The sequence below is a fragment of the Ranitomeya variabilis genome, chromosome 6 (genome assembly GCF_051348905.1).
Source record: "Ranitomeya variabilis isolate aRanVar5 chromosome 6, aRanVar5.hap1, whole genome shotgun sequence".
In the NCBI taxonomy this organism is placed as follows: Eukaryota; Metazoa; Chordata; class Amphibia; order Anura; family Dendrobatidae; genus Ranitomeya; species Ranitomeya variabilis.
Window position 1 is genome coordinate 178,046,664 of NC_135237.1, and position 1,153,433 is coordinate 179,200,096.

At 43.9% G+C, this 1,153,433-nt stretch overlaps 1 protein-coding gene across 1 annotated transcript; it reads right to left on the reverse strand.

The window, feature by feature from the left end:
• Positions 1–198,704: 198,704 nt before the first annotated feature.
• On the reverse strand, positions 198,705–691,516 carry BMPER (BMP binding endothelial regulator). Its single transcript, XM_077269281.1, has 15 exons — positions 689,724–691,516; positions 688,532–688,617; positions 589,558–589,657; positions 538,882–538,964; positions 535,976–536,066; positions 532,538–532,620; positions 405,068–405,167; positions 397,720–397,829; positions 384,381–384,521; positions 382,768–382,872; positions 368,688–368,733; positions 361,476–361,805; positions 308,495–308,831; positions 239,250–239,380; positions 198,705–201,624 (listed from the first exon to the last, which is right to left on the reverse strand). Exons 1-15 carry the CDS (start codon positions 689,854–689,856, stop codon positions 201,443–201,445), a joined length of 2,058 nt encoding a protein of 685 aa, XP_077125396.1. The 5' UTR covers positions 689,857–691,516; the 3' UTR covers positions 198,705–201,442.
• Between the last annotated feature and the right edge of the window lie 461,917 nt (positions 691,517–1,153,433).

Sequence of the window (1,153,433 nt, forward strand, 5' to 3'; positions counted from 1 at the left end):
GGCTGTTTTTTTTTTTTTTTATAAAAGCTGGGTCACCTCCCCACCGACCCCGCCCCCTGTGCGGCGCTGCACTGCCTGCCACGCTGAGGGAGAGAGGCTGAGAGCCAGCAGCAATCAAGATGAGAGGTCAGCGACTCACTACCTCCTGTGTGTGCACGGAGCTCCGGCGTCTCCTGCTCTTATCTGGTATCCCGGCAGAGAAGGAGAGACGGGGGAGGTGCCGGGACAGTGCAGAGCTGTGAGCAGCCGGAGAAACTGAAGAGCTGCACATGGACATCAGCCGCCCCTGCAACACAGAGGAGATTGTGTGTGTGTGTGTGTGTGTGTGAGATGCTGCATGTGTGTGTGTGTGTGTGTGTGTGAGATGCTGCATGTGTGTGTGTGTGAGATGCTGCATGTGTGTGTGTGAGATGCTGCATGCGTGTGTGTGAGATCCTGCATGTGTGTGTGTGAGATGCTGCAGGTGTGTGTGTCTGATGCTGCATGTGTGCGTGTCTGATGCTGCATGTGTGTGTCTGATGCTGCATGTGTGTGTGTGTCTGATGCTGCATGTGTGTGTGTGTCTGATGCTGCATGTGTGTGTGTGTGTGTTTGATGCTGCATGTGTGTGTGTGTGTGAGATGCTGCATGTGTGTGTATGTGAGATGCTGCATGTGTGTGTCTGATGCTGTATGTGTGTGTGTCTGATGCTGCATGTGTGTGTCTGATGCTGCATGTGTGTGTCTGATGCTGCATGTGTGTGTGTCTGATGCTGCATGTGTGTGTCTGATGCTGCATGTGTGTGTGTCTGATGCTGCTTGTGTGTGTGTGTGTGTGTGTGTGTGTGTGTGTGTGTGTGTGATGCTGCATGTGTGTGTGTGAGTGAGATGCTGCATGTGTGTGTGTGTCATGTGTGTATGAGGTATCTGGTGTGTATGTGATGGCTGCGTGTGTGTGTGTGATGGCTGCGTGTGTGTGTGTGATGGCTGCGTGTGTGTGTGTGATGGTTGCGTGTGTGTGATGGCTGCGTGTGTGATGCATTTGTGTCAAAGCTGCATGTGTTTTTGAGCTGCGTTTGTGATGCTGCGTGTGTATGTGTGATACTGCATGTGTATGTGATACTGCGTGTGTGTGTGATGCTGCATGTGTGTGAGCTACGTGCGTGTGTGAGCTGTGTGTGTGCTGCGTGTGTGAGCCGTGTGTGTGAGCTGTGTGCGTGTGTGTGAGCGTGTGTGTGAGCTGCGTGCCTGTATGTCATTATACAGTATGGAGAACTGTGGCCATTATACAGTATGGAGCATCATGTGCAGTCATTATACAGTATGGAGCATCATGTGCAGTCATTATACAGTATGGAGCATCATGTGCGGTCATTAGACAGTATGGAGCATCATGTGCAGTCATTATACAGTATGGAGCATCATGTGCGGTCATTATACAGTATGGAGCATCATGTGCAGTCATTATACAGTATGGAGCATCATGTGCGGTCATTATACAGTATGGAGCATCATGTGTGGTCATTATACAGTATGGAGCATCATGTGTGGCCATTAGTATGGAGCATCATGTGTGGTCATTATACAGTATGGAGAATCATGTGGGGCCATTATACAGTATGGAGCATCATGTGCGGTCATTATACAGCATTGAGCATCATGTGCAGCCATTATACAGTATGCAGCCTCATGTGCGGTCATTATACAGTATGGAGCATCATGTGCGGCCATTATACAGTATGCAAGCGGTCATTATACAGTATGGAGCGTCATGTGTGTTCATTATACAGTATGGAGCATCATGTGTGGCCATTATACAGTACGGTGCATCATGTGTGGTCATTATACAGTATGGAGCACTGTGTGGCCATATTTTTTTGTTTATAATTATTGTATATGAAACAGTGTGATCAGCAGTGCTAAATGGGTGTGGTTGGGATGTGGATATGGGTGTGACTAATTATGAATGGGTGTGGTCAGGGGCGTGGCCTAAAATTTGCCGCGGCACGCTTTGCGCGCCGCAAACTTTGTCCCTCTTTCCCGGCTTCAAAAGTTGGGAGGTATGCGGTGTGTGTATTAGGGACCATTGAAGTCACACTCTCTATAACATCATTAATAGCCCCTAAGTCATGAACCATACTGTAAGTGTAGGGGAACCCTTTTTTTCTTAATGAGATACAAAGGGGTGTTGCAGGGGGAAGATCTTTGCACCAGAACCCCTGCCTTAACATACTCTTTAATATTCCTGCTCAGGGTCATTGATTTGGCTAGGCTTAAGGGGTATTGCTTTTACCAAGGAGGAGAGGCTCCTTCTTTTAATTTTATCATGACCAGGGAGATGAGCAGCCGACCCACATCAGTTTTTTTTTTTCCCCTTTGCCCAAATGGTGTCTGGTACCTGACTCATTTCCCTGTCCTTGGACATTCTGGTGTCAAGTGTTACTTTCACTGCTTTTGTCATATACACCATTGCTGCAATCTTACACAAGTGTTTATCTGAGAGGGGACTGTAAGGCCATGTGCACACGTTCAGTATTTTTCACGTTTTTTTCGCGTTTTTTCGCTATAAAAACGTGATAAAAACGCGAAAAAAATGCTTACATATGCCTCCCATTATTTTCAGTGTATTCCGCATTTTTTGTGCAAATGTAGCCTTTTTTTCCGCGAAAAAATCGCATCGCGGAAAAAAAAAGCAACATGTTCATTAAAATGCGGAATTGCAGGGGATTCCGCACACCTGGGAGTCCATTGATCTGCTTACTTCCCGCACGGGGCTGTGCACACCATGCGGGAAATAAGCAGATTATGTGCGGTTGGTACCCAGGATGGAGGAGAGGAGACTCTCCTCCACGCACTGGGCACCATATAATTGGTCAAAAAAAAAAGAGTTAAAATAAAAAATAGTCCTATACTCACCTTCGATGTCTTCCTGCCTCTCCACTGCACGCTGTCGCTTCGGTTCCTGTAGCTGGTGTGCGGTGAAGGACCTGCCGATGACGTCGCCGTCTTGTGATTGATCGAGACCGGTCATGTGACCGCTCATGTGACCGTGACGTCATGGAAGGTCCTGGGCGCACACACCATCTATACGGAACGGACGCCGGTGAGGAGATCAGCTGTCTGCGGGTGAGTATAAGCATTTTTTTTATTTTTTTTATTTTTTTTAAACATTCTATCTTTTACTATAGATGCTGCAAAAGAAGCATCTATAGTAAAAAGTTGGTCACACTTGTCAAACGCTATGTTTGACAAGTGTGACCAACCTGTCAGTCAGTTTTCCAAGCGATGCTACAGATCGCTTGGAAAACTTTAGCATTCTGCAAGCTAATTACGCTTGCAGAATGCTAAAAAAAACGCGAAAAAAACGGAAAAAAACCGCAAAAAATAAAATGCGGATTTCTTGCAGAAAATTTCCGGTTTTCTTCAGGAAATTTCTGCAAGAAATCCGGACGTGTGCACATACCCTTATACACTCAAGAGAGTACTGTTTGGTGGCCTAGATAGCACTCAACACATCTGCTCCCAGCAAATTCATAGGGGTATTGTCACTAACAATAAGTTTTGTAAGCACCTCTTGGCTACTCCCACACATGCCATAATCTCATAGTAGTCATGTCTGGCATTATCAAGTCTTTGTGTACCACAGTCCCGGCTGCCCCGTGTCAATCAAAATAAGTCTACTTAGTGTCCTTTTGTAACATCTGTAAAAGTCTTAATTTGGCGTCCTAGTACATCACCTGCCTTTGTGCTCACCAAACTCTCTAGGTCTGCCCAGGTGTACTTATACATCCATTGTATTGTTTTTATTTGTCTGTAAAATGGGAAAGGTTGGTTCTCAGGGTCAGGCAACTGTTTTAGCGTAGCTAGCTAGTCAGAGGGCTCCAGGGATAATACTCCTGCATCTGTCTTACCCTACTCACCCCTCTTGGTCCTGATGTGGTTGGTTGTCTGGTGGTGGGGGTAACCGGATTATCAGTGGGGGTGACATGCTGTTCTTCAACTTCCTCTCACTCAGGATTACTGTCAGCTTACTTCTAAAACATCAATGTCCCCACTACCCACTAACTACACTACTCTGTCAGCTTCTCATGTCACTACATGTGATCTTGTCCAGACAGGATTTAGTGTAATTCACTTAGATCGGTAGCACAGGTCACCCAGTCTCGATTTGTCTGACCACAGAGTTTACAAGTCGATCTGTCTTGTCTGGGTCTCTGGTCCTACAAAGGTATGACGATAGCAGTAATGTGTCGGTCATATTCGGACTTTTGAGCATCAAAACATTCATAATACACCTTACTTCTGTACTGCTGCACTTTCTCATACACCGTTTATTCACTTGCTATTTTCCTCAATTGTCTGTGCCTTTTTTTGAATATCCAAACATCCACACTCTGGCATGTTTGCCTTTTTCAATATTGGTCCCACATTTTTCACTGCTTCCTTTCCTTCTCTGTCTTTTACAATCTGCATAGCTGTTATAGATCCCATTGGGGGTCCTGACTGCACACAGAACAAGTTGCCCATTGCTTCAACTTACTCTCCAGACAGCTCTCCTTTATTCTGCAAATGCCCTTTTAGTGTGATTGGACCTTGTCTACAGGCCACACATTGCAAGTCAGAGCGAGCCTGTCAAGGTGTAGCGAGAAGGCTCCTGTTGTGAATTCTGCTCTTGGGCTCCCTCCGGTGGTTATAAGTGGTAGTGCTGCTGTCTCTGGATCGCAGCATTCATCAGGTGTGTCAAGTTTTGGCAATCCTGACTGGGCTATTTAGCCTTGCTTGACCGTTTAGTCAGTGCCAGTTGTCCATTGTTCCTGGAGGATTCACATCCTTGCCTGCTCTCTCCTGCTTTGCTGTTCCTTTCAACAAAGATAAGTTCTGGCCTTGATTTTTGCTGTCCACATGCTGTGGCCTTATTGTTCAGTTCTTTTCCATGTTTTTGTCTTGTCCAGCTTGGTCTGAATAAGGATTTGTTTAGCCAAGCTGGTATCTCTGGAGATGCAGATATACCCTCCATATCTTTAGTTAGCTGTGGAGATTTTTGTATTTTCTGTGGTGGATATTTTCTAGTGTTTTAATACTGACCGCATGGTACTCTGTCCTATCCTTTCTATGTAGCTAGAAGTGGCCTCCTTTGCTAAATTCTGATTTCAGTCTGTGTATGTTTTTTCCCTCTCCTCACACAGTCAATATTTGTGGGGGGCTGGCTATCCTTTGGGAATTTTCTCTGAGGCAAGATAGTTTTCCCTTTTCTATCTCTAGGGGTAATTAGTCCTCCGGCTGTGTCGAGATGTCTAGTGAGTGATAGGTACATTCCACGGCTACTTCTAGTTGCGGTGTTAAGTTCAGGGTCTGCGGTCAGTACAGGTACCACCTTCTCCAGAGTACTTCTCATGCTGCTCTTAGGCCACCAGATCATAACAGGCTCCTTGCCTCTCACCTGGTAGACCTATAGGATGTAACGAGAAGGCTCTATGCCTCTCACCCATTAGATCAGCTGACTAGAATAGGAAGGACCAGATGTGTTAGGTCTCTAACCTACTAGCCCAGCTCCATGGAACGTGGCAAGGCTCACCCACAACAAAATCCATATGACTGAAGTAAGAAGGCCCAGATGTGTTAGGCCTCTAACCTACTAGACCAGTAGTGCAGTTGTCTACCTCCTTTGTTGATCCTCAATGTTTCAATCACACTGATGACTAAACAATCACTTACAAGTTTCCTTCTAAAAATATGCACCATATTTTACTTTCAACTTCCAACTTCAACTTACCATATTTCTTTCTACTTCAATACAGTACTGCTGCTTTAAACACAAATCTCCCAGCGCATTCCACACAAAGGACAGAAATACAGAGAATCTTGAGTGCAGCTCCATACCCCCCCATCAGGCACTCAGCGGAGATAAGAACTTACAGCATCCCTCCACACAGAAAGGAGAAACTCACAAGCAATCACGCAGTGACTTCATTTACCCCTCCCATCAGAATTTTAGAATTTTAGTGTCCTTCACACAGAAACAGAATACAGCAGTTCTCAGACTTAATTAATTTCTACAAAACCTTCATCCACTTGGAATCAAAAACAGTTTCGCTATACGGACAGATCACTGCACAATTTGAATAATCTGATACTGTCCATGTCTGGCCAAAACACATACAGAAACCTGTCCAATCTCTAACCATATATAACACTGGAAAGTGATCAGCACTCACCATTCCCGATGCTACAAAAAAGTCTTTATTAGGACATGGACACGGACAGGGAGATCATGGTATGCAGGGATGACAGCTGTTTCGCGCTACATGCGCTTCCACAGATCTTGCTTTTACATTATTACCTCTTTTGATTGAGCACCCCATATGCCCATGCACTGAGTAGGGGGAATAGGAGCTGGTACAGCGTATTGTAGCACGCTAATAGGTGATCGCAAGGGACAGCAGTGCGAGTATATTACCTTTTGCTTGGACATATATAACACTGGTATCACTGAATCTCAGATGTGGATTAAAAATGTCCACAACTCATCTGTCCTGGACCCTCAGCAACAATTGGATAAGTAATGATACTTATGTGATGAGATTCATTCATATGTGCTCATTCAGGGATTTTTTTTTCACTTTTCAGTTAATTTTTACAAGAAGAGAATCAAAATCCCTTATCTCAATCACTCCGCCTGATTCAGCTCAAAGTGAGTTGAATAAGGTCCTCTGTCACATACAGAGGACCACACTAGGGTTGAGTGAAACGGATCGGACAAATTCAAAAATCGCCGACTTTAGGCAAAGTCCGGTTTCATGAAACCTGACCCGATCCTAGTGTGGGATCGACCATGAGATAGGCGATCTTTGCGCCAAAGTCGCGTTTCAAATGATGCGTTCAGCGCCATTTCTCAGCCAATAAAGGAGGACGCAGAGTGTGGGCAGCGTGATGACATAGGTCTCGGTTCCCACCATCTTAGAGAAGGGCATGGCAGTGATTGGCTTGCTTTCTGCGGCGTCACAGGGGCTATAAAGGGGCGTGCAAGCCGACCGCCATCTTACTTCTGCCGATCTTAGCATAGGGAGAGGTTCGTCAGAAGCCACACTAAGGCCACACTCACTGTATCTGGAGTAGGCACATCGCCAGCTGGGCAATAGCCAGTTCTATAGAAGACTTCGGCGGTTTTTGCAGTTAAATTCAGACAACTTTTGGAAAGGGCTAAGGACTTCGGTATTATTAGTCATCATGAGTTTGAGTTTATGTGGGTGAAATTTCCTGTTACGGCTACCTTCTACATGCTACCGAAAGTTCATAAGGATCTACAAAGGCCACCTGGTCGGCCGATCGTGGCTGGTATTGGTAGCCTCTGTGAGAAGGCCTGCATATATGTGGATCACTTCTTACAGCCGTTGGTCAAAAACCTACCATCATTTGTCCAGGATTCGTCACACTTCATCCAGATTTGTCGTTGGGTTTCTTTACCCTCTGATTTTTTTATTGGTTACGTTGAGTCACTGTATTCAAATATTAGTCATGAGGATGGGATCACAGCTACCCTACATTTCCTTGATCAATTAGGACACTCAGATAGGATGCACGATTCCTTAGTGGTTGATCTTTTGGAATTTATTATGAAGCATAATTTCTTCTTGTTCGATAGAGCCTATTATCTCCAGACCTCAGGGGTGGCCATGGGGGCGAGATGTGCCCCGGCCGTTGCCAACTTTTTTTAGGTTGGTGGGAGGCCACCTTGGTCTATCCCCTTGAGGGGTTTAAGAGTTATGTACATCATTGGAGTCGCTACATTGATGATTTGTTCTTCATCTGGACAGGTGGTAGGGAGGAGTGTTGTAGCTTTATTGACTCTTTGAATAAGAATTTTCACAATATCGTGCTTACATATTCTATCTCTCCTATCACAGTGACCTTTCTGGACCTGCAGGTAATGGCCAGCGGTGGCTCCCTTACCACAAAATTGTTTCGTAAGCCAATTGCAACCAATAGCCTTTTGGACTATAGAAGCTTCCATCCAATACATACTAAGAATGGGGTTCCTATTGGACAGTTTTTAAGGACCAGAAGAAACTGTACCTCGGATGAGGATTTCCGTCAGGAGGCTCTTAAATTGACAAATCGGTTTAAGCAAAGACACTACCCACGGAGAAGCATTTCTACTGCTTTCCAATGGGCTAGGGCCCACACACAGGAGTCGTTATTGATACCCCACAATAAGGTACGGGACAACAATGCAAGATTCAAGATTCATTACCACTATAATAACAGCTGGTCACAAATCAGGACCATCCTTCAAAGGCACTGGGGTATCCTTACCACTGACCTTTGTACTTCTATGGTGGTGGGTGATCAACCACAGCTTACAGCCAGAAGAGCCCCCAATTTTAGGGATCTTTTGACTAGAAACCACTATAAACGACAAACTACCAGGCTACATCGGGGCATTGACCTTCATGGGTCTTTTGCATGTGGTGATTGTAACGTCTTCCCACACATTGTTCCAACCAGGGATTTCTTTGTGAATCCGGGGGATGGAAATAGACACAAATTACGGTCTTATATTAATTGCAAAACAATTTACGTGGTCTACGCCCTTATTTGCCCATGCCAACGTGTCTATGTTGGTCAGACGTCTCAGGAGTTGCGACGCAGAATACAAAAGCACTTCTCTACAATCAATCTTGCACGGACTGACTCTTTAAAGGGAAAGAAGCTCACTCCGGTGGCATCCCACTTCCTGGCCTATCATGGTGGTAAGGTTTCCAACACTAAGGTTATTGGCTTGGATAGAGTACAGATGTCTAATAGGGGTGGGGCATATAGACAACTACTTTTACGGATGGAGGTGAGATGGATTTTTAACCTTGGCTCTATTACCCCTATAGGTCTAAATGAGGAATTATTATTTACTGGATTTTTGGGGTGACTACTCTTCCCTTTGCATCGGTCTATCGTGATTGGAACCTGGATCTTTGGGATGAATACTCTCCCTCTTGGATCGATATATCGCACTTGGACCTGGAGAAATGTCTCTTCCCCTCATCTTTGGATTTGGAGAACTATCTCTTCCCCTGTCTGCTGTGCTTCCTTTTAGTCTGGACTCTGGAATGGGGGTGACCTTTGCCTGGAACTTTTATTCCAGACATCATGGTGGCTATATGGGTGGGTTTGTGTCTTTCGCACATACCTGCTTGCATTCCTGGTTCTTCCTATTTGGGCCTTGGTTGTGACCTTTAAATATATAGTTGGCTTGGGTCGTGGGTCTTATGTATGTGCCTGCTTATTATTATGTTTTATATACACTCACCGGCCACTTTATTAGGTACACCATGCTAGTAACGGGTTGGACCCCCTTTTGCCTTCAGAACTGCCTCAATTCTTCGTGGCATAGATTCAACAAGGTGCTGGAAGCATTCCTCAGAGATTTTGGTCCATATTGACATGATGGCATCACACAGTTGCCGCAGATTTGTCGGCTGCACATCCCAAAGATGCTCCATACAAGGCAGGATGGATCCATGCTTTCATGTTGTTTACGCCAAATTCTGACCCTACCATCCGAATGTCGCAGCAGAAATCGAGACTCATCAGACCAAGCAACGTTTTTCCAATCTTCTACTGTCCAATTTCGATGAGCTTGTACAAATTGTAGCCTCAGTTTCCTGTTCTTAGCTGAAAGGAGTGGTACCCGGTGTGGTCTTCTGCTGCTGTAGCCCATCTGCCTCAAAGTTCGACGCACTGTGCGTTCAGAGATGCTCTTAGGCCTACCTTGGTTTTAACGGGTGGCGATTTGAGTCACTGTTGCCTTTCTATCAGCTCGAACCAGTCTGCCCATTCTCCTCTGACCTCTGGCATCAACAAGGCATTTCCGCCCACAGAACTGCCGCTCACTGGATTTTTTTTCTTTTTCGGACCATTCTCTGTAAACCCTAGAGATGGTTGTGCGTGAAAATCCCAGTAGATCAGCAGTTTCTGAAATACTCAGACCAGCCCTTCTGGCACCAACAACCATGCCACGTTCAAAGGCACTCAAATCACCTTTCTTCCCCATACTGATGCTCGGTTTGAACTGCAGGAGATTGTCTTGACCATGTCTACATGCCTAAATGCACTGAGTTGCCGCCATGTGATTGGCTGATTAGAAATTAAGTGTTAACAAGAAGTTGGACAGGTGTACCTAATAAAGTGGCCGGTGAGTGTATATTTATGCCACTTAGTCCGGCATCTTCTCCCAGGGTAGGTCTTTTTCTACCCGTACTTTGGCTCTGGAGGCAGGGTACAGTTGCTTGGCTCATGGGGTGTGTTGCTTATTTATCATGGCCTAGGTTTGGTTTTAGGATAGCTGCTCTTTACACATTTCATTGCTGCTACTTTGTGGAGGTGTAGTTACTCACATTAATTGATTGTTTTACAATATTATTATCCATAGGTTATAAATGTATACAATATGTAATATTTATTATGTCTTTATAATAAAGTTCAATTTTTTAACATTGTGGAAAAGTTTCAGTAACTTATACCACCCCTGCCTGCTCACGCTTTGTGTATATATGGGCCTGTATGTTTGTAAGTATGACTGCCCCCGGGGGATGCAATGTATGGTGTGTGAGGTGTGCATGCGGTTTGCATGTTTCTGTATTACTCTGTCCCTTGGCTGGATAAGTTCTGACATCTATTTGTGTGATTTGTGGAATAATATGTCTACACTATTTATAGGGCACCACTTTTTTGTGCTCTTTGCACTATATTGCCACTGTTCTAGTGTATGTTGGCACATGTATACATGTGTGCTTCTGTTATTTATGTGTATGAATGTGTATATATATGTGTATATACATCGTTTATATATATGTATATGTTCTCTGCTTAGGTGCCATATCTACCTTATGGTTTCTCGTCTTTTTTTGCCCCATGACACCTTGCAGTGTCCTATATACCATATATTCTCTTATCCCTGCCGGTACATCTGTGTGGGGAGCCTGGACTACGGTCCTGCCTCCTGATACTCTGGGCTCTTGGCTTGCATTTGCATTTAGCAGGGCTCTCTGCACTTATCATTTATCTGCGCCCTCAAACAGCGCAGGCGCCTCACTCTTTGGCCCTTATGGCCATGCACGGACATCCTGGTCGACACTTCTGGTCTGCGCATGCGTGCCTTGGAAATCTGCGTTTCATCTGGTGCAGGCGCTGCCTATTGGGCGCTTTTGCCCATGCGCGGCTGTTTTCTCCTGACTGTGCAGTCCTCTCCCGGTTTACCTGTGCTTGCTCACACCGGTTGCGTATGAGCCATTACGCTCACGATATTTATGGCTGTCAGACACTCCTGTCTACACCTTCCCTGACGAAGCCTGGTCTGCCAGGCGATACGCGTGGGGCATCGCTTCTCCACCAGGTTGTATTTTTATGGGCAGTTTCCTCCAGTTATTCTCATGAGACCCAGTAGTACTATTATGTACAGGTAACCCTTAAGCCTGCTAGTGTGCTCGTTGGTTCTATACCATATTGGACAACTACTTTGGTTATATGGTTGTTCCATGTGTTTGAATGGACTATTTATTAGGTTGTCCAATTAGGGACTTTTTTGCACATTGCCTCATGAGCCACTAGGTTATATTTGGGTTATTGTATTATACATAGATATGGTCTCTATTACCTGCGTGTATTAGAAGGTGTTTGTATTTTTAATTATGTTTTAATTGTTTGTGGTGTTGTTTGAAGTGTTTAATGAAATCAGCCTGTTATATTTTTACAACTGTCTTTCATCATTGGATGGTGTGCAATTTTCTTTTCAGTAATGCTTTTTCTCTTTTTGCTCAAATTTGGTGTTTATTACTGATATTGCACCCTTGGCATACCTCTAGTAATATATGGCAGTGCGCCCAATGCTTTGGTTTTTGACGCTTCGTCAGAAGAAGGGACATAGTTAGGGAAGGAAGATTAACCCCCAAACCGCTTGTGCTGTAGCGATTTCCACTGTCCAACACCACCTTTTTTTGCAGGGACAGTGGAGGCTATATCTTTGTGCATCTGCTCTGTAGCTTATTAGGCTGCCTTATAAGGCTCCCTGATAGCTGCATTGCTGTTTGCACGCTGCTGTGCAAACCAACTGCTTTTTTAAAAGCAAAAATCCTGTTGCTCTTTTCTGCACAGTTATCTTGTTTATTTGTCCACACTTTTGTGTGCTGCAGTCCTTTTTATTGCTGCCATACTTGTCCTGAGATCATTGTAGGGAGATTGAAATTGTACTACAGTCCTTGTATTTTTTCATATATCTTCCAGCCACTTGCTGCCACTTACATTGCGTTGTTTTATACACTGGGCCTGAGTTTGGGTTTAGTCTCCCCCCCAAAAAAAGTGAGATTCAAATTCTCACAAAGTGGATATACCTCAGTCCTCTTAGTTTGTCGCATATCAGCCAGCCACTTGCTGCCACTCACATTGCGTTGTTTTATACACTGTGCCTGAGTTTGGGTTCAGTCTCCCCCCCAAAAAAAGTGAGATTCAAATTCTCACAAAGTGCATATACCTCAGTCCTCTTAGTTTGTCGTATATCAGCCAGCCACTTGCTGCCACTCACATTGCGTTGTTTTATACACTGGGCCTGAGTTTGGGTTCAGTCTCCCCCAAAAACAAGTGAGATTCAAATTCTCACAAAGTGGATATACCTCAGTTCTCTTAGTTTGTTGTATATCAGCCAGCCACGTTCTGCCACTTACATTGTGTTGTGTTATACACTAAGCCTGAGTTGTGGTGCTGTCTCCCCCCAAAAAAGGGAGATTCAAATTGTCACAAAGTGGATATACGTCAATTCTGTTAGTTTGTCGTATATCAGCCAGCCACGTTCTGCCACTTACATTGTGTTGTGTTATACACTGGGCCTGAGCTTTGGTTCAGTCTCCCCAAAATAAAAAGGGAGATTTAAATTCTCAACAAGTTTATATACACCTTCTACCTTGTTGTACAGTACCATATAATGGTTGGCATTTTGGTTACATTTTCCCAAAAATGAGGAAGTCTGGTGGAAGAGGCCGTGGGTAGGGTTGAGCGAAACGGATCAGTCATTTTCAGAAATCGCCGACTTTTAGGCAAAGTCGTGTTTCATGAAACCCGAACCGATCCTAGTGTGGGATCGGCCATGCGGTACACGATCAGAGCGCCAAAGTCACGTTTCGTATGACGCTGTTACCGCCGTTTTTCATCCAATGAAGGAGGATAAAAGATTCGTTAGCACTTGAAGAGTGAAATGAATTCTATATATCATTATATATATATATATATATATATATATATATATATATATATATATATATATATATATATGTGTATGAAGCTTTTTGGTGAACCTCAGTGATAACAAATAAGTTGAGTGGGGACCACTCACATGAATAGCGAATACCAACCACCAGGGTTACAGACCAAAAACCAAGAAATTAGTGGCACAGATATATGTTTAAAAATTACTTTATTTGAACTGGTAACAACATATTTTATGTGCACATGTTGGATAGCATAAAAACAATGTAAAAGGTGACATATATATAAAAATCACCAATATATAAAAACCGAAATAGGCATAGGGTGTACCATATAAGGAAGGGTTAATCTCAGGACTCCAATAAAAAACTATAAAATACCGTGTATCACAGGTGATGAATAAAAAAAAGAGTGTATAAGTTAATATATATATATATATTGCCCACGGTGCAAGACATGGGCTTTATGCCTGTGCAAACAGTGCTATGTGCAGTGTGCAAAAAATATAGGCAAGATAAAGTGCTAGGTGCTAGGGGTAAAAATACAATAGTAAGGGAGTATATGGGAGTTTATGGCGTCACAGGATCTAAACAATGCGCACCCCAACGCACGTTTCAGATATAGAATCCTTTGTCAGGGGGTGGCACATGAAGATATCAAGGGGTTTATATATTGTGGGATAATCCGACGTCAGAAGCCAGAGTGGTGTGCGGCGCAGGCGCCGACGAGCAGATCCGGGAGTCCCCGCCCACCGCATCACGTGGTCGGACGCACAGGAACTGAGTACCTGGCGTTTCCTAGGCCACAGGGATACAAAGAGCAGGGACGGCGGATCGCCGAGGGCCCATGCGCACAGCTCCGGCATACTGATGTGGGTAAACAACGGGGCCAGGTCAGAAAATATGTAAAGTGTGGTGTGACCTTAGTGGCTATGTTGTGGAACAAGGGGATAAGAAGGAAGGAATGGCTAAAAGCAGCCTAACAGATAGCCACAGTATCCAGAAGAGTGCGTTAAAGATTGCTGGATACATATCACAGTACGATCTAAGGCTGCATATACAATTTGAAGGTCCCCCTGCATGTTTAGTCAAGGGGAAGACTACCAATTTAAGTTGCAGCACATATGGAAGACAAAAAGGAAGGGGAAAGGAAATGTGCACGGAGAACGTGAGGTATATATGAAAAACAATGCAATATGCATCAGGAAGTCCTGGATGAGCATAAATCGATATAAAAGATTAAAAAAGGGGATAGACAAGTGTTAGATGGGCATAAATTTATCTTATGTGTAATAACAAAGAATCCCATAAGATGGATAGAGATAATTGGATACAATATACCTAACTTGTCAGTATAGATCAATTAGTGCATATATGCATCAAGGAGTTCTGGATGAGCATAGATCAATGTAAAAGGAAAATAGTTAAGCTGTGCATCCGGACTGGCTCTGGGTTTTGCTACTAAGATTGTGTACACTGGGTGTGTTGATTTATTATGATGATGGAAACATGCGGGTCTGCTAATATTAGTTTAAAGTACTGAAAAGTAAAGTTACACTATGCTTTGTTATACGTGCTCCACTTATCTCACCCTCAGTGCTATTTTTGCTCTGTATTTGTTGATTGATTACATTATCATGTTTTACTGGAGTTATGCTGGCTGTTAGGATAAACAGCGTATTGACCCCCTAACTGGAAGGAGGAGTGTGTTGAGCCTGTTAGCATTTTTAAGTAGAACCTGGAGTTTTAGTGGTTGTCTTGTTGCATCATTGAGAGTTGTAGGAACCTAGATTGACTAATGTAAAGAGAACAAAATTATTAAGATAGTGGCAATGCTCCTTATATACATGCTGTATGCCGTGTGAAAACTGTGTTCAGTTACTATTGTTGAGAAGCGAGTAGGAAGGGTGGTGGACTGGTTTTTGGAAAGAGTGCATTTGACACCTGTAGTTCCGCATCAGTATAGATGGAGGAATAGGCTATATAGTGTGTTCTCTTGCCACGTAGTCCCACACCCTCATGTACTGTCCAAAAGTTGGACATACATCATAGATACTAGATGGTATATGCCACAGTGGCAGGATATTGTCATGCATGAATATTATTTTGGAATCTCAGGAATAGATTCAGGTATTGATCTGGTATATTCAGAGTCCAGTGGGGACTCAGATATTGATGTATGAAGAATATATAGCGCTGATTTTTGGAACCGTGTTATGCATAGTGATATACATCTACTTGTTTAGGAGAATCTGTGTCTACATCAGGAGAGAACAGAGAGCTGTGGTACAGCTAATTGCCGTGGAAGCAGGAATCACAGACTATTCTGATAGACCAGTGGATTCCGGTTAATACATAACAGGGCTGAAGACAGGGGTTGCTACCTTTGACAGCTGTTATGGGTGCTAGATTTACCAGATCAGGACAGAATATGGATCCAAGATACAAAATGAAGGACCTGGTGTGTCTAGAGCATGGCAAAAAGGCTGTTAGGGATGCAGCAAGGGTTCTAGAAAGGGCAGGAATGCCAAGGAATGGATGTTTGGATGCTGAGAGATGGAAGCGGTTCAGCAGGGAACATGCTGTGTGGATTGAGAAGTATGGGTATGAGGAGCAAGTGGCTGCATGGATCAGAACTTCTGAACGTCATGATCGGTATTATAATACTGAAGGAAATGATGAGGATGAGAGCGATGAAGCGCACCTGAGAGGAAGAATGTATGTAAAAGGATCCTCGACTCCCTTGCAGGCATGAGTATCCCCTCCCTTACAGAGTCAGTTAGAGCAGGGAAAGGCAGCCCCTCCTTTACACAGTCAGCTAGAGCGGACGTGGCCTCCGTCCTGCAGCAGGGGGGGATCAAATTCCTCCCTCCTCCAGCAGTTCAGCAAAAAGTGAGACTGTGAATGGGAAAGAGATGCTTTCTGGCTCTTCTGAGTCCCTGGATTCGACTTCAGAGACTAGCACAATACCTTATTTGCCTGGAAGTTTCATGTCTTCCCCTTCATTTCCATCTCCCATGGCGGCCCCGATGCCTGGACCCAGCAGTATGCAGACTCCAGTGATTTGGCAGCAGCCGGTGGCCCCATGGATGTCAACTATTGGAGGAGGGTGGATGCAAACACCAAGGCAAGTACAGTTAGGCTATCCAGCCGAAGACTTAGCCCCTCCTCTGTATTCATCCACAAATTACTACCCTGGGCTGCCGAGAGGGACCCCTGACAGTTTCTCCACTCCAATAAATAGTCCTGAAACACAGGGAGTCTCCCCCGAACAAGGTGAGAACCAATTCCGCTTAATTACTACCCCTACGCCATCTCCAGGTGAGGCTGCATCTCCAGATGGAAATAGGGTAGTAGAAAAGATAGTCCTGGCCAAAGGGAACAAAGGATGGATGTGTGTGAAAGATGGGCAACCTTGTGAAGGAGTGGGGCCCCTAGAGATTGTGCCCTTACACCCAGTAAACGGTCCACAGGACAGTCTGGGAGAAAAGAGGGCAATGAGGTCCACTACCTGGATTTGTGATAAATGCAACAGACAACATGACAAGGGAAAAACCCAATGTGACTTCTGTGATATGGCAGAGAGGGATGAGACGGCAATAGCCCTCCCTGTCATTGCGAGGGATGAAACAGCAATAGCCCTCCCTGTAATCACACAGACAACTAGCAGACCACCAGAATGTGGGGAAGACGCAAAAGTAGATACCACTACTTGGTATAAACCATGGAGCAGATCTGAGCAACGTGCCATGGCAAATAGCTTCCCAGACCCGTATAAAAATCCTCTCAGGTTTTACAAAGCCATGGAAAGTGCAGCTGATAACTACGATGCCGCATGGAACGATTTAGAACCATTGTGCCGTATTTCTGCCGGGGTGCCACTTGTTGAAAATGTAAAAGCAGTCCAAGTATATACGTTATTCAGGCAATACCGGAGGATAAGAAAACTAGAGACTCAGGACGGCAGTTTCTGGCCAGATTTCTTGTGGTTGCCAAGCAAAAGGCGGAGGAATTGGCTTCAGGGTTACCAGAGGTATTCCAGGGGGCAGATGAGCCTATTGACAGATTTCATGCTAGATGTACAGCAGTGTTCACAGACCATGACTATGACCTGAAAAATCCAAGGGAAGCTAGGTTCCTTAAAACTATGTTCATGACAGGACTAAGGGAAGACCTGCGGACAGAGGTTATGCGAGTAAGACCAGAATGCATATATGCCACACTTGACCAATCCCTTCCCATGTTTAGAGGGGTGGAAGATCAGATTAATAACAGGAATGCAAAGAAACAACAGAAACCAACTCCAGTTATGGTAAATATACCGCCAGATGCGTTTAATAATGCTGTCAAGACAGCAGTGCAGGCAGCGGGGTTACAAAACAGAGGAGGATGGCAGGGAAGGAGAGATGGGGTGCCTGACTCAGATGAATGCAAGAGGAAGGGACTCTGCTTTGGTTGTGGCCAAAGGGGGCATATTAAGAGAAACTGCCCCAGATGTAAAGCAACTAAACCAGACCAAACCCAGGTTTCGATGGTAATGACAGAGGAGGTTGGAAATATTTCAGACTAGGAATTTGGCAGCCCCGGCATACTTCTATAATAGTGGTTCCCCCACGGGATGGTCCAATGGCTATCACACAATTACAACTTCCTGATGGGAAGCAATTAGAGTGCCTGATTGATACGGGGGCAAGCCGTACTATTATACGGAAAAAGGACATGCCACAACAATTCATGACAGGAAAAACAATTCCAGGGATGGGAGCAGGAGGAACAACTCATCCTTTGTATGAAACTGAGCCAATGAAGGTGTGAATAGCATGTACTACAGACCTGTGCACCCAATTACTAGTTTCAGACAAAAGCCCTCTGAATTTGATAGGGGCAGATATTTTAAATGCAATACATGCAATTGTTAAATTTGGGAAAAAAGGAATTACTGTTTCAGGCCCATTGTCAGAGGAAGCACTCTCCACCATGATGTCAATGACTGTGCTAGATGCCGAGAGCCTACCAATTGAGCAAGATGAGGAGGTCCAACAGATGCTTGAGCAAGTACCGCCAGCACTATGGGTAAAGGACAAAACTGATGTGGGACTGTTAAGAATATCACCAGTGTCAATTAAATTAAAGCCAGGAATAGTACCGATACGTATTCAGCAGCATTCTCTGAGCAGAGAACAGACGGAGGCCATCTCAACTCAGGTATCTACGTACCTGAAGGCATGTATTTTGACAGAGAGAAAATCCGTATATAATACATCTCTTTTTCCGGTAAAAAAGAAGCAGATAGAGGGACAGCCAACAGTTTACCGCATGGTACATGATTTAAGAGAAATTAACAAACTAATGATTATTGACATACCCATAGTGCCAAACCCACATACTCTGTTGAACCAAACTCCAAGCAATGCAAAATGTTTTACTGTAATAGATCTGAGCAATGCCTTTTTCTCGGTGCCTATTGACAAGGAAATCCAACTGCTGTTTGCATTCACTCATGCAGGTAAACAGTATTGTTGGACACGCCTGCCTCAAGGGGGTGCGACATCTCCCTCTTTGTTCTCCGAGGCAATGGCGGTAATCTTGCTCTCTTCACACCCTGAAAATAGTGAGGTACAGCTACTTCAATATGTTGATGACCTGCTACTGTGTACCCCAATCAGACAAATCTGCTTAAATGAAACAGTTTCTCTACTGATTTTTCTGTATCAAGAGGGATGCAAAGTGTCCAAAGATAAATTGCAGATCGCAAGGGAAAAAGTCACGTTCTTGGGACACTGCATCTCATCTCAGCTAAAGCATATAACACCAGAAAGGAAAAAGGCTATCAGACAAGCGGTGGAGCCCGCATCAATTGCTGCACTAAGAACATTCCTAGGGCTGATAGGCTATTGTAGAGAGTGGACTCCCGCTGCACCTCAATTGATGCAACCTCTGTTTGATGTGTTGTCCACGTGCAACAAGGGGCAGCCATACCAACTGACCCCAGAAGCCAAGGAGGGTTTCAGGGACCTGAAGGGTGCCATTCTCTAAGCCCCAGTACTAGGAATTCCAAACTATGACCTCCCTTTTCGTTTATACTGTCATGAATCGGGGGGACATGCTAAAGGAGTACTGACACAAGAACATGGGGGAAAACATCACCCTTTGAGATACTATTCTGCTCAGCTGGATATAGTGGCCAAAGGGGCACCCACATGTATCAGAGCATTTGCCGCATGTGCGGTACTAAAAGAAAAAGTTGCAGACTTGATGCTGGATAATCCTTTGGAGATTCTAGTACCACACTCAGTTCAGGAGCTACTGCTCCAAGCCAGAACAAAGCATTTGTCTATGAACAGACTGACAAAGTATGAAGTGGCTTTGCTGACACCTCCAAATGTGACAATAAAAAGGTGTACTGTTATAAACCCAGCCACTTTGTTACCTGATACAGATGATGACCAAGAAATTGAAGCTTAGCATAATTGCTTCGAGCTTATGGATGCAGAGACACAACTGCTTGCCAATGTGCAGGAGACACCAATTCCCAATGCAGATCTAGAGCTTTATGTAGATTGGTCACGATTTTATCAGGATGGGATACCCCTCATGGGGTATGCTGTAGTTGACCAACATGGTGTAGTCAAAAGTGAAGCACTGCCACCTGGGATGTCTGCTCAGGAAGCTGAATTGAAAGCACTCGCTGAGGCATGTATAATTGCTGAGCATCTAATAGCAAATATTTTTACGGACAGCCGATATGCTTTTGGCATTTGCCATGATTACGGTCCCATATGGAAGAGCAGGCAGTTTGTTGGTTCCTCTGGTAGACCCATTAAAAATGCAGAGTTGGTAGCTCAGCTTCTGAGAGCACTGGAACTGCCCAAGAGAGTTGCAATAATCAAAGTGCACGCTCATACCAAGGAGTGCACTAGAGAAGCTGAAGGCAATAACAGAGCTGACATTGCGGCAAAAGCTGCTGCACTACTACCTCTCCCCGCAGAAATATACACTGTGCAGGTGTTAGGGGGATGGACCTAGAACTACTTCAGAGCCTGCCAGAACAGGCTTCTACACCAGAAAAAGAAGACTGGCAAAGGCACCTATGTGTGAAGGAAGAAGATGGTCTGTGGAGAGCAGACAGGAAGTACTGCCTTCCAAGGGCTTTGTTCCCCATGATGTGTTTTCTCTCTCATGGCATAACGCATCAGTCCAAAGATGCAATGGTAAGTCAGGTAAAAGCTAGTTGGGTCGCTCCAGGTTTCCACTATGCTGCTGCCAAATTCATACAAGGATGTGCGATCTGTGCGTTCCACAATGTGGGAAAAACAGTGAAGGTGCTGCCAAAGTGCACCACCAGGCCACTGTACCCTTTTCAGCGAATACAAATTGATTTCATACAGCTTCGAAGAATAGGCACCTATGAATATGTGCTAGTATGTATTGATTTGTTCTCCAGCTTGCCAGAGGCTTGGCCCTGTTCTTGTGCCAATGCACGCACTGTTGCAAAAAAATTACTATCAGAAGTTGTTTGCAGATTTGGAGTACCAGAGGTCATTGAAAGCGACAGAGGTAGCCACTTCACGTCATAGGTGTGTCAGGAAATTACCCGAGCTCTAGGAGTTGAGCAATCATTTCACACTCCGTACCATCCGCAAAGTAGCGGTAAAGTGGAGAGGTTGAATGGTACTTTGAAAATGAAAATCCAGAAAGCAATGTCAGAAACGGGTAAACCATGGACTGAGTGTCTTCCCATTGCATTATTTACAGTCAGGGTCACGCCGACCAAAAAGGCTAGTTTGAGTCCATATGAGATTCTTTTCGGAGGTCCTCCAAAAACGGGGTAGTACTACCCTCAGCAAATGCAGGTCTCTCATTCAAATATGACAGCTTATGTTGGCGCATTGCAACAAGTATTGCAGCAAATTCATACTCGTGTTTTCAGTTCCATTCCAGATCCCTCTTCCTTGCCAGGCTCGCATGATCTCAAGCCTGGAGACTGGGTGGTGGCGCGGAGGCATTGGAGAAAAAGCCTTGACCCCCGATTCGAGGGACCATGCTAATTCCAGCTGACCACACCAACTTCAGTCAAGCTGGAAGGAAAGACTGCCTGGATCCACGCGTCTCACTGTAAAAGATTCCACAAGAACTAAAGAAATGGAACTAGGAAAGTACTATCCCTTCACACTTCTCATGCTTGTTTTCCTGGTGCATGGTAGACCGAGTAATGAAGTACCTGAGGCATAGGATAGTCATATGTCAAAGCAATGGACTAATAAATTTGTCCAGTACCATAATTATATTGCTCAGGCCCGATACTTGTCAAATTGTTGGATCCGTTCCCATACCCCCATAGCTGCTAAGACTATGCCTTACTTTGTTACTCCATTACCTGAACAGGACCTGTTCACAAGGGGGTGTTGGGAAATGCGGCCTTTGGATCTTTCTGAGCAGCAGAGTAAAACCGCCGCTGCTTTACCTATCACAGGGTGGACCAGGCAACCATGGTTCCAATTTAATCTTACCGGGAACCAAGATCCTTTGAGTAAGCGTCCAAATAATCTGTTTGAATTCAAGGATAATGATGGCACTTGGGGAAATAGAGAGGTAGACAAAAATTATATAAGAAAAGTCCCGGACCAGGAATTGAAAGTTAGTTTTGCAGCCAAGGTCCCCTTCCCCAAAGAAGGTAGACTCCAATGTTATAGGCACGTCTTTCTAGAACAGATGCTGCACGACTCCAACTGGTCAAGAAATTATTTCTTCATAGGGGGAGACACCGAGTTATGCAAGGAGAGAGAAGCTGTCCATGTAGATGAAGAAACCAGGGAAGGCCAGTATGGGGATGGGGCAGCTGGGATGTCCATAAGCATTAACACTAATCCCCAATGCCAACCGTTGCAATACTATAAGTCAGTCACCACTGATTTGAATGATTCCTGGTGTCTCTACACAGATACCACACTCATGGTCTCAATAGCAGTGGCCCTCATAAGTGAATATCAATTTGAGTTGCCCAAGGGAGTATACATAGTATGCGGAAGCAATGCATATAGGTGGATTCCCTGAGGGGCAGAGGGTGCCTGTACTTTGGCCAGGCTGGAGCCAGCCACGTGGGTGTGGGAAGAAAGGGATTTCCCATATAGTAATATCCCAAACCATATGATAGTAAAGCGGAGTGTGCTATCCACATGAAAAGGCCATCTAATGCACACCCCATGGTATCTTAAGACAGGAATGATAATTTCCGTTCCCCTTGGACTTATGTTTGGGACCATAAGAAATGCTCAGATGATAGAGAAACTGGGGGATATCTTTGATAATGTGACTGAATATTTGTTTGACACTCTTAATGTTGAATCCGCATATATGAAGCAGCTTATAGTTATCACCAACCAGCATTCCATGGTCCTTGACTATCTCACCACCTCACAGGGAGGATTTTGTCAGGTGGAAGGACCTGTGTGCTGACACTATATAGATCCTTCCGGACTAATGAGAGTCACCCATGACATAGAACAGGCAAGGCTGATCAAGGAAGGAGTGCGAAAAGCTAATTCACTCGAAGATTTGCCCTTCCGTGAGTGGCTCTCTTGGTTGAATACTTTAAATTGGTTTAAGGGAATAGGCAGCTGGGTATCTGCGGTGATGCACTTCCTCATCCAAGCCGTGTTCGTGATTCTGATTCTCGCGGTGATGATAAAGTTGTTTGTAATGTTGATTAAGAAAATTCTCAGTTCTAAATGCAAATGTTTTCCAGGTAAACGAGGAGTAAAGCTCGATACTGATTCAGAGACAAAGTCTACTCAAGTGATGATGACTACCTTCATAACTGCACTCCAGTGTGAATGCATCTTTTGTAACAAGCAAACATCTGTGGACTTGGCAGACTGAATGCATTGTGGAAAGCCGATGGTCTAGGAAAAAAGGATGCTCACAAGATCTTATCAAGATTTCCTCACCAAATGAACTTTTTTTTTTTAATATATAATATATATCCCCATATTTAGTACCTCCTACAATAGATAGGGCTGTCAAAGGGAGAGTAGGTCTGAATACCAGGCTTGGTCTGAATGGACTCGCAGCAGGACTGGCATCCCATGATATACATAGGATAAGCCATGCATTTCATGAAGTAGGGTCATCCTGCAGACCTAACGGAAGGAAGGGATCAGATAGGGCAAGCTAGATTAGATGATAAAAGAGGGGAATTGTTAAAGAAATGGTTAATCTTAAATACAGAAAATACATTTTAAAATAAGCAAAGGAGTCTTGTGTTATCATCTTAATCTCCCCGTGTCTAGTTACACCAAACATTCCATTTAGCAAGTGGTCAGTCATTCCTGGAAAGCTGTCAAGACATTGGGTGTTTTTGTCCTTTCAAGGATATATGTATTTGTTTTTATCCTCTTCACCAGAATAACCCTGACTGTTGTTGCCAAATCATTGTCAACCACGAAAATGTGCAGAACACCCCCCCCCCCGCATTCTTCTTGTGAAATCTATCTTATATCCCAGGACATAAGTGACAAGCCGTTGTATAACCCATGTCTTTGCCAATTATTATGTAACCTATGCTCCTCGTGATTTTGGGCTATATGAACTGCGATACCTGAAGTTGGCTCGATTTGAGAGAAAATCTCGTCTTTAACAGATCCAACACTGCCAATTGCTGCTCAGAAGTGCCATCTGCACAGTCAACACTTGCTGCCGTGTTATTGGGGTTCAGTAACATCAGCTGATCCCCTGCTGTGTATCCGGCAATTTCTCCTGCTCCATCCACACTCACACTACTACAGATATTAAACTTGCTCCAGTTAGGCCTCTGCCTACACTCTGTTTCTCCTGTAATCCCTGGGCTCCAACACTGCCAGTTGCTGCTCAGAAGTGCCATCTGCACAGTCAACACTTGCTGCCGTGTTATTGGGGTTCAGTAATGTCAGCTGATCCCCTGCTGTGTATCCGGCAATTTCTCCTGCTCCGTCCACACTCACACTACTACAGATATTAAACTTGCTACAATTAGGCCTCTGCCTACACTCTGTTTCTCCTGTAATCCCTGGGCTCCAACACTGCCAGTTGCTGCTCAGAAGTGCCGTCTGCACAGTCAACAATTGCTGCCGTGTTATTGGGGTTCAGTAACGTCAGCTGATCCCCTGCTGTGTATCCGGCAATTTCTCCTGCTCCGTCCACACTCACACTACTACAGATATTAAACTTGCTCCAATTAGGCCTCTGCCTACACTCTGTTTCTCCTGTAATCCCTGGGCTCCAACACTGCCAGTTGCTGCTCAGAAGTGCCGACTGCACAGTCAACACTTGCTGCCGTGTTATTGGGGTTCAGTAACGTCAGCTGATTTCCTGCTGTGTATCCGGCAATTTCTCCTGCTCCATCCACACTCACACTACTACAGATATTAAACTTGCTCCAGTTAGGCCTCTGCCTACACTCTGTTTCTCCTGTAATCCCTGGGCTCCAACACTGTCAGTTGCTGCTCAGAAGTGCCGTCTGCACAGTCAACACTTGCTGCCATGTTATTGGGGTTCAGAAACGTCAGCTGATTTCCTGCTGTGTATCCGGCAATTTCTCCTGCTCCGCCCACACTCACACTACTACAGATATTAAACTTGCTCCAATTAGGCCTCTGCCTACACTCTGTTTCTCCTGTAATCCCTGGGCTCCAACACCGCCAGTTGCTGCTCAGAAGTGCCCTCTGCACAGTCAACACCTGCTCCAGTGTTATTGGGGTTCAGTAATGTCAGCTGACCCCCAGCTGTGTGTCCGGCAATTTCTCCTGCTGTGTCCACATTCACACTACTACTGATTTTAAACTTGCTCCAATTAGGCCTCTGCCTCCATGCTGTTTCTAGTATTTACCCTGGGTTCCAACACTGCCAGTTGCTGCTCAGAAGTGCCATCTGCACGGTCAACACCTGCTCCAGTGTTATTGGGGTTCAGTAACGTCAGCTGATCCCCTGCTGTGTATCCAGCAATTTCTCCTGCTCTGTCCACATTCACACTACTACTGATTTTAAACTTGCTCTAATTAGGCCTCTGGCTCCACTCTGTTTTTAGTATTTACCCTGGATTTCAGCACCGCCAGCTGTTTCCCAGCAGTGTCTTTGGCACGGGTACTCCCTCCTGCCCAGCGTGGTTCCAGCACGCCAGCTGTTTCCGGGTAGTGTCAAGGTCACTTTGCCTCCAATACATTGTCCTGTCAGGTTCCGGTCAGGTTAGCTGACTCTATGGTGCCTGCAGTTTAGGGGCTTCCTATGTGAGCTGCGGGATCTGGCAATCAAGGCTGGTTCCGTAGTGCCAATAGGACAAGCTCCCCCTGTAGGACTGTGGGTTTCGGTAACTGCGGCCAGCTCACGGCCTTGCTCCTTTTTTTTCATGTGGGCCTTCTGCTGCCTATCTGAGTTCCAGCACCATTAGCTGGTTCTTTGGAAGTAAATTTTGAATAGGTCCCCCTGGGTTCCAGTACCGTCAGCTGGTTCCAGTCAGAGCCTTTGGCTTAGGTGCCTCCTTTTCGGTATCCGAGTTCCACCAACATCTGGTAGTACTTTCTGGCATGGGTACCTCCTGCTTAGTAACCGGGTTCCAGTACCATCAGCTGGTCCTGGGTAGTTCCATTGGCTCTTGTACCTTCGGCTACCCATCCGGGTTCCAGTACCATCAGCTGGTTCTCAGCAGTTCCTCAGCCTTCTTGTACCTTCTGCTACATTTCCAAGTTCAAGCTTTTTGAAATGGTTTTTGGTAATCACTCTGGATCTCCCTGACGATGACCCTAAAGACGATGACCCTGAAGATCACCCTGAAGAAGAAGACGACCCCGGAGACGATGACCCTGGAGACGAAGACCCTGAAGACCACCCCGAAGAAGACCAAGAAGATGACCTTGAAGAAGATGACCAAAAGGACAAAGAATAAGAAGACAAACACCAAGATACAGAAAAACAAGAGACAGAAGACCAAGAAGCAGATGAACAAGAAGCTGCAGAACAAAAAGCAGAAGAACATTAAGCATAAGACTAAAAATCATAGCAAAAGATATTATCTAAATTATAAGCAGAAGAAGACTAAACAGTGTATGGGGGTGAGTGCCCCTGGAAAAAACCTGCTGCTGCAGGCCAAACTGAACGTGCAAATCTTTTGTGACAGGCAGAACGGAAGGTGTAATCTTCAAACTTTTATAGATAACAACTACAGGAATGCCTGTCACAAATAAGAATATGATGAAGTAAAAAAGAAGGTGAAGAGCATGGAAGTAGTGAAACATAAATATCTGACAAAATATAAAAAAGCTTAACATAGTCAATATCTTTGTAACTCCGAACGTCTTAAAAAAAAAATAATTCCTGCTATTCCATTTGATTGGGCTGAACCTCTATGCCTTTAATGTCTCCTCCACCTCCCAGAAAACATTATACATTATTATTAGTTGTTTTCCTTCATGTAGAATTAACCTACAAGGAAAGAAAGGGTTTATTTTAATTCCGATATTTGTGTCCCATTGACTTACATTGGTTTCTGGTATCGGAATCGTCGATACCCGATATTTTTTGGGTATCGTTCTGATCCGATATTTCCCGATATCTGAAGGTATCGCTCAACCCTATTCCTGAGACAACTCTTTCCTTCGCCTCCTCTGGTCCATGTTGAGTGTGATACACACCATGTTACCAAACAACACAGTGAGTATCTGTAGCCCTATATACAGGCCCACTCACTGATTCCAAGATTGTAGACACCTGTGATGATAGTTAGTGGACACACCTTGATTTAACATGTCCCTTTAGTCAAATTATTTTCAGGGGTTCCCTCATTTCTGTCCAGGCCTATTTCATGAGTTTTATTTTTGTTAAAATTCGGTGGAAGCGTGGTTGAAAGCAATGTCTGAATTTAATTTGTTCAATTTCATAGATGTTTTATTTAGTTTTACTTTTGTCAGATTCAAGTTATTTCTGAGTCCATTGTGGGTTTTTCTGTCATTAAACGAAGGGTACCAACAATTTTGACCACGTGTGTAAGGGTATGTGTCCACGGTCAGTAAACGCTGCTTGTTTGATGCTGCGCAGAGCTGCAGCGTCAAACACGCAGCGTCCAAATGTTCCAGCATAGTGGAGGGGATTTTATGAAATCCCGTGTCCACTATGCGTGGAAACACGCATCCGACTTCCCTGCGACTCCGGACATGCTGCGAGTCTTTTCAGATCGCAGCATGTCCGTGCTACCTGCGGCGACGCTGCGTCGCCGCAAGTAATATCACAGGGCGCTATGCGAGGGTGCGATGATCCCGGATGTGTACAGTTAACACATCCGGCATCATCGCGTCCCAGAAAGGGGGCGGGGCTTAGCGCCGAGCGGCTTCGCCGCTCCGGCGATACCGCCGGCCATCCTGACCGTGGACACGTACCCTAACTGAGCAACTTGTCACTGGTGGAAGAATTAGTAATTAGTGAACGCCTGGGATTTAACCCTACTCAATACAAACCAAGCAGGATATGGTAGACCCATAGACATATGAACAGAATTAAAACGCATAAAAATAACAAACATTAAAATATAAAATCAATTAATTATATTGCAAGATCAAGTCTTATCTCAAGTTCAAAATGAACCCTAATATGAAGCTTGAAGATCAAAAATGATTCCCTGCTTAATATGTTACCTTCAAGAACACTTCTTCTAATAGGTTTAGATACCTTTTCAATACCTGAGAATTTGAAAGAAATTGTATTGCCTTTGTGTTTTTAAGAAAAGTGCTTATTTACATTCAAAACTATACTCCTGTATTTTTCCCTAATTAACGGTATAATTTTCCATGGCTAAAAAGCTGTTTATGGTCCCAAAACAGGGAAAAATGTTGCAATTAACTGTGTCAAAATGCTAAGGCTTCTTCAATTTGCAATATCTATCTAAAAACAAAGGCAATTCATGCATCTGCTTCCTCTTCAATATTGTTTAGACTATTTATACAATTTGGATAGCATAAAATGTCTGATACTGCAGTGTGTTAAATATGTTGTTTGTTACCTTTGCTTACTATCCGTATATACCAACCAGATACGTTGAAGTCATTTAGACATTAAAATGCTATGTTTGTTATAGGTCTTACAACAAAGTGTTCAATTGATTCCAAGGGGAATTCACAGTGCTCTACAAATTATTTCCAGGCAGTAACGATATTCTTAAATATGCCGAGTGACACAAATTTATTCACCACAAATTGAATATTTTGAAAAAAATTCAGATAAGCAGGTAAATTCAAATTTCTAACAATCTGATCATTTCTACCCATGGTGTCCCAGAGATAGTTGGCTATTTTTCTTAACCATGGTTTAAGAACATCCTCTATCCACCATGAGATTATTTTCAGTGAATGTCCCTTGTATGGGATAAATAACTTCCTTAGTCATAATGATTTAATGTATGTATTTTTGAAGCAGGTAAACTATTTCAATTCTGGGATTCCCAAATATTAAGTCTAAAAGTTTTGTAGACTCTCTAGACCAGAGGTGTCAAACTGCATTCCTCAAGGGCCGCCAACAGGTCATGTTTTCAGGATTTCCTTGTATTGCACAGGTGATAATTTAATCACCTGCACAGAATGATTCCAGCACCTTGTGGAATGCTAAGGAAGTCCTGAAAACATGACCTGTTGGCGGCCCTTGAGGAATGCAGTTTGACACCTCTGCTCTAGACAGCCTTTTGATGACCGTTCTCAAGTCCCTCATAAATTTTGGAGTTGGTTCTTCATCCAGTTTGATATAGTACTTTATGTCTGTTAGATGTCTGTGTGCTTCTTTTATGTAGGGTGTTGTGTTCATAAGGACTATGGGACAACATTTATCTGCCAGTTTGATAGGGATCTCCTGTTGTTTTTCAGGCTATAAATTAGCCATTATAAATGCACCTTTATTTTATTAAATTATTATTTTGTTTCTCTCATTGACAACATGTAATCTTCTCTCAACTGACTAACGCGGTACCAAAACCTATATTTCTTTTGATCAAATGTAGTCCAATAATCATAGGAATATCAAACACTGATGTAAGGGAATCTGTCAGTAGATTCATGCTACTAAAACCATGGGCAGCATTAATATAACATAAAGTGTGTTATTGCAGGTCTGTAAGTTTTATTCTGAAATGCTTGTGGTGTTTCAAAGAAAACACCAAGAAAAGTCAGCTGCGGACTATGTGTCTTGGATGATTAGTATGAGGTTGGTCCTTGCCAGTGTCTTCCTCCAGTTCATTTATCAAAATTGGTAAAATAGCCAGAAAACATAAATGGAAACCTTGCAAATTATAGTTAAAATCTGGTGTACACCATCATTTGCAACGTTTTTGCCCTTAGCAATACCACAGTTGTTCTGTGTGAGGTTTAACATGTGACTGTTGGTACATCTACTTAGTTCTATTTAAGGTGCATGAATACTATCATATGTATCATCCATAGAAGTCTATAAGGCCTTATTGTGCCTGTAATGTACTTCCAATTTCAAGGGAAGCAACAAAGATTTTTTCAGTAAGATTCCATTTAAAATAAACTCAAAAGAAAATACGATGTATTGCAATGGATGTTGGATAATGAGGATATTCTCCCCTAGAATAATTGTACAGTGGCACATGTAGCCTGTTTTGCTCTGTAGTACAAAGTGACATGGGCACTGTATGCCTCTGTACAGGTCTCATGCAGATGTTGCTACATTGTCCTGGTGCATAAAAGAAATAGCAACATAAAAAACTCAGCTCTGCTTCAGTTATATGTGAAAATTCGATTATTCATTCCTTTTATTATTCCAAGGTTAATAATCTTATTTGAGATGCTTTTTACCTTTTGTGGTGAACAATAATTTCTTTATTATGGAACTACCAGCAACATTGTGACTTATATTTGTGAAAAGTTCACAATATAAAAATAACAAATTGACAAAGTAAACATGATTGATCTTTACTCGGAGTCAACAATCTGTGTTGCTAAGTTACCAAAGAAGCAACTGACACGTTAGAATACCAGGATAAAATGGGTTAGTCAGTGCTTTGTACCATGAATGCATTATTAATACCCAAGGAGTTTACATGATTGCAGAGCCTTTCTGTGCTTTCCAGTAATACAGGTGTTCAAGAGATTGGCAAAAAAATAATCTTGTAAAAATAACCTCATCTTGATTGTAGTTATGCTTGTACTTTGTCAGCACCTGCTAAATAGGGTTGAGCGACTTTCATTTTTTTAAGATCGAGTCGAGTGCAGTCGGCCGATTATCGCTAAAAGTCGGGGATCGACGGAAACACGAAACCCAATGCAAGTCAATGGGGAAGCATAGTCGGCAGTGACTGAAGGCCAGGAAAACACCTACAGTGCCAATTTTAATGCCAAAAACATCCATTCTTGTTTCTGAAGCTTGTCAATCTTAATTAACTTTATAATAATAGTTGGGCATTGGAAATTGGGGGTCATTTGGCAAAAGTTGTGGGGGGTAGGGCTGGTTCAAGGTTTTAGTGGGCCCAGGAAACGTGGACTACGTCACGGCGGTGGAGCAGTGAGAGGTAAGTATGTCAAGTTTGCAAGTGCTGTGATCCTAAGCAAGCAGGGGGGGCCCACTCGTTGGCATTGGCACTGGCACAGGGCCCCTCATAGTACAGCGGTATGTTTGCACGGCGGGGGCGCCTCCCACCAGCAGCGACACTTTTGCGTACTCTGAGGGGCACTGTGCCAGTGACGTCGCCAACGAGTATGCTCCCCACCTGATGAAGGAACCTGCACTTTCATCTGCACCTTCCTCTTTGTCCCTGTGTAAGGTGGTATAACATGCGGGAAGGGGAACCTTACTTTCAGCAGGGTCAGATTCTGGCTGTGTAGAGTGCAAGGGGAATGTAGTGGTCTAGGTCAATGTACCAGCAGACTCATCTAGCAGTGGCTGGGCAATGGGCAGGATGAGGAGGAAACACAGATATAGGGAAAAAGAATAAAGTAGGCTAAATGCAGTTCAAAATTGGTAACAGGACTAAACAGGCGGCATTGCTTTGTTCAGTGGAGTAGCAAACCCAGGAGCAGCAGACACTGTTTTAAGGGCCCAACCACACTAGTAGGCCAAATGCAGTTTAATATCTGCTACTATAGGCCAAAAGCCTAAAGACTGAAGCTCAGCTTTATACAGTGGAGGACAACACCAGGGAGCGGCACACACCGTTAGTAGGCCCCAACCAAAGTTGAAGGCCAAATGCAGTTTAATATCTGATACTATAGGCCGAAAGCCTAAAGACTGAAGCTCAGCTTTATACAGTGGAGGACAACACCAGGGAGCGGCACACACCGTTAGTAGGCCCCAACCAAAGTTGAAGGCCAAATGCAGTTTAATATCTGATACTATAGGCCGAAAGCCTAAAGACTGAAGCTCAGCTTTATACAGTGGAGGACAACACCAGGGAGCGGCAGACACCATTAGTAGGCCGTAACCACCAATTTTTTAAAAAACAGCACTTAATGAGAGCCAGAAGGTTGAAGCTCAGATTTAGATAGTGCAGGACAACACACAGGAGCGGCAGACACCATTAGTAGGCCCTAACCACCAATTTATTTAAAGAAAGCACTTAATGAGAGCCAGAAGGTTGAAGCTCAGATTTAGACAGTGGAGGACAACACCAGGGAGCGACAGACACCGTTAGTAGGCCCTAACCACCAATTTATTTAAAGAAAGCACTTAATGAGAGCCAGAAGGTTGAAGCTCAGATTTAGACAGTGGAGGAAAACACCAGGGAGTGGCAGACACCGTTAGTAGGCCCTGACCACCAATTTTTTGTTAAAAAAGCACTTAATCAGAGCCAGAAGGTTGAAGCTCAGACAAGGCAACCTGGAGGAGAACACCAAGGAGGAGGAGAACACTCAGGAGGAGGACAACACCCAGGAGCGGCAGACACAGTTAGTAGGCCCTAACCACAAATTTATTTAAAGAAAGCACTTAATGAGAGCCAAAAGGTTGAAGCTCAGATTTATACAGTGGAGGATAACACCAGGGAGCGGCAGACACCGTTAGTAGGCCCTAACCACCAATTTATTTAAAGAAAGCACTTAATGAGAGCGAGAAGGTTGAAGCTCAGATTTAGACAGTGGAGGACAACACCAGGGAGCGGCAGACACCATTAGTAGGCCCTAACCACCAATTTATTTAAAGAAAGCACTTAATGAGAGCCAGAAGGTTGAAGCTCAGATTTAGACAGTGGAGGACAACACCAGGGAGCGGCAGACACCGTTAGTAGGCCCTAACCACCAATTTATTTAAAGAAAGCACTTAATGAGAGCCAGACGGTTGAAGCTCAGATTTAGACAGTGGAGGACAACACCAGGGAGCGGCAGACACCGTTAGTAGGCCCTAACCACCAATTTTTTGTTAAAAAAGCACTTAATGAGAGCCAGAACGTTGAAGCTCAGACAAGGCAACCTGAAGGAGAACACCAAGGAGGAGGAGAACACTCAAGAGGAGGACAACACCCAGGAGCGGCAGACACCGTTAGTAGGCCCTAACCACCAATTTATTTAAAGAAAGCATTTAATGAGAGCCAGAAGGTTGAAGCTCAGATTTATACAGAGGAGGACAACACCAGGGAGCGGCAGACACTGTTAGTAGGCCCTAACCACCAATTTATTTAAAGAAAGCACTTAATGAGAGCCAGAAGGTTGAAGCTCAGATTTAGACAGTGGAGGACAACACCAGGGAGCGGCAGACACCGTTAGTAGGCCGTAACCACCATTTTATTTAAAGAAAGCACTTAATGAGAGCCAGAAGGTTGAAGCTCAGATTTATACAGTGGAGGACAACACCAGGGAGCGGCAGACACCGTTAGTAGGCCCTAACCACCAATTTATTTAAAGAAAGCACTTAATGAGAGCCAGAAGGTTGAAGCTCAGATTTAGACAGTGGAGGACAACACCAGGGAGCGGCAGACACCGTTAGTAGGCCCTAACCACCAATTTTTTGTTAAAAAAGCACTTAATGAGAGCCAGAAGGTTGAAGCTCAGACAAGGCAACCTGGAGGAGAACACCAAGGAGGAGGAGAACACTCAGGAGGAGAACAACACCCAGGAGCGGCAGACACCGTTAGTAGGCCCTAACCACCAATTTATTTAAAGAAAGCACTTAATGAGAGCCAGAAGGTTGAAGCTCAGATTTAGACAGTGGAGGAAAACACCAGGGAGTGGCAGACACCGTTAGTAGGCCCTGACCACCAATTTTTTGTTAAAAAAGCACTTAATCAGAGCCAGAAGGTTGAAGCTCAGACAAGGCAACCTGGAGGAGAACACCAAGGAGGAGGAGAACACTCAGGAGGAGGACAACACCCAGGAGCGGCAGACACAGTTAGTAGGCCCTAACCACAAATTTATTTAAAGAAAGCACTTAATGAGAGCCAGAAGGTTGAAGCTCAGATTTATACAGTGGAGGATAACACCAGGGAGCGGCAGACACCGTTAGTAGGCCCTAACCACCAATTTATTTAAAGAAAGCACTTAATGAGAGCGAGAAGGTTGAAGCTCAGATTTAGACAGTGGAGGACAACACCAGGGAGCGGCAGACACCATTAGTAGGCCCTAACCACCAATTTATTTAAAGAAAGCACTTAATGAGAGCCAGAAGGTTGAAGCTCAGATTTAGACAGTGGAGGACAACACCAGGGAGCGGCAGACACCGTTAGTAGGCCCTAACCACCAATTTATTTAAAGAAAGCACTTAATGAGAGCCAGACGGTTGAAGCTCAGATTTAGACAGTGGAGGACAACACCAGGGAGCGGCAGACACCGTTAGTAGGCCCTAACCACCAATTTTTTGTTAAAAAAGCACTTAATGAGAGCCAGAACGTTGAAGCTCAGACAAGGCAACCTGAAGGAGAACACCAAGGAGGAGGAGAACACTCAAGAGGAGGACAACACCCAGGAGCGGCAGACACCGTTAGTAGGCCCTAACCACCAATTTATTTAAAGAAAGCATTTAATGAGAGCCAGAAGGTTGAAGCTCAGATTTATACAGAGGAGGACAACACCAGGGAGCGGCAGACACTGTTAGTAGGCCCTAACCACCAATTTATTTAAAGAAAGCACTTAATGAGAGCCAGAAGGTTGAAGCTCAGATTTAGACAGTGGAGGACAACACCAGGGAGCGGCAGACACCGTTAGTAGGCCGTAACCACCATTTTATTTAAAGAAAGCACTTAATGAGAGCCAGAAGGTTGAAGCTCAGATTTATACAGTGGAGGACAACACCAGGGAGCGGCAGACACCGTTAGTAGGCCCTAACCACCAATTTATTTAAAGAAAGCACTTAATGAGAGCCAGAAGGTTGAAGCTCAGATTTAGACAGTGGAGGACAACACCAGGGAGCGGCAGACACCGTTAGTAGGCCCTAACCACCAATTTTTTGTTAAAAAAGCACTTAATGAGAGCCAGAAGGTTGAAGCTCAGACAAGGCAACCTGGAGGAGAACACCAAGGAGGAGGAGAACACTCAGGAGGAGAACAACACCCAGGAGCGGCAGACACCGTTAGTAGGCCCTAACCACCAATTTATTTAAAGAAAGCACTTAATGAGAGCCAGAAGGTTGAAGCTCAGATTTAGACAGTGGAGGACAACACCAGGGAGCGGCAGACACCGTTAGTAGGCCCTAACCACCAATTTATTTAAAGAAAGCACTTAATGAGAGCCAGAAGGTTGAAGCTCAGATTTAGACAGTGGAGGACAACACCAGGGAGCGGCAGACACCGTTAGTAGGCTGTAACCACCAATTTATTTAAAGAAAGCACTTAATGAGAGCCAGAAGGTTGAAGCTCAGATTTAGACAGTGGAGGACAACACCAGGAGCGGCAGACACCGTTAGTAGGCCCTAACCACCAATTTTTTTTTAAAAAGCACTTAATGAGAGCCAGAAGGTTGAAGCTCAGATTTATACAGTGGAGGACAATTTGAATTAGGGACTGCAGATAGACTTAGTAGGCTGTCCCCTGTGGACCATGCATCCACCACATTAACCCATTGCGCCGTATTGGACACGTAACCTTCCGTGGCCATGCCTACAGGTCCTTGCGTCTGTTGTCAGGTACACCTTTGTACTCACAGATTGCCAGAGTGCATGGACAATGTGGTCTTTTACATGCTGGTGGAGGGTTGGGATGGCTTTTCTCGCAAAAGAAGTGTCGACTGGTTAGCTTGTAGCGTGGTACAGCGTAGTCCATCATGGCTTTATTAATATTAAACCAAATATATAAATAGGCTCTATGAACTTTTAAATAGGTTACAGGGGTACACGGGCATCATTGGTGTGGTCAGCCGAGGATGATTGCAAGGAGGGACCGCAGACAGGCTTACTAGGCCTAACAAATAAAAATAGGCTCAAGGCACTTAGAGTTATCTCGCAGGGGTGCACAGGCAGCATTGTTGTGGTCAGTGGAGGAGGATTGCAAGGAGGGACCACAGACAGGCTTACTAGGCCTAAAATAAATAAAAATAGGCTCAATGCAGTTTTAAATAGGTTACATGGATACACAGGCAGCATTGTGGTCAGTGGAGGAGGATTGCAAGGAGGGACCGCAGACAGGCTTACTAGACCTAAAATAACTAAAAATAGGCTCAATGCAGTTTTAAATAGGTTACATGGATACACAGGCAGCATTGTGGTCAGTGGAGGAGGATTGCAAGGAGGGACCACAGACAGGCTTACTAGGCCTAAAATAAATAAAAATAGGCTCAAGGCAGTTAGAGTTATCTCGCAGGGGTACACAGGCAGCATTGTGGTCAGTGGAGGAGGATTGCAAGGAGGGACCGCAGACAGGCTTACTAGGCCTAAAATAACTAAAAATAGGCTCAAGGCACTTAGAGTTATCTCGCAGGGGTACACAGGCAGCATTGGTGTGGTCAGCGGAGGACGATTGCAAGGAGTGTCTGACACAGTTAGTACTCACAAAAAATAAATAGATCTTAATGTCTCGCAAAACAACAACAACAAAAAAAAAAAAGTGTGGCATACTTAGGTACAGGGGTGGGCTCATCTGCTGAGTTTCTGACATAGTAATTTGGCAGTAAGTATTTACTGGTGTCAATATAAGACACTGACCCAGACTACTTTAACTAGCATCATAGATGTCAACAAATTGGTATTGTCAGTGCCAGGCATTGAATGATGTCAGCGCATAGACTAAACATTGGTGGAGCTGTGAGAGATAATTTTGCACGTGGTAGAGCACAGTCTGAGCTGGGGGGGGTGAACTCTCTTGTGGCCGACGGTACCGTCCCAGGGCCCCTCATGTTACAACGGTGTGTCTGACGTTGGGTGGGCGCCACCACCGCCAGAGACACTTTACTGTACTATGAGGGACCCAGTGGCAGTGCCGTCGACCAAAAGCGGGCACACCCACCTCTTCAGACAAACGGCACTCTAACGGGTGCTTGCGCCAAGTGGCGAGACCACGGCCCCGTGGGGGGAGTTTTCCCATTGAGGGAGGTGTAAACATGTCGTATGCTGGACAAACAGCTGCTGCAAATTAAGAGATTGGAACACTCAGTAAGACCAGTCCACAAGCAAGACCTTTTTATAGGAAAGCTAGGTGTCAGCCGGGAAAGGTGGGCAAAATAATTTGAAATCCAGGAGTGGTTCATTTTAATGAAGGTTAGATCATCCACATTTTGGGTAGCCAGACGAGTCCTTTTTTCGGTTAATATTGAACCAGCAGCACTGAATACTCTTTCTGATAGCACACTGCTGGGCAAGCAAGCTCCTGCAATGCATATTCTGCCAATTCAGGTCAGGTGTCTAATTTGTATGCCCAGTAATCAAATGGGAATGACGGTTGAGGGAGAACATCGATAAGGGATGAAAAATAGTTAGTAACCATACTGGACAAATGTTGTCTCCTGTCACTTTGAATAGATGCTGCAGTACCTGTCCTGTCTGCGGTCATTGCGAAATCACTCCACAACCTGGTCAGAAAACCCCTCTGTCCAATGCCACTTCTGATTTGTGCACCTCTAACACCTCTGCCCTGTAGCCCCCTGCAGCTCGTGTGAGAACCATCACCGGCGCTGTGTGCTGGGAATGCCTGAATCAAGCGGTCTACAAGAGTAGCTTGTTTGGTTGCTAATATTTGTTCGAGGTTCTCATGTGGCATAATATTTTGCAATTTGCCTTTATAGCGAGGGTCAATGTTGCAGGCCAACCAGTAATCGTCATCGCTCATCATTTTAATAATGTGTGGGTCCCTTTTGAGGATACGTAAGGCATAATCCGCCATGTGGGCCAAAGTTCCAGTTGTCAAATCTGCGGTTGTGCTGGTTTGAGGGGCAGTTACAGGCAAATCTACGTCACTTGTCTCCCTTAAAAAAACAGAACCCGGCCTTGCAACGCCACTAATTTCTGTTGGCCCAGGAGAAGCTTTCTCATTAAAAAAGTACTCATCCCCATCATCCTCCTTGTCCTCCTCCTCCTCTTCGCCCGCTACCGCGTCCTCTACACGGCCCTGACCAGACAATGGCTGACTGTCATCAAGGCTTTCCTCTTCCTCGGCTGCAGACGCCTGCTCCTTTATGTGCATCAAACTTTGCATCAGCAGACGCATTAGGGGGATGCTCATGCTTATTATGGCGTTGTCTGCACTAACCAGCCGTGTGCATTCCTCAAAACACTGAAGGACTTGACAAAGGTCTTGTAGCTTCGACCACTGCACACCTGACAACTCCATGTCTGCCATCCAACTGCCTGCCCGTGTATCCTCCCACAAATACATAACAGCACGCCTCTGTTCGCACAGTCTCTGAAGCATGTGCAGTGTGGAGTTCCACCTTGTTGCAACGTCGATGATTAGGCGATGCTGGGGAAGGTTCAAAGACCGCTGATAGTTCTGCATACGGCTGGAGTGTACGGGCGAACGGCGGATATGCGAGCAAAGTCTGCGCACTTTGAGGAGCAGGTCGGGTAACCCCGGATAACTTTTCAGGAAGCACTGCACCACCAGGTTTAAGGTGTGAGCCAGGCAAGGAATGTGTTTCAGTTGGGAAAGGGCTATGGCAGCCATGAAATTCCTTCCGTTATCACTCACTACCTTGCCTGCCTCAAGATGTACAGTGCCCAGCCATGACTGAGTTTCTTTCTGCAAGAACTCGGACAGAACTTCTGCGGTGTGTCTGTTGTCGCCAAAACACTTCATTGCCAATACAGCCTGTTGACGCTTGCCACTAGCTGTCCCATAATGGCACACCTGGTGTGCAACAGTGGCAGCTGCGGATGGAGTGGATGTGCGACTGCGGTCTGTGGACGAGCTCTCGCTTCTGCAGGAGGACGAGGAAGAGGAGGAGGGGGGGGAACGCCTACAACCAACTCTTTCCTTGACCATGGGCTAGGCAGAACTGTCCCAATATTGCTGTCCCCTGTGGACCCTGCATCCACCACATTCACCCAGTGTGCCGTGATGGACACGTAACGTCCCTGGCCATGCCTTCTGGTCCATGCATCTGTTGTCAGGTGCACCTTTGTAGTCACAGACTGCCTGAGTGCATGGACGATGCGGTCTTTAACATGCTGTTGGGGGCTGGGATGGCTTTTCTAGAAAAGAAGTGTCGACTGGGTAGCTCGTAGCGTGGTACAGCGTAGTCCATCAGCGCTTTGAAAGCTTCGCTTTCAACTAACCAGTAGGGCATCATCTCTAATGAGATTAGTCTAGCAATGTGGGCGTTCAAACCCTGTGTACGCGGATGCGAGGATGAGTTCTTCCTTTTCCTAACAAGAGTCTCATGTAGGGTGAGCTGGACTGGAGAGCTGGAGATCGTGGAACTAGCGGTGGTGCCGGTGGACATGGCAGACTGAGAGAGGGTTGGAGATGGTATTCTTGCTGGTGCCCTACATGCATTGTTTCCTACTACGAACCTGGTGATTCCCTGACTGCTTTGGCCTGGAGACAAAAGCTGCACAGATACTGCAGGTGTTGCGGGAAATGGTGGGCTTACAGTGAGAGAAGGGATGTAGCGTTGCTGACTAGCTTCATTGACCAAGGGTGCTGCAACCTTTAGGCACGTTTGGTAGTTAGTCCAGGCTTGCAAATGCATGGTGGATAAATGTCTATGCATGCAACTTGTATTTAAACTTTTAAGATTCTGACCTCTGCTTAAGGTAGTTGAACATTTTTGACAGATGACTTTTCGCTGATCATTTGGATGTTGTTTAAAAAAATGCCAGACTGCACTCTTTCTACTATTGGATACCTTTTCAGGCATTGCAGACTGAGCTTCTTTAACCAGATGGCCACGCTGTCCTCCAACTGGTTTTGGTTTTGCCACGCGTTTTTGGCCAGATACGGGCCCGGCAGATGGAACCTTTTGTGATGTTGATGCCTGCTGCGGCTCCTCCTCCTCCTCCACTTCAGAACTACTGCCGCCTGCACCCTGTTCCCCCAATGGCTGCCAATCGGGGTCAACAACTGGGTCATCTATGACCTCCTCCTCTATCTCGTGTGCAACTTCATCTGTGTCACCGTGTAAGCCTGGTGGTATAGCGTTCGTGACGGGGCACCATAGTCTCAGCTGGGTTTGATTCTGGCTCAGTACACTGCGAGGGCAATGTTCTGGTCTGAGTCAAAGGAACAGCATAGTAATCTGGCTGTGGCTGTGCATCAGTGCACTCCATGTCCGATTCAACTTCTAATGGGCATGGCCTGTTAACTGTTTCACTGTCTAACCCAGGAACGGTATGTGTAAAGAGCTCCATGGAGTAACCCGTTGTGTCTCCTGACGCATCCTTCTCTCTTGTTTTGGGTGAAGAAGACAAGGAAGTGACTTGTCCCTGTCCGTGAACATCCACTAACGACGCCCTGCTTTTACATTTAGCACTTTCAGAAGAGGAGGCAAAAGAGCTAGAGGCTGAGTCAGCAAGGAAAGCCAAAACTTGTTCTTGCTGCTCCGGCTTTAAAAGCGGTTTTCCTACTCCCAGCAAAGGGAGCGTTCGAGGCCTTGTGTAGCCAGACGACGAACCTGGCTCAACAACTCGAGACTTAGGTGCTGTATTGCTTTTACCACGACCACCTGATGCTCCACCACCACTACCATCATTACCAGCTGACAATGACCGCCCACGGCCACAACCTCTTCCACCAGACTTCCTCATTGTTTGCAAAACATAACCAAAGTAACGGTATTTGTTACTGTAAAACAACTTATAAGGTGAACTCTAACGTCTGTAGGATTTATATACACCTTTATAGGTGGCTGACACTGAAAGGAAAACCAGGCCCAATGTTACACACTAGGTTTTCTGTGCCCCAATAATTTGAGACAGATGGCACACACACGACCGGCACTCAAGCAGAAATGCCAATCTTAATATTCCACTATTTTTTTTTTTCAGGGAGAATTTACACACAAAAAAAAAAGGCCCAGTATTACACACTGGTTTTTGGTGGCACAAAATGAGAGACAGGTGCCACACACAGCAATGGCACAGAGGCAGACTTGCCAATCTTTATCTCCCACTATTTATTTATTTTTTTACAGGGAGAATTTACAAAAAAAAAAAATGGCCCAGTATTACACACTGGTTTTTGGTGGCACACAATGAGAGACAGATGCCACACACAGCAATGGCACAGAGGCAGACTTGCCAATCTTTATCTCCCACTATTTATTTATTTTTACAGGGAGAATTTACAAAAAAAAAAAAAAAGGCCCAGTATTACACACTGGTTTCCGGTGGCACACAATGAGAGACAGATGCCACACACAGCAATGGCACAGAGGCAGACATGCCAATCTTTATCTCCCACTATTTATTTATTTTTTTACAGGGAGAATTTACAACAAAAAAAAATGGCCCAGTATTACACACTGGTTTTTGGTGGCACACAATGAGAGACAGATGCCACACACAGCAATGGCACAGAGGCAGACTTGCCAATCTTTATCTCCCACTATTTATTTATTTTTTTACAGGGAGAATTTACCCCCCCAAAAAAAGGCCCAGTATTACACACTGGTTTTCGGTGGCACACAATGAGAGACAGATGCCACACACAGCACTGGCACAGAGGCAGACTTGCCAATCTTTATCTCCCACTATTTATTTATTTTTTTACAGGGAGAATTTACCCCCCCCCAAAAAAAAAAAAGGAACAGTATTACACACTGGTTTTCGGTGGCACACAATGAGAGACAGATGCCACACACAGCACTGGCACAGAGGCAGACTTGCCAATCTTTATCTCCCACTATTTATTTATTTTTTTACAGGGAGGATTTACAAAAAAAAAAAAAAAGGCCCAGTATTACACACTGGTTTTCGGTGGCACACAATGAGAGACAGATGCCACACACAGCAATGGCACAGAGGCAGACTTGCCAATCTTTATCTCCTACTATTTATTTATTTTTTTACAGGGAGAATTTAGAAAAAAAAAAAAAGGCCCAGTATTACACACTGGTTTTCGGTGGCACACAATGAGAGACAGATGCCACACACAGCAATGGCACAGAGGCAGACTTGCCAATCTTTATCTCCCACTATTTATTTATTTTTACAGGGAGAATTTACAAAAAAAAAAAAAAGGCCCAGTATTACACACTGGTTTCCGGTGGCACACAATGAGAGACAGATGCCACACACAGCAATGGCACAGAGGCAGACATGCCAATCTTTATCTCCCACTATTTATTTATTTTTTTACAGGGAGAATTTACAACAAAAAAAAATGGCCCAGTATTACACACTGGTTTTTGGTGGCACACAATGAGAGACAGATGCCACACACAGCAATGGCACAGAGGCAGACTTGCCAATCTTTATCTCCCACTATTTATTTATTTTTTTACAGGGAGAATTTACCCCCCCAAAAAAAGGCCCAGTATTACACACTGGTTTTCGGTGGCACACAATGAGAGACAGATGCCACACACAGCACTGGCACAGAGGCAGACTTGCCAATCTTTATCTCCCACTATTTATTTATTTTTTTACAGGGAGAATTTACCCCCCCCCAAAAAAAAAAAAGGAACAGTATTACACACTGGTTTTCGGTGGCACACAATGAGAGACAGATGCCACACACAGCACTGGCACAGAGGCAGACTTGCCAATCTTTATCTCCCACTATTTATTTATTTTTTTACAGGGAGAATTTACAAAAAAAAAAAAAAAAGGCCCAGTATTACACACTGGTTTTCTGTGGCACACAATGAGAGACAGATGCCACACACAGCAATGGCACAGAGGCAGACTTGCCAATCTTTATCTCCTACTATTTATTTATTTTTTTACAGGGAGAATTTACAAAAAAAAAAAAAGGCCCAGTATTACACACTGGTTTTCGGTGGCACACAATGAGAGACAGATGCCACACACAGCAATGGCACAGAGGCTGACTTGCCAATCTTTATCTCCCACTATTTATTTATTTTTTTACAGGGAGAATTTACGAAAAAAAAAAAGGCCCAGTATTACACACTGGTTTTCGGTGGCACACAATGAGAGACAGATGCCACACACAGCAATGACACAGTGGCAGACTTGCCAATCTTTATCTCCTACTATTTATTTATTTTTTTACAGGTAGAATTTACAAAAAAAAAAAAGGCCCAGTATTACACACTGGTTTTCGGTGGCACACAATGAGAGACAGATGCCACACACAGCAATGGCACAGAGGCAGACTTGCCAATCTTTATCTCCCACTATTTATTTATTTTTTTTACAGGGAGAATTTACCCCCCCCCAAAAAAGGCCCAGTATTACACACTGGTTTTCGGTGGCACACAATGAGAGACAGATGCCACACACAGCAATGGCACAGAGGCAGACTTGCCAATCTTTATCTCCCACTATTTATTTATTTTTTTACAGGGAGAATTTACAAAAAAAAAAAATGGCCCAGTATTACACACTGGTTTTCGGTGGCACACAATGAGAGACAGATGCCACACACAGCACTGGCACAGAGGCAGACTTGCCAATCTTTATCTCCCACTATTTTTTTTTTTTTCAGGGAGAATTAAAAAAAAAAAGGCCCAGTATTACACACTAGGTTTTCGGTGGCACACAATGAGAGACAGATGCCACACACAGCACTGGCACAGAGGCAGACTTGCCAATCTTTATCTCCCTGCAGTAATCTCAGAAAAGTATGGCAGGCAGCTATAAAAAGGACTGCTGCACACAAAAGTGTGGACAAACAAACAAGATAGCTGTGCAGAAAGGAAGGAACAACAGGATTTGTGCTTTGAAAAAAGCAGTTGGTTTGCACAGCGGTGTACACACACAGCAACGCAGCTATCAGGGAGCCTTCTAGGGCAGCCCAATGAGCTACAGCGCTGAGGAAAAAAAAATGTAGCTTCCACTGTCCCTGCAAACAAAAGGTGGTGTTGGACAGTGGAAATCGCTACAGCACAAGCGGTTTGGGGGTGAATGTACCCTGCCTAACACTGTCTATCCCTGCTTCTGACGAAGCGGCACCTCTCCCTACGCTCAGATCAGCAGCAGTAAGATGGCGGTCAGCGGGAACGCCCCTTTATAGCCCCTGTGACGCCGCAGAAAGCAAGCCAATCACTGCAATGCCCTTCTCTAAGATGGTGGGGACTGAGATCTATGTCATCACGCTGCCCACACTCTGCGTCCACCTTCATTGGCTGAGAAATGGCGCTTTTAGCGTCATTGAAACGCGACTTTGGCGCTAAAGTCGTGTACCGCATGGCCGACCCCACACAGGGATCGGGTCGGGTTTCATGAGACGCCGACTTTGCCAAAAGTCTTCGATTTATGAAAATGAACGATCCGTTTCGCTCAACCCTACTGCTAAACATTAATGCATTCATGTATTGTAATGTTGTTCTATTCAGTACGTAAAATTATGTAATGTTAATGTTCCATACATATCTTTAATTCATTACTTTGAATTATTAATTGATTCTTGGCTCTCATTTGCTTACTATAATAATAAGGCAATACGCTGGCTCAATGGTCAGCATAACTGGAATTTGACCAGAGCAAACTTTTTTTATGTCTCTCTTTACCTTTGGATTTTCTTTAAGTTACCATTTAGTTTTTTCTCATAATGCTCAGCTTACTGACTGTCGAGGAGCGTTAAGTTTCAGGCATGAGAAATAGTTTTCCGAACTCTTCTTATGTACTTCTTTTAGTGGAAACTTGATAGGCGATTCATGCTGCCCAAACAGTAGGAAGTATGAATTGCAGCCTATTTGCACAATTACAATCATGCATATTATTCTCTTAAATCTTCTGGAATTTAAGATAAAATATACTTTAAAGACCTAGCCAGTAGTGTTGAGCATTCCGATACCGTAAGTATCGGGTATCGGCCGATATTTGCGGTATCGGAATTCCGATACCGAGTTCCGATATTTTTGTGATATCGGAAATCGGAATCGGAAGTTCCCAGTGTATGGTTCCCAGGGTCTGGAAGAGAGGAGACTCTCCTTCAGGCCCTGGGATCCATATTCATGTAAAAAATAAAGAATAAAAATAAAAAATATGGATATACTCACCCCTCCGGCGGACCCTGGACCTTAGTGATGTAACCGGCAGCCTCCGTTCCTAAGAATGCAGTGAGTGTAGGACCTGCGATGATGTCGCGGCTTGTGATTGGTCGCGTGAGCGGTCACATGAGCGGTCACGCGACCAATCACAAGCCGCGACGTCATCGAAGGTCCTTTACTCACCATTCTTAGGAACGGAGGCAGACGCTTGGACCGGTGAGAGCCAGGGGCTGTCTGAGGGGTGAGTATATCAATATTTTTTATTTTTATTCTTTATTTTATACATGAATATGGATCCCAGGGCCTGAAGGAGAATTTCCTCTCCTTCAGACCCTGGGAACCATTCTGATATTTTGTGTCCCATTGATATGCATTGGTATCGGGTATCGGTATCGGCGATATCCGATATTTTTTGGGTATCGGCCGATCCAATCCGATACCGATACCTTTGCATATCGGAAGGTATCGCTCAACACTACTAGCCAGGGATCAAAGCCAATAGCAGTTTAGCACCGCCCTGGTCTGTTCTATCCAAGGCTCTGAAGGAGATTGATAAGTACCTCCCTTGTGTGTTTTTGTCATCTGTGCAATCATACTGGGAGCAAAAAATCTTGCAAAAAAAAGGTTTTTTTTCACTATCCTGCATAGACAGCATCTGCAAATGTGGCACCCCAGGAGTTTGTTTGCACAGTGGCATTGCCTCCTTCACAGTGGGTGATGCCATGCCTTGAAGCAAGGAAGGATTCCCTTAGCAGGTAATACATTAGCATGCAACACCTTTCCTACTCCAGACCAGAAGGGGGAGCTCTAACACCTGATTTCAGGGGAGCTTCCTGATATAAGTTCTGGCCTGGGGGCAGAGTTAGTTAGTCTGAGGAGGACAGAGAGGAGAGAGGAAGTCAAGGTAGAACCTGAGGAGTGGAGCTGTAGATAAGCTCACCTCAGGGCCAAGTGCTAGAGACTTGATGCTGGAGTCCGTGGTTGTGCGGGTACTGAAGGCCAAGCAACTAAATACAGAGGGCAGGGGACTGCAGGTCTCCTGGCCATCACAACATCTGAAGACACAGCAGCAAATGAGAGCCTGGAGCCACCATGAAGGAGTGACACCTGCAATAAGCTCAAGCTGCCTGCCATACAGACAAGGACTAAAGAACAAGAAGAAGCAGAGGACAGAGCACAGCTTTAGGCAGCAAGGACCTCAAAATGCAGCGCAATAGGGAGGCCTACTCTGAACTCACCTTGTTAGGTGGATCCCAAATTGCTTCCTGGCTGCCTGGATCTCCATTACCATCTGTAATCAGTGCCATGGCCTGCACCACAAATCATGAGTAAAAGTGTGAAGTCTGCATCCTACTGTGTCCTCAGAGTTAGGGTACCGTTACACAAAACGATTTACCAACGATCACGACCAGCGATACGACCTGGCCGTGACCGTTGGTAAGTAGTGTTGAGCGATACCGTCCGATACTTGAAAGTATCGGTATCGAATAGTATCGGCCGATACCCGAAAAGTATCGGATATCACCAATACCGATACCCGATACCAATACAAGTCAATGGGACACCAAGTATCGGAAGGTATCCTGATGGTTCCCAGGGTCTGAAGGAGAGGAAACTCTCCTTCAGGCCCTGGGATCCATATTAATGTGTAAAATAAAGAATTAAAATAAAAAATATTGATATACTCACCTCTCCGGAGGCCCCTGCACCTCACCGCTGTTAACCGGCAGCCTTCTTTGCTTAAAATGAGCGCGTTTAGGGCCTTCCATGATGTCACAGCTTCTGATTGGTCGCGTGCCGCTCATGTGACCGCCAGGCGACTAATCACAAGCCGTGACGTCATTCTCAGGTCCTAAATTCCTAGAATTAGGAATTTAGGACCTGAGAGTGACGTCACGGCTTGTGATTGGTCGCGTGGCGGTCACATGAGCGGCACGCGACCAATCAGAAGCCGTGATGTCATGGAAGGTGCTGAACGCGCTCATTTTAAGCAAAGCAGGCTGCCGGTTACTACCAGGGCGCGTCAGAGGGTGAGTATATCCCTATTTTTTATTTTAATTCTTTATTTTTTACATGGATATGGATCCCAGGGCCTGAAGGAGAATTTCCTCTCCTTCAGACCCTGGGAACCATACACTGGGAACTTCCAATTCCGATTCCCGATACCACAAAAGTATCGGATCTCGGTATCGGAATTCCGATACCGCAAGTATCGGCCGATACCCGATACTTGCGGTATCGGAATGCTCAACACTATTGGTAAGTCGTTGTGTGGTCGCTGGGGTGCTGTCACACAGACAGCTCTCCAGCGACCAACGATGCCGAAGTCCCCGGGTAACCAGGGTAAACATTGGGTTACTAAGCACAGGGCCGCGCTTAGTAACCCGATGTTTACCCTGGTTACCATCGTAAATGTAAAAAAAAAAAAACCGTACATACTCACATTCCGGTGTCCGTCAGGTCCCTAGCCGTCTGCTTCCCGCACTGACTGACTGCCGGCCGTGAAGTGAAAGCAGAGCACAGCGGTGACGTCACCGCTGTGCTCTGCTTTTACTTTCCGGCCGGCAGTCAGTCAGTGTGGGAAGCAGACGGCTAGGGACCTGAAGGACACCCGAATGTGAGTATGTACGTTTTTTTTTTTTTTACATTTACGATGGTAACCAGGGTAAACATTGGGTTACTAAGCGCGGCCCTGCGCTAAGTAAGCCGATGTTTACCCTGGTTACAAGCAAACGCATCGCTGGATCGGTGTCACACACACCGATCCAGCGATGACAGCGGGAGATCCATCGACGAAATAAAGTTCCAAACGATCTGCTACGACGTACGATTCTCAGCGGGGTCTCTGATCGCTGCTGCATGTCAGACACAGCAATATCGTATGGATATCGCTGGAACGTCACGGATCGTACCGTCGTAGCGACAAAAGTGCCACTCTGAGACAGTACCCTTATTTACTTCACCATCCACTCTGCACTACAATCATCACTACTTTTCTTTCACATCATAAGTGCCCAGGGACTTAGCTCTACCTGTGGAGAGCTGTACAAACTCTGTTGCATTACCATCAGCCCCAGTGGTCCTTTTAAGCATCGTCGGCTATCCCTTGCCAAATACCACAGGTGGCATCACGAACTATGCCCCATAAACTTTATTTTCCCTTTTATCATCATTTTCATTGGACCCCCAGGTCCCCGGATTGGGTCACTGCTGCCGTGACACATCCCTTTAAGAACCGGCGGGGTCCCCGCAGCCCTCGCGGGTGCTCTATTTTGGCATCATGAACAGGATTTTCAAGCCCAGCATAGCTGGGTACTGTGTGCCAGATACTTAAGTGAACTGTGAAACTGCCGCCATTACTGTGTCGCACAACACGCGGGAAGAAAGGGGCATGTTGTCGTGGGCGGAACCAAAACAAGAGGCATGAAGTAAAAGCACGGGCCACACTCTGTGATTAGTGGCAAGAAGCAGGAAGCCTTGAGTGGAAAAACCAGAAGGAGCACCTTCAAGACTGCCTTCGGAGCAGCCGCTCATTCCAGTAAGGCTAGGTTCACATTGCGTTAGTGGGTGATCGCTAACGGACAGCGTTGCACGGCGAAAATGTCGCAATTAACGTCATGCAACGGGTCCGTTAGCGCACCCATTGACAGCAATGTAAATTTTGCCTGTAGCGCATCACTAGCGCGTGCCTTTTTCGGCTCGCGCTAGCGATGTGCCGTTCTTTTGTAGCGCGCCTCGGACGCTGCTTGCAGCGTCCGCGGCGCGCCCGAGGTCCGTTCCCCGCTCTCGCAGATCGGGGATCTGCGAGAGCGAGGACGTTAGCGCGACCCCTAAATGCGGCCCCTACAAAAACATTGCGTTAGCGCAATCCGCAAGCGCTAGCGCTAAACGGATTGCCCTAACGCAATGTGAACCTAGCCTAAACAAATGCAGGTCCTGGCTGAGATTCAATGAGGCAGAAGAAAATGTCCAGTCCAGGTGGAGACCCAGTGGTGGTCGTTAGGGTTGAGCGAAACGGATCGGACAAATTAAAAAATCACCGACTTTCGGCAAAGTCGGGTTTCATGAAACCTGACCCGATCCCAGTGTGGGATCGGCCATGAGGTCGGCGATCTTCGCGCCAAAGTCGCGTTTCATATGACGCTTTCAGCGCCATTTTTCAGCCAATGAAGGAGGACGCAGAGTGTGGGCAGCGTGATGACATAGGTCTCGGTCCCCACCATATTAGAGAAGGGCATGACAGTGATTGGCTTGCTTTCTGTGGCGTCACAGGGGCTATAAAGGGGCGTGCACGCCAACCGCCATCTTACTTCTGCCGATCTCAGCATAGAGAGAGATTGCTGCAGCTTCATCAGAAGCAGGGATATCATTAGGGAGGGAAGATTAACCCCCACACTGCTTGTGCTGTAGCGATTTCCACTGTCTAACACCACCTTTTTTTTGCAGGGACAGTGGAGGCTAGATTTTTGTGCATCAGCTCTGTAGCTTATTAGGCTGCCTTATAAGGCTCCCTGATAGCTGCATTGCTGTTTGTATGCCGCTGTGCAAACCAACTGCTTTTTTAAAAGCAAAAATCCTGTTGCTCCTTTCTGCACAGTTATCTTGTTTATTTGTCCACACTTTTGTGTGCAGCAGTCCTTTTTATTGCTGGCTGCCATACTTATCCTGAGATCATTGTAGGGAGATTGAAATTTTAGTACAGTCCTTGTATTTTTTTATATATCTTCCAGCCATGTTCTGCCACTTACATTGTATAGTGTAATACCCAGGGCCTGTTTTTTGCTGCAGTCTCCCCCCCAAAAAAGGGAGATTTAAATTGCCACTAAGTGGATCTACGTCAGTTCTGTTTGTCGTATATCTGCCAGCCACGTTCTGCCACTTACATTGTGTAGTGTAATATACAGGGCCTGTTTTTTGCTGCAGTCTCCCCCCCAAAAAAGGGAGATTTAAATTGCCAACAAGTTTATATACGTCAGTTCTGTTTGTCGTAAATCTTCCAGCCACGTTCTGCCACTTACATTGTATAGTGTAATACCCAGGGCCTGTTTTTTGCTGCAGTCTCCCCCCCAAAAAAGGGAGATTTAAATTCTCAACAAGTTTAGATACACCTTCTACCTTGTTTTACAGTAGCATATAATGGTTGTTATTTTGGTTACATTTTCCCAAAAATGAGGAAGTGTTGTGGAAGAGGCTGTGGGCAGTCGTTGCCAGCTGGTAATGATGGTGGTGGTGGTGGTGATGGTGGAGCATCTGGTGTAGTGGGAAAAGCAAAATAGCAGCTAAGGCTGGAGGTGTTGAGCCAGCGTCATCATCTGGCTACACAAGGCCTCGAAGGCTCCCTTTTCTGGGAGTAGGAAAACCGCTTTTAAAGCCGGAGCAGCAGGTACAAGTTTTGGCTTTCCTTGCTGACTCAGCCTCTAGCTCTTTCGCCTCCTCTTCCGAAAGTTTCAAATTTAAATGCAGCGAGTCGTCAGTGGGTGCTCCCAGGCAGGAACAAGTCGCTTCCTTGTGTCCTTCACCCAAACCAACAGTGAAGGATGCGTCAGGCGACACAACAGGTTACTACATGGAGCTCTTTACACATACCATGCCTGGGTTAGAAAGGGAAATTGTTAACAGCCCATTAGAAGACGAATCGGACATGGAGTGCACTGATGCACAGCCACAGCTAGATTATTATGCTGTTCCATTGACTCAGATCACTACATTGCCCTCGCAGTGTACTGAGCCAGAATCTGACCCTGATGAGACTATGGTCCCCCATCCCGAACGCTATAGCATCTTACACGGTGACACAGAAAAAGGTGCACATGACATTGAAGAAGAGGTGATAGATGACCCAGTTGTTGACCCAGATTGGCAGCCATTGGGGGAAGAGGGTGCCACTGACAGTAGCTCAGAAGCGGAGGAGGATGATCCGCAGCAGCCATCTACATAGCAACAGCTTTCATCTGGCAGGCCCATCTCAGGCCAAAAACGTTTGTCAACAAAAAAAAACAGTTTTAGGACAGCGTGGCCATCAGGTGAAAGTAGCACAGCGTGGAATGCCTGAAAAGGTATTCCATAGTAGGAATTGTGGGGTGTGGCAATTTTTTAACCAAGATCCGAATGATCATTGCAAATTTATCTGTAACAAATGCTCAAAGACCTTTAGCAGAGGGAAGAATCTCCAAAATTTACATACAACGTGCATGTGTAGACATTTAACCAGCATGCACTTGCAAAACTGGACTAACTACCAAACGCCCGTACCGTTGGTGCACCTGCTCAGAATGAAGGTAGACAGCAATGCTACGTTGCTTCCCTCACTGTAAGCCCACCAGTTAGGACACCACCAGCAGCAACTGTGGAGGTATCGTCGCAAGGCCAAAGCAGTCAGGGAATCACAAGGATTTTGGTAGGAAACACTGTATGTAGGTCAACATCGAGAAAACCATCACCAACCCTCTCTCAATCCGCCATGTCCACCACCACCACCACCACCGTTAGTCCCACCATATGCACCTCTCCAGTCCAGCTCACCCTACAAGAGACTCTCGTTAGGAAAAGAAAGTACTCACCCTCTCATCCGTGTACACATTGTTTGAACGCCCACATTGCTAGGCTAATCTCATTAAAGATGATGCCCTACCAGTTGGATGAAAGCAAAGCTTTCAAAGCCCTGATGGCCTACGCAGTACCACGCTATGACCTACCCAGTCGACATTTCTTTGCGAGAAAAGCCAGCCCTCCACCAGCATGTCAAAGACCGCATTGTCCATGCACTGAGGCAATCAGTCAGTAGAAAGGTACACCTCACAACAGATGCATGGACCAGTAGGCATGGCCAGGGACGTTACGTGTCCATCACGGCACACTGGGTTAATGTGGTGGATGCAGGGTCCACAGAGGACAGCCATAGTGGGACAGTTCTGCCTAGTCCACGGTCTAGGAAACAGTTGGCTGTAGGCGTTTGCCACCCCTCCTCCTCCTCCTCCTGCAGAAGCGAAAGCTCATCCACAGAGCGCAGTCGCACGACCACTCCATCCGCAGCTGCCAGTGTTGCACACTAGGTGTCCCATTATGGAACTGCTAGTGGTAAGCGTCAGCAGGCTGTGTTGGAAATGAAGTGTTTGGGTGACAACAGACACAAAGCAGAAGTTCTGGCCGAGTTCTTGCAGCAAGAAACTCAGTCATGGCTGTGCAGTGTACATCTTGGGGCAGGCAAGGTAGTCAGTGATAACGGAAGGAATTTTATGGCTGCCACAGCCCTTTCAGAACTGAAACACATACCTTGCCTGGCTCACATCTTGAATCTGGTGGTGCAGTGCTTCCTGAAAAATTATCTGGGGTTACCAGCCCTGCTCCTGAAGGTGCGAAGACTTTGCTCGCACATCCGCCGGTCGCCCGTACACTCCAGCCGTATGCTGAACCATCAGCGATCGCTGAATCTTCCTCAGCACCGCCTAATAATCGACGTTGCAACAAGGTGGAACTCCACACTGCACATGCTTCAGAGGCTTTGCGAAGAGAGGCGTGCTGTAATGTATTTGTGGGAGGATACACATACACGGGCAGGCAGTTTGATGGCAGACATGGAGTTGTCAGGTGTGCAGTGGTCGAAGCTACAAGACCTCTGTCAAGTCCTTCAGTGTTTTGAGGAATGCACACGGCTGGTAAGTGCAGACGACGCCATCATAAGCATGAGCATCCCACTAATGCTTCTGCTGATGCAAAGTTTGACGCACTTTAAGGAGCAGGCGTCTGCAGCCGAGGAGGAGGGAAGCCTTGATGACAGTCAGCCATTGTCTGCTCATGGAACTCTCCTGGACGAGGTGGTGGATGAAGAGGAGGAGGAGGAGGAGGATGATGGGGATGAATATTTATGGGAGGAGGATGCTTCTCAGGGGCAATAGAAACTGGTGGCGTTGCAAGGTCAGGTACAGGGTTTTTGCGGGAGACAAGTGATGTTGATTTGCAAGACAGTGCTCCTCAACCCAGCACAAGCAGTGAATTGACACCTGGAATATTGGCCCACATAACTGAGTATGCCTTGCGTATCCTAAAAAGGGACCCCCGCATTATCAAAATGATGACTGATGACGATTACTGGTTGGCCTGCCTCCTGGATCCACAATATAAAGGAAAATTACAAAATATCATGCCACATGCGAACCTTGAGCAAATATTGGCTACCAAACAAGCAACTCTTGTAGACCATTTGGTTCAGGCATTCCCAGCACACAGCAGCGGTGATGGTTCTCACACGAGCTGTAGGTTGCAACATGGCAGAGGTGTTAGAGGTGCACAAATCAGAAGTGGCGTTGGACAGAGGGGTTTTATTACCAGGTTGTGGAGTGATTTCGCTATGACCGCAGACACAACAGGTACTGCTGCATCAATTCAAAGCGACAGGAGACTGCATTTGTCCAGTATGGTTACGAACTATTTTTCCTCCCTTATCGATGTTCTCCCTCACAGGTCATTCCGCTTTGATTACTGGGCATCTAAAATAGACACCTGGCCTGAATTGGCAGAATACGCATTACAGGAGCTCGCTTGCCCTGCTGCTAGTGTGCTATCAGAAGGAGTCTTCAGTGCTGCTGGGCTGGTTCAATACTGACTAAAAAAAGGACTCGTCTGGCTACCCGAAATGTTGATGATCTATCCTTCATTAAAATGAACCAATCATGGATTTCAAATTATTTTGCCCCACCTTCCCCTGCTGACATGTAGCTTGCCTGAAAAATGTCTTGCTTTTGGCCTCCTCTTACTGACTGCTCCAATTCCTCCATTTGCAGCTGCTGAATGTCCACCATAGGCCATTTTTTTCCTCCCTAAATGGCCTGACTCCCCCCACAGGGCTGTGGTCACCACCTAGCGCAAGCACCCGTGCGAGTGCCGTTTGCCTGGACAGGTGGGTGTGCCCACTCTTGGGCGACGGCACTGGCACAGGGTCCCTCATAGTACAATGAAGTGTCTCTGACGGTGGTGGTGCACAACCAACGTCAGACACACCGTCGTAATATGAGGGGCCCTGTGCCAGTACCGCCGCACTCAAGAGTGTTCCCCCCCAGGTCGAACAGTGCTCTACCACTTGCAAAACTTACCTCTCCCTGCTCCACCACGGTGTAGTCTGTGCTGTTAAATCCTTCAATGGCACTGCCAATACAAATTTGTTGAAATGATAGATAATAGTAAAAATATACAGGGGCCCTGTCCTCCATTTAGACCAGTTAATACTTTGCGCCCACTACCACTGTCTGCTACTCAGCAGAGGAGCCCACCCCTGTACCTAGCTATGCCACCTGTTTTTTTATGAACATGTTTTTGGCAGACATTTACCTCGCTTTATTATTTTGGCCTACTAACTGTGTCAGCAACTCCTTACAGTTGTCCTCCGCTGAACAACGCTATGCTGCCTGCGTACTCCTGTAACCAATTTTGAACTGCATTGAGCCTACTTTTTTATTTTAGGCCTACTACCTGTGTCTGTCTGCGCCACTCCTTACAATTGTCCTCCGCTGAACAAACCTATGCTGCCAGTTTACTCCTGTTACCAGTTTAGAACTACATTGATCCTACTTTTTTATTTTAGGCCTACTATTTGTGTCTGTCTGTGCCACGCCTTACAATCGTCCTCTGCTGAACAAACCTATGCCGCCAGTTTACTCCTGTAACCTATTTTGAACTGCATTGAGCCTACTTTTTTATTTTAGGCCTACTAGCTGTGTCTGTCTGCCCCACTCCTTGCAATCGTCCTCCGCTGAACAAACCTATGCCGCCAGTTTACTCCTGTAACCTATTTTGAACTGCATTGAGCTTACTTTTTTATTTTAGGCCTACTACATGTGTCTGTCTGCGCCACTCCTTACAATCATCTTCCGCTGAACAAACCTATGCCGCCAGTTTACTCCTGTTACAAGTTTAAAACTGCATTGAGCCTACTTTTTTATTTTAGGCCTACTACCTGTGTCTGTCTGCGCCACTCCTTACAATAATCCTCCGCTGAACAAACCTATGCTGCCAGTTTACTCCTGTTACCAGTTTAGAACTGCATTGAGCCTACTTTTTATTTTAGGCCCACTACCTGTGTCTGTCTGCGCCACTCCTTACAATCGTCCTCCGCTGATCAACGCTATGCTGCCTTTTTTACTCCTGTAACCGATTTTGAACTGCATTGAGCCTACTTTTTTATTTTAGGATTACTAAGTCTGTCTGTGCCACTCCTTATATTTGACCTCCACTGAACAAACCAATGCCGCCAGTTTACTCCTGTTACCATTTTTGAACTGCTTGGAGCCTACTTTTTTAATGTGGGCCTACAAACTGTGTCTGCGCCACTCATTACAGCTGTCCTCCACTGCACAAAGCTATGATGCCTGTTTACTCCTGTTTCAAATATTAAACTGCATTTGGCCTACTTGTTTGGTTGGGCCTACTAACGGTGTCTTCCGCTGCTTGTTGTTCTCCTCCACTGAACAAAGCTGAGCCTCAATTTTCATCCTGTGTGGGATATTACACTGCATTTGGCCTACTTGTTTGTTTGGGCCTACTAATGGTGTCTGCCGCTCCTTGCTTTTCTCCTCCACTGAACAAAGCTGAACCTCAATTTTCATCCTGTTTCGGATATTAAACTGCATTTGGCCTACTTGTTTGGTTGGGCCTACTAACGGTGTCTGCCGCTGCTTGTTGTTCTCCTCCACTGAACAAAGCAGTGCCGCCTGTTTACTCCTGTTTCGAATATTAAACTGCATTTGGCCTACTTGTTTGGTTGGGCCTACTAACGGTGTCTGCCGCTGCTTGTTGTTCTCCTCCACTGAACAAAGCAGTGCCTGTTTACTCCTGTTTCGAATATTAAACTGCATTTGGCCTACTTGTTTGGTTGGGCCTACTAACGGTGTCTGCCGCTGCTTGTTTTTCTCCTCCACTGAACAAAGCAGTGCTATCTGTTTACTCCTGTTTTTAATATTAAACTGCATTTGGCCTACTTGTTTGATTGGGCCTACTAATGGTGTCTGCCGCTGCTTGTTGTTCTCCTCCACTGAACAAAGCTGAGCCTCAATTTTCATCCTGTTTCGGTTATTAAACTGCATTTGGCCTTCTTATTTGGTTGGGCCTACTATCGGTGTCTGCCGCTGCTTGCACTTCTCCTCCACTGAACAAAGCTGAGCCTCAATTTTCATCCTGTTTTGGATATTACACTGCATTTGGCCTACTTGTTTAGTTGGGCCTACTAACGGTGTCTGCCGCTCCTTGCTTTTCTCCTCCACTGAACAAAGCTGAGCCTCAATTTTCATCCTGTTTCGGATATTAAAGTGCATTTGGCCTACTTGTTTGTTTGGGCCTACTAACGGTGTCTGCCGCTCCTTGCTTTTCTCCTCCTCTGAACAAAGCTGAGCCTCAATTTTCATCCTGTTTCGGATATTACACTGCATTTGGCCTACTTGTTTGGTTGGGCCTACTAATGGTGTCTGCCGCTCCTTGCTTTTCTCCTCCACTGAACAAAGCTGAGCCTCAATTTTCATCCTGTTTCGAATATTAAACTGCATTTGGCCTACTTGTTTGGTTGGGCCTACTAACAGTGGCTGCCGCTGCTTGTTGTTCTCCTCCACTGAACAAAGCAGTGCCACCTGTTTACTCCTGTTACCAATTTTGAACTGCATTTGGCCCACTTTATTACTTGGGCCAACTAACTGTGTCTGCAACTCATTACATTTGTCCTCCACTGAACAAAGCAATGCCACCTGTTTAGTCCTGTTACCACATTTGAACTGCATTTAGCCTACTTTATTATTTGAGCCTATATCTGTGTTTCCTCCTCATCCTGCCCATTGCCCAGCCACTGCTAGATGAGTCTGCTGGTACATTGACCCAGACCACTACATTCCTGTTATAGACCTGGTGGTTAGGAGCACCCGGAATGACCTGATGAGTAAACTAGTAATCGGAACAAGCTCTGGACAAGTGGGAACTCTGCTGACCGCAAACCCTACTCCTATCACACAACCTAGAAATAGCCGTGGAGCGTACCTAACTCTCCCTAGACGCCTCTTCACAGCCTAAGAGCTAACTACCCCTAAAGATAGAAATAGAAGCCTAACCTTGCCTCAGAGAAATTTCCCAAAGGTAAAGGCAGCCCCCACATATATTGACTGTGAGTTAAGAGGAAAGTCACAAGCACAGGAATGAAACAGGTTTTAGCAAAGGAGGCCAGACTTCACTAAATAGTCAGAGGATAGAAAAGGAAATGATGCGGTCAGCACAAAAAAACTACAAAAACCACGCAGTGTATGCAAAAAGACCCCCACACCGACTCACGGTGTGGAGGCACAACACTGCACTCCCAGAGCTTCCAGCTAGCAAGGAAATATCATGATAGCAAGCTGGACTAGAATTAGCAGTACTAAGAAATATATTCAGGCAGCAGTAACAACAAATGAACTAGCAAAGACTTAGCTTCTGCTGGAGTAGACAGGTCCTCAGAGAAGTCCAAGAGAGATCTGAACCAATACTGAACATTGACAGCTGGCATGAAGTAACGATCTGAGTGGAGATGAATAGGGAACCCAGCATAGCAATAAACGAGGGCAGCTGATAAAGCCAACCTCAGTGACCAGCAGTTCCGCTCGAAGCCACCAGAGGGAGTCCAAGAGCAAAACCAACCAAAGTACCATTCATGACCACAGCAGGGAGTCCAAGAACGGAATTCACAACAGTACCCCCCCTTGAGGAGGGGTCACCGAACCCTCATCAGGGCCCCCAGGCCGATCAGGACGAGCCAAATGAAAGGCACGAACTAAATCGGCAGCATGGACATCGGAGGCAGCAACCCAGGAATTATCCTCCTGACCATAGCCCTTCCACTTAACCAGGTACTGAAGCTTCCGTCTCGAAATACGAGAATCCAAAATTTTTTCCACCACATACTCCAACTCCCCCTCAACCAACACCGGAGCCGGAGGATCAACGGAAGGAACCATAGGCGCCACGTACTTCCGCAACAATGACCTATGGAACACATTATGGATGGCAAAAGAAGCTGGAAGGACCAAACGAAATGACACAGGGTTGAGAATTTCAGAAATCTTATAAGGACCAATGAAACGAGGCTTAAACTTAGGAGAAGAAACCTTCATAGGAACATAACGAGAAGACAACCAAACCAAATCCCCAACACGAAGTCGGGGACCAACACGACGACGGCGTTTAGCGAAACGTTGAGCCTTCTCCTGGGACAACGTCAGATTGTCCACTACGTGAGTCCAAATTTGCTGCAACCTGTCCACCACAGAATCCACACCAGGACAGTCAGAAGGCTCAACCTGCCCCGAAGAAAAACGAGGATGAAAACCAGAATTGCAAAAAAAAGGCAAAACCAAAGTAGCAGAACTAGCCCGATTATTAAGGGCGAACTCAGCCAATGGCAAGAAGGTCACCCAATCATCCTGACCAGCAGAAACAAACCATCTTAGATAGGTTTCCAAAGTCTGGTTGGTTCGTTCGGTTTGGCCATTTGTTTGAGGATGGAAAGCCGAAGAAAAAGACAAATCAATGCCCATCTTAGCACAAAAGGACCGCCAAAACCTAGAGACAAACTGGGAACCTCTGTCCGACACAATGTTCTCCGGAATGCCATGCAAACGAACCACATGTTGAAAAAATAATGGCACCAAATCAGAGGAGGAAGGTAATTTAGGCAAGGGTACCAAATGGACCATCTTAGAAAAGCGATCACAAACCACCCAGATGACAGACATCCTTTGAGAGACAGGAAGATCTGAAATAAAATCCATGGAAACATGCGTCCAAGGCCTTTTCTGGACTGGCAAGGGCAAAAGCAACCCACTGGCATGAGAACAGCGGGGCTTAGCTCGAGCACAAGTCCCACAGGACTGCACAAAAGAACGCACATCCCGTGACAAGGAAGGCCACCAAAAGGACCTAGCCACCAAATCTCTGGTACCAAAAATCCCAGGATGACCGGCCAACACCGAGCAATGAACCTCAGAAATAACTCTGCTAGTCCACCTATCAGGGACAAACAGTTTCTCCGCTGGACAACGGTCAGGTCTATCAGCCTGAAACTCCTGCAGCACCCGCCGCAAATCAGGGGAGATGGCAGACAGAATTACCCCCTCTTTGAGAATACCAGCCGGCTCTGGAACTCACGGAGAATCAGGCACAAAACTCCTAGAAAGGGCATCCGCCTTCACATTCTTAGAACCTGGAAGGTATGAGACCACAAAATCGAAACAGGAGAAAAACAGCGACCATCGAGCCTGTCTAGGATTCAACCGCTTGGCAGACTCGAGATAAGTCAGATTTTTGTGATCCGTCAGGACCACCACGCGGTGCTTGGCTCCCTCAAGCCAATGTCGCCACTCCTCGAATGCCCACTTCATAGCTAGCAGCTCCCAATTGCCAACATCATAATTACGCTCAGCAGGCGAAAACTTTCTAGAAAAGAAGGCACATGGCTTCATCACAGAGCCATCAGAACTTCTTTGAGACAAAACAGCCCCTGCTCCAATCTCAGAAGCATCAACCTCGACCTGAAAAGGGAGCGAAACATCTGGCTGACGCAACACAGGGGCCAAAGAAAAACGACGTTTCAGCTCCTGAAAAGCCTCAACGGCCGCAGAGGACCAATTCACCACATCAGCACCTTTCTTGGTCAAATCAGTCAAAGGTTTAACCACACTAGAAAAATTAGCGATGAAGCGACGGTAAAAATTAGCAAAGCCCAGGAATTTCTGGAGGCTCTTCACAGATGTAGGTTGAGTCCAATCATAAATGGCCTGAACTTTAACAGGATCCATCTCGATAGTAGAAGGGGAAAAAATGAAACCCAAAAAGGAAACCTTCTGAACTCCGAAGAGACATTTAGACCCCTTCACAAACAAGGAATTAGCACGAAGGACCTGGAATACCATTCTGACCTGTTTCACATGAGACTCCCAATCATCCGAAAAGACCAAAATATCATCCAAATATACAATCATGAATCTACCCAAATACTTTCGGAAGATGTCATGCATAAAGGACTGAAACACAGATGGAGCATTTGAAATCCCGAATGGCATTACCAGGTACTCAAAATGGCCCTCGGGCGTATTAAATGCTGTTTTCCATTCATCGCCCTGTTTAATACGCACAAGGTTATACGCCCCTCGAAGATCTATCTTGGTGAACCAACTAGCCCCCTTAATCCGAGCAAACAAATCAGACAGCAGAGGCAAAGGGTACTGAAATTTGACCGTGATTTTATTGAGAAGGCGGTAATCTATGCAGGGTCTCAGAGAACCATCCTTCTTGGCCACAAAAAAGAACCCTGCTCCCAACGGTGATGAAGACGGGCGAATATGCCCTTTCTCCAAGGACTCCTTTATATAACTCCGCATAGCGGCGTGCTCTGGCACAGATAAATTGAAAAGTCGGCCCTTAGGAAACTTACTACCAGGAATCAAATTTATAGCACAATCACAATCCCTATGAGGGGGTAGGACACTGGATTTGGGCTCATCAAATACATCCTGGTAATCCGACAAAAACTCAGGGACTTCGGAAGGAGTGGAAGAAGAAATTGACACCAACGGAACATCGCCATGTACCCCTTGACAACCCCAACTAGACACAGACATTGATTTCCAATCCAATACTGGATTATGAACCTGTAGCCATGGCAAACCCAACACGACTACATCATGCAAATTATGCAACACCAAAAAGCGAATATCTTCCTGATGTGCAGGAGCCATGCACATGGTCAACTGAGTCCAGTACTGAGGTTTATTCTTGGCCAACGGCGTGGCATCAATTCCTCTTAATGGAATAGGATACTGCAAAGGCTCCAAGAAAAAACCACAGCGCCTGGCAAACTCCAAGTCCATCAAATTCAGGGCAGCGCCTGAATCCACAAATGCCATAACCGAGTAGGATGACAAAGAGCAAATCAGAGTAACAGACAAAATAAATTTAGGCTGTACAGTACCAATGGTGACAGACCTAGCTAACTGCTTAGTGCACTTAGGACAATCAGAGATAGCATGAGCGGGGTCACCACAGTAAAAACACAGCCCATTCTGACGTCTGTGTTCTTGCCGTTCTGTTCTGGTCAAAGTTCTATCACATTGCATAAGCTCAGGCCTCTGCTCAGAGGACACCGCCAAATGGTGCACAAGCTTGCGCTCACGCAAACGCCAATCAATTTGAATTGCCAAGGACATTGATTCATTCAGACCAGCAGGCGTGGGGAACCCCACCATAACATCCTTAAGGGCTTCAGAAAGACCCTTTCTAAAAATTACTGCCAGGGCACACTCATTCCATTGAGTAAGCACAGACCATTTTCTAAACTTATGACAATATACCTCTGCTTCATCCTGACCCTGACACAAAGCTAGCAAGATTTTCTCTGCCTGATCCACTGAATTCGGTTCGTCATAAAGCAATCCAGCACCAGAAAAAACGCATCTACATTAAGCAATGCAGGATCTCCTGGCGCAAGGGAGAATGCCCAGTCTTGAGGGTCGCCACGTAACAAAGAAATAATAATTTTTACTTGCTGAATGGGGTCACCAGAGGAGCGGGGTTTCAAAGCAAGAAACAGTTTACAATTATTTTTGAAATTCAGAAACTTAGATCTATCCCCAGAAAACAAATCAGGAATTGGAATTCTTGGCTCTAACATCAGATTCTGAACTACATAATCTTGAATGTTTTGGACCCTTGCAGCGAGTTGATCCACACAAGAGGACAGACCTTGAATATCCATATCTACACCTGAGTCCTGAACCACCCAGAGATTAAGGGGAAAAGAGAGACAAAACACACTGCAGAGAAAAAAAAATGGTTTCAGAACTCCTCTTATCCCTCTTTTGAGATGCATTAACACTTTGTGGGCCAGCTGTACTGTTATGGACCTGGTGGTTAGGAGCACCCGGAATGACCTGCCCATTGCCCAGCCACTGCTAGATGAGTCTGCTGGTACATTGACCCAGACCACTACATTCCTGTTATAGACCTGGTGGTTAGGAGCACCCGGAATGACCTGATGAGTAAACTAGTAATCGGAACAAGCTCTGGACAAGTGGGAACTCTGCTGACCGCAAACCCTACTCCTATCACACAACCTAGAAATAGCCATGGAGCGTACCTAACGCTCCCTAGACGCCTCTTCACAGCCTAAGAGCTAACTACCCCTAAAGATAGAAATAGAAGCCTAACCTTGCCTCAGAGAAATTTCCCAAAGGTAAAGGCAGCCCCAACATATATTGACTGTGAGTTAAGAGGAAAGTCACAAACACAGGAATGAAACAGGTTTTAGCAAAGGAGGCCAGACTTCACTAAATAGTCAGAGGATAGAAAAGGAAACTATGCGGTCAGCACAAAAAAACTACAAAAACCACGCAGTGTATGCAAAAAGACCCCCCACACCGACTCACGGTGTGGAGGCGCAACACTGCACTCCCAGAGCTTCCAGCTAGCAAGGAAATATCATGATAGCAAGCTGGACTAGAATTAGCAGTACTAAGAAATATATTCAGGCAGCAGTAACAACAAATGAACTAGCAAAGACTTAGCTTCTGCTGGAGTAGACAGGTCCTCAGAGAAGTCCAAGAGAGATCTGAACCAATACTGAACATTGACAGCTGGCATGAAGTAACGATCTGAGTGGAGTTAAATAGGGAAACCAGCATAGCAATAAACAAGGGCAGCTGATAAAGCCAACCTCAGTGACCAGCAGTTCCGCTCGAAGCCACCAGAGGGAGTCCAAGAGCAGAACCAACCAAAGTACCATTCATGACCACAGGAGGGAGTCCGAGAACGGAATTCACAACATATTCCCCTTGCACTCTACACAGCCAGAATCTGACCCTGCTGAAAGTCAGGTTCCCCTTCCCGCATACTATACCACCTTACACGGGGACAAAGAGGAAGGTGCAGATGAAATTGCAGGTTCATTCATCAGGTGGGGGGGCATACTCGTTGGCGACGTCACTGGCACAGGGCCCCTCATAGTACGCAAAACTGTCTCTGCCGGTGGGAGGCGCCCCCGCTGTCAAACACACCGCCGTACTTTAAGGGGTCCTGTGCCAGTGCCAATGCGAATGAGTGGACTCCCCCTGCTTGCTCAGGATCACAGCACTTGCAAAGTTTAAATACTTACCTCTCCCTGCTCCACCGCCGTGATGTAGTCTGCGTTTCCTGGGCCCACGAAAAACTTGAACCAGCCCTACCCCCCACAACTTTATCCAAATGACCCCCAATTTTCAATGACTATTATTATAAGGTAAATTAAGATTGACAAGCTTAAGTAACAAGAATTGATGTTTTTGGCATTAAAATGGGCACTGTAGGTGTTTTCCTGTCCTCCACTCACTGCCGACTTTGATTCCCCATTGACTTGCATTGAGTTTCGTGTTTCGGTCGGCCCCCGACTTTTTGCAATAATCGTCCGATTTCGCCCAACCCGACTTTTGAGAAAGTCGGGTTTCGCGAAACCCGACTCGATCCTAAAAAAATAAAAGTCGCTCAACTCTAGTGGTCGTAGCCGCAGCCCCATGACACAGCCAGATCAAGTGGCGGCCGCAACCCCCATGATACAGCCAGATCAAGCGGTGGCCGCAGCCGCAGCCCCCATAATGCAGCCAGATCCAGTGGCGGCCACAGCCTCTTTAAACCAGCCTGATCCAGAGACAGCCGCAGCTCCAGCCTCTATAATGCCGCTATCAATGCCGTACATACCGGTAGCGGCCTGGTTTCAGCAGTACTCAGGGGAGTCACACACCCTGAGTGATTTTAAGGAGAGGCAATGTAGTTTTTTGAAGTGTATCCCCTGTCTGAGAGTCAAAAAGTCAGCATCCTTATTGGCCAGTTAACTGGTGTGGCCAGAAGGAGGTAAGGTCCTGGCTGGACACTGATAAAAGAACTGTCAAACAAATCTTGACCAGGCTGAAGGACACCTTTGACACCTACACTGCTGCAGATATTAAATGAGGTTCTTTGGTTGCAAACAAAGGGTAGAGGACAGTATATGGGACTATGCTCTTAACCTTCAGGAAGCGCTACAGGCTGTAAAACAGGTTGACCCTGACAGCATGCAAGATGAAGATAAGTTGCTGAAGAAGCAGTTTATAGATGGACTCCTGTCTAAGAATCAAAGGACACAGCCACATATAATGGCCCTACAAAATCCTGAACTGGACTTTGCACACTTTAAGGATATGGCCATCCGGGTGCTGTGTGAACCAAATCTTAGCGGCACAGTGACCCCTAGGCACCCAGCAATTACATATCAGCCGGAGGCAGTATCCTTTCTCAGGACCCCCATGGGGGCCAACCCGCCGACCCTAGATAATGATTCTGCTACTGACCTATGTTTCCAGATCCAGGAGCTAGCCAAATCATGGCTGCATTAACTAAAGCCATGCAAAAGGCCCCAAAGAAGAAGATTCAGCTAGCCTCCAGTCTAGATGATATCCCGTGGTGATGGCAGAGAAGGATTCCACCGACCAGAGTCGCTACGATGAGGATGGATGACCCATCTGTCACCGCTGCAACAAGGTGGGACACATCGCAAGATTCTGCAGTTTAAATGACCAACCCCTGGGGCAGAGGGGCAACCCCCAGGAGTAAGATGACCAGGCCCACAAAGCTGGCGAGACAAGTATGTCGGAGGACGACCAGTCCTCCAAGTTGTGATTGATGGCATCCCAATGAACGCTTTACTGGACATCAGCTCCCAGGTGACTACTATGCCATATATTCTTTACAAATGATACTGGGCTGACTCTCATATTACCCGCGGCCCAGATAATGATCTGACAATAGTCGCCAGCAATGGTCAGCCTTTGCCACAAGTGGGGTACAAAGAGGTGACCATTAAGTTTGGCAGAGTAGAATTGCATAGTAAATATAGGTAAACTGACTGAAAAGCAATCTAGTCTGAACTGGTCCATAACCAAAAAAGACTTACATAGCAATTAGATCAATGGCTGCACTCAACTGTACTAAAGCAAGGAAATGTGCGATACATGAAATGTGAATAGCTTAACCCCTTTACCCCCAAGGGTGGTTTGCACGTTAATGAACGGGCCAATTTTTACAATTCTGACCACTGTCCTTTATGAGGTTATAACTCTGGAACGCTTCAACGGATTTCAGTGATTCTGACACTGTTTTCTCGTGACATATTGTACTTCATGATAGTGGTAAAAATTTCTTTGATATTACCTGCGTTTATTTGTGAACAAAACTGAAATTTGGCGAAAATTTTGAAAATTTCGCAATTTTCCAACTTTGAATTTTTATACAATTAAATCACAGAGATATGTCACACAAAATACTTAATAAGTAACATTTTCCACATGTCTACTTTATATCAGCACAATTTTGGAACCAATTTTTTTTCTAAGGGTTAAAATTTGACCAGCAATTTCTCATTTTTACAACACCATTTTTTTTAGGGACCACATCTCATTTGAAGTCATTTTGAGGGGTCTATATGATAGAAAATACCCAAGTGTGACACAATTCTAAAAACTGCACCCCTCAAGGTGCTCAAAACCACAGTCAAGAAGTTTATTAACCCTTCAGGTGTTTCACAGGAATTTTTGGAATGTTTAAATAAAAATTAACATTTAACTTTTTTACACAAAAAATATACTTCAGCTCCAATTTGTTTTATTTTACCAAGGGTAACAGGAGAAAATGGACCCCAAAAGTTGTAAGGAACTCATCTAGATGTGTTGTGAAAGCTTTGAACCTCCAAGTGTTTCACTACAGTTTATAACGCAGAGCCGTAAAAATAAAAATTCTTTTTTTTCCCCACAAAAATTATTTTTTAGCCCCCAGTTTTGTATTTTCCCAAGGGTAACAGGAGAAACTGGACCCCAAAAGTTGTTGTCCAATTTGTCCTGAGTACGCTGATACCCCATATTTTGGGGTAAACCCTTGTTTGTGCGCACGGGAGAGCTCAGAAGGGAAGGAGCACTGTTTTACTTTTTCAACGCAGAATTGGCTGGAATTGAGATCGGACGCAATGTCGCGTTTGGAGAGCCCCCGATGTGCCTAAACAGTGGAAACCCCCCAATTATAACTGAAACCCTAATCAAAACACACACCTTCACTTCAAAACTTTTTTTTAAAGAAACAATAATTATATTTGCATAGCTTTATTCTGAGGACTATAACTTTTTTATTTTTTCGCTGATGATGCTGTATGGCGGCTCGTTTTTTGCGGAACAAGATGAAGTTTTCAGTGGTGCCATGGTTATTTATTTCTGTCTTTTTGAGCGCATGTTATTCCACTTTTTGTTCGGAGGTATGATAATAAAGCATTATTTTTTGCCTCGTTTTTTTTTTTTTTATGGTGTTCACCGAAGGGGTTAACTAGTGGGACAGTTTTATAGGTCGCGTCGTTACGGATGCGGTGGTACTAAATATGTGTACTTTTATTGCTTTTTTTTAATTTAGCCAAAGGAATGTATTTATTGGAACAATATTTTTTTTATTATTATTTATTTAGGATTTTTTTCTTTTTTTACAGATGTAAATTTATTTTTTTTTACATTTTTACTTTGCCCCAGGGGGGGGGCATCATAGTAAAGTGACAGATCGCCGATCTGACACTTTGATGTGCACTGTGTCAGATCGGCAATCTGATGTGCACAGCTCCAGGCTTCCCAGCGCCTGCTCTGAGCAGGCGCTATGAAGCCACCTCCCGGATGCAGCCCCGCGGACATTTTGGATCCGGAGCTTGCAGGGAGGAGATGCTCGGTACAAGGTGAGCACATCAACTTGTACCGATCGTCTCAGAGAAGCACCCAGGGAGCCCCCTCTCTGCGCGATGCTTCCCTATACCGCCGGAACACTGCGATCATGTTTGATCGCAGTGTGCGAGGGGTTAATGTGCCGGGGGTGGTCCGTGACCGCTCCTGGTACATAGTGCCGGATGTCAGCTGCGATAGTCAGCTCCCCTCGTGAGCGCGGCTGATCGCGCTGGACGTACTATTCCGTCCTTGGGAAGTAGGGCCCATCCCACATGGACGGAATAGTACGTCCAATGACAGAAAGGGGTTAATGGCTTGTGAAATCTATGAAAAAACACATGAGATGCTTAGCACAAGATTTGGCCAAAAAATGTGAGCCCATCCACCAAACGTCAAGGTAATCTCAGATTGGATGGGTCCCTGACCTGACTGCCTAGTGTGAACACTTACCAACACTGTTCACACTAGGCAGTCAGGTCAGGGACCCATCCGATCTGAGATTACCTTGACGTTTGGTGGATGGGCTCACATTTTTTGGCCAGATCTTGTGTTAAGCATCTCATGTGTTTTTTCATAGATTTCACAAGCCATTAAGCTATTCACATTTCCTGTATCGCACATTTCCTTGCTTTAGTACAGTTGAGTGCAGCCATTGATCTATTTGCTAGAGTAGAATTGCAGTCACAAGGTTTGATTGTAGTTCATATTGACATACGAGGATGCCATCCTATGATCACTTTAGGCACCAATATAATAGAACATTTTCTTGGAGAAATTATTGTTTTGCAGCAACAGGTAGCCGAGGCCGCCAGTTCCAGTCTGAAGGAGTCCTGCAAAAGGAGATCAAAGCACTGATGCAGAGACAACAGGTATAGTTGCCTGGTGAAGAAGTTGGCAGCGTCAGAGTGAGTGATCCATTCCCCATTGCAGTATCCCAAATGTGAAATGTTAATTTGGTCTTGGCCAGCCATAGGCCTCAGGGGTCAAGATTGCCAGGCCCTGGTAGAACCAGTGTACTCTGATAGTAGGCCCACTATCCTGACAGCCAGGGGGTAGTTGATGTACCGATATGCATCCTGAATTGTGGGGATAAAGAGCTCCATTTACCCTGATATGACACTCTTGCTATGCCATTCACTGTAAGTAACAATGCACTAGAGACAGCAGAACCCTTGCTTCCATCCGAACAGGTGGAGGATAATGGCTCTGAGGGGCAGCTGGAGGATTGGTGTCAACAGCTACACGTAGGCACTGACTCCACTCCTTTGCACCAAAAGCATGGGGCTTACCGGGTAGCTCGAGAGTACGAGGGAGTCCTCAGCAAACATCCGCTAGACTTTGAGCAGGCAAAAGGAGTCCAACACCATATCCAGACTGGAGATCATCCACCCATTAAAGAAAGGTACTGGCCTGTACCCCCAGCACACTATCAACGTGCTAAGGATATGTTACGGTAGATGAAGTAGGCTGGGGTAATCAGAGATAGTTGTAGCCCCTGGGTAGCTCCATTCTCGTTAAAAAGAAAGCTGGTACAATGAGAATGTGTGTTTGACTAGTGTTGAGCATTCCAATACTGCAAATATTGGGTGTCGCCGATATTCGCTGTATCGGAATTCCGATACTGAGTTCAGATATTTTTGCGATATCGGAATCGGAAGTTCCCATAGTGCAATAATGCACTATAATGGAGTGTGGGCGGTGCGTGGGTGGAGACTGCATGTCTCTGTGCGGGCGGGGTCTGTGCGGGACCATGGGGGGGTCTGTGTGTGCCTGCCGGGGCTCTGTGCAGGCTGTTGGGGCTCTGCACTGCCTGCTGGGGCTTTGTGCGGGCTGCCGGGGCTCTGTGCGGGGCTCTGTGCGGGCTGCTGGAGCTCTGTGCGGGGCTCTGTGTGGCGTGCCGGAGCTCTGTGCGGGCTGCTGGGGCTTTGTGCGGGGCTCTGTGCGGCGCTCCGGGGTTCTGTGTGGGCTGCCGGGGCTCTGTGCGCTGTGCTGGGGCTCTGTGCGGGGCTCGGTGCGGCGTGCTGGGGCTCTGTGCGGGCTGCCAGGGCTCTGTGCGGGCTGCCGGGGCTCTGTGTGGTGTGCCGGCATCATCCGATGGGACTACAAGTCCCATCGGATGATGCCTGCTACAGTGACAGTGATTGACACATTAGCCTATGACGGGACAGTAGTAGTCCCATCATCCGGCTAATGTGTTGAATGTAAAAAAAATACTTCATACATGCTACATACATACTACATACATGCTACATACATACTACATACATACTACATACATACTACATGCTACACACATGCTACATACATACTACATACATGCTACACACATGCTACATGCATTCTACATGCTACATACATGCTACATACATGCTACATACATACTACATGCTACATACATACTACATACATACTACATGCTACATACATGTTACATACATACTACATACATACTACATGCTACATGCATACTACATACATGCTACATACATGCTACATGCTACATACATGCTACATTCATACTACGTACATACTACATGCTACATACATACTACATACATACTACATGCCACATACATGCTACATACATGCTACATACTACATACATACTACATGTTACATACATGCTACATACATGCTACATACATGCTACATACATACATACATACTACATACATACTACATACATACATACTACATACATACTACATACATACATATATACTACATACAAACTGCATACAATACATTCATACATTACATACAATACATACATACAGACATACAGTACATATAACATAGAGTACATACTCACCATTACTTGTCACTTTGTTCCCCGAAGCCAGTGCCATCTGTAAAAAAGATTAAAATAACAAACAACCAATATACTCCCTGTCCGTAGAAATCCACGAGTGTCCCACGACGATCTCCCGAAGCAGGGCGTGTCCGAGGGTGAGTATATACCTAATAGGAATATACTCACCCTTGGCTTCGTTCCGGCAGCCTTCCTTCCTAAGAATCAGCCCTTCCAGGGCCTTCGGTGACGTCACGGAGACGTCGCGGCTTGTGATTGGTCGCGCGAGCGGTCACATGGGGGCCGCGTGACCAATCACAAGCCGCGACGTCACCGCGACGTCACCGCAGGTCTTGGAAGGCTGATTCTAAGGAAGGAAGGTTCCCGGTTAGTACCAGGGCCCGTCAGAGTGTAAGTATAGCGATATTTTTTATTTTAATTCTTTATTTTACACTTAAATATGGATCCCAGGGCCTGAAGGAGAGTTTCCGCTCCTTCAGACCCTGGGAACCATTGGAAACCCAATGCACTGCATTGGGTTTCGAGTTTTGGCCGACCCCGACCCCGACTTTTTTATAGGATCGGCCGATTTCACTCGACCCGACTGGGTTTCGTGAAACCCGACCCGATCCTATAAAAGTAAAGGTCGCTCAACCCTACTAATCACTATTTGAAAATTTTTATTGCTATGTTTTTGCACTGTGTTGTTTATATATATATTTTTTAATATTATGCAGTATAAATGTTTGACAAATGCCCAATGAAATCAAATGTAGGCGTTTTTTTTTTTGTTGTTCATCACCAGGTGGACTAATTAACTATGTAAGAACAGAAGTAATGCCATATATAAAGACTCACAGATGAGGGTGAGTTCAAGCTGTGAAAAAGATCATATTAGATCGAAACGTGTTGCTTGTTTTTCTGTATCCACTGTAACTACATCCACTTTGCACAAGGACTTTGCATTTTTAATGGAAAAATAAAGAACTGGAAATTTTAAAAGGAGCTGGAACTACTAACTTTTTTTCACACATTGGATTGAAGACACGTTGGGTCAGGACGGGTTCCTTGCACCTGTGAAGCGAATCGGTGAGCTGGCTGAGGCTTCGCCTCATATTTATTTATTTACTTAATAAAACACACACACATTAGGAAAAAGTATTTTAATATTCTTCATTTCACCATATTTACCATACTTCAGCACCTGCAAAAAACATAAAATAATAAACCGTAAACTACCTGTCCGCCGTAGTCCAATTTCTATCGAGTGTCCCACGACGATCTTCCCTATGGAACAGTGACATCGGGTCATGTCACTGCTCTATAGGACCTTCAGTGACACACTGACAGGAGACAATGGCTCCTGCAGTGCATCACTGAATTATAGTAACCTCTGAGTCTTACTTTATGTCAATTGCTGCATGGGAAAATTTCTCACACAGCAATGGCATAAAGTGAGACTATGGTCTATTTTTTTTTACAGCGGCGGAGGAATACAGTGCGAAGGATACCTTCCTCCCGTCATTGTGTTCCTGAAGCCCCTAGAGAGCAGTTGCATCAGCTGATGCTGCCGTTCTCCACGGGAGATCGTCGTGGAACACTCGTGGATTTCTGCGGATAGGGAGTATATTGGTTGTTTGTTATTTTAATCTTTTTTACAGATGACACTGGCTTTGGTGAACAAAGTGACAAGTGATGGTGAGTATGAACTCTATGTTTAATGTACTGTATGTCTATATGTATGTATTGTATGTAATGTATGAATGTATTATATGTAGTATGTATGTAGTATGTATGTAGAATGTAGTATGTATGTAGTATGTATGTAGCATGTATGTAGTATGTATGTAGCATGTATGTAGTATGTATGTAGCATGTATGCAGCATGTATGTAGCATGTAGCATGTAGTATGTATGTAGCATGTATGTAGCATGTATGTAGCATTTATGTAGTATGTATGTAGTATGTATGTAGCATGCATGTGGCATGTATGTAGCATGTATGTAGCATGTATGTAGCATTTATGTAGTATGTATGTAGTATGTATGTAGCATGTAGTATGTATGTAGCATGTATGTAGCATGTATGTAGCATCTATGTAGCATCTATGTAGCATGTAGTATGTATGTAGTATGTAGGTAGCATGTATGTAGCATGTATGTAGTATGTATGTATGTAGTATTTTTTTTACATTTAACACATTAGCCGGATGATGGGACTACTACTGTCCCATCATTGGCTAATGTGTCAATCACTGTCACTGTAGCAGGCATCATCTGATGGGACTTGTAATCCCATCGTACTATGCCTGCACACACGCACAGAGCCTGGCATGCCGCACAGAGCCCTGGCACGCCGCACAGAGCCCTATACAGAGCCCCGGCAGCCCACACAGAGCCCCGGCAGCCAGCACAGAGCCCTGGCAATGCCGCACAGAGCCCTGGCAGGTCGCACAGAGCCCCAGCAGGCCCGCACAGAGCCCTGGCAGCCCGCACAGAGCCCTGAGACGCCTATACAGATCCCCGGCAGGCACGCACAGACCCCGCCCGCACACACAGATATGCATAGTGTCCGCCCACACTCTCCCCCCCTCCAGAACAGGATGTAGAAGCACAGAAAGGGCTTATTTACATTCCGATATTTGTGTCCCATTGACTTGCATTGGTATCTTGTATCGTATTGGCGATATCCGATATTTTTTGGATATCAGCCGATCCAATCCGATACAATACTTCTGGATATCGGACGGTATCGCTCAACACTAGTGTTGACTACTAGGGTTGAGCGACTTTCATTTTTTTAAGATCGAGTAGGGTTTTGGGAAACCCGATTTTGTCCAGAGTCGAGTCGAGTGCAGTCGGCCGATTATCGCTAAAAGTCGGGGATCGACCGAAACACGAAACCCAATGCAAGTCAATGGGGAAGCATAGTCGGCAGTGAGTGGAGGCCAGGAAAACACCTACAGTGCCCATTTTAATGCCAAAAACATCCATTCTTGTTTCTGAAGCTTGCCAATCTTAATTAACTGTATAATAATAGTTGGGCATAGGGAATTGGGGGAAAGTTGTGGGGGGAGTAGGGCTGGCTCAAGTTTTTCGTGGGCCCAGGAAATGCGGACTACGTCACGGCGGTGTTGCAGGGAAAGGTAAGTATTTAAAAGTTGCAAGTGCTGTGATCCTGAGCAAGCAGGGGGGGCCCACTCGTTCGCATTGCCACTGGCACAGGGCCCCTCAAAGTACGGCGGTGTGTTTGCATGGCGGGGGCGCCTCCCACCAGCAGCGACACTTTTGCGTACTCTGAGGGGCCCTGTGCCAGTGACGTCGCCAACGAGTATGCCCCCCCACCTGATGAAGGAACCTGCACTTTCATCTGCACCTTCCTCTTTGTCCCTGTGTAAGGTGGTATAACATGCGGGAAGGGGAACCTTACTTTCAGCAGGGACAGATTCTGGCTGTGTAGAGTACAAGGGGAATGTAGTGGTCTAGGTCAATGTACCAGCAGACTCATTTAGCAGTGGCTGGGCAATGGGCAGGATGAGGAGGAAACAGATATAGGGCCAAAGAATAAAGTAGGCTACATGCAGTTCAAAATTGGTAACAGGACTAAACAGGCGGCATTGCTTTGTTCAGTGGAGTAGCAAACCCAAGAGCAGCAGACACTGTTTCAAGGGCCTAACCACACTAGTAGGCCAAATGCAGTTTAATATCTGATAGTATAGGGCGAAAGCCAGAATGTGGAAGCTCAGCTTTGTTCAGTTGAGGACAACACCAGGGAGGGGCAGACACCTTTAGTAGGCCGGAAAAGCCTATTGCATTTTTTAAAATGGTAATTTGGAGCAGAAGGTTGAAGCTCAGCTTTATTTAGTTGAGGGCAACACCAGGGAGGGGCAGAAGCCGTTAGTAGGCCCTAACCACCATTTTTTTTTTAAAACCACTTAATGAGAGCCGGAAGGTTGAAGCTCAGCTTTATTTAGTTGAGGACAACACCAGGGAGGGGCAGAAGCCGTTAGTAGGCCCTAACCACCATTTTTTTTTTAAAACCACTTAATGAGAGCCGGAAGGTTGAAGCTCAGCTTTATTTAGTTGAGGACAACACCAGGGAGGGGCAGAAGCCGTTAGTAGGCCCTAACCACCATTTTTTTTTTAAAACCACTTAATGAGAGCCGGAAGGTTGAAGCTCAGCTTTATTTAGTTGAGGGCAACACCAGGGAGGGGCAGAAGCCGTTAGTAGGCCCTAACCACCATTTTTTTTTTTTAAAACCACTTAATGAGAGCCGGAAGGTTGAAGCTCAGCTTTATTTAGTTGAGGACAACACCAGGGAGGGGCACACAGACAGACACCTTTAGTAGGCCTGAAAAGCCTATTGCATTTTTCAAAATGGTAATTTGGAGCAGAAGGTTGAAGCTCAGCTTTATTTAGTTGAGGGCAACACCAGGGAGGGGCAGAAGCCGTTAGTAGGCCCTAACCACCATTTTTTTTTTAAAACCACTTAATGAGAGCCGGAAGGTTGAAGCTCAGCTTTATTTAGTTGAGGGCAACACCAGGGAGGGGCAGAAGCCGTTAGTAGGCCCTAACCACCATTTTTTTTTTTTAAAACCACTTAATGAGAGCCGGAAGGTTGAAGCTCAGCTTTATTTAGTTGAGGACAACACCAGGGAGGGGCACACAGACAGACACCTTTAGTAGGCCTGAAAAGCCTATTGCATTTTTCAAAATGGTAATTTGGAGCAGAAGGTTGAAGCTCAGCTTTATTTAGTTGAGGGCAACACCAGGGAGGGGCAGAAGCCGTTAGTAGGCCCTAACCACCATTTTTTTTTTTTTTAAAACCACTTAATGAGAGCCGGAAGGTTGAAGCTCAGCTTTATTTAGTTGAGGACAACACCAGGGAGGGGCAGAAGCCGTTAGTAGGCCCTAACCACCATTTTTTTTTTTTTTAAAACCACTTAATGAGAGCCGGAAGGTTGAAGCTCAGCTTTATTTAGTTGAGGACAACACCAGGGAGGGGCAGAAGCCGTTAGTAGGCCCTAACCACCATTTTTTTTTTAAAACCACTTAATGAGAGCCGGAAGGTTGAAGCTCAGCTTTATTTAGTTGAGGACAACACCAGGGAGGGGCAGAAGCCGTTAGTAGGCCCTAACCACCATTTTTTTTTTTTTTAAAACCACTTAATGAGAGCCGGAAGGTTGAAGCTCAGCTTTATTTAGTTGAGGACAACACCAGGGAGGGGCAGAAGCCGTTAGTAGGCCCTAACCACCATTTTTTTTTTAAAACCACTTAATGAGAGCCGGAAGGTTGAAGCTCAGCTTTATTTAGTTGAGGGCAACACCAGGGAGGGGCAGAAGCCGTTAGTAGGCCCTAACCACCATTTTTTTTTAAAACCACTTAATGAGAGCCGGAAGGTTGAAGCTCAGCTTTATTTAGTTGAGGACAACACCAGGCAGGGGCACACAGACAGACACCTTTAGTAGGCCTGAAAAGCCTATTGCATTTTTCAAAATGGTAATTTGGAGCAGAAGGTTGAAGCTCAGCTTTATTTAGTTGAGGGCAACACCAGGGAGGGGCAGAAGCCGTTAGTAGGCCCTAACCAAAGTTGAAGGCCAAATGCAGTTTAATTTCTGATACTATAGGCCGAAAGCCAGAAGGTGGAAGTTCCGATTTAGACAGTGGAGGACAATTTGAATTAGGGACTGCAGACAGACTTAGTAGGCTGTCCCCTGTGGACCATGCATCCACCACATTAACCCATTGCGCCGTAATGGACACGTAATCTTCCGTGGCCATGCCTACAGGTCCATGCGTCTGTTGTCAGGTGCACCTTTGTACTCACAGATTGCCAGAGTGCATGGACAATGCGGTCTTCTACATGCTGGTGGAGGGTTGGGATGGCTTTTCTCGCAAAAGAAGTGTCGACTGGTTAGCTTGTAGCGTGGTACAGCGTAGTCCATCATGGCCTTATTAATAGTAAATAAAATATATAACTAGGCTCTATGAACTTTTAAATAGGTTCCAGGGGTACACGGGCAGCATTGGTGTGGTCAGTGGAGGAGTATTGCAAGTAGGGGCTGCAGACAGGCTATCAAAGGCCTAAAATAACAAACAGTAGGCAGTCATGGCAGTTTTACATCGGTTACATGGATACACAGGCAGCTAGGTGGTGAGTGGAGGAGTATTTAAAGTAAGGACCGCAGACAGGCTATCAAAGGCCTAACATAACAAACAATAGGCTCATGGCAGTTTTACAGCGGTTACATGGATAGACGGGCAGGCAGCTTGGTGGTGAGTGGAGGAGTATTTAAAGTAGGGACCGCAGACAGGCTGTCAAAGGCCTAACATAACAAACAATAGGCTCATGGCAGTTTTACAGCGGTTACATGGATACACGGGCAGGCAGCTTGGTGGTGAGTGGAGGAGTATTTAAAGTATGGACCGCAGACAGGCTTCGAAGGCCTAACACAATAAAATGGGCTGGCTGTAGGCACTTTAAAATTGGTTCCAGGGGTACACGGGCAGCAGTGGTCTGGTCAGTGGAGGCCTAGTGGAAGTATGGACCGCAGACAGGCTTCGAAGGCCTAACACAATAAAATGGGCTGGCTGTAGGCACTTTAAAATTGGTTCCAGGGGTACACGGGCAGCAGTGGTCTGGTCACTGGAGGACTAGTGGAAGGAGGGAGCGCAGAAAGGCTTCAAAGGCCTAAAATAACAAACAATAGGCTCATGGCAGTTTTACAGCGGTTACATGGATACACGGGCAGGCAGCTTGGTGGTGAGTGGAGGAGTATTTAAAGTATGGACCGCAGACAGGCTTCGAAGGCCTAACACAATAAAATGGGCTGGCTGTAGGCACTTTAAAATTGGTTCCAGGGGTACACGGGCAGCAGTGGTCTGGTCAGTGGAGGCCTAGTGGAAGTATGGACCGCAGACAGGCTTCGAAGGCCTAACACAATAAAATGGGCTGGCTGTAGGCACTTTAAAATTGGTTCCAGGGGTACACGGGCAGCAGTGGTCTGGTCACTGGAGGACTAGTGGAAGGAGGGAGCGCAGAAAGGCTTCAAAGGCCTAAAATAACAAACAATAGGCTCATGGCAGTTTTACAGCGGTTACATGGATACACGGGCAGGCAGCTTGGTGGTGAGTGGAGGAGTATTTAAAGTAGGGACCGCAGACAGGCTGTCAAAGGCCTAACATAACAAACAATAGGCTCATGGCAGTTTTACAGCGGTTACATGGATACACGGGCAGGCAGCTTGGTGGTGAGTGGAGGAGTATTTAAAGTATGGACCGCAGACAGGCTTCGAAGGCCTAACACAATAAAATGGGCTGGCTGTAGGCACTTTAAAATTGGTTCCAGGGGTACACGGGCAGCAGTGGTCTGGTCAGTGGAGGACTAGTGGAAGGAGGGAGCGCAGAAAGGCTTCAAAGGCCTAAAATAACAAACAATAGGCTCATGGCAGTTTTACAGCGGTTACATGGATACACGGGCAGGCAGCTTGGTGCTGAGTGGAGGAGTAGTGCAAGGAGTGTCTGTCCCAGTACTCCCAAAATATAAATAGATGTTAATGTCTCGCAAAACAACCAAAACAAAAAAAAAGGTGGCATACTTAGGTACAGGGGTGGGCTCATCTGCTGTGTTTCTGACATAGTAATTTGGCAGTAACTATTTAATGGTGCCAATATAGGACACAGACACAGACTACTTTAAGTTGCATCATAGATGTCTACAAATTTGTATTGTCAGTGCCAGACATTGAATGATGTCAGCGAATAGACTAAAGATTGGTGGAGCTGTGCGACATAATTTTGCACGTGGTAGAGCCCAGTTTGAGCTGGGGTAGGGGGGAACTCTCTTGAGGCCGGCGGGACCGCCCCAGGGCCACTCATGTTACAACGGTGTGTCTGACGTTGGGTGCGCACCACCACCGCCAGAGACACTACATTGTACTATGAGGGACCCAGTAGCAATGCCGTCAACCAAAAGCGAGCACACCCACCTCTTCAGACAAACAGCAGTCTCACGGGTGCTTGCGCCAAGTCGCGATACCACGGCCCCGTGTGGGGAGTTTGGCCATTTAGGGAGGTGTAAACATGTCGTATGCTGTACAATCTGCAGCAGCAAATTAGACATTAGAAAAGTAATTCACAGGCAAGAGCTTTTCATAGGAAAGCTAGGTGTCGGCCGGGCAAGGTGGGGCAAAAGATTTTGAAATCCAGTTGTGGTTCATTTTAATGAATGTTAGATCGTCAACATTTTGGGTAGCCAGACGAGTCCTTTTTTCGGTTAATATTGACCCTGCAGCACTGAATACTCTTTCTGATAGGACACTTGCTGCCGGGCAAGCAAGCTCCTGCAATGCATATTCTGCCAATTCTGGCCAGGTGTCTAATTTGGAGGCCCAGTAATCAAATGGGAATGACGGTTGAGGGAGAACATCGATAAGGGATGAAAAATAGTTAGTAACCATACTGGACAAATGTTGTCTCCTGTCACTTTCAATTGATGCAGCAGTACCTGTCCTGTCTGCGGTCATAGCAAAATCACTCCACAACCTGGTCAGAAAACCCCTCTGTCCAACGCCACTTCTGATGTGTGCACCCCTAACACTCCTAGTCTGCTGCCCCCTGGAGCTCGTGTGAGAACGATCACGTGCGCTGTGTGCTGGGAATGCCTGAAGCAAACGGTCAACAAGAGTTGATTGTTTGGTTGCTAATATTAGTTCCAAGTTCTCATGTGGCATAATATTTTGCAATTTGCCTTTATAGCGTGGATCAAGGAGGCAGGCCAACCAGTAATCGTCATCGTTCATCATTTTCGTAATGCGTGTGTCCCTTTGTAGGATACGTAAGGCATAATCCGCCATGTGGGCCAAAGTTCCACTTGTCAAATCTCCGGTTGTGATTGGTTGAGGGGCAGTTGCAGGCAAATCTACGTCACTTGTGTCCCTCAAAAAACCAGAACCCGGCCGTGACACGCAACCAATTTCCTGTGCCCCCGTGAAAGTTTCCGCATTAAAAATATACTCATCCCCATCATCCTCCTCGTCCTCCACCTCCTCTTCGCCCGCTACCTCGTCCTGTACACTGCCCTGACCAGACAATGGCTGACTGTCATCAAGGCTTCCCTCTTCCTCTGGTGCAGACGCCTGCTCCTTTATGTGCGTCAAACTTTGCATCAGCAGACGCATTAGGGGGATGCTCATGCTTATTACGGCGTTGTCTGCACTAACCAGCCGTGTGCATTCCTCAAAACACTGAAGGACTTGACACATGTCTTGTATCTTCGACCACTGCACACCTGACAACTCCATGTCTGCCATCCTACTGCCTGCCCGTGTATCCTCCCACAAATAAATAACAGCACGCCTCTGTTCGCACAGTCTCTGAAGCATGTGCAGTGTTGAGTTCCTCCTTGTTGCAACGTCTATGATTAGGCGATGCTGGGGAAGGTTCAAAGACCGCTGATAGGTCTGCATACGGCTGGCGTGTACAGGCGAACGTCGGATATGTGAGCAAAGTGCACGCACTTTGAGGAGCAGGTCGGAGAACCCAGGATAAGTTTTCAATAAGCACTGCACCACCAGGTTTAAGGTGTGAGCCAGGCAAGGAATGTGTTTCAGTTGGGAAAGGGAGATGGCAGCCATGAAATTCCTTCCGTTATCACTCACTACCTTGCCTGCCTCAAGATCTACTGTGCCCAGCCACGACTGCGTTTCTTGTTGCAAGAACTCGGACAGAACTTCCGTGGTGTGTCTGTTGTCGCCCAAACACTTCATAGCCAATACAGCCTGCTGACGCTTGGCAGTAGCTGGCCCATAATGGGACAACTGGTGTGCAACAGTGTCATCTGCCGATGGAGTGGTTGGCCGACTGCGTTCTGTGGAAGAGCTGTAGCTTCTGCAGGAGGACGAGGAGGAGGAGGAGGGGGTGCGAACGCCTACAGCCAACTGTTTCCTAGACCGTGGGCTAGGCACAACTGTCCCTAAATTGATGTCGCCTGTGGACCCTGCATCCACCACATTCACCCAGTGTGCCGTGATGGACACATAACGTCCCTGGCCATGCCTACTGGTCCATGCATCTGTAGTCAGGTGCACCTTTGTACTCACAGATTGCCTGAGTGCATGGACGATGCGCTGTTTAACATGCTGGTGCAGGGCTGGGATGGCTTTTCTGGAAAAAAAGTGTCGACTGGGTAGCTCGTATCGTGGTTCAGCGTACTCCATCAGGGCTTTGAAAGCTTCGCTTTCAACTAACCGGTAGGGCATCATCTCTAACGAGATTAGTCTAGCTATGTGGGCGTTAAAACCCTGTGTACGCGGATGCGAGGATAAGTACTTCCTTTTTCTAACCAGAGTCTCATGTAGGGTGAGCTGGACTGGAGAGCTGTAGATCGTGGAACTTTCGGGTGTGCCGGTGGACATGGCAGACTGAGAGACGGTTGGAGACGGTATTGTTTCCGCCGGTGCCCTACATGCAATATTTCCTCCTACAAAACTGGTGATTCCCTGACCCTGACTGCTTTTGGCTGGCAAAGAAACCTGCACAGATACTGCCGGTGGTGCGGAAAATGGTGGCCTTACAGTGACGGAAGGGATGTTGCGTTGCTGACTAGCTTCATTGGCCGAGGGTGCTACAACCTTGAGGGACGTTTGGTAGTTAGTCCAGGCTTGAGAATGCATGGTGGTTAAGTGTCTATGCATGCAACTAGTATTTAGACTTTTCAGATTCTGACCTCTGCTTAAGCTAGTTGAACATTTTTGACAGATGACTTTGCGCTGATCAGTTGGATGTTGTTTAAAAAAATGCCAGACTGCACTCTTCCTAGACTCTGATCCCTTTTCAGGGATTGCAGACTGAGCTTTAACCGGATGGCAACGCTGTGCTCCAACAGGTTTTGGCTTTGACACGCGTTTTGGTCCAGATACGGGCCCGGCAGATGGAACCTGTTGCGATGTTGATGCCTGCTGCGGCCCCTCCTCCACCTCCGCTTCTGAACTACTGCCGCCTGCACCCTGTTCCCCCAATGGCTGCCAATCGGGGTCAATAACTGGGTCATCTATTACCTCCTCTTCGAGCTCGTGTGCAACTTCGTCTGTGTCACTGTGTCGGTCGGTGGTATAGCGTTCGTGGCGGGGCAACATAGTCTCATCAGGGTCTGATTGTGGATCTGTACCCTGAGAGGGCAATGTGGTGGTCTGAGTCAAAGGAGCAGCATAGTACTCTGGCTGTGGCTGTGCATCAGTGCACTCCATGTCAGAATATACTTGTAATGGGCATGGCCTGTTAAATGTTTCACTTTCTAAGCCAGGGACGGTATGTGTAAAGAGCTCCATGGAGTGACCCGTTGTGTCGCCTGCTGCATCCTTCTCTCTTGTTGTAGTTTTTGCTGAGGAGGACAAGGAAGCGACTTGTCCCTGACCGTGAACATCCACAAGCGACGCGCTGCTTTTACATTTACCAGTTTCGGAAGAGGAGGCAAAAGAGCTAGAGGCTGAGTCTGCAATGTAAGCCAAAACTTGCTGTTGCTGCTCCGCCTTTAAAAGCGGTTTTCCTACTCCCAGAAAAGAGAGCGTTCGAGGCCTTGTGTAGCCTGACGACGAAACTGGCTCCACAGCTCCAGACTTAGGTGGAATATTTTTATCCCCACGACCACCTGATGCTCCACTACCACTACCATCATTACCAGCTGACAATGAACGCCCACGACGACCTCTTGCACCAGACTTCCTCATTGTTTTAAAATCTTAACCAAAGTAACTTTATTTGTTGCTATCAAACAACTTACACGGTGAGCTATAACTTCAGTATGATTTCAATATCCCTTAACAGGTTGGTGAGACCACAAGGAAAATCAGGCACAATGTTACACACTCTGTTTTCTGTGGCACAAAATCACAGAGATGACACACACGCAGGACTGTCACTCAAGCACTAATGTCAATATTAATCTCCCACCTAATTTATTTATTTTTTTTTCTCAGGGAGACTTTAGAAACCAAATAATATTAAAAAAAAAAAAAAAAAAGGCTTTCTATGGCCCACAATTAGAGAGAGAGAGGTGGCACAACCAGGAGTCAAGACTGGCGCACAAGCTGAAAGGGCAATATTACTCTCCCACTGTTTTTTATGTTTTTTTTGTTTTTTTCAGGGAGACTTTAGAAACCCAATAATATTTAAAAAAAAAAATAAATAGGCTTTCTATGGCCCACTGAATGAGAGGGAGAGAGGTGGCACACCCAGGAGTCAAGACTGGCACACAAGCTGAAAGGGCAATATTACTCTCCCACTGTTTTTTTATGTATTTTTTGTTTTTTCAGGGAGACTTTAGAAACCCAATAATATTTAAAAAAAAAAATAAATAGGCTTTCTATGGCCCACTGAATGAGAGGGAGAGAGGTGGCACACCCAGGAGTCAAGACTGGCACACAAGCTGAAAGGGCAATATTACTCTCCCACTGTTTTTTTAGGTTTTTTTTTTTTTTTCAGGGAGAATTAGAAACCAAATAATATTAAAAAAAAAAAAAAAATAGGCTTTCTATGGCCCACTGAATGAAAGGGAGAGAGGTGGCACACCCAGGAGTCAAGACTGGCACACAAGCTGAAAGGGCAATATTACTCTCCCACTGTTTTTTTATGTATTTTTTGTTTTTTTTCAGGGAGACTTTAGAAACCCAATAATATTTAAAAAAAAAAATAAATAGGCTTTCTATGGCCCACTGAATGAGAGGGAGAGAGGTGGCACACCCAGGAGTCAAGACTGGCACACAAGCTGAAAGGGCAATATTACTCTCCCACTGTTTTTTTAGGTTTTTTTTTTTTTTCAGGGAGACTTTAGAAACCAAATAATATTAAAAAAAAAAAAAAAAAAAAAAAAATAGGCTTGCTATAGCCCACTGAATGAGAGATAGCACACACAGCAGTGGCACACAAGCCCTGACTGAGGCCAATATTTTTCTCCCACTGATTGATGTAGTGTTTTTGTGTTGAGGTAGAATTTAGAACACAAATCACGGAAAAAATAAATAGGCTTTCTATGGCCCACTGAATGAAAGGGAGAGAGGTGGCACACCCAGGAGTCAAGACTGGCACACAAGCTGAAAGGGCAATATTACTCTCCCACTGTTTTTTTATGTATTTTTTGTTTTTTCAGGGAGACTTTAGAAACCCAATAATATTTTAAAAAAAAAATAAATAGGCTTTCTATGGCCCACTGAATGAGAGGGAGAGAGGTGGCACACCCAGGAGTCAAGACTGGCACACAAGCTGAAAGGGCAATATTACTCTCCCACTGTTTTTTTAGGTTTTTTTTTTTTTTTCAGGGAGAATTAGAAACCAAATAATATTAAAAAAAAAAAAAAAAATAGGCTTTCTATGGCCCACTGAATGAAAGGGAGAGAGGTGGCACACCCAGGAGTCAAGACTGGCACACAAGCTGAAAGGGCAATATTACTCTCCCACTGTTTTTTTAGGTTTTTTTTTTTTTCAGGGAGACTTTTGAAACCAAATAATATTAAAAAAAAAAAAAAAATATAGGCTTGCTATAGCCCACTGAATGAGAGATAGCACACACAGCAGTGGCACACAAGCCCTGACTGAGGCCAATATTTTTCTCCCACTGATTGATGTAGTGTTTCTGTGTTGAGGTAGATTTTAGAACACAAATCACGGAAAAAATAAATAGGCTTTCTATGGCCCACTCAGTGAGAGATGGCACACACAGGGATGGCACTGTAGCAGAAATGCCAATCTTAATCTCCCACAAAAAAAAAAAAAAAAAAAAAAAAAAACTGTCCTACAATTACTATCTCCCTGCAGTAATGTAAGCCAGGTATGGCAGGCAGCAATAGGAGTGGACTGATGCACAAATTAAATAAAAAGTGTGGACAAACAAAAAAGATAGCTGTGCAGAAAGGAAGGAACAAGAGGATATGTGCTTTGAAAAAAGCAGTTGGTTTCCACAGTGGCGTACACACAGCAATACAGCTATCACGGAGCCTTCTAGGGCAGCCCAATGAGCTACAGCGCTGAGGGGAAAAAAATAAATAAATAGCTTCCACAGTCCCTGCACACCGAAGGTGGTGTTGGACAGTGGAAATCGCTGCAGCACAAGCGGTTTGGTGGTTAGTGGACCCTGCCTAACGCTCTCCCTGCTTCTGATGAAGCGGCAGCAACCTGTCCCTAAGCTCAGATCAGCAGCAGTAAGATGGCGGTCGGCGGGAACGCCCCTTTATAGCCCCTGTGACGCCGCAGACAGCAAGCCAATCACTGCAATGCCCTTCTCTAAGATGGTGGGGACCAGGATCTATGTCATCACGCTGCCCACACTCTGCGTTCACCTTCATTGGCTGAGAAATGGCGCTTTTCGCGTCATTGAAACGCGACTTTGGCGCGAAAGTCGCGTACCGCATGGCCGACAAGCACAGGGGTCGGATCGGGTTTCATGAGACGCCGACTTAGCCAAAAGTCGGCGACTTTTGAAAATGATCGACCCGTTTCGCTCAACCCTATTGACTACAAGAAAATTAACAGCATTACACACAAGGACACCTACCAATTATCTAGAATTGAGGAATCATTAGCTGCACTGAGATCCTCTAACTATTTCTCTACCTTAGATCTCACCAGTGGTTATTGGCAGGTTCCCGTTGCAGAGGCGGATAGAGAGAAAACTGCCTTCACGACACCAATGGGCCTCTGCAAGTTCAGCTACATGCCATTTGGGCTTTGCAATGCACCAGGGACGTTCCAGAGGATGATGGAGTGTTGCCTCGGGCACAAGAACTTTGAAACCATTCTGTTGTACCTGGATGATGTCATCATTTTCTCTAAGACCAATGAAGACCTTTTGAAGCACCTGGCTGAGGTGTTCAAAGCTCTGTCCAGCTTTGGCCTGAATGTGAAGCCGTCCAAATGCCACCTGCTGAAGCCCAAGGTGCAGCACCTAGGTCACGTGGTAAGCACCGAAGGTGTGGCATCAGACTCTCACAAATTCACCATTAGGGACTGGCCAAAACCCAAAAACATTCATGAAGTACAGCAGTTCCTCGGGTTGGTAGGCTACTACCAGAGATTCATCAAGGGCTTTACCAATATAGCTGCACCCCTGCAAGACCTCCTAGTGGGCCAATCTAAGAATGCCAAGAACAAGAATCATCCCTTTGAGAGGAATAGAAGGCTAAAAGAATCCTTCAGCCAGTTGAAGTTGGCTCTCAAGGGAGATGAAGTTCTGGCCTATCCTGACTATGACCAACCATTCATACTTTACACTGATGCCAGCAACATGAGCTTAGGAGCAGTGCTGTCACAAATGCAAAAAGGCAGAGAGAGAGTGATTGCCTATGCCAGCAGGAAGCTTTGTCCCACTGAAAGGAACCCCGACAACTACAGTTCCTTTAAACTGGAGTTCCTCACCATAGTCTGGGCAGTAATGAAGCGCTTCAAGCACTACCTGACTTCAGCAATGTTTACCATCTTCATGGACAACAATCCACTGACTCACTTGGAAACTGCAAAGCTGGGTGCACTGGAACAGCGATGGATGCCCTGCTGTCCAACTACGAGTTTACCATCAAGTACCCAGCGGGACATAAGAACGCTAATGATGATGCGCTGTCCAGAATGCCCAATTTACCAGATGAGGGAGAAGATCTGGAAGCCTATGAAGAAAACAAGTTACCAGCCTTCCACCGCCCAGTTGCGTCCCAACGCTCCCAGGGGATGAGGAACAAGCGCTGCATCATGCATGCAGTCTCCCTTAAACCCATTGCCCAACCATGGATGGGCAGAGACACAGGATAGTGACTCGGCAGTCCGCCTGGTAAAGGAATTGCTTACACAGGCTGACTCACAACATGGTCCAGATGCTTCACACGATCCCAGGTAGGCAGCCCCCACTTGTGATCAATATTTCTTCTAAAAACTTTGACCCTAACCAACTTTCCCTCTTACAAAAGGGCCTGTCATTTTGCCCCTCATATAGGCATGATTCTTTCGAGCTAAGTATGGATTTACAAAACTTTTATCATAACTTACGCCTTCGGGCACATTTCTCAAAACATATGGCAAATCCAGAACCATCCGCTTCTATGCATCCGACCCTACTTACCTTGAAACAATTAGGTTTAAGTAGCTCCAGTTCATACATGCCTCCAAAGGATAATCCTCCTGTCGAAACATTCATCTCACTGGTAGAGAAGGATATTGACAAAATGAATAAGGAAATACTCCAAGGAAAACTACACTTCCATCCCAACCTATCTTTGGCTGAAAGAATAGCTCTTGAATAGTGTTGAGCGATACCTTCCGATACTTGAAAGTATCGGTATCGGATAGTATCGGCCGATACCCGAAAAATATCGGATATCGCCGATACCGATACCCGATACTAATACAAGTCAATGGGACTCAAGTATCGGAAGGTATCCTGTACCTGTATGGTTCCCAGGGTCTGAAGGAGAGGAAACTCTCCTTCAGGCCCTGGGATCCATATATTAGATGACGTCGCGGCTTGTGATTGGTCGCGTGACCGCTCATGTGACCGCTCACGCGACCAATCACAAGCCGCGACGTCATCGCAGGTCCTAAACTCCTCATTCTTAGGAACGGAGGCTGCCGGTTAACAGCGGTAAGGTCCGGGGGCCGCCGGACGGGTGAGTATATCCATATTTTTTATTTTAATTCTTTATTTTTTACATGAATATGGATCCCAGGGCCTGAAGGAGAGTCTCCTCTCCTCCAGACCCTGGGAACCATACACTGGGAACTTCCGATTCCGATTTCCGATATCACAAAAATATCAGAACTCGGTATTGGAATTCCAATACCGCAAGTATCGGCCGATACCCGATACTTGCGGTATCGGAATGCTCAACACTACTCTTGAACAATTATCTTCAGATAAATCCCTGATAGTCAAACCAGCGGACAAAGGGGAAGTTGTGGTTATCATGGACAAAAGGGACTATATGGAGGACATCATGAGACAACTCAGTGACACTACGGTCTATAAGATGGTCCCTCATAACCCCACAAACACAATAGTCTCCAAAATTAACTCAGTACTTGACATTCACATACAGACAGGTACTATTGACAAGAAACTCAAAGAATTTCTTTCTAAAACTGATCCAATTATACCAGTATTTTACATTCTGCCAAAAATCCACAAAAGGCTACACAAACCTCCAGGGCGCCCCATAGTCTCTTCTTCAGACTCTATCCTTTCATCATTAGCCATGACCCTAGAAAAAATTTTAACACCATTGGTCAAAAAATGTAAATCCTTCTTACTTGACACTAGCAACTTTATAAACATAATCAAATCACTTGGTCCCTTACCACCATCAACATTTCTTGCTACATGGGATGTTAGCAGTCTCTACACGTCTATCACTCATGACAAGTGCTTGAGAGCCATGGATAGATTACTTTTGGAAGCCTAGATTGACCCCCAGATTAGACATTTTTGTTCGGATTTACTAAATCTTGTTCTCAAAGAGAACTACTTCATGTTCCAAGATACCTTTTATGTTCAGCCGCAGGGGACCGCAATGGGGTCTCATGTAGCACCCCCGTATGCAGTGGCCTACATGGCTGCTTTTGAGGATGACCATGTCGACAACAGTCCCTTATTCCAACAACACTCTACGCTATGGCATAGATACATAGATGACATTTTCTGCATCTGGACTGGGCCCGAGGAAACCTTGTTGACCTTTGATAGATATATCAACAATATCTGTCCGGAACTCAAATTCACATTAACCTATAGTACTGACAAAATTAGATTTTTGGACACTTCCTTTTTGGAAGTGCATTAAACAGCAAGGTGGATTTCTGCTGAGGGGAAAAAAAAATCTTTTAATCTTCAGCTTAGCGAGTGTGAATGAGCGGAATGTGACCTGAGCGTAAGTGTGAACGGCGGTAAGTGTGACTTGTGATTCAGTGACTTTGGATTCAGGGAGTTTCCAAGGAAGGAATTGCTGTCTGTATTTTATTAATACTTTGTATTTATTTTTATTTAACGCTTCTGTCTGGTGCAATCCCCATTAGGAAATGTGCTCCAGTATTGTTAATGCCATCCAGTGCACATCTTGCCACACGTATGCAGTCCTTGAGCAGCCGGTCGAGGGTGAATACTGCTGTGCGAGATGTGAGCACGTTGTGCATTTGGAAGCCCAGATTCTGAATCTAAATGTGCAGCTGGCAACACTTAGATCCAAAGACAATATGGAGAGGAGTCTTCTGCTCACTGAGCAGATGCTCAATGGGATAGATGAGGGGGGGATGGTAGGACAGAGCTGCAGGACAGTGAAGTAGCAAGCTGGGTGACAGTTAGAAGGCCGGGTAGAGGGAAAAGTGCCAGGGAGGCTAGTCCTGATCTGGCACACCCCAATAAGTTTGCTAAGTTGGCAGATGAGGGGGGTGCCAGTACAGGGGTAGAACTGCTGCAGCCAGGCATGTCCTCTGAAAGCCGGAGGAGTGACTGCTCCAGTAAGGAGGGAAATAGGAGAGCAGGGCAGGCCAGACAGGTGCTGGTAGTGGGGGACTCAATTATTAGGGGAACAGACAGGGCAATCTGTCACAAAGACAGGGATCGCCGAACGGTGTGCTGCCTACCTGGCGCTCGAGTCCGATACATCGCTGATCGGGTGGACAGATTACTGGGAGGGGCTGGTGAGGACCCAGCGGTCATGGTGCACATTGGCACAAATGACAAAGTTAGAAGTAGGTGGAAGGTCCTTAAAGATGATTTCAGGGAATTAGGCTGCAAGCTGAAAGCAAGGACCTCCAACGTGGTATTTTCCGAAATACTGCCTGTACAACGTGCCACACCAGAGAGGCAATGGGAGATTAGGGAGGTTAATAAGTGGCTCAATAATTGGTGTAGGAAGGAGGGGTTTGGGTTCCTGCAGAACTGGGCCGACTTCTCAGTTGGCTACAGGCTCTACGCTAGGGACGGGCTACACCTCAATGGGGAAGGTGCAGCTGTGCTGGGGGAGAAAATGGCTAGAAGGTTGGAGGAGTGTTTAAACTAGGGATTGGGGGAGGGTATTCATTTTATAGGAGGGAAAGATAGTGCAGATAGAGACCTGGGTACAAATAAGGAAGTTTGGGGTGGCGGTGGCATGGGGAGTGGGGTTAGAACAGTTACTAATTTAAGAAAGAATAGAGGTACAGAGAGGAACATCAAGTGCATGTATACAAATGCCAGAAGCCTCGCCAACAAAATGGACGAATTAGAATTAATGTTGTTGGAGCATAATTATGACATGGTGGGGATATCTGAGACGTGGCTAGATGAGAGCCATGACTGGGCTGTTAACTTGCAGGGCTATAGCCTTTTCAGAAATGACCGTACAGATAAGCGAGGGGGAGGGGTGTGTCTGTATGTAAAATCATCCTTAAAACCCATCCTGCATGATAGTATAGGTGAATTTAATGAAAATGTAGAGTCCCTGTGGGTGGAGATAAGGGGAGGGGGAAAAAATAATAAATTACTGATAGGGGTTTGTTATAAATCTCCAAAAATAATGGAAGCAATGGAGAATATCCTCGTAAAGCAAATAGATGAAGCTGCGACTCAAGGAGAAGTCATTGTTATGGGGGACTTCAACTACCCTGAAATAGATTGGGGAACAGAAACCTGCAGTTCCAGCAAAGGTAATCGGTTTTTGACAACTATGAGAGACAATTACCTTTCACAATTGGTTCAGGACCCAACAAGAAGGGGGGCACTGCTAGACCTAATATTAACCAACAAGCCAGACCGCATATCAAATATAAGGGTTGGGGGTCACTTGGGGAATAGAGATCACAAAATAATAAGTTTTCATGTATCCTTTAACAAGATAGGTAGTAGGGGGGTTACAAGGACACTAAACTTCAGGAGGGCAAATTTCCAACGGATGACAGAGGATCTTGGTGCAATTAACTGGGACGATATCCTGAGACATAAAAATACACAAAGAAAATGGGAGATGTTTATTAGCATCCTGGATAGGACCTGTGCACAGTATATACAGTATGGGAATAAACATACTAAAAATAGGAGGAAACCAATATGGCTAAATAGAGCTGTAAGGGGCGCAATAAGTGACAAAAAGAAAGCATTTAGAGAATTAAAGGAAGTAGGTAGTGATGAGGCATTAAATAAATACAAAAAAATTAAATAAATTCTGTAAAAAGCAAATCAAGGCAGCGAAAATTGAGACAGAGAGACTCATTGCCAGAAAGAGTAAAAATAATCCCAAAATATTCTTTAACTACATAAATAGTAAGAAACTAAAAAATTATAGTGTTGGCCCTCTTAAAAATAGTCTGGGTGAAATGGTGGATGAGGATGAGGAAAAAGCCAATATGCTAAATGACTTTTTTTCATCAGTATTTACAAAAGAAAATCCCATGGCAGACAATATGATCAGAGATAACAAAAATTCCCCATTAAGTGTCACCTGCTTAACCCAGCAGGAAGTATGGCGGCGGCTAAAAATCACTAAAATTGACAAATCCCCGGGCCCGGATGGGATACACCCCCGAGTACTGCAGGAATAAAGTACAGTCATTGATAGATTATTTTTAATCTTTAAAGCGTCCATAATAACAGGGTCTGTACCACAGGACTGGTGTGTAGCAAATGTGGTGCCAATATTCAAAAAGGGGACAAAAACTGAACTCGGTAATTATAGGCCAGTAAGCTTAACCTCTACTGTGAGTAAAATCCTGGAGGGTTTTCTAAGAGATGCTATACTGGAGTATCTGAAGAGGAATAACCTCATGACTAGTGTTGAGCATTCCGATACCGCAAGTATCGGGTATTGGCCGATATTTGCGGTATCGGAATTCCGATACCAAGTTCTGATATTTTTGCGATATCGGGAATCGGGATCGGAATGCATATTCATGTGTAAAATAAAGAATAAAAATAAAAAATAGAAATATACTCACCCTCTGACGCACCCTGGTTGTAACCACTGCAAGCGGCAGCCTCCGTTCCTAAGAATGAGCGAGTGAAGGACCTGCGATGACGTCGCGGTCTTGTGATTGGTCGCGTGAGCGGTCACATGAGCGGTCACGCGACCAATCACAAGCCGCCACATCATCGAAGGTCCTTCACTCGCTCATTCTTAGGAACGGAGGCTGCCGGTTAACACCGCTAGGTCCAGGGTCCGCCGGAGGGGTGAGTATATCCCTATTTTTTTTTTTAATTCTTTATTTTTTACATGAATATGGATCCCAGGGCCTGAAGGAGAGTTTCCTCTCCTTCTGACCCTGGGAACCATCCAGGATAGCTTCCGATACTTGTGTCCCATTGACTTGTATTGGTATCGGGTATCGGTATCGGCGATATCCGATATTTTTCGGATATCGGCCGATACTATCCGATACCGATACTTTCAAGTATCGGAAGGTATCGCTCAACACTACTCATGACCCAGTATCAGCACGGGTTTACCAGGGACCGTTCATGTCAGACTAATTTGATCAGCTTCTATAAAGAGGTAAGTTCCGGACTGGACCAAGGGAACCCAGTAGATGTAGTGTATATGGACTTTTCAAAAGCTTTTGATACGGTGCCACACAAAAGGTTGATACATAAAATGAGAATAATGGGGATAGGGGAAAATATGTGTAAGTGGGTTGAGAGCTAGCTCAGGGAGAGGAAACAAAGGGTGGTTATTTATGGAGCACACTCGGACTGGGTCGCGGTTAGCAGTGGGGTACCACAGGGGGCAGTATTGGGCCCTCTTCTTTTTAACATATTTATTAATGACCTTGTAGGGGGCATTCAGAGTAGAATTTCAATATTTGCAGATGACACTAAACTCTGCAGGGTAATCAATACAGGGGAGAACAATTTTATATTACAGGATGATTTATGTAAACTAGAAGCTTGGGCTGATAAATGGCAAATGAGCTTTAATGGGGATAAATGTAAAGTCATGCACTTGGGTAGAAGTAATAAGATGTATAACTATGTGCTTAATTCTAAAACTCTGGGCAAAACCGTCAATGAAAAAGACCTGGGTGTATGGGTGGATGACAAACTCATATTCAGTGGCCAGTGTCAGGCAGCTGCTACAAAGGCAAATTAAATAATGGGATGCATTAAAAGAGGCATAGATGCTCATGAGGAGAACATAATTCTACCTCTATACAAGTCACTAGTTCGACCACACTTAGAATACTGTGCACAGTTCTGGTCTCCGGTGTATAAGAAAGACATAGCTGAACTAGAGCGGGTGCAGAGAAGAGCGACCAAGGTTATTAGAGGACTGGGGGGTCTGCAATACCAAGATAAGTTATTACACTTGGGGCTATTTAGTTTGGAAAAACGAAGACTAAGGGGTGATCTTATTTTAATGTATAAATATATGAGGGGACAGTACAAAGACCTTTCTGATGATCTTTTTAATCATAGACCTGAGACAGGGACAAGGGGGCATCCTCTACGTCTGGAGGAAAGAAGGTTTAAGCATAATAACAGACGCGGATTCTTTACTGTAAGAGCAGTGAGACTATGGAACTCTCTGCTGTATGATGTTGTAATGAGTGATTCATTACTTAAATTTAAGAGGGGACTGGATGCCTTTCTGGAAAAGAATAATGTTACAGGGTATATACACTAGATTCCTTGATAGGGCATTGATCCAGGGAACTAGTCTGATTGCCGTATGTGGAGTCAGGAAGGAATTTTTTCCCCAATGTGGAGCTTACTCTTTGCCACATGGGTTTTTTTTGCCTTCCTCTAGATCAACATGTTAGGGCATGTTAGGTTAGGCTATGGGTTGAACTAGATGGACTTAAAGTCTTCCTTCAACCTTAATAACTATGTAACTATGTAATTTCTATTAGCAAGGACAGGGAGGGACATCTTTCAATAGATCTATACACAAAGGAAACAGACCGGAATAGTCTACTACATTACTTCAGTTTTCATCCCCCCACAGTCAAGAAATCAATCCCCAAATCGCAGTTCCAAAGGGTTGAGATGATCGAAACCAATGAGGATATTAAACAACAGAGGATTGGGAGATGGAATACAAATTTATCTCCAGGGGTTACCCAACGGAAGTATTACAATCACCTAGACAGAGCACCCCATCCCCAAATCAAGGGAACACAATAAACGCATTTCCTTTGTGCATACGTACCCTCCATATACAAATAGGGTTCATACTATCATTAGGAAGTATTAGAGCATACTAGGCCGCAGCTATACAAATATACCGGCGTTCCAGAAGCCCTTCCTACCTTCTTACCATCATCCCACAAACATGAGGGATAAATTAGTTAGGGCAGACATGGGGTCTAACACACTGGTACCTAGACAGACATTCTTACAGACTCAGAAGCGGGGAACATTTCCCTGTTTAAATTGCTTACAATGCAATAATATTCAGAAGGGCCAATTCATCTCCCCCCCCACCACGGGACAGAATATTCCCATTAGGGGCTATTTTACTTGTGATTCCACATACATGGTGTATGCCATACAGTGTCCGTGTGGACTTGTATATGTGGGGGAAACTACACAAACTGTCAAGGATAGGGTGTCCCAATATAAATCGAATATTAGATGTAATAGAATCCATCTTCCCCTGCCATATCACTTTCGTAAGATGGGGCACAACGTGGCACAACTAAGATTCCAGGTGTTGGAACAGATTGACCCTTGCAGGAGGGGCCAGATCAGGATAAAAATGTTGAAAAAAAGAGAGGCCTATTGAATCTTTAAACTGCAGACATTTGAACCCAAAGGACTCAACAGGGATTTCGACACCTCAAGTTTTCTGTGAATGACATACGTTTCATAAAAAGACGCACAAAGACCATTTTCTGAGGGGAGTGATTCCCCAAACACAGATATTGACTGTTCCCATTACTTAATGTTTTGATGCCTTTTCAAATATATTATGATTGATAGAGCATCATTTTTCTGTATATATATATGTTTTTTTTAATACATATGGTTTTATATTAATCAAATCATCCTTTATTTTTCCCTAGAATCGCTGAAGCTCACCCTGTCACACAATATCTACCTCACTGCTCACGATGGTATAGTATAAATTCACTACTATCTAGATATGAGACAATATTTTGTTTTAACATTTCTTCTACCCTTACAGAATACAATATTACTATTTTTTTTTTTAAGTTCTTTTCACCAAAGATGTTAAAGGGTTTAAATACACCTGTGGGACCTTCCTATCTAATTATGGTCAATTGACTTAGGACATAGTATAAAACATTTTTTTGACCTGTGGGACCTTTACAATTGTGAGTCACAAGTTCCAGCACTCTCACGGTTAAGCATCATTCAAGGCTGCCAAACACACAGGGTAAGCCCGGCCCCTCCCCACTATGTTGTCCACATGGAGTTGCCCCCAGGCGCAGGGCAGCGGGGTACTTGGTACCAGGTCCCTCGGTCTCTGTTCTAGGGGTGTCACGGTGGCCCGACCCGGTCCGTGGCCCTGCTAAGGGGCGTCCAAATAAAGGTGTAGGTGAGAGTTTGTCAAGTGTTCGTGACGCCACCTGTGGTATTCGGTCAGGGTGACCGACGCTGCTAGGGGTCCACTGGGGTGATGGAATGGCAGCTAGATGGTGTAACTTCCCACAGGTGAAGTATGTCCCCAGGGCTTCCCTTGATGAGTGGGTGGTGATGGTGTAGGTCGCAGTAAATGACGAGGACACAGGGTTGCAGTCTCTTTACCTTTTTACTGAAGGCTTCGGCATCCACAATCCAGAGCACTGCTAACAGGGCTGGCTGAGACCGGCCGGTCCGAAGGCACATCCAGAGTTCCCTTTGCAGGTGGAAATCAGTAGCCTTCCTACTAGCGCCTGTGTGTTGTAGTACCTCCCTGCTGAGCACCACGGGATAGTCCTCACAACTGTCATGTTCATTTCTGTTCTCTCTCTCCGTCCCCCAGATGGTTTGGATAGGACGCACCCGTATAATGGGGTAGTCCTGGAGTTATTTTATAGGGACCCTAGAGACGCCCCTCTCCCACAATTGCCTCCGTTGTCTTTGTTAGGTGTAAAGGTTGGACAGCCAACTTGGAATAAACTGCCCTGCCATAGTTCAGAGTAATGCGTAGAGCCTATTACTCCCTCGGTGTTCCGGCCACCGGCTGCGCACCTCAGAAGGATGTTGCCGATCTTAAGGCAGGACTCCTCCTGGTTCTATCTCCTTTATGCTGTGATATCGTCTCTCACTCTCCACAATATACTTTGCTTCTTCTCCTTCCTTAGGAGACTGCCGCTATGCAGTACAGGCGCAGCTCCGTAACGATCTTTCTGTGCTAGGCCGCTGTCAGGATCCCACACCTGACAGGTCCTCCCTGGAACTCTCCCAGGCTGCTTTCTCCCTAACTTCCTATCCAACCCCCAGTTTTACCCATGTGTGAGGAGTGGCCTAGTAGATAGGACCTTTTGCTCCCCCTGGTGGCCGGAGTGTGAACTGTAATGTGTGACTGTGATACCTGGCAAGGTGAACTCTTTTAGTACAATCAGACGTCCCATCACTCCCCCTGGTGGAAGAGCGACGTTACTGCAATGACCAGACTCTGGGGCACTGCACTCCCCCCGTTAAATCCAGTACTCCCGGACTGGGAAAAGAAGAACAACAATACATGTTAGCAAAAGACATACAAAATTTTTGAAATGCTATGAACAAGTAAATGCTATGAACAAGTAAATGCTATGAACAAGTAAACATAACAGTGCTTCCCTTTATGGGAGGTGAGGACACTTGAACGTTGCGAAAGTCTTGGTCATGCACAGTTCATGACTCCCAGTTCAGTAGGTGCAAACTTGAAACAGCAGGGATCCCGGGTAAACAAAGGGATCCCTTTTGAAAGCTTTGGAGCAATTCACTGTCCATTACTCCATTGTCCATTTTAAATCTGTAACAAAGATATATACACAAACATTTTTAACCAAATAGCAGCTCCCGTTAATATTTCCAAGTTTGTAGCGAATTGGGGTTTGATTCTTGGTGCTACGTGTAGACCTCCGCAATGCAGGGGTTGCTATTGACCTAACAGGGCCCGCTGCGCTTGCTATCGCTGGTGTAGTGCACTGTCTTCTAGCTACACTTCTAGTGAGTCTGGATAGCACTGGTATGCTGGAGCTCTCAGGGCTGCTGCTACTAATTGTGGGTATGGCAGATTCACCGATAGCAGAGGGAGGACTTGCCGGTACAACTGTTGGCATGGCATCCTCTGGTCTGCTGTGATTGCGGTTCCAGATGATCTGGAATCACATTTGGCTCTGGCGGTTTCATCTGGCGAAACGTTAAAACAGGTACCACAATGGCCTGGTTTATTTGAGCCCAAGAGTGGGGAAAATCGCCAAGAACAGTGTGTATCATCTTCTCCTCTTCTACAGGTGGAGAGGTTCCTGGATCTGTTTCCCTCTCTCTCAACTTATCGGGGCATATTTTAAGGTGGTCTCGGGATATTGCTGTTGAGGTTTCTCCTCCATCTTTGCTGATGAGACAGACCTTTGTATTGTCAAAATCGGATGGCAGGATGGTATACGGTTCCGCTTCCCATTGGTCGTCAAGCTTGTGTAATCTCCTCTTCCGTTTGAGTACTTGCTCACCAGGTGACAAGGGAATTGCAGGAGCATGCTGGTTGTAGTCCCTTTCTTGTTTTTGTCTGGCTTGGGCTAGACTTCTTTCCACGCATTCCTGCATTTTGCGGTACCTTTGCTGCCTTTCTGTATCCCAATCTGCATCTGGCGAGGTATCTTCGGGGGTTAGGACCCCCAGGTTTTGGCGGCCGTCATGGCCGTCAGATCTTTGACAGGCACAACTACAAGGAATTTAGAGTCGTGGTCCACGATGGTAAGAGCGTAGACATAGCCTGACCGGCTAGGTGTTAGCTTCACATGATCTAGCGCGACCAGTTTGAGCGGCCGTTTGGTGATGATAGGCTGCAAGGGAGCCCTTTGGCTGTCACAGTCCTTCCTGCATAGGCTACATGGGCCACACTCTCGACACTTTTCGATGACTTTCTTCATGCCAATCTAGTAGAACCTCCCACGGAGTAGACTCTCCAACTTCCTCCATCCGAAGTGTCCTGCCCCATCGTGGTACGCTCCCAGAACCATTGACGCATCTTGCCTTGGGACTACTATCTGCCATACCAATTCATGAGTGCGTGGGTCGATGCTTCTTCGGCACAGCTTACCATCGTGAATAAACAGTTTGCCTCTCCCCTTCCACAGCTGTTGTGTCTATTGTGGATCATCCGGGCCGGGATGCGAACCTGCCTGCGTCAGGAGCTCTTTCACACGACGGACCGCAGGGTCATCATCCTGGGTTTCTTCCCATCCGTGGTGGGGCAGGGGATTCCGCGTGGCATCCTGCTTGTTCTTGCGCCTGTTCTCCACATGATGGGAACACTGGGTGGCCTTGGGGCGATGGAAAGCGGGCAGCTCTACCTCTTCAAGTGCTTCCGTGTCTTCTCCCGTTTCCGGCAAGTTGGGCATCCAGGACAATGCATCGGCATTCGCATTCTTGTGCCCTGCCCGGTACTTGATGGTGAAGTCGTAATTGGACAACCGGGCCATCCACCACTGTTCCAAGGCACCGAGTTTTGCTGTGTCCAAATGTGTTAGTGGATTATTATCCGTGAAGATGGTGAATTTTGCTGAGGCCAGGTAGTGCTTGAACCTCTCCATCACTGCCCAAACGATGGCGAGGAATTCCAGCTTAAAGGAACTGTAGTTGTCAGGGTTCCTTTCAGTGGAACGAAGTTTCCTGCTGGCGTAAGCGATTACCCTCTCCTTGCCTTTCTGGACCTGGGACAACACGGCTCCCAGTCCCACGTTGCTGGCATCCGTATACAGCACAAATGGTTGGTCATATTCAGGGTAGGTCAGTACCTCTTCTCCCATCAGCGCCAACTTTAAACAAGTGAAGGATCCCTCCAGTCCATCGTTCCAATCAAATGGGGTATTCTTACCCTTGGTTTTCTTGGATTGGCCCACCAACAGGTCTTGCAATGGCGCGGCCTTCTTGGTGAAGTCCTTGATAAACCTCATGTAATAGCCTACCAACCCGAGGAACTGCCGGACTTCATGGAGGTTGCCGGGCTTCGGCCAGTCTTTGATCACAGTGACCTTGTCAGGGTCTGGGGCCACCCCTTCGGCACTCACTAAATGGCCCAGGTACTGCACCTTGGGTTTTAGCAGATGGCATTTCGAAGGTTTTACATTTAGGCCAAAGTTGGACAGGGCTTCAAACACCTCGGCCAGGTGCTTCAGATGGTCCTCATAAGTCTTGGAGAAGACAATGACGTCGTCCAGATATAGCAACACAGTTTCAAAGTTCTTGTGTCCCAGACAGCACTCCATCATCCTCTGGAACGTTCCTGGGGCATTGCACAATCCAAAGGGCATGTAGTTGAATTCGCAGAGACCCATCGGCGTCGTGAAGGCCGTCTTTTCCTTGTCCGCCTCTGCCATGGGAACCTGCCAGTACACACTGGTGAGATCCAAGGTAGAGAAGTAGTTAGCAGATTTTAAAGCAGCCAAGGACTCCTCTATCCTGGGCAGTGGGTATGCATCCTTATGTGTAATGCGATTTAGCTGCCTATAATCAACACACATCCTCATTGTGCCATCCTTCTTCTTGACGAGGACTAATGGAGCTGCCCAGGGGCTACAACTGTCTCTCACTACCCCAGCCCCCTTCATCTCTCGCAACATGTCTTTGGCACACTGATTATGAGCTGGGGGTACAGGACGGTATCTCTCTTTTATGGGTGGATGATCTCCTGTGGGGATATGATGTTGAATCCCTTTTACCTGCCCAAAATCTAGGGGAGGCTTGCTGAATACCCGCTCATACTCATGAAACACTCTGTAGGCCCCCTGTTTCTGGTGTGATGGGGTAGATTCAGTGCCCACGTGCAATTCCTGACACCAATCTTTTGGCTGCCCTGCAGAGCCGTTGTTCTCCGCCGGGTTAGATGGGACCAAGGGTTTGGGGGCCTGTATCACACTATTATCAACAGTAAACAGTTTGGCAAGTGTGGCGTATTTGGTTAGGTGGACTTCTTCCTCTCCACAGTTAAGAATACGTACTGGCACCCTCCCCTTGCGGACTTCAAACACCCCTCTGGCTGTCAGGAGGGTAGGCCTATTATATGAATATACAGGTTCTACCAGAGCCTGGTAGTCTTTACCCCTGAGGCCTATTGCTGCCCAACACCATATTAACATTTCACTCCTGGGGGGTATCGCAATGGGGTTTGAATCACTCACTGTGACACTGCCAATTTCACCACCAGCCAGCTCTACCTGCTGTCTCTGCATCAGAGCTCTGATTTATTTCTGCAGGGCACGTTGTTCACTGTAACCAGCTGTTTCTGCTACCTGCTGTAACAAGACAATAACCTCTGCAAGACAATTTTCTATGACATTAGTACCAATGGTCATCATGGGGTTACATTCACGTCGGTCAATATCAACAATTACAATCCCTTGGGCCTCCAATTCTACCCGCCCCACTTTAATGGTGACCTCTTTGTACCCCACTTGTGGCAATGGCTGACCATTACTGGCTATTATGGTGAAATCATCATCGGGGCCACGAGTGATGTCGGTGTCCTCCCAATAACGTTTATAAAGGATGTAAGGCATAGTCGTCACCTGAGAACCGGTGTCCAGCACAGCGTTCATGGGGATACCGTCGATCACGATGGGAAGAACTGGTCGCCCTCCAATGTATTTGGCTCTCCAGTTTTGTGGGCCTGGTTGTCCTACTCCTGGGGGTTGGCCCTCTGCCCCAGGGGTTGCTCGTTTAAATGACAGCACCTTGCAAGGTGGCCCACCTGGTGGCAGCGGCGACAGATAGGTCGTCCGTCCCGATGAAAGCGATCGTCGTCTCTGCCTCTGGTCGGCGGAATCCTCCTCTGTTGCCGCCAGGGGACGTCCTCCGGGCTGGAATCCAGCTGGATCTTCTCCTTGGGGGCCTCCTGTAGGGACTGTGCGGTCCGGGCTACGGCAGCAACGCTCTTGGTCAGCTCCTGCATCTGGAGGCAAAATCCTGCAGAATCGTCTTCCAAGATCTGGGCATCAGCCTCGGCAGAAACTGGAGCATCTGGCGCCACCTCCTGGTGGTACGTAAGAGCTTGATGCCTGGGAAGTACTGCACGGCTGGGCTGTCGCTCCTGTAGCACCTGGATGGCTTTATCTTTAAATTGCTTGAAAGTCAGGTCTGGATTCTGCATGGCCAGGAAGTGCAGTTGGGCCTTTTGGTGACTGCACAGGAGCCCCTCGATGAACCGCTCCTTTAGGAGTTTATCCTCATCTTGCATGCTGTTTGGGTCATTCTGCTTGATTGCCCGCAATGCCTCCTGGAGATTAAGGGCATAGTTCTGTAAGCTATCCTGCAGCCTCTGCTTGCACCCATAGAACATCAATTTAATTTCTGTGGGGGTGCGGGTGTCAAAGGTGGTTTTAAGCTTTGCAAAGACCTGCTGCGCAGTTCTCTTATCCGCGGCGGGCCAGGATTTCACCTCCCTCAGGGCCGCTCCAAAGTCTTGGCCTGTTACCATATGAACTTTCTGAGGCTCTGTCAGGGGATAAAACTCAAGCAGGCTGCAGATCCCTTCTTTAAAGTCAGTTAATGTATGTGATTCTTCAGAGAATCGCGGGAGCCAGGCTGCTCCAGGTAGGTATGGCATGGAGAAGGGCATTATGGCCGCCGTAGCCACGGCAGTATTCGGCTGGCTGATGGGGGCGGCAAGCTCTGTGGGACCCGGCGGTGGTACAAGGCCCGCGCCTGCACCTACTGTGGGGCCCGGGGGTGCCTCTGAGTCTGCGGCTGCGACCACCGCCACCTCTTCTCCCAGATCAGACATGGCCGCTCCTCCCCTCTGCTAACCTGGTGGAAGTCGGGGTTCCTCTTCCGGAATCGGCACCTCACCGCGTCTTCTTGCCTCGCGCTCTTTTCGGCCGGTTCCGCCCACGAAGCTATGGCTCCTCACCTCGTGCTCCACACGGCACGGCAATGGCGGATTTTGGCGGCAATTTGCAATGCACAGTCCTTGCAATAAATCACAGTTTAAGCACAACTCTGTCACAGTTCTAAGGCACACATGACCTGATTCCTCAGGCTTAAGTAGATCCTGTTCGTAACGCCAAATTTGGAGCGGCCCCCAGGTGCAGGGCAGCGGGGTACTCGGTACCGGGTCCCTTGGTCTCGGTTCTAGGGGTGTCACGGTGGCCAGACCCGGTCCGTGGCCCTGCTAAGGGGCGCCCAAATAAAGGTGTAGGTGAGAGTTTGTCAAGTGTTCATGATGCCACCTGTGGTATTCGGTCAGGGTGACCGACGCTGCTAGGGGTCCTCTGGGGTGATGGAATGGCAGCTAGATGGTGTAACTTCCCTCAGGTGAAGTACGTCCCCAGGGCTTCCCTTGATGCGTAGATAGTAATGGTGTAGGTCGCAGTAAATGACGAGGACACAGGGTTGCAGTCTATTTACCTTTTTACTGAAGACTTCGGCATCCACAATCCAGAGCACTGCTAACAGGGCTGGCTGAGACCGGCCAGTCCGAAGGCACATCCAGAGTTCCCTTTGCAGGTGGAAATCAGTAGCCTTCCTACTAGCGCCTGTGTGTTGTAGTACCTCCCTGCTGAGCACCACGGGATAGTCCTCACAACTGTCGTGTTCGTTTCTGTTCTCTCTCTCCGTCCCCCAGATGGTTTGGATAGGACGCACCCGTATGACGGGGTAGGCCTGGAGTTATTTTATAGGGACCCTAGAGACGCCCCTCTCCCACAATTGCCTCCGTTGTCTTTGTTAGGTGTAATGGTTGGACAGCCAACTTGGAATAAACTGCCCTGCTGTAGTTCAGAGTAATGCGTAGAGCCTATTACTCCCTCGGTGTTCCGGCCACCGGCTACATGCCTCAGAAGGATGTTGCCGATCTTAAGGCAGGACTCCTCCTGGTTCTATCTCCTTTATGCTGTGATCTCTTCTCTCACTCTCCACAATATACTTTGCTTCTTGTCCTTCCTTAGGAGACTGCCGCTATGCAGTACAGGCGCAGCTCCGTAACGATCTTTCTGTGCTGGGCCGCTGTCAGGATCCCACACCTGACAGGTCCTCCCTGGAACTCTCCCAGGCTACTTTCTCCCTAACTTCCTATCCAACCCCCAGTTTTACCCATGTGTGAGGAGTGGCCTAGTAGATAGGACCTTTTGGTCCCCCTGGTGGCCGGAGTGTGAAGTGTAATGTGTGACTGTGAAACCTGGCAAGGTGAACTCTTTTAGTACAATCAGACGTCCCTTCATTCCCCCTGGTGGAAGAGCGACGTTACTGCAACGACCAGACTCTGGTGCGCTGCACATATAGGGGAAGACATAGGCGGATCATGTGGTCACAATGATGCTATCTGATCACGTGGTATGACTCCGGTGCCTGCCCCTTTATATCTGGAACAGCACGCTGCACATACAGCGTGACTTCCTTCGCTCTCCCCATGTGTTGACTCATACAGGATTCCCGGCTGCATCCAGGTAATTATATCAGCGGCTAGAATGAGTAGCTCCCCGCTACTGTCAGTGCTTCTTTCTCTAATAGTGGGCTATTACTATATGGCACCATATGGATCCCATCTATTGTGCTAGTAACCATGAGCATAGTCCCAATAACTTTGTAACTTTACGTCCTATTAGGAGCCACAAAAAGGCATTTATTACGTCCTCTATTCTGGGGGGGCATACTACACCATCTTCACTGCTTTTCTGCAATCCTTATACAGTGTTCTGTTTGATGATTTCTGTCATGAATCACACTCTGTGAGTATCTCCAGGCTCTTTATTCACATCATGCCTCAACCTCCATTACATGAATCCAGTGAACAACAACATCCAACAAGTTGCAAACAAAGAATATAGAACACACATAAAAGTAGTGAGACCCCTAGAGGCCACATGAACATATAACATATTGCTACATCCTTTCTCTTTTAACTGGAGGAACAATAAAAGATACTAAACTAAAGTATACTATGACAAAGTTAGATATTAACCTAGTACGTCCAGTTAGATATAATCTTTGAGGTGCGCCGGCTTTTTGCTAATTCTGCCAGCTCTGGTAATATAAGATGTGTCCCTTTCTACATCTGGTACATCTGGTAGTTCTTCTGATATTGTCTGTCTCTGGCCAGAGTCCTCACCCTGATGGTCAGCTGTCACTGATGGTGCCTGACTTGTACTTTCTGCCTCGTTGTCTTGGGTGTCTGGATACTGTTCAAAAGGCCATGAATCATCTCTTTCTCGCGTTTTCCTCAAATGTCTCCGATTCCTCCTTAGTCTTCTTCCGTCGTCTGTTAGAATTTCGTAGGACCGAGGTCCCAGTTTCTTGACAACCTTTGCCTTTTGCCAGTGTTTGTCAAATGTGCTGCTTGGCTGCAGCCGAATGTTGTCATTTCTCTGGAGCTCAGGCAGATCCTTTGCCGATTTATTGTAATAGAAAGCTTGCCTCGCTTGATTCTTCTGTAATTTAGCTTCGATGTTTCCCATCAGCTTTGGCTCTAACAGATGACACGCAGTTGGTACAAGTGTCTTTGTACGCCTACTCATGAGCCTCTGTGCTGGACTGCTGTCTAGGCCTTGGGTGGGTGTGTTTCTATGATCCAGTATAGACAGATATACATCAGCACCCGCCTGGTTTGCTTTCTGCATGAGTCTTTTGGCCGTTTTTACTGCTGACTCTGCTTTCCCATTACTCTGAGGATATCTCGGAGAAGACGTCTGGTGTTCAAATTCCCACTTCTTACTGAAAGTTTTGAATTCTTCCGACGTAAACTGTGCCGCATTGTCAGAGAAAACGATATCTGGAATGCCATACCTGGCAAAATGGGCCTTGAGTTTTTTAATCACTGTTCTCGCCCTTGTGTCCTGCACCAAATCAACCTCCCAGAAGTTAGAGAAATAGTCCACTGTAATCAGGTATTCTTTGTCATTCCATGTGAACAAGTCTGTTCCTATTTTTGACCAAGGCCTATGTGGAATTTCATGAGGTTGCAATGTCTCCTTTGGTTGCTTATCATTGCAGGATGCACATATTTCACATTGTGCTATGTAATTTTTTATGTGGTCATTCATTCCTGGCCAATAAACTGATTCTCGTGCACGACGTAGGCATCCTTCCATGCCTAAGTGAGAAGAGTGCAATGTTTTCAATATGTCTCTTCTGAGAACTTCAGGTATAACAGCCCTGTCTCCTTTAAAGATGATTCCTTGCTGCACTGACAATTCATCTCTTATGTGGAAGAATGGTGAGACTTCCCTCGGAGCATGCTGCTTGTATTTTGGCCAGCCCTGCAAGATGACAGTTTTTAAACTCTGGAGACTTTTATCCTTCTCTGTAAAAATCTGGATTTGCTTGACCTTTTCTTTTGACACTGCAAGGTAGTTACACATGTTGATGGTTTCAATGTCTTCCTCCTCATCCTTTGTGCTAGGAAGGTAAGCTCTGCTTAGCGTATCTGCAATCAGTAAGTCTCTTCCTGGACAGTACCCGATGTCAACATCATATTTCTGACGTCGCAACAGCATGCGCTGTAGTCTCTTTGGGGCATTTAGTAATGGTTTCTTTGTAATGCTCTCCAATGGTTTGTGATCCGACTGCACTGTTACCCGTCGACCATAGGTGTACTGGTGAAACTTCTCCATCCCAAATACCACAGCCAGTAGTTCCTTCTCAATCTGCGCATATCCCTGCTCTGTTGTTGTAAGGGCTCTGCTTGCAAATGTAATTGGCTGTTTGTTCTGCATTAATGTGGCTCCAAGGCCTTTTTCCGAAGCATCACATTGTACCACCACTTCTCGATCTGGATCGAAATACTTTAGGGTTGCTGTATCTGCAATGGCATTCTTTACTGCTCGGAAAGCAGTCTCCTGGCTTTCTGTCCATTCCCAGCGCACATCTTTGTGGGTTAGCTGTCTCAGTGGCTCACACATGTCTGACAGATGTCTGCAAAATTTTGAGAGATAATTCACCATGCCCAAAAATCGTTGTACTCCAGAAACATCAGTAGGGGTAGGCAAATCTTGTATTGCTCTCACCTTTTCAGGATCCACTCTGACCCCAGTTGAAGTCAGTCGATGACCAATATAGGCCACTTCTGTCATTTTCAATTTGAATTTGTCCAAATTCAGCTTTATGTTTTTTTCTCTGCATCTGACCAAAAATTGTATCATCTTCTGATCGTGATCCTTGACTGCAGATTCCATATTTTCACCTTCTCCCACTATCAGGATATCATCCGCTATTGTCTTCACTCCAGTAAGTCCTTCCAAAGCCTGCATCAATTTCTGCTGGAATATCTCTGGAGCAGGTTTTAGTCCCATGGGCATTTTCAGCCATTTAAAGCGTCCAAATGGTGAAGAAAATGTTGTCAATAAACTTGAATCTTCAGTCAGGGCCACATGCCAGAATCCATTTTTTACATCACATACAGAAAATATTTTAGCCTTTGATAAATCTGGTAGGACATCATCTAATGTTGGCATTGGGTAATGATTTCGTTTCAGCGCCTTGTTGAGTGGCTTAGGATCAATGCATATTCTTAACTTGCCCGATGGTTTCTGCACTATAACCAAACTACTGATCCAATCTGTGCTCTTATGGACTGGTGCTATCATGCCTCTTCTCTGTAGATCTTGCAGTTCTACTTTCAGCAGTTGCATTAAAGCTACAGGCACTCTTCTTGTGGGTAATCTGGTGGGCTGCACTGTGTTGTCAATTTCTAGCCTATATTTACCTTCAAAGCACCCATCACCTTCAAATACATCAGCATACTCTGCTTTTATTTTCTGCATGTCCAAGTTGTGCTCTGCATTTAGTTTTGGATTTTGTATATCCTGGGCAACTTCAACAGACATAATGTTCTGAGACTGTACTTTTATTAAGTCCATTGCCTGAACTGCTTTTACTCCCAGTAATGGTACATGGTTACCACCCCGTAACACGGTAAATTCAACTCTATAACTCTTTCTGTTACATGGGTTCCGTATTTTTAGCTTACATGTCCCCATTGGTTTCAGAACACTTTTGTTGTACATCACCAGTACCTTGTCAGTTGGCTCAATAGAAACCTGTTTGTTTAGCAGATCAAATGAAATTACATTGCAGCTTGCTCCACAATCCAGCTGAAATCTAATGGGCTTCTCATCCAACAAGAATGTTGCATAAAGCTGCTTGGCATCCTTCACTACTGACTGCCCGACTACATTGACTTTCTCTGTTGTAGACTGCATTTGTAGCCATGTAATGTCCTCTGCACTGTCAGTGTCTGGTGTCACAGTGTGGAGCTGTCTGTACTGTTTGCCTCTTCCCTGCCTGCAGACAGCAGAGGAATGATTCTTCTTGCCACATGACCTGCAGGTTTCCCCATATGCTGGACACTTGGTTTTGTCTCTCTCATGTCTTTTCCCACAATACTTGCAGTGGACAGTGTTTATAGGGTAGTCTGGTCCTGTCTTTCCTTTTATAGATACTGCATGTACCTTGTCATCATCATTCTCACTGGTGCCTGCCATCATCTTCAGGCTCTGTTTTGTCAGCTCAGAAGCCCTGCAGATTTGCATACATTTCTCTAAAGTCATGCCTTCCTCTCTCAGTAATCTTTCTTTGAGATGACTGTCCGTTATGCCACACACCATTCTGTCCTTGATTAGACTGTCCCTGATCTCTCCAAAGCCACATGTTTCTGCAAGTCTCCTCAGCTCTGTCAGATATCTGTCCACATTTTCACCATCCTCCTGATGTCTTGTGAAAAACTTATATCTTTCCACTGTCTCATTCTTCTTTGGGTCACAGTGTTTATCAAATGCCTGCACAATGTCTGCTAGGAGGAGGTTGTCTGTGTATGGGAGCAAGGTGTGGGCTAATTCTCTGCCATTTTCCCCAATTAGGTAATAAAACAGCTTTACTTTCCGTTTGTCGTCAGTGGGGCCCACAGTCAGATCCACATACAGTGTAAACTCTTCCTTCCAATGTCTCCAGGTCTGGGACAGATTACATGAAGTGACATCCACTCTCTGAGGGGGCTTCAGACCAGTCTCCATTTTGCTGTACTGTCAGGGAATCTGTACTTACAGTTGCAGTGATCTGTGCAGTTCCAGCCTCATGTAAGCTCTGAGAATTTGTAGGTTCTGTGCCCGGCTGCCACCATGTTCTGTTTGATGATTTCTGTCATGAATCACACTCTGTGAGTATCTCCAGGCTCTTTATTCACATCATGCCTCAACCTCCATTACATGAATCCAGTGAACAACAACATCCAACAAGTTGCAAACAAAGAATATAGAACACACATAAAAGTAGTGAGACCCCTAGAGGCCACATGAACATATAACATATTGCTACATACAGGTCACCTAACATCAGAACTTGAAAATTAATTCTCTTTTTATTCCTCCTATTTCTCAGGCTACCCCAAAATGTCATTTGGAACTGTTAGAGACAGGATACATGTTTCTCTCAATACCAGGTCTCTATAGATTTCCCTGTGTGTATATAGCAATACCAGTATCTTTTATTTACTTTTATTCCTTAGCAACAGCACAGGTCTAACCTCTAGCACGCTATGCACTGTTTATGAAGTTTATTCATATAGATTTATGTCAACAATTTTTTTGTCTTGCTAGTATATTTGTTCTGATGAAGGTCCGGATGTGGACCGAAAACATTCAACTTGCCTTTATGGATGCACATCAATAAACATTTTCATTGCACACCAACATTTCCTTCAGAGTGCCAAGTTTTTTCTGGTTTTAGCTCACAGTGTATGTCAGACCAAATGAGAATCATGAGGTCAAAGGAACTGGCCAAGGAGCTCAGTGACAGAATTGTGGCAAGGCACAGATCTGGCCAATGTTATAAGAGAATTTCTGCAGTACTCAAGGTTCCTAAGAGCACTGTTGGCCTCCATAATCCTTAAATTGAAGAAATTTCGGACCATCAGAAGTCTTCCTAGACCTGGCAATCCAGCCAAACTGAGCAATCATGGGAGAAGAGCCTTGGTGAGAGAGGTAAAGAAGAAACCCAAGATCACTGCGACTGAGTTCCAGATATGCAGTAGGGAGATGGGAGAAAGTTCTACAGAGTCAACTATCACTGCAGCCCTCCACCAGTCGTGTCTTTAAGGCAGAGTGGCCCAGCGGTAGCCTCTCCTCAGTGCGAGACATGTGAAAGCCCACATAGAGTTTGCTAAAAAAAACACATGAAGGACTCCCAGACTATGAGAAATAAGATTCTCTGGTCTGATGAGACGAAGATAGAAAATTTTGGTGATAATTCCAAGCGTTATGTGTGGAGAAAACCAGGCTCTGATCATCACCTGCCAGTCAAACATAGTGGTGGCAGCATCATGATATGGGGGTGTTTTTTTAGCTGCAGGGACAGGACGACTGGCTGTGCTAGCTCAAAAGGGTGCTTCTACTCAATACTGAGCAAAAGGTCTGAATATTTATGACCATGTGATATTCAGTTTTTCTTTTTTAATACATTTGCAAAAATTACTACATTTCTGTTTTTTTCACTCAAGATAGGGTGCAGAGTGTACATTAATAAGAAAAAAAATTACTTTTTTAATTTACCAAATGGCTGCAATGAAACAAAGAGTGAAAAATTTAAAGGGGTCTGAATACTTTCCGTACCCATTGTATATATATTATATCAATGAATAAATATTTTTATGAAAAAAAAAAATATAAATAATAAAAGTACATATATTTGGTATTGCCGCATCCAGAACAACCAAACCTTTAAAATTGCTAGACTAGTTAACCCCTTTAGTGAACATCAGAAAAAAAAAGGCAACAAACAATGCTTTATCATCATACTGCCGAAAATAAAGTGGAATAAAAGCAAACAAAAAAATTAATATAAATAAAGTGGTATTGCTGAAAACGTCATCTTGTCCCACAAAAAAAAAAAATCATACAGATCCATCAGCGGCAAAATAAAATTGTTATAGCTCTCAGAATAAAATTATGTGAAAATAATTTATTTCTATAAAATAGATTTTTTTTATGTTAAAGTGCCAAAATATAAAAACAATCAATGTGAAATTGCTGTAATCGTACTGACCGGAAGAAAAAAGTTGCCTTATAAATTTTACCACACTGCAACGACAGAAAAAAAAAAAAATACAATTCCTGAATATTTTTTGTTCATTCTTCTGCGCAAAAATTGGAATAGAAAGCGATCAAAAAATGTTGTGTGCCCAAAATTGGTACCAATACAAACAATCCATCCAGCAAGAAAATCAGCTCTAGCATGACTGCCGGCTGAAATATAGAAAACTTACAGATCCCAAAATATGTTGATGCAAAAACTAGTTTTTGCAATAAAAAGCATCTTTTAGTGTGTGACAGCAGTCAAACATAAAAAAAACTGTATAAATCTGGTAGTGCTGTAATCCCACCAACCTGAAGAATAAAGTCATCTATTCAGTTATACCACACAAGTAGTGGCACGAAAAATACATAAAAACAATTCTTCATCTGCTCTTGATTTGTGCATTTTGCCTCCCAAAGATCACAGTAAGGCTCTGCTCACATTTATCCTGCACTCTACGCTGAGTTCTTATGTAGGGCATGTGACATTATGTCTTTAAGATGTCTTGCATATTATGTGATACTGCTACACTAACTAGCGTTTTATCACCCCTGTATATGAGTACTGCTACACCTAGAGTGTATTACTCTGTCTATCTATATGTCTAAGGTATTATATGTTTTGACATTATTTGCACATTAGGTTTAGTGTTAGGGGAGAAGTACCACAGGTTGGCCACTAGATGGGGGCATTACAGAGATAGTGTAGTTAGTGCAAACACATAGTTAAAATTGGAGGAAGGGCATGGTGGGATAAGATAGAGGGGTCTTCATGGTTTAGTTCAGTTGGGGCTGGGGCGCCCGTGTGGAGCACAGGGCTGGCTAACCCAGGGCAACACCGTGGCCCACAGTTTTTGACAGAAGAGTGGGCCCAGCAGTCAGTATCCAGGGGCCAGAGTACAGAAGGAAGCATAGCGACACCAGAGATAGTGGTGCAGTATAAGTGGGACTGCAGTGCTACGTAAAGAAGGCTAAGCAGTACTGGAGCAAGGTATCCAAGATGTGGCAAATTTTTGCATGGGCCGCTATTCTAAGCACCGGGGCAAAATGGCAGAGAATACCCCACAAGAAGCAGGAATTCTGGGCATTGAGGACACTGAGGGACTGGTGGAAATGAACTGTCCAGGGACAGGCTTAGCGGCAGAGAAAGGTGGCTAGGGAATGCGTTGCCAATTGTTGTGATTGACTGTGCCCTGGATAATGCGGTGTTAAGTAAAGATGTTGAAGTTGAAGTGAAGCCGGACTGTGAGTCTTTAATTGCGGAGCCATCTGAAGGGAATACACTCTCATGCAGGAAGAGCCCAGATGACCCAGAGAAGCAACACTGAGGCACTCAGAGAAGAAAGAATGATCTTGTGCTGGGAGGGGGCTAAGGGTTGATACAGGAATTACTGTCGGCCATGACAGCAGCCCTGGTCCCTCCATCTAACACACTGTGGTTTTCAAGTAAATCTTTTTAATATGTGATTCAGAAGGAACCCCAATTGAAGATTCCATATAATGAGGTAGATGGAGGCACTGTGGATGCCGTCTGGCCTATGATCCAGTGATGTCCATCTTTTAAGGTGTGCATAAGAGTGCAGTCGGTCACAGTTTTATGCACTTCTGAAAAGAAGAACAATGCAGAACAGAGGCCAGACAGAGTCCAGAGTATCTCTGACGCCTCATTATAGTGAATGGATCCCTCAAGGGTTTTATCTGAATCATTACTCCCGAAGATTTAGATGGAAACCCCAATGTAAGTGTTCAGTGTAGAGCACCGGTTAAATGTGATCTCAAACATTATGTAACATGTTCCCAATAAAAGCTTCAACTCAATCAACAAAAAAAATCTCCGCTCAGGTCCATAATCTGTTAATGGAAAAATAGGGGACTTATGCTTAGCTGGTAGTACAAAGATTCTCAAAAAGGGAAATGGCTCCTCACCCTCCAAAAGAAATTCAGCAAATTCTGCCCTCCCAAGTCCAAATGCTCCTCTCCCTTCTGAGCACCTGTGTGCCTAAACCACATATACCATCCGCATGTTTAGCATTTCTGTAGCTATGAGAGCCCGCCTAATTTACGGGTTCATATCTCATGTTTTTGTAGGGAAAATGTGATTTTTTTTATTTTCACAGTTCAACGTTATAAACTTCTGTGAAGTGCTTGGGGGTTCAAGGTGCTCAACAGACATCTAAATACATTACTTGGGGTGTCTAGTTTCCAAAATAAGGTCACTTGTTGGGAGTTTCCACTGTTTAGGCACATCAGGGGCTCTCCAAACGAGACATGATTGTTAATGATTCCAACAAAATTTTACATTCAAAAAGTCAAATGACTCTTTCCCTTCCAAACCCTATCGTGCGCCCATCAGCATATTCAAGAGAAATTGCACAACACATTGGTGCAATTTCTCCTATTACCTATATGAAAATGCAAAAATTGGGGCTAAAAAACATTTTTGTGGGGTAAATGTGATTTATTTATTTTTTATTTTCACAGCTTACTGTTATAATAATTGCAAAGCATCTAGGGGTTCAAAGTGCTCACTACACATCTAAATACATTCCTTGAGGGGTCTAGTTTAAAAAATGTGGTCACTTATTTTCACTGTATAGGCACATCGGTGGCTCTACAAACACGACATGATGTTCACTAATTGTTACAGCAAATTTTACATTCAAAAAGTCAAGTGGCGCTCCTTAGATTCTGATCTCTGCTAAGCACCCAAACAGTGGTTTTTCCCCCACACGTGGGGTATCAGCATACTCAGGAGAAATTTAACAACACATCTTGGGGTCCATTTTTTCTTGTTATCCTTGCAAAAATAAAAATAATTTGGGTCAAAAGTATAAAACTTTGAAAAAAGGTAAAATGTTTCATTTTTTTTCTACATCCCAAGAAATCCTGTGAAACACCTGAAGGGTTAATAAACCTTTTGAATGTGGTTTTGAGGACTTTGAAAGGTTCAGTTTTTAGAAAGGTACCATCAGTGTGTATTTTCTGTCATATAGACCCCTCAAAGTCACTTCAAATGTGGTATGGTTCCTAAAAAATCGTTTTGTAAATTTTGTTGGAAAAATAAGAAATCACTGGTCAAACTTTAACCCTTATAACTTCCTAACAAAAAAAAGTTTTATTTAGAAAAATGTGCTAATGTAAAGTTGACATGTGGGAAATGTTATGGATTAATTATTTTGTGTGACATATCTCTCTGATTTAATGGCATAAGAATTCAAAGATTGAAAATGTAAAATTTTCAATATTTTTGCCAAATTTCCATTTTTTTCACAAATAAACACAAGATATATCGAAGAAATGTACAATATGTCACAAAAAACAGTCTCAGAATTAGTGGGATCCATTGGAACATTTGAGTTATTACCTCAGAAAGTGACAGTGGTTAGAATTGTAAAAATTTACCTGATCATTAGCGTGCAAACCACCTTGAGTAGCAAAGGGGTTAAAATGTAGCTCACAAACTAGGCAGAAGATTTAGGAGATCCAAACAAGCCCAAATTCAAGTTATAATGGAGAAGTGCAAAAAGGCAAAATACACTGAGAATGTGATAAAAACAACAACAAAAAACTTAATTATCATCATGTTGGCAGAAACATGAATACATATATCAAGGGGATCATGTGTGCTATGATTCATGTTTACTAAGGAGAGATTATGATATTTCTTATAGTCTACCATTGTGACACTACAAAACTAAAAATTACCTACTTTGGAACATCATTTGTAATAAAACTTACTAGTATGAATGTTTTCAAGCAAAAAAGTCAATTGTGCAGTTGTTTTTCTGTTGTTGATGGTTTTTATGGGTATGCCCTAGAAAGGAAATTCATGACAGCCTAATACAACCTATATTCTGAAGAAAGTTGCTCAGTAGGTCTGAATTTGCTGTAGAAGCAATGTTTGTTCAGTTCAGAAGTCACCAGGATCGCAGCGGCCTATGATTGGCTGCAGGAAAGAAAAGAATGTCATCAGAGGACACATCCAATGAGCTACTCTTTTAGTCACTTGACTGCTGCAGCCAATCATAGGCCATTGCAACCTAGTGACTTCCCAACTTGTACAGACATTTCTTCCATAGCCGACGCAGATCTAGTGAGAAGACTGCACTGATTCCTTGGGAGTGCTGAAGGGTGAGTATGCCTCAATATACTGTTTTAAAACCATTTTCTCCATAAAAAATCTCTGTATCAGACTACCTCTTTAAATATAATAAAATACAGGTGCTTCTCACAAAATTAGAATATCATCAAAATGTCAATTTATTTCAGTTGTTCAATACAAAAAGTGAAACTCATATATTATATAGAGTCATTACAAAAAGAGTGATCTATTCAAGTATTTATTTTTGTTAATGTTGATGATTATGGCTTACAGCCAATGAAAGCCCAAAAGTCATTATCTCTGTAAATTAGAATACTTTATAACACCAGCTTGAAAAATTATTTAAAAATCTGAAATGTTGGCCTACTGAAATGTATGTTCAGTAAGTGCACTCAATACTTGGTTGGGGATCCTTTTACATCAATTACTGTATCAATTCAGATTGGCATGGAGGCAATCAGCCTATGTCACTGCTGAGGTGTTATGGAAGCCCAGGTTGCTTTGAAAGCAGCCTTCAGCTCGTCTGCATTGTTGAGTCTGGTGTCTCTCATCTTCCTCTTGATAATACCCCATAGATTCTCTATGAGATTAAGGTCAGGCGAGTTTGCTGGCCAATCAAGCACAGTGACACTGTTGTTTTTTAACCAGGTATTGGTACTTTTGGCACTGTGGACAGATGCCAACTCCTGCTGGAGAATGAAATTTCCATCTCCAAAAAGCTTGTCGGCAGAGTGAAGCATGAAGTGCCTAAAATTTCCAGGTAGACAGCTGCGCTGATTTTGGTCTTGATAAAACACAGTGGACCTACACCAGCAGATGACATGGCTCCCAAACCATCACTGATTGTGGAAACTTCACACTAGACCTCAAGCAGCTTGGATTGTGTGCCTCTCCACTCTTCCTCCAGACACCGGGACTTTGATTTTCAAATGAAATGCAAAATTTACTTTCATCTGAAAACAACACCTTGGACCTCTGCGCAACAGTCCAGTTTTTTTTCTCCTTGGCCCAGATAAGATGCTTCTGGCGTTGTCTCTTTTCCTGAGTGGCTTGACACAGTGATAGAGATGGAAATTTCATTCTCCAGCAGGAATTGGCATGTATCCACACTGCCAAAAGTACCAATACCTGGTTTAAAAACAACAGTATCAAACTCGCCTGACCTTAACCCCATAGAGAATCTATGGGGTAGTGTCAAGAGGAAGATGAGAGATACCAGACCCAACAATACAGATGTGCAGTCTGATCGCCTCCATGCCACGCTGCATTGATTGCATAATCATCAATATTAACAGAAATAAACACTTGAAATAGATTACTCTGTTTGTAATGACTCTATACAATCTATGAGTTTCACTTTTTGCATTGAAGAACTGAAATAAATTAACTTTTTGATGATATTCACATTTTGTGAGAAGCACCTGTAACAGGAAACTTTGTCTCCCAAATGTGTTTCTCATTTTTAGACCAATTTATGGCCCTTCTAATATATGACCAACTCTTAGGCAACTTTCACATGGCAGTATTTTGGATAGTATCTTGCATCAGTATGTGATGACATTTTTTTCATTATGCTGTGTTTGATCTTAGGTTCCACTTTTGGATTATTAATACTTATGTAAAATGGTGACCAAAGTACAAGTTTGTGAAAGTGGTCTTAGTGAATAGGAATTTCTCTGAATTAGAAACTGACTTTTCATTTTATAGACCCTCAAATTTTTGTTTAGTTGCAGTGACTAATGATTAACTTAAACAAGTTACTGTTGCTTTATTATATTACCCTATCTAAGAGCAGGAATCTGTCTGTTCTTTTATTAGCAAAAAAAACAACAAATATTGTGCCATTTGTCTAAGAGAAGCAATCAAAGACCGCAATGCTTAATTATGAGTTTGTTTGTATTCTTTGATCCTTCCTATTAAAATTTGTTTGTTTTTTGTTATTGGCTAATTTGAGAGATGACCTGTTTTTAGGATTGCTTCCGCAATTACAAAGGACAGCACATTCAGGTGGCAGATCTGCTATTAACATACATCCCCTGGCAAAAATTATGGAATCACCTGCCTTGGAGGATGTTCAAGGCCGGTGATGCCATAATTTTTGCCAGGGGTTGTAGTAAGTCACATCTTGATTGAGAGCAGCAGCAGACACTACTGTTCTAAGCCATTTTTAGTTTTTAAGCCTTAGGCCGGAGTCACAATAAACATATGAAAAATAATTACGAGTCTCCCTGCCAAAAGTCACACGACTGTAATGCAAGTGTCATGAGAGTAAAAACCGATTTTTCACTCTTACCATCCAATTTACGTCCGAACGCTGTGCGATTGCTATCCAATTGCAGTGCGATTTTAACATGAGTTTTTACATACAGTAGAGCAAATCTCTATGTCATTTACACATCGTTTTCAAAGGAAATGTTTGTCAAGAAACACACACACACATATATATACAGTTAGGGCTGGCGGAACGCACCTAGTAATTATAACGATAGTAAAGATGCGTTTGCAGCCCGGGGTCCACCGTGCAGGAGTGGAACCTGCTGCTAGGTAATATATGGCAGTACTATACCAGGATAGACATGGGTTCCGTCACCTGGTCTGTACAGAAGCGAACTCTGTTGCTTCACAGAGTTGCAGGGAATCAAGGAAATGCTGTGCCCTATTAGCTGTCACAGGGAGCAGCAAAAGAATACTAGTGGGATCCCTGCAATTCACCCCTACTATGCTGGTGCTTGATCCCGCTCTGACCCTCGGTGGCTTTTGAGCCCGCGCCTGAGGACGTCCTAAGTCAGATGCAGAGATCGAGTGGGAGTTCCCACCCTACACTGACTGATTGTCAGGAGTAATAGAAGATAGCCACACAGAGTGCGTACTGCACAGCACTGAGGGTCACTGCTGGTTAGATTAGTACAGATCATGCTCTTGTGTATAGATTAGCCCTGTCAGGTGCTAGTTAACTCCAACATTCATGAGCATTCAACATCACTAGGAATGGGAATGATTAAGGAGCAATCACCAGAACAGGCATACAACGACACACACACGATAACAGGTTTATACTAGCGCATGGCCGTGCGGCCATGCGAACCTTTTATAGCTGTAGCTCTCCAGGACCTTCCTAGTGGACCAATAGGAGCTGCTACAGGACCTGAGCATGTGACCCCCGACCTCCAATGAGAAGTCTTCCCTTGGGCATGCTAAGAAGGAGAAAAGCAGGACTTAGTCCCAGGAGCGCCTGCTCACCGCTGAACAGTACTGGTTATAATGGCTGAACCTGGAAGACCAGCAGTAACCAAATGCACAGTATCTGTCCGAGCAAGGAGCTGGGACCGACGGCTCTGCTGAGCAGGCTCCACTGCAGCTGGAGGAGAATGAGAGACCGCAACGGAGATGGTTTGAGATTCCTCCTGTGCAGCGGCGGGAATTCAACACCTAACATTGCCCCCCTCCTAGGGCCCCCTCCATGGACCTCGCTACGATCGAAGGCAGCAATAAACTTTGGAGACCTAATGTGCTCAGTAGGCTCCCAGGACCTGTCTTCTGGGCCATAACCCTTCCAATCCACCAAATAGAATTTTTTGCCACGTACCACCTTACACCCAAAGACAGCGTTCACCTAATAATCATCTGTAAACGAACCCGGAAGATAACTCAGAAAACCAGGACATGTGAACGGGCTTTAGAAGGGACACATGAAAGGTGTCGGTGATACCTAGGCATGGAGGAAGGGCCAGAAGGTAGACCACAGGGTTAACCTGTTCCAAGACCTTGAAGGGACCCAAGTAGCGAGGTGCAAACTTAGTGGACTCAACTCGCAGCCTGATATTACGGGCGGAGAGCCACACTAAGTCGCCAGGAGCAAAGGTCGGAGCGGGGCACCTACATGCATCGGCAGAGACCCTTATTCTCTCCTTGGAGGCCCAAATCACATCCTGAGTGAGGTCCCAAATGTCACGTGCCTCCACACCCCAGTTTGCCACCCTGGAGTCAGCAGAAGACATGGCCATGGGCACAGGAACCCGCGGATGCTGGCCATAGTTAAGGAGGGATGGGGTCTGCCCGATGGAGTCGGCTACGGCGTTGTTCAGCGCAAACTCTGCCAACGGTACCAAGGATGCCCAGTCATCCTGCCTGGCATAAACAAAATGTCACAGATATGTGACCTGGGTCTGGTTGGCCCTCTCTACCAACCCATTCATCTCAGGATGGTATGCTGAAGCGAGATTCAGCTCGATGCTGAGTAGATGACAAAGCTCTCTCCAGAACCAAGACGCAAACTGGGGACCCCGGTCACTGACAATTTTGTCTGGCATACTGTGGAGACGGAAAATGTGTTTAATAAACAACGCTGCCAGGGCCCGTGCAGAAGGTAGCCATGGAAGAGGCACCAAGTGCACTATTTTGGAAAAATGGTTGGTGATTACCCAAATAATGGTGCGGCTACGGGACTTGGGTAAGTCCGCCACCGGCAGGGGGTAGAGTAACCCAGCCGGCCGTTGTCGAGAAAACTTATTCTTGACACAGGAGACTCATGCCCGAGTATAGTCTCCGACATCATGGGCCATGTGCGGCCACCAGTACGTCCTCGCCAGCAGCTCAGATGTCCTCTTCATCCCAAAATGTCCACCCACCCTGGACAAGTGAGCCTAAGAGAGTACCTCCGGTCGCAAATTAGATGGCACGAAATTCTTGCCCAGGGCACAGACTCTAGCGAAACCTGGGCCAAGGTCCTCAGGCTCTCTGAAGGGACAATTAGCTGAGGCTCCTCCTCCTCTACTGAACACACTATGGAGTGGGAGAGAGCATCGGCACGGATGTTCTTCTCCCCAGAAAGATAATGGAGGGTGAAGTGCAAATAGGAGAACAAGGACGATTTAGTCTGGCGAGAGTTTAGCCGCTGGGCAGTCTGAAAATTAAACAAATTTTTGTGGTTGGTATACACTTGGAAGGGAAAACGAGCCCCCTCCAGGAGGTATCTCCACTCTGAGAAGGCCAACTTCATAGCTAGCAACTCCCTGTCCCCGATGGAGTAATTCCTCTCCGCGGGTGTGAAGGTCTTGGAGAAAAAGAAGCAAGGATGCTTCCGATCTTGAGCATCCTTTTGGAAGAGGTCTGATCCAGCATGGACGGATGAGGCATCCACCTCCAGTATAAATGGTTTATCTACATCGGAGCGAAGTAGGATTGGAGCGCTAGCAAAATGAGACTAAATAGAGAGGAAGGCCTTGGAGACCTCCTCTGACCACAATTTGGGATTTGGGATTTGCTCCCTTCTTGGTGAGGGCTACCAAGGGAGCTACCAGAGTTGAGAAGTGAGGAATGAACTGGCGATAATAGTTAAAGAACCCCATAAAGTGCTGCACCGCTTTGAGAGAATAGGGTTCCTGCCAGTCTATCACAGCCTGTAGCTTGGCAGGATCCATAGCCAATCCCTGGTCGGAGATAATATAGCCAAGGAAAGGCAAGGACTCCTGCTCAAACACACACTTCTCCAACTTGGCGTAGAGGGAGTTTGCCTGTAGGAGGTTAAAGACTTTGCAAACATCTCTCCAGTGGGAATCCAAATCTGGAGAGTACATGAGAATATCATCCAGATAGACTACCACCGAGGAGGGCAGCATATCCCGGAAGATATCATTCACAAAGTCTTGGAACACGGCTGGGGCATTACAGAGCCCGAAGGGCATCACCAGGTATTCATAGTGCCCATCCCTGGTGTTAAAAGCCGTCTTCCATTTGTCCCCCTCACGGATGCGAATCAGGTTGTAAGCACCCTGCAGATCTAGTTTAGTAAATACTCTTGCTCCCTGTAGCCTATCGAAGAGCTCAGATATCAGGGGCAAAGGGTACTTATCTTAACGGTGATGGCGATAAGACCCCTATAGTCTATTGTTGTGAACTCTGTTTTCGGGCTCCCTCTTGTGGTCACTGGTGGTATGGTGTGACTTTTGCTTTGGGCTCCCCCTGGTGGCTTTGTTTGTTATCCTGCTGGTCTCTGGCTATCAGCTGGTTCGTTATCCTCTGGGAGGTTCCTATATAGCTCTGTTTTACTTCCACTTGTGGCCGGCTGTCGATGTAATCAGTGCTACTCAGATTCCTTCTGACTACCTTGCTCCCAGTCCATCCAGGATAAGCTAAGTTTTGTTTGCTCATTTTTTGATCAGCAGTGTTTATCATGTTTTCTGTTCCAGCTTGCTAAAATGTAATTCCCTTGCTTGCTGGTTGCTCTAGTGGGCTGAGTTTCTCCCCACACACCGTTAGTTGGTGTGTGGGTTCTTGAAATCTCAGGATGGATATTTTGTAAGGGTTTTTTATTGATCGCATAGACCCCTGCTCTATTTTCTGCTTTCTAGTACTAGTGGGCCTCTTTTGCTGAATCTGATTTCATCCCTATGTATGTGCCTTCTTCTTACTTCACCGTTAATATTTGTTGGGGGCTTCTATATCTTTGGGGATTATTTCTCTGGAGGCAAGCAAGGTCTTTCTTTCTCTTTAGGGGTAGCTAGTTCCTCAGGCTGGCTCGAGACGTCTAAGAATTTTTTAGGCACGTTCACCGGCTACCTCTAGTTGTTTTGGATAGGTTCAGATTTGCGATCAGTCCAGTTACCATCTCCCTAGAGCTCGTCCTTAGTTTAATCACTTGCTGATCTATTTGTGATCCTCCGCCACTTGGGATCATAACAGTACAGCTGGCCGTAAAGTGTTAATTGCATGGCAGAAGCAGGAGAAAAGAAGCCTTGAGAAATTATTTTTTTTTTTTGTTGCCGTGTGTCTAGCTGCTGTGGCTGCTTCTCTCCTCCTCTTAATCTTGGTGTGGCTCTGAGTTCAGCTGCTGACATGGATGTCCAGAGCTTGGCTTCCAGTCTGGATCATCTTGCTGCTAGGGTTCAAAGTATTCAGGATTTTGTTGTTCACAGTCCTATGTCAGAGCCTAGAATACCTATTCCGGAGTTGTTTTCTGGAGATAGATCTAGGTTCCTGAATTTTAGGAACAATTGTAAGTTGTTTCTTTCTTTGAAACCTCGTTCCTCTGGTGATGCCATTCAGCAAGTTAAGATTATCATTTCCTTTTTGCGTGGTGACCCCCAAGATTGGGCCTTCGCATTGGCGCCAGGGGATCCTGCATTGCTTAGTGTAGATGCATTTTTTCTAGCCCTTGGATTGCTCTATGAGGAACCTAATCTTGAGAACCAGGCTGAAAAAACGTTATTGGCCCTCTCGCAGGGGCAAGATGAAGCAGAGGTGTACTGCCAGAAATTTCGGAAATGGTCGGTGCTTACTCAGTGGAATGAGTGTGCCCTGGCTGCAAATTTCAGAGAAGGTCTTTCTGAAGCCATTAAGAATGTCATGGTGGGGTTCCCTACGCCTGCAGGTCTGAATGAGTCAATGACTCTGGCCATTCAGATTGATCGGCGTTTGCGGGAGCGCAAACCTGTGCACCATTTGGCGGTGTCTTCTGAACAGACACCTGAATCTATGCAATGTGACAGAATTCTGACCAGAAGTGAACGGCAAAATTATAGACGGCAAAACGGGTTGTGCTTTTACTGTGGTGACTCAGCTCATGTTATCTCAGCATGCTCTAAGCGCAAAAAAAAGGTTGATAAATCTGTCACCATTGGTACTTTACAGCCTAAGTTCATTTTGTCTGTTACCCTGATTTGTTCCCTGTCATCTTACCCGGTTAATGCTTTTGTAGATTCAGGTGCCGCCCTGAGTCTGATGGATTGGTCATTTGCCAGGCGCTGTGGTTTTGATTTGGAGCCTTTAAAATTCCCTATTCCACTAAGGGGAATTGATTCTACACCATTGGCTATGAATAGACCTCAGTACTGGACACAAGTGACCATGTGCATGACTCCTGTTCATCGGGAGGTGATTCGCTTTCTTGTACTGCATAATTTGCATGATGTCGTCGTGTTGGGTCTACCATGGTTGCAGACTCATAATCCAGTTCTGGATTGGAAAGCTATGTCGGTGTCAAGTTGGGGTTGTCAGGGAATTCATCGTGACGCTCCTGTGGTGTCAATTGCTTCGTCCACTCCTTCTGAAGTCCCTACGTTTTTGTCAGACTACCAGGATGTATTTGAGGAGCCCAAACTCAATTCTCTACCTCCTCATAGGGACTGTGATTGTGCTATAAATTTGATTCCTGGTAGTAAGTTTCCTAAGGGACGACTTTTCAATTTATCTGTGCCGGAGCATGCTGCCATGCGGAGTTATATAAAGGAGTCTTTAGAGAAGGGACATATTCGCCCGTCCTCATCCCCTCTTGGTGCAGGATTCTTTTTTGTGGCTAAAAAGGATGGTTCCCTGAGACCCTGTATTGATTATCGCCTTTTGAATAAAATCACGGTCAAATTTCAGTATCCTTTGCCATTGTTAACTGATTTGTTTGCTCGCATTAGGGGGTCTAGTTGGTTCACCAAGATAGATCTTCGTGGTGCGTATAACCTTGTGCGTATAAAACAGGGTGATGAATGGAAAACTGCATTTAATATGCCTGAAGGCCATTTTGAGTACTTGTTGATGCCTTTTGGACTTTCTAATGCTCCTTCAGTCTTTCAGTCCTTTATGCATGACATCTTCCGTGAATATCTGGATAAGTTTATGATTGTGTATCTGGATGATATTCTGTTTTTTTCGGATGATTGGGAGTCTTATGTTAAGCAGGTCAGGATGGTCTTTCAGGTCCTACGTGACAATGCTTTATTTGTGAAGGGCTCAAAATTTCTTTTTGGAGTCCAGAAGATTTATTTTTTGGGTTTCATTTTTTCTCCTTCTACTATTGAGATGGACCCAGTCAAGGTTCAGGCTATTCATGACTGGACGCAGCCTACATCTGTTAAGAGTCTTCAGAAGTTCTTGGGTTTTGCTAATTTTTACCGTCGCTTCATAGCTAATTTTTCTGGCGTTGTTAAGCCTTTGACGGATTTGACCAAGAAGGGTTCTGATGTGACTAATTGGTCTTCTGCGGCTGTGGAGGCCTTTCGGGAGCTGAAGCGTCGGTTTTCTTCGGCTCCGGTCTTATGTCAGCCAGATGTCTCACTTCCCTTCCAGGTGGAGGTTGATGCTTCCGAGATTGGAGCGGGGGCTGTTTTGTCGCAGAGAAGCCCGGATGGCTCTGTGATGAAGCCATGTGCTTTCTTTTCAAGAAAGATTTCGCCTGCCGAGCGGAATTATGATGTCGGTAATCGGGAGCTGTTGGCTATGAAGTGGGCATTTGAGGAGTGGCGACATTGGCTCGAGGGAGCTAAACATCGTGTGGTGGTCTTGACTGACCACAAGAATTTGATTTATCTCGAGTCGGCCAAGCGGCTGAATCCCAGACAGGCTCATTGGTCGTTGTTTTTCTCTCATTTTGATTTCATGGTCTCGTACCTGCCGGGTTCGAAGAATGTGAAAGCTGATGCTCTTTCTAGGAGTTTTGTGCCTGACTCTCCTGGAGATTCAGAGCCGGCTGGTATCCTTAGAGAAGGGGTGATTTTGTCTGCCATCTCCCCAGATTTGCGACGTGTGCTGCAAGAGTTTCAGGCGGATAGACCTGACCACTGTCCACCGGAGAGACTGTTTGTCCCGGATAGATGGACCAACAGAGTCATCTCCGAGGTTCATTCTTCGGTGTTGGCGGGCCATCCTGGAATATTTGGTACCAGAGACTTGGTGGCCAGGTCTTTTTGGTGGCCTTCCTTGTCACGGGATGTGCGTTCCTTTGTGCAGTCTTGTGGAATTTGTGCTCGGGCGAAGCCTTGCTCTCTCTCGTGCCAGTGGTTTGCTGTTACCTTTGCCTGTCCCGAAGAGGCCTTGGACGCACATTTCCATGGATTTTATTTCAGATCTCCCTGTCTCTCAGAGAATGTCTGTCATCTGGGTGGTGTGTGATCGTTTTTCTAAGATGGTCCATTTGGTGCCCTTGCCTAAGTTGCCTTCCTCCTCCGAGTTGGTTCCACTGTTTTTTCAAAATGTGGTTCGTTTGCACGGGATTCCTGAGAACATTGTTTCTGACAGAGGATCCCAGTTTGTGTCTAGATTTTGGCGGACCTTTTGTGCTAAGTTGGGCATTGAATTGTCTTTTTCGTCGGCCTTCCATCCTCAGACAAATGGCCAAACCGAGCGAACTAATCAGACCTTGGAGACTTATTTAAGATGTTTTGTTTCTGCTGACCAGGACGACTGGGTTACTTTTTTACCGTTGGCCGAGTTTGCCCTTAATAATCGGGCTAGTTCTGCTACTTTGGTTTCTTCTTTTTTTTGTAATTCGGGGTTTCATCCTCGTTTTTCCTCGGGTCAGGTGGAGCCTTCTGACTGTCCTGGAGTGTATGTTGTGGTGGATAGGTTGCATCAGATTTGGAATCATGTGGTGGACAATTTGAAGTTGTCACAAGAGAAAGCTCAGCTCTTTGCCAACCGCCGTCGCTGTGTGGGTCCCCGACTTCGCGTTGGGGACTTGGTGTGGCTGTCTTCTCGCTTCGTTCCTATGAAGGTCTCCTCTCCTAAGTTCAAGCCTCGGTTTATCGGTCCTTATGAGATTCTGGAAGTCCTTGGCCCTGTGTCATTCTGTCTGGACCTCCCGGCATCATTTGCTATTCATAATGTGTTCCATCGCTCGTTGTTGAGGAGGTATGTGGTACCTGTGGTTCCTCCGGTTGAGCCTCCTGCCCCGGTGCTGGTTGAGGGAGAATTGGAATACGTGGTGGAGAAGATCTTGGATTCTCGTGTTTCTAGACGGAGGCTCCAGTATTTGTTCAAGTGGAAGGGCTATGGTCAGGAGGATAATTCTTGGGTTGTCGCCTCTGATGTTCATGCGGCCGATTTGGTTCGTGCCTTCCATGTGGCTCATCCTGATCGCCCTGGGGGTTTTCATGAGGGTTCGGTGACCCCTCCTTAAGGGGGGGGGTACTGTTGTGAACTCTGTTTTCGGGCTCCCTCTTGTGGTCACTGGTGGTATGGTGTGACTTTTGCTTTGGGCTCCCCCTGGTGGCTTTGTTTGTTATCCTGCTGGTCTCTGGCTATCAGCTGGTTCGTTATCCTCTGGGAGGTTCTTATATAGCTCTGTTTTACTTCCACTTGTGGCCGGCTGTCGATGTAATCAGTGCTACTCAGATTCCTTCTGACTACCTTGCTCCCAGTCCATCCAGGATAAGCTAAGTTTTGTTTGCTCATTTTTTGATCAGCAGTGTTTATCATGTTTTCTGTTCCAGCTTGCTAAAATGTAATTCCCTTGCTTGCTGGTTGCTCTAGTGGGCTGAGTTTCTCCCCACACACCGTTAGTTGGTGTGTGGGTTCTTGAAATCTCAGGATGGATATTTTGTAAGGGTTTTTTATTGATCGCATAGACCCCTGCTCTATTTTCTGCTTTCTAGTACTAGTGGGCCTCTTTTGCTGAATCTGATTTCATCCCTATGTATGTGCCTTCTTCTTACTTCACCGTTAATATTTGTTGGGGGCTTCTATATCTTTGGGGATTATTTCTCTGGAGGCAAGCGAGGTCTTTCTTTCTCTTTAGGGGTAGCTAGTTCCTCAGGCTGGCTCGAGACGTCTAAGAATTTTTTAGGCACGTTCACCGGCTACCTCTAGTTGTTTTGGATAGGTTCAGATTTGCGATCAGTCCAGTTACCATCTCCCTAGAGCTCATCCTTAGTTTAATCACTTGCTGATCTATTTGTGATCCTCCGCCACTTGGGATCATAACAGTCTATACACGGACATAGTTCTCAATTCTTCTTCTACATGAAGAAGAACCCTGCCCCTGCAGGTGACACTGACTTCCCAATGAACCCTTTTGCCAAATTCTCCGGGAATGTATTGAGTCATTGCCTCCATCTCTGGGAGAGACAGGGGGTAGACCCAACCCTGGGGAGGCTCTGCCCCAGGCAAGAGATCAATAGGACAGTCATAGGGGTGGTGAGGCCGAAGGGTCTCCGCAGCCCTCTTGGAGAACACGTCCGCATAGGACCAATAGTGTTTGGGGAGAGAAGACAGATCTGCGGGTACCTCTGTAGTGGCAACCTGAATGCACTCCCTCAGACATCTGACCTCACAAGATTCTCTCCATCCCAAAATACTCTCTGAGGACCACTCTATATGAGGGGAGTGGTAACGTAGCCAGGGTATCCTTAGTAGGATCTCGTCTATTCCCTCAGGAATGACTAGAAAGGAAATTATCTCCTGATGGGATGGAGACATAGAAAACGTAAATGGGATGGTCTGGTGTGTTATTTGTGAGGGCAGAGTCGACCCATTCACCACTCGTACAGTCACCGGCTTGGCGAGCATCACCAGGGTTATTGCGTGGCGTTGGGCGAAGGCAGAGGACATAAAATTTCCTTCTGCCTCAGAATCCACACAAAGCGTGACTGCAAGAATGGATGAGCCTAAAGTGACTGTCCCTCTAAAGGACAGTTTGGAGGAAAACACCTCTGTGTCTAGTGAATCGCCTCCTACGGTTACTAGACGTGGTCGCTTCCTGACCGCTGGGGAAATTTCTTGGCATAATGTCCTAGCTGCCAGCAGACATTACAGACCACAGGTATTCGAGCGGCCCAGGACTTAAGTCCCGCTCGAGAAAACTCCATGGCCTCATGGGGTTCAGACGCCAGAACAGGAGATTCCAGTGGACTTGTGAAGGTAGGAGCCAACCAGAACCTCTGCCTACACTGGGTTCGCTCCAACCTTCGTTCATTAAAATGAAGGTTGATGTGGGTGGATAAAGTTATAAGCTTATAAGCTCTTCCAGTGTGGCGGGAATCTCCCTGGTTGCCAAGGTATCTGTTGTGAATTTGGATTCTGGGCTCCCCCGGTGGCTACTGGTGGAATTGAACTTGTGTCATCATCTTCCCTGTTCACCTGTTCTCATCAGATCTGGGTGTCGCTATATAACCTGGCTTCTCTGTTAGTTGCTTGCCGGTCAACAATGTTATCAGAAGCCTCTCTGTGCTTGTTCCTGCTCCCAGACATCTACTAGATAAGTTGGACTTTCGTCCTTGTTTGTTTTTGTTTTTTGTTTCCAGTTCACAGCTGCAGTTTCGTTACTGTGTCTGGAAAGCTCTTGTTGATCAGGAATTGCCACTCTGGTATTATGAGTTAATGCCAGAGTCCTAAAGTAATTTCTGGATGGTGTTTTGTTAGGGTTTTCTACTGACCATGAAAGTGTGCTTTCTGTCTTCTGCTATCTAGAAAGCGGACCTCAAATTTGCTAAAACTATTTTCCTGCTGCGTTTGTTATTTCATCTAAAATCACCGCCAATATATGTGGGGGGCCTCTGTCTCCTTTTTGGGCATTTCTCTAGAGGTGAGTCAGGTCTTATATTTCCCTCTGCTAGCATTATTTAGTTCTCCGGCCGGCGCTGGGCATATAGGGATAAAAAGTAGGACATGCTACCTGGCTACTTCTAGTTGTGCGGTAGGTTTAGTTCATGGTCAGTACAGTTACCATCTTCCAAGAGCTTGTTCCTATATAGGCTTATGCTAGTTCTCTGGCCATGGAGATCATGACAGTTTGACCGGCCCACTAAAGGGTTAAAATCCTTGGCTGAGAAAGGAGAGAAATAAGAAGTCTGCTGAGAGTTTTTTTTTTTTTTTTTTTTGTGCTCTTAATTGGATCACTTGCCAGTCTGTCTATGCTGCAGTCTTTCTTTTTTTTCTCTCTCCTTCTAATCTTTGAATGGCTCTGTGTTCACCTGTCTATAATGGATCTTCAGAGTGTAACTGCAGGTTTGAATAATCTCGCCACGAAAGTACAAAGTTTGCAAGATTTTGTTGTTCATGCTCCGGTATCAGAGCCGAGAATTCCTTTGCCGGAATTCTTCTCAGGGAATAGATCTGGCTTTCAGAATTTTAGAAATAATTGCAAGTTATTTTTGTCCCTGAAATCTCGTTCTGCTGGAGACCCTGCACAGCAGGTTGGGATTGTGATTTCCTTGCTCCGCGGCGACCCTCAAGACTGGGCTTTTTCATTGGCACCAGGGGATCCTGCGTTGCGCAATGTGGATGCGTTTTTTCTGGCCTTGGGGTTGCTCTATGAGGAACCTCATTTGGAACTTCAGGCAGAAAAAACTTTGATGTCCCTATCGCAGGGGCAAGATGAAGCTGAAATTTACTGCCAAAGATTCCGTAAATGGTCTGTGCTTACTCAGTGGAATGAGTGTGCCTTGGCGGCTACTTTCAGAGAGGGTCTCTCTGATGCCATTAAGGATGTTATGGTGGGGTTCCCTGTGCCTGCGGGTCTGAATGAGTCCATGACAATGGCCATTCAGATCGATAGGCGTCTGCGGGAGCGCAAACCAGTGCACCATCTGGCGGTGTCCACTGAGAAGACGCCAGAAAGCATGCAGTGTGATAGAATTCTGTCCAGAAGCGAGCGGCAGAATTTTAGACGGAAAAATGGGTTGTGTTTCTATTGTGGGGATTCTACTCATGTTATATCAGCATGCTCTAAGCGTACTAAAAAGCTTGATAGATCCGTTTCCATTGGCACTTTACAGTCTAAATTTATTTTGTCTGTGACCCTGATTTGCTCTTTGTCATCTATTACCACGGACGCCTATATCGACTCTGGCGCCGCTTTGAGTCTTATGGATTGGTCCTTTGCCAATCGTTGTGGGTATGATTTAGAGCCTTTGGAGACTCTTATTCCTCTGAAGGGGATTGACTCCACCCCATTGGCTAATAATAAACCACAATACTGGACACAAGTAACTATGCGTATTAATCCGGATCACCAGGAGACTATTCGTTTTCTGGTGCTGTATAATCTACATGATGATTTGGTGCTAGGATTGCCATGGCTGCAGTCTCACAACCCAGTCCTTGACTGGAGAGCTATGTCTGTGTTGAGCTGGGGATGTAGGGGGACTCATGGGGACGTACCTTTGGTTTCCATTTCATCATCTATTCCCTCTGAAGTCCCTGAGTTCATGTCTGATTATCGTGACGTCTTTGAAGAACCCAAGCTGGGTTCACTACCTCCGCACCGTGAGTGCGATTGTGCTATAGATTTAATTCCGGGTAGTAAATACCCAAAGGGTCGTTTATTTAATCTGTCTGTGCCTGAACATGCTGCTATGCGAGAATATATAAAGGAGTCCTTGGAAAGGGGACATATTCGTCCATCGTCATCTCCCTTAGGAGCCGGTTTTTTCTTTGTGTCAAAAAAAGACGGCTCTTTGAGACCATGTATTGATTATCGGCTTTTGAATAAAATCACGGTTAAATATCAATACCCATTGCCGTTGCTGACTGATTTGTTTGCTCGCATAAAGGGGGCCAAGTGGTTCTCTAAGATTGATCTCCGTGGGGCGTATAATTTGGTGCGGATCAGGCAGGGGGATGAGTGGAAAACCGCATTTAATACGCCCGAGGGCCACTTTGAGTATTTGGTGATGCCTTTTGGTCTTTCTAATGCCCCTTCAGTCTTCCAGTCCTTTATGCATGATATTTTCCGCGATTTTTTGGATAAATTTATGATAGTGTATCTGGATGATATTCTGATTTTTTCGGATGACTGGGACTCTCATGTCCAGCAAGTTAAGAGGGTTTTTCAGGTTTTGCGGTCTAATTCTCTGTGTGTCAAGGGTTCTAAGTGCGTATTTGGGGTTCAGAGAATTTCCTTTTTGGGATATATTTTTTCTCCCTCTTCCATTGAGATGGATCCTGTCAAGGTTCAAGCTATTTGTGATTGGACGCAGCCCTCTTCTCTTAAAAGTCTTCAGAAATTTTTGGGCTTTGCCAACTTTTATCGTCGATTTATTTCTGGTTTTTCGGATGTCGTTAAGCCATTGACCGATTTGACTAGACAGGGTGCTGATGTTGCTAATTGGTCCCCTGATGCTGTGGAGGCCTTTCAGGAGCTTAAGCGCCGTTTTTCTTCTGCCCCTGTGTTGCGTCAGCCTGATGTGGCTCTTCCTTTTCAGGTTGAGGTCGACGCTTCTGAGATCGGAGCTGGGGCAGTGTTGTCGCAGAAAAGTTCTGACTGCTCCGTGATGAGGCCTTGTGCCTTCTTTTCCCGTAAATTTTCGCCCGCTGAGCGGAATTATGATGTTGGGAATCGGGAGCTTTTGGCCATGAAGTGGGCGTTTGAGGAGTGGCGCCATTGGCTTGAGGGGGCCAGACATCAGGTGGTGGTATTGACTGACCACAAAAATTTGATTTATCTTGAGACCGCCAGGCGCCTGAATCCTAGACAGGCGCGCTGGTCATTATTTTTTTTCTCGGTTTAATTTTGTGGTGTCATACCTACCGGGTTCTAAGAATGTTAAGGCGGATGCCCTTTCTAGGAGTTTTGAGCCTGATTCACCCGGCAACTCTGAGCCCACAGGTATCCTTAAGGATGGAGTTATTTTGTCAGCCGTTTCTCCAGACCTGCGGCGGGCCTTGCAGGAGTTTCAGGCGGATAGACCGGATCGTTGTCCGCCTGATAGGCTGTTTGTTCCTGATGATTGGACCAGTAGAGTCATCTCTGAGGTGCATTCTTCTGCATTGGCAGGTCATCCTGGAATTTTTGGTACCAGGGATTTGGTGGCAAGATCCTTCTGGTGGCCTTCCCTGTCACGAGATGTGCGAGGCTTTGTGCAGTCTTGTGACGTTTGTGCTCGGGCCAAGCCTTGTTGTTCTCGGGCTAGTGGATTATTGTTGCCCTTGCCTATTCCTAAGAGGCCTTGGACGCACATCTCGATGGATTTTATTTCAGATCTGCCTGTTTCCCAGAAGATGTCTGTCATCTGGGTGGTGTGTGACCGTTTTTCTAAGATGGTCCATTTGGTTCCCCTGCCCAAATTGCCTTCTTCTTCCGAGTTGGTTCCCCTGTTTTTTCAAAATGTTGTTCGTTTGCATGGTATTCCTGAGAATATCGTTTCTGACAGAGGAACCCAATTTGTGTCTAGATTTTGGCGGGCATTCTGTGCTAGGATGGGCATAGATTTGTCTTTTTCGTCTGCTTTTCACCCTCAGACTAATGGCCAGACCGAGCGGACTAATCAGACCCTGGAGACATATCTGAGGTGTTTTGTGTCTGCTGACCAGGATGATTGGGTTGCTTTTTTGCCATTGGCGGAGTTCGCCCTCAATAATCGGGCCAGCTCTGCCACCTTGGTGTCCCCGTTTTTCTGTAATTCAGGGTTCCATCCTCGATTTTCCTCCGGTCAGGTGGAATCCTCGGATTGTCCTGGAGTGGATGCGGTGGTGGAGAGATTGCATCATATCTGGGGGCAGGTGATGGACAATTTGAAGTTGTCCCAGGAGAAGACTCAGCTTTTTGCCAACCGTCACCGTCGTGTTGGTCCTCGGCTTTGTGTTGGAGATTTGGTGTGGTTGTCTTCTCGTTTTGTCCCTATGAGGGTCTCATCTCCTAAGTTTAAGCCTCGGTTCATCGGTCCGTATAAAATATTGGAGATTCTTAACCCTGTTTCCTTCCGTTTAGACCTCCCTGCATCCTTTTCTATTCATAACGTTTTTCATCGGTCGTTATTGCGCAGGTATGAGGCACCGGTTGTGCCTTCCGTTGAGCCTCCTGCTCCGGTGTTGGTTGAGGGTGAGTTGGAGTACGTTGTGGAGAAAATCCTAGACTCCCGTGTTTCCAGACGGAGACTCCAGTATCTGGTCAAGTGGAAGGGATACGGCCAGGAGGATAATTCTTGGGTCACTGCATCTGATGTTCATGCCTCCGATCTGGTTCGTGCCTTTCATAGGGCCCATCCTGATCGCCCTGGTGGTTCTGGTGAGGGTTCGGTGCCCCCTCCTTGAGGGGGGGGTACTGTTGTGAATTTGGATTCTGGGCTCCCCCGGTGGCTACTGGTGGAATTGAACTTGTGTCATCATCTTCCCTGTTCACCTGTTCTCATCAGATCTGGGTGTCGCTATATAACCTGGCTTCTCTGTTAGTTGCTTGCCGGTCAACAATGTTATCAGAAGCCTCTCTGTGCTTGTTCCTGCTCCCAGACATCTACTAGATAAGTTGGACTTTCGTCCTTGTTTGTTTTTGTTTTTTGTTTCCAGTTCACAGCTGCAGTTTCGTTACTGTGTCTGGAAAGCTCTTGTTGATCAGGAATTGCCACTCTGGTATTATGAGTTAATGCCAGAGTCCTAAAGTAATTTCTGGATGGTGTTTTGTTAGGGTTTTCTACTGACCATGAAAGTGTGCTTTCTGTCTTCTGCTATCTAGAAAGCGGACCTCAAATTTGCTAAAACTATTTTCCTGCTGCGTTTGTTATTTCATCTAAAATCACCGCCAATATATGTGGGGGGCCTCTGTCTCCTCTTTGGGCATTTCTCTAGAGGTGAGTCAGGTCTTATATTTCCCTCTGCTAGCATTATTTAGTTCTCCGGCCGGCGCTGGGCATATAGGGATAAAAAGTAGGACATGCTACCTGGCTACTTCTAGTTGTGCGGTAGGTTTAGTTCATGGTCAGTACAGTTACCATCTTCCAAGAGCTTGTTCCTATATAGGCTTATGCTAGTTCTCTGGCCATGGAGATCATGACAGGTATCCTTCACATGGTCAGCCAGTCCCATCCAGAACACCGGGATAAGGATTTTATCCAGCCACTCCAGCTCAGATTCCAAAGTCCGGAAGTGGGCGGCAAATTGACTGACCATGGATGAACCCTGTGACAATGCCAGCATTTGGAGCGCCATATCATGGGTGACACGAGGTCCCATAAAGACCTGTCTCAGAGAGTCCAGGAAGTGAGGAGCACTCTGCACCACATGATCATCACGCTTCCACAGCAGCATTGCCCACTCCAACGCCCTGCCAGACAGAAGGGATATAATAAATTCCACTTTAGCCTGTTCCATGGGAGAATGTGCAGCCAGGAGCTCTAGATGTATGGCATACTGGCTCAAGAATCCCCAACACAGCTTACTATCACCAGCAAACTTGTCTGGTAACGGGAGACGGGATAATGTCGGAGCAGGGGTGGCAGTGGAGAAACTGGCTTCACCTACTCTAGCAGCCTGAACAGCGACTGCGGTGACATCCACTGCCGAGGTTGTACGCTCAAGAGATGCCAACCTACCCTCCAGCTGCTGGATGTACGGTTGTAGATGTTGATTGTCCGCCATTACTAGCCAGACCTTGGCACTAGTATACCGTTAGGGCTGGCGGAACCCACCGAGTAAATATAACAATAGTAAAGATGCGTTCGCAGCCCGGGGTCAGCCGTGCCAGAGTGGAACCTGCTGCTAGGTAATGGCAGCACTATATGGTGGTACTACACCAGAATAGACACGGGTTCTGTCACCTGGTCTGTACAGGAGCGAACTCTGTTGCTTCACAAAGTCGCAGGGAATCAAGTAAACTCTGTGCCCTGTTAGCTGTCAGAGGGAGCAGCAAATGAATACTAGTGGGATCCCTGCAATTCACCCCCACTAAGCTGGTGCTTGATCCCGCTCTGACCCTCTGTGGCTTTTGAGCCCACACCTGAGGACTCCCTGAGTCAGATGCAGAGATCGAGCGGGAGTTCCCACCCTATACTGACCGACTGTCAGGAGTAATAGAAGATAGCCGCACAGAGTGCGTACTGCACAGCACTGAGGGTCACTGCTGGTTAGTCGCAGTACAGATCGTGCTCTTGTGTATAGATTAGCCCTGTCAGGCGCTAGTTAACTCCAACATTCATGAGCATTCAACATCACTAGGAATGGGAATAATTAAGGAGCAATCACCAGAACAGGCATACAACCTCACACACATGATAACAGGTTTATACTAGCGCATGGCCGTGTGGCCATGCGAACCTTTTATAGCTGTAGCTCTCCAGGACCTTCCTATTGGACCAATAGGAGCTGCTACAGGACCAGAGCGTGTGACCTCAAACCTCCAATGAGAGGTCTTCCCTTGGGCATGCTCAGAAGGAGAAAAGCAGGACTTAGTCCCAGGAGTGCCTGCTTGCTGCTGAACAGTACTGGTTATAATGGCTGAACCTGGAAGACCAGCAGTAACCAAACATGCAGTATCTGTCTAAGCCAGGCGCTGGGACCGACGTCTCTGCTGAGCAGGCTCCACTGCAGCTGGAGGAGAATGAGAGACCGCAGCGGAGGTGGTTTGAGATTCCCCCTGTGCGGTGGCAGGAATTTGACATCTAGCATATATATATATATATATATATATATACACACAGTACAGATCAAAAGTTTGGACACACCTTCTCATTTAAAGATTTTTCTGTATTTTCCCATGACTATGAGAATTGTACATTCACACTGAAGGCATCAAAACTATGAATTAACACATGTGGAATTATATACTTAACAAAAAAGTGTGAAACAACTGAAATTATGGCTTATATTCTAGGTTCTTCAAAGTATCCACCTTTTGCTTTGATGACTGCTTTGCACACTCTTGGCATTCTCTTGATGAGCTTCAAGAGGTAGTCACCGGGAAAGGTTTTCACTTCACAGGTGTGCCCTGTCAGGTTTAATAAGTGGGATTTCTTTCCTTATAAATGGGGTTGGGACCATCAGTTGTGTTATGCAGAAGTCTGGTGAATACACAGCTGATTGTCCTACTGAATAGACTGTTAGAATTTGTATTATGGCAAGAAAAAAGCAGCTAAGTAAAAAAAATGAGTTGCCATCATTACTTTAAGAAATGAAGGTTAGTCAGTCCGAAAAATTGGGCAAACTTTGAAAGTGTCCCCAAGTGCAGTTGCAAAAACCATCAAGCGCTACAAAGAAACTTGCTCACATGAGGACCGCCCCAGGAAAGGAAGACCAAGAGTCACCTCTGCTTCTGAGGATAAGTTTATCCGAGTCACCAGCCTCAGAAATCGCAGGTTAACAGCAGCTCAGATTAGAGACCAGGTCAATGCCACACAGAGTTCTAGCAGCAGACACATCTTTACAACAACTGTTAAGAGGAGACTTTGTGCAGCAGGTCTTCATGGTAAAATAGCTGCTAGGAAACCACTGCTAAGGACAGGCAACAAGCAGAAGAAACTTGTTTGGGCTAAAGAACACAAGGAATTGACATTAGACCAGTGGAAATCTGTGTTTTGGTCTGATGAGTCCAAATTTGAGATCCAACCATCGTGTCTTTGTGCGATGCAGAATAGGTGAACGGATGGACTCTACATGCCTGGTTCCCACTGTGAAGCATAGAGGTCTATTTGACCAAGAAGGAGAGTGATTTGGTGCTACGCCAGATGACCTGGCCTCCACAGTCACCAGACCTGAACCCAAGTTTGGGGTGAGCTGGACCGCAGCGTGAAGGCAAAAGGGCCAACAAGTGCTAAGCATCTCTGGGATTTGCTTCAAGATTGTTGGAAGACCATTCCCGGTGACTACCTCTTGAAGCTCATCAAGAGAATGCCAAGAGTATGCAAAGCAGTCATCAAAGCAAAAGCTGGCTACTTTGAATATAAGACATAATTTCAGTTGTTTGACACTTTTTTGTTAAGTATATCATTCCACATGTGTTAATTCATAGTTTTGATGCCTTCAGTGTGAATGTACAATTTTCATAGTCATGAAAATACAGAAAAATCTTTAAATGCGAAGGTGTGTCAAGGCTTTTGCTCTGTACTGTATATATATATATATATATATATATATATATATATATATATATATACAGTTAGGTCCATATTTATTTGGACAGAGACAACATTTTTCTAATTTTGGTTATAGACATTACCACAATGAATTTTAAACAAAACAATTCAGATGCAGTTGAAGTTCAGACTTTCAGCTTTCATTTGAGGGTATCCACATTAAAATTGGATGAAGGGTTTAGGAGTTTCAGCTCCTTAACATGTGCGACCCTGTTTTTAAAGGGATCAAAAGTAATTGGACAGATTCAATAATTTTAAATAAAATGTTCATTTTCAGTACTTGGCTGAAAACCCTTTGTTGGCAATGACTGCCTGAAGTCTTGAACTCATGGACATCACCAGGCTCTGTGTTTCCACCTTTTTGATGCTCTGCCAGGCCTTCACTGCGGTGGTTTTCAGTTGCTGTTTGTTTGTGGGCCTTTCTGTCTGAAGTTTCGTCTTTAACAAGTGAAATGCATGCTCAATTGAGTTGAGATCAGGTGACTGACTTGGCCATTCAAGAATATTCCACTTCTTTGCTTTAATAAACTCCTGGGTTGCTTTGGCCTTAGGTTTTGGATCATTGCCCATCTGTAGTATGAAATGATGACCAATCAGTTTGGCTGCATTTGGCTGGATCTGAGCACACAGTATGGCTCTGAATACCTCAGAATTCATTCGGCTGCTTCTGTCCTGTGTCACATCATCAATAAACACTAGTGACCCAGTGCCACTGGCAGCCATGCATGCCCAAGCCATCACACTGCCTCCGCCGTGTTTTACAGATGATGTGGTATGCTTTGGATCATGAGCTGTACCACACCTTCCCATACTTTTCTCTTTCCATCATTCTGGTAGAGGTTGATCTTGGTTTCATCTGTCCAAAGAATGTTCTTCCAGAACTGTGCTGGCTTTTTTAGATGTTTTTTAGCAAAGTCCAGTCTCGCCTTCTTATTCTTGATGCTTATGAGTGGCTTGCACCATGCAGTGAACCCTCTGTATTTACTTTCATGCAGTCTTCTCTTTATTGTAGATTTGGATATTGATACGCCTACCTCCTGGAGAGTGTTGGTCACTTGGTTGGCTGTTGTGAAGGGGTTTCTCTTCACCATGGAGATTATTCTGCGATCATCCACCACTGTTGTCTTCCGTGGGCGCCCAGGTATTTTTGCATTGATGAGTTCACCAGTGCTTTCTTTCTTTCTTACGATGGACCAAACTGTAGATTTTGCCACTCCTAATATTGTAGCAATTTCTCGGATGGGTTTTTTCCTGTTTTCGCAGCTTAAGGAAGGCTTGTTTCACCTGCATGGAGAGCTCCTTTGACCACATGTTTACTTCACAGCAAAACCTTCCAAATGCAAGCACCACACGTCAAATCAACTCTAGGCCTTTTATCTGCTTAATTGAGAATGACATAACGAAGGGATTGCCCACACCTGTCCATGAAATAGCCTTGGAGTCAATTGTCCAATTACTTTTGGTCCCTTTAAAAACAGGGTGGCACATGTTAAAGAGCTGAAACTCCTAAAGCCTTCATCCAATTTTAATGTGGATACCCTCAAATGAAAGCTAAAAGTCTGAACTTCAACTGCATCTGAATTGTTTTGTTTAAAATTCATTGTGGTAATGTCTATAACCAAAATTAGAAAAATGTTGTCTCTGTCCAAATATATATGGACCTAACTGTATATATATATATACACATATATACAGCTCTGGCAAAAATTAAGAGACCACCACATCAAAACCCTGCCATGGGCAGCCCAATCTCCAGACCTAAACCCCATTGAAAACCTCTGGAATGTAATCAAGAGGATAATGGATAGCCAGGAGCCATCAAATAAGGAAGAACTGCTTAAAATTTTTCACCAGAAGCAGTGTGAAAGACTGGTGGAAAGCATGCCAAGAAGCATGAAAGCTGTGATTAAAAATCATGGTAATTCCACAAAATATTGATTTCTGAACTCTTCCTGAGTTAAAACATTAGTATTGTTGTTTCTAAATTATTATGAACTTGTTTTCTTTGCATTATTTGAAGTCTGACAGCACTGAGGTTTTTTTTTTTAATTTTGACCATTTCTCCATTTCAGCAAGAAAATACAAAATGTATTGCTTGGAAATTCGGAGACATGTTGTCAGAAGTTTATTAAATAAATGAACAATTTACATTTTACTCAAAAAATATACATATAAAGAGAAAAAGCAGACAAACTGAACATTTTGCAGTGGTCTATTAATTTTTGACAGAGCTTTACAGTATATATATATATATATATAATATCAACCAAAGTGACCGGATCCTCTGCCGACTGTTAACTGCTGCAGGTACTGTACTTAGCAGCATTGCGGGAGCTTAGGCCCCTTCTCCAGCACACAACACACCGCTGTGCAACGGGTTCTCCCACGTGCTTCCGAAGAATTTAACTTGAGTAGCTGATATATACGTATATTTGGTCATATATATATCCGGGGCTAGTATATATAGCCAGGGCAGCTCTCCTTATAGTAATAGACATTTACCTGTAGCTGGACAATGGCTACAAATGTCTCTAATGTCTAGGAATCAGGACATTGTTTAAGTATTATCGGGACTTCAAAAAGGGGATCCAGTGGCGCAACAACACCAATGTTACTGCAGCAGACAATCGCGCAGTGCCACTCTACTGCGTATATGTCTATAGATACCTTAAATAATTTATATCTGCTCTAGATAACACTCCTTTCTTCTTCTTTAAGCCAAATAGGAGGATACCGTTACTAAATATAATTGAAGACTGCCAGGAGAGCCACTAGATAATGGATAGAGTGGTATTACAGGACACGGTATATTCCCTGCACCCGCTGATACCTGATCAGAGCTTGAGATTCACACGCATATATATTTAGGTAGCAGCTTAGAATATAGATAGATAGGATTTACCTGGTGCGCCTGATCATATCTCGTGGTCTCTTCCTCTCCACTGCTGTTTTGCTTGTATAGAAGCAAAGTTTTGAAGGGTCCGATGTAGATCCTACACAAGCTGGCACTGTGTTACTTGCCCCAGCCGGTGGCAGGATAACTCCGAAGTTTATGCCCGCATGTAGGGAGTGCGTGTCGCGCTATGCAGCCGCTCGGTACACTGTGAGTACAGGACCTTCCGTGATGTCACGGTCACGTGATTGCTCACGTGACTTGGCTAGGGGAAGCGCGGTGGACCAATTCCTACGCGTTTCAGAACAAACGTGTTCCTTCCTCAGGGATGGTCCGTATGGGCGAAGTCTGTACTTTTATGCACAGCGGCTGTCACATGTCATTATTAGATATTGAAAGCAAAAAGTTCGATTTCACTATTGAGCCCCTTTGGAATAATGGTATCTAGCTCAACAATCATCTTACTTTCTTCCCTTGACATTTGTTTAATATAGTCTCCCTTTCTCCAACTCCTATGGACAAGTTTTAATCCTGTAACAATAACGCCCTTTGTTGATCCTCCATGAGCCGTCAGAAAATGTTTTGATAGCGGGTGACCTTGAAATTTTTTATTTATATTTCATAGATGTTCATTCATTTTTACATATAGGGGGCGTTTCGTTCTACCTATATATAGTTTATCACATGGACATTTAATCGAATAGATCACCCCCTCTGATATACATGTAATAAAGTCATTGATTACCCACTCATTTAGTCCATTAGGCAGTACGAACATCTACGAAATATAAATAAAAAATTTTAAGGTCACCCGCTATCAACACATTTTCTGACGGCTCATGGAGGATCAACAAAGGGCGTTATTGTTACAGGATTAAAACTTGTCCATAGGAGTTGGAGAAAGTGAGACTATATTAAACAAATGTCAAGGGAAGAAAGTAAGATGATTTTTGAGCTAGATACCATGATTCCAAAGGGGCTCAATAGTGAAATCGAACTTTTTGCTTTCAATATCTAATAATGACATGTGACAGCCGCTGTGCATAAAAGTACAGACTTCGCCCATACGGACCATCCCTGAGGAAGGAACACGTTTGTTCTGAAACGCGTAGGAATTGGTCCACCGAGCTTTCCCTAGCCAAGTCACGTGAGCAATCACGTGACTGTGACGTCACGGAAGGTCCTGTACTCACAGTGTACCGAGCGGCTGCATAGCGCAACGCGCACTCCCTACATGCGGGCATAAACTTCGGAGTTATCCTGCCACCGGTGTTATGATCCGGTGACCTTGGAGCTGCATGAGAGACTTTCTCAGGAGAGGTGGTACCTGTACTGACCGCAAACCCTAATCTAACACCGCAACTAGAAGTAGCCGTGGGATGTACCTAACACGTCCTAGACATCTCGACACAGCCGGAGGACTAAATACCCCTATAGATGGAAATGGGAATTCTATCTTGCCTCAGAGCAGAACCCCAAAGGATAGGCAGCCCTCCACAAATATTGACTGTGAATATAAGAGGAAAGACACACGCAGGCAGAAAAACAGGATTTAGCAAAAGAGGCACTTCTAGCTAAATAGAAAAGGATAGGACAGAATTCTAAGCGGTCAGTATTAAAATCCTAAAAACATCCACAGCAGATAATACAAATATTTCACATCTAACTAAAGACATAGAAAGTATATCTGCATCTCCTGAGAATCCAGCATGACTGAAAAATCCAAACAAAGTCTAAGCTGGACAAAAACACAATAAATTGCACTGAATTGCAAAGCACACTGCATGTGTGCACAGAGACAACAAACAAGACACTTATCTTAGCTGAATTTGCAGCAGGGCATGAGGAGCCAGAGAGAGATGCAATCCCTCCAAGTACAATGGACAACTGGCACAGACTCATGGATCCTGTACACCTAAATACCTAATAGATCTGCAATCAGCAGAAACGCCTGCCCGGATTACAACCCCAATACAACTGCACTACCACCAACAGCCACCGGAGGGAGCCCAAGAGCAGAATTCACAACAGTACCCCCCCCCCTTGAAGAGGGGTCACCGAACCCTCACCAGAACCCCCAGGCCGATCAGGACGAGCCAGATGAAAGGCACGGACCAAATCAGCAGCATGGACATCAGAGGCAAAAACCCAAGAATTATCCTCCTGGCCATAACCCTTCCATTTGACAAGGTACTGAAGCCTCCGCCTCGACAAGCGAGAATCCAAAATCTTCTCAACCACATACTCCAACTCCCCATCAACCAACACAGGAGCAGGAGGATCAACAGAGGGAACAACGGGCACCACATATTTCCGCAATAAAGATCTATGGAAAACATTATGGATGGCAAAAGAGGCCGGAAGGGCCAAACAAAAAGACACCGGTTACCGGATTGATAATCTCAGAAATCCTATAAGGACCAATAAACCGAGGCTTAAACTTAGGGGAAGAAACCTTCATAGGAACATGACGGGAAGACAACCAGACCAAATCCCCAACCCGAAGCCGGGAACCAACACACCGACGACGGTTAGCAGAACGCTGAGCCTCCTCCTGAGACAACACCAAATTGTCCACCACATGAGCCCAAATCTGCTGCAACCTGTCAACCACAGAATCCACACCAGGACAATCAGAAGGCTCAACTTGCCCCGAAGAAAAACGAGGATAAAAAAACCAAAATTACAAAAGAAGGGCGAAACCAAGGTAGCCGAACTAGCCCGATTATTAAGGGCAAACTCGGCCAATGGCAAGAAAGCCACCCAATCATCCTGATCAGCAGACACAAAGCATCTCAAATAAGTTTCCAAAGTCTGATTAGTTCGCTCGGTCTGGCCATTTGTTTGAGGATGAAATGCGGAAGAAAAAGACAAATCAATTCCCAGCCTAGCACAAAAGGCCCGCCAAAACCTAGAAACAAACTGGGAACCTCTGTCAGACACAATATTCTCCGGAATACCATGCAAACGAACCACATGCTGAAAAAACAACGGAACCAAATCAGAAGAGGAAGATCTGAAATACAATCCATAGAAATATGCGTCCAGGGCCTCTCAGGGACCGGCAAAGGCAAAAGCAACCCACTAGCACGGGAACAACAAGGCTTGGCCCGCGCACAAGTCCCACAGGACTGCACAAAAGAACGCACATCACGCGACAAAGAAGGCCACCAAAAGGACCTCCCAACCAAATCTCTGGTACCAAAAATACCAGGATGGCCAGCCAACACAGAACAATGAACCTCAGAAATCACTCTACTAGTCCATCTATCAGGAACAAACAGTTTCCCCACTGGACAGCGGTCAGGTTTGTCAGCCTGAAATTCCTGCAGAACCCGTCGCAAATCAGGGAAAATGGCAGAAAGGACCACCCCTTCCTTCAGAATGCCGACCGGCTCAAGTACCTCAGGAGAATCAGGCAAAAAACTCCTAGAGAGGGCATCAGCCTTAATATTCTTAGAACCCGGAAGATACGAAACCACGAAATCAAAACGGGAGAAAAACAGGGACCATCGAGCCTGTCTAGGATTCAGCCGTTTGGCAGATTCTAGGTAAATCAGATTTTTATGATCGGTCAAGACCACAATACGGTGCTTGGCTCCGTCAAGCCAATGTCGCCATTCCTCAAACGCCGACTTCATAGCCAACAACTCCCGATTGCCGACATCATAATTGCGTTCAGCAGGCGAAAACTTACGGGAAAAGAAGGCACACGGTTTCATCAAGGAACCATCAGAATTCCTCTGAGACAAAACGGCCCCTGCCCCAATCTCAGAAGCGTCAACCTCAACCTGAAACGGAATAGAAACATCTGGCTGACGCAACACCGGGGCAGAAGTAAATCGGCGTTTAAGCTCCTGAAAGGCAGAGACAGCCACAGAGGACCAATTCGTCACATCAGCGCCTTTCTTCGTCAAATCGGTCAGGGGTTTAACCACACTGGAGAAGTTAGCAATGAAATGGCGATAAAAATTAGCAAAGCCCAAAAATTTCTGAAGGCTCCTCACGGATGTGGGCTGAATCCAATCATGAATGGCCTGAACCTTAACCGGATCCATCTCTATAGATGAGGGAGAAAAAATGAAGCCCAAAAAAGAAACCTTCTGCACTCCAAAGAGACATTTAGACCCCTTCACAAGCAAAGCATTGTCATGAAGGATCTGAAATACCATCCTGACCTGTTTCACATGAGACTGCCAATCATCGGAAAAAATTAAGATGTCATCCAAATTTACAATCATGAACTTATCAAGATAATTCCGGAAGATATCATGCATGAAGGACTGAAAAACAGATGGAGCATTAGAGAGCCCGAATGGCATCACAAGGTATTCAAAATGGCCTTCGGGCGTATTAAACGCAGTTTTCCATTCGTCACCCTGCTTAATACGAACAAGATTATATGCCCCTCGAAGGTCAATTTTAGTAAACCAACTAGCCCCCTTAATCCTGGCAAACAAATCGGAAAGCAAAGGTAAAGGGTATTGAAACTTGACCGTGATCTTATTCAAGAGGCAATAATCAATACAGGGTCTCAAGGAGCCATCCTTCTTAGCAACAAAAAAAAATCCCACTCCCAACGGTGAAGAAGATGGCCGAATATGCCCTTTCTCCAAAGACTCCTTAACATAACTCCGCATGGCGGTATGTTCCGGCACAGACAGGTTGAAAAGTCGGCCCTTAGGAAACTTACAGCCTGGAATCAAATCAATAGCACAATCACAGTCCCTATGCGATGGAAGGGAACTGGACTTGGGCTCATCGAATACATCCTGAAAATCAGACAAAAACTCTGGAACCTCAGAAGAGGAGGAAGAGGAGATTGACATCACAGGAACGTCATTATGAACCCCCTGACAACCCCAACTAGTCACAGACATAGACTTCCAATCCAACACAGGATTATGTATCTGCAACCATGGAAACCCCAGCACAATAGCATCATGCAAATTATGCAACACCAGAAAACGACAATCTTCCTGATGGGCTGGCGCCATGCGCATGGTCACCTGTGTCCAAAACTGGGGTTTATTTTTAGCCAAAGGTGTAGCATCAATGCCCCTTAAAGGAATAGGGTTCTTCAAAGACTGCAAGGGGAAACCACAACGCCTGGCAAATTCAAAGTCCATTAAGTTCAAAGTGGCGCCTGAATCCACAAATGCCATGACAGAAAATGATGACAATGAGCAGATCAAGGTCACAGATAACAGAAATTTAGGTTGTACATTTCCGATGGTAACTTAACTAGCGATTCTCTTTGTACGCTTTGGGCAGACTGAAATGACATGAGAAGCATCGCCACAATAAAAACACAACCTATTCTGACGTCTGAATCCTTGTTGTTCCGTTCTAGACAGAATCCTATCACACTGCATAGGCTCAGGCATCTGCTCTGAGGACAACGCCACAGTGCGCACACAGTTCTGCGCTCCCGCAAGCGCCGATCGATCTGAATGGCCAGAGACATAGAATCACTCAGACCAACAGGCATGGGAAACCCCACCATAACATCTTTAACAGATTCAGAAAGACCCTTTCTGAAAATTGCCGCCAAAGCATCCTCATTCCATTTAGTTAGCACAGACCATTTTCTAAATTTCTGACAATACAATTCTGCCGCTTCTTGACCCTGAGACAGGGCCAACAAGGTCTTTTCCGCTTGATCCACAGAATTTGGTTCATCATATAATAATCCTAGAGCCTGAAAAAAGGCATCTACTTTAAGCAAGGCCGGATTCCCAGATTCCAGGGAAAATGCCCAATCCTGAGGGTCACCACGCAGCAGGGAGATGACAATTTTAATCTGCTGGATGGGATCACCAGAGGAACGAGGCTCCAGAGCAAAAAACAGTTTACAGTTGTTTTTAAAACTCAAAAATTTGGACCTGTCCCCAAAAAACAAATCAGGAGTAGGAATCCTAGGCTCTAAAAGCGGAGTCTGAGCAATATAATCAGAAATACCCTGTACCCTAGCAGCAAGCTGGTCTACACGAGAAACTAATCCCTGAACATCTTTGCTAGAACAAGACTCCTCAGTCACCCAGAGGAAAAGAGGGAAGAAAAGACAAAGCAGACTACATAAAAAAATGTCTCTTTCTTCCCTTCTTCTGAGATGCATTTAACTCATTGTTGGCCAGTTGTACTGTTATGATCCGGTGACGTTGGAGCCGCATGAGAGACTTTCTCAGGAGAGGTGGTACCTGTACTGACCGCAAACCCTAATCTAACACCGCAACTGTTGTGAATTCCGTTCTCGGACTCCCTCCTGTGGTCATGAATGGTACTTTGGTCTGCTCTTGGACTCCTGTTGTGAATTTGCTTTTTGCTCCCTCTAGTGGTTACTAGTTTTTTGACTCTGGTTTTTCTGTCATTCCTTTTATCCGCACCTGGGTCGTTAGTTAGGGGTGTTGCTATATAAGCTCCCTGGACCTTCAGTTCAATGCCTGGCAACGTAGTTATCAGAGCTAGTCTGCTGTGCTCTTGTCTACTGATCCTGGTTCCAGTTATATCAGCTAAGTCTGCCTTTTGCTTTTTGCTATTTGTTTTGGTTTTGTATTTTTGTCCAGCTTGTTCCAAATCTATATCCTGACCTTTGCTGGAAGCTTCTAGGGGGCTGGTGTTCTCCCCCCGGACCGTTAGACGGTTCGGGGGTTCTTGAATTTCCAGTGTGGATTTTGATAGGGTTTTTGTTGACCATATAAGTTACCTTTCTTTATTCTGCTATCAGTAAGCGGGCCTCTCTGTGCTAAACCTGGTTCATTTCTGTGTTTGTCATTTCCTCTTACCTCACCGTTATTATTTGTGGGGGGCTTCTATCCAGCTTTGGGGTCCCCTTCTCTGGAGGCAAGAAAGGTCTTTGTTTTCCTCTACTAGGGGTAGCTAGATTCTCCGGCTGGCGCGTGTCATCTAGAATCAACGTAGGAATGATCCCCGGCTACTTCTAGTGTTGGCGTCTGGCTACTCGTGTGCAGGGCATACAAGACTATGTTATCAGAAATCCTAGGTCAGAACCTAAAATACCGATTCCTGAACTGTTTTCCGGAGACAGGTTTAAGTTTAGGAATTTCATGAATAATTGTAAATTGTTTTTGTCCCTGAGACCCTGTTCATCTGGAGACTCTGCTCAGCAAGTAAAAATTGTTATTTCGTTCTTACGGGGCGACCCTCAGGATTGGGCTTTTTCGCTGGCGCCAGGAGATCCGGCATTGGCTGATATTGATGCGTTTTTTCTGGCGCTCGGTTTACTTTATGAGGAACCCAATCTTGAGATTCAGGCAGAAAAGGCCTTGCTGGCTATGTCTCAGGGGCAGGACGAGGCTGAAGTGTATTGCCAAAAATTTCGGAAATGGTCCGTGCTGACACATTGGAACGAGTGTGCACTGGCCGCTAATTTTAGAAATGGCCTTTCTGAAGCCATTAAGAATGTTATGGTGGGTTTTCCCATTCCCACAGGTCTGAATGATACTATGGCACTGGCTATTCAAATTGACCGGCGGTTGCGGGAGCGCAAAACCGCAAATTCCCTCATGGTGTTGTCTGAACAGACACCTGATTTAATGCAATGTGATAGAATCCTGACTAGAAATGAGCGGAAAATTCATAGACGCCGGAATGGCTTGTGCTACTACTGTGGTGATTCTACACATGTTATCTCAGCATGCTCTAAACGTATAGCTAAGGTTGTTAGTCCTGTCACCGTTGGTAATTTGCAACCTAAATTTATTCTGTCTGTAACTTTGATTTGCTCACTGTCGTCTTATCCTGTCATGGCGTTTGTAGATTCAGGTGCTGCCCTGAGTCTTATGGATCTGTCATTTGCTAAGCGCTGTGGTTTTACTCTTGAACCATTAGTAAATCCTATTCCTCTTAGGGGTATTGATGCTACGCCATTGGCAGCAAATAAACCGCAGTATTGGACACAGGTTACCATGTGCATGACTCCTGAACACCGCGAGGTGATACGTTTCCTGGTTTTACATAAAATGCATGATTTGGTTGTTTTAGGGCTGCCATGGTTACAGACTCATAATCCAGTCCTGGACTGGAAGGCTATGTCAGTCTCAAGTTGGGGCTGTCGTGGTATTCATGGGGATTCCCTGCCTGTGTCTATTGCTTCTTCTACGCCTTCGGAAGTTCCTGAGTATTTGTCTGATTATCAGGATGTCTTCAGTGAGTCTGAGTCCAGTGCACTGCCTCCTCATAGGGACTGTGACTGTGCTATAGATTTGATCCCAGGCAGTAAATTTCCTAAGGGAAGACTGTTTAATCTGTCGGTACCTGAACATACCGCTATGCGTTCATATATCAAGGAGTCTCTGGAGAAAGGACATATTCGTCCGTCTTCTTCCCCTCTTGGTGCGGGATTCTTTTTTGTGGCAAAAAAGGACGGATCTTTGAGGCCTTGTATTGATTATCGGCTTTTAAATAAGATCACTGTCAAATTTCAGTATCCTTTACCGCTGTTGTCTGACTTGTTTGCCCGGATTAAAGGTGCCAAGTGGTTCACCAAGATAGACCTTCGTGGTGCGTACAACCTTGTGCGCATTAAGCAAGGTGATGAATGGAAAACCGCATTCAATACGCCCGAAGGTCATTTTGAGTACTTGGTGATGCCTTTTGGGCTCTCCAATGCGCCTTCAGTTTTTCAGTCCTTTATGCATGACATTTTCCGGAAGTATCTGGATAAATTTTTGATTGTTTATCTGGATGATATTTTGGTTTTTTCTGAGAATTGGGATTCGCATGTGGAGCAGGTCAGGTTGGTCTTTAAAATTTTGCGTGAAAATTCTTTGTTTGTCAAGGGCTCAAAATGTCTCTTTGGTGTACAGAAGGTTCCCTTTTTGGGGTTCATTTTTTCCCCTTATGCTGTGGAGATGGACCCAGTCAAGGTCCGAGCTATTCTTGATTGGACTCAGCCCTCGTCAGTTAAGAGTCTTCAGAAGTTCTTGGGTTTCGCTAACTTCTACCGTCGTTTTATCGCTAATTTTTCTAGCATTGTGAAACCTTTGACGGATATGACCAAGAAGGGCTCCGATGTAGCTAACTGGGCTCCTGCTGCCGTGGAGGCTTTCCAGGAGTTGAAACGCCGGTTTACTTCGGCGCCTGTTTTGTGCCAGCCCGATGTCTCACTTCCCTTTCAGGTTGAGGTGGATGCTTCAGAGATTGGAGCAGGGGCCGTTTTGTCGCAGAGAGGTCCTGGTTGCTCTGTTATGAAACCTTGTGCCTTTTTCTCTAGGAAGTTTTCGCCTGCCGAGCGAAATTATGATGTGGGCAATCGGGAGTTGTTGGCCATGAAATGGGCATTTGAGGAGTGGCGTCATTGGCTCGAGGGTGCTAAGCATCGTGTGGTGGTCTTGACTGATCACAAAAATCTGATGTATCTCGAGTCTGCTAAACGCCTTAATCCGAGACAGGCCCGCTGGTCATTGTTTTTCTCCCGCTTTGATTTTGTTGTCTCGTATTTACCAGGTTCAAAGAATGTGAAGGCCGATGCTCTTTCTAGGAGCTTTGTGCCTGATGCTCCTGAAGTCGCTGATCCTGTTGGTATTCTTAAAGATGGAGTTATCTTGTCAGCTATTTCTCCGGATCTGCGACGTGTGTTGCAGAGATTTCAGGCTGATAGGCCTGAGTCTTGTCCACCTGACAGACTGTTTGTCCCGGATAAGTGGACCAGCAGAGTCATTTCCGAGGTTCATTCCTCGGTGTTGGCAGGTCACCCGGGAATTTTTGGCACCAGAGATCTGGTGGCCAGGTCCTTTTGGTGGCCTTCCTTGTCAAGGGATGTGCGGTCATTTGTGCAGTCCTGTGGGACTTGTGCTCGAGCTAAGCCTTGCTGTTCTCGTGCCAGCGGTTTGCTCTTGCCCTTGCCTGTCCCGAAGAGACCTTGGACACATATCTCCATGGATTTCATTTCTGATCTTCCACTATCTCAGGGCATGTCCGTTATCTGGGTGATATGTGATCGCTTCTCCAAGATGGTCCATTTGGTTCCTTTGCCTAAGCTGCCTTCCTCTTCCGATCTGGTTCCTGTGTTTTTCCAGAACGTGGTTCGTTTGCACGGCATCCCTGAGAATATTGTGTCAGACAGAGGATCCCAGTTCGTTTCCAGGTTCTGGCGATCCTTTTGTAGTAGGATGGGCATTGATTTGTCGTTTTCGTCTGCTTTCCATCCTCAGACTAATGGACAGACGGAGCGAACCAATCAGACTTTGGAGGCTTATTTGAGGTGTTTTGTCTCTGCTGATCAGGACGATTGGGTGACATTCTTGCCGTTGGCTGAGTTTGCCCTTAATAATCGGGCTAGTTCCGCCACCTTGGTTTCGCCTTTTTTCTGCAACTCTGGTTTCCATCCTCGCTTTTCTTCGGGTCATGTGGAGCCTTCTGACTGTCCTGGGGTGGATTCTGTGGTGGATAGGTTGCAGCGGATCTGGAATCATGTGGTGGACAACTTGAAGTTGTCACAGGAGAGGGCTCAGCGCTTTGCCAACCGCCGCCGCGGTGTGGGTCCCCGACTACGCGTTGGGGATTTGGTATGGCTTTCTTCCCGCTTTGTTCCTATGAAGGTCTCCTCTCCCAAATTTAAACCTCGTTTTATTGGGCCTTACAAGATATTGGAAATCCTTAATCCTGTATCTTTTCGTCTGGATCTTCCTGTGTCGTTTGCTATTCACAATGTATTTCATAGGTCCTTGTTGCGGCGGTACATTGTGCCTGTAGTTCCTTCTGCTGAGCCTCCTGCTCCGGTGTTGGTTGAGGGCGAGTTGGAGTACGTGGTGGAGAAGATCTTGGATTCTCGCCTCTCCAGGCGGAGGCTTCAGTACCTGGTCAAGTGGAAGGGCTATGGTCAGGAGGATAATTCCTGGGTGGTCGCCTCTGATGTTCATGCGGCCGATTTAGTTCGTGCCTTTCATGCCGCTCATCCTGATCGCCCTGGTGGTCGTGGTGAGGGTTCGGTGACCCCTCACTAAGGGGGGGGTACTGTTGTGAATTTGCTTTTTGCTCCCTCTAGTGGTTACTAGTTTTTTGACTCTGGTTTTTCTGTCATTCCTTTTATCCGCACCTGGGTCGTTAGTTAGGGGTGTTGCTATATAAGCTCCCTGGACCTTCAGTTCAATGCCTGGCAACGTAGTTATCAGAGCTAGTCTGCTGTGCTCTTGTCTACTGATCCTGGTTCCAGTTATATCAGCTAAGTCTGCCTTTTGCTTTTTGCTATTTGTTTTGGTTTTGTATTTTTGTCCAGCTTGTTCCAAATCTATATCCTGACCTTTGCTGGAAGCTTCTAGGGGGCTGGTGTTCTCCCCCCGGACCGTTAGACGGTTCGGGGGTTCTTGAATTTCCAGTGTGGATTTTGATAGGGTTTTTGTTGACCATATAAGTTACCTTTCTTTATTCTGCTATCAGTAAGCGGGCCTCTCTGTGCTAAACCTGGTTCATTTCTGTGTTTGTCATTTCCTCTTACCTCACCGTTATTATTTGTGGGGGGCTTCTATCCAGCTTTGGGGTCCCCTTCTCTGGAGGCAAGAAAGGTCTTTGTTTTCCTCTACTAGGGGTAGCTAGATTCTCCGGCTGGCGCGTGTCATCTAGAATCAACGTAGGAATGATCCCCGGCTACTTCTAGTGTTGGCGTTAGGAGTAGATATATGGTCAACCCAGTTACCACTGCCCTATGAGCTGGATTTTTGTATTCTGCAGACTTCCACGTTCCTCTGAGACCCTCGCCATTGGGGTCATAACAGACTCCCTCTGGTGGCTTTGAGCGGAACTGCTGGTCACTGAGGTTGGCTTTGTCAGCTGCTCTCGTTTATTGCTATGCTGGCTTCCCTATTTAACTCCACTCAGATCGTTACTTCATGCCAGCTGTCAATGTTTCAGTATTGGTTCAGATCTCTCCTGGACTTCTCTGAGGACCTGTCTACTCCAGCACAAGCTAAGTCTTTGCTAGTTCATTTGTTGTTACTGCTTCCTGAATATATTTCTTAGTACTGCTAATTTCTAGTCCAGCTTGCTATCATGATATTCCCTTGCTAGCTGGAAGCTCTGGGGGTGCAGAGTGGCACCTCCACACCGTGAGTCGGTGTGGGGAGCCTTTTTGCTTACTCTGCGTGTTTTTTTGTAGTCTTTTGTGCTGACCGCATAGTTCCCTTTTCTATCCTCTGACTATTTAGTGAAGTCTGACCTCCTTTGCTAAAACCTGTTTCATTCCTGTGTTTGTGACTTTCCTCTTAACTCACAGTCAATATATGTGGGGGGCTGCCTTTACCTTTGGGGAATTTCTCTGAGGCAAGGTTAGGCTTCTATTTCTATCTTTAGGGGTAGTTAGCTCTTAGGCTGTGAAGAGGCGTCTAGGGAGAGTTAGGTACGCTCCACGGCTATTTCTAGTGTGTGTGATAGGAGTAGGGTTTGCGGTCAGCAGAGTTCCCACTTCCCAGAGCTAGTTCCGATTTTGAGTTTACCCATCAGGTCATTCCGGGTGCTCCTAACCACCAGGTCCATAACAGTACAGCTTGCCAGTAAGTGTTAATGCATCTCAAAAGAGGGATAAGAGAAGTTCTGAACCCATTTTTTTTTCTTCGCAGTCTGTTTTGTCTCTCTTTTCCCCTTAACCTCTGGGTGGTTCAGGACTCAGGTGTAGATATGGATATTCAAGGTCTGTCCTCTTGTGTGGATCATCTCACTGCAATGGTACAAAGCATTCAAGATTATGTAGTTCAGAATCCGATGTTAGAGCCTAGAATTCCAATTCCTGATTTGTTTTCTGGGGATAGATCTAAGTTTCTGAATTTCAAAAATAATTGTAAACTGTTTCTTGCTTTGAAACCCCGCTCCTCTGGTGACCCCATTCAGCAAGTAAAAATTATTATTTCTTTGTTGCGTGGCGACCCTCAAGACTGGGCATTCTCCCTTGCGCCAGGAGATCCTGCATTGCTTAATGTAGATGCGTTTTTTCTGGCGCTTGGATTGCTTTATGACGAACCGAATTCAGTGAATCGGGCAGAGAAAATCTTGCTAGCTTTGTGTCAGGGTCAGGATGAAGCAGAGATATATTGTCAGAAGTTTAGAAAATGGTCTGTGTTTACTCAATGGAATGAGTGTGCCCTGGCAGCAATTTTTAGAAAGGGTCTTTCTGAAGCCCTTAAGGATGTTATGGTGGGATTCCCCACGCCTGCTGGTCTGAATGAATCAATGTCCTTGGCCATCCAAATTGATCGGCGTTTGCGTGAGCGCAAAATTGTGCACCATTTGGCGGTGTCCTCTGAGCAGAGGCCTGAGCTTATGCAATGTGATAGAACTTTGACCAGAACTGAACGGCAAGAACACAGACGTCAGAATAGGCTTGTGTTTTTACTGTGGTGACCCCACTCATGCTATCTCTGATTGTCCTAAGCGCACTAAGCGGTTCGCTAGGTCTGTCACCATTGGTACTGTACAGCCTAAATTTCTTTTGTCTGTTACTCTGATTTGCTCTTTGTCATCCTACTCGGTTATGGCATTTGTGGATTCAGGCGCTGCCCTGAATTTGATGGACTTGGAGTTTGCCAGGTGCTGTGGTTTTTTCTTGGAGCCTTTGCAGTATCCTATTCCATTAAGGGGAATTGATGCCATGCCGTTGGCCAAGAATAAACCTCAGTACTGGACTCAGTTGACCATGTGCATGGCTCCTGCACATCAGGAAGATATTCGCTTTTTGGTGTTGCATAATTTGCATGATGTGGTTGTGTTGGGTTTGCCATGGCTACAGGTTCATAATCCAGTATTGGATTGGAAATCAATGTCTGTGTCTAGTTGGGGTTGTCAAGGGGTACATGGCGATGTTCCGTTGGTGTCAATTTCTGCTTCCACTCCTTCTGAGGTCCCTGAGTTTCTGTCGGATTACCAGGATGTATTTGATGAGCCCAAATCCAGTGTCCTACCCCCTCATAGGAATTGTGATTGTGCTATAAATTTGATTCCTGGTAGTAAGTTTCCTAAGGGCCCACTTTTCAATTTATCTGTGCCAGAGCACACCGCTATGCGGAGTTATATAAAGGAGTCCTTGGAGAAAGGGCATATTCGCCCGTCTTCATCACCGTTGGGAGCAGGGTTCTTTTTTGTGGCCAAGAAGGATGGTTCTCTGAGACCCTGTATAGATTACCGCCTTCTCAATAAAATCATGGTCAAATTTCAGTACCCTTTGCCTCTGCTGTCTGATTTGTTTGCTCGGATTAAGGGGGCTAGTTGGTTCACCAAGATAGATCTTCGAGGGGCGTATAACCTTGTGCGTATTAAACAGAGCGATGAATGGAAAACAGCATTTAATATGCCCGAGGGCCATTTTGAGTACCTGGTAATGCCATTCGGGCTTTCAAATGCTCCATCTGTGTTTCAGTCCTTTATGCATGACATCTTCCGAAAGTATCTGGATAGATTCATGATTGTATATTTGGATGATATTTTGGTCTTTTCGGATGATTGGGAGTCTCATGTGAAACAGGTCAGAATGGTATTCCAGGTCCTTCGTGCTAATTCCTTGTTTGTGAAGGGGTCTAAATGTCTCTTCGGAGTTCAGAAGGTTTCCTTTTTGGGCTTCATTTTTTCCCCTTCTACTATCGAGATGGACCCTGTTAAAGTTCAGGCCATTTATGATTGGACTCAACCTACATTTGTGAAGAGCCTCCAGAAATTCCTGGGCTTTGCTAATTTTTACCGTCGCTTCATTGCTAATTTTTCTAGTGTGGTTAAACCTTTGACTGATTTGACAAAGAAAGGTGCTGATGTGGTGAATTGGTCCTCTGTGGCCGTTGAGGATTTTCAGGAGCTGAAACGTCGTTTTTCTTCGGCCCCTGTGTTGCGTCAGCCAGATGTTTCGCTCCCTTTTCAGGTCGAGGTTGATGCTTCTGAGATTGGAGCAGGGGCTGTTTTGTCTCAAAGAAGTTCTGATGGCTCTGTGATGAAGCCATGTGCCTTCTTTTCTAGAAAGTTTTCGCCTGCTGAGCGTAATTATGATGTTGGCAATCGGGAGCTGCTAGCTATGAAGTGGGCATTCGAGGAGTGGCGACATTGGCTTGAGGGAGCCAAGCACCGCGTGGTCTTGACGGATCACAAAAATCTGACTTTGTGGTCTCATACCTTCCAGGTTCTAAGAATGTGAAGGCGGATGCCCTTTCTAGGAGTTTTGTGCCTGATTCTCCGGGAGTCCCTGAGCCGGCTGGTATTCTCAAAGAGGGGGTAATTCTGTCTGCCATCTCCCCTGATTTGCGGCGGGTGCTGCAGGAGTTTCAGGCTGATAGACCTGACTGTTGTCCAGTGGAGAAACTGTTTGTCCCTGATAGATGGACTAGCAGAGTTATTTCTGAGGTTCATTGCTCAGTGTTGGCTGGTCATCCTGGGATTTTTGGGACCAGAGATTTGGTGGCTAGGTCCTTTTGGTGGCCTTCCTTGTCTCGGGATGTGCGTTCTTTTGTGCAGTCCTGTGGGACTTGTGACCGGGCTAAGCCCTGCTGTTCTCGTGCCAGTGGGTTGCTTTTGCCCTTGCCAGTCCCGAAAAGGCCTTGGACGCATGTTTCCATGGATTTTATTTCAGATCTTCCTGTCTCTCAAAGGATGTCTGTCATCTGGGTGGTTTGTGATCGCTTTTCTAAGATGGTCCATTTGGTACCCTTGCCTAAATTACCTTCCTCCTCTGATTTGGTGCCATTATTTTTTCAACATGTGGTTAGTTTGCATGGCATTCCGGAGAATATTGTGTCGGACAGAGGTTCCCAGTTTGTCGCTAGGTTTTGGCGGTCCTTTTGTGCTAAGATGGGCATTGATTTGTCTTTTTCTTCGGCTTTCCATCCTCAAACAAATGGCCAAACCGAACTAACCAACCAGACTTTGGAAACCTATCTGAGATGCTTTGTTTCTGCTGATCAGGATGATTGGGTGACCTTCTTGCCATTGGCTGAGTTCGCCCTTAATAATCAGGCTAGTTCAGCTACTTTGGTTTGGCCTTTTTTTTGCAATTCTGGTTTTCATCCTCGTTTTTCTTCAGGGCAGGTTGAGCCTTCTGACTGTCCTGGTGTGGATTCTGTGGTGGACAGGTTGCAGCAAATTTGGACTCACGTAGTGGACAATCTGACGTTGTACCAGGAGAAGGCTCAACGTTTCGCTAACCGCCGTCGTTGTGTTGGTCCCCGACTTTGTGTTGGGGATTTGGTTTGGTTGTCTTCTCGTTATGTTCCTATGAAGGTTTCTTCTCCTAAGTTTAAGCCTCGTTTCATTGGTCCTTATAAGATATCTGAAATTCTCAACCCTGTGTCATTTCGTTTGGTCCTTCCAGCTTCTTTTGCCATTCATAATGTGTCCCATAGGTCGTTGTTGCGGAGGTACGTGGCGCCTATGGTTCCCTCCGTTGATCCTCCTGCTCCGGTGTTGGTTGAGGGGGAGTTGGAGTATGTGGTGGAAAAAATTTTGGATTCTCGTATTTCGAGACGGAAGCTTCAGTACCTGGTTAAGTGGAAGGGCTATGGTCAGGAGGATAATTCCTGGGTTGTTTCCTCCGATGTCCACGCTGCCGATTTAGTTTGTGCCTTTCATTTGGCTCGTCCTGATCGGCCTGGGGGCCCTGGTGAGGGTTCGGTGACCCCTCCTCAAGGGGGGGGTACTGTTGTGAATTCCGTTCTCGGACTCCCTCCTGTGGTCATGAATGGTACTTTGGTTAGTTCTGCTCTTGGACTCCCTCTGGTGGCTTTGAGCGGAACTGCTGGTCACTGAGGTTGGCTTTGTCAGCTGCTCTCGTTTATTGCTATGCTGGTTTCCCTATTTAACTCCACTCAGATCGTTACTTCATGCCAGCTGTCAATGTTTCAGTATTGGTTCAGATCTCTCTTGGACTTCTCTGAGGACCTGTCTACTCCAGCACAAGCTAAGTCTTTGCTAGTTCTTTTGTTGTTACTGCTTCCTGAATATATTTCTTAGTACTGCTAATTTCTAGTCCAGCTTGCTATCATGATATTCCCTTGCTAGCTGGAAGCTCTGGGGGTGCAGAGTGGCACCTCCACACCGTGAGTCGGCGTGGGGAGTCTTTTTGCTTACTCTGTGAGGTTTTTTGTAGTCTTTTGTGCTGACCGCATAGTTCCCTTTTCTATCCTCTGACTATTTAGTGAAGTCTGGCCTCCTTTGCTAAAACCTGTTTCATTACTGTGTTTGTGACTTTCCTCTTAACTCACAGTCAATATATGTGAGGGGCTGCCTTTACCTTTGGGGAATTTCTCTGAGGCAAGGTTAGGCTTCTATTTCTATCTTTAGGGGTAGTTAGCTCTTAGGCTGTGAAGAGGCGTCTAGGGAGAGTTAGGTACGCTCCACGGCTATTTCTAGTGTGTGTGATAGGAGTAGGGTTTGCGGTCAGCAGAGTTCCCACTTCCCAGAGCTAGTTCCGATTTTGAGTTTACCCATCAGGTCATTCCGGGTGCTCCTAATTACCAGGTCCATAACACGCAATTAGAAGTAGCCGTGGGATGTACCTAACACGTCCTAGACATCTCGACACAGCCGGAGGACTAAATACCCCTATAGATGGAAATGGGAATTCTATCTTGCCTCAGAGCAGAACCCCAAAGGATAGGCAGCCCCCCACAAATATTGACTGTGAATATAAGAGGATAGACACACGCAGGCAGAAAAACAGGATTTAGCAAAAGAGGCACTTCTAGCTAAATAGAAAAGGATAGGACAGAATTCTAAGCGGTCAGTATTAAAATCCTAAAAACATCCACAGCAGATAATACAAATATTCCACATTTAACTAAAGACATAGAAAGTATATCTGCATCTCCTGAGAATCCAGCATGACTGAAAAATCCAAACAAAGTCTAAGCTGGACAAAAACACAATAAATTGCACTGAATTGCAAAGCACACTGCATGTGTGCACAGAGACAAAAAACAAGACACTTATCTTAGCTGAATTTGCAGCAGGGCATGAGGAGCCAGAGAGAGATGAAATCCCTCCAAGTACAATGGACAACTGCCACAGACTCATGGATACTGCACACCTAAATACCTAATAGAGCGCTGCAATCAGCAGAAACACCTGCCTGCATTACAACCCCAAGACAACTGCACTACCACCAACAACCACCGGAGGGAGCCCAAGAGCAGAATTCACAACAGTACCCCCCCTTGAAGAGGGGTCACCGAACCCTCACCAGAACTCCCAGGCCGATCAGGACGAGCCAGATGAAAGGCACGGACCAAATCAGCAGCATGGACATCAGAGGCAAAAACCCAAGAATTATCCTCCTGGCCATAACCCTTCCATTTGACAAGGTACTGAAGCCTCCGCCTCGACAAGCGAGAATCCAAAATCTTCTCAACCACATACTCCAACTCCCCATCAACCAACAAAGGAGCAGGAGAATCAACAGAGGGAACAATGGGCACCACATATTTCCGCAATAAAGATCTATGGAAAACATTATGGATGGCAAAAGAGGCCGGAAGGGCCAAACGAAAAGACACCAGATTGATAATCTCAGAAATCCTATAAGGACCAATAAACCGAGGCTTAAACTTAGGGGAAGAAACCTTCATAGGAACATGACGGGAAGGCAACCAGACCAAATCCCCAACCCGAAGCCGGGAGCCAACACACCGACGACGGTTAGCAAAACGCTGAGCCTCCTCCTGAGACAACACCAAATTGTCCACCACATGAGCCCAAATCTGCTGCAACCTATCAACCACAGAATCCACACCAGGACAATCAGAAGGCTCAACTTGCCCCAAAGAAAAACGAGGATGAAAACCAAAATTACAAAAGAAGGGTGAAACCAAGGTAGCCGAACTAGCCCGATTATTAAGGGCAAACTCGGCCAATGACAAGAAAGCCACCCAATCATCCTGATCAGCAGACACAAAGCATCTCAAATAAGTTTCCAAAGTCTGATTAGTTTGCTCGGTATGGCCATTTGTCTGAGGATGAAATGCGGAAGAAAAAGACAAATCAATGCCCAGCCTAGCAAAAAAAGGCCTGCCAAAACCTAGAAACAAACTGGGAACCTCTGTCAGACACAATATTCTCCGGAATACTTTGCAAACGAACCACATGCTGAAAAAACAACGGAACCAAATCAGAAGAGGAAGGCAATTTAGGCAAAGGCACCAAATGAACCATCTTAGAAAACCGGTCACAAACCACCCAGATAAACGACATCCTCTGGGAAACCGGAAGATCTGAAATAAAATCCATAGAAATATGTGTCCAGGGCCTCTCAGGGACCGGCAAAGGCAAAAGCAACCCACTAGCACGGGAACAACAAGGCTTGGCCCGCGCACAAGTTCCACAGGACTGCACAAAAGAACGCACATCATGCGACAAAGAAGGCCACCAAAAGGACCTCCCAACCAAATCTCTGGTACCAAAAATACCAGGATGGCCAGCCAACACAGAACAATGAACCTCAGAAATCACTCTACTAGTCCATCTATCAGGAACAAACAGTTTCCCCACTGGACAGTGGTCAGGTTTGTCAGCCTGAAATTCCTGCAGAACCCGTCGCAAATCAGGGGAAATGGCAGAAAGGACCACCCCTTCCTTCAGAATGCCGACCGGCTCAAGTACCTCAGGAGAATCAGGCAAAAAACTCCTAGAGAGGGCATCAGCCTTAATATTCTTAGGACCCGGAAGATACGAAACCACGAAATCAAAACGGGAGTAAAACAGGGACCATCGAGCCTGTCTAGGATTCAGCCGTTTGGCAGATTCGAGGTAAATCAGATTTTTATGATTGGTCAAGACCACAATACGGTGCTTGGCTCCGTCAAGCCAATGTCGCCATTCCTCAAACGCCCACATCATAGCCAACAACTTCGATTGCCGACATCATAATTGCGTTCAGCAGGCAAAAACTTACGGGAAAAGAAGGCACACGGTTTCATCAAGGAACCATCAGAATTCCTCTGAGACAAAACGGCCCCTGCCCCAATCTCAGAAGCGTCAACCTCAACCTGAAACGGAATAGAAACATCTGGCTGAAGCATCACCGGGGCAGAAGTAAATCGGCGTTTAAGCTCCTGAAAGGCAGAGACAGCCATGGAGGACCAATTCGTCACATCAGCGCCTTTCTTCGTCAAATCGGTCAGGGGTTTAACCACACTGGAGAAGTTAGCAATGAAACGGCGATAAAAATTAGCAAAGCCCAAAAATTTCTGAAGGCTCTTCACGGATGTGGGCTGAATCCAATCATGAATGGCCTGAACCTTAACCGGATCCATCTCTATAGATGAGGGAGAAAAAATGAAGCCCAAAAAAGAAACCTTCTGCACTCCAAAGAGACATTTAGACCCCTTCACAAACAAAGCATTGTCACAAAGGATCTGAAATACCATCCTGACATGTTTCACATGAGACTGCCAATCATCGGAAAAAATTAAGATGTCATCCAAATATACAATCATGAACTTATCAAGATAATTCCGGAAGATATCATGCATGAAGGACTGAAAACAGATGGAGCATTAGAGAGCCCGAATGGCATCACAAGGTATTCAAAATGGCCTTCGGGCGTATTAGACGCGGTTTTCCATTCGTCACCCTGCTTAATACGAACAAGATTATATGCCCCCCGAAGGTCAATTTTAGTAAACCAACTAGCCCCCTTAATCCTGGCAAACAAATCGGAAAGCAAAGGTAAAGGGTATTGAAACTTGACCGTGATCTTATTCAAGAGGCGATAATCAATACAGGGTCTCAAGGAGCCATCCTTCGTAGCAACAAAAACATATACCGCTCCCAACGGTGAAGAAGATGGCCGAATATGCCCTTTCTCCAAAGACTCCTTAACATAACTCCGCATGGCGGTATGTTCCGGCACAGACAGGTTGAAAAGTTGGCCCTTAGGAAACTTACAGCCTGGAATCAAATCAATAGCACAATCACAGTCCCTATTATGCAACACCAGAAAACGACAATCTTCCTGATGGGCTGGCGCCATGCGCATGGTCACCTGTGTCAAAAACTGGGGTTTATTTTTAGCCAAAGGTGTAGCATCAATGCCCCTTAAAGGAATAGGGTTCTACAAAGACTGCAAGGGGAAACCACAACGCCTGGCAAATTCAAAGTCCATTAAGTTCAAAGCGGCGCCTGAATCCACAAACGCCATGACAGAAAATGACGACAATGAGCAGATCAAGGTCACAGATAACAGAAATTTAGGTTGCACAGTTCCGATGGTAACTGAACTAGCGATTCTCTTTGTACGCTTTGGGCAGACTGAAATGACATGAGAAGCATCGCCACAATAAAAACACAACCTATTCTGACATCTGAATCCTTGTTGTTCCGTTCTAGACAGAATCCTATCACACTGCATAGGCTCAGGCATCTGCTCTGAGGACAACGCCACAGCCCGCACAGTTCTGCGCTCCCGCAAACGCCGATCGATCTGAATGGCCAGAGACATAGAATCACTCAGACCAACAGGCGTGGGAAACCCCACCATAACATCTTTAACAGATTCAGAAAGACCCTTACTGAAAATTGCCGCCAAAGCATCCTCATTCCATTTAGTCAGCACAGACCATTTTCTAAATTTCTTACATTACAATTCTGCCGCTTCTTGACCCTGAGACAGGGCCAACAAGGTCTTCTCCGCTTGATCCACAGAATTTGGTTCATCATATAATAATCCTAGAGCCTTAAAAAAGGCATCTACATTAAGCAAGGCCGGATTCCCAGATTCCAGGGAAAATGCCCAATCCTGAGGGTCACCATGCAGCAGGGAGATGACAATTTTAATCTGCTGGATGGGATCACCAGAGGAACGAGGCTTCAGAGCAAAAAACAGTTTACAGTTATTTTTAAAACTCAAAAATTTGGACCTGTCCCCAAAAAACAAATCAGGAGTAGGAATCCTAGGCTCTAAAAGCGGAGTCTGAGCAATATAATCAGAAATACCCTGTACCCTAGCAGCAAGCTGGTCTACATGAGAAACTAATCCCTGAACATCTGTGCTAGAACAAGACTCCTCAGTCACCCAGAGGAAAAGAGGGAAGAAAAGACAAAGCAGACTACTGAAAAAAAAAGTCTCTTTCTTCCCTTCTTCTGAGATGCATTTAACTCATTGTTGGCCAGTTGTACTGTTATGATCCTGTGACCTTGGAGCCGCATGAGAGACTTTCTCAGGAGAGGTGGTACCTGTACTGACCGCAAACCCTAATCTAACACCGCAACTAGAAGTAGCCGTGGGATGTACCTAACACGTCTTAGACATCTCGACACAGCCGGAGGACTAAATACCCCTATAGATGGAAATAGGAATTCTATCTTTCCTCAGAGCAGAACCCCAAAGGATAGGCAGCCCCCCACAAATATTGACTGTGAATATAAGAGAAAAGACACACGCAGGCAGAAAAACAGATTTTAGCAAAAGAGGCACTTCTAGCTCAATAGAAAAGGATAGGACAGAATTCTAAGCGGTCAGTATTAAAATCCTAAAAACATCCATAGCAGATAATACAAATATTCCACATATAACTAAAGACATAGAAAGTATATCTGCATCTCCTGAGAATCCAGCATGACTGAAAAATCCAAACAAAGTCTAAGCTGGACAAAAACACAATAAATTGCACTGAATTGCAAAGCACACTGCATGTGTGCACAGAGACCAAAACAAGACACTTATCTTAGCTGAATTTGCAACAGGGCATGAGGAGCCAGAGAGAGATGCAATCCCTCCAAGTACAATGGATAACTGGCACAGACTCATGGATCCTGCTCACCTAAATACCTAATAGAGCTGCAATCAGCAGAAACACCTGCCTGGATTACAACCCCAAGACAACTGCACTACCACCAACAACCACCGGAGGGAGCCGAAGAGCAGAATTCACAACAGTACCCCCCCTTGAAGAGGGGTCACCGAACCCTCACCAGAACCCCCAGGCCGATCAGGACGAGCCAGATGAAAGGCACGGACCAAATCAGCAGCATGGACATCAGAGGCAAAAACCCAAGAATTATCCTCATGGCCATAACCCTTCCATTTGACAAGGTACTGAAGCCTCCGCCTCGACAAGCGAGAATCCAAAATCTTCTCAACCACATACTCCAACTCCCCATCAACCAACACAGGAGCAGGAGGATCAACAGAGGGAACAACGGGCACCACATATTTCCGCAATAAAGATCTATGAAAAACATTATGGATGGCAAAAGAGGCTGGAAGGGCCAAACGAAAAGACACCGGATTGATAATCTCAGAAATCCTATAAGGACCAATAAACTGAGGCTTAAACTTAGGGGAAGAAACAGTCATAGGAACATGACGGGAAGACAACCAGACCAAATCCCCAACCCGAAGCCGGGATCCAACACACCGACGACGGTTAGCAAAACGCTGAGCCTCCTCCTGAGACAACACCAAATTGTCCACCACATGAGCCCAAATCTGCTGCAACCTGTCAACCACAGAATCCACACCAGGACAATCAGATGGCTCACCTTGCCCCGAAGAAAAACGAGGATTGAAAACTAAAATTACAAAAGAAGGGCGAAACCAAGGTAGCCGAACTAGCCCGATTATTAAGGGCAAACTCGGCCAATGGCAAGAAAGCCACCCAATCATCCTGATCAGCAGACACAAAGCATCTCAAATAAGTTTCCAAAGTCTGATTAGTTCGCTCGGTCTGACCATTTGTCTGAGGATGAAATGCAGAAGAAAAAGACAAATCAATGCAGAGCCTAGCACAAAAGGCCCGCAAAAACCTAGAAACAAACTGGGAACCTCTGTCAGACACAAGATTCTCCGGAATACCATGCAAACGAACCACATGCTGAGAAAACAACGGAACCAAATCAGAAGAGGAAGGCAATTTAGGCAAAGGCACCAAATGAACCATCTTAGAAAACCGGTCACAAACCACCCAGATAACCGACATCCTCTGGGAAACCGGAAGATCTGAAATAAAATCCATAGAAATATGCGTCCAGGGCCTCTCAGGGACCGGCAAAGGCAAAAGCAACCCACTAGCACGGGAACAACAAGGCTTGGCCCTCGCACAAGTCCCACAGGACTGCACAAAAGAACGCACATCATGCGACAAAGAAGGCCACCAAAAGGACCTCCCAACCAAATCTCTGGTACCAAAAATACCAGGGTGGCCAGCCAACACAGAACAATGAACCTCAGAAATCACTCTACTAGTCCATCTATCAGGAACAAACAGTTTCCCCACTGGACAGCGGTCAGGTTTGTCAGCCTGAAATTCCTGAAAAACCCGTCGCAAATCAGGGGAAATGGCAGAAAGGACCACCCCTTCCTTCAGAATGCCGACCGGCTCAAGTACCTCAGGAGAATCAGGCAAAAAACTCCTAGAGAGGGCATCAGCATTAATATTCTTAGAACCCGGAAGATACGAAACCACGAAATCAAAACGGGAGAAAAACAGGGACCATCGAGCCTGTCTAGGATTCAGCCGTTTGGCAGATTCTAGGTAAATCAGATTTTTATGATCGGTCAAGACCACAATACGGTGCTTGGCTCCCTCAAGCCAATGTCACCATTCCTCAAACGCCCACTTCATAGCCAACAACTCCCGATTGCCGACATCATAATTGCGTTCAGCAGGCAAAAACTTACGGGAAAAGAAGGCACACGGTTTCATCAAGGAACCATCAGAATTCCTCTGAGACAAAACGGCCCCTGCCCCAATCTCAGAAGCGTCAACCTCAACCTGAAACGGAATAGAAACATCTGGCTGAAGCATCACCGGGGCAGAAGTAAATCGGCGTTTAAGCTCCTGAAAGGCAGAGACAGCCACAGAGGACCAATTCGTCACATCAGCGCCTTTCTTCGTCAAATCGGTCAGGGGTTTAACCACACTGGAGAAGTTAGCAATGAAATGGCGATAAAAATTAGCAAAGCCCAAAAATTTCTGAAGGCTCCTCACGGATGTGGGCTGAATCAAATCATGAATGGCCTGAACCTTAACCGGATCCATCTCTATAGATGAGGGAGAAAAAATGAAGCCCAAAAAAGAAACCTTCTGCACTCCAAAGAGACATTTAGACCCCTTCACAAACAAAGCATTGTCACGAAGGATCTGAAATACCATCCTGACCTGTTTCACATGAGACTGCGAATCATCGGAAAAAATTAAGATGTCATCCAAATATACAGTCATGAACTTATCAAGATAATTCCGGAAGATATCATGCATGAAGGACTGAAAAACAGATGGAGCATTAGAGAGCCCGAATGGCATCACAAGGTATTCAAAATGGCCTTCGGGCGTATTAAACGCGGTTTTCCATTCGTCACCCTGCTTAATACGAACAAGATTATATGCCCCCCGAAGGTCAATTTTAGTAAACCAACTAGCCCCCTTAATCCTGGCAAACAAATCGGAAAGCAAAGGTAAAGGGTATTGAAACTTGACCGTGATCTTATTCAAGAGGCGATAATCAATACAGGGTCTCAAGGAGCCATCCTTCTTAGCAACAAAAAAAAATCCCGCTCCCAACGGTGAAGAAGATGGCTGAATATGCCCTTTCTCCAAAGACTCCTTAACATAACTCCGCATGGCGGTATGTTCCGGCACAGACAGGTTGAAAAGTCGGCCCTTAGGAAACTTACAGCCTGGAATCAAATCAATAGCACAATCACAGTCCCTATGCGGTGGAAGGGAACTGGACTTGGGCTCATCGAATACATCCTGAAAATCAGAAAAAAACTCTGGAACCTCAGAAGAGGAGGAAGAGGAGATTGACATCACAGGAACGTCATTATGAACCCCCTGACAACCCCAACTAGTCACAGACATAGACTTCCAATCCAACACAGGATTATGTATCTGCAACCATGGAAACCCCAGCACAATAGCATCATGCAAATTATGCAACACCAGAAAACGACAATCTTCCTGATGGGCTGGCGCCATGCGCATGGTCACCTGTGTCCAAAACTGGGGTTTATTTTTAGCCAAAGGTGTAGCATCAATGCCCCTTAAAGGAATAGGGTTCTGCAAAGACTGCAAGTGGAAACCACAACGCCTGGCAATTTCAAAGTCCATTAAGTTCAAAGCGGCGCCTGAATCCACAAACGCCATGACAGAAAATGACGACAATGAGCAGATCAAGGTCACAGATAACAGAAATTTAGGTTGTACAGTTCCGATGGTAACTGAACTAGCGATTCTCTTTGTACGCTTTGGGCAGACTGAAATGACATGAGAAGCATCGCCACAATAAAAACACAACCTATTCTGACATCTGAATCCTTGTTGTTCTGTTCTAGACAGAATCCTATCACACTGCATAGGCTCAGGCATCTGCTCGGAGGACAATGCCACAGCGCACACAGTTCTGCGCTCCCGTAAGCGCCGATCGATCTGAATGGCCAGGGACATAGAATCACTCAGACCAACAGGCGTGGGAAACCCCACCATAACATCTTTAACAGATTCAGAAAGACCCTTTCTGAAAATTGCCGCCAAAGCATCCTCATTCCATTTAGTCAGCACAGACCATTTTCTAAATTTCTGACAATACAATTCTGGAATAGGTAAGCGCATACAAACTCCTCCTACCCCACGTCCCAATCAGGCACCGTTAAAGTACATTGTGCAAATATGTTAAAAACATTTAAAAACAAACCCGGTAACTCTGACCGGGCAGAGCACCTAAATCCTTGTTTTCCTCATATAACTCAAACAAAATATGCAAGAATGGTATAAACAATTAATTGTGGGTAACTATTGGTACATTTACTACATACCCCGAAGGGTCCGGTAACACACTAGAGATTGCCTTGCACATAGGGGGTGTGGGGTATACATAATAATAATAATGATGACCTGGCTAGGGGGTCATAGGAAGATGGACATGTCAATTCTATCGTTGAGACCAACTGGACCTGTCGCTTGTGTCCGCATGATCCACCTGGCTTCCTGCCTTAATAATAATTTATGCAAATCTCCTCCCTGCACCGGTAATACCACCCTCTCTATTCCCGCAAATGTCAAGACCTTCGGGTTTCCTTCATGCACCTCCCTGACATGGCTAATTAACCTCGGTACTCCTTTGCCTGATAGGATCGACTTAAAATGTTCCCTAAACCGTATGTACACCTGGCGTATTGTTTTACCTATATAGTATTTTTTGCACGGGCAAAAAACCACATACACTACGTAGTCGATCTTGCAAGAAATAAATTGTTGAATGGTATGCTTAATAGGACCTATGTTTAACGCCCACCTGGGGACATGGTATTTACAATACTGGCAATGTCCGCAACGATAATTGCCCTTAAGGACAGCCTGCTCTAACCAGGTAGTTTTTTGCCTAATAGTACGATTACGAACTAAGACGTCCCTTATGCGTGTGCTGCGTCTATTCGAGATCAACGGACCCCCAGCCAGCCTGCCCGCTAAATCCTTATCCCTCTCCAAGACATGCCAATTCTTCCTTATGCTGGCTCGTATTTCCTGTTCCATAGGACTTTACTGGAAACAGAATGATTATTTACACGATCCAGTGTTGTCCGCAACAATGTATCTGGATAACAAGTGCTTTGAAGCCTCTGGCATAATTCCCTCAACTGTTGTTCAAAACCCTTCCGTGTGTTATTAACCCTCCCGTGTCCTTAGCAATTGACTGTAGAGAAGAGACCTCTTTGTGTGAACTGGGTGGAAGCTACTAAAATGCAGTACCGAATTGGTGGCAGTAGATTTGCGGTAAATAGATGTGCATACCTCCCCCTCCTGAATCGCTACCAATACATCTAAGAATTCTAAATTAGAGCCCCCGAAATTGGACATAAAACACATCCCCATGGTATTGGAGCCATTAAGGTACCCCAAAAATTGTCCAAACTTCTCCCTTGTACCATCCCACACTAGAAATACGTCGTCCACATATCTGAGATAAAGTTTGATATGTTTAAGAAATGTGTTCATGGCTGAGTAGATATAATCTTCCTCGAACACCGCCAAAAAAAGGTTCGCAAATGTACATGCAGCCGGGGTCCCCATGGCAGTCCCAGTGGTCTGCATGTACCAGGCGTCCATGAAGGTAAAAGCATTGTGTGTAAGTATAAATCTGAGGCATTCACAGACAAAATCTATGAAATCCTGGCCCCTATCTGTGGTCTCCAATATACGTCTAATGGCGTGTACACCCGTTAGTTGCGGGATTTTGGTGTACAAGCTAACCACATCGATGGACACCAAGGAGAACCCCAGCTGCCATGTGGAACCCTGGACCTGACCTAGGAAAGAATTGGTGTCTTTAATGTACGACGGAATGTCATTTAACAAAGGACACAGAAGCCAGTCAATGTACTGGGATAGAGGCTCAGTGAGCGACCCTATCCCAGACACGATGTGTCTGCCGGGGGTGTGTGACTGATTTATGCACTTTTGGAACTTAATACCAGTATGGTTTTGTTGGAACTCCAGCAGAAGCTTTTCTGCCTTTCTCTGTGTAATCAATTTAAGTTCCACCGACCTTCTTAAAAATGAACATAGTTCCTTCTTAAATTTCTGCCTGGGATCCCTTTGTAGCTTAGTATAGATTGTTACATCCGACAATTGTCCATCAGCCTCCAACAAATATGCATTCCGCGGTATTAAGACCGTTTTACCCCCTTTATCCGCTGGTCACACAATGACATCCGTCCAATTGGCTATGTCTCTCAGAGCTCTGCTTTCCAAATCAGTGAGATTTGGAGGTGCCTTTTTATACAGTAAAGCCTCCATGTCCTTCAAAACCAAGGTCTCAAACAAGTCAATCATATTACCAGGGGAGGCCGGGGGCATGTATGTGGAAGGATCCCCACCAGTAAACGGTACGGGAGCTTTCGATGCAAGATTACTACCATCGGACACTGTGTCTTTTAGGCAACGCAAGAGCGCTGCATCTCTGTGGCTATCTGTGAGGACCTCCATATGAGTGCCTGCCATGAAGCCCAAAGGTCCTATGCTACAGGGCTGTTCACCCTCAAGTGTAGTAATATTTGTGGGACTAGAAAGAAAGAATTTATAAAGGTGAATTTTCCTAACAGCTTTAAATAGATCTATCTTAAAATTCAGAAAATCAAAATTGACGGGTATGCAATAATTTAATCCTTTAGATAGTAATGCTAGGTGTACCGAGTCCAGATTGTGGTCCGTAAAATTGACCACATAGTCCTCAGGACGCGTCTCTATTACCGCCCCTGCCTCCATGAAACATTCTTCCTCTTGCGACGCCAGTCGGGAGCATTGCTTCCGCTTTCCCCTCCGAGCTCTCCTAAAGGGAATAAGGTATTCACTGGGGCCTCTGATGTCAGTCCCTCTGTTGAACCCATGTTAGTAACCGTTCCTTCGCTGAGGCTAGAGTCCAACTCAGTGGTCAGGTAGTCCTTTTTCCTGTATTGGTTACGTCTCCTGAAGTTGCATTTTTTATTTTGTTTGCCCCCATGAGCATGCAATGTATAATTATCCTTATTAAGTTTGTTCCACGTAAAAATATGTCCTGAATCATAGTCATTTTTGTCCCAGATAAACTTATCCCGTTTTCTCTGCTTGATGTCAGCCTGTATTGGGATAAGTTTAGTGTCCATGTTTTTTAATTAATATTGTCCATTGACTCTCCGTTAGCCTGCTTTGTAATTCGGACTGTGTTTTTTGCATTTCTGCATTGACAAGCTCTTTAATACCAGCTGCAACAAATCCTGGGAACACTTCAACATGATCTTTTCCCATTCCGATTTAAAAGCCATGTCATTACCATTATCATTATCATGTCATTATCTGCAGGTTCATATCTCAGCTTCAGCTTCCATCTCGCAGGCAGCCAGTGTTGCAATAGTGGTGCAATACAGCAGGTTTAAGTGAGCTGCAGCAAATGTGTTTGCAAGAGGACAAAGTTCAGTACTACAGTAATGCTACAGTTACATGTCTCACACTGGTAATGCCTCCTTTTATTAAAAATAAGCTCTGGAGGCAGATTCTCATACAGATCTATGTCTTGGTCATTGCCTGGAACAGTTCATTTACATATAAGAAAAACGTGGATTTCTCTGGAACAAGACCTCAGATTTCAGATATCAAAGTATAATTTTATCCAGTTTGCTATGATCTATACGCTCATACAGATGGATTAGGTGTGTCCATCCTACTGATAGATTCCTTTTAATAAAAGTAAGCCTATTTTTTAGGTAAGAAATAGTGATGAGCGAGCACTAAAATGCTTGGGTGCTCGTTGCTCGGGTCGAGCAAATTGGAATACTCAACCCGAGCAACGAGCCCAATGTAAGTCTATGGGAAACCAGAGTATTTTTACCGCGATTCCCCAAGGGTCCTTTTAAGGTCTTAAAACATTCTGAAAATGATGGAAACGCAGCCCAAATGGCACGAGAACATCATGGGGATCGCCCCTGGAGTCATTTCTGACTCCAAGGTCACAGCTGTAAGCAATGTTGTCAGAGTTTCAAGCAATTTTTACAGGTGCACCAAAAAACATATAAAAACGAAATCAAAATGGATTTTGCTGGGAAATATGTTAAGGTACATCCTTTCCAGGATAATGACTTGTATATAAGGCAAAATAATTAAACCCAGACCAAAATGTTCCTCCACCACTTGGGCTATGTTCACAAACAGCGTTTTTGATGCGTTTTTCAACTTTAACATTGCTTTCAACCAATACAAAGGCATTCACTGGGAAATGTCATTGTAACATTAAAAAACCCTAGCTGGCCATGTGGTGTGTGACACATAAGGAGACACATCTTGTTTCATTTATGAAGGAGGGACTCTTAAAGTCACAAAGTCTATTTTTAGAGGGGAATCAGGCGGCATTAATATTCTTAAAGGGCCATTATTAAACAGTGGGTCTCCTATGCTGTTATTGCCTATGCAGTGAGTGGCTGGGCTGCCAACAATTACAATGCACCCCAACACCCCTTTCACGAGAGGTACAGGAGGGCTTCCAGAAAAAATGTTGCATTGAATGCAAGACCTGCCCTGCTACCAAGTCATAAGCACCTCAATAAACCTTTGAACCCAGGTACTGGATGGCCAAAGGAAAACCCACTTTACATTCTTCAGTTGGTCCTGCCATAATGTTTTCTTATGTATTAAGGCCTTCCCTTCTACTAAGTCATATACACCCCAATAAGCCTTTGAACCCAGGTACTGGATGGCCACAGGAAAACCCACTTCACATTCTTCAGTTGGTCCTGCCATACTGTTTCCTTATGCATTGAATGCAAGGGCCGCCTTGACCCAAATTTGCACGCACCCCAATACCCATTGGAAAAAACATGGACGAGGGCCTCATAAAAAATTGTCCCATTACCAAGGAGTGGGTCTCCTAGACTCGTAATGCCCATACACTAAGTGGATGGGCTGACAAACATTTCACCATGGGGGAATCATTTAAAAAAAATATTTAATGGGGATCACAGACACGTTTCCCAAAAAATTGACTGTCTGTAGCAGCACGGAACATGTGAACCCCTTGTTATCTAGTGGTGGAAAATGATGAGAGGTGGATGAAGGCCTCATTAAAAACTAGGTCCAATTTAAAGGAGAAGATCTCCGAGACTTTTAATGCCCATACAATAAGTGTATGGGCTGACAAACATTTCCCCATGTTGGGTAAATTTTAAAAAAATATTTAATGGGGATCATAGACACCCTTGCCAAAAAAATGACTGTCTGTAGCAGCACGGAACACGTGAACCCTGGTGATCTAGTGGTGGCGAATGAGGAGACATTGCTAAAGGCCTAATGAAAAAATAGGCCCAATATAAAGGAGTGTGTCTCCAAGACTTGAAATGCCCATACACGCAGTGCATGGGCTGACAAACATTTCCCCAAGGGGGATACATTTTTTAAAAAATATACTATGGCCATTGTAGACACCCTTGCCAAAAATTGAGTGACTTTTGCATCAAGGAATACGTTCACCCTGGTGTTGTACTGGTTGTGGATGATGAGGATGAGGATAAGGAGAAGGATAACACCAAACAGACAAAATCAGGAAGCAGATAGCCATTGTGATTGGGGAGAGTTGCATGACAATACACCTCTACAAAAAAGACAATGTATTAGAGGTTATGTTTCTCTGTTTTTACTTGGTGGTGTACAGAAATCTTGCCCAATCCAGCCCTTGTTCATTTTTATAAGAGTCAGCCTGTCAGCATTTTCAGTTGACAGGCGGATGCACTTATCTGTTGTAATTCCACTAGCGGCCCTAAAAACCCGTTCTGACAGAACGCTAGTAGCAGGGCATGCCAGGACCTCCAAGGCGTATAGACCCAGTTCATGCCACATGTCCAGCTTGGATACCCAATAATTAAAAGGCACAGAGGAATCACGGAGGATGCTTGTATGATCTGCAAGGTACTCCCTCAGCATCTTCCCAAACATTGCACTTCTTGTGACAGCACCCCTTGCCTCTGTGCTGGCACGATGGGAGGGTCTGAGAAAACTGTCCCAGAACTTTGCCATTGTTCCCCTGCCTGAGCTGGATTGTATTTCTGTCTCTCTCGCTTGAACTCCTTTGTTGTGCAACAAACTCTGATGTCTGCTGCCAGTTTTCTCACATCGGAATTTTCTAAGTAATTCCGCTACAAGGGCCCTCTGGTACTGCAACATTTTAGTACACTGCTCTGCCTCTGGCATCAGAGATTGAAAGTTCTCCTTGTAGCGTGGGTATAGAAGTGTCACCAACCAGTAATAAGTGTCACCAAAAATGTTTATAATGCGAGGGTCACGTGAAACCCAGTGCAGCATAAAGTCAGCCATGCGTTCCAGACTGCTAACAGGCAAGACTTTCCTGTCGTCACCAACAGGATGAGTGACCATGCTGTCTTCCTCCTCCTCATCTTCATCCTCCTCTTCTCTGTCCTCTGGTCATCCCTGCTGAACAGGCAGCATGACAGCCGTGCTTGTAGTACTGTCTATAGCGCATGAAAGTAGCTCCTATTCTTTTTCCTCCTCCTCCTCATTGCCTATCAATCCACGTTGAGAAGACATGAAGGTTGGCTGAGTGTAATCCCCCTGTATGGTTCCTTGCTCCATGTCCTCATGCTCTTTCAGCAATGCATCCTCTTTAATTGTGAGCAGAAGAGCAGAGAGGTTTTCACAATGCTGAGAAGCTGGATGGTGATGCCAATTATGGCATCATCGCCGCTCACCATCTTGGTGCAGTCCTCAAAGTTTGTAGAATGGTACATATGTCTGACATCCATGTCAGCTCCTGAGGTCTTATGTGTGGAGTCTGAACTGAATATCAACAGCCTTGTTGATGTTGGTAGTCAACAACTGCCCTCTTTTGCTCACAAATCCTTTCCAACATATTCAGCATAGAGTTCCAATGCGTTGGGACATCACAAACCAGTCGATGAGCCAGAAGCTGCAAACGCTGCTGAAGCGACTTTCTAAAATAGGCAGACAGATGGCGCACTTTCACGAGCAGATCCAGCAGATCCGAGTAGCTTTTTAGAAAATGTTGAACCACGAGGTTAAGCACATGGGCCAGTCAAGGTACGTGTGTGAGCTCACCTTGCCTCAGAGCCACCACCAGGTTCCGGATATTGTCACACACGACCATGCCTGGCTGTAGGTTCAGCGGTGTCATCCAAATATCTGACTGCTCTTTCAGCGCTGTCCACAACGCTTCTTCATTGTGCAGTTTGTCACCTATTCAGATTAGCTTCAGCACAGCCTGTTGCCACTCGGCTGAGGCAGTGCTGCAATGCTTCGAGCTTCTGACTGATGTGTTGATTTCGGAGATGGAGGCTGAAGAGGAGGAGGAGATGCAGGAGCTGTAAACTGTGGGGGCAACCCTGATTGATGTAGGGCTTGCCATCCTCGGCATGGGGAGGATGTGCTTCATCCCAAGGTCTGACTGGGTCCCGGCTTCCACTATGTTAACCCAGTGTGCCGTCAGTGAGATGTACCGTCCCTGCCCCCAAGCACTTATCCCCGTGTCCATGGTTAGGTAAACTTTTCCAGTAACAGCATTGTAGAGGGCATGGGTAAAGTTGTGGGACACGTGCCAGTGTAATGCCGGTATGGCACACTGGGAGAAATAGTGGCGACTGAGGACTGAGTACATTGGGATGGCCGCCGCCATCAGGTTGTGGAAAGCTTCCATCTCAACGAACCTAAAAGGCAACATTTTGAGCGCAAGCAAAAGAGAAATGTTAGAAGTTAGTACTGTGGCCTGTGGGGCGTTGGCTGGGTATATCCGCTTGCGTTCCAATGACTGGGGTGTAGGCAACAGATGGCTGTGCTGGGACAAGGACGTGGATGGGCTTGATGATGGTGCTGCTTGACTGTGGGCAACAACACGTGCAGGGCTACAGGAAACTTCACATGCACAGTGGACTGGGGATTGGCTCCTATGCAAAACAGTGGAAGAAGCAGTGGTGTCACCTGCAGATAGTGTTCCTGGAGCCTTGAGGTTCGGCCCTTATAGTCGCGTGCTTTGCCATGTGCCTGATCATGCTGGTGGGGGTCAAGCTGGTAGTTTTGCCACCCCTGCTGATGCGGGCATGGCAGATGCTGCAAATGGCCTGTTTGGGGTTAACAGCAGAGTCTTTAAAAAATAACCAGACTTGGGAAGATCTAACAGTTGGAATGGCAACTTCCCTCATGTTGGAGTTACGGGGAACAGATGCACGCCTTCTGTCTGTGGCCACCACACTGCTTCTTCCTGCCTGTTGGGGTGATATGCCTCCTTCCCCATGTGTGCTGCTGTCCTCGCTCTGCATGTCCTCCTGCCAGGTTGGGTCAGTCACTATGTCATCCACCACCTCGTCTTCCATATCCGCACCCTGCTCCTCCTCTTGACTTTCTGGCAATTGTGTCTCATCATCGTCCAAATCTTGTGACACTTTCCCACCATCGCCTTCATGTGACCGTGGCTGCTCAAAGCTTTGGGCATTGCTACATGCGATCTCATCTTGCCCCACTTCAAGTTAACCGGCTGAGAATCCATAATCTTGAAAGGGAAAACTGTACAGCTCTTCAGAGTGTCCAAGTGTGGGATCAGTTGTCTCAGGGCACTCGGCATGGTGGGAGGAAGGAAGATCAGGGTGAGGAGTATCTGGTCCACACTCACGGCTATCCAGACTTGACCGTGTGGAAGACATTGTGGTGGTGGTGGCTAAGTGAGTGGAAGCATTGTCCGCTATCCAACCAACAACCATTTCACACTGCTTTGGCTTCAATAGTGGTGTGCTGTGATCCCCTAGAAACTGGGACAGGAAGGTCGAGCGAGAAGATGTGGGTCTTTGTTTTGGCCCACTTTCAGCTTAGCCACGGCCTCGTCCTCTCCATGCACCATCAGCATCACGTCCACTTCCCCATCCCTTGCCCCTTGCCTTGCCCATTTTAAATGGACTACTGTACTATTTCAAAAGCTCAACACAAATGTATTTATTTGGAGCAAAATTATATCTGATCAGTATGCCTTCAAAGCTATGATTTTTCCACCACAAATACATCAGGCCGCAGCCACAGCTAACAGACTGTATAATTATTTTTTCTGTTGTATGTAAAATTTTGAAAAAAAAAAGAGTAGATCAAGGCTTGCACAGAGAATTATGCTACGTATTCTTGTGAGACTAGATTATTCCACAACAGATACACCAGGCCTCAGCCTGACATAACAGACTGTATAAAAATTTTGGTGTTTTTTTGGTGAATTTTTGAGAAAAAAAAAAGAGTAGAACAAGGCTAGCACAAAGAACCCTGCTACGTATGTCTGCGAGACTACGATTTTTCCACCACAGATACACCAGACCTCAGCCTGTCATAACAGGCTGTATAAATTTTTTTTTTTGTTTTTGGTGAATTTTTTTTTTAAAAAAAAGAGTAGAACAAGGCTAGCACACAGAACGTATGTCTGCGAAACTACGATTTTTCCACCACTGATATACCAGGCCGCATCCATAGATAACAGACTGTATAACTTTTTTCCTCTTTCATGTGAAATTTGGCAAAAAATGAAAAATGAGTACAAGGCTAGCAGACAGAACTATACCATGTATGTTAGGTGTCAAGTTCCCACCGCTGAACAGGGGAAATCTTGATCCATGTCTGCTGCAGTCTCCCATTCTCCTCCAGCCACAGTGGAACCTGCTCAGCGGAGATGTTAGTCCCAGTGTCTGGCTCAGCCTGATACTGTGTGAATAGTTACTGCTGCCATTCCAGGCTCTGCCTTTGTAGCCAGCACTGGTCAGCGGTGAGCAGGCTTTTCTTAGACTAAGTCCTGCTTTTCACGCACTGAGCATGCCCACAGGAGGACCTCTCATTGAAGGTCGGTTGTCACACGCTCAGGTCCTGTAGCAGCTCCCATTGGTCCACCAGGAAGGTCCTGAAGAGCTGCAACTATAAAAGGTTTGCATGACCCCACGGCCATGAGCTAGTATCAAATGTGTTTGGCTTATGCCAGTAAATACTATACCACTCTATTCTTATGTGGTGTGAGGCTGTAGCTTTGGGACTGTACACTTAGGCAGGCAGCTAGCGTCAGTGGGGGCAAATAGCCTTGGCTTAGCATCTGGTTCCTTCATGTGTGCTGTTAGCACAAGAGTTCTAGAGCAAGCACAACCCTAGTTAGGGTAATAGTTTTGTGTACAGCGTGACTCTGTGAGGCAGCAGAGATCACTTCCAGTTCACACGGGGTGAAGCTTAACCCACATATGAGCTCATAGTTTATCCACCATTACTTAGCAGCAGATATCTCTGCACGGTGGACCCCAGGCTGCGAACGCACCTTGTAGCTACCTATCTATACTCGGTGAGTTCCGCTAGCCCTAACAACGTATGCCTGTAAAACTACGATATTTCCACCACTGATACACAAGGCCGCAGCGACAGATAACAGACTGTATAAAGTATTTTTTGTTTTTGGTGAATTTTTGAAAAAAAAAAAGGAGAACAAGGCTAGCACACAGAACAATGATACATATGCCTGCAAAACTACGATTTTTCCACCACAGATACACCAGATCACAGCCACCGATAATAGACTGTATTATTGTTTTTTCCGTTATATGTGAAATTTGAAAAAAAATTAAAAATGAGTACAACAAGGCTAGCAGACAGAACTATGAAACTTATGCCTGCAAAACTACGATTGTTCCACCTCAGATACACAAGACCTCGGCCTGACATACTGTAACAGACTGTATACATTTTTTTTTTATTGGTGATTTTTTGAGAAAAAAAATGAGTGGAACAAGGCTAGCAGACAGAACTTTGCAACTTACGCTTGCGAAGCAACGATTTTTCCATCACAGATGCAACAGGACTCAGCCTGACATAACAGACTGGGGTTTTTGGTGAATTTTTGAAGTAAATTAAAAAATAGTGAACAAGGCTAGTACACAGAACTATGCTACGTATGCCTGCGAAACTACGATTTTGCCACAACAGATACACCAGACCGCAGCCACAGAGATAGCACACTGTATAAAACATTTTTTGATTTTTGGTGAATTTTTGAAAAAACAAGTAGAACAAGGCTAGCACACACAACTATGATACGTATGCCTGCTAAACTTCAATTTTTCCACCACAGATACAATGGGCCGCAGCCACAGAAACCAGACTGTTTAATTTTTTTTCTCTTGTATGTGAAATTTGGCAAAAAATTAAAAATGAGTACAATAAGGATAGCAGGCAGAACTATGAAACTTATGCCTGTGAAGCTACGAGTTTTCTACCTCAGATACACCAGCCGTTAGCCTCAGATAACAGACTGTATACATTCTTTTTGGTTTTTGGAGAATTAAAAAAAAAAAAAACAAGAGTGGAACAAGGCTAGCAGACAGAACTGTGCAACTTATGCCTGCAAAGCTACGATTTTTCCAACACACATACACCAGGCCTCAGCATGACATAATAGACTGCATAAAATATATATTTTTTGGTGAATTTAAAAAAAAAAAAGAGAACAAGGCTATCACACAGAACCATGATACGCATGCCTGCGAAACTACGATTTTTCCATCACAGATACACCAGGCCGCAGCCACAGAAACCAGACTGTTTAATTTTTTTTCTCTTGTATGTGAAATTTGGCAAAAAATTTAAAATGAGTACCAAAAGGATAACAGACAGAATTCTGAAACTTATGCCTGCGAAGCTACGATTTTCCCACCATAGATACACCAGCCATCAGCCTCAGATAACAGACTGATCTAAATGTGTCAACAAGCTGGCTATGACACATACAAAAAATAAATAAATGTTGGCACACTCACATCTGGTGCCTGGGACAACAAAAAAATGTTAGATTTGCACGTTCTTCGATTACAATAACCTTACTGTAGTAGGCAGCAAGACCAAGCACATAAATATTGAAATAAGGGGGCTTTGGATTGCTTTAGAATAAAAGGAGAAGGCATGAGGTGAAGAAAAAAAAGGGACAGAAAACTGCAGCTAGGTATATATTAAATAAGCAGCAGCAGACAGTAATGGAGCCTTTATATGTATGCAGTGAGAGCTATGTACTACATACAGTGACTGCAGGCCTTGCACTGATGTGGATATGTGCACATAAACTCCCCTGCCTACCTAGCACTGCAATCTCTGGACCCCCATAATTAGCCCTAAAAAGGACTGTTGGTTTCTCAGGAGTTGTGGACTGAACAGTTGTAGACCTACACTAACTATTAAAAGGACAATTCTGACCCTATCTCTGCAGCAGCTCTCCCTACACTCGCTAAGGGTATGTGCACACGCTGCGGAGCAGAATGCGGCGAGCAGAGCGGCGTCAGGTCTCTTATAGAAATACTAGATGCTCACCGAGTACACCAAGCATAGTGATACTCAGACGAGTACCGAGTAGTGCGAGCACGTTCGCTCATCACTAGTAACAAATAATTTATATCCTTAAAATAACATTATATTATACCTACCTATAATACTGTATATTCTATGTCACATAAAATGAATTAAAAATGCTCATGGATTTCTCTTGTTTATCATGTGCTATCACTACCACAGCAGTCAGTTATGATAAGTGATATATGTTCTCTTTTCTGTACACTTTAATGGATTAATCATGGCCGTGATTGTGGAAATAAAGAATACTCAATGGCATAAAATGAATGTTTTTGTTACACCAATGCGTTTCGATGCCTGACTGGTGCCTTTTTCAAGGGAAAAAGCTAAATGGCCTCCACAGAACCCTGATCTAAACATCATCAAGTCTGTCTGGGATTTTTTGAAAGAGACACAAGGGTTTGTGCAAGCTTACATCCACAGAAAAGATGTGGTTACCTCTCCAAGATATTTGGGCCAACATCGCTGTACACTACCTTCAAAAACTAATTGCAAGTTTAACTAGATAAACTCCTGCTATTTTGCTGTATTGAAGGCAAATGATGATCACATCAAATACTGATTTGAGTTACATTTTCCTTTTGTTAATTCACTTTACATTATGATAACTGATAATAAATTAAGTATTAAAGTATAGAGAAGGTTTGGAACGGCTCATTATCCAAAATCCAAAACACACTACATCCTCTGTAAAATATTATGGAGGCAGTGTGATTGCATGGGTATGCATGGCTTCCAATGGAACTGGGTCACTAGCATTTATTGATGATGTGACTGAAGACAGGAGCAGCCGAATGAATTCGGAAGTATACAGGGCTATACTTCCTGTTCAGATTCAACTGAATGCAGCAAGGTTGATTGAACAGCGCTTCACAGTTCAGATCGACAATTACCAAAAACATACTGCAAAAGCAACCCAGGAGCTTTTAAGACAAAGAAGTGGAATATTCTACAATGGCGAGTCAGTCACCAGATCTCAACCCCTTCGACCAGCAACTTGCAAGCTTAAGACAAAACTTAACTAAAGGCCCCGTCACACTTAGCGACGCTGCAGCGATGCAGACAACGATGCCGATCGCTGCAGCGTCGCTGTTTAGTCGCTGTGTGGTCGCTGGGGAGCTGTCACACAGACAGCTCTCCAGCGACCAACGATGCCGAGGTCCCCGGGTAACCAGGGTAAACATCGGGTGGCTAAGCGCAGGGCCACGCTTAGTAACCCGATGTTTACCCTGGTTACCAGTGTAAAATGTAAAAAAACAAACAGTACATACTCACCTTCGCGTTCCCCAGGCGTCCGCTTCCTGCACTGACTGAGCGCCGGCCCTAACAGCAGAGCGGTGACGTCACCGCTGTGCTGTGCTTTCACTTTACGGCCGGCAGTCAGTCAGTGCGGGAAGCAGACGGCAAGGGACCTGACGGACACCGGAATGTGAGTATGTAGTGTTTTTTATTTTTTACATTTACGATGGTAACCAGGGTAAACATCGGGTTACTAAGTGCGGCCCTGCGCTTAGTAACCCGATGTTTACCCTGGTTACCAGTGAAGACATCGCTGAATCCGTGTCACACACACCAATTCAGCGATGTCAGCGGGACCTCAACGATCAAAAAAAGGTCCAGGCCATTCCGACACGACCAGCGATCTCACAGCAGGGGCCTGGTCGCTGCTACGTGTCAAACATAGCAAGATCGCTACTGAGGTCGCTGTTGCGTCACAAAACTTGTGACTCAGCAGCGATCTCGCTAGCGACCTCGCTTAGTGTGACGGGGCCTTAAGAAAGACCTACAAACATGCAACAACTGAAGTCAACTGCAAACAAGGCCTGGAAAACATCATAAAGGAGACTTTAGGCAGTTATTGCCTGCAAAGAATTCTATACAAAGTATTAAAAATGAAAATTTTATTTATGTTAAAGATTATTTGCCCAATTACTTTTGAGCCCCTGAAATAAGGAGGCTTTGTTGAAAAATGGTTGTAATTCCTAAGCATTTCACAGGATATTTTTGTTAAACCCCTTTAATTTTATCTGAAAGTCCACACTTCAATTGCACCTTAGTTGTTTCATTTTAAATCCCAAATAATGGCATGCAGAGCTGAAATCACGAAGATTACGTCATTGTCCAAATACTTCTGGACCTAACTGTAAATACAAATACACATATATATATATATATATAAGCAACACTGATCCCCTAAAAATTGTGACGCTGTGTAAAATAGATATGGATATCTCTTATATCCATATTGTATTCACAATAGAACATAGATCACATATCAGAAGCTGAAAGTTAGACACTGATGGCAACAACACATCTCAAAATAGTTGAGACAGATTAATAAAAGGCTTGAAAAATAAGTGGTGCCAATGAGAAAACAGCTGAAGGGTCAACTAAGTCACATAACTGTGTATAAAAGAGCATGTTAGAGAAGGAGAGTCTCACAGAAGCAAAGAGTTTCACCTATTGGTGAATCGCATCTAAAAATTGTATAACAATTTCAGAAAAATGTCCCTCAAAATAAAATTGCGAAAAAGTCAAAGTCAACAATCAATACTATATGCTCATGATCTATGGGCTCTCAGGTGGCACTGAATTAAAAACAGGCATGAATAGGTCATGCAAATCACTGCATAAGAATAGGAATACTTACAGAATGTCCTCATGCAATCACAAATGCAAGTTAAGATGCTATTATGCAAAGAAAAAGTCATATATTCATTCAATCCTGAAACAATGATGTGTCCTCCGCGCCAAAGCTCATTTAAAATGTACTGAAGAAAAATGAAGAACTGTTCTGTCTTATGAATCAAAATTGAAATTCTTAATGGAAACTATGGATGCCACATCCTATGGACTCAGGAGGAGGTAGATCATCCAGCTGGTTATCAGCACACAGTTCAAAAGCTTGCATTTATGAATATATGGGGTTGGATTAGTGTCAATGACATGGACAACTTACACATCTTGAAAGGCACTATCATTGCTGAGTATTATATAGAGGTTTTAGAATAGACAAGAATCGGACAACTTTTTTCTCCCGAAACTGCAGTATTTGGTCTTCTTACTTCTCAAATGTTTACGGACAGTTGAAAAAAGGGATTGCTACTCTCACTAAACATGAACCTGCTTTAAACTTTTTTGAGATCTGTTGCTGCCATCCATTTCGAAGTCAGTTAATTTTTTTAAATGAAATGGAAAATGTCAACTTCAGTTATGTGTTCTATGTTCTGTTGTGAATAAACCATAAGATGTTTCCAAATCATTGTTTTCTTTACATTTTATACAGCCTCCAAACTTTTTTGAAATTGGGGTTGAATATACAATGGATATAAATAGTCTACTCACCCCTATTAAAATGCCATGTTTTCGTCATATTAGAAAATCATACCAAAGAGAATCATTTCAGAACTTTTGTCACCCATATTATGTCACCATAATTATATAGGCACTATATCAAGAGGGGACCTGCCCTGAGGTGATAAGGACTATATCGGTTGAAACCTATCATCTATGAGAAACTAAGTAGCCCTTTGGCAATCTTTTTACTCCTGATGAACCTCATATATTTATAGAGGGGAAACGCGTTGAGTTTACAAGGGATATACCGTATTTTCCAGCGTATAAGATGACTTTTTAACCCCTGAAAATCTTCTTAAAAGTCGGGGGTCATCTTATACGCCGGGTGTCGTCTTGTACGCTGAGTGCAGACACCAATGTGTATATGGTGGGTGGGGGGAGTGGTCCCGATGACGAAGAGGGGGCGTCTCATAGGAAAGTGTGAGTGGAGTATCCCCCATTACCTCATTGTAGCTGCAGCGTGGGGTCTCTGTGCTGGGGAGCGGCGGCGGCTGCTCCTCTTTGTGCCGTGTGGGTGCTGTGCTGTGGGGTGGTGGCTCCTCTTCGTGCAGCGTCGGGGCTCTGTGCTATGGGGCGGCGGCAGCGTATCTTTGTGCAGAGTCAGTCGGGGCTCCTCCGGCATTTCCTCAAAGCCCGGAGGCCCCGGCAGCTCCATTGCTGCAATGCGGTGGCCTCTGGGAAAATGGCCGCTGGGGGCGGGGCATGCTCAGATTCAGATCTCGTCCCGAGATCTCGGGAGATGAGATCTGAATCTGAGCATGCGCCGCCCCCAGCGGCCATTTTCCCGGAGGCCACCGCATCGCAGCAATGGAGCTGCCGGGGCCTCCGGGCTTTGAGGAAATGCCGGAGGAGCCCCGACTGACTCTGCATGAAGATACACCACCCCACAGCACAGAGCCCCGATGCTGCACGAAGAGGAGCCGCCGCCCCACAGCACAGCACCCATGTGGCACAAAGAGGAGCAGCCGCCTCTGCTCCCCAGCACCCCACGCTGCAGCTACAATGAGGTAATGGGGGATACTCCACTCACACTTTCCTGTGAGACGCCCCCTCTTGGTCATCAGGACCACTCCCCCCCAAAAGGCACATTAGTCACCGGCCCTATAAGACAACATACGGCATATAAGAAGACCCCCGACTTTTAAGAATATTTTATATTTTAACTGGAAAAGTTGGGGGGCCGTCTTATACACCCAGTCGTCTTATACGCCGTAAAATACAGTACCTATGAGCGTGTAGGTGACAGACCTATTGATGTGCTTCTAAGGGACTTGTTTGGGATTTCAAATGTTGGTGTATAGATTGGATTTGGTATCCGGACCTATGAATCATCAAATCATTAACTGATACCTTGTCTTGTGTATATGAATTGTGAATGAGTGCCACATCAAGGGGACCCATACATGTATAAGAAACCCTGAGAAATATCTTTTTGACACTTTAAAGCACTAAAGCACCTTAACTAATTTTGCGCTCAACTGTTTAACAAGGGACAGGTTAGAGGATAGCCGCCGAGGAGCGGGGGTGCCACTTGCCTACCAAAATAGGGCACCAACCTCCGCTGACAGGTAGGGGCAGGATAGATGTAATCAGAGATCTGCCATTCTGCCGATGGGAACTAAAAAATACGATAATTGGGGAACCATATGTATGATAAACACTGTCTTATCCCATCTTATAAGGGCCATTTGCACAGGTGATAGGGTGCCAACCTCCGCTGACAGGTAGGGTGCATATAGTGAAGTGTAGGGTCAGGCACCACCCTGGTCTTTTCTATTGTATGTTGTTGTTATGGTGATGGTTTATGTAGTGCACTAATTGAGATTTAAAAAAAAAATTTTATTAATAAAAGGTAATTTTTTTATCCATTAAGCACTGGGAATTTCTCTGTGAATTCTTAAAAATATATCCCCAAAGATATTTTTTCTTCTCTGTGAATGTTAAATTGAGAAATTGAGAATAGTAAAATACTTTTTTTTGGCTATGTCTTTATTTTTTTCAACTCTTTCACTACTCTAGGATTAATAATAGATAGGCGTCTTATTGACGCCTCTCCATTATTAACCCGGCTTAGTGTCACCTTACGATAGCAAGGTGACATTAACCCCTTATTACCCCATATCCCACCGCTACACGGGAGTGGGAAGAGAGGGGCTAAGTGCCGGAATTGGTGCATCTCACAGATGCGCCATTTTCGGGGTGGCTGCGGACTGGTATTTGTAGCCGGGGGGGGAGGGCAATATCCATGGCCCCTCTCTAGGCTATGAATATCAGCCCGCAGCTGTCTGCGTAGCCTTTCTGGCTATAAAATATAGGGGGACCCCACGTCATTTTTTGGGGGGGTCCCCCTATTTTAATAGCCAGTAAAGGCTACGCAGACAGCTGCGGGCTGATATTCATAGCCCAGGCTACAAATATTCGGCTTTCCCCCTCTGGCGCAGAAAATTGTGCGGGAGCCCACGCCATTTTTTTCTTTATGTTCATTAATCAACATCGGTCTATCTATGGATATATCTATCTATAGATATATCTATAGATGCATAGATGTTTCTATCCATATATCTATCTGGCTAATTTCACACATCAGGTTTTTGCCGTCAGGCGCAATCCGGCGAGTTTTGAAAAAAAACGATTGTTTTTTTTTCTGCTGGATCCGTTTCTTCCCATAGAGTTGTATTAGCGCTGGATTGCGCCTGATGGCCACATGTTTCATCCTTTTTTTGCCGGATCCATCAAAAAAGCTGTTTCCACCGGCTGGAAAACACATACAGAGGAACGTTTTTTCTGTCCGGCGAAAAAACGCACAGCAACGGATCCGGTGAAAAATGCATGAAACTGAGATGTTAAATGATGAATCCGGCCTCCGAATCCGTTTTTTCATGCATGTTTCCTTTCAAATCATGCACATTTTCCGTTCACTCTCTCTTTTTTTTCTAAAAAAAACAGATCAGTAGCATCAGTTTTTCACTATTTTCAACGGATCCGTTTTTTCAAAAATTAGCCAGATCCTGCCTGACGGAAACAAACTGATGTGTGAAAGTAGCCTAACTATCCATATATCTATCTACAGCTATCCATCTCATTCCTTCTATCGATCTATCTATCTCAGGCCGGCGTCACACTTGGCGTTGGAAAATACGGTCCGTTTTTTACAGGCGCAATACACAGAAATGTTTCCAAAACAGTGTTTTGTATGTAATCTGTTGGCAAGGTTGGCAAGACTTTAATTGGCAGAATTTTTGCACAATACGCTGACAAACGCAGCATGCTGCGATTTTCTACGCCCGTAAAATGCGGCTGCGAAATATACGGGAGATAGGAGCTGCCCCATAGAGAATCATTGGTCAGTGTGCGATGCGTTGTTTTTGCACCTCTCATACATTAGTAAAACTCTCTAGTGTGACGCCGGCCTCATTCCTTCTATCTGTCTGTCTGTCTATGGGTATGTGCACACGTAGAATGGTCCACTGCGGATTTTTCCGCAGCAGATTTGATAAATCCGCAGGGCAAAAACACTGCGTTTTTCCTGCGGCTTTATCGTGGATTTACTGCGGATTTACCACCGTTTTTGTGCAGATTCCACTGCGGTTTTCTATTATGGAGCAGGTGCCAAACCACTGCGGATTCCGCACAAAGAATTGACATGCTGCGAAATGCAAACCGCTGCATTTCCGCGCGTTTTTTTTCGCAGCATGTGCACTGCGGATTGCGTTTCCCATAGGTTTACATTGTACTGTAAATGCATGGGAAACTGCTACGGACCCACAGCTGCGGATCCGCAGCAAAATCCGCAGCGTGTGAACATAGCCTTTCTGTGTGTAATGGAGTGTGGGTTGGACAAATGTAAAAGAGGAGGTTGGACAAGAAATGACATCACAAATTTTTTTTTTTGTCAATAATAGATCTTTATTTAGCTTTCAAAAACGCATACAAATCCGCATGGAAAAAACGCAGCAAAAAGCATCAAAAAACGCAGCAAAAATGCAACAAAACCGCACCTGCGTTTTCTGGCAAGAGAGGGAAGAATCTGCAGCAGAAATTCCTAAGGCTAATCCGCAACGTGTGCACATAGCCTAACAACACCATTTTTTTTAGGGACCACATCACGTTTGAAGTCACTTTGAGGGGTCTATATGATAGAAAATACCCAAAAGTTACACAATTTTAAAAACTGCACCCTTCAAGGTGTGCAAAATCATATTCAAAAAGTTTATAAACCCTTCTGGTGCTTCACAAGAATTTTTGGAATGTTAAAAAAATGAGCATTTAACTTTTTTTTTCACAAAAAAATTAATTCAGATCCAAATTTTTTCATTTTTCCAAGGATAACAGGAGAAATTGGACCATAAAAGTTATTGTGAATTTGTCCTGAGTAAGCTGATACCCCATATATAGGGGTAAACCACTGGGCGCATTGCAGAGCCCAGAAGGAAAGGAGCGCCGTTTGAATTTTCAATGCAAAATTGGCTGGAATTGAGATCAGATGCCATGTCGCGTTTGGAGAGCCCCTGATGTGCCTAAACAGTGGAAACCCGCAACAAATAACACCATTTTGGAAACTAGACCCCCGAAGGAACTTATCTAGATGTGTGGTGAGCACTTTGAATCCCCAGGTGTTTCACTAAAGTTTATAATGCCTGGGCTTGAAAATAAAAAAATCATATTTTCTCCACTAACATGATTTTTTAGTCCCCAATTTTTTATTTTCCCAAAGGTAACAGGAGAAATTGGACTCCAAAAGTTGTTGTGCAATTTGTACTTAGTATGCTGATACCCAATACATGGGAGAAACCTACTGTATGGGCACACGTCGGGGCTTGGAAGGGAAGTAGTGACGGTTTGGAATGCAGACTTTGATGGAATGGTCTGCGGGCGTCATGTCGCATTTGGAGAGCCCCTGATGTGCCTAAACAGTGGAAATCCCCCCACAAGTGACCCCATTTTGGAAACTACACCCCCAAAGAACTTATCTAGATGTGTGGTGAAAACTTTAAATCCCAAGGTGTTTCACTAAAGTTTATAGCGCCCGGGCGTGAAAATAAAAAATATCATATTTTTTCCACAAACATGACCTTTTAGTCCTCAAATTTTTATTTTCCCAAGCATAACAGGAGAAATTAGACCAAAAAGTTGTTGTCCAATTTGTCCTGAGTACGCTGATACCCCACATGTGGGAGAAAACTACTGTATGGGCACACGTCGGGGCTTGGAAGGGAAGTAGTGACATTTTGTAATGCAGACTTTGATGGAATCGGCTGCAGGCATCATGTTACGTTTGGATAGCCCCTGATGTGCCTAAACAGTAGAAACCCCCCACAAATGACACCATGTTGGAAACTAGACCCCACAAGGAACTTATTTAAATGTGTGGTGAGCACTTTGAACCCCAAAGGGCTTCACAGAAGTTTATAACGTAGAGCCGTAAAAATTTAAAAAATCATATTTATTCGACAAAAATTATCTTTTTGCCCCCAATTTTTTATTATTTTCCCAAGGGTAACAGAAGAAATTAGACCCCAAGAGTTATTGTGCAATTTGTCCTGAGTACGCTGATACCCCATATGTGGGGGTACACCACTGTTTTGGGCACATGGCAGCGCTCAGAAAGAAAGGAGCGCCAGATTTTACTGTTATGGTTTGCAGGTGCCATGACCCACTGGGAGAGCCCATGAGGTGCCAAAACAGCGGAACCCCCCATAAGTGACCCCATTTTATGAATAACACATCTCAATAAATTCATCTAGGGGTGCAGTGATCATATTGACACCATGGGTGTGTCACAGAATTTTATACCATCAGGCAGCCATGCGGAGAGACTCGGGAGGAACAGACCGCTATTTGCCTATTCAAGTGAATGGGTCTGTGCATGTCAGTGTGTTTCCACGGACCGTGTGTCCATGGGCAAAACAAGCTTACATGTTGGTTTTTTTATGTCAACACGGGCACAAAACATCCAGCACAAGTGCATACGCAGAACACATATGGATGTCATCAATGTGACACTCATCGGCGCTGGGGAAGAAGCGTTACAGTAAACACTGTTCCCTGGTGCCAGGTGCTGAACACGGCTCTCCTCATTCTCCCCTGATTCTCCCCTGTTTGTGCCGATCTTCGGCAGAGCAGGGAAAATGATGGGAGCCATCATTCTCCCCTGCTTGTGCTAATTGCCGGTAGAGCAGGGGAGAATGATGAGAGCTGTGTTCTGCACCCAACACCGGGGAACAGCGCTTACACTGTAACGCTTTTTCCCTGGCCCCTGTCCTTGTGGTACTGATGCGGCACACGCTGTCATGTCGGACGCTGTTCACACTAGGGCGTCCGACAGACAGCGGTAATTCCTCATTCGTCCACTATATGCTCAGTGGCGCCGGCTAGATTGATCCAGATTGTTTGGGGTAATCTGGCTGGTACTCGGGCTGGAGGCTTAGTCACACCCATTGCCTTTAAATAGTTTTGCTGGGCTTTGGGCGTCGCCGATTATAGCTTGTGTCTTGTGCCTGGTGATTTCGGTCTGGAGTGGTGGTCTAGGAGAGGAAATATCGTATCTGGTGGTGTATTATCCTTCGTTATATTTCTCCTTCCTATATTTGTATTGTTTTGCCCTGTGCACATTATAGTGTTTTCCTGTGTGTCTGCGGCGTGGTGCGTTTTTTAGTTTTCCCTGTCTGTGCTGTAAGACTATTCTTACTGAGTGTGTTGGGGGACACTCGCTTGGCTGCGATATTCAAGCACACGGGCACGGGTTTTAAAACCAAAACAGTCCATACGGTTTATTAAGCCTCATAAACCGGGTTATGCTCAGTTCATCATGTATGTCTCACGAAACACAATAGGCACCAACTGGTGACATTAACTTGCATCTTCAAACACTTTAACTACGGGTTGGACTCACGGACACTAAACATGCTGGTCCTCACTGACCAGTTGCCGTGGGTTACCACACAGTCCAGGTTACAAGCACCAACAGCTTGTGGAGGTACCTTATGGGAGCTCCTGCTCCGTCTGCTGACTCCTTGTCAGTCCTCTCTCCTGGGGAAACTGCCTTACGTGGTTCACCAACTTGCCTGGCCGGCACACATCAGTCAGTCCAGAGCCTCCGAAGGACTGTAGCTTCCCCAAGTTCCACTGTGTGTTGCTCAGGGGTCCTGGTACACCTCCCAGGACCTCTCACGCCAGCATGTGCTCTCCAGGAAGCCTCCTACCAGGTCTTCCAGCACAGGGGCATACACAGCCCACACACAGCGCTCAGGAACCCCCTGTAGCCTCACCACTCAGGTCCACTCACTGGAACCACACAGGAACCCAGGGACCATGTGACCCACACCCTGGTCACGTTATGTACCTGTAACCACACCCACAGTAATGGATCACATGGCTGGTCACGTGATCCTGACATCACTGCAGGTCTATTCTCACGGCCTCAATACAACTCCGTGCACATACCGGGGAGACCATGCAGCGCCCCCTACCTGTTACAGGGGTCACTGCATCACATATCCCCCCCCTCTGTTCAAACTTGTGGGGTTGAACACCTGTCATACACGTGGGGTCACGAGACATGTCACGCACGTTACCTTGCCGTATCAGTCGAGGGAACCGTCTCAGTCGGTTTTGGGCATCACATACAATCATACCTTTGGTAAGGTCTTCCCGCCCCCAGCGGTCAATGTGTATATTTTGAGTTTTAGCTCTCAAGCCACCATCTACTCGTGTCAACAGACCCCTGGTCACCACATTTTTTCTGTACGCCCCATCACCCGACTTTCCTCTCCACGGCCGGCACCCACGGTTGGCGCGGTCATGAGTCCTACTGACGGTCAAACCGACTGTCTTGTCTGAGTCGGACCCACTTAGTATACGACAGGAACTACTGTCCAGGTCTCTCAGTCTCATACTGGGAGTAGAACTACTACTTGCAGATTCTCGACGTTCTTGCCTTGCTGAAAGTCTCCGGCAACCTGCTATTTCATCATTTGGAGGGTCCCTTCTGTTCCCTTTTCCTTGGGAAGAAGGCGGCCGCCACCTCATGTACTGCAGCTGTTTGTTGACCTGCCGTCTGTACAGTCTTAGCTGCTCTACTTCTCTCAGGTATGCCACGCGATACCTCAGGAGCATCCGGATATTTCCTAGACTCTCCTTGGACCCGACGACCAGGAATGACACCATCCCATCTTCACCCGCCTGGGCCTCGTCATCAGCCGGGATCCTTAGTCTCTTCACACCGGATATATTCACCATCTCCTGCATCACTTTCCCAAATCTGCCAATGAGCTTCGCCACCAGAGCCTTGGGCACTTGGACTGCGCCCTCTACCAAGCCCAGACGACTTTGAGCTTTCCTGGCTTGCTCCAAACATCGAGTGGCCTCATTATTCCTCAACAGGATCATCTGTTTCGTGCGGAGGCACTGTAGGTGCATGTCCCTCAGGACAGCCACCCTCTTCACTGTGACTTCCTTATTAGACAGTATCACCAACTGTCTCGTTTCCAGTGCCCAGTGCACACTACACGCTTCTACTGCCTTTTTAAAGGCCTCATGCACACCCTCACGGGTACATGCATCTTGCGCCTCTACGGGTACATCTATCATGCACTTGAAGAGCGGAGTCACACTTCCTTCAAGAACAGATGGCTCCTGCCTTGCCATGGACCTTTCCATCAAGACACCTGTCACAACCGGGTGACCATCTTGTTCTGCTTTTAGCGCCAACTCCTCTTCAGCTTTACCCTCTTCCAGACCCCGGGTCAAGATGGGCATTAGCAGCTTCACCTCGTTACCACTCTGGTACTGACACGAGAAGTCTGCGACCACCACCTCTTTTCCTTGTAGAGGGCCTTTCAGTGCTTCTCTGAGCACGTCAATGTCTTCCTTTAGGGTCTGATACACATTTTGCCATCTGAACAGGTGACCTCTGAGCTCAGAGACTTCCTTCTCCAACTCATCCACTCTGCGCTCAGCCGCTTGTCTCAGGACCCTTTCTCGTTCGAGATGGTCGTGCACCGTCTCTTTAACCAGTTCTATCTCGCTCCTCCCATCCTTTGGACTGGTGGAACATCCATTACTGGAGGAGGTATTTACTTCAGGCACCACCTCCTTGGTGGCCTCCTCCACTTCTGCACCCTCAGACTCTGCACTGTCAGGGTCGGCCCTCTCTTGGGTCTCAGCGGTGACATCATTAGGTTCGTCCCTTTTCCCTGGGACTTCAGAGTACTTCATACACCCCAGGTCCTCAGCATCTTCCGTCAATTCCTCACACGGAACAACCGGCTCAGCCCCTTTGGCTCTTTTACGTCTCCGGCGACGGGAGGAAGAATTGCCTGAGTCAACCTTATTACACTCTTTTCCACTGGTATCACCGTCTGAATGGGAGTCACCACCATCCGTCACCACAGGTCCTGGACCCCGTCCTCCACCCGTCACCACAGGTCCTGGACCCCGTCCTCCACCCGTTACCACAGGTCCTGGACCCCGTCCTCCACCCGTTACCACAGGTCCTGGACCCCGTCCTCCACCCGTTACCACAGGTCCTGGACCCCGTCCTCCACCCGTTACCACAGGTCCTGGACCCCATCCTCCACCCGTTACCACAGGTCCTGGACCCCGTCCTCCACCTGTCACCACGGCACATGCGCTTGTTACTGGCCATGACTTGTCACAGTCACCCCCAGAATCTGTGTCACACCCCACAGTATGATGACGCCACGAGTCACTCTCTGTCTGGGTGTCAGCTCCACTTGTTTTATCCAGCAGACCACTACCAGTCGTATTGTGGCACACTTCAGGTGACGTCAGGTCAGTTAGTTGGACAGTTGCACCTTTTCCCTTGTTCAGGCCTACCTTAGGACTGTCAACTCTAGGGGGCGCCTTCTCAATTTTGCTAACTGACATCCACATTATGTCCACAAACACTTCAGCCTTTTCCCACAGTGCTACCAAATCTTGTCCTATTACCATAGGATACTGCAAGATCGGGTCTACAGCCACCTCATGGTATGTGGAAACCTCCGCTGCGACAATGTAGATAGTGGCTACCTGGAGATATTCAGTGTCGCTAGGTGACACAGAATTTCCTGGAAGGGTTCTCAGCACAGACGCTTCTTTCCCCGGGTCTATCAATCCCCGCACACACTTTCCATCCAGCCAAAAAGGACACAGTCATGACACCTCACTGATTGCCGCCCCTTTTTTGGCTCCGCCCCCTTTTTGGGCAAGTGCTCTGCTTTTTGATACCACCCCGGTTCGGGATTCTGCCCCCCTTTGGGATTCCACCCCTTTTTGGGCCATTACCCCTGTTTGGGTTACCGCCCCTTTTTGGGACTCCGCCCCCTTTTGGGCAACCATCCCCGTTTGGGCCACCGCTCGCTATTAGGGATACTCCCCACCCTGGGATACACCCCGTGGACTCCCCCATGGCACTCAGGCCCCAGTTCGCACAGTACACCCCTTTGTCTCTGGGCTTGTACTGGCCCTTTAAGAGTCTGCACAAAAAGGAAAAAAAAATTAGTATTTTTTTTTCTATATGTCACTTCACCAGCTCCTGCTGGTACCGCCACAGCTCCCGCTACCGTCACACACAACCGGCACCTCTGGCTGCAAACCACAAGCCACTGCTGCTGCCACTGCTGGGGAACCTCTTGCTACCACTGCAGCTACGCTCCACCAGGCTCTACCGCTGGCTTCGTGGACCCGCCAATCCACAGGACGCCGCTTGTCCCCTTCGTAACCCCGCCGAGTTACAGCCAGTCGCTTGTCAGCTTCGTAACCCCGCCGAGTTACAGCCAGACGCAATCTTCGTGGCCCCGCCGAGCCACAGCAATTAACTCCACGTGTGCCTGCTGGATCGCTGCCCGCATTCTCCACCAAATGTAAGACTATTCTTACTGAGTGTGTTGGGGGACACTCGCTTGGCTGCGATATTCAAGCACACGGGCACGGGTTTTAAAACCAAAACAGTCCATACGGTTTATTAAGCCTCATAAACCGGGTTATGCTCAGTTCATCATGTATGTCTCACGAAACACAATAGGCACCAACTGGTGACATTAACTTGCATCTTCAAACACTTTAACTACGGGTTGGACTCACAGACACTAAACATGCTGGTCCTCACTGACCAGTTGCCGTGGGTTACCACACAGTCCAGGTTACAAGCACCAACAGCTTGTGGAGGTACCTTATGGGAACTCCTGCTCCGTCTGCTGACTCCTTGTCAGTCCTCTCTCCTGGGGAAACTGCCTTACGGGGTTCACCAACTTGCCTGGCCGGCACACATCAGTCAGTCCAGAGCCTCCGAAGGACTGTAGCTTCCCCAAGTTCCACTGTGTGTTGCTCAGGGGTCCTGGTACACCTCCCAGGACCTCTCACGCCAGCATGTGCTCTCCAGGAAGCCTCCTACCAGGTCTTCCAGCACAGGGGCATACACAGCCCACACACAGCGCTCAGGAACCCCCTGTAGCCTCACCACTCAGGTCCACTCACTGGAACCACACAGGAACCCAGGGACCATGTGACCCACACCCTGGTCACGTTATGTACCTGTAACCACACCCACAGTAATGGATCACATGGCTGGTCACGTGATCCTGACATCACTGCAGGTCTATTCTCACGGCCTCAATACAACTCCGTGCACATACCGGGGAGACCATGCAGCGCCCCCTACCTGTTACAGGGGTCACTGCATCACAGTGCCTTCTGTAGGGGTTGGTGAGAGGTCTTATCACTGGGTGGCGGGTGGAGGTTTCTGCTTTTTACTCAGTACTGAAACAGGACTCAGGGTCAGGCCTGGCGGCCCAGACATGCACACCTTCAGTGTAAACTCTGGGAGAGGGACAGACAGGGTTTCCCTAGTTTGAGGGATATTGCAGGGGCCCAGGTAATCAGCTGTAGTCTACCCAGTACCCCCGTGACATTATAATCGGCCATATTTTTTGTATTCCATGGATCCCATGACTTCCATAACCCGCCAGTTGGAGGCACTGTCCCTGCAGGCCACTGAGCTGAAGGGGACAGTTCAGCAACAGGTCTAGTAGTATCTAATGTGCAACCTGAATCTGCAGGCAGAGTTGCTGAGCCAAAGTTTCCTTTACCTGAAAGGTTTGCTGGGGAATGCAGTAAATTTGTTACTTTTTGTGAATCTTGTAAACTATATTTTCGTATGCGCCCGATCTCCTCAGGTAATGAGGCTTAGCGTGTGGGCCTGGTGTTGTCATTACTGAACGGGGATCCTCAAGAATGGGCATTTTCTTTACCATCTGATTCTGCTGCATATAACTCAGTGGAGAGGTTTTTTCTGCTCTTGGACTCATTTATGAGGATCCTGACAGAATGGGTCTAGCAGAATCTAAAATTTGCGCTATCCGCCAGGGGGAGCGTATGGCGGAGGATTACTGTTCTGAATTTCGCCGCTGGGTGGTAGATACAAAGTGGAATGATCCCGCACTGCGGAGTCAGTTTGTTCATGGGGTTTCAGTAAAGGTTAAAAAAGCCCTTCTGATGTACGAGACTCCTGCTTCTCTAGAATCCTCTATGAATCTTGTTATCCGCATTGATCGCTGTCTGTGTCAGGGGGTGCAAGAGACGCCGCCTATGGGAGAGAGCGTAGGTACACGTGAGGTTGCTGCAGGTGAGCCCATGGAGCCTATGCAAATCGCAGGGGTGTCACATGTGAAGCATCGTGCCCCTTTGCTCAGGAAGCAGAGAGCCTGTTTTTGCTGTGGTAAAACTGGTCATTATGTTAATACTTGTCCTCTGCAATCTAAGAAAAGTGCAACGGCGGAAAAACTACTAAGCTCAGAGGGTGTGGAGGAGGCCAATCTGAACTTATGCATATAGTCCATTGTGGTTTCTCAATGCATGCTCCCTGCTAAAGTTATGGTTGCTGGCAGAGAGCTGCCAATCTCTGTGTTTGTGGACAGTGGTTCTGCCACTAATCTTATTGATGAGGAGTTTGCGCGCACAGCCGGTTTCAGGATCGAAAAACTGCCTCATCCTATCCGGGTGGTCAACATCAATGCCGCTCCTCTCCCACAGGGGGAGATTACTGAGTTTGTGGCTGAGGTTAAACTCCACATTGGGGTCCTACATTCGGAGCAAGTTACATGTAGGGTGCTCAGTAATCTGCCTGCACAAATGGTTCTGGGTTTTCCATGGTTGGCTATGCACAACCCGGTGATTGACTGGAAAACCCAGGACATCATCCAGTGGAGCGGATTCTGCCAGGAGAATTGCCTGGCCACTTGTGTGTCCGCTGTGACTCCTAGTATTCCTGAGTCTCTGCTGGATTTCGCAGATGTGTTTTCTGAGAAGGGTTGTTCAGAATTGCCACCACATCGTCCCTATGACTGCATTATTAGGTTAAAACCAGGGGCCAAATTGCCGAAAGCTAGGATGTTTAACATCTCTGGTCCTGAGAGGCAAGCCTTAAAAGACTACATCACTGTGAGTCTGAGCAAAGGGCACATCAGGCCTTCGTCCTCGCCTGTGGCAGCAGGGTTCTTCTTCGTTAAGAAGAAAGATGGCGGTTAACGCCCATGTCTGGATTTCAGGGAGTTAAACCAGATTACGGTTCGAGACCCATACCCTATGCCGCTGATACCCGATCTGTTCAATCAGGTGGCTGGTGCTAGGTGGTTCTCTAAGCTTGACCTCAGGGGGGCGTACAACCTCTTAAGAGTCCGTCAAGGGGATGAGTGGAAAACGGCTTTTAATACTACTGAGGGTCATTTTGAAAATCTGGTGATGCCATTTGGTTTGACAAACGCGCCTGCTGTATTTCAACATTTCATAAACGATGTGTTCTCTCATGTCCTGGGAAAATTCGTTATTGTGTACCTTGATGACATTCTCATCTATTCATGCGACCATGATAATCATTTAGAGCATGTTAGGCAGGTGTTACAGCTACTCAGAGAGAATAAGCTCTATGCTAAATTGGAGAAATGTGTATTCAGGAGTTGCCTTTCTTGGGTTATATTGTGTCCGCTTCTGGGTTTAAAATGGATGCCGCTAAGGTGCAAGCGGTGCTGCGTTGGGAACGGCCTGATAACCTAAAAGCGCTCCAGTGGTTCCTTGGGTTTTCTAACTATTATAGAAAGTTTATCAAAAACTTTTCTACCATTGCTAAACCGCTCACTGACATGACAAAAAAAGGTACCGATTTCTCCGCCTGGTCTGAGCCTGCTGTGCGCGCATTCGAGTTTCTGAAGAACAGTTTTTCTTCAGCTCCCATTCTGGTGCAACCGGATGTATCGAAACCATTTATCATGGAAGTCGATGCATCTGAGGTTGGAGTGGGGGCGGTGCTGTCTCAAGGCTCATCCTTGAGCGAGTTGCGTCCATGCGCCTATTTCTCCAAGAAACTGTCGTCCGCCGAACGTAACTACGATATCGGCAACAGGGAGTTGTTGGCTATCAAGTTGGCTTTTGAGGAATGGCGACACTTTTTGGAGGGGTCGGTTCACCAGGTTACTGTTATTACCGACCATAAGAATTTGCTTTATTTGGAGTCAGCCAAGCGTCTGTCCCCCAGGCAGGCTTGATGGGCATTGTTTTTCACGCGGTTCAACTTTTTTGTTACTTACCGACCTGGGTCTAAGAACACTAAGGTGGATGCTTTGTCCAGGTGTTTTCCAGGGGGAGAACCTCGGGAAGAACTGGTACCCATCCTCCAAAAAGGTGTAGTGGTCTCGGCTCTCACGACAGAGGTTGAGGCTGAGATTGCCGAGGCTAAGGAGGAAGTACCACCAGAACTTCCCGTTAACAAATCATTTGTACCGCTCCATCTTCACCTAAAGATATTGGCAGAGCATCATGAAGCTGTCCTGGCTGGTCACCCAGGGGTTAGGGGTACTTTGGAGTTGGTGTCGCGTCGGTTTTGGTGGCCCAAAATCCGACAGGACGTGGTCTCATACGTGTCAGCATGCACTACGTGCGCTAGGGCTAAGACGCCCAGCTCCCGTCCTGCTGGCACACTACTTCCTCTCGAGGTACCCAGTAGGCCATGGACGGAGATCTCCATGGATTTTATCATGGACTTGCCCTCCTCAGCTGGGAACACGGTCATCTTGGTAATTGTTGATCGGTTCTCAAAAATGTCGCACTTTGTGTCTTTGCCTTCGTTGCTTAACGCTAAGACTCTGGCTCAGGTATTTGTGCAGGAGGTGGTCAGACTTCACGGGGTCCCGTCTGACATCGTGTCTGATATGGGTACTCAGTTTGTGGCAAAATTTTGGAAAGCATTTTGCTCACGGCTGGGGATCAAGTTGTTCTTCGGCATTTCATCCTCAGTTAAATGGTAAGACCGAGCGTATGAACCAACATTTGGAGCAGTACTTACGCTGTTTTGTTTCTGACAACCAGGAGGAGTGGTCGACGTTCCTTCCTTTGGCTGAGTTTGCCATAAATAATCACCGCCAGGAATCTTCTGGTGAGTCTCCGTTATTTTGTGTTTACGGGCACCATCCTCAATTTTGTACTTTGAGTCAGGGGGGCTCTTCCGGCATCCCGGAGGAGGACCTGTTAGCAGCACAACTGTCTTCCGTCTGGAGAAAAGTGAAACAGCGCCTGTTGAGCGTGGGTGCAAGGTACAAACGTGTGGCTGACAGTAGATGTGTGCCAGGTCCGGACCTGAGTGTGGGTGACTGGGTGTGGTTGTCCACAAAAAACATAAGTCTCAAAATACCATCCCTTAAATTGGGTCCTAGGTTTATTGGTCCGTTTAGGGTCGCCGCCATCATTAACCCGGTTGCCTACCGATTGGAGCTCCCTAAGGTATATAAGATTCACAATGTGTTCGACAGATCGTTTTTAAAAAAGGTGGTGGGTTCTGTGGACGCTGCGCCGATACCTCCTCCAGTCTTGGTGGATGGCAGTTTAGAGTTTGAAGTCTCCAAGGTGATTGACTCTCGAGTGGTGCGCCGCACGTTACAGTACCTGGTACACTGGCGTGGTTATGGGCCAGAGGAGAGGTCTTGGGTACCAGCCTCGGATATACATGCGGACCGGCTGGTCAGTATGTTTCATCACCGCCATCCGGACAAGCCAGGTCCTATAAGTCGTGAGGGCCCTGGGGTCCCTCGTAGAAGGCGGGGTACTGTCATGTGGGACGCTGTTCACACTAGGGCGTCCGACAGACAGCGGTAATTCCTCATTCGTCCACTATATGCTCAGTGGCGCCGACTAGATTGATCCAGATTGTCCGGGGTTAATCTGGCTGGTACTCGGGTTGGAGGCTTAGTTACGCCCATTGCCTTTAAATAGTTTTGCTGGGCTTTGGGCGTCGCCGATTATAGCTTGTGTCTTGTGCCTGGTGATCTCGGTCTGGAGTGGTGGTCTAGGAGAGGAAATATCATATCTGGTGGTGTATTATCCTTCGTTATATTTCTCCTTCCTATATTTGTATTGTTTTGCCCTGTGCACATTATAGTGTTTTCCTGTGTGTCTGCGGCATGGTGTGTTTTTTAGTTTTCCCTGTCTGTGCCTTCTATAGGGGTTGGTGAGAGGTCTTATCACTGGGTGGCGGGTGGAGGTTTCAACTTAGTACTGAAACAGGACTCAGGGTCAGGCCTTGCGGCCCAGACATGCACACCTTCAGTGTAAACTCTGGGAGAGGGACAGACAGGGTTTCCCTAGTTTGAGGGATATTGCAGGGGCCCGGGTAATCAGCTGTAGTCTACTCAGTACCCCCGTGACACACGCATGCCACATGTGTCCCACAAGTATTACACACACTGACACTGACTTCTTATGTCCCGGAAATGTCAGGACGTGTGAAGGAGTCGTTATACCGGGTTTTTACGGTTGGCTGCTGTCATACGCTAAAAAGACGCTTTTTATTTAAAAAAAATAGCTTTTGCATCACCATATTTTGAGAGCAATAATTTTTCCATATTTTGGCCCACAGAGCCATGTGAGGTCTTGTTTTTTGCGTGACGAGTTGACATTTTTATTGGTACCATTTTCAGGCACAATAAAAAATTTTTATTGCTTTTTATTCCAATTTTTGGGAGGCAGAATTAACAAAAACCAGCAAATCATGAATTTCCTTGTGGGGAGCATTTATACCGTTCCGTGTGTGGTAAAATTGATAAAGCAGTTTTATTCTTCAGGTTAGTACAATTACAGCAATACCTCATTTATATTTTTTTTTATGTTTTGGTGCTTTTATACATTAAAAACTATTTTATATCAAAAATAATTATTTTGCACTGCTTTATTTTGAGAGCTATAACATTTTTATTTTTCTGCTGATGGAGCTGTATGGGGACTTGTTTTTTGCGGGACAAGATGATGTTTTTAGCGGTACCATGATTATTTATATCTGTCTTTTTGTTTGCGTGTTATTCCACTTTTTGTTCGGCACTATGATGATAAAGCATTGTCTTTTGCCATGGTTGTTTTTTTTTTATGGTGTTCACTAAAGGGGTTAACTAGTGGGATAGTTTTATAGGGTGGGACATTACGGACGCGGGGATACAAAATATGTGTACTTTTATTGTTTAGATTTTTTTTCATTTAAATATTTATTTAGTGATAGAATAAATACTGATTTTTTTTATTTTTTTTTAATTTTTAAAAATATTTTTACATTTTTATATATTTTTTTAATTAATTCTTATTTTTACACTTTGTCCCACTATGGGACACTCATTTTTGGCAGGCTGATCACATCTATAGCAGGCAGAGCTGCATGCTATAAAAGCTGTCAGCGCTGCAGCTTCTATACACTGACCTTAGAGACTTCCTGACATGCACTGCACATGACAGGAAGTCTCTCAGCTCTGGAGATGTGGATGTCATCATGATGACATTGGGTCTCCATGGCAGCGATCGTGACCCTGTGTCATGCCTCGGGGTCTCCGATCCAAAGGCAGAGGGGCTATCAGCCCCTCTGCTGGCTCCGGAATGCTGTGATCGTGTCCATGACTGCTACTGGCTCTTAGTACCGGGTGTCAGCTGTGAGAATCAGCTGACACCCGGCCCTGATCGGCCGCACACCACCTGCGTACTATCCCATCCATGGTCATACTGGCCCAGCCCACATGGATGGGATACGGGATAGTACGTCTGGTATCAGAAAGGGGTTAAGGGTATATCTTGCTATGAGCAACATTCATCACACTGTGTTATGCTAGTTAAAAGTTAGCAGCCATTAGCCTCCCCAACATGTTTCACCATGCGGCGTCATCAGGGGTTGGAGGCTGTAATTTTGTGTTATTGATTACCTTATGCCGAATCCAAGACAGTATAATTTAGAGGTATTTAGCTGGCACACCAAATTTAATCTGCTATATAAGCTGACTACTAAGCCGACTAAGCTTTGTATGAGTGTCATATCTTCCTTTTTGTCCCATGAAAAGATCTAATAAAATATTTCAAAAATTTGAGGACTGTTCTCACTTTTATGATATACTGTATGTACAGGGTGGTTGTCTAGGATAAAAAATGCACAGAGATAAGGATTGTAAAGGATGCCAGTTATATAGATAAGTGTAATGCACAGTGTCTGGCTTACAGCCTACCCGCAAGACAATGAGCTATTATTTTCCTTTGGGCCTGTTTTTTGGCTGCTGGAACTTGGGTATTAGTCAAGGTGAAAAGTTCCAAATATCAGTCATTTATGCAGCAAAAACTCTGCTAAAAAGTTGAAGATGAAGAGAAATTTCACCTTTCAGCATGACAAAGACCCTAAGCATACCTCCAAATAAACAAAAGAATGGCTTCACCAGAAGAAAATCTAAGTTTTGAAATTGGCTAGTCAGAGCGAAGACCTGAACCAATTTAAAGGGAACCTGTCACCCCCAAAATCGAAGGTGAGCTAAGCCCACCGGCATCAGGGGCTTATCTACCGCATTCTGTAATGCTGTAGGTAAGCCCCCAATGTATCCTGAAAAATGAGAAAAATAGGTTAGATTATACTCAGCCAGGGGCGGTCCCGCTGCGGCGGGCATCGCGGTTCGGTCCAGCGCTTCCCATCTTCTTATGATGACATCCTCTTCTTGTCTTCACGCTGTGGCTCCAGCGCAAGCGTACTTTGTCTGCCCTGTTGAGGCCAGAGCAAAGTACTGCAGTGTGCAGGCACCGGGAAAGGTCAGAGAGGCCCGGCACCTGCGCACTGCAGTACTTTGCTCTGCCATCAACAGGGAAGACAAAGTACGCCTGTGCCAGAGCCTCAGCATGAAGACAAGAAGAGGACGTCGTCCTTTGAAGACGGGAGGCCCCGGACTGGACCGCGATGCCCATCGGATCGGACCGCCAGCCCAAATGAGTATAATCTAACCTCTTTTTCTCATCTTTCAGGATACATCAGGGGCTTATCGACAGCATTACAGAATGCTGTAGAGAAGCCCCTGATGCCGGTGGGCTTAGCTCACCTTCGATTTTGGGGGTGACAGGTTCCCTTTAAAAATCTGTCAGGAAATGGAAAGTGAAAAGAGGGGATATCAGTTCAGCAGCTTGTCTGGCCGTGAATCCTCACACGGAGCCACCCTGGTCCGGAGCGTAGTTCACAAATGAAAAAAGGAAGTATTCTCCAGCAATGGACATATAAATAAAACTTAGTGATTATTGTAAAGTCATTATAAAAGCTTGGACAAATGCATACCACAGATACTCTGGAGGCAAAACAGACGCTTTTCGACAGCTAGGTCATAGTAATGGTTTGATGGAAAAAAAAACTGATATGAGATTCTATAGAACATCCCTTAGCACACACCAGATCTAAATAATTACAGTATATTCCTGGTAAAAATTAACCCCTTGAAGTGCTGTGTAAAATGGAAAAGAGATTAAAAAAAATCTATGAATGGATGCTTTAAAAACAGTTTGGAAACTCTAATAACTGGAATCTGTTTATCAAACTGAAGTATTAAATCCTGTGTTATGTTTAAACCCAGAGGTATTCTAGTTTGTAACTTAAAGATGCAGAAGGATTACCAATATGAAAATAAGCCATGCAGATAGATTTGTACCCAAAAAGATTCCTAAAAGATGTCATTCATATTAAAAGGACCAGCCAAAAACAGAAAAACAACTACCCAAAGTACAAAAATCTGTATAATAATCAATTTTTATTAAATATATACACAACTAATTTCAAAATGCATTAAAAAGTTTAAAAAGGTTAAAGTGCAGAGGCAGACATTCTGGTAGTACGTAGTAATGTATCAATATCTTTTTCCAAAAATGCTCAGTCTATGCAAGAGTTATCACATCTTCTCCATGGAGCAAAAAGAGTTAAAAAAAAGTTAAAGCCCACATGGAGAAATATATGAAATAAATTAATAAAACGATTAAGTCATAATAACCTGACCCAGTAATCATTGTAATCATAAATCCACATATTTGTATGTATTACAGTAATATCGCCCCCCAGTGTGGTGATTACAGATATACACAAATATTTAGGAGGCAAACAGAAAAAGTACAAGTAATGCTATTGTACAAATAAGTGCATAGATGCATCGAACCAGTATAGATCATCACAAGTGCAATGAATTCAGAAAGAATATCAAGAACACACAGAACTAAATGTCAAACAGGCATGATAACATAGGTGAACATGGCGGAACATTAAAGAGAAGATGTAGGAGAAATAAACACATAATTACCATTAGACCATCTCTGGTGGTAATTATCAGCTTATTATGTGATTATTTCTCCTACATAGTCTCTGTAATGTTTCTATCTGATCTTCTATAGTTACTATATACAGTACTATAGTTATATACTATGTATCACCAGAATGTCTGTTTCTGCAGTTTGTTTTAATGCATTTTAAAATGATGTGTGTATGTATTTAATACAGATTGATTATAAGGCTGAAGTCACATGATTATATATTGTATCGTGCGAGAAAATTGGGCCGATTATGCAAATGACACTGTGCTCAAACTCTGCTGAGTTCGTGAGCCAATTGTCAGTGCTCTGTGCTCTGATTGTCTTGCATGAAAGAATCACAGTACAGGTGCAAAGGAGACAGGGAAAGTAATTTCTCCATCTGCTCCATTGCCGGCATCTGTGGTATATGGACTGCACTTTGATGACATCCGAGTGCAGTACGATGTTTCACATGCACCCGTAGACTTGTATAACTGAGTGGGATGCGATTCTTGGACGCAATCGTTGATCTGAGCTGCCTCATAGAATAACACTGGTCCGAGTGCTATGCGATATTTTATCATATAGCACTCAGCATTGTTGTACGCTCATGTGAGCGAGCCCATGTACAGATTTTTGTACTTTGCATTAATTATTTCTTATAGTTTGCTTTCTTCTACCCAAAAAAGCCTAAATGCTGTTATAAATGCAAGGGGTACTTCAAGAAGTGGTTTTTGCTATGTAATCTGAGGACAGCATGATGTAGGGGTTAAAACACTGAATTCATGCAACTTCTAGACCATCCACACCTTCTCCTGTGATTAGCAGCTCACCGTCAATAGACAATGCACATAGAGAGCATGGTGTGGGCGGGGTTAGCATTCTCAGCTCCGCTGCATTGCTAAGTCTAAAAACTCTGATTATGTCACAACTGCTGCATCCAGTAAACTAAGTGATACATCTTTGGAATCAGGATCTCTTTTCCTACATTTTGATTCTCTCAGATAAAGTTGCAAAAACCTGGTGACAGATTCCCTTTAAGGATGCTCATATGTATGCAATCATAGAATTTTAGTTCTTTATTTTGCTTCCTCCACCATTAAAAAAATAAGTTTGTTTTTCTATTCATTTGTATAGAATATGGGTGTTATTAAAGGTGTACAAAGTTCTGAAATGATTCTTCCTGGCATTTAAAAATGGGTGTGTAGACTTTTTAAATCAACAGTATGATTATGTATATGAGCAAATCCTTTACTTGGCAAATCTTCGATGTGGGTTTCCAGTTATGACTGTAAATTCAATCTGAATGTTGAAATAAATTCAGTTTGGCAATGGCTTCTTCCACAAACAGCCTTTTTCGAAATGAGGATGAGAGCTGAGCAGCACATTTTCTCATGCCACTATATTCAATTAGAAACATCTGTTTTATTTATACAATTGTTCAAATAGTTTAAAGGATAAAATCCTAAAAATAATACATAAACATTATAGCAAAAAATATACATATAATAATTTGGTTTTCTTTGCTTATATAAACGCTGTATAATTTGTATTTATATTTATATATATCATATTTATATTAGTCACTTGTGTCCATGTGTGTGAATGCTTCAGAATGTTTTAATTTTACAAGGTCCATATCCAAACAATTAAGTCCTTCATTAACTGAAAGTTTTATGGAAACCCTCAGGATAAAAAGTTCTAGATGAAAAATCTGTGTCACCGCTGAGGACAGAGAGCTGGCTTGATGCATTTTCCTCGATGAAGTACTAAATTAGCTGGGCAGTGACAACCAGCCACACATGGTCTTGTACACGGACCAATTTCATTCCAGTTTTCACATGACTTTAGGCAACCAGGACCACAGGTGTCGTATACTGCTCCATGTTTGCACTGGGTTGCTGCAAGAAAGTAAATTGCAATAATTAACGGGCATAAAACAGACAAATATGTTGCAAATTGAAAATGTTGGAGTAAAAGGACATTCCGTTAAAATGATCTTCAAATTTGCCATAGATACTTGTAACAAGATTTCAGAAGTTTGTAATCTCAGGCTGATTTTGGGCAATAGACATTTTTGAGCAATGCCAAAGTGGTTAAATTCTAACATACTAATGTTTTACACTAAAATTAAGGTAGCCTGAGATTACATACTTCACTGGCCCCCACTGATCTTCAGATACATGATAAGTGTCCATCCTCGAACAACCCTTTTATGTATTATATAGTGCCTTGCGAAAGTATTCGGATCCCTGGAACTTTTCAACCTTTTCCCACATATCATGCTTCAACATAAAGATACCAAATGTAATTTTTTGGTGAAGAATCAGCAACAAGTGGAACACAGTTGTGAAGTTGAAGGAAATTTATTGGTTATTTGAAATTTTTGTGGAAATTCAAAAACTGAAAAGTGGGGTGTTGACTAGTGTTGAGCATTCCGATACCGCAAGTATCGGGTATCGGCCGATATTTGCGGTATCGGAATTCCGATACCGAGTTCCGATATTTTTGCGATATAGGGAATCGGGATCGGAATGCATATTCATGTGTAAAATAAAGAATAAAAATAAAAAATAGGGATATACTCACCCTCTGACGCGCCCTGGTTGTAACCGCTGCAACCGGCAGCCTCCGTTCCTAAGAATGAGCGAGTGAAGGACCTGCGATGACGTCGTGGTCTTGTGATTGGTTGCGTGAGCGGTCACATGAGCGGTCACGCGACTAATCACAAGCCGCCACGTCATCGAAGGTCCTTCACTCGCTCATTCTTAGGAACGGAGGCTGCCGGTTAACACCGCTAGGTCCAGGGTCCGCCGGAGGGGTGAGTATATCCATATTTTTTTTTTATTCTTTATTTTTTACATGAATATGGATCCCGGGGCCTGAAGTAGAGTTTCCTCTCCTTCAGACCCTGGGAACCATCCAAGATAGCTTCTGATACTTGTGTCCCATTGACTTGTATTGGTATCGGGTATCGGTATCGGCGATATCCGATATTTTTTGGATATCGGCCGATACTATCCGATACCGATACTTTCAAGTATCGGAAGGTATCACTCAACACTAGTGTTGACTGTTATTCGGCCCCTTTACTTTCAGTGCAGCAAACTTACTCCAGAAGTTCATTGTGGATCTCTGAATGATCCAATGTTGTCCTAAATGCCTAATGATGATAAATATAATCCACCTGTGTGTAATCAAGTCTCCGTATAAATGTGCCTGCTCTGTGATAGCCTCAGGGTTCTGTTTGAGAGCATCATGAAGACCAAGGAACACAACAGGCAGGTCCGTGATACTGTTGTGGAGAAGTTTAAAGCTGGATTTGGATACAAAATGATTTCCAAAACTTTAAACTTCCCAAGGAACACTGTGCAAGTGATCATATTGAAATGGAAGGAGTATCACACCACTGCAAATCTACCAAGACCTGTCCCTCTAAACTTTCATCTCAAATGCAGCCAAGAGGCCCATCATCACTCTGGATGAACTGCAGAGATCTACAGCTGAGGTGGGACAGTCTGTCCATAGGACAACAATCAGTCGTACTCTGCACAAATCTGGCCTTTATGGAAGAGTGGCAAGAAGAAAGCCATTTCTCAAAGATATCCATAAAAAGTGTTGTTAAAAGTTTGCAACAAGCCACCTGGGAGACACACCAAACATGTGGAAAAATGTGCTCTGGTCAGATGAAACCAAAATCGAACTTTTTGGCAACAATGCCAAACGATATGTTTGGCGTAAAGGCAACACAGCTCATCACCCTGAACACACCATCCCCACTGTCAAACATGGTGGTGGCAGCATCATGGTTTGGGCCTGATTTTCTTCAGCAGGGACAGAGAAGATGGTTAAAATTGATGGTAAGATGGATGGAGCCAAATAGAGGACCATTCTTGAAGAAAACCTTTTGGAGTCTACAAAAGACCTGAAACTGGGACGGAGATTTGTCTTACAACAATACAGTGATCCCAAACATAAAGCAAAATCTACAATGGAATGGTTCACAAATAAACATATCCGGGTGTTAGAATTGCCAAGTCAAAGTCCAGACCTCAATCCAATCGAGAATCTGTGTACTTAGCTGAAAACTGCTGTTCACAAACGATCTCCATCAAGCCTCACTGAGCTCGAGCTGTTTGCCAAGGAAGAATGGGAAAGAATTTCAGTCTCTCGATGTACAAAACTGATAGAGAAATACCCCAAACGACTTGCAGCTGTAATCACAGCAAAAGGTGGCGCAACAAAGTATTAAATTGAAGGGGCCGAATAATATTGCACGCCCCCCTTTTCAGTTTTTGAATTTCCACAAAAATTTAAAATAACCAATACATTTCGTTCAACTTCACAATTGTGTTCCACTTGTTGTTGATTCTTCACCAAAAATTTACATTTGGTATCTTTATGTTTGAAGCATGATATGTGGGAAAAGGTTGAAAAGTTCCAGGGTCCAGGGAGCAAAATACTTTCGCAAGGTACTGTGTTTATAAACACAGTTTTTCTAGACGTTATTTCATTACATATAATGTTACATCTAACAGATGAACAATTGGAAGTCATCATTTAATCCTTAAATCCTAGATTATACAAGATATTTAAATTTCTCCTAACCGTGATGTTTACTGCAATCCAGATGAGACAAAACAATGGTGGAAAGTCTGTTTTTCCCTATTCACTCCATATAAAAAATATAACAAAAATAAAAAACAAATTATAGGCATCCCAAAATGGCATAAAAAACAATACAATTCCTGCCCTCCAAAAAAATTCTAGTAAACCGTTTTAAAGCATTGCAAACATATATAAGTTTGTTTTTGTGCTTTTTCCAGGTTTATGTCACCATCATTAAAATAATGACATAAATCATAAAAAGCAATATAACTATTAATGGTGCTATATTAATGGTGCTATAATAATAATAATAATAATAATAATATCTTTTCTGATTTGATGATGTAAGTTTTGTCTAACCAAATACTTCTTCTGTCAACATGTTCTGAATATTCTTCTTTCTTGAATTTAATAGCCACTGGGGCATAATAAAGAATAAATTGTTACTCAGGCACCCTGCCAAAGAGCACAGGGGATCCATCGGGGGACACAGAACAGTTGCAGGAGCTACAAGAGGTTAAGACACAAAGAGGCCAAAGCAAATGAAACATCTGAAAGTGTGATTTACGCAGGGCAGAGGCGGCGCTGATGTAAATACAATTCTGTATATTTTACTCTGACAATGTCAACAAATTATATTTTACCGAGAAATGAGCCCACTGAATATGCGATGAGAGAATGCTTTCTGTCACTGTCACTTAATTGAATGCATTCTCTCCAGCCACAGTGACACCATTTGTTCTACCTGGCACATACTTATTATAATGGTGATAAAGTATATTTGACATCATTCTGTATGTTTGCAAGGTCATTTGATTTCTGTATTCCAGCTTAGCCTAATAAATTATCAATATGGTTACAAGTGATGGGGATGAGATGACAGATAACTGAATACAATATTTAGATATTTATTCTTTTTGTATTGGCCAAAAAGAAAAAACATAGAAAAAAAACATTAATGGCCATAAGAATCCTTCATATCTAGCTTGGTTGCTGCATTTTAAAAACACAGAAAATAAGTATAAAGGTGGAAGCATATTTTAGGTTTCCTTAACATGCTCTATTTTTAGGTTTTTAAAAAATCCTTGAATTTTATGTTGCCATATCCTGAGCCATATTTGATATTTTTTTTGTTAATCGACCTTTGAGTGTAATATGAAATGTATTGCGTTTTTAAGCAAAATATTTTTATTGTGCAAAAGTCATAAAAAAAAAAAATCACAAAACACTATAGACATTAGAAATCGCAATAGTCATGTTAATGTGGAGAACAAACATCTCATTTATCCAGCATGGCGAATAAATAAAAAATTAAGACAAAGTGTAATTGACACTGTAAAACATTTGAAATCCTGTTTTGGGTTTGTGCAGACAATGTCTCTTTAAGGGCTCATACCCATTTGCGAGAAAAAAAACGGTCTGATTTCCGGACCGAAAAAATGGATGAGTGCTATGTGAGTGTCATGTGATTTTCGTGCGATTTTTCCAGGGAACATCCATATGACATTCTTGTACAATCCGTATGCAATGTGATTTTAACATGAGGTTTTACATATAGCAGTTCTCTCTATGTAAAAGCTCATATTAAAATCGCATTGTAAAATACAACTGCACACATCGTTTTAATACCAAGTAATCTTCAAAACACACACATATATATACCATAGGATAGATAGATAGATAGATAGATAGATAGATAGATAGATAGATAGATAGATAGATAGATTAAAAGCTGGCAGATGCCGAGTACAGTATAGAATAGAATAGGTTAGAATAGATATATACACATAGTATAGGTGTATATATACTGTATATATACAGTATATATATATATATATATATATATATATATATATATATACAGTATATATATATACGTCAGTGACACACATATATATATCTTTATATTTTATAGATAGATAGCAGAATAGGCAATAATTCATTTGTCGGCTTCTGCAAATTCATTTCAGAAGCCGACAGGATAGGAGACATGGTTTACATACAGTAAACCATTGCAGAACAGTTAGGCTATGTGCACACGATGTGGAATGGGGTGCAGAATTTTCTGCACAAAATCCGCATCTCCTGGCAGAAACCGCAGGTGCAGATTTGCCGCGGATTTTATGCGGATTTTGTGCAGTTTTTATGCGGAATTGATGTGGATTTTGTGCGGATTTTATGCGGATTTTACCACTGCGGATTTCTATAATGGAAGGGTGCAGAAACGCTGCAGATCCGCACAAAAGTAGTGACATGCACTTCTTTTAAATCCGCAGCGTTTCTGAGCGCATTTTTCTGCACCATCTGCACAGCTTTTTTTTTTTCACATTGATTTACATTGTACTGTAAATCACAGTGTTGATCTGCAGCATTTCTGCGCGGAAAAATCCACTGCGGATCCGCACTAAATCTGCATCGTGTAGACACAGCCTTAGATTTATATATGTCAGTGACTAATGCTGTTAGTAGTATGTGTGTGTAAAATTTGGGATCTGTATGTATTTAGTTAAAAAAAATTTTCATGGAAAAAAATGACGTGGGCTCCCATGCAATTTTCTGCACCAGAGAGGGAAAACCAGTGAGTGAGGGCAGATATTAGTAGCCTAGAAAGTGACCATGGTTATTGCCCCCCCAGCTTAAAACATCTACCCCAGCCACCCAGAAAAGGCACATCTGTAAAATACGCCAATTTTGGCACTTAGCCTCTCTCTTCCCATTGCCCTGTAGCGGTGGCATATGGGGTAATAAGGGGTTAATGTCACCTATGTATTGTAAGGTAACATTAAGCTGACTTAGTAATGGAGGGGTGTCAATAAGACACCTATCCCTTAAAAATCCTATAGTTTATAAAGGGTTAAATAAACACACAAACATGCCGGCATGAACTCATATGAGCCCTTCAGCGTGGGAAAATCAGCTGGCATTTTCCCACGCTCAACAGTTCATTTGAGTTCATGCCGCCAGGGAACGCAGCTTTGGTGATGTCACCGCTAGTCACTGAAGCTTCGCTCCCAGCCTTTCATTCATTCCTCAGTAGTTTACAGCCGAGAGCGGACGCATTAGCAGCGCTCCCGGTTGTAAACTGTACATTCCCCTAGATATGGATTACTGTGTGGGACTGACTATACGCCCAACAGGTATGGGTATATTTTTAGTTTGTTATGTTTTCATTTTTTACAGGAGATCAAGGGCTTCGCTTGGAATACCAGTACAATAAAATGGTCAAACAGTGTTTAGTGTTTTATTTCATTAAAAGACATTATTCTGCATGTGCATGTGTTTATTTAACCCTTTAAGAACTATAGGATTAGTAATGCATGTGTGTATTATTGACAGCTTTCCACCACTAAGCCAGTTTACTGTCACCTTACAATACAAAGATGACATTAACCCTTTTTACCCCATATGCCACCACTACAAGGCAGTGGGAAGAGAGAGACTAAGTGCCGGAATTGGCGCATCTTACAGATGTGCCTTTTCTGGGGTGGCTGGGAGCAGATGTTTTTAGCTGGGGGGGCAATAACCATGGTCCCTCTCTAGGCTATTAATATCTGCCCTCAGTCACTGGTTTTCCCTCTCTGGCACAAAAAATTGTGCAGGAGCCCACGCTAGTTTTTTCCGTGCAAGCATTCTTTTATTAAATACATACAGGTCCAAAATTTTACACACACACACTACTAACAGTATTAGACACTGAGATATATAAATCTAACTGTTCTGCAATGGTTTACTGTATGTAAACCATGTCTCCTATCCTGTCGACTTCTGCAATGATTTTGCAGAAGCCGACAAATGAATCTGCTATCTATCTCTCTATGAAATATAAAGATATATATATATATATGTTTGTCACTGACATATATATATATATATATATATATATATATATATACATTCTATGTGTATATATATATCTATTTATTCTATTCTATTCTATTCTTAACAGGTCAGTGTGTTTTTACTGTACGCAAGACATGAATTGCCGGCTTTTCAAATGACACCAGTGCGTAAAAATCGGACAACACTCACATGGTGCGAGTGCTGTGCGATTTTTTTCTTGCACCCATTGACTTGCATTGGCGAGTCTCATCCGAGATACGCAGCAAATCACAGCATGCTGTGATTTTTTCCTCAGTCCGATTTCTGCTGAGAAAAAAAATCGCAAATGAGATGTAACTCATTGAATAACATTGGTCCGAGTGCAATATGATTTTTTATCGGATTGCACTCGTCCGTATTTCGCAGAAGTGAGTATGAGCCCTTAAAGTGGATTCCACCTAGGATCCTCCTGGAAAAGTGACACAAAACCACTAAAACAAAATGAACACAGTGCACACAGCAAGGGAAAAATACATTGTTGGTCTTTTGTTAACTCTTTTAACTGCTCCAGGGTTTGGAAACCATGGTGGTTAAAGGAAGTAGAATGTTCTTCAGGTGGCTCAACAGTAGACTTCACTTGCCACTTTAGTGTAAAGAAAAGATGCTGGTGGCAGAGCAAGGCAAGGACACTAGCAGAGTGGCTTTAGGAAGACTGCTGATGTTTCCCTGAACTCTATGCCTCCAGAAGGATGTAATATGCAGCTACCATTTGGGTAGCTTTTTTGCTCCTTTTTTGTTTTGTCTTAGGGCTCGTTCAGGTGTGTGTATAATTGGTCTGTGTGCCCACTGAAAGCAAATGGACTCATTATAGTCAGTGCGTTAATGAAAATGGCCGATTTCTCTGTGTGGACCGACGGTCATTGTGGAAGAAAAAAGCCATAACGCACTACTTTGGTCTATTTTATGGACCATAATAATGCATGCAATAAAAGGCAGTTTTGACATTCGAATGCGGTGAAGACAAGCACACGGAGTCACACATGGAGCTAGTCACGTCAGCAATTTGCGATCATGACTGGCTTGTTTTTTAATACAGTCTTCTGAACCCAGCCTCATTGAGATACTCATGAAAGATAAAATGCCATAACAAGATTATACCCATCACGAAGTAAAAAACTTTATTGCCACATCTTTAATGGATACCAGGTTGGGTCAAATTTGGTGAATGTCCTCGTATTACAGAAATGATAGAGAGATTTATAACGGCCTCCTACACCAAGTGCTTACAAATTTTAGCTTTCTTTGGTGCTTCAAAGAAAATAAAAATGTACTACTGAAAATAGGAAGGAATAAAGGGATCCAGTTAAAGAATACCAATGAAGTTAATGTGCCTAGAAGGTTAACCCAAAAAAATGAAGTGGAGTGTCAGTTGGTATATAAGCAAGGTATAGGAGCATGTTCACACCGGTCATTAAATAAACAAAACCCAAGACAGAAACAAAATTAACATATACCCTGCTGTAATTAAATAAGTAAAAGCAATAGTGCATATGGATAAATTAGGGTACATAGTAAACACCATTTTTGATTAACAAAAAAGTGTAAAAGCCAATCCAACAGAATTAAGGAGTACCACAATCTAAGCTCTAACTAACCTCTAGTATTAACACCTTACCAATGTGTTAAAGTGACATCAATGAGAATAAGGGCAGCGCAAGACCAGGTCTGGAATAGATACCCAGCAAATGGGAAGTTATATAAACGTTATGTCAAGATCAAAAAAAAGGAGGCCACAGCCTCACCTGCACTAAATGCAGAACCTTATCAGGTGTCAAAGTGATGACAGTGTGAACAATGGCATTATGTCCAGCTCAAAGAAAGGGAAAGAGAGGCTACACCCTTACCTGCACTAATATGTTCATTTTGTTTCTGTCTTCGGTTTTTGTCTGTTTACTGGCCAGTGTGAACATGATCCTATTTTGCATACATGTCAATTTATACTGCAGTTCATTTTTTCAGCTAAGTTTCAGGTTTCTGCATTTATTGCAAGTAAGGGTGTTGCTTCCCTTTCTTTGAGCTGGACATAACATTTATATAGCTTCTAGTGATGAGCGAGCCTGCTAATCGAGTATTTTTGTTGTGATCTAGAAAAAATCTTTAGTCGCCACTAGTGTTGAGCATTCCTATACTGCAAATATCGGGTATCGCCGATATTCGCTTTATCGGAATTCCGATACTGAGTTCCGATATTTTTGCGATATCGGATATCGGAATTGGAAGTTCCCATAGTGCAATAATGCACTTTAATGGAGTGTGGGCGGTGCGTGGGCGGAGACTGCATGTCTCTGTGTGGGCGGGGTCTGTGCGGGATTGTGGGGGGGTTCTGTGCATGCATGCCAGGACTCTGTGTGGCATGCCGGGGATCTGTGTGGGCTGCCGGGGCTCTGTGCTGCCTGCCGGGGCTCTGTGCGGGGCTCTGTGCGGGCTGCCGGGGCTCTGTGTGGGCTGCCGGGGCTCTGTGCGGTGTGCCGGGGCTTTGTGCAAGCTGCCGGGGCTCTGTGCAGCGTGTCGGGGCTCTGTGCGGCGTGCCGGGGCTCTGTGTGGGCTGCCGGGGCCCTGTGCTGCGTGTCGGGCTCTGTGTGGGCTGCCGGGGCTCTGTGCGTGTGTTCAGGCATCGTCCGATGGGACTCCAAATCCCATCGGACGATGCCTGCTACAGTGACAGTGCTTGACACATTAGCCAATGATGGGACAGTAGTAGTCCCATCATCCGGCTAATGTGTTGACTGTAAAAATAAAATACTACATACATGCTACATACATACTACATACATACTACATGCATACTACATGCTACATACATGCTACATACATGCTACATACATACTACATGCTACATACATGTTACATACATACTACATGCTACATACATGCTACATACATGCTACATACATACTACATACATGATACATACATACTACATACATACTACATGCCACATACATGCTACATACCTGCTACATACATGCTACATACTACATACATACTACATGCTACATATATGCTACATACATGCTACATACATTCTACATACATACTACATACATACATACTACATACATACATACATACTACATACATACATACTACATACATACTACATACATACATACATACAACATACATACTACATACATACTACATACATACATACACACATACTACATACATACTAGATACATACTACATACATACTACATACAATACATTCATACATTACATACAATACATACATACAATACATATAACATAGATTACATACTCACCATTACTTGTCACTTTGTTCCCCAAAGCCAGTGTCATCTGTAAAAAAGATTAAAATAACAAACAACCAATATACTCCCTGTCCGCAGAAATCCACGAGTGTCCCACGGCGATCTCCCGTGGAGAACGGCAGCATCAGCTGATGCGACCGCTCTCTAGGGGCTTCAGGAACACAATGACGGGAGGAAGGTCTCACTTTATGCCATTGCTGTGTGAGGAATTTTCCCAAGCAGCAATTGACATAAAGTAAGATTCAGAGGTTACTATAGTTCAGTGATGCACTGCAGGAGCCTTTGTCTCCTGTCAGTATGTTACTGAAGGTCCTATAGAGCAGGGACATCACCCGATGTCACTGTTCTATAGGGGAGATCGTCGTGGGACACTTGTTATGAATTGGACTATGGCGGACAGGTAGTATACGGGTTATTATTTTACGTTTTTTGCAGGCGCTGAAGTATGGTAAGTATGGTGAAATTAAGAATATTAAAATACTTTTTTCCTAATGTGTGTGTTTTATTAACCCTTTATTACACAGGTCAACAAAAAAAAATTTTTTTTCTGGTGTCCAAAATATTTTAATGAATTTGGGGTATTTTTGGGGTGCTGATTCTGAATATGCTATCAGTTTTGCCAGATTGGCTCAAGTTTTTGACATTTTTGGTATCTTATTTATAGCACTTGTTGGTAAATGCGACGCATCATCTCATTAATTTCTTTGGATTAGTACTTGAACTGAGCAGTTCTCAATATAGTTTTGTGTTAATTAGTGTTCTAAAAGTTTGTTCATAGCTTGATTTTTGCACTAACTTTATGTTGTTGTCTGTTTTCCAGTGAAAAGCATGAACTCATCAAGAAGAAGTTGTCTTAACGATCCAGACTCATTCTGTTACATTTGTGGTGAATACACACTGCCAAAACATAGAAGAAACATAACAGACTTCGTAAAAAAAGTGTATTTTGCCTATTTTGGGGTTATGCTTGGGGACCAAGACAAGTTTTGGGCACCACACATAGTGTGCAAAGCATGTATCGAATTATTACGAAAATGGAGCAAAGGACAAAGAAAAAGCTTCAAATTTGGTGTTCCAATGGTGTGGAGAGAGCCAAAAAATCATCATGATGACTGTTATTTCTGTGCAGTGCAAGTGCAAGGATTCAATAAGCATAAGAAACGAAAATGGGAGTAACATGGAATCTGCAAGAAGGCCTGTCCCTCATTGTGAAGATGTGCCTGTACCTGTGTTTACCATAATTAACAGTCATCATGATGATTTTTTGGCTCTCTCCACACCATTGGAACACCAAATTTGAAGCTTTTTCTTTGTCCTTTGCTCCATTTTCGCAATAATTCGATACATGCTTTGCACACTATGTGTGGTGCCCAAAACTTGTCTTGGTCCCCAAGCATAACCCCAAAATAGGCAAAATACACTTTTTTTACGAAGTCTGTTATGTTTCTTCTATGTTTTGGCAGTGTGTATTCACCACAAATGTAACAGAATGAGTCTGGATCGTTAAGACAACTTCTTCTTGAGGAGTTCATGCTTTTCACTGGAAAACAGACAACAACATAAAGTTAGTGCAAAAATCAAGCTATGAACAAACTTTTAGAACACTAATTAACACAAAACTATATTGAGAACTGCTCAGTTCAAGTACTAATCCAAAGAAATTAATGAGATGATGCGTCGCATTTACCAACAAGTGCTATAAATAAGATACCAAAAATCTCAAAAACTTGAGCCAATCTGGCAAAACTGATGACATATTCAGAATCAGCACCCCAAAAATACCCTAAATTCGATGAAATATCTTTGGCACCAAAAATGCTGTTGACCAGTGTTATTATTGGATTAATAATGGATAGGCATCTCATTGACGCCTCTCCGTTATTAACCCGGCTTAATGTCACCTTACGATAGCAAAGTGACATTAACCCCTTATTACCCCATATCCCACCACTACACGGGAGTGGGAAGAGAGGGGCTAAGTGCCGGAATTGGCACATCTTACAGATGCGCCATTTCTGGGGAGGCTGTGGACTGGTATTTGTAGCCGGGGGGGCCAACATCCATGGCCCCTCTCTAGGCTATGAATATCAGCCCGCAGCTGTCTGCGTAGCCTTTCTGGCTATAAAATATAGGGGGACCGCACGTCATTTTTTTGGGGGGTCCCCCTATTTTAATAGCCAGTAAAGGCTACGCAGACAGCTGCGGGCTGATATTCATAGCAGGCTACAAATATTGGCCCCCAGCCGTCAGCTTTCCACGCCGTTTTTTCTATTTTTTTTTAAATTCAATGCTCATTAAGGCCTTTTTCATACTTGCGTCGGTACGGGTCCATCGCTATGCATCAGGCCTACGTACCGACGCGCGTTGTGAAATTTGTGTACGACGTGGGCAGCGGATGCAGTTTTCAATGCATCCGCTGCCCATTCTGAAGTCTGGGGAGGAGGGGGTGGAGTTTCATCCGCGCATGCACGGTAGAAAATGGCAGACGCGACGGACAAAAAAGTTCACTTGAACGTTTTTTCATGCCGACGGTCCGCCAAAACACGACGGATCCGTTGCACGACGGACACGACGTGTGGCCATCCGTCGCGATCCGTCACTAGTACAAGTCTACGGGTAAAAAAACGCATCCTGCGAGCACATTTGCAGGATCCGTTTTTTCTGCTATCGTAAGGTGACATTAAGCCGGGTTAATAACGGAGAGGCGTCAATAAGACGCCTAGCCATTATTAATCCAATACTAGTAAAGGGTTAATAAAACACACACACATTAGGAAAAAAGTATTTTTTTTCAGGTGATGTCACTGCTCTATAGGACCTTCAGTGACACACTGACAGGGGACAATGGCTCCTGCAGTGCATCACTGAAGTATAGTAACCTCTGAGTCTTACTTTATGTCAATTGCTGAATTGACAATTGGGAAAATTTCTCACACATCAATGGCATAAAGTGAGACTAGGGACTATTTTCTTTTACAGCGGCGGAGGAATACAGTGCGGAAGGATACCTTCCTCCCGTCATTGTGTTCCTGAAGCCCCTAGAGAGCGGTCGCATCAGCTGATGCTGTCGTTCTCCACGGAAGATCGTCGTGGGACACTCGTGGATTTCTGCGGACAGGGAGTATATTGGTTGTTTGTTATTTTAATCTTTTTTACAAATGACACTGGCTTTGGGGAACAAAGTGACAAGTGCTTGTGAGTATGAACTCTATGTTTAATGTACTGTATGTCTATATGTATGTATTGTATGTAATGTATGAATGTATTGTATGTAGTATGTAGTATGTAGTATCGAGCAGCTGTGAGACATGCCACTGTGGTGACTCAAGCATTTTTTTTGAGCATGCCGAAAATACTCGAATAGGACACAAGCATGCTCGGAAAACAACTTATCCGAGCACAGTCGCTCATCATTAAAAGCTTTCCATTTGCTGGGTATCCAGTTGAAACCCAGTCCTGCTCAGTCCTTAATCAAACTGACGTCACCATGACGCATGGTAAGTAGTGTTGAGCGATACTTTCCGATATCGGAAAGTATCGGTATCGGAAAGTATCGGCCGATACCGTCAAAATATCGGATCTAATCCGATACCGATACCCGATCCCAATGCAAGTCAATGGGACGAAAATATCGGAATTAAAATAAACCCTTTATAAACTTGTAGGTTCATTCTACATGAAGGAAAACAACTAAGAATAATGTAGGATGTATTGGGGGACGTGGCGGAGACATGAAAGGCACAGAGGTGTAGCCCAATGTAATAGAATAGCAGGATTTTGGTTTTTTTATGACGTTCGGCGGTAGAAAGATTTTGACTATGTTAATTTTTTTTTTATTTTGTCAGATATTGATGTTTCACTACTTCCACGCCCTTCACCTTCTTTTTTACTTCTCCCACACTTTCTTCTTCATTATCCTCATCATCAGCTTCTTTGACATCAACTTCTTCACCTTATTCATCTTCTTCTTCATCTTCTACCTATTATTTTTTTGGTTACATTGTTCATATTCTTTTTATTTTACTATTATCTTCATCATATTCTACTTCTTCATCATATTCTTATTTGTGACAGGCATTCCCGTAGTTGTCATCTATAAAAGTTTGAAGATTACACCTTCCGTTCTGCCTGTCACAAAACAGTTACATTTGTCCGCGTTCAGTTTGGCCTGCAGCATCAGGCTTTATCCAGGGGCACCACGAGGAGGAACGGACTCACCCCCATACACTGCTTAGTCTTCTTCTGCTTATAATTTAGATAATATTTTTTGCTCTGATATTTAGTGTTATGCTTAATGTTCTTCTGCTCTTTGTTCTGCAGCCTCTTGTTCTTCTGCTTCTCGGTCTTCCAGGTCGTCGTCGTCTCCAGGGTCGTCGTCTCCGGGGTCGTCGTCATCGGGGTGGTCTTCAGGGTCGTCGTCTCCGGGGTCGTCGTCATCGGGGTGGTCTTCAGGGTCATCGTCTCCAGGGTCGTCGTCATCACGGTGGTTGTCGTCTCTGGTGTCGTCGTCATCTTAGGGGTGGTCTTCCGGGTCATCGTGTTTAGTCTCTTGAATTTGGAAATGTAGCAGAAGGTACAAGAAGGCTGAGAAAATGCCGAGAACCAGCTGATGGAACTGGAACTCGGATGGCTACCCGAAGGTCCAAGAGCCAATGGAACTACCGAGGACCAGCTGACGTTACTGGAACCCGGTTACTAAGCAGGAGGTACCCGTGCTTGAAAGCACTACCAAGGACCACCTGACGTTGGTGGAACTCGGATACCGAGAGGGAGGCACCTAAGCCAAAGGCTCTGCCCGGAACCAGCTGACGGTACTGGAACCAGGATGGGGAGCAGAAGGTACAAGAGCAAAAGACAGTGCCGAGAACCAGCTGACGGTGCTGGAACCCGGATGGGTAGCCGAAGGTCCAAGAGCCAATGGAACTACCGAGGACCAGCTGACGTTACTGGAACCCGGTTACTAAGCAGGAGGTACCCGTGCCTGAAAGCACTACCAAGGACCACCTGACGGTGGAACTCGGATACCCAGAGGGAGGCACCTAAGCCAAAGGCTCTGCCCGGAACCAGCTGACGGTACTGGAACCAGGATGGGGAGCAGAAGGTACAAGAGCAAGTGTCTGCGTGGCTTTTGCAGGACACGATGCCGGCTGCACAGCAGGGGAACAGCTGGCGGTGCTGAACCCCACTGACACATTGGCTGGTGTTTTTCTCTGTGCAGCTAGCAGTACCGGGCCCCAACTGGCGGTGTTAGAGCCCGGGGTCAGCAGGAGGAGGAGATGGAGCAGAGTGTAGGCCGAAGCCTGCACTGGCGGCAGCTTTGGGTCTGTTGTGCCTGCGTGGCAGTTGCAGGACACGTTGCCGGCTGCACAGCAGGGGAACAGCTGGCGGTGCTGAACCCCACTGACACATTGGCTGGTGTTTGGCTCTGTGCAGCTAGCAGTACCGGGCCCCAACTGGCGGTGTTGGAGCCCGGGCTCTGCAGGGGGAGCAGAGTGTAGGCCGAAGCCTACTTGAACCAATTTCAAAGGTAACCTTTAACCCCCCCTCAGGGGTTACAAAGTAGAAGAGCCACAGCTTATGCAGCAGTAGTGCTGCACAAGTCAAAGGTTGCTCTTTTAATTTTGCTCCTTGCACACGCTGAATGAAACACGTATAACATTTAGCCCTTTATACAGTCAAACTGTGTTGGAGGCGCGAGTTCCCTTTGTAATGAGACGCAGCACAGATGTCAAGAATCCCACCTTGGTGCTGGGTGCAGCCTCCTGAGCGTTGTTATTTGCTGTACAGGAGTCTGCGCTGTCGTGTTATCCCCTGGCCTAGCGCTGTTAGCGCTGCCCATCTTCTGACCTCATTTAATGTCGGCCGCTGCGGTTCGCGATGACCATGAATCCCAGCCCCGCGGTGTCTTAACATTGTTAAAACACTGCGGGGCTGTGATTCATGGCCTGGCGCAGCACATATGTTCGCCTCTCGCACTCGGGTCCTTACACCCGCTGCAGACTGTGCGGCGTCAGCTGATCCCTTATCGCATGCCACGGCCATGAAGCCGCACAGTCTGAAGAAGGCGGAAGGAGATGAGGGACAGGCGAAGTGATGCACTGCTCATGCCCATCAATCACACCCTCGCAGTCCCAAGAAATAAGACACCGAGGGGCGTTGTGTGGGTCAGGGCGGCCGCAGAGGCGCAGGCAGCCAAACAATGATGCCAGAAGACGGGCAGCGCTACCAAGGGGGTTGCAGCGTGTCATTACAAAGGAAAGTCACACCCCCGGGACGGTTAAATGGTCACACAGAGGACACATTTCAGACGTGTTTTCAGTTCCACATGTGCGAGGAGAATACGTTTATGAGCCACCTTGCACACATGCAGCATTACCGCTGTACAAGGTGGCCTTAAAAATGTACAAACGCCTGGGGGAGGGGGGACAGGTTCCCTTCAATTTCAGTTCTTGTGTCTGCGTGGCTTTTGCAGGACACGATGCCGGCTGCACAGCAGGGGAACAGCTGGCGGTGCTGAACCCCACTGACACATTGGCTGGTGTTTGGCTCTGTGCAGCTAGCACATCTGGGCCCCAACTGTGGGTGTTAGAGCCCAGGGTCAGCAGGAGGAGGAGATGGAGCAGAGTGTAGGCCGAAGCCTGCACTGGCGGCAGCTTTGGGTCTGTTGTGCCTGCGTGGCAGTTGCAGGACACGTTGCCGGCTGCACAGCAGGGGAACAGCTGGCGGTGCTGAACCCCACTGACACATTGGCCGAAGCCTGCACTGGAGCAAGTTGAAAGGGAAACTTTAACCCCCCCCCCCAGGCGTTTGTAGCTGAAAGAGCCATCGTGTACAGCACTAATGCTGGAAAAGGTAAACTTAGCTCTTTTAATTATGGTCCTTGCACATGCTGAACCTAACACTTATAAAAAGTGTCCCCTCCTACCGTGATACCGTCCGGTAGGTGGAACTTTCCTTTGTGATGTGACGCAGCACAGCCGTCATTCTTACCCCCTTGGCGCCGTGCGCCGCCTCCTCAGCGTTGTTTGAATCAGTCCCGGAGCCTGCGCTCTTAGGTTAGCCCTTGGCCATGCACACATTTTGCGCTGCCCATCTTCTGACATCATTTGGTGTCAGGCTGGCTGCGCCTGTGCGGCCGCGCTGGCCGAGAGCCCGCCACGTACTGTCTTCTGATTTAATCCCACTGGGGGCCTGAGATCCATAGACATGCGCAGTGCATATCTGAACCTCCACCTCTCACTCATCTCCCTACGGCTTCTTCTGACTGTGCGGTGTCACGGCCGTGGCATGCTATTAGGGACCAGCTGACACCGCACAGTTTGAAGAAGCCGTAGGGAGATGAGTGAGAGGTGGAGGTTCAGATATGCACTGCGCATGTCCATGGATCTCAGGCCCCCAGTGGGATTAAATCAGAAGACAGTACGAGGCGGGCTCTCGGCCAGCGCGGCCGCACAGGCGCAGCCAGCCTGACACCAAATGATGTCAGAAGACGGGCAGCGCAAAATGTGTGCATGGCCAAGGGCTAACCTAAGAGCGCAGGCTCCGGGACTGATTCAAACAACGCTGAGGAGGCGGCGCACGGCGCCAAGGGGGTAAGAATGACGTCTGTGCTGCGTCACATCACAAAGGAAAGTTCCACCAACCGGACGGTATCACGGTAGGAGGGGACACTTTTCATAAGTGTTAGGATCAGCATGTGCAAGGAGCACCACGAAAAGAGGCACTTTTTCCCTTTGCATCATTACTGCTGCACAAGGTGGCTCCTTCAGTAACAAACGCCTGGGGGGGGGGGGAAAGGTTCCCTTAAATTTAACTTGTTGTGCCTGCGTGGCGGTCGCAGTACACGTTGCCGGCTGCACAGCAGGAGAACAGCTGGCGGTGCTGAACCCCACTAACACATTGGCGAGGTGTTTGGCTCTGTGCGGACAGCACTTCTGGACGGCAACTAGCGGTGTTGGAGCCCAGGGACAGGTGGAGGAGGAGGAGGTGGAGGAGGTAGGAGGGATTGCCACACACACAGCTGGGGAACAGCTGACGTTACTGAACCCCAATAACAGAGGAGGGACTGTTGACTGTGCGTACAGCACTTCTGGACGGCAACTAGCGGTGTTGGAGCCCAGGGACAGGTGGAAGAGGAGGAGGTGGAGGAGGTAGGAGGGATTGCCACACACACAGCTGGGGAACAGCTGACGTTACTGAACCCCAATAACAGAGGAGGGACTGTTGACTGTGCGTACAGCACTTCTGGACGGCAACTGGCGGTGTTGGAGCCCAGGGACAGGTGGAGGAGGAGGAGGTAGGAGGAGGTAGGAGGGATTGCCACACCCACAGAAGGGGAACAGCTGACATTACTGAACCCCAATAACAGAGGAGGGACTGTTGACTGTGCGTACAGCACTTCTGGACGGCAACTGGCGGTGTTGGAGCCCAGGGACAGGTGGAGGAGGAGGAGGTAGGAGGAGGTAGGAGGGATTGCCACACCCACAGCAGGGGAACAGCTGACATTACTGAACCCCAATAACAGAGGAGGGACTGTTGACTGTGCGTACAGCACTTCTGGACGGCAACTGGCGGTGTTGGAGCCCAGGGACAGGTGGAGGAGGAGGAGGTAGGAGGAGGTAGGAGGGATTGCCACACACACAGCTGGGGAACAGCTGACGTTACTGAACCCCAATAACAGAGGAGGAACTGTTGACTGTGCGTACAGCACTTCTGGACGGCAACTGGCGGTGTTGGAGCCCAGGGACAGGTGGAGGAGGAGGAGGTAGGAGGAGGTAGGAGGGATTGCCACACACACAGCTGGGGAACAGCTGACGTTACTGAACCCCAATAACAGAGGAGGGACTGTTGACTGTGCGTACAGCACTTCTGGACGGCAACTGGCGGTGTTGGAGCCCAGGGACAGGTGGAGGAGGAGGAGGTAGGAGGAGGTAGGAGGGATTGCCACACACACAGCAGGGGAACAGCTGACGTTACTGAACCCCAATAACAGAGGAGGGACTGTTGACTGTGCGTACAGCACTTCTGGATGGCAACTGGCGGTGTTGGAGCCCAGGGACAGGTGGAGGAGGAGGAGGTAGGAGGAGGTAGGAGGGATTGCCACACACACAGCAGGGGAACAGCTGACGTTACTGAACCCCAATAACAGAGGAGGGACTGTTGACTGTGCGTACAGCACTTCTGGACGGCAACTGGCGGTGTTGGAGCCCAGGGACAGGTGGAGGAGGAGGAGGTAGGAGGAGGTAGGAGGGATTGCCACACACACAGCTGGGGAACAGCTGACGTTACTGAACCCCAATAACAGAGGAGGGACTGTTGACTGTGCGTACAGCACTTCTGGACGGCAACTGGCGGTGTTGGAGCCCAGGGACAGGTGGAAAAGCAGAGGAGCACAATGTAGGCCGAAGCCTGAGAAAGTCGAAAGGGAACCTTTAACCCCCCCCCCCAAGGCGTTTGTAGCTGAAAGAGCCAGCTTGTGCAGCACAAAAGATGCAAAAGGAAAAGGTGGCTCTTTTCATCATGCTCCTTGCAAACACAGAACTAAACACTTATAAAATGTGTCTCCTGAAACCGTGAAACCGTCCCGGAGGTGGGACTTTCCTTCGTAATATGACGCAGCACAGCCGTCATTCCTACCCCCCCGGCGCCGCGCCCCGGCTCCTCAGCGTAGTTTGATTCCGTCCCGGAGCCTGCGCTGTTATGTTATCCCTTGGCCAGGCACACTTAGCGCTGCCCATCTTCTGACATCATTTGGTGTCAGGCTGGCTGCGCCTGTGCGGCCGAACTGGCCGAGAGCCCGCCTCGCAGTGTCTTCTGATTTTATCCCACTGGGGGCCTGGGATCCATGGCCATGCGCAGTGCATATCCTCGCCTCTCACTCCCCTCCCTACGGCTTCTTAAGACTGTGCGGTGTCACGGCCGTGGCATGCTATTAGGGACCAGCTGACACCGAACAGTCTGAAGAAGCCATAGGGAGATGAGTGAGAGGTGGAGGTTCAGATATGCACTGCGCATGTCCATGGAACCCAGGCCCCCAGTGGGATTAAATCAGAAGACACTGCGAGGCGGGCTCTCGGCCAGCGCGGCCGCACAGGCGCAGCCATCCTGACACCAAATGATGCCAGAAGACGGGCAGCGCTAAGTGTGCCTGGCCACGGGATAACATAACAGCGCAGGCTCCGGGACGGAATCAAACAACGCTGAGGAGCCGGGGCGCGGCGCCGGGGGGGGGGGGAGGAATGACGGCTGTACTGCGTCATATTACGAAGGAAAGTCCCACCTCCGGGACGGTTTTACGGTATCAGTGGACACATTTTATAAGTGTTAAGTTCTGCGTGTGCAAGGAGCTAAACCAAAATAGCTACCTTTTCCTTGTGCAGCATTACTGCTGCACAAGGTGGCTCTTTCAGTAACAAACGCCTTGGGGGGGTGGGGACAGATTCCCTTACATTTCAGTTGTTGTGTCAGTGTGGCGGTCGCATGACACATTGCCGGCTACACAGCTGGGGATCAGCTGACGTTACTGAAACCCAATAACACTGGGTCGTATGTTTTGACTGTGCAGACGGCACTTCTGAGCCTCAACTGGCGGTGTTGGAGCCCAGGAATTTAAGTTCAGGTGGTAGAAAGATGAACACAACAGGAGACCTGGATAACGTATACAGTGACCTAATTATTTAATCAGGAGGAGGAGTGGCAAATTCCTGCGAGATCCAGGCCTTGTTCATTTTCAGGAAAGTAAGCTGGTCAACGTTATCGGAGGATAGTCGCATGCGACGGTCAGTTAGTACACCACCTGCAGCACTAAAGACACGTTCCGATAATACACTGGCCGCAGGGCAAGACAGCACCTCCAATGCATACTGGCTTAGCTCTGGCCATGTATCCAGCTTTGAGACCCAAAACTTGAAAGGGGAAGAGCCGTCTGGGAGTACAGCAAGAGGGCAAGACATGTAGTCTGTCACCATCTGACGGAACCGTTGCCTCCTGCTGACTGGAGCCGTCTGTGATGGTGTAGACTTTTGTGGGGGGCACAGAAAACTGTGCCACAGTTGGGCCATACTGGTCTTGCCTTGGGCAGAGGCACTGCTTCTGCTCCCTCTTTGTGCAGAGCCTCCACCACTGCCTGGACGCACTGAGCTGCTTTGGAATGCACTAGCAGCACTTCTCTCAGTTGGAATGGAGAAGATGATGGAATTCACCAGTGTGTCTTGGTACTCCCGCATTTTTCGCTCCCGGTTCAACGGTGTGATGAGGCTTTCTACGTTGTCCCGGTAGCGAGGATCGAGGAGGGTGAACACCCAATAATCAGACATGTTGAGAATGTGGGCGATGCGGCGGTCGTTTCTCAGGCACTGCAGCATGTAATCCACCATGTGCTGCAGACTGCCAACTGCCCAAGAAATGCTGTCCCCTGCTGGAGGCGTGATCTCTGCCCGCTCGTCATCACCCCACCCTCGCTGTACACACTGAGTACTGGACAATTCGGTAACTCCCTCCTCTGGACGGATGTCTTCCTCCTCCATTGACTCCTCCTCATCCTCCTCACAAACTGTCCCCTGCCTACGCGTTTGTGAGGAACCACGTGGCGCTGACTGTCCAGAAGATGATGGAAATGGTGAATCCTCATCCTCCACCTCTTCCACAACATCATCCCTTAGCGCTTGCAGTGATTTTTCAAGCAGGCAGATAAGGGGGACAGTCATGCTGACTAGTGCATCATCTGCACTCGCCATCCGCGTGGAATAATCAAAGGGACGCAAAACCTGGCAGACGTCATTCATAGTGGCCCACTCTGTGGTTGTGAAGTCTGTACGGCGCTGACTGCGACTTCTTTGCGCCTGAAGCAGCTGGTACTCCATTACAGCTTGCTGCTGCTCACACAACCGCTCCAACATATGTAACGTGGAATTCCACCTGGTAGGTAGGTCACATATGATGCGATGTTCCGGCAGGCGGTGTCGGCGCTGCAGAGCCGCAATGCGCGCTTTTGCCGTGCTGGAACGCCGCAAGTGAGCACACTCTAGGCGGACCTTGTGCAGCAGTGCATCAAGATCCGGATAGTCCCTCAAAAAGCTCTGCACGACCAAATTGAGCACATGTGCCAGACATGGGATGTGAGTGAGGTTGCCGAGGCCCAGAGCTGCCACCAGATTTCGGCCATTATCACACACTACCATGCCTGGCTGGAGATTCGCTGGCACAAACCACACATCGCTCTCCTGCTTGATGGCATTCCAGAGCTCCTGCGCTGTGTGGCTACGATTCCCCCAAAAAATTAATTTCAAGACGGCCTGTTGACGTTTGGCCACGGCTGTGCTCATGTCGGTCGTAACAGGTACACGTTCATCACGGGTCCATGTGGAGGTGGACTGTGACGGCTCCTGCAGCGATGATTCTGAGGAACTGGTGTAAGAGGAGGAGTCAATGCATACAGAATGGATTCCTGCAATCCTTGGAGTGGGCAGGACACGTCCTGCGCCACTCGCACGGTCTGTACCCGGCTCAACGACATTAACCCAATGGGCAGTGAGGGAAAGGTATCGCCCCTGTCCATGTTGACTGGTCCACGCATCGGTGGTGAGGTGGACCTTGCTACTGACGGTGTTCAGTAGCGCGTGTTTTATGTGTCCCTCCACATGCTTGTGCAGGGCAGGGACGGCTTGCCTGCTGAAGTAAAAGCGGCTGGGCACATTGTACTGTGGGACTGCCAATGACATCAAGTCACGGAAGCTGTCAGTCTCCACCAGCCTGAATGACAGCATTTCCAGTGACAGAAGTTTGGCAATGCCTGCAGTCAGAGCCTGTGCTCGTGGGTGGTTTGACGAGAAAGGCCGCCTTTTCTCCCATGCCTGTACTACCGATGGCTGTAGACTGGGCTGGGAGTGTGTGGATGACTGGGAAAGTGGTGCTGCGGGTGGAATTACAGCGGGTCTCTGGACAACAGGGCCAGAGGTTCTTCCACGGCGATCCTGGGAGGAAGCCGAAACAGCTGCGTGTGAGCTAGAGGAAGAGGCAACACGAGCTGAAGAGGTGGTAGCTGCCGCTGTTGGTTGGCCTAGCTCTTCAGTGTGTTTTTCTAACTCTGCCGGGTGCCTGTTGCGCACATGTTTCCACATGTTGGAGGTATTGAGGTTGCTGACATTTTTCCCTCTTTTGACTTTTTGATGACACACCTTGCATCTGACATAGCAAATGTCATCTGCAACTGTGTCAAAAAAGGACCAGGCACTGCAAGTCTTGGGAGCGCCCTTTTTGGCTTTTGGAAGAGACATGCTCCTAACGGGTGCCAAAGCGGAGGCTGCAGGATCCGCAGTCTTCCCCCTCCCTCTCCCTCTTTGGGCCGTACGGGAATCTCTTCCTCAGAGCTGCTCCCACCACCTTCCTGTCCCTCACGCCAAGATGGGTCAAGGACCTCATCATCTACACTACCCTCTGCCCCCAACTGCTCCTCCTGGGTAGTCTCAGCAGCAGAGCACGCACCAGTAAGTGGCACCTGAGTGTCATCATCAGCTGATGCGGCCTGCGATGTGGTGACCGGAGCCACTGGCCCACCCGCCTCTTCAGAGGAAGAGAGAAAAAGCTGTTGGGCATCACTGCACCCTGCCTCTTCTTCCATTTCTCCAATGCTGCTTGGCTGGCCCCCTGTTTCCAAGCCAAGAGATTCAGAGAACAGAAGTAGAGACGGCTCCTGTCCTGGGCTCTCTGTCTGCTTGGGCAATTTGGCAGGTGGTGAAGAGACAGATGGCTGCTCTCCAGTGCTCTGTGTCTGAGAGGATGTGGCACTAATTGAAGTTGATGCATTAGCTGCCATCCATCCAACAACGGCTTCAATTTGTTCTTCACGCAGCAGCGGTGTACGGCGCTCTGACACAAAGCTGCGCATGAACGACTGTTGCCTGGTGAAAGTGGGTGCTGATGAGTCACCGATGCCCGCAGCAGGCACAGAATCCCCACGTCCCCTCCCTGCTCCGCGCCCACGCCCACGCCCACGTGCCTTACTCACTGCCTTCTTCATCTTGGTTGACTGATAAAGATAAGCAGAAAAGTACTAACGGCTTTGTGTGCTTATTCCTGAACAACTCCTCCTAACAGGTATAAGAAACACTAATTTTCTAAAGTGTGGACTAGACTTTAATATGAGCTAATGTGGCCTACACAAATGTAAAGTGGTGTAACTGGTGTGTTTGGTGAACTTTATTATTTATTTATTTTTGGGGGGCTGAACTGACAACGTATAGAGCTGCAGTCACACGGAGACCGTGCAGACAGACGTAAACGGCGCTGCAAGGCCCAAAAACCCTCCTCTACGTTATCCTATGTAGTGTTTTTCCACAAGTTAGCTGGAGACGGGTGGAAAGACACTAATAGGATTTTTTTGAAAAAATGTGCAGCAGCCTGCACTACTTAAAACAAAATGAAAATTGATTTGGCGGTATGACGCAGTGAACAACCCTGAGCTGGAGACAACCAGGCTACGGCTGCTCACAGACTACAGGGCGAGCTGCAGTCACACGGAGACCGTGCAGACAGCCGTAAATGGCGCTGCAAGGCCCAAAAACCCTCCTCTACGTTATCCTATGTAGTGTTTTTCCACAAATTAGCTGGAGACGGGTGGAAAGACACTAATAGGAATTTTTTGAAAAAATGTGCAGCAGCCTGCACTACTTAAAACAAAATGAAAATTGATTTGGCGGTATGACGCAGTGAACAACCCTGAGCTGGAGACAACCAGGCTACGGCTGCTCACAGACTACAGGGCGAGCTGCAGTCACACGGAGACCGTGCAGACAGCCGTAAACGGCGCTGCAAGGCCCAAAAACCCTCCTCTACGTTATCCTATGTAGTGTTTTTCCACAAATTAGCTGGAGACGGGTGGAAAGACACTAATAGGATTTTTTTGAATAAATTAGCAGCAGACTACACTACTTGAAAAAAAAAAAAAAAAAAAAGAACAGTATGAGGCAATGAACCACCTTTTAAACTGCATCATGACATCATTTCAGCAGCCAATCACAGCCTTGCCAGTAGTTTCATGCCCTCCATGCTAAACAGGATGTGCCCATACTTGGAATCATTCTCATTGGCTGAATTTCTGCATTTTGAATCTTGGAACTTCCGATTCCGGTATCCGATACGCGGCAAGTATCGGAATCCCGGTATCGGAATTCCGATACCGCAAGTATCGGCCGATACCCGATACTTGCGGTATCGGAATGCTCAACACTAATGGTAAGGTTTAATACTAGCGGTTAGGGCCATCCTGATGGTGGTACATCTTGATGCTGGTGGGATGGCTTTTACTTTTTCTTCATCAAAACTGGTGTTTACTAAATACCCTACATTATTTATAAGCACAATTGCTTTTACTTATTTACTTGCAGCAGAGTATATGTTCATTTTGTTTCTGTCTTGGGTTTTGTGCCCAGAAAGTGCCCGACATTCTAGCAAAAGTTGGGCTCACACTTCCAGGTTGTGGGTTTCTGGCATGCATAGTGGGATACCAAAATCTTTCATGGCACATCTCACAATGAAAGAGCATGATCTTGAGGGATCAAACTCTTTGCACTAACCAAGCGCAGACACATAATTTACCAATCAATTACAGAATCATAACCACACTAATTACATTATAATTCATTAACAACTTACACAGTAGGGCTCAATTAGTGCAAAAAGCAAAATCTTATGTTTAGAAAAATCACCAATTAAGAAAAGTGGTCAGAAGTAACCACACTGTCCCACAATAGTGCACGCCATTTTAGCAAATGTTAGGCGTGAATTTCTGGGATATGATCTTTCATCATACAGAAAGGGATTTCACAACCATCTACAGACGCTCTCGCAGTGAAATAAATTTTGCTCTTTGCAGTAACCAAACGCTGCTGTGTACTTTACTAAGCTGTTACTGAACTCTAATATCATTAGAGCAGTTACCATTCTGTAACAACTTGTTAATGTGCAGCCGCACTTGGTTAGTGCAAAGAGCGAGATCTTGAGATCTTACTCTTTCACTGTGAGATGAGACAACGTGGGATGTGGGATACCCCTCTGCATGCTGTAGCCTCACAACCTGATGCAGGTCTGACTTTTATAGTGTGTCAGGCACATTCTGGGAACAGTAGAGTTACTTCTGCTCACTTTTTTAAATAGGTGATATTTTGAATAATCATCACCACTATGGGGCAGCCGGCTCTTTTTTAAATAAAAATACAGCCCCAGATAAGTGATTTGTCCCACAAAAATGGGTCCCCTTCCTCCTATTCTTTTCTGGGAAGCACAATTTGGGAGCATTAGGTGTAGGAGGCCCTTGATAAATCCCTCACTAGATCTCCATTTGACAGCTCTACCTACCACTCCATTTAGTGATATATAAGTATTGGAGGTTCATACCATTATATCATGTGGATCCTATTCTAGATGATGAACTATTACAATCACAGGTGGAAAGAAAAATGGTCGCCACAAGAATGTTCAAAATAGTTGAATTATATTGATTATTTAAGTGCTGTTTCTTCAGTGATCTATTCTAAATCCTTCTCATTGCGTGTGGATAATGAGGAGTCACAGGCAATTTGGAACCACCTTCTAATGATCATATGGGTTTTACCAATGACACATTTATAAACTATCTTGTGGATATAAAATAAATGAATGCCCATGTTCAATCATTTAAAGAAGACACAAGACATTACTGTCACCAATGTATTTAGAACATAACAAATACTCTATATGTCATGATGCACAATGCATTTGATCAGGCATGTAAAGACATAAAGAACCTTGAAAGAAGCTGGAAATAATAAGTAGCTGGAATCATGGAGAGCTGTATGAACACGACAGAACTCTGCTACAGATAAATGATCAAACTACGCAGCAATTATCGAGAAGCTAGAAGGATACATAGTCCAAATCACAGGAAACATGCTTATTTGTCTCTCCCTAAATTGGTACCAGGCACTTTTTCATTCACAGGCTGAATTGTGCCAATGGACTAACATGTGTTGAAACTGTTTTTAAACTGGAATGAAAGAAATAAAAGGAAATCTTGAATCCATCACGGCAATGCCTCACCCAATTGTGTCTGTTTTTTTTTTTTTTAGAGTAATGAGAATCCTTCAAGCTGCTGTGTTTCAGCTGTCAGAATAAAGTCGGATGTGGTGAAAAGGAAATAAAGGCTTCAAGAAGACAGATGTTAGTGGCTGTGCATGTGCGATCAGACAGATGTGAAAAAATGGTTTTAGTCCCGTTAAAAACGGAGACGAAAGGGACCACTGGCACACTTAAGCACGAGCTGTTACTCAATTCCACTAAAATTAACACCTTCCAGCAATGAAAAATGCCACTGCATAGCCAAATAAAACAAACCATAAAAACTGTTGAAAAAGCGCAATATAGCTCTCGAGTGGCCTAGCCAGTTGATCAAGACTTTCTAGAAGTCATCTGATCTACACAAGTGCTTATTACCCCACTTATGTTTCATTATATTCTCCTTAGCTGACCCAATGCCTGTAAACCCTTTTGTATCTGTTTTTGGTTTCTCATTGCAAAAGAATCAATCAAGAACAGAAGAAACCATCTCAGATAAGCTAATACATCCAAGACACCCCTACTAATAATCCGCAGCAGCCATTCTGATGCTTACCAGATCCCAGCAGTACTTCCTGGCCCCATCTTGACACATAAGAAGTACCCGCTCTGTCAATTACAGACCCTTATTTAACAAATATAGCAGTTTTAACTCATTCCAAGAAATATAAATGGATCCATTAACAGAAAATTAAGGAAGCTATAGCTCAGAATATGGCAACAAAAATCAAATTATTTTTTTTAACAAAAAGGTTTTTATTGTGCAAAAGTTTAACATGAAAAACTTGAAATCCCCATAATCATAGGCTAGTTTCACACTAGTGTTTATCCGGGCTGCGGAGGGATGCGGACTTCCTCCATGAAGCCCCGCCCACTGCCACACCTCTTCGTTCAGCTCCACCTATGGCTGCATGCGACGTGCGCACCCTATCTTTAACACTGGGTACGCAGGCCATGCCGCCGTATGCGGATGCCACCGCATGCGTCGTTTTGGTGCAACAACTGCATTTTTGTGCAGATGCCGTACCGTCAAAATGACGCATGCGGTGGCATCCGCATACAGCGGCATTGCCTGCGTACCCAATGTTAAAGATAGGGTGCGTACGCCGCATGCAGCCATAGGTGGAGCTGAACGAAGAGGCGCAGAAGTGGGCGGGGCTTCATGGAGGAAGTCCACATCCCTCTGCAGCCCGGCTAAACGCTACTGTGAAACTAGCAGTATTGACGTGCAGAATAACTGGCACTTCAAGGTTAATAAATAAAAAATGAAGAAATATATGCAATTTTGGTTCAAAACACTTACAGAAGCACTTGCACTAAACTTTGTAGTGCTTAAACCTACACCAATCTACAGGGGGGGAAATAAGTAATTGATCCCTTGCTAATTTTGCAAGTTTGCCCCAATTTTAAGGGTAGGTTACTTTTAACATTGAGAAATAGAATATCAAAAATAAAATCCAGAAAATCACATTGTATAAATTATATACATTTATTTGCATTTTGCAGTGAGAAATAAGTATTTGATCCCCTACCAACCATTAAGAGTTCTGGCTCCTACAGACCAGTTAGACGCTCCTAATCAACTCGTTACCTGCATTAAAGACAGCTGTCTTACATTGTCACCTTTATAGAAGACTCCTGTCCACAGACTCAACTAATCAACTAATCAGTCAGACTCTAACCTCTACAACATGGGCAAGACCAAAGAGCCTTATAAGGATGTCAGGGACAAGATCATTGACTTGCACAAAGCTGGAAAGGGCTACGAAAGCATTCGTAAGATGCTGGGTGAGAAGGAGACAACTGTTGGTGCAATAGTAAGAAAATGGAAGAAATACAAAATGACTGTCAATCGACATCGATCTGGGGCACCATGCAAAATCTCACCTCGCGGGGTAGCCTTGATCATGAGGAAGGTGAGAGATCAGCCTAAAACTACATGGAGAGAACTTGTTAATGATCTCAAGCCTGCTGGGACCACAGTCACCTAGAAAACCATTGGTAACACATTACGCCATAAAGGTTTAAAATCTTGCAGTGCCCACAAGGTCCCCCTGCTCAAGAAGGTACATTTGCAGGCCAGTCTGAAGCCTGCCAATGAACACTTGGATGAATCTGTGAGTGATTGGGAGACGTTGCTCTAGCCAGATGAAACAAAAATTCAGGGCTTTGCCATTAACTCAACTCGCTGTGTTTGGAGGAAGAGAAATGCTGTCTATGACCCAAAGAACACTGTCCACACTGTAAAGCATGAAGGTGGAAACATTATGTTTTGGGGGTGTTTCTCTGCTAAGTGCACAGGACTACTTCACCACATCAATGGGAGAATGGATGGAGCCTTGTACCATAAAATCCTGAGTGACAACCTCCTTCCCTCTGCCAGGACATTAACAATGGGTCGTGGCTGGGTCTTCCAGCAAGACAATGACCAAAAACATACAGCAAATCCAAAAAAGGAATGGCTCAAAAAGAAGCACATTAATTTCATGGAGTGGCCTAGCTAGTCTCCAGACCTTAATCCCATAAAAACTCAGGGAGGGAGTTGAAGCTTAGGGAGCTGCCAAGCGATAACCTCAAAATCTTAATGATTTAGAGATGATCTGCAAAGAGGAGTGAACCAAAATTCCTCCTGACATGTGCGCAAACCTCATCATCAACTACAAAAAACATCTGCCTGCTGTGCTTGCCAAAAAGGGTTTTGCCACCAAGTATTAAGTCTTGTTTGCCAAGGGATCAAATGCTTATCTCTCACTGCAAAATACAAATAAATTTATTTAATTTGTATAATGTGATTTCCTGGATTTTATTTTTTATATTCTATCTCTCAATGTTAAAATTAACCTACCCTTAAAATTATAGACTGTTCATGTCTTTGTCAGTGGGCAAACTTACAAAATCAGCAAGGGATCAAATACTTATTTCCCCCACTGTATATGCACTGTAGTGTAAATATGGTAATATACCTATACTTACTGATCGCCATTTTACTTGGTTGCTAGCACTAGTCCAAGTCCTCCAGCTGGAAGTCTCTTTTATACAGAGCTTTGTTCTGATACTCCATAGGCTTACATAGGAAACGTGATTATCAGCTTACACATAGAGCCCACTGTGATCTGGTCAGTCAGAATAGAAGACACATGAGTAGTGTTGAGCATTCCGATGCTGCAAGTATCGGGTATTGGCCGATACTTGCTGTATCGGAATTCCGATACCGGGATTCCGATACTCTTGTGGTATCGGGTATCGGGTATCGCAACAACATTAATGTTAAAATGTGTAAAAGAGAGAATTAAAATAAAAAATATCGCTATACTCACCTCTCCGACGCAGCCGGGACTTCAGCGAGGGAACCGGCAGCGTTGTTTGTTTAAAATTCGCGCTATTACTTGGTTACGTGAATTCCCGGCTTGTGATTGGTCAGGTCGGCCACGTTGCCGGGACGCGGACCAATCACAGCAAGCCGTGACGAAATTACGTCACGGCTTGCTGTGATTGGTCCGCGTCCCGGCAATATGGCCGCCCTGACCAATCACAAGCCGTGACGTCACGGGAGGCTGGACACGCGCCCATTTTAAAATGAGCGCGTCCAGCCTCCCGGCTTGTGATTGGTTGACCGCGGCGCAACCAATCACAAGCCGTGACGTCACGGGAGGCTGGACACGCGCCCATTTTAAAATGAGCGCGTCCAGCCTCCCGGCTTGTGATTGGTTGACCGCGGCGCAACCAATCACAAGCCGTGACGTCACGGGAGGCTGGACACGCGCCCATTTTAAAATGAGCGCGTCCAGCCTCCCGGCTTGTGATTGGTTGACCGCGGCGCAACCAATCACAAGCCGTGACGTCACGGGAGGCTGGACACGCGCCCATTTTAAAATGAGCGCGTCCAGCCTCCCGGCTTGTGATTGGTTGACCGCGGCGCAACCAATCACAAGCCGTGACGTCACGGGAGGCTGGACACGCGCCCATTTTAAAATGAGCGCGTGTCCAGCCTCCCGTGACGTCACGGCTTGTGATTGGTCAGGGCGGCCATATTGCCGGGACGCGGACCAATCACAGCAAGCCGTGACGTAATTTCGTCACGGCTTGCTGTGATTGGTCCGCGTCCCGGCAACATGGCCGACCTGACCAATCACAAGCCGGGAATTCACGTAACCAAGTAATAGCGCGAATTTTAAACAAACAACGCTGCCGGTTCCCTCGCTGAAGTCCCGGCTGCGTCGGAGAGGTGAGTATAGCGATATTTTTTATTTTAATTCTTTCTTTTACACATTTATATGGTTCCCAGGGCCTGAAGGAGAGTTTCCTCTCCTTCAGACCCTGGGAACCATCAGGAATACCGTCCGATACATGAGTCCCATTGACTTGTATTGGTATCGGGTATCGGTATCGGATTGGATCCGATATTTTGCCGGTATCGGCCGATACTTTCCGATACCGATACTTTCAAGTATCGGACGGTATCGCTCAACACTACACATGAGTGAGAAGTGGACCGGAGTCGTGCTGGAAAGAAGGTAAGGGCTCTGTCACGATTCCTCCACTCACAGTGTTTGGGACTCAGTGATGAACAGCTCTGTCACCTTATCCTGTGCAGGGGTGTGCTGAGCTGTCGATGCTTTGACAACTCAGTTGACCTATCTGAGACTGGAAGGTGCAGAGATTTATCTAGGTGCTCCCTGTTCTTAGTGATTGCCCTGCTATTTAGGTGAGCTGTCTGGTCCAGATCACTGCCAGTCAAAAGCTTCTGCTCTCTGGTGTGTTTCCTTGATTCCTGTGATGTGAGTTCTGATCTAATGCTACCTGACCTTTGGACCATGTTCTGACTACCTGTTTGTTATTGCCCCTTGGCTTATTTGATATTTCTCTGATATTTTGACCATGTACCATGACCTGACTTACGCCTTCATCGTTTCCCTTAGTTTACTATGTACTCTTTTGGTACTGACCCTGAAACATCTGACTTCTCTGCCTCAAGGCCTGTCTGTGAGTTGTGACTAGGGTCAATTCTCACACTGGAGTCAATTCTCTTGCTGATTATGCTACTGACATTCGACTCAGAGTCTGATCCTAGTGTCATCTTACATGAGAGAATTGCGGCATTGGTGCAGAAAGGATAGAGAAAGTAATTTCTCCATTGTCTCTGTGCGTGTACATGATACTGCACTAGGATGACATCCGAGTGCAATCCGATGTTTCACACTTACCCTAAAGGTACCGTCACACTAAGCGACGCTGCAGCGATAGCGACAGCAATGCCGATCGCTGCAGCGTCGCTGTGTGGTCGCTGGAGAGCTGTCATACAGACCGCTCTCCAGCGACCAGCGATGCCGAGGTCCCCGGGTAACCAGGGTAAACATCGGGTTGCTAAGCGCAGGGCCGCGCTTAGTAACCCGATGTTTACCCTGGTTACCAGCGTAAAAGTTAAAAAAACAAACAGTACATGCTCACCTGCGCGTCCCCCAGCCTCTGCATCCTGACGCTGACTGAGCTCCGGCCCTAACAGCAGAGCGGTGACGTCACCGCTGTGCTTTCACTTTCAGTTTAGGGCCGGCGCTTTAGTGTCAGGAAGCAGAGGCTGGGGGACGCGCAGGTGAGTATGTACTGTTTGTTTTTTTAACTTTTACGCTGGTAACCAGGGTAAACATCGGGTTACTAAGCGCGGCCCTGCGCTTAGTAACCCGATGTTTACCCTGGTTACCAGTGTAAAATATCGCTGGTATCGTCGCTTTTGCTGTCAAACACGGCGATACACGGCGACCTAGCGACCAAATAATGTGCAGACCTTCTAGCAGCGACCAGCAATTTCACAGTGGGATCCAGATCGCTGCTGCGTGTCAAATACAGCGATATCGCCATCCAGGTCGCTGCAACGTCACGGATTGCTGGCGATATCGCCTAGTGTGACGGTACCTTTAGACTTGTGAGCCGAGTCTTGCAGCCACTCACAGCATGCTGTGATTGTTCTCTAATCGGCATGAGAAAATCATCGCATATCTTCACTGCTCCATAGTATCGCCTTAAGCTGAGTGCTATCTAATACAACATGGGAGAGCACTCGACCCGTTATACACCAGTGTGAACGAGCCCTGTGATGGCAATCAGTAAGTATATTGGTGTACATACACTACAACACATATACATTTACACAGGTTTAGGCAATTAAACGTTTAGCAGAATTATATCTTGAGCTAATAATACCTGAGCACACCGTTTTGTGTTGCGATGATATATCACCAATAGAGATGAGCAAATCGATTACGTGAACTGAATTTACTTTGAATTTCACACAGGACTCATATTTGTCTAGATTACACCAATGAATAAAAATGGCAGCCTGTGCTGTAGTCGTGACAATCATGCTGCAGCTTGATTACAAAGGTCAGAGCAGCAGCAGTGAGGCAGCTCTGGACCTGGGGAGGGTGAGTATACTGTAACAGTGGGAGTTACTTTCTACATCTGCAAACCTATGTGGATATAAAAATGAACGCCGGACAAAGTTTGGACAAATAAAACAAAGTTTTTTTTAAAACACATCACATCCAGAGATGCTTCTATGTCAGACTATAACATCATTGTAGTGTGTAGGCAGAGCTATAAGCGGTAATTGGAGAGGTCATAAAGCAGTGGTATTTATTATCTGGATTGTTCATATTGCCAAATGTGATCTATCACGCCGGCATCAAAACGCTGTTGGACTGTAATAATAAATCAGATCTTGGCAAGGTACAGAAAACCAATTAATTTCTTTACAATGTTTAACAATAGTCCAATTACTTCATGTGCTGCGATTTGACTTTTGAGGAAAACATGGTAGAGTTCAGCACTGGCATTTATACAAAATAGTTAATTTGCTCAATAATCTGGAATATGAAGATATCTCTAAGTAAACATAAGAAATAATGTCTTTTCAGTGCCTATGAATACATTCTGCATACACAGAAAGAGCAAAGCAATGTACAACGGGTTTTACAAGGAGCAAGCAAAACATTTACACATTTCAATACTTGGACCCGATCAGACAGCATTGCATTGTCTCTCAGTCTAACTACTTTAGGGGTTAGCCAACATTTAAAAAAAAAAAAGAATAAAAACAGCTGCAAATGTTATAAAAAAAAAACAAAAAAAAACCCTGATCCACATTTATTTGCTTTCAACCATATTATGTAACTTTGAGGCTTATTTTGTCCCCGCTGATGCAGCTAATGCATACGATTTTTTCCTTTCAGAACATCTGCACTTTTTTTTTTTTTGCAATCCCATTAAGGTAAACCACCCAACTCTCCAAACTGGAAGTTTTTATTAAAAAAAAAAAAAAAACATACAAAGAAGGAAATACTCAGTAAGAAATTAAAAGTATTTCCAAAAAATGAAAACCTGTGTGAAAGTGTTTAGGGACCATCCATATTTAGATACACCTTGACATGGTTTGATGGCGTTTGCACTCTTTGATAACATAAGTACCTTAAGTTTTTAAAGTTTACAGCAACAGCGGAGTTCATGGATTCATTAATCGCAGCTTGGTGACCCACCGCTTATGTATGTATGTGTGAGGCCACACTTAGGCTACATTCACACATTGGTTTGAGTGTTACCAGTCAAGAGAAATAGACCAATTTTATTCCTCTGATGTTATCCTAGTGGTATCAAATTTTTTCTCATCCATTTTTTTTTCACTTAAGCAAGTAGACTGGATTTAAAAATGGATGAAACTCTGAAGTACAAGGTATGTCTTCTGTGTGTCATCCGGGTTGCACAGATCACCGTAGACTTTAATGGCCAAGTCTGATCTGTAAACTGGATGAGAATAGGACATTCTCTGGATCCCATGGACCTGAGATACAGACCTGTTTTTAAAACTCATCTGTGTATGGATCAATTAAACTATATGGGTCACTGTGAGCTGTCTGAGAAAAATCTAAACAGTTCTACAGATGTGACAAATGGCATACTGCCAATGGTGGCAGACCACGCGATCATTATGGGGTCCGTGAGTCAGTGGGGCCAGTGCTGGCACCAGGCACCCCCCTGCATCGTAATTTCAACTGTTTCAACATCCAGAAAACTGTATGGATCACTATGTGGTGTCCATAATACTGTACAGAGGACTATGTGTTGCCCATAATACAGTACGGAGGACTATGTGGTATCTATTATATTGTATGGAGGACTATATGGTGCCCATAATACTGTATGGAGGACAGTATGGTGCCCATACTACTTTATAAAAGACTATATAGGAGGAAAATGACTTTGTAAGGGCTGCACAGTTATGAGATATGCTCTTCTGTGGCCCCACCGAACATTACGTTGTTTTTGGACAGGGCAAGTAGAACCTCTGGTATTGGGCCCCAAGGTTTCTATATATGTCCCTGGATGTGACTATAGCCTTTCTTTGCCTTTGAACACTTTTACTACCACACCAGAACGTTCACATTTCCCATGAGATGATCAGTATTGCAATGGTGCCTGGGCACCAGAGATCTATGTGAGAAGTATCAAGTTTTGTGCCATGATCCTAGGAAAAGGCAGATGCTAGAATAGCCACCGAATGCTGTGGAGTCTCAAAACATCAGCTGCACTCTGATCTGCACTGATCTCAGTGTCATAGTCCCACTGCATTGTGCTCCATCTATCAAAGGTTGAACCTACAGTGAATGTGATTCTTGGTCTCATGAATAAGGCACTAAACCCTGCACCACCCTAAAATTAATATTATCTAAACAACAATGGACCATCGATGGACTGCACTTGAATTTCGCTTGCTTAAACATTTGCTGATTGATTTTTATAAAACGGTGGCATGGACTTATAATAAAAAGATATGGACATTATAAACATTACAGGGACATTACATAAACAAGTGACAAGTTCCCTTTAAAAAAGAAATAATCTTTATGTACTATTATTCCTACTCAGCAAAAATGTAGAAAATCATTTGCTACAGATATTACATTGCAGCACTAATTAATAGACTATTTAGTTCCGCAAATATTTCACTCCCTCCAGTGGTCAAAATAGAGTATAGCAATTTCAAAGAATAGGTTGTAAAATACCTGCTAATAATAATAATGATAATCTTTATTTATATAGCGCCAACATATTCCGCAGCGCTTTACAGTTTAAGATAAAGTAGTAACAATAATAATTAGTATACTCAAACCAAAGCTAATATATTCAATAAACTTCATTATTTCTAATTATGATCATTAAAACAAACTTACTTTTTCATGCTAGCTGTGAAATCTATGTGTAGACTGGACAGAAACACTCTGTACAAGTCCTTTTCACAATGATAGTGCCCCAACATATCTACGATTGTGGGAGCCCACCTTTGGCGTGCAAATTTATAGCATTTTTTTAAACGATTCCTTATCAAAGTTTAAAAAGTTATATATTAACAACAAAAATATAAATAAAAATTACAAAACAAATATTTGGAAAAATGCCAATATTTATATTGCTTTGCAGTGTAAAGCAGGAGATTTAGGAATATTAAAGTATATTTTTAAAACTGATGTTTGAAGTGAGCTACAGAATCTTAGATTATGACCTTCTGATCAATATACATCAGTCATAGGGCCGGTATAGGTCCACACAGTGGTGTAGCCGTCATAAACGCAGAATGCAAGGACTGGACCCATAAAGCTAAAATCATAAAATCCTGGCTGCCTGCTGCCGCTCCAGTGGAGATCAATGGATATGCTATAATCTCAGTGGTGGCTGCTGCTAAGTAGCTTTATACTTGAAAAGGCAGCTACAACTTTTAATAAAGAAATAATACTAACTGCATCTTCAGAACAATATAACAGAAGAAATAAACTAGGTTTTTAGCATACATTATATCAAGGTACTATAGATGAAAACCACAACTAGTAAAATAAAATGGAACAAAATAGTAGCATTGTTAAAGGGCACCTGCCATCAGAATCATGCAGCATGTATCAGACACTGGCTGCGCGAATGATGTCGAGTTTTCAAATGCTTCTTGCGTTTCAGAAAAAATGTACTTTGAAGAGTCGGTCAGGGACTATGTGTCTCAGTTGACCAGTTTGAGGCAAATCCCCCCTGCTACACTTCGGCTGATTGACAGGTCTCTACTAAAGTGTGTACGTAGGGAATGAGTGGTCAAAGTGATCAGATGGGAACAAGCCAGCCTAGGAACATATCGGTCTGCTCAGCCAAGTGAGCCACTGGAGTATGATGCCTCTGTATTTATGCCATTTAATGACTTTGGTGCGTCTTCTCAGTGTCATATACCTCTGTGTTACTCCAATCACAAGGTGGAATAGGATTTCTGGCATAAAAAGGAAGGTATTGGTTCATCTCCATCTCTACTAATTCTGGCCAAGCTACATCAAATTGGAAATATCAAAACCCACAAAATGCTTGCACCACTTTTGCGTTGCTCAATAATTCTGAGACTTTCCAAGTGTTTTACGCCAGTTCGCAAAAGCTTCAATGTGGTTATGTAAGGGCAACAGTCCCCAACCGGCTTTGTAAAGTATGTTTACCCTGAAACATTACAAGTATGTCAAAGTAAAACATTCCTCCTGAGTGTAATCCCGCAGACAGTGCCTGATTGATGCCGCCCGTCGTTCAGGCAGCATGGGTCTGATGGCAGGTTCCCTTTAATGATTCACAATGTATTACAAAATGACTGTAGCTGATATTGATACCTGCACAGTTATTTTCAGGCTTCCAAGGAACCTTCACACCTTCCCTTTGGCAGGCTCTGGCATAAGCTATTAACGATTCACAGTAGCAGTTTTTATGTACCGGGCACTCACACATGTCTGTGACACACGAGCTAAAGGAGGAAAAAGAACTGAAAGTCAGTAATCTGGTAAATGTCATGCTATAGATTTATAACAAAGGAGAGAGACACAAAGAATACTCGGCGTTAGCCACATTTATTGTCTATCACTGTAGCTGGAACTAAATATCAGAGTGGACAATGAGTCATTAAAGGGAACCTGTCACCCCCCCCCCCCCCAGGGCCTATGAAGGTAAAATCCACCTTCTGCAGCACTAAGGCTGCATTCTGTGAAGGTGGCTCTTATGTTTTTGCTCCCTAATTACACTGAAATATTCACTTTTATAAATTGCGCGCCATACCTGCACTGAGTCCGGGGGGTACGTTTTCTCCCCCTGACTCAGCCGCCTCGCAGCCGTCCATCATCCCAACGGGTGCCACCTCCTCCCTGTCTTGTGCCGTCACAGGCGCCTGCGCTCTGCAATCTATCTCTCACCGGCGCCTTGCGCACTGCCCTGGAACTTACATCAAGTGATGTAAGTAGATCACGCCTGCCTGTAGCGCCTGATTCCCAGCCCCGCAGTGTGAATAAATCATAACTTACTGCGGGGCGAGATCTCGAGCCTCCACTACATGCAGGCGAGATATCAGTACATCAGCTGATGTGAGTTCCAGGGCAGCGCGTACGGCGCATGCCCGAAAAATGACAGCATAGCGCAGGCGCCGGTGACGTGAGGAAACACAGAGGAGGCGGCGGCGACTGGGGCACTGAGGGGATGATTGACGGCCGGGAGGCGGCTGATTCCGGGGGAGAAAAAGTACCACCCCAAAACTCAATACAGGTATGGCATGCAATTTATAAAAGTGAATATTTCAGCGATCCTAGGGATAATAAACATAAGTGCCACCTTCACAGAATGCAGCCTTAGTGCTGCAGAAGGTGGCTCTTTTACCATAATAGGCCCTTGGGGATGACAGGTTCCCTTTAAAGGCTATTTCCAATCTTAATCCACATGATATGACATACATGCCTTGTACCTCCAGGTCCCACCACAATCAGACATTTTTGGCATATTCATTGCAAGTGCCATAAATCTACAAGTTGTGTTCATATACCTTTAGAAAAACTCCATCAACTAGGGAGACATACCACAGTCTGCATGTAAAACATTGTCAAGCATAGCAATAAATCATACAATTGGAAAGCATAAGTCGGTGCCTGATTCATGGACAACTACCTTTTGTTAGAAGGGTCACTGAAAAATAGGGTAATCACGGCCATGCTCCTAAAATTCAACTGATCTGCAGGAAAACTATCAACGATTGTTCAAATCCCCGGCAGTAACACCACATGGCACACCCTGAAAGGAGTGGGCTGTCGATGGACCAGCTGGGACCTCCATGGACAAGAGAAGGAGATACCAGAGACACCAGAGAAGGAGACACTATTTTCAGCTACCCTGTGGTCCGACAAACTGATTAAAGCTTCGAATGAGGGATTCAGAACTGTCAACCTTGATTCCCCTAATAGGATTTTAAAGGTTTTTTTATCTAAGAAATTTGAGGTCAGCAGGAGGTAGGGGCTGATCCACTGATTCCAGGGATTTGTCACTTATTACACTGTTTGCTGTTTATTCAATATCAGAGTGTTTTATCAGCAGGAGATTATTACTAGCTGCCTCCTGGTCCAACCATGCCCCCAGCACTAATTAGCAGCTTACTGTCAACAGACAGTGTACACAGTAAGCTAAGGCGTGGCCGGGGTTGGCTTTCTGAGCTCTGCTACATGCTATTTTTAAAAACTCTGAATGTGTCACAGCTGCTGCACCCAGTAAGTGATACATCAATGGAATCAGGGTCTCTTTACCTACATTATGCCACTCTCAGATGAGGTAGCAAAAATCTGGTGACAGATTCTCTTTAAAAATAGATATTCTGAATCAGAGAATTACTTGTTGTGACACCTAAGGGGGATACAAATAGACATAGTGAGTGCACAAACAAGTCACGCCGAACTCAAGGACCTTACTCTAGTGCAGTGAGCACTGGACCTGGCCTAGAGCAGTCATGTGACCAGGGGGCGGAGCCATCGCACGAGTGTAGGGAATGACACTGAACACACAGTGTATAGGGCACAGACAGAAAATGTAGTCAAATAGAGCTGAGGGTCAAAGCAGGAGGGAGTGAAGTACCTTAAGGATAAAGGCCCTGTCTCACATAGCGAGATCGCTAGCGAGATCGCTGCTGAGTCACTAGTTTTGTGACGCAACAGCGACCTCAGTAGCGATCTCGCTATGTGTGACACGTACCAGCGATCAGGCCCCTGCTGTGAGATCGCTGGTCGTGTCGGAATGGCCTGGACCGTTTTTTGGTCGTTGAGGTCCCGCTGACATCGCTGAATCGGTGTGTGTGACACCGATCCAGCGATGTCTTCACTGGTAACCAGGGTAAACATCGGGTTACTAAGCGCATGGCCGCGCTTAGTAACCCGATGTTTACACCCTGGTTACCAGCGTAAATGTAAAAAAAAAAAAACACTACATACTCACCATCTGATGTCCGTCAGGTCCCTTGCCGTCCGCTTCCTGCTCTGACTGAGATCCGGCCATACAGTGAGAGCACAGCACAGCAGTGACGTCACCGCTGCGCTCTGCTCTCACTGTACGGCGGCTCAGTCAGAGCAGGAAGCAGACGGCAAGGGACCTGATGGACATCAGAAGGCGAGTATGTACTGTTTGTTTTTTTTGGTAACCAGGGTAAACATCGGGTTACTAAGCGCGGTGTTGTGGATTCTGTTTGTGGGCTCCCTCTGGTGGTTACTGCTGGTACTGGGTGACTTTGGTGGGTTGCGGCCTTTGGTTTCCACCTGTCCATCAGAGGCTGGGTGTTTCCTATTTTACCTGGCCTTTCTGTCATTCCCTTGCCGGCTATCAATGTACTCAGATGTGCTCTGTTTGGTTCCTGCCTACCTGCTCCCAGATCTTTCAGGATAAGCTAAGTGCTGATTTTCAGTTGTTGTTTTTTTTGTCCAGCTTGCTTATTATGTCTCTATGCTAGCTGGTAGCTCTAGTGGACTGAGGTTCTCCCCATGTGCCATGAGTTGGCACATGGGTTCTTGTAATCTCAGGATGTTTTTTTTGATTAGGGTTTTTTGCTGACCGCTCAGACCCCTTTTGTATCGTTCTGCTTTCTAGTTTACAGCGGGCCTCAATTTGCTGAACCTATATATATCATCTCTATGTGTGTGCCTTCCTCTCATTTCACCGTCAATACATGTGGGGGGCAACTATACCTTTTGGGGTTCATTCCTCTGGAGGCAAGAGAGGTCTTTATTTTCTCTGCAGTACTAGTTAGCTCTTAGGCTGGTGCGTGGCGTCTAGAACCAACGTAGGCACGCTCCCTGGCTATCTCTAGTTGCGTTTGTCAGGCGTAGGGCAGCGGTCAGCCCAGGTTCCATCACCCTAGAGCTCGTCCGATATTTTGTATTACTTTGCTTGTCCCTTGCTATCCTTACTTGTTTGGGCTGAAGCAGGAGAAAAAGAAGTGTTTAAGGGAAATTTTTTTTTTTTTTTTTCCTTCAGAGTTTTGCTGCCTAGCCCTTAATTGCTGTCTAGCTGCTTCTTACCTCCTCTTAACCCTTGAATGGCTCTGATATTAGCTGTTTAACATGGATGTCCAGAGTTTGGCTTCCAGCCTGAGTAATCTCGCGGCAAAAGTTCAAAACATACAGGATTTTGTTGTTCACACTTCCATGTCTGAACCTAGAATTCCTATTCCAGAGTTCTTTTCTGGAGATAGATCTACCTTCCTGAATTTCAGGAACAATTGTAAATTGTTTCTTTCTTTAATATCTCGCTCCTCTGGAGACCCTGCTCAACAGGTTAAGATTGTAATATCTTTCCTGCTGGGCGACCCTCAGAATTGGGCATTTGCATTGGCACCAGGGGATCCTGCATTGCTCAATGTGGATGCGTTTTTTCTGGCATTGGGATTGCTCTATGAGGAACCCAACCTGGAGATTCAGGCTGAAAAGGCTTTATTAGCCCTCTCTCAGGGGCATGATGAAGCGGAAATATATTGTCAAAAATTTCGGAAATGGTCGGTGCTTACTCAGTGGAATGAGTGCGCCCTGGCTGCAAACTTCAGAAATGGTCTTTCCGAGGCCATTAAGGATATTATGGTGGGGTTCCCTACGCCTACAGGTCTGAATGAGTCGATGGCTATGGCCATTCAGATTGATCGGCGTTTACGGGAGCGCAAACCCGTGCACCACTTGGCGGTGTCTTCTGAACAGGCACCTGAGACTATGCAATGTGATAGAATTCAGTCCAGAAGTGAACGGCAAAATTATAGGCGGAAAAATGGATTGTGTTTTTATTGTGGTGATTCAGCTCATGTTATATCAGCATGCTCTAAACGCACAAAAAGGGTTGATAAATCTTTTGCCATTGGTACTCTGCAGCCTAAGTTCATTTTGTCTGTGACTCTGATTTTTTCACTGTCTTCCATTTCCGTCGATGCCTATGTGGATTCAGGCGCTGCCCTGAGTCTTATGGATTGGTCATTTGCTAAACGCTGTGGTTTTAGTCTGGAGCCTCTGGAAGTTCCTATCCCTCTGAAGGGAATTGACTCTACACCATTGGCTATGAATAAGCCGCAGTATTGGACACAAGTGACCATGCGCATGACTCCCGTTCATCAGGAGGTGATTCGCTTCCTTGTACTGTATAATTTACATGATGTACTAGTGCTTGGTCTGCCATGGTTACAAACTCATAATCCTGTCCTGGACTGGAAAACAATGTCTGTGTTAAGCTGGGGATGTCAGGGGGTTCATGATGATGCACCTCCGATTTCAATCGCTTCATCTACTCCTTCTGAGATCCCTGCGTTTTTGTCTGACTATAGGGATGTTTTTGAGGAGCCTAAGCTCAATTCGCTCCCTCCTCATAGAGAGTGTGACTGTGCTATAGAATTGATTCCTGGCAGTAAGTTCCCTAAGGGTCGTTTATTTAATCTGTCACTGCCAGAGCATACTGCTATGCGGAATTATATTAAGGAGTCCTTGGAAAAGGGACATATTCGTCCATCTTCGTCCCCTCTGGGAGCAGGTTTTTTTTTCGTGGCCAATAAAGATGGTTCCCTGAGGCCTTGTATAGATTATCGCCTTCTGAATAAGATTACAGTCAAATATCAGTATCCACTGCCATTATTGACTGATTTGTTTGCTCGCATTAAGGGGGCTAGGTGGTTCACTAAGATAGATCTTCGCGGTGCGTATAATCTGGTGCGGATAAAACAGGGTGACGAGTGGAAAACCGCATTTAATACGCCTGAGGGCCATTTTGAGTATTTGGTAATGCCTTTTGGACTCTCCAATGCTCCGTCAGTCTTTCAGTCCTTAATGCACAATATTTTCCGTGAATATCTGGATAAGTTTATGATTGTGTATTTGGATGATATTTTGGTGTTTTCTGATGACTGGGAGTCTCATGTTTTACAGGTCAGGAAGGTGTTTCAGGTTCTGCGGGCCAATTCTCTGTTTGTGAAGGGCTCAAAGTGTCTCTTCGGAGTCCAGAAGATTTCTTTTTTGGGGTACATTTTTTCTCCTTCTACTATTGAGATGGATCCCGTCAAGGTTCAGGCGATTTGTGACTGGACACAACCTACATCTGTTAAGAGCCTTCAGAAGTTCTTGGGGTTTGCTAATTTTTATCGTCGGTTCATTGCTAATTTTTCCAGTATTGTTAAACCTTTGACTGATTTGACTAAAAAGGGTGCTGATGTTGCTGATTGGTCTCCTGCGGCCGTGGAGGCCTTTCGGGAACTTAAGCGCCGGTTTTCTTCTGCTCCTGTGTTGTGTCAACCAGATGTTTCACTTCCTTTTCAGGTTGAGGTTGATGCTTCCGAGATTGGAGCGGGGGCGGTTTTGTCACAGAGAAGTTCTAATGGCTCGGTGATGAAGCCATGTGCATTCTTCTCTAGAAAATTCTCGCCCGCCGAGCGCAATTATGATGTGGGTAATCGGGAGCTTTTGGCCATGAAGTGGGCATTTGAGGAGTGGCGTCATTGGCTTGAGGGTGCTAAACATCGTGTGGTGGTCTTGACTGATCACAAGAATCTCATTTACCTTGAGTCTGCCAGGCGTTTGAATCCTAGACAGGCTCGTTGGTCGTTGTTTTTTTCTCGTTTCAATTTCGTGGTTTCATACCTGCCAGGTTCTAAGAATGTGAAGGCAGATGCTCTTTCCAGGAGTTTTGTGCCTGACTCTCCTGGAGACTCTGGGCCTACTGGTATCCTTAGGGATGGGGTAATATTGTCCGCCGTATCCCCAGACTTTCGACGTGCATTGCAGGAGTTTCAGGTGGATAAACCGGATCGTTGTCCGCCAGAAAGACTGTTTGTTCCGGATGATTGGACCAGTAGAGTCATCTCCGAGGTCCATTCTTCTGTGTTGGCTGGTCATCCTGGAATATTTGGTACTAGAGACTTGGTGGCCAGGTCTTTTTGGTGGCCTTCCTTGTCTAGGGATGTGCGTACCTTTGTGCAGTCTTGTGAAGTGTGTGCTCGAGCTAAGCCTTGCTGTTCTCGGGCCAGTGGGTTGTTGTTATCCTTGCCCATCCCGAAGAGGCCTTGGACGCACATTTCCATGGATTTTATTTCTGATCTCCCGGTTTCACAGAAAATGTCCGTTATCTGGGTTGTGTGTGACCGCTTTTCTAAGATGGTTCATTTGGTGCCCTTGCCTAAGTTGCCTTCCTCCTCTGAGTTGGTCCCTTTATTTTTTCAGAACGTGGTTCGTTTGCATGGGATTCCGGAGAATATCGTTTCTGACAGGGGATCCCAGTTTGTGTCTAGATTTTGGCGGACGTTTTGTGCCAAGATGGGCATTGATTTGTCTTTCTCGTCTGCATTCCATCCTCAGACGAATGGCCAGACGGAGCGAACTAATCAGACCTTGGAAACTTATTTGAGGTGTTTTGTTTCTGCTGATCAAGATGACTGGGTTGCTTTTTTGCCACTGGCCGAATTTGCTCTTAATAATCGGGCTAGTTCTGCCACGTTTGTCTCTCCTTTTTTTTGTAATTCGGGGTTTCATCCTCGTTTTTCCTCTGGTCAGGTGGAGTCTTCGGATTGTCCTGGAGTGGACGTGGTGGTGGACAGGCTACATCAGATTTGGAATCAGGTGGTGGACATTTTGAAGTTATCTCAGGAGAAGACTCAGCAGTTTGCTAATCGCCGTCGCCGCGTGGGTCCCCGACTTCTTGTTGGGGATTTGGTGTGGTTGTCTTCTCGTTTTGTCCCTATGAAGGTCTCTTCTCCTAAGTTCAAGCCTCGGTTCATCGGTCCTTATAGGATCTCGGAGATTCTTAACCCTGTATCTTTTCGTTTGGATCTCCCAGCATCGTTCGCTATTCATAATGTGTTCCATCGGTCGTTGTTGCGGAGGTATGAGGTGCCCGTTGTTCCTTCGGTTGAGCCTCCTGCTCCGGTGCTGGTGGAGGGAGAATTGGAGTATGTTGTTGAGAAGATCTTGGATTCTCGTGTTTCCAGACGCAAACTCCAGTATTTGGTTAAGTGGAAGGGTTATGGTCAGGAGGATAATTCCTGGGTGGTCGCCTCCGATGTTCATGCGACTGATTTGGTCCGCGCCTTCCATAGAGCTCATCCTGATCGCCCTGGGGGTTCTCGTGAGGGTTCGGTGACCCCTCCTCAAGGGGGGGGGTACTGTTGTGGATTCTGTTTGTGGGCTCCCTCTGGTGGTTACTGCTGGTACTGGGTGACTTTGGTGGGTTGCGGCCTTTGGTTTCCACCTGTCCATCAGAGGCTGGGTGGTTCCTATTTTACCTGGCCTTTCTGTCATTCCCTTGCCGGCTATCAATGTATTCAGATGTGCTCTGTTTGGTTCCTGCCTACCTGCTCCCAGATCTTTCAGGATAAGCTAAGTGCTGATTTTCAGTTGTTGGTTTTTTTGTCCAGCTTGCTTATTATGTCTCTATGCTAGCTGGTAGCTCTAGTGGACTGAGGTTCTCCCCATGTGCCATGAGTTGGCACATGGGTTCTTGTAATCTCAGGATGTTTTTTTTGATTAGGGTTTTTTGCTGACCGCTCAGACCCCTTTTGTATCGTTCTGCTTTCTAGTTTACAGCGGGCCTCAATTTGCTGAACCTATATATATCATCTCTATGTGTGTGCCTTCCTCTCATTTCACCGTCAATACATGTGGGGGGCAACTATACCTTTTGGGGTTCATTCCTCTGGAGGCAAGAGAGGTCTTTATTTTCTCTGCAGTACTAGTTAGCTCTTAGGCTGGTGCGTGGCGTCTAGAACCAACGTAGGCACGCTCCCTGGCTATCTCTAGTTGCGTTTGTCAGGCGTAGGGCAGCGGTCAGCCCAGGTTCCATCACCCTAGAGCTCGTCCGATATTTTGTATTACTTTGCTTGTCCCTTGCTATCCCTAGCCATTGGGATTCATGACAGCGCGGCCCTGCGCTTAGTAACCCGATGTTTACCCTGGTTACCCGGGTGCTGCAGGGGGACTTCGGCATCGTTGAAGACAGTTTCAACGATGCCGAAGTCATTTCCCTGATCGTTGGTCGCTGGAGCGAGCTGTCTGTGTGACAGCTCCCCAGCGACCACACAACGACTTACCAACGATCACGGCCAGGTCGTATCGCTGGTCGTGATCGTTGGTAAATCGCTATGTGAGACGGGGCCTTAAGACAAAGAGTAAACAGGGACAAGCCAAGGGGTCTGGAAGTCAGAGAACAAAACCGAGTCATACACAGCAAGGCACACTAGCCCAGAGGCCCAATGTTTACGGCCGAGAACCTGGGTCAGCAACCACAAGCCGAGTATACGGAAGTATCACGGACACACAATCCAGAAGCTGCCATCATTAAATAGCCGCCCCAGAACCAAAGAGAGGTGGACTAAAATGAACCCTGACCTGACCAGGACAGCGGCGGCACCATCCTGTCCAGACTCATGACATTAATGTAATGAAAATTAAACTAATGAATAAAAAATAGACTCTACACTAATGGAAAAGTTATTGTTATCATAATTCTGCCATCAGGAACTTTTTTTGTATATTGTTTATTTATTAAGAGCAAAACACTTACGAAGGTTTCAAAACTCAAGTTGCATTGTTTTTGGTAAGTCTATAATTAAAGGAATTTCAGACAGATTTCAATTTCACTTGCAGTAGAGAATGGATCAAAAGATCCTCCCAACCTTCTGTCTCCTTCCTCATTATCCTGGAGAATGTAAACCCCCAAGGGTATTCTAACAGAATAATAATAATAAGAATCTTGGAATCAGTGGTACGGCTGTTTCTCCAAAGTAATAAAATAACTAATTACTAAGGAGGGATGGGTTGTAGTCGCACAGGTATCTGTAACTTCTGAAAGTAATATCTGTAAAATATGCAACAGGCTTGATACATAACACTGTATAACAAGACCAGCTTCCCTTCAGCCGCCATTCAGATGATACATTGTGGCAGAAACAATATTCACATTATGAGAACTATAAGGAATAGCCTTCAGTCACTGCTGCCCTCTAGTGGCTGTGACTGGTATTTGCCAGTAGTACAGTAATAATAGATACCAAACCCATTTTGACATTAAGGTCTCCAGAATTTGTCCATTTTCTTGTCACCACATTTAAAGACCAACTTTTTTGAAGTCGACATTGCCACATGAGGGCTTTTCTTTCTTTTGCTGGATGAGGTGTATTTATAAATGTCACTATTTCTTGGAGGTGGGGGAATATAACTTATTGACGCCTTTTATCTTGATATAGAAAAGCACTGCTTTTCTGACATTGATTTTGCAGCTGACATTTTCCAGCAATCACAGTGCGACAGCTTTTGTGTGACTCATTTTCTCTGGATCTTTGTGATTATGGCCACACCAAATATGCATACATTAGCTTTATGTTTTATTACTTTTGCACAGTAGCACATCTCATGGGAGAAAAAAAATATTTTCTAAATTACCACAATTTAAGAGCTTAAGCTTTCTAAAATTAATTGCTTGCTTATGCATTATTTTTAATACAGCTATTTTGAAGTCCAATATTATAGTCTCTATTGTTTTACGAGAGAATGGAAAAATAAGCAATTCTGACAATTGTAAGGGAGCAGCCTAGAAATTACTATAGTGTTCACTTCTTGCTATCGTAGCAGAAATAATATGCTAAAAGTGATATGTCGGCTTATACTACAGCTCCTTCTGTCAGTGTATCAGTAGTTCACTGTTTTCTCTGCTGCAGTTCTAGCAGTTCTCTGAATGCTGACACTGTATAACCCCGCCCACACCACTGATTTTTTAGTACACTGTGCATAGGCAGAAAGCTGCCAATCAGTGGTAGGCCGGGGTTAAAGTGAGTTCATGAACATGGAGGACTACATGGCAGCAAGTTTATTAGTCCTATAGTGATAATCTCCTGTTGATAAAACTTAGTATCAAAATTGCAGGAAGTAGCCCAATAAGTGACATTTTTCCTGGAATCAGGGTCTCTGTCTCTACATGATGCTCCTCTTAGATTAGGTAGTAAAAACTTTTTGACATATACCATTTAATTAGATGTATTCATGAAGAGTAATAATTTCAAGCTTGGGGATAATTACATGGGGTATCTGGTTAGAAAGCAAAACATTAATATTTGTAGACAGGTAATGAAAATATATTATAGAGGTAAGAATAAGAACGTGGAGCCATATTTTACAGTATTCTGATTATTAATATGAAATAATGTACATATGCTAAACAGCTGTATTGCAATACTATGATTTCAATTAAAGTTTGGCCGCAGGGGGTCGACCCATTAAAAGTTTGTCACTTTTTTTTTTTAATATGGAGCAAAATAATTCCAGCGCCATTATACTCGTAAAAATACAGAAGCAACACTTCAGTGTGAATATATCACAATAGAAATGGACAATCTCCGAGCAGGCAAGGTCCATTAGAAAGCTGTGTAAGACCACCCAAGTAACGCTCCTTCTCATTCTGACTCTGCGGCTGCCAACACTTCTCTATTCCACACTCCCCGGGAGCAGATGGAATTCTTACATTTCATCGTATTGGTCCTTTAGTGACTATACAGCTAGTGAGGGTCTTTTCTTTCTCTGTGGGGTTCTTTTTACTGGTGACACATAAGTATTGTAATGATCTATGGGACGTCAGTACTAAGCTCATGAACACACAGTTTCTAGTTATTTCTGTTTTTGGTAAACACAAATAATAGAGAACTGATGATGTCAATAAACTATTAACGGGTATCAGTGTCAGTAGCAAAACATTCAGAGTAGGGTCTCACATAGCAGCGACCGTTCAGCTTTTTACACTCAATTTTTAACAACCAGTTTGAAAGTTTCTGTGAATTTCAGTAAAGAAGGTCTCTAAGTGAGACCCTGTAAGAATATTAGGTCTTAATAATTATTAATAGGCTTATCTCACCATGATTATACGACAGTGATGTTAAAAATGGAGGAACCGTATAATCATTTATTTACTTTTTCTGTCCTTTATAGCCTTCTCATGATGCATATTGCTTTTATTTTTCCGGTGACATATCTTTATTTTGCTTGTACTTTTGCAGCATGAGTCGCTTTTTCGAAGCCATAATTTTAGCACACATTTAATGTATTGAGAATTAATTTAATTCTTTTTTGGAGGGACAGAAGAAACACAATTTACATGACTTTCATTCTGCTGTGGGTGAAAATAAATATGGCGATAATAAATTTATACATTTTTTGGATCGTGAATAATTTTTTTTAAATCATCTTTTTGGTGTTACCATATTGTGAGAGCCATATCTTTTTTTTATTAATGAAAAAAAATTTTTAGGGTTACTTTTTGCAGCGTGAGTTAAATGGGTTGTCAGTAGGGGAAAAAACAAACACTTTGAAGATTGGCTGCTGTAGTAGTTGAAAAACATTTTTTTATTTAACTATTTCAACGCTGAACTGGCGTCTTTTTCAAAAAAAATGACTGTTGTTTCATTTTAACTTAAAAAAAAGTTGCCAGTTCAGCATTGAAATAGTTAAACAAAAAACATTTTTTCATCTACTACAGCAGCAAGAAATGTTTATCCAGGTCCTCAGACTATCTTTAGCCTCTTCCCGAAATATGACAGTTACGTCATCGTAGTCCGGTCCCTGACATTGATGCGGGCTCTCAAGCCTAGCACACATCTTTCCCAGCAGATGATAGTTGAATTCTTCAGCCATCATCTGCCACTAATAGCTGTAGGTTGAGAGGAACCACCCACAGGTTAACAGCCCACCCGTGACTGTTACCTGTTAAATGCTGTAGTCAATCTCTCACAGCGGCATGCGGTGGCAAGGAGGCGCATCATCCCACGCACCCATCGGTGATATGATTTCAGGGCACTGACTGATTGTCAAGACAGCCAGGGGTCTGCTGAAGACCTCCATACTTGTCATTATGATCCTCCTGTGAAAATTCAGCGTTTAGCTTTCGCTCATAGGAGACCAATATTTTATCTATACATAGCAGTGCTGATGCACTACTATGTAAGGTACAAGTGACCAGTCAACCGCAGACTTAAGGGGATTAACAAATACAGCAAAAAGTGAAAAAAAATGTTTTCAAAAGTGCAAAAAATTACAAAAGTTCAAATCATTTTTGTTTTGAAACACTAAAATTAAAACAATTAAAAAAACTTAAAAAACACATGTTTGGTATCGCTGCGTTCATAAAAGTCCAATCTAGCAAAATGTTAAATAAATTAACCCGATCGATAAAATGCAATGAGAGGCAATTAAAACATTGTATGTACCCCAAAAATGGTGTCAGTAAAGAAGGTCAGCTCATGGCACACAAAATAAGCCCTCACACAGCCCCATAACCCGAAAATTAAAAATGTTACAAGTTTCGGACAAAGGCAACACAGCATTTTTTTTTTATTTTTACAATTCTACAAAAAAAATGTAACCACTAAAATAAAAAACAAAACTATGCATGTTTGCCATCTGCTTAATTGTACTGACCTGGAGAATCAGATTGTCAGTTCAGTTTTACCACATAGTTAACATGGTAAATAGTAAAGAAAAATAAACAAATGTTGACAGAAAAACAAAAAATAATGGGTCTTTAAAGATGTTGAGGAAAAAAAGAAAGCAAAGAATGGAAACGAGCCCGGTCATGAAGAGGTTAAAGTGCCATTTTCTTACTGGCAAATTTTATCTGGGGATAATCTCCCACCCAAGAGGCAGCAGTAACTGTTATTTTTAAGGAGGTAGGTGAGCAATACAATTTTTTTCTAAATTATTTCTCCTCTAATAGGGTCACCCTAATACGGGTGCTTTCTTTTGCTCTACAGTACATTCTGAAAGGGGTTGTCACGGCATATAATATTGATGACCTAACCTCATTATATTATTATTATTTGTTATTATAGCCATTTATTCCATGGCGCTTTACATGTAGGGAGGGGTATACACAATAACAACAAGTACAATAATCTTAAACAATACAATTCACAACTGGTACAGGAGGAGAGAGGACCCTGACCGCGAGGGGAGGATACAGTAGGTGAGGGTAGAGCTGGTCGTGAAACGGTATGGTAGATCGGTGGTTACTGCAGGTTGTAGGCTTGTTGGAAGAGGTGGGTCTTCAGGCTCTTTTTGAAGGTTTTGATGGTAGGTAAGAGTCTGATATGTTGTGGTAGAGAGTTCCAGAGTAGGGATGATACGCAAGAGAAATCTTACAATACAATCTTACAATCATACAATTATGGGAAGAGGAGATAAGAGGGGAGTAGAGAAGGAGATCTTGTGAGGATCAGAGGTTGCGTGCAGGTAAGTACCGGGAGACGAGGTCACAGATGTATGGAGGAGACAGGTTGTGGATGGCTTTGTATGTCATGGTTAAGATTTTGTACTGGAGTCTCTGGGTAATAGGGAGCCAGTGAAGGGATTGACAGAGGGGAGAGGCCAGGGAATAGCAAGGGGACAAGTGGATTAGTCGGGCAGCAGAGTTTAGAATAGATTGGAGGGGTGCGAGAGTGTTCGAGCAGGAGGTTGCAGTAGTCAAGGCGAGAGATGATGAGGGCATGGACTAGGGTTTTTGCAGATTCTTGGTTGAAGAATGTACGGATCCTTGAAATATTTTTGAGTTGAAGTCGGCAGGAAGTGGATATGTTGAAGGGCTTGGATATGTGGTTTGAAGGAGAGATCAGTGTCAAGGATTACCCCGAGGCAGCGAGCTTGTGGGACTGGGGAGAGTGGGCAGCCATTTACTGTAATGGATAGGTTTGTTGGGGGAGTCGTGTGAGATGGGAAAAGATGATGAATTTGGTTTTGTCCATGTTAAGTTATATATATTATATGGAACAGTATCAGTCCAGATGATAACCGGTTATCAGCTCTGGGTTGGCCGGATTTCAGAATTGAATGGAGCTGATACTTGAACGTCCGGTGGAGATGGAAGCAGTGAAGCCCATTATTAACCACTTGTAGGCTGCAGCACTCACATGGCATAATGTTACGCAAGCACCAGGAGATCAGGCACCAACAACACTGTAACAGTGCTGGTGGGGAAGTTGAGCACCCGATTTGTTTTTCTATTTTTAGGGGAATAATGCATTTAATAATAAATTGTCCAAGTAGTGGACAATCTCTTTAATGTGCAGCAGACGCTGCTGGTTACTGCAGATCAGTTCATATTCAAATGAATAGAAGCTGGTCTGCAAGTCTCAGTCTGGATAGAAGCTGGTCTGCAAGTCTCAGTCTGGATAGAAGCTGGTCTGCAAGTCTCAGTCTGGATGTTGCAGGCAATCAGTGGCAGACATCAGCTTATACAAATGAAATGGTTACACAGAGTGTGTCTGACCCTGGTGAAGAGGATGCAGATGGGAGAACTCTCCCGCAACAGAACATATATAAATGTAAGCTTTTTATTGTTCATGTTAAAACTACAAAATAAAAACAATTTAAAAAATTATGGTTTTTGCTCTAGTGCAAAACAATTTAACTCTGGCATGTCAAACACCAGTCCGTGCAAATCTCTACACTTTTGTCTTAAGCATATTCAAATCGATCCTGACTTTTCGCTCAGTCTGCTTATTACTGTAGATTAACATTGCATTATGGTCTCCACATGCCACAAACTGTGTAGATCGGACATTGTGCACATACCATTCATGGAATAATGACTTGTTTTGTTTTGTTAGACAGGAAACTGGTGTGAAGACCACCACTGGAGTAGCACACTTCCTAATCAATTTACATGTCTATTTAGGGTTGTATTCCCAAATATGTGTGCTTGATGCCCCAAGAGAAAAATATATTATGTGAAGATGTCAAAACTAGGAAGAGCCTACAAGCATCTGTAAAGAACACTGCAGGGAATGTGATGCCTGTCATGCACTGTAACTTATTGGCGGATATCAACTGGTCGGAAGTAGTCATCTACTGAGCTCATTGACACTACATTCAAGGCATGAAATGAACAGAATCAACACTTTGCTGCAACACACAGAGCTGAATGTTAGGATGGAAGTTCCTTTGTGCGTGTGTTCTTTGGAGCCTTGTAGTGTAATAATAAACCAAAGCAATCTGGTCAATGAAAGTCCGGACCATGCTCAGCCAGCTCCTACTGTGAGCAACTCAGCAGTGGTATCTCAGAATGTGTTTAGCTTCCTTCATGTTCTTCAGTTGTTCATATATATATATATATATATATATATATATATATATATATATATATATATATATATATATATATATATATATATGTATATACAGTGGGGGAAATAAGTATTTGATCTCTTGCTGATTTTGTAAGTTTGCCCACTGACTGATTTAAAGGGTAGGTTAATTTTAACATTGAGAGATAGAATGTCAAAAATAAAATCCAGAAAATCACATTGTATAAATTATATAAATGTATTTGCATTTTGCAGTGACAAATAAGTATTTGATCCCTCTGGCAAACAAGACTTAATACTTGGAGGCAAAACCATTCTTGGCAAGCACAGCAGTCAGACATTTTTGTAAGATCATCTCTAAATCATTAAGATGTTGAGGCTGTCTCTTGACAACACGGAGCTCCAACTACCTCCATAAGTTTTCTATGGGATTAAGGTCTAGAGACTGGCTAGGCCACTCCATTGGCTAGGCCACTCCATGACCATAATGTTTATTCATTTTGAGACACTCCTTTGTTGCCTTGGCTGTATATTTTGGGTCATTGTCTTGCTGGAAGACCCAGCCACAACCCATTTTTAATGTCCTGGCGGAGGGAAGGAGGTTGTCACTCAGGATTTTACGGTACATGGCTCCATCCATTCTCCCATTGATGTGGTGAAGTAGTCCCTTGCCCTTAGCAGAGAAACACCCCCAAAACATAATGTTTCCACCTCCATGCTTGACAGTGGGGACGGTGTTCTTTGGGTCATAGGCAGCATTTCTCTTCCTCCAAACTCGGCGAGTTGAGTTAATGCTAAAGACCTTAAAGGGACTCTGTCACCCCCTCCAGCTGTTATAAACTAAAAGAGCCACCTTGTGCAGCAGTAATGCTGCATTCTAACAAGGTGGCTCTTTTAGTTTGTGGTGCAGTTACAACCAAAATAAAGCGTTTTATAATTTTGCCAAAATACCTGTCTTTAGCCCTGGAGGCAGGTCTTAACCCCCCTGCTGCAACCGCCACACTTCAGTCACTCAAATCTTCTTCGGCGCCGGGCACCGCCCCCTCCGCGCTGTTTTCCACTCAAATCCGGTGCCTGCGCTGTTTAGTACTGGCTGGGGCAGGCACAGTGAGCTCTGGCCGTCTGACCTCACATGCAGTCTTGCAGACTGCGCCTGTGCGGCCACCCAGCTTGCAAACCCCAGCCCCGCAGTGTGTTATGCATTATGCTGGGATTCACAAGCTGGGTGGCTGCACAGGCGCAGTCTGCAAGACTGCATGTGAGGTCAGACGGCCAGAGCTCACTGCGCTCTCAATATATATACACACATACATGTCGATACATGTCGAGGATAAGTATTTAACTATTTCATACACTGACAATTTTTCCCACCTACAAAGAATGGAGAGGGCTGTAATGTTTATCGTAGGTATACTTCAACTGTGAGAGACAGAATTAAAAATAAAAACCAGAAAATCACAATGTATGATTTTTAAATAATGACATTGCACTTTATTGAATGAAATAATTATTTGATCACCTACTAACCAACAACAATTCTGGCTCTCACAGACCTATTACTTTTTCTTTAAGAAGCCCTCCTACTCTGCACTCATTACCTGTATCAATTGCATCTGTTTGAACTAGTTACCTGTATAAAATACACCTGCCTACACACTCAGTCAATGACACTCCAACCTAAAGACACCAGGGACAAAATGTTAGACCTGCACAAAGCTGGGATAGGCTACAGGACAATAGGCAAGCAGTTTTTTGAGAAGACAACTGTTGGCATAATTATTAGAAAATGGATGAAACACAAGATGACTGTCAATTTTCCTTGGTCTGGAGCTCCATGCGAGATCCCAGCTCGCGTGGTAAGGATGATTCTGAGATTGGTCAGGAATCATCACAGAACTACATGAGAGGACCTGGTCAATGACCTGAAGAGAGCTGGGACCACAGTCTCAAACATTAGTAACACACTATGCTGTCATGAATTTAAAATCCTGCAGGGCATGTAAGGTTCCCCTGCTAATGCCAGGACATGTCCAGGCCAGTTTTAAGTTCCCCAATGACCATCTCGATGAGCCAAAGGAGGAATGAGAGAAGGTTATGTAGTCAGATGAGACAAAAATAAAACTTTTTGGTATCAACTCCTCTTGCTGTGTTTGAAAGAAGAAGAAGGATGAGTACAATCATAGAACACTATCCCAACCGTGAAGCATGGTGGGGGAAACATCAAACTTTGGGGGTGCTTATCTGCAAAGAGGACAGGATGACTGCACCATATTGAAGGGAGGATGGATGGGGTCATGTATCATGAGATTTTGGCCAACAACATTCTTCCAACAGTAAGAGTATTGACAATGGGTCGTGGCTGGGTTGTCCAGCATGACAATTATCCAAAACACACAGCTAAGGCAACTAATGAGTGGCTCCATAAGAAGCATTTCAAGGTCCTGGAGTGGCCTGTCCAGTCTCCAGATCTGAACCCAATAGAACTTCTTTGGAGGGAGCTGAAACTCAGCTACAGCCCCAAAACCTGGAAGATCTGGAGAAGATCTGTATGGAGGAGTGGGCCAAAATACCTGTTGCAGTGTGTGCAAACTTGGTCTAGAACTACAGGAAACCTCTGACCTCTGTATTTGCAAACAATACTAAATATTAAGTTCTGTTTTTCTATTGTATCAAATATTATTTCATGCAATAAAATGCAAATGTATTATGTAAAAATCATGCAATGTGATTTTCTGGAATTTTTTTAAGGTTCAGTCTCACAGTTGAAGTGTACCTATGATGAAAATTACAGACCTCTCAATTCTTTGTAGGTGGGAAAAGTTGCAAAATTGGCAGTGTATCAAATACTTATATTGCCCACTGTATATATATTTATATGCACAGTGTATATATATATATATATATATATATATATATATATATATATATATATATATATTTTTTTTTTTTTTTTTTTTCTGTTGGTTGAAATAAAACAATTGTCAAACAAGATCATGTAGACAAAGTTTGCTTGTTCTAACTAAAAATACTATACAACTTTGCCTTTTCATTTGGTGCATGAAGAAATATTTTTGGAACTTAAAAATGTTGCCTGCCGAAAACAAGTTGTCACCTGTCTGTAGATCAAATGATGTTGTGTTGATTGGTGGTGACAAATTTACCTTCTTTAGAATGGAATGGCAATGAGTATGATCGACCTCCCCACTATTCATTCCCTAAGGGTATGTCAAGTGCTATGTTCAACTTTTTACAGTAGCCCCGTATAGAATGATTAGAGCAGTGGATGGATGTTCGACCGTCGGGGAAAATTCACTGATCTACTAATCAATGTTTTTTCAGGGGGTCACAGAAAATACAGTACACACCTATGAATCACATGTAGAAGGTATATTACTGGATCAAGCCATTGACAGATAAAGCAATAACATCATCAATAAAAGAAAACAAATGAATGGAATATTGAAAATGTAAAATATACTTTACCATGTCCCAAGATCACCATCACCATGACAGAAAAAAATACATCCTAATGTCACAAATAAATGCACAAAGTGATCCCTACTGGGGTAACATACAGTGGGGTAGCCACAGAAATAGGATATCAAACACAGCTGAGCACAACAAGTAAATATGGAGCTCCATAACAATTTTAGGGTGGGGTCCATTACATTTCTCGTACATACCTTCCAACTTTCAAAGTTATTACGACCTGAACTTCTGAGTGTAGATATCCTTCCTTATTTGTTGGGTACAATATTAACTGCCATGCCTACTATCTTAATAGTTATGCCCATGTCTTAGTCTGTAGCTCAATCAAAGGAGGAAAACTACACCCATTCATAGAGTCAAAATACATTAAAAGATGGTCTCCAGTCTGTAGTGTTACTTTATGTTGTAAACAATCATTTGGTATTTTTGGGGGTCTGGTAGTAGGACATTATTTCCAAGTTAGAGAGTATCTTTATTGATCATTCTCTTAATAATAGTTTGTCCAGGTGTGACAGTACATGATCAAGATTGGCCAGTGCTCCATTGAAAGTAATAATTTTATAATGACTTGTTCCACGTAAACAGATTACAAATCTTTCTTTCAGATTGGAGCTATATTTTTATAACAATGATGTACTGCCACTACCAACACAACAGTTTCAGCTAAAGGAAGGAAAAGCACCTGGAGGTGTATCATATTTCCACTTAACTTCCTTAAGACCTAAATCCAAATCCAAATTACATAACGCATGAAATACTTGAGGTCTGTTGTCTTAGCTTAGGCAGAGCTCCTGAAGGACCTTGGTCTACACAGGCAGTTTGGCAGGAATTCCATCCAGTTCCTGAGGGACATTATGCACCAAACTGCTGTAGAAGAAGAATTTCAGAATAAATTAAAGGGACTTGATTTAAGTGGAGAAATGTATAATTTAGGCTTCGATAAAATCCCACTTGCTTTTCACTTGGAATATATAAGTCAAAAACAGTTTAATTAGGTTTTACATGTGTGTAATGTACATTATCTGTACAGTATATCTTTTCCAATCCACTTGTGCCTTCAGATTTTCCCATGAAAAGGAAAGAATTGGTAAAGGTCAGTAACACACAGTGGAAGACCAGATAGGTCAAAGCATCCAATCATTCATGCTAGGACAGTTACTCCTCAGATTTTTTCATCTTCACTTAATTCATTATTGTATTTGCAACTATTTTCTATTTTTTACATGTTTATTTTTTCTGTTTATGGCATTGTAGGCAGAGCTTAGTGATTCAAGATGTTTTCAACATGGCACAACTCTACTTAATTCCTTACCTAGTGTGTTTTTCAGTACACCAATTTTTTGTCATTTTTTGAGGAATTTTGTGAAAAGTGCAACTTTTTTTGCTCAAAAGTAGCAAGAACAGTCCAGGAAAGAAAAAATGATCAGCATGGATATTGCACCAATTCCTGAACCACATGCACCAATTTGAAGAATTTGGCGCCAAAAAAAACAGCAACTAATATCACAAGACTAAAATGGATAGTGGTTTAAAAAATGCAAATGATGAATAATGGTCTCCTACAGATCTTTTTACTCCTGTTTGGAAAATGGAAAAATGGGTGTAATACAGTAACCCTTCCCTTGTGCAAAAAATAAAACCTGATGGAGGTTCCTGAAGCCTGTGAAAAATGGATAGCACTACATTGCAACTATGACCCAATCAGTGGGGTGTCTGAGATTTTATGGACCCATAGAATTGCCTTTTGAAGTCTGATCCAGGACTAAGGAATTATACTAATCTGCATATAAATCGGATGAGTGCAATTCGATAAAAGATCGTTATTCATTGATTTAGTACTCATCTGCAATTTTTTTTCAGCTGAACTCTGGATGAGAAAAAAAATTGCAGCATGCTGCATGTGGCCGCATATATCGGACGAGACTCACCAAAGCCAGTCAATGGGTGAAAGAATAAAAAACGGACGGTACACGGACTTTCCATATGCCATCCAATTTTTACAGATATATTAATTACCATTCTGCAGCATAGAACACTGTAAATGGTCCTGCAAATGATTGTAGGATAATACAGTAGTTGCAGAGAACAAAAGCGCATTGCATACACATGTCATATGGATGTCATATGGATGCTATGTGAGAAAAATCGCATTGTACTCGCTGTACACTCGTCCTACTTTTTCGGATCAACATCGGAGAGATGTTTTAAACGCAGATGAGTGCAAGCCCTAAAATACAAAATGGACAAGCCTCTCTTTTTTCTGTAGTCTGCAAAAAAAGCACAGACATGTTAAAGACTCATGGACTGAAAAAACCCCAGATAAAATACATAAAAACACCTGCATAAACGCACTTACTACGCCTTCTTTTTCCAACTGTGGAGTTTCTGCATCTAATACAAGTCTTTGGGAAAATTCCACACAGAGCTTTCCCGCAAGAGAAATTGACATATTGTGGCTTGGAAACCTGGACCGCAGGTGATTTTACGCAGCGTAAAAATGAATCACAGTGGGCATGGGATTTCTATTACCGTAATCCCATCCAAGGTGCTAGTACTGTACAAAGCAGTGTTTTCAACGCACCGAAAATATGCTGCGTCCAGAACGCTATTATTACTAATCATTGCATGCACCCTTACGGTATGGTCACACGAGTGTATAAAAGTCATTCAGATGATTTTTTTACACTTGTCATCAGTGTACAGTCTGTGTGCAATCTGTTTATTTAAAGCAGCAGATATTAATAATGTACTCGACCATTTATAGTCTTGTGAGTGTATCCGTAATAACCTATGGTGACAGAGTCACTGGCATAGTATGTGAAGGGAGATACGTGTCACTGCGCATACTGCGATCAGTGATGTAAAACTAGTGTTTATGCCTCCAGCACGTTAAGTGCTGAGAGAGTTAATAGGAACCTATGTTATGGGCTGGTCTTAGTGGAGCTTCATAGAGCGGGTGGGAGGAGGTCCACTGTATCTCCACCTGCAGAGTCCTGACAGGACCTGTGTGAGGTCAAGGTCATGTGACCATCACATGGGATGTTAAATACTTAAGGCCCCGTCTCACTTAGCGACGCTAAAGCGATCCCGACAACGATACGACCTGTCAGGGATCGTTGCTGCGTCGCTATATGGTCGCTGGTGAGATGTCAAACAGTGAGATTTTCCAACGATCGCTGCTGCGATCTCACTGTTTGACATCTCACCAGCGACCTGTAGCGACCTCTACAACGATGTCACATGGGAGCTATTATGACGATTCAGTGTCTGAGTCGTCAACGAGGTCGTTGGTAAGGTGTCAAACACAGCGATGTGTGCTACCCAGCGGGACCTCAATGACCAAAAAAGGTCCAGGCCATTCCGACACGACCAGCGATCTCACGGCAGGGGCCTGGTCGCTGCTACGTGTCACACATAGCGAGATCGCTACTGAGGTCGCTGTTGCGTCACAAAACTTGTGACTCAGCAGCGATCTCGCTAGCGATCTCGCTTAGTGAGACGGGGGCTTTAGACATGAGAGTCAGGAGACGTTGTTTCTGGGGAGAGCAGGAACTCCCAGAGGAGCTGAGGCCTCTGCGGGTTATCTGTAGGTGAACCCTGCAGGGAATGGACTCATATGGACTGTGTTTTGGTTGTTTTACCATTATGATAGCAAAGTTCAGTTTATTTTGCTGAACCCTGCCAGTGTTTATACTATCCACAAAAAAACCAGCAGGTGATCTTCTACCAGAATGGTTCCTGCGTCTACCTGGGAAAGCAGCTGAATGTGTCAACTCCTCGCACTATATTGTGACTCCGTGTGGCATCTGATATTTTTCTCACAACAATGGTTTTGAATGGGCGAGTCTCATCCATCAAATTTGCTGAAGAGACTAGTGCATGCAATTTTTTTTTTACATGCAGATTCGGTCAGTGAAAATAATTGTTCATTTGCACTGCTCCATTGAATAATATTGGTTTGAGTGGTCTGGGTTTTTTTTAACAGCGAATATTCCAAATATTTATGTTTCATCTGTTTATTAGTTTGCAAAAAAAAAACTGATGAAGGTTTTTCAATCGTCTCCAGTTAGTAAAAACCCACAGCATAAAGAACATGTTTATACGCTCAGTATTCGGTCAGTATTCTACCTCAGAATCTGTAAGCAAAAACCAGCAGTGGGTGAGAAATGCAGAAGTGGTGACGTGGGTCTATTACACTTTTTGTCTGATTGTTCCTCACCTGGTTTGGCTTACAAATACTGATGTAAAATACTGACCAAATACTGAACATGCGACTGTGGCCTAAGCATGCAATTAGGATGCCATCAGTGTACTATCCACGTTCTTCATTGACCCATGAACTGGTGTGACTTTGAATCACGACAACGACTAAAATGGATAACTATTTTTTTTTTGTGGATAATCTGCACAGAACGTGGACAACTGAATGAGCCTATAGACTATAATGGGTATAATGTTCTACCTGTGAAAAACATGAAAGTGGCTTAGCACTGGTTTAACAGGGTAACTGCTTTCTTTGTAAAGCTAGGGTCACACGATCATTGATTTTTATTAATGTGAATTAGGCCGATTATGCCAATGTCATTCAGATCAAACTCCTTCAGTGTCTAATTCTCTCACATGACAGAATCGCATCACAGGTGCGGATAAGATGGAGACTTAATTTCTCCATCTTTTCCATTCTCTGTGTCTGCGGATGTTGGACTGCACTTGGATCACATCCGAGTACAGTCCGATATTTCACACAGCATTAGAAAACATCAGATAGCACTTGGTTGTGTTATATGGTAGTGTGAGCGAGCCCTTAGATCTTAACAAGCAATGACTTTGGATGCCTTTGAGCTGCTCATTTCCCTTGTCAACTTTTTCTACATCAGTTATAAGTCATAATAAAAAAACACGTAAAGGGAGTCTGTCACCCTAAAATGCATCTTAAAGTAATTAATTTGCTATATAGGGGGCTTAGCCTTTAAAATTCATATAAGCAGCATACATTTAATTGGTCTGATTACTTTTATTCAATATGCAATTCAGGAGACTTCGGTGAGCCCTTGGTGCACCGTTACGTCCACCCTGCATACTGCGCAGTTCCCTGACTCTGACAGCACTCACTCGGCTACAATAAGTGCTGTCTGAGCCTTAACTGCTACCCTGTGCATGCACACTGACTGTGAAGGGGTCAGCGGTGCACACACAGTGTGGGGTGGGCCTCCCTTTCATCTTTTCTTCCTGTTAGCTGGACAAATAGAAAATGGAGGGCACCGCAAATAAATATCAGCAAGGAAGGTTCACCGTGGGCTGGAATTAAGCATAACAGAGGCCAAGACAAAGATCATGCCCACATACATAGGAACACCTCCACATATAAGAGTATCAAAATTGTATTTTATTAGCAAACCTCAAAAAATATGTGAAGAACAAAACACACAAAACAATTAAAAACACTTAAAAATTGCAAATGTGCAAAGAATACCTATATATATATATATATATATATATATATATATATATATATATATAGGCAATGACAACCCACAAAACATGTATAACCCACAATGAAGATGTCAAAAAAATGATGTTACTACAGAATACAAATAATGCAAATGCTCAAAGCCCCATCACGCAATGTGCATGGTAGTATCAATATCACAGTACCATACAGACCCAAAATAAAGTGCAAAATTCTAGCGCAATGATATTTATCAGTTTCAAGACATCAGGCACATGACAAAAAATGAAAAGTAAAAAAGTTGGAACTCTGGAGAGGGGCAGGGGGAGAGGGAACTGAAAAATAAGAGAACCCAATCCTCAAACCAAAGCCCCCTCATACCAACAGTCCAGAAGGTGCTGCATCAAGTCAAGTGAAGTGGGAAGACAGGATGTGGGATAGGTTCCAAATTTAGGTTTGCTAATAAAATACGATTTTGATACACTTATACGTGGAGGTGTTCCCATGTATGTGGGCATTATCTTTGTCTTGGCTTCTGTTTTCCTCCTGTTAGCTGTTGCAGTTGCTACATCCAGATGTGCACTCACTACTTCCTACATCCTGTCATTGCTGATATTGACCAACTCTATGATGCACAGAACACAGGAGGAGCATATAACTGATCCTTTCCGCCTTTTCCTCCTCACTTCTGGACATATTTGTGTAGCCTGCGGCAGCCAATGACGGAAGGCAAAGATGAAAGGGGGACTTGCCACCACACAGTTTGGACTATGCTGACTCCTTCACAGTCCGTGTGCATGTGCAGGGCAGTGGTTAGGCTCAGGCAGCACTCATTCATGCCAAGAAAGCGCTGTCAACCAGGAAACTGCACTATGCAAATTGGGGGGTGCACTGAGCTGTTGGCCACACCAAAGGTGCACTGACACCCTTCATTTTCATATGCAATAAATAAAGTTTAACAGTAATGAATTATACTGCTTACATTATTATTTTAGGTGTTAAGCCCTCTATATAACTGTTTAATTTACATTTTGGGGTTGACATACTCTCTTAAATTAGGTTAAAATCCGTAAGCAATGTACTATATTACTAAACTTAATTTTATAAGGGAAAAAATTCATGCTGGTTTGTTCATCTCACATAGTATACAGTATGCTCAGCATTAATGCCACACTTGGGATCCGGACTCGATTTCTGTCAACGCAGCTGCACACCAATTATCATGAGGACAATAGGCTGAAGACTGACCTTTGGATCCATCCCTATGAATTCTCTATGGGCATTTATCACATATTCTTACAATGTGACTCATAACACTAGGTAGCTGATGTCCTTGTTAAATTTTTTTTTTCTCCCTTTATGTCATGATTTTGCTTTACGTACTGTATCTATGAGTTATAAACTATTGTACATGTAGTCATAGTCTGTTCGGTATCCAAGTACCCTGTTTCTTCTTAGAAATTATCCTTTAAAAGGATAATTTAGTTCAACCCCTTCTTGAGCTAAATGTTTGACCCCAATAAAATAAAATAAAAAAACTATACTCACCCCCCCATTCTGGCACCGCACGAGAGCCCAGGGAAGAGCGAGTGCCGACACCGCGGGAATGGCACAGGTACGGGAGATGAGTCTAGGTTTTTTTATTTTATTGAGGCCAAATATTTTGTTCAAGAAGGGGTTTTCCTTGTAGTGGACAACCCATTTAACTCAATTCCCATGAAAAGGTTTCGGCAAAAAAAGCATATTTGTTGTGTAATAAAAGAATGATAAGCTTTCTGCTTTATATATCAGGTCCTCTTGTCTGTCAAGATCTCAGCTTGCTGTAATTCAAATCTTCATTGTCTTTTTACTTCCAGGGGTTGGAATTGTGTCCTTAGCATACTATTTTGACTTTTAAATATAATTTACCATGATTCTGTCCATTACATGACAAAAATGATATTCACCTTTTAGAAATAAGAAAAATAACATTCCTATCTAATTACATCAAGCAGAGATTCTGAAATGAGTATGTACACAAAGTATTTAAAAAAATTCACCAAATTTATCACAATGGTTAATAAATTTCATGCGTCTTAATACACTTTATGTGGCACCCCAGGAATCCGGGTACCACAGTAGTGCTGTCTTCCTCACGGGGAGGACAGTGCTATGTCTGGAGACAAGTGAGATTTCCTTTGGTAGGTTTACACACACAACACCTTCCACTTCCAGGCCAGGAGGGGGAGCTCCAAGCCCTGTTTTAGGGCAGATTCCCTCAATAAAGATCCTGGTTTGGAGGCGGAGACATCTCAGTTTGTAGCAGAAGTCTGTGTGCGAGGACAGACAGGAGTGGAGCACAGAGGAGAGGGAAAGCTCCAAGAGGCCACAAGCAGGCCTCCGAAGAGTATCAGCGCAAGAAACCGGGTACTGGGTGCCCGAGGCTTTTGTGGATTATAAAACACAGAGCAGAACCAGAGGGTATTGTTCTACAAGGACTTTGCCCATAATTACCTGTGGCACAGCAGCATCTAGGAGCCTGGAGTTACCGAGAACAGACCCCAGTTCACACGGCCTGAGCTGCCTGCCATATAGGTACCTGTCCTAGGACAGCAGAATGATTAACCCCTTAACGACCGCCGATACGCCTTTTAACGGCGGCCGCTAAGGGTACTTAAACCACAGCGGAAACCACAGTGGAAAAAGTGAATAGCGCCCCCGAGTCGGATTTTCTCTGGGGTCTCAGTTGCCGAGGGTAGCCGAGACCCCAGAGAACATGATTCGGGGGGGGGGGGGGGTTTACCGACCTCCGAGTTGCGATCGCCGGTAATTAACCGTTTACCGGCGGTCGCAACAAAAAAAACGCGATTTGCCATTTAATTTCTCTGTCCTCCAATGTGATCGCACATCGGAGGACAGAGAAATGGGGTCCCCGATAGCCCCCCAATACTCACCTATCTCCCCCGGTGCTCCTCGTGGCTCCCGATGGGCGCCGCCATCTTTTTTCGGGGAAACAATGGCGGGCGCATGCGCGGTGCGCCCGCCACCCGGCACCCGGAAGATCTTTGGGGTCTCGGCTGCCGGGGGTAGCCTAGACCCCAAAGAACATGATCGTGGTCGGTTTTTACCGACCCGTTTTGCGATCGCCGGTAATTAACTATTTACCGGCTACCGCAAAAAAAAAAAAAAGCGATGTCATTCTCTGTCCTCTGATGTGATCGCACATCAGAGGACAGAGAAATAGGGGGATTCGGGGACCCTGTTATACTTACCGGTGTCCCTGGGTCCTCCTGCTTCTTCTGCTGGCCGCCGGCTTCTTGCCGGGCAGTGCGCCCGCCATGATCTGCCGGCCGGCAAAGGAAGATTCTTCCACTTGTTTTATTTTGGTCACTGTGAGATCCTATCACAGTGATCAAAATAACAAAAATAGTAAATAACCCCCCCTTTATCACCCCCTTAGTAAGGAAAAAATAATAAAATTAAAAAAATGTATGAATTTCTATTTTCCAATTAGGGTTAGGGGTAGGGTTAGGGGTAGGGTTAGGGGTAGGGGTAGGGTTAGGATATGTGCACACGTAGAATGGTTCTCTGTGGATTTTTCCGCAGCAGATTTGATAAATCCGCAGGGCCAAAACGCTGCATTTTTCCTGCGGATTTATCGTGGATGTACCGTGGTTTTTGTGCAGATTCCCCTGCGGTTTTACACCTGCGGTTTTCTATTATGGAGCAGGTGTAAAACCGCTGCAGAATCCGCAGAAAGAATTGACATGCTGCGGAATGTAAACCGCTGCGTTTCCGCATGTTTTTTTCCGCAGCATGGGCACAGCGTTTTATGTTTCCAATAGGTTTACATTGTACTGTAAACTCATGGGAAACTGCTGCGGACCAACAGCTGCGGAAATGCTGCGGATCGGCAGCAAAATCCGCAACGTGTGCACATAGCCTTAGGGTAAGGGCTAGAGATAGGGCTTGGGTTAGGGTTAGGGCTAGGGTTAGAGCTAGGATTAGGGTTAGAGCTAGGGTTAGGGTTAGGGTTGGGGCTAAAGTTAGGGTTAGGGTTGGGGCTAGGTTTAGGGCTAAAGTTAGGGTTTGGGCTAAAGTTAGGGTTAGGGCTAGAGTTGGAGCTAAAGTTAGGGTTAGAGTTGGGATTAGGGTTTGGATTAGGGTTGGCATTAGGGTTACATTTGGGGTTAGGGTTAGGTTTGGGATTAGGGTTAAGGCTAGGGTTGGGATTAGGGATAGGGGTGTATTGGGATTAGGGTTAGGTTTTGAGGTTAGGGTTGAGATTAGGATTAGGGGTGTGTTCAGCTTAGGGTTTTGATTAGGGTTATGGTTAGCTTTGGGATTAGGGTTAGGGGTGTTTTTGGGGGTTAGGGTTGTGATTAGGATTATGGATCAGGTTGGGATTAGGGTTAGGGGTGTGTTGGGGTTAGGGTTGGAGTTAGAATTGGGAGGTTTCCACTGTTTAGGTACACCAGGGGGTCTCTAAACGCCACAGCCAATTTTGCACTCAAAAAGTCAAATGGTGCTCCCTCCCTTCTGAGCTCTGCCGTGCGCCCAAACAGTGGATTACCCCCACATATGGGACATCAGCGTACTCGAGATAAATTGGACAACTTTTGGGGTCCAATTTCTCCTGTTACCCTTGTGAAAATAAAAACTTGGGGGCTAAATATAATTTTTGTGGAAAAAAAAAATATTTTCTATTTTCATGACTCTGCATTATAAACTTCTGTGAAGCACTTGGGCATTCAAAGTTCTCACCACACATCTAGATAAGTTCCTTGGGGGGTCTAGTTTCCAAAATGGGGTCACTTGTGGGGGGTTTCTACTGTTTAGGTACATCAGGGGCTCTGCAAATACAAAATAATGCCAGCAGACCATTCTATCAAAGTCTGCATTCCAAAACGGCGCTCCTTCCCTTCCGAGCTCAGCCATGCGCCCAAACAGTGGTCCCCCCCACATATGGGGTATCAGTGTACTCAGGACAAATTGGACAACAACTTTTGCGGTCCAATTTCTCTTGTTACCCTTGTGAAAATAAAAGTTTGGGGGCTAAAAAAATCTTTTTTGTGGAAAAAAAATATATTTTTTATTTTCACGACTCTGTATTATAACCTTCTGTGAAGCACTTGGGCATTCAAAGTTCTCACAACACATCTAGATAAGTTCCTTTGGGGGTCTAGTTTCCAAAATGGGGTCACTTGTGGGGGGTTTCTACTGTTTAGGTACATCAGGGGCTCTGCAAAAGTAACATAACGCCCGCAGACCATTCTATCAAAGTCTGCATTCCAAAACAGCGCTCCTTCCCTTCCGAGCTCTGCCATGCGCCCAAACAGTGGTTTATCCCCCACATATGGGGTATCAGCCTACTCAGCATAAATTGCAAAATACATTTTGGGGTTCAATTTCTCCTGTTACCCTTGTGAAAGTAAAAATTTAGTGGTGAAAAGATCATTTTTGTGGAAAAAATATGATTTTTTTTATTTTCATGGCTCTACATTATAAACTTTTGTGAAGCAGTTGGGGGTTCATAGTGCTCACCACACATCTAGATAAGCTCTTTGGGGGTCTAGTTTCCAAAATGGGGTCACTTTTGGGGGGTTTCTACTGTTTAGGTACATCAGGAGCTCTGCAAATGCAACATGACACCCGCAGACCATCCCATCAAAGTCTGCATTCCAAGCGGCGCTCCTTACCTTCCGAGCCCTGATGGGTACCCAAACAGTGCCCCCCCCCCACATATGGGGTATCAGCGTACTCAGGACAAACTGGTCAACAGATTCTGGGGTCCAATGTCTCCTGTTACCCTTGAGAAAATAAAAAATTGCAGGCTAAAAATCATTTTTGAGGGAAAAAAAAGGATTTTTTTATTTTCACGGCTCTACGTTATAAATTTCTGTGAAGCACTTGGGGGTTTAAAGTGCTCACCACACATCTAGTTAAGTTCCTTATGGGGTCTAGTTTCCAAAATGGTGTCACTTGTGGGGGGTTTCCACTGTTTAGACACATCAGGGGCTCTCCAAACGCGACATGGTGTCCGATCTCAATTCCAGCCAATTCTACATTGAAAAAGTAAAACGGCACTCCTTCTCTTCCAAGCTCTGCGGTGCGCCCAAACAGTGGTTTACCCCCACATATGGGGTATCGACGTACTCAGGAGAAATTGCACAACAACTTTTGTGGTCTAATTTCTCCTGTTACCCTTGTGAAAATAAGAATTTGTGGGCGAAAAGATCATTTTTGTGTAAACAAATGCGATTTTTTATTTTCACGGCTCTACTTTATAAACTTCTGTGAAGCACTTGGGGTTTAAAGTGCTCACCACACATCTAGTTAAGTTCCTTAAGGCGTCTAGTTTCCAAAATGGTGTCACTTGTGGAGCGTTTCCACTGTTTAGGCACATCAGGGGCTCTCTAAGCATGACATGGCATCCGATCTCAATTCCAGCCAATTCTGCATTGAAAAAGTCAAACGGCGCTCCTTCTCTTCCAAGCTCTGCGGTGCGCCCAAACAGTGGTTTATCCCCACATATGGGGTATTGGCATATTCAGAAGAAATTGCACAACAAAATGTTTGGTTAAATTTCTGTTTCTACACTTGTGAAAATAAAAAATATGGTTCTAAATTAAAATGTTTACAAAAAATGTTAAATGTTCATTTTTTCCTTCCACATTGTTTCAGTTCCTGTGAAGCACGTAAAGGGTTAATAAACTTCTTGAATGTGGTTTTGAGCACCTTGAGGGGTGCAGTTTTTAGAATGCTGTTCACACTTGGTTATTTTCTATCATATAGACCCCTCAAAATGACTTCAAATGTGATGTGGTCCCTAAAAAAAATGGTGTTGTAAAAATGAGAAATTTCTGGTCAACTTTTAACCCTTATAACTCCCTAACAAAAAAAAAATTTTGTTTCCAAAATTGTGCTGATGTAAAGTAGACATGTGGGAAATGTTATTTATTAACTATTTTGTGTGACATATCTCTCTGATTTAAGGGCATAAAAATACAAAGTTTGAAAATTGCAAAATTTTAAAAATTTTCACCATATTTCCATTTTTTTCATAAATAATCGCAAGTAATATCGAAGAAATGTTACCGCTAATATGAAGTACAATATGTCACAAAAAAACTGTCTCAGAATCAGCGGGATCCGTTAAAGCGTTCCAGAGTTATAACCTCATAAAGTGACAGTGGTCAGAATTGTAAAAATTGGCCCGGTCATTAAGTACCAAATTGGCTCTGTCACTAAGGGGTTAAAGACCTTGTTGAGATACTTAGTGGCAGCAGGGACTTAGAGACAGAAAGTGCAGAGTGGTAGGCTCCCACCTGACTTACCCAGGGGAACTTGCTTGTCTCTGGACTGCCCGGACTTCTCTGCCTGCCCTGTGATCTGGTGCCCTGGACTGTGGATGCTGAGCTCTTCAGTAAAGGTAAAGAGACTGCAACCTTGTGTCCTCGTTCTTCTCTGCACCTCTCACTATACCGCCATCTACACACCAGGAGCCCTGGGGAAATACTTCACCTGTGGGAAGATATACCATCTAGCTGCCATAACATCCCCCCAGCGGACCCCTTAAAGCAGCGTTGGTCCCCACTGACCGAATACCACAGGTGGCGTCACAAACATAAACCTTATCCCTTTAACCCCTTCCCGACATCGGACGTACTATACCGTCCGATGTCGGGTCCCCTGCTTTGATGTGCGCTCCGGCGGTGAGCGCACATCAAAGTTGCGACATGTCAGCTGTTTTTTTACAGCTGACATGTGCGAGCAATAGCGGCGGGTGAAATCGTGATCACCCGCCGCTATTAACTAGTTAAATGCCGCTGTCAAACGCAGACAGCGGCATTTAACTACCACATCCGGAAATGAGCGCATCGCCGACCCCCGTCACATGATCGGGGGTCGGCGATGAGTCAGGAAGGTAACCATAGAGGTCCTTGAGACCTCTATGGTTACTGATCGCCGGTGGCTGTGAGCGCCCCCCTGTGGTCGGCGCTCACAGCACACCTGCATTTTAGCTACATAACAGCGATCTGATGATCGCTGTTATGTAGCAGAGCCGATCGGGCTGTGCCTGCTTCTAGCCTCCCATGGAGGCTATAGAAGCATGGCAAAAGTTAAAAAAAATGTGAAAAAAATAAAAAAAATATAAAAGTTTAAATCACCCCCCTTTCGCCCCAATCAAAATAAATCAATAAAAAAAAATCAAATCTACACATATTTGGTATCGCCGCGTTCAGAATCGCCCGATCTATCAATAAAAAAAAAGCATTAACCTGATCGCAAAACGGCGTAACGAGAAAAAAAAATCGAAACGCCAGAATTACGTTTTTTTGGTCGCCGCAACATTGCATTAAAATGCAATAATGGGCGATCAAAAGAACTTATCTGCACCGAAATGCTATTATTAAAAACGCCAGCTCGGCACGCAAAAAATAAGCCCTCACCCGACCCCAGGTAACGAAAAATGGAGACGCTACGGGTATCGGAAAATGGCGCAATTTTATTTATTTATTTTTTTGCAAAGTTTGGAATTTTTTTTCACCACTTAGGTAAAACATAACCTAGACATGTGAGGTGTCTATGAACTCGTACTGACCTGGAGAATCATAATGGCAGGTCAGTTTTATCATTTAGTGAACCTAGCAAAAAAAACAAACAAAAAACAAGTGTGGGATTGCACTTTTTTTGCAATTTCACCGCACTTGGAATTTTTTTCCCGTTTTTTAGTACACGCCATGGTAAAATAAATGGTGTCATTCAAAAGTACAACTCGTCCCGCAAAAAATAAGCCCTCACATGGCCAAATTGATGGAAAAATAAAAAAGTTATGGCTCTGGGAAGGAGGGGAGTGAAAAACGAAAATGGAAAAACGAAAAATCCCACGGTCATGAAGGGGTTAAAGACCTTTCCCCTTTTACATAGGTGCCCAGGGCCACGGACCGAGTCACAGCCACTGTGACATCCCCCTGTGAACCACAGGACCCGGTACTGAGTGACCCCTAACCTGCGGGCTGAGCTTGTTTTTGATACTTTCTGGCATTTTACTTTACAAAAATGTTATTGATTCAGTCATATGAGAATTACATGAGTTTTTGATGCGTTTTTTATCTGTAGGTTTCCACATCTGATGTAAATTTATGATTTGAAACATGATTATGATTACTGATTTGAAACATGTACACTGGGTAAGAAAATTTATGGGAAAAAACTTACTGATTTGAAACGTACACTGGGTAATAAAAAGCACAATGGGCAAGAGGCTGCTGGTTCTTCATTTTAAACAAGCGTGGGTAGTGTGGGTCAATAGGCATAGCGTAGTAATGTGTGAGCCACATGGTACAATAATAATTCACAATAATTGTTACTATAAGGCCTTGGTCCCATTAGTGTATGGTATCTGATGATTCTCTCATGCAAGGGCATCGGATGTGATATGCTAATGACCCTCGGCTCCTGTTCACACACCCATAGTGGCGTATACAGGGGGGGCAGCTGGGGCATGTGACCCGGGCGCAGCCGACAGGGGTCGCCAGCAGGCTCCTCGTCGAGTCATACCCAGGGGTCGGCAGGGCAGGGGGAGCGGGGGCTGTCTAATTATACTCACCTGCTCCTGGCACGGTCCCTGCAGGTCCCTGCTTCCCCGGCGCCCCAGCTTCTTCCTGTACTGAGCGGTCACATGGTACCGCTCATTACAGTAATGAATATGCGGCTCCACCTCCCATTGGGGTGGAGCCGCATATTCATTACTGTAATGAGCGGTAACAGTGACCGCTCAGTACAGGAAGAAGCTGCCGGCGCCGGGGAAGCAGGGACCGCACCGCGCCAGGAGCAGGTGAGTATAACGGAGAGGGGAGCGCAGCGCTGCGCAATATTCAACTGCTCCTCGTTCCAGCCGCCGCTCCATCTTTAGCAGTGATGCTGAGGTCAGAGGGCGCGGTGACGTAGTTAGTGCGCGCCCTCTGCCTGAAAGTCAGTGCAGTGCATGTAGCAAGGTAGGACTGTAGTCAAATAAAACATAACTTTTAATTAAATCTATTAAAAGAAGCATCAGGCTCATAAAACGAACACAAATACCAAAAGTATAACACACAACGTACAAATACTGTCAGACGCTCCCAGCGAGCGCTGCAAAGCTCTAGCACGGTGAACAGCAATACACCTTTTCTCATGGAAGCTTATACCATACAGCACAGTATTTTTTCTGCTTCCCCCACAGCCTGCATATGAAATGAACTTTAATAATAATAATAATAATAATAGAATCCGGTAACAATTACTGCTTAAATACAGGAACGATCTCACCCGAGATGTAAGTTCCTTGCTTCATAGCGTATAATGGGATACCCTCCTGTGTGTCATGCTTGATGGACGGCACACACTATCCTATGAAGTGGCCTCTCCCCTGATGACTGAGCCACAAGAAACGCGTCGGAAGAATTCACAATGAGGGAGGATGTAACTACTGTTGGGATGAAATCCGGAGGAATGAGGCTTTGAATGGGCACGCAGAGGGCCTCATCACATGTACGGGCATCGCAATTCACCCCATTATATGCTGTGAAGCAAGGAACTTACATCTCGGGTGAGATCGTTCCTGTATTTAAGCAGTAATTGTTACCGGCTTCTATTATTAAAGTTCATTTCATATGCAGGCTGTGGGGGAAGCAGAAAAAATACTGTGTTGTATGGTGTAAGCTTCCATGAGAAAAGGTGTATTGCTGTTCACCGTGCTAGAGCTTTGCAGCACTCGCTGGGAGCGTCTGACAGTATTTGTACGTTGTGGGTTATGCTTTTGGTATTTGTGTTCGTTTTATGAGCCTGATGGTTCTCTTAATAGATTTAATTAAAAGTTATATTTTATTTAACTACAGTCCTACCTTGCTACATGCACTTTTGAACTGATTGGTGGTACTATATTATTAGGTCTTTGAAAGTCAGTGCAGAAGACGCTGAAGATGGAGCAGCGGCTGGAACGAGGAGCACGTGAATATTGAAAGTGCCGGGGGCCTGAGCGACGGAGAGGTGAGTAGGTGATTAATTTTTTTTATCGCAGCAACAGCAAATGGGGCAAGTGTCTGTATGGAGCATCTTATGGGGCCATAATTAACGTTTGTGCAGCACTATATGGCGCAAGTATCTGTATGGAGCATCTTATGGGGCAATAACGTTTGTGCAGCACTATATGGCGCAAGTGTCTGTATGGAGCATCTTATGGGGCCATAACGTTTGTGCAGCACTATATGGGGCAAGTGTCTGTATAGGGCATCTTATGGGGCCATAATTAACGTTTGTGCAGCACTATATGGCGCAAGTATCTGTATGGAGCATCTTATGGGGCAATAACGTTTGTGCAGCACTATATGGCGCAAGTGTCTGTATAGAGCATCTTATGGGGCCGTAACGTTTGTGCAGCACTATATGGGGCAAGTGTCTGTATGGGGCATCTTATGGGGCCATAATTAACGTTTGTGCAGCACTATATGGCGCAAGTATCTGTATGGAGCATCTTATGGGGCAATAACGTTTGTGCAGCACTATATGGCGCAAGTGTCTGTATAGAGCATCTTATGGGGCCGTAACGTTTGTGCAGCACTATATGGGGCAATTGTCTGTATGGGGCCATAATCAACGTTTGTGCAGCACTATATGGGGCAAGTGTCTGTATGGAGTATCTTATGGGGCCATAACGTTTGTGCAGCATTATATGGGGCAAATGTCTGTATGGAGCATCTTATGGGGCCATAATCAACGTTTCTGCAGCGCCCCAGAGTTCTGGTCGTTGCAGTACTGTGGCTTCGCCGCTAAGGGGAGCCATGGTACGTTCGATGGCACCGAAGGAGTTCCTCCAATCAGGTATCACAGACACCAATATGTTTCACAGCTGGGCCTCCGGGGGGAGCTAAGGGTGCTATTCATTAGGCCACTCCCCACCATAGTGGGTAAACTGGGGGTCAGGCAGGAAGTTAGAGGAGAACGCTGACGGGATTGAACGGAGCAACACCCTGTGGCAGGGGGTGTTGTGAAGGGAGAGACTGTAGGGTCTCTGCCAGGGGTGGGATCCTGGCAGAGGCTTGGCATTGAAAGAACGTAACGGGTCCGCGCAGGCTCCTGGAAGCGGCGGGACTCAAGAAAGGACTAGAAGCGAGATAGATTGTGCTGAGTGAGAAACGAGATCAAGCAGAAGGAGAATACCAGCAGGGGTTTTGTTGAAAGAGGCAGCACCCTGCTGAGGCGCAATACCGGTGGCCGGAACGCCGAGGGAGTGGATTAGAATACAGCTTCAAGCCATACTCCAAACAGCGGCAGGACAGTCGGTCTTAGGCGGGCTGTCTACCACATATCACCTATGAAGTCTTGGGGGGCAATTGCGGGAGAGGGGCGACTCTAGGGTCCCGGAAGAACTCCAGGCCTACCTGACAAACGGGTGCCATTCCAACCTGAATACAGGGAAGGGGTGGATTACAGAGGAACATCAAATCGAGTTGTGAGGGAACTTAAGAAACAGACACAACCGTTGTGGGGTTACTTTCCGTAAGCACAGCAGGGAAGGACTACAACACATAGCGCTAGAAGGAAGGCACAGATTTCCACCTGAGAGGAGAACTCTGGAGGTGCCATTGGACCGGCCGGACTTGCGTAGCCTGGTGAACCGTGTTCCGGACTGAGGACTCAGAGATCTCCAGTAAAGAGGTAAAGAGACTGCAACCTGGTGTCCTCGTTATTTGCTGCGACTTACACCCCACAACCGCTACACTACCCCACCGCTACCATTACTACCACCTATTTCACCGGACGTCCCCCACTGACGGACAGGGCCACGGACCGGGTCTAGCCACCGTGACAACCCCGAGACTGAGACCCAGAGGCCCGGCTCCGGGTATCCCCTCGGCCCTGCGGCGGTGTGGGGGCGCTCCAAAACTTGGCGTCACGAACAGGATCTACTTAAGCCTGAAGAATCAGGTCATGTGTGCCTAGAGACTGTGATTTACTGTGCTTGGACTGTACTTTATTGTAAGACTGTGCTGCGCCATTAGCCGCCAAAAGTTCCCGCCAAAAGGCGCCGCCATTGCTACACCCAAGGGGAAGGAGGGCGTGTTATGGGCGGAGACTCCCAGTGTGGCGCGAGAAATGGCTACCGCCCCCTGCACTTCTGGCTGCAGAGGAATGACCTGCCCCAAAGCAGAAGAGAAACACCCCTTGATATGCAACGGCGGGAAGCGGGTGACGGAGAAGCCCGACCTCGGAGAAATGGCGGGGCTAGGTGCATGCACTGCAACCGACTATCAGGCAGCAATGATGAACGGCGAATGCCTGAGCGAGGAAGAAGCGGTTCAGGCCTGCCTTTCTTCACCGGAGATGGACCGGAGGCCTGCGGATCCGACAGCGGAGTTACGTCCACCAATCCCGACCTCGAAGTTAGAGGAGGAGGAACCACAGCCAGCGGAGCCGAATCCGAGCATCCCATTGGAGGAGCCCCGGTCCGGGCTGCAGCAGACTCCAGCGTCCTCGTTAACGGACCAGAGCGACACCGATGGAACCACATTAGGCGCAGGTATGGCCGACGTCCCTGCTCCCCTCCGCGAGCCCGCTTCCATGACCCACCTCTATCGCAGTAGGGAGCGACTTATCACGGCAGGGCTAATGGTGCTATCCCCCAATGACCTGGGGAGGATGGTGCCACCGCTGTCGACTGGAGTGGGGGAGCCTGTGGATGTGAGCTTAGATGGAGTAGTTCTTCGGTGGGACACCCCCTGGTTTAGAGCAGATGGATCCCGGGAGAACGGGTCCACTCTTGCGGTGCTTACATGGGAACAATATAGACAGTGCTTGATTCTGCAGTGGAAAGGACGGAAAGGAGCTGAGTCAATGGGCTCATCGAAAGTACAACAACCCCCCCCGGCATGGGATGACAGAGACGCGACAAGGCGGGGCACTGTGTTGGCCTACCATGCAAGAAGAGGGTGGGGCCTCATACACGAGCCAAGATTGGATACTGACGTTTTTGTTGCGCACTGTAACGTGAGGGCTCCCTGCTGTGGCCGAAGTGGAGAACCATTGCAAAAGGGGGATTCGGTGACCTACAGCCGCCACCAGAACCCGCTCGGGTGGTATGCACGGAATGTTCGGCGGTGTATGTCTGGAGCCGCGACTCTTACCGCCTCGGACCTGGTCCCAGGAGCACCCGAACTTGTCACCATCGCAACGTTACGCCTAGTAGCAGCCCCGGAATTGGCCAGTCGGGTTCATCTGCATGTTCGAACCGCGGACGCTGGCACCATGGTGGCTGGGGGGCAGGAGCCCGAGCCGCCTGAAGAAGAATAAACCTCGATACCATGAAAATGTAAATAGTTACTATTTGTTCTTTTGAGTTGCTGCTAAACCCGCCCAGGGTTAATGGATCCCTCTGTTAACCTGGGATCCTCTTTGTTTGTTTTCCTTTTCTGAAGTTGTTGCACAAAAGATACACAAACTGCAGAAATCATGGACTGTGCATGATTCGAACTTCCTTTGTAAATAGTTTGCACCTTCTTAAAGGTGCACCCTACTGGTTTTAGCCAAAGACACTTTGCGAAGATATTTGCCCTATTGGTTTGAGCCAAAGACACTTTGTGAAGATACCTTTCCTACCGGTTCTAGTTAAAGACACTTTGCGAAGATACCATGCCGGAACCTTTGCATGGGCTGGTAGGCTGAGAAGACGAGCTACCTTAGAAAGACTTGGTCTCCTCTTAAAGGGGATGTGAGAAACTGAGCTTGAGAGAGATACTGTTGCAGAACAGTAATGCCATAATGATGCTTTGAAAAGAAATGTAACTGTTTTACATGCTAAGTTATATGTGTTGAATTTGTTGAAATGTGAAATCTAAATAATGTTTTGCAGAAAGAAAAGATGCAGAGAGCCCGTAGGGGTAGAGTAGAGGTCTGCATAGTTGAAAGTAAGCGAAGTAATAATGAAGGTGAGGATAGAAGGTAAACCCCGCGTCCCCATTGAAAGTTACTTTATTACTAAGGACAGAGAGTGAACCCGTAGGGGTTAGAGAGTGAGTCCTTAAAGGAGCCGAGTAGAGCTGGCTCAGAGTTCTTTAAACGAAAGGAATGTTATGTCTATACCATGTATAGTAGAGAAAGGCAGTAGGCCCTGGCTGAACGGGGCGGTCCTGTAAAAGAAAGGAGAGGCAGTAGGTCTGGTGCCATAGGGACAGGCGGTCCTGCAGGTTCAAAGTAGGAGAATGTGAAGTTACCTTGCCCTGTAATGTGATTATAGGAAGGCCTTTGGTAAACTAAGAGTGTATGTTTCTTAAAGGCAATGTTAATTTATTGTTCCAGAATTTGCACTAAGTAGAATACCCGGTTGGGTAACAGGAGTTATGCATAGCCTGTAATTTATAATGTTGACCATGTTTGTAACGTTAAAAGTGTCCTCACCTCCCATAAAGGGAAGCCTGTTCAAGTATACTTATTGTTTTGCACTCAACAAAATTGTATGTCTGTTTGCTAATCTGTATTGTTGTTTTTCTTCCCAGTCCCGGAGTACTGTGTTTAACCAGGGGGGAGTGCAGCGCCCCAGAGTTCTGGTCGTTGCAGTACTGTGGCTTCGCCGCTAAGGGGAGCCATGGTACGTTCGATGGCACCGAAGGAGTTCCTCCAATCAGGTATCACAGACACCAATATGTTTCACAGCTGGGCCTCCGGGGGGAGCTAAGGGTGCTATTCATTAGGCCACTCCCCACCATAGTGGGTAAACTGGGGGTCAGGCAGGAAGTTAGAGGAGAACGCTGACGGGATTGAACGGAGCAACACCCTGTGGCAGGGGGTGTTGTGAAGGGAGAGACTGTAGGGTCTCTGCCAGGGGTGGGATCCTGGCAGAGGCTTGGCATTGAAAGAACGTAACGGGTCCGCGCAGGCTCCTGGAAGCGGCGGGACTCAAGAAAGGACTAGAAGCGAGATAGATTGTGCTGAGTGAGAAATGAGATCAAGCAGAAGGAGAATACCAGCAGGGGTTTTGTTGAAAGAGGCAGCACCCTGCTGAGGCGCAATACCGGTGGCCGGAACGCCGAGGGAGTGGATTAGAATACAGCTTCAAGCCATACTCCAAACAGCGGCAGGACAGTCGGTCTTAGGCGGGCTGTCTACCACATATCACCTATGAAGTCTTGGGGGGCAATTGCGGGAGAGGGGCGACTCTAGGGTCCCGGAAGAACTCCAGGCCTACCTGACAAACGGGTGCCATTCCAACCTGAATACAGGGAAGGGGTGGATTACAGAGGAACATCAAATCGAGTTGTGAGGGAACTTAAGAAACAGACACAACCGTTGTGGGGTTACTTTCCGTAAGCACAGCAGGGAAGGACTACAACACATAGCGCTAGAAGGAAGGCACAGATTTCCACCTGAGAGGAGAACTCTGGAGGTGCCATTGGACCGGCCGGACTTGCGTAGCCTGGTGAACCGTGTTCCGGACTGAGGACTCAGAGATCTCCAGTAAAGAGGTAAAGAGACTGCAACCTGGTGTCCTCGTTATTTGCTGCGACTTACACCCCACAACTGCTACACTACCCCACCGCTACCATTACTACCACCTATTTCACCGGACGTCCCCCACTGACGGACAGGGCCACGGACCGGGTCTAGCCACCGTGACAACCCCGAGACTGAGACCCAGAGGCCCGGCTCCGGGTATCCCCTCGGCCCTGCGGCGGTGTGGGGGCGCTCCATTTCTGCATCACTATTTTGGGCAAGTGTGTCTATGGAGCATCTTATGGGGCCATTATTAACCTTTATGCAGGATTATATGGGGCTCCTGATTCAATATGGATATTCAAAAACACTTAACCTACTGATTTCTCAATTAATTTTACTTTTATTGGTATCTATTTTAACATTATGGGGATTCAGGAATGTACCTTGGCTTGGTCATACAGTTTCAATAGAGTTAAGGTTCAAATGGGGGAGGTTTTTTGGGGGGGAGGTTTGGGGGGGGGGTGCCTAACTGATCCTTTGCCCCGGGTGCAGGAAAGGCTAGATACACCTCTGCCCATAGACTTTTATGGGGGTGTGTGATCCAATTCTCGGGTGCAATCACAGCATGCTGAGATTGTTTTTGCATGCTGAATTGGTATGAGAAAATAATTGCATATATCAGCTGCCCCACAGAGAAACATTGGGGCGAGTGCAATCCAATTTCTTATAGGATTGTACTCGTCCGATTGCATCGCAAGTGGTAGAGTCCTAAAGATTTAGCTGAATCAAGCAATCGATCTTAGTGAGGATAACTGAAATAGCACAGCGGAAGCTTATTACCTTGAATATGATTTAATTGGCTGTTAATTTCAGTCTGTGTCACTCTGAAGGGAATTCGACTAATTTAGTCAATAGCTTTATAAACTTCAGCTCTACCATCTAATGATACGTCACTTATATTTCAGAGGAGGGAATTATACTAATGTCATACACTAAAACTGCTTATATCGCTACATCTTGAAACAGCATCACTATAAGGCTGCCGTCACACTAGCATTTATTTGTTCAGTATTTTATATCAGTATTTGTAAGCCAAAACCAGGAGTGTGTGATAAATCCAAAAGTGGTGCATATGTTTCCATTATACTTTTCCTCTAATTGTTCCACTCCTGGTTTTGGCTTACAAATACTGATGTAAAATACTGACCAAATACTGCTAGTGTGACGACAGCCTAAGAATCATAGATTACAAAATAGGAAATCTCCTGTAATAAGGGATAAAACATATAGCTTAATGACCTCACACTATATATGGTTTTAAAAGAGCACATACATTTATATATTATAAGAATTAATAAAACTGATATTTTATTAAGGTATCTTTAGTTAGGAATTTTTTGCCTTAGGCAATTTGTAAATAATGAGAATTCTATAAATCCCATCAATTTTGCTGGAACTGTAAGATGTTGCGTTTTTGACCCAGTGAAAATACTCAGCATCAAAACCTCATCATGATCTCATTGTGGGTACACAGTCTAAGGTAAAAACAAAACATCAATTTCTAGCATTTTGTATAGCATTTTGATGGCATTTATTTTATTTTTATTTGTGTATAACATTTTTCTTTACTGTATAAAAAATAGAGAAACCTTTAGGAAAAATGCAAGAAGATAAATCAAGAACAGAACATACTGCGCTAAAAAAAGCAAATAATCTGAAAAATATCACCAAAATGCCTCTTCTGACAGCAAAAAGAAAAGAAAAATTAAATTAAAATAAAAAAAGAACAGCATCAAAGAGACATTTAATGAAAAACAGTTAGTGATGCTTCATCTGGTGAGATTATTTTATATTTAGTTGGTATATTCTACTCTCCAGTTTATTGCATGGATATTAGCCATTAGGGCTCGCTCCCATTTGCAATCAAATCGGACGAATACAATCAAATTAAAAACTGTATTTGAATTTAATCCTATGCGACTGCTCTCAATGGCTTTTTTGTCTGCTCCGCAGCTGGGCTGCGATCCTCTTACGTGAGAGGATCGGAGCACAGGGCACTGACACTCAGCTCACAATCGCAGCAGAAGAGGAACCGAGGGTCATTATCATATCGCATCGGATGTGATATGCTAGTGTGACTCCGGCCTTAAGGTACCTTCACACTAAACGATATCGCTAGCGATCCGTGACGTTGCAGCGTCCTGGATAGCGATATCGTTTAGTTTGACACGCAGCAGCGATCAGGATCCTGCTGTGATATCGCTGGTCGTTGAACAAAGTTCAGAACTTTATTTGGTCATCAGACCGGCGTGTATCGTCGTGTTTGACACCAAAAGCAACGATACCAGCGATGTTTTACACTGGTAACCAGGGTAAACATCGGGTTACTAAGCGCAGGGCCACGCTTAGTAACCCGATGTTTACCCTGGTTACCAGTGTAAAATGTAAAAAAAAAAAACAGTACATACTCACCTTCGCGTCCCCCGGCGTCCACTTCCCACACTGACTGAGCGCCGTAAAGTGAAAGTGAAAGTACAGCACAGCGGTGACGTCACCGCTCTGCTGTTAGGGCCGGCGCTCAGTCAGTGCAGGAAGCGGACGCCGGGGGACGCGAATGTAAGTATGTACTGTTTGTTTTTTTTACATTTTACGCTGGTAACCAGGGTAAACATCGGGTTACTAAGCGCGGCCCTGCGCTTAGTAACCCGATGTTTACCCTGGTTACCCGGGGACCTCGGCATCGTTGGTCGCTGGAGAGCGGTCTGTGTGACAGCTCTCCAGCGATCAAACAGCGACGCTGCAGCGATCGGCATCGTTGTCGCTATCGCTGCAGCGTCGCTTAATGTGAAGGTACCTTTAGGCTCATGCCACCAGCACAGAAGCCATACTCTAACAAAGTGATTACAGGTGAATCCTATCTACTGTACCGCCATGTTAGAACGCAGAGCACAGGCCAGCTGCTTGCTACTAGATAGCTATTTTATCATAGCTGCTCTGGAATATATTATTGTATGTAATAGAATATAAATTGAATTTCCCATAAAAGTTGCACAACAAAGCTTTTAAAAGCATTCCACTGATGCTGCTGAAAAAGATTCTTTAACCATTACTAGAATTGTGAATGCCAATTCATATGGTTTTTCCATCAAGTATTCACGAAAGAAGCCACCAGTACATTATACTGTATAAGAAATCAAAGACTGAAAAAGAACCTGGGTCTGAAAAGAATCATACGCTGCAAAGACTGGATAGGAGCCAAAGGCTATCCCAGGTGAACACATCATTGTCCAAAACTATAGCCTGGTCAGATTCTTGTAAAAATCTCCCTCCAGCCTTATTTCTTATTTTATGCTATACTCCGAGGGAAAGAGACACATCTGTGATTCTTCTGGCAGTGGGTCAGTATGTTACAGCTGTGATAACTCTTGATACAAAGAGAATTATGTGTTTCAGATTCAGTCCCAGGCTGCTGGAAGAAATTTTGTGAACACACACAAATGTGTGGAGGGCTGGGGAAACAGACTTGCTTAGGTCAACAGGTCTCGAAAAGAACCAGGTTTACATTCAAAGCAAGGCCTTCTACTTTGAATTCCCATCCAGGGCTTCTCATCACAATCTGAGAATATTTTTCTGGCATTGATTTACATTTGTGTGTCATAGATTATAAAATCATTTTCTCATTATTGTGAAGTGGGAAAAAAGCTGAATAGATTATAGATAAGCAGACAAATGTGGTGTGCGGGACTGAGGATGAGCGGTAATGACCGCAATACACAGCAGATATCACAAATCTAGAGAGACTATCAGATTGTATGAAAAAGACTGTCCTAATGAATTTCATGGCTAACAATTACTTGGAAATTGTTCGCAATATATAGGTGCACTTGATGATGAGCTTTTGGAGAGTAAGGGGCCCATATTCCATTCTTGAACAGGTGACCTCTGCTGTCTGGGTCTGACCCAGGTATAAGTGGATGGTTACTTGTCTCTAGTGTATAAATGATGTGTGTTCTGTATATGACTGGTATGTGCAGCATTATTCCTAGGTATTAGCTGTGCTTGTGCAGCTTGTGTGATTTGTAAATTTGAACTTTGTGCACTATATGTGTTATTTGTGAGTGGTGGATATGCGGTATAGTACAGGTGCCGGCTGATTAATACTCCCATCAGAAGCGCCTTGCTCTCGTATTTATCAGTGACAGCAGACTTAGGCTGATGGGAGTAGTGCTCCCATCAGATGACCTCTCTGTGGCTGGAGGTAAACGTTTTAGTTCTGGTCACATCTGCGAGCTCAAGCTGTCATCACAGTGCTCTGACCGGTGGTAATAATCTTATCACCGATCAGAGCCGCCAGTGTGTCTCACGCTGTCATGCAGATGACAGATGACAGCGTGAGAAACACCCAGTGTTCGGGGGGCCGAACCCGAATAGTAACACAGACTTCCTAGAGAAGTCAATGTTAAGAGTCCGTGCCAAACAGTAGGTGTTCAATATGGACCCTTAACTTTAATGTTCGGGTTCACCCATCTCTATTAATGATCATTTGTGCAAATATCAATCTTCATTCTTTAGTTTTATACTTTGTTAGTGAATAAAATTGGGTGATGGATGATTACTGTCACACTGGCATTAAAAGCCAGCAAAGGGACAACTTATTGATCCCATTAAAGAGGTTGTCTATCCCCTTATTGAAAACATTCACATTGACAACCAATCAATAAGCCCAGAGGCATTGAGTGGGGTGTTCCAACTACACAGGTAGAGCTAATTGGCTGCAGCTAGTGATGAGCAAATATACTCGTTGCTCGGATTTTCCCGAGCATGCTCGGGTGATCTCCGAGTATTTGTTAGTGTTTCGGAGATTAAGTTTTCTTCGCCTCAGCTGAATGATTTACAGCTACTATCCAGGCTGAGTACATGGGGGGGGGTTGCCTGGTTGCTAGGGAATCCGCACATGTAATCAAGCTGGCTAATAGCTGTAAATCATTCAGGTGAGGCAATGAAAACTATATCTCCGAATAGGGATGAGCGAAACAGATCGGCACTTTTCAAAAGTCGCCGACTTTTAGCAAAGTCGGGTTTCGGTACACGATCTGTAATCCAAAGTCGGGTTTCGTTTTTTATATATATATATGTCATAGAGAGACACATATATATATATATATATATATATATATATATATATATATATATATATATATTTATATTTACTTCAGCGCGATAATGTTGAAAAGCCGGTAATTCAATTGCCGGCTTTTCATTTCTCCTGCCTAAACCCGACATGATATGAGACATGGTTTACATACAGTAAACCATCTCATATCCCCCTTTTTTTTGCATATTCCACACTACTAATGTTAGTAGTGTGTATGTGCAAAATTTTGGCGCTGTAGCTATTAAATTTAAGGGTTAAATCGCGGAAAAAATTGGCGTGGGCTCCCGCGCAATTTTCTCCGCCAGAGCGGTAAAGCCAGTGACTGACGGCAGATATTAATAGCCAGGAGAGGGTCCATGGTTATTGGCCCCCCCGTGGCTAAAAAAATCTGCCCCCAGCCACCCCAGAAAAGGCACATCTGGAAGATGCGCCTATTCTGGCACTTGGTCACTCTCTTCCCGCTCCCGTGTAGCGGTGGGATATGGGGTAATGAAGGGTTAATGCCACCTTGCTATTGTAAGGTGACATTAAGCCAGATTAATAATGGAGAGGCGTCAATTATGACACCTATCCATTATTAATCCAATTGTTTGAAAGGGTTAAAAAACACACACACACATGATTAAAAAGTATTTTAATGAAATAAACACACCGGTTGTTTTAATATTTTATTGCTCTCTCAATCCATTTGAAGACCCTCGCTTGGAAAAATAATAAACCCACAATATACATACCCTCTGATGAACTGTCACGTCCCACGAGGTAAATCCATCTGAAGGGGTTAAAATATTTTACATGCAGGAGCCCTGCTAATGCAGCTGTGCTCGTGCCTGTAAGCCCCGGCGAATGAAGGAAATGTAGGTCAATGACCTATAGTTACCTTTAGTCGCGGTGATGCGCCCCCTGCTGGATGTTCTCATGAACTGCAGCCTGGGAACTTTTTCCCACGCTCCAGGTCATATGAGGACATCCACCAGGGGGCGCATCACCGCGACTGAAGGTAACTATAGGTCATTGACCTACATTTCCTTCATTCGCCGGGGCTTACAGGCACGAGCACAGCTGCATTAGCAGGGCTCCTGCCTGTAAAATATTTTAACCCCTTCAGATGGATTTACCTCGTGGGACGTGACAGTTCATCAGAGGGTATGTATATTGTGGGTTTATTATTTTTCCAAGCGAGGGTCTTCAAATGGATTGAGAGAGCAATAAAATATTAAAACAACCGGTGTGTTTATTTCATTAAAATACTTTTTAATCATGTGTGTGTGTGTTTTTTAACCCTTTCAAACAATTGGATTAATAATGGATAGGTGACATAATTGACGCCTCTCCATTATTAATCTGGCTTAATGTCACCTTACAATAGCAAGGTGGCATTAACCCTTCATTACCCCATATCCCACCGCTACATGGGAGTGGGAAGAGAGTGGCCAAGTGCCAGAATAGGCGCATCTTCCAGATGTGCCTTTTCTGGGGTGGCTGGGGGCAGATGTTTTTAGCCACGGGGGGGCCAATAACCATGGACCCTCTCCTGGCTATTAATATCTGCCGTCAGTCACTGGCTTTACCGCTCTGGCGGAGAAAATTGCGCGGGAGCCCACGCCAATTTTTTCCGCGATTTAACCCTTAAATTTAATAGCTACAGCGCCGACATTTTGCACATACACACTACTAACATTAGTAGTGTGGAATATGCAAAAAAAAGGGGGATATGAGATGGTTTACTGTATGTAAACCATGTCTCATATCATGTCGGGTTTAGGCAGGAGAAATGAAAAGCCGGCAATTGAATTACCGGCTTTTCAACATTATCGCGCTGAAGCAAATATTAAAAAAGTATGCTTCCCCATTGAAATGCATTGGGTTTCTGTTTTGGCCGATCCCCGACCCCAACTTTTCAATAAGATCAGCCGATTTCACTCGACCCGACTTTTGAGAAAGTCGGGTTTCGTGAAACCCGACTAGATCTCAAAAAATGAAAAGTCGCTCAACCCTATCTCCGAACACTAACAAATACTCGGAGATCACCTGAGCGTGCTCGGAAAAACCCAAGCAATGAGTATATTCGCTCATCACTAGCTGCAACGAGTGACGACAGCACTGCAGCCATTGTCAGATAGAGGGATCAGTGACGGACATTCAGCAGTGGACCGGGAGAGGGGAGATAAAATGCGTTTTGCTTTTTTTTATATAAAGCTGCACCAATGAATAGCGATTTTTGAAAGAGACAGCTCTTTTAAAGGGAACCTGTCATTCCCGGAAATGCTATTAAGCTCTTAATATGGGGGTAATCTGTAGGTAAATAGTGTTTAAATCCAGTAATTTAAACAGGTGTTATGTGAACTTTACTTACAGATTACCCCCATATCTGCTGGTAAGTAACATTTCTCGATGTGACAGGATCTCTTTAAGCACCCTACAAGCTCCGCTATTTGGGGCATGTTTTAAGTTATGCAAGTAGGTCAAAGTCTTTATTCAGGTAAGGAAATTCACAGGAACTGTGGTATTTCTTACCCCCTTTAAGCATTACAGGTATAAGGACACCATCTACATAGAATCTTATCAGTAGTAACTGCCATCTACCTCAGTAACAATCTGCCTACAAAGAATACCGATTTCACCCATAAAATGAGAATATTGAAAATAATTGATCAGTCCTGGAGCAGAAAGAAGCAGATTTCTTGCAGTTGGCTATTTTCATGTGCAATATTCAAATAAAAAATAAAACGTCGGTTACTCTTTGAGATTCCTACAGTATGTGTATCTAAGTCGTTTAAGAAGAGAAATCGGACAAGTTTGCACTAATACTATGGTATTATATTCTACATGTAAACTATTCAGTATAGATTAGCTCTGACTACTAAAGGCTTAGGAGAGCTGATAGTCATCACAACTTGGAGCAAAAAGCATTTTGGTGGGAATTCATTGTATTGTGGTGGGAATTTGTATAAACACATCACTTCAGTTTGTGGTTCTGCATTTCATCAAACTGTAAGAAATAGAAAGCATAATATTTATAGATTTTCATTAATTGCATGAATTTCGTTTCTGCTAAATTATAAGCTTAGTTTAATACCAGGATCATATTCCTCGCCAACCGTTACACCGATGCCTCTACCTTGTGCCAGTCATTACACTGGCTACCCATCCAATCCAGAATCCAGTACAAAACTACTACCCTCATCCACAAAGCACTCCATGGCTCAGCACCACCATACATCTCCTCTCTGGTCTCAGTCTACCAACCTACCCGTGCCCTCCGCTCTGCTAATGACCTCAGGTTAGCATCCTCAATAATCAGAACCTCCCACTCCCGTCTCCAAGACTTTACACGTGCGGCGCCGATTCTTTGGAATGCACTACCTAGGTTAATACAATTAATCCCCAATCCCCACAGTTTTAAGCGTGCCCTAAAAACTCATTTGTTCAGATTGGCCTACCGCCTCAACGCATTAACCTAATTATCCCTGTGTGGCCTATTAATAAAAAAACAACAACATAATCACGTTCCTCCATCATGTTCTCATACACTTTATGCAGTTAATAGCCTCTGTGTCTGTACTGTTACATACTTAGGTAGTTAACTGGTTCATGCAGCTTTACATGAACACCCGAGCCTTACACTATGGCTGGTCCAAATAACTAAAGCAATTGTTACCATCCACCTCTCGTGTCTCCCCTTTTCCTCATAGATTGTAAGCTTGCGAGCAGGGCCCTCATTCCTACTGGTATCTGTTTTGAACTGTGATTTCTGTTATGCTGTAATGTCTATTGTCTGTATAAGTCCCCTCTATAAGTTGTAAAGCGCTGCGGAATATGTTGGCGCTATATAAATACAATTATTATTATTATTATTATTATTAATATATTTAGAGCCTCTTTAAAATCTATAAACCATACTGAGAATTTAGAAAATCAGTACAATACTTAGCAAATTAGAAAATAATCTATGTTATTATATTACCTTCTATTATTATTTTAGGTACAGTTTGAAAGTATTCAGACCCCTTTAAATTTTTCACTTTTTGTTTCATTGCAGCCATTTGGTAAATTCAAACAAGTTCATTTTTTTCTCATTAATGTACACTCTACACCCCATCTTGACTGAAAAAAACAGAAATGTAGCAATGTTTGCAAATTTAATAAAAAAAGAAAAAGTGAAATATCACATGGTCATAATAAGTATTCAGACCCTTTGCTCAGACACTCATATTTAAGTCACATGCTGTCCATTTCCTTGTGATCCTCCTTGAGATAGTTCTACTCCTTCATTGGAGTCCAGCTGTGTTTAATTAAACTGATGGGACTTGATTTGGAAAGACACACCTGTCTATATAAGACCTCACAGCTCACAGTTCATGCCAGACCAAATGAGAATCATGAGGTCAAAGGAACTGGACAAGGAGCTCAGAGACAGAAATGTGGCAAGGCACAGATCTGGCCAAGGTTACAACAGAATTTCTGCAGTACTCAGGATTCCTAAGAGCACAGTGGCCTCCTTAATCCTTAAATGGAAAAAGTTTGGGACCACCAGAAGTCTTCCTAGACCTGGCCATCCAGCCAAGCTGAGCAATCATGGGAGAAGAGCCTTTGTGAGAGAAGTAAAAAAGAACCCCAAGATCACTGTGGCTGAGCTCCAGAGATGCAGTAGGGAGATGGGAGAAAGTTTCACAAAGTCAACTATCACTGCAGCCTTCCACCAGTTTGGACTTTATGGCAGAGTGGCCCGACGGAAGCCTCTCCTCAGTGCAAGACATATGAAAGCCCGCATAGAGTTTGCTAAAAAACACATGAAGAACTCCCAGACTATGAGAAATAAGATTCTCTTGTCTTATGAGGTGAAGATAGACCTTTTTGGTAATAATTCTAAGGGGTATATGTGTCATGATTCTCAATGGCGAGAGAACATAGCCCAGCATATATGAGAACTAGCTCTTGGAAGATGGAAACTATACTGACCATGAACTAAACCTGCCGCACAACTAGAAGTGGCCGGGTAGCATGCCTACGTTTTTTTATCCCTAGATGCCCAGCGCCAGCCGGAGAACTACCTAATCCTAGCAGAGGAAAAGACAGTCCTGGCTCACCTCTAGAGAAATTTTCCCAAAAGGCAGACAGAGGCCCCCACATATATTGGCGGTGATTTTAGATGAAATGACAAACGTAGTATGAAAATAGGTTTAGCAAAAATCGAGGTCCGCTTACTAGATAGCAAGAAGACAGAAAGGGCACTTTCATGGTCAGCAGAAAACTCTATCAAAACACCATCCAGAAATTACTTTAAGACTCTAGCATTAACTCATAACACCAGAGTGGCAATTTCCGCTCACAAGAGCTTTCCAGACACAGTAACGAAACAGCAGCTGTGAACAGGAACAAAATGCAAAAACACACAAGGACAAAAGTCCAACTTAGCTGGGAGTTGTCTAGTAGCAGGAACATGCACAGAAAGGCTTCTGATTACATTGTTGACCGGCATGAAACTGACAGAGGAGCAAGGTTATATAGCGACTCCCACATCCTGATAGGAGCAGGTGAACAGAGGGGATGATGCACACAAGTACAATTCCACAAGTGGCCACCGGGGGAGCCCAGAATCCAATTTCACAACAGTACCCCCCCCTCAAGGAGGGGGCACCGAACCCTCACCAGAACCACCAGGGCGATCAGGATGAGCCCTATGAAAGGCACGGACAAGATCGGAGGCATGAACATCAGAGGCAGTGACCCAAGAATTATCCTCCTGACCGTATCCCTTCCATTTGACCAGATACTGGAGTTTCCGTCTGGAAACACGAGAGTCCAAGATCTTTTCCACAACGTACTCCAACTCACCCTCAACCAACACCGGAGCAGGAGGCTCAACGGAAGGCACAGCCGGTACCTCATACCTGCGCAACAATGACCGATGAAAAACATTATGAATCGAAAAGGATGCAGGGAGGTCCAAACGGAAGGACACAGGGTTAAGAATCTCCAATATCTTGTACGGGCCGATGAACCGAGGCTTAAACTTAGGAGAAGAAACCCTCATAGGGACAAAACGAGAAGACAACCACACCAAGTCCCCAACACAAAGACGAGGACCAACACGACGACGGCGGTTGGCAAAAAGCTGAGTCTTCTCCTGGGACAACTTCAAATTGTCCACCACCTGCCCCCAAATCTGATGCAACCTCTCCACCACAGCATCCACTCCAGGACAATCCGAAGATTCCACTTGACCGGAGGAAAATCGAGGATGAAACCCCGAATTACAGAAAAACGGGGACACCAAGGTGGCAGAGCTGGCCCGATTATTGAGGGCGAACTCCGCCAAAGGCAAAAAAGCAACCCAATCATCCTGATCCGCAGACACAAAACACCTCAAATATGTCTCCAAGGTCTGATTAGTCCGCTCGGTCTGGCCATTAGTCTGAGGATGGAAAGCAGACGAAAAAGACAAATCTATGCCCATCCTAGCACAGAATGCCCGCCAAAATCTAGACACGAATTGGGTCCCTCTGTCAGAAACGATATTCTCCGGAATACCATGCAAACGAACAACATTTTGAAAAAACAGAGGAACCAACTCGGAAGAAGAAGGCAACTTAGGCAAGGGAACCAGATGGACCATCTTAGAGAAACGGTCACACACCACCCAGATGACAGACATCTTATGAGAAACAGGCAGATCCGAAATAAAATCCATCGAGATGTGCGTCCAAGGCCTCTTCGGGATAGGCAAGGGTAACAACAATCCACTAGCCCGAGAACAACAAGGCTTGGCCCGAGCACAAACGTCACAAGACTGCACAAAGCCTCGCACATCTCGTGACAGGGAAGGCCACCAGAAGGACCTTGCCACCAAATCCCTGGTACCAAAGATTCCAGGATGACCTGCCAACGCAGAAGAATGAACCTCAGAGATGACTCTACTGGTCCAATCATCAGGAACAAACAGTCTACCAGGTGGGCAACGATCAGGTCTATCCGCCTGAAACTCCTGCAAGGCCCGCCGCAGGTCTGGAGAAACGGCAGACAATATCACTCCATCTTTAAGGATACCTGTGGGCTCAGAATTACCAGGGGAGTCAGGCTCAAAACTCCTAGAAAGGGCATCCGCCTTAACATTCTTAGAACCCGGTAGGTAAGACACCACAAAATTAAACCGAGAGAAAAACAACGACCAGCGCGCCTGTCTAGGATTCAGGCGCCTGGCAGACTCAAGGTAAATTAAATTTTTGTGGTCAGTCAATACCACCACCTGATGTCTGGCCCCCTCAAGCCAGTGACGCCACTCCTCAAAAGCCCACTTCATGGCCAAAAGCTCCCGATTCCCAATATCATAATTCCGCTCGGCGGGCGAAAATTTACGGGAAAAAAAAGCACAAGGTCTCATCACGGAGCAGTCGGAACTTCTCTGCGACAACACCGCCCCAGCTCCGATTTCAGAAGCGTCGACCTCAACCTGAAAAGGAAGAGCAACATCAGGCTGACGCAACACTGGGGCGGAAGAAAAGCGGCGCTTGAGCTCCCGAAAGGCCTCCACAGCATCAGGGGACCAATCAGCAACATCAGCACCCTTCTTAGTCAAATCAGTCAATGGTTTTACAACATCAGAAAAACCAGCAATAAATCGACGATAAAAGTTAGCAAAGCCCAAAAATTTCTGAAGACTCTTAAGAGAAGAGGGTTGCGTCCAATCACCAATAGCCTGAACCTTGACAGGATCCATCTCGATGGAAGAGGGGGAAAAAATGTATCCCAAGAAGGAAATCTTTTGAACCCCAAAAACACACTTAGAACCCTTCACACACAAGGAATTAGACCGCAAAACCTGAAAAACCCTCCTGACCTGCTGGACATGAGAGTCCCAGTCATCCGAAAAAATCAGAATATCATCCAGATACACAATCATAAATTTATCCAAATAATCGCGGAAAATGTCATGCATAAAGGACTGGAAGACTGAAGGGGCATTAGAAAGACCAAAAGGCATCACCAAATACTCAAAATGGCCCTCGGGCGTATTAAATGCGGTTTTCCACTCATCCCCCTGCTTGATTCGCACCAAATTATACGCCCCACGGAGATCAATCTTAGAGAACCACTTGGCCCCCTTTATACGAGCAAACAAATCAGTAAGCAGTGGTAACGGATATTGATATTTAACCGTGATTTTATTCAAAAGTCGATAATCAATACACGGCCTCAAAGAGCCGTCTTTCTTAGACACAAAGAAAAAACCGGCTCCTAAGGGAGATGACGAAGGACGAATATGTCCCTTTTCCAAGGACTCCTTTATATATTCTCGCATAGCCGCGTGTTCAGGCACAGACAGATTAAATAAACGACCCTTAGGGTATTTACTACCCGGGATCAAGTCTATGGCACAATCGCACTCCCGGTGCGGAGGTAGTGAACCAACCTTGGGTTCTTCAAAAACGTCACGAAAGTCAGACAAGAATTCAGGAATCTCAGAGGGAATAGATGATGAAATGGAAACCAAAGGTACGTCCCCATGAGTTCCTTTACATCCCCAGCTTAACACAGACATAGCTCTCCAGTCGAGGACTGGGTTATGAGATTGCAGCCATGGCAATCCCAGCACCAAAACATCATGTAGATTATACAGCACCAGAAAGCGAATAACCTCCTGGTGATCCGGATTAACACGCATAGTCACTTGTGTCCAGTATTGTGGTTTATTACTAGCCAATGGGGTGGAGTCAATCCCTTTCAGAGGTATCGGAGCCTCCAATGGCTCCAAATCATACCCACAGCGTTTGGCAAAGGACCAATCCATAAGACTCAAAGCAGCGCCAGAGTCGACATAGGCGTCCGCGGTAATAGATGACAAAGAACAAATCAGGGTCACAGATAGAATAAACTTAGACTGTAAAGTGCTAATTGAAACAGACTTGTCAGGCTTCTTAGTACGCTTAAAGCATGCTGATATAACATGAGTTGAATCACCACAATAGAAGCACAACCCATTTTTTCGTCTAAAATTCTGCCGCTCGCTTCTGGACAGAATTCTATCACATTGCATATTTTCTGGCGTTTTCTCAGTAGACACCGCCAAATGGTGCACAGGTTTGCGCTCCCGCAGATGCCTATCGATCTGAATAGCCATCGTCATGGACTCATTCAGACTCGCAGGCACAGGGAACCCCACCATAACATCCTTAATGGCATCAGAGAGACCTTCTCTGAAAATCGCCGCCAGGGCGCACTCATTCCACTGAGTAAGCACAGACCATTTGCAGAATTTTTGGCAGTATATTTCAGCTTCATCTTGCCCCTGAGACAAGGACATCAAGGCCTTTTCCGCCTGAAGCTCTAAATGAGGTTCCTCATAAAGCAACCCCAAGGCCAGAAAAAACGCATCCACATTGAGCAACGCAGGATCCCCTGGTGCCAATGCAAAAGCCCAGTCTTGAGGGTCGCCCCGGAGCAAGGAAATTACAATCCTGACCTGCTGTGCAGGGTCTCCGGCAGAGCGAGACTTCAGGGACAAAAACAATTTGCAATTATTTTTAAAATTTTGAAAGTGAGCTCTATTCCCCGAGAAGAATTCAGGCAAAGGAATTCTAGGCTCAGACATAGGTGCATGAACAACAAAATCTTGCAAATTTTGTACCTTTGTGGCGAGATTATTCAAACCTGTAGCTACACTCTGAAGATCAATTTGTAACAGGTGAACACAGAGCCATTCAAGGAGTAGAAGGAGAGAAAGAGAGGAAGGCTGCAGTATAGGCAGACTAGCAAGTGATTCAATTAAGAGCACACTCAGAACTAGAGGAAAAAAAAAAAAAAAAAAATTGTAGCAGACTTCTTTTTTCTCTCCTTTCTCAGCCAGTAATTTAACCCTTTTTTTTGGGCCGGTCAAACTGTCATGATTCTCAATGGCGAGAGAACATAGCCCAGCATATATGAGAACTAGCTCTTGGAAGATGGAAACTATACTGACCATGAACTAAACCTGCCGCACAACTAGAAGTGGCCGGGTAGCATGCCTACGTTTTTTTATCCCTAGATGCCCAGCGCCAGCCGGAGAACTACCTAATCCTAGCAGAGGAAAAGACAGTCCTGGCTCACCTCTAGAGAAATTTTCCCAAAAGGCAGACAGAGGCCCCCACATATATTGGCGGTGATTTTAGATGAAATGACAAACGTAGTATGAAAATAGGTTTAGCAAAAATCGAGGTCCGCTTACTAGATAGCAAGAAGACAGAAAGGGCACTTTCATGGTCAGCAGAAAACTCTATCAAAACACCATCCAGAAATTACTTTAAGACTCTAGCATTAACTCATAACACCAGAGTGGCAATTTCCGCTCACAAGAGCTTTCCAGACACAGTAACGAAACAGCAGCTGTGAACAGGAACAAAATGCAAAAACACACAAGGACAAAAGTCCAACTTAGCTGGGAGTTGTCTAGTAGCAGGAACATGCACAGAAAGGCTTCTGATTACATTGTTGACCGGCATGAAACTGACAGAGGAGCAAGGTTATATAGCGACTCCCACATCCTGATAGGAGCAGGTGAACAGAGGGGATGATGCACACAAGTACAATTCCACAAGTGGCCACCGGGGGAGCCCAGAATCCAATTTCACAACAATATGTGGAGAAAACCAGTCAGTGCTCATCACCTGCCCAATACAATCCCAACAGTGAAACATGGTGGTGGCAGCATCATGCTCTTTATTCAAGCAGATCTAATCTATGTTAAAATGTCGGCCACTTTCTCTTGTTAGTGCAACTTTCCTCACATTCAATGGCTGCTGGTGAAGGAGCATGTGACCAGATCAGTCCATCATCCTCTTCCAATAGAAAAGCAGTTTTCTCATGAGGGGCGTTTGATAATTGCAGGATGCTGATGGACTACTCTGGTCACATTTATTCATTTGCAGTCAATTTTTGGACAAAAGCACAAGTAAGTTTGCAAGGAGAACTGCACTAACACGAGAGAGTCTCCAACCCTTTAAAAGGGTATTCCCATCTCCAAGATTCTATCCCAATATGTAGCAGGTGTAATAATAATAATATTAGCAAATACGTCCATTTAGAAATCTAGCATAGTTTTTCTGATTCACTATGGTTCTTTTCTTATGTTCAGGCATTGCAGAACCTTAGGTATCTATGGTTACGACCACTGGTATAGTGACAGTTAGCTAGCTAGTTGCTAGCGGTAGTAACCATAGACATCTAAGGTCCTGCAATGCTTGCACATGAGGTAAGAGACATATCGAATCAGAAGAACTATGTTACATTTCTAATTGAAGATATTTGAAAATATTAATTTTAGTTCTCATTCTATATATTGGGATAGGATCTTGGAGATGGGAATACATTTTTATGTTTAAAATATTAATAAACGATATGGAAAAAAATATTGGTACTTCTTAAATGGAATCTGACACCACCTTTGCCACCTGTTATAGAGTATTTTAGCAAGATGTATATGAGTCTCCAACCCACCCTGTATAGCTCCAAAAATATATTTTATAATACCCCCATATGGTGCAGTCCAGTCCATTGGGTGTCTCTGATCTTGATACTGCACCTCTTCTCTAGGCGCAAACACTGTCCTCTTTCCCTGCTTCATGTGGATGATGTGTTCTATTGTATCATCCACACAATGTCCAACAGTCGTGCTTCTGTACAGGCGTACTTCGCTCTGCCCTGCTGAGGGGTAGAGCAAAGTGCTGTAATGCTCATGTTCCCGGCTTTCCGGTCATCGGCGCTCTTGGGCGTCTCCTGGGTAATACGCATTATGGTACTTTGCTCTGCCCTACTGAGGGCAATGTGGTTCTACACTAGGATGTCACCAGTGTACCAAGTCATTTTGTGAAATCTCCCTCCTAAATAGTTCTTAATACTACCATATGAACGTTATTATTGAAAAATGAAAGTTTTTAAGAACCACAGAAAGTCACCCATGAAGTGACAGAACATGTAAAGCTACAGAGTGGTGTAACTGAGTGCTGCTGATGAATATTATGTGTAAAATGCACCATAGCTCTACTGACTCAATAAATAACTGCAGAGCTCCACACCTCCTCTGACACCAACATCAACACTAAAACTGTGCACTGGGATCTTCATGGCATGGGTTTCCAAGGATTTTGGAGCATGGGGAAACAATTTCTTTGGAGTGATAAATCATACTTCTCTATCTGGCACTCTGTTAGACAAGACTGGATTTGATGAAATCTAAAAGAAAATCATCTGAATAATGGCAATGTACCAACTGCAAAGTTGGGTGAAGTAACGATTATGCTAAGGGACTGTTTATCAGGTATTGGCTTAGTGAAGGGCAAATCTCACTGTTTCAGTATACAGAGATATTTTGAATAATTGTATTTTTGCAATTTTTGTGGCCCACTTAGAGCTATGACCTCAACATCATCGCTGATAAGGAAGATTTGCGGATAATCTGTGCTGCTGGTATCCCATATAATAAATCCAAATCCAGACAGAAAGTACATGCATTTTTTTAGCCAACGCTTTTCGAAGTGTTACAGACTTCGTCATCAGAACAAGAAAAACATCTGATGCTTTTCTTCTTCTGATGAAGAAGTCCGTAATACTTCAAATTGTGTTGACTAAATAAAGAGAAACCGCATGTACTTTCTGTCTGGATTTGGATTTATTATGTGGGATACCAGCAGCACAGATTTTCCACAAATCTTCCTTATCTGTGTTTTCCTGGTCTGATGACCCATCGGACCTGCAGCAGCTGGATGTATAAGTGATTGATATGTTGTATATATGCAACTAAATCAGGTTAGAATAACCTTATTTAAACACCTTTATCTCCCTTGGATACAACTCTATTGCGCTGTCTTTTTCCTCCTAATTTTAGTCTCAACATCATCGAACACCTTGGAGATGAAGTGCAACAGACACTGTGAGCCCAGCCATCTCATCCAGAATCAGTATGTGACCTCTCAAATGGTCTTCTGGATACATGGGTAAAAATTCCCAGACTGATGGGCTGTAGCACTCACGAGAGATAACAATGTAACACAAACACTGGTAGAAATTGCTGGAATGGCGGAATTCAATCAGGTGAGTATATGGTATTTACATTTTACATGAGCCACTGTTGCACTTAAAAAGTGGTTGTCCAAGTACTGGACAACTGAGTACTGGCAGTAATCAGGCATGTTGGGGGATCTTAAACTACAAGTTTGCAGTCACTTTATGTAACTGCAAACTTGTGAATCCTCACATAGTGCACACTACACAATGTGAGGATTCTCTTGTGCAGGGAATGGTGGCCATGTAGCCAACAAGTATGCAGTATGTATACTCCCTGCCCCATTCTGACTAGACTGTTTCCAGCCTCGCTCAATACACTTGCATTGAGTGAGGCCGCATTCATCTAAGTGGAATATGGCCGGGAGTTGCAATCACATGACTGTTGCCCCTGACGCAAGCACCAGAAAATCCCCAAAGAGGGCAACGCACATGATGTGAGGATTCAAAAATCTGCAGTCACAAAGATTGACTGCAGACTTGTAGTTTAAGACAAGACAACCCATTGAAACCATTTTAAGCTACAATTTATTGGGTAACCCGGCAACAAATGCTCAATGTCCAGTCTTCATGGAGATAAGGAAAGGAGTGGAACTCACCATCCCAAAAAATCAATCTTTTATTTCAGACACATTAAAAACTAGTTACAGGAGGGTGAGGGTAGCACTGAGGATGACTGCCATTTCATAGAATACTAATACTTCAGGTAGGACCTGTTGCCACTCTTTTTCTCATCTTCATGAAGACTACTGCAATTGATTTCTCAGCGTTGAGCACCACAAGATCCCATTAGTCATAGGGTGTGTCACAGTTACCAGAGAGCGAGGTTTTTTTGATAGTGCCGGTTGAATCTTATGCTATTTTCAAATGAAATATTCTATTTGACTGTCACACCTCTACAGAATAACAACATATTACACAGTGTGTATCAGAACCAATAGAATATCCAGATAAAGAACAGACATGGAGGAGCTGCCAGGCTGAAAGACGTTTTTAGCCCATCTCACAGATGAGTATCTTGAGTGGGAAATCATCAACGATTAAGTCAAAAGTTCATTAGAGTATCCAAACTAAACATAATTGATAGAACATGTCACATGAAAAAATGCAAAAATATAATAGATGTATTAACTTAAGTACAAATGAGATTAGTTTACTCATATGTAAGTCTGAGGAACGGTCACATTGAAACTCAGTTTGTGATCAACTTTTCTTGTTATTAATCCATTACTTAGCAGGCAGCGTCAAGATACTGTATATAACATTTGGGGATAGTTAGAAAGAAACATCCTCTTATTGTGGTTGTACTTTTCACATTCTTACCATACCATCTGATGTTACCTAGTGGGAGGGCAACGCATGGTGGTATGTTTTCTTAACATCTTTTTTTGCTCTAATTGATATGATATGATTCACAGTAGATACAACATTCATTGTCAGGCTGTGTCTTTAGTATCCACATCTGTTAGACTGTTTCCTTTAATGCTCATTCACATTTAACTATCTGCTCCCATATGGTGATAATGTAAAAGCTTGTAGAACATCTTCACAAGTATTACATTGGAGAAATGTAATTTCAGACACAAAAAATACAGCAGCTGTTTCTACACTTCCCCTGTGTCTACTAAAACATTACGTGTGTGAATTACAGAACTAAACGTGTTCACATGAAGTCATTCTTGCCTATGAGGGCCGGAATGTGTTACACACTAGAACAGTAAACTAGTAGTAGACCTATACGACAGGTTTTCAGGTGCAGCTGATAATAACCCAACCACTGCTGAACACAATACAACAGTGAAACAATTAGGCTATGTTCACATGTTGCATTTTTGCTGTGTTTTTTTTATGCATACAAAACCTGCACAAAGTAGCTGCTTAAAAAAGCCGGTTTTGCTACATTTTTCAGGTACATTTGTCTCTTGTGCATGCTGATACAGTTTAGTGCCTGTTGTTCCTGAGTTTTCTGCACCAAAAAACAGGAAAACCTGACACCTGCATTTTTGCTGCGTTTTTTCACTTATTCATTGCTTTCTACGGGTGAAAAAATGCTGCAAAAACGCTGAAAGAAGTGGCATGCAGCAGTTTTCCAGTTCAGTCAGAAAAAAAACTGTGTGAATTAGGCTGGGGTCATATAACGTTTTAAACGTCCATTATACGGACTGCGTTACACCGCGGCATAACGCGTTGTAACGCAGTCCGTTAACGCTGCCATTAAGCTCTATTTTGGGTGCATCGCTAGTGCACGCCCAAAATGGGCATGCGCTAGCGATGTGCCGTCATTGAGTGATGGACCCTGGGAAGCGGGCTGTAGCATTTCCGGGTCCGTCACCGCTAGCGCAGATAGAGCATGTGCTAGCTCTATCTGCGCTAGCGCGATGTCATGTCGGCACTTGCGTTAACGCAGCCCGTTTAACGCATGAGTTGAATGGGCTGCTTTAACGCAATGTGAACCTAGCCTAAGATTTCTCAAATCTCATAGGTTTTGCTGGTACTGTAAAACACAGCTTTTAATTTGCTGTAAAAGAAAAAAAGCAACCAAAACGCACAGTGTGAACATAGCCTTAATATCAAACTTGACAGATTGTGAGTTTTCTACATAGTAGTTACATGCTTGGGAGATCACTAAAAACATCCCCTCATAGAAATTACTGTTTCTTAGTGGCTCTCTGTAATGCTAGAAGAAGGGATCTTGAGTAGGATCTTGAGTAGTATTTTTTTTTAACTCTTTAAAAAAATTGTTAGTTACTACCTTTTCGGTTTATACATTGTACATTTTCTTTTTTTGTCTGCTTTTGTTGTTTTTTTCTCTACTCTCAAGTAAGTGACTGTACATTATACTTTAACTTAGGGTACTGTCACACTCTGCAACTTTCCAACGATCACGAACAGCGATACGACCTGGCCGTGATCGTTGGAAAGTCGTTGTGTGGTCGCTGGGGAGCTGTCACACAGACAGCTCTCCAGCGACCAACGATGCCGGTCCCCGGGTAACCAGGGTAAACATCGGGTTACTAAGCGCAGGGCCGCGCTTAGTAACCCGATGTTTACCCTGGTTACCAGCGTAAAAGTAAAAAACAAACAAACAGTACATACTCACATTCCGGTGTCCTTCAGGTCCCTTGCCGTCTGCTTCCCGCTCTGACTGAGTGCCGCCGCAAAGTGAAAGCAGATCACAGCGGTGATGTCACCGCTGTGCTCTGTACTGCCTTACGGCCGGGAGTCAGTCAGAGCGGGAAGCAGATGGCAAGGGACCTGAAGGACACCGGAATGTGAGTATGTACGTTTGTTTTTTTTTTTACTTTTACGCTGGTAACTAGGGTAAACATTGGGTTACTAAGCGCGGCCCTGCGCTTAGTAACCCGATGTTTACCCTGGTTACAAGCAAACGCATCGCTGGATCGCTGTCACACACAACGATCCAGCGATGACAGCGGGAGATCCAGCGACGAAAGAAAGTTCCAAACGATCTGCTACGACGTACGATTCTCAGCAGGGTCCCTGATCGCTGCTGCGTGTCAGACACAGCGATATCGTATGGATATCGCTGGAACGTCACGGATCGTACCGTCATAGCGATCAAAGTGCCACTGTGAGACAGTACCCTTAGATTTGGTGTTTGTTTGATGTCTTGTAATCTCTTAAAAGCACTGTAGATTGTGGGAGTCTGGGCGCCAAAACCCCAATGGGGCACAATGGTTCAGCGAATACTTAAAGAGTAACTGTCGTTACAATATATATTTTATAAATTAATAGTACATATGAAAATAACCAAATGTTTAATATATCTCAGAGAAATCTGCTTCTTTCTCCTCCAGAATTGGTCAGTTGCTATCAACATTCTCAATTTTGAGTTAAAATTTGCATTCAGTGAAGCCTGACTTTCCATTACTGAGATAGGAGGTAGCAATTCACACTGATCAGATTCTATGTATAGGGAAGGGGGAGAAGGAGCTCTGCCTGTAGCTCCTCTCTCATACCATCTATACCATCTATATATAAGTGTATTAGTAGCTGTCGCCATCTCCTATCTCAGTAATGAGAAAGTCAGTCTTCACTGAATACAAATTTTAATTCAAAATTGAGAAGTTTGATAATGACTAATCAATTCTGGCAGAGAACGAAGCAAATTTATGTGATAAGATATATTACAAAGTTTCTTATTTTCATTGGTACTATTGAATTAAGTAAAAATGATAATGACGGTTATGCTTTATGTGTTCCTCACCTATCCTGGTTCCATTGTTGAGCAGTGCTTCGTGCCTCTGTATCACCTGGATCCTCTTCTTTAGCATTTCCTTGGGTTGTCTCAAAATTGTCATGCTGGAGTGTCATTTAAAGAGGACCTCTCACCAGGGCAGAAGTGATCAGTTTTAGCTCTTAATTTATTCCTGCTGCTCCACTGAATATTCCATTTTTTTCTTTCTTAAAATCTACCATATAGTACCAGAGATATGTGTTATTTGTTTTAGTGCCAAGTGGGCATTGCTCACAGGATTCTCTAGGGGCATGTCTAAGCTACTCTGCATAATACCGTGTGTACAACGCACCTTTGGTAAAGATTAGTGAAGAAGAGTGAACGTGCTTGGATAACGTTTTATTTGAGCAGGCTCGGGTGTTATGCGAGCATCTTGGGCATGTTCAGCTAATATATTCAAGTCCCTGCAGCTGCATTGGTGGTAGACAGCCACCACACATACAGGTGCGTCTCACAAAATTAGAATATCATCAAAAAGTTAATTTCAGTTCTTCAATAGAAAAAGTGAAACTCATAAATTAAATAGAGTAATTACAAACAGTGATTTATTTCAAGTGTTTATTTCTTTTAATGTTGATCATTATGGCTTACAGCCAATGAAAACCCAAAAGTCATCATCTCAGTAAATTAGAATAATTAACAAAAATACCTGTAAAGGCTTTCTAAACATTTAAAAAGGTCCCTTAGTCTGTTTCAATAGGCTCCACAATCATGGGGAAGACTGCTGACTTGACAGATGTCCAAAAGGCAGTCATTGACAAGGAGGGTAAGCCACAAAAGGTCATTGCTAGAGAAGCTGGCTGTTCACAGAGTGCTGTATCCAAGCATATTAATGGAAAGTTGAGTAGAAGGAAATAGTGTGGTAGAAAAAGGTGCACAAGCAACCAGGATAACCGTAGCCTTGAAAGGATTGTTAAGAAAAGGCCATTCAAAAATTTGGGGGAGATTCACAAGTAGTGCACTGATGCTGAGGTCATTACTTCAAGAGCCACCACACACAGACGTATCCAGGACATGGGCAACAAGTGTCACATTCCTTATGTCAAGCCACTCATGACCAATAGACAACGCCAGAAGTATCTTACCTGGGCTAAGGAGAAAAAGAACTGGACTGTAGCTCAGTGGTCCAAATTGTTGTTTTCAGATGAAAGTACATTTTGCATTTCATTTGGAAATCAAGGTCCCAGAGTCTGGAGGAAGAGTGGAGAGGCACACAATCCAAACTGCTTGAGGTCTAATGTGAAGTTTCCACAATCAGTGATGGTTTGGGGAGACATGTCATCTGCTGGTGTAGGTCCACTGTGTTTTATCAGGACCAAAGTCAGTGCAGCCATATACCTGAAAATTTTATAGCACTTCATGCTTACCTCTGCCGACAAGCTTTTTGGAGATGGAAATTTCATTCTCCAGCAGGACATGGCACCTGTCCACACTGCCAAAAGTAACAGTACCTGGTTTAAAACCAACAGTATCACTTTTCTTGATTGAACAGAAGACTTGCCTGACCTTAACCCCATGTAGGATCTATGGGGTATTGTCAAGAGGAAGATGAGAGACACCAGACCCAACAATGCAGCCAAGCTGAAGGCTGCTATCAAAGCAACCTTGGCTTCCATAACACCTCAGCAGTGAAACAGGCTGATCACCTCCATGCCACGCCGCATTGATGCAGTTACTGATGCAAAAGGAGCCCTGACCAAGTATTGTGTGCATTTACTGAACTTACATTTCAGTAGGCCAACATTTCGGATTTTAAAATAATTTTTCAAGCTGGTGTTATAAAGTTTTCTAATTTACTGAGATAATGACTTTTGAGTTTTCATTAGCTGTAAGCCATAATCATTAAAGGGAATCTGTCACCCCAAAAATCGTATGCCACCGGCATCAGGGGCTTATCTACAGCACTCTGCAATGCTGTAGATAAGCCCCCCGATGTAGCCTGAAAGGTAAGAAAAACAGGTTATATTATACTCACCCAGGGGTGGTCCCAGTGCGGTCCGGTCTGATGGGCGTCGCGGTCCGGGTCCGGCGCCTCCTATCTTCATACGATGACGTCCTCTTCTTGTCGTGGCTCCGGCACAGGCACTTTGTCTGCCCTGTTGAAGGCAAAGTACTGCAGTGCGCAGGCACCGGGAAAGGTCAGAGAGGCCCGATGCCTGTGCACTGCAGTACTGTGCTCTGCCCTCAACAGGAAAGACAAAGTACGCCTGCACCGGAGCCGCGGCAGGAAGACATGAAGAGGACATCATCGTATGAAGATGGGAGGTGCTGAACCCGGACCGCAGCTGGACCGCCCCTGGGTGAGTATAATATAACCTGTTTTTCCTACCTTTCAGGTTACATTGGGGGCTTATCTACAGCATTACAGAATGCTGTAGATAAGCCCCTGATGCCGGTGGCCTTATCTCTTATACGATTTTTGGGGTGACAGATTCCCTTTAACATTAACAGAAATAAGCATTTGGAATAAATTACTCTGCAATGACTCTATATAATTTTAGTTTCACTTATTTTATATCGAAAAACTGAAATAAATTATTTTTTTGATGATATTCAAATTTAGCAAGAAGCGCTTGTACAGGGAGTGCATGTTTGTTAGGCAATCCCCACATGTGTTGCAGCTGTCAACCGCCACAAAATATGCAGCCACAGGGACTCGAATATTTTATCTGAGCACGTTCGCTCATCACTAGCAAAGATCATAAAAATTAGCACTAAATGAAAAGACACATATCTATTGAAAATGTGGTGGATTTAAACAACACAAAAATAGAATGCTCAGAGGAGCTGCTGAAATAAAATAATATAAAAACTTGCTACTTTTGACTTAGAGACGGGTCCTCTTCAATCCTGATTTAGGTGCCAGGATTATAAAAGTAGTTGGCATTCTTGCTTAGTCTCCATTAATAGGCAGCTACATCCTGGTTTTCACTACTGCAATACCGCTGCACAACTTTGCTACATTTAAGTGTCCACTAGTGCAGTTTCTCTGTTCAATTCTACTACCTCCAAGTCTCCTATTCCAGTTTCACTACAGCAGCTCATCTAAATATCCAGTCCTGCTGCATTACTAGCTCATCTGCCCTGCTGCACCAGTGCCACCTGTCGGTGCCATGTAAGGCCTGCTCATCAGAACCAAAGGTTTTGTGTATCCACTTCATCAGGTAAGACATAAAAATGAGTGTCATTACAGAGGTACAGGGGTAAAATATAAAGTCAATGGGTCAGTAGACTGCTGTGTGAATGCTCATGCATTAGCTGAGCACTTCAGTTTGAGGAACTTGTTCAGTCTCAGGACCTGGCTCCCCACTGAACTACAAAATTTATTTTTAGACAGAATATTTTAAAAAGTTTAATACAGCTTTTAGGATTTAGGAAGTTGAATCTATAAGCTATCTCATTAGTGGCTCACACTTTAGAGAACACAAGGATACCATAAACACCAGGATGGCAGCGAACAGAATAGATTCTACCAACAGTGAGGACTATACATGGACAGTCTGTACATATTTACATATTAGGGTAAATGAGTGTCAATTAACAGTATACTAGAAAACCTCTTTATCACTATAGTTACACAGATGAGCTACTGTGCCATTTTAATTCTCATGATTGGGTGGTCCAGGTGGTCAGACTCTCACCTACAGAACAACTATGATAGGCCATCCTTGTTTAGTCCCGCAAAAATCTTTAAGTGGAATATATTTCTTAGAATAATTGTCTTTGAAACCTAGTACAGCATAAATGATGCTGTCTCCTCTAATACTCGGAGGTTTACCAGAAGCAAGCTTCAGTAAGGAAATAGACGTTCATGAAGTAATTGGGCTGCAGTACTGCGCGTGTTTTGGAAGGACTGGTGCTTGTTACCAAACGGAGCTAAATAAAACTGAGACATTTTCTTTTCCAAAGCAGTTAAACAAATAGCATTAATCAAATGGTACCACTGACACAAACCTAACATTTCATTAAAAGTTTGGATAATGATATGAGTTGTAGTATTTGCTATAATGTCAGTATTATACTACATTTTTATAGCACGTTCCGCTTATATCCTGTGGCATTGAAAAACCATAACGGATTTCATTCTTTCATCTAACCATCATTATTGTGCTCCAAGAAAGCTAAGCATGTCCTTTTTATGGCAATAAAGGAAAAACTAGATTGTGCCAATGATGAAAATCTCGTAAGTCAGTGGCCAAGTAAGATTAATGTGAAAACAAGGAAGTATTCCTTGGGAAAGTGATGTTATAAATAACTATCGGTCCTAAAAGCAACGTGATACTCTAGTGAATGATTTTGAGGTGAATTATTACGATATGAAACATTTTCATCTCTAAAGTCAACACAAGACTTGTGGAAATCTGCCTAATAATGGAGGCAGTAAATGCTTCATGGATACACCAAAATCATATTTCAATCAGTTTTTCTCAGACAGAACATGGATTTTGAAGGAGGGTTTAGGACTTCGTGGTGTAACACAATACCAGCCATGAAAACTTGTACAGGAAAAGTCCTGAAATTAATTAAAAAAATGATAGATGTTTGAAAAGAAAGCCACCTAATGATTGTGCTACTCACCAAAGGGCTAGGCTTTGCCTGGATCTAAAGAAAAACATCATTCTCATACAAATACCCGGAATAAAAAAAGTGTCATACGTTATTATGATTATATGAATATGAATGATTTCTGGCAGAGGCTTATCATTATTCTCAAAATGGGCATGAAACTGGGTATGTACCTTTTAACTGTATAGTTGAAATTAAATCTACAGTTGATTAGGCTTTTTTCACAGTTAAAACTACAAAATCCTATCATATTCCACTATCTGTATGAAAGGAGGATATAATCTTGGCATTCACTTGCCAATTAAAATTAATAAGAATGTCAGCATTGGTGCGTCCTTATCTGTATAATTATGAGATTAACAGATAAGTTGTCCAAAGTGCTTAAAGGAAATCTGTCATGTCAGACACTATTAACCTGCAGATATATTGTTAATCTTCAGATTAACATCACTACAATGCTGTCTGGCCACCTTATTGAAAGCACAGTCATGTTACTGAAAGTTTCGCCAATGGAAGAAAATGAACTTTATTCCTCCCAGGAGCTACTGGCTTTCAGTTATAGAGGCATGTGACTACAGTCATCACTCATTGTGTGTCAGCAAACTCTAGAATTTTGATTGACAGCCAAATCTGAACGGATGTGCTGCCGAGACAGCTATTAATTAGAGTGCTTGAGTGTGCTTACAGCCATCACTCGCTATCTACTGAGCAATGACTGTAGCTGCAGGCCTCCATGACTAAAAGCCAGTAGCTTCCAGTAGGAATAAAGTTCAGTTTCCCCCAATGGCTGCACTTTCAGTAAGATGGCTGGATGGCTTGAAGATTAGCACTATGGCTGCAGGTTATTAGTGCTTGGTGACATGAGCGGTTCCCTTTAACATCTATTCTTGCAGGAATAATCTATCACAGTTCAGTTGGTGTAAGAAGCTCCTGTACCAATCACTTGTTGACTGATTAGTGCTCATTATTTCTTTAAAAAGTTCTGCATGACCCAAGGTTTATATAAGAATAAAGGTACCACATAACATAAATTATTAGCAACACTAAAAGTCATATGGAAAGAAAAAGTATGGGTATACTTACCGATAGAACATGGCGTAGTCAACTGTTGAATGGCAGCTTTGAAAATCCCAGGTCTTTAGCCTCTGACATTCCCTGTGAGCTCGGAGTTTCACCTTTACTGTCCCTTGACATAACTCTGGTAAAGTCTTCCTGCGAGGGCGGTTACAGAATTCATTAGATTCCACTCTCCATGAATCACCAAAATCATCCACATCAAACTTGAAGTTCCCATCACTACCTATGAGATCATCTCGCTTATGTCCATTGTAGTTACCACAAAGACCACATAACTTCCCTTTGAGATGAGGGGCTGCCATTACTTCCACAAAACTGTCTCCATCCCAAGAGATTTCCAAACCTAAATATAGAAAAACATAAGTAATGTGCATATTTATACGTATATAAAGATATTATTAAGAAATATTTCAGAAATAATGAAACAACAAATAAATCTGTAGCCATCAGATATTTAGCTGTATATTATCTCATGATTCAGTGTCCTGTGTGGCACAGTTCTATATTCTCTTAATTTTTTATTATACATACAGTATAAATCGACCTTTTATGCAATGAGAATAAAGGAGTTAACTGAGATTAGGAAAAAAGTATTTTTTCATGAAGCACAGTTGTTTGAGCCCATTGGTTGTATCTAGATCAGTTTTCTAATTTTAATAATCCAATACCATCTAGAGCCCAGGTGTGGCAGTTTCTGAACAAAAGCGCAGACCCAGTTTATAATCTCATACATCTTATTTTCTGGTGTTCTAGGTATAATAAGTTATTACCTATCTGCAGTATAGCTGATACCTGCTAGATTTGCTGGGAATTTGAACACTGATCTCTCCTCCAATCACCATAGTGGAATTCCTGTGTCATCTGTCAAATGGGGAGGGGTCATGAATATCTGATACTACTTTATTCAAAGCCTATGGGACTGGCCAAAGTAGCAGATTACAGAAAAGGTAATCTGTATGACAATGATCTAGCAGTTATCAATAGAGATGGGCAGATCAGACAAAGTTTGCATGGATTTTCCCAGAAAATTCAATTCACAGAAGAGAAATTTTGTATGAATTGCCAAGAGCATAATAAATGTAGAAAATAAAAAAGTACTTATACTCTCCTCACCATCAACCATTCGGTCCTTGCCGCATATTCGATTCACCACCACAAGCGCAGATATCCCCATGATGTCACTATGTAACCTAAAGCAAACGATTTCAGCACTCGCAATGACAGGACGAAGAGGCAATGAGGACTGGACGGGTGACGGTAAAGAGCAGAGAAACTAGATATGTAAGAGGTTTGGTGAGTATAAGAATTAAAAAAAAAATGTAACCTTAAGATGGTCCCTTACAGTTTAGAAAAATGGCAGCTAGTGGTTACAATTTTGCTGAATCCCCCCAGAAGCTAAATAAAAACATAAATCTGCATTTTGGCAAATGCAGATCTTAGTAAAATTTGAGAAAATTCAAATGCATTTAAATATATTCACTCATCTCTAGCTATCATCCATTCTAGTATACTGTGTTAAATGTTCTGTTGGGACCATTCAAAATTATTGGATGCACCTCTTAAATCTGTATGTGAATGCAGAAAAGCCATGCGCACATCAATAGTAAGCACGATTTGTGACCCACATGCTCAAAGAGACTGCATTAGATTAGATTCATTTGGTTAATAGAGCAAATGTGTTATTTGTGGCTGTAGCTTTGTCACTACTGGTGAAGAACAGAAGCGGTTTGATGGCTGCCGAAGAATCTGACAGCACAAAGGAAGAGAATACAATTGTAATATTCAAGCTTTGTACGTTCATGCATAGTGCTTGGCTCATGAGTAAGATAATTTGGACTAAGCTTTTGACAATAATTAAACATTATTTTCTATTCTTATTTGGCAAAAAAAAAAATAATAGAGGGAGACAATAAATAGATCTCATTATGCCAAGCCTACTTGATCTTTGTATTACAAAAAAGTTATTGATTTTAATACGCATTGAGTAATACTTCGTTACCCTTAAAAATGATACAAAAGAGGATGAAACACTTGTTGCCAGGTTCCCCAGAAAATTCAAACCAGCGCTTTTGGTGGAAGCAGTAGGCCAACTTGTGATCAGCTTACTGTCCTTTGAAAATCCCCAAAAGGGATTGTTAAAAGCAGCTACAATGTCTTATTGGGGGCGGTCCAACCCCATACACTCCTATCGATCAACTGTTGTCAGCATGCCAGGTGCCACCAATGGTGAAGTTTAGTTGCCTCTGCCAGGTACTGCAGAAAGGCTCCTAAGATCTGTCACTAACAGTTGAAGAATCTGAACAGCACAGCTCTCTTAACCATTTAATTGCTGCTGCTGAGGACTTCACATCCACTTCTATTCAGATGAATGAACAATACCAGATCTGCTCACATGCAGCCGCCAACAGCACAGTGTTGGTGCTGTCTTTCGGACCCCAACCAATTTGATATTGATGACCCATTATAATACTGGGTCATCAATGTTATTGCAGTGGAATGATGGCCCTTTAAATTAAACCATCTAACTTACGGTATTTATGACGGACACCAAGGAAATTATACCAACATAAATTTGAACGTTTTCTTAAAGGAAACCAAGTTCTAAATTTTTTTTTAAGTGTTACTTAATTTGAGAGCATGTTTTATGATTTAATATTAAAAAATAACTGAAGTATTTGTAGCGCCCCCACCGCCGCAGGGCCGAGGGGTACCCGGTACCGGGCCTCTGAGTCTCTGCTCTGGGGTTGTCACGGTGGCTAGGCCCCGGTCCGTGACCCTGCCGAGGGGTGCACAGTCAATGATGTGGATAGATATGATGGATGATGGTGGTGGTGATGAAGCTGTAGTGGTGCGGTGCAGTAAATAACGAGGACACCAGGTTGCAGTCTCTTTACCTCTTTACTGAAGATCTCTGGGTCCTCAGTCCAGAACACGGTTCACCAGGCTGCGCAAGTCCGGCCGGTCCAATGGCACCTCCAGAGTTCCCCTCACAGGTGGAAATCGGTGCCTTCCTTCTAGCGCTATGTGTTGTGGTCCTTCCCTGCTGTGCTTACAGAAAGTCCCCACAACTGTTGTGTCTGTTTCTTAAGTTCCCTCACAACTCGATTAGATGATGTTCTGCTAATCCTCCGTCCCTCCCTGGTGTTCTGGTTGGGACGGCACCCGTTTGACGGGTAGGCTCGGAGCTCTTCCGGGACCCTAGAGTCGCCCCTCTCCACAAGTTGCCCCCCAAGACTGCATAGGTGATATAAGTTAGACAGCCCGCCTTAGACTGACTGTCCTGCCGCTGTTTGGAGTATTGCTTGAAGCTGAATGTTATGATACTCCCTCGGCGTTCCGGCCACCGGTAGTGCGCCTCAGTAGGATGTTGCTTCGGTCTTACAGCACGACTCCTACTGGTATTTCTCCTTTTGCGTGATCTCGTTTCTCACTCAGCACAATCTATCTCTCTTCTAATCCTTCCTTGGGCACCGCCGCTACCCGGAGCAGGCACGGTCCCGTTACGTTCGTTCAAGTTGCCAAGCCTCTGTCAGGATCCCACCCCTGACAGAGACCCTACTGTATCTTCCCCCGCAACACCCTCTGCCACAAGGTGTTGCCTGGTTCCAACCCAGTCAGCTTTCTGATCTAACTTCCTGCCTGACCCCCAGTTTACCCACTATGGTGGGGAGTGGCCTAGTGAATAGAACCCTTAGCTCCCCCCGGAGGCCCGGCTGTGAAATGTATTGGTGTCTGTGATACCTGATCAGATGAACTCCTTCAGTGCCATCAGATGCACCATAGCTCCCCTTAGTGGCGGAGCCATAGTACTGCAACGACCAGGACTCTGGGGCGCTGCATATTATGCTACATACAATAACAAATTCTATAAAGGTGTGAAAAACATAAGAAACATAAGAAAACCATCATTATTTGCAAGTTGCCATACAATGAGAGTAAAACTATTAAAATATACAGAAAAATAAATACCCATTCTGCAGTATCAGCATTGTTGTATAAGGGAGCATATTTGTTAACCTTCGTAGCCAGAATAACTGGATCCTGTTACGTCTATTAATGCAGAATTATTACATTTTTTTAAACAAAGTTAATATTGTTTAATGAGAAACTGCAGTACACAGGATGAGAATATTGAGGCACAAATAGGCACAAGTAGGGTACTTTGGAGTGAAAAATGGCATATAGAGTATGTTCTGAGTTGATAAAGGTTTATGAATTTAAATCCTGATATATGTCCACAATACTGTTTAAGGTAAAACACTGTAAAACTAGAATTAACTGATAACACTTCTTAGACATATTATGAGACTATATACATGTAGGTTAATGGAGCAACCAGTGCCAAGGAGCTGCTGTCAAAGCAAATAAACTAATATAATGCATGCTTAAGCCCAAATTAGAAATTGCCTTGTGTTCATGCTAGGTAGCTGAACCAGATTGTAGAACATCAGTGGTCATGGTGTCATAGTGTTCCTTCTTTGTCACTGGCCGCAAACATTTTAGCAGATTTGCTACATACACTTTATACATATGTTTCAAATTCACTCTTCCTCAAATCAATTATATATCATTCATTTCTTCAATTACATCCTTCTACGTCATTTGTCATTTGATAAACATCCAGTCTTTCTTTCAATGTTATTTTGTCATTTTCTATTACTTTTCTATCTACTTTTTGAAATAGGGCCTTATGCAGCTTTCCTACTCTAACTGTTAAAACCCCTTTCTTATACTGATAGGTGTATTAGCTATGTAGGATATTTAAAGAGGACTTGTCTGCAGGTCAAAAAGGTCAGTTTTGCTCTTATTTGATTTTCGTTGTTGGAGGTTTTCTTCTTTTTTTTAAATCCACCATACTGTTTCAGAGATATTGGCCTTTTTACTTTGTGCTGATTTTTATGGTCTTTACCAATGGGGTGTTGGTCACAGGAATCTCTGGGGTATGTCTTTAGGCTCCTCTGCATAACTACCCTGTAAGCAACGCCCCCAAGGTAAAGAACATTCAAATAAGTTATGAATAAAACAGCCCATATCTCTAAAACCATATGTCAAATGGCTGCAGAATACTCAGGGAAGCAAAGGGGATAAAATAAGGGCAAAACCTGGCCACTTTTGACTTATTGACATGTCCCCTTTAAAATGATATGCCCTGTGATATAAAATGTTGCTTGCATGTTTACCAAATAAAAAATAAGCTTACTATTGGACTTTACTGACGGATTCTGCACCACAGTCATGATTTAGGATCCCTCTCAGCTTGTGCTAGCTTTCATTCAAAGGCAGAGAGCTTCCTCCCTCTCATTGTGCTAGTGACTAGATTACAGACGCTTAACAGAACAATAACCATCATTATATATATATATATATATATATATATATATATATATATATATATATATATATATATATATATATATATATTTCATAATTTAACAGTACACATGAAATTAAGGAACTTTAGAATATATTTCATTAGAAAAAATGATGCTTTCTCCTCCTGAGCTTATCATTTATTCTCAAAATTCTCAATCCTCAGGTAAATTCAGTCAAAACATATGTTACCATTTCTGAGAAAGGAGATGACAGTTGGTGCTCATAACGTTCTATGGAGAACTGTAACTGTCATCTCAGGAAAATTTGCAGTAGAATTTCTGTGCCTGCCTCTAGTTTCTCCTTCTCCCCTCTCACCATAGAATCTTATGAGCAGCAGATGTCTTTTATCTCAGTAATGGGAAAATCTGTCTTCACAAATTTTACCCATGAATTGAAAGTGAAATATTAGTCCAGGAAAGTTTCTTATTTTAATGTGTACCTAGTAATTTATGAAGTTAATGTTAAAATGACATTTATTCAATAATCAAACTCCTTGACCTGTTTTCCATATCAGCCACAAAGTAGGAGGGGCATTACTTAGCTAATGGACTGCACCAGTGATCCAGCCCTTTTCATTACATTGCTGACACAAACAATGAGAGGAAGGACTCAGCTTGTGGTGGAACAAAATGTTGAAATAAAGCTTCAAACATTGTAACAGGGGTGTGAAACATGGACATTGGTGCAAATGTAATAATTAAAGAAAACTAGTGTATCCTTACCATTTGAAAAAGAACACAACTTTTTATGTATTTGGACACCCCTTTTCACAGTAATAATCTCCATACACTCTATATTGATGCAGATTTTTCTAAAAGGGTATCTGTCAGCGTTTTTTTTTCTATATAATCTGAGGACAGCATGAGATAGGTGCTGAGACACAGATGTCGGGGATGTGTCACCTATTAGGCTGTGTGCTGTTCAATGCAATGAATATTATATCAGCAGGAAATTATCACTGAATGGACTAGAGCTCCTTTGAGCTCTGGTCTGACCACAACCCCTCCTCTGATAGGCAGCTTACTATCAATAGACAATATATGCAAAAAGCTGTGATATGGGTGGGGGTAGCTTTCTGAGTTTAGTTACATGCTACATCTAAAAACTCTGGTTGTGCACCCAATAAAGTGACACAACGTTGGAATCAGGATCTTTATCCCTTCATTATGTTGCTCTCAGTAAATCTGGTGACAGATTGCCTTTAACATCCTGTTAACACGAGGAATGCTTCTCCATTTTGCCAACAGATGAAGCTGCAAGTCATTGATATGAAATATGTAAATTAAGCTTAGTCTCCAGTTTGAAGCATAAAGTGATGCAAGTCTTTGCTTCTCAACGTAATGATATTGCTGTGTAAACATTTCACAGGCTGCACTAGATATAATACTTATTGTATATCTATTATGGCTATTTGATCTGTATCTGCTGTAACTTCAATTGGAGTCTTTCTTTCTACAAAGTCCTCAAATGAACCAGTGACATTGCCGTCAGTACAAATATCTTTTTAAAATAAATAAACCAAGGATTTAAAAATCGAACAATTTGCCAGTGAATAATAATAAATCTTCTTTACAAATGTCTCTACATGCACTTATTGTTTTCTTAAAGGTTCCAACAGATATCTGTTTGTAGAACGGCTAAGACATATACTGTATACATCAGGCCAGAACACACAGATGTTTCTCATGCACGACAATGTGGATTGTTCCAAATGAAAATTACACTGTTTCTAATAACAAACATTTGGCTGCTGAATCTGATTATGAGATAAAAGGCACAATAATCCCTTTAATTTGTTTATGTTTAAAAGAAAACAAAAAAGTATTATTCCAGGGTCTATCAGCACTCTCACTGGGCATATTTCAATAATCCCCTGTAGTCAAAGTGGAAACAGATTAAATGCTTGGTTTCTTTAATACTGGATGTTGTAGGTGTTCCAGCTCTGTAAATCTCTAAGGATCCCATTCAAGAAGCTGCGGATCCCACTGAGGCTCATGAAACACTATCATTAAAGTTGCTGGCAGGGTTCTAGAGGTGGTGGCCATTATCACTCATTAATTAATAAGGCCCTTGGAACAGTTACCACTCTCTCAAGACAAATGCGCTTTGTTGCCAATGACATGTCAAAGTGATTGATGCCTTTGAAAGCATTTTCAGAGCACATTATAAAGTTAATCTTTAGATGGCAAGTGAAACTTGGAAGTAATTTGACGACGTTTGGCCTTGACACATCGTCTGATGTAATTGTTGATTCTGTAATTGTTGTCCCTTTTCTTTGCCCTTTGCTTGTGTTTGCTCAAGCATAGGATTTATTACAAGTAATGAGATGGGTGAAAATCGTTACCCTGCCAATGAGGCCTTATATTAAATAACAGAACTTCTAAGTAAGCTGTGCCTCTGTTTCATCAAATACATTTAATCAATAGCTTCTAGTAAGAAATGGCATGCACAAAAGTAATACATTTCATTCCATTCACTGAATTACCCCAAATATTGCAAACGTGTCTACAGCAATTTCATGTCTGTAAGTAAAACGTTGTGAAAAGTTGAGTTTCAACTAGAAGTGAGCAGACCAATCCATGGACGATCGAGTTTCAGTCAAATTTCCTGGAATTTTCAGCTCCACGCAAATTCAAACATTTTGAGATTCAAGAACGCCAAAAGAAAAAACTTGTTGGCCACTATTTCCCAGACTGCTGAAGCATCAGTGAGCAGGATAGTGTCATTGCTGTGATATCTAGCGCATTGTCATACCTTGTACAGTGGTGGTCAGTCAGAGATCAGCGTGGAGCACAGTTGGGCTCAGGAAAGGCAGTTTGTACAACAGAGTTGGTTTCCATCTCCCAATTCCCTTAAGTGTTATTTACTTATCAAATTGAAAATTCTCTCTTAATCAAATTTCTAGGGAAAATTTGGCAAAGCCAGAAAATTCAATTTTCAAGCGATACGTTCTTCTGTGGTTTAAACCTTTTTAATATTATAGATGATAGAGATAAGCAGTGACATAGCTGCATACCCCCTCTCCAGACAAATCAAATAGTCACCTTTATCGGGGTGTTAGAAAAAAAAGCTGTTGTATCAGCAACGGATAATCCATCACTTATGACATCGGTGGATTTCTCTGCAGGAAGGATGCAGATGTTGTCCTCTGTCCAAAATGCTCATCTCTTGGCAAGAATAGAGAGCGTCTATAAAGCATCCCTCACTTTTATGTTTTTGGTCCTGCAGTGCACTTACAACTCAATGAATTTTCCAGTGGTGATACTACAAGGAAACTGAACACTTACTGCCAGTGTACTCCCCATTACATATGATTGCTGGGGTCCCAGCAAAATCACACTGCTTGTTACCAAACGACCCTTCGAACAAGTAGAGATCGTCCAAAACAGCGAAGACGTTTGCATTTTAAAGAGGTTTTCCCTGGAACAAAGTTCATTTTAATGAATAGAGCTTGGAATCAAAATAAGTTTTACAATTGGATGTATTAAAAAAATGTTCCTGTGCCGAGATAATGTCATAAATGTGCCCCTGCTGTGTACTGTGTAATGGCCGTGTCTGACCGTACAGGAACTTGGTCTGATGATCATACCACAGCTCCTGGGCAGGGGAGGAAGCAAAAAGGAGCGTATACAGACAGGAAAGCATGGGATCACATATGGTGGTTTCTGTAAGGAAAAACATTTTGTTGCCTGTTTAAAAACATGTTTTACCTCACAGAAAGCAGCAGCTGTGATCCCGTGTGATAATGTCTGTAAACTCTTTTGCTTCCTTTAATAATAGGCAGTATTCTCTTGCTGGGTCCCCTGCCAACCAGATGTAATCTGTGGGGAAAACATTCCAAATGGCAATTAGAATGATAGCTTCTATTATTAATATTTCAATATTCTGGGAGACTAAATGAAGATATGTCAATTTATGTAGTATTACTGCACTTGAGATATACAGAATACGCCTAAAAGTTTTTTGCTTACTTTAAATTTTAGAGATGATCTGCAAACAGGAGTGGACCAAAATTCCTCCTTGCAGCGCCCCAAGGTCCTGGTCATTGCAGTAATATCATTCTCCTCTAGGGGGGAGTGATGCTACGTTTGGAGGCAAAGAAAGACAACTGAATCCAGGTATCACAAACATGCAACACATTTCGCACTCCAGGCCACTAGGGGGAGCTATGCTCCTATTTGTTAGGGCACTTCTCACACTTAGGTAAAACTGGTGACCTGGGTAGGAAGTTAGACAGTTGCTGGCTGAGCTTCGCTCAGGTAGTTGGTCCCTGACAGGGGTGGGAGCCTGTCAGAGATTGAGACAGAAGGACACAGAGCTGTGCCTGCCCTAAGTGCGGCAGCTTCTAAAAAGATACACTGAAGGAGAACTGTATTGTAGAGAGGGTGAAGAAGTCATAGCAAAGGAGTGGATTCCAGGAGGAGTTCTGCCCTACACAGGCTGCCTCCTTCTGAGGCACAGGATCCCAGTAGCCAGAACGCCGAGGGAGCAACAGTCCTTTATGCCTTGCTCCAGAGACCGGCAGGACAGCTAATTTCACGTTACCTGTTCGCCCCTATACCCAGGAGGCAAGGTGGCACCCCTTAGAGGCTGGGGCACGATACAGTCCCTGTAAAACTCCTCAAGCCACTGGTCATACTGGTTTGTCCTATCCATCTGGGGGACAGAGAGAGACATAACATCTGTAACAACTTCAACAGTTGTGAGGACCTTATGAGAAACTTAGCAGTAAGGTACTACAACACCACGGTGCTAGAGGAAGGCTACTGATTTCTACCTGGATAAGGGGACTCTGGAATTGCCTGCAAACCTGCCGGACTCTGCCTGCCGTGTGGTCTGTGCTCTGGACTGTGGATGCTAAAACCTTCAGTAAAGGTAAAGAGACTGCAACCTTGTGTCCTCGTTCTTCACTGCGCCTCTCACCATCCACCATCTACACACTGGGAAGCCCTGGGGACATACTTCACCTGTGGGAAGGTATACCATCTAGCTGCCATAACATCACCCCAGCGGACCCCTTAAAGCAGCATCGGTCACCCTGACCGAATACCACAGGTGGCGTCACAAACATTCCCTTTAAAGACCTTTCCCTTTTACATGGACGTCCCAGGGCCACGGACCGGGTCAGCCACCGTGACATCCCCCTGTGAACCGCAGGACCCGGTACCGAGTATCCCACGGCCCCATGGGGGCACTCCACTCCTGACATGTGCGCAAAACCTCATCATCAACTACAAAAAATGTCTGACTGCTGTGCTTGCCAAGAAGGGTTTTACCACCAAGTATAAGTCTTGTTTGCCAGAGGAATCAAATCCTTATTTCTCACTGCAAAATGCAAATAAATTTATATAATTTATACAATATGATTTTCTGGATTTTATTTTTGATATTCTATCTCTCAATGTTAAAATTAACCTACCCTTAAAATTATAGACAGTTTGTTAGGAGTTGAATTCCCGCTGCTGCACAGGGGGAATTTCGAGCCGTGTCTGCTGCGGTCTCCCATTCTGCATCGGCCGCAGTGGAGCCTGCTCAGCGGAGACGTCGGTCCCAGCGTCTCACTGAGTCTGATATTGTGCAAAGGGTTACTGCTGCCTCTCCAGGCTCTGCTATTGTACCCTGCACTGATCTGCGGCGAGCAGGCTTTTCTGGGACTAAGTCCTGCTTTGCACACACTGAGCATGCCCAGGGTAAGATCTCTCAGTGGAGATCAAGGGTCACATGCTCAGGTACTGCAGCAACTTCCATTGGTCCTCCAGGAAGGTCCTTTACCTGATCAAGTTCTGTGGCAGCCTTCCATTGGTCCTTCTTGGAAGGTCCTGTAGGTGCTGCAGCTATATAAGGTTCTCATGACCACACGGCCATGCGCTAGTGTCAAATATGTACGAGCTCAGCCCCAGTGTGGTCGTGTGTGTGGTCAGGGACCCGGCTGAAATAAGCCCCTAGAATGCTGGCACCTCCGGCGAGGAGTTTTGTGTATGCAGTCAGGGACCCGGCTGAAATAAGCCCGTAGAATGCTGGCACCTCCGGCGAGGAGTTTATGTGTGAATTCAGGGCGGGCTAATAGCCGATAGAATTCCGGCTCCACCGGAGAGGAGCTGCATGTTGGTTGGACTGCATAGCCACTGTCGGCTCTACACAGTAGCTGTGTCCCCTGTGAGCTAAACAGGGCACATCGTTCTCTTTACTACGGGCTCTGTGAAGTAACAGAGTTTGTTTATTCTATTTTGCTTCGCCACCTTACTTAGCAGCAGGTTCTTTCCTGCACGGTGGATCCCGGGTTGCGAACGCACCTATCCCATCTAATAAATATATTCGGTGCGTTCCGCCAACCCTTACACTGTTCATGACTTTGACAGTGGGGAAACTTACAAAATCAGCAAGGGATCAAATAGTTATTTCCTTCACTGTATCAGTAATGTAAGTTTGTACATAGTAAAAAGTCCTCAGATACAGAGGCAAAACAATTCCCAATGGAGCCTAGTGTGAATAAGGATCCTTCAAAGGATTCTTAACCCATTTTAGAATAAGAAGGTTATATAGCCAAAAAACAAGTATCTCTAATGTTGAATCAGATAATATTTTATTGGCTATGTACAGCAAATGCAAAACTTTATAAAATACCATAAAAATGTATTTAAAAAACACAACGCGTTTCAGCCATGTAGGCCTTCAACCAGTGTGTATAATAAAATGATTTTGTTAGAAGCTATTTATACCCTATTTTCATTATAAATGGATGTGGTTGTATTAACTAAGGAACCAAGCACTATCTATCAAACTGTTTAGCAGTTAGAATACGTATATTATAACTTCATCCCCAAGAAAAGACTATTGTACACACATATTATATAACGTCACCCCTCCTTCACCTAGCCCAGGGTTAAACCAATATATCCTTGAAATCTAGGCAATCACACATGTCAATATACATGTTCACAAGAAAAACCCGCACCTGTACATATGTCTGATTAAACACTTATTTCCTCTTGGTGCGAGCAATGTGACCCATGTTTTTACCTACTGTTGTATTTAATAAAAGATTTTATTTTTATATATTATTGTGATGTTCTGTATGGACATATGGTAGTGTCTTTGTCCTTAAAAGTTCTATATATTCAATCACTGCCCTGTCCCTGCTTATTATATTGACCAAATAAATTGAAACACCTCATGAGGCATTCACAGTAGAATACATTATTCTAAATTCTCATACCATTGAGGTTTTGCTTTTCCTGTAGTATTTGTATTTTTATTTTCTCTCCTTAACACACATGGAGAGACCTTTCAGTCATTGTCAGCAGGTGTGGAGAAGTCATTTGGGACCATGTTTCTGAAAAGTCTCCTACACAGCTTGGTTCCTGGTGGTCTTGAAACGTTGCAGTACTTCAATATACCAGTTAAACATACCTGGCTGCAATCATACAGCCAGTGTCTGATACATGCTGTCCATGGTTCCAGCAGTTGTCAGGTTTCCTTTAAGTCTCCCATAAACATTTAATGGGTATCAGAAGAGGATGATTCAGCCAATCTTTCAGCCAACAGCCACATTGGCCTTCTCTCTCATACACAAGAGACCTTGTTTGGCTAAGTGCTTATGTGGTTTGCATGAGAAAGCCACCTAAAGACACCTCAGTTTACCTCCAGGAGAACAAAGCGATTGGCAGTCGAAAATGAATACACAAATCAAAATACAAATTAAAGGATTTTACTACAATTTGTAAAATATGGTGTAGATACACCAAGTAGTATTTAAATTATTATTATTTTTAATTTTGCCTTTAATGTTTTTCCTATAGTATTTAATGCATGTAAAGTACACAAAGATTTCTCTTTACTTAGGCCAATATACAAAAGCTTTTACTGTACCAACTTAGAAGTGCTACAAAAAGACCGATGTACTGATATAATAGATTGTAATTTGTGTGTTAATGGGCACAGAAAAGCACTATAGCTAATTAAATGAATGTTATCTATTATGCCAACCTTTGTAAATGTGTTCTATGTAGTAATCTTTTATTAATAGTAGTTTAGTATTGATAACACTAGTCAATTTTTTTATAAAATAACATCATCAGCTTTTCCTAACAGTTAACTCTATGACATATTTTTCACATTATTTTCCTATACTAAGAAATTGTCCAAGTCTGTTCAGTTTCTCTCTGTTCCTTATTTAATATGGAAAAATTCTAATAAATGAATATTACACCTCTTTAGTTTGATGCTACAATTATTTTTGCAATCTAACACACAGGAGGCTGCTGTAGCGTGCTTAAAGCCTTGCCAATGCACAAATGCTCCCTACAAGTCTGACCCAGACATGGACAGAATATCTAGTAGAAAGTTCAGGGGGATCCGCATATTTTATTGAAAAAGCTCAAAAGGTTCCTTTGTGTTCATTACAGACCCCATTTTCACTGACATCTGTTATACCATTTTAACGCTGAGTTTAACAGTTTGTATCCACATTGCAGGTCAAGTCATAAAAATATGTGAGCAGACCCTTTACTTTTTAGCACAGATAAAATGATTCCTGAGTGCGAGCAATGCTTTCAAATTCATTGCAGGAAATTTTACTTAAATGCATTTAAATTGTGTATACATCAAATTTAGAGAAACATCAACTTCAGGGAAAATGCCCATAGTAACCAGCTTTCAGTTTTAATTTTCAGAACTTCTTTAGAGAATAAAAGCTGAAATTAAGAACGATGTTCTGCACTTTAATAGTAAAGTGGTTTTCCACTAGTAATTTCACCCCCTTTTATTTGTCTTTACTCTTCCTATCAGTTTTCTAATATATTCCTATTACCTAAACTGCTCCTGTAAAGTGATCTCTATGTGGGTGATATAGTTATCTGTTGTGATTATGACTTTGTTATTTCCTGTCTGGAAACTGGAATCAGATGAACTGAGTAGCACATATCATTAGTTGGGATGGGGCTACTTCTGTGAGTGACAGCAGTCAGAGCACACATGCTCAGATCAGACTTCATTCTCCTCTCTGCCTGAATCCTGCTTATGCTTTGGAGTTCTGTTGACAAGCACTGCAATGTACTGTGAATAAAAAGCATATCACAGGGATTACTAGCTAAAGGGAAAGGACTTCAAAGCTTTGTGAGAGTCATTGTGCACCATGAATGAATGAGCTTAGATTTGGTTTCACTCGGTTCTCTGCTTGGGACCTGCTTAGTCCATGAGCCAAGAACCAAATTTGACGATATCGGTACCAAGCGGAGTGACTAATTCTCTTTGGTATTTTTAGGTAGATGCATGTCTGTAGTTTATTTTTTGATATGATAGCCCTTACATATACGTAGCTTATTAACCCCTTCAGCCCTAGGCCTATTTGTACCCAAGTGCCTAAGCCAATCTGACCTGTGCCACTTCATGGGCTAATAACTTTGGAACGCTTTCACCTATCCAAGCCATTCTGAGATTGTTTTCTCGTGACATATTGTACTTCACGTCAGTGCTAAATGGGAGTCAATATATTTTACCTTTCTATATAAAAAAATGCTAAATATTCGGAAATTTTGGAAAAATCGGCAATTTTTTAACTTTGAAATTCTCTGCTTTTTACAAAAATACTGATACCCCCCATAATAGTTATTAATTTACACTCCCCACATGTTTACTTCATATTGGCATCATTTTGAAAATGAAACCTTATTGTTTTACGACGTAATAGGGCTTATAGTTTTATGCGCAATTTTTCACATTTACAGCAAAACCCACTTTTCAAAGGACCAAGTCACTTCTGAAGTCACTTTAAGGGGCTTACATAACAGAAACCACCCATAAATTACCCCATTTTGCAAACTACACCCCTCAAGCTGTTCAAAACTCATTTTTAAAAACTGTTAACCCTTTAGGTGTTCCACAGGAATTTTAGCATGAGCCAAGAACCAAATATGACGATATCGGTACCACCCGGAGTGACTAGATGTAGTATTTGTAACAAAATTTAATCCAAGTTATGTAAATACACACTGAACATGTCATGTGCATATATATATATATATATATATATATATATATATATATATATATATATATATATATATATATATATGTTACTCCATAATATCTTCAACATCGGACTCTGAATCTGACTGTTGTTCTACTGGCTCGTCTTCAGTACCCTTGTTCTGGCATGTCTGTAATCTGCACATGTCTGTGCACTTCAGGCCATTGCTGAGGCAAGTACACTGAGGAAGTTCACATGACCGCACACACTTGCAGGACAGTAGCTGTATAATAGCTTCTGGTGCTGGTGCCCCTTGCATCCACTTGACAACAAGCTTTCCGTCGTTATCTATCATCCAACCGCAGTCTGTTGGGTTTGCAACCCATGGCTGGCTCTGCAGACTTCTCCTCCAGATCGCAGCCTGGTAGTTTGCACGCAGTGCATGCATGAAAAGGCAGTCCTGGCAAGGAGGGAGTTGACTTGACTCTACCACTCCACGTCTGGCACAGAACAGCTGATAACGGAGCCTGTTTACCTCAGTTGTTTGGGTAGTTGGCAGGTACATGTGGCAGGTGATTTCCTGTAACTTCTCAAAAAGTTCGGTAGACACTTCCCATGAACGACCAACTTCCTGAAAGGCATCCTGGTATGTCTTGTTCATCTTCAACTGCTTGAGTGTCGTCATCTTCCCACGGCCAGCGAATGCACTGACGGTGTCACAGCCTGTAAATGCATGCATACCAATCAATGAATCACATACGCTGCCTCCCAATGTTCGGCTCAGAGTGGTGATATCCAGGAATCTTGTCCGGTTCTGTGTACCGCATTTCTGGAACAGGTGGGATGGGATTTTGTGGCACATGCCCAGACACAGGACCATGACATCAGTATCCTCCGAAGTGATGATGACCGACTTGTAACCAGATTCTGCTGCATGAAGAGCATGGAGAAGGAGGCGTGTGTCTGCTTCTTCTTGATTTGACTTAAGGTCAGCAGCCTCTTCCCACTGTTCTTTGGTGATCTTAAAGCAGAGCTGCTCACATGTGACATACAGCTCCTTCTCCTCAAGCTTCTCCCTGTGGTGTTTCGCCTTCCATTCTTCTACCAGAAACTTTATGAGACTTGCCTTGTTGGAGGAACTACTTAGAAGCTTTTTCCACTGCTGGATGTTGTGCCCATGTTGAATGTTCTTGAAATGGATCCCTGTGCCTTCATATCTGTTGACTCTTTCTGTATCTTTGATGGATGTCTCCTTGTAGACGTCAAAGACAATATCAATGCGCTTGCTCTTAGCACCCTCATGGATAGCGCGACTCATTGCTGTGCCTGCTAGCTGGCCAAATGTTGCATTGTTTCCCTTCAGTTTCTGAACCAGGCTCATCCCATCAATGATGGTTGCAGAGGGCTCGGGGATCACTTCTGCAGGACGAGCATTCCTCTCCAACTCCCTTGCGAGGGCAGCCTTGTTGGTCTTGCGGATAGACCCATCACCATTGGCAAGTGCCCATGGCAATGGACCCAGGGGATGAGTCAAGACATCACTCATTTGTAGCTTTCTGTTCTCAGCTACAAGTATCATCTGGCCAAATAGGTTTCTGTCAGCCTTCAAAATTACCTCCTTGCCAAGACCTTGTCTGCGTGTCTTCATTTGGATGTTAGAGAACGTTTTAAGTTTGTTCTTCGTCATCTTGTCATGAAACAATGTAGTTGGCTTATCGGTACCCAAACGCTCATCCTTGAATGTTTGATATGCATCCTCTCCTATACTGTATGCCCCTTGAAGGTCTTTGGCTACATCTGGTGGTGCTACAGTCGCTGTTGACAAACTGATAAGTTCACCATTATGCTCTTTGTTGAAGGGGTTCACCCAACCTGTCTCCAGCAGTTGAACGAAAGATTGGACATCGGCTTCATCTCTTCTAATCCTAGACACCTGTAGGTCTGAATGGCTGAAGTCAGTATATTGTTGGCCTACCAGGGCCCTCAGCTGCCTCAAGTACATACTGCGGTACTCTGATGTCAGGTAGAACCTGGAAACAGCTCCAACTTTGAGGCTGAAGCCTTTTGTGCCCCCTGGTGTCTGGGTGTCTTTGTTGATTGTCTCTTCAATGGTCTGGTCCACAGGAATTCGTCCAAAAGGATTCTTGCTACCGATCTGGACCGAAAAGCCACCTTGCATGAAGTATTCATGGACCTCTGGGTGTTCTATGGGCAGCCGAGACATTGTGGCATAGTAATAGGTTAGGTATCGGGCATAGTTGACCTTGTCATAGGCAAAACACCATGGTATCATCTGTCGGATTGCTCCTAGGTGAAGCATCCAGTTGCCTTCTCTTGAAGCTCGAACCAGGGCCAGCATGGTCTCGACCATGTCCAAGTATGACATCCAGAATGCTGAGAGTTGTTCATTTCTGAGGGTCTCAAGATAAACTTGAAAGAGCTTCAGGGTAAGTGTGCAAGATTCATTATCCAAGAGCTTTTCGAAGGATCCCTGCGACACACTGATGCGAAAGTTTGTGATGTTCTTCAGTGTTTCATCCAGATGGTGAAGGTCCCTTGCATGGTTTTCTTCTAGCCATGGAAGGAAGTTTTTCCATGCAAGCCTCATAAGTGCTTCATAGACCAGCTTGTGTAGTCTCACTGCTCTGTTGTACCTCCGGCCGTCCATCACTCCAGACACTGATCCTTCAGCGATTACACCGGATTCAACACACAGATCTCTAAGGCCTGCATCCTGAAATCTGTTCCCTATGATAGAGAGGAGATTACAGATTGTGTGGAAGACACCCATTCTAATTATAATGTTCTTGAACTTCTCCTGTTTCCAGATAACCTCGGCAGCTTTGGCATAGAGTGCTTGATCAAACACACACACAATTCTGTTAAGCTTCAGGGTCTGCATGATGGCATGTGTTTGCTCCAAGACTTCATTCACAGTGGACATGGCTGTTGCAGGAGCATTGATAGTGGGCAGGTAGCTTACAGTGTCCTGGGCCACTACAATGTCGCTGCGGATTTTTATGTTGAACCCAGTCCAACTGCTGGTGGTCTGATCCTCATGGTCTGACATTCTAGCCAGAAGCCAGATATGGTTTTTGGTTTTTGAATCCTGGACCTCCTTGGTAGTGTTAACATTCGAAGTCTCAATCCTGGGTGGCTCTCCCCGCTGCCCAACATTGTATATCGGTAGCATTAATTCTGTCAGAGTTATGCTTCTTTTCTTCGACTTGGTTACATCTGGCAGGACTTTCTTTGTCACAGAGCATGCAACATTGGACTGAACAGCAATGCCATTGACTCTATGAGATGTACCTGCTCCACTTAGTGTCTCCTCAAGTCTGTCAATGTTATCCCAGGCCAGGGTTGTGAACACACCTGGGTAGATACTTGCTGGCATTGGGATGTCATCCTTTGAACATTCCAACTTCTGGATACAAAGGGCTGTATCGATCTCCTCAGCCATTGAATATGACACACAGTGGCCAAGACGATTCAGAGTTCGAATCAGTTCTGTATTGCCGGTCAAAGACTTAACTGCAAAGGATAGCAGTACGTGCTTTGGTGGCTTTGTCTTTCCATTGGTAACAGCAAAAACCAAGTCACTGCCGAAGGATGTGGCAAGACGTTGAGCTCTTTCACAGGTAGTTTGGCACTCACAATCTCCTGTAAGCAGGGTTTGCAGGAATTGAGTGACTAATGCAGGAACGACATTCTGATCTGTATTGGGAGGCCATGGCTGACTCACATCTTGCTTCTTGATCTCATTCCTTAGCTGCATTGCTGCTTTGGTTACGATATCTCCAGAGTTAGCAGCTCTTGCTTCTTGCAGATCTTTTGTCATGCTGTGTACTTGCCGGACAAGGTCGTCCATTGATAGGCTACATGGATAGACTAGAAGCTTACCTTTCTCATCTGAGAGAAAGCGGAGTGATTCCCCAATCTCTGTTTCAAGTTTTCGTCGAACATGTTTCTTTGTCGATGGTTTCAGTTGGATGATACCACGGGATATCATTAATCTCTCAAGCCTAGATGTGAGGTTTATCATAGGCAGTACTTCTGGGTTTGGGAACAATTTAGTCCTTATATACAAGAAGAGTTCTTCAAGGGCCTCTTTCTCTGCCTCTTCGTAGCGTACTTCCTCGCTTTCGACCTGATTTTCAGCTGCACTAGACCTACAGGCCACTTGGGAATCATCTTTTGTGAATAGTTTGTAGCACGACTTGTGGTAGTGCCCCTCTGCAGCAACAAGGTCTCTGCTAAGTAAACCAAGTATTCTCTGTGTGCCTTTCCTTATCGCTGCTCTGCGGATCGTCTCATCTGCTCGTAGCTCAACACACTGGACAATTGGCTCCCTTGTTTGTTTTCCTTTTAGGTACTTGCTTGACTTCTCACAGAAGATACATACTTTGGCATACACCCTGCTATCACTGGGGGCACCCCTCGGTAGCTTCCTCATGGAGATTTTGCTTGCTGTTTCGACATTGACACCCTTGCCAAGGATAGAATCCAGTGACTTCTTCATTGTAAAGATACTACGACATTTACGGTGATATTGTATGTGTGGTATTTCTCCTTCTTCAAGGCCCTTAGCTGCTACCAGGACTGATTCATGCTGCCTGATCTCTGCAGCCCTAAGCAATGTTTTCCAGGAGTCCAAATCCTTAAGGGACGCCAGATCATCGCTGTCATCATTAGAGCAGTGTATGATACAGTCGATCCGTGATTTCTTCCTTGCTGGTACTTCCATCATGCCGTTAGATAGTCAGTAAACACCTGCAAACACAAAGAAAAACATTAAAATTTTATTTACCGTATTTCCTGGCGTATAAGACGACTTTTTAGCCATGAAAAACATGGCTCCAAGAGGGCGGTTGTCTTATACGCCGAATACAGCCGCCGGGGGGAAAGGCCGCCGCGCAGGGAAGGAGGAGGCAGGGGCCCACCTTCATGAGGCGCTCGTTCTTAGAGCTGGGAGCGCTGGTGCTAGGTGACTGTTCCCCCTCTCTCCACAAGTTCCTTACCAGCAGCAGCACACAGTACAGGACTACAGGACCTGTGGTGATGTCACGGCCATGTGATCAGTCACAAGCCTGGGAGGTGTCAGCCTCTACAGAGGGAGATAGGAGCTCTGCAGAGAAGACCGGAGAGTCCTGTTCAGCACAGAACGTGTATGTGTCAGTGTGTGTGCGTGTGTTGGGGCACCTCAGGGTGTCTTCAAATGTGACATAGCCCCCTAGATTTCTTCCAGTAAAATTTGCACTCCAAAAGTCATTTGGCGCTCCTTCCCTTCCGAGGCCTGCCGTTCCCCAATACTGCAGTGTACGACAACATATCGGGTGTTGTTGTGTTCGGGAGAGATTGGTGAACAAATAGTGGGGTGCATTTTTTGCTGGTACACCTCTTAAAAATAAAAAAATGAGCCTAAAATGACACCTTCATGTAAAAAATGCACTTTTTCCATTTTCTCAACCAAGTGTTTCCAACTACTGTGAAACACTGGTTGGGTCAAAGTGGTCACTATACCCCCTAAAAGATTCCTTGGGGGTGTAGTTTCCAAAATAGGGTCACTTTTTGGGGTTTCCACTGTGGGGGTACCTCAGGCAGCCTTCAAATGTGACATGGCCCCCTAGATTTCTTCCAGTGAATCCGCCACCCAAAAACCACATAGCGCTCCTTCCGTGTTGAGCTGTGCTGTGTGCCCATACTTTAGTTTACGAGTACATGTGGGGTGTTTCTATAAACTGCAGAATTAGGGTAACCAAGTTTGGGTTTGCCGTTAACCCTTGCTAGGTTGCAGGTAAAATTGGATTACAATGTAATATCTGGAAAAAAAATGAAATTTTGAAATTTCGCCTTCATTCTGCTAAAATTCCTGTGGAACACCTAAAGGGTTAACAGTTTTTAAAAATGAGTTTTGAACAGCTTGAGGGGTGTAGTTTGCAAAATGGGGTAATTTATGGGTGGTTTCTGTTATGTAAGCCCCTTAAAGTGACTTCAGAAGTGACTTGGTCCTTTGAAAAGTGGGTTTTGCTGTAAATGTGAAAAATTGCGCATAAAACTATAAGCCCTATTACGTCGTAAAACAATAAGGTTTCATTTTCAAAATGATGCCAATATGAAGTAAACATGTGGGGAGTGTAAATTAATAACTATTATGGGGGGTATCAGTATTTTTGTAAAAAGCAGAGAATTTCAAAGTTAAAAAATTGCCGATTTTTCCAAAATTTCCGAATATTTAGCATTTTTTTATATAGAAAGGTAAAATATATTGACTCCCATTTAGCACTGACGTGAAGTACAATATGTCACGAGAAAACAATCTCAGAATGGCTTGGATAGGTGAAAGCGTTCCAAAGTTATTAGCCCATGAAGTGGCACAGGTCAGATTGGCTTAGGCACTTGGGTACAAATAGGCCTAGGGCTGAAGGGGTTAATAAGCTACGTATATGTAAGGGCTATCATATCAAAAAATAAACTACAGACATGCATCTACCTAAAAATACCAAAGAAAATTAGTCACTCCGGGTGGTACCGATATCTGGCCCGGCTCATGGACTAGCTGAAGCTTTGAAGTGCCGTCCCTTCAGCTGACAAGCTCTATGATAGGCTTTCTAATAAAAAACAGCACATCACAGCTCATGTCAGCTGAAGGCACAGCACAACAAGGCAACATCAGGATCCAGGTGGAGGAGAGTGAAGTCTAATCTGAGCTTGCATGCCCAGACTGCTGCCACTCACTGAGAGGTAGTCCCACACCCATCAATTCCAGTTTCCAGATCGGAAGTCTCAAAGCCACAATCACAACAGACGGGCGATATCACCCACAAAGAGATGAGCTTACAGAAGCAGGAAAGATAATAGGAGTATATTAGAAAATTGATTGTCAAAAAAAGGAAATATGAAAGGGGGTGAAACCAGTAGCGGAAAACCTTTCTTAAAGAAAGTGTGTTGGAGTAAGATGTACCTAATTCATTAGGAGGCACATATTCTTTAATGAGTTTTGCTCATCTAATGACTGGAGTACATTTATGGCATAAGTTAAACCTTTAGGTGGAATAGCTTTTAATAAAGAATAAAGAATTTGCAAGGCGTAGCCACCCAGCCCATTTTCTGCCCACTTAAGCGGAGGTCAGAATGACAGGTATGAAAATGACAAAAGTTGAAAAAATTTTACGCATCTTTAAGTAGCGCAAGAAAAAAATTGTAAAATTTCAAAGTGTATTATGCTTGAAATTTGGTGAAAACACATTGATTAATAGGTCACCCTGTATCACGCATGGACAGAGAATACAATACACAACTAAACAATACATGAATATACTGTAGATACAATTAACTCAAAAGTTAAAAACTTTTAGTCCAGACCATTATGCATAATCAAATCTATTATATATATTCATCCAAGTTAAATGGATTGTTCAAGACTTTGTGGTTTATCATGTGCTTTGTTCAGGAATGCACTACTCCTCTTACTCCTGACTTTCACAGGAAAATGGTGCTGTCTGTCATGATCCAGGTCGGGGTTTGCTTCTTGCTTTTCCTTCCCCTGCATGGATATGGTGGGGCTAACCTTTCCTGCCTCTCTTTGGTTCGTGGGTGGCTATTTATTGGTGCCACTCCTGGTAGCATTTGTCAGTGATAGTTCCAGTCCCTGGCTTGAGCAGCTGACCCATTTACCCTAGTGATTCTTCTGCCTCTGATTACCCGTGTTTGTGCCTGACCCGTTCCCTATCCCTGACTTAGTGTGTGTTTGGTGGTTTCCTACAGTGTATGAATTCTGAACCCTGCCTCCAGCTTTCCGTCTCTGTTACTACGTTTCCCGTCTGGCTTTGACTCTTTGGCTCGTACCCCCACTACGTTTTCTTTCACACGTTTTGGATCCCGCGCTCCCGTCTGGTTCCGATTTCTGGCTTGTCTCTGACCACGTGCATTGCTGTGACTTCTGGTACTTTGTCTTCCTGTTTGCTGCTGATAGACAGTTCGGACCAAAGGAAGAGTCAAACTGCCGGCCAGATCTCTGTACTACCATATACTGCAAGCAGAGACAGCTTTGTCTTTGCAGCATCAGAGGAATGGAAGAGCACTGAATGTGGTTGAATCCAGTTTCAACAAAGCAATGCTTGTAAGCTCTAAAGAAAAGACCTTGCCTATGAAACTAGCCATTTTTCATATACTGAGGAGGTGGCCTGTAACCTAGGCAATGAGCAGAACACAATTGAATTAATAATCCCTCTATTCTTGAGAACTAAAAGGATATTTAATATGAGGTAAATTTAAATTTTGCTTGTTTTTGCAAACACATTTCAATTTTACCCGTTTAATCCATTTTGTCTCTTCAAAGTGAATATATATTTTCGAAAAGGAAACAATTTTACATTTCTCTTTGATTGTTCTAACCAGAATCTATAACTCTATTCAAACATATATGACTCAATTTCATGAAAGTAGAAAGGAAAACAGCTTTCAAGATTTAAAACGTGCCCATGTTTGATGGGGATGTATATAAAATTCCCCACAAGTCACATTGTTTCATATACCGGAGGAAGGCTCTTTCAGAGCAGAAACTCGTTGTGTAGTTTTACAGATTTTACAGGTTTTTTATGCTATTGTTTTATTTTTTGTATCCAGTATGCAAAAACCACTACTACCATTCCATTTTTAGAAAAAAATACAATATTACAAGCACGCAAGTGTTATCATCACTGCTTGGAACATTACACAGAGGTATGTTCCACATCTGACGTCTATTTGAGATCCCTTCCACAAGAGGGAAGAGCCTTCAAAATTTTTCCTTCTACATTTCCATTTGGAGTCATGAATAGAACAGGACTAACACAACTCCACTCAATTCGGATGAGCGGAAAGCCACAAGGTTGGATCCCAATTATCAAATTCCAGCAAAGCGTTGTGCCTATTTTGCACAACGTCTACAGATGAGCACATACACATGTATCACACCCGTCATTTTGAGTAATTTCTTGCGCTCAGGTAGCACTCTCTTGTTTTCGCTCTCTCTTCAGTTTCCTGCAAAACCCACCCATTTAACAAGATGAAACATCCCCTTTAACAATTGGTGAGATGACCTATCGATAGTACAGGTCATCAATATGAGATCAGTGAGGGCCCAACTGCCAGCTCCCTATTGATTATCTTCAAATCTGCTCCAGAAATGGCAGATATAAGTGATATACAATGTGGAACAAAGCAGTACCGTATATTGTTAACATCTACTTCAAAATACTGTACAGTAGTTTATCTCCCATTCATTAGAATGTGAGATTAACAATCATTGGAAAATCACTGGATCCAATCATTGCAAAAAGCCTTACCTCAATATTGGACATACAGTGGATGAAATATGTATTGAACACACTAGCATTATCTAAGGAAATATATTTCTAAAGGTGCTATTGACATGAAATTTACATCAGATGTCGGTAACAACCTATCCAATCCACATAAAAAAATAATAGATGTCATAAATTAAGTTATATGTAATCATGAGAAATGACACAGGGTAAAAGTATTGAACACATGCATCAAGAGTGGGGCAAAATGCCATGGAAAGTCATGACACCAGTTAAAATCTATCAATAATTAGAAAGCAATCCTGTCACTTAGTGTAAAATAATATCAACAGGTTCAACTTATGACCTATAAAAAGGTGGCCCATTACCAAAGTGCCACAAGAAACATCTCATGATGTGCACTCAGTGAGCTGCCTCAATAACTTTGCAACCTTTTTGTTGCAAAACATACTGATAGCATTGATAGAAGAATTTCTAAACTACTAAAGATTCTAGCGAGCATTGTTGGGGTCAAAATACTGGAGTGGAAAGAACATATTTCACCATAAACCAGCCATGTCCAGGTATTCCCCGCAAGATTTCAGATAGAGAAGTGAAATTAATTATTAAAAGAGTTACCCAAGAGCCAAGGATCACCTGTAGATAACTACAGAAAGACCTGGAATGAGCAGGAACAACTGTTTCAAAGAAAACAATAAGTAAGTCACTCAACCTCCATGACTTGTATGCATGCTCATCATACAAGACTCCATTGCTGAGCAAAAAGCATGTTCAAGTAAGTTTAAGTTTGCTCAACAACACTTAAACAAGCCTGTGATATACTAGGAGAATATAGTCTGGTCAGATGATGCCAGAAATTTACTCTTTGGATGCCATAATACATGCCATGTTAAAGCACCATACCAACAGTGAAATTTGGAAGTGGGAACATCTTGGTATGGGGCTGTTTTTCTGCATACAGCACTGGCAAACTTCATGTAATTGAAGGAAGGATGAATGATCAAATGTGCTGACACATTGTTGATAAAAATCTGCTGCCATCTAAAAGGATGATGAAGATAAAATGAGGGTAGACATTTCAGCAAGCCAATGATCCCAAACACATAGCCAAGAAAACTCTAATTGGTTTCAGAAAAAGAGAATAAAGCTGTTAGCATGACCCAGCCAATCACCTGACTTGAATCAAATAGAAAATACTGTATATTGAGGGAACTAAAGCTCAGAATTCATAGAAGGAGCCCACAGAATCAGCACTAGTCTCTCCATACTGCAGGCGTCTTGACACTGTAATCACCAGCAAATTCGTTTATACGAAGTATTAAAATTAATCACATTTTAGTAAGCCTGTTCAATATTTTCTTGCTATGTCATTTCTCATTATTACACAGAACTTAATTTATGGACATCTACAGTGAAGAAAATAATTATTTGATCCCTTGCTGATTTTGTAAGTTTGCCCACTGACAAAGACATGAACAGTCTATAGTTTAAGGGTAGGTTAATTTTTAACATTGATAAATTTTAACATTATCAAAAATAAAACCCAGAAAATCACACTGTCTAAATTATATAAATTTATTTGCATTTTGCAGTGAGAAATAAGTATTTGATCCCTCCTGCAAACAAAACAAGACTTGGTGGCAAAACCTTTGTTGGCAAGCACAGCAGTCAGACGTTTTTTGTAGTTGATGATGAGGCTTGTGCACATGTCAGGAGGAATTTTGGTCCACTCCTCTTTGCAGATCTCTAAATCATTAAGATTTTGAGGCTGTTGCTTGGCAACTCGGAGCTTCAACTCCCTCCATAAGTTTTCTATGGGATTAAGGTCTGGGGACATGCTAGGCCACTCCATGACCTTAAAGTGCTTCTTTTTGAGCCACTCCTTTGTTGCCTTGGCTGTAATGTTTTGGGTCATTGCCTTGCTAGAAGACCCAGCCACAACCCATTATTAATGTCCTGGCGAAGGGAAGGAGGTTGTTTGTCACTCAGGATTTTACGGTACATTGCTCCATCCATTCTCCCATTGTATTAAAAGGCAGGATTGCTTTCTAATTACTGATAGATTTCAGCTGGTGTCATGACTTTTCATGGCATTTTGCCCTACTCTTGATGCATGTGTTCAATACTTTTGCATGAAGAAAAAAAAAGGGTTGTAGATTCCAGCTTCTTAAAAACTTGAAAGTCTTTATTAGTGCATTCCAATATAAAATAACACAAGTCCTTACTTCTAGGTGGATGCAGATAGAGAGTATAGACAACGCGTTTCGATCTAACCAATCTTACTCATGTCTCATGGCATGAAACATGAGTAAGATCGGTTAGATTGAAACGCGTTGTCTATACTCTCTATCTGCATCCACCTAGAAGTAGGGACTTGTGATGTTTTATATTGGAATGCACTAATAAAGACTTTCAAGTTTTTTAAGAAGCTGGAATCTACAACCCTTTTTTTTTCTTCATGCATGCTGCTTCACGTCTGGGTCGAGAAGGAGATTCCTGTGCTTCATACGTCTGTCGGTGAGCTGGCTGAGGCTGTTTAAGCCGCTTTTCTTATCTTTACGTTCAATACTTTTACCCAGCGTCATTTCTCATGATTACATATAACTTAATTTATGACATCTATTATTTTATTTATGTGGATTGGATAGTTTGTTACCGACATCTGGTGAAAATTTCATGTCAATAGCACATTTAGAAATATATTTCCTTAGATAATGTTGGTGTGTTCAATACATATTTCATCCACTGTATGTCCCATATTGAGGTAAGGCTTTTTGCAATGATTGGATCCAGTGATTTTCTAATGAATGGGACATAAACTACTGTCCAAAAAAGAAGAGAATATCCAGCTTCACCGAATCCGTAAAAAAGAGTTTTCTTTATTCACAAACTTTAAACATAGAGGATGCAGACTTCAGCAGGAACCATATGGGTAAGAATCTCAACGCGTTTCTGGAGACTAAGCTGCCTTAATCATGACAATGATACGGTACTGTACAGTATTTTGAAGTAGATATTAATGCAGCGCCCCAGAGTCCTGGTCGTTGCAGTACTGATGCCCCGCCGCTAAGGGGGGTGTTGGTACGTCTGATGGCACTGAAGGAGTTCACCTGACCAGGTATCACAGACACCAATACACTTCACAGTCTGGCCTCCAGGGGGAGCTAAGGGTGCTATGTATTAGGCCACTCCTCACAAACTGGTAAAACTGGGGGTTAGATGGGAAGTTAGACAGAAGCTGACTGGGTTGGAACCAGGCAACATCCTGTGGCAGAGGGTGTTGCAGGGGAAGATTCAGGGGGGTCCCTGTCAGGGGTGGGATCCTGACAGAGGCCTAGCGAACAGAAAGAACGTTACGGGACCGCGCCTGCACTTCATTGCGGCGGTACCCCAAGAAAGGACAAGAAGCGAGGTATATTGTGAAGAGTGAGAAACGAGATCAACGCAACAAGGAGAAACACCAGTAGGAGTCGTGCTGTAAGACGAGGCAACATCCTACTGAGGCGCGTAGCCGGTGGCCGGAAACGCCGAGGAAGTATTGAGCTCCAAGCCTTACTTCAAACCTACGGCAGGACAGTCAGTTATAGGCGGGCTGTCTCACCTAAATCACCTAAGCAGACATAGGGGGAAACAGTTGGAGAGGGGCGACTCTAGGGTCCCGGAAGACATCCAGGCCTACCCGTCATACGGGTACGTCCTAGCCATATCATCTGGGGGACCGAGGAGAACATCAGAATCAGTTGTGAGGGAACTTCAGAAACAGACACAACAGTTGTGAGGACTATCCCGTGGTGCTAAGCAGGGAAGGACTACAACACACAAGCGCTAGAAGGTAGGCACAGATTTCCACCTGCAAAGGGAACTCTGGAAGTGCCATCGGACCGGCCGGTCTCAGACAGCCCTGTTAACCGTACTCCGGATTGAGGATCCTGAAGCCTTCAGTAAAGAGGTAAAGAGACTGCAACCCTGGTGTCCTCGTTATTCATCGCGACCTGCACCACACCACATCACTCTCAACTTTCACTGGACGCCCCTCAGCAGGGTCACGGACTGGGTCTAGCCACCGTGACTAGGGTTGAGCGAAATGGGTCGATCATTTTCAAAAGTCGCCGACTTTTGGCTAAGTCGGCGTCTCATGAAACCCGATCCGACCCCTGTGCTTGTCGGCCATGCGGTACGCGACTTTCGCGCCAAAGTCGCGTTTCAATGACGCGAAAAGCGCCATTTCTCAGCCAATGAAGGTGAACGCAGAGTGTGGGCAGCGTGATGACATAGATCCTGGTCCCCACCATCTTAGAGAAGGGCATTGCAGTGATTGGCTTGCTGTCTGCGGCGTCACAGGGGCTATAAAGGGGCGTTCCCGCCGACCGCCATCTTACTGCTGCTGATCTGAGCTTAGGGAGATGTTGCTGCCGCTTCGTCAGAAGCAGGGAGAGCGTTAGGCAGGGTCCACTAACCACCAAACCGCTTGTGCTGTAGCGATTTCCACTGTCCAACACCACCTTCGGTGTGCAGGAACAGTGGAAGCTATTTTTTTTTTTTTTTTCCTCAGCGCTGTAGCTCATTGGGCTGCCCTAGAAGGCTCCGTGATAGCTGTATTGCTGTGTGTACGCCACTGTGGAAACCAACTGCTTTTTTCAAAGCACATATCCTCTTGTTCCTTTCTGCACAGCTATCTTTTTTGTTTGTCCACACTTTTTATTTAATTTGTGCATCAGTCCACTCCTATTGCTGCCTGCCATACCTGGCTTAGATTACTGCAGGGAGATAGTAATTGTAGGACAGTCCCTGTTTTTTTTTTTTTTTTTTTTTGTGGGAGATTAAGATTGGCATTTCTGCTACAGTGCCATCCCTGTGTGTGCCATCTCTCACTGAGTGGGCCATAGAAAGCCTATTTATTTTTTCCGTGATTTGTGTTCTAAATTCTACCTCAACACAAAAACACTACATCAATCAGTGGTAGAAAAATATTGGCCTCAGTCAGGGCTTGTGTGCCACTGCTGTGTGTGCTATCTCTTATTCAGTGGGCTATAGAAAGCCTATTTATTTATTTATTTTTTTTCTTATTATTTGGTTTCTAAAGTCTCCCTGAAAAAACAAAAAATACATAAAAAAACAGTGGGAGAGTAATATTGCCCTTTCAGCTTGTGTGCCAGTCTTGACTCCTGGGTGTGCCACCTCTCTCTCTCATTCAGTGGGCCATAGAAAGGCTATTTATTTTTTTGGTTTTTTTAATATTATTTGGTTTCTAAAGTCTCCCTGAAAATAAAAAAAAAACTTAAAAAAACAGTGGGAGAGTAATATTGCCCTTTCAGCTTGTGCGCCAGTCTTGACTCCTGGGTGTGCCACCTCTCTCTCTCTAATTGTGGGCCATAGAAAGCCTTTTTTTTTTTTTTTTTTTTTAAATATTATTGGGTTTCTAAAGTCTCCCTTAAAAAACAAAAAATACATAAAAAAACAGTGGGAGAGTAATATTGCCCTTTCAGCTTGTGTGCCAGTCTTGACTCCTGGGTGTGCCACCTCTCTCTCTCTCATTCAGTGGGCCATAGAAAGGCTATTTATTTTTTTGTTTTTTTTAATATTATTTGGTTTCTAAAGTCTCCCTGAAAATAAAAAAAAAACTTAAAAAAACAGTGGGAGAGTAATATTGCCCTTTCAGCTTGTGCGCCAGTCTTGACTCCTGGGTGTGCCACCTCTCTCTCTCTAATTGTGGGCCATAGAAAGCCTTTTTTTTTTGTTTTTTTTTTAATATTATTTGGTTTCTAAAGTCTCCCTTAAAAAACAAAAAATACATAAAAAAACAGTGGGAGAGTAATATTGCCCTTTCAGCTTGTGTGCCAGTCTTGACTCCTGGGTGTGCCACCTCTCTCTCTCATTCAGTGGGCCATAGAAAGGCTATTTATTTTTTTGGTTTTTTTAATATTATTTGGTTTCTAAAGTCTCCCTGAAAATAAAAAAAAAACTTAAAAAAACAGTGGGAGAGTAATATTGCCCTTTCAGCTTGTGCGCCAGTCTTGACTCCTGGGTGTGCCACCTCTCTCTCTCTAATTGTGGGCCATAGAAAGCCTTTTTTGGTTTGTTTTTTTTTAAATATTATTTGGTTTCTAAAGTCTCCCTTAAAAAACAAAAAATACATAAAAAAACAGTGGGAGAGTAATATTGCCCTTTCAGCTTGTGTGCCAGTCTTGACTCCTGGGTGTGCCACCTCTCTCTCTCATTCAGTGGGCCATAGAAAGGCTATTTATTTTTTTGGTTTTTTTAATATTATTTGGTTTCTAAAGTCTCCCTGAAAAAAAAAAAAAACTTAAAAAAACAGTGGGAGAGTAATATTGCCCTTTCAGCTTGTGCGCCAGTCTTGACTCCTGGGTGTGCCACCTCTCTCTCTCTAATTGTGGGCCATAGAAAGCCTTTTTTTTGTTGTTTTTTTTTTTAATATTATTTGGTTTCTAAAGTCTCCCTTAAAAAACAAAAAATACATAAAAAAACAGTGGGAGAGTAATATTGCCCTTTCAGCTTGTGTGCCAGTCTTGACTCCTGGGTGTGCCACCTCTCTCTCTCATTCAGTGGGCCATAGAAAGGCTATTTATTTTTTTGGTTTTTTTAATATTATTTGGTTTCTAAAGTCTCCCTGAAAATAAAAAAAAAAAAACTTAAAAAAACAGTGGGAGAGTAATATTGCCCTTTCAGCTTGTGCGCCAGTCTTGACTCCTGGGTGTGCCACCTCTCTCTCTCTAATTGTGGGCCATAGAAAGCCTTTTTTTTTTGTTTTTTTAAATATTATTGGGTTTCTAAAGTCTCCCTTAAAAAACAAAAAATAAATAAAAAAACAGTGGGAGAGTAATATTGCCCTTTCAGCTTGTGTGCCAGTCTTGACTCCTGGGTGTGCCACCTCTCTCTCTAATTGTGGGCCATAGAAAGCCTTTTTTTTTTTTTTTAAATATTATTTGGTTTCTAAAGTCTCCCTTAAAAAACAAAAAATACATAAAAAAACAGTGGGAGAGTAATATTGCCCTTTCAGCTTGTGTGCCAGTCTTGACTCCTGGGTGTGCCACCTCTCTCTCTCATTCAGTGGGCCATAGAAAGGCTATTTATTTTTTTGTTTTTTTTAATATTATTTGGTTTCTAAAGTCTCCCTGAGAAAAAAATAAAAATAAATTAGGTGGGAGATTAATATTGACATTAGTGCTTGAGTGACAGTCCTGCGTGTGTGTCATCTCTGTGATTTTGTGCCACAGAAAACAGAGTGTGTAACATTGTGCCTGATTTTCCTTGTGGTCTCACCAACCTGTTAAGGGATATTGAAATCATACTGAAGTTATAGCTCACCGTGTAAGTTGTTTGACAGCAACAAATAAAGTTACTTTGGTTAAGATTTTAAAACAATGAGGAAGTCTGGTGCAAGAGGTCGTCGTGGGCGTTCATTGTCAGCTGGTAATGATGGTAGTGGTAGTGGAGCATCAGGTGGTCGTGGGGATAAAAATATTCCACCTAAGTCTGGAGCTGTGGAGCCAGTTTCGTCGTCAGGCTACACAAGGCCTCGAACGCTCTCTTTTCTGGGAGTAGGAAAACCGCTTTTAAAGGTGGAGCAGCAACAGCAAGTTTTGGCTTACATTGCAGACTCAGCCTCTAGCTCTTTTGCCTCCTCTTCCGAAACTGGTAAATGTAAAAGCAGCGCGTCGCTTGTGGATGTTCACGGTCAGGGACAAGTCGCTTCCTTGTCCTCCTCAGCAAAAACTACAACAAGAGAGAAGGATGCAGCAGGCGACACAACGGGTCACTCCATGGAGCTCTTTACACATACCGTCCCTGGCTTAGAAAGTGAAACATTTAACAGGCCATGCCCATTACAAGTAGATTCTGACATGGAGTGCACTGATGCACAGCCACAGCCAGAGTACTATGCTGCTCCTTTGACTCAGACCACCACATTGCCCTCTCAGGGTACAGATCCACAATCAGACCCTGATGAGACTATGTTGCCCCGCCACGAACGCTATACCACCGACCGACACAGTGACACAGACGAAGTTGCACACGAGCTCGAAGAGGAGGTAATAGATGACCCAGTTATTGACCCCGATTGGCAGCCATTGGGGGAACAGGGTGCAGGCGGCAGTAGTTCAGAAGCGGAGGTGGAGGAGGGGCCGCAGCAGGCATCAACATCGCAACAGGTTCCATCTGCCGGGCCCGTATCTGGCCCAAAACGCGTGTCAAAGCCAAAACCTGTTGGAGGACAGCGTGGCCATCCGGTTAAAGCTCAGTCTGCAATCCCTGAAAAGGGATCCGAGTCTAGGAAGAGTGCAGTCTGGCATTTTTTTAAACAACATCCAACTGATCAGCGCAAAGTCATCTGTCAAAAATGTTCAACTAGCTTAAGCAGAGGTCAGAATCTGAAAAGTCTAAATACTAGTTGCATGCATAGACACTTAACCACCATGCATTTTCAAGCCTGGACTAACTACCAAACGTCCCTTAAGGTTGTAGCACCCTCGGCCAATGAAGCTAGTCAGCAACGCAACATCCCTTCCATCACTGTAAGGCCACCATTTTCCGCACCACCGGCAGTATCTGTGCAGGTTTCTTTGCCAGCCAAAAGCAGTCAGGGTCAGGGAACCACCAGTTTTGTAGGAGGAAATATTGCATCTAGGGCACCGGCGGAAACAATACCGTCTCCAACCGTCTCTCAGTCTGCCATGTACACCGGCACACCTGAAAGTTCCACGATCTCCAGCTCTCCAGTCCAGCTCACCCTACATGAGACTCTGGTTAGAAAAAGGAAGTACTTATCCTCGCATCCGCGTACACAGGGTTTTAACGCCCACATAGCTAGACTAATCTCGTTAGAGATGATGCCCTACCGGTTAGTTGAAAGCGAAGCTTTCAAAGCCCTGATGGAGTACGCTGAACCACGATACGAGCTACCCAGTCGACACTTTTTTTCCAGAAAAGCCATCCCAGCCCTGCACCAGCATGTTAAACAGCGCATCGTCCATGCACTCAGGCAATCTGTGAGTACAAAGGTGCACCTGACTACAGATGCATGGACCAGTAGGCATGGCCAGGGACGTTATGTGTCCATCACGGCACACTGGGTGAATGTGGTGGATGCAGGGTCCACAGGCGACATCAATTTAGGGACAGTTGTGCCTAGCCCACGGTCTAGGAAACAGTTGGCTGTAGGCGTTCGCACCCCCTCCTCCTCCTCGTCCTCCTGCAGAAGCTACAGCTCTTCCACAGAACGCAGTCTGCCAACCACTCCATCGGCAGATGACACTGTTGCACACCAGTTGTCCCATTATGGGCCAGCTACTGCCAAGCGTCAGCAGGCTGTATTGGCTATGAAGTGTTTGGGCGACAACAGACACACCGCGGAAGTTCTGTCCGAGTTCTTGCAACAAGAAACGCAGTCGTGGCTGGGCACAGTAGATCTTGAGGCAGGCAAGGTAGTGAGTGATAACGGAAGGAATTTCATGGCTGCCATCTCCCTTTCCCAACTGAAACACATTCCTTGCCTGGCTCACACCTTAAACCTGGTGGTGCAGTGCTTATTGAAAACTTATCCTGGGTTCTCCGACCTGCTCCTCAAAGTGCGTGCACTTTGCTCACATATCCGATGTTCGCCTGTACACGCCAGCCGTATGCAGACCTATCAGCGGTCTTTGAACCTTCCCCAGCATCGCCTCATCATAGACGTTGCAACAAGGTGGAACTCAACACTGCACATGCTTCAGAGACTGTGCGAACAGAGGCGTGCTGTTATTTATTTGTGGGAGGATACACGGGCAGGCAGTAGGATGGCAGACATGGAGTTGTCAGGTGTGCAGTGGTCTAAGATACAAGACATGTGTCAAGTCCTTCAGTGTTTTGAGGAATGCACACGGCTGGTTAGTGCAGACAACGCCGTAATAAGCATGAGCATCCCCCTAATGCGTCTGCTGATGCAAAGTTTGACGCACATAAAGGAGCAGGCGTCTGCACCAGAGGAAGAGGAAAGCCTTGATGACAGTCAGCCATTGTCTGGTCAGGGCAGTGTACAGGACGAGGTAGCGGGCGAAGAGGAGGTGGAGGACGAGGAGGATGATGGGGATGAGTATATTTTTAATGCCGAACCTTTCCCGGGGGCACAGGAAATTGGTTGCGTGTCACGGCCGGGTTCTGGTTTTTTGAGGGACACAAGTGACGTAGATTTGCCTGCAACTGCCCCTCAACCAATCACAACCGGAGATTTGACAACTGGAACTTTGGCCCACATGGCGGATTATGCCTTACGTATCCTAAAAAGGGACACACGCATTACGAAAATGATGAATGATGACGATTACTGGTTGGCCTGCCTCCTTGATCCACGCTATAAAGGCAAATTGCAAAATATTATGCCACATGAGAACTTGGAACTAATATTAGCAACCAAACAATCAACTCTTGTTGACCGTTTGCTTCAGGCATTCCCAGCACACAGCGCACGTGATCGTTCTCACACGAGCTCCAGGGGGCAGCAGACTAGGAGTGTTAGGGGTGCACACATCAGAAGTGGCGTTGGACAGAGGGGTTTTCTGACCAGGTTGTGGAGTGATTTTGCTATGACCGCAGACAGGACAGGTACTGCTGCATCAATTGAAAGTGACAGGAGACAACATTTGTCCAGTATGGTTACTAACTATTTTTCATCCCTTATCGATGTTCTCCCTCAACCGTCATTCCCATTTGATTACTGGGCCTCCAAATTAGACACCTGGCCAGAATTGGCAGAATATGCATTGCAGGAGCTTGCTTGCCCGGCAGCAAGTGTCCTATCAGAAAGAGTATTCAGTGCTGCAGGTTCAATATTAACCGAAAAAAGGACTCGTCTGGCTACCCAAAATGTTGACGATCTAACATTCATTAAAATGAACCACAACTGGATTTCGAAATCTTTTGCCCCACCTTGCCCGGCCGACACCTAGCTTTCCTATGAAAAGCTCTTGCCTGTGAATTACTTTTCTAATGTCTAATTTGCTGCAGCTGATTGTACAGCATACGACATGTTTACACCTCCCTAAATGGCAAAACTCCCCACACGGGGCCGTGGTATCGCGACTTGGCGCAAGCACCCGTGAGACTGCTGTTTGTCTGAAGAGGTGGGTGTGCTCGCTTTTGGTTGACGGCATTGCTACTGGGTCCCTCATAGTACAATGTAGTGTCTCTGGCGGTGGCGGTGCGCACCCAACGTCAGACACACCGTTGTAACATGAGGGGCCCTGGGGCGGTCCCGCCGGCCTCAAGAGAGTTCCCCCCTACCCCAGCTCAAAATGTGCTCTACCACGTGCAAAATTATGTCGCACAGCTCCACCAATCTTTAGTCTATTCGCTGACATCATTCAATGTCTGGCACTGACAATACAAATTTGTAGACATCTATGATGCAACTTAAAGTAGTCTGTGTCTGTGTCCTATATTGGCACCATTAAATAGTTACTGCCAAATTACTATGTCAGAAACTCAGTAGATGAGCCCACCCCTGTACCTAAGTATGCCACCTTTTTTTTGTTTTGGTTGTTTTGCGAGACATTAACATCTATTTATATTTTGGGAGTACTGGCACAGACACTCCTTGCACTACTCCTCCACTCACCACCAAGCTGCCTGTGTATCCATGTAACCGCTGTAAAACTGCCATGAGCCTATTGTTTGTTATTTTAGGCCTTTGATAGCCTGTCTGCGGTCCCTACTTTAAATACTCCTCCACTCATCACCAGCTGCCTGCCCGTGTATCCATGTAACCGCTGTAAAACTGCCATGAGCCTATTGTTTGTTATTTTAGGCCTTTGATAGCCTGTCTGCGGTCCCTACTTTAAATACTCCTCCACTCATCACCAGCTGCCTGCCCGTGTATCCATGTAACCGCTGTAAAACTGCCATGAGCCTATTGTTTGTTATTTTAGGCCTTTGATAGCCTGTCTGCGGTCCCTACTTTAAATACTCCTCCACTCATCACCAGCTGCCTGCCCGTGTATCCATGTAACCGCTGTAAAACTGCCATGAGCCTATTGTTTGTTATTTTAGGCCTTTGATAGCCTGTCTGCGGTCCCTACTTTAAATACTCCTCCACTCACCACCAAGCTGCCTGTGTATCCATGTAACCGCTGTAAAACTGCCATGAGCCTATTGTTTGTTATTTTAGGCCTTTGATAGCCTGTCTGCGGTCCCTACTTTAAATACTCCTCCACTCACCACCAAGCTGCCTGCCCGTGTATCCATGTAACCGCTGTAAAACTGCCATGAGCCTATTGTTTGTTATTTTAGGCCTTTGATAGCCTGTCTGCGGTCCCTACTTTAAATACTCCTCCACTCACCACCAAGCTGCCTGTGTATCCATGTAACCGCTGTAAAACTGCCATGAGCCTATTGTTTGTTATTTTAGGCCTTTGATAGCCTGTCTGCGGTCCCTACTTTAAATACTCCTCCACTCACCACCAAGCTGCCTGCCCGTGTATCCATGTAACCGCTGTAAAACTGCCATGAGCCTATTGTTTGTTATTTTAGGCCTTCGAAGCCTGTCTGCGGTCCCTCCTTCCACTAGGCCTCCACTGACCAGACCACTGCTGCCCGTGTACCCCTGGAACCAATTTTAAAGTGCCTACAGCCAGCCCATTTTATTGTGTTAGGCCTTCGAAGCCTGTCTGCGGTCCCTCCTTCCACTAGGCCTCCACTGACCAGACCACTGCTGCCCGTGTACCCCTGGAACCAATTTTAAAGTGCCTACAGCCAGCCCATTTTATTGTGTTAGGCCTTCGAAGCCTGTCTGCGGTCCCTCCTTCCAATAGGCCTACACTGACAAAGGTACACCTGACAACAGACACATGGACCTGTAGGCATGGCCACGGAAGGTTACGTGTCCTTTGTGGCTCAATGGGTTAATGTATTGGATGCATGGTCCACACAGGGGACAGCCTGCTAAGTCTGTATGCAGTCCCTAATTCAAGTTGTCCTCAACTGAATAAAGCTGAGCTTCTACCTTCTGGCTCTCATTAAGTGTTTTTTAAAAAACAAAATGGTGGTTCCGGCCTACTAACGGTGTCTGCCCCTGCCTGGTGTTGCCCTCAACTGAATAAAGCTGAGCTTCAACCTTCTGGCTCTCATTAAGTGTTTTTTAAAAAACAAAATGCTGGTTCCGGCCTACTAACGGCTTCTGCCCCTCCCTGGTGTTGCCCTCAACTGAATAAAGCTGAGCTTCTACCTTCCGGCTCTGATTAACTGCTGTTTTTAAACACATTGCTGGTTCCGGCCTACTAACAGTGTCTGCCCCTGCCTGGTGTTGCCCTCAACTGAATAAAGCTGAGCTTCTACCTTCCGGCTCTGATTAACTGCTGTTTTTAAACACATTGCTGGTTCCGGCCTACTAACGGTGTCTGCCCCTGCCTGGTGTTGCCCTCAACTGAATAAAGCTGAGCTTCAACCTTCTGGCTCTCATTAAGTGTTTTTTAAAAAACAAAATGGTGGTTCCGGCCTACTAACGGTGTCTGCCCCTGCCTGGTGTTGCCCTCAACTGAATAAAGCTGAGCTTCAACCTTCTGGCTCTCATTAAGTGTTTTTTAAAAAACAAAATGGTGGTTAGGGCCTACTAACGGCTTCTGCCCCTCCCTGGTGTTGCCCTCAACTGAATAAAGCTGAGCTTCTACCTTCCGGCTCTGATTAACTGCTGTTTTTAAACACATTGCTGGCTCCGGCCTACTAACGGTGTCTGCCCCTGCCTGGTGTTGCCCTCAACTGAATAAAGCTGAGCTTCTACCTTCCGGCTCTGATTAACTGCTGTTTTTAAACACATTGCTGGTTCCGGCCTACTAACGGTGTCTGCCCCTGCCTGGTGTTGCCCTCAACTGAATAAAGCTGAGCTTCAACCTTCTGGCTCTCATTAAGTGTTTTTTAAAAAACAAAATGGTGGTTCCGGCCTACTAACGGCTTCTGCCCCTCCCTGGTGTTGCCCTCAACTGAATAAAGCTGAGCTTCTACCTTCCGGCTCTGATTAACTGCTGTTTTTAAACACATTGCTGGTTCCGGCCTACTAACGGTGTCTGCCCCTGCCTGGTGTTGCCCTCAACTGAATAAAGCTGAGCTTCAACCTTCTGGCTCTCATTAAGTGTTTTTTAAAAAACAAAATGGTGGTTAGGGCCTACTAACGGCTTCTGCCCCTCCCTGGTGTTGCCCTCAACTGAATAAAGCTGAGCTGCTACCTTCCGGCTCTGATTAACTGCTGTTTTTAAACACATTGCTGGCTCCGGCCTACTAACGGCTTCTGCCCCTCCCTGGTGTTGCCCTCAACTGAATAAAGCTGAGCTTCTACCTTCCGGCTCTGATTAACTGCTGTTTTTAAACACATTGCTGGTTCCGGCCTACTAACGGTGTCTGCCCCTGCCTGGTGTTGCCCTCAACTGAATAAAGCTGAGCTTCAACCTTCTGGCTCTCATTAAGTGTTTTTTAAAAAACAAAATGGTGGTTCCGGCCTACTAACGGTGTCTGCCCCTGCCTGGTGTTGCCCTCAACTGAATAAAGCTGAGCTTCAACCTTCTGGCTCTCATTAAGTGTTTTTTAAAAAACAAAATGGTGGTTAGGGCCTACTAACGGCTTCTGCCCCTCCCTGGTGTTGCCCTCAACTGAATAAAGCTGAGCTTCTACCTTCCGGCTCTGATTAACTGCTGTTTTTAAACACATTGCTGGTTCCGGCCTACTAACGGTGTCTGCCCCTGCCTGGTGTTGCCCTCAACTGAATAAAGCTGAGCTTCTACCTTCCGGCTCTGATTAACTGCTGTTTTTAAACACATTGCTGGTTCCGGCCTACTAACGGTGTCTGCCCCTGCCTGGTGTTGCCCTCAACTGAATAAAGCTGAGCTTCAACCTTCTGGCTCTCATTAAGTGTTTTTTAAAAAACAAAATGGTGGTTAGGGCCTACTAACGGCTTCTGCCCCTCCCTGGTGTTGCCCTCAACTGAATAAAGCTGAGCTTCTACCTTCCGGCTCTGATTAACTGCTGTTTTTAAACACATTGCTGGTTCCGGCCTACTAACGGTGTCTGCCCCTGCCTGGTGTTGCCCTCAACTGAATAAAGCTGAGCTTCTACCTTCCGGCTCTGATTAACTGCTGTTTTTAAACACATTGCTGGTTCCGGCCTACTAACGGTGTCTGCCCCTGCCTGGTGTTGCCCTCAACTGAATAAAGCTGAGCTTCAACCTTCTGGCTCTCATTAAGTGTTTTTTAAAAAACAAAATGGTGGTTAGGGCCTACTAACGGCTTCTGCCCCTCCCTGGTGTTGCCCTCAACTGAATAAAGCTGAGCTTCTACCTTCCGGCTCTGATTAACTGCTGTTTTTAAACACATTGCTGGTTCCGGCCTACTAACGGTGTCTGCCCCTGCCTGGTGTTGCCCTCAACTGAATAAAGCTGAGCTTCAACCTTCTGGCTCTCATTAAGTGTTTTTTAAAAAACAAAATGGTGGTTCCGGCCTACTAACGGTGTCTGCCCCTGCCTGGTGTTGCCCTCAACTGAATAAAGCTGAGCTTCAACCTTCTGGCTCTCATTAAGTGTTTTTTAAAAAACAAAATGGTGTTTAGGGCCTACTAACGGTGTCTGCCCCTCCCTGGTGTTGCCCTCAACTGAATAAAGCTGAGCTTCAACCTTCTGGCTCTCATTAAGTGTTTTTTAAAAAACAAAATGGTGGTTAGGGCCTACTAACGGTGTCTGCCCCTCCCTGGTGTTGCCCTCAACTGAATAAAGCTGAGCTTCAACCTTCTGGCTCTCATTAAGTGTTTTTTAAAAAACAAAATGGTGATTAGGGCCTACTAACGGCTTCTGCCCCTCCCTGGTGTTGCCCTCAACTGAATAAAGCTGAGCTTCTACCTTCCGGCTCTGATTAACTGCTGTTTTTAAACACATTGTTGGTTCCGGCCTACTAACGGTGTCTGCCCCTGCCTGGTGTTGCCCTCAACTGAATAAAGCTGAGCTTCAACCTTCTGGCTCTCATTAAGTGTTTTTTAAAAAACAAAATGGTGGTTCCGGCCTACTAACGGTGTCTGCCCCTGCCTGGTGTTGCCCTCAACTGAATAAAGCTGAGCTTCAACCTTCTGGCTCTCATTAAGTGTTTTTTAAAAAACAAAATGGTGGTTCCGGCCTACTAACGGTGTCTGCCCCTGCCTGGTGTTGCCCTCAACTGAATAAAGCTGAGCTTCAACCTTCTGGCTCTCATTAAGTGTTTTTTAAAAAACAAAATGGTGTTTAGGGCCTACTAACGGTGTCTGCCCCTCCCTGGTGTTGCCCTCAACTGAATAAAGCTGAGCTTCAACCTTCTGGCTCTCATTAAGTGTTTTTTAAAAAACAAAATGGTGGTTAGGGCCTACTAACGGTGTCTGCCCCTCCCTGGTGTTGCCCTCAACTGAATAAAGCTGAGCTTCAACCTTCTGGCTCTCATTAAGTGTTTTTTAAAAAACAAAATGGTGGTTAGGGCCTACTAACGGCCTCTGCCCCTCCCTGGTGTTGCCCTCAACTGAATAAAGCTGAGCTTCTACCTTCCGGCTCTGATTAACTGCTGTTTTTAAACACATTGCTGGTTCCGGCCTACTAACGGTGTCTGCCCCTGCCTGGTGTTGCCCTCAACTGAATAAAGCTGAGCTTCAACCTTCTGGCTCTCATTAAGTGTTTTTTAAAAAACAAAATGGTGGTTCCGGCCTACTAACGGTGTCTGCCCCTGCCTGGTGTTGCCCTCAACTGAATAAAGCTGAGCTTCAACCTTCTGGCTCTCATTAAGTGTTTTTTAAAAAACAAAATGGTGTTTAGGGCCTACTAACGGTGTCTGCCCCTCCCCGGTGTTGCCCTCAACTGAATAAAGCTGAGCTTCAACCTTCTGGCTCTCATTAAGTGTTTTTTAAAAAACAAAATGGTGGTTAGGGCCTACTAACGGTGTCTGCCCCTCCCTGGTGTTGTCCTCAACTGAACAAAGCTGAGCTTCCACATTCTGGCTTTCGGCCTATACTACTAGATATTAAACTGCATTTGGCCTACTAGTGTGGTTAGGCCCTTGAAACAGTGTCTGCTGCTCTTCGGTTTGCTACTCCACTGAACAAAGCAATGCCGCCTGTTTAGTCCTGTTACCAATTTTGATCTGCATTTAGCCTACTTTATTCTTTGGCCCTATATCTGTTTCCTCATCATCCTGCCCATTGCCCAGCCACTGCTAGATGAGTCTGCTGGTACATTGACCTAGACCACTACATTCCCCTTGTACTCTACACAGCCAGAATCTGACCCTGCTGAAAGTAAGGTTCCCCTTCCCGCATATTATACCACCTTACACAGGGACAAAGAGGAAGGTGCAGATGAAAGTGCAGGTTCCTTCATCAGGTGGGGGGGCATACTCGTTGGCGACGTCACTGGCACAGGGCCACTCAGAGTACGCAAAAGTGTCGCTGCTGGTGGGAGGCGCCCCCGCCATGCAAACACACCGCCGTACTTTGAGGGGCCCTGTGCCAGTGCCAATGCGAACGAGTGGGCCCCCCCTGCTTGCTCAGGATCACAGCACTTGCAACGTTGAAATACTTACCTCTCCCTGCTCCACCGCCATGACGTAGTCCATGTTTCCTGGGCCCACTAAAACCTTGAACCAGCCCTACCCCCACAACTTTTGCCAAATGACCCCCAATTTCCAGTGCCCAACTATTATTATAAAGTTAATTAAGATTGACAAGCTTCAGAAAACAAGAATGGATGTTTTTGGCAGTAAAATGTGCACTGTAGGTGTTTTCCTGGCCTCCACTCACTGCCGGCTATGCTTCCCCATTGACTTGCATTGGGTTTCGTGTTTCGGTCGATCCCCGACTTTTAGCGATAATTGGCCGACTTCACTCGACTCGACTCTGGACTAAATCGGGTTTCACAAAACCAGACTCGATCTTAAAAAAATGAAAGTCGCTCAACCCTAACCGTGACAATCCCAGAACCGAGACAGAGAGGCCCGGTACCGGGTACCCCTCGGCCCTGCGGCAGTGGGGGCGCTCCATTAACAATATACGGTACTGCTTTGTTCCACATTGTATATCACTTATATCTGCCATTTCCGGAGCAGATTTGAAGATAATCAATAGGGAGCTGGCAGTTGGGCCCTCACCGATCTCATATTGATGACCTGTACTATGTTAAAAATTAACCTATCCTTAAAATTATAGACTGTTCATGTCTTTGTCAGTGGGCAAACTTACAAAATCAGCAAGAGATCAAATAATTATTTCCGTCACTGTTTGATTTATTTGCCTGTGTGGAATGGATTGGTTGTGTCACACCTGAGCAAGGAAATGCAAAAGAGGCAAAGAAGATAAAGGGTGCCCTGAGTATAGGGAGAGGTGAGAAGAGACAAACTAAACACTTACCTGAGACTGCTCCCTGCTCTCCCTATTGTCCCTAGATGAGTCTCCTCCTCTAAACCGTGCTTCCATCACGTGCCTAAGCCCTGGTGACCCTTAACTAGCCTTAACTAGTGAGTAGGGCAGCAATATGACAGTCTAACTACTAAGTTAAGGAAACACATGGAGGAAAACAAACAGGGAGAAATCAGGCAGCAAATGGAACTCCACAGCTTAAACTAGAACAACTTATCCAGGTAGTAGAATTTCTTCAAGGAGGTCAGCATAGAAAACCTTCAACCAGCATTGGAGAGAGCTAGAAGTGAGTTTAAAAAATTGACAGGAGTGGCAGCAAGCTGTAGCAGCTGAGATTAGTGCCGATTGGAATCCAAGAGGATCAAAAGGAACTCTTAACCCCTTGCACACCAAGTGAAAATCAATCTGCACCAGTCAAGTTAAACGCTGAGTGGACTCCAAAGAGGACCTGCGATCTGACAACTGCGACATTCTGATCTCAAATACCCCAAAGGTCTCAGCAGGATGCACATTCGTGATAGGTTGTTACCAACATCTGTTAAGAATTTCATGTTAATAGCATCTTTAGAAATATTTTTACTTGGAAAATGGTGACATATTCAATACTTACCGTATTTTTTGGACTATAAGATGCAACGAACAATAAAACGCACCTAGGTTTTAGAGGACAAAAACAGAAAAAAAATGGAACAAAAAATGGTGGTCATGACACACTGTTATGGGGGGAGCTGTTGCTGACACTGCTATAGGGGAAATAATCCTTATCTTGCTATATATATGTCCGCCGATCCTGATATATATGTCCCCATCCAGGTATACATGACCCACCTTCCCCAACCTGGTATATTTGGCCCCCAATTCTGGTATACATGGTCCCCATCCTGGTATACATGATCACCATACCCATCCTGGTATACATGGCCACTATCCCCATCCTGGTATACATGGCCAAAATCTCCATCCTGCTTTATATGGCCACCATCTCCATCCTGGTATAAACGTCCACCATCCCCATCCTGGTATACAATGCCACTGTCTCCATCATAGTATACATAGCCCACACCCACCATCCTGTTGTATGTGCCCCCCATCCTGATATACATGGCCCCCATCATACTGTACACATTAAAAAAAACATTCTACTTACCTTGCCTCCACTTCCTCAAAGCGATGTCCTGTTCTGGTGCCGACAGCAGTGTGTAGCATGTAAGCAGTGCATGACCTCACACACTGAAGTGAGCTGCCAGAATAATCACTGCTCTCCATGCCCAGGACTATGGTGTGGGGAACACTGATTATTCATCTTCTTTAATATCAGCCACCCTGTGAACCATAGCAGCCAGCTTCCTGAAGTGGCTGGATGATCATGTGTGCCCGCTATTAAAGAGAATGAATATTCACTGCTCTCCATTCCCATGGGCATGGGGAGCAGAGAACATTCATTCTCTTTAATAGCGGGCACAGGTGATTGCCCGACGGCTGCAGCTAACAGCTATTAAAGAAAATGAATAATCACTGCTCCCCATGCCCATTGGCCCTCCCACTTTTTGTTGCCAGCTTCAGTGCACAGAGGTGGGATGGACGATGGGCATGAGGAGTAATCAATATTCATTTTCTTTAACAGTGGGCACAGTGGCTGCAGCAGCCAGGTCCTGCTTCGTGGGACCCACTCCTCCACCGCTGCAGCTCCTCTCCCATCCATAGGGAACATATACAGCTCTGGCAAAAATTAAGAGACCACCACAATCTCCAGACCTGAACCCCATTGAAAACCTCTGGAATGTAATAAAGAGGATGATGGATAGTCACAAGCCATCCAACAAAGAACTGCTTAAATTTTTGCACCAGAAGCAGTATGAAAGACTGGTGGAAAGCATGCCAAGACGCATGAAAGCTGTGATTAAAAATCATGGTTATTCCAAAAAATATTGATTTCTGATCTTTTCCTGAGTTAAAACACTAGTATTGTTGTTTCTAAATGATTATGAACTTGTTTTCTTTGCATTATTTGAGGTCTGAAAGCACTGTTTTTTTTCAATTTTGACCACTTTTCTTTGTCAGAAAAAAATACAATATTTATTGTTTGGAAATTCGGATACATGTTGTCAGAAGCTTATAGACTAAAAGAACAATTTACATTTTACACAAAAATATACCGTAAAGAGAAAAATCAGACAAACTGAACATTTTTCAGTGGTCTCTTAATTTTTGCCAGAGCTGTATATATGGTACATCCGGACTATATACTTTTTTTTGGAGGAAAAGAAGTGTGTCCTATAGCCTGTAAAAATACAGTATTTCGTCAGCTGTAGTAGCCACAATGAAAATTTCTTAGCTATCTTTGTTCTTGTCTGATTTGCTAATTCTTGAATGTATTTTTAATTCCTAGAATTCACGTGTGTATTTGTCTCTTCATTAAAAGGAAACTATTAAAACATTCAAACCCTTACTTTCTTTCATCAGTCAATGAAATATCTATAATGGGACACAGTTACTTTTATTTGTCTTTTACTTAGTTTTTCCCTGGATTCAGCCTCTTAGTGCCTAAAATTTGTAGTTGTCTCCCATACATTGTGTGAAATAACAGATTTTCATTTCAGGCAAAAAAGATCAATCTGAATTATATTCCACTGTTCACTGGGGATGAAAGTATGTAGGGCTGTAATGTAAATTTTTCCAGAACTAATACCGCATAATGTATAATTTCTGATTGACAATGTCTGCTCTGTTTTCACAAGGAATATCAGTTTCAAGCTATTCTAGCACTGTGTGGAATTATCACACATTTCTGCATAAGTGCTTAAGGCTCATACAAAATGCATGAGAGTTATGTGACATTGTAATATTCGACTCTATTATTCACACTGCAAATATCAAAATCAAATTTTCGCTTCCTTCCTGACATGAACACTAATTGGACATATTAACTCGAATCCTTCTTTGTCAACCTAACCGTTCAGTACGACTTAGGCTACTTTCACACTAGCGTTAACTGCAATCCGCCACAATGCGTCGTTTTGCCGAAAAAACGCATCCTGCAAAAGTGCTTGCAGGATGCGTTTTTTCCCCGTAGACTTACATTAAGCGACGTATTGCGACGGATTGACACACGTCGCAACCGTCGTGCGACGGTTGCGCCGTGTTGTGGCGGACCGTCGGGACCAAAAAACGCTACATGTAACGTTTTTTGCTCACGACGGTCCGCTTTTTCCAACCGCGCATGCGCGGCCGGAACTCCGCCCCCACCTCCCCGCACTTCCCCGCACCTCACAATGGGGCAGCGGATGCGCTGGAAAAATGCATCCGCTGCCCCCGTTGTGCGGCGGAGACAACGCTAGCGTCGGGAACCTCGGCCCGACGCTAGTGTGAAAGTAGCCTAACCGTTCAGTACGACTACATTTCTCAATACATTCTGAAAATGTAACTTCATGACTGATACATTGTAAAGCTAAAATTGAAAGATTCTCTCTAAATATACTTTAATTTCTACAGTTGTTTTCTTCTGCTAAAGTGGTTGTCCACTCTAGGCACCCCTACTCTTTTGCTTCTGCTCAATGGGCCCCAGCGTATAATAAAGTATTGTACTCCAGCGCGTCACCATAGGCGGCCGCATCTCGGCCCAGGGAGCTTTCCTGGTTCTGCATGGCAGTCAAAACAGAAAGGCAGTGCAACTCCAGGAGAGATCCTTCCACCTCTTCTGTGACATGCTGGTGGCATGTCCAAACGCCACTCGCCAAAAAAACAGAAGTGGAGCTGCACCTGCAGGGGATCGAATAAGAGGTAAGAAAAACTTATTTTTTAATAAAATGAATTAAATGGGTGTTGAGGGGGGAGCAAATGATGGTGAATTGAGGGTGTGGAATGGGGGCGGCAAACAATGCATTGAGGTGTGGGAGCGTAAGTAATGATGGTGGGAGTGAGAAGACTGTATTATCTGTACATTTACACTATATACAGAGCTCTTCTGCATAATGTCACTGGAGATAACTGTATTAGGCTACGTTCACATTTGCGGCCAGCGCCGCAGCGTCGGGCGCCGCAGCGGCGCCGCATGCGTCATGCGCCCCTATATTTAACATGGGGGCGCATGGACATGCGGCGCACTTGCGTTTTGCGCCGCATGCGTCGCTGCGGCGCCCGCGTCGGGGCGCAGAGGACGCAGCAAGTTGCATTTTTGCTGCGTCCAAATTCAATGAAAAAAACGACGCATGCGGCGCAAAACGCAGCGTTGTGCATGCGTTTTGCTGCGTTTTTGTTTGCGTTGTGCGCTGCGGCGCCGACGCTGCGGCGCACAACGCAAATGTGAACGTAGCCTTACCTGTACACTGACACTATATATAGAGCTCCTGTGTATAATGTCACTGGTAATCCCTGTATTACCTGCCCACTGACACTACAGCTCTGGCAAAAATTAAGAGACCACCACATCAAAACCCTGTCATGTGCAGCCCTATCTCCAGACCTGAACCCCATTGAAAAATTCTGGAATGTAATCAAGAGGATGATGGATAGTCACAAGCCATCAAACAAAGAAGAACTGCTTAAATTTTTGCACCAGAAACATTTGTGAAAGACTGGTGGAAAGCATGCCAAGATGCATGAAAGCTGTGATTAACCCTTTCATGACTTTGGTATTTTCCGTTTTTCCGTGTTCGTTTATCGCTCCCCTCCTTCCCAGAGCCATAACTTTTTTATTTTTCCATTGATATTGCCATGTGAGGGCTTATTTTTTGTGGGCCGAGTTGTACTTTTGAACGACATCATTGGTTTTACCATGTTGTGTACTAGAAAATGGGAAAAAAATTCCAAGTGCGATGAAATTGCAAAAAAAGAGCAATCACGTGTGTGTTTTATGTGCTATTATGATTCTCCAGGTCATTATGAGTTCATAGACTCCAAACATGTCTAGGTTATCTTTTATCTAAGTGGTGAAAAAAAATTCCAAAATTTGCTAAAAAATGTGCCATTTTCTGATACCTGTAGCATCTCCATTTTTCGTGATCTGGGGTTGAGGGAGGGCTTATTTTTTGCGTGCCGAGCTGACCTTTTCAGTGATACTATTTTGGTGCAGATAGGTCCTTTCGATCACCCGTTACTGCATTTTAATGCAATGTCGTGGCGACCAAAAAAACGTAATTCGGGCGTTTTGAATCTTTTTCTCACTACGCTGTTTAGCGATCAGGTTAATCCTTTTTTAATTGACAGATCTGGCAATTCTGAATGCGGAGATACCAAATTTGTGTATATTTGATTTTATTTTTATTGTTTTATTTTGAATGGGGGGGAAAGGGGGGTGATTTCAACTTTTATATTTTTTTTTATTTATTTCATATCTTTTTAAACATTTTTTTTTACTTTTGCCATGCTTCAATAGCCTCCATGGGAGGCTGGAAGCAGGCATAGCCTGATCGGCTCTGCTACATATAAGCGATCATCCGATCGCTGCTATGTAGCTGAAATGCAGGCTTGCTATGAGCGCCAACCACAGGGTGGTGCTCACAGCAAGCCGGCATCAGCAACCATAGAGGTCTCAAGGAGACCTCTGGTTACTATGCCGACGCATCGCTGACCCTCGATCATGTGACGGAGTCGGTGATGCGCGCATTTCCGTCCGGATGGCCAGAAGCGGTAGTTAAATGCTGCTGTCAGCGTTTGACAGCGGCATTTAACTAGTTAATAGCGGCGGGTGGATCGCAATTCCACTCGCCGCTATTGTGCGCACATGTCAGCTGTACAAAACAGTTGACATGTTGCGCACATGTTAGCTGTACAAAACAGTTAACATGTTGCGGCTTTGACGTGGACTCACCGCCGGAGCCCACATCAAAGCAGGGGATCTGACCTCGGACGTACTATCCCATCCGAGGTCAGAAAGGCGTTAAAAATCATGGTTATTCCACAAAATTTTGATTTCTGAACTCTTCCTGAGTTAAAACATTAGTATTGTTGTTTCTAAATGATTATAAACTTGTTTTCTTTGCCTTATTTGAGGTCTGAAAGCACTGTTTTTTTTTCCAATTTTGACCATTTTTCTTTGTCAGAAAAAAGTACAAAATGTATTGGAACTTGGAAATTCAGAGACATGTATTCAGAAGTAAGAACAATTTATATTTTACTAAAAAATATATCTATAAAGAGAAAGATCAGACAAACTGAACATTTTGCAGTGGTCTCTTAATTTTTGCCAGAGCTGTATATACACAGCTCCTATGTATGATGTCAGTGGTGATCACTGTATTACCTGTACACTGACAATATACACTGTATGCTCTGTAGAGAGTTCCTGTGTATAATAGAACTTATGGAAATATTAGCATTGTGTTTTTTATTAATGATCTGTATTATAGTATTCGGCGCTATGTGGTTGTACTATGTGGTCTGGTCATGGTGTGGTGGTATTTGTTCCTTTTTTGTGGTATTACTCGGTCACTATGTGGTGTTAATATGAGGTCTGGACATGGTGTGGAGGTATTTGTCCCTGGTATTTGGTAATATTCTATCACTATGTGATGGTAGTATGTGCTCTGGTCCGGTCACGGTGTGATGGTACTTGTTCCTTGAGTGTGGTATTATTCAATCACTATGTGGTGGTAATACGTGGTCTGGCCATAGTGTGACGGTATTAGTCCCATGTACATGGTATTATTTGGTCACTATTCGGTGGTAATATGTGGTCTGGTCATGGTTTGGTAGCATTTCTTCCCTGTATGCGATATTATTGTTAATTTTAAAAAATGTATGTGACACAATCCCTTATATATACAGCTCTGGCAAAAATTAAGAGACCACTGCAAAATGTTCAGTGTGTAAAATGTAAATTGTTCTTTTAGTCTATAAACTTCTGACAACATGTCTCTGAATTTCCAAGCAATACATTTTGTATTTTTTTTATGACAAAGAAAAGTGGTCAAAATTGAAAAAAAACCAGTGCTTTCAGACCTCAAATAATGCAAAGAAAACAAGTTCATAAGCATTTAGAAACAACAATACTAATACTCAGGAAGAGTTCAGAAATCAATATTCTATGGAATAACCATGATTTTTAATCACAGCTTTCATGCGTCTTGGCAAGCTTTCCACCAGTCTTTCACACTGCTTCTGGCACAAAAATGTAAGCAGTTCTTCTTTGTTGGATGGCTTGTGACTATACATCATCCTCTTGATTGCATTCCAGAGGTTTTCAATGGGGTTCAGGTCTGGAGATTGGGCTGCCCATGACAGGGTTTTGATGTGGTGGTCTCTTAATTTTTCCCAGAGCTGTATACCTTTAAAGAGTATTGGATATTTTAAGAAATGTTTAAAAGGTTAGAGTAGAGTAGGCCCTGCCAAAAGAGTCTACCTTCTCGTGGTGGCGGCTTAAAAAATATTTTGGCCAAAACAAAAGCTGATGGTTATGTATATGATATAGTGTTAGAAGAGAACTGTTAATGTATGATTGGTGAGGACTTGGTTCAGAAGTGGAGTTTTTCCAATGGTAGGCGGTGGGACTGTGGAAGGTTCGAAGGGTGGACGTGGTGGAACTGTAGTTGAGACTGTGTGGAATCTCAAGTGGGCCTGAAAATGTTGCCAATATGGGTCCCTGAAATTTCTGGTGGCAGCCTTGTGTCCACTACTTGGACAGCCTCTTCTTAAATACTATATTACCCAGTGTCAATTATTAATATCAGATATTCACCTCCCACACTAGCAGCAGTACATTAATACAGGCTCCAGTGTGGAAAGTGAGTATCTGTTATTTTACACTGGGGAATACAGAATTTAAGGAGTTGTCTGAGTCCATGTTGCATGCATACCAACATATATTCCAATTCATTTCCTTAGGTTTTTTTTTCAGGATGTTGCAGTCTGTGCCTCTCTTTTCTTTGAGCTCACATTTATATAGCTCCCCATGGCAGGGTGTCCATTAATCAGGGCCTTGGTCCTACTCGGCCCTTATTCACACTTATGACATTTAACATATTGTAAGGTTTTAATGTTAAAGGTTAGGACTGTCCGGAATAGGGTTAACTTTACGCAGTGGGATCGCTTTTATGTTTTTTTGTATCAAAAGTATGTTAACTAAGTACTCTATGTTACTTCCATGTACTATTGCTATTTATTTATTTACTGCAGGGTATTTGCCTATTTTGTTTATACCTTAGGTTTTGTCTGGCTGCAATCAAGCAGACAGGCTCCATTTCACATTGCCCATGGTTTGGACAGCATGAATATAGTGACACGTTTTCTTTAATTGTGCTAGTACTTGATTTACAAACAAAGAACAAGACACATATTTCCAATCTTACACTAAAGTAAGTCCAACCTGGGTCACTGGGTATGAACTCCATCAGCCTTAAGAGGTTATGAAGTCTCCATGACTACACAGCAGTGAAAGAAGAACCAAAACTTTTCTGTAATTCTATATTTTCTATACTACCATAATACTATATAATGGTTCCATGTGACTTTGAAATGATCATATTACATGAAAAAAATCATCTTATTAATTTTACATGCTGTTTCATTCATCTACCAGTAAATAAAGTTTGCCTAGCACAGTAATGCACTATGCAGACCAACTCTCCCAGGGATGTTCACTATGTATTCGACACATGTTAATAAGACATTTCCCAACATTCACCCGGTGTTTATCTACAACCAGGATATTACAGTCCCAAATCAGTTTTGTCAAAACAAATGTAAGCCCTAACACATCTTCTAGGATTCAGTGGACCTGCTTGTCGGTTCACTGTTGAACTGATCCAGGAAATATACCAGATGTTCTTAACGTTACTTGTGCCTGTGTCCAACACACTATCCAACAAAAATGAGTTTGTTCCAAACATACAAAGTAGCTGCCCCATTACCTTCCTAGAAATGGCAGTTTTTCTTAGCGATAGATCAACATTTTCAGTATGAGACCATATCTCATATAATTCAGACTCTTGTGCCTGACTGCATGTGGTAATTGTATGATAACCCAATTGTAGAAAAAAACATAGACATTCTTCTAAAGCCGCTAGGTGAAAAATTTACAAAGCTGAACATGAGGTTCTTGATCACCCTCTATGAAGCCCACTGCCACATCATAAAGAATCTCTCAGTAAGTCCCTAACTCCTAACCCAAAAGTGAAATTGTAAGTAAGAGCAGGGGGAGTGACATGCTGCCTCACAGCGCCCATGCTGCAAGGCAAAGCCCCTATGGCTCCAAGCTGCTCCACTCCAAAGGAACACCACCACTGCAGCAATATCACAAGTGAAATCAGTTGAGTTTTGTAAATATTTGCAGAATTAGATCAATGTATGATTTTTGAGTGTACGATCCATGTGTTTTGTTTTACAGTTATAGCTAATTGTATGACTTTTTGCCCTTTGGTGGTACAATGGTTGTAAAATATAACCATTCTATACTAACTGTAGGTGTGTTTATCTAGTTTGGTAGACAGCAGAGATACAGTGCAAAGAAAAATCTAGAATAGACATATCTAACAAAAATGGCATTACAATCTATAACAGTCTGTTTCCTGAATGTACGCCACTGCTCCAAGCATGGAGACTATATAGTCCTATCTCTGCCTGCCCCATACACAATAAGTAGTGTTGTTCATGCAGTCCTATTGAAATGGGGAACTCTAGACTCCCATTTTTTGGATTAGTGAGGGTCCCATTGGGGGGGTGCCCTGATCAGCATCTTATCACCTATCTTATGGATAGGTGATAAATTGTTATGGTGGGCTAACATCTTTATATCCATTTTAATTTGATTCTAATTTGAATCCAGCATTACCTGATTTTAAGTTTGACCAACAGAAAATGTACAAATTATGCCATCTTGATACTGGATGGCACAGTATTACTTGGGTAAGGTCATTTATATTATTTTCTGGTATGCAAAGATTGACTTAATCATAATTTCATCAATAAAAAGTTGTAACAAAACTTAGTATGGACCATTTATTCATACCTGCTTTGGTAGTCACTTTTAGAAGGTAGCCATCAAGGTCAACGTGAAAGTGAGGTGTTTCATATGGAAGTGAAATCCGTGTTCCATTCCACTTGACTGTTAGATGCTGATGAAGACTAATAGTGCTTCCTCCCATTACTAGATCTACTGCCTTTGTCCATGAGAAAGAATGTGTCCGTCGAGCATCATTTTTTACTAAAACTTCAAAAGATGAGGTAGAAGATGAGCAGTCCCTGGTCAAGACATACTGACAAGTTCCTTGAAAGTTGAATGTTCGTCCATCAAAGGTATTGTAGTGGGGATCTCCAAATACAGTACATACCCCAGGTTCTGCAATATATGTAAATTATAATTAATATACACTTTCAATATAACATTGGTGGCTATGATCAATAAATTAATGCCAGATATTTGTAATTACAAAAATATTGGAAAGCTAGTAGGACCAAGGCCAATTTAAAAATGGGTAGCCTAGATAGACATTACTTGCTTTAGGTTAGTGGCTGCACTATGCAACACATTTTATTGACATCTCCTCACTTATAATATAGTATATAAGGTGGCTTGTGAAAGAATTCACCGCCTAGGCATTTTTTATGTTCTGCTACCTCACAACCTGGAATTTCACTTTTTTTTAGTGAGGTTTTGCATCAGTTCATCTAAAGAACATGCCTACAACTGTGAACATTTGGGTTTCTTGTTATTGTGGAGCAAACAACAAATAGGACACATAACTGAAAATATTAGTATGCATAACTATTCACCCCCCTAAAGTTAGTACTTTGTAGAGCCTTTTTTTTGTGACAATTACAGCTGTATTTACTTTGGATAAGTCTCTATGAGCTTTCCACATCTTGCCACTAGGATTTTTGCTCATTCCTCAAGGCAAAATTGCTCCAGTCCTTCAAAGTAGATTGTTTCTTCTGGTGAACATCAGTCTTCAAGTTTGACCACAGATTCTCACTTGGATTAAGGTCGGGACTTTCACTTGGACACTCCATAACATTTACATGTTTCCCCTTAAACCAATTGAGTGCTGTTTTAGCAGTATGCCTTGTGTCATTGTCTTATTGGAAGGTGAACATCCATCCTAGTATCAAATCACAAACAGTCTGAAACAGATTTTGCTTAATAATATACCTGTATTTCGCACCATCATTCTTCCCCTCACCTTGCACCATTTCCACTGTCCTTGCTGCCGAAAAACATCCCCATGGCATGATGCTGCTACCACCATGTTTCACTGTGGGGATGATGTTCTTGGCGTGATGAGCTGAGTTGGTTTAGAGCCAAACATAGCATTTACCATGCTGGCCAAAAAGTTCAAGTTTTGTCTCATCTGACCACAGAACCTTCCTTTATTTATTTGGGGAGTCTCTCACACATCTTTTAGCAAAGTCAAAATGAGCCTTACAGTTTTTGTGTGCAAGTAAAGGCTTTTTTCTGCCCACTCTTCCATAAAGGCCACATCTATGGAATGTATGGCTTATTGAGGTTGCATGAGCAGATACTCCAGTCTCTGCTTGGGAATTCTGCAACTCTGTCAGGGTTAACTTTGGTCTCTGTGCTGCCTCTCTGATTAATGCCCTTGTTGTCCGGGCTGAGAGTTTTGATGGGCGGCCCTATCTTGGTAGGATTGTTGTGGCACGTGTTCTTTCCATTTGTTGATAATGGATTTGACGGTGCTCCGGGGGATCATCATAGATTGGGATACTTTTTTATAACCCAACCCTGACTTGTACTTCTCAACTTTGTCCCTGGCTTGTTTCAACATATCCTTGGTCTTAATGGTGTTGTTTGATTAGTGTTGTCTCTTGCCTAATAGTAGTGCAGCCTCTGTGGCCTTTAAGAAAAGGTGTGCATATACTGACATACCATGTGACAGGCTGCACACAGGTGGACGTTCTTTCACTAAGCATGTGACTTATGAAAGTAATTGATTGCACCAGAAATTTTTAGTGGTTTAATCGCACAAGGGGTGAATACATGTGCACATGTCAATTTTTATTTATTTGATCCCATATATTTAATTTGACTATATTTTTCTCACTTCATTTCATCAACTATCAATATTTAGTGCTGAGGCATCACACACAATCAGATTACAAAAATATTTAAACACAGGTTGTAATGTAACAAAATAATTTAAAAGCCAAGAGGATGAATACTTTTGCAAGCCACTGTAGCTGCCAAAAAATACAGACTTACAGTTGACCAATGACAATGGCAGATGACTCCAAAATAAGGCTATAGTCATATCAGGTAGAGTATGTAATGTTTGCATCCTTTAGGCAGGTATACAACATTCAGTATACCTTTTTTATCTTACTGCATATGAACACGTAGCCTGCTGGACTACAAGGTTGCCAACCTGCATTTTTTTCTAGACAAGTTATGCAAATATCATGAACAGTAAACATACTAAGATGAGAGCCTTCTACACCATTGCCTTCGCATGGTTTTGAGAACCATCAATGGTGTAACAATTGCTATTGCAGAGGATGTGACTGCGGTGCACATCCAGTTGAAAAATATTGTGGAGCAGAGTTTCCCCATAATACTCTTACTTGCTACCAACCTACCAGAGGCCAGCAGCTGATGTGAGGCCAATGTAGGTGTTAGGGGCGGATATACCATTGGTGCAACCTGTGCAGTCTCAAAAAGTAAGGGGCCGCTCCTTCACCTCTAAATAGGGTTGAGCGACTTTTATTTTCATAGGATCGGGTCGGGTTTCACGAAACCCGACTTTCTCAAAAGTCGGGTCGAGTGAAATCGGCTGATCCTATAAAAAAGTCGGGGTCGGCCGAAACACGAAACCCAATGCAGTGCAATGGGATACTATGGTTCCCAGGGTCTGAAGGAGAGGAAACTCTCCTTCAGGCCCTGGGATCCATATTAATGTGTAAAATAAAGAATTAAAATAAAAAATATTGATATACTCACCTCTCCGACGCAGCCTGGACCTTACCGCTGGTAACCGGCAGCCTTCTTTGCTTAAAATGAGCGCGTTCAGGGCCTTCCATGACGTCACGGCTTCTGATTGGTCGCGGCCGCCCATGTGACCGCCACGTGACCAATCACAAGCCGTGACGTAATTCTCAGGTCCTAAATTCCTAGAATTAGGAATTTAGGACCTGAGAATTACGTCACGGCTTGTGATTGGTCGCGTGGCGGTCACATGGGCGGCCGCGACCAATCAGAAGCCGTGACGTCATGGAAGGCTCTGAACGCGCTCATTTTAAGCAAAGAAGGCTGCGGTTACCAGCGGCGATGTCCAGGGGCCTCCGGAGAGGTGAGTATATCAATATTTTTTATTTTAATTCTTTATTTTACACTTAAATGTGGATTCCGATACCGATTTCCGATATCGCAGACATATCGGAACTCGGTATCGGAATTCCGATACCAGATTCAGAAGATCGCCGACCTCATGGCCGACCCCACACAGGGGTCGGGTCGGGTTTCATGAAACCCGACTTTGCCAAAAGTCGGCGACTTCTGAAAATGGCCGACCTGTTTCGCTCAACCCTACCTCTAAAGTAGCATGCAGCTTCTGTCTCAGACACATAAACAGGTGCATAAATAAGACCTAATGGACTGCAAAGGGCCCATGAACTATTCATGCACAGACTTCCTCTTCTGTCTGTGTCCACCCTTGGTAGGAAGTGCAATGTTGCACTACCTTTGCTGGGCACTGAAGGAAGAAAGAGCCGCTACTCGTCATTGGAGTTGTAACAGGTGAGAAACATATTTGTTTTTCGTACTTCCTATATAAAGAAGATCACTTTTGGGGACATTATAAGTATTTGCAAGATAAGTGTACGTGGTCAGAATTGGGAGACATTATAAGTATATGGGAGCCAGAATAGGAGACATTATAGGACTGTAGGAGCCAGGATTGCCTTATATCATAAGTACAGTATATATAGAGGCCAGAGTTGGAATATTATATGTGAATGCCAGAAATTATAAGTGTGATGAAGCCAGCATAAGAGTATATTATAAATATAAAGGAGGACAGAATGGGAGACATTACATGTGTATAGAGGCCAGAATGGGAGACATTATAAGTATGCGGGGGGGCAGAATGGGGACATTATAAGTATGCGGGGGGCAGAATGGGGACATTATAAAGTGTATATAGGGCACAGAGTGGGGACATTATAAGTGAATGGAGGATACTATAAGTGTATGGGTGCCAAATTTATATTTAATTTTAGAAAACCATTGAATCCATGGTGCTGTTCATCAGAATGGTATACATATAAGATACAAATATAAAATTAGGTGTATACACTAACAATTACAGAATGGAACAGAGGAGTGAGGACCCTGCCCTTTCAGGCTTACATAAGGATAACGGGAAAAGAGACAGTAGGTTAGGAAATTGCAGCAGCTTTGGTAGTAGTGAGATGGCAGAGCATTACATGCTGTTGTCTTTCTTAAAGAAGTGGGTTTTCAAGTACCGTCTGAAAGTTACGAGTGTGGTGGATAGTCGGATGTGTTGAGGCATAGAATTTCAGAGGATGGGGATACTTGAGAAAAGTATTGGAGGCGATTGGATGAGGAACATTGAGTGTGGAGGAGAGAAGAGGCTCTTGGGAGTACCAGAGGTTGCATGCTGGAAGACAGAATAGTTCAGAGGTATACGGAAGTATTCAGCTTTGTAGGTTAGCGTGAGTGGTTTGAACTGGATACACTTGGGAATTGGGAGCCAATGTAGGTATTTGCAGAGGAGCAGCATGGAGAAAGGTGGATTACTTGAGAAACAGAGTTAAGGATGGACTGGAGAAGTACGAGAATGTTAACGGGAAGGCTACAGAGGAGGATATTGCAGTAATCGAGGCAGGAGAAGATGAGGGCATTCACTAAGATTTTAGTAGATTCAGGGTTGAAAACAGGACAGATTCTGGAAAACTGTATGAGTTGGAGATGGCAGGACGTGACAAGAGCTTGGATGTGCAGTTTGAAGGACAGAGCAGGAAAATTAGGAGACATATAGGAAAGATGGAGAGTTTAGTTTTGTCTTCTTTGAGTTTTAGGAAGTGAGAGGAGATGAAGTTGGATATGGCTGATATGCAAATCGCCTCTTCAGAAGAAAAGTGGACTTGAACTCTAAAGGGACACCCCAAAACACCGTGATGGCAAATTGAGATTCTGATTTGGCTTTTGTCTTAAGTCACATTTTAAGGCTCGTTAAAGGTCAATATTGATTTGTAGAAATGCTGCTTTCAATTGATGGTGCTATAGAGTTCAAGTCCTCTTCCTCTCTGAAGAGGCAATTTGCATATTAAATTTCCCAGAAGAGCATTGCACAGCAAATAAGCCTTCAAACCTTGGCATGCCAAAGCTGGCATGTCACTCTTCACAAGGAGAAATGTTACCCCTTAGATCTCAGTCCAGAGCCTGTCACCTAACCAAATCAGTTCTCATACTTTGCACTGATGAATGGGAATTGTTGTGGATTCTGTTTGTGGGCTCCCTCTGGTGGTTACTGCTGGTGCTGGGTGACTTTGGTGGGTTGCGGCCTTTGGTTTCCACCTGTCCATCAGTGGCTGGGTGTTTCCTATTTTACCTGGCCTTTCTGTCATTTCCCTTGCCGGCTATCAATGTATTCAGATGTGCTCTGTTTGGTTCCTGCCTACCTGCTCCCAGATCTTTCAGGATAAGCTAAGTGCTGATTTTCAGTTGTTTGGTTTTTTGTCCAGCTTGCTTATTATGTCTCTATGCTAGCTGGTAGCTCTAGTGGACTGAGGTTTTCCCCATGTGCCATGAGTTGGCACATGGGTTCTTGTAATCTCAGGATGGTTTTTTTGATTAGGGTTTTTTGCTGACCGCTCAGTCCCCTTTTGTATCGTTCTGCTTTCTAGTTTACAGCGGGCCTCAATTTGCTAACGCTATATATATCATCTCTATGTGTGTGCCTTCCTCTCATTTCACCGTCAATACATGTGGGGGGCAACTATATCTTTTGGGGTTCATTCCGTTGGAGGCAAGTGAGGTCTTTATTTTCTCTGCAGTGCTAGTTAGCTCTTAGGCTGGTGCGTGGCGTCTAGAACCAACGTAGGCACGCTCCCTGGCTATCTCTAGTTGCGTTTGTCAGGCGTAGGGCAGCGGTCAGCCCAGGTTCCATCACCCTAGAGCTCGTCCGTAATATATTTGTACTTTGCTTGTCCTGTGCTATCCCTAGCCATTGGGATTCATGACAGGGAATACCCCGAAACACCATGTCTGCAAATTGAGATTCTGATATGGCTTTTGTCCTAAGTCACATTTCAAGGATTGCTAAAGGGTCAATAGTGACTTACATGAATGCTGTTTCCAACAGCTGGCATTATAGAGTTCAATCCTCTTCATCTCTCAAGAGGCAATTTGCATATTAAATTTTCCAAAGGAGCATTGCATGGCAAATAAGTGTCCTTACCTTGACTGCCAGTAAGTCACGCTCCACAAGGAGAAATGTTATTCCTTAGATATGGCTCATAGACACTCTGGGATTTTGGACAGCAGAGAGGTTATGTCTGGGCCAAAGAGGTAGATCTGAGTGTCGTAAGCATATAGGTGGCAATGGAAGCGAAGGGACTTTATGAGCTGTTCCATGCCAAAGGTATAGATTGAAAAGAGTAGAGGTCCAAGGACAAAGCCTTGAGGGACACCTACATAGACAGGGTGAGATGAGGCAGTCGTATGGGAGTGTGAGACACTAAATGTACGGTTAGAAAGGTATGAGGAGATCCAGGAGTTGGCAAGGGCTTTGATGATGCCAAGGGAAGAGAAGGTTTGTAGTAGGAGCGAGTGGTTGACTGTGTCAAAGGCCGAGGAATGATCTAGAAAGAGGAGTATAGAGAATTGTCTGACAGCTTTGGCAGTAGGTAAATTGTTAGTCATTTTGGTCAGGGTGGTTTCAATATGGATACAGAGGTTGGGTTGGGACATTATAAGTGTAGGGGGGCCAAAATAGGACAAATGATAAGTGTATGAGGGCCAAAATAGAGAACATTATACGTGTATGGGAGCTAGAATGAGGAACATTATAGTTATATGGGAACTGGAATAGAGGAAATTTTATGCATTGTTAGCAAATTATGGAAAGAGTAATATCAGTGTTTTGTAACAGGGAATGATTGACTTTAGATTTATTATACTATTACATGACTGTGACAAGTTTGCATTATTACAAAATAATGGTATAGTAAAACTGAACTTACTCACTTTCAGTGCAAATTGGGCAACATCCCTTTCTATTCAGAATTTTCCCCTGCAAAAGAGAACCACATAGAAAAAAAATAACAATATGAATAATAAAAAAATCCTAAATTTCACATACTTAGGTAGCTTTTATTGATCTCAAGTTTTGCATATTTCCTTGTAAACACAATTGAAAAAAAATTAAATAAAACATAAATATTTCAGCACAGCCTTTAAAGCTATCAGAGATACTATGCGATACGACGATGTGAAACACACATGGTGCATAGTTAGCATGCCATTAGGACAAGCCGGGAGCATTTATAAAACACATTTTCGTTGTAGTTGGAAAAGCTTGACATTTCCAAAACAAATCTTTAAATATGTTAGCATCTGCATCCTTTCAACTCAATTTTTACCATTGCAAATTAAAAGGAACCTGTCACCAGGTTTTGTCAATACCAGTTATGGCCATCGCCTTTCAGGGCTTATCTACAGCATTCTATAATGCTGTAGATGAGCCCCCGATCCGACCTGCAAGAGAAGAAAAATAAGAAGAAAAATAAGTTTCATTATACTCACCAGGAGGTTGGTCCGTTCCGATGGGTGTCGCAGGTGCGGTTCCGGTGCCTCCTATCTTCTTGCGATGCCGACCTCATGCTTGCTTCACAGGTTCCACGGTATCGTGCTCCTGCACGGGCATACTTATCTGTCCTGTTATGGGCAGAGCAAAGTACTGCAGTGCGCAGGCACGGTGAAAGGTCAGAGAGGCCCAGCGCCTGCGCACTGCAGGAGTTTGTCTGCCCCCAACAGGACAGATAAGTACGCCCGTGCAGGAGCGCAATACCGTGGAGCCTGTGAAGCCAAGCACGAGGTCGGCATCGCAAGAAGAAGGGAGGCAACGGACCCGGACCTGCGACACCCATCGGACCACACCCATCGGACCAGATCGCCCCCCGGGTGAGTATAATAAAACTTATTTTTCTTCTCTTGCAGGTCAGATCAAGGGCTTATCTCCAGCATTATAGAATGCTGTAGATAATCCCTGAAAGGCGGTGGCCATAACTCGTATCAACCAAAGCTGCTGACAGATTCGCTTTAATTTCTATTTTTATATAAATAAGTACTTTAATAATATTAGTATTAAAATTACTGAAATATGCAAAAAATATTTTGAAGTGAGTTATTTAGTCACTGTATATCATACTATATATAAAAGTTTGAAAGGTCCTCCCCCACACTACCATCACCACCTGATGGCCACTATGTGGTAATTGTGACACATGGGGAAACCAATGTTTGCTATGTATCACTTTTATTAGTCCTGTATTAGATGTAGCTGTTTTTACTCCTTTTTACAACAGTAAGTAACACTGAACTGGGACATCACTGTACTTTGCATGTTTGTTCTCTGACATCAATATTTACATTATCCCTTTATTATGAGACTTTGTTATTTCTTCTTGTACTATGACATCACTTAGTCATTAGTTGTGATATCACTTTGTTTTCATCTCTGTTCAGTGACATCGCTTATCCCAATACTGTGGCATATCACTGCGTGCAATAAGCTTTTCCTATTAATGTGTTTATTATGCATATACAATTACATCATTGTATTTGTTTTTCTTGTTTTTTTACAACACTTTGTATAGTCTATAATACTTATTCTATCCCGTATGTTTTTATTATCACTATGTTGTCTGATTGCTGTTTCTATGTTTTTATTATTATACTGTATTATGTATTTAGTAATCCTACACTGTGATTTCAATATGTTTATTATCCATGTGTTGCGATATCATTTTGTACATTATCCACGTGTTGTGACATCATTATGTGATAGGTGTAAATATATGAAAAGTGGGGGTTGCAGATATACTACATCTAGCTTTCTACTCTATTTGACCTTAAAGGGTATCTGTCAGCATTTTCTTTCTATGGAATACGAGAGTGGCATGATGTAGGGGCGGAGAGCCTGATTTCAGTTATGTATCACCTGACTTCTTCTTATCGATTTATCCTGACCTCCACTGTTCCTGTTAACTGTCATTTCTTAATGACTTTTCGATCTAAGAAAAGGGCAACTTGAAAACGCTTTGATATATTCTTACAACCTTCTCCTACATTGTGGGCCTCCACCATTTTCATTTTCAGAGTGCTGCTCAGAAGAACTCATGGCTGCTATTTTTTGGCACAAGGTTAGATGAGGCTGGGTTTTTATAAAGCTGGGAAATTTGCATCATTTGGCCTTTCCTAACGATGATATAGAATAAACCTAAGTTTAACAGGCTAATTAATGTCTGAATCCGTGATCAAAGTTATCTATGCACACAAATCTCCTAGGGTGCCCAAACTTTTGCATCAGCCCATTTTCGTTTTTGTAAATTTTAAAATTTAAAAGATGAAAATATAAACAGGTGCTTCTCACAAAATTAGAATATCTTCAAAAAGTAAATTTATTTCAATGCTTCAATATAAAAAGAGAAACTCATATATTATAAAGAGTCATTATAAACAGAGTGATCTATTTCAAGTGTTTATTTCTGTTAATGTTGATGATTATGGCTTACAGGCAATGAAAATCCAAAATTCAATATCTTAGTAAATTAGAATACTTTATAACACCAACTCAAAAAATGATTTTAAAATCCGAAATGTTGGCCTACTGAAATGTATGTTCAGTAAATGCCCTCAAATTGATCAGGCTCCTTTTGCATCAATTACTGCATCAATCCTGCATGGCATGGAGGCGATCAGCCTGTGGCACTGCTCAGGTGTTATGGAAGCCCAGGTTGCTTTTATAGCGGCCTTTATCTTGTCTGCATTGTTGGGTCTGGTGTCTCTCATCTTCCTCTTCCTCTTCCTCAGGCGAGTTTGATGGCCAATCAAGCACAGTGATACTGTTGGTTTTAAACCAGGAATTGGTAATTTTGACAGTGTGGACAGGTGCCACGTCCTGCTGGAGAAAGAAACTTCCATCTCCAAAAAGCTTGTCAGCAGAGGGAAGCATGAAGTGCTTTAAAATTTCCTGGTAGATGGCTGCGCTGACTTTGGTCTTGATAAAACACAGTGGACCTACACCAGCAGATAACATGGCTCCCCAAACCATCACTAATTGTGGAAACTTCACACTAGACCTCAAGCAGCTTGGATTGTGTGCCTCTCCACTAATCCTCCAGACTCTGGGACCTTGATTTTCAACTTAAATACAACATTTACTTTAATCTGAAAACAATACCTTGGACCACTGAACAGTCCAGTCCAGTTCTTTTTCTCCTTGGTCCAGGTAAGACACTTGTGGCATTGTCTATTGGTCATGAGTGGCTTGACACAAGGAATGTGACACTTGTAGCCCATGTCCTGGATACGTCTGTGTGTGGTGGCTCTTGAAGCAATGACTCCAGCAGCAGTCCACTGTGAATCTCCCCCAAATTTGTGAATGCCCTTTTCTTAACTATCCTTTCAAGGCTGTGGTTATCCCAGTTGCTTGTGCTCCTTTTTCTACCACACTTTTTCCTTCCATTCAACTTTCCATTAATATGCTTGGATACAGCACTCTGTGAACAGCCAGCTTCTTTAGCAATGACCTTTCATGACTTACCCTCTTTGTGGAGTGTGTCAATGACTGCCTTCTGGACATCTGTCAATTAATCAGTCTTCCCCATGATTGTGGAGCTTACTGAAACAGACTGAGGGACCTTTTCAAACGCTTAGGAAGCCTTTGCAGGTGTTTTTTGTTAATTATTCTAATTTACTGAGATAATGACTTTTGGGTTTTCATTGGCTGTAAGCCGTAATCATCAACATTAACAGAAATAAACACTGAAATAGATCACTCTGTTTGTAATTACTCTATATATGAGATTCACTTTTTGTATTGAAGAACTGAAATAAATTAACTTTTGATGATATTCTAATTTTGTGACAAGCAAAGGAAATGTGTCATATTTAACTTTAGGCCTTTTAGAGGTCATTTCATCTTCAACTTGCTTAACTGTTCACAATAACAGTAATTTTCAACAGGGGTGCCCAAACTTTTACATGCCACTGTATGTTACCTGTCATTGTAATCCAGTGTAATGATAATGGGATTACTTCTGAAAAGTGATATCTACAGAACAGAAAGTGTCAGTCTATTGTGAGGCTCATTGACCAGAATAAAAATAGTGATATTGTGTAAAATATTAATAGTGACGTGGAAATTTAAAAACAATAAAAAAAAATCTTGATTTGTTTCCAAAGTAATAATAACTTCAGCAATTGTTTATAAGGAATAGAAACATTATTTGTTATTAGTCTTAAATGTAATGCATACTCTAATGCATGTGCAAGAGAAAGCAGTAGTGAACAAGTAATAAGTCATATATACAGTATATATATATATATATATATATATATATATATATATATTTATATATATATATTTTTATTTATTTTTTTTACTTCTCAATTTTACTTACTACGTAATAAGCTATATGGCGGTAGATGAGGGGATGGTGAACTGGATAAACGACTACCTGACGGACAGGCCGCAGTTTGTAAGGATGGGAGAGGAGGTATCTGGCAGAGTACAGAGCAGTGTTGGAGCCCCTCAGGGTATAGTGCTGTCACCCTTCCTCTTCACATTGTATACAGCTGACTTTCAGTATAAATCAGATTTTTGTCACCTCCAAAAATTCTCAGATGACTCAGTAATTGTAGGGGCCATTGTGGGGGGCCGGGGGGAGGGGGAAAATAGAAGGGTGGTTTCCGATTTTGTGGACTGGTGCCGGACTAACTGTCTAGAACTAAATGTAAAGAAAACCAAGGAGTTGGTGGTGAGTTATAGAAAGAAAAAGGAGGATTACTTACCGATCGATATTGCTGGCCAGGAGGTTGAGATTGTTGAGAGCTACAAATATTTGGGAGTTCACCTTGACAGTAAATTCGATTGGAGGTGCCATATAGAAAAGGTTTACAAGAAGGGAATGAGCAGACTGCACTTTCTCAGAAGCTCGGGTCATTCAATGTGTGCAGTAAAATACTGGAAATATTCTACCAGTTCGTTGTGGCAAGTGCCATCTTTTTTGCTATCATATGCTGGGGCAGTAGTGTGCGAGTATCTGACGCTAATAAGCTCAACAAACGTATCAAGAAGGCAAGTGCGGCTGTTGGCCTCCATCTGGACTCTTTTGAGGAGGTATTGGAGGATAGAATTCAGAAGAAGTGTAGGGCTATAATGATCAATAATACACACCCACTATACGAGCTGTTCTTGAAGCAGAAGAGCACATTCAGCAGCCATCTAATGCTACTAAGGTGCAAGAAGGAGAAATTCAGGAAATCGTTTGTACCTACTGCTATGGGGATGTATAATAATTTCCTAAGGGTGGTAGACAATAATGACTGATTGCTGGTGTACTAATGTCAATTAACAGTGACTTATATACCTGAACCACTCACATTTATTTGTTATGTAATGTTGGTATACCTGTGCAAGATTTGTGTCCAAATATTTTATGTACTGCTGTTTGTATTGCTGCTGTAATACTGTAATTTCCCCCCGGGATCAATACAGTGTATTGTATCGTATCGTATATACGTGTGTGTGCGTGTGTGTGTGTGTGTGTGTGTGTGTGTGTGTGTGTGTGTGTGTGTGTGTGTGTGTGTGTATATATATATATATATTTTTTATTTTTTATTTATTTTTTTTATTTGATGCTCTGCAGGTGAAGAAGGGCCAAGTAATTTTTGGGCTTGAATTGTCTCAGCTCTAACATTTCAATTTTACAGTTTACTGTGCTACTTGAGACTTTATGTGTGATAACTTGTAGATTTTTGTAGATTTGTAGGCAAAGATCAAGGGAGTATATATACTGTATATATTAACATTAAAGGAATTACCTGGTTTCTAGGAAGTAAAAATTAAAAAGAGCCACATTTAAAAAAAAAATAATAATAAAAATAATAAAAAAAAAGTTAAAATTCAAAATTGATTCCCTTTTTTCTTAAAGTGCACATGCATTAGTGGTTCCTTCCATCCTTTATGTACAAATTATCAACAAGTGACTGCTGCAGCTAGTCAGAGGCACTAGTGGTCATGTCCAACACTACTGACTCAGTTGACCACCCAATGTTGAACTATGATTCCAATAAGTACAGCACATGACTGTTAAGGCCAGTGCACTCACTGGTATCATTACTGTTAGTTTACTTAAAAAAAAAAATAACTCCATTAGGACACCGTGTTTTATTTTTTTTAAACTTTGATGTAATGCCTTAAATTGAATATGTGATTATTATATTAGGCCCTACTATGGAACATCTTAACATTAGTGTTGAGCGATACCGTCCGATACTTGAAAGTATCGGTATCGGAAAGTATCGGCCGATACCGGCAAAGTATCGGATCTAATCCGATACCGATACCCGATACCAATACAAGTCAATGGGACTCATGTATCGGATGGTATTCCTGATGGTTCCCAGGGTCTGAAGGAGAGGAAACTCTCCTTCAGGCCCTGGGAACCATATTAATGTGTAAAATAAAGAATTAAAATAAAAAATATTGCTATACTCACCTCTCCGACGCAGCCTGGACTTCAGCGAGGGAACCGGCAGCGTTGTTTGCTTAAAATTCGCGCTTTAACTTCCTTACTTGAAGTCCCGGCTTGTGATTGGTCGCGCGCCGCCCATGTGACCGCGACGCGACCAATCACAGCAAGCCGTGACGTAATTTTAGGTCCTTCAGGATTTTAAAATTACGTTCCGGCGTTGTGATTGGTTGCGTCGCGGTCACATGGGCGACGCGACCAATCACAAGCCGTGACGTCACGGGAGGCTGGACACGTGCGCATTTTAAAATGCGTGCGTCTCCTGCCTCCCGTGACGTCACGGCTTGTGATTGGTCGCGTCGCCCATGTGACCGCGACGCAACCAATCACAACGCCGGAACGTAATTTTAAAATCCTGAAGGACCTAAAATTACGTCACGGCTTGCTGTGATTGGTCGCGTCGCGGTCACATGGGCGGCGCGCGACCAATCACAAGCCGGGACTTCAAAGTAAGGAAGTTAAAGCGCGAATTTTAAGCAAACAACGCTGCCGGTTCCCTCGCTGAAGTCCAGGCTGCGTCGGAGAGGTGAGTATAGCTATATTTTTTATTTTAATTCTTTATTTTACACATTAATGTTGTTTCGATACCGATACCCGATACCACAAAAGTATCGGATCTCGGTATCGGAATTCCGATACAGCAAATATCGGCCGATACCCGATACTTGCGGTATCGGAATGCTCAACACTACTTAACATGCTTTCTTCCTTCACAAATTGTGGAATTGAATATTAAGCAATTAATGCGATGGTTCATTGCGATCGCCATTATACTGTATGTCAGCAGTGTGAAGAGAATGGTGATAAGCGGCAATCATATCTTTTGACCATGGTATTACTAGGCAAGTGTCAAGGTCTATGTTGGAATAAAAAAAAAGTTATAAAAAGGAAATATTTAACAGCTTTGAAAGAAGCAACAAAAAGGCAGTTATTGAAGTTCCTGTGGCACAAACTGTTGATACCAGAGATTTTCAAATCTTTTGAAATTCACATTTGGCAGACTTGATTTGCTGAAAATTTCATGTACTCCAATTACCATGAAAATATGTGTGCTAAATAGGACTGCATCAAAACACAGTTTTCTATATTTCAGTCTCTTGAACACAAACACAACATTAGTAATGTTAATCCTCTGACACACTTTCATGTATTTTTTTAAATTAAAAACAGTCACAAAATTATCCCTAGTAGTCATATGTGATCATGAAAACCGTACTGTGCAGAACACTAGCTCAAACTGATAGTGTCACAGTTAGAGGTAAAATCATCCTGCTGTGAGTGAGTGATATGCCATATATTCCATAACGCCCTCTGCTTCATCCTCACTAATATGCTTGATAGAGACAAAGGAGGGCAATTGTAATCAGTACTTGGTAGTACTATTGTCCAAATGGCTGGTGCCAGTGGTGTTGATGTTTCTACTGCACCTAGTGGCTCCTACATTAGCAGCCATGGTATGGATTAGTTTTTCTTTTTACAGTACTCAAGCCATTACCATTACCACTGTTTCTTGTACCCCAAATTTGTACAACATTACAACTTTTAACAATCTTTTTGACCCCAATTATTCAACTCTTGGAACAAAGGACATTAACAACAATTGCAAGGCACGTAGGTGCATTATGGCAGTATAAGTGTGATGTGTGACACTTTTCAATTTAGACAGCCACTGTTAAATATTTGGATTTTAGTGAATTCTCTATTGTATTTTTTTAAAAAACTATTATTCCACCCTAAAAAAAAGATTGACCAAGAGGTAGAGTCGCTTGTGACAGGCACACACACCGTTTGACACTGATTTCAAATTTTTTTTCTGTAAAAACTATTGTGCAGCCTTGCTTCTACTTTCTACTGGATTCAAAATAAAGAAAAATTGTGTAATTGTAATTAGTGATAGGCGGACCAGTCGATGTTCGGTTCCATCGGGTTCGGCTGAACTTAAAAAAAATTTGGTTTTGCGTACCAGAATGGTACCCGAACTATGATCCGAACCTGAACCAAATGAATGGGGGGCCCGAACATCCGGCATGTCCCACACTGTCATCTGTGTGGCAGCGCGGTAAACACCAGCTCTGATTGGGGCAACTTTTCACATTATTGCCGGTCAGATCACTGCAGTTTCCACGCTGTCACACAGGTTACCGCTCGTTAGGAGTCGGCTGATGAGAGTACATTTATTATCAAACTATGTGTGGTGTCGCTGATAGCAGCGAGAGCAGGCAAGGCTGTAAAGACCATCCGGCGCCTGCACATAGTAATAACTATCAGTGAGATAATTAGTGCAATGCATGTGTAGCTTACTGTACATGTATTTATTGAATAAATAAATAAATGAAAAAAATGGCTTGGGGTCCCCTTCATTTTTGATAACCAGCCAAGCTAAAGCGGGGAGTTGGCCGATGGTATTTTCAAACTGTGAAGGTGCCATTGATATTGGCCCTCCCCAATGCAGCCACCCCAAAAAAGGTGCATTCATTAGATGTGAAAAATTCTGGTGCTTTGCCTGGCTCTTCCTACTTGCCCTGGTGTGGTGGCAAGTGGGGTAATAGTTTTTGGGTTGATGTCAGCTGTTTTATGTCCACTTACATGAAGCCCAGGGGCTAATAACTGATAATGCACATACAGGAAAGCTTGTTGATTGGCTGCACTTGAGCCCTTCAACAAGTTTTGTTCAGGCTGCCAAACCCGACCAGTAACATGGACTTCTGGAAGAGCTTTACTGTTTGGGTTAGCCCATCTCTAGCTTTAATTCAAATTCATCAGCTCAGATGCCAGCTACATCTTATCACTGATCAATCATCATCATTTAATTGATAGCAAAGAGATAGGAGAAGTGCAGTGGCACTGTCACTGCACTTCTATCTCTTTGCTATCAATTAAATCTCTGTATTATTTATAGGCTACTGAACGGTTCATATTCAGTGCTCCTATTATACAAAACAACACATTACTGTCTGGAGTATTTGTCCAATGTTTGAGAGCTTTTCCTTCTTATCTTTCTCTATTTCTCTATAGCTGAGCTGTGAGCTCTGTTGTACTGTTAACATCATAATATCACCCTAAGGCTATGTTAACACATTGCGCTTTTACTGGGTTTTTTAGTGCAAATTTTCTGCTGTGTTTCACAGTATCAGCAAAGTCTATGAGATTTCAGAAATCTCATGCACACACTTTGGTTTTATTTTCCTGACTAATTTTGAAAACTGAATCATGTCACTTCTTTCAGCATTTCTACAGTGTTGTTTCACCCATAAGAAACAATGGGTAAGTGCAAAAATAGCAAAAATGCAGGTATCAGGTTTTGATGCGCTTTTAGTGAAAAAAGCATGCACAGCACTGTGTGAAAATCATTTATTTTTGTGATTTTCCCAAGTTTAAACCATAATGTCTTCATGTTTATGGCAGTTAGGATTAGTTCAGTTCAATTAGACTAGTGATGTGTATGGCTGACCAAGGTGTGAAATTTAACAATACCTGTGGTCAACCAAAGTGTAAAGATAAACAGTGTCCTACAAATGCTCTATCCATGTCTTAGGTAAACTATTCCTGACCAATTCACCTCCCACCACTATTACTTTTGTAACTGTGTATTTTTTCATGAATTCATGTGAACTTTTTGGCCAGAATAGTCACTGTTTTTTCAGTCATAAAAATCTTTTTTCACTAAATAATTTGATCAAATTGCCCTTTTTCAAAAATGGTTTTATAGATTCACATATGTCTTGCACTGCTGACCTGCGTTCATGCTTCTGTGGTGGAAACAAAGCTAAACTTTGGGATCCTAAAAACGCTGCAAAAACACAACAAAAAACGCAGAAAAAAATGCAGAAAAACCTGCTTTTTGTAAGCAGCTTTTTTTTTACTGCCAGGAGAGCAGGTTTTGCCTGCAGAAAGAAACGCCCAAAAATGCAACGTGTGAACAAAGCCAAAAATTCCTAATGCATTTGCTCCCAAAGCTACTATTCATGCTATCATAGTTCCAATCGTATACTGTGATGTGACAGCTGCAAGGCATTATGCGGAAGCCTGTGTGGTCCCGCCTAAGGTCATGTCAGATTTCTTACTGATGCAATTTTCTGAAATGTGTAAAAAGCTGGCAGACATTTTTTTGACAATTCGTAAAGTTAAAATTTGCTTGAATTTACTAGTAACTGCAAATTTTGTAAAATTTTATTTGCATTGATTCAAGTAAATCATCCCAAGTGAATACTGTTAAGATATGACTAAGTACTTCTGTGACAGGAATCAGTTACCATGCATTAGTTCCACATGAGTGTTTTTAGTTGGCAATCTATCAGACTAATGTATACAGATTAAAGATGAGAGACGGCTACCAGTCAGAGAACAGCTTCCACATCCTAACCTGCCACAGAATATAATAAAAGTAAACTAACTGATCTCTTGCACGGTATATCACAATTTTTTGCTGGTGCTCATTTCTGAAATAATTGCTTTCATTGCTCATTTAGTCCTAGAAAACTGTTTTACAAGCTATCATTATCCAATCCTCACATTTGAGCAGTTAACGATATGCAAACACATAGTTTTGCAGGCTAATATTTAACAATAATGTCCCTTTAATGTTTAAAGTGTCACACATCTTTGAAGATAATGTTTATATAGCTATAAATGCAGTAACTGCAGCAGCACCAAAGCCATGAGTTCATCCAAGGATGGAATCTATGACCAACACTAGTGGTTTGCTGAACACTGTGCTCACTGGCATTGATTCCAATCTTTATCTCAAGAAAAAGGTAGCAGCCCATTATATTTTACATGTGTTGCAAATAGTCACTCAAAGGGATCCCTTAGGAGCAAGATAAGTGATATCATCCAATTTTTTCCTTAAGACTCTTTCTAATCAGACCGTGTTTTATTCTGCTACGTTTTATGAGCCTTTCGGTTTTATGTCTGAAAATATTTCAGGCAAGACTAATTAGGCTTTTGTTTGGTTGTGCAACAGAAACAGCTGTTGTTTTTTTTGTGCCTCATTTGGCACCATTGTTAAGAAGGCAAATTTAGAATAGTAATAAGGTACAGATGTGAATGAAATACTTTCTACACCACATACTCAAAAACCTTGGCTGTATTTATAACCAACCTGAGGGTTGTCCTCCTGAAATCTATGAGATCTGCCAGTCATTCATAAATTGTTATGGAAGATCCCGCGCCCTCCTTTCTCTCAATGGCATAGTCAATGACTAATAAGTGATAGCTTTCCATATTTTTTCTATGAATGTTTCCAATCATCCTGTGTCTTTTTATGAGATTTCCAGTGTAAGTCTGAAGTGGTTTGGAGTGATAGAAGGAATGGAAATCTGCTATTAATGGAGCTAAAAAAAAATCTTTGTGCGTCTCTATTGACCTCAATGGAATCTAATTAAATGAGTTACCTTTTTACTCCTATTATGATTAATCACCCTGACCTGCATATGGAGCAGAACTTTTTTTAAGTCGTAAAATACATAATTATCCCGTTTATCCATAACAAAGTAAGTATCAATATATTTTACTATCTGAAAGAGTGAAAAGTTCTCATTATTCCTTTCTGAGCATTCTACAAATAATCTTAAAAGGGCATATTCAGCATGGGACAATTACAAACACCAATGATATTGCATTTATTTCTTACTAGTGATGAAGGAATAATGGAAAATATGAATTTGACAGTTCATCCACTTTTTATCCTGGGAAATCCGATTTGCAGAGAAATGATTCTCTGCTAATTTAATGTCACTTATTATGCTCCGGGGCCTAGAGAGACCCCAAAGTATAATAAATCTAATGTGTAAAAAAAATCCTTGTACTCACCTTATGCTCACCTCTCTTAGATGATCGGTGAGGTGAGTATAAGGATTTTTTGTTAACCTATTGATAATCCTTTATGGTTCAGAAAAATGCCAGCAAGAGGATTTGGCAAATCCAGATTTTTGTAAAATTTGAGTAGAATTTAACTCTACTTGTCTTCTCTATTTCTTACCATTTTTAGTTTTTATTATTTATTTTGAGATAAAGCCAAGAAATTAAACTGAAGCCTAAAACAAACACTTCAATATCATCTAGAATATCTGGAAGTGTAATTTATAAAGATGGACGAGTTGAAATGGAGTGCAATTGGCAACATAAACACCGCTTCTTTTTCAATAACAGGCCCACCACGGAAAATTATTTTGAGCAACTTCTATCACAATACGTATGTAGAACACATGAATGTTGAATACACTTTACTGGGCCTTTAATCCCTTTAATGAACAGGTATGTTTTGGTTCTTTATGCCAACAGCAAAATTGTATTTTTTCAAATGCTGCTTTCTAAATGCAATTTTTTTATTATTATTATTTTTTAGCTTATCCTTAATTTCACTTGTTTTTTTTTTTCATGACACATAACACTTTGTTATAACTTATCTTTCAATCTCATTTCCAAGTTTGTAGTAAAAATTTGTTGAAAATTATAGGTGTTTTATGCATGTTCATCACCTATTTCTCTGGTGTACAATAATGCCATGCATACGAATGTATTATTAAATGTATAGCATTGCTATAGTACTGATAGAAAAAGTTCCTATTTTACTTTTACATGTATATTACCCCAAAATTTTAAATATAACAGCTGTATATTACATTATATTTTTTAATGAAAGTGCAAAAGTAAATAAAGCTGTGGTAGAACAGGTAAAAATACATGCACAGGGATAATGGTTACTTGCTTGATTAACTTAAATCTGCAGACAAACCAAAAATAATGGGGCATATACCCTTTAGGGTAAGTTCACATTTGTGTTCGGGGGCTTTGCGGAGGGCTGCGTACATTCTCCATTAAGCCCCACGTGTGAGCTCTGACAACCTCTCACTAAACAGATGCAACCCCAAATGGTTGTAATTGGCTGTATTACACAATGTGATGTGATACCTGCAAGGCATTACAGGAAAGGCAACCCAGTCATGCACAAGGTTATGTGAGACTTCTCTGGCTGATGCAATTTTGTGTTTAGTATAAATTAATGGTGGACATTTTTGGTGATTTGCGCAAGTCGAATTGCAAATTGTTCAAATTTGCCGGGTCCAGCAAATTTTCCTGCATTATGACATCAATTTGACTCATATAAAATTAGTCACTAATCTTTAATTAATCTGGTCTGAATAATAACACAGATCACAGGCTGTTAAAGACTTTCAGACTTCGATAATCACTTAACCCCATTATCACTGTCAGACTGAGGACAATAAATATACAGTAACCCTGCAGACTGTAACACTTCTAGCTGCCGCAAGTTTATGAATACTGGTTAACCAGCTTTAAATGGGGCTTGCTAGTGCTAGATTTTGGAATTCCTGTAGTTCCCATTTGGAGTTCCTGTAGTGACTGTTTTGAACCCCTTCTGAGGATACTCTGCGACACTGGTGGGCCAGTCCAACATGGGGCATAAAACCTATAATGTCCAAAGACCTTGTAGATTTTAAAGTAATGTGCAGAGTACAGTAATGAAATGACACTAAATTACTTACTTGGGGGCAGCTGTTGACTGGAATGCATTGCTTCTTGCGACACTCTATCTTGCCTTTCACACAAGAACAGATGGTGCAGTTGACAGAGGACCACATCTCTCCATCCTGCATAAAAAGCCAAAACGTGTAGCCATCAGCTGGGGTTTTCAACAGCAAGTGATCCCAGTCTTATATCAAACTACAAGCAAACAAATCATTTTATCCCCAGAGGGCTTGTATTATTGTTTAACCTAAATTATGAGTTATGAATAAGGGCTTTTTGCAGGTTTTCTTAAAGCAGATTATCCTAAAAGAATATGTGGTGGATTCTCATTGCTAATTATCTGGTGTAATGTATACAGGATATGAGTAACTTTCCTTAACTCCATTTTATTTTCTACAAGTCATGGCCTATGATCACGGAAGAGCAATTATAGTCTACTCATGATTTAACATGGCTGGGGATAATATCATATACGTTTTCTTATTATATAAGTTCTCTTTTTCAAAAGGATACTCTTACTATGTTTTATTACAAGAGTTTTAATTATTATTACTCCCATAATAAAAATAAACAGTGTGCATTAATCTATATGGAGTAAACACATTTCTTCTCAATATTGTGTTCTATATTAACAGTAAGATTATACATTTGATTAGCATACTTTTTATGGGAGTCAATGGTAGTCTGGGGCAAAATATTTCAAAGGTCTGCAAAGACACTCTTTACATATGATGAAAATGTAACTTCTTTTTTAAAATTAGAAAGGTGGTAAATGGTAAACTAAATATATGCAATGGAATTAAAACATTAGGACGACTCAAAGATTAAAGGGAACCTGTCACTTAAAAACGCTATTAACCTGCAGAGCCTTGCTTCAGGGAGGAAATTAACTTTATTCCTCCTGCTAACGTTTGAGTTTCAGCCACTTGAGAGGTGCCAGGTCAATTTCAGTTACTGCTCTGTGTATAGAGAGAGGTGGCTGTAACCGCGCTCCCAGCACTGACTGACAGCCGTCCCTAGTGCTGATCTGGCTGTCAGTCAGTGCCGGGGATGCAGTTATAGCCACCACTCTCTATACATTGAGGGGTGACTGAAACCATGCATGTTCATTTCTTTCTGGCAAAAAGGCTCTAAGTGCAGGCACCAGGCAGGTGCAGAATGCTGTTAACCTGAGGATTAACCCCACATCTGCAGGTTAATGGCGTTTGCCCATGCAACAGATTCCCTTTAAGAGTTAGAGTTGCAGGATCTGGTCCATCGACCATGTCAGTAATCTACGACCATAGAACAGCCTCTCACCTCTGTAAATCTTCTTTTGATATATTGGAACAATAATGTTTGATATACACTTGATGTTGCACTATAGGAGGTATGAGGTGGTTCTTAGGATTCCTGTCCAGTGGACACAGATTACTAAAATGGCCAACGGATTGAGTCCTGCAAATCAATTTATACCATCTCTATTAAGAGGGAGTCTAGACAGATGCATTTGGGTGAAATTTGGAAAGTATATTTTGGTGAATTTTAATGGGTATGTCTCCATTCATTTTAAGTCGTACAGACCATAACATAAGTATAAGAAGATTATTTATTTGTACAGATAAAAGGAATACAAATATGAAACCTTTACCCTGAATATTTTGCTTCCTGACTTGCAGACTTTGACTTCTTCAGCAGGCACATAGGAGACACACTCTTCACAGCAGTGCTCCTGTTCACTGCTACATGTTCCTGCAGGAGAACACTTCTTTTTACAGACTACAGTGGAATCCTGAATTAAAAAAAGAAAAAATTGGCAAGTTTAAAGTAAAGAATATTATTAAAGTAAACATGTAAATGACTCCACATATAGTAGTTTGATAAACAGCTATCTCTTCCAAGTCTAACATTCAGGAATGCTCAGATCTGTCTATAACAGCAGCAGTGGCATATCTCAATGGCAAAAAGATCAGTTCCTTAAATGCAGCAGGCCTAAGGGGAGAATTGGGTAGGCCGCCTACCCACACACATAACATTGTAGGCCAATGCCACTGATATTTACAGATTCGGCCAACTTGAGTCTACTTTTTATGAGGGCCTTACATTGGTTGTCTCTGATGCAAACTAACCCACACATACACTCTTTCATCATTCTTAACACATCTGTTTTCTTTTGTAAAGGGGACACTGGTTATGTGCAATTGCAACAGCTGCACTCCCTATTGATAATGCCCCACTTATCTTTTTAAATTCGGTCAAACCCAATGATATCGACTAGGTCGGCTGACCATCTGATGTCATGATAGTGAGATTCGGAATGAAGAGTCTGAATTACAATGGTTAACACTTTGTTCTGAAGCTAGCTGGATGCTCTGCACTCGCCATAGAGAACACATGAAAAATATTTTGGGGTCAAAGATGAGTAATATTCTATTAAAAAAGATAATGTTACAAAAAAAATGCAAAGTTCAAGTAAAGGCGTTGTGTTATTTTTTAAAAAGAGACCGGTCCTTCTTTGTTTGATCTCATACAATACTTTAGTAATAAGATAATAAACAGAAAATTGATGTTATTATGTATTTTATAGGAAATCTATTTTCCTTTGTATATTTTAAAACTGGTGTCAAGAATTAAATTATCAATACTATATACTAGAAACCTGTGTAAATTAGAGGTGAAGTCTATGCTAACTCGTGGCTGGTGTAGAATTCATTTTCTGGCCCAGTGACAGACCAAAAATGTTCCAAATTTAATAAGAGGCATGTACTTCTTAATTAATTTGGCACACCTTACTCCAGCAGGCTATAGGTTCCAGACTGTCATATTAAATTCAGTCTTGGTAAATTTCCACTACATTATTTTTTTAAAAAAATGTTTGGCTTTGGATTTTAGTTTTAGTGCAGCATACTTTGAGTATGTTTTTTCTATAGGCATCCCTATACAACATGAATAACATTTAACATTTTACAAAGTAAAAAGCTACAACTATTAAATATTTGAAAAAAGTACGCTGAAAAATGTATTTGCTTTGGTCCACAACAGGGTTTGGAAAATGGAAAAAGTTTTGGATGGAAAAAGTTATATGACTTGTCAGAAAAGTTTCATGGCTTGAAATGCATCACCATGAGACAATATTAGGCAGTCAACCATTAGGTTGCATAAATGTAGACAAAAGTTACCAAATCTATCAAATAAAATTAGCGATTTTGATTAATTTGGAGCATTTTTCGACTATACAGTCTAAGTTTACAATGTCTAAAAATTAGCCATGATTAGTGAATCTGTTCCAATATCCGTATGAAAAATATATTTAATCCTGTAGCAACCTGATTACTTTATTTTATCCCCTAATATATGACACTGTCCCAGGTAAAGGCTACTAAGTTTTTTTTTACAGTTAGCATCATACAAGTGGACAGCATTCTTGTTCCCTCAAGAGTAAGCTTCTTACTCATATCCTGTATAAATTACACCAGCTAATTAGCAATGAGAATACACCACAGACTTTAATAACATAATCTGTTACTTCTGCTTGAAACAAACTGGGAAAAAAGAGCCGTATTCATAAGTCATAATTTGGGTTAAACAATGACACAAGCCTGCTGGGGATGAAATGATTTTATTCCTGTAGTTTGATACTTGACTGGGAGCACATGCCGTTGAAAGCCCCAGCTGAACGCAGTTCCCAAAAGATCATTTCCTGTTCTGCTCTATTCTATCCCTCTGTGAGTGAGATATTGAGAGAGACTACCATATGTAGCTCAGCATCTATAAAAACGCATCTTTAAAAAAGTTACAGATTGGGACTGAGATATTTTGGACAAATTGGGACTTAGAATTTAGAAGGTGATGATACAGAAAATGATTAGCCATGCTTCACACAATTGTAGACTGAGTGCTAAAGAAAATAAATTCATCAGATTTGTAATGGCTGCCTGGCAGAATGATGACCTTATTGGTCATAGCACATTTACTTTATGAGAAGAAAGCTATACTGTGATTGCTGAGTATGGTCAACAAGACCAATTTCCTGCTATATAGTAAATTTAGCTTAGTTACACCTGCATAGCATAGTAATTATGGTTATAATAAATACTAATAAAAGTTGGTTTCCTATAGACTTTTTTCCCGTGGTGTCTTTTATGCCATTTTTTCTTGAGCAAGGCTACGGTCAGATGTAACTTTGAAGTCTATAATGCAATATGATATAAACTACATTCAGTAATTTTTGTGCCAAATTGGTGGTGTTTTTAAGGTTAATTATGTGTGGCCTTTTTCCAAAAAGCAGAATGCATTGGGTATCATTTTTGTAATAGACTTCCCTACAGCATTTAAAATATAACAGAAATCAATACTCGTGAAACGTGCTATGAAAATATTATGAAATTCATGACATTTTTGTACAGGTAATAAAAAAATGCTGAACAAAAAAAAAAGATTTAATCCAGCAACATGGGCAATTGGTTATAGCTGAATTATCAGATGTTTTGGATTCCTAAATGGTTATGGATAGGCATATAAACATCAAATAAAAGGAATGTGTCAGTTGGATCAACCCTCCTAAGTCATCTACAGTTGAAACTAGAAGTTTACATACACTATATAAAAAGACACATATGCATGTTTTTCTCAAGTTTTCTCATGTTTTTCGTGACATGAAATCAGAATAAACCTTTCCCATTTTAGTTCAATTAGGATTACCTTAATTATTAATATTTTCCAAATGTCAGAATAATGAGAGAGAAAGAATGTTTTATGGCATTTTTATTACTTACCACAAAGTCAAAAGTTTACATACATTTCATGAGCATTTGGTACCATTGCCCTTAAACTGAATGACTTGGGTCTATCATTTGGGATATCCTTCCACAAGCTTCTCACAATAGTTGGTCGGAATTTGGGCCCATTCCTCCTGACAAAACCGGTGTAACTAATCCAGGTTTGTTGGTCACCTTGCTCGCACCTGCTTTTTCAGCTTTAACCATACATTTTCAATAGGATTGAGATCAAGGCTTTGTGATGGCCACTCCAAAACATTGACTTTGTTATCCTAAAGCCACTTTGTTACCATTTTGCCAGAATGCTTTGGGTCATTGTCCATTTCGAAGGCCCATTTCCGTAGAAGCGTTAACTTCCTAGCTGTTGTCTTGAGATGTTGCTTCAGTATTGCCACATCATTTTCTGTTCTCATATACTTTGTGAAGTACACCAGATCCTCCCCTGCAGCAAAACAACCCCACAACATGATGTTTCCACCCCCGTGTTTCACAGTTGGGATGGTGTTCTTAGGCCTCCAAGCTTCTCCCTTTTTCTTCCAAATGTAACGATGGTCATTATGCTCAAGAAATTCAATTTTAGCGTCATCAGACCACATGACATGTCTCCAAAAATTAAGGTCTTTGTTCCTGTGTGCATTTGCAAGCATTAATCTGGCTCTTCTATGTTTGTTTTGGAGTAATGGCTTCTTCCTGGCAGAGTAGCCTTTCAGCCCATGTGGATACAGTACTCATTTCAGTGTAGATACTGACACAATCTTACCAGCTTCCACCATCATCTTCACAAGGTCTTTTGCTTTTGTCTTTGGGTTGATCTGCACATGTTGGACCAAAGCACGTTCATCTCTGGGACGCAGAACCTGATTCCTTCCTGAGCAGTAAGAATCCCTCTAGACCCACTAATATTCGGCACCGCAACTGCGGTGCCAAGGAAAAACAAGCTAAAGATTTACCGCACTATGTGCATACAGCACCACTCTGGCGGACGCCACTAACCACCCAAAGCTTGGGCCAGAAAAGCGCACTATTAGTGCATGGCGCCGCTCTGACGGACGCTGCTGTAGTCGCATTATTGTCGTGCCTTGTGCTGGATGGCACAATCTGGCGCTAGTTAGCTCCAATCACCCACACTCAGTCAACAATGCTAGGGAAGGGGATCATTTAGGAGCTTTCATCAGATTGCATACACACATCCACATATACACGACTCTGGATTTATACTAGCGCATGGCCGAGCGGCCATGCAAACCTGTTATAATTGTGTGCTTCCGGGACCTTCCCCATGGTTCAATCAGGATCACTTCAGGACCTGAGCATGTGACCCCTGACCTCCAATGAGAGGTCATCCCACGGGCATGCTCAGTTGACAAAAAGTAGGACTTAAACCCTGGAGCGTCTACTCGCCGCTGATTAATGCTGGTTACAATAGATGAACCTGGGATGGCAGCAGTAACCAGGTGCTCAGCATAAGCTTGAGCAAGATGCTGGGACTGACATCTCTGCTGAGCAGGCTCCTCTGCAGCTGGGGAAGAATGGGAGACTGTAGAGGACATGGTTCAAGATTCCCCCTGAGCAGCGGTGGGAACTCGACACCTAACATTACCCCCCTCCTAGGGCTTTCCTATGTTCAAAACCTGCAATGAGCTGAGGAGCCCGAATGTGCTCAACCGGTTCCAAGGTCCTGTCCTTTGGGCCATGACCCTTCCAGTCCTCCAGATAGTACCTTTTGCCTCACACCACCTTGCACCCAACGATAGCATTCACCTCATAATCGTCTGTAAACGAGCCCGTTGTCCCAGCAGGTGACTCAGAAAACCGGCACATTTTGACGGGCTTTAGGAGGGACACATTAAAGGTGTTTGTGATACCTAGGTGTGGAGGAAGGACCAGACAATAGACCACAGAGGGTCAGGACTCTGAACATTTTTATTACCTTTTGTACAGTACTGCCCTTTTCCAAGATGGCGTCTTTGGTCTCATGTGCACTGTGTCTTCCTGCTATAAAACTCCACCCCAGCCTTCAGTCTGTGCTAGAGTATTCTGCCTTGCATCCAGCTCCTGACTCTGGTGACTCCCTGGCTATATACCTGCTCCTGTGAACCTGTGTGGTTATCCTGCTACTCTGCTCTGAGTTCCTGCTGCATACACCAGTTTCCAGTAATCCTCCTTCATCTGCTGCTCGTGTTTACTTCCATCTGCATTTGCTGGTCATGTAAGCTGTTGCTGCTCTGCTTAAACCTGAGATTATCACCCAGGCCTTCCTGGTTGAGATAAGACATGGCTTGAACTGCCTTATAAACATATCTATCTGTGTTTGGACTAAAACAAGGACTTATTCGTGTCAAGTATCCTCAAGAATAACTGTGCTTCATAGACTTTCTGCGTGATTGCATTTTCCTCTGAAGTTCCCTATAGACTGCTAAGCTGCGTTTAATATTTACACCAAGTGTTGTGGACTTGAGTTTCTCTCTGCACCTATTTGAATCACCATGTGATAATATAGACTTTACCACTTATTAAACTGTGTCCTGTAGTTGTCTTGTTCCATGCAAAGAGCCTCCTGAGTTATCCCCTATAATTATTACACAGAGTTAACTTGTTCAAAGACATTGAAGGGACCTATGTAGCGAGGCACAAACTTAGTGTTAGGTGTCGAGTTCCCGCCGCTGCACAGGGGGAATCTCAAACCACCTCCACTGCAGTCTCCCATTCTTCTTCAGCCGCAGTGGAGTCTGCTCAGCGGAGACGTCAGTCCCAGCATTTGGCACAGGCAGATACTCTGCGCTTGGTTGCTGCTGCTCTTCCAGGCTCAGCTATTGTAGCCAGTACTGCTCAGCAGCGAGCAGATGCCTTTGGGGCTAAGTCCTGCTTTTCCCCTTCTGAGCATGCCCAAAGGAAGACTTCTTTTTGGAGGTCGAGGGTCACACGCTCAGGTCCTGTAGCAACTCCCATTGGTCTTCTAGGAAGGTCCTGAAGTTGCTGCAACTATAAAAGGTTTGCATGGCCGCACGGCCATGCGCTAGTATAATTTGTGTATGTGCTTGTCGCCAGTTGATACACTACCAATCTCTCTACATGTGGTGTGTCCTCTTCTAGCTTTGGGAATACTCTCAGGCAGGCAGTTAGCATCAGTGGGGGCAATTAGCTGCTTGGCTTAACATCAGGTTCCTTCCTGTGTGCGGTTAGCACGGAAGAGTTCCTGAGCAAGCACAACCCTAGTTAGGGTATTATTCCCACGTGGAATCTTACAACTCTGTGTAGTAACAGGGTTCGTTCATATTCAGACCGAGTGACCAAACTCATGTCTATACCGCCAAATAGTGCCGCCATCTATTAGCAGCAGGTCTCACTTTTGTACGGTGGACCACGGGCTACGAATGCACCTATGCTACTCTACTAATTACTCGGTGCGTTCTGCCAGCCCTAACACTTAGTGGACTCAACTCTCAGCCTGATATTACAGACGGAGAGCCACACTAAGTCACCAGGAGCAAAGGTTGGAGCGGGGCACTGGGGTGCATTGGCGGAAACCCTCATTTTCTTCTTGGAGGCCCAGATGGCATCCTGTGTGCGGTCCCAAATGACACATGCCTCCACCGCTAAGTCTGCCACCCTAGAGTCAGTGGAAGACACGGGCATGGGCACAGGAATCCGTGGATGCTGCCGTAGTTAAGGAGGAATGGGGTTTGCCCAGTGGAATCAGTTACAGCGTTGTTCAGAGCAAACTCCGCCCACGGTAGCAAGGATGCCCAGTCATCCTGCCTGGCTGAAACAAAATGTTGCAGATACATGACCAGGGTCTGGTTGACCCTTGCCACCAACCCATTCATCTAGGGAAGGTAAGCTGAAGAGAGATTCAACTCAATGCTAAGTAGGCGACAAAGCTCTCTCCAGAACCGAGACACAAACTGGGGACCCTGGTCACTGACAATTTTGTCAGGCATACAGTGTAGGCAAAAAACATGCTTAATGAACAACGCTGCCAAGACCCATGCAGGAGGTACCCAAGGAAGAGGCACCAGGTGCACCATTTTGGAAAGATGGTCAGTGACTACACAGATGACTGTGCAACTATGGGACTTGAGTAAGCCCACCACAAAGTGCATCCCGACCATTTACCAGGGCCTGTCTGCCACTGGCAGGGGGTAAAGTAGCCCAGCAGACCGTTGTCGAGAAAACCTATTCTTGGAGCAAGAGACACACGCCCAAGTATAGTCTCCAACGTCACGGGCCATATGCGGCCTCCAGTACATCCTCACCAGAAGCTCGAATGTCCTCTTGGTCCCAAAATGTCCACCCACACTGGACGAGTGAGTCCAAGAGAGAACTTCGATCACAAATTAAGTGGCACAAAAGTCTTGCCCAGGGGCACAGACTCTAGTGAAACTGGGGCCACGTCCTCAGGCTCTCAGAAGGGACAATTAACTGAGGCACCTCCTTCTCTGATGACACTATGGAGCAGGAGAGGGCATCGACACGAATGTTCTTCTTCCCAGAAAGAAAATGGAGGATGAAATGGAATAGGGAGAAGAACAGGGACCATCTAGCCTGGAGAGAATTTAGCCGCTGGGCTAGGAACACCAAATTCTTGTGTTCGGTGTATGCTTGGAAGGGAAAACAAGCCCCCTCCAGGGTGTCTCCACTCAGAGAAGGCCAACTTCATAGCTAGCAACTCCCTGTCCCCGATGGAATATTTCCTCTCCGCCGGTCTGAAGGTCGTGAAGAAAAAGAAGCAAGGATGCTTCCGACCTTGAGCATCCTTTTGGAAGAGCACTGCTCCAGCACCAACGGATGAGGCATCCACTTCCATTATAAATGGTCTATCTACATTGGGGCGATGTAAAATGGGAGCGCTAGCGAAGTGGGACTTGATATAGAGGAAGGCCTTGGAGACCTCCACCAACCACAATTTGAGATTTGCTCCCTTCTTGGTGAGGGCTACCAAGAGAGCTACCAAAGTTAACAAATGGGAAATTAACTGGCAATAATAGTTAATAAAGCATGAGCGCTACACCACTTTGAGAGAATGGGGTTCCTGCCAGTCCATAACAACCTGTAGCTTGGCAGGATCCATAGCCAATCCCTGGGTGGAGATGATATAGCCAAGGAAAGGCAAGGACTCCTGTTCAAAGACACACTTCTTCAACTTGGCACAGAGGGCGTTTGCCCGTAGGAGGTTGAAGACTTTGCAAACATCTCTCTGATGGGAATCTATATCTGGAGAGTAGATGAGAATATCATCCACATAGACTATGACCGAGGTGGTGAGCATGTCCAAGAAGATATTGTTTACAAAGTCCTGGAAAATGACAGGGGCATTACAGAGCCTGAAGGGCATCACCAGATACTCATAATGGCCTTCCCTGGTGTTAAATGCCATCTTCCATTCGTCCCCCTCACGGATGCAAATCAGGTTGTAAGCACCTTGCAGATCAAGTTTAGTAAAAACCCTTGCTCCCCGAAACCTATCAATTAGCTCAGATATCAGGGGCAGAGGGTACTTTTTCTTAATGGTGATGGCGTTAAGACCTCTGTAATCTAAGCATGGACACAGTTCTCCATTCTTCTTCTGCATGAAGAACCCTGCCCCTGCAGGTGACACAGACTTCCTAATGAATCCTCTTTCCAGATTCTCCTGGATGTACTGAGTCCTGGCCTCCATCTCCAGGAGAGATAGTGGATAGACTCGACCCCGGGGAGGCTCAGCACCAGGCAAGAGGTCAATTGGGCAGTCATAGGGGTGGTGAGGCAGAACGGTCTCCACAGCCTTCTTGGAGAACACGTCCGCATAGCGCCAATAGTGTTTGGGGAGAGAGAAAATATCTGCAGGTACCTCTGTATTAGCAACCTGAATGCACTCCCTCTGACATCTACCCTCACAAGATTCATTCCATCCCAGAATTCTCCCTGAGGACCACTCTATATGAGGGGAGTGGTAGCATAGCCATGGTTTCCCTAAGAGGACCTCATCATTTCATCCGGGAATGACTAGCAGGAAGATGATCTCCTGATGGGATGGAGACATGGATAGACCCATTTACCACTCGTACGGTCACTGGTTTGGCGAGCATCACCAGAGGAATTACATGCCTTTGGGTGAAAGCAGAAGACATAAAGTTGCCCTCCACCCCGAATCCACGCAAAGCATTACCGTACGAGTGGATGGGCCAATGGTAATTGTACCCTTGATGGTCACTAAACGGGGGCGTTTTCCCGACCGCTGAGGACATCTGGAGGCAAGATGTTCTGACTGCCGCCACACTTGACAAACCTTCAGTGAATGAGGGGTCTGGGACTTAGAATCTGCTCGTGACACTTCCATGGCCTGGACTGGAGATTCCAGAGGTTTGGTGAAGGTGGGAGTCAGCCAAAACCTCTGCCTACACTGAGCTCGCTCCAACCTTCGCTTGTTAAAACGAAGGTCGATGTGAGTTGACACCGCTATTAGCTCCTCCAGTGTGGCGGGAATCTCCCTAGTGGCCAAAGCGTCCTTCACATGGTCAGCCAGTCTCCTCCAAAATACAGGGATAAAGATTTTGTCCTGCCACTCCAGCTCAGATGCTAAAGTCCGGAAGTGGACAGCAAAATGGCTGACCATGTCAAGCCCTGTGTCAGTGCTAGCAGTTGGAGATCCATATGATGGGTGACTTGAGGTCCCAAAAATACCTGTTTCAGAGTACTCAGGAACCGTGGAGCACTCTGCACCACATGATTGTCATGCTCCCACGGCAGCGTGGCCCACTACAACACCCTGTCCGACAGGAGGGATATAATGAATCCCACCTTGGCCCGCTCTGAAGGGAAATGTGCAGCCAGGAGCTCAAGATGTGTAGCACACTGGCTCAGAAATCCCCTACATGACTTGCTTTCACCAGAAAACTTATCTGGCAGCGGGAGGCGGGATAAGGTCGAAACATGGGTGGCAGTGGACAAACTAGCTGCAGCCATGCTAGCAGCCTGAACAGCTACTGCGGTAACATCCACAGCTGAGGTTGTGCGCTCGAGAGCCGCCTACCTGTCCTCCAGCTGCTGGATGTACCACTGCAGTCGCTGTTTGTCCGCCATTACTAGCCACACCCTGGCACTAGTATAATGTTAGGGCTGGCGGAATGCACCAAATAATATTAAAGAGGATATAAGGTGCGTTCGCAGCCCGGGGTCCACCGTGCAGAGATGACACCTGCTGCTTAGTGCTTAGTAATGATGGACAGTATATGGCGGTATAACATAAACACATGCAGGTTAACTTAACCCGGTATGTGGGAGGCAAAACTACATGGTAAGTCATCATTTATAGATTAGTTATGCATGTTTTATTTATTTATTTATTTATTTATTTATGTATTTATTTATCGGATGCAGCTCTTGCTAAATGTGTACAGCCTCAATTGAAGTTGTGCTGCAAATAATATCATCTCAGTAGTCTGGTGGACTTTAGAGAAAGGAGCCCTGCACTTAACATTGTCATACACAGCATAAAGTATGCAGGCAGCTACTTAGCTATATTATAAGCACAGGCACTTTTTATAAACCCTGCACAGCACTTCTCTAGTGGCAAACTTCATAGGTCTTTTCAGGCAAATTGCCTTTCCTTCCTTGAACCATACAGATAGATTAAATACACTTATATTCTCTTTTAATAAGAATTGTATACCATGATTAATGAAATGTGTGTTTAATTCTATCCTTAGTCATTAACATTTCTCACACATTCCTCTGGATAAACATGTTAGGGCATGTTAGGTTAGGCTATGGGTTGAACTAGATGGACTTAAGGTCTTCCTTCAACCTTAATAACTATGTTACTATGTTACATTGGAGGCCTTTCCTTTTGTTTTTGTTTGTTTTGTTTTAGTGAATTGTATATTGAATAAAAATTGCAAGTTATATTTTAAGAATCAGATTAATTGTTCTTGTACTTTTCTGGTCACTTTACTCTTGCTCATTGTTTGAATATATAACACAAAGTATTTTTGGATCACATCTATCCTTGATTATTCTCACAGAACTGGAAGAATTTTCCAAGGAAGAATGGATTTCAATCCCTCAAGCAAGAAATGAAAGACTCTTGACTGGCTACAAATAGTGTTTACAAGCTGTGATACTTTCAAAATGGGGTGCTACTAGGTATTAACCATGCTTTTGCATCTGTCCATTTTCCTTTTTGTAATTTTTAAAGTGTAAAAGATGGGAAAAATAAAATACAGCTCTAGCAAAAATTAAGAGACCACCACATCAAAACCCTATCATAGGCAGCCCAATTTCCAGACCTGAACCCCATTGAAAACCTCTGGAATGTAATCAAGAGGATGATGGATAGTCACAAGCCATCAAACAAAGAAGAACTGCTTACATTTTTGTGCCAAAAGCACTGTGAAAGACTGGTGGAAAGCATGCCAAGATGCATGAAAGCTGTGATTAAACATCATGGTTATTCCACAAAATATTGATTTCTGAACTCTTCCTGAGTTAAAACATTAGAACTGTTGTTTATAAATGATTATGAACTTGTTTTCTTTGCATTATTTGAGATGTGTTATTTTATGTTGACCATTTTTCTTTGTCAGAAAAAAAATACAAAATTTATTGCTTGGAAATTCGGAGACATGTTGTCAGAAGTTTATAGAATAAAAGAACAATTTACATTTTACTCAAAAATATACCTATGAAGAGAAAAGTCAGACATACTGAACATTTTGCAGTGGTCACTTAATTTTTGCCAGAGCTGTATATATATATATATATATATATATATATATATATATATATATATATATATATATATATATATATATATATATATATATAGATAGATAGATAGATAGATAGATAGATAGAATCTCCCCCCCCTAAAATACAAAGGGAATGTGTCATTTTTAACTTGAGGCATTACAGAGATCATTTCATCTTCTACCTTGCTTAGCTGTTCACAATAACGGTAATTTTGAACAGTAGTGCCCAAACTTTTACAATACCACTTTTCATGTGCATGTAAATGGCTTAGGATGGTTGATCCTTTAGACAGATTCCCTTGAAAATATCCCATTCACATGTTATTCACACATCCATGCTTCCTGTACGTGTCCTATCTGTGTTTTTCACTGATCATACCCATTATAATCAAAGGATAAATTCATTTTTTTCTCAGAAGAATTATCAATAAAATTGTGATATGCCCACTTTTGATCACATTTCAGGATGAAAATCATCCATTAAAATGAATGGGTCCTTGAAAAAAACATTTAATTAGATATAAGGGTGCATTTTTTTTCTCTTACATACAAGAAAAATGGATGACACACTAATGGTAAAAAATAGTGATGATCAGATCATCAGACTTTGCTGGCTTCTCCTAATTTTAACAATGTATTTGACTGAAATTGAACTAAATATTCCTAATTTGTCTCGTGGTGTCCCTCAAGACTCGAAAGCAAAATGAAAGCAAGATGTTAAAAGAACAAACACAAAAATAATACTCACCATGTTGTTCACTACTCTGGCAGCCCATCTGCTTAATGTTTGTTGCCAGTTATCCGGTCTTCTTCTTTTTGATGTTGCCTGCCATTACTACAGGCCAGGACTTCTGTGCATGGTAAAATCGCAGTGAACGTCATGACCTTACAATGTGCAGTGACCCCCGCAGCCTGATCATGGCTAGAAGTCTTGGACTATATTGAAGAGGCCTGAGATGTGGCAAAGAATAGGATTGGACAGCTAGAAACTAGAAAAAGTCTGGCCATAGAGTTGAGTGATAAGATATTAGCTTTCGTCTGTTTTTTTAAATTATTTAGCTAATACAAATGATGGTCTGGCAATTTTTACGAATCATGATTCAAATTGTAAGGTGATTACATTTGTATGGAACCTCGAATTTCAGAAAATTCGACTCGACTTTGATCCACCAGAGATCAATCTGCACGTCTCTTGTAAAAACTGACACATTGACCAAACATTACTGAAAATCTCCTCCAGCACACTCATGAAAATCGGTCCTCAGAAATCGTACAGAGCAATAATTGTTGAAATAAGACTGTGTTTCTTTTTTAAATACATATTTTTTGCACTGATGATAAAAACAACATGTCACTAAATCCTTCAGTTCCACTGAGCTCAATCTCCAATATTTTTGGCCTAAGTTGCATCTGGACAAGTGACACATACAAGAAGAGGCATCCAAAGTGGGAGTTCGTATTTGGCTGCAGGTGCTCTACTTACCCTGCAGGTGCATGTTGTGCAGCTGTCATGCATAAAACTGGAATGATTGTCGTAGACATCACTTCGAAAGAGGCAACTGCCAGAAGGCAGGTCAAACACTTTTCTTTGGCCTAAAAAGAGGCAATAAAATATATGAAATAACAACGCAAATAAATGAATGCAACTATATCAAAAAGCTTTTCTAAAGCCATAAGAAAATAAGAGTCACATGAAACAAAGAGAAAAAAAATCAGTCTGTAAAAATAAACTACTACCTCAAAATATTCTTAGGCTAAATTCCCAGGATGAGTATTTGAGGTGTTTTTGATATTGAAGATTTTCTACAAAATTTCTGCACAAATTAGCTAATTTTCTTTCTTTTTTTTCTTGTGTTTTTTTTACATAAGCTTTTATTGCGCTTATTCTGCTGCTGGTCTTTTGTAAGTCAAGTTTTTTATAAAACTTTGTTTTGATTTTTTACTGTTTCTCAGCATTGATAAAAGTTTATTGATAATGTCATGTGCGTATTACATGCATTTTTGATGCATTTCTCCTGCAAAAATGCATATGTGTTTTTAAGCACATGCATTTTTACCTTTGGATTTTCATAATATCATTCAAGTCAATGAGGAAAATCCACAAATAGTATGCATATTTACCGCAAGAGAAAATTAGATGTTGCAGATTTCAAAAACGCACCATAGATCAGTTTACCCTGCATAAAAAAGCACAGTCGGCATGAGATTTTTAGAAATCTCGTTCACTTTGATGGAACTATAATATGCTGAGCTTTTTTAGACAACAAAAATATGCAGCATCAAAAATTCACCAAAATTCATCATCTGAACTTAACCTTAGAATTAAATTCAATGTTTCTACTGCTTAATTCACGGAAACATTATTGGATTTATACCCCACTTTATGCTAAAGAGACACATTCAAAATGGAGAAGAAACATTTCTCCTTTTTGACTGGTTGAATTGTTTTTACCCAGCTGCATTTCACAGTCCGAATACGTAATATCATTTATGTGTTGTCTGTGGGACTCTTGACCAGAAATCAACAGTCTCATATATGCTTCTGATGTCCTATAGTTACCTCGAGTCACGGTGATGCGCCCTCTTTTCAGAATAGTTCCCAGGCTCAAGTTCATATGAGTTCATCCAGCAGAGGGCGGATCACCGCGACTCGAGGTAACTATAGGACATTCCCCTGCATTCCATTCATTCACCAAATTTTACAGACAGGAGCACAGCTGCATTAGCAGAGCTCCTGGGTGTAAAATCATTTAACCCCTTCAGATGGATTTACAGCGTGGGACAAGACTGATCGACGGAAGGTATGGAATATTGTTGTTTGTTTTGTTTAACTTTATTTCAGGTGACAAGGGTCTTCAGGTGGATTGAGAGTATAATGAAATATTAAAACACCCTGTGTCTTTATTTCATTAAAATACTTTTTAATAATGTGTGTGTGTGTTTTATTAACCATTTCATACTATTGGATTAATAATGGATAGGTGTCATAATTGACGCCTCTCCATTATTAACCTGGCTTAATGTCACTTTACAATAGCAAGGTGACATTAACCCTTCATTACCCCATATCCCACCGCTACACGGAAGTGGGAATAGAGAGGCTAAGTGCCAGAATAGGCGCATCTTCCAGATGTGCCTTTACTGGGGTGGCTGGGGCAGATGTTTTTAGCCAGGGGGGGTCCTATAACCATGGTACCTCCCTAGGCTATTAATATCTGCCCTCAGTCACTGGCTTTCCCACTCTGGCGGAGAAAATTGCGCGGGAGCCCACGCCAATTTTTTCCGGGATTTAACCCTTTAATTTAATAGCTAGAGCTTCAAAATTTTACACACAGACACTTGTTACATTACTAAAGAGGAATATGTAATAAAAAAAGGGACATGAGATAGTTTACTGAATGTAAACCATGTTTCATATCCTGTCGGGTTTGTGAAGGAGATAGCAAAAGCCGGCAATTGAATTACCGGCTTTTATGCTATCTTGCGCTGAATTAAATCTAAATATATATATGTGTGTGTCTCACTGATATATATATATATATATATATATATATATATATATATATATATATACTGTATATCTGTTTTTAGGAATATTTTAGCCGATGGATCCATGATTTGTCCATTTTGCAAGCCTGCGCAAAAAATTCGCCGTACGGAAGCCATACGGATGCCATACGGATGACACACGGATACATTTGTCTGTAAAAATCGCATCCTCGCATTGAATACGGAACAGTGTTTTGTGAAAATTACTGCGTATTACGGCCGTAAAATATGGACCGTATTTCCCTACGCTGAGTGTGACGCCAGCCTGAGACTGTTGAGTTCGGGTCAGGACTCAGGAGATGATTTGTGGCAACTCCATCGATCGTGGCTTATATTCGGATTCAGAAACACAGTTTAACCTTGAGGATGATATACATGATAGACCTATATGTCCACAGCCTGTTTCCAGGACACAAAACAAACCCTACAATCTATATTACGGAGCTGAAGATTCTTTTTATGACACCAATTGGAGCCCCTCCATAGTACAGAGATATTCCAACAGACAACAACTATCTACACTTCCTTTTTGAAATTATAGAGCTTTATGGGCGCTAAATTACAGTTGTGTACAAATCAAAGCTTGCACAAATCCATAATATTGCTGTGTACTTTATCCTGAATTTTGCACCACCGTGTTTTTTAACTTAAAAAATGTAGAGGCCAGATGTTTCATGTGTGCACATGGTAATTCATGAGCCATGATCATTTTTAAGAGTCTGCTGATGCTAAAACATGCAAAGTGGAGGCCACATGTTTCTTTTTCCATGTACCATAGAACCAAGTGTATAGATTAGCAAAATTTGAATGCTGCTTATTACAGTCTTGCAAGTGAACACAGTAGGTGAAGGCTCTCTGCTAGACACCTCTGTATTTCTTCTGTTGTAGTCTGTTGAGGTATCATGGGTCATTAACTTTTTATTTTCACTCATTAGAGCTGTCATATATCACATACTGATGATTTCAAAGGAAGAAAAGAGGAAGCGGTAGTTGTGGTTGCGTTTCAATGAACCGGACACTATAAAAAGATGTGCTCCAAAAGCTGGACACCTGGTAGATTTGCTTTTCCCTTCAACAGATGTATAGATTTATCTTGTGAGAGTATGTACATAGACAGCATGGTGGCACAGTGGTTAGCACAGCAGCCTTGCAGCGCTGGAGTCCTGGGTTCAAGGACAACATCTGCAAAGAGTTTGTATGTTCTCTCCGTGTTTGCGTGGGTTTCCTCCAGGTACTCCGGTTTCCTCCCACATTCCAAAGACTGGGAATTTAGATTGTGAGCCCCAATGGGGACAGCGATGATATTGTGTGCAAACTGTAAAGCGCTGCGGAATATGTTAGCGCTATATAAAGATAATTATTATTTATTATTATGAGCAGAAGGGTTAAGTCCCTAGCACATGGCACTTTTGTAATGCCATTAAACTCAAACCCTCATATACTGGAATTGGAGTGATGTATTCCTTTGTATTCTACAAGGAATCTGAGAGAGGCTAATTGAATATTACGTTTTCACATGCATCTCCCATTATATCTTATAGTATTCTTACATTATTAAAGGCACAATTATTAAAAAAACTTCATAGAATACAAATGGTCCAAAACCGGATGGGTTAATCTCAAATGCATAATGTGTTAGATAACCAATAGCAGGCAGTTTAAAAAATGGGAGCAGGCCCCAGAGGACATTGTGCATGCACAGTGTTGTCTGGTACCTTCTCACGGCCATAAGTCACTTGACCAATTAAATATCAGGCCAGAGATGTTGTACAACGGAGGTGCAGAGAGACGATCAGGAAGCAGAGAGCAGTGGAGAGGTCGGTGGTGAGGTATGTTTTTTTATTATTAATCTTTTTGCTGACCCACTACTGCTCAGCAAAATGGCAGACACAGCTGGACATAATTTTGCTGAATGAGCGAATTACAAAAAAAATCTGTATTCTCCAGAATGTAGATTTTTATAAAATGCCTCTTGAAATTTGAATAGTAATACTTCTTTCTGTCTCAAACTGACCCTGGAACTGGAACCCTAACTATCGCTGTCACAGGGGTTCTCTTAATGGTAGAGAGGCTCAAGTCTCAAACCTCACTATACTCCTGCTACTCAATGAACTGTCCCATCCCCACCACATGGAGCATGGGACAGAAATGTAATGTGAACAAGACACACAAGACAAAACAGGGATAACAGAAACCCTCCATCATACAAAAGCAAAAAAAAATAAAAAAAAATCTAGGTTTATTATTGTTTGTGTGAGTGAATAGCCCATTTTATACCTGGAGTGCTGTATGAAGTGGAGCCTATGAGCAAAATCAACCCACACCTATTTTAAAACCAGCTGAAGACTGTGAGAATCAACTGCCTGCCTTATACTCTATGACAACAAAAGGCCTATAATATTCAACTTTGTTAGGATTCTTGCACCCATGTTTAAAACAATCCACAGGAAAATCAAGCCATAATCATAAATCACATGAATCTTTATTACATATGTGTATGAGAGGAGGCTATTATTCAATGCCATTCAAAGGTAACTACACAGAGACTTGTGTTATGAGAGACAAATTCATCAACAACATGTGTAATGGATCCTTGTTGTTTATCCCAGCAGTAAACACAATTCTGGCCATTTGGAATGTACTGCAAAAATGTAAGTGGTTGTTTTAACTGGTTAGCTTCATTTATTATAAAAGTCAGCTTTTCCAGTCCAACGTCCTAAGTCATTTGACATAAAAAAGGCTAACACTTGGCACAAACATATAAAATGAAATCAGGTCAGTTATTGCCTTCCTTAAAGAGTCTGGCAAGATTGCAGGTCCCCCAATGATGCACAAAACAGAGGTCCTGTAATCAAGAATGGAGGAGAACATAAAAAAAAACGTGCTGGAGGTGCATGTGCTTTGCCGCTCCACTCAAAGTCCATGGCACTGACCAACAATGACCATTACTGTCTGAGACTAGAAGAGGTAGAAAAATATCATGCCTTTTTATGTAATTGGAGGAATAAAGAGGTACAGTAGATTTTTATGAGTGATGACTCATAGTTCTGTATAACTCAAGGTTCATTTATTTTAATTATTATGCTTGCCTATATAGCATCATCATGCTCCACATCGCTTTACAGACATCACCATCACTGTCTCCCTCTGGGCTCACAATCTAAATTCCCTATCAGTATGACTTAGGATGACTGCTTAACAATACAGAACTAATATGTTCATTTGCTTTTTATGCCCTTGCACAGGAGATACATTGCTGAGTAAGCAAATTATTTTATGCACTGTAAGATCACAGTGTTTTCACTCTTGGCGTGATGCAAAAACTTTCATTATTTCGAGGAAAGTCTAAAATATTTATTTAATAGGTTAAAAGACTTATGTTTAATGCATAACGATAAAGTCTATATATAATCTTATGCTGGCGAAGACAGTTGTCAGATAAGTGCTTGTTTGCCAAATGCAATTTCTCCCAACCACTGAGTGCATGTTTATTTGTTAGATGAGAGGCTCACAATTTGCTACCAGGCTCCTCTGACAGTGGTTTATTACAAAGCAGAATAAAAGATCGACATGATGAAACCCAAAAGGCTGATGCTTGTTTCTACTCACTTTTGTTGTTGGGGAACCATTGAGAGACCCCATATTTAAAGGGGTTGTTCAGGACTTTTTTATTGACAGCCTTATCCTTACGTTGTCGATCAACTGTTCTTAGTGCCGTTGGTGAGGGTAACTGCTATTGATGCACAGTACCTGGGCCACAGTCACTATACAGATCACGGAGCTCTGCTGCGCAACTCCGCAACTGAGAACTTACACCTGCCTTTGGCATCAGGAACAGCAGTGGTGTCGCACCCCTCACCAATCAGGAATTGATCACCTATACTAAAGATAGGCCATTAATGTATATGTCCTGAAAAAAAACCGGTGAGCCAATCTCACCAATATCATTATGATCTGCTAATATTAATCTAATATACAGTGGCATTAGAGATGTGCCTCTTAACTTCCCATGGTCTACTACTACTGCTTGCCTCCAGCCTATTTTAAGAAAGGCCCAATATTTAACAAGTTATATTACTAAGTATTATACTTATGTCAATTTAGGATTATGTTTAGTGTGTTAAATATAAAATAGAATAAAAAATTCACCAATCCCTCTAATGCAGTGTCTTGCCCTTCTTCTGTTTAACTTGAAAATAATTCTAAAACTTTCTAGAATGCAATTATGTGTCAATACTAAGCTGTATTTGTATTACTTAACATCTTGTAAATGGCAAACCAAACACACAGACATGAGAGAAATGTTCATAAACACACAGTAAATATCCCCACTGTTTACAAGGATCATATCACACAGGAATTATTTATTCTTTTTGGCAACAGAGTTGACATTGACTCCTAGACAGTAATGTTCAATGATGTTAGTTCAGACGTTAGTGATTGTGCTTTACGAGGAAGGGTATAGCCTGCTAGTAGTTTTGTACTGTCATTTTAAGCAGTGTTATTGGCAATGGCTTTTAAGGATACCTAAGGTCTTGTCATACCCTTTAAGTTAACCCAATAATCTAATAAAACAGTTTTTATAAAAAGTATATGTAAATTCCAAAAATGCCTCAATTTATCTTACATGTACTCTATGCTAGGGGCCTGCAAATCTACAACATTTCTTGATATATCCACAGTTTTTTCTTCTTGTTTATAGAGTATGAATACTATCATATTCTACAGTGCTTTACAGAACTTGGCAGTACTCATTACTCCTTGATCCCAAACAGAAAAGGTCCAATTAATCTTCAAGTATATTCTGGGATGGTCAACAAACTGTTAAGAAGAGATTATATCCCTAATCAGATTTAATCCCAAGACCCATATTACATCCCCAGTGCAGGAAATGCATTGCTGATGGCATTTTCCCCTCATATGAGGGTTAACTTCTTGAGATAAAAATGTTAACATTTAACAAGACTGTGAAATTTTGCAGATATTTGCTAAAAATTAGTATTGGTACTAAAAAGTTTAAGACAACTCTGGCAAGAAAAACGAGTCATCTTGGAATGCCCAACTTCGATAAAATTGAAAAAAATAGTTGCTAGACACAACATTAGCATACTCCTTATTGATGCACATAATATTATGCAATCATTTCTTCTGCTCATGATCAAGGACAAAATTATGTTTAAGTTTTATCTAAGCAGGGTATTTGTTTGATGTGCTACATGTGGTGATGCTTAAGGTTGGCAGCACCATCTAAATACTTAAACATATTAAGAGTATCCACTCACCTATGCATTTTGGGCAACACTGTCCAGTAGGAATATGACTGAGATGCTGTGGGCATGACAGAATTGGGCAGACTTCTTTAATGCACAGTGTCCTGCCTCCCTAAGGGAAAATAGTGGAGATTAGAAAAAGAAAAACTGCAAGTCTATCCTAAAAACAAAACTGTGTGTGAAAATATACAGAACCGCTTCTCTCCTAAAAACAATATTTTCTCAAAATCAAGTATATAAAATGAATCTGCCAATAGGATCAGCCCTACTAAGCCTACTATATGGACATGTAGGTTATAGGAAGCAAAATAAAATGATATCTTTATGTGTGATCCAATATTTTTCTTCAGAAAAATCCACTTTTTTCTTATATGTAAATGAACTGTTCAGGACTATGGGCCGAACACAGATCTGCATGAGAATCTACCTCCAGAGATTATTTTAAATGAAATGGGGCATTACCAGTGTGAGACAAATTGACACTTTACTCTCATTCACACACAGCTCTTCAGTGAAATCAGACCTAACACAGTACAGCAGAAGTAAACTTTGTCTTGTTACAAACATTGCTAGCAGCAGCTGTCCTCTCATAGTGCTGTCAGCTATGCTCTAGAGCTGTGCCTGATTATAACCAGCACAGTACAGCAGAGTTGAACTTGTCTCAATACAAACACAACAAGCACATTTGCATTTGTCTTCTCACAATGCCATTAGCTCTGCTGTACTGCACTTCCCCAATACTGGCTACTTGTAAAGGTACCTTCACACGAAGCGACGCTGCAGCGATAGCGACAACGATGCCGATCGCTGCAGCGTCGCTGTTTGATTGCTGGGGAGCTGTCACACAGACCGCTCTCCAGCGACCAACGATGCCGAGGTCCCCGGGTAACCAGGGTAAACATCGGGTTGCTAAGCGCAGGGCCGCGCTTAGTAACCCGATGTTTACCCTGGTTACCAGCGTAAAAGTAAAAAAAACAAACAGTACATGCTCACCTGCGCGTCCCCCAGCGTCTGCTTCCTGACACTGACTGAGCTCCGGCCCTAACAGCACAGCGGTGATGTCACCGCTGTGCTTTCACTTTCACTTTAGGGCCGGCGCTCAGTAAGTGTCAGGAAGCAGACGCTGGGGGACGCGCAGGTGAGCATGTACTGTTTGTTTTTTTTACTTTTACGCTGGTAACCAGGGTAAACATCGGGTTACTAAGCGCGGCCCTGCGCTTGGTTACCCGATGTTTACCCTGGTTACCAGTGTAAAACATCGCTGGTATCGTTGCTTTTGCTTTCAAACACAACGATACACGGCGATCGGACGACCAAATAAAGTTCTGGACTTTATTCAGCGACCAGCGACATCACAGCAGGATCCTGATCGCTGCTGCGTGTCAAACTAAACGATATCGCTAGCGAGGACGCTGCAACGTCACGGATCGCTAGCGATATCGTTACAAAGTCGTTTCGTGTGAAGGTACCTTAAGACAGAAGTGGACAGAACTGTGAGAGGACTACAGCCACAAATGTTTTTGTAAAGAGACAAAGTTTAGTTTTGCTGTACTGTGTTAGCTCTGCTCTACTGTGTTAATTCCAATCTCACAGCAGAGCTTACTATTATATGAGCAAATTGTCAGTCATTACTTGGTTCAGACTGGCAATGCCCCCTTTTATTTAAAATAATCTCTGGAGACAGATTCTCAGGGAGAACAGTGTCTGGTCTATAGATCTTAACAGCTGAATTACTAATAAGAAAAATGAGGATTTCTCTGGAATAAGACATCAGATGGCAGATATGAAGGTATCACTTAGTTTAGCTGCCTATGACTAATATGCCCATATAGACAGCTAAGGATGGTTGATCCTACTGACAGATTCCCTTAAAGGTTATACAAGGCACATGAACTGCAAATTGTAAAAATATATTATACATAGTTTCATTGCTACTAATACTCTGAAATTTCAATGGATTTTCATGAATGGATCTATAGTCTAGGAATCTCTGTCAATACATTTTGATACACTACAATGTTTAGTAATGTAGTAATTTAAAAAAAATAACTGCATGGTGGTCAAAACTCTTCATGTTTAAGAAAATAAAAAGTCAAATTTTAATGATTTGAAGATTAAAAAAATGGAAAATGACATAATTAAAAGGTAACTTGTGAATTTTTTAAGGAATATTCTCAAGATCCTCTGCAGGAGCGCACCACTGAGCAACTTCCTGCTTAATAGGAGACGGTGTTCTCCTGCAGATTGGCTTGGTTTAGCCTAATATATACTAAATAATATGATCACAACACATTGTAAAAAAATCTGTGTTTCTACTAAGGTTGGTAAGCGTGTCTTGATTTAAATAACTGACAATAATAAAAGTTAGTAAATTAAAATTAAAAAAATAAAAGAAACCCGTCAGTCATGTCATGCTGCATGTGTTGCAAATCCGAAATATCGTCAGGTTCCTTAATTAAAGAAAGTTATTTTTACTTTGAAATACTATATTGTCTCAGAGAAAACATAGCATGGAAAATGAGCAAAGTACAGACAGCAGAGTCTGCAAACAGGGAGAAGACTTAATTGGGCAGTGTCCTTTAGAGTTCCAACTTGACTTGATTGGAAGGTGTCCCCTAATAGGCAGATAGAGAGATCTATCAATCAAAATGAGCTGGGTGGAGAGGATCTCCAGTTTGTCCTAAAACTGTAACCCTGTAGAGAGGATGCCTGTCTAGATTTCATGTGCACTTTACATACCAATTAGTCTAAAAATGCCCTTGGATAAAACTTGAATTTCCCAGCAGCATTGCGAAAATTAATTTCACTCATCTAAATAGTACACAACATGCAGAAAGAAATGGCTGCTTAAAAACAACTTTCATCTTTGGTGCAGAGTAAGGTTAGACTGAAGTTTAATTACATTTTACACTATATCAGTGTGTGGTATGACATCATAAAGTATTCCATACTGACTTGTATATTAACAAAAGTCAAGTAACTAGTCTAGAATGGATAATGAGAAACACATGAGAAATTTCTAATGTCACTAATTTAGAAGAGCTTGAACCTCTACCAAGGGTAGCAGTATTTCCACAACTACCTAAATGTAATACATGAAGTCTCTGCAAAAGCCCTCATAAAGCTGTCATGAATCAACATTGAACTTTCATTGAAATGGTGAAAAACTAGGTGTGAAAGTTGAAGGCAAAGTTGAGAAAGACCAGATGTTGATGGAACTAAGAGTTAATAATCAGAACCCCCCAGTCATTAGAAGGTCTCATAGAAGAAAAGAGAAAATGCTTATCTGAATTAACGTACAGTCTACTTCGTACAGCTCCAGAAAGTGTTTCTTATTTCAACTGCAAGTGCTGTTAATGGGTTATGAAAACTATCTTTTGGAGATAGGTTACATCTGTGATTGCCGATCACGGCTGACCTGAAATAAATTAAGATGACACCTCCATACTCTATTACAATAAACACTTGCACTATTGGGACAAGCCCAGTCTAAATAAGACTCACTCTTGTTTATGACTCAGGGAATGCTATGTTCTTTATAAACACTATAGGTTTAGCAGAGAATGAAGGGCAAGGCAGAGTCTCCATTCAGTCTATGAATAAATAAACTTAGTCAAGGCCATGAGAAACAACTTTTGTCATGCACATTTCCATATGGATTATGGATAACTGCAATCTATTACCACCATGAGGTAATGGCTTTACATTTGGATGGATTGTAGTCTCTTGCCATGTTTATTAGTACAAGAATAGACTCCTTTTCAGAATTTGTAAAACACAGAATAACGCCCTTGATCTTATCATGTAGAGCTGATGGATCTGTAAAGCACTTGAGGCCAAACATCAGTGGAGAGATTAACAACTAAGGGTTTGTTCTCTAGACTGTCAAAAAGGACACCAAGGTCAATGTTTTTCTAGATAAACCATATTTCCCTGATGTCCAGAGTTCTCAACGGTATAAGGTATATATTGGGTTCAAAAATAGCCATCAAGGTCAATATTTTCATTCAACGGGAGGTAAATATCACATTTGAATAGATCAATCTTCTGAAGAGTGAAAATAAGACAGAAACCTGCATTGTCACACAATATATAAGACAGGATGTGGTTGTAGCTGGCAATACACATCAAGAAGGACAGAAGTACAATGAAGGTTACTTTTTAATTATGAAAAATTGTCAACAGGTTTCGACACGATGTTAGTTCTTCATCAAGCAATAAAGTGACTGTTAGATAAATAGTCAAGGATGGCAAAAGGCTTAAAGTAGTAAAGGGTAGGGTTGAGCGAAACGGATCGGACAAATTCAAAAATCGCCGACTTTCAGCAAAGTTGGGTTTCATGAAACCCGACCCGATCCCAGTGTGGGATCGGCCATGCGGTTGGCGATCTTCACGCCAAAGTCGCGTTTCATATGACGCGTTCAGCGCCATTTCTCAGCCAATGAAGGAGGATGCAGAGTGTGGGCAGCGTGATGACATAGGTCTCGGTCCCCACCATCTTAGAGAAGGGCATGACACTGATTGGCTTGCTTTCTGCGGCATCACAGGGGCTACAAAGGGCATGCACGTCGACCGCCATCTTACTTCTGCCGATCTGAGCATAGGGAGAGGTTGCTGCAGCTTCGTCAGAAGCAGGGATATACTTAGGGAGGGAAGATTAACCCCCAAACCGCTTATGCTGTAGCAATTTCCACTGTCTAACACCACCTTTTCTTTGCAGGGACAGTGGAGGCTAGATTTTTGTGCATCAGCTCTGTAGCTTATTAGGCTGCCTTATAAGGCTCCCTGATAGCTGCATTGCTGTTTGTACGCCGCTGTGCAAACCAACTGCTTTTTTAAAAGCAAAAATCCTGTTGCTCCTTTCTGCACAGTTCTATTGTTTATTTGTCCACACTTTAGTGTGCAGCAGTCCTTTTTATTGCTCTCTGCCATACTTGTCCTGAGATCATTGTAGGGAGATTGAAATTGTAGTACAGTCCTTTTTTTATATATATATATATATATATATATATATATATATATATATATATATATATATATATATATATATATATATATATCTTCCAGCCACGTTCTGCCACTTACATTGTATAGTGTAATACACAGGGCCTGTTTTTTGCTCCAGTCTCCCCCACAAGAAAAGGGAGATTTAAATTGCCAAAAAGTTTACATACGTCAGTTCTGTTTGTTGTATATCTGCCAGCCACGTTCTTCCTTTTACATTGTGTAGTGTAATACACAGGGCTTGTTTTTTGCTCCAGTCTCCCCCACAAAAAAAGGGAGATTTAAATTGCCAACAAGTTTATTTACGTCAGTTCTGTTTGTCGTATATCTGCCAGCCACGTTCTGCCTTTTACATTGTGTAGTGTAATACACAGGGCCTGTTTTTTGCTCCAGTCTCCCCCACAAAAAAGGGAGATTTAAATTGCAAACAAGTTTATATACGTCAGTTCTGTTTGTCGTATATCTGCCAGCAATGTTCTGCCACTTACATTGTATAGTGTAATACACAAGGCCTGTTTTTTGCTCCAGTTTCTCCCACAAAAAAGGGAGATTTAAATTGCCAACAGGTTTATATACGTCAGTTCTGTTTGTCGTATATCTGCCAGCCACGTTCTGCCACTTACATTGTATAGTGTAATACACAGGGCCTGTTTTTTGCTCCAGTCTCCCCCACAAAAAAAGGGAGATTTAAATTGCCAACAAGTTTATATACATCAGTTCTGTTTGTCGTATATCTGCCAGCCACGTTCTGCCTTTTACATTGTGTAGTGTAATACACAGGGCCTGTTTTTTGCTCCAGTCTCCCCCACAAAAAAGGGAGATTTAAATTGCCAACAAGTTTATATACGTCAGTTCTGTTTGTCGTATATCTGCCAGCCACGTTCTGCCACTTACATTGTATAGAGTAATACACAGGGCCTGTTTTTTGCTCCAGTCTCCCCCCCAAAAAAAAAGGGAGATTTAAATTGCCAACAAGTTTATATACGTCAGTTCTGTTTGTCATATATCTGCCAGCCACGTTCTGCCACTTACATTGTGTAGTGTAATACACAGGGCCTGTTTTTTCCTCCAGTCTCCCCCACAAAAAACGGGAGATTTAAATTGCCAACAAGTTTATATACGTCAGTTCTGTTTGTCGTATATCTGCCAGCCACGTTCTGCCACTTACATTGTATAGTGTAATACACAGGGCCTGTTTTTTGCTCCAGTCTCCCCCACAAAAAAAGGAGATTTAAATTGCCAACAAGTTTATATACGTCAGTTCTGTTTGTCGTATATCTGCCAGCCACGTTCTGCCACTTACATTGTATAGTGTAATACACAGGGCCTGTTTTTTGCTCCAGTCTCCCCCACAAAAAAGGGAGATTTAAATTGCCAACAAGTTTATATACGTCAGTTGTTTGTCGTATATCTGCCAGCCACGTTCTGCCACTTACATTGTATAGTGTAATACAGAGGGCCTGTTTTTTGCTGCAGTCTCCCCCCAAAAAAAAGGGAGATTTAAATTCTCAACAAGTTTATATACACCTTCTACCTTGTTTTACAGTACCATATAACGGTTGTTAGTTTGGTTACATTTTCCCAAAAATGAGGAAGTCTAGTGGATGAGGCCACGGGCGGTCGTTGCCAGCTGGTAATGATGGTGGTGGTGGTGGAGCATCTGGTGGTAGTGGGAAAAGCAAAATAGCACCTAAGGCTCGAGTTGTTGAGCCAGCGTCATCGTCTGGCTATACAAGGCCTCGAAGGCTCCCTTATCTGGGAGTAGGGAAACCGCTTTTAAAGCCGGAGCAGCAGGAAAAAGTTTTGGCTTTCATTGCTGACTCAGCCTCTAGCTCTTTCGTCTCCTCTTCAGAAAGTTTGAAATATAAAAGCAGCGAGTCGTCAGTGGATGCTCCCGGTCAGGAACAAGTCACTTCCTTGTGTCCTTCACCCAAAGCAGAAGTGAAGGATGCGCCAGGCGACACTACAGGTTACTCCATGGAGCTCTTTACACATACCGTGCCAGGGTTAGAAAGGGAAATAGTTCACAGCCCATTACAAGATTAATTGGACATGGAGTGCACAGATGCACAGCCACAGCTAGATTATTATGCTGTTCCATTGACTCAGATCACTACATTGCCCTCGCAGTGTACTGAGCCAGAATGTGACCCTGATGATACTATGGTGCCCCGTCCCGAACGCTATAGCACCTTACATGGTAACACAGAGGAAGGTGCACATGACATTGAAGAGGAGGTGATAGACAACCCAGTTGTTGACCCAGATTGGCAGCCATTGGGGGAACAGGGTGCCGCTGGCAGTAGCTCTAAAGCGGAGGAGGATGATCCACAGCAGGCATCTACATCGCAACAGCTTTCATCTGGCAGGCCCGTATCTGGCCAAAAACGTTTGACAAAACCAAAAACACTTTTAGGACAGCGTGGCCATCCGGTGAAAGTAGCACAGCGTGCAATGCCTGAAAACTTATTCAATAGTAGGAAGAGTGCAGTGTGGGAGTTTTTTAACCAAGATCCGAATGATCAGTGCAAAGTTATCTGAAAGAAATGCTCAAAGACCTTTAGCAGAGGGAAGAATGTCCAAAATTTAAATACAACGTGCATGCGTAGACATTTAACCAGCATGCACTTGCAAGCCTGGACTAACTACCAAACACCCCGTACCGTTGGTGCACCTGGTCAGAATGAAGGTAGTCAGCAATGCTACATTGCTTCCCTCACTCTAAGCCCACCAGTTAGGACACCAAAAGCAGCAAATGTGGAGGTATCGTCGCAAGGCCAAAGCAGTCAGGGAATCACAAGGTTATTGGTAGGAAACACTGTATGTAGGCCAACATCGAGAATACCATCACCAACCCTCTCTCAATCTGCCATGTCCACCACCGCTAGTTCCACCATATGCAGCTCTCCAGTCCAGCTCACCCTACAAGAGACTCTCGTTAGGAAAAGGAAGTACTCATCCTCTCATCCATGTACACAGGGTTTGAACACCCACATTGCTAGACTAATCTCGTTAGAGATGATGCCCTACCAGTTGGTTGAAAGCGAAGCTTTCAAAGCCCTGATGGCCTACACAGTAACACGCTATGACCTACCCAGTCGACACTTCTTTGTGAGAAAAGCCATCCCAGCACTCCACCAGCATGTCAAAGACCGCATTGTCCATGCACTCAGGCAATCAGTCAGTAGAAAGGTGCACCTCACAACAGATGCATGGACCAGTAGGAATGGCCAGGGACATTACGTGTCCATCACGGCGCACTGGGTTAATGTGGTGGATGCAGGATCCACAGGGGACAGCCATAGTGGGACAGTTCTGCCTAGCCCACGGTCTAGGAAACAGTTGGCAGTAGGCATTCGACACCCCTCCTCCTCCTCCAGAAGCGAAAGCTCGTCCACAGAGCGCAGTCGCACGACCACTCCATCCGCCGCTGCCAGTGTTGCACACGAGGTGTCACATTATGGAACAGCTAGTGGTAAGCCTCAGCAGGCTGTGTTGACAGACACACCGCGGAAGTACTGGCCTAGTACTTGCAGCAAGAAACTCAGTCATGGCTGGGCACTGCACATCTTGAGGCAGGCAAGGTAGTCAATGATAACGGAAGGAATTTTATGGCTGCCATAGCCCTTTCAGAACGGAAACACATACCTTGCCTGGCTCACACCTTGAACCTGGTGGTGCAGTGCTTCCTGAAAAGTTATCCGGGGTTACCAGCCGTGCTCCTGAAGGTGCGAAGACTTTGCTAGCACATCCGCCGGTCACCCGTAGACTCCAGCCGTATGCAGAACCATGAGCAATCGCTGAATCTTCCCCAGCACCGCCTAATAATCGACGTTGCAACAAGGTGGAACTCCACACTGCACATGCTTCAGAGGCTCTGCGAACAGAGGCGTGCTGTAATGTATTTGTGGGAGGATACACATACACGGGCAGGAAGTTGGATGGCAGACATGGAGTTGTCAGGTGTGCAGTGGTCGAAGCTACAAGACCTCTGTCAAGTCCTTCAGTGTTTTGAGGAATGCACACGGCTGGTAAGTGCAGATGACGCCATCATAAGCATGAGCATCCAACTAATGCGTCTGCTGATGCAAAGTTTGACGCACATTAAGGAGCAGGCGTCTGCAGCCAAGGATGAGGGAAGCCTTGATGACAGTCAGCCATTGTCTGCTCAGGGAACTCTCCTGGACGAGGTGGTGGACGAAGAGGAGGAGGAGGAGGAGGATGATGAGGATGAATATTTATGGGAGGAGGATGCTTCTCAGGGGGCAATAGAAACTGGTGGCGTTGCAAGGTCAGGTACAGGGTTTTTGCAGGAGACAAGTGATGTTGATTTGCAAGAAAGTGCTCCTCAACCCAGCACAAGCAGTGAATTGACACCTGGAACATTGGCCCACATGGCTGGTTATGCCTTGCGTATCCTAAAATGGGACCCCCGCATTATAAAAATGATGACCGATGACGATTACTGGTTGGCCTGCCTCCAGGATCCACGATATAAAGGGAAATTACAAAATATCATGCCACATGAGAACCTTGAGCAAATATTGGCTACCAAGCAACTCTTGTAGACCGTTTGGTTCAGGCATTCCCAATACACAGCGGCGGTGATGGTTCTCACACGAGCTGTAGGGGGCAACATGGCAGAGGTGCTAGAGGTGCACAAAGCTGAAGTGGCATTGGACAGAGGGGATTTCTCACCAGGTTGTGGAGTGATTTCGCAATGACCGCAGACATGGCAGGTACTGATGCATCGATTCAAAGTGACAGGAGACAGCATTTGTCCAGTATGGTTACGAACTATTTTTCCTCCCTTATCGATGTTCTCCCTCACAGGTCATTCCCCTTTGATTACTGGGCATCTAAAATAGACACCTGGCCTGAACTGGCAGAATATGCATTACAGGAGCTCGCTTGTCCAGCTGCTAGTGTGCTATCATAAAGAGTCTTCAGTGCTGCTGGTTCAATACTGACCGATAAAAGGACTCGTCTGGCTACCCAAAATGTTGATGATCTAACCTTCATTAAAATGAACCAATCATGGATTTCAAATTATTTTGCCCCACCTTCCCCTGCTGACACGTAGCTTGCCTGAAAAATGTCTTGCTTTTGGCCTCCTGTTACTGACTCCTTCAATTCCTCCATTTGCAGCTGCTGAATGTCCACCATAGGCCATTTTTTTACCTCCCTAAATGAGCTGACTCCCCCCACAGGGCCATGGTCACCACCTAGCGCAAGCACCCGTGCGAGTGCCGTTTGCCAGGACAGGTGGGTGTGCCCACTCTTGGGCGACGGCACTGGCACAGGGTCCCTCATAGTACAATGAAGTGTCTCTGACGGTGGTGGTGCAGAACCAACGTCAGACACACCGTCGCAATATGAGGGGACCTCTGCCAGTACCACCACCCACGAGAGAGTGTTCCCCCCCAGGTCGAACAGTGCTCTACCACTTGCAAAACTTACCTCTCCCGGCTCCACCACTGTATAGTCTGTGCTTACCTCACTTTATTATTTTGGCCTACTAACTGTGTCAGCCACTCCTTACAGTTGTCCTCCACTGAACAAAGCTATGCCACCTGTGTACTCCTGTAACCAGCTTTGAACTGCATTGAGCCTACTTTTATTTTAGGCCTACTAAGTCTGTCTGCACCACTCATTACAATCGTCCTCCGCTGAACAAACCTATGCTGCTTGTGTACCCCTGTAACCAATTTTAAACTGCATTGAGCCTACTTTTTTATTTTAGACCTACTAAGTCTGTCTGCGCCACTCATTACAATCGTCCTCCGCTGAACAAACCTATGCCGCCAGTTTACTCCTGTTACCAGTTTTGAACTGCATTGAGCCTACTTTTTTATTTTAGGCCTACTACCTGTGTCTGTCTGCGCCACTCCTTACAATTGTCCTCCGCTGAACAAACCTATGCTGCCTGCTTACTCCTGTTTCTGTTTTTGAACTGCTTGGAGCCAACTTTTTTAATGTGGGCCTACAAACTGTGTCTGCGCCACTCATTACAGCTGTCCTCCACTGCACAAAGCTATGCCGCCTGTTTACTCCTGTTTCCATTTTTTAACTGCTTGGAGCCAACTTTTTCAATGTGAGCCTACAAACTGTGTCTGCGCCACTCATTACAGCTGTCCTCCACTGCACAAACCTATGCCGCCTGTTTACTCCAGTTACCAATTTTGAACTGCATTTAGCCTACTTTTTTATTTTAGGCCTACTACGTGTGTCTGTCTGCGCCACTCCTTACAATTGTCCTCCGCTGAAAAAACTTATTCTGCCTGTTTACTCCTGTTTTTATTTTTGAACTGCTTGGAGCCAACTTTTTTAATGTGGGCCTACAAACTGTGTCTGCGCCACTCATTACAGCTGTCCTCCACTGCACAAAGCTATGCCACCTGTTTACTCCAGTTACCAATTTTGAACTGCATTTAGCCTACTTTTTTATTTTAGGCTTACTACCTGTGTCTGTCTGCACCACTCAATACAGCTGTCCTCCACTGAACAAAGCTGAGCCTCAATTTTCATCCTGTTTCGAATATTAAACTGCATTTGGCATAATTGTTTGGTTGGGCCTACTAACGGTGTCTGCCGCTCCTTGCTTTTCTCCTCCACTGAACAAAGCTGAGCTTCAATTTTCATCCTATATCAAATATTAAACTGCATTTGGCCTACTTGTTTGGTTGGGCCTACTAACGGTGTCTGCTGCTGCTTGTTGTTCTACTCCACTGAACAAAGCTGAGCTTTAATTTTCAGCCTATATCAAATATTAAACTGCATTTGGCCTACTTGTTTGGTTGGGCCAACTAACGGTGTCTGCTGCTGCTTGCTTTTCTCCTCCACTGAACAAAGCTGAGCTTCAATTTTCATCCTATATCAAATATTAAACTGCATTTGGCCTACTTGTTTGGTTGGGCCTACTAACGGTGTCTGTCCCTGCTTGTTGTTCTCCTCCACTGAACAAATCTGAGCTTCAATTTTCATCCTATATCAAATATTAAACTGCATTTGGCCTACTTGTTTGGTTGGGCCTACTAACGTCTGCCGCTCCTTGCTTCTCTCCTCCACTGAACAAAGCTGAGCTTCAATTTTCAGCCTATATCAAATATTAAACTGCATTAGGCCTACTTGTTTGGTTGGGCCTACTAACGGTGTCTGACGCTGCTTGTTGTTCTTCTCCACTGAACAAAGCTGAGCTTCAATTTTCATCCTGTATCAAATATTAAACTGCATTTAGCCTACTTGTTTGGTTGAGCCTACTAACGGTGTCTGCCGCTCCTTGCTTTTCTCCTCCACTGAACAAAGCTGAGCTTCAATTTTCATCCTATATCAAATATTAAACTTCATTTGGCCTACTTGTTTGGTTGAGCCTACTAACGGTGTCTGCCGCTCCTTGCTTTTCTCCTCCACTGAACAAAGCTGAGCTTCAATTTTCATCCTATATCAAATATTAAACTTCATTTGGCCTACTTGTTTGGTTGGGCCTACTAACGGTGTCTGCCGCTGCATGTTGTTCTCCACTGAACAAAGCTGAGCTTCAATTTTCATCCTGTATCAAATATTAAACTGCATTTAGCCTACTTGTTTGGTTGAGCCTACTAACGGTGTCTGCCGCTCCTTGCTTTTCTCCTCCACTGAACAAAGCTGAGCTTCAATTTTCATCCTATATCAAATATTAAACTTCATTTGGCCTACTTGTTTGTTTGGGCCTACTAACGGTGTCTGCCCCTGCTTGTTGTTCTCCTCCACTGAACAAAGCTGAGCTTCAATTTTCATCCTATGTCAAATATTAAACTGCATTTGGCCTACTTGTTTGGTTGGGCCTACTAACGTTGTCTGCCGCTCCTTGCTTTTCTCCTCCACTGAACAAAGCTGAGCTTCAATTTTCAGCCTATATCAAATATTAAACTGCATTAGGCCTACTTGTTTGGTTGGGCCTACTAACGGTGTCTGCCGCTGCTTGTTGTTCTCCTCCACTGAACAAAGCAGTGCCGCCTGTTTAGTCCTGTTACCAATTTTGAACTGCATTTAGCCTACTTTATTATTTGGGCCTATATTTGTGTTTCCTCCTCATCCTGCCCATTGCCCAGCCACTGCTAGATGAGTCTGCTGGTACATTGACCCAGACCACTACATTCCCCTTGCACTCTATACAGCCAGTATCTGACCCTGCTGAAAGTCTGGTTCCCCTTCCCGCATACTATACCACCTTACACGGGGACAAAGAGGAAGGTGCAGATGAAACTGCAGGTTCCTTCATCAGGTGGGGGGGCTGTTATGACCTGGTGGTTACGGAGCGGTACTGAGATGACCTGGTGGGTAAAACCAATCATGGACAAGCTCAGAGGAGGTGGCAGCTCCACAGACAGAAATCACTGATATGACCTAGTGATTACGAAGCAGCACTGAAATGACCTGGTGGGTAAAACAAATAATGTACAAGCTCTGAGGAGGTAGTATCTTTACTGACCGCAATCCCTACTCCTAACACCAACACTAGAAATAGCTGTGGAGCGTTCCTATCTCTGCCTAGACACCTCTTCACAGCCTAAGAACTAGCTACCCCTGAAGATGGAAACAGAAAACTATCTCGCCTCAGAGAAACCCCCAAAGGAAGATAGCCCCCCACAAATATTGACGGTGAGTGGAGAGGGAAATGACAAACTCAGAAATGAAACTAGATTTTAGCAAAGGAGGCCAATACTATCTAAATAGACAGAGATAGAAAAGGCTACTGTGCGGTCAGTATAAAAACTAAATGTCCACGCAGAGTTTACAAAAATAACCTCCACACCGACTCACGGTGTGGAGGGGCAAATCTGCGACCCCAGAGCTTCCAACTAGCCGGAATATTTCATAATGACAAGCTGGACAAAAGAGACATAACTTAAACTGAACAGAAGGTCATAAGCAGGGAAACACCCAAAAACTAGCAGAACTTATCTTAAGCTGAAATGGACTGGCCAACAGAGAACTTCCAGGAAAGAACTGAATCCACAGGAAAAACATTGACAGCTGGCATCAACTACAGCCAAAAGCCCAGTTAAATAACAAGGCCAGGGAACCGATTAGTGAAAGCAGCTGCTAAGTTCCACTCAAAACCACCAGAGGGAGCCCAAGAGCAGAAGTCCCAAAAATACCATTCGTAACCACAGGATGGAGCCCAAGAACGGAATTCACAACAGTACCCCCTCCTTGAGGAGGGGTCACCGAACCCTCACCAGAGCCCTCAGGCCGATCGGGAGGAGCCAAATGAAAAGCACGTACCAAATCGGCAGCATGGACATCAGAGGCAAAAACCCAAGAGTTATCCTCCTGGCCATAACCCTTCCACTTGACCAGATACTGAAGTTTCCGCCTTGAAAGACGAGAATCCAAAATCTTCTCCACCACATATTCCAGCTCCCCCTCAACCAACACGGGAGCAGGAGGGTCAACGGAGGGAACCATGGGCACCACATATGTCCGCAACAAAGATCTATGGAACACATTATGAATGGAAAAGGAAGCTGGAAGGGCCAAACAAAAAGACACCGGATTGATAATTTCCGAAATCCTATAAGGACCAATAAAACGAGGTTTGAACTTAGGGGAAGAGACCTTCATAGGAACATGACGAGAAGACAACCAGACCAAATCCCCAACCCGAAGCCGGGGACCAACGCACCGACGGCGGTTAGCAAAACGTTGAGCCTTTTCCTGAGACAATGTTAAATTGTCCACCACATGAGTCCAAATCCGCTGCAACCTGTCCACCACAGAATCTACCCCAGGACAGTCCGAAGGCTCAACCTGTCCTGAAGAAAAGCGAGGATGAAAACCGAAGTTACAAAAAAAAGGCGAAACCAAAGTAGCCGAACTAGCCCGATTATTAAGGGCAAACTCGGCCAACGGCAAGAAGGTAACCCAATCATCCTGATCAGCAGACACAAAGCATCTCAAATAGGTTTCCAAGGTCTGATTGGTTCGCTCCGTCTGTCCATTTGTCTGAGGGTGAAACGCCGAAGAAAAGACAAATTAATGCCCATTCTAACACAAAAGGACCGTCAAAACCTAGAAACAAACTGGGTACCTCTGTCAGACACAATATTCTCCGGAATACCATGCAAACGAAACACATGCTGGAAAAATAAAGGAACCAAATCAGAGGAGGAAGGCAACTTAGGCAAAGGTACCAAATGGACCATTTTAGAAAACCGGTCACAAACCACCCAGATGACAGACATCTTCTGAGAAACAGGAAGATCAGAAATAAAATCCATGGAAATATGCATCCAGGGCCTCTCAGGGATAGGCAAAGGCAAAAGCAGCTCACTAGCACGAGAACAGCAGGGCTTAGCCTGGGCACAGATCCCACAGGACTGCACGAAGGAACGCACATCCCGTGACAAAGAAGGCCACCAAAAGGACCTGGCAACCAAATCTCTACTACCAAAGATCCCAGGATGACCAGCCAACACGAACAATGAATCTCAGAAATCACCTTACTAGTCCATCTATCAGGAACAAACAATTTCCCCACAGGACAGCGGTCGGGTCTATCAGCCTGAAACTCCTGAAGCACCCGCCGCAAATCAGGGGAGATAGCAGAAAGAATCACCCCCTCCTTGAGAATACCAGCCGGCTCACGGACTCCCGGAGAATCAGGCAAAAAACTCCTAGACAGGGCATCAGCCTTCACATTCTTAGATCCCGGAAGATACGAGACCACAAAATCAAAACGGGAGGAAAATAAAGACCACCGAGCCTGTCTAGGATTCAACCGCTTGGCTGACTCAAGGTAAATCAAATTCTTATGATCGGTCAAGACCACAACACGATGCTTGGCTCCCTCCAGCCAATGTCGCCACTCCTCGAATGCCCACTTCATAGCCAACAACTCCCGATTGCCGACATCATAATTATGCTCAGTAGGCGAAAACTTTCTAGAGAAGAAAGCACACGGCTTCAACACAGAGCCATCAGAACTTCTCTGAGACAGAACAGCTCCTGCCCCAATCTCAGAAGCGTCAACCTCAACCTGAAAAGGGAGAGAAACATCTGGCTGACGCAACACAGGGGCAGAAGTAAAACGACGCTTAAGCTCCTGAAAGGCCTCCACAGCTGCAGAGGACCAATTCCCCACATCTGCACCTTTCTTGGTCAAATCGGTCAGAGGTTTAACCACAGTAGAAAAATTAGCAATGAAGCGGCGATAAAAATTAGCAAAGCCCAAAAATTTCTGAAGGCTCTTCACAGATGTGGGTTGAGTCCAATCATAAATAGCCTGGACAGTAACAGGGTCCATTTCCATAGCCGAGGGAGAAAAAATGAACCCCAGAAAAGAAACCTTCTGAACTCCAAAAAGGCACTTAGACCCCTTCACAAACAGAGTATTAGCACGAAGAATCTGAAATACCATCCTGACCTGCTTCACATGAGACTCCCAATCATCGGAAAAAAACAAAATATCATCCAAATATACAATCATAAATTTATCCAGATACTCCCGGAAAATATCATTGCATAAAGGACTGAAACACAGATGGAGCAATAGAGAGCCCGAAAAGAATCACAAGATATTCAAAATGGCCTTCGGGCGTATTAAATGCTGTTTTCCATTCATCACCCTGTTTGATGCGGACCAGATTATACGCCCCTCGAAGGTCAATCTTGGTAAACCAGCTAGCCCCTTTAATCCGAGCAAACAAATCAGAGAGCAAAGGCAAAGGGTACTGGAATTTGACCGTGATCTTATTGAGAAGGCGATAATCTATACAGGGCCTCAAGGAGCCATCCTTCTTGGCAACAAAAAAGAACCCCGCTCCCAACGGTGACGAAGACGGGCGAATATGCCCCTTCTCCAAGGACGCCTTTACATACGTCCGCATAGCGGCATGCTCTGGCACTGACAGATTGAAAAGTCGACCCTTAGGGAACTTAGAGCCAGGAATCAAATTAATAGCGCAATCACAGTCCCTATGAGGAGGCAGAGGACTGGATTTAGGCTCCTCAAATATATCCTGGAAATCCGACAAAAACTCAGGAACTTCAGAAGAAGGGGACGAGGAAATTGACATCAGAAGAATGTCACTATGTATCCCCTGACAACCCCAACTAGTCACAGACATAGATTTCCAATCCAGCACTGGATTATGTACCTGTAACCATGGAAACCCCAGCACAACCACATCATGCAAATTATGCAACACCAAAAAGCAAAATTTTCCTGATGTGCTGGAGCCATGTTCATGGCTAACTGTGTCCAGTACTGAGGTTTATTCTTGGCCAATGGCGTAGCATCAATCCCCCTCAAGGGAATCGGACTCTGCAAAGGCTCCAAGGAAAAACCACAGCGCTTGGCAAATTCTAAGTCCATTAAGTTCAGGGCAGCGCCAGAATCCACAAATGCCATTACAGAAAAGGACGACAATGAGCAAATCAGGCTAATAGACAAGAGAAATTTAGGCTGTACAGTACTGATGGTAACCGACCTAGCAACCCTCTTAGTTCGCTTCGGGCAGTCAGAGATAGCATGAGTAGCGTCACCACAGTAAAAACACAGCCCATTCTGACGTCTGAACTCCTGCCGTTCTGCTCTCGTCAAAATTCTATTACATTGCATAGGCTCAGAACTCTGCCCAGAGGACACCGCCATATGGTGCACTACCTTACGTTCACGTAGGCGCCGATCAATCTGAATGGTCAGAGACATTGATTCGTTCAAACCAGCAGGCGTGGGAAACCCCACCATAACATCTTTAAGGGCTTCAGAAAGCCCCTTTCTGAAAATAGCCGCCAGGGCATCCTCATTCCATTTTGTAAGCACAGACCACTTTCTATATTTCTGGCAATATATCTCTGCCGCTTCCTGACCCTGACACAGAGCCAGCAAAATTTTTTCTGCCTGATCCACAGAATTGGGTTCGTCATAAAGCAATCCAAGTGCTTGAAAAAATGAATCTACATTGAGCAATGCAGGATTCCCTGGCTCAAGGGAGAATGCCCAATCCTGCGGGTCGCCACGCAGCAGAGAAATAACAATCTTCACCTGCTGAATGGGGTCACCAGAGGAACGGGGTCTCAGAGCAAAAAACAATCTGCAATTATTTTTAAAGTTCAAGAACTTAGATCTATCCCCAGAAAACAAATCAGGGATAGGAATTCTAGGCTCAGAAACAGGAGTTTGAACAACATAGTCTTGGATACTCTGTACCCTTGCAGCGAGATGATCAACACGCGCAGACAGACCCTGAACCTCCATATCAGCACCAAGCTCCTGCACCATCCAAAAATCAAGGGGAAGAAAAAAGACGAAACAAGCAACAAGAAAAAAAAAACAATGACTCAGAACTTTCTCTTCCCTCTTTTGAGATGCATTTAACACATTGTGGGCCAGCTGTACTGTTATGACCTGGTGGTTATGGAGCGGTACTGAGATGACCTGGTGGGTAAAACCAATCATGGACAAGCTCAGAGGAGGTGGCAGCTCCACAGACAGAAATCATTGATATGACCTAGTGATTACGAAGCAGCACTGAAATGACCTGGTGGGTAAAACAAATAATGTACAAGCTCTGAGGAGGTGGTAGCTTTACTGACCGCAATCCCTACTCCTAACACCAACACTAGAAATAGCCGTGGAGCGTTCCTATCTCTGCCTAGATGCCTCTTCACAGCCTAAGAACTAGCTACCCCTGAAGATGGAAACGGAAAACTATCTCGCCTCAGAGAAACCCCCAAAGGAAGATAGCCCCCACAAATATTGACGGTGAGTGGAGAGGGAAATGACAAACTCAGAAATGAAACTAGATTTTAGCAAAGGAGGCCAATACTATCTAAATAGACAGAGATAGAAAAGGCAATTGTGTGGTCAGTATAAAAACTAAATGTCCACGCAGAGTTTACAAAAATAACCTCCACACCGACTCACGGTGTGGAGGGGCAAATCTGCGACCCCAGAGCTTCCAACTAGCCGGAATATTTCATAATGACAAGCTGGACAAAAGAGACATAACTTAAACTGAACAGAAGGTCATAAGCAGGGAAACACCCAAAAACTAGCAGAACGTATCTTAAGCTGAAATGGACTGGCCAACAGAGAACTTCCAGGGAAGAACTGAATCCACAGGAAAAACATTGACAGCTGGCATCAACTACAGCCAAAAGCCCAGTTAAATAACAAGGCCAGGGAACCGATTAGTGAAAGCAGCTTCTAAGTTCCACTCAAAACCACCAGAGGGAGCCCAAGAGCAGAAGTCCCAAAAATACCATTCGTAACCACAGGATGGAGCCCAAGAACGGAATTCACAACAGGGGGCATACTCGTTGGCGATGTCACTGGCATTGGGCCCCTCATAGTACGCAAAAGTGTCTCTGCCGGTGGGAGGCGCCCTCGCCGTCAAACACACCACCATACTTTGAGGGGCCCTGTGCCAGTGCCAATGTGAACGAGTGGGCCCCCCTGCTTGCTCAGGATCACAGCACTTGCAAAGTTTAAATACTTACCTCTCCCTGCTCCAATGCCGTGACGTATTCCACATTTCCTGGGCCCAAGAAAATCTTGAGCCAGCCCTACCCCCCCCAAAACTTTAGCCAAATAACCCCTTGTTTTCAATGTGTAACTATCATTATAAAGTAAATTAAGATTGACAAGCTTAAGTAATAAGAATTGATGTTTTTGGCATTAAAATGGGCACTGTAGGTGTTTTCCTGTCCTCCACTCACTGCCGACTTTGATTCCCCATTGACTTGCATTGGGTTTCGTGTTTCAGTCGGCCCCCGACTTTACGCAATAATCAGCTGATTTCACCAGACCCAACTTTTGAGAATGTCGGGTTTCGCAAAACTCGATTCGATCCTAAAAAAGTAAAAGTCGCTCAACTCTAGTAAAGGGATCAAAAATGTAATCCGTTTCCAGACTGTCTTTTTCCTCATACCACATGTGTAATCATTGATATATGATATTAAATGCGTAATGTATAGTGATGAGCAAACGTGCTCGCCACTACTCGTTATTCACCCGAGTATCACTGTACTTGGTGTACTCGGTGAGCACCGAGCATTTCCGGGATTACTCGGCGGGAGCTCGGGTCTCCACCCTGCATTTTTGGCGGTCTTTAGAGACCCAATCTACATGCAGGGATTGTCTGCCATGCACTGTAAAGCTGCAGCCATCTTTGTTGTGGTCTTGCAGTGATTGGCTGGCCACACAGCATCACCAAGGGTATAAGAGACCGGATGCTGCCGTGCTCGGCACATTCAGCTCCGGAATCAGACAGTGTAGGGAGAGCTGCTGCTGAGATAGGTTCAGATTTGGGGATTTCTTAGTCAGTGTGGAGTCTACGAACCTAAACTACTCAAATCCAGCTAAACCTTCTAAGGACTAATTCCAAAGTATATAGGTTGCAGTGTTAGGTAGGCAGGGGAGTGTACGTTGCTCTATACATTTCAGTGCAAGGCCTGCAGGCACTGTATGTGTGTATATAGATATCGTTGCATACATCAAGAGGGTCCATTCCATTACTGTCTGCTGCTGCTACCTATAGCATATATTGACCGTATATACCTAGCCCGATGTATAATTGGCTAGAAAAAAAAATGTTTGACAGGTTAATAGAGATTATTTTATTGAAAAGCAATCCAGAGCCCTTTTTTTCTCCATTTGCTTTTTGACACTGCACAATACAGCCAGATTCTTTTCCTAGCACAGCATGAAAATCCAGCAATTTTAAAGGGGTTACAAAAATCACTTATGAGTGAGCAGAAAAATCTTTCATTTTTTTGTGATACAGTAGAGTAGATTTTTTTTGAGTGTCTTACACAATTTTTTGACACCATTTTGATGGACCCCCCAAAAAAATACATACAGGCCACATATTTTACAGTGTGGTATATCTGTGACATGCCCCATGCATCCGTGTGTTAAATTCCATTTTTTGATGTCTGTTACTCTAATTATATACAGCACAATTTTGCAGACCTCAAAAAAAATACAGGCCACATATTTGGCAGTGAGGTATTTTCGTGACAGGCCTCATATATCTGCATACTCCAAGTTTGGGCATTTTAGGCCGGTATTCCAGTTTTTTTTCCTGGCTGTTACTCTACTTATATACAGCACTAATTTGCATTAAAAAAATAAAAAATATAAGCCACATATTTGGCAGTGTGGTATTTCCGTGACAGCCTCATACATATGCGTGCTCCAAGTATTAGGGTTTGCAGCCCGGGGTCCACCGTGCAGAGATGACACCTGCTGCTCAGTAATGGCAGACAGTATATGGAAGTATAATGTGAACACACATTTTAGCTTCACCCGGAATGTACGGAGGTGAACCCTGTTGCATCACAGGGAAGCAATACCACAGAGTGAACACTAGTACAGATACCTTAACACACCACTCAAAGAGAACGAATAAAAAGATAACAATTTTTTATTGAAATACCATTAATACACATACCAAATATATAGAAAATCAATTAAGAGGAAATGATTTTTACTCAAGCAAAGTGCACAAACAGGATGGAGGAAATAGGTATATTCAGGCTCTGGGGTTCCATGTGAGGTGTCAATATGTAAATATGCATGAAGTATCGTAGCAATATTAGCTTTTAAAGTGCATAGTGCAAAAAGTGCATGAAAAGATTAGTCCAAAATTAACAACCAGCACATACCCATATTGTCCGCCTGTCCTCACTATCGCTGAAGTCCCGACGTGCGTTTCGCGTATCGCTTTATCAAGGGAACGAGAAATTGTGCCTGTCATGTCTCTAAAGAATCCCCGTTTATATAGCATCATCATCATCATCATCAAAGTAAATTACCCCCCAATGATGCGTCGCACATGGCACCGCCGCCCCCGGTTCCAGACACATCTGTTTCTGGCACTCTCAATCGACGTGCGGGGAGGAAATCCTCCATGATGTCATATCCGCACTGTCGATAGCATCAGAGGCCTTCAACAAAATACCGGATCCCGGGCGCAGTGCGCGTCGCCATGTTGTGAGAGCCTTATCCTAATACCAGGCACTGCCACACACGAATGAAGAAATCCATTAAAGCAGCATACGCATACCACCACATATCCGAGGCATAGGGTACAGGTGCCCACATCCAAAAGGTAATAACATCAAAATAATAAAGACAATAAGTCCAGTGATACACCTTGAAGATACATAATTCCAATATGATACGCACATAACATATCCATATGTGACGTAATCGGTACATACATAAATAAGGACATATATAACAGATCACAATATCATATGATAGTGCATATCGGGATCACACTACTTTTAGTGAGAAAAGTCCATTCCATGTGATCTTTTAATCTCCATACGGTACCAACAGGAAAAGGGGGAGACTTTTAAGGTTGACATCAAAGTCATTAGTAAAGTAGGTTCCTTTCATGATTTTCATAACTTGTTAACGAACTACTGGTGTCAATCAGTATGGATGAATAAAGAGGATGGTATCTCAAACCGGGATACTATTTGAAGGTGGTTTTTTCATAGTAATTACTAGAGTAAAGAATTTGCAAAAAAGAGAGGTTAAAAACACATAATAAAGACATAATAAAAGATAAAAAACAGAGAACTAAAGAAACAGAGCAAAGCTCAACTTTTCATTAAGTCCAGCAGGAGACATTGTACCCAATTCCACAATCCATTTTGTCTCGGATTGTGCGAGTAGTTGTTTCAGATTCCCCCCTCTTATGCCCCCATGTATCCTGTCGATGCCAATAACTTTAAGACCGCGTGGATCAGAGTTATGATATAATAAGAAATGTTTTGGTATAGTCTTTAGCATCGACGGATCCACCTCCTCTCTAGCCGCAAGAATATCCCTGACATGCTCTCTTACCCTGATACATAATTCCCTTGAAGTAAGGCCGATATAGATCTTAGAGCAGGGGCATTGGGCAAGATAGATCACATATGAGGTGGTATATGAGATGTAGTAAACAATATTATATTCACAAGTACCATCAGTGTTTTTAAAAATGTTTGCCCTTATAATGTTGTATAAGTTGCAAGCCTTACATTTCCCACATGGGAAGCAGCCCCACCTCTGTTTTGGGTTGCCAAAGAGGCTCTTATGAGGATCCACATAATGGCTTCTTACCAGTTGATGTTTAAGGTTTTTGCCCCTCCTTTCAGTAATGACAGGCACAATTTCTCATTCCCTTGATAAAGCGATACGCGAAACGCGCGTCGGGACTTCAGCGATAGTGAGGACAGGCGGACAATATGGGTTTGTGTTGGTTGTTAATTTTGAACTAATCTTTTCATGCACTTTTTGCACTATGCACTTTAAAAGCTAATTTTGCTACGGCACTTCATGCATGTTTACATATTGACACCTCACATGGAACCCCAGAGCCTGAATATACCTATTTCCTCCATCCTGTTTGTGCACTTTGCTTGGGTAAAAATCCTTTCCTCTTAATTGATTTTCTATATATTTGATATGTGTATTAACTGTATTTCAATAAAAAATTGTTATCTTTTTATTTGTTCACTTTGAGTGGTGTGTTAAGGTATCTGTGTACCTATTTATTGGGTTAATGCTATTGCACACACCCCCTTTCATGCTTTTTGGGATCTTTTTTCATGGTGAATGAACCCGTCTATTAGCAAAAGATATGTTTTTGGACATCTTTTTGTATGTAGAGTGAACACTAGTGTTTGGTCTCAGGACTCCACCCCAAGGACATAGGGTGAGAGTCCCTCTAGACCCACTAACGTTCGGCGCCGCAACTGCTGTGCTAGAGAGAAAACTGAACTTAAAGATTTATCGCACAAAGTGCGTACAGCACCGCTCTGGCGGACGCCACTAACCACCATAAACTTGGGCCAGGAAAGCGCACTATTTGCGCACGGCGTCGCTCTGACAGATGCTGCAATAGAAGCAGTATTCTCGTGCCTAGTGCTGGATGGCACAATCTGGCGCTAGTTAGCTCCAATCGCCCACACTCAGTCAGCAACACTAGGGAAGGGATTTAATTAGGAACATTCATCAGATTGCATACACTCATCCACACATACATGATTTTAGATTTGTACTAACCCATGGCCGAGCGGTCATGTGAACCTTTTATAGAGGCATCATTCCCAGTGGTCCAATCAGGGCTGCTTCAGGAACTGAACATGTGACCCCTGACCTCCAATGAGAGGTCATCCCACGGGCATGCTCAGTTGACAAAAAGCAGGACTTAGTCCCTGGAGCATCTGCGAGCTGCTAATTACTGCTGGTTACAATAGCTGAACCTGGGAGGGCAGCAGTAACCAGACACTCAGCATCAGCTTGAGCAAGATGCTGGGAGTGACATCTCTGCTGAGCAGGCTCTCTGTCTCCTGGCACCAGTCATTGACCACTCCTACCAGAGATTCAGCTACTTCCTGTCAACAGAGCAGCAGTTTGTCCTCCTGTTGATAGGACTGAACTACTGGTGTTATGCTGATTGACAGCCGGCTTTGCCCAAATAGGTAGCAGACAGCAGGCTGTCAATCAGCATGACTTCAGTAGTACCACGCTGTCAACAGGAGGACAAACTGCAGCTCTGTTGACAGGGAGTAGCAGAATCTCTGGCAGGAGCGGTAATTGAATGGCGCCCGGCACAACAGACAGGTAGCTGCCTCTGTTAGCAACTATATGCCTTTTTTTAAAAAAAGTCCCAGATATCTCCATTAATGTCTGGAGGGCACAAAAGTTTAACTATTACTGTGCGATGCACTAAAAGGGACACTATTACTATTTGGGGAACCAAGAAGAACACGATTACTATGTGAGGCACAAAACATAACACTTTTACTATTTAAGCTACAAGGGGTGCCACTTACAGTGTGATGCCCTATTACAGTATATTTCCAACAATCACATTTTGGAACCATATGTATCTGAGTGGTGATGTATATCTTGGCTCTGACTGTGTAGGAGGGAGTGGGGGTGATCAATGTAAAGACATAATTTTTGAATATTGAGGCATCGTGCCAGGCAACAGGTGCAACAATGGGACAAAAGAGGCAGCTACAGGCACTAAATTAAGAGTTTCAGCAGAATGGGGAGTATGCCTAAGTTGAGAATAGATGGGATGGTGCTGAAAATGTGACAAATCAAATGTGTCTATATCGTAAGATGTGCACGCAAGTTATGGCTCAAAGAAGTCATCATGGCTGTCTTGAGCAGTTGCAAAAGATGGGAAAAGCATATGAATCCAATCAGAAATTATGTCAACTGTGAGTTATTATATAAAACTGTAATGTAATAATATATGGTATGCAGAATTAGTATTTACTTGATATGAGCAAAAATGGTTCACAGGAACCTGAACGAGTGACCACATAGGTTCTCTTTTGCAGCTGGACCACAGCACTGAAGACTTCATATCACTTATTTTTATTGTAATGTTGGTCTTCTTTACAGTATTTTAGTTTAGTTAATACCAGTTTGGTGGTACAATTCAGTCACTATTTAGATTTAGCATAGAGTGGGATTATTACTAATACCGTATTTGTCTTAGCACAATTTATTTTGTATGGTAGAAGCTTGTTAATATTATTTATTTTATTCACTATGTAATAGTAAGAGTTGTGACTGTATGGTAGCAATATTGGTAATAATTAGATTTTGTGTGTTTTGTTCACAACAACACTTAGGTAATATTAGCCCTGATAAAGCAGCAACAGTGATTTGATATGAAAACTGTTGGAGGAAAATCGCGCAATAGGGTTTTATCCGATATTAAGCAGTCAATGCAAGGTAAAAGCACTCACCAGACGGAGCTTAAGACAAGCATTGGAAAGATTCGCTGCTGCAGATCCACGGATCCACGAGGGACCGGCCATTCAGAATACAGTGTAGGAGAACGTGGTCAAATTCTGCGTTGCTGAATCATGTACGCTACATGATTCAGCAGTGCAGAATTTGACCACATTCTCCTAAATTGTATTCTCAAAGCAGCAACAGTGTTATATGTTAACTATACACAACAATAATTTTATTTTAAGTGACTGGGGGCATTTGGGGTGACATATTCCTAGGGAATGATGTGCCTGATGAAGACTCAAGCAATGCCCCTGGTAGTATGGTATTAAGAGTCAACTGAGCTCTAGATTGGTGAAAGATATACGGATTACATTTCAATATGTGTATATATATATTTATTTTTATTTTTTTTATTTAGTGAATGTTCTCATATCCATCATCTACAGTATATCCTGTCAATATGTTATATAAATGTTTATTAAAGGATATCCCTTTTATTTAATAAATCAATCATTATTGTTTCATGATTCATTCACTAAAAATTGACACATTATTAATATACAATATATGATGATGTCTGTAAAGCACTGTGAAGCAAGATAGCGCTGTATAAGCGAGTAAATGAAATAAATAAAATACAAAACAGGTGAAACAAAAAATTTTAAGCATTTTAGGACAGATGTCAGTTCTGAATCTTACAGTTAGTGCATAAGACATTTTTTTCTATCTACTTGCAAGCCAAAACCTAACACAAGGAAATGACAACAGCCCACCAGATACAACATATTAGAAGAAATTTGTTTTGCTTGAGCAACACTTGGCAAAAGTTTGCTTCCAATTTTTCATGCAAGACTTAAAAATCCCAAATAAACCCATCTGAAATTGAATCCTGACCTCAAATATATCACAAGGTACTGACTTTCAGAAGCCAAGTATCATAATCACGAATTTTAGTTCTCTCCTGAGCTCCACAATCACTAACAGACAAACCCTCCAGTCTTTCTGTAGAGTAGAGAAGCAGGTGGTAACAGACCTATAAATTAGCCAATTCTCGCTGTAAACAGGTTCTGTTCTACAGTGAGAATTTCAATTTCTGCCATTTCAGGAACGTTATGACAGCTTTATGTATTTTAGAACATAACTGACATAACTTTGGTTTTATGAGAAGTGCTGGATTCTGTCCATGTGAAACAGTGGTGTTAATGGACAAGAGCTCTCAGAGCAAAAGGTTTTCAGTTTCTATAACTAAAATAAAGACCATTACAATTGTGACACATTATTTATTAATCTGTTGTGATGTAAGTACTTGATTTATGTCCTATTTTGTATTATTTAAGTATAGTTCACAAATTATCATTACCCATACATGAGGATTGTTCCAATGATCACCATTTTTGCTCCCACAGGGTTTTCCCAACTTATGAAAGATAAATTTGCTAATTCTGATTTTCAGCCACATTGTCACCTATTATTTTTAAGCATTATGACTTAGTGACTTCTGAAAGGAAGTTTTCTCATTTTGGAATATTTAACAACTTGAGGGCTTAGATTTAGAATTGGGGGTTAACCTTGAGTGATACTGTATTAACAATAATGGGATGTATGTTAAAGCGTTTTCAAGAATTTTACAAATTTAAACTGGGAAGTCTTACATTATTTTTTTTATTTTAGGTCATTCCCTACTGCTGGGAAATATTAGAAAAATCCCGTAATTCCACTAAAGGGACCGTCTGCACAATATAACTGTTGAAACCAAGTACAGGCGCTTGGTGCACCATGGTGTGGCCAAACATATAAGTAATGCCATGATTAAGGCTTAGCAGCTGAAAGGCATAAGTTTGACCAATTCTCTGTGGTGTACGAGCTATGATGCTTTTTAATTGAAGAAATAAAATGCAAAGTTTTATTCATATTCATCTTGATTTCAATGCTGGAGATTTTTTTTTCTTCCTGCAGGGAAAACAAGATGGTGGGAAGGTGCATTTTAATAATTGGCCCCACCATGGTGCATCGAGCATCTGTGCCTGATATGAACAGTCATTCTGCATTGTCCATTTGATTTATAAGATTTATAATATCTTTTAAAAGTAATGTAAAATTTACAAAACTAATTTTTAATGTGTATTAGGAAAATATTAAGTTCTTGGGGGTTCTTTATTAGGACCCACATCTATTAGTCAGAGTGCTGCTCAAAAACGGTCCCCCCCTTCCTACTCTGGAGGGACCAACATGTCCATGTAACTGATTTCAATGGACACTGTATCCAACTTCATTTCTCCGTTAGTTGAGCTGCAGAAAAATTAAACATTTGTTGCCCTTCAATTTACTCTGCTCACCAGGGATCAATGAGTGATGTCTCTAACAAAAAGAGAATGCCAAATGTGGACAAAACATTTAAATGGAACCTGTCACCGGGTTTGGCCAATACAAGTTACGGTCACTGCCTTTCAGGGCTTATCTGCAGCATTCTATAATGCTGTAGATAAGCCCCGGTCTGACCTGAAAGATAAGAAAAATACGTTTCATTATACTCACCCGGGGGGAAAGGTGGTCCGGTCCAATGGGTGTGGCAAGTCCTCGTTCGGCGCCTCACATCTTCTTGCGATGCCGTCCTCCTGCTTGCTTCATGTGGATTATACATCCATATGTCATCCACATGGGCTCTCCGGCATCACACTCAAGTGCAGGCGAACTCATCTGCCCTATTGAGGGCAGAGGAAATTTATGCAGTGCGCAGGTATTGTGCCCCTCTGACCTTTACCGGTGCCTACGTAAAGCTGCACTTTGCTCTGCCCTCAACAGGGCAGATAAGTATGCCTGTGCAGGAGTGCAATGCCGGGGAGCCCATATGGATGACGCATGGAGGCATCATGCACATGAAGGAGGGCGGCATCGCAAGAAGATGGGAGGCGCCGGACCAGGACTTGCGACACCTTTCGGACCGGACCGCCTCCAGATGTGTATAGTAAAAGTTATTTTTCTTCTCTTACAGGTCGGTTTGGGGGCTTATCTACAGAATTATAGAATGCAGTAGATAAGCCCTGAAAGGCGGTGTCCGTAACTCCTATCGGCCAAACCTGGTGATAGGTTCCCTTTAATTAAATGTTAAACATTAAAAAATGTAATGGATAATATTATTGGTTATAAAGGATTAATTAAAAACTAAATCTCTTAAAGTCATTTATTTCCAGATAACATACAGTACTTCGATTCTACCATGCTGTTTCTGCTAAAAAGATTAGTTGTAAGTTATGTGGGTACTGTCTTCACTTGATCCAATTGAAAGTGACATTTCGAAATACCTGTTTTTCATAATGATCCATGTTATTTTACAAAGCAATCTATACTAATCTGTATTTGTTTGGCTTCAATAAGTGAAATCTCTCATTGATTTATTTTTTTCTTTCATTTTCCACCCTCTTACTCCCAGAAAGATGTTGATCTCATGGCCACAGCCAAGTATTCTATTTCTTTCCTTAAATTAGTTATAGTCACACACACAGGCACATTTATTTTAGGATTTTGTGCTTTTAGGTGGCTCGGTGCTCTGTTTACACAGCAGTGGCGAGACACACATCACCGTCATCTGGTGAGAATTATAAAGAATTTACAATATGTGTTTCAAATTAACAGAAGAAAGATAAATGTGCTCCTTTTTATGGCGTTACAGCTGACTAGTACGGAGCAGACCTAATTCATTGGGCTACTGATGCGTTCAATAACTCTAACAGGAATTCCTGCTTTAAAAACTCACACACACATACACACATATCATTGCCACAACAGGAAAACTGGAATTATGTCATTAAGATTTCATCCCAAAATATGCCCTTAATTTGTATGGATGGGAGGTTTGGATAATATGATGTCTTCCAGATTAATGAGCTCTCATCTGCAACTTAAAGGGAAATGTTTCATTGGCGAATGTGAAGAGATTAAGTGTTCCAGCGGAAGATTTATTTTTCTGTCCTGTGGCTGGATGTATGCCTGCCTTTGTTATGACTCTCAATTCGAAGAGACCTGTGAAGTCCAGGGCTAGGTGTGAGATGGAGGTCAGACATACAGGAGACAGTCTGCAACTCTATATTATAAATGGTCCTATCTCAGGTGCAGGTTTAAGAATGGAACCATTTGTATTACTGTGATTGGTAAGAATAAGGCTAAGATCATATGACAATATTGGCTGCTAGACATACTGTAAAATCCCAGGCAAATCATGTAACCAATACATTAGTGTAATTTATCGGCAAATTGCTGTTACATTGTGACTATTTTACAGTTAATATTTAGCTGTAAAAAAAGTAGACAGGTCACTTGTGGCATACATGGTTGTCTATGATGATGTCAATCTCACATGTGACTGTTGAATTATAATTAAAAAGACAACAGACTTGGACTTTTGGCTCTAGTTATGTAGCAGTCTCATCATGTTGCATTACAGTCTTCGTGCTGTATGTCCAAAGTCTGGATGCGTGGACACAGTATCCACCACTTCCCTCATAGAATCAAAGAATCATAGAATGTTAGAGTTGGAAAGGACCTCCAGGATCATTGTGTCCGGGCCCCTGCTCAATGCAAGATTCACTAAACCACCTAAGACAGAAGTCTGTCCAGCCTCTGTTTGAAGACTTCCATTGAAGGAAAACTCCCCACCTCTCTTGGCAGCCTGGTCTACTCATTCTACTCACATAGTATCTGCTTAGATGGGTACGGCAAGAGTAAAGCTACAGTATATACAGTCAGATCGATTTTTTTTGCAATCCTTGTGATCTCTTGGGTTCCTCAGAGTTTTTGCATATTACTCATAACAAAACTCATGCTTAGAGTAGCGTGCTTCCAGCATTAAAAATGTAGAGGGGTTTTCTACTACCTGGACAACCACTGCTTTAATTAAATAATTCCTGTTAAAAATTAAAAATAGCATTTACTCACATCCCGCACATGTGCCACTCCAGCAATGGTGGCGCAGGGTCTCTCCAGGGACACATGACATTATTATTAGTAATGAGCAAACGTGTTCGGATAAGGTGTTATCCGAGCATGTCAGGTGTTATCCGAGTATCTTGAGTGTGTTCGAAAAATGTTTGTTCCTGCAGCTGCATGATTTGTGGCAGTTAGACAGCCTTAACACATGTGGGGATTCCCTAACAAACAGGCAGTCCCCGCATGTGTTGTGGCTGTCTAACATTTGCAAATCATGCAGCCTCAAGGAGTTGAACATATTATTCGAGAACGCCCATGATACTCGGATAACACTCAAACATGCTTGATAACACCTTATCCAAGCACGTTCGCTCTTCACTAATTATTATGCAACATGAGTCATGCAGGCAATCAGTAGCCACTGTTGGGCTGCTAAGCTCTCAATTCTTCAGCTTGTCCGAGGTTCAGCTGAGTAAGAGAGCAGCAGCCCAATAAGTGACCGCTGATTGGCTGCAGGGCTCACATGGCAAAACAATGTCTTGCCTCAGTGTTGGCAACTGAATAAAATTTACAAAGCTTTATTTTAAAACATGGAATTAAAATTCATGGTGGAAGATAAGATAATGCTCAGATGCAAGAATTGCCCTTGATCAAGCAAAGCTTTGAAAATTTTATTCAGTTGCTGACACTTGGAATTTTTCTTCATATTTTACCGTGGGTCAAGGGTTCTTCTTGAAGCAGTAACGTCATATTGTGAATGGTCCTGATATTGAACAACACGAAGAGACTTTGAAGTTTTTTTTCTCATTTTATCCAAGAAGTATCGTTTCTCCTTGCAGAGAGTGACATGATAAGCATGTCGAGGTGAGGAGACTTAAAGCCGCAATGCTCCTCTGGGAAAGATGAAAATTCTCTCTTCAGAGAGGAAGAGGACTAGAACTCTAGGCAATACCCCGAAACACAGTGTCTGCAAATTGAGATTCTGGTTTGGCTATTATCCTAAGTCATGTGACAAGGCTCGTTAAAGGGTCGACATTGACTGTTAGGATTGCTACTTCCAATAGGTAGCATTAGAATTCTAGTCCTCTTCCTCTCTGAAGAGACAATTTGCATATTTCTCATTATATGAATGTCTTGCCTCTGTGGACAAAGCGCTGACATAGTTGAAACGGCACTGGTGCAGGAAGTGAGTATATGCTATTTTTACTTTATAACAGGAAAAACCTCATTTAAAAATTGGTTGTCTAAGTACTGGACGACCACTTTAACTACTTGCAGATAGACAATCAGACACTTAGAATTGTCAAAGTGAGCTCACCATTGAATTCAATGGTAACCCTGTAGTAACCAAAAGCCCATTTATTAAAACAGCCCGTGGAGAGACTTTTTTTGTTCGTTTGATTTTTATTTTATTTTAAAAATGGCCCAAAATAATCCTTTCTAGTGACGTGATTTTGTCTTCTTTTATACCATGCCTATTAATTTATACCCTGTCCCTTTCCACTTCTTCATTTACTATACATTTTGCACAACACTAGAATTAACTTTTTAAAATCTGTACAGATGTAATTGTGACTAGCAAGCACACTGTCTCAGACATACACTGTTTTCAGATTTTTTTTTCTGCAAAAAATACTGTGCGGCCTTACTGCTATTTTAATTTTAGTATACTATGAATTAAGAAAAAAATGTATAATTGTAATGCAAATGCAGCAAGACAGACACCATATACCATAGCAATGATCAGTAACACTGAGTCTGGCATTGCTGATGACACCTCTCATAACTTTCTCTTCCCCGCAAATTTAATCTAATATTAGTGGACTACTACACTCATCTTCTGCTCTGCTGTAGTTGTACAATACATTACTGTCTGGAGTTTTTGTCCAATGTTTCAAGGCTTTTTCCTCCTATCTCTGTTGCTGAACTGTGAGCTGATGCCCTCTTAATGTTCTAAATTAACTTAAAATGGCTGCTGAATTCACTGCTAAGGCTTTTATACAGTCTATGATGGTCCCTCCTGATTGGCTGTGCTATGCCATGTTATTTGATAAATACGAGCCATTATGAGGAAGCTTACACAATCACACTTTTGGTCATGTTAGCCTTCTGTAACTGATGCAATCTTTGAAAACTTTTTTTTTATTTGCGTGCATCAAATTGCAAATTGTTTGAATTCGCCAGGGCCTAAAAATTTCATGAAATTTTATTTTAATTCAATTCACATAATTTTGATTCAATAATTTCTAACTACTTCCCGACTGGATCGATTTTCAGCTTAAAAATGACTGTCAGTCTGGAGAAAAGTCACACTTATGTCTGTCCGTCTGTCTTTAAGCACAACAGATATACTGTAAGTGTGACCAGTGTCAAACTGGGGTGCCAAGGGCCCACCAGTAACATTGACTTTGGGGGGGCTGCAAGATTGTAATAAAATGCAATAATGGGCGATCAAAAGATCATATCTACACCAAAATGGCATCAATAATACATCAGCTCAGCACACGAATAATAAATCCTCACTTAGCCCCAGATTCTGAAAACTGGAGACAGTACGGGTCTCGGGAAATGGCAACTTTTTTTTACAAACTTTGGATTTTTTTCACCACTTAGGCCGGGCTCACATTAGCGTATCTTTGCGCAGCGTATGCCTGCATACAGATCCGCATAGACCCGCATGTGTCTTGCATACCTATCTTTAACATTGTGTATGCAGGGACATGCGTTTGCATCAGTTTGGGTGCAGATGCGTCCGCATGCGTTGTTTCGCCATGCCCGCCGAACGCAACATGTTGCATTTTTTGGCGCGTCAAATATGTGCAGGCATGCGCATGCGGATGAGTGCATCAAAACAACACGTTACTGTCTGTGAGAACGCATTGGTATGCAAGGACATGCATATGCATGCATTTGATGCACTTGCGTACTTAGGACTGCACATGTCCAGGAAATGATTTCACCACCTCCAAATTCGCAGCTGTATAAAAAGGTGTGTGGACACTGGAAGTCCAGTACTCTCAAGACTCTGGAGGTAAGTATTGAAGCTTTGAAAATTTCTGTCTCTCTCTCTGCAGTCTGTACTCTGTACTTATGTTTTGCTCTTTTTCCTTGTAGACTGTGTGGTGCTGCTGTCTTGGACTGCTGTGTGGTACTAGCCTTCTCAGCTGCTACTTAATGTAAGACTTTATCAGCAAGGACAGCACTTCAAATAACCTATATATTCTTAAATCTTAGCAGCTGGTTAGAGATTAAATGATAAAACTTAACTTTTACTCTTAATAAAAAAAGCTCAATAGTGACCACAAGTGCATAAAGTGCCAGTGTTTTAAAACAAAACAGCAAAACAAGAAAAACACAACCAAAAACCACAGATAAAAAACCAATGGTACAATATTCATAAACCACACATATGCCTCAACCTGAAGGTAGTCAAATATTCTCAACCCCAGAGGAGCAGGTGTACGAGTGTGGCAGTTTGCAGAGACCACTCTATTTTCGGGCTTGGTCCCCTTTACCACTGCTTATAACCTTTAATGGGGCATCATTAAATGTCTTTTTGTGGACATGGCAGAATTCCTCATACCATGAGCCCCGTGCGTACTTATCAACCTGCAGCAAAAGTCCACCTGGTTGGACCAACCAGAATCCATCCAGTCTATTCACCTGGTATGCTTATAACTCGCGGACATATCCCTTATTCTTTATACGCATATGGTGTTTACAGCACATCAGCAAGCTCAACAAAACATAGAGCGGGCAATTCCCCGTCTCATTGTATTCAACCCACCAGTTACACCAGAATACATATATGCCTCCCAGACAAAGCTGCACACATCAGCATATGTTCAGTAAATGTTATACATGGGTATATTAATTTAGAGCATCATAGTTTATACTCATCCATGGGACCGGGTCTGTAAGCGGTGCCTTCTCAGAGTGTTCGGGATCTGGAAATGAATCATAACATTCCGTCCACTGATCCCTTCTAGTGCTTATGTCTCCCGACGCGTTTCCTCTTTCGATTCATCAGGGGAGTATTGACAAACATCCTGCAGCATGTCCGAGCATTGCTAGACCACCTATCTCTTTACCAGCCTTAAATATACTGAATGTGTGTCTTGGTACCGCGTGCTTCCGGATGCTAGCAAATCATTACCGGCTCCTGTTGCCCGCGCGCTGCATGATGTGTTTACCCACGTCACACCGCATCTATGTATATCTCGATACTGCGTGCTTCCGGACGCCGGCAAGTCGTTTCCGGAAGCACGCATGAACATATTTTTCCAGGATGTCCACAGATGCCTTGACTGCCTGGAAGCTGACCTTCAGAGACCAGCGCAACATTTTTTTCTGCAATAGAGCAGGGCATGTCAGTAAAATCTGCCGCCTGATCTCCAGCTCTATGTAATGAAGGCCTGTCAGGCTGCTTACAGCGAGGCCATGCAGCAGTCCAAACTGCAGTCAAGATATCACCAGCTGCCACACATTTCCCTTCTGACATGGCAACAAAGGCCAGCACAGCACCAGTGGCAGAATATGCCAGCCCCACAAGGACATGGATACCAACAACTGACTTCAGTGCAAGTGAACTTTCCTCCACCACCACCGCTGGACATTACGGCAGTTCCTATAGTTGCCAGATACACCACGCAGCCGAGTGCAGCACTCCTGCAGCATGCAGCTCCCACCACGTAGCCGAGTGCAGCACCCCAGCAGCATGCAGCTCCCATGATGCAGCTGAGTGCAGCAACCCAGCAGCATGCAGCTCCCACCACACAGCCGAGTGCAGCACCACTGCAGCGTGCTGCTTACACCATGCCGCCGAGTGCAGCACTCCCTGAACAAGAAAAAAAACCCTGAAGGAACAGCAAAAAAAAGGCACCCCGTACACACCAAAAACAAAAGCCAGGGAGAAGAAAACTTGCCAAAAATTTACACACCACCTCCAACCTCACCCCCAATGTGTCTGTTATCCAATTTGTCTACACCTTCCCTTGTGTCTATCCTTTCCAATGTGTCTATCCCTTCCAATGTGTCTATCCCTTCCAATTTATTTTTTTACTACTAATGTGTCTTCTTCCCCAATGACCAAATCCTCTATTTTGTTGCCACTTCCCCTGCAACCACTCCCTCACCCACTCCTGCCCAATCATCCCAGCCCGACACCCCCTGGTCCACAATGTCACACCATCGAACAGACCCCAGGTCCTCAGAGGGTGATCTTGGTAATCTCGCAATGTGCTAACAACAGGTTCCTCAAGTTCTAAGTGGTGTCACTCTTTTGCTAGGATGTAATTGTGCAGAATAACACACGCTTTGACAACCTCATCAATTGTCTCAGTTTTGAGACTGATGGCTGTTCCCAAAATGCGCCATTTAGATGCCAGCAAACCAAAGGCACACTGCACAGTTCTTCATGCCCTTGTCAGTCGGAAGTTGTAAATTCTTTTAGTGTAATTCAAGCCCAACTCGAGTACAGTTTTATGAGGTTGCACACATTTGAAACGCCTCATACTCAACCACAACAAATGGCATTGGTGGTCGTTCAGTGTTCGGAAGAGGTCGGGGTGCTGGAAAATTGAAATTATTCCCGTACAAACGTTGGCCCATGTCAGAGTCTTTGAAAGTCTGAGAGTCAATTCCTCATCCAAATGAGCCAACGTCAATGGCAACAAATCGACAGCCAGCATCTGCAATCGCCATGAGAACAATTGAAAAATATTTTTTTAACTTGAAACATTCTGATCCATTTCCAGCAGGTTTCAAAATCTGAATATGTTTGCCATCCACAGCCCCCAAACAGTTTGTAAAATTACAAAAGTCCTGGAATTTTGCAGCATTTTCCAGCCAGAGTTCAGTTGTGGGTTGGGGGAGAAATTCTTCATGCAGAGCGTCACATAAAGCACGGGCAGGTGTCTGCAACTATTCCAGAAAGGGAGAACACTTCAATCCGGAATTTAAAATGTAGAGATCTTAAGGTCTCTCCGGTAGCCAGGAATGTGCTGAAACAGAAAATGGAAATAAAAAATAAGTACATAGCTTTTATAACAATAATACTAATGACATGTGTTTCTTTTTCAAAATTACACACCTCAGGGTCACCAGCAGGCATTCCTCAGCAGGAATTGCTTGACGTAGCTGTGTGTCCTGTCAGGTGATGGATCCTCGGACACGTAGCAGCAAGTCACTGAAGCTCTGATCCAACATCCTCATGTAGTTGAAATACTTCTCTGGGTTTTCAAGAAGCTCGGTGTACAACGAGTGGCAGGCTCCACGGCTCTCTCTTAATTCAACGATGGGGTGTTGCCAATAGCAACGACAACATCTTCTCCGTCTTTCTCTTCTTCTTCACAAACCACAGCAAATGCCAATTTCAATGACAAATCAAGATTAAGATTGAAGCTCTCCACGCTAAAATCCATCTTGCAGCTAAATACAGCATCAAAAGACAAGTATTTCATCGGTGCTGTGTGTCTATATATAGAAATCCCATGAGACACGCACATTGTGTGTGGCTTGGGTCAAGGAAATTTGACAGGAAAAGTATTGTCCGCTTAACCAATTTCCCCCGGAAATATGAAATGCATGCACATAAACAATGCAAACGCATGCCAAAACGCATTTAAACGCATGCACACGCAGTGTTTTTTTAAGTCATGCACAAGCTGACAGAGATAAAAAATACAGCGTAAGCATGCATTTAAATGCATTTTGGCATGCGATTGCGCATGCAGATGATATGCTGCACACAAATACGCTACTGTGAACTTAGCCTAAAGTAAAAAAGAACCTATACATGTTTGATATCTATGAACCCATAATGACTTGCAGAATCATAATAGCCGGTCAGTTTAGCATTTAGTGAACATGGTGAAAAAGCAAACAAAAAAAATTGTGGAATTGCACTTTTTTCCTATTTCACCACAATGTGGAATTTTTTCCCACTTTCCAGTACACTAAATGGCAAAAACAATGGTGTCATTCAAAAGCACAACTCATCATGAAATAAACAAGCCCTTACATGTCCATACTGACAGAAAAATAAAAAATGAATCTGGGAAGAAGGGGAACAAAAAACAAGAACGAAAAATCCCAAGGTGGTGAAGGTGTTGAAACTTCAGAAGTATTTTTTATTTTTCTTTATTTCTATGCTCAGTATCCCTTTAATAGAGCTAATACTTAATTAACCATGATAGTATTTCTAACGTTTTACACAAGGAAGTTATTTTTGGATAGCTATTGGAAATACAGATTGTAAGATAATAACGGGATGCAATTAATTACATGGAGTGTGGGCAAAAATGTAGTTAAAAGAGTTAACATATTTCATGTGACTTATTACAGTTATTTTTTTATCTAAGTTTCCATACTAATTTCCATTGTTCTCTAGGTTAATTACTTAAAATAATATTTGTGGTTTCTAACAGCATACTATGTATTAATTACAGAAAATTACTGCTCGAAAAGCAGTCATTTACTAAATTTTCTGGTCAATGTTTAGCCCAAGGAGTATGTAAAAAGATTGGTACCTATGTAACTTTTTCTTTATGTTCTCAATAAATAAACATGATCTTTGACTTCTAAATTCTTTGGTACACCATAGTAATAGTACACATACAGAAGAAATCAATACATGTACAAAATATATGTAGATAATAAAAAGAAGCTAAAAATAAAAAATAAAACATTTTCTTATCTAAATGTTACAATAATTCTGGAGATTTTATTCAACTATGCACCTTTTAATAAGCCCCCAAACAAAAATCTCAGTTAACACTAATCCTTAGAATGCTAAGGGTATGTGCACACGTTGCGGTTTTTGCTGCGGATCCGCAGCGGTTTTGACGCTGCGGATCCGCAGCAGTTTTCCATGTGGTGTACAGTACAATGTTAACCAATGGAAAACAAAAACCGCAGTGCACATGCTGCGGAAAATTCCACGCGGAAACGCTGCGGAAAAAAAGAAGTAGCATGTCACTTCTTTCTGCGGATTCCGCAGCGGTTTTCAACCTGCACCAATAGGAAAGTGCAGTTGAAAACCCGCAGAGGAATCCACAGAAGAAACCGCGTGAAAATCCGCAGTGAAAACCGCAGTGGTTTTGCACTGCGGATTTTCCAAATCCGCTGCGGAAAAATCCGCAGCAAAATCCGCAACGTGTGCACATACCCTAAAGTTTTAGCCTTTAACTTTTTTTGCTATGTAGACAGATGCTTATCCATCGAGGGCTGGTGAGTGGTCAGTTTACCCTCCTATATGCATAGGTGTTGACCATGTGCTTAGCATAATAAAAAAAAAATATAGCTAGTCAGACGTTTTCCCATCAGTGCTCGCTGAAGGGTATTGCATGATGACTATACAGATGGATTATCCTTCCTTTACTACATGGATGTCCTAAATAAGTCAAAGAAGTTGGTTTTACAGAGTAGGTCTCCATTTTGACTACACTCTATGATGAATGACTACATTCCCTAACAGGGTACATGGACAGGTGTAATCTTATTAAGTCTCCCAAAAGAGATGTGACATACAAAAATTTCACTAAATGTTGACCTAAAAAATCTTCAATTACTATTTAAAAGGAAATCTAGTAAAATGATCTCTGAATTAGTAACAGATACACAGATATTTACTAATTTGAAAAACAAATTGTCTCTTTGGAAAATTATACTTCTTTGGTCCCATATGTGGTGATTTCTGGTCTAGAAAATATGACACATCATTTTAAGCACATGTAGCAGATGCTGTTCATAATGTTAGCTTTTCAGGAATATGTACTTAAGTGGCTTAAAGGAGTTGTCCAGGCTTAAGCTACATGTCTGCAGTTACTCTATGTGACTGCAGACTTGTGAATCCTCACATTGGGTACTGCGCACTGAGAGGATTCTCGGTATCGGCGCTAGGAGTGGACAGACATGTGGCCACAAGTATGCGATATGCATATTCCTGGTCACATTCCAACTAGACTTGCAATGAGCATCAAACTTTCGGAATGTAGCAGGTAGTACGCATATTGCATACTTGTGGTTACAGACTGCCCACCACCGCCACTGGCACCAAGCGTTCTCACAGCACGGAATTGGCATGATGTAAGGATTCACAAGCCTGCATTAAAACAGATCATTGATATCAGTCAGATGCCCTATAAACAGAAACAGAACAGTGAGGAGGAAAAGGAGGATGTCATGGTTGAGCTCTGGTGACATAAATCTCTTTATATAATACTCAGTGTTATTATTATATGATACATAATATGATCAATGAAAAGATGGAAGTAATGACGGGTCTATTATTTACCTTTTCCGTGCATTTTATGTGCTTAGTGTTCCTTTAACCCCTTCCCGACATGCGCCGTACTAGTACTGCGCTGCCGGCACTGCATTACTGACAGCCGCAGTACTAGTACGGCGCCCCGATCACCGCGGTCTCGCGCTGAGCGCCGCGGTGATCGGGTGCGGGTGTCAGCTGTATATGACAGCTGACACCCCGCAGCAATGCCCACGATCGGCGCTGTCGCCGATCGCGGGCATTTAACCCCTCTGATGCCGCTGTCAATAGTGACAGCGGCATAGAGGGGGATCGCGCAGGGACGGGGGCTCCCTGCGCTCTCCCACCGGAGCAACGCGATGAGATCGCGCTGCTCCGGTGACCTGGAAGGAGTCCCCGGATCCAAGATGGCCGCGGGACTCCTTCCGGGTCATAAGATGACCCTGCTTGCCGGCGTCTGCTGAGAATCCTCATAGCAGGCGCCGGCAAGCCTCTGCAATGTGCCTGTCAGATCGATGATCAGGCAGAGTGCTGTGCACACTGTCTGATCAACGATCTGTGATGTCCCCCCTGGGACAAAGTAAAAAAGTAAAAAAAAAAATTTTCCACATGTGTAAAAAAAAAAAAAAAAAAAATTCCTAAATAAAGAAAAAAAAAATATATATATTCCCATAAATACATTTCTTTATCTAAATAAAAAAAACACCACACAATAAAAGTACACATATTTAGTATCGCCGCGTCCGTAACGACCCCACCTATAAAACTATATCACTAGTTAACCCCTTCAGTGAACACCGTAAAAAAAAAAAAAAAAAAACGAGGCAAAAAACAACGCTTTATTCTCATACCGCCAAACAAAAAGTGGAATAACACGCGATCAAAAAGACGGATATAAATAACCATGGTACCGCTGAAAACGTCATCTTGTCCCGCAAAAAAAAAGCCGCCATACAGCATGATCAGCAGAAAAATAAAAAAGTTATAGTCCTCAGAATAAAGCGATGCAAAAACAATTATTTTTTTATATAAAATAGTTTTTATTGTGTAAAAGCGCCAAAACATAAAAAAATTACATAAATGAGGTATCGCTGTAATCGTACTGACCCGAAGAATAAAACTGCTTTATCCTTTTTACCAAACGCGGAACGGTATAAACGCCCCCCCCTAAAAGAATTTCAGGAATTGCTGGTTTTTGTTCATTCTGCCTCCCAAAAATCGGAATAAAAAGCGATCAAAAAATGTCATGTACCCGAAAATGGTACCAATAAAAACGTCAACTCGTCCCGCAAAAAACAAGACCTCACATGACTCTGTGGACCAAAATATGGAAAAATTATAGCTCTCAAAATGTGGTAACGCAAAAACTATTTTTTGCAATAAAAAGCGTCTTTTAGTGTGTGACGGCTGCCAACCATAAAAATCCGCCCAAAAAACGCTATATAAGTAAATCAAATCCCCCTTCATCACCCCCTTAGTTAGGGAAAAATAATAACATTTTAAAAAATATATTTATTTCCATTTTCCCGTTAGGCTACTTTCACACTAGCGTCGGTACGGGGCCGTCGCGCTGCGTCGGCCCGACATACCGACGCATACTGTGCAAGCGCCGCACAACGGGGGCAGCGGATGCTGTTTTTCCACGCATCCGCTGCCCCATTGTGAGGTGCGGGGAGGTGGGGGCGGAGTTCCAGCCGCGCATGCGCGGTCGGAAATGGTGGACCGTCAGCACAAAAAAAGTTACATGTAACGTTTTTTGCTGCCGGCGGTCCGCCACAACACGACATAACCGTCGCACGACGCTTGCGACGTGTGTCAATACGTCGCTAATGTTAGTCTATGGGGAAAAAATGCATCCTGCAGATGACTTTGCAGGATGCGTTTTTTCGCCAAAACGACGCATTGCGACGTATGCAAAAAAACGCTAGTGTGAAAGTAGCGCTAGGGTTAGGACTAGGGTTAGGGTTGGGGTTAGGGTTTCAGTTAGAATTGGGGAGTTTTCACTGTTTAGGCACATCAGGGGCTCTCCAAACGCGACATGGCGTCCGATCTCAACGCGTTTGTTTGCGTTAAAAACGCATGCGTTTTTATAGAAAAAAACCAGAACACACACTGAAAAGTCACCCACCACCATCAAGGTGATAAAGGGATCCAAACCCTAACCCTAAACTCATCCCTAACCGTTTAATGAACATTTTCTGACAGTCATAGTGCCACGTATTTCAGTGCCACGTATTTCAGTGCCACGTATTTCAGTGCCACGTATTTCAGTGCCACGTATTTCAGTGCCACGATATTTCAGTGCCACGATATTTCAGTGCCACGATATTTCAGTGCCACGTATTTAAGTGCCACGTATTTAAGTGCCACGATATTTCAGTGAAATACGTGGCACTGAAATATCGTGGCATTTACGTGAAATACGTGGCACTTAAATACGTGGCACTTAAATACGTGGCACTTAAATACGTGGCACTTAAATACGTGGCACTTAAATACGTGGCACTTATATACGTGGCACTTAAATATCTTGGCATGTACATGAAATACGTGGCACTTATATACGTGGCACTTATATACGTGGCACTTATATACGTGGCACTTATATACGTGGCCACTGAAATATCGTGGCACTTATATACGTATATACGTATATAAACGTATTTCAGTGCCACGTATTTCAGGTAAGGGGTAGGGTTAGGGTTTTTTGGTTTTTTCTTGTTTTCTTGTGTTTTTCTATAAAAACGCATGCGTCTAAAAAAACGCATGCGTTTTACCGCGATTACATGCGTTTTTTCACACATGCGTTTTTTTTTAAAACGCATGCAGATAAAAACGCAAGTGTGAAACCAGCCTTACCCTTGGGAAAATAAAAACATTGGGGCTAAAATATAATTTTCGTAGAAAAAAATATATTTTTTATTTTCGCGGCTCTGCGTGATAAACTGTAGTGAAACACTTGTTGGTTCAAAGTTCTCACAACACATCTAGATAAGTTCCGTGGGGGGTCTAGTTTCCAATATGGGGTCACTTGTGGGGGGTTTCTACTGTTTAGGTACATCAGGGGCTCTGCAAATGCAACATGACACCTGCAGACCAATCCATCTAAGTCTGCATTTCAAACGGCGCTCCTTCCCTTCCGAGCTCTGCCGTGCGCCCAAACAGTGGTTCCCCCCCATATATTGGGTATCAGCGTACTCAGGACAAATTGGACAACAACTTTTGTTGTCCAATTTCTCCTGTTACCCTTGGGAAAATAAAAATGTGGGGGCTAAAATATAATTTTCGTGGAAAAAAAAATATTTTTTATTTTCACGGCTCTGCGTGATAAACTGTAGTGAAACACTTGTCGGTTCAAAGTTCTCACAACACATCTAGATAAGTTCCGTGGGGGGTCTAGTTTCCAATATGGGGTCACTTGTGGGGGGTTTCTACTGTTTAGGTGCATCAGGGGCTCTGCAAATGCAACATGACACCTGCAGACCAATCCATCTAAGTCTGCATTTCAAACGGTGCTCCTTCCCTTCCGAGCTCTGCCGTGCGCCCAAACAGTGGTTCCCCCCAATGTATGGGGTATCAGCGTACTCAGGACAAATTGGACATTAACTTTTGTGGTCCAATTTCTCCTGTTACCCTTGGGGGAAAAAAAATTGCGGGCTAAAACATCATTTTGTGGAAAGAAAAAATGATTTTTTGATTTTCACAGCGCTACATTCTAAACTTTAGTGAAACAACTGGGGGTTAAAAGTGCTCACCACACATCTAAATAAGTTCCTTAGGGGGTCTTCTTTCCAAAATGGTGTCACTTGTGGGGGTTTCCACTGTTTAGGCACGTCAGGGGCTCTCCAAACACGACATGGGTTCCGATCTCAATTCCAGCCAATTTTGCATTGAAAAGTCAAATGGCGCTCCTTCCCTTCCGAGCTCTGCCATGCGCCCAAACAGTGGTTTATCCCCATATATGAAGTATCAGCGTACTCAGGACAAATTGCACAACAACTTTTGGGGTCCAATTTATCCTGCTACCCTTGGGAAAATAAAAAATTTGGGGCAAAAAGATCATTTTTTGTGAAAATTAATATTAATTTTTTTTTACGGCTCCACATTATAAACTTCTGTGAAGCACTTGGAGGTTCAAAGTGCTCACCACACATCTAGATTAGTTCCTTAGAGGGTCTACTTTACAAAATGGTGTCACTTGTGGGGGTTTCCACTGTTTAGGCACGTCAGGGGCTCTCCAAACACGACATGGGTTCCGATCTCAATTCCAGCCAATTTTGCATTGAAAAGTCAAATGGCGCTCCTTCCCTTCCGAGCTCCGCCATGCGCACAAACAGTGGTTTATCCCCATATATGAAGTATCAGCGTACTCAGGACAAATTGCACAACAACTTTTGGGGTCCAATTTATCCTGCTACCCTTGGGAAAATAAAAAATTTGGGGCAAAAAGATCATTTTTTGTGAAAATTAATATTAATTTTTTTTACGGCTCTACATTATAAACTTATGTGAAGCACTTGGAGGTTCAAAGTGCTCACCACACATCTAGATTAGTTCCTTAGAGGGTCTACTTTCCAAAATGGTGTCACTTGTGGGGGTTTCCACTGTTTAGGCACGTCAGGGGCTCTCCAAACACGACATGGGTTCCGATCTCAATTCCAGCCAATTTTGCATTGAAAAGTCAAATGGCGCTCCTTCCCTTCCGAGCTCTGTCATGTGCCCAATCAATGGTTTACCCCAACATGTGGGGTATTGGCGTACTCAGGACAAATTGTACAACAACTTTTTTGGTCCAATTTCTCCTGTTACCCTTGGTAAAATAAAACAAATTGGATCTGAAGTAAAAATTTTGTGAAAAAAAAGTTAAATGTTCAATTTTTTTTAAACATTCCAAAAATTCCTGTGAAGCACCTGAAGGGTTAATAAACTTTTTGAATGTGGTTTAGAGTACCTTGAGGGGTGCAGTTTTTAGAATGGTGTCACTTTTGGACATTTTCTGTCATGTAGACCCCTCAAAGTCACTTCAAGTGTGAGGTGGTCCGTAAAAAAAATGGTTTTGCAAATTTTGTTGCAAAAATGAGAAATCGCTGGTCAACTTTTAACCCTTATAACTCCCTAACAAAAAAAAAATTATGTTTCCAAAATTGTGCTGATGTAAAGCAGACATGTGGGAAATGTTGTTTATTAACTATATTATGTGATATAACTCTCTAATTTAAGGGCATAAAAACGAAAAATTTGAAAATTGCTAAATTTTCATAATTTTCGACAAATTTCTGTTTTTTTCACAAATAAATGCAAGTCATATCGAAGAAGTTTTACCACTATCATAAAGTACAATATGTCACGAGAAAACAATCTCAGAATCACCAGGATCCGTTGAAGCGTTTCAGAGTTATGACCTCATAAAGTGACAGTGGTCAGAATTGTAAAAATTGGCCGTGTCACTTAGGTGAAAACAGGCTTTGGGGTGAAGGGGTTAAAACCCAAGACCCTTCACATGGGAAAACTTAAACGACAACTTGAAATAAAACAGGTTGACAAGCTGTAGTTCCAAAAACAACAGACTTCAGCACAATACCTTCATGAAGCCATAATAAATACGTTAACATTACTGCAAACCCATGACATAATATCACAGCTAACTAAATCTGTTGATGATAAGCTTACACGTCCCCTTCCTTCTACCATTCTCTACACTCCCTATGTCACTGTACAACTCATTATTTACAGTGTTCAGTAATATATGCATATATATTTATAGGACTGAGTAAATGTTTTAGGCTAGTGTGGTAAAATGCTACAAAGTGGGTATTTAAAAAAAATAGGAATGTTAATAGTTTATATTTATCAATTAACATAAAAAAGCAAAGTGAATGAACAAACAAAAATCTATGTCAAACCAGTTCTTGATGTACAGTAAGTAAGCTTTGCCTCCAAAACAGCATCAATTCTTCTAGCTACACTTTCAGAAAGCCAGGAATTTTGTAGGATTATATTCAAGTGTATGATTAACTAATTACACCATATACAGAGAGAGAGGCATGCACTCAGGTGATAAGACTGTGCAAGGGAAAAGGCATCAGCCCGGATTTAGATAGTCTGCGAATCACAGCACAATAATGCAGATATGAAGGCTGCATGATGCCTGAATGTGTGTAATGGTTCCGTTGGTGAATAAACAGATATTTCAATGTTTCAACCAAAAATGAGCACCCAGTGACACAGATTTGCCATTCCCCTAACTTGTTGGTTCTTTCAAGTTTTCTCTACAGATACCTTGACAAAAACACATTTGGTTGAAACAGAATATTATCTTTTTATTCACCATCAGAACTACTAAACACATTCATACATCATATAGGCTTTGCATCTGCATTTTTATGCTGGGATTCTCAGACTATTAACTAATTACACCAATCAAGTGATGATGATCATCATTTTCATATAAAGTTTGAAACACATTAACTGAAACAGAAACAGCTGTGTAGGATGCTTACAACGGTCTCAGAAACAGTAAGCTCTGTTACAAAAGTGAGGTAGTGGAAGACAGTTTCACGTCCCACATCATGCACCATGGCAAGATTGAGCACAGAATCATCATACAAGGTAACTGGTCTTGTTCCAGTGCTTAGTACAATAATACAGAAGGAAAGTTTTGTACCTCCCAGGCAAAGATTTCAAAACAGACAAGAGTTTTAAGTTAGTATTCAGCCTAAGGAACTTAGTGACAAAGATGCAAGACACTTGATGCTTATTTCTCTTTGAAATTATAAGATGTCCAGTTAGTGCCATCAACTCAAAATTGGCTGAAACCAGTAGGACTAAGATGCTCCATTAATTGTTCATGGATGTATGGCTAGAAGTGGTCTCCATGGAATAATTGTGGCTGAAATGCTGTTATCTTAACCCCTTCATGACCTTGCCGTTTTTTGCAATTCTGACCAGTGTCCCTTTATGAGGTAATAACTCAGGAACGCTTCAACGGATCCTAGCGATTCTGAGACTGTTTTTTCGTGACATATTGGGCTTCATGATAGTGGTAAATTTAGGTCGATAATTTCTGAGTTTATTTGTGAAAAAAACGGAAATTTGGCAAAAATTTTGAAAATTTCGCAATTTTCACATTTTGAATTTTTATTCTGTTAAACCAGAGAGTTATGTGACACAAAATAGTTAATAAATAACATTTCCCACATGTCTACTTTACATCAGCACAATTTTGGAAACAAATTTTTTTTTTGCTAGGAAGTTATAAGGGTTAAAATTTGACCAGTGATTTCTCATTTTTACAAGAAAATTTACAAAACCATTTTTTTTAGGGACCACCTCACATTTGAAGTCAGTTTGAGGGTTCTATATGGCTGAAAATACCCAAAAGTGACACCATTCTAAAAACTGCACCCCTCAAGGTGCTCAAAACCACATTCAAGAAGTTTATTAACCCTTCAGGTGTTTCACAGCAGCAGAAGCAACATGGAAGGAAAAAATGAACATTTAACTTTTTAGTCACAAAAATGATCTTTTAGCAACAATTTTTTATTTTCCCAAGGGTAAAAGGAGAAACTGGACCACGGACGTTGTTGTCCAATTTGTCCTGAGTACGCTGATACCTCATATGTGGGGGTAAACCACTGTTTGGGCGCACGGCAGGGCTCGGAAGGGAAGGAGCGCCATTTGACTTTTTGAATGAAAAATTGGCTCCAATCTTTAGCGGACACCATGTCGCGTTTGGAGAGCCCCCGTGTGCCTAAACATTGGAGCTCCCCCACAAGTGACCACATTTTGGAAACTAGACCCCCCAAGGAACTTATCTAGAAGCATAGTGAGCACTTTAAACCCCCAGGTGCTTCACAAATTGATCCGTAAAAATGAAAAAGTACTGTTTTTTCACAAAAAAATTATTTTAGCCTCAATTTTTTCATTTTCACATGGGCAACAGGATAAAATGGATCCTAAATTTTGTTGGGCAATTTCTCCTGAGTACACCAATACCTCACATGTGGGGGTAAACCACTGTTTGGGCACATGGTAAGGCTCGGAAGGGAAGGAGCGCCATTTGACTTTTTGAATGAAAAATTATCTCCATCGTTAGCGGACACCATATCGCGTTTGGAAAGCCCCTGTGTGCCTAAACATTGGAGCTCCTCCACAAGTGACCCCATTTTGGAAACTAGACCCCCCAAGGAACTCATCTAGAGGCATAGTGAGCACTTTAAACCCCCAGGTGCTTCACAAATTGATCCGCAAAAATGAAAAAGTACTTTTTTTTCACACAAAATTTCTTTTAGCCTCAATTCTTTCATTTTCACATGGGCAACAGGATAAAATGGATCCTAAAATTTGTTGGGCAATTTCTCCTGAGTACGCCGATGCCTCATATGTGGGGGTAAAACACTGTATGGGTGCACGGCAAGGCTCGGAAAGGGGAGGCGTGCCATTTGACTTTTTGAATGGAAAATTAGCTCCAATCGTTAGCGGACACCATGTCGCGTTTGGAGAGCCCCTGTGTGCCTAAACATTGGAGCTCCCCTACAAGTGACCCCATTTTGGAAACTAGACCCCCCAAGGAACTTATCTAGATGCATAGTGAGCACTTATAACCCCCAGGTGCTTCACAGAAGTTTATAACGCAGAGCCGTGAAAATAAAAAAATAATTTTTCTTTCCTCAAAAATGATTTTTAGCCCAGAATTTTTTATTTTCCCAAGGGTAATAGGAGAAATTGGACCCCAAATGTTGTTGTCCAGTTTGTCCTGAGTACGATGATACCCCATATGTGGGGGTAAACCACTGTTTGGGCGCACGGCAGGGCTCGGAAGGGAAGGCACGCCATTTGGCTTTTTGAATGGAAAATTAGCTCCAATCATTAGCGGACACCATGTCGCGTTTGGAGAGCCCCTGTGTGCCTAAACATTGGAGCTCCCGCACAAGTGACCCCATTTTGGAAACTAGACCTCCCAAGGAACTAATCTAGATGTGTGATGAGCACTTTGAACCCCCAAGTGCTTCACAGAAGTTTATAACGCAGAGCCATGAAAATAAAAAATAATTTTTCTTTTCTCAAAAAAGATTTTTTAGCCCACAATTTTTTATTTTCCCAAGGGTAACAGGAGAAATTGGACCCCAAAAGTTGTTTTCCAGTTTCTCCTGAGTACGCTGATACCCCATATGTGGGGGTAAACCACTGTTTTGGCACACGTCGGGGTTCGGAAGGGAAGTAGTGACGTTTTGAAATGCAGACTTTGATGGAATGCTCTGCGGGCATCAGGTTGCGTTTGCAGAGTCCCTGATGTGCCTAAACAGTAGGAACTCCCCACAAGTGACTCCATTTTGGAAACTAGACCCCCAAAGGAACTTATCTAGATGTGTAGTGAGCACTTTGAACCCCCAAGTGCTTCACAGAAGTTTATAACGCAGAGCCGTGAAAATAATAAATGTGTTTCCTTTCCTCAAAAATATTTTTTTAGCCCAGAATTTTCTATTTTTGCAAGAGTAACAGGAGAAATTGGACCCCAAACGTTGTTGTCCAGTTTCTCCTGAGTACGCTGATACCCCATATGTGGGGGTAAACCACTGTTTGGGCACATGCCGGGGCTCGGAAGGGAAGTAGTGATGTTTTGGAATGCAGACTTTGATGGAATGGTCTGCGGGCATCATGTTACGTTTGCAGAGCCCCTAATATGCCTAAACAGTAGAAACCCCCCACAAGTGACCCCATTTTGGAAACTAGACCCCCCAAGGAACTTATCTAGATGTGTGGTGAGCACGTTCAACCCCCAAGTGCTTCACAGAAGTTTACAACGCAGAGCCGTGAAAATAAAAAATCATTTTTCTTTCCTCAAAAAAGATGTTTTAGCAAGCAATTTTTTATTTTCACAAGGGTAACAGGAGAATTTGGACCCCAATATTTGTTGCCCAGTTTGTTGTGAGTACGCTGATACCCCATATGTGGGGGTAAACCACTGTTTGGGCACACGTCAGGGCTCAGAAGGGAAGTAGTGACATTTGAAATGCAGACTTTGATTGAATGGTCTGCGGGCGTCACATTGCATTTGCAGAGCCCCTGATGTGCCTAAACAGTAGAAACACCCCACAAGTGACCCCATTTTGGAAACTAGACCCCCGAAGGAACTTATCTAGATGTGTGGTGAGCACTTTCAACCCCCAAGTGCTTCACAGAAGTTTATAACGCAGAGCCGTGAAAATAAAAAATAATTGTTCTTTCCTCAAAAATTATGTTTTAGCAAGTAATTTTTTATTTTTGCAAGGGTAACAGGAGAAATTGGACCCCAACAGTTGTTGCCCAGTTTGTCCTGAGTACGCTGGAACCCCAAATGTGGGGGTAAACCACTGTTTGGGCACACGTCGGGGCTTGGAAGGGCGGGAGCACCATTTGACTTTTTGAACGCAAGATTGGCTGGAATCAATGGTGGCGCCATGTTGCGTTTGGAGACCCCTGATGTGCCTAAACAGTGGAAACCCCTCAATTCTAACTTCAACACTAACCCCAACACACCCCTAATCCTAATCCCAACTGTAGCCATAACCCTAATCACAACCCTAACCCCAACACACCCCTAACCACAACCCTAACCGCAACACACCCGTAACCCTAATTCCAACCCTAATCCTAACCCTAATCCCAACCGTAACCCTAATCCCAACCCTAACCACAACTGTAACCCCAACACACCCCTAACCCTATCCGTAACCCTAACCACAAGCCTAATCTTAACCCTATTTCAAACCCTAGCCCTAATTCCAACCCTAACTCTAATTCCAACCCTAACCCTAAGGCTATGTGCCCACGTTGCGGATTCGTGTGAGATTTTTCCGCACGATTTTTGAAAAATCTGCAGGTAAAAGGCACTGCGTTTTACCTGCGGATTTACAGCAGATTTCCAGTGTTTTTTTGTGTGGATTTCACCTGCGGATTCCTATTGAGGAACAGGTGTAAAACGCTGCGGAATCCACACAAAGAATTGACATGCTGCGGAAAATACAATGCAGCGTTTCTGCACGGAATTTTCCGCACCATGGGCACAGCGGATTTGGTTTTCCTTAGGTGTACATGGTACTGTAAACCTGATGGAAAACTGCTTCGAATTCGCAGCGGCCAATCCGCTGCGGATCCGCGGCCAATCCGCTGTGGATCCGCGGCCAATCCGCTGCCCATCCACTGTGGATCCGCGGCCAATCCACTGCGGATCCGCGGCCGATCCACTGCGGATCCGCGGCCGATCCGCTGCGGATCCGCGGCCGATCCGCTGCGGATCCACTGCGGATTCGCTGCGGATCCGCTGCCGATCCGCTGCGGATCCGCGGCCGATCCGCTGCGGATCCGCGGCCGATCCGCTCTGTGTGCACATGCCATAACCCTACCCCTAACCCTACCCGTAACCCTAACCCTACCCCTAACCCTACCCCTAGTTCTAACCCTAGTTCTAACCCTAACCCTAGTGGAAAAAGAAAAAAAAATATTTTCTTTATTTTATTATTGTCCCTACCTATGGGGGTGATAAAGGGGGGGGTTTATTTATTATTTATTTATTTTGATCGCTGTGATAGAACCTACCACAGCGATCAAAATGTACTTGTAATGAATCTGCCGGCCGGCAGATTCGGCGGGGCGCACTGAGCATGCGCCCGCCATTTTGGAAGATGGCGGCGCCCAGCGAGGAGACGTACGGACACCGGGAGGATCGGTAAGTATGAAGGGGTGGTGGGGGGGTGGATCGGAGCACAGGGGGGGTGATCGGAGCACAGGGGGGGGTGGATCTGAGCAAGGAGGGAGCGGACAGGAGGACGGGGGAGCGGGCAGGCGGACGGAGGGGACCGGACCCCATAACGGAGCACTGGGGGGGCGATCGGTGGGGTGGGGGGGTCACTTCAGGTTTTCCAGCCATGGCCGATGGTATTGCAGCATCGGCCATGGCTGGATTGTAATATTTCACCAGTTTTTTAGGTGAAATATTACAAATCGCTCTGATTGGCAGTTTCACTTTCAACAGCCAATCAGAGCGATCGTAGCCACGGGGGGGTGAAGCCACCCCCCCTGGGCTGAAGTACCACTCCCCCTCTCCCTGCAGATCGGGTAAAATAGGAGTTAACCCCTTCACCCAATCTGCAGGGACGCGATCATTCCATGATGCCACATAGGCGTCATGGGTCGGGAAGGGGTTAAACAAAGAAACAAGGCCAAGCGACTCAACTATGAACAAAAACATAGGAGTGCAGTAAATGGCACCAGGTGCTCTGGACTTAAAAGCGAAAAATTTTTTTGGGCTGTAAAAGAAGGTAGTTTGTATTGGAGATCAGTACCATAATGCAACAGTAAAGCATAGTTGAGGTTACTCCTAAGTTTGGGGATGTATTCCAGCAAATGTTGGGGATTCAGTCAGGATTAATGGTGTCCTCAATTTAAACAAACTATTATTATTATTTATTTATATAGCACCATTAATTCCATGGTGCTGTACATGAGAAAAGGGGTTATGTACAGGGTTATAGATATCGTTTACAGTAATCAAATTTACAATGACAGACTGGTACAGAGGGGAGATGACCCTGTCCTTGCGGACTTACATTCTACGGGATAACGGGGAGGAGACAGAAGGTCGGGGGAGCGGCAGCTCTGGTGGTGGTGAGGCAGCAGCTCTGGTGGTGGTGAGGTGGTAGCTCTGGCGGTGGTGAGGCGGTAGCTCTGGCGGTGGTGAGGCGGCAGCTCTGGCGGTGGTGACTCGGCAGCTCTGGCGGTGATGACACAGCAGCTCTGGCGGTCGGTGACGTGGCAGCTCTGGCAGATACTTATCCATCATGTAATACCATGAGGAAAGCTTCTGATTAGCTCCAAATTTATTCAGCTGCACAACAATGAATCAAATATTCAACCAATGTCATTAAGAACTATCTTCTCGTGAAGAAGAACAAGGAGTTCTGGAAGTGATGATATGGCCACCACAGGGCCTTGATCTCAACATCATCAAATCTGTTTGGATTATATGAAGAGAGAGAAGGATTTGTAGAAGCCTGCAACAAAGGAAGATCAGTGATTATTCTGTAAGGGGGAGAAAATAACCAGGTTTGCCTCATCCGTAACAGGTCCAGAATCATCGGGTCTATCACCTAGGATACAGGGGAAGAGCTTGGGGTGTCCCTGTGCTCTAGAGAAGGGGGCATGGCTAAGTAGACAGTTAATGCACATGCAGAAATTCAAACAGTTCAGGCGGGAACGTGCGAGAGTCCTGTCAGAGTAGATCAACTGTGAGGCGACAGGGTGGCGCTGACTGGAGCCGGGGACGAGCGGACATGCTGACAGGAAATGACCGACGGGGACCAACTGAGACACCACAGATAATGCTTTCCTCGCTAACACCGCTGTCCCAGCTTACATCGCGGACCTTTAAGAGACTGCCGCCTCGGCCAGGAGTACTGACCGTGAGAGGCAAGTCGGTGTATGGGATACAGGCACTCATCGGTACGGCACAGCAGACCGAGCTGGCCATAATAGAGTGTGTCAGGACAGTGTCACAGGGACCAACAGTGTAGGGACTCTCACCACTGAGGGAAGAGACTATTCCTCCTTCCTCCCTTCATCCGTTGGGGCCAGTGCCTGTGATAATAGCACAGACTATCACCGCCATCGCAAGGTTCACCAGAGGACATCGCTACCACCAGGACCACCAGAGGACACTGTCATCATCAGGACCACAGGAGGACACCGTTAATGACTGGGAATTTTCCCCCATTTTTTTATGGAACAGTGACAGATCCTTTTTTTTGTCACGTAATCTAAACTTCCTCAGTCATGGACAGGAACACACCCATGGCTGATGCCCAAAGTGTTAAGAGTATTATTTGTATTATTCTCCCCTGTTCCTTAAAAAACCTTCCCCCATTAGTTCTCTCTGTATTAGGCATAACCTTGCTCCTTGTGTACATATCTCCCTGCGAGGAGTAACTACTGTTTATTAAACCCCTTGTTAACCCTTGGTCTGCCTCCTGTTCGTCACTGCATCCTGCAACCTGCTTATAAGTCTTCCAAGATATTTGGAATAATCTGCATGCCGAGTTCTTTCAAAAACTGTGTGCAAGCATACCTACAGTAGAAGAATTGATGTTTTAAAGTAAAAAGTTTGATACACCAAATATTGATTTGACGTAGATTTCACTTTTCATTTTAGTAATTAATAAAAATCAACTATTAAGAGAGAGCGTTTCCAAGATAGTCTGCTTGCATTAGATCAGCCTGTCAATGCTTTTAAACTTATTATCAAGTTCATAAAGGAGATACAAAATTCAGACCACAATAAGGCAAATATAAAAACGTTGAGGGCAGGCAATAACCATACTAATGTTGCAAAGTACATGTACAAATGCATTCATTTTAGTAGGGCAGACCTGAAATATTGAACATATCTATTGGTGAAAACTGTTTGAGAAAAAAGCAGAGTCTTTTTCTAGTGTAATTATCCATTACATCAGAGTATACATGAGTTCACTATATATGTGCTAGTTTTAATATTAATTTTCATAAATTAAGCTTCTAGGTTTACTCTGATAAGTTTACATTCTCATTTCACCACTAAGGTTGCTAAGGATGCAAAAATGTGACTTCACCTCAAGTGACATCTAATTTAAGAACTCCTTAACTGATTTAATGGGAAACATGGCCCCAAATTTGGGCTCCAGGGTGAAATGCTTATTGGGTTAAATGTCAATCTAAATTTGGCTTTTAATATCAGTATTACTAACATCATCAGTGAGATACGTTGCTTACCTCCGAGTCCTCAGTTATAATACTTTTGTTTGTTTCAGAGCTTACTTCTTGCTGGAATTCTTTTAATCCACACTTAGGGAATTGTAAATGAAAATCCCTTGTTAAAATGTCCTTGTTTAATTCTGCAGAATAAAACCATCTGTTCTGATGATGATTTGTATGTGTAACACATCAGCATTGTCTACACACATTTCTGTACTGTTGCAATTAAAAATTTGGGATTATAACATGTATGCAAATTGCCTATAACATGGGCAGGCAGTCCTCACTGACAAGTTTTCTCACTGTTTATGGGGTAGTGTGTAACTTTGCAACTATGATTTTCATTTTTTAGTAGCACAAATGGAGAAATAAGAGGCACAGACATGAACTAGTGGTCTATGTCATGCTTTTTAACTAGCAATAAGTATAAACATTAGAATAACCTAAAGTATAAAAAATGGATTTAGGATCCTGGTATTTAGATTCTCAAAAATCTCTCCAATAGACCAGCTCTTTTAACAGCAACCACTTTTCTTGATCATAATTCTCAATTCCTCTTTATCTAATGCATATTAGATTCTTTGAGAACACCAGTTTTTAATGGTGGCCACTAGTGAAGACGTTTCAAAGTAGAAGTGCTAATTGGGTCCCTCCCCCACAAAAAAAAGCTAATAAAATCTGGTGAGGTCAAACAAGAGCATATCTCATAACTTTGAAGCCCTGATAAAGTAATTTTGTTCCTATTGAAGTCCCTTATTATTCCCATGCACTAATATAACCTTTTCATGGCCACCTTAATGTATGATGCCAACAAAAGTGCTCTCCAAATGCAATATACTTCACAGCAAACTTCTCAATATTGCCTTCCACATGCAGTATGATGACCCATCAATCCCCCCTCTTCCCAGATAAGCATATCTCCACAGTGACACCAACACAGTATAATGGCCTCTACAGTTTCGCACCCACAGCATGATTGTACCCACAGTCCCCACACACAGTATGATGGCCCTCCATACACTATAATGACCTACCATACTGTATAATAGCTCCTACACCTCTCCTCACAGAATGATTTCCCCCAAACAACCATTCACACTGTATTATTGTCTGCATACATAATGGTCCCCATTATCCTTCCAAACAGTATAACGAATCCCCTGATAGCCCTCCAAACAGTATAATGGCCCACACACAACCCTTCACACATTATGATGCACCCCACATAACCCTCCACACTGTATAATAGCCCACATATACAGTTAGGTCCATATATATTTGGACAGAGACAACATTTTTCTAATTTTGGTTATAGATGTTACCACAATGAATTTTAAACAAAACAATTCAGATGCAGTTGAAGTTCAGACTTTCAGCTTTCATTTGAGGGTATCCACAATAAAATTGGATGAAGGGATTAGGAGTTTCAGCTCCTTAACATGTGCGACCCTGTTTTTAAAGGGACCAAAAGTAATTGGACAATTGACTCCAAGGCTATTTCATGAACAGGTGTGGGCAATCCCTTCGTTATGTCATTCTCAATTAAGCAGATAAAAGGCCTGGAGTTGATTTGAGATGTGGTGCTTGCATTTGGAAGGTTTTGCTGTGAAGTAAACATGCGGTCAAAGTAGCTCTCCATGCAGGTGAAACAATCCATCCTTAAGCTGCGAAAACAGAAAAAAACAAGCCGAGAAATTGCTACAATATTAGGAGTGGCAAAATCTACAGTTTGGTAGATCCTGAGAAAGAAAGAAAGAAAGCACTGGTGAGCTCATTAATGCAAAAAGACCTGGGCGTCCACGGAAGACAACAGTGGTGGAGGATAGAAGAATAATCTCCATGGTGAAGAGAAACCCCTTCACAACAGCCAACCAAGTGAACAACACTCTCCAGGAGGTAGGCATATCAATATCCAAATCTACCATAAAGAGAAGACTGCATGAAAGTAAACTGCACTGCACGGTGCAAGCCACTCATAAGCATCAAGAATAAAAAGGCTAGACTGGACTTTGCTATAAAACATCTAAAAAAGCCAGCACAGTTCTGGAAGAACATTCTTTGGACAGATGAAACCATGATCAACCTCTACCAGAATGATGGAAAGAGAAAAGTATGGCAAAGGCGTGGTACAGCTCATGATCCAAAGCATACCACATCATCTGTAAAACACGGCGGAGGCAGTGTGATGGCTTGGGCATGCATGGCTGCCAGTGGCACTGGGTCACTAGTGTTTATTGATGATGTGACACAGGACAGAAGCAGCCGAATGAATTCTGAGGTATTCAGAGCCATACTGTGTGCTCAGATCCAGCCAAATGCAGCCAAACTGATTGGTCGTTGTTTCATCCTACAGATAGACAATGACCCAAAACATGAAGCCAAAGCAACCCAGGAGTTAATTAAATCAAAGAAGTGGAATATTCTTGAATGGCCAAGTCAGTCACCTGATCTCAACCAAATTGAGCATGCATTTCACTTGTTAAAAACTAAACTTCAGATAGAAAGGCCCACAAACAAACAGCAACTGAAAACCACCGCAGTGAAGGCCTGGCAGAGCATCAAAAAGGAGGAAACACAGCGTCTGGTGATGTCCATGAGTTCAAGACTTCAGGCAGTCATTGCCAGCCAAGGGTTTTCAACCAAGTACTAAAAATGAACATTTTATTTAAAATTATTGAATCTGTCCAATTACTTTTGGTCCTTTTAAAAACAGGGTGGCACATGTTAAGGAGCTGAAACTCTTAAACCCTTCATCCGATTTTAATGTGGATACCCTCAAATGAAAGCTGAAAGTCTGAACTTCAACTGCATCTGAATTGTTTTGTTTAAAATTCATTGTGGTATTGTCTATAACCAAAACTAGAAAAATGTTGTCTCTGTCCAAATATATATGGACCTAACTGTAGTATAATTGCCCCCACTATCGCTCCAAACTGTATAATAGCTGCCCAGATAGCTTTCCAAATAGTATAATAGCCCAGACACTACCCTCCACACAGTATGATGGACCACAAACAACCTTCCACACTATATGATCACCTGCATACAGTATACTGGAGCCCGCTAGTTTTATAAATAGCATAATAGCTCCCCACATAGCCCTCCAAACAGTATAATGTTCCCCATATAGACCTCCAAACAGTATAATGACCCTGACATAACTCTCCAAACAGTATAATAGACACCCATAAAGCCCTCCAAACAGTATAACGACCCTCCATATAACCCTCCAAACAGTATACTGTCCCCCACATAACTGTCAAAACAATATAATGGCCCCCACATAGTCCTTCAGACAGTATAATGGCCTCCACATATCCCTCCAAGCAATATAACGGCCATCACATAGTCCTCCAAACAGTATAATGGCCCCCACATAGGACTCCAAACTGTTTAATAGCCCACTCATAGTCCTCCAAATGGCAGCACAGCTCCCAGCTGGCCAAAACAAAAAGATCACTTCGCCCAGAAAACAAGACTTTTGCTCATTGATCTGGTGATCATCAGCTTGTTTATACTGTTTGACTTTCAGGAAACGAGCATTCCTAGTAACAGTTTCCCCAATACTTGTGAAGTGTAAATGCACCTTAAGTCTACAGTGCTTAAGCACGGGCAGAAGTCTCCAAAACTCACAATGCCCATCAAGTGAGTCATTGTGCCTAAAATAGAAAACCAATACAAAAATAACATAAGAGGAGTCAAAGAATCTTAGACAATAACCAGTATTGTGCAGATGACATCATCACTTTAAGGGGTTTTCCATTCTTCAGCAAAAACCATTAATGAGATTTGAACCTTCATCATGCATTCTTCAAGAAACAAGAATGGTACCTGATATGGATGTTATTATTCAATGTTATATTGTCTGTTCTGCATGAAATATATGCTACATACCCACTTTTACAGCAATAGATCATAAATACTACAAGCCACAGCATACATTACATAGCATCTTATAAAGAAACACACACACTGAAAAAGCAAAAATAAGGGATTCAGGCCCCTGCTTGGGCCATTTCCCTAGACTTAAATAGTTTAGAATGATCTCAATGTCTAAAGACTGTAGACTGAATAGGGGACTATGACTTAAGCCTAGTACTTGAGATATTGGCAACGTTACCTTTTCAAGAACAGGATGTAGGTACTCATGCTCGGAGTCTGTTCTACTAACTTTTGCTTGATTTTATGGATTTGGACATTTTCTGAATGATATGAAATCCTTTTAACAAAGATTTATTGCTGGTCTAGAATTACTAAGTCTCTGTTGCAGAGGACTATGATGGAGCCTTTTTGCTCTGCCAAACACTTTACTTTAGGCACTTAAGCGAATTGCTCTTTGCTTTGTTAACCTGTTAAAGTCCTGAGTTTTGAAATAATGCTTTCCATCTGTTTCATCTAAAACTCTCGTCAGACTGTTTTTTTTCTAACATAAGGTGGTAGTAAAGAATCTGCTATGTCACACAAATAAAATAAACTTTATTATGATTTCGGAACAATGGACATAATTATACAAATGAAAAATTAGGAAAAGAATTCCAGCTCCTGGTTAACAATCATTTTGCTTTATTTATTTAAAAAATTCCTCCAAGAGTACATGACAAGGAACACTAAACAGAAAGCTACGTGTTTCGATTGCTAACCTTTGTTCTTTGTCAAAGCTAGACAAAGAACTCTGAATAGCATTCGAAACGCGTAGCTTTGTTTTCTGTTCCTTTGTCACGAACTCTTGAAGGAATCCACACGACTGGTCAGATCCTGGTTTGAAGCATAATGGATTCTCATTTAACAGTTGGTAAGCTGGCCTCTGTTATATTTTTATTGCATAATCATGCAAAAGCTTTAAGCACTCCAAAAACGAGTGCCTTCTTCCAAAATACATATACTATATTTATTATTAAAAGATATAAAGATGATTAAAAGATTAAAAGATGATAAAAAGATGATCCCTAAACAACAAACTAATTTCCAGATACAAAATTCATTTAAAGTGATGATAGCAAAAGGAGACAAAGTGGTCTTTTAGCCCTCAAGACTTGTGTAAAGAAGCACAAGCAAGTTTAAGGATCAAGAATACAATTGTAGGCAATGAAAACTAGGGAATAAACAATACAAAACATATGAAACTAAAGTTCAGCAATGGAAGACAACCACACCATCCTATAATGTGGAGATGTGGTGCCAAGAGTGGTCTAAATGGAAAAGTGGAATAAAAGTCAAGAGAGGCACTTAAGGTACCTTCACACTAAGCGACTTTACAATGATAACGATAGCGATCCGTGACGTTGCAGCGTCCTGGATAGTGATATCGTTGTGTTTGACACACAGCAGCGATCAGGATCCCGCTGTGAGATCGCTGGTCGTTGCTGAAAGTCCAGAACTTTATTTTGTCGCTGGATCTCCCGCTGACATCGCTGAATCGGTGTGTGTGACACCGATCCAGCGACTTCTTCACTGGTAACCAGGGTAAACATCGGGTTACTGTCATGATTCCCCAATGGCATGGGAACATCAGAAACACAAAAATAACAGACTAGCTCTCGGGTGATGGAAACTCAAGCTAACCGTGACCTAAATCTACCACGCAACTAACAGTAGCCAGGGAGCATTCCTACGGCTGCCTAAATGCCACGCGCCAGCCGGAGAACTAACTACGCCTGAAAGAGGAAGGAACAGACCTGGCTTACCTCTAGAGAAATTCCCCAAAGATGATAGTAGCCCCCACATATATTAACGGTGAGTTCAGAGGAAAAGACATACACAGTATGAAGGTAGATTTAGCAAAGCGAGGTCCACTTACTAGATAGAGGAAGGATACAAAAGAGGACTTCACGGTCAGCTGAAAAACCCTTTCAAAAACCCATCCTGAAATTACTTTAAGACTCCTGTGTCAACTCATGACACAGGAGTGGCAATTTCAGTCCACAAGAGCTTCCAGTAACAGGAAATGACAAAACTGTAAACTGGACAAGAAATACAAAACAATAAGGACAAGAGTCCACTTAGCTGATCAGCAGACTAGTAGCAGGAACATGCAACTGAATGACTCAGGTTACAATGATGACCGGCAAGGAAGTGACTGGAGAGCAAGGCTAAATAGGGAACTCCCAAAACTGATGGAAGCAGGTGAGCCGAGGCAGAAAAGCACACACAAGTCTCCAGTACCACCAGCCACCACCAGGGGAGCCCAAAAAGCGGATCACAACAGTACCCCCCCCTTAAGGAGGGGGCACCGAACCCTCACAAGAACCGCCAGGGCGACCTGGATGAGCCCTATGAAAGGCACGAACCAAATCCGAGGCATGAACATCAGAGGCAGTTACCCAAGAATTATCTTCCTGACCATAGCCCTTCCATTTAACCAGATACTGGAGTCTCCGCCTGGAAATACGGGAGTCCAAGATCTTCTCTATAACGTACTCCAATTCACCCTCAACCAGCACAGGAGCAGGAGGCTCAGCAGAAGGAACCACCGGCACCTCGTATCTCCGCAACAACGACTGATGGAACACATTATGGATAGCGAAAGATGCCGGAAGGTCCAAACGAAAGGAAACAGGGTTAATAATCTCCAAAATCCTATAGGGACCGATGAACCGAGGCTTAAATTTAGGAGAAGAAACCCTCATTGGGACAAAACGGGAAGACAACCACACCAAGTCCCCAACACGAAGGCGAGGACCAACCCGACGCTGGCGGTTAGCAAACTGCTGAGTCCTCTCCTGGGACAAATTCAAATTGTCCACCACTTGTTCCCAAATCCGATACAACCGATCCACCACAGCATCTACTCCAGGACAATCCGAAGACTCCACCTGACCAGAAGAAAAACGGGGATGAAACCCCGAATTGCAAAAGAAAGGGGAAACCAAAGTGGCCGAACTAGCCCGATTATTAAGAGCAAACTCCGCCAACGGCAAAAAGGCAACCCAATCATCCTGATCCGCAGACACAAAACACCTCAAATACGTCTCCAAAGTTTGATTAGTTCGCTCCGTCTGGCCATTAGTCTGAGGATGGAAGGCAGACGAAAAAGACAAATCAATGCCCAACCTGGCACAGAATGCCCGCCAAAATCTAGAAACGAACTGGGTACCCCTATCAGAAACTATATTTTCAGGAATACCATGCAAGCGAACCACATTTTGAAAAAACAAAGGAACCAACTCAGACGAGGAAGGCAACTTAGGCAATGGCACCAAATGAACCATCTTAGAAAAACGGTCACACACCACCCAGATAACAGACATCCTCTGAGAGACAGGAAGATCAGAAATAAAGTCCATCGAGATGTGCGTCCAAGGCCTCTTCGGAATAGGCAAGGGCAACAACAACCCGCTAGCCCTAGAACAACAAGGCTTGGCCCGAGCACACACATCACAAGACTGCACAAAAACACGCACATCTCGAGACAGAGATGGCCACCAGAAGGATCTAGCCACCAAATCCCTGGTACCAAAAATTCCAGGATGACCCGCCAGCGTAGAAGAATGAACCTCCGAGATGACTCTACTGGTCCAATCATCAGGAACAAACAGTCTACCAGGTGGACAGCGATCAGGTCTATCCGCCTGAAACTCTTGCAAAGCACGTCGCAGATCTGGGGAAATAGCGGATAATATCACCCCATCCTTAAGGATACCTGTAGGTTCCGAATCACCAGGGGAATCAGGCTCAAAACTCCTAGAAAGGGCATCCGCCTTCACATTCTTAGAACCTGGTAGATATGAGACCACAAAATTAAACCGAGAGAAAAACAACGACCAGCGCGCCTGTCTAGGATTCAGGCACCTGGCAGACTCAAGATAAATCAGATTCTTGTGATCAGTCAAAACCACCACCTGATGTCTAGCACCCTCAAGCCAATGACGCCACTCCTCAAATGCCCACTTCATGGCCAAAAGCTCCCGATTACCGACATCATAATTTCTTTCGGCGGCAGAAAATTTTCGAGAAAAGAACGCACAAGGTCTCATCACTGAGCAATCGGAACTTTTCTGCGACAAAACCGCCCCCGCTCCGATCTCGGAAGCATCGACCTCAACCTGAAAGGGGAGAGAGACATCGGGCTGGCGCAACACAGGGGCAGACGAAAAGCGGCGCTTAAGTTCCCGAAAGGCCTCCACAGCGGCAGAGGACCAATTGGCAACATCAGCACCCTTCTTAGTCAAATCCGTAAGAGGCTTAGCAACACCAGAAAACCCAGTTATAAATCGACGATAAAAATTAGCAAAGCCCAAGAACTTCTGAAGACCCTTTAGAGAAGTAGGCTGCGTCCAGTCACAAATAGCCCGAACCTTGACAGGGTCCATCTCAACAGAAGAAGGGGAAAAAATGTACCCCAAAAAGGAAATTTTCTGAACCCCAAAAACACACTTAAAACCCTTTACACACAGAGAATTCTCCCGCAAGACCTGAAAAACCCTCCTGACCTGCTGAACATGAGACTCCCAGTCCTCAGAAAAAATCAAAATATCGTCCAAATACACAATCATAAATTTATCCAGATATTCACGGAAAATATCATGCATAAAGGACTGAAAAACTGAAGGTGCATTAGAAAGGCCGAAAGGCATTACTAAATACTCAAAGTGGCCCTCAGGCGTATTAAATGCGGTTTTCCACTCATCCCCTTGCTTAATTCGCACCAAATTATACGCCCCACGGAGATCAATCTTGGAGAACCACTTAGCCCCCCTTATGCGAGCAAACAAATCAGTAAGCAGCGGCAACGGATACTGATATTTGACAGTAATTTTATTCAGGAGTCGATAATCAATACAAGGCCTCAGCGAGCCATCCTTTTTAGAGACAAAGAAAAACCCAGCTCCTAAAGGTGATGAAGAAGGACGAATATGTCCCTTTTCCAGGGACTCCTTAACATACTCTCGCATGGCAGCATGCTCAGGTACAGATAGGTTAAACAAACGACCCTTTGGAAATGTACTGCCTGGAATCAGATCTATGGCGCAATCACACTCTCTGTGGGGAGGGAGAGAACCAATTTTAGGCTCTTCAAAAATATCCCCAAAATCCGACAAAAATGCCGGAATCTCAGAGGGAATAGATGACGAGATAGGAACCAAAGGTATGTCCCCATGAGCCCCCCGACATCCCCAGCTTAACACAGACATAGTTTTACAGTCCAGTACTGGGTTATGAGATTGTAACCATGGTAATCCAAGCACTAAAACATCATGTAAATTATGCAGCACGAGGAAGCGAATCATCTCCTGATGGTCTGGAGTCATACGCATAGTCACTTGCGTCCAGAACTGTGGTCTATTACAAGCCAGAGGTGTAGAATCAATACCCTTCAGAGGTATAGGAACTTCCAGAGGCTCCAAATCAAACCCACAGCGCCTGGCGAAGGACCAATCCATGAGACTCAGAGCGGCGCCAGAGTCCACATAGGCATCCACGGTAATAACTGATAATGAACAAATCAGAGTTACAGACAGAAGAAATTTAGACTGTAAAGTGCCAATAGAAACAGACTTGTCAACCTTCCTAGTACGTTTAGAGCATGCTGATATAACATGCGCGGAATCACCACAGTAGAAGCACAAGCCATTTTTGCGCCTATAATTCTGCCGCTCGCTTCTTGACAGAATTCTGTCACATTGCATTTTCTCTGGCGTCCCTTCAGAAGATACCGCCAAATGGTGCACGGGTTTGCGCTCCCGCAAACGCCGATCAATCTGAATCGCCATTGTCATGGACTCATTCAGACCTGTGGGCGTAGGAAACCCCACCATGACATCCTTAACGGCATCAGAAAGGCCCTCTCTGAAATTTGCCGCTAGGGCACACTCATTCCACTGAGTAAGCACAGACCATTTACGAAATTTTTGGCAGTATATCTCAGCTTCATCTTGCCCTTGAGACAGGGCTATTAAAGCTTTTTCAGCTTGAATCTCCAAATTAGGTTCCTCATACAGCAACCCTAAAGTCAGAAAAAACGCATCCACATTGAGCAACGCAGGATCCCCTGGTGTCAATGAAAATGCCCAATTTTGAGGGTCACCTCGCAGCAAAGAAATCACAATCTTAACCTGCTGAACAGGATCTCCAGAGGAGTGAGGTCTGAGTGAAAGGAATAATTTACAATTACATTTGAAATTCAGAAACCGAGATCTATCTCCGGAAAATACCTCTGGTGTAGGAATCTTAGGTTCAGAAATAGGAGTACGTATAACATAATCTTGTAAATTCTGAACCTTCGTAGCAAGATTATTTAAACCTGCAGCCAAACTCTGAGGGTCCATCCTTAAACCGGAGAGATCAGAGCCATTCAAGGATTAGAAGGAGAGAAAAGCAAGGCTGTAAATAGAGCAGAAATACAACTGAGCCAACTAAGTGGCAAACATGAAAAGGAAAAAAAAAAAAAAAATCTACAGACTTCTTTTACTCTCCTTTCTTCTGCCAATTACTTTAACAGTGGCCGGTCATACTGTCATGATTCCCCAATGGCATGGGAACATCAGAAACACAAAAATAACAGACTAGCTCTCGGGTGATGGAAACTCAAGCTAACCGTGACCTAAATCTACCACACAACTAACAGTAGCCAGGGAGCATTCCTACGGCTGCCTAAATGCCACGCGCCAGCCGGAGAACTAACTACGCCTGAAAGAGGAAGGAACAGACCTGGCTTACCTCTAGAGAAATTCCCCAAAGATGATAGTAGCCCCCACATATATTAACGGTGAGTTCAGAGGAAAAGACATACACAGTATGAAGGTAGATTTAGCAAAGCGAGGTCCACTTACTAGATAGAGGAAGGATACAAAAGAGGACTTCACGGTCAGCTGAAAAACCCTTTCAAAAACCCATCCTGAAATTACTTTAAGACTCCTGTGTCAACTCATGACACAGGAGTGGCAATTTCAGTCCACAAGAGCTTCCAGTAACAGGAAATGACAAAACTGTAAACTGGACAAGAAATACAAAACAATAAGGACAAGAGTCCACTTAGCTGATCAGCAGACTAGTAGCAGGAACATGCAACTGAATGACTCAGGTTACAATGATGACCGGCAAGGAAGTGACTGGAGAGCAAGGCTAAATAGGGAACTCCCAAAACTGATGGAAGCAGGTGAGCCGAGGCAGAAAAGCACACACAAGTCTCCAGTACCACCAGCCACCACCAGGGGAGCCCAAAAAGCGGATCACAACAGGTTACTAAGCGCAGGGCCACGCTTAGTAACCTGATGTTTACCCTGGTTACCATTGTAAAAGTAAAAAAAAACCCCACATACTCACATTCCGGTGCCCGGCGTCCGCTTCCCTGCACTCCTCCTGCATCCTGTGTAAGTGCCGGCCAGAAGCAGAGCGGTGACGTCACCGCTCTGCTCTGTGGGAGATGCCGGAGATGTTCAGCGCTGACACAGGATGCAGGAGGAGTGCAGGGAAGTGGACGCCGGGCACCGGAATGTGAGTATGTTTTTTTTTACTTTTACAATGGTAACCAGGGTAAACATCGGGTTACTAAGCGCGGCCCTGCGGTTAGTAACCCGATGTTTACCCTGGTTACCAGGGGACTTCGGCATCGTTGGTCGCTGGAGAGCCGTCTGTGTGACAGCTCTCCAGCGACCACACGACAAAACAGCGACGCTGCAGCGATTGGCATCGTTGTCTGTATCACTGCAGCGTCGCTTAGTGTGAAGGTACCTTTACATATATAAGCCAGGACTTGTTTGTTAAACAATAGGACACTGCTAAACTGGTAGGAAGGTTGCAAGTCCATTGACCAGTTGTAGCTAACAGCCAAGAAAAAGATTTGTAACTGAGAACAGAGTTAATTTGGTCATAGAACATGAATATTCTAATTAATTGTATCAGAAAGGTATCAGCTCTGTTCTAACACAAAGGTGACCAATATTATATAGAATTGGGACATGAAGAACTGCAGTAACCAGTATAAAGTCTGTGTCGCTCAGATCAATCTGAAAAACTGGTTTTCACCACTGAGCATCAAGAACATGACAAGATTGTTATCAATTGGAATTCCACCAAATTTTATACATTTTTTAATCTAAAATAAAAAATTAACTCTGTAAAAAGTCTTGGATAAAAAAATTATTTTGTATTGTGTCTGCAGCCCATATGCTGACCAATTTGTTTCTATGGCAACCAGTGGTATCGTCCAATGTGACTTTATATCAATGGTCAGGTGAAATAATCACCACATGGCACAGTCTAAGGGCTCTGAATTGTGCATCAGTCACTTGATAAGGTCTTGTACACAAAGTGTGAGGCAGTGACTGGTGTTACATGTAGGAGTCGCTGTGTGTTCCCTCCAGAATGCGCACATAGGCATATTGAGGGCATGGGAGTGCATTGCAGCATTGCAGTAACAGGCGTAGCTGTGATTGCAATGCAGAATAAAAGTGTTAGTCTTGGGCAAACTATTTGTCGAAGGCAGATTTAGGAAAACCTGCTGGGATTTTATTTTTGAAGCAGACTACAGGATGGTAGTTGTGCAGTCGGTTTCCTTCCTGGCCGGGTTTTCCATGTGGCTGAAGGCCACAGGTTACCAAGGTAAAAACCTTGCAGTAAAGGGTTTGGATGTGTCAGGTTAAGTGTCAGTGTCAATCTGGTGTCTTCAGGAGTGCAGAGCAAGAAGCTCTGCAGAGTTCCACCTGTGTGAGGCAACACAGGCAAGTGGAGCTGAAGGGCCTGGCACCCACAGCGTACATGGTGGAGCAGTCGCCCACAGCAACTGGTCTCGCATACGTGAACTGCACGAACACAGAGACGGGGTGATGACGAATGGAGTTGCATGTTAGAAACAGTGCAACAGTGTGAGTAGTGCTGATTAGCTGGTTTTGGCTCCAATGATATTGTGGGCAATGATTGGCTATGCACATAAACAAATAGTGGGGTGAGCCCTGATTGGGATTTGGTTCCTATACCAACATCACTTGTTCTGTATGTGATTGGTTGTTTTTCCAACATTGAAGTTTTTTGTATGTTTTGGTGGTTTATTTTTTTCTTTGTATGTGTTCTATACTAAAGTTGAAATTGTTTATATAATAGAAACATGTTGTCTAAAAATGTAATGATGTATTTTGTATATATTTTGTATTTAAACAAAGTGGGCAGTACCTTGTTAGTGACTGGTGTGCTTGTGCCACCACACTATATAAGGCTGCCATTTTATGTTATGTACATGCTTGATAAAGACTTACAATGGTCGAAACGTTGCATCATGGCAGAATAAACATTTTTTTTTACTTCAATCACCTGGATGGAATGCTGTTTCTTCTTTTTACTGGACTGTACATTGAAGGTCTGGTCTTGCTGTGTGCAGTCCTTCCTCCACTCTCTTGTCACCTAGTGGAGCTTGCATTTACCTGCATTGCAGCAGCGTGACATATCTCTCAGATTTGCTGCTTGATACCTACTTTGATTTGTTCCGCTCTGCTACCAACACAGCCAATTTCCTGCTGTAGCTTATTCAGTAAGTGCTATATCTTGCAGAATAACCAGGAATCCAAAGAAATTCGCTTATCTCTAGTGGTGAATGAGTCTTGTATAGCAAAGATGAGGGCCAACTTGAATGTCAGAGTTGTGCGTTTTCTTCCAGCGCTGCTCAGCCACTCTAGACACTTGCCAAAGCTTTTTAGTGAGGTTGTTGTTCCAGGGTTGTCTATTGATTGGTCGCACTCAGTCATGCATGAAAGAGGCGACTGAATCAATAGCTGATGCAAGTGTGGTGTTGTAGAAAACAGTGGGATTGCCTGTGTCATGGAGTTAAGATATGGAGGACAGCGGTAAAATAGAGCCAGATAGTAGATGAGTGTCTAGATATGCAAAGCTTCTGTCGGGATGCACTAGTTGCTGGACATGGGGGGCAGGTGAGGAGGTCAGGCATGAGAAAAAGAGTAGATGGTGGTCAGATAGGGGGAGAGTTGAAATTGTGAGGATAGATAGGGAGCAGAGCCTGATGAAGATGAGGTCTAATGTATGGCCTTCCATGTATGTGGCTGCGGAGGACCCCTGGGTAAGACCAGAGGATGAAGCACGTGACAGGAGTTTGGAGGCTGCAGGCAGGCGGGTATCAGAGAGGAAGTTGAAGTCACCGATGATCATGGTGGGAATGTCAGCAGAAAGTATGAAAGCCACTTGTAGAAGTGGTCAATAAAGGCATTACATTAACTAGATGCTATGAATGTAAGATTTTATATTATATTTCATTGCATTCTACTTTCAAAATAGAGTAATTCACTTTAGAAAACAACATAATCTAAAAATAATTGCTATGTATATCTAAAGTTAAATGTATGGGGTAGTTAGCTTTTTGTTTTTACTTAATATGTGCTGACAATTACAAGCAGTATTATATACTCACCTAAGTTTTGTAAATGTAACTAAATGCTCTGGCTTCAATCTTATTACTTAAAGCATGACTGCAGATTTAAGAGAACACATCTTGATCAGGATTTTCTAAATTTAATTTAACAACAATAAAAATCTGACTCCCTGAAGGATTAGGCAACTCGCCAATGGCTGTCCCATGGGAATCGAGCAGCGATGTCAGTCAAACACTAGATGGAGCCAGTTACCAAGGACTAGTGAGTTACCAGCAGTGAATAATTCCACGGACAAGTTCACATAATAACACATAGGAGCTGTGGTGCAAGGCTTATTCAGTGCACATATAAGCCGCCTAAACCAACTGTAATATATTCTGTTTAATGTTTTAGCTGAAGCAACATGATATGGAAAATGATGAATATTAAAGGAAGGAAATGCAAATGGCACTGGGTTGTATACAAATCCAAATGAATACCGGAGATGGAAGATATATATATATATATCTTCTATATCCCATATTCATCTATCCATGTGTCTTAGGGCCTGACCTTTTCACGTCTTACCACTGCTCCTCTAGACAATAAGAGCTTGAGGAGACAACAAACTTGTCATTTACTTGTAACTCCAAATAATATATATATATATATATGTGTGTGTGTGTGTGTGTTAGACATACGTGCCCATATATGTGTGTGTATATATATATATATATATATATATATATATATATATATACACACGAGTATATATGAACATATATATATATATATATATATATATATATATATATATATATATGAATGTATATAATATACTGTTTACAAACACATATACTATATATATATAATATTTTATTTTTTTTCTGTAATATGTGAACAGATCAGGCCCTAAAACACATGGATAGAGAGATACTGGATATAATAGAATGAGATGTACTTTGCAAATTAACCCCTTAGTGACAGAGCCAATTTGGTACTTAATGACCGAGCCAATTTTTACAATTCTGACCAGTGTCACTTTATGAGGTTATAATTCTGGAACGCTTTATCGGATCCCGCTGATTCTGAGATTGTTTTTTCGTGACATGTTGTACTTCAAGATAGTGGTAACATTTCTTCGATATTACTTGCGATTATTTATGAAAAAAATGGAAATATGGCGAAAATTTTTAAAATTTTGCAATTTTCAAACTTTGTATTTTTATGCCCTTAAATCAGAGAGATATGTCACAAAAAATAGTTAATAAATAACATTTCTCACATGTCTACTTTACATCAGCACAATTTTGGAAACAATTTTTTTTTTTGTTAGGGAGTTATAAGGGTTAAAAGTTGACCAGCAATTTCTCATTTTTACAACACCATGTTTTTTTTAGGGACCACATCACCTTTGAAGTGATTTTGAGGGGTCTATATGATAGAAAATAACCAAGTGTGACACCATTCTAAAAACTGCACCCCTCAAGCTGCTCAAAACCACATTCAAGAAGTTTATTAACCCTTTACGTACTTCACAGGAACTAAAACAATGTGGAAGAAAAAAATGAACATTTTACTTTTTTTTGCAAACATTTTACTTCAGAACCATTTTTTTTAATTTTCACAAGTGTAAAAACAGAAATTTAACCACAAATTTTGTTGTGCAATTTTTCCTGAGTACGCCGATACCCCATATGTGGAGGTAAACCACTGTTTGGGCGCACCGCAGAGCTTGGAAGTGAAGGAGCACCGTTTGACTGTTTCAATGCAGAATTGGCTGGAATTGAGATCGGACGCCATGTCGCGTTTGGAGAGCCCCTAATGTGCCTAAACAGTGGAAACCCCCCACAAGTGACACCAGTTTGGAAACTAGACCCCCCAAGGAACTTATCTAGATGTGTGGTGAGCACTTTGAACCCCCAAGTGCTTCACAGAAGTTTATAACGTAGAGCCGTGAAAATAAAAAATCGCATTTCTTTTCACAAAAATGATTTTTTCGCCCACAAATTCTTATTTTCACAAGGGTAACAGGAGAAATTAGACCACAAAAGTTGTTGTGCAATTTCTCCTGAGTACGTCGATACCCCATATGTGGAGGTAAACCACTGTTTGGGCGCACTGCAGAGCTTGGAAGTGAAGAAGCACCGTTTGACTTTTTCAATGCAGAATTGGCTGGAATTGAGATCGGATGCCATGTCGCGTTTGGAGAGTCCCTGATGTGCCTAAACAGTGGAAACCCCCCACAAGTGATACCATTTTGGAAACTAGACCCCTTAAGGAACTTATCTAGATGTGTGGTGAGCACTTTGAACCCCCAAGTGCTTCACAGAAGTTTATAACGTAGAGCCGTGAAAATAAAAAATCTCATTTTTTCTACAAAAATGATCTTTTTGCCCCCAAATTTTTATTTTTACAAGGGTAACAGGAGAAATTAGACCACAAAAGTTGTTGTGCAATTTCTCCTGAGTACGTCGATACCCTATATATGTGGGTAAACCACTGTTTGGGCGCACCGCAGAGCTTGGAAGAGAAGGAGTGTCGTTTTACTTTTTCAATGTAGAATTGGCTGGAATTGAGATCGGACGCCATGTCACGTTTGGAGAGCCGCTGATGTGCCTAAACAGTAGAGACCCCCCACATATGACACCATTTTGGAAACTAGACCCCTTAAGGAACTTATCTAGATGTGTGGTGAGCACTTTAAACCCCCAGGTGCTTCACAGAAGTTTATAACGTAGAGCCGTGAAAATAAAAAAATCGCATTTTTTCTACAAAAATTATCTTTTTGCCTCCAAATTTTTATTTTACCAAGGGTAACAGGAGAAAATGGACCCCAGAAGCTGTTGTACAATTTGTCTTGAGTACGCCGACACCCCATATGTGGGGGTAAACCACTGTTTGGGCGCATGGCTGAGCTCGGAAGCAAAGGAGCGCCATTTGACTTTTCAATGCAAAATTGACTGGAATTGAGATCGGACGCCATGTCGCGTTTGGAGAGCCCCTGATGTGCCTAAACAGCAGAAACCCCACAAAAGTGACCCCATTTTGGAAACTAGACCCCACCATGGAACTTATCTAGATGTGTAGTGAGAACTTTGAATGCCCAAGTGCATCACAGAAGTTTATAATGCAGAGTCGTGAAAATAAAATATATATATTTTTTAACAATAAAGATTTTTTAGCCCCCAAGTTTTTATTTTCACAAGGGTAACAAGAGAAATTGGACCCCAGAAGTTGTTGTCCAATTTGTCCAGAGTATGCTGGTACCCCATATGTGGGGGTAAACCACTGTTTGGGCGCACGGCAGAGCTCGGAAGGGAAGGAGTGCCATTTTGGAATGCAGACTTTGATAGAATTGTCTGCGGGCGTTATGTTGCCTTTGCAGACCCCTAATGTACCTAAACAGTAGAAACCCCCAACAAGTGACCCCATTTTGGAAAATAGACCCCCCAAGGAACTTATCTAGATATGTGGTGAGAACTTTGAATGCCCAAGTGCTTCACAGAAGTTTATAATGCAGAGTAGTGAAAATAAAAAATATTTTTTTTCCCACAAAAAAGATTATTTAGCCCCAAAATTTTTATTTTCACAAGGGTAACAAGAGAAATTGGACCCCAAAAGTTGTTGTCCAATTTGTCCTGAGTATGCTGGTACCCCATATGTGGGGGTAAACCACTGTTTGGGCGCACGGCAGAGCTCGGAAGGGAAGGAGCGCCATTTTGGAATGCAGACTTTGATAGAATTGTCTGCGGGCGTTATGTTGCATTTGCAGACCCCTAATGTACCTAAACAGTAGAAACCCCCAACAAGTGACCCCATTTTGGAAAATAGACCCCCCAAGGAACTTATCTAGATATGTGGTGAGAACTTTGAATGCCCAAGTGCTTCACAGAAGTTTATAATGCAGAGTAGTGAAAATAAAAAATATTTTTTTTCCCACAAAAAAGATTTTTTTAGCCCCCAAATTTTTATTTTCACAAGGGTAACAAGAGAAATTGGACCCCAAAAGTTGTTGTCCAATTTGTCCTGAGTATGCTGGTACCCCATATGTGGGGGTAAACCACTGTTTGGGCGCACGGCAGAGCTCGGAAGGGAAGGGGCGCCATTTTGGAATGCAGACTTTGATAGAATTGTCTGCGGGCGTTATGTTGCGTTTGCAGACCCCTAATGTACCTAAACAGTAGAAACCCCCAACAAGTGACCCCATTTTGGAAAATAGACCCCCCAAGGAACTTATCTAGATATGTGGTGAGAACTTTGAATGCCCAAGTGCTTCACAGAAGTTTATAATGCAGAGTAGTGAAAATAAAAAAATATATTTTTTTCCAACAAAAAAGATTTTTAGCCCCCAAGTTTTTATTTTCACAAGGGTAACAGGAGAAATTGGACCCCAAAAGTTGTTGTCCAATTTATCCCGAGTACGCTGATGCCCCATATGTGGGGGTAAACCACTGTTTGGGCGCACGGCAGAGCTCAGAAGGGAGGGAGTACCATTTGACTTTTTTAGCGCAAAATTGGCTGTCGTGTTTGGAGACCCCCTGATGTACCTAAACAGTGGAAACCCCCCAATTCTAACTCCAACCCTAACCCCAACACAGCCCTAACCCTAATCTCAACCCGATCCATAATCCTAATCACAACCCTAACGATAATCACAACCCTAACCCCAAAACAGCCCTAATCTCAACCCTAACCATAACCCTAATCAAAACCCTAAATCCAACACACCCCTAACCCTAATCCCAACCCTAACCCTAATCCCAACCCTAATCCCAAACGTAACACTAATCCCAACCCTAATCCAAACCCTAACCCTAATCCCAACTCTAACCCTATCTTTAGCCCCAACCCTAACTTTAGCCCCAACCCTAACCATAACTTTAGCCCCCGTCGTCACAAAAAAAGTTCAATGTAACCTTTTTTTTGTACGTCGCGTCCGCCATTTCCGCGGATGCGTGGCCGTAACTCTGCCCCCTCCTCCCCAGGACATAGACTGGGCAGCGGATGCGTTGAAAAACTGCATCCGCTGCCCACATTGTGCACAATTTTCACAACGTGCGTCGGTACATCGGGCCGACGCATTGCGACCGCCCCGTACCGACGCAAGTGTGAAAGAAGCCTAAGGCTACTTTCACACTAGCGTCGTACTCGGCCCATCGCAGTGTGTCTGGCCGATGTACCGACGCTAGCGTTGTAAGCGCCGCACAACGGGTGCAGCGGATGCTGTTTTTTCAACGCATCCGCTGCCCCATTGTGAGGTGCGGGGAGGCGGGGGCGGAGTTCCGGCCACGCATGCGCGGTCGGAAATGGCGGACACATCGCACAAAAAAGTTACATGTAGTTTTTTTTGTGTCGACGGTCCGCCGAAGCACGACGCATCCGTCGCACGACGGATGCGACATGTGGCAATCCGTCGCAATGCGTCGCTAATGCAAGCCAATGGAGAAAAAACGCATCCTGCAAGCACTTTTGCAGGATGCGTTTTTTCTCCAACGACGCATTGCGACGGAAGCCAAAAAACGCTAGTGTGAAAGTAGCCTAACCCTAACCCTAGCCCTAACCCTAACCCTAAATTTAGCCCCAACCCTAACCCTAACTCTAACCCTAACTCTAACCCTAACCCTAACCCTAACTCTAACCCTAACCCTAACCCTAACCCTAACCCTAACTCTAACCCTAACCCTAACCCTAACCCTAACTCAAACCCTAACCCTAACCCTAACCCTAACTCTAACCCTAACCCTAACCCTAACCCTAACCCTAATTTTAGCCCCAACTTGTCTTCTCCTGCCGGCCGGCAGATGGCAGCAGATGGCGGGCGCACTGCGCATGCGCCCGCCATGATGAAAAAGCCGGCTGGCAGGAGAAGACAGAAGAGGACCCAGGGACCCCGGGTGAGTATGATAGGGTCCCCGAATCCCCCTATTTCTCTGTCCTCTGATGTGCGATCACATCAGAGGACAGAGAAATAACTGATCGCTTTTTTTTTTTTGCGGTCGCCGGTAAACTGTTAATTACCGGCGATCGCAAAGCAGGGGTCGGTGCAAACCGACCCCGATCATGTTCTTTGGGGTCTCGGCTACCCCCGGCAGCCGAGACCCCAAAGAACATCCGGGTGCCGGGCGGCGGGCGCACTGCGCGTGCGCCCGCCATTTTTTCCCGGAAAAAAGATGGCGGCGCCCATGGGGAGACACGAGGAGCACCGGGGGAGGTAGGTGAGTATTGGGGGGCTATTGGGGGCCATCGGGGACCACATTTCTCTGTCCTCCGATGTGCGATCACATCGGAGGACAGAGAAATTAAACGGCAAATCGCGTTTGTTTGTTTTTTTGTTGCGACCGCCGGTAAACGGTTAATTACCGGCGATCGCAACTCGGGGGTCGGTAAAAACCCCCCGAATCATGTTCTCTGGGGTCTCGGCTACCCTCGGCAACCTAGACCCCAGAGAAAATCCGACTCTGGGGGGCGCTATTCACTTTTTCCACAGCGCCGTTAATTCGGCGCTGTGGATTAAGTACCCTTAGCGGCCGCCGTTAAAAGGCGTATCGGCGGTCGTTAAGGGGTTAAAGGTTTATTTCACTATAAAAAAATTATTAAATATAAAAAATGTTACGTAAATATATAAATAATTTATCTGTTATTCTAATTAACATAATCATTTAATAATTTGCAATAATATGCTAATTATATATTGTATACTCTAATAGTATGAATGTGTCTATAATAATAATAATAATAATAAACTACATAGGGATTTACAGGAGATTCTATGTCCCTTAAATATTTTTTTGTTGTCTTTTGGAAAATAGTTTCTAGCTCAACTTCCTGAACAAAAATCAGACAGTTTGAAATGATACTAAGAACATGAGACATACTTAGGTGAATGTGAATTAGTGAATGACCCTTTATTATTTGTTCTTTTTAGTGGTACACTGACAAAACTATAGGGCCTTTCTTCAGTCTAGTTATCATGTTTTTCTTTCCCAATTGGTAATACATTAAGGAACATTTTGGTTAGCGGCAGACAGGAAACAGACAGAAAAAATGGAAAGGAAGGAAATAAGAAGGTCAGTAAGTTAATTTCCAAGTACCCTATAAAATGAGTTAAACACTGTAAACACCTTCCTTCCATGTGATGGTTATATGTATACAGATTAGGAAGCAAGTAGCTATAATTAGTTTTCCTTAAACTAATAATAAAATACGTCATATTAGTGCATTCCATGTATACAAGGCAGGTGAGGCTTTCCTAATGGTACAATATTCTGTAATGTATTCAGGGGATTCCACAATTCCACAGTCCACCACAACCCAATTTACCAGAAACAGTAGTAGTTATAAGCCAATCAACCATGTCTCAGAAAAATAGATGAAAATAGTTTTATAATTTATTAGGAAAACTCCAGTGGTGTTTTCTTAGAGAAACAGTAAAAATTATGACACAATCACCACAATGTTACCCCACAGCCACTGATGGCATGCCACCCTAGACTAAAACATAAACAAGGCCGCAGTTTTAGATAATATACAAACATTATTTTATAGATGGTCCCTATATAAATAAGTATAATCATCAGTGTCTGAATGCGCTCCATAAACCTCTGCCTTTGGTACTAGGTGGCATTGGACTGATACTGCATACACTGCTGGTTGATGGTAGAATCTTACGGTTTATTATTTGGATACCTGGGACTTGCCTTCTTCCAGTTCTTTGTGTCTTGCAACACAGGGCTGGTTCAGTGAAGTTAGCTCTCTGCTGGGAGCCTTGGGGGGCTCCTCCATATTTATACTCCCAGCATTTAGTCTCAGACTACCAGTTAACTTTACTCTTGTTCTCTCCTCTAACTCAACCTTTCATGACCATCTGAGATGTCACCTTGTGTTTTTACTACCCAACTACCTCTCAATTTTTTCCTGCTCTTGACCTCCTGGTTCTGACCTGTATTTTGACTATTCTTTGCCAACCCGCTCCACGGGCCAGCAGACACTCTGTTGTGATTCATGTACAGGGTTTAAAGGGTTCCCCTGTGACCTGCTAGATAGTGCGGCTTACGCAAAGATTGTCACTGGAAGCGCTTTTAAGAGATGTCAGTCTACCACTGTCAGTGCTTCATTACAATCATGAGCTTCATCTGAATACCATATGCCATACCATGTCAAACTCTCTAAACGCACCAGCCCAAAACTGCAGGGAAAATTGGTTTCAGGTGGTTGACACACTCTTAAAAGAAGCTAATAATATGCACACACCATAGTCAAACTATCAATCCAACACAAAAATATCAGATCTACCAGATACCAAACACATTAGATGGAGAACAGCCTTCTCAAAGAGGTGGTCTTTTGGAGAGGTTCTGTGTATTAGATTAGAGGGGATAACTCATGTATTGTATGCATGCAGTTAAAGCAATTCCCCAATATAACAGTATGCATGGATTTACAGCAATCACCAACAACCATGGGGAAATTAAGTTAATTACTGTTGCCTTGAGACTGAGCTGCAGAATACGTCTTCATACAGCACAGCAGACACAGGCTGTTATAAAGCAGTCAGCTATCACAGGTGGGCTGCTGGGAAGCCATATGGTATTACATTTCACTGTTCCAGAATGGGATCATTGCTGCTACTAAGTGAAATGATTCCAATAGTATAGCATACTAGACTTTAGATTCAATACTATAGGCTCTCATTCTCATTAGATTAAAGTTATGTTGGCCAAACTCATCATAAATGTACACGGGGCCCCTCATTTCCCTCGTCTGAAAGAGGAAGTTGGTAGAAGGAAGGATCAGGCAGACTGAATTCAAATGCTCAATAATTTGTTTTTCCAGGAGATAAGCTACTGCTAAACATGTCTAGCAAAGACTTATTCCATTTTACCCATAGAGAACACATGAACGCTTGACTTAGGCTACGTTCACATTTGCATTGTTGGGCGCAGCGTCGGCGACGCGACGCAACCAACAACGCATGTACACAACGCAGCATTTTGCGACGCATGCGTTGTCATAAGATCCTACAGATCTGGACTTTCGGTGCAGGGAAAAGGCTACAAGTAGCGTCCCCTGCGCCCTGTCTTGTGCGTATGATGCATGCGTCGTAAAACGCAGTACAACGCATACCGGCGCATGTCCATGCACCCCCCATGTTAAAGATAGGGGCGCATGATGCATGCATCGGTATGCGTCGACGACGCTGCGCCCAACAACGCAAATGTGAACGTAGCCTTAGTGGAATATTCATACGTGTACCGGGTCAGGAGAGATGGCTGTCATTCAATCCATCAAGTGAGATTGCCATCAGGTAAGTTATCTAAGATGCATGGGCACAATATCACTACAAGATCGTGATTGGGGTGGATCCATCACATGAATGTTTAAATGGTGCCTGATGTACCCCACTTACTACAGTGGGATCTAGCAATTTTTACATCACTTTAGGGAATCAATGACTGAGGTTATTAACCCCTTCACCCCCAAGGGTGGTTTGCACGTTAGTGACCAGGCCAATTTTTACAATTCTGACCACTGTCCATTTATGAGGTTATAACTCTGGAACGCTTCAACGGATCTTGGCGATTCTGACAATGTTTTCTCGTGACATATTGTACTTCATGATAGTGGTAAAATTTCTTCGATATAACATGCGTTTATTTGTTAAAAAAATGGATATTTGGCGAAAATTTTGAAAATTTCGCAATTTTCCAACTTTGAATTTTTATGCCCGCCCTTAAATCACAGACATATGTCACGCAAAATACTTAATAAGTAACATTTCCTACATGTCTACTTTACATCAGCACAATTTTGGAACCAAATTTTTTTTTTGTTATTGAGTTATAAGGGTTAAAAATTGACCAGCAATTTCTCATTTTTACAACACCATTTTTTTTCAAGGACCACATCTCATTTGAAGTCATTTTGAGGGGTCTATATGACTGAAAATACCCAAGTGTGACACCATTCTAAAAACTGCACCCCTCAAGGTGCTCAAAACCACATTCAAGAAATTTATTAACCCTTCAGGTGTTTCACAGGAATTTTTGGAATGTTTGAAAAAAAGTTAAATGTTCATTTTTATTTACACAAAATTTATTTCAGCTCCAATTTGTTTTATTTTACCAAGGGTAACAGGAGAAAATGGACCCAAAAAGTTGTTGTACAATTTGTCCTGAGTACGATAATACCCCATATGTGGGGGTAAACCACTGTTTGGGCACATGGCAGAGCTCGGAAGGAAAGGAGCGCCATTTGACTTTTCAATGCAAAATTGACTGGAATTGACATGGGATGCCATGTTGTGTTTGGAGAGCCCCTGATGTGCCTAAACATTGAAACCCCCCATAACTGACACCATTTTGGAAAGTAGACCCCCTAACGAACTTATCTAGATATGTGGTGAGCACTTTGACCCAACAAGTGCTTCACAGAAGTTTATAATGCAGAGCCGTAAAAATAAAAAATCATATTTTTTCACAAAAATGATTTTCGCCCCCATTTTTTTATTTTCCCAAGGGTAAGAGAAAAAATTAGACCACAAAAGTTGTTGTGCAATTTGTCCTGAGTACAACGATACCCCGTATGTGGGTGTAAACCATTGTTTGGGCGCAGGGCAGAGCTCGGAAGGGAAGGAGCGCCATTTGACTTTTCAATGCAAAATTGACTGGAATTGAGATGGGACACCATGTTGCGTTTGGAGAGCCTCTGATGTGCCGAAACATTGAAACCCCCCACAAGTGACACCATTTTGGAAAGTAGACCCCTTAAGGAACTTATCTAGATGTGTGTTGAGCACTTTGACCCAACAAGTGCTTCACAGAAGTTTATAATGCAGAGCCGTAAAAATAAAAAATCATATTTGTTCACAAAAATGATCTTTTCGCCCCCATTTTTTTATTTTCCCAAGGGTAAGAAAAGAAATTAGACAACAAAAGTTGTTGTGCAATTTGTCCTGAGTACGACGATACCCTATATGTGGGGGTAAACCACTATTTGGGCGCATAGCAGAGCTCGGAAGGGAAGGAGCGCTATTTTACTTTTCAATGCAAAATTGACTGGAATTAAGATGGGACGCCATGTTGCGTTTGGAGAGCCTCTGATGTGCCTAAACATTAAAAACCCCCACAAGTGACACCATTTTGGAAAGTAGACCCCCTAAGGAACTTATCTAGATGTGTTTTGAGAGCTTTGAACCCCCAAGTGTTTCACTACAGTTTATAACGCAGAGCCGTGAAAATAAAAATTCCTCTTTTTTTTCACAGAAATGATTTTTTAGCCCCCAGCTTTGTATTTTTACAAGGGTAACATAATAAATTGGACCCCAAAAGTTGTTGCTCAATTTGTTCTGAGTACGCTGATACCCCATATGTGGGGGGGAACCACTGTTTGGGCGCATGACAGAGCTCGGAAGGGAAGGAGCTCCATTTGGAATGCAGACTTAAATGGATTGGTCTGCAGGCGTCACGTTCCATTTGCAGAGCCCCTGATGTACCCAAACAGTAGAAACCCCCCACAAGTGACCCCAAGTTGGAAACTAGACCTCCCAAGGAAATTATCTAGATGTGTTGTGAGAACTTTGAACCCCCAAGTGTTTCACTACAGTTTATAACGCAGAGCCGTGAAAATAAAAATTCCTCTTTTTTTTCACAGAAATTATTTTTTAGCCCCCAGCTTTGTATTTTTACAAGGGTAACATAATAATTGGACCCCAAAAGTTGTTGTCCAATTTGTCCTGTGTACGCTGATACCCCATATGTGGGGGTAAACCACTGTTTGGGCGCATGGCAGAGCTCGGAAGGGAAGGAGCGCCGTTTGGAATGCAGGCTTAGATGGATTGGTCTGCAGGCGTCACGTTGCATTTGCAGAGCCCATGATGTACCTAAACAGTAGAAACCCCCCACAAGTGACCCCATATTGGAAATTAGACCCCCCAAGGAACTTATCTAGATGTGTTGTGAAAACTTTGAACCCCCAAGTGTTTCACTACAGTTTACAACGCAGAGCCGTGAAAATAAAAAATCTTTTTTTTCCCACAAAACTTATTTTTTAGCCCCCAGTTTTGTATTTTCCCAAGGGTAACAGGAGAAATTGGACCCCAGAAGATGTTGTCCAATTTGTCCTGAGTACGCCGATACCCCATATGTTGGGGTAAACCCCTGTTTGGGCACACAGGAGAGCTCTGAAGGGAAGGAGCACTGTTTTACTTTTTCAACGCAGAATTGTCTGGAATTGAGATCGGATGCCATGTCCCGTTTGGAGAGCCCCTGATGTGCCTAAACAGTGGAAACCCCCCAATTATAACTGAAACCCTAATCTAAACACACCCCTTACCCTAATCCAAACGGTAACCCTAACCACACCCCTAACCCTAATCCCAACCCTATTCCCAACCGTAAATGTAATCCAAACCCTAACCCTAACTTTAGCTCCAACCCTAACTGTAGCCTTAACCCTAGCCCTAACCCTAGCCCTAACCCTAGCCCTAACCCTAGCAATAACCCTAGCCCTAACCCTAGCCCTAACCCTAGCAATAACCCTAGCCCAAACCCTAGCCCTAGCAATAACCCTAGCCCTAACGCTAGCCCTAGCCCTAACCCTAGCCCTAACCCTAGCAATAACCCTAGCCCTAACCCTAGCCCTAACCCTAATCCTAGCCCTAACCCTAGCCCTAGCCCTAACCCTAACCCTAGCCCTAACCCTAATGGGAAAATGGAAATAAATACATTTTTTTCATTTTTTTATTTTTCCCTAACTAAGGGGGTGATGAAGGGGGGTTTGATTTACTTTTATAGCGGGTTATTTAGCGGATTTTTATGATTGGCAGCCGTCACACACTGAAAGACGCTTTTTATTGCAAAAAATATTTTTTGCGTTACTACATTTTGAAAGCTATAATTTTTCCATATTTGAGTCCACAGAGTCATGTGAGATCTTGTTTTTTGCGGGACGAGTTGACGTTTTTATTGGTAACATTTTCGGGCACATGACATTTTTTGATCGCTTTTTATTTCGATTTTTGTGAGGCAGAATGATCAAAAACCAGCTATTCATGAATTTCTTTTGGGGGAGGCGTTTATACCGTTCCGCGTTTGGTAAAATTGATAAAGCAGTTTTATTCGTCGGGTCAGTATGATTACAGCGATACCTCATTTATATAATTTTTTTATGTTTTGGCGCTTTTATACGATAAAAGCTATTTTATAGAAAAAATAATTATTTTGGTATCGCTTTATTCTGAGGACTATAACTTTTTTATTTTTTTGCTGATGATGCTGTTTGGCAGCTTGTTTTTTGCGGGACAAGATGACGTTTTCAGCGGTACCATGTTTATTTATATCTGTCTTTTTGATCGCGTGTTATTCCACTTTTTGTTCGGTGGTATGGTAATAAAGCGTTGTTTTTTGCCTCGTTTTTTTTTTTTTCTCACCGTGTTTACTGAAGGGGTTAAATAGTGGGACAGTTTTATAGGTTGGGTCGTTACGGACGCGGTGATACTAAATATGTGTACTTTTATTGTTTGTTTTTTTATTTAGATAAAGAAATGTATTTATGGGAATAATATTTTTTTTTTTATTTATTTAGGAATTTATTTTTTATTTATTTTTTTACACATGTGGAAAATTTTTTTTTAAACTTTTTTACTTTGTCCCGGGGGGGACATTACAGATCGGTGATCTGATAGTGTGCACAGCACTCTGTCAGATCGGCGATCTGCTGTGCAGGGCTGCAGGCTTACCAGCGCCTGCTCTTAGCAGGCACTCGGTAAGCCACCTCCCTCCCTGCAGGACCCGGATGCCGCGGCCATCTTGGATCTGGGACCAGGAGGTAGGAGACCCTCGGAGCAACGTGATCACATCGCGTTGCTGCGGGGGTCTCAGGGAAGCCCGCAGGGAGCCCCCTCCCTGCGCGATGCTTCCCTATACCGCCGGTACACCGCGAACATGTTTGATCGCGGTGTGCCGGGGGTTAATGTGCCGGGGGTGGTCCGTGACCGCTCCTGGCATATAGAGCCGGATGTCAGCTGCGATATGCAGCTGACACCCGGCCGCAATCGGCCGCGCTCCCCCCGTGAGCGCGGCCGATCACGTATGACGTACTATCCCATCGGTGGTCATACGGGCCCACCCCACCTCGACGGGATAGTACGTCAGATGTCAGAAAGGGGTTAATTGAGCTTCCAACACAGATGGGAATTAAGTCTTAGGCTACTTTCACACATCAGTCTTTTGCCGTCAGGCACAATCCGGCGAATTTTGAAAAAAAAAAAGGATACGGCAAAAGTTTTTTTCCCCATAGACTTGTATTAGCGCCGGATTGCGATGGATGGCCTCATGTTTCATCCGTTTTTTGCCGGATCCATCGAAAATCCGTTTTCAGGCGGCCGGAGAAAACGGACTGTTATGACCCCAATGGCAGAGGGTCTCAGAAATAATTACTAAGTCTGCAAACACAAAAAACCCAGCTCATAGGGCAGTGGTAACTGAGCTGACCATATATCTAATCCTAACACCACAAATAGCAGCAGCCGGGGAACGTGCCTACGTTGGTTCTAGACGTCTCGCGCCAGCCGGAGAACTAACTAACCCTAGAAGGGAAAAGAAAGACCTTTCTTGCCTCTAGAGAAAAGACCCCAAAAGTTGGATACAAGCCCCCAACAAATAATAACTGTGAGGTAAGAGGCAAAGACAAACGTAAGAATGAGCTAGGTATTTAGCAAAGAGAGGCCCACTGGCTAATAGCAGAATATAGTAAGATGACTTATATGGTCAGCAAAAACCCTATCAAAATATCCACGCTGGATATTCAAGAACCCCCGAACCGTCTAATGGCCCGGGGGGAGAACACCAGCCCCCTAGAGCTTCCAGCAAAGTCAGGAATCACATTTAGTACAAGCTGGACAAAAATAAGAACAAGCAAATAACCAAAAAACAAAAAAGCAGGACTTAGCTTAATTTTGCACGAACAAGGAGCAGCAGACAGGAGCAAACAGAAAGGATCTGATTACAACGATGCCAGGAAGTTTATATAGCAACACCCCTGGACTAACGACCCAGGTGGGTGCCAAACTGAGGAAAGACAATCCCAGAGTCATATCACTAGTAACCACAAGAGGGAGCCGAAAAGTCTAATTCACAACAGTACCCCCCCCTTAAGGAGGGGTCACCGAACCCTCACCAAGACCACCAGGGCGATCAGGATGAGCAGCGTGAAACGCACGGACTAAATCGGCCGCATGCACATCAGAAGCAACCACCCAGGAATTATCCTCCTGACCATAGCCCTTCCACTTGACCAGATACTGAAGCCTCCGTCTGGAGAGACGAGAATCCAAGATCTTCACCACGTACTCCAACTCGCCCTCAACCAACACCGGAGCAGGAGGCTCAACAGAAGGAACCACAGGTACAACGTACCGCCGCAACAAAGACCTATGGAACACGTTGTGAATGGCAAACGACACCGGAAGATCCAAGCGAAAGGACACAGGATTAAGGATTTCCAATATCTTGTAAGGACCGATGAAGCGAGGCTTAAATTTAGGAGAGGAGACCTTCATAGGAACAAATCGAGAAGACAGCCATACCAAATCCCCAACACGAAGTCGGGGACCCACACCGTGGCGGCGGTTGGCAAAACGCTGAGCCTTCTCCTGTGACAACTTTAAGTTGTCCACCACATGATTCCAGATCTGCTGCAACCTATCCACCACAGAATCTACCCCAGGACAGTCAGAAGACTCCACATGTCCCGAGGAAAAGCGAGGATGGAAACCAGAGTTGCAGAAAAATGGCGAAACCAAAGTAGCGGAACTAGCCCGATTATTAAGGGCAAACTCAGCCAACGGCAAGAAGGTCACCCAATCATCCTGATCTGCCGAAACAAAACACCTCAAATAAGCCTCCAGAGTCTGATTAGTTCGCTCCGTTTGTCCATTAGTCTGAGGATGAAAGGCAGATGAAAACGACAAATCAATGCCCATCCTAGCACAAAAGGATCGCCAGAACCTGGAAACAAACTGGGATCCTCTGTCAGACACAATATTCTCAGGAATGCCGTGTAAACGAACCACATTCTGAAAGAACACAGGAACCAGATCGGAAGAGGAAGGCAGCTTAGGCAAAGGCACCAAATGGACCATTTTAGAAAAGCGATCACATACCACCCAGATGACAGACATGCCCTGAGACACCAGGAGATCTGAAAATAAATCCATGGAAATGTGTGTCCAAGGCCTCTTCGGGACAGGCAAGGGCAAGAGCAACCCGCTGGCACGAGAACAGCAAGGCTTAGCTCGAGCACAAGTCCCACAGGACTGCACAAATGACCGCACATCCCGTGACAAGGAAGGCCACCAAAAGGACCTAGCCACCAGATCTCTGGTGCCAAAAATTCCCGGATGCCCTGCCAACACCGAGGAATGAACCTCGGAAATAACTCTGCTGGTCCACATATCAGGAACAAACAGTCTGTCAGGTGGACAAGAGTCAGGTCTACCAGCCTGAAATCTCTGCAACACACGTCGCAAATCAGGAGAAATGGCCGACAAGATAACTCCCTCTTTAAGAATACCAACTGGTTCTGCGACTCCAGGAGAGTCAGGCACAAAGCTCCTTGAAAGAGCATCAGCCTTCACATTCTTTGAACCTGGTAAATACGAGACCACAAAGTCAAAACGGGAGAAAAACAATGACCAGCGGGCCTGTCTAGGATTCAGGCGTTTAGCAGACTCGAGATACATCAAATTTTTGTGATCAGTCAAGACCACCACACGATGCTTAGCACCCTCGAGCCAATGACACCACTCCTCAAAAGCCCACTTCATGGCCAGCAGCTCCCGATTGCAACATCATAATTCCGCTCAGCAGGCGAAAACTTCCTAGAGAAGAAAGCACATGGTCTCATTACCGAGCAACCAGGGCCTCTCTGCGACAAAACGGCCCCTGCCCCAATCTCAGAAGCATCCACTTCGACCTGAAAGGGAAGTGAGACATCAGGCTGGCACAAAACAGGCGCCGAAGTAAACCGGCGTTTCAACTCTTGGAACACCTCCACGGCTGCAGGAGCCCAGTTGGCAACATCAGAACCTTTCTTGGTCATATCCGTCAAAGGTTTAACAACGCTAGAAAAATTAGCGATAAAACGACGGTAGAAGTTAGCAAAACCCAAGAACTTCTGAAGACTCTTAACTGACGTGGGTTGAGTCCAATCATGAATAGCTCGGACCTTGACTGGGTCCATCTCCACAGCAGAAGGGGAAAAAATAAACCCCAAAAAGGGAACCTTCTGTACTCCAAAGAGACACTTTGAGCCCTTAACAAACAAAGCATTCTCACGCAAAACCTGAAACACCATCCTGACCTGCTCCACATGTGAGTCCCAATCTTCAGAGAAAACCAGAATATCATCCAGATAAACAATCATAAATTTATCCAGATACTTCCGTAAAATATCATGCATAAAGGACTGAAACACTGAGGGAGCATTAGAGAGCCCAAAAGGCATCACCAAGTACTCAAAATGACCTTCGGGCGTATTAAATGCTGTCTTCCATTCATCTCCTTGCTTAATGCGCACAAGGTTGTACGCACCACGAAGATCTATCTTGGTGAACCACTTGGCACCTTTAATCCGGGCAAACAAGTCCGACAACAGAGGCAAAGGATACTGAAATTTAACAGTGATTTTATTCAGAAGCCGATAGTCAATACAAGGTCTCAAAGATCCGTCCTTCTTGGCCACAAAAAAGAATCCCGCACCAAGAGGGGAAGAGGATGGACGGATATGCCCCTTCTCCAGAGACTCCTTGATATACGAACGCATTGCGGCATGCTCAGGTACAGACAGATTAAATAGTCTTCCCTTAGGAAATTTACTACCTGGAATCAAATCTATGGCGCAGTCACAGTCCCTATGAGGAGGCAGAGCACTGGACCTGGACTCGCTGAATACATCCTGATAATCAGACAAATACTCAGGAACTTCCGAAGGAGTAGAGGAAGCAATAGACACCGGCAGGGAATCAGCATGAATTCCCTGACAGCCCCAACTTGACACAGACATTGCCTTCCAATCCAAGACTGGATTGTGGGTCTGTAACCATGGCAGACCCAAAACGACCAAATCATGCATTTTATGCAGAACAAGAAAACGAATCACCTCCCGATGTTCAGGAGTCATGCACATGGTTACCTGCGTCCAAAACTGCGGTTTATTTTCCGCCAATGGCGTAGCATCAATACCTCTAAGAGGAATAGGATTTACCAACGGTTCAAGAACAAAACCACAGCGCTTGGCAAATGACAGATCCATAAGACTCAGGGCAGCACCTGAATCCACAAACGCCATAACAGGGTAAGAAGACAATGAGCAAATTAAAGTCACAGACAAAATAAATTTAGGTTGCAAATTACCAATGGCGACAGGACTAACAACCCTTGTTAGACGTTTAGAGCATGCTGATATAACATGTGTAGAATCACCACAGTAAAAACACAACCCATTCTGACGTCTATGATTTTTCCGCTCATTTCTAGTCTGAATTCTATCACATTGCATTAAATCAGGTGTTTGTTCAGACAACACCACCAGAGGATTAGCGGTTTTGCGCTTCCGCAAACGCCGGTCAATTTGAATAGCCAGCGCCATGGAATCATTCAGACTTGTAGGAATGGGGAAACCCACCATCACATTCTTAATGGCTTCAGAAAGGCCATTTCTGAAATTTGCGGCCAGAGCACACTCATTCCACTGAGTAAGCACGGACCATTTCCGAAATTTTTGGCAATACACTTCAGCTTCATCCTGGCCCTGAGAAATAGCCAGCAAGGCTTTTTCTGCCTGAACTTCAAGATTGGGTTCCTCGTAAAGCAATCCAAGTGCCAGAAAAAACGCATCAATATTTGCCAATGTCGGATCTCCTGGCGCTAGCGAGAAAGCCCAATCCCGAGGGTCGCCCCGTAAAAAAGAGATAACAGTTTTAACTTGCTGAGCTGAATCTCCAGATGAACGGGGTCTCAGAGATAGAAACAATTTACAATTATTCCTGAAATTCCTAAACTTAAATCGGTCTCCAGAAAACAGTTCAGGAATAGGTATTTTAGGTTCGGGCATTGGACTACTGGTAACAAAATCTTGTATGCCCTGCACACGAGCAGCCAGCTGGTCTACACTTGTAATCAAGGTCTGGACATTCATGTCTGCAGCAAGCACAAGCCACTCAGAGGTAAAGGGGAGGAAGAGAGGAAAAAAAAAAAAAAAACCTCAGAATTTCCTTTCTTATTATCCCACTTCTGCAATGCATTAAACATTCAATGTTGGCCTGGCATACTGTTATGACCCCAATGGCAGAGGGTCTCAGAAATAATTACTAAGTCTGCAAACACAAAAAACCCAGCTCATAGGGCAGTGGTAACTGAGCTGACCATATATCTAATCCTAGCACTACAAATAGCAGCAGCCGGGGAACGTGCCTACGTTGGTTCTAGACGTCTCGCGCCAGCCGGAGAACTAACTAACCCTAGAAGGGAAAAGAAAGACCTTTCTTGCCTCCAGAGAAAAGACCCCAAAAGTTGGATACAAGCCCCCAACAAATAATAACAGTGAGGTAAGAGGCAAAGACAAACGTAAGAATGAGCTAGGTATTTAGCAAAGAGAGGCCCACTGGCTAATAGCAGAATATAGTAAGATGACTTATATGGTCAGCAAAAACCCTATCAAAATATCCACGCTGGATATTCAAGAACCCCCGAACCGTCTAATGGCCCGGGGGGAGAACACCAGCCCCCTAGAGCTTCCAGCAAAGTCAGGAATCACATTTAGTACAAGCTGGACAAAAATAAGAACAAGCAAATAACCAAAAAACAAAGAAGCAGGACTTAGCTTAATTTTGCACGAACAAGGAGCAGCAGACAGGAGCAAACAGAAAGGATCTGATTACAACGATGCCAGGCACTGGACTAAGGATCCAGGAAGTTTATATAGCAACACCCCTGGACTAACGACCCAGGTGGGTGCCAAACTGAGGAAAGACAATCCCAGAGTCATATCACTAGTAACCACAAGAGGGAGCCAAAAAGTCTAATTCACAACAACGGACATAGGAACATTTTTTCTGTCCGCCGAAAGAATTATTATTATTATTATTCTAAAAAATGGACAGCAACAGATCTGGCGAAAAACGGGTGAAATGTGAGGTCAAATGATGGAATCCGGAGACGGATTTTTTTTAAACAAATCATGCAATTTACATTCTGGAGCCAGTCTCTCTCTCTCTCCTTCCTCAGAATCAAAAATAGCCAGCAGATCCACAAACTCGGATCCGGCGAAAAAACGGATTCGTCGCATCAGTTTTTCACAATTTCTGACCGATCCGTTTTTTCAAAATTCACCAGATTGAGCCTGACGGCAAAAACCTGATGTGTGAAAGTAGCCTTAGCTTTACTAAGTATTCCAGTATTTTACATTTCTGGTCTAATCTTCAGATTGACAAAAGTTCTAATTCCAGGAACCCAGTGAGCAGCAGAACAAAAGGACAGTTACTAGATGACTACAACTCCTTTATGCAGTACCTGACATAGTGCTGTCTATATGAGCGTGGCTGATACCAGTGAGCCGGGACCAGATTGCCCATCTCTCTGTGCCGAGCTGTAATACGGATTACCGTATGTAGTAAGTAGCTGAGATGGCTGCAGTATAGCAGGAGCTGGGGTAATCTAGAAAGCATCAATGTCTATTTGTCCTGCAGGCTGACAAGGTGAGCAGTTTGGTGGTCGAATCCCCAATAATCAAACATTGATAGCTTATCCTAAAGACATTTTTTTTTAATATTGGAGCATTTATGGTATAACACATTCATATAAAGTAGTTACACTACAATCCAGATTGACATGTAATATTACTCCAGCCATAGCATTGCACGACGAAAATTCTAATTGAATGGCTTTACACAGGTGTGAAAACAGATTGCCATAATTATATTCATATATATGATGATCACCTTAAAGAGGACCTGTCACCGGGTTAAAAATAATCAGTTTTTGCTCTTATTTATTTGCCATTCCTCCATTGAGTATAGCGCTTTTCTGTTTTATTAAAATCCGCAGTGAGCTGTTTTATTTATTGCTGCTTTTTTGGTCTTTATCAAAGGGGCGGTGCTTACAGGATAATAATATAGAGCAGTCTATACACATGTCCCCTTATAAAGACCATTGATGCCAGCCAAAAATAAAAAAGGCCCGTACCTCTCGAACTGTATGGCATAATAAAAAAAATTTCAAAACTTAAGGGAGTAGGAAGAAAAAAATGAGCGCGAAAACTGTCCGCTTTTGGCTTGGTGATTGTTTCTCTTTAAAAGTATTTTCTTGTTTGCTCTGTTGAATTTTTAAGGCATTTTCAGACATCTTCTGCCTGCAGTCCTTTATGTTGCCAGAAACAACCACTGTAATATTTTTCAGGCCGCACCAGTAAACGCACCAGACGTGACATTCAGTGTAGCAGAAGATTTTCGCTTTTTCAGCAATACGTCCATCTCTATTTTTATGGTCCCAGAAATGTTTCAGGGAAGGTCAATAGACACTGGCTGGGTCCCTTCATGTAGACAGTCTCAGGTCTTTAATAGATTGAAGCTTTTACTCTCTGCATGATGCCATGCACCTCCCTAAATGCTTTGCATGCCAAAGTTCCCATGGCCCATGGTCCACAAAACAATAAAGTACAAAATCTTTTTTTTGTAATTCAAGTAGCTTAGTTATGAGTTTAAATGCTCCCTTTTAACTTGTCCTTTTCCATGGTTACTATTGTCAAGACATCATTTTCTCGTCATGGCTTTCCTTGGCGCACGCTACTTCAAAAGGAAATATTTATGGTTATAAGAATCTAAATCTTCTATAATAACATAGTCTGAGATAAAGACCTTTTATAGACTGCTCTCTGGGGTGCCTGTCACTATTTGGCCCCAAGGAGGGCACTATAACAACAGGAGACAAGCCAACATTTGTGTTACAAATTTTGATGTCTGGGAACTTTTAATTACAGGTGCCATTATTTGTTTTAAGATACAATGGCTTGTTACATAGGCACCAACAATGGACTGAGCATGTTCAATGCAAATGTCACTAATTCTATTCACCAGCTCTTTTCTAGAGAGGGATACTTAGAATTCAGGGCAAAAGACTGACTTTACTATGAAGGTCCATGTCCCATAGCAGGCTGTCATTTACATATTAGCCTTGCAGGAGTCTAGACTAGCACCGGGATCGCTCTGTGTCTTTTCATTTTCTACTCAGCGAATTATATTTATTGCTCATGTATACAATCAGATTTTCCAGTAAAAATGAACTAAGAGCCGGATTCATTAAACAGTTTGTATCAGAATTCTGTTTGAAATGTTGTAATCTTTTTGAACAAACTTCTGTTCATGCGTCTTAATTTTTGTACAAACTTTTGCTCATGCATCTCAATTTTTGCACAAACTTTTGCTCATGCATCTTAATTTTTGCACAAACTTTTGCTCATGCATCTTAATTTTTGTACAAACTTTTGCTCATGCATCTGAATTTTTGCACAAACTTTTGCTCATGCATCTTAATTTTTGCACAAACTTTTGCTTGCGTGTTTTATTGCACCCTTCATCAGGACTGGCGTTCTAAATGCCAATCTTGATTAATTAGGGCTACATTTTAATGACAAACTAGAAATACGTTTTACAATTACACCTCATCTTCTGTTTTCATCTCTCATTTGACCAATGTTTTACTATGTTTGCGAAATTATTATGATTCTAGGTGTTTGTACATTTGCGTATATCCCCATGTCTGTTTTCTTATTTCTATGGTCAAAGGGAATGTGTTTTGCGATCTCATTTGAGAGCCGCATGATGTAGGAAAAGAGACCTTGATCCAAACAGTGATTCCACTTAGTTTACTTCATGCAGGAGTTGTGATAAAATCACAGTTTTCTCTGCTGCAGATGTGGCAGTGCTCCAAACGCTAAGCCCTGTATAACCCCACCTACATCACTGATTGGTAGGTTTACGTATACACTATTCATTGACAGAAAGCTGCTAATCAGTGTTAAGGGTATGATTGCAAAGAGCAGTTGACTAGGAGGCATGAGACACCTAGTCCAGTAGTGTTAATCTCCAGCTGATAAAACACTGATTTTAATTAAACAACACCAATCATCCCAGTAAGTGACACATCACTGTAATCAGGCTCTCAGACCCTACATCATGGTGCTGTCAGATTACATGGCAAAACCTGCTGATGGATTTTTTTCAGTAGTAATTTTTTTGAAATTAGGTATTGTTCCTGTAATGGACAGATCCAACCATACTCACCCAGCTTGTGTATAGAGGTGCGCTAGATTGATTTTATCACCATCTTTACATTTGTATTTCCTATACTAGGATTCAGCAAACATTTTTCTAGAATTTTTTTTGTATTTATTTTTTGCCACTTGTGTTTTATGGTGGCATTATTTGGTGCTTCACATTATACAGTATATCATGAGAATCATTGATCATGTCAATCCATCATTCTGCTTACATTTACATAATTTGCAATGTGAAAAAAGCACCATAAAAACATAAAGGATTATTCCCATCTCCAAAATCTTATCCCAATATGTAGTAGCTATAATAATAGTATAGGCAAATACCTTCAAATAGAAATGTAGTATAGTTTTTCTGATTCACTATGTCTATTTTCTCATGTGCAGGGCATTTCAGGACCTTAGGTATCCATGGTTACGGCGACTATCAACTAGCTGTCACTGTATTAGTGGCTTGCACATGAGGAAAGAGACATAGCAAATCAGAAGAACTAAACTACATTTCTAATAGGAGGTATTTACTCATTTTATTACTATTACACCTACTATAAAATAGGATAGGATCTTGGTGATGGGAATACCCCTTTAAGACACATGAAGGCCTTGTTCAGATGTCGGCTTTTCTGTTTTTCACAGATAGAACCTGTATGTATTATTGTCAAAGGGGTTGTTCACATCCATTTATTCCTGCAAACTGAGTGACCCACACAAAAAAATAGACAGCAGTCAGATGCCATCCATGTACTGACCATTTCATGTGGACTGTTTGATAGGAAAATGTTTAGAAACTCCCATCAGTTGTTTTTTTTTCATCTGAAAAAACTGAGGAAACTCTAATCAAAGTCTGATGGTAAAAATTGACACCCTGAGCAAACTCTGAAAAAAAACACTGATTAAATTGGAGAAAAAAATCAGAGATGTCTGAAAGAGGCTTTACATGTACTTATTTATCTCAGAACAAAGGAAAAAACAATGGAGGTCTTTGGGAGAGACAGGTCACAAACAGACAGAGCAAAGACAGACATTGGTGGGCCTATTAGTGTATAAGTGATATGTATAAGTATTGTTAGTATAGTGTTAATGTAGGAAAGTAGTGCAGGCTGTGTGTTCTGGAATGTATGTGAAAGGTTAGATTGTTCCAGCAACAGACGGCAGGAACAGATACAGTTACATGTTTGGAACCAGCCCAGCATGGGAGGTGGGGGTCAAGTAGGAAGGGGAATCATTTCCTGGTTTAGTCTGAGTTAGTGAGAGGTTCATATGCTGTTCAGGTTTAAGCTGCAGTGGGCTGGATGCAGGTAGAGTACATATTGTTCTGACAGTGTGAGGACATACCAAATTTCCGGTAGACCTTCCTGTGATGTCTGGGGCCTAGTGCCCGATCTAGGCACTAAGGATTGTGCCTTATCACTTCCATACAGAGAAAGCTAGACAGAGAACCACGTTATGGAAACGTAGCAGATCTCTGAAGTGCTGTAGGGCTGGATGGGAAATCCCTTGGGCTGACAGGAGGAATAAGCTTAGGGGTAAACCAAACTCAACGTAAGCAGATGCTTGAAATGTACTCTGATCAAGAAACTGGAACTGGAGGGTGTTAAAGGCTATTGTACATTAAACTTGAACTTGCTATAATGAACCGGGTGCCCCCTGATGTGTGAGCTGATCATGGAGCTAAACACGTGGATGCAGCAGAGGCCTCTAGCCTACGAGTGCAACACAGACTTCATAGCACACTATACCTGGCCTGGGACACTGTTTATTTTTAGGATGCCAGGGCGTAGAGAAGCAACAGCTCCCCCACAGCTACCACCCTTGGCCCCTTACATCCTGTGACTATGTTAGTGATGGTTGTGATGGGCATGTTACATTTTTACAATGATTCAGCACCATTTTCATAAATCACAAAGATTGGCACATTCCCTGTATGGCTGTCTCATCAGATATGACGAGGCTCAGGAGACCCCTTTCTGGAGATGGACATTTTAAAGGCCAGCTTCCCTTTTTAATAATTTAGGCAATTCATCACATTGCTTGTATGTGTTTATTTTCTGAAATATACATTTAGTAATTTGCCGTTTGGCTCTCATACAGGTAGAACATTAGATGAACCACCAGGTTGCACCTCTCTCATAGCTACACCCTGGCAATGTTTGTTGGAGCGGAATCTAAAACAATGCACATAGTGTATCATTTATGTTTTTGTTTTGACAAAATTGGGTAAAATAAGCATTTTACTGCAAAGTTCAAACTGAACTACAATACTGCTAGACTATTTATTTGCACTAAAGCTCACTACATGCTCAAGTCAAGCTTGCAATCACTTTGGATCACCCTAATTCCAACTATTTCATTTGAACTACATTTATCAATCAAATGTATTCAGTATGGGAGTGGAAGATTAGAGCCGGAGAAAAGTAAGGGTACCGTTACACAAAACGATTTACCAACGATCACGACCAGTGATACGACCTGGCCGTGATCGTTGGTAAGTCGTTGTGTGGTCGCTGGGGAGCTGTCACACAGTCAGCTCTCCAGCGACCAACGATGCCGAAGTCCCCGGGTAACCAGGGTAAACATCGGGTTACTAAGCGCAGGGCCGCGCTTAGTAACCCGATGTTTACCCTGGTTACCATCGTAAATGTAAAAAAAACCAAACCGTACATACTCACATTCCGGTGTCCGTCAGGTCCCTAGCCGTCTGCTTCCCGCACTGACTGAGAGCCGGCCGTGAAGTGAAAGCAGAGCACAGCGGTGACATCACCGCTGTGCTCTGCTTTTAATTTCCGTCCGGCACTCAGTCAGTGCGGGAAGCAGACGGCTAGGGACCTGACGGACACCGGAATGTGACTATGTACGGTTTTTTTTTTTTTTTACATTTACGATGGTAACCAGGGTAAACATCGGGTTACTAAGCGCGGCCCTGCACTTAGTAACCCAATGTTTACCCTGGGTACAAGCGAACGCATCGCTGGATCGCTGTCACACACAACGATCCAGCGATGACAGCGGGAGATCCAGCGACGAAATAAAGTTCCAAATGATCTGCTACAACGTACGATTCTCAGCGGGGTCCCTGATCGCTGCTGCGTGTCAGACACAGCGATATTGTATGGATATCGCTGGAACGTCACGGATCGTACCGTCGTAGCGACAAAACTGCCACTGTGAGACGGTACCCTTAGTTAAGACAAGATTGTCATCATTATCCCTGCTCCCTTAGGAAAACAGAAGGGTCTGCAGGCTCAAAGGGGGAAATGTGGCTTCTTCTTTCTATGTAGCACAGGGAATATCAACTGTAAATCCAATTGAAATGTTTTGTTCCACTAATTAAATGAATGTATGTGTCAATGTGTATATATTATTATACAGTACATACTGCGTATATATAAGTAAAGAAATCAAGTATATATAAGAATACAGTACTCAGCATACATGAGTAGTACTCATCAACAGATTTGTCAGAAAACCTTCAGTTTCATTTCAGAATCAACATTTTCTGTGGGATACAATACTACAAAATACTCGCACAAATAAGGGCCATTGATTGCAAGCAAGATATGTTATTTTGCAAACCCAGTAAAGTAATTTTACTAACAAGTTAATTCCAGGCCATGTTGCAAAAATAAGTACACCCAAATGAAAGTCTCAGGAGCAAAGCTAAAGTTTAGATTACAAAATTCAAATTAACAAGAATTCAACCAAAGGTAAGTCTAATTATTCATTAAACAGATGTCCAACAGACAGTTAACTATGAAATAAGAAAGACTGGAGCTCCAATTTTTTTTCATGAATGTTACTGTGAATCTCATGAAGATACTTATTTTTGGAAACACGATTGAATAGTGTTAACAGAATTTTTATAATTAGCTGACAATAAAAGGGCGTTACTTAACAAAGAAAACCCCTACCAATTTTATGTTTCCAGCAGTGGCACCACATGGAAAAGTAATTACCGTACACAAGACATGAGAGAGAAAATTATTTCTTTACACAAGAAAGGTGAAGGTTACAAGAATACTGGCAAAGCTTTACTTATCAGACAGAATACTGTAGCACAAGTGATAAAACATTTTTTTACAAAGATGGACCTGCAACCATTCCAGAGTCCAGGCTGACCACAGATGTTAGTTAACACCTAAAAAGATCAAATAATGGAGATAAATTGTTTAGATCTGCACTGCTGGTGAATGATGATGAAAAAGAGTCAGAAATCCAGGAATGCGATTTATTAGTCAACACGTTTCGAAGTGCCACACTTCTGATGAAGAAGTGTGGCACTTCAAAAAGCATTAACTAATAAACTGTAAGGGGAGTTGCTTCTGCCAGTATGGCCTTTACTTAGCTTCTCTGCTTGCAGATGCTTTAAAGCTACCACCCAGCGCACTCTCTTCATCTCGTATTCTCTTCTCTGATTCGTCCTATCACCTCTTCGGCTTGCAAACTCAGGACCGTCCCACGCTACACTTCCTGTCCCAGATCCCATCCCTGGTAAACCACTCACTCTTTCTGTCTCTTTTCCTCAGCTCTGGATCTCGATATCCCTTGCCTCTGTGTCCTCCCACTTCAGGGACACTCACTTCATGTGGTTCTGCTTGCTGACAGGAAATTGACCCTGTCACTTCACTTTAGCCCTTTTCAATCTGGGCTAGTCCCAACTATTAACCCTAACTGTTCCTATTAACTCCCTGCTGCTAGGAAGAATACAACCTACTATCAGTAATAACACACATTGCTAAACATGTCTGTTTCAACAGCGCTGTCGCCACTGCATGTGTCCCCTTCCTCCCCCCTGCAATAATGCCGGCATATTCATGTATTCACTTACTTATCCGCAATCCCCTGGATTCTTTTTCCTCCTAGGGCCTGTACACTACATGCAGGTCTCCTGGGAGAATGCTTGGGGCAAACATAAATGCTCCCGGCTTCTTAAAGGGTCTGTACCTTGGCAGTGACCATTCAGTCTGCAAGTCATGATTCAAGTCCTGGACCCAGTAGCATAGCTACCGGGGGCAGAGGGTGCGGGCGCTACCGATACAGTTACATTCTGTGGCAGAGCAGGGAGAATCGATCTCCCTGCTCTGCTGCTATGGGGCCACTAAGCAGGCGGGGGGCCCAGTGCCAGCAGTGGGCCCCCGCCATCATTGGAAGATCAGCTGTACCGGCATTTAGCAGATACAGCTGACCACAATGATGGGAGAAGGAGCGCTGCGCTCCTTCTCCCATCATCCCCCTGTCAGTGTCTGACGTCGCCGACACTGACAGCGGGTGCGATGACGTCACTGCTCGGCGCCCGCTGTCAGGAGATCAGCGGGAACAGCGCAGGAACCAGGAAGAAGAGAGGTGAGTATTTATTTATTTTTTTAATGGGTGCAGCTGCCTTATTACAGGGTCTGCCTATAGGGGTGCTGCCTCATTACAGGGTCTTACTATGGGGGTGCTGCCTTATTACAGGGGCTGCCTATGGGGGGCTGCCTTTTTACAGGGTCTGACTATGGGGGTGCTGCCTTATTACAGGGTCTGACTATGGGGGTGCTGCCTTATTACAGGGTCTGACTATAGGGGCTGCCTTATTACAGGGTCTGACTATGGGGGTGCTGCCTTATTACAGGGTATGCCGCCTTATTACAGGGTCTGCCTATAGGGGTACTGCCTTATTACAGGGTCTGACTTTGGGGGCTGCCTTATTACAGAGTCTGACTATGGGGGTGCTGCCTTATTACAGGGTCTGCCTATGGGGGTACTGCCTTATTACAGGGTCTGCCTATATGGGGGTGCTGCCTTATTACAGGGTCTGACTGTGGGGGCTGCCATATGCTATAGAGTCTGCCTATGGGGAGTGCATTATACTATATTGTGGACTATTTGGTGCATTATACTACTGTATATGGAGGTTATCTAGGGGGCCATCATACAGTATGGAGATTACAGTGTGGGGGTCATTATACATTGTTGGAGCATCAAACAGTTTGGGGGCTACTAAGGAGTCAGTATACTGTGTGGGTGCATTATACTGTGTATAAGAGAGCATCATGCTGTGTAAAGGGGAGCTGTACAGGGGGAGACTCGGGACTTTATTAAAAGTAAAGTGGGCACTTATTGTTATAGTGGAACTCAGATTAGTGTGGCTATCAAAGGGGCACACAGGGCATTATTACTTTCTAGGGACAAAATATGGGCACTGTTTCTAGGGCACTTGCACCTGGCATTACTATATTGTAGAGAGTTGCTTTAGAATTTAGAGGGCACAGAGAACCACACAGCAGGTGCAGTAATAGGGACACGTACGGCAGCAGCGGCTCAGTATTGGGGTATCAAGTGCAGTAATAGGGTCACATACGGCAACAGCGGGTCACTATTGGGGTATCAGGTGCAGTAATAGGGTCACATACCCCAATACTGAGCCGCTGCTGCTGTATGTGACCCTATTACTGCACCTAATACCCCAATACTGAGCCGCTGTTGCCGTATGTGACCCTATTACTGCACTTGATACCCCAATACTGAGCCGCTGCTGCTGTATCAGGAGCAGTAATAGGGACACATACGGCAGCAGCGGCTCAGTATTGGGGCATCAGGTGCAGTAATAGGGACACATACAGCAGCAGCGGCTCAGTATTGGGGTATCAGGTGCAGTAATAGGGACACATACGGCAGCAGCAGCTCAGTATTGGGGTATCAGGAGCACTAATAGGGACACATACGGCAGCAGTGGCTCAGTATTGGGGTATCAGGTGCAGTAATAAGGACACTTATGGCAGCAGCGGCTCAGTATTGGGGTATCAGGTGCAGTAATAGGGATACATATAGCAGCAGTGGCTCAGTATTGGGGTATCAGGTGCAGTAATAGGGACACATACAGCAGCAGCGGCTCAGTATTGGGGTATCAGCAGGATGAGGAGTTTGTGCAGGTTGGGAATAGATGGTGATGGGGCTGGAATATGAGAAGTGAAATATGTCTTCGTTGTATTCTCTGCAGGCGAGTTGTAGCTGGAAGAAGTTGTCATGTTGGTCTGGGCCAGATGGAAAAGACAGGAAAAATGAATGATTCCATCAGAAAGGACGTCATCGGTAAGATTATCTGTAACTGTGCAGTGATCTGTTATATGTTCTGTAGGGCTGGTATCTACCACTGACCATATGGCAGTAATATCCATATTGGTATTTATATAGAGATTATCTTCAGTAACCACACAGTCATCTGCTGAGGTTCTCCTCCAGTATTAGGGCGCATCACCGAGTTGTAATCAAGGTTACCTGGTTAGGGGCCCACTCAGAAGTTTCGTCCCCCTGAACCAAAACCCTAGCTACACCTCTGCCTGGACCCCATCTGTCTGCACCACCAAGTGTTGACTGTGATCTGATACAATGCTGAGGTTTTATCAACTAGTGCTAGCTGCACTTTTAACTGGTCAGGTGAAGGAAGCCTTTTCTAATGTCTCATCTTGGAGGGGATTCTCTGGCATGGCTCAAATTGCTTGTCGGAGAGAGGAGATGTGATAATCTCAGACCTGCAGACCTTCCTGTAGGCATTTCGCAAGGTATTTGATGAGCCAGGTCTTTACTTCTGCTGCTTCATCCCTCCTCAGACTACGCCAAGTCAATTTGTCTATAAGCCAGTACGCTGTGCAGTTCCACACCCTGGCCTCAGAACTCGAGTGGAACAATGAGGCACTGGTCTCCTCTTCCGGGAGGGATTGTCCGGAAGGATCAAGGAAGAGCTAGCCGGTCAACACATTCCTACTATACTGGACAATCTATTTTCCCTGGCCATTTGAACTAATCTCCGGTTGCAGTAATGCTCCCAAGAGAAGGTGTGTGATAGATAACCGCTTTGTCTGGCTCTGTCCTTTTAAAGGCCACTCAATCTTCAGCATCCCATGCCTTCAGCACCTCTTGACCCTATGCAAGCCGACAAGATGCGGCTGGCTGAGCAATGGCTGGAAAATAATCGAGCCAGGGGCTTGTGCTTCTATTGTGGAGACACAACTCATCTCCTTCGCTGTTGTCCAAAGAAGCTGGAAAACCCCCAATCCTAAGGCTGTTAGGAGAGGTTACCCTGGGTGAGAGCAATTCTCCACCATTGATCATGACTACAGTATAGCTGTTGCTTGTGGAGGTTCTCGATTCGTTGAGACATTGTATCTAGATTCTGATGCATCAGGGAACTTCATACAGCAAGCAGTGGTAGATCGCTACCAGATCTTCATTCAACAACTCCAAAATCCAATGCTGGTGTCATCTGCCAATGGGAAGCCCCTATCCGAAGCTGTTCGGGTGGTCGCCGAGCAAATAGAGCTACTGATAGGAATGCTGCAAACTGAGAAAATTTTCTTCTTCTTGCTTTTTTGCCTGTCTCATCCACTTCTTCTGGGTCTTCCCTGGCTCTGCATGCATGAACCCATCCTTGAAAAGAAATCTGGAGAGGTGCTTCCTTGGGGTAAGTCTTGTCATTAGAAGTGTCTTGTACCTGTACGACTAGTCTGGCCGCTGGTGGCACAATCTTCTATGTCAGGATTGACATCTGCGTACTGGTCATACACGGATGTCTTTGACAAAAAAGAAACAGACATGTTTCTTCCACATAGGCCGTACAACTGCCCTATAGACCTGCTTCCGGGATCCTCACCTCATACGAGGCCGTATGTACCCGCTGCCACAGGCGTAGCCTTGTCCGAGTGTGTTAAGGGGAATTTGGCTAGGGGTTTCATTCAGAAGTCCTCTTCTGCAGCTGGAGCTGGCTTCTTCTTTGTAAAGAAAAAGAACGTTATCCTCTGACTTTGCACTGATTATAGGGATGTCAATTAGATCCCGATTAAGAACAAGTATCTGCTGCCGTCGATTCCAGAGTTGTCTGAGGCAGGTCCTTGATGGCTTCTCTCTCCCCTGTTTCCCTAGACTGACAGATCTCTTCCTATATGTGTGTAATGGGAGAGACCTACCAGTCATGGGGAGTGGATTGGTGAGTTGTTGTAATGGACCTGTCTCAGACTCATACAATGTGCAAAGTTCACAGTCAGAGTTTCAAATTATATTTTCTCTAAAAAAACACAGTGTTTCAGAGTAAAACAACCATGGTTGCAATAACATAGCTAATATCTAGTTCATGCTGCAATTTAAAAGCATTATCCTGTGAGTAATTTTTTTTTTTTTTTGGGGGGGGGGGTTAAATGATAGCTTTAAGCTGGTCTGGAGATCATATGGCCAAGGCCATGAAGATGTCTTCATGAGGAGACATTACATTGGTGTGCCCTGCTAATAGTGTGAGGTGGCATAATATACAGTAGATGGATCTCTCCAGGTACACTATGAGCTTGGCTTTAGATGGATTGTTTGTAAAACATGTTATAAAGCCATTTCTCCAAGTGTCCCAGGGGTCATTTTTCAAAACAACACCCAACTGACCACATGTTGCTGATGCTGCTGAGAGCATTCTGTGTGGCCTAAACATGCATCATGGACTGCGACATCTCTGGACTTGTCTCTCATTGATCAAATCTCGGAAGTCATTGTTTGGCAATTGCAAAAAGAGTTGCCAGTAGCAGATCACAGTGATTTTCATGCCCAATCACATTCAACATGGCAGAACATTCGTCAGGCAACCATAACTAACCTCATTGATAACTTGCCAACACATGTAAGTGAACGTATTCATTTGTCTTTAGCTCATTCTCAATTCTGAATAAATTAGGATCTTTGAAAACTCTGTTTCTATTTTTGCATAATTTGCATATCATTATCATATCTATTTATCTTGTGAGTTCCATAATTTTACATCTTTCCTTCTTGGTGTTGCAATTTCAATGCTATGGTGTTTATATTTCCATATATACTGTACACTGTACATATACTGTATATTTGGTGAGCAAAGTGATTCTCAGGACTCTTGCACAGCTGCTATGTCAGTACTTTGTGGCAGTTGGACCAGAGCACTGCCAACTTCCTACTACCTGCCTGCATCTAAAGCATTTCTTCTGATTAGCAGACTCTGGTCTGCCTGTCAAAGAGTATTAGTGTGGCTATTGGAACTAGGTTCATTCAATCATTTCAAGGATTTGATGGGACAGATTGACCTGCTTCATAGTGGGAATGGTCTACAAGATTAAAGAGCCACTACATTAAGCAGTCACATTGCTGAGATGCAAGCTTTATTAATCAAGGAAGAGCAAATCAACACAGAATTAAGAAGAGACAAGGCACTGTTGGTCGACCATATTTCTTCCTTACAAACACAGAAAGAATAGTGCCACATACCCACCTCTTCCGACAAGCCTACAACCTGCAGTAACCACCGATCGACCAAACCGCTGCATGACCAGCTCTATCCTCACCTACTGTATTCTCACCCATCCCTTGTAGATTGTGAGCCTTCGCGGGCAGGGTCCTCTCTCCTCCTGTACCAGTTATGACTTGTATTGTTTAAGATTATTGCACTTGTTTTTATTATGTATACCCCTCCTCACATGTAAAGCGCCATGGAATAAATGGCGCTATAACAATAAATAATAATAGTAATCATTCTGCTGAACTCTAATATATATGTAGATGTATCCCTGGTAGCACTGATGTCAGGTATGTTATACAGCTTTTTTCACCCATTATTGTTGCTTTAAGCATAATGATCTGTGTCAGTGAAGTAAAAAATAGGAATATTCTAAGTCCTTTGAAGTTTAAAATCAACACACCAGCAATATGCAATGATTTCGTGGAGAAGAAAGCATGTGTGGTCCTTGACAACCAAATACTACTGGGTCTGCTGACAGCCTTTTGACACTGTATCAACAAAAAGGTTTCATGTGTACAAGGAATTCTTGAAGAAACAGACGCTTCTAACTATGTAATCGAGGTAATTCAAAAGAACAAAGAAAGTGGAAAGTACGATCTCAGCAAAAAAAAAAAAATTAGAAAAAAAGCAGGTAAAAATAATATGATTTCTGTTTAATGATAACCTAGCAGAAAAAACTATCCATAGTTTGGAGCCTATGAAGTGTTTGCCTCATGATACTTCCAAAATATTTAGAAAATGTTCAAAACAAAGGTTTTGTAAATTCAATAGATTCACCCAGTAAGGCCGGAGTCACACATAATGTATACAAAATCAGTCCTTTTTTATGGCCAAGAATCGCAGAAAATGTTCTTGAACAGTGATCCGTATGTCATACGTGTGCAGTGCGAGGATGCAATTTTCTCCCATCTAAGCATCCGGGTGACATCCGTATGGCATCCGTATGGTGATATTTTCTTGCCAGCTTGCAAAATGGACATTTAATGGATCCTGGCCCAGAAAATCATGAATAAATAATGTGGAAGCCTATTTATTGGCTCCACAAGTTCCATCCTACAGGCAAAAAAAATTGCGTGGTCTCCCATGCAATTTTCTTCGCCAGAGAGGGACAGCCGACAGCCGGGGCCAATATTTGTAGCCTGTGAAGGGGTTAATACCCATGGATCTTCCCAGGCTATAAATATCATCCCGCAGCTGTATATTTAGCCTTTACTGGCTATTCTAATAGGTGTACCCCCCAAAAAAATGACGTGGGGTCCCCCTATAATTAATAGCCAGAAAGGCTACGCAGACTGCTGAAGGCTGATATTAATAGCTTAGGAAGGGGCCATGGACATTGACCCCCTTGCTAAAAATACCAGCACCCAGCCGCCCCATAAAAGACGCATGTGATGGAGCATTGTCCTGCATGAAAATCATGTTTTTCTTGAACGATACCGACTTCTTCCTGTACCACTGCTTGAAGAAGTTGTCTTCCAGAAACTGTCAGTAGGTCTGGGAGTTGAGCTTCACTCCATCCTCAACCTGAAAAGGTCCCACAAGTTCATCTTTGATGATACCAGCCCATACCAGTACCCCACCTCCACCTTGCTGGCATCTGAGTCGGAGTGGAGCTCTCTGCCCTTTACTGATCCAGCCTCTGGCCCATCCATCTAGCCCATCAAGAGTCACTCTCATTTCATCACTCCTTAAAACGTTTGAAAAGTCAGTCATAAGATATTTCTTGGCCCAGTCTTGACGTTTTATGTTATGTTTCTTGTTCAAAGGTGGTCGCTTTTTACCCTTCCTTACCTTGGCCATGTCCCTGAGTATCGCACACCTTGTGCTTTTTTGTTTCTCCAGTAACGTTGCAGCTCTGAAATATGGCAAAACTGGTGGCAAATGGCATCTTGGCAGCTTCACGCTTGATTTTCTTCAATTCATGGGCAGTTATTTTGCGCCTTTTTTGCCCAACACGCTTCTTGCGACCCTGTTGGTTATTTGCCATGAAACGCTTGATTGTTCAGTGATCACGCTTCAAAAGTTTGGCAATTTCAAGACTGCTGCATCCCTCTGCAAGACATCTCACAATTTTGGACTTTTCAGAGCCCGTCAAATCTCTCTTCTGACCCATTTTGCCAAATGAAAGGAAGCTGCCTAATAATTAAGCACACCTTATATAGGGTTTTGATGTTATTAGACAACACCCCTCCTCATTACAGAGATGCACATCACCTGATTTACTTAATTGGTAGCTGGCTCTCAAGCCTGAACAGTTTGGAGTAGGACAACATGTATAAAAAGTATCATGTGATCAAAATACAACTTGCCTAATAATTCTGCACACAGTACATACACTCACCGGCCACTTTATTAGGTACACCATGCTAGTAACGGGTTGGACCCCCTTTTGCCTTCAGAACTGCCTCAATTCTTCGTGGAATAGATTCAACAAGGTGCTGGAAGCATTTCTCAGAGATTTTGGTCCATATTGACATGATGGCATCACACAGTTGCCGCAGATTTGTCGGCTGCACATCCCAAAGATGCTCCATACAAGGCAGGATGGATCCATGCTTTCATGTTGTTTACGCCAAATTCTGACCCTACCATCCGAATGTCGCAGCAGAAATCGAGACTCATCAGACCAAGCAACGTTTTTCCAATCTTCTACTGTCCAATTTCGATGAGCTTGTACAAATTGTAGCCTCAGTTTCCTGTTCTTAGCTGAAAGGAGTGGTACCCGGTGTGGTCTTCTGCTGCTGTAGCCCATCTGCCTCAAAGTTCGACGCACTGTGCATTCAGAGATGCTCTTAGGCCTACCTTGGTTGTAACGGGTGGCGATTTGAGTCACTGTTGCCTTTCTATCAGCTCGAACCAGTCTGCCCATTCTCCTCTGACCTCTGGCATCAACAAGGCATTTCCGCCCACAGAACTGCCGCTCACTGGATTTTTTTTCTTTTTCGGACCATTCTCTGTAAACCCTAGAGATGGTTGTGCGTGAAAATCCCAGTAGATCAGCAGTTTCTGAAATACTCAGACCAGCCCTTCTGGCACCAACAACCATGCCACGTTCAAAGGCACTCAAATCACCTTTCTTCCCCATACTGATGCTCGGTTTGAACTGCAGGAGATTGTCTTGACCATGTCTACATGCCTAAATGCACTGAGTTGCCGCCATGTGATTGGCTGATTAGAAATTAAGTGTTAACAAGAAGTTGGACAGGTGTACCTAATAAAGTGGCCGGTGAGTGTACATATATATATATATATATATATATATATATATATATATCAGTGACAAACACATATATATATTTATATTACATAGATAGATAGAGAGAGAGAAGCCGCAGTAGTGTAAAATCACAGCAGGAGCCGACAGAAGAGAAGAGATGGGTTACACACAGTAAGTACAAATAGAATAGGTAGATATATAGATGTCAGTGACAAATACAATGAGTACAGTGTGTGTGCAGCTTACTGTATATGTACTTAATTAACAAAAGATTATTTTTCTGAAAAAAATGGCGTGGGCTCCCGCGTAGTTTTCACAACTAGCAGAGGGAATGCTGATGGCTGAGGGCTGATGTTTATAGCCTGGGAAGGGGGTAATACCCATGGAGCTTCCCAGGCTATTAATATCAGCTCACAGCTGTATAATTAGCCTTTACTGTCTATTAAAATGAGGGACCCCCAAAAAATGACGTGAGGTCCGCCTATAATTAATAACCAGCAAAAGCTATGCAGACAGCTGCGAGCTGATATTAAAAGCCTGGGAAGGGGCCATGGATACTGGCCCCCCACAGATTGAAAGCATCAGCTCTCAGTCACCCCAGAAAAGGGGCATTTCTAAGATGTGCCAATTTTGGCACTTAGCCTCGCTCTTCCCACTTGCCCTTTAGCGGTGGCAAGTGGGGTAATAGTTGGGGGGGTTGATGTCACCATCAGGTGACATCAAGCCCCGAGGTTAGAAATGGAGAGGTGTCAATAAGATGGCCCCATTACTATTCCCATATTCACATTGTATAAAAAAACACCCAGAAAAAGTCCTTTAATTGAAAAAATGACACAGACTCCTTTAATAATCTCAATTTAACCATGCTTATGACCTCGCCTATTTCCACTGAAGCCCTCCATCTCCTGTAATAAAAATAAAAAATCAACAATACATCATACCTGTCCATTGTTCTGTCCCACGTCATAATCCATGTTTGGGTGATAATTAGTTAGGTGAGATCCCCGCTAGTACCGTGAGAAAGTCACACGGTGCAGAGGTAAGCTCACCGCAGTGAAATTCTTCTGTGAGATTCTCCCAGTGAACTCGCCTCTGCATCGTCTGACTTTCTCACAGTACTAGGGGGATCTCACCGAGGTCACCACAGTTCATCCCAGCTGGGAACGGAGTCCTCGTGCCGTTAATGCAAGTCACTGAGGCTGCGCCTGTAGCATCTCATTCACCAGTGGTTCTCAGCCTGTACGGTCGCATTTTGGCACCGTCCAGGTTGAAAACTAATTATCCCCCAGACATGGATTACGGTGTGGGACAGAACGATGGACAGGTATGGTGTATTGTTGTTTTTTTATTTTATTTTTATTACAGGAGATCGAGGGCTTTGGTAGAATTAGGAGATGTTGTAAGTATGGTAATTGAGAATATTAAAAGAGTCTGTGTCATTTATTCAAATAAAGGATTTTATTCTGGATGTGTCTTTATCTAATATATAAAGCTGAATGTGTGTACAGGTCCTTCTCAAAAAATTAGCATATAGTGTTAAATTTCATTATTTACCATAATGTAATGATTACAATTAAACTTTCATATACTATAGATTCATTATCCACCAACTGAAATTTGTCAGGTCTTTTATTGTTTTAATACTGATGATTTTGGCATACAACTCCTGATAACCCAAAAAACCTGTCTCAATAAATTAGCATATCAAGAAAAGGTTCTCTAAATGACCTATTACCCTAATCTTCTGAATCAACTAATTAACTCTAAACACATGCAAAAGATACCTGAGGCTTTTAAAAACTCCCTGCCTGGTTCATTACTCAAAACCCCCATCATGGGTAAGACTAGCGACCTGACAGATGTCAAGAAGGCCATCATTGACACCCTCAAGCAAGAGGGTAAGACCCAGAAAGAAATTTCTCAACAAATAGGCTGTTCCCAGAGTGCTGCATCAAGGCACCTCAATGGTAAGTCTGTTGGAAGGAAACAATGTGGCAGAAAACGCTGTACAACGAGAAGAGGTGACCGGAACCTGAGGAAGCAGTGGACTGAGTCTGGTGTGGAAACATCCAGAGCCACCGTGCACAGGTGTGTGCAGGAAATGGGCTACAGGTGCCGCATTCCCCAGGTAAAGCCACTTTTGAACCATAAACAGTGGCAGAAGCGCCTGACCTGGGCTACAGAGAAGTAGCACTGGACTGTTGCTAAGTGGTCCCAAGTACTTTATTCTGATGAAAGCAAATTTTGCATGTCATTCGGAAATCAAGGTGCCAGAGTCTGGAGGAAGACTGGGGAGAAGGAAATGCCAAAATGCCTGAAGTCCAGTGTCAAGTACCCACAGTCAGTGATGGTGTGGGGTGCCATGTCAGCTGCTGGTGTTGGTCCACTGTGTTTCATCAAGGGCAGGGTCAATGCAGCTAGCTATCAGGAGATTTTGGAGCACTTCATGCTTCCATCGGCTGAAATACTTTATGGAGATGAAGATTTCATTTTTCAGCATGACCTGGCACCTGCTCACAGTGCCAAAACCACTGGTAAATGGTTTACTGACCATGGTATTACTGTGCTCAATTGGCCTGCCAACTCTCCTGACCTGAACCCCATAGAGAATCTGTGGGATATTTTGAAGAGAAAGTTGAGAGACGCAAGACCCAACACTCTGGATGAGCTTAAGGCCGCTATTGAAGCATCCTGGGCCTCCATAACATCTCAGCAGTGTCACAGGCTGATTGCCTCCATGCCACGCCGCATTGAAGCAGTCATTTCTGCCAAAGGATTCCCGACCAAGTATTGAGTGCATAACTGAACATTATTATTTGATGGTTTTTTTGTTTGGTATTAAAAAACACTTTTATTTGATTGGTCGGGTGAAATATGCTAATTTATTGAGACAGGTTTTTTGGGTTATCAGGAGTTGTATGCCAAAATCATCAGTATTAAAACAATAAAAGACCTGACAAATTTCAGTTGGTGGATAATGAATCTATAGTATATGAAAGTTTAATTGTAATCATTACATTATGGTAAATAATGAAATTTAACACTATATGCTAATTTTTTGAGAAGGACCTGTATGTGTGTGTGTATGTATGTATGTATGTATGTCCGGGATTGGCATCTGAACCGTCGCAGCTACAGCCACAAAATTTTGCACTGTCACACGTCTGGACCCCGAGAGCGTCATAGGCTATGTTGTGAGGTGAAATTTTAACCCTGCGCTTTCCAATTCACCAAACAATTTTGCCCCTATCTACATAATGGGGAAAAAGTGAAAGGAAAAGTGTTGGAGGCGTCGCAGCTACAGGCACAAAATTTTGCACAGTCACACGTCTGGACCCTGAGAGCGTCAAAGCGATGTTGTGAGGTGAAATTTTAACCCCGCGCGTTCCAATTCACCAAACAATTTTGCCCCTATCTACATAATGGGGAAAAAATGAAAGGAAAAGTGTTGGAGGCAAATTAACAGCTGCCAGATGTGAACAAGGGGGACTTAAAGAATGACAGCGATGGCGCCAAAGAGTATATACTGTACAGTTGCTAAGGTGGGGCCCCCAACATGGGATAATCCCCACACCACCACGGGGATATGAACACACACACAAAATGCACCACACACTACCACGTGCTCGAACACATATACCACCCTCAGCGCACATTTCACCACACATACACCAACCTCGCCACATAAAAGTAGAAACACAAAAGTCGCCGCTCAAAACTCGCCACACGCAAAACTCTCCACATGCAAAACTCGCCACACGTGCAAAACTCACCTCATGGAAAACTCGCCACACGCAAAACTTGCACACGCAGAAAAATTGCCACACGCAGAAAAATTGCCACATGCACAAAAGTTGCAACACATGCAAAAGTTGCCTCACACAAAACTTGCACATACTCAAAAGGCACCACACATAAAACTCGCCCCGCGCAACACTCGCCATGCACAAAACTTGCTGCACACAACTTGCTACACTAACCTGTCACATGCAACTCGACACACAAAAAGTTGCTACACGCATGTCGCCACACAAAACTCATCTCACAAAAGTCCCTACATGCATGTCGCCACACGCAACTCAACACACACAACTTGACACACGAAACTCGCCCTAAAACACGCACAAGTCTGGTATTATCCTTCAAAAATAAAAATCTGATTAATAAGCAGACAAACTACAAGAGCAACAAATGTACCATATAGGAATCCGGCAGCTGTCAGTCACATGACCAGTCTATTATGTGTATGTGTGAGCTAATATATACTGCCAGGGGGTGGGCTTACTGTTGGCTGGGGATTTATCAGGCTGCCATTTTAGCTTACAAATACTGAGGTAAAAATACTGACCAAATAACATGTGAACGAGGGCTAATACAGGAGGAGATGACATACAGCTATATACTATATACAGGAGGAGATGACACACAGGTATATACTATTTACAGGGGAGATGACACACAGGTATATACTATATACAGGAGGAGATGACACACAGATATATACTATATACAGGAGAGATGACACACAGGTATATACTATATAGAGGAGGAGATGACATACAGGTACATACTACATATAGGAGGAGATGACATACAGGTATATACTATATACAGGAGGAGATGACACACAGGTATATACTATATACAGGAGCAGATTACCTACAGGTATAAAGTATATACAGGAGGAGATGACATACAGGTATATGCTATATATAGGAGGAGATGACATACAGGTATATACTATATACAGGAGGAGATGACACACAGATATATACTATATATAGGTGAGATGACACACAGGTATATACTATATACAGGAGATTACATACAGGTATATCTAATATATAAAGCTGAATGTGTGTATGTATGTATGTGTGTATGTCCGGGATTGGCATCTGCACCGTCGCAGCTACAGCCACAAAATTTTGCACAGTCACACGTCTGGACCCCGAGAGCGTCATAGGCTATGTTGTGAGGTGAAATTTTAACCCCACGCGTTCCAATTCACCAAACAATTTTGCCCCTATCTACATAATGGGCAAAAAGTGAAGGGAAAAGTGTTGGAGGAAAATCCCGAGAGCGTCATAGGCTATGTTGTGAGGTGAAATTTTAACCCCACGCGTTCCAATTCACCAAACAATTTTGCCCCTATCTACATAATGGGGAAAAAGTGAAGGGAAAAGTGTTGGAGGAAAATTGACAGCTGCCAGATGTGAACAATGAGGACTTAACCCCTTCCCGACATGTGACGGTATAGTACGTCACATGTCGGGACCCCCGCTTTGATGTGCGCTCCGGCGGTGAGCGCACATCAAAGTCGCGACATGTCAGCTGTTTCTTACAGCTGACATGTGCGCGCAATAGCGGCGGGTGAAATCGCGATCACCCGCCGCTATTAACTAGTTAAATGCCGCTGTCAAACACAGACAGCGGCATTTAACTACCGCATCCGGCCGTGCGGCCGGATATGAGCGCATCGCCGACCCCCGTCACATGATCGGGGGTCGGCGATGCATCAGGACAGTAACCATAGAGGTCCTTGAGACCTCTATGGTTACTGATTGCCGGTGGCTGTGAGCGCCCCCCTGTGGTCGGCGCTCACAGCACACCTGCAATTCTGCTGTGTAGCAGCGATCTTATGATCGGTGCTGCATAGCAGAGCCGATCGGGCTGTGCCTGCTTCTAGCCTCCCATGGAGGCTATTGAAGCATGGCAAAAGTAAAAAAAAAAAGTTTTTAAAAATGTGAAAAAAAAAAAAAAAACATAAAAGTTTAAATCACCCCCCTTTCGCCCCAATCAAAATAAATCAATAAAAAAAGCGCCCAACCTACACATATTTGGTATCGCCGCGTTCAGAATCGCCCGATCTATCAATAAAAAAAAAGCATTAACCTGATCGCAAAACGGCGTAACGAGAAAAAAAATCGGAACGCCAGAATTACGTTTTTTTGGTCGCCACGGCATTGCATTAAAATGCAATAACGGGCGATCAAAAGAACGTGTCTGCACCAAAATGCTATCATTAAAAACGCCAGCTCGGCATGCAAAAAATAAGCCCTCACCTGACCCCAGATCACGAAAAATGGAGACGCTACGAGTATCGGAAAATGGCGCAATTTTGTTTTGTTTTGTTTTTTGCAAAGTTTGGAATTTTTTTTCACCACTTAGGTGAAAAATAACCTAGTCATGTTAGGTGTCTATGAACTCGTACTGACCTGGAGAATCATAATGGCAGGTCAGTTTTAGCATTTAGTGAACCTAGCAAAATAGGCAAGCAAAAAACAAGTGTGGGATTGCACTTTTTTTGCAATTTCACTGCACTTGGAATTTTTTTCCCGTTTTCTAGTACACGACATGCTAAAACCAATGATGTCGTTGAAAAGTACAACTCGTCCCGCAAAAAATAAGCCCTCACATGGCCATATTGACGGAAAAATAAAAAAGTTATGGCTCTGGGAAGGAGGGGAGCGAAAAACGAAAACGGAAAAACGGAAAAAGCTCCGGGGGTGAAGGGGTTAAAGAATGAGAGCGATGGCGACAAAGAGTATATACCGTACAGTTGCTAAGGTGGGGCCCCGACATGGGATACTCACCACACACGGGGATATGAACACAAACACAAAATGCGCCACACACTACCACGTGCTTGAACACATATACCACCCTCAGCACACATTTCACCACACACACACCAACCTCGCCACATAAAAGTCAAAACACAAAAGTCACCACTCAAAACTCGCAACGCGCAAAACTCGCTACATGCAAAACTCGCCATATGCAAAACTAGGCTCACGCAAAACTCGCCACACGTGCAAAACTCACCTCATGGAAAACTCACCTCATGCAAAACTTGCACACACAGAAAAATTGCCACATGTACAAAAGTTGCACCACATGCAAAAGTTGCCTCACACAAAACTTGCACATACTCAAAACGCACCACACATAAAACTCGCCACGCGAAAAACTCGCCATGCACAAATCTTGCTGCACACAACTTGCTACACTAACCTGTCACATGCAACTCGACACACAAAATGTTGCTACACGCATGTCGCCACACAAAAACTCATCTCACAAAAGTCGCTACATGCATGTCGCCACACGCAACTCAACACACACAACTTGACACATGAAACTCGCCCTAAAACACACACAAGTCTGGTATTGTCCTTCAAAAATAAAAATCTGATTAATAAGCAGACAAACTACAAGAGCAACAAATGTACCATATAGGAAATACGGCAGCTGTCAGTCACATGACCTGTCTATTATGTGTATGTGTGAGCTAATATATACTGCCAGGGGGGAGGGCTTCCTGTTGGCTGGGGATTTATCAGGCTGCCAATAGCAACCAATCACAGCTCAGCTTCTATTTTGCTACAGTTAATTAACCTGAGCTCTGATTGGTTAATATAGGCAACAAAGACATTCTCAGTATAACAAAGCTAATATATGTTGTGAAATGCTTCTATTAGCTTAGTTTTTGCCTTTTAATAATTACATTTCTATCTATTTGTTTTGTGGTTTTTGTGTGCAGAATAAATTTTTGTTAACACATTCTATTTTGCTAACAGCAGTCATTAACCCGGGCGAAGCCGGGTAGTACAGCTAGTTTAACATATAACTAGAGGATTAGTATTGAAGATGTGTCTTATAGTCTTATGGGCTTGATGTCACCTGACAATACAAAGGTTACATCAATCCCACAAATATTAACCCCACTTGCCACCGCTACAGGGCAAGTGGGAAGAGCCGGGCCAAAAGCCAGAATCGGTGCATCCAATAGATGCGCATTTTCTAGGCAGCTGCGGGCTGCTGTTTTTAGGCTGGAAGGGGCCTATATCAATGGCCCCTTACCAGCCTGAGAATACCAGCCCACAGCTGTGATCTTTAGCAAGGCTGGTTGTCAATTGGGGGACCCCATGTTGTTTCTTTAATTATTTATTTAAATAATTAAAAAACAGCATGGTGACCCCTCTATTCTTGATAACCAACCTTGCTGAAGCTGACAGCTGAGGGTTGCAGCCCCCAGCTGAGAGTTTTGCCTGGTTGGTTCAAGAAAATAGGGGAGAACCCATGCCAGGTTTTTCATTCATTTATTTCATTATATCACAGGCAGTGGGTGAGGAATACCCCCAATCATCCGCTCCTGCTCTCACTGTTATTAGCGGAGCTGTAGTCCCATCAGCTGACACCAGTGACTGGAGTTAAACTTTCTACCTCCGATCACAGCTGCAGGCTCACGCTGTCTTCTGACAGTGTGGGAACTGCAGCTCTCTGACCGGCGGGAATGATTTCACCTCCGATCAGAAGCGCTACGCCGGTGCTTACCACGCTGTTGTGATTCGGTTCGTGGGCTCCCCCGGTGGTCTCTTGTGGTACTGGTGTCCTGTAAGCTTTGCCTTCTCAGTTCACCTGTTCCTATCAGGATGTGGGAGTATCCTATTTAACCTTGCTCCTCAGTCATTCTAATGCTGGCCATCAATGTATCCAGAGTGATTCTGTTGCATGTTCCTGCTCCCAGTTTTCTGCTCAGCTAAGTTGGACACTTTAGTCCTTAAGTCTATTTTTGTATGTTTTGTCCAGTTTGCACTTATGTGAATCTCTGCAGCTGGAAGCTCTTGTTGGGCTGAAATTACCACTCCAGTGGCATGAGTTGTCACATGAGTTAAGGTAATTTCAGGATGGTGTTTTGAAGGGTTTTGCAGCTGACCGCGAAGTCCTCTGTTGTATCTTTCTGCTATTTAGTTAGCGGGCCTCTCTGTGCTAAATCTGCTTTCATACTACGTGTGTCTTTTCATCTGCTCTCACCGTTATTATATGTGGGGGGCTGCTATCTCCTGTGGGGACATTCTCTGGAGGCAAGCCAGGACTGTGTTTTCTTCTACCAGGGGTAGTTAGTTCTCCAGCTGGCGCGCGGCATCTAGAGACAACGCAGGAATGCCCCCTGGCTACTTCTAGTGTGGTGTGTAGGTTTAGCATCGCGGTCAGCTCTAGTTTCCATCACCCGAGAGCTTGTCCGTTTATTCTATGCTTCTGATGTTTCCTTGCCATTGGAAACCATAACAGTATGGCCAGCCAAAATGTTTAATCTATAGGCTGAAGCAGGAGAGAAAAGGAACTGTGTGAAACCTTTATTTTTTTTTTCCTTCCTCTGAAGTTGCACTCCAGCTCTAATTGCAGTCTCCTGTTTTCCTCTCCTCTTAACCCCTGAATGGCTCAGACTTTATCTGTTGAAATATGGATCCCCAGAGTCTGGCTACCAATTTGAATAATCTTGCCTCTAAAGTTCAGGATATACAAGATTTTTTGTTACATGCTCCTCGGTCTGAACCTAAAATTCCTATGCCGGAGTTTTTTTCTGGAGATCGATCTTGTTTTCTAAATTTTAAATACAATTGTAAATTGTTTCTTTCGCTGAGATCTCATTCTGCTGGAGATCCTGCCCAGCAAGTAAAAATTGTTATTTCTTTACTGCGGGGTGACCCCCAAAATTGGGCATTTTCATTGGCACCAGGGGATCCTGCGTTGCTCAATGTGGATGCGTTTTTTCTGGCTTTGGGGTTGCTTTATGAGGAACCAAATTTGGAGATTCAGGCTGAGAAAGCCCTAATAGCCCTCTCTCAGGGGCAAGATGAAGCCGAAATATATTGCCAAAAATTTCGAAAATGGTCTGTGCTTACTCAGTGGAATGAGTGCGCTCTGGCGGCAATTTTCAGAGAAGGTCTCTCTGATGCTGTAAAAGACGTCATGGTGGGGTTTCCTGTGCCTACTGGTCTGAATGAGTCCATGACAATGGCAATTCAGATTGATCGGCGTTTACGGGAACGCAAACCTGTGCACCAGTTGGCGGTGTCTTCTGAAGAGGCACCACAGAGTATGCAATGTGATAGCTTTCTGTCCAGAAGCGAACGACAGATTTATAGGCGCAAAAATCATTTGTGCTTCTATTGTGGAAATTCTACTCATGTTATATCAGCATGCTCTAAACGAACAAAGAAAGTTGATAAATCCTCTGCTATTGGCACTTTGCAGTCCAAGTTTATTTTGTCTGTAACTCTAATTTGTTCGTTATCTTCTATTGTTGCGGATGCGTATGTGGATTCTGGCGCCGCTTTGAGTCTTATGGATTGGTCCTTTGCCAGGCGCTGTGGGTTTGATCTAGAGCCTCTGGAAGTTCCTATACCTTTAAAGGGTATTGATTCTACACCATTGGCTAGTAATAAACCACAATACTGGACACAAGTGACTATGCGTATGACTCCAGACCATCAAGAGGTGATTTGCTTCCTTGTACTGTATAATCTACATGATGTGTTGGTGCTGGGATTGCCATGGTTGCAAACTCATAACCCAGTCCTTGACTGGAAAACAATGTCTGTACTAAGCTGGGGATGTCAGGGAAATCATGGGGACACATCTTTGGTCTCCATTGCTTCATCTATTCCCTCTGAAATTCCTGAGTTTTTGTCTGATTATCGTGAGGTTTTTGAGGAATCTACTCTTAATTCTCTTCCTCCTCACAGAGATTGCGATTGCGCCATAGATTTGATCCCTGGCAGTAAATTTCCTAAGGGTCGTCTATTCAATCTGTCTGTACCTGAACATGCTGCCATGCGAGAGTATATTAGGGAGTCCTTGGAAAAGGGACATATTCGTCCTTCTTCGTCTCCTCTTGGAGCGGGGTTCTTTTTCGTAGCTAAAAGCGATGGTTCTTTGAGACCTTGTATTGATTATAGACTCTTGAATAAGATCACAGTCAAGTATCAGTATCCTTTGCCATTGCTGACAGATTTATTTGCTCGCATTGAGGGGGCGAAGTGGTTCTCTAAGATTGATCTTCGCGGTGCGTATAATTTGGTGCGAATTAAGCAGGGGGATGAGTGGAAAACCGCATTTAATACGCCCGAGGGCCATTTTGAGTATTTGGTGATGCCTTTTGGTCTGTCAAATGCCCCTTCGGTCTTTCAGTCTTTTATGCACAATATTTTCCGTGAATATCTGGATAAATTTATGATTGTGTATTTGGACGATATCTTGATTTTTTCGGATGACTGGGAATCTCATGTTCAACAAGTTAGGAGGGTTTTTCAGGTTTTGCGGACCAATTCTCTGTTTGTTAAAGGTTCAAAGTGTGTTTTTGGGGTTCAGAAGATTTCTTTTTTGGGGTACATTTTTTCCCCCTCTTCTATTGAGATGGATCCTGTGAAGGTTCGGGCTATTTGTGACTGGACGCAACCGACTTCTCTTAAGGGCCTTCAGAAATTTTTGGGCTTTGCTAACTTTTATCGTCAATTCATAACTGGTTTTTCTAGCGTTGTCAGGCCTTTGACTGATTTGACTAAAAAGGGTGCTGATGTTGCAGATTGGTCTCCTGCTGCTGTGGAGGCCTTTCGGGAGCTTAAGCGCCGTTTTTCTTCTGCTCCGGTGTTGTGCCAGCCTGATGTTTCTCTTCCTTTTCAGGTGGAAGTTGATGCTTCCGAGATCGGAGCGGGGGCGGTTTTGTCGCAGAAAAGTTCAGATTGTTCAGTGATGAGACCTTGTGCGTTCTTTTCTCGAAAATTTTCGCCCGCCGAGCGAAATTATGATGTCGGTAATCGGGAGCTTTTGGCGATGAAGTGGGCATTCGAGGAGTGGCGTCATTGGCTTGAGGGTGCTAAACATCAGGTGGTGGTCTTGACTGATCACAAAAATTTGATTTATCTTGAGTCGGCCAGACGTCTGAATCCTAGACAGGCGCGCTGGTCGTTGTTTTTCTCCCGGTTTAATTTTGTTGTTTCGTATCTGCCAGGTACTAAGAATGTGAAGGCGGATGCCCTTTCTAGGAGTTTTGAACCTGATTCCCCTGGTGATTCTAAACCTACGGGTATACTTAAGGATGGGGTGATATTGTCTGCTGTCTTCCCAGACCTGCGACGTGCTTTACAAGAGTTTCAGGCGGATCGGCCTGATCGTTGTCCGCCTGGTAGATTGTTTGTGCCGGATGAGTGGACCAATAGAGTCATCTCGGAGGTTCATTCTTCTGCGTTGGCAGGTCATCCGGGAATTTTTGGTACCAGAGATTTGGTGGCTAGGTCCTTCTGGTGGCCTTCCCTGTCTCGGGACGTGCGTACTTTTGTGCAGTCTTGCGATGTTTGTGCTCGGGCCAAGCCTTGTTGTTCTCGGGCTAGTGGGTTGTTGTTGCCCTTGCCTGTTCCTAAGAGGCCTTGGACACACATCTCTATGGATTTTATTTCTGATCTCCCTGTTTCTCAGAAGATGTCCGTCATTTGGGTGGTGTGTGACCGCTTTTCTAAGATGGTTCATTTGGTGCCCTTGCCCAAGCTGCCTTCCTCATCTGAGTTGGTGCCCCTGTTTTTTCAGAATGTGGTTCGGCTGCATGGTATTCCGGAGAATATCGTTTCCGACAAGGGATCCCAGTTTGTGTCCAGATTTTGGCGGGCGTTTTGTGCCAGGATGGGCATTGATTTGTCTTTTTCGTCTGCATTTCATCCCCAGACAAATGGCCAGACGGAACGTACTAATCAGACCTTGGAGACTTATTTGAGGTGTTTCGTGTCTGCTGATCAGGATGACTGGGTCTCCTTTTTGCCGTTGGCTGAGTTTACCCTTAATAATCGGGCCAGTTCTGCCACTTTGGTCTCCCCTTTCTTTTGCAATTCAGGGTTCCATCCTCGTTTTTCATCTGGTCAGGTGGAGTCTTCGGATTGTCCTGGAGTGGATACCATGGTGGATAGGTTGCATCGTATTTGGGGGCAGGTGGTGGACAATTTGGAGTTGTCCCAGGAGAGGACTCAACGTTTTGCTAATCGCCATCGTCGTGTTGGTCCTCGTCTTCGTGTTGGGGACTTGGTGTGGTTGTCCTCCCGTTTTGTCCCTATGAGGGTCTCTTCTCCTAAGTTTAAGCCTCGGTTCATCGGTCCTTATAAGATTTTGGAAATTCTTAACCCTGTGTCTTTTCGTTTGGACCTCCCAGCATCCTTTGCTATCCATTATGTCTTCCATCGGTCATTATTGCGGAGGTATGAGGTACCACTTGTGCCTTCTGTTGAGCCTCCTGCTCCTGTGCTGGTTGAGGGTGAATTGGAGTACGTGGTGGAGAAAATCTTGGACTCCCGTGTTTCCAGACGGAGACTTCAATATCTGGTGAAATGGAAGGGCTACGGTCAAGAGGATAATTCTTGGGTTACAGCTTCTGATGTTCATGCTTCTGATTTGGTCCGTGCCTTTCATAGGGCTCATCCAGATCGCCCTGGTGGTTCTTGTGAGGGTTCGGTGCCCCCTCCTTAAGGGGGGGGTACTGTTGTTATTCGGTTTGTGGGCTCCCCCGGTGGTCTCTTGTGGTACTGGTGTCCTGTAAGCTTTGCCTTCTCAGTTCACCTGTTCCTATCAGGATGTGGGAGTATCCTATTTAACCTTGCTCCTCAGTCATTCTAATGCTGGCCATCAATGTATCCAGAGTGATTCCTGCTCCCAGTTTTCTGCTCAGCTAAGTTGGACACTTTAGTCCTTAAGTCTATTTTTGTATGTTTTGTCCAGTTTGCACTTATGTGAATCTCTGCAGCTGGAAGCTCTTGTTGGGCTGAAATTACCACTCCAGTGGCATGAGTTGTCACATGAGTTAAGGTAATTTCAGGATGGTGTTTTGAAGGGTTTTGCAGCTGACCGCAAAGTCCTCTGTTGTATCTTTCTGCTATTTAGTTAGCGGGCCTCTCTGTGCTAAATCTGCTTTCATACTACGTGTGTCTTTTCATCTGCTCTCACCGTTATTATATGTGGGGGGCTGCTATCTCCTGTGGGGACATTCTCTGGAGGCAAGCCAGGACTGTGTTTTCTTCTACCAGGGGTAGTTAGTTCTCCGGCTGGCACGCGGCATCTAGAGACAACGCAGGAATGCCCCCTGGCTACTTCTAGTGTGGTGTGTAGGTTTAGCATCGCGGTCAGCTCTAGTTTCCATCACCCGAGAGCTTGTCCGTTTATTCTATGCTTCTGATGTTTCCTTGCCATTGGAAACCATAACACTACGCTGTCTCACAGCTTGGGAAATACCAACTTTTGTATTGTATATGTTCGGCTATATTCGGTGATTTAATTGAGGATTAAATTGGCGAATATTGCAAATTTGGCGATCGTGAGCAGAACCGAACATTGAAATATTCACTCAGATCTATTGCCTGAAAGTTTATCCACTGCATCATCCTTCTTTGATCATCTGCATGCAACTGGTTAGGCTTGAACAGAGATCCGTGGCAGAATAAAATCACTCTTATTACCAACCTTCTTAATAAAGAGCCTATATAAAATAACCCTGAATGCATAACCCATTATTAAGGACCCCACACCAAACCCTTCTTAATACTGACCCAAGACTAGACCCCTCTTTATACAGATGCTTAATGATGCCTGATAAGCACTTTTTTGCATACTGGACCCTCTTAATACAGCACCTGGATCAGGCTTACCATTTCTATAGACCTCAGATCAGACCCCTCTTTTTCACTTTACCCAAACAAAACTTGTCCTTGCCACAGATCTCAGACCAGACTCCTTTCTTTATAGACCCCACACTTACGCCTTCTTATTCCTGCACTAACTTTAACTCCAGCATGTCTGGCATCAGTGCGCTATTATTGACGAGACCAAGCAAGTATGGGGGAGTGAGGGAAACGAAAGAGATAAGTATATTTAAAATATGTGTTGCAAAGGAAAATGCCTACTCCTTCAAAATATGCAAATTGCCTCATCAGAAAGGAAATGGACAGGAACTCTAGTGCCACCTATTGGAGATAGCAATCTTAACTGTCAGCATTGTCTAATGATCCATATGACGTAGGATAAGAAGACAAATAAGAAACTCCATTAGCAGATAAGTGTTTTTGCCTCTCAGTGCAAAGCACTAACACCAGTTTGGTTGGGTGAGAGACCGCTGACCAGTGGTTCAAGGGATACGTTTTCCTGTGGAAGAACCAAGTCTGCATAGGGAGATATTTTTTTGTCATGTGAAAGGTAACAGCAGACATACGCAACTATAAAGGGATGTAGTTGCATGTACAGTATCTTCGGCAAGCATATTGCTGAGAACAGGTGAGGCCTAGTTTAATATGTATAACCTTTTCAATGGGGCTTACTGCTGCCAGGTTGCAGTGTCTGCTTTGACTTTTATGTCTATCATCAACTATCATGAATTTGTATGTATTTTTCTTATCAAGGTATCTAGGAAGCTTGCCTATTTTGGGGGGGTGATGAATTTTAGATCTTTTTCATTACTTGTGGAAGAGCAGATGTTTTCTCAGAAGTTAAAAATATCGCTGGCAATGATAATTTCAAGTTGGACTTTTTGATATTTTTCCTTTAATCATGGTAATAACCAGTTAATGAAAAATATGATCATGAAAAAATGCACACAGTCATGTAAGTCATGTATGGTGAACTGAAGTGGTTGACTGCTCCTAGTTAGCTTTAAACCACAACTGACAGATAACACCCTGACAAAAAGCAGACAGACTGGAAAATATCTGATGTTTAATTCCTGCTGTTTTTATGGTCTTGTCCATACCTAAGCAATAAATTAGATACAAACTATTTGCATTGCTTGTCTCATATAAAAAAGTAAAGCATAACATGCATTAAAAGGTACGACTTATGTTCAGTTTTATCTTTGACATCTTCAAGGGGATGTGTGAAATTTTTAACAAAGCGATGTACTGATTTCTCTTCCCAAATATTTGTCCATGTTCTGGCATACTAGTGTTTCAGAGACTACAGTTACCTTTACAATTCCTTGGCTTTGCTTGCTGGGAAACATTGACATTGTGCCAAAAACTCCATTATACTGAAGATTGCAAAGTCACAATGGTCTAGATGGTTGAGATACGGTATAGTTTCTTTGTGTAATGGGGAAAACTTGCATTTTTATTAATATAAACCTAAAGATCAGTGCAATCTGCAGGAATAATGTTATAGAGCATGGATATATATAAATATCTGTTAAAAAAAATGACTGATATATATATATATATATATATAGAGAGAGAGAGAGAGAGAGAGAGAGAGAGAGAGAGAGAGAGAGAGAGAGAAAGAAAGGAAGGAGATTAAGTATAATCTGTGCTTTATTCCTTTGAACCTTTTCTCTTTCTCAGATTTTTAGTCCAGTGGGCGGTCCTATCAATGATTGACAGCTACCTCTGCAAGCACACTTATATGAAGACAGCTATCAATCACTGATAGGACTGCCTACTGGACCAAAAATCTGAGAAAGAGCAGAGGAATAAATAAATAAAACACTGTCTTCCTCATCTATAACATGGTGCCTTCAGACTGGACTGTATTTTAGGCCGGGGTCACACTTGCGAGAAACTCACATGAGTCTCGCACCTCAATATCCGGCACCGCCGCCTGAGGGTTCAGCTACATATAAATACATGCAGCCGCATGCTCCAGTCCTGGGTGCCGGCGGCAGTGCCGGGTATTAAGGCGAGAGGCTCGTGCAAGTTTCTCACAAGTGTGACCCCGGCCTTATGGTGATAATTTCTTTTAAAGAAAGCTCTAGCAGGGTTTTCTAGAAGTTAATAAGACTAATAGAGTTGTACTAGCTTAAATTGTAGCAGCCATATGAAGAGATTTTTCAGCAGAATGTCTATGCTTGCCTCGAGCTTCTCCTCTCTCCTAGAACTTTATGAGCACTGTTAGTAATAGCAAAGTCTGTATTTACTGAAGGCAGGTATTACCAGTGAATTGCGTATATTGAGAATGAAAGATAAGAGAGAAGTAGACTTCTCTGATAAAATATATTACAAAGTTTCTTATTTTCACGTCTATTATTGATATATGGAAGCAAAATATAATAAAACAACGGTTACAAGTTAATTGCCAAAAGGACACTCTTTAGAATCCAATGTATACTCAGCCAGCTTTACCAGCGCATACTGTGCACACTGAAAATGCAATGTGAATTCACTCTTATCATCAAGAGTAGGGATATGTGGACCTGAACTTTAAAGTTTGGCATTCATACCGTTATGTCCAGTGCTAAACACCAAACACCGACTTTCCCCGAAAGTACCTTGCATTGTTGGAGTTCCGGGGGTAGTCTGTTACAGAGAGAGAGAATTTTGTGGTTCAAATGTCCGAGTCCCCATTAATTTCAATGGGGTTTGGGTTCTAGTTCAAGTTTGGGTACAGTTCTGGTACCCAAAACGAAATTTGAATCTTCCATGGATCCTCATCCCTAATAAAGAGACCCTTGCAACACACTGATTTTTTTTTGTAGTTAAAGCATAATGTTTGTATGATGAAAAGGTTCTGTATTTTGCAATTATGTTGGTGTTTTAGTTGCTCAGTTTTCAGAAATCACTGAATATACATGCATTTTTTTTTTAAAGGATACAGTGGTCGTCTACTAGAAGCCATTACTTAAAGGGCATGTCCACAGTTCGGACAGCCCCTACTCAATCCGTATGTTTCCCCGTTATAAAATAACAACACTTACATTGATATCCGATGCAGTCCCAGCGGTGTCGGCAATGTCTCACGTGTAACAGTATGATTTCATGGAAACTCTGTGGCTAATTAGCGCTGGCTTCACACTCCCTGCATTCGGACAAATTGCTTACATCCAAAGGAAGTGAGCGCTGCTGCTCTCGCTCTTCCTTCGGATGTATGTGATATTACCCATTGAGATAATGGTTGTGGAAATTCACTGAAATGTTCCCAAGATCCAATTTAAAAAGCTGTTCAGGGGCAAATATACCCTGTATACTAAGAAGAGATGAGCAGATCTTTTGGAATTCACTTTTGCTAAAGTTTCCCAAAAAAGTTTGATTTATGCTAATAACTTTGCTCAAATCTCCATACTGGAAAGCTTGCAATTGCTTAGAAATTACTGTACATGTGGGGGAGAGAAGAGAGAGAGAACCCAGCAAACCACAAGAGCTTACCTTCTATAAGAGAAAGAGTGAGGACCTCTCTGACCATAAGGGCTTGCAATTTACAGGACAGAGACAGGACTCCGCTGACCATAAGAGCTCACGCCCTGTAGGAGTGAGAACCCAGTTTACCATAAGAGCTTACACACTATATGACAGAGAGAGAGATAGGACCCTGCTGATCTTAAGAGCTTATGTGGCACCCCTGAGGGTCCAGTCACCACAGAGGTACTGCACCTCAGCCAGAGGTGTGGTACTCTGCTAAGGATGGGGCATTACCCGGGAATCACACACTAGCATCCAACACCACACCACTCCAGGCCAGGGGATCTGGGCAGACCCTATTGAGGGAGGGCCCCATCTCAGGCTGGAGCTAGGAAGAGGGTGTGGGTGGAGTGTGACAGTTGGAGGGAAAGTAGTTAGGAGTTGGTGAGGAGGAGCTGAGGAGAGCAGATGTGAAGGAAGAAGCTCCTGAGATAGAAGGGGTCCTAGGGGCCAGGGAAGGGAGGAATCCACTCTGGGCACCCGAATCCACGCCGGCCGTAGTTGGGTGGAAGGACCAGGTCGCATTGAGGGACCAGCCTTAGACTAGTGGAGGAACTGCAAGTCTCAGCTAGCAAACCAGAGGCTGTGGTATTTGTATGTGCCACAGCCACATCTGCACACATTTGCTGAAAAGGCAGCCACATAGGGTCAAGGGGACCAAGAGACACATCACCCGACAGGACTCGAGGCTACTGGCTTGGGACAATATATGTGAGGCGCAGGGCAGTAGGGCAAAGCCAGTGCAGAGAGACGGCCAGGGAAGGTACACAAGAAAGGGAATCTTGGTAAAGTGCACCCAAATTACCTGAGAGCTGGCTGGACCACAGACCCAGAGGACACAGCATCCGGCTGGATACTGTAACCATCTGACTATGAGTAAAGTGAGAAAACTGTACCCTGCTGTGTCCTCAGAATTATTACTGCGCCACATGCCCTGCACTACAACATTCACCATCATTGACTTTAACACTTTAACTGCCCCGGGGCCTAGCTCTACCCATGGAGAGCTGTAACACCTCTGCTGCGTCACCAACTGCCCCAGTGGACCTGAACCGCAGCGTCGGCCATTTTCCTTATTGCCTAACACCACAGGTGGCATCACGAACTAATTCCCTATTAACTTTACTTCCCCTTCATTTCAATTTTCTTGGACGTCTAGGGCCACAGACCGGGTCACTGCTGCCGTGACAACCCCCGAAGGACCGTCGGACCCGGCCCGAGTACCCCACGGCCCTAGCGGGTGCTCTACTTGCCCTTTACAGGAGAGAGAGGACCCTGCTGACCATAAGAAATTATACTCTACAAGAGAGACATAATCCCATTGTTCATAAGAGCTTACAATTTACAGGATAGAGAAAGTGGATCCCATTGACCATGCGAGCTTACACATTATAGTAAAGAGTGATAGGACTCCAATGACTATAAGAGCTTATGTTTTACAGTAGAGCGAGAAGACACCATTAACCATGCAATCTTACACTTTATAGTTGAGAGAGACTTACTCAGTGACTCTGGAGATGGATTTGATACCCTAGTTACTGATCACCATTGTGCAAGGTATGGTAATCTGTAAGCCAGACCCATGCGGCAATGCAAAATGACGTTAGCCTGTGCTCTAGCGGTTCAACAGTGTGGGAAATTTTGTGCCAGGCAAGTGTTTTTATGAAACTGGGAATTAAATCTCAAAATGTTCAAAATTAGCATGAAACCACGAATTTGACACAATTGTCTTTGCATCCATCCGCTTATCTCTAATATTAAGTGCAGCCTGTTGAGTTGCAGAGGGGCTTTCTGGGTAGGCTTTTGTAGAATACTAGCTCTCCACAATGTGAAACAATTGGTAGTCACTATAAAAAAATGGATCACCATGCTTATGACAGTCCCATGTTTGCAGATGTACTTGGTTACATAACCAAGTTATGTACTATTATTTACTATTTTGTGTGACAAATGTAATATACATGGGCATACATTTATATGAATAAATCTGGACTGTTGAAAATGAGGATAGATCAAAACAGGAAAAGCAAAGGAAATATTCTGCAATAATATCAACAGATGAGAGAATGATACAGGGCATGGGAACATTTATACCATATAAAGTGCAAATTTTAATAAAAGATTCATGAAGTTTACATCATAAAAGAATATCTGCATATAGAATTTTCCAGTGAAGACCCTCGACATGCTGTCAGCGGCCCATGTAAATTATTGTGATACAGCAGGGCTGCAGTTTCTTCTCTTTTCATGTCTACATGGTATGTCTTTTATGAGATAAGACGCTATTCCCAGAAACCCACTCATCTGTTCGGCTGCTACTTTTATGTCTTATAGAAACGTGAATAAATTCACATGTCTAAAGTCAAGTTTATGGTAAATATGCGTTTGTGATGCTTCTTGTCACGACCAATGGTGTAAGTTAATATATGACTTGGAGATGTAATCACGAACATATTTCCATTTCAGGAAAAGATAAATATGCAGAGAACTTTTATAAATTTTTCTAAAGTTCTTATGTCAGCTTACTGGCAGTAATAATGGTAAAATACACTTATGTGGGTTAGAAAACGTCTTTGCTGATGACATCAACGGAAATAAGTTACTTCCCTTATGGTCTACACACCTTTCTTACAAGCGAATGAAATGATAAAGAGATATGAAATAGATAGATAGATAGATAGATAGATAGATAGATAGATAGACCTACACCTTCTCACTCTGAAGAGGATGTTGCCATTCAAGGCTCACCTACATAGTAGCAGTCCAAACTATCATCACGATAAGATCCTGTTACATGTAGGTGGTCCACTCAAACCAGGACCCCTAGAACAGCTCACCCAAACCCAACCCGACCAAAACACCAATCAGAGCAGCCTGACAAAAGCCAAAATCAGGAAGATGGTAGACGAGGGCCAGGAAAGGTATGTTAGTGACTGGAGGAATGATATCACCTCACAGAAACTGAACATGTACCGGAGTCTACAGGGAAACTGCAGACTGGCCTCATACAGTATCTCGAGAAACTCCAGGACTCAAGAGAATGTAAGATCCTGAGCCGATATAGACTCATAGTCTGGCCATGTAATCCAGATGACAGAGACAGAGCTATAAGCCCAAGGAGGACAGACAGTAAACACACTGTGACCTGAAGTACATGGAGGGTCAGACCCACTTCCTGCAACACTGCCCAAATATTCAGCAGTGAGGGATACTCATTTCAGGAGACTCTCCAACCTCTTCAGCTCCATGAAGGAGGAAGAGAAAACATATATCCTGCTGGGGGAAGAAGAGAGCACAGTGGAGATAGCAGCGCAGTATGTGAGCGCATGTCATAGGCTGCCAGAAAAAGAACTATGATATGTCATGGACTCCCATAGCACCTACCCTAGATATGCCCCCATCCATCATTTGTACAGTCCAAACACATCATCCCTACAGCCACTATCCCTACTTTATGCTAGTTTTGGCAGAACAAATGTGTATTTAGTCCTGCCAATAATGCTACTTTGAATTTAAATTAGAAATAGATAGATGGATGGATAGATAGATAGATAGATAGATAGATAGATAGATAGATAGATAGATAGATAGATAGACTAATGCAGGCATGTGGATATATAATGCTGCTTTTTTAGTGCAGTTTTATGACGGTCTCCCCTACTTAACCACAACTTACGATGCAGGAACACTTAAGGCATTTGTTCCCTTCTGGCTGAAATTCATCTCCTTCTTTATAGTGTCGACCTTCATATACACAACCTGAAACAGACAGAGGAAGTGGTTAGGAAAGTGAAAGGCTCCACAGTACACAAGGCATCTTTTGATCATTGTTACATGTTATCTTCACTTCCTTAGGAACATCATACAATTAAATTGATCTTGGGGACAAAAGTTCTTGTTATCTGTACATGCAAATTATATGGCTCTGTATATCTTAAGTATCTGGTCTCTTGTCTCTTGTCATTGTAAGGATGCAGTAACAGGGTTGTAACAAACCACAAAAACTATAACAATAATTGAACTACTGGCCCAATCTATTCTACAATCTATGGGTGTGTATAACACTGTTTTTACACTGGCCGATAGATAATCCTTCAGATATTATTGTTAATGACCCTTCATTCATGATAACTGCGCAATGTAAATGGATTGAGTGACTGGATGATGAATCATTAAGGCAAAAGAAAAAAATTCTCGTTCATGTTTTAAAAATTGTTTTAGGTAAATGGAAATTTCTCATTCATTCAACAATTAGACTGGAAATAATGAGGACTGGAAGTTTAAGTCTTACATAGGTATGACTTTCAATGATTGGTTGATCATGTTGAAATAAAACCATGAAATTGATTTGCAAACATTTTAGCTGTAACTCAATTACATTTTTTGGGTACTGTTTTAATAGAAAGGTTTGTACCATACTTATAAATTAATATATTTGAAATATGTAGCATGTCTTATAGGATTTGAATGTTGAACACATTCACACTTCAGATTATCTTTGTGAACATAGTGCACCATGTACATATTTGGTGATGTTTTTTTTTTTTTTAATTGTCCACACTTACTTTTTGAAACTGCATAATTCTTGGAAAGTGTCCTACTATGAAGGAACGTATGAGGTTGCAGTGAAAAACTGTGTTTCGAATAGTCTTGTTCTTAGTCATGGCATGGCAAGATTTAATATAATATTTGAATAAAGAATTTTTTGTATTCAGAAGTGATGGATTACATATTTAAGGATATCATTGGATCTGACGGATTTCCTTTTAAGTTGCCTGCTGGGCTTCTTGCACTTCATTTGTTATGTGATGTGCACATGATATGGAAAGGTGAGATGCATTTTGCTATTTCTTATTCCTGCAAAATGAAGGGTCTAGTGCAGAGGTCTCAAACTGCATTCCTCAAGGGCCACAAACAGGTCATGTTTTCAGGATCTCCTTGTACTGGCCACAGGTGATCATTGAATCACCTACACACACAATGATTACAGCACCTTGTGCAATGCTAAGGCCATGTGCACACGTTCAGGATTGTTAGCGTTTTTTTCGCGTTTTTTCGCTATAAAAACGTGATAAAAACGCGAAAAAAAACGCTTACATAAGCCTCCTATTATTTACAGGGTATTCCGCATTTTTTGTGCAAATGTTGCGATTTTTTCCGCGAAAAAATCGCATAGCGGAAAAAAAAGCAACATGTTCATTAAAAATGCGGAATTGCAGGGATTCCGCACACCTAGGGGTCCATTGATCTGCTTACTTCCCGCACGGGGCTGTGCACACCATGCGGGAAGTAAGCAGATTATATGCGGTTGGTACCCAGGGTGGAGGAGAGGAGACTCTCCTCCACGCACTGGGCACCATATAAGTGGTCAAAAAATAAGAAATAAAATAATAAACAGTCCTATACTCACCCTCGATGTATTCCCGCCTCCTCGCACGCTGCCGTTCGGTTCCTGTAGCTGGTGTGCGCTGAAGGACCTCGCCGAATGACGTCACTGTCCTGTGATTGGTCGTGAGCGGTCATGTGACCGCTCACGTGACCGTGACGTCACGGGAGGTCCTGTGCGCACAGACCAGCTAGAAGAGGAGCCGGACGGCCGCTGAGGAGATGTCTGGGTGAGTATAAGCATTTTTTTTATTTTTTTTATTATTTTTAAACATTCTATCTTTTACTATAGATGCTGCATAAGCTGCATCTATAGTAAAAAGTTGGTCACACTTGTCAAACGCTATGTTTGACAAGTGTGACCAACCTGTCAGTCAGTTTTCCAAGCGATGCTACAGATCGCTTGGAAAACTTTAGCATTCTGCAAGCTAATTACGCTTGCAGAATGCTAAAAAAACGCGAAAAAAACGGAAAAAAAACGCAAAAAAAAAATGCGGATTTCTTGCAGAAAATTTCCGGTTTTCTTCAGGAATTTTCTGCAAGAAATCCGCAACGTGTGCACATACCCTTAGGAAATCTTGAAAACATGCATGGTTTGCGGCACCTTGAGGAATGCAGTTTGAGACCCCTGGTCTAGTGTGATGTCTAGATTAATTTTGGGCCTTATCTGGAGTTCATGCTTAAAGTGTACTTATCTTTTTTCTTTTTAATTAGAACTAGCTAAAGTGTCCTACAGATTAGTGGAGATATTAGGACCTCAATCTCCAACCATAACTCAAAAGACACTCGGAAAAGCATAGCTTATCAGACACAGAATGGTGTTCAGGCTCAGAGACTTTCTTTTGAGCCTATACATCATTTTCTGTGCATACTGTGTCATAAGCTCAAGACTTGGATCCCCACCAATTTTCGGGCCATGTCAGGTAGCATCTGTTATTTAACAATAATGCAAATGATAGTTAATCTTTAATATAGGTCCATGTCTTAAATCTGCCATTATTTGGGGTCTGATCCAGGGGTCTGAATTTATTTGTGTTGCTATACACAGGAATTACAAATAAATCAAGATACCTATAGGCTAGTATAGGGATGAAGAAGGGAAATATCAAAGATGGCCTGACAAGTAACTCCTCAGTGGTCAAGAAAAGTCATTACGGAGACTCTGTCTGTGACCCCATCTGATTGAGACACTCTCATACAGACTGCAGCATAACATGTTGTAAATCACCTGAGCCGACCTGATATTATTATTGATGTAATTGCTGTTTTAGTTTTATAATGTTAGCATATACTTTTCCCATGATTGAAAACATAAGTATACAGTATGTCTGTTCCTGACTGTGTGGATCACTGTTTCCACTTTTCTTTTCCATCCTCTGTGAATAGTTTGACTTCCATATTTAAAGGAGTGAAGAGATGTTTTAACAATCAAAATTTAACAAATTTTACCTTACTCTTCTAGAATACAGTCTTAGAATCGAGTCCTACACTATGTCAAATTTAGTAGGGAACCTATATTTTCAACACACATTTCTGTAGTGATAATATTGTTAACTAGCTGTATGCACATAATTAAAGAAGGCAGTTTAGTGTGCATGCAACAATCTGAATATTTTTAATCTGACACCCGCCTTCCTATTAAGCAGTTATTCTGTAATGAGAACAGAATTTAGTTATATAATATTACCTGACCTACATCACACTTTTCAGTGTATATCATATGAATTACCTGGACATGTGGGACAGCATAATCCTGGCACCTTTACAGGGTTCTTACAGTGAACTAGACATTGCACGTGATATTCTGTGATAACCCCTTCCTGTAAGACGAACAGCACAATTAATAATAATAATAATAATTTTTATTTATATAGCGCCAACATATTCCGCAGCGCTTTACAAATTATAGAGGGGACTTGTACAGACAATAGACATTACAGCATAACAGAAATCACAGTTCAAAATAGATACCAGGAGGAATGAGGGCCCTGCTGCCAAGCTTACAATCTATGAGGAAAAGGGGAGACACGAGAGGTGGATGGTAACAATTGCTTTAGTTATTTGTTAATTAAAATACATTTCTTTAATGTGACTATGTAATGTGGTGCAATAAGTAGAAACAAATAATGTAAAGTCTTCTCTCAACCCTACCCGATCATTCTAAATAAATGAAGCAAATAGCAAACATGTATTTATTTAATGGGGAAAATAACATTGTTTAAATCAGCTTTTTGTGTTAAGTACATTTTTTGAAATGGTGACAATATTTTTATTCCATAGAAATGTTGCAGTTTTTACCCAGAACACCAGAGTTTTTTGGACTCTAACATCCTGTTTCAGGAAAAAACACATGTATATAGCCATAATAAGCAGACTCTGACCCTGCATTTTTTATTGAAGTATCAAATGAGCAAGTACAAAGGTCATTGTGAAGTGAAGAGGAGCAGGGTCAGTTGTGACATCGCCTATTGTGATGGTGGATCGTGTTTTTTATCAGCCCTGTGTAGAGGTTTTACCTGTCATTGTATTATTTCCTCTACTAATAGGGAAACCGCTGAAGACTCATCCATAAAAGTTAGGAAGTATGAATCTATGAATCTAGACAAGCCCTAGTGGCAAATGTGAAAATTACTAGATTATTAATTTTGTTTTTTTAATAAAGATCATGATATGAAAAAAAAATTGTTGTTAATTATTAAAAAAAATACATGTACCACAAAAACCTGTTTTAAACAAACTGCAATTTTCTGATTATATCTCTGATGAGTCCCTATTCACAGGAACATTCATCAGAAGTCATCTGGCAGCGCATAGTAATCTGGGAAACAAAAGATTTGGCCAATCAAAGTTGAACTTGCAAGGCCCTTCTCTCTGCTGACATCATCAGTCAGGGGAGAATCAGGGGGCCCAATACATAATCGACCATTGTCCAATCCCTGCCGATTAGACATTTGCCTAATTTGCATGGGGGTTTTAGGACAGGGGCAGTGGAACTTCATGGTCACCAAAAGATGAAGATTTTTAGTTAATTGATTTTATTTGCACCCTTTGAAAGTAGTTTTATGACCATTAGAAAAAGTAGAACATACCCTTAAAAAGTACTAATGAAAAATTAGCATGTCTATATACTTGAAACTTTGAGGTGATTTGAGCAGATACTGAATGCAGAACACTTAGGGTATGTGCACACGTTCAGGATTTCTTGCAGAAATTTCCTGAAGAAAACCGGAAATTTTCTGCAAGAAATCCGCATTTTTTTTTTGCGTTTTTTTTCCGTTTTTTTTGCGTTTTTTTAACATTCTGCAAGCGTAATTAGCTTGCAGAATGCTAAAGTTTTCCAAGCGATCTGTAGCATCGCTTGGAAAACTGACTGACAAGTTGGTCACACTTGTCAAACATAGCGTTTGACAAGTGTGACCAACTTGTTACTATAGATGCTGCTTTTGCAGCATCTATAGTAAAAGATAGAACGTTTAAAAATAATAAAAAAAATAAAAAAAATGCTTATACTCACCCGCAGACATCAGATCTCCTCACCGGCGTCCATTCCTATAGCTGATGTGTGCGCGCAGGGCCTTCCATGACGTCACGGTCACGTGAGCGGTCTCGACCAATCACAGGACAGTGACGTCATTCGGCAAGGTCCTTCTCCGCACACCAGCTACAGGAACCAGCCAGCGTGCAGCACAGAGGCGGGAACACTGCGCTGGACATCGAGGGTGAGTATAGGACTGGTTTTTATTTTATTTCTTATTTTTTGACCACTTATATGGTGCCCAGTGCGTGGAGGAGAGTTTCCTCTCCTCCACCCTGGGTACCAACCGCATATAATCTGCTTACTTCCCGCATGGTGTGCACAGCCCCGTGCGGGAAGTAAGCAGATCAATGGACCCCTAGGTGTGCGGAATCCCCGCAATTCCGCATTTTTAATGAACATGTTGCTTTTTTTTCCGCTATGCGATTTTTTCGCGGAAAAAATCGCAACATTTGCACAAAAAATGCGGAATACCTTGTAAATAATAGGAGGCATATGTTAGCGTTTTTTTCGCGTTTTTATCACGTTTTTATAGCGAAAAAACGCGAAAAAAACGCTAAAAATCCTGAACGTGTGCACATGGCCTTTATAATGAACATCCCCTAGCAGCAGACTGCCCAAATAAGAGATATAACAGTAAGTTTCTGTTTTGTGGAGACTTTTATCTGCGATTCCAATCTTGATGTGCATTGAAATGATCATTTCCTAGGCTGCTAGCTAATCAGCTAATAGTAATCACACTAGTTAACAATAAACTACAGTATCTCTATACAAATGTCAACTAATTTTCCAACCAAACACATTGCTGGAATTTATTGCAATAAAGGTGCGGAAACAGGAAAAGCACAATAAAGTCAGAAAGGACTTCCTACATTGTCACTTTGCAGTTAACAATACAGCTTACATAGCAAGCTCTGTAGAAGACAATGTTAATTCAACATAGTTCCAGATGAGAGAAAACTACTTTTGCTGGACATGTTTTGGCATTACTAAACACATGGAATGTAATAACATTTGAAAATCTCTGTGTGAGGCACAATTACTGAAAATTTGCATGCCATTTTTAATACAGGGTTAAACAGAACAAAATTAAATCGTACCTGACACTGACGGGTGATGCAGGGATGCTTATGTTCTTGCCACTTCATGGAGCTATTGTAATGATTACCATGAAGACTACAACCTTGTGAAAACAAAATGCAAGAAAAGGTCTATAAATCACTGAAAATAAGGTGCATATATATGTACTGCTCAAAAAAATAAAAGGAACACTAAAATACCACATCCTAGATATCACTCAATTAAATATTCCAGTTGCAAATCTTTATTCATTACTAGTGTTGAGCATTCCGATACTGAAAATATCGGGTATCGGCCGATATTCGCTGTATTGGAATTCCGATACCGAGTTCCGATATTTTTGTGATATCGGAAATCGGAATCGGAAGTTCCCAGTGTATGGTTCCCAGGGTCTGGAGGAGAGGAGACTCTCCTTCAGGCCCTGGGATCCATATTCATGTAAAAAATAAAGAATAAAAATAAAAAATATGGATATACTCACCCCTCCGACGGACCCTGGACCTTAGCGGTGCAACCGGCAGCCTCCGTTCCTAAGAATTCAGTGAGTGTACAGGACCTGCGATGAAGTCGCGGTCTTGTGATTGGTCGCGTGACCGCTCATGTGACCCCTCACGTGACTGCGACGTCATCGAAGGTCCTTCACTCACTGCATTCTTAGGAACGGAGGCTGCCGGTTGCACTGCTAAGGTCCAGGGTCCGTCGGAGGGGTGAGTATATCCATATTTTTTTTTTTTATTCTTTATTTTTTACATGAATATGGATCCCAGGGCCTGAAGGAGAGTTTCCTCTCCTTCAGACCCTGGGAACCATCCAGGATACCTTCCGATATTTGTGTCCCATTGACTTGTATTGGTATCGGGTATCGGTATCGGCGATATCCGATATTTTTTGGATATCGGCCGATCCAATCCGATACCGATACTTTTGAATATCGGAAGGTATCGCTCAACACTATTCGTTACATATTGGAATGCGTTGAGAACAATAAAACATAAAAATGATCAATGTAAATCAAAATTAATGTCCCATGGAGGTCTGGATTTGGAATGATACTCAAAATCAAAGTGGAAAATCAAATTACAGGCTGATACAACTTCAGTGGACATGCCTCAAGACTAGTGTTGAGCATTCCGATACCGCAAGTATCGGGTATCGGCCGATACTTGCGGTATCGGAATTCCGATACCGGGATTCCGATACTTGCCGCGTATCGGATACCGGAATCGGAAGTTCCAAGATTCAAAATGCAGAAATTCAGCCAATGAGAATGATTCCAAGTGTGGGCACATCCTGTTTAGCATGGAGGGCATGAAACTACTGGCAAGGCTGTGATTGGCTGCTGAAATGATGTCATGCTGCAGTTTAAAAGTCGCTGGCGCCATTTTGCGATCACTCTGCTGTGAATTCAGTTAGTGACAGGACGCTGTTTGCTGACTGAGGGACAGTTTAGAGATAGCGATTTGCTTCTTTGTGCTTTCCAAAGGCTAATTTAGCAACCGCTGTGTTCACCTACTATTCACCTTGCTTTTGCCTTGTAGCGCTGTTTTCACAGCGATCTGCAAGGTCTGTGTGTGTGTGTGTGTGAGTGCAGCCCACTCTCTAGTCTGAGTGCAGCCACATAGGCCATCCATAGCTGGTTGTATTCAGTTCAGGGAGGGTGGTTCATTGCCTCATACTGTTCTTTTTTTTTTTTTTTTTTTTCAAGTAGTGTAGTCTGCTGCTAATTTATTCAAAAAAATCCTATTAGTGTCTTTCCACCCGTCTCCAGCTAATTTGTGGAAAAACACTACATAGGATAAAGTAGAGGAGGGTTTTTGGGCCTTGCAGCGCCGTTTACGGCTGTCTGCACGGTCTCCGTGTGACTGCAGCTCGCCCTGTAGTCTGTGAGCAGCCATAGCCTGGTTGTCTCCAGCTCAGGGTTGTTCACTGCGTCATACCGCCAAATCAATTTTAATTTTTTTTCAAGTAGTGTAGTCTGCTGCTAATTTATTTAAAAAAAATCCTATTAGTGTCTTTCCACCCGTCTCCAGCTAATTTGTGGAAAAACACTACATAGGATAAAGTAGAGGAGGGTTTTTGGGCCTTGCAGCGCCGTTTACGGCTGTCTGCACGGTTCTCGTTGTGATTGCAGCTCGCCCTGTAGTCTGTGAGCAGCCATAGCCTGGTTGTCTCCAGCTCAGGGTTGTTCACTGCGTCATACCGCCAAATCAATTTTAATTTTTTTTCAAGTAGTGTAGTCTGCTGCTAATTTATTTAAAAAAATCCTATTAGTGTCTTTTTACCCGTCTCCAGCTAATTTGTGGAAAAACACTACATAGGATAAAGTAGAGGAGGGTTTTTGGGCCTTGCAGCGCCGTTTACGGCTGTCTGCACGGTCTCCGTGTGATTGCAGCTCGCCCTGTAGTCTGTGAGCAGCCATAGCCTGGTTGTCTCCAGCTCAGGGTTGTTCACTGCGTCATACCGCCAAATCAATTTTAATTTTTTTTCAAGTAGTGTAGTCTGCTGCTAATTTATTTAAAAAAATCCTATTAGTGTCTTTCCACCCGTCTCCAGCTAATTTGTGGAAAAACACTACATAGGATAAAGTAGAGGAGGGTTTTTGGGCCTTGCAGCGCCGTTTACGGCTGTCTGCACGGTCTCCGTGTGACTGCAGCTCGCCCTGTAGTCTGTGAGCAGCCATAGCCTGGTTGTCTCCAGCTCAGGGTTGTTCACTGCGTCATACCGCCAAATCAATTTTCTTTTTTTTCAAGTAGTGTAGGTTGCTGCTAATTTATTTAAAAAAATCCTATTAGTGTCTTTCCACCCGTCTCCAGCTAACTTGTTGAAAAACACTACATAGGATAACGTAGAGGAGGGTTTTTGGGCCTTGCAGTGCCGTTTACGTCTGTCTGCACGGTCTCCGTGTGACTGCAGCTCTATCTGTTGTCAGTTCAGCCCCCAAAAAATAAATAAATAATAAAGTTCACCAAACACACCAGTTACACCACTTTACATTTGTGTAGGCCACATTAGCTCATATTAAAGTCTAGTCCACACTTTAGAAAATTAGTGTTTCTTATACCTGTTAGGAGGAGTTGCTCAGGAATAAGCACACAAATCCGTTAGTACTTTTCTGCTTATCTTTATCAGTCAACCAAGATGAAGAAGGCAGTGAGTAAGGCACGTGGGCGTGGGCGCGGAGCAGGGAGGGGACGTGGGGATTCTGTGCCTGCTGCGGGCACCGGTGACTCATCAGCACCCACTTTCACCAGGCAACAGTCGTTCATGCGCAGCTTTGTGTCAGAGCGCCGTACACCGCTGCTGCGTCAAGAACAAATTGAAGCTGTTGTCGGATGGATGGCAGCTAATGCATCAACTTCCATTAGTGCCACATCCTCTCAGACACAGAGCACTGGAGAGCAGCCATCTGTCTCTTCACCACCTGCCAAATTGCCCAGGCAGACAGAGAGCCCAGGACAGGAGCCGTCTCTACTTCTGTTCTCTGAATCTCTTGGCTTGGAAACAGGGGGCCAGCCAAGCAGCATTGGAGAAATGGAAGAAGAGGCAGGGTGCAGTGATGCCCAACAGCTTTTTCTGTCTTCCTCTGAAGAGGCGGGTGGGCCAGTGGCTCCGGTCACCACATCGCAGGCCGCATCAGCTGATGATGACACTCAGGTGCCACTTACTGGTGCGTGCTCTGCTGCTGAGACTACCCAGGAGGAGCAGTTGGGGGCAGAGGGTAGTGTAGATGATGAGGTCCTCGACCCATCTTGGCGTGAGGGACAGGAAGGTGGTGGGAGCAGCTCTGAGGAAGAGATTCCCCATACGGCCCAAAGAGGGAGAGGGAGGGGGAAGACTGCGGATCCTGCAGCCTCCGCTTTGGCACCCGTTAGGAGCATGTCTCTTCCAAAAGCCAAAAAGGGCGCTCCCAAGACTTGCAGTGCCTGGTCCTTTTTTGACACAGTTGCAGATGACATTTGCTATGTCAGATGCAAGGTGTGTCATCAAAAAGTCAAAAGAGGGAAAAATGTCAGCAACCTCAATACCTCCAACATGTGGAAACATGTGCGCAACAGGCACCCGGCGGAGTTAGAAAAACACACTGAAGAGGTAGGCCAACCAACAGCGGCAGCTACCACCTCTTCAGCTCGTGTTGCCTCTTCCTCTAGCTCACACGCAGCTGGTTCGGCTTCCTCCCAGGATCGCCGTGGAAGAACCTCTGGCCCTGTTGTCCAGAGACCCGCTGTAATTCCACCCGCAGCACCACTTTCCCAGTCATCCACACACTCCCAGCCCAGTCTACAGCCATCGGTAGTACAGGCATGGGAGAAAAGGCGGCCTTTCTCGTCAAACCACCCACGAGCACAGGCTCTGACTGCAGGCATTGCCAAACTTCTGTCACTGGAAATGCTGTCATTCAGGCTGGTGGAGACTGACAGCTTCCGTGACTTGATGTCATTTGCAGTCCCACAGTACAATGTGCCCAGCCGCTTTTACTTCAGCAGGCAAGCCGTCCCTGCCCTGCACAAGCATGTGGAGGGACACATAAAACACGCGCTACTGAACGCCGTCAGTAGCAAGGTCCACCTCACCACCGATGCGTGGACCAGTCAACATGGACAGGGGCGATACCTTTCCCTCACTGCCCATTGGGTTAATGTCGTTGAGCCGGGTACAGACCGTGCGAGTGGCGCAGGACGTGTCCTGCCCACTCCAAGGATTGCAGGAATCCATTCTGTACGCATTGACTCCTCCTCTTACACCAGTTCCTCAGAATCATCGCTGCAGGAGCCGTCACAGTCCACCTCCACATGGACCCGTGATGAACGTGTACCTGTTACGACCGACATGAGCACAGCCATGGCCAAACGTCAACAGGCCGTGTTGAAATTAATTTTTTGGGGGAATCGTAGCCACACAGCGCAGGAGCTCTGGAATGCCATCAAGCAGGAGAGCGATGTGTGGTTTGTGCCAGCGAATCTCCAGCCAGGCATGGTAGTGTGTGATAATGGCCGAAATCTGGTGGCAGCTCTGGGCCTCGGCAACCTCACTCACATCCCATGTCTGGCACATGTGCTCAATTTGGTCGTGCAGAGCTTTTTGAGGGACTATCCGGATCTTGATGCACTGCTGCACAAGGTCCGCCTAGAGTGTGCTCACTTGCGGCGTTCCAGCACGGCAAAAGCGCGCATTGCGGCTCTGCAGCGCCGACACCGCCTGCCGGAACATCGCATCATATGTGACCTACCTACCAGGTGGAATTCCACGTTACATATGTTGGAGCGGTTGTGTGAGCAGCAGCAAGCTGTAATGGAGTACCAGCTGCTTCAGGCGCAAAAAAGTAGCAGTCAGCGCCGTACAGACTTCACAACCACAGAGTGGGCCACTATGAATGACGTCTGCCAGGTTTTGCGTCCCTTTGATTATTCCACGCGGATGGCGAGTGCAGATGATGCACTAGTCAGCATGACTGTCCCCCTTATCTGCCTGCTTGAAAAATCACTGCAAGCGCTAAGGGATGATGTTGTGGAAGAGGTGGAGGATGAGGATTCACCATTTCCATCATCTTCTGGACAGTCAGCGCCACGTGGTTCCTCACAAACGCGTAGGCAGGGGACAGTTTGTGAGGAGGATGAGGAGGAGTCAATGGAGGAGGAAGACGTCCGTCCAGAGGAGGGAGTTACCGAATTGTCCAGTACTCAGTGTGTACAGCGAGGGTGGGGTGATGACGAGCGGGCAGAGATCACGCCTCCAGCAGGGGACAGCGTTTCTTGGGCAGTTGGCAGTCTGCAGCACATGGTGGATTACATGCTGCAGTGCCTGAGAAACGACCGCCGCATCGCCCACATTCTCAACATGTCTGATTATTGGGTGTTCACCCTCCTCGATCCTCGCTACCGGGACAACGTAGAAAGCCTCATCACACCGTTGAACCGGGAGCGAAAAATGCGGGAGTACCAAGACACACTGGTCAATTCCATCATCTTCTCCATTCCAACTGAGAGAAGTGCTGCTAGTGCATTCCAAAGCAGCTCAGTGCGTCCAGGCAGTGGTGGAGGCTCTGCACAAAGAGGGAGCAGAAGCAGTGCCTCTGCCCAAGGCAAGACCAGTATGGCCCAACTGTGGCACAGTTTTCTGTGCCCCCCACAAAAGTCTACACCATCACAGACGGCTCCAGTCAGCAGGAGGCAACGGTTCCGTCAGATGGTGACAGACTACATGTCTTGCCCTCTTGCTGTACTCCCAGACGGCTCTTCCCCTTTCAAGTTTTGGGTCTCAAAGCTGGATACATGGCCAGAGCTAAGCCAGTATGCATTGGAGGTGCTGTCTTGCCCTGCGGCCAGTGTATTATCGGAACGTGTCTTTAGTGCTGCAGGTGGTGTACTAACTGACCGTCGCATGCGACTATCCTCCGATAACGTTGACCGGCTTACTTTCCTGAAAATGAACAAGGCCTGGATCTCGCAGGAATTTGCCACTCCTCCTCCTGATTAAATAATTAGGTCACTGTATACGTTATCCAGGTCTCCTGTTGTGTTCATCTTTCTACCACCTGAACTTAAATTCCTGGGCTCCAACACCGCCAGTTGAGGCTCAGAAGTGCCGTCTGCACAGTCAAAACATACGACCCAGTGTTATTGGGTTTCAGTAACGTCAGCTGATCCCCAGCTGTGTAGCCGGCAATGTGTCATGCGACCGCCACGCTGACACAACAACTGAAATGTAAGGGAATCTGTCCCCCCCCCCCAAGGCGTTTGTTACTGAAAGAGCCACCTTGTGCAGCAGTAATGCTGCACAAGGAAAAGGTAGCTATTTTGGTTTAGCTCCTTGCACACGCAGAACTTAACACTTATAAAATGTGTCCACTGATACCGTAAAACCGTCCCGGAGGTGGGACTTTCCTTCGTAATATGACGCAGCACAGCCGTCATTCCTACCCCCCCGGCGCTGCGCCCCGGCTTCTCAGCGTTGTTTGATTCCGTCCCGGAGCCTGCGCTGTTATGTTATCCCGTGGCCAGGCACACTTAGCGCTGCCCGTCTTCTGGCTGGCATCATTTGGTGTCAGGATGGCTGCGCCTGTGCGGCCGCGCTGGCCGAGAGCCCGCCTCGCAGTGTCTTCTGATTTAATCCCACTGGGGGCCTGGGATCCATGGACATGCGCATTGCATATCTGAACCTCCACCTCTCACTCATCTCCCTATGGCTTCTTCAGACTGTTCGGTGTCAGCTGGTCCCTAATAGCATGCCACGGTCGTGACACCGCACAGTCTTAAGAAGCCGTAGGGAGGGGAGTGAGAGGCGAGGATATGCACTGCGCATGGCCATGGATCCCAGGCCCCCAGTGGGATTAAATCAGAAGACACTGCGAGGCGGGCTCTCGGCCAGCGCGGCCGCACAGGCGCAGCCAGCCTGACACCAAATGATGTCAGAAGATGGGCAGCGCTAAGTGTGCCTGGCCAAGGGATAACTTAACAGCGCAGGCTCCGGGACGGAATCAAACAACGCTGAGGAGTCGGGGCACGGCGCCGGGGGGGTAGGAATGACGGCTGTGCTGCGTCATATTACGAAGGAAAGTCCCACCTCCGGGACGGTTTCACGGTTTCAGGGGACACATTTTATAAGTGTTTAGTTCTGTGTTTGCAAGGAGCGTGATGAAAAGAGCCACCTTTTCCTTTTGCATCTTTTGTGCTGCACAAGCTGGCTCTTTCAGCTACAAACGCCTTGGGGGGGTTAAAGGTTCCCTTTCGACTTTCTCAGGCTTCGGCCTACATTGTGTTCCTCTGCTTTTCCACCTGTCCCTGGGCTCCAACACCGCTAGTTGCCGTCCAGAAGTGCTGTCCGCACAGTCCCAACAGTCGCTCCTCTGTTATTGGGGTTCAGTAACGTCAGCTGTTCCCCTGCTGTGTGTGTGGCAATCCCTCCTACCTCCTCCACCTCCTCCTCCTCCACCTGACCCTGGGCTCCAACACCGCCAGTTGCCGTCCAGAAGTGCTGTACGCACAGTCAACAGTCCCTCCTCTGTTATTGGGGTTCAGTAACGTCAGCTGTTCCCCTGCTGTGTGTGTGGCAATCCCTCCTACCTCCTCCTACCTCCTCCTCCTCCACCTGTCCCTGGGCTCCAACACCGCCAGTTGCCGTCCAGAAGTGCTGTACGCACAGTCAACAGTCCCTCCTCTGTTATTGGGGTTCAGTAACGTCAGCTGTTCCCCTGCTGTGTGTGTGGCAATCCCTCCTACCTCCTCCTACCTCCTCCTCCTCCACCTGTCCCTGGGCTCCAACACCGCCAGTTGCCGTCCAGAAGTGCTGTCCGCACAGTCCCAACAGTCGCTCCTCTGTTATTGGGGTTCAGTAACGTCAGCTGTTCCCCTGCTGTGTGTGTGGCAATCCCTCCTACCTCCTCCACCTCCTCCTCCTCCACCTGACCCTGGGCTCCAACACCGCCAGCTGCCGTCCAGAAGTGCTGTACGCACAGTCAACAGTCCCTCCTCTGTTATTGGGGTTCAGTAACGTCAGCTGTTCCCCTGCTGTGTGTGTGGCAATCCCTCCTACCTCCTCCTACCTCCTCCTCCTCCACCTGTCCCTGGGCTCCAACACCGCCAGTTGCCGTCCAGAAGTGCTGTACGCACAGTCAACAGTCCCTCCTCTGTTATTGGGGTTCAGTAAAGTCAGCTGTTCCCCTGCTGTGTGTGTGGCAATCCCTCCTACCTCCTCCACCTCCTCCTCCTCCACCTGACCCTGGGCTCCAACACCGCCAGTTACCGTCCAGAAGTGCTGTACGCACAGTCAACAGTCCCTCCTCTGTTATTGGGGTTCAGTAACGTCAGCTGTTCCCCTGCTGTGTGTGTGGCAATCCCTCCTACCTCCTCCTACCTCCTCCTCCTCCACCTGACCCTGGGCTCCAACACCGCCAGTTGCCGTCCAGAAGTGCTGTACGCACAGTCAACAGTCCCTCCTCTGTTATTGGGGTTCAGTAACGTCAGCTGTTCCCCTGCTGTGTGTGTGGCAATCCCTCCTACCTCCTCCTACCTCCTCCTCCTCCACCTGTCCCTGGGCTCCAACACCGCCAGTTGCCGTCCAGAAGTGCTGTACGCACAGTCAACAGTCCCTCCTCTGTTATTGGGGTTCAGTAACGTCAGCTGTTCCCCTGCTGTGTGTGTGGCAATCCCTCCTACCTCCTCCACCTCCTCCTCCTCCACCTGACCCTGGGCTCCAACACCGCCAGTTGCCGTCCAGAAGTGCTGTACGCACAGTCAACAGTCCCTCCTCTGTTATTGGGGTTCAGTAACGTCAGCTGTTCCCCTGCTGTGTGTGTGGCAATCCCTCCTACCTCCTCCACCTCCTCCTCCTCCACCTGTCCCTGGGCTCCAACACCGCTAGTTGCCGTCCAGAAGTGCTGTCCGCACAGAGCCAAACACCTCGCCAATGTGTTAGTGGGGTTCAGCACCGCCAGCTGTTCCCCTGCTGTGCAGCCGGCAACGTGTACTGCGACCGCCACGCAGGCACAACAAGTTAAATTTAAGGGAACCTGTCCCCCCCCCCCAGGCGTTTGTTACTGAAGGAGCCACCTTGTGCAGCAGTAATGATGCAAAGGGAAAAAGTGCCTCTTTTCGTGGTGCTCCTTGCACATGCTGATCCTAACACTTATGAAAAGTGTCCCCTCCTACCGTGATACCGTCCGGTAGGTGGAACTTTCCTTTGTGATGTGACGCAGCACAGCCGTCATTCTTACCCCCTTGGCGCCGTGCGCCGCCTCCTCAGCGTTGTTTGAATCAGTCCCAGAGCCTGCGCTGTTAGGTTAGCCCTTGGCCATGCACACATTTTGCGCTGCCCGTCTTCTGACATCATTTGGTGTCAGGCTGGCTGCGCCTGTGCGGCCGCGCTGGCCGAGAGCCCGCCTCGTACTGTCTTCTGATTTAATCCCACTGGGGGCCAGAGATCCATGGACATGCGCAGTGCATATCTGAACCTCCACCTCTCACTCATCTCCCTACGGCTTATTCAAACTGTGCGGTGTCAGCTGGTCCCTAATAGCATGCCACGGCCGTGACACCGCACAGTCAGAAGAAGCCATAGGGAGATGAGTGAGAGGTGGAGGTTCAGATATGCACTGCGCATGTCCATGGATCTCTGGCCCCCAGTGGGATTAAATCAGAAGACAGTACGAGGCGGGCTCTCGGCCAGCGCGACCGCACAGGCGCAGCCAGCCTGACACCAAATGATGTCAGAAGACAGGCAGCGCAAAATGTGTGCATGGCCAAGGGCTAACCTAACAGCGCAGGCTCCGGGACTGATTCAAACAACGCTGAGGAGGCGGCGCACGGCGCCAAGGGGGTAAGAATGACGGCTGTGCTGCGTCACATCACAAAGGAAAGTTCCACCTACCGGACGGTATCACGGTAGGAGGGGACACTTTTTATAAGTGTTAGGTTCAGCATGTGCAAGGACCATAATTAAAAGAGCTAAGTTTACCTTTTCCAGCATTAGTGCTGTATACGATGGCTCTTTCAGCTACAAACGCCTGGGGGGGGGGTTAAAGTTTCCCTTTCAACTTGCTCCAGTGCAGGCTTCGGCCTACACTCTGCTCCCTCTCCTCCTCCTGCTGACCCTGGGCTCTAACACCGCCAGTTGGGGCCCAGATGTGCTAGCTGCACAGAGCCAAACACCAGCCAATGTGTCAGTGGGGTTCAGCACCGCCAGCTGTTCCCCTGCTGTGTAGCCGGCAACGTGTCCTGCAACAGCCACGCAGACACAAGAACTGAAATTGAAGGAAACCTGTCCCCCCTCCCCCAGGCGTTTTTACGTTTTACAGCCACCTTGTACGACAGTAATGCTGCATGTGTGCAAGGTGGCTCAGAAACTTAATCTCCTTGCCCATGTTGAAGTGAACACGTCTAAAAATGAGTCCTCTGCGACCATTAAAACGTCCCTCAGGTGTGATTTTCCTTTGTATTGACACGCAACAAGCTCCTTGGTAGCGCTGCCCGTCTTCTGGCATCATTGTTTGGCTGCCTGCGCCTCTGCGGCCGCCTTGCCCCACACAACGCCCCTCGTTGTCTTATTTATTTGGACTGCGAGGGTGTGATTGATGGGCATGAACGGTGCATCAGTTCGCCTGTCCCTCATCTCCTTCCGCCTTCTGCGGACTGTGCGGCTTCATGGCCGTGGCATGCGATAAGGGATCAGATGACGCCGCACAGTCTGAAGCGGGTGTAAGGACCCGAGTGTGAGAGGCGAACATATGTGCTGCGCCAGGCCCTGAATCCCAGCCCCGCAGTGTTTTAACAATGTTAAGACACCGCGGGGCTGGGATTCATGGTCATCGCGAACCGCACCGGCCGACATTAAATGATGCCAGAACATGGGCAGCGCTAACAGCGCTAGGCCAGGGGATAACACGACAGCGCAGACTCCTGTACAGCAAATAACAACGCTCAGGAGGCTGCACCCAGCACCAAGGTGGGATTCTTGACATCTGTGCTGCGTCTCATTACAAAGGGAACTCGCGCCTCCAACACAGTTTGACTGTATAAAGGGCTAAATGTTATACGTGTTTCATTCAGCGTGTGCAAGGAGCGAAATTAAAAGAGCAACCTTTGACTTGTGCAGCACTACTGCTGCATAAGCTGTGGCTCTTCTACTTTGTAACCCCTGAGGGGGGGTTAAAGGTTACCTTTGAAATTGGATCAAGTAGGCTTCGGCCTACACTCTGCTCCCCCTGCAGAGCCCGGGCTCCAACACCACCAGTTGGGGCCCGGTACTGCTAGCTGCACAGAGCCAAACACCAGCCAATGTGTCAGTGGGGTTCAGCACCGCCAGCTGTTCCCCTGCTGTGCAGCCGGCAATGTGTCCTGCAACTGCCACGCAGGCACAACAGACCCAAAAGCTGCCGCCAGTGCAGGCTTCGGCCTACACTCTGCTCCATCTCCTCCTCCTGCTGACCCCGGGCTCCAACACCGCCAGTTGGGGCCCGGTACTGCTAGCTGCACAGAGAAAAACACCAGCCAATGTGTCAGTGGGGTTCAGCACCGCCAGCTGTTCCCCTGCTGTGCAGCCGGCATCGTGTCCTGCAAAAGCCACGCAGACACAAGAACTGAAATTGAAGGGAACCTGTCCCCCCTCCCCCAGGCGTTTGTACGTTTTAAAGGCCACCTTGTACAGCGGTAATGCTGCATGTGTGCAAGGTGGCTCATAAACGTATTCTCCTCGCACATGTGGAACTGAAAACACGTCTAAAATGTGTCCTCTGTGTGACCATTTAACCGTCCCGGTGGTGTGACTTTCCTTTGTAATGACACGCTGCAACCCCCTTGGTAGCGCTGCCCGTCTTCTGGCATCATTGTTTGGCTGGCTGCGCCTCTGCGGCCGCCCTGACCCACACAACGCCCCTCGTTGTCTTATTTATTTGGACTGCGAGGGTGTGATTGATGGGCATGAACGGTGCATTTCTTCGCCTGTCCCTCATCTCCTTCCGCCTTCCTCAGACTGTGCGGCTTCATGGCCGTGGCATGCGATAAGGGATCAGCTGACGCCGCACAGTCTGCAGCGGGTGTAAGGACCCGAGTGCGAGAGGCGAACATATGTGCTGCGCCAGGCCATGAATCACAGCCCCGCAGTGTTTTAACAATGTTAAGACACCGCGGGGCTGGGATTCATGGTCATCGCGAACCGCAGCGGCCGACATTAAATGAGGTCAGAAGATGGGCAGCGCTAACAGCGCTAGGCCAGGGGATAACACGACAGCGCAGACTCCTGTACAGCAAATAACAACGCTCAGGAGGCTGCACCCAGCACCAAGGTGGGATTCTTGACATCTGTGCTGCGTCTCATTACAAAGGGAACTCGCGCCTCCAACACAGTTTGACTGTATAAAGGGCTAAATGTTATACGTGTTTCATTCAGCGTGTGCAAGGAGCGAAATTAAAAGAGCAACCTTTGACTTGTGCAGCACTACTGCTGCATAAGCTGTGGCTCTTCTACTTTGTAACCCCTGAGGGGGGGGTTAAAGGTTACCTTTGAAATTGGTTCAAGTAGGCTTCGGCCTACACTCTGCTCCCCCTGCAGAGCCCGGGCTCCAACACCGCCAGTTGGGGCCCGGTACTGCTAGCTGCACAGAGCCAAACACCAGCCAATGTGTCAGTGGGGTTCAGCACCGCCAGCTGTTCCCCTGCTGTGCAGCCGGCAACGTGTCCTGCAACTGCCACGCAGGCACAACAGACCCAAAAGCTGCCGCCAGTGCAGGCTTCGGCCTACACGCTGCTCCATCTCCTCCTCCTGCTGACCCCGGGCTCCAACACCGCCAGTTGGGGCCCGGTACTGCTAGCTGCACAGAGCCAAACACCAGCCAATGTGTCAGTGGGGTTCAGCACCGCCAGCTGTTCCCCTGCTGTGCAGCCGGCAATGTGTCCTGCAACTGCCACGCAGGCACAACAGACCCAAAAGCTGCCGCCAGTGCAGGCTTCGGCCTACACTCTGCTCCATCTCCTCCTCCTGCTGACCCCGGGCTCCAACACCGCCAGTTGGGGCCCGGTACTGCTAGCTGCACAGAGAAAAACACCAGCCAATGTGTCAGTGGGGTTCAGCACCGCCAGCTGTTCCCCTGCTGTGCAGCCGGCATCGTGTCCTGCAAAAGCCACGCAGACACAAGAACTGAAATTGAAGGGAACCTGTCCCCCCTCCCCCAGGCGTTTGTACGTTTTAAAGGCCACCTTGTACAGCGGTAATGCTGCATGTGTGCAAGGTGGCTCATAAACGTATTCTCCTCGCACATGTGGAACTGAAAACACGTCTAAAATGTGTCCTCTGTGTGACCATTTAACCGTCCCGGTGGTGTGACTTTCCTTTGTAATGACACGCTGCAACCCCCTTGGTAGCGCTGCCCGTCTTCTGGCATCATTGTTTGGCTGGCTGCGCCTCTGCGGCCGCCCTGACCCACACAACGCCCCTCGTTGTCTTATTTATTTGGACTGCGAGGGTGTGATTGATGGGCATGAACGGTGCATTTCTTCGCCTGTCCCTCATCTCCTTCCGCCTTCCTCAGACTGTGCGGCTTCATGGCCGTGGCATGCGATAAGGGATCAGCTGACGCCGCACAGTCTGCAGCGGGTGTAAGGACCCGAGTGCGAGAGGCGAACATATGTGCTGCGCCAGGCCATGAATCACAGCCCCGCAGTGTTTTAACAATGTTAAGACACCGCGGGGCTGGGATTCATGGTCATCGCGAACCGCAGCGGCCGACATTAAATGAGGTCAGAAGATGGGCAGCGCTAACAGCGCTAGGCCAGGGGATAACACGATAGCGCAGACTCCTGTACAGCAAATAACAACGCTCAGGAGGCTGCACCCAGCACCAAGGTGGGATTCTTGACATCTGTGCTGCGTCTCATTACAAAGGGAACTCGCGCCTCCAACACAGTTTGACTGTATAAAGGGCTAAATGTTATACGTGTTTCATTCAGCGTGTGCAAGGAGCGAAATTAAAAGAGCAACCTTTGACTTGTGCAGCACTACTGCTGCATAAGCTGTGGCTCTTCTACTTTGTAACCCCTGAGGGGGGGTTAAAGGTTACCTTTGAAATTGGTTCAAGTAGGCTTCGGCCTACACTCTGCTCCCCCTGCAGAGCCCGGGCTCCAACACCGCCAGTTGGGGCCCGGTACTGCTAGCTGCACAGAGCCAAACACCAGCCAATGTGTCAGTGGGGTTCAGCACCGCCAGCTGTTCCCCTGCTGTGCAGCCGGCAACGTGTCCTGCAACTGCCACGCAGGCACAACAGACCCAAAAGCTGCCGCCAGTGCAGGCTTCGGCCTACACTCTGCTCCATCTCCTCCTCCTGCTGACCCCGGGCTCCAACACCGCCAGTTGGGGCCCGGTACTGCTAGCTGCACAGAGAAAAACACCAGCCAATGTGTCAGTGGGGTTCAGCACCGCCAGCTGTTCCCCTGCTGTGCAGCCGGCATCGTGTCCTGCAAAAGCCACGCAGACACAAGAACTGAAATTGAAGGGAACCTGTCCCCCCTCCCCCAGGCGTTTGTACGTTTTAAAGGCCACCTTGTACAGCGGTAATGCTGCATGTGTGCAAGGTGGCTCATAAACGTATTCTCCTCGCACATGTGGAACTGAAAACACGTCTAAAATGTGTCCTCTGTGTGACCATTTAACCGTCCCGGTGGTGTGACTTTCCTTTGTAATGACACGCTGCAACCCCCTTGGTAGCGCTGCCCGTCTTCTGGCATCATTGTTTGGCTGGCTGCGCCTCTGCGGCCGCCCTGACCCACACAACGCCCCTCGTTGTCTTATTTATTTGGACTGCGAGGGTGTGATTGATGGGCATGAACGGTGCATTTCTTCGCCTGTCCCTCATCTCCTTCCGCCTTCCTCAGACTGTGCGGCTTCATGGCCGTGGCATGCGATAAGGGATCAGCTGACGCCGCACAGTCTGCAGCGGGTGTAAGGACCCGAGTGCGAGAGGCGAACATATGTGCTGCGCCAGGCCATGAATCACAGCCCCGCAGTGTTTTAACAATGTTAAGACACCGCGGGGCTGGGATTCATGGTCATCGCGAACCGCAGCGGCCGACATTAAATGAGGTCAGAAGATGGGCAGCGCTAACAGCGCTAGGCCAGGGGATAACACGACAGCGCAGACTCCTGTACAGCAAATAACAACGCTCAGGAGGCTGCACCCAGCACCAAGGTGGGATTCTTGACATCTGTGCTGCGTCTCATTACAAAGGGAACTCGCGCCTCCAACACAGTTTGACTGTATAAAGGGCTAAATGTTATACGTGTTTCATTCAGCGTGTGCAAGGAGCGAAATTAAAAGAGCAACCTTTGACTTGTGCAGCACTACTGCTGCATAAGCTGTGGCTCTTCTACTTTGTAACCCCTGAGGGGGGGTTAAAGGTTACCTTTGAAATTGGTTCAAGTAGGCTTCGGCCTACACTCTGCTCCCCCTGCAGAGCCCGGGCTCCAACACCGCCAGTTGGGGCCCGGTACTGCTAGCTGCACAGAGCCAAACACCAGCCAATGTGTCAGTGGGGTTCAGCACCGCCAGCTGTTCCCCTGCTGTGCAGCCGGCAACGTGTCCTGCAACTGCCACGCAGGCACAACAGACCCAAAAGCTGCCGCCAGTGCAGGCTTCGGCCTACACTCTGCTCCATCTCCTCCTCCTGCTGACCCCGGGCTCCAACACCGCCAGTTGGGGCCCGGTACTGCTAGCTGCACAGAGAAAAACACCAGCCAATGTGTCAGTGGGGTTCAGCACCGCCAGCTGTTCCCCTGCTGTGCAGCCGGCATTGTGTCCTGCAAAAGCCACGCAGACACAAGAACTGAAATTGAAGGGAACCTGTCCCCCCTCCCCCAGGCGTTTGTACGTTTTAAAGGCCACCTTGTACAGCGGTAATGCTGCATGTGTGCAAGGTGGCTCATAAACGTATTCTCCTCGCACATGTGGAACTGAAAACACGTCTAAAATGTGTCCTCTGTGTGACCATTTAACCGTCCCGGTGGTGTGACTTTCCTTTGTAATGACACGCTGCAACCCCCTTGGTAGCGCTGCCCGTCTTCTGGCATCATTGTTTGGCTGGCTGCGCCTCTGCGGCCGCCCTGACCCACACAACGCCCCTCGTTGTCTTATTTATTGGGACTGCGAGGGTGTGATTGACGGGCATGATCAGTGCATCAGTTTGCCTGTCCCTCATCTCCTTCCGCCTTCTGCGGACTGTGCGGCTTCATGGCCGTGGCATGCGATAAGGGATCAGATGACGCCGCACAGTCTGAAGCGGGTGTAAGGACCCGAGTGTGAGAGGCGAACATATGTGCTGCGCCAGGCCCTGAATCCCAGCCCCGCAGTGTTTTAACAATGTTAAGACACCGCGGGGCTGGGATTCATGGTCATCGCGAACCGCAGCGGCCGACATTAAATGAGGTCAGAAGATGGGCAGCGCTAACAGCGCTAGGCCAGGGGATAACACGACAGCGCAGACTCCTGTACAGCAAATAACAACGCTCAGGAGGCTGCACCCAGCACCAAGGTGGGATTCTTGACATCTGTGCTGCGTCTCATTACAAAGGGAACTCGCGCCTCCAACACAGTTTGACTGTATAAAGGGCTAAATGTTATACGTGTTTCATTCAGCGTGTGCAAGGAGCGAAATTAAAAGAGCAACCTTTGACTTGTGCAGCACTACTGCTGCATAAGCTGTGGCTCTTCTACTTTGTAACCCCTGAGGGGGGGTTAAAGGTTACCTTTGAAATTGGTTCAAGTAGGCTTCGGCCTACACTCTGCTCCCCCTGCAGAGCCCGGGCTCCAACACCGCCAGTTGGGGCCCGGTACTGCTAGCTGCACAGAGCCAAACACCAGCCAATGTGTCAGTGGGGTTCAGCACCGCCAGCTGTTCCCCTGCTGTGCAGCCGGCAACGTGTCCTGCAACTGCCACGCAGGCACAACAGACCCAAAAGCTGCCGCCAGTGCAGGCTTCGGCCTACACTCTGCTCCATCTCCTCCTCCTGCTGACCCCGGGCTCCAACACCGCCAGTTGGGGCCCGGTACTGCTAGCTGCACAGAGAAAAACACCAGCCAATGTGTCAGTGGGGTTCAGCACCGCCAGCTGTTCCCCTGCTGTGCAGCCGGCATCGTGTCCTGCAAAAGCCACGCAGACACAAGAACTGAAATTGAAGGGAACCTGTCCCCCCTCCCCCAGGCGTTTGTACGTTTTAAAGGCCACCTTGTACAGCGGTAATGCTGCATGTGTGCAAGGTGGCTCATAAACGTATTCTCCTCGCACATGTGGAACTGAAAACACGTCTAAAATGTGTCCTCTGTGTGACCATTTAACCGTCCCGGTGGTGTGACTTTCCTTTGTAATGACACGCTGCAACCCCCTTGGTAGCGCTGCCCGTCTTCTGGCATCATTGTTTGGCTGGCTGCGCCTCTGCGGCCGCCCTGACCCACACAACGCCCCTCGTTGTCTTATTTATTTGGACTGCGAGGGTGTGATTGATGGGCATGAACGGTGCATTTCTTCGCCTGTCCCTCATCTCCTTCCGCCTTCCTCAGACTGTGCGGCTTCATGGCCGTGGCATGCGATAAGGGATCAGCTGACGCCGCACAGTCTGCAGCGGGTGTAAGGACCCGAGTGCGAGAGGCGAACATATGTGCTGCGCCAGGCCATGAATCCCAGCCCCGCAGTGTTTTAACAATGTTAAGACACCGCGGGGCTGGGATTCATGGTCATCGCGAACCGCAGCGGCCGACATTAAATGAGGTCAGAAGATGGGCAGCGCTAACAGCGCTAGGCCAGGGGATAACACGACAGCGCAGACTCCTGTACAGCAAATAACAACGCTCAGGAGGCTGCACCCAGCACCAAGGTGGGATTCTTGACATCTGTGCTGCGTCTCATTACAAAGGGAACTCGCGCCTCCAACACAGTTTGACTGTATAAAGGGCTAAATGTTATACGTGTTTCATTCAGCGTGTGCAAGGAGCGAAATTAAAAGAGCAACCTTTGACTTGTGCAGCACTACTGCTGCATAAGCTGTGGCTCTTCTACTTTGTAACCCCTGAGGGGGGGTTAAAGGTTACCTTTGAAATTGGTTCGATTAGGCTTCGGCCTACACTCTGCTCCCCCTGCAGAGCCCGGGCTCCAACACCGCCAGTTGGGGCCCGGTACTGCTAGCTGCACAGAGCCAAACACCAGCCAATGTGTCAGTGGGGTTCAGCACCGCCAGCTGTTCCCCTGCTGTGTAGCCGGCAACGTGTCCTGCAAATGCCATGCAGACACAACAGACCTACAAATGCCTCCAGTGCAGGCTTCGGCCTACACTCTGCTCCCCCTGCTGACCCTTTGCTCCAACACCGCTAGTTGGGGCTCTTGGAAGACAAGCTTGAATAGGTCCCCATCCTGGTTCCAGCACCGTCAGCTGTTTCCGGGCAGAGCCTTTGGCTTAGGTGCCTCCCTCTGGGTATCCGAGTTCCACCAACGTCAGGTGGTCCTTGGTAGTGCTTTCAGGCACGGGTACCTCCTGCTTAGTAACCAGGTTCCAGTAACGTCAGCTGGTCCTCGGTAGTTCCATTGGCTCTTGGACCTTCGGCTGCCCATCCGGGTTCCAGTACCGTCAGCTGGTTCTCGGCAGTGTCTTTTGCTCTTGTACCTTCTGCTCCCCATCCTGGTTCCAGTACCGTCAGCTGGTTCCGGGCAGAGCCTTTGGCTTAGGTGCCTCCCTCTGGGTATCTGAGTTCCACCAACGTCAGGTGGTCCTTGGTAGTGCTTTCAGCACGGGTACCTCCTGCTTAGTAACCGGGTTCCAGTAACATCAGCTGGTCCTCGGTAGTTCTATTGGCTCTTGGACCTTCGGCTACCCATCCGGGTTCCAGTACCGTCAGCTGGTTCTCGGCAGTGTCTTTTGCTCTTGTACCTTCTGCTCCCCATCCTGGTTCCAGTACCGTCAGCTGGTTCCGGGCAGAGCCTTTGGCTTAGGTGCCTCCCTCTGGGTATCTGAGTTCCACCAACGTCAGGTGGTCCTTGGTAGTGCTTTCAGCACGGGTACCTCCTGCTTAGTAACCGAGTTCCAGTAACGTCAGCTGGTCCTCGGTAGTTCCATTGGCTCTTGGACCTTCGGGTAGCCATCCGAGTTCCAGTTCCATCAGCTGGTTCTCGGCATTTTCTCAGCCTTCTTGTACCTTCTGCTACATTTCCAAGTTCAAGAGACTAAACACGATGACCCGGAAGACCACCCCTAAGATGACGATGACACCAGAGACGACAACCACCGTGATGACGACGACCCTGGAGACGATGACCCCGAAGACCACCCCGATGACGACGACCCCGGAGACGACGACCCTGAAGACCACCCCGATGACGACGACCCCGGAGACGACGACCCTGGAGACGACGACGACCTGGAAGACCGAGAAGCAGAAGAACAAGAGGCTGCAGAACAAAGAGCAGAAGAACATTAAGCATAACACTAAATATCAGAGCAAAAAATATTATCTAAATTATAAGCAGAAGAAGACTAAGCAGTGTATGGGGGTGAGTCCGTTCCTCCTCGTGGTGCCCCTGGATAAAGCCTGATGCTGCAGGCCAAACTGAACGCGGACAAATGTAACTCTTTTGTGACAGGCAGAACGGAAGGTGTAATCTTCAAACTTTTATAGATAACAACTACGGGAATGCCTGTCACAAATAAGAATATGATGAAGAAGTAGAATATGATGAAGATAATAGTAAAATAAAAAGAATATGAACAATGTAACCAAAAAAATAATAGGTAGAAGATGAAGAAGAAGATGAATAAGGTGAAGAAGTTGATGTCAAAGAAGCTGATGATGAGGATAATGAAGAAGAAAGTGTGGGAGAAGTAAAAAAGAAGGTGAAGGGCGTGGAAGTAGTGAAACATCAATATCTGACAAAATAAAAAAAAAAATTAACATAGTCAAAATCTTTCTACCGCCGAATGTCATAAAAAAAACCCAAAATCCTGCTATTCTATTACATTGGGCTAAACCTCTGTGCCTTTAATGTCTCCGCCACGTCCCCCAATACATCCTACATTATTCTTAGTTGTTTTCCTTCATGTAGAATGAACCTACAAGTTTATAAAGGGTTTATTTTAATTCCGATATTTTCGTCCCATTGACTTGCATTGGGATCGGGTATCGGTATCGGATTGGATCCGATATTTTGACGGTATCGGCCGATACTTTCCGATACCGATACTTTCCGATATCGGAAAGTATCGCTCAACACTACTCAAGACAAGGAAATGATGATGCTCAGTAGTGTGTTGCCTCCTTACAATGCCTGGACATGGTCCTGACAAGGTGGTGGATTTTATTCTGAGGGACCTCCTTCCAGAAATAGATTAATGCATTACTCAATTCCTGGACAGTCTGTGGTGCAATGTGGCATTGGTGGATGGAATGAAACAAGATGTCCCAGATGTGCTTGATTAGATTCAGGTCTGGGGAATGTGCAGGCCATCCTATAGCATCAATGCCTTCATCATGCGGAACTGCTGACACACTTCAGCCACATGAGGCCTAGCATTGTCATGCATCAGAAGGAACCCAGGGCCCCGTGCACCTGCATATAGTCTCACAATAGGTCTGAGGATTTCATCCCGGTACCTAATGGCAGTCAGGGTACCTTTCATTAGCACATGGAGGATTGTGAAGCCCTCTGTTATGACCCCAATGGCGAGGGTCTCAGAGGAACGTGGAAGTCTGCAGAATACAAAAAACCAGCTCATAGGGCAGTGGTAACTGGGTTGACCATATATCTACTCCTAACGCCAACACTAGAAGTAGCCGGGGATCATTCCTACGTTGATTCTAGATGACACGCGCCAGCCGGAGAATCTAGCTACCCCTAGTAGAGGAAAACAAAGACCTTTCTTGCCTCCAGAGAAGGGGACCCCAAAGCTGGATAGAAGCCCCCCACAAATAATGACGGTGAGGTAAGAGGAAATGACAAACACAGAAATGAATCAGGTTTAGCACAGAGAGGCCCGCTTTCTGATAGCAGAATAAAGAAAGGTAACTTATATGGTCAACAAAAACCCTATCAAAATCCACACTGGAAATTCAAGAACCCCCGAACCGTCTAACGGTCCGGGGGGAGAACACCAGCCCCCCTAGAGCTTCCAGCAAAGGTCAGGATATAGATTAGGAACAAGCTGGACAAAAATGCAAAACCAAAACAAATAGCAAAAAGCAAAAGGCAGACTTAGCTGATATAACTGGAACCAGGATCAGTAGACAAGAGCACAGCAGACTAGCTCTGATAACTACGTTGCCAGGCATAGAACTGAAGGTCCAGGGAGCTTATATAGCAACACCCCTAACTAACGACCCAGGTGCGGATAAAAGGAATGACAGAAAAACCAGAGTCAAAAAACTAGTAACCACTAGAGGGAGCAAAAAGCAAATTCACAACAGTACCCCCCCCTTAGTGAGGGGTCACCGAACCCTCACCACGACCACCAGGGCGATCAGGATGAGCGGCATGAAAGGCACGAACTAAATCGGCCGCATGAACATCAGAGGCGACCACCCAGGAATTATCCTCCTGACCATAGCCCTTCCACTTGACCAGGTACTGAAGCCTCCGCCTGGAGAGGCGAGAATCCAAGATCTTCTCCACCACGTACTCCAACTCGCCCTCAACCAACACCGGAGCAGGAGGCTCAGCAGAAGGAACTACAGGCACAATGTACCGCCGCAACAAGGACCTATGAAATACATTGTGAATAGCAAACGACACAGGAAGATCCAGACGAAAAGATACAGGATTAAGGATTTCCAATATCTTGTAAGGCCCAATAAAACGAGGTTTAAATTTGGGAGAGGAGACCTTCATAGGAACAAAGCGGGAAGAAAGCCATACCAAATCCCCAACGCATAGTCGGGGACCCACAACGCGGCGGCGGTTGGCAAAGCGCTGAGCCTTCTCCTGTGACAACTTCAAGTTGTCCACCACATGATTCCAGATCTGCTGCAACCTATCCACCACAGAATCCACCCCAGGACAGTCAGAAGGCTCCACATGACCCGAAGAAAAGCGAGGATGGAAACCAGAGTTGCAGAAAAAAGGCGAAACCAAGGTGGCGGAACTAGCCCGATTATTAAGGGCAAACTCAGCCAACGGCAAGAATGTCACCCAATCGTCCTGATCAGCAGAGACAAAACACCTCAAATAAGCCTCCAAAGTCTGATTGGTTCGCTCCGTCTGTCCATTAGTCTGAGGATGGAAAGCAGACGAAAACGACAAATCAATGCCCATCCTACTACAAAAGGATCGCCAGAACCTGGAAACGAACTGGGATCCTCTGTCTGACATAATATTCTCAGGGATGCCGTGCAAACGAACCACGTTCTGGAAAAACACAGGAACCAGATCAGAAGAGGAAGGCAGCTTAGGCAAAGGAACCAAATGGACCATCTTGGAGAAGCGATCACATATCACCCAGATAACGGACATGCCCTGAGATAGCGGAAGATCAGAAATGAAATCCATGGAGATATGTGTCCAAGGTCTCTTCGGGACAGGCAAGGGCAAGAGCAAACCGCTGGCACGAGAACAGCAAGGCTTAGCTCGAGCACAAGTCCCACAGGACTGCACAAATGACCGCACATCCCTTGACAAGGAAGGCCACCAAAAGGACCTGGCCACCAGATCTCTGGTGCCAAAAATTCCCGGGTGACCTGCCAACACCGAGGAATGAACCTCGGAAATGACTCTGCTGGTCCACTTATCCTGGACAAACAGTCTGTCAGGTGGACAAGACTCAGGCCTATCAGCCTGAAATCTCTGCAACACACGTCGCAGATCCAGAGAAATAGCTGACAAGATAACTCCATCTTTAAGAATACCAACAGGATCAGCGACTCCAGGAGCATCAGGCACAAAGCTCCTAGAAAGAGCATCGGCCTTCACATTCTTTGAACCTGGTAAATACGAGACAACAAAATCAAAGCGGGAGAAAAACAATGACCAGCGGGCCTGTCTCGGATTAAGGCGTTTAGCAGACTCGAGATACATCAGATTTTTGTAATCAGTCAAGACCACCACACGATGCTTAGCACCCTCGAGCCAATGACGCCACTCCTCAAATGCCCATTTCATGGCCAACAACTCCCGATTGCCCACATCATAATTTCGCTCGGCAGGCGAAAACTTCCTAGAGAAAAAGGCACAAGGTTTCATAACAGAGCAACCAGGGCCTCTCTGCGACAAAACGACCCCTGCCCCAATCTCCGAAGCATCCACCTCAACCTGAAAGGGAAGTGAGACGTCAGGCTGGCACAAAACAGGCGCCGAAGTAAACCGGCGTTTCAACTCCTGGAAAGCCTCCACGGCAGCAGGAGCCCAGTTAGCTACATCGGAGCCCTTCTTGGTCATATCTGTCAAAGGTTTCACAATGCTAGAAAAATGAGCAATAAAACGACGGTAGAAGTTAGCGAAGCCCAAGAACTTCTGAAGACTCTTAACTGACGAGGGCTGAGTCCAATCAAGAATAGCTCGGACCTTGACTGGGTCCATCTCCACAGCAGAAGGGGAAAAAATGAACCCCAAAAAGGGAACCTTCTGTACACCAAAGAGACACTTTGAGCCCTTGACAAACAAAGAATTTTCACGCAAAATTTTAAAGACCAACCTGACCTGCTCCACATGCGAATCCCAATTATCAGAAAAAACCAAAATATCATCCAGATAAACAATCAAAAATTTATCCAGATACTTCCGGAAAATGTCATGCATAAAGGACTGAAAAACTGAAGGCGCATTGGAGAGCCCAAAAGGCATCACCAAGTACTCAAAATGACCTTCGGGCGTATTGAATGCGGTTTTCCATTCATCACCTTGCTTAATGCGCACAAGGTTGTACGCACCACGAAGGTCTATCTTGGTGAACCACTTGGCACCCTTAATCCGGGCAAACAAGTCAGACAACAGCGGTAAAGGATACTGAAATTTGACAGTGATCTTATTTAAAAGCCGATAATCAATACAAGGTCTCAAAGATCCGTCCTTTTTTGCCACAAAAAAGAATCCCGCACCAAGAGGGGAAGAAGACGGACGAATATGTCCTTTCTCCAGAGACTCCTTGATATATGAACGCATAGCGGTATGTTCAGGTACCGACAGATTAAACAGTCTTCCCTTAGGAAACTTACTGCCTGGGATCAAATCTATAGCACAGTCACAGTCCCTATGAGGAGGCAGTGCACTGGACTCAGACTCACTGAAGACATCCTGATAATCAGACAAATACTCCGGAACTTCCGAAGGCGTAGAAGAAGCAATAGACACAGGCAGGGAATCCCCATGAATACCACGACAGCCCCAACTTGAGACTGACATAGCCTTCCAGTCCAGGACTGGATTATGGGTCTGTAACCATGGCAGCCCTAAAACAACCAAATCATGCATTTTATGTAAAACCAGGAAACGTATCACCTCGCGGTGTTCAGGAGTCATGCACATGGTAACCTGTGTCCAATACTGCGGTTTATTTGCTGCCAATGGTGTAGCATCAATACCCCTAAGAGGAATAGGATTTTCTAATGGTTCAAGAGTAAAACCACAGCGCTTAGCAAATGAGAGATCCATGAGACTCAGGGCAGCACCTGAATCTACAAACGCCATGACAGGATAAGATGACAGTGAGCAAATCAAAGTTACAGACAGAATAAATTTAGGTTGCAAATTACCAACGGTGACAGGACTAACAACCTTAGCTATACGTTTAGAGCATGCTGAGATAACATGTGTAGAATCACCACAGTAGTAGCACAAGCCATTCCGGCGTCTATGAATCTTCCGCTCATTTCTAGTCAGGATTCTATCACATTGCATTAAATCAGGTGTCTGTTCAGACAACACCATGAGGGAATTTGCGGTTTTTCTATCACATTGCACCGAATTAGGTGTCTGTTCAGACAACACCATGAGGGAATTTGCGGTTTTGCGCTCCCGCAACCGCCGGTCAATTTGAATCGCCAGTGCCATAGTATCATTCAGACCTGTGGGAATGGGAAAACCCACCATAACATTCTTAATGGCTTCAGAAAGGCCATTTCTAAAATTAGCGGCCAGTGCACACTCGTTCCAATGTGTCAGCACGGACCATTTCCGAAATTTTTGGCAATACACTTCAGCCTCGTCCTGCCCCTGAGACATAGCCAGCAAGGCCTTTTCTGCCTGAATCTCAAGATTGGGTTCCTCATAAAGTAAACCGAGCGCCAGAAAAAACGCATCAAGATCAGCCAATGCCGGATCTCCTGGCGCCAGCGAAAAAGCCCAATCCTGAGGGTCGCCCCGTAAGAACGAAATAACAATTTTTACTTGCTGAGCAGAATCTCCAGATGAACAGGGTCTCAGGGACAAAAACAATTTACAATTATTCACGAAATTCCTAAACTTAAACCTGTCTCCGGAAAACAGTTCAGGAATCGGTATTTTAGGTTCTGACCTAGGATTTCTGATAACATAGTCTTGTATGCCCTGCACACGAGTAGCCAGCTGGTCCACACTTGTAATCAAGGTCTGGACATTCATGTCTGCAGCAAGCATAGCCACTCTGAGGTAAAGGGGAAGAAGAAAAAAAAAAAAAAAAAACTCAGAATCTTCTTTCTTATAATCCCTCTTCTGCAATGCATTAAACATTTAATACTGGCCTGGCAAACTGTTATGACCCCAATGGCGAGGGTCTCAGAGGAACGTGGAAGTCTGCAGAATACAAAAAACCAGCTCATAGGGCAGTGGTAACTGGGTTGACCATATATCTACTCCTAACGCCAACACTAGAAGTAGCCGGGGATCATTCCTACGTTGATTCTAGATGACACGCGCCAGCCGGAGAATCTAGCTACCCCTAGTAGAGGAAAACAAAGACCTTTCTTGCCTCCAGAGAAGGGGACCCCAAAGCTGGATAGAAGCCCCCCACAAATAATGACGGTGAGGTAAGAGGAAATGACAAACACAGAAATGAATCAGGTTTAGCACAGAGAGGCCCGCTTTCTGATAGCAGAATAAAGAAAGGTAACTTATATGGTCAACAAAAACCCTATCAAAATCCACACTGGAAATTCAAGAACCCCCCGAACCGTCTAACGGTCCGGGGGGAGAACACCAGCCCCCCTAGAGCTTCCAGCAAAGGTCAGGATATAGATTAGGAACAAGCTGGACAAAAATGCAAAACCAAAACAAATAGCAAAAAGCAAAAGGCAGACTTAGCTGATATAACTGGAACCAGGATCAGTAGACAAGAGCACAGCAGACTAGCTCTGATAACTACGTTGCCAGGCATAGAACTGAAGGTCCAGGGAGCTTATATAGCAACACCCCTAACTAACGACCCAGGTGCGGATAAAAGGAATGACAGAAAAACCAGAGTCAAAAAACTAGTAACCACTAGAGGGAGCAAAAAGCAAATTCACAACAGCCCTCCAAAGAAATGCCTCCCTACACCATTAGTGACCCACTGTCAAACAGGTCATGCAGAGGGATGTTGCAGGGAGCAGAACATTTTCCATGGCGTCTTCAGACTCTGTTACATGTGCTCAGTGTGAACCTGCTCTCATCCATGAAGAGTACTGGGCGGCAATGTTGAATCTGCCAATCTTGTGTTCTCTGGCAAATGCCAATCGCTCTGCACAGTGTTTGCAAGCACAACACCCACTTGTGGATGTTGGGCACTCATACCACCCTCACAGAGTCGGTATCTGACAGTCTGAGCATACACATGGATGTTAATGGCAGCTGGAGGTCATTTTTGCAGGGTGCTGGGTTGCTACCCTACTACAGCCCTCTCCTGGTGTACTGGCCTGTCTCCGGGTATCTGCTCCATGCTTTTGACACTGTGCTGACTGACACAACTACCCTTCTTGCCACAGGATGCATTGATGAGCCATCCTGAATGAGCTGCACTACTTGAGCAACGTATATGGGTTGTAGACACCACCTTATGCTAGTGTCCCTCTAGGGGTGAGAGCAGTGACAAAATGCCAAAGTGATCAAAACAACAGCCAAAAAGGATGAGAACAGAGAAATCATCTGTGGTTACCGTTTTTATCTGTTGTCTGTTCCATTTGCACAACAGCAGGAGAAATTGATTCACAATCAGTGTTCTAAGAAACTCATGTGGCATGTTTGCTATACTCAGTCATTAAATATATATTTACAGTGGCACGTAAACATTTGGGCACCCCTGGTTAAAAATAAGCAAGTTGAAGATTAAATGATCTCTAAAAGGCCTAAAGTCAAAGATGTAAAAATGACACATTTACATTTCCTTTACATTTTCTGGAAAAAATATACTGTATATATTTTTTTCATCTTTTACATTTTAAAAATTACAAAATGAAAATGGGCCAATGCAAAAGTTTGGGCACCCTGCATAGTTAGTACCTAGTAGCACCCCATTTTGCAAGTATCAAAGCTTGTAATGCTTTTTGTAGCCAGCCATGAGTCTTTCAATTCTTGTGTTTGAGGGATTTTCATACATTCTTCCTTAGAAAATTCTTCCAGTTCTGTGAGATTCCTGGGTCATCTTGCATACACTGCTATTTTGAGGTCTAGCCACAGATTTTCACTTAAGTTCAGATCTGGGGACTGTGAAGGCCATTGTAAAACCTTTAGCTTGTGCCTTTTGAGGTAGTCTATGGTGGATTTTACAATCATTATCCATTTGTAGAAGCCATCCTCTTTTCAACTTCAGCTTTATTTACAGATGGTATTATGTTTGCATCAAGAATTTGTTGATATTTCATTGAATCCAATCTTCCCTCTACTCGTGAAATATTCTCTGTCCCATTGGCTGCAACACAACCCCAATGCATTATTGATATACCCCCATGCTTAATGGTTGGCGAGATGTTCTTTCCCTGAAATTCAGTACCTTTTTTTCTACACACCTACCTTTGATCATTGTCAAAGAGTTCTATTTTACCCCCTTAATGACAGCCAATACGTCTTTTAACCCCTTCACCCCCAAGGGTGGTTTGCACGTTAATGACCGGGCCAATTTTTACAATTCTGACCACTGTCCCTTTATGAGGCTATAACTCTGGAACGCTTTGACGGATCTTGGCGATTCTGACATTGTTTTCTCGTGACATATTGTACTTCATGTTAGTGGTAAAATTTATTCGATATAACTTGCATTTATTTGTGAAAAAAACGAATATTTGGCGAAAATTTTGAAAATTTCGCAATTTTCCAACTTTGAATTTTTATGCCCTTAAATCACAGACATATGTCACGCAAAATACTTAATAAGTAACATTTCCCACATGTCTACTTTACATCAGTACAATTTTGGAACCAAAATTTTTTTTTGTGACGGAGTTATAAGGGTTAAAAGTTAACCAGCAATTTCTCATTTTTACAACACCATTTTTTTTTAGGGACCACATCTCATTTGAAGTCATTTTGAGGGGTCTATATGATAGAAAATACTCAAGTGTGACACCATTCTAAAAACTGCACCCCTCAAGGTGCTCAAAACCACATTCAAGAAGTTTATTAACCCTTCAGGTGTTTCACAGGAATTTTTTGAATGTTTAAATAAAAATGAGCATTTAACTTTTTTTCACACACAATTTATTTCAGCTCCAATTTGTTTTATTTTACCAAGGGTAACAGGAGAAAATGGACCCCCAAAGTTGTTGTACAATTTGTCCTGAGTACGCTGATACCCCATATGTGAGGGTAAACCACTGTTTGGGCGTATGGCAGAGCTCGGAAGGAAAGGAGCGCCATTTGACTTTTCAATGCAAAATTGACTGGAATTGAGATGGGACGCCATGTTGCGTTTGGAGAGCCCCTGATGTGCCTAAACACTGAAACCCCCTACAAGTGACACCATTTTGGAAAGTAGACCCCCTAAGGAACTTATCTTGATGTGTGGTGAGCACTTTGACCCACCAAGTGCTTCACAGAAGTTTATAATGCAGAGCCGTAAAAATAAAAAATCATATTTTTTCACAAAAATGATCTTTTTGCCCCCAATTTTTTATTTTCCCAAGGGTAAGAGAAGAAATTGGACCCCAAAAAATGTTGTGCAATTTGTCCTGAGTACGATGATACCCCATATGTGGGTGTAAACCATTGTTTGGGCGCATGGCAGAGCTTGGAAGGGAAGGAGCGCCATTTGACTTTTCAATGCAAAATTGACTGGAATTGAGATGGGACGCCATGTTGCGTTTGGAGAGCCCCTGATGTGCCTAAACATTGAAACTCCCTACAAGTGACACCATTTTGGAAAGTAGACCCCCTAAGGAACTTATCTAGATGTGTGGTGAGCACTTTGACCCACCAAGTGCTTCACAGAAGTTTATAATGCAGAGCCGTAAAAATAAAAAATCATATTTTTTCACAAAAATGATCTTTTTGCCCCCAATTTTTTATTTTCCCAAGGGTAAGAGAAGAAATTGGACCCCAAAAAATGTTGTGCAATTTGTCCTGAGTACGCTGATACCCCATATGTGGGTGTAAACCATTGTTTGGGCGCATGGCAGAGCTTGGAAGGGAAGGAGCGCCATTTGACTTTTCAATGCAAAATTGACTGGAATTGAGATGGGACGCCATGTTGCGTTTGGAGAGCCCCTGATGTGCCTAAACACTGAAACCCCCTACAAGTGACACCATTTTGGAAAGTAGACCCCCTAAGGAACTTATCTTGATGTGTGGTGAGCACTTTGACCCACCAAGTGCTTCACAGAAGTTTATAATGCAGAGCCGTAAAAATAAAAAATCATATTTTTTCACAAAAATGATCTTTTCGCCCCCAATTTTTTATTTTCCCAAGGGTAAGAGAAGAAATTGGACCCCAAAAAATGTTGTGCAATTTGTCCTGAGTACGCTGATACCCCATATGTGGGTGTAAACCATTGTTTGGGCGCATGGCAGAGCTTGGAAGGGAAGGAGCGCCATTTGACTTTTCAATGCAAAATTGACTGGAATTGAGATGGGACGCCATGTTGCGTTTGGAGAGCACCTGATGTGCCTAAACATTGAAACTCCCTACAAGTGACACCATTTTGGAAAGTAGACCCCCTAAGGAACTTATCTAGATGTGTGGTGAGCACTTTGACCCACCAAGTGCTTCACAGAAGTTTATAATGCAGAGCCGTAAAAATAAAAAATCATATTTTTTCACAAAAATGATCTTTTTGCCCCCAATTTTTTATTTTCCCAAGGGTAAGAGAAGAAATTGGACCCCAAAAAATGTTGTGCAATTTGTCCTGAGTACGCTGATACCCCATATGTGGGTGTAAACCATTGTTTGGGCGCATGGCAGAGCTTGGAAGGGAAGGAGCGCCATTTGACTTTTCAATGCAAAATTGACTGGAATTGAGATGGGACGCCATGTTGCGTTTGGAGAGCCCCTGATGTGCCTAAACACTGAAACCCCCTACAAGTGACACCATTTTGGAAAGTAGACCCCCTAAGGAACTTATCTTGATGTGTGGTGAGCACTTTGACCCACCAAGTGCTTCACAGAAGTTTATAATGCAGAGCCGTAAAAATAAAAAATCATATTTTTTCACAAAAATGATCTTTTCGCCCCCAATTTTTTATTTTCCCAAGGGTAAGAGAAGAAATTGGACCCCAAAAAATGTTGTGCAATTTGTCCTGAGTACGCTGATACCCCATATGTGGGTGTAAACCATTGTTTGGGCGCATGGCAGAGCTTGGAAGGGAAGGAGCGCCATTTGACTTTTCAATGCAAAATTGACTGGAATTGAGATGGGACGCCATGTTGCGTTTGGAGAGCCCCTGATGTGCCTAAACATTGAAACTCCCTAAAAGTGACACCATTTTGGAAAGTAGACCCCCTAAGGAACTTATCTAGATGTGTTTTGAGAGCTTTGAACCCCCAAGTGTTTCACTACAGATTATAACGCAGAGCCGTGAAAATAATTTTTATTTTTTTTCTCAAAAATGATTTTTTAGCACCCAGCTTTGTATTTTTACAAGGGTAACAGAATAAATTGGACCCCAAAATTTGTTTTCCAATTTGTCCTGAGTACGCTGATACCCCATATGTGGGGGGGAACCACTGTTTGGGCGCATGACAGAGCTCGGAAGGGAAGGAGCGCCATTTGGAATGCAGACTTAAATGGATTGGTCAGCAGCCGTCACGTTGCATTTGCAGAGCCCCTGATGTACCCAAACAGTACAAACCCCCCACAAGTGACCCCATATTGGAAACTAGACCTCCCAAAGAACTTATCTAGATGTGTTTTGAGAACTTTGAACCCCCAAGTGTTTCACTAAAGTTTATAGCGCAAAGCCGTGAAAATAAAAATTCTTTTTTTTTTTCACAAAAATGATTTTTTAGCCCCCAGTTTTGTATTTTCACAAGGGTAACAGGATAAATTAGACCCCAAAAGTTGTTGTCCAATTTGTCCTGAGTACGCTGATACCCCATATGTGGGGGGGAACCACTGTTTGGGTGCATGACAGAGCTCGGAAGGGAAGGAGCGCCATTTGGAATGCAGCCTTAAATGGATTGGTCTGCAGGCGTCACGTTGCATTTGCAGAGCCCCTGATGTACCCAAACAGTACAAACCCCCCACAAGTGACCCCATATTGGAAACTAGACCTCCCAAGGAACTTATCTAGATGTGTTGTGAGAACTTTGAACCCCCAAGTGTTTCACTACAGTTTATAACGCAGAGCCGTGAAAATAAAACATCTTTTTTTTCCCACAAAAATGATTTTTAGCCCCCCAAATTTTTATTTTCCTAAGGATAACAAGAGAACTTGGACCCCAGAAGTTGTTGTTCAATTTGTCCCGAGTACGCTGATAACACATATGTTGGGGTAAACCCCTTTTTGGGCGCACGGGAGAGCTCGGAAGGGAAGGAGCACTGTTTTACTTTTTCAACGCAGAATTGGCTGGAATTGAGATTGGACGCCATGTCGCGCTTGTAGAGCCCCTGATGTGCCTGGACAGTGGAAACTCCCCAATTCTACCTGAAACCCTAACCCAAACACACCCCTAACCCTAATCCCAACGGTAACCCTAACCACACCCCTAGCCCTGACACACCCATAATTCTAATCCCAACCCTAATCCAAACGTAAATGTAATCCAAACCCTAACCCTAACTTTAGCCCCAACCCTAACTTTAGCCCCAACCCTAACTTTACCTCCAACCCTAGCCCTAACCCTAACCCTAACCCTACCCCTAACCCTAACCCTAAACGTGACTGAAATACGTGGCACTGAAATACGTGGCACTGAAATACGTGGCACTGAAATACGTGGCACTGAAATACGTGGCACTGAAATACGTGATACGTGGCACTTAAATACGTGGCACTGAAACACGTGGCACTGAAATACGTGATACGTGGCACTGAAATACGTGGCACTGAAATACGTGGCACTGAAATACGTGGCACTGAAATACGTGATACGTGGCACTGAAATACGTGGCACTGAAATACGTGGCACTGAAATACGTGGCACTGAAATACGTGGCACTGAAATACGTGGCACTGAAATACGTGGCACTGAAATACGTGGTACTAAAATATGTGGCACTGAAATACGTGATACGTGGCACTGAAATATGTGATACGTGGCACTGAAATATGTGATACGTGGCACTGAAATACGTGGCACTGAAACACGTGGCACTGAAATACGTGGCACTGAAATACGTGGCACTGAAATACGTGGCACTATGACTGTCAGAAAATGTTCATTAAACGGTTAGGGGTGAGGTTAGGGGTAGAGTTAGGGTTAGGGTTTGGATCCCTTTATCACCTTGATGGTGGTGGGTGGCTTTTCAGTGTGTTTAAATGCATGCGTTTTTAAAGCAAACAAACGCATGTGCTTAAAAACGCAAGAAAATACTGCAGGTTGTATTTCTGAAAATGAACGCATGCAGAAAAAAAACGCATGCGTTTGAAAACGCGACCAAACGCGTACAAAAAAACCGCATGCGTTTTCAATGTTAAATATAGGGAAAAAACGCATGCGTTTTTTTGTGCAAAAAACGCTGCAGACAAAAACGCAAGTGTGAAACCAGCGACGCTTTTTATAGCAAAAAAGTTTTTGCATCTCCACATTTTGAGACCTATAATTTTTCCACATTTTGCTCCACAGAGTCATGTGAGGTCTTGTTTTTTGCGGGACGAGTTGACGTTTTTATTGGTAACATTTTCGGACACGTGACCGTTTTTGATCGCTTTTTATTCCGATTTTTGTGAGGCAGAATGACCAAAAACCAGCTATTCATGAATTTCTTTTGGGGGAGGCGTTTATACCGTTCCGCGTTTGGTTAAATTGATAAAGCAGTTTTATTCTTCGGGTCAGTACGATTACAGCGATATCTCATTTATATCATTTTTTTATGTTTTGGCGCTTTTATACGATAAAAACTAAAATATAGAAAAAATAATTATTTTCGTATCGCTTTATTCTCAGGACTATAACTTTTTTATTTTTTTGCTGATAATGTTGTATGGCGGCTTGTTTTTTGCGGGACAAGATGACGTTTTCAGCGGTACCATGGATATTTATATCAGTCTTTTTGATCGCGTGTTATTCCACTTTTTGTTCGGCGGTATGGTAATAAAGCGTTGTTTTTTGCCTCGTTTTTTTTTTTTTTTTCTTACGGTGTTTACTGAAGGGGTTAACTAGTGGGGCAGTTTTATAGGTTGGGTCGTTACGGACGCGGCGATACTAAATATGTGTACTTTTATAGTTTTGTTTTTTTTATTTAGATAAAGAAATGTATTTATGGGAATAATATATTTTTTTTTATTATTATTTATTTAGGATTTTTTTTTTTTTTTTTTTACACATGTGGAAAAAATTTTTTTTAACTTTTTTACTTTGTCCCAGGGGGGGACATCACAGATCATTGATCTGGCAGTGTGCACAGCACTCTGCCAGATCGACGATCTGCTGTGCAGGGCTGCAGGCTTACCAAGTGTCTGCTCTGAGCAGACACTCGGTAAGCCACCTCCTTCCCTGCAGGACCCGGATGCCGCGGCCATCTTGGATCCGGGACCTGCAGCCAGGAAGGAGGTAGGAGACCCTCGCAGCAACGCGATCACATCGCGTTGCTCCGGGGGTCTCAGGGAAGCCCGCAGGGAGCCCCCTCCCTGCGCGATGCTTCCCTATACCGCCGGTACACTGCGATCATGTTTGATCGCGGTGTGCCGGGGGTTAATGTGCCGGGGGCGGTCCGTGACCGCTCCTGGCACATAGTGCCGGATGTCAGCTGCGATATGCAGCTGACACCCGGCCGCGATCGGCCGCGCTCCCCCCGTGAGCGCCGCTGATCGGTGATGACGTACTATCCCGTCGGCGGTCATACGGGCCCACCCCACCTCGACGGGATAGTACGTCAAATGTCGGGAAGGGGTTAACTGACCTGAGATATAAGTGAATAGCCTCCCCATAGAGGTGACAATCCAGCAGCTTTTAGCTGTCCACTATAGCTGACAACTTGCTGCATCACCCACAGTCAGTGTTTGCACCATCCAAATCTGTTTAACCCCTTAGATGCTGCTGTCAATAGTGACTACATCATATAAATGGTTAACAGAGTGTGGGGGCTTCCTCTTTATCCCAGTTGGTGGCCTCAGATCATGATTGTGTGGTCCTGATGTTTGCCATGGCAAATCATGACCAAGTAGCGGCCTCAGAGTCTGATGGCTGTTGCAACCTGTTCAGAAGTTAGAGGCATTTAGGTGGTAAAAATACACATTTTCATTTCTGTCATGCCACTTTGCATTAATTCCTGAAAATCACCTGAAGGGTTAATAAACTACCTGACAGCAGTTTTCAGTATGTCAGGGGGTGCCGTTTTTATAATAGTATAACTTTTGGGGGTTTCCGATTATATAGGACCCCTAAAGTAACTTCAAACATGGATAGGTCCCTAAAAACATTAATTTTTTAAATTTCCTAGAAAAAATGAAAAATTACTGCTACATTTTTAAACCTCCTAAAATGCTAACAAAATAAAAGAACATTTTACAAATGGTGCTGATGTAAAGAAGGCATGTGGGAAATGTTATTTACTAATGTTTTTCTGTGGTATGACTATGTAGATTAAAGGGATAATTATTCAAAGTTTGAAAATTGCTAATTTTTTAACATTTTCCTCAAATTTCTGATATTTTTTAAAAATAAACACAAAACATATTGGCCTAAATTTACCATTATCATAAAGTATAATGTGTCACAAAAAAAAAATTTTCAAAATCACTGGTATTTGTTGCAGCGTTCCATAAAGTGACACTGGTCAGATTTCAAAAATGTAGCTCCGTCACTAAGGGGTAAAACTTATTTGTCCACAGGACTTGTTTCCAAAATGCATGAGGCTTGTTTAGATGTTCTTTTGCATACTTCTGACACTGAATGTTATGGTGAGGACTGATGAGAGGTTTTCTTCTGATTACTTTTTCATGAAAACCATATTTGTGAAGGTGTCTCTGAACAGTGGAACAATGTACCACAACTCCAAAATCTGCTAAATCTTTTTGAAGGTCTTTTGCAGTCATTTGGTTGTTCTGATTTGCTTCTCTAGCAAGCCTAAAGGTACCGTCACATTAAGCGACGCTGCAGCGATATAGACAACGATGCCGATCGCTGCAGCGTCGCTGTTTCGTCGTTGTGTGGTCGCTGGAGAGCTGTCACACAGACAGCTCTCCAGCGACCAATGATGCCGAAGTCCCCGGGTAACCAGGGTAAACATCGGGTTACTAAGCGCAGGGCCGCGCTTAGTAACCCGATGTTTACCCTGGTTACCAGTGTAAATGTAAAAAAAACCAAACACTACATACTTACATTCCGGTGCCTGTCGCGTCCCTCGGCGTCCGCTTCCCTGCACTGTGTAAGCGCCGGCCCTAAAGCAGAGCGGTGACATCACCGCTGTGCTCTGCTTTGCGGCCAGCCGGCGCTGACACAGTGAAGGAAGCGGACGCCGGGGGACGTGACAGACATCAGATGGTGAGTATGTAGTGTTTGGTTTTTTTTACATCTACAATGGTAACCAGGGTAAATATCGGGTTACTAAGCGCGGCCCTGCGCTTAGTAACCCGATGTTTACCCTGGTTACCAGTGAAGACATCGCTGGATCGGTGTCACACACACCGATCCAGCGATGTCAGCAGGTGATCCAGCGACGAAATAAGGTGCTGGCCTTCTAGCTCCGACCAACGATGTCACAGCAGGATCCTGATCGCTGCAGCGTGTCAAACACAACGATATCGCTATCCAGGACGCTGCAACGTCACGGATCGCTATCTTTATCGTTGTTAAGTTGTTCAGTGTGAAGGTACCTTTATAGTAGCCCTCACTGAAATTGTGTTTGGTCTTCCAGACCTTATCTTGACCTTCACAGCTCCTGTTAACTGCCATTTCTTTATTACATTTCAAACTGAGGAAAGGGCAAATTGAAAGCACTTTGCTATCTCCTTATAACCTTCTCCTGCTTTGTGAGCCTCCTCCATTTTCATTTTGAAAGTGCTAGGCAGCTGCTTAGAAGAAGTCATGGCTGCTGTTTTTTTGGCAGAAGGTTAGAGGAGGCTAGGTTTTATAAAGCTTGGAAATTTGTATCACCTGGCCATTCCTGATAGTGAACAAATCATAATTCTAACAGCCCAATTAATGTCTAAAACCTTGGTCAAAGTTATCTTAGCACATAAATCTCTAAGGCTACCCAAACTTCTTCATCAGGCTATTCTCCCATTTTCCTTTTTGTAATTTGTAAAATGTAAAAAATGACATATATTGTTTTGCCTAAAATACAAAGAAAATGTGTCAGCTTTACCTCTAGCCTCTTTAGAGATCAATTCATCTTCAGCTTGCTTAACGGTTCACAATAACAGTAATTTTGACCAGGGGTACCCAAACTTTTACTTGCCTTTATATATATATATATATATATATATATATATATATATATATATATATATATATATATATATATATATGTATATATATATATTCTTCAAAAGCAAGACTGATGAACGGTCCATCTGCACGCTCCCTGCATGCCTCCCTGACCCGCAAATCCCACACAGAGTCTCTTGTATAAATATAGATATGCATATTTATATTTAATGATGGAAAATAGTAAACATGTCACATGAGTTTCTAAGACTAAAGATTTACAGATGGCCAATCCAATAATGTAAAAGTTCATGTGATACATCTGATTTGAGTACAAAAGATATTAGAATGATCTTCACATATTTTTATGGTAAAGATAATGTGATGCTGGCTGGATACTTCTCACGGACCAGCCATGAGACAGGGTAATAGAGGTGTCCGGGATCAAATACCAGGAGTGTACATCAAGGGCAAAGAGGCAAGACAAACGAATAGTCAAATGACAAAGTCTGAGGTCAGGCAACAAAGATCAGAGTAAGTCAAAGTAAGAAGCAATGCAGATGAAAGGGCAAAATCTAAGGCCGGTTTCACATTTGCGGTTTTTGCCGCTGCGTTGTAGCGCAAAAAAACGCATGCGTTTTTTTTCCTATATTTAACATTAAAAACGCATGCGTTTTTTTGTATGTGTTTTGCCACGTTTGACGACGCATGCATCATTTCTATGCTTGCGTTTGGTTGCAGAAATGCAACATGTAGTAATTTCTAGAGGCGTTTTTTTTGCCGCAAAAAAACATGCGTTTTTTGCGGCAAAGAAAGCATTGCTGTCTATGTAAATGCGTTTTTAATCACATGCATTTGGTTGCGTTTTAAACGCATGCGTTTCAATAGAAAAAAACAAGAACACACACTGATAAGCCACCCCCCACCATCAAGGTGATAAATGGATCCAAACCCTAACCCTAACCCTACCCCTAACCCTAACCCTACCCCTAACCCTAACCCTAGGGATCCTAACCCTAACCCTAACCCTACCTCTAACCCTAACCCTAGGGATCCTAACCCTAACCCTAACCCTAACCCCAACACTAGCTATTTCTATTTATAGTGGGTTTTCTAGATGATTTTGATGATTGGCAGCTGTCACACACTTCTCAGCATGCGTTACAAAAACGCAAACGCAGGAAAAAACGCATGTAAACGCGTCAAAACGCTGCGTTTTTTTTTACCGCATGAGAAAACGCATGCGCCTAAAAAACGCAGCGTTTGCACGCGTTACATGCGTTTTTTTCACCACCTGTGTTTGCGTTTTAAACGCTGCATTTTTTAAATGCAAATGTGAAACTAGCCTAAGAGCAGGCAGCCAAGATCAGAACAGCAGAACAGAGCACAAGGAACATACACTACTGAGCAAAGCTACAATTGGCAATGGTCTGACCATTATTAACTACCTAAACAGTCAGGCAATCACCCAAAAAGAGTGGCACCTGGAGAAACCTCAGCCGGTCCAGATTTGTTGCACTGCTGGACAATCCATAATTTGAATGGGGATAGCCTGGTGCACCCCAGCCCTTGGTTGGGCATCTGGGCTATCCCATTCACATAGATGACAGCCCAGCAGGCCCCTGACATCCATAGGGTGGCTGAGCTGTCATTCACTGTGTCCTTGGGACACTGAGAGTGGCAGAATCGTGACATATAATTAAAAAAGCACTACATCTATATTTTTTATTAAATGTGTGTATTTGCATGTAATGTAGTGTGAGTGTATACCCACTAATCGCCACTCTCTCCCGTGTGTCCAGCACCATGCTTCTCCTCTTCTGAGTGACATCACTACTCTGCACACTAGCTGGGTCATGATGCACTCTATATGACCAGGAAGTGAGTTTTACAATGAAAGTCTATGGAACATTAGTACGAGGCTCTGAATGAAGCTCCGTAGCTTTTCATTGTCATACTGGGTTAACAGTATTTTTGTATAGAATACAAAGGGACAACTCCTTTAACCCCTTTCTGCCAGCTGACGTACTATTCCGTCCTGCTTTAAGGTGGGCTCCGGCGGTGAGCCCACCTTAAAGCCGTGACATGTCAGCTGTTCTGTACAGCTGACATGTGCGCGCAATGAGCGCGAGCGGAATCGCGATCTGCCCGCGCCCATTAACTAGTTAAATGCCACCGTCAAGCGCTGACAGCGGCATTTAACCAGCGCTCCCAGCCGCGCGGCCGGAAGTGCTCGCACCGCTGACCCCGTCTCATGATCGGGGGTCAGCGGTGCATTGCCATAACAACCAGAGGTCTCCTTGAGACCTCTATGGTTGTTGATGGCCGATTGCTTTGAGCGCCACCCTGTGGTCGGCGCTCAAAGTACACCTGGATTTCTGCTACATAGAGTTGATCTGTACTTCACCTCTAGGTAGCAGAGCCAATCGAGTTGTGCATGCTTCTAGCCTCCTATGGAGGCTATTGAAGCATGCCAAAATTTTTAAAAAAAGTGTTTAAAAATATAAAATATAAAAAAAAATAAAAAATATATAAAAGTTCAAATGACCCCCCTTTCGCCCCAATCAAAATAAAACAAGTAAAAAAAAAATCAAACATACACATATTTGGTATCGCCGCGTTCAGAATCGCCCGATATATCAATAAAACAAAGGATTAACCTGACCGCTAAATGGCGTAGCGAGAAAAAAAATCAAAACGCCAAAATTAAGTTTTTTTGGTCGCCGCGACATTGCATTAAAATGCAATAACGGGCGATCAAAAAAATGAATCTACACCAAAATGGTATCATTAAAAACGCCAGATCAGCACGCAAAAAATAAGCCCTCAACCGACCCCTGATCATGAAAATTGGAGACGCTACGGGTATCTGAAAATCGCGCAATTTTTTTTTTTTTTTTCAGCAAACTTTGGAATTTTTTTTCACCACTTAGATAAAAAATAACCTAGACCTGTTAGGTGTCTATGTAATCGTAATGACCTGGAGAATCATAATGGCAGGTTAGTTTTAGCATTTAGTGAACCTAGCAAAAAAGCCAAACAAAAAACAAGTGTGAGATTGCACTTTTTTTGCAATTTCATCACACTTGGAATTTTTTTCCCGTTTTCTGTTACAAGGCATGGTAAAACCAATTGTATCGTTCAAAATTACATCTCGTCCCGCAAAAGATAAGCCCTCACATGGCCATATTGACAGAAAAATAAAAAAGTTATGGCTCTGGGAAGGAGGGGAGCAAAAAACGAAAACGAAAAAACAGAAAAAGCTCCGGGGGCGAAGGGGTTAATGAACATCCTTGCATTTCCCTGTTTACGGTGATTCTATTCTGTTTCATATTGCATAAGAATTCTTCTCTGTGCCTCCTAGAAGATCAATATGCAAATTGCCTCTTCAGAGAAAAAGAGGAGTTAAACTCTATAGCGCCACCTATTGGAAGTAGCGATCCTACATGTCACAATCAACCCCAGAAGATCAGGATCACTCCCTTTCTTGCTCCAACAAACCTCTGTCTGGCTGTAAGACAACTGCCTGCAGCAACATCCTTAGGCTCTGCTACATAGCAATATAGGGGATCTGTGGGAAATTAAGTCCTTGGTTCTATGCAGGTTTTTTCCAATGCAATTTTTTTTTTGTAGGAAAAGCAGCAGAAAATTATTTTTAACAATGCGTTTCCCTGTTTATTTTTGTCATTCTTTTCTAGTTTTAATGTTCTCTCAATGTGGAAAAATTTGGCAAAGGTATACCAAGCTATTCTTTATAAACAAATAAATAAGTAATAATAATAATTCCCAGCATTTAACACTGTACATGTACTGTATCTGCTGTAGTAAAAATGCTTCATAATGCCCCAGGTAAACAAATCCTATGCAGTCAATATTCATATTGGTGTAAAAGACATTTCTAGGATTGGATCTGTATGTTTAGACTTTTGATAAAAGGCAGAGGTCTGCAAATAGATCTATGAAAATGCAACCTCAGTTGAGGTTATTATTTACTACTCTGTGAGGTCAGGAATACTACAGGAACTAATGGAAAATATTATCCATTAAACCAGCACAATGTAAAACATCTGAGACATAATACTTAAGTAGAGATCATTGTGTTTCATGTTTCTTTGCCTTATTTTACAAACCACAGCCTATGTATGTCATGCCATTGCCATTTTGAAAAAAAATCCCTTAAAATAGCTAACATAATTTTTCAGAAAAGAAAGCCATGTATGGAAATAAATGAATTACATTTTCCGTTTTGATGAATTAATTTTTCAGAGCTAAAAAAAATAATGTCACCTAATGTGATAAACTTGACCCAAACAAATATATGCTTGTGGTTATGTATATTTAATTTTCAATGTATTCATTAATTCATATTAGCAATAAAATGTCAATTTCTCCGTAGAAACATTTGCGTATTTAGATTTTTGTCTTCTTTACATAATTTAGGGGGACCAGAAATCAATAATTAATTCATAAATCCATAACTGAAAACAAGTTCTGGCAATGTTCTTGGCGCCCTCTTTCAGAATCAATGCCATTGGTACCATCTGTGTTGTGAATTCTGCTTTTGGGCTCCCTCCGGTGGTTGTAGGTGGTAATGCAGTTGCCCCTGAGTTGCAGTCCTGGTCAGGTGTATCTGCTGATTGCAGTTCTGACTGGGGTATTTAGGCGTGCAGAATTCATTAGTCCTTGCCAGTTGTCCATGGTTGTTGGGAGGTTTTGGTCCTGGTTTGGTTCCTTCTGCCTTCTGCCAAATCAGCAAAGATAAGTGTCTGATTTTGTTTCTGTGGCACACATGCTGTGTGCTTAATAATTCTGTGCTATTCAGTGTTTTTTGTCCAGCTTAGATTGTGTCAGTATTTTCTCAGTCTTGTTGGATTCTCTGGAGTGGCAGATATACATTCCATGTCTTTAGTTAGATTGTGGAACTTTTTGTATTATCTGCTGTGAATATTTTTGGAAGGGTTTTAATACTGACCGCTTAGTATTCTGTCCTATCTTTCCCTATTTAGCTAGAGTGGCCTCTTTTGCTGAACCCTGTTTTCTGCCTGCGTGTGTCTTTCCTCTCCTACTCACAGTCAATATTCGTGGGGGGCTGCCTATCCTTTGGGGTTCTGCTCTGAGGCAAGGTAGTATTCCTATTTCTATCTATAGGGGTATTTAGTCCTCCGGCTGTGTCGAGGTGTCTAGGGTTTGTTAGGCACACCCCACGGCTACTTCTAGTTGCGGTGTTAGTTCAGGTTTTGCGGTCAGTACAGTTTCCACCTACTCCAGAGAAAGTTCATGCGGCTCCAAAGTCACCGGATCATAACAGTACAACTGGCCCACTATGAGTTAAATGCATCTCAGAAGAAGGGAAGAAAGGTGTTGAGTCATTTTTTTTTCTGCAGTTTGCTTTGCCTTTTCTTCCCTCTTTTTCTCTGGGTGGCTAAGGAGTCTTGTGTTAGCATGGATGTTCAGGAATTAGCTTCTCGTATAGACCAGCTTGCTGCTAGGGTACAGGGAAGTTCTGATTATATTGTTCAGACTCCTGTTTTAGAGCCGAAGATTCCTACTCCTGATTTGTTTTTTGGTGACAGGTCCAAATTTTTGAGTTTTAAAAACAACTGTAAACTGCTTTTTGCTTTGAGACCTCGATCCTCTGGGGATTCTATTCAGCAGGATAAAATCATCATTTCCCTGCTGCGTGGTGATCCACAGGATTGGGCATTTTCCCTGGAATCTGGGAATCCGGCTTTGCTTAATGTAGATTCCTTTTTTCAGGCTTTAGGACTATTATATGATGAACCTAATTCTGTGGATCAAGCGGAGAAGACCTTGTTGGCCCTATCTCAGGGTCAAGAGGCGGCAGAATTGTATTGTCAGAAATTTAGAAAATGGTCTGTGTTGACTAAATGGAATGATGATGCTTTGGCGGCAATTTTCAGAAAGGGTCTTTCTGAATCCGTTAAAGATGTTATGGTGGGGTTTCCCACGCCTGTCGGTCTGAGTGATTCTATGCCTTTGGCCATTCAGATTGATCGGCGCTTGCGGGAGCGCAGAACTGTGCGCGCTGTGGCATTGTCCTCAGAGCAGAGTCCTGAGCCAATGCAGTGTGATAGGATTCTGTCTAGGACAGAACGACAAGGACTCAGACGTCAGAATAGGTTGTGTTATTATTGTGGCGACGCTTCTCATGTCATTTCAGTCTGCCCTAAACGGACAAAGAGGATCGCTAGTTCATTTACCATCAGTACTGTACAACCTAAATTTCTGTTATCGGTGTCCTTGATCTGCTCATTGTCATCATTTTCTGTCTTGGCGTTTGTGGATTCAGGCGCCGCTTTGAACTTAATGGACCTTGAGATTGCCAGGCGTTGTGGTTTCCCCTTGCAGCCCTTGCAGAACCTTATTCCTTTAAGGGGCATTGATGCTACACCTTTGGCTAAAAATAAGCCCCAGTTTTGGACACAGGTGACCATGCGCATGGCGCCAGCCCATCAGGAAGATTGTCGATTTCTGGTATTGCATAATTTACATGATGCTATTGTGTTGGGTTTTCCGTGGTTGCAGGTACATAATCCTGTGTTGGATTGGAAGTCTATGTCTGTGACTAGTTGGGGTTGTCAGGGGGTTCATAATGATGTTCCTTTAATGTCCATCTCCTCTTCTTCCTCTTCTGAAATTCCAGAGTTTTTGTCTGATTTTCAGGATGTATTCGATGAGCCCAAGTCCAGTTCTCTTCCACCGCACAGGGACTGTGATTGTGCTATTGATTTGATTCCAGGCTGTAAGTTTCCTAAGGGCCGACTCTTCAACCTGTCTGTGCCTGAACATACCGCTATGCGGAGTTATGTTAAGGAGTCTTTGGAGAAAGGGCATATTCGGCCATCTTCTTCACCGATGGGAGCGGGATTTTTTTTTGTTGCTAAGAAGGATGGCTCCTTGAGACCCTATATTGACTATCGCCTCTTGAATAAGATCACGGTCAAGTTTCAATACCCTTTACCTTTGCTTTCCGATTTGTTTGCTAGGATTAAGGGGGCTAGTTGGTTTACGAAGCTTGACCTTCGGGGGGCGTATAATCTTGTTCGTATTAAGCAGGGTGATGAATGGAAAACTGCGTTCAATACGCCCGAAGGCCATTTTGAATACCTTGTGATGCCGTTCGGGCTCACTAATGCTCCATCTGTTTTTCAATCTTTCATGCATGATATCTTCCGGACTTATATTGATAAATTCTTGATTGTATATTTGGACGATATTTAGATTTTTTCTGATGATTGGGAGTCTCATGTGGAACAGGTCAGGATGGTATTTCAGATCCTTCGTGACAATGCTTTGTTTGTGAAGGGGTCTAAGTGTCTCTTTGGGGTGCAGAAGGTTTCTTTTTTGGGTTTTATTTTTTCTCCTTCATCTATTGAGATGGATCCGGTTAAGGTTCAGGCCATTCATGATTGGATTCAACCCACGTCCGTAAAGAGCCTTCAGAAATTTTTGGGTTTTGCAAATTTTTATCGCCGTTTCATTGCTAACTTTTCCAGCGTGGTTAAACCCTTGACATATTTGATGAAAAAAGGCACTGATGTGGCGAATTGGTCCTCTGCGACTGTTTCTGCCTTTCAGGAGCTTAAACGTCGATTTACTTCTGCTCCGGTATTGCGCCAACCGGATGTTTCCCTTCCGTTTCAGGTTGAGATTGACGCTTCTGAGATTGGCGCAGGGGCCGTTTTGTCCCAGAGGGATCATGTTGGTTCCTTGACGAAACCGTGTGCATTCTTTTCCCGTAAATTTTCGCCTGCTGAACGCAATTATGATGTCGGCAATCGGGAGTTGTTGGCTATGAAGTGGGCATTTGAGGAGTGGCGACATTGGCTTGAGGGAGCTAAGCACCGTATTGTGGTCTTGACTGATCATAAGAATTTGATTTACCTCGAGTCTGCCAAGCGGCTGAATCCTAGACAGGCTCGATGGTCCTTGTTTTTTTCCCATTTTGATTTTGTGGTCTCGTATCTTCCGGGTTCCAAGAATATTAAGGCTGATGCCCTTTCTAGGAGTTTTTTGCCTGATTCTCCTGAGGTCCTTGAACCGGTCGGCATTTTGAAAGAAGGGGTGGTTCTTTCTGCTATTTCCCCTGATTTACGACGGGTTCTTCAGGAATTTCAGGCTGACAGACCTGATCGTTGTTCAGTGGGGAAACTGTTTGCTCCTGACAGATGGACTAGTAGAGTGATTTCTGAGGTTCACTGTTCTGTGTCGGCTGGTCATCCTGGTATTTTTGGTACCAGAGACTTGGTTGGTAGGTCCTTTTGGTGGCCTTCTTTATCACGTGATGTGCGTTCTTTTGTGCAGTCCTGTGGGACTTGTGCGCGGGCCAAGCCTTGTTGTTCCCGTGCTAGTGGGTTGCTTTTGCCATTGCCGGTCCCTGAGTGGCCCTGGACGCATATTTCTATGGATTTTATTTCTGATCTTCCAGTTTCCCAGAGGATGTCGGTTATCTGGGTTGTTTGTGACCGGTTTTCTAAGATGGTTCATTTGGTGCCTTTGCCTAAATTGCCTTCCTCTTCAGATTTAGTTTCGTTGTTTTTTCAGCATGTGGTTCGTTTGCATGGTATTCCGGAGAATATTGTGTCTGACAGAGGTTCCCAGTTTGTTTCTAGGTTTTGGCGGGCCTTTTGTGCTAGGCTGGGCATTGATTTATCTTTTTCCTCTGCATTTCATCCTCAGACAAATGGCCAAACCGAGCGAACTAATCAGACCTTGGAGACTTATTTGAGATGCTTTGTGTCTGCTGATCAGGATGATTGGGTGTCCTTTTTGCCATTGGCCAAGTTTGCCCTTAATAATCGGGCTAGTTCGGCTACTTTGGTTTCGCCTTTTTTTTGTAATTATGGTTTTCATCCTCGTTTTTCTTCTGGGCAGGTTGAGCCTTCTGACTGTCCTGGTGTGGATTCGGTGGTTGACAGGTTGCAGCAGATTTGGGCTCATGTGGTGGACAATTTGGTGTTGTCTCAGGGGTAGGCTCAACGTTTTGCTAACCGTCATCGGTGTGTTGGTTCCCAGCTTCAGGTTGGGGATCTGGTCTGGTTGTCTTCCCGTCATGTTCCTATGAAGGTTTCTTCTCCTAAGTTTAAGCCTCGGTTTATTGGTCCTTATAGGATTTCTGGGATTATTAATCCGGTGTCTTTTCGATTGGCACTTCCGGCCTCTTTTGCTATCCATAATGTCTTCCATAGATCTTTATTGCGGAAATATGTGGTCCCCGTTGTTCCCTCTGTTGATCCTCCGGCCCCTGTGTTGGTTGATGGGGAGTTGGAGTATGTGGTTGAGAAGATTTTGGATTCTCGTTTTTCGAGGCGGAGACTTCAGTATCTTGTCAAATGGAAGGGTTATGGCCAGGAGGATAATTCTTGGGTTTTTGCCTCTGATGTCCATGCTGCTGATTTGGTTCATGCTTTTCATCTGGCTCGTCCTAATCGGCCTGGGGGCTCTGGTGAGGGTTCGGTGACCCCTCCTCAAGGGAGGGGTACTGTTGTGAATTCTGCTTTTGGGCTCCCTACGGTGGTTGTAGGTGGTAATGCAGTTGCCCCTGAGTTGCAGTCTTGGTCAGGTGTATCTGCTGATTGCAGTTCTGACTGCGGTATTTAGTCGTGCAGGATTCATTAGTCCTTGCCAGTTGTCCATTGTTGTTGGGAGGTTTTGGTCCTGGTTTGGTTCCTTCTGCCTTCTGCCAAATCAGCAAAGATAAGTGTCTGGTTTTGTTTCTGTGGCACACATGCTGTGTGCTTAATAATTCTGTGCTATTCAGTGTTTTTTGTCCAGCTTAGATTGTGTCAGTATTTTCTCAGTCTTGTTGGATTCTCTGGAGTGGCAGATATACATTCCATGTCTTTAGTTAGATTGTGGAACTTTTTGTATTATCTGCTGTGGATATTTTTGGAAGGGTTTTAATACTGACCACTTAGTATTCTGTCCTATCTTTCCCTATTTAGCTAGAGTGGCCTCTTTTGCTGAACCCTGTTTTCTGCCTGCGTGTGTCTTTCCTCTCCTACTCACAGTCAATATTCGTGGGGGGCTGCCTATCCTTTGGGGTTCTGCTCTGAGGCAAGGTAGTATTCCTATTTCTATCTATAGGGGTATTTAGTCCTCCGGCTGTGTCGAGGTGTCTAGGGTTTGTTAGGCACACCCCACGGCTACTTCTAGTTGCGGTGTTAGTTCAGGTTTTGCGGTCAGTACAGTTTCCACCTACTCCAGAGAAAGTTCATGCGGCTCCAAAGTCACCGGATCATAACACATCTGCCCGGCATGGGCCAATAACCCAAGCTAAGATGCTAATGAGAGCTGTTGCAATGGGGTGGTATGATGCACTGACTAATACCTCAAACTATATACTGATGAAGTGACAAAAATGTTTCTGGTAAGAAGACAAAACCCTTAGGATTGCCACTCCCTATAGGTGGCACTAAAGGTCAAGTACTCTTCCTCTCTTTGCATATTTAATTTCCCAGAGAAGCATTGCATGACTTTAAGCCTCCTCACACTGGCATGCCAGGCTAGTCATGTCACTCTCCATAAGAAGAAACATTACCCCTTACATCCCACTAAGAAGCCTGTCATACAGCCAAATCAGATCTCATGCTTTGCACTGATGATGGGCAATACCCCAAAACACTGTATCTGCAAAATGAGATTCTGGTTTGGCTTTTATTGTAAGTCATGTGACAAGGATCGATATTGACTTTTAGGATTGCTACTTCCAATCGGTGGCAATAGAGTTCAAGTCCCTTTTCTCTCTTAAGAGGCAATTTACCTACTGAAGTTTGAAAATTGGTGCACAATACCAGACAATCAATGAAACGTTAATACATTTTTCTAAGAGGACAAACCATCAAATAAGTTTATATTGTACTATGTTCCATATATTGTAGCACTTAAGGTCTGACTCCACTGATAATGTACATACTGTACACAACAAGGGGTTAATTGTAGAGATGATCATATGAACTAAAAAGGGACCACATTCTGTATGATGTACATTCTAGAGATGAGTCATCTCATAAGCACAAAGCAGACTAAACCACAAGCTGAATGTATACAGCACTGCAGTCCCCTCCATAGATATTTGCTACTAGGATACCCTTCCCTTCCTCTTCTTTTTTTTTTCTTTTACATTTAACAATTATGCTTGACATGAGAAGTAAACTGTGTGAAGAAACATCTGCCACAAATGGTTTATATAACATTTGATAAATTCATCCTTAGAGACAGATCTGACGGGGGCCAACACAAAACACATAGAATGATGCCAAAGAGACTACTTCCATCACAATTCAATGTGTCTTTCGGACTCTTGGAGGTGCTGAAATCAGGTACTTGTGAATTACAGTAATCCCTAATATAAAGGTAGTGAAATGTTGAAATGTAGTAAGCTCGTTAATTAACACCATTACACTGCGTTAACAGTTCACTCAGGCACTCGAGTGTTAAGCCAGACATATTTCAGCCTATTAGATGCATTGGGTAATACTTTGTGAATGTCAATAAAATATCTCGGTGCATTAAACACTTTGTGCTTACGTTGCACTGAGATCTTGGAATTGTCAAATGTTTCTGGATGTACTATATATCTGTAGGATTAGGAGGGTATGTCACACAAATAATGCTTACATGTGCAGAAACCCCAGGAAGAAATGAACAATCTTTATAAGTTTCCACGACATGTATGGTCACAGCTGATCTATTCCACTGACAGTATCCCTATCTGCTTTATTTTTCTCTGTTGGACTGTGCCCAACTCGTCACTCAGTGAGCACATAGGATACATCTGGCCACACACAATGCAATGTTTCAAGCTAATGCATCAACTGAGCCAAGCTAAGAGGAACTATTGGAAGCCTTCGAAAACCAACAGAAAGCAGTACTCAATATCTAGCAGTCTTTATGACAAAGCAAATCAGATCAGTTGAGATCTTATCATCACTATCCAGACATCAATAACACATTTCCAAGAAGCTTTTACCAATATGAATTGCATTTTTTCTATTTCCCAGAATTGAATACACTGCTATACAGTGATTTTGGTGCCAACGATGACTGGACTATTTTATATTAATTTTATGGTGCTGATTAAGAATATGACTTTGGTTTTGCCAGATAGGCTCTAGTTTCTGAGATATTTAATAGTTAATAAATTAATTACAGTAGAATTCTGACTTAAAAAAGTCACTTTTATAGCATTGTAAGCCTACAAATTGAAATACAAAAAAATTATATGGAATATTTCATTATAAAGACACTGTTTAATAGTCAAAAGATAGACCAAAAAAAAACTATTGCATTTATCCCATGCAATTCACTTTGGGGAAATGCATTATTTTCATGGATGAATTATCTAAAAAACTAGAACCAATTAAGCAAAAGTAATGGGATTTTTAAATCAGAACCCTCAAAATACCCTAAATCCTTTCAGAAAACCTTGGCACTGGAAAAAAGAAATTTTTGTAGACCCGTGTATTGATGTTATGCTGACCTTCATTTTTATAAAAGAGTAATAATAATTAATAACAACAATAATAAATAATGAGAAAAAAGATTAGAATCTTTCCACTATACTTTCTACATGTCCCATTTATTTTTTGCACTGATGAAGGGGAATACCTAGAAACATGTGTATACCAATTGAGATTATGGTTTGTCTTTTATCCTAAGTCATATGGCAAGGCTTGTTACAGGGTCCAGTAGGTGGAACTAGAGTTTAAGTCTTCTTCCTAAATTGCATGGCCTATAAGTCTCCTTACAATTACATATCAGGCATGCTACTCTCCACAAGGAGAAATCTAACTCTTTAGATTCCTTGTTTTGGTTTAGAAATGCTAATTCAAAAATACTGCTGTATGGCATTAATAAAGTTGCAATAATAAAAAAAACCCTTTGGTCCACACCTTAAGTTCAACAACAACTAGTCTGAAACTGTATAATAATTATCGTTGGGTGGGGTACTGCACATCTACTCTTGTTCTAATGGGAGTGGATCTGCAGTACTCTGCTGCAGCAACTATACAGTTTGTGGAGCTGTGCAACTCTGCTAAAAATCTCATCTGGCCGCTGCTGGCACTGGAAACAGATGATAGCTGGGGGGTGCCATAATTCCATCCTAAGGATGGGCCATTAATATCTACGTAGTAGATAACCCCTGTCTTGGTATTGTATAATACATCCTAAGGATGGGCCATTAATATCTACGTAGTAGATAACCCCTGTCTTGGTATTGTATAATACATAGCAGATGGGACTCTCTTGTCAAGCACATCGATATGCAAAATTATGTTTTAAAAATTATTTTAGTTAGATAAAATGAAATACTGCACCTTTACAACGTTCACAGCAAGCTCCTCTCTGCTTTATGACCAGAGCACAATCCTTCGAGACCACCGGGCATTTTTCTCTCTTGCAGGTTACTTCTTGATTCTACAATTACATGAACAAATAGTTTATTCACATAATTTTGCCAAAAAATAAGTAATATTTAATATAAAAACAGATAGATACATAGAGTGGAGCTCTAATAGAAATACATTTAACCATGCACGTGCATCCACCTCTTCATTTCTGACAGTGCAAAATTGAGCCTTGTTCTCAAGATAGATGCTATCTTACAGTTTGTGGCATAGCCTATCCCACCCATTCATGTAACAGATAGAAACACCTCTTTAGCTTAAAAAAAACAAACAAACAGATTTATTAAGGGGAAGAAGTCATTTTATTCATACTGTGAGCGACATGAATTAGAGCCCAGATGCTCAATTGCAGCCAGATATATTTTTCTCTGAAACACTCAGGTGTTCACAGTAAATATATAGGGTGGGCCATTTATATTGATACACCTAAATAAATTGGGAATGGCTGGTGATATCAACTTCCTGTTTGTGGCACATTAGTATATGGGAGGGGGAAACTTTTCAAGATGGGTGGTGACCATGGCAGTGATTTTGAAGTCAGCCATTTTGGATCCAACTTTATTTTTTCAATAGGAAAAGGGTCATGTGACACATCAAACTTACTGAGAATTTCACAAGAAAAACAATGGTGTGCTTGGTTTTAACGCAACTGTATTCTTTCATGAGTTATTTACAAGTTTATGATCACTTATAAAATGCATTCAAAGTGCTGCCCATTGTGTTGGATTGTCAATGCAACCCTCTTCTCCCACTCTTTACACACTGATAGCAACACCGCAGAAGAAATGCTAGCACAGGCTTCCAGTATCCGTTGTTTCAGATGCTGCACATCTCGTATCTTCACAGCATAGACAATTGCCTTCAGATGACCCCAAAGATAAAAGTCTAAGGGGGTCAGATCAGGAGACCTTGGTGGCAATTCAACTGGCCCACAATTACCATTCCACTTTCCAGGAAACTGTTCATGTAGGAATGCTCGGACCTGACACCCAAGATGGTGCACCACTACTTTATGCTAGCATTTCTTCTGCGGTGTTGCTATCAGTGTGTCAACAGTGGAAGAAGAGGGTTGCATTGACAATCCAACACAATGGGTAGCACTTTTAACACATTTTATAAGTGGTCATAAACTTGTAAATAACTCATGAAAAAATAAAGTTACGTTAAAACCATGCAAACCATTGTTTTTCTTGTGAAATTCTCAATAAGTTCGATGTGTCACATAACCCTCTTCCCATTGAAAAAAATAAAGTTGGACAAACAACAAACAGGCAATCCCCACATGTATTCAGGCTGTCTAGCAGCCACAAATCATGCAGCTGTGTAGGCAAAAACTAAATCTCCGAGCACACCAAAATACTCGGAGGATACTCGTGCATGCTCGGGAAAACCCGAGCAACGAGTATACTCGCTCATCACTATTACATGATATAGCCACTTAACATGCTCTAACTGATGAAAGATTATCTTTAATTATTCTATTTATTCAGTCATGCTAGCCTTCTTCAGTGAAGTCCATATATTTTTCTTTGCATAATATTTTTTCAATTGTGACCACAAGCAGGAACAATAAATCTAGCATATCATTTACTAATGCACCTTAAAGTCAACATATTTTTGCAAAGTGTTCAGCCTGTTCCCTACTCTGTTATCATGGCACTGTAATTCATTTTTAAAAGTGACATCTAGCTCTGAATGAAGAATGAAATCAGAACAACACAGCAGTGGAAAGAGTGACATCTCACATGGGAGCAGCAAGAGTTTATTATTTTAGCCGCCTAATTCAATCCTCCTTAGCCCTGAAAAAGGAAATGAAGTTCCGCATTTTCAAGGAAATGTACGATTCATTAACAACCAGAAGACACTTGTATGTACAGGCATCTGACTTTCATGTCTAGAAAAACTCTCACTTATATTCATGTAACAGAAGGATAGATAGATAGATAGATAGATAGATAGATAGATAGATAGATAATAGATGGATAGATAGAGACATAGATAGATGTTAATATTTATTTTATTCATAAGACTGTATTACATTCATCGTCCCTCATAAGTACATTTGACACTAACACTACTCAATGTGATTATGGCCATATGGTTAGTGATTAATAATTATTTGAGAGTCAATATAGATGCAAGTCTGAATAGTTTAGTCCACTAAAACTTTCTGATTAATTACATTGTCATAAAACTAAACACTACAGTTTGAATGTATCATGTAAACTGATGGTAAATCCCTTATCTATATTTGTATCTAAAATCCAGTACTTTAATAGAAAAGTTTGTCTACTACCCAAACTCCCCTTTCTCAATCACTTTATTCCAGTGTATAAAATAAAAATACCTCATACTTACCTTGAATGCTGGTGCTGTTCCTACGACTTTGGTGCCTGGTCTCCTGGGGCACAAGTGACATTGTTACGCCACTCAGCGACCGCTTCATTCTTACTTCCTTCAAAAGAAACTGACTCCCCAAAGAAGTCAGAGCTGCTGCTGCTCTCTGACTTCCTCCCAATGTCAGTTACATCCATAGGAAGTGAGAGTAGAGTGGCTTGGGTTATAGGGTGCAAGACTTATGTGGCATACAGTCACGTCACACGAGCAATGGGAGACCAGACTCCTAAGACACAACAACGGTGCTGACACTGGAGGCAAGTATAGGCTTTTTTATTATATACAAGGAACTAGCTGAAGAGTCCGGCGTTGCCCATGCATAGTAACTAACTGTGGTTAGTTATAACAAATTATAATGATTATCCTCCATCCCATAGTCCAGTGCCCATATACCCATCATACATATCCTCCATCCCATAGTCCCGTGTAAATATACCCATCATACATAACCTCCATCACATAGTCTTGTGCCCATATAACCATCATACACATCCTCCATCCCATAGTCCCATGCCCATATACCCATCATACACATCCTCCATCCCATAGTCCTGTGCCCATATGCCCATCATACACATCCTCCATCCCATAGTCCTGTGCCCATATACCCATCATACATATCCTCCATCCCATAGTCCTGTGCCCATATACCCATCATACACATCCCCCATCCCATAGTTCTATGCCCATATACCCATCATACACATCCTCCATCCCATAGTCCTGTGCCCATATACCCATCATACATATCATCCATCCAATAGTCCCATGCCCATATGCCCATCATACACATCCTCCATCCCATAGTCCTGTGCCCATATACCCATCATACATATCCTCCATCCCATAGTCCCATGCCCATATACCCATCATACATATCCTCCATCCCATAGTCCCGTGCCCATATACCCATCACACATCCTCCATCCCATAGTTCTGTGCCCATATACCCACTATGACATCATCTTCGCCATGGCAACCATTTTGACATTATCGTCGCCATGGCAACCTATTGTGGCATCATCACCATGGCAACCATTATGACATAACATCACCATCGCAAACTATTATGACATCATTGTCGCCATGGCAACCATTATGACATAACATCACCATTGCAACCTATTATGACATCATCGTCGCCATGGCAACCATTATGACACTATCTTTGCCATGGCAACCTTTATGACATCATCATCGCCATGGCAATCATTATGACATCAACAATGATACACACATACATTTTTGTTCACGATAATCGGCCAGTGTAAGTTCAGCTTTACAGGCATGACACTTTGTTCTAGCGATTAGATGGGTACATTGCAGTCAGACCTCTACTGACCAGATATTAATGGTGTAAACTAGAAACATACAACCATTCTGGGACAATGGATAAAAACATAAAAAGAAGGATACTTTCCCTATTTTACTCCATCTACTGCATCTTTCTCCCTTTGCCTGTCTCTTCTCTCTGCGCTATCATTTACTATTTCACGGCCTGCCCATAGCGCTGAACGTGTGTGTGACCGATGCATGTGTTTTATTGTAAGAGTAAATCCCCGACCATATATAATTGTAACCAGATAAATATCGTTATATTCAAGACAACATTCTGAACAGGAAGAAAAAACAACACCTGGTTTATCTTACAAATGAATCCAAAGGAAAACAGTGAAAGCGGTGCAGGAGATTTTGATAACTAACCACCAAGGCACCTAACAATACAAGTCATTGAACAGTCATCCCGTTTATCAAACTGTAGACTATTTCCACATCGCTGCAATGAAATAACATCTGACATATAGACGTATCACCTTCCTTATTTCACTTTTAGTGGTCACAGCAGGAAGGTTGTCAGTTAAAAGCCCAGCGTGAGAGATTTATAATGCAGCTATACATATGCAACAAATGCAAACATTCTGAGTGTGTACATTTTGCACCGGCTTAAATTTCATTGCGTACACAGGTTCTATGCTCTTATGTGCTTTTATGTTTTTCTTTCTCAAAGCACGGAATTGGGCTCAAACAGGATTGGTCATTTGGGAGATTTAAAAAGAAAGACCAGTTACAAATTAAGTCACTAACCCGCAGTTCTGTGAAATAATGTCCATTGGTTCCATTTATTTAACCGCTCAAGCTCATTTACAACAACATTTTCCACCAACTTTCTAATATTTAAATGATCTTTTCATAGTAATATAAATTAATAACAAAGACTCATTAGCCATAGTGACATGCTCCCTTGGTCACAGCTCTGGTCCGTACAGCCACACTTCAGGTTCTGTGCTCCACACAGGATATTTTTCCTGTGTCAGTACATGACTGGAGCAGTGAGTAAAGGGGGCAAGCTGATTATTAATTTTAATAGCTAAGTTGGTCCCTTGTCTATGCATCAAAAACACTTAAATCAATTACTGGACAAGACACATAGCAGCGGGAGGATAGGAAGTCAGAAAATAATACTACATTATCAAATTTAGTATTTAAGATTCATCTAACTGTTAACTCTTTATACAAAAGCTACAGAAAGCTACAATGGCAGCATAGTCACCTAAGGATTATTAACGACAAAGTGCGGCTAAAAGATATCCTAGAAGTGAGCATGCACCATTTTAATCTCTGTGTGTCCAACATTTTGTGCTAATTCATTTCATAGGGGACATTTAGGATGGTAGATAATTGGGAAGTTAGTTTTCTTAAGCAGGTCCGTTCCCAATTATCAGACCTTCTAAATAGGTTAGCAAACACTCGACAAACTAGCAAAATGCTCATTCATCAGGTGCAATAATTTTTAGGCAGGCTTAAAATAATCGTTATTAGCAGCACATCATCCTGTGTAAGCAAGTAATGTGCTGTTAATCACATGGTGTTTTATGGGCACAGAACAATAGTATTTACAATCATTCTGTGCCTATAGGATTCTGGTTGTCCTACAGTCCAGAAAATGATAGCCGATCAGCTTGTATCTAGCCAATTTCAATTTATTTTGTTTGGGTAGTGTAACTGGTCCCTAAAGCCCCTTTCACACATCATTTTTTTGCCATCAGTCACAATCTGTTGGCTTGACGGATCCATCGCAGATTGTGAAAAACTGATGCTACGGATTCATTTTTTCGATGGATCTGACTAGCGGATTTGGCTAAATAAATCGGAGCATGTTCAGTTAAAAAAAATGGAATCCGTCGCCGGATTCCATCAGTTGACGAATCCGGCACCCATAGGCTTCCATTCGAGCAAACGACAGATGGCAACGGATATGTCGCTGTCTGTTTTTTCGACAAACACAAGAAACTTTACTTTGTCCGTTGTCTCTAGCCGCCGGACAAGCAATTTTCGACAGATCCGGTGAATGACGGATGAAATGTGAGGCCATCCATCGCAATACGGCGCTAATACAAGTCTATGAGAAAAAAACGGGGTTGGCGGCATCAGTCACCGGATTCATTTTTTCAAAATTCAACAGATTGCGACTGATAGCAAAAAACTTTATGTGAAAGGGGCCTAAAAGTGGATGTGTGATTTCACAATACAAATGTATTATTGTATAGCTCTCGTAGATAAAAGTCTGCAATCATTTCCTGTGACTGCAGACGTCTGAATCCTTTCAGCTTGTACACCGCACACTGTCAGGATTTTCTGGTGTTTGGTTTGTAAATGGACGATATGCGTACGTCCGGCCACATTCCGAGTACACATGCTATAGCTTGCACATGACTGTATGTATGCCAATCACATACTTGTGGTCCTGTGACCGTGCGCTCTAATTAGCAATATGCGAGAATCCTGACAGCATGCAATGCGCATGAGTTAAGGATTCAGATGTCTGCTGACTTTTATAAAAAAGTGAACCCCTTTAAGAAAAACATTTTATGAGTCCAACTATATTTTAGTATCCGATAGAAAACTAAAAAAATCACATTGAATATTGTGGGGTCTGTTTGGATTCTATTATGTTTCTGTGTTTAGAAGCGAAGAAAAAGTGCATCATGCAGAACTTTTCATTCAGTTCTAAGAACTGACACTGATATTAATTCAGGTTTGTCTGTTCCAAGAACATATGAAAATGTAAGTCATAGAATTCTGATTTGGTGATGTTCTTGTAATAGTCTAATTGTAATACAATATAGATAACACGTTAATAAAACCCATTCTATTCCCCATTTATTGACAGTTGCACCGCGGCTGGCAACAGGAAAATGTGGGAGGTCTTCGCTGTCTGCTGAACAAACTGCCTTACAACAGAACAATTGTTCATGGTTTCTTAGGTTCTTATTAGCATGAGTCATGAGGAAGGAAAATACTGTAAAAATATTGTTTTATGTCATGAAAGATACCTCATATTGTGTGCACCCAAAGAGAATCCTCCAGTATCACAACAGGATTTACAGAGGATCATTTTTATTTGCAACCAGGTGGACAGTGTGTTATTTCCTTGAAAAATATGTTGGAGACATAAGAAACGTAGTGTAGAACATAAGCAGCTGCACAATTCTAAAAACACTGGAATATCTGAAGTGCCAGATACCAGCTGTGCAGCTGGACAAAGCCAATGTGTGGATCCTCTGGAAATATAGATTTGTTGTCACCTGTGCCCACACCCAATCTCCACACTGAGAATATGTATATAAGGCATACAGTCTAATGATAACAGCCATCAATAACACAACAGAGACTGTTACTCTTACTAATAGTTTCTCAGACAAGAAAAAGCCAAATCTCTGGATCTTACCAATTATAGGGGATGCTAATTATTCATACATAAATGATGTAGGATTTTCTTTAAAATTATCTGTTATGTCTTTCACTCTAGGTCTAAATGTGGGGCGATAGAAGAAACAGGAGAGACTCTTGACAGCATAGAACAACACAATAAACACCATATTATCCCTGGAACGATGATGGGTGGATACTAGCGATGAGCTGATCTGACAAAATATGAATTTACCAAATAGAGAGGGTTGTACTGGGAAATTTGATTTTTAGCATAGTTATTCTCTGCAATTGGAATATCCTTTATTATTCATTTGGCCCATATCAGACCTCAGAGCATAATGAATGTAAAATGTAGAAAATAAAAAAAAATACTTATACACACCTTACCTCAGGCCTCTTCGCACTAGGCTGGGACTTCCGGCTTGGAGGAGGCCCAGGCCTTTTCCACCCAAGCATAAATAAGGTCATGATATCACAACATAAGCCGTGACCTTATGAACACCCTTTCCATCCTAGGCAGGGTCTCCTGGCTCTGATGATGCCCAGGGAATCAGCACATAGCAGTGGTCATAAGTAGATGTGCGGAGGGCTAGATGGGCGTGAGAGATGAGCGATATTTTTAATGATCACCACATGGAACCAAATAAATTTTGGTAAAGCAAATGTTTGTAATATTTGAGTAGACTTCAATTTACTTAAAGGGAATCTGTCAAAAATATTTTTGCTATGTAATCTGAAGACAGCAGAAGATAGAAGCTGAGACACAGAGTTGACTGATGTGTCATTTATTACCCTGTGTGATGTTGTTTACTTCTAGTGAAAGTTGTATCACTTGTCAGTAGCATTCCCTGACTAAACTAGTCCAACTCCACCCCACAGTAGTGCAGCGCCCCAGAGTCCTGGTCGTTGCAGTACTGACGCTCCGCCACTAAGGGGAGTGATGGTTACGTCTGATGGCACTTAAGGAGTTCACCTGACCAGGTATCACAGTCACACATTACACTTCACACTCTGGCCTCCAGGGAGAACAAAGGGTTCTATGTATTAGGCCACTCCTCACAATCTGGTAAAACTGGGGGTTGGATAGGAAGTCGTGAAGAAGCTGACTGGGTTTTGCCCAGGCAACATCCTGTGGCAGAGGGTGTTGCGGGGAAGATTCAGGGGGGTCTCTGTCAGGGGTGGGATCCTGACAGTGGCCTAGCGAAAAGGACAGAACGTTACGTCGCGCCTGCACCCGTTGGGGTGGCAACCTGTTATGACCTGGTGGTTAGGAGCACCCGAAGTGACCTGATGGTTAAAACAGAAAATCTGGGACAAGCTCTGAGGAAGTGGTAACTCTACTAACCGCAATCCCTAATCCTATCACACACACTAGAAATAGCCGTGGAGCGTACCTAACTCTCCCTAGACGCCTCTTCACAGCCTAAGAGCTAACTACCCCTAAAGATAGAAATAGTAGCCTACCTTGCCTCAGAGAAATTCCCCAAAGTAAAGTTAGCCCCCACAAATATTAACTGTGAGTTAAGAGGAAAGTGACAAACACAGGAATGAAACAGATTTTAGCAAAGGAGGCCGAATCTTCTCTAGAAAGACAGAGGATAGGAAAGGGAACTATGCGGTCAGTATTAAAAACTACCAAAACCACGCAGAGTGTGCAAAAAGACCTCCACACTGACTCACGGTGTGGAGGTGCAGCTCTGCACCCCCAGAGCTTCCAGCTAGCAAGGAAATATCATAATAGCAGGCTGGACTGAAACATAGCATGTACTGAAAAATATATTCAAAAACCAATGAAAAGCAAATGACTAGCAAGGACTTAGCTTCTGCTGGAGTAGTCAGGTCATCTGAGAATCCCAAGAGAGATCTGAACCAGTACTGAGACATTGACAGCTGGCATGAACTAACGACCTGGGCAGAGTTAAATAGGGAAGCGAGCAGAAGCAATAAACGAGGGCAGCTGAGAAAGCCAACCTCAAAGATCAGCAGTTCCACTCAAAGCCATCACAGGGTGTCCAAGGACAGAACTCACCAAAGTACCATTCACGACCACAGGAGGGAGCCCGAGAACGGAATTCACAACAGCAACCTAAGAAAGGACACAAAGCGAGGTTTATTGTGGAGAAGTGAGAAATGAGATCACAGCACAAAGGAGAATAGAACCAGTAGGACTCTTGCCTTAAGATCGTGGCAACATCCTACTGAGGCGCTTAGCCGGTGGCCGAGACGCCGAGGAAGTATTGGGCTCCAAGCATTACTTCAAACAGCGGCAGGGCAGTTGACTTTAGGTTCGCTGTCTCACCTAAATCACCTAAGCAGACATAGGAGGCAATTGTGGGAGAGGGACGACTCTAGGGTGCCGGAAGAACTCCAGGCCTACCCATCATACGGGTGCGTCCTAGCCAAATCATCTGGGGGACGGAGAAGAACATCAGAATAGATACGAGAGTTGTGAGAAAGAACATCAGAAACAGACACAACAGTTGTGAGGACTATCCCGTGGTGCTCAGCAGGGAGGTACTACAACACACAGGCGCTAGAAGGTAGGCACTGATTTCCACCTGCAAAGGGAACTCTGGATGTGCCTTCGGGCCGGCCAGTCTCAGCCAGCCCTGTTAGCAGTGCTCTGGATTGCGGATCCTGAAGCCTTCAGTAAAGAGGTAAAGAGACTGCAACCCTGTGTCCTCGTTATTCATCACAACTTGCACCACGCATCATCATCACACCTTTCATTGGACGCCCCTTAGCAGGGTCACGGACCGGGTCTAGCAACCGTGACAACCCCAGGACCGAGACAGAGAGGCCCGGTACCGAGTACCGTGCGACCCTGCATCCGGGGGTGCTCCAACTTGGCGTCATGAACAGGATCTACTTAAGCCTGAAGAATCAGGTCATGTGTGCCTTGGAACTGTGTCTGAATTGTGCTTGAACTGTGACTTATTGCAAAGACTGTGTATTGCTATCGCCGCCAAACATTCCCACCAAAATCACCACCATTACAGCGCCACGAGGAGCGCAGAGGAAGAAGGGTGTGCCATGGGAGGAGACTATCAAAGCGGCGCCAAAAGTGGCGACCGCCCCCTCTGACTATTGCTGCAAGATGATGACCTGCCCCGAAGCAGAGGAAAACCGCCCCCTGGAGTGCAATGGTGGGAACCAAGACAAGAAGGAGCCCCACCTCGGAGAAATGGTGGAGCCAGGTGCATGTGCAGCTACCGACCTCGAGACCGCGAAGGTGATCAGCGAGTACCTGAACGACGACGGAGTGATCCCGGATTATCCCCACCGGCCAGAAGTGGGTCCGAACTCACCGCAGCTGAAGGACCTGAACTTCTTGGAGCCGCAGGAGGGGGAGCTGAGTCAACCTATCCCGGACATGGAGCCAGCCGATGGGAAGCAATGGAAGTCGGAGTCGTGCCGGAGGGACGCCTTGGAAGAGCCGCGGTCCGAGCTGCACCCAACTCCAGTGTCCTCGTCAGTGGAACAGATCGGCATCGGTGGAACCACATCAGACGCAGGTATGGAAAGCGCCCCTGCTCTCCCGACCGATCCTGCTCCCATGACTACTCCCTGTCCCGACAATGACCGATTCTTCTGCCCCGAGCTGATAGTGATAACCCCCGATACTATGGAGAAGCTGGTGCCTCCGTTACCGACAACTATGGGGGAACCACTAGATGTAAGCTCGGAGGGGGTGATCTTCCAATGGGATACCCCGAGGATTGGGCCAGACGGGGCCAGGCAGGAGGGCCTCAGCATTGCTGTGCTCACCTGGGAACAGTATAAACAATACTTAATTCTGCACTGGAAGAACCGAAAAGAGACTGAACAAAGTGACCCACCGAAAGTACAAAACCCAAAGACTGCACGCGGTAAGAAGGACTTGGTAAAACAAAACTGTACTAGCCTTTCACCCGAAACGGGGTTGGGGCTCTATACAAGAACCGGGACTGCCGACTGAAATATTCTTTACCAGCTATAATGTGAAGACCCCGTTCCGCAATAGATGCGACAACCAGCTACTATGCAGAGGGGACCAGGTGACCTACACTCGCCATCGGAGTGCGCAGGGGTGGTGCGCTCGAGATGTCCAGCGATGCGAGCCTGCAGTGGCGCCACCTGCTGTCCCGACTACGACTAACCCTGATTTGACCAACTCTACCACTATCACTACGGTGTGCATTATCGCCGCTACTGAACTTGCAACCAAAGCTGACATTCGGATCCAGACGCCGGGTGACATGACCGCATCTGGGAGACCAACCAATGACACCGACCCCGCATCAGCTGAGAACAAAGAACCGCAGCCCTACCGGTCAGGAGGTGTTCGCCACCAGCTGTTGCGGTGTAACCTACTGTAAGAATAGATGTCGGAGCTATGAGAATGTAAATAGTTCTTTGTTTGTCTTCTACTGTTTGCTGCTTTAAACCCGACCAGGGTTATTCTTAAAGGGATCCATTTGTTTACCCGGGATCCCTATTGTTTTTGCTTTTTGTTTTTGTTTTGTTCGTCATTGTTTACAAAGACTGCCGAATCATGGACGGTGAATGGTTCACAAACTGTGTTGTAAATAGTTTGCACCTTCTTAAAGGTGCCCCTTACTGGTTTTACAAAAAGGAGTACTTTTTGAAGAGACTGTTCTTGGATACAGCGCAGAAGTTCTTGACTTTAAACGGACTTGCAGATAGAGAGTCTGCACCACTTCAGAGAGACTTGAGTCCCTCTTAAAGGGAATGTTCATATGTTGCACTTAAGTATAATGTTACTTTGAGAATGTTGAATGATAATAGATAGTGTGTAGTTATTCAAAATAGAAAATGTTTAATGATGTTACTAGAGATTGAGGACAGGAAAGAGTTGAAAGCCGAATTTCAATGAAAGTGAACCCGTAGGGGTTAGTGAGTCCTCCTGGAAACCATAGAGAGATGGTTGATTGATCTTACACTGTGAATAAAGATTAAGCTTGCAAAAAGAAAAGAGGCAGTAGGCCCGGACGAGTAGCCAGGTGGTCCTGCATGTTCCAAAATCAGAGAGTCAAGAGAAAATATTGCATTTAGAAAAGAAATATAAAGACAAAGTTAATTTATATTTTTGAGTTTTATAGTAAGCCTTTAGTGGGTTCAGCCTATACGCCCTTAAAGGAAAAGTTAAATTATTGTTCCAGAATTTGCACTTAGTAGATAGAATACTCGGCTGGGTAAAGATGGTTATTTATAGTCAGTCATTTAATTAGTGTTATTTAAAAAACATTAAATATGTTTCTGCTTGTAACGTTCAAGTGTCCTCACCTCCCATAAAGGGAAGCACTGTTAAATTTACTTGTTCATTGCATTTCAAAATTTTGTATGTCTTTTGCTAACATGTATTGTTGTTCTTCTTCCCAGTCCGGGAGTACTGGATTTAACCGGGGGGGAGTGCAGCGCCCCAGAGTCCTGGTCGTTGCAGTACTGACGCTCCGCCACTAAGGGGAGTGATGGTACGTCTGATGGCACTTAAGGAGTTCACCTGACCAGGTATCACAGTCACACATTACACTTCACACTCAGGCCTCCAGGGAGAACAAAGGGTTCTATGTATTAGGCCACTCCTCACAATCTGGTAAAACTGGGGGTTGGATAGGAAGTCGGGAAGAAGCTGACTGGGTTTTGCCCAGGCAACATCCTGTGGCAGAGGGTGTTGTGGGGAAGATTCAGGGGGGTCTCTGTCAGGGGTGGCATCCTGACAGTGGCCTAGCGAAAAGGACAGAACGTTACGGACCGCACCTGCACCCGTTGCGGTGGCATCCTAAGAAAGGACACGAAGCGAGGTTTATTGTGGAGAAGTGAGAAACGAGATCACAGCACAAAGGAGGATAGAACCAGTAGGAGTCGTGCCTTAAGATCGTCGCAACATCCTACTGAGGCACGTAGCCAGTGGCCGGAACGACGATGAAGTATTGGGCTCTAAGCATTACTTCAAACAGCGGCAGGGCAGTTGACTTTAGGTTGGCTGTCTCACCTAAATCACCTAAGCAGACATAGGAGGCAATTGTGGGAGAGGGGCGACTCTAGGGTCCCAGAAGAACTCCAGGCCTACCCGTCATACGGGTGCGTCCTAGCCAAATCATCTGGGGGATGGAGAAGAACATCAGAAACAGACACAACAGTTGTGAGGACTATCCCGTGGTGCTCAACAGGGAGGTACTACAACACACAGGTGCTAGAAGGTAGGCACTGATTTCCACCTGCAAAGGGAACTCTGGATGTGCCTTCCGACCGGCCGGTCTCAGCCAGCCCTGTTAGCAGTGCGCTGGATTGCGGATCCTGAAGCCTTCAGTAAAGAGACTGCAACCCTGTGTCCTCGTTATTCATCGCGACTTGCACCATGCATCATCATAACACCTTTCATTGGACGCCCCTTAGCAGGGTCACGGACCGGGTCTAGCCACCATGACAACCCCAGGACCGAGACAGAGAGGCCCGGTACCGAGTACCCAGCGGCCCTGCGTCTGGGTGCGCTCCAGTAGTCAGACTCTGCCCCTTCTGTGATAAGCATCTCACTGTTAGTAGGCATTGTATATAGAGAGCCTGATGTGGGCGGGGTTAGCTTTCTCAGCTCTGCTGCATTCCCAAATCTCAAAGCACCGATTGTGTCAGAATGGCTGCACCTAGTAATCTAAGTGATTCAGGGTCTTGTTTCCTACATCAGGATGCAGTCACACGAGATAACAAAAACCTGCTGAGAGATTCCCTTTAAATATTCGCTTATCTGTAGTTGATATTTTACTTAAGTCATAAAAATGAAAAAAAAAATCTATTTATACAGAAAGCTTAAAAATTAGTTATTTTTCAAACCTATTGTCCATTGTCTACTGGTATTCATTGAGTAGTCATTCTTCTCTGTAGATTCCCTATTACATTATAAAGCATGTGTAGCTTTTAAACACAAGTCTTTTTTTTATGTAAAACACTTTACCGACTACAATACCTGTCCTACACGCAAATCAAACACTACAAAGTTGAAATATGTAGAGGCTCTATGTTTTGAAGCTGCAGTTTGTGGCAAGGAGATATTAATAGGTTATGACAGCAAGTATAATTTTGGCTATCAACCACACATATTGCGCACCTGGAACAATTGAAATGCCCTTCTGGAACAAATCTGCAGTGATTACCATTGTAGACCTATTAAACTAAGCAACTGCAGGCATCTCAGCTATGAATAAACTGCAACTTCTGAAAGCCTCAGCATTTAGGATCACAGTCTGAAAGCAGAACTAATACATAAATATAACGGGGGTAACGGGGGTGGAATACATAGTGGAAATTTCAAATGTGCTTGGATTACTTCAAATTAATGCAGCATGAATCATTTGATATCAGGAAATCATGTTTATAGCCAATAATAAAAGACTTTTATTTTTTGTCAAGGAGATCAAAAGTCTGCCTTAATCAGTGTTATGAAACCCTAGAAACCCATATGCTGGTGAGAGAATCATATCAAGTTTTCTGCACTTACCAAGGCATCAGTATTCCTACAGGCCGCCACTGATTGTCTGCATATCCTCTACACAAAGTAGGCACAAGAGAACGAAGAATGCATTTTAGGATAATTATTGTGGTAACATTGTAACTTATACAGAGCAATGTTTTAGAATATGTGTAATTCAGGCCTTCTGAGTTTACGGTCTTGTCGTACAGCCACAGTCTGTAGTATAATTTTTTTTCAAAACTGCTAATGAAGAGTCAATCATGGTAAGGTAGAACAGATTAAACTCAGTTTAGTTTATCAGAGGTCACAGACAGTGGAAACAAGGCTTAGGATCCATGTCAGATGATAAGGTATCTGTGGGTCTTCTAGAATCACTTAAGGTACCTTCACACTAAGCGACTTTACAACGATAACGATAGCGATCCGTGACGTTGCAGCATCCTGGATAGCGATATCGTTGTGTTTGACACGCAGCAGCGATCTGGATCCTGCAGTGATATCGCTGGTCGTTGCTGAATCGGCGTGTATCGTCGTGTTTGACAGCAAAAGCAACGATGCCAGCGATGTTTTACAATGGTAACCAGGGTAAATATTGGGTTATTAAGCGCAGGGCCGTGCTTAGTAACCCGATATTTACCCTGGTTACCATTGTAAAAGTAAAAAAAAAAACACTACATACAGTTAGGTCCATATATATTTGGACAGAGACAACATTTTTCTAGTTTTGGTTATAGACATTACCACAATGAATTTTAAACAAAACAATTCAGATGTAGTTGAAGCTCAGACTTTCAGCTTTCATTTGAGGGTATCCACATTAAAATTGGATGAAGGGTTTAGGAATTCCAGCTCCTTAACATGTGCCACCCTGTTTTTAAAGGGACCATAAGTAATTGGACAATTGACTCCAAGGCTATTTCATGGACAGGTGTGGGCAATCCCTTCGTTATGCCATTCTAAATTAAGCAGATTAAAGGCCTGGAGTTGATTTGAGGTGTGGTGCTTGCATTTGGAAGGTTTTGTTATGAAGTAAACATGCGGTCAAAGGAGCTCTCCATGCAGGTGAAACAAGCCATCCTTAAGCTGCGAAAACAGAAAAAACCCATCCGAGAAATTGCTACAATATTAGGAGTGGCAAAATCTACAGTTTGGTACATCCTGAGAAAGAAAGAAAGCACTGGTGAACTCATCAATGCAAAAAGACCTGGGCGCCCACAGAAGACAACAGTGGTGGATGATCGCAGAATAATCTCCATGGTGAAGAGAAACCCCTTCACAACAGCCAAGCAAGTTAACAACTCTCTCCAGGAGGTAGGTGTATCAATATCCAAATCTACCATAAAGAGAAGACTGCATGAAAGTAAATACAGAGGGTTCACTGCAGGGTGCAAGCCACTCATAAGCATCAAGAATAAAAAAACTAGACAGGACTTTGCTAAAAAACATCTAAAAAAGCCAGCCCAGTTCTGGAAGAACATTCTTTGGACAGATGAAACCAAGATCAACCTCTACCGGAATGATGGAAAGAGAAAAGTATGGCGAAGGCGTGGTGCAGCTCAAGATCCAAAGCATGCCACATCATCTGTAAAACACGGCAGAGGCAGTGTGATGGCTTGGCCATGCATGGCTGCCAGTGGCACTGGGTCACTAGTGTTTATTGATGATGTGACACAGGACAGAAGCAGCCGAATGAATTCTGAGGTATTCAGAGACATACTGTGTGCTCAGATCCAGCCAAATGCAGCCAAACTGATTGGTCGTCGTTTCATACTACAGATGGACAATGACCCAAAACATAAAGCCAAAGCAGCTCAGGAGTTTATTAAAGCAAAGAAGTGGAATATTCTTGAATGGCCAAGTCAGTCACCTGATCTCAACCCAACTGAGCATGCATTTCACTTGTTAAAGACTAAACTTCAGACAGAAAGGCCCACAAACAAACAGCAACTGAAAACCACAGCAGTGAAGGCCAGACAGAGCATCAAAAAGGAGGAAACACAGCGTCTGGTGATTTCCATGAGTTCAAGACTTCAGGCAGTCATTGCCAACAGAGGGTTTTCAACCAAGTACTAAAAATGAGCATTTTATGTAAAATTATTGAATCTGTCCAATAACTTTTGGTCCCTTTAAAAACAGGGTGGCACATGTTAAGGAGCTGAAACTCCTAAACCCTTCATCCAATTTTAATGTGGGTACCCTCAAATGAAAGCTAAAAGTCTGAACTTCAACTGCATCTGAATTGTTTTGTCTAAAATTCATTGTGGTAATGTCTATAACCAAAATTGGAAAAATGTTGTCTCTGTCCAAATATATATGGACCTAACTGTACTCACCCTCTGATGTCTGTCACGTCCCCCGACGTCCGCGCTGCTGCTCAGAGCTTCCTGCACTGAGTGTGTCAGTGCCGGCCGGAAAGCAAAGCACAGCGGTGACGTCACCGCTCTGCTGTTAGGGCCGGCGCTCACACAGTACAGGGAAGCGGACGCCGGGGGACGCGAATGTGAGTATGTAGTGTTTGTTTTTTTACATTTACACTGGTAACCAGGGTAAACATCGGGTTACTAAGCGCGGCCCTGCGCTTAGCAACCCAATGTTTACCCTGGTTACCGGGGACTTCGGCATCGTTGGTCGCTGGAGAGCTGTCTGTGTGACAGCTCTCCAGCGACCACACAGCGATGCTGCAGCGATCGGCATCGTTGTCGATATTGCTGCAGCGTCGCTTAGTGTGAAGGTACCTTTATATATCAAATACAGTAAGGTCCAGAAATATTTAGATAGAGACATGTTTTGGCATTTTAGATGTTTACCAAAACATATTCAAGATACAGTAATATAATCAATATGGGCTTAGATCCAGATTAAGCTTTAATTCAAGGATTTTCACATCCTAACTGGAGTAAGGGTTTAAAATTTACAGCTGTTTAATATGTGGCTGCCTCTTTTTAAAGAGGACAAAAGTAATTGGACAATTATCTCAAAAGCTCTTTAACCACTTCACAACATTTGTTGAAAGTTTATGTCATGGTCAGGAAGGGGTTCCCGCAAAATGATATAAACTTACGTTATGGTGATCACAAGGGCACAGGAGAAGTGCCTGCACCACCCCAGGCCATTTAACTCCCTAAATGTTGTGATCAATAGCAATTTATAAGTTTTGGAGCTCCCTCTCCCTTCAGCTAGGTGCCCAGATTGCAGCCCAATCGTTGCTATAGTAACGCTACGGCCTCCAGGTTTATCAGCTATAGTGGTCTGCTTAGACCATACAGTAAGAAAAAAAAGTTTAAAAAAAGAATGAAAATATTTTTAAAAATCACAAAATGAAAAAAATAAAAATATTATACCAATAAATATGTATATTTATGTAAAAAAAAGAAAAAGGTACACATATTTGGTAGTGCCACATTCCTATTCTTCCTGTTACTCTTGTAAAAATACAAAATTAGGGGCTAAAGCAGCATTTTTTGTGGGAAAAAGTAACATTTTCATTTTTCCTTCCACATTGCTTTAATTCCAGTGATGCACCGGTAGGGTTAATAGACTGCCTGAAAGTGGTTTTGAGGACAATGAGGGGTGCAGTTTTAAAATGGTGTCACTTTTGGGTATTTTATGTCATGTAGGCCCCTAAAACTAACTTTACATGCGATGCAGTCCCCCCAAAAATTGGTTTTGTTGGTAAAATGAGACATTGCTGATAACGTTTTGACCTTTCTAACTTTCTATTTAAAAATTAATGCTTGCTGATGTAAAATAGACAAGTGGTAAATATTATTTATTAACTTTTGTATGATAAAACTATCTTGCTTAATGGCATAAAAATTAAAAGATTGAAAATTGCAAAATTTTAACATTTTAGCTAAGGCTGGTTTCACACTTGCGTTTTTGTCTGCAGCGTTTTTTGCACAAAAAACGCATGCGTTTTTTTTCCTATATTTAACATTGAAAACGCATGCGTTTTTTTGCACATGCGTTTGGTCGCGTTTTCAAACGCATGCGTTTTTTGTCTGCATGCGTTCATTTTCAAAAATGCTACCTGCAGTATTTTCTTGCGCGTTTTTTTGCCGCGAAAAAACGCATGCGTTTTTTCGCGGCAAAAAAATGCATTGCTGTCTATGTAAACGCATGCGTTTTTAAGCACATGCGTTTGTTTGCGCTAAAAACGCATGCGTTTTTATAGAAAAAAAACAGAAAACACACTGAAAAGCCACCCACCACCATCAAGGTGATAAAGGGATCCAAACCCTAACCCTAACTCTACCCCTAACCTCACCCCTAACCGTTTAATGAACATTTTCTGACAGTCATATTGCCACGTATTTAAGTGCCACGTATCACGTATTTCAGTGCCACGTATGCCACATGCCACGTATTTAAGTGCCACGTGCCACATATTTAAGTGCCACGTATTTAAGTACCACGTATTTCAGTTGCACGTATTTCAGTGCCACGTATTTCAGTCACGTTTAGGGTTAGGGTTAGGGGTAGGGTTAGGGTTAGGGTTTTCTTGTTTTTTCTTGTGTTTTCTTGTGTTTTCTTGTGTTTTTCTATAAAAACGCATGCGTCTAAAAAACGCATGCGTTTTACCGCGTTTACATGCGTTTTTCACACATGCGTTTTTTTTAAAAACGCATGCAGATAAAAACGCAAGTGTGAAACCAGCCTAAAGCGCCAATATTTTCACATATAAACGCAAAAAAATATTGACATAAATTTACCACTAACATAAAATGCAATGTGTCATGAAAAATAATTTTAGAATCACTGGGCTATGTTCAAGCATTCCAGACTTATTACCAAATAAAGTGACTCTGGTTAGAATTGTAAAATTTGGCCTGGTCAAGAAGATTAAATCAGGCTCGGGGCTGAAAGGGATCATGGGCTGCCTGGGTTATTCCCTCATTAGTCCATCATCAATTAAGCAGGTAAAAGGTCTGGAGCTGATTCCAGGTGTTGAATTTGTATTTGGAAGCTGTTGCTGTGAACCCACAATATGCGGTGAAAGAAGCTCTCAATGGAATAAAAAAAGACCATAGGCTGAAAAAGAGAAGAAATCCATCAGAAAGATAATAGAAATGTTAGGAATGGTCAATACAAAAGTTTGGCACATTCTGCAAAAAAAAGAAATCACTGGTGAATTTGGAAACTTAAAAAGGTCATGATATCCACAGAAGACAACCGTGGTAGGTGATTGGAAAATCTTTTCCATGGTGGAAAAAAATCCCTCACAATATCCTCCAAAGTGAAAAACACTGTGTTAGGGTTTGCGAAATGCACCGAATATATTTATTGATGGGATTGGTGCATTCGCAACCCGGGATCCACCGTGCAGGAAAGAACCTGCTGCTAAGTGAATGGCGGCACAATATGGCGGTATGAACCAGCTCTGTTAGCTTCACAGAGCGGCCGAGAAAGCAAAGCTCTGTGCCCTGTTAGACTCTCACAGAGGCACAGGCTAACTACCCAAATGAGAGCAGTCAGTGGTCATGCATGCACACAAAACTCCTCGCCGGAGGTGCCAGCATTCTAGGGGCTTATTTCAGCCAGGTCCCTGAATACACACAAACACAATCTCCTTGCCGGAGGTGCCAGCATTCTAGGGGCTTATTTCAGCCGGGTTCCTGAACACATTCAAACACATGACCACACTGGCGCAAAGCACGTAACTTTGGAAAATACTAGCGCATGGCCGTGCGGCCATGCGAGCCTTAAATAGCTGCAGCGCGTACAGGACCTTCCTAAAAGGACCAATGAGAGACTGCTACAGAGCCTGCGCACCTACAGGACCTTCTTAGAAGGACCAATAGAATTGGCTGCAGTACCTGAGCATGTGACCCTTGATCTCCACTGAGAGATCTTGCTCTGGGCATGCTCAGTGTGTGCAAAGCAGGACTTAGTCCCAGAAAAGCCTGCTCGCTGCAGATCAGTGCAGGGTACAATAGCAGAGCCTGGACAGGCAGCAATAACCCTTTGCACAGAATCAGTCTCAGTGAGACGCTGGGACCGACGTCTCCGCTGAGCAGGCTCCACTGCGGCCGATGGAGAATGGGAGACTGCAGCAGACACGGATCGAGATTCCCCCTGTGCAGCAGAGGAAACTCGACTCCTAACATTACCCCCCTCCTAGGGCCCCCCCTCCTTGAGCCTCGCTACGCTCAAAAGCTGCAATGAGCAGCGGAGCCCGAATGTGCTCCACAGGCTCCCAGGTTCTATCCTCTGGACCGTGACCCTTCCAATCCACCAGATAACATTTCTTGCCACGTACCACCTTGCACCCCACGATAGCATTCACCTCAAACTCATCCGTGGATGAACCCGATGTCCAGGCAGATGACTCAGAAAACCGGGACAAATGAACGGGCTTTAAGAGGGAAACGTGAAAGGTATAGGTGATACCAAGGCGTGGAGGAATAGCCAAACGGTAGACCACAGGGTTGACCTGTTCCAGAACCTTGAACGGGCCAATGTAGCGAGGCGCAAACTTAGTGGACTCAACTCGCAGCCTGATGTTATGGGCGGAGAGCCACACTAAGTCACCAGGAGCAAAGGTCGGAGCGGGGCGCAGGTGTGTATCGGCCAAAACCCTCATTCTCTCATTGGAGGCCCGGATGGCATCCTGTGTGCAATCCCAGGTGTCACGTGTCTCCACTGCCCAGTCTGCCACCCTAGAATCGGTGGATGACACAGGCATGGGCACAGGGATGCTGGCCGTAATTGAGGAGAAAAGGAGTCTGACCAGTGGGATCGGCTACGGCGTTGTTCAAGGCAAATTCCGCCCAAGGTAGCAAAGATGCCCAGTCATCCTGCCTAGCAGAGACAAAATGTAGCAAGTATGTCACCAGAGTCTGGTTGATTCTCTCTACCAACCCATTCGTCTCGGGATGATATGCAGAGGAGAGATTCAGCTCTATGCTGAGTAAATGGCAGAGCTCTCTCCAAAACCGAGACGCAAACTGGGGACCCCAGTCGCTGACAATTTTATCAGGCATTCCATGTAAGCGGAAAATATGTTTAATGAACAACGCCGCCAAGGCCCGTGCAGAAGGTAACCGTGGAAGTGGCACCAAATGCACCATCTTAGAAAAATGATCGGTGACTACCCAGATAACGGTGCAGCTACGAGACTTGGGTAAGCCCACCACGAAGTCCATCCCGACCATTTCCCAGGGCCTGTCTGCCACCGGCATGGGGTAAAGTAACCCAGCAGGCCGTTGCCGAGGAGACCGATTCTGGGCGCAGAAGACACACGCCCGAATATAGTCCCCGATGTCACGAGCCATATGCGGCCACCAGTACGTCCTCGCCAAAAGCTCAGATGTCCTCTTGGTCCCAAAATGTCCACCCACTCTGGATGAGTGAGCCCAAGAGAGAACCTCCTGTCGCAAATTCGCTGGTACAAAAGTATTGCCCGGGGGCATGGACTCAAGCGAAACCAGAGCCACAGTTCTCAGGCTCTCAGAAGGGACAATAAGCCGAGGCTTCTCCTCCTCCTCAGATGACACTACGGAGCGGGACAGGGCGTCGGCACGAATGTTCTTTTCCCCGGAGAGAAAATGGAGAGTAAAATGAAACCGGGAGAAGAACAGGGACCATCTACCCTGGCGAGAATTCAGCCGCTGGGCCATCTGTATATACACCAAGTTCTTGTGGTCAGTGAACACTTGGAAGGGAAAGCGAGCTCCCTCCAAGAGGTGTCTCCACTCTGAAAAAGCCAACTTCATGGCTAGCAACTCCCTGTCCCCGATGGAATAATTCCTCTCTGCTGGTGTGAAGGTCTTGGAGAAAAAGAAGCAAGGATACTTCCGACCTTGAGCATCCTTTTGGAAAAGGACTGCTCCAGCACCAACGGATGAGGCATCCACCTCCATGATAAATGGCTTATCTACATCGGGGCGATGTAGGATGGGAACGCTAGCGAAGTGTGACTTAATCGAGAGAAAGGCCTTGGAGACCTCCTCTGACCACAACTTGGGATTTGCTCCCTTCTTGGTGAGGGCAACCAAGGGAGCTAGCAAAGTTGAGAAGTGTGGAATGAACTGGCGATAGTAATTAATGAACCCCATAAAGCGCTGCACCGCTTTAAGAGAATGGGGTTCCTGTCAGCCCATCACAGCCTGTAGCTTGGCAGGATCCATAGCCAAACCCTGGGCATAGATGATATAACCAAGGAAAGGCAAGGACTCCTGCTTAAACACACACTTCTCCAACTTGGCATAGAGGGAGTTTGCCCGTAAGAGGTCGAAGACTTTGCGAACATCTCTCCGATGGGAGTCAATATCTGGAGAGTAGATGAGAATATCATCCAGATAGACTACGACCGAGGTGGTGAGCATATCCCGGAAAATGTCGCTCACAAAGTCTTGGAAAACGGCTGGCGCATTACAGAGCCCGAAGGGCATCTCCAGGTATTCATAATGCCCATCCCTGGTGTTAAAAGCCGTCTTCCATTCGTCCCCCTCACGGATGCGAATCAGGTTGTAGGCATCCCGCAGATCTAATTTTGTAAATACCCTTGCTCCCTGTAGCCTATCAAAAAGCTCAGAAATCAGGGGTAATGGGTACTTGTTCTTAACGGTGATAGCGTTAAGACCCCTGTAATCTATGCATGGACGTAAGTCCCCTGTCTTCTTCTGTATGAAGAAGAACCCTGCCCCTGCAGGTGACACTGACTTTATAATGAATCCTCTTGCCAGATTCTCTTGGATGTACTGAGACATTGCCTCCGTCTCCGGAAAGATAACAGATAAACTCGACCCCGGGGAGGCTCAGCACCAGGCGAGAGGTCAATAGAACAGTCATGGGGGCAGTGAGGCGGAAGGGTCTCCGCAGCCATTTTGGAGAACACGTCTGCATAGGGCCAATAGTGTTTGGGGGAGAGGAAAGATCTGCAGGTACCTGAGTTGTAGCAACCTGAACGCACTCCCTCTGACATCTACCCTCGCAGGATTTACTCCATCCCAAAATTCTCCCTGAGGACCACTCTATAGGAGGAGAATGGTAGCGTAGCCATGGTATCCCCAACAGGACCTCATCAATTCCCTCAGGAATGACTAATAGGGAGATAATTTCCTGATGTGATGGAGACACAGAAAGCGAGATAGGAATGGTTTGGTGGGTAATCTGAGAGGGTAGTGTCGACCCATTTACCACTCGAACGGTTACTGGTTTGGCGAGCATAACCAGGGGTATTGCGTGACGCTGGGCGAAAGCGGATGACATAAAATTACCCTCCGCCCCAGAGTCCACGCATAGCTCTACCATAAGAGTGGATGGGCCAAAGGTAATTGTCCCCTTGAAGGACAACTTTGAGGCAAACGTCGCCGTGTCTAGTGTACCTCCTCCTACTGCCACTAGAAACTGACGTTTCGCCGACCGCTGAGGACACTTGGAGGCAAGATGTCCTGACTGCCAGCAAACATGACAGACCTTATGTGCACGAGCGGACTGGGACTTGGGTCCCGCTCGTGTCACCTCTATGGCCTCATGTGACTCGGACGCCTGGACTGGAGATTCCAGAGGTCTGGCGAAGGTGGGAGCCAGCCGAAACCTCTGCCTACACTGGGCTCGCTCTAACCTTCGCTCGTGAAAACAAAGGTCTATGCGAGTTGATACAGCTATGAGCTCCTCCAGTGTGGCGGGAATCTCCCTAGTAGCCAAAGCGTCCTTCACATGGTCAGCCAGCCCCCTCCAAAATACGGGAATAAGGGTTTTATCTGGCCATTCCAACTCAGACGCTAACGTCCGGAAGGTAACTGCAAAATGGCTGACCATGTCTGAACCCTGAGTCAAAGCCAGCAGCTGGAGCGCTGTATCATGGGTGACTTGAGGTCCTACAAAGACCTGTTTCAGAGTGTCCAGAAACCGAGGAACACTCCGCACCACATGATCGTTGCACTCCCACAGCGGCGTAGCCCACTCCAACGCCCTGTCCGACAAGAGAGAGATTATGAATCCCACCTTTGCTCGCTCTGTGGGAAAACGTGCAGCCAGGAGCTCGAGGTGTATACCACACTGGCTCACGAAACCCCTACAGGACTTACTGTCCCCAGAGTATCTCTCAGGCAATGGGAGGTGAGATATGGTCAGAACAGAGGTGGCAGTGGGTAAAGCTGCTGCAGCCACGCTAGCAGCCTGAACAGCTATTGCGGTAACATCCACCGCCGAGGTTGCACACTCAAGAGACGTCAACCAACCTTCCAGCAGCTGGATGTACCCCTGCAGTCGCTGTTCGTCCGCCATTACTTAGCCAGATCCTAGCGCTAGTATACTGTTAGGGTTTGCGGAATGCACCGAATATATTTATTGATGGGATTGGTGCGTTCGCAACCCGGGATCCACCGTGCAGGAAAGAACCTGCTGCTAAGTGAATGGTGGCACAATATGGCGTTATGAACCAGCTCTGTTAGCTTCACAGAGCGGCCGAGAAAGCAAAGCTCTGTGCCCTGTTAGACTCTCACAGAGGCACAGGCTAACTACCCAGATAAGAGCAGTCAGTGGTCATGCATGCACACAACACTCCTCGCTGGAGTTGCCAGCATTCTAGGGGCTTATTTCAGCCAGGTCCCTGAATACACTCAAACACAATCTCCTCGCCGGAGGTGCCAGCATTCTAGGGGCTTATTTCAGCCGGGTCCCTGAACACATTCACACACATGACCCCAGTGGCGCAAAGCACGTAACTTTGGAAGATACTAGCGCATGGCCGTGTGGCCATGCGAGCTTTAAATAGCTGCAGCACGTACAGGACCTTCCTAAAAGGACCAATGAGAGACTGCTACAGAGCCTGCGCATCTACAGGACAGTCCTAGAAGGACCAATAGATTTGGCTGCAGTACCTGAGCATGTGACCCTTGATCTCCACTGAGAGATCTTGCCCTGGGCACGCTCAGTGTGTGCAAAGCAGGACTTAGTCCCAGAAAAACCTGCTCGCTGCAGATCAGTGCAGGGTACAATAGCAGAGCCTGGAGAGGCAGCAGTAACCCTTTGCACAGAATCAGTCTCAGTGAGACGCTGGGACCGACGTCTCCGCTGAGCAGGCTCCACTGCGGCTGATGCAGAATGGGAGACCGCAGCAGACACGGTTCGAGGTTCCCCCTGTGCAGCAGAGGAAACTCGACTCCTAACACAGTGTCCAGGCAGTAAGTATTTCAGTATCTAATTCTACCATAAAGAGAAGACTTCATGAGGGCAAATACAAAGGGTTAACCACAAGGTGCAAACCATTAATTAGCCTTAAAAATAAAAGACTAGGTTAGACTTTGCCAAAAACATTTAAAGAAGCCATCCCAGTTCTGGAAAAGTATTCTTTGGAATGATGAAATTAAAAATCAACCTGCACTGAAATGATGGGAAGAAGAAAGTATGGAGAAGGCTTGGAACAGCTCATGATCCAAAGCACACCATATCCTCTGTAAAATACGGTGGGGCAGCATGATAGCATGGGTATGCATCACTTCCAATGGGACTGGGTCACTAGTGTTTATTGATGATGTGACTGAAGACAGAATCAGCTAGATGAATTCTGAAGTGTACAGAACTATACTTCCTGCTCAGATTTAACCAAATACAGCAAGGTTGAGGGACGGTGTTTCATAGTATAAATGGGCAATGACCCAAAACATACTGTGAAAGAATCCCAGGAGGTTTTTTTATGCAAAGAAGTGGAATATTCTGCATTAGCCAAGTCCATCACCAGATCTCAACCCCATTGAGCATGTTTTTAACATGCTAATGACAAAACTTAAGGCAGAAAGACCCACAGACAAGCAACTGAAGTCAGCTGCAGTAAAGGTTTAGCAAATCATCACAAAAGAGGAAACCTAGCATTTGGTGTCGATTATGGCTTCCAAATTTCAGGCAGTCATTGCATGCAAAAGATTCTGTACAACGTATTAAAAATAAACATTTTATTTTAGTAATCTTAATTTGTCCAATTACTTTTGAGCCCCTGAAATGGGGAGGCTTTGTAGAAAAGTGGTTGCAGTTCCTAAATGTTTCACAGGATATTTTTGTTTAACCCCATTAACTACACTTGAAAGTCTACATTTCAATTGTATCTCAGTTGTTTTATTTTAAATCAAAATATTGGCATTCAGAGTTGAAATGAAGAGAATTATGTCACTTTCCAAATATTTCTGGACCTAACTCTATGTATGTGTAGAACATGTACTATTATCCCTATGTCAAAATAGAAGGATGGTGTTCACCACCTTGAAAGTTTAAAGCAGTCAAAGCTTTGTGCACAAATGTTATATTTCCCATTGTAATGTTAATAGTAGATTTGATCATAAAAGGTGTGGTTTTTAACTTATCCATATGCCTTGAGATGATTCATCTCATTCCTATTTCTACACAATGGTATAAATCTATAGTAGACAACTTGTACATTTCTATGAGAATCTGCCTCCAGAGCTTTTATATAAGAAGGAGGTGTTACCAGTGTGAAACATGTAGTGACTACCAGGCTGCTCTCTTGATTTACATGTCTCACACTGGTAATGCTCCCTCTCTTTTAAAATAAGCTCTAGAGTCAGATTCTCATGCAGATCCGTGTCCAGCCCATAGTTCCTCAGCACATTTACTTATAAGAAAAACTTGAATTTTCTCTGGAGTAAGACATTAGATCGCAGATACCAAAGTATCATTTTACGCAACTTCCTATTACTTACATGCCCGTATAGATGACTTAGGATGGTTTGTACTACTGACAGATTCCCTTCAGACAGTACCTAAACTTGCAATATTTTTTTAGAATTGTGCCCAGCATTGAAAGTTATAACACTCAGCAATACACTTCATTAGTTGATATGGTTTACATTATGTAGAAAAATCCTATGAAAGTGGCTTCAGGGCTTTTCTTCAGTGTAGTTGCATGCCTTCTATTGTACTGACTCATTATCCTTACTCCGCTTGTATTTATTTGGAGTGCAGACTGGCTGTGCAGTTGATGGCACCTTAGAATCAGGCTCGCCCCCAAGCCTTCAATCATGTGATAAGCTTCATAACTCTAGAGGCAGTAGGAGTGTATTAGGAAAAAGAGATGATTGTTGCTTGTCCCACAATGAAGGATCCAGAATGCTCTGGAAAAATCATGTGACCTTAGAAATAGGCTTTGCTTAGAGGGAACCTGTCACCAGTTTTGGCCAACATAAGTTAAGGCCATCACCTTTTGGGGATGGTATACAGCATTTTATATTGCAGTATATCTGCTCCCAACCTGACCTGTAAGAAAAATAACTTTTATTATACTCACCTGCGTGGCGGTCCGGTTCGAGGGTGTCGCAAGTCTGGTGCCTCCCATCTTCTTCAGATGCCGTCCTCCTGCTTGCTTCGTGTGGACGATGCGTCTCCTTAGCACCATGCTCCTATGAAGGCGTACTTCTCTGCCTTGGCTAGAGCAGAGCAAAGTACTGTAGAGCGCAGGTGCTGGGAAAGGTCAAAGATGCCCAGCACCTGTGCACTACATTACTTTCCTCTGGCCTCAAAAGGGCAGATATGTACCCCTGGTGACAGGTTCCCTTTAAATGAAAGTCTACTCCTGAGGTGCTGCTCCCTCCACAGTCACAATTTCTATGCCAGGTATATACACATGCAGTATAGATCATCAGTCAATACAAGAGAAGGCAGGCAATTACACTAAGGAAACAGGGGTTTGGAGGCCACTTTGATGTGATGGTTTTTTTCTGCAGAAATAAAGTCAAATTGCCTAATGCATTACAAAGTGTCATGACTTTCAATGATACATACAATTCAGAAAAAAAATTGAAAACTTAGTTACTCTTTAAAAAATAACATGAAACCTCACTCTCTTTTCTAGTGTTTGCTCTATTAATCTTTTATTTTTATATAGCGCTAACATATTCTGCAGCGCTTTACAGTTTGCACACATTATCATCGCTATCCCCGATGGGGCTCACAATCTAAGTTCCCTATCAGTATGTCTTTGGAATGTGGGAGGAAACCAGAGAACCCGGTGGAAACTCACGCAAACACAGGGAGAACGTACAAACTCTCTGCAGATGTTGTCCTTAGTGGGGTTTGAACCCAGGACTCCAGCGCTGCAAGGCTGCTGTGCTAACCACTGCGCCACAGTGCAGATTGAAAAAAAAAAACAGGTAAATTACTCTTTGAATAACCTTCTCAACCATTTCAATGGGAAAATACAGCAATAGTGCATTTGATGCTGTTTTTTTCTACCTGGAATTAAAAGCAACTTTTCAATTTTTGAGGTGATTAATTTGAATAGTAAATAAACGAATGCAGAAAAAGCTCTGAAAAAAAACATCAAACAAGTTGCAGTTTTGAAGGATATTTTTCAGCAAGAAAAATCCATGTTAAATAAAATCCATATTATTGCACCCTAAGGGTAAGTGCATATGACGTATTTACGATGCTAACACAACCACGGACGGTTTTCCTTAGCAAAGTCACTTCCGGAAAAAGCAGTCTTTTCCTAATGTGGTTTTTCCAACATTTTTGTGGCTGATTTTCCAGAGTCTTTAGACAATTATTTAAACTATGACTAGAATGAACATGCTACTTGTTTTAACTACAAAATAAGTTAAAAGAACTGACAATACACTGACCATGTCCACAACAATATCGTTTTTACATTGTGTTCATTTTTTGTGGCAGTTTTCTTGCACTTTTTCTAGTGAGTTCCAGTCGGAATCTACCTGAAAAAAGATGTCATGTACACATACCATACCAACAGTGATCTTATAGACAAAGAAGATTAAACTCTAAAATTTGTTTTCCTAGCAATATATCTAAGTTTCATGTCAAATGTGCTACAAATTTATGAAAATCAGGTTGAAACTCGAAATTCCAAATCTATCTGCAAATTCCTTCTTCTTTTGAAATGTTCTCCAGAAATGACTACTGTTCAGTTATGGCAGGCACCTGATATGATGCTTGAGATTCACTATAATCAAACAACGATGTTCTGTGATAGACTCCCTTTTCTCTGAACCCTTACCATCTTTTTATTCCCTTCTCTTGACAATGAACATTTTTATGTCATACAAAACTAAAGTTTTTGACCCCTCTTACAAGTGGAACATTGGCAAAACTATACACTCTTCAAAGTATTTTTGTGAAAACTTAGGACCTTATAGGCAACAGGTGACCACAGGGCAGAACAACATGGCCGCAGGCAGTTTTATTAGATGCAGGTTCAGAAGAATTCATTAGATTGTTCACAGTTTGCACTATGCATTCCATAGTGGTAGAAACCAGAAGCAATGTAGTGTCCGTGATGGTCTATCTCAAAGAATTAGCAAGCAAGGTTTCACGCTCGGCTGAAGACCTTTAAATCTTCCCCTTCCAATTTGCAAATGTTCGAGTGGTTAAATCTGTTGAGTTAATGTAGGGCCATATGGCAGTTCTTCTTCTGTCATTAACAACAGCTTGCCAGTGTGAGCAAATAGCAATTAGAGAGTATCGCTAATTAGAAATCCTATGGTGGGGATTGGAGGAAGTAAGAAAAAAATAATATGGTTTTGTTTTCAAACTTTAGTTTACATTGCTCATATTTCTCTCTTGGGCATAAACGGTATTTGTTTGTAGGAAAGAAGCAGAGCCCATGAGTGTGAGAATGGGGTCTAAACCTGAATGCTGGAAATCAGAATCATCCAACAAGCAGCTGAACAGCCTTCAGCTGTAAGAAACATGTTGGCAATTTATATTCATACATTTGCTGCCCATATGAGTGCTGAATAAATTATGTGGCCTCCCGTACAAATAATGTAATCAGATCTGCTCCTGTTTGCAAGAAATATTTTGAAATAAATCAAATAAATACATTAAGAATGGCTTTGGTTTTCTTTACGTAGGTTCATTTCCTTGTCTGCAAAACTAGCATTATAGGTCCAAGAAAATGGTGTCATATTAAGACAAAATATCATGAAACCTCTTTTGAAATAAATGGCCAAAAAGGGGAATCTGACAGCATTTGTTTTCTATTTAACCTGAGGGCAGCATCAGGTAGAGGCTGACACCCTGATTTCAGCTATGTGTCACTTATTAGGCTGTGTGGTGTTTTATCAGCAGGTGATTATCACTGCCAGACTAGAGCTCATTTGCTTCCTAGTCCACTCCACCCCCACCACTGACTAGCACCTTTCTGTCAATAGACAATGTACATAGAGAGCCTGGTGTGGGCGGAGTTAGCTTTCTGAGCTCTGCTACATCTAAAAACTCTGATTACGTCACAACTGCTGCACCCAGTAACTAATCACTCACTAAGGCTAGTTTCACACTAGCGTTTAACCGGGCTGCGGACTTCCTCCGTGAAGCTCCGCCCACTGCCGCGCCTCTTTGTTCAGCTCCACCTACAGCTGCATGCGGCGTGCGCGCCCTATCTTTAACATTGGGTACGCAGGCCATGCCACCGTATGCGGATGCCGCCGCATGCGTTGTTTTGACGGTGCGACGACCTGCGCCGAACGCAACATGTTGAATTTTTGAGCAGATGCCGGATCCGCAGCCTGGATAAATGCTAATTTGAAACCAGCCTAAGTGATACATTGCTAGAATCAGGGTCTATTTTCCTACATTATGCTGCTGTTAGATGAGGTTGAAAAAACCTGGTGACAGATTCCCTTCAAGTGGCATACAGAATATAGCAAGTTAGTAATTGATGGTGCAACCTATCAGGTCTGTTTTAAAAAGTATATTAAGGATGTATAATGCCATTACTTTCAGTTATTAGACAAAGATTCTGTCAAATAAATGCTCCTGTATTACCATATTGTGACATTGGCCTCTATATATTGGCCTCCTTACATCTGTGACCTCATCTCCCGGTACTTTCCTACACGCAACCTCCGATCCTCACAAGATCTCCTTCTCTACTCCCCTCTTATCTCCTCTTCCCACAATCGTATACAAGATTTCTCTCGCGTATCACCCCTACTCTGGAACCCTCTACCACAACACATCAGAGTCTCGCCCACCATCGAAACCTTCAAAAAGAATCTGAAGACCCACCTCTTCCGACAAGCCTACAACCTGCAGTAACCACCGATCAACCAACCGCTGCACGATCAGGTCTATCCTCACCTACTGTATTCTCACCCATCCCTTGTAGATTGTGAGCCTTCGCAGGCAGGGTCCTCTCTCCTACTGTACCAGTTATGACTTGTATTGTTCAAGATTATTGTACCTGTTTTTATTATGTATACCCCTCCTCACATGTAAAGCGCCATGGAATAAATGGCGCTATAACAATAAATAATAATAATAATAATAATAATATATCAACACGACAGATATTTTGCAGGTTTTATAACATTCTATTCGAATAAATTATGCCTTGGATACCATGCATTCCATAATTCACTTAGTAATATAAGTGAGATATAAGGATATAATTTACCTTGACACTTAACCTATTTCTTAATTTGCTTTCTAGAATATTGCTTCCTTTGTGTCCTTTTCTGCTTTCTAGACTATTACAGATAGTGCTGTATTGTTTGGGCAGCAGCCAGTATCATAGAAACACATACACAAATATAAAATGCACAGATGTTCAATTCTGTTTATGGCAATTAATTTTAGAGGAAAATCTGCTCTACAGTACTTACCGTATATACTCGAGTATAAGCCGAGATTTTCAGCCCAAATTTTTGGGCTGAAAGAGCCCCTCTCGGCTTATACTCGAGTCACGGTCGGCAGCAGGGTCGGCGGGTGAGGGGGAGAGGGCGCTGAGGCATACTTACCTGCTTCCGGGGCTCCTGGCGCTGTCCCTGCAGTCCCACGGTCTCCGGGTGCCGCAGCTCTTCCCCTGTTCAGCGGTCACGTGGGACCGCTCATTAGAGAAATGAATATGGACTCCACTCCCATAAGGGCGGAGTCACATATTCATTCCTCTAATGACGGTAACGGTGACCGCTGATAGAGGAAGAGGCTGCGGCACCGAAGACCAGCTGTCCGGGGGAAGGAGCGGGACGCCGGGAGCAAGTAAGTATTACATATTCACCTGTCCGCGTTCCACACGCCGGGCACCGCTCCATCTTCCCGGCGTCTCTCCGCACTGACTGTGCAGAGAGACGCCGGGACGGGACGCTGAGGAGCTGCAAGCAAGAGAGGTGAGTATGTCATTTTTTTTATTGCAGCAGCAGCAGCATTATAGATGGGGCACAGCTTTCTATGGTACATCTATGGGGCAATAATGAATGGTGCAGAGCACTATATGGCACAGCTATGGGGCAATAATGAACGGTGCAGAGCACTATATGGCACAGCTATGGGGCAATAATGAACGGTGCAGAGCACTATATGGCACAGCTATGGGGCAATAATGAACGGTGCAGAGCACTATATGGCACAGCTATGGGGCAATAATGAACGGTGCAGAGCACTATATGGCACAGCTTTCTATGGTACAGCTATGGGGCAATAATGAACGGTGCAGAGCACTATATGGCACAGCTATGGGGCAATAATGAACGGTGCAGAGCACTATATGGCACAGCTATGGGGCAATAATGAACGGTGCAGAGCACTATATGGCACAGCTATGGGGCAATAATGAACAGTGCAGAGAACTATATGGCACAGCTATGGGGCAATAATGAACGGTGCAGAGCACTATTTGGCACAGCTATGGGGCAATAATGAACGGTGCAGAGCACTATATGGCACAGCTTTCTATGGTACAGCTATGGGGCAATAATGAACGGTGCAGAGCACTATATGGCACAGCTATGGGGCCATAATGAACGGTATGGAGCATCTATTTTTATTTTTGAAATTCACCGGTAGCTGCTGCATTTTCCACCCTATTCTTATACTCGAGTCAATAAGTTTTCCCAGTTTTTTGTGGCAAAATTAGGGGGGTCGGCTTATACTCGGGTCGGCTTATACTCAAGTATATACGGTATATATCTTTGCTTTAGATCTCACTCAATACGTAAATTTCATGAATGATGATGTTTATTTTATACATCACAATGCGTCTTTTCACTAAAATATAACTTCAAAATATCACACCAAACTGATGTATTCTATTCCATCTCCATATGGACAAAAGTAGAAAAATGTAAGAACTGCTAGTTCTTGTTATTGTATCAGAGTCGAATAATGCTCTTTTAGAGAGTGTGATAAAGATTCTTCACTTTGTTTCCTAGATCATGTCATTTCACAGGAAGACGGGTTTTACCTTTTAAGGTTCATGATTCTATGACACAGCTCTCCATAAAGTTAAAATTAAAATGTTTCTATTCCATAAAAAATGTAATTACCATGATGTAACTCAATCCTGTAGCTATTTTTTCTGGTCTTTTTTTTTTGTAAATCTGTACATTTCTTGCTAAAACAAAAATCGATACCTCAAAGTAAAATAGTAAAACTACCTTGGACTTGCAGAATGAGCGTCTGGCTCTAATGAGATTTTTAAGCAACAAAGTACTTGATCTAAAAGTGGCCATATACTGTCACACTGTGACAGTATTTGGTAAGGAAAAGGGCCTCAAATTTTCCCTGGAATTGGGACCCTAACTATCTCTGTCCCTGAGGTACTCTTTGCTAGGGCTGGCGGAACGCACCAAATAATATTAAGGGAGATATAAGGTGCATTCGTAGCCTGGGGCCCACCGTGCAGAGATGGAACTTGCTGCTAAGCAATAGCAGAACAAGATGGCAGATGAACACTTGTGAACTCGTGGGTTAAACTTCACCCGATGTAGATGGAAGGGAACTCTGTTGCTTCACATTGTCACTAAAGGCACGCTGTGCCCTTTTAGCAGTCACAGGGTGCAGCCGGTAGATGGTAGTGGGATCCCTATGATTCACCCCCACTATACTGGTGATTGTACTCGCTCTGACCCTCGGTGGCTTTTGAGCCCACGCCTGAGGATGCCCTGAGTCAGATGCTGAGTCCAAGTGGGAATTCCCACCCTCAACTGACCGGTGGTATTAACACAGCTGTGCCGCCTAGATATGGTGCTGATGGTTTGCTCCACTCACCCTAATGCGCAAACAACTAAGAGGATGGGAGGATGGGGATCATTGAGAAGCTTTCACCAGTCTCAAACACACAGCACTCACACACCTAGTCAGGTTTATACTAGTGCATGGCCGAGCGGCCATGCAAACCTTTTATAGATGCAGCCTTTTGGGACCTTCCCAGTGGTCCAATCAGAGCAGCTACAGGACCTGAGCATGTGACCTCCAGCCTCAAATGAGAGGTCGTCCCATAGGCATGCTCAGTAGAAGAAAAGCAGGACTTAGTCCCTGGAGCATCTGCTCGCAGCTGATTAATGTAGGTTACAATGGCTGAACCTGGGATGGCAGCAGTAACCAGATGCACAATATCTTGAGCCAGACGCTGGGACTAACATCTCTGCTGAGCAGGCTCCTCAGCAGCTGAGGAAGAATGGGATACCGCAGAGAACATGGTGCGAGATTCCCCCGTGCAGTGGTGGGAACTCGACGCCTAACACTCTTGAAGGTAGAGAGGCACTAGTCGCCAACCTTACTATGCTCCTGTTAAACCCTATTTATCCCACCCCCACACCATGAGGCATGGGACAGAAATGTAAAGTAAATAAGACACAAAGACAAAACAGAGAAAACAGAAAACTTCTTTCATACAAAAGCACTAACCAACAATAGGGAGGAGGATAGGGATAGGGAGGAATAAACTAAATGGGAACAGGGACCAGGAGATAAACACACACGTACTACAGCAAACCATAGAACACTTCTGCAAGAACTCTACTCCAGAAACCTAGCTTTAGCACACAGCACAGGAATTAATCTTTCACGGGAAGGGAAAAGAAGGTCTGACCAGTTTATATAGGAAGAGCTAATGACCATATCAGAAGCAGCTGAAATGGAGCTACATGTTTCTGACCAGCATAGAAAGGTCATTAACCACTTTAGCACTAGAAGAACTTAAATCCATTTAATATGGGACATAAATCACACCATGTCTAGAGAAGAGCTGCGATTCATTACTCAATGTGAACATCTAACTCTAGGTCTTCCAGGGAGACGTGACACTCTTGTGACATGTACATCAGATCTAAGCCAGGGAAATTTGGAAAGTTTGACAGGAGTAGCCAACAATCCTATGTGTATGGTGGCTCTTCCCTGACATACAATACTATTTCATATAAAAAATATATAAAAAATGATCAGGCATGTTGAGCTTCAACTCCAATCTTTTTTTTTGTCAAGGGAGATCGACTAAGATCAAAACTGTACTGCAGCAACCAAAGACACCCATATGCATTAGATAAAAGTAAACCAAAAATGACAATTTCGGTGGGCTTGACCACTCATCTAATGTCTGGACCTAATGTCGGGACCTCCAGAATGTACACCTAAGATCAGGTGATGATTGGAATTTAAATGCCTGATTCTTTTGTTCAGCAGGTAAATAAGGTGCTACTAAATGATAGAGGCAGCTTAGTTCTCTTACAGAACAAAGGAGTCAAGCCAAGCATCCCTGAGTTTGGTGGAGTTGGGAGAAGTAGCTGTGAGCAAAATGATTGTTCAGCCAACAGATATCTAATGCATATGCCAAGCTTTACTTGCCACTTCCCACTGAACATATATGTACACTTGTGTAGAATTTGAATACTGGGGTTGGGAGGAACAACCGTCAACCAACAATCATTGAATGTGTATAGGCACCCAAAATGAAATGTGTCGCCATAAGACAAATGTTAAATAAATATATATATATAAATAAATAAATAAATATATATATATATATATATATATATATATATATATATATATATATATATATATATATATATATATATATATATATAAATTTTGGTGACTTAAATTTTCCAGATAACTATATTAATACACACCGTGAGATCTTGCAGTTTTCGTGGAATCCATTAACCATCTCCTGACTATTGTCTCCTTGTGTCCTATGGCCCATTTTGCTATTTTAAAGCTGTTAACACTACAGTAGCTGTGACAAGATGCCTCTCCCAGTAATCATAAACGAAAAATAGAATTAGAACATTTAACGTCCGTAAATAAAAACAGATTATAAAAAAAGCTATCTGGTTTAAATGATTAATAAATATAGGTAATATATTCCCTTTAAAGAGGACCTATCACCAAGTTAGGTAGCCAGTTTTTACTTTTATTTTATTCTCGATGCTCCTGTTATTATTATATTTTTTGTTGGTTGTTTTTTTATGCTTTGTTTTGACAGGTCTTCTTTAATGCTTTCCATGCCAAGGACGTATCTCCTATGTTCTTAAAGGATGGCAACTTTATAATCAATTACATATGAGACACATCCAGGCCACTAGTTTCTGGATCCCAACCTGGACCACAATTACAGTAGTGATCCATGGCTCATTTATCATGGGTTAAAGTGAAAATTGCATGTGTGTCTGCAACTTGTGATATCTTGGACTAGGTTCAGAAACTTAACTTTTAACTGAGCCCTTGTTCACAACTAAGGCAGCAATCCAGGCTGAGGTATATGCTGTCATCCTCCTCCTCTACATATGTACCAGTAGATTTTGAGTGAATTACACTGGAAAAGCAAAAAAAGTTTAGAAAAACTAAAAAAAAATCATATAAAAATGTAAATAGCTTTTTATATACAAATTTGTTATCAGTGAGTTTTTAGTGACCGTATCAGTAGTTTGTAATTGAGCTCTCCCAGTTCATATGGTTTTTAAACCCCTTTCTGACCTCAGACGGGATAGTACATCCGAGGTCAGATCCCCTGCTTTGATGCAGGGCTCCGCGGTGAGCCCGCTTCAAAGCCGGGACATGTCAGCTGTTTTGAACAGCTGACATGTGCCCGCAATAGCGGCGGGTGAAATCGCGATTAACTACATAGTTAAATGCCGCTGTCAAACGCAGACAGCGGCATTTAACCGGCGCTTGCGGCCGGAAATGAGAGCATCGCCGACCCCCGTCACATGATCGGAGGTCGGCGATGCTTCTGAATAGTAACCATAGAGGTCCTTGAGACCACTATGGTTACTGATCCCCGGCAGCTGTGAGCGCCACCCTGTGGTCGGCGCTCACAGCACACCTGCATTTCTGCTACATAGCAGCAAACATCAGATCGCTGCTATGTAGCAGAGGCGATTGTGTTGTGCCAGCTTCTAGCCTCCCATGGAGGCTATTGAAGCATGGCAAAAGTAAAAAAAAGTAAAAAAAAATGTGAAAAAAATAAAAAAAATATAAAAGTTTAAATCACCCCCCTTTTGCCCCAAACAAAATAAATCAATAAAAAAATAATCAAACCTACACATATTTAGTATCGCCGCATTCAGAATAGCCCGATCTATCAATAAAAAAAAGCATTAACCTGATTGCTAAACGGCATAACGAGAAAAAAATTAGAAACGCCAGAATTACTTTTTTTTGGTGGCCGCGGCATTGCATTAAAATGCAATAACGGGCGATCAAAAGAACGTATCTGCACCAAAATGCTATCATTAAAAACGCCAGCTCGGCACGCAAAAAAAAGCCCTCATCTGGCCCCAGATCATGAAAAATGGAGACGCTACAAGTATCGGAAAATGGCGCAATTTATTTATTTATTTTTTAAGTGTGGAATTTGTTTTCACCACTTAGATAAAAAATAACCTAGTCATGTTAGGTGTCTATGAACTCGTACTGACCTGGAGAATCATAATGGTAGTTCAGTTTTAGCATTTAGTGAACCTAGCAAAAAAGCCAAGCAAAAAACAAGTGTGGGACAGCACTTTTTTTGCAATTTCACCGCACTTGGAATTTTTTCCCGTTCTCTAGTACATGACATGGTAAAACCAAAGATGTCGTTCAAAAGTACAACTCGTCCCACAAAAAAATAAGCCCTCACATGGCCAAATTGACGGAAAAATAAAAATGTTATGGCTCTGGGAAGGAGGGGAGCGAAAAACGAACACGGAAAAATGGAAAATCCCAAGGTCATGAAGGGGTTAAAAAATAGCCAGAATTGCAATAATTTTGTTACTTTGCCTAGAAAATTTTGAATAAAAAGAAAAAAAAAATGAAAAATTAAAAAGTCTCTAGCCTAAAAATTATCCCAAGTAAAATTACAGTTCATCTCACATGGAACAACCTCCATCATCAAAATGATTGCTTTTAGAATACGATGACACACATTTTTATTTATTATTTTAATGGAATTTAATTGTGGGAAAGCAATACACCATGAATAAATTATACATACCTTACTAAGTCAATAATGACCCAAACATTAAAATGAGACTGCAATTTATGCCAACCAATAACACACCATAAAAAATAAAAACATCAAAACTGTTGTTTTATGATCTTTTAATTTAAAAAAAATTAATGGAAAGCAATCAAAAAATCTCAAGAACCCCAAAATGGTTGATATAGTATTACAGCTTCTCGCAAACAAAAAACCTTCATTCATCTCTCTGTTAAAAACAAGTAAAAAAAATGTGCCTCTGAAAATATGACAATGCATAAAAATACAGATTTTTGCGACCTTGGACGCACCTATGGCGATGAGCTTGCAACCTTCTCTGCACGTGACAGCTGAACTGATCAACTGTCATGTGCTTCTAACAGCCACAGGTGGATCCGCCATCCACCTGTGGCTGTTATCAAGTTAAATTATGCTTTCAATCACTGACAGCAGCATTTCACTTGCAAAAGCCTGAAGCGCATCATAAGAGAGGCCCATCGGCGCCCCTATCACATGATCGCAGGGCGCCGATGGGAAGCCATAACAGCCGGGGGTCTGAAGAAGATCCCCGAGCCTGTCATTGTAAATCCCATCAATTGGATGATCGCAGCTTCAGGTCCCGTAAGTGGACTATTGAAGAAAGTAAAAAAAGCTTTAAAAAAATGAAAAAAGCAAAAAAGTTCAAATCAACCCCCTTTACCACATTCAAAATAAAACAATATAAAAAATAATACACATATTTGTTATTGCTGCTTTCAGAAATGTCCACTCTCTCAAATATAAAGTAAATTAATTAGATTGGTAAATGGCGTAAAGGGAAAAAAAAAATCAAAAACCCAGTATTACTTTTTTTGGTAGCCGCAAAATGGCACTAAAATGCAATAACAAGGCAATAAGAACATTGTATTTACCCAAAATGGTATCAATAAAAATGACAACTTGGCCAACAAAAATTAAGCCTCACCCAGCCCTAGATCCCAAAAAATAAAGATGCTATGGGTCTCGGAAAATGGCAACATTTTTTTTCCTACATTTTTGGGATTTTTTTTTTCACTACTTAAACAAAAAAGAACCTACAAATGTTTGGTATCTGCAAACTTGTAATGACCTTGTAAATCATAATGGTGGGTCAGTTTTAGCATTTAGTGAACATGGTACCTAAGAAAAAAAACAATTGTGGAATTGCACTCTTATTTGCAGTTTCATTGCACTTGGATTTTTTTCTTGTTTTCCTGTAGATTACATGGTAAAATCAATAGTGTCATTCAAAAGTGCAACTCATCTGATAAAAAATAAGCCCGTTTTTTTTAAGACATATTGTTCTTCATAATAGTGGTAAAATTTCTGTGATATGGCTTGCGTTTATTTGTGAGAAAATGAAATTTTTTGAAAATTTAGCAATTTTCTAAATTTTAATTGCAATTTTCTAAATTTTAATTTTTATGCTCTTAAATCAGAGAGTCATATCACACAAAATAGTTAATAAATAACATTTACCACATGTCTGCTTTACATCAGCACAATTTTTAAACTTTTTTTTGTTAGGAAGTTATAAGGGTTAAAAGTTGACCAGCAATATCTAATTTTTACAATAAAATTAGCAAAACCATTTTTTAAGGAGCACATCACATTTGAAGTGACTTTGAGGGGAAGAGATGAGAGAAAATACCCAAAACTACTCCCCTCAAGATACTCAAAATCACATTCATGAAGTTTATTACCCTTGAGGTGCTTCACAGGAATTTTTGGAAAGATAAACATTTACTTTTCTTTCACAAAAAAATTTCAGTTAGACCCAATTTTTTTTACTTTCGCAAGGGCAACAGAAGAAAATGGATCATAGAATTAGTTGTGCAATTTCTCCTTAGCATAACGATACCCCATATGTTAGGGAAATCTACTGTTTGGGCACACGGCAGAGCTTGGAAGGAAAGGCGCACCATTTCACTTTTTGAGCATAAAATTTGCTGGCATAATTAGCGGATGCCATGTCGCGTTTGAAGAGCCCCTGATGTGCCTAAACAGTGGAAACCCCCAAAAGACACCATATTGGAAACTAGACCACTTAGGGAACTTATCTAGATGTGTATTGAGCACCCACAGGTGCGTGACAGAAGTTTATAATGTTAAGCCGTGAAAATTTTTTAAAAATCACACTTTTCCTAGATAAATATTTTTAGCTCCAATTTTGCATTTTCATAAGGGTAACAGGAGAAATTGCTCCATATAATTTGTTGTGCAATTTCTCCTGAGGGTGTAGATACCCAATATGTGGAGGAAAAGAACTGGGTGCATGGCAGGGCTTGGAAGAGAGGGAGCGCCATTTGACTTTTTGAATATAAAATTTGCTGGCAGAATTAGCGGATGCCATGTCAGATTTGGAGAGCTCCTGATGTGCCTAATCAGTGGAAACCCCCCACAAGTGACACCATTTTGGAAACTAGATGCCTTAGAGAACTTATCTAGATGTGTATTGAGCACCTTGAACCCACAGGTGCTTCATAGAAGTTTATAACGTTAAACCATGAAAATAAAAAAATAAAACTTTTCCCACAAAAATCTTTTTTAAGTCCAAATTTTGTATTTTCACAAGGGTAACAGGAGAAAATGGAACCCAAAATTTGTTATGCAATTTTTCCTGAGTTCACGGATTGCTCATATGTTGTTGAAAAATACTTTTGAGGACAGTGCCAAGCTCAGAAGGGAAGAACACCATATTACAGTGCAAATTTTGCAGCACTTGCTTGTGTGTGCCATGTTACATTGGCAGACCTCAATTTACAAACTGAACATCTCAATGTATTCATCTAAGGGTGCAGAGATCATATTGACAGCACTGGTGTGTCACAGACTTTTATACCATTGAGCAGTGAAAATAAAATAATTTACATTTTTACCACCAAGATTGTGTGTTAGCCCCAAGTTTTATATTTTCATACTGGAAAATGTGTAAAAATGGCACTAAAATGTGTTCCATAATTACCACTGAAAGTGGCAATACCCCATATGTGGCTGTACAGTACTAATTAGCCATACGGAGAGACTCAGGAGGGCCGGAATGCAATTTACCTCCTGGAATGCAGATTTTCCTAGAATAGATTGCGGATTCCATATAAAGAGCCCCTAAGTGCTAGAAAAGCAGAATCCCTCCTCAAGTGACCCATTTTGGAAATTATACCCCTTTGGGAATTTATCTACAGATGTAGTGACGATTTTAACTCCATGGTTATTTTCCAAAATCAAACAGCAGTGGATGTTGCAGAGTGAAAACTGCAAACTGCTGTTGTAGTGACCAGTACATTATGGCCAACTCACGCTTCTGGAGACACGCACCTGTAAATTAGGCCGGGCTCTCATCACTGCAGAAATTAAAAACATGTGGGCTCTAAATGTGTTTTAGGCACACTGGGGCTCAGATGGGAGGGGGGCATTTGAATTTGGGAGCAGAGAATTTGCTGAATTTCTTTTGGGGGCAAGGAGCCATTTCACTTTTCCAGAGGCTTTGTGCTACCAGTAACGTGGAAGCCTCTATATTTCCATTAACAGATAACAGATCTGAGTGAACGCTTGCTTCTTTCGTGGATTGAGTTGAAGCTTTTGTTGGGAACATTTTACATAACATTTATGATCACATTTATACGGCGCTCTACACAGAGCACTCACATCGTGGTTTCTATCTCAATCTCCCGGTGACATGACAGATGAAACTCCCGATGGATCCATTTACTATAATGATGCAGCAGAGTTACTTTGGACTCCATCTGGCCTCAATTCAGTGGTGTCTTTTTCAGAAGTGCACAAAACTGTGACCGATGGCACTTTTATGCAATCCTAAAAAGACGGACACTGCCGGATCACAGGTCCTATGACATCCACAGTGCCTCCATCTGCCTCATTATAGGGAACTAGATGGTGGCCCGATTCTAACGCATCGGGTATTCTAGAATATGTATGTAGTTTATTTATGAAGATTTCAGAATAATGCAATGAATACACAGGATTCGTCCGGCTCGTCGCGACCAATTAGTGAAGCGTGGTTCAAATCCCATGCCAATTCGTGGCTGGACTGCATCTGTCGCTGATTGTTTGCGGCCAGCCAGGCGCAAGCAATCAGTGAAGCCAGGTCGAGCCTCAGGTTTTTGAGGGCCCCGGGCAAAAGAGTCTCACAGCCCATGTAGCATATAACACAGCCCACGTAGTATATAGCACAGCCACATAGTATATAGCACAGCCCACGCAGTATATAACACAGCCCACATAGTACATAACACAGCCACGTAGTACATAACACAGCCACGTAGTATATAGCACAGCCACGTAGTATATTGCACAGCCACGTAGTATATAGCACAGCCTGCCTACTATATAGCACAGCGACGTAGTATATAGCACAGCCCATGCAGTATATAACACAGCCCATGTAGTATATAACACAGCCCACGTAGTATGTAGTATATAGCAATGTGGGCACCACATCCCTGTTAAAAAAAGAATTGAAATAAAAAATAGTTATATACTCACCTTCCGGCGGCCCCTGGATCCAGCCTAGGCCTTTAGCGATGCTCCTCGTGATGATCTGTTCCCAGTAATACCTTGCGGCAGTAACCTGTGATGATGTAGCAGTCTCACTAGACCGCTACGTCATCTGGGGTCATTGCCGCAATGCATTCTTGGCACCGGAGCATCGTGAGGAGTGGGAAAGGCTGCAGCGGACACCGGAAGGTGAGAATATAATGATTTGTTATTATTATTTTTAACATTATATGTTTTTACTATTGATGCTGCATAGGCATCAATAGTAAAAAGTTGGTCACACTTACAGGGTTAAAGACAGCGTTAACGGACTGCGTTACACCGCGTTATGCCATGGTGTAACGCAGTCCGTTTAACAGACTGCTAAAACGCTATGTGGGCACTGAGTGGAGGGGAGTATGGAGGGGGCACTGACTGGAGGGGAGTATGGAGGGGGCAGTGACTGAAGGGGAGTAGGGAGCGGCCAATTCACGGCCGGACTGTGCCTGTCGCTGATTGGTCGCGCCCAGCTGGCCGCGACCAATCAGCAACGCGGGATTTCCATTACAGATAGACAAACAGACAGAAGTGGACCTTAGACAATTATATATATATACAATAATAATTATATATCAGCGCAGGATAAATGTGCGTCAAGCCTTACTGCGATCTTTGGGAGACAGAATGAAAAAATCAACCGCATGTGAGGAATTGGTTTTATTTATTTTTTACACTGTTCCTCGTGCAGAATAAGTGATATGCGACTTTACTCTTCGGGTCGATGCGATTACAGTGATACCAGATTTATATCGGGTTTTATGTTTGGCTGCTGTCACACGCTAAAAAAAAATGTTATATTGTGAAAACTAGTTTTTGAATCACCATATTTTGAGAGCTATATTTTTTCCATATTTTGGCCCATTTTGGCATGTTCTGGCTTGTTTTTTACAGGACGTGTTGATGTTTTTATTTTTACCATTTTCCGGAACATGACATTTTTTGATCGCTTTCTATTCTGATTTTTGGGAGACAGAATGAACAAAAACCAGCAATTCAAGAATTGCTTTTTGTTTTTGTTTTTTTATACTGTTCTGCGTGTGGTAAAATTGATAAGGCAGGTTTATTCTTCGCGTCAGTATGATTACAGAGATACCCAATTTAATTTTTTTTATGTTTTAGCGCTTTTACATAATAAAAACTATTTTATAGAAAAAATAATTATTTTTGCATCACTTTATTCTGAGAGCTATAACTTTTTTATTTTTCTGCTGATGGAGCTGTGTTATGGCTTGTTTTTTTGCGGGCCAAGATGCTGTTTTCAGCGGTACCATGTTTATTTACATTTGTCTTTTTGTTCGCATTTTATTGCACTTTTGTTTAGTAGCATGATGATAGAGCATTGTTTTTTGCCTCGTTTTTTATTTTTTTACTGTGCTCACTGAAGGGGTTAACTAGTGTGACAGTTTTATAGAGCGTGTCATTAGGGATGCGGCAGTACCAAATATGTGTACTTTTATTTATTTTTTATTTACATAAATAAATGTATTGGAAAGACATTCATTTCTTTTTTTCTTTATTTGGGGAGTTTATAAAAAATATTCTTACACTTTTAAATATTTTTTTTTCCTTTTTTACATTGTCCCAGTATGGGACATTACTGTACAGTATCAGATCGCTGATCTCATGTTCTGCAATGCATTTGAACAGCAGAACATCACATCAGCATCTGACAAGCAGGGAAGGAGGTGTCTCAGGTCCTGGTCTGAGTAGGCCGGGGGTCTCCATGGAGACCATCAGGACAACGCGATCACATTGTCTGATGGAAGCGCACAGGGAATGAGTTCCCTGCGTGATTGTCCTCTATGTCGTTGTCACTACTGACAGTGGCATCAGAGGGGTTACATGCCCACGATCAGTGCTAGCACCGATCATGGGTGTTGTACAGTGTCAGCTCTCACACAGAGTTGACAGCCACACCCGATTGCCACGGCACTCAGCGTGAGGCTGCACGATCGGTCAACCGTACCTGTACTGTTGTTTGCAGGAAAGCAGCTCCCGCATAGCAGTACATGTACGACGAATGTTGGGAAGGGGTTAACAATGCCGTTTTTTTTTTCATTTTTACTTAAAATTTCCTTTTTTATGTTAAATAAAATTCAAAACATATTGATCTAAATTAACTATTAATATAAAGTGTGTCATTAATAAAATATATATATATATATATATATACACAGTATATATATATATATATATATATATATATATATATTAGCACCAAGAGGATACATAAAAGTAAAAAAAAGTACTATGTAAAGTGACATATTTTAATTTTTCCATTGTAAAAACAGATTTTTAGTCTCTCCAATCCTGATAATTTTATAAAGATATATAAAATATAGACATAGACTTAGTAGTATGTATGGACTCTGCACATTTAAACTTTTATTTTAAGATGGTGAGGTGTATTTAATTTTAGTTTTAATTACACTTTTGCCCAGTAATTTTAATTACTTCATAAAAAATTAATTTGGATGCAAAATTGCATGAAAGTGTCTGCAAAAAATAGCTGGTTGAATGGTATATTGACAATGTGACAGGTGTCTACTTTTGGAAAATATATAGGTATGGGGTCTTAATTAGAGGTGAGTGAACCTGAACTTATTCGTACCGGACAGTTAGTGTCTGGTGCCAAACACTGAACACAGACTTGTCCCGAAAGTCTCTTGCAAAATTAGGCTATGTGCACACGATGCATTTTTGATGTGTTTTCACAGTGCTTTTTTACACGCATAAATGTTCAAAAACGCAATTGAATACTAAAGCAATGTAATTCAATGACAATCCTGAAGTATTGTGCACATGATCAGTAAATTTCCGTCCGTATTTGCAGAGTTTTATTTTCTGCAGCATGTCAATTCTTTTTGTGTTTCTGCAACGTATTTGACTTATTGACTTCATCTGAGTCAGTCAAATCTGCAGCAAAAACTCAGGTGTAAAAAGGGTTGCGTATTTGCTGCAGATTTGTTGCCAAAAACGCTGTGATTTGTCAAAGGGAAATTATGTCAGAAGAAGGAAGAGTGTGTGGGTGGAGAATATGTGTGTGTGCCTCTGTGTGTGGGTGGAGAATATATGTGTGTGTGCATGGGTGATACACTGACAGGAGGTTATCGCTCCCGCAGTGTATCACTGAGCCGCTGTGAGAGTTCACCGGAGTTCATCAACTGATCAGCTCTGGTACTCTCACTTACGACACCGCTGCGTGGGAAAGTTCCCACACAGCGGTAGTGTCGTAAGTGAGAGCACTGGAGCTGATGAACTTCAGTGAACTCCCACAGCAGCTCCCTGATACACTGCGGGAGCGCTTGCCTCCTGTCAGTATATCGCCTGCGGATGGGTACAGAGGTCTCATCTCGCGATGTGACTGTTCTACACATGAGATCGCCGTGGAACACTCGCTATTAAATGGACTACGTCAAACAGGATAGTATTATATGTCGGTTTATTATTTATTTATTGATTGTTTGCAGGAGACGAGGGTGTCGGGGATTAGGCGTTCAGTAGGTATGGTAAATTTAAATTCAATTAAGGAGTCTGTGTGATTATTTCAAATAAAGGACTTTATTTTGGCTGTGTCTTTATTTACCAGACGCCTCTCCATTACTAACCAGTGGGCTTGATGTCACCTGACAATACAAAAGTGACATCAACCAGACAAATATGTCTTGCCACCGCTTCAGGGCAAGTGGAAAGAGCAAGACTAAGTGCCAAAATTGGTGCATCTATAAGATGTGCTATTTCTGGGGTGGCTGAGAGCTGATGTTTTTAGCCTTGGGGTGCCAATATCCATGACCACTTCCCAGGCTATTAATATCAGCCTGCAGCTGTCTGCCCAGCCTTTGCTGGTTCCATTTTAGAGGGGGGCCCCATGTCAATTTTTTTCTGCAGTTCCCCTGTAAACTAGCCAGTAAAGGCTAAGCAAACAGCTGTGAGCTGATATTAATAGCCTGGTAACCTTTGGCTATTGGCTCCTTCCCAGAATATTAACATCAGCCATCAGCCGTTGGCTTCCCCTCTGCTGGTTATGTAAGTTATGTGTGAGCCCACGCAATTTTTAAAAATATATATTTTTTTTAAATAAACAGATATTGCATTTCACACAGATTTCTGACAGTTGCAGTTTTGTTACAGCATATGTAGGTTAATTATGTTAATGCTCCTACATAGGCTGGTGGCTGTGTGTGTGTCTTTATTTAATATTAATGAGGGTATCTGGCTGAAGAGGTTGAACAAGGAAATTACATCACAATTCTTTTTTTCTTTTAAATAATATACCTTTATTTAGCTCTATGGATTTACAAAAATGCATGAAAAATTGCATCAAAAACACGCGTATTTTCAGATGCATATTTCTGGCAAGAGATGCAGAAACCTTGTAGAAATTTCTGCAAGCAAATACTGAATGTGGCACATAGCCTGAGGAGTTCCATGGAAAGTCCGTGACAGAGATAGAGACAGAATTTTTTTCCAGATCCAAAGTTCAGGTTCCCATTGTTTTCAATGTGGTTCTGGTTGAAGTTTGGGTACTGTTCTTAGAGTCGAATTTAACTTTGAACTAAAGTTCAGGTTGGGTACCAGAACCTGAATTTCCATGGGTCCTCACATCCCTAGTCTTAATACCAATTTTTTTTTTAGCATTTAGTTTTTACTTCTACAGTACAAAGTTGAAAAACTATCCTGGCAACCAGAGACGCAGAATGTAGAAAAACTTCTGGGAGCAACAGGGTTGAGCATCCTGTGTGATCATTTTGGTTGAGGTCTGATGCCTAGTAATATACAGAATAGATAGATCACAGATTTTAATATATCTGAACAATAATAATTATGAGTTGATTCAATATTATTGCTAAAAAAGTGTAGCATCTGTCACCAGTCAAGAGATGTTTATAAAGAAAGGTAAAGGAACGCATAAAATTAGAGCTCTAAAGATCACATTTTGTATTTTGTCAGTTAAAGTCTTAACACATATAGTTAGCTTCCAATTGTCATACACATATTCAGTTAAAAATGCTGAATATTAAACTATGGATATGATAGATTCAGTTATTTCACCTAGTAAACCGAACATTGAGAATGAAGATAATAAGGTCCTAATAATAATTACCTTCATAGTCTTGTATTGAGTTCTCTAAAATGTATAATCTTACATGTTCCTATTAGGAATCATGTGCTGGAAAGCTTGTCAAAGAAAAAAATTATAGCGAACAATGTCTTAGCTTTTGACCTTGTACATTTAGTGTAATATTATCTTAACTGTGTGCCATGTAATGAATATGTTCTAGTTGACCTAAGGCAAACTGCTTATTTGATGCTAACATTCACAAGGACTATTGCTTGATGTAGATCTTTATTTCACAAGAAAGCTTAAGAAGTGAAAATGAAAAATCTAGAAAATCTAGACTTCACAGGTTTTACATAATTTTCACTCTACTATAGTTTCTAAGTTACATTTAATTTTCATAGATGCTCGTTATCACTTCCATCTACCATGTGGAACCAGTTTTACAGGGCAATTCATAAGTTTAAATATAAAAAATATGACTGTCTTTAGGATAATGTATGCTTAGTCTAACACCTGAGGTGTGCAGTCTATAGTGTACATCGTGCGGTCAAAGCCAGTAGGTCTGTTCAAAGGGTAATGACCAAGACCATAATGGCAGAAGAAAACCGGTTGATAGAATGTGCGATGCATGTATTTTTCTACAGTTATGTTAGTTAACAGGAAGTAATTGCTGGACTGTAGAAAATTTTTTTCAACCTTTGGAGCACTAACATAGTACTCCAGGAATATCTCATACAGTATATGACCATTCGTGAATTCTGAAATGAAAGGCTTAGTGGCTATGTAGGAAAAAGATGGATTAGCAGACAAAATGTTAAGCTCCCTTTGCTCTACAGATGGCTGGGAGTTCCTGAGGGCTTCATAAGGTGATAGAATATCCTAGCAATTTGGTATTACTTGTGATGGGATAATGGTGGTGCTTAAGAACTGTATAGCAAGAAAAACTAGTATATTAATTCAGAAAGTTTTTCATAGTCATTCTCTTATTGAGATGACCATAGTTAAAGGGTTGTTTCACTTTAATAAGAGTGGTTCCTAAATACATGTAAACTAACAAAAACAGCAGATACTCGCTGTCCTTTTGGTCCAGGGTTGGTTTTCTGCCTCTGCTTCGGTATCTGTGTTTTGGTTGCAATGGTGATGTCTAAACTACAGCACACATCACCACTGCAGCTAATCACTGAGTTCAGCAGCTCATAACGTCTATATTGATCTAACTCTATCTAGCTCAGTGTTGGCTGCAGCAGTGAAGTGATCTGTAGTGGCGGCTGTTGTGAACTCTGTTTTTGGGCTCCCTCTTGTGGTCACAACTGGTACTGTGTGAGTGCTGTCTTTGGGCTCCCTCTGGTGGCTCTTTGTGTCATTCTGCAGGTCTGAGGCTTGATCAGCTGTCTCGTTATCTGTTAGCTGGTTTCCTATTTAGTTCACCTGGACTCTCAGTTGTTGCCTGCTGTCAATGTCTTCAGTGCTATTTTGGAGCTCTCCTGCAGTCCTTCGTTATCAGTCTCTTCAAGAAAAGCTAAGTTTTGCTTGGTTCATTTTTTGACCATCAGTGGTCATATGTTTCTTGGTTTATTTTTGTTTCTTGTCCAGCTTGCTAATATGTGATTTCCTTGCTTGCTGGTAGCTCTAGGGGGCTGAGTTTCTCCCCTCACACCGTTAGTTGGTGTGGGGGTTCTTGAACTCTCAGCGTGGATATTTTGTATAGGGTTTTTTTTACTGACTGCACAGTTCCCTGCCTGTCTTCTGCTATCTAGTATTAGTGGGCCTCATTTGCTGACTCTGTTTTCATTTCTACGTTTTGTATTTTCCCCTTACCTCACCATTATTATTTGTTGGGGGCTTCCTATATCTTTGGGGTCATTTCTCTGAGGCAAGTGAGGTCTTACTTTCTCTATAGGGGTAGCAAGTTTCTCAGGCTGCGTCGAGACGTCCAGGAATTTAGGCACGTTCACCGGCTACCTTTAGTGTGTTTGGTTAGGATCAGGTTTTGCGGTCAGTCCAGTTACCACCTCCCTAGAGCTTGTTCTATGTTCAGTAACTTAGCTAGTCCTATCTGTGATCCTCAGCCACTAAGGATCATAACAGTAAAGCAGGCCGAAAAGTGTTTAATGCATCGCAGAAGTGGGATAAGAGAAGCCCTAAGTACAATTTATTTATTTTTTTCCTCTCTATCTTTGCTGCAGTCTGCCCAGCTTCTCTCATCCCCTTAATCTCTGGGTGGTTTTGTGTTCAGCTGCAGACATGGATATTCAGAGTCTGACTTCTAGTGTGGATCATCTTGCTGCAAGGGTGCAAAGCATTCAGGATTTTGTTGTTCATAGCCCTATGTCAGAGCCTAAAATACCTATTCCTGAGTTGTTTTCTGGAGATAGATCTAGGTTTCTGAATTTTAAGAATAATTGTAAATTATTTCTATCTTTGAGACCTCGTTCCTCTGGTGATTCCGCTCAGCAAGTTAAAATTGTTATCTCCTTGTTACGTTGCGACCCTCAAGATTGGGCTTTCTCTCTGGTGCCAGGAGATCCTGCATTGCTGAATGTGGATGCGTTTTTTCTGGCGCTTGGACTGCTTTATGAGGAACCTAATCTTGAGAACCAGGCAGAAAAGGCCTTGCTGGCTCTTTCTCAGGGCCAGGATGAAGCTGAGGCGTATTGTCAAAAATTTTGGAAATGGTCGGTGCTTACTCAATGGAATGAGTGTGCCCTGGCTGCAAATTTCAGAGAAGGTCTTTCTGAAGCCATTAAGAATGTTATAGTGGGGTTCCCCACGCCTGCAAGTCTGAATGACTCAATGGCTTTGGCCATTCAGATTGATCGGCGTTTGCGGGAGCGCAAATCTGCACACCATCTGGCGGTGTTTTCTGAACAGAGACCTGAGTCTATGCAATGTGACCGAGTTCTGACCAGAATTGAGCGGCAAAATCATAGACGTCAAAATGGGTTGTGCTTTTACTGTGGTGATTCAACTCATGTTATCTCAGCATGCTCTAAGCGCGTTAAAAAAATCGCTAAACCTGTCACCATTGGTACTATACAGCCTAAATTCATTTTGTCTGTTACTTTAATTTGTTCTTTGTCATCCTACTCGGTTATGGCTTTTGTGGATTCAGGTGCTGCCCTGAATCTGATGGATTTGTCATTTGCCAGGCGCTGTGGTTTTGTCCTGGAGCCTTTGGAATTCCCTATTCCACTGAGGGGAATTGATGCTACACCATTGGCTGAGAATAAGCCTCAATATTGGACTCAAGTGACCATGTGCATGACTCCTGTGCATCAGGAGGTGATTCGCTTTCTTGTGCTGCATAATTTGCATGATGTTGTCGTGTTGGGTCTGCCATGGCTGCAGGCCCATAATCCAGTTCTGGATTGGAAAGCTATGTCTGTGTCAAGTTGGGGTTGCCAGGGGATTCATGGCGATGCTCCTTTGGTATCAATTGCTTCTTCCACTCCTTCTGAGGTCCCTGAGTTTTTGTCGGACTACCAGGATGTATTTGATGAGCCCAGATCCGGTGCCCTGCCTCCTCACAGGGATTGTGATTGTGCTATAAATTTGATTCCTGGTAGTAAGTTCCCTAAGGGATGACTTTTTAATTTGTCTGTACCAGAACATGCCGCAATGCGGAGCTATATAAAGGAGTCTTTAGAGAAGGGACATATTCGCCCGTCCTCCTCCCCTCTTGGTGCAGGATTCTTTTTTGTGGCCAAGAAGGATGGTTCTCTGAGACCTTGTATAGATTATCATCTTCTAAATAAAATCACGGTCAAATTTCAGTATCCTTTGCCATTGTTGTCTGATCTGTTTGCTCGGATTAAGGGGTCCAGTTGGTTCACCAAGATAGATCTTCGTGGTGCGTATAACCTTGTGCGCATTAAGCAGGGGGATGAATAGAAAACTGCATTTAATACGCCCGAAGGCCATTTTGAGTACTTGGTGATGCCTTTTGGACTCTCTAATGCTCCTTCTGTGTTCCAGTCCTTCATGCATGACATCTTCCGAGAATATCTGGATAAATTTATGATTGTGTATCTGGATGACATTTTGGTCTTTTCTGAGGACTGGGAGTCCCATGTGAAGCAGGTCAGGATGGTATTTCAGGTCCTGCGTGCTAATGCCTTATTTGTGAAGGGCTCAAAATGTCTCTTCGGAGTACAGAAGGTTTCCTTTTTGGGTTTTATTTTTTCTCCTTCTACTATTGAGATGGACCCAGTCAAGGTCCAGGCTATTCATGACTGGACTCAGCCTACATCTGTTAAGAGTCTTCAGAAGTTCTTGGGTTTTGCTAATTTTTATCGTCGCTTCATTGCTAATTTTTCTGGCGTGGTTAAACCCTTGACGGATTTGACCAAGAAGGGTTCTGATGTGACTAATTGGTCTCCTGCGGCCGTGGAAGCCTTTCGGTAGCTGAAGCGCCGGTTTTCTTCGGCTCCAGTTTTGTGTCAGCCTGATGTCTCTCTTCCTTTTCAGGTCGAGGTTGATGCTTCTGAGATTGGAGCAGGGGCTGTTTTGTCGCAGAGAAGCTCTGATTGCTCTGTGATGAAGCCTTGTGCCTTCTTTTCAAGAAAGTTTTCGCCTGCCGAGCGGAATTATGATGTTGGTAATCGGGAGTTGTTGGCTATGAAGTGGGCATTTGAGGAGTGGCGACATTGGCTCGAGGGAGCTAAGCATCGTGTAGTGGTCTTAACTGATCATAAAAATCTGATTTATCTCGAGTCTGCCAAGCGGCTGAATCCTAGACAGGCTCGTTGGTCGTTGTTTTTCTCCCGTTTCGATTTCGTGGTCTCGTACCTGCCTGGTTCGAAGAACGTGAAGGCTGATGCTCTTTCTAGGAGTTTTGTGCCTGACTCTCCGGGAGTTTCAGAGCCGGCTGGTATCCTCAGAGAGGGAGTGATTTTGTCTGCCATTTCCCCAGATTTGCGACGAGTGCTGCAGAAATTTCAGGCGGATAGACCTGACCGTTGCCCACCAGAGAGACTGTTTGTCCCAGATAGATGGACCAGCAGAGTTATTTCCGAGGTTCATTCTTCGGTGTTGGCAGGCCATCCTGGGATTTTTGGTACCAGAGATTTGGTGGCTAGGTCCTTCTGGTGGCCTTCCTTGTCGCGGGATGTGCGTTCCTTTGTGCAGTCCTGTGGGATTTGTGCTCGGGCTAAGCCTTGCTGTTCTCGTGCCAGCAGTTTGCTTTTGCCTTTGCCTGTCCCGAAGAGGCATTGGACGCACATTTCCATGGATTTTATTTCGGATCTTCCAGTCTCTCAGAGAATGTCTGTCATCTGGGTGGTGTGTGATCGTTTTTCCAAAATGGTCCATTTGGTGCCCTTGCCTAAGTTGCCTTCCTCCTCCGATTTGGTTCCTCTATTTTTTCAGAATGTGGTTCGCTTGCACGGCATCCCTGAAAATATTGTGTCTGACAGAGGATCCCAGTTTGTGTCCAGATTTTGGCGGATCTTTTGTGCTAAGATGGGCATTGATTTGTCTTTTTCATCGGCCTTCCATCCTCAGACGAATGGCCAAACTGAGCGAACTAATCAGACCTTGGAAACTTATTTAAGATGTTTTGTTTCTGCTGATCAGGTTGATTGGGTGACTTTTTTGCCATTGGCCGAGTTTGCCCTTAATAATCGGGCTAGTTCTGCTACTTTGGTTTCGCCTTTTTTCTGCAATTCTGGTTTTCATCCTCGTTTTTCCTCGGGTCAGGTTGAGCCTTCTGACTGTCCTGGGGTGGATTCTGTGGTGGATAGGTTGCAACAGATTTGGAACCATGTGGTGGACAATTTGAAGTTGTCACAGGAGAAGGCTCAGCGCTTTGCCAATCGCCGTCGCGGTGTGGGTCCCCGACTTCTTGTTGGGGATTTGGTATGGCTGTCTTCTCGGTATGTTCCTATGAAGGTTTCCTCTCCTAAATTCAAGCCTCGCTTCATCGGTCCTTATAAGATTTTGGAAATCCTTAACCCGGTGTCATTTCGTTTGGACCTCCCAGCATCGTTTGCCATTCATAACGTGTTCCATAGGTCTTTGTTGCAGAGGTATGTGGTGCCTGTGGTTCCTTCTGTTGAACCCCCTGCCCCGGTGCTGGTTGAGGGCGAATTGGAGTACGTGGTGGAGAAGATCTTGGATTCTCGTATTTCTAGACGGAGGCTTCAGTATTTGGTTAAGTGGAAGGGCTATGGTCAGGAGGATAATTCCTGGGTTGTCGCCTTTGATGTTCATGCGGCCGATTTGGTTCATGCCTTCCATGTGGCTCATCCTGATCGCCCTGGGGGTTTTGATGAGGGTTCGGTGACCCCTCCTCAAGGGGGGGGTACTGTTGTGAACTCTGTTTTTGGGCTCCCTCTTGTGGTCACAACTGGTACTGTGTGAGTGCTGTCTTTGGGCTCCCTCTGGTGGCTCTTTGTGTCATTCTGCAGGTCTGAGGCTTGATCAGCTGTCTCGTTATCTGTTAGCTGGTTTCCTATTTAGTTCACCTGGACTCTCAGTTGTTGCCTGCTGTCAATGTCTTCAGTGCTATTTTGGAGCTCTCCTGCAGTCCTTCGTTATCAGTCTCTTCAAGAGAAGCTAAGTATTGCTTGGTTCATTTTTTGACCATCAGTGGTCATATGTTTCTTGGTTTATTTTTGTTTCTTGTCCAGCTTGCTAATATGTGATTTCCTTGCTTGCTGGTAGCTCTAGGGGGCTGAGTTTCTCCCCTCACACCGTTAGTTGGTGTGGGGGTTCTTGAACTCTCAGCGTTAGTGTTGAGCGATACCGTCCGATACTTGAAAGTATCGGTATCGGAAAGTATCGGCCGATACCGGCAAAGTATCGGATCTAATCCGATACTGATACCCGATACCAATACAAGTCAATGGGGCTCAAGTATCGGACGGTATCCCTCATGGTTCCCAGGGTCTGAAGGAGAGGAAACTCTCCTTCAGGCCCTGGGAACCATATTAATGTGTAAAAGAAAGAATTAAAATAAAAAATATTGCTATACTCACCTCTCCGACGCAGCCTGGACCTCACCGAGGGAACCGGCAGCGTTGTTTGCTTAAAATGCGCGCTTTTCCTTCCTCCCGTGATGTCATGGCTTGTGATTGGTCGCGTGCCGCCCATGTGGCCGCGACGCGACCAATCACAGCAAGCCGTGACGTAATTTTCAGGTCCTGAATGCCGAATTCTAGGCATTCGAGATTTTAAAATTACGTTCCGGCTTGTGATTGGTCGCGTCGCGGTCACATGGGCGACGCGACCAATCACAAGCCGTGACGTCACGGGAGGCAGGAAACGCGCGCATTTTAAAATTACGTCCCGGCTTGTGATTGGTTGCGTGCCGCCCATGTGACCGCGACGTGACCAATCACAGCAAGCCGTGACGTAATTTCAGGTCCTGAATGCAGAATTCATTAGAACAGGCAGGACGTCAGCAACTACCTGCCTGTCAGCTTTTAGACCTGTAGTGAAATGAAAATGTCCTCGATAACACCTTTAAGACCCAGCTATTAGACATTTATGGCATTTACGGCACATAAGTGTCTGATATTGTAAAACTCTTTTAATGTATTAAAGACTGCTGGGACATTTCTGCCTTAAAGTTTTGATAACTGTGACAACAGGTATGGACTATGGACTATAATATATTTAGTATTATACAGTATATCCTACAATCCACATTGTAATTGTCACCCTTTTACAATCTGCAATCAGCAATTCTCCAGTTGCAAAATCTAGAATAAAACCCAACACCCAACCTGCTCCTGTGCCACCCACTTTTGCCAGGCTTGTTTCTCAGAGTTGTAGATATCACCTAAATGCCCTTTTCTGACTATTTTTATTTTCATTCTTGTAATTTTAAGACACTAGTAAATACAGGAGATAAAGGTCATGAACCTAAAATGGGAAAAGATTGGAAGTAGAGGTCAGCAGTAAAAGTGACTTATGAAGACAACTATGTCTAGAAGAGATTCCAGCAATCTTGGAAAAAATGAAACGTGAACTTCCAGCGGAATCCAAAGACTTTTGTTCCTTTGTATGTGAAGCTACTGAAATGTGTCAATATTTGACGGCTGCAGAGTGAAGTTCTGTTTGTTTTGTGTACAGAGAGATTGTCAAGAAATAGCCTAAACCATTAAAAAAATGTGAAGACAACCCATCAGCGGTTTCACGCTACCTGAATTATGGTCAGAATGAGCTAAGTTATGAAGTGGACTAAATAAAATCTTCCAGAAAGTCTCACACGTGCACCCTAAGCAAACCTGAAAATAGTGAGTCTCGGAGCTTGGCTTATCCATTGGCTCAGATGTTCCCCTGACCACCAGCCTCTGACTGACAGGTTCCTTATACATACTCCAAGGCTGAGACTACACAGCGACTTTCACAGTGATGCGGTTGGAAATTTTGTGATTTGTGCCTGACCCCAAGTAGATGCAGCCAAGTATTGTTTCATGTAATTTATATAGCGGTTCTTTTATTCTTTTACTAATAAAGCAAATCCTGTAACTTAGTATCACGTGACCTGTAGCATATAAATAGTAAGCCCTCACTTGCTGGGTCTTCTACTCCATCAGTGCCAGTATGCCACTCATTTAGCTAATTACTGTAATAGTTTACTGTGTAATATTATGTTCTTAACCCTTGTCATATGTACTGTGTCTTGGGATTAAAAGGGTTTTCCAAAAATAATTGTGCTCCAGACGTGTGGTTTATGCTGTAGCAACAAAAACTGGGGGAAGCAGCAACGAGCTGCCACTGGTGCAAGTAATGCCTAGTTTGCTTTTTTAACTTTGGCAGGCTTGGGAAGTAAAATAATATATTTTGGAAAACAGTAAATAATAGTACAAGTTAAAAGTCATGCAACACATAGCAATCAGCTATATTTTGAAAAATATCATAGGATGTGTGCAGGGTCACATTACATATGTGGCGGGTAGTCCTGTTGCTGGCACCATATATACACTATAAACCACACATCCATGAGCTATATTAGGTATACTCAACTTATGGTCCATGGCAATTGGCATTCAGACATAGTTAAAGGGAATCTGTGAACAGCTTTTGGCTATGTAATTTGAGAGCAGCATGATCTAAGGACTACGACCTATAGGATGTGTCACTTACTTAGCTGTGTGTTGTTGTAACAAAATCAGTGTTTTATCAGCAAGGAATTATTTGTAAAGGTCTAGGTGTTTTTTGTCATCTACTCCTGCTGCTCTGTGCAACCAAGCACCCACTAATGACTAGCAACTTTCTGGCAATACACAGTGCACACAGAAAGCTGGCCATCGGTGGTGTTGGCAGGGGTCATACAGAGCTCAGTATCCAGAGAATTTATATATCTGTTGCAGAGAAGACTGTGATTTTATCACAACAGCTTCATCCAGTAATCTAAGAGATACATCTGGTACAATGCTGGAATCATTATCTCTGTCCCTACATCAGGCTCCTCTCAGAAGAAGTAGCAAACAACATGGTGACAGATTCCCATCACTGCTTTTTAATTAGGCCAACCATCGCCAATTTATCAAAATGTGATTATATATATATATATATATATATATATATATATATATATATATATAAAAACTTCCTTCTCTTCCCCACCCCAATGGGGGTGGTCTTTGTTGTCCTTTCTCATTCTCGGGCCAGAGGCCTGGGAGTTTGAGGGCTCTGCGCAGGATCTTAGTTGTTCCCAGCATTGCGCTTTTCTAGACAGAGTTCAGATGTTGCTCCTGGGATCTGTTGAAGCCAGGTACGGACTGGGCCATCGACACCTGTGATCCGGTACCCTGGACTGTGGATACCTGAACCCTTCAGTAAAGAGGTAAAGACACTGCAACCCTGTGTCCTGCATCTCTTTCCGGCACACCATCCTTGCCAAACACACTGGGAGCCCTGGGGACTCAGCTTCACCTGTGGGAAGCCATACCATCCCAGCTGCCATAACATTACCCCAGTGGACCCCTTTAAGCAAAGTCAGTCACCCTAACTGAGCACCACAGTTGGCGTCATGAACAAACTTTATCCAAACCCCTTTAAAGACCGTCCCTTTCACTTGGGTGCCCAGGGCCACGGACTCGGTCGCAGCCACTGTGACACATCCCTTTAAGTACCGAACCTGGCACCGAGTACTCCCTAGGCCCTGGCTCGGGCGCTCCAACTTGGCATCATGATCAGGATGGACCGACCCATTGAAGTGAGTCTTCTGCGCCTCAGACACTGTGCTTTATTGTGAGACTGTTGAACTGTAAATTGCTGCCAAAACCATAGCCATTAGAGCACCATGTGGCATGCAGGAGGAAAAGGGCGTGCTGTCATGGGTGGAGCCTGGAGAAACAGCACGAGAACTATGGCCGCCCTCACCAATACAACTATGTGAGAGAAGTATGCCCATCAATGAGTGAGGTCCACCTCCTGGTCTGGGATGGCGGGAAGAAGGTGAAGAACCGCCCATGAAGACAGGTGTGGTGGAGTGAAACTGTGGGAAACCAGTCCGTGGAGGAAGTACCAGAAAGCAACCTGGTGGAGCAGGAGGACTCCCCTAGCCGGGGTTTGAAATAACCATACCCATCACCGAAGCTGGATCTGGGCCTCCTGCGGAGAGAAGTGGAAGAACTCACCTCACCCGCCAGGTCATGCAGATGCAGCTGGAGGATGTGGCCGGGTGGGAGGAGGCCTTTCTCGGGAACCTTACGGGACGACCGCCAGCAACCCTGTACAGCCCAGAGTGAGAAAGAAGATCCGGCGCTCCAGAAGAAAAGGCAAGGGGTGCGACCCTGACCCTGGCGGCGGAAGGCCCAATGGCTAGGCCCGAATCACACCCACCACTGTAAACACCCGACAAGGGTTTTAGGTCCCTCGGTGAAATGTCACCATACGCCGAGGGTACCCCGTCCTCAAGTCCCGCAGCAACCCCTGCACCGGATGACACCCTGGTGGGCCCCCTACCGACCCTTCCGATGCCGAGGCCTGGAGGAGTAGATAATCTGCTATACTGGGACCAGGGGCTCCACCCACCTCCATATGGCGGCGGCGTCCTCCTATGCCCGGCACCATACTCCACGTGTTCAGCTAAAACAGGAAGTTTGGTGACATGAAACGATCGCCACAGCGCAAATGCGCTCCTACTGATGACGTTCTCTGGACCGCCTCTGCACACCCTGATGACGTGCTTGCTGTGCTGTGGAACGCATAGCCATATCTAGACCTACTGCGCAGCCGCAGAGAGCCCTTGCCGTTCGTAGAGGTATAATGACAGCGTACTCAGCTTCTGTCTTACGCATATATCTAACTTCTGAACAGTGATACACCATATGCTGCAACTGCAACTAAATAACATGTTTGCTAATCCAAATAGTGTTTTCCACACAGCACAGGAGTGATGATATATCTAATAAATTAATTGATAGACTGCCAGTTAACTAGTGTAGAAATATATCCTCTCACTAGCAAGCGTCATCACTACTCGTTGGGTGGCAATTCCCAGGTTCACCATATATCCCTATGTTTCCCGGGTCTTATTATCATTTCTCATCGAGAGGATATGGGTTACTCGTGGAGGCTATATGGCACGGCGTTAGAGAACCTCAGATTGCCTGTATGCATTTAACTGCCACATATAAGCCTTCCACTTATTCCTGAAGGATGTTCCGACCAGGGGTATCCCTACCTCCTGAATTTCAATATATAACACACTAACAATGTATAAAACAGGCTATATTGTTTCCTCTCATGGGAAATGTGCTCACCATTACGTCTTAAATGAAGCTCGAGAAGGTCAACTGCTCATTTAGACCATTTGGATGGACTGTATCAATCCAGAAAATCCATCTTGTTTCTCTCTGTAGGATCTTCTTGTCCCAATCTCCTTGGCGGACCGATGGTTCTACCACCTCTATCACCCTAAATACAATTGACCCTAAGTCCCCCCCATGATGCACATTTACGTGACGTGCCAATGGTGTGTCTCTCTTTTTGCGTATATCGCCAAGATGCTCTCCAATACGGATTTTGAATTGTCTCTTCGTCTTCCCAATGTAACTTAACGGACAGGAGCATGTACACAAGTATACAACACCCACTGTTTTACAGATTGCAAACTGTTTGTTGTTATATGTTCTCTTGGTAACTACACTCGTAAACATATTGGAGGGCGTTACATACCGACAGTAGCTACAGTGCCCATACCTAAAGGTCCCTGCGGATCTATTATCGAGCCACATACCTTGTTTTTTTGGTGGGGCAAAGTGACTGTTCACAAGTTGGTCCTTTATTGATTTCCCCCGTCTGAATGTAACCGAGGGTCTTGGTGTAATCCATTTGGCAATATCCGAATCAGTTCTCAGAACATTCCAATGTTTTCTGAGGATGTGCATCACTTTAGGATTTTGGTCATCAAATGTTCCTATCAGTCTAGTAAGTGTCTCTGGATCTTGCTCCTTCTTAGTGGTCAGAAGGGATGTCCTGTCAGTCCTAAGTGCGTTATCATATGCTCTCTTTATCACCGGCCCTGGGTACCCTCGATCTCTAAATCTTTTAGTGAGGTCACGCGCCCTATTACAGAAATCTGCTGTCCCAGAGCAGTTTCTTCTGAGATGAAGAAACTGACCCTTTGGGATGCCCTGTTTTTGAGGGACAGGGTGGTGACTTTCCCACCTAAGTAGGCTGTTTGTAGCCGTAGACTTCCTAAATATCGAGGTTTTTAGAGAGCCATCTGACTGTATGGCAATGGCCACATCCAGGAAGGCAATCTTATTGCCTCCAACCTCAAATGAGCGATCTCCTCTCCTATTTTGGTTAGTGAATCTATGAGAGATTCACTAACCAAAATAGGAGAGGAGGTGGCTCTAAAAAATGGCAAAGAAAGGGAGGAGAAAGGGGGGGAAGGGGGGTCTCATATCAGGGCTCAGCCTCTGCCTCATCATCCTCTTATTCATCTCAACACTCTCCCTCTTTTTTAGAGAGTCGAGATGCCCGATACCAACTCAGAGGTCGCACAGTCACCTGAAACAAATAGGGGCCGGTGACGATGTAGAAAGAGACTGGGGTATACAGGAATCAGATAAAAATTGTATTATTAATCTGTCCTCTCACACACTCACTGCATCTGAATTCAAGGTATTGAAAGCAGGAATTACATTTGTTCCTACCACTCAGTTTGACCCGTTTTTATGGGTCAAAGATATACATCTCTTTTTGAGAAAAGTTAGATGGTGAAAATTTTTTGCTCACAATGACAGGAACAAGTACCAGGAATTGGGCATATTGATTGATGAACTTCCTGATGTACTGTTACTCACTGACCTAGCTAGGGAAGGAGAGAGGAATATAGGTGAAGGTCCTTTCACGAACCTGAAATGTAAGAGTGTAAGGATGCCCCCTAGCGGGGAGGTTAATAGTATTGATATTTTTTTGAAACTAGTGGTGGAAGATATTAGAAAGATTAATAGGAAAGAGAACTGTACATCTCCTAATTTATCATCGGATGATTTACATGCAATACAGAATTTGAAAGAGAATGCATCCCTTGTTATAAAACCTTCGGACAATGGGGGGAATATGGTGGTGATGAATAATGAACAATACCGAGAGATGTGTATAGAGTTGTTGTCTGACAGGACAGCTTATGAGATACTGCTGCATGACCCCAGTCCGGTCTATTTTAAAGCCCTGAAAGAGATAGTGTCTGAAGCCAAACAGAACTGCCTGATTTCCTCAAATGAAATGGATTTCCTTCTGCCAAAACACCCATTAATTGCGACATTTTATGCAAACCCTAAGATACATAAAGGGTATCCCCCTCTTAAAGGGAGGCCTATAGTGTCCGGGATTGATGCACTGTGTCAGAACAGTAGTGTGTACCTGGATAAAGTCCTAAGGAGCTTTGTCACGGCACTGCCATCACATCTGAGGAACACCACGGATCATCTAAACAAATTGGATGGTATTAGTGTCGAACCAGGTACCATCTTAGCATCAATTGATGTACAGGGCCTGATGGCAGTGAGGTATTTTCTTTGTATGAGAGGTATACATTTAACAGCACATAATGAGTTCGTACTGACTTAACTACAATTTGTACTTAGACACAATTTCTTCCTCTTTGGGGGAGGTACTACCACCAGCTCAGGGGCACGGCTATGGGGAGCCCTTATGCCCCCACATGCCAATTTGCTCCTGGGCTGGTGGGAAGATACCGTGGTGTTCAGGGATGGAGATGTCATCTGGGGCCCTAAGATTCAATTCTGGGGCCGATATATAGATGACATCCTCGTCCTTTGGACAGGAAGTGTGCAACAATTTGCCACCTTTGTCCAGGAGCTTAATATCAATGACCTGGGCCTCAAATTTACATTTGAGGTTGGGGGCAATAAGATTGCCTTCCTGGATGTGGCCATTGCCATACAGTCAGATGGCTCTCTAAAAACCTCGATATTTAGGAAGTCTACGGCTACATACAGCCTACTTAGGTGGGAAAGTCACCACCCTGTCCCTCAAAAACAGGGCATCCCAAAGGGCCAGTTTCTTCGTCTCAGAAGAAACTGCTCTGGGACAGCAGATTTCTGTAATAGGGCGCATGACCTCACTAAAAGATTTAGAGATCGAGGGTACCCAGGGCCGGTGATAAAGAGAGCATATGATAACGCACTTAGGACTGACAGGACATCCCTTCTGACCACTAAGAAGGAGCAAGATCCAGTGACACTTACTAGACCGATAGGAACATTTGATGACCAAAATCCTAAAGTGATGCACATCCTCAGAAAACATTGGAATGTTCTGAGGACTGATTCAGATATTGCCAAATGGATTACACCAAGACCCTCGGTTACATTCAGACAGGGGAAATCAATAAAGGACCAACTTGTGAACAGTCACTTTGCCCCACCAAAAAAACAAGGTACGTGGCTCGATAATAGATCCGCAGGGACCTTTAGGTGTGGGCACTGTAGCTACTGTCGGTATGTAATGCCCTCCAACACGTTTACGAGTGTAGTTACCAAGAGAACATATAACAAACAGTTTGCAAACTGTATAACAGAGGGTGTTGTATACTTGTGTACATGCTCCTGTCCGTTAAATTACATTGGGAAGACGAAGAGACAATTCAAAATCCGTATTGGAGCGCATCTTGGCGATATACGCAAAAAGAGAGACACACCATTGGCATGTCATGTAAATGTGCATCATGGGGGGGACTTAGGGTCAATTGCATTTAGGGTGATAGAGGTGGTAGAACCATCGGTCCGCCAAGGAGATTGGGACAAGAAGATCCTACAGAGAGAAACAAGATGGATTTTCTGGATGGATACAGTCCATCCAAATGGTCTAAATGAGCAGTTGACCTTCTCGAGCTTCATTTAAGACGTAATGGTGAGCACATTTCCCATGAGAGGAAACAATATAGCCTGTTTTATACATTGTTAGTGTGTTATATATTGAAATCCAGGAGGTAGGGATACCCCTGGTCGGAACATCCTTCAGGAATAAGTGGAAGGCTTATATGTGGCAGTTAAATGCATACAGGCAATCTGAGGTTCTCTAACGCCGTGCCATATAGCCTCCACGAGTAACCCATATCCTCTAGATGAGATATGATAATAAGACCCGGGAAACATAGGGATATATGGTGAACCTGGGAATTGCCACCCAACGAGTAGTGATGACGCTTGCTAGTGAGAGGATATATTTCTACACTAGTTAACTGGCAGTCTATCAATTAATTTATTAGATATATCATCACTCCTGTGCTGTGTGGAAAACACTATTTGGATTAGCACACATGTTATTTAGTTGCAGTTGCAGCATATGGTGTATCACTGTTCAGAAGTTAGATATATGCGTAAGACAGAAGCTGAGTACGCTGTCATTATACCTCTACGAACGGCAAGGGCTCTCTGCGGCTGCGCAGTAGGTCTAGATATGGCTATGCGTTCCACAGCACAGCAAGCACGTCATCAGGGTGTGCAGATGCGGTCCAGAGAACGTCATCAGTAGGAGCGCATTTGCGCTGTGGCGATCGTTTCATGTCACCAAACTTCCTGTTTTAGCTGAACACGTGGAGTATGGTGCCGGGCATAGGAGGACGCCGCCGCCATATGGAGGTGGGTGGAGCGTCTAGCATTACGCTATATAAGTGAGTGGATAGGGTAGGAGATAGCACAGACTGTGGAACCCAGTATCTTGAATCCTGCTTGTGGCTCTATGACCTATTATGGCAGAATAATCTAAAGTCCCCTGATGAACCCCCTGAATGAATAGAACGGGGGAGAAACGCGTCGGGACAGCGTGTACATGAGCCGATGGATTTACATGGCGGCTATGAGGGAACATCTGAGGAACAAGGAGCTAAGTGGATAACTTGTATTGAGTTTAGCGTTATGATGCAATCTATGGCATACTAAGCACTTGATTTGTTTAAATTAGTGATGCATATGATATATGTATATCCCCGTTATCTGTAAATTAGGAAACTGGGAGTGTGGATCTGAACTGCATATAGAGAGAATAATATATGGGTGATAACTAGTCTATTCAGCACTGTGTTTTTGATTAAAACTTTAGCTAGAAACTATATTAGATTTTTGGGGGTATATCCCCTTGGTGATGATAAGTGACTAATACTTTCTCCTCTAATACGCATATGAGGATCTACTAAAGTCTATGCCTTGAGTTAGGACAAGTCTGCATATTATAGGTTTGCTGGCTAGATATAGCTGTTGCTAATATACATTAAACAACTTAGGTGCAGTTCTAGATCTCTATTGATTATTTTATATCCACTATTATTAACTTTAGTTTGAATATCAGGTGCAGCATTGAGCGGACTTAATAGTATTGTACTATGGATCTAATTTGATCCATATATGTGTGGTGGTTTTTGTCTGTGGGTATTAGATTTGTAGGGGTCACCTAGGGAAATAAGGGACAGCCGCCGTTGAGCGGGGGCGCCATATCGATAATCTAGGGTGCCAACCTCTGCTGCAAGGAAGGTTATCAGACCTTAGGGCATATTAGGGTCAACATAGGCATACTATATCCAATATTCTTAGTTTTTATGTTTTTTTCATGTTTTTTGGTTTTTTAGTGTTATTTTTCACGTTTTGTTGACTTTTTCTATTGTGTTATTTTGGTATTTAAATGAGATATAGATAGGCGGTGTCTCTAATCCCAGGATTTTGGTCCCCTAATTGGGATGTTTTTTATCTAGATTTTTGATAACAATTGGTATTATGCTGGATTATTAATAAAGATTAATGTTTTTAAGGGGTAGGTTTGTTCTTTTGGTTTTGGTAAAGAGACTGCAACCCTGTGTCCTCCGTTTCTTTCCAGCACCACACCATCCTTGCCAAACACACTGGGAGCCCTGGGGACTCAGCTTCACCTGTGGGAAGCCATACCATCCCAGCTGCCATAACATCACCCCAGTGGACCCCTGACCGAGCACCACAGGTGGCATCATGAACAAACTTTATCCAAACCTCTTTAAAGACCGTCCCTTTCACTTGGGGGCCCAGGGCCACAGACCGGGTTGCTGCCACTGTGACACATCTCTTTAAGTACCGAACCCAGTACCGAGTATCCCCTAGGCTCTGGCTGGGGCGCTCCACTTGTCTTGTGTGGTAGATTCCTGCTTCTATGGATCTAGTACTTAGTGCTTGCTCTTGTGCCACTTAAGTGCCTCTGTGCTGTCTTGGAGTCCAGCTTTCTCTAGCCATTGGTAGGATTTGTCTATGTCAGCCACATCCATTACCTGTCGATGGTACATCCCATGCAGCGGCTTTTCTTGCCATGGCGCTTCATGTTCCTGTCCTTCCTTACAGATCTGTTGCTGTTGCTGCCTTAGGCTTTCTCTCAGCATCTCATCTTTTAGCACCATTTTTCTGATGTATCCCTGGATACTTCATATTTCATCTGTGATGGTATACAATCTTTGGGTGTTAGACTTAGGTTGGAGACCTCCATGCATTGTGAGGAGCTTTTGTGTCTTCATATCTGCAGCTTCCATCTCTTTTTTTGGCCAGCACACTATGCCAGCAGGGCATCTGATAACTGGCAGGTTATATGTATTGATGGCGCAGATTTTATTCTTCCAATTGAGCTGGCTGTTCAGGACCTGTCTTACCCTTTGATGGTATTTGGATGTTGCCGCTCTCCTTGCCTCCTCGTCATGGTTACTGTATCCTGTGGGATGTCGAAGTACTTGGAGCATGTCTGTACATCTGCTATGTGCCCTGCTGGTAATTCTACCCCATCAGTCTTGACTACCTTGCCTCTCTTTATTACCAACCGGCTGCACTTCTCCACTCCAAAGAACATCCCGATGTCTTTGCTGTAGATCTTTGTCAGGTGGATCAGTGAATAGATGTCTCAATACAGCTTGATGTCATCCATGTAGAGGAGGTGAATGATGGTGCTTCCACTCTTGAACTTGTATCCATAGACAGAATCTGTAATTATCTGACTGAGGGGGTTCAAGCGTATGCAGAACAGCAATGGGGACAATGCATCACCTTGGTATATGCAGCATTTGATGGTCACTTGTGCTAGTTGTCTTGTGTTGACTTCCAATATTGTTCTCCATAGCCCCATTGAGTATCTGAGGAAGGTACTAAATTTCCTGTTGAGATTGTAGAGAGCCAAGCATTCACAGATCCATGTGTGTGGCATTGAGTCATAGGTTTCCCGGTGCTAAGATGGGTCTGTCTGGATCTTGAGTCTTGAGCTTAGAGCTTCTGGTGTTTGGGCCAATGCCTTTCTGAGCTCGATTCATGTACTGGTCCTGTGCAACAAAATATTAAGTTAAGGGTACCATCATTTCTGTCCAGGCCTATTTCATGAGTTTTATTTTTTTTTTTATTCTGTGGAAGCATGGTTGAAAAGCAATGTTTGACTTTCATTTGTTCATTTTCATAGATCTTTAATTTATTATTACTTTTGTCAGATTCATGATATTTCTGTGACCATTGTGGGTTTTTTCTCACTAAACGAGGGGTACCAACAACTTTGATCACGTGTAAATATATATAAATATTTTCTGCATATGACATGATTTGCTATATAGTAGACTGAATTTTCTCCCACAAGGAACTTAAGTTATAAGTATGGCATGATGCAAATAAATATTATTATTCAAATTAATATTATTAGAAAGATCTCATTTTGCAAATTCATAAACACTTCTCTTTATGAAATAACATATTTCCAAATATAATATTGTATGTATTCTCAAAAAATGTTTTTTGGTAAAATAAAGAATACAGTTTAGATTCTCACTTTGCACCGTTCATTACCAATATACCTACGGTTCACAAAATAACAATGCTTTTGAAACCAACAGATACAATGGAAACATAACCGCATAAGTGGTTTTTATGTGTTTAGCAGTTAAGCACTCAGCAAGTCCAAAAACACAAACAACTAAAAATAACAGTCATCCAAGCATGAGGATAGATTCCCTTTCTTGCTTCAGGTTTGCTAAGTGAAAAATGATCTTTTATGCAAAGCTATCATTACTGGTCTATATGCAGAGGGTTTGCTTACACTCTGCATTGTAATTATGGACAAAAGGTTTACTCCCCGCCTATTGCTTTGAACTGAAGGATGCTGTTACTCATTGCTCTCCACTCCACTCATTTTACAAACAGATCCATCACTGAGAGATTTGCTTTGATTTTCTGATTTTGTTTAGATGCTAAGGTTGAAAGTGAGGAGGGCAAAATGAGAGTTAAATAATCTTAAGTTAGCAAATATAGTGAGCACAGAAGTTTCAGTCAGCATATTGTCTACTGTGTCCTGGAAGCTGGCATTATGTAGATTAAGGGCAAAAATAAGGCACAAAACAGTATTTGATTTTCTGGAAGGCATTATTCAGGATTAAAAAATGGTTACGTGTAGAAAATTTGATGAATTTAAAAAAAAAAAAAAATACCAGATCAACCGTTCCCAGCAGAACCAGTGCTGACACTCAACTAGTCTCTGTAGTAGTGATGAGCCATACATACTTTCCCATGATAGTATGGCAAATCAGTGGCCTGAGCAGTACTGAAGGCCAGTGACAAGCTAGGAACAACTAAAGTACCAAAGATGAATTGCTTCAGCTCCTTTTAAATCCAGACTTTATTCAATCCAACTTTATGTGTATATGTGACATGCAAGGCCTGACAGTTGTCATGTGATTTGATGTGACTTTATGATTGGTTCATGTGCATCTTACATTTTTGTGGAGACCAAATGGAGTTAGCTTTGATAAAGATTGCTGCTGCGATCGATACGCGTTCCTTGTTTTCCCTTGTCCGTGCATGACTTTGGAGCATTTGCCATTTTAAAATTGGATTGAATAACGTCTGGATTTTAAAGAAGCTGGAACATTTCATATTTTGGCATTAATTTTGGCGTCTCATCAGGATTGAGTTCCGTACACCTGTATTGGCTGTCGGTGAGCTGTTTGCTGCTTTTCTTTCTTTATGAACAACTAGAGTGGTGGTTCTGTTATGTAAATGTTATTATTATTATTTACTATTATTATAACGCCATTTATTCCATGGCGCCTTACATATGAAAAGGGTTGTACATAATAAAAACAAGTACAGTAATCTTAAACAATAAAAGTCAGTGACTGGTACAGGAGGAGAGAGGACCCTGCCCGCGAGGGCTCACAATCTACAAGGGATGGGTGAGGATACAGTAGGCGAGGGTAGAGCTGGTCATGCAGCGGTTTGGTTGATCGGTGGCTACTGCAGGTATTTTACATATATACTGTAGATATCTATATAAAATCAGAAAAAAACAGGCAGCACTCCAAAAAATAAAAGTAAAAAACCATGGCTTTACTGATCCATTAACAGCAACATTTTGACAGATTTCTCTGCCTCTCTCAAGCTTGAGAAACATTGCTGTTATTGGATCAGTAAAGCCACTTTTTTACTTTTATTTCTTGGAGTACTGCTTGTTTTTTTTTATTTTCTATTTTGGAGGTTTGGACATTACCTTAACAGGTCTTATTGCACCCAGTTTCTTTTGGTAGTGCTGCCAAATTTTCTTTAATTATTCTAGATATCTATACATATATGGGAAAAATAGAAAACACAGCACAGTTAAAAAATAGGATGCAAACGCCTCACAGGCACATACCAGCCCTTTTACATAGATTCAGAAAAAGTTGAAGCAGCACACCATATCCAGATTCACAAAGTGCTTTTTAATAGCCCATGTGGTGACGTTTCGGTCCGGGGTACAGACCTTTCTCAGGCTTTCTCAGGAAGAGTTCAGAAATCAATATTTTGTGGAATAACCATGATTTTTAATCACAGCTTTCATGCATCTTGGCATGCTTTCCACCAGTCTTTCACACTGTTTCTGGTGGAAAAATGTAAGCAGTTCTTCTTTGTTTGATTGCTTGTGACTATCCATCATCATCTTGATTACATTCCAGAGGTTTTCAATGGGGTTCAGGTCTGGAGATTGGGGTGGCCATGACAGGGATTTATGTGGTGGTCCTTCATAAACACCTTGATTGACCTAGCTGGCATGGCCCTACTGGAAAAAACAGTCTTCAGAGTTGGGGAACATTGCCAGAGCAGAAGAAATCAACTGTTTTTCCAGGATAACGTTGTATGCGTCTTGATCAATATGTCCTTCACAAAGATTAACTTGCTCAATTCCAGCCTTGCTGAAGCATCCCCAGATCATCACTAATCCTCCACCAAATTTCACAGTGGATGCAAGACACTGTGGCTTGTACGCCTCTCGAGGTCTCCATCTAACCATTAGACAACCAGGTGTTGGGCAAAGCTGAAAATTAGACTCATCAGAGAAGACTACCTTACTCCAGTCCTCTATGGTCCAATCTTTATGGCCTTTGGCAAACTTCAGCCTGGCTCTCCTTTGCTTCTCATTGATGAAAGGCTTTTTTCTAGCTTTACATGACTTGAGCCCTGCCTCTACGAGCCTGTTACGAACTGTTCTTGCCATGCTCTTCACCCCAGCTGCCATTTGCTATTCCTTTTGTAGGTCACTTGATGGCATCCTTAGGTTGCTGAGTAACATTCGAATAAGATGACGGTCATCTCAGTCACATGAGAGTCGTTTTCGCCCTCTGCCGGTCTGTAGCTTTATTGTCCCCGATGTCTGCTGCATGACCTTGTTGTAATGGACTGTTGTCATAGAAATTATAAGGATGGAGGCAACATGACGCTCACTGTGTCCCTTTGCTAGTAAAACCAGAATTGAGCCCTTCTATTCCTCACTCAAGACTTTTCTTTTCAACTCCTTTGGCATGGTTAAAAGTTTTTTTTTTCATTCCTATTACTTTTGGGATATCACTAGCACTTGTTTTGCCATCCAACTTGTCCTATTGCAAGAGGATTGTGAACACCACAGCAGTGTTTTTTATGCTTTCCTTCACTAAATAAGATTTGGTTCAGGTGATCACCTAATCAGAGGCACATTAAGTAGAATGAGGTGTTCTCTGGTTGGAATTAAACTGACACTGGAATGCAATGGTTGATAGACATGTAGAGAAGCTGATTTTTATAAAACTGTGCAGTGGTCTCTTAATTTTTGCCAGAGCCCTCTCTCTCTCTCTCTCTCTCTCTCTATATATATATATATATATATATATATATATATATATATATATATATATATATATATATATATAATATATGGCTAGATAGATAGATAGATAGATTGATAAATAGATAGATATAGATATATCTGGATAAATATATAACCAAATTAACTTTTAAATTTTTCTCTAATGCTTTTCTGTCATTAAGGTATTCCTTAATATCTGAAGGGTCAATGATAATTCTACAGCATTGATGCTACATTTAGTTTGAAGAGAAAACACCAGTAGTTGACAGTTACTTTGCCATGGACATAACAATTTTACTTGCTCTCTTGCTGAGAAAGTATCCTGGTTGAGATTGATGATCAAATATTTTAGTGCAAAAATGGTAATAGCTGTGTAATTTCAGGCCGACTTTTCATGTTGTATATTTATAGCTATTTGCAAAATTTATTTTTATCAAACATGAATCTCACCTAATTCAAATTTATTACATTGTAAAGTCCCTATAAGGCACAAAAGAACACATGCAACCAAGAGAGAAAAAACTGTGCCAGGAACAAAGTACAACAGACTTATAATAAAATGTAACTTTTATTTAATAGATTAAAAAGGTGCATATAGCAATATACAGTAGATAATACAATGCAAGCAAACACCAGTGAGCAGGTACAGATGACAACAGAAGTTGGTGGGTGAGCTAATCAGAAAAAGATCTATCAAAGTATTTATAAGTATATAAACATATGAAAAAGGATAAAACAGCATTAGATATCTAATGGCTAATTGATCGTTGCTTATGGGTACAAGACAACAATGTAGTAAATAGTGATGGCTGAACCCCTGGATGTTCTGGTTGGATAGGTTCGGATGAACAGTTAAACAAAAGATCAGTTTGGGTACCAGAATAGTACCCGAACCCAAACCCCATTCACATAAATGAGGGGCCTGAACATTTAGTGTTTGCCTTGCAGTCAACTGCATGGCAGCGTGGCAAACACTGCTTCTGAATGGCAGTAAGATCATTACCACCCGTCAGAGCGTTGTGGCTCCCTCACTGTCAGATGACAGCGTAAGATCGCAGCTTTTACCAGAAGTAGAAAGTTTACCTCTGTTCACAGACGTCGCCTGATGTCTGGTGATATAAAGTACACAGGCTAGTAATGAAGAGGCATCTACAAGACGCCACTCCATTACTAATCCTATGGTTATAATGTAACTATTATAAAGTCTTTAATTTGAAATAAAAAAAACCACTTTTTCTTTTTTATTTAAAAATAACAAACACAGTTATACTCACTTAATGCCCATTCCATTGAAGACTTTGTCTCCTGGAAAAAAAATAAAAAACAACCATATCCCTCACCTGTCTGACGTTCAGTCCCACGTCGTAATCCATGTCTATGATAAATAGTTTTAAACATTGATGGTGCCATTATATGACCATCCAGGCTGAAAACCAATGGAAAATGAGTAGCCTCAGTGGCTAGCAGTGACGTAAATTTCCGCAGGTCACTGAGGCTGCGTTCCCAGTCGGGCCAATGAACTGCGGTGACCTTAGTGAAATCGCCGCTAGCACAATGAGAAAAAGTTTGAAGGTGCAGCACTGAGCTCAGTAAGTTCACCAAAGTTCACCAAGGAATGCGTGGGACAGAACTTTGGACAGGTAAGGGATATGGTTGTTTTTTAATTTTGTTCTTTTTGCAGGAGACAATGACTTCAATTGAATGGGCATTAGATGAGTATAACTGTGTTTGTTATTTTAAAATAAAAAAACTAAAACATTGTTTTTTATTTCAAATAAAGATCTTTATACTGGCTATATGTTTACTACAATATAACTATAGGATTATTAATGGAGAGGCGTCGTATAGACACCTCTCCATTACTAAGCTGTGAGTTTGATGTCACCTGACAATACAAAGGTGACATCAACCCCAGAAATAATAGCCCACTTGCCACAAGACAAGACAAGTGAGAAGGACAGGGCTAAATGCCATAATTGGTGCATCTAATAGATGCACCTTTTTTCTGGTGGTTGTGGGATGCTATTTTTAGGCTATGGGGTCAATATCCATGGCCTCTTACCAGGCTGAGAATACAAGCCCCAAGCTGTCTGCTTTAACTTGGCTGTTTGTAAAAAATGGGGGGACTCCACCCAGTTTTATAATTTAAAATAACAGAGTGGGACCCCTTTATTCTTGATAACCAGCCTTGCTAAAGCAGACAGCTGAAGGTTGCAGCCCGCAGCTCTCAATTTTGCCTGGTTGATTATCAGCGAGAGCAGGCATAGGCTAATGGGAGTATAGTCCCATCAGCTGATGCCTGTGACTGGAGGTAAACTTTTTACTTCCAGAGACAGCTGTGGGCTTACATTGCCATCTGACAGAGAGGGAGCTGCAGCGCTTTGACCGGCGGTAATGATCTTATGATGACAGTGCGAAAAACAGCCAGTGTTCGTGGTGTCGAATCCTAAACAGTAACACGGACTTAATGGTGAAGTCCATGTTCGGGGTCCATGTACTGACCCAAAACTTTACTGTTCATGTTCGCCCATCTCTATTAGTAAAGAACAATTTGTACTATTATAATTACATTATCAATGAACTCCTTTCAGGGACCACATCAGTAATACAAGGATATAGTAATATGAACAAAGTTACCAACAGGGGATTACAAATAGTTTGAAAAATACATACGATCAGGTCACCCACCAAGAGACCCGACACGTGTTTCACCACAGCTTTGGCACCTCTTTGATAGGTATTTTTTCTGATTAGCTCACCCACCAATTTCTGTTGTCATCTGTGCCTGCTCACTGGTGTTTGCTATATACACCTTTTTAATCTGTTGAATAAAAGTTACATTTTATTAAGAGACTGTACTTTGTTCCTGGCACATTTTTCTCTCTCTTTGTTGTATAAAATTTCTATTTTTGCAGTTATTAATAAGGGTAAGCTTAAAGGATAGTCCCATCTCTAAGATCCTATCCCAATATGTAGTAGGTGTAATGACAATAATATTAGCAAATACCTCCAATTACAAATGTAGTATAGTTTTTCTGATTTGCTATGACTCTTTCCCCATGTGCAGGCATTGCAGGACCTTAAGTATCCATGGTTATGACCACTAGCAACTAGCTAACTGTCACAATATCAGTGGTCGTAAGGATGGATACCTAAGCTATTGCAATGCCTGCACATGAGGAAAGAGACATAGCAAATCAGAAAAAACTATACATTTCTAATTGGAGGTATTTGCTAATATTATCATTACTACACCTACTACATATTGGGATAATATCTTGGAGATGGGAAATATCCCTTTAAGGGTATGTGCACACGTTCAGTTTTTTTTGCATTTTTTTTTTCATTTTTTCGAGATAAAAACGCTATAAAAACTCATTAAAAATGCATACATTATGCATCCTATCATTTAGAATGCATTCTGCATGTTTTGTGCACATGGTGCGTTTTTTTCCACGAAAAAAATGCATCGCGGTAAAAAAAGCAGCATGTTCATTAATTTTGCGGATTTTCCGCGTTTTTCCCGCAATTCTATGCATTTGGAAAAAAACGCACAAAAACGCGTCAAAAACGAGTCAAAAACGTGATAAAACGCATGCGGATTTCTGGCAGAAATGTCCGTTTTTTGTCAGGAAAATTTCTGCTAGAAATCCTGACGTGTGCACATAGCCTTACTGTCCCTCACTGATGTGACTGCATCCACTGTTTTTACCCATTGATACTGTTTGTATCTTAAACAAAGTATACAACTTTTACAAAGCAGTATTAGCTAGTGAGTGACACTAGGTGGCTCTGTTGAAATATAAACTAGGAGGAGGTGGCTGCAAGAAGGGAGTCAGAATGTGACTGAAGACACATGCAATGCTAGGAGAACCTGCTCAATTGTGTGAGTTGTGCAGCCCTGAATCCAGTAAATGTGAAGCCTGTTAATGGGATAATGGAAAAGCAAGATGCTGAGATCACGAGTAGGCAAAAAACAAACAAACAAATAACAAACAATAATAATATTAATAATAATTCAGAGCCTGAAAATTATGGGTATGTGCATTAAGACCTCATAAGTAGAGTTGAGCGAATTTGTTTTGGTTCCCTTATTCGGCAAGCTATAGCGCTTAACAAATAAGCTGCATGGGTAAACATGGGTTTACTAGGGACCGTTCCTGTCAGACTAGTCTGATCAATTTCTATGAAGAGATGAGTTCCGGACTGGACTAAGGGAACCCAGTGGACGTAGTGAATATGGACTTTTCAAAAGCTTTTGATACGGTGACACACAAAAGGTTAATACATAAAATGAGAATAATGGGGATGGGGAAAATATGTCTAAGTGGGTTAAGAGCTGACTCAGGGATAGGAAACAAAGGGTGGTTATTAATGGAGCACACTCGGACTGGGTCGCGGTTAGCAGTGGGGTACCACAGGGGTCAGTATTGGGCCCTCTTCTTTTTAAAATATTTATTAATGACCTTGTAGGGGGCATACAGAGCAGAATTTCAATATTTGCAGATGAAACTAAACTCTGCAGGGTAATCAATACAGAGGAGGACAATTTTATATTACAGGATGATTTATGTAAACTAGAAGCTTGGGCTGATAAATGGCAAATGAGCTTTAATGGGGATAAATGTAAGGTCATGCACTTGGGTAGAAGTAATAAGATGTATAACTATGTGCTTAATTCTAAAACTCTGGGCAAAACTGTCAATGAAAAAGACCTGGGAGTATGGGTGGATGACAAACTCACATTTAGTGGCCAGTGTCAGGCAGCTGCTACAAAGCCAAATAAAATAATGGGATGCATTAAAAGAGGCATAGATGCACATGAGGAGAACATAATTTTACCTCTATACAAGTCACTAGTTCAACCACACTTAGAATACTATGCACAGTTCTGGTCTCCGGTGTATAAGAAAGACATAGCTGAACTAGAGCGGGTGCAGAGAAGAGTGACCAAGGATATTAGAGGACTGGGGGGTCGGCAATACCAAGATAGATTATTACACTTGGGGCTATTTAGTTTGGAAAAACGAAGGCTAAGGGTATGTGCACACGTTCAGGATTTTTCACGTTTTTTTGCGATAAAAACGCATAAAAAACGCATACATATGCATCCTATCATTTAGAATGCATTCCGCAATTTTTGTGCACATGATACTTTTTTTCCACAAAAAAAACGCATTGCGGTAAAAAAGCAGCATGTTCATTAATTTTGCGGATTTTTCACGTTTTTCCCGCTATTTAATGCATTGGGAAAGCTCCGGAAAAGAAACGCAAAAAAAATGCACAAAAAACGAGTAAAAAACGCAAAAAACCCCACGAAAAAACTCATTCGGATTTCTGGCAGAAATGTCCGTTTTTTGCCAGGAAATTTCTGAAAGAAATCCTGAACGTGTGCACATACCCTAAGGGGTGATCTTATTTTAATGTATAAATATATGAGGGGACAGTACAAAGACCTTTCTGATGATCTTTTTAATCATAGACCGGTGACAGGGACAAGGGGGCATCCTCTACGTCTGAAGGAAAGAAGGTTTAAGCATAATAACAGACGCTGATTCTTTACTGTAAGAGCAGTGAGACTATGGAACTCTTTGACGCATGATGTTGTAATGAGTGAGTCATTACTAAAATTTAAGAGGGGACTGGATGCCTTTCTTGAAAAGTATAATGTTACAGGTTATATATACTAGATTGCTTGATAGGGCGTTGATCCAGGGAACTAGTCTGATTGCCATATGTGGAGTCGGGAAGGAATTTTTTTCCCCAATGTGGAGCTTACTCTTTGCCACATGGTTTTTTTTGCCTTCCTCTGGATCAACATGTTAGGGCATGTTAGGTTAGGATATGGGTTGAACTAGATGGACTTAAAGTCTTCCTTCAACCTTAATAACTATGTAACTATGTAACTATGAACGCGGATGCCTGGATTCCGCCGTCTGATCAGCTGTTCGGCTCCGCAGCTGCATGTGTTGTTGTTGTGTGATAGACATGACACATGCATGGAAAGCCTGTTTGTTGGGCTCTCTGTTGTGAATTTGCTTTTTGCTCCCTCTAGTGGTTACTAGTTTTTTGACTCTGGTTTTTCTGTCATTCCTTTTATCCGCACCTGGGTCGTTAGTTAGGGGTGTTGCTATATAAGCTCCCTGGACCTTCAGTTCTATGCCTGGCAACGTAGTTATCAGAGCTAGTCTGCTGTGCTCTTGTCTACTGATCCTGGTTCCAGTTATATCAGCTAAGTCTGCCTTTTGCTTTTTGCTATTTGTTTTGGTTTTGTATTTTTGTCCAGCTTGTTCCAAATCTATATCCTGACCTTTGCTGGAAGCTCTAGGGGGGCTGGTGTTCTCCCCCCGGACCGTTAGACGGTTCGGGGGTTCTTGAATTTCCAGTGTGGATTTTGATAGGGGTTTTGTTGACCATATAAGTTACCTTTCTTTATTCGGCTATCAGTAAGCGGGCCTCTCTGTGCTAAACCTGGTTCATTTCTGTGTTTGTCATTTCCTCTTACCTCACCGTCATTATTTGTGGGGGGCTTCTATCCAGCTTTGGGGTCCCCTTCTCTGGAGGCAAGAAAGGTCTTTTGTTTTCCTCTACTAGGGGTAGCTAGATTCTCCGGCTGGCGCGTGTCATCTAGAATCAACGTAGGAATGATCCCCGGCTACTTCTAGTGTTGGCGTTAGGAGTAGATATATGGTCAACCCAGTTACCACTGCCCTATGAGCTGGATTTTTGTATTCTGCAGACTTCCACGTTCCTCTGAGACCCTCGCCATTGGGGTCATAACAGTTTGCCAGGCCAGTATTAAATGTTTAATGCATTGCAGAAGAGGGATTATAAGAAAGAAGATTCTGAGTTTTTTTTTTTCTTCTTCCCCTTTACCTCAGAGTGGCTATGCTTGCTGCAGACATGAATGATACTATGGCACTGGCTATTCAAATTGACCGGCGGTTGCGGGAGCGCAAAACCGCAAATTCCCTCATGGTGTTGTCTGAACAGACACCTAATTCGGTGCAATGTGATAGAAAAACCGCAAATTCCCTCATGGTGTTGTCTGAACAGACACCTGATTTAATGCAATGTGATAGAATCCTGACTAGAAATGAGCGGAAAATTCATAGACGCCGGAATGGCTTGTGCTACTACTGTGGTGATTCTACACATGTTATCTCAGCATGCTCTAAACGTATAGCTAAGGTGGTTAGTCCTGTCACCGTTGGTAATTTGCAACCTAAATTTATTCTGTCTGTAACTTTGATTTGCTCACTGTCATCTTATCCTGTCATGGCGTTTGTAGATTCAGGTGCTGCCCTGAGTCTCATGGATCTCTCATTTGCTAAGCGCTGTGGTTTTACTCTTGAACCATTAGAAAATCCTATTCCTCTTAGGGGTATTGATGCTACACCATTGGCAGCAAATAAACCGCAGTATTGGACACAGGTTAACATGTGCATGACTCCTGAACACCGCGAGGTGATACGTTTCCTGGTTTTACATAAAATGCATGATTTGGTCGTTTTAGGGCTGCCATGGTTACAGACCCATAATCCAGTCCTGGACTGGAAGGCTATGTCAGTCTCAAGTTGGGGCTGTCGTGGTATTCATGGGGATTCCCTGCCTGTGTCTATTGCTTCTTCTACGCCTTCGGAAGTTCCGGAGTATTTGTCTGATTATCAGGATGTCTTCAGTGAGTCTGAGTCCAGTGCACTGCCTCCTCATAGGGACTGTGACTGTGCTATAGATTTGATCCCAGGCAGTAAATTTCCTAAGGGAAGACTGTTTAATCTGTCGGTACCTGAACATACCGCTATGCGTTCATATATCAAGGAGTCTCTGGAGAAAGGACATATTCGTCCGTCTTCTTCCCCTCTTGGTGCGGGATTCTTTTTTGTGGCAAAAAAGGACGGATCTTTGAGACCTTGTATTGATTATCGGCTTTTAAATAAGATCACTGTCAAATTTCAGTATCCTTTACCGCTGTTGTCTGACTTGTTTGCCCGGATTAAGGGTGCCAAGTGGTTCACCAAGATAGACCTTCGTGGTGCGTACAACCTTGTGCGCATTAAGCAAGGTGATGAATGGAAAACCGCATTCAATACGCCCGAAGGTCATTTTGAGTACTTGGTGATGCCTTTTGGGCTCTCCAATGCGCCTTCAGTTTTTCAGTCCTTTATGCATGACATTTTCCGGAAGTATCTGGATAAATTTTTGATTGTTTATCTGGATGATATTTTGGTTTTTTCTGATAATTGGGATTCGCATGTGGAGCAGGTCAGGTTGGTCTTTAAAATTTTGCGTGAAAATTCTTTGTTTGTCAAGGGCTCAAAGTGTCTCTTTGGTGTGCAGAAGGTTCCCTTTTTGGGGTTCATTTTTTCCCCTTCTGCTGTGGAGATGGACCCAGTCAAGGTCCGAGCTATTCTTGATTGGACTCAGCCCTCGTCAGTTAAGAGTCTTCAGAAGTTCTTGGGCTTCGCTAACTTCTACCGTCGTTTTATCGCTAATTTTTCTAGCATTGTTAAACCTCGTTTTATTGGGCCTTACAAGATATTGGAAATCCTTAATCCTGTATCTTTTCGTCTGGATCTTCCTGTGTCGTTTGCTATTCACAATGTATTTCATAGGTCCTTGTTGCGGCGGTACATTGTGCCTGTAGTTCCTTCTGCTGAGCCTCCTGCTCCGGTGTTGGTTGAGGGCGAGTTGGAGTACGTGGTGGAGAAGATCTTGGATTCTCGCCTCTCCAGGCGGAGACTTCAGTACCTGGTCAAGTGGAAGGGCTATGGTCAGGAGGATAATTCCTGGGTGGTCGCCTCTGATGTTCATGCGGCCGATTTAGTTCGTGCCTTTCATGCCGCTCATCCTGATCGCCCTGGTGGTCGTGGTGAGGGTTCGGTGACCCCTCACTAAGGGGGGGGTACTGTTGTGAATTTGCTTTTTGCTCCCTCTAGTGGTTACTAGTTTTTTGACTCTGGTTTTTCTGTCATTCCTTTTATCCGCACCTGGGTCGTTAGTTAGGGGTGTTGCTATATAAGCTCCCTGGACCTTCAGTTCTATGCCTGGCAACGTAGTTATCAGAGCTAGTCTGCTGTGCTCTTGTCTACTGATCCTGGTTCCAGTTATATCAGCTAAGTCTGCCTTTTGCTTTTTGCTATTTGTTTTGGTTTTGTATTTTTGTCCAGCTTGTTCCAAATCTATATCCTGACCTTTGCTGGAAGCTCTAGGGGGGCTGGTGTTCTCCCCCCGGACCGTTAGACGGTTCGGGGGTTCTTGAATTTCCAGTGTGGATTTTGATAGGGGTTTTGTTGACCATATAAGTTACCTTTCTTTATTCGGCTATCAGTAAGCGGGCCTCTCTGTGCTAAACCTGGTTCATTTCTGTGTTTGTCATTTCCTCTTACCTCACCGTCATTATTTGTGGGGGGCTTCTATCCAGCTTTGGGGTCCCCTTCTCTGGAGGCAAGAAAGGTCTTTTGTTTTCCTCTACTAGGGGTAGCTAGATTCTCCGGCTGGCGCGTGTCATCTAGAATCAACGTAGGAATGATCCCCGGCTACTTCTAGTGTTGGCGTTAGGAGTAGATATATGGTCAACCCAGTTACCACTGCCCTATGAGCTGGATTTTTGTATTCTGCAGACTTCCATGTTCCTCTGAGACCCTCGCCATTGGGGTCATAACAGCTCTCCATGCATGTATTGTGACTGTGAAACAGCTGCGACACATGCAGCTGTGGCGCCGATCAGCTGAGCAGCTGGACCGATCCAGGAAGCCGAGTTCCCTCTGCAGCTTATTTGGTAAGCGCTAGGGTTGAGCGACCTTTACTTTTATTGGATCGGGTCGGGTTTCACGAAACCCGACTTTTTCAAAAGTCGGGTCGAGTGAAATCGGCCGATCCTATAAAAAAGTCGGGGTCGGGGTCGGCCGAAACTCGAAACCCAATGCAGGTCATTGGGTTTCCAATGGTTCCCAGGGTCTGAAGGAGCGGAAACTCTCCTTCAGGCCCTGGGATCCATATTTAAGTGTAAAATAAAGAATTAAAATAAAAAATATCGCTATACTTACCATCTGGCGGGCCCTGGTACTAACCGGGAACCTTCCTTCCTTAGAATTAGCCTTCCAGGACCTCGCGGTGACGTCACGGTGACGTCGCGGCTTGTGATTGGTCGCGCGGCCGCCCATGTGACCGCTCGCGTGACCAATCACAAGCCACGACGTCACCGTGACGTCACCGAAGGTCCTGGAAGGGCTGATTCTTAGGAAGGAAGGCTGCCGGAACGAAGCCGAGGGTGAGTATATTCCTATTAGGTATATACTCACCCTCGGACACGCCCTGCTTCGTTGTTTACACTTAAATCTGAATTCCGATACCAATTCCCGATATCTTAATCATATCGGGAATCGGTATCGGAATTCCGATTCCAGATTCAGAAGATCGCCGACTTCATGGCCGACCCCACATAGGGGTCGGGTCGGGTTTCATGAAACCCGACTTTGCCAAAAGTCGGCGACTTCTGAAAATTGCCGACCCGTTTCGCTCAACCCTAGTAAGCGCTATAGCTTGCCAAAAAAGAGGGAACCCAAACAAATTTGCTCAACCCTACTCATGAGGAGTTTGAGAAATGCACACAAGTGACTTGATGCTTTGCAACATTCCAATATTTTGCACACCCTAGTGTTATCTTATAAAGTCAAGTGTATTGTGCCACCCCATGTGATGTTCCACAGCTGCTATACTTCCTACAGAAATTTCACTACCCATGCTTTACCTTCCTCACTTTAATACTAGCTTTGGTACTTTATTTAACATCTTGTTACATATATGCTGATTTTGGTTGCCACCGGAGAGTATATGTGGATGCATGTGCCCATGAACACTTTTAGGCTAAGTGCAAATGTTGACAACCACAGGTGGATAAACCACACTACAACCGAGTATAATCCACAATATAATATTTTATTAAAGAATCATTAAAATAGACATAAAGTACACATAAAATTAGAAAAACTGGATACCAATAAACAGGACACAAAGAGTGATCGGCACATGAAGCATATAGCAGCAGAGTAAAAATTCAATGCCCAAATAAGTGCTAGCAATAATATGAACACGCAGCAATGTCAAATATCAAAGTGTGGAAACTACAGCAATCACAACATTCAAAACATGTCTGGTGTCAAAGACATCCAAATGGTATTGGTATGTGCACTGGCTAAGCTCGACACAAAGGATCGACATGCTGCTGTATAATGAATAGGGCAACCCATGTATACAGCTCAGTATTATTAACCCACATTAGATCAAGTGTATAATGTGGAAAAGCTAAGAAACAGGTGAAAGCCCGAGATGTAACATTGAAAATAAAGCTAAAAAGGGCATGATATACTCACTAAATGTTATGAAGGCAGAGTGCCGATACCACGTTGGTCCCTGCCGCCCCAACGCACGTTTCGTAGAGACTTCCTCAGGAGAATGCGTTTCCGCTCAGGAAAAAAACGCAGCATGTGCATACAAAATGCGGATTGCATTCTTTTAATAGGATGTTTAATGTGAGCATTTTTTCACGGTTTTATCACGTTTTTATAGCGAAAAAAATGCGAAAAATCCAGAACGTGTGCACACAGCCTTAACCTTCACTAGATATTTTTTAAATGAACAACGGCCTTCACTGTAATTACAGATGGGAAAGTATCAACAGCAGCTGAAATACAACAAACTTGCCAGAGGGAGTCACTGTTTCGAATATCAGATCCTGTTCATTTATGATATAATACTCTGCCTGTTGTAATCTGGGAAACTGTAGTAATGTGTGCAGTACAATGGGAGCTCTCTCTAGGAATCACTTAAGCAAACATACTCATTCAGCAATTCTACATTACCAGCAATTACTTCCTATTAACATCCGGCATGACTATTTCATGACACATCATGAATCATTAGCTCAATATTACCAATTTCAGATTCTTATTAGTGGCAATTCCTAGTTTTTTTTTGTTTAAAATTCTACCGACGCAATTGTTATTCCTTATTTATATATATATATGACAAAAATTAAGAGACCACCACATCAATACCCTGCCATGGGCAGCCCAATCTCCAGACCTGAACCCCAATGAAAACCTCTGGAATGTAATCAAGATGATGATGGATAGTCACAAGCCATCAAACAAAGAAGAACTGCTTACATTTTTGTGCCAGAAACAGTGTGAAAGACTGGTGGAAAGCATGCCAAGGTGCATGAAAGCTGTGATTAAAAATCATGGTTACTCCACAAAATATAGATTTCTAAATCTCTTCCTGAGTTAAAACATTAGTATTGTTGTGTCTAAATGATTATGAACTTGTTTTCTTTGCATTATTTGAGGTCTGAAAGCACAGTTGTTGTTTTTTTAATTTTGACCGTTTCTCATTTTCAGAAAAAAATGCAAAATTTATTGCTTGGAAATTTGGAGACATGTTGTCAGAAGTTTATAGAATAAATGAATAATTTACATTTTACTCAAAAATATACCTATAAAGAAAAAAATCAGACAAACTGAATATTTTGCAGTGGTCTCTTAATTTTTGCCAGAGCTGTATATAACCTCTAACTGGTAACAGAGAAACAGCCTTTCTGGCTCAAAAGAACGTAAACAGTTCATACACAGTCCTGCCAAGTGCCTCTGGCACAACACATATAGCAGCTCTCACAGGAGCTAGCAGTCTGGAGGCTTCCTTCTTCCACACAACACAGACAGAGGAAAAAAACTGGCTGGACATTTAACTCCCTCCAGCCACACCCTTGAGGTGGAGATATGGTGAGTAGGCGTCCCACCCATCTCTTTTCCTACTCACCTAAAATCCCGCCCATAACGTGGCTGCTTAACTTCTTCAGCACATAGCATGCTCAAAAGAAACTTATGGGTTTCTAGATCACAGAGGAAAGCAATCTCCGTGAAGACTTGGTCCAGCCAGCATGTCGGTGGCCCATGTCCTCTGGACCAATTCCCTGCAAACTTTCTTCTATCAGTCGGCATCCCTAATGTCTCTTCTGTGTAGTAATCCTAGTGCCATGTGATTTGTGCTTGATGACACAACATAATGACTTTTAAGGCCCTACTAATCAGCTTAGGTGGCGGGCGTGCTGGCAAGTAGTAGGAGGTTCATTGGACTCTAGTCCGGTGGCCACAGACTACCAGCAAGGGTCTTCCAAATCTTTTTCGTCGTCTGTAATTTTGTCCAACCAATGGTTGTCTTTAACAGCTATGAAAAAAGGTTAGAAAACTAAAAAGAAATTTCTTGATGCTTTTACTGAATTTGTAAGGAGGTGAAGCACAAGAAGAGTCCGGGGGGCGGTTACCTTCTCGGCTCCATGCCTGGAACCATTAAGTTGTGCTACAGGTTCCCAGAAAATTAACTGTGATCCAAGAAGTGCAGCAAAGTTATATTTAAAACACAATCTTTTTATTTACAAATTAATTAAAATACAAACATACATATATATAAACAGTAAGGTGCCTCTATACAACCGAAAAAAGAAATGCGGTCAGCTTGAGCAGGACACTTATTTTGGGAGCAGAAACCTAGGAGTGTGGCAATTTTTAACAATATCAAGTTATGCATATAATTCACTTAATTCAACCACTACATATGTCTATAGTACAAGAAACCAATGTGATTGGGTCCTAAAGTATCACATAATAAATATGATCCGTTATAGTTTAAATACTGCATATGTCCCAGTTACGTAAATATTTTATGTTTATGTTTATATATATGTATGTTTGTATTTTAATTAATTTGTAAATAAAAAGATTGTTTTAAATTTAACTTTGCTGCACTTCTTGGATCACAGTTAATTTTCTGTGCTCCTAGTATGTTTTAGAGCTATATGAAGTGTTGCCCACTCCCCCTCGGGGGTTATGGGTTTGGGTATTATGCTTACAGGTTCCCTAGGGGGCAGATTTAGAGACCGGGACGGGAAGGAAACCGGACAGAGAGTGGGAAAGGCGCGCGTGCAAGGGTCAGAGCAGCGTGAGCAGCGTTCAGAGCAGCGATCAGAGCAGCGATCAGAGCAGGATGCAGCTGCACTCTGGGAAAGAGAGAGAGCTTCCGGTCATAGGACAAATACAGGGAGATCACCCAAAAAGACTGCATCACGTGAGTACATGGAAGCAGACTCTGCTGTGACTAGAGAGGGGCATCTTGACACCCGTGCAGAGACCGTGGCCCATACAGAGACTGTGATCCCTGGTACCCACGGCACCAGTGCAGAGCCCTTGATTCCTGTTGAGAGACTTAATAATAGACTGACCATCGTTTTCCTGGGATAGGCTGTGCTGTAAAAGTTAAAGACTCAGAGCCGGTGTATATCACATTAACTCCCGAAACCCCAGGCAGTGGGTTCCTACAGACTACTCAGCCCACAGACAACAGAGGGACGACAAGTGCCGCTGTATCTCGGCGCCTGTGTTGGAGAAGACGACCCTTCAAGCAAGTCCTCATCAGACTGATAAGTGTTTTTTCCCAAGAAATCCCGTTTTCTACTGTTACAGTGTTTGACTCCCATATTTTTGAACTGTTATATGGTAAGTTATATTCCGCTGCTTCCTCCCTGCGAGGAGAACCTGATTCCTGTTAATAAACCCCTCAACTGTTGGTCTGTCTGTTCCATGGTGACACACTCAGTACCTGCATCCTATGACAAATTCAATAGTCATGAGTGATACGTTGATGAAACAATCCCTTAGACTTCCTAAATGTGGCTGTGACACAAGTCACTACTCACGGACAGGCAGTGAGGCAGAGAAGTCAGACATTTTGGGGTCAATACCAAAAAAGCATGTATATAGCCAAGGAAAAAGACAAAGGCATAAGTCAGGTCATGGCTCAGGGTTAATATACCAGGATAAAATCAAAGACAAAGACAAAGGGATAGTCAGAACATGATCCAAGATTCAGGCAGCAGAAGATCAGAACTCACCAGGAAGTACAAACTACATCTGGCATGGATCAGGGGCAGACAGTTCAGTTAAATAGCTTGGGCAATCTCCAGAACACAGAACCCCTGGAGAAAGTCCCACAACCCAGAGTCACAGATTGGACAGCTGAGCTGTCAATCAAAGCATCAACAGCTCAGCACGTCCATCACAAGTTTAGACAGCCAAACTGTCAATTAAAACACTGACAAATCAGCATGACCCAGTTTCCATAGGACTGCACAGCAATCACTCACTGAGAAGAGGAATCATGACAGTGTCAACCACGAAAATATAGCTGTGTTCCTTCATTTTACACCTGAATTACCTTTTCTAACTTGACCAAATGGGCATGGTATTGTAAGGGACACAAGGAGCTGTCCGTAAATATTACTTGTAATGTCTTTGTAAGTGCCCATGTTGTGCATTTCCCTGCTATGCATAATTACTGTTATAGTTGTAGGAAAAGTGTAGTACCCTAGTTTGGCCACTAGATGGGGGTGCAGAGTTATTCAGCTTGTAAATAGTTAAGTGGGTGGAGCTACCGACAGTTAATCTGGGAAACATCTGGAAATTTGAATCAGTTGGGCGGGAGCGCCCTGTCAGGGCAGTCAGCTCTGCAGCAGCCCAAGATCCAGTCAGGCAGCATCTAGGCCAGGAAGGCTATGAGAGAAAGAAGGAAGGCATTGAAAGGGTCACTGACAGCGCAGTATAAGTGGGACTGTGGCTGGAGGTGCTAGAAAAGAACTAAGCAGTATGGACAGGTCACTCAGAATGTGGCAGCTTGCTAAGTGGGTGGATGTACTCGGGACCAGGGCAAAATGGTTTAGAGGAATCCCTACTAAAGTAAGACTGGGCACAGGGGATGCTGGAGGACCAGTAAGCATGGTCCGTTCCGGAAGCAGGCTTAGTAAAGATGAAGGAAAGACAGAGAAAGAGGAGAAGATATGTAATGCAAAGCCAGATGTAAATACTGACAATGAAAGAGAGGAGACAGGGACAGAGAAGAAACTGTATATTGTAAAACCTGCTGTAAATGCTGAAAAGAACCGTTATGTGACTGTTTCAAGTAAAGTTCATTGTTCAAGTGTTCAACGGGACTGTGACACTGATTATTCTGCTTCAGCTGAGGAAAACGTGCAGATTTTTATAGGAAGCCCCAAGGGAAATGGAGCTGCAGGTATGCTGACTGAGAGTCGTGGAGTGTATGTGAGGGGAGGTCAGGGTGTGCAAGAGACTTTTACCTCAGCCAAGACTACCACTATGCTCTACCCTTACACTATCAACATTATGGGAGATAAATGACTGTCTCTTATCTCAGGGAATACAAAGGATTAGACCAGTTGAAATTTTTCATTAAGGTACCGTTACACTAAACGACTTACCAACCATCACGACCAGTGATACGACCTGGCCGTGATCGTTGGTAAGTCGTTGTGTGGTCGCTGGGGAGCTGTCACACAGACAGCTCTCTCCAGCGACCAACGATCAGGGGAATGACTTCGGCATCGTTGAAACTGTCTTCAACGATGCCGAAGTCCCCCTGCAGCACCCGGGTAACCAGGGTAAACATCGGGTTACTAAGTGCAGGGCCACGCTTAGTAACCCGATATTTACACTGGTTACCATTGCAAAAGTTAAAAAAAACCAGTACATACTCACATTCTGATGTCTGTCACGTCCCCCGGCGTCCACAGGGTTAAAACTGCTTTCGGCAGGAGCGCTGTTAATGCACGCGCTGCTGCCGAGAGCTTCCCTGCACTGAATGTGTCAGCGCCGGCAGTAACAGCGGTGACGTCACCGCTGTGCTCTGCTTTATGGCTCGGCAGCAGCGCGTGCATTAACAGCGCTCCTGCCGAAAGCAGTTTTAACCCTGTGGACGCCGGGGGACGTGACAGACATCAGAATGTGAGTATGTGCTGTTTTTTTTTAACTTTTACAATGGTAACCAGGGTAAATATCGGGTTACTAAGCGCGGCTCTGCGCTTAGTAACCCAATATTTACCCTGGTTACAAGTGAACACATTGCTGGATCGGCGTCACACACGCCGATCCAGCGATGACAGCGGGTGATCAGCGACCAAAAAAAGGTCCTGATCATTCCCATCGACCAACGATCTCCCAGCAGGGGCCTGATCGTTGGTCGCTGTCACACATAACGAGATCGTTAGCGGGATCGTTGCTACGTCACCAAAAGTGTGACGTTGCAACGATATCGTTAACGATATCGTTATGTGTGACTCAGCCTTTACAAACATTGGGGCAGCCACTTTATCCTCATAGATAGACACATATCTGTAGCCAGCTTTACACAGATGTACAACATTGCAAGCAAAAAAAGAATCATGCCGCAGACTTTCATGGTGAGTTGGTAGTGATTAATAAGATGCCATTAGTCTGAATTCATTACTTAGCGTGCAGAGTTCGGTTTCCATACTGCATTTTAAACTACAGGCTCCTTTATAGTCATGGGTTCTCTAACAAGTAATTATTATTATTATAATATATACAGATGCTTCTCACAAAATTAAAATATCATCAAAAAGTTAATTTATTTCAGTTGTTCAATACAAAAAGTTAAACTTATGTATTATATAGAGTCATTACAGAATGATCTACTTCAAGTGTTTATTTCTGTTAATGTTGATGATTATGGCTTACAGCCAATGAAAACCCAAAAGTTATTATCTCAGTAAAGTAGAATAATTAACAAAAAACACCTGCATAGGCTTCTTTTGGTATGTAAAAGTAAAAAATTATTTTTGTCATTTATGGTCAGCCAAGTTCTATCAATAAACAGGGTTCACAGCAATTATCACCTTTGTCTATAGTTGTAAACTTTAATTTGGAGATTATTGTGATGGGATAGTTGTGTGTACCCGATTTACCTTTATGGACACAGATGTGGAGGGATGTTGGTTCGAGAGGGCCACATAATTCCCATTGGTGCCATTGGTTTCTGGAAGGGACATATGCCGGGGACTGTCCAGTATGCCAGGGTAGGAGTACCCCAATACCCCAAGTAACACAATACCCCATGGATGTTAAAAAAAATTTTTATTCTAAAACTCAGTTTTAATAAAAAATGGTGTAAGAAAGTGGTGATTCAGTCTTTATTAAGCAAAGTCATATTTATGATAGATAGGGGGAGCTCCAAGAATGTGCAGAAGCGCACCATAAAATCATTAGCTCGTCACATTAAAGATGGCACTGAAGTGTCTTATTTAGAATGGTACGCATGCGCCCTTGGAAGACCCCCCGCACAAGAGGTATAATAAGCGGAAATACTTACAGTCATATGAAAAAGTTTGGGCACCCCTATTAATCTTAAGCTTAATGTTTTATAAAAATAGGTTTTTTTTGCAACAGCTATTTCAGTTTCATATATCTAATAACTGTTGGACACAGTAATGTTTCTGCCTTGAAATGAGGTTTATTGTACTAACAGAAAATGTGTAATCTGCATTCAAACAAAATTTGACAGGTGCATAAGTATGGGCACCCTTATCATTTTCTTGTTTTAAATACTCCTACCTACTTTTTACTGACTTACTAAAGCACTTTTTTTGGTTTTGTAACCTCATTGAGCTTTGAACTTCATAGCCAGGTGTATTGCAATCATGAGAAAAGCTACTTAAAGTGGCCACTTGCAAGTTGTTCTCCTGTTTGAATCTCCTCTGAAGAGTGGCATCATGGGCTCCTCAAAACAACTGTCAAATGATCTGAAAACAAAGATTATTCAACATAGTTCAGGGGAAGGATACAAAAAGCTGTCTCAGAGATTTAACCTGTCAATTTCCACTGTGAGGAACATAGTAAGGAAATGGAAGAACACAGGTTCAGTTCTTGTTAAGGCCAGAAGCGGCAGGCCAAGAAAAACATCAGAAAGGCAGAGAAGAAGAATGGTGAGATCAGTCAAGGACAATCCTCAGACTATCTCCAGAGAGCTGCAGCATCAACTTGCTGCAGATGGTGTCACTGTGCATCAGTCAACTATACAACGCACTGTGTTTTTTTGCCGCCATGCATAACGCCTTTTTGTATTACCAAACAACTCAATCTTGGTTTCATGAGTCCACAGGGCCTTCTTCCAAAAAGAAATTGGCTTCTCCAAATGTGCTTTTGCATACCTCAGCCAACTCTGTTTGTGGCGTGCTTGCAGAAACGGCTTCACTCGCATCACTCTCCCATACAGCTTCTCCTTGTGCAAAGTGCATTGTATAGGTGACCGATGCACAGTGACACCATCTGCAGCAAGTTGATGCTGCAGATCTCTGGAGGTGGCCTGAGGATTGTCCTTGACTGATCTCACCATTCTTCTTCTCTGCCTTTCTGATGTTTTTCTTGGCCTGCCACTTCTGGCCTTAACAAGAACTGTACCTGTGTTCTTACATTTCCTTACTATGCTCCTCACAGTGGAAATTGACAGGTTAAACCTCTGAGACAGCTTTTTGTATCCTTCCCCTGAACAACTATGTTGAACAATCTTTGTTTTCAGATCATTTGACAGTTGTTTTGAGGAGCCCATGATGCCACTCTTTGGAGGAGATTCAAACAGGAGAACAACTTGCAAGTGGCCACTTTAAGTAGCTTTTCTCATGATTGCATACACCTAGCTATGAAGTTCAAAGCTCAATGAGGTTACAAAACCAAAAAAAGTGCTTTTGTAAGTCAGTAAAAAGTAGGTAGGAGTATTTAAAACAAGAAAATGATAAGGGTGCCCATACTTATGCACCTGTCAAATTTTGTTTGAATGCAGATTGCACATTTTCTGTTAGTACAATAAACCTCATTTCAAGGCAGAAACATTACTGTGTCCAACAGTTATTAGATATATGAAACTGAAATAGCTGTTGCAAAAAAAACAATTTTTATAAAACATTAAGCTTAAGATTAATAGGGGTGCCCAAACTTTTTCATATGACTGTAAATACCTATGACGCGCCAAGACATGCACAATAGGTCCACATTTAACCGGTATACCTTAATCAATATGGCCCTGATGCGTCTCAAACGTTTAAGCGAGCATGTGCGATGTGTAGATGATGGAATTGGCTGATCGTCAATGACGAAATGATGACGCATGTGCAGCGCCCCAGAGTCCTGGTCGTTGCAGTACTGATGCTCCGCCGCTAAGGGGGGCTATGGTACGTCTGATGGCACTAAAGGAGTTCACCTGACCAGGTATCACAGACACCAATACACTTCACAGTCTGGCCTCCAGGGGGAGCTAAAGGTGCTATGTATTAGGCCACTCCTCACAATCTGGTAAAACTGGGGGTTGGATAGGAAGTTAGAGAGAAGCTGACTGGGTTGGAACCAGGCAACATCCTGTGGCAGAGGGTGTTGCAGGGGAAGATTCAGGGGGGTCCCTGTCAGGGGTGGGATCCTGACGGAGGCCTAGCGAACTGAGAGAACGTTACGGGACCGCGCCTGCACCTGATCGCGGCGGTACCCTAAGAAAGGACAAGAAGCGAGGTTTATTGTGCTGAGTGAGAAACGAGATCAACGCAACAAGGAGAAACACCAGTAGGAGTCCTGCTGTAAGACGAGGCAACATCCTACTGAGGTGCGCAGCCGGTGGCCGGAACGCCGAGGAAGTATAGAGCTCCAGGCCTAACTTCAAACCTACGGCAGGACAGTCAGTTATAGGCGGGCTGTCTCACCCAAATCACCTAAGAAGACATAGGGGGCAACAACAGGAGAGGGGCGACACTAGGGTCCAGGAAGAGCTTCGAGCCTACCCGTCATATGGGTGCGTCCTAGCCATATCATCTGGCGGACGAAGAAGAACATCATAATCGAGTTGTGAGGGAACTTCAGAAACAGACACAACAGTTGTGGGGACTATTCCGTAAGCACAGCAGGGGAGGACCACAACACACAAAAGCTAGAAGGTAGGCACAGATTTCCACCTGCAAAGGGAACTCTGGAGGTGCCATTGGACCGGCCGGACTTGCGCAGCCTGGTTAACCGTATTCCAGACTGAGGATCCTGAAGCCTTCAGTAAAGAGGTAAAGAGACTGCAACCTGGTGTCCTCGTTATTTACTGCGGCCTGCACCACATCATAACATCATCACCATACCTCCACCTTCATTGTACGCCCCTCAGCAGGGTCACGGACCGGGTCTAGCCACCGTGACAACCCCAGAGCAGAGACTCAGAGGCCCGGTACCGGGTACCCCTCGGCCCTGCGGCAGTGGGGGCGCTACACATGCTGACGTGCGCAGTTCATTTCATGGAATTTCTAATGTCTCCCCTGTGTGAATCTATAATCTGTTTTGGGTAAGTTAGATTTGCTGCACTGATAATATAATTATGAGTAATTAAGATGGATAAAGTTGTATTATATATGTACACAGAGCTCTTTAAAGCACTAGCACTTTCTGAAGATGTATGGTAGGTAGTACTATTGCATTATGGATGGAATTACGGTATGTACTATTGTGTAATTTTTTGCACTATGTATGGAGATTGCTATTAATTGATAATTGTAAATTGTAACTATATAGACTCACCAGTAACATTAATTCACTGAGAAAGGCTCAGTGTGAGCCGAAATGTGGCCACGCCATGTTGGTCTGGATAAACCCACCTATTCACCTGAAACTGCTGCCTTCCTTTTTTCTTGTTGTAGATGGAAGGAAGGAAGGAAGGAAGGAAGGAAGGAATACAAGGATTGATAGATAGATATAGAATAGATGGATAGATAAATAGATGGTTGATTAGATAGATAGATCAACAGATAAAGCCACTGAAATGAATCAACTTTACATATTTACATCATTTCTTTGGCGTATACTTTATATTTAATATTAAAATAAGCTACAATCAATATTGCAAGTGCTATAATAATAATAATAATAATAATAAGATAATGAAAATAGTTTTACCTAAAGCAATAAATATCAGCACATTTTGAAAAGTAAGGACATTAACCTCAAGGTTTTCATGTAACACTTCATACAGTTTCTCTTGACTGCAGTACAGGTGACTGTATACACAAGCATTTTTACAATAAGCACCCAACACACAGAAATCAGTGTCTGCCTGCCAAGTATTGTTATGTCATCTTCCACTTGTAACCCAATCTCCGCTGAAATATATTACAACTTGTACTATTTTAGAGCCTGGCATAGTGAGACATAATTGGAAGGCAATAAAGTAAAAGTACTCACTTAAGCACCAAGTTTCAACCTTAAGGGAAAGGAAGGCAAGCTTTCATCTGAAAGTAACTACGTGCTCTAATAATATGCTTGTGAGATAAAAGAAGAGAAGCCTTGTTACATTCATATGTCTCTTTCTAGAATAGCAAAGCCACATTTAGATAACACACTGTTCTAAAGAAACTATAGCCGTGGCGTCTTGTTCCAGGACATATGTGCTGAATACCCAGACATTTCCTACTGGGATCATATATTTTATTTATATTCATACTGAAAGTTAAAATGAAAATAAACGCATTTAAAGAAAAAAAAATCCACATTAGCCATCCTTCACATTCCCTGATTAATGCATACAAGCCTATGATATTAATTTCAAAACCCAAAATGAATATACTGCTGGGGAGTCAAAACACTAACAAACAAACCAAAAGAATAAATCTTTATGAGATATACATTAAAAATAACAAAGACCTAAACTAATGTCATGTGCCAGCAATCATCCCTGAGGAAGTAAGATCATCCTCAGACGTCACCTAAAGATGGGTGCGCTGGGGCTGGAATGCACGTTGCGCTCCACCTCTTCATACTGCGACCACGGGGTTGATACAGAACCTATGGTCAGTGCATCCTCTCTGTACAACTGGCACTTATTGCTAGTGCCCTAATTATAAACAACGTCCCCTGATGAACCTCAGAGCTTTTGGGGAAAAACGCGTCAGAACAATGGATCTCTGCTAAGTAGCAATGGGATTTAGCTAAGTAATTACACATTCAGATTCAATATGTGGCATATTTTGCATATGGGACATTTATCTTTAGTTTTTAGCCAATGACCCAGGAACAGTTGCATCTTCTACTATTTTTTTGCGAAACATGCATTTTTTGGCATACTGGTTTTATCAACCATCCAATATGTTTAAGGTTCATCATGACAGAATGAAGTGACCACACTAATTGTACTCATATTTGGACACAAATAATACCCTTGACTGTACTTGTAAGAGTGTATGTATATATCTCGCCATAGACTTACACACAATTTATGATTTTTACTGTCTATTTATAGGGGGAAAGTATTTGATGTAGTAGGCTTTAATGGTTTTGATGCATCAGTTATCATTACTTATTAACACCATGTCCCCAGATTTTATCCTCTCTGGATAATAATTCCTTGGATTACTCATTAGGACATGCAATAGCACTGTTTTGGGCCAGTCTACGTTAAGCGGTGCTGCCATATTGTCCACATAAAGGCCTATTAGGGTGGACTAGGGACTGGACGTATATAACAACAATATCCAGTGCCTCCTCCCTGCATGTTTTCCCTTCCTGTCCCCAAAGTATGCTGCATGTACATATCATTATTTATGATCTTCGGCAATTTTAATGAATATGTAATAAAGATTTATTCTTTTTGTGGGGTTTTGTTTTGGGTTGTTACCTATAAAACTACTTGTCAACACCCAAATGGGTTAGGCTGCTTTCACACATCAGTTTTTTGCTGTCAGGCACAATCCGGCAAATTTTGAAAAAAACAACAAAAGTTGCAGCTGGGTCGTTTTTTTTAATCATAGACTTGTACTAGCGACGGATTACGACGGATGGCCTCACGTTTCATCCGTTTTTTGCCGAATACTTCAAAAATTGGTTATCCGGCGGCCGGAGAAAACGGACAAAGTAACGGTTTTTGTGTCCATCGAAAAACGGACAGCGACGGATCCGGCACCATCTGGCTTTTGCTATAATGGAAGCCTATGGCATCAGATCCGTCATATGATGTAATCCTGCTACGGATTCCGTTTTTTAAACTGAGCATGCTCCGCTTTTTGCTTTCTTTCTCTCTCTCTTCCCTGATCAGTTAGTCGGATTTCCTCCCCAGATCAGCTAATCAGATCCGGCTAAAAAACAGATCTGTCGCATCAGTTTTTCACAATTTCCGACTGATCCATTTTTTCCAAAATTTGCCGGATTCAGCCTGACGGCAAAAAACTGATGTGTGAAAACAGGCTTAGGGTATCCCCCTAATAACATACATCCATAATGTACATTCTCTCAAGCAGATTAATATCCTTAATATAGATCATCAATATTCAGTTGGGTTAATTTCTTGGCATTGTTCACCCGGTAAAGCTCTGTACTCTTAGTAGTGTTCTTGCCTGGCATTTCAAAACACTAGTTTTATTAAACTTAGGTGCATAAGACTAAGGTGTAATATCGGAGAATAATGAAGGGATGTGGTGGTGCTCAATATCTTAAAGTTGCCCCCCCCCCTTACTGATATAATATTAATGGCCTATAAATTACTCATTGTTAATACACATTTTATATATCCAAGCAAGAATCCCAACTAGAGGTCAAACTGCTGATGTAAAGATAAAGCAAAACCATGTGGGGATAAAAGACCATTACGTACAACAGACCACTTTGGAACACAGCTACTGAAAAGTATCATACTCGGGTTATATGCAAGACATCTACCCAGAATCAGCCACATTTTTGCATTATTTGCTAGAAGTTCATGATTACTTATGTGGAATATCCTAGTTCTCCTAAATTATGCACCACATTTACATCCATTGGGTTATACCACAAATGTTTTACATTATACACAATACGATAAGCATATTGGTAGAGTAGATACCAATATTGGAAGATACGCAAAGCCCTGGTCCAATGGCCTGATCAGTAGTTTGTGGGTCGCTGGCCAGAGCTTTACAACCCGCCTCCCATTCGCCGGCATCCCTGGTGCCCAGTGTTCCTATTACAGCTCATTTGACATCATGCCAAGCCTGCTAATCACTGGAAGTGCTGGGGATGATGGCTCCTAGAAGCATGACCACAAGCTCTCAAAGTGGCCACTAAACCAAGCAGATCTTTTCGCTCAATTCTACATAGTAGATAAATCCGATTTGGGCAGCTAAAAGACTATGAAATGTAACTAGTCTATTGCTATAATATAATCAGTGGTGTGAAATGAGCATATTATACAATAGGACTTTATGGAGGGAGAGGGAAAATGTCTACCAACCATTACCCAACAAGCCCTGGCAAGTAATGGCCACATACAACGGGCCAAAAATGAAGGTCAGTTTATAGAATCCTAGCGGCTATCAAAATCTAAAGTCCATAATTCAATAAATTCATTGCCAAGTTTAACAAAAGTGTTTATTCAGAAACAAAAGGTAGATAAATGCGATTGATACACATTGTGTAAAGTGGAAATTGTTTCTGTGCCTAAACTCAAGGTGAATATTTGTTAAAATAAACTTTGTCCTGTAAACCAGGTGCAGAGATTTGATGTATTTGGTAGCAGGTATTTACTATTCATAATCCTTGTACCTGCTTTTCAGCTTACCCTTGGAACAAGTGCTATGGCATGGTAGTATATGTAAGTCTGGTAAGCCTTCTTTTGGAGAACGAGTTCCCCAGTCTCTGCTTGCTCCTCAAGTGTCTCTTTTTGAACTGATAAGTAAATTTACATTAATAATCATTTTATCCCCCAGAAAAGCATCTTTGGTACATGACTGTAAATTAAAACCCAATTTGTATAATATATGTCTTTGTTTCGATGATTTTTGTAGTAATGTGTATTGAAAACTATTCAACACCATGGACATAAAAAATAGATCTTTCATAAAATAAAAATGAAATATCACTTTCACCATTTATTTGTCAAAACTAATGCAAAAAACAGTCAGAATAGAAACTCTGTACATAACATTCGATCAGACTTTTTTTTTCAAAGGGATTCTGAAAAGTGGGAGCTGGAAAATAATTCTGTTTCCTATAAGCAACTTTTTCCCAGTTTGATAAATCTCCCCCAATGGGCCTATGACTAGTGAAACTAAAACTCAAGCAACTGCCAATAGCAACTAATCACATGAAAAATCAGAGCTGTAATCCAAACTGCTGCAGTTTTTTATTAGACTACCTTTCGTGTATGTATTTCTCAGCATTTACTTCAATGACTGGAATAAGTCATCCCCAGGTGCCAGAAATAAGAATCAGACACAGACTGATTTTTTTTCTAAATCCGCAGGCAATGTTTTCAAATAGGCAAAATAAATATTTGTAATAGGAATGACTTTGTTGACCATGATAAATCCAAGTGCCCAAAGATGGGTCATACATTTACTGATCCAGTAAAATTCTTCTGTTGGCGTACCACAGAAATGAAATAATCAGTTAATCCTTTCTTTCCATTGTTTGGACAATGCATATGTCAGAAATGATAAAGACAAGCACTATTGTGAATGCTGCTTACTGTTGCTTTCTTTTGCAGTAAGCCTTTTATTAAATAACAAAAAGCCTTGTAATTTCTGTGCAGCAGGATTACAAATCAAATGTTTTCTGCTAACATTGTGTGCATTAGATTTTCACAAATCCCATTCACCCCAGCAGTAATCAAGTAATGCCGTAATTTAGAATGAGAGAATGCGCTGTAAATGGCAAATGCGAAAATAACCTCATGTTCCAAAGTCTATGGAGATTTTAAATTAGATAAATTAATATTAATTAATTTTAATAACAGTTTGATGCATATTTTAAACCAAGCCAAGAGAATCCGAAAAAAAGGAAAGAAAAAGATATTGTAGAAATACAGGCCGCAATAACACAATGTTCAGGTGCATCCCTTGTTGAAATTTTGTGTCTACTCCTGAATTTGGCTGAAACAAATGCACCAAAATCTTCCCAGTGTAAATATAGTCTGATTTATTCCCAGCTAAATTGCTACACAAATATGAACAACGCAAATCAGTGTAATTACATGTGATTTCCATCTGTAATTTTTGCAATTCTATAATATTAATCTACATACTCAGCATAAACAACAGAGATGAATACAATGGCACATGATTTCCCCAAATAAGGCAATGCAAAACAGTAGAATACAACATATAATGCTACTATCTAAAGAAAGATCAGTCCAATGATAAAATCACATGCAAAGGCGATTTTAGCACAGGTTCATAAAATGAAAATTTGGGCTGCAACCATAATAGAAAGCTCCTGTATATTCACAGGCTAGTAAAATAAGCAAGACTACAAGTAGAAATTCAGCTGGGAATGTAATATGTTAGAACCACAAAATGAATAATTTTAGATGTTAAGAGAACCATCAAATAAACATATATAATAAAATGTCATAAAATAAGTCAGAGAGGTCAATACATATTCATGATTTATGAATATATGTGCAAATGTGTAAGATGCTGGTGGTCAGGAATGTGCTGTCAGTCTCTTGGGGCTTGTACTTAGATCATTAGCAACGGAATTGATTAGTGATGTCTACAAGACAAGTACCGTACACAGCTAACATTAGGATAAAGCCCCCCCAAACAGCTTAGAGCTAAACTGTGTTATCAGACCCTTATTTACACCACTCTCCAGATAGCGATCTCGCAATGGTTAAATCTGTCTAGTCCTATCATGACTGCACTCACCACATACACAGCAGATTTACATTAAGCAAGCCTGTAGAAACAGATCAAATATCAGCAAAGGTAACTTGATTTTTCTCACTTAAGTAAAGGGTAAGTTTTGGTAATAAGTTGTATTATTCAATGTTATAAGGACAAAGAACAAATGAAATCTGCAGTTAGTATGGGACAATGGTAGGATCACACAATTAGCATAAATATTTGTAAATATATGTATATAGGTAAAAATGTTGTAACTGTTATTTGTATCTATTTATTGTTAGTACTGTATTAATAGTAGATAGTATGATGATTTACTACATGATCTACACAGCACACAGTGAGTTACACAGAGGTTTAGGATTACAGAGGGGGCATTAACTTACTGTGGCCAACCAGTATGATAAACCCTGCACTTACCAGGCACACGCAGGAGATGCAGGGGTTGTCAGTGATGAATGGAATTTGCAGGGCTTCTCCTTCATTTTCACATTTTGCCACAGAGCCTTGGAAAATAACCCAAAATAATGCATTATTCTCTCTGTAAACCTCCATGACATGCAGCAGAGGTGTATGATCCCACATGGAGGGGATGTTAATACCTAGCATTGTTATGATCTGACACCAGGTATCTATAGGAGAAACCTGGAGATACAGATATTGTCTTGTATCATGAAACTGCTCCTATCCTAAGACTGGACCCTCACAGAAGCCACCTTTGCACCCTGACACGTTACTCCATGATTTATTATTATTACACGTGCTAGTCCCTGATTTATGGTCACTTCTCTGGGTGAGGTGCTGCAGTTGTCTTCTCCAGCAGTAGAGCACACATGCCTGTAATAACTAAGACAAACTGATCTACACTAACTTTCAATTACATGAAAAAAACACATCCTGTAAACTCCAGTTATTACATGTTGCTCCTTGTTCATATATCTTTATATGTAGTTAAAAGACAGGGAATTCTGGCCAGAGCTGATCTACTGACATGAGACATCTCGATCTATCTTTATCAAAAGCAGCACTAAGGATGTATGCACCCCATAACAAGCCCTTCACTACTCCTCCCAAGCCCTATGATCAGCATGGCATTATCTACATCTGGCATCACCTTCTCTAAACTCAGCCCCTGCTAGTCTGCAGGAAGGATCAGCTTTATTCTTGTATGGACCAGGTGTCAGCAGGGACAGGGGTCCTCACCTGCCTCCACACAAGGAATTCTTTATAAAATATCCCCTCCCTAATCTAAAGAAAGGAAGGCAGCAACTGTATAGGCCATGGAGAGCAACTGTCCTGCCAGGAGTGTTACAGCACCTGTCCTATTTCTACTGTACAGTGAAGGGAATATAAGGTGCCCTTACCTGGCAAGAATGAAGAACAGGCTGCCAAGTGCACAGAATTTGGTGTGTAACAGGAGCATTCTAATATATATATATATATATATATATATATATATATATATATATATATATATATATATATGTATGTATATATATATATATATATATATATATATATATATATGTGTGTGTGTGTGTATGTATGTATATATATATATATATATATATATGTATATTTATATAAGTATACATCTTAGATACTTCCTTACCTGTCAAAAATGAAGATCCCACTGACATGTGCAAAAACGTTGTAAATATAAATATCCATCCAGTGAGTGTAGTAATCCCAGGGGAGCTGGCACACATTGGCAGAGGCACACTGCTGGCCAAGCAGAAGTTCATTGTCCCAACAGATCCAGTCTGCAGACGGGAGTCAGACGTATTGGGGGCTCTTGACCGATGTACGGGGCTTGAGTGAATGATGTCAGAAAGTGCTTCCAGGAGGGTCGCTGCTGCTGGTGTGTATAAGGTCAAGGGCTAATATCATAGGAAGACTGCTTCTGCTGGAGTGTGTGAGGTCAGGGGCTGATCACAGGGGGGTCCCACTGCTGGTGCTACAGCTAGATTGGGAGGACATGCCCTGATCACAGCTGGGTGCCTTTGTCGCTTTCTCTGGGGTGTAAACTATAAGGAGGACACGGGGAGATGTGACTAAGGTCCCTTTTCTTCCACTGGTTCTGGAACATATGAGAACAGGGGCTGATGTTAATAAAGTCCTTGTGGTGCTGCTCCTTGCCTCAGGTGGGTCTTTACGCTGATGCTGCCGAAGTCTGTGAGGATAAGGGTTAATCTCGGGAGAGTTCCTCCTCTGGTGCTACTGCAGGATTTAGGAAGGATATTCTGGTAGGAGCGCTCTTGACCTCAAGAAGGTCCCACTGCTGATGCTGCTTCTGGAGTTTAAGGTCAAATCTCAGGGGGTCCTTCTGCTGGTGCTGCTACTGGATAAGAATGAGGGCAGATCTTCAATGGACTCAGTGCTGGTACTAAGTGTATAAAGAGGGGGCTGATATTAGGAGGGTCTCCCACTGCTGGAGTGTTGGAAGTCAGGGACCCTCTGCTGGTGCTGCTGGAGAGGATAAGGAGAGGGCTGATCTCAGGATGGTCCCACTGCTGGAGAGGATAAGGACGGGGCTGATATCAGGATGGTCCCACTGCTGGAGAAGATAGGAACAAGGCTGATCTCAGGATGGTCCCACTGCTGGTGCTGCTGCTGGAGACGATAAGGACGGGGCTGCTCTCAGGATGGTCCCACTGCTGGAGGGGATAAGGACAGGGCTGATCTCAGGATGGTCCCACTGCTGGTCCCACTGCTGGAGAGGATAAGGACAGAACTGATCTCAGGATGGTCCCACTGCTGGAGATGATAAGAACAAGGCTGGTCTCAGGATGGTCCCACTGCTGGAGGGGATAAGGACGGCTGATCTCAGGATGGTACCACTACTGGAGAGGATAAGGAGAGGGCTGATGCCAGGATGGTCCCACTGCTGGAGATGATAAGAGCAAGGCTGATCTCAGGAGAGTCCCTCTGCTGGTGCTGCTGCTGGAGTGTTGGAAGACAGGACTGATGTCAGGAGGATCCGGTGTTGCTGCTATTGGAGTATATGAGGACAGAGCTGATCACAGGAAGGTCCCTCTGCTGGAGTATATGAGGACAGGGTGATCACAGGAGGGTCCCTCTGCTGCTGTTGGATACACTTCTGCTGCTGCTACTATTACTCTTTTGCTTGGCTTCCGTTTCCTTTATTTTCTTCCCCTGCACCCCTCCTCCTGTTTTTTTCACTACACAAGCGTGCCGAAATCCCGACTCCCGACCAGTGTGATACACGAGGTAGCTGCTGGCCAGTGGGGCCATGTATATGTGTCTGTGCAGGCAGCAATGATCTACTGATCCTATCATCATCAGCTAAGGCGCTGACACTGGATCCTCCGCTGATCACTGCTATTCATTGCCTGCTGCTAATATGTGTAAGCTCAGATCAATACATCACATCTGCTGAATGATGAGGACCCGAGGCGGCACCAGCACCGTCCACAGATGGCTGCCTACATGTATCCTGACATGCCCCTGGTTTACCTACTCTCTCATGATCTCCCCTGCGCCTCCCCAGAGCTCACAGTCCCCACATCTGCTATATATATATATATATATATATATATATATATATATATATATATATATATATATATATATATATATATATATATATATATACACATACATACATACAAACACACACACACACATCACTGTGGCAGAGCAGACGCAGCCCTCACCCCCTGGCAGAGGCTGGGTGCTAGCTGTCCCTCATTACTAGTCCCTATCTCTGTCCCTAGCCCCCGGGGTGTTCTGTTTTCTGGAGGTAATGAGACCACTTCCCTCCATCCATTTACACTGATTGCAGGGCAGATAGAGGCTGGGGGAGAGCACGAGCTGAACCTGTATAATAAGCCAGGCTGCAGCATTATCGCCGGATGACAGTGAATCACTGCTCTGCTCTCTCCATGGTTTATGGGCTGTCGGCACAGGATGGGTTAACCACGATCGATGCGATTGCCTTTCAGTTCACTTTCCATATATCGCACTATTGGTAGCAGAGCTGAGGTCAGATACAGCAGAACTTGTGGACCCTGGTTACTTTCTCTCCTAGGGTCAAATAGCAAACACAGCTCTGCTACATTTGAGAACCAGGGGGCTGCAGCCCCCCAGAATGAATAGCTCGTGTGCCTATAGACTACAGCATTGCTGCCATCACGCACGGAGTCAGGGATCGGTCCTTTGTCCTCGTGTACTCGGTGCTGGTGGACCCCCAGACTTCTCCTGGGGTCCTGACTGTGTGACTCGTGAAGAGCGAGAGGCGACAGTGCTGTGCGAGAGATAAAGGGGCAGCCCGATGGTGAGACAGTCTGCTGCCTGCGGACCCTTCATCTCAGCCGCCGCCCCCTCCCACTGGCATCAAGTCACTCCAGAGAAGTCATTAGTCTTCTGCTGAAAAGGTATGGAGCACATCCCACTCATTCATGCCTGCTGTCTCCACCCCGGCCAGTCTGCAGACACGGGGGAGGAGTGTGCCCACCTTCTATTCATCAGCTCCTGGATGGGGGGATGAATCCCTGCAGACAGAGGAGGGGGCTGCTGATAGCCCTGATACACAGTCTCACCCTGGAGTCCTAGAATCTGCACTGATAAGAGTGGTGCAGGAGCTTTGTGAGCACAGCTGATCATTGCAAATCCTATTCAGTTCTAATGGACAGACTAGTGCTGCTAAAGGGGAGAAGTTCTAGTCATCAGAAAACCCTCCCCTGGGGGGCGCTCTCTTACTCAGCCTGGCCATAGATATAACCAATATGCCTTCAATTCCACAAAAAATCACCATTGATCCAACCTCGGGCTAAGTTCCCATCGCGCCTTAAGCCCCCGTCTCACTAAGCGAGATCGCTAGCGAGATCGCTGCTGAGTCACAAGTTTTGTGACGCAACAGCAACCTCAGTAGCGATCTCGCTATGTGTGACACGTAGCAGCGACCAGGCCCCTGCTGTGAGATCGCTGGTCGTGTCGAAATGGCCTGGACCTTTTTTTGATCGTTGAGGTCCCGCTGGGTAGCACACATCGCTGTGTTTGACACCTTACCAACGACCTCGTTGACGACTCAGACACTGAATCGTCATAATAGCTCCCATGTGACATCGTTGTACAGGTCGCTACAAGTCGCTGGTGAGATGTCAAACAGTGAGATCGCAGCAGCGATCGTTGGAAGATCTCACTGTTTGACATCTCACCAGCGACCCATAGAGACGCAGCAACGATCCCTGACAGGTCGTATCGTTGTCGGGATCGCTTTAGCGTCGCTAAGTGAGACGGGGCCTTTACCCTCATGTTACTGACTCTGCCGGCGCTTCTATCTCATGCCCTGGATAGTGGGATTCAGGCACATGCACTGGGAATTTCCAGTAATGATGCAGACGGAGTCACAGTGGGCTCTGCCAGATCTCATTTTCAGCTGTCTATGCCTATATGAGGTGGCACCAGGACGTGGGCGACTGGGTCCTGGAGCCCATCGCAATGAGGTGGATATATCTGGATATTATGCACACAGTGACGCCTTCTGTATCATTACAGTCAAAGCATATGCCCAAATCCCGTTTTCCCGGGTTTTAGATGTAAGCCCCTAGAGAGCCACTTACGTTAGGGTAAAGCAAAATGGGAAACCAGCCTAAGGATAACGACAGCGTCCTTTACAGTAGGATTCCGCTTCGATATCCACCTGAAGAAGCGCTCGCTAAACGCACAAAAAACTAACATGCATGTTATCCACTTCAGCTTTCCAATGACATCAGGCGGCTTAAGGAAATGACCTGATCATTCTTAAGATGGCTTCAAGTCTGAAGAAGCTCTAAATCAGGGGCAACAACTACTATTGGTGTAACCCGTGCAGCCACACAGATGCCCAGGAGGTAAGGGGTCCAAAGCAAGTGAAATACTGCATTATGAATTGCTATTGGACGGCAAAGCCACCATTTATTGCTCTGTCCGCCAACATAACAGGAGTCAATAGGAAAGTTTGAGGATGACCGAGCTTTTTCTTTATTGTTTTGCCAGTGTCTTTGCTTGAAACACAGCTAAAAGTACATGCATTGTTTAAAATAAACTTTCTAGAAAATGCCAACAAAAGAGATGGCACAAAAATGATGGTAAAACTTACCCCAAAAATCAATTCGTGGTTAAAAACATCGCAAAAGCACTCAGGAAGGGAACCCAAAAAATCGATATCAGCATCAATCAAAGTGACTTTACCGATGGCGTTTTTTCCCTTTACTTTTGTTTTGGGATATATATTTTTTTATTATTCTATTTACACATCGATCATCAGATCATCAGATCTACAAATGACCTAAGGCTAACATCCCCCATAATCCGAACCTCGCACCTCCGTCTCCAAGACTTCTCTCGTGCTGTGCCAGCTCTCTGGAATGCACTTCCCCAGGCGATCAGACTGATACCTAGCCCCGACCTATTCAAGCGCGCTGTAAAAACCCATCTCTTCAAACAAGCCTACCACATCAACTACTCAGTAAACTAACTTTGCCCTGTTCCCTCCTTCCAAATATTAATGTCACTGTTTAAATTGTCTTAACTTGTATTGAATTTGTCTGTACATGTCCCCGCTTAATTGTAAAGTGCTGCGGAATATGTTGGCGCTATATAAATAAAAATTATTATTATTGTTATTATTATTATTATCATTACTGTACAATTTTATGCTGGAATCAGGGCTGGTTTTAGACAAAGTGGATCCCTAAATGCTCACATATTGCTCCTTCATAAGCAAACATTTATGGTGCATTTACATGGAGTGAGTTCAGACCCTTAACGAGAGCGATGATGATGAGGAATGATGGGCACAGACTGATCACTAGGGCCGGGATCACACATACGCGAGATACGTCCGAGTCTCGCAGGGGAAACCCAGCTCTGGCGCAGACACTACGGAGCGGAGCGTGCAGCTCCATGTATTGCTGTGCGGCTGCACGCTCCGCTCCAGAGTGCCGGCGCCAGAGCAGGGTTTTCACCTGTGAGACTCGGCCCTATCTCGCGTATGTGTGATCCCGGCCTAATAGATTAGAGGTGATGTGCTGCCCAGAACAATGATTCTTGTTCCAGCATTAACAATCCAATCACACCATGACTAGACAGCATTTTGCTCTTTCGTTGGGCGAGTCAACATGTTTACACCTATGAATTCTTATCTGCGCTGCCAGGATTTATAAATGTGGATGCTACACACACACATGTAGGGCATAGGAAGCGGACTAATATGATACCTTGATATTTGCACTCTGAGGTCTTATTTCAGAGAAACCATGTTTTTCTTAATATGTAAATGAGCTGATAAGATCTATAGGCCGGACACTGATCTGCACTAGAACCTGACTCCAGAGATTATTTTAACCGCTTAACGACCAGAGGTATTTTTGGTTTTGCATTTTCATTTTTTGCTCCCCTTCTTCACCGAGCCATAACTTTTTTATTTTTTCCAGGTCATTATGAGTTCATAGACACCAAACATGTCTAGGTTCTTTTTAATTTAAGTGGTGAAAAAAAATTCCAAAGTTTGTACAAAAAACAAAACAAAATTGTGCCATTTTCAGATACCTGTCGCTCCTCAATTTTCCGTGATCTCGGTTTGGGTGAGGGCTTATTTTTGCGTGCCGAGCTGACGTTTTTATTGATACCATATCGGTGCAGATACGATCTTTTGATCACCTGTTATTGCATTTTAATGCAATATTGCGGTGGCAAAAACAACATAATTCTGGCATCTTGACTTTTTTCTCTTGTGCCGTTTAGCGATCGGGTTCATTATTTTTTTATATTGATAGATTGGGCGATTCTGAACGCGATGATACCAAACGTGTGTGCTTGATTTTTTAAAATTTTATTTTGAATGGGGCAAAAAGGGGGTGATTTGAAATTTTATATTTTTTATTTTTTACTATTTTTAAAAACTTTTTGTCACTTTTGGCATGATTCAATAGTCTCCAAGGAAGACTAGAAGCTGCCATAATCCAATGGGCTCTGTTGCATACAGGCGATGATCAGATCGCCTGTATGTAGCAGAATTGCTCACTTGCTATGAGGAAGTCCGACATCAGTGTACTATTATGCCCGATGTTGTAAAGGGATTAAAAGAATGGGGATGTTATCAGGGTGAGATATGTAGATCAGGAAAGCAGACTGCCAGTCATTACATGTCTCACACTGGTAATGCCTCTTTCATTTAAAATAACTCTGGAAGCTGATTTTCAGGAAGATTAATGTCCGGCCCATAGATCTTAACTGCTCATTTGCATATTAGAAAAACGCAAATTTCTTTGGAATAAGTCATTGGATGGCAGATATCAAGGTAGCATTTTATTCAGCTTCCTATGGCCTACATGCCAAAACAGACAACTTAGGAAGGTTTAATAGATTCATCTGAATGAAGCCTAATTGTGGTCAGGGATATTGATTAGTTCCAGTCTTCTGCCCTCTGCAGAAATTCATGTGGTTAAACAAACCTATTCACATGAATGGAACTAATTTTCTGATTTTCAAAACTTTTTGCAGTGAATATGTGAATTGTGGCTATGGTAATAAAGTAGTACATTCCTTTATTGTAAAAATGTATATGGCAGATTTGATCCTTTTACAAGCTGGGCACTGCCAATATTCAGTTGTCCTTTGCCACTGAGATAATTCCATTGATTGTAGGATGTTTTCTGTTGACATGTGAGATAGTAGACAAATGGACAAATGTCTGTCATCTTTTATGCATCAAATTACACTGTTGTAACTGTAATGTCAGTGTCAGTGTTGCCTGTAACAAATTAGTTCATTTTTTTAAGACACAAATTTATTTTCTATAATCCTGTTTTCATCCCAACAACTATTGTTTATCTATATTTTATCTTTAACCTGCCCTCAACTACTTGGTGTCACCAAAACCACACCCGAACTTGAACAAGATTCTGAACCCAATTGAAAACAATGGAGATACGAACTTTGGAGCTGAAAAAAAAATGTATCTCTCCAACGGACTTCCCTCAACACTCCGAACATTGCAACAGACTTCTGGGAAAAGTCTGTGTTCGTCGTTTAACTACGAACAATAACTGTTCAGTACGAACCCTAAACTTATTTGGGTTGGCTCATCTCTAGTCAAATTACAGGATTCAATTGGAGCAATGGCTAAGAGCAGTAGGGTTGAATGCACGAGTTACAGTCAAGAAGCTTTCATCTCTGCAAAGAACCGGAAGGTCTGAGTCGAGTTTGCCAAAGAACACAGCCAATGAAAAGAGACAAATTTGTCTTAGGTGTTGTGTTCGGATGAATCCAAGTTCAGTCTGCTTGGTAGCGATGGCAAGCACTATATATACTGCCCAATTGGAAAACGTAATGATGTAAGGTACCAAACACCTACAGTGAAACATGGAGGTGGCAATGTCATGGTTTAGGGCTGCTTTTCTGCATCTACCATTGGGTCTCTGCATAGAATTGATGGAAATATGAATGCTACCATGTACAATGATATACTGGAGAATGTAATTTTGCCACATGGTAAAACCAAAGTAGGCAGGGGCTGGAAATTCCGGCAAGACAGTGATCCTAAGCACACATCCAATTGGTTAGCAAATAAAATGTTCGCCTGTTGCAATGGCCAAGCCAATCACCTAATTTAAACTCTATAGGGCACCGTTGGGATGAGTTAGGGCAACGAGTTGGGGCCTGTACCCATAGCAATACAGATGAATTATTTGCAGATTTGCAAATGGAATGGAGCTAGATCCATCAGGAATCCATCTTGAATACCCTAGTGGCTTCAATGCCCCTTCGGTGTGGTGCAGTAATTAAAACAAGAGGTTATGCTGGGAAATACTAAGTTATGGCATTGTAAAGAATGAATTACTCTCTATGTTGTCATCAATAAATAGTATATGCAAAATGTTTGGCAGTCAGTTTTCTTTAATAAAATGACCATACCTATATTCTAAAGCATTTTGGTTAAAATTTTGGTTTTGCATTATGACAACTTCATGCACTTTCAATTCATCACCAGGAAAATAGCATCACAACATCCAGACAGAAGTAATTACACTTTAAAAAAATGTAAATCTTTTGGTCGCCACTGTACGCACTGCACATATGTGTTGTATCAATTTTTTCATGGCTACAATACGTAACGATTATAATGTATGGTGCTATTTAGTTTTTTCATGGACCATGTGTTAGTGCAAAACTCATGGAAACATCCATTTTTTTCCAATATCATGGCTGAAAAGGGGTCAATACAAGTCTTTGGGTCCTTGAAAAACACATCCGTGTCCCATCAGAGTTCACAACTTGCCTTTTTATTTAGCTTATCAGAAATCACCGACAGACAATATTTTTATGCACACAATGAAAAACCATAATAAATCATTAAGATCATAAGTGATCAATGCCACCACCCATGATTCTGATATGACGACAAGAGTTGCATGCAGTGTAATCTGTAAAATGATAAATACAATCAGAATAATCTGTATGAGTTTCTTCAGCTTCAAAACAATCATGGAGACCTTACATTTTTTTTATGAACAAGGCAAAAATGTGCCTTATTTTTACGGACTTTCCTGGAATTTTTGGATGGTTGGTAACCCTGTGTGCCATACATATACTGTGTGTATTTAACATTGCAAAGGATAGGAAAAACTTTGTAATTTATTTAGTCATCTGTGAAAGATACTGAAGACACATGGACCAAACACTGATGACACCCTGATGGTAAAAACGGACATACGGACCATACACTGAATACACACTGATGGTAAAAATGGGCACACGGACCATTCACTAATGACACACTGATGGCACACTGATCCAAAACACTGATGACACTGGTACCAATTTTTTCATGTAAACATTTAAACACTGCCGTATGAATGAGCCTTAGCATATTTTGGTGCCCATAACTTTTTATTTCTTTGTACAGGAAAGATATATATCTTGGTACCGTGATAGCCAGTGGATAGAAAAATATTTAGAATTGAGAGTCCTCAGTGGTTGATACCTTTTAATGGCTAACTGAAAATATATACCAAGATATATATATATATGTATATCTTTCCAGTATTAATGTAAAGATTATAAGGGATAACTCAGGAGACTCTTTGCATGGAACAAGACAACTACAGGACACAGTTTTATAAGTGGTAAAGTCTATATTATCACACGGTGATTCAAACAGGTGCAGAGAGAAACTCAAGTCCACAACACTTGGTGCAAATAATAAACGCAGCTTAGCAGTCTATAGGAAACTTCAGAGGAAAATGCAATCAAGCAGAAAGTCTATGAAGCACAGTTATTCTTGAGGATACTTGACACGAATAAGTCCTTGGTAGTCCGAACACAGATAGATATGCTAAGGCAGTTCAAATCATATCTTAGCACAACCAGGGAGGCCTGGGTAAAAGTCTCAGGTTTAAGCAGAGCAGCAACAGCTTACATGTCCAGCAAATGCAGATGGAGACAAACACAAGCAGCAGATGGAGGAGGATTACTGGAAACTGATGTATGCAGCAGAAACTCAGAGCTGAGTAGCAGGATCTCCACACAGGTTCACAGGTGCAGGTGCAGGTGCAAAACCAGGGAGTCGTCAGGAGCTGGATGCAAGGCAGAATACTCTAGCACAGACTAAAGGCTGGGGTGGAGTTATATCGCAGGAAGACACAGTGCACATGAGACCAAAGACGCCATCTTGGAAAAGGGCAGTAATGCACAAAAGGTAATCAAAATGTTCAGAGTCCTGACAATCAAAATGGATGATACCAGAATGTACTGCATCTTTATGGAACTAAAGCCACTTCTGAAATAGTCTTCACCTGATGAAGAGACCTGAGTAGTCTCGAAAGCTTGCAATTTGTTACCATCTTTTCAGTTAGCCATTAAAAGGTATCAACCACTGAGGACTCTCTATTCTAAATATATTTCTTTGTAGACATAGTTCTATAAAGGCTTGCTTTTTTGTAGGAAAAGCTGGTACACTTTTTTGGTACATACAACCTTTTGATCACTTTTTAACACATTTTTGGGTAGGAGTAAGATCATAACACATTAATTCTGAAATTATTAATACTATTTTTTATGAAGTTCACTGTGCATAGTTTAGTATCATTGACATAAGTTTATTTTGTGAGTCAGTATGTTTATAGCACTACCCAAGTTATATTCTTTACACATTTGTACAAGCAAATCACTTTTTAAAATAAAAATCTTTTTTTTGTCACATTGTGAGGCCACTAAGTTTTTAATTTTTTTTTAACTGGCTTTTATCATAGCAAGCTGAAGTTTTTATTGGTTTCATTTTGGGATCCAATTGACTTTTTGATCACTTTCGATGATAAACAAGATAGAGACAAGATAAACAAAAACAGTGATTCTGTCAGAGGTTTTCATATTTTCGATGTCATTCACAGTGCGGAATAATTAATAATATTTTTTTAGTTCAGGTAAGTACTAATGCAATATCAAATAAGTTGTTTTTATGGGGGGTATTTTGTCCACACAAATAGATACTTTCTTGAGCATTAAAACAGGTATTTTGGATTTATTAAATTTATATACTGTACATTTATTAATTTTCACCATAGTTACTAGTCCCATAATGGGACCTGAACATGCTTTCATTGCATTAATAATACACTGTGCTGATTTTTGTTAGAGAATACTGGACATAAATACATGGAATGGAGTAACTGCTGGCCGGTGTTAAACAAGCTGTCACACGAGGGTCCAGAAGGATTCAAGCAGTGTTGAAAGCCAAAGTTGGATTTACAAAATACTAACAAATTTACTACTAAAATTTAGATTTTTAGGAGTAAAAGAGTATGCAGTGACATGACAAGAATCTGCATAACTAATCATATGTAAAATAAATGTCAAATTAATGTGTGATATATCAAAGATGATTGTCTATAAATTGATGGCAGTCTCAAGTTCGAACCAGTAGTGGATGGTGAGATATGAAGACTGAAAGTCAAAAGTTCAAACATTCTTACTCTTTTGCTTGTCAGTGTATAACTCACAATTTCCATCAAACTGCTGAGAGTTTAAATAGGAGACGGCCTCACCCAATGCTTACAGCTGAGAGCTAACTGCATTTTTTGATAAGCTACTTTACAGAAACACACTTCTAAAGCCATGCGGCCAATGTGCTGAAAGCCCGGCTACCAGGAGGAAATTACCTTTACACCTCCCAGGAGCCTCGGGCTTAGGGCTCATACTTGCGAGAAAAAAGGACAAGTGTTATCCGATAAAAAATCGGATTGCACTCAGACCAATGTTATTCAATAGGCGACATCTCATTTGCAAGTTTTTTCTCAGCCGAAATGGGACTGAGAAAAAAAATCGCAGCATGCTGCAATTTGCTGCGATTCTTGGAGAAAACTCGCCAATATAAGTCAATGGGTGCATGAAAAAAATCGCACTTCACTCGCACCATGCGAGTGCTGTCCGATTTTTGCCCACCGGTGTCCTTTGAAAAGTCGGCAATTCATGTCCGGCGTACAGTGAAATCATAATGACATGTTAAGAATAGAAAAAATAGAGTAGATATATACACATAGAATACATATACATATATATATATATATATAGAGAGAGAGAGAGAGAGAGAGAGATCTTTATATTTCATAGAAAGATAGCAGAATAGCCGATAATTAATTTGTCGGTTTCTGCAAAATCATTGCAAAAGCCGACAGGATAGTAGACATGGTTTACATACAGTAAACCATTGCAGAACAGTTAGATTTATATATGTCAGTGACAAATACTGTTAGTAGTATGTGTGTGTAAAATTTGGGATCTGTATGTTTTTAATAAAAGAATGTTTTCACAAAAAATGGTAATTTTCTGTGCCATAAAGGGAATGCCAGTGAGTGAGGGCACATATTAATAGCCTAGTGAGGGACCATGGTTATTGGCTCCCCCTGGCTAAAAACATCTGCCCCCAGTCACCCCAGAAAAGACGCATCTGTTAGATGCGCCAATTTTGGCACTTAGCCTCTCTCTTCCCACTGCCCTGTAGCGGTGTCATATGGGGTAATAAGGGGTTAATGTCACCTTTGAATTGTAAGGTGACATTAAGCCAGCTTAGTAATGCTATCCATTACTAATCCTAAAGTTTGTAAAGGGTTAAAAATAGCCAGAAAAAAAGTATTTTAATGAAATAAAACACTAAACACTTACCATTTTATTGTTACAGGTAATCCATGTGAAGCCCTCCATCTCCTGTAAAAAATTTGAAATAAAAAACCAACAATATACCCATACCTGTCCGGTGTACAGTCAGTCCAACGCCATAATTCACATCTGGGGTATATACAGTTTACAACCGGGAGTAGTGGTAATGCGACCATCGCGGTTGTAAACTACTGGGCAATGAATGAAATGCTGGGAGCAGAGCTTCAGGGACTAGCAGTGATGTCACCAAAGCTGCGCTCCCTGCCGGCCTGAACTCAAATGAACTCTTCAGCGTGGGAAAATCAGCTGGCATTTTCCCACACACAAGAGTTCATTTGAGTTCATGCCAGCAGGGAGCACAGCTTTGGTGATGTCACCGCTAGTCGCTGAAGCTCCGCTCCCAGCATTTCATTAATTCCCCTGTAGTTTACAGCCAGGGCGGTTGCTTTAGCACTGCTCCCGGTTGTAAACTGTATATACCCCAGATATAGATTACAGGGTGGGACTGACTGTATGCCGAACAGGTATGGGTATAATGTTGTTTTTTTATTTTAACCCCTTGGTGACAGAGCCAATTTGCAGCTTAATTACCAGGCCAATTTTTACAATTCTGACCACTGTCACTTTATGAGGTTATAACTCTGGAACGCTTTAACATAGCCTGCAGATTCTGAGTTTCTTTTTTTGTGACTTATTATACTTCATGTTAGTAGTAAAATTTCTTCAATATAACTTGCATTTTTTTATGAAAAAAACAAATATAGCAAAAATGTGTAAAATTTCACTATTTTCAAACTTTGAATTTTTATGCCCTTAAATCAGAGAGATATGGCACACAAAATAGTTAATAAATAACATTTCCCACATGTCTACTTTACATCAGCACAAATTTGGAAACAATTTTTTTTGTTAGGAAGTTATAAGGGTTAAAATTTGACCAGCGATTTCTCATTTTTGCAACAAAATTCACAAACCATTTTTTTAGGGACCATCTAACATTTAAAGTCACTTTGAGGGGTGTACATGACAGAAAATACTCAAAAGTGACACAATTCTAAAAACTGCACACCTCAATGTGCTCAAAACCACATTCAAGAAGTTTATTAACCCTTTACGTGTTTCACAGGAACTGAAGCAATGTGGAAGGAAAAAATTAACATTCAACTTTTTTTTAACAAACATTTTATTTTAGAACCAATTTTTTTTATTTTCACAAGTGTAAAAAGAGAAATTGTACCAAAAACGTTTGTTGTGCAATTTCTACTGAATACGCTGATACCTAATATGTGCGGGTAAACCAATGTTTGGCCGCACGGCAGAGCTTGGAAGAGAATGAGCGCCGTTTGACTTTTTCAATGCAGAATTGGCTGGAATTGAGATCTCATGCCATGTTGCGTTTGGAGAACCACTGATGTGCCTAAGCAGTGAAAACTCCCCACAAGTGACACCATTTTGGAAACTAGACTCCTTAAGGAACTTATGTAGATGTGAGATGAGCACTTTGAACCCCTAAGTGCTTCACAGAAGTTTATAACGCAGAGCCATGAAAATAAAAAATCTTTTTTCTTCCACAAAAATGATTTTTTAGCCCACAATTTTTTTATTTTCAGAGTAACAGGAAATTGGACCCCAAAAGTTGTTGTACAGTTTGTCCTGAGTAGGCTGATACCCCATATGGGGGGACCACTGTTTGGGTGCATGGCAGACCCAAGAGTGTGCAAAGCAGTCATCAAAGCAAAAGGTGGCTACTTTGAAGAACCTAGAATATAAGACATATTTTCATTTTTATCACACTTTTTTGTTAAGTACCGTATTTTTTGGACTATAGGACGCACCGGACTATAAGGCGCACCCAGGTTTTAGAGGTGGAAAATAGGGAAAAAAATATTTGAAGCAAAAAAAATGTGGTAAAATATTTAATAACATAAATAACATACTATTATATGTGGTGTTATTATATATAATAGTATGTTATTATGTTGGAAGCTGCGGGACCAGTGTGGTGTCTGTGAAGTACGATATGAAGACGCTGGAGGGTGAGTATAAGGGCTCATTTCCACATGCGAGGCACATGTCCGTATCTCGCATGTGGAAACCAAGCTCTGGCACCGGCACTTTGGAGCGGAGCTGTGCAGCTCCATGTGTTCCTATGCGGCTGCACGCTCCGCTCTGGAGTGCCGGCTCCACAGCTTGGTTTCCACATGCGAGATACGGACGTGTGCCTCGCATATGGAAATGAGCCCTAAGAATGGGGGCACAGGGCTTATAGTGAAAGCACCACTCCAGCACTGCAAAATAACACTGGAGTGCTGCTTTAAAATCCCATGGGAGAACTATAACTCCCAGCATGTCCTGCAGATCCTATGACATGCTGGGAGTTATAGTTCACCAAAGGAGTGGCAGAGTGCTTTATTGTGTTTTGTAAAGACTGACCTCTTAATTGTGGCAGCCAGCCACACTGTGGTTAGGTAAAAGCTAGAGCATCCCATGACTTCACACACAGAGCCCTCCCTGTTGTTCTTGCCTTTCCACAGCGCAGGACATAAGAGGAAGCTGCAGATTCTAGGTGGGAGTCTGAAGGACCTATGATGATGTCAGAAGAGGGAGGGCTCTGAGCTGCCATGTGATGCTCCAGCCCGCCCACTTCTGACATCACACAGGTCCTCCCTGTGCACCAGACAGCTCAGCGTCCAGCACAGGCAGGTATGCAGCGATCTCCTGGCCCCTGCTGCTGCTGCCTCCTCCCCCAGACACACAGATTCTCCCCGGAATCAGTGCTGGGGAAACTGTGTGTCGCTGCTTAAGTGCAGCATTCATTTGCTGCTCCCGGCTCACCGCTCAGCTGATCGGTGGGCGGGGAGCCGCTAATAAATATTCGCTGCACTTAATCAGCGGGGCCATGTGGTTTCCCCAGCAGCTGATTCCGGGCAGCGGGGACATCCTGAAGTGGGATAACAGTGCGATCCCACTCGCTGCTGCCCCCCTCCCCACATGCTATATCCGTACTATGAGACGCACCCACACTTTCCTCCCAAATTTGGAGGAAAAAAAGTGCGTCTTATAGTCGGAAAAATACGGTATATAATTCCACATGTGTTAATTCATAGTTTTGATGCCTTCAGTGTGAATTTACAATTTTCATAGTCATGAAAATACAGAAAAATCTTTAAATGAGAAGGTGTGTCCAAACTTTTGGTCTGTACTGTATATATGTGTTTTGAAGATTATTTGGTTTTAAAGCAATGTGTACAGTTGTATTTACAATGCGATTTTAACATGAGCATTTACAAATAGAGAACTGCTGTGTGTAAAACCTCATGTTAAAATTGCATTGCATACGGATTGTCATATGGATGCTCTGTGGAAAAATCGCATGGAAATCACATGACACTCGCATACCACTCATCCTTCTTTTCAGTCCGGATATCGGACTGTTTTTTTTTCTCTCAGATAAGTATGAGCTCTTACAGTAATAGAGGCATGGCTAATGCAGTTTTAGTTCCCTCAAGTTAAATAGTGAGAGGCGGCAATGACAACTTCCTGACTTTGACTGACAGCCGCCACAGCAGTGCATCAGTACATAGCAGGTTGTCAGTCAGTGCCAGGGTGTGGTTATAGCCGATGCTTACTATAAACTGAGCGGTGACTGAAGCTGCAACTCTATGTCTGAAAGCCAACAGCTGCTGGCGGAGTGCCCACCAGGGCCGTGGGGTACTCGGGCCAAGTCTGACGATTCTTTGGGGGTTGTCACAGCAGCAGTGACCCGGTCCGTGGCCCTTGGCATCCAATAAAATTGAAATGAAGGGGAATAAAGTTTATAAGGGATTAGTTCGTGACGCCACCTGTGGTATTTGGCAATAAGGAAAATGGCCGACGCTGCGGTTCAGGTCCACTTGGGCAGTTGGAGACGCAGGAGAGATGTTACAACTCTCCACGTATAGAGTTAGGACCCAGGGCAGTTAAAGTGTAAATGTCAAAGATGGACTGTCATAATGCAGGGCAGGTGATGCAGTAATAATTCTGGGGACACAGCAGGGTGCAGTTCTCACACTTTTCTCACAGTCGGATGGTTAGTCTCCAGCCGGGTCTGTGGTCCAGCCAGCTCTCAGGTGATTTGGGTGCACTTTTCTGAGACTCCCCTCCTTGTGTACCTTCCCTGGCCATCTCTTTGTGCTGGTTTCACCCTCCTGCCCTGCGCCTCACATACAGTGTCCCCAGCCAGCAGCCTCGGGTCCTGTCGGGCAACTCTCTCCTGGTCCCCTCGAACTTATATGGCTGCCTTTTCAGCAAATGTGTGTGGATTTGGCTGTGGCACATGCAGATACCACAGCCTCTGCTTTCACTAGCTGAGTCTTGCCGTTCCTCCACTAGTCTAGGGCCGGTCCCCCCACTGCGACCTGGTCCTTCCACCCGACTACGGTCGGCGTGGATTCAGGCGCCATGGATGGATTCCTCACTTCCGTGGCCCCTAGGACCCCTTCTCTCAGGTTCTCCTTCCTTTACATCTGCTCGCATCCACTCTTCCCCACAAACTCAGTGAACACTGACTGACTACTCCCTTTCATTTCCATGACAACTCCTCACAACTCACAACTTTCCCTCCAACTGTCACACCACTCCCCACCAGAGCTGGAGCCCCTTCCCTCTAGCCTGGAGCAGTGTAGTGTTGGATGTACATGTGTGAGTCCCGGGTAGTGCCCCCTTACCTGAGAGGGGAGAATCACACCTCTGGATGAGGTGCAGTACCTCTGTGGTGACTGGGCCCCCAAGGGTTCCACACCGGGAGAAATAACGTTCATTTTCTCCCTGAAGCTTTGCTCTCAGTGCAGATGCCACGCAGCTTTAGAACACTGTGAACCCTTCAGACTAACCCCATATATGCAGGTTAATAGCTTTTTGGGCATGACAGCTTTGCTTTAAAGTGTTCTGCACTATTTTTTGTTTTGCTTTGTTTTGTTTTGTTTTTTTAAGCGTTTTTGTTTCCTGGAGCATTTCCCGAATCTTCTTTTTTTAAGATTTTTTTCCCCTAATCCTTTTTTGCAGCCTTCTGATTGGACAGCGCATAGTTTGAAATGGATCAAAGAAGTGACAAGCATGTTTTCTTTTTTTACCAATAGCCACAGGTGCATCTCACAAAATTAGAATATCATCAAAAAGATAATTTATTTTAGTTCTTCAATACAAAAAGTGAAACTCATATATATAGAGTCATTACAAACAGAGTGATCTATTTCAAGTGTTTATTTCTGTTAATGTTCATGGTTATGGCTTACAGCCAATGAAAACCCAAAAACCTTTGGCATCATTTACTGCATACCAGCAGATGACATAGCTCCCCAAACCATCACTGATTGTGGAAACTTCACACTAGACCTCAAGCAGCTTGGATTGTCTGTCTCTCCATTCTTCCTCCAGACTCTAGGACCTTGATTTCCAAGGTCTGGTGTGACGTTTCCACAATCAGTAATGGTTTCTGGAGCCATGTCATCTGCTGGTGTAGGTCCACTGTGTTTTATCAAGACCAAAGTCAGCGCAGCCATCTACCAAGAACCTTTAGAGCACTTCATGACTCCCTCTGCCGACAAGCTTTTTGGAGATGGAAATTTCATTCTCCAGCAGGATTTGACACCTGTGCACACTGCCAAAAGTACAAATTCTTGGTTTAAAAACAACAGTATCACTGTGCTTGATTGGCCAGCAAACTCGCCTGACCTTAACCCCATAGAGAGTCAAGAGGAAGATGAGAGACACCAGACCCAACAATGCAGACAAGCTGAATTTTCTGAGCTAATGACTTTGTTTTTTATTGGCTGTTATGTAAGCTATAATCATCAACATTTACAGAAATAAACATATATGAGTTTCCCTTTTTGTACTGAAGAACTAAAGTAAATTAACTTTTTGATGATATTCTAATTTTGTGAGATGCACCTGTATGTGCATACAAAGTTTTTTTAGGAGTTTTTGGAGCAGAAACTGAGCAGAAATATCACATTTTTGAGCAGGCTTGAGGTTTTGAGCAGGATTTGGAGAGTTTGATCTCAGATTCTGACCCAAAAACTCAGCAAAAAGACTCTATGTGCTCATAACAACTAGGTGTTTTTCAAAACCTAAATAAAAAAAATGCTTAAAAAATTATACGTATGAATAGCAGAGTGGTTTTGCAATAGAATTGAATAGGGAGAGTCTTTCTAGTGTTTTTGAGCAATTTTTTACCATCTGCTCACAAATATATTTTTAAAATTTTTTATGTCTGCATACTGTTAGGCCATATTCAAACCTAGTGTAAATACTGTGTTCAGAAAATCTGCACAAAAAAGTGGACGTGATTTCATGAAAATTCATGCCCACTATGAGACTAAAGATGCTGTTAACTGCTTTTTGGGGGCATTTTTTTCTCTATTGGCTTTTATGGTTTCCTTATAGACTTCTATAATTTTTTACACATGTAAAAAAATCAGTTTTTTTTAGTGAAAAATTAAAGATTTTCTGTACTTAAAAGAAGCATCAAAATCACTGCTGAAAATGTGCATCAAAAACACATTTACCAAAGGGAAAAAACACAGCAAAAAAAAATGAAGCAAAAACGCAATAATCAGAAAAGACTGTTATTGTATATTTTGATGCGGACACCTGTAGATAAAAAGTAACATAAACATAACACAGAATTTACACCACACGTGTTCTACCCTACATGTCCCTAAGACCTCACTCAGACCTCAGTGATTTACACAAAAAAAGCGGTTTGCACATTGCTTATCATCAGTGTTTCAACTTTTACCATCAGTCTTTTATCAGTGATTTTTATGAAAAAACAAATAAATAAATTGAAAAACGTTTCCTATGCATTTCAATGTTAATTACAGACAGCACAGGGATGGCATCAGGAAGGTATCTGTGTGCTGTCCATGATTGTCATGAACCCATAGATTTGAATGAGCAATTTTCATCGGTCATGTACATCAAAAACAGACATAAATGTACACAAGAACCAATCATAAAAAATACAAAATGTTATTAATAAAGGGCAAATACAAAAAAACAAACAAAAAAACATGCAAGGTATTAAAAAATGGGAAACCAAAAAAATGGCAAAGGAGACCCACCATGTATTGTACAGAGGCATTACTTGTGTACATTTTTTTCTAATCTGATTCCGTGTTCCTGTACTGAACCTCAACCATGTCCAATTTTTGGTGAATAAATAATTAGATTGTTAGCATTAGCATTGGTTAGATGCTTTTATTTTGATTCAACACCCCTTCTATCAAAAACAGACATGCCTCTATAATTATTGATTGTCCACCATTTTTTGAGACCTGTAGATATTTTGTTTGCTCATAAAGCTTAGAGGCATCTTACTTTTTGCATGGGGAGCTGATTTTTTGTATTGATCACACATTGGTGTACATGCAAACTTTTATTGCATTTTTTTATGTAAAACTGAAAAACAGCAAATCTGATGTTTCAAGCTTTTTTTCTTTATATGGTGTTTACAGTATGGGTTTATCTATTTTTATATTTTAATAGATCAGACTTTTACAGAATTGGCAGTACCAAATTTGTACATTTATTGTTTTTTAATAAAAAAGCACTCCTCCTCCCGTCAAAGATTTTATCCCCATAATATATTGCAATCATCATATTATATAGCACGGTGTACTTGCAATTGCTCATTTTGCCTTTCTACCCAGCTAATTCTTCTCTTTTCTCTGTTCTATGAAGAAACAGGAAGTCACTTTTCCCTGCATTTATCATTGCCCTCTTCAACTCCTGACTCAGCTGCTCCCTTCTCCCCTTGCCACAGGCTTTTGCAGTGATTTATGACTTATAGAGGAACAATTTCCTCCTGTTTCTACATAGAGTTTAGAAGGATTCAGCTAATAAGTTTTTAGTGACATGATGTCATAGACCTAATGGAAAAGGGAAGAAATAACGGAGTAGAAGGGAAAATAAGCAATTGTAAGTACACAGTGCTATATAGTATGCTAATCGCAGTATACTAACCCCTTCAGGACCTTGCCCTTTTCTGTTTTTGCGTTCTCATTTTTTGCTCCCAGAGCCATAACTTCTTTATTTTTCCATCAATATGGCCATGTGAGGGCTTATTTTTTGCGGGACAAGTTGTGCTTTTGAACGACATCATTGGCTTTAGCATGTCGTGTACTAGAAAACGGGAAAAAAATTCCAAGTGCGGTGAAATTGCAAAAAAAAGTGCAATCCCACACTTGTTTTTTGTTTGGCTTTTTTGCTAGGTTCACTAAATGATAAAACTGACCTGCCATTTTCATTTTTCAGGTCATTACAAGTTCATAGACACCTAACATGACTAGGTTATGTTTTATCTAAGTGGTGAAAAAAAAATCCAAACTTCGCTAAAAAAAAAAAAATGGTGCAATTTTCCAATACCCGTAGTGTCTCCATTTTTCGTGATCTGGGGTCAGGTGAGGGCTTATTTTTTGTGTGCCGAGCTGGCGTTTCTAATGATACAATTTTGGTGCAGATATGTTCTTTTTATCTCCCGTTATTACATTTTAATGCAATGTCACGGCGACCAAAAAAAGTAATTCTGGCATTTCAAATTTTTTTCTCGCTAGGCTGTTTAGGGATCAGGTTAATCCTTTTTTTTTATTGATAGATCAGGCAATTCTCAACGCGGCAAAACCGAATATCTGTAGGTTTGATTTTTTTTTTAATTATTTTATTTTGAATGGGGCGAAAGGGGGGTGATTTAAACTTTTATATTTTTTTATTTTTTTATGATTTTTTTAAACTTTTTTTTTTTACTTTTGCCATGCTTCAATAGCGTCCATGGTAGGCTAGAGGCTGGCATAGCCTGATCGGCTCTGCTACATAGCAGCGATCATCAGATCGCTCCTATGTAGCTGAATGACAGGCTTGCTGTGAGCGCTGACCACAGGGTGGCGTTAACAGCAAGCCGGCATCAGCAACCATAGAGGTTTCAAGGAGACCTCTGTTTGCTATGCCAACGCATTGCTGACCCCTGATCATGTGACGGGGTCTGCGATGCGCTAATTTCCAGCCACGCGGCCTGAAGCGCTGGTTAAATGCCGCTGTCAGCATTTGACAGCGGCAATTAACTGGTTAATAGCGGCGGGTGAATCGCGATTTCACCCGCCGCTATTGCGGGCACATGTCAGCTGTTCAAAACAGCTGACATGTCCCGGCTTTGAGGTGGGCTCAGCGCCGGAGCCCACATCAACGCAGGGGATCCGACCTCTGCAGTAATAGTACGACGGAGGTCGGTAAGGGGTTAAGAGGATTAAAATTTTGATGGGAGGAGGAGTGCTTCTTTAAATATTTTTAAATTAAGTGTGTGTGCGGAGGAGGTGTTAAAGTGTTATATATTTTTTACATTCTTAATAATATTTTTTTATTTCATACTTTCTGTTTTAGCCCAAGGAGGATCCAAATTTGCGTTTGTCTAACTATTCCATATCCTGTAATTCTGCAGTATTGCAGTATATAGAAAAAATGATGTTCTCCTATGAAGCCCAGGAACAGGGGTCCTTCATTTTTCTGTACAAGCCTTTAACTCATTATACTCAAGTTTATCTGTAATTTGTTATTACTTTAATCTTATGTACTTCGACCATTTTGTATTTCTTATGTTGTTATGCGTGTTTTAAAATAAATAATAGAAAGAAAATAATAATATACAGCAAATATTAATCCTACTGCAATATTGGATTTTTTTAACAGGTAGTTAAATAAATAACAAACACTTTTCATATCTAAAAATAAAAATATATCCTGTTTTAGTGATTTAATTAGGCTATAGCTGGAATTTGCTGCCAATAATCCAGAGATCCAAAAGGTGGCCATTCACCTTTAATAGTTGGTTGATTGCTCATTTGTCACACAGTTATTACTCCAGTCCTCCTTATGCATATGCATGCTTGTTTTGCTTAAGCGTACATGTATTTCCCATTTAGAAAGGGAAGCATTACCCTGTTAGACGCCTCTAAGGGTATGTTTCCACGTGCAGGAAACGCTGCGTGTTTGACGCTGCGCAGAGCCACAGCGTCAAACACGCAGCGTCCAGATGTTACAGCATAGTGGAGGGGATTTTATGAAATCCCGACTCCACTATGCGTGGTAACACGCATCCGTTGGCCCTGCGATTCCGGACATGCGGCGCGTCTTTTAAGATCGCAGCATGTCCGTGTACCTTGCGGCGATGCTGCGCCACCGCAAGGTATATCACAGGGCCCTATGTGTGGGGCGCGATGATGCCGGATGTGTGAAATGAACACATCCAGCATCATCGCGTCACAGAAGGGGGCGGGGCTTAGGGTGGAGCTGATTTGCCACTCCGTCCAAACCGCCGGCCATCATGAAGGTGGAAACATACCCTAACAGTGACCTATCTCCTTTAAATACAAGGCCGGCGTCACACTGGCGAGTTTTACGGACGTATGAGCACAGAAAATACACCCGTAAAATATGCATAACACACGGCCCAATGATTCCCTATGTCCCAGCTCCTATCAGCCGTATTTTACTGATCCGTATTATACGGTCTTTTACGGCTGTACAAAATCGCAGCATGCTGCGTTTGTCACCGTATTGCGCAAAAAAAAATCGCCAATGAAAGTCTATGGGGGCGAGAAAAATACGGATTACACACGGACCAGCAGTGTGACTTGCGAGAAATACGCAGCAGTGTTCTATAAAAAAGCCGGTAATTCAATTGCCGGCTTTTCATTTCTCCTTCCCAAACCTGACATGATATGAGACATGGTTTACATACAGTAAACCATCTCATATCCCTTTTTTTTTTGCATATTCCACACTACTAATGTTAGTAGTGTGTATTTGCAAAATTTGGGCACAGTAGCTTGTAAAATAAAGGGTTAAATCGCGGAAAAAATTGGCGTGGCTCCCACGCAATTTTCTCCACCAGAGTGGTAAAGCCAGTGACTGAGGGCAGATATTAATAGCCTAGAGAGGGTCCATGGTTATTGGCCCCCCCTGGCTACAAACATCTGCCCCCAGCCACCCCAGAAAAGGCACATCTGGAAGATGCGCCTATTCTGGCACTTGGCCACTCTCTTCCCATTCCCGTGTAGCGGTGGGATATGGGGTAGTGAAGTAACCCTTCATTACCCCATATTGCTATTGTAAGGTGACATTAAGCCAGATTAATAATGGAGAGGCGTCAATTATGACACCTATCCATTATTAATCCAATAGTACGAAATGGTTAATAAAACACACACACATTATTACAAAGTATTTTAATGAAATAAAGACACAGGTTGTTGTAATATTTTATTAGACTCTTAATCCACCTGAAGACCATCGTCCTGAAACAAAGTTAAAAAAACAAACAACAATATTCCATACCTTCCGTCGTTATGTCCCACGATGTAAATCCATCTGAAGGTGTTAAATCATTTTACAGCCAGGAGCTGTGCTAAAGCACTCGCTCCTACCTGTAAAACCCCGGGTACTGAATGGAAAGCAGGGTAATGTGTTGTTACCTTGAGTTGCGGTGATGCGCCCTCTGCTGGATGTCCTCATGAACTGGAGCCTTAGAAAAGTTCCCACGCTCAAGTTCATATGAGGACATATGGATTAAGAGTCTAATATAATATTACCACAACCTGTGTCTTTATTTCATTAAAATACTTGTAAATAATGTGTGTGTGTTTTATTAACCATTTTGTACTATTGGATTAATAATGGATAGGTGTCATAATTGACACCTCTCCATTATTAATCTGGCTTAATGTCACCTTACAATAGCAAGGTGACATTAACCCTTCATTACCCCATATCCCACCGCTACACGGGAGTGGGAAGAGAGTGGCCAAGTGCCAGAATAGGCGCATCTTCCAGATGTGCCTTTTCTGGGGTGGCTGGGGGCAGATGTTTGTAGCCAGGGGGGGCCAATAACCATGGACCCTCTCTAGGCTATTAATATCTGCCCTTAGTCACTGGCTTTACCACTCTGGCGGAGAAAATTGCGCGGGAGCCCATGCCAATTTTTTCCGCGATTTAACCCTTTATTTTAGAAGCTACAGTGCCCAAAACTTTGCACATACACACTACTAACATTAGTAGTGTGGAATATGCAAAAACAAATGGGATATGAGATGGTTTACTGTATGTAAACCATGTCTCATATCCTGTCGGGTTTGGGAAGGAGAAATGAAAAGCCGGCAATTGAATTACCAGCTTTTCACATATATCGCGCTGAATTAAATATAAATACAGAATATATATATATATATATATATATATATATATATATATATTTGTGTGCCTCAATTACATATATATATATATATATATATATATATATATATATATACTGTATATATGTTTTAACGAACATTTGAGCACATAAATCCATTAGATGTCGGTTTTGCAAGCCTGCGAGAAAATATCGCAGTACGAATGCCATACGGATTACATGCGGAGGATGCCATGCGCAAAATACGCTGACACACCCTGCCTACGGATGACATACGGATCACTATTTTGGGGACTTTTCTGCATATTACGGCCGTAAAAAACGGACCGTATTTACATACGCTGAGTGTGACGCCGGCCTAACATGCCCAGTTATTTTTTCCCCTGACATTTGTAGACTGAACATCAGTTGAACACCTTGTACATATTAATATGAAGGCCCATTTACATGGACAAATGCAGCCTATGTGGGGAAAAATGATCATTTACTCAGGGGATGTACTCCCAACAAAGATGATTTAAAGACGTGTGTAAAGGGTCCAATCAGCTGACTGATTGCTGCCATGCTTACATGGGCTAATGATTGGGAAAAATATTACAAATTCTCATTTATCTGATTTTTGGCCAGTGTAATTGGTGTAATTAATTAGCTAAATTAGAGAGTTTTTGAGTTTATATAACTGTGTCAGCTTTTTAGACTCTTGATCTTCACCAGAATTGTTTCATGAATAGAGATTAAGCTAAGATTTATTAAATGAGGGAATTACAACAAAAACATTTTTTTCATGATACAAAAATGAATCTCTTATTTTCTTAAAACTGAAAAAAATGCTGTTATAGCAGTATACAATACATAAATTATTCAAATTCAGCAGCTGTGGCATTATCTGAAGAGTTAGAGAGATACTGAGAGTTGTAGTCTACCGACATCTGGAAATTGTCAGACCTAAAGATCAGTATTGTTGCTGTTACCAGGGAATATAAGCAGAATGAATCATTTTTTATTATATTGCTCATTAATATTGCTGCCAGGTGCAATTTTTCACAAAAGTAAAACGGCTATATTCAGCAAAACATGACATCCAATAATGAAGTCAAATGTAACCAGCATGGAAACATCTGCGCCCAGGACCATATTTGGATTGGTTTTCTTCTGTTTTGCTGCTTTGTCCAGCTTTTTTTGTCTGACATCTCCCCAATGTTCTTATTCATGTTGAATAGGTCTATAGGGACCTAAATGACACAAAACAAAAAGTAAACATGCCATCACAGACAAAACAAATAGAACAGCTGGATTCTGTTTGTAAGCCTAATTTTTCTCTACTTCTGCAAAGTAATTTGACCTCCCAGGGTCACATAACATGTTTGGTGTTATTGTGAGTGTAAGTAGGTTTATATTAGTTTTTCTCTCAGTTTGGCCCTTTCACTATGGATGTTTTGACACAATTAATGATGTAGGTATCGGCCTGGCTACATGAATAGAATGTGAAGTAGAAGGGAGAAAAGTAGCTATTCAAAGTGATTTTCAAACAATGGAGGTTCCTATTATCTCCAGTAATTGAAGCTAAATGTTCAAAGACTCCGTAATCACATTAGACTATCGTTGGCCAAACCGCCTGATATTAGGTTCGCTCAACAGTCTAATGTGCATGGGACCCACCAAAAAATGATTGTCAGGGGAAATAAGGATCCAGCATGGCTGATTTCAGACTGCTGATCCTTAAGGCCCCGTCTCACTTAGCGATTTACCAACGATCACGACCAGCGATATGACCTGGCCGTGATCGTTGGTAAGTCGCTGTGTGGTCGCTGGGGAGCTGTCACACAGACCGCTCTCCCCAGCGACCAACGATCAGGGGAACGAGTTCGGCATCGTTGAAACTGTCTTCAATGATGCCGAAGTCCCCCTGCAGCACCCGGGTAACCAGGGTAAACATCGGGTTACTAAGCGCAGGGCCGCGCTTAGTAACCCGATGTTTACCCTGGTTACCAAAAAAAACAAACAGTACATACTCGCCTTTCGGTGTCCAGGTCCCTTGCCGTCTGCTTCCTGCTCTGACTGACTGAGCCGCCGTACACTGAGAGCAGAGCGCAGCGGTGACATCACTGCTGTGCTCTCACTTCTCACTTTACGGCCGGGAGTCAGTGAGAGCAGGAAGCAGACGGCAAGGGACCTGACGGACATCAGAAGGCGAGTATGTATTGTTTGTTTTTTTTTACATTTACGCTGGTAACCAGGGTAAACATCGGGTTACTAAGCGCGGCCCTGCGCTTAGTAACCCGATGTTTACCCTGGTTACCAGTGAAGACATCGCTGGATCGGTGTCACACACACCGATTCAGCAATGTCAGCGGGGCCTCAACGACCAAAAAAAGGTCCAGGCCATTCCGACACGACCAGCGATCTCGCAGCAGGGGCCTGATCGCTGGTACGTGTCACACATAGCGAGATCGCTATGGAGGTCGCTGTTGCGTCACAAAACTTGTGACTCAGCAGCGATCTCGCTAGCGATCTCGCTATGTGAGACGGGGCCTTTATGTTTTCCAACAGGCAAACTATCATCAGATAAGACTTACAGTGTCTCTCTCACAAAGAACCCTGGTGCATTCGGTAGAGCATGGTCTCCATGGAGCAGAAAAGTTGGGCAAGACTGCCCGGCTAAACTATCCAAAGTGTACAAAGTGTTAACACTAACTTTTATGTACTGTATTATTAACTATGTTGAGAGGAAGTGTTGTCATAAGGATTTTGCTAAGTACACAAATGGCAATATTGGTACTGTAATACTGCTTAAAATGATACCAGTGTTGATTAAATCAATGCTGTGGTTTTTGTGCAATCGTTGTTTGAAATGTTCTTGTAATCGTGCATTAGGATGGGGCTGTGGGCATGGTTTTATCTTGGGGCTCTTATTTTAAATATCGTATCGGCGCCTACATTAGGTCTCCAATAAAATGTTGCCTCCGTCAGAGCATGCATAATCACATCCACAAACCATGCACAGATTGTGGACTCGAATCGATGATTTGTGGATGCGATCGCGCATGCTCCATTTTATTAGAGACCTAATGTAGATGACGACGAGATATTTAAAATAATAGGCAGGTCACTCACGGATCAGTAATGGATCTATGACCTGTCATTCAAAAACAGGAGGCAGATGAAGGGCCAGAGCACCAAGATAAGACCCTGCCCACGGTCCTGCCATGATACACAAATAAATCATTGCAAGAATACTACAAACCCTGATTATACAAAAAACACAAAACTGGTTTCTTCACCACAGGTATCATTTTAATCAGTATTACAGCACCGATATGGCCCTGTCTGCACTTTATCAGAATCTTACTGACAGGTTCTCTTTAAGAACAGCGCAGAGTAGACACACAGTACTAATGGAACATAGAAGACATCACCCTAGTGGTCTCATCTCATTGCAACACAGTGGAATAACACTCAAGATGGTAAATTAGTCATTTTCATTATGTCTTGCAGTTGTGTCTCCCACAATTTACAGCATTGCATACTGATAAAACAACTTGTTTCTAGAAGAGTGGTGCTGAGCAGAGCTGACAAAATATTACACGAGTTCAGTCATTGGCTGCAGAGAGAGTCGGGGAAGGATGAAGTGGTATACTGAGCATACATGGTCTTTAAATATATGGCAAATTGTGGCGCCAAGTGCACTGAAAAATGTAGTTAACCGCACACTGCAATGCTGCTGCTGGATGCACACTATACACTTGTGTGCAGCACCATTCTTATTAAATTTGGGACAGACCGCGCACACAAGCTTTCAGCTGTTCGTAAGTGCAGACCGCTTAAAGAGATAACAAATATTTTTAAGTGCCTCCGTGCCCGTCCAAATCTCTTTTGCGAAAAAAAATAAATATATATATATGATCCCCTGTTGCATTCTAGATGCCAGGGTGGTGACACAAGTTGTAACCAACCCTACAGAAAGATAAAGCAACTCCAATAAGCATTGAGAGATAGGAGAATAAGGAGTATGTGATACGTAAATGTAGTAAAACCGTATACAAATTTTAATCAAGTATTATTGTAAAATGACAATAGGATAAAGTGATTAGATGCATAGACGAACACATACAACAGGGTCATACTTCATGAAAAATAAATCATGAATCATCATCATCAACATCCATGAAAAATAAAGCAAGAAATTTGCAACAGTGTTAATTAGTAAACCCTGGTCAGACCTGTCCCCTGACATAAAAAGTGCATAATAGCAGGTAAGTACGATTGGGTGACAGGTATGGGAGAGGGGCAGAGCTTACCGAGGGTGGATGGGTGACCCTGAGCCGTCTATACATCTCATCACTTTATCCTATTGTCATTTTATATTAATACTTGTATAAAATGTGTACACTGTTTTACTATATTTATCAGATACTCCTTATTCTCCTATTTCTCAATATATATACATAACTTGGTCGGCAGACTCCTGGGACCTGTGAGATGCATTGATAATGATGTGATGTCATGCTCTGTAGCCAGTTTCTTATGTTAGAGTTATCCAGGAGATGAGTACAGTTGACTTTGAATTAATGATCTCCATCTTATACTTTTAGGCTTACAAGTACAAAAGCACTTGTGTAAATCATTGCTGAATCACACATGTATTCTACTCATACAACCAGTAGGTGGCAGCAAGATTCGAAAAACTAAAGTCAAAATCACGACAAGGAATTATATTGTGCCTTGTGTAGTTTTTCATTCGGTTCGCATGATCACAGACACACTTACACACTTGCTTTTGTCTTTACGATTTATGTAGAAATAGAATGATGTAATAATAAGCAAAATTAAGAGTGACTATTTTTTTAGTACATTACATAAAGCTGTTAAATGACGACTTATGTGTGATTTCCATTAATGTCATGGTTTAGAGAATGCAAATTGTCTCTTCAGAGAGGAAGAGGACTAGAACTCTATAGTTCCACCTATTGGAAGTAGCAATCCTCCAAATCATTATCAACCCTTTAATGGGCCTGGAAATGTGACCTAGGATAGAAGCCAAAATCAGGATCTCAATTTGCAGACAAGGTGTTTTGGGGTATTGCCCCTCATCAGTGCAAAGTATGGGAACTGATTTGTCTAGGAGGGAAGCTCTGGACGGAGGTCTAGGGGGTAATATTTCTCCTTCCGGAGATTGGCATACCGGCTGTGGCTTGCCAAGGTAAGGTGCTTGGGCTACTTTCACACTAGCGGTGGGCACTGCACATCGCAATGCATCGTTGTGGAGAAAAAACACATCCTGCAAAGTTGCCCGCAGGATGCGTTTTTTCTCCATAGACTTTTATTAGCGACGCATTGTGACGCAGTGCCACACGTCACAACCGTCATGCGACGGTGACGTCATGTTATGGCGGACCGTCGGCACGAAAAAAGTTACATGTAACTTTTTTTGCACGTCGTGTCCGCCATTTTCGACCACGCATGCGCGGCCGAAACTCCATCCCCTCCTTCCCGGACCTTACAATGGGGCAGCGGAAGCGTTGTAAGACTGCTTCCGCTGCCCACGTCGGGCATCTTTTTCACAGTATGCGTCGGTACGTCGGGCTAGTGTGAAAGCAGCCTTATTCGCTGTGCAATCCTCCTTCTTACAAGCTGGAATGCTATGTTAAAAGTTCTATAGACAAAAATAATTTTGTGCTTTTAATATGTGAAATATGGTTTATGTGTTGAAACTTTATTCTGGGATTTACATTCTAGACTTATTTCTGGCACATAGACTGCGAACTGGTAAACTGCTGTGTCAATGTCTTCACCATTTCTGCATAGGTTCGTACAACCACTGATTACCTGTTATCACCTCTGGCGATGGCTGTATGTAAACTGTATATGAAGTAGAATGATGGGGATCCATATTTTGTTTAGTGACTGCCATTTAATTGCAACGAAACATTTTAAAATCCAGAGCATAATGTGGAGTATAAAAAATATATAGTATGTGTGTTACTGATAGGTTGTGAACCAGACACTGCATTACCTGTATGTGGAACAGCGCCCTATGAAGGCCTCTTTTGTGCAATTATATACTAAGCAGTCACCCCCTCCATTAATTGGTAGGAGTGAGTGGTTGTCTTATTAGTATTTTGCACCTGTGTTGCCGCCATCTTTACTACATGGGTTTGCGGCATCCTGATAGTGCATTTGTTCGGAGACCTGAACAGGTAAGCGATGCTGCCCCTTTTCTGCTGTATTAATTCTTGAATTTTTGGAGGATTTTGTAGATCTCTTTTTGAGGCTTTGCTATTAAGTTAAAAAAAATAGTAGTCATTTAGTTGCTCACCTGTCCCACTGCCTGCTCCGCTGCTCCATTCAGCCTTTTCTTTCATCGTTCTTCCAAAGCACAACGTCCCCTTTGACCATCTTCACCCTGTGCCAGGGCACTGAAGTAGCTGCTGATGTGAAAGGGACAGTAGTAGGACAGATATAATTAGCGAGGGGAGTATTCATTTTTTTAACTCCTTTTACGGCCCTTTAAAATTCAACAAAATGGAATATAGCCAACATATTTTTAAGCAAATTGCAAAAAAAAATAATCTGTAGAGTTTTTTTTTTGTTTGTAAATTCAGTTCAACTTTAACTCATCTCTAATGGGAACAGAAGTCTGTCCCTGAGCTTAAAGGGGTATTCCCATCTCAAAGATCCCAGTCCAATATATACATTCAGTACAGACCAAAAGTCACCTCTGCTTCTGAGGATAAGTTTATCCGAGTCACCAGCCTCAGAAATCGCAGGTTAACAGCAGCTCAGATTAGAGACCAGGTCAATGCCACACAGAGTTCTAGCAGCCTCACATCTCTACAGCAACTGTTAAGAGGAGACTTTGTGCAGCAGGCCTTCATGGTAAAATAGTTACTAGGAAACCACTGCTAAGGACAGGCACCAAGCAGAAGAGACTTGTTTGGACTAAAGAACACAAGGAATGGATATTAGACCAGTGGAAATCTGTGCTTTGGTCTGATGAGTACTAATTTGAGATCTTTGGTTCTAACCACCGTGTCTTTGTGCGACACAGAAAAGGTGAATAGATGGTCTCTACATGCCTGGTTCCCACCGTGAAGCATGGAGGAGGAGGTGTGATGGAGTGGGGGTGCTTTGCTGGTGACACTGTTGGAGATTTATTCAAAATTTAAGGCATACTGAACCAGCATGGCTACCACAGCATCTTGCAGCGGCATGCTATTCCATCCGGTTTGCGTTTAGTTGGACCATCATTTATTTTTCAACAGGACAATGACCCCAAACACACCTCCAGACTGTGTAAGGGCTATTTGACCAAGGAGGAGAGTGATGGGGTGCTACGCCAGATGACCTGGCCTCCACAGTCACCAGACCTGAACCCAATTGAGATGGTTTGGGGTGAGCTGGACTGCAGAGTGAAGGCAAAAGGGCCAACAAGTGCTAAGCATCTCTGGGAACTCCTTCAAGATTGTTGGAAGACCATTTCCAGTGACTACCTCTTGAAGCTCATCAAGAGAATGCCAAGAGTGTGCAAAGCAATCATCAAAGCAAAAGGTGGCTACTTTGATGAACCTAGAATATAAGACAATTTCAGTTGTTTCACACTTTTTTGTTAAGTATATAATTCAACATGTGTTAATTCATAGTTTTGATGCCTTCAGTGTGAATTTACATTTTTCATAATCATGAAAATACAGAAAAATCTTTAATTGAGAAGATGTGTCCAAACTTTTGGTCTGTACTGTAAGTGGTCAAAATTGTTGATACCCCTCATTTAATGACAGAAAACCCACAATGGTCACATAATTAACTTGAATCTGACAAAAGTAATAATAAATAAAAGATCTATGAAAATGAACAAATGAAAATCAGACATTGCTTTTCAACCATGCTTTTGGATCATTATCCTGTTGCAAGGCACATGACCTGCGACTGAGACCAAGCTTTCTGACATTGGGCAGCACATTTCTCTCTAGGATCCCTTGATAGTTTTGAGATTTCATTGTACCCTGCACAGATTCTAGACACTCTGTGCCAGATGCAGCAAACCTGCCCCAGAACATAACAGAGCCTCCTCCATGTTTCACAGTAGGGACAGTGTTATTTTCTTGACATGCTTCATTTTTCATCTGTGAAAATAGAGCTGATGTGCCTTGCCAAAAGGTTCCATTTTTGTCTCATCTGTCCATAGGACATTCTCCCAAAAGCTTTGTGGCTTGTCAACATGTAGGTTGGCAAATTTTAGTCTGGCTTTTTTATGTTTTTTTTCCAACAATGGTGTCCTCCTTGGTCTTCTCCCATGAATTCCATTTTGGCTCATACAACGACGTTATAGTGCAATCTGACTCTGATATCCTTGAGCTTGAAGTTCACCTTTAGGGTATGTGCTCATGTTGCGGATTTCCTGTGGATCCGCAGCGTTTTTTACCATGCAGAAACGCTGCAGATCCGCAAGTGATTTACAGTACAATGTAAATCAATTAGAAAAAAAACGCTGTGCTAATGGTACGGAAAATTCCATGCAGAAACGCTGTGGATTAAAAGAAGTAGCATGTCACTTCTGTTTTGCGGATCTGCAGCATTTTTGTACCCATTCCAGTATAGAAATCCGCAGGGGTAAAAAAACGCAAGAAATCTAGACAAAATCTGCAGTAAATCCACAGCAAATCTGCACAAAATCCGCACAATAAACGTGACAAATCCGCACCTGTGTTCTGCCAAGAGATGCAGAATCCGCACAAAAAATTCCTGAGGCTAATCCGCAACGTGGACACATAGCCTAAATCTGTTCAGAAGTTTTTTCTGGGCTCTTTTACCACTATTCATATTATCCGTCTCTTTGATTTGTCATCAAATGCAGCCACGTCCAGGCAGGTTGGCTACAGTCCCTTGGATCTTAAATTTCTGAATAATATGTGCAACTGTAGTCACAGGACATCAAGCTGCTTGGAGATGGTCTTATAACTTTTACCTTTAACATGTTTGTCTATAATTTTTTTTCTAATCCTCTGAGACAACTCTTTTCTTTGCTTCCCCTGGTCCATGTTGAGTGTGATACACACCATGTCACCAAGCAGCACAGTGAGTATCTGTAGCCCTATATACAGGCCCACTCACTAATTCCAAGATTGTAGACACCTGTGATGCTAGTTAGTGGACAAACCTTGACTTAACATGTCCGTTTTGTCACATTATTTTTAGGAGTACCATCATTTCTGTCCAGGCCTATTTCATGAGTTTTATTTTTTTTTAAATTCTGTGGAAGCATGGTTGAAAAGCAATATCTGACTTTCATTTGTTCATTTTCATAGATTTTTTTATTTATTATTACTTTTGTCAGTTTTCAAGTTATTTCTATGACCATTGTGGGTTTTTCTGTCATTAAACGAGGGGTACCAACATTTTTGACCACGTGTGTAGTAGGTATAACAATAATAATATTAGCAAATATCTTCAATTAGAAATGTAGTACAGTTCTGATAAGCTATGTCACTTATTCCATTTGCAGGGCATTGCAGTAGCTTAGCTATATTTGGTTATGACCACTGGCAGCTACCTAACTTTCACTATATGAGCGGTTGTAACAATGGATATCTAAGCTACTACAATGCCTGTACATGGGGCAAGCGACATAGCAAATCAGAAGAACTATATTATATTTCTAATTGGAGATATTTGCTAATATTATTATTATTACACCTGCTACATATTGGGATGAGAATACAAATTAAAGAAGAACAATAAGGACTCAAAAACACATCCGTGGATTTTGGTCCGATCTTGGAACGCTAATGTTCGGACTTGCTATGGCAGCCTCATGTATTTCTAAAGGTATTATGTATCTCACTGCTCATAAAATCTTATGGGTGTCACATACAGTATAAACAAAGTGTTTTGATCCATCTGACCAGCAGGTAACAGAAATAAAAGTCTTCAGATCCACAAGATAATGCTATTCAGCACTCCCTAAAATGTAAATTATTTGCTACTATAATATATTAAAATATCCTTCAAGTGAAGATCAGACTGTGGCAAGGTAGTATAACGACATGGACTGGACTTGTGCAGTAATTAGTTTTGCTTAGAGAAATCCATTGATAAAATGCTTATGAGTTGCAAGTACAAAGGGTTAGGCACTGCGTTTACAGTTCTCCTGCCTCTCTACCTATCCCCGGCCTGCTTCCTGCCTCCTGTCTCTGATTAGCCATTTACTCAAGTGGCTGGGAACTGTCAGTAAGTGTCAGAAGTCAGGCAATGGGATAGGAATAGGGAAAGGAGAGGTATAAATGCAATATCCACCCGCTGAATTTACAGTATATCTCATTAGAATACAATTTCAACAATGGATTTCTTGAAAATGGTAAAATTGATTTCTAAAAAAAATGTAAGCATTTAATCAGCAAGAGTTCACCTCTGCATACAATGCAATTAGTTTATGGTGAACAAATCTTGATGACAGGCTGACTTTATTAATGGTATTAGTCTTATAACATGATTATGACCAAGATTGTTTGATATATGCAGGTCCAGTAAAATCCATTATGCTGCCTTGCTACAGTCTGCTCTTCACATTGATGTTATGTTAATATTTTCTAATAAATTAGAATTTACATTTTAAGAAGTGCTGGATAGTGTTATCTTGTGGATCTAAAAACTACACTTATCTGGTTATTTTGGATTATTCTTCCATAGATTGTCAAAGATAATGACTATTATGAACAGATATTTAATGTCCATTTATATTGAGCATCCGGCAGCACTTAATTTAATTTCACCCTAAAAACTTGCATTTTATTCATTCATCACATGATCAGAAGCCTGTTTACATTGCATGATTATTACAAATCAAGCATTTTTAAGCTTCATCTTTCATGTTAATCTTTCATTGTATATTCAACTTTACAAATGCAGCAAAAAAGGCTTTAAACAGATGGTATATGGTGGTGGAACCACTGTGTCATGACCAAGGAAAGCCTGGAGGGGCGTAACTAGGTACCTCACCAAATCTGACCTAGGACACACAGCGGCTAACTATTACTGTAATCCGAGGAGGGACTAAGGAGGTGGACCAGGTGCTACTCCAGGACTAACCTTGGGAAGATGTGAGCTTACCTCCTAGAGGTGGGTAGCTGGACGGCCTGAAGGAAGGTGCAGGTGCAGATGCAGGTTGGCACTGGAGAAACACAGGAGCCATGAATACAAACAGCAGTTGTGCGACTGGCGCAATCCCGGTAAAGATAATCTTACGTGACAATTTAGCAGGGTCAATAATGTTCATTACTACTCATTTGGAGTGTGTCAGCAAGACTATATTAAAACAAATCTTAATGTTATATTGGTTTAAAAAATAACGTATCTTTAGCAGTTGTGTGAATGGTGCAATCCAAGTAGATATAACCTTACATGACAATTTAGCAGTTGCAATAATTTTCATTACTCTGCTGTTGGAGTGTGTCAGCAAGGTGATCTAAAAAAACAATCCAATTTTCTATTGTTTTAATAAATAGCGTATTTTTATCTAGCAATTGTGCGACTGCTGCAATCCATGCAGAGATAATCAAACGTCACAATTTAGCAGTGGCAATAATTTTCATGACTTCACTATTAGAGACTGTCAAAAAGGCGATCTAAAAAACAATCTTAATTTTCTATTGGTTTAATAAATAGTGTATCTTTATCTAGTAGTTGTGTGAGTAGCGCAATCCGGGTAGAGATAATCTTATGTGACAATTTAGCAGTGACAATTATTTTCATTACTCTGCTGTTGGAGTGAGTCAGCAAGGCAATAGATAGGGAGTGCAAGTTTCACCATTGCACAATGTGCCAAGTTTTTACAAAGCACAAAACATTAGCCAAGTGGGAAATACATACATGGCCACTAAGTACTTGTTGCAGAAGCAGGAGAAGGAGATTTCGTGAATAAAATGGGTTTGGATGGTAAGGGATGGATGTTAAGACAACTTCCCAAAAAAATTTGGGCTGCTTTTACATTACGTTGCTGTCATCCATAGGGATTACAAAGTGAGAGGAAATCCATCCCTTGTTCAATTTCAGAAGAGTCAGCCTGGCTGCATTTTCCTTTGACGGGCATGTGCTAAACATAGACAAAACACTTTCGGCAGGGCATGGCAGCACCTCCAAAACATACAAGGAGAGGTCAGGCCAAATGTGGAGCTTGGACAACCAATATTTAAAGGGTGCTGAAGATTAAGGAGGGACGCTGGTATGGTTACTTAAGTAGTAGTGATGAGCGAACGTGCTCGCCACTACTCGTTACGTGCCCGAGTATCGCTATGCTCGGCGTACTCGACGAGCAGCGAGCATTTCCGGGATTATTCGGTTGTAACTGCAGTCTCCACCCAGCAGCTTTGGCAGACTTTAGAGACCCAATCACGGCGCAGGAATTGTCTGCCAGGCCATGAATCTCCGCAGCCATCTTTGTTCTGGTCGTGAAGTGATTGGCTGGGCCGTACAGCATCATCCCGTGTATAAGAGACCAGGCGCCGCCCTGCTTGTCGCATTCTGTTCCTGTTTCAGTGAGAGTACGGAGAGCTGCTGCCGAGATAGGGTCAGAATCGTAGTTTTAGAGTTAGTGTAGGTCTGCAACTCTTACATCCACAACTCCTCAGAAACCAACAGTCCTTTTAGGGCTAATTCGTGGGTCCCGATATTGCAGCGCTAGGCAGGCAGGGCACAGCATATCCACATCAATGCAAGGCCTGCAGGTACTGTATGTGCATCCATTGCTCCCACTGCATCCTTCATAAAGCTCCATAACTGCCTGCTGCTGCAGCTTATTTACTGTCTATATACCAATTTTTTGTTTTCCCAAAAATCACCCCCTCCCCAAAAAAAATATACAGTCTGCTCTGTCAGACTGAGGCCTGTTGAAAAGTGATAGTTTGTCAGGCATACATAGTATAGTTGTGTGTGCTACCCTTGTGCCCCTTTTTTTTTTTGGTGTTTTAAATTCACCGAAATAGGCCTTATATATCTCTGTGCTCCAAGTTTGGTCATTGGAGGCCAGTGTACTTATTTTTTGGCTGTGTGATACTCAAAAAAATCGTAGATTTGCAGGCATACTGATCACATATTATTTAGCTAGTAATAAAGACATTTGAAATAGTGCAGTAGTCCATTTAAAATGGTTAAGGCAAGGGGCAAGGGACTGGGAAGTGGACGTGATGCTGATGGTGCATCCAGAGGACGAGGCCGTGGGCAAGGTGAAAGTGGGCAGCAACAAAGACCCACATCTTCTCGCTCGACCTTCCTGTCCCAGTTTCTGGGGGACCGCAGCGCACCACTATTGAAGCCAGAGCAGTGTGAAACGGTTGTTGGTTAGATAGAGGATAATGCTTCCAGTCACTTAGCCACCACCTTGTCTTCCACACGGTCAAGTCTGAGTAGCCATGAGTGTGGCCAGGATATTCCTCACCCTGATCCTCCTTCCTCCCACCATGCCGAGTGCCCTGAGACAGCTGATCCCACACTTGGACACTCCGAAGAGCTGTTCAGTTTTCCATTTCAAGATTCAGAAATATCTGCCGGTCAACTTGAAGTGGGGAAAGATGAGATCGCATGTAGAGCTGCCCAAAGCTTTGACCAGCCCTGGTCACATGAAGGCGATGGCGGGAAAGTGTCACAAGAGGTGGACGATGATGAGACACAATTGCCGGAAGTCAGGAGGAGGAGCAGGGTGCGGATGTGGAAGACGAGGTGGTGGATGACATAGTGACTGACCCAACCTGGCAGGAGGACATGCATAGCGAGGACAGCAGCACAAATGGGGAAGGAGGCATATCCCCCCAACAGGCAGGAAGAAGCAGTGTGGTGGCCACAGACAGAAGGCGTGCATCCATTCCCGTAACACCAACATGAGTGAAGTTGCCTTTCCACCTGTGAGATCTTCCCGAGTCTGGCTATTTTTTAAAGACTCTGCCGATAACCCCAAACAGGCCATTTGCAGCACCTGCCATGCCCGCATCAGAAGAGGTAGCAAAACAACTAGCCTGACCACCACCAGCATGATCAGGCACATGGCAGCAAAGCACCCGACTTTGTGGGCCGAACCCCATGCTCCAGGACCACTGTCTGCTAGTCACACCACTGCTTCTTCCACTGTTTTGCATAGAAGCCAATCCCCAGTACACCGTGCATGTGAAGATGCCTCTAGCCCTGCATCTGTTGTGGTCCACAGTCAAGCAGCACCATCAGCAAGTGCGTCAACGTCCTTGTCCCAGCACAGCGTTCAGTTGTCTATAACCCAGTCTTTGGAACGCAACCGGAAATACACAGCCAACGCCCCACAGGCCATAGTCCTCAATTCTAATATTTCTCTTCTGCTTGTGCTAGAAATGCTGCCTTTTAGGCTTGTTGAGATGGAAGCTTTCCGCAACCTGATGGCAGTGGCCGTCCCAAGGTACTCGGTCCCCAGTCGCCACTATTTCTCCCGGTGTGCCGTACCGGCATTACACCAGCATGTGTCCCACAACATTAGCCGTGCCCTCAACAATGCTGTTACTGGGAAAGTCCACCTAACCACGGACACGTGGACAAGTGCTTGTGGGCAGGGATGGTACATCTCAATGATGGCACACTGGGTTAACATAGTGGAAGCCAGGACCCAGTCGGACCTTGGGATGGAACACATCCTCCCCACGCCGAGGATTTCTGTCCCTACATCAATCAGGGTTGCCCCCACAGTCTACAGCTCCTCCTCCTCCTCCTCCTCTTCATCCTCCATGTCTGAAATCAACACATCAGTCAGAAGCTGGAAGCACTACAGCACTGCCTCAGCCAAGCGGCAACAGGCTGTGCTGAAAATAATCTGCATAGGTGACAAACCGCATAATGCAGAAGAGTTATTGACAGCGCTGAAAGAGCAGTCAGATGTTTTGATGACAGAGCTAAACCTACAGCCAGGCTTGGTCGTGTGTGACAATGGCCGTAACCTGGTGGTGGCTCTGAGGCAAGGTGAGCTTACACAAGTACCTTGCTTGGCCCATGTGCTTAACATTGTGGTTCAACGTTTTCTGAAAAGCTACCTGGAGCTGCCCGATATGCTAGTGAAAGCACGCCGTCTGTCTGCCCATTTCAGAAAGCCAGCTACAGCTTCAGCTGCCCTTGCCGTGCTTCAGCAGTGGTTTCAGCTTCCAGCTCACTGACTGTTGTGTGATGTCCCCATGCACTGGAACTCTACGCTGCATATGTTGGAAAGGATTTGTGAGCAGAAGAGGGCCATTGTTGACTACCAACATCAACAAGGCCGTCGAATTTCAGGTCAGACTTCACACAAAAGACCTCAGGAGTGGACATGGATGTCAGACATATGTAACATCCTCCAAAACTTTGAGGACTGCACCAAGATGGTGAGCAGCGATGACGCCATAATTAGCATCACCATCCCGCTTCTCAGGATTCTGGAAAACTCTCTGCTCACAATCAAAGAGGATGCATTGCAGGAAACATACAGGGGGATTACATTTAGCCCACCCTCATGTCTTCTCAATGTGCATTGGTAGGCAATGAGGAGGAGGAGAAGGAGGAGGAGGAGGAGGAAGAGCAGGAGCTACTTTCATGCGCTATAGACGGTACTAAAAACACATCTGTATTAACTTCTGTTCAGCGGGGATGACCTGAGGACAGGGAGGAGGATGAGGAGGAGGAGGACAGCATGGTCAGTCATCCTGTTGGTGAGGACACGGAAGTCTTGCCTGTTAGCAGTCTGGCACACATGGCTGACTTTATGTTGCGCTGCATTTCATGTAACCCTCGGATTATCAAAATTTTGGGTGACACTCATTACTGGTTGGTGACACTTCTAGACCCACGCTACAAGGAGAACTTTCAATCTCTTCTGCCTGAGGCAGAGAGGTGTACTAAAATGTTGCAGTACCACAGGGCCCTTGTAGCGGAATTACTTAGAAAATTCCCATGTGAGAACACTGGCAGCAGACGTCAGAATTTGTTGTACAACCAAGGACTCCAAACGAGAGAGACAGAAGTACAATCCAGCTCAGGCAGGGGAACAATGGCCAAGTCCTGGGACAGTTTTCTCAGACCCTCCCATCGTTGCGGTACAGAAGCAAGGGGTGCTGTCACAAGAAGTACACTGTTTGGGAAGATGGTGAGGGAGTACCTTGCAGATCGTACAAACATCCTCCGTGATTCCTCTGTGCCTTTTAATTATTGGGTATCCAAGCTGGACACGTGGCATGAACTGGCTCTCTATGCCTTGGAGGTCCTGGCCTGCCCTGCTGCTAGCGTTCTGTCAGAGAGGGTTTTTAGTGCCGCTGGTGGAATTATCACAGATAAGCGCATCCGCCTGTCAACTGAAAATGCTGCCAGGCTGACTCTTATCAAAATGAACAAGGCCTGGATTGGGAAAGACTTCTGTACACCACCAAGTGAAAACAGCGAAACATAACCTCAAATACATTCTCTCTTTTGGGCCGACTTCTTAACTCGGTCTCCTGCAATCTAAAATGTACCTGCCAGTAGATCTCCAGGGTGAACGTGCTCTGTACGGTGCATGTTGGCCAAGGGGCCTGTGATGGCACTCTTTTATTTTTTTTTTAAAAAGGATTTTACATTGGGGAATTTGGCATGACATTACATTGGGCCGACTTCTTTACTCTGTCTCCTGCAATCGGTCCTGTACCTGCCAGTAGATCTCCAGGGTGAATGTGCTCTGTACGATGCATGTTGGCCAAGGGGCCTGTGATGGCACTCTTTTATTTTTTAAAAAAAAGGATTTTACATTGGGGAATTGGGCATGACATTACATTGGGCCGACTTCTTAACTCTTTCTCCTGCAATCTGACCTGTATCTGCCAGTAGATCACCAGGGTGAACGTGGTCTGTGTGGTGCATTTTGGCCAAGGGGCCTGTGATGGCACTCTTTTATTTAAAAAAAAAAAGGATTTTACATTGGGGAATTGGGCATGACATTACATTGGGCCGACTTCTTTACTCTGTCTCCTGCAATCGGTCCTGTACCTGCCAGTAGATCTCCAGGGTGAATGTGCTCTGTACGGTGCATGTTGGCCAAGGGGCCTGTGATGGCACTCTTTTATTTTTTTTTTAAAAAGGATTTTACATTGGGGAATTTGGCATGACATTACATTGGGCCGACTTCTTTACTCTGTCTCCTGCAATCGGTCCTGTACCTGCCAGTAGATCTCCAGGGTGAATGTGCTCTGTACGATGCATGTTGGCCAAGGGGCCTGTGATGGCACTCTTTTATTTTTTAAAAAAAAGGATTTTACATTGGGGAATTGGGCATGACATTACATTGGGCCGACTTCTTAACTCTTTCTCCTGCAATCTGACCTGTATCTGCCAGTAGATCACCAGGGTGAACGTGGTCTGTGTGGTGCATTTTGGCCAAGGGGCCTGTGATGGCACTCTTTTATTTAAAAAAAAAAAGGATTTTACATTGGGGAATTGGGCATGACATTACATTGGGCCGACTTCTTAACTCTGTCTCCTGCAATCTGACCTGTACGTGCCAGTAGATCACCAGGGTGAACGTGGTCTGTACGGTGCATTGTGGCCAAGGGGTCTGTGATGGCACTCTTTTCTTTTTAGAAAAAAGGATTTTACATTGGGGAATTGGGCATGACATTACATTGGGCCGACTTCTTAACTCTGTCTCCTGCAATCTGACCTGTACCTGCCAGTAGATCACCAGGGTGAACGTGGTCTGTACCGTGCATTGTGGCCAAGGGGCCTGTGATGGCACTCTTTTATTTTTTAAAAAATGGACCCCACATTGGGAAATTGGGCATGACATAACTTTTGGCCTACTTCTTAACTTGGTCTCCTGCAATCTAAAATGTACCTGCCACTAGATCACCAGGGTGAACATGCTCAGTACTTTTATAGGCCGTTGAAGTTTGGGCTAGGGGTATGCAATGGCACTAGTGTATTTTTAAAAAAGGTACCCCCATTGGGGAATTGTTTGGCAGATCATGCACTGCATTAAAAGTCTCAGAGACCCACACCACTACATTGGCCCTAATTCTTAACTCTTTCTCCTGCAATGTCTCTTCCTTATCTCCGACGATATGACCAGGGTGCACATGCTCAGTACTGTTATAGGCCCGTTAATTTTGGGCAAGTGGACTGTGATGGCACTATATTTTTAGGACCAAAAAAGGACAACACATTGGGGAATTGGGCATGACATTTCTTTGGGCCTACTCGGTCTCCTGCAATCTGTCCTGTACCTGCCAGTAGATCACCATGGTGAATGTGGTCTGTACGGGGCATTTAGGTCAAGGGGGCTATGATGGCACTACTTTAATCAGTCCAAAAAGGACCCCACATTGGGGAATTGGGCATGGCATTCCATTGGGCCTACTTCTTAACTCTGTCCCCTGCAATGTCTCTTGAATAACTGCCACTAGATCACCAGGGTGAACGTGCTTTGTACTGTTATATGCCGGTGAAGTTTGGTCAAGGGGGGCTGTGATGGCACTAGTCTATTTTTTACAAAAGGTACCCTCCATTGGTGAAACCACATCCTTGTTGGCAAACACTTCATAACATTTGTGTACCTAAAAGAGCTCACTTGAAAAGCTCCTTTTTGTGTCGCCTGGCTGCTAACATTGAACACAACACACTTCATATAAATTTGATAAAGCAATGCTGTTACTTTGCCTCAGTAGTTCAATAAAAATATAGCTTTGTACACTATATTTGTTTCTCTCCTTGCAAGCCTTAACTTTGTCTTCCTCAAATGTATAAATGGAGAATATACAAATGGCGATTTGTAAACAAGATTGAAATACTGTATACCGAATGCATTCAGACAATCACATGGCTGCATTTGTTGTAAAACATTTAGAGATGTGACAGACAATGCTCATAGTGACACAATCTTGATAAATGTTTGTTTATTCACTTCACAAACAGTTCTAAGCCTCTATATGTTTGCTGTTTGTCATTGTAAAACATTAAGGTTTACTGAAACCATGCCGGTGGTGGTTTGATCTAAATGCCTGTGGCTTTTATTTTCTATGGGTTTATGGCCCCTCGTCTAATAACTCCATGATATCTCAGTTTCATCCAACCTTGAAAAGTGGCCACTTGAAGGTGTGGGTGAAACTAGAGTTACTACATAGTGTTATTCACTATATAAGACCAGAGAAACATGACTAAGACAGATGCCAAAACTGGGGTACCTGTACATGAACAGTGTGCTGATACCTGCATAATTGGGGACGCCCATGCAGTGTAGGTAATCTACCAGGGGTTCTCTGTTCTGGTGTTGCTTCTCTGATATTCCAAATGGATGATGTTTATAAGCCTCTTGGTGATGATCTAACTAGACTGTATGTAGTTAATCTTCATATATATGTAATCACTATATGTATTTAATCCTTGTATGTACTTATTAACCTGTATATGTTAACACATACAAAAGTGTACGCACTCACACTATTCAATCATACTATTCCTTGAATTTTGGAGTTTGCAATAAAATTGCCTTGTATTGCAAGTATTTGCCTTTCTTTAAAGCCGTATCTGAAACTTAGTGTTAAAAACATGTCAAATAAAATTGCCAAATTCTCCTGTAAATAATTGTGCAAAGAGGGAACCATCATACTATTAAACAATACGAGTGAATTTTCCTGGGCCCATCCAGCATGTGGGTTCCAAGGCCTAATGGGGTGTATATGACTGACTATGCAGCAGGGCTGGCCTTGCCGCCAATGTATAAAACAAAGGAGTATGGAGCACAAAATGCATATTGTGAAGTGGATTTTCATGGGCCCATCCAGTATGTGGGTTCCAAGGCCTAATGGGGTGCATATGACTGACTATGCAGCAGGGCTGGCCTTGCGGCCAATGTATAAAACAAAGGAGTATGGAGCACAAAATGCATATTGTGAAGTGGATTTTCATGGGCAAATCCAGTATGTGGTTTCCAAGGACTAATGGGGTGCATAAGACTGACTATGCAGCGGGGCTCGCCTTGCCGCCAATGTATAAAGCAAAGGAGTATGGAGCACAAAATGCATATTGTAAAGTGGATTTTCCTGGGCCCATCCAGTATGTGGATTCAAAGGCTTATTGGGGTGCATATGAAATGGTAGCAGGGCAGGCCTTGAATTCAATGCAACACTTTTTCAGGTGTCCCCCATGGACATCTTATGAAAGGAGTATTGTGGTGCGTTTTAATTATTGGCAGCCCATCCACTCACAGCAGAGGCTACAACAGCTTAGGAGACCCACTGTTTCATAATGGCCCTTTAAGAAGATTAATGCTGCACCAGTAAAAATAGGCTCTGTGACTTTAAGAGTCCCTCCTTCATAAATGAAACAAGATGGGTCTGCTTATGTGTCGCACACCACATGGCCAGCTAAGGTTGTTAAATGTTACAATGACAATTCCCAGTGAATGCATTTGTAGTGGTTGAAAGCAATGTTAAAGTTGAAACAAACTCTTCAAAAACTCTGCATCTGAACTAAGCCTAAGTGGGAGAGGAAATTTTTGGTCTGGGGTTAAATATTTGGCCTTACAGGCAAGTTATTAACCTGCAAAGGATATACCTTGACACATTTCCAAGTAAAACCCATTTTGGTTTCGTTTTCATGTGTTTTTTGTGGCACAAGGAAAAATGTCATGAATCTTGGAAAAAAATAATTAAGGCTGTGAACTAGGAGTCAGGAATTCTTCCAGGGGCGATCCCCATGAGGTCCCTATGTCATTTGAGCAGTGTTTCCATCATTTTAAGACGTTTTTAGACCTTAAAAGGACCCCCGGGGGATCACGGTAAAAATACTTGGGTCTCCCATAGACTTAGATTGGGCTTGTTGTTCTGGCCGAGTACCCGAGTATTCCAATTTGCTCGACCCGAGCAATGAGCACCCGAGCATTTTAGTGCTCGCCCATCACTATTAAATAGTCCTTCACCATTTTGATCAATTTCTCCCTCCTCATTATAGTTACACCCACAGATAGCCTTTGCTGATGGGAAGGTCTCATAAAAATGGCCCAGTTGGTGGACATTTCCCCCCTGAGTTTTACCTTGTGTGCGTGGCCCTCCCCTGTAATCCTTGTGGGTGAAAAGAGCCGGTACCTCTGCCAGCAACGTTGTCCGAGGGTCATCTTTTTTGCAAGTCTTCCCCAACGCCCTCAGGCATGCATGTACTGAAAATGGCACATCTACATCCGACATAAGAGCAGGAAGTTTCTTCTTGTACCGTGGGTCAAGAAAGGTTCACAGACAGTATTTTATGTTGGACAAAATGTCTTTCACGTGAGGGTCTTAGGAAAGGCATCTGACTAGTGATGAGCGAATATACTCGTTACTCGAGATTTCCCGAGCACGCTCGGGTGTCCTCCGAGTATTTTTTAGTGCTCGGAAATTTAGTTTTTATTGCCGCAGCTGAATGATTTACATCTGTTAGCCAGCATAAGTACATGTGGGGGGTTGCCTGGTTGCTAGGGAATGCCCACATGTACTTATGCTGGCTAACATATGTAAAACATTCAGCTGCGGCAATAAAAAATAAATCTCCGAGCACTAAAAAATACTCGGAGGACACCCGGGCATGCTCGGGAAATCTCGAGTAACGAGTATATTCGCTCATCACTAATCTGGACATGAACTCTGCCATGTGTGGCAAAACGTTTAGCGTCCTCACCAGGAAGAACACTAATCATCCTCTCCTCCTCACAACGCATAGCCTTCTCCTTCTCCTACTCCTCTTTAGGCCATCCATGCTGGACAGGCATGAAGCTGGGATTGGGAGTCCCCGCTGTAGTGCAGACCAATTTTTTATTAGATAAACAGTATTTAAAATGTAAATACAGAAAAGTGATTATAACACCACCACCAATACACGAAGTGAAAGTAAAAACACCTGGGGGAGGTGCCTGACCCTATATACAGCCTGTCTCACCCTGCCTGACAGCCGAGGTTGGCACCCTATACCCTGCGCACTGGTGCCCCCACTCGTCGGTGGCTCACCCTGTCTGCCCTAAATGTCTCTGTCAATGACAGGGAATTGAAAGGAATACACAAAGGGTGAAAATATAGGGTTAAAAAGATTTAGGCTGTATTCACTATTTATGGTTTATCCTGTTGGAGAACATCGAGATGAATTGTTCTGTACTAACTGAAAAAACTATTGCTATGTAACTAGCTCTGTCTCTAGCTGATGGATCTGCAGAAATATATTTCCCAGGGAAATAAAAAAGAACTGTCTAACAAGAAGATGATTGTAATCTGTTCCTCTCTCTATAAGGAAATATGTAGATGCTGTTGAAATAAGAAGAGAGGTAGCTATTAATATATCAGGGTCACTAGACACACATATATCTAGTTAAAGAAAGGAGCAAGAGCAATGGACAAAAGAGAGATAGTATAATCTGTGCTCTAGAATAGTGTTGAGCATTCCGATACCGCAAGTATCGGGTATCGGCCGATACTTGCGGTATCGGAATTCCGATACCGAGTTCCGATATTTTTGTGATATCGGAAATCGGAATCGGAAGTTCCCAGTGTATGGTTCCCAGGGTCTGGAGGAGAGGAGACTCTCCTTCAGGCCCTGGGATCCATATTCATGTAAAAAATAAAGAATTAAAATAAAAAATATGGATATACTCACCCGTCCGGCGGCCCCTGGACCTTACCGCTGTTAACCGGCAGCCTCCGTTCCTAAGAATGAGGAGTTTAGGACCTGCGATGACGTCGTGACTTGTGATTGGTTGCGTGAGCGGTCACATGAGCGGTCACGCGACCAATCACAAGCCGCGACATCAGCCGCGACGTCATCTAAGGTCCTAAACTCCTCATTCTTAGGAACGGAGGCTGCCGGTTAACAGCGGTAAGGTCCAGGGGTCGCCGGACGGGTGAGTATATCCATATTTTTTATTTTAATTCTTTATTTTTTACATGAATATGGATCCCAGGGCCTGAAGGAGAGTTTCCTCTCCTTCAGACCCTGGGAACCATCCAGGATAACTTCCGATACTTGAGTCCCATTGACTTGTATTGGTATCGGGTATCGGTATCGGCGATATCCGATATTTTTCGGTTATCGGCCGATACTATCCGATACCGATACTTTCAAGTATCGGAAGGTATCGCTCAACACTACTCTAGAACAATAAATATTCCCAAATGCCATGAAAAAATAATTTTATATATTGCTAGCAGCACATTTGATAATCAAATAGTCCATTAGTCCCTATAATAAGGATATATCACGGGTTCAAACAAGTGCTATACAGTCCAAAAATAACTATGTGACTCAGTACTGGTAGGCACATTGCATGCTGTATATAGGGTCAGGCACCTCCCTCAGGTGTTTTACTTTCACGTTGTGTATTGGTGTTGGTGTTATAATAACTTTTCTGTATTTACATTTTAAATATATCTAATAAAAAATTTGACGTTTTAATATTTGAATATTAGAGTTTTTGCTGTGACTTCTAATAGTTCATCCTGTTGTAGACTGCAGTGCAGACCAAAAACTCCTATTCCTCCTCCTCATCCTCCTTATCCTCCTCCAGTTCCTCGTCATCACCCAATCCCAATATGGCTTGAAAATATTGTGTGAGCCTGGGCTGTGTGGTATCAGCCCCTGTAAAATCTTGCTCCATAGCCACCTGCTCAGCATTCAGAGCTTCCTCTTTGAGATTTTGCAGTGAATGTTAGACAGAGAAGTGGGATGTTTGCGCTGACAATAGCGTCATCATCAGTGCTCACCATCTTGGTGCAGTACTCAAAGTTTTGAAGAACCTCACATATGTCATCGATCTACACCTACTCAGCAGTTATTATGTGTGGGGACTGAGTGTTACTCTGACGAGCATTGAGAAGCTGGAATTCAGACACTGCTCTCTGCTGCTCACTAAGCCTTGCCAACATATGAGCCGCCTGCCGCCTCAACATATTTAACTATCCCTGTGCTGCCTATTTAAAATTTAACTCATAACCAAGATCCTTGTATCATGTTCTCACATGCTTTATGCATTTAATAGCCCTCTGTGTCTGTACTTTTACACCTATTGGTTGGTAACCGGTTCATGCAGCATTAAATGCACACCTGATTTATTACATTATGGCTGGTCAGAACAATGAAAACAATTGTTATGATCCACCTTTCGTGTCTCCCCTATTTGTTCATACGTTGTAAGCTTACGAGCAGGGCCCTCATTCCTCTTGGTATCTGTTGTTTATGTGATTATTGTTATTCTGTACTGTCTTTTATTGTCTGTACAAATCCTGTCTAAAATGTAAAGTGCTGCGGAATATGTTAGCGCTATAGAAATAAAATTGTTATTATTTATTAATTTTTATGAAAGATCGAATTACAGCATGTGGTAGGTCACAAATTAGTCGGTAACGAGGCAAATTAAAGCGCTGCTGCAGTAAAGCTAGTCTCCCAATAGCCTGAGATGCCTTTTGGAAATGTGTGCTGACACACCGTACCTTGGCAAGTAGGTCCGGCAAGTCAGGATATGTTTTAAAAAAATGCTGTACAACCAAGTTCAGCATGTGGGCCATGCATGGGAAGTATTTACCAGCTTGCCGAGCTTTAAAGCAAGTACACTCATTATCGCACACAACCAGACCTAGTTGGAGTTTCAGTGGGGAGAGCTACTGATCAGTATGTTCTTTTATCTCCTTCAACAGCCCGGCTGCATTGAGAGCCTTATCACCTAAACAGATGAGCTTCAGCAGAGAGTGCTGCCACTTCGCTAAGGCAGTGCTGCAGACCTCCCAGCTGGGGAGTGATGAGGAGGCTACTTTTAGTGAGGAGGAGGAGTAGAGACAGGAACTGTAATATGAGGAGACTGAAACCCTGATGGAAGTTGGGACCGCTCTTCTTGGTGTGGGTAAAATATGTGATGTCCCAGCCTCTGACTCTGTCCCAGACTCCACCAGCTTCAGCCAGTGTGCCATAAGGGAAATGTAGCATCCCTGTCCACAAGAACTTGTCCATGTGTCTGTGGTAAAGTAGACCTTCCCTGTGACTGTGTTGGCCAGAGCATGGCTAATATAGTGTAACACATGCAATGCGTTGATGGCACACTGGGAAAAAAGTGTCGGATGGGAATCAAATACTGTGGGGCTGCCACCGCCAAGAGGTTACAGAAAGACTCAGTTCCCACAATCGAAACGGCAACATTTCCAGGGCTACAAATCTGGCAATGTGGGTGTTTAGCGTTTGGGCCTGTGGGTGGGTGTAAATTTCTGCTTTCTGTTAAACATCTGGGGCAGGGACAAGTGAACGCTGCGCTGGGAAAACAAACTGGTTGCTGACTTTTGTGTCTGTGCAACTGCAGGTTGTGGGCAGTAATGAAACATGCTCTATATATATATGTTGTTTGTTCAAAAATCTTACCCACACATCCCTTTATAAAGGGAAATTCAACATATTACCTGTTAGCATACGCCGCCAAATACTGCTCATATATGCGCAGCACCCCAGTCGGTGGGCTGAACGCCTGGGTGCAAAATCTGTGTCTGATGGTGAAACCACAGGCTCTTACCCTATGTTATGTCATTCCCACTCTGCTGTCCAGGAAGGAGGCGCTGATGCCTCCTGCCCACAACCTGCAGTTGCACAGACACAACAGTCAGCAACCACCTCCAATTTGTTGTCTCAGCGCAGTGTTCAGTTGTCCCTTGTCAGCATGTATGTCTATTCACAAATTGTTAGATACATATTCATTAGCATTTTACATGGTACTATGCTGGACAAAGACCATTGCTGACTTTTCCAGGCTCCTAAATTAGGCTTCTCTTTATTAAACTGTCACTTCCCTTACATTTTCTAGATTTGGGTCTTTGCAAAAGAATGGTGGTGGAGTATTGGCCAGTTTATGTACATTTTAAACACATCTACTGTAAGAGACTCGGTTAATATGCTCCACAGACCTATTCTGGCCACAGCCTTACACATACTGGAACATGGTAATCGCCACACTAAGGGCTTTACCTGAGCTCTGTAACACTGCTTGTCACCTGAGTAATACACTGCACAGACCTCAACACTCTCTGGGACATATCCTGTAATTACTCCATTGTTGTTCAAAACCATGCAAAAGATACATTCGACCTGGTTGGGATTCGGTGGCAAAAATGAACTGTGGTGCTTACAAAACACAGGTTTCACAGCACCTGGTTGGTCTCTGAAAAGTGAAGACAGCATAATGACATGGCGGTGGACATGGTGGTGGTGGCAGGCAAAGCCAAAAATTCAAATGGGCATGTTTGAAATGGCTTTGTACAGGGATGAGGAACATGTATTCCACTATCTTCCTATTTGGCATGAAGGAGGGACCTCCAAAATGTAGGAGTGAGAGCTCTCCCAAATGTATGATACAGGGCCACTTGAGGGCCCTTACCAAACTCAGGTTTCACGGTACCTGCTGGCACTCTGCAAATTGTAAGCGAAGGCTGCATAATGACATGGCTGTGGACATGGTGGTGGTGGCAAGCAAAGCCCAAAATTCAAATGGGCAAGTTTGAAATGGCATTGTAAAGGGATGGGGAATATGTATTCCACTATCTTGCTAACTATCTGGAATGAGGGAGAGTCCTCCCAAATGTAGGAGTGAGAGTCCTCACAAATGTTATAGGAAACACGTAAGCCAACACGCTCAGTGTGAACATATGCTAAAGGGGAGGTATAATTTTTTTTAAATTATTTTTATTTAGCATTATATGCACGTAGTTATGAAGAAAAAAGTTTCTTAGCATTTTTCCCTTTTAAAATTTTTTTGCTTGGTTTGGTAGGTCTTTTTAAAAATCCGTAAAACCGGCGCATTAGTCTGACAACATTATTCCCAGATACCATAAGTGAGTCAGAAAGGCATGCAAGCATCTTCTCCATGCTGTTCCCATTTAGTTTTAGCACATTCCCATCCATTTCAGCTTTTTTCCCATGCCCCCAGACATGTTTGTTGGGTCCATATATTTGGCTTTCCCATTAACTTGCATTGGATTCATTATTCGGTACGACTAAACAGATATTAGAAATTATTTGTGCCGATTTTCCCAAATGCGAATATTTCATTAGTCATTCATCACTAGTTTTAACCAATTACACAAAATGCATAAATAACTAATGCACTCTTACCTGGTGCTGTTCTAATTGCAACAAACTTTAAACATGTACCAACTGCTGCAGGCCATGAGTCATCAGATCAGGGAATTTCTGTGTGGATTCAAAGCGTTTTTCCTTGTGCTGCTGGCAGACTCATGCGGACGTACTCAAGAGAAGGAGGAGTTCAGGATGCAATGTTTATTTAAACGGTTACAAAGTCAACGCGTTTCAAAGTTATCCAACTTCTTCCTTAGGACAGGACCATACTGAAGATCCATTCCAGACCAGCAGTTATAAATGCTGATATTTTTTTTTAAAAAAAGGGCCTAAGAGGCACATGACATGTCAAAGTTCAGCCATAGTCCATTAGTGAAATGTCCAGACAAAAAGACATGTTAAAATATACAGTATATACCATATGAAAACAAATGTATAACCCATATGAAAAACACACATACAATTTTTTAAAATTATTTTTTAAATTATCTTGAATTGCTATGAATAAAAAAGAAATGATATTGGCTTTTGATAACATATACATAAGGATGTCAATGGGATTTGAACTGGCTTTGGGTAGTTGTCCAAACCTCTCTCTGTGTTGACAGTGTATGGAGCCACCATAGTTGCTGGACATTATTGGAGTGCCCGCCAGGGCCGTGGGGTACTCGGGCCGAGTCCAACGGTTCTTCAGGGGGGTTGTCATGGCAGCAGTGACCCAGTTCGTGGCCTTGGGCGTCCAATACAATTGAATTTGAAGGGGGAATAAAGTTTATAGGGGATTAGTTCGTGACGCTACCCGTGGAGTTCGGCAATAAGGAGATGGCCGACGTTGCGGTTCAGGTCCACTGGGGAAGTTCGTGACACAGCATAGATGTTACAGCTCTCCACGGGTAGAGTTAGGCTCCAGGGCAGTTAATGAGTTAATGTCAATGATGGTGAATGTTGTGTTGCAGGGTAGGTGACTCAGTAAATCTGAGGTGCAGTTTCTACACTTTACTCACAGTTCTTAGGTACAGTCCCTAGCCGTTTGCTATGTCCTCCGGGTCTGTGGTCCAGCCAGCTCTCGGGTAATTTGGGTGCACTTTTCTGAGACTACCTTTCTTATTTTCCTTCCCTGTCCGTCTCTCTGCACTGGCTTCACACTCCTGCCCTGCGCTTCACACAGCGTCCCAAGCCAGCTGCCTCGGATCATGTTGGGCGACGTCCTCCTGGTCTCCTTGATCCTATGTGGCTGCCTTTTCGGTGAATATGTGTGGATGTGGCTGTGGCACATACAGATACCACAGCCTCCGGCTTGCTAGCTGAGTCTTGTAGCTCCTCCACTAGTCTGGAGGCTGGTCCCCCCACTGTGACCTGGTCCTTCCACCCAACTGCGGTCGGTGTGGATCCGGGCACTACAGGTGGATTCCTCTCTTCCCTGGCCCCTAGGACGCCTTCTCTCAGGAGCTCCCTCCTTCACTTCTGTTTTCCTCAAATTCTCCTCATCAACTCCCTACTGACTCATTAACTAGCTTCTCCCTTTAGCTGTCACGCTCTCCACCCATACCCTCTAGCTAGTTCCCACTCCAGCCTGAGATGGGGCCCTCCCTCAATAGGGTCCACCCAGATCCCCTGGCCTGGAGTGGTGTAGTGTTGGATGCTAGTGTGGGTCTCGGGTAGTGCCCCCTCCTTACCCGAGAGCGGAGTACCACACCTATGGCTGAGGTGCAGTGCCTCTGTGGCAACTGGACCCTAAGGTGTGCCACATTATCTCTTCACTATGGTTAAAAAGTTCCACTGCAATTTCTCCTATCTCGGCAAAATATACAGTGCCTTGTGAAAGTATTCGGCCCCCTAGAACTTTTCAACCTTTTCCCACATATCATGCTTCAAACATAAATATATCAAATGTAAAATTTTTGTGAAGAATCAACAACAAGTGGAACACAGTTGTGAAGTTGAACGAAATTTATTGGTTATTTTAAATTTTTGTGGAAATTCAAAAACTGAAAAGTGGGGCGTGCAATATTATTCGGCCCCTTTACTTTCAGTGCAGCAAACTCAATCAAGAAGTTCACTGTGGATCTCTGAATGATCTAATGTTGTCCTAAATGCCTAATGATGATAAATATAATCCTCCTGTGTGTAATCAAGTCTCCGTATAAATGCACCTGCTCTGTGATAGTCTCGGGGTTCTGTTTGAAGCACAGAGAGCATCATGAAGACCAAGGAACGCAACAGGCAAGTCCGTGATACTGTTGTGGAGAAGTTTAAAGCTGGATTTTGATACAAAATGATTTCCAAAACTAAGCGATCATATTGAAATGGAAGGAGTATCATACCACTGCAAATCTACCAAGACACGGCTGTCCCTCTAAACTTTCATCTCAAACAAGGAGAAGACTAATCAGAGATGCAGCCAAGAGGCCCATGATCACTGATGAACTGCAGAGATCTACAGCTGAAGTGGGACAGTCTGTCCATAGGACAGTGATCAGTCGTACACTGCACAAATCTGGCCTTTATGGAAGAGTGGCAAGAAGAAAGCCATTTCTCAAAGATATCCATAAAAAGTGTTATTTAAAGTTTGCAACAAGCCACCTGGGAAACACACCAAACATGTGGAAGAAGGTGCTCTGGTCAGATGAAACAAAAATCAAACATTTGGCAACAATGCCAAACGATATGTTTGGCATAAAGGCAACACAGCTCATCACCCTGAACACACCATCCCTACTGTCAAACATGGTTGTGGCAGCATCATGGTTTGGGCCTGCTTTTCTTCAGCAGGGACAGGGAACAAGGTTAAAATTGATGGGAAGATGGATGGAGCCAAATACAGGACCATTCTTTAAGAAAACCTGTTGGAGTCTGCAAAAGACCTGAGACTGGGATGGAGATTTGTCGTCCAACAAGACAATGATCCCAAACATAAAGCAAAATCTACAATGGAATAGTTCACAAATAAACGTATTCAGGTGTTAGAATGGCCAAGTCAAAGTCCAGACCTTAATCCAATCGAGAATCTGTGGAAAGAGCTGAAAACTGCTGTTGACAAACGATCTCCATCAAACCTCACTGAGCTCGAGCTGTTTGCCGAGGAAGAATGGGCAAGAATTTCCGTCTCTCGATGTACAAAACTGAGAGACATACTCCAAGCAACTTGTAGCTGTAATTGCAGCAAAAGTTGGTGCAACAAAGTATTAAGTTAAAGGGGCCGAATAATATTGCACGCCCCACTTTTCAGTTTTTGAATTTCCACAAAAATTTAAAATAACCAATAAATTTCATTCAACTTCACAATTGTGTTCCACTTGTTATTGATTCTTCACCAAAAATGTACATTTTGGTATCCTTATGTTTTAAGCATGATATGTGGGAAAAGGTTGAAAAGTTCCAGGGGGCCGAATACTTTCGCAAGGCACTGTATATTATGACACCTTATTTAAGATCTCCCTCAAGTGTCATTTTTGAGATCCACACACTTTTCTCCCTCCATACTGCTCCCTCACACTAGTCCCCCATATTGCCCCTACCCCTCCCTTCATACTGTACCCTCACACTTTTCTCCCCCATACTGTCCAATCACACTTTTCTTCTCCATACTGACCACTCACACTATTTTTCTCCATACTCTCTCCTCACACTATTCTCCCAAACTGTCTTTTCATACTATTTCTCCCCATACTGTCACCTCAAACTCACCTATATTTCCAAACTGTCCTTTCACAATTTATTTTCCACATACTATCCCCTCACACTGCCCTATACTGTCCCCTCACTTTTCCCCCTATATGGTCTCTTCACTTTTTTCTCCTTCAATACTGTCCCTTCACATTTTTCTTCCCCAATACTGTCCACTCATACTTTCCCCCACACACTCTTCCCTCACAGTTTCCTAACTACTGCCACCTCACACTTTTTTCACCTCATGCTATGCCCTCACACGTTTCCCTCATACTGTTCCGTTACACCATAACTAACTAAAGAACAAAGGAATTTTATCAGCAGAGTGTTCAGATGATATCATGCTGCTTACATTACCCTGGCCCAGAAATGCCGACAGTCAGAACTTCAATTCTACTCTCACTTTAAAAATGCCCGTACAACTGAATGCATGGGACCACTATTTTACAGGTACTCTGAGTCAGTTTGACAACCAGCTAGGAGAACGGCGAATACCTCTACCAAGAGCAGCAAAATGCTACTGCCAAGAAGACACCTCAGACTGCTGCACGAAGCAGCCCAATGGCATTCTCCTGTTCTCATGGCAAATTAACCACATTCCTCCCCCAAGATGTAAACCTAAAAATTCTTTCTTTACTAAAGAACATGAATTGTGCAAAAAAATAATTTGTAAATGATTACTGTGCATATATATTAAATGCCATATATATGTTTGAGATCATAAGGATCATCTAGGTGAATAAACTCTCATAAGCAATGCTTGATGATGCAGGAAGTCAGGCTCCCAGCACTGAGAAATGGAAGGAAACAAAGCTCATAAGCTCAGCTCCTACAGCCTAGACACGGACTGTGTCGGCCTGCTCCCACCAATCCACCCACGTTGGCTCCCTGTGCAGCATACCGAAATTATCTACCGACGGATCTCTATCCTCTCCTGTTTCTTTGGAGACACATAAAAAACGACACAGGAACCCTCCAGCCACATTTGGCATATTACATTTCTCATATGAGACAGCTATACCATCTAATACTAAACTAATACTACTGTGTACTTGGCTTGAGCTACATCAGCAATACACTGGTTCATACAACTGTGTCCATAACAATAATCATCACGGCCTCACAGTATACCTAGTCTAGTAAAACGTCCCAATAGGCGATATTGTGATCAAGGCCACGAGTTGGCCGAAACGTTTTTGTGCCTATCGCTTCACCACCACTATTGTCTAAATAAACTTTTTCACTTGAAGCAAACAAAAAACCATATGAGTGCAGTGATTATTCTACTTTATGATTTATGGGACCTAAGGCCCCTTTTCACTGGCACCGTGAACCACATTAGTCGAGTGCTAGCTTTCTACGCCCTCTCCGATGCAGGAAGTCAGGCTCCCAGCACTGAGAAATGGAAGGAAACAAAGCTCTGGGGAGTTCTGCAGGGCCAGCAATGTCTCCGGATCTAAGTCCCATTAAACACCTGTGAAAAAATCTTAAAATTGTTGGCAGGTGTAAAAACTTGTTGATGGCTATATGAAGTGATTGATTGTAGTTGAGGGTGCCACCAATTTTGTCCTGCCAATTTTGAGGGTTTTGTGTGAAAATATGTCCAATTTGCCTTTTTTCTCTGTTTTTTTTTTTTTTTGTATTTTTCTAATGCACACAAATGAAATAAACATGTCTATAGCAAACCATGTGTGATTGCAATAATTTTCTGTGATAAATACTTTATTTTCTGGAATAATTTCAAGGGTGCCAACACTTTCAGCCATGACTGTAGCTGAGTTCAATAGAAGGGGTTCATGCAAACAAACATGTATGTGAATGTTTATTACTACTTCCTCTTGTTTGTTTTACATTGATGTCAGTAACACATCACACAGGGGTATAGGTTGCCAACAAACAATTATTTTTTTAGTGCCCCCACCCCTAGAAGTTTTGACATTATGCTAAAAATAAGCCCTAGTGAGAAAAATACCAGGTAAAAAAAAAGTTAAAAGACAAGAAATAAATATTCCAACAAAATAAGTCACAACAATACAAAGTCTAATAATGAAATATACCTTTATGAAATAGAATCAAAATAGAAGAAAATAATAATGTATCAGTAGAAGAAAATAATAATGCATCAGATATAATAGTATTACAAATTCTGAGGAAGCTGAAAACTAGAGATTATTAACAAATGCCAGCACTCACAACACAGCTAGAATAATAATTTAGTTTAGTGCCAAAAAACATATGGATAAATATGACACATTGATCACAAGTTAGTTGGCCCAGGCTTTGCAGAGGAAGTCATGTCTTACCATCTGTTAGAATTATGTGAGAGCGCTAACAAGCATGCTGAAAAAGGATATCCAGGATTTACCGAGCCTTCAGATTTTAATGACTTTAACTCCCCAGCAAAATATTTTAGAGCAAACAATTACAAAATGTATAGAGAAAATAGAAACATATTTTTGTGAGTTTAAGCACCCTATTAGACACAGAGTAAGCATGTATAATAATATTTTTTAGGGGTCAGCACCTTTACCAGCATGGTGTTATCTTTTACCAGTAGCTTACTGCCACAAAGAAAGATACTCAAACTGGACTTAATAAGAGCTTAAGTAGTAAGAATGATCTTCAAAATGCTTAGATAGAATCTTAATAATTATAATAATAATAATATCTATGTCAACCTGTAGCTCATGCATTGTGGGTCACCATTATTATTTTTTATTAGCTAAATCAATTTTAGACAAGGCAGTATCAAAATTACAACACAAATGGTAAAACAACATACACTACTCAACATTAAAATTTCAGCGCCAAGAAGGAAAAGTCATGGAGTTATGGAAATCACGGGACTGATAGACATGTTAATGATAAGTAAAGGATGAAAAAATGTAAGCAAATTTTTCAAAAGATCTCAACTTATTAAGTACCAAGAATGAGCACCACGCGCAGAAATACACGCACTTACACGCTGTGTAATGCTATCAATGAGGTTATTAATAGCTGTGTAAGAAAGAAAGACTGCGCTTCGACTAGACCACTACAAAATATTTACACGTTTCTCCTTAAATCACTCAAGTGTTTCTTTAGCAGTATGCTATGGGTCATTAACTTGCTGGAAAGTGAACCTCTGTCCCAGTCTCAATTCACTGAGGGACTGAAACAAGTTTAGCTGAAGACTATCCATGTATTTCACACCATCCATCTTCACCTTGACTCGGACCATTTTCCCTGTGCCAGCTGTAATAAAAATCACAGTATGATGCTGCCACCACAATATTTCACAGTGGGGATGGTGTTCTCGGGGTGATAAGCTGCGTTAAGGCCCCGTCTCACATAGCGATTTACCAACGATCACGACCAGCGATACGACCTGACCGTGATCGTTGGTAAGTCGCTGTGTGGTCGCTGGGGAGCTGTCACACAGACAGCTCTCTCCAGCGACCAACGATCAGGGGAACGACTTCGGCATCGTTGAAACTGTCTTCAACGATGCCGAAGTCCCCCTGCAGCACCCGGGTAACCAGGGTAAACATCGGGTTACTAAGTGCAGGGCCGCGCTTAGTAACCCGATGTTTACCCTGGTTACAAAAAAAAACAAACAGTACATACTCGCCTTTCGGTGTCCCTTGCCGTCTGCTTCCTGCTCTGACTGAGCCGCCGTACAGTGAGAGCAGAGCGCAGCGGTGACGTCACTGCTGTGATCTGCTCTCACTTTCCGGCCGGCAGTCAGTCAGAGCAGGAAGCAGACGGCAAGGGACCTGACGGACATCAGATGGTGAGTATGTACTGTTTGTTTTTTTTACATTTACGCTGGTAACCACGGTAAACATCGGGTTACTAAGTGCGGCCCTGCGCTTAGTAACCCGATGTTTACCCTGGTTACCAGTGAAGACATCGCTGGATCGGTGTCACACACACCGATTCAGCGATGTAAGCGGGACCTCAACGACCAAAAAAAGGTCCAGGCCATTCTGACACGACCAGCGATCTCACAGCAGGGGCCTGATCGCTGGTACGTGTCACACATAGCGAGATCGCTACTGAGGTCGCTGTTGCGTCACAAAACTAGTGACTCAGCAGCGATCTCGCTAGCGATCTCGCTATGTGAGACGGGGCCTTTAGTTTAGTTTGAGACGTAGGATTTATCTTGGTGGCCAAAAAGTTTAATTTTGGTCTCATCTGACCACTGCACCTTCCTCCATACATTTGGAGAGTCTCCCACATGTCTTTTGGTAAACTCAAAATGAGCCTCACAATTTTTGTGTGTAAGTAAAGACTTTTTGTCTGCCCACTCTTCCACAAAGTCCATCTCTCTGAAGTGTATAGCTTATTATGGTAATTTGGACAGATACTCCAGTGTCTGCTTGATACCTCTGCAGCTCTTTTAGGGTTACATTTGGTGTCTGTGCTGCCTCTCTGATTAATGCACTCCTTGCCTGGGCTGAGAGTTTTGATGGGTAGCCCTGTCTTAGCAGGTTTGTTGTGGTAACATGTTTTTTCCATTTGATAATAATGGATTTGATGGTACTCCGGAGATCATCAGAGATTGGGATATTTTTTCTTATAACCCAACCCTCAATTGTACATCTCAACAACTTTGTCCCTGACTTGTTTGAAGGTCTCCTTGGTCTTCATAGTGTTGCTTGGTTAGTGATGCCTCTTGCTTAATGGTGTTGAAGCCCCTGTGGCCTTTCTGAAAAGGCGTGTATGCATATATATGCTGATAGACCATGTGACATTAAGATTGCACAGACTTATCAAGGTAATTGCTTCCACCAGACATTTTAACTGTAAATTTTAGGACATTTGACTCAAAGTTCATTTGTGGTAGACTGATTCACTCATCTCTAGGAATAAAACATTTGATCATATTTTTAAAACAATATTTAGCATTTTTTTTTTACATTTTAACACATTTTATTGGACTATTATTTATTTTTCTAGTTAGCCCACCATGTGACTTAACCTTTCAACAGTCTGATTGCTGGTGTAATATTCTGCAACACTTTATCAGGCCACTATAGCTGGCTAATCCCCAAGGCCATTAATTTGTTGTGTTGCCATGACTTGGTCTTGGGGCCCTCACCATCAAATATCCATCTAAGGGGGGTTATCACTGATAACAACTGTTGCAGCAGAGTGTCTGCAATAATTTACAGCTGACACTCACTGATGATGAAGCCAGAGACAGCTTCATCTTAGGCCTCTTTCACACTTCCGTCTTTCTTTTTCCATCACAATGCGTCATTTTGTGAAAAAAACGGATCCTGCAAATGTTTCTGCTGGATCCGTTATTTTCTCATAGACTTGTATTAGCGACAGATTGTGACGGATGGCCGTCCGTTTCATCCGTCATGTGCTGGATCCGTCGTAAAATTGCTGTCCGTCGGGCGGAGACAATGCACAGAGGAATGTTTTTTCTGTAAGTCGGAAATTCGCTCAGCGACAGATCCTGCGCTGGCCGTCGTTGGCTATAATGGAAGCCTATGGATGAAGGATCCGTCGCTGGATTCCTGCTTTTGACAGTCAGCGACGGATCCTGCATGCAGTCTTTTGAAACTGAGCATTCGCGGAAGAATTTCCTGTCAGAGAAATTCTTTCTCGCTCACTCTCTCTCTCTTTTTACTATTGATGCTGCCTACACAGCATCAATAGTAAAAAAATATAATGTTAAAAATAATTAAAAAAATAAAAAATCATGATATTCTTACCTTCTGGCATCCCCTGCAGCCTTCCCGCTACGTCATCACAGATCATTGTCTCGCAAGGCATTACTGGGAATGGGAGCTGCTGGCAGCATCGTGAGCATCGGGAAGGCCGCATGAAGGCTGCGGGTGATCCCGGAAGGTAAGAATATCACGATTTTTTATTTTTTAAATTATTTTTAACCTGGGTTGTATTGTGTATGCGTTTTTGCAGCGGAAAAACATGGCGAAGATGCATACACAACGTGTGCACATGCCCTTGATGGATCCGTCAAAAAACGAACCCAGTGCATCCGTTTTTTTACAATCTGCACAGGATCCGTCTTTTCAACATTTTGATGGATTGTGACTGATTGTAAAAAACTGAAGTGTAAAAGAGGCCTTACAGGTACAGTTGCTTGCAGGAACTCATTGCATACTGCATCGTAAATGTACGGCGGATATTGGTAAGGGGTTACATTTGCTATTGATCATTACTTATGAAGAGATGGTTCAGAACAATAGAATGCAAATTAATGCTGATGTAATTTACTGCTACAGTTACAGATAAGGGAAGTAGATTCTGGGTCTGCTTTCCTGGAGACTGGAATGAAGGTAAAGTGGTTGTTCCATTTACACTGAAGAGGGCATTCCATCTTCTGTGGTGGAGCCACAAAGCTCACTGATTTGCTGATGCACATGATGTCAGCACCACAGCCAATGCCAGACCCCAGGAGCGCAGCTTGTTATTTTTTAACACGCTGTACATGAGGCTGAAAAGGAACAACCTCTTTAAGTTTTAGAGTTCACAACAGATGAGACACAAATAGACAGAGAGTAGCCAGTCTAAATAATTGACAGGAATACTTATTTGAGGACATAATGTAGGGCTCTAAGCAAACTCTGAAGAACTTTATTTTCTTATCTTAAGAGGGGCTTACAAGGGAACGTATGTCGCTCTGCATGAAGATGGTGCTGTTGCATGTGACATCACATCTAATAAGAGATGAGTGGAGCTTTTGAAATTCAAATTCAATGTGTTTGACAAATTTTCCCCAAAAATTCAATTTGCACATAATAAATTTGCATAAATTACAATACTGGAAAACTTGTAATTGCTTGTGAAATACATGTGGGGAGAGGAGAAAGGTAGTACCTTACTGGCCATGAGGGCTTACACTTTAAAGAAGAGAGAGTACCCCACTAACCATAGGAGGTTACATTTTGCTGGTGAGAGAGAGGGAGAGAGAGACAGGATCCCACTGACCATCAGATATCACACTCCACAGGAGAAAGGACCCTGCTGACCATAAGAGCTTACACTCTACAGAGGAGAGAGATTTACCCAGTGACTCTGCATGGCAGAGTAATTTCCATCTCCAGAGTCACTGGGTAAGTCTCTCTACTGGTGAACAGTTTGCATGGAAGAGTCATTTCCATCTCCAAACTGTTCACCACTGGGAAACGCTGATCTGTGATGGCCGAGGTACTGCCCACCATTGTACGTGGTATGATAATCTGTAAGATGTCTTAGGTGCAGGGCATTATGGTGAGGCCCACACGGCAATGCAAAATTACATATGCCTGTTCTCTGATACTTCAGATATGTCAGAAATGGTGCCTAGATAGTTTTTTTTTGTGAACCGCAAATCGAATTTCAAATTGTTTGAATTTGCGTAAAACTACGAATTTCAAGAAATTCAACACAAATCTCTGCATGTTGATCTGTTCATCTATACATCTAATGATAGTAAATTATATTGGTGGGTCTGCAGCACACATTAAGCTTAAAGGAGCATGACAGTGTAGATATGCCCAAGGAATCCACTGATGCACTTACAACCAAATCTGTTAAAGACAACACTCACCACAAAGTAGCAGATAACTGTATACTTTACTATACTGTATGCTTTACATATATAGTGGAATAAAGTGGACATTTATTTGCTACTTCCTGGTGAGTGCTGTCTTCAATTGATTTACATCTACTGATAGTCAGTGGATCACGTTGCAATCATCTATAATGGTGACTAGTGTTGAGCGATACCTTCTGATATGCATTGGTATCGGTATCGGATAGTATCGGCCGATACCGGCAAAATATCGGATCTCGCCGATACCGATACCCGATACCAATGCATTTCAATGGGACGCAAAGTATCGGAATGGTTCCCAGGGTCTGAAGGAGAGGAAACTCTCCTTCAGGCCCTGGGATCCATATTCATGTGTAAAATAAAGAATTAAAATAAAAAATATGGATATACTCACCTCTCTGGCGGCCCCTGGACCTTACCGCCGTAACCGGGAGCCTCCGTTCCTAAGAATGAGCGCGTGAAGGACCTGCGATGACGTCGCGGCTTGTGATTGGTCGCGTGAGCGGTCACATGAGCGCTCACGCGACCAATCAGAAGCCACGACGTCATCGAAGGCCCTTCACGCGCTCATTCTTAGGAACGGAGGCTGCCGGTTACAGCGGTAAGATCCAGGGGCCGCCGGAGAGGTGAGTATATCCATATTTTTTATTTTAATTCTTTATTTTACACATGAATATGGTTCCGATACCGATTCCCGATATCACAAAAGTATCGGAACTCGGTATCGGAATTCCGATACCGCGAGTATCGGCCGATACCCGATACTTGCGGTTTCGGAATGCTCATCACTAACGGTGACCCATCCATAACCTGTCCAACTTTGACTCACATACAATCTGTCTGAGATTTGGTTGTCTGTTTACAGGCCTATTACAGCTCTGAAATAGTTGTGCACCAGCAAATTACACAGAAGTTGCACAAATTATTTTGGTTGCATCAGAATTGGCTCAGTAATTGCTCAGGATTTGACGCAGGTGAAATCTGCATCTGAGGTCACTGACAGGTCACCTGCGTTTTTTATGAGTTTTTTACATGCTTTTTTAATGCGTTTTTGATGCATTTTTCCGCATGCGTTTTTGATGCATTTTTTCATTGCATGCGTTTTTTTTGTCACTTGAAATAAAGCTTATTGAAAGTTGGCTTCTGGGAAAGAAAAAAAAGTGATTTCCGTACATCTGCAGCGTCCAACCAGCAGCGGCCAGATGTTATAGCACAGTGAATGGGATTTCATGAAATCCCATCTCCACTATGCGTTCGAAGACGCAGGTGCCAGACCTGTGTATATGCACATGTCGCACGTCTTTACAGACCGCAGCATGTCTATTTATGATGTGGAGACACTCAGTCCCCGCAGCATAAATTTCCCACAGACTATCATTACATGCGGTAAAACCACATTTAATTATTAGTCACATGCGTAATAACTGCGGGAACGCAGCTTACTACGCATGTGTACTAATTTACATATGTTGAATCTTGTGTCACATCCGGAAGTACGTGACAGGCTGGGGTGACGCTTGCGAGTGTGATGTGAAAACTCGTGTGAGTGTCTCGCATCAACACTTGGTGCTGCCGCCGGCAATCGGACCAACGTGTGTGGCTGCATAGAAATACATGCAGCCGCACACTCTGGTCCCGAGTGCCAGGTGTTGATGTGAGAGACTCACGTGAGTTTCTCACATCACAATCGCAAGTGTGACACTGGCCACACAGGAAAATGTAATGTCCTTTACTTTTTTCTTTACTAAATAATTTTTTTTTTTTTTTAAATGGCATGAGTTCCCACGCAATTTACCAAACCAGCAGAGGGAAAGCCAGCAACTGGGGGCTGATGTTTATAGCTTGGGAAGGGGGAATACACATGGAGCTTCCCAGGCTATTAATATCAGCTCACAGCTGTATACTTAGCTTTTACTGGCTATTAAAATACACCAGCTCACAGCCACCCCAGAAATGGCGCCTGCCAATTCCGGCACTTAGCCTCCCTATTCCCGCATGCCCTGTAGCGGTGGCAAGTGGGGTAATAGTTTGGGGGTTAATGTCACCTTTATATTATAGGTGACTTCAAGTCCATTAGTAATGGAGAGGTGTCAATAAGACACCTATCCATTACTAATCCTATAGTTGTTACATGGTAAATAGACACAGCCAGAATAAAGTATTTTAATGAAATGAAACACCACACAGTTTCCCATATTTATTGTTCTGCTAATTCCCTGAATACCTTGATCTCCTGCAAAAAAATAAAATAATAAACCAACAAAAATACTCCCTGTTCTGACGCAGTCCTTAATAACGAGTGTCCCACAACGAGTCCAGCTCTGCTACATCTGGATGCCTGACATCCAGATGTAGCAGAGTGTGTAGATGACCACCGGAGATAACTCTCCAGTGGCCACCTTCACTGCAGTTCTCACAATCAGCTGATCAGCTGTCCATGAGAACCAGCCTAGTGAGCGGAGGTAGCCCCGGCGGTCACGTGCACCGCAGTTCTCACAGTGAGCTCAGTCATCGTGAGAACTGCAGTGGATGCAGACTTCCAAAGGTCACAAGGTAAGAGACTTTTTAAATTAGTTTGCATGCATAGTAAGCTGCGTTTATGCTGTTACTACGCATGTGACTTATAATTACATGCTGTTTTACCGCATCTAATATTAGTCTATGGGAAATTTACGCTGTGGAGACGGAGCGTCTCCGCATTGTAAATAGATATGCTGCGGTCAATAAAGACGCGCCGCATGTCCGGATACGAATGTCTGCCGCCTGCGTCTCCGAACGCATAGTGGAGATGGGATTTCATGAAATCCCCTCCACTATGCTCTAACATCTGGATGCTGAGGGTTTGACGCTGCAGCTGTATGCAGCGTCAAACCGGCCACGTTTCCCTGACTTATCTGAGGTGTTGTTGTTACATTCTGCACTATTCTTAGCCAAATGCATAAAAGGGAGCAAAAGAGGCCAATTAACTCATTGGGACCATTGGGTAATGCTTTCTATTGAATTTCTCTTTCTGTGACGGAACAGAAAAACTGAATTCAGAACACAGATGTGAACAGTATGTTATGCTTTTTTCATTTTGGATCAGAAGAATAGATTCTATCTTTATATATTTTTAATAATACACTAAATTGCTGAAAATTTTAAAAAATGTTGTCTAATTTGTAATATTTGATATGTTGTGAGCAGCACAGCGGCTCAGTGGTTATCGCTGTTGCTTTACAGCACTAATCACCAGGGATTATATCTGCAAGGAGTTTGTATGTTCTCCCCGTGTTGATGATAGCTTCCTCCAGGTTCTTCTTTTCCTCCCACACTAAAGAGGTATTGATAGGAAATTTAGGCTGGTATAACACTTGCCGTGTTTTTTCGGCCTGTTTTTGTGACCCTAATGCATTTCTATGGGGCTGCAAATGGGCCACTAAAATCACGGTAAGTGTAAAAGAAGCCTAAGATTGTGATCATATTGTCTGTAAAGCACTGTGGAATATAATGGTGCTATATACTGTCAGTGAGTAAAAAATAAATTATACGGTCTTGACATCTTCCCCAGACTACAGTTTCTGCATGGAGGATTCATGCGCTGGTCGAAGTGACGTCTCATGCTACAAAAATACATTGTTCATTAAGTTTTAGGTGCACCGGATTCAACTTTGTATCTGTAAGTAGAAATTAAATGTGTATCTTGGAATTTTAGATAATGATACATATAAAATGCTGACATTTAATACAAGTTCTTGGATATACTGTGAAGAATAAAATATATTAGCTACGCCAGTGCATCCGACTGCCAAGCCAGTTGAATGCACCATGTCTAATTCTTCAGCATGCTTTAAAATGGTAACATTTTGGTCATGTCTGAAAATGTATTCATGTAATACTCTAGACTTTAAGAAATTTCATGCATGGTATTTTTCTTTTCTTAGATGGAGCTCTGCATTTTCTTTTTGCAATAACTCTTTGTGAGTTTGTTAAACAGGACATGTATCAAAGTCTGCTCATTCTGACAAGAAACAAAACTATGGATGGGACCATAAATAAAATATAAATAAAACACTTTGCGTGACACAATACTTAAATAAATTCAGATCACTGAGAAATAGCTTTCAATTAAGAAAGATTATAGCAAATCCTATCACGACGCAAGATCTAGAGATGATTGAGGCCATGTGCAAACGTTCAGGATTTTTTGCGTTTTTTTTGCGTTTTTTCGCTAGAAAAACGTGATAAAAACGCGAAAAAAACGCTTACATATGCCTCCTATTATTTACAGGGTATTCCGCATTTTTTGTGCAAATGTTGCATTTTTTTCCGCGAAAAAATCGCATCGCGGAAAAAAAAGCAACATGTTCATTAAAAATGCGGAATTACGGGGATTCCGCACACCTAGGAGTGCATTGATCTGCTTACTTCCCGCATGGGGCTGTGCACACCATGCGGGAAGTAAGCAGATTATATGCGATTGGTACCCAGGGTGGAGGAGAGGAGACTCTCCTCCACGGACTGGGCACCATATAATTGGTCAAAAAAAAAGAATTAAAATTAAAAATAGTGATATACTCACCCTCTGATGGCCCCCGAAGTGTTCCCGCCTCTCCGGTGCATGCTCTCTCTTCCGTTCCTATAGATGGTGTGGTTCAGGACCTGTGATGACGTCGCTGTCTTGTGATTGGTCGCGTGACCGCTCATGTGACTCACGCGACCAATCACAAGCCACGATGTCATCGAAGGTCCTGAACCACACCGGCATCTATAGGAACGGATGCCGCTGAGGAGATTGGCTGTCTGCAGAGGGTGAGTATAACCATTTTTTTATTTTTTTTATTATTTTTAAACATTCTATCTTTTACTATAGATGCTGCATAAGCAGCATCTATAGTAAAAAGTTGGTCACACTTGTCAAACAGTATGTTTGACAAGTGTGACCAACTTGTCAGTCAGTTTTCCAAGCGATGCTACAGATCGCTTGGAAAACTTTAGCATTCTGCAAGCTAATTACGCTTGCAGAATGCTAAAAAACGCAAAAAAAAATGGAAAAAAACCGCAAAAAAAATGCGGATTTCTTGCAGAAAATTTCCGGTTTTCTTCCGGAAATTTCTGCAAGAAATCCGGACGTGTGCACATACCCTTAGAGGATACATTACAAATTGTTAATTGGCCCAAGATATAGGATGAAAACTGCAGCATTTTGACAGACGAGAATAGAGGCATTTTGCAGCACTTCCATCCAATTAGTAAAAAAGAATTTATTATAAATCCATAAGTACGCACAAATACATGTGAAAGTAAATTAAAACTTGACCCATTTCTGGTGCAGACATTCCCCTTAATTCATAGTATGAAGTAGTGAATCATGGAAGACTCGTTTTAAAGTAACGAGAACCAATAGACAATCAGACAATGAACTATTTAGAAAACAATACAAAAATTATACAAAAAACAATGTTGCCAACTTAGAAAACAGGAAAAAAAATGAACACGTAAAAAAGATCGTTTTTGAAGTTCATACTGTGCAGAAACCTAGTATTAGCCCATTAGTGACAGAGACAATTTGGTACTTATTGACCAAGCCAGTTTTTATAATTCTTACCACTGTAATTTTATGAGGTTATAGCTCTAGAACGCTTGAAAATATCCCACTGATTCTGAGACTTTTTTTTCGTGACATATTGTACTTCATGTTAGTTGTAAAATTTCTTTGATACTACTTGTGTTTATTTATGAAAAAAATGGAAATTTGGCAAAAATTAGAAAATGTAGCAATTTTCAAACTTTTAATTTTTGTACATTTAAATAAGCGAGTCATGTCACACAAAATAGTTAATAAATGACATTTCCCACATGTCAGCTTCACATCAACACAATTTTGGAAACATTATTTTTTTTGTTAAAACGTTATAAGGGTTTAAAGTTGACCAGCGATTTCTCATTTTTCCAGCAAAATTTACTAAAGCAATGTGGAAGGAAAAAATGAACATTTTACTTTTTTCACAAAAAATTTACTTTGGAATCATTTTTTTTATTTTCACAAGGGTATCAGAAGAAAATGGACCATAAAATTTGTTGTGCAATTTTTCCTGAGTACGCCGAAACCCCATATGTGAGGGAAAGCCACTTTTTGGGTGCATGGCAGGGCTCAGAAGGAAGGAAGCGACGTTTGACTTTTTAAACTCAAAATAGGCTGGAATCAATGGTGGTGCCATGTCGCGTTTGGAGACCCCCTGATGTACCTAAACAGTGGAAACACTCCAATTCTATCTCCAACCCTAATCCTAACACACCCCTAATCCTAACCCTAACCATAACCCTAACCACAACCTTAACCCCAACACACCCCTAACCCTAATCCCAACCCTAACCATAACCCTACCCACAAACCTAAATCTAACACACCCCTAACCCTAATCCCAACCCTAATCGTAATCCCAACCATAACCACAACTTTAACCCTAGCCCAACTCTAACTTTTGCCCAACCCTAACTTTAGCTCAGCCCTAACCATAGCCCCAACCCTAACCCTAGCCCCAACTCTAACCGAACCCTAACCCTAACTTTAGCCCAACCCTAACCCTAACTTTAGCCCAACTCTAACCCTAATAGAAAAATGGAAATAAATATTTTTTTAATTTTATTATTTTTACCTAAGTAAGGTGGTGATAAAGGGGGTTTGATTTACTATTTTTTTTATTTTGACCAATGTGATATGGTCTATCACAATGATCAAAATGAACCAATAGGAAAAATTTCCTATTGTTGCCGAGTTCTGGCCGGCTGATCTCTGCTGGCGCATGCACATTTTATCCCGGAAGAAGACACTGGCAGCCCAGGGGACTTCATGGAGGGTTGCAGGGTCAACGGAGGTGCCGGTGGGGGATCGGGGGACCTCATTTCTCTCTCCTCTGATGTGCGATCACATTAGAGGAGGGAGAAATTAAATTCGAAATCTGACTTTTTTTTTAGTGGTCGCTGTTATTCCGCTAGTAACAGTGATCACAACACTGGCTTTGGTAAAAACTAACCCAAATCATGTGCTCTGGGGTCTCGGCTACCCTGGTAGCTGAAACACTGAAGAAATTCCGAATCTGGGGGTGCTGTACACTTATTTCTCAGCGCCTTTAAAAAGCTGTGCTGAGGCATAAGTACCTGCCGCTGTTAAAAGGCATGTCGGTGGTTGTTAAGGGCTTAACCCCTTTACCCAGAAGTCTATTTTCACCTTCCTGACCAAGACAATTTTTTCAATTCTGAGCAATGTTGCTTTATGAGGTAATAACTTTGGAACTCTTCAATGGGCTCCACTGATTCTGAGGATTTTTTTTTCTCCAGACATTGTACTTCATGATAGTGGTAAAATTTCTTTGATATGACTTACAGTCATTTGTGGAAAAAACTGAAATTTTGCCATTTTTTTTAAATTTGCAATCTTTAAACTTTAAAATTGAATGCCCTTAAATCAGAGAGTCATGTCACACAAAATAGTTAATAAATAGCATTTCCCACATGTCTAGTTCACATCAGCACAACTTTTGGAGCATCATTTTTTTGTTAGGAAGTTAGAAGAGTTAAACGTTAACCAGTGATTTCTCATTTTTAAAACAAAATTGAGACAACCATTTTTTGGGGAACACATCACATCAAGTCACTGTAAGGCAGAGTGCAAAGCTCAGAAGTGAAGACGTGCCATATTGGAGTTCAGATTTTGCAGGATTGGTTTGACAGTGCCATGTCACATTGGTAGAGCCCCTGAGGTGCCAGACCAGCAGAACCCCCCATAAGTGACCCCATTTTACAAACTACACCTCTCAATATATTCATCTAGGTGTGCAGTGATCATATTGACAACACAAGGTGTGTCACAGAATTTTATACCATTGGGCAATGAAGAAAAAATAATTGCATTTTTACCACCAAGATTGCATGTTAGTTCCAGATTTTATATTTTCATACTTGGAAATTGGTAAAAATGCTACCAAAATTTGTCCCACAATTTCTATTGAATGTAGAAATACCCTATATATGGCTGTACAGTACTTATTAGCCACACGGTGAGAGTCGGGATGGATGGAGCACTATTTGACGTCTGGAATCCAGATTTTCCTAGAAGAGTTTGTGGACTCCATATACAGAGCCCCTTAGTCCCAGAAAAGCAGAATTCCCCCTCCAGTGATGCCATTTTGGAAATGATACCCCTTTGGGAATTTATCTACAGGTGTAGTGACGGTTTTAACTCAATGGGTGTTTTCCAAAAACAAGCAGCAGTTGATTTTGCAGAGTGAAAATTGATAATCTGCTATTGTAATGCCCGTACATTGTAGTGCCTAGTATGTTGTAGTGTCCAGTACATTATGCTCATCTTGTGTTTCTGGAGACATGCTGTTAGGGTTGGCCGATCGCACTAAATATAAATTATGATGAAGTGCGATCACAACCGTGCAGAGATGGAAAACTGCAGCTAACATGAACAATGGCGGAACAGCACAGTGAGCGATAGTTAGCTAGCACTGAGTTAAATGTCACTCAGTGTATAGCACTTGAGGCTGTGTCAATTGTACACAGCAACAGAAAAGATGCTCTTCAGTGGAGCTGTGTTACTCGCACAGAGTGACAGAGCAGGTATGGCGCTAAGCACGAACCCTGTTGACTTCACAGGAGAACGCTACCCTCACTGGGGCAAGGGAACAGGTAGTAGACACAAACACAGCATGTGCACGCACAAGAACTCCTCTCCAGAGGTGCCGGAATTCTAAAGGCTATACGCCTGCTTTGAGCACACGCAGACAAATCCACACTACCATTAAGTTCCAGACACTCATAAAGCATAAATGATCTTAGCATGCCGACGTGTGCTTCATGAAACCTTTTATACGTTCCTGTTAAAGACCAGTCAGACAGGAACTTGCTCGTGGACCAATCTGGACCTGCCATGTCACCTGAGCAGCTGATGACTGACCACCAATGGGAGGTCGCCACCTCATGAGCATGCTCAGTAGGTTGATTTCTGGACTCTGGATTCTGTTTGTCCTCTGTTCAGCGGTGTCATTCTTTTCAGAAGTGCACAATACTGTGGTCGACCACCAGATCACAGGTCCTATGGTGTCCACAGTGCCTCCATCTCCCTCATTATAGTGATCTTATGGTGATCTTATGCTGGGAGATCTGTCTGAATCACATATTTTGAAGAATTACATGGAAACCCCAGTGTAAGCGTTCAGTGCAGAGAGCAGGATAAATGTGAGCCGAGCCTTACTGCTATCTTTGGAAGGCAGAATGAACAAATCAACAGCATGTAAAGAATTGGCTTTATTTATTTTTATGCGCTGTTCTTTGTGTGTTATAAGTAGTTTTGAGCATTTTGATACCGCAAGTATCGGGTATCGGCCGATATTTGCGGTGTCGGAATTCCGATACCGAGTTCCGATACTTTCAGTATATCGGATACCGGAATCGGAAGTTCCCATAATTCAAAGAGCCAGAATTCAGCCAAGGACAAATCCTTAGAAGTGTGGGCACATCCTGTTCTGCATGGTAGGCATGTAACTACTGGCATGGCTGTGATTGGCTGCTGAAATGATGTCATGATGCACTATAAAAGTCACCGCCGCCATTTTGGGTTCACTCTGCTGTGAATTCAGTTAGGGACAGGATGCTGTGTTCTGACTGAGGGTCAGTTTTGAGATAGCGATTTGCTTCATTGTGCTTTACCCAGGCTAATTTAGCAACCGCTGTGTGAGAACCTTGTTTTTGCCTTGCAGCGCTGTTCACGGCGATCTGCAAGGTGTCTGTGTGAGTGCACATTTTTTCAAATTTATCCTATTAGTGGCTTTCCATCCGTATCCAGCTAGATTGTGGAAAAACACTAGGAATTAGTGTTGAGCATTCCGATACCGCAAGTATCGGATATCGGCCGATACTTGCGGGTATCGGAATTCCGATACCGAGATCCGATACTTTTGTGGTATCGGGTATCGATATCGAAACAACATTAATGTGTAAAAGAAAGAATTAAAATAAAAAATATTGCTATACTCACCTCTCCGACGCAGCCTGGACCTTACCGAGGGAACCGGCAGCGTTCTTTGCTTAAAATGCGCGCGTTTACTGCCTTCCGTGACGTCACGGCTTGTGATAGGTCGCGTCGCGGTCACATGGGCGACGCGACCAATCACAAGCCGTGACATCACGGGAGGCAGGAAACACGCGCATTTTAAAATTACGCCACGGCTTGTGGTTGGTTGCGTGCCGCCCATGTGACCGCGATGCGACCAATCACAGCAAGCCGTGACGTAATTTCAGGTCCTGAATGCCTAATTCTGCATTCAGGACCTGAAAATTATGTCACGGCTTGCTGTGATTGGTCGCGTCGCGGTCACATGGGCGGCACGCAACCAATCACAAGCCGTGATGTAATTTTAAAATGCGCGCGTTTCCTGCCTCCCGTGACGTCACGGCTTGTGATTGGTCGCGTCGCCCATGTGACCGCGACGCGACCAATCACAAGCCGTAACGTAATTTTCAAATCCTGAATGCCTAGAATTAGGCATTCAGGACCTGAAAATTACGTCACGGCTTGCTGTGATTGGTCGCGTCGCGGCCACATGGGCGGCACGCGACCAACCACAAGCCTTGACGTCACGGAAGGCAGTAAACGCGCGCATTTTAAGCAAAGAACGCTGCCGGTTCCCTCGGTAAGGTCCAGGCTGCGTCGGAGAGGTGAGTATAGCAATATTTTTTATTTTAATTCTTTCTTTTACACATTAATATGGATCCCAGGGCCTGAAGGAGAGTTTCCTCTCCTTCAGACCCTAGGAACCATCAGGGATACCGTCCGATACTTGAGTCCCATTGACTTGTATTGGTATCGGGTATCAGTATCGGATTAGATCCGATACTTTGCCGGTATCGGCCGATACTTTCCGATACCGATACTTTCAAGTATCGGACGGTATCGCTCAACACTACTAGGAATACATAGATGAGCTTTTTTTGGCCTTGCAGCGCCGTTTACGGCTGTCTGCACGGTCTCTGTGTGAGTGCAGCTCACTCTGTAGTCGGTTCTGCGGAAAAAACTAAAAGTTTATATAGTTCACCAAACACTCCACTTTAGAGTTGTGTAGGCCACATTAGCTCATATTAAAGTCTAGTCCACACTTGATAAAATTAGTGTTCCTTATACCTGTTAGCAGCTGTTCAGGAATAAGCACACTAAGCCCTTAGTACTTTTCTGCCTATCTTTATCAGTCTACCAAGATGAAGAAGGCAGGGAGTAAGGCATGTGGGCGTGGAGGTGGAGCAGGGAGAGGACGAGGGGATTCTGTGCCTGCTGTGGGCACCGGTGACTCATCATCCCCCAGTTTTAGCAGGGAACATTCCTTCATGCACACCTTTGTAGGAGCTCGCCGTGCCCCGCTGCTGCGGGACGAACAAATTGAAGCCGTTTTCGGATGGATGGCAGCTAACGCATCGACTTCAATTAGTGCCACATCCTCTCAGGCACAGAGCACTGAAGAGCACCCATCTGTCTTTTCACCACCTGCCAAATTGCCCAGGCAGTCAGAGAGCCCAGGACAGGAGCCATCTCTACTTCTGTTCTCTGAATCTCTTGGCTTGGAAATAGGGGGCCAGCCAAGCAGCATTGGAAAAATGGAAGAAGAGGCAGTATGCAGTGATGCCCAACAGCTTTGTCTCTCTGACTCTGAAGAGACGGGTGGGCCAGTGCCTCCAGTCAGCACATCTCAGTACGCATCTGATGATGAAACTCAGGTGCCACTTTCCGGTGTGTACTGTGTTGCCAAGACTACCCAGGAGAAGCAGTTGGTGGAAGAGGGTAGTGTAGATGATGAGGTCATTGACCCATCGTGGCGTGAGGTACAGGAAGGTAGTGGGAGCAGCTCTGAGGAAAAGATTCCCCAAACGGCCCAAAGAGGGAGAGGGAGGGGGAAGACTGCGGTGCCTGTAGCCTCCACTTCGGCACCCACTAGGAGTATGCCTCTTCCAAAAGCCAAAATGGGCGCTCCCAAGACTTGCAGTGCCTTGTCCTTTTTTGACACAGTTGCAGATGACATTTGCTTAGTCAAATGCAAGGTGTGTCATCAGAAAGTCAAAAAAGGAAAAGTGTCAGCAACCTCAATACCACAAATATGTGGAAACATGTGCGGACCAAGCACGCGGTGGAGTTACAAAAACACACTGAAGACCTAGGCCAACCTACAGCGGCACCTACCACCTCTTCAGCTCGTGTTGTTGCCTCTTCCTCCAGCTCACACACAGCTGATTCGGCTTCCTCACAGGATCGCCATGGAAGAACCTCTGGCACTGTTGTCCAGAGACCCAGAGTAATTCCACCCACAGCACCACGTTCCCAGTCATCCTCACACTCCCAGCCCAGTCTACAGCCATCAGTAGCACAGGCATGGGAGAAAAGGCGGCCATTCTTGGCAAACCACCCCCAAGCACAGGCTCTGAATGCTGGCATTGCAAATCTACTGTCCCTTGAAATGCTGTCATTCAGGCTGGTGAAGACAGACACCTTCCGTAACTTGATGGCATTGGCAGTCCCACAATACAATGTGCCCAGCCACTTTTATTTCAGCAGGCAAGCCGTCCCTGCCCTGCAAAAGCATGTGGAGGGAAACATTAAATACGCGCTACTGAACGCCGTCAGTAGCAAGGTCCATCTCACCACCAATGCGTGGACCAGTCACCATGGACAGGGGCGATACCTTTCCCTCATTGCCCATTGGGTAAATGTTGTGGAGCCGGGTACAGATTGTGCGAGTGGTGCAGGACGTGTTCTGCCAACTCCAAGGATTGCAGGAATCCAGTCTGTACACATTCACTCCTCCTCATACTCAAGTTCCTCAGAATCATCGCTGCAGGAGCCGTCACAGTCCACCTCCATATGGACCCGTGAACGTTTACCTGTTACGACCGATATGAGCACAGCCATGGCCAAACTTCAACAGGCTGTTTTTAAATTAATTTTTTGGGGGAATCGAAGCCACACAGCGCAGGAGCTCTGGAATGCCATCAAGCAGGAGAGCGATGTGTGGTTTGTGCCAGCGAATCTCCAGCCAGGCATGGTAGTGTGTGACAATGGCCGAAATCTGGTGGCAGCTCTGGGCCTGGGCAACCTCACTCATATTTCATGTCTGGCACATGTGCTCAACTTGGTCATGCAGAGTTTTTTGAGGGACTATACGAATCTTGATGCACTGCTGCACAAGGTCTGCCTAGAGTGTGCTCACTTGCGGTGTTCCAGCATGGCAAGATCGCGCATTGCAGCTCTGCAGCGCCGATTCTGCCTTCTGGAACATCGCATCATATGTGACCTACCTACCAGGTGGAATTCCACGTTACATATGTTGGAGCGGTTGTGTGAGCAGCAGCCAGTAGTAATGGAGTGCCAGCTGCATCAGGCGCAAAGAAGTGGCACTGCATGCCGTTCAGACTTTACAACCACTGAGTGGGCCACTATGAAGGACGTCTGCCAGGTTTTGCGTGCCTTCGATGATTCCACGCGGATGGCGAGTGCAGATGATGCACTAGTCAGCATGACTGTCCCCCTTATCTGCCTGCTTAAAAGAACACTGCAAGCGCTAAGGGATGATGTTGTGGAAGAGGTGGAGGATGAGGAGTCACCAATTCCATATGCTTCTGGACAGTCAGCGCAACGTGGTTCCTCACAAAGGCCTAGGCAGGGGACACTTTGTGAGGAGGATGAGGAGGAGTCAATGGAGGAGGAAGACATCTGTCCAGAGGAGGGAGTTACACAATTCTCCAGTACTCAGTGTGTAGAGTGAGGGTGGGGTGATGCAGAGCAGGCAGAGATCACGCCTCAAGCAGGGGACAGCATTTCTTGGCCAGTTGGCAGTCTGCAGCACATGGTTGATTTCATGCTGCAGTGCCTGAGAAACGACCGCCGCATCGCCCACATTCTCAACACGGCTGATTATTGGGTGTACACCCTCCTAGATCCTCGCTACCGGGACAACTTTCAAAGCCTCATTACACCGTTGAACCGGGAGCGTAAAATGCGGGAGTACCAAGACACACTGGTGCAGTCCATCATCTTCTCCAGTCCAATCGAGAACAGTGCTGCTAGTGCTTCACAAAGCAGCTCAGTGCGTCGAGGCAGTGGAGGAAGCTCTGCACAAAGAGGGAGCAGAAGCTGTGCCTCAGCACAAGGCAAGACCAGTATGGCCCAACTGTGGCAAAGTTTTGTGTGCCCGCCACAAATGTCTACACCATCACAGACGGCACCAGTCAGCAGGAGGCAACGTTTTCATCAGATGGTGACAGACTACATGTCTTGCCCTCTCAGTGTACTCCCAGACGGCTCTTCCCCTTTCAAGTTTTGGGTCTCTAAGCTGGATACATGGCCAGAGCTTAGCCAGTATGTTGGACGTGCTGGCTTGCCCTGCTGCTAGTGTATTATTGGAACACATCTTTAGTGCCGCAGGTGGTGTACTAACAGACCGTCGCATGCGACTATACTCCGATAACATTGACCGGCTTACTTTTCTGAAAATGAACAAGGCCTGGATCTCGCAGGAATTTGCCACTCCTCTTCCAGATTAAATAATTGGTTGGCTACAGTATCCAGGTCTCCTGTTGTGTTCATGTTTCTCCCACCTGAACTGTAATCCCTGGGCTCCAACACTGCAAGTTGCTGCTCAGAAGTGCCGTCTGCACAGTCAACACATGTCCCAGTGTTATTGGGTTTCAGTAATGTCAGCTGATCCCCAGCTGTGTATCCGGCAATATGTCCTGCTTAGTGTTAAGCATTCCGATACCGCAAGTATCGGGTATCGGCCGATACTTGTGGGTATCGGAATTCCGATACCGAGATCCGATACTTTTGTGGTATCGGGTATCGGTATCGAAACAACAGTAATGTGTAAAATAAAGAATTAAAATAAAAAATATTGCTATACTCACCTTTCCGACGCAGCCTGGACCTCACCGAGGGAACCGGCAGCGTTCTTTGCTTAAAATGCGCACGTTTCCTGCCTCCCGTGACGTCACGGCTTGTGATTGGTCGCGTGCCGCCCATGTGGCCGCGACGCGACCAATCACAGCAAGCCGTGACGTAATTTTCAGGTCCTGAATGCCTAATTCTAGGCATTCAGGATTTTAAAATTACGTTCCGGCTTGTGATTGGTCGTGTCGCGGTCACATGGGCGACGCGACCAATCACAAGCCGTGACGTCACGGGAGGCAGGAAACGCGCGCATTTTAAAATTACGTCACGGCTTGTGATTGGTTGCGTGCCGCCCATGTGACCGCGACGCGACCAATCACAGCAAGCCGTGACGTAATTTCAGGTCCTGAATGCCTAATTCTGCATTCAGGACCTGAAAATTACGTCACGGCTTGCTGTGATTGGTCGCGTCGCGGTCACATGGGCGTCACGCAACCAATCACAAGCCGTGACGTAATTTTAAAATGCGCGCGTTTCCTGCCTCCCGTGACGTCATGGCTTGTGATTGGTCGCGTCGCCCATGTGACCGCGACGCGACCAATCACAAGCCGGAACGTAATTTTATAATCCTGAATGCCTAGAATTAGGCATTCAGGACCTGAAAATTACGTCACGGCTTGCTGTGATTGGTCGCGTCGCGGCCACATGGGCGGCACGCGACCAATCACAAGCCATGACGTCACGGAAGGAAGTAAACGCGCGCATTTTAAGCAAAGAACGCTGCCGGTTCCCTCGGTGAGGTCCAGGCTGCGTCGGAGAGGTGAGTATAGCAATATTTTTTATTTTAATTCTTTATTTTACACATTAATATGGATCCCAGGGCCTGAAGGAGAGTTTCCTCTCCTTCAGACCCTGGGAACCATCAGGAATACCGTCCGATACTTGAGTCCCATTGACTTGTATTGGTATCGGGTATCGGTATCGGATTAGATCCGATACTTTGCCGGTATCGGCCGATACTTTCCGATACCGATACTTTCAAGTATCGGACGGTATCGCTCAACACTAGTCCTGCTACCTCCACGCTGACACTGCAACAGAAATTTAAGGGAACCTGTCCCCCCCCAGGCGTTTGTTACTGAAAGAGCCACCTTGAGCAGCAGTAATGCTGCACAAGGAAAAAGTGGCTCTTTTAGTTATGCTCCTTGCACCCGCTGAACTTAACACTTATAAAATGTGTCCCCTCATACTGTGAAACCGTCCCAGAGGTGGGACTTTCCTTCTTAATGAGAGGCAACACAGCCGTCTTTCCTACCCCCTTGGCGCCAGGCGCCACCTCCTCAGTGTTGTTTGAATATGTCCCGGAGCCTGTGCTGTTATGTTAAACCTTGGGCATGCGCAGTTAGCGCTGCCCGTCTTCTGACATAATTTGGTGTCAGGATGACTGCACCTATGAGGCCGTGCTGACCGAGATCCCACCTCGCAGTGTCTTCTGATTTAATCACACTGCGGGGCAGGGATTCATGGGCATGCGCAGTGCATATCTTCACCTCAGGCTCTCACTCATCTCCCTCCGCCTTCTTCAGACTGTGCACCGTCAGCTGATCCCTAATTGCATGCCACGGCCATGACGCCGCACAGTCTGAAGAAGCCGGAAGGAGATGAGTGAGAGGCGAAGATATGCACTGCGCATGCCCATGGATCACAGGCCCGCAGTGTGATTAAATCAGAAGACACTGCGAGGCGGGATCTCGGGCAGCGCGGCCGCACAGGTGCAGTCAGCCTGACACCAAATGATGTCAGAAGACGGGCAGCGCTAACTGCGCATGGCCAAGGTTTAACATAACAGCGCAGGCTATGGGACAGATTAAAACAACGCTGAGGAGGCGGTACCCTGCGCCAAGGGGGTAGGAATAACGGCTGTGCTGCGTGTCATTACGAAGGAAAGTCCCATCTCCGGGATGGTTTCACGGTATCAGGGGACACATTTTATAAGTGTTTAGTTCTGCATTTGCAAGGAGCATAATTAAAAGAGCCACCTTTTCCTTTTGCAGCATTAGTGCTGCACAAGTTGGCTCTTTCAGTTACAAATGCCTGGGGGGTTAAGGTTCCCTTTCAACTTACTCCAATTAGGCCTCAACCTACACTCTGCTTCGAGACAAAGAAAAAGAAAAAAACAAATGGCACTGCCCAACACAGTTAATTATTGAGAAAAGCCGGTCTAAATAGCACCTGTAAGTCCAAAATCAGCCATATCCACGGAGATTATGGGTGCAACTCCATGAAAAAAACAGTTGTATTGCATGAGGATGGGAGAAAGAACGGAATGCACTCACCAATCTTCCAAAAGTAGCAGCTTTATTTAAATCTTCATAAGTAAAACTTCATAAGTAAAACTTCAGGGCCAGGGGTGAAGGAGTGGAGCTCGAGCGAGCAGGAGGAGACGACGGCCGTTTCGCACAGTGTTTGTGCTTCAACGGGTCTGCATCGCACCCCCGGCCCTGAAGATTTACTTATGAAGTTTTACTTATGAAGATTTAAATAAAGCTGCTATTTTTGGAAGATTGGTGAGTGCATTCCGTTCTTTCTCCTACACTCTGCTTCTCCTGCATTCCCTGGGCTCCAACACCGCCAGTTGTTGCCCGGAAGTGCCGTTTGCACAGTCAACACTTGCTGTCATGTTATTGGGTTTCAGTTTCATCAGTAGATCCCCAGCTATGTATCCGGCAATGTGTCTTGCGACCGCCACACTGAAACTACAACAGATATTAAACTGCCTCGAGTGCAGGCCTCGGCCTACACTTTGCTTCTCCTGCATTCCCTGGGCTCCAACACCGCCAGTTGCTGAACGGAAGTGCCGTCTGCACAGAGAAAAACACTCGCTCCTGTGTTAGTGGGGTTCAGTAACATCAGCTGCTCCCCTGCTGTGTATTTGGCAATGTCTCCTGCGACTGCCACGCTGACACGAGAACAGATATTAAACTGCTACAAGTGCAGGCCTCGGCCTACACTCTGCTTCTCCTGCATTCCCTGGGCTCCAACACCGCCAGTTGCTGCCCAGAAGTGCCGTTTGCACAGTCAACACTTGCTGCCGTGTTATTGGGTTTCAGTAACGTCAGCTGATCCCCAGCTGTGTATCCGGCAATGTGTCCTGCGACCGCCACGCTGACACTACAACAGATATTAAACTGCCTCGAGTGCAGGCCTCGGCCTACACTCTGCCTCTCCTGCATTCCCTGGGCTCCAACACCGCCAGTTGCTGCACAGAAGTGCCGTCTGCACAGAGGAAAACACTCGCTCCTGTGTTAGTGGTGTTCAGTAACGTCAGCTGATCCCCAGCTGTGTATCCGGCAATGTGTCCTGCGACCGCCACGCTGACACTACAACAGATATTAAACTGCCTCGAGTGCAAGCCTCGACCTACACTCTGCTTCTCCTGCATTCCCTGGTCTACAACACCGCCAGTTGCTGCTTGTAAGTGCCGTCTGCACAGAGAAAAACACTCGCTCCTGTGTTAGTGGGGTTCAGTAACGTCAGCTGCTCCACTGATGTGTATCTGGCAATGTGTCCTGCGACCGCTATGCTGACACTACAACAGATATTAAACTGCCTCGAGTGCAGGCCTCGGCCTACACTCTGCTTCTCCTGCATTCCCTGGGCTCCAACACCGCCATTTCCTGCCCGGAAGTGTCATCTTCACAGTCAACACTTGCTGCCGTGTTATTGGGTTTCAGTAACGTCAGCTGATCCCCTGCTGTGTATCCGGCAATGTGTCCTGCGACCGCCACGCTGACACTACAACAGATATTAAACTGCCTTGAGTGCAGGCCTCAGCCTACACTCTGCTTCTCTAGCATTCCCTGGGCTCCAACACCGCCAGTTGCTGCTCGGAAGTGCCGTCTGCACAGAGAAAAACACTCGCTCTTGTGTTAGTGGGGTTCAGTAACGTCAGCTGCTCCCCTGCTGTGTATCCGGCAATGTGTCCTGCGACCGCCACACTGACACTACAATAGAAATGAAAGAGAACCTGTCCTCTCCCCCAGGCATTTGTATCTGAAAGAGCCACCTTGTGCAGCAGTAATGCTGCACAAGGAAAAGGTGGCTCTTTTAGTTATGCTTCTTGCACCCGCTGAACTTAACACATAAAATGTGTCCCCTCATACCGTGAAACCATCCCGGAGGTGGGACTTTTCTTCGTAATGAGACGCAACACAGCTGTCATTCCTACCCCCTTGGTGCCGGGCGCCGCCTCCTCAGCATTGTTTGAATCTGTCCCAGAGCCTGCACTGTTATGTTAAACCTTGGGCATGCGTAGTTAGCGCTGCCTGTATTCTGACATCATTTGGTGTCAGGATGACTGCGCCTGTGCGGCCGCGCTGCCATAGATCCCGCCTCACAGTCTTCTGATTTATTCACACTGCGGGGCTGGGATTCATGGGCATGCGCAGTGCATATCTTCACCTCAGGCTCTCACTCATCTCCCTCCGCCTTCTTCAGACTGTGCGCCGTCAACTGATCCCTAATTGCATGCCACGGCCATGACGCCGCACAGTCTGAAGAAGCCGGAAGGAGATGAGTGAGAGGTGAAGATATGCACTGCGCATGCCCATGAATCCCAGGCCCGCAGTGTGATTAAATCAGAAGACACTGTGAGGCGGGATCTCGGGCAGCGCGGCCGCACAGGCGCAGTCAGCCTGACACCAAATGATGTCAGAAGACGGGCAGCGCTAACTACGCATGCCCAAGGGTTAACATAACAGTGCAGGCTCTGGGACAGATTCAAACAACGCTGAGGAGGTGGCGCATGATACCAAGGGGGTAGGAATAACAGCTATGCTGCGTGTCATTACGAAGGAAAGTCTTACCTCCGGGACGGTTTCACGGTATCAGGGGATATATTTTATAAGTGTTTCGTTTTGCGTTTGCAAGGAGCATAATTAAAAGAGCCACCTTTTCCTTTTGCAGCAATAGTGCTGCACAAGGTGGCTCTTTCAGTTACAAACGCCTGGGGGGGTTAAAGGTTCCCTTTCAACTTGCTCCAATTAGGCCTCGGCCTACACTCTGCTTCTCCTGCATTCCCTGGGCTCCAACACCACCAGTTGCTGCCCGGAAGTGCCGTTTGCACAGTCAACACTTGTTGCCGTGTTATTGGGTTTCAGTAATGTCAGCTGATCCCCAGCTGTGTATTCGGCAATGTGTCCTGCGACCGCCACGCTGACACTACAACAGATATTAAACTGCCTCGAGTGCAGGCCTCGGCCTACACTTTGCTTCTCCTGCATTCCCTGGGCTTCAACACCGCCAGTTGCTGCCCGGAAGTGCCATCTGCACAGAGAAAACGACTCGCTCCTGTGTTAGTGGGGTTCAGCAACATTGGCTGCTCCCCTGCTGTGTATGCGACAATGTGTCCTGCGACTGCCACGCTGACACAACAACAGATATTAAACTTCCTCGAGTGCAGGCCTCGGCCTACACTCTGCTTCTCCTGCATTCCCTGGGCTCCAACACCGCCAGTTGCTGCCTGGAAGTGTCGTCTGCACAGTCAACACTGGCTGATGTGTTATTTGGGTTTCAGTAACGTCAGCTGATTTCCAGCTGTGTATCCGGCAATGTGTCCTGCGACAGCCACGCTGACACTACAACAGATATTAAACTGCCTCGAGTGCAGGCCTCGGCCTACACTCTGCTTCTCCTGCATTCCCTGGGCTCCAACACCGCCAGTTGCTTCCCGGAAGTGCTGTCTGCACAGTCAACAGTTGCTCCTCTGTTACTGGGGTTCAGTAACGCCAGCTGCTCCCCTGCTGTGTGTGCAGCAATCACTCAAGTCTGCTCCTCCTGCTGTCCCTGGGCTCCAACACCGCCAGTTGCTGCCTGGAAGTGCTGTCTGCACACTCAACAGTTGCTCCTCTGTTATTGGGGTTCAGTAACGCCAGCTGCTCCCCTGCTGTGTTTGCAGCAGTAACTCAAGCCTGCTCCTCCTGCTGTCCCTGGGCTCCAACACCACCAATTGCTGCCCGGAAGTGCTGTCTGCAAAGGCAACAGTTGCTCCTCTGTTATTGGGGTTCAGTAACGCCAGCTGCTCCCTTGCTGTGTGTTGGGCAATAACTCAAGTCTGCTCCTCCTGCTGTCCCTGGGCTCCAACACCGCCAGTTGCTGCTCGGAAGTGCTGTCTGCACAGTCAACAATTGCTCCTCTGTTATTGGGGCTCAGTAAAGCCAGCTGCTCCCCTGCTGTGTGTGCAGCAATAACTCTAGCCTGCTCCTCCTGCTGTCCCTGGGCTCCAGCACCGCCAGTTGCTGCTCGGAAGTGCTGTCTGCACAGTCAACAGTTGCTCCTCTGTTATTGGGGTTCAGTAACGCCAGCTGCTCCCCTGCTGTGTGTGCGGCAATAACTCAAGTCTGCTCCTCCTGCTGTCCCTTGGCTCCAACACCGCCAGTGGCTGCCTGGAAGTGCTCTCTGCACAGTCAACAGTTGCTCCTCTGTTATTGGGGTTCAGTAACGCCAGCTGCTCCCCTGCTGTGTTTGCAGCAGTAACTCAAGTCTGCTCCTCCTGTTGTCCCTGGGCTCCAACACCACCAATTGCTGCCCGGAAGTGGTGTCTGCACAGTCAACAGTTGCTCCTCTGTTACTGGGGTTCAGTAACGCCAGCTGCTCCCCTGCTGTGTGTGCAGCAATAACTCAAGTCTGCTCCTCCTGCTGTCCCTGGGCTCCAACACCACCAGTTGCTGCCCGGAAGTGCTGTCTGCACACTCAACAGTTGCTCCTCTGTTATTGGGGTTCAGTAACGCCAGCTGCTCCCCTGCTGTGTTTGCAGCAGTAACTCAAGTCTGCTCCTCCTGTTGTCCCTGGGCTCCAACACCACCAATTGCTGCCCGGAAGTGGTGTCTGCACAGTCAACAGTTGCTCCTCTGTTACTGGGGTTCAGTAACGCCAGCTGCTCCCCTGCTGTGTGTGCGGCAATTACTTTAGTCTGCTCCTCCTGCTGTCCCTGGGCTACAACACCGCCAGTTGCTGCTTGGAAGTGCTGTCTGCACAGTCAACAGTTGCTCCTCTGTTATTGGGGTTCAGTAACGCCAGCTGCTTCCCTGCTGTGTGTGCGGCAATCACTCAAGTCTGCTCCTCCTGCTGTCCCTGGGCTCCAACACCGCATATTGCTGCTCAAAAGTGCTGTCTGCACAGTCAACAGTTGCTCCTCTGTTATTGGGGTTCAGTAACGCCAGCTGCTCCCCTGTTGTGTGTGCAGCAATAAATCAAGTCTGCTCCTCCTGCTGTCCCTGGGCTCCAACACCACCAGTTGCTGCCCGGAAGTGCTGTCTGCACAGTCAACAGTTGCTCCTCTGTTATTGGGGTTCAGTAACACCAGCTGCTCCCCTGCTGTGTGTGCAGCAATCACTCTAGTCTGCTCCTCCTGCTGTCCCTGGGCTCCCCTGCTGTGTATCCGACAATGTGTCCTGCGACAGCCACGCTGACACTACAACAGATATTAAACTGCCTTGAGTGCAGGCCTCAGCCTACACTCTGCTTCTCTAGCATTCACTGGGCTCCAACACCGCCAGTTGCTGCTCGGAAGTGCTGTCTGCACAGTCAACAGTTGCTCCTCTGTTATTGGGGTTCAGTAACGCCAGCTGCTCCCCTGCTGTGTGTGCGGCAATAACTCAAGTCAGCTCCTCCTGCTGTCCCTGGGCTCCAACACCGCCAGTTGCTGCTCAGAAGTGCTGTCTGCACAGTCAACAGTTGATCCTCTGTTATTGGGGTTCAGTAACGCCAGCTGCTCCCCTGCTGTGTGTGCGGCATTAACTCAAGTCTGCTCCTCCAGCTGTCCCTGGGCTCCAACACCACCAGTTGCTGCCCGGAAGTGCTGTCTGCACAGTCAACAGTTGCTCCTCTGTTATTGGGGTTCAGTAACGCCAGCTGCTCCCATGCTGTGTGTGCGGCAATTACTCAAGTCAGCTCCTCCTGCTGTCCCTGGGCTCCAACACCGCCAGTTGCTGCTCAGAAGTGCTGTCTGCACAGTCAACAGTTGATCCTCTGTTATTGGGGTTCAGTAACGCCAGCTGCTCCCCTGCTGTGTGTGCGGCATTAACTCAAGTCTGCTCCTCCAGCTGTCCCTGGGCTCCAACACCGCCAGTTGCTGCCCGGAAGTGCTGTCTGCTGTTGTGAATTAGACTTTTTTGGCTCCCTCTTGTGGTCACTAGTGATATGACTCTGGGATTGTCTTTCCTCAGTTTGGCACCCACCTGGGTCGTTAGTCCAGGGGTGTCGCTATATAAACTTCCTTTATTCTCAGTCCTGTGCCTGGCATCGTTGTAATCAGTTCCTTTCTGTTTGCTCCTGTCTGCTGGTCCTGGATCTTGCAAAATTAAGCTAAGTCTTGCTTCCTTGTTTTTTGGTTATTTGCATTGCTATTATTTTTTGTCCAGCTTGTACTAAATGTGATTCCTGATTTTGCTGGAAGCTCTAGGGGGCTGGTATTCTCCCCCCGGGCCATTAGACGGTTCGGGGGTTCTTGAATATCCAGCGTGGAAATTTTGATAGGGTTTTTGCTGACCGTATAAGTCATCTTACTATATTCTGCTATTAGTCAGTGGGCCTCTCTTTGCTAAATATCTAGTTCATTCTTACGTTTGTCTTTTCTCCTTACCTCACCGTTATTATTTGTTGGTGGCTTGTATCCAACTTTTGGGGTCTTTTCTCTGGAGGCAAGAAAGGTCTATCTTTTCCCTTCTAGGGTTAGTTAGTTCTCCGGCTGGCGCGAGACGTCTAGAACCAACGTAGGCACGTTCCCCGGCTGCTGCTATTTGTGGTGCTAGGATTAGATATATGGTCAGCCCAGTTACCACTGCCCTATGAGCTGTTTTTTTGTGTTTGCAGACTTGGTATGTATTTTTGAGACCCTCTGCCATTGGGGTCATAACAGTATGCCAGGCCAAGGTTGAATGTTTAATGCATTGCAGAAGTGGGATTACAAGAAAGGAAAGTCTGAGGTTTTTTTTTTTTTTCTTTTTTTTTCTTTCCTCTCTTTTTTCCTCCCCTTTACCTCTGAGTGGCTTGTGCTTGCTGCAGACATGAATGTCCAGACTTTGATTACAAGTGTGGATCAGCTTGCTGCTCGTGTGCAGGGTATACAAGATTTTGTTACCAGTAGTCCAATGTCTGAACCTAAAATACCTATTCCTGAGCTGTTCTCTGGAGACCGATTTAAGTTTAGGAATTTCAGGAATAATTGTAAATTGTTTCTATCTCTGAGACCCCGTTCATCTGGAGATTCAGCTCAGCAAGTAAAAATTGTTATCTCTTTCTTACGGGGCGACCCTCAGGATTGGGCCTTCTTGCTAGCGCCAGGAGATCCGGCATTGGCAAATGTTGATGCGTTTTTTCTGGCGCTCGGATTGCTTTACGAGGAACCCAATCTTGAAATTCAGGCAGAAAAAGCCTTGTTGGCTATTTCTCAGGGCCAGGATGAAGCTGAAGTGTATTGCCAAAAATTTAGGAAATGGTCCGTGCTTACTCAGTGGAATGAGTGTGCTCTGGCCGCAAATTTCAGAAATGGCCTTTCTGAAGCCATTAAGAATGTGATGGTGGATAGGTTGCAGCAGATCTGGAATCATGTGGTGGACAACTTGAAGTTGTCACAGGAGAAGGCTCAGCGTTTTGCCAACCGCCGCCGCGGTGTGGGTCCCCGACTTCGTGTTGGGGATTTGGTATGGCTGTCTTCTCGATTTGTTCCTATGAAGGTCTCCTCTCCTAAATTTAAGCCTCGCTTCATTGGTCCTTACAAGATATTGGAAATCCTTAATCCTGTGTCCTTTCGCTTGGATCTTCCGGTGTCGTTTGCCATTCACAACGTGTTCCATAGGTCTTTGTTGCGGCGGTACGTTGTACCTGTGGTTCCTTCTGTTGAGCCTCCTGCTCCGGTGTTGGTTGAGGGCGAGTTGGAGTACGTGGTGGAGAAGATCTTGGATTCTCGTCTCTCCAGGCGGAGGCTTCAGTATCTGGTCAAGTGGAAGGGCTATGGTCAGGAGGATAATTCCTGGGTGGTTGCCTCTGATGTGCATGCGGCCGATTTAGTTCGTGCCTTTCACGCTGCTCATCCTGATCGCCCTGGTGGTCTTGGTGAGGGTTCGGTGACCCCTCCTTAAAGGGGGGGTACTGTTGTGAATTAGACTTTTTTGGCTCCCTCTTGTGGTCACTAGTGATATGACTCTGGGATTGTCTTTCCTCAGTTTGGCACCCACCTGTGTCGTTAGTCCAGGGGTGTCGCTATATAAACTTCCTTTATTCTCAGTCCTGTGCCTGGCATCGTTGTAATCAGTTCCTTTCTGTTTGCTCCTGTCTGCTGGTCCTGGATCTTGCAAAATTAAGCTAAGTCTTGCTTCCTTGTTTTTTGGTTATTTGCATTGCTATTATTTTTTGTCCAGCTTGTACTAAATGTGATTCCTGATTTTGCTGGAAGCTCTAGGGGGCTGGTATTCTCCCCCCGGGCCGTTAGACGGTTCGGGGGTTCTTGAATATCCAGCGTGGAAATTTTGATAGGGTTTTTGCTGACCGTATAAGTCATCTTACTATATTCTGCTATTAGTCAGTGGGCCTCTCTTTGCTAAATATCTAGTTCATTCTTACGTTTGTCTTTTCTCCTTACCTCACCGTTATTATTTGTTGGTGGCTTGTATCCAACTTTTGGGGTCTTTTCTCTGGAGGCAAGAAAGATCTATCTTTTCCCTTCTAGGGTTAGTTAGTTCTCCGGCTGGCGCGAGACGTCTAGAACCAACGTAGGCACGTTCCCCGGCTGCTGCTATTTGTGGTGCTAGGATTAGATATATGGTCAGCCCAGTTACCACTGCCCTATGAGCTGGTTTTTTGTGTTTGCAGACTTGGTATGTATTTTTGAGACCCTCTGCCATTGGGGTCATAACAGTCTGCACAGTCAACAGTTGCTCCTCTGTTATTGGGGTTCACTAACGCCAGCTGCTCCCCTGCTGTGTTTGCAGCAATAACTCAAGTCTGCTCCTCCTGCTGTCCCTGGGCTCCAACACCACCAATTGCTGCCCAGAAGTGCTGTCTGCACAGTCAACATTTGCTACTCTGTTATTGGGGTTCAGTAACGCCAGCTGATCCCCTGCTGTGTGTGCGGCAATTTCTCAAGTCAGCTCCTCCTGCTGTCCCTGGGCTCCAACACCGCCAGTTGCTGCTCGGAAGTGCTGTCTGCACAGTCAACAGTTGCTCCCCTGTTATTGGGGTTCAGTAACGCCAGCTGCTCCCCTGCTGTGTGTGCAGCAATAACTCAAGTCTGCTCCTTCTGCTGTCCCTGGGCTCCAACACCACCAGTTGCTGCCTGGATGTGCCGTCTGCACAGCCAACAGTTGCTCCTCTGTTATTAGGGTTCAGTAACACCAGCTGCTCCCCTGCTGTGTGTGCAGCAATCACTCTAGTCTGCTCCTCCTGCTGTCCCTGGGCTCCAACACCGCCAGTGGCTGCTCGGAAGTGCTGTCTGCGCAGTCAACAGTTGCTCCTCTGTTACTGGGGTTCAGTAATGCCAGCTGCCCCCCTGCTGTGTGTGCGGCAATAACTCAAGTCTGCTCCTCCAGCTGTCCCTGGGCTCCAACACTGCCAGTTGCTGCTCGGAAGTGCTGTCTGCGCAGTCAACAGTTGCTCCTCTGTTATTGGGGTTCAGTAATGCCAGCTGCTACCCTGCTGTGTTGCGGCAATAATTCTAGCCTGCTCCTCCTGCTGTCCCTGGGCTCCAACACCGCCAGTTGCTGTCCGGAAGTGCTGTCTGCACAGTCAACAGTTGCTCCTCTGTTATTGGGTTTCAGTAATGCCAGCTGCTCCCCTGCTGTGTTGCGGCAATAACTCTAGCCTGCTCCTCCTGCATTCCCTGGGCTACAACACCGCCAGTTGCTGTCCGGAAGTGCTGCCTGCACAGTCAACAGTTGCTCCTCTGTTATTGGGGTTCAGTAACACCAGCTGCTCCCCTGCTGTGTTGCGGCAATAACTCTAGCCTGCTGCCCCTGCATTCCCGGGGCTCCAACACCGCCAGTTGCTGTCCGGAAGTGCTGTCTGCACAGTCAACAGTTGCTCCTCTGTTATTGGGGTTCAGTAACGCCAGCTGCTCCCCTGCTGTGTGTGTGGCAATTTCACCTGATCCCTCCACATTCACACTACTACAGATTTGAAACTTGCTTAAATTAGGCCTCGGCCTACACAATGTTTCTCATGTAATCCCTGGGCTCCAACACTGCCAGGTGCTGCCCAGAAGTGCCGTTTGCACAGTCAACACTTCCTGCCATGCTATTGGGGTTCAGTTACGTCAGCTGCTCCCCTGCTGTGTATCCGGCAATGTGTCCTGCGACCTCCACGCTGACACAACAACAGAAATTAAAGGGAATCTTGTGCAGCACTCATGCTGCATTTGGACAAGGTGGCTCTTTTAGTTATTCTCCTTGCACACGCTGAAGTTAACACTTATAAAATGTGTCCCCTCATACCTTCAAACCGTCCCGGAGGTGGGACTTTCCTTCTTAATGAGACACAGCACAGCCATCATTCCTACCTCCTTGGCGCCGAGCGCCGCCTCCTCAGCATTGTTTGAATCTGTCCCGGAGCCTGCGCTGTTATGTTATCCCTTGGGCATGCACAGTTAGCGCTGCCCGTCTTCTGACATCATTTGTTGTCAGGCTGGCTGCGACTGTGAGGCCGCCCTGCCCGAGATCACGCCCTGCAGTGTCTTATTTATTCACACTGCGGGGCTGGGATTCATGGGCATGTGCAGTGCATATCTTCGCCTCTCACTCATCTCCTTCTGCCTTCTTCAGACTGTGCGTGTCATGGCCGTGGCATGTGACTAGGGATCAGCTGACGCCGCACAGTCTGAAGAAGGCAGAAGGAGATGAGTGAGAGGCGAAGATATGCACTGCGCAAGGCCATGAATCCCAGCCCCGCAGTGTGAATAAATCAGAAGACACTGTGGGGCTGGGATTCATGGGCATGTGCAGTGCATATCTTCGCCTCTCACTCATCTCCTTCCGCCTTCTTCAGACTGTGCGGCGTCACGGCCGTGGCATGTGATTAGGGATCAGCTGACGCCACACAGTCTGATGCCTCTCTTATCTAGCTTGAGGTTTTGTTTGCATACAATGATTATTTTACCACCAGGAACAGGGCCAGACTGGCCATCTGGCAATTCTGGCAAATGTCTGAAGGGCCTGTCTGGTTGTGGGCCATTTTGTCTGCTACATTGTTATCAGAATCTGCATCCTCAAGACGCCCATACTATTAACAATTGTGATGGAGCAGATAGTCGCTGGCTCCGTCACTTACCCTAGCATGTCACAATGTCCCTTTTGTCTGCGACCAGCCAGAATCCAGCATCAACAGGGGACATTGGTGGGGCAATGACCTCACTGCATTGCGCCACCATCATCCACTGCAAAAATGGAAACAAGAGGAGTCAGACGCTGCAGATGATGAGGTGTCTGGATTAGGTGAGTATATGTTGTTTTTTTTATTTTTGAGGGGTTGTTGGGGACCATCACACTATTTAGGATTTAGGGTGCTGTGAGTTGGACCACCGGCTGTGGGGTGGACCACCATACTATATGGGGGACTGTGAGGTGAACTGCCACACTATATATGGGGCTATGAGGTATACTATGATACTATATGAGGACTGTTGGAGGTACCATCATTCTATATGGGGATATTTGGGGGGACCATAATACTATATAGGGGGCTGTTGGGTTAACCATCATACTATATGGGGGGCTGTGAGGTGGACCATCTGTCACACTGTGACTGTACGTAAATAAACAAAGGGGTCTTGCACTCTTCCTAGGGTTGGAACCCTTACTATCCTTGGTCCCATGGGTACCCTCTAAATCTGAGGAGGTTTGGGCCATCAGCCTTACTGTTCTTCTGTTATAACCTAAGCTGTCCCTTTCCCAAGAGGCCTGGGACAGAAATGCTAATGTAAAAACATGGGGCAATGCATGCAGAATGAGAGCAGTTCATACAGTGGGCAAAAAAGTATTTAGTCAGCTGTTACAGCCATGCATTGCAGCAGCAGCAGTCCCAAAGCTACAATCTACAGGCCGGAGGATATTGCCAGCAGCCGAACATCTACTTTAAAACTCCAACAGCACCGAACTATCCGTCACCACCACCGCCTCCAGTTCACAGATCCACCACACTGCTGACTTCATCATCCCTGCAGCCAGCAGCATCCACCATGCTCCCAAGTTCAGCACCCCTGCAGCCAGCAGCATTCACCACGCTCGCAAGTTCAGCACGCCTGCAGCCAGCAGCATCCACCACGCTGCCCTGTCCAGCACCACACCAGAAGACTGCTACAGAGGCCACCACTCCCACTAGGCCAAGAAAACAAAGGTCCAAAACTAAACAAATTCCCACCTGGATGAAGACCCAGAGGCAAAAATCCCTGCCAAAATTGGACCCACCACCTCCACCCTCACCTACCAATGTGTTTCTGCTGTCAAATGTGTCACTACCTTCCCTTGTGTCTGTCCTTTTCAGTTTGTCTATCCATTCCCATGATTCCATCCATGATCCAATCCTTCAATTTGTTGCCCCTTCCCCTGTAACCCCTTCCTCATCAACTACCACCTAATCCTCACAGCTCCACACCCCCAAGGTCCACCCCATCTCACCCTCAGATAGACCCTGATCCTAAACCCAATTATTTTTTGTTAAATTAATGTTTATTTTCTTTGCAAAATATCTGTGCTTTCTTTGTCTCTTTAAGCGCCACCGCAAACACACACATGTGTGTATTGTATTGTTGAGGGAACTTGTAATGGGTGTTTTACTACAGGTATTTTATTATTTCATTCAGCAAACATTTAAACATTACAGGTACATTTTTACATTGCAGGTACAACCTCATGAGGAGCATTATTACAAAAAAGAGGCACTGAGGGTCATTACTATAATGAGGCCCAAATGGGGGGATTGTTATAATTTTAGAGGAAGCAAGGAGTCATTATTATTAATATATTGTATTAATAATATATACTATACTATACTATATACTATAAGGAGGTACAGGGTCATTATTATGATGTCAAGGGGGAGCATTATAAAAAGAGGCACAAAGGAATTATAAGGCAGCACAAGGGGACATTATTACTGTATGTTGCTGCCTAGCTGTAAGGAGGCTTAGGAGAATAATTATAAGTAGTGATGAGTAGTGTTGAGCGATACCGTCCGATACTTGAAAGTATCGGTATCGGAAAGTATCGGCCGATACCGGCAAAGTATCGGATCTAATCCGATACCGATACCCGATACCAATACAAGTCAATGGGACACCAAGTATCGGACGGTATCCTGTATGGTTCCCAGGGTCTGAAGGAGAGGAAACTCTCCTTCAGGCCCTGGGATCCATAACAATGTGTAAAAGAAAGAATTAAAATAAAAAATAGGGATATACTCACCCTCTGACGCGCCCTGGACTTTACCGCCGTAACCGGGAGCCGTTGTACCTAAGAATGCGCGCTTGAGGGGCCTTAGATGACGTCACGGCTTTGTGATTGGTCCGTAGCGGTCGCGTGACCGCTACACGACCAATCACAAAGCCGTGACATAACCTAAGGTCTTTCAAGCGCTTGAAAGACCTTAGGTGACATCACGGCTTTGTAATTGGTCGTGTAGCGGTCACGCGACCGCTACGGACCAATCAGAGCGCCGTGACGTCATCTAAGGCCCTTCAAGCGCGCATTCTTAGGTACAACGGCTCCCGGTACGGCGGTAAAGTCCAGGGGCCGCCGGAGAGGTGAGTATATCCCTATTTTTTATTTTAATTCTTTCTTTTACACATTGATATTAGTCCCGATACCGATTCCCGATACTACAAAAGTATCGGATCTCGGTATCGGAATTCCGATACCGCAAGTATCGGCCGATACCCGATACTTGCAGTATCGGAATGCTCAACACTAGTGATGAGCGAATGTGCTAGCCACTACTCGTTATTCGCCCAGGTATCACGGTACTCGGTGAGCACTGAGCATTTCTGGGATTATTCGATGGGAGCTCAGGTCTCAGCCCTGCAATTTTGGCGCTCTTTAGAGCACCAATGAACATGCAGGGATTGTCTGCCATACACTAATACCACAGCCATCTTTGTTGTGGTATTACAGTGATTGGCTGGCCGCACAGCATCATCAGGTCTATATGAGATGGGACGCTGCCCTGCTCGCCGCATTCAGGTCCGGACTCAGCTAGTGTAGGGTGAGCTGCTGCTGAGATAGGGTCAGATTTGTGCTTTTATTAGTTAGTGTGGGTCTACCATCACAGAATCCACAAATCCAGATAAACCAACAGTCCTTTTTGGGGCTAATTAGGGGGTACATTAATTGTAGTTCTAGGTAGGCAGGGGAGTCTATGTGCGCATATCCACATCAGTGCAAGGCATGCAGGCACTGTATGTGAATATATAGATCTCACTGCATACATCAAGAGGGTCCGTTACTGTCTGTTGCTGCCTATTTTATATACACTTAGCTGTTGCTAGGATTAATTTTTTTGGCACCTGAATCATGCTAATTTTATTACAGAGCAATCCAGAGCCCTCTTTTTTTCTAAATTTATTTGCTTGATCACACTGCAGAAAAAAGCCAGGTCATTTTTATACAACAGCGTGAAAATTTAGCAATTTAAAACTGCTTTTTTTGTCCTAGGCATCAGATGTGAGTGTGCAGAAAATTCTGGCCTTTTTTTGGTGCTGTAGTATTTTTTGGAGTGTCTTACAACATTTTTGGACACTATTTTACTGTCCAAAAAATCTTTATCTGGCCAAAACATATTTAGCTACAGTTCTTACATTTATCACTGTGTTTTGTACGCCACACGCATCGCATATCATTGCGCTAAATATTTTACAATTTTAATACTCCAACATTTTTTTTTTAGTGTCATAGCCTACTTATTGACACAATTTTTGTGTGCCCCAAAATATCCAGACCACATGTTTAACAGTGTTCTATCTCTGTCAGACGCCAGACCTATCTGTGTTCTACAAACAGTTGCTTTTCAGGCCTACCTTCCACTTTTTTGGCTGTCCGCTACCCTAGGTAGCATGGATGGATTCTGTATATATGTACATACTTTTTGTTTATATTTACCCTTGTCATGTTTTTGTTTTTTAGCGATGATATGATTAAGGCTCGGGAGAGTCGAAACGTTATGTTACTACTGTGGTCGCTTATCCTAAAATTGTATATTGCTCCCATGTGTTACTAATGTTAAGTTTTGTCAAATAAATTTGCACCATCTTGCAGAAGCAACAATTACAGTGTGCAGTGTCTTCCAAATATTATTTGATTACTGGGACTCTTGTAGTCCGTGACGCCGGCACCTCGCCTTAAATTGACTGAGTGCACACCATTGTACCCTATTTATGTTTTCTCCATAAGACACCTGGTCTATCTGTGGTCTACAAATAGTTGCTTTCAGGCCTACATTCCACTTTTTTGGCTGTCCGCTACCCTAGGTCTATACAGTATTTTGTGGTAAAAAGTAAAAAAATACAGGAAATGTATTGAACAGTCTGTTATCTCAGTCAGACTCCTGGTCTATCTGTGCTCTACAAATAGTTGCTTTTCAGGTCTACATTCCACTTTTTTTGCTGTCTGCTACCCTAGGTCTATACACTATTTTGGGGTAAAAAATAAAAAAATACAGGCCACATATTGAACAGTCTGGTATCGCTGTCAGATGCCTGATCTATTGGTGGCTTACAAATTATGGCAATTTAGGCCTACATTCCACTATCTTTGCTGTCTGTTACCGTTACCCTAGTTCTGTACACTATTTTGGGGTATAAAATAAAAAATACAGGCCACATATTGAACAGTCTGGTATCTCTGTGACACGCCTCATCTATCTGTGGCCTACAAATTGTGTCATTAGATTAGAGTCGAGGGTTGCATTCACCTTTTTATTAAAATGGGCTAGGCGCGTGGCAAGGGATGGCGAAGTGGATGCAATGGTGATGGTGCATGCAGAGGTCGAGGCCGTGGGCAAGCTGAAAGTAGGCCACAACAAACACCCACATCTTCTCTCAACAGATCCCTGTCAGAATTCATAGGGCACGGAAGAACAGTACTCTTGACACCAGAGCAGCATGAAAATGTAGTTGTTTGGATGGCGGATAATGCTTCCAGTCACTTTGTCACCACCAGCAGCACCCTATCTTCCACATGGTCAAGTCAGAATAGCCATGACTCTGGATGGCATATTCCTCACCGTGATCCTCCTTCCTCCCACCATGCTGAGTGCCCTGAAGCAACTGATCCAACATTTGGACACATCGAAGAGTTGTTCACTTTTCTATTTATCAATTCGGGCCTCTCTTCTGGTCCACTTGAAGCGAGGCAAGATGAGTTTCTATATAGCGATGCCCAATTATTTGAGCAGACATGGTCACATGAAGGTGACAGTGTTAACGTGTCACAAGATTTGGATGAAGATGAGATACAATTGGCAGAAACTCAGGAAGAGGACCAGGTTGCGGAAGTGGAAGAAGAGGTGGTGGATGACATAGTAACTGACTCAACCTGGGAGGAGGACATGCAGAGCGAGGACAGGAGCACACAGGGGGATGAAGGCATAGCACCCTAACAGGCAGGAAGACGCAGTGTGGTGGACAGAAGGCGGGCAACCGTTCCACGCAAAACCAACATGATGGAAGTTGCCAGTACAAATGTAATGTCTTCCCGAGTGTGGTTGTTTTTTAAAGACTCTGGTGATAACCCCAAACAGGCCATTTGCAACACCTGCCATGCCCGCATCAATAGGGGTGGCAAAACTACCAGCCTGACCACCACCAGCATGATCAGGCACATGGGAGCAAAGCACCCGACTTTGTGGGCTGAACCACATGCGCCAGGAACAACACTCCTTCTTCCACTGTTGTGCGTGAAAGCCAATCCCCTGTCCACGGTGCATGTGAAGTGCCTCCTACCCTGCACCTGACGTTACCCAGACTCAACTAGCACCATCATCGAGCATGTCCATGTCCTTGTCCCAGTGCAGCCTTCAGTTGTCCATACCCCAGTCATTGGAACGCAAGCGGAAGTACGCCTCCAACGCTCCACTGGCCACAGTACTAAATTCACAAATTTGTTGTCTGCTTGCACTCGAAATGTTGCCTTTTAGGCTCGTGGAGACTGAAGCTTTCCCAAGCCGTCCCAAGGTATTCGGTCCCCAGCCACCACTATTTGTCCTGGTGTGCTGTCCCAGCATTACACAAGCACATATCCCACAACTTTAGCTGTGCCCTCAACAATACTGTTAGTGGGAAAGTCCACCTAACCACAGACGTAGACAAGTGCTTGTTGGCGGGGATGGTACATCTCACTGATGGCACATTGGGTTAACATAGTGGAAGCCGGGACCCAGTCAGACCTTGGGATGCTGCACATACTCCCCAAAGTCTACAGCTCCTGCACCTCCTCTTCCACCTCCTTTAAGCCTCCATCTCCAAAAGTAGCACATCAATCACAAGCTAAAAGCACTGCAGCACTGCCTCAGCCAAGTGCCAAAAGGCTGTGCTTAAGCTAATCTGCTTAGGTGACAAACCGCACAATGCTGAAGAGTTGTGGACAGGTCTGAAAGAGCAATCAGATTTTCGTCTGACACCACTGAACCTACAGCCAGGCATGGTTGTGTGTGACAATAGCCAGAACCTGGTGGCGGCTCTGAGACTAGGCGAGCACACGCACGGGCCTTGCCTGGAATATGTGCTTAGCCTCATGGTTCAGCGTTTTCTCAAAACCTACCCGGAGCTGCCAGATCTGCTTATGAAAGTACAGCGACTGTGTGCTCATTTTAGAAAGTCAGCTACACCTTCAGCCGCCCTTGCCATGCTTCAGCAGCATTTGCAGATTGCGGCTCACCAACTGGTGTGTGATGTATCCATGCGTTGGAACTCTACACTGCATTTGTTGGAAAGGATTTGTGAACAGAAGAGGACAGTTGTTGGATACCAGCATCAACAAGGCCATTGTCATTCAGTTCAGACTCCACACATAAGACCTCAGGAGTGGACATGGATGTCAGACATCTATACCATTCTGTAAATCTTTGAAGAGTTCACCAAGATGGTGAGCAGCGATGACGCCATAATTAGCATTACCATCCTGCTTCTCTGCATTCTGAAAGGTTCTCTGCTCACAGTTAAAGAGAATGCATTGCAGGCAGAGCTCGAGGATATGGAGCAAGGAACCATGCAGGGTGATTACACACAACCCAGCCTCATGTCACCCCAATGTCGATTGGTTGATGATGAGGAAAAGGAGGAGGAGGAAGAACAGGAGCTACTTTCATGTAGTATAGATGGTTCTACAAGCACAACTGTCATACAGTCTGTTCAGCGTGGATGACCTGAGGACAGGGAGGAGGAGGAGGATACCTTGGTCACTCGTCCAGTTGTTGAGGACACGGAAGGCTTTCCTGTTACCAGTCTGGCATTCATTACTGGGTAGTGACACTTTAAGACCAATGCTACAAGGAGAAATTTCAATCTCTTGTTCTAGGGGCAGGCAGGTGTACTAAAATGTTGCAGTACCAGAGTGCCATTGTTGCGGAATTATTAAAAAAATTCCCATCTGAAAATGCTGGCGGCAGACATCACAGTGCGTTGGACAACCAAGGAGTACAGGTGAGAGAGACACAACTCCAATCCAGCAGTGGCAGGGTAACACTGGCAAAGTTCTGGGACAGTTTTCTCAGACCCTTCCATCGCGCTGGCCCAGAGTCGCAGGGTAATGTCACAAGGTATGGAATGTTTGGGAAGATGGTGAGGGAGTACCTTGCTGACCTTACCAACGTCCTCCGTGATTCCTCTGTGCCTTTAATTATTGGGTATCCAAGCTGGACACGTGGCATGAACAGGCTCTCTACAACTTGGAGGTCCTGGCCTGCTCTGCCACTAGCATTTTGCCAGAGCGAGTTTTTAGTGCCGCTGGTGAAATTATAACAGATAAGTTAATTCGCCTGTCAAATGAAAATGCAGACAGGCTGACTCATAAAAATGAACAAGGGCTGGATTGGGCAAGACTTCTGTACACCACCGTTTGAAAAAAGCAAATCATAACCACTAATAAATTGTCTTTTTTGTGGAGGTGTATTCTCATGCACGTCTTCACAACCACACATGGGTATATGCTTCCTGATTTGGTCTGTTTGGTGTTAAGGTAACCGTCACACTAAACGATATCGCTAGCGATCCGTGACGTTGCAGCATCCTGGCTAGCGATATCGTTGTGTTTGACACGCAGCAGCGATCAGGATCCTGCTGTGATATCGCTGGTCGTTGATTAAAGTTCAGAACTTTATTTGGTCGTCAGATCGCCGTGTATCGTTGTGTTTGACAGCAAAAGCAACGATACCAGCGATGTTTTACAATGGTAACCAGGGTAAGCAGGGCCGCGCTTAGTAAGCCGATGTTTACCCTGGTTACCAGTGTAAAATGTAAAAAAACAAACAGTACATACTCACCCTCTGATGTCTGTCACACGTCCCTCGCCGTCCGCTTCCTGCACTGACTGAGCGCCGGCTGCAAAATGAAAGTACAGCACAGCGGTGACGTCACCGCTCTGCTGTTAGGGCCGGCGCTCAGTCAGTGCAGGAAACGGACGCCGGGGGACGCGAAGGTAAGTATGTAGTGTTTGTTTTTTTACATTTTACACTGGTAACCAGGGTAAACATCGGGTTACTAAGCGCGGCCCTGCGCTTAGTAACCCGATGTTTACCCTGGTTACCCGGGGACATCGGCATCGTTGGTCGCTGGAGAGAGGTCTGTGTGACAGCTCTCCAGCGACCAAACAGCGACGCTGCAGCGATCGGCATCGTTGTCTGTATCGCTGCAGCGTCGCTTAGTGTGACGGTACCTTTATCCTCCTCCTTATCTTCATCATCCACAACCATACGAACACCAGGGTGAATGTATTCCGTGATGCAAAAGTCACTCATTTTTTTTGTGAAAGGGTGTTTTTATGATGCCTGCTAATAATTTTAAACCCCCAAAATTTTTTACTCCCCCAGGGAGAAATGTTTGTCAGCCCATACACTTAGTGTATGGGCATTACAAGTCTAGGAGACCCGCTCCTTAACATTGGGCCTAGTTTTTAATAAGGCCTTCCTCCATATATCATCATTCTTTGCCACCAGAACACCATGGTGAACGTGTTTTGTGCTACTGCAGCCATTCAATTTTTGGGCAAGGGTGTCTATGATCCCCATAATTTTTTTTTAAATGTATTCCTTGTGGGGAAATGGTTGTCAGCCCATGCACTTAGTGTATGGGCATTACAAGTCTAGGAGAAATTCTCCTTAACATTGGGCTTAGTTTTCAATAATTCCCTCCTCCACATATCATCATTCTCTGCCACTAGAACACCATGGTGAACGTGTTGTATGCTGCAACAGCCATTTAATTTTTGGGCAAGGGTGTCTATGATCCCCATAAATAATTTTTAAAAAATTTACCCCCTATGGGGAAATGTTTGTCAGCCCAGGCACTTAGTGTATGGGTATTACAAGTCTAGGAGACACGCTCCTTAACAATGGGCCCAGTTTGTAATATTGCCTTCCTCCACATATCATCATTCTCCACCACTAGAACACCATGGTGAACGTGTTGTATGCTGCTACAGCCATTCAATTTCTGGGCAAGGATGTCTATGATCCCCATAAATAATTTTTAAAAAATGTACCCCCCATGGGGAAATGTTTGTCAGCCCATGCATTTTGTGTATAGGCATTACAAGTCTGGGAGACACGCTCCTTTACATTGGGCCTAGTTTTTAATGAGGCCTTCCTCCAAGTCTCATCATCCACCGCCAGTGATCACTGATGAGCGAACGTGCTCGCCACTACTCAGTAATTGCCCAAGTATCACTGTGCTCGGTGTACTCGGCGAGCACCGAGCATTTCCGGAATTATTAGGCAGGAACTTGTGTCTCCGCCCTGCAATTTTGGCGCTCTTTACAGCGCCAATCAACATGCAGGGATTGTCTGCCATGTACTGTAATACCGCAGCCATCTTTGTTGTGGTATTAAAGTGATTTCTGGCCACACAGCAGCATCAGGTCTATAAGAGACCTGATGCCACCCTGCTCGTTGCATTCTGGTCCAAACTCAGCTAGTGTAGGGAGAGCTACTGCTGAGATAGGGTCAGTTTTGTTCTTTTATTAGTTAGTGTGGGTCTACTAGTGTTCAATCCACAAATCCTGATAAACCAACAGTACTTTTTAGGGCCATTTCGGGGGTATATAGATCATTGTGCTAGGTAGGCAGGGGAGTCTATGTGCACATGTCCACATCACTGCAAGGTATGCAGGCACAGTATGTGAGTCTATAAATCTCCCTGCATACATCAAAAGGCTCCATTATTGTCTGTTGCTGTGTATTTTATATATACCTAGCTGCAGGTATCCGTGGCCAGGATTTTTGGGGGGCACCTTATACCTGCTAATTTTAGTACAAAGCAATCTAGAGCCCCATTTTTTTCAACATTTATTTGCTTGGTCACACTGCAGACTACAGCCAGGTAATTTTAATACAAGAGTGTTATAATCTAACAATTTAAAATGGTTGGTTTTGTCCCAGGCATCAGATGTGAGAGCGCATAAAATTCTGGCCATTTTTTGGGGTACTATAGGTTTTTTTTGGAGTGTCTTACAACATTTTGGACAACATTTTGGTGGCCAAAAAATCTTTAGCTAGCAAAAAATATATAGCTACAGTTCTTATATTTAGCACTGTGATTTGTACGCCACACGCATCGCATATAATTGTGCTAAATATTGTAAAATTTTAGCGCTCCAAATTTTTTATTTTAGTGTTATAGCCTTCTTATTGACACAATTTTGGTGGTCCCAAAAAAATAAAGGCTTTTGATCAGTCTGTTATCTCCGTCAGAAGCATGGTGTATCTGTGGTGTCCAAATCCTCGCTTTGCGGGCATACATTGCATTTTTGGCCTGCTACCCTTGCTGTATACAGAATTTAGTGGTTTAAATTTTTTTACAAAATACAGGCCACATATTGAAACAGTCTGTTATCTCAGTCAGACGCCTGGTCTATCTGTGGTCTCCAAATCTCAAATTTTTGCTTTTCAGGCATACATTCCAGTTTTTGGTCTGATACCATTGGTGTATACAGTATTTTGTTGTTTTTAAAATTGTTAAAAATACAGGCCACATATTGAAACAGTCTGTTATCTCAGCCACACGTCTGGTCTATCTGTGGTCTGGAAATCTTGGCTTTTAAGGCATACATTCCAGTTTTTGGTCTGCTACCTTTGGTGTATACAGTATTTAGTTGTTTTTAAAATTTTAGAAAATACAGGCCACATATTGAAAGTCTGTTATCTCAGCCACATACAGTTGTGGCCAAAAGTATTGACACCCCTGCAATTCTCCAAAGGAAAATGAACAGCGCTCCAGCCGGGTGTTGTAGTATCAAAAGAAGTTCTTTATTGTGCCATGTAGCAGCGACGTTTCGACCAGATCACTGGTCTTTCTCAAGCATACACCAGAGTGTCAAATGCCGGTTTAAATGGTGTGGATACCACGCAGGGCACCAATCACCAGCCGGCCACTAATTAACCAAAGAATGTGACATAAAAACAGAGATCAAACAATTACAAAATACATATAAGAAAACTTGAAATCTACCACAGCACAAGTGATGATGAAAAACGTAAAGAATTTTGTAAGTAATTGCCCGATTCGCTACACAGGTTACCCTTTGATGTCTATAGAAATCTGATAGGCTGCCTCTATCTTCCGGCGCCAATTTTATGAATGATCCGGATTGGATACAGGGATCGCAATATGAGCCACGACATTGGTGCTCAGTAACCATGGATATGATAATGCTGTTGCTCGATTGGCTTAACGGATGATAAACATTATATGATCGTTACAATATACGTGCATTCTTTACGTTTTTCATCATCACTTGTGCTGTGGTAGATTTTAAGTTTTCTTATATGTATTTTGTAATTGTTTGATCTCTGTTTTTATGTCACATTCTTTGGTTAATTAGTGGCCGGCTGGTGATTGGTGCCCTGCGTGGTATCCACACCATTTAAACCGGCATTTGACACTCTGGTGTATGCTTGAGAAAGACCAGTGATCTGGTCGAAACGTCGCTGCTACATGGCACAATAAAGAACTTCTTTTGATACTACAACACCCGGCTGGAGCGCTGTTCATTTTCCTTTGGACTGTTTGCTATATCCAGGTTGGTTCCCTGGACAAAGAACGAGCGCCCACTTGAGCGAGTGCTGTCAGCCCTTTCCTTTTTTTTTCTATTACACCCCTGCAATTCTGTCAGATAATACTCAGTTTCTTCCTGAAAATGATTTCAAACACAAATTCTTTGTTATTATTATCTTCATTTAATTGTTCTTAAATGAAAAAACACATAAAGAATTGTCTTAAAGACAAATTGGATATAATTCCACACCAGACATAAAAAAGGGGGTGGACAAAAGTATTGGCTCTGTTCGAAAAATCATTTGATGCTTCTCTAATTTGTGTAATTAACAGCACCTGTAACTTACCTGTGGCACCTAACAGGTGTTGGCAATAACTTAGTCACACTTGCAGCCAGTTGACATGGATTAAAGTTGACTCAACCTCTGTCCTGTGTCCTTGTTTGTACCACATTGAGCATGAAGAAAAGAAAGAAGACCAAAGAACTGTCTGAGGACTTGAGAAACCACTTGTGAGGATGGATGAGCAATCTCAAGGCTACAAGTCCATCTCCAAAGACCTGAATGTTACTGTGTCTACTGTGCGCAGTGTCATCAAGAAGTTTAAAGCCCATGGCACTGTGGCTAACCTCCCTAGATGTGGACGGAAAAGAAAAATTGACAAGAGATTTCAACGCAAGATTGTGCGGATGTTGGATAAAGAACCTCGACTAACATCCAAACAAGTTCAAGCTGCCCTGCAGTCCAGGGGTACAGTAGTGTCAGCCCGTACTATCCGTCGGCGTCTGAATGAAAAGGGACTGTATGGTAGGAGACCCAGGAAGACCCCACTTCTTACCCCGAGAGATAAAAATGCCAGGCTGGAGTTAGCCAAAACTTACCTGAAAAAGCCTAAAACATTTTAGAAGAATGTTATCTGGTCAGATGAGACAAAAGTAGAGCTTTTTGGGCAAAGGCATCAACATAGAGTTTACAGGAGAAAAAAGAGGCATTCAAAGAAAAGAACACGGTCCCTACAGTAAAACATGGCAGAGGTTCCCTGATGTTTTGGGGTTCCTTTGCTGCCTCTGGCACTGGACTGCTTGACCGTGTGCATGGCATTATGAAGTCTGAAGACTAGCAACAAATTTTGCAGCATAATGTAGGGCCCAGTCTGAGAAAGCTGGGTCTCCCTCAGAGGTCATGGGTCTTCCAGCAGGACAATGACCCAAAACACACTTCAAAAACCACTAGAAAATGGTTTGAGAGAAAGCACTGGAGACTTCTAAGGTGGCCAGCAATGAGTCCAGACCTGAATCCCATAGAAGACCTGTGGAGAGATCTAAAAATGGCAGTTTGGAGAAGGCACCCTTCAAATATCAGGGACCTGGAGCAGTTTACCAAAGAAGAATGGTCTAAAATTCCAGCAGAGCATTGTAAGAAACTCATTGATGGTTACCGGAAGCGTTTGGTCGCAGTTATTTTGGCTAAAGGTGGTGCAACCAAGTATTAGGCTGAGGGTGCCAATACTTTTGTCTGGCCCATTTTTGGAGTTTTGTGTGAAATGATCAATGTTTTGCTTTTTGCTTCATTCTCTTTTGTGTTTTTTCATTTAAGACAAATTAAATAAAGACAATAATACCAAAGAATTTGTGATTGCAATCATTTTCAGGAAGAAACTGAGTATTATCTGACAGAATTGCAGGGGTGTCAATACTTTTGGCCACAACTGTATATTACAGTGTGGTAGTTCCGTGACATGCCTCATCTATCTGTGGCTATAAAATGTGCTTTTGAGGCTTCCATTCTCCTTTTTTGCATCTTCTTACCCTAGCTCTAAATACTATTTAGCAGTAAAAAAATAAAGCAAATTTGGGTCAAGGCCACCCTTGCATTCAACGCATTAGGAAACTGTATGGCAGGACCAACTAAAGACTATGAAGTGGGTTTTCCTGTGGCCATCCAGTACCTGGGTTCAAAGGCTTATTGGGGTGCATATGACTTATGACTTGGTAGCAGGGCAGGCTTTGCATTCAATGCAACATTTTTTCAGGAAGCCCTCTTGTACCTCTTGTGAAAGGGGTATTGGGGTGCGTTTAATTCTTGGCAGCCCAGCCACTCACTGCATAGGCAATAACAGCATAAGAGACCCACTGTTTAATAACGGCCCTTTAAGAATATTAATGTCGCCTGATGCCCCTCTAAAAATAGGCTTTGAGACTTTAAAAATCTCTCCTTCATAAATGAAACAAGATGTGTCCTCCTTATGTGTCACACACCACATGGCCAGCTAGGTTTGTTAAATGTTACAATTACATTTCCCAGTGAATGCATTTGTATTGGTTGAAAGCAATGTTAAAGTTGAAAAACACATTAAAAAACGCTGCGTGTGAAGATAGCCCAACTGGTTGAGGAACATTTTGGTCTGGTGTAAATTATTTTGCCTTACATACAAGTCATTAGCCTGGAAAGGATGTACCTGAACATATTTCCCAGCAAAATCCATTTTGGTTACGTTTTTGTAAGTTTTTTGATGCACCTGTAAAAATGACATGAAACTCTGACAATATTGCTAACAGCTGTGACCTAAGAGTCAGAAATTATTCCAGGGGCGATCCCCATGATGTTCCTGTGTCATTTAAGCAGTGTTCCCATCATTTTATGATGTTTATAAACCTTAAAACCACTGTTGTGCTTGCTTATTACTTCCAGACAATGAAGGTAAAACCCACAGTGTTGGGAGTATAGATAAAGTATGTCCACATTGTTCAGCAAAGCTCTATTTAGGTGAAGTCATGTGGTGCCACCTGCAGGTTATTTTTCCTTACTGCAGGTTTATGAAAATTAATGTTTAAACTGTATTTTGTGATCACATAGTGGATGTGTGGTCTGTTTGGCTATTTTCTTGCTGAAGGGCGCAAGTTTACCTTTCAAATGGTGTATCATTTGTGTGTGTGGGTGCAGTGTGAACGGAGATACAAAGTAATCACTGAAAAAGAGTGTTCAGAATTAATATATAAGGATTGCATGAAATAAGTATTTGATCACATACCAACCAGCAAGAATTGTGGCTCTCACAGACTTGCTAGTTTTTCTTTAAGAAGACCTCCTGCTCTGTACTCATTATCTGTATTAATTGTACCTGTTGTAAGGAGGTGGCCGGCCCCTCAGTACTGCCCTCTCCTCCTTTCTTGTGACCCCCGTGCACTTTATGTGACTAAGTTATGTCTCATGTGTATAGCATTACATATATATGACATCTAATTGTATTCAACTGCCTTATATGGCTGTGTTATATCTACATTACTATGAGGTGCAAGTCCCCTTTAATTGTCTTTGTTTCTATTGCTGTCTGTAGTTATGTTAGGGACAATTAATGGTTAAAAGGTGGGCTGGGCCATCAGCAGTAGAGAGTCTGGACTTGTAGCCTTGAGGGGATAGGAAGATGATGCTTCTTCAGAACTGCTGGGATAGCTGACCAGTGCAGACGTACAGACAGACGGGGCACTGCCAGACCCCCCAGATGGGAGAGGTCTGTTGCTCTGGGTAAATATCACCAAGGACTAAAAAAGGACTACAACACAGGCTCTCTGGACTTTAGAGGGGCCTTTGCTGAAGAAGGGGTCTCAGGCGCCCAGATTTCAGTGGTTGGACGACTGTGATCCTCGGCTGCTGCTGCCGTTGTGGGTGCGACTGCAGCAAATGTAAGGGTGAGAGCAGGAAATCCAATGTTGAAAATTGTCTTTTATGTCCATCCTTCATCTTCTCTTCAATAAAATGTTTCATTTTCCTTGTTGGAATACAGCTGCATCTCTGGACTCTTAATTGCCTGGACTGCTGTTGCCTGAGGAGAGAAGGTTTGGGGGAAAGACTAAATCCATCCCAGATTGCCTGTACAAGGGGTCGGGGTGTCTACACACTGTGTTTAGTAGGTGAGCTTGGTCCGGACTACCACCCCGGTGTCCTTTGTTACACTGTTTTAACTTGTTACCTGTATAAGATACACCTGTCCACACACTCAATTAATCACACTCCAACCTCTTCACCATGGCAAAGAGATGTCTAAGGACATCAGGAACAAAAGTGTAGACCTGCACAAGGCTAAGATGGGCTACAGGACAATAGGCAAGCAGCTTGGTGAGAAGACAAAAATTACAAGAAAATGGAAGAAACACAAGCTGACTGTCAATCTTCCTCGGTCTGGGGCTCCATGCAAGAACATGACTTGTGGTGTAAAGATTCTGGGAAAGGTCAGGAATCAGCCCAGAACTACATGGGAGGACCTGGTCAATGGCCTGAAGAGAGCTGGGACCATAGTCTCAAACATTACTGATAGTAATACACTACGTTGTCATAGATTAACCCCTTCACCCCCAAGGGTGGTTTGCACGTTAATGACCGGGCCAATTTTTACAATTCTGACCACTGTCCCTTTATGAGGTTATAACTCTGAAACGCTTCAACGGATCTTGGCGATTCTGACACTGTTTTCTCGTGACATATTGTACTTCATGATAGTGGTAAAATTTCTTCGATATAAGTTGCGTTTATTTGTGAAAAAAACGAATATTTGGCGAAAATTTTGAAAATTTCGCAATTTTCCAACTTTTAATTTTTATGCCCTTAAATCACAGACATATGTCACGCAAAATACTTAATATGTAACATTTCCCACATGTCTACTTTACATCAGCACAATTTTGGAACCAAAATTTTTTTTTGTGACGGAGTTATAAGGGTTAAAAGTTGACCAGCAATTTCTCATTTTTACAACACTATTTTTTTTTAGGGACCACATCTCATTTGAAGTCATTTTGAGGGGTCTATATGATAGAAAATACCCAAGTGTGACACCATTCTAAAAACTGCACCCCTCAAGGTACTCAAAACCACTTTCAAGAAGTTTATTAACCCTTCAGGTGTTTCACAGGAATTTTTGGAATGTTTAAATAAAAATGAACATTTAACTTTTTTTCACACAAAATTTATTTCAGATCCAATTTGTTTTATTTTACCAAGGGTAACAGGAGAAAATAGACCCCAAAATTTGTTGTACAATTTGTCCTGAGTATGCTGATACCCCATATGTGGGGGTAATCCACTGTTTGGGCGCATGGCAGAGCTCGGAAGGAAAGGAGCGCCATTTGACTTTTCAATGCAAAATTGACTGGAATTGAGATGGGACGCCATGTTGCATTTGGAGAGCCCCTGATGTGCCTAAACATTGAAACCCCCCACAAGTGACACCATTTTGGAAAGTAGACCCCCTAATGAACTTATCTAGATGTGTGGTGAGCACTTTGACCCAACAAGTGCTTCACAGAAGTTTATAATGCAGAGCGGTAAAAATAAAAAATCATATTTTTTCACAAAAATGATATTTTCGCCCCCAATTTTTTATTTTCCCAAGGGTAAGAGAAGAAATTGGACCCCAAAAATTGTTGTGCAATTTGTCCTGAGTACGCTGATACCCCATATGTGGGTGTGTAACCATTGTTTGGGCGCAGGGCAGAGCTCGGAAGGGAAGGAGCGCCATTTGACTTTTCAATGCAAAATTGACTGGAATTGAGATGGGACGCCATGTTGCATTTGGAGAGCCCCTGATGTGCCTAAACATTGAAACCCCCCACAAGTGACACCATTTTGGAAAGTAGACCCCCTAAGGAACTTATCTAGATGTGTGGTGAGCACTTTGACCCAACAAGTGCTTCACAGAAGTTTATAATGCAGAGCCGTAAAAATAAAAAATCATATTTTTTCACAAAAATGATCTTTTCGCCCCCAATTTTTTATTTTCCCAAGGGTAAGAGAAGAAATTGGACCCCAAAAATTGTTGTGCAATTTGTCCTGAGTACGCTGATACCCCATATGTGGGTGTAAACCATTGTTTGGGCGCAGAGCAGAGCTCGGAAGGGAAGGAGCGCCATTTGACTTTTCAATGCAAAATTGACTGGAATTGAGATGGGACGTCATGTTGCGTTTGGAGAGCTCCTGATGTGCCTAAACATTGAAACCCCCCACAAGTGACACCATTTTGGAAAGTAGACCCCCTAAGGAACTTATCGAGATGTGTGGTGAGCACTTTGACCCAACAAGTGCTTCACAGAAGTTTATAATGCAGAGCCGTAAAAATAAAAAATCATATTTTTTCACAAAAATGATCTTTTCGCCCCCATTTTTTTATTTCCCCAAGGGTAAGAGAAGAAATTAGAGCACAAAAGTTGTTGTGCAATTTGTCCTGAGTACGACGATACCCCATATGTGGGGGTAAACCACTGTTTGGGCGCATAGCAGAGCTCGGAAGGGAAGGAGCGCTATTTTACTTTTCAATGCAAAATTGACTGGAATTAAGATGGGATGCCATGTTGCGTTTGCAGAGCCCCTGATGTGCCTAAACATTAAAAACCCCCACAAGTGACACCATTTTGGAAAGTATACCCCCTAAGAAACTTATCTAGATGTGTTTTGAGAGCTTTGAACCCCCAAGTGTTTCACTACAGTTTATAACGCAGAGCCGTGAAAATAAATTCTTTTTTTTTTTCACAAAAATGATTTTTTAGCCCCCAGTTTTGTATTTTCACAAGGGTAACAGGATAAATTGGACCCCAAAATTTGTTGTCCAATTTGTCCTGAGTATGCTGATACCCGATATGTGGGGGGGAACCACTGTTTGGGCGCATGACAGAGCTCGGAAGGGAAGGAGCGCCATTTGGAATGCAGACTTAAATGGATTGGTCTGCAGGCGTCACGTTGCATTTGCAGAGCCCCTGATGTACCCAAACAGTACAAACCCCCCACAAGTGACCCCATATTGGAAACTAGACCCCCCAAGGAACTTATCTAGATGTGTTGTGAGAACTTTGAACCCCAAGTGTTTCACTACAGTTTATAACGCAGAGCCGTGAAAATAAATTCTTTTTTTTTTTCACAAAAATGATTTTTTAGCCCCCAGTTTTGTATTTTCACAAGGGTAACAGGATAAATTGGACCCAAAAAGTTGTTGTCTAATTTGTCCTGAGTATGCTGATACCCCATATGTGGGGGGGAACCACTGTTTGGGCGCATGACAGAGCTCGGAAGGGAAGGAGCGCCATTTGGAATGCAGACTTAAATGGATTGGTCTGCAGGCGTCACGTTGCATTTGCAGAGCCCCTGATGTATGCAAACAGTACAAACCCCCCACAAGTGACCCCATATCGGAAATTAGACCCCCCAAGGAACTTATCTAGATGTGTTGTGAGAACTTTGAACCCCCAAGTGTTTCACTACAGTTTACAACGCAGAGCCGTGAAAATAAAAAATCTTTTTTTTCCCACAAAACTTATTTTTTGGCCCCCAGTTTTGTATTTTCCCAAGGGTAGCAGGAGAAATTGGACCCCAAAAGATAATGTCCAATTTGTCCTGAGTACGCTGATACCCCATATGTTGGGGTAAACCCCTGTTTGGGCACACGGGAGAGCTCGGAAGGGAAGGAGCACTGTTTTCCTTTTTCAACGCAGAATTGGCTGGAATTCAGATCGGATGCCATATCCCGTTTGGAAAGCCCCTGATGTGCCCGAACAGTGGAAACCCCCCAATTATAACTGAAACCCTAATCCAAACACACCCCTTACCCTAATCCCAACAGTAACCCTAACCACTCCTCTAACCCAGACACACCCAACCCTATTCCCAACCGTAAATGTAATCCAAACCCTAACCCTATCTTTAGCCCCAACCCTAACTGTAGCCCCAACCCTAGCCCCAACCCTAGCCCTAACCCTAGCAATAACCCTAGCCCTAACTCTAGTCCTAACTCTAGCCCTAACCCTAACCCTAATGGGAAAATGGAAATAAATAAATTTTTTAATTTTTTTATTTTTCCCTAACTAAGGGGGTGATGAAGGGGGGTTTGATTTACTTTTATAGCGGGTTTTTTAGCGGATTTTTATGATTGGCAGCCGTCACACACTGAAAGACGCTTTTCATTGCAAAAAATATTTTTTGCGTTACCACATTTTGAGAGCTGTAATTTTTCCATATTTGAGTCCACAGAGTCATGTGAGATCTTGTTTTTTGCGGGATGCGTTGACGTTTTTATTGGTAACATTTTCGGACACGTGACATTTTTTGATCGCTTTTTATTCCGATTTTTGTGAGGCAGAGTGATCAAAAACCAGCTATTCATGAATTGCTTTTTGGGGAGGCGTTTATACCGTTCCGCGTTTGGTAAAATTGATAAAGCAGTTTTATTCGTCGGGTCAGTACGATTACAGCGATATCTCATTTATATCATTTTTTTAATGTTTTGGCGCTTTTATACGATAAAAACTATTTTATAGAAAAAATAATTATTTTGGTATCGCTTTATTCTCAGGACTATAACTTTTTTATTTTTTTGCTGATGATGCTGTATGGCAGCTCTTTTTTTGCGGGATAAGATGAAGTTTTCAGCGGTACCATGGTTATTTATATCAGTCTTTTTGATTGCGTGTTATTCCACTTTTTGTTCGGCGGTATGATAATAAAGCGTTGTTTTTTGCCTCGTTTTTTTTTTTTTTCTTACGGTGTTTACTGAAGGGGTTAACTAGTGGGCCAGTTTTATAGGTCGGGTCGTTACGGACGCGGCGATACTAAATATGTGTACTTTTATTGTTTTTTTTATTTTATTTAAAGAAATGTATTTATGGGAATAATATATATATTTTTTTTTTCATTATTTTGGAATATTTTTTATTTATTTTTTTTACACATTTGGAAATTTTTTTTTTTACTTTTTTACTTTGCCCCAGGGGGGGACAATACAGATCGGTGATCTGCCAGTTTGCATAGCACTCTGACAGATCACCGATCTGCGAGAAGTGCAGGCTGCTTCACAGTGCCTGCTCTGAGCAGGCTTCTGTGAAGCCACCTCCCTCCCTGCAGGACCCGGATCCGCGGCCATCTTGGATCCGGGTCTGGAGCAGGCAGGGAGGGAGGTAAGCGTTGCTGCGGGGGGCTCAGGGAAGCCCGCAGGGAGCCCCCTCCCTGCGCGATGCTTCCCTGCACCGCCGGCACATCGCGATCATGTTTGATCGCGGTGTGCCGGGGGTTAATGTGCCGGGGGCGGTCCGTGACCGCTCCTGGCACATAGTGCCGGATGTCAGCTGCGATATGCAGCTGACACCCGGCCGCGATCGGCCGCGCTCCCCCCGTGAGCGCGGCCGATCGCGTATGACGTACTATTCCGTCCTTGGGAAGTAGGGCCCACCCCACATGGACGGAATAGTACGTCTAATGACAGAAAGGGGTTAAAACTCTGCAAGCCACACAAGGTCCCCCTGCTCACTCCAGCATATGTCCAGGCCCTTTTCAGTTCATTAATAACCAACTGAATGATCCGAAGGAGGCATGGGAGAAGGCCAAGTTGTCAAATGAGAACAAAATAGAACTTTTTGGTATCAACTCCACTCGCCATGTTTAGCCGGGCTGAGCTGTTGTGAGATTCCTGCTAACACCATGAGCGCTCAGTGACCGGTGGTGAAATCATAGTGGTTAACTCTGGTCACTGGGCTCCGTTCTCAGCCAGGCTGAGCTGCGGTGATATCCCCGCTAGCACCGTGAGTCATGAACGCTCATGGTGCTAGCGGGGATCTCACAGCAGCTCAGCCCAGCTGGGAACGGAGCCCAGTGACCGGAGGTAACCTCTATGACATCACTCCTGGTCACTGACGCTGCATTCCCAGCAGTTCATTCACCAGTGGTTTTCAGCCTGGATGTTGGCATTTTGGAACTGTCCAGGTTGAAAGCTATTTATTCCTCAGACATGGATTACGGCATGGGACAGAACGACATACAGAAATATTATATAGTTTTTTTTATTTTACTTTTATTACAGGAGAGCAAGGGCTTCGGTGGAATTAGGTGAGGTAGTAAGTATAGTTTAATTGAGATTTTTAAAGGAGTTTGTGTCATTTTTTCAATTAAAGGACTTTATTCCGGCTGTGTCTTCATTTACCATGTAACTATAGGATTAGTAATGGATAGGTGTCTTATAGATGCCTCTTCATTACTAAGCTGTGGGCTTGATGTCACCTGACAATACCAAGGTGACATCAGTCCCACAAATATGAACCCCACTTGCCACTGCTACAGGGCAAATGGGAAGAGCGGGGTAAAGTGACAGAATTGGGCAGCTGCGGGCTGCTATTTTTGAGCTGGGGGGTCAATATCCATGGCCCCTTACCAGCCAGAGTATTCCAACCCCTAGCTGTGTGCTTTAGCAAGGCTGGTTGTTAAAAATGGGGGGACACCATGCCTTTTTTTCAATTTCAAAGGACACCGGTGCATAAAAAAATGGTGCGAGTGCTGTGAGGTTTTTTTCACACTCATAGACTTGCATTAGCGAGACTTGGCCAATATACGTGTGAAATCAACACATGCTGCGATTTCACTCACACGTAGAATACACCCGAGAGAAAAAATGGTGATGTGAGCTTTCCCATAGATTAACATTGGTCCGAGTGCTATGCAATGTTTTCTCGCATAGCACTTGTCCATATTATACGCTAGTGTGATGCCAGCCTAAGTCCCATTCTGTGAATAATGCTATATAGTCATACAGTGTGACTGTGAATTGATTGATTTAAGATATCCTGTAGAAACAGCACCTAAATAACAGCCTTTTTTAATTCTTCACACACTGCAAATAAGGAGGTTACTCTAAGACACCTCTGACATAATTTTGTTTCTGAAGAAAAATGATGAAACTAAGACTTGCTTCAGAGAAAGGACACTTTTAAAAAGACAAAATAACTTTTTGTTAGGGTTTGCGGAACACACTGAATATATTTATTGATGTGATTGGTGCGTTCGCAACCCGGGGTCCACCGTGCAGGAAATATCCTGCCGCTAAGTGAATGGCGGCTCAATATGGCGGTATTAACCAGCTCTGTTAGCTTCAAAGAGCGGCCGAGAAAGCAAAGCTCTGTGCCCTGTTAACTCTCACAGAGACACAGGCTAACTACCCAGAAGAGAGTGTGAAGCTCTTGGAGAAGAAGAAGCAAGGATTCTTCAAACCTTGAGCATCCTTTTGGAAAAGGACTGCTCCAGCACCAACGGATGAGGCATCCACCTCCATAATAAATGGCTTATCTACATCGGGGCGATGTAGAATAGGAGCGCTTGGAGACATCCTCCGACCACAACTTGGGATTTGCTCCCTTCTTGGTGAGAGCAACCAAGGGAGCTACCAAAGTTGAAAAGTGTGGAATGAACTGGCGATAGTAATTGATGAACCCCATGAAGCGCTGCACCGCTTTAAGTGAATGAGGTTCCTGCCAGTCCATCACAGCCTGTAGTTTGGCAGGATCCATAGCCAAACCCTGGGCAGAGATGATATAACCAAGGAATGGCAAGGACTCCTGCTCAAACACACACTTCTCCAACTTGGCGTAGAGGGAGTTTGCCCGTAAGAGGTCGAAGACTTTGCAAACATCTCTCCGGTGGGAGTCAATATCTGGAGAGTAGATGAGAATATCATCCAGATAGACTACGACCAAGGTGGTGAGCATCTCCCGGAAGATGTCGTTCACAAAGTCTTGGAAAACGGCTGGGGCATTACAGAGCCCGAAGGGCATCACCAGATATTCATAGTGCCCATCCCTGGTGTTAAAAGCCATCTTCCACTCGTCCCCCTCATGGATGCGAATCAGGTTATAAGCACCCCGCAGATCTAATTTAGTAAATACCCTTGCCCCCCGTAGCCTATCGAAGAGCTATGATACCAGGCGTAGTGGGTACTTGTTTTTAACGGTGATGGCGTTAAGACCCCTGTAGTCAATGAATAGACGTAATTCTCCACTCTTCTTCTGCACGAAGAAGAACCCAGCCCCTGCAGGTGACACTGACTTCCTAATAAAACCCCTTGCCAGATTTTCTTGGATATACTGAGACATTGCCTCCATCTCCGGGAGAGATAACGGATAGACTTGACCCCGGGGAGGCTCAGCACCAGGCAAGAGATCGATAGGACAGTCATAAGGGCGGTGAGGCGGAAGGGTCTCCGCAGCCCTTTTGGAGAACACGTCCGCATAAGGCCAATAGTGCTTGGGGAGAGAGGAAAGATCTGTGGGTACCTCAGTTGTAGCAACCTGAACGCACTCCCTCTGACATCTACCCTCACAGGATTTACTCCATCCCAAAATTTTCCCTGAGGACCACTCTATATGAGGAGAATGAAAACGAAGCCAGGGTATCCCCAACAGGACCTCATCAACTCCCTCAGGTAGGACCAAAAGAGAAATAATCTCCTGATGTGATGGAGATACAGAAAGAGTGAAAGGGATGGTTTGGTGTGTAATCTGTGAAGGTAGTGTCGACCCATTTACCACTCGAATGGTTATTGGCTTGGCGAGCATCACCAGGGGTATTGTGTGTCGCTGAGCGAAAGCGGAAGACATAAAATTACCCTCCGCCCCAGAGTCCACGCAAAGCTCTACCATAAGAGTGGATGGGCCTATGGTAATTGTCCCCTTGAAGGACAATTTTGAGGTAAACGTCGACGTGTCTAAAGTACCTCCTCCAACTGCCACTAGACGCTGACGTTTCCTCGACTGCTGCAGACACTTGGAGGCAAGATGTCCAGACTGCCGGCAAACAAGACAGACCTTAAGGGCACGAGCAGCCTGGGACTTAGACCCCGCTCGCGACCCCCCTATGACCTCATGTGACTCGAGCGCCTGGACCGGAGATTCCAAAGGTCTGGCGAAGGTGGGAGCCAGCTGAAACCTCTGCTTACACTGGGCTCGCTCCAACCCTTGCTCGTGAAAACGAAGGTCTATGCGAGTTGATATAGATATGAGCTCCTCCAGTGTAGCGGGAATCTCCCTAGTGGCCAAAGCGTCCTTCACATGGTCAGCCAGCCCCCTCCAAAATACTGGGATGAGGGTTTTATCTGACCACTCCAACTCAGATGCTAAAGTCCGGAAGAGAATGGCAAATTGGCTGACCATGGTCGAACCCTGAGTCAATGCCAGCAGTTGGAGCGCCGTATCATGGGTGACTTGAGGTCCTACGAAGACCTGCTTCAGAGTGCCCAGAAACCGAGGAACACTCCGCACCACATGATCGTTGCGCTCCCACAGTGGCGTAGCCCACTCCAAAGCTCTGTCCGATAGGAGAGAAATTACAAATCCCACCTTTGCCCGCTCTGTGGGAAAACGTGCAGCCAGGAGCTCGAGATGTATACTGCACTGGCTCACGAATCCCCTACAGGACTTACTGTCCCCAGAGAATTTTTCAGGCAATGGAAGGTGGGATAAGGTCGGAACAGAGGTGGCAGTGGTTAAAGCTGCTGCAGCCACGCTAGCAGCCTGAACAGCAATTGCGGTAACATCCACCGCCGAGGTTGCACGCTCGAGAGATGCCAACCGGCTCTCCAGCAGCTGGATGTACCCCTGCAATCGCTGTTCGTCCACCATTACTTAGCCAGACTCTGGCGCTAGTATACTGTTAGGGTTTGTGGAACGCACCAAATATATTTATTGATGTGATTGGTGCGTTCGCAACCCGGGGTCCACCGTGCAGGAAATAACCTGCCGCTAAGTGAATGGCGGCTCAATATGGCGGTATTAACCAGCTCTGTTAGCTTCACAGAGTGGCCAAAAAAGCAAAGCTCTGTGCCCTGTTAACTCTCACAGAGACACAGGCTAACTACCCAGAAGAGAGCAGTCAGTGGTCATGCATGCACACAACACTCCTCGCCGGAGGTGCCAGCATTCTAGGGGCTTATTTTAGCCGGATCCCTGAATACTCTCATACACAATCTCCTCGCTGGAGGTGCCAGCATTCTAGGGGCTTATTTCAGCCGGGTCCCTGAACACATTCACGCATATGACCACAGTGGCGCAAAGCATGTAACTTTAGAAGATACTAGCGCATGGCCATGCGGCCATGCAAGCCTTAAATAGCAGCAGCACGTACAGGACCTTCCAAAAGAGGACCAATGAGAAACTGATACAGAGCCCGCGTACCTATAGGACCTTCCTAGAAAGACCAATAGATTTGGCTGCAGTACCTGAACATGTGACCCTTGATCTCCAGTGAGAGATCTTACCCTGGGCATGCTCAGTGTGTGCAAAGCAGGACTTAGTCCCAGAAAAGCCTGTTCGCCGTAGATCAGTGCAGGGTACAATAGCAGAGCCTGGAGAGGCAGCAATAACCCTTTGCACTGAATCAGACTCAGTGAGATGCTGGGACCGACGTCTCCGCTGAGCAGGCTCCACTGCGGACGATGGAGAATGGGAGACTGCAGCAGACACGGATTGAGATTCCCCCTGTGCAGCAGAGGAAACTCGACTCCTAAAACTTTTAACATAACTGTCTAATGAAGTGTTTGCAATTAAAAATATATATATTTCCATGTTCTAATAGATAATATTAAACTTGTGCCTTCTACCCAAATACTGCTGCTTGTTACCATTGGTATTCCTCTAGCCAGATAGGTTGAGATCACTTGGACATTAATAAGGCTGTGTATGCATTAAAGAACTAAAAAGTAATTCAGTACCATAGAGAATGCTACATATACCATATGTACTTGTGTATAAGCTGAGTTTTTCAGCACATTTTTTTGTGCTGAAAATGCCCCCTCGACTTATACACGAGTCACTGTCTCAGAAGACGGCGGGTGAGGGAAAGCGGCGGAGCAGCAGGTGACAGGACGCAAAAGCCGGCGGCTGCAGCTAAAACCTGTACTCGCTGCTAAAAAAAAATGAATATTCACTACATTTGAAGTTAAAGGGAACCTGTCACCCCGTTTTTTTGATATGAGATAAAAATATGGTTCAATAGGGCCTGAGCTCTGCTTTACATCAGTACCTTTCATATCCCCGGATTCCCCACCTTTGCTGAGAAAATACCTTAGTAATCTCTCCGTTTTCGTATGTCAATCACCCTGGTCCGATGGGCGGTGCCTAATCGCTGTTTCTCCCCACCTCCTGCCTTGCTCTACGAATCTTCTTTCCTGCGTTGGAGTTGTTTTCTGCTTCTGCGCATTCAAGTGGCGTCTCGCGCATGCGCAGTATATTTTGCCCAACAGTGGGCAAAGCATACAACTCATTATTGCGCATGCGCCGGCATTTTCCTTGCAAACTGCGCAGGTGCTAGAGGCTAATTCAATGTACACACGCAGAAACTGACCGGGATCTGTGCTATTCACAGATCTAGTTATGTCAGACATGCCGAGGAGCGGGGGGAGACACAGCAATTAGGCCCCGCCCATTGGACTGGACTGGGGTGGTTGACATTCGAAAACGGAGAGATTACTAAGGTATTTTCTCAGCAAAGGTGGGGAATCAGGGGATATGGAAGGTACTGATGTAAAGCAGAGCTCAGGCCCTATTGAACCATATTTTTATCTCATATCGAAAAAACGGGGTGACAGGTTTCCTTTAACATTCATTTTTCTTATAGCATGCACAGTGTCAGCAGCAGTTGCTGGCTTCCAGCAGCTGCTGGGCTATCACGGGTGCGCCCTCATTAAAGTAATTAATATTCACCTCTCTCCACTCCCATAGGTATGGAGAGAAGTGAATATTCATTCCCTTAATGAGCGGGGACACGTGATCGCTCGGCCTCAGGAGCTGCTGGCACCGGAACGAGATGCTGCGAGAGCACAAAGGGAAGGTAAGTAGGATTTTTTTTATGCTTTTCTCATGGGGGCCATACATACAAGGATGGTGTTAAGGTTGGCGGATTGCACTAAATTAAAATAAACTATAAAGTTCAATCGCAACCGGGGTCCACCGTGCAGAGATGTAAAACTGCTGCTAGTGTAAATAATGAAGGATAAAGAAACTAGCGAACGTTCCTCCCTAAACACACTGAGTTAACTCCACACAGTGTGAATGGAACACAGAAAACCATACCCAAATACTGCTCAGAGATGCACAGGGAGAGGAGTACCAACTCAGCGAACCAACGAGAGGTACAGAGACAGTAAGTACCAGCTTAGCTAACCACCGAGGAATACAGGGAAGGTAAGTACCAGATCAGCTAACCACCAAGGGGTACAGGGACAGTAAGTACCAGCTCAGCTAACCACCGATGGGTACAGGGAAAATAGAAAGCATGCAATACCCTGTTTAGAGCACTGCAAAAGAACACGTGTGTTGAACTTGCTCTGTGGTGCAATACCCTGTTAACCCAACAGGGAAGTATAGCATACACATGGAATGGAAATAGATAGCAAAACTCACAGTCAGTGAGAACATGCAGCAAACCTCCTCTCTGGAGGTGCCAGAATTCTAATGGCACAGAGCCAGCCCTGAACACATGCTGACACAGATCACTGTCATCCCACTAGTAGCTGTTACCATGCAAAGCATACAAAAAAGCACAGACAGTGCGGTAGCGTATCGACCCACATATACACCAAACACAAGTGAAGCTAGCATACCTGCGTGCTTCACTGAAAGACCTTTATGCACCAGGCTCCACCCCAAACACTCACGCCCAGTCAGACAGGGCATCATCCGTGGGCCAATCCAGAGCTGCCACATCACCTGAGCAGAAAACTTCCGAGCACCATTGACAAGGCGCCACATCACGGACATGCTCAGTAAGGTGATTTCTGGACATAGACTGACTCTGTATACCACTGGCAACCATAGACTTTAGCTGGAGAGCCAGCAGTAACCATACGTATAACAGGTACCTGAGAAAGATGCTGGGACCAACGTCTGCGCTAAGCAGCAGACCCAGTGGCTGGGCCTGAATGGGAGACCAGAACACCAAACAGTGCCTGCGATACATCCCACACGGCAGGGAAGTCCTGGCCTCTAACAGATGGGGATGAGGAACCATGCAGACAAGGATGGGGAAAAAGAAGCCATGCATACGAGGATGGGGATAAGGAGCCATGCAGACAAGGATGGGAATAAGGATAGGTAAAAGGAGCCATGCATACCTGGATGGAGATAAGGAGCCATGCAGACAAGGATAGGAATAAGGAGCCATGCATACAAGGATGGGGATAAGAAGCCATGCAGACAATTATTGGAATAAAGAGTCATGCAGATAAGGATAAGGAGCCATGCAGACAAGGATGGGAATGAGGAACCATGCATATTAGAATAGCGATTAGGAGACAATGCATACCTGGCTTATACTTGAGTCAATAAGTTTTCCCAGTTTTTCGAGGCAAACTTAGGTGCCTTGGCTTATATTCGGGATGATGTATACACGAGTATATACGTTATTTACCAGGCAATTAAATACTTTAGTAAATACATCAAAATTGACATCCTATATGTACAGGGAGTAAATATCAGAGTACAAGGCCCAACATTAGAGCCAGACAATGGTCCCCATCATATATATGAACCATAACAGGACAAACTGCAAAATACACTAAGCAAAAAAAGAGCACCACCAGCAGTTTAATTATCCAAAATAACAAAGATTACTTTATTTATCATTAAAATAGACAAACAGGTGCATGGTTAACAAGGGAACACATGTAAGAGTACAACACAGCAAGTGCCCAAAGAGGCACAAAGGGCACAACTCGCCAGCTGAAGGTCCGTGTTCGTGAACACGTCCTAGGCATTCAGGCGGCATCTACGCAGGTGGACGCTTCCACCCTCAAGACATTACCTAGGCATTTTAAGTCGTTCCATGCTTGCGATGGCTCGCTATTGTGGGTACGCGGCATCGATGCCCTCCGGATTAATATCCGGGGTGGCCAACTATCTAAACGGCTTGGTATGATGGAGTCCCGTTGGATATGGATGTTAAAGATGGTCCATCTGCATGGATTAAACGAGAATCTTCCCTTTGCTCCTTTTCTGTAGTCGCCCTGCCCCTGCGCACCTATCATGTTTGTAGTGCTGCATCACGTTTTTTTATGTGGTTTTAACATGTGTTTTTATTTGTAGTATCCATATGCTTTATGTGGGTTCATGATTGGAGGTAGACTCTCTGCGAGGATGGTGTTATCGGATGTGTGGGGGACCACTCGAATCTATTGGAGCTGCTTTTTCATCTGGATCCATTACTGCTATGCCTATTGGAGACGGTTCTTTCTGGACATTATCTTATACATATAGTGATACTGTGATATTATATTTATATTTATTTCTCCGGATATATGCAGTATTGGTCTGACGACCTATGGTTTATTGTTTATATTGTATCTCCATTCTTCTTGTGATATTTGTATGTATGTGTTCATTTTTGTGTCTGCCTTTTTTATTTTTCATTCTTGATTGTTTGTATATGTGTATTATGTTTTGATTTGAGTTAGTTATCTATTCATATGTTAATATGTTGTACCACATTCTAAGTTAATTATGCTCTTTCTATTTTTTCCTCGTTTTCTATATCCGTCTTGCGGTTAACTGGTTCGCTTCTGCTATGAGGCTTTTGTACGTGTATGAGTTTGTTTTGCGCCGGGACTCTGCCCCTTGTTATCTGTCTGCTGCTTGGTCACATGGGGCCCCATGTGTTCCGGCACCAGCTGACTGGGGAGCGGTGTTTCTGTATGCTGTGGCCGTTTCTATGGCGACACTCTAGCGTTTCTGGCTTATTTACGTCACGCGGGTATTTGATTTCTTCCCTGGCAATGATATACACTGTGTTGGTATTTCCATTGTCATGGTGACGTTTCTTGTTTAGTGACGTCCTAGCAACGTTCTGCTGATTTTGGCCTTACTTCTTTTAAAAGCTATTATGTATCTTTCTGGCGCTATTGTTGTTATAGCGACATTGTAGCGACGCCTCACTACTTCCGGTCCTGCGTCATTGGAGCCTGGTGGTGAATTACAATGGCAGTTGATTTCCGGTTTCGCTTTGCGGCTTTCACACTATATAAGACGGCATTTTTAGTTCTTTGTTATGCCCCCTGAGGAAGGTTTCTTAAACCGAAACGCGCGTCGGGGATAGCGTTGGACGGCGTGGTGACGGACATTACACTCTGGTATGTTTCCGCTCTAAGCGTGGATACTTTGTTGCCTTATGCACTGTACAAAACTAATACCAGGGCAGCGAAGTATGGCGGTATACATGCTTACGCCATGATATATCCTGACTTACCATTGTTATGTATACTGCATTAATGCCGCCCTTGGCTTTCTTTGGGCACTTGCTGTGTTGTACTCTTACATGTGTTCCCTTGTTCTCCATGCACCTGTTTGTCTATTCTAATGATAAATAAAGTAATCTTTGTTATTTTGGATAATTAAACTGCTGGTGGTGCTCTTTTTTTGCTCAGTGTATTTTGCAGTTTGTCCTGTTATGGTTCATATATATGATGGGGACCATTGTCTGGCTCTAATGTTGGGCCTTGTACTCTGATATTTACTCCCTGTACATATAGGATGTCAATTTTGATGTATTTACTTTTGTTTTTTTCTGTGTTATGCACAGGTTGGTTTGATATCATTATGGACTTTCGAGCCAAAGAACAGTCCTGGCTCAATCAGATGGATCAGATTTTTGGGGGCAGTGGGAATGGTGCGCAGAGGCCGGGCAACTCGGCATGGGACGAGGGATTGTCATCCATGAAGACAATGATTTCCAAACGTACCGGGATGTGGTGGAATAGGTCGTTTATGGAAAAATACGTGGAAAATAAAATGATCCCTAGGGGCCTTAGGGTCCGTGTGATTCCGTCATACCCAGTTGAAGATGGGGAATTTGTTACCAAATGGGAGGATGCCTGTAATATATGTTCATTCACCCTCATGCAGCTATTGATGAATCTTAATACTACCAGTATTACCACGCTGGATAATCAGATTGACAAGGCACAGGTGGAGATACGGGCTGGATGCTCGGCCGAAAAAATTCATCAATTTGAAAAGGAGATGGATAAATCCATGGATACACTTGTTAAAAAGATCCAAGAATCCCAAATTTCAAAATATAATAGGAATATTAAAGATTATCAAATGAAAAAAGTGTATCTATGGAGGAACAAAAACAATCAGGGTATTCATAGGACTACATCCAATACCTCTATATCATCTACCAGTGAACGCTCTGATATTTCCTCTGCATCTGAGGGAGTGGCGAGTGGACTCGATAGAACCAGATTCCGTGATCAATCCTTTCATCCCTACAAAAGATCTGCTGCTGTATCATCTTTTTCCAGAAATAGGGATAATAAGGTGATCAATTTGAGTGATTACAATCTGTCTGATGCCGATTTGCGGCTTCTCGGGAGGGGTCTGACCTTTTCACCTGCATCTAAATTTGATACTTTCACAGCGGTTAAAGATTTAAATATCTTCGCTAGGTCATTGCTGTTTAAGCAACATTTCTTTAATAATGATTTACATCTATTATTCCCCACAGAGGAGGAACAAGATGCATTGAGGATCTTGGAGGAGTTGGCGATCGAGCATCTTCATGAAGGAGGTAAGATTCCTCCTTCCATACGTTCTCGTTCCAGGAAGTTTCCCCCCTTCTCCACATGTGCCAATATAGATTTATTTGTCTGGGTGGTGACGGAGGAACTCAATAAAATACCTGGGTTTATTCCTCATGATAATCTATCTCGGGAGGAGAGGACTAGGCTTAGAGCTTTGCGTGAACTGCCAAATGTGGTGGTCAAGCCAGCGGATAAAGGTGGCAATGTCGTTCTGTGGCCTACAGTTATGTATGAGAGGGAGGCCTTTCGGCAATTAAACAACTCTACATGTTATAAGAAACTGACATACAACCCCCTCTCTACATACTGTGCTCAGCTGGACACTATCATTAAGCGGGCCTTACGGAGCGACATTGTCACCAAGGAGCTGGCTTCTGCACTGGTGGTGTCCGAACCCACTATTGCCACTCTATATCTCCTCCCTAAGATACATAAGAGTTCCACGTCGCCGCCCGGCAGGCCGATTGTATCGGGTAGGGGAAGCTTTCTGGAGAATGTGAACAGATGGATCGATTTCCAACTCCAACCCCTAGTCTCCAATCTTCCCTCCTTTTTGAAAGACACTGGGGAGTTGTTGCGCAGGGTCGATGGTTTGTGTTTTGGTAGTGATACTCTACTGGTTTCAGCAGATGTTGAGTCCCTCTACACGAATATTAGTCATTGTGATGGCATTACTGCCGTGAAATACTACCTTGAAACTTCCACATTATCTCATGGACTGAGGGACCTTCTGCTGGAACTACTAGAGTTCACTCTTACCCATAACTTTTTTGTTTTTAAGGGGTCTTTCTACCTACAGCTCCAGGGAACGGCGATGGGGGCGTCCTTTGCGCCTTCATATGCGTGTCTGTTCCTGGGGCTGTGGGAGAGGGACCTCTTCCTGTCTGACGAACAGGGGTCGATGGACCGTGTCCCCCTTTGGACACGTTACATCGACGATATCTTCTTTGTCTGGCAGGGCACATCCGTCGATCTTGCGCAATTCATGTCCACACTTAACAGCAATGACCGTAATATCCATTTGACATTTGCATGGAGTACGGATAGAATAGACTTTTTGGATGTTACCATTTCCAGAGACGCAGCAGATATGGCTCAGACAGATGTTTTCAGGAAGAGCACCGCTACCAATACACTTCTCCATGCTTCGTCTGGGCATCCACCTCACATGATCAGATCTGTCCCTACTGGACAGTTTCTGAGATTACGTCGCATCTGTTCTACAGATGGAGACTTTGAGAAAAGAGCCTCTGACCTAAGGGAACGTTTTTTAGCAAGGGGATATAGTGGTAGAATAATCAAAAAAGCATACCATCGTGCTAAGAACACCTCTCGCCAACAATTGCTGTATGGGACTAGATTGGATACTGGACGTCAGGGTGATCAAGTGAGGTTTATTACCACCTTTAACTCTCAATCCAGTAGGGTGAGGTCGGTACTTGAAAAAGCATGGCCCATCCTTAAAGTGGATCCCATAATCAGCAGGTTTCTCCCGGATAAACCACTGACTACTTTTCGCCGCTCTAGAAACCTTAGAGACCACTTGACACAGAGTCATTTTGTGGGACCATGTCCATCTACGTTTCTGGATGTTGGCCCTGTTGGGGGTGGTTGTGTCCCCTGCGGTAGATGCATCACCTGTACTAACATCGACCGATGTGCTACCTTCACGGACTCCAGTGGTAGGAGAACCTTTGACATCAGACAGCGCATTACGTGCACTACAAGATATGTAGTGTACTATGCGTTCTTCTTGTGATATTTGTATGTATGTGTTCATTTTTGTGTCTGCCTTTTTTATTTTTCATTCTTGATTGTTTGTAAATGTGTATTATGTTTTGATTTGAGTTAGTTATGTATTCATATGTTAATATGTTGTACCACATTCTAAGTTAATTATGCTCTTTCTATTTTTTCCTCGTTTTCTATATCCGTCTTGCGGTTAACTGGTTCGCTTCTGCTATGAGGCTTTTCTACGTGTATGAGTTTGTTTTGCGCCGGGACTCTGCCCCTTGTTATCTGTCTGCTGCTTGGTCACATGGGGCCCCATGTGTTCCAGCACCAGCTGACTGGGGAGCAGTGTTCCTGTATGCTGCGGCCGTTTCTATGGCGACACTCTAGCGTTTCCGGCTTATTTACGTCACGCGGGTATTTGATTTCTTCCCTGGCAATGATATACACTGTGTTGGTATTTCCATTGTCATGGTGACGTTTCTTGTTTAGTGATGTCCTAGCGACGTTCTGCTGATTTTGGCCTTACTTCTTTTAAAAGCTATTATGTATCTTTCTGGCGCTATTGTTGTTATAGCGACGTTGTAGCGACGCCTCGCTACTTCCGGTCCTGCGTCATTGGAGCCTGGTGGTGAATTACAACGGCAGTTGATTTCCGGTTTCGCTTTGCGGCTTTCACATTATATAAGACGGCATTTTTAGTTCTTTGTTATGCCCCCTGAGGAAGGTTTCTTAAACCAAAACGCGCGTCGGGGATAGCGTTGGACGGCGTGGTGACGGACATTACACTCTGGTATCTCCTTGCACCTGTTTGTCTATTTTAATGATAAATAAAGTAATCTTTGTTATTTTGGATAATTAAACTGCTGGTGGTGCTCTTTTTTTGCTTAGTGTATTTTGCAGTTTGTCCTGTTATGGTTCATATATATGATGGGGACCATTGTCTGGCTCTAATGTTGGGCCTTGTACTCTGATATTTACTCCCTGTACATATAGGATGTCAATTTTGATGTATTTACTATTGTTTTTTTCTGTGTTATGCACAGGTTGGTTTGATATCATTATGGACTTTCGAGCCAAAGAACAGTCCTGGCTCAATCAGATGGATCAGGTTTTTGGGGGCAGTGGGAATGGTGCGCAGAGGCCGGGCGACTCGGCATGGGACGAGGGATTGTCATCAATGAAGACAATGATTTCCAAACGTACCAGGATGTGGTGGAATAGGTTGTTTATGGAAAAATACGTGGAAAATAAAATGATCCCTAGGGGCCTTAGGGTCCGTGTGATTCCGTCATACCCAGTTGAAGATGGGGAATTTGTTACCAAATGGGAGGATGCCTGTAATATATGTTCATTCACCCTCATGCAGCTATTGATGAATCTTAATACTACCAGTATTACCACGCTGGATAATCAGATTGACAAGGCACAGGTGGAGATATATCGTGGCTTACCATTGTTATGTATACTGCATTAATGCCGCCCTTGGCTTTCTTTGGGCACTTCCTGTGTTGTACTCTTACATGTGTTCCCTTGTTCTCCATGCACCTGTTTGTCTATTTTAATGATAAATAAAGTAATCTTTGTTATTTTGGATAATTAAACTGCTGGTGGTGCTCTTTTTTTAATTAAATACTCTGTAGCTTTGGGATTTATGACAAATTTATTTGTCAAATCAAATTTTGGGGGGAAAATTCGGCTTAGAGGGCAAATTAAATTTTCAGATGATCCTCTCATTTATATACATTCTTTTGTGTAATATCTTGCCCATAATCATTACAATCTGTAAAAAATAAATAAATCAAAGCAATTATTGCCTGTTAACTTTACAATATTCCATTAAATATCATTTTCCATTTCTCAATTCTATAAAATAAATTAAGTCAAGAAAAACCATTTTCAAAAATATCAAAGCTTGTTAAACAGTGTAAGCTCAGTATAAGTAGTATTTATACACAAATCAGTGAAATTTAGGTTATCAATCAGCCAGTGGTACAACTAAATTACACTCAAGAATCACTGACATTACAATGCTACTGTGTATTAGAGACCAAACTTTACTGCAGGGCAATTCACTTCTTAGAGGAGCAGACATATAATGTGTAGCACATTCAGGAGGGACATATTTAAGTTTTGCTGGTTTATTTTTGCATTTTGTTTGCACTTTCAACTGGAACAGATGAAAGAACGGCTGAAAAAATGTGGTTGTTGAAAGGCAGCTCAAATCACTTAAGTGCAGAGCATTTCACGCTCACACACAATGACTGTTCTTAGCATCAGTAAGCATTGCCAGGTAGAAGAGCTGTATTTTGTCAGTCACGGTTGACAGTAGCTATGGAACAGAAGTTAGTTTCTGACTTCAATATAGCTACATGATATCACTCTACAACAGCTAGGTAATGAGTTAAAAGCTAGACATGATGACCAAGAATGATCGAATTGTCAACTTATACTCTGGAGAATTCAATTTATGATATTGAAGTGGATCAGTAACCAGATTGCAAAATATAAAATGCAGATAATAATAAAAAGATCTTAGATCTAATGATGCTGATGTACTTACTTTTAATACCTGTCAGAATGGCTGTGTAATGCCATAGAATGGGTGTAACTTTCAATTTTCAGAGTCAGTATAAAGATTTAAACTTCCTGAACAGTAGGCAAGACTAATCTCAATTTACAACCTGCTGGAAGGTAATCTGGAATGACCTCTGTTTAATCAAAATGCCGAAATAAACATGTCTTAGCCAGACAGGGGTACTGATGAGAAAAAAGGAGAAAAAGTATAAATTCAGCAATTCAGTGACTAAGGGTACCGTCACACAGTGGCATTTTTGCCGCTACGACGGTACGATCCATGACGTTCCAGCGATATCCATACGATATCGCTGTGTCTGACACGCAGCAGCGATCAGGGACCCTGCTGAGAATCGTACGTCGTAGCAGATCGTTTGGAACTTTCTTTCGTCGCTGGATCTCCCGCTGTCATCGCTGGATCGTTGTGTGTGACAGCGATCCAGCGATGCGTTCGCTTGTAACCAGGGTAAACATCGGGTTACTAAGCGCAGGGCCGCGCTTAGTAACCCGATGTTTACCGTGGTTACCAGCATAAAAGTATAAAAAAAACAAACAGTACATACTTACATTCCGGTGTCTGTCCCCCGGCGTTCTGCTTCTCTGCACTGTGAGCGCCGGCCGGCCGGAAAGCGAGCACAGCGGTGACGTCACCGCTGTGCTTTCCGGCTGGCACAGACACAGTGGAGAGAAGCAGAACGCCGGGGGACAGACACCAGAATGTGAGTATGTACTGTTTGGTTTTTTATACTTTTACGCTGGTAACCACGGTAAACATCGGGTTACTAAGCGCGGCCCTGCGCTTAGTAACCCGATGTTTACCCTGGTTACCCGGGGCCTTCGGCATCGTTGGTCGCTGGAGAGCGGTCTGTGTGACAGCTCCCCAGCGACCACACAACCACTTACCAACGATCACGGCCAGGTCATATTGCTGGTCGTGATCGTTGGTAAATCATTATGTGAGACGGTACCCTAAGTGAGTCAAAGCCAGACATATTGATAAGATAGACATACAGTAGCTGTGCTAAAACCATCATATTTAGTATTTAACCCCTTAATGACAGCCAATACGTCTTTTAACTGACCTGAGATATAAGAGAATAGCCTCCCCATACAGGTGACAATCCAGCAGCTCTCGGCTGTACACTATAGCTGACAACTTGCTGCATCAGCCACGATCAGTGTTTGCACCTTCCAAATCTGTTTAACTCCTTAGATGCTGCTGTCAATTGTGCCTACATCATTATAAATGGTTAACAGAGTGTGGGGGCTTCCCCTTTATCCCAATTGGTGCCCTAAGATCATGATTTTGTGGTCCTGATATTTGCAATTGCATTTCACGGACAAATAGCGGCCTTAGAGTCTGACGGCTGTAGTAATCTGTTCAGAAGTTAGTGGCATTTAGGTGGTAAAAATACACATTTTCATTTCTGTCATGCCCCTTTGTATTAATTCCTGAAAATTACCGGAAGGGTTAATAAACTACCCGACAGCAGTTTTCAGTATGTCAGGGGGTGCTGTTTTTAAAATGGTATAACTTTTGAGGGTTTCCAATATATAGGACTCCTAAAGTCACTTTAAACATGGATAGGTCCCTAAAAAAATAAATGTTGTAAATTTCCTTGAAAAAATGAAAAATGACTGCTACATTATTAAACCTCCTAAAATGCAAACAAAATAAAATAACATTTTACAAATGGTGCTGATGTAAAGCTGACATGTGAGAAATGTTATGTATTAATGTTTTGCTGTGCTATGACTATCTGGATTAAAGGGATAATCATTCAAAGTTTGAAAATTGCTAATTTTTAACATTTTTCTCAAATTCCTGATACTTTTTATAAATAAACACAAAACATAACAACCTAAATTTACTACTATCATAAAGTATAATGTGTCACGAAAAAACAATCTCAAAATCACTGGGATTTGTTGAAGCGTTCCAGAGTTATTACCACATAAAGTGACACTGGTCAGATTTAAAAAATTTGGCTCCGTCACTAGTAATTTTTATATTATTGTATTTTTCTCTGTTTAAATGACTTTATTCTGCACTGCACATCCACAGCAAGTATCAGTACAATAATGCCCTATACGTATGTAGAGGGGTGCTCTGACAGGGACACATTTATCTTTGAACTGTGGACTACCGCAATGTACTGTATCTAGTGCAGTGTTTCCAAAACTACAGTCCTCACGGCCCCCACAGGTCATGTTTTCAAGATTTCAATAGTATTGCACAGGTGAGAGAATTCTAGATGCTTTGATGATAACTCCATCACTTGTGCAATACTAAGGAAATCCTGAAAACATGACCGCCTTGGTGGCGGGAGGAACTGAGTTTGGAAAACACTAATCCTAGTGAGCTGCCATATCTCATTGTAGTAGTGGGCAAGCAAGTTAGATGAGTAAGTAATCATATGCTTGACACAGGCACAGTCCTAGGCAGGACCTATAAAAGGGGGCATTTTAGCACTTCCACTAGTCAGCCAGACAGAGAAGCAGTGATTAAGAGAGCATATTATGTAGGCCAGCAGCAATGAGCAGAGTTCATGTTTGAAGTTAATTATAGTAGTGCCTTAATTTCTAAGTCTATTAGGTTGCAGTCCTCACCTTATGCCGTGGAACTGCTATGAACTGCTGTTATTAGTAGGTCTGAAAAAATGAGCACAGGCAGTCCTGGATATTCCAACCCAATGCTTATATCTTAAAAGGGCATGCACCAAGATACCCTAATTGGAGATTGTTTTGAGACACAGACTGCACGAGCCTCCTAATCTCTGCAATCGCATACTGGAAGTTATGTGGTAAACTATGATGATGCACAAGGGTGTCACGTTCGCCTGGAAGACTTGGAGTCAGGCTGGTTTCACACTTGCGTTTTGATCTGCAGCGTTTAAAAAAAAAAACGCATGTGGTGAAAAAACGCATGAAAACGCATGCAAACGGTGCGTTTTTTAGACGCATGCGTTTTTGTGGCAAAAAAAAAAATGCGGCAAAACGCGGCGTTTTCCCGCGTTTACATGCGTTTTTTCCCGCGTTTGCGTTTTTGAAACGCATGCTGAGAAGTGTGTGACAGCTGCCAATCATGAAAATCAACTAGAAAACACACTATTAATAGAATTAGCTAGGGTTAGGGTTAAGGTTAGGGTTAGGATTCCTAGGGTTAGGGTTAGGGGTAGCTTTTTATTAGAATGTCCTGGTCACCAGGTCACTGATAAGCCACCCCCCACCATCAAGGTGATAAAGGGATCCAAACCCTAACCCTAACCCTAACCCTAACCCTAACCCTAACCATAGGGATCCAAACCCTAACCCTAACCCTAACCCTACCCCTAACCCTAACCATAGGGATCCAAACCCTAACCCTAACCCTAACCCTAACCCTACCCCTACCCCTAACCCTAACCATAACCCTTGGGATCCTAACCCTAACCCTAACCCTACCCCTAACCCTACCCCTAACCATAACCCTTGGGATCCTAACCCTAACCCTAACCCTACCCCTAACCCTAACCCTAACCATAACCCTTGGGATCCTAACCCTAACCCTAACCATAGGGATCCAAACCCTAACCCTAACCCTACCCCTAACCCTACCCCTAACCCTAACCCTAACCCTAGGGATCCTAACCCTAACCCTAACCCTAAGGGTTAGGATCCTAACCCTAACCCTAAGGGGTTTTTCCGCGGCAAAAAAACGCCGCTAGAAATTACTACAGGTTGCATTTCTGCAAATGAACGTACGTGTCAAAAAACACATGCGTTGCCGAAAATGCGTCAAAACGCATGCGAAAAACGCATGCGTTTTTAATGTTAAGTATAGGAAAAAAAAGCATGCGTTTTTTTGCGTTTTTTAGCGCTAAAACGCAGCTTACAAAACGCAAGTGTAAAACCAGCCTCAGACAGTCACATTGGGTAATGAATCGCAGTCCACTTTAGGGGTGGTGCAATTCATGTCATAATTTAAATGGATTTCCCTTTCCTTCAGTGCTAAGCTGGCTTATGACTCTTTCCATGTTGGCTGAGACCATACAGCCTGGATGTTCTGAGCCGCAACTGCTTACCCTTTACTCCCTATATATACAGGTGTTTAGTCCCTGCCAGTGAAAGATTTCTCTACCTGTGCAGTGTGCAAAAGCTTAGTAGTTGAAGTTTGGAGTTGGAGTTGTGATGTTCTGTAGTTTGCTGTTGTACTTGTGTGTTTATTTCCTGGTCGCTTTTCCCATTCAGTTTATTCCTCCCTGTCCCTATCCTCTTCCCTATTGTTGGTTAGTGCTTTTGTCTGATAGATGTTTTTGGTTATCTTTGTTTTGTCTTTGTGTCTGGTTTACCTTTCATTTCTGTCCCATGCCTTATGGGGTGGTGGCAGAAACAGATCAGGGTTTTTACAGGAGCATATTAAGCAGGAGACTCGGCCTCTCTACCTTTAAGAGCACCCCCCGGGAAAGAGATAGCTAAGGTCCCAGCTCCAGGGACAGTTTGAGGCCCCTCTTCCTTACTGAAGAACATTACAGCATGATAGATAAAGGACTTACTGTTTCTGTTGCTTAACTAACAAAATCTGTGCCTCTACTTTGATGTATAACCACTGACATTTGTGGTGCCTTTATTCTGTTGTGTAACCAGCAATAATCCCTCATAAACAGACTACTTAGCATAATAATTAGCATATTCAAAAAGGAGAATTGTAGGCGTGTTTTTATAAAAATCATACAAAATCGTTATTAGATACTGAAACACATAGAAAACATGCATAAAAAGTGCAGTACAAGGACACCAATTGGTGGCACTCAGCACTATATTAGTCACAACAAATATCACACAACAATGTGTGTTAAACCCAGTAATAAACACTTTTGTGATTAGTTACCGTCTCTTGAAATCACCATTCACCATATGCCAAATAAGGCTAGCAGCTATTGAACTATAAGTATGAATAGTCACAAATCCATTTCTATCCAATTTGTCTCTGCTGCCAAGATATGGGTATCTGGTCAGGCTATAGACCACAAGTATCACAAAAATTACATCCACCACATGAATACATTTGAAGGTGAGCAGGGGTCGTCTTACAAGGTGCTGAGGCACACCACAAAACCAATGTGGTATGGGGTTTTCATTGGCTTTGTGGTGTGCCTCAGCACCTGGTAAGATGACCCCTGCTCACCTTCAAATGCATTCATGTGGTGGATGTAATTTTTGTGATACGTGTGGTCTATAGCCTGACCAGATACCCATATCTTGGCAGCAGAGACACATTGGATTCATACTTATGGTTCAATAGTTGCTAGCCTTATTTGGCATATGGTGATTTCAAGAGAAGGTCACTAATCACAAAAGGTTTTTTTTACCAGGTTAAACATACATTGTTGTGTGATATTTGTGACTAAGGCTACTTTCACACTAGAGTTTTTGGCAGCACGTCGCAATGCGTCGTTTAGGAGAAAAAACACATCCTGCAAAGTTGTCTGCAGGATGCGTTTTTTCCCCATAGACTAACATTACCGACGCATTGCGACGCAGTGCCACACGTCACAACTGTCGTGCGACGGTTGCGTCGTGTTTTGGCTCACCGCCGCCACAAAAAACGTTACATGTAACTTTTTTGTGCATCGGGACCGCCATTTTCGACCGCACATGCGCGGCCGAAACTCCTCCTCCTCCCCTTAGCTTGCAATGGGGCAGCGGAAGCGTCTTAAGACTGCTTCCGCTGCCCACGTCGGGCATTTTTGTCACAGTATACGTCGGTACATTGGGCCGACGTAGCGCGACGTCCCCGTACTGGTGCTAGTGTGAAAGCAGCCTAATATAGTGCTGAGTGCCACCACTTGGTGTCCTTATATTGCACTTTTTATGTATGTTTTCTATGTGTTTCAGTATTTAATAAAGATTTTATATGATTTTTATAAAATAGTAGTGGCCAAGTTAATTATACTTGGCTAACTAGTCATTATGAGTCTGGGTTTTGTATATTAACATACTAATTACCTCATACTGAATAAAGGTCCTTTCCAGTCGAACATTGCTGAGTCAGTGTGAGTAACTGCACCATTGTTGGGTTAGAGATCATATACTACACACCAAAAACTGACCCACTTACAAACAAATGGTGGAATAATTTAGAATGGAAAAATTAAAGTGCTGCAAATTTTCCATCCTCACCACACTCATTACATTGCAAGAATATATAGAGGATAAATCAGCTGTGAATCTGCAGCACATTGTGCAACAAAGAAACGGATGTAACCCATATATGTTTTGCTGTAGAATCACAGTGAATTTATTGCCCTGTTTGCAGCGAGAACATCAGTGGAAAAATCCTGCCAAGTGTGGACCCAACCTAAACTGGCTATAAACATTATATAGTCAGATCCACTGAAAATCTAATGTGTCTAAGCTTTTATATTTAAGGGAAGAATCATAAGAAATACTGCTTGAAAGAGCATTCTATTAACAGGCATCTATTGTTTTTAGCCAATATAATCTTCACCAGGGGTTCTGAAAAAAACAGGTCTTAGGCTGCGCTATCCCTTCTACATGACATTGCAGCAATATACAGGATCACCATTAAGCCAGAAGAATGTTACCAAATATATAATACCCCAATAGAACCTAAATTATAGGCATGTTGCATTTCAACATTTAGAGGCTTATTCATAGGTTTTTCTGGTCCCTTGGGTAATAGAATCATAGTGAGCCCCTTAAGTCTTCAATTCTTTCACCAATATTGATCCCAGTTACAGTTTTTCCTTTTCTTGGAACTTGTTTTTGTTGTAAAAATGACAGAGATACTATGTATTTTCTGTCATATCTCCAAAGAACGCCAAAAAAAATCCACCATGTGTGGAAAAGGAGAAAAGCAGCTGTATGCAGTAAAGTCCGTAATTTAATCCTTTTACTAATGGAAATTTGGATGCTTTAGTTGTTGAAATGGCCAGAAGAATTATTTTATTTTTACCTTTCCAAATTCATAGCCATAACAGCCAAAGGATCAACATGGCTGTATAAGGTCTTGTTTTTGTTTTTGTTTTAAAAGTTGTCATTTTATAGATGTCATTTTGCACTACACATGGCTTATAAGTTACAGTATATTAACATTACTTTCACAATTATTTTTGTTTTTCAAAGAAAGCAGTTCATCAGATAACAAACAAGAGAGGAACAGTGTAGCATAGTAAGATATTTTCAGTCCAGTTAGACTGAAAATTTAAAAATGAAAAAATAAAATATTGAAATGATGACAGCTGACAAGATCACTCAACTGATTGGAAGTGCATGAATTTATTAAAGTGCAATTGAACTATGCTTGTGTTTAAAAAAAATCTGTATTTTTCAAAATGTAGATTTATTATAATTCACTCTGTAAAATGGAGGCTGGCATGTTGCCATTTTGCTAAAAAATATAAGGCTGTGAAAAGGTTAAAAACATTAAAAAAAATAATATTCACCTCACCGCTCGCCGTTCTGGTAGCTTGCACTGCTCATTCTCCCCCTTACAGTCCTCGGCACCTCTTCTTCTTAGTCGCTGCATCCTGAAACCACGAGCATCTTCATTCTAGGCCAGGACTTTTGCATGCACAGGGACATCCCGAGCCTAATCGTGTCTGGAAATCCATGCCTGGTGGAAGATCAACAAGGTTTCAGCTTGCAAAGGTGGTAAGAAGAGGCGCTGAGGACTGTATGGTAGACATCCACACAATTTGACAAATTCAAATCTCACCAAATCCACTCATCTCTAGTACTGATCCATCAAAAATGTCCTGATGTTAGAAGGCTATGACATTGGCAAGAGAGATGAACTAATAAAGAATATCTATGATTTACATATTTATGTTTTTATGCTAAGCATTACCTAACGTGTAGTAGTTCAGTGGGGTTACAAGTCCCAAAATCCTCACCAATTGCTTACCTTTCCACTTTGAACACAGAAGTGTATGGGCTCGAAAGAAAGTCTTGTACACAAAGAAAAGTATGGGCTGGTAGACTTCCTATTGAGGTTATATGCTGCCAGGCATATTTTTGAGTTATTTGTGGGTGTCTTAAGACCCAGTCTTCCAACAAAATGCTGCATGTTAGGTAATACCTATTATTAAAAAAATATATATTACACTCATCAGGAAGGAATTTGCAAAACTCAAAAGTAAGATTTGTAGAATTGTGGAAATCACAGGATGCATAGACATGTTAATGATATGCAAATTTTAAAAAAATGGAAACCACATTTTCAAAACATCAAAATTATTTCAGTATGGTATATAAGCACCATGCACAGAAATACATGCACAATTTATTCAGTATGGTATATAAGCACCATGCACAGAAATACACACCCTTACACTCATTGGCTGCTATCAATGAGGTAATTGTTATCTGAAGAATGTTCTGCCATGCTGAATGCACTTGAACACACAAATAATCAAGAGTTCCTGCTGGCAACTTTGCAATTGCTGACTAATGACATTCCAGATGTGCTAATTCACATTATTGCTACTGAAATAATGTAGATTTTCTCTACTAATATTTGCTGTACATACCCTTCGTTGAATAGTAGTTGTGGTGTACAGTACAGACCAAAAGTTTGGACACACCTCATTTCAAGATTTTTCTGTATTTTCATGACTATGAAAATTGTACATTCGCACTGAAGGTAGCAAAACTATGAATTAACACATGTGGAATTATATACTTAACAAAAAAGTGTGAAACAACTGAAATTATGTCTAATATTCTAGGTTCTTCAAAGTAGCCACCTTTTGCTTTGATGACTGCTTTGCATACTCTTGGCATTCTCTTGATGAGCTTCAAGAGGTAGTCACCGGGAATGGTCTTCCAACAATCTTGAAGGAGTTCCCAGAGATGCTTAGCACTTGTTGGCCCTTTTGCCTTCACTCTGCGGTCCAGCTCAACTCAAACCATCTCGATTGGGTTCAGGTCTGGTGACTGTGGAGGCCAGGTCATCTGGCATAGCACCCCATAACTCTCCTTCTTGGTCAAATAGCCCTTACACAGCCTGGAGGTGTGTTTGGGGTCATTGTTCTGTTGAAAAATAAATGATGGTCCAACTAAACGCAAACCGGATGGAATTGCGTGCCTGTCATGTTTCCCAATGGCAAGGGAACATAAGAAACATATAAATAACGAACGAGCTCTCGGGTGATGGAAACTCGAGTTGACCATGAGCTAAATCTACCACACAACTGATAGTAGCCAGGGAGCATACCTACGGCTTTCTAGATGCCACGCGCCAGCCGGAGGACTAACTACCCCTGGTAGAGGAAGAAACAGACCTGGCTTACCTCTAGGGAAATACCCCAAAAGATGATAGCAGCCCCCCACATGTAATAACGGTGAATTAAGAGGGAAAGACATACACAGTAAGAAAGTAGATTTAGCAAAGAGAGGTCCACTTACTAGATAGCAGAAGGATACAAAAGAGGACTTCACGGTCAACTGAAAACCCTTTCAAAAACCATCCTGAAATTACTTTAAGACTCCTGTGTCAACTCATGACACAGGAGTGGCAATTTCAGCCCGCAAGAGCTTCCAGCTACAGAGAATTACAAAAACTGCAAACTGGACAAAAGATACAAAACAAAAGGACAAAGTCCACTTAGCTGATCAGCAGACTAGTAGCAGGAACATGCAACCGAAGGCTCTGGTTACAATGATGACCGGCAAGGAAATGACTGGAGAGCAAGGCTAAATAGGAAACTCCCAAACGCTGATGGAAGCAGGTGAACAGAAGCAGCAAAGTGCAAACAAGTCACCAATACCACCAGCAACCACCAGGGGAGCCCAAAAAGCGGATACACAACAGTACCCTCCCCTTAAGGAGGGGGCACCGAACCCTCACAAGAACCGCCAGGGCGATCTGGATGAGCTCTATGAAAGGCACGAACCAAATCCGAGGCATGAACATCAGAAGCAGTTACCCAAGAATTATCTTCCTGACCATAGCCCTTCCATTTAACCAGATATTGAAGTCTCCGTCTGGAAATACGGGAGTCCAAGATCTTTTCTACCACGTACTCCAATTCACCCTCCACCAGCACAGGAGCAGGAGGTTCAGTAGAAGGAACCACCGGTACCTCATATCTCCGCAACAGCGACCGATGGAACACATTATGGATAGCGAAAGATGCCGGGAGGTCCAAACGAAAGGAGACAGGGTTAAGAATCTCCAAAATCCTATAAGGACCGATGAACCGAGGCTTAAATTTAGGAGAAGAAACCCTCATAGGGACAAAACGGGAAGACAACCACACCAAGTCCCCAACACGAAGGTGGGGGCCAACACGACGACGGCGGTTAGCAAACTGCTGAGTCCTCTCCTGGGACAATTCCAAATTATCCACCACTTGTCCCCAAATCTGATGCAACCGATCCACTACCGCATCCACTCCAGGACAATCCGAAAATTCAACCTGACCAGATGAAAAACGCGGATGAAACCCTGAATTGCAAAATAAAGGAGAAACCAAAGTGGCAGAACTAGCCCGATTATTAAGAGCAAACTCCGCCAACGGCAGAAAGGCAACCCAATCATCCTGATCTGCAGACAATAAACACCTCAAATAAGTCTCCAAAGTTTGATTAGTTCGTTCCGTCTGGCCATTGGTCTGAGGATGGAATGCAGACGAAAAAGACAAATCAATGCCCAACCTGGCACAGACTGCCCGCCAAAATCTAGACACGAACTGGGTACCCCTGTCAGAAACGATGTTTTCCGGAATACCATGCAAGCGAACCACATTTTGAAAAAACAGAGGGACCAACTCAGATGAGGAAGGCAACTTAGGCAATGGCACCAAATGAACCATTTTAGAAAAACGGTCACACACCACCCAGATGACAGACATCTTCTGAGAAACAGGGAGGTCCGAGATAAAGTCCATAGAGATGTGCGTCCAAGGCCTCTTCGGAATAGGCAAGGGCAACAACAACCCACTAGCCCTAGAACAACAAGGCTTGGCCCGAGCACACACATCGCAAGACTGCACAAAAACACGCACATCTCGAGACAGGGAAGGCCACCAGAAGGATCTAGCCACCAAATCTCTGGTGCCAAAAATTCCCGGATGACCTGCCAGAGTAGAAGAATGAACTTCCGAGATGACTCTAGTGGTCCACTCGTCAGGAACAAACAGTCTACCAGACGGACAACGATCAGGTCTATCCGCCTGAAATTCTTGCAAAGCACGTCGCAAATCTGGAGAGACAGCAGACAAAACCACTCCATCCTTAAGGACACCAGCAGGTTCAGAATTCCCAGGAGAGTCAGGCTCAAAACTCCTAGAAAGAGCATCTGCCTTCACATTCCTAGAACCCGGTAAGTACGAGACCACAAAATTAAACCGGGAAAAGAACAACGACCAACGTGCCTGTCTAGGATTCAGGCGCCTGGCAGACTCCAAATAAATTAAATTCTTGTGATCAGTCAAAACTACCACCTGATGTTTGGCACCCTCAAGCCAATGACGCCACTCCTCAAATGCCCACTTCATGGCCAAAAGCTCCCGATTACCAACATCATAGTTTCGCTCGGCGGCCGAAAATTTTCGCGAAAAGAACGCACAAGGTCTCATCACTGAGCAGTCGGAACTTTTCTACGACAAAACCGCCCCCGCTCCGATCTCGGAAGCATCGACCTCAACCTGAAAGGGAAGAGAAACATCAGGCTGGCGCAACACAGGGGCAGACAAAAAGCGGCGCTTAAGCTCCCGAAAGGCCTCCACGGCAGCAGGGGACCAATTGGCAACATCAGCACCCTTTTTAGTCAAATCCGTCAGAGGTTTAGCAACGCCAGAAAAACCAGCTATAAATCGACGATAAAAATTAGCAAAGCCCAAGAATTTCTGGAGACTCTTCAGAGAAGTAGGCTGCGTCCAGTCGTAAATAGCCCGAACCTTGACAGGGTCCATCTCAATAGAAGAAGGGGAAAAAATGTACCCCAAAAAGGAAATCTTTTGAACCCCAAAAACACACTTTGAACCCTTTACACACAAAGAATTCTCCCGCAAAACCTGAAAAACCCTCCTGACCTGCTGAACATGAGACTCCCAGTCATCAGAAAAAATCAAAATATCATCCAAGTACACTATCATAAATTTATCCAAATATTCACGGAAAATATCATGCATTAAGGACTGAAAGACAGAAGGTGCATTAGAAAGGCCGAAAGGCATTACCAAATACTCAAAATGGCCCTCAGGCGTATTAAATGCGGTTTTCCACTCATCCCCCTGCTTAATTCGCACCAAATTATACGCCCCACGAAGATCAATCTTAGAGAACCACTTAGCCCCCCTTATGCGAGCAAACAAATCAGTCAGCAAAGGCAACGGATACTGATATTTGACTGTAATTTTATTCAGGAGTCGATAATCAATACAAGGCCTCAGAGAGCCATCCTTTTTAGAGACAAAGAAAAAACCGGCTCCTAAAGGTGATGAAGAAGGACGAATATGTCCCTTTTCCAGGGACTCCTTAATATACTCGCGCATAGCAGCATGTTCAGGTACAGATAGGTTAAACAAACGACCCTTTGGAAATTTACTGCCAGGAATCAGATCTATGGCGCAATCACAATCCCTGTGAGGAGGGAGTGAACCAATTTTAGGCTCTTCAAAAATATCACGATAATCAGACAAAAATGCTGGAATCTCAGATGGAATAGATGACGAAATGGACACCAAAGGAGTGTCCCCATGAGCCCCCCGACATCCCCAGCTTAACACAGACATAGCTTTCCAGTCAAGGACTGGGTTATGAGACTGTAACCATGGTAATCCAAGCACCAAAACATCATGTAAATTGTACAACACAAGGAAGCGAATCACCTCCTGATGGTCTGGAGTCATACGCATAGTCACTTGCGTCCAGAACTGTGGTTTATTACAAGCCAAAGGTGTAGAATCAATACCCTTCAGAGGTATAGGGACTTCCAGAGGCTCTAAATCAAACCCACAGCGCCTGGCAAAGGACCAGTCCATAAGACTCAGAGCGGCGCCAGAGTCCACATAGGCATCCACGGTAATAACTGATAATGAACAAATCAAGGTTACAGACAAAATAAATTTGGACTGTAAAGTGCCAATTGAAATAGACTTGTCAACCTTCCTAGTACGTTTAGAGCATGCCGATATAACATGAGCAGAATCACCACAATAGAAGCATAACCCATTTTTACGCCTATAATTCTGCCGCTCGCTTCTGGACATAATTCTGTCACATTGCATTTTCTCTGGCGTCTCTTCAGAAGATACCGCCAAATGGTGCACGGGTTTGCGCTCCCGCAAACGCCGATCAATCTGAATTGCCATTGTCAAGGACTCATTCAGACCTGTAGGCGCAGGGAACCCGACCATAACATCTTTAACGGCATCAGAAAGGCCCTCTCTGAAATTTGCCGCTAAGGCGCACTCATTCCACTGAGTAAGCACAGACCATTTACGAAATTTTTGGCAGTATATCTCAGCTTCATCTTGCCCTTGAGATAGGGCTATCAAAGCTTTTTCAGCTTGAATCTCCAAATTAGGTTCCTCATAAAGCAACCCTAAAGCCAGGAAAAACGCATCCACATTGAGCAACGCAGGATCCCCTGGTGCCAATGAAAATGCCCAATTTTGAGGGTCACCTCGCAGCAAAGAAATTACAATCTTAACCTGCTGGACAGGATCTCCTGAGGAGTGAGGTCTGAGAGAAAGGAATAATTTACAATTATATTTGAAATTCAGAAACCGAGATCTATCTCCGGAAAACACCTCTGGTGTAGGGATTTTAGGTTCAGAAATAGGAGTATGCATAACAAAATCTTGTAAATTTTGAACCTTCGTAGCAAGATTATTTAAACCTGCAGCCAAACTCTGAGGATCCATCTTTAAACAGGTGAGCTCAGAGCCATTCAAGGATTATAAGGAGAGAAAGGCAAAGGCAGTAATTAGAGCTGAAATACAACTGATCCAACTATGGAGCAAGCATAGGGAAAAAGAAAAGAAAAAAAAAAAAAAAAAAATTTACAGACTTCTTTTTTCTCTCCTTTCTTCTGCCAATAAGTTTAACACAGGTCGGTCATACTGTCATGGTTCCCAATGGCAAGGGAACGTAAGAAACATATAAATAACGAACGAGCTCTCGGGTGATGGAAACTCGAGTTGACCATGAGCTAAATCTACCACACAACTGATAGTAGCCAGGGAGCATACCTACGGCTTCCTAGATGCCACGCGCCAGCCGGAGGACTAACTACCCCTGGTAGAGGAAGAAACAGACCTGGCTTACCTCTAGGGAAATACCCCAAAAGATGATAGCAGCCCCCCACATGTGATAACGGTGAATTAAGAGGAAAAGACATACACAGTAAGAAAGTAGATTTAGCAAAGAGAGGTCCACTTACTAGATAGCAGAAGGATACAAAAGAGGACTTCACGGTCAACTGAAAACCCTTTCAAAAACCATCCTGAAATTACTTTAAGACTCCTGTGTCAACTCATGACACAGGAGTGGCAATTTCAGCCCGCAAGAGCTTCCAGCTACAGAGAATTACAAAAACTGCAAACTGGACAAAAGATACAAAACAAAAGGACAAAGTCCACTTAGCTGATCAGCAGACTAGTAGCAGGAACATGCAACCGAAGGCTCTGGTTACAATGATGACCGGCAAGGAAATGACTGGAGAGCAAGGCTAAATAGGAATCTCCCAAATGCTGATGGAAGCAGGTGAACAGAAGCAGCAAAGTGCAAACAAGTCACCAATACCACCAGCAACCACCAGGGGAGCCCAAAAAGCGGATACACAACACGTGCCACTGCAAGATGCTGTGGTAGCCATGCTGGTTCAGTATACCTTCAATTTTGAATAAATCCCCAACAGTGTCACCAGCAAAGCACCCCCACACCATCACACCTCCTCATCCATGCTTCACGGTGGGAACCAGGCATGTAGAGTGTTAGGGCTAGCGGAACGCACCAAATTATAAGAGAGATGATATAAGGTGCGTTCGCAGCCCGGGGTCCACCGTGCCGAGATGGAACCTGCTGCTGAGTAATGACGGACTATATGGTGGTACAATGTGGATATAAACATGGGTTAACTTCACCCTGTGTGAAGGAAGCAAACCCTGTTGCGTCACAGGGCCACGGTACCGCACCAAGAGCGCAAACAAGGAGTCTCAGGACTCTATCCCAAGACACAGGGTTAGAGTACGTTCAGACCACTTGCGCTCGACACTGCAACTGGGGTGTCAAAGTAACAGAAAATATAACTTAAAGCACAAGAGTGCGTGCTGTGCTGCTTTGGCGGATGCCACTAACCACCCAGACTTTGGATAGGAAAGCGCTCTATAAGCACACGGTGCCACACTGGCGGTTACAGCAATAGACGCTGTATCGTGTGTCTTTATGTTGACAGCTTAGTCGGGTGCTAGACAGCAAGCATCCACCTTTTGCGAACAGTCATACACAAGTGAGGGGATTTTAAAGAACGACTTGCACTCATCAACACACACACGATTCCAAATGTACACTAGCGCATGGCCGTGCGGCCATGCAAACCTTTTATAGCTGCAGCAAGGACAGGACCTTCCCAGAAGGACCAATAGCAGTCAGCCACAGAAGAACAGCTTCAGGACCTTCGTAAAGGACCAATGGGATTGCTGCAGTATCTATGCACGTGACCCTTGATCCCCAATGAGAGATCTTGCCATGGGCATGCTCAGAAAGGGAAGAGCAGGACTTAGTCCCAAACACATCTGTTCACCGCTGCCCAGTACTGGCTACAATGGCAGAAGCTGGAAAGGCAGCAGTAACCAGTTGTCCAGTATCAGCCTAAGCTAGACGCTGCGACCGACATCTCCGCTGAGCAGACTCCACTGCGGCTGGAGAAGAATGGGAGACCACAGCAGAGATGGTTTGAGATTCTCTCTGTGCAAAGGTGGGATCTCGATACCTAACATACAGTCCATCCGTTCACCTTTTCTGTGTCGCACAAAGACACGGTGGTTGGAACCAAAGATCTCAAATTTGGACTCATCAGACCAAAGCACAGATTTCCACTAATATAATGTCCATTCCTTGTGTTCTTTATCCCAAACAAGTCTCTTCTGCTTGTTGCCTGTCCTTAGCAGTGGTTTCCTAGCAGCTATTTTACCATGAAGGCCTGCTGCACAAAGTCTCCTCTTAACAGTTGTTGTAGAGATATGTCTACTGCTAGAACTCTGTGTGGCAGTGACCTGGTCTCTAAACTGAGCTGCTGTTAACCTGCGATTTTTGAGGCTGGTGACTCGGATAAACTTATCCACAGAAGCAGAGGTGACTCTTGGTCTTCCTTTCCTGGGGCGGTCCTCATGTGAGCCAGTTTCTTTGTAGCACTTGATGGTTTTTGCCACTGCACTTGGGGACACTTTCAAAGTTTGCCCCATTTTTCGGACTGACTGACCTTAAAGTCTTAAAGTAATTATGGCCACTCGTTTTTCTTTATTAGCTGCTTTTTTTGCCATAATACAAATTCTAACAGTCTATTCAGTAGGATTATCAGCTATGTATCCACCAGACTTTTGCACAACACCACTGATGGTCCCAACCCCATTTATAAGGCAAGAAATCCCACTTATTAAACCTGACAGGGCACACCTGTGAATTGAAAACCATTCCCGGTGACTACCTCTTAAAGCTCATCAAGAGAATGTCAAGAGTAAGCAAAGTAGTCATCAAAGTAATAGGTGGCTACATTGAAGAACCTAGAATATAAGACATAATTTCAGTTTTTTCACACTTTTTTGTTAAGTATATAATTCCACATGTGTTAATTCATAGTTTTGATGCCTTCAGTGTGAATGTACAATTTTCATAGTCATGAAAATACAGAAAAATCTTTAAATGAGGTGTGTCCAAACTTTTGGTCTGTACTGTAAATGATTGAAAATTCAAGATTTAAGGTCAATTACACTGTGTTCCAAATTATTATGCAAATTGGATTTAAGTGTCATAAAGATTTAATTGTTTTGTTTTTCAAATAAACTCGTGGATTGTATTGTGTCTCAGGGCTCAATGGATCACTGAAATCAATCTTAAACACATGTGATAATTGGCTTTCCAGGTGATTCTAATTAAAGGAAAACTACTTAAAAATGATGTTCCACATTATTAAGCAGGGCCCAGTTTTCAATTAACATGGGAAAGAAAAAGGATCTCTCTGCTGCTGAAAAGCATCAAATAGTGCAATGCCTTGGTGAAGGGATGAAAACATTAGAAATTTCCCAAAAACTTAAGAGTGATCGTTGTACTGTTAAGAGATTTGTGGCTGTATCTGAGCAAAGATGTGTTTGTGCTGATAAAGGCATAATGAGGAAGATTTCTGCCAGGCAAGTTAATCGGATTAAGAGAGCAGCTGCTAAAAAGCCATTACAAAGCAGCAAACAGATATTTGAAGCTGCTGGTGCCTCTGGAGTCCCTGGAACCTCAAGGTGTAGGCTCCTTCAATGGCTTGCTGTGGTTCATAAACCTACTATTCGGCAACCCTTAAACAGTGTTCACAAGCAGAAATGGTTGCATTGGGCCCACACAATCATAAAGACTAATTTCCAAACAGTCTTGTTTACTGATAAGTGTTGAGCAACCCTGGATGGTCCAAATGGATGGAGTAGTGGATGGTTGGTGGATGGCCACCATGTCCCAACAAGGCTGCAACGTCAGCAAGGAGGTGGTGGGGTCATGTTTTGGGCTGGATTCATGGAGAAACAGCTTGTAGGGCCCTTTAAGGTTCCTAAAGGTGTGAAAATGACCTCTGCAAAGTATATAGAGTTTCTGACTGACAACTTTCCTCCATGGTATAAAAAGCAGAAATGTACCTTCAGGAGCAAAAAATCATCTTCATGCATGACAATGCACCATCTCATGCTGCAAAAAAAACCCTCTGAGTCATTGGCTGTTATGGGCATAAAAGGAGATAAACTCATGGTGTGGCCACCATCTTCCCCTGACCTCAACCCTATAGAGAACCTTTGGAGTATCATCAAGCAAAAGATCTACGGTGAAATTGTCAAAATAACCAAAAAATTAATTGCTTGCAGACCTCAAATAATGCAAAAAAACAAGTTCATAATCATTTAGATACGCCTCAACGCATTAACCTAACTATCCCTGTGTGGCCTATAAAAAAAAAAAAAAAAAAACATAATCAGGTTCCTCACATCATGTTCTCATACACTTTATGCAGTCAATAGCCTCTGTGTCTGTACTGCTACATACTTAGGCTGTTAACTGGTTCATGCAGCTTTACATGAACACCCGAGCCTTACACTATGGCTGGTCCAAATAACTAAAGCAATTGTTACCATCCACCTCTCGTGTCTCCCCTTTTCCTCATAGTTTGTAAGCTTGCGAGCAGGGCCCTCATTCCTCCTGGTATCTGTTTTGAACTGTGATTTCTGTTATGCTGTAATGTCTATTGTCTGTACAAGTCCCCTCTATAAGTTGTAAAGCGCTGCGGAATATGTTGGCGCTATATAAATAAAATTATTATTATTATTATTATTATTATTATTATTATGGTGGGAGGCAGTTCACATCAAAACAGCAGCTCTGGGAGACTATTCTGACTTCATGCAAAGAAATACAAGCAGAAACTCTCCAAAAACTTACAAGTTCAATGGATGCAAGAATTGTGAAGGTGATATCAAAGAAGGGGTCCTATGTTAACATGTAACTTGGCCTGTTAGGATGTTTTGGAGTTAAATAGCTTTTTTGTTCAGTGAATGTGACCTCCTAATGCTGCAAATTCCACAAATGAACATTTTCAGTTCTTTAAAACATATCAAATGTTTAGAAATTCTACTGTGCCTAATAATTTGGAACAGTGCATTCTGAGTTTTTATTCATTTTGGAGATTATACTGTTATCATTGGGAGGTTTCTTCAATAAAATTTGATGTATACTCTAACGGGTGATTACTTTTATTAGACTGACTGTCATTTGCACCGACCATTTAGGAAAATCTGATAAAAATGTTATTTGCATAATAATTTGGAACATAGTGTAGACTCAATTCACACTTTCCTTCCTGATCAATTTATACCATTAAAAATATTTTAAAGGTAATCTGTCAGCAACTTTAACCTCCTGTAACCTTTTAAATGCTCATGTAGATCATGGAAAGATAATTATATTGATACATTTCTATTTGCTGTCCATTGCATTATTTTGGAATAAGGGCATCTATGAAGCTTGAGGGTTTTACATCATCAGCTATGGACTGAGCCATAGGCACAAGTTTATTTTTGCAAATAAAGGTCGGTGATTGATTACTGGGATTGTATTCATCTCTGTTCCAGGGACCTAACAAAGAAGGACTCGATCAATTCCAATTACTGTTGTCCCTTGAAGAAGACGATGTTCTAGATCATCTGAAGTCCAAGAATGCATTGTATTGTATGTTATTGCATTGCTGTTTTTATGTCTTGCAGGTTCTGGAGTGCAAATGACAACAATTATTAATGAGGTAAAGAAGAGGAGTCTGCAAACGAAATGGATAAGTTGGTCTGCACCACTCCTGAAGGCCTGTAATTATTATAATGCATTGACCTGTTTCATATGTATATTTTACCTACCTTGTGGTCTGCAACAGTCAGCCTGTGCACAGGGTTAACTATTGGACCAGCCTTTGGTGGGAGTTGTTAAGTGAGCATATAAAGTTAGTTTTGATTGCTAGAAAGTACTGAAAGAAAGGGAACTGATTTGGGCAGACCAGCATTGCTTATGAATGTTTTGTGTGAAGAGAGGACACTATACTCAGGTAGCAAGTTCTGAAGTAGCCAAGTAGCAAAAGTAGTTTTTTTTCAGCAGGCACGTGGGGTGCGTACAGTGGGGATTATCAGCACTAGATAAGAATGGTAAGGGTATGTGCACACGTCAGGATTTCTTGCAGAAATTTTCCTGACAAAAAAACGGAAATTTCTGCCAGAAATCCGCATGTGATTTTTTTCGCGTTTTTGACGCGTTTTTGATGCGTTTTTTGTGTGTTTTTTCCCAGATGCATAGGAATTGCGGGAAAAACGCAGAAAATCCGCAAAATTAATGAACATGCTCATTTTTTTACTGCGATGCTTTTTTTTCGCGGAAAAGAACGCATCCATGTGCACAAAACATGCCGAATGCATTCTAAATGATAGAATGCATAATGCATGCGTTTTTAATGAGTTTTTATAGCGTTTTTAGCGCGAAAAAATGCAAAAAACCTGAACATGTGCTCATGGCCTATGTGTCAGCCAGTCCTGGAAGTAGGACTGGCCAGACAGGGACTTGTTTTCTCCTAAAGAGTTGCAGTTGCACAACTGGATTTGTGTTACTCGTATAAATTAGTAGCTAAGAATACTTGTGAGTTGCCACAACAACACACCTCAACCCGTGCGGCCCTCACAAGGAAACTGTCACGGGGAGACTAGGTGAGCGAGAGCTAATAACCCGGGCCCCTGCAATTTCCCTGAGACTAGGGAAATCCTGACTGACCCTCTACCTGGAGTTTACACTGATGGTGTGCATGTCCAGGCCTTGAACCTCACCCTGTCTCCTGTTTCAACCCTAGGCTGAAACCTCCACCCACCACCCAGTGAAGAGGTAATACACCAATACCCACAGTTAGCACAGACAAGGATAAAGGAAAATATACACCACGCCGCAGTAACTCAGGAATACACTATAAATGTGCAGGGCAAAATAAATACAGATATAGGAAGGAGTAAATAAGACAAAGGAAAATACACCACCAGCAACGAATCTCCAACAACCAGCTCTCCACTCCAGACCGAGATAACAACGCACAAGACAGAAGCTATAATCGGCGACGCCCAATGATCAGGAGAACTATTTAAAGGCAATGGGCATGGCCCAGCTTCCAATCCGAGGATCAGGTAAATTAACACCGGAACAGCTAGATAAAATCTAGCCGACGCCAATGAGCAAATAGTGGTCAAAAGCGGAATTACCACTGTCTGTCGAACGACCTGGTCTGAACAGCGTCCGACATGACAGTACCCTGCCTTCTACGAGGGACCCCAGGGCCCTCACGGCTTATAGGACCCGGCTTGTCTAGATGGCGACGATGAAAAAACCTGACTAGTCGATCCGCATGAATATCCGAGGCTGGTACCCAGGACCTCTCCTCAGGCCCATAACCACGCCAGTGTACCAAGTACTGTAAAGTGCGACGCACTACACGAGAGTCAACCACCTTGGAGACTTCAAACTCCAAATTACCATCCACCAAGACTGGAGGTGGCATAGGCGCCGCATCCACAGAACACACCACCTTCTTTAGAAGAGACCTGTGGAACACGTTGTGTATCTTATACACCGTAGGTACGCTACTGGGTTAATGACGGCGGTGACCCTAAATGGACCAATAAACCGTGGACCCAATTTAAGGGACGGTATTTTGAGTCTTATGTTTTTTGTGGATAACCACACCCAGTCATCCACAATCAGGTCCGGACCTGGCACACGCCTACTGTCAGCCACACGTTTGTACCTAGCGCCCACACTCAACAGGCGCTGTTTAACTCTCCTCCAGACTGATGACAATTGTACTCCTAACTGATCCTCCTCCGGAATGCCGGAAGAGCCCCTCTGACTCAAGGTACAATATTGAGGATGTAGCCCGTAAACACAAAAAAACGGAGACTCCCCAGACGACTCCTGGCGGTGATTATTGATGGCAAACTCAGCCAAAGGAAGAAAGGTAGACCACTCCTCCTGGTTATCAGAGACAAAGCAGCGTAGGTACTGTTCCAAATTTTGGTTCATAGGCTCAGTCTGACCATTTGACTGAGGATGGAACGCCGAAGAATGAGACAACTTGATCCCCAGCCGTGAGCAAAATGCTTTCCAAAATTTTGCCACAAACTGAGACCCCCTATCAGACACAATGTCAGACGGAACCCCATGAAGTCTGACCACCTCCTGTACAAATACCTGAGCCAGAGTCTTAGCGTTAGGCAACGAAGGCAAAGACACAAAGTGCGACATTTTAGAAAACCGATCAACAATCACCAAGATGACCGTGTTCTTTGCTGATGAGGGCAAATCAGTGATGAAATCCATGGAGATTTCCGTCCATGGCTTACTAGCTACTTCAAGAGGAAGTAGTGTGCCAACAGGACGGGAGCGGGGCGTCTTAGCCCTAGTGCACGTGGTACAAGCTGACACGTATGAGACCACGTCCTGTCAGATCTTGGGCCACCAAAACCGACGTGACACCAACTCCAAGGTACCTCTAACCCCTGGGTGGCCAGCCAGGACAGCATCATGATGCTCCGCCAAAACCTTTAAGCGGAGATGAAGCAGTACAAAAGATGTGTTGATGGGAAGCTCAGATGGTACCTCCTCCTGAGCCTCGGCAATCTCAGCCTCAACCTCAGTAGTGAGAGCCGAAACCACAACACCCTTTTGGAGGATGGGTACTGGATCTTCCCGAGGTTCACCCCACGGAAAACACCTGGACAGAACATCCGCCTTAGTGTTTTTAGACCCCAGTTTGTAAGTGACAACAAAATTGAACCACGTGAGAAACAATGCCCAGCGAGCCTGCCTGGGTGACAGACGCTTGGCTGACTCCAAATACAGCAGATTCTTATGATCGGTAATAACAGTTACCTGATGTACCGACCCCTCCAAGAAGTGTCGCCATTCCTCAAAGGCCAACTTGATTGCCAACAACTCCCTGTTGCCGATATCGTAGTTACGTTCAGCGGACGACAGTTTCTTGGAGAAACAGGCGCACGGACACAAACCACTCAAAGATTAAACTTGAGATAGTACCGCCCCCACACCAACCTCAGACGCATCGACTTCCACAACAAAGGGTTTTGATACGTCTGGCTGCACAAGAATGGGGGCTGAAACAAAACTGTTCTTAAGAAATTCAAATGCGTGCACAGCAGCCTCAGGCCAAACGGAGAAATTGGTACCCTTTTTAGTCATGTCAGTTAGCGGTTTAGCAATGATGGAAAAATCCTTGATAAATTTCCTATAGTAGTTAGAAAACCCAAGGAACCGCTGAAGTGCTTTCAGGTTATCAGGACGTTCCCAATACAGCACCGCTTGCACCTTAGCGGCATCCATTTTAAAACCAGAAGCAGACACAATATAACCCAAGAAAGGCAACTCTTGAACAGAAAATACACATTTCTCAAGTTTAGAATACAGCTTATTCTCTCTGAGAAGCTGTAACACCTGCCTGACATGATTTAAATGAGCATCACGGTCGCAAGAATATATGAGGATGTCATCTAGGTACACGATCACGAATTTCCCCAAAACATGCGAGAACACATCATTGATGAAATGTTGGAACACTGCAGGTGCGTTAGTCAACCCAAAAGGCATCACCAAATTTTCAAAATGACCCTCACGGGTATTAAAAGCCGTCTTCCACTCATCACCTTGACGGACTCTTATGAGGTTGTACGCCCCCCTGAGGTCAAGCTTGGTAAACCACTTAGCACCTGCCACCTGGTTGAACAAATCTGGTATCAGTGGCATAGGGTATGGATCACGAACCGTAATCTGGTTCAACTCCCTGAAATCCAAACACGGGTGTAATCCGCCATCTTTCTTCTTCACGAAGAAGAACCCTGCTGCCACCGGCGAGGATGACGGCCTGATGTGCCCTTTGCTCAAGCTTTCAGCAATGTAATCTTTTAACGCTTGTCTCTCCGGACCGGAGATGTTAAACATCCTTGCTTTAGGCAATGTGGCCCCTGGTTTAAACCTGATAGAACAGTTATAGGGACGATGTGGCGGCAACTCTGAGCAACCCTTCTCAGAGAACACATCCACAAAATCCAAAAGTGACTCCGGAACGCTTGAAGTCACCGCAGCCACACATGTGGCCAGGCAATTCTCCTGGCAGAACTCGCTCCACTGAATTATGTCCTGAGTTTTCCAGTCAATTACCGGGTTGTGCATAGACAACCAAGGAAAACCCAAAACCACCTGAGCAGGAAGATTCCTGAGCACCTTACATGTAACCCGCTCGGAATGTAGAACTCCAATGTGGAGTTTCACCTCAGCCACAAACTCAGTAATCTCCCCCTGAGAGAGAGGAGCAGCATTGTTGGTGACCACGCGGATAGGATGCGATAGTTTTTCAATCCTAAAACCTGCTGTGCGCGCAAACTCCTCATCAATGAGATTTGTGGCTGAACCACTATCCACAAAAACAGTAATTGGCCGCTCACTGCCAGTTAGCATGCATTGAGAAACCACCATGGAGGATATACATAAGCTCAGATTGGTCTCCTCCACACCCTCTGAGCTTAGAAGTTTTCCGCTGTTGTGTTTTTCTTAGACAGCTGAGGACAGATGTTAATAAAATGACCAGTTTGACCACAGTAAAAACAGGCTCCCTGCTTCCTGAGCTCAGGGGCTCGACGCTTCACATGTGACACCCCTGCAATTTGCATAGACTCCGTGGGCTCACCTGCAGCAACCTCACGTGAACCTAAACCCTCTCCCATAGGCGGTGTCTCATGCTCCCCCTGATGCAAACGGCGATCAATGCGGACAACCAGACTCATAGCGGAATCTAGAGAAGTAGGAGTCTCGTACATTAGAAGGGCTGTTTTAACCCTTCCAGAAATCCCATGGATAAACTGACTCCGCAATGCTGGATCATTCCATTGTGTATCGATCGCCCAGCGACGAAATTCAGAACTGTAATCCTCTGCAACTCGCTCCCCCTGGCGAATAGTGCATATCTTAGATTCTGCTAGAGCCATTTTGTCAGGTTCATCGTAGATTTTTCCAAGAGAGGAAAAAAAACTCTCCACAGAGTCAAATGCAGCAGAATCAGATGGCAAAGAAAACGCCCATGCTTAGGGATCCCCGCTTAACAATGACAACACCAGGCCCACACGCTGAGCCTCATTACCCGAGGAGATCGGGCGCATGCGGAAATATAGTTTGCAAGCTTCTCGAAAAGAAACAAATTTACTGCGTTCCCCAGCAAATTTTTCAGGCAAAGGAAATTTAGGCTCAGCAACTCTTCCTATTGCTCCAGCTTGCACATTAGATACTTCTAGTCCCTTGTTGTGAATTCCGTTCTCGGGCTCCCCCCTGTGGTCATGAGTAGTATTGTGTGAGTTCTGTTCTTGGGCTCCTGTTGTGATTCGGTTCGTGGGCTCCCCCGGTGGTCTCTTGTGGTACTGGTGTCCTGCAAGCTTTGCCTTCTCAGTTCACCTGTTCCTATCAGGATGTGGGAGTATCCTATTTAACCTTGCTCCTCAGTCATTCTAATGCTGGCCATCAATGTATCCAGAGTGATTCTGTTGCATGTTCCTGCTCCCAGTTTTCTGCTCAGCTAAGTTGGACACTTTAGTCCTTAAGTCTATTTTTGTATGTTTTGTCCAGTTTGCACTTATGTGAATCTCTGCAGCTGGAAGCTCTTGTTGGGCTGAAATTACCACTCCAGTGGCATGAGTTGTCACATGAGTTAAGGTAATTTCAGGATGGTGTTTTGAAGGGTTTTGCAGCTGACCGCGAAGTCCTCTGTTGTATCTTTCTGCTATTTAGTTAGCGGGCCTCTCTGTGCTAAATCTGCTTTCATACTACGTGTGTCTTTTCATCTGCTCTCACCGTTATTATATGTGGGGGGCTGCTATCTCCTGTGGGGACATTCTCTGGAGGCAAGCCAGGACTGTGTTTTCTTCTACCAGGGGTAGTTAGTTCTCCGGCTGGCGCGCGGCATCTAGAGACAACGCAGGAATGCCCCCTGGCTACTTCTAGTGTGGTGTGTAGGTTTAGCATCGCGGTCAGCTCTAGTTTCCATCACCCGAGAGCTTGTCCGTTTATTCTATGCTTCTGATGTTTCCTTGCCATTGGAAACCATAACAGTATGGCCAGCCTAAATGTTTAATCTATAGGCTGAAGCAGGAGAGAAAAGGAACTGTGCGAAACCTTTTTTTTTTCTTTTTTTTTTTTCCTTCCTCTGAAGTTGCACTCCAGCTCTAATTGAAGTCTCCTGTTTTCCTCTCCTCTTAACCCCTGAATGGCTCAGACTTTATCTGTTGAAATATGGATCCCCAGAGTCTGGCTACCAGTTTGAATAATCTTGCCTCTAAAGTTCAGAATATACAAGATTTTTTGTTACATGCTCCTCGGTCTGAACCTAAAATTCCTATACCGGAGTTTTTTCTGGAGATCGATCTTGTTATCTAAATTTTAAATACAATTGTAAATTGTTTCTTTCGCTGAGATCTCATTCTGCTGGAGATCCTGCCCAGCAAGTAAAAATTGTTATTTCTTTACTGCGGGGTGACCCCCAAAATTGGGCATTTTCATTGGCACCAGGGGATCCTGCGTTGCTCAATGTGGATGCGTTTTTTCTGGCTTTGGGGTTGCTTTATGAGGAACCAAATTTGGAGATTCAGGCTGAGAAAGCCCTAATAGCCCTCTCTCAGGGGCAAGATGAAGCCGAAATATATTGCCAAAAATTTCGAAAATGGTCTGTGCTTACTCAGTGGAATGAGTGCGCTCTGGCGGCAATTTTCAGAGAAGGTCTCTCTGATGCTGTAAAAGACGTCATGGTGGGGTTTCCTGCGCCTACTGGTCTGAATGAGTCCATGACAATGGCAATTCAGATTGATCGGCGTTTACGGGAACGCAAACCTGTGCACCAGTTGGCGGTGTCTTCTGAAGAGGCACCACAGAGTATGCAATGTGATAGCTTTCTGTCCAGAAGCGAACGACAGATTTATAGGCGCAAAAATCATTTGTGCTTCTATTGTGGAAATTCTACTCATGTTATATCAGCATGCTCTAAACGAACAAAGAAAGTTGATAAATCCTCTGCTATTGGCACTTTGCAGTCCAAGTTTATTTTGTCTGTAACTCTAATTTGTTCGTTATCTTCTATTGTTGCGGATGCGTATGTGGATTCTGGCGCCGCTTTGAGTCTTATGGATTGGTCCTTTGCCAGGCGCTGTGGGTTTGATCTAGAGCCTCTGGAAGTTCCTATACCTTTAAAGGGTATTGATTCTACACCATTGGCTAGTAATAGACCACAATACTGGACACAAGTGACTATGCGTATGACTCCAGACCATCAAGAGGTGATTCGCTTCCTTGTACTGTATAATCTACATGATGTGTTGGTGCTGGGATTGCCATGGTTGCAAACTCATAACCCAGTCCTTGACTGGAAAACAATGTCTGTACTAAGCTGGGGATGTCAGGGAAATCATGGGGACACATCTTTGGTCTCCATTGCTTCATCTATTCCCTCTGAAATTCCTGAGTTTTTGTCTGATTATCGTGAGGTTTTTGAGGAATCTACTCTTAATTCTCTTCCTCCTCACAGAGATTGCGATTGCGCCATAGATTTGATCCCTGGCAGTAAATTTCCTAAGGGTCGTCTATTCAATCTGTCTGTACCTGAACATGCTGCCATGCGAGAGTATATTAGGGAGTCCTTGGAAAAGGGACATATTCGTCCTTCTTCGTCTCCTCTTGGAGCGGGGTTCTTTTTCGTAGCTAAAAGCGATGGTTCTTTGAGACCTTGTATTGATTATAGACTCTTGAATAAGATCACAGTCAAGTATCAGTATCCTTTGCCATTGCTGACAGATTTATTTGCTCGCATTGAGGGGGCGAAGTGGTTCTCTAAGATTGATCTTCGCGGTGCGTATAATTTGGTGCGAATTAAGCAGGGGGATGAGTGGAAAACCGCATTTAATACGCCCGAGGGCCATTTTGAGTATTTGGTGATGCCTTTTGGTCTGTCAAATGCCCCTTCGGTCTTTCAGTCTTTTATGCACAATATTTTCCGTGAATATCTGGATAAATTTATGATTGTGTATTTGGACGATATCTTGATTTTTTCGGATGACTGGGAATCTTATGTTCAACAAGTTAGGAGGGTTTTTCAGGTTTTGCGGACCAATTCTCTGTTTGTTAAAGGTTCAAAGTGTGTTTTTGGGGTTCAGAAGATTTCTTTTTTGGGGTACATTTTTTCCCCCTCTTCTATTGAGATGGATCCTGTGAAGGTTCGGGCTATTTGTGACTGGACGCAACCGACTTCTCTTAAGGGCCTTCAGAAATTTTTGGGCTTTGCTAACTTTTATCGTCGATTCATAACTGGTTTTTCTAGCGTTGTCAGGCCTTTGACTGATTTGACTAAAAAGGGTGCTGATGTTGCAGATTGGTCTCCTGCTGCTGTGGAGGCCTTTCGGGAGCTTAAGCGCCGTTTTTCTTCTGCTCCGGTGTTGTGCCAGCCTGATGTTTCTCTTCCTTTTCAGGTGGAAGTTGATGCTTCCGAGATCGGAGCGGGGGCGGTTTTGTCGCAGAAAAGTTCAGATTGTTCAGTGATGAGACCTTGTGCGTTCTTTTCTCGAAAATTTTCGCCCGCCGAGCGAAATTATGACGTCGGTAATCGGGAGCTTTTGGCGATGAAGTGGGCATTCGAGGAGTGGCGTCATTGGCTTGAGGGTGCTAAACATCAGGTGGTGGTCTTGACTGATCACAAAAATTTGATTTATCTTGAGTCGGCCAGACGTCTGAATCCTAGACAGGCGCGCTGGTCGTTGTTTTTCTCCCGGTTTAATTTTGTGGTTTCGTATCTGCCAGGTACTAAGAATGTGAAGGCGGATGCCCTTTCTAGGAGTTTTGAACCTGATTCCCCTGGTGATTCTAAACCTACGGGTATACTTAAGAATGGGGTGATATTGTCTGCTGTCTTCCCAGATCTGCGACGTGCTTTACAAGAGTTTCAGGCGGATCGGCCTGATCGTTGTCCGCCTGGTAGATTGTTTGTGCCGGATGAGTGGACCAATAGAGTCATCTCGGAGGTTCATTCTTCTGCGTTGGCAGGTCATCCCGGAATTTTTGGTACCAGAGATTTGGTGGCTAGGTCCTTCTGGTGGCCTTCCCTGTCTCGGGACGTGCGTACTTTTGTGCAGTCTTGCGATGTTTGTGCTCGGGCCAAGCCTTGTTGTTCTCGGGCTAGTGGGTTGTTGTTGCCCTTGCCTGTTCCTAAGAGGCCTTGGACACACATCTCTATGGATTTTATTTCTGATCTCCCTGTTTCTCAGAAGATGTCCGTCATTTGGGTGGTGTGTGACCGCTTTTCTAAGATGGTTCATTTGGTGCCCTTGCCCAAGCTGCCTTCCTCATCTGAGTTGGTGCCCCTGTTTTTTCAGAATGTGGTTCGGCTGCATGGTATTCCGGAGAATATCGTTTCCGACAGGGGATCCCAGTTTGTGTCCAGATTTTGGCGGGCGTTTTGTGCCAGGATGGGCATTGATTTGTCTTTTTCGTCTGCATTTCATCCCCAGACAAATGGCCAGACGGAACGTACTAATCAGACCTTGGAGACTTATTTGAGGTGTTTCGTGTCTGCTGATCAGGATGACTGGGTCTCCTTTTTGCCGTTGGCTGAGTTTGCCCTTAATAATCGGGCCAGTTCTGCCACTTTGGTCTCCCCTTTCTTTTGCAATTCAGGGTTCCATCCTCGTTTTTCATCTGGTCAGGTGGAGTCTTCGGATTGTCCTGGAGTGGATACCATGGTGGATAGGTTGCATTGTATTTGGGGGCAGGTGGTGGACAATTTGGAGTTGTCCCAGGAGAGGACTCAACGTTTTGCTAATCGCCATTGTCGTGTTGGTCCTCGTCTTCGTGTTGGGGACTTGGTGTGGTTGTCCTCCCGTTTTGTCCCTATGAGGGTCTATTCTCCTAAGTTTAAGCCTCGGTTCATCGGTCCTTATAAGATTTTGGAAATTCTTAACCCTGTGTCTTTTCGTTTGGACCTCCCAGCATCCTTTGCTATCCATAATGTCTTCCATCGGTCATTATTGCGGAGGTATGAGGTACCACTTGTGCCTTCTGTTGAGCCTCCTGCTCCTGTGCTGGTTGAGGGTGAATTGGAGTACGTGGTGGAGAAAATCTTGGACTCCCGTGTTTCCAGACGGAGACTTCAATATCTGGTGAAATGGAAGGGCTACGGTCAAGAGGATAATTCTTGGGTTACAGCTTCTGATGTTCATGCTTCTGATTTGGTCCGTGCCTTTCATAGGGCTCATCCAGATCGCCCTGGTGGTTCTTGTGAGGGTTCGGTGCCCCCTCGTTAAGGGGGGGGTACTGTTGTGATTCGGTTCGTGGGCTCCCCCGGTGGTCTCTTGTGGTACTGGTGTCCTGCAAGCTTTGCCTTCTCAGTTCACCTGTTCCTATCAGGATGTGGGAGTATCCTATTTAACCTTGCTCCTCAGTCATTCTAATGCTGGCCATCAATGTATCCAGAGTGATTCTGTTGCATGTTCCTGCTCCCAGTTTTCTGCTCAGCTAAGTTGGACACTTTAGTCCTTAAGTCTATTTTTGTATGTTTTGTCCAGTTTGCACTTATGTGAATCTCTGCAGCTGGAAGCTCTTGTTGGGCTGAAATTACCACTCCAGTGGCATGAGTTGTCACATGAGTTAAGGTAATTTCAGGATGGTGTTTTGAAGGGTTTTGCAGCTGACCGCGAAGTCCTCTGTTGTATCTTTCTGCTATTTAGTTAGCGGGCCTCTCTGTGCTAAATCTGCTTTCATACTACGTGTGTCTTTTCATCTGCTCTCACCGTTATTATATGTGGGGGGCTGCTATCTCCTGTGGGGACATTCTCTGGAGGCAAGCCAGGACTGTGTTTTCTTCTACCAGGGGTAGTTAGTTCTCCGGCTGGCGCGCGGCATCTAGAGACAACGCAGGAATGCCCCCTGGCTACTTCTAGTGTGGTGTGTAGGTTTAGCATCGCGGTCAGCTCTAGTTTCCATCACCCGAGAGCTTGTCCATTTATTCTATGCTTCTGATGTTTCCTTGCCATTGGAAACCATAACAGGCTCCCTCTGGTGGCCTTTAGTGCTTACTGCGGGTCTGTAGCTGGAATCCAGCTGCCTCGTCTTCTGCTAGTCTGGCCTCTATTTAACTCCACCTGGACCTTCACTTTTTGCCTGCTGTCGTTGTATTCAGTACTGGTTCTAATCTCTCTGGACTTTCCTTGTGACCTGTCTCCTCCTGAGAAGCTAAGTCTTGCTAGTTCATGCTTGCTCATTATTTCCTTGAAAATGTTTCTCTGTATATGATGAGTTCTGTCCAGCTTGCTTATATGTAATATTCTCGCTTGCTGGAAGTTCTGGGGTGCAGAGTTGCGCCCCTCACATCGTGAGTCGGTGTGGGGGTTCTTGTAATCTCTGCGTGGATTATTTTTGATAGCATTTTATACTGACCGCACAGATCCCTTGCTATCTTCTGACTATTTAGTGTTAGCGGGCCTCATTTGCTAAAAACCTGTTTTCATTTCTATGTTTGTGTTTTCCCCTTAACTCACCGTTATTATTTGTGGGGGGCTGTCTAAAACTTTGGGGTGATTTCTCTGAGGCAAGTGAGGCTTTGCTTTCTCTCTAGGGGTAGCTAGTTTCTCAGGCTGTGACGAGGCGTCTAGGATTTTAGGTAACGCTCCACGGCTGCCTATAGTGTGTATTGATAGAATCAGGGTTGCGGTCAGTATAGCTCCCACATCCCCAGAGCTTGTCCTAAGGATTTCTGTTACTTAGCAGGTCAGTTTGCGATCCTTGCCACCAGGATCATAACAGTACAGCAGGCCATAAAAGAGTTAATGCATCGCAAAAGAGGGATAAGAGAGATCCTGAGTTCATTTTTTTTTCCTCTGCAGTGTGTCTAGCCTCTCTCCTCCCCTTAATCTCTGGGTGGTTCAGAATTCAGCTGCAGACATGGACATTCAGAGTCTGTCCTCTAGTCTGGATCATCTCACTGCAAGGGTACAAGGTATCCAGGATTATGTAGTTCACAGTCCTATGTCAGAGCCTAAAATACCAATTCCTGAGTTATTCTCTTGAGATGGATCCAGTTAAGGTCCAGGCTATTTATGACTGGACTCAACCTACATCAGTGAAGAGTCTTCAGAAGTTCTTGGGCTTTGCTAATTTTTACCGTCGCTTCATCACTAATTTCTCTAGTGTGGTTAAGCCTTTGACGGATTTGACCAAGAAGGGTTCTGATGTGACCAATTGGTCTCCTGCGGCCGTGGAGGCCTTTCAGGAGCTGAAACGTCGGTTTTCTTCAGCTCCTGTCTTGCATCAGCCGGATGTCTCTCTCCCTTTCCAGGTCGAGGTTGATGCCTCTGAGATAGGAGCAGGGGCTGTCTTGTCGCAGAAAAACTCTGATGGCTCTATGATGAGGCCATGTGCTTTCTTTTCAAGAAAGCTTTCGCCTGCCGAGCGGAATTATGATGTTGGTAATCGGGAGTTGTTGGCAATGAAGTGGGCATTTGAGGAGTGGCGACATTGGCTTGAGGGAGCCAAACATCGTGTGGTGGTCTTGACGGATCACAAGAATTTGACTTATCTCGAGTCTGCCAAACGGTTAAATCCTAGACAGGCTCGATGGTCGCTGTTTTTCTCCAGTTTCAATTTCGTGGTTTCATACCTTCCGGGTTCAAAGAACGTGAAGGCTGATGCCCTTTCTAGGAGTTTTGTGCCTGACTCTCCGGGAGTTTCTGAACCGGCTGGTATCCTCAGAGAGGGGGTGATTCTGTCTGCCATCTCCCCTGATTTGCGGCGGGTGCTGCAGGAATTTCAGGCCAATAAACCTGACCGTTGTCCACCGGAGAGACTGTTTGTCCCGGATAGATGGACCAGTAGAGTTATTTCCGAGGTTCATTCTTCGGTGTTGGCGGGTCACCCTGGAATTTTTTGTACCAGGGATTTGGTGGCTAGGTCCTTTTGGTGGCTGTCCTTGTCGCGGGATGTGCGTTCCTTTGTGCAGTCCTGTGGGATTTGTGCTCGGGCCAAGCCTTGCTGTTCTCGTGCCAGTGGTTTGCTTTTGCCTTTGCCTGTCCCAAAGAGGCCTTGGACGCATATTTCCATGGATTTTATTTTGGATCTTCCAGTCTCTCAGAGGATGTCTGTCATCTGGGTGGTTTGTGATCGTTTTTCTGAAATGGTCCATTTGGTGCCCTTGCCTAAGCTGCCTTCCTCCTCCGATTTGGTGCCGCTATTTTTTCAGAATGTGGTTCGTTTGCATGGGATTCCGGAGAACATTGTGTCTGACAGAGGATCCCAGTTTGTGTCCAGATTTTGGCGGTCCTTTTGTGCTAAGATGGGCATTGATTTGTCGTTTTCGTCGGCCTTCCATCCTCAGACGAATGGCCAAACTGAACGAACTAATCAGACCTTGAAAACTTATCTGAGATGTTTTGTTTCAGCTGATCAGGATGATTGGGTGTCCTTTTTGCCATTGGCTGAGTTCGCCCTCAATAATCGGGCTAGTTCTGCTACTTTGGTTTCTCCTTTTTTTTGCAATTCTGGTTTTCATCCTCGTTTTTCCTCAAGTCAGGTTGAGCCTTCGGACTGTCCTGGGGTGGATTCTGTGGTGGATAGGTTGCAACAGATTTGGAACCATGTAGTGGACAATTTGACGTTGTCACAAGAGAAGGCTCAGCGCTTTGCTAACCGCCATCGCTGTGTGGGTCCCCGACTTCGTGTGGGGGATTTGGTATGGCTGTCTTCTCGTTTCGTTCCTATGAAGGTTTCCTCTCCTAAGTTCAAGCCTCGTTTCATTGGTCCTTATAAGATTTTAGAAATCCTTAACCCTGTGTCATTTCGTTTGGACCTCCCAGCATCGTTTGCCATTCATAATGTGTTCCATAGGTCATTATTGCGGAGGTATGTGGTGCCTGTGGTTCCTTCTGTTGATCCCTCTGCTCCGGTGTTGGTTGAGGGAGAATTGGAGTATGTGGTGGAGAAGATCTTGGATTCTCGCATTTCGAGACGGAAGCTTCAGTACTTGGTTAAGTGAAAGGGCTATGGTCAGGAGGATAATTCCTGGGTTGTCGCCTCTGATACACAAATAAAGAAAAAAACGGCCAAAAAGCCGCAGCCAGCTCACCAACCAGACCAAAGGCTCGTAGCAAAGGAGTCTGTCCTGACCCAGACGTGGAACATCAGTAGCAAGTCCAAAATATGTAGATACTCCAGCTTCGATAAAATTGGTAAAGTCTTTATTATTCCAAAGTGGTTAAAATATGATCCTTACAAACAGTGGACCGCATAGGTGCTATATAAAGAAATTTAGCAACGCGTTTCGACCTTAACGGTCTTACTCATGCCAGTGCCGCATGAGTAAGACCATTAAGGTCGAAACGCGTTGCTAAATTTCTTTATATAGCACCTATGTGGTCCACTGTTTGTAAGGATCATATTTTAACCACTTTGGAATAATAAAGACTTTACCAATTTTATCGAAGCTGGAGTATCTACATATTTTGGACTTGCTATTGTCGCCTCTGATGTCCATGCGGCTGATTTGGTTCGTGCCTTTCATCTGGCTCGTCCGGATCGGCCTGGGGGCTCTGGTGAGGGTTCGGTGACCCCTCCTCAAGGGGGGGGTACTGTTGTGAATTCCGTTCTCGGGCTCCCTCCTGTGGTCATGAGTGGTATTGTGTGAGTTCTGTTCTTGGGCTCCCTCTGGTGGCCTTTAGTGCTTACTGCGGGTCTGTAGCTGGAATCCAGCTGCCTCGTTTTCTGCTAGTCTGGCCTCTATTTAACTCCACCTCGACCTTCACTTTTTGCCTGCTGTCGTTGTATTCAGTACTGGTTCTGATCTCTCTGGACTTTCCTTGTGACCTGTCTCCTCCTGAGAAGCTAAGTCTTGCTAGTTCATGCTTGCTCATTATTTCCTTGAAAATGTTTCTCTGTATATGATGAGTTCTGTCCAGCTTGCTTATATGTAATATTCTCGCTTGCTGGAAGTTCTGGGGTGCAGAGTTGCGCCCCTCACATCGTGAGTCGGTGTGGGGGTTCTTGTAATCTCTGCGTGGATTATTTTTGATAGCATTTTATACTGACCGCACAGATCCCTTGCTATCTTCTGACTATTTAGTGTTAGCGGGCCTCATTTGCTAAAAACCTATTTTCATTTCTACGTTTGTGTTTTCCCCTTAACTCACCGTTATTATTTGTGGGGGGCTGTCTAAAACTTTGGGGTGATTTCTCTGAGGCAAGTGAGGCTTTGCTTTCTCTCTAGGGGTAGCTAGTTTCTCAGGCTGTGACGAGGCGTCTAGGATTTTAGGTAACGCTCCACGGCTGCCTATAGTGTGTATTGATAGAATCAGGGTTGCGGTCAGTATAGCTCCCACCTCCCCAGAGCTTGTCCTAAGGATTTCTGTTACTTAGGAGGTCAGTTTGCGATCCTTGCCACCAGGATCATAACAGTCCCTGTTGCTGCACTGCCCCCCTCAACTCAGTGACCTGTAGGAACAGCGCCCTCAACTGGCGGGTTATGGAAGTCATGGGATCTATGACAAAAAAAAAAAAAAAAAGAAACCCTTTTTTTTAATTTGTTTGTTTGTTTTTGGGCCGATTATAATGTCACGGGGAGACTAGGTGAGCGAGAGCTAATAACGCGGGCCCCTGCAATTTCCCTGAGACTAGGGAAATCCTGACTGACCCTCTACCTGGAGTTTACACTGATGGTGTGCATGTCCAGGCCTCGAACCTCACCCTGTCTCCTGTTTCAACCCTAGGCTGAAACCTCCGCCCACCACCCAGTGAAGAGGTAATACACCAATACCCAAAGTTAGCACAGACAAGGATAAAGGAAAATACCGGATTACTCACCGGTAATGCTCTTTTATAGAGCCCACGACAGCACCCACTGAGAGAGGGGATCCGCCCCTGGGAACAGGAAACCTACAGAGAGATAAAAGGGGCGGCCCCCCCCTCGCTCCTCAGTTGTTTTACAGAGAATAAGGAGGAACCGCCGCCAGGTTTTTTAGTTTAGTTATATATACATATTTACAACTTCATATTATATTACTCTATTATGTACATCTCCCTACAAGACACCACGTGCAAGTAAACAAAGAAAAGGGAGGGAATCGAATGGGTGCTGTCGTGGGCTCTATAAAAGAGCATTACCGGTGAGTAATCCGGTATTTTCTATTCGCCACGACAGCACCCACTGAGAGATTTACAGAGATTATAGATTGGGTGGGTTAACTGAGCCGAGAACCGACACCCCAAAGGTTAGATCAGAAGCAGCAGATAGGTCTAGTCTATAGTGCTTATAGAAGGTATTAGGCGAAGACCAAGTTGCAGCCTTACATATAAGGTGTATTGGCACGTTCGCTCTTTCTGCCCAGGAAGCTGATACGGCCCTAGTGGAGTGTGCTCCGATATGCAGAGGAGGATCTCTTCCCTTAGATCTGTACGCCAAGACTATAGCATCCCGGATCCAGCGCGACAGTGTGCTCTTTGTGACTCTGGATCCCTTGTTTTTCCCCTGGAAAGACACAAAGAGAGCCCTACTCTCCCTCCAGTCCCTAGTTCTTTCTATATAAGTTAGAATAGCTCTTTTAACGTCTAGGGTATGAAGCCTAGCTTCTTCTGGAGTCGAGTGGTTCTCGTAAAAGGTAGGTAACAAGATCTCCTGAGACCTATGAAAATTAGTGGCTACCTTAGGGAGATAACATGGATCTGTTTTTAAAACTATTCTGTCAGAAGCCACTGATAGGAATGGAGGATCTACTGATAAGGCATGGAGATCATTCACCCTTCTGGCAGATACTAATGCCACTAGTAATATCGTCTTTAATGAGACATGCTTCAAAGAGGCAGTTTGAAGAGGCTCAAAAGGGCTTTGTGTCAATGCATCCAGGACTAACGTCAGATCCCACTGAGGAATCTGTGGTACCTTAATAGGTTTTGATCTCTCGCAAGCGGAAATAAACCTAGATATCCATCTATTGCCTGCAACATCAGAATTAAACAGAGCTCCTAGAGCCGAAATTTGAACTTTTAACGTGCTAACCGAGAGTCCCAAGTCCAGACCCTTCTTTAGAAATTCTAATATTGAGAATATAGGAACCTCCGAAGAGAGTTGTGCAGTATGGAATTCAAGAAATTTCTTCCAAATTCTAACATAAATTCTGGTAGTGGAAGGCTTTCTACTCCTCATGAGGGTATTTATTAACCCTCTAGAAAATCCTCTAAGCTCTAGTAACTGCCTCTCAAATTCCAGGCAGTCAAGTTCATTCCTCTTACTTGAGGATGTAGGAATGGCCCCTGAGATAGAAGGTCTTTGGTCTGAGGCAGAATCCAGGGGTCTGAAATTGACATCGCTCTGAGCCACGAAAACCATGGCCTCTTGGGCCAGAATGGGGCTATCAGCAGAACTCTTGCCCCTTCCTCCCTTATCTTCCTTATGACTACAGGCAGTAGATTCCATGGGGGGGAATGCGTAGGCTAGGTCGAATGCCCATGTTATCTGGAGGGCATCGAATATGTCCGGATTGTCCTCTCTGCATAGAGAGGCGAACATCTTCACCTGACGGTTTGCTCGTGTGGAGAACAAGTCTATCTGGGGTACCCCCCATTTGGCTGTTATTAACTTGAAAACTTCCCTGTTGAGCATCCATTCCCCCTGATGCAGAGTGTGGCGGCTGAGGAAGTCTGCACGAAAGTTGTCTATGCCTCTGATATGTACTGCCGACAAGGATAGTAGGTGACCTTCGGCTAGCTCCATGATGTCTGAAGCAATTCTCAAAAGATTTTCTGACCGTGTACCTCCTTGGTGGTTCAGATAGGCCACTGCGGTAGTGTTGTCGGAGAAGACCCTTGTCTTCTCTGTGGGTTCCCGTCTAGGAACAGGAAACCAACTGAGGAGCGAGGGGGGGGCCGCCCCTTTTATCTCTCTGTAGGTTTCCTGTTCCCAGGGGCGGATCCCCTCTCTCAGTGGGTGCTGTCGTGGCGAATAGAAAATATACACCACGCCGCAGTAACTCAGGAATACACTATACATGTGCAGGGCAAAATAAAGATATAGGAAGGAGTAAATAAGACAAAGGAAAATACACCACCAGCAACGATACTCCAACAACCAGCTCTCCACTCCAGACCGAGATAACAACGCACAAGACAGAAGCTATAATCGGCGACGCCCAATGATCAGGAGAACTATTTAAAGGCAATGGGTATGGCCCAGCTTCCAATCCGAGGATCAGGTAAATTAACCCCGGAACAGCTGGTAAAATCTAGCTGACGCCAATGAGCAAATAGTGGTCAAAAGCGGAATTATCGCTGTCTGTCGAACGACCTGGTCTGAACAGCGTCCGACATGACAGAAACACAAGGAAACATGAAGGCACTCATAGCAATCTGCTCTTTCAGTGTACCAAGTGCCATCACTTATGTGCCCCCACATGCAACCGTTAAATCTTATACCACTGAATTGTGCAGGTGATTTCTTAAGTATCATTCCTAGTGTTGAGCGATACCATCCGATACTTGAAAGTATCGGTATCGGAAAGTATCGGCCGATACCGGCAAAGTATCGGATCTAATCCGATACCGATACCCGATACCAATACAAGTCAATGGGACTCAAGTATCGGACGGTATCCCTGATGGTTCCCAGGGTCTGAAGGAGAGGAAACTCTCCTTCAGGCCCTGGGATCCATATTAATGTGTAAAATAAAGAATTAAAATAAAAAATATTGCTATACTCACCTCTCCGACGCAGCCTGGACCTCACCGAGGGAACCGGCAGCGTTCTTTGCTTAAAATGCGCGCGTTTACTTCCTTCCGTGACGTCACGGCTTGTGATTGGTCGCGTGCCGCCCATGTGGCCGCGACGCGACCAATCACAGCAAGCCGTGACGTAATTTTCAGGTCCTCAATGCCTAATTCTAGGCATTCAGGATTTTAAAATTACGTTCCGGCTTGTGATTGGTCGCGTCGCGGTCACATGGGCGACGCGACCAATGACAAGCCGTGACGTCACGGGAGGCAGGAAACGCGCGCATTTTAAAATTACGTCACGGCTTGTGATTGGTTGCGTGCCGCCCATGTGACCGCGACGCGACCAATCACAGCAAGCCGTGACGTAATTTCAGGTCCTGTATGCCTAATTCTGCATTCAGGACCTGAAATTACGTCACGGCTTGCTGTGATTGGTCGCGTCGCGGCCACATGGGCGGCACGTGACCAATCACAAGCCGTGATGTAATTTTAAAATGCGCGCGTTTCCTGCCTCCCGTGACATCACGGCTTGTGATTGGTCGCGTCGCCCATGTGACCGCGACGCGACCAATCACAAGCCGGAACGTAATTTTAAAATACTGAATGCCTAGAATTAGGCATTGAGGACCTGAAAATTACGTCACGGCTTGCTGTGATTGGTCGCGTCGCGGCCACATGGGCGGCACGTGACCAATCACAAGCCGTGACGTCACGGGAGGCAGGAAAAGCGCGCATTTTAAGCAAAGAACGCTGCCGGTTCCCTCGGTGAGGTCCAGGCTGCGTCGGAGAGGTGAGTATAGCAATATTTTTTATTTTAATTCTTTATTTTACACATTACTGTTGTTTCGATACCGATACCCGATACCACAAAAGTATCGGATCTCGGTATCGGAATTCCGATACCCGCAAGTATCGGCCGATACCCGATACTTGCGGTATCAGAATGCTCAACACTAATCATTCCTGATACCAGATGTACATATGTTTTACAAGTTCGCTCCACAAAGAAAAGTTTGTTTTCTTGCTAGCATCTCTCTCATTCATCTCTGCTTCGTTGCTTCCTGGTCTGCCATGTCAGGAGGCAGTATGTGGTCTGCAGTTGCTCCCGTCCTGCACCTGTCCTTGCACATTCTGAGGTACCATCATTAGCCCCTTCAAAATCATTGTCCCAGCAAATGTGGGAGCCAGCCGAAACCTCTACCTACACTGGGCTCGCTCCAACCTTCTCTTGTTAAAACGAAAGTTGATGCGGGTAGATATAGTTATTAGCTCCTCCAGTGTGGCAGGAATCTCCCTAGTAGCCAAGGCGTCCTTCACATGGTCAGCCAGCCCCCTCCAAAATACAGGCATGAAGGCTTTATCTAACCACTCCAGCTCAGATGCTAAAGTCCGGAAGTGGACGGAAAAATGACTGACCATGGATGAACCCTGTGTCAATGCCAGCAGTTGGAGCGCTGTATCATGGGTGACTTGGGGTCCCAAAAGACCTGTTTCAGAGTGCTCATAAACCACGGAGAACTCTGCACCACATGATCGTCGTGCTCCAACAGCAGCATAGCCCACTCCAACGCCGTGTCTGAAAAGAGAGATATAATAAATCCCACTTTAGCCCGATCTGAGAGGAAATGTGCAGCCAGAAGCTCAAGGTGAATTGCACACTGGTTCACGAATCCCCTACAAGACTTGTATCACCAGAAAATGTATCTGGCAGCGGGAGGTGGGATAAGGTTGGAACAGGGGTGGCAGTGGACAAAGTGGCTGGAGCCATGCTAGCAACCTGAACAGCTACTGTGGTAACATCCAATGCTGAGGTTGTGAGCTCGAGAGCCACCAACCTGCCCTCCAGCTGCTGGATGTACCGCTGCAGTCGCTGTTTGTCTGCCATTACTAGCCGGACCCTGGTGCTAGTGTAATGTTAGGACTGGCGGAACGCAACAAATAATAATTAGAGAGGATATAAGGTGCGTTCGCAGTCCGGGGTCCACCGTGCAGCAAAGACACCTGCTGCATGGTAATAGCGGACTAGATGGCGGTATAATGTGAATACACACACGGATTAGCTTCACCCAGTATGAAGGAAGCAAACCATGTTGCATCACAGGGCCGCGATACCGCACAGAGAGCGCAAGTAAAGGGTCACAGAACTCTGTCCCAAGGCACGTTGAAAGAGTTCCTCTACACCTCTTACGCTCAACACCGTTACTGTGGTGTCAGGGATAGAACTGAACTAATAATAATTTATCGCACAAGAGTGCATACAACGCAGCTCTGGCGGATGCCACTAACTACCCTAACCAGGGCCAGGAAAGCGCACTAAGTGCACGGCACCGCACTGGCGGTCGCTGCTGAGAGACACTGAATTATGTGCTGGATGTGCAGAGCAGCACTGTCTGGTGCTAGGTAGCTTCCACCATTCACGAGCAGGCAACAACACTAGGGATGGGAATGATTTGGAGCTTTCATCCATCGACAAGCATTCATCTACACACACAAGTAAATAAGTTTACACTAGCGCATGGCCGAGCGGCCATGCGAACCTTTTATAGCAGTAGCACTCCGGGACCTTCCTGATGGTCCAATAGGAGCCACAACAGGACCTGAGCATGTGACCCCCGACCTCCAATGGGAGGACGTCCTGTGGGCATGCTCAGTATGGGAAAAGCAGGACCTAGTCCCAGAAAGGCCTGCTTGCTGCTGATCAGTGCTGGCTACAAAGGCAGAGCCTGGAAAGGCAGCAGTAACCATTCGCTCAGTATCAGCTTGAGCCAGACGCTGGGACCAACGTCTCCACTGGGCAGGTTCCACTGTGGCTGGAGGAGAAAGGGAGACCACAGCAGACATGGTTTGAGATTCCCCCTGTGCAGCGGTGGGAACTCGACACCTAACATTGTTCAACAAAGATATGGTGTCACCCCACATGTGTGAACACGGGGAAGAAAATATAGAATGATAATTTTCAATCAAGTATATATATAAAGTGACAATGCTAATAATTATACAAGAAATCATTAAGAAATGGGACTCATTATCCCCTCATAAGGGGTAATATGTAATACCATTCATTCTATGAGGTCAGTGACTTTAGTTTTAATTGTGATGGAGCAAGTCATGTCATTATTGGTTTTTACTATTGATGAGCGAATAGCATTGTTGCTCGGGTCTCCCCGAGCATGCTCTGGTGATATCAGAGTATTTTGTAATGCTCGGACATTTAGTTTTCGTCACCTCACTGCATGATTTACAGCTGCTGGACAGCCTGAATACATATAGGAATTCCCTAACAAACAGGCATTCCTCACATGTATTCAGCCTGGCTAGCAGCCATATATCATGCAGCTGAGGTGAAAAAAACGAAATGTCTGAGCACTACAAAATACTCGTAAACCACCCGAGCATGCTCTGGGAACGAGTATCCTCACTCATCACTAGTTCTTACCCATATTCATGGGCACGAGTGTAACACGTGCCCCTATGCACGTTTCGCATCGGCTTCCTCAGGGGGCCAAGATGGTGTAGGTGTCCCTAATGTCCTTCTTATATACCCTTCTCATTAAGTCACAGATATCACTGAAGGCAACACTTGTGGCCGAACAAACAAGCACCAGCTGCTGCATTGCCACTGGCACCATCATGGCGGTCTGCGTCACGGAGAAGTCCTTGATGATGTCAATGACCTGCACACATCACTAACAGGTGTTAGGGACATGAACACATCACTAATAGGTTTTGTATCTTATCTGGGCCTGTGGTGTGTGAGTGAGGACCGCCTGATGACCCTCCAAAAATTATGAGTGATGGCCGCTTGATGACCACCTAAAAATTATGACTTTAAACATTTTGAGTGAGGGCTGCCAAGGAAAAGAAGAAACCATGAACCATGCACCATTTTTGGGGTGGCATAAAAATACACCAGAAAAAAAGGAACATTTGAATCGGCTTTATGTTCCCCTGTTGTCATCGCGTGGGGTTGAGAAGTCTGAGCTCACAGCCTTGGCCCCTGCATGCACCATCAGCAGCACAGGCACACCTTGCACATTTAAAATTAGGTACATATTATATGCCTGTAAATTTCCAGTATTAATAGAAAAATAAAATACAGCTCTGGCAAAAATTAAGAGACCACTGCAAAATGTTCAGTTTGTCTGATTTTTCTCTTTATAGGTATATTTTTGAGTAAAATGTAAATTGTTCATTTATTCTATAAACTTCTGAGAACATGTCTCCGAATTTCCAAGCAATACATTTTGTATTTTTTTTTCTGAAAAGGAGAAATGGTCAAAATTAAAAAAACAACAGTTCTTTCAGACCTCACATAATGCAAAGAAAACAAGTTCATAATCATTTAGAAATAACAATACTAATGTTTTAACGCAGAAAGAGTTCAGAAATGAATATTTTGTGGAATAACCATGATTTTTAATCACAGCTTTCATGCGTCTTGGCATGCTTTCCACCAGTCTTTCACACTGCTTCTGGCGCAAAAATGTAAGCAGTTCTTCTTTGTTTGATGGCTTGTGACTATCCATTATCCTCCTGATTACATTCCAGAGGTTTTCAATGGGGCTCAGATCTGGAGATTGGGCTGCCCATGGCAGGGTTTTGATGTGGTGGTCTCTTAATTTTTGCCAGAGTTGTATTTAGCCCTGAAAAGGACTTTTGTTTTTAGGTTTCATCAGCAGTATACCTATAGAAGTATTGTAAGGCTACGTTCACACGATCCTTTTTTCACTGCGGATTTTTCAGGTCCTTTTTCGGGAAAATCCGCAGTGAAAAACGGCGGTGCTTCTCTCTGCGGTTTTGTGTCCTTTTTCTACTGCGGATTCCACTGCGGGTTTCCAACTGCAGTTTCCTATTGGTGCTGTTGGAAACCCGCAGCGGAATCCGCAGAAAGAATTGACATGGTACTTCTTTTTTCTGCAGGCAAATCCGCGCGGATTTGCCTGCGAAAAAAAGGATCGTCGGCACAACGGTTTTTGTTTTCCATAGGGTAACATTGTACTGTACCCTGCATGGAAAACTGCTGCGGATCCGCAGCAAAAACCGCATCGTGTGAACATAGCCATAGGCAATAAACCCTGCATATGTATCTCTAATCCAAAACTATTGCTCCTCCACCTGCATTCCCTACACTGATTTCAGTCTTACTAGAGAATGGACAGTATGTAGGCCTTAAAAGGACTTTTGTTTTATTGGTGCAGCAGTGGTATACAAGTATTGAATAAATAATCCCCAAAACATGTTATTCAAAAGGTATTACCATGCATAAAAGTGCATACATATGCTAAATTGCATGTTTCAAAAAAGCAACACGACTCAACATTAATAGATTTAACAGGACAAAATGAGTGAAAAAATGCTAGTACTTGAAAAAGTGAACACACTTTATTAAATCACATATACAAAAGATAAAAACCATTTTATATTTTGTGCACACAATTCATTGAGCAACCAATATATGGCATGATAATATGAGGTAAGTGACAAAGTTACCAACTAAGTGAGTGCTGGTAAAACATGCCTGCACAAATGGGATAACATTAAATACAAAAGTGCTGCGTGAAAAAAAAGTACAAAGCTAAATGCCACAGAGTATATAAGAGGTAAAAGCTGCTAGATAAAGTGGTGACATATACAGCTGTGACTAATACAAATCCATGTGGATATCAAATGCTGCCAGCACCAATCCTCCACTCTAACAACTATAGACAAACAAAGACTAACATAAGTCAGTCCCACAGTCTCCTGACATTGTAGACATTATCCATAGCAATGTGTAATAAAGATACATAGTTACCCATATTAGTGCTAGGTCATGCGTCCCGGACCCCACGCCCCAACGCACGTTTCGGTGCGAGATCACGTAGCCATGCCCCCTGAAGAAGGGGATCTCGCACCATGAAACATCGGGCACCAGTGATACTTGATCGAGTAACAAGTGTACCTGAGCATCCCGATGCTCATTTGAGTATCGAGCAGTGGTGAGCACGCTCGCTCATCACTAGTTGTAATGATAAAAAATAGATAAAAAGCAAAGGGGGTGAATACTTTTGCAAGCCACTGTACAGGCAGGACACCATAATTCTACATGTAGAGTGTGTGTTTACTTTCATGAGCAGCACTATGCACTATGTTATTTGGAAGAGATGTAGTTTGATTGATAGCTGAAGACAGGAGAAATGTCATTCGGGTAAGAACGGGGCATCATGCAAGAAACATACTATAATCATGTGACATTGTATGTTTCATAAGATATTTTGTCAATGAATATATGCTGTAAAAAATGCCACACAGCAAAAATAATGATACAAAAAATATTAAACAATCTTTATTTAAACCTACATTATGCTTCTTAAATGGAAACTACCATGATGACACTTAGTTGTATGATTTCAGCCAGGCATGTTTGACTCTGGAACACTGCATGTTTCAGAGATAAATATCAGAGACTAGACAAAAAGGCAGGCCCCTGATGGCTTCTCCCTGCCCCCTCACCTTGAGTGACTGGTCTCTTCCTGCATGTGTGTATAGTGACAGATCTATCAGCCATTGGCAGCAGGTAGGCAGAAGCCCCCGGAGATCTTCCTTACCAACTAGTCACCCTTGCGGCTTGTTCCGTGGCAATTTGTATATACATTTTTCTTTGAAATGACATCACGCTTCAGAATCAAACATACATGACCGAGATCATACACCCAGTGCCTGATACATGCTGCCTGTGGATCGAGCAGTATGTAACTGCTGTCAGGTTCACTTTAAGCAGCATAGTAAAGAAATGATTAATTGTTTTATTGTCATAGACAACTTCTTTAACATTTGAAAAAAAAAAATATCCTAATATTAGAAATATGAAAAAATATTTAAGAAAAGAGAAATAGTAAAATATCAAAAGTTCTCTATCAAAACCTGCCCGGATGGTTTAAATTTGTTTCATTTAATGTAACAAGTGATTCCTACTATTATATTATTTCTTTTAAGTAGGTTTAAACAAACTTTAAACAAGAAGCTACAGTATAGTGTAAATTGGAACAAATGACTCTTTTATACAATGTATGAATGGGCAACCTGTCTTCATTCATAGAGAAGCACAGTAGTTTCAGCAGTCTGTGTTCTTAAATCGGCAACTTGTGTGTGCGTCGGCGGGCTGACTTTTGATTACTCTTATTAGTGATGTGAATAAACATGACCCAGGTTTTGTTAAATTAGGGTTCTTTTAGTTCGTTCAGGGGTTATGTCAACTAAAAGGTGCTCCAGTGATCACTGTATAAACATTGAAGGGTCACAGAAGAAGAAATTTCACCACAGAATCTTGGGTGTCAAAAGAATTGACTACATGACTACAGCAAATGCATTCATATATAGAAAAGAGAACTAAAAGCAGCATTTGAACATTATACCCCAGAGAAGTAATAAAAGAGAAGTATTTTTAGTAAACATATTTTTCCCAAAATAGAATATTACTATGTCAGATGAGTATTATACATGCAGTCAGAAATATATGACTAATGTTTACTACCAATACTACAATTATTATTCTTCATATGGGCTTAAACCAAGCAATAATATTTTATTAATAATAATAATAATAATAATAATAATAATAATAATAATAGTAGTTCTAGTAGTATTAGTAATAATAATAATAGTAGTTCTAGTAGTATTAGTACTAGTAGTAGTAACGAAATACTGTAATCAGACTTTGGTAAATTTGTACCTCACACATTCACAGTAAGTCCAGTTTTATTTTGTGGAGCCATGTAATTGAAATAAAGACGTGAATTAAATTATGTCAATGTTCTGAAAATTCAGTTAATGTGTCACTCATTTCTCAATATAAATTATAATAATCATATATAATGTATCAGCAGAAAATGTTTTATTTAGGTAAAATTGTAGGTGGCTTTTAACACTGATATGCCCTTGTTCAACAAGACTGACTGTTGCAGTCATGGATGGACCGAGAAAACTGTTGCACCCAGCCGTGGCACACGTGGATTTGTAGACCCAATGTGTCACAGGACTGGGCCTACCCAGGAAGCAGTGTAAATTAGCTGCTACCTTGGTGTTCACTTTCGCGTTAAGTGGTGAGGTCAGGCTTCTGCGGGAAGCTAGCCGCCAGGTACCCAGAAGTGGGCAGAAACCGGTACTGCAGCTGCTGATCCAAGGGGTGAAGTACGCTGACACTGATTTAGGGCTTAGATCAGACATGCCGGTCTAGGAATCAAGAACTGAGTTAGGCCACTCATGGACAGAGGAATAGTGTTCATGCACTGGCTTTACTGGGACCAGGGGACTTTGATAAAAGGACTGTCCATTCCAAGACCAGGGGGAAGGTTCAGGCGCTGGCTGCTCTAGGCCCAGGGGACAAGGTTTAGGGACTAACTGGTCAAGGACCAGGAGACAAGGATACAGGACTGGCCCCACCAGGACCAGGGGATAACCTTCAAACTCTTGCTGTATCGGGACCAGAGGACTTCACAACTCACTAGCGGTACACCTAACTAACTAATGATTCACTATTTTGCTTAGTGACTCTCTAGAGGAGTGTGAGTCATTTACATAATATGCATTCCAGCCATTAGGGAGCAATCTAGCAGGTGTACTTCTTATGGTAGATGCCTCTCAGCATCAGTCTGAGACCATTTAGCATAATGTGCATGCTGCCCCTTTAAGAACAGGGTAGCAAGGGCACGCACTTACTAGGTGCGCCACTGGACTGTGGTGCACACACACCAAAAGCAGGAAGTAGGGACACATCAGTAGACAATGTCACGGGGCTGGGGCAGTGAGTAAGCCGAAATCCCTACATGGAGGGGGAAATTGACACCATACAGGGGTGCCGGCAGTAGCGTCACACTCGCACTTTATTCACCAGTCTTGATGAAGTATGCATTGAGAAAGAAGCATCTGTCGCTTAAAGAATATTGTGTGTCTTCCATCTGTTGTATGACACTGCAAAAAATAAAAAAATACGCTATTCATGGACCAGCCAAGTTATGCCCATTTTAAAAAAATAACTGGAGGAGCTAGCCCGGACTGGCATAAAAACATCACAACAGCACAAGATCTTTGCACAACTATAAGTTGTGCAGAAATTTTGCAACATTTTGCTCCAGAAAATTCTTCTTGATGAATCGATCTCATAGTATTCCAGATGACTGAAAATAAAGAGGAACCACTTTACCTTTTTTTAACCACCATGAAAATTAAATAATAAAGCCACCACAAATGTCATCGTAAAACCAATCAAAGCCACGTATCCTATCATCATCACAAACCACGTACATGTTAGAAGAAGAAAGAAGAAACGAGAAGAAAGTGCTTTATGTGTGGGATTGAGACCCCCATTAATACAGTGCTTCTTAAGTCCCCTTGCTGGGTTGTGCTTAGAGGCACAACACCCTTGCCTTAGTCGATTTCACTTCCAGTGGAACTGCTGGCTGTCAGCCTGTTCCTGTTTGCCGTCTCTAAATGCATAAAATGAATTGCAGAATATTAGCTAACTATGGGATTGCACTGGGAGCTGTGTTCAATTCAGAAATAAAATACAAAGAAATGAAAGATGTAATTATTTTATCTCTTACAAATAAACAATTGAAAAAGAGAAGAATGTGCCAGGAACAAAGTATAACAATGTCTTAATAAAACATTAAGTTAATTCAATAAGTTTAAAAATAATGAACAGTACAATTTAAGCAAAAACCAAAGAACAGACACAGACAACAAACAAAATTGGTGGGTTAGCTAATCGAGAAAATATATCAACAGAGTTCATAAGCACATGTAAATAGGGATGTATGAGAAGCGAATAAAAAATGAGGTAACGTCATGAATCAGCTGACTACTCTGTTATTGCCTGTATACATGTACACAAAGCCTTGACTATAGCAGCAAGTTATTCTAGATCCCCTTTCAAAGGACTGTATCAATAGTAATAACAATAAGGAAATGATAATGATAAGTACAGACAGGGGATTAAATCCAGTATACAGACAACAAAATCAGTAATGCATAGGTACTATTAGCTCACCCACCAAGAGGCCCGACACGTGTTTCACCACAGCTTCATCAGGCGATCGTCGGACCACAGCCTTAGAGTTGGGTAAATTTATTCAAATGGAATTTAATTATTCTCCATAATGCAGATTTTTTGTAATCTGCTCCATGCAGATTCAGCTAGATGGTGGCCAGGTGGCTGCCGTTTTGACAAATTGTAAAGGGTAAGTAAAAGATTAAAAAAAATTGAAAAACAAAAAATTTACTTCTCACCTCCCATGCACCTCTGCTGTACAGTCCCCTTCTTTCTGCTATCCCATGCTGAAACACCAAGCCTCTTCACTCTAGTCCTAGACTTCCAGCTATGATCAGGCCCAGGAGTGGACTGCGCATGTGCATCGTAAGTTGGAGGCACATGTTCTGATGTCCAGCTGCAGCTAGGCATGCGCATCATAAATTCGAGCCGACGTTGTGATAAACACTGTGACCTTACATGGCATACTTTAGGCTGTGACTTTTGTCTGCAACTACGGCCTAGTTTTGGCCAGAAGTAGTGGCTTAGTGTGAAGATGCCCAGGGTTTCAGTGTGAGTAAGAAGAGTAATCGAGAACCATATAGTGGACAATGAGTAGCAAAGGTGTTAGTGAGGTGAGTATTAAATGTTTTTTTTTTTGCTTTTTCTTCTACATCTTACGTTTACGATGCTTTGGGGTCTTTACAGATCTCCAGGCTCCAGAGCATAATAAGGAATAGAATAAATACACTGCAAATCAAATTTCCTAGTAAAATCTGTCAGATTTGGCAAATGTGAATCTTGTCAGATCCTCACATCCCTAACGAGTAATATTGGGAGGGGATTATCTACTATATCAATAATGGGCATAATTGAATTTGAAAACCCGTTTTAAAATGTTTTGTTTCCCATATTTTATGAGCACTTGACTTGAAGAGAATTTCAATAGGATTTGAATAAAATGGTGAATTTCTTCAGAAAGAGATTTTTTGTTAATTTTTGAAAAAGACAAAATATCATAAATTCTCCTGTGCATGTTCATTACTTTCATTGTTGTCAGCAAAAGAGTTAAACTGTGCACTATTCAAACATCAAGTTCTCTAGAGCTAGACGTTTTGCAAACATATCAATTACTAAATGGCTTGTAAACTTATATTTCAAAGTATAATGGTCCTTTTCTTAAATACACATCAATACATTCATTGTGGAGATGTGAGAAAGTATGGTGTCTGAGCACTAAAAGCTGTACTTTAAAGGCTGAGGTTTTTTTTTATCAACCATATGCTGTATGTATCCAGAATTCACAGTCTGATTATGTAAAGCATGTACACGTTTGTGTCTGGAAGGCACTACAAAGAACATACTTTCAAGCTTTTGCATATTTTACTTTCACCATCTGCCGTCACATTAATGGAAGCTGAATGGTTTTGTTGATGCAACATATCCTCAAACTGGCACTGCAAGTAGCACCTTGAGCCAGTAACACATCAGTGCCAACCGGGAAATGATCTTTGCCATTAAATCTGAATGGAGCTGTTGGACGCAGGTATGTTATATTAGGGTGGACCTTCACGGGCCAATGCAGGTAATGTGACCTAAATGAGAAGTGCCTCAGTTTTCAACTATTTTATATTATGCAAATAAAAAAGAACTTGATGTTTCTCATACAAGGCAAATGGATGTGATATGTATTTTAAACCATCCCTGCATGTTCATTTGCATAGGAATTATGGCATGATGGGAACAGTTTCAGATTAGAATGTAAAAGTATTGAAGGTAAAACTCCTTTGTTCTGAAGATACCTTCATATTTTCAAGCAGTGCATACAGGAAAGCCAATGATTTTATAGCTTGCATTAAAAATGACTGCACTTTACTGAAAATATATAAATTCGAAGAGTGACAAGAAAATGAATATCCTATTTATGACATTTTTGATGCAGTTTAGCCAATAAACTCCTTAGAAAGCATGTTATATTTCAGCAACAAAAATGAAAATTTTGTTAATCAATAAAACATATTTCTCCCTGAGTTGATAGAGAAGTAAAATGTTTTCCACTGGTAAACATTACCATCAACCGAGCAGATTTCCTAATCTGACTGGAGACACAGATATGGTGACATCATTAGTCTCATCATTAGCTTTCTGAGAGCATAAATAGGAAAAATCATTGCATCAAATAAGCAGTAAAATCCACTCTGCTTATCACTAGAGATAAGCAGATTAGGCAAAATTCAAATTTGCCTGTTCGCACAGATTTTCTGGGAAATTCGATTTGCAGAGAACTAATTCTTTGCAAATTAAATGTCCTTTACTATGCTCTGTTGTCTCTCTCCAGGCACCAGAATATAATAAAAGTAAGATGTTAAAGACTCTGTGGTCCTTCTGCTACTCACTGCCACCCATCTGGTCCTTAATGCATCTTCCAATCCCCAGCATTTTCTTTAGAATATTTGGACCTTTCACACTGTGTCTGACCTCCGGCTGTCATAACGCCTACCAGGGTTCTGCACAAGCAAGCAGGTAGGTTAACGGCATTATAACGTTACAACGTGCATTGTGACCTTTGCATACACAGATCTCTATGGGTGCCATGACAGCCGGAAGTCATGCACAGCATGAGAGGCCTGAGAATTCATCAAAAGTGGTGCGGATCTTAATAACCGTGACGTACAGTTGTGGAGCAGTAATCCCATGCCTGCTCCCTGTACTCACACTATTATTGCTACCTTATCCACCCTTCTATGGGTAGCGTCTTCATTGTTCTGTGCAAGCTCGGCGAGTCACCACTACTGGGCAAAAGAAGGATGAAGACACTGCCCACAGGAAAGTGGATAAGGTAAAGATAATAGAGCAAGTGCAGGGTGCAGATGTGGGATTATTGGGCCACAACTGTATGTCACAGGGCAGTGTGACATGCATGGGAGGGTGGTGCTATGATAATGAAGACAGGAGGCAGAGATTTCTTCCAGGCAACACGTGCCCCGAAACCTGGAAAAAGTCATTAACATAAAAGAATAAAACTCAATTTTTTAACAACTTCATCATAACTATGAGGCATACAAAGTAAGACTATTTTAACCATTCTATTACCTATATGCCCATATGCGTTATGGGGTGGCAAATTCCTTTAAAAAAAATTGTCAACTGCTATTTACTTTACCACCACTGCATGACCACTAGTAGAGCCATATAACATATATACTGCTGCATCTCACAAAATTAGAATATCATCAATAAGTTAATTTATTTCAATTCTTCAATACAAAAAATGAAACTCATATATTAGATAGAGTCATTACATAGAGATTCTCTATGGTACCCCATAGAGATTCTCTATGGGGCTAAGGTCAGGCGAGTTTGCTGGCCATTTAAGCACAGTGATACTGTTGTTTTTAAACCAGGTATTAGTACTAGGGTTGAGCGAAACAGATCGGCACTTTTCAAAAGTCGCCGACTTTTAGCAAAGTCGGGTTTCGTGAAACCCGACCCGATCCCACTCTGGGATCGGGTCGGCGGTACACGATCTGTAATCCAAAGTCGGGTTTCGTTATATATATATATATATATATATATATATATATATATATATATATATATATATATATATATATGTCATAGAGAGACACATATATATATATATATATATATATATATATATCTAAAAAAGTAGAAAAAGTCGGACCGCACCAACAGTCTATGTGAAGTGTGGTGGGAACCGCTCACCTGCACACTGATGGCCAAAGCTTCAAGTCCTGGGTGCTGTATTCCACAGAAGAAATCCAATTGTAGATATCGATGAGAAGAAAGCAGAGAGCACTCACTGGACGTCCAATGCAGGTGACTTTATTGATATAAGAAAAACATCTTCACGGCCGGGGGTGCTGTACAAGGAGTGCGGCGGAGCTGGACAACAGCTGTTTCGCGCCTGGCTGGCGCTTCAACAGGTCAGTGTCCTCATGAACTGCAGCCTGGGAACTTTTTCCCATGCTCCAGGTCATATGAGGACATCCACCAGGGGGCGCATCACCGCGACTGAAGGTAATTACAGGTCATTGACCTACATTTCCTTCATTCGCCGGGGCTTACAGGCACGAGCACAGCTGCATTAGCAGGGCTCCTGCCTGTAAAATATTTTAACCCCTTCAGATGGATTACCTCGTGGGACGTGTGACAGTTCATCAGAGGGTATGTATATTGTGGGTTTATTATTTTTCCAAGCGAGGGTCTTCAAATGGATTGAGAGAGCAATAAAGTATTAAAACAACCGGTGTGTTTATTTCATTAAAATACTTTTTAATCATGTGTGTGTGTGTTTTTTAACCCTTTCAAACAATTGGATTAATAATGGATAGGTGTCATAATTGACGCCTCTCCATTATTAATCTGGCTTAATGTCACCTTACAATAGCAAGGTGGCATTAACCCTTCATTACCCCATATCCCACCGCTACACGGGAGTGGGAAGAGAGTGGCCAAGTGCCAGAATAGGCGCATCTTACAGATGTGCCTTTTCTGGGGTGGCTGGGGGCAGATATTTTTAGCCACGGGGGGCCAATAACCATGGACCCTCTCCTGGCTATTAATATCTGCCGTCAGTCACTGGCTTTACCGCTCTGGCGGAGAAAATTGCGCGGGAGCCCACGCCAATTTTTTCCGCGATTTAACCCTTAAATTTAATAGCTACAGCGCCGAAATTTTGCACATACACACTACTATCATTAGTAGTGTGGAATATGCAAAAAAAAGGGGGATATGAGATGGTTTACTGTATGTAAACCATGTCTCATATCATGTCGGGTTTAGGCAGGAGAAATGAAAAGCCGGCAATTGAATTACCGGCTTTTCAACATTATCGCGCTGAAGCAAATATTAAAAAAGTATGCTTCCCCATTGAAATGCATTGGGTTTCGTGTTTTGGCCGATCCCCGACCCCGACTTTTCAATAAGATCGGCCGATTTCACTCAACCCGACTTTTGAGAAAGTCGGGTTTCGTGAAACCCGACTCGATCTCAAAAAATGAAAAGTCGCTCAACCCTAATTAGTACTTTTCGAAGTGTGGACGGGTGCTAAGTCCTGCTGGAGAAAGAAATTTCTATCTCCACAAAGCTTGTCTGCAGAGGGAAGCATAAAGTGCTCTAAAATTTCCTGGTAGATGGCTGTGCTGACTTTGATCTTAATAAAACACAGTGTACCTATACCACCAGATGACATAGCTTCCCAAACCATTGCTGACTGTGGAAACTTCACACTAGATCTCAAGTAGGTAGGATTGTCTGTTTCTCCACACTTCCTTCAGACTCTTGGACCTTGATATCCAAGGTCTAGTGTGACTAGACTGTAACTCCCATCAAAGCACAGTATATTCATGTTATTCTTTATTACCGTATTTTTCAGACTATAAGATGCACTTTTTGCCCCAAAATTATTGGGGGAAAAGGGGGTGTGTCTTATAGTCGGAATGTTCTTACCAGTAGTGTGGCGGCAGCAGGAGTCGGGCGATTCTGCGGCTGTCCCTCTCCGATGCTGCAGGGCAATGATCACACTCCCCAGCTGGTGCGGCCGGTTCAGGTGTGCTCTGTGGTGCGGGGGGACTCCGCCAGCATTTTGTGAAAGCCCGGAGGCCCCCACACATCCATTTCTGTGATGTGGTGGCCTCCGGAAAAATGGTCGTCTGGGGCAGCGCATGTTCAGATTGAGATTCGGCAACGAGTTCTCGGGATGAGATCTCAATCTGCTGCAATGCGGTGGCCCCGAGAAAATGGCCACTAGGGGCCGCGAATGCTCAGATTGAGATCTCGTCAGTGAGATCTCGGTGCTGAGATCTCATTTCCCAATATCTCGGGATGAGATCTCGCTGCTGAGATCTCAATCTGAGCATTCGCCGCCCCCAGCGGCCATTTTCCCAGAGGCCACCGCATCGCAGCAATGGATGTACGTGGGCCTCAAAGCAGGGCCGGCTCCAGGTTTTTGAGGGCCCCAGGCGAAAGAGTCTCAGTGGGCTACCCCTTTAACACATACCACAATTCATGATGCACAGATACAGCAGAGAAATATAGGTATAGTACAATGCCAGATTTCACTTCTTATATGAGTAATAGCTATTGTAAATTCTACAATACCATACAGCAGAGGGGCTTTATATAAGTCAACCCCTTATATGCCAATTTTTGTGACCTACTCCCTCTTCCTCAGTTACCAGTAGGCATTTTATTGTTAGCTAAACTTGCTGCAAAGAACAAACTGCATACATTGAATATGACAATTTTTTAATGGAAAACTTTTTAAAGTAAACATTAGAAAGTATTAACTTAGAACATTTGTAAAAGTGCAAAATGGGTAGCATATAGCACAGCTACATAGTATATAACACAGCCACATAGTATAGAGCACAGCCCACATAGTATATAGCACAACCGATGTAGCATATAGCACAGCCACGTAGTATATAGCATAGTCACATAGCATATAACACAGCCCACATAGTATGTAACACTGGCCATGTAGCATATAGCACAGCCACGTAGCATATAACACAGCCATGTAGTATATAACACAGCCCACGTAGTATGTAGCACAGCCAAGTAGCATATAGCACAGCCCACGTAGCATATAGCACAGCTACGTAGTATATAACACAGCCACATAGCATATAACACAGCCCACATAGTATATAGCACAGCCCACGTAGCATATAGCACAGCCACGTAGTATATAGCATAGTCACATAGCATATAACACAGCCCACATAGTGTATAACACTGGCCACGTAGCATATAGCACAGCCACGTAGCATATAACACAGCCATGTAGTATATAACACAGCCCACGTAGTATGTAGCGCAGCCACGTAGCATATAACACAGCCCACGTGGCATATAGCACAGCCACATAGCATATAACACAGCCATGTAGTATATATCACAGCCCACGTAGTATGTAGCACAGCCAAGTAGCATATAGCACAGCCCACGTAGCATATAGCACAGCTACGTAGCATATAACACAGCCATGTAGTATATAACACAGCCCACGTAGTATATAGCACAGCCACGTAGCATATAACACAGCCCATGTAGTATGTAGCACAGTCCACATAGCATATAGCACAGCCATATAGTATACTGTATAGCACAGCCACATAGTATATAGTACAGCCCACATAGCATATAACAGCCCATGTAGCATATAGCACAGCCATGTAGCATATAACACAGCCCACATAGTGTATAACACAGCCCACATAGCATATAGCACAGCCACATAGCATATAACACAGCCACGTAGTATATAACACAGCCCATGTAGTATATAGCACAGCCATGTAGTATATAGCACAGCCACGTAGCATACAGCACAGCAATGTAGCATATAACACAACCCATGTAGTATATAGCACAGTCCACATAGTATATAGCACAGCCAAATAGTATATAGCACAGCCACGTAGTATATAGCACAGCCACATAGTATATAGCACAGCCTGTCATGATTCTCAATGGCGAGAGAACATAGCCCAGCATATATAAGAACTAGCTCTTGGAAGATGGAATCTAAACTGACCATGAACTAAACCTGCCGCACAATTAACAGTGGCCGGGTAGCGTGCCTACGTTTTATCCCTAGATGCCCAGCGCCAGCCGGAGGACTAACTAATCCTAGCAGAGGAAAATACAGTCCTGGCTCACCTCTAGAGAGATTTCCCCAAAAGGCAGACAGAGGCCCCCACATATATTGGCGGTGATTTTAGATGAAATGACAAACGTAGTATGAAAATAGGTTTAGCAAAATCGAGGTCCGCTTACTAGATAGCAGGAAGACAGAAAGGGCACTTTCATGGTCAGCTGAAAACCCTATCAAAACACCATCCAGAAATTACTTTAAGACTCTAGTATTAACTCATAACACCAGAGTGGCAATTTCAGATCACAAGAGCTTTCCAGACACAGTAACGAAACAGCAGCTGTGAACTGGAACAAAATGCAAAAACAAACAAGGACGAAAGTCCAACTTAGCTGGGAGTTGTCTAGTAGCAGGAACATGCAAAGAAAGGCTTCTGATTACATTGTTGACCGGCATGAAACTGACAGAGGAGCAAGGTTATATAGAGACTCCCACATCCTGATGGGAACAGGTGAACAGAGAGGATGATGCACACAAGTTCAATTCCACCAGTGGCCACCGGGGGAGCCCAGAATCCAATTTCACAACAGTACCCCCCCTCAAGGAGGGGGCACCGAACCCTCACCAGAACCACCAGGGCGATCAGGATGAGCCCTATGAAAGGCACGGACAAGATCGGAGGCATGAACATCAGAGGCAGTCACCCAAGAATTATCCTCCTGACCGTATCCCTTCCATTTGACCAGATACTGGAGTTTCCGTCTGGAAACACGGGAGTCTAAGATCTTTTCCACAACGTACTCCAACTCACCCTCAACCAACACCGGAGCAGGAGGCTCAACGGAAGGCACAACCGGTACCTCATACCTGCGCAATAATGACCGATGAAAAACATTATGAATAGAAAAAGATGCAGGGAGGTCCAAACGGAAGGACACAGGGTTAAGAATCTCCAATATCTTGTACGGGCCGATGAACCGAGGCTTAAACTTAGGAGAAGAAACCCTCATAGGGACAAAACGAGAAGACAACCACACCAAGTCCCCAACACAAAGCCGAGGACCAACACGACGACGGCGGTTGGCAAAAAGCTGAGTCTTCTCCTGGGACAACTTCAAATTGTCCACTACCTGCCCCCAAATCTGATGCAACCTCTCCACCACAGCATCCACTCCAGGACAATCCGAAGATTCCACCTGACCGGAGGAAAATCGAGGATGAAACCCCGAATTACAGAAAAACGGGGACACCAAGGTGGCAGAGCTGGCCCGATTATTGAGGGCGAACTCCGCCAATGGCAAAAAAGCAACCCAATCATCCTGATCCGCAGACACAAAACACCTCAAATATGTCTCCAAGGTCTGATTTGTCCGCTCGGTCTGGCCATTAGTCTGAGGATGGAAAGCAGACGAAAAAGACAAATCTATGCCCATCCTAGCACAGAATGCCCGCCAAAATCTAGACACGAATTGGGTCCCTCTGTCAGAAACGATATTCTCCGGAATACCATGCAAACGAACAACATTTTGAAAAAACAGAGGAACCAACTCGGAAGAAGAAGGCAACTTAGGCAAGGGAACCAAATGGACCATCTTAGAGAAACGGTCACACACCACCCAGATGACAGACATCTTCTGAGAAACAGGCAGATCCGAAATAAAATCCATCGAGATGTGCGTCCAAGGCCTCTTCGGAATAGGCAAGGGCAACAACAATCCACTAGCCCGAGAACAACAAGGCTTGGCCCGAGCACAAACGTCACAAGATTGCACAAAGCCTCGCACATCTCGTGACAGGGAAGGCCACCAGAAGGACCTTGCCACCAAATCCCTGGTACCAAAGATTCCAGGATGACCTGCCAACGCAGAAGAATGAACCTCAGAGATGACTCTACTGGTCCAATCATCAGGAACAAACAGTCTACCAGGTGGGCAACGATCCGGTCTATCCGCCTGAAACTCCTGCAAGGCCCGCCGCAGGTCTGGAGAAACGGCAGACAATATCACTCCATCCTTAAGGATACCTGTGGGCTCAGAATTACCAGGGGAGTCAGGCTCAAAACTCCTAGAAAGGGCATCCGCCTTAACATTCTTAGAACCCGGTAGGTATGACACCACAAAATTAAACCGAGAGAAAAACAACGACCAGCGCGCCTGTCTAGGATTCAGGCGCCTGGCAGACTCAAGGTAAATTAAATTTTTGTGGTCAGTCAATACCACCACCTGATGTCTGGCCCCCTCAAGCCAGTGACGCCACTCCTCAAAAGCCCACTTCATGGCCAAAAGCTCCCGATTCCCAATATCATAATTCCGCTCGGCGGGCGAAAATTTACGGGAAAAAAAAGCACAAGGTCTCATCACGGGGCAGTCGGAACTTCTCTGCGACAACACCGCCCCAGCTCCGATTTCAGAAGCGTCGACCTCAACCTGAAAAGGAAGAGCAACATCAGGCTGACGCAACACAGGGGCGGAAGAAAAGCGGCGCTTAAGCTCCCGAAAGGCCTCCACAGCATCAGGGGACCAATCAGCAACATCAGCACCCTTCTTAGTCAAATCACTCAATGGTTTTACAACATCAGAAAAACCAGCAATAAATCGACGATAAAAGTTAGCAAAGCCCAAAAATTTCTGAAGACTCTTAAGAGAAGAGGGTTGCGTCCAATCACAAATAGCCTGAACCTTGACAGGATCCATCTCGATGGAAGAGGGGGAAAAAATGTATCCCAAGAAGGAAATCTTTTGAACCCCAAAAACGCACTTAGAACCCTTCACACACAAGGAATTAGACCGCAAAACCTGAAAAACCCTCCTGACCTGCTGGACATGAGAGTCCCAGTCATCCGAAAAAATCAGAATATCATCCAGATACACAATCATAAATTTATCCAAATAATCGCGGAAAATGTCATGCATAAAGGACTGGAAGACTGAAGTGGCATTTGAAAGACCAAAAGGCATCACCAAATACTCAAAGTGGCCCTCGGGCGTATTAAATGCGGTTTTCCACTCATCCCCCTGCTTGATTCGCACCAAATTATACGCCCCACGGAGATCTATCTTAGAGAACCACTTGGCCCCCTTTATACGAGCAAACAAATCAGTCAGCAGTGGCAACGGATATTGATATTTAACCGTGATTTTATTCAAAAGCCGATAATCAATACACGGCCTCAAAGAGCCATCTTTCTTAGACACAAAGAAAAAACCGGCTCCTAAGGGAGATGACGAAGGACGAATATGTCCCTTTTCCAAGGACTCCTTTATATATTCTCGCATAGCAGCGTGTTCAGGCACAGAAAGATTAAATAAACGACCCTTAGGGTATTTACTACCCGGGATCAAATCTATGGCACAATCGCACTCCCGGTGCGGAGGTAGTGAACCAAGCTTGGGTTCTTCAAAAACGTCACGATAGTCAGACAAGAATTCAGGAATCTCAGAGGGAATAGATGATGAAATGGAAACCAAAGGTACGTCCCCATGAGTCCCTTTACATCCCCAGCTTAACACAGACATAGCTTTCCAGTCGAGGACTGGGTTATGAGATTGCAGCCATGGCAATCCTAGCACCAAAACATCATGTAGATTATACAGCACCAGAAAGCGAATAATCTCCTGGTGATCCGGATTAATACGCATAGTTACTTGTGTCCAGTATTGTGGTTTATTACTAGCCAATGGGGTGGAGTCAATCCCCTTCAGAGGTATAGGAGCTTCCAAAGGCTCCAAATCATACCCACAGCGTTTGGCAAAGGACCAATCCATAAGACTCAAAGCGGCGCCAGAGTCGACATAGGCGTCCGCGGTAATAGATGATAAAGAACAAATCAGGGTCACAGATAGAATAAACTTAGACTGTAAAGTGCTAATTGAAACAGACTTGTCAAGCTTCTTAGTACGCTTAGAGCATGCTGATATAACATGAGTTGAATCACCACAATAGAAGCACAACCCATTTTTTCGTCTAAAATTCTGCCGCTCGCTTCTGGACAGAATTCTATCACATTGCATATTTTCTGGCGTCTTCTCAGTAGACACCGCCAAATGGTGCACAGGTTTGCGCTCCCGCAGACGCCTATCGATCTGAATAGCCATTGTCATGGACTCATTCAGACCCGCAGGCACAGGGAACCCCACCATAACATCCTTAATGGCATCAGAGAGACCTTCTCTGAAAATCGCCGCCAGGGCGCACTCATTCCACTGAGTAAGCACAGACCATTTACGGAATTTTTGGCAGTATATTTCAGCTTCATCTTGCCCCTGAGATAGGGACATCAAAGCTTTTTCCGCCTGAAGCTCTAAATGAGGTTCCTCATAAAGCAACCCCAAGGCCAGAAAAAACGCATCCACATTGAGCAACGCAGGATCCCCTGGTGTCAATGCAAAAGCCCAATCTTGAGGGTCGCCCCGGAGCAAGGAAATTACAATCCTGACCTGCTGTGCAGGGTCTCCGGCAGAGCGAGACTTCAGGGACAAAAACAATTTGCAATTATTTTTAACATTTTGAAAGCAAGATCTATTCCGTGAAAAAAATTCAGGCAAAGGAATTCTAGGTTCAGACATAGGTGCATGAACAACAAAATCTTGCAAATTTTGTACCTTCGTGGCGAGATTATTCAAACCTGTAGCTACACTCTGAAGATCCATTTCAAACAGGTGAACACAGAGCCATTCAAGGATTAGAAGGAGAGAAAGAGAGGAAGGCTGCAGTATAGGCAGACTAGCAAGTGATTCAATTATGAGCACACTCAGAACTAGAGAAAAAAAAAAAAAAAAAAAAAATTTTCAGCAGACTTCTTTTTTCTCTCCTTTCTCAGCCAATAATTTAACCCTTTTGGGCCGGTCAAACTGTCATGATTCTCAATGGCGAGAGAACATAGCCCAGCATATATAAGAACTAGCTCTTGGAAGATGGAATCTAAACTGACCATGAACTAAACCTGCCGCACAATTAACAGTGGCCGGGTAGCGTGCCTACGTTTTATCCCTAGACGCCCAGCGCCAGCCGGAGGACTAACTAATCCTAGCAGAGGAAAATACAGTCCTGGCTCACCTCTAGAGAGATTTCCCCAAAAGGCAGACAGAGGCCCCCACATATATTGGCGGTGATTTTAGATGAAATGACAAACGTAGTATGAAAATAGGTTTAGCAAAATCGAGGTCCGCTTACTAGATAGCAGGAAGACAGAAAGGGCACTTTCATGGTCAGCTGAAAACCCTATCAAAACACCATCCAGAAATTACTTTAAGACTCTAGTATTAACTCATAACACCAGAGTGGCAATTTCAGATCACAAGAGCTTTCCAGACACAGTAACGAAACAGCAGCTGTGAACTGGAACAAAATGCAAAAACAAACAAGGACGAAAGTCCAACTTAGCTGGGAGTTGTCTAGTAGCAGGAACATGCAAAGAAAGGCTTCTGATTACATTGTTGACCGGCATGAAACTGACAGAGGAGCAAGGTTATATAGAGACTCCCACATCCTGATGGGAACAGGTGAACAGAGAGGATGATGCACACAAGTTCAATTCCACCAGTGGCCACCGGGTGAGCCCAGAATCCAATTTCACAACAACAGCCATGTAGTATATAGCACAGCCTTATAGCATATAACATTCCACATAGCATATAACACAGGCCACGTAGTATATAGCACAGCCCACCTAGTATATAGTACAGCCACGTAGCACATAGCAGTGTGGGCACCAAACTTTTTAAAGTAAACATTAGAAAGTATTAACATGGAACATTTTTAAAAGTGCAAAATGGGTAGCATATAGCACAGCCACATAGTATATAGCACAGCCACGTAGTATATAGCACAGCCACGTAGTATATAACACAGCCCACATAGTATATAACACAGCCCACATAGCATAAAGCACAGCTACGTAGTACATAACACAGCCACGTAGCATATAACACAGCCCACATAGTATATAAAACAGCCCATGTAGCATTTAGCACAGCCACGTAGTATATAGCATAGCCACATAGCAAATAACACAGCCAACGTAGCATATAGCACAGCCACGTAGCATATAACACAGCCATGTAGTATATAACACAGCCCATGTAGTATATAGCACAGCCACATAGCGTATAACACAGCCCACATAATATATAGCACAGCCACGTAGCATATAACAGCCCATGTAGCATATAGCACAGCCATGTAGCATATAACACAGCCCACATAGCATATAGCACAGCCACATAGCATATAACACAGCCACGTAGTATATAACACAGCCCATGTAGTATGTAGCACAACCACGCAGCGTATAACACAGCTCACATAAAATAGAACACAGCCCACGTAGCATATAGCACAGCCACGTAGCATATAACACAGTCATGTAGTATATAACACAGCCCATGTAGTACATAGCACAGCCACATAGCATAAAACACAGCCCACATGGTAAATAGCACAGCCCACATAGCATATAACAGCCCACATAGCATATAACAGCCCACATAGCATATAGCACAGCCATGTAGCATATAACACAGCCACATAGTATATAACACAGCCCATGTAGTATATAGCAAAGCCATGTAGTATGTAGCACAGCCACATAGTATATAGTACAGCCACGTAGCATATAGCACAGCAACATAGCATATGACACAGCCCATGTAGTATATAGCACAGTCCACAAAGTATATAGCACAGCCACATAGTATATAGCACAGCCACGTAGTATATAGCACAGCCACATAGTATATAGCACAGCCATGTAGTATATAGCACAGCCTCATAGCATATAACATCCCACGTAGCATATAACACAGACCACCTAGTATATAGCACAGCCACGTAGGTTATAGCAGCCACATAGTTTATAACACAGCCATGTAGTATATAGCAGTGTGGGCACCATATCCCTGTTAAAAAGAGAATTAAAATAAAAAATATTTATATACTCACCTTCTGGCAGCCCCCAGATCCAGCCCAGGCCTTAGCAATGCTCCCACCATCTCCCGTTTCCAGTGATGCTTTGCAACAATGACCTGTGATGACGTAGCGGTCTCACATGATCCTACATCATCTGGGGTCATTTCGCAAAGCATCACTGGGAACGGTAGCTGACGGGAGCATCGCAAGGATCGGGAATGCTGCGGGGGCCGCCGGAAGGTGAGAATAGCTAGATTTTTTATTTTTTTAAAGCAGCCTGGGATGGGAGTCATATCACCGGACCACCGAACTCCCCCTGTGACCACTCTCCACAAGTGCTGCTGATCTCCCCCCCTGGTAAACTGAATTCGGACAGTAAGACTGACCCCCATTTGACACATTAATTATTTTTCCCTATTTTCCTTCTGAAAATTTGAGATGTGTCTTATTGTCCGGTGCGTCTAATAGTCCGAAAAATACAGTAATTTTTTTTTAAATGGTTAACTTGTGCCACTCATTTTGGAATATGACCAGATGCTGGTGTTGCTAGTGATTAACAATGACACAAAAATGTAATTCATGACATAGCTTTTTTGTTGCAAAATTCTATATGAATCTGACAGAAAAAAATAATTGTGGCACATTCCATCAAAAGTGCTTCTTGGGAGATTATCCTGTACATACATCTCTGTTTAGAGGCTGAGCAAAGGACCAATATGGCCTCCATTTACAGCCATGCATGTTCTGTGCCATATTTAAAAGACATATTCACAGAATAGAAGGGTTATTGGCAGTACTTTCATTCATATAAAAAAATTAAGATCAGAAAATACATTTTATTACATTCTAATTGAATCTTTGGGCCCGATTCATCAATGCTCATACGCCAGTAAAGGCTTTGAAAAGTCACATAATTTTGGTGCAACAGGTGGTTATGCTAAAATTATGCAACTCTTGGGGTTCTCATGCTATTTTTTTCCAAGCTCCAACAAAGTGGATGGAGCTGGGATGGGGCCTAGCAACCACTGCTTATCGAATTCATGATAAGCGGCGGTGTTCACTATGACATAAGTCTTACTTCAGTAGAGAATGGAGTAGAAAATGTGTTGATGTGCACACAGAAGTGCATGCCACTCATCTGGTGCTCCTGATTCATGAACAGGCATAGTTGTCTTCTTTAATTCCAAGCTTCTGAGTCCAGCACATTTCCTCATCAAGATCGGTGTGAACAATGCTGGTATTGATGTATTGGCCCCTTTGTGTCTTTGTGAATTAAAGATTTATAGGACATGGCAAATTCAACATAACAAATAAGAGTAGTTAGAAACTATGATTTTATATAGATTGACTTACTACCCCCATACTTATTAGACTATAGTCGTCTACACCTGTTAAAATAGATGGGATTGACTGAAGGACAAGGAAGAGAAGGATCTGGCCTGTTGAATTTTAATAGCTGATCCTTTTGTTCTGCCCACAGATAAGCCACTAACAGAGGAGTATGACAGCGGCTCTCACAGAGAATACAGTAATGCTTGGTTGACCTAATGTATGTATATGAGGAAATTGGCAGAGAAATCGGTCAATCAAACAATTTTGTATGCAAAAATGAATTCTTCACTTACTTGGCTATGCCCAATTATCTTGGCCTAATTTCATCAACATGCTTAAATGGTACATCAATTCTTCTTTCACTTGTGTATTATGTATTTTATATTTAATTATTTAGGTATATTTTTTCACATTAAGGACACCATACATATTAGATAGCTGTCGTCCAAAGGGTCATTAAAGTAGCCAACTCCTCCATACCCAGGAAAACTCAACTCAGAATGTGTCATGTTACAGCCCAGGTACACATTGCATAGCTCTTGGCAGAACGATTGCTCACCCAACAGCTCCATCCCAACATAAAAACACTCGGCTTGGCAGGTTGCCTGCTGTGTTCTTCATAAAAGAGCCCCTGCAAGAATTTTCTGGCAGCTGTCTGTTTCACTGCTGAGCAAAAAGATCCATCACTGAAATTCCAAAGGCCTGATCCTTCTCTCCTCAACATTATTTGTCATGGGACTAGTCGAGTGGCCTCCTTGTACATTCGACTGTCTGATGACCCACAATATCAGTGAGTTTTTACGACTTTAGCATCATATGCAAGAAAGCCATTAGTCTCTGTCCTTAATGGGTCTCACATCATAATTTCTATATTTTCTATCTACACTTTAGTCAACTGCGTAGCTAGATAAAGAAGAAAAATGTATCATACCATAGAAAAAATACACAGCTACATTAGTTTCTACACATGTCATCCTAACTATTTTTCTCCAAACTGGGAAGATATTGCTGATCTATCTGCTGAACACATTGATATTGCTGCTATAACTTTTATTTATGTCTTTAGAAATATACATTTTTGAAACTTACAAATAAATTTATGCCTCACTTCATTTTAAGCTAAGCTTTCTTGGCCAATGCTGAATAATTGGCTGAGTTTATTGGATAATGTTGTGTATCAGAATACCAGCATACAACAAACCTTGCCAAGACCTTTTAAGCGCTCACATTGTCTTCAGCTCCAAACTTCTGTGTTTCACATGTTGAGTCAAAACTATATTTTTATAGTAAAAAGAGGCAAACAAATACATGTGTATTGCTTTTAATGAAATTGCAGAGGGAATGTGTTCTGTCAATCTCTATCTTGAGGGACCCAGTAGAAATACCAAATACTGGAATATGCAGCTGTTTGCATCAGGTCATACTAAGCTCATAAGTATTCAGAAGGGACACATTGTACTTCATAGCTGCAACAAGGGATATTAACATTCAACAACATCTATTATTGATTGCATGTAATTCTAATGATGGCAATAAATTATGGTTTTATTGGATGAGTTATCATATTGTGTTTACATTTTGACATTCTTGGACAGTTATACAAAAATATTGAAAATATGATATTAATAGAGGAAAAATGAGAATAATAAGACTATTAGCTATATCCTGTTGTTCCAGCAAACATTCTTTATAGGGGGTTGTCTTGTAGAAAAATTACAATTTAATGAAATTTGCTTAAAAAAATAAGTTATACAACTTTCTAATATACTTTAACTTTCCAAGGTGCCCTGGTCTTCTGGTCCTAAGTTCCAGCACATAAGCTTCCAACTTTTACTCAACACAGGAAAGCAAACTATTATTGTGTTGGCATGTCATCAGGGATGTGTGCAAAGGGAGTTGACTAATGACTCAGCTCAGTAGCAACACCAACCCTCTTCTCTGTCACAAGAGACAGAGGACTGTCATATCTATTGAAAGGGGACAGTCAACAAATCCCCATTACGCACGATAGAGATGCTAACATAGGAAATGCTGTCCTGTGTCGAGCACAAGCCATGACTAATGATCCAACTGATATCTTAAAATTAGGGAAGCTTAAATTATTGAAGTGTATTAGTAAGTTGTATATTTTAATTATTACTGTATTTTATTGTTATATACATTATTATTGTTATTATTATTGTTATTATTATTGTTGTGTACTTTATTATTTTAACCTCTTTCTGACGTTGGATGGGATAGAACATCCAACGTCAGAATCCTTGCTTTGAGGTGGGCTCCGGTGGTGAGCCCACCTCAAGCCGCGACAGCTCAGCTATTTTCAACAGCTGACATGTGCCCCCAATTGACGCAGGTGGAATCGCAATCTGCCCGCTCCTATTGACTAGATAAATGCCGCTGTCAAACTCTGACAGTGGCATTTAACGCGTGCTTCCGGCCATGGGGCCGGAAATACGTGCACCACTGACCCCCGTTACATGACCGTGGTGCATCGGCATGACAACCAGAGGTCTCCTTGACACCTCTATGGTTGTTGATGCCAGATTGTTATGAGCACCACCCTGCACCACCCTGTGGTCGGCGCTCATACCAATGCTGTAATTCTACTACATAGAGGCGATCTGAGCATGGCCTCTATGTAGCAGAGGCGATCGAGTTGCAGCAGCTTCATGTCTCCTATGGAGGCTATTGAAGCATGCCAAAAGTAAAAAAAAATGTGTTTAAAAATATGAAAAAGATAAAAAGAAGTAAAAGTTCAAATAACCCCCCTTTCGCACCCTTCAAAATAAAACAATAAAAATAAAATCAAACCTGCACATATTTGGTATCACCGAGTTCAGAATCACCCGATCTATCAATAAAAAAAAGGATTAAGCTGACGCTAAATGGCGTAGTGAGAAAAAAAATCAAAACACCAGAACTACTTTTTTTGGTTGCCGCGACATTGCATTTAAATGCAATAACGGGCGATCTAAAGAACGTATCTGCACAAAATTGGTATAATTAAAAATGTCAGCTTGGTGTGCAAAAAATAAGCCCTTGCCCAACCCCAGATCATGAAAAAAAATTTAAGCAAATTTTGGAAATTTTTTCACCACTTAGATAAAAAAGAACATAGACAGTAGACACCTGTTTGGTGTCTATGAACTCGTAATGACATGGAGAATCATAATGGCATGTTAGAGTTAGCATTTAGTGAACCTAGCAGAAAAGCCAAACAAAAAACAAGTGTGGGATTGCACTTTTTTTGCAATTTCGCCGCACTAGGAATTTTTTTCCCTTTTTCTAGTACATGACATGCTAAAACCAATGATGTCGTTCAAAAGTAAAACTCGTCCTGCAAAAAATAAGCCCTCATATGGCCATATTGAAAGAAAAATAAATAAGTTATGGCTTTGGAAAGAAGAGGAGCTAAAAATGAAAACGCTAAACCGAAAAAAGCTCCGGTCATGAAGGGGTTAAGTACATTTCAGAATATCATTTTTTAAAATGTGTTAATTTTAGAAGTAATAATACAAGAAACTTTTTAATTTCTTAAGCAGAAATAAGTTTACAAACAAAGGGCTTAATTCATTAAGACTGGCGTTGCATACGTCAACATTAACCCCTTCGCCCCAAAGCCTGTTTTCACCTTCCTGACCAGGCCAGTTTTTACAATTCTGACCACTGTCATTTTATGAGGTAATAACTCTGAAACACTTCAACAGATCCTGGTGATTCTGAGATTGTTTTCTCGTGACATTTTACTTTATGATAGTGGTAAAAATTCTTTGACTTGCGTTTATTTGCGAAAAAATAGATGTTTGGCAAAAATTTTGAACATTTTGCAATTTCGAAACTTTTAATTGTTATGCCCTTAAATCAGAGAGGCATATTGCACAAAATAGTTGATAAATAACATTTTCCATATGTTTACTTTACATCAGCACAACTTTGAAACCTACATTTTTTTTCGTTAAAAAGTTATAAGGGTTAAAAGTTGACCAATAAATTTTCATTTTTTAAACAAATTTTCCAAAACCATGTTTTTTTAGTGACCACATCATTTGAAGTCACTTTGAGGGGTCTATATGAAATAAAATACCCAAAAGTGACACAGTTCTAAAAACTGCACCCCTCAAGGTGCTCAAAAATACATTCAAGAAGTTTATTAACCCTTCAGGTGCTTCACAGGAGCTGAAGCAACGTGGAAGGAAAAAATGAACATTTAACTTATTAGTAACAAAAATTATCTTTCAGTCCCGATTTTTCAATTTTCACAAGGGTAAAAGGAAAAAATTGACTGTAAAAAAATAAAATGGACCATAAAAGATGTTGTGCAATTTCTCCTGAGTACATTGATACACCGTATGTGGGGGGAACCCACTGTTTGGGCATACAGCAGGGCTCGGAAGGGAAGGAGCACCTTTTGACTTTTTGAACGCAAATTTTTCTGGAACTCAGAGCGGACGCTATGTCGCGTTTGAAGAGCCCCTGATGTGCCTAAACATTGGAAACCCCCTACAAGAGACCACATTTTGGAAACTAGACCCTTCAAGGAACTTATCTAGCTGTGTGGTAAGCACTTTGAACCCCCATTTACTTCACAGAAATGTATAATGTAGAGCTGTGAAAATAAAAAATCACATTGATCTCCCAAAAATGATCCTTTAGCAGCAATTTTTTTTCACAAGTGTAAAAAGAGAAAGTAGTTCACAAAAGTTGTTGAGCAATTTCTCCTGAGTTTGCCAATACCCCATATGTGGAGGAAAACCACTGTTTGGGTGCACGACAGGGCTCGGAAGGGAAGGAGAACCTTTTGACTTTTGGAACGCAAAATTGGCTGGAATTGAGAGCGGACGCCATGTCGCATTTGAAGAGACCCTAATGTGCTTAAACATTGGAAAACCTCCTACAAGTGACCTCATTTTGGAAATTAGATCCTTTAAGGAACTTATGTAGCTGTGTGGTGAGCACTTTGAACCCCCATGTACTGTACTTCCCAGAAATTTAGAACGAAGAGCCGTGAAAATAAAAAATCACATTTTCTCACAGAAATTATATTTCAGCAACAATTTTTTTATTTTCACAAGGGTAACAGGAGAAAATTGTCCTCTAAAGTTGTTGAGGAATTTCTTCTGAGTACTCCGATACCCCATATGTGGGGGGAAACCACTGTATGGGCGCACGGCAGGGCTCGGAATCGAAGCAGTGACGTTTTGGATTTCAGCTGTTGTCAAGGTGTATGGTGGTCAAGATAAATACATCCCTTTTGTCCTTATGCTTGACCACCAGCATGTGGTCACTGCATTTCACCTTTTCTCAGCATTTGCCCAATTAGCGGCTTAGGGAGGCCTCGCTGATTTTTTCACATGGTGCCGCATGCAACTGAACCTTTGGCAAAGAGGATCTTGAAGAGTGGGATACTGGTGTAAAGGTTATCAATGTAGAGGTGATGATAACCCTTATCCAGCAGTGGGTGCAGAAATTCCCACACAATTTTCCCACAAACCCCCATGAAGGGGGGACATTCAGGGGGGTTCATTTGGGTTTCCATACCCTCGTAGACCCTAAATCTCTGGGTGTACCCTGAGGTACTCTCGCACAGTTTGTACAGTTTTATTCTGTACTTGTCCCTTTTACTGGGCAGGTATTGCTTGAATTTTAGCCTCCCTTTGAAATGAACCAGAGATTCATCAATAGCAATTTCCCTCTGGGGTGAGTACGCCTCAGCAAATTTTCTGCTGAAGTGTTCAAACACTGGTCGAATTTTATATAGACGATCAAAGTTTGGATCATCTCGGGGAGGACACTGCGCATTATTACTATAATGCAAACATTTTTGGATTGCTTCAAATTGTGTCTTTGTCATGGCCATTTGGAATAGCGGTGTACTGTAGAGAATATCAGTACTCCAGTATTGCCGAAGCCTTGGTTTTTAGATTAAGCCCATATGCAGCACAATTCCCCAAAATGTTATCATCTCTGCTGCATTTACAGGGGTCCATCTGGCATATGATGACGTGGGATTTTGGCTGAAAAATTAATGGGCATATAGGTTTGTCTGGGCCACCATAACATTTATTAGTTCCCCACTGAAAAAGAATTTGAAGAAGTCAATTTTATTGAGGCCAGTGGTGTCAAACGGAATGACGGGCTGATAATTTTTTGGGGGTGCAATCCATATGGGATCGATTGCTGCAGGAGTTGCCTGGGTCCTAGGACACCTTGCTGGGAGTCTTTCCTCACTAGATGAAGAGGAGGTGGATGTGGGATCTTCCTCACTGCCGGAATCCATGACGGAGGCAAGGAAGTTGTATGCCTCTTCTGCTGAAACGTGTTTTCTTGACAAATGGGCCTTTTTTTTTCAAAACCCTGAGGATGTGTGTGTAAGTGGTGCTTTTACACATGTAATGTTTGGGGCTTGTGGATAGGGTACTGTCACGATAATGTAAATATGTCATGCTCTGAGTATACTTCCAGAAGGTTCCATGGTTTTACAGACACCTGCTGTGGGCTTTCTGTACCCCCTCTCTTCCCCCCTGCTGCCTGCGGGTAAATACACTTCTCTGCCTGCCAGCTCTGTGTAATTCTAAACCATTCCCCCCCTCCCTCCTGCAGGCTGCAGTGAAACCGAAATTAAAGAGTAGTAACACATGGCAATCCCTTTGTTTAGGTACAGTGGTCCTTTATGATCAAATATATCAACACAGTAATAGGCAGCTTATATTTCTGGAAACCGCAGGGACAGGGCTCCCATCTGTTGGGTATTGGGAGCTCAGCGCTTAGCAGAAATTGAGAAATGCATTACTGCTTAACTGAGGCTCATAGCCAAGACATGTTTGGATTTAAATGAACGTCCATTTCGTGCTGAGAAAAACGGTAATTGTGTCATTCTTCTACGAGAAGAAATGACTTAAGCAACTGTAAGTGTTTTTCTTCTTTTAATCCCTTTTTATTGTGTAATTGTCTGCACATACATAATTGTCTCTTTTTATAATATCTTATATATACTTTTGTAAACACTACCTAATATTTTTTGGAGTAAAAGTTCTAATATTCGCTAGCGCTATTTTCCATGCTCTCAAACTTACCCGAAAGCCTCTGACCTAAGCCATTGCTACTAATTAGGTTGGCTCCTGACTCGTTATTAAATAAGAAATAGGAGCCGGTGGCAGTGGAAGTGTCCTGGGCTTTTGGGGGAAACTGGCAGCGATGGACGATGTTGATAATTATTCTTCCCGCCTGAGTGGGGGTAGTTATATCACCCTCGCTGCAGTGTGCCCATTAGCCAGTACATAGCAAGGTAGTCTTTCTGGCAACTAATTATCCTAGGTGCAGTTCCTTGTCTGACCTGAGGGTAAGGGGGGCACCAAAGAGCTACAAGTTCTAAACCGGAACTGGGAAGTTGGATATAAATAAACCCCCTTCAGAAAAGAACTGGGGGCAACCAAACAACCCCGGTTCATGACATATTGGTGGCAGAGTGGTGGGATAATAGAGTATTAGTGATCTGGTTTGAGCAATCATTCCTCTCACTAAAAACTTGCACAGTTCTTGTGAGGACTCAGCACAAAAAGTTTTGGAGAAAGAGCTCAGTGTTTACTAGTCCTGAGATGATACCATGTGTACTTTCGATTACCCCTCCCTTTTTCTTTGTTTTTCTATCGTATCTTTTATTTGGCAATGGTGGCCGCAAAAGGGGAAGACTGGTAAACCCAGCAGAATAAGAACAATCTTGTCAGAATATGCATGTATCAAGGCCTGGACCCCCATGGCAAAACCAAGGCCCAATTGGTCACGGAACTGGTGCGATTTGAAGTGGACCAAGCTCTCGTCCTCAGAGCCCAGCAGATGAAGAAGCCAGCACCAACACAGGTGGTGCTGTGGCCGAGGTTAACCGCTGAATGCCGGCCCTACTTGCAACCAGGGTAGCGTGGACAGCGCCTGGAAATGGCTCTGCAGTACTGCCCCTCAGATGATCCATATAGACGTCTGCAGCTTATCCTGCAATTCCAAGAGGCTGAGAGAGCCGATCGGGAGGCTCAAGCTCAGAGGGCCCATGAACTGCAGATGGCACAACTTGGGGCAGTACCATCCACCACCCGGGGCAGCGAGTCCAGCAATGCTCAGTTCCCCAAACCCCGGCCAGAGCACTTTCCTGTGATGGAAAAGGATGAGGACTTGGACACTTTCCTGAGGGCTTTTGAGAAAGCCTGCCAACAGTACCAGCTGCCTGGGAACCAATGGGCCCGATACCTGACCCTAGGGCTAAAAGGCAAAGCTCTGAGGTGTTTGCTTCTCTCCTGCCAGACCAAGATGAAGACTATGAGGTCATCAAGCAGGCCCTGATAAAGAAGTACCAACTGACTCTGGAGGTCTACCACAAAAAGTTCTGGAATCTCCAACATGGCCTGCATGACAGTTACAGCGATATGGTGCATGGACTCAGTACCCACTTTGACCAGTAGACACAAGGACTCTCAGTGACCACCTTTGCACAGCTGCGAGACCTGATGATCAAAGACCAGTTTCTACATCTTTGCCCAGCTGAGATGCGACAGTTCGTGATGGACCTAGAGCCCAAAGGCCCGGATAAAGCAGCGCAGATTGCCTATGCCTATGAGGCCAACCGTAAACCAGAAGTGCGGAAGCCAGTAACTGCCAGCTGGAGAAGGGGTGAGCCTGCAAGCAACCCCAGTGCCCCTGCCAGCCAACTCACCAGAGGCCCTGTCCCCGTTAACAGCACCTGACCTACCACTGACCATCGCAAGAGTTTCTCCTGCAAGAAGACTGGTCATATCAGTGCCAACTGTCCAGAGAAGCAGAGGAACCCCCAGCCAAAGCCTCAGGGCCTAATGCAGCCTTCTTTTGGTGGGTGGGGTGGTTGGGAGGGTCTATGACAACATGCAGCATGTCACCGTGGGGGGCCATGTCGCTAGAGGCCTCAAGGACAACATGGCTGAACGAACCCTCATCTGACCTGAACTGGCGGCCCCTGAAGAGATTATTTTGAGGAAAACCCTGACTGTCACTGGGAACGGGGGCATCCGCTGTCCCTTGCCAATGGCCCAGGTGTTTATAGATTGGAGTGCCGAGAGCGGGGTGAACGAAGTAGGGTTGACCAAAAACTTGCTCACCGACGTTTTATTGGGGACTAATTTGGGGAGGATGGTTGCATATTATGTCCCTGACCCCCTCCCCAATCTAATGCTGATGATAATGATGGGGAATTGCATGCGTCCCCAGAGAGTGATACACCGGATAAGGCTTTATCTCATACTGATGATGATGAGGAGGAAAATGTGCATGTTTTACCTGCTAACCATTTATTTCCTACGGATGATATGTCTACTGGTGCAGGAGTAATCAGCCATGTCACTCTCTGGGGTGGGATGGCTGAGGAACCCCTAACAGGTGCAAGCGATGGTGTTAAGGGAAATGGGGAGATGCATGGTAACTGTGAGGAAGATGATACCGTGCACCTGACCAGTGCCACAGAGAAAGGTAACTGCCCCATAGGTAGCACTGCTCCTTCAATGTTGGGGTGGATGGGGAGGTAGAACCCATAGCAGCGCCGGCTGATGGGTCTGTGGAAATCCCCAAGGGGGGACAGCCTACATAGCTGTTGTCACCCACAGTCAGAGTGCCTGGAATGCAGATAACGTTCTGCCTTCTGGACCTTCCTCAGTCACAAGGGTGACTGAACCAGAGATGGACCAGAGCAGGTCTCAGAGGGTTCCCGTGGGGAAGGGACCCTGACATCACTTCTGGCTGCCTCTGCACTCAGATGCGAGCCTGGAGAATTTGAGATACCTTGTTGAGACTCCCACCTCCGTGACTGATAAGCAGAGGGTGTTCAGGAAACGAGGGAGGTTATACCGGGAGACAGTTTCCGGTCAATGCCAAAAGGAGTGGTTGAGGGAAAGACAGCTGGTCATCCCGTACCAATGCAGGGGTGAGTTGTTGCAGATTGCTCATGAGATCCCACTCGCGGGACACTTGGGGATCAGCAAAACTAAGGCCCAGCTGTCTCAACACCTCTATTAGCCCAAGATGGGGACTGATGTAAAAAACTACTGCTGCTCCTGTATCACCTGCCAAAGAGTGGGGAAGATGGGGCCTGCTCTTAAGGCTCCCCTGATCTCTATGCCAGTGATAGAGGAGCCTTTCGAGAGGATCGCAGTTGACATTGTGGGCCCACTGGCCATCCCCAGTAGCTCTGGAAAGCAATACGTCCTCACTGTGGTAGACTACGCTACCCGTTACCCAGAGGCAGTGGCTCTGTCCTTAATTAGGGCAGATAAGGTGGCAGATGCACTATTGGCCATCTTTCACGGGTAAGATTTCCGAAGGAGATGCTTACTGACCAAGGGACCCAATTCACATCTCGCCTAATGGAGGCTCTCTGTAAGAGAATGCAGGTAAAGCGTCTGGTATCGAGCGCGTATCACCCCAAGACCAATGGTTTGTGTGAGCACTTCAGTGGTACCCTCAAACAGATGCTACGCATGCTGGTTGAGACCCAAGAACATGATTGGGAGCGGTACCTCTCACACCTACTATTCGCTTTCCAAGAGGTTCCGCAGGCCTCGATGGGGTTCTCCCCCTTCTAGCTCCTGTATGGCAGGTGAGTCCAGGGACCCCTTGGGTTGGTAAGGAAATCCTGGGAAGAGCCAAACCCTGCTGAACTGTCCATAGTGGAGTATGTCTTCTGCTTCCGTGACAAAATTACAGACCTTGGTGCAGTTTGTGCATGACAACATGACGCAGGCCCAGGCTCATCAGAAGCACTGGTATGACCAGAACGCCTGGGAGTGGACCTACCAGGTTGGTCAAAAGGTGTGGTTGCTGGTACCTGTACCAAATGATAAGCTTCAGGCAGCCTGGGAAGGCCCATACATCTTCCACCAACAGCTCAACCCAGTCACCTACGTGGTCACGCTTGACCACGCTCAGGGTAGGCAAAAGGCCTTTCACGTCAATATGATTAAGGCTCATCGCAAACATGAAGCTTGCGTCCTACGGTCTGCAACCTGCCTGAAGACGGGGAGAAAGACCCCCTCCTGGACATGCTGGCCAAAGCCAAGGCTGGTGGGTCCATCGAGGACGAGGAGGTAAGCGTCTTGCTATCCGCTGGAACCCTTCCGGGCTGTGTTCACCAACAGGCATGGAAGGACTGAGTTAGCGGTCCACAAGGTGGACACCGGGAATCATGCCCAACTACGGCGAACTTACCCTATCGGATCTCCGATGAGGTGCAGCAGGTTATGTGCCAGTAGATCGATGAGATGTTACAGCTGGGGGTGAATTAATGGTCCAAAAGCACATGGGCCTCACCTGTAGTCCTCGTGCCAAAGAAGGATCGGACCACCTGGTTCTGTGTTTACTACAGGGGGCTCAACGCCATCACAACCTCTGATGCACACCCAATGCTGCGCTTCGAGGAGCTGCTTGAGTGGTTAGCTGGTGCAAAATATCTGTCCATTATGGATTTGAGTCGAGGATACTGGCTTATTCCCCTGAGCCCCGAGGAAAAGGAGAAGTCGGATTTATCACTCCCTTTGGACTGTGTGAGTCCACGGTCATGCCCTTTGGCATAAATAATACACCTGCCACTTTCCAGCGGATGGTCAACCACCTGCTTCAGGGACTGGAGAAGTACGCAGTGGCATACCTTGATGACATTGCTGTCCTCAGTTTCTCCAGGGAGGAACACCTGAAGCATCTCCAGGAGGTGCTCAGGCGAATTCACCAAGCAGGTCTGACCATCAAGCCGGGAAAGTGCCAGATGGGCATGAACGAGGTCCACTACCTGGGGTACTGGGTAGGCGGGGGGCTCCATGAGGCCAGAGCATGGGAAAGTGGATGCTATCACATCCTGACCCACCTCCAGGACCAATAAACAGGTGATGTCCTTCTTGGACACTGCAGGGTACTATAGGTGCTTCGTACAGAACATTAGCAGCCTGGCAAAACCCTTGACAGACCTCATCAGGAAGAGGCTACCCCAAACAGTCGATTGGACAGACGGCTGTGAGGTGGCCTTCCAGGCTTTGAAAACAGTCCTGAGCAGTTCTCCGATGTTGAAAGCCAATGACAGCAGTTGGCCGTTCCTGCTACAGACCAACGCCAGCAAGTTTAGCCTCGGTGCTGTACTCAGGGAACCAAGGGCACCCCATGTTGTACCTGAGCCGGGAGCTTCTGCCGAGGGATGTGGCTTATTCCACCATCGAGAAGAAGTGCCTGGCCATGGTCTGGGCCCTGCAATGTTTGCTGCCCTACCTGTACTGTCGCACCTTCACTGTGGTGACCGACCACAACCCTCTGCGCTGGCTACAATCCGTGTCTGGTACCAACGGAAGGTTGCTGCGGTGGAGCCTTTGTTACGGAACTGCAACACAGAACTAGAATAGAAGGGGGGAAACTGACCCTGCACTGAGACTAGGCTGATACCCTACAATGGAGTAGGCGACCAATTCCTTGCGAATAGACCCACCGACGATCCTAGGTTAAAAACCCAAGCGAAGACCTATAGACAGGGGAAGGAGGTCCCTGAAAGATCTAAGGACTGGGTATAAAAACAAGTCATCTCCTAATAGAAAACACAGAGACCGTTGCAGAAACCAACTGAAAGCAGAAACTAAGGATAGCAGAACCAGAGATCCCAGAACTGCACAATATCAAACACAAAATGCTATCAAAGCACCTAGCCAGAACTCTAGCGGATTAACACTGTTGTCCAGCAAGGAATGAGAGGCAGGTGCTTGGTAATAAAGGGTGATACAATCACCTGACCTAAGACAACCCAGCACCAGGGGAAAAAGACCAGCAGCCAGAAAACCACAACAAGATGGCGGATGGTCAAAAAACAAAACAGATTCTAACAGTACCTCCCCTTTTAAGAGGATCCTCCGGATCCTCTCTGCCGAGCCTTATTCAGAAATCTCCTGTGAAAAGCCTTAATCAGCCTTGAGGCCGAGATGTCCTCAGCTTTCACCCAGGAATTATCCCTGGGACCAAAACCTTCCAGGACACGAAATACTGCAATCTTCCTCTTTACCACCTGGAATCTAAAATGCGTGAAATCTCAAACTCGCCGTCATCATCAACTGGAGGAAGAGTCGACATTGCCTCCTTATCTGGTGTGTCAACTTTCTACAGTAAAGATGGATGAAAAACTGAATTAATTCTCCAGGACGAAGGGATATCTAATCTCACCGCTGCTGAGTTAACAACCTGAACCACTTTGAAGGGTCCTACAAACTTAGGCCCCAGTTTTTTTTTTAGAAAGGATCTTCAAATGCAGATTCCTGGAGGACAAACAGACCATGTCCCCAACTGCAAACAATGCCTCCCTTCTTTTCTTGTCAAAATATTTCTTTGACCTCCTATTTGCCTCTTTCAGATTATGGCATACATTGGTCCAAACCCTGTCCAAATTACAAGAAAAACTCTCCTCCTCAGGCACCGCTGCCCCAATTTTTGAAAATGGACCGAAAGATGGATGCCTCCCTGTACAGCAAAAAAAAGGAGAACACCCAGTCGAGGAAGACGTATGATTATTAAGAGCAAACTCAGCTAGTGGTAGATATTCCGACCACATCTCCTGATTGTCTGCTACAAAACATCTCAAAAACTGCTCAAAGTCCTGGTTCTTCCTTTCGGTCTGTCCATTGGACTCTGGATGATAAGCTGATGAAAATAACAAATGAACCTTTAATCTGTCACAAAAAGCACGCCAAAAGCAAGCCACAAACTGTGGTCCTCTATCGAAGACAATATCCGTGGGAACCCCATGGAGCCTGACAATCTCTTTCACAAATGCCTTAGCTAGAGTCTTGGTGCAGGGTAATTTATTGAACGGGACCAGATGACACATCTTGCTAAACTGGTCCACAACAACCCAGATGGCAGAAAAACCCTCAGAGACCAGCAGATCGGTGATCAAATCAATAGCAAGATGTGACCATGGTGAACTAGGAACCTCCAAAGGGCACAGCAACCCTGCATCCGGAGCATGTGAGGCCTTCGACCTAACGCACACAGTACATTGACGCACCCACTTGATGATTTCTCTTTGCCCCCCTGGCCACCAGAAACTTCGACCGATCGACTTTCTAGTTTCCAAAATCCCTGGATGACCCGCCAACCAAGACTCATGACATTCAGCAAACAAAGCTCTCCACAAGGCTCAAAGCACAAATAATTTACCATACAGAGTGTTATTTGGTGCAGCATTCTGGGCCTCTAAGATGCTACTCTCCAACTCAGAACCCAATGTTGCCACAACCACCCCTCTCTGCAAAATGCATTCCTCCTTCTCAGTATTAACTGCTGGAGAGAAACTACGAGACAAAGCATCCGCTTTAACATTTTTCGTCCCAGCGATATACAGTATGTTACGGAGAAATGTAACCAGGCAAAAAACAGTGCCCACCTAGCTTAATGGGCATTCAAGCGTTTAGCAGCATCCAGATATATCAGATTCTTATGATCAGTAAAAACCTGTATCCGATGTCTAGCCCCCTCCAAAAAATGTCGCCAACGCTCAAATGCAAGTTTAATAGCCAGCAACTCTCTGTTCCTAACATCATAGTTGAGCTCAGTTTCCGAAAATTTTTAAGAAAATAAATCACAGGGATGCACCTCATCCTCTCCCTATTGGGACAGAACTGCCCCCACCCCTACTGAAGAGGCATCAACCTCTACCAGAAATGGCTTGGTCTCATCTGTCTGGATCAAAAAAGGAGCAGAGCTAAACCTCTCCTTGAGATGCTCAAAAGCCTTAACAGCCTCAGAGGACCATTGGACAGTATTGGAACCCTTCTTGGTGAGATCAGTTATAGGTTTAGCAATCACAGAAAAATTATCTATGAATTTTCTGTAATAATTAGCAAACCCTAAAAATCTCTGAACCGACTTCAAACATTCAGGCCTTGGCCACCCCAGCACTGCCTGAACCTTCACCGGGTCCATCTCAAACCCATCAATGGAGACAAGGTACCCCAAAAAACTCATTCTCTGTACTGCAAACTTGCACTTCTCCAATTTAGCAAAGAGTGAGTTTTCGCTCAAAATCTGTAGAACTTCGCGGACTCTCTGCCAATGCGACTCCAGATCAGGTGAATAGATCAAAATATCATCCAAATAAACAATAACACTCCTACCGATCAATGACATCAGAATGTCATTAATTAAATTTTGAAAAAAAGCAGGCACATTAGTAAGGCCAAAAAGCATCACCAGACACTCAAAATAACCTTCCGGTGTATTAAAAGCTGTCTTCCATTCATCGCCCTCCTTCACTCACAGAAATTATATGCCCCACGAAGGTCAATCTTAGAGAACCGCTTTGCTCCAGTTAGTTGGTTAAACAAATCCGGAATCAGCGGCAACGGGTAAGGATTGTACACAGTGATCTTACTAATCTCCCAAAAATCCAGACACGGCCTAAGGCCCCCATCTTTCTTTTGGACAAAAAAGAATCCTACAGCCACAGGGGACTTAGAGAGTTTTATATGACCTGCAGCTAAACTAGTTTGTAGGTATTCCTTTAAGGCCTCCCTCTCAGGAATCGTCAGATTAAATAAACTACTCTTAGGAAGTGTGGCACCTGGGACGAACTCAATAGCGCAGTCGTAATCTCTATCTGGTGGTAGAGCTTGCGACTAGTGTTGAGCATTCCGATACCGCAAGTATCGGGTATCGGCCGATACTTGCGGTATCGGAATTCCGATACCGAGTTCCGATATTTTTGTGATATCGGAAATCAGAATCGGAAGTTTAGGACCTGCGATGACGTCGCGGCTTGTGATTGGTCGCGTGAGCGGTCACATGAGCGGTCACGCGACCAATCAGAAGCCGCGACATCAGCCGCGACGTCATCGAAGGTCCTAAACTCCTCATTCTTAGGAACGGAGGCTGCCGGTTAACAGCGGTAAGGTCCAGGGGCCGCCGGACGGGTGAGTATATCCATATTTATTATTTTAATTCTTTATTTTTTACATTAATATGGATCCCAGGGCCTGAAGGAGAGTTTCCTCTCCTTCACACCCTGGGAACCATCCAGGATACCTTCCGATACTTGAGTCCCATTGACTTGTATTGGTATCGGGTATCAGTATTGGCGATATCCGATATTTTTCGGGTATCGGCCGATACTATCCGATACCGATACTTTCAAGTATCGGAAGGTATCGCTCAACACTACTTGCGACTCAACCTCCGAAAATACCCTCCAGAAATCCTGAATGGCTTCAGGTAGCTCCTTCTTAACAACAGCAGCAATGTGAATATTACAACAATTACCATAACACCCCAGACCCCAGGACCTTATAGTACTAGATGACCAGTCCAGCAAAGGTTTGTACATTTTTAACAAAGGTAAACCCAGGACAACTGGGCAAGGTAATTTAGCAAGGACAAACAAGTCTATACACTCCTGATGTTCCATATTCATAATAAGTGGGAACGTGGGAACCTTGAGAGAAATACACCCATGTTCCAGAGGAGTGTTATCAATAGCCACAACAGGAATAGGAGATGACAATGGTTCAGGATCAAACTTATGTTTGTCTAGGAATTGTTGATCAATCAAATTAAGTGCAGAACCACAATCCACCATTACCTGAAAATCAATGGAATGACCATGATATGTGGTATTACCAGAAAAAAAACTCCTGCAGACCGTAAAAACACAATACGAACTGGAGTGTTACTCCTACTGACCTTTTTTTTCTTTCCTTATGTGAACCTCACATTGCTTAATAAAATGGTCAGCCTTACCACAATACAAGCATAGCCCTTCAGAAAACCTCTTCTCCCTCTCCAGGGAACGAGAAGATATCCTCCAAAGTTGCATCGGTTTCCCGCATTCGACAGTGCTATCTTGAGAGACGGGGTTCAGCATTATAAGAGCCTTGTCTTCATTCTGTCTGCCTCTCAATCTTCTATCCACATGGATAGCTAACTGCATAGCAGTTTCCAAAGTATCAGGTGCAGGATATACAATGAGCAAATCTTTAACTTTTTCACTCAAACCTGCTAAAAACTGACTCTTGAGCGCTAGGTAATTCCACCTGACCTCTGCAGACCATCGTCTGAACTGGGTGCAATACCTTTCAGCATCAACAGAACCCTGTTTAAGCAGTCTGAGCTCTGCCTCAGTTGATGTGACCCGATCAGGATCATCACATAACAACCCCATAGCAGAAAAAAATGCTTCTACTGTTGTCAAACAAGGATCATCAGGATGTAATAAAAATGCCCAGATTAGGGGTTCATTTCACAATAAAGACATGATAATCCCCACACGCTGTAATTCACTCCCAGAGTATCTGGGTCTAAGCCCATAATATAGTAAACATGCATTTTGAAACGTAAAAAGTTCCTGCCGTTTACCAGAAAAAAACTCAGATAATCCTACCTTAGGTTCTGCAGAACATGCTCCAGATTAATTACTCACGTGCTGTTGCAAGTCGGCTACTTCCAAAGTTATCCCTTGCAAGCATTGAGCAAGTTCTTGGACGCTGCTCATATTGAAGGAATCTGGGAGAGATTTTTTTTTATATATGTGTGGCTGGACAAACTGTTATGGATCTGCAACACAGAACTAGAATAGAAGGGGGGAAAACTGACCCTGCACTGAGACTAGGCTGATACCAAAAGATAGAGTGGATGACCCATTCCTTGCGAATAGATCCACCGACAATCCTAGGTTAAACTCAAGGGAAGACCTATAGACAGGGGGAAGGAGGTCCCTGAAAGATCTAAGGACTGGGTATAAAAACAAGTCATCTCCTAATACAAAACACAGAGACCGTTGCAGAAACAAACTGAAAGCAGAAGCTAAGGATAGCAGAACCAGAGATCCCAGAACTGCATAATATCAAATACAGAAAGCTATCAAAGCACCTAGCCAGAACTCTAGCGGATTAACACTGTTGTCCAGCAAGAAATGGGAGGCGGGTCCTGAGTAGTGTTGAGCATTCCGATACCGCAAGTATCGGGTATCGGCCGATACTTGCGGGTATCGGAATTCCGATACCGAGATCCGATACTTTTGTGGTATCGGGTATCGGTATCGAAACAACATTAATGTAAAAATGTGTAAAAGAGAGAATTAAAATAAAAAATATTGCTATACTCACCTCTCCGACGCAGCCTGCACCTTACCGAGGGAAGCGGCAGCGTTCTTTGTTTAAAATTCGCGCTTTTCTTTCCTTTACGTGAAGTCCCGGCTTGTGATTGGTTGCGTCGCAGTCACATGGGCGACGCAACCAATCACAGCAAGCCGTGATGTAATTTCAGGTCCTTAAGGATTTTAAAATTACGTCCCGGCTTTGTGATTGGTTGCGTTGCAGTCACATGGGCGACGCAACCAATCACAAGCCGTGACGTCACGGGAGGCTGGACACGCGCGCATTTTAAAATGGGCGCGTGTCCAGCCTCCCGTGACGTCCCGGCTTGTGATTGGTTGTGGCGCGGTCAACCAATCACAAGCCGGGAGGCTGGACACGCGCGCATTTTAAAATGGGCGTGTGTCCAGCCTCCCGTGACGTCCCGGCTTGTGATTGGTTGCGTCGCGGTCAACCAATCACAAGCCGGGAGGCTGGACACGCGCGCATTTTAAAATGGCTTCCCGGCTTGTGATTGGTTGACCGCGCCGCAACCAATCACAAGCCGGGACGTCACGGGAGGCTGGACACGCGCCCATTTTAAAATGCGCGCGTGTCCAGCCTCCCGGCTTGTGATTGGTTGACCGTGCCGCAACCAATCACAAGCCGGGACGTCACGGGAGGCTGGACACGCGCCCATTTTAAAATGCGCGCGTGTCCAGCCTCCCGGCTTGTGATTGGTTGACCGCGCCGCAACCAATCACAAGCCGGGACGTCACGGGAGGCTGGACACGCGCCCATTTTAAAATGCGCTCGTGTCCAGCCTCCCGTGACGTCACGGCTTGTGATTGGTTGCGTCGCCCATGTGACTGCGACGCAACCAATCACAAAGCCGGGACGTAATTTTAAAATCCTTAAGGACCTGAAATTACGTCACGGCTTGCTGTGATTGGTTGCGTCGCCCATGTGACTGCGACGCAACCAATCACAAAGCCGGAGCGTAATTTTAAAATACTGAATGACCTGAAATTACGTCACGGCTTGCTGTGATTGGTTGCGTCGCCGCCACATGGGCGGCATGCGACCAATCACAAGCCGGGACTTCACGTAAGGAAAGAAAAGCGTGAATTTTAAACAAAGAACGCTGCCGCTTCCCTCGGTAAGGTGCAGGCTGCGTCGGAGAGGTGAGTATAGCAATATTTTTTATTTTAATTCTCTCTTTTACACATTTTTACATTAATGTTGTTTCGATACCGATACCCGATACCACAAAAGTATCGGATCTCGGTATCGGAATTCCGATACCCGCAAGTATCGGCCAATACCCGATACTTGCGGTATCGGAATGCTCAACACTACTCAAGAGTCTTTTCGGGATTTGCTTGGTCATGTCCAAGGAGCCATCCGGAGACAGGACACCCAGCTTCGGAGAGCGATTCCTGCAGAGGAATGTCTCCTGGTTACATTAAGGTACGTAATAATTCTAAACAAATGCCAGTCATAATTATTGCTGGTCTGCCATGTATTATTTGTATTTTCCATTATGTCTTTAGCTAAACACCACCATAAATAGAATTATTTGTAATTTTTTTAAATTATTATTTAATTTCAGATTTCTGGCTACTGGAGAGAGCTTATCATCGCTCCACTTTCAGTACCGGCTTGGAATTTTGGAATTTCCACCTTGTCTGGAATAGTTGCAGACACCTGCCGGGCTTTGTGGAACGTTCTCTGGGATGAATTTATCCCCCTACCCACTGTGGACATGTGGATGGAAATTGCAGAAAAATTCTGGAGTGTGTGTGATTTCCCCAACTGTTTGGGAGCAGTGGATGGAAAGCACATACGCATTATCAAACCCACCAGAACTGGATGGGAGTACTTCAAATACAAAAAATATATTTCTGTAGTGCTCATGGCAATAGCAGATGTGGACTGTCACTTCATCGCTGTGGACATTGAAGCTTTTGGCAGTGGCAATGACTCACATACTTCCAAGAACTATGATATGGGCCGACGTGTGCATGGCAAAAATTTTAATTTTCCCCTGCCACGTCCTCTCCCCAACACTCAAGGCCCACCAATGCCATTTGTTATGGTTGGGAATGAGGCTTTTCAGATTTGTGAAAACCTACTGAAGCCATATTCCAGTCGGGACTTGAACCACACTAAAAGGATTTATAACTACAGACTGACCAGGGCCCGAAGAACAGTGGAGTGTACCTTTGGGATTCTTGTCTCAAAATGGTGCATTCTGCGACAGCCATTATTCTAAAAATGGAGACAGTCGATGAGGTGGTCAAAGCATGTGTGGCTCTCCACAATTACATAATGGCTAAGGAGCGACCCAACATTGAACTGGATGAACCAGTTGCAAACCCATTGCCAGATTACCAGCATCACCAGCTGCAGTCAACTGTTAAAGTTGGCCACATGCGGGACCAATTTGCTGCCTATTTTGAGTCTGATATTTTATGTGTGGCATGGCAAGATAATATTGTGCAAAATGTGCTGTTGGGTTTGGGTCTGTACCAGTTATGTTTTAAATGTTACTAATATTTTTCGTTAATAAACTACGTGTTTTGATATCTTTACTGAGTCTCCTATGTATTTCCTCTAAAAATCACTTATGTTGTTAGTGGTAAGGTAGTTGACGTCATTACATCCTGATTCTGTTCTGCAGTATCTATTGGATGCAGACTGAAGAGACGATGGAGGTATAATGCAAAGCAGATCTATACTCACCAAGTCATGTGTGAGAAATAATGACTTCATGAGCACAAAACCCTGCCTCATGAATTCACTATTTCTGACACCTGTCCAGGTGAGTATAGCTATGCCTTGTATGACCTCCATCGTCTCTTCAGTTTGTGTGAAATAGATTACATAGACTAAAGAGAAAATGGAGGTTATAAAAGGCAGTTCTCTACTCACTAGGTCAGATGTCATAACTAATGAGTTTTTTGACACATGACATGTTGAGTATAGTTCTGCTTTGTATTACCACCATTGTCTCTTCAGTCTGCGACACAGATTAAGCAGACTGAAGAGATTATGGAGAAAATGCAATTTTTTTTTTTTTTTTACAACTCATAGCTCCATAGCAAACACACAAAGCAGCAGTGTTGCACTTAATGACTACTGGAGCTATGAGGTGGCAAAAAATCAAAGTGTACGGCGTACTGTGTTTATTTGGCGCAAGGTGTGTGTTGCCTGTGGCGAAATACACAAATAACCAAACAGTAATGGGGGCAAAAAACATTAACATTTATTTTTAAACATAAAAAAAAATTATCTGAGCCTGCTTTGGGTAGAGTGACGGAACTATGGGGTGTGTATCTGTGAGGCCTGGCTAACTGTGGACGACACAGGGGTGGCAGGAGAAGGGGCAATTAACGTACTGGGGTCTGGGAGTTCGGAGATGGTGCTTGGTGCATGAGAGGGCAGAGGCACACTGGAAGGGTGAAACAAACCTGATATTACAGACACATTGGGAGGTGAGGGGGAGGGATAGCGATACTCCACTGTTTCTTTTTCCCTTTCCCTTTTTGGGATCGGTGCTGCAGTCTGGGGAGCCTCAGTGGGCTCATTTCTTGCGGCCTGGTCATGGTGGCCGACCTGTCAGGGTCCGTGTGCCACTGCGACTGCATGGTTGTGGTGGTGGGGAAGGCCATGCCAGGGTCCTGCTGCTGCATGGTGGTGGGGAAGGCCGTGCCTGGGTCCTGCTGCTGCTGCATCATGGTGGTAGAGCGGAAGGCCATGCCAGGGTCCTGCTGCTGCATGGTGGTGGTGGGGAAGGCCATGCCTGGGTCCTGCAATGCTGCATCATGATGGTAAAGTGGAAAGCCAAGCCAGTGTCCTGCTGCTGCTGCTGCATCATGGTGGTAGAGCGGAAGGCCATGCCTGGGTCCTGCTGCTGCTGCTGCTGCATGGTGGTGGCAGTGGAGGAGGTCCAAGCAGGAGCAGCAGTTGTCATGGTGGAGGTGGTGGGCTGTCCAACAGCACTCAGCATGGTGGTCGTGCTGTAGTGGTGTCCGGCAGTGCTTGGAATGGTGGTGGCTGTGCAGTGGTATGCAGCAGAGGTCGGCATTGAGGTCAAGCATGACAGTGTTGGCACAGGTGGAAATGACGCCACTGTCTGCTGAAAATACCGACTCTGCTGCATAGCCTGCATGTAAGCAGCATTGCAGGCCTGCATGACACTAAGCTGGAGATCAGGAGTAAGGTGTTCCGATATGCCCTTCTCTATTTGATTGAAAAAATGATGTGCTGGCCTCTGGAGGTCGGGTTTCACTTGGTCAAAGCTTTTTATGACCTCCTGGATAAGTGTATTCATATGGTTTATGGCACTATCCAGTCGGTTACCCATCACACTGAGTCCATCATGAAAGAACGAGCTCAAGTGCAAAAACTCGGGCATTAGTGACCTGTCCAAGGCCCTCTGATGCTGCTGGGAAGAGCCCAAAAACAAAGAGGCAGAGGACTGGGACAGGGGAACACCTGATGGACCAGCTTCCTGGTCTCCATTCTGTGTTGCAGGCCTACTTGCTGCAGCACTGCTTGATGGCTGGGATGGGTCAGTGGCTGTTTGACGAAGGACCGCTCCAGAACCAGGGTCAAAAGTGCTGCTCCGTGTGCTGTGGAAAAAAAACCCATTAGTACCAAACATTTACAATAGTAAAGCGCCAACTCCTGTGGAATAGAAAAATACAGATTAGGCAATACAACACAACCCATTACAGCACAAAAAATACTTATGTTCTCTGGGCAAGGACTGGTCTCAAATATGCAAGGATGTGGTGATATTTATATTTGCGGATCCTTGCTCCTCAACCACTAGGAACCCAGCTCTCTTGATGGAGGTCCTTGTTGAAGCGATCCTTCATTGAACGCCAACGTGTTTTGACTTTGAGCACTATTGAAAAATATAAATAATGATTAGACAATGCACTTTTGACCATGATCACACAACTGTGTGTGATCAGAGAAACTCTCAGGAGTTTCATCACACACAGTTGTGTGATCCCCAAGGTCACTGCAGCAGCACACCGCATTGCAATACTTACAAAATGCATTTCGGACCCGAGTCGGGGTGTTGTCCCAGCCATCCCACATTGCTTTGGCCACCTCATTCCATAGCCGCCGGATCGTGACGTTGTCCGAGTGCTGCAGAACCCAGGTGTCACACAACGGGACTCGCTCATGGACCAGGGAGATTAGGATGTCATTGTCAATGAAGTCCTCATCCCGTTCTGGAACCTAAAAAATAAATAAAGACATTAATGTTGGAGACATTAACATAAGGAAAAGAAAGAAAACAACATAGACAGAAACCTGGCATGAATATTCAAAGTCAGGAAAAAAAAAAGGAGTCAAGACGAAAATGGTAAAGAAAGAGGAAAGTAAAGAAATGCACATTCAAGAATAGTAAAGTCAGGATACAATTAACAGTCAGCCAGGTATACTCACACGCTGCCGCCTTGCCATCCGACCGTGTCCACGCTGCTCCTGCTCAGCCTCTGCCACAGTGGAAGAACTGCTCTAAAAAAGGAAAAAAAAAATTGTCACATGTGTAGACAAACTTACTTACTTACCAATCTGAAGAGGTGAGTACTCACTTCACTTTCAATTCCACCTTGTGCAGGCCTAAGCCGTTGCTCCTCAGAAGAAGATGACATTCTGATGCATGCAGCAAGAAAAAAAAGACAGAAATTAGGACATATAGAGACAGAAAATAGAAAATAAAGACATTGGCTTTGATACTCACATTGTTCAGAATGTGGTTTCCTCCAAGGTGCTTTCCTGTGTCTGCTCTTGTTCCCAGTCTGCTGAGTAGTGACCTGCAAAAGCCCACTCCCTCTTTTTATCAGTCTGTATGTGGGGGGGTGGCTAATCAGTGTCTAGATATGTTTTCCTGTGGTAAAATGCATGCATTGACAAGCGCAAGCAAACGCATGTGCTTGCGAACGCATGCGTTCACATAGACCGTAATGCGTTTATTTGCCGCCTTCCTTCCGCTAACAACCGCATACGTTTCGAGGAGGCAAATTAACGCCTCTGAAATTACTACATGTAGTGTTTACTGCGCCAAGCCGTAGACAACGAAACGGCGCATGCGTCATCAAATGCTGCAAAACGCAACCAATCGCAGGCACCTGCGTCCCTAATGTTTAAGATGCGAATACACGACATATGCCGAAAATTGCGGCACAAACGCTGCGGGACACAACCACAAATGTGAAACCAGCCTTAGCTAAAACTTGGAGTAAAACAATCAGAGGAAAAGTTTATTAGAAACATGTCACCACTTCTGTATTTTTCTCCTACTCGTTGTTTTGGCTTATAAATAGTGAGGTCAAATATGTCCTCTCCCTTGTATATAGAATGTACCTGTATGTCATCTCCTCCTGTATATAGTATAGAACTGTATGTCATCTCCCCTGTATATAGTATATACCTGTATGTCATCTCCTCCTATATATTGTGTACACCAGTATGTCATCTCCTCCTGTATATACTATATACCTGTGTGTCATCTCCTCCTATATTAGACCTCATTCACACATTATTTGGTCTGTATTTTTACCTCAGTATTTGTAAGCTAAAACTTAGAGTAAAACAATCAGAGGAAAAGTTTATTAGAAACACGTCACCACTTCTGTATTTTTCTCCCACTCATGGTTTTGGCTTATAAATACTGAGGTAAAATACTGGCCAAATACTGATTGTGTAAATGTGGCCTTATCCACAGCCCCCACCTGCAGTGCTTCACTCTTCTCTATACACAGCCTCATACTATAGTAGCACCTCAATTCTCTCATTTTCCCCATGACATGTCTCATTTTCCCCCTCACATCTCTATCCATGAGGCTCCTCCCTTTCCCTTGACTTCATACCTCACAGGAGCAACTCCACTCTAGACACAGCGGAGCTAGATGTGGCCTATGCCTACTATGTGGAGTGGGCGAGGCTATGTGAAGTGGGCGTAGCTCTATGGAGTGGGCATGGCTCGATACATACACACAAACACATACATACACTCAGCTTTATATATTAGATCAGTAAGTTTGCCTGAATAAAACACATTAGGAGCCGACGTGCAATATTTTTAAATTTGCACCCACAAATTATTAAGGCTTGCTGCATCTGATCCTTGATCATTCAAGTGGTGATGTTTGTGGTTTGTCAAAGAAAATGTGAAGTATTACAGGAGTGGACATGTTTCAAAGATTGCAACAGCACATATTCATGCACCGGAGAACAAAACTTAATCCTGCTCTAAAGCTTCTTGAATTTGTTTTCCAATATTTCATTGTGGTTTTGGCTATACAATTTGGCCCATGTTGTAGACACTGAGCCCACTAAGCAAAGTCAACCTTTATCCGTCGAAAATGTAACAGACTAAAGTGTGATATTTGGGTTTGTTCAAGACTTGTACTGTTTTATTATATAAGTCCATGGTATTAGTATAGTACTTATAAAAACAAAAATACGTTTCAGACTATACAGACAAGTGGACTCAGTCTGTTACGGCACTTTGCAGGCTAAGTTTCTTACTCTGTAAAATAAAAGCATTTAACCTCAGGTGCCCTCAACTATGCAGATCATTGAGCTTTCTGCCTCATCAAAGACACATATGTCATGAATTATTCTCATCTTACTTTTGTGGCATTCTACAGATTACTATGAAGGGTAATAAGAATGCAACAGCTAATGTCAAGCATTGTTTGTATCTAAAGGTTCATATACGACTAGAGATGAGCAAATCTTTTGAAATTTTAATTTGCAAGCTTTGCAGAAATTATCCTAAAACAATGATTTGCGGCAAATAAATTCACCATGAATCTCAATACTGCAAACCCTCTGAATGCCTGGAAAAACATTTGGGATCTAGAACGATATTGAACACATTTTAAGCTCTTTAATGCAAACACAACCCTGATGAAAATTAACATGATACAGACAGCATATATCAGATTGCTTGATTTCAGCCATATCTGATTAACTCTGAAATGCTGTGGCATGTCAAAGAAAGATATGGTTTAATAGCCTTCGTGGGACTGAGCTTGTCCCTTCCCACTTCTCTGGATTGACAGGTCTATCCCTATATGCATACACTGTTAGGGGTCAAGTTCCCACCTCTGCACAGACATAATCTCGAACCATCTCCGCTACGGTCTCCCATTCTTCTCCAGCTGCAGTGGAGCCTGCTCAGCGGAGACGTCAGTCCCAGCATCTGGCTCAGGCCGATACTCTGCATCTGGCTACTGCTGATCTTCCAGGCTCTGCCATTATAGCTAGTACTGGTCAGCGGCGGGGATTCGCTTCAGGGACTAAGTCCTGCTTTCTCCTTTCTGAGCATGCCCAAAGGAAGACCTCTAATTGGAGGTCAGGGGTCATATGCTCAGTTCCTGAAGCAACTTCCATTGGTCCTCTAGGAAGGTCCTGAAGTTGCTGCAACTATAAAAGGTTTGCATGGCCGCACGGCCATGCGCTAGTATCAATCTTTGTCATGAGCTTTGCGCCAAGTGTAGTTATGTATGCTTGTGGTCAGGGCCCGGCTGAAATAAGCCACTAGAATACCGGCACCTCCGGTGAGGAGTTTGTTTGCATGTATTCAGGGCCTGGCTGAAATAAGCCACTAGAATACCGGCACCTACAGTGAGGAATTGTTTGTGTATTTCTCTGACTGCATGACCACTGACTGCTATCAGCTCAGCAGTTAGCTGTGTACTCCTGTAAGCTTAACAGGACATAGTGCTTTTCTATCACAGCGACTCTGTGAAGTAACAGAGGTCGCTTATAACGCCATATAGTGCCATTTGCTAGCAGCAGGTTTCCTCCTGCACGGTGGACCCCGGGCTGCAAACGCACCAATAATAACATCTATATTTACTCGATGCGTTCCACTAGCCCTAACACACCATGCAGGGAGAGACCTGTCTCTCTGAGGCAGCGGATGGAGAGAAGCTTCCAGGGATCCTCCTGTCTGACTAGTCTATCTTGCGGCATGGTCACCTGCCACCACTAAACTACGTTTTCTTCTGAAATGTCACAGAGCTTCAGAGTTAAGCATATATGGCTGAAATCATTTAGGTAGTGTCTGATACATGCTTCTTGTGGATTGAGTCAGGCTTCTTATAATGTTTGAGTAGCCTCAACTTATCTAACTTATCTAACTATGGAAAACAGATGTTATCAAATGATATTCAACAGCCTACTTAACAACACTGCAGTAACAATCTTTTAGGCTATTTAAATTCTAAAATTAGTCCAAAAAATTATCCAATTCAGACGTCAGATGCTAGCCTTGTTAGTGTTTATACAGAGGTGCTGCAAATTGAAGAATCTGTGGCATTCTCACAAGGAGTGGTGCAAAAATTATCCCTATTTTAACAATAGCAAGAACTCTGTCCTTTGGTAGATAAAGAAAGAAGTGTATGTAAACAAAGAAAAGGTTTAAAATATTATTTATTTAACATTTATTTTAATCAAATATAATCTAACACAGACAAACACATATATACATCTATTAGATAGAGGGGGTATGCAAATTCCTATGAGGTCCCTCAATGGAACCATATTCTCTTTCAAGAGCACTTTTACTCGAAGTCACCAAAATTCGGTCACGGTTTGGTAAATCATCGCGTTTCCACCAATGCATTTGTTATTATTTTGGTTGGATATTGATGCTGTATGATGAGTGGGTGGAACGCAGGGACGTATTTGTTAAGGTGAGGGATATGAAGAGGTTAGCGGAGCAGCAGATTTTTTTCTTTTTCCCCTTAACTTTATGTGTGTTGATTCTGGCAGCCAATGAGGGCGCAGAAACCATCCACAACGTCATGAAACAAGATCTTCTGTGATTGGCTGCAAAAGTCACATATCTCTGGCCATATAAAAAGCAAACATCTTGTTTTACTAGCACTAGCTAGATAGGATCCTGTTCTAAGTGAAATCTGTCTTCCAGCATCTAACTAGATTGTGCAAAAACTGTGTGTCAGTCTCAGGAAGTTCCATTTGCTAATCCAAATCATTTGTGACAAAACTGTGTATCAGAGACAAATCAGATTTCCACTTAAAAATCGTTAGGCCTAATATTAGGGTGCAGTGAGGAGGCCCCATTTGTTAATCAAAATCATTTTTGATAAACCTGTGTTTCACTGAGAAGTCAGAAGGTCAAATTTCCACTAAAACATTGTTAGGACTAATATTGGGGTGCAGCCAGGAGGTCCAATTAGCTAATTCAAATCATTTGTGATAAAACTGTGTTTCAGAGAACAATCAGAAGGCCATATTTCCACTTAAAAATCATCAGGCCTAAAATTGGGCTGCAGCGAGGAAGCCTAATTAGCTAACTCATATTGTTTGTGTTAAAACTGTGTTTCAGTGACAAATCAGAAGGCCAGATTATCTCTTAAAAATCATTAGGCCTAATATTGGCGTGCAGTGAGGAGGTCCAATTAGCTTATACAAATCATTTGTGATAAAACTATGTTTCAGAGAACAATCAGAAGGCCATATTTCCACTTAAAAATCATCAGACCTAATATTGGGGTGCAGCAATGAAGCCCAATTAGCTAATCCAAATTGTGATAAAACTGTGTTTCGGAGAACAATCAGCAGGCCAGATTAACACTTAAAATATGTTAGGTGTAATATTGGGGTGCAGCCAGAAGGCACAATTAGCTAATCAAAATCATTTGTAATAAAACTGTTTTTCAGTGACAAATCAGAAGGACAGATTTCCACCAAAAATTGTTAGGTCTAATATTGAGGTGCTACCAGGAGGCGCAATTAGCTAATTCCAATTGTTTGTGATGAATCTGTGTTTCAATGACAAATCAGAAGGCCGAATTTTCACTTAAAAATCATTAGGCCTAATAATGGGGTGTAGCTAGGAGGCCCAATTAACTAATCCAAGTCGTTTGTGATAAAACTGTGCTTCAGTGACAAATCAGAAGGCCGGATTTCCACTTAAAAATTATTAGGCCTAGTATTAGGGTGCAGTGAGGAGGTCCACTTAGCTACCATATTTTTCCGACTATAAGACGCACTTTTTCCCCAAAAAAATTGCGTGGAAAATGAGGGGTGCGTCTTATAGTTGGAATGCAGGCTTACCGGCAGTGTGGCGGCGGCGGCGGCAGAGGTGCGGGGATGAAGAGGCACGGTGAGCGGTATGGCGTGAGCAGGGTCCCTTCCACAGGTGATGTGACGCCGCGGCCCGGTATCCAAGGCGAGCAGCAGAGCTGGGTGAGTCACGGCTTTCTCGGTAGCGGTGACCATCTTCCTGAGGCTGCGCGTGCGCAGATTGAGTTTTCTGCCTCCTGGGCTTCAGGAAAATGGCCGCAGGAAGCCACGCGTGCGCAGATTGAGATCATGGTGGCCATTTTCCTGAAGCCGAGTTCGCAGATTGAGATCTCGGCTTCAGGAAAATGGCCGCCGCAATCTCCATCTGCGCACGTGCGGCCTCCCATGGCCATTTTCCTGAAGAAGAGTACTCAATCTGCGCATGCACGGCCTCAGGAAGATGGCCGCCGCCACTGAGAAACTGGTGATTAACACAGCTCTGCTGCTCACCTTGGATACCGGGCCATGGCGTCACCTCACCTGAGGAAGTGACCACACATCTGCCGCCTCCACAGCACTGCCGCAACCCCCCCATGGACACCAGGCCATGGCATCGCCCACCTAAGCAGGAAGGGACCCTCCTCAGGTGCATGCCATACCACCCACCGCACCTCAGCATCACCGCACCTCTGTGACACCATGCCTCCTGTGACCCTGCTCTGCTACCACCTGCCCTTAGGTAAGATATCTTAAATTAGGACAATAAGACGGACCCTCATTTTATACAAAATCTTTTTTCTGCAATTTTCACCCCAAATTTGGGGTGCGTCTTATGGTACGGTGCGTCTTATAATCCAAAAAAATACGGTATTCAAAATAGTTTGTGGTAAAACTGCATTTCAGTGACAAACCAGAAGGCCAGATTTCCCCTTAAAACCCTTAGGCCTAATAATAGGGTGTAGCCACGAGGCCCAATTAACTAATCCAAGTAGTTTGTGATAAAACTGTGCTTCACTGACAAATCAGAAGGCCAGATTTAAACTTAAAACTCATTAGGCCTAATATTGGGGTGCAGCGAGGAGGCACAACTAACTACTCCAAATCATTTGTAATAAAATTGTGTTTCATTGACAAATCAGAAGGCCAGATTTCCCCTTAAAAATCATTAGGCATAATTTTGGGGTGCAGCCAGGAGGCTCAAATAGCTAATCCAAATCATTTGTGATATAGCTGTGTATAAGAGACAAATAAAAAGGCCATAATTTGACTTAAAAATCATTAGGTGTAATAACAGTGTTGTTCAGGCACTGTCAGGACTATGACCTTTTTTGTACCTTTTGTGCATTACTGCCCTTTTTCAAGATGGCGTCTTTGGTCTCATGTGCACTGTGTCTCCTGCTATAAAACTCCACCCCAGCCTCAGTCTGTGCTAGAGTATTCTGCCTTGCATCCAGCTCCTGACCTCTGATTACTCCCTGGCTATACACCTGCTCCTGTGAACCTGTGTGGTGATCCTGCTAATCTGCTCTGAGTTCCTGCTGCATACACAAGTTTCCAGTAATCCTCCTTCATCTGCTGTTCGTGTTTACTTCCATCTGCATTTGCTGGTCATGTAAGCTGTTGCTGCTTTGCAATAACCTGAGACTATTAACCAGGCCTCCCTGGTTGAGCTAAGATATGATCTGAACTGCCTAATAAGCATATCTATCTGTGCCTGGACTAAGACAAGGATTTATTCGTGTCAAGTATCCTGAAGAATAACTGTGCTTCATAGACTTTCTGCTTGATTGCATTTTCCTCTGAAGTTTCCTATAGACTGCTAAGCTGCGTTTATTATTTGCACCAAGTGTTGTGGACTTGAGTTTCTCCCTGCACCTGTTTGAATCACCGTGTGATAATATAGACTTTACCACTTATAAAACTGTGTCCTGTAGTTGTCTTGTTCCACGCAAAGAGTCTCCTGAGTTATCCCCTATAATTATTACAGGACACTCTAGCCTAAAAAAAAAAAGGAGACTGCTGGAACAATGACTGCAGAAAGCAAATTAGAGCAGGTGCTTTCCATAATTAGATCACTGCAGAAAGATGTGGAAGGTCTGTCTGCAAAAGAAGTTTGGAAGCTTTGAACACAATCAACAAGTGTTTGGACAAACTTTGCAAGACTTGAGCAACCGCATGGCAGCCCAGGAAAACAAACTTGCTGGCATAGAGTCCCAGTATGGACGGGCTTTTCAGGACATAAGCACGCAAATAGCTGCACAAGTGACTTTACCCTCTGGGCAACCGCCACCAGCTGGCCCACCTAAGTTGCCCCCATTCAGATTTAATGGTGATCGCGACAAATTTCGTGGCTTTGTGAATCAATGTATGCTATATTTTGATGTGCATGCTGACCATTTTCCTACTGATAGATCCAAAGTATTGTGTGTAATAATGCTACTGACCTCACGAGCGCTCGCCTGGGCGAATCCGATGATTGAGTCTCGTGACCCACGGTTAAATGACTTGGATGATTTCTTGGCCGCTATGGCATTAATGTTTGATGACCCTAATCGCCGTACAGCCACTGAATCTGCTTTGTTGTCTTTACGCCAGGCTAAACGTTCTGTTATTGAGTATGCCACTGAATTCAGGAGATTGGCGGTAGATACCAATTAGGACAGTTATGCACAATTGCCTATTTTTAAAAGGGGTCTGTCTAGTATTGTAAAAGTTGAACTAGCCCGCTCTGAGTCACCACAAGAGCTAGAGACATTTATACAGCATTGCATGCGCATAGACATTCGCCTTACTGAGCGTAGGCAGGAGAAATTTGCTGCATATAACCATGTTTCTAACTTTTCCCTTCCTTCCAAAGAGCCTGCAGGTAAAACCTCTCGGGAGGTGGAGGAGGTGCCCATGCAAATTGATTCCGTTCAGAGGCGCGAGACCAATGAGCGCTGGGAGCATCTCCTGCGTGAAAGTCTATGTTTCTACTGCGGCCAGTCTGACCACTTCTTGATCAATTGTCCTAAGTGTCCTAGACCAGAGGTGTCAAACTGCATTCCTCAAGGGCCGCCAACAGGTCATGTTTTCAGGATTTCCTTGTATTGCACAGGTGATAATTTAATCACCTACACAGAATGATTCCAGCACCTTGTGGAATGCTAAGGAAATCCTGAAAATATGACCTGTTGGCGGCCCTCGAGGAATGCAGTTTGACACCTCTGTCCTAGACGGCCTAACAAGGTGCTAGCAGCAATAGGGGAGTATAACAACTGTGATGATGAATCTGACATCTCTGAATGTAGCCTGCCTTTAAACTCTGTATTCCATTCACTTTCTATTACTTCACCCCCCAAGGAGCTGAAGGAAAATAACTCTCACTGTTCTCTCCCTATTAAGATCCTGTGTTCAGGACAGTGGATTTCCAGTTCAGCTATGATTGACTCTGGTGCAGGTGGCAATTTCATAGATATCGCATTTGCCAAGAAACATGGTATTAAAATTCAGCAAAGAGCCTCTCCAATTACCATGGAAACAGTGGATGGGTCACCTTTAATCTCTGTGCCTGTGGATCAGGAGACCGTACCCCTTGAGATTTTGTTGGAGTATAAGCATCAGGAGCAACTTTCTTTCTTGCTAATTTCTTCTCCTCATTTTCCTGTGATTTTAGGCATTCCTTGGTTGCGTTCTCAGCACCCAATTATCAACTGGGAGACCAAGGAGATTATCTTCCCAACAAGGAGCAACTCAGCATTAACAGAAGCTGTCCCTGAGTCCACGGCTACGGAACCACATGTACAGTTATTTTCTTTACCTCCAGCTTATAAAGAGTTCTCTGACATCTGTGACAGGAAGAATGCAGATCAGCTTCCTCCACACAGGCATTATGACTGTCCCATTGAGCTGCTTCCCGGGGCAGCCATTCCTTTTGGTAACGTATACCCTTTGGTGGCACCTGAGCTTCAAGCCTTAAAAGAGTATATTGATGAAAATCTGGCCAAAGGCTTCATACGTCCTTCTTCCTGACCAGCAGGGGCACCTATCTTTTTTGTAAAGAAGAAGGATGGGACCCTGAGACCCTGTGTTGACTATCGAGAATTCAATAAGGTAACCGTACGAAACCGTTACCCTTTGCCTCTGATTCCCGAATTACTGGAAAGAGTCCGCCATACTAAGGTGTTCTCTAAACTGGATCTTCATGGGGCTTATAATTTGGTGCGTATTCGTTCAGGGGATGAGTGGAAGACAACATTCAGATGCCGGTATGGACACTTTGAATCTCTTGTGATGCCCTTCGGGCTTTGTAACGCCCCTGCAACATTTCAACACCTTGCTAATGACATTTTCAAAGATTTGTTGGACCAGTTTGTTGTGATCTATTTGGACGATATACTAATCTTTTCAGACTCTCTACAGGAACATGAAGAACATGTCAAAACTGTTTTAAGACGTCTGAAAGAGAACCATCTGTATATTAAGCCGGAGAAATGCGAGTTCCATCATTCTGAGATACAGTTCTTAGGTTATATCATCTCTCCCCAGGGGCTGAACATGGAATCTGGTAAGATTCAGGCTATCCTTGACTGGCCAATACTCAAGAACATTAAGGAGGTCCAACGTTTTATTGGTTTTGCAAATTTCTACAGACGCTTCATTTGAAATTTTTCTGATATTGTCCATCCCATTACTTCCTTGACAAAGAAGGAAAAGCCCTTTAAGTGGTCATCACAGGCTCAAGAAGCTTTTGATCGGCTTAAAGTCTGTTTCACATCAGCACCGCTGTTGATACACCCAGATCCAACACTTTCTTTCATTGTGGAGGTGGACGCTTCTGATAATGCTTTGGGGGCTATTCTCTCCCAAAGAACTGAAGAGAAGGGTCTGCTGCATCCTTGTGATTTCTTTTCCCGTAGACTAACCTCAGCAGAGAAGAATTACGATGTGGGAGACAAGGAATTGCTGGCTATTACTGCGGCTTTCAAAGAATGGAGGCATCATCTGCAAGGAGCTGCACAACAGATCATAGTGCTAACTGACCATCACAATCTAGAGTTCCTTAGATCCACTAGATGTCTTTCTCCTCGTCAGGCTAGTTGGAACTTATTTTTAAATCAATTTAACTTTGTTATCTCGTACCGTCCAGGTTCTCGTAATGGGAAGGATGATGCTTTATCCCGAATCCATGCTGTGGATTCCGTACCTGGAGCCCTGTCCAAGACCATTCTATCGGATGCCAATTTCATCAGAGTTATCCACGATCAGGACTTGTGGAAGGAGTGCAGGGAGGCCTATGAAGGTGATGTATTTCTGGCCAACCCACCTGTGGATATTAATCTTGTCTTTAAGGGTGGAGATTGACGTATCTACATCCCGGAGGTCGTCCATCTGCAGATCCTCAAGTTGGTACATGACTCCAAGTTGGCTGGTCACAGGGGGGTACAGAAGACACAAGAGTTCCTGAGCCGATTCTTCTGGTGGCCAACTTGCCTCAAGGATACCAAGGACTATTTTCTCTCTTGCGAGGTGTGTGCCCGTTACAAGTCTCCTCATGTGGCACCTACGGGTCTTCTACAAGCATTACCTGTTCCGTCTCGCCCTTGGTGGTCTATATCAATGGACTTTATTGTGGAGCTGCCTACATCGGGGGGCATGAATACAATCATGGTGGTAGTTGATCGCCTGACTAAAGCTGCTCATTTTGTTCCGTGCACTGTCCTCCCCTCAGCTAAAGATACAGTGAACTTGGTTATACAGAATGTCTTTCGGTTGCACGGGGTTCCGGATGAGATCATCTCTGACCGTGGAGTACAGTTCACTTCAAGATTCTGGAAGGGATTTTGCTCTGCACTCAATATTAATGTCTGTCTCTCTTCTGCTTACTATCCCCAGACAAATGGTCAGACTGAGCATACCAACCAGACGCTGGAACAATATCTAAGATGTTATGTCAGCCATCTCCAGGATGATTGGTTGGAGTTGTTGCCGTTAGCCGAATTTTCATATAATAATTCTCAGAGCGCCTCCACTAAATTTACACCTTTCTTTGCCAATCTGGGTTATCATCCATGTATTTTACCTAGGTCTCCAATTAATTCTCCGGTTCCGGCAGTTGAGGAAAGGCTGACTGCGATGAGACAGAATCTGGAGGTTCTGAAGGAATCCCTGACCTTAGCTCAAGAACGTTATAAGAGATCGGCTGATAGATTCTGTAAACCTGCACCCATGTTCAAGGTAGGAGATTCCGTGTGGTTAGCAACTAAGAATCTGAAGTTAAACGTTCCTTAACAAAAACTTGGACAGAAATTCATTGGCCCTTTCAAGATCAACGGTATTGTGAGCTCTGTGGCCTGCCGGCTGAAGCTGCCTAGGACAATGAAGGTACACCCAGTTTTTCATGTATCTTTACTAAAGCCTGTATCTCCTAATATCTTCCAGGGATGTGTTGTGCCACCTCCGCAGCCTGTGGGGATTGATGGGCAAGAACAATTCGTGGTGGAGGAAATTATTGATTCCAGGATTCGCAGGAATCGGCTCCAATATCTGATAAGATGGCAGGGATATCCCTCTGAGGAAGACTCTTGGGAACCTGTGGAATACATCAATGCCCAACAGACGATTTCTCGTTTTCATCAGAGATTCCCTGAGAAACCAGGTACAGGATCGTCCTGAGGCCGCTTCTAAGGAGGGAGTAATGTCAGGACTCTGAACATTTTTTACCTTTTGTGCATTACTGCCCTTTTTCAAGATGGCGTCTTTGGTCTCATGTGCACTGTGTCTCCTGCTATAAAACTCCACCCCAGCCTTCAGTCTGTGCTAGAGTATTCTGCCTTGCATCCAGCTCCTGACCTCTGATTACTCCCTGGCTATACACCTGCTCCTGTGAACCTGTGTGGTGATCTGCTAATCTGCTCTGAGTTCCTGCTGCATACACAAGTTTCCAGTAATCCTCCTTCATCTGCTATTCGTGTTTACTTCCATCTGCATTTGCTGGTCATGTAAGCTGTTGCTGCTTTGCAATAACCTGAGACTATTAACCAGGCCTCCCTGGTTGAGCTAAGATATGATTTGAACTGCCTAATAAGCATATCTATCTGTGCCTGGACTAAGACAAGGATTTATTCGTGTCAAGTATCCTCAAGAATAACTGTGCTTCATAGACTTTCTGCTTGATTGCATTTTCCTCTGAAGTTTCCTATAGACTGCTAAGCTGCGTTTATTATTTGCACCAAGTGTTGTGGACTTGAGTTTCTCTCTGCACCTGTTTGAATCACCGTGTGATTATATAGACTTTACCACTTATAAAACTGTGTCCTGTAGTTGTCTTGTTCCACGCAAAGAGTCACCTGAGTTATCCCCTATAATTATTACAGGCACACTATCTAAGAAAATAAAAGGTCATAGTTCTTTTAGTGACAGGTGACCAGTAGATGTGGGTCTAAGGTTGTGAAACAGCAGGTTACAAGAGGGGAAGGCTACATAGAACTTGAGTGGGAAAAAGCGAGGCCATGGTGGAAGGGGGAATAGGTGTAGTGTTTAATGTGTACGTGGGCTAGGTGCTAATATTAATGAAAGTGCAACTGAACAAGTACCTTTTTCGCCTTATGCAGAGACCACTGACAAGATCTGTTACTGGATTGGCTACGCTACTCCCTTTGTGCTGGCAGCTGCACAGCAGTACACTTTGTGGATGAGGCTCAGAAAGATCCTGGGCTCCAGTGGATGGCAAGTGCTGCATCAAGTGGCTTCTCTTCCTCTTCCTCCACCTTACACATCACAACACAGACAGTACAATCCTCAGAAGTGGCACCCCAATCACCCTTGATTCCCCTGCATCAGAAATGTTCAACACCTAACTGACTGTGGTCTGCTTTGAAGATTGACTGAATACAGAGGAGGAAAGCATCTGCCCCGATGCCCAAAATGTTTTCATGTTGGATCTGGCACTGTACAAAGTAGAGTCCGAGAAGAATCCAGACCCTCATCCCCAGATAATAACTACCATGGGTGGATGTGATTCTGATGAGACTCAGATACCAGAGGTGCACTCAAAAACTCAGTGGTATCAGGGCAGTAGGAGGAGGAGGGTGACTCTCAGGGTGGGGAGTGTGAGAACAGAGAGGATGACAATGAGGTTGTAGATCCCACTTTGTTTGAACCCAGAGGTACACAACTGAGTAGCTCAGCAGAGGAGGTGGAGGAGGAGGAGGAAGATGAAGCGGTTGCAGCTTCCTACACAGATACTAAGTGATGCAACCATGCCAAGCACTGCATCTTCTGCCCCAATTCTCAGTGTGGCCAGCATCGGCTGCAAGTGTGCAGTTTGCAGGGGTGGAAAGGGTTGCCTAGCCTGGGCCTTTTTTGAGACTGCAAAGGATGACCAAATTCATGTTATCTGTCAAATTTGCACAAAAAACTCAGTAATGGCAAAAATTGCAATAATTTGACTATTACATGCATGAACCAGCACTTGCATGATCAACATGCCTTAGTGTGGGAATCTCAATGTGCTAAAATGCAGACTAGCGGGCTTCACCAACCAATGTCCCATCAACCACATCTGCTGCTTCTTCTTCCATCACCATGCCAAGTCTTCTCACACAAGTCTCTGGCCACAGAAACTCCACGTATTTACCCCTTACAGTCGGGGTGAGTGAGAGCCCATCAGCTGTTACAGAAATGGACATGACTGCTGTTTTTGTGTCACCTAGCACAACACATCTTTCTCAATCCATCATAACATCTCTGCCTGCACCTCTCTCACAGTCCAGCAGTTTGTCCAGTTCTCTGTATTCTACCCTCTCTCTGCACCAGTCAGCCCTCAGTCCTGCAGTTGTGGTAGCATAAAAGATTGTTTCCTCCTACACATGCCAAAGCTAAGAGCTTGATCTCCACTATCTCCAATCTCTTGGTGATGGAAATGCTGCCTTTTTGCCTGGTGGATACAAACGGTTTCAGAAAGTTCATGGCTATTGAATTGCATCAGTAACAGTTTCCCAGTCATCATTACTTCTCTAAGAAAGCTGTGCCTGCACTACACCAGTATGTTGCAAGCAACATTACTGGTTCCCTGAAAAAATCTATGCCAGGCTGCATTTCACCACCGACACCTGGATGAGCAAGCATGGGCAGGGGCATTACATCTCACTGACAGGGCACTGGATGATTGCGGGGGCAGGCGGTCAAGAGGCTGCTCCACAAGTCTTTGACTACCCAAGGCTTGCGGGACAAACCTCTGTGTCTAACAATTCCTCGATTGCTTCTGGCTCCTCCACTTCCTCTTTGGCCTCCATCTGTGCCCTCAACCTCTCACTTAATCAGACATGCATTCCAACAGTGCAGATAGAATCTCCCCCCACCTCCGTACTGCACAGTCATGGCTAACCGCAATCAGTCAGCATTCAAATTAATATGCCTTGGAGATCACAGTCACAAAGCTCAAGTGTTGTGGACAGCGATCCAGGCAGAGTTAGACCAATGGCTGTCTCCAGTGAATCTGGAGCCAGAGAAGTCCGTGTGTTATAATGGTAAAAGCCTTGTGGCTTCCTTATGCCAGGTCAACCTCACATACATGCCTTGCATGGATCATCTCCTCAACCTGGTGGTACAGCAATTTCTCTGCCACTATCCTGGTCTGTATGCACTGCTGCAGGAAGCAAGGTCGCTGTGTGTTCACTTCCCAAGATCACACCCCACAGGTCATTGACTTGCATTGCCACAGAGGTGTTTCGTCCTACAGGTTAACCATTTGATTAACAATGTTCTGACACATTGGAAATCCACTCTGCACATGTTGCAGCAACTGTGGCATCAGTGACGAGCCCTGGTGCAGTATATCTTTTGCATAGCCTGGGCCAATGCAGTACAGAAGTGGTGCAAATCACGCTTGCAGAGTGGACACAGATGAAGGATCCCTGCATTTTTCTGCACAGTTTCAAAATGGCTACTAAGATGATTAGTGCTGACGATGCTGTCATCAGCATCACTATTCCGGTCATCTACATGCTGGAGCACACTTTTAATAGTCTGCGTGAGGAGATTATGGTCCCAGAGGAAGAGGTGAAAGCAGAATATGATTCGAAGGGATAACAATATCTCAAATTTCCCGACTGACATCGCTCAGGCAGGTGCTCGAGGGTGCTGATGGTACCAGACAATCTGTTAGTGAAAGTGCAGGAGCCGAGGAACAAATGGAGGCGGATGAAGTGATGGCCACACAACAGTCAGAAGATGAAGAGGATAATGATCTCCTCCCTGTTTTCCATATTTGGATTGAGGGGATGGAGGAAGCAACCTTGACTCTTACTCCACCCTCAACACAGAATGGGCTTGCACCTCATGGAAGTGCTCGACACTAGTGTTGAGCATTCCGATACCGCAAGTATCGGGTATCGGCCGATATTTGCTGTATCGGAATTCCGATACCGAGTTCCGATATTTTTGTGATATCGGAAATCGGAATCGGAAGTTCCCAGTGTATGGTTCCCAGGGTCTGGAGGAGAGGAGACTCTCCTTCAGGCCCTGGGATTCATATTCATGTAAAAAATAAAGAATAAAAATAAAAAATATGGATATACTCACCGTCCAGCGGACCTTGGACCTTAGCGGTGTAACCGGCAGCCTCCGTTCCTAAGAATGCAGTGAGTGTAGGACCTGCGATGATGTCGCGGCTTGTGATTGGTTGCGTGAGCGGTCACATGAGCGGTCACGCGACCAATCACAAGCCATGATGTCATCGAAGGTCCTTCTCTCTGCATTCTTAGGAACGGAGGCTGCCGGTTACACCGCTAAGGTCCAGGGTCCGCCGGAGGGGTGAGTATATCCATATTTTTTTTTTATATTCTTTATTTTTTACATGAATATGGATCCCAGGGCCTGAAGGAGAGTTTCCTCTCCTTCGGACCATGGGAACCATCCAGGATACCTTCTGATATTTGTGTCCCATTGACTTGTATTGGTATCGGGTATCGGTATCGGCGAGATCCGATATTTTGCCGGTATCGGCCGATCCAATCTGATACCGATACTTTCGAATATCGGAAGGTATCGCTCAACACTACTCGACACATGAGCACCTTCTTTCTGCACTATCTTCAATATGATGACCTTATTTTTAGGGCTAGAAATAGTGCTGACTACTGGGTTGCTACTCGGTTAGATCCATGGTGCAATAGTAAATTTAACCATATGCTTCCCATTCCTGGAAAGGGATGCGTGTATGCTGGAGTATCGAAACACACTTGTAGACATTCTTAAGAGTGGTTTTCCCCAGGACAGCAGTGAGACACACAGTGTGCATCCAAGTTCAATTTGGAAGGGGAGAAATTTTTAATGGGATAAGCATATCTCATTTATGCTTTATATTAAGTTTAGATATACCAGGGCCCAGTAGGCAAAAGTGCCTTACAATTTTCTGAGGAACTAAGCTAATGAATTCCATCACTTCTATATTTACTGTTATATTGTTAGTTTGGCTGCCACTATGTAAGAAACCTCTTTTATACTGTGCTGGACCAATTTGCCAACTATTACCAACTAGTTTTTTTGCCTACCTTGGCCAACTAATTTTGTAAGTCCAGAAAATTATATGGTAAACTGCATTTAGTGCCCCATTTTACTTTTATTCCTGGAACATACATATATATACTCCAAAATGGTCAAATAAATAAGAGGGACCATGTTGTCTTTAGATTTAGCTTTCTGCTGGTTGTTATCTGGATTGTAAGAATTTACAATCTAGATAATAAGAGAACGCAGTGATATAAATACATGCGGTATATGTTTTCTTGCTTGCTTGAGAAAGTGACATATCCCTGAAATGTAGCGAGTTTGGTGTGCTGTTTCAACTGCTCTTTGAATTTTGAACTGTAATAAACTCTGATGAGGTCAGAATTTATGGACTTTGTGAATGTGTCTGAAACTGCGGTGAATATACAGATTCGTGATTTTATATTGCTATGTATGTGAAGAGGAGGCTAATATCAGTAGTTTTAAGTTCAAGTTACAAAAACAAATTTCTAGGATTGCATGGTCTGATACAGGAAATACGAAAACCCAGATTGGTAATTTATGACTCTCAGTGCAAATTAAAATCCTTTTTACATAAACATTTAATTCGTTAGGTAAAGAAAATACATAACAAGTTAGTGTCATCCAAGAATGGTTACAGTAATTTGTAAAAACAAACTTACACATCCTTTTCAAAATGTAGCAAACCAATCATTTATTTTGGACCTTACTTTACTAAGAGGAGCTAAAATATTAATAAAATTACTTTTTTGCAGCAATCCAATTTGCTTTCTCCTTCAATTTATGATTAACTAAAATGGAAACTACTGCATACTTTATTGGGATTAAGTTTTCTGACAGTCATATTAATCATACACAAATCCTGCTGTGTCAAAGCAACTGTAGGATATGCCCTATTGCTTTGCAAAATACTTTTGATAACCATTTTGTCTCATCTAATGGGTCATCTTATTTGCTATTGTTCATTATCTGGAACTCCTTAGATATGACATTGTGTAAAAAAAGAATTGTTTCCTTTCTCACGTACTTCACTTTTTCTCAGACCCCACTCTATTGTGTGACCGAGGAGAGACGTGTTTTATCTATATTCTTCATTTTTCTCTAAAACTTAATTTTGTTTTACTTTAATTTATATTTAGGGGAGTTACTAATTTCTCATACAATTATGTTCTCAATATACAATATGAAAAGCTGCAATGATCATTCCAAAATGAATTATAGTGGAAACATGATACAATTAAAATATGACCTTCAAGACCAAGCATTAATCAAGTAAAAATAGCACCCTAAGGTTGAAACACATATACTAATAGTATACCTATAATGTTAAGAATCCAATATATATAACACCAAAAAATAATAAAGCCACAAAGTAAAATAAATGCTTTATTTTAATAATATTAAAGACATGTATAAATAAATACCAGTGAGCACCACAAACAAACAACAATAGGTGGGATACCTGGACTGATCAAAAAAACCACACAGTGTGTGTATAGGACTCAAGGCAGTAACAAGAGTGATAATAAACGCTCTATATATAAGTGTATGAGCAGGGGCAAAACATGCCTAATACAGATAAATTGAACAACAGTAATCCCAAAAGGGGTATATACCATATGTGCAACATATAATTATGTCCCAAATGTTCAACAAAAACGATTGGTTTAAACCCCATACTTAACAGAGTCACATACCTTACCTAATTGGCAATAGCTGTCCAGGCACCCACCGCACCAGATGCACGTTTCACATTAAATGCTTCGTCCAGGGGTTCATACGAAATGTGCGTTCCTTGTCTGTAGTGCTCACTGGTTTTTATTCATACATGTCTTTAATATTATTAAAATAAAGCATTAATTTAACTTTGTGGCCTTATTTTTATTTTTTGATGCTACACATATACTAATACCCCAAGACCAATCAAGGTGCAGTCACTAAACAGTTTTTGTTAATATCTACAATATCTGTTTTTTTGTACAGAAAACCAATGCATCTGGTGTGTCTCAGCTCTAGCCTATTTGGTATTAGCAATTAATGTCCACAACTGAGGATTGACAAAACTTTCAATTGCAAAGTAGCTACTATGTATCTAGTAAGGAACAAATATTTATGACTTTGAAGAATGATTAGATTAGAAGATGTAAATACTTTATCTGCTTTGCCAAAATGTTAAGGAAGTGTCAAGTGAATTTTAAGGGCAGGTTCTATTACTACAAACCAAATACTTATATGTTAGGTTGCTGTAATCCAGAATTAATTCATACCTGTGTTTTTATGACCCTTATTTATGTTCCAAAATGATAATTTATTCAATTTTCCTGCCAATGAGCAGCAAGTGAACAGGGGTTGACCTAAATTTGCAACTCTCTGTCCTCTTCCCAGTAATCCCCATCTGCCACCAGTCTTTGCTTCTGATTGACAGGTCACTCTTAACTGAGTGACCTGTCTTCAACCCCGGAAACCTCTCCCAGACAGTCTTCTCAGAGGGGGTGGGGAAAATGCAAGGTTTTTGACATTAAGGCAGATCATTCAGACAAGTGTGACCTGTCAATCAAGGAACAACGTACTGCAGAGATCAGGAAAAATTGTTACTAGATGCCATTATTGCTGCTGAAAATAAAGGGCATATTTAAGAAGCAGGAAAGATATCTATCTTGGTACCGTGTTAGCCAGTAGATAGAAAAATATTTAGAATTGAAGAGACCTGAGTAGTCTTGAAAGCTTGCAATTTGTTACCATCTGTTCAGTTAGCCATTAAAAGGTATCAACCACTGAGGACTCTCAATTCTAAATATTTTTCTATTTAAGAAGCTGCTTTCTGAAAATTAATCAGTCTGTGGCTTAAGCCACATGGCATGCGGAGGTCCCCTTTACTAATGAAGAAAAAAACACAGTGCTGTAAAAAAGTATTTTTTGAATTTTGAAAATATTTAAATATTTCAGTGTATTCAGCAAATTTGAGTAGTAAATACAAGACAAAAATAATAAAGGCAACAAAAATAAGGACACAATTTAGCTTTTAACTGAACATTTCATTTATCACACATGTAAAGAAGTTACTGCTGTAGTAGCTGCAATGAAATATTATTTTGACGCACAATTATTTGCAGATTTTTTTTTTTACATTGGAGGGGTTTTAAACATGTTTTATCAATTTAAGGTCTTACTATAGCATCTTGATGGAACTTGAGTAATAACTTTGACTTGGCGTTTCCAAAACTTTTGTTTCCTTTTTTTAAGCAATTCAAAGATGTACTTGCGTGTGTCCTTTGGATCATTAATGTGCTGCATACCTCAATTACGTTTTAGCTTTAGGTCATGAACTGGCAGGTGACTGATACGCTGGGATGGTCTTCAGTTAGTAAAAGGGGCCTCAAGCAGTCCCTGGAACTGGGATCTCCTATTTATCCCTGTCCCGGGGGTGCTCATGAAGGTAGAGAGGCCCAAGTCTCTGACTTTACTATGCTCCTGTTAATATCCTAAGCTGTCCCCTCCCTTTTCCCCAGGAGGACTGAGACAGATACCTTAGTGTATAAAAACATAAGACAAACAAAGATAACAAAAAGCAACTTACATACAAAAACACTCGTCAAGGGTAAAGAGGAATAAAGGGAAGGATAGGAATGTACAAAGCAAATGGGAATAGGATAATGAATAAAGCTTACATCCAAACCAACATACAACAATCTCCAGCAGCAAATATGAACACCAACTTCAGCACACTATCTCCAGCAAGCTACGCTAGGTTTTATAGAGAGAAAAAATGAGAAGGTCAGTGTCACGGAGCCGCTCCGCACCACTGCACCTGCCGCTGCGCCTGTCTCTCTCTCCTCTGCCCGCCGGCATACTTACCTGTCCAGGCGCATTCCTGCTGTAGGCGCACGTCCTCCTGTCTCGTCTCTACCTGACTCAGCGCCGGTTCCAGGATCTCGTCGGCTGCGCGTGTGCACCTCTCTCTCCAACTCCCTCTGAGCACGCGCACTTCCTCGTTCTGGAATATAGATGCTTCCTTCCCCCTCTCTGTGACTCTGGACGATCCTGACCCGGAAGTCCTGCTGCATGCGGCATATTTAAGGTAATTCTTTCTTCTGCTCTGTACCTGTTTGTCATTTGTGCTTCTCATGACTCAGGCCCCATATCTCTGCCCAGTTCTCACCTGCCCTGTGTCTTTGCCATATATCTACCCAGTCCATGTGTGCCCTGTGTCTCCACCATTTCTCTGTCCAGTCAACATCTGCCCTGTGTCTCCGCCAAATCTCTGTCCAGTCCACGCCTGCCCTGTGTCTCCACCATATCTCTGCCCAGTCCACGTTTGCCCTGTGTCTCCGCCATTTCTCTGTCCAGTCCTAGCCTGTCCTGTGTCTCCGTCATATCCTATCTGCCCCGTGTCTCAGTCCTATCCTGCCTATTCTGCGTCTCTGTTCTGCTTAACCTGTTCTGCATCTTCCCACTTACATTTGAATCTCCTACCACCTGTCCCTGGGTATCAGCTTCTGCAGCAATAGTGTCCCTCGGACCTGCCCCTAACACCCCCTGTATTGGGGGTGGTCTACCAGGTCAGCTCACCCTTGGGAGGTTCGTTGTCGTGGATCTGCGGGTTCACTCTAGGAGTTCCTAAAACCTCACAGTATAAACAGGCCATGGACCCCGCTGGTACCCCGACTCCTACTCAGAAGGAATGACTGTTCCTTTGGGAGGATCAATCAAGGATTATGACCTTTTTGAAGTCCATGGAGTCTCGTCTCTCATCTCTGCAGGCTTCCAACCCAGGGAGTGCTCCGCAGCTGGTGAGTCTCCAACAGTAAGTAAGTCGTGCCGCCTTACTCATTGTAATGTCACAATGAGTAAGGTGGCACGACCGTTGAAACGTGTTTGATTTTAATGCACTTTAAGCCTGTGACTGTCACTGGTATGAATCACCCATTTTTGTGTCTATGGATATGAAGATGGACTTTGGATTTATGTGCTTTTAACAAAAATGGAATAAAAGGTATTTTTTATGGACATCACCCACGCTGGACTTCTGCGTTTCCTTCATACTACTTGCAGCATTGCATGATCCGTGCTCTGGGACTGAGAGGAGGTGAGCTGATCTTCGTTGCTTCTTCTTTCCCGGGTTATTAGCTCTCGCTCACCAAGTCTCTCCCTGACATTATAATCGGCCCAACAACAACAAAGAAAAAAAAAAAGGGGGTTTCTTTTTTATTTTTTTGTTTTGTCATGGATCCCATGACTTCCATAACCCGCCAGTTGGAGGCGCTCCGCCGAACGTAACTACGATATCGGCAACAGGGAGTTGTTGGCAATTAAGTTGGCCTTTGAGGAATGGCGACACTTCTTGGAGGGGTCGGTCCATCAGGTAACTATTATTACTGATCATAAGAGTCTGCTGTATTTGGAGTCAGCCAAGCTTCTGTCCCCCAGGCAGGCTCGCTGGGCATTGTTTTTCACGCGGTTCAATTTTGTGGTCACTTACAGACCGGGGTCTAAAAACACTAAGGCGGATGCTCTGTCCAGGTGTTTTCCGGGGGGAGAACCTCGGGAGGATCCAGTACCTATCTTCCAAAAGGGTGTTGTGGTTTCGGCTCTCACTATCGAGGTTGAGGCTGAGATTGCTGAGGCTCAGGATGAGGTACCATCTGAGCTTCCCATCAACAAATCTTTTGTTCCACTTCATCTCTGCCTAAAGGTTCTGGCGGAGCATAATGATGCCGTCCTGGCTGGTCACCCAGGGGTTAGAGGTACCTTGGAGTTGGTGTCACGTCGGTTTTGGTGGCCCAAGATCCGACAGGACGTGGTCTCATACGTGGCAGCTTGTACCACGTGCGCTAGGGCTAAGACACCCCGCTCCCGTCCTGTTGGCACACTACTTCCTCTTGAGGTACCTAGTAAGCCATGGACGGAAATCTCCATGGATTTCATCACTGATTTGCCTTCATCAGCTGGAAACACGGTCATCTTGGTGATTGTTGATCGTTTTTCTAAAATGTCGCACTTTGTGTCTTTGCCTGAGTTACCTAACGCTAAGACTCTGGCTCAGGTATTTGTGCAGGAGGTGGTCAGACTTCATGGGGTTCCGTCTGACATCGTGTCTGATAGGGGGTCTCAGTTTGTGGCAAAATTTTGGAGAGCGTTTTGCTCACGGCTGGGAATCAAGTTATTTCATTCTTCGGCGTTTCATCCTCAGTCAAATGGTCAGACTGAGCGTATGAACCAAAATTTGGAACAGTACTTACGCTGCTTTGTCTCAGATAACCAGGAGGAGTGGTCTACCTTTCTACCTTTGGCTGAGTTTGCCATCAATAATCACCGCCAGGAGTCGTCTGGGGAGTCTCAGTTTTTTTGTGTTTACGGGCTACATCCTCAATTTTGTACCTTGAGTCAGAGGGGCTCTTCCGGCGTTCCGGAGGAGGACCAGTTAGGAACACAATTGTCATCAGTCTGGAGGAGAGTTAAACAGTGCCTGTTGAGTGTGGGTGCTAGGTACAAACGTGCGGCTGACAGTAGGCGTGTGCCAGGTCCGGACCTGAGTGTGGATGACTGGGTGTGGTTATCCACAAAAAACATAAGACTCAAGATACCGTCCCTTAAATTGGGTCCACGGTTTATTGGTCCATTTAGGGTCACCGCCGTCGTTAACCCAGTTGCGTACCGATTAGAGCTCCCTACGGTGTATAAGATACACAACGTGTTCCACAGGTCTCTTCTAAAGAAGGCGCCTATGCCACCTCCAGTCTTGGTGGATGGTTATTTGGAGTTTGAAGTCTCCAAGGTGGTTGACTCTCGTGTAGTGCGTCGCACTTTACAGTACTTGGCACACTGGTGTGGTTATGGGCCTGAGGAGAGGTCCTGGGTACCAGCCTCGGACGTTCATGCTGACCGGCTGGTCAGGTTGTTTCACCGCCGTCATCCGGACAAGCTGGGTCCTATAAGCCGTGAGGGCCCTGGGGTCCCTCGTAGAAGGCGGGGTACTGTCATGTCAGATGCTGTTCAGACCAGGTCATCCGACAGACAGCGGTAATTCCGCTTTTGACCACTATTTACTCATTGGCGTCTGCTAGATTTTGTTTAGCTGTTCCGGGGTTAATTTACCTGATCCTCGGATTGGAAGCTGGGCCATTTCCATGGCCTTTAAATAGTTCTCCTGATCATTGGGCATCGCCGATTACAGCTTCTGTCTTGCGTTGTTATCTCGGTCTGGAGTGGAGAGCTGGTGGTTGGAGATTCGTTGCTGGTGGTGTATATTCCTTCATCTTATTTACTCCTTCCTATATCTGTGTTTATTTTGCCCTGTACATTTATAGTGTATTCCTGAGTGTCTGCGGCGTGGTGTATATTTTCCTTTATCCTTGTCTGTGCTAACTGTGGGTATTTAAGTATTACCTCTTCACTGGGTGGTAGGTGGAGGTTTCAGCCTAGGGCTGAGCTCAGGAGTTAGGGTGAGGTTCGAGGCCTGAACATGCACACCATCAGTGTAAACTTCAGGTAGAGGGTCAGTCAGAATTTCCCTAGTCTTAGGGAAATTGCAGGAGCCCGGGTTATTAGCTCTCGCTCACCAAGTCTCTCCCTGACAATAGCCTCTCATTGGAGTTAATACCGTCCCCCCCAAAAAAAAAGTAAATGTAGATCCACTATAGTCATTACAGATGGTTCAAGCAGATTTCTTTAAATGTCTTTGTTTTTATGGACTGAGCCCCAAGGATTTCATTTTCATTTTCATTATTCCTGTTTCTTTGATTTCCACTGTAGTGATAAGGCTAAAAAAGAAAAAGAGAAAGAAATAGGGAGAAAAGGGGATAAAAAGGGGGGGGGGGAAGAAAAATGCATGAAAACATGCATGGACATTAGAAATATATACTACATCCCTATATATATATATACAGGTCCTTCTCAAAAAATTAGCATATAGTGTTAAATTTCATTATTTACCATAATGTAATGATTACAATTAAACTTTCATATATTATAGATTCATTATCCACCAACTGAAATTTGTCAGGTCTTTTATTGTTTTAATACTGATGATTTTGGCATACAACTCCTGATAACCCAAAAAACCTGTCTCAAAAAATTAGCATATTTCACCCGTCCAATCAAATAAAAGTGTTTTTTAATAACAAACAAAAAAACCATCAAATAATAATGTTCAGTTATGCACTCAATACTTGGTCGGGAATCCTTTGGCAGAAATGACTGCTTCAATGTGGCGTGGCATGGAGGCAATCAGCCTGTGACACTGCTGAGATGTTATGGAGGCCCAGGATGCTTCAATAGCGGCCTTAAGCTCATCCAGAGTGTTGGGTCTTGTGTCTCTCAACTTTCTCTTCACAATATCCCACAGATTCTCTATGGGGTTCAGGTCAGGAGAGTTGGCAGGCCAATTGAGCACAGTAATACCATGGTCAGTAAACCATTTACCAGTGGTTTTGGCACTGTGAGCAGGTGCCAGGTCGTGCTGAAAAATGAAATCTTCATCTCCATAAAGCATTTCAGCCGATGGAAGCATGAAGTGCTCCAAAATCTCCTGATAGCTAGCTGCATTGACCCTGCCCTTGATGAAACACAGTGGACCAACACCAGCAGCTGACATGGCACCCCACACCATCACTGACTGTGGGTACTTGACACTGGACTTCAGGCATTTTGGCATTTCCTTCTCCCCAGTCTTCCTCCAGACTCTGGCACCTTGATTTCCGAATGACATGCAAAATTTGCTTTCATCAGAAAAAAGTACTTGGGACCACTTAGGTAAAGTGGCTTTACCTGGGGAATGCGGCACCTGTAGCCCATTTCCTGCACACGCCTGTGCACGGTGGCTCAGGATGTTTCCACACCAGACTCAGTCCACTGCTTCCTCAGGTTCCCCAAGGTCTGGAATCGGTCCTTCTCCACAATCTTCCTCAGGGTCCGGTCACCTCTTCTCGTTGTACAGCGTTTTCTGCCACATTTTTTCCTTCCAACAGACTTACCATTGAGGTGCCTTGATACAGCACTCTGGGAACAGCCTATTTGTTGAGAAATTTCTTTCTGGGTCTTACCCTCTTGCTTGAGGGTGTCAATGATGGCCTTCTTGACATCTGTCAGGTCGCTAGTCTTACCCATGATGGGGGTTTTGAGTAATGAACCAGGCAGGGAGTTTTTAAAAGCCTCAGGTATCTTTTGCATGTGTTTAGAGTTAATTAGTTGATTCAGAAGATTAGGGTAATAGGTCGTTTAGAGAACCTTTTCTTGATATGCTAATTTATTGAGACAGGTTTTTTGGGTTATCAGGAGTTGTATGCCAAAATCATCAGTATTAAAACAATAAAAGACCTGACAAATTTCAGTTGGTGGATAATGAATCTATAATATATGAAAGTTTAATTGTAATCATTACATTATGGTAAATAATGAAATTTAACACTATATGCTAATTTTTTGAGAAGGACCTGTATATATACATAGGTATACGTAACCAATGAAGAGGAGTTCTTTGAATTACTTATTTTTATAGAAGCCTGAGTATAACAACTCTTCATTGAGGCCATCTGGTGCAAGACTGCCCAGGTCATATATCCATCTAGCCTGTCGGCGTAGAAGCTCCTCTGTTACGTCACCTCCTCTTATGTTTATATTCACCCCTTCCAAACTCATAACTTTAAGGGAATCCCCCACACCTGCATGAGCCTCTAAAAAATGTAATGCCACTGATGAAGTCGCTTTACCTTTGGACCTGTCCGATCTGGCTGTGGCTATATTTGACAAGTGCTGTTGTGTTCTCCGTTGTATCTAATGGGTCGTCTGTCCAACATAGATTTTGTCGCAACCACAGATCAGAACGTAAACCACACTGGGTATGACAACAACATCTTACTTCCTGAACAAACAATCTACAGGGGATAGGGCCCATGATACATTCATTTTGGAATTGCTCAAGTTTGTACTTGAGAAAAATTACTTCGTGTTCGATAGGACTTTTTACAAACAAGTCTCGGGCACAGCCACGGGGGCAAAATGTGCGCCCTCGTACGCCAACCTCTTTATGGGGTGGTGGGAGGAGACTCATGTACAAAAACTTGATGACTTCTCCATTCATGTAGTAAAATGGTTACGTTATATAGATGACATCATCATAATTTGGTCTGGGACGTCCGAAGAACTATGTTCCTTCATTGGAGGCCTTAATAACAACTGCTGGAATATCAAACTAACATTCTCTTTTTCCACTGTCTCAGTTGAGTTTCTAGATCTAAAACTAATGATTGACCAGAACCGGATTATCACCACACTATTCCAGAAGCAGACGGCCTCAAATAACCTCTTGCACTTTGAGAGTTTCCACCCAGCACATCTAAGAAAAGGTATCCCAAAAGGACAATTCCTCAGACTCAGAAGGAACTGTAGCCGTACAGAAGATTTTTTTGAAGAGTCTCGCCAACTGACCAACAGATTCCGCGAACGAGGATATCCCCGCAGAGTCATCTCAGGAGGTTTTGAATTCTCAAAAGGGAAGACAAGAGAGGAGGCCCTAAAACCCCGGGTAAGACCAATATCAAACACAATCAATCTGATTACCAAATATAATAACCAGTGTTTTCATGCATTTTTCTTCCCCCCCCCTTTTTATCTCCTTTTCTCCCCATTTCTTTCTCTTTTTCTTTTTTAGCCTTATCACTACAGTGGAAATCAAAGAAACAGGAATAATGAAAATGAAAATGAAATCCTTGGGGCTCAGTCCCTAAAAACAGAGACATTTAATGAAATCTGCTTGAACCATCTGTACGGACTATAGTGGATCTACATTTACTTTTTTTTTTTTGTGACGGTGTTAACTCCAATGAGAGGCTATACTACCAACTACCTAAACTTGCATAAGGGGAAAAAAGGCCCAAAAGTTTCATTATATGTGCACTATAAAATGGGCCTTATTCATAAGTCCCCATATACAGGTTCGTAATCTATAAGTATTCTGGCGGGCCTGAATTCTAGGCACAATCTTTGTTGCCACTTATACTTAGATCAAATGAATATTAGACTTCCCCCAAAAAATGAGTAATGTGCAGGTATGAAATACCCATATGCCGTCCTGTGATTCAATATGTATTGGCGGTCAGATCTATTGAATTTAAAGTTATAATTGGCGCTTGTAATTATTTTATGAAAGATCTTCTTGTCAAATGTGCCTTAGGTAAGAGAATAGGTGTAAAGAGGCATTATGATTTGCAAAGCACTTAGAATCATTTTTATCTAGTCTAAATAGGTTCCTAATGATGCAATGTGCAATGCACAGGTGCAAAACTACACCTTATGCACTCAAAGCGCTTACTTGGGGTGCCACCTACACCTAGACCAAATGGGCACTGTATACTTCTAAAAATAAGTGACGCATGGACGTAAAATATACATATTGTGTACCACGATTAAATATGTATGACGTATTGAGTTCATAGCCTGTAGCTGCAGCCTGGACTTATAATTGTACAAACCAGTAAAATACTAAGATGTTTAGCTAAACGCTCCCAAACCAAAGGGGGATGTGTAAGTAGGCTGTAGCTTCTGCGCAGAGCACTCAATTTCTCTTTCACATAGACCAAATAGGTATTTTGCGGCACAACATGCAATGCGCAGGCGCAAAAACGGACATATGAAGCGATTAGGTCCAGCGTACTTAATGCGCAAGCGCATATCAAGTGGGACTTGTATTCCCGATGCGCAAGCGCATATGAATCAGGGCAAATGGAAATACAAACAACACGCGCAGGCGCTCTGTAGGATATGACCTCAGCACTTCATTTCCGGGTCAGGGCCGGACGCGCTGGCGGTACCGGCTTACTCCGCTTCCCGCAGCTGTTTAATTGGTAAGATAATTTAGACATCTTAAATAGATAGGATTTCCCACACTGGATACACTCACCTTGAGAAAGGCACCTGTGTGTCGGAACGCGTGGGTTCTATACTCCTCTACATCCTGGCTGCACCGCTGCTTATGGGACCAGGGGGCGACTTTAGTGGACTGGATAGGGTGAATTATTCAGCACCTTTCTGTATTTGCTGTTGATTTGCAAATTTTGCTCAAACACATGTATTAGTGATATACAATGTCATTTACTTCAGCATGGGTATCTTTGTAGACCAAGCTTAGGATGTCCATTATTTACCTACTGTGTGCATTTTTATTGTACATTCTGTTGGTTCTGTTGCCACTTTTATGAGTTTTGCATACTGTCTGTATTTCACTATCTATGGGTGTTCTTTACATGTGGATGTGCAGTGTATATTATCCATATTATCCACAATATCGCCACCTTATGGGTCCCATCTAATAGAATTTATATATCATATATTTTTTATTTATTTTTGTATAGTGATATATGCAGCAACTGTGTTACTATTTAATCGGTTTTGGTGCAAATACATTTTGGGCCAGGCATCGTACACGTATACTCATATTTTGAATGAATACTAGATCATGATATATTGGAGTTGACATGCACTCCACTTTGTGGAATGGTTTTTAGATGTTTTTAACTGTGTGTATTATTTTTGTGTGGAAATAAACTTTTGTATTTTTTGCTTACATTTTTGTGGTGTTCCAACCTTCATTTGCATGTACCTTTCTCTTTCAAATTCTAAGTATTCACTTCCACTTACTCCGAAGTTGTTTGATCGCCTTAGGGGAGCACAAATCTTCACGAAATTGGATCTTCGCGGAGCTTACAACCTTATTCGTATTCATTCTGGAGACGAATGGAAAACCACTTTTAACACCCGAGATGGCCACTTTGAGTATTTAGTCATGCCTTTCGGCTTGTGTAACGCTCCAGCGGTGTTCCAAGAGTATGTGAACGATGTTTTCCGGGATCTACGCTACTCCTGTGTGGTGGTATATTTGGACTACATTCTTGTGTTTTCCTGAGATCTAGCTTCCCACAGAAGAGTCTTCTGCCAAGTCCTGTCTCGTCTTAGAGAGAACCATCTTTATGCTAAACTCGAGAAATACGTCTTAGAACAATCTTCATTATCATTTCTTGGCTATATCATTTCGGACTTGCGGATGGACCCGGATAAAGTGTCTGCTGTGCTTGACTGGCCGCGTCCTCAGGGGGTTAAGGCTATTCAACGCTTCCTTGGGTTCGTAAATTACTACCGGCAGTTTATCCCACATTTCTCTGCTCTGGTCGTCTCTATTTCAGCCTTGACTCGCAAAGGTTCCAACCCTCACATCTGGACCTCTGAAGCAGAATATGCTTTTTGGTCTCTGAAACAAGCCTTTGCCTCAGCTCCTGTACTCCATCATCCTGAGATCAACAAGCCTTTCATTCTTGAGGTGGATGCTTCTGCCATAGGCGCTGGTGCGGTACTTTCCCAGAGATCTTCTTCCGGACAGCTGGTTACCTGTGGTTTCTTTTCCAAGATCTTCTCCGTCTCAGAGAGGAATTGCGCCATTGGTGACAAGGAACAGTTGGCCATCAAGTTCGCACTGGAGGAGTGGCGGTATTTGTTGGAGGGAGCAGTTCATCCTTTCAAAATCTACACAGACCATAAGAATCTGGAATATATCCACTCTGCGCAAAGACTTAACCCTCGACAGGCCAGGTAGTCGTTATTCTTTGCCCGTTTTGACTTTGAACTGCATTTCCGTCCTGGCGACAAGAACTTCAAAGCAGATGCTTTGTCCAGGTCATTTCTCGTAACCGATGTTGAGGAGGAACCTTCACACATCGTGGACCCCAGCAAGATCATTCTTGTAGCCCCGATCAGCATGTCTTCCTTACCTCTGGGTAAGACCTTTGTTCAGGCAAATGAGAGGTCTCGAGTTTTACGTTGTGGTCATGCCACTAAGCTGGCAGGCCATGTGGGGTTCAAAAAAACACTCTCTCTCATCACGCGCTATTACTGGTGGCTGTTTCTTCTACAAGATGTCTGAAGTTTTGTCATCTCATGCCCTTCCTGTGCTAAGAACAAGGTTCCTAGGCATCTGCCCTCCGGTTTTCTGCGTCCGCTTCCAGTTCCTTCGGCTCCCTGGCAACACATTGCTATGGATTTTTTTACTGATCTACCTCGGTCTTCTGGACATACGGTCATTTTTGCAGTTGTGGATTGATTCTCCAAGATGGCTCATTTTGTCCCATTGCCTGGTTTACCCTCTGCTCCTGAATTGGCAAGAATCTTCGTTGCTCATATCTTCCGGATTCACGGTTTTCCTCTACACATAGTTTCTGATAGAGGAGTTCAGTTCACTTCTCGATTCTGGCGGGCTCTATGCAAACTGATGAATGTTACATTAGATTTCTCTACAGCCTACCATCCTCAGACCAACGGACAAGCAGAGCGCACGAACCAGATTCTAATGACTTGTCTCCATCATTTTTCCAATGGTCACCAAAATGATTGGTCTGATTTGCTTCCGTGGTCCGAGTTCTCGTACAATAACCACACCAGTGACTCTTCTTCCAAATCTCTGTTCTTCATTGTTTACGGACAACACCCTGGTATCCCTCTGCTGGTGCTCTCTGTTTCGGGTGTGCCGGAGGTCGATCTTCTGTCCGAGGATTTCTCCAGGGTCTGGCAGCAGACCAAAATCGCTCTAGAACAGGCATAGGTCAGGATTAAGAGACATGCTGATAGGAGACGCCTAGATCCTCCGTTATACCAGCCAGGTGATAAAGTGTGGAGGTCTTCCAGGTTCATTCATCTAAAGATTCCCTCGTACAAATTGGGTTCATGGTGCACAGGTCCTTTCGAGGTTTTGGCTCATATCAGCGATGTTGCCTACAAATTGAAATTGCCTGCTTCGATTCATATAATTCTTTTCATGTTTCCCTTCTGAAACCTGACATTTTCAAACAGTTCCATGCTTCCACTACTCAAACTCCTTTGCCAATTTCCGCTCAGGATGACTTTGAAGTTAAGGATATTCTTGCCATGAAAAAATCTAGAGGTAAAACCTTCTTTTTGGTTGATTGGAAAGGCTTTGGTCCCGAGGAGAGGTCTTGGGAACCCCATGGAAATGTACAGGCTCCTCAGATTTTAGCCAGGTTTCTTTCTGGTCTTAGAAAGAGGGGGAGTAAGGAAAGGGGTACTGTCATGGTGCTGCTCCGCACCACTGCACCTGCCGCCGCACCTGTTGCTCTCCCCTCTGCCCACCGGCATACTTACCTGTCTCTGCGCGTTCCTGCTGCAGGCGCACGTCCTCCTGTCTCATTTCTACCTGACTCACCGCCGGTTCCAGGATCTCGTCGGCTGCGCATGCGCACCTCTCTCTCCAACTCCCTCTGTGCACACGCACTTCCTTGTTCTGGAATATAGATGCTCCCTTCCCCCTCTCTGTGACTCTGGATGATCCTGACCTGGAAGTCCTGCTGCATGCGGCATATTTAACGTGATTCCTTCTTCTGCTCTGTGCCTGTTGGTCATTTGTGCTTCTCATGACCCAGGCCCCGTATCTCTGCCCAGTCCTCGCCTGCCCTGTGTCTCTGCCATATCTCTGCCCAGTCCACGTCTGCCCTGTGTCTCCGCCATTTCTCTGTCCAGCCAACGTCTGCCCTGTGTTTCCGCAAAATCTCTGTCCAGTCCATGCCTGCCCTGTGTCTCTGCCATATCTCTGCCCAGTCCATGTTTGCCCTGTGTCTCCACCATTTCTCTGTCCAGTCCTAGCCTGTCCTGTGTCTCCATCATATTGTATCTGCCCCGTGTCTCAGTCCTCTCCTGCCTACTCTGCATCTCTGTTCTGATCAGCCTGTTCTGCGTCTTCCCACTTACTTTTGAATCTCCTACCACCTGTCCCCGAGTATCAGCTTCTGTGGCAATAGTCTCCCTTGGGCCTGCCCCTAGCACTCCCTGTATTGATGGTGGTCTACCAGGTCAGCTCACCCTTGGGAGGTTCATTTTCGTGGATCTGTGGGTTCACTTTAGGAGTTCCTAAAACCTCACAGTCAGGAGCAGCTGTGAGATGGAGCTGCATGTCTCTAATGAGCATATAAAAAGTTGTTAACTAGAGATGAGCAAACCTTTCAAGGTTCGGTTCGGTTCAGTTCACCGAATGATTAGATCTTCGTCGAACAGTTTGACTAATGTACCCAAACCCCATTAGATTCCGTGGTATGTCAAACCAAACTTGCACACAACACCTTAAGGGGAGACAGAAAGCTTCCAAAACAGCTAAAATTAGGGGCTTAATGCGGTGCCCTGAAGTTTGCCTATGTTTTACTGTTATAGTAATGCCATGTGTAATGTGTGATGCTCTTCTATTCTATGTCTTGTGTTGTATCTACTGTATTGTAATGAACATGTTAGCATTAGGGATAGTAAGAGCAAATTCGGTGGACTGGACTTGCAGCCTCAAAGGGACAGGAAGTTCCTGTTTCCTGTGCAGAGCCCGGGCAGGTCTGCTCATGGCAGGACGTGTCTCCCCATCTGGGACAGAAAGGACTCCTGGCAGGGGAAAGTATTGCCACAGGACTGTCAGGCAATAAGAATAGGCACTAGGATTAAGGAGGTGCCCTCCAAGAGATTGTTAACTCCCAGGAGCCGATTGGGAGCTGATACTTCTGCTGCTGCTGTTGCCAATGGAACAGCATCTTTGAATAGGAACAGCTCAGGAATTGTTATCTTCTTCTCCACTTCTTCATTAAACAAGTTGCCACTGTTGGGCTCTAAAAAAAGTGTAATGTGTGGTGCATCCAGAGTACGCCTTTCCAGCATGGAGAGCAGCAGTGTGACAGAGGTAACCAACTGTGTCATAGGGCTGGGGCTTGAACTGTCTTTTCATGTGCAAGGGGCCGGGGTGCTCACTGACTGACCTAGTGGACTCACCCATGACTACCACCCCATTCCAGCCTGTTACATAGACACCATGAAAACTAGCATCAACTGACCCACAGTAGAAATTTGCAAATGGCACAGCAGCAGTCAGTCAAGGGCCATGCATGATGTACCAGGGTCTGGCCCAGCATTTACAGCTTGGAATTGAAGTTTCAATGAGGACCTGGTGGTTAAGGGAGTGGTGTAAATATGCTGTGCTGGGGGCCCTGATACCTCATGTAACATCTTAAATGTGATTTTTTGTCAATCACACTCAGGTGGCACAAATATTAGCTTGATATACCACAAATGTTATAAAAATTTAAGGATAGCAACCCAGGTAGTTGACTGAAAGTAACTGCAGGCCTACCGGTCTGGGAACCCTACTGCTACAGACAACACACATAAAGGAGACCCAACTTGGAGTCCCAAAATTATTACAAAAGAAAAAAGGAATATAGTCAGCTTACCGGTCTTAGACGAAATCCCCAGACCTGCCAACGCCCAGCACGGTTCGGGGTGAGCGCCCACAGCAAATGAAGACAAAAAGAAAAATGATCCAGCTGGAGGTGGAGGTAGTTCAAACTTTGTGAGACTTTATTAGACAACTAAAGCGATAAATAGTACTTCAAAATGAAAAATCTTTACATAGCAAACACCTGGCTCACCAGTGAGGAGGATCAACGCGTTTCAACTATGAAGTCTTACTCATGAAAGTCTCACAAAGTTTGAACTGCCTCCACCTCCAGCTGGATCATTTCTCTTTTTGTTCCCAAAATTATTGACACACACCACTAAAGTGTCATCAATTTCCCAGAGTAGAAATATTATAATTGTGCAGTTTTTGAAAAACTTCAGTTACTGTACAGTCTAATCGACTTCCTTTCTTTGACAGCCACACAGCGGTATTATTATTATTTATTGTTCTAGCTCCATTTATGTGAACAGAGTATACATAATAATAAGAGTACAATATTCTTAAAAGATAGGACTCTGCCTGTGAGGGCTCACAGTCTACGTAGGATGGGTGAGGATAGGTGAGTAGAGCTGCTTGAGCAGCAATATGGTGGAGCAATGTTTAGTGTAGGTTGTAGGCTTGTCGGAAGAGGTATGTCTTCAGGTTAGTTTTGAAGGTTTCCATGGTAGATTAGAGTATGATATGTTGAGGGACACAGTTCCAGAGCAGAATGTATCTATGGGACAAATCTAGTATGCAATTGTGGAAAGAGGAGATAAAACGCAAATAGAGAAGGAGATCTTGTGGTGACCGAAGGTTGCATGCAGGTAAGTACCAGGAGAATAGGTTACAGATGTATGGAGGAGACAGGTTTTGGATCGCTTTGTATGTCAAACGTAGGGTTGGTTGAATGAGATGGTGGATAAATGATAAATTCGGTTTTATCCATGGTAAGTTTTAGAAATCTAGCAGAGAAGAAAGATGAAATTGAGGACTGATATTGTGGGATTCTGGTAAGGAGGTGATATCATGTCCAGAGAGATAGATCTGTGTGTCATCGGCATGGAGGTGATATTGAAAGCCGTGAGACTACATGAGCTGTCCCAGGCCAAAGGTGTAGATTGAGTAGAGCAGGGGGTCCTAAAACTGAACCTCGGGAAGCACTGCCAGGTAGGGGTGAGATGAGGAGGTTGTGTTGTAAATGGGAGACACTGGATATCCTGTCTGGTAGGTATGAGATGATCCAAAATAGAGCCAAGTCTGTGATGCCAAGAGATTAGAGAGTCTGAAGTAAGAGGGAATGGTTCACACTTTTGAAGGCAGATGACAGGTCCAAAAGGAGGAGAACAAAGTAATGTCGCTTTGATTTAGTGGGTAGTAGGTCATTTTTTACTTTAGTCAAAGCAGTTTGAGTGGAATTGTGTGGTCGGGAGCTCGATTGTAAACAGTCAAAGAGGGAGCAGGAGGACTGGTTTAAGGACAGTTCAAAATGGACATGTTGTTCCACTAGTTTTGTGGTATAGGGGAGAAGTGAGATGGGGCAATAGCTATATCCAAAGGATGGGTCAAAGGAGGACTTTTTGAGAATGGGTGTGATCGAGGTATGTCTGAAGCATGAGGGGAAGACAACAGTTGTTAGTGACAGGTTGAAGTGCTGGGTTAAGTTTGGGATGAAGACTGCTTTAAGGTTTGGAATGAAGTAGTATGGGATTGCGTCAAGTTCAAAGGTGGTAAGACGTGATTTGGAGAGTAAAGAGGAAAGTTGATCTTCCATGATGTTGAAGCTGGTTTTGGAGAAGGAGCGTTGAGTAGTTATGTGGAGAGGCTGTGGGGAGTTTAGACAAAAGCTTTGCCTTATGTTGTAAATTGTCTGCTAAAAGAATGAGTCAAAATCTTCAGCTGAGATGGGTGGGAGAGCTGGAGATGAGGAGAGAATTGAAAGTGCTTAATAGCTGTTTTGTGTTGTGAGACAGGAATTATATGAGAGATGAGAAGTAGGTTTATTTTGCTGCAGTGAGAAATTACACAGCATTTTGGCAACTTATGTTACTGGACGGGCTACTCGACTCCCTTTCTTTGGCAGCCACATAGGGGTATGCCTTGTAGATGAGGGCCAGAATGTGCTCCAGTGGATGGCAGGCTCTGCATCAACCTTAACAAGACACACAGTACAGTCCTCATAAGTGACACCCCAATTATCCTTGTTTCCCCCATGTCACAACTCCCCAACCGCCCAACTGTCTGTGGGGAACCATAGATGGCTGAGTCTTCAGAACTGTTTGCACATTCTACTCCTTAGGCATCACAGTTCTGGTCCAAATATTCACACACTCAAGAGGAGGAAATCATCTGCACTGATGGGCAACATTTTTTGCAGTTGGAGTTGGGGCTGGACAAAGTAGAGAAGAGGTGAATTATCTAGGTAGGAGATTGAACAGAGTCTGACAAAGACCAGATCAGAGGTCTTACCATCTTTGTGTATTTCAGTTGTTGAAAATTGTGAGAGTCCACAAGAAGTGGGTAGAGATAGAAGCTGGGATTTAGTTGGGGAGGTGGGTCTGTAGAAATCTCCCAGGATAAGTGTTGGCAATTCTAAGGACAAGAAGTGTGGCAGCGAGGCAGAAAAGTGTTCCCCTCACCTCCATACTGGGCAACCAGGGAAAATCGCAATCAGGCAGTGTTTAAATTCATATGCCTTAGAGAACACAGTAACACAACATAAGCGTTGTGGACAGATATCCAGGCCAAGTTTGAGCAATGGTGGTCTTCACTGAACCTGGAGTCAGTGAAGGCCATGTGCAATAATGATTTGAACCTTGTGGCGGACCTACTCAGGTCAACCTCACTCATGTGGCTTGCATGGCTCATGTCCTCAATCTTCTGGTAGAGCAATTTCAATGCCACTATCCCAGCTTGGATGTGTTGCTGCAGAAAGCACAGCTGCTGTATCCTCATTTCTGGTTTCTACACCACTCATTGACTTACATTGCTACAGAGGTCTTTCGTGCTAACAGTTCACCGGTTGATATGCACTGTGCTGACATGATGGAGTTACATGGTGCACATGTTGCAGCGACTGTGGCAGCAGCGATGACCCCTAGTAAAGTATGACATTTTGCATAGTCTGGCCTAAGGTAGTCTGAGCATGTAACAAATCACACTTGCGGAGTGGGCACACATGAAGGACCTCTGCCCCCTTTTGCACAGTTTCGAAATGGCTACTAAGATGGTTAGCGCTGATGTTGCCATCATCAGCATTACTATTCCTGTCAGCTACATGCTGGAACATACTTTGAATAGTCTGCAAAAGGAGGCAATGGTTGCAGATGAAGAGGAGGAAGCAGATTATGATGCAGAAGTGATAAGAATATCTCTAATTTTTATACTGTCACCGCACACGCGGGTGCCATGGAAGGGTGGATTATAGTGATTTAGGGGGGCTGAAGGTACCAGATAAACTGTTAGTAAAGGTGCAGGAGCCAAAAAACAAATTGAGGAAGATGAGGAGGAAGAGGGGATGGGCACGCAATAGTCAGGAGATGAAGAGGATAATGATCCCCTTTCTGTTGTTTGAGGTTGGTGGGAGAGGACGGAGGAAGCAAGCATAATTCTTTCACCACCACCAACACACCAAGTAATTGAACCTCATGAAAGGAACCGACACATGAGCGCCTTCTTGCTGCACTATCTGCAACATGATTGTTGGCCGTATTGTTAGGATTAAAAGTAGTGATGATTACTGGGTGGCCACTGTTTAAGATCCGTGATACAATAGCAAATTTTGCTTCACCCCCTCAAAAGGGACATGCGCATGTTAGAGTATTGAAACACGCTTGTAGACCATCTTAAGAGTGATTTTTCACAAGACAGCAGTGAGGCATACAGTGTGTATCACAGTTATATAATTCCAACCCCTGTAACGTCGAGTTTTAGTGGTTAGTAGGGTTGAGCGAAACGGGTCGACCATTTTCAGAAGTCGCCGACTTTTGGCAAAGTCGGGTTTCATGAAACCCGACCCCTGTGTGGGGTCGGCCATGAGGTCGGCGATCTTCTGAATCTGGTATCGGGATTCCGATACCGAGTTCCGATATGTTTGCGATATCGGAAATCGGTATCAGAATCCTCATTTAAGTGTAAAATAAAGAATTAAAATAAAAAATATTGATATGCTCACCTCTCCGACGCAGCCTGGACATCGCCGCTGGTAACCGGCATCTTCCGTTCCTAAAAATGGCGCTTGAAAGACCTTTCGAATGCTTCACGGCTTGTGATTGGTCGCGGCGGCCCACGTGACCGCTGAGCGACCAATCACAAGCCGGTGACGTTATTCTCAGGTCCTGTTCTGGTTCTCAGGTACATGAGAATTACTTCACGGCTTGTTATTGGTCGCTGAGCGGTCACATGGGCCGCCGCAACCAATCACAAAGCCGTGACGTCATCGGAAGGTCCTTCACGCGTTCATTCTTAAGAAGGAAGGCTGCCGGAAAGAGGCCGAGGGTGAGTATATTCCTATTAGGTATATACTCACCCTCGTACGTGCCCTGCTTCTTTCCGGCAGCCTTCCTTCTTAAGAATGAACGCGTGAAGGACCTTCCGATGACATCACGGCTTTGTGATTGGTCGCGGCGGCCCACGTGACCGCTCAGCGACCAATCACAAGCTGTGAAGTAATTCTCATGTACCTGAGAACCAGAACAGGACCTGAGAATAACGTCACCGGCTTGTGATTTGTCGCTCAGCGGTCACGTGGGCCGCCGCGACCAATCACAAGCCGTGAAGCATTCGAAAGGTCTTTCAAGCGCCATTTTTAGGAACGGAAGATGCCGGTTACTACCAGGGCGCGTCAGAGTGTGAGTATAGGAATTTTTTTTATTTTAATTCTTTATTTTACACGTAAATATGGATCCCAGGGCCTGAAGGAGAGTTTCCTCTCCTTCAGACTCTGGGAACCATAGTTTCCCATTGCACTGCATTGGGTTTCGCGTTTCGGCCGACCCCGACCCCGACTTTTTTATAGGATCGGCCGATTTCACTCGACCCGACTTTTGAGAAAGTCGGGTTTCGTGCAACCCGACCCGATCCTATAAAAATAAAAGTCGCTCAACCCTAGTGGTTAGCATTGCAGACTTACAGCACTGGGACCTGGGTTAAAACCCCACCAAGGACAACACCTGTAAGGAGTTTATATGTTCTCCCCATTTTTGCATGTTTTTAATCTGGATTGCTAATAGGAAATTTAGATTGTGAGCCCCAGTGGGGCCAGTGCCGGAAAAATGTCTGTGAAGCGCCTTGTAATTAATGGCCCAGTATAAGTGGGTAAAATAACAAAAAATTAAAATAAGCAATTTCTGTCACCCGTTTCACACATTTTTAGACCAACCAGTGCACCAGGAGAACAGAGTACAAGTCTGATACGTAATGAAAGACTACAGAAGTACACTGCTCAAAAAAAAATAAAGGGAACACTAAAATACCACATCCTAGATATCACTGAATGAAATATTTCAGTTGCAAATCTTTATTCATTACATAGTGGAATGTGTTGAGGAAAATAAAACATAAAAATGATCAATGTAAATCAAAATGAATATCCCATGGAGGTCTGGATTTGGAATGATACTCAAAATCAAAGTGGAAACATCAAATTATAGGCTGATCCAACTTCAGTGGAAATGCCTCAAGACAAGGAAATGATGATCAGTTGTGTGTGTGTTGCCTCCATGTGCCTGTATGACCTCCCTACAATGCCTGGGAAAGCTCCTGATGAGTTGGCAGATGGTCTCCACGGGGATCTTCTCCCAGACCTGGACTAAAGCATCCGCCAACTCCTGAACAGTCTGTGGTGCAATGTGACGTTGGTGGATGGTGCGAGTCATGATGTCCCAGATGTGTTCAATCGGATTCAGGTCTTGGGAACAGGTGGGCCAGTCCATAGCTTCAATGCCTTCTTCTTGCAGGAACTGCTGACACACTCCAGCCTCTTGAGGTCTGGCATTGCCCTACATTAGGAGGAACCCAGGGCCAACCGCACCAGCATATGGTCTTACAGGGGGTCTGAGAATCTCATCTCAGTACCTAATGGCAGTCAGGCTACCTCTGGCGAGCACATGGAGGGCTGTGCGGCCCTCCAAAGAAATGCCACCCCACACCGTTACTGACCCACTGACCCAAATTGGTCATGCTGAAGAATGTTGCAGGCAGCATATCCCTCTCCATGGCATCTACAGACTCTGTCATATCTGTCACATGTGCTCAGTGAACCTGCTTTCATCTGTAAAGAGCACAGGGCACCAGTGGCGAATTTGCCAATCCTGGTGTTCTGTGGCAAATGCCAATCTTCCTCTATGGTGTTGGGCTGTGAGCATAACCCCCATCTGTGGACATCGGGCACTCAGACCATCCTCATGGAGTCGGTTTCTAATGGTTTGTGCAGACACATGCACATTTGTGGCCTGCTGCAGGTCATTTTGCAGGGCTCTAGCAGTGCTCCTTCTTATCATCCTTGCACAAAGGCTGAAGTAGCGGTCCTGATGCTGGGTTGTTGCCCTCCAATGGCCCCCTCTACGTCTCCTGGTGCCCTGGCCTGTCTCCTGGTAGCGCCTTCAGCCTCTGGACACTACACTGACAGACACAGCAAACCTTCTTGCCACAGCTCGCATTGATGTACCATCCTGGATGAGCTGCACTACCTGAGCCAATTGTGTGGGTTGTAGAGTCCATCCCATGCTACAATGAGTGTAAAAGCACAACCAACATTCAAAAGTGACCAAAACATCAACCAGAAAGCATTGGTACTGAGATGTGGTCTGTGGTTCCCACCTGCAGAACCACTCCTTTATTGAGTGTGTCTTGATAATTGCCAATAATTTTCATCTATTTTCTATTCCATTTGCACAACAGCATATGAAATTGATTGTCAAACAGTGTTGCTTCCTAAGTGGACAGTTTGATTTCACAGAAGTTTGATTTGCTTGGAGTTATATTCTGTTGTTTAAGTATTCCCTTTATTTTTTTTGAGCAGTGTATTTTGAGCTCAATATGAATGCAATTGGTGGGGTTGGACCCTTTGCATTTTGGTCTTCAAAAATGTAATAGGGGCCGGAGCTTGCCTGTCACGCCTTGGGGGTTTCATCATGCCTGGTAGACAGCGTACTCTCTTCAGCACTGCTGGTTGTGTCCTGTCAGATAAGTGCATCCGCCTCTCCCCTGAATGTGTAAACTGCCTAAGTTTCATCAAGATGAACTAGTCATGGATCTCCAATGACTTTTTCACACCTGTTACAGATTGGGCATTTTAGGTGATGGTATCGCTTCTAGTGTGCTGCATTGATCTCAAGTTATTGCAGTATGAGAAACCCTTCTAATTGCTTCTGTGTCTGCTGTCACTACTGCTGCTGATAGAAACAATTTTATAAAATGTGGAGGAGACTCCAAGTTGGGTCTCAATCTGGTGGGCTTCCTGTGGAAGGAATGTCAGAGCCCTATTATACTTTTTCTACTCTTTGGAAATTGATAATGTCTTTAAAGCGCTGTGGAATTAATGATACTATATCAGTGAGTAAAATAAATGAATAAAATAAATTGATGCCACTGTAGAGGTGTCTTCTCCAAATTTGTGAAAATGTTTGGACTTTAAGTTAAGTCTTCTTCATGTGTCTTGCTTGAATTTTGCAGTACTCTCAGATCACCAGGCCTATACCTGTAACGCATCTACCTGTCACTGATCAATGTTTAACCCCTTAACCCTCAAAGCTTTTTTTGGTTTTGCATTTTTGTTTTTCGCTCCCCTTCTTCCCAGAGCCATAACATTTTTATTTTTCTGTCAATATGGCCATATGAGAGCTTATTTTTTGCGGGACGAGTGGTACTTTTGAACGACACCATTGGTTTTACCATGTCGAGTACTAGAAAGCGGGAAAAAATTCCAAGTGCAGTGCAATTGCAAAAAAAGGTGCAATCCCACACTTGTTTTTTGTTTGGCTTTTTTGTCAGGTCCAGTAAGTGCTAAAACTGACCAGCCATTATGATTCTACAGGTCATAACGAGTTTATAGACACCCAACATGTTTAGGTTATGTTTTATCTAAGTAGTGAAAAAAAATTCTAACATTTGCTAAAAAAAAAATAAATTGAACAATTTTACAAGACCCCTAGTGTCTCCATTTTTCGGGATCTCGGGTTACGTGAGGGCTTATTTTTTGCACGCCGAGCTGACATTTTTAATGATACCATTTTGGTGCAGATATGTTCTTTTGATCGCCCATTATTGCATTTTAATCCCTTAACTCCCAAGGGTGGTTTGCACATTAATGACCGGCCAATTCTTACAATTCTGACCACTGTCCCTTTATGAGGTTATAACTCTGGAATGCTTCAACAGAACCTGATGATTCTGACATTGTTTTCTCGTGACATATTGTACTTCATGATCGTGGTAAAATTTCTTTGATATTACCTGCGTTTATTTGTGAAAAAAAAATGGAAATTTGGCACATATGTCGGCTTTACATCAGCACAATATTGGGACCAATTTTTTTTTTTGTTAGGGAGTTATAAGGGTTAAAAGTTGACCAGCAATTTCTCATTTTTACAACACCATTTTTTTAGGGACCACATCACATTTGAAATCACTTTGATTGGTCTATGTAATAGAAAATACCCAAGTGTGACACCATTCTAAAAACTGCACCCCTCAATATGCTCAAAATCACATTCAAGAAAATTATTAACCCTTCAGGTCAGAATTTTTGGAATGTTTAAAAACAAATTAACATTTAACTTTTTTCACAAAAACTTTACTTCAGCTCCAATTTGTTTTATTTTACCAAGCGTAACAGGAGATATTGGATCCCAAAAGTTGTTGTACAATTTATTCTGAGTACGCTGATACACCATATGTTGGGGTAATCCACTGTTTGGGAGCATGGCAGAGCTTGGAAAGGAAGGAGCGCCGTTTGACTTTTCAATGCAAAATTGGCTGGAATTGAGATTGGACGCCATGTCGCGTTTGGAGAGCCCCTGATGTGCCTAAACATTGAAACCCCCCACAAGTGACACCATTTTTTGGAAATTAGACCCCCCTCAGGAACTTATCTAGTTGTGTGGTGAGCACTTTGAACCCCCAAGTACTTCACAGAAGTTTATAATGTAGAGTCGTAAAGATAAAAAATCATATTTTATTCACAAAAATTATATTTTCTCCCCCAATATTTTATTTTCCCAAGGGTAGCAGGAGAAATTGGACCCCAAAAGTTGTTGTGCAATTTGTCCTGAGTACGATGATACCCCATATGTGGGTAGGAACTACCATTTTGGGCATATAGCAGAGCTCGGAAGGGAAGGAGCGCTGTTTTGGAATGAATATTTTGATGGAAAGGTCTGCGGGTGTGACGTTGCGTTTGCAGAGCCCCTGATGTACCTAAACAGTAGAAACCCAGCACAATTGACCACATATTGGAAACTAGACCCCCCAAGGAACTTATCTAAGTGTATTGTAGGAACTTTGAACCCCAAGTGTTTCACTAAAGTTTATAGCGCAGAGGCGTAAAAATAAAAAATCTTTTTTTCCACAAAAATAATATTTTTAGCCCCCAATTTTGTATTTTTCCAAGGGTAACAGAAGACATTGGACCCCAAAAGTTGTTGTCTAATTTGTCCTAAGTACGCTGATACCAAATATATGGGAAAACTACTGTATGGGAACATGTTGGAGCTCAGAAGGGAAGTAGTGACGTTTTGGAATGACTTTGAAAGAATGTTCTGCGGGCTTCATGTTGCGTTTGCAGAGCCACTGATGTGCCTAAACAGTAGATACCCCCACAAGTGACCTCATTTTGAAAACTAGACCACTTAAGGAACTTATCTAGATGTATTGTGAGAATTTTGAACCCCCAAGCGTTTCACTAAAATTTATAACACAGAGCAGTTAAAATAAAAATTATTTTTTTCCCACAAAAATTATTTTTTAGCCCCCAGATTTTTATTTTTCCAATGGTAACAGGAGAAATTGGATGACAAAAGTTGTTGTCCAAATTGTCCTGAGTGCGGTAATACCCCATATGTGGGGGTAAACCACTGTTTGGGCGCACGGCAGAGCTCAAAAGGGAAGGAGCACAGTTTTACTTTATCAGTGCATCATTGGAAGGAATTGAGATTGAACGCCATGTCAACTTTGGAGAGCCCCTGATGTGCCTAAACAGTGGAAAACCACCAATTCTTACTCCAACCCTAACCCCAACACACCCCCAACCTTAATCCCAACCCTAACCATAAACACACACCTTACCCGAACACACCCCTAACCCTAATCCCAACTCTAACCACACCACAAACCCTAATCCCAACTCTAACCACACCCACACCCCCAACCCTAATCTAAACCCTAACCATAACCCTAACCCTAATCCCAACACTAAGCATAACCCTAACAATACCCCTAACCCTGACACACCCCGAACCCTAATCCTAACCCTAATCCCAACTGTAAACATAATCCAAACCCTAACCCCAACTCTAGCCCCAACCCTAACCCTAACTTTAGCCCTAACCATAACCCTAATGGGAAAATAAAAATAAATACATTATTTTATATTATTATTTTTCCCTAACTAAGAGGGTGATAAAGGGGGGTTTGATTTACTATTTATAATGGGCTTTTATATCGGTTTTTATGTTTGGCACCTGTCACATGCTAAAAGACGCTGTTTATTGCAAAAAATAGTTTTTGCATCACCACATTTTGAGAGCTAAAATTTTTCCATATTTTGGCCCACAGAGTCATGTGAGGTCTTGTTTTTTTGTGGGGCAAGTTGACATTTTTATTGGTACCATTTTCGGGCACATGACATTTTTGATCGCTTTTTATTATGATTTTTGGGAGGCAGAATGAACAAAAACCAGCAATTCATGAATTTCTTTTGGGTGGGGCATTTTTAACATTCCACGTGTGGTAAAATTGATAAGGCAGTTTTATTCTTCAGGTCAGTATGATTACAACGATTCCTCATTTATATTTTTTTATATTTTGGTGCTTTTATACAATAAAAACTGTTTTCTATAAAAATAATTGTTTTTGCATCACTTTATTCTGAGAGCTATAACTTCTTTATTTTTTTGCTGATGATGCTGTATGGAGGCTCATTTTTTGCGTGACTAGATGACGTTTTTAGTGGTACCATGTTTATTTATATCAGTCTTTTTGATTGCGTGTTATTCCACTTTTTGTTCGGCGGTATGGTAAAGCATTATTTTTTGCCTCGTTTATTTTTTTTTACGGTGTTCACTAAAGGGGTTAATTCATGGGACAGTTTTATAGGTCGGGTCGTTTCGGACGTGGCGATACTAAATATGTGTACTTTTATTGTTGTTTTTTTACATAAAGAAATGTATTTATTGGAACAATATTTATTTATTTTTTTCTTTATTTAGTCTAGAAAAAAAGACAACTGAGGGACAATCTAATAATCATGTATAAGTATATAAGGAGCCAATACAAATATCTCTCTGAGGATTTGTTTATACCAAGGAATGTGACGGTCACAAGGGGGCATTCTCTCCATCTGGAGGGGAGAAGGTTTTTCCACCAACATAGAAGAGGATTTTTTACTGTTAGGGCAGTGAGAATCTGGAATTCTTGCCTGAGGAGGTGGTGATAGCGAACTCAGCTGTGGGGTTCAAGAGAGGCATGGATGACTTCCTGGAGAGTCACACTATTGTATCTTACAGTTATTAGGTTCTTTAGAAGGACATAGATCTGAGGGTTTATTCTGATAGAATATAGGCTGAACTGGATGGACAAATATCTTTTTTCGACCTTGCTAACTATGCTACTATCAACACTAGAAACCACCAAACCAATTCTTAACGGAATTCTAGACAGCAAAACAAACCAAAACCTCAAGGATCCCTAAAATATAACTTTTAATCAATAAAGTTAAAAACCATTTATTCCAAATTTAAAAGACATTCTGACAAATATAACACCACAGGGAATACAAAAAGATATGGGCTATCTGACCCTGTCAGGAGCCCTATTACTGGCCCCTACCTGACAGCGGAGGTTGGCACCCTAAGTTTCAGCGGTAGGTGCCCCCGCTCCACGACGGCTTACCCTGATAGCTCTAGATATTCCCTATGATCCCAAATGTGCAAATATAACCATTACCCAAAAATAGAACTTAATAAAAAAACACAAAAAAATGGAAAAAGTAAACAGGAAAAAATAAAAAAATAAAAAACTCAGCAAAAAAGCAAAAATTGTTTTTCCAAATAGACCTTTAATAGGGTATTGATATAAACATATGCCTAGAATAATGGGTAATAAAAATGTCAATGTCTCATCTATCCAAAAATATTCAATAATTTAGAGAAACCACTCAAAAAAAGGGGGACTCATATGATATCCAAGTTAACCCCGCGGATATATATATCCGACCAACAGCATAATCAAATGATCTTTTTACCCAGATATAAACAAAACAGCGGTAACCTCAAAAAAAGAAACATACCCCAGAGGTCATTTGAGCATATTTCCGTACATACATATCTATGTGATAATGCCCTATTTCCATAAATCAATATATGCAGTAAAAAAACATTTCTACTCATCTGATATTCAATGTTCCATTCTAAATGCTGAGGGCATCCATCAGATCACCTAGAAGACCTCCAATGGGGACGTCCTTACTTACACCTTACTATCACACGCAGTACAATCCTCAAAGGTGGCACCCCAATCACTCTTGTTTCCCCCAGCTTCAAAAATTTCCAAAAGCCTAACTGACTGTGGGTAACCTCAGATGAGCCATTCTGAAGAGGTATTCCCACATTATATTCCACTAGATGGCAGCCCGATTCTAAAGAATCGGGAGTCTAGAATCCATATATACTTTATTTATTCAAATGTAAGAATAATACAATTAATAAATAATAATAAGAAAGAACAAAAAATGGCTGCACTCACCAGCTCTTGACAATTCTTGACAGTACGGCACATTTCTGATTGGTCGCTCGCGGCAGGCGGCAACCAATCAGAAAAGTGCCGCGCACCACGAAGGCATATATCTTTGTCCACCCTGAGCGGGTGTAGGACGCTGGTGACGTCACTTATCTCCGGACATTATCTCCGGACAAAGCCACGGAAGTTGGCACAAATTGCCGGAAGTAGTATTCTAGGCAATTATATATTAGATTTTAATGTTATCAGTGTTTACCTTTGAACGTTTATATTGTATTGTCCTGTCACCAGCCATGTGTACGATTATCGGCCGAAAGCCTCTCTGGAACCAATAATCACCCCATGTAAAGGTATCTTTATAAGTTAAAGATTCAGAATACTATGACTTTTATCATATCCTGAACAGTCAAGTTTTTTATGAACCGTTAAGGTTTTCTGGTTGAAGTAAAAAAAACTCTGAGTGTTTACAGTTTGAAACCATAAAATGTTGAAAAATTATGTCATTCTTGAGTATATCACTCAATGGTGCTCATAAACGTGTCAAATTTGATCTATAATATACTTTAATATACGTTACTTTAATCTTTAATATACTTAAGAACAGGGCCCCAGACATCACACAGGGGGTCTGAAACACCGCACAGTGGTCCAAAATATCGCTGTGCTCTGCCTGGGGCCCCATATGCTGCCTGGGGCCCCTGTGCTCTGCCTGGGGCCCCATATGCTGCCTGGGGCCCCTGTGCTCTGCCTGGGGCCCCATGTTCTGCCTGGGGCCCCTGTGCTCTGCCTGGGGCCACTGTGCTCTGCCTGGGGCCCCATATGCTGCCTGGGGCCCCTGTGCTCTGCCTGGGGCCCCTGTGCTCTGCCTGGGGCCCCATGTTCTGCCTGGGGCCACTGTGCTCTGCCTGGGGCCCCATAGGCTGCCTGGGGCCCCTGTGCTCTGCCTGGGACCACTGTGCTCTGCCTGGGGCCCCATATGCTGCCTGGGGCCCCTGTGCTCTGCCTGGGGCCCCTGTGCTCTGCCTGGGGCCCCATGTTCTGCCTGGGGCCACTGTGCTCTGCCTGGGGCCCCATAGGCTGCCTGGGGCCCCTGTGCTCTGCCTGGTCCCATAGTGCTCTGCCTGGGGCCCCATATGCTGCCTGGGGCCCCTGTGCTCTGCCTGGGGCCCCATATGCTGCCTGGGGCCCCTGTGCTCTGCCTGGGGCCCCTGTGCTCTGCCTGGGGCCCCATGTTCTGCCTGGGGCCCCTGTGCTCTGCCTGGGGCCACTGTGCTCTGCCTGGGGCCCCATGTTCTGCCTGGGGCCACTGTGCTCTGCCTGGGGCCCCATATGCTGCCTGGGGCCCCTGTGCTCTGCCTGGGGCCACTGTGCTCTGCCTGGGGCCCCATATGCTGCCTGGGGCCCCTGTGCTCTGCCTGGGGCCACTGTGCTCTGCCTTGGGCCACTGTGCTCTGCCTGGGGCCCCATATGCTGCCTGGGGCCACTGTGCTCTGCCTGGGGCCCCATATGCTGCCTGGGGCCCCTGTGCTCTGCCTGGGGCCCCATATGCTGCCTGGGACCACTGTGCTCTGCCTGGGGCCCCTGTGCTCTGCCTGGGGCCCCATGTTCTGCCTGGGGCCCCTGTGCTCTGCCTGGGGCCACTGTGCTCTGCCTGGGGCCCCATATGCTGCCTGTGGCCCCTGTGCTCTGCCTGGGGCCCCATATGCTGCCTGGGGCCCCTGTGCTCTGCCTGGGGCCACTGTGCTCTGCCTGGGGCCCCATAGGCTGCCTGGGGCCCCTGTGCTCTGCCTGGGACCACTGTGCTCTGCCTGGGGCCCCATATGCTGCCTGGGGCCCCTGTGCTCTGCCTGGGGCCACTGTGCTCTGCCTGGGGCCCCATATGCTGCCTGGGGCCCCTGTGCTCTGCCTGGGTGTAGGACACTGGTGACGTCACTTATCTCCGGACATTAGCTCCGGACATTATCTCCGGACATTAGCTCCGGACATTAGCTCCGGACATTAGCTCCGGACATTAGCTCCGGACAAAGCCACGGAAGTTGGCACAAATTGCAGGAAGTAGTATTCTAGGCAATTATATATTAGATGGGCATTTCCTGAAGGAAATACATGGTGCTTGAACAGCGCTACCAGCTTTACAGCAGCATTTTTCACACACGGGACTGGGGGGCGCGCTTACTTTTGCACCCGGGGCTGGGGGCGCGCTTACTTTTGCACCCGGGGGCGCACTTACTTTTGCACCCGGAGGCGCACTTACTTTTGCACCCGGGGGCGCACTTACTTTTGCACCCGGGGGCGCACTTACTTTTGCACCCGGGGGCGCACTTAATTTTGCACCCGGGGGCGCACTTACTTTTGCACCCGGGGGTGCACTTACTTTTGCACCCGGGGGCGCACTTACTTTTGCACCCGAGGGCGCACTTACTTTTGGGGCCGCACTTACTTTTGGTGGGCGGGGCTCCTCGGCCTCCGATTTGGTTGGTGGGGCCCCTCGTCCTCCGATTTGGTGGGTGGGGACCCTCGGCCTCCGATTTGGTGGGCGGGGACCGGCCTCCGATTTGGTGGGCGGGGACCCTCGGCCTCCGATTTGGTGGGCGGGGACCCTCGGCCTCCGCTTTGGTGGGCGGGGCCCCTCGGCCTCCGATTTGGTGGGCGGGGTCCCTCTGCCTCCGATTTGGTGGGCGGGGACCCTCGGCCTCCGCTTTGGTTGGCGGGGCCCCACGGCCTCCGATTTGGTGGGCGGGGTCCCTCTGCCTCCGCTTTGGTGGGTGGGGCCCCTTAGCCTCCGATTTGGTGGGCGGGGACCCTCGGCCTCCGATTTGGTGGGCAGGGCCCCTCGGCCTCCAATTTGGTGGGCGGGGACCCTCGGCCTCTGATTTGGTGGGCAGGGCCCCTCGGCCTCCAATTTGGTGGGCGGGGACCCTCGGCCTCTGATTTGGTGGGCGGGGCCCCTCGGCCTCTGATTTGGTGGGCGGGGCCCCTCGGCCTCCGATGTGGTGGTCGGGGCCCCTCGGCCTCCACTTTGGTGGGCGGGGCCAGGCCCCTCGGTCTCCGCTTTGGTGGGCGGGGCTCCTCGGCCTCCGATTTGGTTGGTGGGGCCCCTCGGCCTCCGATTTGGTGGGCGGGGCCCCTTAGCCTCCGATTTGGTGGGCGGGGACCCTCGGCCTCCGATTTGGTGGGCCGGGCCCCTCGGCCTCCGCTTTGGTGGGCGGGGCCGCTCGGCCTTCGATTTGGTGGGCGGGGCTCCTCGGCCTCCGATTTGGTTGGCGGGGCCCCTCGGCCTCTGATTTGGTGTGTGCTCTGCCTGGGGCCACTGTGCTCTGCCTGGGGCCCCATATGCTGCCTGGGGCCCCTGTGCTCTGCCTGGGGCCCCATATGCTGCCTGGGGCCCCTGTGCTCTGCCTGGGGCCCCTGTGCTCTGCCTGGGGCCCCATGTTCTGCCTGGGGCCCCTGTGCTCTGCCTGGGGCCACTGTGCTCTGCCTGGGTGTAGGACACTGGTGACGTCACTTATCTCCGGACATTAGCTCCGGACATTAGCTCCGGACATTAGCTCCGGACATTAGCTCCGGACATTATCTCCGGACAATAGCTCCGGACAAAGCCACGGAAGTTGGCACAAATTGCAGGAAGTAGTATTGAGCCAGGGAAGGACATGTGCAATAACGGTGCAAACCTGGTGGCAGCCCTATGTCGTGGCAACCTCACACACGTGCCTTGCATGGCTCACGTGCTCAACCTGATGTTACAGCAATTTCTCCAGCACAATCCCCGCCTGGATGCGCTGCTGCAGAAAGCACGATCACTATGTGCTCACTATCGACAATCGCATCCCCCAGGTCATTGACTTGAATTGCTACAGAGGTCTTTCGGCCTACCTGTTAACCATTTGATTAGCGATGTTCTGACACAGTGGAATTCCACTCTGCACATTTTGCAGCAGCTGTGGCAGCAGCGTCAAGCCTTGGTGCAGTATGTCCGTTTGCTTAGCCTGGGCCAACTAAGTCTGGACTTGGTACAAATTACGATTGGGGAGTGGGCACAGGTGAAGGACCTCTGCACCCTTCTGCACAGTTTTGAAATGGCTTTTAAGATGATTAGCACTGGCGATAACATCATCAGCATCACAATTCGGATAATCTACATGCTGGAGCACACTTTGAATAGTCTACGTGAGGAGGATGGTCCTAGAGGAAGAGTTGAAAGCAGAGGAGGATGTGGAAGGGATAACAATATCTCAAACTTCCAGACTGTCATTTCACTAAAGGCCCCGTCTCACATAGCGAGATCGCTAGCGAGATCGCTGCTGAGTCACAAGTTTTGTGACGCAACAGCGACCTCAGTAGCGATCTCGCTATGTTTGACACGTACCAGCGACCCGGCCCCTGCTGCGAGATCGCTGGTCGTGTCGGAATGGCCTGGACCTTTTTTTGGTCGTTGAGGTCCCGCTGACATCGCTGAATCGGTGTGTGTGACACGGATTCAGCGATGTCTTCACTGGTAACCAGGGTAAACATCGGGTTACTAAGCGCAGGGCCACGCTTAGTAACCCGATGTTTACCCTGGTTACCAGTGTAAAATGTAAAAAACACAAACACTACATACTCACCTTCGCGTCCCCCGGCGTCCGCTTCCCACACTGACTGAGCGCCGTAAAGTGAAAGTGAAAGTACAGCACAGCGGTGACGTCCCCGCTCTGCTGTTAGGGCCGGCACTCAGTCAGTGCAGGAAGCGGACGCCGGGGGACGCGAATGTAAGTATGTACTGTTTGTTATTTTACATTTTACACTGGTAACCAGGGTAAACATCGGGTTACTAAGCGCGGCCCTGCGCTTAGTAACCCGATGTTTACCCTGGTTACCAGGGGACCTCGGCATCGTTGGTCGCTGGAGAGCAGTCTGTGTGACAGCTCCCCAGCGACCACACAGCGACTAAACAGCGACGCTGCAGCGATCAGCATCGTTGTCTGTATCGCTGCAGCGTCGCTGTGTGTGACGGGGCCTTTACTGTTAGTGAAGATGCAGGAGCCGAGGAACAAATACAGGAGGATAAGGTGATGGATGCACAACCGTCAGTAGATGAAAAAGATAATGATCCGCTCTCTGTTGTCCGAGGTTGGGGGGAGGGGATGGAGGAAGCAACCTTGAGTGTTACCTCGCCACCAACACAGAATGGACTTGGACCTCATGGAAGAGCTCAACAAATGAGCCCCTTCTTGCTGCACTATCTTTAAAATGATGCCCGTATTCTTAAGGTTAGAAATAGTGCTGTCTACTGGGTTGCCACTCTTAGATCCAAGGTACAAGAGTAAATTTAACCAGATACTTCCTCCCTGGAAAGAAATGCGTGCATGCTGGAGTATCAAAATACGCTTATAGACAATCCAAAGAGTGTTTTTTCCCAAGACAGCAGTGAGGCACACATTGTGCATCCCAGTTCTAGATGTCCAACCCTGGGAACGTCAAGGCATCATCGCCAAAACATTAGCAGCAGCACCAGCAGCACCAACAGTGTAAGTGGCATAAACAATTTCTGTGAGTCATTTAACGCATTTTTTAGTCCAGCCCGTGTACCAGAAGAACTGAGTATAATTCTGAACAACTGGAGAACATGGTGCAGGAGTATATGGAGCACAATATCAATGCCATTGGGGGTTTGGACTCTTTTGCATTTTGGTCTTGAAAAATGGAAGAGTGTCCTGAGCTAGCCTGTCATGCATTGAAGGTTTTGTAATGCCTGGCAGCCAGCATTCTGTAAGAACGTGTCTTCAGAGCTGCTGGTTGTGTCTTGACAGATAAGTGCATCTGGCTGTCCCCTCAAAGTGTAGAATGCCTAAATTTAATCAAAATAAACAAGTCATGGATCTCTAATGACTTGTGCACCCCAGTCGCAAATTGGGCATACTAGGCAATGGTGTATTTTTTAGTGTCATGTATTGATCTTGCGTTATTACTGTCTCTTGTGTCTCCATCTAGTGGGTTGGCTGTAGTGGAAGGTGTGTCAGAGGCCAATTATATTGTTTCTACTCTGTGGAAATTGATGCCACTTTAGTGTTGTGCTAGAATTATTTTTTTGAAATGTGGAGACTCCAAGTTGGGTCCCCATCTGGTGGGTTGCCTGTAGTAAAAGTTGTGTCAAAGGCCTATTATACTTTTTCTACTCTGTAGAAATTGATGCCACTTTAGTGGCGAGTGACAATTATTTTTTGAAATGTGGAGACACCCCCAGTTGTGTCTCCATCTGCTGGGTTGCCTGTGTTGCAAAGTGTGTCAGAGGACTATTATATTGTTTCTATTCTGTGGAAACTGATGCCACTTTAGTGCTGTGTGACAATTATTTTTTTGAAATGTGGAGACTCTAAGTCGGGTCTCCATCTTGTGGATTGCCTGTGTAAGTAGGGCTCCCAGACAGGGAGGTCAGCAATTACTTTCAGTAAACTACCTGTATTACTTTACTTACATTTTTCTACCAATATTTTTGTATGAAACTGATGAGTTTGCCATCTGAACATGACTGGAAAACAAAAATGGAGGTGTTGCATGAGATATCAAGTCTCCCAAATAAGAAGGCTTACACCACTCCCTAAGCCACAATGTTTTAATTGAGACTTCAATTCAAAGCTCTAAATGTTTGCACAAACCCTGATACCTCATTCATGGCACAGATGAAATTTCTACTGTAGGTAAATTGATGCCACGTTTCCTATTGTCTGCCTCTAATTTTGGGAAAAATTTGTACTCCATGTTGGGTCTCCTTCACGTGTGGTGCCTGTTGAAGTATGGCTCCCAGACCGGCAGGTCTGCACTTAGTTTTAGTCAAGTAGCAGTGCTACTATTCCTACATTTTTCTAACATTAGTGCTCTGCCAAGCTGATTTTTATGCCATCTGAGTCTGGCTGGAAAAAAGAATTAAGCTGTTGCATGAGGTATTAGCAATCCCAACACAATCGGCGTACACTGGTCCCTCACCCACCTCGTCTTAACTTAAACTTAAATTCAAAGCTCTAAATGCTGGTTCGGATCCTGATACCACATGCATGGTCTATTGTTGACTGCTGCTGTGCCATTATAAAATGTTCTACTGTGGGTCAATTAATCAGTCATCTCCCTGTATTACTATCCTTACATTTTTCTACCAATAGTTGTCTTTTCAACTGGTGTTTTTGCCACCTGAGTGGTGCTAGAAACCAAAAACAAATTGAGCTGTTGCGTGAAGTATCAGGTCTCCCAGCTAAGAAGGCTTACACCGCTCCCTTAACCACCAGGTCCTCATGAAACTGCAATTCCAAGTTGTAAATGCTGGTCCAGACCCTGATATCTCATGCATGGCCCATGGTTGACTGTTGCTCTCCCATTTGCAAATTTCTACTGTGGATCAATTAATGCCAGTTTTCTTGGTGTCTACCCCTAGTTTTAACTGTTTGGGAAGCTTTTTGACACCCTTTAAGGTGTTGTGTATACATTTGCTTGGCCTCAAATGAATCTAATGGTGTTTGGGTACGGTCGTTGAACCATTCATCGAACATGTTCATCAAGCGTCAAATCGTTAAGCAAATCAAACTGAACCAAAAATTGAAAGGTTTGGTCATCTCTATTTATGAGTCTAGGAGTACCAATATATGACAACTTGAACAGAATGTGCATGAGGCCCTACTTTAAGCCTAATAAAGGGCATATCTTTGTCCCTCTGAGTTCCTAAATTTTTGTCAGCTCTTGCTTCCTTCATAAATTCAACTGAAATTTCCTATTTTTATTAAAAAAAAATCAATTTTGGTTCACTAAATTTTGTAAAATCCTTTTGAATATTGCCTTACATACAAGAAAGATATATATCTTGGTACTGTGTTAGCCAGTAGATAGAAAAATATTTTGAATTGAGAGTCCTCAGTGGTTGATACCTTTTAATGGCTAACTGAAAAGATGGTAACAAATTGCAAGCTTTCGAGACTATGCAGGTCCCTTCAAAAGGGCATAGACTAATACAATTTCTGAAAAAACACATATTTATGCACAATACAGCCCAGAAAAAATGCCATAGATAAGACAGGTGACGTGAAGCAGAACTACCATTATGTGAGAGTGCTAAAATGTTTATGTCCATAAATATTGGAACAGTTCATAGATAAGGAGTGTGGATGTTCTATGGTCCTCTGAATGGGTCTGGTTCTGTGTTATGATGGCTTCACATGGTCTGAGGAGCAAATTCCTTAATTGATGTAAAAAGACATAAATCCATGTTACACATTCATTCCTGCACTGAGTGTGTCAAAGGTCATCATCAGCTTATATTCCCAGACTCTTCTGTCTCTCTGAGATTTTAAGTTACCTTTTAATACAAGTAATTTCATTTCCATAATGCTTTGATCCGGGAGACAAAAATGTATTGCCTCAGGTAGAGCCATTCTTTTTTTTCTTATTGTGTGGTGATGAGAATTATATACAAGTCATTTTACAGGAAAAAAATGTTTCTTAACTTTTTTTCCAACAAAATGCAATTTCAAATTGGTTTGGAATGTTGTCACTTCTTAAAGTGGAATAGAAGTGTGACACCATTGTTCTCAGCAGAGATCTGGGAGTCAGTGATGCTTCCAGGGGTCTTCCCCATGCTGTTCTCCTTCCATTCAGCACTTTCCCCATCCATTTGAACATTTTCACTGCCCCCAGGCCTCTTTGTAGGGTCTACCGGAAAAAAAGTTTCACTGTCCCATTGACTACCGTTATACTTGTTATTTGAATCAAGCATGCGAGTATTAGGAACTGCTCAGTTACAGCAACAAGCACCCGAGTATTATTTTAGTGCTCACCAAACAAACAAAAAAAGAGACTATGCATATAGGGCGCACACCCAGAATACAATTAAGTTGAAAAAAGACAACAAATTATTTATTAATGAGGAAGACAGAAAACACCAATAAAAACATATTAAAATGCAACCAACACACCAATGGTCCCATACAGAGTAAATATATGGAGACAGCTAAAGATACAATAATATATGGTGAGTCACGCCACCAACACACTGCTGGTACTTTCGTAAATGTAAGATACAAAGATGTAGCATAAATAGCACAACACATATGCACAAACGGTGACTTACGTGCACAATGGCTTATGTGCACAGAGCAAGGTAGCAGGTAAACTCTGGGCGTCCCCAGAGTACCATATAGTGCAGGAGTGCCCCTATATAAATGAAAAGGCTAATGCTAGCAAGAGGGCCTCAATAAGCCTACTAAATTGCAGCAAAAGGAGATAAGTGTAAATCCCCTCAAAAAGAAAATAAAAAAAAGGATTTGGGAGTTTAAATACCAAAAATAGTCCCTATAAAAGGCAACGCTACCAGTATCACAGAGGGACGAGCCTGTTAAAGTGATATAGGGAGCGTATAAGATAAACTCGCCAACTCAAACCATCACAGTGGAAGGAAAAAGGGCAGACCAATGTCAGAGAAATAAGCCAAAAGACTAAATATGAGGGAACATCACCGTATCAGGCAGTCCAGAGTGTGGCGTCAGCCGTCAGCCGTCATACAGTCAGAAGAGAATGGTCCCAGGACCCAAGTAGTGTGGGGAAAGCCCCACGCGTATCGCTGCAGGATGCAGCTTCATCAGGGGAAGTGACGGGGGAGGGGGTCAAGACATCTTAAGTAGCGGCAGGTTGGTCCAGATTAATGACAGGTGGGAAAGAAAAAAAAAAGGGAGAGCAGAGTGTTTGGCTCCACAATAAGGCGCAGATACAAGAAACACAAGCGCCACCTTTTGGCATCGCGTGTACACAGAGTACAATACCCTATAACACAATATGGCACAAGCGTGAAAAGCAACAAAATATATGCTAAATATAGGTGCCAACATGCCAAAGCCCCAGCTATATTTGCTGATCTAAAGGGAACAGATTAAAATATGCAAAATATGTATAGTATGCAAAAAGGGTAGAATATTGCTCAATGATTTGCTTGTATTGCAGACATATAATAAAGAGAAATTCATTCAAGGAAAATATCAGCAGATGTAAGAAACTGTGGAAACCATGACCATGGCCCACACTTAGGCTCACAAAGATGCCGGCACAATAAGGACAGGCCACAAATGCATATTCAAATATGTAGAACGAAAATTGTCCATTAAGGCGAGAGACCAAATCTATAAATGTCCAAGAGAATTAACATTCCATTACTTTCTTCTTTCTTCTCCCCTCTATCTGAAGATTCCCTCCTCTTTTGTCCTTTGCATCAAATGGAATCATCCTAGAAAACTTGTAAATAGAAGTTCTCCATTAAGTCCAGTAGGTGAGAGACTCCTTAGATCGAAAATCCACCGAGATTCGATTTGGAGTAATCGCTTCCTGTAGTTTCCACCTCTAGCGTTGAGCTGAATTTTCTGTAGGCCAAAAAAGGAAATGTGAGCAGAGGAGCCACCATGGTCAGTCAGAAAATGTGCGGCGATTGGGGACACGGTCCTGCCCTTTTTAATGTCTGAAGCTGCCAGGTGTATTGTGGACAGATGTTTCTGTGCCCTCTTTCTGAGCTCCTGAGAAGTCTGGCCCACATACACCTTATTGCATGGGCAGACGATGGCATAGATCACATTAACAGTCTTGCAGTTAATATAGGATGTTAACCGATATGACTTTGAGTCAAACGGATTAATGAAAAAATCCCTAGTAACTGGAATGTATTGACAAACATTGCATTCCCCACAAGGGAATGACCCCCTTAATCGTATGCCGCGATTCAGACTGATAGAGGGACGTAAAAAGTGACTCCTAGTCAGAATATCGCCCAAATTGGGAGCTCTCTTGGCCGTTAAGGCAGGACGGGGAGTGACCAAGGGAGAGGTTTGTGTGTCTGTTGTAAGGATATCCCAATGGGATGCTAGAATATTCCTTACCCTATTCCATTGGTCATTGTAGTCCGTGATGAATCGGATGCTCCTGTCCTGATGGCGATTACTGGGAGAAATTAACAGATCCTGATTCAGTTCCTTGGCCCTTTGAAACGCATGGGAGATTGTTTTCTTCAGGTATCCCCGCTGCCTGAATCTTGTAGTAAGGGCCCTAGATTGTGATAAAAAGTCCTCATCCAGAGTACAATTACGACGAGCCCTTAAAAATTGGCCGGTTGGGATACCCCTTCTAGTGTGGAGGGGATGAAAACTGTCATACCTGAGTAGGCTATTGGTTGCGGTGGACTTGCGGTAAAGATCCGTAACCAGGTCTTTATCCCGGACAGAGACTTTCAGATCCAGGAATGTTACTGAATCGGGGGACAGAGAATGTGTAAGGATGATGTTCAGATTGTTGTGGTTCAACTCATCAAGAAAGTCAAGGCATTCCTGCTCCGTACCTGTCCATAAGAAGAACACATCATCAATAAAACGATTCCAGTGCCGGACATGTCTTTTGAATGAATCAGACCCATACACAATTATTTTAGTGCTCACTCATCCCTACCTCTTAAGTATACCATTATGAGGTCTGTTACACTGTGGTATTACCCTCTGTCTGTGAATACTAATACAAAAATTCGAGTAATATACAGGTAAGTGCTGTACCTGTATAGTCCCTCAGTGTGAATGAATTGACTGATCTGAGATATGCTGAATTAACAGCAACTTAATGTCAGCTTGTTTTTTAATTCTTCACACACTGCAAACAAGGAGGGCAATATTAAACTCTTAGCGACCGCCAATATGTATTAAAAAACATTGTCCGCTAAGGATACTTATTCCCTCATCAAGGTTTTAAAATGATGATCAGGAATAAGACTGTAATGCCCCCCAGAGTAAAAAAATCTCTGGGCTCAGGAGATCACGCCCCTGAGTTTCCGGTGTCCAATCACGTGATAACGGCTAAATACTGCTAAAATTAACATGATGCAAATAAGGAAAGCCAGTATTTCATGTTACACAGTGTGCTAGTTATAAACAAGCCTTGTTACAAAGCCATTGTGGGGAAAAAGGGGTTTAAGAAAGGACACTGAGGATGGCATAATAGGAGAGGTAGATAAATGAATGAAGTTTTACCAGAGGTAGTGGCAAATAATAATACAAAATCTCAGGAACAGAAAACATTTTATAGGCAGTGGCTCTAGGCCTGAGTACCCAAACCACCAGTAGCATTAGCCATGGATAAACTCCCACCAATTTGTCATGCAAAGAATGGAGTAATGAATCCACCAATAAAAGGAATCAATTCATTTTATTATTAACAATAAGACAATGTTAGTTGTCGAGCTCCTGCAGCTGCACAGGGGGAATCTCGAACCACCTCCACTGCGGTCTCTCATTCTCCTCCAGCCGCAGTGGAGTCTGCTCAGCAGAGATGTCAGTCCAGCACCTGGCTCAGTCAGATACTGTGCGTTTGGTTACAGCTGCCCTTCCAGGTTCAGCCATTATAACCAGTACTGATCAGCTGCGAGCAGGCGCTCCTGGGACTAAGTCCTGCTTTTCTTCTCCTGAGCATGCCCAAGGGAAGACCTCTCATTGGAGGTCTGGGGTCATACTCACAGGTCCTGTAGCAGCTCCTATTGGACCACTAGGAAGGTCCTGGAGAGCTACAGCTATAAAAGGTTAGCATGGCCGCACGGCCATACACTAGTATAAATTTGTTATCGTGTGTGTGTGTGGTTGTTTGCCTGTTCTGGTGTTTGCTCCTTAATCATTCCCATTCCTTGTGATGTTGAATGCTCACGAATGTTGGAACATCTAGCACCTGACAGTGCTAACCTATACACAAGATCACGATCCTTACTGCATCTAACCAGCAGTGACCGCCAGTGCGGCCCTGCACGCACTTTGTGCGGCAATCTTTTATTACTCCTGACAACCGGTCAGTGTAGGGTGGGAACTCCCGCTTAATCTCAGCATCTGACTGAGGGCATCCTCAGGTGTGGGCTCAAAAGCCACTGAGGGTCAGAGTGAGATCAATCACCAGCATAATGGGGGTTAATTGCAGGGATCCCACTAGCATTCATCTGCTGCACCCTGTGACTGCTAACAGGGCACAGCGTTTCCTTGTTTCCCAGTGACTCTGTGAAGCAAAAGAGTTTGCATCTGTACATACCAGGTAACAAAACCCGTGTTTATTCTGGCGTAGTACCCCCATATAGTGATGCCATTACCTAGCAGCAGGTTCCATTCCTGCACGGTGGACGTGGGCTGTGAACGCACCTTTTTCTATCTTTATATTTATTCGGTGCGCTCCGCCAGCCCTAACAGACAGCACTTACAAAAAATAGTAATAACATCAATATCATGACAGAGTATTAACCAGAGACATAGGTGCAACAAGAGTGCAACACCAACAGTATAGCAGCTGGGATCAAGTTAATTATTAAGTACCCATTGGAGTTGAGTGACTTTTACTTTTTTCAGATCAAGTCGGGTTTCGCGAAAATCGTCCGAGTATTGCGAAAAGTCGGGGGCCGACTGAAACACGAAACCCAATGCAAGTCAATGGGGAATCAAAGTCGGCAGTGAGTGGAGGACAGGAAAACACCTACAGTGCCCATTTTAATGCCAAAAACATCAATTCTTATTACTTAAGCTTGTCAATCTTAATTTGCTCTATAATAATAGTTAGGCATTGAAAACTGGGGATCATTTGGCTAAAGTTGTGGAGGGGTAGGGCTGGCTCAAGATTTTCGTGGGCCCAGGAAACGCAGAATACGTCACGGCGGTGGAGCAGGGAGAGGTATTTCAACTTTGCAAGTGCTGTGATCCTGAGCAAGCAGGGGGGGCCCACTTGTTGGCACTGGCACAGGGCCCCTCATAGTACGGCGGTGTGTTTGACGGAGGGTGGTGCCTCCCACTGGCAGAGACACTTTTGCGTACTATGAGGGGCCCTGTGCCAGTGTCATTGCCAATGAGTATGCCCCCTGCCTGATGAAGGAACCTGCACTTTCTTCTGCACCTTCCTCATTGTCCCCGTGTAAGGTGGTATAGTATGTGGGAAGGGGAACCTGACTTTCAGCAGGGTCAGATTCTGGCTGTGTAGAGTGCAAGGGGAATGTAGTGGTCTGGGTCAATGTACCAGCAGACTCATCTAGTAGTGGCTGGGCAATGGGCAGGATGAGGAGGAAACACAGATATAGGCCCAAATAATAAAGTAGGCTAAATGCCGTTTAAAATTGGTAACAGGACTAAACAGGTGGCATTGCTTTGTTCAGTGGAGGAAAACTATAATGAGTGGCAGACACAGTTAGTAGGCCCAAATAATAAAGTAGGCTAAATGCAGTTCAAATGTGATAACAGGACTAAACAGGCGGCATTGCTTTGTTCAGTGGAGGAAAACTGTAATGAGTGGCAGACACAGTTAGTAGGCCCAAATAATAAAGTAGGCTAAATGCAGTTCAAAATTGGTAACAGGACTAAACAGGCGGCATTGTTTTGTTCAGTGGAGGAAAACTGTAATGAGTGGCAGACACAGTTAGTAGGCCCAAATAATAAAGTAGGCTAAATGCAGTTCAAATGTGGTAACAGGACTAAACAGGCGGCATTGCTTTGTTCAGTGGAGGAAAACTGTAATGAGTGGCAGACACAGGTAGTAGGCCCAAATAATAAAGGGGGCTAAATGCAGTTCAAATGTGGTAACAGGACTAAACAGGCGGCATTGCTTTGTTCAGTGGAGGAAAACTGTAATGAGTGGCAGACACAAGTTAGTAGGCCCAAATAATAAAGTAGGCTAAATGCAGTTCAAATGTGGTAACAGGACTAAACAGGCGGCATTGCTTTGTTCAGTGGAGGAAAAATGTAGTGGCAGACACAGTTAGTAGGCTCAAATAATAAAGTGGGCTAAATGTCTGCCAAAAAAATTGTTCATAAATAAACAGGAGACATTGCTTTGCTCAGTGTCGGAAAATTGTAATGAGCAGCAGACTAAGTTAGTAGGCCCAAATAATAAAGTGGGCTAAATGTCTGCCAAAAAATTGTTCATAAATAAACAGGTGGCATAGCTATGTACAGGGGTGGGCTCCTCTGCTGAGTAGCAGACAGTGGTAGTAGGTGCAAAGTATTAACTGGTCTAAATGGAGGCCAGGGCCCCTGTATATTTTAACTATCATCCATCATTTCAACAAATTTGTATTGGCAGTGCCCTTGAAGGATTTAACAGCACAGACTACACAGTGGTGGAGCAGGGAGAGGTAAGTTCTGCAAGTGGTAGAGCACTGTTCGAGCTGGGGGGAACACTCTCTCGTGGGTGGCGGTACTGGCACAGGGCACCTCATATTACAATGGTGTGTCTGATGCTGGTTGTGCACCACCACCGTCAGAGACACTTCATTGTACTATGAGGGACCCTGTGCCAGTGCCGTCACCCAAGAGTGGGCCCACCCACCTGTCCAGGCAAACGGCACTCGCACGGGTGCTTGCACCAGGTGGTGAGAGTCAGCCCATTTAGGAAGGTATAAAAATGGCCAATGGTGGTCATTCAGCAGCTGCAAAAGGAGGAATTGGAGAAGTCAGTAAGAGGAGGCCAAAAGCAAGACATTTTTCAGGCAAGCTACGTGTCAGCAGGGGAAGGTGGGGCAAAATAATTTGAAATCCATGATTGGTTCATTTTAATGAAGGTTAGATCATCAACATTTTGGGTAGCCAGATGTATCCTTTTTTCGGTCAGTATTGAACCAGCAGCACTGAAGACTCTTTCTGATAGCACACTAGCAGCAGGGCAAGCGAGCTCCTGTAATGCATATTCTGCCAATTCAGGGCTCTTCCACCAGACTTCCTCATTTTTTGGAAAATCTAACCAAAATAACAACCGTTATATGGTACTGTAAAACAAGGTAGAAGGTGTACATAAACTTGTTGAGAATTTAAATCTCCCTTTTTTTGGGGAGACTGAACCAAAACTCAGGCCCTGTGCATAGAACAACACAATGTAAGTGGCAGAAAGTGGCTGGCTGATATGTGTCAAACTAACAGGACTGAAGTATATCCACTTTGTGAGAATTTGAATCTCACTTTTTTTGGGGGGAGACTGAACCAAAACTCAGGCCCTGTGCATAAAACAACACAATGTAAGTGGCAGAAAGTGGCTGGCTGATATACGACAAATTAACAGGACTGAAGTATATCCACTTTGTGATAATTTTAATCTCACTTTTTTTGGGGAGACTGAACCAAAACTCAGGCCCAGTGTATATAACAACACAATTTAAGTGGCAGAAAGTGGCTGGCTGTCATATACGACAAACTAACAGGACTGAAGTATATCCAGTTTGTGAGAATTTGAATTTCCCTTTTTTTGGGGGGGAGACTGAATCAAAACTCAGGCCCTGTGCATAAAACAACACAATGTAAGTGGCAGAAAGTGGCTGGCTGATATATGTCAAACTAACAGGACTGAAGTATATCCACTTTGTGAGAATTCGAATCTCACTTTTTTGTGGGGAGACTGAACCAAAACTCAGGCCCAGTGTATATAACAATGCAATGATTTAACTCTTTTATCTAGAGGTCTCTCATACTGCCCTAATTCAGGTAGTAAGAATCTTGAGGTATTTCTTGATGTGCACAGTTTTGTGAGAAAACTCACTTTAAAGAGACATTATGAAATTAAAAAACATGTCCATAATACTACTGACTATGAAGGACTCTCTAATACACTTGAAACCACAGGGTTACATTTGGATGTTAAAAGAGAAAGCAAATTTTACCCGACAGACAGCAAGGGTCCTCATTTGGAAACATTCTCTAATTTACTACTAAAAAAATTTAATAATATTGAAAAAAATTCCAAGGCAAAACCACAAAAAAGTGGGAATTTAACACCAGGTGAGAAAGCTTCTCTTTCAAAACTTAAAAATAATATGGAGATAGTCATTAAAGCTGCAGATAAGGGTGGTGGTATAGTGGTGCAGGACCGAGGTGACTATATTAAAGAAGCCTATAACATTCTGTCTGACCATGAGTTCTATTCCAAAATAAGTAATGCCCCTTTTTCTGAAATGCAAAAAGTTTACAATTCCATGATTAAGGATGCCTTTGACAGTGGTGTCTTAAATGAGAATGAGAACAAGTATCTTTCTATAATAAATCCAAGTGTACCATTTATGTATCATATTCCCAAAATTCACAAGAGTCTTAAAAATCCCCCTGGTCGCCCCATTATCTCGGGTATTGGTTCCTAACCTCAAATCTATCCAGGTATATAGATAGCATCATGCAGTTACATGTTACCCAATTGAGGAGCTATATTAAGGATTCTGCACATGCGATCAAACTCATTAGAAATATTAAATGGAAAGACAGTTATATATTTGTTACAGTTGATGTGTGCTCCCTATATACAAATATCAAACATGAAATTGGACTTGAAAGTATGAAATTATTTATGGATACAGATCCGAGATTATTGGATAAACAAAAACAGTTTTTAATGTCAGGAATGGAGTTCATTTTAAAAAATAATTATTTTACTTTTTTGGGTGAACTGTACCACCAGACACGTGGTGCAGCGATGGGTTCCCGGGTAGCGCCTACATATGCTAATTTATTTATGGGTCACTTTGAGAATTCTTTTATCTATAATAGTGCTTTTATTGATTGCATGGTTTTTTATGGACGTTATATTGATGATCTTGTTTTTATTTGGGACACAACTTTTAAACCTCCGGAATTTTTAATGTCAGAGCTCAATAACAACCCCTGGGGTCTTGAGTTTACTTCTGTTTTTAACAAAACTGCCATTAACTATCTAGATGTGACATTTTTCATTGTGGATGGAGAGATTCATACAAAAAACTTTTTTAAAAAAGTAGATAGTAATAGCTATCGATGTTCATTATAATAGCAACCATCTTGATAAATGGCTTAGTAACATTCCAAAAAGCCAGTTTATGCGTATTAGGAAAAATTGTTCTTCTGATAGTGATTTTAAGGACCAATCTGAGATTTTAAAAAATAAGTTTTTAGCACAAAAATACCCCAGAGAGTTGGTGAATAGAGCACTTGAACATGTTTATAAGAATTTTAATCAAGAATTGTTACTAAAAAAAGAAAAAGCTGACCTTGTAGCCAGCCCAGAAGAATACACCTGTAGTTTTGTAACCACATTCAGCACAGACCACAAATTCATTAAAAAATCTATCAATGAGTTGTGGCATATAGTAAGAGAGGATAATATACTGGGAAAGCTGGTGCCGCAACATCCTAAAATTATCTTTAGGAGAGCACCCAGCTTGAAAAATAAACTGGCACCCAGCAGACTCCCTGATGAATTGAAAAAATCACCTTCTTCACTAAAACCAGGTATATTCAAATGCTCTCACAAGAAATGTTTGTGCTGTGGTATCATAGCACATACCAGTACAGCATTTAAACACTCCTCTTTTCCTCACCCTTTTCCAATCAGTCACCATTTCACCTGCACCACCTCCTATGTTATTTACATTATTACTTGTCCATGCAACAAGATATATGTTGGCAGGACAACACAACCACTTCACCTCCGTATGAATTCCCATCGACACAATATTAAAATAGGTTATCTCAAACATGGTCTTTCCAAACACTTCAGCATCTCACATAATTGTAATCCTTCACTATTTCATGTTCACCCCATTGATCACGTTCCTGCACATGTCCCTAATCGCACACAGTCACTTAATAAGAAAGAGGTTTTTTGGATATATACCTTGAATTCTCTGGAGCCTGAAGGGCTAAATGTAATATCAGACCTATTGTGACTGAATAAATTCTGTAATTGAAGTGTGGTTCCTATCATTAAGCCTCACTCCAAATAACAATTTTTCTTTTGGTCCCATGGGATGGTTCTAGTACTACTTATGTTGTAATAATTTTAATATTTTTTAACTATATATAATTTATAATAACAATTACTCCATGCAATTTTTTAGTAATTAATAACGGCATATATTGTTTTTTTTTTTTTTCTGCAATATTTTGCTCTTTTGCCCATAAGATCATTTTCAGATTTTTTTATCTCCACAAGAGAAATTAATAAAGAACTTATCAGTATTCTGTGGCGCAAGGACTAGAATAGCTTAAACAATAGAATTATTATACAAAGTTCCCCGGTTCGAATACCCATTAGGTTACTTATGTGTTTTTTTTCAGGGCTTATTTATATTTTTTAATTTTAAATTTTAAATTTATTTTTTCTATTTATATCAATTAATGTTCCTAGGTTATAAATAATAAAGAGTAATGTTTTTATATGTTATTAATATGTGTTTTAAAGGTGTTTATGTATCATAATACAAGGGCCTTGGGGCCCCTCCCCTTCCCTTTTGTATAAATATACCCCATATTTGTGTGTTGTACTATATGCCCTGAAGAAGAGAGCAAGATATCTCTTGAAACGCGTAGGCTTCAATAAACCACCCTAAATCTACCTCGTGTGCGCGGTCTTCAGTTCGCCTAAGACTAATGCAATCTAAGTGGCAGAATGTGGCTGGCTGACATATGAAAAACTAACAGGACTGAAGTATAAGTGCAGCGCCCCAGAGTTCTGGTCGTTGCAGTACTGTGGCTTCGCCGCTAAGGGGAGCCATGGTACGTTCGATGGCACCGAAGGAGTTCCTCCAATCAGGTATCACAGACACCAATATGTTTCACAGCTGGGCCTCCGGGGGGAGCTAAGGGTGCTATTCATTAGGCCACTCCCCACCATAGTGGGTAAACTGGGGGTCAGGCAGGAAGTTAGAAGAGAACGCTGACGGGATTGAACGGAGCAACACCCTGTGGCAGGGGGTGTTGTGAAGGGAGAGACTGTAGGGTCTCTGCCAGGGGTGGGATCCTGGCAGAGGCTTGGCATTGAAAGAACGTAACGGGTCCGCGCAGGCTCCTGGAAGCGGCGGGACTCAGGAAAGGACTAGAAGCGAGATAGATTGTGCTGAGTGAGAAACGAGATCAAGCAGAAGGAGAATACCAGCAGGGGTTTTGTTGAAAGAGGCAGCACCCTGCTGAGGCGCAATACCGGTGGCCGGAACGCCGAGGGAGTGGATTAGAATACAGCTTCAAGCCATACTCCAAACAGCGGCAGGACAGTCGGTCTCAGGCGGGCTGTCTACCACATATCACCTATGAAGTCTTGGGGGGCAATTGCGGGAGAGGGGCGACTCTAGGGTCCCGGAAGAACTCCAGGCCTACCTGACAAACGGGTGCCATTCCAACCTGAATACAGGGAAGGGGTGGATTACAGAGGAACATCAAATCGAGTTGTGAGGGAACTTAAGAAACAGACACAACCGTTGTGGGGTTACTTTCCGTAAGCACAGCAGGGAAGGACTACAACACATAGCGCTAGAAGGAAGGCACAGATTTCCACCTGAGAGGAGAACTCTGGAGGTGCCATTGGACCGGCCGGACTTGCGCAGCCTGGTGAACCGTGTTCTGGACTGAGGACTCAGAGATCTCCAGTAAAGAGGTAAAGAGACTGCAACCTGGTGTCCTCGTTATTTACCGCGACTTACACCCCACAACCGTACCGCTACATCGCTACCATTACTACCACCTATTACACCGGACGTCCCCCACTGACGGACAGGGCCACGGACCGGGTCTAGCCACCGTGACAACCCCGAGACTGAGAACTAGAGGCCCGGCTCCGGGTACCCCTCGGCCCTGCGGCGGTGTGGGGGCGCGCCGCAGACTTGGCGTCACAAACAGGATCTACTTAAGCCTGAAGAATCAGGTCATGTGTGCCTAGAGACTGTGAATTACTGTGCTTGGACTGTACTTTATTGCAAGACTGTGTGCTGTGCCATTTGCCGCCAAAATCCGCCGCCATTGCAGCGCTGAGGAAAGCGCAGGAAGAGAAGAGGGGCGTGGAGTGGGCGTAGACGAGCTGGAGAGCGCGAACAGTAATGGCCGCCCAGTCTAAATATTTCTGTGCAGTGAGGACGTGCCCGTCAGCAGCAGAGATCCGCCTCCTGATCCTTAATGGGGGGCGGAGGCAGAGAAAACGAAACTGCTCATGCAGGAGAGAGCGGGAAAAAGACCAGGAAGCGACCCACGTGGAGGACGCTATGGCCAGCAACTCCGAACCCGACAGCGGGGTTGAAGTGGAAGTCTCCCCTGACTACCCGGATGAGCCCAGCAGCCTGTCCTCTGTGGATAACACCAAATTCCTGAGAGTCGAGATGGAGGATTTATATCACCGGCTCCTCCAACTGAATGTGAGAGTCCAGGCCCCGCATCAGGCGGTGCCGGCAGCGGGTTCCCGGATTTCGGAGGAACCAGCGGGACCTGTTGCGGAAGGTGGATTCGTACCAGTGGGTGAGTCCGCCGATCCTGCCCCACCAGTCGAGGGTGTGTTAGTGGGTCCCGTAGCAGCACCACCTCTCCAGGGGACCCATAGACTTCAGCGCCTGTTACCATGGGAGGAAGCCACGGGCATGGAACACCGTATGCGAGCCCCTATCACCCCTACTCCCTTGCCGTGTGAGGTCAGCGCGGAGCGCACGGTGTGCCGCTGGGTGAACCCTGGATCCAATCTCATGGGGTTCCCCGGGGTGGAGACCCAGAAGGGAGAAATGGTACAGGCCCTAAGCTGGGAAGAATATCAGACCCAGCTGGAACAGCGGTGGCGAGAGGAAGAGAAAGCACATCAGGCTAAACGGGAGGCCTACCATCAAAAAGATTTGGCGGTTAAGGACCGGGCCCGTAAGGACCCCACCACTCACCAGGCCCCGCGCAGGCAGGGCATCGTCACTGTCTTTAAACTCCAAGGAGGCTGGGGCTTCATTAAAGAACCGGGGCTATACGCGGAGGTCTTTGTTAACCGACGGGATGTCGAGTCACACCTTAGAGAGGGTCACCCCGATCGAGACCTCTACCCGGGAGACAGTGTTACTTACACTCGGCATTTCGGGGAAAAGGGGTGGTTTGCCCTGAATGTCTACAAGAAAGAGAAACCAGCCCCTGTAGCCAAAGTGCCGCCGTGTGACCGACCTGTAACCACCCTGGTCGCCCCCACCTGCCCAACCACAGAACTTGCGATCTGCCGCCCGATCGCCGCAACCACCGTAGTGGCTAAAGAAGTTCCTCTTCGGGGGATCAATGTCCCTGATGTACCAGCACAAAGAGAAGTGGGGACACAGACCTTGATCGCCGCGCACGACCTGGTCGTGCAACAGACCCGAACCCATGGGGTGTATCTGGCAGCGGGAGTGGACCTGAAACCTGGATTGCAGGGGTCCGCCCGCCAGGTGGCGCCTCATGGAAATTTCTGAAAGAAGAGTAAGATTTTAAGATACTTTGAAAAATGTAAATAGTTACTATTTGTTCTTTTGAGTTGCTGCTAAATCCGCCCAGGGTTAATGGATCCCTCTGTTAACCCGGGATCCTCTTTGTTTGTTTTCCTTTTCTGAAGTTGTTGCACAAAAGTTACATAAACTGCAGAAATCATGGACTGTGCATGATTCGAACTTCCTTTGTAAATAGTTTGCACCTTCTTAAAGGTGCTCCATACTGGTTTTAGCCAAAGACACTTTGCGAAGATATTTGCCCTATTGGTTTGAGCCAAAGACACTTTGTGAAGATACCTTTCCTACCGGTTCTAGTTAAAGACACTTTGCGAAGATACCATACCGGAACCTTTGCATGGACTGGTAGGCTGAGAAGACGAGCTACCTTAGAAAGACTTGGTCTCCTCTTAAAGGGGATGTGAGAAACTGAACTTGAGAGAGATACTGTTGCAGAACAGTAATGCCATAATGATGCCTTGAAAAGAAATGTAACTGTTTTACATGCTAAGTTATATGTGTTGAATTTGTTGAAATGTCTAAATAATGTTTTGCAGAAAGAAAAGATGCAGAGAGCCCGTAGGGGTAGAGATAGAGGTCTGCATAGCTGAAAGTAAGGAAGTAATAATGAAGGTGAGGATAGAAGGTCAACCCTGCGTCCCCATAGAAAGTTACTTTGTTACTAAGGACAGAGAGTGAACCCGTAGGGGTTAGAGAGTGAGTCCTTAAAGGAGCCGAGTAGAGCTGGCTCAGAGTTCTTTAAACGAAAGGAATGTTATGTCTATACCATGTATAGTAGAGAAAGGCAGTAGGCCCTGGCTGAACGGGGCGGTCCTGTAAAAGAAAGGAGAGGCAGTAGGTCTGGTGCCATAGGGACAGGCGGTCCTGCAGGTTCAAAGTAGGAGAATGTGAAGTTACCTTACCCTGTAATGTGATTATAGGAAGGCCTTTGGTAAACTAAGAGTGTATGTTTCTTAAAGGCAATGTTAATTTATTGTTCCAGAATTTGCACTAAGTAGAATACCCGGTTGGGTAACAGGAGTTATGCATAGCCTGTAATTTATAATGTTGACCATGTTTGTAACGTTAAAAGTGTCCTCACCTCCCATAAAGGGAAGCCTGTTCAAGTATACTTATTGTTTTGCACTCAACAAAATTGTATGTCTGTTTACTAATCTGTATTGTTGTTTTTCTTCCCAGTCCCGGAGTACTGTGTTTAACCAGGGGGGAGTGCAGCGCCCCAGAGTTCTGGTCGTTGCAGTACTGTGGCTTCGCCGCTAAGGGGAGCCATGGTACGTTCGATGGCACCGAAGGAGTTCCTCCAATCAGGTATCACAGACACCAATATGTTTCACAGCTGGGCCTCCGGGGGGAGCTAAGGGTGCTATTCATTAGGCCACTCCCCACCATAGTGGGTAAACTGGGGGTCAGGCAGGAAGTTAGAAGAGAACGCTGACGGGATTGAATGGAGCAACACCCTGTGGCAGGGGGTGTTGTGAAGGGAGAGACTGTAGGGTCTCTGCCAGGGGTGGGATCCTGGCAGAGGCTTGGCATTGAAAGAACGTAACGGGTCCGCGCAGGCTCCTGGAAGCGGCGGGACTCAGGAAAGGACTAGAAGCGAGATAGATTGTGCTGAGTGAGAAACGAGATCAAGCAGAAGGAGAATACCAGCAGGGGTTTTGTTGAAAGAGGCAGCACCCTGCTGAGGCGCAATACCGGTGGCCGGAACGCCGAGAGAGTGGATTAGAATACAGCTTCAAGCCATACTCCAAACAGCGGCAGGACAGTCGGTCTCAGGCGGGCTGTCTACCACATATCACCTATGAAGTCTTGGGGGGCAATTGCGGGAGAGGGGCGACTCTAGGGTCCCGGAAGAACTCCAGGCCTACCTGACAAACGGGTGCCATTCCAACCTGAATACAGGGAAGGGGTGGATTACAGAGGAACATCAAATCGAGTTGTGAGGGAACTTAAGAAACAGACACAACCGTTGTGGGGTTACTTTCCGTAAGCACAGCAGGGAAGGACTACAACACATAGCGCTAGAAGGAAGGCACAGATTTCCACCTGAGAGGAGAACTCTGGAGGTGCCATTGGACCGGCCGGACTTGCGCAGCCTGGTGAACCGTGTTCTGGACTGAGGACTCAGAGATCTCCAGTAAAGAGGTAAAGAGACTGCAACCTGGTGTCCTCGTTATTTACCGCGACTTACACCCCACAACCGTACCGCTACATCGCTACCATTACTACCACCTATTACACCGGACGTCCCCCACTGACGGACAGGGCCACGGACCGGGTCTAGCCACCGTGACAACCCCGAGACTGAGAACTAGAGGCCCGGCTCCGGGTACCCCTCGGCCCTGCGGCGGTGTGGGGGCGCGCCGCATATCCACTTTGTGAGAATTTGAATCTCACTTTTTTGGGGGGGAGACTGAACCAAAACTCAGGCCCAGTGTATATAACAACACAATGTAAGTGGCAGCAAGTGGCTGGAAGATATATGAGAAAATACAAGGACTGTAGTACAATTTCAATCTCCCTACAATGATCTCAGGACAAGTATGGCAACATTAAAAAGGACTGCTGCACACAAAAGTGTGGACAAATAAACAAGATAACTGTGCAGAAAGGAGCAACAGGATTTTTGCTTTTAAAAAAGCAGTTGGTTTGCACAGCAGCGTGCAAACAGCAATGCAGCTATCAGGGAGCCTTATAAGGCAGCCTAATAAGCTACAGAGCTGATGCACAAAAATATAGCCTCCACTCTCCCTGCAAAAAAAAGGTGGTGTTGGACAGTGGAAATCGCTACAGCACAAGCGGTTTGGGGGTTAATCTTCCCTCCCTAACTATATCCCTTCTTCTGATGAAGCTGCAGCAACCTCTCCCTATGCTAAGATCGACAGAAGTCGATCGTGACGCTGCAGAAAGCAAGCCAATCACTGTCCTGCCCTTCTCCAAGATAGTGGGGACCGTGTCCTATGTCATCACGCTGCCCACACTCTGCGTCCTCTTTCATTGGCTGAAAAATGGAGCTGAAAGCGTCATATGAAACGCGACTTTTGAGCGCAGATCGCCGACCTAATGGCCGATCCCACACTAGGATCGGGTCGGGTTTCATGACACCCGACTTTGCCGAAAGTCGGCGATTTTTGAATTTGTCCGATCCGTTTCGCTCAACCATAGTACCCATAAAGTGACAGTGCAATAGGAAAGTCCATAAGGCCTGAGTAGTCATATCAGTAGAGATTTAGCAGATCCTTCAAGTGAAGTATTTATATTTATATCTATCCCTGACTGAGATGCCACCAGGTCATATCTCCATATAATTCTTACCCATAACTGCCTGCAGTGTCACTCCCGCCGCCCCAAATAATAGCAAATAATAGCGGTAATGAAGTTCAGTCCCTCTGCCAAAATAAAGTAAAATAAAAGTTTTTGTGAAAAAAAATAAATGTAATTTTTTTCCTTCCACGTTGCTTCAGTTCCTATGAAGCACCTGAAGGGTTAAGAAACTTCTAGAATGTGGTTTTGAGCACCTTGAGGGGTTCAGTTTTTAGTATGATGTCACATTTGGGTACTTGCTGTTATATAGATCCATCAAAGTCAGTTCAATTGTGATGTGGTCCCTAAAAAAATGGTTTTGTCAATTTTTTGGAAAAATTAGAAATCGCTGTTCAAATTTTAACCCTTCTAACATTCTAACAAAAAAAATGTTTAAAAATGTTGCACTGATATAAAGTAGACATGTGGAAAATGTTATTTATTAACTACTTTGTGTGACATATCTCTGAATTAAGGGCATAAAAATTAAAAATTTGAAAATAGTGAAATTTTCAAAATTTTCTCCAAATGTCCATTTTTTTCCTAAATAAACACAAGTCATATTAAACAAATTTTACCATTATCATGAAGTACAATATGTCATGAAAAGATATTCTCATAATAAGTGGAATACATTGAAGTGTTCCAGAGTTATAACCTCATAAAATAACAGTGGTCAGAATTGTAAAATTTGGCTTGGTCATTAACCCCCTCACCACGAAGCCTGTTTTCACCTTTCTGACCAGGCCATTTTTTACAATTCTGACAATTGTCATTTTATGAGGTCATAACTCTGGAACGCTTCAAAGGATCCCACTGATTCTGAGACTGTTTTCTCATGACATATTGTACTTCATGATAGTGGTAAAATTTCTTTGATAAGGCTTGCGTTTATTTGTGAAAAAATCAGACATTTGGTGAAAATTTAAAAAATGTTGCAATTTTAAAAATTTTAATTTTTATGCCCTTAAATCATAATCATATTTCAGAAAATAGTTAATAAATAACATTTCACACATCACTTTACTTTACATCAGCACAATTTTTGAAACATAATTTTTTTGGTTAGGAAGTTATAAGGGTTAAAAGTTGACCAGCGATTTCTCATTTTCACAGCAAAATTTGCAAAACCATTTTTTTAAGGAGCACATCACATTTGAAGTGACTTTGAGGGGCCTATATGATAGAAAACACCCAAAAGTGACACCATTCTAAAAACTGCACCCCACAATTTTCCACATTCAAGAAGTTTATTAACCCTTCAGGTGCTTCACAGAAATTAATTAGTTTAGGCCTATTTTTTTTTTACTTTCGCAATGGTCAAAGCAGAAATGAACCATACAATTTGTTGTGCAATTTCACCACAGCATGCCTATACCCCATATGTGGGGAAAAACCACTGTTTGAGCACAAAGCAGGCCCCGGAAGGGAAGGAGTGTCATTTCACCAGGTGAATGTAAAATTTGCTGGCATAATTTACTTACTCCATGTCATGTTTAGGGAGTCCCTGATGTGACTAAACAGTAAAAAAAAAACACCATTTTGGAAACTAGACCCCTTAGGGAACTCATCTAGATGTTTATTGAGCACCTTGAACCCACAGGTGCTTCATAGATGTTTATAACGTCGAGCCAGGAAAATAAAAATAATATAATTTCTCCCAGATAAATCTTTTTTAGCTCCAAATTTTACATTTTCATAAGGGTAAAAGGAGAAATTGCTCCTTAAAATTAGTTGTACAAATTCTACTGAGTGCGCAGATAACCAATATGTGGAGGAAAACAACTGTTTGGGTGCACGGCAGGGTTTGTAATGGAAGGAGTGCCATTTGACTTTTTGAATGCAAAATTTCCTGGAATAACTAGCGGACGCTAGTTTGGAGAGCCCCTGATGTGCCTAAACAGTGGAAAGCCCCAACAAGTTACACCATTTTAGAATTAGGCCCTTTAGGGAATTTATCTAGATGTATATTAAGCACCTTGAACCCCAGATGCTTCACAGAAGTTTATAACATAGAGCTGTGAAAGTAAAAAAAATCACATTTTTTCCAGATAAATCTTTTTTAGCTCCAAATTTTGCATTTTTACAAGGGCAACAGAAGCAAATAGACACCAAAATATGTTGTGCAATTTTTCCTTAGTTTCACCGATACCCCATATCTCTCTTGTTTGAGAGTGCCATGGTACAATGGCAGAGCCCCTGAGGTGCCAGAACAGCAGAACACCTCGTAAGTGACCCCATTTTACAAACAAAACCTCTCAATGAATTCATCTAGGGGTGCAGTGAATATATTGGCACCACAGGTATGTCACAGACTTTTATACCTTTGGATAGTGAAGAAAAAATAATTTACATTTTTACCGTCAAGATTGTGTATTAGCCCCAAGTTTTACATTTTCATACTGGGAAATGGGTAAACATGGCACTGAAATTTGTCCCACAATATCTGCTGAATTTAGAAATACCCCATATGTGGATGTACAGTACTGCAGAGAGATTCGGGAGGAACTGGGGGCTATTTGCCTCCTTGAGCACAGGTTTTAGTATTATAGATTGCAGATTCCATATAAAGAGCCCCTAAGTGCTAGAAAAGCATATTCCCCCTCAACAGATGATGGACTTGAGGGAAGGCTTTTTTTTGTGGATTGAGTTGAAGCTTTTATTGAGAACATTTTGCATAACATTTATGATCACATTTATCCTGCTCTCTAAGCTGAGCATTTACATCGGGGTTTCCTTCTAAATCTCTGAGTGAAGCAACAGATGAAACCCCTGATGGATCCATGCATTTTAGTGAGGCAGCAGAGTTACTGTGGACTCAGTCTGGCCTCTGTTCAGCGATGTCCTTATCAGAACTGTACAAAACTGTGGCCAATGGCACTTTTATGGAATCTTAAAAAAACGGACACTGCTGGATCACAAGCCAGATAGCATCCACATTGTCTCCACATCTGCTTCATTATAGATAACTGTTATGACCTGGTGGTTATGGAGTGGTACTGAGATGACCTGGTGGGTAAAACCAATCATGGACAATCTCAGAGGAGGTGGCAGCTCTACAGATAGTAATCACCTATATGACCTGGTGATTACGGAGCAGCCCTGAAATGACCTAGTGGGTAAAACAAATAATGTACTAGCTCTGAGGAGGTGGTAACTTTACTGACCGCAATCCCTACTCCTAACACCAACACTAGAAATAGCCGTGGAGCGTTCCTATCTCTGCCTAGACGCCTCTTCACAGCCTAAGAACTAGCTACCCCTGAAGATGGAAACGGAAAACTATCTCGCCTCAGAGAAACCCCCAAAGGAAGATAGCCCCCCACAAATATTGACGGTGAGTGAAGAGGGAAATGACAAACTCAGAAATGAAACTAGATTTCAGCAAAGGAGGCCACTACTATCTAAATAGACAGAGAAAGAAAAGGCTACTGTGCGGTCAGTATAAAAACTAAATGTCCACGCAGAGTTTACAAAAATAACCTCCACACCCACTCACGGTGTGGAGGGGCAAATCTGCAACCCCAGAGCTTCCAACTAGCTGGAATATTCCATGATGACAAGCTGGACAAAAGAGACATAACTTAAACTGAACAAAAGGTCATAGGCAGGGAAACACCCAAAAACTATCAGAACTTATCTTAAGCTAAAATGGACTGGCCAACAGAGAACTTCCAGGAAAGGACTGAATGCACAGGAAGGAACATTGACAGCTGGCATCCACTACAGCCCAAAGCCCAGTTAAATAACAAAGCCAGGGAACCGATTAGTGAAAGCAGCTGCTAAGTTCCACTTGAAACCACCAGAGGGAGCCCAAGAGCAGAACTCCCAAAAATACCATTTTCAACCACAGGATGGAGCCCAAGAACGGAACTCACAACAGTACCCCCCCTTGAGGAGGGGTCACCGAACCCTCACCAGAGCCCCCAGGCCGATCGGGACGAGCCAAATTAAAAGAACGTACCAAATCGGCAGCATGAACATCGGAGGCAAAAACCCAAGAGTTATCCTCCTGGCCATAACCCTTCCACTTGACCAGATACTGAAGTTTCCGCCTTGAAAGATGAAAATCCAAAATTTTCTCCACCACATACTCCAGCTCCCCCCCCAACCAACACCGGAGCAGGAGGGTCAACGGAGGGAACCACGGGCGCCACATATCTCCGCAACAAAGATCTATGGAACACATTATGAATGGAAAACGAAGCTGGAAGGGCCAAACGAAAAGACACCGGATTGATAATTTCCGAAATCCTATAAGGACCAATAAAATGAGGTTTGAACTTAGGGGAAGAAACCTTCATAGGAACATGACGAGAAGACAACCAGACCAAATCCCCAACCCAAAGCCGGGGACCAACGCACCGACGGCGGTTAGCAAAACGTTGAGCCTTTTCCTGAGACAATGTCAAATTGTCCACCACATGAGTCCAAATCCGCTGCAACCTGTCCACCACAGAATCTACCCCAGGACAGTCCGAAGGCTCAACCTGCCCTGAAGAAAAGCGAGGATGAAAACCAAAATTACAAAAAAAGGCAAAACCAAGGTAGCAGAACTAGCCCGATTATTAAGGGCAAACTCGGCCAACGGCAAGAAGGTAACCCAATCATCCTGATCAGCCGACACAAAGCATCTCAAATAGGTTTCCAAGGTCTGATTGGTTCGCTCAGTCTGTCCATTTGTCTGAGGGTGAAACGCCGAAGAAAAAGACAAATTAATGCCCATTCTACCACAAAAGGACCGCCAAAACCTAGAAACAAACTGGGTACCTCTGTCAGACACAATATTCTCCGGAATACCATGCAAACGAACCACATGCTGGAAAAACAAAGGAACCAAATCAGAGGAGGAAGGCAACTTAGGCAAAGGTACCAAATGGACCATTTTAGAAAACCGGTCACAAACCACCCAGATGACAAACATCTTCTGAGAAACAGGAAGATCAGAAATAAAATCCATGGAAATATGCGTCCAGGGCCTCTCAGGGATAGGCAAAGGCAAAAGCAACCCACTAGCACGAGAACAGCAGGGCTTAGCCCGGGCACAAATCCCACAGGACTGCACGAAGGAACGCACATCCCGTGACAAAGAAGGCCACCAAAAGGACCTGGCAACCAAATCTCTGGTACCAAAGATCCCAGGATGACCAGCCAACACTGAACAATGAATCTCAGAAATCACCTTACTAGTCCATCTATCAGGAACAAACAATTTCCCCACAGGACAGCGGTCGGGTCTATCAGCCTGAAACTCCCGAAGCACCCGCCGTAAATCAGGGGAGATAGCAGAAAGAATCACCCCCTCCTTGAGAATACCAGCCGGCTCACGGACTCCAGGAGAATCAGGCAAAAAACTCCTAGACAGGGCATCAGCCTTCACACTCTTAGATCCCGGAAGATACGAGACCACAAAATCAAAACGGGAGAAAAACAAAGACCACCGAGCCTGTCTAGGATTCAACCGCTTGGCCGATTCAAGGTAAATCAGATTCTTATGATCGGTCAAGACCACAACACGATGCTTGGCTCCCTCAAGCCAATGTCGCCACTCCTCGAATGCCCACTTCATAGCCAACAACTCCCGATTGCCGACATCATAATTACGCTCAGCAGGCAAAAACTTTCTGGAGAAGAAAGCACACGGTTTCAACAAAGAGCCATCAGAACTTCTCTGAGACAGAACAGCTCCTGCCCCAATCTCAGAAGTGTCAACCTCAACCTGAAAAGGGAGAGAGACATCTTGCTGACGCAACACAGGGGCAGAAGTAAAATGACGCTTAAGCTCCTGAAAGGCCTCCACAGCCACAGAGGACCAATTCACCACATCTGCACCTTTCTTGGTCAAATCGGTCAGAGGTTTAACCACAGTAGAAAAATTAGCAATGAAGCGGCAATAAAAATTAGCAAAGCCCAAAAACTTCTGAAGGCTCTTCACAGATATGGGCTGCATCCAATCATAAATAGCCTGGACCTTAACAGGGTCCATTTCAATAGCCGAGGGAGAAAAAATGAACCCCAGAAAAGAAACCTTCTGAACTCAAAAAAGGCACTTAGACCCCTTCACAAACAGTGTATTAGCACGAAGAATCTGAAATACCATCCTGACCTGCTTCACATGAGACTCCCAATCATCGGAAAAAACCAAAATATCATCCAAATATACAATCATAAATTTATCCAGATACTCCCGAAAAATATCATGCATAAAGGACTGAAACACAGATGGAGCATTAGAGAGCCCGAAAGGCATCACAAGATATTCAAAATGGCCTTCGGGCGTATTAAATGCTGTTTTCCATTCATCACCCTGTTTGATGCGGACCAGATTATACGCCCCTCGAAGGTCAATCTTGGTAAACCAGCTAGCCCCTTTAATCCAAGCAAACAAATCAGAGAGCAAAGGCAAAGGGTACTGGAATTTGACCGTGATCTTATTGAGAAGGCGATAATCTATACAGGGCCTCAAGGAGCCATCCTTCTTGGCAACAAAAAAGAATCCAGCTCCCAACGGTGACGAAGACGGGCGAATATGCCCCTTCTCCAAGGACTCCTTTACATAAGTCCGCATAGCGGCATGCTCTGGCACAGACAGATTGAAAAGTCGACCCTTAGGGAACTTACAGCCAGGAATCAAATTAATAGCGCAATCACAGTCCCTATGAGGAGGCAGAGGACTGGATTTAGGCTCCTCAAATATATCCTGGAAATCCAACAAAAACTCAGGAACTTCAGAAGAAGGGGACGAGGAAATTGACATCAGAGGAATGTCACTATGTATCCCCTGACAACCCCAACTAGTCACAGACACAGATTTCCAATCCAGTACTGGATTATGTACCTGTAACCATGGAAACCCCAGCACAACCACATCATGCAAATTATGCAACACCAAAAAACGAATATTTTCCTGATGTGCTGGAGCCATGTTCATGGCTAACTGTGTCCAGTACTGAGGTTTATTCTTGGCCAATGGCGTAGCATCAATCCCTCTCAAGGGAATAGGACTCTGCAAAGGCTCCAATGAAAAACCACAGCGCTTGGCAAATTCTAGGTCCATTAAGTTCAGGGCAGCGCCAGAATCCACAAATGCCATTACAGAAAAGGACGACAATGAGCAAATCAGGGTAATAGACAACAGAAATTTAGGCTGTACAGTACTGATGGTAACCGAACTAGCAACCCTCATAGTTCGCTTCGGGCAATCAGAGATAGCATGAGTAGTGTTACCACAGTAAAAACACAGCCCATTCTGACGTCGGAACTCCTGCCGTTCTGCTCTCGTCAAAACTCTATCACATTGCATAGGCTCAGAACTCTGCCCAGAGGACACCGCCATATGGTGCACAACCTTATGTTCACGTAGGCGCCGATCAATCTGAATGGCCAGAGACATTGATTCATTCAAACCAGCAGGCGTGGGAAACCCCACCATAACATCTTTAAGAGCTTCAGAAAGACCCTTTCTGAAAATAGCCACCAGGGCATCCTCATTCCATTTTGTAAGCACAGACCACTTTCTAAATTTCTGACAATATATCTCTGCCGCTTCCTGACCCTGACACAGAGCCAGCAACATTTTTTCTGCCTGATCCACAGAATTGGGTTCGTCATAAAGCAATCCCAGTGCTTGAAAAAATGAATCTACATTGAGCAATGCAGGATTCCCTGGCTCAAGGGAGAATGCCCAATCCTGCGGGTCACCACGCAGCAGAGAAATAACAATCTTCACCTGCTGAATGGGGTCACTAGAGGAACGGGGTCTCAGAGCAAAAAACAATCTGCAATTATTTTTAAAATTCAAAAACCTAGATCTAGCCCCAGAAAAGAAATCAGGGATAGGAATTCTAGGCTCAGAAACAGGAGTTTGAACAACATAGTCTTGGATACTCTGTACCCTTGCAGCAAGATGATCAACATGCGCAGACAGACCCTGAACCTCCATATCAGTACCAAGCTCCTGCACCATCCAAAAATCAAGGGGAAAAAAAAGACGAAACAAGCAACAAGAAAAAAAAAACTATGACTCAGAACTTTCTCTTCCCTCGTTTGAGATGCATTTAACACTTTGTGGGTCAGCTGTACTGTTATGACCTGGTGGTTACGGAGTGGTACTGAGATGACCTGGTGGGTAAAACCAATCATGGACAAGCTCAGAGGAGGTGGCAGCTCTACAGATAGTAATCACCTCTATGACATAGTGATTACGGAGCAGCACTGAAATGACCTAGTGGGTAAAACAAATAATGTACAATAATGTACTAGCTCTGAGGAGGTGGTAACTTTACTGACCGCAATCCCTACTCCTAACACCAACACTAGAAATAGCCGTGGAGCGTTCCTATCTCTGCCTAGAAGCCTCTTCACAGCCTAAGAACTAGCTACCCCTGAAGATGGAAACGGAAAACTATCTTGCCTCAGAGAAACCCCCAAAGGAAGATAGCCCCCCACAAATATTGACGGTGAGTGAAGAGGGAAATGACAAACTCAGAAATGAAACTAGATTTTAGCAAAGGAGGCCACTACTATCTAAATAGACAGAGAAAGAAAAGGCTACTGTGCGGTCAGTATAAAAACTGTTGTGGATTCTGTTTTTGGGCTCCCTCTGGTGGTTACAACTGGTACTGGGTGACTTTGGTGGGTTGCGGTCTCTGGTTTCCACCTGTCCATCAGAGGCTGGGTGTTTCCTATTTAACCTGGCTTTCCTGTCATTCCCTTGCCGGCTATCAATGTATCAGTGTGTCTCTGTTACCTTTGCTACCTGCTCCTAAAGCCTTCAAGACAAGCTAAGTCTGGATTTCCCTGTTTCATGTTTGCTTTCATGTTTTTAGTCCAGCTTGCAGATATGTAATTCTCTGCTGCTGGTTGCTCTAGTGGTCTGAAATTACCACTCATGTACCATGAGTTGGCACATGAGTTCAAGTAATTTCAGGATGGTATTTTGAAGGGTTTTAAGCTGACCGCGCAGTTCACCTTTTGTATCCTCTGCTATCTAGCTTAAGCGGGCCTCATTTTGCTGAATCTGTTTTCATAACTACGTTTGTGCCTTCCTCTCATTTCACCGTCATTATATGTGGGGGGCTGCTATTTCTGTGGGAATATTTCTCTGGAGGCAAGATAAGTCTGTGATTCTTCTGATAGGGGAAGCTAGATCTCCGGCTGGCGCGAGACGTCTAGGGGCCCCCCAGGAATGTTCCCCGGCTACTGTTAGTTGAGTGTTTAGGTTCAGGATCGCGGTCAGCTCAGGTTCCATCACCCTAAAGCTCGTCCTGTTTTTGCCCGTGTTATGTTGACAAATTCCCTGCCATTGGGATCATGACAGTATAGCCAGCCCACAAAGTGTTAATTGTTTGGGCTGAAGCAGGAGAAAAAGAAGTGTTGAAGGGAATTTTTTTTTTTTTTTTCCCTCAGAGTTTTGCTGCCTAGCCCTTAATTGCTGTCTAGCTGCTTCTTACCTCCTCTTAACCCTTGAATGGCTCTGACCTTAGCTGTTTAACATGGATGTCCAGAGTTTGGCTTCCAGCCTGAATAATCTTGCTGCAAGAGTTCAAAACATACAGGATTTTGTTGTTCACACTCCTATGTCTGAACCTAGAATTCCTATTCCAGAGTTTTTTTCTGGAGATAGATCTACCTTCCTGAATTTCAGGAACAATTGCAAATTGTTTCTTTCTTTGAAATCTTGCTCCTCTGGAGACCCTGCTCAGCAGGTCAAGATTGTAATATCTTTCCTGCGGGGCGACCCTCAGAATTGGGCATTTGCATTGGCACCAGGGGATCCTGCATTGCTCAGTGTGGATGCGTTTTTTCTGGCACTGGGATTGCTCTATGAGGAACCTAACCTGGAGATTCAGGCTGAAAAGGCTTTATTAGCCCTCTCTCAGGGGCATGATGAAGCGGAAGTATATTGTCAAAAATTTCGGAAATGGTCGGTGCTTACTCAGTGGAATGAGTGTGCCCTGGCTGCAAACTTCAGAGATGGTCTTTCTGAGGCCATTAAGGATATTATGGTGGGGTTCCCTGCGCCTACAGGTCTGAATGAGTCTATGACTATGGCCATTCAGATTGATCGGCGTTTACGGGAGCGCAAACCTGTGCACCAGTTGGCGGTGTCTTCTGAACAGGCACCTGAGACTATGCAATGTGATAGAATTCAGTCCAGAAGTGAACGGCAAAATTATAGGCGGAAAAATGGATTGTGTTTTTATTGTGGTGATTCAGCTCATGTTATATCAGCATGCTCTAAACGCACAAAAAAGGTTGATAAATCTTTTGCCATTAGTACTCTGCAGTCTAAGTTCATTTTGTCTGTAACTCTGATTTGTTCACTGTCATCCATTTCCGTTGATGCCTATGTGGATTCGGGCTCTGCCCTGAGTCTTATGGATTGGTCATTTGCCAAACGCTGCGGTTTTAGTCTGGAGCCTCTGGAAGTTCCTATTCCTTTGAAGGGAATTGACTCTACACCATTGGCTATGAATAAACCGCAGTACTGGACACAAGTGACCATGCGCATGACTCCCGTTCATCAGGAGGTGATTCGCTTCCTTGTACTGTATAATTTACATGATGTACTAGTGCTTGGTCTGCCATGGTTACAAACTCATAATCCAGTCCTGGATTGGAAAACAATGTCTGTGTTAAGCTGGGGATGTCAGGGGGTTCATGATGATGCACCTCTGATTTCAATCGCTTCATCTACTCCTTCTGAGGTCCCTGCGTTTTTGTCTATCGGGATGTTTTTGAGGAGCCTAAGCTCAATTCGCTCCCTCCTCATAGGGATTATGACTGTGCTATAGAATTAATTCCTGGCAGTAAATTCCCTAAGGGTCGTTTATTTAATCTGTCAGTGCCAGAGCATACTGCTATGCGCGAGTATATTAAGGAGTCCTTGGAAAAGGGACATATTCGTCCATCTTCGTCCCCTCTGGGAGCAGGTTTTTTTTTCGTGGCTAAAAAAGATGGTTCCCTGAGGCCTTGTATAGATTATCGCCTTCTGAATAAGATTACAGTCAAATATCAGTATCCATTGCCATTATTGACTGATTTGTTTGCTCGCATTAAGGGGGCTAGGTGGTTCACTAAGATAGATCTTGGCGGTGCGTATAATCTTGTGCGGATAAAGCAGGGTGATGAGTGGAAAACCGCATTTAATACGCCTGAGGGCCATTTTGAGTATTTGGTAATGCCTTTTGGACTTTCTAATGCTCCTTCAGTCTTTCAGTCCTTTATGCACAATATTTTCCGTGAATATCTGGATAAGTTTATGATTGTGTATTTGGATGATATTTTGGTGTTTTCTGATGACTGGGAGTCTCATGTTCTACAGGTCAGGAAGGTGTTTCAAGTCCTGCGGGCCAATTCTCTGTTTGTGAAGGGCTCAAAATGTCTCTTCGGAGTCCAGAAGATTTCTTTTTTGGGGTACATTTTTTCTCCTTCTACTATTGAGATGGATCCCGTCAAGGTTCAGGCGATTTGTGACTGGACACAACCTACATCTGTTAAGAGTCTTCAGAAGTTCTTGGGTTTTGCTAATTTTTATCGTCGGTTCATTACTAATTTTTCCAGTGTTGTTAAACCTTTGACTGATTTGACTAAAAAGGGTGCTGATGTTGCTGATTGGTCTCCTGCGGCTGTGGAGGCCTTTCAGGAACTTAAGCGCCGGTTTTCTTCTGCTCCTGTGTTATGTCAACCAGATGTTTCACTTCCTTTTCAGGTTGAGGTTGATGCTTCCGAGATTGGTGCAGGGGCGGTTTTGTCACAGAGAAGTTCCGATGGCTCGGTGATGAAGCCATGTGCGTTCTTTTCTAGAAAATTCTCGCCTGCCGAGCGCAATTATGATGTGGGTAATCGGGAGCTTTTGGCCATGAAGTGGGCATTTGAGGAGTGGCGTCATTGGCTTGAGGGTGCTAGACATCGTGTGGTGGTCTTGACTGATCACAAAAATCTGATTTACCTTGAGTCTGCCAGGCGTCTGAATCCTAGACAGGCCCGTTGGTCGTTGTTTTTTTCTCGTTTCAATTTTGTGGTTTCATACCTGCCAGGTTCAAAGAATGTGAAGGCAGATGCTCTTTCCAGGAGTTTTGTGCCTGACTCTCCTGGAGATTCTGGGCCTACTGGTATCCTTAGGGATGGGGTAATATTGTCCGCCGTCTCCCCAGACTTGCGACGTGCATTGCAGGAGTTTCAGGTGGATAAACCTGATCGTTGTCCACCAGAAAGACTGTTTGTTCTGGATGATTGGACCAGTAGAGTCATCTCCGAGGTCCATTCTTCTGTGTTGGCTGGTCATCCTGGAATATTTGGTACTAGAGACTTGGTGGCCAGGTCTTTTTGGTGGCCTTCCTTGTCAAGGGATGTGCGCACCTTTGTGCAGTCTTGTGAAGTGTGTGCTCGGGCTAAGCCTTGCTGTTCTCAGGCCAGTGGGTTGTTGTTATCCTTGCCTATCCCGAAGAGGCCTTGGACGCACATTTCCATGGATTTTATTTCAGATCTCCCTGTCTCACAGAAAATGTCCGTTATCTGGGTTGTGTGTGACCGCTTTTCTAAGATGGTTCATTTGGTACCCTTGCCTAAGTTGCCTTCCTCCTCTGAGTTGGTCCCTTTGTTTTTTCAGAACGTGGTTCGTTTGCATGGGATTCCGGAGAATATCGTTTCTGACAGGGGATCCCAGTTTGTGTCTAGATTTTGGCGGACGTTTTGTGCTAAGATGGGCATTAATTTGTCTTTCTCATCTGCATTCCATCCTCAGACGAATGGCCAGACGGAGCAAACTAATCAGACCTTGGAAACTTATTTAAGGTGTTTTGTTTCTGCTGATCAAGATGACTGGGTTGCCTTTTTGCCACTGGCCGAATTTGCCCTTAATAATCGGGCTAGTTCTGCTACTTTGGTTTCTCCTTTCTTTTGTAATTCGGGGTTTCATCCTCGTTTTTCCTCTGGTCAGGTGGAGCCTTCGGATTGTCCTGGAGTGGACGTGGTGGTGGACAGGCTACATCAGATTTGGAATCAGGTGGTGGACAATTTGAAGTTGCCTCAGGAGAAGGCTCAGCAGTTTGCTAATCGCCGTCGCCGCGTGGGTCCCCGACTTCGTGTTGGGGACTTGGTGTGGTTGTCTTCTCGTTTTGTCCCTATGAAGGTCTCTTCTCCCAAGTTCAAGCCTCGGTTCATCGGTCCTTATAAGATCTTGGAGATTCTTAACCCTGTATCTTTTTGTTTGGATCTCCCAGCATCGTTTGCTATTCATAATGTGTTCCATCGGTCGTTATTGCGGAGGTATGAGGTGCCCGTTGTTCCTTCGGTTGAGCCTCCTGCTCCGGTGCTGGTGGAGGGAGAATTGGAGTATGTTGTTGAGAAGATCTTGGATTCTCGTGTTTCCAGACGTAAACTCCAGTATTTGGTTAAGTGGAAGGGTTATGGTCAGGAGGATAATTCCTGGGTGGTCGCCTCTGATGTTCATGCGACTGATTTGGTCCGCGCCTTCCATAGAGCTCATCCTGATCGCCCTGGGGGTTCTCGTGAGGGTTCGGTGACCCCTCCTCAAGGGGGGGGTACTGTTGTGGATTCTGTTTTTGGGCTCCCTCTGGTGGTTACAACTGGTACTGGGTGACTTTGGTGGGTTGCGGTCTCTGGTTTCCACCTGTCCATCAGAGGCTGGGTGTTTCCTATTTAACCTGGCTTTCCTGTCATTCCCTTGCCGGCTATCAATGTATCAGTGTGTCTCTGTTACCTTTGCTACCTGCTCCTAAAGCCTTCAAGACAAGCTAAGTCTGGATTTCCCTGTTTCATGTTTGCTTTCATGTTTTTAGTCCAGCTTGCAGATATGTAATTCTCTGCTGCTGGTTGCTCTAGTGGTCTGAAATTACCACTCATGTACCATGAGTTGGCACATAAGTTCAAGTAATTTCAGAATGGTATTTTGAAGGGTTTTAAGCTGACCGCGCAGTTCACCTTTTGTATCCTCTGCTATCTAGCTTAAGCGGGCCTCATTTTGCTGAATCTGTTTTCATAACTACGTTTGTGCCTTCCTCTCATTTCACCGTCATTATATGTGGGGGGCTGCTATTTCTGTGGGAATATTTCTCTGGAGGCAAGATAGGTCTGTGATTCTTCTGATAGGGGAAGCTAGATCTCCGGCTGGCGCGAGACGTCTAGGGGCCCCCCAGGAACGTTCCCCGGCTACTGTTAGTTGAGTGTTGAGGTTCAGGATCGCGGTCAGCTCAGGTTCCATCACCCTAGAGCTCGTCCTGTTTTTGCCCGTGTTATGTTGACAAATTCCCTGCCATTGGGATCATGACAAAAAACTAAATGTCCACGCAGAGTTTACAAAAATAACCTCCACACCCACTCACGGTGTGGAGGGGCAAATCTGCAACCCCAGAGCTTCCAACTAGCCAGAATATTTCATGATGACAAGCTGGACAAAAGAGACATAACTTAAACTGAACAAAAGGTCATAGGCAGGGAAACACCCAAAAACTATCAGAATTTATCTTAAGCTGAAATGGACTGGCCAACAGAGAACTTCCAGGAAAGAACTGAATCCACAGGAAGGAACATTGACAGCTGGCATCCACTACAGACCAAAGCCCAGTTAAATAACAAAGCCAGGGAACCGATTAGTGAAAGCAGCTGCTAAGTTCCACTTGAAACCACCAGAGGGAGCCCAAGAGCAGAACTCCCAAAAATACCATTTGCAACCACAGGTTGGAGCCCAAGAACGGAACTCACAACAGATAACCTTCTGCCAGGGGTTCTGTCTGAATCATGTATTTCAGAGATTTACACAGAAATTCCAATGTAAGAGTTCCACGTAGAGCGCAGGATAAATGTGTGCCGAGCCTTACCGCGATCTTTGGGAGGCAGAATTAAAAAATCAACAGCACGTGAAGAATTGTTTTAATTTATTTTTTATGCAGTTCCTCATGTGGTATAAGTGACTAGTGACTAGAAGTGCCTAGCTGATCTCATTGGCATTCGTCTTTCCTAGCTCGTGATGTTACGCTTAGCTCCCCCCTTCCTCTCACGCATCACTGCTTCCGGCTGGAGCACGCGAGGCGTTGGAGTCTCTGCTGATCCAGCTGGAGATTCGCCTCCCGATTACAGTCACCAGCTATCACCGCTACCACGCGGCACGTACAGATGGCTGTACAGCTGAAACTTACCCTTGTGAGCGGCATCCAAGTGCGACTACCCTCCATATCGAATAGCCCCACGGACTGCAGCACACTGTACCACCAACGTTTCTACAAGTAAGGTGCAGCTACTTTGGGCTCACATTATAGCCATATATCAAAGGCAAGTCCTAAACCTTGCGAAAGCTTACTAAATTGTGTACTGCTACAATTATTATTAACAGCCACATATCCCCATGATATTCAGTGCACCAATTAAGGACACAGTCTGAAATTTTCTATATTGTATTAACTCCATACAAGAACAAGTAAGTGAACCAGCATAGTCCTTTGAGCAGGACACTATAAAATCAAAATTAAAATAAAAAGCAATTTAATTAAATCATTATATGCATATATCATAGCGCATCCAGCACTGATTCCTGATAAATATTGGATTATCTGGACTACCCATGGTGGCATAACTGCATATCCTATCTTCTTCAACAATCCTTCTATGGTGGATATACTATTCTATGGGCACATTATGTAAGTGCTTCAATAAGTAGAATATTCAAAACATATAATAACTGAGTCTAATTAGTCCAATATATTACAGATCGAACTGGGGCAGTACCACCCAATAGACACACGACCTACCTGCACAGTCGATCTTCCTACATGCAGTGGATATACGCAACACCATATCTGTTTATGTAAGTACAGCATCCATCTATTTCAACTGTATTTAGCCCGGAGATTACATATATTCTTTTTCAGAGAATATATAGGGTATTGTCAAGAGGAAGATGAGAGACACCAGACCCAACAATGCAGACGAGCTGAAGCAACGTGGGCTATCAAGGCAACGTGGGCTTCCATAACACCTCAGCAGTGCCACAGGCTCCATGCTATACCACATTGATGTAATTGATGCAAAAGGAGCCCCAGCCAAGTATTGAGTGCATTTACTGAACATACATGTCAGTAGGCCAACATTTTGGATTTTAAAATCATTTTTTCAAGCTGGTGTTGTAAAGTATTCTAATTTACTGAGACAATGACTTTTGCGTTTTCTTTGTCTGTAAGCCATATTCATCAATATTAACAGAAATAAACACCTGAAATAGATCACTCTGCTTGTTGTGACTCTATATAATATATGAGTTTCACTTTTTGTACTGAAGACCTGGCATAAATTAACTTTTTGAGGATATTCTAATTTTGTGAGAAGCACCTGTAAACAGCTGTTTGCGGGAACACAGCTCCCACAGATCAGTATATGTACGGCGCATGTCGGGAAAGGGTTAAGGTCAAAATTGGCTCTGTCACTAAGGGGTTAAACCCCTCAGTTCTCTTTTCTTTTTCCAGACAATTAATAGCTTATAGTATTGTGATTTGTTGTGAATTTTTTTGACCAAAATCGAATATTGGGGAAAAATTCAACAAATCCAGCAAATTTGAATTTCATTCTCTAATGTTGAGTGTAAATCACTCTTCAGACTGTGACCATTTGTTTGTGGGATGTGTGCCACAGAAGTATGTACTTAAACTGGTTGCATATTTAAAAGATTGTAGACTTTTCTTTATTTCCTTTATTTTAGTTTTCTATAGTAATACTCTCCCACTCAACATGAATGTTGTTATATACTGTAGTACGTACTGCCATCCGCATCATCCCCACTAATACACTTACGTAGGCAAAAAAAGCTTGGTACAACTGCTGCCCAGACAGCTGGCGCCAGTTGTTGTAGTGATGCTTCTGTTGCTGCTAGCGGCTCCCATATTATTAACTATTCTATAGAATAGTCCATTGACATTGCCACTTTTTCATCTAGTTTCTTCTTTTCAGGTCATTAAGAATAAAGAAAAAAAATAGATGAGCAATTGTCATTGAAATGCAGCAGATGCCAGCTACACCATACCACTAACCAATCACACTGAATCTGTCACTGCTGCTGCTAAAACATTTCCTATATCTTTTTCTCCTTATCAATCAAATCTGATTGTTATTCCCAGTCTAATTTTCTCATCTTCTGCACCACTGCAAAAATTCAACAATTTAATGTATTGAGTATTTGTCTAATGTTTTACGACTTTCTCTTCTTGCCTCTATCTCTAAGAGGTGAAGTCTGACAATTTCTCAATATCCTAAAATCAAATTAAAATGGTTTCTGCATTCCTTACATACAGGGAATGATAGTTACTTCTGATTGGCTGCACTATAACATGTGATATGACTGCAAGAAATGATGGTAAAATCTACATGGTCACGCTTGAGTTTGTATCAGTCTTCTGTGAATGATGCAATCTCCTCCAATGTGTAAAAGGGTGGCAGACATTTTTTAGAGATTTGGGAGAATCAAATTGCAAAATGAACGTATTTGCTGGGACCTGTTAATTTCATAAAATTTTACTCACACTCTATTCACATTAAATTGATTTGATCGTTCCTAGACGTGAACTAATAAATTCACAGGACCCTTGTCCTGTGGCCAGGTAAGTAATACCTGGCTGCTGAAATACCTCCTACCTGACAGCATTCCCGCCTCCTCTTTTGAGTAGCCAGCCTAGCAAGACACCAAGTGTGAAGGAGAGAAAGAGGTCTGGCAGTTCAAGGGTTAATCTAAAAGGACAGCCAGGGGTTAACCCCTTTCTGCCATCTGACATAATATCCCTTTGAGGTGACCTAGGAGTTAATTCCCAGGGTCGGGATAGTACGTCATGTGCGATCAGCCGTGTTCACGGGGGAGCGTGGCCGATTGTGGCTGGGTGTCAGCTGATTATTACAGTCATGGACCACTCCTGGCACATTAACCCCTGGAATACTGCGATCAAACACATGAGATTTTTAGCACAAGATTTGCAAACGTTGTGAGCCCATTCACCAAAACGTCAAGGTAATCTCAGATCGAATGGGTAACTACACTGACTGTCTGGTGTGAACACTTACCTATGGTATCTGAGCTGAATGCCTAATGTGAACACTTACTTGTGGCTAATGACAGGGTAAAGCCTACTAATATAGGAGGCTCAGAACCAATAATGTTGAGATGTAAAAATCTCATGTGTTTGTTCATTAAGTTCATAAGCCAGTATGCTATTTCATATTTCACATATTTCACATTTTCCTATTTATTAGCACAGACGAGTTTGGCCATTGATCTATTTTATATTTGACTTTTTTTGGCTACAAACTATTTATATATATATATATATATATATTGTTCGGTCAGTTTATCTATTTTATTATATACTCTTTTCTGACTTGAACGTCCCGCCCTTCTCCATGTTTTAATTACATCTCAACACTATTGGTTCTGAGCCTCCTATATTAGTAGGCTTTACCCTGTCATTAGCCACAAGTAAGTGTTCACATTAGGCATTCAGCTCAGATACCATAGGTAAGTGTTCACACCAGACAGTCAGTGTAGTTACCCATTCGATCTGAGATTACCTTGACGTTTTGGTGAATGGGCTCAGAACGTTTGCAAATCTTGTGCTAAAAATCTCATGTGTTTGTTCATTAAGTTCATACGCCAGTATGCTATTTCATATTTCACATATTTCACATTTTCCTATTTTTTAGCACAGACGAGTTTGGCCATTGATCTATTTTATATTTGACTTTTTTTGGCTACAAACTATTTATATATATATATATATATATATATATATATATATTGTTCGGTCAGTTTATCTATTTTATTATATACTCTTTTCTGACTTGAACGTCCCGCCCTTCTCCATGTTTTAATTACATCTCAACACTATTGGTTCTGAGCCTCCTATATTAGTAGGCTTTACCCTGTCATTAGCCACAAGTAAGTGTTCACATTAGGCATTCAGCTCAGATACCATAGGTAAGTGTTCACACCAGACAGTCAGTGTAGTTACCCATTCGATCTGAGATTACCTTGACGTTTTGGTGAATGGGCTCTGTCATGGTTCCCAATGGCAAGGGAACGTAAGAAACATATAAGTAACGAACGAGCTCTTGGGTGATGGAAACTCGAGTTGACCGTGAGCTAAATCTACTACACAACTAACAGTAGCCAGGGAGCATACCTACGGCTTCCTATATGCCACGCGCCAGCCGGAGGACTAACTACGCCTGGTAGAGGAAGAAACAGACCTGGCTTACCTCTAGGGAAATACCCCAAAAGATGATAGCAGCCCCCCACATGTAATAACGGTGAATTAAGAGGAAAAGACATACACAGTATGAAAGTAGATTTAGCAAAGAGAGGTCCACTTACTAGATAGCAGAAGGATACAAAAGAGGACTTCACGGTCAACTGAAAACCCTTTCAAAAACCATCCTGAAATTACTTTAAGACTCCTGTGTCAACTCATGACACAGGAGTGGCAATTTCAGCCCGCAAGAGCTTCCAGCTACAGAGAATTACAAAAACTGCAAACTGGACAAAAGGTACAAAACAAAAGGACAAAGTCCACTTAGCTGATCAGCAGACTAGTAGCAGGAACATGCAACCGAAGGCTCTGGTTACAATGATGACCGGCAAGGAAATGACTGGAGAGCAAGGCTAAATAGGAAACTCCCAAACACTGATGGAAGCAGGTGAACAGAAGCAGCAAAGTGCAAACAAGTCACCAGTACCACCAGCAACCACCAGGGGAGCCCAAAAAGCGGATACACAACAGTACCCTCCCCTTAAGGAGGGGGCACCGAACCCTCACATGAACCGCCAGGGCGATCTGGATGAGCCCTATGAAAGGCACGAACCAAATCCGAGGCATGAACATCAGAGGCAGTTACCCAAGAATTATCTTCCTGACCATAGCCTTTCCATTTAACCAGATATTGAAGTCTCCGTCTGGAAATACGGGAGTCCAAGATCTTCTCTACGACGTACTCCAATTCACCCTCCACCAGCACAGGAGCAGGAGGTTCAGTAGAAGGAACCACCGGTACCTCATATCTCCGCAACAACGACCGATGGAACACATTATGGATAGCGAAAGATGCCGGGAGGTCCAAATGAAAGGAAACAGGGTTAAGAATCTCCAAAATCCTATAAGGACCGATGAACCGAGGCTTAAATTTGGGAGATGAAACTCTCATAGGGACAAAACGGGAAGACAACCACACCAAGTCCCCAACGCGAAGGTGGGGACCAACACGACGATGACGGTTAGCAAACTGCTGAGTCCTCTCCTGGGACAATTCCAAATTATCCACCACTTGTCCCCAAATCCGATGCAACCGATCCACCACCGCATCCACTCCAGGACAATCCGAAGATTCAACCTGACCAGATGAAAAACGCGGATGAAACCCTGAATTGCAAAAGAAAGGAGAAACCAAAGTGGCAGAACTAGCCCGATTATTAAGAGCAAACTCCGCCAACGGCAGAAAGGCAACCCAATCATCCTGATCCGCAGACACAAAACACCTCAAATAAGTCTCCAAAGTTTGATTAGTTCGCTCCGTCTGGCCATTGGTCTGAGGATGGAATGCAGACGAAAAGGACAAATCAATGCCCAACCTGGCACAGACTGCCCGCCAAAATCTAGACACGAACTGGGTACCCCTGTCAGAAACGATGTTTTCCGGAATACCATGCAAGCGAACCACATTTTGAAAAAACAGAGGGACCAACTCAGATGAGGAAGGCAACTTAGGCAATGGCACCAAATGAACCATTTTAGAAAAACGGTCACACACCACCCAGATGACAGACATCTTCTGAGAAACAGGGAGATCCGAGATAAAGTCCATAGAGATGTGCGTCCAAGGCCTCTTTGGAATAGGCAAGGGCAACAACAACCCACTAGCCCTAGAACAACAAGGCTTGGCCCGAGCACACACATCGCAAGACTGCACAAAAACACGCACATCTCGAGACAGGGAAGGCCACCAGAAGGATCTAGCCACCAAATCTCTGGTGCCAAAAATTCCCGGATGACCTGCCAGAGTAGAAGAATGAACTTCCGAGATGACTCTAGTGGTCCACTCGTCAGGAACAAACAGTCTACCAGACGGACAACGATCAGGTCTATCCGCCTGAAATTCTTGCAAAGCACGTCGCAAATCTGGAGAGACAGCAGACAAAACCACTCCATCCTTAAGGACACCAGCAGGTTCAGAATTCCCAGGAGAGTCAGGCTCAAAACTCCTAGAAAGAGCATCTGCTTTCACATTCCTAGAACCCGGTAAGTACGAGACCACAAAATTAAACCGGGAAAAGAACAACGACCAACGTGCCTGTCTAGGATTCAGGCGCCTGGCAGACTCCAAATAAATTAAATTCTTGTGATCAGTCAAAACTACCACCTGATGTCTGGCACCCTCAAGCCAATGACGCCACTCCTCAAATGCCCACTTCATGGCCAAAAGCTCCCGATTACCAACATCATAGTTTCGCTCGGCGGCCGAAAATTTTCGCGAAAAGAACGCACAAGGTCTCATCACTGAGCAGTCGGAACTTTTCTGCAACAAAACCGCCCCCGCTCCGATCTCGGAAGCATCGACCTCAACCTGAAAGGGAAGAGAAACATCAGGCTGGCGCAACACAGGGGCAGACAAAAAGCGGCGCTTAAGCTCCCGAAAGGCCTCCACGGCAGCAGCGGACCAATTGGCAACATCAGCACCCTTTTTAGTCAAATCCATCAGAGGTTTAGCAACGCCAGAAAAACCAGCTATAAATCGACGATAAAAATTAGCAAAGCCCAAGAATTTCTGGAGACTCTTCAGAGAAGTAGGCTGCGTCCAGTCGTAAATAGCCCGAACCTTGACAGGGTCCATCTCAATAGAAGAAGGGGAAAAAATATACCCCAAAAATGAAATTTTTTGAACCCCAAAAACACACTTTGAACCCTTTACACACAAAGAATTCTCCCGCAAAACCTGAAAAACCCTCCTGACCTGCTGAACATGAGACTCCCAGTCATCAGAAAAAATCAAAATATCATCCAAGTACACAATCATAAATTTATCCAAATATTCACGGAAAATATCATGCATTAAGGACTGAAAGACAGAAGGTGCATTAGAAAGGCCGAAAGGCATTACCAAATACTCAAAATGGCCCTCAGGCGTATTAAATGCGGTCTTCCACTCATCCCCCTGCTTAATTCGCACCAAATTATACGCCCCACGAAGATCAATCTTAGAGAACCACTTAGCCCCCCTTATGCGAGCAAACAAATCAGTCAGCAAAGGCAACGGATACTGATATTTGACTGTAATTTTATTCAGGAGACGATAATCAATACAAGGCCTCAGAGAGCCATCCTTTTTAGAGACAAAGAAAAAACCGGCTCCTAAAGGTGATGAAGAAGGACGAATATGTCCCTTTTCCAGGGACTCCTTAATATACTCGCGCATAGCAGCATGTTCAGGTACAGATAGGTTAAACAAACGACCCTTTGGAAATTTACTGCCAGGAATCAGATCTATGGCGCAATCACAATCCCTGTGAGGAGGGAGTGAACCAATCTTAGGCTCTTCAAAAATATCACGATAATCAGACAAAAATGCTGGAATCTCAGATGGAATAGATGACGAAATGGACACCATAGGAGTGTCCCCATGAGCCCCCCGACATCCCCAGCTTAACACAGACATAGCCTTCCAGTCAAGGACTGGGTTATGAGACTGTAACCATGGTAATCCAAGCACCAAAACATCATGTAAATTGTACAACACAAGGAAGCGAATCACCTCCTGATGGTCTGGAGTCATACGCATAGTCACTTGCGTCCAGAACTGTGGTTTATTACAAGCCAAAGGTGTAGAATCAATACCCTTCAGAGGTATAGGGACTTCCAGAGGCTCTAAATCAAACCCACAGCGCCTGGCAAAGGACCAGTCCATAAGACTCAGAGCGGCGCCAGAGTCCACATAGGCATCCACGGTAATAACTGATAATGAACAAATCAAGGTTACAGACAAAATAAATTTGGACTGTAAAGTGCCAATTGAAATGGACTTGTCAACCTTCCTAGTACGCTTAGAGCATGCCGATATAACATGAGCAGAATCACCACAATAGAAGCATAACCCATTTTTACGCCTATAATTCTGCCGCTCGCTTCTGGACATAACTCTGTCACATTGCATTTTCTCTGGCGTCTCTTCAGAAGATACCGCCAAATGGTGCACGGGTTTGTGCTCCCGCAAACGCCGATCAATCTGAATTGCCATTGTCATGGACTCATTCAGACCTGTAGGCGCAGGGAACCCGACCATAACATCTTTAACGGCATCAGAAAGGCCCTCTCTGAAATTTGCCGCTAAGGCGCACTCATTCCACTGAGTAAGCACAGACCACCTACGAAATTTTTGGCAGTATATCTCCGCTTCATCTTGCCCTTGAGATAGGGCTATCAAAGCTTTTTCAGCTTGAATCTCCAAATTAGGTTCCTCATAAAGCAACCCTAAAGCCAGGAAAAACGCATCCACATTGAGCAACGCAGGATCCCCTGGTGCCAATGAAAATGCCCAATTTTGAGGGTCACCTCGCAGCAAAGAGATTACAATCTTAATCTGCTGGACAGGATCTCCTGAGGAGTGAGGTCTGAGAGAAAGGAATAATTTACAATTATATTTGAAATTCAAAAACCGAGATCTATCTCCGGAAAACACCTCTGGTGTAGGGATTTTAGGTTCAGAAATAGGAGCATGTATAACAAAATCTTGTAAATTTTGAACCTTCGTAGCAAGATTATTTAAATCTGCAGCCAAACTCTGAGGATCCATCTTTAAACAGGTGAGCTCAGAGCCATTCAAGGATTATAAGGAGAGAAAGGCAAAGGCTGTAATTAAAGCTGAAATACAACTGATCCAACTATGGAGCAAGCATAGAGGAAAAAGGGAAAAAAAAAATTTTTTACAGACTTCTTTTTTCTCTCCTTTCTTCTGCCAATAAGTTTAACACAGGCCGGTCATACTGTCATGGTTCCCAATGGCAAGGGAACGTAAGAAACATATAAGTAACGAACGAGCTCTCGGGTGATGGAAACTCGAGTTGACCGTGAGCTAAATCTACCACACAACTAACAGTAGCCAGGGAGCATACCTACGGCTTCCTATATGCCACGCGCCAGCCGGAGGACTAACTACGCCTGGTAGAGGAAGAAACAGACCTGGCTTACCTCTAGGGAAATACCCCAAAAGATGATAGCAGCCCCCCACATGTAATAACGGTGAATTAAGAGGAAAAGACATACACAGTATGAAAGTAGATTTAGCAAAGAGAGGTCCACTTACTAGATAGCAGAAGGATACAAAAGAGGACTTCACGGTCAACTGAAAACCCTTTCAAAAACCATCCTGAAATTACTTTAAGACTCCTGTGTCAACTCATGACACAGGAGTGGCAATTTCAGCCCGCAAGAGCTTCCAGCTACAGAGAATTACAAAAACTGCAAACTGGACAAAAGGTACAAAACAAAAGGACAAAGTCCACTTAGCTGATCAGCAGACTAGTAGCAGGAACATGCAACCGAAGGCTCTGGTTACAATGATGACCGGCAAGGAAATGACTGGAGAGCAAGGCTAAATAGGAAACTCCCAAAGACTGATGGAAGCAGGTGAACAGAAGCAGCAAAGTGCAAACAAGTCACCAGTACCACCAGCAACCACCAGGGGAGCCCAAAAAGCAGATACACAACAGGGCTCACAACGTTTGCAAATCTTGTGCTAAAAATCTCATGTGTTTGTTCATTAAGTTCATAAGCTAGTATGCTATTTCATATTTCACATATTTCACATTTTCCTATGTTTTAGCACAGATGAGTTTGGCCATTGATCTATTTTATATTTGACTTTTTTTGGCTACAAACTATTTATATATATATATATATATATTGTTCGGTCAGTTTATCTATTTTATTATATACTCTTTTCTGACTTGAACGTCCCGCCCTTCTCCATGTTTTAATTACATCTCAACACTATTGGTTCTGAGCCTCCTATATTAGTAGGCTTTACCCTGTCATTAGCCACAAGTAAGTGTTCACATTAGGCATTCAGCTCAGATACCATAGGTAAGTGTTCACACCAGACAGTCAGTGTAGTTACCCACTCGATCTGAGATTACCTTGACGTTTTGGTGAATGGGCTCACAACGTTTGCAAATCTTGTGCTAAAAATCTCATGTGTTTGTTCATTAAGTTCATAAGCCAGTATGCTATTTCATATTTCACATATTTCACCACCAGGTCTGCAACACAATAAACCAGTCCAAATAAAATCTCACTATGGCTGTAATAAAGACATTGCTTAATAATGGACAGCTGACCTAAGAATGACACTGACTGGGAGCACATGCCAACTAGCATCATGTGCAATCCCCACCACTGTCAGTGTCACCCTCAGGAATGGAGTAGTAGTATTGATTGGCACAGGAGTGGGGAAATTTATTAGCATTAATTACGTTGTTACAAGTCTACCACTACAAGGACCATATTTTGACTATAACTGAGTCAAATATTCATTTATTTGCGTGTTTCCATACACATGTGTGAATAGGTTATTTTTGCAAGAACTAATAATCCAACAATAGACCATAAATAAATAGTATTTTTATATCCAGCATGTTAGACGTTTTTTCCATTGCTATTTGTGAAATGTAAAGATATTTGTGAAATATAGAATTTCTACTTTCTCCAAAAAGTGAATTGCAAATTCCACTATAATTTGATTCTCAAATGTCAATACATTTTTTTAGTAGAAAAACATTGCATCATATGAAATAATAAACCTTAGCCCAATTTTTGTTTAAAAATAATAGAAGATATAATTCTTTAAGAGGAGTAAAGTGAAAAGCTGCTTTGTAAATCTCAATCTGCGTAACCTTCTTTTTATAGTCTATACAGGGCTTTATAAAAGTGTTTTAGCACATTATGAAAGGTGTTTAATGTATTGACCTTTAATATCTTGGAAACCATACAAGCTTAAATTTGGAAAATACCAATGAACCGAAGGACATGGTTTAAAATTAGATTTTATTTTTTTTCATTTATTTTGAACCATGTGAATGCATGAAATAATGTTTCCATGAGAGTTATTTTTTGACTACAGATTAGACTGCATGTGCTTATGCCACAAAAGGATGAGTGAGATGGTGGCTAACCACATAATGCCTGTGTTCATTACCAAATTCCCTTCAATTATACCATGTCCAAAAAAAGATGCTTCAATGAATTGCCAAAATTAAGTAGTACATGCATGTAAAGCAAAAATACTGTTTACGCTAGAAATGCAACTCAACCTTAGGCATTGGAGAGTACTGGAAAATAAATCTAATAAAGTTAATCAGCGTATAAAGTAGGTGAAATATAAACTTTCTTCGTAAAGTGGTAATTATTTTTGGATTAAATATGATGTCATTACAGGAAAAGTTACCTGTTCAGGGATGAATTTACTAACTTATTTACCATTGTTTATTTGATGCATTATTTGTGAAACACACACACACACACACACACACACACACACACACACACACACACACACACACACACATATATATGTATATACAATAAAGTTGTAGCTTGACAGTTTCTGGATGGGAGACAGGTGTCATCTAGGTGGCCAGTAGTGATGAGCTAATTTATTTGAAAAAAATTGCCAAACATAAATTCAGTACAAAAATGGCACATTCGGATTCATGATCGGAAACACAAGCAAAATTTTATAAAATCGTAAAAAAGTAGGCAAAATTCTGTAAAAAGTATGGGAAAATATTTGTGTTGCCACTATAATATTTTTAGCACTTTGCCTAGGATAGTGGTGGTGGTGCATAATGAGCATGGGGCACGTATTTGATGAGGGTAGGGGATTGGCAGAGCTCAGAGAAGCGGTGTGCTTGTAATTTTTTTTTCTTCTATCTTTATGTGTGCACTTTGTGGCTAGCCAATCAGGGCACATGAAACATCCACAATATCCTGACACAACGGCTTGTGTCATTGACTGCTGAAAACACATGTCACTTTTCATATAAAAAGGAGACATCTAGAGTTAGCTCCATTTTGACAATGTAACAGCGCAGAGAGGCTTCTCCTGACGCTGGGACTGGTTGTTGATAGATTTTAGCTAGTTAGCTAGGTGGTTGTTTCTAAGTCAGATAGTTGAGATAGCTAGTGTTCTGTGTGGCTATGAAATCAACCTTCCAGCATCTATTTTTTGTGCCATTACTGAGGTTCGCAGACAAAGACAGCAGGGCACATTTGATAGACGTGTGTTGTTCACTGCTTCTACTGTGCTCCATGCATGAGTAGACCTTTCTAAATCTTATTTGTTCAGTTGCTAAATGTAATACTGCAAGGCATATGTCACCTTTTCATTTAGTGGTGTGATATTATTCTGTGATTTGAGCTGTTGGCCAGGAAAAAAATATTTTTTGGGGGAGTTACTGCCGTGATTCAGCCTGCCATATCCCACCTTGTCATTTATTGGTGGTGAAATTCAACTGTCTGCATAGCTCATGCAGAATAAAAAAAATTCTGTTGTTAAGCGTGTTACAGCTCACCATATCTCACATTGTAATTTTGTGGCGGTTAAGTTGTTCTGTGTGTGTATAGCTGTTGCACAGAAAAAAAAAAGATTTTTGGGCTGTTGCTAATGTGATTCAGCTCGCCATATACCATGTTGTAATTTCATGGCAGTTAAATTAAGCTGTCGACAGAGCTCACGCACATTAAAAAAAAATTCTGTTGCTTTACGTGATACAGGCTGCCATATCCCAACACTTTGTGATGGTGAAACTTCTATGTGAAGAGCTGCTGCACAGTAATTTTTTTTTAACAAACATGATACAGCAGGCCAGATTTGAGTTTGAAACTGTTTGCAGCATATCTTCAAGGTTATACAGGCCTCATCCACACTAAAATCAAATTTGTTCTCTTACTAACGTGATACAGTAGGGGAGATCTCAGTTTCATGGAGCATGGAGCATCTAGTCGATGTTATACAGGCCTTGTCAACAAAAAAAATAATTCTTCTGTTACTATTGTGAAGAGCGGAACAAAAATGGTTACCTCAATGAACCAAAAAGAATTTGTGATCAATATTGACCTGTCCATTCAAGGACATTTTAGCTATAGTGTGAAATCCTATTTTTTGTTTGTGAAACTGCCACTTAGGCGAAACTGTACTGTTTTGTTTGTTGTGAAACTATCACATAGCCGAAACTGTTTTTTTTGTCTTCTCTTTTCTCTCTTTGTTTAAACAAGCAAAACTTGTATAACCACTGAAACTACCTGTACAACTATATAAAGAGGGGATAGCACCTTGAAGGTAGGCGTGCTTTCAGAGGCTTCCCAGTGATATACTATACGAGACGTGTCTTGTGTATTATTTCTGGTGATTCCCCACTTCCAAAGGCTGCTCCGACTGAGTGTGGTCCTGACATTTCCTGGCGCCTGAACAGGGACCCGAGGTCTGTGTACTCCTTCAAGAACACCGGCAGAATACGAACGAAAAGAGAATCTGGGATAATGGACGGCAGATGAAAAAAAACCTGGCCAGGTAAGAGACACTGTTAGATCTCTTATATCTGCCCTGCACTGTCCGTAAGATTTTCTGTGTCGTGTCCTTTAGCGGGTAGTTCTAGTAGAGGAGGATACCTATAGCTCGGGTTCTTGAACTACTTAGGAATTGACCACCTCACGGAGTACGGCATTGAATGAGAGTGAATGTGAATAGAAGGTGTGTGGAAGTTGGGAATAGCCCTATAAGCCACCCAGGGTGTTGAAACAGAAAAAGTGACTGTCCCACTGGGCAACGTGGTTGCGTCCTTTCGGGGAGACCTCCGCGCCTATGTTCAATCTCTGATCCTGTCTTTGACGAAAACCTGGTGACGGATAAGTGTATGATAGTATGAGCCCAGGACAGATAAATTAGCCTGGGACAAGATTACGTTGTATTTTGATCCTCTGTCTGGTTGCATTTGTGTTGTTTGCTATAGGTGTAGGAATCAGGATTTTCTTACATCAACACGGTACGCAGAAGCCGTTAAACATCCTAGCTCCTTAGGAAGAAGGTAACGAGGTATTCTCATACCCAAACGCCACCTAGGGCAAGAAAAGAAAAAAGCTCAGGATAAGAAAATGGGGAATAAGCAAACAAAGTCGGAACCAGAAGAATTAGATATCTATACTATCATAAAGGAGAGAAGTGGTGAAGATGCCACTAAGGGGCTGAGAAAGATTTTTAGTAAGTTTGGAGTTACTAAGGCAGAAGCCTTTAGTAAGAAAAAATGGGAAGGAATTCAGGAAAAAAAAAAAGGCATAATCAGAGACAAGAAATGGATAGATCAGATCCAAGCGTTGATTGATGTCTCTAGGGTAGCAGAAAAAGAGGGATGGACATATAATCAACAGAATAAAAAGCGGTGTATTAGACACGCAGGCTATGGAGAAAAACAAAATGTGGAATATAAGAACACCCCACCCCCATACCTTAACCCACATGCCCCATCTTTTCTCCAAACACCACCTCAAAGTTTAGCCGGACCAGGAGGATGGGTATGTCCGCGCTGTGGACAACAAAATCCAGACTGGAGAAATGATTGCCTAGCCTGTGGTACACCTAGACATGGCGCTGTACTTGCCCCTGTTAGGGTAGTACCAAGACCCTTTAGGGAACCTGGTGCTGACGGAGAAATGGGAACTAGATATCACCAAACTCGACAATATTTCCCTTGGTCCCCCGCTGAAGGCATGTCTCTCTTGCATAACGCACCAGATCCCACCCAGTGTCCAGTTAGGTTTGCACAATATATACAGCAAATTATGCAGACTCACGCTGGAGTTTGGGCAGATGGAGAAGAATTATGTAGAATGAAAATGACTCCTGGACTCTTCCAGGAGCTATTAGCAAATCTACAGGTACATAGGCCCCAGGCAGGAGATGGTGCCTTACAAACGATAGAATCAGGTATGCAATTTGTAGATCACTTAATGGTTTTTATGAGGGAAAAACAGAGGCAGAGAGGAACAACGGGAGTGGTGGCTCAGAAATCTGGACAATCAGTAGACGAATATTATCTAAGTGTAGAAAATAATTTCAGAGATGAAGGCATGGATCTAACCGCTTCAGGAATGATGAGGTTAGTTACAAAAACCTTTATAGATGGATTGTCTCCAAAAGTGAAGGAAAAGCTTAAGGCCGCAACCCCTGATTGGAGAACCTTGGAAGACCCACACCTGGCTAGACAGAAAGCTGTAGGGATAGAAATGGACTTAAGAGAAAATTCTAAGCCAGTAAGAATTGCACAGGCTAATACTGGCTCTGCTAATCAAAAGTTTACTTGTCATTACTGTAAGAAGCCAGGACATTTCCAAAGGGAATGTAGGAAGAGAAAAGCAGATATAGATTCAGGAACCTTTGTACCCAAAAATAGGATAAATAACCCAGCGCCTGATCAAACAGACAGCTCAGAATGACTGAAGGTTATGCAGGTCTCTCTTCCTTCTAGAAGACCAATAATACAAGTTGAGGTTGAGGGTAAAAATGTACCTTTTCTGATAGATACGGGAGCAACATCCTCCATTTTAAATCAAGACTTTTTACCATATCCTGACAATATATCCTCAAAGGTAACATATGCAGAAGGGTATGATGGTAAAATTCAGGCGTGCTTTCAGAGGCTTCCCAGTGATATACTATACGAGACGTGTCTTGTGTATTATTTCTGGTGATTCCCCACTTCCAAAGGCTGCTCCGACTGAGTGTGGTCCTGACACTAACGTCATTCAGTAGGGTAGATCTCACTTTGAAATTGTTTGGAGCATCTAATCTATACTATACAGGCCTCATTCACACAAATTTTTATTCTGTTACTAACATCATAAGGTAGCTCTCACTTTGCAATTGTTTGGAGTATCTAGTCTATGTTATACAGGCCTTATTCATACAAAAAGTAAATTTCTTCTGTCGCGTCATATAGTAGGATAGATTTAACTTTGAAATTGTTTAGAGCATCTAGTCTATGTTATACAGGTCTCAGCCACAAAAAATAATTTTCTTCTGTTAATAACATCATACAGTAGGGTAGATCTAACTTTAAAATTATTTTGAGCATTTAGTTTATGTTATACAGGCCTCATGCACAACAAAAAAAAAAAATGATTTTTTAAAATTGTTTGGAGCATATCTTCTTTGTGATATGGACCTCATCCACAATCAAATAATTCTTTCTTCTGTGACTAATGTGATTTAGCATGCCATATTTCACCTTGTCATTTAATGCCACTGAAATTCAGCTGTGTGCAGAGCTGGCGCAGAATCCAAAATCTAATTTTTTGTTGCTAATACTGTATTCCTACTACACTATTTGAGCAATATGACAGGGAAAAGGGAGGTCACTGTGGAGGGGAATTAGGCTTGGTGTTCAAGGTGTACGTAGCATAGGTGGTAATGTTTGTGAAAGCACTGGTGGACCAACAAAGTCACATCCTATACAAAGACAACTGACAACTTCTGTTACTGGATGAGATACTCCACTGCCTTTCTTTGGCAGATGTACAGTGGTATGCCTTGTTGATGATGCCCAGAAAGAGCATGTGCTTGAGTGGATGGCAAAAGCAACTTCAAGTGGACTCTCCTCCTTTTCCTTCACCTCAACATCACACCCATTATAGTCCACAGAGGTGGCACCCTAATTACCTTTGTTTCCCCGCATCACAACTCTCCAACTGCCCAACTGACTTCAATTAACCACATGTGGCTGAGTCCAAAGAGCTGTTTACACATTCTATGCAATGAGCATCAGAAGTGTCCTCAAAAACTTCACAGATGACTCAAAAATTTGCTCTGATGCCCAAAATTTGTTTAGCTTGGATCCAGGGCAGGGTGAATTCGGGTTGGAGGAGCATCCTGACCTTGTCACCAGACATTAATCTCTGGGGGGAGATCAACCTGATGAGACTCAGATATCTGAGGCTCACATGCATGAACTGTACTGTTCTCTCAGGGCGATAAGTGGAGGAGGGTGACTCTCAGGGTGAAGAATGTTATAAAACAGAGGATTATAATGAGGTGGTAGATCCCAGTTGGTGTGAGCACAGAAGCACATAGCGGAGTAGGTCACCTGTTGAGGAGGGGGATAAGGAAGATGACTAGGTTATGTTGCGGTGAATGGTGCAAACATGTAGTGATGCAGCTACGACGAGCAACGCATCCTTAGCCACAACTGTAGCTGTGGTCAGCAGCATTCGCAGGTCTGCGGCTCGCAGGGGTGGCAAGGGTTGCCTAGCCTGGGCCTTTTTTTACACTTCAATGGATGAGCCAACTCATGCAAAGAAAAACTGAGTAGAGGGAAAAAGTGCAATAATTTGAGTACTATAAGCATGAACCACATGTGGAATCAACATGCGTTACTCTGGGAATCCAACTATGCTAAAATGTGGACCTCAAAAACTAACAGCCGCCCCTTCAATCATATCCGCTGCTTCTTCCTCCTCCTCAGTTACTGTGCCAAGTATTGTGATGCAGGTCTCTGACTGCAGAACCTCAGGTTCTTTCCCAGCTCTAGTCAGGCTGAGTGAGAGCATGTCAGCTGCAGCGGAAGCAGACATGCCTGCTGTTTTTGACCAATCAGAGAACAAGCACACCACATCTTTATTAATCCACAGTACCATCTCTGCCTGCACTTCCCTCATGCTCCAACTGTTTTTTCCAGTTTACCCTCTCTCAACACTGCAGCCAGCCTATGGTCCTGCAGCTGTGATCACATAAAAGATTGTTTCCTCCTGCACAGGACAAAGCCGAGATGTTGAACTCCACCACCAGACTGTCCTCTCTCAACACTGCAGCCAGCCCATGGTCATGCAGCTGTGGTCACATAAAAGCTTGTTTCCTCCTACACAGGACAAAGCTAAGAGGTTGAACTCCACCATCACAAATCTGTTGGCCACAGAAATGCTGCCTTTCCACCTGGTAGATGCAGATGGTTTCCGACAGCTGATGGCCATCGCAGTCCCTCAGTACAAGTTGTCCAGTCGCCACTACTTCTCTAAGAAGTGCTACACCAGCATGCCACAGACAACATCACCCATTCCTTGACTAAATCTATGTCTGCCAAGATGCATTTCACTACAGACACTTGGACAAGTAAGCATGGACAAGGGTGTTACATCTCGCTGGGTGACTGGTTGCTTTGGGGGCAGGCAGGGAAAGAGCTGCTCCACAAGTCTTGGAATCCCCAAGGCTTACAGAACAAACCTCTATATTTCACACTTCCTCCACTGCTTCTGCCTCCTTCTATATATCTTCTAGATCCTCCACCTGCGCCCTCAACCTCTGCCTTAATGAGATACACGTTCCAACAGTGAGTGCATAGTCAATCTTCACCACCTCCGTACTGAAAAAGCCAGGGGTCACTGCAATCAGGCAGTGTTAAAACTGATATGCCTTGGAGATCACAGTCATACAGCTAAAGGGTTGAGGACAGATCTCCAGGCCAAATTTGAGCAATGACTGTCTCCACTGAGCCTGCATCCAGGGAAGGCTGTGTCTGATAACGGTGCGAACCTGGTGACTTACATCGATACAGAGGTCTTTTTCCATGACAGTTAACAAGTTGATATGTGATGTGCCAACACATTGGATTTCCTCTCTGCACGTTTCAGCATCTGTAGTAGCAGCAATGAGTGTTGGCACAGTATGTCATGTTATAAAGGATGGGTCAAGCAGTTCGAATGTGGTGCATATCACGTTTACGGAGTGGGCACAGATTAAGAACCTCTGCACCCTTTTGCACAGTTTTGACATGGCTTCTAACATGGTTAGCGCTTATGATGTCATCATCAGCATCACTATTCCGTTCATCTATATTCTAGAGCAGACTTTGAATAACCTGTGGGAGGAGCTGGTGGTCCCAAAGAAAGAGGAGGAAGCAGAGGAAGATACCGATGGGAGAACTTTGTCTCAAAGTTCCAGACTGTCATCAAAAAGGCGGGTGCAAAAGGAGGGTGGATTACTTTGATTGAGTGGGGCTGGTGATAGCAGACAAACTGTTAGAGTAGGTGGAAGATCTAAGGAACAAATGGAGGAGGAAGAGGTCATGGGGAGCAACTGTCAGGAGATGAAGAGGATAATCATCCCCTCTCTGTTGTTCATGGTTGGTGGGATTGGATGGAGGAAACAAGCATCAGTGTTATCCAGCCACCAACACAGCATGGGCTTGCACCTCTGTTGGATCCATGTTATAAGACAAAATTTTGCCAGATGCTTCCTGCCCTGGAAAGGGACCCGCAAAAGCTTGAGTATCGAAACACACTTTTACACAACCTTAAGAGAAGTTTAGCACAAAACAGCAATGAAGCACGCAGGGTGCATTGCAGCTCTAACCTTCCAAACTCTGGCACATCAATTCATCAACATCAAAACATTAGCAGTAGTAGTGTAAGTGGCAGAAGCAATGTCTATGAGTAGGGTTGAGCGACTTTTCATTTTTTGAGATCGAGTCGGGTTTCACGAAACCCGACTTTCTCAAAAGTTGGGTCGAGTGAAATCGGCCGATCTTATTGAAAAGTCGGAGTCGGGGATCAGCCAAAACACGAAACCCACTGCAATTCAATGGGGAAGCATACTTTTTTAATATTTGCTTCAGTCGGCGACTTTTGAAAAGTGCCGATCTGTTTCTCTCAACCCTATCTGTGAGTCCTTTGACACATTTTTAGACCAACTTGTGCACCAGCACAGTCCAAGTCTGACATGTGGTGAATGAATGGAGGGGATGGTTCAGGAGTATCTAGAACTGAAAAGCAATACCATCAGGGAGGGTTTGGACACTTTCACATTTTGGTCTTCAAAAATAGATGAGTGGCCTGAGCTTGCCTCTCACACCTTGGAGGTTTTATCATGCCCAGCAGCCAGCTGTAACAACCCTGCCTGCATCACTGTATGGCCTTCCATTCCCCACCTGCCTGTTACATCAACTCACTCAGTGCCATGCTGTGAGATCTGTCTGCTGCCGGCTCCATGCTGTGTGCTCCATGGCCGCATACTCTGTGTACACTTCCTGGCTGTGTGCATAGGGGGTGGCGCTGGCAAATCCAGATTTTTATTGAGACTGTGTGCACCTCCCTAAGGTGTTCCTGGCTAATAGCCTAGAGGCCTCTGATTCTTAAAGCATCCTCACCCATTGGAGGATGCCTGAGCAAACTATTTCACTCAGATAGCATTTGCTACTGAGCTGCCAGGTCGTGTCTGTTTCCTGTCTCTGAGGGCTGCAATACACAGGCCTATATCTGTGTCCAGTTCAAGTATCTGTGTTCGTTCCTTGTCTGAACTCAGGTCTATGTTCTTTCCTGTCTGAATTCTGGTATATGTCAGTTCCTGTTCCTGCTTTGGTTGTTGCCATTCTCACTCTGCTGTGTGTATCTCTGCGCTATCTCTCTGCTCTGCTTGCCACTATCTGTGGTTCTGCACTTCTCTGCTCTGGTCGCCACTACCCGTGGCTCTGTGCTTCTCTGCTTTGCTCGCCACTACCTGTGCCTCTGTGCCTCTTTGCTTTGCTCACCACAACCTGTGGCTCTGCGCCTTCTGGCTCTTGGCTCCGCCTCCAGCATCTCCGCTCTTGGCTCCGCCTCCAGCGACTCCATCTTTAGCTCCTCCCTCGCCACCTCTGCCTTCTCCTTTTTTACTCTTAGCTCCGCCTTCTTCTTCTCTGCTCTTAACTCTGTCTTCTCCTTCTCTGCTCTCTCCTGCATTTCTGTTCTTGACTCCGCCTCCTGCTCTTAACTCCACCTCCTGTGGTTCTGCTTTGCATCCTCTCTTGCGACCTTGCTCTATTTCTGTTCTGCAACTTGCCGTACAGGTCTCTACCTGTCTCTTTATATTCACCAGTCCAAACAGGTCCCTACCTGTTTCCATATACCCTATAGTCTGAACAGGTTCTTACCTGTCTCCATACACCCGCCTGTCTGCCAGATTGCCAGCCGTGCCCATCTGCCTGCCTGTATCTCCGTCGAGCCAGTCTGCCCATCAGGGCCTCTGCTGTACCCGTTCATCAGCAAGTGTCACAGCCGTGCCTGCCTGCCTGTGTCTTGTCTCCCGGTGGGATCAGCATCCACAGTCAGACTCCACCCTGGAGTGGTACCTGGTAGCTACCTGCTGCACAAGTCTGACCTCACTATCAGAGGCTCCAACGAATGCCTAGGAAGCTACTTAGTTACGCCCCTTCCAGGGAAGTCTGGTCTGTGGTCCTGTGGGGCTACACCCCCACACGCCCACGCCTACCAGTCTGGGTGAGAGCGTTACACCAGCATTCTCTCAGAATGTGTCTTCAGCGCTGCTGGTGGAGTCCTGACAGATAAGCACAGCTGGCTGTCTCATGAAAGTGTAGACCACCTAAGTTTCAACAAGATGAATAAGTCATGGATCTCAAAGGACTTTTTCACCCCAATCGCAGACTGTACAGACTAGACAATGTTGAAGTTTTTAGTGTGCTGCATTGATCTTGCATAATTGCACTCTGTGATATCTTTAGTGTGGCTTCTGTGTCTGATGTTGCTGTTGTTGCTGCTACAGATGTTAGCACAAATTTGTGGAAATGTGAACAGTCATGGTTGGTCTCCATTTGCTGGGCCGGCTGTAGTAGAAGACGTGTCGGTCCCTATAATACTATTTCTATTCTTGTGACATCGATAACACTTTGGTGGTGTCAGGCCCTCATTTTTTGAAATTTGAAGACTCCTGATAAGGCCTCCATTTGCTGGGTTGGCTGTAGTGGAAGACATGTTGGTTCCTATTACACGATTTCTACTCTTGTGGTGTCTGCCAATAATTGTTTGAAATGTGAACACTCCTAATTGAGTCTCTCCATCTGCTGGGTTGGCTAGAGTAGAAGAGGTGTTGGTCCCGAATATACTATTTATACTTTCGTGAAATTGATGCCATTTTGGTAGTGTCTGCCAATATTTTTTAGAAATTTGAACACTCTTGGTTAGGTGTCCATCTGCTGGGTTGCCAGTCATGGAAAAGATGCTCGCCGTTATAGTATTTCTACTGGGATGAAATTGATGCCACTTTGTTGGTGTCTGCCATTATTTTTTTTAAAATGTGTACATTCTGGTTGGGTGTCCATCTGCTGGGTTGGCTATAGTGGAAGATGTATCGGTCCCTATTATGCTATTTCTGCTTTGGTGAAAGTGATGCCATTTTGTTGGTGTCTGCCTATAATTGAAATGAGAACACTCCTGATTGGGTCTCTCCATCTGCTGGGTTGGCTGTAGTGGAATATATATTGGTCCCTATTATACTACTTCTGCTATGGTGAAATTGATGCCACTTTGGTGGTGTCTGCCAATATTTTTTGGAAATGTGAAAACTCCTGGTTGGGTGTCCATTTGCTGGGTTGGCTGTAGTGGAAAATGTGTCGGTCCCTATTAAACTATTTCTACTGTGGTGAAATTGATGCCACTTTGGTGGTGTCTGCCACTAATTGTTTGAAATGTGAACACCCCTGATTGGGTCTCTCCATCTGCCTGACTGGCTGTAGTGGAAGAGGTGTTGGTCCCTTTTATACTGTTTCTACTCTGGTGAAATTAATGCCACTTTTTTGGTGTCTGCCACTAATTTTTGGAATGTGTAGACTCCTGATTGGGTCTCCTTCATGTGTGCTACCTGTAGCAGTAGGCCTCTGAGATCGGCAGACCTCTACTACCTTTTAGTCAACTACTTATGTTAATATCCTTACATTTTTCTGACAATAGTAGTCTGAGAAACTGATATTTGTGCCACTTGAGTGTGGCTGAGCATCAAAGTAGGTTGAGCTGCTGCATGTGGTGTCAAAGCTCCCAGCATAGAAGATCTACACAATCCCTCACCCATCTATCCTGGTGTCTGCCCCTAATTTGATGTGTTTTGGCAGCTTTTAGGCCCATTTGAAGATGTTGTGTATGCGTTTGTTTTTCCCTCCCATTGACTGAAATGACGTTCAGCTATGTTTGCCGAATATTTAACAAATAAATCGGCAAATATTGCAAAATAAGCAATCATAATCTGAACCGAACATTGAAATATTCACTAAACTTTAGTTATTAGGTGAGCACAAAATTATCATCTCTCATCTGTCTCATTGAGCAACCTATCACTATGCTTAGATAGCACTCCTGTTTATTCCCCTTTCCCTAGGGAAAGCCTTATTTTCTTCATTCACTGAGCTTAGCAGCTTATGCCATCTACCACGTCGCAGCCACTGAGCTCAATCATTGAAAAGTGTAAAACTTTTATTTCCAGAAAGACAGTAAGCTACATAGAGTCTTTATTTCATTGTCCAAAGAATATCCTCATAGGTTCATAACTGTGTTCTACATTATACATAAGAACATTCTTTTATTCTGCCAGATAATGTACAAATTATTGACTAAGAAGTATTAAAATAAATAAGACCTTAACATTTATGGAATTAAAGACAAGACTAGCCAACAGCCACATCCCATTACTCTATCTTACCGTTAGGCGTGACTACTTCATTACATGTCTTCATCATAGTCATGAAGACCTAAGCTGCAGCCAATATACATACTCAAATATCCAACTCAAACTAAAATTTGCCAAACTTGGTAAATATTAAGTGACATACTACACTATATCAGTAATAAGATCCAAAGGAGTCTTTGAAATGGTTGACCGCACCTATTGGTATGTCTAAACCAGGTTCTGGTCTAATCGTTGTTGCCTTTTTTTTTCTAGAGACAGACAGTTGTATGAAGAACTGTTTGGCACTTTGATTCAATGACATAACACAGAAATAACAATAATCTAGACAGTGGCTTATAATATTAAGAGCAATTTCAGAGCTGTTTATTAGCCTTGGCTTCTGCCAAGCAATCTATTCTTAGTCGACTAATAGTGTTTCAACTGTATAAATGCTAAAATCATCAATTTACATTAATTTAAATCAGCAAGAAGGGCAATTATGATTTTATGAGCTGAATGACTGATAGAAAATTTGTGCCAAGTAGACAAATTTTAGTTCCTACAGTAACAGTTCTATTTCACTTAGAATTTCTGCGTTTGAAGGCCTCAGCTTGTCTGGATGATTTTTGATCTTTAGTGTATCTTTGCAAAATTTGCTATGAGGAATATAGCTTGTGATAATTAAAAAATAATTATAATTACCAATTCAATAGCAAATGAAGAAAAAATTTAAAAATCTTTTTTTTAAAGAAGTGCAGCCTTATTATCTTACAAATGAGGACTAATTGTTTTGAAAGTGTGATGGATCCATTATTGTGCTAATCCAATCAACATAATTTGGTTTATCAGAATTCTTTAAAAGCCAGAACAGTTGTGCTAGAAAAGTAACCCTCAAAACTACATGTTGCAAAATTTTGGACAGCAGATATGAACCCCAATTTTTCTGTACAGGACCTAATTATCACCTTGCATTTGTGAAATGAAATATGGCATTTTATGGGTTTCTTGTATTTTGAAAATGAGATTTAAAAAAAGAAAAGAAACAATTGAAGGGAAAAAAGAAAAATAACATAGTTGAACATTTTCATTGTGTTATGATGATTACCAAAATTGTTGCTCAGTGTTTCATCTGTTCTGTACAAATGCTTTCTAGAGACTTTATTAAAATGTATTGTGGGTTGGCTCCATAATTTGCTAATAGGAGACCTCTGAAACACTACAATGCGAAATTCAAGTATTATTCCATACTTTCTTCGATTTTAAAAATTTTCTTTGAAAAAGATAGCTGTCCTAAACTTTTGTATCAGAAGATTAAGTATTTCTCTGGTGCTTGTTTAACTGCTAACAAAAGTAAAAAATTTGTCCATGAAAATTATAGTGTTAGGGAAGGTTCAGTATTCACCTATAAATGTTATAGTGTAATTTCATTTTCCCTGTCTAAACGGACTGTTATTAATACTATTCAAAATATTGCCAAGCTAAGTGAATTAACGATGATAATATTTCTTAATTAACTGTATATACATTATATTTATAGGATAAACTCTGTATGCAAATTACATAATTGTACCTGTATTAGGCTTCTCTATTAAAATTGGCATTTCATATGCTACTTTTAGACAATACTTCTATTAAGTAAAATATGCCAAAATTATTAAGAGGTGCATTAATTTAAATAAATTCAGAGCACCTTGGTCATTCTACTAAAATGGAAAATGAAATGGATGGCAGAAAATATGTCATTTTCTGACTTTTTAGGCATTTATTTGGAGATCATGCCCCCTCCAAAATGAACATACCCACCTACTACTTTAGATAATGTGGAGCAAATGCTGTACAATTATTTTTGTGCAATTTCAGCACAGTGTACACCAAAACTGTTAAATTAACTAAAATAATAACAGCTTGAAATTTTGACATTTAGGAAAAATTAAACTTTAGTTTATTGAAATAAAGATAGTTTCTGAAATTAAAGAGCAATTTTGAAAATGTGAAATATAGCTTTTTTAGGAATGTTTTCAAAATTGTGTTTCTCTCCATGAACAGTATTAATAGTAAAAAATGGAACAGCACAACGCTTTAACTTATCTTCTGGGTGCAAAGCCTCCAGGAAGCCCGTCCACCGGCTATCCACAGTCCATAGATTCAAACAAAATCTTGAGAAAGGCTCAGTTGGAGCCGAAACGTCGGACAGACATGTGGGTGTAATTAAACACTGCACAATTGATTGAGAAACAATGGAGTGCTGCCTGGTTTTTGTTTGAATCCATGAACAGTATTAGAGATATATTTCTGAATCATTTGTATTACCAAGCAAAATATTAAAAGATAATGATCATAATTTGTAATTATATGGTCAACACTGAAGATTGCATGATTAAACCTGTTATTATTGCAAATAATAAGCTAATAAGAGATTTACTATCACACAAAGCTATGTAGAGTTTTTCTTGTGTTGAATAGCAGGAACATATCTTAATTGATAGAAAAATGGAATAATACAATGAGGTCTATAATAAGGTGAGGACTAACCTGATATTCTGTTTGAATGTGGAAATTAGGATATGAGTCATGGAAAATCATATTGTGGTTTGTTATAAAAATAAGCAATATAAGTTGTCTCTCCGTTCTGTTACCACAGACTTATAGTTATAACCCTTTAATTAAGTAAATTTCTAAAGAGAAAAAGTAATGGAAAGTGGTTAATTGAGGACATAAATATTGAAGTAGGAAATAGAATTACTCTAAAATAAATTAATGAACACTTAAAGAAACTCTATTAACATAGGTTATGCAAATTTAGACAGCGAACAGTCATAGTTCAGCATCTTTAATGCACATTGGTTAATATGCATCTTGAGAAGCTACAATATAGAACGTATGGGCAATAAAAAGTGTGAGCATATATGTGTCAGCTGAGCTGCTTCACACAATAAGCATCATTGACCAGAACTAAATACTAGTTTCTCTGTTTACATGGGAATTGCACCTCCTTTCTCACTAGGGTGTATCTACTGTTTATATTCTGTTCCACGGAGGTGAGCTGAATAGACATACTCAGTGCTTGCCCAGTCCAGTACTTCAGGAAAGGCCACCAAGTTATGCCAAATGAAATGTTCTGCCCAAATAAGAGTACACTGAGAACACTCAGTCCATTTTAGTGGAACTGTGCTCCATTTATACTGGGCATTGCTGTCGCATAAACAGTGTGAACTTCTACTGTAAACAAAATGCACGGTGCGTATGTCTTAGAAATGTGTTTTCTATATACACAGAACCGGATTTATGATTTAAAGGTCAATGCCTTTACGTTAATAAATAGTATCTGTTTATAAAACACAATATTCCATAAAATGGCCTCACTTTGGCCATTTCTTCATTTAGTGGTGAATTCATGTATAAGATGTAATTGTTTTAAGCTATTTATAGTATTTTTATTATCAGCATTGTTGTTATTTTTCAGAATGAGCTATGCAATGAATCTGCTGTGTGCAAATGTTTCCTTACTTTTTATTATTTCTCAAGTATATTTTTTATTTCAGTGAATTGTTATGTTCTTAACTAATGACCCAAGGTAGGGAAATAAGCTGTACAGCACAGGCTCTTATTTACATACTATATATGTACCTCTTAAATAATAAATACGAATACATAATAGGTTAAGTTATAAATATCGGATCAGTGGGAGTCTTGACTCACTATCAGCGGCCCCTTCAACCAACCGATTGTAGCAGTGCCAGAGGGCACACCAATGATCTGATGTGATTGACCTATACTAATGGTAGGTAATGAATTTTAAAGTCATGTAAAACTCTTTTAAACTCAAATCACTGCACAGAAAAAGATTGAGCAGTTGGCATAGGTGTTATTTTGTATACAACAGATATGCTAAAGTCCTATTAAATAATATATTGTGGGTTGTGCTGTTTTCCTAGCATATTTGTATTATAATACGCCTCAATTTATATGTACATTAGTTGTTCATTTATATTTTATATAGATATTTATTTGTTTAAAATGAACATAGGCAATCTGTACATAAATGCAGGCATTTCTTACATGAAAGAAAAGAGCAGATTACATAGCTGCATGATAAGTATAAGACACGCCCTGTGTCCACCAACTTTAATAAGATTCCTCATCATTTTATTTAGTCTAAACAGTTCTGGTTAGATCTATCACACCATATGATATTTGTCTCTCCTATAGATTGTAAGCTCTTATGATCACCAGGGTCCTCAACCTTCTGCAGAGTTGAGGGTAAGCTCCTATGGTCAGTGGATTCCTCTCTCTCCAGTAGATTGCAAGCTAGTATGGTCATCAGGGTCGTAGAATCATGGACTCATAGAATGGTAGAGTTGAAAGGGACCTCCAGGGTAATCTGGTCCAACTCCCTGCTCAATGCAGGATTCACTAAATCATCCCTGACAGATGGCTGTCCAGCCTCTGTTTGAAGACTTCCATTGAAGGACAAATCACCACCTCTCACGGTAGCCTGTTCCACTCATTGATCACCCTCACTGTCAAAAATGGTTTTCTAATATCTAATCTGTGTCTTCTCCCATTCAGTTTCATTCCATTGCTTCTAGTCTTTGATTGTGCAAATGAGAATAAAGCTGATCAGTCTACACTGTGACATATCTTAAGATACTTGTAGACAGCTATTAAGTCTCCTCTCAGTCTTCTTTTTTCCAAGCTAAATATTCTCAAATCCTGTATCTGTTCTTCATTGGACATTGCTTGCAGATCAGTCTCTTTTCTCTGAACTTGCTCCATATTTTCAATGTCTTTTTTTAAATGTGGTGCCCAGAAATTGATACAGCATTCCAGATAAGGTCTGACCAAAGAGGAGTAGATCTTGATCTAGACTGTATGCTTCTGTTAATGCAACCCAGAATTGTGTTTGCCTTTTTTGCTGCTGCATCACACTGTTAACTTATGATCAGTCTGTGATCTGTTAGTATAGCTAAATCTTTTTCACATGTGCTGTTGCTTAGCCATATCCTCCCATTTTGAATAGACTTTTTTATTTTTTCTTGTTCAGATTTAGGACTCTGCATTTCATCCTGTTAAAAAACCATTTTGTTAGTTGCTGCCCGGTTTCATGTTGTTTAGATCTTTTTTAATCCTATCTCTTCTCTAGTATTAGTTTTCCCTTCTAGCTTTGTGTCATCAGCAAACTTAATCATTTTACCCTCAATTCCTTTGTCTGAATCATTGATAAAGTGGTTTAACAACACAGGGCCCAGGACAGAGCCATGTGGTACCCTACTTGAGACATTCTTCCAACTGGATGTGCAGCCATTTATGGCCATTCTTTTGGTCTAAGCCAGTTATAAATCTACCTAATAGTTGCCTTGTCCATTTATTTGCTAGTTTTTTCAATAAGGATTATTTTGTCAAATGCTTTGCTGAAGTCAAAATATACTATATCTACAGCGTTTTCCTGATCCACCCAGTCAGTGATTCTGTCATAGAAGGAAAATAAGTTAGTCTGACATGACTTATTAGTTACAAACCATGTTGGCTCTGTTTAATCACTTAATTCTCATCCAAGTACTTGCATACGTGTTGTTTAATAAATTTTTCAAAGGTCTTTCCTGGTATACAAGTCAGGTTCATGAGCCTTTAGCTCTCCTGAGTCCACCTTCTTCCGCCTTTTGAAGATAGGGACAAGATTTTCTCTTCTCCAGTCTTCTGCGACTTATCTAGTTCTGCAAGAATGTTCAAAGATTATGGAGAGTGGTTCAATAGTTTCCTCTGCTATCTCCTTTAGTACTCTAGGATGTACTTCATCTGGACTTGAATTAATTTCTTTCTATCTCATAGAATGTAAGCTTTTATGGTCAGCGGGGTCCTCTCTTTCTTGTGTAGAGTGTAAGCTTTTAACGTCAGCAGGGTCCTCTCTTTCTCTCCTGCATATAAAGTGTATAAAGTGTAAGCTCTTATGGTCAATTGGGTTCTCTTTCTGTCCTGTACAATCTAAGCTCATATGGTCAACATGGTCCCTTCTATCTCTCATGTAGAGTTCAAGCTCTTATGGTCAGCAGTGTTCTATCTCGATAATAAAGTGTAAGCTCTTATGGTTAGCCGAGTTCTCTTTTTCTTCTGTAGAGTGTCTGCTCATATGGTCAGTGGGGTCCTCTCTCTTTTGTAAAGTGTAAGTTTTTATTGTCAGCGGGGGCCTCTCTCTCTTGCCTATAAAGTGTAAGCTCTTATGATCAGTGGAGCTATCTTTCTCTTCTATAGAGTGTAGGCTAATACGGTCAGCGTGGTCCCCTCTCTCTTGTGTAGAGTATAAGCTTTTATGATCAGCAAGGTCCTCTCTGTCCTGTGGTCTACAAGCTCTCTTATGGTCAGCGAAGTCCCCTTTCTCTTTTGTAGAAGGTAAGCTCTTAAAGTCAGCATGGTCCTCTGTCTACTGTATATTTTAAGCTATCATGGTCAGCAAGGTCCTCTCTCATTTAGAGTGTAAGAGTTCATTGTAAGCAGGGTCCTCTCTCTCATGCCTATAAACTGTAACTCTTATGGTCAGGGTGGATCTCTTTATCTCTTGTAGAGTGTAGGCTTGTATGGTCAGTGGGGTCCTATCTTCTGTAGTATGTAAGATGTTATGGCCAGTGGGGTCCTCTCTCTGTCTCCCCTAAATTGCAAGGTAGTATGGTCAGTGGGGTCTCTTCTCTCTCTCTTCTTTAGAGTGTAAGCTCTTATGGTCAGGAGGGTCCTCTTTCTATCCTGTAGTGTGTAAACTTACATTTTCAGCAAGATCCTTTCTCTCTCCTGTGTAGAGTGTAAGCGCTTATTGTCAGCAAAGTTTTCTTTCTCTTCTGTAGAGTGTAAACTAGTATGGTCAGTGGTGTGCCCTTTCTCTCTTCTGTAGAGTGTAATCTCTTATGATCAGCAGGGCCCTCTCTCTCTCTGCTGTAGAGTGTAAACTAGTATGGTCAGCAGGGTCCCCTCTTTCCTGTAATGTGTAAGCTCTTATGATAAGTGGAGTCCCCTCTCTTTTGTAGAGTGTAAGCTCTTATATTCAGCATTGACCCTTTTTTCTCTCCTGTAGAGTGTAAGCTCGTAGAATCAGCAGAGTCTTCTCTCTCTCTCCTGAAGATTTTAAGCTTGTATGGTCAGTGGAGTCCTGTCTTTCTCTCTTCTGTAGACTGTAAGCTCTTTTTGTCTACAAGGTCCTCTTTATCTCTTGCCTATAAAGTGTAAGCCGTTATGGTTAGCTGGGCACTCTCTCCTCTTCCCCTCATGTATTTTATGAACAATTACGAGCTTTGCAGCAGTGAGATTTACTCAAATTTGCCACAAATTTAATTTTTAGTAAAAATTGGTTAAGTTGACAAATTTCAATTTCAAGGATCATGTCTAATTATCAGTCATTAGAGATGACCTATCAGCATATATCTGTTTTAATGAGTAGTTGAATTCTTCTCAATAAAATAGCAATTCTGAAAAGTATTTTGTCTATTTTTTATCTTTGTAATTTCTTTTAAAAATATATATTAAAGTAGTACTCCAGCATTGCTTGACTATTTATTACATTACAGGTTATTGTTGAAGACAAATATACTGTATCTTGCATATGTCTTGTACATAACTGTTTTAGTTGATGTACCAGTTTTGGGTTGCTTTCTTCTGAAATCCCTTTTCTTATGATATTTTTCTAATGCAATGGCACCCAACCTTTGTGACCTTGAGAGCCACATTCAGCTCTAAGACAGGGTCATGCCACATTCTGCTCCAGAACCTCTCACTGTAGTGGCAACCAAAGCCCCCATTGCGGGAACAATGACAACCAAAACTTTTCCACAGAAAACACCCTGAAGCAGAATACCAAGATCAAGGGGTTCCCATAATGCCCCCATTTAGTATTCTTTCATCAAGTATTCTCAACATACTGTCACTTCCAGCTTCAAGCAGCTCCTCTCACACATAGTATCATCCTGTCACCAGTAGTGTTGAGCATTCCGATACCGCAAGTATCGGGTATCGGCCGATACTTGCGGGTATCGGAATTCCGATACCGAGATCCGATACTTTTGTGGTATCGGGAATCGGTATCGGGATTAATATCAATGTGTAAAAGAAAGAATTAAAATAAAAAATAGGGATATACTCACCTCTCCGACGCAGCCTGGACTTTACCGCCGTAACCGGGAGCCGTTGTACCTAAAAATGCACGCTTGAAGGGCCTTAGATGACGTCACGGCGCTCTGATTGGTCCGTAGCGGTCGCGTGACCGCTACGCGACCAATCACAAAGCAGTGACGTCACCTAAGGTCTTTCAAGCGCTTGAAAGACCTTAGGTGACGTCACTGCTTTGTGATTGGTCGCGTAGCGGTCACGCGAGCGCTACGCGACCAATCAGAAGCTGCGGACATCTTCTAAGGTATTTCAAGCGCTTGAAAGACCTTAGGTGACGTCACGGCTTTGTGATTGGTCGCGTAGCGGTCACGCGACCGCTACGGACCAATCAGAGCACCGTGACGTCATCTAAGGTCCTTCAAGCGCGCATTCTTAGGTACAACGGCTCCCGGTTACGGCGGTAAAGTCCAGGGCGCGTCAGAGGGTGAGTATATCCCTATTTTTTATTTTAATTCTTTCTTTTACACATTGATTTAGATCCCAGGGCCTGAAGGAGAGTTTCCTCTCCTTCAGACCCTGGGAACCATACAGGATACCGTCCGATACTTGGTGTCCCATTGGCTTGTATTGGTATCGGGTATCGGTATCGGATTAGATCCGATACTTTGCCGGTATCGGCCGATACTTTCCGATACCGATACTTTCAAGTATCGGACGGTATCGCTCAACACTAGTCACCAGTAGTGTTGAGCATTCCGATACCGCAAGTATCGGGTATCGGCCGATACTTGCGGGTATCGGAATTCCGATACCGAGATCCGATACTTTTGTGGTATCGGGTATCGGTATCGAAACAACATTAATGTAAAAATGTGTAAAAGAGAGAATTAAAATAAAAAAATATTGCTATACTCACCTCTCCGACGCAGCCTGGACCTCACCGAGGGAACCGGCAGCTTTGTTTGCTTAAAATTCGCGCTTTTCCTTCCTTACGTGAAGTCCCGGCTTGTGATTGGTCGCGTCGCCCATGTGACCGTGACGCGACCAATCACAAGCCAGAACGTAATTTTAACCCCTTCCCGACATGTGACGGTATAGTACGTCACATGTCGGGACCCCCGCTTTGATGTGCGCTCCGGCAGTGAGCGCACATCAAAGCCGGGACATGTCAGCTGTTTTGAACAGCTGACATGTGCCCGCAATAGCCGCGAGCAGAATCGCGATCTGCGCGCGCCTATTAACTAGTTAAATGCCGCTGTCAAACGCAGACAGCGGCATTTAACTACCGCATCCAGCCGTGCGGCCGGATATGAGCGCATCGCCGACCCCCGTCACATGATCGGGGGTCGGCGATGCTCCTCCATTGTAACCATAGAGGTCCTTGAGACCTCTATGGTTACTGATTGCCGGTGGCTGTGAGCGCCCCCCTGTGGTCGGCGCTCACAGCACACCTGCAAATCTGCTGTGTAGCAGCGATCTTATGATCACTGCTGCATAGCAGAGCCGATTGGGCTGTGCCTGCTTCTAGCCTCCCATGGAGGCTATAGAAGCATGGCAAAAGTAAAAAAAAAAAGTTTTTAAAAATGTGAAAAAAATAAAAAAAATATAAAAGTTTAAATCACCCCCCTTTCGCCCCAATCAAAATAAATCAATAAAAAAAAACCCCAACCTACACATATTAGGTATCGCTGCGTTCAGAATCGCCCGATCCATCAATAAAAAAAAAGCATTAACCTGATCGCTAAATGGCGTAATGAGAAAAAAATTCGAAACGCCAGATTTACGTTTTTTTGGTCGCCACAACATTGCATTAAAATGCAATAACGGGCGATCAAAAGAACGTATCTACACCAAAATGCTATCATTAAAAACGCCAGCTCGGCACGCAAAAAATAAGCCCTCAACTGACCCCAGATCACGAAAAATGGAGACGCTACGAGTATCGGAAAATGGCGCAATTTTGTTTTGTTTTGTTTTTTGCAAAGTTTGGAATTTTTTTTCACCACTTAGGTGAAAAATAACCTAGTCATGTTAGGTGTCTATGAACTCGTAGTAACCTGGAGAATCATAATGGCAGGTCAGTTTTAGCATTTAGTGAACCTAGCAAAATAGGCAAGCAAAAAACAAGTGTGGGATTGCACTTTTTTTGCAATTTCACTGCACTTAGAATTTTTTTCCCGTTTTCTAGTAAACGACATGCTAAAACCAATGATGTCTTTCAAAAGTACAACTCGTCCCACAAAAAATAAGCCCTCACATGGCCAAATTGACGGAAAAATAAAAAAGTTATGGCTCTGGGGAAGAGGGGAGCGAAAAACGAAAACGGAAAAACGGAAAAAGCTCCGGGGGTGAAGGGGTTAAAATCCTGAAGGACCTAAAATTACGTCACGGCTTGCTGTGATTGGTCGCGTCGCGGCCACATGGGCGACGCGACCAATCACAAGCCGGGACGTCACGGGAGGCAGGACACACGCGCATTTTAAAATGCGCGCGTGTCCAGCCTCCCGTGACGTCACGGCTTGTGATTGGTCGCGTCGCCCATGTGACCGTGACGCGACCAATCACAAGCCAGAACGTAATTTTAAAATCCTGGAGGACCTAAAATTACGTCACGGCTTGCTGTGATTGGTCGCGTCGCGGCCACATGGGCGGCACGCGACCAATCACAAGCCGGGACTTCACTTAAGGAAGGAAAAGCGCGAATTTTAAGCAAACAACGCTGCCGGTTCCCTCGGTGAGGTCCAGGCTGCGTCGGAGAGGTGAGTATAGCAATATTTTTTTATTTTAATTCTCTCTTTTACACATTAATATGGATCCCAGGGCCTGAAGGAGAGTTTCCTCTCCTTCAGACCCTGGGAACCATCAGGAATACCGTCCGATACTTGAGTCCCATTGACTTGTATTGGTATCGGGTATCGGTATCGGATTGGATCCAATACTTTTCCGGTATCGGCCGATACTTTCTGATACCGATACTTTCAAGTATCGGACGGTATCGCTCAACACTAGTCACCAGCGTTTCATACTTAAATTAATTCTAAACCCCTAAGACCAGTGTATATGCATCCAGATCTGCTATTCTGGGCAGTTCTACTCACAAAATTCACCAATTTGAAATGTGTTCTTCATACCTGTTTGCTAGACCAGGAGCTAATGCACCATGCTGGCAGACACCCCCCGAATCACAATTCATGGGACCGCGAGCCACACGTTGCTCCTGAGCTACAGCTTGTTTATCACTGCTCTAATGCATAATGTCTCATGCTTTGCAGAGGGATCATAGTCTCATCACTGCATTTCTTATCTAATGACAGCTTTATAACTTTGCAACTAATTATTGTAAAGACTCATCTAGCATACCCAGCTGGATTATATATGCCAAATATTTTTTTTTCAGAGATATCAAGAGAACATTCAGACATTCAGAAGAACAGAGAGGGTGGAACTGGATAAGGAGGGATCTAAAAACTGCCAAGAGGAATTTGATAGCATGCGTGGCTAAAGAACCCCTACTGATAACAACCAGTTGACAATTTCTGGACGGAATATTAGGAGAACACCACAACATAGTGTTAGGGTTGGCAGATTGCACTAAATAAATTTAATGAGAAAGTGCAAGCTCAACCTGGAGTACACCGTGCAGAGATGTAAAACTGCAGCTAATGTGAACAATGGCAGAGAACGCAGTGAGCGATTGCTAACTCGCACTGAGCTAGACGTCAATCACGGAACAACACACATAGTCATTTGCACACAGTAACGAAGCTGATGCTCTGCAATAGAGTCGTGTCACTCGCACACATTAACGGAGCAGATGCTCAGCAATAGAGCTATGTCACTCGCACACAGTAACAAAGCAGATGCTCTGCAATAAAGCTGTGTCACTCGCACACAGTAACGAAAGATATGACGCTAGACACGATCCCTGTTAACTTCACAGAGGATCGAAGCCCACTAACGGAGGTAGCAAAGGTACCAAAATGGCCAACTTCAAAATGGCCGCCATGGTCACCACTCATCTTAAAAAGTTTCCCCCTCCCATATGCTAATGTTCCACAAACAGGAAGTTGATATCACCATCCATTCCCATTTTATTTAGTTGTTTCCATATAAATGACCAACCCTGTATTCTCTTTTAAATACATTTGTAAAATACCACTATCTGTATTCAAGCCCACAAAGTAAAATATGTAACTAAATTAGGTAACAACATATAAATATAGTATATTACTATTTCTTCTTCGTCATCACATTTATTGGTCTTAATACAATGTAAAACATATATATAAATATGTGTATGTATATATGTATATATATATATATATATATATATATATATATATATATATATGAATGATATTTTTCCCTTAAAATAAGTCTTGATTTATTCTATAGTAATTTAATTCATCACATATATTTAAAAGGTTTAAGGTTTACAAATGTCACTTTTCGTCTACATTTATACACTTGTTGAATTTTATTGAATATCTCTAGGTAACTCTATGTTCATGTCATTCTTTTGTCACACGACAGAGGCTACGTTGGTAGAAAGCCTTGAAAACTGGGATTTAGGTGAATATGCTGATGGGGCCATTGGCTTTAATAAAGTAGATGGAGCAACTTTGTGCTCTGTCTGACTTAATTTTTGTCAGTGCATGCCTGTCACGGGGGTACTGGGTAGACTACAGCTGATTACCCGGGCCCCTGCGATATCCCTCAGACTAGGGAAAACCCTGTCTGTCCCTCTCCCAGAATTTACACTGATGGTGTGCTTGTCTGGGCCGCCAGGCCTGACCCTGACTCCTGTTTCAGCCCTATGCTGAAACCTCCACCCGCCACCCAGTGATGAGACCACACACCAACCTCCACAGAAAGCACAGACAGGAAAAACTAAAAAACGCACCACGCCGCAGACACACAGGAAAACACTATAATGTGCACAGGGCAAAACAAACACAAATATAGGAAGGAGAAATATGACAAAGGATAATACACCACTAGTGTTGAGCATTCCGATACCGCAAGTATTGAGTATCGGCCGATATCGGAATTCCAATACCGAGTTCCGATATTTCTGTGATATCGGAAATCGGAATCGGAAGTTCCCAGTGTATGGTTCCCAGGGACTGGAGGAGAGGAGACTTTCCTTCAGGCCCCAGGATCCATATTCATGTAAAAAGTAAAGAATTAAAATAAAAAATATGTATATACTCACCCCTCCGGCGGCCCCTGGACCTTACCGATGTAACCGGCAGCCTCTGTTCCTAAGAATGCAGTGAGTTTAGGACCTGCGATGACGTCGCGGCTTGTGATTGGTCATGTGAGCAGTCACATGAGCGGTCACGCTACCAATCACAAGCCGCAACGTCATCGAAGGTCCTAAACTCCTCATTCTTAGGAACGGAGGCTGCCGGTTACATCGGTAAGGTCCAGGGGCCGCCGGACGGGTGAGTATATCCATATTTTTTATATTAAATCTTTATTTTTTACATGAATATAGATCCCAGGGCCTGAAGGAGAGTTTCCTCTCCTTCAGACCCTGGGAACCATCCAGGATACCTTCCGATACTTGTGTCCCATTGACTTGCATTGGTATCGGGTATCGGCGATATCCGATATTTTTCGGATATCGGCCGATACCATCCGATACCGATACATTTGAGTATCGGAAGGTATCGCTCAACACTATACACCACCAGATACATTATTTCTTATCCTAGACCACCACTCCAGACCGAGATCACCAGGCACAAGACACAAGCTATAATCGGCGATGCCCAATGTCCAGAATGACTATTTAAAGGCCACAGGCGTGATCCAGCCTCCAACCAGATTACCAGCTAGATTAACCCCGGATAACCAGGATAAAATCTAGCCGGCGCCACTGAGCGTATAGTGGACGAATGTGGAATTACCGCTGTCTGTCGGACGCCCTAGTGTGAATAGCATCCGACATGACAGCACCCCGCCTTCTACGAGGGACCCCAGGGCCCTTACGACTTATAGGACCCGGCTTGTCCGGATGCCGGCGGTGAAACATACTGACCAGCCAGTCCGCATGTATGTCCGAAGCTGGTACCCAAGACCTCTCCTCCGGCCCATAACCACGCCAGTGTGCCAGGTACTGTAATGTGCGGTGCACTATATAAGAGTCAACCACCTTGGAGACTTCAAACTCCAAATTGCCATCCACCAAGACTGGAGGTGGCATCGGCGCAGCGTCCAATGAACCCACCCCCTTCTTTAAAAGAGATCTGTGAAATACGATGTGTATTTTATATACCATAGGAAGCTCCAATCAGTACGCTACCGGGTTAATGATGGCGGCGACCCTAAATGGACCAATAAACCTTGGACCCAATTTCAGGGATGGTACTTTGAGTTTTATGTTTTTTGTGGACAACCACACCCAATCACCCACACTCAGGTCCGGACCTGGCACACGTCTACTGTCAGCCACTCGTTTGTACCATGCACCCACGCTCAGCAAGCGCTGTTTCACTCTCCTCCAAATGGATGACAGTTGGGCTCCTAGCTGGCCTCCTCTGGAAAGCCAGCAGAGCCACCCTGACGCAGAGTACAAAATTGAGGATGGTGCCCATAAACACAAAAGAACGGGGACTGTTATGGTTCTCAATGGCAAGAGAACATAGCCCAGCAAACATACGAACTAGCTCTTGGAAAGATGGAAACTAAACTGACCATGAACTAAACCTGCCGCACAACTAACAGTAGCCGGGTAGCGTAGCCTGCGTTTTATCCCTAGACGCCCAGCGCCGGCCGGAGGACTAACTAATCCTGGCAGAGGAAAATATAGTCCTGGCTCACCTCTAGAGAAATTTCCCCGAAAGGCAGACAGAGGCCCCCACAAATATTGGCGGTGATTTTAGATGAAATGACAAACGTAGTATGAAAATAGGTTAAGCAAAATTGAGGTCCGCTCACTAGATAGCAGGAAGACAGAAAGGGCACTTTCATGGTCAGCTGAAAACCCTATCAAAATACCATCCTGAAATTACTTTAAGACTCTAGTATTAACTCATAACATCAGAGTGTCAATTTCAGATCACAAGAGCTTTCCAGACACAGAAACGAAACTACAGCTGTGAACTGGAACAAAATGCAAAAACAAACAAGGACTAAGTCCAACTTAGCTGGGAGTTGTCTAGCAGCAGGAACATGCACAGAAAGGCTTCTGATTACAATGTTGACCGGCATGGAAGTGACAGAGGAGCAAGGTTAAATAGCGACTCCCACATCCTGATGGAAACAGGTGAACAGAGAGGATGATGCACACCAGTTCAATTCCACCAGTGGCCACCGGGGGAGCCCAAAATCCAATTTCACAACAGTACCCCCCTCAAGGAGGGGGCACCGAACCCTCACCAGAACCACCAGGGCGATCAGGATGAGCCCTATGAAAGGCACGGACCAAATCGGAGGCATGAACATCAGAGGCAGTCACCCAAGAATTATCCTCCTGACCGTATCCCTTCCATTTGACCAGATACTGGAGTTTCCGTCTGGAAACACGGGAGTCCAAGATTTTTTCCACAACGTACTCCAACTCGCCCTCAACCAACACCGGAGCAGGAGGCTCAACGGAAGGCACAACCGGTACCTCATACCTGCGCAATAATGACCGATGAAAAACATTATGAATAGAAAAAGATGCAGGGAGGTCCAAACGGAAGGACACAGGGTTAAGAATCTCCAATATCTTGTACGGGCCGATGAACCGAGGCTTAAACTTGGGAGAAGAAACCCTCATAGGGACAAAACGAGAAGACAACCACACCAAGTCCCCAACACAAAGCCGAGGACCAACCCGACGCCGGCGGTTGGCAAAAAGCTGAGTCTTCTCCTGGGACAACTTCAAATTGTCCAATACCTGCCCCCAAATCTGATGCAACCTCTCCACCACAGCATCCACTCCAGGACAATCCGAAGATTCCACCTGACCAGAAGAAAATCGAGGATGAAACCCCGAATTACAGAAAAAGGGAGACACCAAGGTGGCAGAGCTGGCCCGATTATTGAGGGCAAATTCCGCTAAAGGCAAAAAAGCAACCCAATCATCCTGATCTGCAGACACAAAACACCTCAAATATGTCTCCAAGGTCTGATTCGTCCGCTCGGTCTGGCCATTAGTCTGAGGATGGAAAGCAGACGAGAAAGACAAATCTATGCCCATCCTAGCACAGAATGCTCGCCAAAATCTAGACACGAATTGGGTACCTCTGTCAGAAACGATATTCTCCGGAATACCATGCAAACGGACCACATTTTGAAAAAACAGAGGAACCAACTCGGAAGAAGAAGGCAACTTAGGCAGGGGAACCAAATGGACCATCTTAGAGAAACGATCACACACCACCCAGATGACAGACATCTTCTGAGAAACAGGAAGATCCGAAATAAAATCCATCGAGATGTGCGTCCAGGGCCTCTTCGGGATAGGCAAGGGCAACAACAATCCACTAGCCCGAGAACAACAAGGCTTGGCCCGAGCACAAACGTCACAAGACTGCACAAAGCCTCGCACATCTCGAGACAGGGAAGGCCACCAGAAGGACCTTGCCACCAAATCCCTGGTACCAAAGATTCCAGGATGACCTGCCAACGCAGAAGAATGAACCTCAGAAATGACTTTACTGGTCCAATCATCAGGAACAAACAGTCTACCAGGTGGGCAACGATCAGGTCTATCTGCCTGAAACTCCTGCAAGGCCCGCCGCAGGTCTGGAGAAACGGCAGACAATATCACTCCATCCTTAAGGATACCTGTAGGTTCAGAATTACCAGGGGAGTCAGGCTCAAAACTCCTAGAAAGGGCATCCGCCTTAACATTCTTAGAACCCGGCAGGTAGGACACCACAAAATTAAACCGAGAGAAAAACAACGACCAGCGCGCCTGTCTAGGATTCAGGCGTCTGGCGGACTCAAGATAAATTAGATTTTTGTGGTCAGTCAATACCACCACCTGATGTCTAGCCCCCTCAAGCCAATGACGCCACTCCTCAAAAGCCCACTTCATGGCCAAAAGCTCCCGATTCCCAACATCATAATTCCGCTCGGCGGGCAAAAATTTACGCGAGAAAAAAGCACAAGGTCTCATCACGGAGCAATCGGAACTTCTCTGCGACAAAACCGCCCCAGCTCCGATTTCAGAAGCGTCGACCTCAACCTGAAAAGGAAGAGCAACATCAGGCTGACGCAACACAGGGGCGGAAGAAAAGCGGCGCTTAAGCTCCCGAAAGGCCTCCACAGCAGCAGGGGACCAATCAGCAACATCAGCACCCTTCTTAGTCAAATCAGTCAATGGTTTAACAACATCAGAAAAACCAGCAATAAATCGACGATAAAAGTTAGCAAAGCCCAAAAATTTCTGAAGACTCTTAAGAGAAGAGGGTTGCGTCCAATCACAAATAGCCTGAACCTTGACAGGATCCATCTCGATGGAAGAGGGGGAAAAAATATATCCCAAAAAGGAAATCTTTTGAACCCCAAAAACGCACTTAGAACCCTTCACACACAAGGAATTAGACCGCAAAACCTGAAAAACCCTCCTGACCTGCTGGACATGAGAGTCCCAGTCATCCGAAAAAATCAAAATATCATCCAGATACACAATCATAAATTTATCCAAATAATCACGGAAAATGTCATGCATAAAGGACTGAAAGACTGAAGGGGCATTTGAAAGACCAAAAGGCATCACCAAATACTCAAAGTGGCCCTCGGGCGTATTAAATGCGGTTTTCCACTCATCCCCCTGCTTAATTCGCACCAAATTATACGCCCCACGGAGATCTATCTTAGAGAACCACTTGGCCCCCTTTATGCGAGCAAACAAATCAGTCAGCAGTGGCAACGGATATTGATATTTAACCGTGATTTTATTCAAAAGCCGATAATCAATGCACGGCCTCAAAGAGCCATCTTTCTTAGCCACAAAGAAAAAACCGGCTCCTAAGGGAGATGACGAAGGACGAATATGTCCCTTTTCCAAGGACTCCTTTATATATTCTCGCATAGCAGCATGTTCAGGCACAGACAGATTAAATAAACGACCCTTAGAGTATTTACTACCCGGAATCAAATCTATGGCACAATCGCACTCCCGGTGCGGAGGTAATGAACCAAGCTTAGGTTCTTCAAAAACGTCACGATATTCAGTCAAGAATTCAGGAATCTCAGAGGGAATAGATGATGAAATGGAAACCACAGGTACGTCCCCATGCGTCCCCTTACATCCCCAGCTTAACACAGACATAGCTTTCCAGTCAAGGACTGGGTTATGAGATTGCAGCCATGGCAATCCAAGCACCAACACATCATGTAGGTTATACAGCACAAGAAAGCGAATAATCTCCTGGTGATCCGGATTAATCCGCATAGTTACTTGTGTCCAGTATTGTGGTTTATTGCTAGCCAATGGGGTGGAGTCAATCCCCTTCAGGGGTATAGGAGTTTCAAGAGGCTCCAAATCATACCCACAGCGTTTGGCAAAGGACCAATCCATAAGACTCAAAGCGGCGCCAGAGTCGACATAGGCATCCGCGGTAATAGATGATAAAGAACAAATCAGGGTCACAGATAGAATAAACTTAGACTGTAAAGTGCCAATTGAAACAGACTTATCAAGCTTCTTAGTACGCTTAGAGCATGCTGATATAACATGAGTTGAATCACCGCAATAGAAGCACAACCCATTTTTTCGTCTAAAATTCTGCCGTTCACTTCTGGACAGAATTCTATCAAATTGCATATTCTCTGGCGTCTTCTCAGTAGACACCGCCAAATGGTGCACAGGTTTGCGCTCCCGCAGACGCCTATCAATCTGGATAGCCATTGTCATGGACTCATTCAGACCCGCAGCCACAGGGAACCCCACCATAACATCCTTAATGGCATCAGAGAGACCCTCTCTGAAATTCGCCGCCAGGGCGCACTCATTCCACTGAGTAAGCACAGCCCATTTACGGAATTTCTGGCAGTATATTTCAGCTTCGTCTTGCCCCTGAGATAGGGACATCAAGGCCTTTTCCGCCTGAAGTTCTAACTGAGGTTCCTCATAAAGCAACCCCAAGGCCCGAAAAAACGCATCCACATTGAGCAACGCAGGATCCCCTGGAGCCAATGCAAAAGCCCAATCCTGAGGGTCGCCCCGGAGCAAGGAAATCACAATCCTGACCTGCTGAGCAGGATCTCCAGCAGAGCGAGATTTCAGGGACAAAAACAACTTGCAATTATTTTTGAAATTTTGAAAGCAAGATCTATTCCCCGAGAAAAATTCAGGCAAAGGAATTCTAGGTTCAGATATAGGAACATGAACAACAAAATCTTGTAAATTTTGAACTTTCGTGGTGAGATTATTCAAACCTGCAGCTAAACTCTGAATATCCATTTTAAACAGGTGAACACAGAGCCATTCCAGGATTAGAAGGAGAGAGAGAGAGAAAGGCTGCAATATAGGCAGACTTGCAAGAGATTCAATTACAAGCACACTCAGAACTGAGAAAAAAAAAAAAAATCTTCAGCAGACTTCTCTTTTCTCTCCTTTCTCTGTCAATTAATTTAACCCTTTTTGGCCGGTCAAACTGTTATGGTTCTCAATGGCAAGAGAACATAGCCCAGCAAACATACGAACTAGCTCTTGGAAGGATGGAAACTAAACTGACCATGAACTAAACCTGCCGCACAACTAACAGTAGCCGGGTAGCGTAGCCTGCGTTTTATCCCTAGACGCCCAGCGCCGGCCGGAGGACTAACTAATCCTGGCAGAGGAAAATATAGTCCTGGCTCACCTCTAGAGAAATTTCCCCGAAAGGCAGACAGAGGCCCCCACAAATATTGGCGGTGATTTTAGATGAAATGACAAACGTAGTATGAAAATAGGTTAAGCAAAATTGAGGTCCGCTCACTAGATAGCAGGAAGACAGAAAGGGCACTTTCATGGTCAGCTGAAAACCCTATCAAAATACCATCCTGAAATTACTTTAAGACTCTAGTATTAACTCATAACATCAGAGTGTCAATTTCAGATCACAAGAGCTTTCCAGACACAGAAACGAAACTACAGCTGTGAACTGGAACAAAATGCAAAAACAAACAAGGACTAAGTCCAACTTAGCTGGGAGTTGTCTAGCAGCAGGAACATGCACAGAAAGGCTTCTGATTACAATGTTGACCGGCATGGAAGTGACAGAGGAGCAAGGTTAAATAGCGACTCCCACATCCTGATGGAAACAGGTGAACAGAGAGGATGATGCACACCAGTTCAATTCCACCAGTGGCCACCGGGGGAGCCCAAAATCCAATTTCACAACAGGGGACTCCCCAGACGATTCCTGGCGGTGATTATTAATGGCAAACTCAGCCAAAGGAAGGAACGTTGACCACTCCTCCTGGTTGTCAGACACAAAGCAGCGTAAGTACTGCTCCAAATTCTGGTTCATACGCTCTGTCTGACTATTTGATTGAGGATAAAATGCCAAAGAAAGCGACAACTTGATCCCCAGCTGTGAGCAAAATGCTTTCCAAAACTTTGCCACAAACTGAGTACCCTTATCAGACACTATGTCAGACGGGACCCCGTGAAGTCTGACCACCTCCTGCACAAAAACCTGAGCCAGAGTCTTCGTGTTAGGAAATGAAGGCAAGGACACAAAGTGCGACATCTTTGAGAACCGATCAACAACCACCAAGATGACCGTGTTCCCAGCTGAGGAGGGTAGGTCTGTAATAAAATCCATGGAGATCTCTGTCCATGGCCTACTGGGTACCCCTAGAGGATGTAATGAGCCAGCAGGACGGGAGCGAGGCGTCTTAGCCCTAGCACACATGGTACATGCTGATAAGTACGAGACCACATCCTGTTGGATTTTGGGCCACCAAAACCGATGCGACACCAACTCCAAGGTACCCCTAACTCCTGGATGGCCAGCCAGAACAGTACCATGATGCTCACCCAACACCTTTAGGCGAAGATGGAGCGGTACAAATGATTTGTTAATGGGAAGCTCTGGTGGTACTTCCTCCTGAGCCTCGGCAATCTCAGCCTCAACCTCTGTCGTGAGAGCCGAGACCACTACACCCTTTTGGAGGATGGGTACCAGATCTTCCCGAGGTTCTCCCCCCGGAAAACACCTGGATAAAGCATCTGCCTTAGTGTTCTTAGACCCCGGACGGTACATGACAAAAAATTTGAATCGCGTGAAAAACAATGCCCAGCAAGCTGCCTGGGGGACAGACGCTTGGCTGACTCTAAATAAAGCAGATTTTTATGGTCGGTGATAACTGTAACCTGGTGGACCGACCCCTCCAAGAAATGTCACCATTCCTCAAAAGTCAACTTGATAGCCAACAACTCCCTGTTGCCGATATCGTAGTTATGTTCGGCGGGCGATAGCTTCGTGGAAAAGTAGGTGCATGGACACAACTCGCCCAAGGATAAGCCTCGTGACAGCACCGCCCCCACTCCAACCTCAGACGCATCGACTTCCACGGTTAATGGTTTTGATACATCCGGTTGCACCAGAATGGGGGCCGAAGCAAAACTGTTCTTCAGAAATTCGAATGCGCGCACAGCAGCCTCAGGCCAGGCGGAGAAATTGGTACCCTTTTTCGTCATGTCAGTAAGCGGTTTAGCAATGGTAGAAAAATCTTTGATAAATTTTCTAGAATAATTAGAAAATCTATGGAACCACTGGAGTGCTTTTAGGTTATCAGGCCGTTCCCAATGCAGCACCGCTTGCACCTTAGCGGCGTCCATTTTAAACCCAGAAGCAGACACAATATAACCCAAGAAAGGCAACTCCTGAACCGAAAGTACACATTTCTCAAGTTTTACATAGAGCTTATTTTCGCTGAGTAGCTGTATCACCTGCCTCACATGCTCTAAATGAGTACCACGGTCGCATGAATAAATGAGAATGTCATCTAGGTACACAATAACAAATTTCCCCAGTACATGCGAGAACACATCATTTATGAAATGTTGAAATACAGCAGGCGCATTTGTCAACCCAAATGGCATCACCAAATTTTCAAAATGACCCTCAGGAATATTAAAAGCCGTCTTCCACTCATCACCTTGACAGACTCTTATGAGGTTGTATGCCCCCCTGAGGTCAAGCTTGGAAAACCACTTAGCACCAGCTACCTGGTTGAACAAATCTGGTATCAGAGGGGCATAGGGTATGGTCATGAACCGTAATCTGGTTTAACTCCCTGAAATCCAGACACGGGCGTAGTCCGCCATCTTTCTTCTTAATGAAGAAGAACCCCGCTGCCACCGGCAAGGACGAAGCCTGATGTGCCCTTTGCTCAAACTCTCAGCAATGTAGTCTTTTAAAGCTTGCCTCTCAGGACCAGAGATGTTAAACATCCTAGCTTTCGGCAATTTGGCCCCTGGTTTAAACCTTAAACCTAATAGTACAGTCATAGGGTAGATGTGGTGGCAATTCTGAGCAACCCTTCTCAGAGAACATATCTGCGAAATCCAGCATTGACTCAGGAATGCTAGGAGTCACAGCGGACACACATATGGCCAAGCAATTCTCCTGGCAGAATCCGCTCCACTGAATTATGTCCTGAGTTTTCCAGTCAATCACTGGGTTGTGCATAGATGACCATGGAAAACCCAGAACCATTTGTGCAGGAAGATTACTGAGCACCCTACATGTAACTTGCTCAGAATGTAGGAACCCAATGTGGAGTATAACCTCAGCCACAAACTCAGTAATCTCCCCCTGTGGGAGTGGAGAAGCATTGATGGTGACCACCCGGATAGGATGAGGCAGTTTTTCGACCGTGAACCCGGCCGTGCGCGCAAACTCCTCATCAATGAGATTAGTGCCCGACCCTCTATCCACAAAAACAGTGATTGGCAGCTCTCTGCCAGCGACCATCACTCTGGCAGGGAGCATACATTGAGAGACCACCATGGAGGATATGTATAAGCTCAGATTGGCCTCCTCCACACCCTCTAAGCTTAGTAGTTTTCCACCGTTGCGCTTTTCTTAGAAAACAGAGGACAAGCATTTACATAATGCCCTTTTTTACCACAGCAGAAACAGGCTTCCTGCTTCCTGAGTGAGGTGGCTCAATGATGTGACACCCCTGCGATTTGCATAGGCTCCGTGGGCTCACCTGCAGCAACCTCACGTGCACCTACACCCTCCCCCATAAGCGGCGTCTCTTGCACCCCCTGACGCAAACGGCAATCAATGTGGACAACAAGACTCATGGCAGACTCTAGAGAAGCAGGAGTCTCATACATCAAGAGGGCTTGTTTAATCCTTCTCGAAACCCCATGTACAAACTGACTCCGCAGTGCAGGGTCATTCCATTGTGTGTCCACGGCCCAGCGGCAAAATTCAGAACAGTAATCCTACGCCATTCGCTCACCCTGGCGGATAGTGCGTATTTTAGATTCTGCTAGAGCCAATCTGTCAGGATCATCATATATGAGTCCAAGAGCAGAAAAAAAACTCCACTGAGTTAAATGCAGCTGAATCAGATGGTAATGAAAATGCCCATGCTTGGGTGTCTCCGTTCAGTAATGACAATACCAGGCCCACACGCTGAGCCTCATTACCTGAGGAGATCGGGCGCATACGAAAATATGATTTGCAAGCTTCACGAAACACAACAAATTTACTGCGTTCCCCAGCAAACCTCTCAGGTAAAGGGATCTTTGGCTCTGCAACTCTACCTGCAGTTTCAGCTTGCACATTAGATACTACAAGACCCTGTTGCCGAACTGCCCCTTCAACTCAGTGACCTGTAAGGACAGCGCCTCCAAATGGCGGGTTATGGAAGTCATGGCATTCATGGCATCCAAAATTTATTTAGGCCGATTATAATGTCACGGGGGTACTGGGTAGACTACAGCTGATTACCCGGGCCCCTGCGATATCCCTCAGACTAGGGAAACCCTGTCTGTCCCTCTCCCAGAATTTACACTGATGGTGTGCTTGTCTGGACCGCCAGGCATGACCCTGACTCCTGTTTCAGCCCTATGCTGAAACCTCCACCCGCCACCCAGTGATTAGACCACACACCAACCTCCTCAGAAAGAACAGACAGGGAAAACTAAAAAACGCACCACGCCGCAGACACACAGGAAAACACTATAATGTGCACAGGGCAAAACAAACACAAATATAGGAAGGAGAAATATGACAAAGGATAAAACACCACCAGATACGATATTTCTTCTCCTAGACCACCACTCCAGACCGAGATCACCAGGCTCAAGACACAAGCTATAATCGGTGACGCCCAAAGTCCAGAATGACTATTTAAAGGCCACGGGCATGACCCAGCCTCCAACCAGATTACCAGCTAGATTAACCCTGGACAACCTGGATAAAATCTAGCCGGCGCCACTGAGCGTATAGTGGACAAATGTGGAATTACCGCTGTCTGTCGGATGCCCTAGTGTGAATAGCGTCCGACATGACAATGCCTTTTTCATGATTTATATCCTCTAGATTGTATATACAGTACTTCGGAACCATTTATTTCAACCCCATAAGGAAATAACCATTTTGGACTTTTAGGACTCTATTTTTTTTGTTATTTTTTCATCGTCTCAATAAAGAATTCTTAATATTTTTTCTTTTTTTGACAATGTAGACACATAAGGGCTTGCTTTTTGCAAAGAGTTGTATTAGTCAGTGGCATTATTTGGGGCAACATATATCTTATTACTTAACTTTTCTTGAGAGAAGTGAAAAAACAGCAATTCTCCAGTTATTCTCTTGATATTTAAACTTTTATGCTACTCACGTGCTGCATAAATAAAATAGGAAATTTATTCTGTGAGTATGCACAACTATGGCAATCCCAAATTTATAAAGTTGTATTACTTTTGTGCAGAAAATACAACTGTCTAAAAAAATCAACTGTATTTGTGTCACCATGCTTTGAAAGTGTGAAGTTTTACACTTTTCCATCGATGCAGCTGCATAAGAATTTTTTAAGTGATAATACATAGATTTTAGCTGTACCATTTTCTGGCACACATCACTGTTTGATCACTTTTTTAGATATGGAATGTACAAAATAAACCACAATTCAGTTTTTTTATATTTTTATATTGTTAACATCGTTCACTATTCAGTTTTACTGACATGTTAACTTTATTATGCAGATCAAAACTGTTAGGGTTATCGGATTGCACTAAATCAGTATTTCCCAAACGCCAGTCCTCATGGACCCTAACAGGTCATGTTTTCAGGATTTCCATAGTACTGCACAAGTGAGAGAACTGATGCTTCCATCACCTGTGCAATACTATGGAAATCCTGAAAACATGACCTGTTGGGGTCCGTGAGGACTGGAGTTTGGGAAACACTGCACTAAATAAATTAAATAGTAAAGTACAATCGCAACCATGGGTCCACCATGCAGAGATGTTAAACTGCGGCTAGTGTGAAAAATGATGGAACACACAGCTGGCACACAATAAGTTAAACGCCATTCAGAGTGAACTGCACCTGAACAGAACTCGCATGCAGAAACAAAACAGATGCTTGCAACTGGGTTTTGTCACTCGCACACAGAAACGGAACAGATGCTCTGCAACGGAGCTGTGTCACTCACACACAGAAATGAGAGAAGTATGGCACTAGATATGACCCCCTGTCAACCTCACAGGGGAACCTAGCTTGCTAATGGGGTAAAAGGCAAACAGTGGTAACACAATCAGCAAATGCACTCCACAAACTCCTCTCCGTAGGTGCCGGAATTCTAATGGATAGACACCACCCTGAATCCACTCAAACTCCTCTCTGGAGTATTGGGAATTCTTACGGCTTTCCACTGACCCTGAGCACATGCTGACAAAGACCATGCTGAAGCAATGTCCCATACACACACACACATAACGTGAATGATACTAGCGCATCTGCGTGCGCATCTGAGAATCTTTTATATTCTGCTCATATAAGGTACCTAACAGCAACACATATTGGTACAATAGAGAATTTGCTCACCCATAATTAGTCTGGACTTGAGAAAGCGACTACGCGAAATGCGCGTCAGGGGTCGTGGGAAGGTCACCTGGTGGTCCGGACTAATTATGGGTGAGCACATTCTCTATTGTACCAATATGTGTTGCTGTTAGGTACCTTATACAAGGCAACCTCATGGGTGAATGATATATGAAAGATGCTTAGTGTTTACACACGATGATTGATATCTAGGCATTTTTTGTTTGCTCATTTTGGTCATACAGCGGATCTGTGTCTTTTCCTCAATGTACTGGTTGTTGTCTTCTTCTTTCCCCTTTTTTATTTTTGTGATATTGATTGATGTTTCATTAATTAGTAAAAGTTTTGTGTTTTATCTATCTGTTTGGTGTACATATTACTCTGTTTCGCTGGTTTTCAATATGATTTAATTAGAGTAGCACACCTATTATAATTTGATACTGATTTTGGAAGAGCTAGACCTTTTGAATTATGCTCTCAGCTACTGATGTGTTTTTTGATTATTGTATCTAGTAATGGGCACGTTGTATTTAAATATATATAATTACTTTGTTATATTTATCTCTTAAAGGGGGATGGGTAATGATTTGGTAGCACCGGTGTAATGTATAATATGGTTGCAAAGATTATATCCAAGCTATTAGCTCCAAAGGGATTACGCTGATGTGTATTACAAACGTCTCTAAGGGCAATGTTCAACAATGACTGGATTTCCTCATATGCAAGTAGTGCTAACAGATGGAATGAAATGGGCAATGACACATATTAAGCTCCTCTTTAGTGTAAGAAATTCTTAGGGTTATGTCAGATGAACACTGCTGCACTTCTCCAGTTTCCTCAGCTTAACCCCTTAGTGACAGAGCCAATTTGGTACTTAATGACCGAGCCAATTTTTACAATTCTGACCAATGTCACTTTATGAGGTTATAACTCTGGAACGCTTTAACGGATTCTGCTGATTCTGAGACCGTTTTTTTCATGACATATTGTTCTTCATGTAAGTGGTAACATTTCTTCGATATTACTTGTGATTATTTATGAAACAAAATTGAAATATGGCGAAAATTTTAAAAATTTTGCAATTTTCAAATTTTTTATTTTTATGCCCTTAAATCAGAGAGATATGTCACAAAAATAGTTAATAAATAACATTTCCCACATGTCTACTTTACATCAGCAAAATTTTGGAAACAATTTTTTTTTGTTAGGGAGTTATAAGGGTTAAAAGTTGACCAGCAATTTCTCATTTTTACAACACCATTTTTTTTAGGGACCACATCACATTTGAAGTCATTTTGAGGGGTCTATATGATAGAAAATAACCAAGTGTGACACCATTCTAAAAACTGCACCCCTCAGGGTGCTCAAAACCACATTCAAGAAGTTTATTGACCCTTTACGTGCTTCACAGGAACTGAGACAATGTGGAAGGAAAAAATTAACATTTAACTTTTTTTGCAAACATTTTACTTCAGAACCATTTTTTTTATTTTCACTAGTGTAAAAACAGAAATTTAAGCATAAATTTTATTGTGCAATTTCTTCTGAATACGCCGATACCCCGATATGTGGGGGTAAACCACTGTTTGGGCGCAACGCAGAGCTTGGAAGAGAAGGAGCGCCGTTTGACTCTTTCAATGTAGAATTGTCTGGAATTGAGACTGGATGCCATGTCACGTTTAGAGAGCCTTTGATGTGCCTAAACAGTAGAAAACACCCACAAGTGACACCATTTTGGAAACTAGACCCCTTAAGGAACGCCCCCGGAAGAAGCTCGGTGCGAAACGCGCGTTGGGGTGAGGTGGAGAGTGGTGCAGCCTGCAGGTAGATATCACTGGGATTGTTTAATCTGATCTGTGCACATTGATAGTGTTTATATATTGATATTGTTTATATATTGTCGGTATGCTTAGGCAACTTATATGCAACCTATGTGCACGGAATTGTATACATCATGAGGACATCACTACCTTGCAATTGATATAATGTAATGATGCACTGCACCTACCCTCCACCTTATGTTAGGGTGCTTGGGCATTTTTATGCGTTTTATAAATTTCTCCAATAAAAGCTTTAATTATTGTCACTCTGGATCTCTTCATGGTAGTCACTCTCTAGGGTAACTATCGGTGATTATATTATATTGAGAAGTGCCAGTCACATCATTTTGGGACATTGGTGATTGAACCCTTAAGGAACTTATCTAGATGTGTGGTGAGCACTTTAAACCCCCAAGTGCTTCACAGAAAATTATAACGTAGAGCCGTGAAAATAAAAAATCCTTTTTTTTTCCTCAAAAATGATTTTTTTAGCCTGCAATTTCTTATTTCTCAAGGGTAACAGGAGACATTGGACCCCAAAATCTGTTGACCAGTTTGTCCTGAGTACGCTGATGCCCCATATGTGGGGGGCACTGTTTGGGCACCCATCGGGGCTCAGAAGGGAAGGAGCGCTGCTTGGAATGCAGACTTTGATGGGATAGTCTGCGGGCATCATGTTGCATTTGCAGAGCTCGTGATGTAACTAGACAGTATAAACCCCCCACAAGTGACGCCATTATGGAAACTAGACCCCCAAAGAGCTTACCTAGATGTGTGGTGAGCACTAGGGTTGAGCGACTTTTACTTTTTTAGGATCGAGTCGGGTTTCGCGAAACCCGACTTTGTCAAAAGTCAAGTCGAGTGAAATCGGCCGATTATCGCGCAAAGTCGGGGATTGACCGAAACACGAAACCCAATGTAAGTCAATGGGGGAGCAAAGTCGGCAGTGAGTGGAGGACAGGAAAACACCTACAGTGCCCATTTTATTGTCAAAAACATCAATTCGTGTCACTTAAGCTTGTGAATCTTAATTTACCTTATAATAATAGTTAGGCATTGAAAATTGGGGTCATTTGGCTGAAGTTGTGGGGGGGTTAGGGCTGGCTCAAGGTTTTTAGTGGGCCCAGGAAACGCGGACTACATCACGACGGTGGAGCAGGGAGAGGTCAGTATTTCAACTTTGCAAGTGCTGTGATACTGAGCAAGTTGGGGGGGCCCACTCGTTCGCTTTGGCACTGGCACAGGGCCCCTCAAAGTATGGCGTGACGTCGCCAACGAGTATGCCCTCCCCACCTGATGAAGGAACCTGCACTTTCATCTGCGCCTTCCTCTTTGTCCCCGTGTAAGGTGGTATAGTATGCGGGAAGGGGAACCTGAATTTCAGCAGGGTCAGATTCTGGCTGTGTAGAGTGCAAGGGGAATGTAGTGGTCTGGGTCAATGTACCAGCAGACTCATGTAGCACTGGCTGGGCAATGAGCAGCATGAGGAGGAAACTGTTATGATCCCAGTGGTAGAGGATCTCTGGAATTCTGGCAAGGTCAACAAAAACAAAAGAACTGCTCTAGGGACGTGGAAACTGGACTAACCGCATAACTGATCCTAACACAACAACTAGAAGTAGCCGGTGAACGTGCCTACATTGATTCTAGACGTCTCGAGCCAGCCGGAGAACTGACTACCCGTAGAGGGAAAATAAGACCTCACTTGCCTCCAGAGAAATTGAACCCCAAAGATATAGAAAGCCCCCAACAAATAATAACGGTGAGGCAAGAGGAAAACACAAACGTAGAGATGAACTAGATTCAGCAAAGTGAGGCCCACTAGTCTAGATAGGCAGAAAATAGATAGTGAACTATGCGGTCAGCAGAAAACCTTGCAAAAACATCCACGCTGAATATTTCAAGAACCCCCACACCGACTGACGGTGCGCAGGGAGAATATCAGCACCCTAGAGCTTCCAGCGAGCTAGAAAATCACATATTAACCAAGCTGGACAAAAACACTGAAAAATGCAAATGATCCAAAGTATTCAAAACGGACTTAGCTTTTCTTGCATGAGACAGAGGAAAAAGAATCAGGAGGAGACCTTATAGGACTGGATACAACGATGCCAGGCAAGAGACTGAGTCCAGAGGAGACCTAATAAATAGGGAACACCCGCTGCTTAATGACACAGCTGGAGCCTAGGCCTGGAACAAGACATGCCTCACACAATACCGTTAGTGACCACCAGAGGGAGCCCAGAAACACAGTTCACAACAGTACCCCCCCTTGAGGAGGGGTCACCGAACCCTCACTAAGACCCCCAGGGCGATCAGGATGAGCAGCGTGAAAGGCATGAACCAAATCAGCCGCATGAACATCAGAGGCGACAACCCAGGAATTATCCTCCTGACCATAGCCTTTCCACTTAACTAAATACTGAAGTCTCCGTCTAGAAATACGAGAATCCAAAATCTTCTCCACCACGTACTCCAACTCGCCCTCAACCAAAACCGGGGCAGGAGGCTCAACAGCAGGAACCATAGGCACCACGTACCGCCGCAACAAGGACCTATGGAACACATTATGAATAGCAAATGACGCTGGAAGGTCCAAGCGAAAAGACACCGGGTTAAGGATTTCCAAAATCTTATAAGGACCGATAAAGCAAGGCTTGAACTTAGGAGAGGAGACCTTCAAAGGAACATGCCGAGAAGACAACCAAACCAAATCCCCAACACGAAGTCGGGGACCCACACCGCGGCGGCGGTTGGCAAAACGCTGGGCCTTCTCTTGTGACAATTTCAAATTGTCCACCACATGGTTCCAAATCCGCTGCAACCTATCCACCACAGAATCAACCCCAGGACAGTCAGAAGGTTCAACCTGGCCCGAGGAGAAACGAGGATGAAAACCAGAGTTGCAGAAAAAGGGTGAAACCAAAGTGGCAGAACTAGCCCGATTATTAAGGGCAAACTCGGCCAGTGGCAAAAAGGTAACCCAGTCGTCCTGATCAGCAGAAACAAAACATCTTAAATAAGTCTCCAACGTCTGATTAGTTCGCTCGGTCTGGCCATTAGTCTGAGGATGAAAAGCCGACGAAAAAGACAAATCAATACCCATCTTAGCACAAAAGGATCGCCAGAATCTGGACACAAACTGGGATCCTCTGTCAGACACAATATTCTCAGGGATGCCGTGCAAACGAACCACATTCTGAAAGAACAAAGGAACCAAATCAGAGGAGGAAGGCAACTTAGGCAAGGGCACCAAATGGACCATTTTAGAAAAACGATCGCACACCACCCAGATGACAGACATCTTCCGAGATACCGGAAGATCCGAAATGAAATCCATGGAAATGTGCGTCCAAGGCCTCTTCGGGATAGGCAAGGGCAAAAGCAACCCGCTGGCACGAGAACAGCAAGGCTTAGCCCGAGCACAAATCCCACAGGACTGCACAAAAGAACGCACATCCCGCGACAAGGAAGGCCACCAAAAGGACCTAGCCACCAAATCTCTGGTACCGAAAATCCCAGGATGCCCCGCCAACACCGAAGAATGAACCTCAGAAATAACTCTGCTAGTCCATCTGTCAGGGACAAACAGTCTCTCTGGTGGGCAACGATCAGGCCTATCAGCCTGAAATTTCTGCAGCACTCGTCGCAAATCTGGGGAAATGGCAGACAAAATCACTCCCTCTCTGAGAATACCAGCCGGCCCCCGAGACTCCCGGAGAGTCAGGCACAAAACTCCCAGAAAGTGCATCAGCCTTCACGTTCTTCGAACCAGGCAGGTACGAGACCACAAAGTCAAAACGGGAGAAAAACAACAACCAACGAGCCTGTCTAGGATTCAGGCGCTTGGCAGACTCGAGATAAATCAGATTTTTATGATCAGTCAAGACCACCACACGATGTTTAGCTCCCTCGAGCCAATGTCGCCACTCCTCAAATGCCCACTTCATAGCCAACAACTCCCGATTACCAACATCATAGTTCCGCTCAGCAGGCGAAAATTTTCTAGAAAAGAAGGCGCATGGCTTCATCACGGAGCCATCAGAACTTTTTTGCAACAAAACGGCCCCTGCACCAATCTCAGAAGCATCAACTTCAACCTGGAAGGGAAGAGAGACATCCGGCTGGCACAAGACTGGCGCCGAAGTAAACCGACGCTTCAGCTCCCGAAAGGCTTCCACGGCCGCAGGAGACCAATTAGCAACATCAGAACCCTTCTTGGTCATATCCGTCAAAGGTTTAACCACGCTAGAAAAATTAGCGATAAAACGACGGTAAAAATTAGCAAAGCCCAAGAACTTCTGCAGGCTCTTAACAGACGTGGGCTGAGTCCAGTCATGAATGGCGCGGACCTTGACTGGGTCCATCTCCACAGTAGAAGGGGAAAAAATAAAACCCAAAAAAGAAACCTTCTGTACCCCAAAGATACATTTTGAGCCCTTCACAAATAAAGCATTCTCACGCAGAACCTGAAACACCATCCTGACCTGGTTCGCATGGGACTCCCAATCATCAGAAAAAAACCACAATATCATCCAGATAAATAATCATAAATTTATCCAGATATTTCCGGAAGATGTCATGCATGAAGGACTGAAACACAGAAGGAGCATTAGAGAGTCCAAAAGGCATCACCAGGTACTCAAAATGACCCTCGGGCGTATTAAATGCTGTTTTCCATTCATCTCCCTGCTTTATGCGCACAAGGTTATACGCACCACGAAGATCTATCTTGGTGAACCAACTGGCACCCTTAATCCGAGCAAACAAATCAGACAACAAAGGCAAAGGATACTGAAATTTCACCGTGATCTTATTCAGAAGACGATAATCTATACAAAGTCTCAAAGACCCGTCTTTCTTGCCCACAAAAAAGAATCCTGCACCAAGAGGAGAAGAGGATGGGCGAATATGTCCCTTCTCCAAAGACTCCTTTATATAACTCTGCATCGCGGCATGCTCTGGCACAGATAAATTAAAGAGTCGTCCCTTAGGAAATTTACTACCAGGAATCAAATCTATAGCACAATCACAGTCCCTATGAGGAGGAAGGGCACTGGAACTGGGCTCATTAAATACATCCTGATAGTCCGACAAAAACTCAGGGATCTCAGAAGGAGTAGAAGAAGCAATAGACACCAATGGAGAATCGCCATGAATCCCCTGACAACCCCAACTTGACACAGTCATAGCTTTCCAATCTAAAACTGGATTATGGGCCTGTAACCATGGCAGACCCAAAACAACAACATCATGCATTTTATGCAGTACCAGAAAATGAATCACCTCCTGATGTACAGGAGTCATGCACATGGTCACTTGCGTCCAATACTGAGGTTTATTCTCTGCCAATGGCGTAGCATCAATTCCTCTAAGAGGAATAGGAATTTCCAAAGGCTCCAGGACAAACCCACAGCCCCTGGCAAATGACAAATCCATCAGACTCAGAGCAGCACCAGAATCCACAAAAGCCATAACTGAGTAAAAAGATAATGAACAAATTAAAGTCACAGACAAAATAAACTTAGGCTGAAAAGTACTAATGGCGACAGGATTAACAATTTTTTTTAAATGTTTAGAGCATGCTGAGATAACATGTGTTGAATCACCACAGTAAAAACACAACCCATTTTGACATCTATGATTTTGCCGCTCGGCTCTGGTCAGAATTCTGTCACATTGCATAGAATCAGGTGACCGTTCAGACAGCACCGCCAAAGGATTAACAGATTTGCGCTCCCGCAAACGACGATCAATTTGAATGGCCAGAGCCATTGAATCATTCAGACCTGTAGGGATAGGAAACCCCATCATCACATTCTTAATGGCTTCAGAAAGACCATTTCTGAAATTTGCGGCCAGGGCACACTCATTCCATTGAGTAAGCACGGACCATTTCCGAAATTTTTGACAATACACCTCAGCTTCGTCCTGACCTTCAGAGATAGCCAGCAAAATCTTTTCAGCCTGATTTTCAAGATTAGGCTCCTCATAAAGCAAACCAAGTGCCAGAAAAAACGCATCAACATTCACCAATGCAGGATCTCCTGGCGCCAGAGAGAAGGCCCAATCTTGAGGGTCGCCGCGCAAGAAGGAGATAACAATTTTTACTTGCTGAGCGGAATCACCAGAGGAACGAGGTTTCAGAGACAGAAACAATTTACAATTATTCCTAAAATTCAGGAACTTAGATCTATCTCCAAAAAACGGCTCAGGAATAGGTATTTTTGATTCAGACATAGGGCTATGGATAACAAAATCCTGAATGCTTTGCACCCTAGTAGCAAGCTGATCCACACTAGAAGTCAGAGTCTGGACATTCATATCTGCAGCAGAGCTCCAGCCACTCAGAGTAAAAGGGGATGGAAGAAGCTAGGCAAACTGCAGCAACACAAAAAAAACCCTCAGAACTTCTTTTAATCCCGCTTCTGCGATGCAATAAACATTTTCGTCTGGCCTGGCATACTGTTATGATCCCAGTGGTAGAGGATCTCTGGAATTCCGGCAAGGTCAATAAAAACAAAAGAACTGCTCTAGGGAGGTGGAAACTGGACTAACCGCATAACTGATCCTAACACAACAACTAGAAGTAGCCGGTGAACGTGCCTACATTGATTCTAGACGTCTCGAGCCAGCCGGAGAACTGACTACCCCTAGAGGGAAAATAAGACCTCACTTGCCTCCAGAGAAATTGAACCCCAAAGATATAGAAAGCCCCCAACAAATAATAACGGTGAGGCAAGAGGAAAACACAAACGTAGAGATGAACTAGATTCAGCAAAGTGAGGCCCACTAGTCTAGATAGGCAGAAAATAGATAGCGAACTATGCGGTCAGCAGAAAACCCTGCAAAAACATCCACGCTGAATATTTCAAGAACCCCCACACCGACTGACGGTGCGAAGGGAGAATATCAGCACCCTAGAGCTTCCAGCGAGCTAGAAAATCACATATTAAGCAAGCTGGACAAAAACACTGAAAAATGCAAATGATCCAAAGTATTCAAAACGGACTTAGCTTTTCTTGCATGAGACAGAGGAAAAGGAATCAGGAGGAGACCTTATAGGACTGGATACAACGATGCCAGGCAAGAGACTGAGTCCAGAGGAGACCTAAATAGGGAACACCCGCTGCTTAATGACACAGCTGGAGCCTAGGCCTGCAACAAGACATGCCTCACACAATACCGTTAGTGACCACCAGAGGGAGCCCAGAAACACAGTTCACAACAGGAAACACAGATATAGGCCCAAATAATAAAGTGGGCTAAATGCAGTTCAAAATTGGTAACAGGACTAACCAGGTGGCATTGCTTTGTTCAGTGGAGGACAACTGTAATGAGAGGCAGACACAGTTAGTAGTCCCAAATAATAAACTGGGCCAAATAAAGTTCATAATTGGTAACAGGAGTAAACAGGCAGCACTGCTTTGTTCAGTGGAGGAGAACACCAAAGAGCGTCAGACACCGTTAGTAGGCCCCAACCAAACTAGTAGGCCAAATGCTGTTTAATATCTGATACAGGCCGAAAGCCTGAAGATTGAAGCTCAGCTTTGTTCAGTGGAGGAGAACACCAAGGAGCAGCAGACATCGTTACTATGGCCCAACCAAACTAGTAGGCCAAATGCATTTTAAAAATTCCTTTAGGCCGAAAGCCTGAAGATTGAAGCTCAGCTTTGTTCAGTGGAGGAGAAAAGCAAGGAGCTGCAGACACCATTAGTAGGCCCAACCAAACTAGTATCCCAAATGCAGTTTCATATTAAAAATATAGGCCGAAAGCCAGAAGATTGAAGCTCAGGAAAAAAAACCTGGAGAACACCAAGGAGCGGCAGACACCGTTAGGAGGCCCCAACCAAACTAGTAGGCCAAATGCAGTTTAAAATTCTAAATACAGGCCGAAAGCATGAAGATTGAAGCTCAGCTTTAATCGGTGGAGGAGAACACCAAGGAGCGGCAGACACCGTTAGTAGGGCCCAGCCAAACTAGTAGCCCAAATGCAGTTTAAAATTCTAAATACAGGCCGAAAGCCTGAAGATTGAAGCTCAGGAGAAAAGCACAGGTGAACACCAAGGATCGGCAGACACCGTTAGTAGGGCCCAACCAAACTAGTAGCCCAAATGCATTTTGAAATTTCCTATAGGCCGAAAGCCTGAAGAATGAAGCTCAGCTTTTTTCAGTGGAGCAGACAAGCAAGGAGTGGCAGACACCGATACTAGGGCCCAACCAAATTAGTAGGCCAAATGCAGTTTAAAATTTCCTATAGGCCGAAAGCCTGAAGATTGAAGGTCAGCTTTGTTCAGTGGAGGAGAACACCAAGGAGCAGCAGACACCGTTACTAGGGCCCAACCAAACAAATAGGCCAAATGCAGTTAAATATCTGACATCGGATGAAAACTGAGGCTCAGCTTTGTTGAGTGGAGGACAACTGTAATGGGATGCAGACACAGTTAGTAGGCATACATAAGAAAGTAGGCAAAATGCAGTTCAAAATTGGTTAGTGGAGTACAAAGGCGACATAGCTTTGTTCAGCGGAGGACAACTGTAATAAGTGGCTCAGACAGACAGAGTAGGCCTACAATTAAAAAAGGTGGCTAATTGCAGTTCAAAAGTTGGAATAGGAGTACACAGTCGGCATAGCGTGGTTCAGCAGAGGAGGACAAGTGTAATTAGTGGTTCTGACACACTGAGTAGGCGTAAAATAAAAAAGAAGGCTATATATAGTTCACAATTGGTAAGAGTAGTACACAGGCGGCCTTGCTGGGTTCAGCGGTGGAGGACAACTGTTGTGAGAGTCTGACAGAGTTACTAGGACAAAATAAATAAGTAGGCTAAATGCTGTTCTAGATTGGTAAGAGGAGTACACAGGCGGCCTACCTTGTTTCAGGGGGGGACAGTTGTAACGTGTGGCGAAGACAGACAGACAGACAGAGGCCTAACCTAAAAAAGGTGTCTAAATGCAGTTCAAAAACTGCTAGCAGGACTAACCTGGTGGCCTAGCTTGTTTCAGGGGGGGACAGTTGTAATGTGTGGTGCCGACAGACAGACAGACAGACAGACAGACAAAGGCCTAACCTACAAAAAAGGTGTCTAAATGCAGTTCAAAAACTGCTAGCAGGACTAACCTGGAGGCCTAGCTTGTTTCAGGGGGGGACTGTTGTAATGTGTGGTGCCGACAGACAGACAGACAGACAGGCGCCGACAGACAGACAGACAGACGCCTAACCTAAAAAAAGTGTCTAAATGCAGTCTAAAATCTGCTAGCAGGACCAACCTGGCGGCCTAGCTTGTTTCAGGGGGGACTGTTGTAATGTGTGGCGCCGACAGACAGACAGACAGACAGACAGAGGCCTAACCTAAAAAAAGGTGTCTAAATTCAGTTCAAAAACTGCTAGCAGGACTAACCTGGCGGCCTAGCTTGTTTCAGGGGGGACTGTTGTAATGTGTGGTGCCGACAGACAGACAGACAGACAGACGGAGGCCTGTTATGGTTTCCAATGGCAAGGAAACATCAGAAGCATAGAATAAACGGACAAGCTCTCGGGTGATGGAAACTAGAGCTGACCGCGATGCTAAACCTACACACCACACTAGAAGTAGCCAGGGGGCATTCCTGCGTTGTCTCTAGATGCCGCGCGCCAGCCGGAGAACTAACTACCCCTGGTAGAAGAAAACACAGTCCTGGCTTGCCTCCAGAGAATGTCCCCACAGGAGATAGCAGCCCCCCACATATAATAACGGTGAGAACAGATGAAAAGACACACGTAGTATGAAAGCAGATTTAGCACAGAGAGGCCCGCTAACTAAATAGCAGAAAGATACAACAGAGGACTTCGCGGTCAGCTGCAAAACCCTTCAAAACACCATCCTGAAATTACCTTAACTCATGTGACAACTCATGACACTGGAGTGGTAATTTCAGCCCAACAAGAGCTTCCAGCTGCAGAGATTCACATAAGTGCAAACTGGACAAAACATACAAAAATAGACTTAAGGACTAAAGTGTCCAACTTAGCTGAGCAGAAAACTGGGAGCAGGAACATGCAACAGAATCACTCTGGATACATTGATGGCCAGCATTAGAATGACTGAGGAGCAAGGTTAAATAGGATACTCCCACATCCTGATAGGAACAGGTGAACTGAGAAGGCAAAGCTTGCAGGACACCAGTACCACAAGAGACCACCGGGGGAGCCCACGAACCGAATCACAACAGTACCCCCCCTTAAGGAGGGGGCACCGAACCCTCACAAGAACCACCAGGGCGATCTGGATGAGCCCTATGAAAGGCACGGACCAAATCAGAAGCATGAACATCAGAAGCTGTAACCCAAGAATTATCCTCTTGACCGTAGCCCTTCCATTTCACCAGATATTGAAGTCTCCGTCTGGAAACACGGGAGTCCAAGATTTTCTCCACCACGTACTCCAATTCACCCTCAACCAGCACAGGAGCAGGAGGCTCAACAGAAGGCACAAGTGGTACCTCATACCTCCGCAATAATGACCGATGGAAGACATTATGGATAGCAAAGGATGCTGGGAGGTCCAAACGAAAAGACACAGGGTTAAGAATTTCCAAAATCTTATAAGGACCGATGAACCGAGGCTTAAACTTAGGAGAAGAGACCCTCATAGGGACAAAACGGGAGGACAACCACACCAAGTCCCCAACACGAAGACGAGGACCAACACGACGATGGCGATTAGCAAAACGTTGAGTCCTCTCCTGGGACAACTCCAAATTGTCCACCACCTGCCCCCAAATACGATGCAACCTATCCACCATGGTATCCACTCCAGGACAATCCGAAGACTCCACCTGACCAGATGAAAAACGAGGATGGAACCCTGAATTGCAAAAGAAAGGGGAGACCAAAGTGGCAGAACTGGCCCGATTATTAAGGGCAAATTCAGCCAACGGCAAAAAGGAGACCCAGTCATCCTGATCAGCAGACACGAAACACCTCAAATAAGTCTCCAAGGTCTGATTAGTACGTTCCGTCTGGCCATTTGTCTGGGGATGAAATGCAGACGAAAAAGACAAATCAATGCCCATCCTGGCATAAAACGCCCGCCAAAATCTGGACACAAACTGGGATCCCCTGTCGGAAACGATATTCTCCGGAATACCATGCAGCCGAACCACATTCTGAAAAAACAGGGGCACCAACTCAGATGAGGAAGGCAGCTTGGGCAAGGGCACCAAATGAACCATCTTAGAAAAGCGGTCACACACCACCCAAATGACGGACATCTTCTGAGAAACAGGGAGATCAGAAATAAAATCCATAGAGATGTGTGTCCAAGGCCTCTTAGGAACAGGCAAGGGCAACAACAACCCACTAGCCCGAGAACAACAAGGCTTGGCCCGAGCACAAACATCGCAAGACTGCACAAAAGTACGCACGTCCCGAGACAGGGAAGGCCACCAGAAGGACCTAGCCACCAAATCTCTGGTACCAAAAATTCCCGGATGACCTGCCAACGCAGAAGAATGAACCTCCGAGATGACTCTATTGGTCCACTCATCCGGCACAAACAATCTACCAGGCGGACAACGATCAGGCCGATCCGCCTGAAACTCTTGTAAAGCACGTCGCAGGTCTGGGAAGACAGCAGACAATATCACCCCATCCTTAAGTATATCCGTAGGTTTAGAATCACCAGGGGAATCAGGTTCAAAACTCCTAGAAAGGGCATCCGCCTTCACATTCTTAGTACCTGGCAGATACGAAACCACAAAATTAAACCGGGAGAAAAACAACGACCAGCGCGCCTGTCTAGGATTCAGACGTCTGGCCGACTCAAGATAAATCAAATTTTTGTGATCAGTCAAGACCACCACCTGATGTTTAGCACCCTCAAGCCAATGACGCCACTCCTCGAATGCCCACTTCATCGCCAAAAGCTCCCGATTACCGACGTCATAATTTTGCTCGGCGGGCAAAAATTTTCGAGAAAAGAACGCACAAGGTCTCATCACTGAACAATCTGAACTTTTCTGCGACAAAAGCGCCCCCGCTCCGATCTCGGAAGCATCAACTTCCACCTGAAAAGGAAGAGAAACATCAGGCTGGCACAACACCGGAGCAGAAAACGGCGCTTAAGCTCCCGAAAGGCCTCCACAGCAGCAGGAGACCAATCTGCAACATCAGCACCCTTTTTAGTCAAATCAGTCAAAGGCCTGACAACGCTAGAAAAACCAGTTATGAATCAACGATAAAAGTTAGCAAAGCCCAAAAATTTCTGAAGGCCCTTAAGAGAAGTCGGTTGCGTCCAGTCACAAATAGCCCGAACCTTCACAGGATCCATCTCAATAGAAGAGGGGGAAAAAATGTACCCCAAAAAAGAAATCTTCTGAACCCCGCTCCAAGAGGAGACGAAGAAGGACGAATATGTCCCTTTTCCAAGGACTCCCTAATATACTCTCGCATGGCAGCATGTTCAGGTACAGACAGATTGAATAGACGACCCTTAGGAAATTTACTGCCAGGGATCAAATCTATGGCGCAATCGCAATCTCTGTGAGGAGGAAGAGAATTAAGAGTAGATTCCTCAAAAACCTCACGATAATCAGACAAAAACTCAGGAATTTCAGAGGGAATAGATGAAGCAATGGAGACCAAAGATGTGTCCCCATGATTTCCCTGACATCCCCAGCTTAGTACAGACATTGTTTTCCAGTCAAGGACTGGGTTATGAGTTTGCAACCATGGCAATCCCAGCACCAACACATCATGTAGATTATACAGTACAAGGAAGCGAATCACCTCTTGATGGTCTGGAGTCATACGCATAGTCACTTGTGTCCAGTATTGTGGTTTATTACTAGCCAATGGTGTAGAATCAATACCCTTTAAAGGTATAGGAACTTCCAGAGGCTCTAGATCAAACCCACAGCGCCTGGCAAAAGACCAATCCATAAGACTCAAAGCGGCGCCAGAATCCACATACTCATCCGCAACAATAGAAGATAACGAACAAATTAGAGTTACAGACAAAATAAACTTGGACTGCAAAGTGCCAATAGCAGAGGATTTATCAACTTTCTTTGTTCGTTTAGAGCATGCTGATATAACATGAGTAGAATTTCCACAATAGAAGCACAAATGATTTTTGCGCCTATAACTCTGTCGTTCGCTTCTGGACAGAAAGTTATCACATTGCATACTCTGTGGTGCCTCTTCAGAAGACACCGCCAACTGGTGCACAGGTTTGCGTTCCCGTAAACGCCGATCAATCTGAATTGCCATTGTCATGGACTCATTCAGACCAGTAGGCGCAGGAAACCCCACCATGACGTCTTTTACAGCATCAGAGAGACCTTCTCTGAAAATTGCCGCCAGAGCGCACTCATTCCACTGAGTAAGCACAGACCATTTTCGAAATTTTTGGCAATATATTTCGGCTTCATCTTGCCCCTGAGAGAGGGCTATTAGGTCTTTCTCAGCCTGAATCTCCAAATTTGGTTCCTCATAAAGCAACCCCAAAGCCAGAAAAAACGCATCCACATTGAGCAACGCAGGATCCCCTGGTGCCAATGAAAATGCCCAATTTTGGGGGTCACCCCGCAGTAAAGAAATAACAATTTTTACTTGCTGGGCAGGATCTCCAGCAGAATGAGATCTCAGCGAAAGAAACAATTTACAATTGTATTTAAAATTTAGAAAACAAGATCGATCTCCAGAAAAAAACTCCGGTATAGGAATTTTAGGTTCAGACCGAGGAGCATGTAACAAAAAATCTTGTATATTCTGAACTTTAGAGGCAAGATTATTCAAATTGGTAGCCAGACTCTGGGGATCCATATTTCAACAGATAAAGTCTGAGCCATTCAGGGGTTAAGAGGAGAGGAAAACAGGAGACTGCAATTAGAGCTGGAGTGCAACTTCAGAGGAAGGACAAAAAAAAAAAAAAAAAGGTTTCACACAGTTCCTTTTCTCTCCTGCTTCAGCCTATAGATTAAACATTTGGGCTGGCCATACTGTTATGGTTTCCAATGGCAAGGAAACATCAGAAGCATAGAATAAACGGACAAGCTCTCGGGTGATGGAAACTAGAGCTGACCGCGATGCTAAACCTACACACCACACTAGAAGTAGCCAGGGGGCATTCCTGCGTTGTCTCTAGATGCCGCGCGCCAGCCGGAGAACTAACTACCCCTGGTAGAAGAAAACACAGTCCTGGCTTACCTCCAGAGAATGTCCCCACAGGAGATAGCAGCCCCCCCACATATAATAACGGTGAGAGCAGATGAAAAGACACACGTAGTATGAAAGCAGATTTAGCACAGAGAGGCCCGCTAACTAAATAGCAGAAAGATACAACAGAGGACTTCGCGGTCAGCTGCAAAACCCTTCAAAACACCATCCTGAAATTACCTTAACTCATGTGACAACTCATGACACCGGAGTGGTAATTTCAGCCCAACAAGAGCTTCCAGCTGCAGAGATTCACATAAGTGCAAACTGGACAAAACATACAAAAATAGACTTAAGGACTAAAGTGTCCAACTTAGCTGAGCAGAAAACTGGGAGCAGGAACATGCAACAGAATCACTTTGGATACATTGATGGCCAGCATTAGAATGACTGAGGAGCAAGGTTAAATAGGATACTCCCACATCCTGATAGGAACAGGTGAACTGAGAAGGCAAAGCTTGCAGGACACCAGTACCACAAGAGACCACCGGGGGAGTCCACGAACCGAATCACAACAGAGGCCTAAACTAAAAAACGGTGGCTTCATGCAGTTCTAAACTGCTAGCAGGACTATCCTGGCGGCCTAGCTTGTTTCAGCGTGGGAGGACAACTGTTATGAGAGGCTGACACAGTTACTAGGCACAAATAAGTAAGTTGGCTACATGCAGTTCACAATTGGTAACAGGAGTACAAAGGTGGCATAGCTTTGTTCAGCGGAGGTCAACTGTTAGAAGTGGCTGACACAGTTAGTAGGCCAAAATACTAAAGTAGCCTAAATGTCAGCCAAGGAATTGGTCATAAATAAACAGGTGGCATAGCGAGGTACAGGGGTGGGCTCCTCTGCAGAGTTGCAGACAGGGGTAGTTGGCGCAAAGTATTAAGGGGTCTAAATGGAGGCCAGGGCCCCTGTATATTTTTACTATCATCTATCATTGCAACAAATTTGTTATGGCAGTGCCATTTAAGGATTTAACAGCACTGACTACACAGTGGTGGGGCAGGGAGAGGAAAGTTTTGCAAGTGGTAGAGCACAGTTTGAGCTGGGGGGAACACTCTCTCGTGGGCGGCGGTACTGGCCCAGGGCCCCTCATATTACGACGGTGTGTCTGACGTTGGTTGTGCACCACCACCGTCAGAGACACTTCATTGTACTATGAGGGACCCTGTGCCAGTGCCGTGGCACAAGAGTGGGCACACTCACCTGTCCAGGCAAATGGCACTCGCACGGGTGCTTGCGCCATGTTGTGACCACGGCCCTGTTGGGGGAGTCAGCCCATTTAGGGAGGTATACAAATGGCCTATGGTGGACATTCGGCACCTGCAAATGGCAGAATTGGAGCAGTCAGTAAGAGGAGGCCAAAAACAACAAAAAATTTTCTGGCTAGCTACGTGTCAGCAGGGGAAGGTGGGGCAAAATAATTCAAAATCCATGATTGGTTCATTTTAATGAAGGTGAGATCATCAACATTTCGGGGAGCCAGATGTGTCCTTTTTTCGGTCAGTATTGAACCAGCAGCACTGAAGACTCTTTCTGAGAGCACACTAGCAGCTGGGCAAGCGAGCTCCTGTAATGCATATTCTGCCAATTCGGGCCAGGTGTCTAGTTTAGATGCCCAGTAGTCAAAGGGGAATGACCTGTGAGGGAGAACATCGATAATGGTGGAAAAAAAGTTGGTAACCATACCGGACAAATGCTGTCTCCTGTCACTTTGAATCGATGCAGCAGTACCAGCCGTGTCTGCGGTCATTGCGAAATCACTCCACAACCTGGTGAGAAATCCCCTCTGTCCAATGCCACTTCGGCTTTGTGCACCTCTAGCACCTCTGCCATGTTGCCCCCTACAGCTCATGTGAGAACCATCAGCGCCGCTGTGTGCTGGGAAGCCTGAACCAAACGGTCTACAAGAGTTGCTTGTTTGGTAGCCAATATTTGTTCAAGGTTCTCATGTGGCATGATATTTTGTAATTTGCCTTTGTATCGTGGATCCAGGAGGCAGGCCAACTAGTAATAGTCATCGATCATCATTTTGATAATGCGGGGGTCCCGTTTTAGGATACGCAAGGCATACTCTGCCATGTGGGCCAAAGTTCCAGGTGTCAATTCACTGCTTGTGCTGGGTTGAGGAGCACTTTCTTGAAAATCTACCTCACCTGTGGCCCGCAAAAACCCTGTACCTGACCTTGCAATGCCACCAGTTTCTATTGCCCCCTGAGAAGCATCCTCCTCCCATAAATATTCAGCCCCATCATCCTCCTCCTCCTCTTCATCTGCCACCTCATCCCGGAGACTTCCCTGACCAGACAATGGCTGACTGTCATCAAGGCTTCCCTCCTCCTCGGCTGCAGACGCCTGCTCCTTGATGTGCGTCAAACTTTGCATCAGCAGATGCATTAGTGGGATGCTCATGCTTATGATGGCGTCATCCGCACTGACCAGCTATATGCATTCCTCAAAACACTGAAGGACTTGACAGAGGTCTTGGAGCTTCGACCACTGCACACCAGACAACTCCATGTCTGCCATCCAACTGCCTGCCCGTGTATGTGTATCCTCCCACAAATACATGACAGCATGCCTCTGCTCGCACAGCCTCTGAAGCATGTGCAGTGTAGAGTTCCACCTTGTTGCAACGTCTATTATTAGGCGGTGCTGGGGAAGATTCAGCGATCACTGATGGTTAAGCATACGGCTGGAGTGTACGGACGACCAGCGGATGTGCGAGCAAAGTCTGCGCACCTTCAGGAGCAGGGCTGGTAAATCAGGGTAATTCTTGAGGAAGCACTGCACCACAAGGTTCAAGGTGTGAGCCAGGCAAGGTGTGTGTTTCATTTTGGATAGGGCTATGGCAGCCATAAAATTCCTTCCGTTATCACTGACTACCTTGCCTGCCTCAAGATGTACACTGCCCAGCCATGACTTAGTTTTTTGCTGCAAGTACTCGGCCAGTACTTCCGCGGTGTGTCTGTTGTTGCCCAAACACTTCATTTGCAGCACAGCCTGCTGACGCTTACCACAAGCTGCTCCATAATGGGACACCATGGTTGCAACACTGGCAGATGCGGATGGAGTGTTTGTGCGACTGAGCTCTGTGGATAACTTTCGCTTCTGGAGGAGGAGGAGGAGGTGCAAAAGCCTACAGCCAACTGTTTCCTACAACGTGGGCTAGGCAGAACTGTGCACTATGGCTGTCCCCTGTGGACCCTGCATCCACCACATTAACCCAGTGTGCCGTGATGGGCACGTAACATCCCTGGCCATGCCTACTGGTCCAAGCATCAGTTGTTAGGTGCGCCTTTCTACTGACCAATTGCCTCAGTGCATGGACAATGCATTCTTTGACATGTTGGTGGAGTGCTGGGATGGCTTTTCTTGCGAAGAAGTGTCGACTGGGTAGGTCATAGCGTGGTACTGGGTAGGCCATCAGGGCTTTGAAAGCTTCGCTTTCAACCAACCGGCAAGGCATCATCTCTAACGAGATTAGTCGAGCAATGTAGCCGTTCAAACCCTGTGTACGCGGATGAGAGGAAGAGTACTTTCTTTTCCAACTAGAGTCTCTTGTAGGCTGAGCTGAACTGGAGAGCTGCATATGGTGGAACTACTGGGGGGGTGGTGGACATGGCAGATTGAGAGAGGCTTGGTGATGGTATTCTTGATGTGGGCCTACCTACAGTGTTTCCAACCAAGAACCTTGTGATTCCCGGACCCTGACTGCTTTGGCCTTGTGACAATACCTCCACATTTGTTACTGGTGGTGCCATAACCGGTGGGCTTCCAGTGAGGGAAGCAAAGTTGCGTTGCTGACTAACTTCAATATGAGGAGGTGCATCAACGGTACGGGAAGTTTGGTAGTTAGTTCATGCTTCCAAGTGCCTGCTGGTTAGATGTCTATGCATGCACGTTGTATTCAAACTTTGTAGATTCTTCCCTCTGCTGAAGGTCTTGGAGCATTTCTTACATATTACTTTGGACTGATCATTCAGATCTTGGTTAAAAAATTGCCACACTGCACTCGTCCTACTATGGAATACCTTTTTAGGCTTTGCATGCCGTGCTACTATCACCGGATTGCAACGCTGTCCTACACCTGATTTTTGACACACGTTTTGGGCATGATGCAGGCCTGCCAGATGACAGCTTTTGCGATGTAGATGGATGCAGCAGATCATCCTCCTCCGCTTCTGAGCTACAGGCAGCGGCACCCTCTTCCCCAATGGCTGCCAATCAGGGTCAACATCTGGGTCATCTATCACCTCCTCTTCTATGTCCTGTGCACCTTCCTCTGTGTCACCGTGTAAGCTGGTGCTATAGCGTTCGGGATGGGGCACCATAGTCGCATCAGGGTCAGATTCTGGCTCAGTACACTACGAGGGCAATGTTGTGATCTGAGTCAATGGACAGTATAATGATCTAGCTGTGGCTGTGCATCTGTGCACTCCATGTCCTATTCATCTTGTAATGGGCATGGCCAAGCGACTTGTACCTGACCGGGAGCATCCACTGATGACACGCTGCTTTTAAATTTTGCACTTTCTGAAGAGGAGGCAAAAGAGCTAGAGGCAGAGTCAGCAAGGAAAGCCAAAACTTTTTCCTGCTGCTCCGGCTTTAAAAGCGGTTTTCCTACTCCCAGAAAAGGGAACGTTCGAGGCCTTGTGTAGCCAGATGATGACGCTGGCTCAACAACTCGAGACTTAGGTGCTATATTGCTTTTCCCACGACCACCTGATGCTCCATGACCACCACCACTACCATCATTACCAGCTGGCAATGACCGCCCACGGCCATGACCTCTTCCACCAGACTTCCTCATTCTTGGAAAACTGTAACCAAACTAACAACCGTTATATGGTACTGTAAAACCAGGTAGAAGGTGTAAGTAAACTTGTTGTGAATTGAAATCTCCCTTTATAGGTGTGGGAGACTGCTGGGAAAATCAGGCCCACTGTATTACACTACACAGTTTGAGTGTCAGAAAGTGGTTGGAAGATATGCCACAAACAGGACTGACGCAGATGCACTCAGTGGCAATAGAAATTTCCCTTTATAGGTGTGGGAGACTGCTCGGAAAATCAGGCCCACTGTATTACACTACACAGTTTGAGTGTCAGAAAGTTGCTGACAGATATGCCACAAAAAGGACTGACACAGGTGCACTCCGTGGCAATAGAAATTTCCCTTTATAGGTGTGGGAGACTGCTGGGAAAATCAGGCACACTGTATTACACTACACAGTTTCAGTGTCAGAACGTGGCTGACAGATATGCCACAAACAGGACTGATGCAGATGCACTCAGTGGCAATAGAAATCTCCCTTTTTATGTGTGGGAGGCAGCAGAAAAATCAGGCCCAATGTATTAGACTACACAGTTTGATTGGCAGAAAGTGGCTGGCAGATATGCCATAAACAGGACTGACGCAGATGCACTCAGTGGCAATATAAATCTCCCTTTTTATGTGTGGGAGAATGCAGGAAAAACTCAGTCCCACTGTATTACACTACACAGATTGAGTGTCAGAAAGTGGCTGGCAGATATGCCACAAACAGGACTGACGCAGATGCACTCAGTGGCAATATAAATCTCCTTTTTTATGTGTGGGAGAATGCAGGAAAAAATCAGGCCCACTGTATTACACTACACAGTTTGAGTGGCAGAAAGTGGCTGGCAGATATGCCACAAACAGGACTGACGCAGATGCACTCAGTGGCAATATAAATCTCCCTTTTTATGTGTGGGAGACAGCAGAAAAATCAGGCTCACTGTATTACACTACACAGATTGAGTGGCAGAAAGTGGCTGGCAGATATGCCACAAACAGGACTGATGCACATGCACTCAGTGGCAATATAAATCTCCCTTTTTGTGTGGGAGAATACAGGAAAAAATTAGGCCCACTGTATTACACTACACAGTTTGATTGGCAGAAAGTGGCTGGCAGATATATCAAAAAATACAAGGGCTGTAGTAGAATTTCAATCTCCCTGCAATGATCAAAGGACAAGTATGTCAGCAATAAAAAGGACTGCTGCACACAAGATTGTGGACAAAGAAACAAGAGAACTGTGCAGAAAGAAGCAACAGGATTTTTGCTTTGAAAAAAGCAGTTGGTTTGCACAGTGGCGTACAAACAGCAATGCAGCTATCAGGGAGCCTTATACAGTTATATGAAAAAGTTTGGGCACCCCTATTAATCTTAAGCTTAATGTTTTATAAAAATTGTTTTTTTTGCAACAGTTATTTCAGTTTCATATATCTAATAACTGTTGGACACAGTAATGTTTCTGCCTTGAAATGAGGTTAATTGTACTAACAGAAAATGTGCAATCTGCATTCAAACACAATTTGACAGGTGCATAAGTATGGGCACCCTTATCATTTTCTTGTTTTAAATACTCCTACCTACTTTTTACTGACTTACTAAAAGCACTTTTTTTGGTTTCGTAACCTCATTGAGCTTTGAACTTCATAGCCAGGTGTATGCAATCATGAGAAAAGCTACTTAAAGTGGCCACTTGCAAGTTGTTCTCCTGTTTGAATCTCCTCTGAAGAGTGGAATCATGGGCTCCTCAAAACAACTGTCAAATGATCTGAAAACAAAGATTATTCAACATAGTTGTTCAGGGGAAGGATACAAAAAGCTGTCTCAGAGATTTAACCTGTCAATTTCCACTGTGAGGAACATAGTAAGGAAATGGAAGAACACAGATACAGTTCTTGTTAAGGCCAGAAGTGGCAGGCCAAGAGAAACATAAGAAAGGCAGAGAAGAAGAATGGTAAGACCAGTCAAGGACAATCCTGAGACCACCTCCAGAGAGCTGCAGCATCAACTTGCTGCAGATGGTGTCACTGTGCATCGGTCAACTATACAACGCACTTTGCACAAGGAGAAGCTGTATGGGAGATTGATGCGAAAGAAGACGTTTCTGCAAGCACGCCACAAACAGAGTCGGCTGAGGTATGCAAAAGCACATTTGGAGAAGCCAATTTCTTTTTGGAAGAAGGTCCTGTGGACTGATGAAACCAAGATTGAGTTGTTTGGTCATACAAAAAGGCGTTAGGCGGCAAAAAAACACAGCATTCCAAGAAAAACACTTGCTACCCACAGTAAAATTTGGTGGAGGTTCCATCGTGCTTTGGGGCTGTGTGGCCAATGCCGGCACCAGGAATCTTGTTAAAGTTGAGGGACGCATGGATTCCTCTCAGTATCAGCAGATTCTTGACAATAATGTTCATGAATTAGTGACAAAGTTGAAGTTACGCAGGGGATGGATCTTTCAGCAAGACAATGATCCAAAACACCGCTCCAAATCTACTCAGGCATTCATGCAGAGGAACAATTACACTGTTCTGGAATGGCCATCCCGGTCCCCTGAATATCAATACCATCAAACTTAACTGAACTGGAATTGTTTTGTAAAGAGGAATGGTCAAAAATACCTTCATCCAGGAACCAGGAACTCATTAAAAGCTACAGGAAGCAACTAGAGGCTGTTATTTTTGCAAAAGGAGGATCTACTAAATATTAATGTCACTTTTCTGGTGAGGTGCCCATACTTATGCACCTGTCAAATTTTTTTTGAATGCAGATTGCACATTTTCTGTTAGTACAATAAACCTCATTTCAAGGCAGAAATATTACTGTGTCCAACAGTTATTAGATATATGAAACTGAAATAGCTGTTGCAAAAAAAACCCAATTTTTCTAAAACATTAAGCTTAAGATTAATAGGGGTGCCCAAACTTTTTCATATAACTGTATATGCAAAGAAAAGGTCGTGTTGGACAGTGGAAATCGCGACAGCACAAGCGGTTTGGGGGTTAATTTTTCCTCCCTAACAATATCCCTGCTTCTGATGAAGCTACAGCAACCTCTCCCTATGCTCAGATCGGCAGCAGTAAGATAGCGGTCGGCGTGCACGCCCCTTTATAGCCCCTGTGACGCCGCTGAAAGCAAGCCAATCACTGTAATGCCCTTCTCTAAGATGGTGGGGACTGAGACCTATGTCATCACGCTGACCACACTCTGCGTGCACCTTCATTGGCTGAGAAATGGCGCTTAAAGCGTCATACGAAGCGCGACTTTGGCGCGAAAATCGCCGACAGCATGGCCGATCCCACATTGGGATCGGGTCGGGTTTCCTGAAACCCGACTTTGCCGAAAGTCGGCGATTTATAAAATTGACCGATCTGTTTCGCTCAACCCTAGTGAGCACTATGAACCCCCAACTGCTTCACAGAAGTTTATAATGTAGAGCCATGAAAATAAAAAAAATCATATTTTTTCCACAAAAATGATCTTTTTACCCCCAAATTTTTACTTTCACAAAGGTAACAGGAGGAATTGGACCCCAAAATGTATTGTGCAATTTATGCTGAGTAGGCTCATACCCCATATGTGGGGGTAAACCACTGTTTGGGCGCATGGCAGAGCCCGGAAGGAGCGCCGTTTTGGAATGCAGACTTTGATAGAATGGTCTGCGGGAGATATGTTGCGTTTGCAGAGCCCCTGATGTACCTGAACAGTAGAAACCCCCCACAAGTGACCCCATTTTGGAAACTAGACCCCCAAGGAACTTTTCACATACTGACCGTAGAGTTATTAGACCCCACTAAGTCATGAAGCGTATATAAATTCACAAAAATACTTTATTAACACATACAAAAATACATATAAAATTTTAAAAATGAGTGCCTCAAAATCACACCAAAATACATATAATAGAAGTCAGCACAGAGAACAACTCCTGACCATACAGGATCAATTAAATGTAATTGTTGTTGCATCTATCCAAGAGCAACTGTAAATGCTCTGACATAGTACCAGCAAGATACCCTAGACCATAAATTGGACACCATGCAAACTGGAGGTGCCGGTATAGTATATTAAACCATACCCCATAAGAGAGAAGTTAATTACATTCCCCTCTATATTTCATAGTGCAATTGCCCATTTTTGAAAAAATCCACCAGAAAAAATCAGGCATAACATATCTATAAAACCCAGTGAACCCCTCTATCCCGACTGAGTTCCCAGGAATCACCCGCCCGGCATATAGTAAAGTTACTCACACAGGCTGTAGCTATTTAGCCCATTTATTGCACCTCCCGTGTGGCCATATGGAGCAAAATGTAGAATACATAAAGAAAGGCACGATTCTGCATGCGATCTGCTGGATACATATTACCCAAATGTGTCAGTTTTTCTCCTGCCGCGTGGCACGCTAGACCTCCTCTACCCCGATGCGTGTTTCGCACTTGCTTCCTCCTGGGGGCCCCAGGACAACACAACAATTACATTTAATTGATCCTGTATGGTCAGGAGTTGTTCTCTGTGCTGACTTCTATTATATGTATATTGGTGTGATTTTGAGGCACTCATTTTTTAAATTTTATATGTATTTTTGTATGTGTTAATAAAGTATTTTTGTGAATTTATATACGCTTCATGACTTAGTGGGGTCTAATAACTCTACGGTAAGTATGTGAACAGTGTATTGGGAGCGTTGCCTATCCAGTTAAATGGAAATGGGCTGGTGCGTTGTGCTTACCCCAAAGGAACTTATGTGTGGTGAGAACTTTGAATGCCCAAGTGCTTCACAGAAGTTTATAATGCAGATTCGTGAAAATAAAAAATATTTTTTTTCCACAAAAAAGATTTTTTAGCCCCCAAATTTTTATTTTCACAAGGGTAACAAGAGAAATTGGACCCCAAAAGTTGTTGTCCAATTTGTCCTGAGTACATTGATACCCCATATGTGGGGGGACCACTGTTTGGGTGCATAGCAGAGCTTAGAAGGGAAGGAGCGCAGTTTTGGAATGCAGACTTTGATAGAATGGTCTGCGGGAGTTATGTTGCGTTTGCAGAGCCCCCGATGTACCTAAACAGTAGAAACTCCCCACAAGTGACCCCATTTTGGAAACTAGACCCCCGAAGGAACTTATCTAGATGTTTTCTGAGAACTTTGAATGACTAAGTGCTTCACAGAAGTTTATAATGCAGAGTCGTGAAAATAAAAAAAAATTTTTTTCCACAAAAAGGATTTTTTAGCCCCCAAGTTTTTATTTTCACAAGGGTAACAGGAGAAATTGGACCCCAAAATTTGTTGATCAATTTATCCCGAGTACGCTGATGCCCCAAATGTGGGGGTAAACCACTGTTTGGGCGCACGGCAGAGCTTAGAAGGGAGGGAGCACCATTTGACATTTTGAGTGCAAAATTGGCTGTGTGTCATGGTTCCCAATGGCAAGGGAACGTCAGAGAACTTAAATAAGAGACTAGCTCTTGGGTGATGGAATCTCGAGCTGACCGTGAGCTAAACCTACCACACAACTAACAGTGGCCGGGTGACGTACCTACGTTTTATCCCTAGACGCCCAGCGCCAGCCGGAGAACTAACTAACCCTAATAGAGGAAAAAACAGACCTGGCTTACCTCTAGGGAAATTCCCCCAAAAAGGAGACAGAAGCCCCCCACATATATTGACGGTGAGTTCAGAGGAAAAGACATACGCAGTATGAAGGTAGGTTCAGCAAAGCGAGGTCCGCTTACTAGATAGTAAGAAGATACAATAGGGAACTTCACGGTCAGCTGAAAACCCTATTAAAATACCATCCAGAAATATCTTTAAGACTCATGTGTCAACTCATGACACCGGAGTGGTAATTTCGGCCCACAAGAGCTTCCAGCTACAGAAACATAACATAACTGTGAACTGGAACAAAAATGCAAACAAACTTAGGACTAAGAGTCCAACTTAGCTGATAGTAGTCTAGAAGCAGGAACATGCAACAGAAAGGCTCTGGTTACATTGATGGCCGGCACTAGAATAACTGAGCAGCAAGGCTAAATAGGATACTCCCACATCCTGATGGAAACAGGTGAACAGAGAAAGTGAAGCACACAAGTCCAGTACCACCAGCGACCACCGGGGGAGCCCAAAAACCAAATTCACAACAGCTGTGGCGTTTAGAGACCCCCTGATGTACCTAAACAGTGGAAACCCCCCAATTCTAACTCCAACCCTAACCCCAACACACCCCTAACCCTAATCCCAACCCAATCCATAATCCTAATCACAACCCTAACGATAATCACAACCTTAACCCCAAAACAACCATAACCCTAATCAGAACCCTTATTCCAACACACCCCTAATCCTAATCTCAACCCTAACCTCAAACCTAACCCTAATCCCAATACACCCCTAACCTAATCCCAACCCTAACCTTAACCCTAATCTCAAACCTAACCTTAATCCCAAACGCAACCCTAATGCCAACCCTAATCCAAACCCTAACCCTAATCCCAACTCTAACCCTAACTTTAGCCGCAACCCTAGTCCTAACTTTAGCCTCAACCCTAGCCCTAACTTCAGCCCCAACCCTAACCCTAAATTTATCCCCAACCCTAACCCTAACCCTAGCCCTAACTTTAGCCCCAACCCTAACCCTAGCCCTAATTTTAGCCCCAACCCTAACCCTAAATTTAGCCCCAACAATAACCCTAACCCTAAATTTAGCCCCAACCCTAACCCTAGATTTAGCCCCAACCCTAACCCTAAATTTAACCCCAACTCTAACTTTAGCCCCAACCTAATCCTAAATTTGGCCCCAACCCTTACCCTAACCCTATCTTTAGCCCCAACCCTAACCCTAACCCTAGATTTAGCCCCAACTCCTCTAGCTGCCGGCTGGCAGATCATGGCGGGTGCACTGCGCATGCGCCCACCATTTTTTTACCGGAGGAAGAAGCCGGCAGCCAGGAGGGGACACAGGAGGACCCAGGGAAACCGGTAAGTATAACAGGGTCCCCGAATCCCCCTATTTCTCTGTCCTCTGATGTGCGATCACATCAGAGGACAGAGAATTACACATCGCTTTTTTTTTTTCCGGTCACCGGTAAACAGTTAATTACCGGCGATCGCAAAGCATGGGTCAGTAAAAACCGACCCCGATCATGTTCTTTGGTGTTTCGGCTACCCCCAGCAGCTGAGACCCCAAAGATCTTCCGGGTGCCGGCCGGCGGGCGCACTGCACATGTGCCCGCCATTTTTTCCCCGGAAGAAGATGGCGGCGCCCATCGGGAGCCAAGAGGAGCACCAGGGGAGACAGGTGCGTATTGGGGGGGCGATCGGGGACCCCATTTCTCTGTCCTCTGATGTGCGATCACATCGGAGGACAGAGAAATTAAATGGGAAATCGCAGGGTTTTTTTGCGACCGCCGGTAAATGGTTAATTACTGGCGATCGCAACCCAGGGGTCGGTAAAAAAAACCCCGAATCATGTTCTCTGGGGTCTCGGCTACCCGCGGTAACCGAGACCCCAGAGAAAATCCGACTCTGGGGGGCGCTATTCACTTTTTCCACAGCGCTGTGGTTTAAGTACCCTTAACTGCCACCATTAAAAGCCGTATCGGCGGTCGTTAAGGGGTTAAAGCATCACTTAATTGTATATATACACAATTTGTATACATGAAAATAAGAAACTTTGAAATACCTTATTATAATATTCTGCTTCTTGAACCTTCTCGACTGATCTTTCATTGTAAATATTCTAAATTCACATGCAAAATCTTTTTTCAGCGTAGAGACTTTCCTACAACTGAGATAGGCGATGGCATTTGTTGCTTTTAACATTCTATTGAGAGGGGAGGAGCTAGAGGCAGAAACAGAACTTCTGCTGCAAGCTATTCTAAAATTACAGCTACAACTTAAATATGTTGAGGTGCTCCAGTTTCAGAAAATTAGAACATTTATGATGTAGTAGACACTTTGATTCTGATTCATTGAAACTGGAATTTTCCATGGTTGTCTTATAATGAGGTGTGCAAAAATAAGATGCACTGAATTAATTAAGAAGTGACTTAAGTGACTGGAGTAACAGCTCTAATGTAAGAAATGCAGCCATTTTATGGGCAGACACAACCATGCCCAGTCCCGCACCAGCTGGCAAATACGAATTTATGCAAAAATCTAAAAGAATTAAATTATTCTCAAATAAATTTGATAATTTCTATTAGTCATTTAATCAGGTCAGGCTTCACGTATTTAAGAGGTCACTATTTAAATAATAAAACTTCTCAGTAAACGAGGTGAAGACTTCTAAAATTTCAAACATATTTAAAAGGTTGCCTCATAATGGTGAGCAAATCAATCCTAACTGAATTGAATTTGTTTAGAATTTCACAAAAATGTTCAGAATTTCTGTAATAGAAAATATTCAAAGCTCTGAAGCCCCTAGCAAAGGGTACTTTCACCCCCCTCCCTCCTTCCGGCTCACACATATTTCCAGTAAGGAAACAAATAGCTGACAATCTGAGTCTCTTAAAAATAGACTGGTACAATGGACATAAAGAAATAGGAAACTAGATATAGTTGTGAAGTGACAATCTTAATTAACATGCATGCAGCTCCTTTTTGAAGTAAGAGATCCTGGCTGTATCAATGATGATGTCTATTGTGCGTAGACAATGGTATATAGAGTGGATAGGTAAGATGCGATGGAGGAGCTTACCAAGCTGATAATGTGTAGGTTGAAATTTACTCCTGCGGGTGCTGTTTCCACTGGTGATCACAGGAAGGTAGACAAAAAACGAGGAAAGATTCTGGCACAACCATCTAGGGATAAAACGGATTCTTTATTCAAACGTAATTAAAACTTTAAAAGGCGAGGCCTCGCTTTTTAATGTTTTAACTACATTTGAATAACGGATCCGTTTTATCCCTGGATGGTTATGACAGAATCTTTCCCCATTTTTCGTCTACCTTAGAGTGGACAGGCAGTTAAGGCAGGAAAGGTCTTTTCAGAGAACTGGATAGCAAAGGTACATGTGTTTACACATAGATAGAGAAGTGACAGAGCCTCTTTTCCACCCAGGAAATATTTGTCCTTTCAGATAAATGTTATGCATTGTTTCAGACTTATGTCTTCAAAAGAAAATTATGAATATTGGAGTTCTTATAGATCCGATAGGGATGGGACATACATTCTCAGCTTCAGGATGAATAAAGGAAAAAGATGCAAGTGTTTTCATAACCGCTGCCAATAAGCCACAAATCAATAGTGGACAGATAAATGAAAACAACCATGTCATGGTTGGTCTCTTGGTAACGGTAAAATCCCTATAAAAAAATATGGAGGTAATCTCGCACTTCTGCGATCACCAGGATTAAATTTACCGCATAAGTGGGCATTTCATAAAATCCTGAACAGCTCTGGACATCCCAGAACCTGGACAACATGAAGTCATCATGGAGGGGTGAGTGTAACCAAGGTGCTGAAAAAAGATCAAGACACGTTATGATCTGTGTTCATGCAGAAAGATAAATATTAGTGTATGCATGATTCCCGTTTGCTGAACCTTTTTTCAATCAAAGTGCTCTCCTTTGCTAGGCCCAATCATATCTGTGATCAGCATAGTAAGTTTCTTTTGTTTTTTTTCTGTTTTATTTTATGTAACTGTATATGCTATATTGTTTTGTTTTCTTTGCATTATTTTTATAAACACTGCCTATTGTTTTGAATTAAATATAAAATGTTATAGTAGCGATGTGCTACCAGAACCAGAACCAGGCCTTCAGTCAGCCTTTATAAAAAGTCAACTGGTGGTGGCAGCGAGTAGTCTGGAGTTATCGTGAATTTCGAAGCTGTATTGAGAATATTCCATGCGTTAGAATTGGAGGTGTTTAGAACATATGCTCACTGTTTCCTGATAACTGGCCTATTGGTGGAAACAGCCTGCAACCTCTTCTGTCGATTGTCGGTCAGTCACGTATTTGCCAAGGCGATAGGGGGCAGCAGAGAGCTGTTCACTAAAAAGAAAACGAGTGGGCTGAGATGCGACCTCGCAGGCTGAGATTCTTTGACATTTTCCAAACCTGTCTTGCAAAAAAGTAAAACAATCCTCATATGTCAGTGGAAAAATGAAAAAAGTAGTGACTTTTGAAACAGAGTGAGGAATTAAAAACGCAAAAAAACAAAAAAGAGAGAACACTTTCTCTAGTGTGAATATTCTTTTTTTAGTCACACTCACTACATGGTGCAAATGCTGACCAGTAAAGCCTTTGAAATGTTTCAAACATTCACAGTGTTATGTTGGTCTTGTGTATATGTGCATAGCAAATCCCCAATCATCTCAGCAGCTTGATTTTCCCAGCTGTAGTCAGCTGAGTGAAGTACTGTTCATTCTTTGCCACTGTTTCCTGGTATAATCTAAACAATCTTTCAATGCAGCACCTGTTTTGTGTTTCTTCCCTTCCTCAGAGGGAAACACCCAGACCTCACAGTATGCTTTAGTATACCACTGCTTCAGTCTGTACTTTTCAAAACTAACAATGAACATGTATTATGATAGTGAGTTATATAGATTGACATTGTTTTATTTATATAAATTCCAATTAATCCTATGCTGACGAGTTTACTATATATATTAAACAATGAGTCCAGACTTATGTCCCATTAATATTGAACAGCTGTGGAGAGATCTTAAATTTGCTGTTGCGAGAAGGAACCCTTCAAATATGAGAGACCTGGAGACGTCTGCAAAAGAAGAGTGGTCCAAAATTCTTGAGAGGTGTAAGAAGCTTGTTGATTGTTACAGGAAGCGATTGATTGCAGTTATTTATTCCAAAGGGCGTGTAACCAGATATTAAGTTGAGGGTGCCAACAATTTTATCTGTATCGTTTTGGGGCGTTTGTGTGAAATTATGTCCAATTTGCCTTTTTTCTCTATGCTGTTCCAATGCACACAAAGGAAATAAACATGTGTTTAACAAAACAGTATGGCCCCCTACACACGTTCAGGAATTGATGCAGAAAATTCCTGTGAAAATCCGGACATTTCTGCCGGATTTCCGCATGAAAACCGCATGCGTTTTTTAGTGCATTTTTTGACGCGTTTTTGACGCGGTTTTTCCCGAACATTTCCCAATGCATTAGACAGTGGGAAAACCGCGAAAAAAACACAAAATTAATGAGCATGTTTATTTTTTTTCCGCAATGCATTTTTCATGCGGAAAAACGCACATCATGTGCACAGAAATTGCGGATTTCATTAAAAATGATAGGATGCTTAATGTATGCAGATTATTTGCGGTTTTATAAAAAAATGCAAATAATCTGTAACGTGTGCACATAGCCTATAAGTGCAGTAAGTTTGCACATGTGCCATCTGTGTGATCATATTTTATGTCCATGTGATATGTGTGGCATCCTTATGATATCCAAACTTATACATCAACAATGGTCAAATACTATTTTTTCGGTTTAACCTCTTTCTGACCTCGGACGAGATAGTACGTCCAAGGTCAGAACCCCGCTTTGATGCGGGCTCCGGCGGTGAGCCCGCATTAAAGCCGGGACATGTCAGCTGTTTTGAACAGCTGACATGTGCCCGCAATAGCGGTGGGTGAAATCGCGATTCACCCGCCGCTACTAACTAGTTAAATGCCGCTGTCAAACGCAGACAGCAGCATTTAACCGGCGCTTCCGGCCATGCGGCCAGAAATGAGCGCATCGCCGACCCCATCACATGATCGGGGGTCAGCGATGCTTCTGCAGAGTAACCATAGAGGTCCTTGAGACCTCTATGGTTACTGATCGCCGGTAGCTGTGAGCACCACCCTGCGGTCGGTGTTGTGAATTCCGCTCTTGGGCTCCCTCCGGTGGTTGTAAGTAGCACTTTTGTGAATTCTGCTCTTGGGCTCCCTCCTGTGGTTTTGAGTGGTATAGCTGCTTCTTGGATTTAGTATCAGCAGCTGCGTCCATTGATCTTCTTTCTGCTTGGCTATATTAGTCTGCTTTTTCCCTCAATCAATTCCAGTTGCCAATTGTTAGTGCCTGGAGGCACGGCTCTTGGATTTCCCTGACACTCTGACTCGTTCAGCAAAGATAAGTCCTTGCTTGTCCTTTTGCAGTCTATTTGTTGTGGACTTATTGTTTAGCACATTCTATGTTTTGCTCATTTGTCCAGCTTATCAGTATGGATCTATTTAGCTAAGCTGGAAGCTCTGGGCTGCAGATTTTCCCTCCACACCTTTAGTCAGGTGTGGAGATTTTTGCATATCTCTGCGGTCGACTTTTTCTAGTTTTTATTACTGACCGCACAGTGTTTCTTTCCTTACTGTCTATCTAGCTAGAATTGGCCTCCTGTTGTGAACTCTGTTCTGGAACTCCCTCCTGTGGTCAGGAATGGTATTTCTGTGAGTTCTGTCCGTGGGTTCCCTCTGGTGGCTGAAAGTGGAGCTGCTGGTCTGGAGGTGGCTTCCTCAGCTGCATCGTTTAAAGACTGGGCTGGTTCCTCTATTTAACTCTGCTCAGATCGTTACCTGATGCCAGTTGTCAATGTATCTGTACTGGTTCAGATCTCACTTGGATCTCCTGATGACCTGTCTACTTCAGCAGAAGCTAAGTCCCTGTTAAGCTCATTTGTTGTTCATTTGTGTGCTGAATATATTTCTGAGTACCTGCTAAGTTTTGTCCAGCTGGCTATCATGATATTGTCTCGCTAGCTGGAAGCTCTGGGTTGCAGAGTGGCACCTACCGCGCCGTGAGTCGGCGCGGGGGGTTTCTTGCTCACTCTGCGTGGCTTTTTGTAGTTTTTTGTGCTGACCGCAAAGATCCCTTTATCTATCTTCTGTCTATTTAGTAAGTCGGGCCTCCTTTGCTGAAACCTGTCTCATTCCTATGTTTGTGCCTTCCTCTTAACTCACAGTCAATATATGTGGGGGGCTGCTCTTTTCCTTTGGGGAAATTTCTCTGAGGCAAGGTGAGGCTATATTTCTCTTTACCTCTCAGGCTGTGAAGAGTCGTCTAGGCAGTGTCAGGTACGATCCACGGCTAATTCTAGTGTGTGTGATAATAGATTAGGGCTGCGGTCAGCAGAGCTCCCACTTCCCAGAGCTCGCTCTATTTTGCAGTTTTGACTATCAGGTCATTCCCGGTGCTCCTAACCACCAGGTCCAGCCATAACAGTACAACTGGCCAAAAAGTGTTAATGCATCTCAATAGAGTGATAAGAGAAGTTCTGAGACCATTTTTTTTTCTCTGCAGTGTGTTTAGTCTTTTTTTTCCCCTAAACCTCTGGGTGGTTCAGGACTCAGGTGTAGATATGGACATTCAAGGTCTGTCCTCTTGTGTGGATAATCTCACTGCAAGGGTACAAGGCATTCAGGATTATATAGTTCAGAATCCTATGTTAGAGCCTAGAATCCCAATTCCTGATTTGTTTTCTGGGGATAGATCAAAGTTTCTGAATTTCAAGAATAATTGTAAACTGTTTCTTGCCCTGAAACCTCGCTCCTCTGGTGACCCTAGTCAGCAAGTAAAAATCATTATTTCGTTGTTGCGTGGTGTCCCTCAAGACTGGGCATTCTCCCTTGCGCCAGAAGATCCTGCATTGCTTAATGTAGATGCGTTTTTTCTGGCGCTTGGATTGCTCTATGACGAACCAAATTCTGTGGATCAGGCAGAGAAAATCTTGCTGGCTCTATGTCAGGGTCAGGATGATGCTGAAATGTATTGTCAGAAGTTTAGAAAGTGGTCTGTGCTTACTCAATGGAATGAGAGTGCTCTGGCAGCGATTTTCAGAAAGGGTCTTTCTGAGGGCCTTAAGGATGTTATGGTGGGGTTCCCCACGCCTGCTGGTCTGAATGAATCAATGTCCTTGGCTATTCAGATCGATCGGCGTTTGCGGGAGCGGAAGGTTGTGCACCATATGGCGGTGTCCTCTGAGCAGAGGCCTGAGTCTATGCAATGTGATAGGACTTTGACCAGAACTGAACGGCAAGAGCACAGACATCAGAATGGGCTGTGTTTTTACTGTGGTGACTCCACTCATGCTATCTCTGATTGTCCTAAGTGCACTAAGCGGTCCGCTAGGTCTGTCACCATTGGTACTATACAGCCTAAATTTCTTTTGTCCGTTACTTTGATTTGCTCATTGTCATCCTACTTTGTTATGGCGTTTGTGGATTCAGGCGCAGCCCTGAATTTGATGGACTTAGAGTATGCCAGGCGCTGTGGTTTTATCTTGGAGCCCTTGCAGCATCCTATTCCATTAAGGGGAATTGATGCTACGCCTTTGGCCAAGAATAAGCCTCAGTACTGGACCCAGTTGACCATGTGCATGGCTCCTGCACATCGGGAAGATGTTCGCTTTTTGGTGTTGCATAATTTGCATGATGTGGTCGTGTTGGGTTTGCCATGGCTACAGGTCCATAATCCAGTATTGGACTGGAAATCTATGTCTGTGTCCAGTTGGGGTTGTCAAGGGGCCCATGGTGATGTTCCAGCGTTGTCAATTTCTTCTTCCACTCCTTCTGAAGTACCTGAGTTTTTGTCGGATTACCAGGATGTATTTGATGAGCCCAAGCCCAGTGCCCTGCCTCCTCATAGGGATTGTGATTGTGCTATTAATTTGATTCCTGGTAGTAAGTTTCCTAAAGGCCGACTTTTCAATTTATCTGTGCCAGAAGACGCCGCTATACGGAGCTATATAAAGGAGTCCTTGGAGAAAGCGCATATTCGCCCGTCGTCGTCACCGTTGGGAGCAGGGTTCTTTTTTGTGGCCAAGAAGGATGGTTCTCTGAGACCTTGTATAGATTACCGCCTTCTTAATAAAATCACGGTCAAATTTCAGTACCCTCTGCCTCTATTGTCTGATTTGTTTGCTCGGATTAAGGGGGCTAGTTGGTTTACCAAGATAGATCTTCGAGGAGCATATAATCTTGTGCGTATTAAGCGGGGCGATGAATGGAAAACCGCATTTAATACGCCCGAGGGCCATTTTGAGTATCTGGTGATGCCATTCGGGCTTTCTAATGCGCCATCTGTATTCCAGTCCTTTATGCATGACATCTTCCGAAAGTATCCATCTGCGTGCGCAGATGGATATCGCGGCGGCCATTTTCCTGAAGCCGCGGCCAGCAGAGCGCCGCTTCTGCGCACGCGCGGCCAAAGGAAGATGGCCGCGCCCACCGATCACCAATGAAATAACGAACAGCGCGCTCTTTTAAATCCCCTGGCAGAGGATTCGGGACCTTGGGCATGCGCACACCACTACGCCACCAACGGAAAACTACGCAAAATCTGGGGGAAGACAACACGCCCTTTTGACCAGACCAGCCTGATTGACAGGCGAAAACAGAGACTTTGCAAAGGTATTTCGGCAACTTAGGTGGGTAATAAACGCATAACAAACACACTAATGTAACGCCCACCTCTGCCCCTATTTAACGCTATTTTTATCCCATCTTCCAAAAACGTGGTGACAGGTTCCCTTTAATAATCGGGCCAGTTCGGCTACTTTGGTTTCACCATTTTAATGTAATTCTGGTTTTCATCCTCGTTTTTCTTCAGGGCAGGTTGAGCCTTCGGACTGTCCTGGTGTGGATTCTGTGGTGGACAGATTGCAGCAAATTTGGACTCATGTAGTGGACAATTTGACATTGTCACAGGAGAAGGCTCAACGTTTTGCTAACCGCCGTCGCCGTGTTGGTCCTCGACTTCGTGTTGGGGATCTGGTTTGGCTGTCATCTCGTTATGTTCCTATGAAGGTTTCTTCTCCTAAGTTTAAGCCTCGTTTTATTGGGCCTTATAAGATTTCTGAAATCCTCAATCCTGTGTCATTTCGTTTGGACCTTCCAGCTTCTTTTGCCATCCATAATGTGTTCCATAGGTCGTTGTTGCAGAGATATGTGGCACCTATGGTTCCTTCCGTTGACTCTCCTGCTCCGGTGTTGGTCGAGGGAGAATTGGAGTATGTGGTGGAGAAGATTTTAGATTCTCGTATCTCGAGACGGAAACTTCAGTATCTGGTCAAATGGAAGGGCTATGGTCAGAAAGATAATTCCTGGGTTCTTGCCTCCGATGTCCATGCTGCCGATTTGGTTCGTGCCTTTCATTTGGCTCATCCTAATCGGTCGGGGGGGTTCTGGTGAGGGTTCGGTGACCCCTCCTCAAGGGGGGGTACTGTTGTGAACTCTGTTCTGGAACTCCCTCCTGTGGTCAGGAATGGTATTTCTGTGAGTTCTGTCCGTGGGTTCCCTCTGGTGGCTGAAAGTGGAGCTGCTGGTCTGGAGGTGGCTTCCTCAGCTGCATTGTTTAAAGACTGGGCTGGTTCCTCTATTTAACTCTGCTCAGATTGTTACCTGATGCCAGTTGTCAATGTATCTGTACTGGTTCAGATCTCACTTGGATCTCCTGATGACCTGTCTACTTCAGCAGAAGCTAAGTCCCTGTTAAGCTCATTTGTTTTTCATTTGTGTGCTGAATATATTTCTGAGTACCTGCTAAGTTTTGTCCAGCTGGCTATCATGATATTGTCTCGCTAGCTGGAAGCTCTGGGTTGCAAAGTGGCACCTACCGCGCCGTGAGTCGGCGCGGGGGGTTTCTTGCTCACTCTGCGTGGCTTTTTGTAGTTTTTTTGTGCTGACCGCAAAGATCCCTTTATCTATCTTCTGTCTATTTAGTAAGTCGGGCCTCCTTTGCTGAAACCTGTCTCATTCCTATGTTTGTGCCTTCCTCTTAACTCACAGTCAATATATGTGGGGGGCTGCTCTTTTCCTTTGGGGAAATTTCTCTGAGGCAAGGGGAGGCTATATTTCTCTTTAGGGGAAGTTACCTCTCAGGCGGTGAAGAGTCGTCTAGGCAGTGTCAGGTACGATCCACGGCTAATTCTAGTGTGTGTGATAATAGATTAGGGCTGCGGTCAGCAGAGCTCCCACTTCCCAGAGCTCGCTCTATTTTGCAGTTTTGACTATCAGGTCACTCCCGGTGCTCCTAACCACCAGGTCCAGCCATAACAGCCTCCTTTGCTAAAATCTTGTTTCATACTATGTATGTAATTTCCTTCTCCTCTCACAGCCAATATTTGTGGGGGGCTGTCCTATTCTTTGGGGATTTTCTCTGAGGCAAGATAGCTTTCCGTTTTCTACCTTTAGGGGAAGCTAGTTCTCCGGCTGTGACGAGATGTCCAGGGAGTGACAGGAACATTCCACGGCTACTGCTAGTGTTGTGTTAAGATCAGGAACTGCGGTCTGTATAGTTACCACCTGCCCAGAGCTAGTCGCATGTCGCTCCTAAATTACCAGTCCATAACAGTGCAACTGGCCAAAAATGAGTTGAATGCATCTCAAAAGAAGGAAAAGAAAAAGAGTCCTGAGCCTATGCAATGTGATAGGATTCTGACTAGAGCGGAACAGAGGGGATACAGACGTCAGAATGGGCTGTGTTTTTATTGTGGTGATTCTGCTCATACTATTTCTGATTGCCCTAAGCGTATTAAGAGGGTCGCTAGATCTGTTACCATTAGTACTGTACAGCCTAAGTTTCTCCTGTCTGTGACCCTGATTTGCTCGTTGTCATCTTTTTCTGTCATGGCATTTGTGGATTCAGACGCTGCTCTGAATTTAATGGACTTAGAATTCGCCAGGTGCTGTGGCTTTTCTTTGCAGCCTTTGCAGAGTCCTATTCCCTTGAGGCGTATTGATGCTACACCGTTGGCCAAGAATAAACCTCAGTATTGGACTCAGCTGACTATGTGCATGGCTCCAGCACATCAGGAAGATTGTCGTTTTCTGGTGTTGCATAATTTACATGATGTTGTTGTACTGGGTTTTCCATGGTTACAAGTACACAATCCAGTGTTGGATTGGAAATCGATGTCTGTGACTAGTTGGGGTTGTCAAGGGGTACATAGTGACGTTCCTTTAATGTCAATTTCCTCTTCCCCCTCTTCTGATGTTTCTGAATTTTTGTCAGATTTCCAGGTTGTATTCGATGAGCCCAATTCCAGATCCCTTCCTCCTCATAGGGACTGTGATTGTGCTATCGACTTGGTTCCTGGCTGTAAGTTCCCTAAGGGCCGACTCTTCAATCAGTCTGTGCCAGAGCATGCCGCTATGCGGAGCTATGTTAAAGAGTCTTTAGAGAAGGGGCATATTCGGCCATCTTCGTCACCATTGGGAGCAGGATTCTTTTTTGTTGCCAAGAAGGATGGCTCCTTGAGACCTTGTATTGATTATCGCCTTCTTAAAAAGATCACCGTCAAATTCCAATACCCTTTACCTTTGCTCTCTGATTTGTTTGCTCGGATTAAGGGGGCTAGTTGGTTTACCAAGATTGACCTTCGAGGGGCGTATAATCTTGTTCGTATTAAACAGGCTGACGAATGGAAAACTGCATTTAATACGCCCGAAGGCCACTTTGAATACCTGGTGATGCCTTTCGAGCTTTCTAATGCTCCTTCTGTATTTCAGTCCTTCATGCATGATATTTTTCGCAATTATCTTGATAAATTCTTGATTGTGTATTTGGATGATATTTTGATTTTTTCCAATGATTGGGAGTCTCACGTGAAGCAGGTCAGGATGGTATTCCAGATCCTTCGTGATAATTCTCTATTTGTGAAGGGGTCTAAGTGCCTATTTGGGGTCCAGAAGGTCTCTTTTTTGGGGTTTATTTTTTCTCCTTCGTCTATAGAAATGGATCCTGTTAAGGTCCAAGCCATTCATGACTGGGTTCAACCCACATCTGTGAAGAGCCTTCAGAAATTTTTGGGCTTTGCTAATTTTTATCGCCGTTTCATTGCCAACTTCTCTAGTGTGGTTAAGCCCCTGACCGATTTGACGAAGAAGGGCGCTGATGTGGCAAATTGGTCCTCTGAGGCTCTGGAGGCCTTTCAGGAGCTTAAGCGCCGATTTACTTCTGCCTCGGTCTTGCGTCAGCCTGATGTGTCTCTTCCTTTTCAGGTTGAGGTTGACGCTTCTGAGATTGGGGCAGGGGCCGTTTTGTCACAGAGGAACTCTGATGGTTCCTTGATGAAACCATGTGTCTTCTTTTCCCGAAAGTTTTTGCCTGCGGAACGCAATTATGATGTCGGCAATCGGGAGTTGTTGGCGATGAAGTGGGCATTTGAGCAGTAGCGACATTGGCTTGAGGGAGCCAAGCATCGCATTGTGGTCTTGACCGATCATAAGAATCTGATTTACCTCGAGTCGGCCAAGCGGCTGAACCCTAGACAGGCTCGATGGTCTCTGTTTTTCTCCCGTTTCGATTTTGTGGTCTCATATCTTCCGGGATCTAAGAATGTTAAGGCAGATGCCCTCTCTAGGAGTTTTTTGCCGGATTCTCCTGGAGTTCTTGAGCCGGTTTGCATTCTTAGGGAAGGGGTGATTCTTTCTGCTATCTCCCCTGATTTACAGCGGGTGCTTCAGGAATTTCAGGCTGATAAACCTGACTGCTGTCCTGTGGGGAAGCTGTTTGTTCCTGATAGATGGACAAGTAAGGTAATTTCTGAGGTCCATTGTTCTGTGTTGGCCGGTCATCCTGGGATTTTTGGTACCAGGGATTTGGTTGCTAGGTCCTTTTGGTGGCCTTCCTTGTCGCGGGATGTGTGTTCTTTTGTGCAGTCCTGTGGGACCTGTGCCCGGGCTAAGCCTTGCTGTTCCCGCGCTAGTGGGTTGCTTTTGCCTTTGCCTGTCCCTGAGAGGCCCTGGATGCATATTTCCATGGATTTTATATCGGATCTTCCTGTGTCTCAGAGGATGTCTGTTATCTGGGTGGTTTGTGACCGGTTCTCTAAGATGGTCCATTTGGTACCTTTGCCTAAATTGCCTTCCTCCTCTGATTTGGTTCCATTGTTTTTTCAGCATGTGGTTCGTTTGCATGGCATTCCGGAGACTATTGTGTCTGACAGAGGTTCCCAGTTTGTTTCCAGGTTTTGGCGGTCCTTTTGTGCCAGGATGGGCATTAATTTGTCTTTTTCTTCGGCGTTCCATCCTCAGACAAATGGCCAAACTGAGCGAACTAATCAAACCTTGGAAACCTATTTGAGATGCTTTGTGTCTGCTGATCAGGATGATTGGGTGGCTTTCTTGCCATTGGCCGAGTTTGCCCTTAATAATCGGGCCAGTTCGGCTACTTTGGTTTCACCTTTTATTTGTAATTTTGGTTTCCATCCTCGTTTTTCTTCAGGGCAGGTTGAGCCTTCTGATTGTCCTGGTGTTGATTCCGTGATGGACAGGTTACAGCAGATTTGGACTCATGTGGTAGACAATTTGACGTTGTCTCAGGAAAAGGCTCAGCGTTTTGCTAACCGCCGTCGGTGTGTTGGTCCTCGGCTTCGGCCTGGGGGCTCTGGTGAGGGTTCGGTGACCCCTCCTCAAGGGGGGGGTACTGTTGTGAATTCCGCTCTTGGGCTCCCTCCGGTGGTTGTAAGTAGCACTTTTGTGAATTCTGCTCTTGGGCTCCCTCCTGTGGTTTTGGGTGGTATAGCTGCTTCTTGGATTTAGTATCAGCAGCTGCGTCCATTGATCTTCTTTCTGCTTGGCTATATTAGTCTGCTTTTTCCCTCAATCAATGCCAGTTGCCAATTGTTCCTGCCTGGAGGCACGGCTCTTGGATTTCCCTGACACTCTGACTCGTTCAGCAAAGATAAGTCCTTGCTTGTCCTTTTGCAGTCCATTTGTTGTGGACTTATTGTTCAGCACATTCTATGTTTTGCTCATTTGTCCAGCTTATCAGTATGGATCTATTTAGCTAAGCTGGAAGCTCTGGGCTGCAGATTTTGCCCTCCACACCTTTAGTCAGGTGTGGAGATTTTTGCATATCTCTGCAGTCGACTTTTTCTAGTTTTTATTACTGACCGACCAGTGTTTCTTTCCTTACTGTCTATCTAGCTAGAATTGGCCTCCTTTGCTAAAATCTTGTTTCATCCTACGTATGTCATTTCCTTCTCCTCTCACAGCCAATATTTGTGGGGGGCTGTCCTATCCTTTGGGGATTTTCTCTGAGGCAAGATAGCTTTCCGTTTTCTACCTTTAGGGGAAGCTAGTTCTCCGGCTGTGACGAGATGTCCAGGGAGAGACAGGAACATTCCACGGCTACTGCTAGTGTTGTGTTAAGATCAGGAACTGCGGTCTGTATAGTTACCACCTGCCCAGAGCTAGTCGCATGTCGCTCCTAAATTACCAGTCCATAACAGGTCGGTGCTCACAGCACACCTGCATTTCTGCTGCATAGCAGCGATCTGATGATCGCTGCTATGAAGCAGAGCCGATCGCATTGTGCCAGCTTCTAGCCTCCTATGGAGGCCATTGAAGCATAGCAAAAGTATTTTGTTTCTGATGTCCTTTGACAGCTCTTTGGTCTTCGCCAGAGTGGAGTTTGGAGTATGACTGGTTGAGGTTGTGGACAGGTGTCTTTCATACTGATAACAAGTTCAAACAGGTACAACATATGAATGAGCGGGCACCATCCACCTTATAATACAACTAGGGGATCACCATATGCATACTCTATATAATATACCAGACAAGAGAACGTGTATGCACAAGAATTGGGATCACCACAACAATATTGAAAAAGTATAAACAGTCTTTATTTTGGAACAGTACACACAAAGAATATTGTTAAAAACATTTAAAAGCCCATAACAAAGTTATTGGGTATTGGGTCCACACCAAAATAACAGATAAATGCCCAAAATAATTGTAAATCACAGAACAGCCAAATACTTAATAAGATATAAATGCACATAAACAGATCACATATACCAGTCCATCCAAAGAGGTTGCATCTCCAATGGCCCTATGTGCCAGTATGAATGGTATAATTATATTAGAGCCACTATATCCTAAACTCCTGCCTATCAGTACTTGCAGGGAAGGGGGGGAGGCAAACAAAAAAATGTGTTTGTCCTAAATAATGGAGATATACAGGCAAAGTGCCTTCCACCCACTCCAACCCTTCAGCAATGAGGGGGCTCTTACCTAACCTTCCAGGGTGAAAATACCCTGCAACCCTAAGATGTCCGGTCTATCCGATCAGAAAGGCTGTGTGCATACAGTGACCCACGCGTATCGACGCTGCAAGCATCTTCCTCAAGGTCAGTATTTGTCAAAAGTGGTACATTCCCAAGTTTAAATAGAAACAAGAAATGTTGTAACACATACCAGGTGTGTACAGCAATGGCGGTAGCGGTTCATCCTGTCGGCGTATCTAAGATCTCACCGCGCAGGCGTTAGGAATTTTCACCTGCTCCCGACTCAGGCACAGTGCGCATGTATTGGGCGCCATTCGTATTATCCCCATAGAGCTGGTAAGTAACTACTTCTGCCCACAGATACAGTATCCTCTCAGTTTCAGTGAGGGCGGTTGCACACAGAGACAGTGTGATTTTCGCCCTGGAGACATACAATCAGGTTTCCTGCGCAAGCGCTCACCGTACTTACCCTGGCCAGGGCACACACTTATCACGCATACACTCGCGCTTCAGATGGTCCTGCATGTATACTATCAGACTACCAAAAGGGGTTCTCCCATGAGTCCAAGACTGCACCTTATAAGCCCCAAGATCACCGCAATGATGACATTCATCATCATCATCCCAATTCTTGTGCATACACGTTCTCTTGTCTGGTATATTATATAGAGTATGCATATGGCGATCCCCTAGTTATATTATAAGGTGGATGGTGCCCGCTCATTCATATGTTGTTGTTGTATGCTATATGACTAGCTTCTTTTGCTGGTTTTCTTGAGTGGTGGCACGTCCGGGTGTGCGTTTTTTATTATGGATTTGTGTGCCAGGGAGGCAGCATGGCGGAACCAGGAAACTGACATTTTTGGACAGGTAGAAGGGGGTACAGGAGCAGGTGCCTCAAGAGATGATGGCTTTGAGAGTTTGACATGTGACATTTTAGACCTGCATAAAAATCTGACCAAGACGTGGTGGAATATCAAGACTTTGGAGGGCTATAAAAGACAGGACCTCACTCCCAGGGGCCTGGGAGTTCTGATCTTCCCTGCCTGGGAGGTTGACTCTGAGTTCAGGGGGGCCTGGGAAAAAGGCCTACATAGTTGTTCTTATATACTTATTGATTTACTCATCAATCATGATCATAAGGTATTAGCAAATTTGAAGGAAGAAATCAGAAATAAGGAGGCAAAACTTGAAATATTTGATAAAAAGGACAGAGTCAACCACTTTAAAGAGCACCTTAAAGTGATTATTGATAAGTTTGAGAAGGATGTAATTAGAGGCAAATAGGACAAATTTCAGAGGGACAAAATGGACTATGCGGAAGGGAGGGCCTTTAGGTGGACACACCAGGGTAACAAAAGACTGGTTCATAGGAGACGACAGGCCCAGGCTGTGCATGTTGATGATGGAACCCAGGAATTAGCTTCGAGTGATTTTTTATCCACCGACACCAGCGACCGCGAAAGCGGCACAGATGCGGGAGAAGGAAACAGGTTGGAGAGAAAAAAGAGGAATGGCAGACACAGGGAATGGTCACCGAGCTTCAAGCGGGTCACCCGGTACAACAACCGCAAGCGATAGAGGAGGATACCATGTCAATGCGCGGTGTGTAGTGTTGAGCATTCCGATACCGCAAGTATCGGGTATCGGCCGATACTTGCGGGTATCGGAATTCCGATACCGAGATCCGATACTTTTGTGGTATCGGGTATCGGTATCGAAACAACATTAATGTAAAAATGTGTAAAAGAGAGAATTAAAATAAAAAATATTGCTATACTCACCTCTCCGACGCAGCCTGGACCTCACCGAGGGAACCGGCAGCGTTGTTTGCTTAAAATTCGCGCGTTTACTTCCTTACGTGAAGTCCCGGCTTGTGATTGGTCGTGTGCCGCCCATGTGGCCGCGACGCGACCAATCACAGCAAGCCGTGACGTAATTTCAGGTCCTTCAGGATTTTAAAGTTACGTTCTGGCTTGTGATTGGTCGCGTCGCGGTCACATGGGAGACGCGACCAATCACAAGCCGTGACGTCACGGGAGGCTGGACACGCGCGCATTTTAAAATTTGAAAATTACGTCACGGCTTGCTGTGATTGGTCGCGTCGCGGCCACATGGGCGGCACGCGACCAATCACAAGCCGGGACTTCACGTAAGGAAGTAAACGCGCGAATTTTAAGCAAAGAACGCTGCCGGTTCCCTCGGTGAGGTCCAGGCTGCGTCGGAGAGGTGAGTATAGCAATATTTTTTATTTTAATTCTTTGTTTTACACATTAATATGGTTCCCAGGGCCTGAAGGAGAGTTTCCTCTCCTTCAGACCCTGGGAACCATACAGGATACCGTCCGATACTTGAGTCCCATTGACTTGTATTGGTATCGGGTATTGGTATCGGATTGGATCCGATACTTTGCCGGTATCGGCCGATACTTTCCGATACCGATATTTTCAAGTATCGGACGGTATCGCTCAACACTAGTGGTGTGGGTGAGCTTAACATTATTAATCTGTCTTCACATAATCTCTCTGAAGTTGAAAAGAAATTATTGTCTAAGGGGCTGTCTTTCTCTCCAACAAGCACTCTTGATAAATTCGAGTTAACAAAAGATCTGTATTTATTCTGCAGGCAATTAACCTTTCGGCTATTGTATCAAAATCCCTCGGTATTGGATGATCTAACGGACACAGACAGACAACTACTACGTGATCTAACAGATTTGTTGGAGGAAAGTGAGAACTAGCAAGGTAGGCAGAAATTTATTGGTAGGATACCATCTCAGGCCACTCCATCGTTTACCCTATTTCCCGCTATCCAAATTTTTTTTGAAAAGACAAGCCGGGATATCCAGGACTTGAGATTGGACAGGCTTAGACAGAATAATTTGTCTAAAGAGGAGAGACAAGCACTTAAAGGATTGAGATCTAATGAGTGTTTTGAAAAAAAGGAGGCAGATAAGGGGGGCAACATAGTGGTGTGGCCTAAGGACATGTATTGTAAAGAGGCCAGAAGGCAATTGGATAATCGACAGCACTATGTTGCCCTACCCTCGGACCCGACACTGGTATTTAAGTCAAGTTTGGATAGACTCCTGGATGGGGCTTTTGTTCACGGCATTATTAATAAAAAGGAACTGGACTTCCTTACAGTGAAACTCCCGGTGGTTCCAACGTTCTATATGTTACCTAAGATACATAAGTCGTTGTTGGAACCACCGGGCAGACCCATAGTGTCGGGAATTGGGGGACTCTATGAAAGATCATGTATTTATTTGGACTTTTTTCTGCAGCCCATGGTCCTAAAACTTGACTCCTACATACGGGACTCATCCTTCTTGATCCAACAGCTGGACCCGCTGAGACTACCTGATGACACCATTCTGGCCACACTTGACGTGGAGGCATTATACACTAACATCAACCATGACCTAGGTATTGCCGCGGTGGGATACTTTTTGGACAAATATACAACTGGTAATAGGGGTCATGACTCGTTTGTTCTGGACCTTCTCAGAATTATTTTGGAGAAAAACTATTTTATTTTTGATAGGGTCTACTATAGGCAAGTGTCGGGAACAGCTATGGGGGCCAGGTGCGCGCCCCCATACGCAAACCTCTTTATGGGATGGTGGGAGGAGACCCAGGTGATCAAGAACCGATATTTTCAAGAACATGTTTTAAAGTGGTACCGTTTTATTGACGATGTTATTGTCTTGTGGACAGGTAAGGCGGAAGCACTGGAGGACTTTGTTAAGGAACTGAATACCAATTGCTATAATATCCGGTTAACATCATGCTACTCCAGGAGCTCTGTGGATTTTTTGGACCTGAAGGTTATGATCAAAGATAATCGTATCAATACTACCCTCTTCCGCAAGAAAACGGCTACCAATAACATCCTTCACTACTCCAGTTTTCATCCACACCATCTACAAAATAGTATCCCTAAGGGGCAGTTCCTGCGGGTCAGGAGAAACTGTAGCACTATGACAAACTTTCAGGAGGAGTCAAAACTACTCACAAATCTTTTCCAAGAATGGGGATACCCACGTAGGGTGATCTCGAGGGCGTTTGAATTCTCACGACAGAGATCGAGAGAGGAGGTCTTGAGAACACAATAAAGGAATAATAAAAATCAATTAAGCCTTGTGACCAAATTCAGCAACCAATGGAGGGATATCCATCACATTATGGAATCGAATTGGGGTATCTTATTGAGTGATACAAGACTAAGGACAATGATCTCGAGTAAGCCAAGGGTGGTGGCCAGGAGAGCAATGAATTTGAAGGACTGTCTATCAAGGAGTCACTACAGACGGCCGACTACAAGAACAGGCTCAGGTAAAACTATTATTGGCTCCTTTCCATGTGGTAGCTGTTCTGTATGTCCATTCATGCTGGCTGGTTTGGGGACTTCTGTCCCATCTTTGCCCTTTCAGGTGAAATCAAAAGCGTACTTTAACTGCCGCACACGAAATTTGGTGTATGCCCTTGTCTGTGGTTGTCAGAAAATTTATGTGGGGCAAACTACCCAGGAGTTGCGCCGGAGGGTACAACAACACATTTCGAATATTACCACAGCCAAAACGGACAAGGAAAAGGGGAAACAGATCACGTCTGTAGCAGCCCACTTTCTGGAATCCCATAATGGCAGCCATAGGACCCTTCGGGTGATGGGCCTAGAAGGGGTGACACCTAACATTAGGGGGGTAGGATAACAGATGAACTATTGAGAAGGGAGTCCCGCCTAATATACGAACTCAAAAGCTTGGCACCGGGAGGCATGAATGAGGAGCTGCTATACACGGGCTTCTACAAAAAGCTTTAGGCAATTGTTCCTAAGTTCTTTTTGGGATTGCTATGAACATAACCATGCATAGCACCACCCGCATGATAATGGTGGAGTCTGTACTGCCTTTAGGCTGTTCTTTATTGTGCCATCTTGTTTTATTTTGCCCTTGATTTTACCTTTTACATTCTAGGTAGCCCCTATGGAGAACCCGGGTCGCTACTTATAAAATGCAGCTCTACAGGAATTTGGGCAAGATTGGACCATCCAAAGAAAAACACAATATTCGAAAGAACTACTGGGAACCTTGGGAAATTTATTTCCTGGACAGTATAGACATATTCAGACTGTCAACATTATGTGTGAGAGTTTCTATCAATGTGCGTCTTTATTATTACCTGATCTGCAGCACTTACAATAACGTATGGTATACATCAGATGGATAGGGTGCTTTCTTATAGCACTGTTTCCTGTGTATGTTCACAACATTTTACTAGCAATATGTTTCCCCTTTGTTTATTTTGACATATAACTAAGTCACATTAATGAATGTCATCATTGCGGTGATCTTGGCGCTTATAAGGTGCAGTCTTGGACTCTTGGGAGAACCCCTTTTGGTAGTCTGATAGTATATATGCAGGACCATCTGAAGCGCGAGTGTATGCGTGATAAGTGTGTGCCCTGGCCAGGGTAAGTGCGGTGAGCGCTTGCGCAGGAAACCTGATTGTATGTCTCCAGGGCGAAAATCACACTGTCGCTGTGTGCGACCGCCCTCACTGAACCTGAGAGGATACTGTATCTGTGGGCGGAAGTTACTTACCAGCTCTATGGGGATAATCCGAATGGCGCCCAATACATGCGCACTGTGTCTGAGTCGGGAGCAGGTGAAAATTCCTAACGCCTGCGCGGTGAGATCTTAGATACGCCGACAGGATGAACCGCTACCGCCATTGCTGTACACACCTGGTATGTGTTACAACATTTCTTGTTTCTATTTAAACTTGGGAATGTACCACTTTTGACAAGTACTGACCTTGAGGAAGACGCTTGCAGTGTCGATACGCGTGGGTCACTGTATGCACGCAGCCTTTCTGATCGGATAGACCGGACATCTTAGGGTTGCAGGGTATTTTCACCCTGGAAGGTTAGGTAAGAGCCCCCTCATTGCTGAAGGGTTGGAGTGGGTGGAAGGCACTTTGCCTGTATATCTCCATTATTTAGGACAAACACATTTTTTTGTTTGCCTCCCCCCTTCCCTGCAAGTACTGATAGGCAGGAGTTTAGGATATAGTGGCTCTAATATAATTATACCATTCATACTGGCACATAGGGCCATTGGAGATGCAACCTCTTTGGATGGACTGGTATATGTGATCTGTTTATGTGCATTTATATCTTATTAAGTATTTGGCTGTTCTGTGATTTACAATTATTTTGGGCATTTATCTGTTATTTTGGTGTGGACCCAATACCCAATAACTTTGTTATGGGCTTTTAAATGTTTTTAACAATATTCTTTGTGTGTACTGTTCCAAAATAAAGACTGTTTATACTTTTTCAATATTGTTGTGGTGATCCCAATTCTTGTGCATACACGTTCTCTTGTCTGGTAAGTTCAAACAGGTGCTATTGCTACAGGTAATAACTGGAGGACAGAGGAGCCTCTTAAAGAAGAAGTTACAGGTCTGTGAGAGCCAGAAATATTGCATGTTTTTAGGTGGCCAAATACTTATTTTCCACCATAATTTGCAAAATAAATCTTGCCAAATCAAACAAGATGATTTTCTAGATTTGTTTTCTCAGTTTGACTCTCAAAGTTGTCGTCTACCTATGATGTCAATTACAGGCCTCTTTCATCTTTTTAACCCCTTTCCGACATCGGGAGTATATTTACGCCGATATCGGACTCCCTCCCTTTGATGTGGGCTCCGGCTGTGAGCCCACATCTTTCCGAGCACATGTCAGCTGTTTTGAACAGCTGAAATGAGCCCGCAATAGCCGAGGGTGGAATTGCAATGCACCCGCGAATATTAACCAGTTAAATGCCACTGTCAAACACTGACAGTGGCATTTAACAAGCGCTTCCGGCAAAGCGCCGTAAATCTGCCCACCGGTGACCCGCTTCATCTGATCATGGGTCACCGGTGTGTTGGCATGACAACAGGAGGTCTCTTGGAGCTGGTGTCAGTACCGGCTTGCTGTGAGCGCCACCAAGTGGTCGGCGCTCATAGAAAGTGGGTAATTCTGCTATATTGAGGCAATATGATCATCGCCTCTATGTAGCAGAGCCGATCGGGTTGTGGCAGCTTCTAGTCTCCCATGGAGACTATTGAAGCATGCCAAAAGTAAAAATGTTTTTAAAAATATAAACAAATGAAAAAAATACAAAAATTTTAAATCACCCCCCTTTTGCCCCATTCAAAATAAAACCATAAAGATAAAATCAAACATACACATATTTAGTATTGCCGCATTCAAAATCACCTGATCTATCAATTAAAAAAAGGATTAACCTGATCATTAAACGGCGTAGCGAGAAAAAAGTAAAAACTCCAGAATTATGGTTTTTTTGGTCACCAAGACATTGCATTCAAATGCAAAAAGATTGTGTCTGCACCAAAATGGTATCATTAAAAACGTCAGCTTGGCATGCAAAAATATGCCTCATCCAACCCGAGATCACGAAAAATGGAGAGGCTACGGATATCGGAAAATAGTGCAATTTATTTATTTTTTTTCTTAACAAAGTTTGGATTTTTTTTTCACCACTTAGATAAAAAAGAATCTAGACATGTTTGGTGTCTATGAACTCGTAATGACCTGGTGAATCATAATTGCTGGTCAGTTTTATCATTTAGTGAACCTAGCAAAAAAGTCAAATAAATAACAAATTTGGGATTGCACTTTTTTGCAATTTTACCGCATTTGGAATTTTTTTTCCATTTTCTAGAACATGACATGGTAAAACTAATGGTGTCGTTCAAAAGTAAAAGTCATTCTGCAAAAAGCAAGCCCTCACATGGCCATATTGATGGAAAAATAAAAAAGTTATGGCTTTAAGAAGAAGGGGAGCAAAAAACGAAAGCACAAAACCAAAAAAGCTCCGGGAGTTAAGGGGTTAAGTGGGAGAACTTGCACAATTGGTGGCTGGCTAAATACTTTTTTCCCCACTGTATAGCATGTACAAAGTATAGCTAAGACAAGTGAATAAGGGCAAGTATTGCAAAACCAATGACGGAGTAGTTGTGATTGCGATCTATCAATAGGGCAAGCTAATACAAGCCGGAAATGCAAAGCCTGTTAGAGTGGAACAAATCCAGATTAAGATGGAATAGTATGTATGAATTGGCTGTTCTTGTATCAATGCAATTTAAATGCTATTGTCAGTGATTTGTAGTGCAATTTAAAAGCACAAGTTCTGGTAGCTGCAGTTATAGGTCAGTCTCACACGTCCAGATATTTCTGGAACCGGAAGAAACGGTCCCGGAGCTATCCGTGTCCATGTGTCTGTGTGTCCACGTAGGCGATCCGTGTGTCATCCAGGTGCACTCCATGTGTCTATGTTTATCATCTGTGTGCTCTCCGTGTATTGAAACAATTTGTTTAAATTTTAACCCTATAACTTAAAAAAAACACACGGACAGCACACGGATGGCATCCGTGTACGGTACGTGTTTACACGTACCCATTGACTTTAATGGGTCCGTGTGATCCATGCGCTCCCACGAACACTGACATGTCTCCGTGTTTTGCACACGGACGCATGGTTCATGAAAACATGCTGACATCTGCAGAGACACATTTATTTTAATGTGTTTACGTGTGTCAGTGTCTTCGGTACGTGAGGAAACTCACCATACCAGAGCCACTGACGTGTGAAACCGGCCATAGGCAGATACCAGCCGGTATCTGCTGTGTATGAATCAGGCTCATACAGCGCATATGGTTTCAAAAACACCATAGGAAATTGGCAAAAACAAATCGTCATTTACCAAAATTAGTGTTTAAATGCAAGAGAAAAAAAAATAAGTCTGTAGAATAGTGTTGAGCGATACCTTCCGATACTTGAAAGTATCGGTATCGGATTGTATCGGCCGATATCCGAAAAATATCGGATATCGCCGATACCGATACCCGATACCAATGCAAGTCAATGGGACACAAGTATCGGAAGTTATCCCTTATGGTTCCAAGGGTCTGAAGGAGAGGAAACTCTCCTTCAGGCCATGGGATCCATATTCATGTGTAAAATAAAGAATAAAAATAAAAAATATGGATATACTCACCCGTCCGGCGGCCCCTGGACCTTAGCGGTGTTAACCGGAAGCCTCCGTTCCTAAGAATGAGCAGGTGAAGGACCTTCGATGACGTCGCGGCTTGTGATTGGTCGCGTGACCGCTCATGTGACCGCTCATGCGACCAATCACAAGCCGCGACGTCATCGCAGGCCCTACACACTGCATTCTTAGGAACGGAGGCTGCCGGTTAACACCGCTAAGGTCCAGGGGCCGCCGGACGGGTGAGTATATCCATATTTTTTATTATTTATTTTTTACATTAATATGGATCCCAGGGCCTGAGGGAGAGTCTCCTCTCCTCCAGACCCTGGGAACCATACACTTGGAACTTCCGATTCCGATTTCCGATATCACAAAAATATCGGAACTCGGTATCGGAATTCCGATACCGCAAATATCGGCCTATACCCAATACTTGCGGTATCGGAATGCTCAACACTACTGTAGAAGAAAAACACTACTGGAAGAGCCATTCCTAAAATATGCTTTGTCCTGAAAAAATTGCTAATGACCACACACGTGTCAAGTATTTACAAATCCATTTGTGTTGTAAAAATGACTATAACATTTCTGTAGAGATTACTTTTCAGTAATCTTCTTCTTATCATCACTTAGAAAATAACAATAAATGGTAACACTTCTACAAAGAAAGCATGAGATTTACTATGTCCCGTAGGTGATGGGCAAAGCTCTTCTCCTCCTACACCCTGTACAATGAGCTCTGCACAGATTGCAGAACATGTCTACAAAAGTCAATTAATCGAACACTGTCAAATGTTTTTTATGGTCCATGAGGCTTCTGTTCTGTTCTAAATTCTGCTAAGAGAAGACGTAATAATGTATAGGAAAAAGAGTATGAATTTTACAGAATTCTAATCAAATGAAAAGTTACAGCGGAATTTGTCAAGAGTCAGACACCTTGCACTGAATATGTAAGAAATGAAAAGCTTATGTACTCTTGAAAAAGAACAGAGAACCATACATGAATGGACCCAGCACACTGCACTGTATTGCATGAGCAATCAAGCAACTGCTTGTCTAAATCCCTTGATGGGGCTAAAAAATATAGAAAATAAAGCTTACATAAAGTAAGTATTCACATTGAAGTACACAGAGCTAGTGTTGACATAACTGTAAGGGCCTGTGCTATCTTATTAATAGCCATCATTTTTCGTTCATTACATCTCCCCAAAACAAAAAAATTACACAGTATTATGTACTCCACAAGAGTACCAAGGTTCAAATTGTTCTTAAAAAATGGCTCTCAGAATGTGGCAACAGAAACAAAATGTTTAATAAAAAACATTGTGCAAAAAATCTATGAAAATTTGGTATTGTATAATTGTAACATCCCACAGAATAGAGTTAACATGTCACTTATACCACTCATCACACACCATGAAAACAATAAGAATTTATGATGCCATTTAAAAATACAATTACATAAATAATATGCCATCATAAGTAACATAAAGGGTATCAGCATACTCAGGACAAATTGCCCAATAACTTCTGGGGTCCAATTTCTTCTGTTACCCTTGAAAAAAATAAAAAATGGGGATGAAAAGATAATTTTTGTGAAAAAAATATGATTTTTTTATTTTTATGGCTCTACGTTATAAACTTCTGTGAAGCACTTGGGGGTTCAAAGTGCTCACTGTTATGATCTGGTGGCCTAGGAGCAGCATGGACGAGCTCTGGAGTAGGTGGCTTCTATACTGACTGCAGACCCTGAACTTAATACCGCAACTAGAAGTAGCCATGGGATGTTCCTGTCACTCCCTAGACACCTCGTCACGGCCGGAGGACTATTTACCCCTAAAGAAAGAAACAGGAATACTATCTTGCCTCAGAGAAAATTCCCAAAGAAAAGACAGCCCCCCACAAATATTGACTGTGAGAGGAGAGGGAAATTACAAACGCAGACTGAAAAACAGAATTTAGCAAAGGAGGCCACGCTACCTAGAAAGAAAAGACAGGACAGAGTACTGTGCGGTCAGTATTGAAATACTACAAAAATCCACCACAGAGGATACAAAAATCTCCACACCTAACTAAAGGCATGGAGGGTAACTCTGTGACCCCAGAGCTGCCAGCTTGGCTGAATAAATCCTTATACAGGCAAAGCTGGACAAGAAAAAACGTAGCAATTCACAAAACAATAAAGTCCACCGCATGTGGACTGTAAAAACAGAGCCAGGACTTATCTTTGATGATTTGGACAATCCAGCAGGAGAAACCAAGCAGAGATGTGATTCCCCAGAAAACAATGGACAATTGGCACTCAGTAAAGGGTGAAGCCAGACTAAATAGCCCCGTCCAAAGTGGAAGCAGCTGATGACTGCTGTGAAGGACAAACAGCAGCACTACCACTTATAACCACCGGAGGGAGCCCAAGAGCAGAACCCACAACAGAATTCACAACAGTACCCCCCCTTGAGGAGGGGTCACCGAACCCTCACCAGAGCCCCCAGGCCGATCCGGACGAGCCAAATGGAAGGCACGAACCAAATCGTCAGCATGAACATCGGAGGCAATAACCCAAGAATTATCCTCCTGGCCATAACCCTTCCACTTGACAAGATACTGAAGCCTCCGTCTAGAAAAACGAGAATCCAAGATCTTCTCCACAACATACTCCAACTCCCCATCAATCAACACCGGGGCAGGAGGATCAACAGAGGGAACCATGGGCACCACATATTTCCGCAACAAAGATCTATGAAAAACATTATGGATGGAAAAAGAGGCTGGAAGGGCCAAACGAAAAGACACTGGATTGATAATCTCAGAAATCCTATAAGGACCAATAAACCGAGGCTTGAACTTCGGGGAAGAAACCTTCATAGGAACATGACGAGAAGACAACCAGACCAAATCCCCAACCCAAAGCCGGGAACCCACACGCCGACGACGGTTGGCAAAACGCTGAGCCTCCTCCTGAGACAACACCAAATTGTCCACAACATGAGCCCAAATCTGCTGCAACCTGTCAACCACAGAGTCCACCCCAGGACAATCAGAAGACTCAACCTGCCCTGAAGAAAAACGAGGATGAAACCCAGAGTTACAAAAGAATGGTGAAACCAAGGTAGCAGAACTAGCCCGATTATTAAGGGCAAACTCGGCCAATGGCAAGAAAGCCACCCAATCATCCTGATCGGCAGACACAAAGCATCTCAAATAAGTTTCCAAAGTCTGGTTAGTTCGCTCGGTTTGGCCGTTTGTCTGAGGATGAAATGCGGAAGAAAAAGACAAATCAATGCCCTGCTTAGCACAAAAGGACCGCCAAAACCTAGAAACAAACTGGGAACCTCTATCGGACACAATACTCTACGGAATGCCATGCAAACGAACCACATGCTGAAAAAACAACGGAACCAACTCAGAAGAGGAAGGCAACTTAGGCAAAGGTACCAAATGAACCATCTTAGAAAACCGGTCACAGACCACCCAGATAACAGACATCCTCTGGGAAACAGGAAGATCCGAAATAAAATCCATTGAAATATGCGTCCAAGGCCTCTCAGGGACCGGCAAAGGCAAAAGCAACCCACTAGCGCGGGAGCAGCAAGGTTTGGCCCGCGCACAAGTCCCACAGGACTGCACAAAAGAACGCACATCCCGTGACAAAGAAGGCCACCAAAAGGACCTACTAACCAAATCTCTGGTACCAAAAATCCCAGGATGGCCAGCCAACACCGAACAGTGAACCTCAGAAATCACTTTACTAGTCCATCTGTCAGGAACAAACAGTTTCCCCGCTGGACAGCGATCAGGTTTATCAGCCTGAAACTCCTGAAGAACCCGTCGCAAATCAGGGGAGATGGCAGAAAGAATCACCCCCTCCTTAAGAATACCAACCGGCTCAAGAATCCCAGGGGAATCAGGCAAAAAACTCCTAGAGAGGGCATCAGCCTTAACATTCTTAGAACCCGGAAGATACGAGACAACAAAATCAAAATGGGAGAAAAACAAGGACCATCGGGCCTGTCTAGGATTCAGCCATTTGGCAGACTCGAGGTAAATCAGATTCTTATGATCGGTCAAGACCACAATACGGTGCTTGGCCCCCTCAAGCCAATGTCGCCACTCCTCAAATGCCCACTTCATAGCCAACAACTCACGATTTCCGACATCATAATTGCGTTCCGCAGGCGAAAACTTTCGAGAAAAGAAGGCACACGGTTTCATCAAGGAACCATCAGAATTCCTCTGAGACAAAACGGCCCCTGCCCCAATCTCAGAAGCATCAACCTCAACCTGAAAAGAAAGAGAAACATCCGGCTGACGCAACACGGGGGCAGAAGTAAATCGGCGCTTAAGCTCCTGAAAGGCAGAAACAGCCTCAGAGGACCAATTCGCTACATCAGCGCTTTTCCTCGTCAAATCGGACAGGGGTTTAACCACACTGGAGAAGTTGGCAATGAAACGGCGATAAAAATTAGCAAAGCCCAAAAATTTCTGAAGGCTCTTCACGGATGTGGGCTGGATCCAATCATGAATGGCCTGAACCTTAACCGGATCCATTTCTGTAGATGATGGAGAAAAAGTGAAGCCCAAAAAAGAAACCTTCTGTACTCCAAAGAGGCACTTAGACCCCTTCACAAACAAGGCATTATCACGAAGGACCTGAAATACCATCCTGACTTGTTTCACATGAGACTCCCAATCATCTGAAAAAATCAAAATATCATCCAAATATACAATCATGAATTTATCAAGATAATTCCGAAAAATATCATGCATGAAGGACTGAAACACAGATGGGGCATTAGAGAGTCCGAATGGCATCACAAGATATTCAAAATGGCCCTCGGGTGTATTAAATGCAGTTTTCCATTCGTCACCCTGCTTAATACGAACCAGATTATATGCCCCTCGAAGGTCAATCTTGGTAAACCAACTAGCCCCCTTAATCAGAAAGCAAAGGCAAAGGGTATTGGAATTTGACCGTGATCTTATTCAAGAGGCGATAATCAATACAGGGTCTCAAGGAGCCATCCTTCTTGGCAAAAAAAAAAAAACCTGCTCCCAATGGAGAAGAAGATGGCCGAATATGCCCCTTCTCCAAAGGCTCCTTTACATAGCTCCGCATGGCGGCATGTTCAGGCACAGACAGTTTGAAAAGTCGGCCCTTAGGAAACTTACAGCCTGGAATCAAGTCAATAGCGCAATCACAGTCCCTATGCGGTGGAAGGGAACTGGACTTGGGCTCATCGAAAACATCCTGGAAATCTGACAAAAACTCAGGAATTTAAGAGGAGGAGGAGGAGGAAATTGACATCAGAGGAACATCATCATGAACCCCCTGACAACCCCAACTAGTCACAGACATAGATTTCCAATCCAACACCGGATTATGTACATGTAACCATGGAAACCCCAGCACAATAGCATCATGCAAATTATGTAACACCAGGAAACGACAATCTTCCTGATGGGCTGGCGCCATGCACATGGTTAACTGTGTCCAAAACTGAGGTTTATTTTTAGCCAATGGTGTAGCATCAATACCCCTCAAAGGGATAGGACTCTGCAAAGGCTGTAAGGAAAAACCACAACGTCTGGCAAATTCTAAGTCCATTAAATTTAAAGCGGCGCCTGAATCCACAAATGCCATGACAGAGAATGACGATAATGAGCAGATCAGGGTCACAGATAACAGAAATTTAGGTTGTACAGTACTGATGGTAACGGAATTAGCGATTCTCTTGACACGCTTAGGGCAATCAGAAATAACATGAGCAGAATCGCCGCAGTAAAAGCACAACCCATTCTGACGTCTGAATCCTTGGCGTTCCGCTCTAGACACAATCCTATCACACTGCATAGGCTCAGGACTCCGCTCGGAAGTCAACGCCATAGTGTGCACAACTCCGCGCTCTCGCAAGCGTCGGTCAATTTGAATGGCCAGAGACATAGAATCACTCAGACCTGCAGGCGTGGGGAACCCCACCATAACATCTTTAACCGATTCAGAAAGACCCTTTCTGAAAATTGCCGCCAAAGCATCCTCATTCCACTTAGTAAGGACAGACCATTTTCTAAATTTCTGGCAATATGATTCTGCCGCTTCTTGACCCTGACACAGGGCCAAAAGTGTTTTCTCAGCATGCTCTACAGAGTTAGGTTCATCATACAATAACCCAAGCGCCTGAAAAAAGGTGTCTACATTAAGCAAGGCAGGATTCCCCGATTCCAGGGAAAATGCCCAATCCTGCGGGTCACCACGCAACAGAGAAATGACAATTTTTACCTGCTGGATAGGATCACCAGAGGAACGGGGCTTCAGAGCAAAAAACAGTTTACAGTTATTTTTAAAGCTCAAAAATTTGGACCTGTCCCCAAAAAACAGATCGGGGGTAGGAAATCTAGGCTCTAAAACAGGAGTCTGCACGATATAATCAGAAATACCCTGTACTCTAGCAGCAAGTAGATCCAACCGAGAAGCAAGTCCCTGAACATCCATGTCAGCGCCTAACTCCTGAGCCACCCAGAAGTGAAGAGGGAAAAAAAAACACAACAGAGTACAGAAAAAAAAATGGCTCAGCACTTTCTTTCCCTTTTTTTGAGATGCGGTTAACTCATTGTTGGCCAGTTGTACTGTTATGATCTGGTGGCCTAGGAGCAGCATGGACGAGCTCTGGAGTAGGTGGCCTCTATACTGACCGCAGACCCTGAACTTAACACCACAACTAGAAGTAGCAGTGGGATGTTCCTGTCACTCCCTAGACACCTCGTCATGGCCGGAGGACTAATTACCCCTAAAGAAAGAAACAGGAATACTATCTTGCCTCAGAGAAAATTCCCAAAGGAAAGACAGCCCCCCCACAAATATTGACTGTGAGAGGAGAGGGAAATTACAAACGCAGACTGAAAAACAGAATTTAGCAAAGGAGGCCACGCTACCTAGAAAGAAAAGACAGGACAGAGTACTGTGCGGTCAGTATTGAAATACTACAAAAATCCACTACAGAGGTTACAAAAATCTCCACACCTAACTAAAGGCATGGAGGGTAACTCTGTGACCCCAGAGCTTCCAGCTTGGCTGAATAAATCCTTATACAGACAAAGCTGGACAAGAAAAAACATAGCAATTCACAGAACAATAAAGTCCACCGCATGTGGACTGCAAAAACAGAGCCAGGACTTATCTTTGATGATTTGGACAATCCAGCAGGAGAAACCAAGCAGAGATGTGAATCCCCAGAAAACAATGGACAACTGGCACTCAGTAAAGGGTGAAGCCAGACTAAATAGCCCCGTCCAAAGTGGAAGCAGCTGATGACTGCTGTGAAGGACAAACAGCAGCACTACCACTTATAACCACCGGAGGGAACCCAAGAGCAGAACCCACAACAGAATTCACAACAGCTCACACATCTAGATTAGTTCCTTAGGGGGTCTAATTTAAAAAATGGTGTCACACAAGGGGTTTTCCACTGTTTAGGCACATCAGGGGCTCTCCAAACGCGAGATGGCTTCCAATCTTAATTCCAGCCATTTTGTGCTGAAAAAGTAAAACGGCACTCCTTCCGTTCTGAGCTCCGCCATGCACCCAAACAGTGGTTTACCCCCACATATGGGGTACCAGCATACTCAGAACAAATTGCGCAACAAATTAAGGTGTCCAATGTCTTCTGTTACCCTTGGCAAAATAAAAAAATGGGGGTGAAAAATCATTTTGTGAAAAAAATGTGATTTTTTATTTTTTACGGCTCTACGTTATAAGCTTCTGTGAAGCACTTGGGGGTTCAAAGTGCTCACCACACATCTAGAAAAGTTCCTCAGGGGTCTAGTTTCCAAAATAGTGTCACTTTTGGGGGGGTTCCACTGTTTAGGCACATCAGGGGCTCTCCAAACGCGACATAGCGTCCGATCTTCATTCCAGCCAATTTTGCGCTGAAATAGTAAAACGGCGCTCCATCCCTTCTGAGCTCTGCCATGCACCCAAACAGTGGTTGAAACCCACATATTGGGTATCAGCATACTCAGGACAAATTGCCCAACAACTTTAGGAGTCCAATCTCTTCTGTTACCCTTGGGAAAATAAGAAATTGGGGGTGAAAAATCATTTTTGTGAAAAAAATATAATTTTTTATTTTTACTGCTCTACGTTATAAACTTCTGTGAAGCACTTTGGGGTTCAAAGTGCTCACCACACATCTATATAAGTTCCTTAGGGGTCTGGTTTCCAAAATGGTGTCACGTGTGGGGGGTTTCTACTGTTTAGGCACATCAGAGGCTCTCCAAACATGACATGGCATCCGATCTTAATTCCAGCCAATTTAACCCTTGGTAAAATAAAAAAAAATTGGTCTGAATTAATTTATGTTTGTGAAAAATAGTTAAATGTTCATTTTTTTACAGGAAAGATATATATCTTGGTACCATGATAGCCAGTAGATAGAAAAATATTTAGAATTAAGAGTCCTCAGTGGTTGATACCTTTTAATGGCTAACTGAAAAGATGGTAACAAATTGCATGCTTTTGAGACTACTTAGGCCTCTTCATGTGCACAAAACATCACAGACAAAAAAAAACATGTGGGGTCATCACAACAGAACCAGACCCCAATCAGAGGACAATAAAACATCCCCTATCTAAGAACTGGTCCAATATTTATGGACATAACTATTTATCACTCATGGTAATTCTGCTTCATGTCACCTGTCGTATCCATGTTTTTTTTTTCTGTGATGTTTAGTGCATAAATATGTGATTCTCCAGAATTTCTTTCAGTCTATGCCTGATGAAGAGGCCTGAGTAGTCTCGAAAGCTTGCAATTTGTTACAATCTTTTCAGTTAGCCATTAAAAGGTATCAACCACTGATGACTCTCAATTCTAAATATTTTTAATTATTTTTAAACATTCCAAAAATTTCTGTGAAGCACCTGAAGGGTTAATAAACATCTTAAAAGTGGTTTTGAGTACCTTGAGGGGTGCAGTGTTTAGAATGGTGTCACTTTTGGGTATTTTCTATCATATAGACCCTTCAAAGTGACTTTAGATATGAGGTGGTCCCTAAAAAAATGGTGTTGTAAAAATGAGAAATCGCTGTTTAATTTTTAACCCTTATAACTTCCTAACAAAAAATTTTTTTGGTTCTAAAACTGTGCTGATGTAAAGTAGACATGTAGGAAATGTTATTAAGTATTTTTTTGTGACATAAGTCTGTGAATTTTGGGCATGAATATTCAAAGTTGAAAAATTACAAAACGTTCTAAATTTTGCCAAATTTCCGTTTTTTTCACAAATAATTGCAAGTAATATCAAAGAAATGTTACCACTATCATGAACTACAATATGTCATGAGAAAACAGTGTCACTGGGATCCATGAAGAGTTATTACCTCATAAAGAGAAAGTGGTCAGAATTGTAAAAACTGGCCTGGTTGGCCTGGTCATTAACATGCCAACCAGCCTTGAGGGTAAAGGGGTTAAATAGCAGAATAAAACCTGGTGTCTACAACAGCTAGGGTCCCACATGTAGAGGGCATAAGAGTCATATACACTGTGTGCAGAATTATTAGGCAAGTTGTATTTTAGAGGATTATTTTTATTATTGATCAACAACTCTGTTCTCAATCAACCCAAAAGACTCATAAATATCAAAGCTTAATATTTTGGGAAGTTGGAGTGTTTTTTTTTAGATTTAGCTATCTTAGGAGGATATCTGTTTGTGCAGGTAAGGCTGCCATCACACTAGCAGTATTTGGTCAGTATTTTACATCGGTATTTGTAAGCCAAAACCAGGTTTGGAACAATCAGAGGAAAAGTATAATAGAAACACGTCACTACTTCTGTATTTATCACTCCTGGTTTTGGCTTACAAATACTGATGTGAAATACTGACCAAATACTGGTAGCGTGACCGTAGCCTTACTGTGCAGAATTATTAGGCAACGTAATAAAAAACAAATATATTCCCATCTCACTAGTTTATTTTCACCAGGTAAACCAATATAACTGCATAAAATTTAGAAATAAATATTTCTGACATGCAAAAACAAACCCCTCAAAAATTAGTGACCAATATAGCCACCTTTCTTTATGATGACACTCAACTGCCTTCCATCCATAGATTCTGTCAGTTGCTTGATCTGTTTATGATCAACATTGCGTGCAGCAGCCACCACAGCCTCCCAGACACTGTTCCGAGAGGTGTACTGTTTTCCCTCTCTGTAGATCTCACAATTCATGAGGGACCACAGGTTCTCTATGGGGTTCAGATCAGGTGAACAAGGGGGCCATGTCATTATTTTTTCTTCTTTGAGACCTTTACTGGCCAGCCACGCTGTGGAGTAGTTGGAGGCATGTGATGGAGCATTGTCCTGCATGAAAATCATGTACCGACTTCTTCCTGTACCACTGCTTGAAGAAGTTGTCCAGAAACTGGCAGTAGGTGTCATGTCGGACGCTGTTCAGACCAGGTCGTTCGACAGACAGCGGTAATTCCGCTTTTGACCACTATGGGCTCATTCACGTCGGCTAGATTTTATCTAGCTGTTCCGGGGTTAATTTACCTGATCCTCGGATTGGAAGCTGGGCCATGCCCATTGCCTTTAAATAGTTCTCCTGATCATTGGGTGTCGCCGATTATAGCTTCTGTCTTGTGCGTTGTTATCTCGGTCTGGAGTGGAGAGCTGGTTGTTGGAGATTCGTTGCTGGTGGTGTATTTTCCTTTGTCTTTTTTACTCCTTCCTATATTTGTATTTATTTTGCCCTGCACATTTATAGTGTATTCCTGAGTGACTGCGGCGTGGTGTATATTTTCCTTTATCCTTGTCTGTGCTAACTGTGGGTATTGGAGTATTACCTCTTCACTGGGTGGTGTGCGGAGGTTTCAGCCTAGGGTTGAAACAGGAGACAGGGTGAGGTTTGAGGCCTGGACATGCACACCATCAGTGTAAACTCCAGGTAGAGGGTCAGTCAGGATTTTCCTAGTCTGAGGGAAATTGCAGGGGCCCGGGTTATTAGCTCTCGCTCACCTAGTCTCCCCGTGACAGTAGGTCTGGGAGTTGAGCTTCACTCCATCCTCAACCTGAAAAGGTCCCACAAGTTCATCTTTGATTATACCAGCCCATACTAGTACCCCACCTCCACCATGCTGGCGTCTGAGTCGGAGTGGAGCTCTCTGTCCTTTACTGATCCAGCCTCTGGCCCATCCATCTGGCCCATCAAGAGTCACTCTCATTTCATCAGTCCATAAAACCTTTGAAAAGTCAGTCTTAAGATATTTCTTGGCCCAGTCTTGACATTTTATCTTATGTTTCTTGTTCAAAGGTGGTCATTTTCAGCCTTCCTTACCTTGGCTATGTCCCTGAGTATCGTACACCTTGTGCTTTTTGTTACTCCAGTAACGTTGCAGCTCTGAAATATGGCAAAACTGGTGGCAAATGGCATCTTGGCTGCTTCACGCTTGATTTTCCTCAATTCATTGGCAGTTATTTTGCGCCTTTTTGCCCAACACGCTTCTTGTGACCCTGTCGGCTATTTGCCATGAAACGCTTGATTGTTCCGTGATCACGCTTCAAAGGTTTGGCAATTTCAAGACTGCTGCATCCCTCTGCAAGACATCTCATAATTTTCAACTTTTCAGAGCCCATTATATCTCTCTTCTGACCCATTTTGCCAAAGGAAAGGAAGTTGCCTAATAATTAATCACACCTTATATGGGGTTTTAATGTCATTAGACAACACCCCTCCCCATTACAGAGATGCACATCACCTGATTTACTTAATTGGTAGTTGGCTCTCAAGCCTGAACAGCTTGGAGTAGGACAACATGTATAAAAAGTATCATGTGATCAATATACAACTTGCCTAATAATTCTGCACAGTGTACAGCTGGTGAAAAAAGTATTGAACACATCACCAATTTTTTAATAGTATAAAAAATTGGTTTCAGTCTCATTCAGTGGAGTGAGACAATTTTTTTTCTCCCTTGTCATCCGTGTTTTCCGTGTGTATTCCAAATGTAATCACCATTTTAACTCAGCAGCTATTTATCTTTTACAAGACCATTTACAGTTTCCCATCTTACAGAATTGCAATGTACCGTTTTTTTCGCTTTGTAAGACGCTCCGGATTATAATACGCACCCCAAATTTTGAGGAGAAAAATAGGAAAAAACTTTTTTTTAACAAATTGGTGGGGCGCCTTATAATCCATGCATCTTATTACTTACCAGGGGTTGTGGCAGCGGTGGATCAGGGTCCCAGGGTCGTTGCTGGAGGCAGGAGTGGAGCATTGCTGCAGGCTGGGATGAGGGGGTCTGCAGGGGGGCTCCTGTGCTGCAGGCAGGGATGAGGGGGTCTGCAGGGGGGCTCCTGTGCTGCAGGGGGGCTCCTGTGAGGCAGGATGGGATGAGGGTGTCTGCAGGGGGGCTCCTGTGAGGCAGGCTGGGATGAGGGGGTCTGCAGGGGGGCTTCGGTACTGCAGGGGGGCTCCGGTGCTGCAGGGGGGCTCTGGTGCTGCAGGGCTCTGGTGCTGCAGGGCTGTATCCGGTGCTGCAGGGCTGTCTCCGGTGCTGCGGGGGGCTCTGCCAACCTTTTGTGAAAGGCCAGAGCCCCCGGCAGTTCGTCCATGCGTTACTGTATGACTGACGCCGGGAACATGGCCACCTCATCTCATCTCCCGAGATTCCGGCGGCCATTTTTACGCATGGACGAACTGCCCGGGGCTCTGGTCTTTCACAAAATGTCGCCAGAGCCCCCCGCAGCACCGGAGCCTCCAGCATCACCCGGGGCAGCAGCGGACAACCACGGCAGCGGTGGCGGGCAGCAGTGGTAGCGGGCAGCAGCAGCGGCAGGCGGCAGCAGCGGTGGACACCTCCTCATCCCAGCCTGTAACGGTAAGCGGTATATCCGCTTTGTTAGACGCACCCCCATTTCCCCCCAAAATTTGGGGGAAATAAAGTGCGTCTTACAAAGCGGAAAATACGGTAACTTAAAAAATCAGATGCCACACTCATCGTCTGCATGACATTCAATTTTTTTTCAAAGCCATCAGATTTCAGAGAGAAATCGCATTGCCTCGTAGAATTACATTGGTCCAAGTGCAATCCAATTTTTTATCGGATTGCACTCATCCGAGTGATACATCAATGTGAGCAAGCTCTTAAGGTGCTATTGACAAGAAATTTTCACCTGATGTCACTAACAACCCATCAAATCCACACATTCCAAGAAATCAAACCACAGATGTCCATAAATTAAGATATATGTAATCATGAGAAATGACAGAGAAAAAGTTTTGAACACGCTTACTGAAATTTCTTTAATACTTTCTGCAAAAGCTTTTATTGGTGATGACAGCTTCAAGATGCCTCCTGCAAACTAGTCACATGCATTACTCAGGTGAGGCCCATTCTTCCACACAAACACTTTTCAAATTCTTAAGGTTTTGTGGACTCCGTCTCTGATATCTGAGCCGAAGTTCATTACATCAATTTTCTATTGAGGTCAGGTAATTGGCTGGGCCATTTTTGCAGCTTTATTTTCTTTCTCTGAAACCAATAGAGAGTTTCCTTGGCTGTGTGTATAGGATCATTGTCTTGCTGATATGTCTACCCCTGTTTTTTTCTTGATAATCCTGGTAGATGGCAGCATATTTTTATCGAGAATATCTCTGTACATTTGTCCATTCATCCTTCCTTCAATTATATGAAGTTTGCTAGTGCCATATGTTAACAAACAAGCTGGACTCACACCATGATGTTCCCACCTCCAAAATTCACTGTTGGTATGGTGTTTTGGGGGTGACATGCTTTGACTTTTTTCCTCCTAACAAGGTTTATATTATGGCATCCAAAGAGTTCTATTTTTGGCTCATCTGACCAAATTATATTTGCCCAGTATTTTACAGGCTTGTTTAAATGTTGTTGAGCAAGACAAACTTTAAACGTGCTTGAACATGCCTTTTGTGGAGCAATCTATCTATATAATCGTCTAAGATCCACTTCCGTCTGTTTGTCTGTTTCTCTGTCTGTCTGTCACGGAAATCTCGCGTCGCTGATTGGTCAGTGAAGCGTGGTTCAAATCCCGTGCCAATTCACGGCTGGACTGCGCCTGTCGGCCGGCCGCGACCAATCAGCGATATTGGGGCAGGATTTAAACACCGCTTCACTTTTTACTATTGATGCTGCATATGTAAACACAAATAATGTTAAAAATAATAATAATAAAAAAAACATTATATTCTCATCACGCCAGCCTTTCCAGCTCCTCGTTACGTTCCAAACCCAAGAATGCATTGTGCCAATGACCCCAGATGCCGTAGCAGTCTCGCGAGACCGCTAAATCATCACGGGTTATTGCCGCAAGGCATTACTGGGAACGGAGTGTCCTGAGGAGCATCGCTAAAGGCCTGGGCTGGATCCGGGGGCCGCCAGAGAGTGGGTATATAACTAATTTTTATTTCAATTCTTTTTTCACAGGGATATGATGCCCACATTGCATGGGCACTGCATGGGCTGTGTTATATACTACGTGGGCTGTGTTATATATGGAGTAAATAGATCAATGGCTGCACTCAATTATACTGTACTAAAGCAAGGAAATGTGCGATACATGAAATGTGAATAGCATAATGGCTTGTGAAATCTATGAAAAAACACATGAGATGCTTAGCACAAGATTTGGTCAAAAATTGTGAGCCCATCCACCAAACGTCAAGGTAATCTCAGATCGGATGGGTACCTGACCTGTCTGCCTAGTGTGAACATTTACCTCTGGCTAATAACATGGTAAAGCCTAAATTTATAGGAAGGTCGGAACCAACTGTGTTTGGATGTAATTAAAATCACAGCATGGTGAAGGGCGGGGCGTTCAAGTCAGAAAAAATAGTACATAGTAAATATAGGAAAACTGACTGAACAGCAATCTAGTCTGATCTGGTGCATAACAAAAAAAGACTTACATAGCAAATAGATCAATGGCTGCACTCAATTATACTGTACTAAGGCAAGGAAATGTGCAATACATGAAATGTGAATAGCATAATGGCTTGTGAAATCTATGAAAAAACACATGAGATGCTTAGCACAAGATTTGGCCAAAAATTGTGAGCCCATCCACCAAACGTCAAGGTAATCTCAGATTGGATGGGTACCTGACCTGTCTGCCTAGTGTGAACACTTACCTCTGGCTAATAACATGGTAAAACCTAAATTTATAGGAAGGTCGTAACCAACTGTGTTTGGATGTAATTAAAATCACAGCATGGTGAAGGGCGGGGCGTTCAAGTCAGCCTAGAATTATGAATTAGGCATTCAGGACCTGAAAATTACGTCACGGCTTGCTGTGATTGGTCGCGTCGCGGTCACATGGGCGGCACGCAACCAATCACAAGCCGTGACGTAATTTTAAAATGCGCGCGTTTTCTGCCTCCCGTGACGTCACGGCTTGTGATTGGTCGCGTCGCCCATGTGACCGCGACGCGACCAATCACAAGCCGGAACGTAATTTTAAAATCCTGAATGCCTAGAATTATGAATTAGGCATTCAGGACCTGAAAATTACGTCACGGCTTGCTGTGATTGGTCGCGTCGCGGCCACATGGGCGGCACGCGACCAATCACAAGCCGTGACATCACGGAAGGAAGTAAACGCGCGCATTTTAAGCAAAGAACACTGCCGGTTCCCTCGGTGAGGTCCAGGCTGCGTCGGAGAGGTGAGTATAGCAATATTTTTTATTTTAATTCTTTCTTTTACACATTAATATGGATCTCAGGGCCTGAAGGAGAGTTTCCTCTCCTTCAGACCCTGGGAACCATCAGGGATACCGTCCGATACTTGAGTCCCATTGACTTGTATTGGTATCGGGTATCGGTATCGGATTAGATCCGATACTTTGCCGGTATCGGCCGATACTTTCCGATACCGAAACTTTCAAGTATTGGACGGTATCGCTCAACACTACACGTCATACAAAACGCGACTTTGGCGCCAAGATCGCATTCCGCATTACCGATCCCACACTGGGATCGGGTCAGGTTTCATGAAACCCGACTTAGCCAAAAGTCGGCGACTTTTGAATTTGTCCGATCCGTTTCGCTCAACCCTAATCCTGTGTTCAGGACAGTGGATTTCCAGTGCAGCTATGATTGACTCTGGTGCAGGTGGCAATTTCATGGATATCGCATTTGCCAAGGAACATGGTATTGAAATTCAACAAAGAGCCTCTCCAATTACCATGGAAACAGTGGATGGGTCACCTTTAATCTCTGGGCCTGTAGATCAGGAGACCGTACCCCTTGAAATTTTGTAGGAGCCTAATCATCAGGAGCAACTTTCTTTCTTGCTAATTTCTTCTCCTCATCTTCCTGTGATTTTAGGCATTCCTTGGTTGTGTTCTCAGAACCCAATTATCAACTGGGAGGCCAAGGAGATTATCTTTCCAACAAGGAGAAACTCAGCGTTAACAGAAGCTGTCCCTGAGTCCACGGCTACGGAACCACATGTACAGGTATTTTCTTTACCTCCAGCATATAAAGAGTTCTCTGACATCTGTGACAAGAAGAAAGCAGATCAGCTTCCTCCACACAGGCATTATGACTGTCCCATTGAGTTGCTTCCTGGGGCAGCTATTCCTTTTGGTAACATATACCCTTTGGCGGCACCTGAGCTTCAAGCCTTAAAGGAGTATATTGATGAAAATCTGGCCAAAGACTTCATACGTCCTTCTTTCTCACCAGCAGGGGCACCTATCTTTTTTAAAAAGAAGGATGGGACCCCGAGACCCTGTGTTGACTATCGGGAACTCAATAAGGTAACCGTACGAAACCGTTACCCTTTGCCTCTGATTCCCGAATTACTGGAAAGAGTCTGCAATGCTAAGGTGTTCTCTAAACTGGATCTTTGTGGGGCTTAAAATTTGGTGGGTATTCGTCCAGGGGATGAGTGGACGACAGCATTCAGATGCCGGTATTAACACTTTGAATATCTTGTGATGCCCTTCGGGCTTTGTAACGCCCCTGCAACGTTTCAACACCTTGCTAATTACATTTTCAGAGATTTGTTGGACCAGTTTATGGTGATCTATTTGGATGATATACTAATCTTTTCTGACTCTCTACAGGAACATGAAGAACATGTCAAAACTGTTTTAAGACGTCTGAAAGAGAACCATCTGTATATTAAGCCGGAGAAATGCAAGTTCCATTGTTCTGAGATACAGTTCTTAGGTTATATCATCTTTCCCCAGGGGCTGAACATGGAATCTGGTAAGATTCAGGCTATCCTTGACTGGCCGGTACCCAAGAATGTTAAGGAGGTCCAACGTTTTATTGGTTTTGCAAATTTCTACAGACGCTTCATTCGAAATTTTTCTGATATTGTCCGTCCCATTACTTCCTTGACAAAGAAGGAAAAGCCCTTTAAATGGTCATCACAGGCTCAAGAAGCTTTTGATAAGCTTAAGATCTGTTTCACATCAGCACCACTGTTGATACACCCAGATCCAACACTTTCTTTCATTGTGGAGGTGGACGCTTCTGATAATGCTTTGGGGGCTATTCTCTCCCAAAGAACTGAAGAGAAGGGTCTGCTACATCTTTGTGCTTTCTTTTCCCATAGACTAACCTCAGCAGAGATGAATTACGATGTGGGAGACAAGGAATTGCTGGCTATTATTGCGGCTTTCAAAGAATGGTGGCATCATCTGCAAGGAGCTGCACAACAGATCATAGTGCTAACTGACCATCGCAATTTAGAGTTCCTTAGATCCGCTAGATGTCTTTCTCCTCATTAGGCTCGTTGGAACTTATTTTTAAATCAATTTAACTTTTTTATCTCGTACCGTCCAGGTTCTAGTAATGGGAAGGCTGACGCTTTATCCCGAATCAATGCTGCGGATTCCGTATCTGGAGCTCCATCCAAGACCATTCTATCTGATTCCAATTTCATCGGAGTTATCCACGATCAGGACTTGTGGAAGGAGTGCAGGGAGGCTTATGATGGTAATGTATTTCTGGCCAACCCTCCTGTGGATATTAATCTTGTCTTTAAGGGTGGCATGTGGTTCAGAGATCAACGTATCTATGTCCCTGAGGTCGTCCATCTGCAGATCCTCAAGTTGGTACATGACTCCAAGTTGGCTGGTCACAGGGGGGTACAGAAGACACAAGAGTTCCTGAGCCGATTCTTCTGGTGGCCAACTTGCCTGATGGTACCAGGGACTATGTTCTCTCTTGAGAGGTATGTGCTCATTACAAGACTCCTCATGTGGCACCTATGGGTCTTCTACAACCATTACCTGTTCCGTCCCGCCCTTGGGGGTCTATATCAATGTACTTTATTGTGGAGCTGCCTACATCGGGGGCATGAAAACAATCATGTGGTAGTTGATCGCCTGACTAAAGCTGCTCATTTTGTTCCATGCACCGGCCTCCCCTCAGCTAAAGATACAGTGAACTTGGTTATACAGAATGTCTTTCGGTTGCATGGGGTCCCTGATGAGATCATCTCTGACCGTGGAGTACAGTTCACTTCAACATTCTGGAAGGGGTTTTGCTCTGCACTCAATATTAATGTCTGTCTCTCTTCCGCTTACCCTCCCCAGACAAATGGTCAGACTGAGCGTACCAACCAGATGCTCTAACAATATCTAAGATGCTATGTCAGCCATTTCCAGGATGATTGGTTGGAGTTGCTGCCATTAGCCAAATTTTCATATAACAATTCTCAGAGCGCCTCCACTAAATTTACACCTTTCTTTGCCAATGTGGGTTATCATCCATGTATCTTACCTAGGTCTCCAATTAATTCTCCGGTTCTGGCAGTGGAGGAAAGGCTGACTGTGATGAGGCAAAATCTGGAGGTTCTGAAGGAATCCCTGACCACAGCTCAAGAACGTTATAAGAGATTGGCTGATAGATTCCGTAAACCTGCACCCATGTTCAAGGTAGGAGATTCCGTGTGGTTAGCAACTAAGAATCTGAAGTTAAACGTTCCTTCACAAAAACTTGGACAGAAATTTATTGGCCCTTTCAAGATCAACGATATTGTGAGCTCTGTGGCCTGCCGGCTGAAGCTACCTAGAACTATGAAGGTACACCCAGTTTTTCATGTATCTTTACTAAAGCCTGTATCTCCTAATACCTTCCAGGGACGTGTTGTGCCACCTCTGCAGCCTGTGGTGATTGATGGGCAAGATCAATTTGTGGTGGAGGAAATTATTGATTCCAGGATTCGCAGGAATCAGCTCCAATATCTGATAAGATGGCAGGGATATCCCCCTGAGGAAGACTTGGGAACCTGTGGAAAACATGAATGCCCAACAGATTTCTTATTTTCATCAGCGATTCCCTGAGAAACCAGGATCATCCTGAGGCCGCTTCTAAGGAGGGAGTAATGTCAGGACTCTGAACATTTTTTATTACCTTTTGTGCATTACTGCCCTTTTCCAAGATGGCGTCTTTGGTCTCATGTGCACTGTGTCTTCCTGCTATAAAACTCCACCCCAGCCTTTAGACTGTACTAGAGTATTCTGCCTTGCATCCAGCTCCTGACCCTGGTGACTCCCTGGCTATATACCTGCTCCTGTGAACCTGTGTGGTGATCTTGCTACTCTGCTCTGAGTTCCTGCTGCATACACCAGTTTCCAGTAATCCTCCTTCATCTGCTGCTCGTGTTTACTTCCATCTGCATTTGCTGGACATGTAAGCTGTTGCTGCTCTGCAAAAACCTGAGACTATTACCCAGGCCTCCCTGGTTGTGCTAAAATATTATTTGAACTGCCTTATAAGCATAGCTATCTGTGTTTGGACTAACAAGGACCTATTCGTGTCAAGTATCCTCAAGAATAATTGTGCTTCATAGACTTTCTGCGTGATTGCATTTTCCTCTGAAATTTCCTATAGACTGTTAAACTGCGTTTAATATTTACACCAATTGTTGTGGACTTGAGTTTGTCTCTGCACCTGTTTGAATCACCGTGTGATAATATAGACTTTACCACTTATAAAACTGTGTCCTGTAGTTGTCTTGTTACACGCAAAGAGTCTCCTGAGTTATCTCCTATAATTATTATATATAGACTACGTGGGCTGTGCTCTATACTATGTGGGCTGTGTTATATACTGCGTGGGCTGTGTTATATACTGCGTGGGCTGTGTTATATACTGCTTGGGCTGTGTTATATACTGCTTGGGCTGTGTTATATACTGTGTGGGCTGTGCTGTGCACTACGTGGGCTGTGCTATACACTAAATGGGCTGTGCTATATACTACGTGGGCTGTGTTATATGCTACATGGGCTGTCAGATTCTTTCGCCCGGGACCCTCAAAAACCTGGAGCTGGCCATGGCTTCACTTATTGGTCGCGCCTGGCTGGCCGCGAGCAATCAGCGACAGATGCAGTCCAGCCGCGAATTTGCGTGGGATTTGAACCACACTTCGCTAATTGGTCGTGCCCAGCCGAATCCTGTGTATTCATTGCATTATTCTGAAATCTTCATAAATAAACCGCAAACATATTCTAGAATACCCAATGCGCTAGAATCGGGCCACCATCTAGTGTTTCATAGATTTCTTTGAAACAATTGTACCTGCTGAATACATCTCTTTCTGCAGCTTTCCACAGCTGATCCTTGGCTCTTGGACAACTCTTTTGATAATTCTTTTCACTCTGTCTAAAATCTTATGGGCAGCACCTGGTCGTGACCGGTTTATTGTGAAAAGTTTATTTCCATTTCCGGATTATGGTCCCAACAGTGCTCAATGAAAACTTCAGTAACCAATGCCATGAGTATGTTCAGCAGCGATAAGGTTGCAAAGGTTTTGAGACAATTGATTTTAGCCAACGTAAGATATTTCTTGTGTGACACTTTGGTAATGGGACACTTTATAAAGGCTACAAGTTAAACTAGTAGATATTATTTTTCACTAAGTGGCAGGATTGCTTTCTAATTACTGACAGATTTCAGCTGTAGTCATGACTTTCTATGGCTTTTTACACCACTCTTAAATCATGTGTCCAATACTTTTTCTCTGTGACATTTCTCATTATTACACATAACTAAATTTATAGACATCTATGGTTTGATTTCTTTGCCTTTGTGGATTGGAATTTGAATTGTTACCAATATCAGGTGAAAATTTCATGTCAATAACAACTTTAGAAGTAAATTAGTGACATGTTCAATATTTATTTCACCTGCTGTATGATTCTTGTTGTGGAGTGCTGCGCTAAATGGAGGAGAAAGGTAGGAATTAACAACAAACCATAGAGCTTGATGTAATAAATTTATGTAGTGGTAATGTTCACATCCGTATAGCTGTGGATGTTCAAAACAGCTGACATGTCCCCGGAAAGATGTGGGCTCAACACCGGAGCCCACATCAAAGCGGGGGATAATGACATCGGCGTACTAATATGTTCAATGTCAGTAAGGCGTTAAACCATACAAATAAGCCACAGAACTTTTTGGTATCTGTTCTGTGGACCCACTGGAACTTGTGGATCATTGGTTTGTCTGGATAAAGAACAATACAGTATATACTGAAGAGAATATCTTACCTAGAGAGCAGCATAGTAGAGGTTTAGTGCTTTGCTACTTTGCTTCCTCTGGAGTTATAAACATACATAGTGTGGCTGTCAACATAGATTCAAATAAAAATCAAGAAATCCTAAGATAAAACGTCATGCCTCGTGAAGAAATTGAGGATTGTGTGTTATTGTACCTTTCAACAGGACAATGATCCCAAGCATACCTCAAACTCCACCAAGACTTGATTCCAAAAGAATTCCTGGAATATTTTGAAAATCTTTGGTGGGATTTTAAGAAGGTGCTTGAAGCAAGCAGACCCAGTAATTTTAGTGAATATTATTAAACTAAAGGACACTGACCAATAACACTGCCAGAAGTTGGAGTCTATGAATCATGTTTGCAGCCAATTACAACTCTTCAACGTGATAAAGACGCTTTTTATGAAAGAGATTAATGCTGAGACTATGGTAGTCATTAAAAGTGGCATTCTGTATAGAATTTGGAGAAACAATTTGTTATATTAGTTGTGCTGAGATTGTTAAATTGCAGTTTAGGATTTTGCAAACAACAGAAAATCTGTAAATGTTGTTAAGAAAACTAATTTGAAATTGAGATTGTATAATTTTGACTGTATACTCATATGTAATATTGACCAAGGAAATCTGTTACATTTTTCAAGACAGATTTTTTACCTCTAAAATTGTGATGGGACAATGTTCACTAATAAAGATAACATAATTAGCCATATACTTGTAAACTAAAAGCTAAAGAAGTATCTCAATTCTGTTAACTATAGGACACAATAACATGTCATCTAGAAGAGTAAACTGAATCCTGGCAGTCTAAGCTAAATTTACCAGTGTTAAACAATAATTTCTAAAGAAGTTAGAGTCTGTTACATTATCCTTCATATCACCTAGAACAATTAGTTTGCACAAAAAAAAATCAATAATAAATTTAGCATAGATAACACATGTCCCGTTAGGTCTGCATTTTTGGCGGTCTTTAGAGACCAAATCAACATGCAGGGATTGTCCGCAAGGCACTGTAATGCCACAGCCATCTTTGTTGTGGTCTTGCAGGAATTGGCTGGCTGGAAAGCATCATCAGGGGTATAAGGGACCGCCCTGCTCGGCACATTCAGCTCCGGATTGAGATAGTGTAGGGAGAACTGCTGCAGAGATAGGGATTCAGATTTAGGGATTTCTTAGTCAGTGTGGGGTCTACCATCCTAAACTACTCAAATCCAGCTAAACCAACAGTCATTCTAAGGACTAATTACAAAAAATATATAGGTTGCAGTGTTAGGTAGGCAGGGGAGTGTACATCGCTCTATACACATCATTGCAAGGCCTGCAGGCCCTGTATGTGAGTATATAGATATCATTGCATACATCAAGAGGGTCCATTCCATTACTGTCTGCTGCTGTTACCTACACTCCCTGACAGAAGTTATGTCGCTTATCCATGTTATGTAAATAAAAGTTTATAACCTAACGTTTAATTCATCCATTGGTGGTATAAATTATTCTTTTGAAAGCTGAAACCCTCCGAAATGTGGTTTAGGTTAAGAAAATAAATTGGCATCAATGCAGAAATATTGATCAGTTTATGGACACAGAATGCTCCAAGTTTTGGCTTTTCAGGCTGGTAATTAGGTGTTTTTCCTGTCTGTCTTTCTAGTTACATACAGCACTGTTTTGAATTAAAAAAATACAGGCCACATATTTGGCAATGTGGTATCTCCGTGACAGGCCTCATATATAAGCCACTATTCCAGTGTTTTTCCTGTCTGTTTTTCTAGTTATACACAGCACTATTTTGCATTAAAAAAGTAAAAAATACTGTTAGGACTGGCGGAATGCACCAAATTATAATATTAGAGAATATGAGGTGCGTTCGCACTACGGGATCCACCAAGATGACACCTGCTGCTGAGTAATGGCGGATGGACGCTTGCTCACACGTGGGTTAGACCTCACCCAGTGTGAATGGAAGCGAACTCTGTTGCTTCACAGAGTCGCTGTAAATATGCTGCACCCTGTTAACAGTCACAGGGTGCAGCTGAAAGACACTAGTGGGATCCCTATGAATCACCCCACTAAACTGGTGATTGGACTTGCTCTCTGACCATCGGTGGCTTTTGAGCCCGCGCCTGAGGACGCCCTGAGTCAGATGCTGAGTCCAAGCGGGAATTCCCACTCTACTCTGACCGGCTGTCAGGAAAGCAAACAAATTGTGCACAGTGCCGTACAGGCGTGTACTTCGAATAGACTCAGAAATGTGTGCTAAGTGTGCAGGTAGCACTGTCGGGCGCTAGTTAGCTTCCAACATTCGTGAGCAGTCATCAACACAAGGAATGGGAATGATTAAGGAGCTTTCATCCATTGACAGACATTCATCTACACACACACGTTTAAAGTTTATACTAGCCCATGACCATGCGAACCTTATATAGCTGTAGCTCTCAAGGACCTTCCTAATGGTCCAATAGGAGCTTCTACAGGACCTGAGTGTGTGACCCCGACCTCCAATGGGAGGTCTTCCTGTGGGCATTCTCAGTATGGGAAAAGCAGGACTTAGTCCCTGAAATGCCTGCTCATTGCTAATCAGTACTGGCTACAAAGTCAGAGCCTGGAAAGGCAACAGTAACCAAGTGCAGAGTATCAGCTTGGGCCAGACGCTGGGACTGACATCTCCACTGTGGCTGGAGGAGAATGGGAGACCACAGTGGACATGGTTCGAGATTCCCCCTGTGCAGCGGCGGGAACTCGACACCTAACACAGGGTGACTCTATAAATCATGCCTGTATACATGGAATCATGTTCACAGATTGAGAGGCAGCCTAGCTGATGTGTTCCAGTCCTCCTAGGGCCCCCCTCCCTAGGCCTCACTATGCTCAAAGGCCGCAATGAGCAGCAGAGCCTGAATGTACTCAACAGGCTCCCATGTCCTGTCCTCTGGGCCATGACCCTTCCAATCCACCAGATAGAATTTTTTGCCACGTACCACCTTACATCCTATAATAGCATTCACCTCGTAATCGTCCGTGGATGACCTTGATGTCTGGGCAGATGATTCGGAAAACTGGGACATGTGAATGGGTTTTAGGAGGGACACATCACATGAAAGGTGATACCTAGGCATGGAGGAAAGGCCAACCAATAAACCACAGGATTGACTTGTTCCAGGATCTTGAAAGGGCCTATGTAGCGAGGTGCAAACTTAGTGGACTCAACTCGCAGCCTGATGTTACGGGCAGAGAGCCACACTAAGTCGCCAGGAGCAAAGGTCGGAGCAGGGCACCGATGTGCATTGGCAGAAACCCTCATTCTCTCCTTGGAGGCCCGGATGCCATCCTGTGTGCGGTCCCAAATGTCACATGCCTCCACCCCCCAGAATCAATGGATGACACAGGCATGGGTACAGGGACATGCGGATGCTAGCTGTAGTTAAGGAGTAATGGGGTCTGCACGGTGGAGTTGGCTATGGCGTTGTTCAATGCAAACTCCGCCAATGGTAGCAAAAATGCCCAGTCATCCTGCCTGACGGAGACAAAATGTCGCAGGTATGTGACCAGATTCTGGTTGGCCCTCTCTACCAACCCATTCATCTCGGGGTGGTACTCAGAAGAGAGACTCAGCTCAATGCTGAGTAAACAACAGAGCTCTCTCCAAAAGCGAGACACAAACTGGGGACCCCAGTCACTGACAATTTTGTCTGGCATACCATGTAAGCTTAAAACATGTTTAATGAACATCCCCACCAATGCCCGTGCAGAAGGTAACCGTGGAAGCTGCACCAAGTGCACCATTTTAGAAAAATGGTCAGTGACTACCCAGATAACGGTGCAGCTACGAGATTTGGATAAGCCCACCATGAAGTCCATTCTGACTATCTCCCAGGGCCTGTCTGCCACCGGCAGGGGGTAAAGTAACCCAGCAGGCCGTTGCCGAGGAGACCAATTCTTGGCGCAGGAGACACCCCCCGAATATAGTCCCAACATCACGGGCCATATGTGGCCACCAGTACGTCCTCGCCAGAAGCTCAAATGTCCTCTTGGTCCCAAAATGTCCTTCCACTCTGGACAAGTGAGCCCAAGAGACAACCTCCGGTCACAAATTAGATGGTACAAAAGTCTTGCCTGGGGGCACAGACTCTAGTGAAACCAGAGCCACAGTACTCAGGTTCTCTGAAGGGACAATAAGCCGAGGCTCCTCCTCCTCTGATGACACAAAGGAGCGAGAGAGAGCGTCGGACCGAGTGTTCTTCTCCCCGGAGAGAAAATTGGAGGGTAAAATGGAACAGGGAGAAGAACAGGGACCATCTGGCCTGGCGAAAATGTAGCCACTGGGCGGTTTGTAAATACACCAAATTTTTGTGGTCAGTGAATACTTGGAAGGGGTAGCGAGCCCCCTCCAGAAGATGTCTCCACTCTGAAAAGGCCAACTTCATGGCTAGTAGCTCCCTGTCCCCCAATGGAACAATTCCTATCCGCCAGTGTGAAGGTCTTGGAGAAGAAGAAGCAAGGATGCTTCCGACCATGAGCATCCTTCTGGAAGAGGACTGCTCCAGCTCCGACGGAAGAGGCATCCACCTCCATGATAAATAGTTTATCAACATCGGGACAATGTAAAATGGGAGCGCCAGTGAAGTGTGACTTGATAGAGAGGAAGGCCTTGGAGACCTCCTCTGACCACAACTTGGGATTAGCTCCCTTCTTGGTGAGGGCAACTAGGTGAGCTACCAAAGTTGAGAAGTGAGGAATGAACTGGCGATAATAATTGATGAACCCTATAAAGCACTGCACCGCTGTGAGAGAATGGGGTTCTTACCAGTCCATCACAGCCGGTAGCTTGGCAGGATCCATAGCCAATCCTTGGGCAGAAATGTTATAGCCCAGGAAAGGCAAAGACTCCTGCTCAAAGACATACTTCTTCAACATGGCATAGAGGGAGTTTGCCTGTAGGAGGTCGAAGACTTTGCAAACATTTCTCCGATGGGAGTCTATATCTGGAGAGTAGATGAAAATATCATCCAGATAGACTACAACCAAGGTGGAGAGCATATCCCTGTATGTAGATATCGTTTACAAAGTCTTGGAAAACGGCTGGGGCTTTACAAAGCCTGAAGGGCATCACCAGATATTCATCGTGCCCATCTCTGGTGTTAAAAGCCGCCTGCCATTCGTCCCCCTCACGGATGCGAATCAGGTTGTAAGCATTCCGCAGATCAAGCTTAGTAAATACCCTCACTCCCTGCAACCTATCGAACAGCTCAGATATCAGGGGCAGAGGATATTTATTCTTAACGGTGATGGCGTTAAGACCCCTGCAATCTATGCATGGACATAATTCTCCATTCTTCTTCTGCACAAAGAAGAACCCAGCCCATGCAAGTGACACAGACTTCCTAATGAATCCTCTTGCCAGATTCTCCTGAATGTACGGAGACATTGCTTCCGTCTCTGGGAAAAATAATGGGTAGACTTGACCCCGGGGAAGCTCAGCACCAGGCAAGAGGTCAATTGGACAGTCATTGGAGTGGTGAGGCAAAAGGGTCTCCGCAGCCCACTTGGAGAACACGTCCGCATATGGCCAATATTGCTTGGAGAGAGATGAAAGATCTGCGGGTACTTCAGTTGTAGCAACCTGAACGCACCACCTCAGACATCTACCCTCACAAGATTCACTCCATCCCAGAATTCTCCCAGAGGACCACTCTATATGAGGAAAGTGGTAGCGTAGTCATGGTATCCCAACAGGTCTTCATCAATTCCCTTGGGAATGACTAGCAGGGAGATAATCAGAAGAAGGGATATAGTTAGGGAGGGAAGATTAACCCCCAAACTGCTTGTGCTGTAGCGATTTCCACTGTCCAACTCCACCTTTTGTTTGCAGGGACAGTGGAGGCTATATTTTTGTGCATCAGCTCTGTAGCTTATTAGGCTGCCTTATAAGGCTCCCTGATAGCTGCATTGCTGTTTGCACCACTGCTGTGCAAACCAACTGCTTTTTTAAAAGCAAAAATCCTGTTGCTCCTTTCTGCACAGTTATCTTGTTTATTTGTCCACACTTTTGCGTGCAGCAGTCCTTTTTATTGCTGCCCTACTTGTCCTGAGATCATTGTAGGGAGATTGAAATTGTACTACAGTCCTTGTATTTTTTCATATATCTTCCAGTCACTTTCTGCCACTTACATTGTGTTGATTTATACACTGAGCCTGAGCTTTGGTTCAGTCTCCAAAAAAAAAGTGAGATTCAAATTCTCTCAAAGTGGATATACTTCAGTCCTGTTAGTTTGTCGTATATCAGCCAGCCACTTTCTTCCACGTACATTGTGTTGTTTTATACACTGGGCCTGAGTTTTGGTTCAGTCTCCAAAAATAAAAAGTGAGATTCAAATTATCACAAAGTGGATATACTTCAGTCCTGTTAGTTTGTCGTATATCAGCCAGCCACTTTCTGCCATGTACATTGAGTTGTGTTATACACTGGGCCTGAGTTTTGGTTCAGTCTCCCAAAAAAAACCAGTGACATTCAAATTCTCACAAAGTGGATATACTTCAGTTTTGTTAGTTTGTCATATATCAGCCAGCCACTTTCTGCCACATACATTGTGTTGTGTTATACACTGGGCCTGAGTTTTGGTTCAGTCTCCCCCAAAAAAGTGAGATTCAAATTCTCACAAAGTGGATATACTTCAGTCCTGTTAGTTTGTCGTATATCAGCCAGCCACTTTCTGCCACGTACATTGTGTTGTTTTATGCACAGGGCCTGAGTTTTGGTTCAGTCTCCCCCCAAAAAAGGGAGATTTAAATTCTCAACAAGTTTATATACATCTTCTACCTTGTTTTACAGTACCATAAAATGGTTGTTATATGAGGAGGTCTGGTGGAAGAGCCCGTGGGCGGTGGTTGCCATCTGATACTGATGGTGGTGGTGGTGGTGGTGGTGCATCTGGTGGTAGTGCCGTTTGCCTGGACAGGTGGGTGGGCCCACTCTTGGGTGACGGCACTGGCACAGTGTCACCAATAGTACAATGAAGTGTCTCTGACGGTGGTGGTGCACAACCAATGTCAGACACACCGCCGTAATATGAGGGGCCCTGTGCCAGTACCGCCACCCATGAGAGAGTGTTCCCCCCAGCTCGAACAGTGCTCTACCACTTGCAATACTTACCTCTCCCTGCTCCACCACTGTGTAGTCTGTGCTGTTAAATCCTTCAATGGCACTGCCAATATAAATATGTTGAAATGATAGATGATAGTTAAAATATACAGGGGCCCTGGCCTCCATTTAGACCAGTTAATACTTTGCGCCTACTACCACTGTCTGCTATTCAGAATAAGGAGCCCACCCCTGTACCTAGCTATGCCACCAGTTTATTTATGAACAATTTTTGGGCAGATATTTAGCCCACTTTATTATTTGGGCCTACTATTTTAGTCTGCTACTCATTACAATTTTCCGACACTGAGCAAAGCAATGTCTGTTGTGAACTCTATTTCTGGGCTCCCTCTTGTGGTCACAAGTGGTACTGTGTGAGTGCTGTCTTTCTGCAGGTTTGTGACTGGCATCAGCTGTCTCGTTATCTGTGGGCTGGTTTTCTATTTAAGCTCACTTGGACTCTCAGTCTATGCCTGCTGTCGTTGTATTCAGTGCTATTCTGATTGCTCCTGTCTACATCCGTTATCAGTCTCTCCATGAGAAGCTAAGTTCTGTTTGCTTATTCTTGCTCATCTATGTTCAATATGTTTCCTAGAATATTATGAGTTTTGTCCAGCTTGCTAATATGTGATTTCTCTGCTTGCTGGTAGCTCTGGGGTGCTGAGTTGCTCCCCCCACATCGTTAGTTGGTGTGGGGGTTCTCGCATTCTCTGCGTGGATATTTTTGTATAGGGTTTTTTACTGACCGCACAGATCCCTTGCTATTTTCTGCTATCTAGTGTTAGCGGGCCTCATTTGCTTAACCTGTTTCATCTCTGCGTTTGTCTTTTCCTCTTAACTCCCCGTTATTATTTGTGGGGGGCTGTTCTATATCTTTGGGGTTATTTCTCTGAGGCAAGTGAGGTCTTACTTTACCTCTAGGGGTAGTCAGTTTCTCAGGCCGTGAAAAGACGTCTAGGATTTCAGGAAACGTTCCACGGCTACCTTTAGTGTGTTTGGTTAGGATCAGGTTTGCGGTAATTCCAGTTACCACATCCCCAGCGCTTGTCCTATTATCTCTGACTTAGCTGGTTAGATTTGTGATCCTAAGCCACTGGGATCATAACAAATGTCACCTGTTTATTTATGAACAATTTAGCCCACTTTATTATTTGGGCCTACTAACTGTGTCTGCCACTCATTACAGTTTTCCTCCACTGAACAAAGCAATGCCGCCTGTTTGGTCCTGTTACCACATTTGAACTGCTTTTAGCCTACTTCATTATTTGGGCCTACTAACTGTGTCTGCCACTCATTACAGTTTTCCTCCACTGAACAAAGCAATGCCGCCTGTTTAGTCAACTGAGCAATAGAAATACTTTTCTGTACCGAATAAGCCCAATTGGAACAAAAAAAACAATAATTACCACTATAAGCTAAAACAGGCTAGAATTTTTTTTTAGATCTACTTACATAGATTGCCTTTAAGCCTACAAACGCCAGATAAGCTTGATTAGGTGCCACCACCCCGACGACGCCGTTTCGCCAAAATGCTTCTTCCACGGTGCAGGAAGACTACTGTACACAAGATGAAGTGCAAACAACAAAGGGTAGATTTATTGGAAGGCAAGGAATGAAGGGAATGAGGAAGATGCAAACAGGGGTATACAATGGCAACAGACAATTTACAAGAGTTATGAACTTTAACTTTTCCGTAAAACAGCAAGGTGCTACAACTATTGCAGACTCAAAATATGTCTAACAAGCATATGTAAACAATAAACGAGTGATGATGCTACTCTATGTATAACCTCCCTGGCCTTTACTAAGTAGGCCGCACGGCTCCCGTGTTCTGACTATTGAAGCCTACACTAGGCCCTAACAGGTGCACCAAATAGGAACAAACTCACGGTGATGTTGGAGAATCTGGTCTAGTCCCAGGGGGCCCCCAGCAGTCTAATATGGTGGTGCGCACGGCTTTCTGTCAGCTCTGTGAAACGTGGTCTTCTCCTTGCTCCTGGATCCTAGGGACGCTCCGGGAAACTGTAAATCCCTTTCTCTGTATCTTCGTGGCTCTCTTGCAGCTATATCAGGACACAGTTCATCTCTTTCAGCTATCAGCACAAAAAGTCCTTTCTGCAGCAGCCTCAGCTCACACGCTGCTCCAGCTCCACACCTGCACTCTGCACAGAGTAGTTCATTACGATTAGTGCAGGGGAGAAGCAGAACATTCCATCACGCCAGACAAGGGGGTGCAGCCTCTTAAAGTGACAGTGTGTTCCTTACTGTCCATAACAGCACCACCCTCTTACACAGGCACATGGCAGCAAAGCACCTGACTTTGTGGACCCAACCCCAAGCTCCAGGAACAGTGTCTGTGGGTGACACCACTGCTTCTTCCACTTTTGTGCGTGCAAGACAATCCCCTGTCCATGGTGCATGCAAAGATGACTCCTGCCCTGCACCTGCCATTGCCCACACTAAAACAGCACCATCATCAAGTACATCCACATCCTTGTCCCAGTGCAGCCTTCAGTTGTCCATACCCCAGTCATTGGAACGCAAGAGGAAATATGCAGCCAACGCCCCACAGGCCACAATACTAAATTCACACATTTCTCATCTGCTTGTGCTGTAAATGTTGCCTTTTATGCTCATGGAGACGAAATCTTTCTGCAACCTGATGGCGGCCATCCGAAGTTACTCAGTACCCAGCCCCCGCTATTTCTCCGGTGCCGTCCTGTCATTACACAAGCATGTGTCCCACAATATTACCCTCAACAATGCAGTTACTGGGAAAGTACACCTAACCATGGACACGTGGACAAGTGCTTGTTGCCAGGGATGGTACAACTTGCTAATGGCACACTGGGTTAACACAGTGGAAGCCAGGACCCAGTCAGACCTTGGTATGGAACAAGTTCTCCCTCCGCCAAGAATTGCGGCCCTACATAAATCAGCATCGCCCCCGCAGTCTACAGTTCCTGTATCTCCTTCTCCTCTTCAGCCTCCATCTCTGAAATGAGCACATCAGTCCCAAGCTGGAAGCACTGCAGCACTGTCAAATCCAAGCGGCAACAGGCTGTGCTGAAGCTAATCTGCTTATATGACAAACCGCACAATGCTAAAGAGTTGTGGATAGCTTTGAAAGAGCAGGCAGATCTGTGGCTGACACCACTGAACCTCCAGCCAGGCATGGTTTTGTGTGACAATGGCAGGAACCTGGTGGCGGCTCTGAGGCGAGGCAAGCTGACACACATACCATGCCTGGCCCATGTGCTTAACCTCGTTGTTCAACGATTTCTAAAAAGCTACCTGGAGCTTCCAGATCTGCTTGTGAAAGTATTCCGCCTGTGTGCCCATTTTAGAAAGTCAGCTACAGCTTAAGCTGCCCTTGTCATGCTTCAGTAGCGATTGCATCTTCCGGCTCACCAACTGGTGTGTGATGTCCCCACGTTTTGGAACTCTACACTGCAGATGTTGGAAAGGATTTGTGAGCAGAAGAGGGCAGTAATTGAATACCAGCAACAACAAGGCCGTCGTTATTCAGGTCAGACTCAACACATAAGACCTCAGGAGTGTACATGGATGTCAGACATATGTAACATCCTCTAAAACTTTGAGGAGTTCACCAAGATGGTGAGCGGCGATGATGCCATAATTAGCATCACCATCACGCTTCTCTGCATTCTGAAAAGCTCTCTGCTCACAATGAAAGAGGATGCATTGCAGGCGGAGCAGGAGGACAAGGAGCAAGGAACTATACAGGCTGACTACACACAGCCCAGTCTCATCTCATCCCAATGTGAATTGTTTGACAATGAGGAAGAGAAAGAACAGGAGCTACTTTCATGCGCTGTAGACTGTACTACAAGCACAACTGTGATACCGTCTGTTCAGCATGGATACGCATGTAAAGTAAGCTGCGGAGACACCATCACATGTATCCAATAAAGGAAGACCACCTATGCCAAGCATGGTATCCATCCACAAACAGCTGTTTCGGGGTTTTTGCCCCTCATCAGTGTGGAGTAGGAAACTGGCTATTAGGAGCAGTGCCTGGTGAAAGGCTATGAAGGAACAGATGAATGACCTCGGGGAGATCAAAACATCCAACATTGCGGAGACACCATCACGTGTTTCTCAAGGGCAGCATCCAATAAAGGAGAATATCCAATAAAGGAAGACCACCTACTCCACACTGATGAGGGGCAAAAACCCCGAAACAGCTGTTTGTGGATGGATACCATGCTTGGCATAGGTGGTCTTCCTTTATTGGATATTCTCCTTTATTGGATGCTGCCCTTCCCGTGGTTGTTCCTTCCTGGAGAAAGGCCTGGCTATTCATTGCTTGCGTTGAGAAACATGTGATGGTGTCTCCGCAGCTTATTTTACATGCGTTTGCATATTTCCCATAAGGGATGGGGGCAGTGTTCTGGATCACTGCGTTGAGAAACACGTGATGGTGTCTCCGCAGTGGTGGATGCTTTGATCTCCCTGAGGTCATTCATCTGTTCCTTCATAGCCTTTCACCAGGCACTGCTCCTAATAGCCAGTTTCCTACTCCACACTGATGAGGAGCAAAAACCCCGAAACAGCTGTTTGTGGATGGATACCATGCTTGGCATAGGTGGTCTTCCTTTATTGGATATTCTCCTTTATTGGATGCTGCCCTTCCCGTGGTTGTTCCTTCCCGGAGAAAGGCCTGGCTATTCATTGCTTGCGTTGAGAAACATGTGATGGTGTCTCTGCAGCTTATTTTACATGCGTTTGCATATTTCCCATAAGGGATGGGGGCAGTGTTCTGGATCACTGCGTTGAGAAACACGTGATGGTGTCTCCGCAGTGTTGGATGTTTTGATCTCCCCGAGGTCATTCATCTGTTCCTTCATGTTCAGCATGGATGGCCTGAGGACAGTTTGTAAGAGGAGGAGAAGGACACCTTGGTCAATTGTCCTGTTGGTGAGGACACGGAAGGCTAGCCTGTTAGCAGTCTGGCACGCATGGCTGACTTTATGTTGTGCTGCATTTCCCGTGACCCTTGTATTGTAAAAATTTTGGGAGACAGTCATTACTGGGTAGTGATACTTTTAGACCCACACCACAAGGAGAATGTTCAATCTCTTCTTCCAGAGGCAGACAGGTGTACTACCAGAGGGCCATTGTTGCAGAATTAGCAAAAAAATTCCCATCTCAAAACGCTGGAGGCAGACATAACAGTTCGTTGGACAATCAAGGAGTACAGGGGAGAGAGACACAACTCCAATCCAGCAGAGTCAGGGGAACACTGGCAGAGTTCTGGGACAGTTTTCTCAGACACTCCCATCGCCCTTACCCTGAGGCGTGGGGGAATGTCACAAGGAATGGAATGTTTTCTAAGATGCTGAGGGGGTACCTTGCTGACCGTACCAACATCATCCGTGATTCCTCTACGCCTTTTAGTTATTGAGTATCCAAGCTGGACACGTGGCATGAACTGTCTCTCTATGCCTTGGAGGTCCTAGCCTGCCCTGCGGCTAGCGTTTTGTCAGAGCTGGTTTTTAGTGCTGCTGGTGGAATTATCACAGATAACCGCATTCGCCTGTCAATGGAAAATGCAGACAGGATGTTACAGGGTACATATAAGAATTTACATAATCATGATTCCAAAATCAGTAAATACACAATTACCTCTAGTAATAAATTAAACCACATTTGTATCATGATAAAAGGGTATGTGGACATGAAAATATATAAATAGTATAGTAATCACTGTATTAGATGCCCACATTAAATGATCCTCAAGATAATAGAGTAAAAATATCTCCAGCACATATAAATAAAGGCAATTATGCCATAGTGTAAACATATAGTAATACATGCTTTAAAGAAGCAGTAAAATCTAGACAAACTGCCATTGTGCAGTAAAGTGCAAGAGAGGAAACATAGTTGTATACAAACCAGTGGAGGAGCCCCGTAGCTGCCTGCACCTGCCCGACGCGCGTTTCGCCTGAGCTTTGACAAGGGAAAAAACTAGACACCCTTGCAAAAAACTACAGTGGCTGTAGCAGCACGGAACATGTTAACCCTGGTGATCTAGTGGCGGTGGATGATGAGACGTGGAGGAAGGCCTCATTAGAAAATATGCTCTATTTAAAAGAGTGGGTCTCCTAGACTTGTAATGCCCATGTACTAAGTGCATAGGGTGAAAAAAAATTTCCCCTGGGGGGACACATCAACCTACTGTGTAAATAATTGAATTTACAGACATCCTAAACACCCTTGCAAAACAATGTAGTGGCTGTTTCATCTTGGAACATGGTAACCCTGGTGATCTAGGGGTGGTGAATGAAGACTAAGTGCATGGGCTGACAAACATTTCCCCTTGGGGGGTACATTTTTAAAAAAATTTTTATGGGGATCTTTGACACCCTAGCCAAAAAAATTGACTAGCTGTAGCAGCATAGAACACATTCACCCTGGTGTTCAAGTGGTGGTAGATGATGAGGATGAGGACAAGGAGGATGAGGAAAAGGAGGAAGAGTACACCAAATAGCCAAAATCAGGAAGCATATACCCATGTGTGGGTGTGAAGAGGTGCATGGAAATACACCTCCCAAAAGACACTGTATTGGAGGTTATGTTTCACTTTCATTTGGTGGTGTACAGAAGTCTAGCCCAATCCAGCCCTTGTTTATTTTTATAAGAGTCAGCCTGTATTTATTCATCTACAAATCTGTCTTCCCCTATATTTATGGTTATTACATATTTTAATGTTTTTATGATTTAACTAAATTGTGGCCCGATTCTAACGCATCGGGTATTCTAGAATATGCATGTCCCCGTAGTATATGGACAATGATGATTCCAGAATTCGCGGCAGACTGTGCCCGTCGCTGATTGGTCGAGGCAACCTTTATGACATCATCGTCGCCATGGCAACCATTATGACATCTACGTCGATACTGTGCCCATCACTGATTGGTCGAGGCGAATTCGCGGCAGACTGTGCCCGTCTCTGATTGGTCGAGGCAACCTTTATGACATCATCGTCGCCATGCTGTGCCCGTCGCTGATTGGTCGAGGCCCAGGCGGCCTCGACCAATCAGAGACGTGGGATTTCCAGGACAGACAGACAGACAGACAGACAGAAAAACCCTTAGACAATTATATATATAGATAGATTAACTATGATGTATGATATATGTCGTAGTTGTGTATTACATTTATAGGTATAATATATTTGAGTGGATGCACAACATATTTATTTTGGTTTTGTGTGTGTATATGCTTAAAGGGTGTTTATGATGCCCATAAACAATTAAAAAAAAAAAAATTACCTCCCATGGGGAATTGTTTGTCAGTCCATACACTTAGTGTATGGGCATTCCAGGTATAGGAGACCTGCTCCTTTAAACTGGGAAGACCTTTTTCACATTCCATCTCCACGTCTCTTTCTTCACCATCCGTACATCACCAGGATGACCGTTTTCCGTGATGAAACAGCCTCTACATTGTTTTTCAAGGGTGTTTAGGATGTCAATAACAACAATTAGTCTCTTCCTTCACCATCCCTACATCACCAGGATGACCGTTTTCCGTGATGAAACAGCCTTTACATTGTTTTTCAAGGGTGTTTAAGATGTCAATCGCAACAATTATTTACACAGTAGATTGATGCCCCCCCCAGGGGAAAATGTTTTTCAGCCTATGTACTTAGTGTATGGGCATTACAAGTCTAGGAGACCTGCTGTTAGGGCTGGCGGAACAATCCAAATAAATATAAAGATAACAATAAGATGCATTTGCAGCCCAGGGTCCACCTTGCAGAGATGGAACCTGCTGCTTAGTAATCGTGGAATAAGATGGCAGATGAACACTTAACACACGCAGGTTAGACGTCACCCGGTATAAATAGAAGCAAACTCTGTTACTCCACAGAGTCGCAATGGAAATGCTGTGCCCTGTTAGCAGTCACAGAGTGCAGCAGGTGGGTGCTAGTGGGATCCCTAGATATCACCCCCACTACTCCGGGTTCCACCGTGCAGAGATGACACCTGCTGCTGAGTAATGGCGGATGGATGCCCTGCTCACACATGGGTTAGACCTCACCCAGTGTGAATGGAAGTGAACTCTGTTGCTTCACAGAGTCGCCGTAAATGCGCTGCGCCCTGCTAATAGTCACAGGGTGCAGCTGAAAGACAGTAGTGGGATCCCTATGAATTAACCCCACTAAACTGGTGATTGGACTCGCTCTGACCCTTGGTGGCTTTTGAGCCCGTGCCTGAGGACGCCCTGAGAAGATGCTGAGTCCAAGCGGGAATTCCCACCCTATGCTGCCAGAAGTGTGAATGCAGCTGTGAAGCTGCTATTAAGTGCTGACTTGCTTGCTCCACTCACCCTAATACCCAAACAACAACCAGAAGGAAGGGGATAATTTAGGAGCATTCACCAGAGTCAATCTTACAGCACACATGTACATTGTCAGGTCTATACTAGAGCATGGCCGAGCGGCCATGCGAACCTTTTATAGTCGCAGCCTTCCGGGACCTTCCTGGTGGTCCAATCAGAGCCGATACAGGACCTGAGCATGTGACCTCCGACCTCCAATGAAAGGTCGTCCCACGGGCATGCTCAGTAGACAAAAACCAGGACTTAGTCCCTGGAGCATCTGCTCACCGCTGATTAATGTTGGTTACAATAGCTGGACCTGGAACTGCAGCAGTAACCAGATGTACAGCATCAGCTTTAGCAAGATACTGGGACCAACTTCTCTGCTGAGCAGGCTTCTCTGTGGCTGGGGAAAAAATGGAAACCACAGAGGACATGGTTTGAGATTCCCCCTGTGCAGCGGCGGAAACTTGACACCTAACACCCGCTCCTTTAAATTGTGCCTATTTTTAATGAGGCCTTCCTCCACGTCTCATCATCCACCGCCACTAGATTACCAGGGTTAACATCTTCTGTGCTCCTACAGCCACTATAGTTTTTTTGGCTGTTTATGATGCTAATATTAACCCCTTCACCCCCAAGGGTGGTTTGCACGTTAATGACCGGGCCAATTTTTACAATTCTGACCACTGTCCCTTTATGAGGTTATAACTCTGGAACGCCTCAACGGATCCCAGTGATTCTGACACTGTTTTTTTGTGACATATGGTACTTCATAATAGTGGTAAAAATTCAGTGATATTACCTGCGTTTATTTGTGAAAAAAACGGATATTTGGCGAAAATTTCAAAAATTTCGCAATTTTCCAACTTTGAATTTTTATGCAATTAAATCACAGAGATATGTCACACAAAATACTTAATAAGTAACATTTCCCACATGTCTACTTTACATCAGCACAATTTTGGAACCAAAATTTTTTTTTGTTAAGGAGTTATAAGGGTTAAAATTTGACCAGCAATTTCTCATTTTTACAACACCATTTTTTTTTAGGGACCACATCTCATTTGAAGTCATTTTGAGGGGTCTATATGATAGAAAATGCCCAAGTGTGACACCATTCTAAAAACTGCACCCCTCAAGGTGCTCAAAACCATATTCAAGAAGTTTATTAACCCTTCTGATGCTTCACAGGAATTTTTGGAATGTTTAAATAAAAATGAACATTTAACTTTTTTTCACAAAAAATTAAATTCAGCTCCAATTTGTTTTATTTTACCAAGGGTAACAGGAGAAAATGGACCCCAAAAGTTGTTGTACAATTTGTCCTGAGTACGCTGATACCCCATATGTGGGGGTAAACCACTGTTTGGGCGCATGACAGAGCTCGGAAGCGAAGGAGCGCCATTTGACTTTTCAATGCAAAATTGACTGGAATTGAGATGGGACGCCATGTTGCGTTTGGGGAGCCCCTGATGTGCCTAAACATTGAAACCCCCCACAAGTGACACCATTTTGGAAAGTAGACCCCCTAAGGAACTTATCTAGAGGTGTGGTGAGCACTTTGACCCACCAAGTGCTTCACAGAAGTTTATAATGCAGAACCGTAAAAATAAAAAATCATATTTTTTCACAAAAATTATCTTTTCACCACCAATTTTTTTTTCCCAAGGGTAAGAGAAGAAATTGGACCCCAAAAGTTGTTGTACAATTTGTCCTGAGTACGCTGATAGCCCATATGTGGGGGTAAACCACTGTTTGGGCACATGGGAAACCTCGGAAGGGAAGGAGCGCCGTTTGACTTTTCAATGCAAAATTGACAGGAATTGAGATGGGACGCCATGTTGCGTTTGGAGAGCCACTGATGTGCCTAAACATTGAAACCCCCCACAAGTGACACCATTTTGGAAAGTAGACCCCCTAAGGAACTTATCTAGATGTGTGGTGAGCGCTTTGACCCACCAAGGGCTTCACAGAAGTTTATAATGCAGAGCCGTAAAAATAAAACAACAATTTTTTCCCACAAAAATTATATTTTAGCCCCCAGTTTTATATTTTCCCGAGGGTAACAGGAGAAATTGGACCCCAAAAGTTGTTGTCCAATTTGTCCTGAGTGCGCTGATACCCCATATGTGGGGGGGAACCACCGTTTGGACGCATGGAAGGGCTCATTAGGGAAGGAGCGCCATTTGGAATGCAGACTTAGATGGAATGGTCTGCAGGCGTCACATTGCGTTTGCAGAGCCCCTAATGTACCTAAACAGTAGAAACCCCCCACAAGTGACACCATGTTGGAAAGTAGACCCCCTAAGGAACTTATCTAGATGTGTGGTGAGCACTTTGACCCACCAAGGGCTTCACAGAAGTTTATAATGCAGAGCCGTAAAAATAAAACAAAACTTTTTTCCCACCAAAATTATTTTTAGCCCCCAGTTTTGTATTTTCCCGAGGGTAACAGGAGAAATTGGACCCCCAAAGTTGTTGTCCATTTTGTCCTGAGTGCGCTGATACCCCATATGTGGGGGTAAACCACTGTTTGGGCGCATGACAGAGCTCGGAAGCGAAGGAGCGCCATTTGACTTTTCAATGCAAAATTGACTGGAATTGAGATGGGACGCCATGTTGCGTTTGGGGAGCCCCTGATGTGCCTAAACATTGAAACCCCCCACAAGTGACACCATTTTGGAAAGTAGACCCCCTAAGGAACTTATCTAGAGGTGTGGTGAGCACTTTGACCCACCAAGTGCTTCACAGAAGTTTATAATGCAGAACCGTAAAAATAAAAAATCATATTTTTTCACAAAAATTATCTTTTCACCCCCAATTTTTTATTTTCCCAAGGGTAAGAGAAGAAATTGGACCCCAAAAGTTGTTTTACAATTTGTCCTGTGTACGCTGATACCCCATATGTGGGGGTAATTCACTGTTTGGGCGCATGACAGAGCTCGGAAGCGAAGGAGCGCCATTTGACTTTTCAATGCAAAATTGACTGGAATTGAGATGGGACGCCATGTTGCGTTTGGGGAGCCCCTGATGTGCCTAAACATTGAAACCCCCCACAAGTGACACCATTTTGGAAAGTAGACCCCCTAAGGAACTTATCTAGAGGTGTGGTGAGCACTTTGACCCACCAAGTGCTTCACAGAAGTTTATAATGCAGAACCGTAAAAATAAAAAATCATATTTTTTCACAAAAATTATCTTTTCACCACCAATTTTTTTTTCCCAAGGGTAAGAGAAGAAATTGGACCCCAAAAGTTGTTGTACAATTTGTCCTGAGTACGCTGATAGCCCATATGTGGGGGTAAACCACTGTTTGGGCACATGGGAAACCTCGGAAGGGAAGGAGCGCCGTTTGACTTTTCAATGCAAAATTGACAGGAATTGAGATGGGACGCCATGTTGCGTTTGGAGAGCCACTGATGTGCCTAAACATTGAAACCCCCCACAAGTGACACCATTTTGGAAAGTAGACCCCCTAAGGAACTTATCTAGATGTGTGGTGAGCGCTTTGACCCACCAAGGGCTTCACAGAAGTTTATAATGCAGAGCCGTAAAAATAAAACAACAATTTTTTCCCACAAAAATTATATTTTAGCCCCCAGTTTTATATTTTCCCGAGGGTAACAGGAGAAATTGGACCCCAAAAGTTGTTGTCCAATTTGTCCTGAGTGCGCTGATACCCCATATGTGGGGGGGAACCACCGTTTGGACGCATGGAAGGGCTCATTAGGGAAGGAGCGCCATTTGGAATGCAGACTTAGATGGAATGGTCTGCAGGCGTCACATTGCGTTTGCAGAGCCCCTAATGTACCTAAACAGTAGAAACCCCCCACAAGTGACACCATGTTGGAAAGTAGACCCCCTAAGGAACTTATCTAGATGTGTGGTGAGCACTTTGACCCACCAAGGGCTTCACAGAAGTTTATAATGCAGAGCCGTAAAAATAAAACAAAACTTTTTTCCCACCAAAATTATTTTTAGCCCCCAGTTTTGTATTTTCCCGAGGGTAACAGGAGAAATTGGACCCCCAAAGTTGTTGTCCATTTTGTCCTGAGTGCGCTGATACCCCATATGTGGGAAGGAACCACCGTTTGGACGCATGGAAGGGCTCGGAAGGGAAGGAGCGCCATTTGGAATGCAGACTTAGATGGAATGGTCTGCAGGCGTCACATTGCGTTTGCAGAGCCCCTAATGTACCTAAACAGTAGAAGCCCCACACAAGTGAGCCCATTTTGGAAACTAGACCCCCCAAGGAACTTATCTAGATGTGTTGTAAGAACTTTGAACCCCCAAGTGTTTCACTACAGTTTATAACGCAGAGCCGTGAAAATAAAAAATCTTTTTTTTTTTCCCCACAAAAATTATTTTTTAGCCCCCAGTTTTGTATTTTCCCAGGGGTAACAGGAGAAATTGGACCCCAAAGGTTGTTGTCCTATTTGTCCTGAGTACGCTGATACCCCATATGTTGGGGTAAACCCCTGTTTGGGCACACGGGAGAGCTCGGAAGGGAAGGAGCACTGTTTTACTTTTTCAACGCAGAATTGGCTGGAATTGAGATCGGACGCCATGTCGCGTTTGGAGAGCCCCTGATGTGCCGAAACAGTGGAAAACCCCCAATTATAACTGAAACCCTAATCCAAACACACCCCTAACCCTAATCCCAACAGTAACCCTAACCACACCTCTAACCCTGACACACCCCTAACCCTAATCCCAACCCTATTCCCAACCGTAAATGTAATCTAAACCCTAACCGTAACTTTAGCCCCAACCCTAACCCTAACTTTAGCCCCAACCCTAACTGTAGCCTTAACCCTAGCCCCAACCCTTGCCCTAACCCTAGCCCTAACCCTAGCCCTAACCCTAGACCTAGCCCTAACCTTAGCCCTAACCCTAGCCCTAACCCTAGCCCTAACCCTAGCCCCAACCCTAGCCCTAGCCCTAACCCTAGCCCTAACCCTAGACCTAGCCCTAACCCTAGCCCTAACCCTAGCCCCAACCCTAACCCTAACCCTAGCCCTAATAGGAAAATGGAAATAAATACATTTTTTTTATTTTTTCCCTAACTAAGGGGGTGATGATGGGGGGTTTGATTTACTTTTATAGTGAGTTTTTTAGTGGATTTTTATGATTGGCAGCCGTCACACACTGAAAGACGCTTTTTATTGCAAAAAATATTTTTTGCGTTACCACATTTTGAGAGCTATAAGTTTTCCATATTTTGGTCCACAGAGTCATGTGAGGTCTTGTTTTTTGTGGGACGAGTTGACGTTTTTATTGGTAACATTTTTGGGCACGTCACATTTTTTGATCGCTTTTTATTCCGATTTTTGTGAGGCAGAATGACCAAAAACCAGCTATTCATGAATTTCTTTTGGGGGAGGCGTTTATACCGTTCCGCGTTTGGTAAAATTGATAAAACAGTTTTATTCGTCGGGTCAGTACGATTACAGCGATACCTCATTTATATTATTTTTTTATGTTTTGGCGCTTTTATACGATAAAAACTATTTTATGGAAAAAATAATTATTTTTGCATCGCTTTATTCTCAGGACTATAACTTTTTTATTTTTTTGCTGATATGGCGACTCGTTATTTGCGGGACAAGATGACGCTTTCAGCGGTACCATGGTTATTTATATCTGTCTTTTTGATCGCGTGTTATTCCACTTTTTGTTCGGCGGTATGATAATAAAGCGTTGTTTTTTGCCTCTGGTTTTTTTTTTTTCTTACGGTGTTTACTGAAGGGGTTAACTAGTGGGCCAGTTTTATAGGTCGGGTCGTTACGGACGCGGCGATACTAAATATGTGTACTTTTATTGTTTTTTTTATTATTTAGATAAAGAAATGTATTTATGGGAATAATATATATATTTTTTTTTTCATTATTTTGGAATTTTTTTTTTTATTTTTTTTTACACATTTGGAAAAAATTTTTTTTACTTTTTTACTTTGCCCCGGGGGGGACAATACAGATCGGTGATCTGCCAGTTTGCATAGCACTCTGACAGATCACCGATCTGAGAGAAGTGCAGGCTGCTTCACAGTGCCTGCTCTGAGCAGGCCTCTGTGAAGCCACCTCCCTCCCTGCAGGACCCGGATCCGCGGCCATCTTGGATCCGGGTCTGGAGCAGGCAGGGAGGGAGGTAAGACCCTCGCAGCAACGCGATCACATCGCGTTGCTGCGGGGGGCTCAGGGAAGCCCGCAGGGAGCCCCCTCCCTGCGCGATGCTTCCCTGCACCGCCGGCACATCACGATCATGTTTGATCGCGGTGTGCCGGGGGTTAATGTGCCTGGGGCGGTCCGTGACCGCTCCTGGCACATAGTGCCGGATGTCAGCTGCGATAGGCAGCTGACACCCGGCCGCGATCGGCCGCGCTCCCCCTGTGAGCTCCGCCGATCGCGCTGGACGTACTATCCCGTCCGTGGTCATGGGGGCCCACCCCACCTCGACAGGATAGTACGTCCGATGTCAGAAAGGGGTTAAAAATGTTTACACAGTATGTTGATGTGTACCACCCAGGAGAAAATGTTTGTCAGCCCATACTCATAGTATATGGGTATTACCAGTCTAGGAGACCCGCTCCTTTGTAATGGGACATTTTTTTTTATGAGGCTCTCTTCCATGTTTCTTCCAAGGGTTGATTGGGGAGCGTGCAAAATTGGGTCAAGGTGGCCCTTGCATTCAATGCATAAGGAAACAGTATAGCAGGACCAACTGAAGAATGTGAAGTGGGTTTTCCTATGGCCATCCAGTACCTGGGTTCAAAGGCTTCTTGGGGTTCATATGACTTGATAGCAGAGCAGGCCTTGCATTCAATGCAACATTTTTTCAGGAAACCTTCCTGTACCTCTCGTGAAAGGGGTATTGGGGTGCGTTGTAATTCTTGGCAGCCCAGTCACTCACTGCATAGGCAATAACAACATAGGAGACCCACTGTTTAATAATGGCCCTTTAAGAATAATAATGCTGCCTGATACCCCTCTAAAAATAGGCTTTGTGACTTTAAGAGTCCCTCCTTCCTAAATGATACAAGATGTGTCTGCTTTTGTGTCACACACCACATGGCCAGCTAGGGTTGCTAAATGTTTCAATGACATTTCCCAGTGAATGCATTTGTATTGGTTGAAAGCAATGTTAAAGTTGAAAAACACATCAAAAACGCTGCGTGTGAACATAGCCCAAGTGGTGGAGAAACATTTTGGTCTGGGGTTAATTATTTTGCCTTGTATACAAGTCATTACCCTGGAAAGGATGTACCTTAACAAACAGTATTTCCCAGCAAAATCCATTTTGATTTAGTTTTTGTATGTGTCTTGGTGCACCTGTAAAAATGGAGTGAAACTCTGACAACATTGTTTACAGCTGTGACCTAGGAGTCAGAAATGCTTCCAGGGGCTAACCCCATGATGATCCCGTGTAGTTTTTAGACCTTAAAAGGACCCCCAAGGGGGGATCACGGTAAAAATGCTCGGGTCTCCCATAGACTTACATTGGGCTCTTGTTCTGTCCGAGTACCCGAGTATTCCAATTTGCTCGACCCGAGCATTTTAGTGCTCGCTCATCACTACCCGATAGTCATTCTCTTCATCACAACAAAAATGCAGAGAAGTGAAGACTTTGCCAAACCCTAACTTCTGAATTATAAATATACTGCTAATTTTATGTTCTATTGGAAATCGTCTCTAAATAAAGTGTTCCATTGTGACTTTTCATTGTTTACTTTTGCAAAAAGTTGCAGAGTGATTGAATATATTGCACATAATTACACTGGTGGTTTGAGGTAAATCTCCACAGGCCATTTATTCTTATTGGATAATAATAACACAGTAAAACCTAATGAAGCAATAAATGTTCTGAGCTTGTTAGATACATGAGTAATAAAGAAAAATATATGCACACATGAAACCAGTGAAAAAGTCATTTTCAAGGTTTTTAAGCTCAACAATGGTCAATAACACAATTCCTTTTTTTCGTCTGTAAATGTTCTATAATTAAGATGAAAATTGTATACTGCATCCTGAAAGTTAAGCTTAGCGTAAATTATGTTCCTAAAACGAGGCTTCTTTCTTCAATGACTTTGGTTGAAGCTCAGTCTCTTATTTCTGCACAGTAGAGTTAACTGGAATGCAAGACTCCTCTTATGAGGAAATACATGTGTAAAGCTAGGGCCCTGGGCTAAAATCCCACCAAGGACAACATCTTCAAGGAGTTTGTATGTTCTCACTTGTTTGCTTGGGTTTCCTCTGGGTTCTCCTGTTTCTTTCCACACTCCAAAGACATACTGATAGGGAATTTAGATTGTGAGCCCCAATGGGTACAGCGATGACAATGTCTGTAAAGTGATGCGGAATAAGATAGTGCTATATAAGCAAAGCATAATAAATATATAAATAAATAATAAATAAAGCCATCTTAATAGAAGGGGACCTTAAAGCAGTGTTCCCATCTGTAAGATCCTATCCCAATATGTAGGAGGTGTAATAATAATAATATTAGCAAATACCTCCAGTTAGAAACAGGGCTTAGTTTTTCTGATTCACTATGTCTCTTTCCTCATGTGCAGTTGTTGCAGAACTTTAGGTATTCATGGTTACAACCACTAGCAAAAAGCTTACTGTCACTATGTCAGTGGTAATAGCCATGGACCATGGATACCTAAGGTCCTGCAATGCCTGCACATGAGGAAGGAGACATAGAAAATCAGAAAAACAATACTACATTTCTAGTTGGAGAAATTTGCTATTATTATTATTATTATTATTATTATTATTATTATTATTATTATTACTACTACACGTACTACTTATTGGGATAGGATCTTGGAGATGGGAATACCTCTCTAACTGTGGACTGGAGTAGGAATAATACAATGTCTTGTTGATCTCACCAGACAAATTTTGCAAATCTTCTCATTAAAGCCTGTTTCCATTTGAGCACCATTTAGCAGGGTGCCATTTTCTTAAAGGGTTTTTCTAGTTCTATGGAAGAAATCATGAATATACAATCAGTGGTGGTCTGACACCCAGATTCTGAGAATATTTTTTCACAGCTCTTTGTATTTTATGGTAGTGATAAATTCAAGTAGTCTTTTTTGTGTTTATTTGTGAATATATCAGAAATTTGGCAAAAATTTAGAAAATTTCAAAATTTTCAAACTTTTCATTTTTATGCCTTTAAACCAAATAGTTATAACACAAAAAATGGTTAGTAACTAACCTTTACCGCATGTCACTTTACATCAGCATAATTATTGAAACATCATTATCTTTTCGTTATGAAGTTTGAAAGGTTAAAATTGTATCAACAATTTCTAATATATATGACAGAAAATACCCAAAAGTGAAATCATTTAAAAAACTGCAACCCTGAATGTGCTCAAAGCCACATTCAAGAAGTTTATTAACCCTTCACATGCTTCACAGGAATTAAAGCAATGTGGAACAAAAAAATAAAAATGTTACTTTTTCTCACAAAAATGTTCCTTTAGCCCCAAATTTGACATTTTCTCAAGAGTAACAGTAGAAAATGGACTATGCAGATAACTCATATGTGATGAGGCTCGAAAAGAAGAACCATTTTACTTTTGGAGGGCAAAATTGGATGCAATTGATAGAGAAAGCCATGTCGTATTTGCAGAGAGCCTGATGTGCCTAAACAGTAGAAAGACCTGACAACTGACCCCATTTTGCAATCTACAATTCTGTTTAGAGCTGTGGTGAGCACCTTGAAGCCACAGGAATTTTATAAGTTTGAGCCGTGAAAATGAAAAAAATACATTTATCACACAAACATATTGTTTTAGCCTCAAATTTTGCATTTTCACAAGGGTAAAAAGAGAACATGCATGGCAAGGCTATTAATAGAATCAGTGCCAATTGACTTTTGGAGTGCAAAATTGACTGGGATAGATTGTGGACGTCATGTTGTGTTTGCATGGCCCCTGATGTGCCAAAACGACAGAAAGCCCAACAAGTGACCCCACTTTGGAAACAATACCTCTTGGGAAATTGATCTAGAAGTGTAGTGTGCATTTTCAAGCCTCAGGTGATTTACAAAATTGTATAACTGTCATGTCGGACACTATTCACACTAGGGCGTCCGACAGACAGCGGTAATTCTACATTTGTCCACTATACGCTCAGTGGCGCCGGCTAGATTTTTATCCAGGTTGCCCAGGGTTAATCTAGCTGGTACTCGGGTTGGAGGCTGGGTCACGCCCACGGCCTTTAAATAGTATTGCTGGACTTTGGGCGTCGCCGATTATAGCTTGTGCCTCGCGCCTAGTGATTCTGGTCTGGAGTGGTGGTCTTGGAGAAGAAATATCGTATCTGGGGGTGTATTATCCTTTGTTATATTTCTATTTCCTATATTTGTATTTGTTTTGCCCTGGGCACATTATTGTGTTTTCCTGTGTGTCTGCGGCGTGGTGCGTTTTTTAGTTTTCCCTGTCTGTGCTTTCTGTGGGGGTTGGTGTGTGGTCTATTCACTGGGTGGTGGGTGGTGGTTCAGCATAGGGCTGAAACAGGAGTCAGGGCCAGGCCTGGTGGCCCAGACAAGCACACCATTAGTGTAAATTCTGGGAGAGGGACAGACAGGGTTTTCCCTAGTCTGAGGGATGTCGCAGAGGCCCGGGTAACCAGCCTTAGCCTACCTAGTCTCCCCGTGACAATAACGTGGGGCTGTCAATGGAAAATTTCCAATTTTTGCACTAAAATGCTGCTTTGGCCCTAAGTTTTTAATTTTCAAAAGGGATAATAGGAAAAATTGTAAAGTAGAATTTGTTACACAATTTCTCATGAGTATGCCAATACCCCATATGTTGTTAAAAACTACTTTTAAGGCAAATGCAAAGCTCAGAAGGAAATTTTGTTGTTTCTGATGTTGCTGGGATGGTTAGAGGGTGCCATGCCACATTAGCAGAGCCCCTGAGGTGCCAGAACAGCAGACCACCTCTATAAGTTACCCAGTTTTACAGACTACACCCCTCAGTGAATTCATCTAGGCGTGCAATGAGCATGTTGACACCACATGAAATAATTAAATTGTTACCGCAAAAATTTTGATTTAGCCCTATGTTTTACATTTTCCCATGGGGACATGGGAAAAATAGCACCAAAATTTATTTGTTTCACAATTTCTGCTGAAAGTGGAAATTCCCATAAGAGGCTGTGGCTGTACCGTACTGCTTAGCCACATGGCGAGACTGGGGAGAGACAGAGTGCTATTTGACTCATTGAGCACAGATTTTCCTAGAATAGTTTGTGGACTCCGTATACAGAGTCCCTAAGTGCTAGAAGAGCAGAATTTCACTCAAGTGACCCCAATTTGGAAACTATACCACTTTGGGAATTTATCTACACATACAATGATGATTTGACTCCATGGGTGTTTTCAATAAACAAGCAGCAGTGGATATTGCTGTCATGTTCACCCATCCAATTTTCAGCCATCTGTATCATAACAACTTCCTGTGGCTCATTGAATTAGTCAACTGACTAGCACATAGCAAGAGGCAAACACCACACAAGTATTAATCTGCTTCTAATAATATAGCTATTCATTTAATCTTCACTATATATACATATATTTTTTATATAGAATTTTTATAACATTTTAAAAGTTAAGTAGCAATAAACGCAATGGATAAACATTGTAAATTATTTCACAAGGAAATCCTCATTCTTTTCCTGTTTTTTTTTCTTCAGGTATTTTAAATAATAATAATAATAATAATAATAATAATAATAATAATAATAAAAAAAATAACTTTGACATGTTAGGTGTCTCTTTGGCACTCATTTTTTTTTGCTAAACCATGTGTATAAATATGTTTACCTTTCACTGTCTGTATGTATGTTTTGCGTACTGAGGAAGAAATCTGGAATGACTTTGAAATGCGTTGACTGAAAAACCTGAAATAAAATATCCTTTATACTTCCATTTGGATTTTCACTGCCTACCAGCAACGCTCATAAACCACATTTGGCTCCCTGTTTCTCCCTCTTTCCTGGTTGGAAGACCCGTATAGCTGCAGCAGCTGTTTTCATGCCTATTCATGGTTTTGTGTCACACAAACTTATCAGGTTAGCATAATTTTAATTGACTTAATTGTTTATCTCAGATAAGATCCGGGGTTCACTTTTTTTGCTCCTAGCTTCTACTTTAACATCAGATTTTCTAATAGGTCCTAAAAGTAGTTAAAGAAAACCAAATAAAACAAATTAGTAAGAAAAATGATAATTTGTAATTTTTTATTGTAGAAAATGAATTGATATCACAAGTTAGATAACAGATGGAAAAGCGCAATAAGGTATTATCCAAGTGGTAAAAGAGAATAAATAGACAGTTTTGCTCACTTTGAAGGGTTTTGTATGACATAATCAGTAAAATATCATAGATTCCAACTGCTGCGGCGTCCAAGGAATAGGTAATGGAAGTAACGTGCGCTGCTGAATTAATGACAAGCCAAGATGGAATATGATGTGTTGGTTTTATGTCAATGTGTTTCAGGGTCACTCTGACTCCCTCTTCAGGACAACCACAAAATCTTTTTCAGGACTCTGAAATGCGTTAACATTAAAGCAACATTGCATATTCCATTGTTGCTTATCATTAATCCAGCAGCACAGGTTACTTTCATTACCTGTGGCATATTTCGATATCACATGTGTGTCAGTATCAAAATTATGTGAATCTTAAGTATTAGCAGATTATTTGAAAGTGAATTTGGAGTTTAGTGTTTTGAATCAATGGGATGACAATCAAATATGAGTGGATGACCTCTCTTAAAGAACAATGATCTATCAAAGTCTGATCTTCACGTGTTTGTGGAAGTGCATCATTGCATGCATGAATAAAGGAAATATCTTAGGACATCAGAAGAGTTGTTGATGTTCATCAGTCTGGAAATGGAAATTTAATTCCATTATTACGCTCCCCAGGAGTGATGAACCAAGCAAGATCACTCCAAGAGAAAGACACATATTAGTCTACAATGTCAAAAAGTTATCCAAAGTAACTTCTAACTAACTAAATGTCTCTCTCACATTAGCTAAGGTTAATGTTCATGAGACAATCATCATAAGGACACTGAACAACAATATTGTGATGACAGGATTGCAAGGAGAAGGCAACTGCTCTCCCAAAAGATCATGGCTGACCCATCTGTAATTTGATAAAGATTACCTGGACAAACTAGATCTTTGGCCATTCCAAAACTTAGAGCGTTTTTCTGAAGTTATTAAATTGTTTTAATTAGGCAGCAGGAAAATGTATGGAGTATATATATAAAAATAATCCGCGCTGGGTTCTCCAGTTTTGTGACCACTAAATACCTCCAAAAACAATAAATATTTGCACCTTTTATATGACTTTAAAAAGCTATTAAAAAATAAGTTTGTGCTGTGTTTTAAAATAGCTCCACCGTGGAGCACGACATTACCATAAGGAAATTCTGAGCGAGATAATAAAGTGATTTTTTACCTGGTGCAGTATAGTCGATAATGTCCACAGTTCCCTTTAGTCGGTCTTTGTAAAAGTCCAAATGTGGAAAAATGCGGCTTCAGTGGAATTTTTTTCCTCTTTTGCTTTCACGTAAGCGGGCTCCAGGCAGTGCCCCGGCCGGCGGCAAACAGCCCTATGCTCGCTCACTGCTAGTAGCGACTATGCGCTGTTGTGCAGCTCTCGGTTCTCTGCCTCTGCAGGACCTTGCGTGACGTCACGGTCATGTGATTGCTCACGTGACTTGCTACAGATAGCCTATGGGGGTCACATGACCGTGACGTCACGCAAGGTCCTGCAGAGGCAGAGAACCGAGAGCTGCACAACAGCGCTTAGTCGCTACTAGCAGTGAGCGAGCATAGGGCTGTTTGCCGCCGGCCGGGGCACTGCCTGGAGCCCGCTCACATGAAAGCAAAAGAGGAAAAAAAACTCCACTGAAGCCGCCTTTTTCCACATTTGGACTTTTACAAAGACCGACTAAAGGGAACTGTGGACATTATCGACTATACCGCACCAGGTAAAAAATCACTTTATTATCTCGCTCAGAATTTCCTTATGGTAATGTCGTGCTCCACGGTGGAGCTATTTTAAAACACAGCACAAACTTATTTTTTAATAGTTTTTTAAAGTCATATAAAAGGTGCAAATATTTATTGTTTTTGGAGGTATTTAGTGGTCACAAAACTGGAGAACCCAGCGCGGATTATTTTTATATATATGCCTGTTTATAGCTACTAATACAGAAGGGTGGCACTGTATTTGTATCCGCTGCAGGATTCACAGTTTCTGAAGCGCTACTGGTGTGCTTAATTTTAAATGTATGGAGTAGTTACATTATAGAAAAGGAGTTAACACTTAACTATGCTCAGTGATAAAGGGCAGCAATGCCAGAAACACGTCTGAGCGTTGTTTATCTACCGTCATGAAATTTTGAATCGTGTTTTAATACCATGAAATAAAGTATTGAAGATTTTATTAAAACTGCCACAATCTGGGACTTTTCCTTTTTCATGCAAAATTCATATACCACTGGTCAGCAGTATTCTTGGATTAGTGACATCTTAGTATGATTATAAACTCCTTGGCTTCCGCTTCCCTCTATTGCTGCCAGAAGGGCAGCTCCAGCCGCAAGTTTCAGCGAGTACTCACTCGCTATAAAACAACCTGCCTCCCTGTTGTGAATCCGCTTTTTGGGCTCCCCTGGTGGTTGCTGGTGGTACTGGTGACTTGTGTGTGTTTTGCTGTCTCAGTTCACCTGCTCCCATCAGTGTTTGGGAGTTTCCTATTTAGCCTTGCTCTCCAGTCATTTCCTTGCCGGTCATCATTGTAACCAGAGCCTTCGGTTGCATGTTCCTGCTACTAGTCTGCTGATCAGCTAAGTGGACTTTGTCCTTTTGTTTTGTATCTTTTGTCCAATTTGCAGTTTTTGTTATTCTCTGTAGCTGGAAGCTCTTGCGGGCTGAAATTGCCACTCCTGTGTCATGAGTTGACACAGGAGTCTTAAAGTAATTTCAGGATGGTTTTTTGAAAGGGTTTCCAGTTGACCGTGACGTCCTCTTTTGTATCCTTCTGCTATCTAGTAAGTGGACCTCTCTTTGCTAAATCTACTTTCATACTGTGTATGTTTTTTCCTCTTAACTCACCGTTATTACATGTGGGGGGCTGCTATCATCTTTTGGGGTATTTCCCTAGAGGTAAGCAGGTCTGTTCCTTCCTCTACCAGGCGTAGTTAGTCCTCCGGCTGGCGCGTGGCATTTAGGAAGTCATAGGTATGCTCCCTGGCTACTATTAGTTGTGTGGTAGATTTAGCTCACGGTCAGCTCGAGATTCCATCACCCAGAGCTCGTCCGTTATTTTTGTGTTCTGATGTTTCCCTGCCATTGGGAATCATGACAGTATGACCGGCCTATGTTAAAGTTATTGGCAGAAGAAAGGAGAGAAAAAAGAAGTCTGCAGATTTTTTTTTTTTTTCCCCTATGCTTGCTCCATAGTTGGATCAGTTGTATTTCAGCTCTAATTACAGCCTTTGCCTTTCTCTCCTTCTAATCCTTGAATGGCTCTGATCTGACCTGTTTAAAGATTGACCCTCAGAGTTTGGCTGTAGGTTTAAATAATCTTGCTACCAAGGTTCAAAATTTACAAGATTTTGTTATACATACTCCGATGTCTGAACCTAAAATTCCTACACCAGAGGTGTTTTCCGGAGATAGATCTCGGTTCCTGAATTTCAAATATAATTGTAAATTGTTCCTTTCTCTCAGACCTCACTCCTCTGGAGATCCTGTCCAGCAGGTTAAGATTGTAATCTCTTTGCTGCGAGGTGACCCTCAAAATTGGGCATTTTCATTGACACCAGGGGATCCTGCGTTGCTCAATGTGGATGCGTTTTTTCTGGCTTTAGGGTTGCTTTATGAGGAACCTAATTTGGAGATTCAAGCTGAAAAAGCTTTGATAGCCCTATCTCAAGGGCAAGATGAAGCTGAGATATACTGCCAAAAATTTCGTAGATGGTCTGTGCTTACTCAGTGGAATGAGTGCGCCCTAGCGGCAAATTTCAGAGAGGGCCTTTCTGATGCCGTTAAAGATGTTATGGTCGGGTTCCCTGCGCCCACAGGTCTGAATGAGTCCATGACAATGGCTATTCAGATTGATCGGCGTTTGCGGGAGCGCAAACCCGTGCACCATTTGGCGGTATCTTCTGAAGAGACGCCAGAGAAAATGCAATGTGACAGAATTCTGTCCAGAAGCGAGCGGCAGAATTATAGGCGTAAAAATGGGTTATGCTTCTATTGTGGTGATTCTGCTCATGTTATATCAGCATGCTCTAAACGTACAAGGAAGGCTGACAAGTCTATTTCAATTGGCACTTTACAGTCTAAATTTATTCTGTCTGTAACTTTGATTTGTTCATTATCAGTTATTACCGTGGATGCCCATGTGGACTCTGGCGCCGCTCTGAGTCTTATGGATTGGTCCTTTGCCAGGCGCTGTGGGTTTGATTTAGAGCCTCTGGAAGTCCCTATACCTCTGAAGGGTATTGATTCTACGCCTTTGGCTTGTAATAAACCACAATTCTGGACGCAAGTGACTATGCGTATGACTCCAGACCATCAGGAGGTGATTCGCTTCCTTGTGCTGTACAATTTGCATGATGTTTTGGTGCTTGGATTACCATGGTTACAATCTCATAACCCAGTCCTTGACTGGAAAACAATGTCTGTGTTAAGCTGGGGATGTCGGGGGGCTCATGGGGACATACCTTTGGTTTCCATTTCGTCATCTATTCCCTCTGAGATTCCGGCATTTTTGTCTGATTATCGTGATATTTTTGAGGAGCCAAAAATTGGTTCACTCCCTCCCCACAGAGATTGTGATTGCGCCATAGATCTGATTCCTGGCAGTAAATTTCCAAAGGGTCATTTGTTTAACTTATCTGTACCTGAACATGCTGCTATGCGAGAGTATATTAAGGAGTCCCTGGAAAAGGGACACATTCGTCCTTCTTCATCTCCTTTAGGAGCTGGTTTTTTCTTTGTATCTAAAAAGGATGGCTCTCTGAGGCCTTGTATTGATTATCGACTCCTGAATAAAATTACAGTCAAATATCAGTATCCGTTGCCTTTGCTGACTGGTTTGTTTGCTCGCATAAGGGGGGCTAAGTGGTTCTCTAAGATTGATCTTCGTGGGGCGTATAATTTGGTGCGAATTAAGCAGGGGGATGAGTGGAAAACCGCATTTAATACGCCTGAGGGCCATTTTGAGTATTTAGTAATGCCTTTCGGCCTTTCTAATGCACCTTCAGTCTTTCAGTCCTTAATGCATGATATTTTCCGTGAATATTTGGATAAATTTATGATTGTGTATTTGGATGATATTTTGATTTTTTCTGATGACTGGGAGTCTCATGTTCAACAGGTCAGGAGGGTTTTTCAGGTTTTGCGGGAGAATTCTTTGTGTGTAAAGGGTTCAAAGTGTGTTTTTGGGGTTCAAAAGATTTCCTTTTTGGGGTACATTTTTTCCCCTTCTATTGAGATGGACCCTGTCAAGGTTCGGGCTATTTGTGACTGGACGCAGCCTACTTCTCTTAAGAGTCTTCAGAAATTCTTGGGCTTTGCTAATTTTTATCGTCGATTTATAACTGGTTTTTCTGGCGTTGTTAAACCTCTGACGGATTTGACCAAAAAGGGTGCTGATGTTGCCAATTGGACCCCTGCTGCTGTGGAGGCCTTTCGGGAGCTTAAGCGCCGCTTTTTGTCTGCCCCTGTGTTGCGCCAGCCTGATGTTTCTCTTCCCTTTCAGGTTGAGGCCGATGCTTCCGAGATCGGAGCGGGGGCGGTTTTGTCGCAGAAAAGTTCCGACTGCTCAGTGATGAGACCTTGTGCGTTCTTTTCTCGAAAAATTTCGGCCGCCGAGCGAAACTATGATGTTGGTAATCGGGAGCTTTTGGCCATGAAGTGGGCATTTGAGGAGTGGCGTCATTGGCTTGAGGGTGCCAGACATCAGGTGGTGGTTTTGACGGATCACAAGAATCTGATTTATCTAGAGTCCGCCAGGCGCCTGAATCCTAGACAGGCACGATGGTCATTGTTTTTTTCTCGGTTTAATTTTGTGGTTTCATACTTACCGGGTTCTAAAAATGTTAAGGCAGATGCTCTTTCTAGGAGTTTTGAGCCTGACTCTCCTGGGGATTCTGAACCTGCTGGTGTCCTTAAGGATGGGGTGGTTTTGTCTGCTGTCTCCCCAGATCTGCGACGTGCTTTGCAAGAATTTCAGGTGGATAGACCTGATCGTTGTCCGCCTGGTAGACTGTTTGTTCCTGATGATTGGACCAGTAGAGTCATCTCGGAAGTTCATTCTTCTTCGCTGGCAGGACATCCTGGAATTTTTGGTACCAGAGATTTGGTGGCTAGATCCTTCTGGTGGCCTTCCCTGTCTCGGGATGTGCGTGTTTTTGTGCAGTCTTGTGATGTGTGTGCTCGGGCCAAGCCTTGTTGTTCTAGGGCTAGTGGGTTATTGTTCCCCTTGCCTGTTCCGAAGAGGCCTTGGACGCACATCTCTATGGACTTTATTTCTGATCTCCCTGTTTCTCAGAAGATGTCTGTCATTTGGGTGGTGTGTGACCGTTTTTCTAAAATGGTTCATTTGGTACCATTGCCTAAGTTGCCTTCCTCATCTGAGTTGGTCCCTCTATTTTTTCAAAATGTGGTTCGCTTGCATGGTATTCCGGAAAACATCGTTTCTGACAGGGGAACCCAGTTCGTGTCTAGATTTTGGCGGGCATTCTGTGCCAGGTTGGGCATTGATTTGTCTTTTTCGTCTGCATTCCATCCTCAGACTAATGGCCAGACGGAGCGAACTAATCAAACCTTGGAGACTTATTTGAGGTGTTTTGTGTCTGCGGATCAGGATGACTGGGTTGCCTTTTTGCCGTTGGCAGAATTTGCTCTTAATAATCGGGCTAGTTCTGCCACTTTGGTTTCTCCTTTCTTTTGCAATTCAGGGTTTCATCCTCGTTTTTCATCTGGTCAGGTGGAATCTTCGGATTGTCCTGGAGTGGATGTGGTGGTGGATCGGTTGCATCAGATTTGGGGACAAGTGGTGGACAATTTGAAGTTGTCCCAGGAGAGGACTCAGCAGTTTGCTAACCGCCATCGTCGTGTTGGTCCTCGCCTTCGTGTTGGGGACTTGGTGTGGTTGTCTTCCCGTTTTGTCCCTATGAGGGTTTCTTCTCCTAAGTTTAAGCCTCGGTTCATCGGTCCTTATAGGATTTTGGAGATACTTAACCCTGTGTCCTTTCGTTTGGACCTCCCGGCATCTTTCGCTATCCATAATGTATTCCATCGGTCGTTGTTGCGGAGATATGAGGTACCGGTGGTTCCTTCTACTGAACCTCCTGCTCCTGTGCTGGTGGAGGGTGAATTGGAGTACGTTGTAGAGAAGATCTTGGATTCCCGTATTTCCAGACGGTGACTTCAATATCTGGTTAAATGGAAGGGCTATGGTCAGGAAGATAATTCTTGGGTAACTGCCTCTGATGTTCATGCCTCGGATTTGGTTCGTGCCTTTCATAGGGCTCATCCTGATCGCCCTGGCGGTTCTCGTGAGGGTTCGGTGCCCCCTCCTTAAGGGGGGGGTACTGTTGTGAATCCGCTTTTTGGGCTCCCCTGGTGGTTGCTGGTGGTACTGGTGACTTGTGTGTGTTTTGCTGTCTCAGTTCACCTGCTCCCATCAGTGTTTGGGAGTTTCCTATTTAGCCTTGCTCTCCAGTCATTTCCTTGCCGGTCATCATTGTAACCAGAGCCTTCGGTTGCATGTTCCTGCTACTAGTCTGCTGATCAGCTAAGTGGACTTTGTCCTTTTGTTTTGTATCTTTTGTCCAGTTTGCAGTTTTTGTTATTCTCTGTAGCTGGAAGCTCTTGCGGGCTGAAATTGCCACTCCTGTGTCATGAGTTGACACAGGAGTCTTAAAGTAATTTCAGGATGGTTTTTTGAAAGGGTTTTCAGTTGACCGTGAAGTCCTCTTTTGTATCCTTCTGCTATCTAGTAAGTGGACCTCTCTTTGCTAAATCTACTTTCATACTGTGTATGTTTTTTCCTCTTAACTCACCGTTATTACATGTGGGGGGCTGCTATCATCTTTTGGGGTATTTCCCTAGAGGTAAGCCAGGTCTGTTCCTTCCTCTACCAGGCGTAGTTAGTCCTCCGGCTGGCGTGTGGCATTTAGGAAGTCGTAGGTATGCTCCCTGGCTACTATTAGTTGTGTGATAGATTTAGCTCACGGTCAGCTCGAGATTCCATCACCCAGAGCTCGTCCGTTATTTTTGTGTTCTGATGTTTCCCTGCCATTGGGAATCATGACACCTCCCCTTCCACTGACACCCATGCCCACTAAAGAAGCAAATTGGGAAATGTGCTTTGGGTGCTGCCTCTCCCATGTTTGCAGAAGGTTGGTCACTTGGTTCCATCAATATATCTCTCTTTACTTAGAAAACAGGGGTTATTCCCATCAGGATTTGTAATCATGTTGACTAAATTCTATGTACTGTATTATAGCTTTCTTTAAGCTGTGTGTGTGTGTTAACTAACTAATATTAGGTCCATTGGACCATATTCACTGCTTAATGGTTGCCTCCAGCTACTTATGCATATGCATGTCATCTATAGTTGGCAGCAATTACCTATATCTTTTATGCACTAAGCACTTTATACCGCCCCATTGGTCATATGCATGTGTCTATGTTACTACTATATTAGGTTTACCTCATATGACAGCTTTTTCAGTATGGTTACACATGGCTATTCCTGTATGGTTAATCTTGTATAGATATACATGTATATCTTGTTTCCCCCTGTTATTTTTCATTAACTAATTATTTTCACAGACCCCTACACTGTGACTCTGCCCAAACGTGGCACTAAGGTGTATCAGCCCTTTCAATCATAATTTTAAATATTTGCATTTATATCTCTTTTATTAAAATTGTTACAACAAAGTTATATACATTTTTTGCTATATGCTCCGCTGTACATTTCTCTTTTGGTTACTCCTGTGATCATGGATGAGCTCCTTTTTGGACCGGACTTTGTTTGGATTTATGATATAAAAACATAGTGTAATAGTCCATAAACAATATGATGTGTTAAGGTGCAAAAGTAATAATACATGCATTCATATATACAGATCAATGAATATAGAAGGATTTATCTGGTTTTCAGATGGTGGTTCGAAAGGAAAATAGAAAATGGAAAAGTAAATAGGAGCAATGTGTTTATCCAGAAACAGAATATAGAACCCGTGTGAATTGAAAGAAAAGAGGTTTCTAATGTGTAGTGTTTCTATTGATTGAGCTGTCTTGTCTGCTGATTTTCTATTTTCCTTTCCTTCATAACATATGATATTGATCAATTTTTAAAAACCTTTTTTTGACATTTTTGTTTCATTTGGTTTTCTTTATCTACTTTTGAGAATTGTATGAAAATCTGATGTAGCTTTAGGTCACAT

Bases quoted from the DNA above. Each gene is read 5' to 3' on its own strand.
- BMPER (XM_077269281.1), bottom strand. From the start codon at position 689,856: ATGAACTTCTGCTTGGCCAGCAGTGTGCCTCTGCCAATGTGTGCCAGC. The intron at 536,067-538,881 runs GTACGATTTAAT...TTCGTCTTACAG, and splicing joins GCATCACCCGTCAGTGTCAG to GAAGGGGTTATCACAGAATA. The intron at 361,806-368,687 runs GTGAGTAAGTTC...CATATATTGCAG, and splicing joins TTGCCCAATTTGCACTGAAA to AACCTGGGGTATGTACTGTA.